This window comes from Aquarana catesbeiana, linkage group LG06, assembly GCF_042186555.1.
Source record: "Aquarana catesbeiana isolate 2022-GZ linkage group LG06, ASM4218655v1, whole genome shotgun sequence".
Lineage (NCBI taxonomy): Eukaryota > Metazoa > Chordata > Amphibia > Anura > Ranidae > Aquarana > Aquarana catesbeiana.
The window spans coordinates 324,794,276-325,940,589 of NC_133329.1; the positions used below are offsets into that span (position 1 = coordinate 324,794,276).

General features: G+C 42.4%; 1 protein-coding gene across 5 annotated transcripts; it reads left to right on the forward strand.

Moving 5' to 3' along the window:
- The first annotated feature begins 104,018 nt into the window (after positions 1 to 104,018).
- ZNF385B (zinc finger protein 385B) lies at positions 104,019 to 953,425 on the forward strand. Of its 5 annotated transcripts, XM_073633753.1 has the most exons (9): positions 104,042 to 104,196; positions 309,225 to 309,527; positions 707,579 to 707,721; positions 771,335 to 771,445; positions 856,723 to 856,864; positions 923,553 to 923,795; positions 928,234 to 928,412; positions 928,686 to 928,787; positions 952,009 to 953,425. In XM_073633753.1, exons 2-9 carry the CDS (start codon positions 309,227 to 309,229, stop codon positions 952,219 to 952,221), a joined length of 1,434 nt encoding a protein of 477 aa, XP_073489854.1. In that variant the 5' UTR covers positions 104,042 to 104,196; positions 309,225 to 309,226; the 3' UTR covers positions 952,222 to 953,425. The 5 variants fall into 5 exon arrangements, with proteins under 5 accessions (XP_073489856.1, XP_073489854.1, XP_073489855.1 ...); XM_073633754.1 differs by lacking the exon at positions 771,335 to 771,445; XM_073633757.1 differs by lacking the exons at positions 104,042 to 104,196; positions 309,225 to 309,527 and adding an exon at positions 635,202 to 635,325 and having other exon boundaries at positions 952,009 to 953,423.
- Positions 953,426 to 1,146,314: the final 192,889 nt, after the last annotated feature.

Below are 1,146,314 nucleotides of genomic sequence, written 5' to 3' on the forward strand. Positions count from 1 at the left end.
ATCCGACAACAGACACATGTCTGCGGAAAATTTTAAAACCTGCTATCCAACATTTGTCTGTGAAAATCTGATAACAATTGTTCGATGGAATGTACAAACGGTCTGATTTTCCGCCAACAGCCTGTCGTCACACATTTCCCGTTGGAAAATCCGATCGTGTGTACGAGGCTTTAGAGTTGTATTATTACATGCATTTTGCCTGTACTATACAATGTGGATACAATATATATATTTTATTATGTAAAAATACAAACTAACTTGATTTTGGTATAATTCCATTCTGTACTCAAAGTTACTCATTGCATGCAGTTTAATATTTCATTAATAAAATTCAGTTTTGATGTCCATTGTCACTCGGGGAGACAACAGCTTATTGCATATTTATTGCCACTTTCCGTGTGGGAAAGCTCAGGTGAGTACCATTGGGTGGAAATGTGTTGGGAAAGCACTTTTCTTTCTTTTTTCCTTTTATACGGTTTGGCAGCTTTATGAAATATTGAGACAACAACAGCAACAAACAGATTACATACTCAATTAAATTTGCAGAATTGCTTATAAAAGTGGTAGAAAATGTTATTCCATAAAGCACGTATCATAAATCTACTGCAATATACTGAAAGCAATCAAAAGGAATGAGTGTATATTGTGTTACTAGAGGCATTTGTGCTGATCATTTATTGTATTAATGCAATGATGTTAGCTATACTGGAATGACTATGTGATATTGCCTGGGACTGTGGGACACACAAAGTAACCTATGCTTAATATAGGAAGGTACACCGGGGGTGGCAGCATTTGCATTGCATTAGTATGTTTTAGTATGCCGAACCATCTATAACTGTCTGTTATTTGTTTATATTGAAGTCTTGTGCACCACAGTGCGGTTTATTCATTATTACACCAAATGTAAGCCAGAAGCATTGTTTCTTACCACCCAGTGTTTTTTTTTGCTCTGAAACTGCAGGCAAATCCAGGCACAAACACTTTCATTTAAATACACTATATTACCAAAAGTATTGGGACACCTGTCTTTACACGCACATGAACTTTAATGGCATCCCAGTCTTCGTCCGTAGGGTTCAATATTGAGTTGGCCCACCCTTTGCAGCTATAACTCTTCTGGGAAGGCTGTCCACAAGGTTTAGGAGTGTGTCTATGGGAATGTTTGACCATTCTTCCAGAAGCGCATTTGTGAGGTCAGGCACTGATGTTGGACAAGAAGGCCTGGCTCGCAGTCTCCGCTCTAATTCATCCCAAAGGTGTTCTGTGGGGTTCAGGTCAGGACTCTGTGCAGGCCAGTCAAGTTCCTCCACCCCAAACTCGCTCATCCATATCTTTATGGACCTTGCTTTGCACACTGGTCCAAATCATTTGTTGGAGGGGGGATTATGGTGTGGGGTTGTTTTCCAGGGGTTGGGCTTGGGCCCTTAGTTCCAGTGAAGGGAACTCTTAAGGCGTCAGCATACCAAGACATTTTGGACAATTTTATGCTCCCAACTTTGTGGGAACAGTTTGGGGATAACCTCTTCCTGTTCCAACATAACTGCACACCAGTGCACAAAGCAAGGTCCATAAAAACATGGATGAGCGAGTTTGGGGTGGTGGAACTTGACTGGCCTGCATAGAGTCCTGACCTCAACCCCATAGAACACTTTTTGGATGAATTCGAGCAGAGACTGCAAGCCAGGCCTTCTCGTCCAACATCAGGGCCTGACCTCACAAATGCGCTTCTGGAAGAATGGCCAAGCCCAACCCCTAAAAAACAACCCCACATCATAATCCCCCCTCCACCAAATGCGTTGGACCATTGCACAAAGCAAGGTCCATAAAGACATGGATGAGTGTGTTTGGGGCTGCAGGAACATGACTGGCCTGCACAGAGTCCTGACTTCAACAGAACACCTTGGGGATGAATTAGAGCGGAGCGTGTAAGCCAGGCCTTCTCGTCCAACATCAGTGCCTGACCTCATAAATGCACTTATGGAAGAATGGTCAAACATTCCCATAGACACACTCCTAAACCTTGTGGACAGCCTTCCCAGAAGAGCTGAGGCTGTTATAGCTGCAAAGGGTGGGCCAACGCAATATCAAACCCTAGGGACCAAGACTAAGATGCCATTAACGTTCATGTGCGTGTAAAGGCAGGCGTCCCAATACTTTTACAAATCTAGATATTACTTTGTAGATGTTGCAGTGACATCATCACTGCACTGTATATAGCCTGTAAAGAGAGCAGAGCTGTGGGTGGGGCCAAACAGGGGCCAAACAGGCCAAAGTACTACAGGCTGCCTGCAAAAAACTACAGGAGGGGTTGGCGACAAGGCGAGTCACCCTGTACAAGGAGAGAGAGCAGCTGTGACTGGTCTTTATTACAGGAAGCTTATTTCTATTACAAGGGATGTTTACATTCCTTGTAACCTGGTTTTACAGATACCTGTAAAAGTTTATAATGCATCGCGTATGGAGATTTTTAAGTACTGTAGCTTGTCGCAAGTCCGCGAGCGTGCGTAATTTTAAAGCATGACATGTTAGGTATCTATTTACTCGACATAACAATAACATTATATAGAAAATTGGGGTGAACTATTCTGTTTTTTTTTTAATTCTTATTATTATTTTTTAAAGTGTATTTTTTACAAAAAATTTGCATTAGAAAGGCCGCTGCGCAAATTCAGTGTGACATAAAATATTGCAATGACCGCCATTTTATTCTCTAGGGTCTCTGCTAAAAAATATATATATATATATATATATATATATATATATATATATATATATATAATGTTTGGGGTTTATAAGTAATTTTCTGTCAAAATATACAGATTTTTACTCAGACAAATGTCAGAAAAAGGCCTGGTCTTTTTAAAAGAACGTTTTCTCTCCTGGTCCCCCCTCCTTATATGATTGAAGATTGTTTCCTGATTTTTGGAAAGGTGTGTTACCTTTTTTGTGCTGCAGCCCAGCACTTTCTGCTTACTCATCTAGGTGAGAATGACGTAGGGACCCCCCCCTCCACCACCACCACCACGATGTCCACATCACACATCCTAGTAGGCAGTATTTTACGAAGTGGATGTGCAGTGAGAGGAACCATGTATGATGTGCAGATATGAAGCCACTCTCTGCTAGGTGCAGGATTTGGGAACTGGCAGAGACCTGCAGCATGTCTACACATGGACAGCTCCCTACGAAGTTGCAGGTACCAGAAACCAGTGACATATGTGTGCATGCTTGAAGCACATTCGCAGATGTGCTGTAGGTCCCTGTCAGGTCCAAAACACCTGGCAGAGAGCTGCGGCACATTTGCACACGTGTGAGATAATTAACGAGGGTGGAGCATGAGAAGAGCAGCACTAAAGGCAACTTTGTGGGCTGTACCAGGAAGCTGGAGAGGAGAGACCCTGCAGTACCACTTGGGCTCTCAATCGTGAGCTTTTTTTAAACAGCTTATGGTCTGTCTGAATTCCTCCATCCAAATGCTAAACAAGGCTGGGATACCACTTCACTCCATACGAGCAGTTCAAGGCATACTTTTGTCTTGCTTCTGGTGGGTTTTTAGATTGATGGAGGCGCATGGCTGTTGAGGTTATTTTCACTATATTGGGTGGAGTGCAGTGACAATCTAATGCTCCAATTTCATTTGTTTCTGGTGAGTGGTTACATACACTACACTCTACCACTGGATGAACCCTTAAGCACATGGAGGATTCTTCAGTCACGTCACGGACTGTTTTTGGCATAAATATTTTGGGACTGTACCAATATATTTTGGATCACATTTTTTAGTTGGTGTATTATAGTGGTGACATATATATTTTTCTTGTTATTTTGAGAAGTTGTATGTTCACCCTTGTATGCCAGCTGCTGCAATTTGTATAGCACTCACATTTTTTGTTTTTTGGGGTTTTTTTTGCTTAGAGAGTGAGAGAGAATAAGATTAAAACATATGTTAGGTTTTTATCCCTGTCTTTTATCTCATTAGGGAGATTTACCCCTATTTGTTTGTAGTGCATTCCATTATTATTATTATACAGGATTTATATAGTGCCAACAGTTTGCACAGCGCTTTACAATGTAGAGGGGGGACAGTACAATTACAATACAGTTCAATACAGAAGAGGTCCCTGCTTGTGGAGCTTACAATTTAAAGGGAGGGGGAGGTGATACAAAAGGTAATAGCTGCGGGGATAAATTGATTGAGGTGGTTCGGGAACCGTTCTTAGGTGGAGGTGGGATAGGCTTCACTGAATAAGTAAGTTTTCAGGGATTGCCTAATGGTGGACAGGGTAGGGGCTGATTGGACATACTGGGGCAGGGAGTTCCAGAGGATGAGAGAGGCTCTGGAGAAGTCCTAGAGGCAAGCATGGAATTAGGTAACAAGAGAGCTAAAGAGCGGGAAGTCTTGGGAGGAGCAATTATCAGTGAAAGTGAAAGAAAATCCTACATTTTGTGTTGTCACCAGAACAGAAATTGAGGGAACATCTGCCAATGGGGATTCTCACACTTTGGAGGGATTTCCTCTCACTTCCTGTTTTGCCTATGGAACAGAAAGTGGAAGAAAAATCTCTGCATTGGGACACATATGGCAAAAATAAAGCTGACAGGCCTTATAACCCTTTCTTACTCTAAATAAACTGAAAAAAAGTAGGCCATGTGAGCCAACATTATGTTCAGAGTGGGAGGAAAAGAGTTTAGATTTTTTTTGTAAGTGGAATTGGTCTTTAATAGGAAGCTATAGTGTGTTTTCAACAAGTATTTTAAGTTACAACTGTAAAGTATTTGACTATTTTTTAGCAGGTTTTTCTTATTTAGACCCATTTCACACTGGAGCGTTAGTGGCAAAGTGCCGCTAGTTTTAGCGGCGCTTTACAGCTGTTATAGCAGTGCTATTCGGCCGCTAGCTGGGCACTTTTAACCCCCGCTAGCCGAGAATTTTTGCTGGATTTTTTTTCCTGTCCTGTAAGCGCAACGCCCCAGTGTGAAAGCTCTCGGACTTTCACACTGGGGAGGCATGAGAGGTGCTTTTCAGGCACTTTACAGGAGCTATTTTTAGTGCTAAAATGCCTGAAAAGTGCCCAGTGTGAAAGGGGTCTCAATATATATCGTCTACACACAACACAAACACAGAATAACATGGAGGTGGAGAGTAAGAGGGAATAGAACAAAATAAAACACTGTCACAATTATATTTATATCCGCTTGATATTCTACATTTTTATGACTGTATTTTATATACAGATCAGAGATTCTCCCTCACCCTTTGCTAAACAACTACTGAGATAAAAATCAGTCACCAGATTTTCTATCATAGTGTATTTTTCAAACTGAGCAGACAAATGGACTTACATCGAGGGAGAGGAGAAGCTAAATCAATGTGCTCCATTACTAAGAATGAGGTACACGATCGTGATAGATAGATAGATAGATAGATAGATAGATAGATAGATAGATAGATAGATAGATAGATAGATAGATAGATAGATAGATAGATAGATAGATAGATAGATAGATAGATAATGTTCCCACTTTTGATTTGTTAAAAATAGCAATGGAAGCATTTTTTTTTATATCTCAATAAGTGCAAAAAAGCATTTTGATCCTGCCAGAAATTCTGTGCATTACTAAGCTCTCTGCTTCACTGAAATCTTAAGCAGTGTAAATAGACCTGGCCAGTTCTACTCTGTTTATGTATAGGTGTATACAGTATATATATTGCAGGATGCTGGGGAGTGTTCCCATTATTTGTATTGTGGTCACCTTTGGGGACAATAAAACACATTTTTAAGTACTCAGGTGTTCTCCCCCATGCAGGGTGAGGGGTCAGGTGTTCTCACCCATGCAGGGTGAGGGGTTCCGGGATAGTTTGGTTGGAAAGGAGTGGACTGATTTGCAGTCCTCTCAGGATTGGTAAGTCCAAATTTGGAACCCGGAATTTCGGAGGCTCGGAGAGACTTTTGGTGGGAAGGAGCGTCCAAACCCTGATTACAGAGACTTTGGTGCAGAGAAGATTAACCAGCCTGCAAGGGAATCTTGAAATGGAACAGGAAGGAGTGTGGGCTGTCTGGCAACTCAGACTTTGTTTGCTGTGCTCCTGTGTCTTTTCCTCTACCCACCCTGAAACAGATAGGAACCCTAAAATGATATTAAAGGCTAATTATTTTTTCTTAAAATAAAAAAGATGTTATACTTACCTCCTCTGTGCTCGATATTGCACAGAGCAGTCCCTTACCTCCTCTTTGGTGATCCTCCATCTACGCCCTCTGCTCCTCTCTCCTCTGTGTGACCCCTCAGCAAACTGGGTGCTAAGGGCAGCTGTGTGGGCACACTCTCGAGCTTGGCTGTATGCATCCATGGACACCGACAAGCTTTCCCCCCGCTCCCTCGTCACAGCATGTAGGCTGGTTGAAATATGTTTGGTTCTAGTAAGTTAGCAGCTGGCCCAGGCCGGGGGAAAGGGTTAACTTTGTAAGCTCAGTTCCTGGTGGGCCCACCTGTGCTACAAAAAAGGGGGAAGGCTGAGGTCCAGGGCTCTTCCTAGTTGAACGGGTGGGCTCTACTGTATTTGTATATCGGGAACGCTGCACCTTGCATCCCGCTGAAGACACTGGGACTTTCGGTGACATCCGAGTCATGTACAATGCCATAGTGGGCTCTCATCTCACAGAGGTATGCCTGGGCAGCCACACTACAATAGTTAGTGTTAGGGGAAGGAAGCTGTTCATATTGAACTGTATGCTGCAACCTATTCAGTAAAAGTTACTTCAACCATTATGAGCCTGGACTGAAGTTATTCAAAGAGGTGCATGTTTGTTCTGACGTATCTAAAGAACCAGGATTTGTAACGCACTATGGGGTATTAAGTGACATCATTATAAAAGGGTTAACTCGGCAAGATAAGGAAGAGGAGTGTAGTTGCTATGAGTAACCAAGCATAAGTTCAAGACACCAAGCAACCAGTCATTAGGCATTGTACATCATAAAGGTGACAGGTCCTCTGGTAGCGAGGGGGTTATTCCTAGTGTCCCTAGTGGTCATTTTCCAGTAGCAGCTGGATCTGAACCCATGTAACAGTAATCTATGGCCTACTGGGCCGTAGATAATTTTTTTTCCTGGGGGGGGTTCAGGTCTTTCAAACTTAAAGTCATCATTTACACTTTAATGTTGGGGGAGGCGTACGGTAAAAACATGTGATAGCAGAGTGGGGCCATGAGACTTTGCAATGCAGCGCAGCAAAAATTATCCCCATTCAACTGAACAGAACGCAATCCACGCAGTTGTGGTGCGGTAATGTACTCATTTGTACAGCAAGCTCCTCCTAAGCACCCTATTTTTTTTTTCCTTCAGCCCCCAGGCTTTAGATCTCATTCATATGTTCTAAATGGGCATGGAATGGCAAATATACTATGAATACCTACAGCCAGGATCCCAGATGTTCCAATTTTTGTCAGCTGCTCAGCCTGTTTACCTGAGTGATGGGCTGAAAAGAGCAACTGCTGTTAACATGTATCTGCACATCCAGTGGTCCCCATGTTTAAGCTCCGGGGTACAAAGCAAAGCACGTTGGGGTGCGGCCTGGCAGGAACCCGGGCTGAGTCTCTCCCATCACTACTACATTACCATAGGACTCCCTGGATGTGTGAGCTCCATTCCTCGCCGGAACTCCTGCAGCACATTTGGTACCATCTACATTACTCCCCACATCGATTGGGCCTGAGCGACACACTAACAAACCGTGGGTCACAGTGGTTACCTGCTATTAGGGACAAATTTCTGACCCTGGATGCAGAGAGATTTTATCCAAGGGCAAAAATGTATCCCTACCTGCGGGTCACCACTGGATGTGCAGATACAGGTGGATACATGTTCACAGCAGCAGACAGCCTTGGCTCTTTTCAGCTCATCACTCAGGTGTACAGGCTGAGCAGATATTGGAACATCTGATCCCGGGTACAGGTATTTGCAGTACACTTGCTGTACCATGGTCATGTAGGATGTATGAATGAGACCCAAGACTGGATTTTAGCTAACCTTACTGTGCAAGTTGAGCAGGCGCAACATATTGTGGTGGGCAGTAAATTCAGTGATTTATTTAAACCTTAAAAAACTGTGTCTTAAGAAATTTTATGAAATGTTTTAAGAGATAAAAAAAAAAATATTGTGCACTGCCTACCACAGGATGGTGCCCTTTGCACCTGGTCAATACGGTTGGCTTTTATTCAGTTTTAAACTGCAGTAAACCCAGCTTTTGAACTTGTACCTACAAGTAAGCCTATAATAACGCTTATCTGTAGGTATAGTGAATATCTCCTAAACTTGTGGTATTTAGGAGATATTCACATGGAAAGAAGACGATGATGTCACTGGTGCATGCGCTCTGAAGGGATGGCATACCGCTTGGTTGTACTTCTCCTGGGGAGGAGCGCAGTTCGTTCTCCACTTTTGTGACCCATTTTTAGCTGACAGCCAGCTATAGTCCGCTGTCAGCTGACATCGCTCAGCAGGTCCAGGCTGTGGAAAGATCCTAACTTTAAAGTCAGGATTCACCCAGATGCCTGGACCAGGAGCTCGCTCAGTCTCTCAGTGAGCCGCAGAGACCCTGAGCCAGTCGCTCCTGCCCCCTCCACAGCCTGGCAGACACTACTCTTTGCTCACTGAAGGCTGAGAACTGAGTGATCAGTGGTCTTTCATTGCTCTGTTGTTGGTCTTAGAAGCAGCTGGGGACAGATGCAACATTGGATCGATGCTCCATCCACCTAGGTAAGTATAATTTAAAAAAAAAACATCTCTTTTAAAGGAAAATAAATCCCCTCTCCCTCCTAAGAACCCTCCCTCCCCAAGCAAAGATTCCCACTGTAAAATATCTCAATTATCCCCCCCAAAATGAAACCCCCCGTCTCTCAAACCCCCTCCTAGATGCAAATCCCTGCCATTAAGCACCCCCTGTAAACTTCTCTACAAGAAACTTCCCCCTTCTCCAAAAGCAAACCCACCCCCCTTTCCTTAACCCCCCACCAAAAGAAACTCTCCCAGACTGGAATTCTCACTTCCTCCTTCCTAAAACAGAAAATTAATGCCTCCCCACTTACCAGACCTCAGATTCAGCACGGCACAGAAGGAAAACTTCTGCATCCCCAGTCTCCCTTCGGCTGTGTCATATGATACCTCGAGGAGGAGTCTAGGAGTTCCCTCAACCATGCACTGTCAATTGCCAGCATCTGAGACCTCGCAGTATATTCATGCTTTTCAGGGGGACCCCTTATTAAACTAAGGATATGGGGCACAATAGAAGGGGGGCTGGCTGCTGCACTCCGAAACTCTGATTCTGCTTCTACTGTGCTGATGCTGAGGCTAAACAGCAGGGACACTGTCTGGACATTTTGCCAGGATTCTCTGGGGGGGGTTGAACACCCCTGACCCCCCTTATCTACTTATCTACGCCCCAGATGGCCTGGTCGCAAGGTAGGAGAAGAGAGAAGAGGAGGCAACATGAGCATGCATGAGGTCCACGCTATGTGCTCAGCGGAACCCCATTCTGTTACTGGAAGTGAGGTAACAGAGGTACACTGGACTGCTGGAGTGGTCTCGGGCTTAGCCCATCCCTCCTAATGCAGCATACATCAGTTACAGTGTTTGGTGACATGGGACAGTACTTTCAGAGGAACTCTGTGCACTTTATTACTGCACACAGTGACATGGCTCATCTCTAAGTCAGGAAACTGCCTTAATGTTTGATTCTTCACATAACAGAAGCCTCACCCTGGTTGCATTAATTAGCGTGATCTGCACCAAAGATACCACTGCATGCAGGGCTGGTGACCCTGTTTATTACCTGGCATAGCCCAAGAACCCCTCAGGGCATACAACTTGGAGTAGTCAGCAAGGATACGCCTCTTAGCAACCCCCCCAACAAGCAGCTTAACTTACAGCAGCAGGAGCGGTGCTGCAGCCAGGACAGTGCTAGATCAGTGGGAGGAGGCAGGTAAGTGTTTAAAAGATAAGTTCACATTTTAGAAAAAAAAATAATAAATGTACATTTTTTTTGCAGGTAAAAAAATGTTTGTTTTTTTTTGGAACTTGCACCAGCGATCAGTAGATCACTGGTGCCATGCAGGTCGCCTTCAGATCTGTCAGTGTATCTGTGTGCCCATACATCCCATATTGGCAGGCAGATATAATCTGACAAGAAGAATCAATGTTCATTGAGAACTACAAGCTGACAACCGCAAAGGATGTCGGGGCTTGAAGTTCATTCACACACAGAGCTTTGTGAATGAATAACGCAGTCGTGCTGATTTTAAAAAGTGACAGCTAGTACGGGGAACTTCTCCCTATACTGCTGCCACAGGGAGGAGGGGGGGAATAGGGCAGCGGCTGCAGCATGGGGAACATGTTACATGTTCCACCCTAAAAACTGATAACATGTTCCCAAATGTGAACTTATCCTTTAATGCAGGAAACATATTAAGGTACAAAACATTTTGAGTTTAGAACCACTTTAACCCAGGTGTGGGATTGGTATACTGGCGGCGAGCTGTAGCATTGTTTGCAATTCACCTGAACTATGGATTGTTTGTATCTGTTTTGGTGAAGAAAGCTGATTTATTTGCCCGATTTTGGAACAAAAAAGACTGTTTTACTGCTACAAATGGTTAGTGATCCCAGGCTCCCCATATTATAATATATATTGCAGGTTTCACTACTCTGGAATAGACTTTTATAATACCTTTTAAAAATATACTTTTTGTCTCATATTCTTTGCTGTAGCCTTCTAAGAAAGGAATATATGTCCTTAAGATCTAATTTTCTGCAATAAATCAGTTGAGGTTACAATGTCTGTCAAGTAGAAGATTTACTGTTTTCAGTCCACAGTATCAAACAAATGAAAAGCAAAGTATTTGATAGTTTAGAACAAATTGCAAAGCTCACCTCTAACCAGAGACAATGCTGACAACACATACAATTTACTCCTAATGTTCTTTGCCTGTGGAACAAGGATTTCTATGGACAAAGTCAGTTTCACTCCTCCAGAGCTGATAAATAAAATCAGACAGCTCTTATTTCTATATTATATGGAATGCTACAGTATAACATTATTTGTATATTCTGCCTGAATATGACCTTGTCATGTTAATGCAAGGTCACTCTTCAGAAAAGCTTTTAGGAATGTAACTTTGCATAGTCCAGACTTCCTTATATTGAGTTAAATAAAAAAAACACAAGGTCTGCAATATTAAATATATCTAACATGTTTCACTTGGATAACTTTTCCAAATGCATTTAGTTGATAAACAAGTTAAAAGGTCAGACCGCCCCAAAGTGATATTTTAGTTATAGGTGGAGCCAGATGGGGTGAGTCAGCTCTTGTATTTTTGGATAAGTCAGCACTGTAATCGCTCCACCATAATTTCAAACTCTGTTCTCGTCTACCTGGGAGTGTTGGGTTTTCCCACCGAAAACATCTATTAAGCCTTCAGCATCTACCAAAAACTGACATGTTGCATAAATGGGCCAGAAAGTAAACAGTTTATTATTACTTATCCCACTGCCTATTATGCCACTGCACTAAAGAGGGAAGCTTGCTGAATTATTTTATATTAAATGTTTGTAAGACCTCTTAGGAGAAGACAGGCATTACCAGAGACCAGACAGAGGAGTCTGGAGTTTAGGCCTATTTTGTTGCCATGTGAAGACAATAAAATAGTTAGTGGCTTCTCCTTCAGAGACAGCCGGAGCCTGTTCTCCCATGTGGAGTCCACCAGGATAGCTTGATACTGCTTAGAGAGGAGGGACTTTGCATAAAGAACCCTTGTTGTGGGCGATGGGTCTGGATTGGTTATGCCATGAAAGTTGGTTTTGAAGAAGCTAATGGTTAACTTTGAACTACATACAACCTTCTGTTAAGTAAAGAAACAAATCTAATTTAAATTGTACTGAGTTGTTTTTCTGGAAACTAGGGTAAGCCTATTCCTTGAGATTAGAGACTTTGGGAAATGGATGTTGGCTTAGTAGAGGAGGGTCAGCCTGCCTGGCAGCAGTAGGAAGAGTCACCCTGCAGTGTCACGTGACCTAGGATCCCTAGGTCATGAGGGCCCAGGTATTTAGCAGGACTCTCTACAGATTAGGCTTGGAACTACCGTAAGCTGACGAGCCCCTCTTGTGATTGTGAAAGAGTGTTTCCTGATATGGCCTGAAGTCAGAGTAGAAGTGAACCAAATATGTGCTCTAGGCAATGTAGCAGGAACTGGCTAAACAGCCTGCCACAAGGAGCCACTTCATGCTTCTGGACATGTTGGACTCTGGTCTCCATTGCTACTCTCTGTGGTTCCATTTGTTGAACCCTATTCCACTGAAGGACAGATTAGCAATGTAAGGACCAGTGGAAGGAAGCACAGACTGCAGTAGTGGACCAGGCATCTCAACCACCTGTCAAAACTGAAAGTGGTGGGAACACCAGTGGTGAGGAAGGAACAATTCTGACAACTGTTTTTATTGCTTTTTATGCTTTCCTGACAACCGCTCCTCCCTGAGGACAGGAGATGAGGACAAATCTCTGCAGTGGAGCCGCAGACAAGTAAAAGCCCAAAAGAAACTTTAACTCTTTGCAATAAAGTTTATATGCAACTCCTGTTTTTCTAGGTAATCCTGTCCCTTTTAGTCCTGGATTCTGTAGCTAGTTTTAGCTTAGGGCTCAATAGCCAGTATAGGCTAGAACCAGGTTAGGTATCCGATGGCCACTTCTGGTAGTTAGAAGTCTAGTTGCAGGTCATATTAAAAACTACTAGGGATGGAATAAAGTGCAGAGTAGACGGGCTGACTCTAAATTCCTGTGCCACATCACAATCCCTGCTGGTGAAAAGCTCTGTTTCAAGCTGGCTAGACAACAGTTGGAGGATCTCCCCATGACCACAGATCATGTCTTCAGGTCTCAGACACTAAGACAGATGCTGCATCATCCTCAGGGGCCCCTGTAACTGGACTTTGCTGCAACATTCATGTAGGGTGTGCAGCTATATACTTATGGTTAATGTGATATGTTGGTTTCAGTAGTTCTTCTGCTTCATGTGACTTTGTTTAGATTACTGGTTAATTTCCCTAGAAGGGAAATCACAGAGGCCCTGTCATGGGTGGAGGCACCCATTGTTCCACTTAGGGAAGGCTCTGGTTCTATAATCTACCTACAGGTTTAGCGTAATATCCTATTTGGGGAGGGCCATTTGTCATAACTTCTCCCCCAAAAAGATGGCTATACTTCTACTATGCACATTTGAATGAAAATGTACTTGTATAGCTTAATCCATAGTGAGCCATAGGGAGTAATGTGTTAAATGATTAATTGCCACTCCTAGCAGATATTTACTAGTAGTTTTCTTAGCGAGTTTGAGCTACTACAAATATCCCCTGCAGCTCTAGCCTTATATTGAAAGATGTGTCCCTTTTGTCTTTTTTTTCAATTCTCTATTTTGTTTTTTCCATGTTTCAGCAAATAAGTAACATATGGCTTGGCATCTGTAAGTACTTTTACTGTTATAATAAAGACCATTTTTGTCTTCTAACCTCCACAGTATAAGCAAGAAAAAAAAAGTTCTGCCAGTCTATCTGTCTCATAATAAGTGAAATAAATGTGATGTAAAAAGAGTTCTTGCTGTTTTGTTGCTTCAGCTTTAACTTTTGGTGCCTTAGCATGCTTCATCATAAAAGTTTATTAACACAGTATTACATATGCCACTGCAAGTGTCTCACGCACTCCAGTTGCTGCTATTTCCTAACTCTGAGCAGACTATTCCATGTTATCATATCATCATTAATGTAATTAACAGCAAATTGAAATGATTATGAATTTTATTTGTGCCATTAAAAATGATGGATGTTTAAAAAAGTGTTATTAAACTCGTTCATAATTTCTCCTGAATAAATGTATATTGGAATAAATCAAGACGTGCCACATCCAGTCTTACATTAAGCTGTAGTCCCCTTCCTCCATGCTAGGACAATGTACTGCTACAAAGAAAGGTTTGAAGGTCTTATGTAATGTATATTCAAGCCCCAAAACAAAAATGTATTTATTTGTTTAATTATTTATGTATTTCAGGTACTTATATAGCTCCTTTAATTTATGCAACATTCACATCAGTCCTTGCCCTCAAAGAGCTTACAATCTAAGGTCCCTAACTCACATTTTATACATACACTGCATACAAGGTGTGTCTAAAAAGATCAGTGAATGGTCTGATATCTCAATGGCAACATGGACAGTGAATATTGCTGCATGATAACGCACCTGCGCACTGTGCGATCCATGTGCACCAATTCCTGGCTCGGCCCGGCATACCTGTTCTTGATCATCCACCGTATTCCCCTGATCTGGCGCCTGCGGACTTCTTTCTGTTTCCCCACCTGAAGAGCGTCATGAAAGGTGCATGTTTTGTGGACGTGGTGGCAATCCAAAAATGTGTTACAGCAGTTCTGTGAACGATTCCTGAAGAGGCTTTTGCTGACAGTTTCCAGAAACTTTATGAACGTTGCCAAAAGTGTGTTGTGAAGGATGGCGATTATTTTGAAGGTCAATAAAGGTAATTTGTATCTTTTGTTTTGTTTGCTTTCTGATACCATTCACCAAATTTTTTAAACACACCTTCTATATGTAATATGTTGCAGCTTACCAGTCCTTAGATGTTGTGGCTGCATACGTTTTTTTTTTCAGGTTAAGTACATTGTCTGCAAGTATGGAAAGGTTCATTTTGATCCTTCCGAAAACCTTGTGTCCTTGTAACTTCCTGTGTACTGAACTTAAAACTGAAACAATGTCATCTGTCTTTCCAGCTTCCTTCAAAACAACTTCCCTCTATGTAATGGAGGTGAGGAGGGTCTAACTTCAGCTCTTTCAATTAAGCTTTGACAAAAAACTGGAAACTGATTGGCTGGTTTATATGCAGAATTGCACCATATTTAGCACTCTCCAGTTTTAGTGAATTAACACCAAAGTGTATTGCTGGCAGGTGAAAATAAAGGTAAAATAAAGCCTAAAAACATAAAACTATAGCAGATTTCACATGTAAGTTCTGTTTTGATTTATTACATTAGGTTTATTGGTTTAAATACACTTTTAGTCAAGCATGTTCTAGGCACTAAGCCCCCCTCTTCCTACTATTTAATAAAAAAGTTCTGAAAGCAGTATTCACCCTCTCCATGTTGCATTACTGCCCTTTACCTCCTCTCCCATTGTTTGTCTGTAGGTCCTTTTTCAGGCTGAATTACTCCCATTGCCATTCAAGCCAATTCCTGTTGATCCAAATCATCAATGACACGCCCCCGTAAATAAATCAAGCAGCCCATGCTCACAGGGGAATGTTGCATAGAACAACCATACTACCCAATGTGAGCCATTCTCTGCAGAATTGAAGACCGTCAACCTCTGATGCTGGAGGAGGAAAGGAAAGACACTGTTTGTCATGTAGCCGGCCAGAAGACAGCTGGGATTTAGATATGTAGTTATGTGAATATTTGGTGGGGGGGGGGGGGGGGTTGAGAGGGACTTGCCTAATCTGGAGCTGAGATTTAAAGCACTGTTCCACTCAAACTTGATTTATTTGGGCTTTTTAGCATGAGCAGTTGGAACACCCTATGAAAGGTTGAGGAGTTCTTCATAGTGGGTGGGAACAGCACCTGAACATATGGTGCCACTAAGTTGAGAAAGAAAAGGTTCCAAATAAATCTGTGCCAGAAAAAATCTAACTCAAAAAAAGTTACTTTGCACTGTGTCAAGACACAAAAACACACAAAACATATACATACAAATAGTACAGCACTAAATAAATAACATCAATCAATAAAACTCAAATAAATATGTAAACAGAAGAAAGTCCCAGATATGAATCTTATGCCGCGTACACACGGTCGGACTTTTCAGCTACAAAAGTCCGACAGCCCGTCCGGCAGACTTTCGTCAGACTTTCGGCGGACTTTCAAAAGACTTTCTAACGACTGGACTTGCCTACACACGATCACACCAAAGTCCGACGGATTCGTACGTGATGACGTATACCGGACTAAAATAAGGAAGTTGACTGCCAGTAGCCAATAGCTGCCCTAGCGTGGGTTTTTGTCCGTCGGACTACATACAGACGAGCGGATTTCTGGGTCCAGCGGAGTTACCATGTAAAGATTTGAAGCATGTTCCAAATCTAAAGTCCGTCAGATTTGCGACTGGAAAAGTCCGCTGAAGGTCCGGTGAAGCCCACACACGATCGGATTGTCCACCGGATTTGGTCCGTCGGCGTCCGTCGGACAAGTCCGGTCGAAAAGTCCGACCGTGTGTACGCGGCATTAGTAAAAAGAAGCAGTCCCACAACTGTGGTGATAGGTAGGAATGCTGAGGTAAACCCAGTGACACCTCACACTCTCATATGCTTCTTACAAGATGGTATGTGACCCCCTGTTATGTGACCTCCGTACACACGGTCAGATTTTCTGACTGAAAATGTTCGATGGGAGCTTGTTGTCGGAAATTCTGACCGTGTGTAGGCTCCATCGGACATTTTCCGTTGGAATTTCCGACCAACAAAATTTGAGATCTGGCTCTCAAATTTTCCGACAACAAAATCCTTTCTTGTAAATTCCGACCGTGTGTACACAATTCCGACGCACAAAGTTCCACGCATGCTCTGAATCAATTACGAGACGGAAGAGCTCGGTCTGGTAAAACTAGCGCTCGCGATGGAGATAGCACATTCGTCACGCTGCAAATTTTTTAATCTTTTAATGCAGCGCATTCTCTTCTTCTTTATAATGCAACAAGAATGAAGTTGTTTTGGTGCAGATATTCACACAGAGTTCTGACAAACTGATTTTTTTATTATTTCCCGTGATCTCCTGAATACTATTATTTTTTATTTTCCTCAGATCTCCATAATAATGTTTTGCATTTATTTTTATAGTGAATTTATATATTTTTTTTATCAAGATGTCCTGTTTATTTATTTTTTTTTATTCTAGTGATCTCCATAATTTATTTTTGTGTTTTGTGTGTCAAGTTACCACAATACCATTATTATCTTGTATTTTTTAACCTCAAGGCAGTTGGTGTTGGTGTCCCTTGTTAATTTGACATTGTATTTTTGAAATGTACCTGCCTACTCACAAACAAACTGTCCTTTTTGAAGTAAAACACATAGGCAAGTATTTGCAAAAAAAATAGCCATTTATTATGGGTCATAAGAAAATAAAGAGGAAGGCAACGCTGGAGAAACTGGGGAAATTGGCGAAGCCTTTGTACCCCAGGGCACACACCAAGTATTTTCCTGACAAAATTGGTAGCCTGAGGAGTCCATATAATAGTAAGCACAATCCGGTCCAGGAGACCAAGAGATCAGGAACAGCAGCAGGTGACATATATGCCCCCAGGCTGGGGTCATGAAACAGCCTGCATCTTTTGTCAGACCAGACTGAACCCAGGCCATCACTCTCTTGTCTTCCTTCCATGCTTGATTCCAGGCTGTGGCTGTGGTGTTGGTGTTGTGCCAGGAGGAGGAGGAGGAGGAGGAGGATGGTCGATGGTTTTGGGTGTGAGTTGGCCCCTCAACCCCTTATCTAGTGTGAGATAGATAATTTCCTCACAGAAGAGGCATTGGCCCTCCTCCATTTGCTGCATTTTGCATGCAGCCATGCAGGCAAAGGCCTCTTGAAGATTGGGGGTTGTTCTGAGGGCAGCATTAGCCTCCCTAATCAGCCCAAATGCTGCCTCCTCTACGTTAGTCTCCTTTCTGGCCCTTTTGGTTGGATGGCGGAGGGGAGGGACCTGGGATTGTGTCAGGCTACTGGGCCTGGCCACCTCCTGGCTGCCACTTACCCCGTCACCTCCTGGCTGCCACTTCCCCCGCCACCTCCTGGCTGCCACATTCCACGCCCTCCTCCTGACTGAGGCTTTCCTGTGTATGAAAAAGGGACATAGTTTTAGTTTTTTGTTCATCAATCACACACAATTTTCAGCTCATGACTGTTGCAAATTGAATGTTAACAAATAGAAAAGACTATCATTCTGACCCCAGCATTTTTCATTCTTGTCCCAATCATTTTTGGCCACTACTGTCTATTGATATGTAAAACAATTTATTAAATCAGCAATTAGTAATCAATAATAACATCTAGTTAATATCATTAATTTTACGACAAGAAATATGTAGAACAATGCTATACCTGGCTCAAGCTGGGCTCCTCCACTTCTGCTGGAAGGCCTAGGTTGGATGTTGGAAGCCTCAGCTGGGGTGGAAGGAAGCGTGGAAGGAAGAGTGGAAGGAAGGGTTAAGAGGGATTGCCTGACTTCAGTCTGGTCTGACAGAAATCGCAGTCTGTCATAGTACCCCAGCCTGGGGACATAAATGTCAGCTGCTGCTGCTGCTGCTGCTGCTGCTCCTGATCTCATGGAATCCTGGACCTTATTTCGCTCCCTATTATATGTGCTCCTCAGGCCACCAATTTTGGCCTTCAAATAGGTGATGATTGCCATGGGGACCACCGGCTTCACCAACTCCAGCAGTTTCTCCAGAGCTGCTTGCCTCTTTTATTTATAATTATAATGCGGATGTTTCACCTGCCACAGACAGACTGTACTTTTCTGTGAATAGGGGGAGAAAGTTATGATCGTTGAAGCCATCCATTTTCTCTGCAAGACACAACACAAGACAAACCCTAATGTCAGGCTAAACTCTCATAATCTTGTCCCAATATAGGCCTCAATCTATAAGCAGTATAGGCCACTGATGTACCAAGTTAAGAGTGTACCTTCGCTAGAACGGCGCTTCCGCTACTCCTTCCTCCGCTCACAGATCGTACGCACGACGCGCGTGTGTTACGCTTTATATACACTGTGCATGCGTGTAACTCCGCCCGCCCCTGGCATTCTTTCTAGTCTATTCCCCGCCCCTTTTCTTTCGGCACAGTGGGGAGAGCAAATGGCAGAGACAGAGTAAGTGCATGCAGACAGCAGCAGCGACAAAATCCCGGAGCCAAGAACGTCCTGATCCCGGAGGATATTTAAGGCCTCAAATATGTCCTTTGTAGAGATGGTGGAGGTGGTGGACATCTTGAAGAGGGCCAACTATGATGGGAAGCATGGACCTTACCCAAACCCAAATGTCAGAAAGGCCAAGATCATGACTAACATTGTGAGAAGTCTGCACAGGAATTTTGGGGTATGGCTTCCAAGGATCAATTGAGGAAACGCTGGTCAGACCTGAAATTGAGGGAGCACGATCAGTACAGAAAGATCAGGAAACTGCTTCTAAAAAGTAAGTATTTGCCGTGTGTTCCTATTATTATTATTACTTGCATGCTGCTCCATGTGCTTTTCTTTACTGTTGTACATTTTAAAATTTTGAGGTTCGTGGGCACAGTAAATGTTCGCAGTAAACATCATTCGTTTGCCCACTAATACAATGTTTTTGGCAGACGCAGGTTAACTACATTTGTTCTGGCCTATTTGTATTAAAAGAAGTTTAGTACATTGTTGTCTAGATGTGTTTGTAACTAGAATAAAATGTAAACTTGATTCAGTGTAAAGGAGAGGACACTCAGCAGCTGTTTACACATCTGGACGCAGGAGCACTAGTGTGGGACACCAGAACAAACTTTTTAGGCTGTCCCACACAGGTGCTCCAGTGGATACTAGGGGTCTCTACATGTGTGAAACTTGACCAAAACAGGTAAGCATTCCAACTTTAAAACAGGAAAACAAATGTCTTCAGCTTGGAACTCTGCCCAAAAAGACAATTGTACGACACTTTCAAGCAATGTTTCAGATTCCCATTTATGCCCTCAAATATCGGTGTGCTAAGTATACCTTTTTTTATTCACATAGGGGAGAAAAGACTCGGGACATCAGAGGACACCAGGGACACTACACCTCCTAAAGAAAAGGAACTCCCCACACCACAACCAGAGGATGTGGAGGAAGGAGAGGTTTATGAAGTGGGCGAAATAGTGACCACAACAGGTGAGTGTCTGAGACCACAGCTTCAGGTAATAGATGGATGCCTGCATATTTATAATACATGGTGTTTTTTTCTTTTAGGTGATGTGGATGTTGTGGAAGAAGAAACTCATTTCACAAGTGAAAGTGCACACGTCCTAATCGGGAAGAGCATGGTGTGTAATCGTGATTTATAGAAGATCAAGGAAGACATCAGTGATGTGGAAAAAAGACTCAAAAACATCATTGATGTTTTAGGCACAATCTAAAACACACCAAAATTTTAAAATTAGTTGATATGTTCAATTTTTCAGAAACTTTTTTGAAGTATATAGAAAGCCAAATTTTGAAGATGCACACAGTGTGTCAACATGTGCTATCTGCCATCACGGGATATCAAGGTACGCGTTTTGTGGGTGCAACCCCTTCCTCGCAACTCAAGTAGATGAGGGGAAGGGGTTGCACCCCCGAAACATGTCCATTGATCCCCCATGATCGGAGCTAGCGCATGTTGACATTAGGCATGGGATCAGGAGGGAAATCCCCATTTTGACTCTCAATTTGTGTGCATCTTCAAAATATGGCTTTCACAGGGGTGACATCACCCCATCTGATGAAGGCAAGATCAACCCAGTTTGGACATACTAATGTCTGATATTGCCTTCAATTTAGCAAAGTTGAACTTTGTAAGTTCCTGAGTTGTGTATTGTTTTCTGCTTTTAAATATGACTGTTTACCACAAAAAAGGCTATTTTGTACTGTCAAACGCAAAAATTTTATTCTAAAAATATGTTGGTTTGTTCAAAAACCCTTTTCTTAATGCACATGTGAATGTGCACAGAGTAAAAATTTTGAAAATCAACAATATGTGGCTTCTTCTTTCAATGCTCAATAGCAGTTTTGGTACTAAGTTGGTGTTTACAGTGACAATGGGGGTTATTTACTAAAGGCAAATCCACTTTGCACTACAAGTGCACTTTCAGTGCACTTTCAAGTGCACTTGGAGTGCAAAGTGGATTTTGCTTTAGTAAATAACTCCCACAGTGCTTTCTAATTTGCCACAATCACGCCATTTTCGTGACTCCCAAAAATTCATTCACGGTGCTGAAAATGATGAATATTTTTATCATTAATGCATTACATACATTAACAACAAAAACAAGGTGTGTGTGTAGCAGACCAACAACATAATAGTTTGCTGAAGAAGAGATTGTCACCTCATGTATCAAATAAATTAAGTTTGCACTGTTGAAGAAAATGGCAAAAAAAGATAGCAAATTGGAGAACCTAGGAGACAGCTAAAAGAAACACAAGTGGGAAATCAAAGGAAATCTTATTTCAGTTCCTCCAAAAAAATATATTTTAAAAATGTTTATAGATTCTGTGGCATATCAATGGCCCCCCTACCCGCAAAGTGCACTAGATATTTTTGGCGAACTTCGCAGGCACTTTGGGGGGGCAAGCCAGGACGGCCAGCTTCAAGAGCCGTTAGGGTTGTTGTATCCGGTAATAAGCTGGCCTCAGTCCCAACTGAGGCCACATAGTTTGCTGCATTTTTGCGCAAATATTTATGTAAAATGCAGCAGGCAAGAATTATGTGATTGAGTTTATATTCCGTCATATTAATAGCTGTGAGAAATAGGCAGAACCAGCTGGCCATTATTCCAAACGTATTCTCCACCACTCCTCTGGCTCTGGCCAGCCAGTAATTAAAAACCCTCTGATCCAGGGTGAGGGTCCTCATAGGGAATGGCCCCATAAGATGGTCCCCCAGCGCAAATGCTTCATCCGCGACGAAGACGAATGGGAGTCCTTCCACGTTGTCTTCAGGAGGTGGCAAGCCCAAGCTGCCATTCTAGAGGCGCCTGTAATTCCGTGTGGGCGATGACTCCACATATAGGAACTCGTAAGTCACCGACACCACCGCCAACATCACAATACTATTAAACCCCTTGTAATTATAATAGTATGACCCCGAGTTGGGGGGGTGGGATGATGTGGACGTGTTTCCCATCTATTGCCCCTCCGCAGTTGGGAAAATCCCACCGCTGGGCAAACTGGGAAGCCACAGGCTGCCAGTCCTGTGGCGTTGAAGGAAACTGTGGAGTCAAACAAGAAAAAAAATTTGTACTTTTGCACATAACATTGCAAGCAGATTAGACACAAACATTCTTGGCCAACATCAGTCTAACATTTATTTTAAGGACTATTTAAATACAAAAATTCTAAGGTCCACTTATCAGATTCCTCACCCATTTAATGGCCCATTGTAAAAATTTTAGGGGGGGTATGTTTTGGACAGGTAACCCTTTCCACTTCATTAAGAGCTGAATGCATAAATAATGTGTGTTACTTTGGCCAGCCCCTCCTTACTTACACTTTTGGCAGCCCACTGGACAGGTAAGAAGTGTCATAATACAAAAATATAAATACACACTGTACAAATTGAAGCATATTTTTACATTCTGCAATTACCTATCAAGATAATAGGAGAAGAAAACTTGAAACAGTACCATTTGAAAGTATTCAGGCAGGCCCTTTCACTACATGCTTTGCGGAATTCATCCATAAATATGACCACAAAAGAGGTAGGTATAGTGTGTATGGGTTTGGCAAAGTCAGCAGATAGAGGATTGGTATCGGTTGGGGGGAGGGAGGGTTCCAAATGAGTTTGGGACCCCCCAAAAAAAGCCTCTGGCACACTGCATGAATTTAAGGACACAAATAACATTTGTACACATTTTAGGGGGTGTTTAGGGTAAAGCACTACTATGGAGCTGACAAAATACATTGTTAAGGGACTAGGCTAGGTGTGTATGGGCCCAGGATAGCATGCTGGGGAGGTTAGTGAAGGCAAATATGCATGAAGGACAAAAAAAAGGCAGTAAAAAATTCCAGCATGCATGAGGACAAAGGGGACATTCACAGCATATTGCAATCATGGTAATTAGGGAATGATGAAAGAAATACTATACATTAGCGAACATTAAATACATAGAATGTGATGTTAAAGGATAAAACTTACCTTAATATAGTCCTTCTGCAGGACCTGAATGATGGCACAACAGGTCTCTGGAATAATGATCCCCAGAGCCTGGGGGGGGGTGCCTGTCAAGAACTTGATGTCCTGCAGACTTCTCCCTGTCGCCAAGTACCGCAACGTGGCGACTAGCCTCTGCTTGGGCATGATGGCTTGCCGCATGCAGGTGTCCTGCCTGCTAATATAGGGTGACAGCAAAGCAAACGAGCGGTGAAAAACGGGGTCCGTCATCCGGAGATAATTCCTGAAAACATCAGGATTATTCTCACGGATCTCCCGCAACAAAGGCATATAAGAGAATTGGTCACGCTGGAGTAATAAATTCTTGGTCTATGAACTCCGCCCTGTTCATGGACTGGGCTTGGGTCAAAGTAAGAACCCCAACACCAAGCCCCTGCACAGCACGAACTCTACGACTAGTACATAACCGCGACATAGCTTCAAAACGGTCGGCTGGTTAGAACGAACTAACGGAAAGCACTGAAAAACAGAAAGGCCTGAGAAGAGCAAGCTGACAATCAGAAACGAGCAGACAAGAACGCACTGAACAAAAAAAAAAAAAAACAGATGCGAACTGACTACATGCACTGAAAACCAGATACGAACCCACAAGCACAAACTGAAGAGCAGTAATGATCTGAAAAGCACGAGGCTGAAAAGCGCGAATCGTCTCTCTCACCAAACTTCTACTAACACGAGATTAGAAGAAGGAGCCCAAAGGGTGGCGCACTATGTATTGAACTTCCCTTTTCTAGTGCCGTCGTACGTGTTGTATGTCACCGCATTCTTGACGTTCGGAATTTCCGACAACATTGTGTGACCGTGTGTATGCAAGACAAGTTTGAGCCAACATCCGTCGGAAAAAAAACATGGATTTTGTTGTTGGAATGTGCGATCGTGTGTACGCAGCATTAGAGTGGTCAATAAGTGCTTGTGTGTATATCCAGCTCAGCAGCCCCTATAGTCATAGCAGCCACCATCGAGTACATATCACAGGTCAAAAATACTCCAATAAGGCGAAGTCCACTCCAGAGAGATCTGGATGTTGAAAGCAAAAAATTGCCACAATAGTGTAATATTGCTAAAATCATACATTTATTTAAAATCACAACAAAAATACACTCACATTTATGCGAATAATACAAGCATAATCTGGTGTTGCAAACGCAGACAATCCACAATTTCCAGAAACAAAGATGGCCCACTCACGACCGCGCATGCGTAGTGGTGTGCGTACATTCCGCCCGTTAAATAAGAACCAAGCAAGTATCTCAGCCAGTCAGACGTCACCTAAAAATGAAACATTATCTTGAGTGAATTGGGCTTTTACGATGAAAGTGGGTAATGTCTTTAAAAGATCTCTCTACTAATCACACAGAGCAAATTAAGTATGTTCTTATTTTTGTATATGATCAAAGAAGCTTATGTCAAAGCAAATGCTACACTAAATTTCAGGTTCATAGATTATAGAAATATCTTAATGTATGCAAATGTTCACACGAATGTGAATTAAATTACTTCTTCTGGGAAATGTGCACATAAGACACAACCTCAAATTCATATTCTAGTTCCCTGTAAGTACAACAACATTGACGTTTTCTATGCTTATTGTAAAATAATTGTTCATTGTCTGCCTATAACATCGACTAAATGTATTTAAACTATTTTTATTGATTGCCCCATTAACTTACCAAAGCTGTCGTTAAAAAGATCTTATTACAATTTTCAGAGAGCAAGAAAAACCCAATGAAAACTGATAAACTGATTCTTCTATTCTGTAAGAACTGCAGTAGGGTTTAATCAAAAAACTATCTATATGTACTGCAGATTCAAATTCACAGTCCCAGTGAATTGATGTGCATATTCTCCTGGGATATTTATCTTTAAGCCAGAATGCACTGCATGGCCTTTAACCACTTCAGCCCTGGAAGGATTTGCCCCCTTAACCACTTAAGCCCCGGATCATTTGGCTGCCCAAAGACCAGAGCACTTTTTGCGATTCGGTACTGCATCGCTTTAACTAACAATTGCACGGTCGTGCGACGTGGCAAACAAAAGTGATGTCCTTTTTTCCCCACATATAGAGCTTTCTTTTGGTGGTATTTGATCACCTCTGCAGTTTTTATTTTTTGTGCTATAAACAAAAAAATAGCGTCAATTTTGAAAAAAGCGCATTATTTTTTACTTTTAGCTATAATAAATATCCCCAAAAAATATATAAAAAAAATTTTTTTTCCTCAGTTTAGGCCAAAAAGTATTATTCTATATATTTTTGGTAAAAAAAATCATAATAAGCGTTTATTGATTGGTTTGTGCAAAAGTTATAGCGTCTACAAAATAGGGGATAGTTTTATGGCATTTTTATTATAATTTTTTTTTTACTAGTAATGGCGGCGATCAGCAATTTTTATCATGACTGCGACATTATGGCGGACAGATCGGATACTTTTGGTGCAATTTTGGGACCATTCACATTTATACAGCGATCAGTGCAATTAAAAATGCATTGATTACTGTGTAAATGTGACTGGCAGTGAAGGGGTTAACCACTAGGTTGCGCTGTAGGGATTAAGTGTGTCCTAGGGCATGTTTCTAACTGTGGGGGGGGGGGCTATGTGTGACACGACACTGATCACCACTCCCGATTACAGGAAGCTATGATCAGTGTCCTGTCACTAGGCAGAATGGGGAAATGCTTGTTTACATTAGCATTTCTCCGTTCTTCCTCTCCGTGAGACGATCGAGGGTATCCCCACGGACATCAAGTCCGCGGGACCCGTGATCACACTCATGGCTAACCGCTTCTTAAAGGGCAACGTACGTTGTGATACGGCACGGAGTTGCTTTAACTGACAATTGCACGGTCGTGCGATGCTGTACCCAAACAAAATTGACGTCCTTATTTTCCCACAAATAGAGATTTCTTTTAGTGGTATTTGAGCACCTCTGCAGTTTTTGTTTTTTGCGCTATAAACAAACGAATAGCGACAATTTTGAAAAATAAAAAACATTTTTTTTACTTTTTTCTATAATACATATACAAAACAATATATAAAACAACAAGTTTATTCATCAGCTTAGGCCGATATATATTCTTCTACATATTTTTTGTAAAAAAAAAAACGCAATAGGTGTATATTGATTGGTTTTCACAAAACTTATGGCGTCTACAAACTATGGGATTGATTTAGGGACTTTTATTTATTTTTATTGTTTTTATGGCGGCGGTCTGTGATTTTTAGTGGGACTGTGACCGCGCACAAGTCTGACCCCAAATGACACTTTTTGGGGACCAGTGACATTATTACATTGCCGGGTAACAGAGCAGGACCGTGGATCTGTGCATGTAAACACAGATCCACGTCCTGTCAGAGATGAGAGGAGACCGATGGTGTGTCCCTTGTACATAGGGACACCGATCGTTCACCTCCCCCAGTCAGTCCCCTCCCCCCACAGTTAGAATCACCTCCCTAGGTCATACATTAACCCCTCGATCGCCCCCTAGTGTTAACCTCTTCCCTGCCAGTCACATTTACACAGTAATCAATGCATTTTTATAGCACGGATCGCTGTATAAATGTGAATGGTCCCAAAAATGTGTCAAAAGTGTCCGATATGTCCGCTGCAATATCGCAGTCACAATAAAAATCGCAGATCGCCGCCATGACTAGTAAAAAATAAATAAATAAAAATGCTATAAATCTATCCCCTATTTTGTAGACGCTATAACTTTTGCGCAAACCAATCAATATACGCTAATCGCGATTTTTTTTTACCAAAAATATGTAGAAGAATACATATCGGCCTAAACTGAGGAAAAAATGTGTTAAAAAAAAAAAAAATGGATATTTATTATAGCAAAAAGTAAAAAATATTGTGTTTTTTCAAAATTGTCCCTCTTCTTTTGTTTATAGCGCAATAAATAAAAACCACAGAGGTGATCAAATACCACCAGAAGAAAGCTCTATTTGTGGGGAAAAAAATGATAAAAATTTCATTAGGGTGCAGTGTAACATGACTGCGCAATTGTCATTCAAAGTGTGACAGCGCTGAAAACTGAAAAATGGCTTGGGCAGGAAGGGGGTGAAAGTGCCCTGTATTGAGGTGGTTAAAATATGACAGTCAGATAGGAAACTGTACTTTAGTTCTGATTGGTTGCGATCAACCGCTATAGCTGTTTTTTTTTCTTCTTTGTTTTTTTTTTTACTAGGAGCTTTATGTTCTTAATATATTGCTGTGCTTGATTTGAGGTCAGTAGTTACTTTTCCTGTCACTTTGCTGTCCCTTTTCTAGCAAAACTTTTTTTTTTCATTTGCTGCAAGGCTCTTGTTTTAGGGGCAGAATTTTGGGGGTTTTATTTGTAGCTCCAGTAGTTTTAGGCACTAGAGTAGCAGCCTCAAATTCATGCTGAAGAAAGAGGGGAGATTCAGTAAATCTCTAACCCTATGAGAGCAGTCACAGTCCTTTGCAGCAACTTCTGGTCACCTTCAGAAAGTACTTTCATACCTGGAGCTACAGGTAAAAGGCACCCACCTCTCCAGCCAAGCTTCCACAGGCAAGTTTTCCTAAGGCAAATCTTCTTTCAGGCCCTCAGCCCCATAGCGCATGCTGAGGCATAGTAGTAGTAGTTCTCTGGAACACACACAGACTCCCTCCAAGGGGAGAAGCCCCAGGGGAAGAGAGCTCTGATCAGATGGTCCCAAATATTAAGCTTCTCCCTAGCCACACCTTCTGGTCAGATAGCTATTCATAATTCAGTGACTGATCCTCCCACACTATTTCTGGCATATTCTTTGAAAAAGTAGGCAGAAGCAATCCGCCACCAGGGATAAACCTGATTAGACCTAAAAAGTAAATTGCAGCTCAGCTGGTTACAGCAAAACAATAAACTAAATTCAGCCAGGACAGGGGTGCAAAATATTAACCCTTTCATGCCTAAGCCTTTTTCTGACATTTGTTGCTTACAAGTTAAAATCCATATTTTTTGCTAGAAAATTACTTAGAAACCCCAAACATTATATATATATATATATATATATATATATATATATATATATATATATATATATATTTTAGCAGAGACCCTAGAGAATAAAATGGCGAACATTGCAATATTTTATGTCCCATGGTATTTGCGCAGAGGTCTTTCAAATGCATTTAAAAAAAAAAAAAGACAATTTCATGATTTAAAAAAAAAAAAAAAACAGTAAAGTTAGCCCAGATTTTTTGTATAATGTGAAAGATGATGTTACGCCGAGTAAACAGATAGCTAACATGTCATGCTTTGAAATTGCGCATGCTTGTGGAATGGCGACAAACAGCGGTACTTAAAAATCTCCATAGGTGACAATTTAAACATTTCTACAGGTTACCAGTTTAGTGTTACAGAAGTGATCTTGTGCTAGAGTTATTGCTCTCACTCTATTGATTGCGGCGATATCTCATATGTGTGGTTTGAACAACGTTTACATTTGCTGGTGTGACTTATGTATGCGTTCGCTTCTGTGCGAGAGCTTTAAAAAAAATTCTTATTAGTTTTAGTTTTTTTTAGCTTTTAGCCGCATCGATTGTTATACCAAGAAATCCGTCCGTTTGCTCTAAAAAACGGTACCAGGGTTATGCGTGCAGCTGACAGAGAGAGGAGCTTATCACTGTGCTGCGTCTGCATTCACTATCCAGTCACAGGCTGGGGCAGATACAGGACCACCTTAGATCAGTGGAAATAGGTTGCACAACGTTGGCCATCAGACTTAGGCTATCTAGTGGCAGGAAAAAGTACTGCAAGGAAATGTATGTAAATAAAAGCTAAATATTGAAGCAAAAGCTGGTTTTGTTATTTTTTACTTTTAGCCCTGTTTCACACTTGTGCGGTGCGAATTGAAGCTCAGGTTTCACTGGTGAGATAAAAATCTCCTGTTCAAAGGATTCATTGCGTTTTTGCTCAGGATTAGAGAGCAGGGAGAGGGGGAGGGAGGAGGGGGGGAGAGGGGGAGGTGTAGTGAGGAGAAGTAGAAATTCCTTGTTCAGAACCCAATGCATCTGCGAATCAGATGCGTTCCCTTAGGAGATAATAGGCTTGTAGTTCGCACCGCAATGCCCAAAAAACGCACACGTTTTTTGTGCAATGCGCAGTGCGAATGCAACGCACATATGTGAACCAGATGCATTCATATAAATGTATTTTAAAATGTCCTGCGAATTAGATGCGGTGTAAGCCGCATCTAATTCGCATAGGTGTGAACCCGGGCTTAAAGGACTATCTATTTTTGGCTTGTTACTTTTGGCTGGGCTTCTGATTTAATTAATTTAGGTTAGGAAATGTATGCATTATAATTTTTCTCTTCTCTAATTTGGTGAGAGCTTGACACTGATCAACCCAGCCCAATGTGTCATAACTACAAACCATATGGAGCTCAGTCCTGACACGGAGATACATTCCTTGTACCTGTGAAGTTTGTGAAATTAATCAATATTACACTATTGAAATGGCCACTGTTAGTATTCTGTGATGAATATTGGAGAGTTTAGTTTTACTATTTTCACATTTTTGTATTTTGGTGCTTGTTATTAGCTAAATCAGTCATACAGAAAAGTAAAATTAATAACATTCATGAGTCAAAACGTAAATTGGTCATCTTATATATACCATCTTCAGAAGCAGCTGTTTTTCTAATGGGAAATTCTATTTTATGGGAAATTCTATTTTATACCAAACATGTTAAAAATAACATTTTGCGATGTAAACATTAGGCAAATAAAGCTATGAGAAGATGTAAAATATATAGTACATATTAGGGATGCACCGATACCGGTATCGGTATCGGTGCCGATACTTGGCATTTTCTGGGGTATTGGTACTCGGAAAAATGCACCTATACCAGAAACCGATACCAGAAGTGACGTCAGCTTGGGCGGAGCTCAGGAACCGGATAAGGTTGCGGCCTCTCCACACGGTGGTGAGTGCTGTTTCCCTCATGACATGTGTTTTGCTGCTGCTGCTGCGCCTGCTACATGGCTGCCCCACATGGCGAGTATCCTCCTTACACCATGTCCCCTCATGGCAACTGGTGAGTGCTCTTCTCTATTTCTAACTGTTGCTTGCTTTCTTCTTATGTGTCCCGCGGCCAGTGAATGCTGTACAGTACTACTAGCTTACATCATGATTTGCCTAACATGGCGGATGGCCTGTGTTATACTTTAGTTTTGTGTCCCACATTATCTCTCTCTCACTTGTCTAACATGGCGGATGGCATGTGTTTTAGTTAGTTTTGTCCCACATTGTCTCTCTCTCTCGCCTAACATGGTGGCCGGCCTGTGTTATACTTAAGTTAGTTTTGTCCCACATTGTCTCTCTCTCTCTCTTGCCTAACATGGCGGACGGCCTGTGTTATACTTAAGTTAGTTTTGTCCCACATTGTCTCTCTCTCTCTTGCCTAACATGACAGCCGGCCTGTGTTATATACTTAAGTTAGTTTTGTCCCACATTGTCTCTCTCTCTCTTGCCTAACATGACAGCCGGCCTGTGTTATATACTTAAGTTAGTTTTGTCCCACATTGTCTCTCTCTCTCTTGCCTAACATGGCGGACGGCCTGTGTTATATACTTAAGTTAGTTTTGTCCCACATTGTCTCTCTCTCACTTGCCTAACATGGAGGCCGGCCTGTGTTATACTTTAGTTTTGTGTCCCACATTGTCTCTCTCTCACTTGCCTAACATGGTGGATGGCATGTGTTTTAGTTAGTTTTGTCCCACATTGTCTCTCTCTCTCTCTTGCCTAACATGGAGGCCGGCCTGTGTTATACTTTAGTTTTGTGTCCCACGTTGTCTCTCTCTCACTTGTCTAACATGGCGGATGGCATGTGTTTTAGTTAGTTTTGTCCCACATTGTCTCTCTCTCTCTCTTGCCTAACATGGTGGCCGGCCTGTGTTATACTTAAGTTAGTTTTGTCCCACATTGTCTCTCTCTCTCTTGCCTAACATGGCGGCCAGCCTGTGTTATACTTAAGTTAGTTTTGTCCCACATTGTCTCTCTCTTGCCTAACATGGAGGCCGGCCTGTGTTACACTTAGTTTGTCCCACATTGTCTCTCTCTCTCTTGCCTAACATAATGTCCACTGTCCAGCATGGCGGCCGGCCTGTGTTTGTGTGTGTTACATAACTTACTGTCCCACATTGTCTCTGTTGCCTAACATGTCCATCATGGTGGCAAATGACTGCTGCTGTTATATAAATCATCATTGTCTCTTGCCTAACATTTTCCTGCAAGTGCCTTTCTGATACCATCTTCTGCTTTTTGTATTTTAGAGATACCGACCGTTGTACCCGACAGATGGATGTCATCATTCCCGCTGGTTTACTTGATACCAAGATGCTGGATGCAGCAGGAACAAACAACAAGCACCGGTGAGAGCAGCTTCATTATTCTAAACATAGGAGGTCTCATCATGTGTGAAAAAATCAGAAAACAAAACATTTGGGCTCAAAATTTTTTCCCCATTTTCCTCATTTTTTCCCCCTTAAGGTGGAGAGACTTACTTATTTCTGGCTTTAAGTGTAATGCAAACAGATGCCACTGCCACCAGCAAAATGTCAGCTGTCTGGAAGTTTTTTAAAATTGATGAAACCAACAAACGCATTGCAGACTGCAAACTCTGTTCTGCCAAAATATCCAAAAGTTAGTTCTTATAATACCAGTAATCTCATAAAACACCTCAAAATGAAACACAAGACTGAGCATGGCGAATTTACAGCTGCCACTAGCTCTTGCACTCAGCAGCTGACACTGCAGCAAACCCTTGCCAGACGTGAAAAATTTTCCATGGATAACCCAAGGGCTAAAAAAATTTCTGAAGTAGTTACCCAATTCATCGTTCTTGATGATCAGCCACTATCAATAGTTGACAATGTGGGTTTTCGTCGACTTATGAATCTTTTGGAGTACGAAATTCCCAGCCGCAGTCATGTTGCCACAATTACACAACACAGTGAAAAAACACATTACCAACATGCTACAAGAGGACATAAAGGCTATCAGTTTCACCACGGACATTTGGAGCAGTAGTGTGAGTCTCGTGTCTGTAATTAGCTTAACTGCACAGTGGATTGATGCCAATTTCACTCTGCACCAAGTCATGCTGCACGCAAAGAAATTTCAAGGCTCTCACACAGGCCAAGCTATAAGAAGCATACTAGAAGAAATGCTTGACACTTGGGCGATTCCCAAAATTTCTGTCCATGTGGTAGTCCTTGATAATGGCAGAAATATGATAAAAGGTGTACAGGATGCTAGTCTTCAGAGTCTTTCATGTGTGGCACATACACTGCAGCTGGCTGTCTCAGAGGGGCTTTAATCACAGCGCAGCATTAAGGAGGCTGTGGGAGTTTATTTATTTTATTTATTTATTTCAGGTACTTATATAGCGCCATCAATTTGCGCAGAGCTTTACATATACATTATACATTCACATCAGTCCCTACACCCTCAAGGAGCTTACAATCTAAGGTCCCTAACTCACATTCATATACTAGGGACAATTTAGACAGGATCCAATTAACCTACCAGCATGTCTTTGGAGTGTGGGAGGAAACTGGAGTACCCGGAGGAAACCCACGCAGACATAGGGAGAACATGCAAACTCCAGGCAGGTAGTGTCGTGGTCGGGATTCGAACCAGCGACCCTTCTTACTGCTAGGCGAGAGTGCTATCCACTACACCACTGTGCCGCCCCGAGTTTGGTGCAAAATAGTTGGGCACTTTAAACATTCAAACCTGGCATATTCTCGGCTGCAAGATATTCAGATCCAGCTTGGTCAACCCATTAAAAGATTTCAACAAGATGTTCAGACTTGCTGGAACAGCACTTTTTACATGCTTAAGTCTCTGATAGAGCAAAAACGGGCCATTGGAGTATATGTGTCAGAACATGAGCTGCCTGCAACGATCACTGCAAATCAGTGGAATCTCATGGAGAAGATGATCAACATCTTGGCTCCCTTTGAAGAGTTGACTCGGCATGTGAGTTGTTCAGATTCTTTTGCCTCGGATGTAATTCCTGCAGTGACTGTGCTACAGAGATTGTTATCTAAAGAAGTGGATGAGGACCACGGTGTTAAAACGATGAAGAACACATTGCTTGGTACTTTGCAGAAACGGTTCTCAGACATGGAGCAAAATCCACTTTACTGCATCGCTACCTTACTAGATCCAAGGTAATCAATTATTTATTGCTGGCTGCTATTTTGCATTGTTTTTATTTGAATATTGATGATATGATTTTGTTTTTTGTTTTTTGGGTGAAGGTGATATTTTACAGTGTTATTATCACTTGCTTGCATTAAAAAAAGGGTTGTTATGCAAGTGATAACACTGTAAATCTCACCTTCATAAAAAACACAAAACAAAATCGATAATGACACCTGCTCTGCCTCTGCGTAATGGTTTTGCACAGAGCAGGCCAGACAACTGTTTTTGCTGTGTCCCCCGCCGTCACCTTTCCTTCTAGCAGTGCCCCCACAGCAAGCTTCCACAGTTGCTGCTTTGCTTGCATGACGTTGTCTAATGTCTTGTATTTTTCTTCTTCTAGGTATAAAGATCAGTTCTTCTCAAACGCAGATGCTGGCAGGCAGGCCAGAGATGTTCGTGCTGGAAATGCAACAAATATCTTCTGTACAGGTACTACAGGCACAGGCAGCTACACCTGAGGTGCTTGAGAAACCAGCTACCAAAAGGCCTTACACTGAGCAACAGCCAGGTACTGGTGTGACTGTGGTCAGTGTTTTTCAAGAAATTGCTTATTCCTCTACATTTAAGAACAGTGCTCCCACAGCTGCTACCATATAACTAGAAGCATATCTTGGAGAGGTCACTGTGCCTCGTTCGGACAAACCTGTTGAGTATTGGGCAGTCAATAAACTGCGATTTCCCACTCTAGCCCAAATGGCACAAAAATATCTTTCAGCTCCTTGCAGTAGTGTGGAAAGTGAGAGATTGTTCAGTGCAGCGTCACACATTCTGACTGACACCAGAAACCAACTTCTAACTGAACATGCAGAGATTCTTTTGTTTCTTAAAAAAAACTTGTCACTTGCTTTTGAATTGGAAAAGTAATCTACCGCCTGTTACTGTCCACCTGTAAAGCATCATGCACAGTTGCACGCTGCAGCTCAAAGCAACTGCTCCACCTGGCATTTGAGCGTTTTTTTTAGCGTTTCCTCTGCCTGTTAACTCTCCTCCATGTTGGCCTTTAAAAAAAAATAAAATATGCCTTTTTAACTCCATGCCACAACCTTATTCCCTTAAGTGAAAAAGTGAATCACCTATGGTGTGCACATTGCACATTATAGGTGATTCATCGTGCAATGCATGGGGGACACATAGCCTAATATGGAGTGGCATAGAGTTAACACTACAGGCAAACAAAAGGCTCAAAAACAGGGAGCTCAAACGCCTGTAGGAGCAGCTACTTTGAGCGTTATTGTGCATGTGGCCTTACTGCTGCTAAGTCCTTGGCTCCTTGGCCTTGCCATCCTGGAATGACCCTAATTTTGGTCTGTAAAAAATGTTTTTTCATGAGTTTCATAAGAAGTTGTACTAGAAGCTAGCACTTTTTTTTTATTATTTAAAAAATGTTTACAAAATAATGTTAGTTTTGAGGTACTGTTCAGTTGCTCCTCCGCAGGCCTAACATTATTTAACTGTATTGCACTTGGGTTGGTTGATGTGATGACATGAACTTGTGATGTTTGTTTTATACGTGGCGTCATCGACAATGATGATATTTCATGTTCTGTGTGACATTTCAGCTTTTCATTTTCAAGGCATAATGCCTGTACAATGCAGCTAAAAGCATCTGCTCCTCAAGGAGTTTGAGCTTTTTTCCTGCCTGTTAACGCCTTCCCTCCATGTCAGCCCATTGCACACTAGTTTCAGGAGTTTAGTGGCAGGAAAGTTTACAGGCAGAAAAAAATCCAAAGATTTCCATTTCCAATTTCTTTGGATTTTTTTTTCTGCCTGCTGCCTGTAAGCTGCCCTGCCACTAAACTTCTGAAACCGCATAGTGTTCCTTGGCCAATGGCCATGAATGAACACATAGGCTGACATGGAGGGGAAGAGGTAACAGGTAGAGAAAAGAAAAGCTCAAAAGAGCTAAAACACCTGGAGAAGCAGCTGCTTTGAGATGTGCATGAGGCCTTACTGCAAACTACATGAAATTTGAAATTTTATAAATAATGTCTTGTGAGTTGACTGTTCTTGCTTCTCCTCATGCCTAAACATTGTGAACTTGCAATGTACATGTTATTGATGACATTGACATTATTTTTTATGTAACATGTTCTGTGCAATTTGCTCTTTAACAGCTTTAAGACCAGCAAATAAACATGTTTTCTTTCATAATCTTTCGACTGCGTTTCAATTCCTCATATTATGGTGAAAATGTGTAATTTTTCATTATTTTTTAAAAAATTACCACATGACCAAAATCAGGTATCGGTAATTGGTATTGGCGAGTACATGATGTCAAGTATCGATACTCATACTCGGTGTAAAAAAAGTGGCATCCCTAGTACATATATATTGTAAATTAAAGTATATGTGAAGCCAAATTATATGTATTTTATATGTTTTTGATAGACAGGGAAAGATTAAAAACCTGTCTTGTATGCCAGCTGTGTCTCATTGGGAAAATTTCCTTTACTTTCTGTCCCAGAGATGCAAGAGGAAGCTACAGAAGATTTTCCATAGGGAGGGGAATTCCACCTGGAACAGGTGACCCCATTGTAAGATTTCCCCTTACCTTTTGATCTGGGGACAACTCTATAATGTTGGATTTCCCCTCACTTTTTTCTCAGTGACATTGGTCACTAGGACAAAAATGGAGGAGAGAATCTCCCCAATGGTGTCCACTTGTGTCATAGGTGGAGACCTTAAAATTCTCCCATTTAGAAGAGTGTAGCTCTCATGGTTCAGAGAAGCAGGATCTCACGAATCTATGGATAGTGTAGGACCCACTAATCATGGGGTACTTTGTCGCAGTAAGTGGGCTTAGCACCATATAGCAATATGGTGTGACCAAATCCCCATATTTTTGAAAATGTCTTTTTGAGAATGTTTAGGTGTTTTTAAACTAGCCTTGTTGTAGGTGAATGTTTTTTTGCATGTGTGCGCTGTAATATTTTTCTTCTATTGTATGGTCTTATGGCTGCACCAGCTTTAATGAGAAGGTGTGCCCCCCAAATATCTTGTTTGTGTATTGTATGGATTCTGACCAAATCCTTTTGGGATAGGAGCACCCTATTCCCTCATTAAGTACCTCTCATTAGTGTCCACTTGTGTCATAGGTGGAGACCTTAAAATTCTCCCATTTAGAAGAGTGTAGCTCTCATGGTTCAGAGAAGCAGGATCTCACAAATCTATGGATAGTGTAGGACCCTCTAATCATGGGGTACTTTGTCGCAGTAAGTGGGCTTAGCACCATACAGCAATATGGTGTGACCAAATCCCCATATTTTTGAAAATGTCTTTTTGAGAATGTTTAGGTGTTTTTAAACTAGCCTTGCTGGAGGTGAATGTTTTTTTGCATGTGTGCGCTGTAATATTTTTCTTCTCCCCAATGGGGACACAGACACCAACAAAAACTTGACATAAGATCTAACCCTTCACCATTCTATCCAAAACTAAACAAAATTGTATTTAAAGACACAATTTAAATATCTCAATTATGAACTTTGAGAATGGTTTATTAGGAGGACTTTATTATAACAGTTTTGTTGTAGTGAACAATAACAAGTGGAAACCTGTTTCAATTGAATTATCTTTTCCAGGCTCTGGATTACTGATCCACAGACTACCCATGGCTTGTCCTTGTGGAACTATTTTGCTTTGTAAGGCTTTGTAATCTGTTACAAACGTTTCTAAAGGCATCTAAGTACCAGAACATGCACATAAATTAAATTCAAAAACTGATACAGGTAAGCAATGCAGCAGCAGATATGGAGCCTCATCCAGTGCCTATATCTTACAGTTGTTCTAAATTGGTAAAAAAAATGAATTAAATGGAGATTTATTATTTATTTATTATTTAATAAACTAATACGTGTTTTGTTTTGTTTTTTAAACTGTGTTTCGCTTTAAACATCCAATAGAAGACATGTGCAAGTTGATTTTATTCTTCTGAATGGATATTATTTAAGGCAATAAATCCATCCTTATATATCCCTTCTTAAAAAGGGATATATAAGGGATATATAAGGTGCTGTGTTGATAGTTCTTCTTTAATAAAACCACTCATAGCTCTTCACTAAAATTGGCAGAACTAAGATTCCATATTAGCTGTAAGGTATTCACTTCAGAATTCTTACACAATAATCCACAGCGACAGTGAAAGTCAAAATTAGATATTGCCCGTAACCTCCATTGTTTAATGAAACCTTTCCTGCCAAAGCATCCATTGTTTCTGGAGTTATGGATTACAAATTTCATAGCCTTCAGGTAACATACGCAAAATGTTATCTAGGATTTTCTTAGAGCTTTTCATAATAAGTACAACTCAATTTAAAAAAAAAAACAATTTGAAATGTGGAAGCATTCGAAAACAACTTTGACATTCTCGTTATTCTACAATGTAGATAAAAACACAAACTTACTATTAATTGTACAAGGTAAACTCACATATTTGTATTTTACTTTTAACACAACCATACAACTACAATCATTTCTAACTAGCTGACCTGCTATTCTTTCCTCTTTTCTCCCTTCTTCCCTCTCTCCTTTGCCCTGTAAAAACTTGAAAGTTGCCACTCCACCTACAAATGAAACCAGTTGTCCTGGCTGTCATGGTGGTCATCTAGCTTCAGTACATAGAATCACTGACCTGAAACAAATACAGTGCCTTGAAAAAGTATTCACACCCCTTGAAATGTTCCACATTTTGTCATGTTACAACCAAAAACGTAAATGTATTTTATTGGGATTTAATGTGATAGACTAACACTAAGTGGTACATAACTGTGAAGTGGAAGGAAAATTATAAATGGTTTTCCATTTTTTTGTGAAAGTGTGACGTGCATTTGTATTCAGCCCCCCTGAGTCAATGCTTTGTAGAACCACTTTCACTGCAATTACAGCTACAAATCTTTTTTGGGTATGTCTCTACCAGCTGTGCACATCTAGAGAGTGACATTTTGGCCTATTTTCCTTTGCAAAATAGCTCAAGCTCTGTCAGATTGGATGGAGAGCGTCTGTGAAAGGCAATTTTCAAGTCTTGCCACAGATTCTCAATTGGATTTAGGTCTGGACTTTGACTGGGCCATTCTAACACATTAATATGCTTTGATGTAAACCATTCTATTGTAGCTCTGGCTGTATGTTTAAAGTGAAAAAAGTGAACCTCCACTCCAGGCTCAAGTCTTTTGCAGACTCTAACAGGTTTTCCTCTAAGATTGTCCTGTATTGGAAGGGGTTTTTTCCTGCCTCTAAATGCAAGGCAGATCTCCTTCTGACAGGGGACAACACACAGATCCTGTCTTTCTGCTATGCAGGAAGACAGATCTGTGTGTTGTCACAAGCAGCCCATCACCCCACACAGTTAGAAACACACTGAGGGAACACATTTAATCCTTTGATCGCCCCTGACGTTAACCCCTTCCCTGCCAGTGTCATTAGTACAATGTCAGTGCATATTTTTAGCACTGATCACTGTAATAATGTCACTGGTTCCCAAAAAGGGTAAAAAATGTCAGCTAGGTGTCCGATCTGTCTGCCGCAATGTCGCAGTCCCTTCCCAAAAATCGCTGAACACTGCCATTACTAGTAAAAAAAAATAATAATAATAAAAATGCCATAAATCTTTCCCCTATTTTGTAGACGCTATAAATTTTGCGCAAACCAATCAATAGTACGCTTATTGATTTTTTTTTTTTTACCAAATATATGTAGCAGAATACATATTGGTCTAAATTTATGAAGAAATTAGATTTTTTGATTTTTTTATTGGGTATGTTGTATAGCAGAAAGTTTTTTTTTTAATTGTCGGTCTTTTTTTGTTTATAACGAAAAAAAATAAAAACTGCAGAAGTGATCAAATACCACCAAAAGAAAGCTCTATTTGTGGGAAAAAAGGACATAAATTTTATTTAGGCACAGCGACCACGCAATTGTCAGTTAAAGTAACAGTGCTATATCGCAAAAAATGGCCTGGTCAGGAAGTGGGTAAATCCTTCCAGGGCTAATAATTGATAGGTTTAATACTGGAAATGTAAAGTAAGGCACTTGGGTGCCAAAAAATATGAATGCAAGTTACTCACGGGGGGAAAACCTCTGGGGGAATCGAAGATGGAAAAGGATGTGGGGGTCCTAGTAGATCACAAGCTCAGTAATAGCATGCAATGCCAAGCTGCAGCAAGCAAAGCCAGCAAACTTTTACCATACAGTAAAAAGGTTATTTACGCAAGAGATAAGACTATAATTCTACCACTTTACTAAAACTCTGGTCCCGCCACATCTTGAGGATACGTCCAGTTCTGGTCACCAGTCCTAAGGCTGGATTCACTAGACCTGGAAAGAGTCCAGAGAAGGGCAACAAAGCTAATATGGGAGCTGGAGGACCTCAGTTATGGGGAACCATTACAAACATTTAACTTATCCTCCCTGGAGAAGAGATGCTTATGATCGAGATATACAAATATCTACAGCATAAATAGAAAATCTAGCATAGCATAGAAAACTATTCAGTCAAAAATCTCTTAAGAAACCACTCGATGAAGTTGGACAAGAAGCATTTTAACCTTAAACTACGTATAGGATTCTTTAATGTTAGAATGGTAAGGCTGTGGAACTCCCTTCGATAGTTGGTGGTGTCAGCGGGGAGTGTTGATAATTAAAAAAAAACTTTTAAATGGGCATCTTAGCGAATGCAATATACAGAGATATGAGAAATGGTAGTGACACCCACACCCACGCAGGTTGAACTTGATAGACTGGTGTCTTTATTCAACCTTACCGACTATGTAATTAAAATTTGACCAAAAAACATCAAAGGTTCCTTGTAAAGTGTATGGTATAACAGTACTGTATCTAAATAAACTGTCCTTCATACAACACTACATTAACTTTTTGGAGCAAATCATAGCCATATTGTACATCAACCTTGATTTCAGAGAAGTAAGAAAAGTACTTCTCATAATTTTTTAATTTAAATCTAGATGTTGTGTCTATGGAAGTATATCTATTATTCCAACAAGAATGAGGAAAGAAAAGTTGTATTTTATGCTGTATATTATGTTCATGCCTACACTTTTTATGTTACATTTTATGTTAGGAATTCATAGCAGTCCTGGAGTAATAAAAGACTGATTTCAAAGGCAGTGATGTTAAGAAAGGAAATAAGGTCATTCCCATTGGGATGTGTTATCTTTAAACATTAAGAAAAAATCTGGAGCATAGTATATTTTCAGCTCTGTGAAGGAACATTATATTACTTAAAAAAAACACCTCCAATCTCTCTGAAGATTACCTGTAACCATGTCCAATGATATACTAGATGACCATCAGAATAATGTATGAAGGATATTTTTGTCAAGAAAGAAATGGGCTTCACTAGCTCTGCTTTACAGTTGGGACTAAGGCTCAGAGGGAACTGAAAAAATATATAATATACAAATTATATGAGTGCTTTCTCAAAACTACATTGCATTACTGATTTAAAGGCAACAGTGCTTTTGTTAAAAAATTAAACACACCAGCTACCAAACGCCAAAGTAAATCTTAATAAAGTGTACTTGAAATTAAAAAATAAAGAGTTGCTGTGTTTTAGGGAATATTTAGAAATGTTAGTTGTGCCTAAGCTTTTACATTAAAATTGTACCTTTTTTGTCTTACAATTCCTTGTAAATAGCAGTGCACATAACAGTGTACTTCCTGGTATGTGAGTGTGCCTAGGCACTCCTATGCCTACAGTCTCATATATGTATATCTTCAATGTAGGATTGAAGGCACTACTGCCCCTTGCTGCCAGTCTCAGTAAATGTGGTGATTCCACTACATGCTACCAATTGTCAGGGAAATGGCCGAAGGAGAACTGGCAATGTTGCCAATACTAGAAATGGGCGCATCCGGCGCATTCCCATGCACACTGGCGTAAGAATGCCAAATTGGCTCACTCTGTGAATCAGCGAATGCGCGTGCGCAGGGCGCATGCACTATGTGACAGATGCGGGCATTCACTGGCCTATAAAAGACTACTGCTGTGTTCACCAGATTGCTGGATTGTCGTCAGCTTTCCTGTGTTCCTGAGCCTCTGTACATGTTTCCTTGGATTTCCTGTTATTGACCCAGCTTGCACTTGACCTGTCTGATCTCTGCTCCTGGCTTTGACCCCTGGCTTGTTCCACTGACTCTGCTGCTGTCTGATCACCTGTGTATGACCCCGGCTTGCATTATAGACTTTGCTACTACTTACCTGCTCACCTGTGTATGACCTCGACCTGTTCTGGTTTCTGCTACAGGACCTTCCTCCACTTATGACTGATCCTCCATGTGTGACTCCTGGCCTGGCTTCCCTGCCATTACCCGTTTGTCCTGTTGCCAAGTACATCTGGATTTCCGGAGAGACACCTGCCTTGCCGTGCATTCTGCCTATCCCAGCATTCATCTGGTGATCAATGGCCCAGCTCTTCAGTACACTACTGGCAACCTTTGCTTCTTTTGGTACTGCACTTCCTGTACCACTTTCAGGGGTGCACTATATTAGGCCGCAAGGGGAGCCCTCTTAGCACTTTGGCCTCTGACACCAGTGTTCTCCTTGGTGGAGACTATGACATGTGGAAGCCAAGCCCTGCCTCTATCAAAATGGCTTCCTTCAGTGCAATAAGTCACTAATGGAGATACGATTAGATTATGCCAGCCCATAGGTTTAATATTTGCTAAGAAACTTAGGAGTCATTACTGGAGACTAGGAAGTTGGTACTAGAGTATTCATTACCAGAAAATGCAGCATACTTACATTAACACTCTTATAATGGGTGTAGCAATTATATTCTACAATTATCAATTGAATTTTGTACAATGGATGTAGCAATAGACCTGTCAGCTGAGTTGGCAATAAAGTTTGCAAAAATTCTAGCAATGCATAGACCTAACATGAAAAGAATAGTCTTCTTTAACAAAGGTTAAAGTACAATCTAAAGGATAAGTTCACCTTCGTAAAAAATAAAAAATAAAAAAATGAATGCACATCTTTTTGCAGGTAAAAAACAATGTATATATTTTTTTTTTCATCAGGAGCCTGCAAAGCATTGCACCTATGATTAGCAATGCATGGGCTCTTGCAGACTGCCAGTGTAAGCTGTCTGCCTGTACATCGTACAAGCAGAAAGTTACACACTGACAGGAAGCATCAATGAACTACCTAGAGCGCTTAACAGCGCCCTCGTGGTTCATTGAGAACTACAAGCCAACAGCCGCAAAAGCTGTCAGTACTTGTAGTTCTCACATCCACAAAATTGTGACAGCGAATTTGGGGAGAAGATCCCTGGCTTACTGTCTCTAGAGGAAGCTGGATGGGGAGAGGCTGCAGCAGTGGAAACATGTTAAATGTTTTCACCCTAAAATTGGTTCCAAAAGGTGAACTTAACCTTTAAAATGAACCTGACCTAAATTGGTGAGGGTTACAGTTAAAGCAGAGTTCCACCCAAAAATGGAACTTCTGCTTTAAGTGTTGGTGACCCCCTGACATGCCACATTTGGCATGTCATTTTTTGGGGGGAGGAGCTGGTACCCTGGGAGGAAGCTCCCACTACTTCCTCCCTGGTGCCGTGGCGCCAAAAGGAAGATCATCTCTCCCCCCTCCCTTCCTACAATCTTCTGGGACACGTCACAGGTCCCAGAAGATTGCCCAGCCAATCACAGCGTGCAGTGTGGCTCGCGCATGTGCAGTGTGTGCCTGGCTGTGAAGCCACAGCCGAGTGCCCACAGTTAGAATGCCGGCGCCGCGGAGAGGAGGGGGAGAGGAGCGAGGCTTTGTACGCCCGCATCGCTGGACCGTGGGACAGTGTCTGATTATTAAAAGTCAGCAGCTACACTTTTTGTAGCTGCTGACTTTTAAATGAGTGGAACTCCACTTTAAGATGTGGTGCCTAAGGGTACCTGGGTTAGCTTTGAAATTAATCCCTCTGTTCCTGCAGTGACCTTTGGATTCAAGCACAATGGTGTATATAGAGCCTTTATTTCTGTCCAACTTGGGATCAAAGTACAACTTCAGCAAAAGGTTGATTTTTTTCAGCAGAGTGGGGAAAGCAGAGTACCATTGTTAGCTTTTACTGAGGTATGTGTTCCCAGGATTGTGTTTGGGCAGAAAGTGACTAGAAATCTCTCTGTTGTGGATACAAATTGTAGTCAACTGTAGCAAAATACTGTCCAGCTGCACAAATGACTACTACTGTATGTCTTCAGATTCTTACATTATTGTTGCCTTCTGACTCTTGTTCAAGAAGACTTCCAAATTGTAAAGCTGTAGTGATTGGAATGGGGTAAGGGTAACGATGCGTATGTGTAAACTTTGGAAGCTGACAACTCCTAAATATACTTACTTTTCTCCGAAAGGTGAGAAACCCTCTTCTATGGCATATATTTCAGTAGGTGACAAGGTTGTTTAAACAACTCCAAAACCCTTTCTCAATTAACAAATATACCAGGAAATAGGATGGATGGCAGACAGGATTTGGTGTTTGTCAGTCCTGCAATGATCCTTTCCAACATTACAAAACAGAAAGATTACCAGGAATTATACAGAGCATGTAAAAAAATAGGTTCTTAAAATTTAACGGTCCTGGAGTGTGGAATGTATGACTTTACAAAACATATGCTTACTGAAACCTTTTATCTGTTTTGCAAACTTTCCAGGCAAAAAAAAATACTACCTCTATTTTGAGCCATCATTCTAAAAAAAAAAAAAAAAAAAAAGGACCTTACAACAAACAATATGCAGTGTGTCAAGCACTTCAAGGTCAAAAAACGTTCATAAAGGATTTATTCTTGCAGCAAAATGTGAACCTTTTGAATTTACAATTTAGTTGTTATATACCCAGGAGGTTGAGTGATGAATTAGAGCGTTTCTGTCCTTTGAAAGCAATGATTCCATTTGTCTTCCTTTGTTTGCTTTCTTTTATAGAATGTTGGATTGTATTCTATTCATCTGTGTTCATCTGTGATATTATAGTCTGTTTGGAGTCAATTTTCTAAGTTTCTAGGTTCCTTTGTGGTGCATTTAAAATTTGTTTAGAATCAATTTTCCTTGAGTTATTGCGTTAGTTACTGGAAAGGATTCTTAAAAATATTTATGATGTCAAATAACAATATATAATAAATATGATGTGAATGAATGAGTTGAGAATGAACTTGATCAAGAATCTAGTGCTCACAAATACAGAAGCTGTAAACTAAAAAATAGATAACCTATCGTGAATCATGAACATATACTGTACTCAATGACTAGGCTTCGGTGCACTGAAAGCTTGAGAGTGTCAGGAGCATATGAGAGGCAGAATCACAATCAAATCTGCAATCCCTGCAGATTCAAGCTCTTTTGCAATGGCTTCCTAGGTATGCCCACTACTGATTGAAAGAAACCTACACAGCAAAAAATATAGAAGCTGTCATTTTGTTTCTTCTGGCTCTACTATGGTCAGAGTCACTGATTTAGAGCATGCATGCACCCTCTCAGGTCAGGGAGGAGTCCGAACACTTGATTTGCCTACTTGTTGCAGGTCAATTACTCAGAAAGTACTGAAACCATTGGAAGGAAGAGAGGAAAGATCCCTAGTGGCGCACATCCACGGAGTTCTATGGTGGCATGAGAGAGACAACCTCAGCCTGGGCTCCCGCCAGGCCACGCACCCGACGTATTTCACTCCGCCCCCCAGAGCTTAGTATTTTTAGGAGTTAAAATCAACAGAGAGAGCCAAAATACAGTAAGTTTCTCCATACAGGTTTTATTTAAAAAAAAAAGAGTATGGTGGCACTTAGTGATCATTGGGTAGAGTGTAATACTGGCAATAAGTTGGAATACATTTTATATAGGAGGGAGGAAAATTTTTCTTATGTTATTGTTATGTTATGTGATGGGTAAAAACAATAACTTCCTAAATGTATTCACATGTATTAATCAGGTGTAGACATCAAAGTCTTTAAAGGTCCTAACAGTGCACATTTACTGCTGTCCTCACATTAAAGTAGATATAAAGCACTGTGATTTGTCTCATATTTTGCTCAGTGCTGCTAATCTCATGCAGCCTTTTTTGTAGCCACTTCCTGTCCATATCCATGTGCTCTAGAGGCAACTGCATGGTATTTCCCAGGGCAGATTCTTGATGGTTACAACAATGGACCATGTCTGAGTAATGTGTGTTGAAATAGTCATGTATAGCCTTCATTGTAAGCGATTATCTGCTTGCCCTGTGAAGGGCCATGTTTTTTCGGCAAAGGGATGCACAGGTATTAAGTGTATTCCTGTGGCGATAGTTCCAAAGACGTCTATTGGTACACGTGGCTGCACGGAGACAACCGCTGTGTGCCAATGTGACATCCATGGAGGTGCATGGCCCTGAATGCACCCAGCTGCAGATTAGAAAACAATAAATATAACTTTTGAAGTAATTTCAAATTGGTAAAGCTGAGTTATTAGTGTTTTAGGTTTAGATCAGTTTTATAGATATGCAAACCATATGATATCTGTGGGTATGACATTATACAAAATAATATATATACATCAGCATCCTTTGGTGCGCAGAGATCCAAAGGCTTGATCAAACACCTCTAGCCAAGGTCAAATGGGGAGAACTATGCTTTTGTTTGTGAGCATGTTTTCTTACAGACCACTGACGGAAACATTGTCTTATAGTTCTAGGCATGGAAGTAATCATCAGAATACAGTGCAAATTATATATATATATATATATATATATATATATATATATATATATATATATATATATACAGTATCTCACAGGAGTGAGTACACCCCTCACATTTTTGTAAATACTTTATATCTCTTCATGTGAAGTAGTGAGTGTACAGCTTGTATTGTATAACAGTGTAAATTTCCTGTCCCCTCAAAATAACTCAACACACAGCCATTAATGTGTAAACGGCTGGCAACAAAAGTGAGTACACCCCTAAGTGAAAATGTCCAAATTGGGCCCAATTAGCTATTTTCCCTCCCCGGTGTCATGTGACTCGTTAGTGTTACAAGGTCTCAGGTGTGAATGGGGGGCAGGTGTGTTCAATTTGGTGTTATCGCTCTCACTCTCTCATACTGGTCACAGGAAGTTCAACATGGCACCTCATGGCAAAGAACTCTCTGAGGATCTGAAAAAAAGAATTGTTGCTCTACATAAAGATGGCCTTGGCTATAAGAAGATTGCGAAGTCTCTGAAACTGAGCTGCAGCACAGTGGCCAAAACCATACAGCAGTTTAACAGGACAGGTTCCACTCAGAACAGGCCTCGCCATGGTCGACCAAAGAAGTTGAGTGCACGTGCTCAGTGTCATATCCAGAGGTTGTCTTTGGGAAATTGACAAATGAGTGCTGTCAGCATTGCTGCAGAAGTTGAAGGGGTGGGAGGTCAGCCTGTCAGTGCTCAGACCACACGCCGCACACTGCATCAAATTGGTCTGCATGGCTGTCATCCCAGAAGTAAGTATCTTCTAAAGATGATGCACAAGAAAGCCTGCAAATAGTTTGCTGAAAACAAGCAGACAAAGGAAGGACATGGATTACTGGAACCATATCCTGTGGTCTGATGTGATTATTTGATTCAGATGGTGTCAAGCATGTGTGGCGGCAACCATGTGAGGAGTAGGGATATATATATATATATATATATATATATATATATATATATACTCTGCATTTAGCATAGACTATATATTCAGTGTTTACTCTATATTCAGTCAGTGCAGGCAGTGTGTATATATATATATATATATATATATATATATATATATATATATACAGTCTAATATATATATATATATACTCTGCATCCAGTGTAGCCTATATCTACATATATATATATATATATATATATATATATATATATATATATATATATATATATATATATATATATATAGTCTAGTATATACAGTCTCTAATACAGTTCAGCCGGTGTACACAGTATCTATAATGCCCCGTACACACGGTCGGATTTTCCGATGGAAAATGTCTGATTGGAGCGTGTTGTCGGAAATTCCGACCGTGTGTGGGCTCCATCGGACATTTTCCATCGGATTTTCCGACACACAAAGTTGGAGAGCAGGAGATAAAATTTTCCGACAACAAAATACGATCGCGTCAATTCCGACCGTGTGTGGCCTGTTCCGACGCACAAAGTGCCACGCATGCTCAGAAGAAATTCCGACACGGGACAGCTCGTTCTGGTAAACTTAGCGTTTGCAATGGATACAGCACTTTCGTCACGCTGCAATGTTAAAAATGGTTTAATACAGCGCACTCTCTTCTTCTTTATAATGTGACAAGAATTAAGTAGTTTTGCTGCTCATATTCACACACACTTCTCACAAAGTTTTATTTTTGTTTTTTTATTGGGATTCCCTGAATATATTGTTATTAGTTGTCACATCTGACAGTATTTTTTTTTTTTTTTTATTTAATTTTTTTTTGGATTTTAAGCCTTTTTTTTGGATTTAATATTTGTATTTTTTCAAAGGCTGATCTTTGTTCAATGTTATTTTTATTTTTCCTCCAGAATATTTTTTTGTGTGTTTTGTGTGTCAAGTTACCCCAACACCATTGATATCTTTTATTATTTAATCTCAAGGAGATTGTTTGTTGTTGGTGTCCCTTGTTCATTTCACATTGTATATTTGAAATGTACCTGAATCCTCACAAACAAACTGTCCTTTTTGAAGTAAAACACACATAGGCAAGTATAATTCAAAACAAAAATCCTTTATTAAGGGATCAGAACCAAACAAAGAGGAAGGCAACACTGGCTCAACATGAGAAATTAGCGAAGCCTGGGACCCCCACGGCAGACATCAATTCTTGAACATCAAAATTGGTGGCCTGAGGAGTCCATATGTAAGGGAGGGCAGTCTGGTCCAGAATTCGCAGAGATCCATATAGCAGCAGATGACATCTGTGTCCCCAGGCTGTGGTACCACAAGAGGCTGCATCTTTTGGCCGACCAGACTGGATCCAGGGTCCTCACTTTCTGGTCTTCCTTTCATGCTTCATTCCCGGCTGTGGCTGTGCAGTTGGAGATGTGGCAGGAGGAGGAGTAGGACCTGGAGGAGGACTGGGAGGACCTGGAGGAGAGGTAGGACGAGGAGGAGGACCTGCAGGAGAAGGAGGAGGACCATCGCAAAGGTGTGTCTGAGCTGTCATTTGGCCCCTCATACCTTTGTTAAGAGCCTCCAATATGAGCGCCTCACACATGACTTGTTGGCCCTCCTCCATCCTCTGCATTTTATAGGCAATGACGGCAGCAATGTCCTCCTCCACGGTCTGTCGTGCTCCCAGGACCTCTGTAGCCCTCCAAAAGAGTCCTCCGGTAGCCTCCTCTAGGGCACTCCTCCTACTGCCACTTTCTCTTTTCGGGGGGGTGGAGGGACCTGCAGATCAGCCAGCCGGCTCGGCCCGGCCACCTCCTGGCTGAGACTTCCCTGTGTATGAAAAAGGGACATGGTTGTAATGTTTTGCTTCATCAATCACAATCCTAAATTAGTACTCCAAACTAACATCTAGTTAACATCATTGATTGGACAAGCAGAAATATTTAGAGAAATGCTATACCTGGCTCAATCTGGGCTCCTCCACATGTTGCCTGGAAGGCCCAGGTTGGGCGTCAGAAGCCTCAGCCGGGGGGGAAGGAAGCGTGGAAGGAAGACTGGAGAGTGATGACATGGGTTCAGTCTGGCCTGCCAGAAAATGCAGCCTGTCGTAGTACAACATCCTGGGGACATAGATGTCATCTGCTGCTCCGGATCTCTGTGAATCCAGGACTTTCTTGCGCTCCCTTAGATATGTGCTCCTCAGGCCACCAATTAATATCTTTAAATAGGTGATGTCTGCCGTGGGGATCACCTGCTTCACAATTTCACACAATTGCACCAGTGCTGCCTTCCTCTTTGTTTGGTTCTTGAAATGGGGGTGGTTAATCTCCCACAGACAGGGCAGCTCCCTTAAGATATCTATGAATACTTTCACTAAGATATCCATGTTCACTGCAAGACACAACACAAGACAAAGCCTAATTATAGCAAAGAGGAGGAGGAGGAGGAAAGCCCGGATCCGGACACGTCCCGATCCAGAAGGAGACGTTTTAAGGCCACAAATATGTCCTTTGGGGAGATGTTGGAGATGGTCGACATCATGAAGAAGTCCAACTATGACGGAAAGAATGGGCCTTACCCCAATCCCAACATCAGAAAGGCAAAGATCATGGCGAAAGTGGTCAAAAGCCTTCACAAGAATTTCGGGGTACGAAGATCGAAAGATCAGCTCAGGAAGCGGTGGTCGGACCTGAAGTTAAGAGAGCCAGAGCAGTACCGAAAGATCCGGAGAGTGCTGCAAAAAAGTAAGTAGTTGTGCTGTGTTCCTATTCTTTCTGTCTTTATTGCGTTCGTGCTGCTCCATATGCTTTTCTTAATTGTAACGTTTAAAAGGGCAACTTTAATGTTCATGGGCCCATTATTCGTTCGTTTCAAACATTTTTCTTTCGGCCTCTAAAACACCATTGTTTAGGCCATATGCATTTTCCCACATTTTTTTTGGGCCTACTTGGATGCCAAATATTTGTTTGTTTAGATGGGTTTGTTACTAGAATGAAATGCCAACTAGATTCTGTGTAAGGAGAGGACACTGAGCAGCTGTTTTCACATCTGGACACTGGAGCACTAGTGTGGGACACCAGAACACCATTTTTATTAGGGGGCCACACAGGTGCTCCAGTGTATACTATAGGGGGGTCTCCATCTGTGAAGCTTGTACTAAACAGGTAAAGTATTGCAGCTTGACAAAGGCCAATAAAAAAAATACATCTTGGAACTCGGCTAAAATAGACAATTGTACCCCACTTCCAAGCAATGTTTCCTATTTCTAGTTCTGCCATCAAATATCTGTGTGCTAATTATACCATTTTTGTTTTACATAGGGGAGAAAAGACTCGGAGGACACCCCTCATCCGAGGAGACCAGAGACCCCCCACCTCTGGAAGAAGGTGAAATACCACCAACCCAAGCTGAGCAGGAGGAAGAAGAAGATGTGGTGGAGATTGGCACCACAACAGGTGAGTGTCTGCGACCACAGGCTCAGGTAAAAGAGATGGATGGTGGCAGATTTTTGAGATCTGTTTTTGTTTTGTTTCTCTCTTTTTAGGTGATCGTGATGTTGTGGATCCAGAACGTTTCACATCAGAAAGTGCCCAGATCCTGATCGGGGAGATCATGGGGTGTAATGTCGAACTGCAAAACATACAGCAAAAAATCAATGATGTTATTAAAAAAAATAATAACATCATTGATGTTTTGGGGCGAATTTAAAACCCCACAAAATCACTTTTTGGATTGTGGTCCAATCTTTTAAATTTTTTTGCAATGTTTTGAAAAGCCAAATTTGGAGGATGCACACAGTGTGCCAACATGTGCTATCTGCCATCACGGTAGATCAATGGACGCGTTTTGGGGGTGCAACCCCTTCCTCAATTATAAAGTAGCGTTGAGGAAGGGCTTGCTCCCCCAAAACACATCCCTTGATCCCCCCTGATGGCAGATAGCACATGTTGACATTCGTAAATTGGTGTGCATCTTCCAAATTTGGCTTTTCCAGGGGTGATTTCCCCCATCTGAACGCTATATCAAACACAGTTCCTAAATGCTGCTGTCTGATATAGCCTTCAGGTTTTACCTAATGTGAACTTTGTAAGTTCAAGTTTTTTGGCTTTCTTGTTGGTTTTACACAGGCCTGTTTTATCTGAAATGGACATTTCGATTTTTGATAATGCTACTGCAAAAAATGTTATACAACAAACATGTTGGTTTGTTTTAAAAACCTTTGGTAAATGCACATGTGATTGTGCAGGTATAAAAAAGTTGCTTACTCAAGAATGTGTGGATTATTGTCTCAACACTACAATACAACACTTTTGGGGTGATGTAATTGCTGTTTTCTGCAAAAATGGGTGTTATTTCCTAAGGGCAAATCCTCTTGGCACTACAAGTGCAGTTTTAGTGCAGTTGCAAGTGCACTTGTAGTGAAATGTGTTTTTGCATTTAGGAAATAACAGCCAACAGTGCTTTGTATAAGGTTACACAATCACAACATTTTCTGGACTCAACACATTTCTGTCAGGGTCAGCTAAAACAAACACAAGCAGTAAATGTCCACCAAGAATTTCTTTTTTTTTTATTATAAAAAAAAAGGCTTCACAGATTTGCTGGCATATTGATAGCCCCCCTACCCGCAAAGAACTCCAGGTAGCGTAACCGGACATCACGGGCACTCAGGGAGGGCAAGCCAGGACGGCCACTTTCAAGCGCCGTCAGTGTGGTTTGATGTAGGATTCCGGCCTCAGGCCCAACTGAGCCAGCATAGTTGGCCGAATGTTTCCTTAAAAAGTTATGGAGAACACAGCACGCCAGTATAATATGGTTCAGTTTATACTCTGCCATATGGATGGGTGTCAGAAATAGTCGGAACCGGCTGGCCAGGATTCCAAATGTGTTCTCCACCACTCTTCAGGCTCTGGCCAGCCGGTAATTAAAAACCCTCTGTTCCGGGGTGAGGGTCCTCATTGGGAATGGCCGCATCAGGTGGTCCCCTAGCGCAAACGCTTCATCAGCAACGAACACAAATGGGAGTCCTTCCACATTGTCCTCTGGAGCTGGCAAGTCCAAGCTGCCATTCTGGAGACGCCTGTAGAACTCCGTCTGGGCGATGACTCCACCATCGTACATCCGGCCATTCTTCCCCACGTCCACATACAAGAATTCGTAATTAGCCGACACCACCGCCAACATCACTATACTATTAAACCCCTTGTAATTATAATAGTACGACCCCGAGTTGGGTGGTGGGACGATGTGGACATGTTTCCCATCAATTGCCCCTCCGCAGTTAGGAAAGTCCCACCGCTCGGCAAAGTGGGAGGCCACAGTCTGCCATTCCTGTGGCGTGGAAGGAAACTGTTGATGAAAAAACAATAAACATTACTATTTTTACTCTGAAACATGGCAAGCAGATTATACACATACATTATGGGGCAACCTCCAGATAGCATTTGCTAAGGGGAATTTAACAACGCCAAACTATAAGGTACACCTATCATATTCCCCCTCCCCCCCTCTCATGGGCCATTTCTAACATTATAGGGAGTGTGTGTAAATCTTGGACAGGTAACCCTCTTCACTTCATTGAGAGCTGAATGCCTAAATAATGGGTATTACTTTGAACAGCCCCTCCTTAGTTACACTATTGGCAGACCACTGGACAGGTAAGAAGTGTCTGAATACAAAGATATAAATACACACTGTACACATTTGAGGACATTTGGACATTCTGCTATTACCTATCAAGATAATAATAGGATACAAAAACTTTAAACAGTACCATTGGATAGTATACAGGCAGGCCCTTGCACTACATGCTTTGGGGAATTCATCCATAAATCTGACCACAAAAGAGATGGGTATAGTGTGTATGGGTTTGGCAAAGTCAGCAGATAGATGATTGAGGATACATAGAGAATTGGGATCAGCTGACTTAGTAGTTGGGGGAGGGAGGGTTACTAAAAATTATTTGGGGACACCACAAAAAAAAGCCTCTGGCACTCTGCCTGAATTTAAATCAAAAATAACATTTCCAAACATTTTAGGGGGTGTTTGGGGTAAAGCACTACTATGGAGCAGATAAAATACATTGTTAAGTGACTACATGAGGTGAATATAGGCCAGGAGACACCATGCTGGGGAGGTTAGTGAAGGGCAAATATGTATGAAGGACCTAAAATAATAATTACATAAAAATCCAGCATGCATGAGGACAAAGGGGACATTCACAGCATATTACAATCATGGTAATTAGGGAATTAGGAAAGAAATACAAGATATTATCAAACATTCAATATAATAAAATGTGATATAAAAGGATAAAAATCTTACCTTCATATACTCCTTCTGCAGGACCTGGATGATGGCAGAACAGGTCTCTGGGATGATGATACCCAGAGCCTGGGGGGAGATGCCTGTCGAGAACTTCAAGTCCTGCAGGCTTGCCTCATGCAGGTATCCTGCCTGCTAATATAGGGGGTCAGCGAAGCCAACAAACGGTGAAACACGGGGTCCGTCATCCTGAGAAAGTTCCTGAAATCATCAGGATTATTCTCACAGATCTCACGGAGCAAAGGCATATGAGAGAACTGGTCACGCTGAAGCAACCAATTCTTGGTCCATGAACTCCTCCCCACCCTGTTCATGGACTGGACTTGTGTCAAGGTCAGGACCCCAACACCAAGCCCCCGCACAGCATGAACTCTATGAGGAGTACGCATACGAAACATGGCTAGAAAACGGTCGGCTGCTCAGAACGAAGTAACAGAAAGCACTGAAGAACAGCAAGGCCTGTGAAGAGCGACCTGAAAAACAGCAATGAGCGGGCAAGATCGCACAGAAAACTCCGATACGAACTGACTGCACGCACTGAAGAGCAGATACAAACCCACAAGCACAAACTGAACGGCAGAAAACGATCTGAAAGCCACGAGTCTGAAAAAGCGCAAATCGTCTCTCACCAAACTTTTACTAACACGAGATTAGCAAAAGGAGCCCAAAGGGTGCCGCGCTTGGTTCTGAACCGGCCTTTTCTGGTCTCGTCGTACATGGTGTACGTGACCGCGTGGTTGGCGATCGGAAATTCAGACAACTTTGTGCGACCGTGTGTAGACAAAAAAAGTTTGAGCCAACATCCGTCGGAAAAAATCCTAGGATTTTGTTGTCGGAATGTCCGAACAAAGTCCGACCGTGTGTACGCCCTATTACAGTGTGTACAGTTTCTACTACACATCTGGTGGTGTAGACAGTACACAATACAGTGCAGCTGTTGTACAGTTTCTAATACAGTGCAGGCGGTGTACACAGTATGTAATACAGTGTGTACAGTTTCCAATAAACTTCAGGCGGTGTATTGATATATATATATATATATATATACAGTCTAGTATATTTATATATATATATATATATATATATATATATATATATATATATATATATATATATATATATATATATATATATATATTCTGTATTCATTGTAGCCTATATATACAGTGCATTCGGTGGTGTATAGTTTCTAATACACTTCAGGCAGTGTACACAGTATATAATACAGTGTAGTGTGGTGTTGCAAAAAAATACATCATGTCTGGAAGGCCACCAGGGAGAGGCAGACGCTCACAGGCCACTAAAAGAGAGCAAGCAGGCTCTGTGTCTACAGTCAACAGAGGTGGTCGTGGTGATGGTGCATCCTCTGCAGGTGGCCGTGGGGCACGCTTGTCTTTTTTTCTGCTGCTGGCCATGTTATTGAGCCACAACATGCAGAAGAGTTGGTGGAGTGGATAACGAAGCCGTCCTCATCCTCCTCATCCTCTGTCACCCAGGCTCAGAGTAGTTTGCTTACCAACGCAGCTGCCAAAGTGGCCTATTCCACTGGCTCCTTGCCCACAGTCACTCCTTCAGTAGCCCCACCATCATGCACGGAGGAGTCCCCAGAATTATTCGACCACAGTGTCGGTTATATGCTGCTGGAGGATGCACGGCGATTTGAAGGCTCCGATTGGTTCACATGTTGAGGAAGGGAGTAACGTGAGCCTAGAGAGAGGGGGGTGCCACAGAAGGACAAGAATTTGGCAGTCATGTTCCCCCAGCTGCAGCATACTGCCAAGTTTGTTCCAGTGATGAGGAGGGAGGGGATGATGAGGTCACTGACTGTACTTGGGTGCCTGAGAGAAGAGAGGAGGAAAGTGAGGAGAGGAGGCACAACTCCAACAAAGCAGGATGTCCTCTAAGGGGGCACCTTAAGTGCAGCCACCCTATTGCATCACACCACAGAGCTCCGCAGGTGCAGGGCACTGCTGACTCCCCACTGACTTTTAAAAGTTCCTTGGTGTGGGCCTTTTTTCGACATGTCTGCAGCAGATCGCACCATTGCTGTTCGCAACCTATGTCTGAAGCGGATCAAGCGTGGCCAGAACAGCAGCCGCTTGGGCACCACATGCTTGACCAGACATATGATGACCTGCCATGCAGTTTGTTGGCAACAGCACTTGAAAGACCCACATCATAGAAAAAGGCAGACTTCTTCTTGCTACTCATCTAGGATCTCCAAACCTACTATACTTCCAGTCCTCTCAAAAACCTGCACTGAGAGGAATGAAGGTATAGCAATAGATGTCCCAAGTACCTGCAGCTAATCTCTTAGTAGTACACCACCAATTGATTTTAGCAGGCAAATTTCCCCACCCCAGTTGTTGAACCATAAAAAGAAATTCTGTCCCAGCCATCCACATGCTCAGCGTCTAAATGCTTGCTTGGCCAAATTGCTAGCACTGCAACTGCTGCCTTTTCAGCTGGTAGACTCTGCCCCCTTTTGTGAATTTGTTGAATGTGCTGTACCTCAGTGGCAGTTTCCAAAACGCCATTTCTTTTCATGGAAAGGCCATGTTTTGGCCTCGTTGGACAGGGCGGTCAGCAGTAAGGTTCATATTACCGCTGACTCATGGTCCAGCAGGCATGGACAGGGATGTTACCTTTCCTTCATGGTGCACTGGGTAACCTGCTGGCAGCTGGGAGGGATGCAGGACAGGGTTTAGTGTTGTTGGAGCTTGTTCCACCACCATGCCTCTAAATTGCTAGTGGTGATTCTGCCACAGCTCTTTCCTCCACCCCCTCGTCTTCTTTTCCTCTATGGCCTCTTCTGCAGATTTGTCCTCTGAACCAGCAGTGCTCCATAAGCATTCAAGGGGCTACGCAAGCTGTCAGGCTAAAAGATGCCATGTGGTGCTTAAGTTGGTCTGCCTAGGGGACAGGAGCCCCACTGGGGCAGAGATTCTGTCAGCTCTGCAGGGGCAGGCTCAGAGGTGGTTGACACCACGCCAGCTTCAGCCAGGAATGGTTGTATGTGGCAATGGCACCAACCGTCTCTCCGCCCTCCGACAGGGACACTTGACCCATGTTCCATGTTTGACACATGTTCTGAATTTGGTGGTGCAGCGGTTCTTAACCAGGTAGCCAGGCTTACAAGATCTCCTGAGTCAGGCCAGAAAAGTCTGTGGTCATTTCCGCCGGTCATACAATGCCAGTGCTCGGCTGGCTGAGATTCAAATGCAATGCAACCTGCCCACCAACCACCTCATTTGTGACATGCCCACCAGGTGGAACTCAGCGTTGGAAATGCTCCAGCAGCTGCACACACAGCAGAGGGCCATCAATGAGTGCCTGTGCGAGTATGGCACCAGGACAAGGTAGGGAGCTTGGCAGTAGACACGCCGGTGTCTACTGATCAAGGATGCATGCACTGTCCTGTCACATGGTAATGACCCCAAACACACCCCCAAGACGACCATTGCCTTGCTAAAGAAGTTGAGTGTAAAGGTGATGGACTGGCCAAGCATGTCTCCAGACCTAAACCCTATTGGGCATCTGGGGGGCATCCTCAAATGAAAGGTGGAGGAGCGCAATGTCTCTAACATCCACCAGCTCCGTGATGTCATCATGGAGGAGTGAAAGAGGACTCCAGTGGCAACCTGTGATGAAGCCCTGGTGAACTCCATGCCCAAGACGGTTAAAGCAGTACTGGAAAATAATGGTGGCCATACAAAATATTGACACTTGGGCCCAATTTGTACATTTTCACTTAGGGGCGTACTCATTTTTGTTGCCAGCGGTTTAGATATTAATGGCTGTGTGTTGAGTTATTTTGAGGGGACAGCAAATTTACACTGTTTTACAAGCTGTACACTCACTACTTTACATTGTAGCAAAGTATAATTTCTTTGGTGTTGCCACATGAAAAGATAAAATAAAATATTTATAAACATGTGAGGGGTATACTCACTTTTGTGAGATACTGTATATATATATCTATCTATATCTATATATTATATAGATAGATATATATATAGATATAGATATATATATATCTATATATAGGTATATATATATAGTAAACAACCAAATGTATATCCTTATTTATTATTTAAATGCCTTAATTCTTTTAACTCTGATTGGTTCCTTTTGCTTTCCGTGTTCTGTATTATAATGCATTGTGTTATATTTTATAATGGTTGGTATTTGACAAGTCAGTAAGACAACACCTCGTTCTGCTGGAAGCTGCTTTTGTGATTATTTCAACAGTATATCCCTATTAAATTATATATCTTTTCATAGATGTTGTGCTTATTTTGACACTGTATCCTTATTGACATTACACATCTTTTCATCTTCTCTGCTGTCACTCAGAGACATTCAGTGGCCAACAATTCTCCTATGACACTTGTCAGTGCAATGATGGCCAACAGACGCCTTTGCTGCCTAGAGTGTTAAGCATTTTATATGACAAGTATATGAACTACAAAAGCAAGATAGGGTTTTCGCACATGCCCCATATATCTGCTGTGGTGGAGGTGGCACTTTTCACCCGCCATGATAATACATCATTAAAAAAAGGGATGAGTCCTAATGGCACAGTAGCATCAGTACATTCATAAAATATTGTTCAGCACTTCAAATGTGGCATGCAGGGCAGCTCCGCTCTAAGAGGAATTTTGTCTTTGAAGACATATTTTATTTTCAGTTCTAACAGAAGTAAAAAATAGAATGCTTTTTCCATCTCTGACCAGTTCTTTTAAAACAGCTTGTGTCACTGTAGATACAAAGAACATATTTGTCAGTGCGATTTGTCCCATTTATTACAATGCGTAAATTATATGCTTGGAACAAAAAATGTTATTTGCAAGTAAAATAACAGCATTTACAGTGTGTATGTTTAATACAGTGCTACAAAACAAAAAAGGGAAATTAACAAAAATGTAAAAAGTTTGCATATGAACAACTGTAAGAAAAAAAATGGAGAAAACCACTAGGAGAGAAGAGGTGGCAGTGTGTCCATTAAGGGCACACAGGCACTGCCCCCTCTCTCCAGCCTCCCTCCTCTTTGTAAAATGGATAGATTCATGCATTGCATGAATCTATCCATGGGCGCCGCTGCCACCCCCTATACAGGCGTCTGGTCCCTTTTCGGACACCTGGCGCCTGAATTCCAGCGGTGGCGGTGTGTTTTTGAAGCACCTGATTAGAGCCATAGGCTCTAATAGGTTTCAAAAAGGGTGAACTGTGAGCGCAAAGCATTGCACTCGCAGTTCACCCAGGTGTGTTAAAAAAGCGAATGAATATTCGCCTTCCTAACACTGAACCGCCTCTCCCTCAATCAGGTGCGTGGATCTGTTACCCATCACCTAATTGGCTGCGATTGGATGCCTATCAGGAGGAGGGGAGGAGACGCACGGAGGACACAGGTGCCACTGTCTGACCAGCTGCAAGGTCCCACCGTTTGCCGCCGTCACCCCCTGCCTGACTCGCCACCGAGACAGGGTAAGTGCTGGGCAGATGACGAGCGGGCGGGGGGGTCACAGTGGCAACTTTTTAAGGGCACATTGGCACTATTTGATGGGCACAGTGGCAGCATTTGATGGGCACAGTGGCAGCATTTGATGGGGCACAGTGGCAGAATTTTATAGGGCACAGTGGCACTATTTGATGGGCAGAGTGGCAGCATTTGATGGGGCACAGTAGCACTATTTAATGGGCACAGTGGCAGCATTTGATGGGCACAGTGGCAGCATTTGATGGGGCACAGTGGCAGCATTTGATGGGGCACAGTGACAGCATTTGATGGGGCAGAGTGACAGCATTTGATGGGGCAGAGTGGCTTTTTTCAGGATTTTTGCATTTGTTTGCGCCCCCCCCAAAAAATTTTGAGCACCAGCCGCCACTGGAAGAGAAGAAGAGGGAGTTATTAGGGTTAATCAGTCAATACGGGGTTAAATAGGGAAGAATCTTTATAAAAGAATCTCTATAAGTTTGTGGCAGCTGAATTTACCAGCAGATCATAGGAAAAGTCCATGATCCACAGTAAAAGTCTTGAATATTGCAGCCAAAATCGGGGTTGAAAAAAACGATCAATCATACTCATGCAGGTCCGATGCTGCATCTGCCCCCTGCCGCCTTGAAAATTGAGAACTGAGTGATCAAAGACCGCTGATCGCTCAGTTCTCGGCCTTCAGTGAGCAGTGAGACAGTGATTCCTCAGTCACTGGCTCTCTGCTCTGCCCCTTCATTGCTCACTGGAGCATTGGGCTGTGGAGAGGGTGGAAACAGCTGGCTCAGCCTCTCAGCTGCACGCTGAGAGGCTGAGCCAGCTGCCAGTTGGGGATCTGGGTGAATCCTGACATTAAAGCTGGGATCTCTCCAGAGCCTGGACCAGCTGAGTGATGTCAGCTGACAGCGGATTTTAGCCCGCTGTCGGCAGAATATGGATCACAGGAGTGCAGACTGAAAAAAAAGAATCAATGATTACTGTTATAAACTAAAATAGGATATCACAAACAGTCACCATTTGCCAATAAAGAGTATGGACATGAGAAAGTTGAATGCACTTGATGAACATAGCGATAAACTAAAGTTATGAAGTCGATACGCCCATGTTATGGAGAGGTACCAAGAGACCAAAGCCAGGAGGGATCTCCTCAACAATTCTCTAAAGAAGATAAGAAAGCTGCTCATCTCAGATTTTGATACTAGACAGAATGTCCCAGCTCTCACCCCATCTTTAAATGACTCATTATTAAAGGTAATTCTCAGTTTCCACAGGGACAAGACCATTATGCACACTCCATGTAGGAGGAGAGGGGAATCATGACCACAAGCCATCTTTTTGATCTATCCTTCTTCAAGACTCCGATCTTCACTGTGCTATACAATATATACAGTTTACCACACAGCCATTTTCTCTACTAATTAATATTTACTCACTACTAGAAAAATATGAGCAGAATAAGAAGCCCCACCTACTTATTGAAAATTCATAAACTTCATACTTTACAACACAAACGTTCTGTAAATATATTCCATTACAATACTATAGCCTCATTTTCTTGCCAAATGTTTACCAGTGATAGAGAAGACTAATGTACACAAGAAGCAGTTGGCCTTCCACGCAGAGGATGTATGAGGGATTATTTTGGAAAGTTATTTGCAAGTACAAACATGTATTATAAACAAGCAAAATAAAAGGGAAGTGGAATAGGACCCAAGGTGTCCTTACCTTCGGTGAAGGAAAAGGAACAAACTGTGGTTTAACCTGATATAACTTTATTAGAACAATTAGTAGAAAAACATTTTTATCATTGAAAGGAAAGCATAAACAATATGAGATTGCATAAGGTAAAAACTGACAACGTTGTCACCTAAAAACGCATTCCCATGGGTTTCTTAAGGAAACCCACGTCACAAGTGGGTGAAACATGTCAGTGTGTGTGCCTACACATGCCCTCTGCTGTAGCCAACTTGGACTTTTCATCACTCTTTAGCCCTCATCCTGTCTCCACAAACTGGAAATCCACGAACAACCGAAAACTGGAAGTAAATGGCCAGGTGGCCCCATGCTGGTTTTGAGTGGATAACATCCTGTGCGTGTCACCAGGACTAGGAATACAGAAATTCGCATCCTGCACACCTGTGGACCCCTGCAAAGGACTCTGGATTCACCACCTTGTCCCTGCAATTGAGGACCAATCTAATATCGTCTACACAGTGAGTCTCTTTTCAACTGGTATATCCAGCAAGCAATCCCAGCCTGAACATTTTTTTTTTTAAAGGCTCTGTGTTTTGACTCAGCTGACTATATTTTCCTATCCAACCTATATGCGGTGCTATCTTTAATGTTTCATGGAAACATGGTGCTGAATGACTAATGCCGCGTACACACGGTCGGACTTTTCGTCTACAAAAGTCCGACAGCCTGTCCGACATACTTCCGACGTACCTTCAGCGGACTTGCGGCAGACTTTCTTACGAACGGACTTACACACACACGACCACACAAAAGTACGATAGCCTAGTACGCGGTGACGTACACCAAGTCCGACGAGACTATAAAACGGAAGTTCAATAGCCCGTACGACACCCTTTGGGCTCCTTCTGCTAATCTCGTGTTTATCTCGTGTTAGTAGAAGTTTGGTGAGAGACGATTCGCGCTTGTGAGACTCGTATTTTTCAGTTCGTTTTAACTGTTGTTCAGTCTGTGCTTGTGAGGTTTGTATCTGCTTTTCAGTGCGTTTGGTCAGTTGGCATTGAGAAATCTTTGTTTTATTGCCCGCTCGTTCCTGATTTTCAGGTCGTTCTTCACAGGCCTTGCTGTTCTTCAGTGCGTTCTGTTTAGTGCGTTCTGACCAGCCGACCGTTTTGAAGCCATGTTACCTGTACGTACTCGTCGTAGAGCTCGTGCATTGTATGTGCTTGGTGCTGTAGTTTATTCTTCAGCCCAAGTCCAGTCCATGAACAGGGCGAGGAGGAGTTCATGGACCAAGAATTGGTTGCTTCAGCGTGACCAGTTCTGTCACATGCCTTTGCTCCGTGAGATCCGTGAGAATAATCCTGAGGATTTCAGGAACTTTCTCCGGATGACGGACCCCGTTTTTGACCGTTTGTTGGCTTTGCTGACCCCCTATATCAGCAGGCAGGATACCTGCATGAGGCAAGCCATCACTCCGGAGCAGAGGCTGGTCGCTACCTTGCGGTATTTGGCCACAGGGAGAAGCCTGCAGGACCTTAAGTTCTCGACAGGCATCTCCCCCCAGGCTCTGGGGATCATTATCCCAGAGACCTGTTCTGCCATCATACAGGTCCTGCAGAAGGACTATATTAAGGTAAGATATTTTTCTTTTATTAGCATCACATGTTCTTTTATGTAATCTTTGATAATGTGATGTATTTCTTGCTTCAAACACTACTTACCATCATTGCAATATAGTGTGAATGTCCCCTTTTTATCCTCACACATGCTGGAATTTTTTCCTGTTATTTTTTGTCATGCATGTATATTTTCCTTCAATAACCTTCCCAGCATGAAGTGATGGGAACATATCCACCTAGTCTACTCATTTGGAATGTATTTTGTTTGAGTGTATTTAGTGTGCTGCTAATGAGCAATTATCTAGATTTCACAACCCCCCCACCTAAACTCACTCCAAATAGTGTGCTGCTAATGAGCAATTATCTAGATTTCACAACCCCCCCCACCCCCCCCCCCCCACCTAAACTCACTCCAAATAGTGTGCTGCTAATGAGCAATTATCTAGATTTCACAACCCCCCCACCCCCCCCCCCCACCTAAACTCACTCCAAATAGTGTGCTGCTAATGAGCAATTATCTAGATTTCACAACCCCCCCACCCCCACCCTCGTTAAAATTTGCTGGAATGTTCTGTGGTGTTGATTTGTCTAAAGCAAATATATGTTGCACTTTGCAAAATGCATGTGCACTCTACAAGTGCATTTGTTCCAGTGCTTTAGTAAATGAGCAGAAGCTCTGCTGATTTCCATCATCAAATCATATGCAAGCCTCAAAGTGTTTTCATTAATTGCCCTTGCATGTGATTGTGTACTCCTTGCAACATGAATGCCTTTTTACATTACCTCATTTACTGTAAGCTGGTTAGCAACTGCACCTGCAGAGTGCGACAACTGCAGTCTTGTAGCCTTTTTAGTCCCTAAATTCCTGCGTGTCCTAAAAGTAATCTTTTTTAGGGATTTCACAACCCCCTAAAATGTAATCAATGTTCCATCAGAGGGGGTGAGCAATCTGATAAGTGTGCCTTTCCATATTAGTTATTCCAGAACAATTAAATTATTGAATGTTATACTGATGCTGGGGAATAATGTTTTTAATTGTCTAATTTTCTTGCAATGTTAGCTTCCAAATTAATTGATTTTGGTTTTCTTGTTTGATTTCCCAGTTTCCTTCAACGCCACAGGAATGGCAGACTGTGGCATCCCATTTTGCCAGCCGTTGGGACTTTCCCAATTGTGGAGGGGCTATAGATGGGAAACATGTCCACATTGTGCCACCACCCCATTCGGGGTCATATTATTTTAATTATAAGGGGTTCCACAGTATTGTTTTAATGGCGGTGGTGTCGGCACACTATGATTTTTTATATGTGGACGTGGGGAAGAATGGCCGGATGTCGGATAGAGGAGTATTTGCCCAGACGGAGTTCTGCCAGCGTCTCCAGAGTGGTGGCCTGGGATTGCCACCTGATGAGGATAACGTGGAAGGACTCCCCTTTGTCTTCATTGCCGATGAAGCCTTTGCTCTCAGCAAGCACCTCATGAGGCCATTCCCCCAAAGAACCCTCACCCCGGAGAGGAGGGTTTTTAATTACCGGCTGGCCAGAGCTAGAAGAGTGGTTGAGAATGCGTTTGGAATTCTGGCCAGCCGGTTCCGCCTGTTTCAAACAGCCATTAATTTGGCGGAATACAAACTTAATTTTATCATTTTATCGTGCTGCATTCTGCACAACTTTTTAAATAAGCATTCTCCAAATTATATAGGCACAGTTGGGCCTGAGGCCGGACAAATAGAAGCCAACCTTACAGGCCTGGATACTGTCCGTACTGGCTTGGCCCCCCAAAGTGCCCGTCAAGTTAGACAGCAATATGTTAATTATTTTATGGGTAGGGGGGCCATTGCAATGGGCCAGGATATATAATTTTTGACAATAAAAAAATTATTGATGAAATCTTGCATTATATTTATTGCTTGCCTTTCTTTTGGGCTGTCTCCTAGGTTATGGTCGAGCAGTTGTAGTGCCAACTGTATTGTAATTTTAAATGTCTAAATAAGCTCCATTGCCACTGTAAACAACTTTTTTACAATTATAACTAAAATGATACTGAGCCTTGAAATAACAAACCACACATTTATTTAATTCCTATAAGGAGATGTTTTTATTAATGGTTGTTATGCATTCAGTTCTGCATTTAGTATAAAATGTTCATAGACAAAAATAGAATGATATCTTAATAATGTAGCAAAATATAATTATATCTAAATATTTATACCTAATCCACAAAAAAATATTTTTGGCTTTTTGATTTTCACAAACAGGCTTATTTTTTTGTTTTGGGAAAATCAAGTTTTGTTTTGTTTTTTTTTTTTTTAAAGCAATTTTTTTGTTTATGTTTTTTTTTTTATCAAGTTATTTTTGTTTTTATTATTTTTTTTTTTAATAAAGTTTGTATATTATTTTTTTTGTTTTTTTAACATCAAGTTTTTTAATTTTTTTGGTTTTTTAACATCAAGTTTTTTAATTTTTTTGGTTTTTTAACATCAAGTTTTTTAATTTTTTTGGTTTTTTAACATCAAGTTTTTTAATTTTTTTGTTTTTTTAAAATCAAGTTTTTTAATTTTTTTGGTTTTTTAAAATCAAGTTTTTTAATTTTTTTGGTTTTTTAACATCAAGTTTTTTAATTTTTTTGGTTTTTTAAAATCAAGTTTTTTAATTTTTTTGGTTTTTTAAAATCAAGTTTTTTAATTTTTTTGGTTTTTTAACATCAAGTTTTTTAATTTTTTGGGTTTTTTAAAATCAAGTTTTTTAATTTTTTTGGTTTTTTAAAATCAAGTTTTTTAATTTTTTTGGTTTTTTAACATCAAGTTTTTTAATTTTTTGGGTTTTTTAAAATCAAGTTTTTTAATTTTTTTGGTTTTTTAAAATCAAGTTTTTTAATTTTTTTGGTTTTTTAACATCAAGTTTTTTAATTTTTTGGGTTTTTTAAAATCAAGTTTTTTAATTTTTTTGGTTTTTTAAAATCAAGTTTTTGATTTTTTTGGTTTTTTAAAATCAATTTTTTTTTTTTTTTTTGTGTTTTTTTGAAAATCAAGTTTTATTTTTTTGTGGATTTTTGAGGTATTTACGAGAAACAGCCCTCCTTTTTTACATTAGGTTAAACAGCCATTTATGTTCTGCCAAAAAAAAAAAAGAGAAGGCCCAGAATGGGGTCAGCAAAACAGGAAATGAAGGACATGATTGATGTTTTGGGGTTTAAAAAAGGGCATTTAGATTCGACCCAAAACATCAATCATGTCCTTCATTTCCTGCTGCATACGATCCAGCCGATTCCGCATTTCATCGATGTCCTTATTCCAGGCCATTATTTGACCAATTAGCCGTTGGGCACTTTCAGAGGTGAAATAGTCACTTCTTGTTGTTGTACCTAAAGTGGAATGAAACCAAAAAATGTCTTGAGAAATATGCACACATACATAGTTTACCTTACCATAAATCAAGCTGTTGTCTCAGACACTGACCTGGTGGGGTGCCCATGTAGCCTAATTCCTCCACATCCTCGGGGGTGGCACTATTGCTTGAATGAAGCACAACCAGATCCCCTAAAATAGAGTAGACAAATTACATTAAACAAAAGGCAGCCATGCATAGATTAACGTAAGCTGGTGTGTCAGACACTCACCTGGTGGGGTGCCCATGTCGCCCACCTCTCCTTCCTCCACATCCTCAATGGGACTTGGGCTTATTTCCCAATCATGTTTTGCTTGGGGTGGACTGTCTTCTGGTTGTTGGCTGAGTGATTTTTCCCCTATGTGAAACAAAAAATTATTAATCTAATTAGCACACAGATATTTTAGTACATAGTAATTTTCCAACATTTGTAATGAAGTGGTTTGTGTAGAGTTCCTATTTTACCTCAATATTTAAAATTAGAAAGACATATCGGATAGATAGATATCAATATCTCAAAATATAGTTAATAATCTTTTGATCTCTCTCTATATCTGGAACAAAATCTCTAAATATCTAACTAAATGTAAAGCCAAAAAATTAAGATAACTTCAAATCTTCAAAAAGAATGTTTTACATTTCTATATCTATCTATCTACCTATCTCTATATTTCTCTCTCTCTATATATTTCTCTCTCTCTCTCTATGTCTCTATATCTATATCTATATCTATATATATCTCTCAATATATATATATATATATCTCTCTCTCTCTCTCTATAGTTATATATATATATAGTTTTAGATATATATATATATATATATATATATATATATATATATATATATGTATATATATATATATGTATGTATATATATATGTATATGTATATGTATATGTATATATATATATGTATATATGTATATATGTATATATATATATATATATATATATATGTATGTATATATATGTATATATATATATATGTATATGTATATGTATATGTATATATGTATATGTATATATATATATATATATATATATATATATATATATATATATATATATATATATATATATATGTATCTGTGTGTATATATATATATGTATATATATATATGTATATGTATATGTATATATATATGTATATATGTATATATGTATATATGTATATATATATATATATCTATATATATATATATATATATATAGATATATATATATATATCTAGAGATATATCTCTAGATATATATATATCGATCTATCTATAGATATGTAACGAGGTTTATTAAAAGATCGTTTAAAACGATGAACAAAAAATCGGATAGGAAGGAAAAGCACATGGAGCAGTATACAAGGTAATAAACACAAGAGAAAAACACGACAAGTACTTACTTTTTTTAAGAACTTTCCGGATACGTCGGTATTGATCCGGCTCCCTGAGTTTCAGGTCAGACCATCTTTTTCGCAGTTGATCTTTGGAGCGCTGGACCCCAAAAGATGCCTGCAAAGTCTCCACGACCTTCGCCATTATTTTGGCCTTGCGCAAATTTGGCCGTGCGTACGGCCCATAATTGCCATCATAGTCGTCTTTGTGAAGAATGGCCACCATCTCCACCATCTCTTTAAAACTCATATTAGAGGCCTTAAATCTAGGCCTCATAGATTTCGCTGACGTTCCAGCCTCCGGGCTGTCTCCACTACCTGAGGTCGTCAACATTTCAGGTGTCTCCGCCATTCTTTAACTCCACTACGCGCCGTAACAAAAAATGGGCGGAGAACATGAGTTAAAATCGAACGTCAGGGGCGGGCGACGCAGGCGGAGTTTCACACATGTGTAGTGTATAAAGAGCCTTGCGCACGTGTCGTACGTACGTTCTGTGCGTCGAATTAGGGGGCGGAGAACATGAGTTAATTTCGAACGTCAGGGGCGGGCGACGCAGGCGGAGTTTCACACATGCGTAGTGTATAAAGAGCCTTGCGCACGTGTCGTACGTACGTTCTGTGCGTCGAATTAGGGGGCGGAGAACATGAGTTAATTTCGAACGTCAGGGGCGGGCGACGCAGGCGGAGTTTCACACATGCGTAGTGTATAAAGAGCCTTGCGCACGTGTCGTACGTACGTTCTGTGGTAGGTGATAGTGGACCTGGACGTTACAAAACGAAGGTAATTTTAGATATATTTTTTTTTTTTTTTTTTTGGTTATTTATGGTCATGACTTTGTAGCAAGCGGCCTATATGGCTTGATAGATTGATGAGGCCTACATAGGGAGAAGATGATGAGGGGTTAGCCGAAACCTATAATAATAAAAGTGTTTTTTGTCTTGTGACTTCATCTTTTCCAGATATAATGAATCCCCTATTTAAGGATCCAGAGTTCCTTACATCTTTTATTTCCAAATATCGAGAGATGAGGAATTTGTGGGAGGTGAAACACCCTCAGTATTATGCTAAGCATGTGAGGAAGTCAACGCTGGAGAGACTTCTGGCCTTTGTCCAGGCGACCATCCCGGAAGCAACAATGGAGACATTGCTCAAGAAAATTGGGGTCTTGAGGAACATGTATAAGAGGGAGCATAAGAAGATCCAGGAATCAAGGAGATCAGGAGCATCAGCAGATGATGTTTATGTACCCAGGCTGTGGTACTATAATCAACTCCGTTTTCTGGATGACCAGAATGAAGCCAGGCCATCACTTTCAACCCTTCCCTCCACCCTTCCCTCCACCCCAGCAGAGGCTGATGAGGAGCAAGCTGGGTCTTCCATCCTGGATGAACCAGATATGACCATCTGGAGTCAGGTAAATTATTTTAACAAATATTTACTGTACTAATATTAATGATGTTAACTGGATGTTATAATTGTCTAAAATAATTTGGCACTCAAAATTGTGTATACATATCAATTGACAGTAGTGGCTAAATATGTTTGGCACCTGCTTGAAATAATTATGGTGTCTGATTAGACTCTTTTATTAAAGAGAAGTATTCACATTGAATTTGCTATTCATGAGAAGCAAACTGTGTGTCATTGATGAACCCAAAAAAATATACTCAAACTATTGTCCTTTTTTTATACACAGGATGAGTCCATCCAGGAGGAATGGGGGGAAAGTGGCAGGCAGGAGGAGACCAGGCCCATGGACAGCCTGGAGGAGGCCGGATTCACCATCATCCTGGAGGAGGCTGGGCCCAGTGTCAGGCAGGAGGTGGCTGCTCCCAGTGAGGTGGCTGCTCCCAGTGAGGTGGCTGGGCCAAGTGAGGTGGCTGGGCCAAGTGAGGTGGCTGGGCCAAGTGAGGTGGCTGGGCCCAGTAGGAGCCTGACCGAATCCCAAGTGCCTCCCCTCCACCTTCCCAAAAAAAGGGCCAGGAAGGGGATGGTCACACAGGACGCATCCCTGCGCCTCATGCAAGAGGCCACCCGTTTTTTAAGGAGCCCCCCCGAAGCGGAAGAATCCTATGGCTGCTACTTAGCCAGCAGGCTTCTTCAGATGAATAGGGAGCAGCGCCTCATTTGTGAGCGCCTATTTGGGGAAACAATCCATAAGGGGCTGCAGGGCACGCTAACACAAAACACCCAACTACATGAGGCAGCCCCCCCTCCTCCTCCTCCTCCTCCTCCTCCTCCTCCTGCCACAACTGAAACACCAGAGCCACAGCCTCAAAAGAAGGCTACAGGGAAGGCTGCAGGGCAGCGTGGAGGAAAGGCTGCAGGGAAGAGAAGAAAATGATGACCTGGGTTCAGTCTGGTCTGACAGAAGACGCAGGCTGTTGTAGGACCACAGTCTGGGGACATCTAGATCATCTGCTGGTGCTGTTGATCTCTGGGATTCTTGGACCAGATTGTGCTCCCTCTTATATGGACTCCGCAAGATCCCAATTTTCTGGTACACCGACTTTTTCCAGCGTTGACTTCCTCTTCATTTTATTTTGACCATGAATAAATGGATCTTTTTTGAGTTTAGCAAAAGACTTTATGTGTTTTCTTTTAAATCATTGATTTTACACACAATGTTAAATTAACAAGGGACAACAATCTCATTGAGTTTGAAAAAAAACACACCAAAAATACATTACTAATGTTAATAATGTTCAAGTGGTAAGTCTTGAAAATCAAAAAATTTACGTAACCAAAAACGGTGCTTTGGGTTAACTTTATCTAAAAACTAAAAAATAATCACTATAAAAAAAAAAAATAATAATGGGTTCTTTGTGTTAACTTTACAAACCTAAAAAAAAAAAAGGGGAAAAAGTATTATTAGTATGGAAACATTGTTTTTAAAATGCATACTATATCATTCATGAGATCAAAGAGAAAAAGAATCCAGAAATCAGTTTGGGAGAACTCTGATTATGAACAGCAAAACACCTTCGTTCTTTAGAGCCTTCGTAAAGAAGAAATAAAATGCGCTGCATTCAACGATCACAGATTTTGCAGCGTGATGAATGTGCTACCTACAATACGAACACTAGTTTTACTAGACCGAGTGCTTCCGTTTAGTTTTTGCTTATGAGCATGCGTCGTTTTTTTGTCCGTCGGACTAGCATACAGACGAGCGGACTTCGGGGTCCGTCGTAGTTACGACGTAAAGATTTGAAGCATGCTTCAAATCTAAAGTCCGTCGGATTTGAGGCTAAAAAAGTCCGTTGAAAGTCCGGAGAAGCCCACACACGATCGGATTACCAGCCAGCTTTAGTCCGTCAGCGTCCGTTGGACTTTTGTAGACGAAAAGTCCGACCGTGTGTACGCGGCATAACAGGCTTGTTGTGGATCTATTGTTTCTCCTTGACTCAAGTCGCATGCTTGCATCACAGTGTGTTGCACTTTTTTATTATCTCTATGATTGACAGTGCTACATCCAGAAATTAAACCTGTCTTGTTCACTAACTATCAGGGATACTTTCTAGTCAGAATTGCATTTATTTGTCTGTGATGACCAATGCTTTCTTCAACATTGTAAAGACTTAATGCAGCAGCTCTATAGGGATATAGGGAGTCTGGAGGTCCATGGTTAAGCACAATACGGGTACCGACTTGTGCTACCAAGGTTTCCCGGAACTCACCTCACCTAAACACATGTAAGCATTATATATTAAGTCACACTTAATAACTTGAGATGATTGACATGTGTGGATGACCGGGATATGGCTGAGCTCATCGGCATGCGTTTTTAAGTGACAACGTTGTCAGTTTTTACCTTATGCAATCTCCTATTGTTTATGCTTTCCTTTCAATGATAAAAATGTTTTTCTACTAATTGTTCTAATAAAGTTATATCAGGTTAAACCGCAGTTTGTTCCTTTTCCTTCACTGAAGGTAAGGAAACCCAATTCAGGATCACACATTGTCAGAAACCATGAAATCAGGCTGAGACAGAAGTACAGTTAAATCACACTTGTTTAATAACAAAAGTAAAAAGAACAAACGTAGTCAAAACAGAGCCAAAGTTCAGTAACCGGAATGGATAGTCAGCCAAGCCAGAAGTCAGGGATCAATGTAGTGGAACAGCAAGCAGGATCTGGAGCCAGAAGGGATGTCAGCAAGGCAAGTCTTGAACAGGATCACAGGAGATTTGTTTCTGTGATGTTGACCAAGGCGAAGGCAGAGATTCTCTGGACTGGACAGCATAAATAGGCAGGACTGACAAGCAGGATATCATCAACAGCTAAGTAACTGTGGAGAGATAGGAGCTGGCAATTAGTCGACAGCTGAGTGGCCAGATCAGAGAAGGAAGGGCTGAGCCCAGCCCTGACACACATAGAGCTTAGTATGCTTTTGCCTTTTTTAATAAGTTAAAGGCTCTTGATCCATATCTCAAAAGCTGCCCTAAGTGCAGTCTGGTGGAAGCCTTGTTAACACATTGCTTGGGGGAATGCTCCATGTCACACAATTCTTGCACAAAACTATCCAATATCTGAATCTTATCCAATGTATCCAAGGATCTTCTGATTTTCTCATTTAGCAATTGGTCTTCTGCAAATATTTTAAGGGTGACAGTAGACTGGATACATACATGCCTGTTGCTGGCCTTTTGCTGGTGAGGAGAAAGATACAGTAACTACTATTACTTTAACAAGCCTTCTTTCAGCTATAAAGACAAAGAGAAAGACTAGAGAAGAGAATGACTATTAGAAACATAATCAGACAAGCTGACAGAAAAATTCTTCAAAAATGGTGCCCATTTATACATTATTCCTTTATTCATTTTTTTCAGATACTTATATAGCGCCGTCAATTTACACAGCGCTTTAAACATATATATTGTACATCAGTCCCTGCCCTCAAAGAGCTTACAATCCAAAGTCCCTAACTCACATTCATATATACTAGGGCCAATTTAGACTGGAGCCAATTAACCTACCAGCATGTATTTGGAGTGTGGGAGGAAACCGGAGAACCCAGAGGAAACCCACGTGGGTACAGAACATGCAAACTCCATTAAAGCCCAAATCTGTTATATGTGCAAAATTATTCCTTGCAGTGGGGCTGCGCCTGCTCATCTGTAAAGTGCTTCTCTTCTCTCCTAGACTAAATGAACAGTTCGTTTTTCTGTGTGGGTGCAGCCCCACTGCAAGGGATTATTCTCCAATCTCCAGCTTTACCACTCAGGCACTACAAGCAATTGTACAACTTTCTTGTTATACAACTTGGTACTCAGGCTCTCAGAGAAACTTTGGTAAATTTACAAATACCTGACAAATAATACATTTGTCTTTGTCTCTTGTCCTTGGCCAGCCTGGGACTTACCTATAAGAACAGTAAATTATTTCACTGGTCAATAACTTTTTTGCTCAGACATTCTAACCACCCCCACCCCCAGATCAAGAGAGCTCACACTCAACAAGGAGACTTCACATTAGGCTGCAGATATCACAGGACTTTGAATTTCAGCTGTTCATACTATACTTTTCCTCTTTCCTTCTTTTTTTCATGTTTGCTAATACTTACATACAGTATACATGTCATTCTCTGACAAATATTATTTGAAAAATTAAAATAAAATGAAGTTCCAACCCAACAATTGTATTCCCTAATCTAGTCACTATGTGCAAAGATGTGAAGTTCTTGTTGTTTAAAAGGGAACAGCTGATCTATTTTATGGCTGAACCATGAAGATGTCATACTTACCTGTAACGCAGGTGGTCAGACACTATAGCTGGCCTCTGTGTTCTTCACCTATAAAAGCCCCCTTTACCATAAGGCAAGCAGGCTTACCGGTACTTGGTTCCCCCCAGGACTTATACACAATGCTATAGTGCCTGGCTACCACGCCAGAGCATGCACGAACTGAGCAAATCAAACAGTTACCTGCGGTTGGCAGACAGGCAAGGTTCAAAATAGTCAGAGAAAATGTCCCAAGTCAAAAGGCAGGCATAGTTCAGGGCACAGTCGATATCTGATCTGAGGTCATCAACAAGGTGTTCCAATCTAGCAGAGCAGACAAACAGGTAGCCTAATCAGATATTACACACTCTATCACAAGCATAAGACTGCAAGCTTGGCTGGCTTATATCAGGTTTGGTCTCCACCCAGAGTCTGACCACATCAATAGCCTTGCAGGTGGACAGACAGACAAGGAGAATGCCATAGCCAAAACTAGAATGCTGGAATGAGGAGCAGGAGTGCTAGACGCTCTTGACAGGAGAAATTGCAAGTTGTGGGATAGGAATTTATTGAGAATGCATTATTTTTGAAGAGTGCATAAGTACTAGGCTTTATTGGTAACCAGTATATCAGAAGAATGGTTGCAAATGGAACATGATCTCTCCTAATTTAGGATGAAATAGGTCTCCATTGGTGTGCCTCCAAAAAAAAGTCATAGATCCATGAGTAGCAGAGTGCTTAAAGGGGTTGTAAACCCTCAGGGTCTTTCACCTAAATGCATTCTATGCATTAAGGTGAAAAACCTCTTGTGATGCAGCAGCCCCCCAGAGCCCCCCTTTTACTTACCCGAACCCGGTCTTTCCAGCGATGGGGACGAGCACATAAGCTCCAGCCGGTGTCTCGGGTCCTGATTGGATAGATTGAAAGCAGCACAACCATTGGCTCCCGCTCCTGTCAATCAAATCAAATGACGTGGGAGTCGTGCGCGGGGCCGAGTCCTGCTGTCTGCATTAATAGATGCAGCGACAGGACATGGGAGCACGCCCACACGAGTGCCCCAAGGAAGAGCGGCTCTCCAACAAGGCACTCGAGAAGAGGAGGAGACAGGAGAGCCGCTGAGGGACACTAGCAGAGGGGGATCGGGGCCACTCTGTGCAAAACCAACTGCACAGAGGAGGTAAGTATGACATGTTTGTTTAAAAAACAAAACAAAAAAATGAACCTTTAGATATCCTTTAAAAATACCCTTCAAACACTCATGGAATTACCCGCAAGCAATAAGTAGAGCAGCTAGAGTTCACTACATCTTATGGCATGAATATCATCTAGTTTACCCGATAAACCTAAATAGTTTCAATATAGCAACCGATCAGGCTTATAGCCATGCCGCATGTTCCATTTTGTTGAGCCAACAGTAATAGGTAAACACAAAGAGTCTCCCAAAATAGCATTATAAAGAGATTTAAATGTCACCAACCTGGGTAGGAAGATTCATGTTTGTGATATTAGGTATTTAATTTAGCCGGTGTAAATCTGGCTACACACAGCTTGCTTTTCTTTTTTTTTTTCCGTTCAGCCCATCGGCACACAACTTGTTGAGGGGTCACTCATAAGAAGAATGAGTGAATAGAGTTGGCGGGGGACTCCAGAAGAGGAGGTAAGGGGTTTCTCTGTGTAATACCATTACAAAGAGCGGTGGGTTTAACATCTTTTTTAATTTAACTAAAAAACAAATTAGCATTTAAAATCACTTTATTTGATTCTAATATGTTTTTTTCTTCCAATAAGCCCTGGACCTCCTATCTTATGTTGTGGTGTTGATATTGTTTAAAATTACAGAGTTTACTGTAAACAAAGAGCAATATGCAAATTGCAGGACCCCTAACAACCATTTTGAATTCACTTGCACTAACCCTCTGACCTGAATTAAAATGTGTCTGTATATTGCACATCCTTACTGCAAAGGCTTTTTGAATGAACTGAATTTCTCATAATTGATGTATCTTTTAGATTATTTCAAAAATGTAACCCCTTAAAAAGAAACTGATCCATAAAAAAAAAATTTCTATTAAGTTTCGGTGCAGATTGATAAATCTAATGAGAATATAACTGTAAAACGCACTGGAAATGTATTATGAATTTATGAATTTAGGAGACTTAAGCCAAGGTTATTCTGGAGGGCTATGTCGAAAAAGAGTTGCTGATTCATTGTATTTCTCCATACAGGATTAGCGATGTTCATTTTACTTGTAGCATTGCATGTCATTTTCAGACCTGAGTGTCTTCTGGTGACTGCAGGCGATCGCCCAGTAGAGCTTTGATTTAAACTGGAAGTGACACAGTTGCGTGAATGTGAGCTTGTAATTTTGCAAGTAAATGACAAAAATTCACCTGGAAAGTCTGCATTCCAAGCTCTTAAATTGGAATGTTTAAATCTTCAGCACAGTCTGAATTGATGCGCTTCTGGGATGCAAATTATAAAACCATTTAAAACCATTTTACTACTGGCAGAGTGCATGACTTCTTTGGATAGTTTTGCACTTATCACCAAATTAAATATAATGGTGCAAAAACTTTACAATAGTTCACATAATGTATCCATCCTCTGCCTATTGCATTAGGTTTTTTTTATTTTAAAGAAATGAAGTGAAGCTTAAAAGAAAATCTGTGCCGGAATAAATACAACAGATGCCATTGCTGACCTCCTTTTGAAAATGCCAATTGCCTGACTATCTCTGTCTTTAATATATTCTAAATCAGTGAAGTAAAACGCATATACAACTACTGAATCAGGGTGTCCTGATACTGATACCTGATATTTGTTCTGAGTCACTGAGTTAGAAGTATTGAAGCAAGAGGATCAGCATGACAGCCAAACTAGTATATTTAGGAAAGGTGAGCAATGGCTGCTTCCCTATTTTAGCTGATTCTCTAACAGCTTAGCTCACAGATTATTTTTGTTAGAACTTAGAAAGTGTTTCAGCTCATACTACACCCCTTGTATGCCTTATATGCTGTATTACATTTCTGATAATGAATACTCTGGTACTCAAAATTCTAGTATCCAGTAATGACTCCCAAATATGACAACCATAAGATGGCATGTAGACGGAGACGGAGGTCTGTCAATGTAAACAGACAGATCTCAGTGCTATCAGGAGTGAGGAGAGCAATCTGTTGTTCATACTAAATATGAACAATAACTTAAATTTGTGTTGACTGCGCTACTCTAATTTAAATACACCACTCTCTTGAAAATAATACATGCGCAAAAAACATTACAAAAATTAATATATATATATATAGATATGCTTTAAATATATATCTCATGCAATGGTGCACAATCTTCCTTTCATCCTTGTTGTTAAAACAACCGAATGTACCCTAAGTGTGTTTCAACATGAAATCAGTATATAAAAAATGTATATTAAACTTTTACATCCAAAATATCAAAACTATAATATTCAAATTCTTGTGCAATGTACAATGTGCCAATCGATACAGAGGTCTCCTTTTTGACTGTCCTTTATAAATATAATATTTTTGTGCTTATGAAGTTAATCATCCATGATTCTTTGTAATACTTCCACCACTTTAGTGACAATACTACCACCACATGGATTAGCCACTCACCAGATGCCAGTATAAATGCGCCTTTGGTTCATTTAGAAGGGATAACCACTCCACCTGCAACGTTTTCCTTGCTAACCCCAATGTGCTATATGTAAACCATATCCATCCTCATAGAAAAATAGACAGCGATCATTGTGCAGTATGTAATTGCTGTTTATTTAAAATTAGATTAAAAAGACTACACATTCACATTTTGTGGTGCTCGTAAGCTGGCACCAAGCTGTTCCAGCGGTTTGTAATGGGTGTAAAGATGCCGTCGTATGGTTCCTAAGCCGGCGTGCGGTGCAAGCCTCGTTTTCACCCGGCCTGTGCTTCAAACCTCGCTCTTACAAGGCCAGGAAATGACGTAATGACATAGTAAAATTTCCCAGCAGCCTCTACGCATTTTGCAACAATGTTTGCGTCATCAGGAAGTTGCTTGTTATTGGTGTATCACCCTATTTATACCCTAAGCCTATTATTTGAGCCAGTCGATAGCCTGTTACCGGAAGTTTATTCACCGCCATTTTAACTATGGTTATTTGCCCACGGCGAAAAAACTTCCGGTTCCAATCAATATACACTTATTGCAATTTTTATTACCAAAAATATGTAGAAAAATACATATCGGCCTAAAATGAGAAAAAATAGCTTTTTTAACAAAAAATTTTGATATTTATTATAGCAAAAAGTACAAAATGTTGTGGTTTTTTTTCACAATTGTCGCTCTTTTTTTGTTTATAGCGCAAACAATAAAAACTGCAGAGATGATCAAATACCACCAAAAGAAGGCTCTATTTGTGAGAAAAAAAGTACGTCAATTTTATTTGGGTACAACATTGCACGACCACGCAATTGTCAGTTAAAACGACGCAGGGCCGTATCGCAAAAAATAGCCTGGTCATTGAGCAGCCAAATCTTCCGGGGCTGAAGTGGTTAAACAGCAAAAAAAGATATATATCATATACTGTATACCTCAGTACATACATACGGTATATGTATTTTATTTTTGGATTCTTATTGTTATGTTGGTTTTCTGTTTTTCTAGAGTAGTTGGAGGACTTCAACAATCAATCAAACTGTATTAGATTTTTTTTGGCACTAGACATTATGCATAGATGTGAGATGGATATGAGGCAGGCAGGCAGGACATCCATCTCATTTAATTGTATCCCACAATTTGGACACTTTTCATCTTTTGATTTGTGTGTTTGTGATGCCATAAAAATCAGAGAAATTGTGTAGTGATAAGTATATTACATTTTCTAGCATATCCGGGAGACATTTTTATAATTCAGCAGTTCAAATATTTCCATTAGAAGCACTGTGATGGCATACCTCAAGCACATTTGCACATATAAATAACTAAAAAAACCCTGTGTTGAAACTGCAAGCACCATTATATGAAGTTCAGGCTGGATCAACATTTCCTATCTGTTTACTACGAACTAAAACAACACTCGACAGAGCATTTCTAAGACTTGCAATGGTTTAAAAGGGGAAATTTTTGCTGTTTGTATATTTTTCTCAGAGCTGCATTCACACTGAAGTGTGTATTATTTAGACTAACCATTCTCAACCAAAGAAGTTCCTTGAGCTGTAGCTAATTGACCCCCCATCTGGTGGTGCCTGCAAAGTTCCACCACTTATCAGAGCCAGCAGCATTACACCAATGATCTTTTTAGCTGTCTGTAAGGGGAACTTTCTTACCACTGTCCAACAATGTAAGGGGCATACAGTGCCTTGAAAAAGTATTTATACCCCTTGAAATTTTCCACATTTTGTCATGTTACAACGAAAAATGTAAATGTATTTTATTGGGATTTTATGTGATAGTCCAACACAAAGTGGGACATAATTGTGAAGTGGAAGGAAAATGATAAATGGTTTTCAAAATGTTTACAAATAAATATGTGAAAAATGTGGCATGCATTTGTATTCAGCCCCCTTTACTCTGATACCCCTAACTAAAATCTAGTGTAACCAATTGCCTTCAGGAGTCATCTAATTAGTAAATAGGGTCCACCTGTGTGTAATTTAATCTCAGTATAAATACACACAGGTGTTCTGTGATGAGGTTTATTAGAGAACCTTGGTGAACAAACAGCATCACGGCGGTCAAATAACTAACCAGACAGGTCAGGGATAAAGCTGTGGAAAAATCAGGGTTAGGTTATAAATCAGGGTTAGGTTATAAAAAATATCCCAAGCATTGAACATCTCACAGAACACTGTTCAATCCATCATCCAAAAATGGAAAGAGTACGGCACAACTGCAAACCTACCAAGACATGACCGTCCACCAAAACTGACTAAACTGACAGGCCAGGGAAAGAAAGCATTAATTAAAGAATCAGCTAAGAGGTTACTCTGGTAACTCTGGAGGAGCTGCAGAGATCCAGAGTTCAATGGCAAGAAGAAAGCCATTGTTGAAAGAAAGCCATAAGAAGTCCTGTTTGCAGTTTGAGAGAAGCCATGTGGGGGACACAGCAAACATGTGGACGAAGGTCAGATGTGTGGCGGAAAACTAACACTGCGCATCACTCTGAACACACCATCCCCACCGTGAAACATGGTGTTGGCAGCATCATGTTGCAGGATGCTTTTCTTCAGGAGGGACAGGGAAGCTGGTCAGAGTTGATGGGAAGATGGATGGAGCCAAATACAGGGCAGTCTAATGCCGCGTACACACGACCGTACTTTCCTTCAGAAAAGGTCCGATGTAATCATTCCATCGGATATTCCGATCATGTGTGGGCTTCATCTGACTTTTTCTTTCAAAAATTCTAGAAATAGAACATGTTTTAAATCTTTCTGACAGAATCAATTCCTATCGGGAAAACCGTTCGTCTGTATGCTATTCCGACAGACCAAAAACGGTGCAAGGGCAGCTATTTGCTACTGGTTATTGAACATCCTTTTTCTAGTCCCATCGTACATCATCACGTTCTAAATGATCGGACTTTGGTGTGATCGTGTGTAGGCAAGTCAATTTCAGCGGAACTCCGTCAGAACTCAGACGAAAAAAACGTCAGAGTTTATTCTGATGGAAAAACCGGTCATGTGTACGCGGCATTAGAAGAAAACCTGTTAGAGTCTGCAAAAGACTTGAGACTTGGACAGAGGTTCACCTTCCAGCAGGACAACGACCCTAAAAATACATCCAGAGCTGCAATGGAATGGTTTATATCAAAGCATATTCATGTGTTAGAATGGCCCAGTCAAAGTCCAGACCTAAATCCAATTGAGAATCTGTGGCAAGACTTGAAAATTGCTGTTCACAGACGCTTTCCATCCAATCTGATAGAGCTTGAGCTGTTTTGCAAAGAATGTCACTCTCTAGATGTGCAAAGCTGGTAAAGACATACTCAAAAGATTTGCAGCTGTAATTGCAGCGAAAGGTGGTCCTACTAAGTATTGACTCAGGGGGGCTAAATACAATTGCACACCACACTTTTCTTTGTAAAAAATTTTGAAAACCATTTATCATTTTCCTTCCACTTCACAATTATATGCCACTTAGTTTTGGTCCATCACATATAATCCCAATAAAATACATTTACGTTTTTGGTTGTAACATGACAAAATGTTGAAAATTTCAAGTGATATGAATACTTTTTCAAGGCACTGTACTTCCCACTGACCCCTGATGAATTATTTTAAGCTGGGGTTCCCTGAGATCTGAAAATTATTGCAAGGGTTATTTGGGATTATACAAATGGCTGATCTAGACCAAGACATTGGTATGTACTTTCTGCAATCTCATGAGCTAAATCATTAGCAAAGTTGTGCATTTTTTTTCTTTTGTTTCTAGACCTATATTTTCCAAAGTATCTGTAAGAAAATATGTGTTCCTTGACCAGAGATGAGTTTTCTTTTCATATTTCAATAGGAATATTACAGCTGGAATTTGGGTGTTTGGTTGCTAAAGACAAGAAACATTTATTTTAGGCATGTATTGATAGGGCTAACTGTAGCTTGTTCCAAGGAGAAGAAGAGCTGCACACTGCCTCAGCTGGCCTTTGGAATGTCTATGAGGTCTGTACATGCCTCTTTGAGACTTTATAGGCAGTCCAGTGGCCAACTGAAGGACTGTACATGGTAGGCTGGCAACACTGATGCTTTTTGCAATTGCAAGGCAGTGGCTTAGTTATGTCAGCCTGATGTAAGAAGTGCTGTTACTCGCAGAATCTACAAGTAAGAAACTTTGCAAAGATTCAGACAAAAAATTTTGCTTACAAGATTTTTGCACACACTTATCTATATATAAGAAAGCGATGAAATACCATTTTTGGGGCAGTCATGTGACAAGCCTGACGAAGGGGTCCTGCATGACTCTGAAACGTTGCACTCTCTCTGTTGTGATCATGTAATAAATAATCCGTTTGGCTGCCACTTTTGTGGTGTGCTGACAAATGTCTACTTTGTGACTTGAACCAGTATCCAGCTGGTTGTTGCTGCAGCACCCAAACTTTGAGAGCTTATCCAGGAACGTGTGATGGGAATATGAAGTATTGCTTGGTCCCCCTCTCCCAAAGAAGAGGGCTTGAGGTCAAGGTGGAGCCTGCAGAGGATGTTACAGGTCCCAGGAGACCTTGTAGAGTAGAGACTAGTGTGAGCGTGGCATGGTGTTCTGCAGTTCCCAAGTCAAAGAAGAGACACAAAATGACCACACAAAGACAAATCTGTTTATGTGTCCAGTGTGGTCAGTAATAAATTGTAAGGGGTTATTTTTGATAGGAACTGGCAGGATCACCAGGTATGTTATGACTTTAGAACAGTGGTTCTCAATTCCGGTCCTCAGGACCCACTAACAGGCCAGAATTTAAGTATTACCTTGGGGAGATGCAGACTATAATACTGCAATCACTGAGCAGCAAATGATATTACCTGTGATGTATTTCAGTTATCTTGTAAACCTGGCCTGTTGGTGGGTCCCGAGGACAGGAGTTGAGAACTACTGCTTTAGAAGATCTCTTAGAGACTGTAGGGCTTTGCTCTGTTGGCCGTACATGTTTCAATAAATGATTGATTTATTTTCTGATCGACCTCCGATCAGAATAATTGATCTATAGTTTACACCCCATTTGATCAATATGTCACACATGAAGAAGAGGATTTTGATCAACAAATAAGATATCATATCGATATAATTTGATTATAATCTCATAATTTGATTGATCAAAATATGATTGTATGCATTAACAAATCAAAATCAAAATGGCTCTGGCTGATTGACTCAGTTTGATTAAATCTGATCCAAATCAAGTCTAAATCTATTGGAAGAAAAGTTATGACTATTTGATTATCTGCAGATTCAATTGTTTTGATCGAATCACACATTGATCGGGTAGTAAAATCAAAGTGTTTGCAGACACAATAAGAAAAGTAGTCCCCAAAATCTTAATTTAAGGTTACCATACACTGTAATGCATTGCAAGCATTGTTTAGATGTCAGTATTTATTTTTGAGTATCTGGGTGTTGTGTGCAAAGGGGCTGCATGTAATATGTGTATGAATCCATATTATTGTATTTTTATTGACTATATATGGATTTAGTGTTTAAGGTTTTTAAGGCGTTAAAGCGGGGGTCCACCTATCTATCGTTTTTTTTTTTTTGAGTTCATTCACAAACTTTTCTTCTCAGCATTACATACTCACATATTGTGTGTAATATGTCCGCCTGTGTCAGATTTCTTCGGAAAGAATAACTTATATTATTCACTGCAGGCGGTTTCCATCTTCATTGTGGGCATTTGAAGCCCACAAGCATTTATTTCCTGGATGTGGTGAATGCTGTGTGTTCCCGCACATGCTCAGTGGCATCCTGGGAAGCCTGAGACTAGCTCCCAGGAGGCTGTGCGGAGTCTGTGAGAGGCTAGAAACACGCCTACTCCCATGGGAGGAGAACCAGGAAGTGCAAAGAAGAATAGAAAAATAAAAGGTAATTACGGCGATTTAAATTTTTTTAAACGGCATGTCAGCATCTAGGCAAGGAAGAGAATACATACAGATATTGTTCAAAATTTGGGTGGAACCCCGCGTTAAGTGTGTATGCTCACCCAGTGTCTTATAAAACACATACTTGCCACATAGTTTTGCTATTGCCATGGTTCACATATTCATCTGATTTACTTATAATGTATCCTAAATCAGGATTTATTTTTCCACCAGATACAAGTGGTTAAAGTCATCCAAGTATAGTATTTACCCCAAAAAAAAACCTTTTAAGAGAGCGAGGGAAGTGATAGCACAAAGGTGCCTCTTTTCTTATTTCAGCTCTGTACTATGCCCTTGTGACCTGTCTTTTTAAATTATCACCATCACATCTGAAGCACAAATTCACTTTTATTAGGTTCCTGTTTTTTCTGTTCTAGTGGAACTTCCTCTTTTTGAAACTCTTCTCTCAGGTTATTGTCTGCGATAATTTTATATATCTGTTCTATTTATCAAATTGAATGTACCTTACATTAATGGTACCATGTTACAGCCAGTCTGCAGAGACATGTGAAAGCAAACCTAAAAAAAAATATATAACGTCCATTAAATCTTCTCAATTCTATTTGCTTTACACATGATGATGATGATAAAAGTATAGACTTTACGATTTTTCTCTGACCAGGAAAAATATGCCTACCATGAGAATTGAAAATTCAAAGCTGTATGTGGTGATCCAGTTTAGTAAGCATGTCATGTAAGTGGATGCAGTGCTCCATGGTCCCTTGATACAGCCTTACACTCCACAGACTTAGAGCCAGAAGCTCCAGCACTGTCCATGAAAATGTTTAAAAGGGAATGTGTAAAAGGTTTGTATAAATTTTCTTTATTTATTTACTATGGTTAGGACAAAAACATTTTTTTTTTAAATAGATTTTTTTTTAGTTAAATATGAAATGTTGCTTTTTATTATTTTATATTCTCATTTTTAGGTAACAGATGGTGCTCAAGCCCCTTTTTCATATTTTCCAGGTAGTCCTAGCTTCTATATTTACAGAAAGAAGTGGTCACCAGGACAAACTGGGAGACTAAATCTCTCTACATAGATAGGTATCTAAAATAGGGTTTTGGATTCAAAGTATTTAAATAATATGTAAACCTAACCTGCTGTACCATGTACTTGTTTGAAAAAGTATTGTTTTCTCTTTGTATTGCTCCCTTTGTGTAAAATACCTGGTGATCCTGCCAGTCCCTTTGCTTTCCTATTAAAAACTGACCAGACTGGGCAGGAAAGCACAACGTGGTCAGTTCTCTAGCTGTGCTGGTAAGTGGTAACTCACCTGCTCTCCTCCAATGTTCAGACTTGTCATGACACGCAGACCCACCCCCATGCACTGCATAGCCATTCACTGGGAAGATCAGTGTGCTACTGTTTCTCCTCCTCCAGCTCTCTTGGCTCATTATGCAGCCGAGAAAAGAGACTAGGGTTCACATGCACTTTAAGCTAAGATTTACATACACAACTGAATCAGAGAGGTCACTCATATACCCTCCTTCCTTCACTTCAGACAGCTTCCTGCATTGTTTCAGAAAGAGAGAAAGTCTGAAGTAGGACAGCTTCTGCTCTGCTCTCTTTAGAGTACGCACATTGCACAATGAATACTGTTGCATGTGTACCCAGTTTTAAATGTGTATTTGTAAAACAAAGATTATTAATAGATAATAAAATAAGCATACATTTAAAAACAGACCTAAACCCTTTATAGTTTCAATTTAGGATGATGTTAAAGTGGAACTTCATTCATGTTTTCATCTTTCCATCTATTAAATCTTCTGCCCTTGTTGTTTTAACTTTGGATAGTAAAACATTTTTTTACTGCCAGTAAATACCTTATACAGCCCACTTCCTGTTTCTTGTCTGGTAAAAAGCCTAGGCTTATGACATCATGCATAGCTCTCTCTCTCTCACTCTCGTGACTGTTTGCCAGGAAGGGAGGGAGATGAGTCCTAAGAGGGCCAATGAGATCTGTAGAGCTGGAGGTGTGCCTCTGTGTGTCTGTGTAAATCCAGGAAGTGAACAGGCAGCAGTTTCAGCTGCCCAGACTTAAAATGGATGCAGCCAGACTCAGTGGAGGGAGATTTCTGCAGCATATTTGGCAAGTACAGAATCACAATATATATAAAATAATATGCAAAGTGGTTGGAGGGAAGCTTCAGAATGGCAAAGATGTTTTTATTACAAATTATGCCAGCAGACCGCAGTTCCTCTTTAACCATGGTTGATCATTTGGTCTTATGATGCTTGTGTGGTAAATACTGTAATTATGTAAAATACTTATTAACATTGAACTAAATATATAGTTTAAACAGTATTGTACTTCAAACAGTTGGTGGATCCTTATACTCCAGTAATTATCAATTAATATGCAGTGCTAAACATAATATAGGTTAATTCAGTCCACACAGCCTATGATGATAATGTATCCCGCTGAGTGGCCATCAGCTCTCTATGTAATGCAGCCCTAGAGCAGTAAGAACCTGTCAATAAAATGAAAGCATTTGCTGACAATCCTGTTCTAGCTGTGTGCAACATGTTTGGGTTGTAGTAACCGTTATATGACTTACAATAATTTTCCTTGAGACTCGAAAGGTATTAGAAAAATACTGAAGATTAATTGGTGCAGTCAATTTATGCATTTCAATTTCAGTCTTAATAAATTACATTCATAAGTAGAACCGCATAGGACTTCAGGTCAGCTGTCAATGCTTTTAAGGGACAGTCTCAGGTTCTAAGGAACCGTCCTTGGAAATTGCCCAGGTTTTCATTACCTGCAGTTAAAAACCCCTCTTAATCTGCATAATAAATTCAAATATTAGCATTTGTTTGGGTTCCTGGAATATTAAAGAACCTAAGCAATTCCCTAACCAAATCTATTTCCCATCTTCCATTTCCTCACTGATCTAATTTGCAGAAATCCCTCCCTGCATATTACACTTAAGCCTCGTACACACGATCGGATTTTCTGATGGGAATTGTGTGATGACAGGCTGTTGGCAGAAAATCCAACCATGTGTATGCTCCATCAGACAATTGTTTTCGAATTTTCCATGGACAAATATTGGATAGCAGGTTTTTAAATTTTCTGCGGACAAATGTCTGTTGGCGGATTTTCCAAGCGTGTGTACACAAGTCCGTCGGACAAAAGTCCAATGTACAAACACGCATGCTCGGAAGCAAGGACGAGCCAGAAGCGGTCGGTCTTGTAAACTAGCGTTTGTAATGGAGAATTAACAATCGTGGCGTGGCAAATTATGAAATCTCGAAATGCAGCGCACAATTCTCTTCTTCTTTAATGGGATAATAATGAAACTGCTTTGCTGGTGATACTGATGAAGTTATTGCAAACTAATTTTCAAAGTTTTTTTTTTTTCTAATGATATCAAGAATAATATTATTATGCTTTTTTTTTTTCATTTGTTCAAGTTACTACAACACCATTATCCTGTAGCTTTTAAGATCAAAGATACAACTATGTTGGTGTCCCTTGTTAATTTTACATTGTATTTTTTAAAATGTAACTGCCTACTCCCAAAATGTCATTTGAAGTAAAACACATAACCAAGTATTATTCTCCACAATTTTTTTTTTTGTGCATTAAAAAAGAAAACAAATAAAATTAGACATACTATCTGCCAATAGAACTTAACCAAAAAGTGCATTCTATGCATCCAAAAATATAGAAAATATAACAAATCAAATCATTATTCAACCAAAAAAATAATGTCAAAGCAATAACTCCAAGGCCAATAATAAATAACAAGTTATCTCCTCCGATTCCGCAACATGTCTGGTTGAGGAACGGCCATTCAGAAACAAACTGAAAAGCACAAAATGAAAATCGCGAACAGAAAAGCACGGAATGAAAATCGCGAACAGAAAAGCGCGAATCAACACTCACCAAACTTCTACTAACACAAAATTTGCAGAAGGAACCCAAAGGGTGGTGCTAAAGAGCTGAAAAACCATGTAGTACATCACTACGTTCGTGATTGTTGGCCAACAATTGTGTGACCGTGTGTATGCAAGACAAGTTTGGGCCAACGCCCTTCGGACAAAAGTCCATGGTTTTGTTGGCCAACAATCCAATTGTGTGTATGAGGCTTTACTTGACAAATCTTGGCTTACTGGGGTCAGATTCTTTATCCCTAATTTTAAAGGAAATCTTTAGTTAAAGAGCATGGAATCTTCCATTGCCATATAATTCATCAGTTCTCATTCTCATTTCTTTGTTGATTAGAGCATGTCGGGATGCTGGAGAGCCTGGTTACGGATTGTGTGTGATTACTGTGGTTTGACCCTCCACAGTGCTGCCAGAACAGGGTGTTCTAACCTTGCTGAAGCACTTAGCATTAAGAGGGTTTAAAGTGATTGTAAAGGCTTGTTGTTTTTTTTTTTTTTTTTTTTTTTAAATAACAAACATGTTATACTTACCTCCTCTGTGCAGTTGGTTTTGCACAGAGCAGCCCCGATCCTCCTTTGAGTGCCCTTCAGCCAGCAGCTTGCTACCGGGGGCACCCAAGCCGAATCAGAGCTCTGTGAATCCATTCAGATACGGAGCCCCGACCTGGCCCCACCCCCTCTCTCCCCTGATTGGCTGACTGACTTTGATTGACAGCCGTGGGAGCCACTCCAGAAGGAGTGTCCTGGATGGCTGAGGGGATCGTGGACATCGCTGGAGAGAGATGGGGCTCAGGTAGGTAATTAGGGGGTTGCTGGGGAGGTGGCTACACACAAAAGGTTTTTTTATCTTAATGCATAGAATGCATTAAGATAAAAAACCTTCTGCCTTTACAACTCCTTTAACCACTTCCCGCCCGGCCTATAGCGGATTGACGTCCGGGAAGTGGTTCAGTTATCCTGACTGGGCATCATATGACGTCCAGCAGGATAACATGCCGCCGCGCGCCCGCGGGGGTGTGCATCGCAGCGATCGGTGGAGCGGTGTGTCAGCCTGACACACCGCTCCACCGATCTTGGTAAAGAGCCTCCGCTGGAGGCTCTTTACTACGTGATCAGCCGTGTCCAATCACAGCTGATCACGATGTCAATAGGAAGAGCCATTGATCGGCTTTTCCTCACTCGCGTCTGACAGACGCGAGTAGAGGAGAGCCGATCGGCGGTTCTCCTGACAGGGGGGGTCTGCACTGATTGTTTATCAGCGCGGCCCCCCTCAGATCACCACACTGGACCACCAGGGATCGCCACTAGGACCAGGTATGTACCCCATGGCCATCCACATGTGCCCAATGTGCTCAATCTGTGCCAATCAGTGCCCACAAATGGGCACAGATTGGCACCAACATGTTTCAGGTCTGCCCAGCAATGCCACCAATCAGTTTATTCAGTGCCACCAATCAGTGTCATCAGTGCCATCTGTCAGTGCCCATCGGTGCCACCTGTCAGTGCCCATCTGTGCCCATCAGTGCCCATCAGTGCCCACCTATCAGTGCCCATCAGTGCCACCTATCAGTGCCACCCATAAGTACCCATCAGTGCCACCCATAAGTACCAATCAATGCCACCTACGAGTGCCTATCAGCAGAGGTGGGGGACTCGAGTCACATGACTTGACTCGAGTCGGACTCGAGTCACCTGTTTGAGGACTTGCGACTTGCTTGACAAAATTAAATAAATGACTCGACTTGACTTTGACTTGCCACTAATGACTTGCGACTTGACTTGGGCTATTTGACTTTCAATGACTTGCAATGACTTGGCACCACCAGTGCTGTGTCTTGGCCTAGGCAAAATATGCCAAGAAAAAAGCACTAAGCAGTTTTGTTAATGTTGAAAATGAAACAAAACCTTTCCTGAAAACTGACTTTTAACTAATTTTAAGGATGGAAATGGGGTAGATCAGTATTTTGACTTAATTTGTGACTTGACCAAAATAAATGACTTGACTTGACTTGCTTGACTTCTAGCAGGGACTCGACTTGACTTGCTTGCTTTTCGCCACAGTAACTTGGGACTTGCTTATGACTTGAAGGTTAAGACTTGAGACTTGCTTGTGACTTGCACATGTGTGACTTACCCCCATGTCTGCCTATCAGTGCCGCCTATGAGTGCCCATCGGTGCCACCTATGAGTGCCCATCAGTGCCGCATACCAGTGCCACCTATCAGTGCCCATCAGTGCCACCTATCAGTGCCCATCAGTGCCGCTTATCAGTGCCCATCATCAGTGCTCGTCAGTGCCACCTCATCAGTGCCAACTCATTGGTGCCACCTCATCGGTGACCATCAGTGCCGCCGTATCAGTGCCCGTCATTGAAGAAGAAAACGTACTTATTTACAAAAAATTTTAACAGAAACAAAGAAAAACTTGTTTTTTTTTCAAAATTTTCTGTCTTTTTTTATTTGTTGCACAAAAAATAAAAAACGCAGAGGTGATCAAATACCACCAAAAGAAAGCTCTATTTGTGGGAACAAAATGATAAAAAATTTGTTTGGGTACAGTGTAGCATGACCGCGCAATTGTCATTCAAATTGAAACAGCGCTGAAAGCTGCAAATTGGCCTGGGCAGGAAGGTGTCTAAGTGCCTGGTATTGAAGTGGTTAAAGATTAGATGACTGTACTGTACTGCAACCCAGCATTTTTTTTGCCTGGACATTTCAATGTTCTAATATCCATGTGGATTCATTTGACCTGCCTACACTTCCAGACAATCGTTGTGGGAGCTTCAAAACGTGTACCTTCCTGATTCCCTGTAACTTTAGTAACTTTATGTTTGTCATTATGACTCTTTTAATTCAAAAGAGGAACTTCACCCTACCTAACGCCCAAATAACCCCAAAAAAACCAAAACATATTTGCTACACCTTGAAGTCCAGTGTTGTCATGCATGAAGCAAAAGTTCTCCCTTCACCGATTTTCGGCGCACGCGCCCGCCCGTTACTCAGCCGGGGGTCCTGGTGCTCGTGGCCAACAGTAGCAATGACTGCTGGCCATGAGCGATCATGAGCAGGAGAGACAGAACAGGGACGAGTGTGCGTAAACACACACTTCCCTGTTCTGTTCTGACAGGAGTGACAGATCGTGTGTTCCTATTAGCTAGCAACCACGATCCGTCACTTCCTCCTGTCAGTCCCCTCCCCCTTCAGTTAGAATCACCTCCCAGGAAACACAGTTAACCCCTCGAGCTCCCCTTAGTGTTAACCTCTTCACTGCCAGTGACATTTTTACAGTAATCAATGCAATTTTATAGCATTGATCGCTGTATTAATGCCAATGGTACCAAAAATGTGTCAAAATTGTTCGATGTGTCTGCCATAATGTCGCAGTCATGATAAAAATCGAAGATCGCTGCCATTACTAGTAAAAAAAAAAAATAATAATAAAAAGGCTATAAATCTATCCCCTATTTTGTAGACGCTATAACTTTTGCACAAACCAATCAATATACGCTTATTGCAATTTTTTTTACCAAAAATATGTAGAAGAATACATATCGGCCTAAACTGAGGAGAAACATTGTTTTCTTATATATATTTTTGGGGGATATTTATTATAGCAAAAAGTAAAAAATAATGCGTTTTTTTCAAAATTGGCGCTCTTTTTTTGTTTATAGCGCAAGAAATAAAAAACACAGAGGCGATCAAATACCACCAAAAGAAAGCTCTATTTGTGGGAAAAGAAGGACATCAATTTTGTTTGGGTACAATGTCGCACGACCGCGCAATTGTCAGTTAAAGCGAGGCAGAGTCGCAAAAAGTGCTCTGGTCAGGAAGGGGGTAATTTCTTCCAGGGCTTAAGTGGTTAAGTGGTTAATGGACATCTGGCTCATGTGCAGAAAGTCGCAAGTCCCTGCCAAGTCTAGGGGATTTGGCAGAGAGCCCCTCAGCGTGCCTGCGCATGCACCAGATTCCCAGCCATGCGCACAGACGCTTTAGGTCTCCGCAGGTGTTCTGCCAGAGACCCTGTGATCTGTGTGTGTATTTGTGAGATCTTGCAATTTAGATCCTGAGATGTCTACATCACACAACGCAGGAGGCAGTTTGAGAGATCGCACGCATGTGCATACAGGCAGCATGGTCTCTGCCTGAGCAACTGAAAAATTAACAGAATCCCTCCAAAAAAAAAAAAATCTATTTAGAACTTTTAAAGTACTACAAAAAGTTCACATTATATAATAAAACATAAGAAGTCTATTCTTGTTGGCAATATGTATGATGGATTTTAGAGTTGGGTTTTAATTGTTGCAACTATAGACTTTGATGTTTTATATATAATATATATATATATATATATATATATATATATATATATATATATATATGTGTGTATATATATATATATGAATATATATATATATATTAATATGTGTATATATATATATATATATATATATATATATATATCTTTTTCTGGAGGGATTTTGTTAATATGTATGTAGTCAGAGCATGTGGTACCCACCAATATGGAGACTGAATACATTTAATAATTGGATTAGTTTACTACTCCATTCTTTTTTTTTTTTTGAGAGCACTGGCAAAGACCCATGGTGTGTGTGCGCATGTGCAGGACCCCAATGTTACGTAGCAAAAAAAAAAAAAAAAAATAGAAAAAAGTTTTTCCTTTTTTTTTTTTTTGCAGAAGTGTAAATAGGTGGAGAAGGCAGGAGAGAAGACCTAAAATGCTAAAATGGGTAAGTGCTTTAAGCCAACCATAGATTTTAGAGAGTGATCCAATGTGTAGGCACAGTCCAACCACCCTCAGGTTAGGGTGGCCTCTCATACTTCCCAACTGTTTGAGATGGGAACGACGGACACCTTTTAGCAAAAGTATGTAGGCATAGGACACCCCCCCTGCCACACCCCCTTAAAGGAGAATTATACAAAAAAAAAAGATTAGTAAAACCCACAAGTACTTTTTTTTACCACTACTATTCCTTTATACTGGCTTTTGAAATATACAAATGCAGCAAGTTAGAAATTGGATGAAAGGTTTAGCACTAGGAAACACTTTTTGAAAGATAAATAGTGCATTTTACATACACACTATATAGATCAGACCAAAATCAGGGACAAATGAGGAGGAAAGAGGGACAGAGGGACTTTGTTCCAAATCAGGGACAGTCCCTCGAATTCAGGAACAGTTGGGAGCTATGTCCTCATAGAACAGCAGATAGAATAAGGCTGGAGGGTACCTTAACATCAAAGCATGAACAGAAATACATGTGACATTTTTATTTTTATAGGGAAGTCTGTAGTGAGGAAGTATAAGGCTGCTACTGTGGAAGTCATATAGAAAATATTAGTTCTCTGGCTGTCATGATAATGTAAAAGCTTTCTAAATTATAGATGGAACAAGTATGCATATTAGGAGCTCTGACTTTCCCGATCTCTGTGATTGTTTTGTGTGAATGTCTAAAAGTATACAAGCAGGGGGCAGTCAGGCAAACAGGATTTATAGAAGTCAGCAATTACATCCTCTATATTTATTTTAGTACACGTTTCATTTTCAGCGGCCCTGTGAGGTTAAAGTATAACTAAAGGCTGAACTTTATTTTTTTAGTTTTGGATAGAGTGGAGAGGGATTAGAACACCTGTCAGGTTTTTTATTGCTGTCTGTGCCCCTATTAGGGAGATTCACCCTCTCTATTTGTCCTGGTTACCCTTATCATTGAAAGTGAAAGTAAATCCCAAATTGTGGGTTGACATCAGAACTAGAGTGGAAATCTTCCAATCAGTGCATACTGTGATTCCTTCACTTTGCAGAGATTTCCTTTCACTTCCTGTATGGCTATGGGACAGGAAGTGAGGACAAATCTCCCCAATAGGACACAAATGGCAAAAAAGAAAACTGACGGAGGTTAAAACCCTCCTTTTCCCCACAATTTCTCAAATGAAAAAAGCTTTGCACTTAGTTACCCTTTTAATAAAATCACAGATGAAAGTGACCTGCAATAGAATAACTCATATGCTCCCTTTTCTGACTGCTCTGCTCGTGTCTCCTACCTTCTGTAACCTCCATAAGACTCTTTATTAAGCTGAGAGGGTCACTCTGTAATACTTTTTTGTAAATAGTAGAGGTGAGTAAATTGATTTATGAATTGGGCAAACCTTGTGAGCATTTTTCAGATAATTTGTCTGATGATGACCATTATGGGTTCTGGACAGAAGACCTCTGCATCTGTGTGACAGCCGGTAAGCCGCCTTGCGATGAGCAGGGACAGGTAAGTATAATACTTAGGAAATTTGGAGCTTGCTTGTGGGACCATTAGATAGTCACACTTAGGTTGTCTTCACACCAGTGCTTTGCTGTAACATGCACATTGTAGCAATGCATGGCACTGCATGGACCATGGTTTATTCTGATAGCAACAGGGGTGGACTGACCATTCGGGCACTCGGGCACTTCCCGAGGGCCCCATGCCACTAGGGGGCCCCATCAGGGTTGTCAGCCTCAATAAAACCAGGGATAGTATGTAAAATTCTGTGTTTTTTTAAAAATCCCAAGAATATAACTGCCCCGCCTCTCCAGTACCTTTTCAGTGTGTGTATGTGTATTCTGTGTGTGTATATTGTGTATCTGTGTGTGTATATTGTGCAGCCCCATAATCTATTGCCTGGGGGCCCCATAATCTCCTATTGCCTGGGGGCCCTTTAATCTCCTATTGCCCGGGGGCCCCATAATCTCCTACTGCCCGGGGGCCCATGAGTTGTCAGTCCGCCCCTGGATAGCACCCCAACACAATAAAACATTGCACCTCAAGCACACCTGTGTTGCAGCATACTAAAAAGCACAGTAACTACCATGTGGTGGTGTGCTGCATTAACAAAAATGTTGCAGGTCCACTTTTAGGTCCATCTTGGTGCGTTAGCAACCCATTCAATCAAATAGGCTGCCTTAACGTAAAGCACATTAGCATGTGACATAACACTCATTTACTCACATTACTTAAAGCGGCTGTAAACACCACTGGTACACTTGTACCTATAGTTAAGTTTAAAATAAAGCTTACCTGTAGGTACAAGGAATAACTCCTGAATATGCACCGTTTAGGAGATATTCTCTGTTTGTGCAGCTGGTGACGTCACCGGCGCATGCACTCTGAAGGAATGGTTTACTCATGCCTTCACTTCAGAGCTTCGTGCTGCAGCCATGATTCCCGAGCGCGTCTGCAGAAGTGACGTCATCACGGCTCAGCCATTCAAACGTCCACAGTGGAAGCCTTGCCAGCGGTGACAGTGTGCTGCTGGAGGGCTTTGGTCTAAGGTAAGTCTCTCATAATGTGCTAGTATGCTACGCGGATAAATGTTTGTTGTCGGATTTTCCGAGCGTGTGTACACAAGTCTGTCGGACAAAAGTCCAAAGTACAAACACACATGCTCGGAAGCAAGGACGAGCCAGAAGCGGCCGGTCTTGTAAACTAGCGTTCGTAATAGAGAATTAACATTCTTGACGCGGCAAATTATGAAATCTCGAAATGCAGCGCACATTCTCAAGCAGAAGAGCTGCACTGGCTATTGAACTTCATTTGTCTCGGCTCGTCGTACGTGTTGTACGTCACCACGTTCTTGACGTTCGGAATTTCCGACCAACTTTGTGTGACCGTGTGTATGCAAGATAAGTTTGAGCCAACATCCATCGAAAAAAAAACATGGATTTTGTTGTCGGAATGTGTGATCGTGTGTACAGGGCATTTGCATCCAAAAATATAGAAAATATACCAAATCAAATCATTATTCAACAAAAAAAATAATGTCAAAGCAATAACTCCAAGGCCAATAATAAATAACATGTTATCTCCTCCGATTCCACAACATGGCAGAAACGAATGGAAAAGTGCAAAATGAAAAGTTCAAAATGAAAAGCGCAAAATGAATCAACACTCACCAATCTTATACTAACACGAAATTAGCAGAAAGAGCCCAAAGGGTGGCGCTAAAGAGCTGAAAAACAAAGCAGTATGTCACTACGTTCGTATTTGTTAGGTCAACAATTCCTTTGTATGCAAGACAAGTTTGGGCCAACGCCCTTCGGACAAAAGTCCACGGTTTTTGTTGGCCAACAATCCGATCGTGTGTACGAGGCTTTAGTCGCAATAGTGATTAAATCCCTAGAGACAAATTGCAGTTTATCGCTGACATTAGCGATTTGTAGCAGCAGTTAATCAGGCAATGGGTGATTCTGCACAAGACACAAAGCGCCAGTGGCAAGATCGCTAAAGAAGCTGTCTGTCTGTCTCTATAGAAAAAACTCCCTCTGTAGTCAGACGTAGCGAAATCTCACTCAATCTCTGGTCGAACGCTGCCAAATCTTGATCGCTAGCCATGGGAGCAACATCTTGCTGCCTGGGAGTGATTACACAGGGGCAAACGGGCAGTGTTTTAGCCATTTAGCAAATTGCCTGCAGCAGGATCACTAGCGCAGCAGCATGTTCTGTGTGTCATCAACCTTGGAGCCATGTCATGCTAGAGATTTTGTAGCAAAGATTAAGTGCTGGGAGTATTTGCGTGATTTTGAGGCTTTTTTTTTTAGCAATTTTACCTGTTTTTAGGAGAATTGTGTTGTGCAGGACCTTCTTTGAAACAGGATTACTAGACTTTTATTAGGGGAGACCTGAAAAACACATATAACAGGCGTTCTAGTGAATTTTTTGCTGACTGCCATTAAAGTGTATGGGGCCAAGAACGATCAATTCTGTCTTAGAAAAAGCTTGTGTACTTTTGCAAGTGACAGGCGTCAAGCTGCCAGTGATTGAGCGCTCAGATGAGGACAGGCACAAATTAAAGTCTGGTTTAAAAGAAAAGATTCTATTCAGGTATGTATTCTTACAAAACCCACAACAGTAAAATCAGTGTGTATATGCAGTAAAACATGCTTGTTATACTCTCTGTGGAGCCTAAGGGGTTAATCCTCTGCATTGTTTAAAAAGTCTTTGGATCCTGTATGCACAGATCTTCCCCTTCTTCCACTGTCCCCAATCCATCTCCTTATAAGACAGAGCCATTAGAGTCACTCTGCACATGCTCAGTTTGGTGTGTATTACTAGAGCGTTTTTTTTTTCTTGGGAGGGTTACCCCCATCCAGCTTCATCCTACTGGATGCGAGAACCATGCAAATCCATTGTGGGTTCCTGCATCGCATGTCTCCCGGCTGCAGGTCGAACCAAACCTGGACAGGAACCTTTTTTTGGTCTGCAGCAAAAACGGATCGCATGAGTGTTCACACCCATGCAATCTGATTCCTGTCCGAACTTGCAGATCGCACTGCATGTTCGGCCGGCGGTCCGGTACAAGATAAAAGTGGTCTCTGTGCCGGATTTGCCGCAAGTTTACTTTTATCGGCGGCGGGAGAGGGCCCCCCCTCCCGCCGCGATCCGGTGCCCTCCGCCGCTTACTGGAGCTGTCGGCAGTGGCAGTGGCAATTGGATCCTTCCCATGGTTCTGCATGGAGACAAGTGAGGGGAAGATGGCCCCCACCCGTCTCCATGACACTGCAGGGCAGAAGCAACATCAAAATGTCACTTCCGCCCATAGCTCTTAAAAGACCACTTTTTTTTTCTTTTTTTTAAATGACAATTTTTTTTTTTTTTTATTGCATTTTAGTATAAACATGAGATCTGAGGTCTTTTTGACCCCAGATCTCATATTTAAGAGGTCCTGTGATGCTTTTTTTCTATTACGTTCACATGATGTTTACATGTAATAGGAATAAAAGTGACACATTTTTTTTTTAAAACAGTGTAAAAAAAAAAAAAAAAAAAAAAAAAAGGTAAAGTAAATCCGAAAAAAAAAATTTAAACGTGCCCCGTCCTACCAAGCTCGCGTGCAGTAGCACCCGCATATGAAAACAGTGTTTAAACCAAACATCTGAGGAATCGCCGCGATCAGTAGAGAGAGAACAATAATTCTAGCCCTAGACCTCCTCTGTAATGCAAAACATGCAACCTGTAGAATTTTTTAAATGTCGCCTATGGAGATTTTTAAGGGTAAAAGTTTGACAAGAAAAGCGTGACATGTTGGGTATCAATTTTAACATTATCTTTCACAATATAAAAAAATTGGGCTAACTTTACTGTTGTCTTATTTTTTAATTCAAAAAAGTGTCTTTTTAAAAAAAAAAAGTGTGCTTGTAAGACTGCTGCACAAATACGGTGTGACAGAAAGTATTGCAACGACCACCATTTTATTCTCTAGGGTGTTAGAAAAAAAAATGTATAATGTTTGGGGGTTCTAAGTAATTTTCTAGCAAAAAAACTGTTTTTAACTTGTAAACAACACATCTAAAAAAGAGGCCTGGTCCTTAAGTGGTTAATTGACACTCCCAGCAGTTCACATAGGGCTGTGTGAACTGCCGCGAGGAGACATTCGATGCGGGAGCCATTGAGCTGGTAAGTGGGCATTTTTACTATACACAGGTGGTGGTGCTCCAGTCAAGATCTCAGACTTGGAAATGGATGGTGACTACATTTTTAGATAGGAGAAAACTGGTAGAGCGCATCGCTCTTAGGATAACCCGTGAGATCCTCAGCTGCTGTATGAAGCTGGATGCCTGGCTGGTCAACAACCACAGTGGAAGAGATGGCAGGATCGTACACATTTTTACATGCTGGACGTGCCACCATCTCTCTTCTATTACATTTTAGATATCCCAGTCACATATGAAGAGGACTTCACTTTAATTTTTTTATTTTTTTTGTTATTTTATTTTTTTACATTTCGTTTATGTTTAATATTTTTCAAAATTATTATTATTTTTTTCAATTGTGTATTTTTTGTCACAAGGCAACAGTACATAGTAATCACAGGTTCCCCCTCGAAAATAAGGGGACTATGCTTTCGGTTTTCTTTGTACTCTGTGGTTATTTTTTTTTCTCTATTTCTTCTGGAAAAATATTAAAAAGGAGAAAAGAGAAAACGAAAAAACAAAAAAAAAGGAAACGAGAAGAAGGGGGGAAAAAGAAAAGAGGCAGGAGTGCAAAGATAAATAAGGCCCGCGGCCATTCTGCGTTGCCTTTGGACTTTGCACATCAGCAGTGTGACCTCCAGACGCCCCAAGAGGACAGTTCAGCCCAATGGGGGGGGTACTCATCTGAAAATTTTAATTTGTGCCAGTAAAACCACTTCTTGAGGAATTTGTCCTGAAGGCCCCTCTCTGTGGCTACCAGGTCCTCATTTCAATTTCTGAGATCTTTTTCAGCCAAACGGAGATCAACAGTGCTTGTGACTGCTTCCAATGGAGAGGTCAGGGATGCCATCGGGGGGGTACAGCCCACACATTTGTAAGGGGCCCGGGAGTCTAGAAGGGCCGGCTGTCTGGCAGGGATAAGAGAAGGCAGGGAGGGGTGCATGAATGCTCTGTGGCTGTGCTGGCTTTCAGAATATGTGCGAGTCAGCAGCTGCTGCTGTGTCGCTGACATCGGGCTCTTTGCTGCCACCTCTGGTAAATTCCAGCATGTGCACTCCTCGTGTGTTTTGCACAAGAGCTGGGACCAGGAACAGCACCTTCCAAGTAACGACTAATGTACAACTAAAGAGGAACGGGGGTGGGGTGGTGTACATGTTTGTGTCTGTGTACATATGTGTGTGTTTGTGTGCCTGTGTGCACGTGTGTGTCTGTGTACATATGTGTGTGCCTGTGTACGTGTGTGAGGGGTGCTTAGAGTGTACAGATGTGAGGGGGGCTGAGAGCATACAGGTGTGAGATAGGCTGAGAGCGTACAGGTGTGATGGAGGCTGAGAGCGTACAGGTGTGATGGAGGCTGAGAGCGTACAGGTGTGATGGAGGCTGAGAGCGTACAGGTGTGATGGAGGCTGAGAGCGTACAGGTGTGATGGAGGCTGAGAGCGTACAGGTGTGAGGGGGGCTGAGAGCGTACAGGTGTGATGGAGGCTGAGAGCGTACAGGTGTGAGGGGGGCTGAGAGCGTACAGGTGTGATGGAGGCTGAGAGCGTACAGGTGTGATGGAGGCTGAGAGCGTACAGGTGTGATGGAGGCTGATAGCGTACAGGTGTGATGGAGGCTGAGAGCGTACAGGTGTGATGGAGGCTGAGAGCGTACAGGTGTGAGGGAGGCTGAAAGCGTACAGGTGTGATGGAGGCTGAGAGCGTACAGGTGTGATGGAGGCTGAGAGCGTACAGGTGTGATGGAGGCTGAGAGCGTACAGGTGTGATGGAGGCTGAGAGCGTACAGGTGTGATGGAGGCTGAGAGCGTACAGGTGTGATGGGGCTGAGATCGTACAGGTGTTGGGGGGCTGAGTGCATACAGGTGTGAGGCGGGGGCTGAGTACATACAGGTGTGAGGGGGACTGATAGCGTACAGGTGTTAGGGGGTCTGAGTGCGTGCAGGTGTGAGGGGGCTGATAGCATACAGGTGTGAGGGGGCTGATAGCATACAGGTGTGAGGAGGGCTGAGAGCGTACAGGTGTGTGGGGGGCTGAGAGCGTACAGGTGTTAGGGGACTGAGTGCGTACAGGTGTTAGGGGGGCTGAGAGCGTACAGGTGTTAGGGGGGCTGAGAGCGTACAGGTGTTAGGGGGCTGAGTGCGTACAGGTGTTAGGGGGGCTGAGTGCGAACAGGTGTTAGGGGGGCTGAGTGCGAACAGGTGTTAGGGGGGCTGAGTGCGTACAGGTGTGAGGGGGCTGATAGCGTACAGGTGTGAGGGGGCTGAGAGCGTACAGGTGTGAGGGGGGCTGGGAGCGTACAGGTGTTAGGGGTGCTGAGTGCGTACAGGTGTGAGGGGGGCTGATATCGTACAGGTGTGAGGGGGCTGATAGCGTACAGGTGTGGGGGGCTGATAGCGTACAGGTGTGAGGGGGGCTGAGAGCATACAGGTGTGTGGGGGGGCTGAGAGCGTACAGATGTGAGGGGGGCTGAGAGCGTACAGGTGTTAGGGGGTCTGAGTGCGTACAGGTGTGAGGGGGGCTGATAGTGTACAGGTGTGAGGGGGCTGATAGCATACAGGTGTGAGGGGGGCTGAGTGCATACAGGTGTGAGGCGGGGGCTGAGTACGTACAGGTGTGAGGGGGACTGATAGCGTACAGGTGTTAGGGGGTCTGAGTGCGTACAGGTGTGAGGGGGGCTGATAGCATACAGGTGTGAGGGGGCTGATAGCATACAGGTGTGAGGGGGGCTGAGAGCGTACAGGTGTGTGGGGGGCTGAGAGCGTACAGGTGTTAGGGGGCTGAGTGCGTACAGGTGTTAGGGGGCTGAGTGCGTACAGGTGTTAGGGGGGCTGAGTGCGAACAGGTGTTAGGGGGGCTGAGTGCGTCCTGGTGTGAAGGGGTTGATAGCGTACAGGTGTGAGGGGGCTGAGAGCGTACAGGTGTGAGGGGGGCTGGGAGCGTACAGGTGTTAGGGGTGCTGAGTGCGTACAGGTGTGAGGGGGGCTGATATCGTACAGGTGTGAGGGGGCTGATAGCGTACAGGTGTGGGGGGCTGAGTGCGTACAGGTGTTAGGGGGGCTGAGTGCGAACAGGTGTTAGGGGGGCTGAGTGCGTCCTGGTGTGAAGGGGTTGATAGCGTACAGGTGTGAGGGGGCTGAGAGCGTACAGCTGTGAGGGGGGCTGGGAGCGTACAGGTGTTAGGGGTGCTGAGTGCGTACAGGTGTGAGGGGGGCTGATATCGTACAGGTGTGAGGGGGCTAATAGCGTACAGGTGTGGGGGGCTGATAGCGTACAGGTGTGAGGGGGCTGAGAGCATACAGATGTGAGGGGGGCTGAGAGCGTACAGGTGTTAGGGGGTCTGAGTGCGTACAGGTGTGAGGGGGGCTGATAGTGTACAGGTGTGAGGGGGCTGATAGCATACAGGTGTGAGGGGGGCTGAGAGCGTACAGGTGTTGGGGCTGAGAGCGTACAGGTCTTGGAGCTAAGAGTGTACAGGTGTGTGGGGGGCTGAGAAGGTACAGGTGTTAGGGGGGCTGAGAACATACAAGTGTGAGGGGGTTGAGAGAGAACATATGTGAAGAGGGGCTGCAAGCGTACGAGTGTGACTGGGGCTTTGAGCTTACAAGTGTGAGGGGGGCTTCGAGTTTACAAGTGTGAGAAGCAGGATCTCCCAATCCATGGATAGTGTAGGACCCACTAATCATGGGGTACTTTGACGCAGATTGATCTCTGGCGATCCCCTTCTTGGATGTGGTGGTGGAGGTTGTGCTGTGCAGGTGATTGATCCGGATGCCCTGGGATAGTGGATACAAGGGCATCGAGAGCCATACTACAGCGACCACAGGATACCATCTGTGAAGACTGCCTATGAATCCCAGATTGCTTGTCACCCCTGTAGGGGTATAAGGAGCCGGTGAGTGGGGAGCCAAAAGGGGGAGCACAGAAGTCACGGACTCTCTTTTTGAGCACCACAGTTACCAGACTATTTGGAATCTTTTCTAACATTAACTTTTTTTATATTATTATGATTTTTTTATTTTTTATATTATTATGAATTTAATATTGTCTTTTTGAGCGCGTTGGACTCTTTACATATAGAGTTATTGTTTTTTACATCAATATATATTTTGTTGTTGGTACGTTTGCACATATGGTCAGCACCGTGTATCACCTCAGTGTATATGCGGATGGGATGCTTTATTTATACTGATGATGTACTATTTACTGTGTGTCTTTAATGGAAGTTTGCATGGTATGAATAGTGCCTACACAGGTATATGCGTGTAGGGGGTTGATCTAATTTGTTCACAATACAAGCTTCACAGATACATTGGTTTTGCTAGCACTGGTAATTTACACATATTTCATATATCTCCCCCCTTAAGGGAGCGCCATTCACCCCATTTTTTACTTAAGTGTGAGGGGGGCTTCGAGCTTACAAGTGTGAGGGGGGGCTGCAAGCGTACAGCTGCTGGTTTGGGATGTCTCTTTTGGGCAAAATATAAATATGAAAGCACTGATGACACTGTTCATTTCTATATATGACGTTGTAAGTGTTAAAATAAAAGGTGTGTGCACGGAAGGACTTGATGGGATGGCTAGTGGGTGGATTTGGTGGGATGGCCAGTGGGCAGGCCCTGGGGAATGTTGGCAGTCAGGCCTGGGGGGGCCCAGGCCTAAAGCTGTCTAAGAGGCCCTACAATTTCTGATGGCTGCCCTGGAAGCGGTATACAGCCTTTTGCAGCGGTTAGTAAAAGTGGTACCACAGAACTCTATAGGTCCTCACCGAGTTCTGGTGATGATGCAGAAGAAAGAACGCTGGGTCCCACGGTATAACCTGATCAGTGAATTTCTGAGTGATGCAACGAACCTCTAACCAAAAGGCATGTAGCGAGTGGCAGGACCAAAAGATGTGAAGAAGAGAACCAGTCTCCTCTCCGCACTGCCAACACACATTGGGACATTAGGGAAACATCTTGTTGATCCGAACAGGTGTTAAGTACCAGTGCGTTAGCAGTTTGAACCCTGATTTTTGGTACCGGGAACTGATAGAGGTTTTTAATTGAACAAGAGAATTCCCTCTACCTGTTTGTCTTTGAAGCTCAGCCCTAGATCTCATTCCCATTTTGAGATGTAAGGTAATCAATAGGACCGGGGTGGCCAAACAAGCATGTGATAGGTCTGGGAGACCGCGTGTCACATTAGAGAGTTGTTTGTGCACAGAAGTTCAAATGGAGTCAAGTGGCGGCAAAAGGTTTCAGTAGAAGAGAAAGGAACTAAGAAACTGTGTCAGCTGGAATTTTTGCCAGTAGGACAACTCAGCAAACACCAGATCATCCGAGATTTGTTGTCTGGTGACCCAGCAGCTGTTCGAGATGAAATGATGAGCTTGATAATGTCCATTAGTTTTCACAGTTTGAAATCTCGGATTGTGTAAGCCCGGGGCAAAGGTGGGGTTACCCACTATAGGAGTGAAAAGTGAGGGGTCCGGGGAAAGAGAGGAAGTTTGAAATACCTTAGAGTGAACTCGCCAAGTTTCCCCAACAGTGGGATGAGCTTCTCCGGAACAATTATTCTTACTGGACTTTATATTTTCTCATAGAATTTTTCCACTGGACTCAGAGGCAGTCAGTCCATAAGGGACGCAGATGCACCGCCCCCCCCCCCCAAAAAAAAGTTCCCAAAGTTAGTTTGCCAAATAAGAAAGCTAATCATAAAATGATTTATTTTTAAATAAATGATAATATGGCTAACATTTTTTAACATCTTAGTTAAAAGTTAAAATTAAAAAAATGTTAGTCATATTATCATTTATTTAAAAATAAATCACTCTATGTGTGTGCACTGTGCGGGGCGTCAAACGAATTGGTGTCTATTAGATCCGTCAATTTTTGACAAGCATGTGATAAGAGCCTGAGGCTCTAATTGGCTTGTCTTAGGTTGTCCAACCGAACCCTCCCACTTTTGATTTTAACGAATCAATATTCGCCATTGCGTCACTTACGGTTTACAGCTCCTCATCCCGGCCAATCAGGAGGCTGAAGATCTGGAACCTGGAAAGAAGACCGGGTTAACATGGAAGCTGCCAGGTATTAGGGGAGCCGGGGCCATCTTTCATATTAAATGGACCCTGGGCAAACATTTTCTTGGGCCCTCCCAAATTCACTAATCAACTAGCATACCCCACTTTTAAGTACACAATGGGGTTTATTTACTAAAGCTGGAAAGTGCAGCTTTAGTTAGGCTCACTTCTGCATAGAAACCAATGAGCTTCCAGGTTTTATTACCAAAGCTTAATTGAACAAGCTGGGGTTAAAAGCTCTTTGGTTTCTATGCAGAAGGGAGCCTGATTTTGCACTTTCCAGCTTTAGTAAATAAACCCCATTGTGTACTTGGGGTATGTGGGGTATGCTTGTATTTGCGGGCAGTGCAGGCTCATAGGGACAGCTGCTTTGGGCCCCATAACAATGACTGGGCCCAGGGCAGCTGCCCCTTTTGCCCTGAGGGGAGCCATGCCAGCCCCATTGCTGGAGGGCTGCGTTTGTAGGTAAGTCTCACGGCGTCCTCTGGTGAGTGCGGACCTGGAGCGGTCCGTTTGTAGGTAAGTCTCACGGCGTCCTCTGGTGAGTGCGGACCTGGAGGGCTTCGTTTGTAGGTAAGTCTCACGGCGTCCTCTGATGAGTGCGGACATGGAGGGGTTTGTTTATAGGTAAGTCACATGGCGTCCTCTGGTGAGTGTGGACCTGGAGGGGTTTGTTTATAGGTAAGTCACATGGCGTCCTCTGGTGAGTGCGGACCTGGAGGGGTTTGTTTATAGGTAAGTCTCACAGTGTCCTCTGGTGAGTGCGGATCTGGAGGGGTTTGTTTATAGGTAAGTCTCATGGCGTCCTCTGGTGAGTGCGGACCTGGAGGGCTTCGTTTGTAGGTAAGTCTCACGGCGTCCTCTGGTGAGTGCGGACCTGGAGGGGTTTGTTTATAGGTAAGTCTCACGGCGTCCTCTGGTGAGTGCGGACCTGGAGGGGTTTGTTTATAGGTAAGTCTCACAGTGTCCTCTGGTGAGTGCGGACCTGGAGGGGTTTGTTTATAGGTAAGTCTCACGGTGTCCTCTGGTGAGTGCGTACCTGGAGGGGTTTGTTTATAGGTAAGTCTCACGGCGTCCTCTGGTGAGTGCGGACCTGGAGGGGTTTGTTTATAGGTAAGTCTCACGGCGTCCTCTGGTGAGTGCGGACCTGGAGGGGTTTGTTTATAGGTAAGTCTCACGGCGTCCTCTGGTGAGTGCGGACCTGGAGGGGTTTGTTTATAGGTAAGTCTCATGGCGTCCTCTGGTGAGTGCGGACCTGGAGGGGTTTGTTTGCATCCCCCCCCTAAAAAAATGTTTAGCACCAGCCACCACTGACTGGACTTTTAAATCCAATTTGTGCACTGTTTTTATATGTTATGTTTATATTGATAACATTTATAGTGTGTCTCTTTACGATCTGAATAATAATAATAAGTGGCGAGAAAATCTTTCCCTGTGATTGGTCAGTAAACTTTACTGTGTACAGGACCTCCAGCTGGGCTCCAGCGATGCTATGTGCGTGTGTGTGCTCAGGCTCCCTCACCTGGTGCCACTGCGCATGCGCGCCGCTCAACTCTAGCCCCAGCTCTCTCATTGCGATCCGAGGAGAGAGGGAAAGAGCCGGAGCCGAGGAGGATCGCGATCTGCCGGAGGAGTCTCCGCACTGACAACTGCTGCAGCCGCCGCCGCTCACCTTCCCGACCAGCCAAAGGTAAGAGGAGCCTTCCCTGTGCCAGCCTGCAGCCTTCTCCCTCCCTGAGCAGAGAGGACGCTCCATAGTACGGGGAGAGGACACCAACTCCTGAGCTGTCCCTGCAGCAGATGGGGGATTTCATTGTCACATGTCACTGAGTGTCACCGAGAAAAGTACTCCATGGGATCTGTCAGTTAGAGGAACAGATCTCCCCCCTGGGGTGTCCTCACAGCTTAGTACATAGGGCTGTTCTATGGGCACAGGATACATGGGGCACCATCACACCTGCACTGGGTATACATCTGATGGCTCCCTTCTGTCTTCTGCATCATAAACTTTGTTGCATGTGTAAAGAAATATTTATAAATATAAAAAGTATTACAAAGTAACAATTACAAACAATCTAAGCCTGCCTTCCCACTTGTGTGCCAGGCGATCATGCCCAAATCCTTTGCGCTGATATTCATTGTAAGGCCCCATTCGCATTAGCGCACTGTGATGACATGCTCATTACCGCATATCGCAAAGTACTGTGCATTATTTGCGATTGTGTGATGCAGTGCCATTCATTTTTTAAATGGCACCACATTACCGACCAATCACAGGGGTCCCCAAGGTAGGATTTTCTCTCCTCTCCTCTTATTATTCTTATTATACAAGATTTTTATAGTGCCAACAATTTGCCCTTTTTCCTTTAGGCACCTTTCAGACTTATGCGCTTTTTGCCGTGCTAAAACACACCTTTCCAATGTAAAAAAAAAAGCGCGTGAAAAGGATTCCCCTCATAAATCCAATGTAACTGTTTGAAGTGCATTTAAAAAAGTCCTGCATACTGCATCTTTGGTGCACTTGTCAAAAACGCACCACCCCTTGATTTTTATAGGCAACAAACCAAAAACGCATCAAAGAGCACCTGAGATGCGTGTTTGGAATGTTTTTTTTTTTTTAATGGTAATAAGCCCCGTTCACACATGTGCAATTTCTGATCGCGTAGCACCGCACAGCACTAGAAATCACGTTTTTCTCCATGGTGCCCCTTCCCATCAATGCAGAGAAACTGATTTTGGCCCCGTAGACTTTCAATGGAAATGCTTAAAAAAGCATATATACATATGTATTAGTATGTTTTTGGCAGAGTTTTTTTTTTTTTTATTATTATTGCACAGGATTTATATAGTGCCAACAGTTTGCGCAGCACTTTACCATATAAAGGGAGTTACAATACAATAAAATATAATACAAGAGGGTTAAGAATGTTGTGTATAAAATCCAATTTCATTCTCCTACAAAAAAAAAAAAAAACACATGAAGCATTAAATACGCTTCAAAAACCCGTGATGTTGCACTTCAAAATCGCACTGAAAATCAGATCATGCTGCAGCTGCGGTAGGGTGAACCTGGGCTTAGCCATAGTGGCACCCCAAAAGCAGCAAGCAAGTTTTGTGCTCGAATATTATGCAGTTTAACAAACACTTAAAAAGATACTTGAGCTTCTTTGTTGCATGTAGGGCAAAGGAATGCGTGAAGTGCGGCAATGCACAAAAAAAGCACCTACGTGCGACATTGCTGCCTAATGTGATTGGAAGGTAACGTTGCAGCATTAAAAATTAGAATTATTCTGCATTTTAAGAACAGCCCACCCAATGATCATCCTAATACATGCCTTATATTGACCCAGGCATCCACTACAGTATAAAATACAGACAGATCGTCGCTTCCTGGACCGCTAAACTGATAAATCCACAGGGATCCCCTGTGTTATTTTCTGTCTTGACGTCAGAGCTTGGAAATCTTGCAGCTCTCAGAAAAAAGTACAAGCCCTAGCCTGGCTTGGCATGCTGCAACTTGTAGTTCCACTATAGCTACATCAGCACAGTTTACACAGTGTTTCCTATAACAGACGCACACTCTCCCCTGTATAACAAACAGAAAAGATCCGTTTTGTGCCTCTTAAATATTAATTCCTATCTAAGTTGAATCAATATGCGTAAAGCATGACTCCGCTATGGTTGGTAAGGATGGATGGACGGTTGGATTGCATGTTGGGGAAGAGATCTATTTTTATGTCAAGCCTCATATTTATTGGATGAGGGAGTTGCAGGAGTGTCTCAGGTAATTAGGTGTACGGTGTGACATATCTCTTGACCAAGGTGTGTGCAGAATCATTTAATTTTAATAGCCCTGGGATGCTGCCCTGTAGAAGAAGAGGAAGGGCATTGAGTTCTCCATCGGAATGTAGTGTGTTAAGCGCACTTTGATGAAGCCTGCTGTGCTGTGTAACCTTTCAAATATTGAGACTGATGTTACACATTTAGCAACTAAGTCTGAAATTAGATTGCTGGAGCTGTGTGTGATCTAGATTCAAAGTGAGACATTTGCCGTGTGCTTCAGGCTGCTGGGGTTTGAACTGTACAAATGTTCTGGCAATCGCTGCGCCTTAATTCTGCGCTATTTGAAGTTTCAGTCTCTTTAGGTGATGATTAGGAGTTTGTGTGCATGGGGCGGTGTGATGGCAGCAACATATTCCTTTATATCATCATCAACAGCAGGGCCAAGAACAAGCACTCGAGTCAAGGGCATTGGGAAGAAATCAAGGGGAGACTGTTAAATAGAAATATCCGATTCCAGAGGAGACTTCAGATGATGAAAAATAAAGATTTATCTAAATCTAGTAGAATGTTTTTGGTTTTTTTGCAGGTATTTTATGTGAACAAGAAGTAGCCTCAAATAGCAGATAATACAATTTTTAAATTTAAAATAAAATATCTTCATATATGAAATCTTCCACCAGAACGGGGTAATTATTCATTCTTATCCAATATAACATGTTAGGGCTGATTGACATTTATGTGTTGCAGCAGTGCAATTAATTTTAAATAGAACACCCTAAGGCAGGGATCTTCAAACTACGGCCCTCCAGCTGTTGTGGAACTAAACATCACATGAGGCATTGTGAAACTCTGACATTCACAGACATGACAAGGCATGATGGGAATTGTAGTTCTTGAACAAATGGAGGGCCGTAGTTTGATAACCCCTGCCCTAAAGCAACACATACTAGGCAGTATGTATCAGTATCAGGAATCTGGCTGTATACAGTTGGTATGTTACTTAGCTCATAAATAAATGTTGTACACAATTTTTGTTGGGTGTTTCTATAGCCTAAAGCAGTGGAGCGCATCCTTTTTAAAGAGGGGTTCTGATTGTCAATGTTTCTTTTTTTGAAGTCCAAGTAATATAGTTACATGGTTACATAGTTGGGGAGGTTGAAAAAAGACACAAGTCTATCAAGTCCAACCCATGTGTGTACTTTTATGTCAGTATTACATTGTATATCCCTGTATGTTATGGTCGTTCCGGTGCTTATCTAATAGTTTTTTGAATTATCTATGCTCCCTGCTGAAACCCTTGTCTGTGGAAGAAAATTCCACATCCGTACTGCTCTTACAGTAAAGAACACTCTACGCAGTTTAGCAGTGGTGGCTTGTGCTCAAAATATTTGGGGGGGGGGCGCAAACAATTCTGAAAAAAAAACCCCATCAATTGCAGCCACTGTGCCATCAAACGCAGCCACTGTGCCCATCAATTGCCACCACTGTACCATCAAACGCAACCACTGTGCCATCAAACGCAGCCACTGTGCCATCAAACACAGCCACTGTGCCCATCAATTGCCACCACTGTATCATCAAACACAGCCACTGTGCCATCAAACGCAGCCACTGTGTCCATTGAATGCTGCCACTGTGCCCATCAAACGTAGCCACTGTGCCTATCAAACGCAGCCACTGTGCAATATCAAATGCTCCCACTGTGCCATCAAATGCTGCCACTAAGCCATCAAATGCTGCCACTGTGCCCCATCAAATACAGCTACTGTGCCCATCTTATGCAGCCACTGTGCCCCATCAAATGCAGCCTCACTGTGCCCCATCAAATGCAGCCTCACTGTGCCCCATCAGATGCAGCCTCACTGTGTCCCATCAGATGCAGCCTCACTGAGTCTCATACTTACTTACCGTACAGGCAGCTCCGCTCGGGCCGTGTGATCCATGGAGCTGCCGACGTCACTTCCAGTTTCCCTCTGGAACAGGGAAACCGGAAGTAACCTCTTAACTTGAACAACAAAGCTCCCGCCCATAGTAATACGACGGGCGGAAGCTGTTCGGCGCTTTGGAATGCGCCACAAAGCAGGTCAAAAGCCTGCAAATGAAGTGCCTTGTCTGCAATCTCGTGATTGACGCGGCGCTTGCCTTAGAGCACTGTGTCCGGCGCCCGAACACAGTGCACTTAAGGACATTTTTTCTATTGTTTTTTTTGTGACTGCTGGGTTTGGGGGGGCAGTGCCCGTGCGTCCCCTATGAATGGGCCGCCACTGCAGTTTAGTCTCCCCACTGAAACTGCATAGAAGAAACAGCATGCCGGACAGTAATTCTGAGATGCATCTGTGGTCCCAACCCCTAAGCTTAGCAGCCTGATCTAGCAGAGAAGTCCTTTCAGACCAATCAGAGGCAACCTTTAGCAGTTTTGTATATATTGTTTAAAAGGGCCAGTTCACCCAATACTGATTTATATGGTTTAGTAAATGCTGATTAATTAAAGTTGATCTTCCCTGATTCTGAGCACCACAAACCAAAAACACTGTTTAATTAATTCTTAATATTCAAAGCAAATTCCCCATCCATTCATGTCTCAATGCTTTATTATGTTGAGAAATCACATTGAAAAACAAACACCTATCGTTTCTGGCTGCCGCCATCTTGAGCAAGGGCAAATGATTCATGTAGCTTTTCCATCTGCTTTGCTCAAGCTTGCAGGCAAGAGAGTGTGCTTAGCTGAGAAAACCCCTCTCCTCCCCTCCTGAAGACTCCTGGGATGTATGACATCATTTGCCTAGGCAAGAAACCAGGAAGTAACTGAAGAAATGTAAAAAAAACTAATGCTAGCAGCATGAGGATTAAAAATAATCATGTGATGTTGATTGGGAGAGTGAAGTTCCACTTTAAATCACTCCCTAGCTTATTGCACCTTTTGAGGTCTCTGTTGAATAAATCTCTGTACTTTTTTGACAGGTCTCATACTACTTGCTGTATTATTTTGCAGTAGAGAGAATGTAGAGAATTATCTGGTAATAAACTGCTCCTCTGTATTCCCTAAGAGGTGTACATAAAACAGTAGAGGATTTAGCTCTCTATGATCCACCCATAAGCCTGGTACACACTAGGCTGAACGAAAAAAAAACTGAGGAGCTCAGGAGCAGGTCGCTGTACTAATGATGCGATTTTAGTACAGCAATCTTCCCGCTGAGCTTTTGTGTTCTGAAAGGGAGACTTCCCTCTGCCCGAACATACCATTCAGCGCTCGCAGAGCTGATCGGATGCTGATTGGCAGATGTTTTTCTGGCATGCCCGTTCCATAAAGACATGGATGGGCGAGTTTGGGGTGGAGGAACTTGGCTGGCCTGCACGGAGTCCTGGAGACTGCAAGCCAGGTCTTCTCGTTCACATCAGTGCCTGACCTCACAAATGCGCTTCTGGAAGAATGATCAAACACTCCCATGAACACACTCCTAAGTCTTGTGGACAGCCTTCCCAGAAGAGTTGAAGCTGTTATAGCTGCAAAGGGTGTGGCTGCACTACTGCTGATCTCCTGAGCTCCAGAGAGGCCTACTGATCCAGGGAGCTTGATTACTCCCTATACCCAGAGTGGATGCAGGAATCTGGGGTGGACCCCGGGGAGGATCCCCCGGATGGCCAGAGTACCGGTCCTCCCATACCAGTGTTTGAGGACCTGGGAAATGGCCCAGCTAAAGGTGAAAGTCTGTCAGCCTACAGAAAGAAGGTTTGTGCGAGGATTGCGAGAATTGCCAAGGAGGAGGAAGTACTGGCGAAGTTGAAGTTTGACTTCAAACATAAAAAAATTGCAAATGACCGGCTTCACAGTTCCAAGAGAAGACAGATGCGGCCTGAGTTAATGGCTTTGGAGGCAAAAGTGGAAAAGCAGAGTCTGCTGGTGGCCGCATTGAAAGAAACCAGCGGAGCTTTCAAGGAGAAATATGGCAATGATGATCGCTTCCGTACAATGCGCAGAGGGACCATAGAGTCCAGTGGAGGAGAAGCATCACCAGAGTGTGAGAAAGAAAGGTCAGTGCAAAGCAAAAAAGTTTCTTCGGGCTTGGACTGTGTTTCTGGCCAGCACGCTGGAAAATCTTTACATTCTGAGCCAAGTATCAGTATGCCTGCAGAAAGTGGAGAAAGCTCTGGCACACAGGCTGCGGGTGATCAGCAGTCAGGTGTTTTGACTGCCAGTATGCCACTGGGCCAAGGAAGTTCTGTGCCCTTGTCACCGCAGCAGGAGGCTATGGAGCAAGATGATCCATCTGAGCCTGTGAAGGGAGCAGGAATGCTTAAGTTAATCAAAGAAATGGAATCCCCTTTGCATGGTCGCAAGTTTGCCGTCTCTGGATCATCAGAGGATGAAGAAGAGGATAGTGATGTCCCCCCAAAACCTTTGAAACATCGGTTGGCTGAAAAAGCCATTTCTGTTAAAGATTTCCCAATACAACATAATGGAGATGTAGTTCCTATAGAGGGTGCTGTAGAGGGCAGTGGAGAGCAAGCTCATCTCCTGGCTGAGACTCCCACCTGTGTACAGAGAGCCAGTGAGGGGTGTGCAGACTCTGCTGTGAAGAGTGCTGATAAAGACATCTCTGCTGTTAGTAACCCTTTAGTTACTGGTAATGAAGTAAGAATTACCAAGGGTAATGTAGATGATATTTCTGTGTCAGAAGTCTCTGTTCCATCTGTTGATAATAATGTTGTTTCTAAAGAGGGGTCTGTAACTAAAAGTGATGTGCGGGATGTTGCAAGGAGTGCAGTTATTTCTTATGCTGCAGCGGTGGCTGCACCTGTCCCAAGGGCGAGTAGGGCCAGTTATTCTGCGGTCACTAGGACTGATGTGAGTGAAGGTCAGGCCAATCTGACACCATCTGGTAGCTCCTTCAAACGCCGCAATGTGGTCCAATTGAGGTGGACTGGAGAAGGCCCCCCCCAAATAGGAGAGATGTGGTGGACCGTATTCTGGGGATGGGTTTTAAAGCCGAGGAGGTTTTTGCCCTTATCAGCCCAGTTGGGTCATATGAGTATGACCTCTCCTTTGTCAAGGCGGAAGGATTAGATGTCTTTTGGGAGAGGTATGAGCAGAGGTGGAAGGAGTCCCCAAAATGGGCAGGTTTGTCACCCAAAGTAATCTCTCGCCAGCCATTATATAAGAACGTCACCATTCTAGTACGCAATGAGTCCATTCCTGCTGCGGATCTGGTGGTGTGGTTGGGGAGATATGCTGATGTCCAAGCTCCATTGAGGAAAGTTGTAGATGATAGAGGGATTTGGACAGGAGGTTGGACGGTGTTGGTAAAACTGCATGTCACGGGTAATGTTGTTAAGCACATCCCTTCGTCTGCCTTTATAGGTCGTGATAGGATTATTACTTTTTATGCAGGGCAACCAAAGTTGTGTCATCGCTGTGGTGAAAAGGGGCATTTTTCAAGCTCATGTTCTGTGCAGAAATGTTCCCTCTGTCAGGGCTCAGGGCATGTTGCAAAAGACTGCAATAGTATTCGTTGTAATCTTTGTAACAAGTTAGGTCACCCCTATAGTCTTTGCCCTGAAGCCCTCCATAATCAGCCAGAGGTGGTGGAAGAACTTCTGAGGATGGAGGAGGAGGAACGTGGGGGGCAGCAAGGGGTTGGTGGAGCTGTTTCAGCTAGTCCTGAGGACTCCCCCCAGGTGTCAGTTTCCCAGCCTGAAGGTGTAATCCCTACTGTGTCTGCTCCCCAGTCTGTGCTCCCTACTGTGTCTGTGTCTACTTCTGTTGTGTGTTCTTCTCCAGTGTTTCAAGTGCCCAGTGTTCCAAAAGTAAATAAGTCATCCAGATTGGCTGAGGCTGCCAAAGGGGCAGATTCGTGCAGATCTGAGGTGGCAGCTTCATCAGGGCCTTCCCTAAGGCAGCGTAAAACCTCTAGTGGAGGTTCTAAGGTGAAGAAGGGGGAAGTTGCCACTGCTAATAATGTAGATGAGGTCTTTCAGGGTAATGTTTCAGGGGAGGAGGGAGAGTGGACCAAGGTGGGGAGAAGGAGGAATAAGGTAGTCCTGACCTCTGCCTCCTCGGTTTCATCCTTAGAGGTAGATGATCTACCTCTGGGAAACAAGTTTGGGTCCTTATCTGAGGGGGAGGAGGAGTCTTCTAATTCCGTGTCTCAGATGGAGGAAGATGAGGTAGAGTGTTCTCTAAAGAGGTCAAGGTCTCCAGTAAGGGGGGAGGGAGCTCAGGCTAAGAAACGCCTACCTCAATCATCCTGATGGCAGTTCCCACTCCGATAAAGTTGGCAACGATTAATGTTGCCAGCATAAAATCTGTAAGGGCTCGTAATATGGCCTTATTTTTGCTCAGCGAGATGGATGCTGATATTTTATTTTTGCAAGAGACCCGGCTAAATAGACTTGCCGATGTCCACCTGGCAAAGAGGGAGTGGAGGCGTGGGCCCTCCTTCTGGTCTCTTGCGGCTGAGCCTTACAGCGGAGTTGCAGTACTTTTTACTGGCATGGTAACGTGTCGGCGGGTTATCGAGGTAGAGATTGGAAGGTGTATGGTCCTGGACGTCTCTGTGAAGGGGCATGATCTGCGTTTAATAAATATTTATGGACCACAGACTAGATGGGAGAGGAAATGCCTCTTTACAAAGATTAAGCCTTTCCTTTTTACATCTCGGCAAGTTGTCTTTGGAGGTGATTTTAACACCATTACTAGGCCCAAAGACAGGAAAGGCTCCACTGACAGCCTGAGATATGATAGCGTTTTTCTTAATACGATAGCCAGGGAAGCAGGTCTGGAAGATGCGCATATTAAGCGTTGCCCAGACAGCACGGGGTACACATTTAGGCGAGGCAGTTGTGAGAGCAGGATAGATAGGTTTTTTTTAAAAGGGGACTCTGCCTTTTCGGCTCCTGAGTGTCGTATGGTGGAGTTTTCTGATCACCTTTTGCTGTCTGTGATTCTCAATGCTTCAGATATACCACCTAAAGGAAAGGGTATTTGGAGGATGAATTTGGCTCTGCTGGATGACGAGGAGGTAAGACAATCTTTTGAGGATTTTTTTCAGGCTCAGGTAACCATCCTGGATTTCTGCAGCAGTAAGTCGGAGTGGTGGGAGCTGGCCAAAAGCCGGATTAGTGGGTTTTTCAAAGCCATAGGAAAAAGGAAACAGCTTGGTAAGTACATTGCCTACCAGCAGCTGCGGAGAAAACTTGATCGCCTTGTCTCGAGTGGTGGAGATTCCGGGGCAATCGCTGAGGTGAAACTTCTCCTTAGGAAGTATCAGTATGACCGGCACGCTTCTTTGGTTCTGGAAAGGGACTATGGGAAATATCACTCGCCCGACCCTTATCAGAACTGCAAACAAAGCGCAGCAGTTAAGACGGTTGTTGGGCTAAGGGATAGTACGGGCTCTTTGACGAAATCCAGGTCAGGGATCCTGGAGGTCTCAAGGTCTTTTTATGTGGATCTTCTGGGGGAGAAGTACCTCGATCGGGCAAAGATGTCGAGTTTTCTGGATTCTACACCAGGTCTGGGAAATAACATTCCTCTTGCAAGTTTGACAGGGGGAATCACAGCAGAAGAGGTAGTCAAAGCTATAGATGGTCTGGCTATTAAGAAAACCCCTGGGCCAGACGGATTGACGGCTGAATTTTATAAGATTTTCAAATCCAGCTTGGTACCTTATCTTGTGGAGGTATTTAACGGCTGTCTGCAGGAGGGTTCGCTCCCTCCCTCCATGAGACAATCTGCTGTGATTCTGTTGTCAAAAGGCAAGGATCCCTCGATGATTGAGAATTGGCGCCCCATTAGCCTTCTCAATGTCGATAGAAAGATTCTGGCGAAGATAATTTTCTGGCGCTTGTCGTCAGTAGCAGACAGATTGCTTTCTCGTCAGCAGCACTGTTCGGTCCAGGGCAGAAGCACTTTTTCAGCGGTGTTAGCTGTCCGGGAGGCTCTGGAACGTTGCAGGGCTGAAGGCTGGGGAAAGTATTTGCTGGCACTGGATCAGGCGAAGGCTTTTGATTGTGTCAATCATGAGTACCTCTGGCTTCTCCTTGACAAGTATGGCCTGGAGGGTGGGTTTATTGGATGGCTTAAGACTTTATACAGAGAGGCAGAGAGCTTCATGCTTGTTAACGGTTGGGTTGGACAGCCCTTCAGGGTTGGATCGGGGGTGCGCCAGGGGTGTCCGCTGAGCCCTTTGCTATACGTGTTCGCAATCGACCCCTTCATCAGAAGGCTAGAGAGCGGACCGTTGTGCGGGGTGCCGGTGGGCATTACTGGTGAGCCGCCCTTGAGGGTTGTAGCCTATGCTGATGACGTTTCTGTCTTTATCTCTGGGACAGAGGAGGCACAGGAGGTGGTTTCAGTTATAGAGCAGTATTCCGAGGCATCAGGCTCCAAGGTCAACCGTGATAAAAGTGAAGTTTTTTGGATGAGCGAGGGAGGTGAGAGCTTTGCACTTCCGGACACCTTCCCGAGGCCTCAGCAGAAAGTCAAAGTATTAGGCATCGAGTTTGGCCCTGATGATTACAGTAAGTCAAATTGGGAAGCCAGGCTGAATGATGCTGATGTCAAGGTGAAATGCTGGAAAGGGTGGCGGCTCTCCTTGAGGGAAAGGGTGGACTTGATTAAGACCTACCTGATTCCTACCTTTTTGTATGTCAGCTTTGTTTGCATCTTGCCAGAGTCTTGCTATACCAGGATTTATAGTTGTTTCTTCCAATTATTATGGGGGAACAGGCTGAATCTTGTGAAGCGGAATGTGACTTACCTATCTAGGTGGAAGGGTGGCCTAGGGATGGTCAACCCGGTTGTGTTCTTCTCTCTGATGTTTTTGAAACACAATTTTGGTAACATGCTAGCAGAGAGACCGCCTGGATGGGTAGGTATTTTCCAGATCTGGTTTAGACCTTTTCTGGGCTGTTGGGAGAGTGGCGGGCCAGTGAAAAGCCTAAGGATCAAGCATGGTAAGCTCCCGGCTTATGTTGCCCTGTGCCTGAAAATTCTTAAACGGTGGCATGTGACAGCGGAGGATATCAGGTCCCTTCCTAGGAGACTCCTGGGGGAGAAGATCGTGGGTACTGTCTTTCATGCGCCACTGGCCTTAAGGGATTGCCCAGGTCATATTATAAGGGAGGGTTTACGTTTAATAAATTCTGAGCGGATTCCCTTGAAATTTAGGGACCAGGCCTGGCTCGCTTTCCACGGTAGGCTCTATGTGAGGGGGAACGTGAAGTGCCGCTCTTTGGACAATCGTGGTTGTCCAAGAGTGGAGTGTCAGGGTGAAGTGGAAACCATGGACCACTTCTTGCTTCAGTGCCCTTTCATTATAGAAGTCTATAAAAAGGTGGGGAGGGCTCTGAATATTCCTTTCCTGCCTTGCATGTCTTATGCTGAGTGGGTGTATGGAGCATTGCAGAATCGCAAGGGATTTGATTTGGACACTCTTTTTCTAGTCAGCTTAGTAGTCCGATATTACACCTGGAATGCACGGTGTCAGGTATCCCTTCGGCAGAAAGTCCTTCCTGTTCCGGTGGTGGTGTGTGAGATTCTTGGTGAGGTAGGGAAAATTCGGGGTCTCGAGAAAGACAGATGGCGGCAAAGGGTCTGGATAAAGGCGTGGAGGAATATCAGGCCTGTAGCTGCTGTTTGTTGATCTCTGGGTGTTGGGTTCTTTCCCTGTTTTCTCTCTGGACACTCCTTTAGATTTTCAAGGATAAACATAATTTTGAAGAAAGGCTACATACACATGATAATCTATGTTTCTTGGTCTGAATGTTAATCAAGTTGAGTAATGTGTAGAGTTGTTGAAGATGTCTGTGCTATTTAGTGATATATGTATATAGTATAATATAATACAGTGATATTCCTCTTGGTTGAAAAAAAAAAAAAAACCCTTTTGTTCATATATTATAGGTTGAAGTAAGCCTTTATTATTATGTTTAGTCGTATATACAATATGTTATGCATATTTGAAAAAAAAAGAAAAGAGGAAATATATGTATGTGTGTATATCTATATATGTATGTGTGTGTGTATGTATGTATGTATATATATATGTATATATGTATAATATTTATTTTTTTATATTTTTGTATAAAAAAAAAAAAGTTGGAATGTGTTTCTTGTTTGCAAGATTCTCAAATAAAAAAATTGCCAACTCAATATTGAATCCTACAGACTAAAGCCTCGTACACACGATTGGATTGTCCGACGGGAATTGTGTGATGTCAGGCTGTTGGCGGAAAATAGGACCGTTTGTACGCTCCATCAGACAATTGTCGGATTTTCTGTGGACAAATGTTGGATGGCCGGCTTTAAAATTTTCGGCGTACACATGTCTGTTGTCGGATTTTCCAAGTGTGTGTGCACAAGTCTGTCGGACAAAAGTTGGATGGCCGGCTTTAAAATTTTCGGCGTACACATGTCTGTTGTCAGATTTTCCAAGCGTGTGTACACAAGTCTGTCGGACAAAAGTCCAAATTTCAAACATACATGCTCGGAGGCAAGGACGAGCCAGAAGCGGTCGGTCTTGTAAACTAGCGTTCGTAATGGAGAATTAACATTTGTGACGTGGCAAATTATGAAATCTCGAAATGCAGCGCATAGTCTCATCTTCTTTAATGGGATAATGAAGCTGCTTTGCTGGTGATACTGATGGAGTTATTGCAAACACATTTTCAAAGGCTTTTTTTTCTAGTGATCTCAAGCATATTATTATTATGCTTTTTTTTTTTATTTTTTTTTTTTTTATTACCACAACACCATTATCCCGTAGTTTTTAAGATCAAACATACAATTATGTTGGTGTCCCTTGTCAATTTTACATTGTATTTACACATAGCCAAGTATTATTCTCCACAATTTTTTTTATTGTGCGTTAAAAAAAGAAAACAAATAAAATTAGACATGCTATCTGCCAATAGAACTTAACCAAAAAGTGCATTCTATGCACCCAAAAATATAGACAATATACCAAATCAAATCATTATTATTCAACCAAAAAATAAAATAAAAGCCTCATGCATGTTTCCTGCTTCTTAATATAGGGGGTCAACAATGCCAACAGTTGGTGAAAGCAGGGGTCCCTCATCCGGAGCTAATTCCGAAAATCATCTGGATTATTCTCCTGGAGCTCCCACAGCAAAGGCATATGACATAATTGGTCACGATTAATAAAGCAACCACATTTTGGTCCAAGAAATCCTCCTCCTCCTGTTCCTGGACTGGACTTGGGTCAAAGCAATAACTCCAAGGCCAATAATAAATAACACGTTATCTCCTCTGATTCCGCAACATGTCTGGTTGACGAACGGCCGTTCAGAAATGAACTGAAAAGCGCAAAATGAAAAGCGTGAAATGAAAAGAGTGAATCAACACTCTACTAACATGAAATTAGCAGAAGGAGCCCAAAGGGTGGCGCTAAAGAGCTGAAAAACCACATAGTACATCACTACGTTCATGTTTGTTGGCTGACAATTGTGTGCTGTTTGTATGCAAGACAAGTTTGGGCCAACGCCCTTCGGACAAAAGTCTGAGGTTTTGTCTGCGGAAAATCCGATCGTGTGTAGGAGGCTTTAGACTGGGATGCCATTAAAGTTCATGTGCGTGTAAAGGCAGGCATCCCAATACTTTTGATAATATGGTGTATTACTTTTTGGGGGGTTTAGATACCCTTTAAGATGGGAGACAACTATCCTCTGGTTGGATGCTCAACGTATTTGAATGTTATTGTTTTTTTATTGTTTCATGCTGTTAATAAATAAAGCCATGGTAAGGATACATTATTATAGTGATAGTCTTGGTTTTAATGTATACAGTTTATTTTAGGCTGTTTCACTGTGGCGGGATTTTGGCTAATATTTGTCTTTAGTTGTAATACCATGTAGTTTCTTTCATTTCTATAGTGTTTATTATGCCTGAGAAGTGTTCCGATGTCTGTCCTTACTTATTTTATAGTTTAAACCAAAGACTAACTGAAACAGAAAGCCCCTGCCTAAGGCCTGGTATGATTTTTGAGATCATTTGAAGAAGATTTAATAAGAATTCTTTATTAGAAGGATCAGAAGTGAAAGAATGCTATAAAATATTTTGCAGTTGGTTTATGTGATTTACAGAGTTATAATTGATCATCTTTTCACAGCAGAAGATAACTCTCTGTACTCGAAGCGATGGTTTGTAGGAATACCAATGTTTGAAAAAACATTGCCTGCATAGAATATATTTTAAACAAGTTTCAACCAATAGACTCTACTGTGATTGTTCATTATACACTGTACCTAGCACATACAGTGTTGTGATTGTCAGCCAGCCTTATGATTAATCGCTTCTTGTGAAAAGTGCCAAGGCTCTTTACATCACGCCGCTTTTTGTAACCATTTGATTCTAAAAAAAATCTCGGTCACCTGGAAGTCCATGTGCCATCACATCATCTTGGATTGTTTGAATTTAGTTTAGCAGACTGGGACCTAGCACTAAGCCAGGCTGGTAGTGAGTTGCTTTTCCAAGCAAAAGTTGTTTCTTCTTAAAGAGGAACTGCAGTCTGCTCACATAATTTGTAATAAAAACATCTTTGCCATTCTGAAGCTTCCCTCCAACCACTTTACATATTATTTTATATATACTGTGATTCTGTGCTTGCCAAATATGCTGCAGAAAATCTCCCTCGACTAAGTCTGGCTGCATCCATTGTAACTGTGGGCAGCTGAAGCTGCTGCCTGTTCACTTCCTGGATTTACACAGACACACAGAGGCACACCTCCAGCTCTGCAGCCCATCAGCTCTCATTTGCCCTCTTATGACTCATCCCCCCTCCCTTCCTGGCAAACTCTCATGAGAGTGAAAGAGAGAGAGCTGTGCATGATGTCATAAGCCAGGGGTCGGCAACCCACAGCCCGCACCCGGCCCACCGCCGCTAAATATCCGGCCCGTCATTGCCTGTGACTAAGTCTTGCATACACACGGTCACACCAAATTCCGACCGTCCAGAACGCGGTGACGTACAACACGTACAACGGGACTAGAAAACAGAAGTAGCCAATAGCTTCCGTCTTGTACTTGCTTCAGAGTATGCGTCGTTTTTAGTGCGTCGGAATAGTATACAGACGAGCGGTTTTTCCGATAGTAATTTGTTCCGTTGGAAAAATATAGAACATGTTCTCTATCTAAGTCCGTCTGAATTTTCAATGGAATAAGTCCAATGGGGCATACACACTTTCGGAATATACGATGAACAGCTCCCATTGAACTCTTTCTATCGGAAATTCTGCTCGTGTGTATGCGGCATTAGAGTCTGCAAAAGACTTGAGACTGGAGAGGAGGTTCACCTTCCAGCAGGACAATGACCCTAAACATACAGCCAGAGCTACAATGGAATGGTTTAGATCAAAGCATATTCATGTGTTAGAATGGCCCAATCAAAGTCCAGACCTAAATCCAATTGAGAATTGGTGGCAAGACTTGAAAATTGCTGTTCACAGACGCTCTCCATCCAATCTGACAGAGCTTGAGCATTTTTTCAAAGAAGAATGGGCAAAAATGTCACTCTAGATGTGCAAAGCTGGTAGAGAAATACCCCAAAAGACTTGTAGCTGTAATTGCAGCGAAAGGTGGTTCTACAAAGTGGGCTGAATACAAATGCACTTTTCACATATTTGTAAAAAATGTTGAAAACCATTTATCATTTTCCTTCCACTTCACAATTGTGTGCCACTTTGTGTTGATCTATCACATAAAATCCCAATCAAACTTTTTGGTTGTAACATGACAAAATGTGGAAAATGTTAAGGGGTATGAATACTTTTTCAAGGCACTATAAAAGTTGCAGTCTCCCAGCTTTCCAGCATATGCACTTATGGTTCCTACTCTGAATGTGATGTTGAGTAAATAAACTTTGTAATAATATCCAGAAAGGGTGTCCTGAGCCTCTGTGTGATCCCCTGTTTAGATACCAGCAGCGCTATCCAAGGAGTCCACTGTATGCTGATTATGCCTTCTCCCAGGCATGTTCCTACTGTATTCCGATCCTCCAGCCCATAGATCAAAAGTGGAAGTAAAGGCTACATATATGTATACCTAAAACCAATGCTCCCCCTCCTCCTACTTATGCCATATAATGCTGATAAAAACCCCTCAAGTCTGGCCACATGACGCAGAAGCTTCGGATTCCCGTGTCATGGACACCGACAATGAGACTGGATAGTGGTTCTAAAGGCTCAACGTTTTTTTTACCTTCATGCATTCTATGCATGAAAGTAAAACACCTTCACTGTGCAGCAGCTCCCCCAATACTTACCTGAGCCTGATCTTCCTCCAGCTCTGTGCATGAGAGCCTGGTCTCTCCAGGGACTTTCCCTCTTCATTGGCTGAGACAGCAACAGGAGCCATTGGCTCCCACTGCTGTCAATCACAGCCAGTGAGCCACTGAGGAGAGAAAGGGGCAGGGCCGATCCATGGCTCTGTGTGTGGATGGACAGGAGCGAGCCTGCTCAGGTGCCCCCAAAACACCCGATGCTGCATCCACCTAAGTAAGTATGATTCTTAAAAAAAAACCATACATGTCTTTTAATAGCAAACACCTAAGACCCTGGCTGTTTCACATTCTTATAAAGTATGATGCTAACAGAAATCACATCTCTATGTATACAATACACAATAATAAACACCTTATAAAAATGTGTTTAATCACCTTGAGTTATGGCACTTACTCTCATTTCAAGAGCTTATCATACTGTGTACAAGTCTTTAGAATGAAATGCTTCTTTGTAAACTTGTGCTATCATTACACATTATTGATGTGTGCATGAAAAACATTGACCATTGCTGGATAAAGCCCAAGTGAAATAATTGAACAATAAAGATAGCTCTGATTCCTGCGTCAGTTGATCTTTTCAAAGTCACAATGTTGGCAGCAGTGAAGTGCGGTTTGTTTACTGTATGTGGTTTGGTCAATCATTGTACAGTAGCTCCAAGACAAAGGCGGGTATTTATAGAAAAACACTTATGGTCCGTACACACGATCTGAAAATCGGACGACAGGTCGTAAGTAGAAATTGAATAGGTTACTGAAGTCACGAAAATTCTCATACGACAGAAAAAAAAATCGGAAGTGATGTCATGTGTTGTAGTGTATTTGTATTGTATTTTCTTTTTTTAAATCAAATCCTTTTTATTATTTTATATGAAACCAACATTGACATGATACAGATAAAACCACAAAAATAGAAATCACAACCCCAAAAAAAACCCAGATCACCCCCCTTCAATAAACCCCACCATCCCACCACCCCCCACTCACTCGGAGTATATATGACACAAAAAAAAAAAAAGAATAACAATATCCAGTATTACAAAGTACAGTACCCATTGGTTGACATGATAATACCTAAGTCATAGATTGAAGACATCTAGACCAGATAGCATCAAACTTATTCAGGGAGTTCCTTAGGGAATATGTATGCTTGTATTGTATTTTTGGACAACAACTGTACTGACTAAACGAAAATCGTACGATCTGGTATCATACGAGGAAAATTTTCGTGCTTGTCCGGTCGAATAATATCAGATGAATTGTTGTGATTGGCTCTCGAAAGCTCTGTACTAACGATCCGCTTATCGTATGATCGCGTCAAAAGCGGTATTTTTCATCTGATTCATCCCATTACTCTTCACAAGACACATTACTGTATATCCCATGGCTGGTAATGAATCTTAATTGTGAGATCTGTTAATTTAGTATCACACGCTCATTTTCAACTTCTCAAATATCACACACCAGTGTTACTATTATGCTGTGAACATGTTACTTTAACTGGAAAATGATGATACAGTATATACAGTATATCTTGTTGTTATGATGGATGTGTTTATGGAGATATTCTATGGATTCTATGGAAGTGGCCTGTACATATGGTTGTGCTAAGCATGGTGGAAAACCTTGATGTCACCTTTGACATTTGAAGATTACATCAGCAGTTTGTTTTACAATTATCCACTAAAGTAAAGGCATTTATCAAGAAATGAGTGCTCGATAATGCAGCAGTTTACTAACTAGATAAAGGAACATGTTTCCTCTGAGCCTGTGAGAGTCCTACGCAATGTTACAGAAGAACACAGAATTCACAGTGGGCGCAGTTGCACCATATTGAATAATTAGCTGTAGGATCCAGGCACAGATCAGTGACGAGCTCTAAATACGTGCAGCTTCTTCACAGATTTCTGCAAAAGTATTGGAAATGAAAAAGAAGTCTCTTCTCTCTGCAGATTTGCTCATCTAATGCCGCGTACAGACGAGCGGACTTTGCAGCAGACTTTGTCCTGCGGACTTTTCGACGGACTTTACGACGGACTTTCCGAATGAACGGTCTTGCCTACACACGATCAACCAAAGTCTGACGGATTCGTATGTGATGACGTACCACCGGACTAAAACAAGGAACTTCATAGCCAATAGCTGAGGTTTTTGTCTGTCGGACTAGCATACAGACGAGTGGACTTTTCGACAAGACTCCAGTCCGTCGAAAAGATTTGAAACATGTTTCATTTCTAGGTCCGTCGAACTTTTGTGGAAAAAAAGTCCGCTGGAGCCCACACACGATCGAATTGTCCGACGGACTCCGGTCCGCCGAATCAAGTATGCCGTAAAGTCCGGTCGTGTGTACGCGGAGTAAGGCAGCCTTTTTCAACCAAGGTGCCTTAAGGTTTCTTTAGGTGTGCCTTGGCAAAATGCCTAAAAATTGCCCAGAAATTGTATACAAGCTGGCGCGTGGATGAAGGCTGCCTTTTTAGTTACACATTGTTAGTTTGTTTTCTTTCTTGTGCACCATTACAGCCTTCTGGCTGCCGGCAACCGAACGACCACTGGCATCATCAGTTGATAAGGAGAATGTCAGTCACGTGCATAGCATCCTTGCTTAACCCTCGCCTGCTCCTCTCCATCAGAGTTGGGGTCACATTAGCTGAGCGATGGAGAGAAACATTGGAATACTACTCAGTACCGGTTTGCAAAAGTGTATTTGCTTTAGAAGAATAAATCACCTCTAACGTTGGATGTCCTACTTGGACGTGTGGATGTTGCTTCATTATGTAAAACTATTATGCCCCGTACACACGAGTGGAATTTCCGTCAAAAAAAGTGTGATGTAAGCTTTTGGTCAGATATTCCGACCGTGTGTATGCTCCATCCAACTTCTTCTGTCCGACGGAAAAAGTTCTTGACGGAAATTCCGTTCGCCTATATGCAATTCCGACACGCAAAAAAACAGCATGCTCGGAAACAATTTGACGCATGCTCAGAAGCATTGAACTTCATTTTCTCGGCTCGTCATAGTGTTGTACGTCACCGCGTTCTTGACGGTCGAAAGTTCAGAGAACTTTTGTGTGATCGTGTGTATGCAAGCCAAGCTTGAGCGGTATTCCGTCAGAAAAACCATCCAAGATTTTTCTGACGGAAATTCCGCTCGTATGTACGGGGCATTAGAATAGCTTTTACATTTTAGAATGCCTCAAGACTGTCCAATATTTTTAAAAGGTGCCTTGAGACCGTCCATCTTTTTTAAAGGGTGCCTTGACTGAAAAAAGGTTGAGAAACACTGATCTAAGGTGCCTGCTGTGCACCCTGTCCCACTATCAGAGGCCTCTAAAACTTCTGTGCATGTTTAACATGCTACGCACACCCCTTCTATGTCCATATGGCAGTCTAAGGCTGATGACACATAGGCGACACTGGCAATTTGGCAAAATCCTCAGCGAAAGGATCGATAAGAGGCATCCTCTTTGTCCAAATGGAATTGCTTTTTTTTAAAACTGAGGCAGCGAGATGTCACTCCCATAGTTATTATTTAAGGTTCAGACAGAGCAACATACCATTGCATCTGGTTACAGAGGGAGCAGTTCCACATGGGCAGACAGCTAGTCTTTTTATTGATCGTGCCACTAGCGATTTGTCATTAGCGGCAGAAATGCCTGTGTGTCCTCAGCTATGTAAAATTTCAAACAAATTGCACTTACCGTATATACTCAAGTATAAGCCGACCCGAATATAAGCCAAGGCACCTAATTTTACCACAAGAAACTGGAAAGACTTATTGACTCGAGTATAAGCCTACGGTGGGAAATGCAGCATCTATGGGTAAACAATGCCCACAGCCTCACTGTGCCCATCTGCAGTCTCACTGTGCCCATATGCAGCCTCACTGTGCCCATTTGCAGCCTCACTGTGCCCATCTGCAGTCTCACTGTGCCCATTTGCAGCCTCACTGTGCCCACCTGTATCATCAGTGCCCATCTGCAGCCTCACTGTGCCCATCCGTAGCCTCATTGTGCCCATCTGCAGCCTCACTGTGCCCATTTGCAGCCTCACTGTACCCATCTGCAGCCTATTGTGCCCATTTGCAGCCCACTGTGCCCATTTACAACTTCACTGTGCCCATCTGCACCCTCACTGTGCCCATTTGCAGCCTCACTGTACCCACCTGTACCTTTGATAACCAAAACAACGGGTGTCTCCCGCTGTGTCATGCAGTCTTAACTGTTCGGCGGCCGTCCACTGTAACAAAGCCCCGCCTCCTCCTCATCCGTGATAGACGGAACACTGAACACTGATACAATGCTGGGAAACTGAATCAGTGTTCCATCTATCATGGATGAGGAGGAGGCGGGGCTTTGTTACAGTGGACGGCCGCTGAACAGTTAAGACTGCATGACACAGCGGGAGGCCCTCACTCGAGTATAAGTCGAGGGGGGCTTTTTCAGCATAAAAAATGTACTGAAAAAGTCGGCTTATACTCGAGTATATACGGTAATCCTTTTGCACCCCTTGGCCTAAAGTAACCCCTTCCCCAGATGCATACTTACCTTGATTCAATGGCTTTGACCTTCTGCAGTGTTTACATCCTTTGGAAAAAAAATAAGTTTATGGGGATCCATAAACTTCTTTTTATGGGTACAATTTTGTCCTAAAGCATGTCAACTTTACAAGAAGCTGGCTTTACACTGGCATGTCTGAGAGGCATTAAAAAGGCCCCTCAAACGCCTATGCACAAGATATAATAGACAGCACAGTGTTGTTCACACTAATGCCCCGTACACACAGCCGGACTTTGTTCGGACATTCCGACAACAAAATCCTAGGATTTTTTCCGACGGATGTTGGCTCAAACTTGTCTTGCATACACACGGTCTCACAAAGTTGTCGGAAAATCCGATCGTTCTAAACGCGGTGACGTAAAACACGTACGTCGGGACTATAAACGGGGCAGTGGCCAATAGCTTTCATCTCTTTATTTATTCTGAGCATACGTGGCATTTTGTGCGTCGGATTTGTGTACACACGATTGGAATTTCCGACAACAGATTTTGTTGTCGGAAAATTTTATATCCTGCTCTCAAACTTTGTGTGTCGGAAAATCCGATGGAAAATGTGTAATGGAGCCTACACACAGTCGGAATTTCCGACAACAAGGTCCTATCACACATTTTCCGTCAGAAAATCCGACCGTGTGTACGGGGCATAAGCGTTAGCGTCACGTCGCTTCAAAATTGAAGCCTCATGTCGAGTCAGGAGGAGTTTTAAGCCTTTGAACGCCTCCCATTCAAGTCTATGGTAACGCCTCACAATGCTTTGGCAGGCAGTTGTGGAGCAGTTGCGGAGCGTTAAGATTCGTTCATTTACTGTAATGGAATGGGCATTTGTGAAGCAGTTTTAACACTTGTCAAACGCTTCAAAACTGCTCATAGGGCTTTTAGGTAGCATTTTTAACTCCTCATTAATGCTTGCAAAACGCCTGTCTAATGCCCATACTAAAGCTCATTGACGCCTGTCTAACGCCATACAAACACTATAGGAGCGTTTGTTGAGCGTTAGAAATTTAGACAAGTGTGAACAAGCCCTAAGCCTTTAAAAAAGAAGTCTGAAAAACTAAATCTCATCTGTAGAGTCAACCATGACTGGATCTAGGGGGGATCTGGGGGGCTGGCCCCCAGATTTCAGTTGAGCCCCCCCAAAGTCCACTGCCCTTCCATTCCCCCTCCTGCTTGGATGCTGTGCCCACAGGCGGTGGGGGCAATTACAAAACCGATCCCCTTTATGGCTCTCTCTGCATCAGCTAAAATCTGGCGGGAGGAAGAGGAGAAGAAGCCCACTTTAAGCTGCTGCAGACAGAGAGAGAGAGACATGCAGGAGATCAGTTCTGTAATTGTGCCCGATGCCTCGATCATCCTCCCTGTCAACCATCCTCTTCCCCCTACCTCCCCACCCCCTGCAGCTGTGCTGGCTTCCCTCCACTTGGAAGTGCACTTGGAGGTGCAGTCGCTGTAGATCTGAGGGGTAGATCTGAAATGAGGGGAGACTCTGCTGATTTTATCATCCAATCATGTGCAAGCTAAAATGCTGTTTTTTTATTTTCCTTGCATGTCCCCTTCAGATCTATAGCGACTGTAGTTTTACCTTTTAGATTTAACAGGAATGTTATTATGTTGTGTTTGTGTCCTCTAATAAGATTTTTCATACTTTTTGGGAGGGAGGACTGTCCTTCTTCCTACTGACCCCTATCGGCTCTGCTGACCCCTGTACACTGCTCTGCTGACCTCCCATCCTCTGTCCCCTGACATTTTTGATTAAGGGAAACCGGCATGCAGCTTCAGAGCAGGTTTCCTACTGCGCATGCGTGAAGCAAATGGGCTGGCTGTGGGGGAAGGAGTTGGGGGCCGTACTTCTGACTCCCTTCATTGCGGCAAACTGAGCCGGAAGTGGTTTGGACAGGTACCCGCTCCCCCCCCCCCAAAAAAGGTGGCAAATGTGGCAACGGAGGGGGGGGCAGACAAGCAGAGCTTCCCCTTTTGGGTGGAGCTTTGCTTTAAGTCTAGGTTCACACTGAATGCAACTTTTAAATTGTGCATCGTCACTTGAAATCGCATGATTTCAAAGCTGTATGTCAGTGCGACTTGGCTGACATCTGTATGTATTCATTCACAGATGTCTATGCCAGTGGCACCTAAAATCACCAATAGTAGTGCAGAAAATACTTTTTTAAATAGGTACAGCACCACAAAGTCAGCGTCGCAGCGATTTGAACAGTTCCATTGCCGACAATAGGGTGCGACAGGTCAAATCGCATGACAGGTCGCATCAGTGTGAATGGGGGCTAAGTGGTCTTTCCCAATATGACCAACGTCTTTTTTTCCATCTCATTATTTAGTGCAACATATCATAAAGGAAGGATTTGCTAATGTATTCATTAAAAGCAATCAAATTAGTTGGTGCTATGCCAGGGCTAGTATACTGTATACACAAGCAAGATTGGTTTTAGGTGTTCCCTAACTATCATTGTATATGAGGTGTGGGAGATCACTGGGGATATGGGAGGTTTCATTTTAATATTACTAGTGGTAATAAGTACAGCTGCTATATATAATTTATGACAGTGGTTCTCAACCTTTTCGAGACTAGGGACTGGTACATTCTTGCAAAAACTTTTATGCTCCAACAATACAAAATAAAGTGTATATTCTCAATAAAAGCTGGGTGTTACTGTGGAGGGGTGGAGGTGGTGAAGTGGATTAGGAGACTCTGTAGTAGATTTGGTGGCCCTGTAGGAGATGAGATTTCTGGAGGAAGCTGGGGGTCACTGTGGGACACTGTTGAAGGTTGGGGGCACTCTGGGAGGCACTGTGGAGGCTCAGGGCTTTCTGGGGGCCTGAGGGCGCTGCAGGAGATTGTGGGGTACTATGGGAGCTGGGATGCACTGTGGGAGGTTAAGGGATCTGGAGGTGGCTGGAGGCCCCGGAGAAGGGAGGCCTGCTATAAACAGTCTTCACGGTCAGTATTGTGATGTTTCTTTTTTGAGTTTGAGTTGTCAGTCATTTTCGAGAAGTTGCCTTGTAAATATAAAATAGTTTTTGCAGATATGCTTTGGACCATGTGGTTTAGAATCCATTAGGAGTACCACCTTTCTAAGTGCTTCCATAGACGTCCTTTTAAGAGCCTGCCCAAGCCCTACTGGGTTCATATAGAGAGCTAAGCACACATCTCCACAGGGAGACTACTGCTACTGCAAGTGGCAGATGGGAGGGGTCCTCTAATAGCACTGAGCAATGCTCGTTAAAGGTAAGGTAACTTTGCAGGCTACTGTTAATCTCTTTTTCACATTATGCACATAAAGGGCCTGATATAAAATCTATGTAGTTGACATCATAGAAACTAATACAATTTCCATTCCCCCACAGTCATTACCCAATGCAAAGCTGCATTTGATTGGATATTGTGAATTTCCTGTGACAGTACTTACTTCTCTTAGACAGTTACATAGTTTGACTTACAGTAGGTGTTGTCATATCTGGAAGAACTGTCCTACCTTGATTGACCAGAAGGTGGCATTGCAGATAACATGTGGAATTACAATATCTGGGGAGCAAACTATTATTATTATTATTATTAAACAGGATTTATATAGCGCCAACAGTTTGCGCAGCGCTTTACAACATGAGTCCAGACAGTACACTTACAATACAAATCAATACAGGAGGAATCAGAGGGCCCTGCTCGTTAGAACTTACAATTAATATTAATCCATGAATTTTCCTTTTTTTTTCTTTAATTTGTCTAAATATATAGACAGTGGCCAAAAACTACTTCAACTATAACCAAAGGCATGTCTTTTTTTCAGTTTTGTATGGAGTGGGATTAGAACACTGGTTTTTATTGCAGCATCTACCCCCATTACGGAGATTTCTCTACTTTATTTGCCCTGGTGAAAAATAAATGCCCAAATTTTGAATGATCAGCAAAACAGGATTAGAGGGGAAATCTTTCAGGCCTCATGCACACAGGACATTTTGCAAACTCTCCTATAAGCCTTTCCTCCTGGCAGCAGCATTTTAGCAGAAAAAAAGCCTGTTTGTAAAAGTGTCTAAAGCTTTTACACGCATTTAGGCATGTTTACAGGTGTCAAGAGCTTGGTCATTAATTCATTTCATTGGCCAGAAAAATACTTTATTCTGGCCATTGAAATAAATTAGCGCTTAATGCAACTCAATGCATTTAGCATCTAGATGTAGTGAAAACGACTTGCTTAAATTGAAACTGACAGTCAGAATGGGGAAGAGAGGGGATTTAAGTGACTTTGGATGTGGCAAGGTTGTTGGTGCCAGGCAAGCTGTTCTGAGTATTTAAAAAACTCATGATCTACTGGGATTTTCATGTACAACTATTTCTAGGGTTTATAGAGAATGGTCATCAGTTTACAGAGAATGAGCGTCAGTTGTATGGAGGAAAATGCCTTGCAGATGTCAGAGGTCAGAGGAGAATGGGCAGACTGGTTTGAGATGATAGAAAGGCAATAGTAATTCAAATAACTACCGTATTTATCGGCGTATAACAGTGTCTATTGCAGCCTTGTCAGTGCAGCTTTGCCCCAGTGCAGAATTGTCAGTGCAGCCTTGCCCCAGTGTCCATTGTAGCCTTGCCCCAGTGCAGCCTTGTCAGTGCAGCCTTGTCAGCGCAGCTTTGCTCCAGTGCAGCTTTGCCCCCGTGCAGCCTTGCCCCGTGCAGCCTTGCCCCAGTGCAGCTTTGTGGGATCGCCGCGATTCCTGCCGACATACACAGCGTATGTGTAAATTAAAATATGGCGCCGAGACTGCAGGGACTCGGCGGAGCCGAGATACACATACCCGAGAGTCCTCGGCTTTTCTCGGCACCGCTTACAGTCCAGCCCAGTCCCGCCCGTAAGCGGCGCAGAGAAAAGCCGAGGACTCTCGGGTATGTGTATCTCGGCTCCGCCGAGTCCCTGCTGTCTCGGCGCCAAATTTGAATTTACACACGACAAATCTGCAGCAACTTTGTGATGCTATCATGTCAATATGGACCAAAATCTCTGAGGAATGTTTCCAACACCTTGTTAAATCTACGCCATGAAGAATTAAGGCAGTTCTGAAGGCAAAAGGGGCTCCAACCCAGTACTAGCACAGTTTACCTAATAAAGTGGCCAGTGAGTGTATACTTTGGACACTTACAAGTTATGTAAATAGTAATTTAATATCTACTTTTCACCTTTATGGGGTAGGCCTCTTTCACATTTGTGCGAACCAAAAGTCACACAATTTTACCGCGACTTTAACGCGATTTTGACACGACTTGAAGCAATGCCTGTGTAATCTTGAGGTCTATGGACCTCAAGTTGCATCAAAGTCGGACCAAAGTAGTGCAGGGACTACTTTGAAGTCACTGCGACTTGAAGTCGCACGGATATAATTGGTACTCATTGGAAATCATGGGGTACAACTTGTCATGCAACTTTGCAGTCCCAAGTCGCACGAGTGTGAAAAGGGCCTAAAGACAAACAGAATTCTTCAGCAACTTTTAAACCCATGTACTAAATGTAAACTTTAGTTTTGGTTATGTGCATGGAAGTTTTATCCCATTTAATATTCAATAAATGCTCAGTGTATGGGGTTTATTTACTAAAGCTAGAGAGGGCAAAATTTGTCACAATTCTGCAGAGAAACCAATCAGCTTCTAACCTGTTTAATTAAGCTTTAGCAATGAAACCTGGAAGCTGATTGTATTCTCTGCAGAATGGTGACTAATTTTGCCCTCTCTAGCTTTGGTAAATAAACCCCTATGCGGTACAAGGTGTATGACTTCTTTTTCCAATGAAGGATTCATTGAAACACTACTGTTATGGACAGTGATACAACAGAAATAATTTCCTCAACCCCAAACCAAATTGGACATGGCTGCTCACCCAATTTGCAATATTTTGAAGCAAAAACATGGTTCAGTGATATGTGGTCACTGATTAATTGGGGTGGGGATAAACAACTGGCTTCTAGCAGAATAGATATTAACATAAATTCTTTCTGTTCACATAAATGCCTTTCAGCCTGGGTTCACACTGATGCAAATTTACAGCGGGTTTGATGTGTTTAGGAACACACAGATTCGCAGGTCATGTAAAAGGCATAGTATTCCATGGCTTTTGTTCACATCTATGCATTGCGAATTTGGTGAGAGAAAAAAAAAGGGTCCTGTGCGTTTTGACCATGGGTGCGATGCAAATTCCTATGGTCCAGTGCAAATTTTATTTTTATAGGCTTCAATTGAACTTGCAGTAAACTCGCAGCACACAATTCACATCTCTGCGAATTGTTCACTGTCTGCCTCCTGAAATTTGTGGGAAAAATCACTATAAATTCACACCTGTCCACCTAAAACGGCAAATTCGCACCTCACATAGGACAAAAAGATGGATCAAACTCGCAGTACATTGTATCTCAGTAGTGTGACCCTAGGCTCAGGGAGAAAATAATATTTCCAAAGTTAGCACACCCTTAATTGACATTACTTTATTTGTAAATTATACTTCCTTGAACCCCTAATGCCATAAGTTAAAGTGGTTGTAAAGGCAGATGGTTTTTTAATCCTAATGCATTCTGTGTGCAGCAGCCTCCCCTCAGCCCCCCTAATACTTACCCGAGCCCCATCTCTATCCAGCGATGTTACACAAATGCCTCGGTCGTCTGGGACTCTCCCTTCTGCTTGGCTGAGACACAGCAGTGGTGCCATTGGCTCCCGCTGCTGTCAATCAAAGTCAGTTAGCCAATCAGGAGAGAGAGGGGGCAGGACCAAATTGTGGCTCCGTGTTTGAATGGATACAGGGAACTGCGGCTCAGGTGCCCCCATGGCAAACTGCTTGCTGTGGGGGCACTCAACAGGAGGAAGGAGCCAGGATCACAAAAAATGGACCCAAGAAGAGGAGGATCTGGGCTGCTCTGTGCAAAACCAACTGCACAGAGCAGGTAAGTATAACATGTTTGTTATTTTTAAAGAAAAAAAACGAGACTTTAGTATCACTTTAAATCTCAGTGCAAGCCTGGCAGTCATGAGGAGAAACACAAATATGGCTACAATAAATCCACAGTGTATTTCTTATACATTTAATTTCTACAGTGCATTTTAGTCAATTCAACCAGGCGCTTTTTTTATTTATTTATTTTTTATACGTAATTACCCTATTGTGATTTGCAAATGCTGTTATGAGCAGTTTTAAGGTAATCATTCGTACAATAGTGCCATCTGGATCAAGCTATGCATTATCTGTACATGACCCACTTCTGGAATAATGACAGGATTGACATAACTTTGAAAGTAAAGTCAGGACATCCATGTGACATAAGGTTCACTCTGGTTACGGGATTTTTTTTTTTCCGTCTTAGCAGGTGAATGGTATATGTGACCTAGACCGTAAGAAGTTAACCCCTGGGGGTTCTTCTCACATGTTCTGGGAATTTCTACTTTTGTGTTCTAAGTTTTCCCACAATCTTGTAAAGTAGAGTCGATGTTATATTAATATTGTTGAAACATTACCGTGGTTGGAAGACATTTATTTACTTGCTAAATTATTTCCACCATGAACAGATTGCTTGTACTATAATATACATATATTTACAGATGTAATCAAAGCTTTTTTTCTTAGAGAATAGGTGTAGGTACTCCCCCCTTCCAAGTCACCCCTTGTCTCTACCCTTTACCCACCTACGCCCTATAGAATGCATAAAGGTAAAAAAAACCTTGTGCCTTTACAACCACTTTAAGTTGAGGCTTAGAGCCGGTTCACACTAGAAGCGGCACGACTTGCAGGTCGCCTCACCGAGGCGACCTGCACACGACTGCCACGGCGACTTGCAAGACGACTTCTGTATAGAAGTCTATGCAAGTCGCCCCCAAAGTAGTACAGGAATCTTTCTTCTAAGTCGCTCCGATTAGAACGGTTCCATTGTACAGAACGGGAGGCGACTTGTCAGGTGGCTAGGTCGCCTGACAAGTCGCCCCCGTGTGAACCGGCTCTTAGTGTAGGGTTTAGTTTGAGTAAAGGGAAGGTGACTATAATCAGCTGTGGGGGTCAGCGTTAAAGTTAACCCCTTTACCCAGTTAACCCATTTAACCCAGTAGTTCAGAGTTTTTTCCATCATAATATTTCATCTGTCTAATTATGCACATTCCAAATTTAGATTATTCACACCAAGGTTTCGTCCCCAGTTGGGACATACAGATTGACTGGCAAAAAGTTACATTTCCACCCAGAGACGTTCTGAGATCTCTACCCAGCCTGGCTGGGAACATTGTGTAAAGCTTAAATTTAGGTATTTAAAATGGTCTTAGGTAAAGTGTTTCATAGATTGCATTTTCAGTTGCAGAATGAGTTATACTTCTTGCTTTAAAATACACCATGCTACATATGTGCTAAGGTGGCTACAAAAATAAAGTGTATATGTAGCATCCTCGAGTTTAGGCAGGGTCGCTCCTAAATTTACCTGCCAGGTATAGCTGCTTTGGCTAATTGTTAAGGATCAATTGATTTCACTCTAATGCCCCATACACACAGTCAGATTTTCCGACGGAAAATGTGTGATAGGACCTTGTTGTCGGAAATTCCGACCGTGTGTAGGCTCCATCACACATTTTCCATCGGATTTTCGACACACAAAGTTTGAGAGCTTGCTATAAAATTTTCCGACAGCAAAATCCATTGTCAGAATTTCCGATCGTGTGTACACAAATCCGACACACAAAGTGCCACGCATGCTCACAATAAATAAAGAGATGAAAGCTATTGGTTACTGCCCCGTTTATAGTCCCAACGTACGTGTTTTATGTCACCGCGTTCAGAATGATCAGATTTTCCGACAACTTTGTGTGACCATGTGTATGCAAGACAAGTTTGAGCCAACGTCCGTCGGAAAAAGTCCTAGGATTTTGTTGTCGGAATGTCCAATCAATGTCCGACCGTGTGTATGGGGCATTAGTCTGTAATTTCTGCATTTCTCTCTTTTGCCGCTAGGCGGCCGGGCACTTGGTGGCATTAGATATGAGAAGGACAATGCAAAGTCAGATTATGGGTATATGGGGTATCCCAGCCAATGAGCATGGGTTTTCTTGGATCCCTTGGCCTGCTGGGAGAACCTATATATTTGAGTGGAGTCAGGTGATCAGTGTTCTGTGCCACCTGGACGGCTGTCTGGGCGGATGTGTAATGTATTGCCTGGGCTGCTAGGCAGGAGTTTGGGCCTATCCCGGGCACATCTGGCTGCTAGGCTGTCTGAGAGCCTATCCAGAAGCAAGAGAGCAGCACAGGGTTGGCATTGTGGCTAGCAGTCCAACCAGAAGTGACGGTTCTGCTGACCGGAGAACTTGTCATGGTAGGAGGTAGAGGGGAAGCTGTCGTCACTAAGGGACCAACCACCTTATCACCAGGGACCACAGTGAGTAGCTGAAGCAAGTACCGGAGCAGTATTCTCACCAACCGGGGACGGTGAAGAATCAGGAAACTTCAGTGGGTATCAAGCCAGGGACCCAGCCAGCGGAGGGGATGCTTGCAGAGCAGCCTTGTGTGTCAAGCCAGGGATCAAGCAGGCCAACGGGGGTGAAGCTTGAGAAGTATCTTGAGTGCCAAGCTAGGGACCCAGCAGAGAAGCGGGGGTGACGCTTGAGGAAGATACTACCGTAATGATTGGAGGAGATCAAGGAATTCAGTGGCAGTAAATCATCTAGTCTAGTGAAAGACTGGGAGCTCAGAGGGCTGAAGAACTACAAGAAGTGATTGTAGTGGAAGCGAAGGAACTGTTACACTTTGTATTAGGAACTGTTAAAGACTGCTGCCATAGGAGACAGCACTCCTACACATGCAGATGTGGCATCTTGCTGAATGCTTTTCCCTGCATGGCTGTCCTCCTGTTGAAGTCTCGGAGTCTGTCAATGAATTGTGCAACTACCTAAGGGTGTGCTGGCCCTAACCCTCTCTCCCAAAGTTCTGATAAGAGAAATAAAAATCTCTTTTGCATTCAAGAAGTGTCTGGCGCCCAATCAATCTAACTTGCATTACACCCACTATGCCATGCAACCCACCATATACAGAAGGATGTCAGCTATCTCTGGCCCTAGAGGTTCTCATTAGACCGAAGGAGCCCTGGAACCTTGCTACATATATAAAGACAAAAATCTTTTTAGATTTGGATAGAATAGGAAAGGGTTCTACTCTGCCATGCTTTAATTGCTAACTGAATCCAGGTGGGGAGATTCATTCTTCAGTTTGTCCTGGTGACCATTGCCACCAGGATAAAAGGTAAGGGGAAATCTAAATATTTCAACTTGTCATCATATCAAGAAGTGAGGGAAAACCCTACAATAGGGGCATCTTTTCCTATGACAGTTCTCCAAGATGGGAATTCTGTTCATTTTTGAGGGTTTTCCTCTCATTTCAAGTTGCGTCTCCATGATAGGAAGTCTCTTCAGAGGGATACAAACATTAAAAAAACCAAGATTAAAAAATGATAGCTTTAAATATACTTAAAAACCTTTTTTGCTTCCTATGGCAGTCCTTTAAATGTTTGCATTCATTTAATAAACCGCGGATAAAAAGTCTCATTTGCAATTTGATGAAATAAACTGTTAATTAGCAATGTATGTCAGGTAGATAGTGTAAAGAAGCAAGAAATGGCATGGGTCATAATAACCTATTACTAGCACTTGTTATCCGTGGCTCCTAATAGACTACTTTTCTAAAGGGGTCACATTTTACACCAAAGTGGCAGTTTGTCTGTGATTTATATAAAGTGTGAAAATGGATTGCTTGATTGGAGAATAGGCCTAAATGCCCCAGTTTTTGAAAATGGTTCCATAATAACTGTCACTTTTCCTAAAATATAAAAAATACCTCTTTAATATGTAAAAGTTAATGAATGCAGCTCAGTAAAAAAAAAATTCTAGTCTGAGGAGGACCATTAGCCGGTCTAAGAAATCTTAGAAGTACACAATTTTCTGTTTATATAGGTTAACATCTTGACCTTTGTTTTTTGTATTTTAGTACAGTTTCTGCACAGTGGAGTCATGTTATAAAATTGGCACTGTTGGCAGCCCAGTGTGAAATGTAATTTCCCACAATCTATTTGTCAAATATGTCACTCGTACATCTGAATATGTTTCAGAGTTCTCTCAGAGGCGATTTCAATATGCTGACTTTACAGGATTAAGTCTGCAGTAGTCTAACAAAATGTATCACAAAGAAGATGCACTGAAAACATATTTAAATATTCACTGCAAAACTTTCTTAGTTTTGCATTAAGTGTGTTTTTGTGGCTTTTTGAATCTTCAGTTGGGGGAATTTAACATAATTTTTTGGTTGCCGGGGCGAGAAGAAAGGGAAATGTCCACAAAGGTAAGTATGACAGCAGGTAAATATAAATACCTTGTATATGCTGTTGTGAGATCTTCTGTGCTTGTGACCACTATCACTGAGATAGAGAGTGGGGGGAATTCTCCCATGTGCACACAAACAGCAATATAGAACTGACTGTTTACCTCTTCTACACTCTATCCAACACTAGTAAAAAAATGTTTGGCTATGGTTTAAGTAAGTTTGGAATAAATCTTCCTATCTTGCAGGCTTTGCAAAGAACTCAAATATCAATACTCTTGTTTGTTTGTTTTTGGATTCCCCAAATGTCTAAAACCTAGGGTGCTCTAATATGCAAATATTGACTTAACCACTTCAATACCGGACACTTAGACACCCTCCTGCCCAGACCTTTCAGCGCTGTCGCAGTTTTAATGACAATTGCGTGGTCATGCTACACTGTACCCAAACTAAATTTTTATCATTTTGTTCCCACAAATAGAGCTTTCTTTTGGTGGTATTTGATCACCTCTGCGGTTTTTATTTTTTGCTAAACAAATAAGAAAAGACCGAAAATTTTGAAAAAAAATAAAAGTTTTGCTTTTGTTTCTGTTAAAAAAATTTGTAAATAAGTAAGTTTTCTCTTTCACTGATGGACACTGATAAGGCGGCACTGACAGGCACTGATACGGCGGCACCAATGAGCGGGCACTGACGATGGGCACTGATATGCGGCACTGGTAGGCAGCACTGATGGGTGGCACTGATATGCAGCACTGATGGGCATTGATAGGTGGCACTGATGGGCACTCATGGGTGGCACTGGTTGGCACTGATGGGCACGGAAAGGCGGCACTGCTGGGCACTGATAGGGTGGCACTGATAGGCAGCACTCCTGGGCACTGATAGGCGGCACTGATACGCAGCACTGATATGCGGCACTGATAGGCATCCCTGGTGGCACTGGCAGTATTAGGCATTGGAGTGGGCAATGATTGGCAGCTGCTTGGGCACATGATTGGACACGGCTGATCACGTGGTAAAGAGTCTCCGTCAGAGACTCTTTACCTAGATCGATGTTGCAGGGTGTCAGACTGACACCCCGCAACAACGATCGCCATGATGCGCGCCCCCGGGGGCGCGCAGCGGCTCGATATCCTGATCACGACATATGACGTCCGGTCAGGAATATCAAACCACTTTGCCGCTGTCATTTAGTAATAGGGCGGGCGGCAAGTGGTTAAGTAAATAAAGTCAATGGCTGTTCCACTCTTTCTACCTTCTGCCTCCCTTTTGGCTCTTAAAGTGGTTCTAAAGGCAGAAGTTTTTTTCCCCACCGTAATACATTCTAATTATTATAGGGCGTACACATGGTCGGACTTTGTTCGGACATTCCGACAACAAAATCCTAGGATTTTTTCCGACGGATGTTGGCTCAAACTTGTCTTGCATACACACGGTCACACAAAGTTGTCGGAAAATCCGATCGTTCTAAACGCGGTGACGTAAAACACGTACGTCGGGACTATAAACGGGGCAGTGGCCAATAGCTTTCATCTCTTTATTTATTCTGAGCATGCGTGGCACTTTGTCCGTCGGATTTGTGTACACACTATCGGAATTTCCGACAACGGATTTTGTTGTCGGAAAATTTTATCTCCTGCTCTCCAACTTTGTGTGTCGGAAAATCCGATGGAAAATGTCCGATGGAGCCCACACACGGTCGGAATTTCTGACAACACGCTCCGATCGGACATTTTCCATCGGAAAATCCGACCGTGTGTATGGGGCATTAGGATAAAAAACCTTTTGGGTGCATCTCCCCCTCAGCCTCCCCCCCCATCTTATACTTACCCAAGCCTCATCTCTATCCAGCGATGTGCATGAGAGCAGCAGCTCTCCTGTGTCTGTCTTTTCTGTCTTTCCTAATTGGATCACTCAGCCAGTGAGCCAATAAGGACAGGGGGGGGGTGGGCCCGAGCCGCACTCTGTGTGTGAATGGTTAATATCTATTCACAGGAATGCGGCTCAGAAGGCTTGCTATTGGAGGCACTTGGCAGGGGGAAGGAGCCAAGACCACCAATAGATGACCCAAATAGAAGAGGATTGGGGCTGCTCTGTGCAAAACCATTGCACAGAGCAGGTAAGCATAACGTTTTATTTTTTTATTATTCCTTTAGAATCATTTTAAGTGTCATGGATGACCTTAGTGGCCAGTAGTAAGAAGAAGGTTGCAGGCTATCCTCTGACTTTGCTTCCTTTAAGTGACTTTGTTTCAGAGTCAAAATAAAAAACTTGTCCTGAAAAAGAGACTGGATACTTACTTATGCTGCTGTCAATTGCTTGAATCTTCACTTTCTTGTAAAACCGGGTGTGTTGAATTTTCTTTGCTGTGTGCTATGGTTCCAGTCACTGGCCTCTACGTCACTAATGGCCATTGTTTATGACAGTATCTACTTTAGCTTACTAAATGTTATTCAATCAGTGTTTACATGCACTTTAAGTCAGTGTTTGGGAAGAAAACATGCCGGCAACTGCAGAGGCCTACTTTTCAGTCCTGCTGCCACTTTTCAGTTTTTATAATATGGAAATATTTACTGTAAAGAATAATTTTAGGCATTTGCATGTTATACAGTTGTGCTCATAAGTTTACATACCCTGGCAGAATTTATGATTTCTTGGCCATTTTTCAGAGAATATGAATGATAACACAAAAACTTTCTTTCACTCATGGTTAGTGTTTGGTCGAAGCCATTTATTATCAATCAACTGTGTTTACTCTTTTTTAAATCATAAGAACAGAAGCTACCCAAATGACCCCGATCAAAAGTTTACATACCCCAGTTCTTAATACTGTGTATTGCCCCCTTTAACATCAATTACAGCTTGAAGTCTTTTGTGGTATTTGTAGATGAGGCTCTTTATCTTCTCAGATGGTAAAGCTGCCCATTCCTCTTGGCAAAAAACCTCCAGTTCCTGTAAATTATTGGGCTGTCTTGCATGAACTGCACGTTTGAGATCTCCCCAGAGTGGCTCAATGATATTGAGGTCAGGAGACTGAGATGGCCACTCCAGAACCTTCACTTTATTCTGCTGTAGCCAATAACAAGTTGACTTGACCTTTTGTTTTGGATCATTGTCATGTTGGAATGTCCAAGTTTGTCCCAACTTCCTGGCTGATGAATGCAAATGTTCCTCCAGTATTTTTGATAACATACCGCATTCATCTTGCCATCAATTTTGACCAAATTTCCTGTGCCTTTGTAGCTCACACATTCCCAAAACATCAGCGATCCACCTCCGTGTTTCACAGTAGGAATGGTGTATGTTTCATCATAGGCCTTGTTGACTCCTCTCCACCAGTGTTTATGGTTGTGGCCAAAAAGCTTAATTTTGATCTCATCACTCCAAGTGACTTTGTGCCAGATGGTTTGAGACTTGTCTCTGTGCTGTTTGGCGTATTGTAAGCAGGATACTTTGTGGCATTAGTGTAGTAATGGCTTTCTTCTAGGGACTCGACCATGCAGCCCATCTTTCTTCTAGTGCCTCCTTATTGTGCATCTTGAAACAGCCACACCACATGTTTTCAGAGAGTCCTATATTTCACCTGTAGTTATTTGTGGGTTTTTCTTTGCATAACAAACAATTTTCCTCACAGTTGTGGCTGAAATTTTAGTTGGTCTACCTGACCGTGGTTTGGTTTCAACAGAACCGCTTATTTTCCACTTCTTGATTAGAGTTTGAACACTGCTAATTGGCATTCTCCATTCCTTGGATATCTTTTTATATCTCTTTCCACTTTTATACAGTTCAGCTACCTTTTCCTGCAGATCCTTTGACAATTCTTTTGCTTTCCCCATGACTCAGAATCCAGAAAGGGTCTGTCAGGAGTCCAGAAACTCATTGACCTTTTATACACACACACTAACTACAAGCAAACAGATCACAGGTGAGGATGGTTACCTTTAATAGCCATTCAAACCCCTTTGTGTCAACTTGTGTGCATGTTATCAGGCCAAAATCACCAGGGTATGTAAACTTTTGATCAGGGTCATTTGGGTAGTTTCTGTTGTGATTATGAATTAAAAAGAGTAAACACAGTTGTTTGATAATAAATGGCTTCAGCCAAACACTAACCATGAGTGAAAGAAAAGTTTTTGTGTTATCATTCATATTCTCTGAAAAATGGCCAAGAAATCATAAATTCTACCAGGGTATGTAAACTTATGAGCACAACTGTACATAGTTACAGTGGTCCATCTTGTATCAATAGCCTCTGAAAGCTGGACACATTCCCTAGAAGATGGAAATCACTGAATTTGATACTGCTACTCCAGTGATCTCCACTTGCTTCTTCTACTCCAGTGAGCTCCACTTGCTTCTTCTACTCCAATGAACACCGATTGATTCTTCTGCTTCAGTGAGCTCCACTTGATTCTTCCGCTTCAGTGAGCTCCACTTGCTTCTTCTACTCCAGTAAGCTCCACTTGCTTCTTCTAATTCAGTGATCTCCACTTGCTTCTTCTATTCCAGTGAGCTCCACTTGCTTCTTCTACTACAGTGATCTCCACTTGCTTCTTCTACTCCAGTGATCTCCACTTGCTTCTTCTACTCCAGTGATCTCCACTTGCTTCTTCCACTCCAGTGATCTCCACTTGCTTCTTCTACTCCAGTGATCTTCACTTGCTTCTTCTACTCCAGTGATCTCCACTTGCTTCTTCTACTCCAGTGATCTCCACTTGCTTCTACTACTCCAGTGATCTCCACTTTTCCAGTCCTAGTGCTGAGTGGCTGGTCTGATTCACTGCCAATGCAGGAATTTGGCCATTTAGCACGGGTGCTATTCAGAGAATGCTTTACATTTTCAGGATGAATCAAAGGATTCTTTCATTGGACAAGGCGGAGAGCATGACATCACTGCTCTGACTCTTCACCTCATCCAATTGTATGTCTAGCATACCATTGCTGGGAATTCTTTAATTGTTCACTGTGTACTCCCAAAAAACAAGAATACTTGTAAAAGACTGACAGCACTGTAGGTACAACAGAAAAAGAACTGAAACTTAAATAACGTGTACATGTTACCTAAGAAAAATAATGTGTCCACTAAAAATAGTCATTTCTCAAAAAGAAAGGACTTGCAGCATTCATTTTACAGATGTTTATGTTGGTGGGCCCTTTAAAGAAAAAGTACCTCACATTTTCTGGGACTTGTGGTACCACATCTTCCCAGATTCCCTGCATGCTTTGCTGCTTCTCCTCTGCTGTTTACTTTCAATTTCTAAGGACTACATATCCCATGGTACCTTGCTTCCTGCAAGATTCCTGTACTGACTCCACCTCCTGAGGCTCCTCCTCTCAGCACCTCTGTAGTTGAGAAGGAGGGCTTTGTAAAATGTGTGACACAGTAGTGCCTACTCACAGGGTATCATAGCTCTGAACTGTCCCTGATTTCAAGGGACTGTCCCTGATTTAAAACAAATGTTTCTCTGGAACTCTTTCCTTCTTATCTGTCCCTCAGATTGGTCTAATCTATATAGTTGTATATAAAATGCACTATTTATCTTTCAAAAAGTGTTTCACAGGGCTAAACCTTTCATCCATTTTCTAAATTTCTGTATTGATAAATTTCAAAATCCAGTATAAAGGATTAGTAGTGGTTAAAAAAAAGCACTTGTGGGTTTATCAAATCTTTTTTTTTGTATAATTCACCTTTAAGGGGGCGTGGCAGGGGGGTGCATCCTATGCCTATATACTTTTGCTAATAGGTGTCCTCATTCCCATCTCAAAAAGTTGGGAGGTATGGGGTATAGTGAATACATGTCATGAAATTCCATTCGTAGTAAATGTGTGGGGATCGTCACAAAGTACGTTTATGTGCTTCAAGAGTAATAGGAATTACGTACCTCCCAACTTTTTGTGATGGAACGAAGGACACCTATTAGCAAAAGTATAAAGGCATAGGACACACACCTGCCTCGCCCCCCTTAAAAGAGAGTTATAAAAAAATTACTAGTTAAACTCACAAGTGCTTTTTTTTATCACTGCTATTCCTTTCTATTGGCTTTTGAAATGTACAAATGTAACAATTTAGAAATTGGATGAATGGTTTAGCACTGGGAAACACTTTTTAAAAGATAAAAAGTGCATTTTATATACAAATATATAGATCAGACCAAAATGAGGGACAAATGAGGAGGAAAGAGGGACCGAGGGACTTTGTTCCAAATCAGGGACAGTCCCTCGAAATCAGGAACAGTTGAGAGCTATGGAATTAAAGAAACATAATTGAAATACAATGTGGAAATGAACATAGGATTTAAAATTTTGACTATAGGTACAGTTTAACCCCTTGGCGCTGGCTGCATGCAAATATGCCGCCGTTCGGCGCCTGGTCCTTAACGCCGAGAGCCTGCATATTTGCATGAATGGCTATTAATACAGCTATGCCGTGAGTGCTTGCGCTCTGGAACTTTCAGGTCACGTGACCCCCGCGATTGGCTGTCACGTGACCCGAAAATTTCAGAGCGCAAGCGCTCTTGGCATAGCTGTATTAACAGGCTCTTGGTGAATTTTCGGGTCACGTGACTGCCAATCGTGGGGGGTCACGTGATCTTAAGCCGCGCCCCTGGCATCATAAACCTCTTAAAGGGCCGGGAGGCGCTGGCACGAAGAGGTTAAAAACAATCAATTTTTCTATTTTTTTTCTCTCTGTTCTAGTGTGCTTTTCTTGCTTTTATTTTGCTCTACACCTCTACACCTGCCATAATCCATCTTGTGTTTTGCATATAAAAATGTTTGTGTGGGTTAATGTATAATTGTTAATGTCGCGGAGGAGGATATTGCTTTGAAAAATGGAAATAAATATTTCCTTAACCCTCGTGATCATGTGCATAGTTCAGCAGTGTCTAGTGGTGGTAGCCGAACGGTTAAAGCAATTATTTTTTATTGCATTTGAACCATTGTACCTCTCTCTCCCACATGAGCAGCATGTGTCAGAAATGACTTAACAGCGGGCTCTCGCTGCATGACATGATATTCCGCACTCTTTTGTTGCTTGCGGTCCCATAGTAACGTGGCACAGAAAAGCCACAAATAGCAGCATTGAACACCTTCAACTCACAGTGGTATTATTTTTAGAGGGGGGAAAAAAAAAAAAAGCCTTGTAAGAACAAAGACTGATATAAACCTTCCACCAGGAAGTCAGAGCTATTTAGGTTAGACTAGCTAGATAAGAATGTTGTGATCGCTGGGCTCTCTCCTATCTGCTGGCAGTCTATGATCATATGAGAGCGTGCAGCAGATGGGCTCTTTATGAACGCTGAGAGGATTAGGCTGATCTATACATATTACACAATAGTTTCAGTCATATTGATTTTTTTGTTTTGCTTTTACATCAATAAGTCATTGTTCTGAACAATCAGCTTGCATCTTTCTGGAGTGTGGCTACCATATTACTGAACATATATTGTATAGAAGATTATTTTTTATTATTAAGATAAACATGCATTAAGGCAGCATTCAAAGCACTTAAAGCCGTGCTAAACCCAGAAAAAAAAATTATATATTGCAGCTTACCAGTCATTAGATGCGGTGGCGGCTTCACCCTCTTCGGCTCTCAAACCTGTTTACCCCCTATGGACCCGACCATATTTCACATTTCTGCTATGTGTCTGTTCATGAGTCCATAACCTTGTAATTACGTATGATAAAGAATGGATACATACCGTATTTATTGGCGTATAACACTTTAAGAGGCAAGTTTCAGGAAATTTTTAATTTTTTAAAAATAAACTAGTTTGAAGCAACATAATGGTCAGTGAGAATCAATGTAGCCTGATTAGTGCCCATCTGCAGCCTCAATGCAGCCTAATCTGTGCCCATCTGCATCTCAGTGCAGCCTGTTCTGTGCCCATCTGCATCTCAGTGCAGCCTGTGCTGTGCCCATCTGCAGCCTGTTCTGTCCCCATCTGCAGCCTGTTCTGTGCCCATCTGCAGCCTGTTCTGTGCCCATCTGCAGCCTGTTCTGTGCCCATCTGCATCTCAGTGAAGCCTGTGCTGTGCCCATCTGTAGCCTGTTCTGTCCCCATCTGCAGCCTGTGCTGTGCCCATCTGTAGCCTGTTCTGTCCCCATCTGCAGCCTGTTCTGTGCCCATCTGCAGCCTGTTCTGTGCCCATCTGCAGCCTGTTCTGTCCCCATCTGCAGCCTGTTCTGTCCCCATCTGCAGCCTGTTCTGTGCCCATCTGCAGCCTGTTCTGTGCCCATCTGCAGCTCAGTGCAGCCTGTTCTGTCCCCATCTGCAGCCTGTTCTGTGCCCATTTCCCTCATCAGTGCAGCTCACCTTCTTTCATATGAAATCACCGAGCCGTCACCTGTTTCCTCGGCTCTCAGTCGGCAGTCACATACACAGTCATGAAATCACCTCTGCCATCGGCATTGGACTAGCTCATGTGATAGACAGAACACTGGTCCAATACCAGTGGCGGAGGCGGGACTGTGTGTGTGAGACGTGCGAGCTGAGTTAGAGCCCCCTCCTTCCCCTCCGAAGTGCATGTTATATGCCGATAAATACGGTATATTAATTTTTTGGGGGAAAAAGGGGCTTTCTCGTGACCCTAAAATCCTCTCTGAATTTTTAAAATGTATTTGCATTTTAAGGGGAAAAAGAGTAAAAATGTATTTTTTCAAGTTTGATCAGTAATATTGTGAACAAAAGTACGGATAATGTGAGGAAAACCTATACATTTATTTAGGGCTGAAACAACTAATCGATTAATCGACAACTAATCGATTATGCAAAATAGTTGTCAACTATTTTCATAATCGATTAATCGGCCAGCCGATTAGTTGGCCTGCATACAGAATGCAATATTTGTTTACACATCAGGAAATACAGTGCAGCACACATACAGCTCAGTACACCGTCCATACATGTCAGTAAGTGCCTGAGAACTGTGAATGTGTGAGGAGCAATGCCTCATGGAACATGTAGTCCTGGGCAGGAAATGAGTGGGTGTAAAGGCAGAATCTTTTTACCTTGTTATATGGGCACACTATACTATAATTTGTAGCTTGCTATTGGGGCACTATGAATGCAGGGAGGAGCCAGAAGCATCGGTGAGGAACCCCAGAGGAGAAGAATCTGGGCTGCTCTGTGCAAAACCATTACACAGAGCAGGTAAATATAACATGTTTGTTTAAAAAAAAAAAATACTTTAAAGACTGTGCAGGGAAGATCAGCATCTGAACCCGGTGAAGGCCGATAGACTGGAGGTAATAGAAGGCATTACAATTACATTTAAATTAAACTTTTACATGGAGGCAAGCCACATTACGTGGGAGCAGGGCATATTACATGCAGGCAGGGCACATTGGAACAGGGCACAATACAAGGAGGCAGGGAACATTACAGGGGGCAGGGATCATTACATGCGCCCCGGTGTGAAAGGGGTCCAAATAAAAAATGTGATCTCCTAGTCTGATATTTACCACATTCAACGTCCAATAGTATATACATTATTTCTCTTCTGTCTGTTATTCTCAGAGTAGATTAGAGAATTTTCTCCCTAAACATATAGTTGGTTATTTATATTTACCACTGCATAGAGATATTTAAGAATTCATTTTTTTTAAACTTTACATATTAAATTATACAGCACACTTTTTTTTTAAGGTTATTATCCGATTAATTGATTAATCGAAATAATAATCGGGCAACTAATCGATTATGAAAATAATCGTTAGTTGCAGCCCTACATTTATTATGCTGCTTGTTCTATTTACTGCAACATTAAAATTACATTTTTGGTACAAAGCATGTTAAAGTTATTTACAAAAGAATTAAAGGTTTTTTTTGCATACATTTCATTTTTCCCATGCGATCCGATTCATGTCCGAGTTTGGAGATCGCACTGCGATATGCAAACTGATTTGGGGGTATCATTAACTTTTACCTGACACTCCCAGCAGTTCGCATAGGGCAGTGTGAACTGCCGCCGGGAAACTTGCGATGTGGGAACCCGCAGTGGATTCGCAGGGTTCCTGCATCGCAGCAGTGTGAACCGGCCCTAAACCATGTACTTTTAACAGTAAATCCTTAAAGATAATAGTGTATATATGTGCTTCATAAAAAATGTTTCAGCAAATAATTTACAATAGAAACATGGAACACGAGATGAAACTGTTAATTAGTGATTATACAGTTTGAAATGAAAGGGTTTAGCAGTAAAAAAAAAGAACATGTCCTGGTTAATTAAGAGTTAACTCCCTGTGCACACAATAAAAACTGTAAAACAACCCATTCATATAGATATAAAAAAGCATTATAAATATATTTTTTTTCAATTTTTTTTATACGTGATCACATAAACTCTGTTCCCTCTGTGCATAGGAGCTGGGGGGAGGAGAAACAACAGGACACTGAGCTTCCCAGTGAAAGTCTGTGCATCAGAGGCGTATCAGGACAAGTTTGGACATTTGAGGAGAGCAGGCTAAGTTCCCAGCATAGCTAAAGAAATGACCACACTGTGCTCTCCTGCTTAGTGTGGTCAGTTTTTAACATGAAAGCGAGGGGGAATGACAGGAACACCAGGGATTTCACACAAAGGGAGCAATACAAAGAGAACAAGATGCTTTTCCATACAAGTACATGGGACAGCAGGCACATATCAGGAATATGAAATGCTGGGGTAACAAACACTTTAAAAGTTAACATAATCTCAAAAGCAGCTTGCAAAACACAATGCGTTTACCTGGTACACCCATGCGGTTCCAAAAAAAAGCTGCCCGCACTTTTTTCACGTGCATGTGGTGCGGTTTGAGCCATTCAAAATGAATCGGCTCAAATCGCACAGAATCACATGCATTTTTGTGTTCTGACACGGGGACACTCCCCTGCTGTCAGAATAGACTGATCAGCTCTGCAGCCATTGGCTGCAGCTGGTGATTGAGCAACTTGTATCCGACAGTAGAAATATGCAACTGCAGTGTCCACACGTGTATGGAAATTTGGCTGGTCCCTGCTGAACTGCCTGAATTTCGATCCATCTATGGCCACCTTTAGGAGCAACCTAGACACCCTGGACAACGCCAATGTCCTGAGAGGGTGGTGTTAGAAGGACTAGTAGATTTAAATAACTGATGTATAAGTGACTATCAATTTAAACCTTAACTCCAGTTAACCGTTTTTAAAGCAGAGCTAAACACACCAAAATACTCACCTCAACTTTCCAGGCATGCAGCATCCCTTATCATTACTTTACATTATTACATCCCTCTTCAGCCTCTGTCATCTTAAAGCGGAGTTCCACCAACAAAAAAAATTAAAAGTCAGCAGCTACAAATGCTGCAGCTGCTGACTTGTAATATATGGACACTTACCTGTCCAGGGCACCCGCAATGTTCTCACCCGAAGCCAATCTGTCCCTCGGCTCCCGGGTGGAAACACCAGCATCTTCGGTAAGGGAATCAGGAAGTGAAGCCTTGTTCCTTACTGCGCATGCGTGAGTCGCCCTGTGCAATCTCACTTGTCCCTGCTGTCTTCTGGGACCTGTGTGTCTCCCAGAAGACAGCGAGGGGGATGGAGGAGGGGCCGGACATGGCGTAGATCACTGTGGATACTGCGACAATCTATGCCCAGAAGTGGGAGCTAATACCTGGATTATACAGGTATCTGCTCTCCCCTCCCCCCTGAAAGGTGCCAAATGTGACACCGGAGTGGGGAGGAATCCGAAAAGCAGAAGTTCCATTTTTGGGTGGAACTCCACTTTAACCCCGTTTTTTTCTGGGTAGGGTTGCCACTTTTTCTTCAAGCCAAACCTGAACACTTTAGCATGCACAGCAAAATGTTTTTTTTATTAGTATACAATATAGGATTGTAACAGACCTGGGATACCTTTGGGCGCTCCAAAGAGAATAGTAATGCAGCACGCATAGTGCCCCATCACCCTCCTATCAGGCCCTGTTCTGAGCCACATTCCTGTCTGGAAAAATGTCCGCCAGTTCACCTGAAACCCGGACACATGATTTAAAACACGTGATTTAAAATCCGGACTGTCCGGGTGAATCCTGGACAGGGCGCAACACTATTTCTGGGTGCTGGGTTTTTGGCCTCTTGATTGGTAGGTGGTAGAATGACATCATTCCGTGCATATGCATGGGTGTTCGTCACTCCGGCAGAGCACAGCTCAGTGTGCATTCAGTAGAGGACTGTAAGTAGGCAGGTAAGTGTTTGTTATTGCAGGTCTCTTCTGCAATAAAGAGTCGCCTGCTCACAGTTTTTAAATGGTTAAAGCGGTTCTTTAGCCTTTTGGATAAAAAATTTAAAGTTAGCAGCTTCAAATATTGTAGCTGTTGACTTTTAATAAAAGGACACTCGCCTGTCCAGGGGTCCAGTGCTGTACGCATCTCTTCTATACCGGTCTTTAGGGTCCCCTGGCGCCGCCATGTTTACTATGGGCAACCGGCTGTGATTCCTTGTGGCTTTACCACTGCGCATGCACAAGTCACGCTGTGTTTTGTGAATGGTCCATGTGACGTGTTCCAGAAGGTTGCAAGTGGGGGGAGAACATCCGATGGATTGCCACAGCAATCCATCCGGAAGTGGGAGTGGGTAACTGTCAAAACCAGGTACCTGCTTCTGCCCCTCAAACAAATGCCAATGTTAGGAGAAGGGGGGCATAAATCGAAATTTCCTCTTTAGGGTGAAGTTCAGCTTTAAGTATAAAGCAGGAAAGTAATAATAAATGATAAGTGATAATAAAGATTTAGATAAATGAATCAAAGCTAAGCATTGTAAGCACCCCTGTCAGTGGTAAATGGTTTGTATCAATCCTCTAACTGTCCCTTTTGCTGGATAGCTCAGTCTATCGAAAAAAGTTGCAAAAGAACAGCAGGGTCAACAGATAAAAAAATTAAGTTACAGTGGTTGCTCAGAAAAACATAGATTGCTTTGGTAATGTTAGTGACAGACTGCATATGCTATTTTTTTATATTGACTTTAGTACCACTTTAATTTTACACATCAAAATGTTGTACTAAAGGGTTGATATATTAAAACTGAACTCTGGGCTTAAAAACTTTTCTTTGAATTTATTCCTCAATAGCCACAAATGATTTAAATCCACTTTGTGTGCACCAAGTGTCATTGCAAATCATGATATTACCTTGTAAAGTAGCAGGGACAGCACTTGCCCTGTGTGGAAAGCAGAGGTGCGAGAGGAAGCAGCAGTGACCAATCTGTATACAAGGAAGCTCCAGCAGAGAGACGGGTACACAGAGACGGGTTCACACTAGATTACTGCACAGATCTGGAAGATAATAAGTACACCAAGATTCAAGTAAAAATTTCCATGCCTCTTGTATTTAGACGATATTTGCTTATACCGGAGTTCAGCTTTAAACATTGACCTAAACAGGTAACTTGTCACACTTTCTGGTATTTTTAATTATTCTTAGATGGGAACTCAATCTGAAACCATTAAAGGTGAACTCTGGGCTGGAATATAGATATACCCTTGCAGTGCCCCCCAGCATTGCAAGGGCTGAATGCTCACTCTGTGTATAGGTGCTGGAAGAAACGTATCTTATACTGCACCCCAGCAGACTCCTTCTATGTCTGCAACTGGGTCACTGAAGCCTCTTCTCTAAGCTGCTTAAGGTCCACATACCATACAACACAGGGTTAATAACCCTGCATGATGATGGCAAGGGACCACCCACAGCCTGCAGCTTTGTGGAGATGAGAACAGCACTGGAGCCTGCTGGAACAGGGAATACGGTAAGTAATACAGATTATTCTTTTACCCCTTAGAAATAACAAGCAGTTAATCCTCACAGTGCAGGAGGACCCCACTGCTTTTTTTTGTTCCAGTCTGGAGTTCAGCTTTAAAGTGATACTAAAGTCTCCATTTTTTTTTGCTTAAAAATAACAAACATGTTATACTTACCTGCTCTGTGTAGTGGTTTTGCACAGAGCACCCCACATCCTCCTTTTCTCGGGTCCCTCTTTGTCACTCCTGGCCCCTCCCTCCTGTTGAGTGACCCCACAGCAAGCAGCTTGCTATGGGGGCACCCGAGCCGAGCTGCAGGAGCTGTGGCCCAGCCCCCCTCTCTCCTCATTGGCTCACTGACTTTGATTGACAGCAGCGGGAGCCAATGGCGCTTCAATGCTGTCTCAGCCAATGAGGGGAGTCTTGGACAGCCGAGTGTCTCCTGCAACATCGCTGGATCCGGATGGGCTCAGGTAAGTATTAGGGGGCTGAGGGGGGCTGCTGCACACAGAAGGCTTTTTGATCTTAATGCATAGAATGCATTAAAATCAAAAACGTTCTTCCTTTACAACCACTTTAAATGTGTTTTTAAATGCAACCAGAATCATTACCTGAATTGTTCTCGATTGCAGTCTTTCTTGTTATCAGCCTTTAGGAGGGGTAAAATGGGCAGGGAGATGTCCTCATTAGTGTGTTGCTGCTCCGTCCCGTGTCCAGTTAGCAGGCTTGGGGTGTGCTTTCGACCATATTGTGCCGCTGCTACTGAAGAGGAGTTTGAGGACCTGGCAGTGTTTCCTTCCAGGGGTTCAAAAGCTGCTTTTCTGAAGTTTAGATTTAAAATCCAGCTCCTGTCAGACATTTGTGTTTTTAAAAAAAGTTGGGAAAGTTCAGATTGTCCCTCACTTTCTGCCAAATGAGGGAAGTAGAGAAAGAAATGTCTTCAGCAAAGACACAATCAGCAAGAAAAATTTTTTAGTAGCATGGAGAAGGGTTTGAACTTCTGTCAGTCTTGTGTTGCTGTTTGTATCCAAATTGTGGAGATTTCTAATAATCTGTTGTCCTGGGAAAAAAAAAAAAACTTGTGTATCAGGACTAAGTGTCAGAAGGACAGGAAGTAGAGGAAAACCTGGGGACAAAATTTGCCTTTTTCAGTAGCATGGAGAAGGGTTTGGTCTTCTATCAGTCTTTTATTGCTGTGTGTAGAGCTGCACGATTCTGGACAAAATTGGAATCACAATTTTTTTGCTTAGAATAAAGATCATGATTCTCTCACGAATCTCGCAGTGTAACATCATCTTTCACATTATACAAAAAAAATTGGGCTAACCTTACTGTTGAATTTTTATAAATTCATTAAAGTGTGTTTTTTCAAAGAAAATTGCTTTTGAAAGACCGCTGTGCAAATACAGTGTGACATAAAATAATGCATCAACCGCCATTTTATTCTCTAGGGTCTCTGCTAAAAAAATATGTATATATACACACACACATATATATATATATATAATGTTTGGGGGTTCTAAGTAATTTTCCCACATTGATGTTAAAGGGAGCAATACACGGTATTAAGAACTGGGGTATGTAAACTTTTGATCAGGGTCATTTGTGTAGTTTCTCTTGCCATTATGATTTAAAAAGAGTAAACATAGTTGACTGATAATAAATGGCTTCAGCCAAACACTAACCATGAGTGAAAGAAAAGTTTTTGTGTTATCATTCATATTCTCTGAAAAATCGAAAGTTGATAGGGCAGACATCCGAATGTATCGTCACCATCATGGGGGCGTGCGATCGGCCCAAGGTTATCTAGAGTCACCAAAGCGGCTGGAGCCCCTGGATTGGTTTTGGTCTGATAAATGCACGCATCCCTGGGGGTCAACGCTCGTCGGCATGTATTAGCTCTAGAATTACCACAGTTATCCAAGTAACAGATGGAGCGATCAAAGGAACCATAACTGATTTAATGAGCCATTTGCAGTTTCACTGTACCGGCCATGTGTACTTACACATGCATGGCTTAATCTTTGAAACAAGCATATGCTACTGGCAGGATCAACCAGGTAGCCCGTCGTCTGAACCAGCCTCTGGGGGGAGGGCTGCATGCCGTGGGCGGCGTACGCCTCGTCGGGGTGGCCGGGGGGGGGGGTGAACGCGAGGCGGGCGGGCCCGGGGCGATGCTTCGTGGGGTTGAGGCGGCAGGGAGAATGAGGCTCGGCCAAAGCCCCCCCCCCCCCGTTGGCCTCGATGTCATATATATATCTATATATAGATAGATATAGATAGATATATCTATCTATATATACAGTATATCGCCCTGCTGGCAAGCAAAGTGATATTGTTAATGTGCACTTAGTGATTAGAGTGTGCCCAGGCACCCCGGGCACACTCCTTGGGTACGTCTATGATCAGGAATGGCTGTCAGAAGGACAGTAAAGGAAAACCTGGAGGCAAAATTTTCTGTTTTCAGCAGAGACCTCCTTAAAGTCTGATATTTTGTAAAGTGAAAAAAAAAAAGCCCTGTCTCTATTTTGTGACTCGATGTATCAGGCTTTGTGCCAGCTAAGTCAGTGGCTTTGTAAATATATAATGCATGGCTGATGTGCAACTTGGAGGTTTCCATGTGCATTGTGAACAAGTCACAAAGGCTCAGCAGACACGGCTAAGAAGCTCAGGGGAAAGAAAACAGAACTAACAATACATCCATATTTCCCTTCTGAAGCTCAGAGCAAACTTAAAAAACTGGAAAAATGTATGAATGTTCCAAATTTGTTATTGCTGAGCAACTTGTATTTTAGATTGAACGCTCCTTCACATTTATTGTAGCGCTCATTTCTTTCAAGCTACATTATTAATGCTTACTTCTAGACGAGAGAATGCACTTCCCTACCTAATGTATTCAGACTTTCTAAATGGTTTTTGCTCTTGCCTTGTTTATGAGAAACATTTGTGATTTACAGGACAAATAAAAGATTAGAACATTGGAATCTGTTATGCTTAACATCCTGAAAGAGTAGTTTTTGGCCATGAGATAACGTCAGACTTCAACCCTTTCACTGCAAGGGACATGAACAAGTATTATATAACTAAAAATATTCAGTGCAGATAAAAGAAATAGAAACAGATAAAATTATTGCCAGCTGAACAATACAAGGATAAATTCAAAATAAACCTTTAAGATAATATATAACACAGTCAGTGCAGTGCAATAATTAATAAAGCATGTATCAATAAACAGTCCCAACATGCAAGATGGCGCTCCTCTGTGTGCACTGTGCCTGATGTCAAAGGAGACATTGATCAAGAGTGAATGAAGCCCGTCCACCACAGACAATCCTAGCCTCTCACCTCAGACATTCAACCTGAAACAGGTCACACAGCATGTGTCCCACACCTGGGGGGCATCAATATCCAATGAATCAGCAAAACTCAGATCAATCCAATCATGAGTTGTATATGTGAATAAAGATAAAGCATCTAGTGCTCTCCGTTGTATACTTTTAATGTAACTCAAGTAATAAAATCTCACTTACAAAGGAAGCACTGTTTCAAAACAAAAAGATGGCCACGGGTGACGTCATACGTGACTCCTCCCCCTATACACGTTATGTCCTATGGCCGCCCAGGGGTGTCAATTATATACATCAGTTGAGTCATAGAGAGTCGTTCTGGATATATGAGATGAAGGTTATGACCCCTGCTGGCTTGAATGTAGACTTCAACTTAAATTGTTTTATATCTGATAGATAGTAATTTTAAATTAATTATTTTATTTTTTATATGTTGTTCAAAGATGGCCGTGGTGTGACATAATTAGTGTTTAAATTTTAGGGTTTAGTATATATTGATTCTTATGTTTACCTTGAGTAGAGTGCCCCTTTAATGTGTAGCGATATTATGCATTGATTTTTAAATGTGAACATTTTTGTATGTTTGTCCACTCTACGCCCCACATTAAGGTTTTATTCTACGGTAAGAATCATTTATATTATATTTTTATATGTACATTTTTTTTATTTCTGTAAAAGTTGAGTTGCAGATTATTGGTTCTCCCACTGCTCTCTTAGTAAGGCAGGATTGTATGTGCGGCTGGACCGCTCTGTCCATGGAGACTGGTCTGATTGGTGTCAGGTTGCTATGGCATTGACTATTTAGCAGAGCGGGCCATCTACGTGTCTCCTAACCCGCCGTGGAAGTCCTGCCCATAGGACGTAACGTGTTACCCATGGCCATCTTTTTGGTTTGAAACATTTGAATGCCTACATGCTCGCACTTGGCTGAAGTGCTTCCTTTGTAAGTGAGATTTTATTATTTTATTTTCAATAAAATGTATGCGACGGAGAGCACTGGATTCTTTATCTTTATTCACATATATAACTCATGATTGGATCAATCTGAGTATTGCTGATTCATTGGATATCGATGCCTCCAGGTGTGGGACACATGCTATGTGACCTGTTTCAGGTTGAATGTCTGATGTGAGAGGCTAGGATTGTCTGTGGTGGACGGGCTTCATTCACTCTTGATCACTGTCTCGTTTGACATCAGGCACAGTGCACACAGAGGAGGATCATCTTGCATGCTGGAACTGTTTATTGATTCATGCTTTATTTATTATTGCACTGCACTGATTGTGCTATATATGAGCAAGTATTATGCCACATGTCAATGAGACATTATTCACATTTACTAAAATATACGATCACGGCGGGACACATCTCAGGAAAAATTGACAGTAAGACCGACTTTTTTCATGATAAAAATCTTTTATATAAATCTTTTTATATGTGAAAAGGAGAATGCTGTGGACTTTGATGGAAAGGGGAACTCTGATGTAAGGTGGTCTTTGGTCATCAAAGCCCCCCCCCCTTACATGACAGTCAGTGACCCTTTACATCAGGGTCCGCAAAGAAGGTCTCCTTGCAATGTGGGGTGCTAGTTTGAAAGGGGGGGAGAGAGAGGATGAGAGATATCACAAATGAAATGTCCCTGGCTGTGTGTGTCTTAATTCTTATTCCATTTATTTCAATGAAAACGAATAGGTCCAAAGTGTACATAAAGCATAAACGTGTTTTTTTGTGTGCCATGGGCACAGTGCATGAGCATTAGTGAAGACCATTCCCTCCTGCAGTCTCCCTTCACACACCTGGGCCACACAGCCTGTTGTAGTGGTAAGGGTTGCAGCACACGTCGGCTCATCCGGCTCCCTGACACCCGCTCAGGGCTTTCAGTTGCCCAGAATATTGCAGCTCTGGCCAGCGGAAAAGTCTACAGCGCAGCAGGTGAGGAGGGGGCCCTCTCCGAATAACCAGCATAAAGCCCCTCCAGGGTCGCCCCCCCAGGACTCCACCACCTCCAGTAGGGCACACAGAGCTTGTTCCTTCAAAAGTTTCAGCATGCACGACACAGCAAACCTCAGTTCAGGGGACAGACCACAGCAAGACACTCCTCCCATCCCTGTCCGCTCAACTCTGTCACAGGCGCGGAACTAGCCCGGTGTGTCTGGACTTTAACATGTGGCCTGGTTCAGAAAGAGAGAGAGAGATCATGCTCATACAGTCAGGCATCCCTCCAGGAAGGGTGCCTGTAGGCACATGCCTACTGTGCTTAATGGAATATCCAGCCCTGTACACAGTGCAGACACCTGCTTTCACTTAAAGTTAAAACAGAACTAAACCCTCCTATACTTTACAGCCAAGGGAGCTGCAATCTTGGACTCTGATATGAAAATGCCATGCTGCTGCACATGTGATGATTCTGCAGAGGCTTCCTTCTTCACCCAGTCTTCCTTCTCGGTTCGCAGGCTGCGGCCACTTGGATGGCTGAACCGCCTCCTTTCCCAGCAGAAGCCTCTTACGGAGAAACGCCGCGTTGGACAGGAGTCACGAGACCTGACGTCACCACACTATCAGCTGGCCGGCTTTACCGCGGACGTGCTGTCTGTTTGCTTAACTTTCTGCTCAACCTGTGATGTCAGCAACGCAATTTATCCCTTAATAAAGTATTTGAAGTACTACACTATGGAGGATTTCCTTTCTGTTTGATATCCCCCACATATGGATGATCCCACGGAAGCACTGCCTGTTTTATTGTGCTGCTATTGCTAGTGAGGGACCTGGGATGGATCGTAACCCACCAGCTGCTCCCGCTTGCCTGATCCGGCATTTGTCGGCTCGTATGACCTCCGTAATAGGGGTCCAGCGTATCTGCACTGCCTTTTTCATTGTGCTCCCACTGCCTGTGGGGGACCTGGGACGGACTGCAATCCACCAACTGTTCCTGCTTGCCTGATCAGGCATCTGAGGGCTCGTACGACCCCCGTAATAGGGGTCCATCGTATCCAGTAAGCGCCCCCCCCCCCCCCCCCCTTTCTATCGCCTTTGCCTTGCTCAAGGAGAAGTTTGTTATGCATTGCAAGAAGGACTTCACACACAGACATTTGCACCGACTGATTGAGTTTTCAGGACTGATTGATTTTTCAGGACTTTATTTAACCACTAGGGTGTGCAGTATTTAAATATACATTCACATTTATTTATATATTAATTTATTTTATTTTTGATGTTAGTAGCGCACTGGAAGTTATATGTTACATGAACCGCAATGACGCCACTACCGTGCATGCCTTGGCCATGGCACACAGCTCTGAAAGAATGGCATGGGTATGTTCAGTGGCTGGTGCTCAAATTTTTTTTGGGGGGGGGGCGCAAACAAACTAAAAAATTCTAAAAAAAAAAACATCAATTGCAGTCTCACTGTACCATCAATCGCAGCCACTGTACCATCAAACGCAGCCACTGTGCCCATCAATTGCCGCCACTGTACCATCAATCGCAGCCACTGTACCATCAAATGCAGCCACTGTGCCATCAAACACAGCCACTGTGCCCATCAATTGCCGCCACTGTACCATCAATTGCAGCCACTGTACCATCAAACGCAGCTACTGTGCCATCAATTGCCGCCACTGTGCCATCAAACACAGCCAATGTGTCCATCAAACGCAGCCACTGTGCCAATGATATGCCCCCACTGTGCTATCAAATGCTGCCACTATGCCATCAAATGCTCCCCTCTCAGTGCCCATCGGTGCCGCCTTTCAGTGCCGCCTATCAGTGCCCATCAGTGCCACCTCATCAGTGCCCATTAGCAAACAATTACCTGTTTGCTAAATTTTATAACAAACTATGAAAAACATTTTTTTTTTCAGATTTTCGCTCATTTTTTGTTTAGCAAAAAAAACCTAAAAAACCCAGTGGTGATTAATTACCACCAAAAGAAAGCTCTATTAGTGTGAAAAAAAAATTATAAAAATTTAATTTGGGTACAGCGTTGTATGATCGCGCAATTGTCCTTTAAAATGTGAGGGCGCTGAAAGCCGAAATTTGACCTGGGCAGGAAGGGGGTATAAGTGCCCAGCAAGCAAGTGGTTAGGATTAGTGTGTAACTATACACCCATAGAAGGAAATTAAGATATTAAAGAGAAAATATGAATTGGTGGTTGACTGTGTGGAAAGAAATACACTGAGCTTATATAGGTATACAAAACTTATGTGAAAAAAGTAATGATAGTGTACAATAGGCAATTCAATTCACAGTGAGAATTCAAATGGGAAACAATAGAACTATTTTTATAGAAGGAATATAATGTAGCCATGTACAATTTTTTCATATTTGAACATCAGTAAATAGTTACATCCAATCATGTGATCATAGATGGGAGGCATAGCACCAACAAATAGGTAGTAAGGAGTTTTAAGTGTGGACTGTAAAATGTAAACATAGTACAATAAAATAAATTTTTTCACTCAGGAAAATGCATACGAAGTAAGACTTTCATTGTGATAGCAGGAATGGGGAGACTTCAAGATAACAGAAGAAAAGATAGAATCTCTAAGGATGGAATTTTGACACCCTTAAGATGTAAACCTCATTGCTGTTAATTTCCTGAAAACGTTATAATTTATTTTTATCTTAATGCACCCCCCTCAGTCCCCCTAATTCTTACCTGAGCCCCCCCCCCCCCCACTCTATTCAGCAATGTTGCACAAGAGACCCGGCTATCCAGGACTCTCCCTTCTGATTGGCTGAGACACAGCAGCGGGCACCATTGGCTCCTGCTGTTGTCAGTCAAAGTCAGTAAGCCAATGAGGAGAGAGAGAGAGCAGGGAGTGGCCGAGCCGCGTCTTCGTGTCTAAATGGACACGCAGAGCAGCGGCCCAGCTAGAGGGCCCCCATAGCAAGTTGCTTGCTGTGGGGGCAGGAGGAAGGAGCCAGGAGCACCAGCGAGGGACCTGAGAAGAGGAGGATCCAGGCTGCTCTGTGCACAACCAAGTGCACAGTATACCATGTCTGTTATTTTTAACAGAAAAACACTAGACTTTAGTATCACTTTAAAGAGGAACTGCAGCCTGCTTACTTAATTTGTAATTAAAACATCTTTGCCATTCTGAAGCTTCCCCCCAAGCACTTTGCATATTATTTCATATATACTGTGATTCTGTACTTGCCAAATATGCTGCAGAAATCTCCCTCCACTGAGTCTGGCTGCAACCATTTTAACTGTAGGCAGCTGAAGCTGCTGGCTATTCACTTCCTAGATTTACACAGACAGACCTCCAGCACTGCAGCTCTCATTGGCCCTCTTATGACTCATACCCCTTCCCTTCCTGGCAAACTCTCACAAGAGATATGCCCCGTACACACGGTCGGACTTTGTTTGGACATTCCGACAACAAAATCCTAGGATTTTTTCCGACGGATGTTGGCTCAAACTTGTCTTGCATACACACGGTCACACAAAGTTGTAGGAAAATCCGATCGTTCTGAACGCGGTGATGTAAGACACGTATGTTGAGACTATAAACGGGGCACTGGCCAATAGCTTTCATCTCTTTATTTATTCTGAGCATGCGTGGCACTTTGTCCGTTGGATTTGTGTACACACGATCGGAATTTCCGACAACAGATTTTGTTGTGGGAAAATTTTATATCCTGCTCTCCAACTTTGTGTGTCGGAAAATCCGATGGAAAATGTGTGATGGAGCCTACACACGGTCGGAATTTCCGACAACAAGGTCCTATCACACATTTTCCGTCGGAAAATCCGACCGTGTGTACGGGGCATTAGAGAGAGAGCTATGCACAATGTCATAAGCCTAGGCGTTTTACCAAGCAAGAAACAGGAAGTGAGCTGTATAAGGTATTAATTTTTACTCGCAGAAAAAAAAATGTTTTACTATCCAAAGTTAAAACAACAAGGTCAGAAGATTTAATAGATAGAAAGATGAAAAAAATGACTGAAGTTCCGCTTTAATGCATATTTAAAGAGGAGTTCCAGTCTGGGGGGAAAAAATGAAAGTCAGCAGCTACAAATACTGTAGCTGCTGACTTTTAATATAAGGACACTTACCTGTCCAGGGAGCCCACAATGTCGGCGCTCCAAGCCGATTTGTCCATCGACTCTGGGTGCAGGCGCTGGCATCTTCACTAAGGGAAACAGGAAGTGAAGCCTTGCGGCCTCACAGCTTATTTCCTACTACATATGCGCACGTCAAATCGTGCTGTAATCGTGGCAACCCACATCATGTGAAGAATGTAGCTCCTGAACTTTTTTTGGACGACATGCTTCACGCGATGCGGGTTGCCGCGATTCGCGTGACAATCGCGGCAGACCTGCACTGCGATTATAGGTGTCATCCAAATGAATGGCTTCTCAAATTTGAGTCCTGCGATTTGTCCTTCACACATCAGCGCTTTCAAATCGGGAGCAGAATTGCGGCAAAGCTGCCCATGATTCAAAACGCTGAAGTGTTAATGCAGCCAAACGGAAACACGGGCAGCAAAAGAAACCTTTCTAATCCTTCATCACTCTATCCAAATCTTTCAAAAAAACTGTTTTGTCTTTAGTAACGGTTTGGTGAGAACTGGGAGCAGTGATTCATTGTGTTCAGTTTGTGTTCTGAGTGGCTTGTTAACTATAGACAAATATTTACCTGTACTTTTTCTGCAGAATGTAATAAAGAGCAGGAGCTTACAACTAGAGACCATGTCATACCAGTAACTCTCTCACAGATTCGTAGATGACTAGCTTTTTTTGTGCCATAGTGAAAAATTTTGTTTCAGTTATACCGTGGTTAATTCTCCCATTGATTGCCTTCTGGGGACACATCTGTGTCCCTTCCCCTTTTTATTTTTCACTACATACAGCCCACAGCTTTCAGGGAGGGATCCCATCAGATTGATGATACGGTATATACACATTTTCTTTGTGCCATACCCCACAGGAAAATCACCTCTTATAACTATCACCTAATTGTTTTTTTTTCTCATTTGCTTATCAGTGTCCTCACTTTTGATTTGTTTATTACAAATATCTTTGAAAAAAGATGCATATCTATCAAGTTTAAAGTGGTTCTAAAGCCTAAACATTTTTTTACCCTAATGCATTCCTTGCATTAAGGTAAAACATGTTTAAGCATTGAATTTGGCCCCTCGGCCCCTTATACTTACCTGACCCCTCATTGGATCCAGCGCTGTGCACATCTGCAGCTCTTCTTTCCCCTCACTTTAGTGTCTCACTGGCTCCCAGTGCTGTCAATCAAAGCTAGTGACGAGGGAGCTGGGGGTGGGGTCGCATTCTGCTGTCTGTGTCAATGGACACAGCAGCAAGGCTCAGGAGCGAGCCAGCGCGAATGCCCCCATGGGAAGCGGCTTCCTATGGGGGCACCGAACAGAGTGGAGGAGCCAGGAGCACCGCTGGGGGACCCAAGAAGAGGAGGTTTAGGTCCGCTCTGTGCAACTCCATTGCACAGAGCGAGTAAGTATAGAAATGTTTGTTATTGTTTTTTTTTTAAATCTTCCTTACAATCACTTTAACCTCTCACAAATCAAATATGTTTAATTAGCACTTAGTATTTTTAGAAGTATTTTTTTTTATTATTCCATAATTGTTTTGTCATTACTACTTCCTGCGGTAAAGCAGTCCACAGCTTAACCACTCCTAAAGTGATTGTAAACCTAATTTTTTTTTTTTTTTTCGAAAGGTAGTAAACATTTTTGTGCCATTTTTACCTACAGATAAGCTAATAATAAAGTTTACTTGTAGATAAAATGAATGTAAATTTCTCTTAAATGGGCACTTTCACCCCCTTTTTGCCCAGGCCAATTTTCAGCTTCCAGCACTGTCACACTTTGAATGACAATTGCATGATCATGCAACAATGTACCCAAACAACATTTTTAATTTTTTTCACACAAATAGAGCTTTCTTTTGGTGGTATTTAATCAACACTGGGTTTTTGTTTTTTTTGATAAATGATATTTGAAAAACAAAAACGTTTTCATAGTTTATTATAAAATTTTGCAAGCAGGTAATTTTTCTCCTTCACTGATGGGCACTGATATGCGGCACTGATGGGCATTGATGAGGTAGCATTGATGTGCACTGATAGGCGGCACTGATGGGTTTCAGTGACGTGCACTGATAGGCAGCACTGGTAGGCGACACTGAATTTTCTTATTTAACTTACTTTAGATTTTCCTTCAACTATGTAGTGCAAGGGCCTGTCTGATTGCATACAAATTTAAAGTGTTTAGATTTGACTTCATTTTATATGGAAAATCTAAAGGTAAATTGTACAAGAAAATTGTATAATGTATGGCCAGCCTATGTTTATCAATATACAATTAATGTCTCAACTTGTTCTCTGTGCAGACCATGGGATAATATATTAATTTGCCAGATCTTTATACTGACCTTGGGTATGTCAATACAGTTGTTTGCAAAAATATCCACCTTTTCAAAGTTTTAACAGTAGTTAGGAATTTCCATTTATTTTATTTACTGTATTTAGTTGCCTGTCTTTGAACCCCTAAAGCAATATATGTATTATAAGTATATGATATACCGTATTTATCGGCATATAACATGCACCTTTTTCCCCTTAAAATCAAGGGAAAATCGTGGGTGCGTGTTATACGCCGATCCCCCACTGACTGTGAGCGGAGGAGCGAGCGCCGCCGAGATACATACGTAGCCGAGTGTACTCGGCTAGGTTCGGCTACCTCCGCTCACAGTCTCGCCCAGTCCCGCCCTATGATGGACATAACACAGGGACTGGGCGTGACTGTGAGCGGAGCTAGCCGAACCTAGCCGAGTACACTCGGTTATGTATGTATATCGGCGGTGCACGGCTCCGCCCACAGGACTACGAGAGGAGCCGAAAGCAGCCGAGAGACACAGGACCGGCTCTGTGTCTCTTGGCTGCGCCATATTTAAAAACTGCAGTGGCACTGACAAGTCTGCAGTGTCACTGGGCAAGGCTGCAAATGACACTACAAGGCTGCAGACGACACTAAAAGGCTGCAAATGACACTAAAAGGCTGCAAATGACACTGAAAGGCTTCAAATGACACTAAAAGGCTGCAGATGACACAACAAGGCTGCAAATGACACTGACAAGGCTGCAAATGACACTACAGGGCTGCAGATAACACTGACAAGGCTGCAAATGACACTACAGGGCTGCAGATAACACTGACAAGGCTGCAAATGACACTACAAGGCTGCAGATGGACACTCATAAGGCTGCATTGATGGGCATTTAAATGTAAGTTTTTTCCTTAAAAAGTTTTTTTCCTTAAAATTCCCTCCTAAACTTGGGGTGCATGTTATACGCCGGCGCGTGTTATACGCCGATAAATACGGGTACATATCGTTTCTGTTTATTGATATTCTGGATTTTATACCCCTGGTTTTGTAATGAACCTGCATTATTATTAGAAATAGAACCAAAAAGAATAATAATCATAAATCATAATGGGTAATAAAAATAAGAATATGCTTGTCAATACTGTCAACACTCACTCTTGGTATCAGAAGCTGCCATTAGGGTTGTTATAATGCTGAATTCATAGTAATGAATCAGCAGTCAGTTCTTTGGCACCACTCCTGTCACTTTGGACATAATCACTGAGTCTCCAAAAAAATTTGAGGAAGGTTTACTCACTAGTTTTCCAACAGAGTTTGAGGAGGGTTTACTCATTGGATTTCCATCAGAGTTTAAGGTGAGTTCATTCACTGGTTTTCCAAGAGCGTTTGAGGTGGGGAGTATATTTAGTATGAAAAGTGAACATGTACTTAAGTATGTGAGGTCACAGATGTAAAAAAGCAGAGTAGGCTGACAACCAGGCCGATAATGTAACACATCTGTTAGAGACAGCCCAAGGCTTCTCCCAATCGTGGCTGACCATCCTAACATGGGCAACACTGTTGAGTCACTAGTACCTTCAGGAGTAGTGACTGGTATGGAGCTCTACAGAGACCTCACAAGGTTTTATTTGACCCCAATGGACCTTTCATTATTTATAAACCACTTATTGACCTCCGGCCCTTTTATCAGTGCTTTGGATAGTCCCTTCTTTGGTAAACCCTAGGTTGGAGGAAGGAGCAATGGTGTCCAGTGAGGGACACAGGCATCCAGCACTCCAGGAAGTGTTAAATGCCAAAGAAGCTTTCAGAGGGTTTAGCACTGAAACCCAGAGGACATAGGAGAAACACGCTATTGCAGTGAGGTGTAAACACTGTCTTCTATTGCTGGGGAGTGCCTGCTTTAAATACTTAGAGACCTGCCAGGATCCCTTTTACGTGAGCAACCTGCAGTACCTCTACTTTGACTTCAAGAGTAATTGTACTTCCATGGCCTCTGCTATTTGTTCCTGGAAATAATTATTCATAACCATGATGGAATATAATACTGCTGCATGTTACATGGCTCTCCCTGGGACTGTGGCAAATGTCTATAATTTTGGTATGAGCTTGATTAATAAATGTGGTCTGCTTTGCTTGCTGTAACTGTCATTTCCATATCTGTACAGTATATGAGAAGATGAGATTGCCATATTGTATATTCCATCTTAACATCATTTTTTAATGCTATTTCAAACCAGTTCTTATAATTAATGTATATCGGCCAAGCACTATAGTGAGTGAGAGAGCATGTATTCTGTGTTAACATCTAATTAATTGATAGAAAATCTCTTAAGGCAACACTGCACAAGTATAATGGATTCATGCCGCTCTGCTTGTAGGAAATATTGCACTTGACATCATTTAGTTTGTAGACTGACCTCTTCTGCTGTTTTGATTGCTTGTTATTATTATTGAGAAGATTGGAATGAAAATTATGTATAAAATCGATTGCTCAAGGGAGTTTCTACATTACTAAAATGAAAACTGACTTTTTTTTTGAGCTCTTGCCTTTTATTTTAAATATCATGGTATAAAATTGAAATCTTGAACAAAAAATTCTTACTGCAAATGGCCATCCAGCTCTTTACTGATGATATGTCCAGGTGCCACATGAGGTGACACTCAGGAAACACTCCAATGTCACCAATTGTGCATGCATTGCAGAGAATTCTCAGATAGTAGCCAATCTGGCTGTTAGGAATTATGACTTCCACAATGCTCAGTCTGTGTAAAGTGTGGCAACTTGTAGTAACCTCTTATGTAAGTTAGGTTTATCTCTTCAGAATGAGCCAAATTATATCACAGATGGCAAATAGTGGTTTTGGGAATAGCGCAATTACGCTTGTGACATTAGAACTTTCACATAAGTAGAACCCCACCAAAATTAATTATTTTATTATTATGTATGTTTAAATAAGTATTAAGATTAGGGTGATAAAGTCACCAAATTGACAGTAAAGTATTACACTGACAATAGTCACCCAATATTGTTATAGATTCACAGCATTGCAGTTGCCTAATGTCCAACCTTCAATCTAATGCTGGCCATATATTATACAATGTTCTTATTCAATTTCCTTTAGCTTTTCCTTCAACTATGTAGTGTAAGGGCCTGTCTGATTACATACAAATTGGAAGGGTTTAGGAGTTTGACTGCATATTATATGGTTTTGGTAAATCTAAAGCAAGTTTTACAAGAACGTTGTATAATGTATGGGCAGCCTTAAGCAGAAGTTCACATCTGTGTATAGGTCTCTTTGACAGTAATGGAAAAAGCATGTCAACTTTGAATTTAAAGTAAATTGTACTTCCACAGCCTCCTCGGAAAGTTTTCCATCATGGTTTTTTTTTTAATGTCATTTCAATCTGTCTATAGGGTGCCATAAAACTTCAGTAGATATACCATTGCTGAGTAATAAAGTTTGTCATCTAGGTTTGAGAGTTTAGTCCAATGGCCCATTGACCCAAGATGTTCTGCTGTTGGGTCATTTATATTTTGGGAATCAAGTGGTGTGGAAAAGCCAATACCTTTAAGCCCGCTACACCATAAGCCACATCCCTACTATGCTATTAAAAAAATCAAGGCAAAATTGATTCAGCGTTACCCTTGTTAATCCCATAATGATGAAGCCTAAACAGCTTGGTCTCCATACTAGAAGTGTGGGATTGAGTGTACTGCCAGCACCAACACAGCTACACATATTCAATCTCCAGTAAGAAATCATATTTTCTTGATGCTCTATACTGTATAATAGTTATGAGGTCTTAAAGGGGTAAGCATGCCAGCTCAAGGGACAAGGAACTAACTAGTTAGAAATACTGTATATGTAAAATCAATAAGCCCCAAACTATTATTTATATTAATATAATGTTAACCATTACTGATAGTGTAATGCCCCGTACACACGGTCGGACTTTGTTCAGACATTCCGACAACAAAATCCTAGGATTTTTTCCGATGGATGTTGGCTCAAACTTGTCTTGCATACACACGGTCACACAAAGTTTTGGAAAATCCGATCATTCTGAACGCGGTGACGTAAAACACGTACGTCGGGACTATAAACGGGGCAGTAGCCAATAGCTTTCATCTCTTTATTTATTCTGAGCATGCGTGGCACTTTGTCCGTCGGATTTGTGTACACACGATCGGAAATTTCCGACAACGGATTTTGTTGTCGGAAAATTTTATATCCTGCTCTCAAACTTTGTGTGTCGGAAAATCCGATGGAAAATGTGTGATGGAGCCCACACACGGTCGGAATTTCCGACAACAAGGTCCTATCACACATTTTCCGTCGGAAAATCCGACCGTGTGTAAGGGGCATAACAAGTTAGGATACTGCCTAGTAGCTGACACTTATGATTACACCAGGGCCTCCTCTATATCACTGCATTAATAGGGTGACCCCCCCCCCAGACACAAACTACCCCATTGCAGCAAGATTTGCTTAAAGTCTAAATTATTCTTGCACCTTGGTGAGCTGTATAGCCATCTGCTGCTTTCTTCACCTTCTCTTATCTGTTCTTCAACCTTCCAAGTACTTGGAAAAAAGATTCCCTTCCCTTCCACTTGCGTTCTGATTCTGGGCTGTGTGTGGGCAATGTTAAAGCAGCACCTGTTGTGATGATGCATGAGTTAGGGAAGGGATATGAACTGCTGTTTTTCGCATCCATAAAATACACCACTTTCTGGGCTCTCTCTGCACCATATAAACACAGGCTGCTGTGTTGAAGCAAGATTTGTGTAGCTCTGAATGTCTGCTTTTGATCACCAGCAAGGAACATGAGATCTATAAGCTATATTGCATGACAGATGTAGCCAGCCTTAGGTGATGCGAACAGGTACCCCTTCAGCACTAGGGACCTTAGAAATGTGTCTACGACAGCCTAATGGGAAATCCAGCCTTGTTTGCTACCACTATTTATTAAAAAAAAAAATAGTGCCAATTTAAAACAAGTATGATGGTTCTACTTTTTTTTACACTGTGTAATGTTGCAGTGCCTATGTGGTGGTAGAGTATGCCCTAAATAGTTATTATGCACTTTGTGTAAAGCTGAATTATTTTGATGTTTGGATGGCCCACCAACAGGTAATCTAAATCATGCCAACAATATTTCACAAAAACACAGATGTGGAGGTATTTTATTGTATTATATGTTTCAGATTGGTTGATTTGGCTTTCAGAGCACTGCTCAAGCTACGTGATTAATGTTACATTTTTCAGACGTACATGACAGGTACACGCTAACGATATATGTTGTACTGAAAGAACTCAATTTAAAGCCTGAAAGTGACATATCCGTGTGAAGATTTACAGTACAGGGATTTAATTTTTGTCCTGATGTTATCTGTCACCTTACCATACTTGAGGACAAATCCAAGATACATTTTTGAAGTTGGTTGCTCCTACAGTATATTCGATACTGCACTTTTTTGTTTGCCTTAAAAAACTGCTTCAGTTTTATTGCACGGCATCCATTGAGAGATGTCACATAACCTCTGCAGTGTCATTTTTGGTATTCATAATGTTGAATATACCTTGAAGAACAGATTGTTAAGAAGTTTCATTTACAATGAGTAAGTTATGCTTATAATTTCCAGTCTTATTCTGTTCTGGTGAGTTCAAAATGTTTAATAGGTCATTTTTTAAAAGACAATTGAGTAAATTAAATTGAGAATACAAATTATATAAAATATTATATATTTACATTAAAGTGGTTGTAAACCCTTATAGACCACATTGTGCTACAGGTAAGCCTATAATAAGGCTTACCTGTAGCTACCCAGGATATCTGGACAGTTTAGGAGATGTCCCCTCTATTTGCATGTGTCAACGTCATCGGCCCATGTGCACTGACACAAACTGAAGCAATGGCACGTATGTGCCGTTGCTTCAGTGAATGTGCCGCTACCACGCACATGCGCGGTAGTGACGTCATCACGGCTCTGGCCAATCACAGCGCCGGAGCCGTGATATCCGGAAGTAACCCCCCCGGAGTGATGTCAGCCGCACCACGGTACAGGCACCGCAGCAAGGGCTTCGATTTCAGGTGAGTATACTTAATGAGCTAGTATGCTATGCATACTAGCTCATTATGCCTTTGTCTTGCAGGTGTTAGTTTTTTTGTTTTATTTTTGTAAAGTGGGTTTACAAACACTTTAATATAATCTTATGCTTGTGCGATATAATAATAAATAAAAATATATTTTTATAAGACAAAATTAATACTACTCTTATACCAGGGTCATTGTAACATAGAATGCATGAAGGTAAAAAACCTTAAGCCTTTACAACCACTTTAAGATTTGCCCAGTGCTCACCAGGACAGAGACCCCCAACAGACATGATAACATAGTTACATAGTTGGTATGGGTGAATTAAGCCACCAGTCTATCCAGTTCACCCTGTGTGGATGTGAGTATGTATTATGTCTCTACCACTTCCCATATCCCTGTATACTGTGTTCAATAAGATGCCCATCTAATACATTTTTAAATTAGCAACATTACCCACTGCAAACACTGATTGTGGAAGGGAGTTCCACATCATTACCACTCTTATGCCCTGTACACACGATAGGATTTTCCAATGGAAAATGTGTGATAGGACTTTGTTGTTGGAAATTCCAACCATGTGTGGGCTCTATCACACATTTTCCATAGGAATTTCCGACACACAAAGTTTGAGAGCTTGCTATGAAATTTTTGTTGTCGGAAATTCCGATCGTGTGTACACAAATCCGACGCACAAAGTGCCACGCATGCTCAGAATAAATTAAGAGACGAAAGCTATTGGCTACTGCCTCATTTATAGTCCCAACGTATGTGTTTTACGTCACCGCGTTCAGAACGATCTGATTTTCCAACAACTTTATGTGACCATGTGTATGCAAGACAAGTTTGGGCCAACATCCGTCGGAAAAAATACATGAATTTTGTTGTCGGAATGTCTGATCAAAATCCGACCGTGTGTACAGGGCATAACAGTTAAAAAAAAACCCTTATGCAGTTTTTAGGTTGAACCGCTTTTCATCCAACTTCATTAAGTGGCCTTGTGTTTTCTTGAGTGAACTGAGACTGAATAGTTTCCTCCCAATGCTGGAATCACCTTTAAAATATTTGTATATCGCTATCATATCCCCTCTTAAGCATCTCTTCTCCGGCGAGAATAAGCTTAAAGCGTTTGTTAACCCCCCAAAAAAGTAGATTCTGGTCCCTTAAAGCAGATTTTGTGCAAAGTTCTTGTGCTATGTAATCTGCCCCCCTCTAAACTGTAAAAAAAAAAAAAAACCCTAAACCTACCACTTCCTGTATACCCTCTCTAAACAGACCACGATAACCAGGGCAACTCCGCCCTGATTACCGTGGTCAAAGTGCCTCTCTCTGCGATAGGCTGCCTGCTCTCTGCTCTCCCCTCTCCCCCCTCACCCCCTCCTTCCTCCTTGTCAGTGCCCTTTCTGTCTGTCTCCGGCAGCCCCGCCGCTATTATTTTAATATTAAAATATAAAATTTGTCACTGCCAGCCTCTCTATTAGAGGCTGTCATACCACACTGTGTATGTTCTATTTAAAAACGAGCGCTGTAAATACTGAATATCAGCTGTCTTCAGGCCGGTCACATGACTCACGGCTGCTTTCCAGCTCTGTCTTCTGCGGAGGAGACAAGCGAACACATGATCTCCCTCTGACATCACAGCCCCTCCCACAGAAGACATCTATCAGAGCTGGAAAGTGGCCGCAAGTGATATGAAGACCTGAAGACAGCTGATATTCGGTATTTACTGCACTCGTTTTTAAATACAACATACACAGTGTGCTATGCCAGCCTCTAATAGAAGGGCTGGCATAGACTTATATATATGCCTTAACAAACACTTTAACCACTTGCTGACCACGCTATAGCTGGATGATGGCTACAGCCCAGCCAGGCAGTTCTGGGAGGGCATCATATGATTTCCTCCAATGATTGCGCGCCCGCTGCTGTGCGTGGGCGGTGCTCTGTAATCAAGGTAAAGAGCCAATCAGCTGCTCTTTACCATGTGATCAGCTGTGTCCAATCATAGCTGATCACAATTTAAACACAAGCTGGTTTTTGGCATTCCTTTCCTTGCGCTGACAGGAAAAGTACCTGCTGGGGTTCAAATCACACTGCTGGAAACATTTGCATTCACCTGAATAGTAAGGGCATGCCAGCATTGCTAAATTACATTAAGCTTTCTTGCCCATGAATTAAAAGGGATTATCCTGGCCTCTGGCTACCGGGAACATTATGGACACTTAAAGAGGAACTGCAGTCTGCTCACATAATTTGTAAATAAAAACATCTTTGCCATGCTGGAGCTTCTCTCCAACCACTTTGTGTATTGTTTTAAAATATATTGTGATTCTGTACTTGCCAAATATGCTGCAGAAATCTCCCTTCACTGAGTCTGGCTGCATCCATTTTAACTGTGGGCAACTGAAGCTGCTGTCTGTTCACTTCCTGGATTTACACAGACACACAGAGGTACACCTCCAGCTCTGCAGCTCTCATTGGCCCTCTTATGACTCATTCCTCCTCCCTTCCTGGCAAACTCTCATGAGAGCTGTGCACGATTTCATAAGCCTAGTCTTTTTACCAGACAAGAAAGCAGAAGTGGGCTGTATAAGGTATTTACTGGCAGAAAAAAAAAAATGTACTATCCAAAGTTAAAACAACAAATGCAGAAGATTTAAAAGATGGAAAGATAAAAAATGAAGTTCCGCTTTAATGTCATTAGAGACTGCACCGATTGTGTTTTCACCTAGATCTCACTTGTCCAGAAGAGTTTCAGTGAGATGAAGGAATACACATCACCAAGATTTTAGTAAGCAGCAAAAAGACTTTGCATACATAATAAGCAAACATGTTAACGCCCAAATACATACAGTGCCTTGAAAAGTATTCATACCCCTTGAAATTTTCCACATTTTGTCATGTTAGAACCAAAAACATAAATATATTTTTTTGGGATTGTATGTGATAGACCAACACAAAGTGGCACATAATTGTGAAGTGGAAGGAAAATGGTAAATGGTTTTCAAAATATTTTACAAATAAATATGTGAAAAGTGTGGTGTACATTTGTATTCAGGCCCCCTGAGTCAATACTTTGTAGAACCACCTTTCGCTGCAATTACACCTACAAGTCTTTTTGGGGATGTCTCTACCAGCTTTGCACATCTAGAGAGTATCATTGTTGCTCATTCTTCTTTTCAAAATAGCTCAGCCCTGTCAGATTGGATGGAGAGCGTCTGTAAACAGCAATTTTCAAGTCTTGCCACAGATGATCAATTGGATTTAGGTTTGGACTTTGACTAGGTCATTCTAACACATGAATATGCTTTGATCGAAACCATTCCATTGTAGCTATGGCTGTATGTTTAGGGTTATTGTCCTGCTAGGAGGTGAACCTCCGCCCCAGTCTCAAGTCTTTTGCAGATTTTAACAGGTTTTCTTCTAATATTACCCTGTATTTGGCTCCATCCATCTTTCCGTCAACTCTGACCAGCTTCCCTGTCCCTACTGAAGAAAAGCATCCCCACAACATGATGCTGCCACCACCATGTTTCACGGTGGGGATGATCTGTTCAGGGTGATGTGCGATGTTAGTTTTCTGCCACACATAGTGTTTTGCTTTTAGGCCAAAAAGTTCAATTTTGGTCTTATCTGGTGTGTTCTCGGCCTTCATGATGCTGTTTGTTAACCAAGGTTCTCTAACAAACCTGTGAGGGCTTCACAGAACAGCTGTATTTATACAGAGATTAAATTACACACAGGTGGACTCTATTTACTAAGTAGTTGACTTCTGAAGGCAATTGGCTCCACTAGAGTTTAGTTAGGGGTATCAGAGTAAAGGGGGGGGTGACTACCAATGCACACCACACCTTTCAGATATTTATTTGTAAAACCTTTTCCAAAACTATTTATCATTTTCCTTATACTTCACAATTATGTGCCACTTTGTGTTGGTCTATCACATAAAATCCCAATAAAATACATCTACATTTTTGCTTGTAACTTGACAAAATGTGGAAAATTTCAAGGGGTATGAATACTTTTCCAAGGCACTGTATGTAGATACAAACTTTACAAAGACACCAAAATGTTACTGCTCTCACCAGATCAAAAGGTAAGGGTACATCTTCTAATATAGACAAATGTTCTAGTGACAACTGTGAATTTGCTTCACTATGTATAGATTTCCTCTCATTTCCTGTTGCATCTCTAGGACAGGAAGTGAAAAGGAATATCCACCAAAAGGACATAGGCAGCAATAAAAAAAATACATTGCTGAAAGATTTAAGACCTTTATATAAAACTAAAATAAATGCTTTGCCTATACATACATTTAGCCCCGGTTCACACGTATATGAATTCTATGCGGATCAGATGCGATCCGAAAAGTATAGATTTTCATGTCATATAAAAAAGCATTATTTCCAGTGAAGGATTTTCACACATATGCGGTGCAAATTTGATCCAGTTCAAAAAAGGGTTTTGTGCGAGTTTGAGCTCCATAGACTGCTATGGGACCGGATTGAAATTACAGTCCAGTGTTCACATCACTGCAAATTTTATATTTTTTTTACCTAGATTTTATAGAAAATAAAATCACAGATGTGACAATTCCCTTCACAAATTTGCACTAAATTTGCATTGAAATTGCACATGGCAAGCAAAAATCCCACTGCAAATTCGCACCGTGTACCGCTTTAAAATTTGCACCAAATTTGCATCGCATATGTGTGAACCTGGGCTTAAAGTGTTAAGTGTCAGGGACTTGTTTTATGGCATGGTGTTATGTGCAAGAGTGTGAGGGATGAGACAAATGATTTCAGAACTTTTTCCAGCTTTAATGTGACCTATAAACTGTACAACTCAATTGAAAAACTAAAATAATGTGATTGCATAAGTGTGCACACTCTCTTATAAATGGGGATGTAGCTGTTTTCAGAATTAAGCAATCACATTCAAACTTATGTTAAATAGGAGTCAGTACACACCTGACATCATTTAAAGTGCCTCTGAATAACCCTAAATAAAAATTAGCTGTTCTAGTAGGTCTTTCTTGACATCTTCTTAGTCGCATCCTACAGCAAAAGCCATAGTCTGCAGAGAGCTTCCAAACCATCAGAGGGATCTCATTGTTAAAAGGTATCAGTCAGGAGAAGGATACAAAAGAATTTCCAAGGAATTCGATATATACCATAAAACACAGTAAAGACAGTCATCATAATGTGGAGAAAATATTGCACAACAGTGACATTACCAAGAACTGGACTTCCCTTCAAAATGGATGAAAATATGAGAATAAAACTGGTCAGGGAAGCTGCTGAGAGGCCTACAGCAACATTAAAGAAGCTGCAGGAATATCTGGCAAGTACTGGCTGTGTGGTACATGTGACAACAATCTCCCGTATTCTTCATAGGTCTGGGCTATGGGGTAGAGTGGCAAGGTGGAAACCTTTTCTTACGAAGAAAAACATCCAAGCCCCGCTAAATTTTGCAAAACCACATCTAAAGGGTCTCCCAAAAGCATGTGGGAAAATGTGTTATGGTCTGATGAAACCAAGGTTGAACTTTTTGGCCATAATTCCCAAAAATATGTTTGGTGCAAAAACAACACTGCACATCGCCAAAAGATCACCATACCCACAGTGAAGCATGGTGGTGGCAGCATCATGCTTTGGGGCTGTTTTTCTTCAGCTGGAACAGGGTTCTTGGTCAAGGTAGAGGGAATGATGAACAGTTTCAAATACCAGTCAATATTGGCACAAAACCATCAGGCCTCCGCTAGAAAGCTGAACACGAAGGGGAACTTCATCTTTCAATATGACATGACCCAAAGAATATATCCAAATCAACAAAGGAATGGCTTCAGCAGAAGAAGATTAAAGTTTTGGAATGGCCCAGCCAGAGCTCAGATCTGAATCCGATTGAAAATCTGTGGGGTGATCTGAAGAGGGCAGTGCCCAGGAGATGCCCTCACAATCTGACAGATTTGGAGTGTTTTTGCAAAGAAGAATGGGCAAATATTGCCACGTCAGGATGTGCCATGCTGATAGACTCATAACCAAAAAGACTGTTAAGTGCTGTAATACAATCAAAAGGTGCTTCAACAAAGTATTAGTTTAACGGTGTGCACACTTATGCAACCATATTATTTGAGTTTTTTATTTTTACTTCCCTCCACCTAAAAGGTTTCAATTTGTTGTTCAACTGAGTTGTACAGTTTATAGGTCACATTAAAGGTGGAAAAAGTTCTGAAATGATTTATCTTTGTCTAATTTTTTCACATCACAGAAACCTGACATTTTAACACGGGTGTGTAGACTTTTTATATCTACTGTATACTGTTTATCAACTCTTTAAAAATGCCCTACATGGTAATTGGCAAATATTTTGCAAGTATAAATGATTTTGCTGAACAACTGCCTTGCTGCTACCAAACAGTGATCACTGATACGTATTATGTAGTACTTCTTGGCTAAGAGGTCTTCCTGCATCCACAAACACCAGCAGCTCAGGTTATCTAATACATATTTAATGCAGCAATTAATACCTTCTTTATAGGAGATGATGTCAGCTTTAGCTTGTACACAAGGAAAATCACAGCTCAGCTATGAATTTCTGACATATTTGCTAACTACACTTGCAAACTTAAATTTCAGTGGGACAACAAACTACTCTTCAACCAAAAAAGGAAAACGACAAAACATCTGCAGGAGATTTAGCTGACGTTCCAAGCAAACAGCAGGGAGTGCAATAACTATTATGGGTGAAAATGTGTATGATTCAGCAAGCCTGCATTATGTATGCCATTTTACATTTTATTGATAGCTATTAGTTTGACGTATACTAAGTTGCTGTATCTTTTCTTAGAGTGTTCTCTTCTTCCATCTGTCCCATTTCCGCTGTAAGCAGATTATGCACAGATCAATTATGAAAGCACATCTTAGGCATGCATTATTTAAAATGAATGCTGTAATATAGAATTGTAGAATATGGCCATTGATAAAGATGCAGTGTAAACATATTTTACATTGATATAATGTAAAGCCTAAAGGTTAGAGGTCACTGGTCCCGTGTGGTTTTAGATATACAAAGATAGAGAGGGAATGAGTTATGTGCTCCGGGGGGGGGGGGGGGGGGCTGGGATCGGTGGTAATGGATGCTGTACTATAAAATACTGTAAAGGCTTGTTCACAACACCTGATTTGGATTGCATTGCTCCATGCAGGCTCATTACAAGGGCAAGTCAAAAAGCCTTTTTTTCAGTAGTTGCAGAATGAAGATATACCGCTGATCTGCCACATCCATAATTGTTGTATAAGCATGTAAAAAAGAAGGGCCCTTTCACACTGAGGAGTTTTTCAAGCGCTTTTGGGTTAAAAAAAAGCGCTAGAAAAGCTCAGGAAAAATGATTCCCATTAAAATCAATGTTGGCAGTGTGGTGAAATCCTGCATGCAGCATCTTTGGAGCATGTTTGGAGAGCTAAAAAAAGCACCCCAAAAACATGAAATGAATAGAAAGCGCATGAAAAGTGCTTCAAAAATGCCTCAAACGTGCCTTAAAAACGTCTTTGGTGCAGGTTTTGAGTCACACGTCCTTTAAAAAACGCAAATGCCTCGAAAGCGCTCAGCGTTTTACTGGCAGTTTTGAAGCAAACCAGTGTGGAAGGGGCCTTACTGGCATTGAAGGGGATCACATTGATATTTATTTAAAATACATAACACTTTATTACAAAAGATTAAAATACACAAGCTTAAAGTCCTTAAAAACAAAATACAGCACATCATATACTAACAAGTCCAACTGCTAGTTCAATGGCCACTAACAATTATTGAAAGTAATATATTAGTTATATATCTCTTGAGTCAATGGGGGTTATTTACTAAAACTGAAGAGTACAACATCTGGTGCAGCTCTGCATAGTAACCAGCTTCCAAATGTTATTCTCAAAGCTCAGTTGAACAACCTGAAGTTAGAAGCTGATTGGCTACCATGCACAGCTGCACCAGAGTTTGAGTGCTCCAGTTTTAGTAAATCTACCCCAATGTGTATGATTGTTTTTACATCCCCAGGATGCATGAGAATTCAGCAATGGTGGCTGGACATAAAAAGAGAAAAAAGCCCCAGTGACCCTATGGGAAGCTCATAAACCTGTTCTCCGTGGGGTTTGTATATGCCAAGCCTCGTTTATTAAAAGAGAAAAACGACAACTAAAACAAAAATTAGAAGCAGAATTTAAAACATGCCATGCAATCTTTCAATCCAATCCTACCCCTGTGACGAAATTACAGCTTGATAAAGCACGTTTAAACTTTGTTCTTTTTTTATCAGAATCTGTAGATAACATGTTATGTAAGTCTAAACATAAATTTTATCTTAAAGCGAATAAACCAGACACTCTTTTAGCCCGAGCACTTAAAAAACGAAATTGCCCCTTTAAACCGTTTCGACAGAAATTATCTCATTACATTTACTAGTAATCCAGTGAAGATCCTCCACACCTTTCAAAAACATCTTACCTCCTTATATAAAAAGGAAGGATCTTTTGTTCAAACTTTAGCAGAAGCATTTTTTTCACAAATCAAACTTCCTACTATTCCTTTAGCCCAACGCGATTGTCTTGAAAGCCCCATTACAGCTATCGAAATTAAATTAGCAATTAACTCTCTTAAACCAAATAAATGTCCAGGCCCAGATGGCTTCTCTGCCCTATACTATAAGAAATTCTTTCATATCCTTGCTCCAATGTTAGATGCATTTAATTCTCTCCTTACTGATCAAGCCTTTTGCCCCGAAACATTAACGGCTATAATTTCAATGATCCCCAAACCTCAGTCAGACGATACATCTTGTTCTAACTATAGACCCATATGATTACTCAACCTTGACATTAAGTTACTAGCGAAAGTCTTAGCGACCCGCTTAAATAGTGTAATAGGCTCTTTAATAAATAAAAACCAGGTCGGCTTTATCCCATAGTGCCAAGCGGCAGATAATGTACGCAGGACTACCTTACTAATTCAAGCAGCTAAATATCAACAAATATCCATCTGTCTCTTACCTTTAGATATCAAAAAAGCATTTGAAACAGTTTTGTGGCATTACCTACATTTTGTCCTGCAGCGTTGGGGATTTGGTACTCATTTTCTTAGCTGGGTCTCCTCATTATATAAAAATCCCAAAGCTTATGTTAAATATGCTGGATATAAATCAAAACTATTTGACATCTGTAGGGGTACACAACAGGGATGTCCACTTTCCCCACTCTTATTTGCCCTACTTATTGAACCCCTTGCTCAATCAATCTGTACTGACCACTCTTTTAAAGGTCTAGATTTAGCTGGTCACCAACATAAACTTTGCCTATTTCCTGATGATATCTTAATCTTTATGTCATGCCCTCATATTTTTGCTCCTAATCTTATAAGTAAACTTGATCACTTTGCCCACGTATCTGGTCTAGTTATTAACTCTCAAAAATCTATAGCCTTAAATATATTTTTACCTCCTCATATTTTACAACAAGCGCAAACATCCCTCCCTTTCTCATGGTCCTTTTCACGCCTTCTTTACCTAGGGATAAATCTCACACCCAGTCTTTCTGACATTTTCACTGCCAATTATCCTCCAATTTTGCATCAAATATCTAATCTTCTGACACAATGGTCCCTCTCTACCATTATCTTGGATAGGTAAAATTAACGTAATAAAGATGGCTATACTGCCCAAAATTCTTTATCTTTTTCGAGTTTTGCCTATCCCTGTTCCAGCATACTTTCTCAGAATACTACAACGTGAGGCATTAACTTTCACTTGGGGCTCCTTGAACCCCCATTTGCCCAAACACACTCTTTACCTTCCAAAGCCCAAAGGGGGACTGGGGACTAGGGTTTCCTATTACTATGCAGCTGAATTAACCCATATCCCTAAATATCACGCAAAACGTGAAATTCAGCTTTGGGTTGCGTTGGAATCAATAGATTACGACCCACTTTCAATAACCAACCTCATATGGTCTAATTCCACCAACCGTAAAAAACTGAATAATCCTATAACTAAACATACACTAGCCATTTGGGATAAATTTAAATTAGTAAATGGACTACAATCTCCCCATACCTCTTTTATCATTTCTTAAAAATCCACTTTTCTATCCTGCTTGGTCTTCCCCTAAATCTTTTAAAGCATGGACCTCCACTAATTTAACTCAACTCAAACGTCCTAATTCAGAGCTCTTTTGATATCTTCAGATTAAACTTTTTTTTATGCCCTATATACAAGGAAGAATTAATTTAGATAAATTAACGGGCTTTGAAAATATATGTAAACGTGACCCACACACTAAGGGACTTATTTTAACTCTATACACTCATCTTATTACTAAATCCTGCTCTCAAACTTTGTGTGTCAGAAAATCCGATGGAAAATGTCCGATGGAGCCCACACACGGTCGGAATTTCCGACAACACGCTCCGATCTGACATTTTCCATCGGAAAATCCGACCGTGTGTACGGGGCATAAGTCATCCTCACAAAACATAGCTGCCCTATAGGGTGTACACACGGTCGGACTTTGTTCAGACATTCCGACAACAAAATCCTAGGATTTTTTCCGACGGATGTTGGCTCAAACTTGTTTTGCCTACACACGGTCGCACAAAGTTGTCGAAATTTCCGATCGCCAACCACGCGGTCACGTACACCACGTACGACGAGACTAGAAAAGGCCAGTTCAGAACCAAGCGCGGCACCCTTTGGGCTCCTTTTGCTAATCTCGTGTTAGTAAAAGTTTGGTGAGAGACGATTCACGCTTTTTCAGACTCGTGGCTATCAGATCGTTTTCTGCCGTTCAGTTTGTGCTTGTGGGTTTGTATCTGCTCTTCAGTGTGTGCAGTCAGTTCGTATCAGAGTTTTCTGTGTGATCTTGCCTGCTCGTTGCTGTTTTTCAGGTCGCTCTTCACAGGCCTTGCTGTTCTTCAGTGCGTTCTGTTACTTCGTTCTGAGCAGCCGACCGTTTTCTAGCCATGTTTCGTATGCGTACTCCTCGTAGAGTTCGTGCTGTGCGGGGGCTTGTTGTTGGGGTCCTGACCTTGACACAAGTCCAGTCCATGAACAGGGTGGGGAGGAGTTCATGGACCAAGAATTGGTTGCTTCAGCGTAACCAGTTCTCTCATATGCCTTTGTTCCGTGAGATCCGTGAGAATAATCCTGATGATTTCAGGAACTTTCTCAGGATGACGGACCCCGTGTTTCACCGTTTGTTGGCTTCGCTGACCCCCTATATCAGCAGGCAGGATACCTGCATGAGGCAAGCCATCACTCCAGAGCAGAGGTTGGTCGCTACCCTGCGGTATTTGGCCACAGGGAGAAGCCTGCAGGACCTCAAGTTCTCGACAGGCATCTCCCCCCAGGCTCTGGGGATCATTATCCCAGAGACCTGTTCTGCCATCATACAGGTCCTGCAGAAGGAGTATATGAAGGTAAGATTTTTATCCTTTTATATCACATTTTAGTGTCTTTAATGTTTGATAATATATTGTATTTCTTTCCTCATTCCCTAATTACCATGCTTGTAATATGCTGTGAATGTCCCCTTTGTCCTCATGCATGCTGGATTTTTATGTAGTTATTATTTAAGGTCCTTCATACATATTTGCCCTTCAATAACCTCCCCAGCATGGTGTCTCCTGCCCTATATTCACCTCATGTAGTCACTTAACAATGTATTTTATCTGCTCCATAGTAGTGCTTTACCCCAAACACCCCCTACAATGTTTGGTAATGTTATTTTTGATTTAAATTCAGGCAGAGTGCCAGAGGCTTTTTTTTGTGGTGTCCCCAAACAATTTTTAGTAACCCTCCCTCCCCCCAACTGCTAAGTCAGCTGATCCCAATTCTCTATCCTCAATCATCTATCTGCTGACTTTGCCAAACCCATACACACTATACCCACCTCTTTACTGGTCAGATTTATATGGATGAATTCCCCAAAGCATGTAGTGCAAGGGCCTGCCTGTATACTTTCCAATGGTACTGTTTAAAGTTTTTGTATCCTATTATTATCTTGATAGGTAATAGCAGAATGTCCAAATGTCCTCAAATGTGTACAGTGTGTATTTATATCTTTGTATTCAGACACTTCTTACCTGTCCAGTGGGCTGCCAATAGTGTAACTAAGGAGGGGCTGTTCAAAGTAATACCCATTATTTAGGCATTCATCTCTCAATGAAGTGAAGAGGGTTACCTGTCCAAGATTTCCACACACCCCATAATGTTAGAAATGGCCCATGGGGGGGGGGATATGATAGGTGTACCTTATACTTTGGCCTTGTTAAATTCCCCTTAATAAATGCTATCTGGAGGTTGCCCCATAATGTTTGTGTCTAATCTGCTTGCCATGTTTCAGAGTAAAAATAGTAATGTTTATTGTTTTTTCCTCAACAGTTTCCTTCCACGCCACAGGAATGGCAGATTGTGGCCTCCCACTTTGCCGAGCGGTGGGACTTTCCTAACTGCAGAGGGCAATTGATGGGAAACACGTCCACATCGTCCCACCACCCAACTCGGGGTCGTACTATTATAATTACAAGGGGTTTAATAGTATAGTGATGTTGGCGGTGGTGTCGGCTAATTACGACTTCTTGTATGTGGATGTGGGGAAGAATGGCCAGATGTCCGATGGTGGAGTCATTGCCCAGACGGAGTTCTACAGGCGTCTCCAGAATGGCAGCTTGGACTTGCCAGCTCCAGAGGACAATGTTGAAGGACTCCCATTTGTGTTCGTTGCTGATGAAGCATTTGCGCTGGGGGACCACCTGATGCGGCCATTCCCGATGAGGACCCTCACCCCGGAACAGAGGGTTTTTAATTACCGGCTGGCCAGAGCCCGAAGAGTGGTGGAGAACACATTTGGAATCCTGGCCAGCCGGTTCCGCCTATTTCTGACACCTATCCATATGGCGGAGTATAAACTGAACCATATAATACTTGCGTGCTGTGTTCTCCATAACTTTTTACGGAAACATTCGGCCAACTATGCTGGCTCAGTTGGGCCTGAGGCTAGAATCCTACATCAAATCACACTGACAGCGCTTGAAAGTGACCGTCCTGGCTTGCCCTCCCTGAGTGCCCGTGATGCCTGGAGTTCTTTGCGGGTAGGGGGGCTATCAATATGCCAGACAATATGTGAAGCCTTTTTCAAATAAAAAAAAAATAAAAAATCTTTGTGGACATTTACTGCTTGTGTTTGTTTGAGCTGACCCTGACAGAAATGTGTGGAGTCCAGAAAATGTCGTGATTGTGTAACCTTATACAAAGCACTGTTGGCTGTTATTTACTAAATGCAAAAACACATTTCACTACAAGTGCACTTGCAACTGCACTGAAACTGCACTTGTAGTGCAAAGTGGATTTGCCCTTAGGAAATAACCCCCATTTTCTCATAAAACAACAATTACATCACCCCAAAAGTGTTGTAGCGTTGAGACAATAATCCACACATTCTTGATTAACAATCTTTTTAATACCTGCACAATCACATGTGCATTTACCAAAGGTTTTGCTGACAAACCAACATGTTTGTTGTATAACAATTTTTGTGGTGGCATTATCCCAAATCAAAATGTCCATTTTATAGAAAACAGGCCTGTGTAAAACCAACAAGAAAGACACAAATCTTGATCTTACAAAGTTCACATTTGGTAGAACTTGAAGGCAATATCAGACATGAGTATTTAGGAACTGTGTTTGATATAGCGTTCAGATGGGGGGAAGTCACCCCAGGAAAAGCCAAATTTGGAAGATGCACACAAATTTCCCAATGTCAACATGTGCTACCTGCCATCACGGGGGATCAAGGGATGTGTTTTGGGGGAGCAAGCCCTTCCTCACCGCTACTTTATTATTGAGGAAGGGGTTGCACCCCCAAAACACGTCCATTGATCTCCCGTGATGGCAGATAGCACATGTTGACACAGTGTGTGCATCCTCCAAATTTGGCTTTCGGAAAAATCACAAAAACATTTAGCACATTGTAGCACACAAAAGAAGAAAGTGATTTGGAGGGGTTTTAAACTCGCCCCAAAACATCAATGATGTTTTTATATTTTGGAATAACATCATTGATATTTTGCTTGATGATTTCCAATTGTAAATTACACCCCATGATCTCCCCGATCAGGATCTGGGCACTTTCGGATGTGAAAGGATCTTCATCCACAACCTCACGATCACCTAAAAAGAGAGGAACCCCAAAATAAATTTGGTTTAAAAAAAATGCCGCTATCCATCTCTTATCTGAGCCTTTGGTCGCAGACACTCACCTGTTGTGGTGACTAGTTCCACCACGTCTTCATCCTCCTGCTCAGCTTGTGTTGGGGGGATTTCACCTTCTTCCAGAGGGGGGGGCTCTGGTCTCCTCAGATGAGGGGTGTCCTCCGAGTCTTTTCTCCCCTATGTCAAACAAAAATGGTATAATTAGCACACAGATATTTAATGTCAGAACTATAAAGATGAAACGTTGCTTGGAAGTGGGGTACAATTATCTATTTTAGCAGAGTTCCAAGATGTAATTTTTTTAATGCCCTTTGTCAACCTGCAATACTTTACCTGTTTAGTACAAGCTTCACAGATGGAGACCCCCCTATAGTATACACTGGAGCACCTGTGTGGCCCCCCTAATTAAAATGGTGTTCTTTTGTCCAACACTAGAGCTCCAGTGTCCAGATGTGAAAACAACTGTTGAGTGTCCTCTCCTTACACAGAATCTAGTTTGCATTTCATTCTAGTAACAAAGCCATCTACACAACCCAATTCTTTTAAGACAAGTATAGGGCGTCAAAATGGTGGCCAAATGCATATGGGCTAAACAATGGTATTTTATATTTGGAACGAAAAATGTTTGATCCGAACGAATAATGTGCCCATGAACATGAAAGTTGCCATTTTAAACTGTACAACAGTTCCTAAAAGCACATGGAGCAGCACGAACGTAATAAACACAAAAAGAATAGGAACACAGCACAACTACTTACTTTTTTGCAGCACTCTCCGGAGCTTTCGGTACTGCTCATGTTCTCGTAATTTCAGGTCCGACCACCGCTTCCTGAGCTGATCTTTCGATCGTCGTACCCCAAATTTCCGGTGCAGACTCCTGACCACTTTCGCTATGATCTTGGCCTTTCGGACATTGGGGTTGGGGTAAGGCCCATACTTTCCATCATAATCGGACTTCTTCAGGATGTCCACCATTTCCAACATCTCCCCAAAGGACATATTTGAGTCCTTAAATCTCCTTCTGGATCGGGACGTTTCAGGCTCCAGCCTTTCCTCCTCCTCTTCCTCCTCGTTGCTCCAATTATCACGATCATGCTGTCTATCCGCCATGTGCTCTTCCCCCACTGCGCCGAACGAAAAGGGCCGGGGAATAGACTAGAAAGAACGTCAGGAGCGGGCGGAGTTATACGCATGCGCAGTGTGTATAAAGCGTAACACACGTGCATCTTACGTACGATCTGTGAGCGGAGGAAGGAGCATCGGAGACGCCGAACGTGATAACGAAGGTAAGATCTAAACTTGCGCCTATACTGCTTCGAAATGGAAGCCTATATTGTAACAAGATTAGGGGAGTTTTGCCTGACATTAGGGTTTGTCTTGTGTTGTGTCTTGCAGAGAAAAATGGATGGGTTCAACGACCACAATTTCCTGCCCCTGTTCATAGACAAGTACAGGGAGCTGCCCTGTCTGTGGCAGGTTAGACACCCCCACTATAACCACAAACAGAAGAGGCAGGCAGCGCTGGAGAAACTGCTGGAGTTGGTGAAGCCGGTGGTCCCAACAGCAACCATCCCCTATTTAAAAGCTAAAATTGGTGGCCTGAGGAGCACTTATCTTAGGGAGTGCAAGAAGGTCACGGATTCCCAGAGATCAGGAGCTGGAGCAGATGACGTTTATGTCCCCAGGCTGTGGTACTATGAGAGACTGCGATTTCTGTCAGACCACACTGAAGTCAGGAAATCCCTCTCTACTCTTCCTTCCACTCTTCCTTCCACCCCAGCTGAGGCTTCCGATGTCCAACCTGGGCCTTCCAGCCAGGAAGAAGTGGAGGAGCCCAGCTGGAGCCAGGTATAGCATTCTTCTACAGATTTCAGGACAATAAATAAATTATGTTTACTAGATGTTATTATTGATCACTAATTGCTGATTGAAAAAAGTGTTTTACATATCAATAGACAGTAGTGGGCACCCAAAATTGGGACAAAAATGAAAAATGCTGGGCTCAGAAGGATAGTCTGTTATATTTGTTAACATTCAATTTGCAGCAGTCAGGAGGTGAAAATTGTGTGTGATTGATGAAAACAATACTAAAACTATGTCCCTTTTTCATACACAGGAAGACCTCAGCCAGGAGGAGGTTGTGGAATGTGGCAGTCAGGAGGAGGCGGGGATTAGTGGCAGCCAGGAGGAGGCGGGGATTAGTGGCAGCCAGGAGGAGGCGGGGCTAAGTGTCAGCCAAGAGAAGCCTGGGACCAGTCGCAGCCTGACTGAGTCTCAGGTCCCTCCCCTCCGCCTTCCATACAAAAGGGCCAGGAAGGCCACTCCGAGTCCCGTGCAGGATTCAGTGTACAGGCTGATCCAGGAGGCTTCTGCGTCCCTACGAGCCTTCCCCAGTCCCGAAGAGGCCTTTGCCTGCATGGCTGCCATCAAATTGCAGGGCATGCAGGAGGGTCAATGCAAGCTCTCTGAGGACCTGATTTGTAAAGTCCTACGTAAGGGGTTGAGTGGGGAACTAACACCCAAGACGGATGTCATTAGGAGGAGGATCGACAATCCTCCTCCTCCTCCTGCTGCCACAACTCCACCACCACAGCCACAGCGTGGAAGGAAGCGTGGAAAGAAGACCAAAGAGTGATGACCCTGGGTTCAGTCTGGTCTGACAGAAGATGCAGTCTCTCGTATGACCACAGCCTGGGGACACAGATGTCATCTGCTGCTTTCCGGATCTCTGGGACTTCTGGACCACACTGCCCTCCCTTAGATAAGGACTCCTCAGGCCACCAATTTTGCTTTTAAATAGTTGATGTCTGCCCTGGGGGTCCAAGGCTTCACCCACTTCTGCAGTTTCTTCAGCTTTGCCTCCCTCTTTGTTTAGTTGTGAGCCCTTAATAAAGATTTTTAGGTAAATTATACTCTCCTGTGTGTGTTTTCATCCAAAAAGGACAGTTTGTTGGTGACGATTCAGGTACATTTCTAAAGTACAATGTGAAATTAACAAGGGACAACAACACCAAACAATCTCCTACAGATTAAATATAACAACATATCAATGGTGTTGTGGGAACTTGTCACAAAAAACACACAAACATTTTCGGGAGTACAAATCAAAATCGCAAAAAAAAAAAAAAAATAGAAGCACAAAAAAAGAATCTACATTAAAGCCAAAAAAAAAAAAAATATATACAAAAATATGTTGTCAGATGTGAGAAATTAAAATATATTGAGGGAATCCCGATAAATAGTAACGAAATAAGTTTGTGAGAAGTGTGTGTGAATATGAGCAGCAAAACTACTTGTCACATTATAAAGAAGAAGAGAGTGCGCTGTATTAAACCATTTTGAACATTGCAGCGTGACGAAAGTGCTGTATTCATTGCGAACGCTAAGTTTACCAGAACGAGCTGTCCCGTCTCGGAATTTCTTCTGAGCATGCGTGGCACTTTGTGCGTCGGAACAGGCCACACACGGTCGGAATTGACGCGATCGGATTTTGTTGTCGGAAAATTTTATCTCCTGCTGTCCAACTTTGTGTGTCGGAAAATCCGATGGAAAATGTCCGATGGAGCCCATACACGGTCGGAATTTCCGACAACACGCTCCGATCGAAACATTTTCCATCGGAAAATCCGACCGTGTGTACGGGGCATTAGAGACAAATTACAAAGTACTCACATGGTGGTATTTGGTCCCTGTTAGATTCGCGAAATATGCTCCAAATTATTCCCCATCTTGTTTTCGTGGCTGTGGTGATCTTGGATTATATCTTCATACTTGGTGGAATTGCCCGGTAGCAAAAAAATTCTGGAAAGATGTATTTCTTATGATTTCAACACTGTTTGAAATCCCTATCAATCCTGATCCTACAATAGCACTTTTAAACTTAAAACCGGCCACTCTCTCCTACCGCCAATTCAAACTCCTATTACAGATCACTACAGGCATGAAACAAACAATTTCCAAAGCTTAAAAATAGAGTCAATCAAGCAATGATCCATGCCAAAACAGAGGTTATAACTCAAGATAAAATATCCAACTTTGAGAATATATGGAATGCCTAGGTGACTCACTTTTTGCCTTCCAATTTTGATGCTTCCCTACTAAGACCTTGGTAATCTCGATTTATTCTTCCATTCTCTGCATTCATGGTATGTGTTTATTACCATGTACTACCTCGGGGACCCCTACTACCTCTCATTTCTTTCTTCCCTATCTATTTTTTTCTTCTACCTAAGATTACTTTTTCTTTTATCTTCTTTCTCTTTTTCCCCCTATTCTCTCTCTCCTCTTTCAATTTACTCTTTATATAGTTCTGGTAGCAGAACTTTTATTTCCTTGGTTATCATTATACCAATTGTACATAGTCCCAATATGTAGTATATGATTTTAGATTCTATAATAAATTACCGTATTTATCGACATATAACACGCACAGGCGTATAACACGCACATTCATTTTAAGAGGGAAGTTTCAGGAAAAAACTTAAATTTTAAATAAGGAAATTTGAAGCAAAATAAGGGTCAGTGCCCATCTGCAGCCTCACCATTGCCATCAATGCAGCCTGATTAATGCCCACCTGCAGCCTCACAAGTGCCATCAATGCAGCCTTATTAGTCCACATCAATACAGACTCACCATTGCCATCAATGCAGCAGCCTCACCATTGCCATCAATGCAGCAGCCTCGCCATTGCCATAAATGCAGCAGCCTCACCATTGCCATCTATTGACTTCCTATTACAGAGGCCGCCAAGTAAACAGGAGATTCTCACTGTATGTAATCTGATGGCGCTCGTGCCCCCCCCCTGTTGTCTCCGAGGCAGCTGAAATTGAAGTATTGGCGTATAACACGCACACGCTATTTGCACCCGATTTTCATGGTGAAAAAGTGAGTGTTATACGCCAATAAATACAGTATTTCTTTTTTTATTTTATTTAATAACTATACTCTTGATAATAATTAAGACCTTTTTTTTTAATCTGAGGCCATCTTATATTAACCTGGTCTAAGTTGGTTTTAGCCTCTCTCTTATACAATGTATGACGCAATCTTTTGAGTAGTTAGATCCATGCTAAAATTGTTTAGTTAAACTACTTTTAGTTTATTTTGAAACTACAACTCAATATTATTACCATATATGCGATCTTTTCTTTTGCTGCCACCATATATGTACTTATGTATACTAATTGTTAAAATTCAACAAACAAATTTGACAAGAAAAGGGAAAAAAGACATATGTATAATACGTGCATACAATCTGAAAATCGCCTATAGTATTTTTGGCATGTATTCCCTAAATCAATTAGGTTTTCAGTAGTGCTAGTTTACTTGCGTTAGAAAAAAATAGAACATTTTGTATTTTATCATATCACAACACATAATAGGTGAAAAAGTGACCTTATGTAAGCAAGCCTAGAAAAAAGAAAACAAAGAACATCAGTGCACCAAAAAAGCACTACATAGCATTCAAGCTTACATGTGCAATGTTTACTAGTTATTTTATTCAGTAATACAGTGTAGAGAACAATAATTATGTGTAGGTTCAGCAACCAAATATACAGTATCTCACAAAAGTGAGTATACCCCTCACATTAAATATTTTATTATATCTTTTCATGTGACAACACTGAAGAAATAACACTTTGCTACAATGTAAAGTAGTGAGTGCACAGCTTGTATAACAGTGTAAATTTGCTGTCCCCTCAAAATAACTCAACACACGGCCATTACAGCCATATTTATATAGATTTTATGTGTGTATTGTGAACACCAATAGGTTTTTCTGCAGGTTTTATGGTTTCATTATCACTTCAGTTCTGTTATTAGGCACATTCATCAGCCATTCTGAGTAGCGCGAGGGACACTTTTTTACATATCACACAGCCATTAATGTCTAAACCGCTGGCAACAAAAGTGAGTACACCCTTAAGTGAAAATGTCCACATTTGGCCCAAAGTGTCAATATTTTGTGTGGCTGCTATTATTTTCCAGCACTGCCTTAACCCTCTAGGGCATGGAATTCACCACAGGTTGCCACTGGAGTCCTCTTCCACTCCTCCATGACAACATCACAGAGCTGGTGGATGTTAGAGACCTTGCGCTCCTCCACCTTCTGTTTGAGGATGCCCCAAAGATGCTCAATAGGGTTTAGGTCTGGAGACATGCTTAGCCAGTCATCACCTTTACCCTCAGCTTCTTTAGCAATGCTGTGGTCGTCTCGGAGGTGTGTTTGGGATCGTTATCATGTTGGAATACTGCCCTGCGTCCCAGTCTCCGAAGGGAGGGGATCATGCTCTGCTTCAGTATGTCACAGTACATGTTGACATTCATGGTTCCCTCAATGAACTGTAGCTCCCCAGTGCCGGCAGCACTCATGCAGCTCCAGTCCATGACACTCCCACCACCATGCTTGACTGTAGGCAAAGACACACTTGTCTTTGTACTCCTCACCTCCTCACTCCTCACCTGGTTGATGCCACACACGCTTGACACCATCTGAACCAAATAATTTTATCTTGGTCTCATCAGACCACAGGACATGGTTCCAGTAATCCATGTCCTTAGTCTGCTTGTCTTCAGCAAACTGTTTGCGGGCTTTCTTTTGCATTATCTTTAGAAGAGGATTCCTTCTAGGACAACAGCCATGCAGACCAATTTAATGCAGTGTGCGGTGTATGGTCTGAGCACTGACAGGCTGACCCCCCACCCCTTCAACCTCTGCAGCAATGCTGGCAACACTCATATGTCTATTCCCCAAAGACAACCACTGGATATGATGCTGAGCACATGCACTCAACTTCTTTGGTCGACCATGACGAGGCCTGTTCTGAGTGGAACCTGTTCGGTTAAACCGCTGTATGGTCTTGGCCACCGTGCTGCAGCTCAGTTGTAGGATCTTGGCAATCTTCTGAGAGCCTAGGCCATCTTTATGTAGAGCGACAATTCTTTTTTTCAGATCCTCTGAGAGTTCTTTGCTATGAGGTGCCATGTTGAACTTCCAGTGATCAGTATTAGAGAGTGAGAGCGATAACACCAAATTTAACACACCTGCTCCCCATTCACATCTGAGACCTTGTAACACTAAAGAGTCACATGACCCCAGGGAGGGAGAATGGTTAATTGGGCCCAATTTGGACATTTTCACTTAGGGGTGTACTCACTTTTGTTGCCAGTAGTTTAGACATTAATGGCTGTGTGTTGAGTTATTTTGAGGGGACAGCAAATTTACAATGTTATACAAGCTGTACACTCACGACTTTACATTGTAGCAAAGTGTAATTTCTTCACTGTTGTCACATGAAAAGATATAATAAAATATTTGCAAAAATGTGAAGGGTGTACTCACTTTTGTGAGATACTGTTGGTCCAAATCAATTTAAACCAAAACTTTACTTTTCCAGTGTTTACAAAGTTAAATATGAGCTTATGAGCAACTCAGTAAGTTAACTGTTGTTTTGGTCTATCCACTGGGGCTCAGTTATGCCTCCACAGGGTCCCATTGTCTTGGCTCTTAGTATAAAGAAGAGAAATCCAGGCTGTCAGTTTATAGCCCAGAAGTCAAGACAGCTCTGCCCTTCCTTTGACGGCCGTGGGTCACTGTTCTCTTCAGTCAGGGGGAGTGGTTACAGATGGAGATGATGCCTTAGCTTCTGACTTTTGATAAAAAGTCAAAATGTGCCTACCCAGAGCATTATTTTTCGATAAAAAGAAATATGTAGCATAAAATATTTTTATATTATGTACCAGGTGGTATTAAAACTAGTTTTGTAACACACCAAAGGATGGCAGCACAAGGCGGCACGCGCCACAGGGGGCACCAACCTTCATAAGGTAGTGTGCCAAAAGACATAGTCCTGTGTACATCGGGGGCTGTGCAACTGGTGCTATTCTGACCACGTGCATTACCACTTCTGCTATTTCATCAAGGACAGCAAATTAGAACAAAGAGCAAATGTGAAATGAAATTCTGCATCAGCTAGTTTATGGTGATGCTGCAAGGAGTTAAAGATCCGATCAAAGGTTGCTGTTTTTACACCATTGCGGAGCTCCAGCAAGAATAGCAGAAGGCGCTTGACACGCTTCGAAAAGAAAACTTCCAGGACACATTACAGAAGTGGCAGGAACGCTGTATAGCTGTGCAAGGGGACTATTTTGAAGGTAATAGTGTGTAAACGTAGATAAATAAAGTACTTTCTTGTAAACAGAGCTAGTCTCTAAACTTTTTGATACCACCTTGTACATTCTCTTCTAACGGTATCGATTCCTATTAATATTTCCTCATTATGTTTAAAGTGTAATATTTATATCACATTCAGGGAAGTGGTCATCATTTTTCCTTATTATAGCATTATTTTTATATTATTTTTAATTAAATTTTTAAGTCAACTTAGAGTGCATATTGGAAGAAAAGGAAATAGAGCCCTTGAATCAGCTGATGGGGTGGATTAAGATGGTACCCTAACATTTACATGCTTGGGGATTGGTTTACGTTTAAAAAACTCCAGCCAGAAATGAAAAATGTATTTTGAGATGCATACAGCGCACAGCTAATTTTTTATTATTTAAATCCTTTACTGTTCTGTTTAGCAAGATATTGGGCATGTGTGGAGAAGCTTCTGTTTTCTTCTGTTAAGCTGTCTTCTTGGCTTGATGCTGTTTTTGTGACACAAGGGACCACTGTGATGCCCAGATTGTTGCTTTTCAGGTACTAATTAACAGAGCGTATTGTCTCCTTGCATAACTGGTCAGTGTTTGTTCAGAATCTCATTAAGCTCCTTTTAATTGGTATTGTATTAAGTACAGCAAACCAAATGAGATTCTGATTATTAGACAATGATGTATCCTAAGTATCTTTCCAATAATTGATTATTATTTCAGGATAAAGCTTTTTCCAGGTTCCCAGATGTTTTGCTTTGTTTTAGTTCTTTGATAATTGAATTTTGCCCATACAAGCTATATACTCTATATTATTAAACAAAATGACTTAAAGCTGAACTCTAGGCATATATTAAAGGAGTTGTAAAGGCAGAAGGTTTTTTATCTTAATGCATTCTATGCATTAAGATAAAAAACCTTCTGTGTGTAGCAGCCCCCCCCCCAGCACCCCCTAATTACTTACCTGAGCCCCATCTCTGTCCAGCAATGTCCACGAATGTCTAAGCTGTCCAGGATACTACTTCTGATTGGCTGAGACACAGCAAAGGCGCCATTGGCTCCCGCGGCTGTCAATCAAAGTCAGTAAGCCAATCAAGGGAGAGAGGGGCGGGGTCAGGGTTGGGGCTCCGTGTCTGAATGGACACAAGGAGATGTGGCTCGGCTCCAGTGCCCCCATAGGAAGCTGCTGACTGTGGGGGCACTCGATAGGAGGGAGGGGCCAGGAGCAGCAAAGAGGGACCCGAGAAGAGGAGGATCAGGGCTGCTCTGTGCAAAACCAACTGCATAGAGGGGGTAAGTATAACTTTACAATCACTTGAAAGACAAAATAATGCAATCATTAATAAATTATTCAATGTATTTTTTTTACTGCAAGCAATGTAACTACCTGAATTTCACCTGGTATCAGCCTCTTGCCGTCAGAAACGTGAAAGGAAGAAGCAGCATAAAGAGAAAATCAGTCCATGTGCTGGCAAAAATCATGCTGATAGTAGGAGAAAGCAGAGTGACAGAGATGAACTCATTACTGTGCTACTTCTCCTTTCACTGTCCAGTCACAGGCAGGGCCAGGCTGAGCATAAGGACTCTTGCACATGATCACTTGAGCAGGATCAACATTTATTCTGGCATCTTTCCACCGCCCAGGTATCCCAGGTGCTGCATACAGCGTCCCATATTGAACATAATAAAGCACAAATTCCTATCGTGGCACTACATCCCAAGAGGAGCACAAAACGACAAAAAGGACAAAAGGGGACTTTTCACACAGCATCGCATATTGATAAAGAACTGTGCGTGGCTGTGCTCTGAGTATACAATGGTGCTATCATAAACACAAGTATAGCGTATAGGTGTAAGCATCAGGTAGAACACAATTGTATTGCCTGTACGCAATACTTGTGTTTACAATAGTACCACCATATACCTGCAGTAGAGCCGCATCCAGCCATTCATGTCTTTGAAAGGCAGCCTGCAGAACCTGGGCTGCCTGGGCAGGGGGAAATTCCAGAATTTATGCTGAACGGGGCTGAGGCACCGTGTGCAAGAAACCAAAGTGTGTTGATGATATAGGCTATCACACATATAAGGGCAGAAAAAAAATACTACAGGGGAACAATTCTGGATTGAAGTTGAATGTTACTGGTTTTATTTTATCTTGTGATGGGCTATTAATTTTGAACTTAATATTCTTGGCTGGAGTTCTGCTTTAACATGGACCTGGTACCCGTTGGAGTAGGGTAAGACAAGTGCTGGCCCAATACTTTAAGTGATAATGAAAGTGTACTGTATCTATAGCCAAAACCTTTTTTTCTAAGTTTTGAATAGAGTGATAAGAGTTTAGACCCTCTTTAATTTTTGTATTGTGTCCCCAGATAGAAACATCACTATTGTACTGGTCACCTAAAAGTGAGGGGGAAAGTCCAAAATTTTGAGTTGTCATCAGAATAGGAATAGAGGGGACATCTCCCAATGGGGACACTTGTCACTTTGAAGATATTTTTCTCTAATTTCTGATGTTACTGCAGGACAGGAGGTAAAGAGATACCCACTTCCTGGAATTCTAAACCAATGGGCTATAGATGGCAAAAATTAACAACGGCAGGTTTAAAAGATAAGTTCACCTTTGGGAACATGTTACATGTTTCACCTGTTTTTAGGTTGGAACATGTAACATGTTCACAAAGCTGCAGCTGCTGCTCAATCCCCCCTCCCTCCCTGTGACAGCAGTACGGGGTGAAGTTCCCCATACTAGCTGTCAGTTTTTTATATCAGGGCGAATCCCCGCATGGCTGCGTCATTCCTACACAGAGCTCTGTGTATGAATCAACTACAAGTCCTGTGGAGCGCCGTGGTAGTTCATCGATTCTTCCTGTCAGTGTATACACTGACTGGTCTGCAGGAGACCTGCATGACACCAGTGATCTGCTGATCGTGGAGGCAATGCTTTACAGGCTCCAAAAAAATGTAAAAAATAAATGCACATTTTTTACCTACAAAAAAAAAAAAAAAGTGCATTTATTATTTATTTATTTAAGAGAAAAAAAAACATTTTTGGGCTTTTAATAAATTTAAAGAGGTATATTTATTTAAAAGAAAAAATGCATAGTAATGCGCCCAGTGAAAGTGCATGTAAATTCTTTCTGTGTGACTGGGGGGAAAAAATGTTACTACTTTTTCTTGTTCAGGTTGAATGCTTTTGTTTTGATTTAACTCCTTGCCTAGTAGGCATGTTTACCCCCTTCCTGCCCAGGACAATTTTCAGCTTTCAGGGCTGTCACACTTTGAATGCGGTCATGCAACACTGTACCCAAACAAAATTGGTATTTTTTTCAAACAAAAATAGAGCTTTCTTTTGGTGGTATTTAATCACCACTGCATTTTTTATTTCTTACTAAATAAATGAAAAGAGACCAAGATTTTAGAAAAAAAAAAACCCTTTTCATTGTTGTAAAATTTTGTAAACAGGTAATTTTTCTCCTTCACTTATGTGCGCTAACGAGAGCTGGGCACTGATGAGGCGGCACTGGTGAGCATTGATGGGCACCCATGAGGTGGCACTGATAGGTGGCACTGATGGGCACTGGTAGGCGGCACTGATGGTTGACACTGATCAGGAGGCACTGATGGGCACTGATTGGCAGCACTAATGGGCACTGATTGGAAGCACTTGTGAGCACTGATTGGAAGCACTGATGGACACTGTTGGGACATTGATAATCAGTGCCCTGATTATGAGTGTACTTGTCCCTTTTACACAAGCCAGTTATGCTGTCAGCATGAGCAAAGAAATGATGATAACCAGCTTCTGTTTACATCTCGATCAGCTGTGATTGGACATGTGTTAAAGAGGTGCTGATTGGCTCTTTACCTCAATCTGTGATCAGCAGTGTCCAGTGCAATCACAGAGCACGCCGCCTGTGTCCCACAGCGTGTGTGATCATGGGAGGACGTCATATAATGCCCTCCTAGAATTGGCTGGCCATGCTGTAGCTGTCATATAGCAATGTTTCTCAACTTAAATCCTCAAGGCACTCCAACAGGTCATGTTTTCAGACTTTTCATTATTTTGCACAGGTGATTTGATCAGTTTCACTGCCTTAGTAATTACCACAGCCGTTTTATCTGAGGGAAATCCTGAAAACATGACCTGTTGGGGCGCCTTGAGGACTGGAGTTGAGAAACACTGGGCTATAGCGCGGTTGGCTAGTGGATAAACAGAAAATACTGTAGTTGACCACTAGATGGGGAATTCCAATGATACATAGAGCCATCTAGTGGCCACATACTGTATATTCCATTTTAAGTCAATGAAAAAAGTTCCTCCAGCACAGTAAGTAGCCTAATAAGATTTTGGGGGTTTTTTTGCCACATTCGCACAGGACAAATGTACATGTACTTTCACAGGGCAAATTCCGATGCAAATTTTTAAATAAATACATCTCGATGTGTTGCTTTATAGTTTAAGCTTAGTTTTCATGCTGTTTATTGAATAATTGAACCAGAATATATATGCAAGTAAGGACTATGACTTTTCTCTAACTTTACTGGTCTGCATAAGTGATCCAAGTCCATTGGACTCAGCACAGGGAACTAGTATTTTCAGAGAAAGTATGTTTGTTATCAGACTAATGCCCTGTACACAATCGGACATTGATCGGACAATCCGACAACAAAATCCATGGATTTTGGCTCAAACAGATGTTGGCTCAAACTTGTCTTGCATACACACGGTCGCACAAAGTTGTTGGAAAATCGATCGTTCTGAATGCGGTGACATAAAACACGTACGTCGGGACTATAAACGGGGAAGTAGCCAATAGCTTTCGTCTCTTAATTTATTCTGAGCATGCGTGGCACTTTGTGCGTCGGAATTGTCCACACACGGTCGGAATTTACGTGAACGGATTTTGTTGTCGGAAAATTTTATAGCCTGCTCTCAAACTTTGTGTGACGGAAATTCCGATGGAAAAAGTCCGATGGAGCCCACACACGGTTGGAATTTCTGACAACAAGCTCCGATTGCACATATTCTGTCGGAAAGTCCGACCGTGTGTACAGGGCATTAGTGTCAGCGGTTACGTCTAGTGGAAGTAATATGGTCAAGTATTAGGGATGTATGAACTGTTAAGGGATGATTTTATTGTTAAGTTAGGTATTAGGAAATTAATTGTTAGGGACAGTTAAATGTCAAATGTAGGGGTATTGAGAGTTCTTTTTCAAAGTTTGGAGGTTAGGTTTCAGCCTTATGGAGGAGATTAAATGTTAATGATTTTTTTTACATTTGCTCATTAAAAATAAGTTACTGCTAATGAAGTGTGCCTTATCTCTGGTTGCTGTAGCAATTACATTTTGTACTTTTATTCAGCCCACAGTCTTCTGTCAGCACTGAATATCCAGTTATGAGAATTGTAGTCCCAGCTGTATTACAGATATCACAGGAGACTAGTTGTTTAGCACCTCCTCATTTTAGAAAAAAGTATTTTTTAAACAAAATGCAAGGCGTCCTGTGAGTGGTGAAGGTGTGGATTAATGCCAAAATCTTCCCTCCTCCAATCACAGAATGCCTTGCAATATCTACGCTGTGGCTGATGATGACTTCGGAGTGAGGCAGAAGCATTGAGTAGTGTGAATAACCAGCTAGCGGATTAACATTATGCAGGACCCACCCTTGGTCATGGTGGGGAGTCCGAATTGAAAGTCAGTGTTCTCAAGACTCGTTCTCAGATTCAGCAGCCCCCTTCTGCTCCTCTGAAAAGTAATCCACAAAGGACCACTTTTTAGAGGGCCTTTGGCAGGAGGTGATGAGCTGACCTCCTTACTGCATGTATTAACCCTAAAAAGGCTGAACCACCACACCGCAACAGATGCATCATGGCCTCAAATATTTATGGGTCACGTACTGCGGCAATACCTCCCATTGAATGTGACTTTATTCAGGTGATAGAGCACAAGGTGTGTGTGTGGGGGGGGGGGGGGGGTAGTGGCGGTTGGAGCAGTCAGCCTTACCTAGGCCTACTTTACACTAAACACACAATAAATACACAAGCTTAAAGTCTAGCTCTGGGAATAAAAAATAAAATCTACCGTTGCTGTGCTTTCGCCCCATGTGCTACATTGTGTCTGGAGGGTAGAGGCTCAAGCAGTATTATATACCCAGACTCCCTGCTCCAGTGTTGTACTGTTCTTTCTGAAGCTTTGGGCTATCCCTTGGTGTTATCTCGTACAATGCAGGGCTATTATCCTTGCATTGTTCCTGGAAGAGGCAGGTGTGCAACTGTGGCCAAGCTCTTCTTAGAGAAGAGACTTTGCAGGAACGGGCACAGAGCTGGAGGGACCCTCCTGGAGTGAGGAATAAGGTAAGTATTACACCTTATTTGTGCACCCCTAGACTTAACAAGCATTTTAATCCTTGCAGTGCAGGTAGGGGGGGGGGGACCCTAGTGCATGTGTATTTTTATTGTTGTGCCCAGAGTTGGTTTTTATTCTATTCGTATAAACATATAAGCATGTTTTTGCTGGAGTTTCTCTTTGATTAGGAAGGCATACAATGGTTTTGTCGCTGCATGGTTGCTAAAATTTGCTGCTATTAGAATTTTGAAGGTATAAAAACTATGCATTACTATATCCAACTATATTCTCTGTCCATTCGGTATGAATTATGGATGTACAGGCATGTATTATTTTCTGTCTGTTGATATCACTCAGCATTGATAAAAACATGTATTGTAATAGCATTTTAATAGCTTCCATTACATTATCTTGAAATTGCATGTCTTCTAATATAGTCCTTGTAATTGTTTGATCTATTTCATTTATTATCTGTTTTGTGAAGTGGTTGTGTTTCTTTAGTACTGTTTAATGAGATCTGTAGACTGTTAAATGCATTGTTCTTTCATTTGTCTATAAACTGACAATAGACAAATGATGAGGATCTTTATCACTCTGTACACTAGTGTACTGCTGATTTATTTTCATGCAACCTTTTTTTAATGTGGAAAAATGAAGATTACCGCGCTGAAAACAAAAAGCAAAAAAACCCACAATACCTAAAATAAAATAAAGCGGGCTTGCAGCAGACGGAGATGGACGCTCACTAGCTGAGCTCCTCAGCACTCAGGGGAAAAAACGGCACAAACCACCTGTTAAACTAAAAAGAAAAGGCACAACAGACACCAGCAGACCCACAGCACACCCCGGAGACCCGACCGAACATGCCGCGGAGAAACAAGGAGCTCCGTAAGCCGCAGAAACTGACAGAATATTACCCGCTCGGGCCTAAGCAAGATGACGGCGGACCGAAGGAACGAGGTATGTCTAGTACACCTCAGTACAACCAAATAAAAGGCAATCCGCACAAAAGGATTGCCCCACAAAGGAGCACACAATCTCCGATTCACACTCCCACCTCAGGGAGCCCAGAAAAGGTGAGGGTGAGGCTGGATGCCTCTGATACAAGCCAGGACATAACACAAGGCCTAGATTCAGGGGAGGATACCAGAGACCTCCCTGACTCCATTGATTTATTTCCCACTAACAACCAGCCTGTCCTGGACACCACCCTCAAGGACATGTTAGTGTCTCTTAGGAGCTCCCTACATGCTGATATGTTATCATGTGTACACAAATTCGGAGTGGAACTCAGAGAGACTACTGCTAGAGTGGATCACATAGAACATAAAATGGGAGAGTTTGCAACCACCATTAATGATCTTGTGGATGCCCATGACAATAACACTGATGAGCGCGACGCTATTAAAGCCAAAATGGCGGACATAGAAGACCACTCTAGGAGAAACAATATGAAAATAAGGGGGGTCCCCGAGTCAATTCAGCAAGCGGAACTACGTACCTATACAGCACAATTATTCCAGGCAATAATCCCCGAATTATCAGACCTGGACATAACAGTGGATAGGATCCACCGCCTACCCAAGCCAACACATCTACCAGACAACATACCCAGAGATGTTATACTCAGATTACATTTTTTTCAAACGAAAGAGCGCCTGATGTCGGCCGCACGCAACAAAGACCTCTTCCCACCACAGTACAAAGATTTACAATTCTTTGCAGACCTATCCCAATTCACCCTACAGAAAAGGAGAAACCTCAACACAATCTCTAAGACATTGAGAAACCATAAAATCGCCTACAAATGGGGGTTCCCTACGAAACTGATCATTTCCCGTGATGGTAAAGATCATGTGGTGGATAATCTTGCCAAAGGTTTGCTCTTGCTCCAACACTGGCATATTATCCCAGATGACGTGCATAAAGAACGCAACGCAAAAAGCCCTGATCACATTGCTGAAAATTGGAACCTGGTAACTTCCAAGAATGCCCGTAAACACACCTAAACTATTCAATACCAATACAGGTTATACATAATTGTCCCCTGACACAGAGGAAATGTCTGTTAAGCTGGACTGAAATTTGATATAACCCCTGATCACCAGATGAGTGACTTAGTGTCACACCCAGGTCGCACAGACCTATTCGCTGTTTTATGTTCAATTTTACCATTTTTTTTCTTCTTAGTTAGTTACAAGTTATCTCAGCAACCGCAGAACTTTGCTACAGTTCTCAAGATTGATCAAGCCGTACAGCAGGACTACTTTCACCTGACCCTCCCACACTTAACTTCAATCAAGATCTACTCTGACAAGCTAACTACCAACTGTAAGTGTTATGTACACATGCTCCACGATGTATTTAAGTCGAAACACAAAAGATGCCTATAACGTTTCTAACAGTCAATGCTAGAGGCCTCAATCACCCGGCCAAACGTAGATCTATGTGGAAGGAAGCACTTCAATATAAGGGAGACATATTCTGTGTACAAGAGACGCATTGTAAAAAGCAAGCCCAACCTACATGCTCTCATCCTAAATTCCCGCACATATTTTTTGCAAATTCTAATACCAAAAGAAGAGGAGTCCTCACAGCAATAAAAGACACAGTAGCCTTTCACCTCCACAATGAGATAAGCGACACACAAGGTAGATACCTTGTCTTAATATGTGACATCAACAATACCACTTACACAGTGGTGAACGTTTATGCTCCCAATACGCATTAATCCCGCTTTCTTCATAAATTACTGAAGAAAGTACAGCGAATACAGAAGGGGCACCTAATACTCTGCGGGGACTTTAACCTGCCACCGGACCCCACCATGGACTCTAGTTCAATTACTAAAAGAAGACCCCAATCACTCCAACACCTTCTGAGGACTTATGATGTATATGATGCGTGGAGATGTCTTCATGCCTCAGAAAGGGACTACTCCTTTTTCTCAGCTAGCCACAAAATGTATTCTAGACTGGATCTTTTTTTAACAGATAGATGGTTACTAACCAAAATTAAAGCATCTCAGATCAATGGCATTACCTGGTCGGATCATGCGTCGGTCTCACTGCTGGTGGAGGACCAATCCGCTAGCAGTGCCACCTTTATATGGAGATCTATCCCACACATATTCCAGGCTGATCCTTCCAGGTCTGCTTTACAAAGAGATCTGGAGGAATTTTTTGAATACAGTGCAGGTTCAGTTAATGATCCTTTTATTACATGGAACACGCATAAAGCGTTTATGAGAGGCCTCCTAATTAAACTGGGGGCCAGGGCTAAGAGGAGGAGGGGGCAGCGTATAATGGATATTTCCAAACAAATACAGACATTAGAGGACCAAAACAAAGCCAATCTAACCCAAGCACAAACGGAAGAAATAACCAAGCTGAGGCATGAATTACGTCTCATACTGCTGGAGGATTTTGAAAAGTCTTCCAGGAGGTTAAAAATGACATATTATGCTACTGGAAATAAGGCAGGGAAATTATTAGCCACTCGTTTACGAGGTCTTATGCCCCGTACACACGTTCGGACTTTGTTCGGACATTCCGACAACAAAATCCTAGGATTTTTTCCGACGGATGTTGGCTCAAACTTGTCTTGCATACACACGGTCACACAAAGTTGTTGGAAAATCCGATCGTTCTATACGCGGTGACGTAAAACACGTACGTCGGGACTATAAACGGGGCAGTGGCCAATAGCTTTCATCTCTTTATTTATTCTGAGCATGCGTGGCACTTTGTCCGTCGGATTTGTGTACACACGATAGGAATTTCCGACAACGGATTTTGTTGTCGGAAAATTTTATCTCCTGCTCTCCAACTTTGTGTGTCGGAAAATCCGATGGAAAATGTCCGATGGAGCCCACACACAGTCGGAATTTCCGACAACACGCTCCGATCGGACATTTTCCATCGGAAAATCCGACCGTGTGTACGGGGCATTAGACATAAATCTAAAATTCCCTGCATTATTCACCCAGTAACTCAGACTAAATTATACCACCCCCAGGCAATAGCAGATGCCTTCAGCACTTATTACGGGTCTTTATATAATCTAAAAAAAGACCCTCAGGTAATTCAACCATCAACCGACACTATCTCTGAATTTCTCAGCAAAATAAATCTACCTCATCTTACAGATAACCAAATTGAAGCGTTGAACTCCCCTTTCACGACACAAGAAGTATCTCAAGGGATAGATTCACTACCCAAAAATAAATCCCCGGGTCCTGACGGATTTACAGGCGAATATTTCAAAACATTCAAGGAAATATTATCACCTAGACTTACAGAAATATTTAACCGAGCGGCCTCCTCCTCCTCATTTCCCTCTGAAATGTTGAAAGCGATGATTGTGGCATTACCGAAGCCAGGGAAGGACCCAAACACCCCACAGAACTTCCGCCCGATCTCATTACTCAATAATGACCTAAAATTATACGCTAAATTGATAGCCGGAAGAATAGTTAACCTCCTTCCTTCTTTAATTCACCCAGACCAATCTGGTTTTACTAAAGGACGCCAAACAGCGGATGCAACCAGACGTTTGGTTAATCTTATCTATATAGCCAACAAGACTGGAACGCCTTCTCTGCTCCTTGCCTTGGATGCAGAGAAGGCGTTTGATAGGATCCATTGGACATATCTAGAGCAAGTTTTAACAAAGTTTGGCTTTGGGGGCCAAATATATCAAGCTATTATGGCACTCTACACATCCCCGTCAGCACAGGTTTACATATCTGGAATGCTCTCCACCCCATTTGACATTACAAATGGGACACATCAAGGGTGTCCATTATCCCCATTAATTTTTAACCTCCTAATGGAACCATTAGCAGCATATATTCGCCAACACCCCCAAATCAAGGGATTAACGATAGGGAACAACATGCATACCATAAGTCTATTCGCGGACGATATAATTTTAATTCTCACAGACGTCACATCTTCCCTGGCTTCGGTTCATGATGCTTTACATTTGTTTAATGCTATATCTTACTATAAAGTAAATGACACCAAATCCTACCTACTGGGTCTGGGTCTCACAGAAAAGGTGAAAAATGACATCACTTCTAAATTCCCATACAGATGGAAAGAAAAGGGCATCGCATACCTAGGGATTACTCTTACACCTAAAACCTCAGACTTAGAGAAAACTACACCCCCTTTTTAGATTCCTTGAAATGTAAACTAGACAGAATGCAAAAGTTTGAACTGTCCTGGTCAGGCAGACTTGCAGCATTTAAAATGCAAATTCTACCACAATTCCTTTATTTATTTAGGACCTTACCAATACCGGTTCCACAGTCCTTCTTTCAACAAACACAACTCATAGTCGACAGGTACTTATGGGCAGGCAAAAAAGCACGTTGTGCCTTCAACAAACTTATAAAAATTAAACAGATGGGAGGGATAGGACATGTCTCTATAAAAGACTACTATGCAGCTACCATACTTGCCCAAGTCAAGAATTGGTTTCCTCAGAGTACCATCACATTATGGTCGGGACTAGAAAGCGCACAAATTAAAGGGGGGAACCTATATAACTACTTGATCTCCAGTCCACACCATCATACCAAACCATCATCACATGCACCTACTATACAGGCTTCTATTGAATCCTGGAAATACCTACTTGCAAATATAACCCAAGAAGACCCACAAATTCTTCTAAAATTCCCGATTACAGCCTTGGAACATGTTATCCCTGACTTATCATTAACAAACTGGTGCAATAGCAAAATACTCCTCCTAGAGGACCTTTTTGTAGGACCTACAATAAAATCATTCAGATCATTGCAGATCGAGTATTCCCTACCAGAATCTGAGACCTACAAGTATATCCAATTATCCCACCTAATAGACAATAAAAGTAGCAATCTACTTACACAAATACCTTGGAAACTAGCCCTTTTCTTCACAAACACCAAATCGACTCAAAAAGGTATATCCTTAATATATAAATTCTTACAAGACAAACACTCCTTTCGCAAAACTAACAATATTACAGAGTGGGAAAGGGACTTTGAAAGGACTTACACAGAGGAACAGTGGACAAAAGCGTTCAGATTTACATATAACTCTACAAGAGGTGCTAACCTTTGGGAATTGTACTATAAAATACTATTGCGATGATATCTTACTCCACACCGGATTTCTAAATTTGCTACTGCAGCATCCCCTGACTGTTGGAGGAACTGTGGTCATAGGGGTACATTGATACATATATTGTGGTCATGCCCACACCTTAAAAGGTATTGGTCCCTTGTTTTCAGTACCATAGAACAAATCTCAGGTACCAAGATTACATATTCTCCAGGTTTGGCACTTCTGTCATTAGGAATAGAATTGATACCTGCCCCAATAAGAACTGTGGTATCACACCTACTTTTAGCAGCCAGACTCAACATAGTCAGACATTGGAAGGAAACAAATCCACCATTAATAGCGGAAACCCTACGCATAATGACCACACACAGTGCATATGAGATACAATTTGCCAGTAGCCTAGGGAACTACAACCAGGCTTCCAAAATGTGGAACTCCTGGTTAACATGGTATCCAAAAAACTCAGGTCTGAATTTTTATGGGAACATTAAATAATTAAATAATTAATAAATTCACATTTAATTAAGATAGGATAAAATGATATATACAACAAGTCAATGCTTCACGGATGGTCAATAGCAAAAGTTCTTACTGCGGAAATATGTTAAAAGTTCTGTTAATAGTTCTTTAGTGGTACTATTCATGTGTTGTCCAATAAGAGTAATACTGTGCTAGTTTGATATAAACCTATGTCATGAAGGAACACCAGATACAACAGGATATATCGGGATTATAAAAAACTTCCTCTATAGGACACAGTCAGATCCCAAAAAGGGGTGTTTTAGGGAGTCGAGTAATACTCCTGGTATGTCTGTTTCCTCAAATGGTAATGAGTGACACACGAACGAAGATACTTGTCTTAACATGAACCTTGTAAAGCAAAAATTGAGACAACTCTTAATGATTGTACTGTACTTTACTTTCTGTTCATTATTATTTCATGTAAAACAATAAAAACTTATTGAAACTAAAATAAAATAAAGCAGCTGCTTAAACTGTGAGATGCACACACGTACAGATAAGAAATTCAATGTAGCAGTTTTTTTTATTGTGACCTGTTTCCTGGGTGAGAAGATTCACCTTCTCTATTTATTTATGGTGAAAAGTTCCTAAAGCCCAATATTTGGTCTGGTGTTTTAACTTTACTTTAAAGCAGTTTTTCACCCTAGTAATAAAAAAGTAAATACTGTAGCTGCTGAATTAAAAAAAAAAGGACACCTACCTGTCCAGGGATCCAGCACCAACTTCCACCCGAGCCAGTTCTTCAGTGGTCTTCAGTCCCCAGTGTTGACTGTGGGCAGACGGCTGTGACTCTTTGTGGCTTCACAGCCAGCTGCCCACTGTGCATGCACAAACTGCGCTTCACTTTGTGAATGGCCCCATAGCCTTCTGGGACCTGTGACATGCCCTAGAAGGTTTCGGGCGGGGGAAAAGAAATTCCAGTGGATGCGCAGCAGCGATCCAACCGCAAATGGGGGTGGGTACCTGTCAAAACTGCTCCCCCCCAGAACTGTCCAGAACTGTCCCAGAACTAATTCATTTAATAAAAAAAGTATATCTTTAAATCACTGTTGCTGTGTTTCCTCCTGCCCTGGTTTATCAGAACCACACCTGTAGTTCTGCAAAAAAAGACAAGACAGCACTGATTGGGCAGAGGGCTGTGACTCTTTGTGGCTTCACAGCCAGCTGCCCACTGAGCATGCACAAACTGCGCTTCACTTTGTGAATGGCCCCATAGCCTTCTGGGACCTGTGACATGCCCTAGAAGGTTTCGGGCGGGGGAAAAGAAATTCCAGTGGATGCGCAGCAGCGATCCAACCGCAAATGGGGGTGGGTACCTGTCAAAACTGCTCCCCCCCAGAACTGTCCAGAACTGTCCCAGAACTAATTCATTTAATAAAAAAAGTATATCTTTAAATCACTGTTGCTGTGTTTCCTCCTGCCCTGGTTTATCAGAACCACACCTGTAGTTCTGCAAAAAAAGACAAGACAGCACTGATTGAGGCAAACATTAAAGTGATTGTAAGGCTTCATCTTTTTTAAAAAAAAATAACAAACATGTTATACTTACCTCCACTGTGCAGTTCATTTTGCACAGTGTGGCCCTGATCCTGGACTTCTGGGGTCCCGCGGTCACTCTTGCGGCTCCTCCTCTTATCAGATAACCCCCTAGAAAGTGTTCTCCCGGGGGGTTACCTTGCGGGTGCACTCCCAAGTCCAGAATTTGCGTCCATAGACACGAATGCCAGACTCGGCCCCGCCCGCCAGCGCACGCGTCATTGGATTTGATTGATAGCAGCGGGAGCCAATGGCTGTGCTACTATCAATCTATCCAATCAAGAGACAAGAACCCCAGGCAGAGGAAGAGCACGTCTCTGCAGAGTGAATGAAGGGGTTCCGGTAAGTAAAACAGGGGGGCTGGGGGGCCGGTCACTGCCAGAAGCTTTTTTACCTTAATGCATTGGATGCATTAAGGTGAAAAAACAAAAGGGCTTACAACCCCTTTAAGGTTTTAACTGGATGTTTTTTGTTTCCTTCTTGCCTAGCTAAGATGCTAATGCTTCACCGGTTTGTTTTAGAGGATGTTCTATGCGAGGTACTATGCTTCATATATGGTGGGCATAGTATGCTTCATAGATTGTGTACTTTCTGGAATAGGGTTACGGATCTCTTGGTCCCTCGGCAGCCTCAATTTGCTTTGATCAATGATCCAATGCTCAGGATCCCCCATAACTCTCAATGATGGATCTTTTTTATTTTTCGTTCTGCTAAGATTACAATAGCATGAGCTATTGAGGACAAGGTGCTTTGGGGTGGGGGGGTGGGGGGTCGGGGCACCCACCCCTCCATGTTAAGGGCATGTGGCCTAGTATGGTCCATGGGGGGGATGCTCACTTGCCCCCCTTTTCTGACCTGCCGAGCTGCATGCTAGGATAAGGGTCTGGTATGGATTTTTGGGGGACCCCACGCCGTTTTTGTTTTTTCATTTTGGCGTGGGGTTCCCCTTAAAATCCATACCAGACTGAAGGGCCTGGTATGCATTGGGGGATCCCACTCAGTTTTTTTAACATTTTTAATTGTCAGCTTTTTTTTTTTTTACATTCAGCTGTCAGCGTGGAACCCACTGACAGCTGATGAGTCATCCGTTGTTAAGGATGAGGTGGCTGGCTTCCCAGCCCGCTCCTTAGCAACCAGCTAAATGCGGTAAATTACCACATTAACTAATGCAGTAATTACCACTAAATCGATCAAATATTAATTAAATAAATAAAATAAATAAATCAGATAAATTCAGTATTTACCTCAAAATTTTAGTGAATTGAACACGTGCACAATTGTTACCGCATGTGCTATTTTGCCGCATTTTTTTAGCCGTTATTTACTCTTACTGAATTGACAACATAGTGTTGAAATCTGCACCCAAAAGGAAAACAAAAAAATTTGGTAATGCTAGAAAAGTATGCTTTCCCAGCAACAGCATTTTTACAAATCAAACAGGTATGTCTGGAAGACAGAGCTGTGTCATTCTACTGAACCAATGAAACATTTAAATCACAAGCTGGTGTTATTGTGTGTCTACTGAAACATCAGAGAAGCAACAGGAAGAACAGAATGTCCAAAAGACAAACTACAGACACAAGACATGTATGTAGACAACCAGTGCTCATTTCAGTAACTGCAAAGAGTATAGCAAAATGCAGAAGGCAAAATAGTGCCCTATGTATAGAATAACACAGCACAAGTGTGAAAAAGAGGCATTTTGCATGATTGCTGTTTTAAAAACCAATGAAAGCGAATGGTGGCTTGAAGTCAGCACAAGGTTGCACATAGAACCAGCACTGTAACCCCTTTAAACTGGCCAGAGCTGGCACTTTAAATGGGCCATGATGCCCAGAGCCAGCAGTCAGGGCTCCCAATCTTACCGTCATTGGGAGCACTGCCTGCCCACTCTTGATCATCAGTAGTTGACTGTGAGTTGACTGTAAGTTGACTGTGAGTTGACTGTAAGTTGACTGTGAGCTGACTGTGAGCTGTTGAGCATTAATCCCTGCTGCCCTGGTGCTGCATATATACGTAACGCTGTCGTAAAATGGTAAAAGGCTAAGTGTGAATTTTTACAGATACTGTTTGCTTGACATACAGCTCTGATGAGATCTTTGCAAAGTTCTGCAGGTTCTGTAAACCCTGGCTTTAGAATGTTTGCAGTCCTGCACTGTACCTCATGTGTAAGATATTACAAAAATTCTGAGGGAGGGCATACTTCCCAACTTTTTTAAGATAAAAGAGAGGGACACCTTTTAGCGCACAGTATCTTTTCAAAGAGTATACCCCTCCTCTGCAACATATACAGTATACAGAGAATGAAGAATTAATACTGAAAAACATGATTGGTTATCCCACAAGTGTATTTTACCTCCTACTTTTTTTTCATATTGGCTTTTTCATAATATCATATGATGTGGCTCCAAATGAGAAACAGACTCTACAAATGAGGGACAGTTGGAAGCTACGGGAGGGGGTCTGGGAAGAATAATTCACACTATGATGTGCGCCCAAGCACACATGCTTTTTTGCGCATTCCCGCACGGCACAAATAGCGCAACACCAAAATGCATGATACTACAGTACCATGTGTTTTTTGCGGGCACAAATCCATGTGTATTTGCTAGATTCCTGCATCACACCGGTGTAAACAAGTTTTGGATAGAGTTGAGAGGGATTAGAACACTTGTCAGTTTTTATTGCTGTCTGTGTCCCCGTTAAGGAGATTCACCCTCTATACTTGTCCTGTTTACCATTATCATTGAACGTGAAGGTAAAAGAAAATCCCAAGTTTTGGGTTGTTCCCAGAAGAGTAATAGAGGGGAACACTAGTTCTGTTGCCCTGGGGGGCCCAAGGAATTCCCTTAATTTTCAGGTATTTCCTCTCACTTTGGCTATGGGACAGGAAGTAAAGGGAAATCTCTGCAATGGGACACAGATGGCGAAAAAAAATCTGACAGGGGTTATAACCCTCCCTTGCTCTATTCAAAATGAAAAAAAAAAAATGTTTGCCTATAATTCTACTGTAAGATTACTTTTACAGATCTTGCTCTAGTCCACATCTTCCACTTATCTTCACAAATATACCATATATTTCCTTCATTTTTTCAAAGCTGTGTCAATGTAGAATTTGTCTCCTGGGCTTTTCTGCCATAATGTTCTTGGGATATCCTGCTACTTGCAGGAGGATACTTGATGCCATCATGAATAAACCTAAGCCAACACTTTTCAAGCTTAAAGTGGCAGGAGTCAGGAGCCTACCACAAGGGTAAAATAGTTTTTGATTACTGGAAAAAATCATCTCAATTGCTTCTTTGATCTCAAAGAGCCTAACAAAGCACTCAAGATTTGACTGGAATTCTACTTTAAGTAAATCAACTCAATTTCCTAACTATACTTTAACCTGCTCCCACTCCCATTCTAAGCCTATTCTAGCTACCCTGTAAAGCAAAGATGCTTATTCTTACCTATTTTGAAGCTTCTCTGGCCTGGTCACATGATCGGCTCCTGGTTCCGGCTTTAAAGTCGAGGAGGGACAGCTGACAACAAATGCCCCATAGTAAGCCAATGGGTGACGTCACAGTCCAGGCTTTGCAGCTGTTGTTGGCTATCTCTCCTATTCACTGAAGCCGGACGCTGGAGAGATGTGACCGGACTGGAGCTTCCTCAGAATAGGTAAGTATAGACGTCTTTCCTTTACAGGGTGGTATGAATAGGCTTAGAATGGGGATGGGAGCAGGTTAAGTATAGTTAGAATTCAAATGGAATTGTACCTTAAGGCAAAAAGGTTGTTCGCTTTGCAAGGTTGCACATTGAATTGGCATTTTTCACAGAGGTCAGTAAATGTAGTGAAATGTCACATTGCAAAAGAATACCCAATCACATGCAAGGAAAAAAGCAGCATTTTTTTCTTGTATATGATTGAATGATGGAAATCAGGAGAGCTTTACTTTATTTTATTATTTTTAGGGAAAATTACCATGCAGAGTGCAATTTCTCTTACAATGTGCAACTTCTCTGGCAAAGTGAACAGTCTATTTGCCTTTGGGTAAGCAATCCAGTATCTCTGCATTCCCCCACTGACTACTATCAGGTCAATCTAGATGAATATTGATCAACTCTGTTTTTTAATGCACCCAGGTATGACTCAAGTTCTGCAGTTTGAAATCATATCTGCTATGGAGGTGTTTCAGCAAATAAAGCAGAATCATTTGGAGACATTGAAGGCATCCACATAATGGCAGGTACCATGATCAAAGGTACCAGAAACCATAATGCATAATGTTATGTAAAGAACAAAAAAACAGCATCAACTTCAGCAAAGATCAATATCCAGTACATGGTAAAAGAAGTTACAGTAAATACATGGGTACCATCAAATCTTCAGTGGGCACAAAGCCTAATGATAAGAACTGTGACAGACCTAACCGAGATGGGGGCTTCTGGAGAGGACTAGAAGCAAGCCTCTTATCCACTGACTATGGCCCAGGGAGAGAACAGATCATTCTCTAATGATGGACTACCAATTGATGGACACTGAGAACGTGGTTTGGATTACTTCAGATGGGACAGTAATATTTATCCACATCATCTTCCAGGAAATATATAAAGACTGTTCCTGTTTGAGTCTGAACTATACATGTTAATTGAAATAGCTGGGCACATTGGCCTCTGTTTCATATTCTTCAATGTAGGAGCCGAACGGGAGAAAAGCAGGAGAAAAGCAGCGTTAACAATGTCCGTAAAACTGCATTTTGCAAATGTTTTTAGATGTGTTTAGGCACATTCACACACATCAGGCGTTTGGGTGTTCAGTCATTTAATTGGCCAGAATATTAATTTATTCTGACCATTAAAATGCATGAATGAAAGTCTTGTTTTTTGTTTTGTTTTTTTGTTTCAAAATAACAAACATGTTATACTTTTCTGCTCTGTATAGTGATTTTGCACAGAGCAGCCCTGATCCTCCTCTTCTCGGGTCCCTCTTTGGCGCTCCTGGCCCCTTCCTCCTGCAGAGTGTCCCCACAGCAAGCAGCTTGCTATGGGGGAACCCAAGCTGAGTCATTCAGACACGGAGCCGCGGCCCTGCCCCCTCTCGCTCCTCATTGGCTTTGATTGACAGCATCGGGAGCCAATGAGGAGGGAGAGTCCCGGACAGCCCAGTCTCCCGTGCAACATCGCTGGAACGAGATGGGCTCAGATAAGTATTAGGGGGGCTCGGGGGGCTACTACGCACAGAAGGCTTTTTATCTTAATGTATACATATACAGTGGGGATGGAAAGTATTCAGACCCCCTTAAATTTTTCACTCTTTGTTATATTGCAGCCATATGCTAAAATCATTTAAGTTCATTTTTTTTCCTCATTAATGTACACACAGCACCCCATATTGACAGAAAAACACAGAATTGTTGACATTTTTGCAGATTTATTAAAAAAGAAAAACTGAAATATCACGTGGTCCTAAGTATTCAGACCCTTTGCTCAGTATTTAGTAGAAGCAGCCTTTTGATCTAATACAGCCATGAGTCTTTTTGGGAAAGATGCAACAAGCTTTTCACACCTGGATTTGGGGATCCTCTGCCATTCCTCCTTGCAGATCCTCTCCAGTTCTGTCAGGTTGGATGGTAAACGTTGGTGGACAGTCATTTTTAGGTCTTTCCAGAGATGCTCAATTGGGTTTAAGTCAGGGCTCTGGCTGGGCCATTCAAGAACAGTCATGGAGTTGCTATGAAGCCACTCCTTCCTTATTTTAGCTGTGTGCTTAGGGTCATTGTCTTGTTGGAAGGTAAACCTTCGGCCCAGTCTGAGGTCCTGAGCACTCTGGAGAAGGTTTTCGTCCAGGATATCCCTGTACTTGTATTCATCTTTCCCTCAATTGCAACCAGTCGTCCTGTCCCTGCAGCTGAAAAACATCCCCACAGCATGATGCTGCCACCACCATGCTTCACTGTTGGGACTGTATTGGACAGGTGATAAGCAGTGCCTGGTTTTATCCACACATACCGCTTAGAATTAAGGCCAAAAAGTTCTATCTTGGTCTCATCAGACCAGAGAATCTTATTTCTCACCATCATCTTGGAGTCCTTCAGGTGTTTTTTTAGCAAACTCCATGTGGGCTTTCATGTGTCTTGCACTGAGGAGAGGCTTCCGTTGGGCCACTCTGCCATAAAGCCCCGACTGGTGGAGGGCTGCAGTAATGGTTGACTTTCTACAACTTTCTCCCATCTCCCGACTGCATCTCTAGAGCTCAGCCACAGTGATCTTTGGGTTCTTCTTTACCTCTCTCACCATGGCTCTTCTCCCCCGACAGCTCAGTTTGGCCGGACGGCCAGCTCAAGGAAGGGTTCTGGTCATCCCAAATGTCTTCCATTTAAGGATTATGGAGGCCACTGTGCTCTTAGGAACCTTAAGTGCAGCAGAATTTTTTTTGTAACCTTGGCCAGATCTGTGCCTTGCCACAATTCTGTCTCTGAGCTCTTCAGGCAGTTTCTTTGACCTCATGATTCTCATTGGCTCTGACATGCACTGTGAGCTGTAAGGTCTTATATAGACAGGTGTGTGGCTTTCCTAATCAAGTCCAATCAGTATAATCAAACACAGCTGGACTCAAATGAAGGTGTAGAACCATCTCAAGGACGATCAGAAGAAATGGACAGCACCTGAGTTAAATATATGAGCGTCACAGCAAAGGGTCTGAATACTTAGGACCATGTGATATTTCAGTTTTTCTTTTTTAATAAATCTGCAAAAATGTCATCAATTCTGTGTTTTTCTGTCAATATGGGGTGCTGTGTGTACATTAATGAGGAAAAAAATGAACTTAAATGATTTTAGCAAATGGCTGCAATATAACAAAGAGTGAAAAATTTAAGGGGGTCTGAATACTTTCCTTCCCCACTGTATATGTATGTATGTATATATATTTATCTTAATTTTTTATCAAGATAAAAAAACCTTCTGCCTTTACAACCACTTTAAGCGCTAAATGTGCCTAGTACTTAGGCAAGTTATGACGTGTTTATGCGTGTTCAGCTTTCTTTCCTGCCAGAACACTCCCCTCCTGAACGTGCAACCGATGGGCTTTTTTGCTGCCTCCAAACGCCTGTACACAGCTATGTGTGCAAGGACACATAGGCTAACATGGGGGGGGGGGGGGGGGGGCTATACAAGGGTCTGGCAGCATGATATAAAATGAAATCTTCTTTATTAGTAATCCATCAAGACATAAGGGTATGACTAAGGCCCTTGTGGGGGCTGAAACGCATCAAACTTTTGCATATTGAATTCCCCTATGTCTTAAGTGATTACTAATAAAATAGATTCAATTTTATACTGTGCTGCCGGACTCTTGTATATCTTCAGATTATGCTACAGAGTTTGTTTCTGTTGTTCAGGCACCAGTAAACTATCTCCAGCATTTTTATCAATTTATTATGGTTTTATCAATTTATCCTGGTTTTATGCCCAGTATGCATCCTAATACTTAGCATTCCCTTATCATCCCTAATTAATTCCATCTTCTCCTTTTCCCCTTAACTATTATTTTCGTGATTTTTTTTTTTTTAAATTTTTATAACTATTAATATTACAATTTTTTGACTGGACATGTGCTTTAAATTATTTTTCAGAGCTATTAGTAAAAAAAACAAATGATAAATTGCATATCTGTTATGCTGCTTACAAACGTTCTTCAACATTAAGTCCTAAAATCTTTGCTCGTCTTCGTAATTTCCTCTTTGGCTTCCTCTAGACTCAGCACTCTGCTAAAAGCAATTGTCTCTTTCCTAATTAATTAACATTACTTTCCAGTTAATGTGACATATTTCAAAGGCTATTGAACAAATGTGTCTCTGCACAGGGGTGTAAATATGCAAGATGAGCCTGAATCATATTGTATTATATATCCCTGCTTTATTCTGAGTACCACCAGACAATTGGAATCAATTACAGACCATAACATAAATATAATTCTGTGAACACAGCATTACGTTCTGCTCCATTTTGCAGGCAAAGAGCTGTTAAAAGTCTAAAGCCGTGCATTATTGGAAACGTCTCCATTTCTTATCTCTGGGCACTAATCTGTGTGAATGCCGAAGGATGAAACACCTTCCTGTTAAAGCTTCTTTAGCACAGGGATTCAGCATAGTGTTATACACAAGGGAAAATTAACAGTGAATGTGCAGTACACTACAAAAACAACAGAGGTTTTAGCATGGCAATCCACTTCCTAAATGGATGTAGGAACGCTCTGGATCCATTCACCCATCTGTGCTCTTTTGTATACTTAAACACATGGGAAACCGCATATAAAATACAAATAATTGCTTGAAGTAATGCTGTGTACACAATAGCTGTGTTGAGATGCATTCAGATCACTGTTTTAGCATCTATTTTTAATGTGCATTTTGCTGCGTTTTACTGCTTTTTAGCATGCTTTTGCTGCATTTTAATCTGTTTTGCTGTGTTTTTAGCATATTGCAATATTTTAAACCCAACTCTAGGATTGAAAATGAAGCCATGGGCAGATCCCTTACATTTCCCTAAGTAACTATCTGTGTTTTTTGTTCTCTTCTACTTAACCTAAAAATCATTTTAAAGTTGTGGTCACATGACCGCTGCTGCGAATAATGGCATATATGTGTCACGTGGTGCTTGCCTAATCAAGCAATGCTTTGCATTTATTCATGCAAAGCATTCTTTGAAATATGCTGGGCTGAGCAGCCAACCTCTTGTATTCAGAATGCATCAGGGCAGCTGCTTGACATGAGACCCAGAAGCAAGCGGAGATCATTGAAGTGATTTTCAGCTTCCAGGGGCATCGGGCAGGTATGGTATGTGTATAGTTACGCTGGACCAATGTAACTATGTATAAAATATTCATTCCTTCCTTTACCGCTTGCCTACTGGGTACTTTCACCCCCTTCCTGCCCAGGCCAAATTTCAACGCTGTTGCACTTTGAATGACAATTGCGCGATCAGGCAAGACTGTACCCAAACAAAACTTTTATTATTTTTTTCGCATAAATAGAGATTTCTTTTGGTGGTATTTAACCACCACTGGATTTTTTGTTTTTACTAAATAAACAAATACAGGCTGAAATAAATAAATAAATAAATAATTTTTCACCTTTGCTGATGTGCGCTGATGAGGCGGCACTGATAGGTTGCACTGATGAGGCAGCACTGATGGACACTGATGAGCTGCACTGATGGGCACTGATGAGGTGGCACAGGTAGGCACTGATGAGGAGGCAATGGTGTGCACTGATGAGGCTGCACTCATGAGGCAGCACCGATGGGCAATGATGAGGTGGCACAGGTAGGCACTGATGAGGAGGCACTGGTGGGCACCGATGAGGCTGCACTGATAGGTGGCACTGATAGGCGGTACTGATAGGTGACACTGATAAGGAGTCACTGATGGGCACTGATTGGCAGCACTGATGGGCAGTTATTGGCAGCACAGATGGGCTGCACGGTGGGCACTGATGAGGTGGCACAGGTAGGCACTGGTGGGCACTGATGAGGCTGCACTGATAGGCGGCACTGATGGGCACTGATAGGTGGCACTGATGTGCGGCACTGATGGGCACTATTAGGCGGCACAGATAGGTGACCCTGATGAGGCACTGATTGGCAACACTGGTGGACACTGTTGGGGCTACACTGATAATCAGTGCAAATGTGCCTTTTAGAGAAGCCAGTTATCAGCTCTCTTTTCCTCTCCTCATGCTGTCAGCATGAGGAAAGGAGTGGCGATAACCGGCTTCTATTTATATCCGTGATCAGCTGTGATTGGATACGGCGTGCGGTGAGCGCAATCATGGGAGACAGTCAAATAACAGCCTCTCAGAACTAGTCACCCGAGCTGTAGCCGTCATTCGGCTATATCGTGGTCTGCAAGTGGTTAAGAGAATTTATCATTTGTTTTGATCCTGAAACTTTCAGAGACTAATGTACTGCACTAGGTTGCCAGCACAAAAAAAACTATTATACCACCTTCTCCAAACAAGAAGCACTGGTAAAAAATAAGGCTTTAAGGGAGAATTCCACCCTTTACAAAAATAATAAACGCCCTCCGTACTGCAAACATCTGCTGGTATTATTTTTTTGCTTTGGATCAGCCGATCATGGGTGCAATGCTCTGGCTCCTGCAGACTCTTCCCTCCACTCAGGTCCATACCAACACACGGACCTTCGGTTGTAGAGCTGGAGGAATTATCAATAGGCTACAGATGCAGTGATGTCACTGCACTTGTGCTCAATTGATAACTATAGTTCCTCTGCCATGGTGTCAGGTGTCACTTGTAGTTTTTTTATTCACAGATCTCTGTATATGAATAACACAACTGTGCAAGCAAGGCAATGCAAAGCTGCATCAAATTAAAGAAATAGCATGAGCTGGCAAGGAGAAGAACCCCCTGATTCTGTAATTTGAGGTAGGGGCCTTGGAACACCCAAAATATGGGTGTAAACACATAAAACATGGTAAAAAAGATTTTGACTTGGCTTGTAGGTCAAAGGTAGGGCTATTTAGAGTTTATGTAATGCCGCGTACACACGGTCGGACTTTTCAGCTACAAAAGTCCGACAGCCTGTCCGACAGACTTTCGACGGACTTTCGACGGACTTGCGGCGGACTTGCGGCGGACTTTCTAACGAACAGACTTGCCTACACACGATCACACAAAAGTCCGTCGAATTCTTACATGATGACGTACACCGGACTAAAATAAGGAAGTTGATAGCCAGTAGCCAATAGCTGCCCTAGCGTGGGTTTTTGTCCGTCAGACTAGCATACAGACGAGCGGATTTTTCGACCGGACTCGAGTCCGTCGGAAAGATTTGAAGCATGTTTCAAATCTAAAGTCCGTCGGATTTGAGGCTGAAAAAGTCAGTTGAAAGTCCGGAGAAGCCCACACACGATCGGATTACCAGCCAGCTTTAGTCCGTCAGTGTCCGTTGGACTTTTGTAGACGAAAAGTCCGACCGTGTGTACGCGGCATAAGTGGCCGGGAGGTAGTAACTAGAAAAGAAGGATTCTTCTGTTTTATGTGCAGCTTTTATTTAACTCATTAACCAAATAGAGATTCAGATGTGCTGTCAGGAAACACTTGCACAGCTGTTATCCTACTTTAAGCACTTGAATACAATTAAACTGCGGTCACTTGGCTTTCCGCACTGAAATACACTTAATCTGTGGTTACATGACTTATGACACTTGAATACAATCTGTCACAGCAGCAATGTATCTCCTGCCATACAGTATATACTGAAATATTTATTGTTTTCGGATATTAACCCTTTTCTCTTGGGGCAATTGAAAGTTCCTTGATATTGTCTGTATATCCTTCACTCGCTCTCCAGGCTACAGGGGGGAATACAAGTATTTGCAAAAATTCTACAATTTCTAAAAGCAGGAATATTTTTGAGGGTTATTAAAAGAGAGGTTTGAGTAATTGCCTATAGTCACCTGTTCATTTTTTAAATTTACGTTCTTCACAAGGGTTTGTATTGCAGCCCCATGCCACCGCTCACTACCACTGGAGCCTGCGCACAAGCTACTGGGTCTTGTCCAATAATGTTCACAATGATTTGACATCTGCACCTTATAAAGGAATGCTATTCTGCCAGCTCTACCTCCCTGTGGCTAACTCCAGTTCCAGCTACAAGCATATTTTGGTACAGTGCACGTGCACATAACTTTTTCACGACCATAGGTCATTGAAGCCTAGGGAAATGTCACTATGTTCACTCTCCTGCGCTGTGCTAAAAGTCACAACATGGTGTCAAACTCCTTTCTTTATGCATTTCTGCGTCTGGATAATGTGCTCCTCGCTGCCCTCAAAAGACTGGGGACATCCAATTTGACTGTAGGTATATAGGTAAGCAGATGATGTTATGTCTAAGCTATGATGCAAGCATTGGTTTGTGAGTACATTCACCTCCATTTTACAATATTCAATAAAACATGTTTTCAGGATAATGCGCTAGGTCTACGCGCCTTCTTTGTTTACTATACCTACATTGAAGCCTAGGGACCCTGACCAATTTTAGAAGCATCAGTATGTTAATTTACCATAGGCTTTGTCAATAATTCACTGAACAATTCACCCAGTAAATAATTATAATAAATATATGCTGTATCTATATCTATATCTATAAATATATATATATATATATATATATATATATATATATATATATATATATATATATATATATATATATATAATATACTGTATAATAAGTGAGATTTGACAGGATACAGGATTTGTTGAGCAATAGACAGTCACATTCACTCTACTTATACTCTACAATGGAATTATTGTACACTAGATCAATTCATCTGTCAGCAAACGGCCATCAAGTCTCATGTACAGTGTAATTGAAGATGGAAAAAAATTTGTTTCAGCACCACGGAGAGCAGTCCTGTCAAGAGTATTAAATTATTTTTTTTTAAATAAAATAAAAAATCCCCCAGAACTAATTAGCCAGGCATGTGGCCCAATATCGCAATTGCAAGGAAGCTGTGAGTGTGCAGCTCCCTGTTATGCTGATAAAAGCCCACATGCTCTTCAAAATTGGGGGTGGATTTGGACTAAGCCAAATATGGGCAATGGTATCATGGGGAACTCCATCCTCAGAAAATTGCTCTAAGCTTGGATAATTTGTCAGTTCTGAAATACGCAGCTCAGTTTTCATTCTGGCACAGTGCCTGCCTACCAGGAAGACTGTACACTTGTGCATGCACAGGGTTGAGGTCCCACATTGGCCAATCAAGACGGCTGAAGACCGGCACCCAGAAGAGGGGAGAAGGAGGTTCTGGTGCCAATGAGGGATCTTGGTCCACTGAAGCAGAGGTTACTATTGCAGACTTAAGTTCCACTTTTTTTTTAAGAGTACATTTTTATTTCTTTTTTTTGCATAAGTTGAATACAAATGTACAGCCTAAATATTGAACACTTGTCCACTTTAAAACTTTACATCATTCTTTAAGTCAGGTTATTGTTATTTAATGAGAACCAGAAACTTATGCTGAGATGACTATGACGTCCCCTACAAAAAATGGTAGCTAATTGTCTTTAAAATGTATCTCAAGCCAAAAACCTTTTTATGTTTAAACAGAGGGGAGAAGGGTTAGAACCATTGTCAAGTTTTTACTGCTATCCAGGCCTCTATTAGAGGTAATTCCTCTTCTGTCCCGGGTACAATGGTTTTACCAGCCAGGAAGTGAGGAAAAATTTGCAGCAGGGACAAAGATCGTAATGGGGGTTCCAGCCTTCCCCTACTATTTCCGTGTTGCTGTTGGAGTTTTCAGAAGAACATGAAATGAAGAAAAATCTCTCTAACAAAGTCCCAGATAGCAGAAAAATTCCCAACATGAATTCTAACCCTTTACTTGTTCTAGATCAGTGAATCAGAAATTGCTAAAGCCCTTGAAACATAATGACAGTCACTGGCATTGCCAAAGGAGAGGACAGCAATGGCAACCTATATATTTCTCTTTGTAAAAGTTTAAATGGCTGATCACAAAATAGTTTAGTGAACTATATTGGGAAAATCGACATTATGCTAGTTATTTTAAACATAAGATTGGTTAAAGGTAATGTATAGTGGTTTTGTGCAGATTTTTGTATTTTATGACCAATAAAAAAGTGCACTTTTAACTAATGTTAGAATTTAACATATTGCATATTTACAGTATCTCACAAAAGTGAGTACACCCCTCACATTTTTGTAAATATTTTATTATACCTTTTCATGTGACAACACAGAAGAAATGCCACAAATTGGGCCCAAAGTGACAATATTTTGTGTGGCCACCATTATTTTTCAGCACTACCTTAACCCTCTATGACAAGGAGTTCACCAGAGCTTCACATGTTGCTACTGGAGTCGATGGGTGGATGTTAGGAGACCTTGCGCTCCTCCACCTTCCGTATGAGGATGCCCCACAGATGCTCAATAGGGTTTAGGTCTGGAGACATGCTTGGCCAGTCCATCACCTTTTACCCTCAGCTTCTTTAGCAAGGCAGTGGTCTTCTTGGAGGTGTGTTTGGGGTCGTTATGTTGGAATACTGCCCTGCGGCCCAGTCTCCGAAAGGGAGGGGATCATGCTCTGCTTCAGTATGTTATAGTACATACTGGCCTTCATGGTTCCCTCAATGAACTGTAGATCCCCAGTGGCGGAAGCACTCGTGCAGCCCCAGACCATGACACTCCCACCACCATGCTTTACTGTAGGCAAGACACACTTATCTTTGTACTCCTCACCTGGTTGCTGCCACACGCTTGACACCATCTGAATCAAATATGTTTATCTTGGTCTCATCACACCACAGGACATGGTTCCACTAATGCATGTCCTTAGTCTCCTTTCCTTTAGCGCAAACTATTTCTGGGCTTTCTTGTGCATCATCTTTAGAAGAGGCTTCTTTCTGGAATGACAGCCATGCAGACTAATTTGATGCAGTGTGCAGTGTATGGTGTGAGCACTGATAGGCTGACCCCCCACCCCTTCAACCTTTGCAGCAATGCTGGCAGCACTCATCTGTCTATTTCCCAAAGACAACCTCTGGATATGACACTGAGCACGTGCACTCAACTTCTTTGGTCGACCATGGTGAGGCCTGTTCTGAGTGGAACCTGTCCTGTTAAACCTCTGTATGGTCTTGGCCACCATGCTGCAGCTCAGTTTCAGGGTCTACTTATAGCCTAGGCCATCGTTATGTAGAGCAACAGTTCTTTTTTCAGATCCTCAGAGAGTTCTTTGCCATGAGGTGCCATGTTGAACTTCCAGTGACCAGTTTGAGAGAGTGAGAGCGATAACACCAAATTTAACACACCTGCTCCTCATTCACACCTGAGACCTTGTAACACTAACAAGTCACATGACACCGAGGAGGGAAAATGGCTAATTGGGCCCAATTTGGACATTTTCACTTAGGGGTGTCCTCACTTTTGTTGCCAGTGGTTTAGACATTAATGGCTGTGCATTGAGGGTATTTTAAGGGGACAGCAAATTTACACTGTTATACACGCTGTACACTCACTACTTTACATAGCAAAGTGTCATTTCTTCAGTGTTGTCACATGAAAATATATAATAAAATGTGAGGGGTGTACTCACTTTTGTGAAATACTGTATGTTATGTAGCCTTTTTTCTAGCCAGGAGGTAGAGCCCTCATTTTCATTTCCCTAGCAGTAGTAATTTTTAGCACAACTGAGTGGTACTTGTGCATAAGAAGCACTAGGGTTTATTTTACCTAAGCTGGAGCAGCTCTGCTTAGAAACCAATCAGATTCCACATTTTATTGCCAAAGCTTAAGTGAACAAGCTGAAGTTAGAAGCTGATTGGCTATCATGTACAGCTGTACCAGCTTCTGAGTGCACTAGTTTTAGTAATTCTAGTAATTCTACCAGACGGGTTTTTTTTTTTTTTTTTTTTTTTTTTTGAGGCCATGTACAAGATGCCTTAAATACTGTTTGTAGTAACCTTATTTTGAAATACAACACAGACCGCTGGTATACTGCAAATACCTGATTGGTTTCAATTGGCTATCATAAAATTGCTTGGCTTCATTAATGAAACAGTGTACATTCAATCAGTTTTGTGCAATAACCCTATTGTCCTATGTTTCTCCATTTGTATTTTACCTCCAGGCAACATTTCCTAACAATGTGGGCATAGGACAAAAAATAAATTGGGCTCATGTCCTCTATTCTCTGAGGAGTATTATAAATGATAGGCTCAGACAGGAAACTAGGTTACAAAAAGCACATCTGGTTTTAGTAATTATCCATTAGGACAGGTTCAGAACAACCAGGGGAATGAAAGTGACTTTGGACTGACAGTTATTTAGCCCAAGAAAGAAAAAAATCAATGCATAAATGCTATGTATTGCATTTTTTAAATGTATATTCATGAGCTTATGTCATGAGAATCATATCTGAAAAATATTTCCATCATTGCCAAAACTAACAAACTGCTTCCAGCGATATTATTATTATTATTATTATTATTTGTTGTTACTGTGGTGAGGGACAAACATTTTAAATTTTAAGTAATTTCGTCAACAGCCTATTTTATTACTCTTTGGTCCTGTTTTTTCTCCTGTGCTGTCTGTCTTGCTTCATATATCAATAGAGCAGGGGTAGGCAAGCTTTGAGAGGTGTAGAGCTACCTGGGTAACATAGATGAGATCAAAGAGCACCGGGGTGCAGCGCCACTATTTTCTTTTTTAAGAAATGAACTAGCAAGTTCCGAATAAAAAGTAAAGACAGCATGAAGAAAACTTAGAAAAATCTAATAAAACAAATGCCAATGTAAATATAAACTTAGCCTGTATTAAAATGTAGCTTCATTGAGAAACCCTGCATTCATTTTTATTCATCATTTTTTAATGTTTGTGGAGTAATTGGTCACCCCACAAGACTGATGCCATCCATCATGAAAGCAGAACATCTGGTACTGCAGTCTGATTTGTTCCACTAGTTTCAGGGCTGTCTGGCCTCAATGCTAGCCTGGCTGTCTACTCTGACTCTACTCTCTACTCTGACTTCTGGCCAGTGTAAGTAGTATGTAGGGCGGTGTACAGAGGTCAGAAGGGTGTTTGCAAGTGTACAAAAGTCAACAGGATGAAGAGAAGTGTACAGATGTCAGCAGTATTAGGAGCAGTGTATAGTGATCAGTAGGGCAGAGGATGGGTGAGCAGATCAGGGGTTAGCAGGACAGAAGACAGGGCATCAGCAGGGCAGAGGACAGGGGGTCAGGAGGGTATGGTATGGGGGGAGGGAAAGGTATGGGGGGGCAGGAGGTCACTTTACTGGGGGATCAGAAGGATAGAGTGCAGGGGGAGCAGGAATATATGGTACATAGGGGAGGCAGGAGGGAATGATACTGGGAGGTAAGGAGGACACAGTACTGGGAATGTCAGGAGGGTATGGTACTGGGGATCAGGAAGGCACAGTACAGGGGGGCAGGAGAGCATGATACAGGAGAGGCAGGAGGGCACAGTACTGGGGGACCAGGAAGGTATGAGCAGGGGGAGCAGGAGGGTATGGTTCAGGAGGAGCAGGATGGCGGGGTACTGGGGGTGTCAGCAGGGCACAGTACTGGTAGGTCAGGAGGGCACGATACTGGGTGTGTCAGGAGGGTGCGGTACTAGGGGTGTCAGGAGGCCATGGCACTGGGAGGTCAGGAGGATGCGGTGTTTGGAGGTCAGGAGGGCATGGCACTGGGAGGTCAGGATGGTATGCTACTGGAGGGGTCAGGAGGGCATAGTATTGGGGATGTCAGTAGGGAACGATACTAGGGGTCAGGAGGACATAGTACTGGGGTTGTCAGGTGGGCACAGCACTGGGAAGTCAGCAAGGTACGGTACTTGGAGGTCAGGAGAGCATGGTACTAGGAGTACAAGGTACTGGAGGGGTCAGGAGGGCATAGTATTGGGGATGTCAGTAGGGAACGATACTAGGGGTCAGGAGGACATAGTACTGGGGTTGTCAGGTGGGCACAGCACTGGGAAGTCAGGAAGGTGCAGTACTTGGAGGTCAGGAGAGCATGGTACTAGGAGTACAAGGTACTGAGGGGGTTTCAGGAAGGCACAGCACTGGGAGGTAAGGAGGGCACAGTACTGAGGATGTCAGGAGGTCATGGTACTGGGTAGTCAGGAGGACACGGTACTGGGAGGTCAGGAGAGAATGGTACTGGGAGGTCAGAAGGGCAAGGTACTGGGTGGTTTCAGGAAGGCACAGTACTGGCAGGTAAGGAGGGCACAGTATTGGGGATGTCAGGAGGTCATGGTACTGGGTGGTCAGGAGGACACGGTACTGGGAGGTCAGGAGAGCATGGTACTGGGAGGTCAGGAGAGCATGGTAATGGGAGGTCAGGAGCGCATGGTACTGGGAGGTCAAAAGGGCATGCTAATGGTGGTATCATGAGGGCACAGTACTGGGAGTCGGGAGGGCATGATACTATGGTGTCAACAAGGCACAGAAGTTGTTTTCTGATGCAGAGTGGTACTGGAAAGCTGCTCTGGCATATCTATTGTACCTGTTCTGCCGCTGATCCCCATCGGCTCTCCTCTCTCATCCATCCCACATGATATCACACACAAACGCCTTGAATAGATCAGTGTGTTGGGTGTACTACACTGAGAGGAAGAACTCAGGCGTGTTCAGAGAACAGCCTGAACCTGCCCAAGCTATTCCAGAGGCATGTCTGCAAGGGGTGTGCTACGTGATGGGGAATACCTCTGCAGCGTAGGATTGACTGAGCTTGCGCCTGTGCTGCAGCTCTGGGGGAAAGCGCTCAAGGGCCATAGAGCAACATAATTATTTTCTGTATGTCACTGAATGTAAGTGTAACTTTGCCATCTGCTGGTTGTTACTAAGTACCGCAGCTCAGGTCTCTGCTGTGCCCATCTAATCTCATCAGTGGGCCTTAAAGTGTTACTAAACCCAGGACCCTGCGTTCACTATAGCTGGTTTCCCACAGTACACAGAACATGGTAATGCTATTATTTTAGTAAATCTAAACTGCTAAATACCCTTTCTCATCAGCAGTATATAGCAGTCTAGTGACATCTATCAGTGTCCAGCCAAGCACTGGTTAAAGCTTTTAGAAGGAGTTTTCATTCTCCTCTTACTGCCCTATGAGTCTGCGTGACTCCTGGCCCTCTGTCTGGAATGTGCTGATCACATGCACCCTCCCAAAAAAAAAAAAACTATCTAGCAATACACATCAAACTGAGCATGTTCAGAGCACCCCCAAGGCTCTGTACTATCAGGAGATGGATTGGGAACTGTGGAAGAAGGGGAGAATCAGAGAAGACAGGATCAAATGGCCTTTTTACACAATGCAGAGGATTAACCCCGTAGGTTCCACAGTGAGTATACAAGCATGCTTTACTGCATATACAGACTGATTTTACTGTTCTCAGTTTAGTAACACTGTAAAGTGAGGTCAGAGCTACAAGCCAGTGTCTTACCAACAGGTTTTCTATTTTCAATCACTACGAGAGAAGAAACTAGCTCCACTCCAGAGTAAAAAGCCATAATCTGTGATCCCATGTACAACAGAGCAACTGAATTCCTCCCTCTGATGTGTTTTACTCCTAATGAGCTTATTTCTAGAGGCTTTCTGCTTGGTAGTGCCCTGAATAGAGGTCTGTCTATCTCTGACTTCTGTCTGTTTATGACTTTAATCATTCCTGTCTGTGGTTTGATCTGCATTGTTATTCAGTTTGCGTTTTAATATGATCATTGACCTATTATTCTCTGCTGTTGACTGTCATGGTCTCTTTTTCCTGTTTGAAATCTGGGCCCTGTTTCTGAGGTCTTGTGCCAGACCCAGCCATCAGCCTGCTCATTTTGCTACTGTCCTTGATTGCTCTGAACATCTGTCTGAGGGCTTACAATGTTTTAGCATCTGACCTGCCTCTTGCCTGTTGCCCCTGGCAATGCAGAGGGTCTACCAAACTGCATGACAGTAAGCCTGTAAAATGGCCAGCTATTGTGTTCCATGTTTCTGGTACAGACATCTTAAAACGATGGAAAGGGGGAAGTTTTGTGTTAATCAAAATAGCTGATTGATTCCATTAAATCAGTGGTTAATAAGGAAATATCCTCCTTTGGCAAAAGACCTGCAATGGCCTAATGGCCTCTGACATCCAAGCCATTGGAATTGGTTGAATTAAAATGGAGAGTTTAAATCATGATCTCTGTGACTAGCAGACTAGTGACCATTCTCTAGTCCAATGTTTTTCAACTCCAGTCCTCAGGTGATTAGATCAGTTTCACTGCCTTAGTAATTACCACAGCCATTTCATCTAAGGAAAATCCTGAAAACATGACCTGTTGTGGGTACTTGAGGACTGGAGTTGAGAAACATTGCTCTAGTCATATAAAAGGGCAAACTTGGAAAAAGATATGACTCTCCCTGGCTAGTAATCAGCAAAATGTTTTTTTTTTAATTTTTTTATTTAGTGTTTAAGTAGTCTATTAAAGCTTTCTACCTCAAAGTTCATTTTTATCTGCTTAATCCACCACAAAGTAAAAATATATTTGAAATATAAATGTGTAGATCAGGGTGCCATTGATGCCTTCACATATTGGATTGGTTACCACAGTCCATGGTAATCAGGTCTGCAAAGAATGGTCAAAAGCATAGGATTTTCTGTTTAGGCAAACAGTAATTATATGGACTTTTTACTGAGGTTTTTTTAGGATAGACAATCTTTTAAACAAAGAACATTTATAATTCTTGCCCTTCTCAGAAACTAAAGTACCTCACCTCCTTCCTCACAAGCTGCATATTCACTTCCACCCTGTGGCCATGGCCTACTGCAATTGTTTACATCCTTTTTTGAAACTTCTTTTCACTTGGCCGTGCCTGGCAAGTAGCTCCTCAATTTCTATGGGACCATCTCTCAAGGCTAGAGACACTTGAATTTGTAACATAGAAGTCTACGGGGATCTACTACTGCCAGTGGTAACATTTCCACAGAATGATGTAAACCAAGTGGGAGGTTGCAGGCATGGGAAGGAGGTAAGTATGCCTCGAATGAGTGTGTGGTGGTACTTTGGACTAGGAAGGGTGGGTTAAGTGCACTTAAAAGTTAACTGTTCCTTTAATATAAATGTATACTGAAGAGTATTTTTTGTTGCTGTTTTGGATAAAGTAGGGAAGGGTTAAAACACCAATTATGGTATATAACAAATGCAGTGCTAACAAACTCAAAACGAAAATGCTAAAAATAAATAGAAATGAAAAATATTCCTATGAATCACCAAGATCTTACCCGCAATGTCTCCCAACCAGGTACTAACCCAGCCCCTCCCCTGCTTAATTTCTGAAACCAGACAACTACATTCCAGGTGGTGTGGCTGTAGGCCTTACCCTTGATGTCTGTTGTTAACAGCAATAGGTGTAATCAAAATGCTTTGCGTAAACCGTGTTATCATGATAATATTTCAAAGCATAAATCACAAAGTGCTTAAAGCGGACCTTCAGTATTTTTTTCAACTTTCTATTGGATAGTAACTATCCAATAGATAGTATTATTTATTGGATAGTAAAACTTTTTTTGCCGAAAACTGAAACCGAAAATGTCAGTTTTTAAAAAATATTAATATTTTTATATATAATTGTATTATATTCGACTTTTTAATTAATATCATCATTTTAAATTAATATGGATTTATTGTTGGCCATTATTGGGACCTTTAGTGCAAGCAAGGTCAAGAAAAATGCAGTCTGCAGTCTCTAACCATCTCTTGTATCATGTCCTCAGTCTCTAACCATCTCTTGTATCATTTCCACAGTCTCTAACCATCTCTTGTATGTCCTCAGTCTCTAACCATCTCTTGTATCATGTCCACAGTCTCTAACCATCTCTTGTATCATATCCTCAGTCTTTAACCATCTCTTGTATCATGTCCTCAGTCTCTAACCATCTCTTGTATCATGCCCTCAGTCTCTAACCATCTCTTGTATCATGTCCTCAGTCTCTAACAATCTCTTGTATCATGTCCTCAATCTCTAACCATCTCTTGTATCATGCCCTCAGTCTCTAACCATCTCTTGTATCATGTCCTCAGTCTCTAACCATCGCTTGTATCATGTCCTCAGTCTCTTACCATCTCTTGTATCATGTTCTCAGTCTCTAACCATCGCTTGTATCATGTCCTCAGTCTCTAACCATCTCTTGTATCATGTCCTCAGTCTCTAACCATCTCTTGTATCATGTCCTCAGTCTCTAACCATCTTTTGTATCATGTCTGTAATCTCCTACTTAAACTTAAACACATAAATACACTGCTAACAGTATTAGCAAAATTTTCATTTGGTGCACCTCTAGCAGATATGATACAGGAGATGGTCAGAGACTGCAGACATGATACAAGAGATCAGTGCAGCCTCACCAGTGTTAATGAAATGCAGCCTCACCAGTGCCTGTCAGCTGCAGCCTACCAGTTAGATGCAGCCTTGCCAGTGCCTGTCAGATGCAGCCTACCAGTGCCTGTCAGATGCAGCCTACCTTTCCCTGTCAGATGCAGCCTCCCAGTGCCAGTCAGATGCAGCCTTACCAGTGCCAGTCAGATGCAGCCTCCCAGACAGATGCAGCCTGCCTGTGCCCCTTTACCCTATAGATGCAGCCTGCCTGTACCCATCAGATACAGCCTACCTGTTCCAGTCAAATGCAGCCTACCCGTGCCAGTCAGATGCAGCCTTGCTTGTGCCAGTTAGATGCGGCTCTGCCTGTGCCCGTCAGATGCAGCCTGCCTGTAGCCATCAGATACAGCCTCCCAGTGACTGTTAGATATAGCCTACCTGTGCCTGGTTCAGAGCGGCAATCTTCGTGTGTCATGGAGCTGTATTTGAATTTCATAGCCGCAGTAACAATGTCCTGCCTCCTGTAATTACGTCACACTGATTCAGTGTCCCACCATTGGATTGGTGTGCCGTCTATCACAGGAGGAGGGACATTGTTACTTCTGCTGCCCGGACAAATCAGCTCCATGACACATGGAGATCGCCGCTCTGCGCGAGGAGGAAGGAGCAGAGGATTGGGGTGCACCAGGATGACACCCCCACAATGGGCGGCACCTGGAGCAGACCCCGCCCCCTTTTTGGCACTCCATTATCAGCATTTTTCTTTTGGCTGGTGCCGAAAACAGTTTTCGGCCGATTTTCAGCGGGCGAAATTTTCGTTGCACCACTACTGCCAGTAAATACCTTATACAGCCCACTTCCTGTTTCTTGTCTGGTCATTAGCCTAGGCTTATGACATCATGCACAGCTCTCTCTCCCTCTTGTGAGAGTTTGCCAGGAAGGGAGGGGGGTGAGTCATAAGAGGGCCAATGTAGGCTGCACAGCTGGATTTGTGCCTCTGTGTAAATCCAGGAAGTGAACAAGCAAAATGGATGCAGCCAGACTTAGTCGAGGGAGATTTCTGCAGCATAGTTGGCAAGTACAGAATCACAGTATATATAAAATAATATGCAAAGTGGTTGGAGGGAAGCTTATTGTGAACAGACTGTAGTTCCTTTTTAAATACAGAAATTTATATAGAGGCATAGACACTGGAAAATACACTAGGACAAAATAAAAAGAGTCCCACAAGTTGTGATGAGAAAATAGGATGAGGTCCTCGGGCCGTCACCATTTGTAAAACATTTGCAAGGTCTCCCAAATGTCATTGGTCACACACAGGGCTCACCAAATAACGCAACCCTTCATATACATTAAGAGTGGTCACATGCGCATAGTGTAATTCTCCCTGGGAAAAGACACTCTCTGCAGCCTCCCCTCATTCACAGAAACACCAGGAATTTTTCTGTCAGTTGTCACCATATACATCCACAACTTATTATATACAGTAATGCCCCGTACACACGATCGGACATTGATCGGACATTCCAACAACAAAATCCATGGATTTTTTCCAACGGATGTTGGCTCAAACTTGTTTTGCATACACACGGTCGCACAAAGTTGTCGGGATTTCCGATCGCCAAGAATGCGGTCACGTACACCACGTACGATGAGACTATAAAAGGGCAGTTCAGAACCTTTGGGCTCCTTTTGCTAATCCCGTGTTAGTAAAAGTTTGGTGAGAGACGATTCACGCTTTTTCAGACTCGTGGCTTTCAGATCGTTTCTGCTGTTCAGTCTGTGCTTGTGGGTTTGTATCTGGTCTTCAGTGCGTGCAGCGAGTACAATTGACTTGTCATTGTGTTCGTGTTCATTCGTTACTGATTTTCAGGTCGCTCTTCACAGGCCTTGCTGTTCTTCAGTGCGTTCTGTTACTTCGTTCTGAGCAGCCGACCGTTTTCTAGCCATGTTGCGTATACGTACTCCTCGTAGAGTTCGTGCTAGGGGGCTTGGTGTTGGGGTCCTTACCTTGACACAAGTCCAGTCCATGAACAGGGTGTGGAGGAGTTCATGGACAAAGAATTGGTTGCTCCAGCGTGACCAGTTCTGTCACATGCCTTTGCTTCGTGAGATCCGTGAGAATAATCCTGATGATTTCAGGAACTTTCTCAGGATGACGAACCCCGCATTTCACCGTTTGTTGGCTTTGCTGACCCTTATATCAGCAGGTAGGATACCTGCATAAGGCAAGCCATCACTCTGGAGCAGAGGTTAGTCGCCACCCTGCGGTACTTGGCGACGGGGAGAAGCCTGCAGGACCTCAAGTTCTCGACAGGCATCTCCCCCCAGGCTCTGGGGATCATTATCCCAGAGACCTGTTCTGCCATCATCCAGGTCCTGCAGAAGGAGTATATTAAGGTAAGATTTTTATCCTTTAACATCACATTTTATTGTATAGAATGTTTGCTAATGTATTGTATTTCTTTCCTCATTCCCTAATTACCATGATTGTAATATGCTGTGAATGTCCCCTTTGTCCTCATGCATGCTGGATTTTTAGTTAATTTTTTTTGTCCTTCATACATATTTGCCTTCACTTACCTCCCCAGCATGCTCTCCTGGCCCTATATGCACCTTGTGTAGTCACTTAACAATGTATTTTGTCAGCTCCATAGTAGTGCTTTACCCTTTTTTCAGGGTCCCAAAATCATTTGGAACCCTCTCTCCCCCCCAACTGGTAACTCAGTTGATACCAATCATCTATCTATCCTCAATCCTCTATCTGCTGACTTTGCCAAACCCATACACGCTATGCCCACCTCTTTTGTGGTCAGATTTATGGATGAATTCCCCAAAGCATGTAGTGCAAGGGCCTGCCTGAATACTTTTAAATGGTACTGTTTGAAGTTTGTGTATCCTATTATTATCTTGATAGGTAATAGCAGAATGTAAAAATGTTATAAAATGTGTACAGTGTGTATTTATATCTTTGTATTATGACACTTCTTACCTGTCCAGTGGGATGCCAATAGTGTAAGTAAGTAAGTAATGAGGGGCTGGCCAAAGTAATCCACATTATTTAGGCATTCATCTCTCAATGAAGTGGAGAGGGTTACCTGTCCAAAACATCTCCCCCCCTTGTAAAATTCACAAAATGGCCCATGGGGGGGGGGGGGGGATCTGATAGGTGGACCTTTTACCTTTGTCTTTAAATACTCCTTAAAATAAATGTAATACTGATGTTGGCCAAGAATGTTTGTGTCTAATCTGCTTTCCATGTTTATGTGCAAAATGATTAATTTTATTTTCTTGTTTGACTCCACAGTTTCCTTCCAACCCACATGAATGGCAGCCTGTGGCCTCCCACTTTGCCCAGCGGTGGGACTTTCCTAACTGCGGAGGGGCAATTGATGGGAAACACATCCACATAGTCCCACCACCCAACTCGGGGTCATACTATTACAACTACAAGGGGTTCAATAGTATTGTGATGTTGGCAGTGGTGTCGGCTACTTATGAGTTCCTTTATGTGGAAGTGGGGAAGAATGGCCGGATGTCAGATGGTGGAGTCATTGCCCAGACGGAGTTCTACAGGTGTCTCCAGAATGGCAGCTTGGACTTGCCACCTCCAGAAGACAATGCGGAAGGACTCCCATTCGTCTTCGTTGCGGATGAAGCATTTGTACTGGGGGACCATCTTATGCGGCCATTCCCTATGAGGACCCTCACCCCGGACCAGAGGGTTTTTAATTACCGGCTGGCCAGAGCCAGAAGAGTGGTGGAGAACACGTTTGGAATAATGGCCAGCCGGTTCCGCCTATTTCTTACACCCATACATATGGCGGAGTATAAACTCAATCATATCATCCTGGTGTGCTGTGTTCTCCACAACTTTTTAAGGAGAAATTCTGTGAACTATGCTGGCTCAGTTGGGCCTGAATCCGGAATTCATGTAAATTTACCCCACCCTGACGGCGCTTGAAGCTGGCCGTCCTGGCTTGCCCCCCCTGAGTGCCCGCGAGGTCCGTCTAAGATACATGGAATACTTTGCGGGTAGGGGGCCTATCGGTATGCCAGACAATGTCTGAGACATTTTTAAATAAAAAACAAATTTTAACAACTAAAATGTTTGCTGACATTTACTGCTTGTCTTTCTTTTAGCTGACCCTGACATAAATTTGTGGAGTCCTGAAAATGGCATGATTGTGTAACATTAAAAAGCATTGTTGTGTGTTATTTACTAAAGGCAAAGACACTTTGCACTACAAGTGCACTTGAGACTGCACTGAAACTGCACTTGTAGTGCAAACTGGATTTGCCCTTAGGAACTAACCCCCATTGTCACAGAAACCACCATTTTTAACACAAAAAAAAATTTCAAGCATTGAAAGAAGAATCCACACATTCTTGATTAACAATCTTTTTTATACAAGCACAATCACATGTGCATTTATTCAAGGTTTTTAAAAAAAACATGTTTGTTGTATAAAATTTTTTGGGTCACATTAATAAAAGTAGAAATGTCCATTTAAGGTAAAACAGGCATGTTTAAAACCAACAAGACATACACAAATCTGGAACTTACAAAGTTCAACTTTGTTGGAATTTGAAGGCAATATCAGACATGAGTATTTATAAACTGTGTTTAATATTGCATTCAGATGGGGTGAAGTCATCCCTGGAAAAGCCACATTTTGAAGATGCACACAAATTACCAAATGTCAACATGTGCTAGCTGCCATCATGGGGGATCAAGGGACGTGTTTTCTGGGTGCAACCCCCTCCTCTCAGCTACTTTATTATTGAGGAAGGGGTTGCACCCACAAAACGCAGACATTGATCTCCCGTAATGGCAGATAGCACATGTTGACACACTGTGTGCATCTTCAAAATTTGGCTTTTCGACACTATGTAAAAAAGGCGCAACAATTTTTTGTGGAAAAAATGCAAACTACATTAGGGATTTTGAGGGGTTTTAAATTCTCCCTAAAACATCAATGATGTTCTTCATTTTGTTTTTAACATCATTGATGTTTTTCTGGATGTTTTCCAAGTCCCTATTACACCCCATGATCTCCCCGATCAGGATCTGGGCACTCTCACTGGTGAAATGACCTGGATCCGCAACATCACGATCACCTAAAAATATTTAAAAAAACCACACCATGTATTATAAATATGCCAGCATCTATCTCTTACCTGAGCCTGTGGTCGCAGAGACTCACCTGTTGTGACAATTTCCACCACGTCTCCCTCCTCCTCCTCCTGTTGACTTTGGGGGATTTCCACTTCCTCATGAGGTGGGGGGTCTGTTGTCTCCTCTGATGAGTGGTGTCCTCCGAGTCTTTTCTCCCCTGTGTAAAAAAAAATAGGTATACTTAACACACAGATATTTGATGGCAGAAATAGGAATATGAAACATTGCTTGGAAGTGGGGTACAATTGTCTATTTTGGCAGAGTTGCAAGATGAAGAATTTTTTTATCCTTTGTCAAGCTTGAATACTTACCTGTTTTGTACAAGTTTCACAGATGGAGACACCCCTATAGTATACACTGGAGCACTTGTGTGGACCCCTAATAAAAAGGGTGTTCTAGTGTCCCACACTAGTGCTCCAGTGTCCAGATGTGTAAACAGCTGCTGAGTGTCCTCTCCTTACACAGAATCTAGTTTGCATTTCATTCTACTTACCAACCCATCTAGACACCAAAATTATTTGACGGGAAGTAGGCTAGCAAAAATGTATTCAAATGCATATGTCCAAAACATTGTGTTATCTATGCCGAACGAACAATGTTTCATACGAACGAATATTGTGCCCATGAACATGAAAGTTGCCATTTTAAAATGTACAACAGGTAAGAAAAACACATGGAGCAGCACGAACGTTTGAAAAATAAAAAATAGGAACACAGGACAAAGACTTACTTTTTTGCAGCACTCTCCTGATCCTTCTGTACTGCTCATGCTCCCTTAATTTGAGGTCCGACCACCGCTTCCTGAGTTGATCTTTCGATCGTCGTACCCCAAAATTCTTTTGCAGACTCTTCACAACTTTCGCCATGATCTTGGCCTTTCTGACACTGGGGTTTGGGTAAGGTCCATACTTCCCGTCATAGTCAGTCCTCTTCAGGATGTCCAACATTTCCCCAAAGGACATATTTGAGGCCTTAAATCGTCTCCTCCGGGATCGGGACGTTTCTGGCTCCGGGCTTTCCTCCTCCTCCTCGTTGCTGTAATTAGCACACACCTGCTGTGTGTCCGCCATGTGCTCTTCCCCCACTGCACAGAATGATAAGGGGCGGCGAATAGACTAGAAAGAACATCAGGGGCGGGCGGAGTTTCACGCATGCGCAGTGTATATAAAGCGTAAGGCGCGTGCGTAGTACGTACGATCTGTGAACGGAGGAAGGATTATCGGAGGCGCCGATCGTGATAATGAAGGTAAGATTTCAAATTGGGCCTATACTACTTCTAGATTGAGGCCTCTATTGGGTTGTGTTGTGTCTTGCAGAGAAAATGGATATCTTGAAGGATCAGGAGTTTCTTAGCATATTCATAGATATGTTCAGGGAGCTGCCCTGTCTGTGGAAGGTAAACCACCCTGATTATAAGAACCAACAAAGAGGAAGGCAGTGCTGGATAAATTGCTGGAAATTGTGAAGGCGGTGATTCCCATGGCAGACTTCAACTATTCGAAGATCCTAATTGGTGGCTTGAGGAGCACTTATCTAAGGGAGCACAAGAAGGTCCAGGATTCCCAGAGATCAGGAGCTGCAGATGACATTTATCTCCCCAGGCTGAGGTACTATGACAGGCTGCATTTTCTGTCAGGTCAGAATGAACCCAGGCCAGCACTCTCCAATCTTCCTTCCACGCTTCCTTCCCCCCCAGCTGAGGCTTCTGACATCCAACCTGGGCCTTCCAGGCAGCAACATGTGGAGGAGCCCAGCTTGAGTCAAGTATAGCATTCTTCTAAAGATTTCTGGTTGTCAAATTAATGATGTTAAATCTATGTTACTTTGGATTACTAATTTCTGATTGTGATTGATGAACCAAAAATTAAAACGATGTCCCTTTTTCATACACAGGAAAGTCTCAGCCAGGAGGTGGCCAGGCCAAGCAGGCTGCCTGATACCCAGGTCCCTCCCCTCCGCCTTCAAAGAAAAAGTGGCAGGAAGAGGAGCAACCTGAAGGAGGCAGCAATTGGCCAATTTTGGAAGGCTACTGAGGCCCTCAGAACACCCCACAGTGTGCAAGAGGATTTTGCTGCCATAACAGCCTGCAAAATGCTGCAAATGGAGGAGGGCCACGCCTCTTATGTAAGTGTGTCATTTTAGAAGCTCTACAGAAGGGGTTGAGGGGCCAACTCACATGCGAAAGCCACATTTGTGAGCTGACCCATGGTCCTCTTCCTCCTCCTAAAGGTCCTCCTTCTCCAGGTCCTACTCCTCCTCCTCCTCCAGGTCCTCCTCCTCAAGGTCCTACTCCTCCTCCTGCCACACCTCCAACACCAGAGCCACAGCCGGGAAGGAAGCGTGTAAGAAAGACCAGAGAGTGATGGCCTGGGTTCAGTCTGGTCTGGCAAAAGATGCAGGCTCTTGTATGACCACAGCCTGGGGACATACATGTCATCTGCTGCTGTTCATGATTCTCTTGGACTTCTGGACCAGATTGCACTCCCTTATATAAGGACTCCTCAGGCCACCAATTTTGCAGTAAAATAATTGATGTGTGCTCTGGGGGCCAAAGGCTTCGCCATTTTCTGATGTTTATCCAGCGTTGCCTTCCTCTTTGTTTGGTTATGAGCCCTTAATAAAGGAATTTTTGTTTCAATTATACTCGCCTATGTGTGTTTTCCTTCAAAAAGGACAGTTTGTTTGTGAGGAGGCAGGTACATTTAAAAATACAATGTGAAATTAACAAGAGACACCAAGCAACCGCCTTGAGATTAAATAATACTCAATAATAATAGTGTTGTGGTAACTTGACACACAAAACACACCCAAAACTATTCTGGGGAAAAAAACAAAAGATCAGGCTTGAAACAAATACAAACAAAAAAAAAAAATTTAGTCAGATGTGACAAATCAAAATATATTGATGAAATCACAATAAATAATCAAGAAAGAAGTTTGTGAGAACTCTGTGTGAATATGAACAGCAAAACAACTTCATTCTTCTCGCATTATAAAGAAGAAGAGAGTGCGCTGCATTAAACAATTTCAAACATTGCACCGTGACAAAAGTGCTCTATCCATTCCGAACGCTAATTTTACCAGACCAAGCAGTTCTGTCTCGGAATTTATTCTGAGCATGCATGGCACTTTGTGCGTCAGAATTGTCCACACATGGTCGGAATTGACGCGATCGGATTTTGTTGTCGGAAAATTTTATAGCCTGCTCTCAAACTTTGTGTGTTGGAAAATCCGATGGAAAAAGTCCAATGGAGCCCACACACAGTCGGAATTTCCGACAACAAGCTCCAATCGCACATTGTCCGTCGGAAAATCCGACCGTGTGTACAGGGCATAATACCTCTGATTGTGAGTAACGCGGTTTGCGAGCGTTGTCTCACAAGACAGACAGGATTCAACCCTATGGGGTGTGCAGTACCACATGTGGCCAGAGGTGTGGGGGCACGGGTGACGCGCGATACCACTCGGAGACACTCCATTCCAGAGTGTCATTGAGCATCTCCGAGCATCTTCGAATGTTTCCGAGTGTCTCCGGCGCCCTCGCACCTCTGGCCACATGCGGTACTGCATACACCAGCAGTGGCACCTGAAGGCATTATCTGAGTTTCCATTGATTAATATGGGGAAACTCGCTTTGATATATGAGTGCTTTGGATTACAAGCATGCTTCTGGAACTAATTATGCTCATAATCCAAGGTACTACTGTACTTTTATCTGTTGTGCTGAGTATCTAGTATCTCAGCAGCTAATATATGCACAGGGCTGGTGCAAGGATTTTTGACACCCTAGGCAAAACCTCATTTTGCCCCCCCCCTTCTCCCCCCTGACTCCACCCCCTGACTCCACCCCCTTTGCCCTGCCCATGTAAACCCCACCTTTTTAATGAAGTGCCCATCAAATGCAGCCTCACCAGCGCCCATCAATGCAGCCTCACCAGTGCCCATCAAATGCAGCCTCACCAGCGCCCATCAATGCAGCCTACCAGCGCCCATCAATGCAGCCTACCAGCGCCCATCAATGCAGCCTCACCAGCGCCCATCAATGCAACCTACCAGCGCCCATCAATGCAGCCTACCAGCGCCCATCAATGCAGCCTCACCAGCGCCCATCAAATGCAGCCTCACCGGTGCCCATCAAATGCAGCCTCACCAGCGCCCATCAATACAGCCTACCAGCACCCATCAATGCAGCCTCACCAGCACCCATCAATGAATGTTTGCTTGCTTACATTCATTCGGGAGTCGGGACACAGACACAGTCCTCCACCGCCGCTGCGCCCCTGATACTATGTGCGAACGGCAGCTGCCTGCTGATGCTGGAGACTTAGTTGCTTGCTGCCGAGAGAAGAGAGTAAGAACACCAGTGGCCGGGCGCCCTAGGCAGCAGTGTGCCCTAAGCAGCTGCCTAGTTTGCCCAGTGGTAGCACCGGCCCTGTATATGCATAGATTCACCAGAGTGCTGATATTTCACATTTTAAAACACCAATTAGGTTATTTCCCACTATAATAATTTTTCTTCACTTCTTGTTCTAAAGACGCAACAAGAAATGAAAGGAAATCTAACCAATGTGAGGGGAATTGCCCTTTTTGTTAGTTGTCACCAGAATATCTGTCCCCATTGGATAATGAACTCACACCTCTAGGTTTGGTGACAACTCTAAAAGGTTGGATTTCTCCTCACTTTTTGTCTGTGAGATAATGTTTATCAGATAGATAAAAAAGGGGTGCATCTCCCTGGAGGGGAGACAGCAAAGAAAATAAAGGTAACCCCACTCAATGCAAAACGAAATCATTTTTCATATACATACGCTTTCAATACAACAATTATTTAATAGATAATATGCAACAAGCATGATCTGACCACATTTTTCTACAAGATAGCATTTCTGATTTTGCCTATAATGAAAAGCAAAGGCCTGTAATTAAAAAAAAAAAAAACCTGTGTATGTTGTGTATAAACTGCATATTTGTATGAAGGCGACCTATAATTTGAAACTAGACTTTTGTTATAACATCTGGCTGCGTGCAAAGTAAATTGTTGGTTGCAGCTGCACTCAGAGACTTTATTTTTGGTAGCTGGTGATTAACACTAGTACTAAAACTGGACTTTGTGGTTAAATCCAGTACACACCATGCTACTGGCAGACTTAACTATTCCAAAATAAATTGGAGGTAGGGAGTGGTCTGTATTTACTTTGAGTTTCTAAGAAGTATTTTTAGAGAAATTATGTAATGCAGTGCTTAATGTGTAAAAAAAAAAAAAACACCACAAGGTACAATTTAAGGGTTCGTTTTAGCATTTATTGCCTCTTTTAGTTGACTTCTTTCATGCATTTGTGTTTTATAATGTTATGAACTTACATTTATATATTTTTTTATTTCTTTTGTCTTAAAGAAAAAACTCCACAGATATTTAAAATAGCATTCAGGTTTCTTCAATATTCCTCAGAAGTGATGGATTTATTTTTCTGTTCAGCAAATTTAATTACAGGAAATCTGTCTTTGTATTAAACACATACTGTAGAGGTCTATTTATAAAAAAAAAAAAATACTAGAATAATCCCCACGGTTTGTCTAACATGTTTATTTACTATGATCTTCATTTCCCTCTAGTAGCCATAATGTGGTACAGTGCCTTGAAAAAATATTCATACCCCTTGAAATTTTCCAAATTTTGTCATGTTACAACCAAATACGTAAATGTATTTTATGGGGGTTTTATGTGATAGACCAACTTAAAGTGGCACATAATTGTGAAGTGGAAGGAAAATGATAAATGGTTTTGAAATTTTTTTACAAATAAATATGTGAAAAGTGTGGCGTGCATTTGTATTCAGCTCCCTCTGAGTCAATACTTTGTAGAACCACCTTTCACTGCAATTACAGCTGCAAGTCTTTTTGGGGATGTCACATCTAGAGAGTGACATTTTTGCCCATTCCTCTTTGCAAAATAGCGCAAGCTCTGTCAGATTGGATGGAGAGCATCTGTGAACATCAATTTTCAAGTCTTGCCACAGATTCTCAATTGGATTTAGGTCTGGACTTTGACTGGGCCATTCTAACACATGAATATGCTTTGATCTAAACCATTCCATTGTAGCTCTGGCTGTATGTTTAGGGTCGTTGTCCTGCTGGAAGGTGAACCTCCGCCCCAGTCTCAAGTCTTTTGCAGACTCTAACAGGTTTTCTTCTAATGCATCGTACACACGATCGAATTTCCGTGCGCAAAAGACCGATGAGAGTTTTTCGTCGGAAAATGCGACCGTGTGCTTGCTCGATCGGACTTTTGCTGGCCGAATTCCGGCCAGCAAAAGATTGAGAGCATGTTCTCAATTTTTCGGTCAGAAAAAGTTCCTATCCGAAAATGCGATCGCCTGTGGCAATTCCTGTCCCTGCTGAATAAAAGCATCCCCACAACATGATGCTGCCATCACCATGATTTACGGTGGGGATGGTGCGTTCAGGGTAATGTGCAGTGTTAGTTTTCTGCCACACGTAACATTTTGCTTTTAGGCCAAAAAGTAAAATTTTGGTCTCATCTGACCAGAGCACCTTCTTGCATGTTTGCTGTGTCCCCCACATGGCTTCTTGCAAACTGCAAATGAGACTTCTTATGACTTTCTTTCAGCAATAGCATTTTTCTTGCCACTCTTCCATAAAGGCCAGATTTGTGGAGTGCACGACTAATAGTTGTCCTGTGGACAGATTCTCCCACCTGAGCTGTAGATCTCTGCAGCTCCTCCAGAGTTACCATGGGCCTCTTGGCTTCTTCTCTAATTAATTCTCTCCTTGCCCGGCCTGTCAGTTTAGGTGGACGGTCATGTCTTGGTAGGTTTGCAGTTGTGCCATACTCTTTCCTTTTTCGGATGATGGATTGAACAGTGCTCCGTGAGATGTTCAAAGCTTAGAATATTTTTTTTATAACTATTCCCTGCTTTAAGCTTCTGTACAACTTTATCCCTGACCTGTCTGATGTGTTCCTTGGTCTTCACAATGCTGTTTGTTCACTAAGATTCTCCAACAAACCTCTGAGGGCTTCACAGAACAGCTGTATTTATACTGAGATTAAATTACATACAAGTGGACTCTATTTACTAATTAGGTGACTTTTGAAGGTCATTGGTTCGACTAGATTTTAGTTAGGGGTATCAGAGTAAAGGGGGCTGAATACAAATGCACGCCACACTTTTCAGATATTTATTTGTAAAAATTTTGAAAACCATTTATCATTTTCCTTCCACATCACAATTATGTGCCACTTTGTGCTGGTCTACCACAAAAAAACCTCAATAACATACATTTATGTTTTTAGTTGTAACATGACAAAAAGGTGGAAAATTTCAATGGGGTATGAATACTTTTTCAAGGCACTGTATTTTTCCTTCTTGAGGTATTTTAGGAAAATACATTATAGCCACTAGATGGAGCTAACAATCATAGAAAATAAAGATATTAGACACATTATGGGGATTATTGCTGAAGGCATAAGCTGAAATCAGGCTAACAGTGCCAACTCTGTCTGATAGGGAGGGTAAGAGAGAGTTTCTTGCTTAAGACACTTGGACAGATATGACCTTTAATGTCACTCTGTCATGAAAAAAGCATGAAAAAAAGCTACTATAAGGTATAAAGTGTAGACATACAGAGTTACATGTGCATACCTGCAGCAGACTCCTCCCAAGAAAAAAAAAATGCCTGCTGTCTCGAACCTCCCAACTGTTGGCACATTCTTGACAGCCAGTAAGACAGTCCATCATGGAGGGTCAACAATCTGCTTACTTTAAGGCTCTGTTCACACCTGGGTGTTTTGTTTTCAGGCAGAAAGACGAGCGATTTTTTGCCGCGATTTTGTACAGGTCAAAAGGTCACCAATGTAAAAAGCAGAAAACACCTGTAATCTGCCAAAAAAGAAACTCTTGTGCTTTTTTGAGCTTCAGGTGTTTTGCTTCAGATGACAAAACGCTCAGATGTGAACAGAGGCTATTGAAATGGATGGGATTTGTCTTGTTGGGCGTTTTTAAAGCTGAGGCTTAAAGCAGAAAAACACCCAAAAACGCCTAGGTGTGAACAGAGCCTAAAGCAAAACTAAACGTATTATTTAATGGTTCCAAAAAAAGTTACATTCCTGGCATGTAAGGAATGCTAACTGTCACATTTGTGTTTGCCTTCAACCAAACAGTGAAACCATCAAATAGCTGGGGTCATAACTGATCCCATGTGCAGCATCATGGCAGGTACAAATTAAACAGAGGTCACAATGGCAGCCCCCCTGGCTGAAAAAGATAGAAGGGTTTACTTCTTCTTTAAAATAAAAGACAGGGTTGGGAATGGGGAGGATGTGTGCATGTATCTTAATGTGAAAAGCATACCTTACCGCATGCTCACATCCAGTGGGTAAAAGTGCCTTGTCACCGTGTTGATGGAGGCAAGGACATATTCTCCACAACCCTGGTGGTTGTGGGGGTCTGTGGGCTGGAAGGCTTATTGGAATGTGAGCCCCCCTTTAAAAGTAAGGAGGCCCTCAGCTGCTGCTCTCCCACACCACACCCTTACTCATTCACAAAAAAGTAAACATTAAATAAACATCCTGACACTTTTTTGACAAGTTCTTTATTTTAAAAAATCTATCTATCTATCTATCTATCTATCTATCTATCTATCTATCTATCTATCTATCTATCTATCTATTATCTATCTATCTATCTATCTATCTATCTATCTATCTATCTATCTATCTATCTATCTATCTATTATCTATCTATCTATCTATCTATCTATCTATCTATCTATCTATTATCTATCTATCTATCTATCTATCTATCTATCTATCTATCTATCTATCTATCTATCTATCTATCTATCTATCTATCTATCCAGTATGCATATAATATTTACCATCATCCTAAATACACATCCTGGACAATCATGATGAACAGTACATGCCGACCCACCCATTGACACATCCGGTCATGTTGCTTACTTTTCATGAATGACAGCTCCCGTTCTCTGAGACAGAATATAAACAAGAGATGGGGTATTCCGGGTGACATTATTGGCCAAATATGGACATTACCATATTTGATCAGTTATGTGAGGAGAATCCCATGCTTTTTCTTGTTTTTTTGTGTGGAGCTCCTTTTTTAAATCCATAACAGACCCTCGTTGAGGTTAAAGGTCTAGTATGTATATTTATGTAAAAAGATTTGGCTTCCATTGACTTCAACAGGGTTCAGATTAGGAATCTGAACTTCAGTTAAAGAGGTGTTCCGCCCCCCCCCCCCCCAAAAAAAAGTTAAAAGTCAGCAGCTACAAATACTGTAGCCGCTGAGTTTTAATATTAGGGCACTTACCTGTCCAGGGTTCCCTTGATCTTGGTACCCCAGCCGATTTTTGGGTCAGGTGCTGCCACCGCCATTCCTGTTAAGGGAAACTGACAGTGGAGCCTTTCGGCTTCACAGCCAGTTCCCTACTGCACATGTGCGAGGCACACTGCGCTTTCTAATTGGCCTGACGGCAAAGGAAAGAGGAGGGGGGCAGAAATTCCAAGGGAAGTGGGGAAGGGAGACCTGTGAAAAATAGGTTCCCTTCCCCCCTCCCCCGTAAAGGTACCAAATGTGAGGGGGGGATACATATAAGTGGAAGTTCCACTTTTGAGTGGAACTCTGCTTTAAGTTTACTGAACCCAGGTATGTTCAATTCATAGCTGCTCATCACTACTCATGTATGACATTTTTGCATTGCTTGGTCGTTGTAATACAGGAACTATATACAATACATTTAATGCAAACAAGCAACCCTAAACTTAGTTTACTCTGTTACAACTACAAGTTACTTAATATAGAAAGAGTTGATAAGAGTAAATGTGGGCTCTATCTCCTCAGATAATCGTCAAGTGTTACCATCTACATTATTATTAGTATGCAGGTATGTAAAATATTTAAATTTATGTGAAAGCAGCTTTAGTTTCATATCCTTTCGTTTCTAAATGAAAACTAATTAAACTAACTTAGTATAAAAATATATATGAAGATTGCCATGTGCCGCTCTGGAGCTTGGTATACAAAACCAAAGAAAATTCTCAGCTCAAATTACCAACCAGCCTGCAACCAACCAAATTATCCTGTCTAACAGTATAGGGGTTATTTGCAAATACATGCATAATCTTCAGAGCCACTTCACCGCACCCCAGTATTATTTGCAGTCCTAACTCAGAGCCTCCATAGTAGAAGCTTGGTGTCTGAAGCAAGCAATCATTTGTCAGGTTGCACTTTATTGCTGCATACCAGAGCATATTGGTTGCATCTAATTTGTTGCTATATTTTATCCCTACAATAAATAAATTCAGATATGATTGAGCACATAAAGAACATTACATTATCTTCATTTTTTTTCTTTTTTCCACTTGTTGCAACACCAAGTTCTTTTTGTTGTGTGTGTTAGGACTGTGAAATAGCTATAATTTATGATTTCCATTCCTTTACCGAGTCTCTTTAGAATCATTCAGTTTCAGAACTTCTATCAGTTTCTCTGAGTGACTAAGTTGTAAATATAATGGAGGTCTGTGGAGAATATTGTATAATGGAATTCTTTAACTTTTCAATTCCACAAATACTGAAATAGCTGATGTTCATTGAAAAGTCTATATTTATATTATAACACAGTTGCAGTCATGTTTTAGATACCTTCTGTTATTTAAATAGTTTTTGTGATATTATGGACATGCTTCAGTACCTTTAGGCACACCAAGTTGGCCTACAAGCTTTATTGATTAAGCGACTGGACCATCTTTCTAAATGAAAGGTTGTGGAACAAACATGCAAATCGTTTTGAAGAACATACATAATTATGCCTATGAAGAAAGGAGGGTCAGGGAGTTTAGGAAACTTCAGCAGTGAGTGTAGACATATTTAGACTAGGGCTAGATGGATAACTATAATCCCTTTAGAGCCGACACATGCCGGCCCTTAAAGGGGTTTAGGAGGCAGGAGGGGCTTATCGTCATGTGACCACCATGATTGACTGTCACAGCAGTCACATGATCAAAAAGCTCCTGATCGCAAGATGCAAATTGGAGCTTTCAGTTAGCTGCCCATAACTGTGTCGGGAGCGTGCAGGATGCACACTCCCGACACAACGCTATTGCACGCAAAGATGTGGCCGCTCGGCACCAAGGCCAGCCACGAGAGGCCGCATATTTGCACACACTTGGCGCCAAGCAGTTAATCTGTTCACTAATGAGAGGTCACCTCATTTGCAGCACATTTTAGTGTGTCTGTGGACCTTTCTTTCAGTGGCTCCCCGCCTTTTCAACATGGATACTTGTACTGCAAAGGAGAGTGACATCACCATGTTCCTTATACATCAATACTGAAATTTTTTCTCATTCCATATTTCTTTTTGTTTTAGGTGTATGGCCAGCCAAGACATTTCCCTTGGCTTTTCATAGAGAAGGAGATGTTTTAACTAGACAGGAAGAAGGAGGAACTCTTCAGCAGACAGAAATGAAAATGATTTTTTTTAGTAGAATGGGGGAAGACTAGAACCCCTGCTGGATTTTTGTTTCTTTGCTTGTCCCTGTTTCAGAATTTCCCTCACATTGACGGCACTGACCAGTCAGAATCCATCTGGTCCACCCAAGAAGCACTGTCAGAGAATAGGGAGAAGAGTAGGGATTTTAAAGGATCGGCTGCAAGGGTGCTGACAACTTGGCAACCACCAGATGAAAGTAACGTGGGAAACAAGAGGGGTAGGTAGGGTGTCTGCTGTTAGTTCACATTTACATTTTTTCTCTGAAGATGAACTAGCCCTTTAAGTACAACCAAATATAGACTGAATGTGTTGCAGAATACATATTTTTCAATTTCTTACTGAAGTTGTGTCTACAGACACTGATTCAGTATTGTCCCACTCTCCCAGATTTACGTTGTAGATGAGGTTTAGAACTTTTGTTACTGTCCACGTGTCATATAACACACTAATAGCTTACACCAAGAGTAGACAATCCTGGAGAAGCGGAGATCTTACTGAACAATATGGATGAATTCAAAGATCACCAAGGAGCAGCACACTTTTTTTTAAGGAAATAACATAGCAATTCCCCTTTAAAATGTAAAGATGGTTTGAAAGCAAACAAAAATATATTAGTACAAATTTCACTGTAAAAATATACTTTTATTCTGTTTTTTTAAATATCAGCGAGAATCTTTGTATTCAGTTTGATTCACAATTGTTTTCATGCCTGGAGAGTAATTTGTCACCCTAATTCTAATGCCTCAGCTACATACAGTTTATACCGCATATCTAGCGGCCTCACATGTTAGTGAGGGACATACTGTAGTTTGTTTGGGCAAGCTTGGCCTAAACTAACTATGTAATGTGTATCAAAAGCTGGAGTTCATCTTTAAGTTTAATTGCTTTACGACCGCCCACCACACATACACAGAGTTTGTAGACACTATTACTTTTGCGAAAACCAATTGGAATTTTTTTTTACCAAAAATATGTAGCAGAATACATTTTGGCCTAAATTGATGGAGAAATTAGATTTTTTTAAAAAAATTTTTATTGGATATGTTTTATAGCAGAAAATAAAAAATATTGTTTTTTGCTTTTAAAATTGTCGGTCTTCTTTGTTTATAGCGTAAAAAATAAAAACCGTAGAAGTGATCAAATACCCCCAAAAGAAAGCTCCATTTGTGGGAAAAAAATGGTGTAGGCCATTCCTTGTATAATTTGTTGGGAACCAGCACATCCTTGAATTCAAATTGAATTACCAAGATTGTAATATATTTTAAACTTTGTTCTTTAAATAATAAAAATTTGATTATTCTAGTATAAATATATTGTATCTCATTCTGTTTATACTCCTTCGAGACACAATTATAGGGCGTACACACGGTCGGACTTTGTTCGGACATTCCGACAACAAAATCCTAGGATTTTTTCCGACGGATGTTGGCTCAAACTTGTCTTGCATACACACGGTCACACAAAGTTGTCGGAAAATCCGATCGTTCTAAACGCGGTGACGTAAAACACGTACGTCGGGACTATAAACGGGGCAGTGGCCAATAGCTTTTATCTCTTTATTTATTCTGAGCATGCGTGGCACTTTGTCCGTCGGATTTGTGTACACACGATCGGAATTTCCGACAACGGATTTTGTTGTCGGAAAATTTTATCTCCTGCTCTCCAACTTTGTGTGTCGGAATATCCGATGGAAAATGTCCGATGGAGCCCACACACGGTCGGAATTTCCGACCACACGCTCCGATCGGACATTGTACGGGGCATTAGAGTCCCATTTTTCTCTACAAGTTTTTGGACACATATTTACATCCATTTGTGGGAAAAAAAGGACATACATTTTTTTTGGGTATAATGTTGCATGACCGCGCAATTGTCAGTTAACCTCCCTGGCGGTATGATTATGTCAGATTTTTGATGCTCAAAGCAGGATGTTTTGCATGGAAATTTGGCGTTTTATATGTAGGCCTGTAATTCTTAGGAATAACACACTTAAATATGTCCAAACAAGAGTTTAGTAGACATCCCGGGTATGATAAAGTTTGAAACACAAAATCATAAATTATAATATAATAAATAACTATAAATAATTAATAAAATAATAATATAAAAATAATAAAAATTATTCAATAATGTAATCAAAAACACTGAAATTTGCTTAGTTGCAGAATTGTCGCTGTCATTACTTTCAGTGTTTGATGACGAATTTCCCCACAAATCACTATCGCTCAATTCTGCAAGTGATTCTAATTTATCGCTGTTTTCTAGATGGTCTAAAACTACCATTGATGTAAAGGGACACTTTTTGGTTGCTATGGACAATCTCCAGTTTCCAGGCAGAAATAACATATATAAAGAACATTATATATAATATTAAACTGCATGCAGGGCACTGGACAAACCACTAGGGACAAATGGGAGGTGAAATAATGTGATACAGTAATATAATCTGTAAGATTACAGTGTACTGTATGTATTGTGTGTTTTTCACTTTTTGAATTTGTCGCAACGCTCACAGGGAATGGAGCTTGGCACTGTGATAGATCCAGCAGAGGACAGCTCGCACACAGAGCGGGGAGGACATCGCAGGATCCTGGGGACAAGGTAACTTTGCCTGGATCCTGCGATGCGATCCTGAGTGTGGCTCGGGGTTACCGCTTTTGGTATGGAAAATTCACCCCGAGCCATACTCTGGATTACCGCTAAGGAGGTTAAAGTAATACAGTGTCATATCGCAAAAAATGGCCTGGTCATGAAGGGGGGTAAACCTTCTGGATCTGAGGTGGTTAAATACATTCCATCCTGCTTCTTACAAGTCAAATGTAAATTTAAAGTGCAAGTTCGAATAGATTAGGAAATAAGGTAAAGCTTTGTTCACTACAAATACCCAATGGTGGATTCTCTAAGCTAAATGAACATTCACTTTACAAAGTGAACAAACTCTAGTTCTTTAGTATATCAACCGTCTTACTTTAAGTTAGGCTCACAGTCAAGCAGATTTTTACTTTTCCCTATTTGACAATTTAAAGGGTAGTTGTGCATGGTTACTGTAGAGTCTAACAAACACAGTTATAAAGAAGGTATCATGGGTGCCATTTCACTGTAATATACTTTTAGCATCATAAAGTACCAAAGAGGGAAGCTTTAGTTTGTGATAATACCTACAACTTTTTGGGTTCATTGAAATATACTGTACATTCATTTTAGAATTTAAAAAAACAAATGATCATAAAAATGTTTAGTTTATAGTATCTATTGACACATTAAAGGAACATAGCTTGCTGTATCTATTAAAGTTTTAGGTTCCATCTTTTCATTTGGAAACTCTGCAAAAAAAAGCAGAATGGACCAAGTGGAATTCTATATTTAGTCATCAAAATTAAACCGTTTTACTGTATACTACAGTTGAAAAACAGACCCTCATTACTTATTATCAAATCCTGGTAGAACTATTGGGCCTTGTATACATGGAAATGTGTTTGGGGAATGCACCCTAGTTTTGTTTATGTTGATGCGCAAAAGCACTGTATATCCGATTGTATGAGACTCTGTAGTTCAAAACAAGAGAGCGCATGAAGTGGAGACTCCAACAGGACTTTATAGGTCCCAGCAGGCATAGGAGGCACCCATATATCTAAGGTTGGGCCATTGTTGATCATATTGTCCCCTGGCTGAGCTGCCCAACTTTAGGTATATTGGTGCTCCCTATGGGCCAGGAGAGAGTATGATTAACAAGCACAGAGGGGGAAAAAATAAAAATAAAACCAGCAATAGCATGTAAGTCCTGCTATCATTATCTAATTTTACAAAAAAAATCAAAATAAATTTAATATCACTTCAAGTGTGACAGTGTACCTATCATTTAGACTGTACTGCAAGTAGTGTCAAAGTCTTCCACAACCTAAACTTCTTACAGAGGCAATATTAAAAGTAACATGGTATCCAAAGATATATAACACCTAGGTCACCTTCTTGCTGTAGTGATTGGACAGGGAAAGAGCAGCAGCAGACTGATGAAGCCATCTCAATGCTCTCATCTCCTGCAACTGGAACAACTGTCAGTTTTTATTGCTGTCTGTGCCCTGTCAGGGAGATTCCCCCTCCAGTGGTGGCTGGTGCTAAACTTTTTTTGGGGGGGCAAATAACCCCCCTCTCTCCGCAGGTCTGCACTCACCCCTTTACAGTCACGACGCCGTGGCTTCCTTGGCTTCTCCTCCCAGTCAACCCGATCCATCTCCTGTCCTGATTGGCCGGGAGGAGAAGCCGGAAGACAACAGTGAATATTGATTCGCTAGTGTCACAAGTGGGTTGCGCAACCTTTTTCAAGCCAATTAGAGCCTCAAGCTCTAATTATGTGGCTTGAAAAAAAAACTCAGAAACCTCTGAGCCTGGCTCCCCACATGCATCCCTGCATGCAAACTTGGGGGGCTGCGCCCCTTATGGACCGCTCCTGTTGTCTTGTTTACCATTATCATTGAAAGTAAAAGTAAATGAAAATCACACATTTTGGGCTGCCCCCAGAAAACTAATAGAGGGAAAATCTTCTAATGGGGACACTAGTTCTGGTGACCTGGGGGTCCCCAAGGGATTAACTTAATTTTCAGGAATTTCCTCTCACTTCCTGTTGTGGCTATGTGACAGGAATTTAACAGAAATATCCACAATGGGATACAGATGGCAAGAAAATAAATGGACAGGGGTTATAATCCTCCCTTACAAAATGAAAAAAAGTTTTTCCTATAGTTCTTTTTATTGGAAAAAATTCTAATAGGAAAATATTCTGTCCCCATCTGTCTTCTTTACAGCAAGTGAATTTCCATAAGAATACATGGCATGCCATTTTTGTACTCAACGGAATCTCTGGCATATGTATTTTTTGTCTTTACTTAGTATACACTAAACCTCAAACCCTAATTTGTTATGCCTAATGTTATATTTTGCAGATCACTAATCTTAAAGTGTTACTAAACCCACAACAGTAAAATCAGTCTGTATATGCAGCATAGTATGCTTGTTATACTCACTGTGGAACTTAAGGGGTTAATCCTCTGCATTGTGTAAAAAGGCTGTTTGATCCTGTATCCACAGATCCTCCCCTCCTGCACTGTCTATCTGGGGAAGGTCAGCTAACACAGGCAGAGTAGCCGACCTGCACATGCTCAGTTGTCTTTTATGCTGGAGAGAACAGTTACTCTCGAATATAAGCCGAGTTTTTCAGCACATTTTTTTTGTGCTGAAAATACCCCCCTCGGCTTATACTCGAGTCAAGCACTTTTCTGCAGCAGAGAATGGCATTTTCCTAACCGACTTTGGGGCCCCGTATCTCGGGGCCACTTGGTGCTAGGAACCCCAAAGCAAACCCAGTGGAACTAGCACTACAACATATCCAAAGCTGGGGTTCCTAGCACCAAGTGGCCCCCGAGATACGGGGCCCCAAAATTAGTTCGGAAAATGTCATTCTCTGCTGCAGAAAAGTGCTTGGCATTTTCCAAACCGACTTTGGGGCCCCGTATCTCGGGGCCACTTGGTGCTAGGAACCCCAGCTGTCCATCTGCAGCAATGTCATTTCAGGACCCTTTGGGTCCAGAGACCCTGAATTTTGGCTGCAGCTAGGGGGCTTCTAGGAACCCTTAAGTACCGAGTTTGAAGTTCAGGGGACCTATGGCTGCAAATGGGCACAGTGAGGCTGCAAATGGGCATTGTTGATCCTCTTTTCCACTTACAGTAGCTGCGCATTTCTCACCCACGGCTTATATTCGAGTCAATAAGTTTTCCCAGTTTTTTTGTGGTAAAATTAGGTGCCTCGGCTTATAGTCGGGTCGGCCTATACTCGAGTATATATGGTACTTGTTCTCAGGGACAGCCAGGTCACATGATGTTGACATCACACATGTGGGCATGTGACTCAGTTAAATTGATGATAGGCAACCCCTATCCTCATATTGATTAGTGGTTCCAAATTAATAATAACTACTGCAGTAGGGAACAGACACAAAAGATACGCTCAGCATCTTTCCAAATTACTGTTCTGCTTTATTATGACGCAATTGAAGGTTTTTATGCACATGATTACGTAGGTATCACATTAACATTAGAATTGTACATTTATGGTAACAAGGGGCGTTACATAGGCAGGCTAATTCTAATCAGGACTCGAAAGAATGTAAACATTTACTGAAAACATTATTAGTGCCGTGTGCACAGTGAGGGCAGAGTGCAATACATACAAAATACAATACAATTATATACAGAACTTACAAATTTCCATTACAGTCTCCCCTCTTTTGATCAATATTTTGATCACTAACCATACCTGCTATCACCTTTAACCTGGAACCTCCACACGCTTAGGTGGAGGTAGTCCTGGCCAAAGAGGCAAAAAACTCCATTGTGGAGAAAATAATAGCTGAGCAACTTTTTCATTACAAAATGACTTTTCATTGTGAAAAACAAATGATTGATAAGACATATTTACAGAGTACTGGCTGTACACTCCTGTGGCCAGAATGGCCTTCTAGCTGAATTGTGGACATGCTGACTTATCAGCATATGTAAACACAGACAATTCTACATATAATGGAAGACATACAAAAGACAAATATGACTTCAACATGGCTAAACTATTTTTCAAATGTATATATCCCTTACAATTAAAGTAATTGAATCAAAAAGTACTCTAGACTGTGATCACAAGAGGGAAACAAATCAAACACAGAGATTTCTTTAATTTAGTCATTTTTGCAGTGTCTGGTGTGGATCCAGGTGACTTTTCCTTCAAGTTTTGCAAAAACTGTACATGAAATAGATGCTGTATTGAGTCTCCAAACATTTCCTTATATATAAATGTCTCTTAACAATCCACAAGTCACCTGGCTTTAGTTTTAGATCCTTCCAAACTTTTAGGATCTGGAATTAGGGAGAAAACACATAAATGAGTTTGTAAAAAACCTTAAAAGATCATCAGCATTCTCCGTGAGATCCGAATGGAGGACTTCAGCTGCTGAGACAAAATATAAGCAAGTGAGTAACACACTCCCAAACCAAATCTCATAGGGAGAGAGTCCAATATCCCCCTTAGAGGCCTGATAAAATTTAAGAAAACATTCAGGCAAAAGTTTTCTAGTTTCTTACTTTACTTTGTCCGCTATATTGTAGACAGTAGGGGGTGTAAAAATAAAACCTCAAAACTTCTATTAAGGACTCTCCTATAAAAAATGATTTCCTCTGTTACTCTCTGTACTTTCTGGCACTCTGTACTTACAAACTACTTCTGATAACACTTTTTACTGTGGCCTTTGCAGTAGCATTTGCCACTGGACATCCAAGAAACATGTCCATACAGACAAAATGCATACTTGTAAGATCCTAACTTGGACATCTGGATATATCTTTTTTGTAATCTCTGGAAGGGATGTTCAGCTTTTGGTAACACCTTTGGTAACAGGTAAAACAAGAAGTGGTATGTTATAAAAACAACTGTGGTGAACCCTGGCTCTATCCCATGCTCATTTACTAAGGCAGCCATAACTGCTTGTGACTGATGACACAGTCCATGTGTCAAGCTGGAGGGAAAAGAGTGGCTGGCAGACATAAATGATCACCTTTTCCAAAGTCCTGTTTCATAAGAAGTTGCCCCCTGTGGACCACTTGTTCTTCGCGTTCTGGGGTCCTTAAAGTTGAATTATTAATCCCAGCTATACTGGGCCAGAACTAGGGTGGAATCTGTGAGTTGCACAGACCCATCAAGTGTCCGGGGCTGTAAATGCAGCATCCTTAGTCGCCTGGTCTGCTTCCATGTGTGAAAGTAAATATGGCTACCTCAGCAAGAAGCTGGAAGGCTGAAAACAGCCGATCAAATTAACTTGGCATGCTTGGTTGGTTTACCTGCCGAAGTAAAAACAAACTTCTGGCCCTTCAAATGGAACCAAAAGCACTCTATATCTCGACTATCTATATAAATATACACTCTTTTTATAGCTCACAGGCTTTGCTAAAACATGGAGCTCTGCTTCTTGAGCTGGGCAAAAAGGATCCAATGACTTTGAATACAGAGTATCCTTCTGGGTGATAAACTGCATACTCAAATCTACAAAAAATTAAATATCTGGGTCTTCAGGGAGTGTGTCCTGCACTGGACTCACAGCAGCTGATTCCTATGTCATCAATTTAACACATGCGTCTTTTCCTTTCTTTTGAATAAATGTACGCATTTTTCATTGTTAGATTTGTACATAAACAAACTCATATTTTAAACCTTTCATTAGACAAACATTTAGTTAGCTGTAAATTTGCTGCACAGAATGTCGGACCATTGACCAAAACAATATCTAACTTTGTCTAATAGCACCTTTGCATAAAAGCTACAGCTCATATATATCGGGGTGAACCCTTCATTACTGGGTCCAGCTTGCATAAATATATTACAATGTCTTGTTTTCTATCACACTATTTGTGTAAGAACTCCAGTTTCATGTTTCAAAAGACAACTTTTTCGTGGCAATATTATAATAAATGATAACAATACCCTGCGGTCATGCAGAGATGTCCATAAATCCAAAATATTCTTCTGCTTATACCACTGTACTTACAAGAAAAAGGGGCACATCATTTCACAATCCACACATTCTGCTTTGGATTTCAAAAATAAAAATAAATAAAACAAAAGGATCAACAATCTGTATGATGGACCAGAAAGCATCAAAAACTATAAAACAACTGGCTGCAGGTGGCATCTATCCTAACAAGGTGTGTGGACTTGATGTGATGGCTCTGTTATATTTAAATTTTATTTAATATTACTCTCACATCATGGACCGCACATCAAGTTATTATCAAAAACCTTAAAATTTCATTTTTGTAGAAGAACTTCTTATGTATTCCATCCATCTTGGCTTTGTTAAATATTATGGCAGCTTTATTCCAAATAACAACCTCATCTTAATCTAAACTAATCCCATTTTTACAAATTTCCCAAATAACCTGGATTTCATTTCCAACCAAAGGTTGTCTAAACCAGTTTCAATATATCTATATTATTAATAAAATTGTTAAACTCATATTAGAAATTAATACTCATTATTACTTAATTTTACTTAATTTCCCTTTTTTAAATGCACTGTTTCCACTATCAAAGGATATTCAATCTGTGTAATACACGGTTAAATGTAACCTTCATTTTACCATGTTTGGAAAACAGATTCAAAATAATTGTGATCACATTATTTACCATTAGATTCGTTAACCCGGCACATTTTGTTATAAATGTTTTGTCTAAAAAAACTGGAATTGGCATGGTGTCTTTCCAGCTTATCACTGACCACATTCTTTCAAGAGAGCACAAAGGAGGGGGTCATATCTGCGTACATGACACACACAAGCAATAGAACTAAAGGTCCCAGCATTCGCACACACATACACCAATATCTCTCTAAAATCGCTTACATTTTTCCCATTTGTGCACAACACATGCATATCATTCTCTCACTTTCTTTTAACTCTCATTAATATTTTCCTGTCTAAATTCTACTTTCTTTATTTTGTTCAGATATCTTTTATATCTAGCTTCTATGATCAGATGGGCAGCCAGAGTGCTCATCCCATCTTCCCTCTCTGACAACATATAAAGTATTCTGTTTTACCGCTCATTTCTCTGTTTCTGACTTTTACTAGTTGTAGTGCCTGATCCCAAATTCATCCCATAACTTAACATGAAAATGTCCCTTTCTGTCTAGTTCTAATGTCACCCTTGATCCATCCTGCTCACATAGATAGCTGTTTCTCTAGCTGTTTACTCTGCATGATTCTTAGTCCCTGTGGACCTTGGTAACCCAGTTACCCATTGTGGATCCATGTCCACTCTAACCATTAATCTAGGGGCTCAGTATAGGCGGAACCGCACCTTTGGTTCATATGTAGCGCTCCTCTTGCGCTGGGCATTTTTGAGGGTCTCTTACCCTTCATTCCCTTACTTAATTCAATGCCCATAATGACTGGCCAGTCTTCTCTCTTCTCTATGTGTGCCTATACCCTCTTGCCTCTAAACTACTTTATCTAGCAGATTTACTACATATACCTGTGAACAGCACTATTCTTCCCTTTCTTATCTATAGCACTCCGATGGACAATAGACAGGGACAACATAACATATAACTACCAATCAATACAGTTCGATTAAGGGGAGTAAAATAGGTACCCTTTGTCCCGAAAATGCCTTACCGATCAAGGAAGTCTGATAACTCAAATGTAAGCAAAAGGCTTACCTCAGCCGGCTGATTATAAGAAATTCCCGGATCGTCTCAAGCTCCTCGTTTCGGATACTCAGGGTCACCTGGAATCCCCTCCTGGCTGGCTCGTCATGCTGACTCAGTTAAATTGATGATAGGCAACCCCTATCCTCATATTGATTAGTGGTTCCAAATTAATAATAACTACTGCAGTAGGGAACAGACACAAAAGATACGCTCAGCATCTTTCCAAATTACTGTCCTGCTTTATTATGACGCAATTGAAGGTTTCTATACACATGATTACGTAGGTATCACATTAACATTACAATTGTACATTTATGGTAACAAGGGGCGTTACATAGGCAGGCTAATTCTAATCAGGACTCGAAAGAATGTAAACATTTACTGAAAACATTATTAGTGCCGTGTGCACAGTGAGGGCAGAGTGCAATACATACAAAATACAATACAATTATATACAGAACTTACAAATTTCCATTACAGCATGTATACAGGCTGCAGTGGAAATCTACTCTCAGCACTGGAGAAACTTTGCTGTTTACCATGTAACCGTGGTATACAGATCATTCAAAAAGGTATATAGTGGCAGTATTTTAATGTAAAAAGTAGATTTATAAGCTGTAGGCACTGTGGGGGGGTGAACGATTTTCATATTACTGGGTTTAGCAACATTTGAGGATGTGGTGGCTGCATTCGTTTTCATTTTTCAGGCAAGGGACATTTTAAGCAAGTACAGAAAGTACCTGTTGATATTGGCAGAAATGTAAATTGCTGTGAGCCTCATAGAAAGTACAAATATCCTAATATTTATTTTGTAAACTACTAATCCTATCAATTCACCATGTACAGTAATGGAGATGAATAAAGACAGATTTTTAATGAACTCCATGCATACGACACATCAAACCACAACGCACAAAACTTTAGTAGGGTGGGTTCATGGCTAGATGGTGATACCGCATAACTCCAAAATGCAGGAAAAAAACACACAAACTTGAAGTCCAATGTGTCTCTTTACTGGAATCCCATATCAGCACAAAAACAATGACACCAATACAGGAGGAACAATGACCCTCTTTATCAAGGTGACAAATAGAGATGTTTGAACTCCAGCCTGTGTGACAACCATTATTCATTCCAGCAATACAATAGAGAAATGAGCGCAGATGCACAGCAACAGGACATGACAGTGCTATTTGCTGGGTGTAAATAAAGGGAAAAAGCCATAAGACTGATCTTCATGAATTCATCCAAGCTGTAAAATGGGCTGGCATACTATTAGTTTACCACTTCAAGACCTGACTGTTTCATCTTCTCCCAGTCCAAGCCATTTTCAGATTTCAGTGCTGTCACACTTTGAACGACAATTACTCATCCATGCAACACTGTACAAAAATAGATTTTATATCTTTTGTTTTGTGACAGATAGAGGTTTCTTTTTAATTACATGTTTTAATGTAATGTACATTTTTTGCTATATGAATGATAAAAAGACCAAAAAAAAAAAAAAATAATTTTTCTTAGTTTTGGTTAAAAAATCTTTTTTTTAATATAAATTTAGGCCAAAATGTGTTCTGCTACATTTCTTTGATGAAAAAACCCCAAATAGGCATAAATTATATATTCTACGTGAAAGGTATAGAGTCTATAAATTATAGTATATTGAGATAAATAGGGGGATTTCAGATTCTCCCTACTTAAATATACATATGTAACTATCTTATCTGTTCCTAAAATTCGTTTTTTCTGCAGCTGAGACCAGAAAATCCAGTGTTGGGACGCCAGAATTATAGTAATAGATATGCTCCCGGGGCTCTGTAAAAACAGCTGTAAATTCAAGCGATTAGTCCATGAAGTTGCATGCACCTTGTTAGACTTAACCAGTAGTATTCCAGAACATTTTCCAAAGCGGTTGAATTCCTAGAGATTAGCTGTAAAAATAAGAATTTATGTAGCCACCACATCTATGGGCTGGTAAGCTGCAATTTATACAGTGCTTAAATACTTTTTTTTTTGTTATCGTAAGGCTATTATGCAGATAATATTCTGCGGCAAGAGCAAAAGAAAATTAAGCAGTCATCCAAATGGTCACTAGATGAATCATTGATTTTTTTCATTAAGAATATAATTTAAAGCTCATTAAAACACCATTGTCGTTGGTTTCATTTACTTCTCATTGAGATTACTTTGCAGAAGTAGAAATTAATTTGTAATATGGTTTTAATGATATTTTAGAAGTCTTAATTTATAACGAAACTAAATATTAATTAACGTTTTATAGTGTATTGCAGGACGGTGCATTTATCATTTTATGTTAACATTGTGTTGTGGTTTTTATTCACTAGTGTAAGTCAAAACTGGTAATGGAAAGGAAACTTTATCAGGTCAAGTTATAGATATTCTATGGGAATAGTGTGTCTTGTGCACACTAAAGCTCATGCAGAATAATTCCTTCTGTGAATCAATGAACTCTTCCAGCTGATCAAGTGGCATAGTTATGGGGAAGTAGAGGTGGCATCTGTTGCAGAACCCATCGCCTCTCGGGGCCCAGCTCTGTCCCAGATTCAAAAAATGCTTGCCTATTCTATCATTATTGCAACAATGGAGACATCATTTCAGTTAGATCTTTGATTCCAACATACATGCTCCCCCCACACACACACAAATGCTAGAAGCACACATAGCGGTTATTCCAAAAGAAGGAAAAGATGCTTCTCTTGTATCGAACTATCGCCCTATATGTCTTATTAATGTAGATGTAAAAATATACGCCACAATCTTTGCTAATCACTTACTACCGCTTCTCCCTTTCCTAATTTCTCTTGACCAGGTAAGGTTTATACCCGGAAGAGAGACAACACCATCAAGGCGCTAAACATATACCACTGGCTCATCTCATATCGTAAACAAGGTTTCTTTGTCTCTTTGGATGCGGAAAAGGCATTTCACAGGGTGGCCTGGGATTGTATTGATTTGGTCCTTGCAGTTATTGGAATACCAAACTTAATGCTGTCATATATAAGAGCTTTCTACTCCTCACCCACCGCCATGGTCCATGTCAAGGCCACAGGGCCACCTATCCAATGCCTTTCAGCTCCACAATGGCACCAGACAGGGATACCCCCTTTCCCCAATACTCTTTTGTCCTTACTCTTGAACCTTTACTCAACAAAATACGACTTAACCCAGACATCAAAGGTATTACAATAAAAAAACAAACCTGTAAGCTTGCAGCTTTTGCTGATGATTTCCTACTCTTCTTAACAGACCCACATGTCTCGATACCAAACATTTCCAGACTTTCTCCAAGCTAAAGATAAATTATTCTAAATCAAATGCCTTAAACATAACATTACCGCCAGAGATTGTCTCACAGTGCCAAAATAATTTTCCCTTCACCTGGGCCAAGGACTCAATCACATATCTTGGAATTAAAATACCAAAATCTCTCTCAAACCTCTTCCAATACAATTTTGCCCCAGCTATAAAAGAAACTAGGGAGGATTTAAAAAGATGGAACGTTCTTAATGTGTCCTGGTTCGTCAGAGCCTCACTTCTCAAAATGACCATTCTTCCCCCGTTTCCTGTACTTACTACACACCATCCCAATACAAATCCCCACCTCCTTTAACTCCTTTCAACAAGCTTGCTCTTCCTTTATTTTTAGAAACAAACTGCCCAGAATCAAATCTGACTGTCTCACCCTTCCAAAAGTCAAATGAGGAATAGCCCTCCCAAATCTACGCTTATATTATTGAGTTACACACCTTACAAGGAAGGTGGACTGGAACATCCACCAGGAAGTAAAAGATTGGGTCACACTAGAACACTCCATCACCCCCCCAATGCTTGAGATCCCTACCATGGCTACACCCTAAACACATATACTCTCAAACCAAACATCACCCCCTAATAGGCCCCACACTGACAATATTCCAAAACACAACCAAAGCAACAAACCCCACTCCCTGGCTGAGCCCGCTAACTCCACTACGCGCCAACCCAGACTTCCCCCCAGGCACAAATGACAACTTTCTTGTTTATATTTGGCCCCACAGAGACGTATTAGCAAATCATTTGTTTAATAGAGGAGCTCTCCTAACATTGGAAGACCTAAATGCTAAATTATCTCCCAAACGTATACCACAGTTGACATACATGCAATTGAGACACTTTCTGTCCAGAAACGCAACTACGCATCACTGGACAAGAGACCTGTCCACTCTGGAAAAACTATGTTCCAAAAAATCTCCCCAAAGACATCTTATATCTGCCCTCTACTTATCACTATTCGAAGATAGTTCAGCGTTCTCCAGCAAGGCGTTTTCTACATGGGAACAAGACCTAAATATAAGAATCACTGACCCTGAATGGGAACTAATTTGCTCCTATATTCATAAGGGTTCCCTCAATGTAGCCAAACAAGAATGCGGATTTAAGATCCTGTTGAGATGATATAGAACTCCTGCACTACTGCACAAATTTTCAAGCTCAATCACTAGCAGATGTTGGCATTGCGATGCAGAGGAAGGAACAATGCTTCATATTTGGTAGGCGTGTCCTGTAATCCAAACATTTTGGCAGACAGTTCACGACGCCAAAATTTCAATCACCTCAAATAAAGTTGACTTCTCACCTGCTGTTTACCTGCTCCATCACACCAACATACCTAAGACGCGATATTTCAAGTCGCTTACTATGTTTATGATAAATGCAGCCAGACAATGCATTCCATGCCATTGGTGTTCTCCATCTGCCCCGATGAAAGAGTGGTACCGCAGACTCAACAACATAGAAAAAATGTAAGAACTTATCAGCATTTCTCACAAAAAATACCCAAATGGTACAGTTGGCAACACTTCAAGACTACAGATGCATATTCTATGAATGACGGGTGACCCAAAAACCTTAGTGAAACAAAAATCCAAAACCACTCTACCTAACATTATCCCTCTCGGTCCCTAATGCAATCCTCTTGGAAAAATGGGACCTACATATTCGTCTATCAATAAGATATCACCTCTTCAAATTTCCCATTGCTCAGTCCGGAGAGTCCCCTCCCCCCTCCCCCCCTTCAGCTCCCCCTCTTCCCTCCTCCTCCTGATCTACCCTTTCTCCTCCCTTACCCTACCTCAGCACCCTTTTTATTTTTTTCCTTCTTCTCTTTTCTGAACCTCATACAATAAATTTAACCTCAAAATATTTTACTTCCATAAATTATATTATAGCTCAATGTTAAACATAAATACCATACAACCAAACTTTGCAAACAACTACTTACGTCTTTACAGGGAAAAATAAAACTTATGTATGTACAGTTTTGATATGAAAACGCATACCATATCTTATTATTTTCTTACATATGCTAACCATAGACCTCTGATAGCTCATATGTTTTATTGTTCTACCAGTTATTTCCTAACTGTACATATGATATCATCTGTGAAAATGTATTTCTGTACGTTTCTTTTACTTTAACTTTATGGTAAAAAAAATTTCAGTTAGATGACACGCTCATGTTTACAGGTCTGTTAAAGAGGAGTTCCCATTTTTTTTTTAAATTTAAAAGTCAGCAGCTACAAATACTGCAGCTGCTGACTTTTAATAATCGGACACTTACCTGTCCCACGGTCCAGCGATGCGGGAGATAGAGGCCCCGCTTCTCTCCCCCTCCGTTCGGCGGTGACGGCATTGCAGCTGTGGGTGCCTGGCCAGCCGGGCACCCACTGCGCATGCACGAGCGGCGCCGCACGCTGTGATTGGCCGCTCAGTCATCTGGGACCTGTAATGTGTCCCAGATGATTGACAAGAGGGAGGGGGCAAAGCTGAGCCCTTCCTGCGCCAAGGGGAAGTGATGTCACCAGCCCAGGCACTGAAGGAGGCAGACTACGAGGGACCCCCTAGCAACAGCCATTTAGAGGTGAGTTTAAAAAAAAAATTCCAAATTGTTTTTTCTTTTTAGGCACATTCATGATTTTTTTTTTTTCGGGTGGAACACCACTTTAAATTACATAAGACATGTGTGTGTCTGATTCTCTAGTACACATTTTCACTCCATTGCAAGCTTTTCTCTTGTTTCTGTATTACACACAGTGCCTAAAACCACTCTATTATATACAGTGCCTCATATCTCTCAGTTATATGCAATGTCACATGCCTCTCAGCAGCATTAAGGAGAGTACACAGGGGTGATTTACTAAAATCTGAGAGTGCAAAAACTGGTGCAGCTCTTCATAGAAACCAATCATCTTCCAGGTTTTATTGTCAAAGCTTAATTGAACAAGCTGAAGTTAGAAGCTGATTGGCTACCATGTGCAGCAATGTACACCAGATTCTGCACTCTCCAGGTTTAGTAAATCAACCCTCAGTGTATTTATTTTTAGAGGCTTTATATTGTTCTGTATAGCCACAGGCAGACTAGGATGCCCAACAAAAGTGACAACAGGTTGAGTGCCTTTCTACTCTGAACAGGGAACTCTATCTTAACATTACATTTACAAAAAACAGACAATATGTAGAATTATGGACTGATATTTTACTGGTTTGTTTATGCCATGGCTTATGATGATCAGGGAGTGAGTGGAAAAAGAAATATACAATTGATCAATTACTGTTTACATCAATACATTTCAAGGAAGTGCTAAATTTGAAAGGTATAGTACCAACATGCAAAATGCAGTTGCCAGCAAGCCAGCTCACTGGTATTGCACTTTGTTGGAATTTCACGTCCAGGTTAGACCTCCTCAAAATGGATGTTTCATGGTAGTTCTCATGTTAGCGAGAGCTGATACTGAGAATACACAAATGTGCATCACACATGACTTGAACGTTTAGTGAATGTAAGTGTTTCTGATTTCTGTACATTTTCCCCCCCCTGACGTTGAGGTGCATTTGGTACATGCAATTGGTACCTCCAGTACATAGGGCATCTGGACACTAATGCAGAGCATGGGGCATCTGGGATAGGTGGTAGAAGGTCTATTTGACAACCAGCACCTCCCATGTGGGGAAATTGATTATAGAGCCTTTCTCTTAAAATGCTGCTTCCTTTATCTTCCCTAATGTTTAGGAAAAACTTGGTTGGCTCATGCCAAAAGCTTGTGATGTTGCTGGCTAGAAGGAGCCATTGCATACAAAATGGAGGGACTAGAGAATTTCCCTAAAGCAGGCAAAGCTCCAGTGTGCCTTTTTGTGTCTCCAAGCTGGAATAGCTTCTACACAGCAGGCTAAAAAAAGCTAGAATCCTTCATTACTTTGGCTTTTGAGAAAAAATTAAATAAAACTTCCCCAAATTCTAAACTGGCGAGTGACTAAGCCTTAGGGAAGGCAGCAGCTCACATTCAGCCGAAACTGCCCGATCATAACTCTTACCTGCTAAAGGCAGGAATAGTAGAAGTCTGTGTTTTTTATATATTTAGGACCAAGTTTACCCAAATCTGGCATCTATAGAAATCTTTATTTTATAGACGTCAGTGGGTTAAGTCATTTATCAGTTGTGCATATCTATCAAAGCCAATGGTGGTGGGATTTGTGCTCCACAGTTCCCAAGTCCTCCCACCAGTTTTATTATGCACATTAACCCATTGTGAAGGAAACAGGAGTCAGAAAGACTTCAGGAACTCTTGAGAGATATCAGATGTACGTGGCTGGTTTGGCCCAATGCAATCTACTCATAGTTATGTTATATTGTTTCTAGGTGGAATGGCTTTAAAAAAAGGCGTAGAGAGATATTATTCTAAAATATTTAAAGTTGAATTAAAGTCTGCAATACATACCTCTGCTCCAATGCCCGTGAGGTCTCTTTGTGGCTCTGGCATCTTCTTTGTTTCTTCCAGGTGCCAGTCTTAAGTCGTTTAGATTGGCCATAACTTATACTCATGCATGGAAGTTCTTTAGTTCCATGTGCAGCTCTGTGTACATTCTACAGACTACGGACAGGCAGGTAAGTTTATTTTATTGAGGAAGAGACATAGCATGCTTCCCTCTCCCCATCTAAGCTCTGCTCTACAAAGACTGTGAGAGACCTTATACCAAGTCAAGTTCAGGTGCTTACACTGTTTGAATCTAAAAAAAATATTTAAAGATGTGTTAATGAATGCAGTGTTGCATTAGTTTGTGAGTTTTACATTTGGAGTTAAAGTGTTTGTTACCCCAACATTTCATATTCCTGATATGTGCCTGCTGTACCATGTACTTGTATGAGAAAGTATCCTGTTCTCTTTGTATTGCTTTCTTTGTGTGAAATCCTTGGTGTTCCTGCCAGTCCCCCTACTTTCCTCTTACAAACTGTCTGCACTAGGCAGGAGAGCTTACCCTGGTCAGTTCTCTAGCTGTGCTTGGAACTGAGCCTGCTCTCCTCCAATGAGATCAGACCTGTCCTGACATGCCCCCCCCCGCACAGCTTTTCACTGGGAGTTCAGTGTCCTGCTGTTTCTCCTCCCCCCTCAGCTCTTATGCAGCTGAGAACAGAGGGAATGTGATCACTTATTAAAAAAGGGAAAAAAAAGGAATTTATGTTTTATTTTAAATATATACTCAAATGTTTTGCCTTTCATTTCTATTTCAAGCTTGTTTTACAAGGTGATCATTTACAACCACATCAAGCATTAAACAAAGCTATTTATGAAATGTTTTGTGCCATGTCCTACCAATAGCCATGTTCTTAATCTACATAAACAAGTGTTCTTGTATACTGAAGCAAAATGTTGTTTTTATGACACGTAAAATGAATTAGTTCTTCATCTTGTTCTAGTAAAAGCAAAACATGACTAATCTTCAAAGAAGACATTTCCCTTCAGTGGGGGAATATTTTTTGTGCCAGAAAAATGTATTTCTAGGAAATGAATGGCAGACATCCCATCAATTATAACACTGTGAAGATTGGATTATGAATCATATTAAATAGGAGCAAATTAAATACATATGATTAATTTTGGGCTGCTTGGTATGCGTGTTGACTTATAGTAATTTATTATATGTTATAATATGGGTAAACTGTGCACATATACAGGGATGCCAACCATTTAGGAATATATGGGCAGTCTATAAAAAACAAATTCTAAAATAGATTGCACATGAAGTTTGTGAAAAAATAAATGTTCCTCCTAAAGAATATCTAAAATAAAAACTTTTTTGTCAGAGAATAGATGCAGGAATTAACCCCCCCCCCTTTTCTCCGCTGAATGCGCATTGTGCATGCTGTGTCATATGGTGGGTGTGACCCATTTGCACTAACAGTGGGAGGGTCTTAAAGGAGTATTGTTAAATAAAACCAGAAGTATGTAACGCACAGAGGTGTAGGTTTCAGGCATGCATAACATAAATGGTGGCAGAGATCAGAGTACATTACATGTGTTCCAAATTTTAGGGTTTGCTTACACTGTTGTCAGCCCTTGCTACCCCTCTGAAAAGTGATCCACGGTGGATAGGTTTTCAGAGGCATGCAAAACGGACAAAGCGGAAACACAGGAAAACCTCTCACTTAAAGAGGAAGTAAACCCTTATGGGTTTACTTCCTCTTTATTTCCCTGCAAGGGTAAAGCATAATGCGATCCATAATAGCCCATTATGTGTTACTTACCTGAAACCGAATCCTGCAATGTCATCACTGCCCCTACTAGCAGCGAGCATCCATCTTCACCCCTCTTCCTTCCGGGGCCGCGAACTCCGGCTCTGTGACTGGCCGGAGTCACGCGACGTCACTCATGCGAGCGGGAGCCGTCAGTCACGGCATGACCCCCTTTAGAAACAGCACGATCTGCCCTTTCTAAAGTGCGCATGCGCCATAGACATCGGCATGCGGCTTTATTGTAAAAAATCTCCTAAACTGTGGAGGTTTAGGAGATATTTCCAGCACCTACAGGTAAGCCTTAATATAGGCTTACCTGTAGATAAAAGTGGTTGTACAGGGTGTACAACCACTTTAAGGCCAAGCCCCTGACGCATTCACCCCCTACAGGGCTTGTGAGAGCTTTGTCCTTTCTGTGTGCAGATTAAACTTTAACACCATCAGTGAGTGGCCTGATTCTTTCTAGTGTGTGATTAATGAGATGCTTCTGACATTTGAACTGGGTAGTCTGGCTGTATTACCATAGGCCACTTCATTCATGTTCCTGTGCCTGCTGCAACCTTGTATATTGAAGGTCCATGATGGAAGACATTACATTTTTATACATTAGGTTGAATATAGGTGACCTGTGCATCCTCCTTCCTTATAAAGTAAAATAAAATTTAATATAAATGAGATATATGTCTTTATGTCACCTTAGAATGCACAGAAACCTGGATTTAATGATATAATAAAAAATCCTTTCCAACAGTGTTGCTTGTTATTCAATCATTTGAAAAGACATATAAAGGTTGCCTTTGCCAAAGTAAATGTAAAAACACAAAAGGTAACAGCATCATTATCTTGTGACCTGCAGCCAGGCCGAGATGAAAAATCACAAAGACTAAAGGTGACCTTAGATGAGTGAACAATATTTTATTGAGAACAGATAGGACAGTTGTTAGTCGGGAACAGATTCTCAGGCGCTGTGGGGGTGCCATTCTTGGGAGAGTCAGTGAGTTTAAAGCAGACCTTGCATGAAAATGAAGGTCCACTTAGCTGAGAGTCTCCCAAATAAAATCCATTAATAAAAGACGCAAAAAATAAAGCTCTTTTGCAAAAAATTACTTTGGATCCCAGCTTCCATCCACCTCCCTGGGGTGCAGTTAAAGCAGTAATAAACTCAAAGCAAACAGTGTTGATGGCTGCAATAGTTTTCTTTTTAGGCTTTCTTCTATTCTTCTAAATAAGAGAGGTCATTTGTTAGGATTTAAAGAAGAAGTATGAGCTTATATAAAAGAAAAAAACAAAACAAAAAAAAAACACATATTTACCTACATACTGCAGCTGCATCTGTTTGACACTGCAGCTGTCACACATTGGCTCTAAGACCAAGAACTGAGCAATTACATGTCGGCTGATTGCCCTGCTCTCGGTCTGCTATGAGCAGAGAACAGTAACTGTCAATCACTGCTCTCCGCACATTTCCTCCAAGGCATGGAGGGTCATGTGCAGCTGGCTCTGGCTTTCAGCTGCAGATGGAGTTAATTGTCATTCTGTCAGCTGGGAGGATCCTGACAATATTGTTGGTGTCCTTCTGGCGTGGCTCTGCCCTATCAACTGACCGTGGGTCACAGAAGAACAAAAGTACAGGTGACTACAGGTGACCCTGTCTCTCTCTTAAGCTCTCCTTCCACTCTGTAACATGCACTCTCTACCACTACTTCTGACACTCCTGACCTCTCTCCTCAAACTCTCTTACCTTCACCCCCCCTCTCCACCCGCCTGCTTATACATATCACCCTGCCTTCTGTCTTCCCCCTACTACTGCTCTTACCAACTCTCGCTCATTCTACATCCATACACTGATAAAACCTCCAGTACTCTGAAACATGCCCCTTCACATAAATCACAGTCCCACATTACCTCCCTCACCCTCCTGCTTCTCCTAATCTCTGGTGACATATCCCCAAACCCTGGGCCACCATCATCTGTCATTGCCCATTGCTCCCATCCCCCTACACCCTCTGGCAGGAGCCGCAACCCACAGAACTTGGTCTCTATTCCTCTTTCCAATACCAGCCCCCCCTTTTCCTGTGCCCTGTGGAATGCACGTTCTGTCTGCAACAAACTCACCGCCCTCCACGACCTCTTCATCACAAATTCCTTTAACCTACTTGCCATTACTGAAACCTGGCTTCATGAATCGGATACTATTTCTCCTGCTTCCCTCTCCCATGGGGGCCTTCTCTGGACTCACTCCCCCAGACCAAGTGGACGGAAGGGAGGTGGAGTGGGAATCCTTCTAGCTCCATGCAGCACCTATCAGGTTCTTCACCCACCTCCCTCTCTGATACTCTCCTCTTTTGAGGCACACTGCATTCGTCTTTTCTCTCCCATTTCTCTAAGAATTGCTGTCATCTACCGGCCCCCTGGACCGGTATCAGCCTTTCTTGATGACTTCTCTGCCTGGCTACCCTACTTTCTCTCTTCTGAAATCCCCACAATTATTCTTGGGGACTTCAACATCCCTGTCAACACTAACACTACTATTACTTCTAAACTTCTCAGTCTAACCTCATCGCTTGACCTGAAGCAATGGATACAGGCTCCTACCCACTCCAATGGCAACACCCTTGACCTTGCCTTCTCCTATCTGTGCACTCCGTGCAACCTTTCCAACAATCCACTCCCACTCTCTGATCACCACCTTATTAGTTTTGCTCTCTCCTTGTCTTCCACCTCTTCTCCCTCCAACCGCCTAACAGTTACACGCAGAAACCTTCGCCACCTCAACCCTTCTCTTCTCTACTCTGCTACTGATCACCTCTATGACAAAATCTCCCCCCTGTCCTGTCCCAACCTAGCTACTTTCGTTTACAACAGCTCACTGTCTTCCTCCCTAGACAAGCTGGCCCCCCTCACTACACGCAGAATTAGGCCCCGACTGCTACAACCCTGGCAAACAGATGACACCAGAAGTCTCAGAAAACGTAGCCGCGCTCTTGAGCGCCTGTGGCATAAGACTAAGACCCAGGAAGACTTCACACAATATAAATCTGCCCTCCTAAAATACTACTCCTGCCTTCACACTGCCAAACAGACCTACTTTATCACACTCATCAACACCTTCTCATCCAGTCCACGTCAACTCTTCTCTACCTTCAACACTCTACTCTGTCCTCCACTGCCTCCACCCACCAACTCACTCACTGCCCAGGAGATTGCCAATCACTTCAAAACTAAGATTGATACAATTCATGAGGAGATCGCCAATGCGCAAAAACCTCCCCCATGCAACACTCCATGTCCACAGATACAATCATTACTTCCCTCATTCAACCCTGCTACTACTACTGAGGTTGCTAAACTTTTATCTAGCACTCATCTAACCACTTGCCCCCTGGATCCTGTTCCCTCGCAAATGCTACGCTCACCCTCTGACTCGATTCTACGCTCTCTAACTCACATTTTCAACCTCTCCCTCTCTTGTGGCATCTTCCCAAACTCTCTAAAACATGCGCTAGTCACCCCCATACTAAAAAAGCCCTCACTGGATCCCACCAATCTCAACAACTTACGTCCCATCTCCTTACTCTCCTTCTCCTCCAAACTTCTTGAAAGACTGGTCTACAACCGATTAAGCGACCATCTGACCATGAATAAACTTCTTGATCCCCTTCAGTCCGGTTTTCGCCCTCAACACTCCACGGAAACTGCTCTCCTTAAACTCTCAAATGACCTACTAATGGCTAAAGCCAATGGACACTATTCTGTACTACTTCTCCTGGACCTCTCTGCTGCCTTTGACACAGTGGACCACCCCCTCCTCCTCAAAAAACTCCACTCCTTTGGTCTCCGTGACTGTACTCTTCGCTGGTTCTCATCCTACCTATCCCACCGCTCCTTCAGTGTCACTTACAACTCTACTTCCTCTTCTCCTCTTCCTTTTTCCGTCGGGGTCCCCCAAGGTTCTGTTCTCGGACCTCTCCTTTTCTCAATCTACACCACCTCCCTGGGTCAATTGATTGCCTCCCACGGCTTTAAATATCATCTCTACGCTGATGACACCCAAATCTATCTCTCCACCCCCCAGCTCTCTCCATCTGTCTCCTCACGCATTACCAACTTATTAGCAGACATATCAGCCTGGATGTCACATCACTTTCTCAAACTCAACCTATCCAAAACCGAGCTCATGATATTTCCTCCCTCAGGTGCCACTTCCCCTGATCTCCCTGTCAAGATCAACGGCTCAACTATCAACCCATCTCCCCACGCCAAGGTCCTAGGTGTAATCCTGGACTCTGAACTAACCTTTCGACCCCACATTCTATCACTATCCAAAGCTTGCCGCCTCTGTCTTCGCAACATCTCCAAGATACGCCCCTTCCTAACCAATGACACCACAAAGCTTCTAATCCACTCCCTGGTCATCTCCCGCCTTGACTACTGCAACTCCCTCCTCATTGGTTTACCTCTAAATAGGCTATCCCCACTTCAGTCCATCATGAACGCTGCGGCCAGGCTCATCCACCACACAAACCGCTCAGCGTCTGCTACACCCCTCTGCCAATCCCTCCATTGGCTGCCACTCAGTCACCGAATTAAATTCAAGATACTAACTACAACTTACAAAGCCATCCACAACCTGGCCCCTAGCTACATCTCTAACCTAGTCACAAAATACCAACCTAATCGTTCTCTTCGCTCCTCCCAAGACCTCCTGCTCTCAAACTCCCTTGTCACCTCATCCCATGCTCGCCTTCAGGACTTCTCCAGAGCCTCCCCCATCCTCTGGAATGCTCTTCCCCAATCCGTCCGATTTTCTCCTACCTTATCCACTTTCAGACGATCCCTGAAAACTCATCTCTTCAGAGAAGCCTATCTGGCCCCCACCTAACAACTGTACATTTATCTTCTCAATCAGCACATCACCCACAGCTATTACCTCTTGTATCTCTTAACCTTCCCTCTTAGATTGTAAGCTCTAAGTGAGCAGGGCCCTCTGATTCCTACTGTATCAAATTGTATTGTATTTGTACTGTCTACCCTCAAGTTGTAAAGCGCTACGTAAACTGTTGGCGCTATATAAATATTGTATAATAATAATAATAATAAGTACAGGGAGTCCCCAAGTTACGAACATCCGACTTGCGAACGACTCCTACTTACGAACGGGACGACGGGCACATTCGACGGAACCTATTCGACAGCGGGCACATTCGACGGACCCTTTTCGACGGCAGGCACATTCGACGGACCCTTTTCAACGGCGGGCACATTCGACGGACCCTTTTCGAAGGTGGCTACATTCAACAGAACGTCAAAAACTACATATCTGCCGTTCTGCCCATGCTGTTCCGACTTTTGAACATATTCGACATAAGAACAAACCTACAGTCTCTAGCCCGTTCGTAACTCGGGGACTGCCTGTAAATGCACCTCTGTAACCCTCAAGAGAAGTACAGCCAAAAAAAAACTTAGGCCATACTTAATTTTTATGATAAACAGTAGATACATGTTTTTGATGACAGGGTCCTTTAGAGACTAACTGGTAAAATGACCACGCCAAGAAATTTGCAGATTGGTGTATATCTTGATCCAATTATATGTTGTTTTTCCTTCTTTCAAACCCCTTTATAGTATATATTTAAGGCATGACAAGTCTGTTCTGCAGATATAAAGTACAAAGTGCAGCCCATTACTGAGTATTAGTCTGTTACAGAGAATATATACGCGGAACAAACCGTTATGACAGTGCAAGCTACTAAATCTCTGCATAATGCCTTTTTTTGCAAACTGATTACATAAAGTCTTTTGAAAGTAAGCTGCTTGCTTGCCATATGGTTTATTACTTCCAAGAATGAATGCTCAGGGCTTGTCTTAAACTCTTCCATACTGTTTACTCATTCAACTTGTGATGTCATGAGATAAATATAACAATTTAAATTCAGCAGCAGTGTCGATGAAATGAACTCTGCTAGCTTTAAATGGAACTTATATGTATGGCACATTCTGTTTGTAAAGTAGTGGGTGGGGGGGACTATCTGAGTGATGAGTAGGTTCCTTTTTCAAATTAACCCTTTCATGAATAAGCCTATTTTTGACATTTGGTGTTTACAAGTTAAAATCCGTATTTTTTGCTAGAAAATTACTTAGAGCCCCCAAACATTATATATATTTTTTTAGCAGAGAATCTAGAGAATAAAATGGTGATTGTTGCAATATTTTTTATTACACAGTATTGATCCAGCGGTGTTTTAAACGCAACTTTTTGGGAAAAGGGACACTTTCATTAATTTAAAAAAAAATCAAACAGTAAAGTTAGCCCAATTTTTTGTATAATGTGAAAGATGATGTTACGCCGAGTAAATAGATAGCAAACATGTCATGCTTTATAATTGCACGCACTCGTGGAATGGCGACAAACTACGGTACCTAAAAATCTCCATAGGAAAAGAAATATATAAAACTGCGCTAAGAATGTGAAAACAAAATACCATAAATCAATGATCGTGAAAGCAGCAATTCAAAATATATAACACACATATATCAAATCAAAAATAGAAAAAAACAACTGAATCGCGCTAATAAGTATCACAAAATTTAACAGTGATGGATCTAATAAATCCCAAACTAGATGAGTGGAATGAATGCATAAATGTATAATATAATAAGTATGACCTTGTCACTATATATCTATATGCACATCCTTAATAAAACACTATGTGTGCTTGTCATCAACAAATGAAAAGAAGAAAAAAGTTTCTCAATGTGATAAATAATCCACCCGTGCAAAACACAAATTAGCAAAAGTCCACTCTTAAGGAGATCTTCAACTTTTATGCAGCGAGAGATGTAATCCACCACCAGTATGGAATAGTATAGAAGGGGTTATAGAAGGGGTTACTTCTTACCGGACATAAATGATCCCCCATTACAGAGGATCATAACAGGCATGTCAACTGTGTAACTCCTGTGTTGGACTGCTGCGGCTGTACCTCAGAACGCCAGGGGGACCCAATCGGTGCAGTGGTGAATTTTAACATGTAACACAAAGTGGGAGACTCCAATCGTGTAAAACCTTTTAGCTTTATTGTATAAAAAATTCAAAAACACACTTACATAGAACGTCCATAAACAAGTCCGGTGTGTCGGCCGAACACACACAGACAAACCCATCCTGCCGGAAGAGAACACACAGTCTGGAGGTGACGTCAGCGCGTTGTCCTGCTCCACCCTACGCGTTTTGTGATAGGTCACGTCATCCAGGGGCACGGGTGGCGCGCTGCGTCACCTCCCTATGTACCAGGAACACCGTACCAAGCTTTGTTCTGAGCCACGGAACACCAATGAGCATCCAATTTGCCCCGAGTGGACCGCAGGACTAGACGAGAAAGGCTGATGGATTGAATGCATAATAACACTTACAACAAACTTATTTAAAAACAGACAAAGTCCAATATGATACATAAAGGTCTCATAACTCTCTGATATACCATATGTCATACAGGGCACAAATGATATTCCAATATGCTTGTGTATATTTACAGCGGAAGGCATCCAGTATTAGTGGTATGTCTAAAAAACCTACTTCAATGTTGATACATATAAATAAAATATAAGAAATATTCTGTTGGCAAAAGGAGCTCTTTGATGGATGTAACAAAGGCATATCAAAAAATTGCCAAACAATGTGCAATCCTAATTTTAAATCATAAGAATGTATAAATAAACTAAATAAGCACTATATGGGATGTCCGATCTATGACTAGTCTCTGTTTTTTTGTTTCTTGTCCATGTACTGTTTTTTTGTTTTTTTGTCTGGCCTGTCATTCTAACGTGCATGCAGCAATTGGGTCCTATTGGACTTAATTATATCTTATCTATTTCAATTTTAAATCCAGGTTGTAATACCATGATGATAACAGCATCTTAATTAACAATAAAGAAATTTAAACTTTTTTGGAAATACAGACAGCAATCATTTGATACGCACACCATTATTTGTTGCTACAGTAACACCTTACCCGGCCACTAGAACCGGGTGCTCCCCCCTCCTTTTTTTCTATATGTTGATTATGGTTACAGCAACAGTTTGTATAATTTAACATTATAATTGGTCATTTATTATCTGACCATTTACAGGTGTTTCTTGTTCCAACTTCCCCTTCCCTTTTGTTTTTAGCCAAATGTATAGAAGCAACATTACCAGCTATCTCCCAAAAAAACAGGAACCGTGATACCGATGTGTGCTCAAGAGTTAGTAATAAAAGCGTTCACATCAGTGTCAACGTTGAGTCCAAATGGGACATAAGATTTAAGTCTGTAGATCCAGGACATCTCACATTTGGAGATCTCCCTGACCAATGACCCACCCCTCCAATGGGGTCTGTACTTATCAATGCCCATGTATAGTGTATTGGAGGGGTCCCTAGCATGTACCTCATCATAATGTCGTGAAACTGGGTGTTTGTCGAAACCCCTTCTGATATTGTTTATATGCTCAGTCAATCTAACCTTCAGTGCCCTTTTGGTCCTCCCCACGTACTGTAAACCACATGGGCACTGTATAAGGTAGACCACACCTTCAGATAGAATTATGCGTTCTCAACAAAACACCATCATCATACCCCTTGTCCGTGAATCTTTTGGTAAGGACAGCCGCCTGGCTGTCAAAGGTGTCAAGCTCAGTGCAATTCCGCCTTAGATGTGCATATTGACCATGAGGAACTGCCCTTAACCAAGGTTCGTAATGACAACTGTCGAGGGGGATGTATGAGTTCTTATTGGTCAGCTTAAAATAGGTAGATGTTATGAATTTATCACCTCTAACAGTGATTTTCAAGTCTACGAAATGTATCTCCTCACGGCTGGCCTCAAAGTTCAATCTAATCCCCCTATTGTTGTCATTAAGAAACAACATAAAGTCATGAAGTGCAACCTCGCTGCCATCCTATAGGAGGAGGACGTCGTCAATGTACCTGGCCCAAAGGACCAGTTCCGGTCTAGCCTGGACACCGACGACATCCTCCTCCCACTTGGCCATAAAAAGATTGGCCAAACTTGGGGCATACTTAGTCCCCATGGCCACACCCCTATCCTGGCGGTAAAACTGATGGTCGAACCAAAAGTAGTTGTGACTGGCCGCATACTCTAGAAGTTCCATGATAAAACTGATCTGGGTTGGAGCCAAACCAGATCCTCTAGTTAGATATAACTGAACCGCCTCCAATCCCAAAGAGTGGGGGATAATGGTGTAAAGGGAGGTCACGTCAGCCGTGACCAACCATAATCCTTTCTTTGGAATGATAATAGACAGCATATTAATAACCTGTTTGGTATCCTTAATGAAAGAGGGAACCTTCTGAACCAAAGGCTGTAGATAGTGGTCTTTGTACTTGCCCACCCAGGATGTAACCGAGTCAATGCCACTGACTATGGGTTACCCCGGGGGGCAAGTAAGCCTTTAGTGGATTTTTGTGAGATGGTATATAACGGGGGTGCGGGGAGCAGCTGGCACCAGAAACAGTTTTTCTTTTTTGTTCAAGATGCCACTGCGGAAGCCCCTATCTACAATAGCTTCAAGCTCCCTCTTATACCTCACCACTGGATCCCTATTAAGTGGAGTATAGGTATCTGCATCGTCCACAATGTGATGTATTTCTTTTAGATAGTCACACCGGTCAAGGATCACTATTCCCCCACCCTTATCCGCTGGTCGTATGACTAGGGATTTGTTGTTACAGAGAGACTCCAACCCATTCTCAAGATCTCTGCGCATCCTCACTTTTTTCACTTTGATGCATTCCAAATCCCTCAGCATAACATCCCTAAACACTCTAACATTAGGGGCCAGGGACCCGGGAGAGTTGAAAAGAGATGCATTCGAGAAGCCCGAATGTTGATAGTCAGACCTCCCAATAGAAGTTTCCCTTATCGGGTTGTTCAGCATCGTTTAATGTGAATCTTACGTACATACTTATGTATGTCCATAAAAGTTTGAAATTTGCTCAGGCTTCTGGGCGGAGCAAATTTCAAACCCCTATCCTGATCTCAGAGTCTGTCAAAACCTGTTTGCTTAAATTGAAAATTCCAGTCCCTACCCTATCTTTCTTTTTTGCTGATTGCACCCGCCTCCCCCCTCTGACTCCTCTCTTCGCTCTACGGGCCATTTCTGGCCCTGGCTGTTCCTGGGAAAACCCCAATTCTGATTCCCACGAATACTAGGCGATCTAAAACCTTGGTTGGATCTCAGATGTGATGGACCCCCCTCCTGATAGTCGGGGTAATGAATCGTTTTTTCCCCCATTCCTCTCTGGCCATAACTATCTTCATATTGGCCGTATGCATTCAGAGCTCCAGAGTCAGATAAAGGGAAAAAACGGTTTTGTATTGGAACATTCCATCCGTAATCCCCATTCCTTCCCAATGGCTGAGTACGGTATGGTTGATTATAACCATACTGAGGATTGAGAGGGCCCTGTCTGGTAGGATAATCATCTCTGGACTATTACATTTTTATTTTATAATTTTTATCTTTATTTTACAATTTTATTTTTAATTCTATTTTCTATTTACCTTTTCATTTTTGAAATTTATATATATTTTATTTATTTTAAATTATATTTTTATATGCTTCTGACATTAGTCACAGTTGGTTCAGGAGTACACATTAAGTTTGGTGGTTCTGGTATTTTTTAAGAATGTTACATCAGATTATGGTCAGAATCCATCCTGAGCATAAAGAGGTTTATGCTGCACATTCTATACTTCTACCACTAGATGGCAGCAACCCTTTTTGCAGCTGTGGCCCCAAATGTCCAAATTTAGACTTCTGGGTTCAGTCAGCATTTAAATAGATTTTTTATCTATTTTTATTCACTATTTTACATTTTTGATCATTGAGAATTTTTGGTTTGTCTGGGGGGCTGTTGTTTGACAGAGACTAGTCATAGATCGGACATCCCATATAGTGCTTATTTAGTTTATTTATACATTCTTATGATTTAAAATTAAGATTGCACATTGTTTGGCAATTTTTTTTTATATGCCTTTGTTACATCCATCAAAGAGCTCCTTTTGGCAACAGAATACTTCTTATATTTTATTTATATGTATCAACATTGAAGTAGGTTTTTTAGACATACCACTAATACTGGATGCCTTCCGCTGTAAATATACACAAGCATATTGGAATCTCATTTGTGCCCTGTATGACATATGGTATATCAGAGTGTTATGAGACCTTTATGTATCATATTGGACTTTGTCTGTTTTTAAATACAATGTTTGTTGTGAGTGTTATTATGCATTCAATCCATCGGCCTTTCTCGTCTAGTCCAATTTGGATGCTCATTGGTGGTCCGTGGCTCAGAACGAGGCTTGGTACAGTGTTCCTGGTACATAGGGAGGTGACGCAGCGCGCCTCCCGTGCCCCTGGATGACGTGACTTATCACGAAATGCGTAGGGCGGAGCAGGACTACGCGCTGACGTCACCTCCAGACTGTGTGTTCTCTTCCAGCAGGATGGGTTTGTCTGTGTGTGTTCAGCCGACACACCAGACTTTAGGCTTGTTTATGGACGTTCTATGTAAGTGTGTTTTTGACTTTTTTATACAATAAAGCTAAAAGGTTTTACACGATTGGAGACTCCCACTTTGTGTTACATGTTAAAATTCACCACTGCACCGATCGGGTCCCCCTGGCGTTCTGAGGTACAGCCGCAGCAGTCCAACACAGGAGTTACACAGCTGACATGCCTGTTATGATCCTCTGTAATGGGGGATTATTTATGTCCGGTAAGAAGTAACCCCTTCTATACTGGTGGTGGATTACATCTTTCGCTGCATAAAAGTTGAAGATCTCCTTAAGAGTGGACTTTTGCTAATTTGTGTTTTGCACGGGTGGATTATTTATCACATTGAGAAACGTTTTCTCTTCTTTTCATTTGTTGATCACAAGCGCACATAATGTTTTATTAAGGATGTGCATATAGATATATAGTGACAAGGTCATACTTATTATATTATACATTTTTGCATTCATTCCACTCATCTAGTTTGGGATTTATTAGATCCATCACTGTTAAATTTTGTGATACTTAGTAGCGCGATTCAGTTGTTTTTTCTAAAAATTTCCATAGGCGACGCTTTAAATTTTTTTACGGTTACCAGGTTGTAGTTACAGAGGAGGTCTAGTGCTAGAATTATTGCTCTCGCTCTGATGATCGCGGCGAAAACTATATCCCCCAAGTATTTGTATTATACTGGAGATTGAACCCTGATGGAAATAATTTAACTGTAGGGACCAAGGATAGGATGGAAGGCAAAAAAAGCGGGGGTACAGCTACAATAAAGAGTGTGGCTCTTTTTCTTCTTCATTGAGTTCTCTCGGCGAGAGAGTGTTCAAGGAATATATCCAGTAAGTTTCCTGCTGACATAAGCATTTAAAACGTTCTGCAGCAGGAATATCTCTGGGAATGGCCTCTATAACCCAGACTTTTAGGCCAGTGGTGGATTTATGGTGTACCTTCAGAAAATGAAGAGGGACAGTGTGTTTGTCACAGCCTTTTTCTATGAAGCGCCTATGTTCGCCAAAACGTTGGCATAAGGTGCGTATGGTCCTGCCCACATAAAACAGGCCACTCGGGCAGGTCAGGCAATATACCACGTACTCACTAGTGCAATTGTGAAATTCTTTATTGGTATATGTTTTTCCTAGAATGGTGAAGTTTTTTTGGCCGTGATCCACAAATTTACAGGTGAGACATAATTTTTTCTTTCATTGGTACATTCCCACTAATGGAATGAGGGGAATGTATGAAACCGAAGTTGGTGTGACGTTTTTGTGCTCACAGAAGCTATGGACACCCTCTGAGGATGGCTGCCTCCTCTCCCCCCCCCCCCTATTTTTAATGTGCTACTTTTTATGTGCTATTTTTTAATGTACTATTTATATTATTACTGCACTATTCCATTTAAGGCATCATAATAATAGGAGCGCCGGAACCCCACCTCTTACTTGAATACAGCTTTTTTAAATAACTCCCCTTCTTTTGCTTAGGTGGAGCAGATCAAAGGTAGCTGGGTATAAACAGACAGAGGAGTTTGTTTACTTCCGGCCACCCATAGAGCAGAGTGGGTTCTGAAGGGGTCTAATCTGCAGATCCTGAGTGGACAGATATGTGTCACCCACCCTCTCTCCTCCAATCAGCAAGGATCAGCTCACAGATCCCCTGCTGACCACAGAGGAATCCGCAGTGTGCGAAAGGGTCCCTAAAGGAACCCTTTACACAAGTGTGTGCTGATCTGGCTGTAAGGGGTTCTAGCCCTGTGAACACTGCTGTGAGTGCCGGCCTGGGACGGAGCTCATCTTGGCTCCAAACGTCAGTATGAAACAAAAGCTGTATCCCATGGGCTGCACATCGAAGCAAACCTGCTATAGTAAAGTATGTGGCAGTCTCAGCCTGGGCTGCTGCCAGGCCACGCCTCCAATGCATTTCACTCTGCCCCTAGTAGCTTAAACATCGGAAACCCAAAGGAACACTTGGAGGAAAACAAAAAAAATAGCAAATCCTCTTTCTTGGCAAACCTAAGTAATAATTGTTTCTGTGATGTGAAAATCTTGTAAACTGTGTTGTCAGCATAAAGCATTAGATGGAGGAGCAACATACATTAAGACGTACACAGGTCCTGGAAAGCATGTTAGCTGTTCTTGCATGCAAAATAGTTATGAAATTACAGTAAAACCTCGGTTTGAAAGTAACTTGGTTTGAGAGGGTTTTGCAAGACAAACAAATTTTTTAAATAAATTTTGACTTGATAAACAAGCGATGTCTTGGTATACAAGTAGCGTCATGTCACAACTGAATATAAAAGAGAAGAGAGGCACCTCTAAGTGTAGCAATATGGTTACATTTAATGAAGGTACAACATTTACCAACATATTGCTACACTTAGAGGCACCCCTCTTCTCTTTTATACTCTGTAGCTCCTGCTGGATTTTGCTTCTAATCCCCTTGTGGAGGCTTTCATTTGTGGATGAACATTTTATGATTACACAACCATCACATTGCTATAATCTTTTTATAAGGACTATAAACTGAAGGGCCTATGAATACATGGTTGTGGAATGAATCATTTGAGTTTCCATTATTTCTTATGGGGAAATTTGCTTTGATATACAAGTGCTTTGGATTACAAGCATGTTTCCAAAACGAATTATGCTCGCAATCCAAGGTTTTACTGTACCTTGATTTCCATAGCTCTTTAAGTGTGTGTATATACTTATTGTATTTCTCTCTCTCTCTCTCTCTCTCTCTCTAGATATATATATAAATATAATATATTATAGTATACTTTAATAATATATATACCTGTATATACACACACACACTCATAACAAATACATAGCAAATTGTATAAAGAAACTAACAGGAATATTTTACTCTGTATCCTATGCCTAATTAAAATAAGCTCATCCATCACACAGATGTAACACATAATGCACCTTTATCCTTCCACCCCCATGCATAACAATGAGATGTTGTATCATAAGGACACTCCATGCTCTAGAAACCCCCGGATTACACTTTATCTGTTCCATAAAGGACACAAATCATTCAGATTAGATGTAATCTGATTGCATTGAGGTACAAATTATAGCACGAGCGCTCTTCCACTGGGTTAAGTGACCAGGGTTTGCAAACAGCATATGACCACTGATTGGTCCATGAAAGAGCATTAACAGAAAGATAATGATGAGCATTAAGGCAAATCCCTGAAACAGAACAGCTGTAGCTTCCGAATGAGTTCACTGCACGGCGACCTTGAGGTTTTTTTCGTTCAGTTGCCGTTTTCTTAAAAGGTTGATGTATTGTTACTAAACACCATCGCCAGTTGCTTATCTTTCTAATTCTTACAATAATTAACTTTGAAAACAAGAAACCGTTTGTAACCATTTTGACTAACAAGGGCATATTGTAAATGACATGATTGTGCCACTCAGCTGACCCATGCTGTTTGGGCAGTCAGAGGGCTAATATAAGCTCACAGCTGCAATTGCCACTAGGACCTTGTCATTTTAATCCTTGGCATATCTGTTAACTGTAGAAATCATCTCCCTAATCACTTTAATAAAGTTAAAAAATAGACACCCCAACCCAACCCTTCCCTTCCCATTTCCCATGGTGAATGGCTAGTTTTTACTAATATCACTTGTAGACAAGTGTGTGGGCAGCATGGTTGGGGGACAGCACCAAGCTTTAAAATGAACAAGTTGGGTAGAGATATTGGGCTCCATTCATAAAGTGGTGTATTTCCCCTTCAAAAATGCGATAAAATATAGTTCAGTGTTTTTTAAAAAAAAATTTGGGGCATTCACAAAAAAAAGCTACTAAAATACCGCATGAGTTACTTTATGAAGTCTTGCGGTATTTTAGTAGTGAAATCATGCAGTAATTTAACGCCTGGCACTATCCGCCGTATTTATTTACATTAATAGATAGGTGTTGTCAAGGAGCGGGCGGATGACAGAACAGGAACATGAATCTGTGTATAAACACACAGACACACACAGATCCACATCCTATCAGGGGAGAGGAGACAGATCGTGTGTTCCTAGTATATAGGAACACAGTCCCATCCCCCCACAGTTAGAATCACCCCCTAGGTAACACATTTAACCCCTTGATCGCCCCCTAGTGTTAACTCCTTCCTTGCCAGTGACATTTACACAGTAATCAGTGCATATTTATAGCACTGATCGCTGTATAAATGTCAATGGTACCAAAATAGTGTCAAAAGTGTCCGATCTGTCCGCCGCAATGTCACAGTCACAATAAAAATTGCAGATCACCGCCATTACTAGTAAAAAAAAAAAAATAATAAAAATGCCATAAATCTATCCCCTATTTTGTAGGCGCTATAACTTTTGCTCAAACCAATCAAAATATGCTTATTGCGATTTTTGTTTACCAAAAATATGTAGAAGAATAAATATCGGCCTAAACTTTTTTTTTTTAAATTGGGATATTTATTATAGCAAAAAGTAAAAAATATTGTTTTTTTAAATTATTGCTCTTTTTTTGTTTATAGCACAAAAAATAAAAACCGCAGAGGTGATCAAATACCACCAAAAGAAAGCTCTATTTTTGGGGAAAAACATTTTCATTTGGGTACAGTGCAGTACATGACCGCGCAATTGTCATTCAAAATGTTACCGTGCTGAAAGCTGAAAATTGGCCTGGGCAGGAAGGGGGTGAAAATGCCCTGTATTGAAGTGTTTAAGAACTGTCAGACGGCGGGAGCTGACCTTTTTTTATTTTTTCTTCCTTTTCTTAACTTACCTGGCTGCATGCTTGGATAAAGACACTACACCCTTTTTGCTTCATCGGCCAGGGGAATTCTGTGTTGATGATGTCAGAAGGGGCAGGGTGTCAGGTCACCTGAGACCAGGTGACAGATGCACTCCATAGGAGTTGGAAGTGCACCGCTAAGATAGTGGACCCTAGGACTGACTGCTGCGGATAGTACCCAGGAAGCAGGTCTACTGGATCACTAACCCAGATCCCAATGGGAGCTAAAGCATAGATTCCCCGGGGCGCAGAGTCTAAGAGCCAGCAGGTGTTCACCAGAGCCTCTAGTGGTGAGGATGGACTGCGCTGCAGTCTGGCTCCAGGTCGCAGCCCCTAGGGTCTCAAAGCTCACGCTCACGGTAGACTACAGGAGAAGGAAGCAGCAGACTGGAACAACAAGGATAGTAAAGGGATAAGGCAGAGGTCAAGGCGACTAGCAGACGGGTACAACAGAGTACACGCCAAAGGTTCAGGGTCACAGGCAAACAGGGATAGTCGGGGACACGCTAAAAGGTCAGGGTAACGAGCAGACAGAAATAGTCGAGAACACGCCAAGGTCGGTAACAGAGACAAACGAAGAACACACGGCAAGCAGGAAACAGGAAGCCAAACACACAATGAATACACAATGGTTGATCAGCAAGGTTGGCTTGCTATGCCCAGGTTAATATAGTGTTCCTAATTAGAGACCGGGGTGGAGCTATGCTGAGGGAAGATTATTTAAAAAGTCAGGTGAGGGTGGCTGGCCTCTAAAGGTGAACACAGAAGGAAAGGTGATCTGACAGACACACATTACTGCATAACCATGACACAGGGTCATCCGCTGATGTCACTGGGTGACCCTGCCCCTTAGTTATTTAAGAACTGTCAGATGGCAAAGCTGTCAGATGGTGGGAGCATACCTTTTTTTAATTTTTGGGGGTCAGCGGAGGCAGCGGGCGTCTTGATTGATGATTGATCTACACCAGGGGACATTTTTTAAATTAATTTTTTAAGTAAAGGACTTGTCAAAAACTGTCTAATGTCTTTTTACACTACACAGTTTCTTTTTGGTGAAGGGAACCTTCATTGGGACAAGGGTCTCTACCCCTCTACCCCACAGCCCTGGTCGGTGGTTGTGGGGGTCGGTGGTTGTGGGGGTCTGTGGGCAGGGGATTATCGGAATCTGGAAGCCCCTTTTAACAAGCCCACAGATCCTGCCCCCCCATACTCATTTACATGGGGGGGGGGGCAGGATCTGTGGGCTTGTTAGAAGGGGTTTCCAGATTCTGATAATCCCCTGCCCACAGACCCCCACAACCACTGACCCCCACAACCACCTACCAGGGTTGTGGGGTAGAGACCCTTGTCCCAATCAACCGGAAGACAAGGTGCTCGGTGGCCTTGTATAGTTGGGGGGCTCTCTCGTCCCCTCCCTTTGCCTTTCCTGCATGCTCAGATAAGGGTCTGGTATGGATTTTGGGTGGAGCCCCACACCATTTTTTTTATTTTGGTGTGGGGGTTCCCTTTAAAATCCATGGGGGGGGGCACGCTATATTTTTTTGATTTTCTTTTTCATTGATGGCAATCCTTTTTTTACATTCAGCTGTCGACGGGAAGTCCTGATGACTCATCGTTTGGTAAGGACGCGGCAGCTGTCTGCTCCTAACAAGCATGTTGTTTACTGGCCGCTCCGCTCCTTAACAACCAGTACACATTTCACAAATACTGCATGCCTAGACCACTACTTAAGAGGAAAGCAAAGAATAAGCAGTTTAAACTTCAGCTTTAGCTTATTTAACTAGAGTGTCTCTTTAAAGTTAAAATATAATGCTTAAAAATGGTATGAAACATTCTTCCATGGCTTGTAGAGATGAGACTTCACAGAGAACCAAACTGACATGAAGCTCCACCCTCTGGTTGCAAGTGGTAATTATGGAACTGTAACTGTGGAAAATATTACAGAAAAACTATTGTATTGTACATTATAAAAATAGCTGCAATTTCCCAGGCTTTCACAAACTGTTACAGCTATATTTTCTTTACTAAAAGCCTTGCTGGTCTTTTAACAAATGTTAATACAAGGTAATGCATGTGTTTATTGGACATGAATACAAAAAATAAGTTACTGTGTACAATTAACTCTGGAGTTCAGCATAATTGGCTTCACAATGCGCAATAAATTGTGCAGACCGAGCACAGCACATTATTTTAACAAGCTTTAATTATTATTCTTTAGTTAAGTAGAGTAAACACATTCTTTTGTACATTACGTGAAGCAAATGGTAGATTGTTTGTTGTAAATTTTCAGAGATGTATTCTTTTCTTTAAAAGTTTTTATTATTTCACTTTTTCCAGGATAACCCTGAACTTACTAAAAATAAATGGTGCTACATTTTTTTTTAGCTTTGATTCTATCAGGCACTGTTACAGGTCCTTCAAGCTGTTGTTCATAGTCTTCTGCATAATAGTGGGCAGGCAGACCAAGAAGAGAAGTGCTGCTTTTGTGGTAATTTTGGAGTATTTATTAAAGCGGTTGTAAACCGCAGTTTATAATAAAAAATAAATAAAAAACACTTTCCCCTGTAAGACAATTGCATAATGTGCTAGTATGCATTGCATGATTTAGGCAAGTTCACACTTGAGCTTTAACTTCTTTAAGTGTTTTTGGAGCATTTTTTATGCATGTTTATACATGCGTTTTTGGACATTTTCAGGCTTGAATGTTTTGTTTTAGCCAATGAAAAGCCAGTTACTAGGAGAAGAAGAGGCATGCCTTTTTCAGGTGCTCTTATTGATGCCATTAGGGACCAAAAACATGCAACAGTCTTTATCAACCCCTTGCATCTCATCATAATTCTAATAACATCCACTGCTCAAGCCCAGTGGAATGGGGAGGCCTTTGCCTTGATTCACATTCGCTGTATTTGATGCTCTTAACCAATAAATGTGCCAGGATCTGGATCTCAACCTGGAAACTCTGTAGTGTCTGGCTATGGATCTTGCCACCTCAGATGCCAGTCAATTTTCTGCCTAATCTCTTGGACAACCTTACTTTGTATTTTGTTTCTGGTGAACCTTATTCCCCTTGCTCCTCCCATGAACTCCCTTTTTAAGCCATGTCTCTGCAGTTCCTTTTTGCCAAATTATTGTACTTTTATCTAGCCAAGATTTTGCTCCTTTCGCTTCAGCTGCCATCTGTATCTTTACTACCACTCGTTACTGACCTTTGGCTTGCTCCATGACTACACTTCTACTTCATCTCAACCCACAGCCAGTTGTTACTGATCTTTGGCTTGCTTACTGACTATGCTTCTGGTTTCTCTCTACCTGATACATCTACTACTGGACCCCAAATTGCTCACCTCTTGATGAGGAGGAATGGGGAGGCCTTTGCATTGATTTACATTTGCTGTATTTGATGCTCTTAACCAATAAAGGTGCCAGGATCTGGATCTCAACCTGGAAACTCTGTAGTGTCTGGCTATGGATCTTGCCACCTCAGATGCCAGTCAACTTTCTGCCTGATCTCTTGGACAACCTTACTTTGTATTTTGTTTCTGATGAACCTTATTCCCCTTGCTCCTCCCATGAACTCCCCTTTTAAGCCATGTCTCTGCAGTTCCTTTTTGCCAAATTATTGTACTTTTATCTAGCCAAGATTTTGCTCCTTTCGCTTCAGCTGCCATCTGTATCTTTACTACCACTCATTACTGACCTTTGGCTTGCTCCATGACTACGCTTCTACTTCATCTCAACCCACAGCCAGTTGTTACTGATCTTTGGCTTGCTTACTTACTATGCTTCTGCTTTCTCTCTACCTGATACATCTACTACCGGACCCCAGCTTGCTCACATCTTGGGGCGATCCTGAGGACTGCAACCTGGCACTAGCACACAGCAAAACCCATCTCCACCATCAGGAGCTCTGGTGAAGATCAGTTGTTGCTTAGTCCCCACGCCTCAGGGGACCCTGCGTCATCTGGCAGGGAGACCTGCTTGTGCTTTTATCCTGCTGGTTTCTGTGTGAACCTTTCCACAGATATAGCTATTAGCCACTAAATCTGACTGTGACAAAACATTTTAAAAAGGCCTTTACATAATGTGATCTTTTCTACTAGGCACTCCTCAATACCCACCCAGAGTTTATCATCTGCTGAGTGCTCTTTTTGTCATGATCAGAGAGGTAGCAGCCTAGGACCAGAGCAAGGTCCACATACACTATACCTTCATCATGGATCAGCTCCTTTTGAGCAGAAAACGCTCGTAAAAAAGTCAGACATTTCTAACACTTGTAATCTGCCAAAAAGAAGCTCATGTAATTTTTTGAGCTTCAGGTGGTTTTCTTCAGGCAACAGAATGCTTAGATATGAACAGGGGCCATTGAAATGAATGGTATTTGGCTTGTTGAGCATTGTAGAAGTGCATGCTTCAAGCAGAAAATTGTTCAGGTGTGAGCGGAGCCCAAAGGAAGATGCACTTTGTTGTATAGCTATCAGAACCAGGCCTCACTTCTGTTGGTCCATCACACATACATCAGACGCTAAAGAACCTAGCCTGAGAGACTTGTCCTGATTTCTCAAGGTGGGTTTCAATAAAAACAATAAGCGTTTTAAGCTGTTGCTACACTTTAAAGGAATATTTATTACATTTCCAGGCAGGAAAGGGTGGAACCACCCTTGTTGCAGTTGTCAGGTGCTCTGAGATTGCTGCTAATTTTCTTCATTGCATCTGAAGGGGTAGGGCAGTGGCACAGGCACGAGAGTCAATTTAGTTATTGAACTATCTATCTATAGTTGCAATTGTGTGCATGTATGTGTTGTAGCTGGGGTTGGTGGTCATTGATGGGGCTTTACTATTTGGCTTTGCCTGAGAACTGCCACTACTAATTCCCACATGCCTGTATTGCATCAATATTGGGATACAGGATAGCTCTACACACATTGAATCAGTGAGGTGCCTGTGAAGGATTTGTGATGCCCAGGCCAGTCCTTCCCAAACAGAATGTGAATTTATTACTATAACTTCTCCAGCTTAGCCAGCATAATGTCATTTAACTATATGCCCTTGTCCTACTTTACACTCCTGGCTATGTTTCAGCATATGGTTCCTCACACACATTGCTGGGACTTGCAGTTCTACAAAATAAAACAGTTAAACAAAGTATGTTAGGGTTATTGGGGAGTTAAAGTCCAACTCCATTCAGCTTAAACATGATCCTTCTCCCCTATACTAAACAAGCAGTTAACCCTTGCAGTAGGGCTGCCTTTTCTGCCCTTTATTCATAGAAGCCTTTACTAAAGCATATATGAATGAAAGGTGATCTATGAATGGAGGGGGTGGACCTTTCAATCATCTGCTTGTCCTCTGTTCATAGATCACATTTCACTTGTAGAAGTAGTGGCTTCTATGAACGGGGAATCTGGGAGGAAAGGACAGGCACAGTCACTCTTGATGAATGCCTGTTAGAGATCACTCAGTTCTAATAACCCCTGTCACACCAGAAGAATACGGGCCAGTGGGGGGGACATCAGAGGACAATGATTTCTGCTGAACCAGAACACAGCGGCACAACAGACACATCACATTGAAGGTATGTAATATCCCTTGTGGTGTTTTTTTTGGTTTATTTGTTTGTTTTTTGTTTTTTTCTTAACGTAAACTTAAGCTTTAAAGAAAAAAAGGCTAAAAAAAACACCACATCTAAGAACTGGTAAACTACAACATAGTACATTTTTGTTTTTTGGGGTTTGATACACCTGAAAGACGAAGCGCAGAAGTAAGTGTTTTGAAGAATTGCAGCGTGGCATAGTGGAAGCCGTTGGGGAGATGCATTTTAGGTAACTTTGTTATATAACAAAAATGCTGCAGGAGTGGAGGGGCCCTCAGAAGGATGTGTGCACTAAATGTGCATTTATCCTTTAATACTTCGTAATCATGTGCCATTACGCTTCAGTGCTTCATTCTAATTTGGCAGCATCATGTTACCATTTGGTCATCCATGGGTAATCCTTTCTTTATCTTTTAGAGAACGTACTAGTCAGCAATCAACTGGGAAGATCTCATTTCAGAAGAAATCAGACCTGCCTAAGTCCTTTAATATAGTGTTAATGTATTTACAGCTATTCCATAATTATACCAATTTGCTTATAGAGATATTATTATAATTACTGTTATTATCCTATTTTCTGCCCTGGTTAAATTTTTGCATATTGTAAATGCGGTGAAAGTGATTTAGGCTCTTAAATGTATTAACAAGTACATTTTAATTAGGGTTGCACCGATACTGATACTAGTATCGGTATCAGTGCCAATACCAAGCATTTGCACGAGTACTTGTACTCGTGCTAATGCTCCAATACTTGACCCGATACCTGCATCCTCAGCGTAGCGGGGGGGGGGGCTGGGGGGTCCAGGCAGCCTCACAGATGATCGGTACGGGCAGTTACAAACACCAATCTCCCTGTATACATAGTTACATAGTTACATAGTAGGTGAGGTTGAAAAAAGACACAAGTCCATCAAGTCCAACCTATGTGTGTGATTATGTGTCAGTATTACATTACATATCCCTGTATATTGCGGTCATTCAGGTGATTATCTAATAGTTTCTTGAAGCTATCAATGCTCCCCGCTGAGACCACCGCCTGTGGAAGGGAATTCCACATCCTTGCCGCTCTTACAGTAAAGAACCCTCTACGTAGTTTAAGGTTAAACCTCTTTTCTTCTAATTGTAATGAGTGGCCACGAGTCTTATTAAACTCTCTTCTGCGAAAAAGTTTTATCCCTATTGTGGGGTCACCAGTACAGTATTTGTAAATTGAAATCATATCCCCTCTCAAGCGTCTCTTCTCCAGAGAGAATAAGTTCAGTGCTTGCAACCTTTCCTCATAACTAAGATCCTCCAGACCCTTTATTAGCTTTGTTGCCCTTCTTTGTACTCGCTCCATTTCCAGTACGTCCCTCCTGAGGACTGGTGCCCAGAACTGGACAGCATACTCCAGGTGCGGGCGGACCAGAGTCTTGTAGAGCGGGAGAATTATCGTTTTATCTCTGCAGTTGATCCCCCTTTTAATGCATGCCAATATTCTGTTTGCTTTATTAGCAGCAGCTTGGCATTGCATGCCATTGCTGAGCCTATCATCTACTAGGACCCCCAGGTCCTTTTCCATCCTAGATTCCCCCAGAGGTTCTCCCCCCAGTGTATAGATTGCATTCATATTTTTGCCACCCAAATGCATTATTTTACATTTTTCTACATTGAACCTCATTTGCCATGTAGTCGCCCACCCCATTAATTTGTTCAGGTCTTTTTGCAAGATTTCCACATCCTGCGGAGAAGTTATTGCCCTGCTTAGCTTAGTATCGTCTGCAAATACAGAGATTGAACTGTTTATCCCATATTCCAGGTCGTTTATGAACAAATTAAATAGGATTGGTCCCAGCACAGAACCCTGGGGAACCCCACTACCCACCCCTGACCATTCTGAGTACTCCCCATTTATCACCACCCTCTGAACACGCCCTTGTAGCCAGTTTTCAATCCATGTACTCACCCTATGGTCCATGCCAACGCACCTTATTTTGTACAGTAAACGTTTATGGGGAACTGTGTCAAATGCTTTTGCAAAATCCAGATACACCACGTCTACGGGCCTTCCTTTATCTAGATGGCAACTCACCTCCTCATAGAAGGTTAATAGATTGGTTTGGCAAGAACGATTCTTCATGAATCCATGCTGATTACTGCTAATGATATCATTCTTATTACTAAAATCTTGTATATAGTCCCTTATCATCCCCTCCAAGAGTTTACATACTATTGATGTTAGGCTAACTGGTCTGTAATTCCCAGGGATGTTTTTTGGGCCCTTTTTAAATATTGGTGCTACATTGGCTTTTCTCCAATCAGCTGGTACCATTCCAGTCAATAGACTGTCTGTAAAAATTAGGAACAACGGTCTGGCAATCACCTGACTGAGTTCCCTAAGTACCCTCGGATGCAAGCCATCTGGTCCCGGTGATTTATTAATGTTAAGTTTCTCAAGTCTAATTTTAATTCCGTCCTCTGTTAACCATGTAGTTTTGGTTACTGAAGCCCTCCGATTCACTTGTGAAGACTGAGGAGAAGAATAAATTCAATACCTTTGCCATCTCCCCATCCTTTGTAACCAGATGTCCTTCCTCATTCTTTATGGGGCCAATATGGTCTGTCGTCCCTTTTTTACTGTTTACATACTTAAAGAATTTCTTGGGATTTTTTTTGCTCTCCTCCGCTATGTGTCTTTCATGTTCTATCTTAGCCATCCTAATTGCACCCTTACATTTCTTATTGCATTCTTTATAAATTCTGAATGCTGTGGATGATCCCTCAACCTTGTATTTTTTGAAGGCCTTCTCCTTTGCTTTTATATGCATTTTTACATTGGAGTTAAGCCATCCAGGATGTTTGTTCGCTCTTTTAAATTTATTACCCAATGGGATACATTGGCTAATGCCCTTATTTAATATGCTCTTAAAGCAAACCCATCTCTCCTCCGTATTCTTTGTTCCTAATATTTTATACCTTTTAATAAAGCAGCTGACAGTCTCTTCTCCCTCCCGTGACTTTCAGTTGCTTTATTAAAAGGTATACAGGGAGATCAGTGCTTGTAACTGCCCGCACAGATCATTCCGATTGTCACCTGTGGCCTCCTGCGTCTCCCCGGGTCCTCCACCGGCTCCTTGATTTTGCTCTGGCCCCCTCTCTTCTCCTCCAGTTTCCCCCCTGTGTTCTCCTGCGGCTCCCCAGGTCCTCCGCCGGCTCCCCGGGTCTGCTCTGGCCCCCTCTGTGCTCATCCAGTCTCCCCCTGTGTTCTCCTGCGGCTCCCCAGGTCCTCCGCCAACTCCCCGGTTCTGCTCTGGCTCCCTCTCTGCTCCTCCAGTCTCCCCCCGTGTTCTCCTGTGGCTCCCTAGGTTCTCCGCCGGCTCCCCGGGTCTGCTCTGGCCCCCTCTGTGCTCCTCCAGTCTCCCCCTGTGTTCTCCTGCGGCTCCCCAGGTCCTCCGCCAACTCCCTGGTTCTGCTCTGGCTCCCTCTCTGCTCCTCCAGTCTCCCCCCGTGTTCTCCTGTGGCTCCCTAGGTTCTCCGCCGGCTCCCCGGGTCTGCTCTGGCCCCCTCTGTGCTCCTCCAGTCTCCCCCTGTGTTCTCCTGCGGCTCCCCAGGTCCTCCGCCAACTCCCTGGTTCTGCTCTGGCTCCCTCTCTGCTCCTCCAGTCTCCCCCCCGTGTTCTCCTGTGGCTCCCCAGGTTCTCCGCCGGCTCCCTGGGTCTGCTCTGGTCCCCCCTCTGTGCTCTTCCAGTCTCCCCCTGTGTCCTCCTGCGGCTCCCTGGGTTCTCCTCCAGGTCCTCTGCTGGCTCCCCGGGTCTGCTCTGGTCCCCCTCTGTGCTCCTCTGGTCTCCCCCTGTGTCCTACTGTGGCTCCCCGGGTCCTCCTCCAGGTCCTCTGCCGGCTCCCCGGGTCTGTTCTGGTCCCCCTCTGTGCTCCTCCGGTTTCCCCCTGTGTCCTCCTATGGCTCCCTGGGTCCTCCTCCAGGTCCTCCGCCGGCTCCCCGGGTCTGCTCTGGTCCCCCTCTGTGCTCCTCCACCCCCCCATGGAATGCATGAAGGTAAAAAACCTTCAGCCTTTACAACCACTTTAATTTTGTTACATAGATTATTAAAAGGGCACTGCAGGTGTAGATTTTTTCTAATGCCTGGAGTTAGGTTTTTAGCAAAGCTGTAGCTGCAAGTACACTGTTCAGCACACTGTCCCTTCAAATCATGGTAATGGCACACACCCATTTGTTGGGTGACTAAAGGAATGGCTTGTTATAGGAGAAGCGTGGACTTCCTCAGTTGCTGCATGAGTATGATGTCCCCTGCCGGCTCTAAGCCCAAGAACTAAGCAATCACATGACCACTTAGTTCTCGGTCCGCTTTGAGCAGAGAGCGGTGACTGTTAGTCACCGCTCTCTGCTGTGGCCCCTAGTGCTCACTGGAGCACCGAGTAGGAGAGGGAGCGGCATCCTCAGGCTTTCAGCGGCACGCTGAGAGGCATTTGGGTGGATCCTGACATTATTGTGACATCAGCTGACAGATGGGTTTAGGCTCCCTGTCGGCTAATTCTGGGTCACAGGAGAGCAAAAAAGCTTTAGCCATACTTCTCTTTGAAACTCTTCTTTAACTACCTGTCTTCTCTGGCATGTGACTGGACAGTGGAGAATCAGAAGCACATTAATAAGGACATCTTTGGCTTTCATCTCCTGGAAACATATTCATATTCAGAACTATCCTGATTGGCTCAGAAAGCTGCCTCTCCTGCTCCTAGTCGGAGTGCTGCTGTTAAAGGTTTTACAGGAAGTTTATACCAAGACAGATTAACATCAAGAAGATAAGTGAAACAGATCAAATGTATTGGCATACCTCTAACCCAGTGTGTCCAGACAGTATGGTCAACTACTGACCTGGCACCATCCACAGGCAGCTTAACTCTTCATTAAGACTCAGAGGGGTTGGTGTACTAAAACTGGAGAGTGCAAAATCTGGTGTAGCTGTGCATAGAAACAAATCAGCTTCCAGGTTTTTATGTCAAAGCTTATCTGAACAAGCTGACATTAAAAGCTGATTGGCTACCATGCACAGCTGCACCAGATTTTGCATTCTCCAGTTTTAGTAAATCAAACTCAGTATTTGAATCTAACACAACTGTACTTTAGATAGTTGCAGTACAGAGGATGTTTATCCAGTATTTTGAAGTGTAAGAAGACAATTACTATTCTAAGCCCTGTGAAGTGCTAACACTGATTGAGGGAGCATGAAAGAATTGAGGGGGGTTCTAGCTAGGACTGGACGAACTAGCTCTAAACAGGATGAGCGGACAGGGGGAAAAACTAAAATGACACAATAAACAAGTTGTAGTGGCTCTAAACCGCTGCTAGATATCAGCATACTACAGAACAATATTACCTGATGCAGTTGAATACAACACAGAGCAACAAAGAAAAAATACATATAAGTGGGCAGAATAACTATATGTCAAAATAAATTTGATTTTTTTTTTATGAATGTAAAACTATAAAAAAATGTAGTTTTTATATATTTTCTCAGATTTAAAAATCTCCTGAATCCTTTAGACCAGGGATATGCAATTAGCGGACCTCTAGCTGTTGCAGAACTACAACTCCCACAGGGCATAGCAAAACTCTGACAGCCACAAGCATGACACCCAGAGGCAGAGGCATGATGGGACTTGTAGTTTTGCAACAGCTGGAGGTCTGCTAATTGCATATCCCTGCTTTAGATCATAATCAAGCATGATGGTCATGACTCTACAGAATACCCCAATTACAAAGGAATCAGTAATATTTCCAGTAAAGATACACATTTATACAAATACAAATATATACCTGTTCACCTACCTGGAGGTAGTCTGTTCAATATGAATGATTTATTCATTATAATGTTTTTTTTTTTTTTTTTTTTTAAATAAGTGAACCTGCTGTTTCTGTACGATTAACAGATCTACAAAAGCAAAAGGTAAAGGATGCTTTCTGAGCATTTGTTGTGTGTATATATGATTTTACCTAATGACTTGATTTGCTAGTAGCTATAATGCACACTCTAGTGGCTGATTGTATGTAATGCTTTAGCTCCTTATATTTATTTTGTAACTGTGGAAATCAATGTAAAATGAGAACCGTAAATTTGCATTTATTAGTAATTTTAAGTTGGCTGCTTCATTGCTTGCTTTGCCAAGGTATAATGATGTATCTGTCAAACATCAACAGAAAGTCACATCATGATCAGGGTGCCAGGAAAATTATTGTGTGCCTGCTAAGCTGACAGTAAATAAAAAAAAAAAAAACAAAAAAAAAAAGAGAAATTACCAGACTGATATAGTGAGATAAACACAAGCTCAATGTGATTTCTTTTTTTTAAGTGAAACTCCAGGCAGGTAAAAAAATAAACCAGGGATTCATTAAAAAGAATGAAATAGTTTTTTTTTTTGTTTTTTACATACAGATACTATATCTAGTTGAATTTGACCCTTTTGTTTCCCTGCACTGAAGCCTAGGAGAAGTAGCGCCAGCAGTTGGAATCTATCAGGTGCTGCTGCACAGTGAGGTCATTCTCTTACAAATTAAATCTAAACCCAAAAGCCAAAATTTGCATATAATGCAGTTTACTAATCTAAAAATGTGGTGGCTGCATTTGTTTCATTTTTTAGGCTTTATTTGCCTTAAAATTTGCCTGGTGATCCGGCCACTAAGCCTGTTAGTTTTCAATTTCCTTTAACAGACCAAGCTGTCCAGCAAAAGTGTCAGTTAGAGGGGTGTGACTACCATCCAAACTATGGATTCATGAGAAAAGGTTGTCAATAATTAAAGTGGTTCTAAAGGCTGAACGTTTTTTTTTTTTCTCCCAATAATTTTTATTGAAGTTTTTGCATTTATAAAATTCTATGCATGAAGGTAAAAAAACCTTTAGCGTGCAACCCCCCCTCCCCCCCAACACTTAACCGAGCCCGATCGCCATCCAGCAATGTGCATGAGAGCAGCTCTCCCTGGTCTCTGCCTCCTCATTGGCTGAGAGACAGCAATGAAAGCCATTGGCTCCTGCTGCTGTCAATCACAGCCAGTGAGGCGGGAGCAGGGGCGGGGCCGAGTTGTGTGTCTTGTGGACACAGAGTAGGGCTCCAGAGTGAGCCTGCACAAGTGCCCCCATAGCAAGTGGCTTGCTTTGGGGGCACTCGGAGAAGAGTAGGAGCCAGGAGTGCCAGCAGGAGACCCAAGAAGAGGAGGATCGGGGCTAGGTAAGGATAACAGTTTTTTTTATTTTATTTATTTTAGGGCTGCAGAAATTAATGATTAATTCCTCGATTAATCGTTAATTTTTTGATTGATCAAAATTCTTTTGATCGGTACTCACCTCTCCGCCGGCTTCCAGGTTTTTAGGGAGTTCCAGCGGAGATGCGGTGACGTCACGGACATCGACGTCACCGGACTCCTCCCCGGTGACGTCGATGTCCGTGAAATCATAAATTGAGGAAGACAGATCCTAACGATTTGTAAATCCTGGACTTGGCTATGAAAATCAACATATCTGAGGGCTTTCCTGGCTGTAAGTCAGTTTGATGATGAACTGACATTGATTGGTTATCCAGCAATCAAGAAACATTTATGATGAGGGCACTTTTTTTTCCAAAGAGCTTACACTTTGCTGTCTCAGCAGGTGATGGATGTCTCTGGCTCTCCATCGGTCCCCCTGATGCACAATGGTGCTATTTAAATAGATTGTAGGGTGACGCCGTAGCCCCGCCCCACTGAGGAAGTTCTGATTGAACGTAACGCGTACGGGGTGGGGAGCTACGCATGACGTCAGCTAAAAATAGTTGGATCTTTATGTGCGTTATAATTAATCAAAATTAGTCAATTAATCAATTAAAAAAAAAAAACGATTAATCGAACACGAAAATGTTAATCAGTAACAGCCCTAATTTATTTCTTTTTTTATTTAAATTTACCTATAATATCACTTTAAATGTCCATTTTATGTAAAAATCGTGACTCCACACCTAAGTCATAGTTATGTTTGTGAACTCAACATTTTAAGAAGGAAATTATTGTTGTAAAAATTCATCTTGGTGAAGTTTGGCTTCATGTGTTCCCTAAACAGTCTGAAAATGTGGTGTTTCCTTTACTAAGGCTGCTTTCACACTGGGGCGTTGGGGACGTTGGGGGCGTGGGCGGTAAAGCGTCACTATCTTTAGCGGCGCTTTGCCGTCATTTTAGCAGCGCTATTTGGGCGCTAGCGGGGCGCTTTTAACCCCTGCTAGCGGACGAAAAAGGGTTAAAACCTCCGGCAAAGCGTCGCTGGAGCAGCGCTTTGCCGGCGGTTCGGTGGCACTGCCCATTTATTTCAATGGGCAGGGGCGCTGTAGGAGCGGTGTATACACCGCTCCTACAGCACTGCAAAGATGCTGCTTGCAGGACTTTTTTTACCGTCCTGCAAGCGCACCGCTCCAGTGTGAAAGCACTCGGGCTTTCACATTGGAGTGAGAGGCGCTTTACAGGCGCTATGCAGGCACTATTTTTAGCGCTATAGCGCCTGTAAAGCGCCTCAGTGTGAAAGCAGTCTAAAAGTATAGAGTTTGAAAAATTATTTTAAAAAAAAGTTACGAAAAATCTACAATAACACAGCACAAATAGCAATGGAAAACATACATATTTTAGAACAAAATATGCAAACTGCAAAAGCTGCTTTTTTGACGATTTTCCTAATCCGTTCAACATTTCTGCCTCTTTTCATGGATGTTAGATATTTTATGACAAATCAATAGTTCTGTCAGATCTGATATGAAATTTGGCGATCAACTGGCAGCAAATCAGTCACTGTTATTTTCTGGGAAAAGGCTGAAGTTCTAGAAAGCTACTTTCCTGATTGAAATGTTAAATCATTCACTTGTGACAAAATCAGAAATGATCCATGTCAGTGTTTTCCAGCTCCAGTCCTCAAGGAGCACTAACAAGTCTTGTTTTCCAGATTTCAAGGCATTTTCATAGCTGATTCATTAGACACAGTTTAAAGGATACTTTTAGCACAGGTATCCTTTAAATGACCCCTCCTTTCTCCAGCAACTCCCAAAAGACGCAAAGTGCTTGTAAACCTCAGACATGAAATATGAACAAAGCCTATCCCTCTATAGTGTATACTTGTCTCAATTAACCACCTCAATACAGGGCACTTACACCCCCTTCCTGCCCACACCAATTTTCAGCTCTCAGCGCTCTCACACTTTGAGTGACAATTACTCAGTCATGCAACACTGTACCCATATGAAATTTGCGTCCTTTTTTTTCACTTTTTTCACACAAATAAAGCTTTCTTTTGGTGGTATTTAATTACTAGATCACACAGATCAACACTTGCAGTCATTGGCTGCAAGCGCTGATCAAATGTTGGTATTCCAGCAGCACCATTCAACAGAAGCTGGTTGTTAGCCCAGACAGCAGTACAGCAGACCTAAAGTCATCCGGTTCCCATACCTCCCAACTTTCTGAGATGGGAATGAGGGACACCTATTAGCAAAAGCATACAGGCATAGGACACACCCCCTGCCACGCCCCCTTAAAGGAGAATTGTACAAAAAAACTATTGGTTAAACCCACTAAGTGTTTTTTTTATCACTATTATTCCTTTAGTTTGGCTTTTGGAAATTACAAGTGCCCCATACAGAGAGAGGTACACTGAAAGCAGTGGCCAGCATATTGTAACTATTAGGTTTTATGCACATTAGCATTTTTTATAAGCTCAAAACCGCTAGAAAAAAAAAACGCTGGATGAAAAGTGCTGATAATAACCTTTTCCTGCCAATTTGTAGTAGTGTTTTAGTAGTTTTTAGGCTCCATGCACACTAGCATTTTTTTCTGCTCCTAGAAGCTAAATAGTTTTATCCTATGTGTCCATGCACACTACTTGAGGCTATTAGTATTAGCTTTTTTTTAGCTTTTTTTTTTTTTTCTTCATGTACTGCAAAAACGCTAATAAAATGCTAATGCTCCTAAATGCTCCTAAAAGCTTCTAAAGCTACTAAATTGCTTCCAGAAAGCTGACACAAAAAATCTATTATCAGCATTTTTCATCCAGCATTTTTCATCTAGCTTTTTTCGATCTTATGAAAAACATAAGTGTGCACGGAGCCTTCAAGGCTTTTAGAAGCTTTTAGGAGCATTAGCATTTTATTAGCTTTTTTACAGTACATAAAAAATAAGAATAATAATAATAAAAAACCTTTTGGGAGCATTTTAGTAGTGCTTAGAAGCGCTTAGGAGCATTCAGTGTTTTTTTTTCTGCTGGAAAAATGCTCCAAAAAAACTCTATAAAAACAACTTTTTTTCTGCTCCTAGATTCTGAAGCTTAAAAATGCTAATAGCCTAAAGTAGGATAACACTATGTAGCTTCTAGAAGCAGAAAAAATAAAAGCATTCCACAACTGGCTTTGTTACAGAGAGGTACTCCAGGACCGGAGCTCCCTGCCACTTGGAACAATACACCTGACACAATCAATTTAAGTTGTTTAATTATCACGACTGCCAAATACTGGTTTCTTCACAATATACCAGGCCATCCCGTAGAGGATATTTGAGCAGCATTGACAATCACGTGTTAGGACCCCTGCCAGCACTGGGAAAGCGATTTTTCACAGTTAAATGCAAATAATGTGATGCAGTCCCTCCCTGAGGAAGACTTTATCCCTACAATAAGTTGAAACGCGTTGGAAATCTGCTATCAGGACGCCATCACACCTATCGGGGGTGGTACTTGTAACTAGCAGTAGGATGCATCATATGTTTCCATATATCTGATGTTTTTATTTTTATAATTATTCTTAACTAGATCAATGTGTATGTTCATGTATATCCTATTCGTTTTTGTATCAATAAACTTCTTTTTAACTATAATTCAACACTGCCAATTTCTGCATTGCCCTTAAAATCCCATTTTGAGGTACACATCTAGTTCTAAAAATTACAAGGGATGTTGGCAATGACACGGCCAACCCTCTGAGTCATACATTTATGGAAAAAATAAAAGCTTCTGGGAGCTTAAAAAATGCTTCTGTGCATTAGGAGACTAAATACTAAATTTGAAAAAATTAAAAAAAAAATACAATTACATTAAAAAAATTCCAATAAAGAAACAGTACACAGTATGTTTACTCAAAGTGTAAAAAAGATCCCTAATCACCGCCCTCAGAGAAGTACAGTGTAGTACACTATGGTGACACTGAACTACTCTGATGAAAGTATGTAAAAAAAATAGTAAAAATAAAGGTTAAAAAAATAAATTACAAGATTGAATAGACGCTATCACTTTCACACAAACCAATTAATATACACCTATTGGGATTTTTTTTTACCCAAGACATATAGCAGAATACATTTTTGCCTAAATATTTAAAGCGGAGGTCCGCTGAAATACAATATTAAAAGCCAGCAGCTACAAATACTGCAGCTGCTGACTTTTAATATATGGACACTTACCTGTCCAGGGAGCCCGCGATGTCGGCAGCCGAAGCCGATCCGTCTTTCGGCTTTTGGCTGCTGCCGCCATCTTCGGTAAGGGAATAAGGAAGTGAAGCCGTGCGGCTTCACTTCTTGGTTCCCTACTGCGCAAGTGCGAGTTGCGCTGCGCGTCCTCTCAGGTCCCTGCTGTGTTCTGTGTTTCACACAATACAGCGGAGGAGGACAGGGTAGGAGCCGGAAGTGGCATAGGTCACCGCAAGCGCCGCATTGATCTATGCCAGGAAGTGGGAGCAAATACCTATATTAGACAGATATCTGCTCCCTCCTCCCCCCTGAAAGGTGCCAAATGTGACACCGGAGGGGGGGAGGAATCCACAAAGTGGAAGTTCCATTTTTGGGTGGATCTCCACTTTAAAGAAATTTGATTTTATTGGATATGTTTTATAACAGAGAGTAGAAAAAAAATATATCTTTTTTTCAAAATTTTTGGTCTTTTTTTGTTTATATAGCAAAAAATAAAAACCTCGATGGTGATTAAATACCACCAAAAGAAAGCTCTATTTATGTGAAAAAATAATATAAATTTATTTTGGGTACAGCGTTGCATGACTGCACAATTGCCAGTTAAAGTAGTGCAGTGCTGAATGGCAAAAAAAGCTGGTCAAGGGTGCGGGTAAAACCTTCCGCAGGTCAAGTGGTTAAAAACAGTGTAAATATTATTTTGGTAAGCAAATTAGTTATATGCAGTATCTCACAAAAGCGACTACACCCCTCACATTTTTGTAAATATTTTATTATATCTTTTCATGTGACAACACTGAAGAAATTACACTTTGCTACAATGTAAAGTAGTGAGTGTACAGCTTGTATAACAGCGTAAATTTGCTGTCCCCTCAAAATAACTCAACACACAGCCATTAATGTCTAAACCGCTGGCAACAAAAGTGAGTACACCCCTAAGTGAAAATGTCCAAATTGGGCCCAAAGTGTCAATATTTTGTGTGGCCACCATTATTTTCCAGCACTGCCTTAACCCTCTTGGGCATGGAGTTCACCAGAGCTTCACAGGTTGCCACTGGAGTCCTCTTCCACTCCTCCATGAGGACATCCCGGAGCTTGTGGATGTTAGAGACCTTGCGCTCCTCCACCTTCCATTTGAGGATGCCCCACAAAAGCTCAATAGGGTTTAGGTCTGGAGACATGCTTGGCCAGTCCATCACCTTTACCCTCAGCTTCTTTAGCGAGGCAGTGGTCATCTTGGAGGTGTGTTTGGGGTCGTTATCATGTTGGAATACTGCCCTGCGGCCCAGTCTCCAAAGGGAGGGGCTCATGCTCTGCTTCAGTATGTCACAGTGCATGTTGGCATTCATGGTTCCCTCAATGAACTGTAGATCCCCAGTGCATGCAGCCCCATGATACTCCCACCACCATGCTTCACTGTAGGCAAGACACACTTGTCTTTGTACTCCTCACCTGGTTGCCACCACACACGCTTGACACCATCTGAACCAAATAAGTTTATCTTGGTCTCATGAGACCACAGGACATGGTTCCAGTAATCCATGTCCTTAGTCTGCTTGTCTTCAGCTTGTCTGTTTGCGGGCTTTCTTGTGCATCATCTTTAGAAGAGGCTTCCTTCTGGGACGACAGCCATGCAGACCAGTTTGATGCAGTGTGTGGGGTATGGTCTGAGCACTGACAGGCTGACTCTTATAGCCTAGGCCATCTCTATGTAGAGCAACAATTTTTTGTAGCTCTTCAGAGAGTTCTTTGCCATGAGGTGCCATGTTGAACTTCCAGTGACCAGCATGAGAGAGTGAGAGCGATAACATCTGGCGAGGGAAAATGGCTAATTTGGCCCATCTTAGACACTTTAACTTAGGGGTGTACTCACTTTTGTTGCCAGTGATTTAGACATTAATGGCTGTGTGTTGAGTTATTTTTAAGGGGACAGCAAATTTACTCTCTTATACAAGCTATACACTCACTAATTTACATTTGTAGCAAAGTGTAATTTCTTCAGTGTTATCATACTGATACTTACAAGTGCTGTGCAAGTTCTTTGGATTACAAGCATGCTTCTGAAACGAATTATGTTCACAATCCAAGGTTTTACCGTATGGTTCCAGTAATCCATGTCATTAGTCTGCTTGTCTTCAGCAAACTGTTTATGGGCTTTCTTGTGCATCATCTTTAGAAGAGGCTTCCTTCTGGGACGACAGTCATGCAGACCAATTTTATGCAGTGTGCAGCGTATGGTCTGAGCACTGGCAGGCTGACCCCCCAACCCTTCAACCTCTGCAGCAATGCTGGCAGCACTCATATGTCTATTTCCCAAAGACAACCTCTGGATATGATGCTGAGCACATGCACTCAACTTCTTGTCCTGTTAAACTGCTGTATGGTCTTGGCCACCGTACTACAGCTCAGTTTCAGGGTATTGGCAATCTTCTTATAGCCTAGGCCATCTTTATGTAGAGCAACAATTCTTTTTTTCAGATCCTCAGAGAGTTCTTTGCCATGAGGCACCATGTTGAACTTCAAGTGACCAGTATGAGAGAGTGAGAGTAATGACACCACATTTAACACACCTGCTCCCCATTCACACCTGAGATCTTGTAACACTAACAAGTCACATGACACCAGGAAGAAAAATGGCTAATTGGGCCCAATTTGGACATTTTCACTTAGGGGTGTACTCACTTTTGTTGCCAGCGGTTTAGACATTAATGGCTGTGTGTTGAGTTATTTTGAGGGGACAGCAAATTTACACTGCTATACAAGTTGTACACTCATCACTTTACATTGTAGCAAAGTGTCATTTCTTCAGTGTTGTCACATGAAAAGATATAATAAAATATTTACAAAAATGTGAGGGGTGTACTTACTTTTGTGAGATACTGTAGTTGTCATCAAGTTAACAGACTGCTAAATTTGATCTGGTCACAAAAAGATCTAATAGTTACACACTGTCACACAATGTTTTACATTATATACATTATTTACTTAAATGAAGGATTCTCTTTAGGGTATATCTAAATTTCACATTCATTATGTTTTTTTTTTACCAATGCTGCACAATGATTAAATTACAGCTGCTGAGCAAAAAGATTAGATCCTTCGTAATGTTTTTTCATAGTAAGCATACTGACAATCCTCTTGCAGGGAGAAAAGAAATGGTGGTTATCACTTTAGGTATTAATGACACATATTTCAATTTTCTATGACACAATTTAAAATCAGAAAGTCAAGTTTTATTCCTGAGTCAGCACTTAGTGTCCTTGAATGTCATCTTAATCCCATTTCCAGAGGCATTAAGAATTGGATTGAAAATCTATGACATTGACTGGCTGGGGAAGTTTTAATGGCACAGCAAATATACGTGCTGTATATGTTTTCCTACATGGAAATGAACAGCTAATACTGTACTTACACATTGATATATTTCATAGACTAAACTAGAGAAAGTGATTTTTTTAGTAGAAGTGGAAGTCTGGGCTATCATTAAAGAGGAGCCCCCCTTCGCCCACCAAAAAAATTAAAAGTCAGCAGCTACAAATACTGTAGCTGCTGACTTTTAATATCAGGACACTTACCTGTCCAGGGATCCCAAGATGTCGGCACCCCAGCCGATTTTCCAGTCAGCTCTCAGGTGCTGCTGCTGACATTTGTGGTAAGGGAGACCAGCAGTGACAGCCGGTTCCCTACTACACATGCGCGAAGCGTGCTGCACTTTCTAACTGGCCCAGCGGCGGAGGAAGGAGGAGGGGGGCCGAGGTCTCCCGGAAGTGGTGGACATGTACTTCTCAAAAACAGGTACCTGCTCCCTCCGAAAGGTGGCAAATGTGGGGGGGGGGCCTGAGGCAGACAAGCGGAGCTTCCACTTTTGGTTGGAGCTCCGCTTTAACTAATATTAAAATGGCTACCACCCCCTTATAACACCTATATTAACTAACCTGTAGAAGAAAAATGCCTATACTTAGATATTTTCATGCAGGTCCGGTCCAGTCACATGATCTCCCCTGTGTCAGCCAGCGCCAGCTACAGGGGAGAGGAAAGAGTGATCCAACAATGGGTGGAATGCCTGAGCGATGACATCACCCATTGGATTACCATGGGCCATCCATTGTCAGAGCTCCCTCCTCTCCTCTAAAGCCAGCCACTGGATTACATAGGTATGCTGATCACATGACCCGATCCAGGCAGCCTGAGAATAGGTAAGCATATGCATTTAGTTAGTATTGGTGTTAGAAGGGAGCAGTTTTAAGATTAGTTAGTGATAGCATGGATTTCTACTTTTAGGCCAAGTAAAAAGCAACTAGGTTGAATAAACTATAGTAATACAGAGCAAGCGTGATTCAATTATCTAAAATCATATAGGTGAAAAATAAATTCAGAATAGATCTATGGGCTGCTATACCTTAACCTGACCAGTATGCTGAGGCTAACAATTAAATCTAAGGTTTAGATAAAAATGTTGTTGTGGATACAGCACCAGGTGCATAACTTACCTCAAAAAGTGTCTCCTGCTGGTTGCTGCCTACTATAGATAGTCTTCTGGTGCTGCAGGGGATAAGATCATTGGCTGCAACTGTGAAGCATTGGCAACATGCCCTCTGGCTCCCTTACTGTGAGAAGAGTCTTCAACCCATGTAACGTCATCAGCAAAGGGATTTCAGAGCTTCAGTTTAAAGATAATACATTAAATGCTTGGCTATACAGGGGGCAAATGGAGGTGGTAAGGAAAAATGTCATAGATCAACTTTAAAGTGTATGCATTACCAAAACAGTTTTTAACTATTTTTTTTTTTGGATAGAGTAGGGAAGGTATAGAACTCCTTTTACGTTTGTTTATTTATTTATTGCTGCCCCTACTGGGGAGATTTACCCTCTCTATTTGCACTGGTGACTACTGTCACTGGGACAGAAACTGATCGTAGATTCAGCATTTTAGAGTTGTCACCTGAACAAGAGGTGAACGTAAATCTTCCAAAGGGTACACCTGTTCCCATGACAACTGACTTATAGGGGATTTCCTTCTCTGTTGTGTCTTTGGGACAAGAAGTAAATGGTAATCTCCTCAATATTTCCTACTGGGGGGTCCTCAAACAGTGCGGGGGGCTTCTGGGAAAAGGTCCAGAGTCCAGAATTAGGCTTTAAATGTATACATCAAAATCAACCAGACATTTAATAAATTGGTTCTATATATTATGATTACCCGTCCCATTTTCTCCTTCTGAAACATTATGTTCTATTATATTTTTATTATGTAACATCTTGATCATAAAGTATATTTATTAAAAGAAACTCTGAAATTAACTTGGCAGCTACCAGCAAATATCCCTTTTCAGACTTAATCCTGTCATTAATAGGATGCTGTTAGGCACTAATTAAACAGAAATGCAAACGTTTCCTGCAATCTGTTACATCTAACCCCGGTTGATGACATTGAAAAGAGCCTTTGCAAAGCCGCGGTGCCCATGTGTCAGGCAGTTCAGTCCCGACTGTCATGCAGCGCATTGTGATAGCATTGAGATGTCAGCAGTAAAAGTGTCACATTGGTTATTGATAGGACTGAGTGAAAGGCAGTATTACCATAAAACAATTATTCACATTTTGGAACGTATTGTATATTTTGTAGCGTAATAATTGGATCTTTAAATTGCTCAAATGATAATCTGCATAGGTCTTTATGAGAATATAAACAGTTGTTTGAGACAAAGTGGATAGTCCATTAATGTGTACTAACCAAGGGCTATCAATTATACAGTCTGATTTGATGAGTCTAGTAAGTTAATCACAAAAAATACATTTCAGCCTTGACGATATTATCAAATGTACATTGTCTTTCAGTATTATAGAAGTTCTAACCTTTCATAAAACAGAATGGAGATTGCGGCGTACCTGAACTAGCTAGGCAAAGAAGTTTATGTCAGGAGGCTGTGCACTTCTCGAGGTGGAGGCCCAGATCTTTCCACAGGTTAGGGACAGGTGATTGAAGGACTTGGAGGGGAATGCTGGAACTGGGGATTGCCCAAATAAGTTTACCTGTACTAAAAGTATAGGTATACTTTAAATTCCTAAACAACAGTGGGCCACAAGGAAGATGTAAAGGCTGCATGTGGCCAAAAAACACCAATATGCTGCCGCAGTACCATGAATTAGCTGCAGTGCATTTTCAAAAAGTAGTGGTTGCACTACTTTTTTTGTGATCCAGTCCAATTTGTAGCCCATTCAAATGAATGTGCTGTCAAAATGCAATGTAGGAAAATGCAATGGAATTGCACAGGAACTTGTGCAGCCTGGTGTGAATTGGCCCTTTGGGGCATACAGTCAAGGAGTTGGCCTCAAGCATCACCAATCCTCTGCATGCCACTGAACATGATCAAAAGGTCTTATTATAACTTGTTGAAAGTTATTGCTATGATTTCATGGTTTTCATTACCATATTTTGAAATAAATAAGTATATCATGGTAGTTTATGGTGCCTAGTTTATGGTGCCTAAGCGTGGAATTCAGTAAGGACTTTAGAGAGCTGTAGAGCGTCCCCTTTTCCAGCTGTATATTGTGAGTTTATTAGCACCTGTGATATTTTTTAAGGGGGAACGAGGGTTAGAATAATCTTTTAAGTATGCAAGTGTTAGAACAGAGAGCAGGAGGCGTGTAAAGGTGATTATCAATGCTTCTTGCTTGTTGAACTGAGATAATGAGATACAGTATCATTTACACAGTGTCTTTGTAATAGCTTCACTTTGAACTAACATTCTCTCAAGGTTGTCCTCGGAGCTCTGAAGATTCTCATTATTAAAACATTTTTCATTGTTATTTAATACCTCTGTTTCAGAGATAAATCCTGTTTCCGTTGATTGATGAGATGCTGGTCATTAGTCTTTAACATCACTTGTCCGGGGATTTCGTTTCCCCATATTTCTTAAGCAGTGTTGATGGTTGGAGAAATTAAATTTTATTTAGCAGTTTCAAGCAAGTGGAAACAGTCAGATTCAGTGGCTCTGGAATTTGTTAGAACAGATATTTCATAAAATGAATCAGCTCTACTGCAGAAATAGGCAATGTATTTTCATTCCATTTCCAAGTAATTAAAGTAAATATAACCCCCACAAAACTTTCAAACAGTGTAATTGTAACAGATTAATGCATGTGATCAATAACATCATTTTAGCTCTTAACTGATTTAACTATTTAGTGAAATTCAAAATGTAACAATGACCTATAATTACTTATAGATTGCTATTAATGAATTAACCAATGTTCACTGGAAGAATTTGCAAAATGACCAATTATGAACTGGCGTATTTGCTAGTTGGTAATAATAAAAAAAAATGTGTATAGGAAATTTTATGATGCGCACAGTAGGTGCAAATGGTGTCTTGAGATGAATCCAAATAGTTAAAAAGAAGTATATGCTAGTTGTATAGAGAAGGCAGCTACCAATAGGTCTACATACAAAACCCAACTAAAACATAAACAATTATGTGCAGTGCCTCTATACAATAATATATATAGATATATGTATATATCTATATATATATATGTATATATATATCTATATATATAGATATATAGATATATATATCTATATATATAGATATATATACTTTATATATATATTTACTTTATTAGGTACACCTTGCTAGTACCGGGTTTGAGCTTCTTTTGCCTTAATTCTTCATGGAATAGATTAAACAAAGTATTGTAAACATTCCTCAGAAATTTTGGTCTATATTGATATGATAGCATCACACAGTTGCTGCAGATTTTTTGGCTGCACATCCACGATGCAAATCTCCGGTTCCACCACATCCCAGAGGTGCTCTATTGGATGAGATCTGGTGACTGTGGAGGCCATTGGAGTACAGTGACCTCATTGTCATGTTCAAGAAACCAGTTTGAGATGATTTGCGCTTTGTGACATGGTGCATTATCCTACTGGAAGTAGCCATCAGAAGATGGATACACTGGAGTCATAAAGGGATGGACATGGACAGCAATAATACTCAGGTAGGCCGTGGCATTTAAACAATGCTCAATTGCTACTAAGGGGCCCAAAGTATGTCAAGAAAATATTCCCCACACCATTACACAACCAGCCTGAAATGTTGATACAAGACAGGATGGATCCATGCTTTCATGTTCTTTATGCCAAAGTCTGACCCTACCATCTGAATGTCGCATCTGAAATCTAGACTCATCAGACCTGGCAACCTATTTCCAATCTTCTGTTGTCCAAATGAGCCTGTGCGAATTGTAGCTTCTGTTTCCTGTTCTTAGCTGACAGGAGTGACTCCCGGTGTGGTCTTCTGCTGCTGTAGCTCATCTGCTTCAAGGTTCAATGTGTGTGTTGTACATTCAGAAATGGTGTTCTGCATACCTTGGTTGTAACGAGTGGTTATTTGAATTGCTGTTGCCTATCATCTCAAACCAATCTGCCCATTTTCCTCTGACCTCTGACATCATCAGGGCATTTTCGTCCACACAACTGCCGCTCACTGGATATTTTCTCTTTTTCGGACCATTTTCTGTAAACCCGAGAGATGGTTGTGTGTGATAATCCCAGTAGATCAGTAATTTTTGAAATAATCAGACCAGCCCGTCTGGCACCAACAACCATGCCATGTTCAAAGTCACTTAAATTCCCTTTCTTCTTCATTCTGATGCACTGTTTGAACTTCAGCAAGTCATCTTCACCACATCTAGCTGTCTAAATGCATTGAGTTGCTGCCATGTGATTGGCTGATTAGCAGCTTGTGTTATTAAGCAATTGAACAGGTGTACCTAATAAAGTGGCTGGTGAGTGTATATGAAGAAAACAATATGTGTATATGAATCATATATACAGCAAAAAAAGTCTTATTAACTGTGATAATATATTGAATAAAAAAGTCCCAGAATAACGTATATAACAAATAAAATTTTTTTTTTATCAGACATAAAAGGGGGGTGTCTTCCAGTGTCCAAAGAAAATCTTCCACCTTGAATCTTAACATACCACAACTTGTGCTCAGTGCTAATAATGCACTCACCAGATTCAATGCTGTCATTAGCAGCAAGCGGCACTTTAATAGCAGATAAAAACTCCTAGCCTCTCATACACGACCATCCAACAGCTAGATGGGTCCACAGGTGTCCAAAGTTTTGATGTTTGCCAGAGGGAGGCGTCACGATGTGCATACAAGGGCTTTATGGAAAGAGGATGCTCACCAACTAGAGACACACCACAGGGTTAAGGTGGCCTCCAATTCTGATCCCCAGAAATGGCAGCGTGACTTTCAGCCCTAATGCATTTCATGCAAGGGCACGTCCTCAGAGGGCATTTGGTACTCGGGATGAATGCCTTACATTTAAACTGACCTTCACTCAGATATAGAATAAAAAATACTGTAGATCTGTATTCAGTAATACATCATTAAATGTACTTTTTTAAATGCAAGCAGTAAAAGTACATGAATCTATTTTGGTATTAGCCTCTAGCAGCCATCTATACAGCAGAGCTCAGATTTGAAAAGAAAGGAGAAGGACTGGGAGCCAATTATTGTTTCTGTAGTGCTTATGTATAACAAGGAACTCACTGACTGGAGGAGGGAGCAGCATGACAGAGAGAGGAGCTGATCAGTATGTTGCTTCTCCTTTCACTGTCCAGTCACAGGCTGGGGGAGGGACAAGACCTGCCCTGCCAGACAGGGATATGCTTTGTGGCAAACATGTGTAACTCTGAAAACTGGATGAACATAAATACAAATCCAAAAGCAGGTAAAACAGCTGCCTTTTTGATTTTCATCTGTGAATTTAGTGTATTTTTTTGTGTGAGTGATTTTCACTGAATGCAGTTCGTCTGGAAAACCTATCAAATGAATATTGGTTTCTCAAAGGAGGCTGGTTCATTAGGCAAAAACCTATGCAGTAGCCCTTTATTAAAATCTGTATGTAAAGACAAAACTTTGTTTTTTAGTTTTTAATAACTAGAAAAAGTGGTCAAGGTATACAAGGAATAGGAGCTATGCGAAAAAATAAAAAATGTAATTGTCCAAAGAATATGATTCATTTTTTTATTCAAAAAAACAGTGTAGCAAAATAAAAAAATATAAAAAAATCTTGGTTGGATATCTTAGCACACCATTATTACAGGAAAATTACAAAAATACTAATAGAAAGGGATTTACTCCTAAATCAGAATTACATCATCATTTTAACCTATTTGTAGTGAAATAAATTCTGAAATTGGAATAAGTTCTAAACTAAATATTATCCGAGAGTGGTCATGGATTCCCACTATTTATTCCATATATGTAGTAATTTGTCTATTCCTATAGTTAGCTAGTCTATTAAAACTCTGATAGTTACTGTTGATAGCACAATAATATAAGGTTAGCTATGAAAACATGGCTTAATAAACCAATGTCTTATTTATTTCCCAAGAAAATAGGAAAACGCTAACATGAAAATACTAAAGAAAGATATTACAAAGCATATAACAACAGAACATATAATACAAGAACATCAAAGATATGTATCGCACGGTCTCCTCGGCTGGGCTCAAGATGATAGAGAGAGAGCCATGAGGCTCAAAATGGTAGAGGGAGCCATGTGGCTCAGAGAACCATCAGTCACGAGCCAAGAGCGAAAAGGGAGGTCTTCCCTCCTGTGTGCACTTTTTAAACTTCATCCGTACACCGTCCAGACCCAACCTCATTGCCTGCCCATTTAGGTTTCTAACTAATGAAATTAGTTCCGGGGCAGTCCTTCTCAATATATTATATTTCTGTCCGTCCTGCTGTATTGGTCTCTAGGGGAGCATTGTCCATGTATTATGTCTATGTATCTTCAATGCCTTTTGATCCTTTGATCTTTATAGCAGGACATTCATCAATCATCTTGTCAGCTATGGTCCTTTTGAAGCTTGCTTGCAGGGGGCTAATCAAGGATTTCCATGTTTTCACACCAGACGACCAGGAGCCAAGCTTTTGTTTAGCCTTGATGGAGGCCTGATCTCTGAATATTCTGATATGCTACAAAGCTTTGATGTGCAACTTTTTGCATTCCAACTTGGTTGTTTCAACCAGAAAGAAACTCCAGAACTATAATATTAAACCATGTTGCCTTCCAAAATGTAGGCACAAATGAAAAATAGCAATAAAATCTACTTGCATATATGACATTTTGTTAAGGAGCTGCTTGAAACAGCTAAGATTATTTGCTAATTAAGCGTCTGTTACCCAAACATATACCCAAACATATACCCAAACATACCCAAACCCAAGCATATATTCCTGATATTTGCCTGCTGTACCATGTACTTGTATTAGAAAGTCTCCTGCTCTCTTTGTATTGCTTCCTTTATGTGAAATCCCTGGTGTTCCTGCTAATCCCCTTGCTTTCCTATTACAAACTGATCACACTAAGCAAGAGAGCACATGATGGTCAGTTCTCTATCTATGCTTGGAACTCAGTGTACTCTCCTCCAATGAACAGACTTGTCCTGACACGCTCCTGCTGCACAGCCATTCCCTGGGAAGCTCAGTGTGCTGCTGCTTCTCCTCTCCTCAGCTCTTTTGCAGCTGAGAACAGAGGGAATGTGATCACCTTTGAAAAAGGGAAAAAGAGTATCTATAATTTTTTTTTCATATCTCTACAAAAATGTTTTGATTTCCATTTCTATTTTAAACTTAATGGGTTGTTTTGCAAGGTATTTTTTTACAATCACTTTAAGTATGTATCAAAGCACTAGGCACATAACAAATTTAATGTTTCCGGATCTTGACCCATATACAAGCTATCAACCAAAAAGACAATGACCACACAGCAAGCACCAAGTAACAGTCCAGTGGACTGAACTATTGCAACTGAATGATGTGTATTCTAGTCACCAAAGCATGTATGAGAGGTAGAAAAGCAGTCCAGTTCACCCACTCTAATATTCACCTGCAGGTCCTGGAAATAAGGTGGAGCAAAAAATCCTACAGCGAAAAAAAAGTATAACAATGTTCATTCACATAGTCATAAAATACATTTTAATTGATTTAGCCTGAAATATGTATATTTATATTGAGTGACAGTACGCTGAAATTATACCCCTGATGCCTGCATTTCTGTTCAAGCAGATTGGGGACAGAGAGAGCCTACTCTGCTGTTTCTACACAGTAGTAGAAATCTAACAGTTTTGAGCCCGGAAGCGCTCAGAATTAAGTACTTCTGGAATGACTTCACCCAGGGAAGATTGGGGAAAAGCTGTCCCCAATCTCCCTGGATCTGCACTGTGATGCTGACTTATGAGATACTGGGCTCCCAGGAAAGGCAGTCATATTCGCAATCCTTGGAGGTGTAGCCACTTTGTAGAAGTGATTGAGCGGCTTTACAGCTGACCAGATCACCTCTAGAAACCACAGTCACAGTACATCAGATAGTTTTCAGATCTGCTAACTGAACTACGTGTCAATGTATGATAACGATAATACTAATACAAAGTCATATGTATGACTATTTACATTTGCAGCCATGAAGCGCCCTTTGAGTCCTGAGCACACGCCTGAAAATGGGAGGATGAGCACTGCCATGTTTTTACGATGCTTTGAGGAAAAGGTGACCTGGACTGACAATTCCGAATGCCAGTTTTCCAATGAAAAAAAGAAGATTTTCTATTCGTTGTGCGAAGTGTGCAATATACAGCTCAACTCCGCAGCACAGGCTCAGATCCATTACAATGGAAAATCTCATCTAAAAAGAGTTAAGCAACTTAACAATGGAAAACTACCAAGTGGTACGTCATCTGGATCTGTACTTGTGAGCACCAGTGCAGGTAGGAAGCAAGGATTATCCGTTTTATGCTTATTGTTTATGAACATTTGCAAGCTGATGCAGATTTTTGGGGGGATAGATGAACTAAGCTGCTGTGGGTGCTTTGCGTACAAGTATAATAGGCTTTATTAATGCCACTGATTAATACTGCCAAATCATGTAGGTGCATGTTTGTAAAATTGTCTTTATGAATACTATTGAGCACCACTTGGCAGAACAAGTATCCTTTTGATATTATAATTACTCAATATCATTGCAAATGTAAAGGCTGTATTTTGGTTGTGCCTGAAATATATTCTTTAGTGTTTCTTACTCAACACTTTGTTGTTTGGCTTAAAGGTGTATATGAGAGTGTTAAAAATCAAAACCAGGACATATTGAAGTCCAGGCACTAAAGGCCCAAAGGCAGTCAGAAGCTATTGTACCAAATACATAGTAGCAGTGACATGCTGATAGTAGTTCATCATATTTATCTTTCAGCTTCATAGCTTTATGTGACCCTAGATTGTAAAGAACTGGCCAAAGGCAGATATCTAACTGCCAGTTATTATATCTGCCCCAGCAACTACACTACACCAAGCAGAGCCTTGACACACACTTCTGAGCAGTTCACTGTTAAGAATCAGCCTGTATACTTCAAAAGGATTGTTTGCTCTCCTTGTTGAAAAATTAAATGTTTGGCTGCTGGAGATTAAACGTCACCTTAGGAACGTCGTTAGCAATTTGTAGAGCATCGGTATTTGCAAAGAAGAACATTTAAGTATCCAAAAGCATTAGATAAAGCACTGGATAAGGACAAGAGAGTGGTTTTGGCTTATTGGAAACTGATTTGGCTCAATAGTGGTGATATAATAGGCTTGGCTTACTTATTATAACCATGGTAAAATAGCAATAGTTTGGAAAAACACAGTTCTTGGCCATAGTAGTTTTTTTAGCTACAGAGTACTTGACTGTAATGGTAACCCTACATTGGTGTAGTGGTTGGACTTGTCTTGTCAAGTGTTTTTCACAGCTATATCAGCTAATGGTAACCCTACATTGGTGTAGTGGTTGGACTTGTCTTGTCAAGTGTTTTTCACAGCTATATCAGCTAATGGTAACCCTACATTGGTGTAGTGGTTGGGCTTGTCTAGTCAAATGTTTTTCACAGCTATATCAGCTAATGGTAACCCTACATTGGTGTAGTGGTTGGGCTTGTCTTGTCAAGTGTTTTTCACAGCTATATCAGCTAATGGTAACCCTACATTGGTGTAGTGTTTGGGCTTGTCTAGTCAAATGTTTTTCACAGCTATATCAGTGGTAGCATGACTGTACTTGATGTGATGTAGTCAAAAGGGGTACCCCAGTCCTCCAGTTTTTGGGGTTTGGCTTGGGCTAACAACCTAATCCAGAAAAAAAAGGAATTTTTGGAAGCCTGAAGAAAATATCTGGATGGATAATAGGCATCAACTAAGAAGCAAGCTAGAGTTTGAAGGACAACAACTTGAAAGGTTTTGTGCATAGGCAGACCAGATGCCCTTAATTAAGGGAGTATAAAAAAATAAGTGATACTGTAGGTATTGAAGAGGTTAGAAAGGAAGATCTTAAGGTAACAAATTCTGTTAAAGCGGTTGTATACCCAAATTACACTATAATAAGGCTTACCTGTAGGTAAAATTAATATCTCCTAAACCTGTACGGTTTAGGAGATATTCCCCTTTGCATGCAGCCACTGACGACAGCAGCTCATGCTCTCTGACGACAGCGGCGCATGCTCTCTGAATGCCCTGCTGAAGGTCCGGCAGTGCTGCTGGACCTTGCCAGGATGCGCGGGAGTGACGTAATCGCGGCTCCGGCCTCTCACAGCGCCGGAGCCGCGAACCTGGAAGACACGCTGAGGGCAAGATATCAGCTCCCTCGGCATGGACCAGGCTCCGATACGGGGGCTTCGTTCTGAGGTAAGTATTTCATAATGAGCTAGTATGCGCTGCATACTAGCTCATTATGTCTTTGCCTTGCAGGGTTTTTTTTTCCTTTTTTTTTTTTCTTTCTTTTAATGTGCGGGTTTACTACTGCTTTAACTACAGAGTTATTTCATAGTGAGCATGCAAATTACACTTTTAAAACTGGATTTGTAGTGGATATTTAATTCAATAAGCTGTAATTTACACATGTAAATGCACATTTATGTACTCTAAAAACGAATGGTAAAATGTTAGACATCTAATATTTACACTGTCTTGCCCAATAGGGAAGTAGATGAAGAAATAAAAGAACATTTTTTTTCTGAATGTCTAGAAACACGCATATAGCCTAACTATGCGTCAGACTTTAGTTTGCATGAAATATGCAAGAATCATGAAACAGGCTTAGTAGATCCTGAACATAGTGACTCTGGAAGATGATAAGAAGTGTGTTTTGGTCATGAAAAGATCAAAGAGCAAGGAACAAAATAGATATAATGAATGCTGAAAGCACAAGAGGGGGGGATTGTGATTCAGACTATTTTATGCTACTTATTAAATAATACAAAAATATAATGTATAGCTGTAACTAAAAGGAAAAAAATAATATGATGTTCATAAATTACATACAAATGCATGTAAAAATAAGAAATATCAAGAAATTATTAAGAGTCTACTAACATAAAGTGTAGTTAACCAAAAAGAAATAGAGGTAAGACAGAAAATAAATAAATTATAATAGGATCTGCGGGAAAAGTTCATGGATATGAAACTTTGTAAAGGAAAGAAGGTCGGAGTGTAGAAAGACAATAAAAGAATGGAATACAGTGAGGCCCAAAATGTTGTAACACAATGAAGGGAGGGAGACACAAGGCACACAATCACTATTACTGGTTCTTACATTTACATTCATAAAGAAACCCAGTGCTACATTACATTGACATGTCAAATCGCATGCCAAATCGCATGCCAAATCGCTTCAATGTGAACCTAGGCTTAAAGCTAGACTAGTTTAACCAGAGCTGCAACTTGGCTACAAGATCTATTGTGCACACTTGTTATAGTTTTGTGGACCCAGTATGTGCACATCCATCCGGATAGTATATTAGTGCACCACAGTATACCCATTTGATTGGTGATTACTCTGTAATCTCTGTTTCCCTTTGTTGACTTTTGCTTGTTCCGTAGACTTGCATCCATTCCCAGATTCCTTAATAGTTTTGCTCATTCTGACAAGTAGCACTTCACATTTTCTGTAATAAAAATATTGTTCATGAAGATTTTTACAAATGAACTCTTTTTTTGTAGGTATGCTGTTGATCTTTTCTTATATATAGCATTTGCTAAAGAAATATTTCCAAACCAGTTTCTCATGTTGATCAAAATCCTTGAATTTCAGAGTTTTTGCAGAGCCAGTAGGGATGATCAAAGCAGCATTTAGACTGAGAAAAAAAAATGTAAGGGTCAAATGATGGTCCAGGCTTGGTAATTGAACTGTAGCAGCCACCTTTCTTTTATTAGACAAATTAAATTCACATCATCACAGAGTGGTACTGTGGATAGTATATAAATAAATATAAATATATATATATATATATATAAATATATATATATATATATATATATATATATATATATATATATATATATATATATATATATATATTTATGCCACGTCCCGATATGTTTGAATTTGAAAAGGAAATTTGGATGATGGATTTTATAGGCACAACACTAACTATGTTGTTTAAAAAGTATATACATTTTCATTTACAAAAATACATTTGAAACAATATTAAAATCATTGACTATTCAAGCTTCAAGGCAACAATGTGAATAGTCAATGATTTTAATATTGTTTCAAATGTATTTTTGTAAATAAAAATGTATATACTTTTTAAACTACATAGTTAATGTTGTGCCTATCATCCAAATTTCCTTTTCAAACCTTTCTTCTCTTATTGGGTGCTGAATGATCAAGACTGAATGAGGTGATTTATCTCCAACGTGTAAAGGAATTTTAAACCAAACAGGTGAACTACCAAAAATGGGACAAACCTAAGACACCAATAAGTCTTAGCTAAATAGGCACATTCAGTGCAAGAGGATTTAGACCAGTCATTACATGTAAACATGCCATGGGTCAACCTGAGGAAGACAACTAAGATGGGCATCAGTACAAAATTGGAGCAATAGAAGACGGAGTAGGAAATATAGCAAGGTCACAGCTGGTAGCTGGGAAAAGCAAAGTTGCAGACAAACATCATTATTGGCAAATAGACAACAGAGGCTAACTACACTGTACAACGGCAAACCAAATGTAGTCCACTTAAAGACATCCCCAGCCAATCAGCAAGTATGCCGATGCACATAAGTCTACATATACAAGTTACAAGTACAGTAAAACCTTGGATTAAGAGTAACGCAGTTTACGAGCGTCTCGCAATATGAGCTGTTTTTTCTTTTTAAATCCTGACTCGGTTTTGCGAGCCTTGTCTCACAAGACGAGCAGGATTCAAGCTTCTGGGGTGTGCAGTACCATATTTGACCAGAGGTGCGGGGTCGCACCTCTCCATTTCCGAGTGTTTCTGAGTGTCTCCGAGTGTTTCCGAGTGTCTCCGGCGCACCCATCTCTGGCCACATGCGGTACTGCATAGACAAGCAGTGGCTGTGGAATGAATTTCTATTGATTCCTATGGGGAAACTCGCTTTGATATACGAGTGCTTTGGATTACAAGCATTCTTCTGGAACTGATTATGCTCGTAATCCAAGATACTACTGTAATTGAAAATTATTTATAATAACTAGGGATGAGCCGAACACCCCCCTGTTCAGTTCGCACCAGAACATGCGAACAGGAAAAAAGTTCGCTCGAACACGCAAACACCGTTAAAGTCTATGGGACACGAACATGAATAATCAAAAGTGCTAATTTTAAAGGCTTATATGCAAGTTATTATCATAAAAAGTGTTTGGGGACCCGGGTCCTGCCCCAGGGGACATGGATCAATGCAAAAAAAAGTTTTAAAAATGGCCGTTTTTTCAGGAGCAGTGATTTTAATAATGCTTAAAGTCAAACAATAAAAGTGTAATATCCCTTTAAATTTCGTACCTGGGGGGTGTCTATAGTATGCCTGTAAAGGGGCGCATGTTTCCCGTGTTTAGAACAGTCTGACAGCAAAATTACATTTCGAAGGAAAAATTCCATTTAAAACTACCTGCGGCTATTGCATTGCCGACAATACACATAGAAGTTCATTGATAAAAACGGCATGGGAATTCAACACAGGGAAACCCCGAACCAAAATTAAAAAAAAAAAAAGACGTGGGAGTCCCCCTAAATTCCATACCAGGCCCTTCAGGTCTGGTATGGATATTAAGGGGAACCCCGGCCAAAATTTAAAAAAAAAATGACGTGGGGTTCCCCCTAAATTCCATACCAGACCCTTCAGGTCTGGTATGGATTTTAAGGGGAACCCCGCGCCAATAAAAAAAAAACACGGCGTGGGGTCCCCCCAAAAATCCATACCAGACCCTTATCCGAGCACGCAACCTAGCAGGCCGCAGGAAAAGAGGGGGGGACAAGAGTGCGGCCCCCCCCTCCTGAACCGTACCAGGCCACATGCCCTCAACATTGGGAGGGTGCTTTGGGGTAGCCCCCCAAAACACCTTGTCCCCATGTTGATGAGGACAAGGGCCTCATCCCCACAACCCTGGCCGGTGGTTGTGGGGGTCTGCGGGCGGGGGGCTTATCGGAATCTGGAAGCCCCCTTTAACAAGGGGACCCCCAGATCCCGGCCCCCCCCTGTGTGAAATGGTAAGGGGGTACTTACCCCTACCATTTCACTAAAAAACTGTCAAAAATGTTAAAAATGACAAGAGACAGTTTTTGACAATTCCTTTATTTAAATGCTTCTTCTGGTTCTTCCTCCGGCATTCTCGTCCAGCATCTCCTCCGCGGCGTCTTCTATCTTCTTCTCCTCGGGCCGCTCCGCACCCATGGCATGGGGGGAGGCTCCCGCTCTTCTCTTCATCTTCTTCTTCATCCTCTTCTCTTCTTCCTTCTTCTCTTCTTCATTTTCTTATCCGGGCCGCTCCGCACCCATGCTGGCATGGAGGGAGGCTCCCGCTGTGTGACGGAGTCTCCTCGTCTGACGGTTCTTAAATAACGGGGGGCGGGGCCACCCAGTGACCCCGCCCCCTCTGACGCACAGTGACTTGACGGGACTTCCCTGTGACGTCACGGGGAATGCCACGGGGAAGTCCCGTCATGTCCCGTGCGTCAGAGGGGGCAGGGTCACCGGGTGGCCCCGCCCCCATTATTTAAGAACCGTCAGACGAGGAGACGCCGTCACACAGCGGGAGCCTCCCTCCATGCCAGCATGGATGCGGAGCGGCCCGGAGAAGAAAATGAAGAAGAGAAGAAGAGAAGAAGGAAGAAGAGAAGAGGATGAAGAAGAAGATGAAGAGAAGAGCGGGAGCCTCCCCCCATGCCATGGGTGCGGAGCGGCACGAGGAGAAGAAGATAGAAGATGCCGCGGAGGAGATGCTGGACGAGAACGCCGGAGGAAGAACCAGAAGAGCCAGAAGAAGATGAAGGAAGATAGAAGAAAGAAGAAGCATTTAAATAAAGGAATTGTCAAAAATTGTCTCTTGTCATTTTTAACATTTTTGACAGTTTTTTAGTGAAATGGTAGGGGTAAGTACCCCCTTACCATTTCACACGGGGGGGGCGGGATCTGGGGATTCCCTTGTTAAAGGGGGCTTCCAGATTCCGATAAGCCCCCCGCCCGCAGACCCCCACAACCACCGGCCAAGGTTGTGGGGATGAGGCCCTTGTCCTCATCAACATGGGGACAAGGTGTTTTGGGGGGCTACCCCAAAGCACCCTCCCAATGTTGAGGGCATGTGGCCTGGTACGGTTCAGGAGGGGGGGGTGCACTCTTGTCCCCCCCTCTTTTCCTGAGGCCTGCCAGGTTGCGTGCTCGGATAAGGGTCTGGTATGGATTTTTGGGGGGACCCCACGCCGTTTTTTTTTTTTTTTTTGGCGCGGGGTTCCCCTTAAAATCCATACCAGACCTGAAGGGTCTGGTATGGAATTTAGGGGCAACCCCACGTCATTTTTTTTTTAAATTTTGGCCGGGGTTCCCCTTAATATCCATACCAGACCTGAAGGGCCTGGTATGGAATTTAGGGGGACTCCCACGTCATTTATTTTTTTTAATTTTGGTTCGGGGTTTCCCTGTGTTGAATTCCCATGCCGTTTTTATCAATGAACTTCTATGTGTATTGTCGGCAATGCAATAGCCGGGGGTAGTTTTATATGGAATTTTTCCTTCGAAATGTCATTTTGCTGTCAGACTGTTCTAAACACGGGAAACATGCGCCCCTTTACAGGCATACTATAGACACCCCCCAGGTACGAAATTTAAAGGGATATTACACTTTTATTGTTTGACTTTAAGCATTATTAAAATCACTGCTCCTGAAAAAACGGCCGTTTTTAAAACTTTTTTTGCATTGATCCATGTCCCCTGGGGCAGGACCCAGGTCCCCAAACACTTTTTATGACAATAACTTGCATATAAGCCTTTAAAATTAGCACTTTTGATTTCTCCCATAGACTTTTAAAGGGTGTTCTGCGGCATTCGAATTTGCTGCGAACACCCCAAATTGTTCGCTGTTCGGCGAACTTGCGAACAGCCAATGTTCGAGTCGAACATGAGTTCGACTCGAACTGGAAGCTCATCCCTAATAATAACATATTGTTGACAGTGGCATTACATTTGCAGGCACAAATTTGAAAGCAAAGGATAGAAGAACCATGAGCCGCTAAGTACTATAAATTTTAGTTTCCTGTCAGAGCTATTTATAGGAATACATTACCAGCATTCAAACAAAATAGGACTACATTGCAGGGTCCAATATTTGTGGCTACAGATCACATATTTTATAATATTATTAATATGTTTCTACAGTATCTATTTAGTTATATGTAATATAGATGGGGGGGGGGCCTAAATAGCAGAGCGCTAAGAGCGCCTTGGTCATTTCTGCCACTGAAGTGTATCTGGGATGGTCTCTGCACCAGTCTGTTTCCCCTGTGACTTCCAGCCATCCTCATTATTAGCGCTGGTGCATTCCCAGCCTGTGTTTCTTATTTGTCTCTCAGTGTATTCCTGTGCTTTCTTAATATTTCCCTATGTACCCTCCTGTCTTGTGAGTCCAGTGCGCCAACACTGCAGGAGAGTTTTTACCTGCTCTCAGTTGCAGCTTGCTTGAGTGAGTCAAAGCTCTGCAACCTGGGCATTGCCTGCAACGTAACATCACCCCCTATGGTGAAGACCAAGTGGACCAGTCTCGGCCGTTTTCAGGGTTTCCACCACTAAGTGAGCAGGTATACCAAACGTACTGTCTTCTCTGTGGCTTTTGCCACCATCTGCACTGCAGCCTCAATCAGGTCAGCAACTCCACCTCTGGTTGAAATGAATACCTAAGTCATGACAGGTCCCCTGGGAATATCAGATACCACTGTCTGACTCCACCCACCAGTGTACACCATAACCAAACTTCCAGTTTTGGATGGACTAGTTCTTTAACTAATCAGAAAGTAAAAACCTTCCTGTATTTAGTACTAAGACGCATAGTTCTCCCTGCAACTGAATTAAGCAATGTAGGCCATGCTGAGCAGTGTATCATATTATGTCAGACCCACTAGACTTGTATTTGTCCTTGACTGGTAAGTCTAACTTTAGTTACCTGATATATGAGATATGTATACTCATTGCGATGTCAGAATCAGCAGTAAAAAATATGTTTGCACTGCAGGTTGGGGATTTACATGTAGGTCACTAGAAAGGTCAGCAGCATTGCACACAGAGATTAATCTACCTGTAAGTGTTTCAAACATTACTTCAGCTGTGATACTGGCACTTTGTGTAGCTGTCATTAATCTACTTACACCGCAGTCAGGGAACACTTATGTGTACTGCAGTAGTTTTATCTATGATGAGAAATCCCTTGTTGGCCAATGCTGGTTCTGCAGATCTCTATCTATCTATCCATATTGGTATAAGATGCCTATACATTTTGTGATTTTGTACACCTTAACTAAGCAGATTGTTCCCTCACAATTCTTTATCAGGGTGATGCATATTGGGTAAATTTGGTTAATGACACACATAGGTATGTTGTTTGGGGAACCTTGGGGCAGTTTGTGATCCATGTAAAGCAAATCGGAGATGTAGTCAAAATACATGTGTGTTAAAGAATTTCAGGCATGGATATGTTATACATAGTTGCATTGGTCCAGCTTGGACCAATGTAACTATGCAAATACCATACTTGGCCGATCCCCCTGGAAGCTGGAACTCACTGAAGTAGACACTGTTACTCCAGTGACCTCCACTTTCTTCTGGATCCTATGTTACGTGGTTGCCTTGATGCATTCTGAATACAGGAGGTTGGCTGTTTTCTAAATTAATGCAGAGTTCTCTGATTGGACGAGGTGGAGGGTGACCTCACTAGCCTGCTTCTCCACCTCATCCAGTTAGAGAATATGTTGCATTTATTCAGAAAATGCTAAGCATTCCATAAATGATGCTGGTGCCAAGTGGACAACCTCCGGTGTTTAGAATGCAAAAGGACAGCTGATCAGCACAGGACCTGGAAACAAGTGGAGATCATTGGACAAGCAGTGTCTACTTCACTGATTTCCAGCTTCCAGAGGCATCGGTCAAGCATGTATATACATAGATACAAATAATTGCTTATAACCAACTAACATACAGTATCACCATATATACAATATCCATACCTGGAATTCTTCTTTAAAGTGCTTGGTTAAACAGTGAGAGGCAAACAATAATAAAATATGTTCTATGACAGCCAGTGGCAAACCTAGCACATCTGGCACCTGGGGCCCCTGCTTTAAATTGTTGGTGTGGTCAAATTGCATCACTAGTGGGAGTGGCATAAAGGGGCCAATGCTTTAATGACTGTGCCACAAGCAAGCATGCAACAGATATGTACAAACTTCAGCACACAAACTTCAGCACACTCATCTTAATAAAATGAAACTGTTCCATTACATTTGCTTTTTTACACACAGCCGACCTTACCAAAGAATGTAAAGTACTTAGAGTGCAGTGGTAAGGAGTATAAAATGTAAAACACTGTGAGGGGAATTTATCAAAACTGGAGACAGCAGACAGAATCTAGGGAAGCTGTGCCAGTGGTGGCTGGTGCTCAAAATTTTTGGGGGGCGCAAACAAACTGAAAAATACCATAACCCCCCCCCCCATCAATTGCAGCCTCACTGTGGCCATCAAATGCAGCCACTGTGCCCATCAATTGAAGCCACTGTGCCCATCAAACGCAGCCATTATGCCCATCATATGCAGCCACATGTGCCCATCATATGCAGCCACATGTGCACATCAAACACAGCCACTTGTGCCCATCATATGCAGCCACTTGTGCCCATCAAATGCAGCCACTGTGCCCATCATATGCAGCCACTTGTGCCCATCATATGCAGCCACTTGTGCCCATCATATGCAGCCACTTGTGCCTATCATATGCACCCACTGTGCCCATCACATGCATCCACTTGTTCCCATAATATGCAGCCACTTGTACCCATCAAATGCAACCACTGTGCCCATCATATGCAGCCATTTGTGCCCATCATATGCAGCCACTGTGCCCATCATATGGAGCCACTTGTGCCCATCATAAGCAGCCACTTGTGCCCATCAGATGCAGCCATTTTTCCAATCAAACGCAGCCACTGTGCCCATCAAATGTAGCCACGTGTGCCCATCAAATGCAGCCACTTCTGTTTATAATATGCAGCCACTTGTGCCCATCAAATGCAGCCACTGTGCCCATCATATGCAGCCACTTGTGCCCATCATATGCAGCCACTTGTGCCCATCATATGCAGCCACTTGTGCCTATCATATGCACCCACTGTGCCCATCACATGCAGCCACTTGTGCCCATAATATGCAGCCACTTGTGCCCATCAAATGCAACCACTGTGCTCATCATATGGAGCCACTTGTGCCCATCATATGCAGCCATTTGTGCCCATCATATGCAGCCACTGTGCCCATCATATGGAGCCACTTGTGCCCATCATATGCAGCCACTTGTGCTCATCATATGCAGCCATTGTGCCAATCAAATGCAGCCACTGTGCCCATCAAATGCAGCCATGTGTGCCCATCAAATGCAGCCACTTGTGTTTATCATATGCAGCCACTGTGCCCATCAAATACAGCCACTGTGTCCATCAAATATAGCCACTGTGTCCATCAAATATAGCCACTTGCGCTCATCATATGCAGCCACCTGTGCACATCATATGCAGCCACCTGTGCCCATCATATGCTGCCACTTGAGCCCAGTATATGCAGCCACTGTACCCAGTATATGCAGCCACTGTGCCCATCATATGAAGCCACATGTGCCCATCATCTGCAGCCACTTGTGCCCAGTATATGCTGACACTGCGCACATCATATGCAGCCACTAGTGCGCATCAAATGCAGCCACTTGTGCCCATCATATGCAGCCACCTGTGCCCATCAAATGCAGCCACCTGTGCCCATCAAATGCAGCCACTTGTGCCCATCAAATGCAGCCACTTGTGCCCACCATATGCAGCCACTGTGCCTATCATATGCAGCCAGTTTTGCCCATCATATGCAGCCACCTGTGCCCATCAAATGCAGCTACTTGTGCCCAGTATATGCAGCCACTTGTGCCCATCAAATGCAGCCACTTATACCTATCATATGCAGCCACTTGTGCCCAGCATATGCAGCCACTTGTGCCCATCAAATGCAGCCACTTGTGCCCAGTATATGCAGCCACTGTGCCCATCATATGCAGCCACCTGTGCCCATCATATGCAGCCACTTGTGCCCAGTATATGCAGCCATTGTGCCCATTATATTCAGGCACTTGTGCCCATCAAATGCAGCCACTTGTGCCCATCATATGCAGCCACTGTGCCCATCATATGCAGCCACTTGCCCATCAAGTGCAGCCACTTGTGCCCAATATATGCAGCCACTGAGCCCATCAAATGCAACCACTTGTGCCCACTGACTCCCCCACTCACAGGGTTTCCGGCTCTGTCAGCGTCCACCACCACAAGCCCCCCCCACGCACGGATCACGGCTCTGGTACCCCCTCCACACGTGGCTCTGACAGAGCCGAGGGGGCTTACCATAGCACTGCAGCAGCTCCTCTCAGAGCGGGAGCAAACTCCTCTCCAGCGCGTGTATCATCATTCCTCTTCCTAAGCGCCAATAGGGTGGCCTAACGCTTTGGCCAATCAGGAAGCGGGTCTGACGTTCTGCCTCCTGATTGGCGGGGAGGAAGGTTAGTGTGAAAATAGCTAAAATTAATTCGCTATTGTCACACAATTAGGTGGGATCACTCTCTGTGCCCACCCTATTTTGAAGCCTATTAGAGCCTCTGGCTCTAATCAGGTGCGTCAAAAAGTACAACCCCCTCCCATCCCTGTCATAGGAATCCATGCATCTGGCGTCCTTAAGGGGGTGGGTGCATGGATGGGAGGGGCGGCGCCCGTGCACCCACAGTGCACGGGCCACCACTGAGCTGTGCATGGTAAACAATTAGCTTCTATCTTCAGCTTGTTTTGGTTAAAGTGGTTGTAAAGGCAGAAGGTTTTTTATCTTAATGTATTCTATACAATAATATAAAAAGCCTTCTGTGTGTAGCAGCCCCCCTCATCCCCCCTAATACTTACCTGATGTCCATCTAGATCCAGCGATGTTGCACGAGAGACTCGGCTGTCTGGGACTCCCCTCCTCATTGGCTGAGGTAGCAGCGCGGTGCCATTGTCAATCAACGTCAGTCAGTCAATGAGGAGAGAAAGGGGTGGGGCCGGGCTGCGATTCTATGGTTGCTATGGTTGCTAAGCACAGGTGCTCCAGATTTTGGCTGCTCTAGTTTTGATAAATTCCCCCAGGGGTTATTCAGGTGGGTGCTGCGACGTGTCCTCCTTGATCAGATGCTTTTGGCTGTGTCTGCATCCACCTTGGAGCTGAGCACAGGCAGCCCAGATTCAGATGCAGTGGCTGCACAAACACAGTCGCATGTCAGTCGCATGTCAAATTTTTACATGCAGACAAGAGTAGGTGGATGTATCTGAAAGCAGACACTGTGCATTTGGATCCGTGCACCTGCTCCTGCCTGCATGTCAGATTTTGTCTGTGCAGCTATTGCATCTGCATATACTTCTATGGACTGCCTGCACTTAGCTCCCGGGTAGATGCAGGTGCAGCAAAAATTGGCTTAGCGTGGAGGATGGGTCTGAATAAGCCACATGTGTCTATAGTGCAGGGATTAGGGGTGTGTAACGCAAAGATCAATTTACAGAGTACAATCAAATTACCCTCTCCTCCCAGAACAAATCACTCCTCTCATCCAGGATTATATCCCCCACAGTACAGATCTCCCTAACATTCCTAAATCCCCCCTACCAGCCTACCTCCCTCAGTATAATTAAGAAAAAAGCATTTAAGAGGTGCCGGGACTTTTATGTAAATTTGTACAAAGTAGCGAAAGGACAAAAACATTCAGAGAACTCACTGGTTTCCGATTAAGTTGCTCACAACAGACAAGGCTACCCTCCTTTACTCTTTTATTATTTGGTTTGTTACTCCTACCATTGGTGCACGCGTTACCTCAGTACAGACCAAGGGTGGACTGACAACTCATGGGGCTCCCAGGCAACAGGAGATCATGGGGCCCCCTGTGTCCCCGCCCACATTCATGCCACACCCATGCAAAGCCCCCCCCCCCAGCTTGCACTAAATGGACGCATCTTCCGTGGGATCAAAATTGGTTGGTTCATGACAGGCTGAAGCGTGTGGGGCCGGGTGAGGAGGCATCTAGAGAAGCAGGGACTTAAAGCTGGAGACTCAATAAAGCAGGATTTCTCAACTTTTTTACCAAGGAACTCTTGGCAAAAAGTTTAAGATCTCAGGGAACCCCTGAAATAATGTTCAGTTCTACAGCTTACGGAACATTAGCATGATCAGCGAGCTGTTGATACAACAATTATCTTTAGAAACAGCATAACATTTTTTATAAATATTAAAGCTTACCTATTTAATGTGAAACTTGTTCTTGCAACATTCTGCGCAGATGCTCAATTCTGGGTCGAACCTGAGATAAGCAGTACACAGGGGGAAGCATGGAAAAGTATAGGAATCACCAGGTCAGAGCACAGGGGGTCAGGAGGGCACAATATGTGGAGAGGGGCAGGAGGGCACACTACATGGGGAGCAGCAGGGCACATTATGGGGCACACCCGGTCACATTACAGGGGGGTACAGTAGGACACATTACATGGGGGGGCAGCAGAGAACATTATGGGGCACACCAGGGCACATTACAGGGGGGGGAGGGGCAGAGGGGCACAGCAGGACACCCTACAGGGGCTTGCAGGGCATATTATGGGGCACAGTAGAGAAAAATATATGGGGCAGGAGGGCACATTATGGGGCACAGCAGAGCACATTAGGGGGGCAGCATGGCACATTACAGAAGGGGGGCACAGCAGGGCACATTATGGGGCACAGCAGGGCATATAATATGGGGGCATGAGGGCACATTATCGGACATAGCAGAGCACATTAGCGAGGTGACATGGAATATTATGGGGTACAGCAGGTGACATTACAGGGGGGGAACAGCAGGGCACATTATGAGGCACAACCGGACATATTACATAGGGGCAAGAGGATACATTATGGGCACAGCAGGGCATATTACATGGGACAGGTGGGCACATTATGGAGCCCACAGCAGGGCAGATTATCGGGCACAGCATGGTGAATTAAGGGGCACACAGCAGGGCCCATAACTGGGCACAGGGCACATCATGGGACACACAACAGGGCACACAGTAGGGCACATTATGGGGCATACAGTAGGGCTCAGGGCATATCACAGGTCACACAGGGGTGTACATGGTAGGGCATGGGACACACAGTAGGGTACAGGGCACATGATGGGGCACACTGCAGGGCACACAGTAGGGCATACAATATGGCATGGGGCACATCACAGGGCACACTGTAGGGCACATAGTAGGACATAGGGCACATCATGACGTACACAACAGGGCACAAGCCACATCATGGGGCACACAGCAGGGCATAGGGCACACAATAGGGTACATCATGGGGTACACAGCAGGGCACATGACTCATCATTGGGTACACAGCAAGGCATCAGGCACACAGCAGGGCACTGGGCACATCATGAGGCACATAGCAGGGCATGGGGCACACAGTAGGGCACAGGACACATCATGGGGCACACAGCAGGACACATCATGGTGCACAGGCACATCATCAAGCACACATCAGGGCATGAGGCACACAGCAGGGCATGGGGTACACAGCAGGGCATGGGGCACACAGCTGTGCATATAGCAGGGCATGGCACACACAGCGGGGCTTGGGGCCTACAGCGGGCCATGGGGCACACAGCAGGGCATGGGACACACAGAAGGGTGCAGCTGCAGTTTCCTTTACATGTAGAGTAGCGAGGGAAGCAGCTGTAATTAGAACTCTCGTGGCACACTCCTCCTGATGGCCCCTCCTCTTTTATCATCTGTCCCAGGCGATGTCAAATACAAGCACCTGGGGCGGGCAGGAGGGAAGGAGGGGCAGAAGAGGAGGAGCATGCCACAAGAGGTCTGATTACAGCCACTTACAAGGGAGCAGGGACCCGATCTACCAGTCAGCTACCTGTGATTGATGGGTAAATCGCAGTGGAACCTGTCATGGGGCCCCCTATTGGCCATGGGCCCTCAGGCAGTGCCCTAGTGCCTGAATGGTTAGTCCACCCCTGGTACAGACACCCCAACACAAATCACCCATTACAGACTCCCCTCCCCAGCACAAACCAAACCCCACAGTACAGAACCCTCCATACAAACAGACTTTCCAAGTAAAGACCGACATCCCTACCAGCACAGACCCACTCCCTCAAACCTAGAGTACACACCATTCAGTACACAGCCTTTCCCCCCTAGTACAGACCCATCACTACAGACCCCCCTTCCTACACTGTGAGGGGGAGTCCTCACAGCTCTGTCATGTGGGCAAAGCAAGAGAGGAGGCTTCCTCCCACATTGAGCTCCGGTGTAACAGCAAATTCTGTATCCTGCTACATTGGCTGTCATTGATGTACCAGGTGCGGACTCACTGGGGGCGCCATGGCCACCTGACATTTTTCTTTGTTTTATGTTGCACGATGTTGTGGGACAAAAAAAAAATATGCCAGGTGGCTGCAGCTCCCCCAGTCTATACCCAGTGCAGACTGCACCCCTTAGTATGCATCTGATTACAGCGATTAAAGCTGACATTTATTTGATTCTATTTTGCCTCCCTTGGATCCTCTAGCTCCCCTCATCATGATGCTAATACAATTAAAAGAGAAAATCTTTCCATTTTCATTACATACCTTTTTTTGTTCCAGTGATGTCATCACCATGTCTGCATCTCTATGCAAAGCAGGCATATTATGACTGACTATATCATGTAATTGTATTTGACAGTGATTGGCCCTGTAATGTCAACAGCAAATTTGGCCCCTCTTAAAAATTTTTTTTATTTTAAACTTGGTTTTCTACAGCAAATACAAAATTTTGATAAAGTGAACATATACTGTAGTAGTCATAATGTTTTCATAAACATTATGAACCTTTTGAGAAATGAAACACTTTTAAAAATTCAACACGTATGCTCTGCTAAGAGTGAAACATGTCAAAGGAAAGATTTTGCCTGGATGTATTGACCTCCTATGAGGCTTTAAAGCGAAGTTCCACCCACATTTTTCACTCCTCACCATGCAGTACTAATGTGCATCCTTAAAGTGAATTAGCAATTTATTGTTTTTTTTTTTTCTGTTCACTTACCTGATTTATGCCTATATCTAATGTCACTTCCTCCTTTAGTCGCTGCAGCACCGTGCGTCATTTCCGGTTTTGCATTGGCTTCTGGGAGATCTTGGTCAGCTTGGCATGGCAGTGCTCCCATAACATTTAACATTGGCGTCTATGGAAGTTTTTGGTCAGCTTGGCATGGAACGGCTCCAGTAACATTCATCATTGCCATCTATTGAAAATCTTGGTCAGCTTGGCATGTCACGGCTCCAGTAACATTTAACATTGGCGTCTATGGAAAATCTTGGTCAGCTTGGCATGGCAAGCTGACCAAGATTGCACCGCACTGCACATGCACAACATCAGCAGGTGCATGCTGGGTAGCCAGCATGCACAGAATGCAGGAAGAAGGACACTGTGGCTTCAGATGCCCACACTGGAGATGGCCGCGCTGTGCAGGAACTTCACAAAGTAAGAAAACGATGCTGCACAGATAGAAAACTGGGCATAGTTTACAGCATAACTTTGTTGCATTGCATGAGTATTCTAGGGGTATTTTTATCTTAAAAGTCATATTTCGGCCGGAACTCGGCTTTAGGTATCTGGAACATCTGATGACCCTATTCATAACAGTTCACACCTTTTAATTAGAACAACAAAGATCCTTGTCCCGTAATGGTGGCCAATAAAGAGGTCAGAAAAAGCACAATGCATACCGGGTCATACTGCTGTCTTTGTAGCCTGTTCTGTTGCTTTTACTGTGGAGATGATTCACTTTAGCGGGATAAGCTCTAATTATCTGTGTTTACCAAGATCGTTAGCCTGAGAGTTTAACAAGCAGAGATATTGATTAAGAGGTTTCTTTTTAACTTGGGTTATAATTGGGCAGTATATTGACAACAATCACAACAGTTAAATGAAGATTATTAAAACTGAAAAGTAGACTGAACGCAGGTAACAAGAGCCATAGCAGCCAATGCAGATGCTATGGTGCCTGGGGTGGAAGGGAACCCCATTGATGGAGCTGTTGAGGCATTTTAAACATAGAAAATCTGTCTGCAAGTAAATATAGCACAGATCCAGTGCTGTATCATTAAAAAAAGTTGTTGTTGACTCTGATCCCTAAACCCCATTTGACATTTCCATTCAAGAACAGCTCATGTCAGACATACAGTCGGAGACCTCAGATTTGCTGCTAGTCAGGCCCCCCCCCCCCCTAGAAAACAGCCAACATTCAGCCCGTGTGTATGGCAGCCATTGTCGAAGGGGCAGCACCAAAAAAAGGTCTGCCTATCGGCATCCGATCAGTGCTTTCGGCCAATGGATGAGAATTCTGACCGATGTGTTCTGGCGGGGAGCTGTCCCCCCCTGTCAGGACACAATGGCTCAGCGGAGGAGATCGCTTTACTAACATTGCATAGTTAGTACAGCGGCTCCTCCTGAGCTGTCAATTTTTTTTACATTCAGCCTGGGTTGAATGAAGAAAAGACTAGTAGTGTGTACTAGGCTTTACTTAGTAATGTAGATTTTAATGCCCTCAGAGCTTCTGATCATCCTGGCAAGCACTAAAATGAAAGTGGTATTAAACCCAAAACCAATAAATGTAATATATTGCAATTTACCAATCATTAGATGTGGTTGCTCTAATTTTCCTTTTTTTAGGCATTTTCCCCTCTGTTTTCACCTAATGATCTGCCCAGTAACACACGTCCCGTATTAGGGTTCCTCCACTCTGAATGAAGAAGTACATGGGCATCTTTGGACAGCAGCATTGTCAGTCTTAAGAGAGGGGAGTCTTAAATGTACTAGCAGATTTAGATACACTAACACATTGAAGCCAAATTCTAGTTAACACTTAATAAGCAGTTTCAGCAAACAGTTTTTTTTCTCCTTTGGGGATAAAGGTTTTACATAAATAAAAAAGTAGATAAAAGCTGACCATTGTAAGTACCTCTTAGTGGTAAATGATTTGTCTCAAAACTACAACTGCTACATCTGCTGGACAGCTTGCTTTGTTGAAAAAATGTAAACACAAAGCTCTGTCCTGTAAGGCACTGGCCTTAGTAAGAACAGCACACAGTGAATAGACCAAGCACTGTTAGGCACACATTTAACCCCTTGTTCGCCCTAGATGTTAACCCCTTCCCAGGCAGAGGCAGTGTCATTAGTACAGTGACCATGTATATTTTTAGCACTAATCACTGTATTAATATCACTGGTTCTCACAAAGTGTCAAAAGTGTCAGTTAGTGTCAGATTGCCCACCATACTATCGTAGTACCACTATAAGTCGCTGACCACCACTATTGCTAGTATAAAAATAAATAAATAAAAAATCCAGTATCTATACTATAGTTTGTAGATACTACTGTATAACTTTCACGCAAACCAATCAATAAATGTCTATTGGGATTTTTTTTTACCAAAAATATGTAGCAGAATACATATTGGCGTAAATCTATGAAGAAATGTAATTTTATATATATTTTTTTAATTGGATGTGTTCTATAGAAAGCAAAAAATATGGATTTGGATCTTTTTTCATTTATAGCGCAAACATTTTAAAAACCCAGTGGTGATCAAATACCCCCAAAAGAAAGCTCTATTTGTGTGAAAAAAATTATATACATTTCATTTGTGTACAGCGCTGCATGACCGCGCAATTGTCAGTTAAAGTTGCACAGTGTCAAAAAGCAAAAAATGGCCTGGTCATGAAGGGGGGTAAATCTTCCAGAGGTCAAGTGGTTTAGAAAGCCCCAACAATGTCCAATCAGGCCCATTAGGTAGGCATAGTCAACCCGAGCCACTTATAAACAGTAGCAGAGGATCGTAATCTTGAAATGATGCCAAAAGCTTCTGCAACGAGTAGCAGGAATGCGGCATGGCCGGTCCTCACCCAAATGGGAGGCTTCCTATGTGGAGATAGTGTAGGAACATTTTCCTGCTGCATCCAATCAGACCGTTGTCTCTCTGGTGATCGCAGGAAGTCATAGAGGAAGCAAGTTCCTCACGAACTCCTTCCTCATCTGCATCGCCGCTTCGGTCGAGTACCACCTATAGTGCGGAGTACAGACTGCTCCTACCTACACTGGTGTTGTTCAATTTTATTCAAAACTGCAGTTTGTTTTTTATCTACAGGTGCCCCTTACCTACATAGGCAGTTTTTTGGTAAAAGTGAACTAACACTAATAAGAAGTGTTCATTATGCTGGTGCCGGCTCTCCTATTGGAATTCTGAAGTCCTCTGTCCCCCCCTTGATACCCCCACAACCATAATCTTCCAGTGTTGCAGGGGTTATTACAAGTGCTGGACCCATCTCAGGTACTTGGCCAGGCCCCTTTCTGCCACCGTCTCCATTCATAGAAGATGTACTATATCTTCCTTCGATGAAAAGCACTCTATAAATAGAGAACGAGCAGATGAATGAAAGGTCCACCTCCTGGATCATAACGACAACGAAAACCACAGTTTGCCTCCTGGTTTTGTTGTACAAAATCCCAGCATCAGTGTAAAGTAAACCCTTTGTAAATGTTTCCAAGCTCAAAAAATACCCTTGAAGTGACCTGCCCCTCCTGGGTTAAATGTTTGTTAGTCTAGAGCAGGGGTAGTGAATTAAAATTCAAGGAGGTCCAATCACAAGTCTGTGCCATGAAAGATTGTATATGTCCACTTTCCTTTTTTTGGCGCAAGCCACGCTCTCTGGCTCTTTTCTTACTGTTTCCTTGACACACTTTGGTAATACCCTGTAAATGTCCCCAATAGTGTTCCCCCTTACATTAGGTGCCCCTACCACAGTAATTCATTACATTGAGTGCCCCTATCAGAGTGCGTCTTTACATCAGGTGCCCCCATCAGAGTGCCCCTTTACATCAGGTGTTCCCATCAGAGGGCCTCTTTACATCAGATGCCCCCATCAGAGTGCCCCATTACATCAGAGTGCCTCTTTACATCAAGTGCCCCATCAGCGTGCCCCATTACATCAGGTGCCCCCATCAGAGTGCCTCTTTACATCAGGCGTCCCCATCACAGTGCCACCTTACATCAGGTGCCCCCATCAGAGTGCCTCTTTACATCAAGTGCCCCATCAGCGTGCCCCATTACATCAGGTGCCTCCATCAGAGTGCCTCTTTACATCAGGCGTCCCCATCACAGTGCCACCTTACATCAGGTGTTTCCATCAGAGTGCCCCTATACATCAGGTGTCCCCATCGTCGTGCCCCCTTAACATAGTATGTGCCTATCAGCGTGCCCCTTTAAAAAATATGTGCCAATCCCCCACTAACACATGTGCCCATTAGAGTGCCCCTTAAAATTTTATGTTAAGGAGCACACATCAGTGTGCCCCTTAACATAAAATAAGGGCCATGTTGACGGGTACATTCTATGTTAAAGTGCACTCTGATGGACATATTTAATGGTAAGGGGCACGCTGATGAGCACATTTTATGTTAAGGGGCCTGCTGATGGGCACAACAAAATATGCCCATCAGCATGCCCTTAACATTAAATATGCCCATCAGTGTGCCCCTTTAAGGGGTTGTAAAGGTTCATGTTTTTTCACCTTAATGCATCCTATGCATTAAGGTGAAAAAACACCTGGCAGTCACCGGCCCCCCAGCCCCCCCATTTTACTTACCTGAATCCCTTCATTCAGTTGTCGGGGACGTACTGTCTCTCTCTCCACGGGCTCTTGATTGGATAGATTGACAGCCATTGGCTCCCATTGCTGTCAATCAAATCCAATGACGCGGGTGCCGGGGAGTGGGGCAGAGTCCAGCATTCGGCCTCTATGGACGCCGAATGCTGGACTCGGGAGCGTGCCCGCAAGGTAATAACCTTGGAGAACGCTTCTCCCAGGGGGTTATCTGATGCGGGTAAGGGCCGCGAGAGCCGCCGGGGGGGACCCTAGAAGAGCAGGTTCGGGGCCACTCTGTGCAAAACGAGCTGCACAGTGGAGGTAAGTATGACATGTTTGTTATTTAAAAAAAAATTAAAAATTACCCTTACAATCACTTTAACATTAAATATGTCCATCAGAGTGCCCCTTAACATTAAATATGCCCATCAGAGTGCTCACTTAACATTAAATATGCTCATCAGAGTACCCTTAACATTAAATATGCCCATCAGTGTTCCCCTTAACATTAAATATGCCCTTTAGAATGCCCCTTATTTAATGTTAAGGGACACACTGATGGGCATATTTAATGTTAAGGTGCACTCGGATGGGCACATTTTGTTGTGCCCATCAGAGTGAACCTTACATTAAATGTGCCCATCAGCGTGTCCCTTATAAGAAAATGTGCCCATCCGAGTGCCCCTGTAAACACCCCACCCCACCCCACATACCTTGTGGCAGGCAGGTATCAGTAGGTAACAAGCTGCAGGGGACGAGAGCTGCGACGGGAGTTTTGCTGAAGGCGACTTTGAATTTTTGCAACTTGACATGTTAATAGTATGTTTAATGCAGACATGTCCACAGTGCTTAGATCAAAGTATCAGTTCTAAGAACTGGTAACACTTTCCCACAACTACCAGTCGGATTCAAAACTGCCCAGGGCAACCCCAGTTGATATTTGAAACCTGATTGGTGGCTGTGAAATAACAGTTCTTATTACTAACGTACATGAGGTTCAAAGAAATCAAATTAAAAAAAAGCAAAAATGTGTATGTGCCACTAGATGGTGCCACAGTCACATTACTGCTCTAATCAAGCCGTGGGGAGGACCAATTTATTGGAAAGTCACAGCATGTTTTATCAATTTACTGAGTCACTGCAATGAGGTGTGGGATCTCTGTTATCTACTTGTGACTTATTACTGATCTTCATTCCGATGTTTTAGGTAGCAAGCATATCTTTTGGATATTGTTGAAGTTATTTTCATGCAGCACTGTGTTGTAGGGCGTTAATGTTACATTCTGACCACATACAGAGGTAAGACAGACAATTGATTTGCAATTTTTTTGACCCAGGAACTCCGCTAGACAATATAACCTGGTCCGTGACCTCAATTTTCTCCACTTCAGTTATGCAACTCAGCTTGGTCACTGATCCACTCTCAGCCTGCAGATCGGATATTGAAAGAGCACTGAACAGGACATCATTCTGCTCGCTTCCTTTGTCAATAAGCATGCAGTGCTAGATTGAAAGCAAGGCAAGGCAACTTGATTGGCTCACACTCTTGCCCTATATCTCTTGATTGGCTCACACTCTTGGCGTTATCTCTTGATTGGCTCACACTCTTGCCCTTATCTCTTCCAGTTCAGTCCTGCCATGTCAGTCAGTCTTGTGATCCAGGTACACTGGTAGACAATATAGCCTGATCAGTAATTTCACTTTTTTTAAATGAAAGTTAAACAATTCAACTCTCAGCATATATATTGGACATTGGAAGAGCATCAGCCCACTGACAGGTCATCACTCTGCTCTTTTATTCTATCAGTAAGCTTTCAGTGCTAGACTGACTGAAATCCAATGCAGCTTTATTGGCTCATACTCTTGGTTTTATTCCTGCTGTGTAAGGTATTACAAAAGCTAACATAAAGACAAATTCTGATTATAACAGATGTATTCAAAAATATATTTAAATCAATTTTAAGTAAAATACTCCTTTGACCTGAGCCTTAAGTTTTCCTGTGCAGCCTTCTCTTGGCCTCTTTAAAGTTGTGCCCGCATTGCAAGGGTTAAATGCTTGTTTTATGTAAGGGATTTGTTAACGTAGATTTATATATCTGATCCTCCACTCCTGCAGGCTCCTCTGAGCTGCTAGACCAGTCTCTGCAGCTTCTTCCCCCCTATGATCTGGTGGTCTAAGTTCTTCTGACGTCATTAAGACCAATGCAGTGACCACCATTGGATATGGGAGTGCCAAGGGGCATTCCACCGTTGGAGCATGGGGGAGCGCTGTCTGCCAGAGTAGTGGTGCGTTGGGGAAGTAAAAGTGTTTCTCACTGCCCCTTTGTTGGAGACTGCGCTGGACTTACTGGATTGGTCACTGGTCCTGGGTGGGTAAGGCTTCCAGTGAATAGTGCCCAGTGATGGATGGTGGCAGTAGTCCCTCTTGGGGATTGGGCTGATGCCTTTTCTGTGCGACCTTATGGTCATTTCAGCATGTAGACTAAGATAAAAATAAGGAAGCACCTGTTATCCAGAGGAATGCAACTTCTAAAGCAGGGGTAATCTGTTAATCTGTTGGTCATTTATGTCCAAATAAATCTACTAGTCCATCTATTCCAACACTATCTTCCCCCCACAGGGTGACATTGCTGCTGTCCAAGGATGTCTCTATTGCTCAACCATAGATAGAGTAGCCACCCCTTAGACAGGAAGTGTGTTACTAGTGTAATCACCAGGTGAAAATAAAGAAAAAAAAGCTTGAATAATACTAATGCAGCCACCACATCTAGGGACTGTAAGCTACAATATATAAAATGTTTGTTTTTGGGTTTAGATACATTTTAAATTCTTGTTAAAGTGGATGTAAACCCTTGTATATACCCAGTGAATTGAACAGCCTTTACAGGATACACAGAGATGAAACAAATCCTCCTACATACGTTTTACATGTATATCTGCTGTCTTCAGCTTCATATACTGTTTAGAAATTGCACGTCCTGTTAGAATTTTCTGTTCCTGATTCACCTGTGGGTGTGACTTTTTTCATACACTGTGAGACAGCTGATTGGAGGAAAGGCACACACCCCCTCTCCACATAGGCGGAGACGTGCAGAGCTGTACTGTAAATAGACCAGCTCTCTGCTAATCTATTTATAGCACCCACCCTGACACAAAAATCAGCCTGGTTTTATCACAGTTGACAGAGAACTTTTCAGAAGTTATCATGCTGATGTATAATTGGAATTATCATGCTGATAACAGAAAAATGGAGCAGGAGGAAGGCTCTTCTTTTCGTTTTCTGGGTTTTGGGTAGACCATTACCATCCTCACATACAATGTAGGGAATAAGGTAAGTGTTGCATCTTATTTCTCTACCCCTAGACGTAATGTGTTGCTAAACCCACAACAGTAAAATCAGTCTGTATATGCAGTAAAGCATGCTTGTTATACTCACTGTGGACCCTAAGGGGTCAATCCTCTGCATTGTGTAAAAAGGTTTGAGCCTGTATGCACAGATCCTTCACTTTTTCCACTGACTCCAGAACATGTCCGGATAAGACCGAGCCTTTGGAGTCAAGCTGCACATGCTCAGTTTGGTGTGTATTGCTAGAGAGTTTTTTTTTCTTGGGAGAGTGCATGTGATCAGCACAGGGCCAATCAGCACTGTCCAGAGAGAGGGTCAGGAGCCCTGCAGCCTCATAGGACAGCTCAGTGGAGTATGAAAACCAGGATGGATTTGATTTAAATCAAGTCGATTTAAATCACGATTTAAATCATGATTTAAATCACTAGTAAAAAGGCTTGATTTAAATCAACTCGATTTAAATCATCATTTTTAAAGAGCAACTCTCATCTCTGTCCCACATTGGCTCCCACGACCCGCTGCTGACTCACCGACAGTCCCATTCACTTTAATGGGATGGCTGGTGATGCAGCCGTGACACAAAAAGATGAGAGACGTGCCGGCAGCAGGTGAGTGGATGCCCGTTAACAGGCTCTGCCACGATGGATCTGAAATGGCAGGTGCTCTTTAACCACTTGACAACTGGGCACTTAAACCCCCCTCGTGACCAGACCAATTTTCAGCTTTCAGCGCTCTCACACTTTGAATGACAATTACTCAGTCATGTAATACTGTACCCAAATGAATTTTTTGTCCTTTTTTTCATACAAATAGAGCTTTCTTTTGGTGGTATTTGATCACCTCTGGGTTTTTTATTTTTTGCGCTATAAATGAAAAAAGACTGCAAATTTTGAAAAAAACGCATTTTTCTTAGTTTCTGTGATAAAATTTTGCAAATTAGTAATTTTGCTTCATAAATTTTGGCCACAATTTATACTGCTACATATCTTTGGTAAAAATAACCCAAATTAGTGGATATTATTTGGTCTTTGTGAAAGTTAGAGAGTCTACAAGTTATGGTGCAAATCATAAAAAATTGATCACACCTGATGTACTGACGGCCTATCTAATTTCTTGCGACCCGAACAAGTCAGGAAAGTACAAATACCCCCCAAATGACCCCTTTTTTGAAAGTAGACAATCCAAGGTATTTAGTAAGATGCATGGTGAGGTTTTTGATGTTGTCATTTTTTCCCACAATTCTTTGCAAAATGAAGATTTTTTTTTTTTTTTTTTTCCCCCCACAAAATTGTCATTGTAATGGTTATTTCTCTCACATGCCATGTATATACCACAAATGACGCCCCAAAATACATTCTGCTACTCCTCCTGAGTATTACGATACCACATGTGTGGGACTTTTTCGCAGCCTGGCCACATAGAGAGCCCCAACATGCAGGGAGCGCCATCAGGTGTTCTAGGAGCATAAATTACACATCTAATTTGTTGACTACCTATTACACTTTTGAAGGCCCTGGAGAACCAGGACAATGACACGTGACACTGACGTGGCACTGATGACAAATGGCACTGATACGTGGCACTGATACGTGGCACTGATGACAGATGGCACTGATACCTGGCACTGACACTGATGTGGCACTGATGACAGATGGCACTAATGACAGATGGCACTAATACATGGCACTGATGACAGATGGCACTAATACGTGGCACTGACAGATGGCACTAATACGTGGCACTGACAGATGGCACTAATACGTGGCACTGACAGATGGCACTAATATGTGGCACTGATGACATGTGGCGCTGATGACAAATGGCACTGATATGTGGCACTGATGAAAGATGGCACTAATACATGGCACTAATACGTGGCCCTGATGACAGATGGCACTAATACGTGGCACTGATGACACTGATGACAGATGGCACTGATACGTGGCACTGATGACACTGATGACAGGTGGCACTGATGACAGATGGCACGTGACACTGACAGATGGCACTGATGACAGATGGCACTGATGACAGATGGCACTATGTGGCACTGATGACAGATGGCACTGATGACAGATGGCACTATGTGGCACTGATGACAGATGGCACTTATACGTGGCAGTGGGGACAGATGGCACTGGGGACAGATGGCAGGGCAGATGGCAGGGGCAGATGGCAGGGCAGGGCAGATGGCAGGGGCAGATGGCAGGGGCAGATGGCAGGGCAGATGGCAGGGCAGATGGCAGGGACCGTTAACAGCGGGACACCTTTTTTTTCCTTTTTTTTTTTTTCTTTTACACTTACCGCCGCAGCGGTTCCGCTCTCCCTCCTCACACGCTGTCTCTGTGTGAGGAGGGAGAGCCGGCGATGAGAGATGATCTCATATGTTTACATATGAGATCCTCTCTCATTGGCACCGCCGATCGCACTGTAAACGGCCGCTGTCATTGGCCGTTTACGGTGATCTGTGACTGGCTGTGTCCGAGGGACACGGCCAGCACAAAACTTCCGCAATGCGCGCCCGCGGGAGCGCGCAATGCGGAAGTAAACAGGAGGACGTCCAGGGACGCCCTCCCGGCAATTGAAGTCCGCGCTGTAGCCGTCTTTCGGCTTTAGCGCGGACGCCTAGTGGTTAAAAGTAAGGACTTATTCTTGCTGGTAGTTAGAATCTTTATTATAATATTTGCAAACAAAATAAAGGTTTCCTATTTAGAATAATAAGCTGTCAAGTTAGTAGAACAGCAATATCAAATCCGATTTAATCATACAGTTTGTAATGTACATTATTATTATTATTATTCAGGATTTATATAGCGCCAACAGTTTACGCAGCGCTTTACAATATAAAAGGGAGACAATACAGTTATAATACAATACAATAGGATTAAGAGGGCCCTGCTCAGAAGAGCTTACAATCTAATAGGGTGGGGCAGGTGGTACAAAAGGTTGTAACTGTGGGGAATGAGCTGGTGGAAGTGGTAGGAGATTAGTTGGAGACATTATAGGCTTTCCTGAAGAGATGAGTTTTCAGGGATTGCCTGAAGGTAGCAAGAGTAGGGGCTAGCCGGATAGATGGAGGTAGCGAGTTCCAGAGGATGGGAGAGGCTCTGGAGAAATCCTGGAGACGAGCATGGGAGGAGGAGATGAGAGAGCTTGAAAGCAGGAGGTCTTGAGGACATAGATTTGCAAATCAATGGGAAAAAGGAATATTCCTGAACTTTGTTTTATCTCATGGTTACTGTGAAATTATGTGAATGCGTCAATGCAGTGCATGTTATCTCAGCTTGCAGAGCTTGGGTTCATTGAATGAGTTTACCAAAAATGTAAAAACTGCAGAACATGCTACATAACTAAGCTCCATTTCATGCTGAATAAACTAAATTATTAATGCACCTTAAAAAGAAAACTATTTTAGATATTTAGATTTAGATTTTTACTCCAAAGGCATTCAAATAAATTTGATAAAATCAAAAAAATCGATTTAAATCAAAAAAATCTGATTTAAATAAAAAAAATCTGATTTTTGGATTTCTTTTTTAAATCATTGATTTATATCCACCCTGATTAAAACTCATCCTACAAGCTTCACCATCAAGTCACAAGACTGCTATATACTGCTGATGAGAAAAGGTATTTAACAGTTTATATTTACTAAAATAATTGCATTTCCATGTTCTGTGTACTGTGGGAGACAGATATAGTGAATGCAGGGTCCTGGGTTTAGAAACACTTTAAAGTGGAACTTTAGTCAGAAAATTAAGTCTTGCTAGATCACTTTAGGCTGGCCCCTTTTTATAGATATAACTATGTAAAACATAAAAAATAAGTGCCTATGCTGTTTAAAATCCAGGATAACAATGTCTCGCCCTGCTCTGCACATGCTCAGTTGCTCTCCATTTTTAGGCATTTTTTGGCGATGCTGAGTTTATAGAGGCTGATCTGCTTAAAGCCTTAAAGCACAATCTATCCCTAAAACACTCCTATCCTTTACAGCCAAGGAAGCTGCTTCCGATTGATCTGTAACTACCATGGTGTTGCACATGTGATCAGTTATGACACCAGCCATTTGATGGTTTGACAGTTTGGTTGAGGACACAAGCACATGTAATAGTTAGGCTTCATGTACACTGCTGCTGGTAAGCGGACGTTTAGGAGCAGTTGGGCATTTTTTTCAGCTGCCCCTGAACTCTCCTCCATGTACACAGGGTCGTTTATAGTCATTTCTAGGCAGTTGAGTTTAGAAGCATTTTTTGAAAAGCAAAAAAATTCATTCAGGACAGATGTTCAGAGGCATTTGAAATGCCAAATGCCTGTAACAGCTTGTAAACGCGGTTACTTGCGTTTAGCTGCATTTCGTTTACAGGCATTTTTAATTTTTGACTATTAAAAAAAAAAAAAAAAAAGCACTTCTAAATGCGGCATGTAAATGTGGAAAAATGGACGTTTTTAAATGTCTGTTACTATCTGTAAAGTTAAATTGTTCTGGAGAGGTTGTAAATCGTCCCGTGTACATTAAGCCCTAGCAATTCCGGAATTCCAGATATGTAACTGTTTTTTGAAACTTTTAAATCGATGGGTTTAGTTCCGCTTTAAAATTTACTGCTGTTCAGGGGCTCTAAGTTTCAGTAAAATGGTAGTCACCAGCAAGAAGAAACAGGAGCAATGCTGGAGGCAATTTACAGCACATGCTAATTTTGGCAGCACATTTATTTATGTGGAATGTATGTTCCTTGCTAAAGAAAATGACTTTTATCAAGTTGTTATGAGTTCTCTTACAATCCAGTTCTAACTCCGAGTAGATAAAAAAAATTCCTTGCAGTGGGGCTGTGCCCACACTGCAAGGGTTAATAGCTCATTTTGTCTAGGGGAGAGGAGAAACAGTGTTATTTATCTGATCCTCTGCTCCTCCAGCAGGCAGCTCTCCCCCAAGAATTTGGGAGGTGGACTGTCCATCATCTTTCTCACGCCCAGAACAAAGCTATGGACCCTGCTCTCTGGTCTTGATGATGCCAGGGCCCTAGACCACTGGCACTGGGGGGTGCAAAAACTTTGGGGACTGGTCTAGCTGAAGGAAGGATCATAGGATCAGGTAAGTATATCTCCTTTTATTGTTCCCCTAGACGTAAGTGGGCAATTAACTCTTGCAGCGTTGGTGGAGGGGGTAATTATTTTTTTCCTGCCTGGAGCAAGGATTTAATGGTTTTGCAACAATAAAGATTTTGTGTAAATGTTAGTTCCTTATTAACACAGAGGTGCAAGTCACCCAGGTTTGGAAAAAAAAACTCTGATCTGAGCTCATTAAATTCCTTCCAGCACCTAAAAAAGATGTTGGAACTTGTTGCCCTATCATGGTACTGAAAACACACAGATAATTGCTGCAGGAGGCTTAACACTGATGTCTGTGATTTTCTAAGGATGATGTCTATTCAAAGGGCAACATAAAAATAATTCCTTTGTGCAGTGCTGAATCAAAAGATGTTTTTATACTGGAGACTTTTTAAAATAATCTTTTACAGAGGGAACATTACTTATATATAAATATATATGAAAGCAATGTATTTGTTCTACAATTAGGCAAGCATTTGCATTTAACTTATATTTTAATTTCCTGTTAGTACACTGGAAGCGTACTTTTACTACCCACTCATCACACTAATAAAATGCTGGTATGGTTATCTAAGTATGATGATATATCTCTCGTTCATCACTAGATACCTTTTTCAGTTTGCCCAGGGTAATGACCCGAAATTCGTCTTTATATGGAGTTAGCTAGAGTTAGGTGTGAGTGGTAGGAACTGAATTGGGTAATCAGGTTGGTGATGATCACTGGAGATGGGGCAGAGAGGGCAATAACCTTTGCCAAGTTTTTGCTTGCGATCTGTGTTCCAATTAAGTTTGGGTGGAGGACAGCGCTGGACTGGTGCCACTGGAGGCTGGCTAGCAGCAGTTTACTGTGTGGAGGATATACAGTGCCTTGTATTCATATTTGCTAATTTTCCACAATTTGCCTTGTTACAACCAAAAACTTAAATGTATTGTTTTGGGATTTTATGTGACAGACCAACACAAAGTGGCATATAATTGTGAAGTGGAAGGAAAATGATAAATGGTTTTCAAAATTTTTTACAAATATACAGTATATGTGAAAAGTGTGGCATGCATTTGTATTCAGCCCCTGAGTCAATACTTTGTAGAACCACCTTTCACTGCAATAACAGCTGGAAGTCTTTTTGGGGATGTCTCTGCCAGCTTTGCGCATCTAGAGAGTGAAATATTTGTCCATTCTTCCTTGCAAAATAGCTCAAGCTCTGTCAGATTGGATGGAGAGCGTCTGTGAACAGCAATTTCCAAGGCTTGCCACAGATTCTCAATTGGACTTAGGTCTGGACTTTGACTAGGTCATTCTAACACATGAATATGCTTTCATCTAAACCAGTCAGTTGTAGCTCTGGCTGTATGTTTTAGTGTCATTGTCCTGCTGGAAGGTGAACCTCCACCCCAGTCTCAAGTCTTTTGCAGACAGGTTTTCTTCTAAGGTTGCCCTGTATTTGGCTCCATCCATCTTCCCATCAACTCCGACCAGCTTCCCTGTCCCTGCTGAAGTAAAGCATCCCCACAACATGATTCTGCCACCAACATGTTTCACAATAGGAATGGTGTGTTCAGGGTAATGTGCAGTGTTAGTTTTCCACCACACATAGCGTCTTGCTTTTACGCCAAAAAGTTACATTTTGGTCTCATCTGACCAGAGCACCTTCTTCCACATGTTTACTGTGTTCCCCACATGGCTTCTTGCAAACTGCAAACGGGACTTCTTATGGCTTTATTTCAACCATGGCTTTCTTTATGCCACTCTTTCATATGCCAAGATTTGTGGAGTGCATGACTAATAGTTGTCCTGCGGACAGATCCCAGCTCAGCTGTGGATCTCTGCAGCTCCTCCAGAGTTACCATGGGCCTCTTTTTTGAAGGTCTAAGGCCAAAATGCATCAGAATTTTTGGATGATGTTATTGCTGTAATGTTAAATACATTTTTTCTGTGGAGAAGCTGTCGAATTGCTGGCCTGTACTTACCATGGGCCTCTTGGCTGCTTCTCTGATTAATGTTCTCCTTGCCCAGGCCTGTCAGTTTAGGTGGACGGCCATGTCTTGGTAGGTTTGCAGTTGTGCCATACTCTTTCCATTTTCTGTTGATGGATTGAACAGTGCTACATGAAATGTTCAAAGCTTGGGATATTTTTTTATAACCTAACCCAACTTTATCCCTGACCTGTCTGCAGTGTTCCTTGGCCTTCATGATGCTGTTTGTTCACTAAGGTTCTCTAACAGACCTTTGAAGGCTTCACAGAACAGCTGTATGTATACTGAGATTAAATTGCACACTAATGGACTCTATCTACTAATTAGGTGACTTCTGAAGGCAATTGGTTCCACTAGATTTTAGTTAGGGGTATCAGAGTAAAGGGGGCTGAATAAAAACGCACGCCACACTTTTCAGATATTTATTTGTAAAAAAAAATTGAAAACCATTTATCATTTTCCTTCCACTTCACAATTATGTGCCACTTTGTGTTGGTCTATCACATAAAATCCCAATTAAATTACATTTACGTTTTTGATTATAACATGACAAAATGTGGAAAATTTCATGGGGTATAAATACTTTTTTCAAGGCGCTGTAAAGGGAAATGCTTCCATTGGGTTAAATCACAATTGTAGATGATAGAGGTGATAGACCTTGTTGGGGTCTAGGGCTGCTAACTTTCTGATAACGACAATGGGGACGTTACCCCAGGAAACACTTGGGTGATTGGAGAGAAGCGCCTGATGTCATTTGATGAGTTTTATAGTTTATGAAGATAAAAGTATACAAGTAGAGCCAAAGCGTTTTGGGTGAACTGCCTCCCTTTTCTTCAGGGCTAGTATATAGAAAAAAGGATACATGTTAAAAATCCATAGCCAGTCTATAGAATGTGTACAACGTGAAAAACTAAATTCTGTGTTGTTATACATAGTTTCAAGATAAAGTGGAATCCCCATTTGGTCTCTAAGAACATTTTGCGATTTGTATAAAAAATAAAAACATATCCACATTGGACTTTAAATGTAATTATTATTTAAAGTCCAATGTGGATATGTTTTCACAGATTTTTGCTTTGCACTTTGTAAAAATGTTATGTTCAATTCAAGTGAGACGTTTTTGGATATTAGGCACTCCTCTCCAATCACCCATGTGTCCCCACTAGGAAAATATATCCTCAGTTCCTGTTTGAACAGGAAGCGCTGGGGGAATTTTTCAGGAAGGCTAGGGTAGAATGTTTGCCAGTATCAGCTGCTCCCCTCATTTCCTGATCTGCTATCAGAAGAACAGGAAGTGAGATAAAATCTCCCAAATGGAACACAGACAGTAAGTAAAGCTTGAAAAAAGTATTTACTCTTTTCAAGTTAGTCAAAACTAAAGAAAAGTAAAGGCAGGTATTGGGCATGATGCCATCTCAGTAGTGAGGGCACAGACCACCTACCAGCGGACAACCTCCCTCCACATTCCTTGAAAAAATACCGGAGTACTCTAGTTACATGGAGGCATTACAACGCTGAACATCAACGGAACTGGATGCCTGTGGGACACGTAGAGCGGCGGACAAAGGTCTTTCTTTGCCCCCTGTCATTCCCACCTCTTTTGGAAATGGGTGGAATGTCGGCTCTGCTCTGATGCTGTGGACGAGATGGACATCGAGAGAGTAGTGAGCTGTATTGATTCAACTTTCCGGCTGGGAGGTGTATAAACATACACACACACCTGCCCTCTAGAGATCCAACAGCCTGTCCCCACTTGTCACTGATAACCTGGACAGTTACCATACACCCTAATACCTGGGGGAACCCTGAACACTCCTGCCGTGTCCATTCTGCTTGACCTGCATTATTAGGAAATTATACTCCCATTCTATCATTACATTTGCTATTTGTGCATCATCAATTTTCAACCTGTCCCACCGGGGCTAAATATATGAATTGATCTTTAATATCATCTATCCATTTTAGCTGTGGAGAGGTTAAATGCTCAATGTGTGATAGTCACGAAATACTGAGCAAATTGCTCTAAACCTACATCTATCCATGTCCACACTGGGACTTTATTATGCGAAACAGCAACCCATGATATTGGCGAGGAGTGTGTCTGCTTGTGGTCGCCATCTGTGTCTTGAGACACAACGTTGTCTATTTTTATTGTAGGTGGTGGAGGTTTTTCATTTATACATTTACATTTATTTTTTGTTGTTAGGTATTGAGCTTTAAACTACACTATATTGTCAAAATTATTGGGACGCCTGCCTTTACATGCACATGAACTTTAATGGCATCCCAGTCTTAGTCTGTAGGGTTCAATATGAGTTGGCCCAGTTGAAGCTATAACAACTTCAACTCTTCTGGAAAGGCTGTCTACAAGGTTTAGGAGTGTGTCTATGGGAATTTGGGGACACGAGAAACAGGGCTTTAAAAAGTGTCAAAAACAAATTTACAACATATTCATATAGAGTAAGAAATACAGATTTTAATAAATAACAAGTTTAAAATAATGATAAAAATTATCACATATTGTACAATTCATACAACAGTGCAGCCACTTCTGCTCTACATGTTTCACCCCGAAGAGTTTCCTCAGGAGACTTAGGCTCGGTTCACACAGGGACGACTTGTCAGGCGACCTAGTCGCCTGACAAGTCTCCTCCCGTTCTGTGCTATGGAACCATTCTAAGGGGAGCGACGCAAGTCGCTCCGACTTAGAAAAAGGTTCCTGTACGACTTCGGGGGCGACTTGGGGTGACTTGCATAGACTTCTATACAGAAGTCGTTTTGCAAGTCGCCCGGGCAGTCGTGTGCAGGTCGCCTCGGTGAGGCGACCTGCAAGTCGTGCCGCCTCTGGTGTGAACCGAGGTTAAGGAGTGATGCATAGAATTGATGCTATTGATGAAAAAAAAAACACTTGTAAATGTTTATAATAAACTGTAAATACATAATAATATTACAGATATCACATAGTCATTAAGATTTGTCTTTACAAAAATCATTTTGAACAATATGTTGAATTAAGAAAGAGGCCTACCGGATGCTTAAAATTCAAGACTTGGATCAATTGAGTACATGAATTCCTCTAGAGCCAGAGCCCCTGGGGCAGGTGTGCAAACATTGGGGAAGGACAAAAGAAAATCACCTAGAACATATATGTAAAAGGAAAATTATTTATATATCTCTAATAGATCAAGCATGGATCAATTTGACTGGATAGTGGGAATTTACCTTAATCATATTGGATTCAATCATGACCAATTAGTTCCGCTTTTAAAACTTGAAAGAGGGGCATTCAGCTGCTGAATTTGGGAGGGAGAGAGGACAATATATGGATGGTATTTGCAAAACCCAGGTCCTAGATTGGAAAAATGACAGCGAAAACCTCTTCTGCTGTGTGGTCTTGATTGAAACAATCTCCGCCAAAAAAAATCAGCTGGCAGAATCCTATGGAAAGGGAAATGAGTAGAAATTGTTTCATACTGAATGACAAAACGAGGGTTGAGATGGGGCCTCCATGTCAGCCAGGCAGGGGAGAGAGATCGGGCACCTGTCCAAAACATGACTGGGAGGCAGATAGCCTGTCTCAGATGGTGCAAAAACTTCCCAACAGAAGAGAAAGCTGGCGATCAGGGAGTCCTCAGCCCCATCCCCCAGCAGCATAGTCAAAAAATATATATATGGGCAAAATAGCTAGTGGAGGGTTCTTACCTGACTTTTATGGGATCCAGTAGTCAATGTAAAGAGGGAGAGGAGAGGTACATACCCACTCTCTCACAAATCCTCTGTCAGTAAATGGTGGCTGGGCATCACAATTTATCTATCCCCCATCCTGATGTCGTCTGTTGTCACCAGCGGGACACGTACGTCTTTTGGAAGCTGGTGTGCATGCGCCTATCCAATGTAATGTCACGTGCAGATGCGTCGTGATTCACATCACCATATTGGAAAATCCATGCCACTTTTCAGCACAGGGCCAGGGCCTTTCCCTGTGCATCATGGAGCATGGCAACTATCAGTAGATGACGCAGGAGGTCAGGAAAACCCCTGGTCAGCAAGATGGTAATTGAAAGTTCACCCAGCAACACGCATCAGCTGTACAAATAAGGGCTTAAGTCTTTTTAGGGCGATTGGTCAGACACCCAAGGGGCAAGTACCCGGCGCGTCCGTATGGCTGCCTAAACCCACTGGGACCTGGCATGGGGATCCAAGCAAAGATACTATAAAAAATTGTAAAGTATAAATGAAGTTCAATGAACTTGTTTATGCATCTGAAAAAATATATTGAAAGGCACACATTATTATTAATTCAATAGCACGCATAGTACAGCAGTACATCAGATGGGATCCCATATAAAGAATAAACATCTAATAATAGCAACCCACTTGGTTTGGCTATATTGATCTGCCAGTCCAATTAGTGATGGTCCCATTGTCAAAAAAAAGGTTTGTAACTGAGAGCATAATTTAATCCAGGATATTTGAGGGCCGACAAGTTGTGAATCCAACGAGCCTCTCGATACAAAAGCAACTTGTCACTGTCACCCCCTTTTTCATTTTGTGGTATATATTCTAGAACAAAAAATTGCATCTTAGAACGATCAAATCCTTTTTCAGTGAACATATAAAAGCACAAAGCGAAAAGACCTGTTTATATAAGAGGCAAAATCATTATCCTAATCACTTGAGCTGCCTGGGATGATATTTTCCTTTTATATGTACCTGTTCAAGCCTGAATGGGCCTTTAACACTGTAGTCAGTAGAGTTAATGTACCCAGGAGTGCACAGACATGTCATTATATTAAATTTTGAGAGTTGGCGTATTCTATAGTGTAGTAAATATCCTAAATGTATTGCTCTAGAAATCAGTTCTTGACAGTAGTAATATACATTTCCTTTACTTATTAGTGCCATATAGCTATTGCTACTGCATTGAATAATATCTTAACTGCTTCTAGACCGCCCCATGTACATGTGCTGCAGCAGGGCACCCCTTCAGCGAAAAATCACGTACCTGTATGTCATCTTTATTTCTGGGTCTGGGACGCGCATGCGTGCCGTCGGCAACCCACTGTGATTAGGCACAGCTGGAGACAATCAGTGGTTCCAGAGGGCCCGATGTTTGCCGGCACCCGAAGATCGTTCCCTAGAGAGGCAGATCGCTGTTCTGTGAGACAGGAAGATGGCAATCCTGTGTTTCTGCTAAGCAGGAACATGGATCTCTGTTTTCCCCCAGTCAAAGCACCCCCCACACAGTTAGCAAGCACTTCCAGGGAACACAGTTAACCCTTTGATCGCCCCTGATGTTAACCCCTTCCTTGCCAGTGTCATTAGTGCAATGACAGTGCACATTTTTTAGCACTGATCACGGTATTAGTGCCCCCAAAAAGTGTCACTTAGTGTCCAATTTGCCCGCCGCAATGTCACAGTCCCACTGTAATTACCTGATTGCTGCCGATACTAGTAAAAATAAATAAATAAAAATTCCATAAAAATATCCCATAGTTTGTAGACCCTATACATTTTGCACAAACCAATCAATATACGCTTCTTGGGATTTTTTTTGACCAGAAACATGTAGCAGAATACATATTGGCCTAAACTGATGAGGAAATTTGAATTTTTACATTTTTTTATTGGATAAGTTTTAAAGCAGAAAATATTGGGGTTTTTTCACAATTGTCGGTCTTTTTTTGTTTATAGCGCAAAAAATAAAAACCGGTGATCAAATACCACCAAAAGAAGGGTCTATTTGTTGGAAATTTTGGAGTTGAAGTGATTAAAGTGAACCTGTTTCCACACACTATAGTACTTACACATTCTGAACAAGTATTAAAACCACTTTTAAAAAGTCCTCATTTTTTACCTTCTAGGTTTTGTATGTAACAATGTCCCTCAAAAGATATGTTGCTGCTACACTTGATTAAGTATACAATAATTATATATTTTTGTGGGGTAAGATAAATAAGTCCAGTGTTGGATGACATCATGGTCACTATGGTTATTATAATTCCATTATTATGCATATAGCTTGCCTAGGTGGGTAGGTGCTGTCCTGCTTGACCCCTCCGCCGAATGTACAAAGGTGGCCTGGTATAAGGCCCACGGGTTGTTTTACCTATTAGCAGCCTATAAACTAATATGTTTCTCAATATGCCACCGCACAGAGTAGGTAAGTATGACATATTTTTTTTGCATGAACTCAAACTTTTGAATAATTCGTGATTGGCTCTCGAAAGCTGTGCACTAATGATTGCTCCAAAAGCAGTATTTTTCACCTGATTTTCTCATCATATGTACCAGGCTTTAGGACTCATTCACACTTGACATTTTTACAGCTGCTCCTGGGGGCATCTGAAGCCACAGCCAGGCGCCCACAGTGACAATGCCGGAGCCGTTCTGCGCACTGTGACTGGCCGGGCAATCATCTGGGACACGTGACAGGTCAAATGTGGCATGTCAGGGGGTCACCTGCACTTAAATCGGAAGTTCCATTTTTGGGTGGAACTCCGCTTTAAAGTAAATTTTTTGGGGGGTTAAAAATAACAAACATGTTATACTTACCTGCTCTTTGTAGTGGTTTTGCACAAAGCAGCCCAGATCCTCCTCTTCTCGGGTCCCTCGCCAGCGCTCCTCGCCTCTCCCTCCTGCCGAGTGCCGAGCCACTGCTCTGTGTGTCCATTCAGACATAGACCCTCGGCTCGGTCCCACTCTCTCCTCATTGACTCACTGACTATGACATGAAGCAGCGGGAGCCAATAGCACCTGCTGTTGTGTGTCAGCCAATCAGGAGGGAGAGTTCCAGACAGCCAAGTCTCTCGTGCAACATCGCTGGATCGTGATGGGGCTCAGGTAAGTATTAGGGGGGCTAAGGGGGATGCTGCACACAGAAGGCTTTTTTATCTTAATGTATAGACTGCAGTAGGATTAAAAACCTCCTGCCTTTACAACCACTTTAAATCTTGTTTTTCTATCATTTTCTTTCTCTGTGAAAATGGTCACCAGTACAAATAGAAGGGAGAATCTCCCCAATCAGGACACAGACAGAAATAAAAACCTCCAGATCAAGATACTCAAAGATCCCGCCTCCCGGAATTATTAGACTTGCATATGTAGTCAGATAGACAACTTCAAACAATCTCAATAGCTTTAGTGAAACGGCTCCTACACAACAAGGTTTCCCTCGATGGGTACTCAATGGTAACTCAAATCATAAACAATACAGAAAGGAGTGACAGACCAAAACCATGATAAAAGATTTTAAGATCATTTTAATTGCTGATAAAATAAAAAAATAAAAAAGAGTATTCCAACCACAAAGATGACCGCGGTCTGCACGTTACAGCGTCGTGATATCAGAGCTCCACCCTAAGACATTCCTATTGGACAAAACGCCACATAGGGCGGAGCTCTGATGTCACGACACTGTGACGTGCCGACCACAGCCATCTTTGTTTTTGAAAACAATTGATATCCATGACAGATTGTAGCTTTTGACATGCCTTCTTTTATCTAACGAAATGTGAGTACCCTGGCTGTTTTTTATTAAATAAATTCACCCTGGTTTTAAATACTACACCATGAGAAGTTGCCTTTTTGTATTCTGTGCATGTACCTAGGAATTTTCATTTGGTGAGACTACAAGATTAAACCATCTATGATCCAATTGACGTGGTTCCGTGGCGCTGTGGATATATCATACTTTTCTGACCACCTGTAACTCAATGGTTCATTTTCTTTGGTAAGAGGCCCGGTGTGTTCATGTTCGGTGGAAGATAATTTCATGCTCATTTTATTGTGTCTCTGTCTACACCGTGGGTGGTTCCAGCTTTTTCCCTGAACAAGGATTGTTTTAACACTATGGACTCTTGCTTTATAATTGTATGTTTTTAGCGCTGCATACACTCATCTTTTATGCTTTTTATTGTTACCATACAATTTATGACAGCTGCTTTACTAGTGGTAGCGCAGTGATTAATTTAGAATTTATTAATATACACATTATTAAGTATTGCATTAATATTGCCCATTCTTATTTTCTGACAGCAGGTGGAGCTTCAGGCTCCTTTTTACACATTTCTGATCTCTCGTTACTTTGTGCTTAAAAAAAAAAGAATGTTTACAGAACTCAGTAACTAAAGTTAAAATGTATACATGTAAGTTGATTAGTGAGCCTTTAGATAATCTGCAGTGCTCTGTGAATCCTTTGTCAAATACAAGGATTGGACATACAGTTTATATATGTATATATATATATATATATATATATATATATATGTACTATTCGTTTTGAAATAAAAAAAATGAATTGTACTTCCTGTGACCTTCCTGTGCAGTGTGATGCCTATTGTTGGGTGTGAGAAACTTCCTACTACTAGCATTTTTATCAGGATTTTCACATGTGTGTGAAAGAGAGAGCAGGGGTACCTGCAGTGGGCGTGTTTGAGAATAGCTCTTCTAGGGTGATTGAGAGGGTTCTCAGATCTGCAGATTACTGACAAATGGGAGAGACATTGAGTAGTGCACTATAGGAGTTGTTTATACATTGTAATGATGTATGAAAAACTGAAATGTCGAGCAGTGAGACTCTGCCCTCTATAAGCATCTTAAGATTACACTGGCTGCAATATAATTTAGGAATACCAATAACGGAACTCACAGCACATTTTTTCATCTGATGTGCCTCTGCACATTAAAAATCACAGTTTTGGAGCACAGCTGTTTCAATTAATGTGGGTATGTTTGCATTTGGTTAATAAACCAGCTCACATTTGGCCTAATCTTTAATTCCTATAGCGAATGTTTCTTAATTTTACGATGATCCAAGACGTAATTAAGTATCATTATTGAACTACAAATTTCTCAAAATAGCAAATTGTAGTTAAGAATTTCAACATTTTATTGGGATATTTATTATGTCTTCTACATAGTAACTTGTATTCTCTGTGTTATACATGGTACTTGGTTATACATTGTGCAATATATTTACCAGGCCACTGATTCAACACATAGGACCATTGTGCAGTAACCCATGTTTAATGTGGTCTTAAACATTAGATAAATGACCTTACATGTGTGTTGAAAGACAGACATTCAAAGGGCCTATGCTTAAAGAGAAGTATTGTAACATGATATTGGCTAAAAATGTTGGTGTTTGCTGATGAAAAAAGCTTAAACGAAACTAAAACCACCAATTTAACTCTTTCCCAAAACAGTTATATTTAAATGCTACTAGTGTGCAGCTGATCGTCTCTCCTCTCCTCACACACTGTCAGTATGAGGAAAGGAATGCCAATCACCGGCATTTCCTTGCTTACATGTGATCAACTGTGATTGGGCACAGCTGAAGACATGGGTAAAGAGGTGTGCACCACCGATTGCTGGACTGTGCCCTCCCCCCATGGGCGAGTGGGAAAGAGAGTGGGACAACGTCATATGACCGTGTCCCAGAACGAGAGAGCCACCGCAAACAAAGTACTTAGCTTAGTCTTACTTTTTACACAGCCTATTAAGAAAATGTAGACCATAGAATGCAGAAGAATATTATAAATAAGACTGTCAGTTGCAAGATGCCAAGTGAAAAATCTGAATCACTCAAGGAACTGTATTGAAGAAGGGTTTTTGACCTTGTGGGTCTTTACTGTTGTCTATGGTTCTGGCAGGGAGATTTTCCACCTGCGCTGGTTTTACTGAGACGACTATGCTTCTGCTAAAATTTAACTTCTCAATTCCTTCTTGTCGAAGGGATTCTCCATGCTTACCTATGCAGGATCCATTGGGGGCCATTATACTGTGGTATCCAGTGCTAGTTTATTCTCTGTAGAAAATCATTCTATCTCCATATTTGTACAATCACCACCCTTCAACCAGCCTCAGGAGTTCTTTTTCTTTCATGAAAAATCCAGCCTCCAGTAATATTCGCTCTTTCCAAATAGTGGATTATTGATTTCATACAGTGTCTTGCAAAAGTATTCACCCCTCCCCCCCATTTGGCTTTTTACCTATTTTGTTACATTACAGCCTTTAGGATGTGTTTTTAGTGTTTTTTTAATCTGAATTATATGTGATGGATTAGAACACAATGGTCTCAGTTGGTGAAGTAAAATGAAAAAAATATATACATAAAATTATTTTTCAGAAATAAAAAACTGATAATTGGCATGTGCGTATGTATTCACCCCCTTTATTATGAAGCCCACAAAAAGCTCTGGTGCAACCAATTACCTTCAGAAGTCACATAATTAGTGAAATGATGTCCACCTGTGTGCAATCTAAGTTTCAGATGACCTGTCGTTACATATACACACCAAAACTCACGGATCGGGCAAGGAGGGCATTAATCAGAGAGGTAGCACGGAGACCTAAGGTAACCCTGGAGGAGCTGCAGAGTTCCACAGCAGAGACTGGCATATCTGTACATAGGATGACAATAAGCTGTACGCTCCATAGAGTTGGGCTTTATGGCAGAGTGGCCCGAGGAAAGCCATTACTTTCAGCAAAAAACATAATGGCACGTTTCGAGTTTGCGAAAAGACATGTGGGAGACTCCCAAAATGTATGGAGGAAGGTGCTCTGATCTGATGAGACTACAATTAAACTTTTTGGCTGTCAAACAAAAGGCTATGTCTGGCACAAACCCAACACATCACATCACCCAAAGAACCCATCCCCACAGTGAAACATGGTGGTGGCAGCATCATGCTGTGGGGATGTTTTTCAGCAGTCGGGATTGGGAAACTGGTCAGAGTTGAGGGAAAGATGGATGGTGCTAAATACAGGGATATTCTTGAGCAAAACCTGTACCACTCTGTGTGTGATTTGAGGCTAGGACAGAGGTTCACCTTGCAGCAGGACAATGACCCCAAACACACTACTAAAGTAACACTTGAGTGGTTTAAGGTGAAACATGTAATTGTGTTGGAATGGCCTAGTCAAAGCCCAGACCTCAATCCAATAGAAAATCTATGGTCAGAATTAAAGATTGCTGTTCACAAGCGCAAACCATCCAACTTAAAGGAGTTGGAGCAGTTTTGCAAGGGGGATGGGCAAAAATCCCAGTGGTAAGATGTGGGAAGCTCATAGAGAAGCTCATAGAAGCTCATAGAGACTTATCCAAAGTGACTTGGAGCTTTGATATTCGCAAAAGGTGGCTCTACAAAGAATAGTTATGCACATTGACTTTTTCTGTTATTTTGTCCTTTTTGTTGTTTGCTTCACAATAAAAAACATCTTAAAAGTTGTGGGCATGTTCTGTAAATTAAATGATGCAAATTCTCAAACAATCCATGTTAATTCCAAATTGTGAGGCAACAAAACACGAAAAATGCCAAGGGGGGGATGAATACTTTTGCAAGGCACTGTATATGCAAATGTCAACACACTTTGCTAGTGTTAAGAGCTTGCACATGCATCTTGCACCTTCTTTTTCTTTTTTTCTTGAGTTATTACTCAAGAGAAAGACAGCATCAAACACAGAGCCATAAATAATACATATTATTAAGACCAGTAAGCATTCCAATCAGATAAAAAATATCAAGAGTTGATAGAGGGTAGAGAGCAGGTGAAGAGAAAGATGAAGAGAAAAAAGTGTGTGCAGATGGGGAAGGTGGGGGGAGTTGGGAGGTAAAAAAAGAGACTTCTCTTAAACGGGGATGGCCACATGGACATCGGTCCCTGCTGAACAAGCTGCATTTCGATCAGTGTATGGCCACCTTATAAATTGCTAATAGTATAAGAGGGGATACTATTCATTGAGAGTTTTTCAGAGGAATGTAATATTCATCTGAATATCCAAAAAGGTCAAGTTGTATACCATCCAGGTGATCCAGAATGTTTCATTTGCTTTCTTCAAACAAGAGGTCAGGACTTCCACTGTCTTTTTATCCAGGATATACACTTTAGTTATGACCAGTCAAGACACCCATCATGTTAATGTGCAGGAAGAGATGGAGAGCTCTATACAGTACCAGAAAATGTTAACAATGGTATAATACAGTGGCCTGGTATTTGAGGAACCCAAAACTCTGAAGAGGGCATTTAAAAGTATATTAGCTGTGCTAGCTGTAGCACTGTAGACTGTTCAGTACCAATAAAGCTCTAAATGTGCCAAAAATGGAGGGGAAATTGTAACCATGTGCCTTGAAAATGATTTCAGCTGCCTTGTTTTCTCTTATTGATGGGTGACAAAGAATTAGCTTCTTCCAAAATAAAATGTTATAAAGCAAGTATATGCTGTACTCTCTGTAACATAAGCCACAGAAGTCCTTGTGATTATTCAGTACAAGGTCTTTCACACCTTCTTTGCTAGTCCGTTCTTCATTTAAAAGTGTAATATCCACTACCAGCCAATCAGTAATCATTTTTCATTGTTCTGCTAGCTATAATCTCATGAAAGCGTAAATCTGATTGGTAGCTATACATCTATATAGATACTTTGCAGCTCTTTATACTGCCTTATCCAATAAGCCTGAAAGTCTTCTTTTAAACTATTTTTTTCCCTCTGCAATAGCCTCCAAAACAATTACTCATCACCCCACAGAATACTGATTATTCTCTGCCTCCACAGTCCATTATTTAAAAAAAAAAAAAAACGGGAAAGGGCTGTTTTTAAGAGCACAGTCGAACAAGATGACTCCTTTCATTGTGCACAGTTCAGGACTGATTTTGTGGAACCTTTCATAATCACATCCCTTTCGAAGGCTTGCGTGAATCTGATCACAGTAGCTGATTTCATGCATTGATAATGAAGGCTTAGGTGCCTTTTTTTTTTCTTTTTTTTCTTTTTTTTTTTTTTGCCTGCATAATTTCACATCAGGCTTTCTGGTGTGACACAGCTCCACGTTTCAGTCTGCAGCAAGACACAGGACTGTAATTGCTTTGCTTTTCTTTACAAATGTCTCAGTGTGCGTTTCTGCCTGCCTAAAACGATGCCAGCGTGTAAAGGATTTTCAATGAGCACCGGGGTGAACCAGCTTAGAGGGCTCTGGGAGCTGCATTGATTTGAAACTGCACAGACATACAGATGATCGGTACTCGAGCCAAGGCTCTGTAGTCCTTTAGATCCCATCGATTACCTTTAGGAACTTCTCGTCTAACTCTAGTCGCTGGCTAGTGACTGCTAACTAGCCATACTCTTCTACAAAAATGTGGAGTGGACTATCACGTCGAGGTAAGCAGGGTGTTCTCTTGCACGTTCCTCCTTCGAGGGCTTTGGGTGCTGAATACAAGACAGAGGTCTGGATTGAGGTGTGTGTTCAACTATGCCAAGTTCTAGTCATCTGTAGCATAGAATCCTGGACTATCCTGAATGTATCATGGAGCATCCTGCCTGGGCTCATTCCTATATGTCCCAATTTAACCATGAGGCTGTTGTATTATAGTGCACATTTATTATTATAGGAGTTATTTCTTATGATCTCTATGATCACTTAGGATGCTCTGGTTTCTTTAAACAACGTATGGCTATAGTAAGGGTTTTAGATTGTAAGCTCCTCTAGTGCAAGAGCCAATGCAAATGGTTGTATCCCCTGTGTAAATGTAAAATTTTGTTTTGTACATAGGGGAAAAATGAAACATAGTTCATTTTTTTTTAGTTGCATGGTTTAATGGGATGTACAAACATACCAAGTGATTGATGAGATATGCAGAAGTATCTCTTCTTTCCATAAGAGGACAGGATCAGCTCAGCTGGAGACACGATTCAACTGAGTACAGGAAAATGACATATAAGTAACAGTTGTAAACTGTTTTTTCTTTTTTTTTGTAAAATGATGTGTCTGGAATATATGCTGGCATTAATAGAAATAAAGGGGTTCCTTGGGACTTTTAAGATGCAACATAACAACCATAGAAATATCATTAAAAATATGCTGGCATTAGATTAGACTGAAATGGCAAAGTGTTAAAAAAACTACAGTTTCTAAAGACCAAAAAAAGTATATTGAAAAATGCATTTTCCTTTTTCTTTTTTTTTTTCAATCTTTTAAAAGCGTTTTGTTAGTCTTACAGTATAATTGTATTATTTCACTACATACTAAAAGGATTAAACAGCAGGCAGTACAAAAAAATGTGAAAAAAAAAAAATTCTGTAAACCACCGCAGCCAATCAGAAAATACCTCCTGCCCGATGTAACATCATTATATTGAAATGGGATTGGTTGCTGCATTTTATTCAACACATGGCATATGGTTTTTCTGTCACATTTAAATGCTTGTCATAATCAGTTTATTTATTAACAAGTGGCATGAAGTAACAGTCTTAATAGTGTTGATTAACCTGCAATATACCTCCATCAGGCTGAACATTTCTGCTGTTGATCATAAGCCTCGATTAGCGATGGGAATTAAGGCAGAACTCTAGGCAACCAGCTAAATACAGAGTTGAAATGTATAGACGTGGGATGATTTATGATTTGAGCATTGCATTTCTAAAGCTTTATTACAATAAGACAGATATATATATCTATATAGATATATATACTATATCTATATAGATATAGATATATATCCTGTATATATATACAGTGGCATGGCAAAACTCTAATTTTCCTTTCACTTAGTAGGTCACGGACCCTCGCCAGCCTGCTGATGTAAACCCAACATTTCATATTCCTGATATATGTCTGTTGTACCATGTACTTGTATGAAAAAACTATCCTGTGCCCTTAGTATTGCTTCCTTTGTGTGAAATCCCCGGTGTTTCTGCCTGTCCCCCTGCTTTCCTATCAAAAACTGACCACACTAGACATGAGAGCACAGTGTTGTCAGTTTTATGGCTGTGCTGGGAGCTCAGTCTGCCCTCTATCAAAGTTCAGAGTTGCCCTGACACCCCCAAACCCTGCACAGCCTTTCACTGGGAATCTCAGTGTACTGCTGTTTCTCCTCCCCCAGCTTTCTGAGCTCCTTATGCAGCTGAGGACAGAGGGTATGTGATCACTTATAAAAAAGGAAAAAAAGGCGTATATAATTTTTTTTTTATAGCTATAGACAAATGTTTTGTATTTTTATTTTTATTTTAAACTGAATGGGTTGTTTTACATAGTGATGGTTTACATGCATTTTAATGAAGGAGTATCACAAGACTGAGGGGAACATAAAGGTGCTTTCTCTGCTCTCTCCTGCTGTCAGCAAGCTCTCTGTCTTGAATAGTTTGCACTGTTCAGTAATGTAGAACCTAATTGGCGAAATATGCTGCCCCTCCCTTTCCCAGTCTGAGTCCTGCCATGCAGGTCATTAAAGAAAGCTAATATAAGGATGGAAGTGGTCATTACGCCATCTGTATTTAAAGCATTTGTTACCCCAACATTTCATATTCCTGATATGTGCCTGCTGTACCAAAAACTTGTATTAGAAAGTGTCCTGTTCTCTTTGTATTGCTTCCTTTGTGTGAAATCCCTGTTGTTACTGCCAGTCCCTCTGCTTTCCTGTTAAAAAACTGACCACACTAAGCAGGAGAACACACTGTGGTCAGTTCTCTATCTATGCTGGGAACTCAGCCTGCTCTCCTCCAATGATCAGACTTGTCCTGACCCCCCCCCCCCACTGCAGAGCCATTCACTGGCAAGCTCAGTGTGCTCCTGCCCCGGCTCTTATGCAGCTGAGAACAGAGGGAATGTGAAGGGTAAAGGGAAAAGAGCTATTTATAATGTTTTTTTTATATGTATACAAAAATGTTTTTTCATTTCTATTTTAAACTGAATGGGTTGTTTTACAAGGTGATTGTTTACAATCACTTTAAGAATACGGTTTTGTTTTTTTTTGGATTGGATTGGAAACTGGATTAAGCTATTTAGAGTTTGGATCCAATAGATGAAAGAGGCATTTGTATCAGGAGTAGAACTCTTGGTTCAGTTGCTTTCCAATGGCTTAGATATTTGAAACCTATAATCTTTAGATCTTTATATGTATGGCCATCTTTAGTTTGAAGCATTTTGTTACAGCTTGTGCTTGTTTCTTAGACTATTATTCCTTAGACTTGTTTCTTAGACTACTAGATAAAATTCCTTGACAAACTTTTTTTTTTATCTGTTCAAGTCTCCCTTGGCTTATGCTGTTGCCAGTTTTATTTATGCTAATTGCGCTAATGAGACAGGTGTTTAATGGCAGGCGTCAGCTAAGCATTGGATACAGTATTGATTTGAATATCACAGAAGATTCTAGACTTTCCATGTGTTGCCTGTAGATGCCCAGCTTGGCTTTTATTCCGACGGCATCAGAAGCAAACCAATTGTGTTAGCCAATCTGTCAGGTCCCAGAGCCACTATCTCGTTCTCAGCCACTGTGTGCTTTTGAAAGCATGAAATTAGTTTTATACTCAGCACATGGTTTCTGGTTTAACTTCTTTTTTTATGGTAATGGTCAGTTTATGGTTCAGCGAGAGGATTAGATGCTGCTGTAGCTGATAGCTTACTGCAAAGGTGTATCGAAGGGATTACGAAATAGTAATTATACTTCAGGCAGCAAATTGTTGGTCCCATTAGAAATGTGAACTTTTGTTTTCTGACCCATTACATACCTTTGGATGGTACTAATCAATGAATAACACTCACAGATGTAGCTTAGAAATGATCGCATTGGCTATTCTGCCAAAGAGGATTTAGCTGTGAGGTTCTAAAGTGCATGTAAATCCTGAAAATCAAGTCTTATTTGCTCCACTTTGGTCTGGTAAATACACTATTGAAACTATTTTTAATACTTTTAATAAAGTACCTGTTGATCCTGCCAGAAATCCAATGAGCTGAAAACTTTTGTACTCTTTGCCTGTGCTACACTGTTGTCTCCATGTTATGGAGAAGAGAGGGGGGGGTTCTGTAGTCCTTTAGATGATTGGGTGACAATGCCACTTATCTATAGATACAGAACAGTGAATGAGCGTTGTCTTCCTAGGTCAGGAAGTATGTTACTGGCAGGATATCTAGATATAATACAGAATAAAATCCTGAGAAAAAGGAAACTAATGCAGGCACAACATCTAAGGTCTTGGGTTTTGATATACTTTAATGCTGGTATAGAGAGCAGACAATAAAATGTAGGAATAGATGGGTAGATTTTACTGAGAAGGACATTTGATGAGTGATTTCAACCTCAATAGTTGCATCTCTGGGACTCACCATTGGATTGTAGTCTCTGTTTTGCCATTGTATGAAACAGCTTACAGTGAAAATGTAAAATAAATTATTTCTGTGATAATTGCATCTGTTTAATAAATTGTATTCCCATAATATATTAAACAAGCTTAGAGGAAGTCCTATGAAGCAGTAATACATAGCTCCCAACTGTCCCTGATTTCGAGGGACTGTCCCTGATTCGGAAAAACAACCTCCCTCTGTCCCTCTTTCCTCATTTGTCCCTCATTTTGGTCTGCTCTATATAGTTATATATAAAATGCACTACTTATCTATCAAAAAGTGTTTTACGGTGCTAAACCATTCATCCTATTTCTAAATTGCTGCATTTGTAAATTCCAATAGCCACTATAAAGCAATAGTAGTGATAAAAAAAAGCACCTGTGGGTTTAAGCTCTTAAGGACCAGCCCCCGCAGTTATACTGAGGCAGATTGGCTCTCCTGGGCGAATCGCTGTTCCTGTACATCGGCCGCTTTAAGAGCTGTAGGGGACGCGCGCCCGTTGCGCAACCCATGAGCCGCTGCACGTGGCCGGCCGTCGTGATGCCCGCCGGCCACCTGCGATCGCTCCTGACAGAGACAGAACGGAGAACTGTCAATGTTAACAGATCTCTGTTCTGTCAGGGGAGGAGAGACAGATCTGCTGCTTCTAAAGATTAGGAACAGCGATCGGTCTCCTCCTCCAGGCAGTCCCATCCCCCCACAGTTAGAAAACACATGAGGGAACACATTTAACCCCTTGATCGCCCCCTAGTGTTAACCCCTTCCCTGTCAGTGACATAATCAGTGGCTATTTTTTAGTACTGATCACTGTATAAATGTCAGTGGTCCCAAAAAAGTGTCAAAAGTGTCCGATCTGTCTTTCGAAATGTCCTGGAGACGAGAAAAAGAGGAGGTGACGAGGGAACTAGAGAGCGGTCTTGAGAGGAACAAAGAGAAAGATTAGGTTGGCATTTTGAGATTGTGGATGGCTTTGTAATTGTTGTTAGTATATTGAATTTAATTTGTTGGGTGAGTGGGAGCCAGTGGAGGGATTGACAGAGAGGAGTAGCAGACACAGAGTGATTGTGGAAGTGGATGAGTCTGGCAGCAGCATTCATGATGGATTGAATGGGGGAGTGTCAGGGGCGTGGCCGACTGCGAGTCTGTATGTCAGCAGAATGAGAGTGCTCCAACGTCGAGGTTCTCCAATCGACCGCTCACAGCGACAGGAGTGACCCCTCTTCTCACTGACCACCAGCTGCATATGCCTTACCCTCTACCCTCTTACCCTATGTCCAAGTGGTGGAATTCCCGATGCGGACCGCAAAAACTGATAGATTTCTACCTGCCGGCCGGGAGCAGGCTTCAATAGAATGGCGGCAGCCTTTTTCCACACGATTCACACAGGCTTCAAGCAGCTGCAGCCGGGAGACATGCTTTAGAGCTCCTACACAGCAGAGACATGCCCAACACAGCCCAGGCAAATGGTGAGTCTTCCCCACCTGATTTACCCACCACACGTAGCCCGGCTAAAGCTAAAAAGCCCAAGCAGATAGAGGAGGATGCTGATGTACAGCTACTACCTGCCCCATATTCCAATACACAGCTAACCAAACCACTGGAGGAATATCCTTATTCCACTTAGCCTGCCACTATAGCAGACCTTAAGGGCATACTCCTGTCTCTGAGAGACTCCTTACCTGTCTGCCATACTTAACAATGTAACATCCACAGTTCAGGACCTCTCCCTTAGAATGTCTCAGGCTGAGGAGAAAATTGGGGACATATGGCACGCTCATAATGACCTAATCGATGCCCATAACGACCATAAGGATGAAATTAAAAAGAATGTCAGCCATATTAGCGGACCTCGAAGATCGCTCACACCGCAACAAGATAAAATTCTGCGGTATACCTGAAGCTATTTTGCAACTGTTGCTGCACGAATATCTTCACCAGCTGCTATCTGAATGCCAACAGCATCAGATATGGAACTCCTCATAGACAGAGTTAATAGAATCCCTAAGCCCTCATACCTCTCTGATGACATATCATGGGATGTCCTGACTTGTATAAACTTTTATACCACCAAGGAGAAAGCTATGTCAGCTGCCCGTAACAAACCAAAAATATCTGAAAAATTCAATGGGGTAGCTCTATATGCGGATCCCTCAGCAGCCACCCTTCAAACCCGATGACAGTTTCTTACTATAACAAAAGCTTTGCATAATCACAAGATCACATTCCAGTGGGACTGTCCCACAAAATTGATCATCACGTATCAAGGAAACATGTGGTACACTCGCTGGATAAAGGTATGCAACTACTGAAAGATTGGAACATCTTAGCCCCAGATGTGCCACCACCTATCAGATCTTCTCCCTCTAAAGTGCCCATGGAATGGTCTTAAATGAAGTCTGGATTTATACATCTCACTCCAGATCTTTCATCCTCTCACCCACAGTCTACGTATGACTCGCATGGCAAACACTTATTGGTTACTTATTGTTACCTTTTTGTTCCTCCCACACCATGCAGTAAGGCTTACTTACTGCACATTGAGCTTGGTTTTTGCTTCAAGCTGCTTTTTATGTTTCCTACAGTTTTGTACCTTCCCTACAGTACTTCGATACGGCATACTACTACTAACCCTAAACCTCGTACTACATCTCACCAGGATGCTCACCATGACTCTGAAAGACTGTCTTCTACTCCCCTGGCATCTTGTCACAAGACCTGGATCACAGTGGTACCTCACCATAGTGCTACATGCATCAGATCAAATTATTCCTCGCTACAACTGTCATGAACATGAATCCTAAGATTGTCTCACTCAATGTAAAAGGCCTTAACAGCTCTCATAAGAGAATGGCACTACAGAAAGAAATCCAATCTCTTCATGAAGATATTATCTTTCTTCAGGAAACTTATTTTCTCAAACGCTCCCCCCCACATCTCACTTTTAAACATTTCTCGCAGATTTTTACAGCAAAAGCTAAAAGAAGAAAGCAGATGTTCTGATCGCCATTAAAGACTCCCTGAAATTTCAGCTTAACTCATCTATAATTGACGATAATGGTAGATTTATCATTCTGGCTTGTGATATTGATGATGTCACTTACACTTTGGTTAATGTCTATACCCCAAACGTGAAACAGATCATTTTTTAAAATAAACTACTCAAGCAAATCACTAAATGCCGACAAGGACATCTGATTATTTGAGGAGACTTCAATGCCATTGCAGATCCCTCGATTGACACAACACCTAACTCTAGAAGACCTTCGGCTTGCTTGAACTCAATCTTTTTTAGGCATGGTCTGTTTGACGTATGGAGATGCCAACATGGGGGGTGAAAGGGACTACTCCTTCTTCTCTACCTCTCACCATTTCTATTCAAGAATTGAATAGGAATGGTGAGAGGTAGGATATGTTCATAGTTGATAGATGGACCCTTCCACTTGTTACCTCTTCATCCATTGAAACCATCACCTGGTCAGACCATGCCCCTATCACCCTACGTCTCTCAGGACAGGGAACATCCAAGGGCAATCCTTTATGGAGACTCAACACATATCTTCTCTCCATCTCTGAACATAGCCAAGCAATTGAGAAGGCATTAAACTCTTATTTTGAATTCAATGACACCAATGAGGTTAGTAAATTCTCGATTTGGACAGCCCATAAGGCATATGCCAGAGGAATGCTAATCTAAATTGGTGCCCGCGAAAAGAAACATAGATTCCAACAGTAGGAGCAATTGACCAAATCTGTACGCAAAATTGAAGAGGTTAACAAGCGGGACCCCTCCTCTGCCAACTATAAAACTATTCCATCTTTGCAATGCACTAAGGGAACTGTTACTTTACAACCATGAGAAACAGGTTAAGAACTTTAAAGCAAAAAGATATGCCCTAGCTAATAGGTCTTGTCCTTACCTAGCTAGATGTATCAAACATAAAGTAGCGATTACTAGAATACCCTACCTGAAGAATCCTAGTGATAATTCGAAAGCCTATGATCCCTCCCACATAGTTGAGATTTTTAAAAATTTCTATTCTGATCTATACAATCTACAACCTGATCCAACCACCTCACAACCCACAGATGATCAAATTGATTGCTTTCTACATGATCTCTCCCTACCTTCCTTACTCGAGGAACAAAGGCTAACTATCTCCTGTCCCTTCAAAGTCCCAGAGGTTCTGATTGTTATCTGTGGCCTCCCCCTTTTTAAAGTGCCTGGTATAGATGGCTTCCCTAATGAATACTACCAAAAATTTGGGACATCCTAGCCCCTCACCTAGTGAACACCTTCAATGAAGTTTTAAACGGTGGCCAATTCCCAAAAGGGATGCTGCAACTATAGACCAATTTCCCTGTTAAACTCAGACTTGAAGGGGGGATGGCCTATGTAGAGGTAAGCCATTGAGTAGGGAGTTGCAGTAGTCAAGGTGAGAGATAACCAGGGAGTGAATTAAGAGTTTTGTTGTGTCATTGGTTAGAAAGGGGCGTGTTTTGGAGATGTTGCAGAGGTTGAGGCAGCAAGATTTGGACAGTGATTGGACATGGGGCTTAAAGGAGGGGAGTTCAGAGTCCAGGACTACACCTAGGACCTTGCCATGGATTTTCACAGAGAGATCAGGGGAAGGTGCACGTGGTGGAGGAAAAGTTTAGTTTTGGATAGATTGAGTTTGAGGAAATGGTGTGACATCCAGACTGACATATCTGTTCAAGATGGACACACTATGGGGGGCCAGCAAAAATAATGACCAACCTGGATTGGTGTGGCATGTAGGGGTGCATTCTGAACAGTTTATTACACAGACTGTGTTACTGGCAGTCAGCAACATGATATGTGAGTAGATGCAAACTGCCTGTGTCAGGACTGCCATGCAACACTATGTTGGCTATGTACAATCCATCTCTCAGCTTTTGCAGTCCCCACTAAAAGGGTTTGGACTAGGCATATGAAAATGCTAAACAGTGGACTGAACTGAAGGGACTAAATCTTTAATTGCCGAATTATGCCTGCTGAGCGTTGCCCCTGCTTAATTAAAAAAAATAGCATTATAGTAAAAAGTGTAAATGATCAAATTTACTCACAGAGAAGGAGGACATAAAACATTTTCTGAAGTATTTAGCTACAATATTATGCGCAGAAGAGTAACTTATCAAACGAGAACAGCTGGTAGCTAATTATGCTTTTTTTATCTTTAAACTACAGAGGGTCATAGAATAGGCGAGAGAAGCCACATGCAGCCCATAAAACACCAATCTGACATGCATGATTTAGATTCAGTTTAGAATAAGTTCTCTGTACAGACACGTTACACTGATATATAAGCAATGATTTAGAACTTTTGAGACCCCAAGTTGGTTTTGCAACAGCTAGTTCGACAGCTTTTGCAGTCTTTAACCTTTAATGTAGAAATCTCCCCTACTTTTTTTTGTTAACTTTGTCCCCCCAGGGTACAAACTACATGTAACACTTTGGGGTTGATTTACTAATGGAAAATAGACTGCACTTTACAAAGTGCAGTTGCTCCAGAGTTAAGTAACTGAGGTAAAGCTTCACTTTGCAAAGAATACCCAATAATGTGCAAAGGAAATTAAAAAAAAAAAACAGCTTTTTTGTTAGCACATGATTGGATGATTGAAGTCAGTAGAGCTTCTGCTCATTTACTTAGCTCTGGGGTAACTGCACTTTGCAAAGTGCAAAGTCTATTTGCCTTTAGTAAATCAACCCCTTTGTCTCGTCTTTCTAGGTGGTGCTGAAGCCAAGATAGCAAGGTCCACATTACCTCCTTCCTTACCAATGTCTGACCACACAGCTAACAAGGAGACAAGCTTTCACGAATAGTGCTTGTCTACAGCACAATGCGCATGCCCTAGGAGCATAGGAGGAGGGGACATGTCAGCTGAACCCCCTCCAAGACAAGTGTCTTCACAGCAAAGCTCTGCCTGTGATCTGCACACATGCACTGTCATTACAGATCCTTGATAGGTGCCCTCACTAAACAAGGGGGTAGGAGCAGCTGGCTCTGCCTGAATTCAGTAAAGGAACACCCAGAAATTGGGCTTCTATCAGGAAGGAGCAGCAAAGTAGGAAGACAATAACTATAGGAGGGATTTTCTTCTAAAACCCATTAGCTAGAAGAGAGAAAGACAAAGCAATGTATTTGAACATGATTTTATGGACCAGATTTTTTTTTTTAAATCAGTTTTTTTTTTTTTTAAGAGAGTTTTTAACTTGTCATTGCCATCTGGCCTACTATGTCATATTCTAATCAGCAATAAGTACTTATTATGTGTGAAAATCTGAAAAAAATATTTTAAACATATGTGTAAAATCTCACATAGGTGGTAATGTAAAAAGTAAACTGCACAAGCTGCCTATGTATAGTGTACTTCTGCATTGGTGTATCCTGCGTTGCAGTTCTTGTAAAATGCTCATCAATTGTTAATTACAGAGCAGGCAAAGCGTGACAGCTTAGACTGCTGTGACAGTCACTAACACGCCCATCAGCATGTTCTTCATATAATGTCCTGGCACTGGGGGAAGAGAGCTCTTAATGCCATCACATTTAGATCATGAAACAAGGAGATATTTCTAGACAACACAGCTCAGTGGTAGGAACTTAAACTCTATCAGATTTTATTATGTTTGTTTGGCTTATGGTATGTAAAAGGCTTCCTAGCATTGTAAAGTAACTCCCTTAACCCCTTCTGTTACTGGCCTTGAGACTTTTTGCGATTTGCTCAAGGCTAGCCTTTGATTCATTGTGTTGTTTACAAGTTGGATCATTTCTAGCTGACAGCATGCTGTATGCATTCTACATTAGAACAGCTGGGAGATGTGTTTCTCCCAGCAGCCATCTAGATACATCAACCGATGATGTCACACTGTTTGAAGTAGAGGCATCCGTGGCTATGTTGGTGCTGCATGACTAGACAGCAGGTGGAGAGACTAAGTAGAGGAATCTCTTTCAATATCAATTAAAGGGAAACTGTACTGGATTTTACTAACCTCGCATTTTGATTTACAATAATATTTGAATAAAGACAGTTAACTAGCTTGCTAATTTGGAAATTGTGCTTTATTTAAAAAACTTATAAATGCTTCCTCCAGAGGTAATGTGCTTCCACTTTTGGAGTCAAATTAGAGAAAACCCCACTATGTTTTGTGTTCCCATTCAGTCAGCATGCCCAAAAAATGTTAAAAAATGTAGATGTTTGACAGGAGGAGGTGTTATGCCTTACTGCAAGTTTTTTTGAACAATGTTAGAATGAGCCTGTCCCAAGTCTGTCCTCATTAACATACATTGCAAGATGCCCCACCTCTACACCTCTTAACCCTTTGGGATAGACAGTCTTTAAAATGTTACCTAACCCACAACAGTAAAATCAATCTGAATATGCAGTAAAGCATGCATGTTATATTCACTTTGGAACCTAAGGGGTTAATCCTCATTGCAATGAGTAAAAAGGCTCCCCTGATCCTCTCCTTCTTACACTGTCCCCAATATATTTCCTTATAATACAGAACCAGAGGACAGGCTGCACATGCTCAGTTTGGTGTGTACTGCTAAAGAGGTTTCCTACAAGCTTTAACCAAACACTCGTAGAAGTCACAATCAGCACAGGACCAATCAGCATTGTCCAGACAGAGGGCCAGGTTAAAGTGTTACTAAGCCTACAACAGTAAAAATCAGTCTGTATATGCAGTAAACCGTGGTTGTTATACTCACTGTGGAACCTAAGGGGTTAATCCTCTGCATTGTGTAAAAAAGCTGTTTGATTATGTCCGCTCTGATCTTCCCCTTTTTCCACTGCCCCCTTCCATCTGCTGATAATATAGAGCCTTGGAGGCACATGCACATGCTCAGTTTGGTGTGTATTGCTAGAGAGTTGTTTTTTTTTTCTTTGGGAGGGTGCATGTGATCAACACAGGGCCAATCAGCACTGTCGAGACAGAAGGTCAGGTGCCCTGCATAAGACAGTCAGAGGAGAATGAAAATTCCTCCTACAAGCTTTAACCAGACACTAATAGAAGTCACAAGACTGCTATATACTGCTGATGAGAAAAGGTATTTAGCAGTTTTTTATTTACTAAAATACTGTAATTTCATTTCCATGTTTTGTGTACTGCGGGAGACCAGATATCGTTAATGCAGCGTCCTGGGTTTAGTAACGCTTTACCTTTGCTGTCCCTCAAATATGGATTAGTTACAATTGATAATGCAGATCTGCCCACAAACAGGGTTATTTATGGCAAACACAATGGCTCAGCCACCTCATAAACAAATAGCATCTAAAAAAGATAAGCTTGAAAGTCCAACTCCACATTGCTTCAAAAAATAAAATCCCCTTTAAGTGAGCTGTTTCTGCTCTGAACAAATGTCTGTTGGTTTCACCATGTCCTTTCTCGAACTGATTTCAGTAAAGAGGGGTTTGATTTCATTATAACCACCTAAGTAAATCTCAGTGCTGTAATGAGAAAAGCTGCAGTGTCTTCTTCCTTTAGAAGAAGATAAGCTTTAGAGAGTATCTCACTAAGTTCTAGGGTTACACTGGTGATTAAATCCTCATTAGCAGCACATTCATTTAAAAGTGTTGTGAATGAGGATACTGCCCAAGGAGTAGTTAAAGTGTTACTAAACCCAGGAGCCTACATTCACTATATCTGGTCTCCCACAGTACACAGAACATTGAAATGCAATAATTTTAGTGAATATAAACTGCTAAATACCTTTTCTCATCAGCAGTATATAGCAATCTTGTGACTTCTATCAGTGTCTGGTTACAGCTTGTAGGAGGAGTTTTCATTCTCCTCTGATGGTCCCATGAGGATGCAGGACCCCTGACCCTCTGTCTGGACAGTGCTGATTAGCCCTGTGCTGATCACATGCACTCTCACAAGAAAAAAAAACTCTCTAGCAATACACACCAAACTAAGCATGTGTAGCTTGCCCCCAAGGCTCTGTTTTATTAGGAGATGGATTTTGGACAGTGGAAGAAGGGGAGGATCAGAAAAGCAACCTTTTTACGCAATGCGCATGAGTAACCTCTTAGGTTCCATAGTGAGTATAACAAGCATGCTTTACTACATATACAGACTGATTTTATTGTTGTGGGTTTAGTAACACTTTAAAGTTAAAGAGTAAATTTACTTAAAAAAGAAAAAAAAATGCAAAGAGAGAGTTTTTTTGGCTGAGCAGGCTGTACATGTCTCTTCTTCAAAATAAAAATCTCTTTCCTCCTGCTCCTAGGATTATATTTTTTTTTTCATTTTGTGTGCTCTGCCTCTGAAACATATACAGTGCAATGTACAGTCCCAATACACTCTTGGCATCTGTAAGATGTTGAGAACTAGCTGGGTGGTGGGATGATGTAACTCCAGAATTAACTTAACAGTGGCCGCCCAATGGCCAAAGAAGAGGAACTTGAAGAAGGAAGATAAAGAAGATAGCAGTGGGTGGAATGGAAGCCTTTTACAATTATAGATTTTTTTCTAACATTGAATAAACTTTATTGATCAGCACAATTGGAGCCTTCTCCTCTTTTTCCATTAGTTTTGTGAGAGCCTCAATTCCAGGAGGCTCCCCACTTGAGCCCCGCATTTGGAAAAGGTGATTGGGAGGCTAATGACCTGTGCCCTGGGAGGACCCTAAGCTGACCTTGGATGGTTTAATACAAAACATGCTTTCTGTTGTTTGTTTAATCATTAAGGGTGGCAGGGGTCTCAAACTGGTGGCCCTCCAGCTGTTGCCAAACTACAAGTCCCATCATGCCTCTGTCTGTGGGAGTCATGCTTGTAACTGTCAGCCTTGCAATGCCTCATGGGACTTGTAGTTTTGGTAAGCTGCATTGTGGATATATATGATGGATGTTGATAACTGACAGCTCTTGTGTTTGGCAGCAAGGACCACTCCAGAGACCAGAGCTGCCATTAACAAAAAAAAAAAAATCACAGCCCAGTCAATGGCGGACACAGCACTGTGTAAGCTTTCAGTTTTAAGAATGAGCCATATTGGACCAGCATGACATTACAGATCACTGCAGTGCTATGAAATCCTGGGCTGTGTATGTGTATATGCAGCCTTTGATGGACACACTGGGGTTGATTAACTAAAATTAGAGAGAGCAAAATCTGGTACAGCTGTGCATGGTAGCCAATCAGCTTCTAACTTCAGCATGTTCAGTTAAGCTTTGACAATAAAATCTGGAAGCTGATTGGTTTCTATGATGATCTGCACCAGATTTTCCACGCTCCAGTTTTAGTAAATCAATCCCACAGAGTCACAACGCTGAGTGACCTGTCACTATTATGAATGATAGTTGCTAGTTCATTCATGATAGTAAAAGATAACTTGGACTGGGGGTGGGGAACCTTCTTATGAAAATTAAAATGGTAATACAAATAAATAAAAAAAACAACCTTCTGTATATTTTTCAGCTGCGCTCATTTTTGTGCTCTTCCCTCCTGTCAAGAATTTCAGAGAGTTATAGAGCTTTGATTTGTGAATGCTACCCATTCCTCTCCTAGTCCAGCTGTGCTCGGCATTAGACAAGTTCACATATTTAAGTTAGTTTGAGAAAAAATGGATTAAATGATAACAGGATTACATTTTTATAATTTGATTTCTTCCTGCAGTTCAACTTTAAAATTGAACTTAAAGTGTTACTATACACTGGTGTGTATTGCTAGAGAGTTGTTTTTTTTTGTTTTTTTTTCTTTGGGAGGGTGCATGTGATCAGCATAGGGCCAATCAGCACTGTCCAGACAGAGGGTCAGGGGCCCTGTATAAGACAGTCAGAGGAGAATGAAAACGCCTCCTACAAGCTTTAACCAGACACTGATAGAAGTCACAAGACTGCTATATACTGCTGATGAGAAAAGGTATTTAGCAGTTTATCTTTACTAAAATAATTGCATTTCCATGTTCTGTGTACTGTGGGAGACCAGATATAGTGAATGCAGGGTCCTGGGTTTAGTAACACTTTAACCACTTCAGCCCCAGAAGATTTTACCCCCTTCCTGACCAGAACACTTTTTGCGATTCGGCACTGCGTCATTTTAACTGACAATTGCGCGGTTGTGTGACGTTGCACCCAAACAAAATTGACGTCTTTTTTTTTCCCACAAATAGAGCTTTCTTTTGGTGGTATTTGATCACTTCTGCGGTTTTTATTTTTTGCGCTATAAACAAAAAAAGAGCAACAATTTTGAAAAAGGCGCATTATTTTTTACTTTTTGCTATAATAAATATCCCCCAAAAATATATAAAAAAAACAATTTTTTTCCTCAGTTTAGGCCGATTTGTATTCTTCTACATATTTTTGGTAAAAAAAATTGCAATTAGCGTATATTGATTGGTTTGCGCAAAAGTTATAGCGTCTACAAAATAGGGGATAGTTTTATGGCATTTTTATTTTTAATTTTTTTTTATTAGTGGCAGTGATCTGCGATTTTTATCGGGACTGTGACATTATGGCGGATACATCGGACACTTTTGACAGTATTTTGGGTCCATTGTGATTTGTACAGCGATCAGTGCTACAAAAATGCACTGATTACTGTGTAAATGATACTGGCAGGGAAGGGGTTAATCAGTAGGGGGCGATGAAGGGGTTAAGTGTGTCCTAGGGAATGATTCTAATTGTGGGGGGATGGGCTTCAAGTCACATGACAGCGACCACTGCTCCCGATGACAGGGAGCAGTGATCTTTGTCAGAACGGGGAAATGACTTGTTTACATAGGCACTTCACCGTTCTGCGGCTCCGTGACGCGATCGCCGCAAGACCGGCTGACATCAAGTCCGCCGGTCCCGTGGGCACAGTCACGCTGTACGCGGCGGGCGCGCGCCTGCTGTTCCCTCCTCTCAAAGGGGACGTACAGGTACGCCCATTTGCCCACCGCTGCCATTGTGCCGACGTATATCGGCGTGCAGCAGTTGGCAAGTGGTTAAAGCAACTGTTAACCCTAACTGAATAATATGTAGTTTGCTAAAGCATTGTGTATTGTAAATAATAACTATTTTTAAATAAAATACTTGCTTTAATCCTTTGTTGCATCTCAGGATTGCTGATCTCTTTCAGCCTCTTTTCAGTTACTTTCTGTCTATATACATGGCATATCTCAGGGCATTTTTCCTATAGTGACAACAGTGGACATCCCTAAATAATATGTGTTGAGAGAGTTGCCACTCATAATAGGAATTGCTTGAACAAGGACCATAAGGCAGGATCACCATTATTTTAACGAGGGCTGCAGATTTAAAAACATTGGTTGGCGTTACAAATGCATAAACACCTTTAACCATTACTGAAGAGCTCTTTGTCATTAAACAAATTACAAAACACAATCCTTGCACTATGCAAATTTCTAAATTTATTGTGGCATATACCAATAGTTAGTCAAATGCTTAGGATTTTATTGTGGTACACACTCCTCGGCTGGTGATTAAAATATTCATTGTCAAATCTCTACACTTTCAAATGTAGCAGGACTTAGCTGCCATCTGTTGTTAATTGCCAGTTATGATGCCATGTGCACATCTGTAATATTTTGTAAGCAAATGCTTACTTTTTAAAGCATTTGCAATAAGGCAGTTAAGCTTTGAAATATATATATACTGTATACTATATGCCCGAGGACTGGTTTTCCTCTTGAAAATACTTATCATTCTGCTCATATACTCTTGTGATCCGCACACCTGTCACTCTGTATAGCCAGAAGGATGACACATGGATGAACAAGGAAATAGAATTTTTAAAAATATATGCCTGGAGTCCACTTTAACATGATGGATGTAGCATCACTTGGTCACTTATAATTAGCTTAATTTGGCCTCATGTGCTGTCTATTAATAACCCCCCAATTTAAGTCCACTGTCCCACCAACTTGACAATGAGAAATGAATCTGATCCTATGGAGAACTAGATATCACACAGACAGCTTAACAACAAGATTATCTGCATGAAGTGTATGGAAGGATTTGCTGTCAAACTGTGTGTGCAGCTTCCCCATGTCTATATAGCTTGAAACTCCTGGCATTGATTGCTTGACTGTACAAATGTAAGATAGCACAACGAAAATATCATAGTAGGGCTTTATTTCTTAAATTATTGGACATGTAACTCATGTGTTTTCCCTTTCAAAGCTGTGACATTTAGTAGGAACTGCTGTATCTAGTGTGTCTTATGCCGTGTACACACGGGCGGACTTTTCGACCGGACAGGTCCGACAGGACGAATCCGTCGGACAATCCGACCGCGTGTGGGCTTCATCGGACCCTCAGCTGACTTTTTCGGGCGAAAATCAGACGGATTTTAGATTTGAAACATGTTTCAAATCCTTCCGACGGACTCAGTCCGGTCTGTATGCTAGTCCGACAGACGAAAACCAACGCTAGGGCAGCTATTGGCTACTGGCTATAAACTTCCCTATTTTAGTCCGGTCGTACGTCATCAAGTACAAATCCGTCAGACTTTGGTGTGATCACGTGTAGGCAAGTCCGTTCATTCGAAAGTCCGTCGGAAGATGTCAAAAGTCTGTTGAAAGTCCGTTGGAAATACCGTCGGACCTTTGATGCCGCCCGTGTGTACACGGCATTACAGGACCATCCCCTGAGTCAATGTGAGTAGTAATACCAATTAAGATATACCAGCTTCTGATAGAAATGTGTTGATTTACTAAAGCCAAATAGGCTGTTCAGTTTGCAAGGGAATTTTCACCAGAGCTTAGTAAATGTGTAAAGATTACCCAATCACGTGCAAGGGAAAAAAAATAGCATTTTTTTACTGGTGGATGATGGAGGTCAACAGAGCTTCACCTCATTCACTAAGCTCGGTGACAGATTCCCTTGCAGAGTGCCATTTCCTTTGCAAAGTAAACAGGCCTTGATAAATCAATTCCAAAATGTCACTTTACTATCAAATTGTGAAGTTGGATTGACATTTGTATATCTTCTGACACCCAGTACAATTTTGATAGCAGCTACAGGGGATTTCCATAAAGTTTCCATAGACATCAGAACGGGTCAGAGACTCCGGGAACTTCTGGGAACCTACCCTGAACTGTTGTGGGGCTTTGAGCATCACAGAAAAACACTGAAACCCAACAACTCATTAAAAATATGCTAAATTATCTATCTAACATACACTACATGGTCAAAAGTTTGTGGGCACCTGAATATCATAACTATTTAAGCTTGCTAAACTAACTCCTTTGGCATAAATATGAAGTTTGCTTCCCCTTTTGAATAAATACCAGCCTCCTCTCTTATGGGAAGACTTTTAATAACGTTTCGAAGTTTGTCTGTGTAATTTGTGCCCATTCAGTCAAAAGCGCATTTGTGAAGTCAGGTAGTGATTAGAGATAAACCTGGGAAGTAAGCTGTCAGTGCCAGCCCAATCAGCTGTGGCCAGGGTATGTCCTGCAGCTGCATGTACACAAATGGATGGGATGCTCATGACATTTTTGACCTACTGTGTCCATTTTGCACCTTCTTTTTAGACCAATAGCATTGACCAAATGTGGCCATGTAACTTATTTAAAGGGGTTGTAAACCTTCGTGTTTTTTCACCTTAATGCATCCTATGCATTAAGGTGAAAAAACACCTGGCAGTGAACGCCCCCCCAGCCCCCCCGTCTTACTTACTTGAATCCTCGAACTTGACCCGGCGGGGACGTGTAGTCTCTCTGCCTGAGATTCTCGGCTCTTGATTGGATAAATTGATAGCAGTGCAGCCATTGGCTCCGGCTGCTGTCAATCAAATCCAATGACGCGAGTGCTGGGGGGTGGGGCCGAGTCCTGCATTCGGCCTCTATGGACACCAAAAGCTGGACACGGGAGGGTGGCCGCAAGGTAACCCCCTCAGGAGAGCGCTTCTCCAAGGGGTTATCAGATGTGGGGAGGAGCCGCGAGAGCCGCCAGGGGACCCCAGAAGAGCAGGTTGTTTAAAAGGAGCTGCACAGTGGAGGTAAGTACGATATGTTTGTTTTTGGTTTTTTTACCTTTACAATCACTTTAAGTCAGTGATGTCACAAACATCCCTGCTCCTTTGTGTACCAGCAGCTGCGAGACGGGGAATGTCACAGACACAGTTAATTGGACCGGCACTGACAGCTTCCTTCAGGCTTCAGCTTGAACATGGGCTCAGACCAAACCCAAGCTCATTCCTAGTACTGATATTGTTTGGACAAAAAGACCTGGTTTGCAATCACCATTTCAATTATTCTCAAATGTTGTCAGTAGGGTTGAGGTCAGAGATCTGTGCAGATTTTCGACTTCTTCCACACCGAACCTGATAAATCATGTCTCTATGGAGTTGTCTTGGTTTTGCAGACGGTATGCTGGAAAATAAAATGGCCTTCCTTAAACTATTGCCACTGAGCTAGACATGCCAATGGTCTAAAATGTCCTTGAATGTTGCATTATTACCAGTACCTTTCACTGGAAAAACCTGAACTCAATAGTTTTGAGGAGCATCTGCATACTTTTGACCATAGGTAGGTATGATGGTCAAGTTTCTACACATTTTTGGACCATATAATGGAATTCTGTATATGAATTATGATATGCATGAGATAAACACGAATTAGATTATAGTCAAAGTCAAAAATTAGTTTAGCTTTTTCTCTACTAATGTTCATATATGAAGGTTAAATTAGGGTTTGCACTTTCATAGCATTAATAGATAGATGCATTTTTTTTACCAATATCTGAGAATTTTCAGTGCACCAGTAGAATTATTTCTACTGATTGATCCTGCCCATCATTCACACATACAGTAAAACTTCCCAACTCTCCTGGGATCATCTCGAAGTCACCATTACGGTGTACTGCCTGTACCGTGCTTATGGCTAGAAGAAAAAAATTGTCATGCCTTGAAATCATATCATTATGTAGCTCGTATTCAAGAGGCATTACAGCACGTCTCCCTTGTTATTTTCTGCAGCACATAAGCATACCCAACTACTTCAGCTGCTATAGCAGTAAACATATTCAGAACATTATGATTTAGATTTTTGATATGTTTTTTACTCATGGGAGCCAGAACAAACATTGAAACCTACATATTTACTAAAACTGAAATAGGCACACATTATGGTTTGATGTAGTACGGCGTGATTGTGCAAAAGCTTTTAAAAAATGTCACTGTTTTGCTTTTTAAAGGGAATCAGTCATGAGAGAAATATGTGGGCTGCCATTCCTGGTATCTTTTTAAAATGCTAGTTGCTTGGCTTCCCTACTGTTCCTCTGGCTTCACTATGTAGAGCCTTATCTATCCAAAAGTAGTATGAAGTTTTACTAAGCATTGAAAGAAAAGGTTCTGCATGGTAGCACTTAGTATTTTCAGAAAAAGGTGAGCAATGGCAGCCCATGTATTTTTCTTATGGTAAGTAGGCTGTAGAACAGGCATTCTCAACCAGGGTTGCATGAAACCCTAGGGTTCCTCCAGAGGTGGCTAGGGGTTCCCTGAGCTGTGGCTAATTTACCTCCTGTTTGATGGTGCCTACATAGTTCTGAGCCAATGTCACTTGGAGGAGCTAGTGGTATGACACCAATGATTTTTATAGCTCTCATTCTTACCCCCACTGTAAGAAAGGGCATTCTTCTCACTGACCACCAAAGTAAGGGGCATTGTTCCCACTGACCCCCAATGAATGGGTTTTATCAGGGTTTCCCCCGATACCTGAAAATTATTTTAAGGGTTCCCCTGGGGTAAAAAGGTTGAGAAAGGCTGCTTTAGAAGTTTATCTGGTAGATTTGTAATTGTATTTATTTACTTGTTAATTATTGCTTTAACCACTTTGCGCCCGCGCTATAGCCGAAATAGGGCTGCAGCGCGGACGCTAATTGCCGGGAGGCCGTCCCGGGACGTCCTCCTGTTTACTTCCACGGGAACGCGCATCGGGGAAGTTCTGTGCTGGCCGTGTCCTTTGGACACAGCCAGTCACAGATCGCTGAAAACGGGCAATCATAGCGGCCGTTTTCAGCGCGATTGGCGGTGCCAATGACAGATGATCTCATATGTAAACATATGAGATCATCTCTCATCGTTGGCTCTCCCTCCTCACACAGAGACAGCGTGTGAGGAGGGAGAGTGAACCACTGCAGCGTTGATTAAAAAAAAAAAAAAGTGATGTCAGTGCCATCTGTCCCCACTGTCATCTGTCCCCACTGTCATCTGTCCCCACAGTCATCTGTCCCCACTGTCATCTGTCCCCACAGTCATCTGTCCCCACTGCCATCTGTCCCCACTTACATCTGTCCCCACTGTCATCTGTCCCCACTTACATCTGTCCCCACTGTCATCTGTCCCCACTTACATCTGTCCCCACTGTCACGTATAAGTGCCATCGGTCATCAGTGCCTTCTGTCATCAGTGCCACATATTAGTGCCATCTTTCATCAGTGCCACATATTAGTGCCATCTGTCATCAGTGCCACATATTAGTGCCATCTGTCATCAGTGTCACGTGTCATCAGTGCCACGTATCAGTGCCATCTGACATCAGTGTCACATGTCATCAGTGCCACGTATTAGTGCCATCTGGCATCAGTGTCACGTATTAGTGCCATCTGTCATCAGTGCCACGTATTAGTGCCGTCTGTCATCAGTGCCACATATTAGTGCCATCTGTCATCAGTGCCACATGTCATAAGTGCCACGTATTGGTGCCATCTGTCATCAGTGCCATTTGTCATCAGTGTCACATGTCATCAGTGCCACGTATTAGTGACATCTGTCAGTGCCACGTATTAGTGTCATCTGTCGTTAGTGCCACATATTAGTGCCATCTGTCATCAGTGCCATGTATTAGTGCATCTGTCATCAGTGCCATGTATTAGTATTAATGCATCTGTCATCAGTGCCACATCAGTGTCATCAGTGCCACGTATCAGTGCCATCTGTCAACAGTGCCACATCAGTGTCATCAGTGCCATGTATCAGTGCCATCTGTCATCTGTGCCACGTATTAGTGTCATCTGTCATCAGTGCCACGTATTAGTGCCATCTCTCATCAGTGCCACATGTCATAAGTGCCACGTATTAGTGCCATCTGTCATCAGTGCCATCTGTCATCAGTGTCACGTGTCATCAGTGCCACGTATTATTGCCATCTGTCAGTGCCACGTATTAGTGTCATCTGTCATTAGTGCCACATATTAGTGCCATCTGTCATCAGTACCATGTATTAGTGCATCTGTCATCAGTGCCACATCAGTGTCATCAGTGCCACGTATCAGTGCCATCTGTCATCAGTGCCACATCAGTGTCATCAGTGCCATGTATCAGTGCCATCTGTCATCTGTGCTACGTCAGTGTCATTATCCTGGTGCTCCAGGGCCTTCAAAAGTATAATAGGTAGTCAACAAGTTAGATGTGTAATTTATGCTCCTAGAACACGTGATGGTGCTCCCTGCATGTTGGGCCTCTGTATGTGGCCAGGCTGTGAAAAAGTCCCACACATGTGGTATCGTAATACTCAGGAGATGTAGCAGAATGTATTTTGGGGCGTCATTTGTGGTATATACATGTCGTGTGAGAGAAATAACCTATTACAATGACAATTTTGTGGGGGAAAAAAAATCTTCATTTTGCAAAGAATTGTGAGAAAAAATGACATCAAAAAGCTCACCATGCATCTTACTAAATACCTTGGATTTTCTACTTCCAAAAAAGGGGTCATTTGGGGGGTATTTGTACTTTTCTGACTTGTTCGGGTTGCAAGAAATGAGATCGGCTGTCAGTACATCAGGTGTGACCAATTTTTTATGATTTGCACCATAGCTTGTACACTCTCTAACTTTCACAAAGACCAAATAATATCCACTAAATTGGGTTATTTTTACCAAAGATATGTAGCAGTATAAATTGTGGCCAAAATTTATGAAGAAAAATTAATAATTTGCTAAATTGTATCACAGGAACTAAGAAAAATGCGGCCTTTTTCAAAATTTTCGGTCTTTTTTCATTTATAGCGCAAAAAATAAAAAACCTAGAGGTGATCAAATACCACCAAAAGAAAGCTTTATTTGTGGGAAAAAAAAAGGACAAAAAATTAATTTGGGTACAGTATTACATGACTGAGTAATTGTCATTCAAAGTGCGTCAGCACTAAAAGCTGAAAATTGGTCTGGGCAGGAGGGGGTTTAAGTGCCCAGTAGGCAAGTGGTTAAACATAAGTGGTCAGGCTCCATGTAGCAGTCTTCCTCTTTGCACAAGACTGTTCTTTACTAGAGGCACCGTACATTTCAAAAGATGTTTTAGATGTAATCTATTTGAAAATGCACCCTTGCCCCAAGTTTCTCCACCTCATATACCGTATTTATCGTCGTATAACACGCACAGGTGTATAACACGTACATTCATTTTAAGAGGGAAGTTTCAGGAAAAAACTTACATTTTAAATAAGGAACTTTGAAGCACAATAAGGGTCAGTGCCCATCTACCGCCTCACCATTGCCATCAATGCCCATCTGCAGCCTCACCATTGCCATCAATGCAGCAGCCTCGCCATTGCCATCAATGCAGCAGCCTCGCCATTGCCATCAATGCAGCCTGATTGATGTCCATCTGTAGGCTAGAGGGGACAGGGAGGGGGGCGGGACGAGCATCGACAGATTACATACAGTGAGAATCTCCTATGATAGACACAACAGTGGTCCAATGGTGGCCCAGGAGACGAGACTTCCTATTACAGAGCCCGCCAAGTAAACAGGAGAGTCTCACTGTATATAATCTGATGGCGCTCATCCCGCCCCCCCCCTCCCCTCTGAGGCAGCCAAAATTTAAGTATTGGCGTATAACACGCACACGCTATTTGCACCCGATTTTCATGGTAAAAAAGTGAGTGTTATACGCCAATAAATATATTGTTTTAATAAAATAATAACCTGTATTGTGTGGTAACCACATCAGCAGATGTATGTGGTTCTTATGTGGTTTCATCTTCCTTCACCATGCAGGTGTGCTGAGGACCAGGCTGGTCAAATTAGGAAAAGATCAGGCTGAGATTGACCTTGAGTATGGCCAGCTAAAAGTTACAGGAAACAGTTTCTCCCAGTTATAGCAGCTGTTTTGTTTCCTGTTAGGATAAAGGTTTACATAAATGAATACAATTTGATCATTGTAAGTACCCCTGTTAGTGGTAAATGGACAGTTTGGTTTCTTAAAAGAAGTTAAAAAATGACAGACTACTGGCTGAATCAACAGAAAATAAGGGGAAACATTTAAGGGAGGGAGCTGCTTTTGGAGTTAGATAAACTTTGGGCTTGATTTACTAAAACTGGAGTGTGCAAAATCTGTTGCAGCTCTGCATGGTAGCTTCTAACTTCAGCTTGTTCAATTAAAGCAGAACTTTACCTATAACATTTTGCAAAAAAATAATGTTCGTTATCAAGGAAGATACATTCCATATGAATAATTATGCCATCAAAATGAGTGTGTGCTGTAAATTGCAGCCAACAGTGCTCCTGTTTCTTCTTGCCGGAGGCTGCCATTTTGCTGAAGCCCAGAGCTCCAGCAGTAAACCTTAAAGCGGAACTAAACTCATCGATCTAACAGTGTCAAAAAAACAGTTACATTTCTGGAATGCCAGGAATGCTAATTGCCACATTTGCTTGTGTCCTCAACCAAACTGTCAAACCATCAAATGGCTGGTGTCATAACTGATCACATGTGCAGCACCATGGCAGTTTCAGATCAAACAGAAGCTGCTTCCTTGGCTGCAAAGGATGCGAGGGTTTAATTCTGCTTTAAGGCTGTTAGCAGGTCAGGCCTCCAAAAACTCTGCAGTGCCTAAAAATGGTGAGAAACTGAGTATGTACAGAGGGGAGTGAAACAGATTATTACTGGATTTAAGCATAGACACTTATTTGTAATGTTTCACATAGCTATGCCTGCCGAAGGGGTCAGCCTAAAGGGATCTAGCAGAACCAAATTTTCTGAATAAAGTTCAAATTTAACCGCTTGCCAACCAGCTGCCGTCATTATATTGTGGCAGGTTGGCAAGGCTGTGCAAATTGCTGTAGGTGTGCGTCAGCCGCTGTAAGATAGGGGGCGCGACGCCGGAGCCGATGCTCTTGGCCGGCTGCCGCAATGTCCGCGGGCCACCCGCGATTGCTCCTCAGAGAGCCAGAATGAGGATCTGTCAATTTCTACAGGGGAGTAGAGGCAGATTTGCTGTTCCTAGTGATCAGGACCAGCGATATGTCTCCTCCTCTAGTCAGTACACTCCCCCCACAGTTAGAAACACTCCCTAGGGGACACTTAACACCTTGATCGCTCCCTAGTGTTAACACCTTCCCTGCCAGTGACATTTATACAGTAATCAGTGGCTACTTTTAGCTCTGATCACTGTATAAATGCCACTGGTCCCAAAAAAGTGTCAAAAGTGTCCGATCTGTCCGGAGCAAAGTCGCAGTCCCGCTAAAAATTGAACATCGCTGCCATTACTAGTAAATATTAAATAAATAATAAAAATGCCATAAACCTATCCCATATTTTGTAGGCGCTACAATACATATTGGCCTAATTTGGGATATTTATTGTAGCAAAAAGTAAAAAATATTGTTTTTTTTTCAAAATTGTCGCACTTTTTTTGTTTATAGCGCAAAAAAAATGCAGAGGTGATCAAATACCACCAAAAGAAAGCTCTATTTGTGGGAAAAAAAGGTCATAAATTTTGTTTGGGTACAACGTTGTACGACTGCACAATTGTCAGTTAAAACGATGCAGTGCCGCGTCGCAAAAAATGGCCTGGTCATTAAGGGGGCAAATCCTTCCGGTCCTTAAGTTGTTAATCTTTGATAATAAACCTGGAGGCTGACTGGTTTCTATGCAGAGCTGCAGCAGATTTTGCACTCTCCAATTTTAGTAAATCAACCTCTTTAAGTAGCAGAGGATAGTAGACTAATAAAGCAAACCTGGGAGTGTAAACGGCCTTTTATATTAGTTTTCAGGCTTCTCCAGGAGGATACATGCTGCTTTTGATCCCATGTACAGCAGTCTTAATTAGTAGTATAGTACGAGTAAAGTATAGCCCATCTCTAATTTCATTTTAAATTTTTTTTTTTTTTTTTTGTAAAACCCTAAAACCCAATAACTTACCTAAATCAGCTATTGCTTGATCCACCATGGTGCCTCTTATTCGAGCAGTAACCAGTAATTGGAATTTCCTCTCTTCAATGTCCATTTCACAGCTGACCAGTCTTGTGCTTACTCCTTGTGATTTCATGCTGAAATGCTTTTGGACCCTGTGATGGATGTTTTAGAACCCTGTGGCAGCTCACAAAACCAGAAAACAACATGAGGACTGCAGACCAAACCCTTCCGCACTACAGACCAGAAGAAAGAAGACCTGGGACACCTTTTATATGGAGTTTTAAAGCTGAAGTGGTTTTAAAGGCATAAGATATTTTTACCTAATGCAATTTTGTGCATTAAGGTAAAAAAAAAACTTCTGTGCTCAGCACCCCCACCCCCACCCCCTTCCCCAGCCCCCTTTTATATGTACCTGAGCCCAATCTCGATTCAGCTCTGTGCCTAAAAGCAGCAGCTCTCTCCTCTCTCTTCCTTCTTTAGTGAATATGGAGGTAGTAGTGGGAGCCATTGGCTCCTATTGCTGTCAATCACAGCCTGTGAGGAGAGAGTGGGGGGAGCTAAGCGGCGCTGTGGGTGTCAATACACACAGCTCGTGATCAAGCCCACATGAGTGCCTCATAGCAAGCTGCTTGCTAGTGGACATTTAGAAGGGAGGAGGAGCCAGGAGTGCCGGCGGGGACGCGAGAAGAGGAAGATCAGGGCTGCTCTGTGCAAAACCTTTTGAACAGAGAAGGTAAATATACCTTTACAATCACTTGAACCTTAGCTACAAAATAAAAAAAAAAAAAAAACTACAATTTTAATCCCATCGCTTACCTCTTATGAAGTATGTTCTATGTTCAGTGCATGGATTCCCAGTCCTCTTCATGTCTCTGAACTTCTGACACTGCAGTGGTCCCTTTAGTTCTTCAAACTTGCCCCATCCTTCCTTGAGAAAAGTTATTTCACAGATTACATATAATGTGAATGGGAGAGAGAATCCTGTGACTGATCAGACTCTCCCCCATTCACAGATTGTGTTACAGGCAATGAAATCAGTGAAAGAACTTTTCTTAGTGGAGGAGGAGGAAGCACGGAGCATGTCCCCATCAGTCCATCTGTACTGCTGTTCTGCTGAAGACCATTGCAGCGCTGTATGTTCAGAGACAGGAAGAGGACAGACATCCTTGCAGTAAAAATTTCTCCAAGATCCAGCTGTCTGCACAATGTGGGACACATATTTTTTAAGCTAAGTTAAGTAATTTGGGATGCTTTAAAATAAAAAAATATAGTTTAGGTGCAGAGAGGTGGAGAGGGAGGGTATTTTGTCTTGCTGGACATAACCTTTATGACTGCCAAAAGTCAAAGTATACCATAATGCACAATACAAGCCAGCTCCTTTGTCCTTGGCTCTGATCCACCCCTTCCAACCTACATTTTACTACCATTAGCCTTACTATTAGCAGGGTAACAGTGATGAGCTATTAGTATGGTGCACAAGGCAGTAAAGGGTGAGCAACCAGAAAATTAGTCAGTATTTTGCATTACAGAGCACCCCCAGGCTTGGGGGATGTGGAAGTTCTCCACAGAGGATGGAAAGCAGTATGAAGGCATCTGCAGGGACCCACTAACCCTTTTACCCTCTTAATCTACCTGCCTTTTTGAAAGTCATAAAATATAACAAAATTCTTACCATGGCTGCAGAAACTATCTCTGGGATCCCAGAACGACCTGTCATGTGGCTAAATGCCAGCCTGCTAAAAGCCAGGCTGAACTCTATCTAAGCCTTGCCTCTAGCATAAACAGTGTAAACTCCCAGACATTTGGTCTTGAGTGACCCTGTGGGATCATAGAGCAGCAGTTCCTGCAGCAGCCAAACGTATTTTGGGATTTCTGTTACATTTTGTGACTTTCAGGGAGCTGGAAGAACAGGATTGCAGGAGAGGTCTTAGATTACACTAAATTCCCTCTTGGGGGCAACTTTGTCAGTTGTAATCAGCATCTTAAAGTCAAAGTGTTTATCCTGCAGTCTTTTCACCATGGACATGACACAGGCCTTACTTACACACTTTCCTGAACAAGTCCACAGATATTGTTACATTGGAACTTAATCTCTCTTTTGGTAACAAAAGACCACTCTTCTGTTTGGACAAAGTCGTAATTTATCAGCGCTCACAGTCTATAAAGTGAAGATGAAATGTTAACAAGTTCTTAGCTAATTGTCTAAGAATACTCTGCTTAAGGATGTAAAAAGGTGATAAATGATCTATAAAAATTCAAGGATTATAAATAAATGTCTTTGAAAGCATTCATTTGCCTGGTCTATAAATAGGTATCAGAACAATGACACTTTAAATTTATGTTCATTCAGTGCGGGTAAATTAAGGTCATAGCTTGATTATTATTAAATAAAGTAACAATTAAAGTGTTTTCACTGTTAAAGGTGAACTCCAAGCAGAAATAAAAGAAAAAAATTAATCTAGTTATGTGTTTATTAAAGCAATTTTACAAACACAGCTAGTATAAGTATCCGTCTTTATATTAGGTGCCTACAAACCCATGCACAACATTACTTAAAGTGGTTGTAAAGGCAGAAGGGTTTTTATCTTAATGCATTCTATGCATTAAGATAAAAAGCCTTCTGTGTGCAGCAGCCCCCCTAATACTTACCTGAGGTACCTCTCTGTCCAGCGATGTCCACGAGTGCCTCAGCCGTCCGAGATTCTCCCTCCTGATTGGCTGAGACATAGCAGCAACGCTATTGCTTTCCGCTACTGTCAATCAAAGTCAGCTAGCCAATCAGGGGAGAGAGGGGGCAGGGCCGGGGCAGGGCTCTGTGTCTGAATGGACACAGGGAGCTGTGATTTGGCTCAGGTGCCCCCATAGCAAGCTGCTTGCTGTGGGGGCACTGAACTGGAGGGAGGGACCAGGAGCACCGAAAAGGGACCCGAGAAGAGGAGGATTCAGTCTGCTCTGTGCAAATCCACTGCAACAGGGCAGGTAAATATAACATGTTTGTTATTTTTATAGGAAAAAAAACAAGACTTTTCAATCACTTTAAATACTTCAGTACTGGCTTGTAATACCTCTTCATCACCAGAATACCCTGCTAAATGCTCACTAACCAGCAAGGCAACCACTTGCCAGGACCTGGGAAACTGGGTAGTGCCTACTACAGTGATTCCCAGCTTCCAGGGGGTTGGTCTGATATGACACATATATACTTACACTGGACCAGTGGGGTTTATTTACTAAAGCTGGAGAGTGCAAAATCTCCAGGGAAACCAATCAGCTTCTAACTTCAGCTTGTTCAATTTAATTCAATTTTTCAAGAATGCAAATACTTTTTTGTATTGAAATTCCCCACTTCCGCAGTATCTTGCCACAAAGAGGTACATCATGTCTGGCCGTCCTTTGGCTCCTGGGATATGAGTGTCATCCAACCCAGGAGTCAAGGCCCCTCCGCCGTTTGTAGCATTGCAGTTTTTCCAAAAAGGAGGTGACACAATGCAAGGCGGAGATAAGCACCATTTTTGAAAAGGCTAGCTTGCTGCTGGGTTTTATTCTTGAGTAACAGGTTAGCCATAACATTGAAGTTGCCATTGCGATGGCAATCTGAACATAATGAGTGCACCGCACATTGTTGTTTATGCGGCAGCGTGAGATTGGGAGCTGCATGCAGCGCCGTATCCTGGAACATGATGCCAGTAGGCTTCAGCTGCCCACACTGAAGATGGGAGCGCACTCGGGGACTACTAAGTATATATTTTTTTATATATATATATTTTTCTTGAAATTTTCATTGTAGAAATTTATAAAAATGTACAAAAGAAAAAAAAATACAATTAGCAACATGAAATGTACAGTAAAGCCTGTATGCGCCCTAAGTATATTTAGTAACATACCCACAAAAATGAACATAGAATACCATACAAGATGTTAAGATTAATTTGCAAGTGTACAATAAAAATTTAGTACATTTTTTAAAATACATAACATTGACAAAAGCCACATTAACTAATAATGCCAAATGCTATTGGATTATGTGCAAACGAAAAAAAACTGCTGGAACTCCACTTTAAGCTTTGGCAATAAGACCTGGAAGCTCCTTGGTTTCTATACACAAGTGAGACTGATTTTGCACTCTCCAGCTTTAGTAAATAAACCTCAGTGTAACTATGCAAAATAGTCCATACCTAAACTTCAGCATTAGGCTTTATAAAGATGACATATGTATATTATTTAGTAAAATGTGATAGTATATAGTAATATGCATAGGTAGTATATGTGCAGTATATAACGGATATCTTCACCCTCAATCTGACAATAAACATAATAATAAATTGATGTTCATTTATCTGAATGTTTTCAATGATCCTTTTCTCAAAAACAAGTGTTTGACGTAACAAAAATCGATTTGCTTGAGTTTGATTGGATACTTTGCCAGGATGAATTATTTCTCTTTATTGCGTATATCCAATTGTGGGTCAAATGATCATTTAGTGGAATCCGTCATATTGAATGAAATTGTTGTTAGGATAATGGCCGACATTAGGATTTTAGACAAAAAACAGTAAAAAAAAAACCAGTAAAACAAGTTTATTATAAGAATAAGTTACTGAAGCCGAGTCATGTTTAAATGTTGATTAATATTAATAATGTATATAATATATAATGTAAATAATAATAATGTTTAAATCAATTGTACAGTTTATATCACCTTTAGAATGTAGTGAAAACATTAATATGGATGTAATATTATTTTCTGGAGATTCTTTTTCTAGAATCGTGCTAGAAACTAGGAATTCTGGTGTATATGTAGTAATATGCAGATATTCACTTTAGAAATTTTGGGTATAACCTGATTACAGATGGCAGTATTATCACATCATTTAAGAAATGCAAACACAGCTTATTCATAAAAGATCTGTCAGATCACATTAGCATGCAAGACATAAAAAAGGAAAATGAACAAATTTATTCTGGGTATTAGTTATTTATAGCTGCAAGTCAAAATACAGCCTGTATTAAATAGGAGATTAAGGTCAGCCTGGATATGTCAGAATTTAGTGTGAATATAAGGGGTGAGAACAGAAATATGATTTATTTTATCTGTAGTAGAACGTTCACAAAATTCCTTGTCAGGGAAGATGCTGTGCTAATATTACTGAATTGGATTCTGTAATTCCAGAATTTTATCTCTGTAGTGAATTCCATTTACATATCCCGGAAATCTTTCTAATGTGACCCAAATATGGTTCAGGTACATTATGTCTGTCCCATTTTGTTCAGGAAATCATTTTGTTAATGCTTTTGAATATGTAATCTATTGATAAACCTTAGTAGTCTGTTTATTTTAAAAATCACTGTACGAATGTGACAAACATTCGCATAGCTACATATTTTATGTAATATGTTTATTTCCCATCTAGTGGTCATGAGTGTTTGGAAAGAAGTGAAAGTAAAGGAGCGCCCGATATCCAGTAAAGGTAGGTATAAAGGTATTTTATTGGAAGTTTCAGCAATAGAAAGAGGCCAACATGTTTCGGGGGACTGAGGATTCCCCCTTCATCAGGGCTGCTTACACAGGTTGTTATATAATGATCCTGTTGGAGGGTGCCTTTGGCACATGGATCGCAATTGCTGCCTCTGAACACACCGCAAGCGTTTTGGACATCTAGCGGTCCGATCCATGTGCCAAAGGCACCCTCCAACAGGATCATTCCATAACCACTTGTATTAGCAACACTGATGAAGGGGGAGTCCTTAGTCCCCCGAAACGCATTGGCCTCTTTCTATTGCTGAAATTTCATATAAAATACCTTTACACCTACCTTTACTGGATATCGGGCACTCCTTTACTTTCATTTCCTTCCAAACACACGTGGTGTCGACCATAAGGCCATACCCCAAGGTAGCAGCCCAGCCCCGAACAGGGCTCACCACCACCTTTTCATCCAGCTGGGCATGAACCTCTGGAAACCAATTCTTTCCATCTGCCCATACCCTATATAACCTACAACAGTGATTGGTCGAGTCAGTGCAGCACGATCTACACCTCCTCTTCTAAGCATCTAGTGGCCATAACATGGTACCTGCAATGTCTCAGTCAGGAAAAATACTGCATCATGGCCACTAGATAGTGCTGACAGTCACAGGATAAAATCATATTACTTAAAGAGGAGTTCCCACTAAAAAAAAAAAATTAAAAGTCAGCAACTACAAATACTGCAGCTGCTGACTTTTAATAATTACCTGTTCCAGGGTCCAGCGATGCAGGGGATTGGAAGCCCCGCTCGTCTCCCCCTCCTTTCAGCGGAGCCGGCATTGTAGCTGTGGGCGCTCGGCTGTGGCTTCACAGCCGGGCACCCACTGCGCATGTGTGAGTGGCGCCGCGCACCGCGATTGGCCGCGCAATCATATGGGACCTGTCACGTGTCCCATATGATTGACAAGAGGGAGGGGGCAGAGCTGAGCCCTTCCTGCACCAAGGGGAAGTGATGTCACCAGCCTAGGCACTGAAGGAAGCAGACTACGAGGGACCCCCTAGAAACAGGCATTTAGAGGTGAGTAAAAAAAAAATTTTTTCCAAATTTTTTTTTGGGTTTATTTTAGGCACATTTATGCATTTTTTTTTTTTTTTGGGTGGAACACCACTTTAAAATACAGTTATTTTTGGTTGTGGCTGTGCAAATGTTTGTCACATTTGTACAGCATTTTCAATAAATAGACCTATAAAGTAAACCTGGCAATACTGTAATGCATGGGTGCTCAACCTGTGGCCCTCCAGATGTTGCAGAACTACAAGTCCCATTATGCCTCTGCCTTTGGGAGTCATTTTTGTTGGACTTGTAGTTCCCCAACAGCTGGAGGGCCACAAGTTGAGCACCCATGCCCTAATGCCTTTAGATGCCCTCTCTTTTAGATAGTGTCAAGAGCTTACTTACCTATGCTTTTTTTGGCCAATACGGCAGCATATCATAGCAGTAGGCATATAGGAGGGGGAGGAAGGATAATATGGACAAACTGTCAGCACTATCAGTAAGTATTGTAATTTACATATTACAACTTTCTAAAATTGAGAGCATGCTGGAAACTAGGGCGGGGACGCTGTAGAGGGTATCTGAAGGTGACTTCATCTACCCAGCATGCCCCAGGTGATGATGTCACAAGGGGCGGACATCACTGTGTGGTTTATTTAGTGGTGGGTGGGCAGCAGAGTTGTCAGTCAGCAGGAGGCAAGTGTCAAGTGCGGACCGAGCTTTCTTTTCTTTGTTGCTGGTGGGGTTTACCATGATTTACGCTGGATTTACTTATAGGGACATTTTTGGGGTTTTTTAAAATAAAGGACTAAAGTCAAAAACTGTCCTCATACTTATTCACATAAGGGGGAAGCCGGGATCTGGGGTAAGTCATCCAGGCCAGGATATTGGGGAAGAGGCCTTGTCCTTATCAACATAGGGACAAGGTGCTTTGGTGGGAGGGGAGTCCCACGCTCAAACCCTCCCCCATGTTGAGGGCATGTGGCCTGGTATAGTTTAAAGCGGGGGTCCACCTATCTATCGTTTTTTTTTTTTTGAGTTAATTCACAAACTTTTCTTCTCAGCATTACATACTCACATATTGTGTGTAATATGTCTGCCTGTGTCAGATTTCGTCGGAAAGAATAACTTATATTATTCACTGCAGGCGGTTTCCATCTTCATTGTGGGCATTTGAAGCCCACAAGCATTTATTTCCTGGATGTGGTGAATGCTGTGCTCCCAGCATTCACTGCTCATTCCCGCACATGCTCAGTGGCATCCTGGGAAGCCTGAGACTAACTCCCAGGAGTCTGGGAGAGGCTAGAAACACGCCTACTCCCACGGGAGGAGAACCAGGAAGTGCAAAGAAGAATAGAAAAATAAAAGGTAATTACGGCGATTTAAATTTTTTTAAACGGCATGTCAGCATCTAGGCAAGGAAGAGAATACATACAGATATTGTTCAAAATTTGGGTGGAACCCCGCTTTAAGAGGGGATGGGGCGCCTATGCCCACCCCTCTCTTTCCTGATTTGCCAGGCTGGCTCTGCTGTCTATGCTGGCTCTTCTTTTGTTTACATTCTGCTGTCAGCAGGAAATCCCGCTGACAGCAGATGAATCATAATAGTTAAGGGCGCAGCGGGTGCCAGCACCTTAGCAACAAGTTATTCACTGGTTGTTAAGGACACCAGCAGCTGCTGGTTCCTTAACAACCAGCTTTTTCCTGGTGCCGGCATTAATATACAGCAAGTTTTCACTACTAAAATACAGCATCACTTAAAGAAATAGCACATGTGATATTTTAGTAGCGTTATTTAGTGAATTGCTAAAAAACAATTGTAAAAACTCTATGCACTGTTTTACTGCTGAAATTAAAGCAGTAAATATCACTCAGTGAATTGAGCCTATTGTGCACTGTTAGACAATTTTCTTACCATGTTGTGACTTAAAGTAATGAATATAGGTGCATATGTATCTGCCCAGACATCTTTTGTATTGTGTTCAGTCACAATTTCTGCCAGAACATATCTGAGATGGGACAATCAGCGACACAGTGTACAAGATCTCTTGCAAAGACCACAGTAAATCTCTACTGAAGAACTGATTCCCTTTACTTCTGCTAAATGAACATCAGAGCGGCATCTCAGAAAAGCACTCATGCTTCATGATGATCGGATATAAGTACTCTTAGCTTGTTGGGCTGTGTTTCGGCTTTTTCAGTTTTATTACAGTGGTAATGCGGATAGGGGTTTGGTTTATGCATTAAGAATTGCTCTCCATGCAAGTGCTACTCTACACTATCAGACTTATTCAAAAAGGTAATGCAAAAGAATAATGATGAGAGGAGATGTTGGAATATCAAATCTTATCAGCACATCAGAAAACTCAAAGAAAGGGCCATTTATTGTTCACAGTGAATGTGGCATTTCAGAGCACATAGCTCCTTTCTTAGGCAAACAGTGACGTCACCAAATGTGTATGTTCAAGCCAGTCAACATCAGTCTCTTTGACTTGAGCACAGCTGCAATATTTTCTGGATAGCATTAGAAATTCACTAATTGGTTTCCACTTGCTCCTCAGAATAGCTGTTTAACAGCTAATGTGGATTATACATTGATAGCAATCTTGGTACCTGAACTGAATAAACATTTATTTTCCCACTACATTATTTACCAGATGCTAAATCTACTTGGATAGTCAGCCAAAAAAAACACCAGAGTAACCAGAGAATACAGGTCCATCTGTTCTGCTGGGAGCCATAGACATCTCATTGACTGCCTTTAACCGCTTCAGCCCCAGAAGATTTTACCCCCTTCCTGGCCAGAGCACTTTATGCAATTCGGCACTGCTTTGCTTTAACGGACAATTGCGCGGTCGTGCGACCGACGTTGCTCCCAAACAAAATTGACGTCTTTTTTTCCCCACAAATAGAGCTTTCTTTTGGTGGTATTTGTTCACCTCTGCAGTTTTTATTTTTTTGCGCTATGAACAAAAAAAGACCAACAATTTTGAAAAAAAAACAATATTTTTTACTTTTTGCTACAATATATATCCCAGTTTAGGCCAATATGTATTCTTCTACATATTTTTGGTAACTTTTGACACTATTTTGGGACCATTGTCATTTATACAGTGATCAGTGCTATAAAAATGCACAATTTACTGTGTAAATGACACTAGCAGGGAAGGGGTTAACCACTAGGGGGCGATGAAGGGATTAAGTGTGTCCTAGGGAGTGATTCTAACTGTTAGGGGGATGGGCTTCAACTCACATGACAGCGATCACTGCTCTCGATGACAGGGAGAAGTGATCTCTGTCATGTCACAAGGCAGAACGGGAAAATGCCTTGTTTACATAGGCACTTCCCCATTCTGCGGCTCCGTGACACGATCGCCGGGAGACTGGCAGACATAAAGTCCTCTGGTCCCGCGGGCACGGTGTTGCTGTACGTGGCGCGCCAATTTTCCCACTGCTGCCATTGTGCCGACGTATATCGGCGTGCAGCAGTCGGCAAGTGGTTAAAGTGGTTCTAAATAAAATTTGAAAATACTATTGACTGCGCCACCCTACTGTTTTGAAATTAAGTACACCACTAGTTTACGCAAATTTGTTGTGTAACCAGAATACTATACTTCAATATTATATCCAAATATACAAACTTAAAGTGCAATGTGCCAAATGCTAAAAATACCATAAAACCGCATACAGGTACAATTGTTAAATAAATAAATATAAAATGCTACAGTGTCCAATTTATGCTATGTGCAAATGTGCTAATTGTTAACAAAGTGCTCTGTGAACTGTCCTTTATAAATAGGTGATTCTTGTGCTTGTCAGGTCAATCATCCATTTTGGGGTGCCCATAAGCCGGCACCAAGCTTTTCCAGCAGTTGTTAATGGGTGAAGAAATCTCGTGTGTAGTTTCCAGGCCAGCGTGCGGTGCAAGCCTTGTTTTCACCTGATCTGCGTTTCGCAACGTCAGTTGCATCATCAGGAAGCTTACTGATGACGCAATTTATGTTGCGAAACGCGTAGAGGCTGCTGGGAAATTTATCACGTCGTCACGCAATTTCCGGATGGGTGAGAGCGAGGCACGGAATGCAGATCGGGTGGAAACGAGGCTTGCACCGCACGCCGACCTGGAAACTACTCACGAGATTTCTTCACCCATTAACTGCTGGAAAAGCTTGGCGCCGGCTTATGGGCACCCCAAAATGTGAATGCATAGTCTTTTTTATCTTTTGTATCAAATAAATATCCATTACATATTGCGCAATGATCGCTGTTTATTTTCTATGAGGATGGATATGGTTTGCCTATAGCAATTGGGGTCAGCAAGGAGAACGGTACAGGTGGAGTGGTTATCCCTTCTAATGAACCAAAGGCGCATACTTACCAGTATCTTTTCACTTATTGTCACTTTTAATGGTGGAAATGTCACAAGGAGAAATGAATGATTGACCTACCAAGCACAAGAATCACCTATTTATAAAGGACAGTTCACAGAGCACTTTGTTGACAATTAGCACATTTGCACATAGCATAAATTGGACACTGTAGCATTTTATATTTAATTAACGATTGTACCTGTATGCGGTTTTATGGTATTTTTGGCATTTGGCACATTGCACTTTAAGTTTGTATATTTGGATATAATATTGAAGTATAGAATTCTGTTTACACAACAAATTTGAGTAAACTAGTGGTGTACTTAATTTCAAAACAGTAGGGTGGCGCAATCAATAGTATTTTCAAATTTTATTTTTTATCACTTATTATTGGTGTTTTTTTTTACTGCAGCAACCAAATTAGGATTCACATTTATTTAATTTATTTATTAAGTTATATATGCGCCGGTGACCCTCACATACTCATTCAAAGTGGTTCTAAAGCCTAAAGGTAAAAAAATTTCTGCTGGAGAGGATCCCCACCAGCCCCCACTTAAACATAACTGTGACTGCTTGTTGGCCATCAATTTAAAGCTCAACTGAACTTTCAGTTTAAATAAGCTAAATACATTGCAGGACATCAAAATAGGCACAGAGGCACATTCTTTCTGCAGAGATTTGAGACACCTCCTGCAGAGGCAGACTATAGTGTTGTGCTGAGCAAAGATTAGGCTCCTTGCTGATTGGAGAGCTTTAGCACTGACTTGTAGGGGGTGTGTCTGACCTCTGCAGAGAGACCACAGCTTCCACATAGAGAGCAAAAGTCCCACTCTGCAGCACGCTGGCAGGCGACAGGCTTTTGCTCAGGTTATGGTTGCTTTCCGTCAAAATTTCCGTAGAAAAAGTGTGATGGGAGCTTTTGGTCGGATATTCTGACCGTGTGTATGCTCCATCCAACTTTTTCTGTCTAAATTTCCGCCAGCAAAAGATTGAGAGCTGGTCCTCTATTTTTCCGACGGAAAAAGTTCTTGACGGAAATTCCGTTCGTCTGTATGCAATTCAGACGCGAAAAAAACCACGCATGCTCGGAAACAATTCGACGCATGCTCGGAAGCATTGAACTTAATTTTCTTGGCTCGTCGTAGTGTTGTACGTCACCGCGTTCTTGACGGTCGAAAGTTCAGAGAACTTTTGTGTGACCGTGTGTATGCAAGGCAAGCTTGAGCGGAATTCCGTGAGAAAAACTATCCAAGATTTTTCCGACGGAAATTCCGCTCATGTGTACGGGGCATACCAGTATTTATTTGCAGAGATTATGTGACTTTTTCTGCAATTTTTTAAAAAAGTAACACATTTGGCGCATGCTTCATTTCATTTGGAGAAGAATATTTCTTCTCACAATATTTGCATATTGCAGCTTTGCTTTCAGCAGAAATTGTGCTGTGGAAATGTTTCCAAACTCTAGAACTTGGTCTTATCATTTTACTGAGTGGGGGGAAAGAAAAAACAATTTACTGACCAGACTATATGTAAACATTATGCTGTGATAAAAAAGAACATTAATAGGAATAATTTAAAGATTAAAAAAGATAAACTAATTTGTCAGAAAAATGTACCCTCTCACCTGTCAATTAAGGCCTGACAGGACAGAAACTATCTACTGTATCCCAAAAATTACCCAATTGTAGGAGGTACAAGATGGAGCCCACATTCAAACTAAACTGGAGCCTTTCTCCTACAGCGCCCCCTAGTGGCAGAAATGCATATTTCTCTTGTTTGAGAACTGCATTGAGAATTGCAGTGTTACTTGAATTGTATTCCAGGATTTGTTTGTCTTTAGCTGAGAGAAGAATTGCAGTCATTTTTAAATTTAAATTGTTCAATAAGGTCTTCATGTTATATAGTTTGAATTCCATGCCATAGATATATTTTTTATCATTGTAAAAAAACATATTCTACACTTTTTTTCCAATTTTTTCTGGAAAAAAAAAAATAAACAGCTTTGAAAAAAACAGAAAAAAATGTTTTCCTCGCAAATTTTTCATTTTTTTTTCCTAGGCCTTCCCAACTCTAGGCATTACCACTAATTACAACTTGTATTACTGAAAATGTCTGTACACTTTAAACATGTAGAATTCTCCCATTTACCACTGCCCAACTTAGATTTGTTCACTGCATGTTTCAGTTATTTTATTTTTTATTAACAGCAAGACATACTGAAGATAAAATTGCTTAAACAGAAAATTGTTACAATATAATACTCATCTAAGTGTGACATATTCGTTTTGTGTTTTATGTGCCGATTAAATATTATTGTTGAGAAATCAGTTGAAAAGCACAACTATCTCCAAGTGTGGTATGTATGAGAAACACAAAATGATGTTGTTAATTGGTGCTGAGACTGAACATTGTAGCTAAGTTAAGCTTTGACAAAAAAAAAAAAAAAAGAAACCAGAAGCTGATTGGTGCAGAGCTGTACCAGATTTTGCATTCTCTAGTGTTGTGTTAAATCAACCCCTATGTGTTTATCTGAGGTGCTGTTGAGGGAGCCAAAATTACAAGGTGGCCTATTGCAGGGTGGGTAAAGGAGATCACAAACTCTGTCCTTACAGCCCAAATCCAGCCAAAACCTTTTATTTTATGTTGTATGGTGGGGGTAAAGATTAGAAATCCCTGGTTGGATATCATCCAGGTCTTTTAATCCCATCTTTAGCTGATTTCTTCTCATTTCTTGGTAGAACAAGATAACTAGATATGGTGGGAAATATTTCTAAATGACAAAAACATATTTGTAGAGTAAATAGGGGTTAGAAACTAACAATGTACCACCTCTCCTATTCCCTTACGGGCCTCATGGTGACAGTAAACCTAGAAAAAAAAAATCTCCCCAAAGGTTGAATTTATGCCAAATAGATTTCTCACTATAGGTTGGGCACTTCTTTTATCTCTTGGATGCTAGGTTTGGTACTCCAGGTAGTATAATAGCTTGCCACCTTGCAAATGTCAATCTTGAGCTCATTCTGTAAAACATGCTCTTCTACGATTGTATTTAATTTGTATATTTTATAAGTGTATTTGTATATCTGCTGTATTTAAAAGAAGTCCTATATACTGTATTGTCATAGTCATCAGTATAATTGTATGCTTCATAAAGTTGTCTCTTCTAGATACATTGGTCCCATATTCTCACATGTATATATAAATAAGGTTACTGACTTGGAAATGTATCCTGTCTCTTCTATAAAAACACTTAGAATAATCGTATAAAGTGTACTTTCATAAACACATCTGCAGGAAATGTGACAAGATAATAATTGTATTACGTTTACATATGTTCATGTCAGACTGCATATGAAGAGGTGAGTTTAAACCTGGCTGTACCATTAAAGGCACTTAATGTACATAAAGAGGATACCAATATAAATGATAATCAAAGCTTTGTGTGAGCTGCTGCAAATGTATGGGCAAGACCTGCAGGAATGCTAGATATTAAAGGGGTTGTAAAGGCATTAGATTTTTCATCTTAATACATTCTGTGCATTAAGATTAAAAGCCTTCTGTGTGCAGCAGCCCCCCCAGGTCCCCTAACACTTACCCTTACCCTAGCGATGTCTCAGCCATCTGAGATTCTCCCTCCTGATTGGCTGAGACACAGCAGTGGTGCCATTGGCTCCCGCTGTCAATAAAAGTCAGCTAGCCAATCAGGAGATAGAGGGTGTGGGGCTCCATTTATGAATGGACACAGGGAGCTGTGATTTGGTGCCCCCATAGCAAGCTGCAAAGACTTTTGCTGCAAAGACTTTACAATCACTTTAAAGCTCAGTTTGCCTAAAAGCTAGTATAAAAATGGCTTAGTCATCCACAGTAGAAGATTTTAACTAAAGGCTACTTACATTTAAGGATAAACTTCAGACAAATATATAAAAATATCCATCAGGAAATCAGTTCATCAAATTGTGGTAAATATCTGAAATGTGTAGTAGTCCACCCCCTACCACTTTGTAGTCACCTCTCCAACCATACTTCTTCTGTGGCCACCATATGGCAAAATAGTGTGTGCGTCTGGATATTGGGGAGCACATGGCCTCCTCCCATGATGCAGTACAACACCGGGTATTATGGGTAAAAGAGCAGGGGGGTGGTGGAGAGGTGAATATAAAGCAGTCTTTACACAGAAGCTGTCATTTGCCCTAAGTGGGCAAGGTAATAGTGTTTCATTAAAGGAAAACAGTAGAAAATATTGCAAAGCCATTTTTTAGAAGAACCCAACCCCTTTAACCACTCAAAGGGCAGCCTGTATGCTCAGTTCCTTGCAGTCAGCCAGGTTCCAAGGCCCTGGAGTCTGCTCTTGCCCCACTGTAGTCCAAAGCACACTGCTCGCTAAGCACACTGCTCACTGCCACTCCCAAAGCAATGACCCCAACATCTTTCTCCCACAGCAGGGTGATACTAAAGTCTTGTTTTTTTGGTTTAACAATAACAAACATGTCATACTTACCTGCTCTGTGTAATGGTTTTGTACAAAGCAGCCAAGATCCTCCTCTTCTTGGGTCCTTCGCTGGTGCTTCTAGCTCCTCCCTCCTGCTGAATGCCCCCACAGCAAGCAGCTTGCTATGAGGGTACCTGAGCCGAGCTGCTGCTTTGTGTGTCCATTCAGACACAGAGCCGTAACCCGGCCCCGCCCCTCTCTCTCCTTATTGGCTCACTGACTTTGATTGACAGCAATGGGAGCCAATGGCGCCCCCGCTGCTGAGTCAGCCCACAAATGTAAACAGTGTTCAAATCACATATGTGAGCTATTACCACGATCGTCAGAGTGAGAGCAATAATTCTAGTAAAAGACTTCCTCTGTAACATTAACCTGATTACCGTTAAATGTTTTTAAAGCGTCGCCTATGGAGATTTTTAGGTACTGTAGTTTGTCGCCATTCCACAAGTGTGCGCAATTTCAAAGCATGACATGTTAGGTATCTATTTACTCGACGTAACATTTTTCGACGTATCATCTTTCACATTATACAAAAAAAATTGGGCTAACTTTACTGGGTTTTTTTTTTTTTATTCATGAAAGTGTCTTCTTTCCCCAAAAAATGCATTTGAAAGACTGCTGCCCAAATACCGTGTATTGCAAAGATCAACATTTTATTCTCATGGGTCTCTGCTAAAAATATATATAATGTTTGGGGGTTCCAAGTAATTTTCTAGCAAAAAATACAGATTTTAACTTGTAAGCAACAAATGTCAGAAATAGGCTTTGGCGTGAAAGGGTTAAGATACAAAACCTTCTGACTTTACATCCATTTTAATTATGGGGAACATGATTAAGCCCTGCAGTGGATGAAACATGTTGCAATAAACCTTGGCTGGAGTTGAATGTCTTCAGTGTGCAGCCTGTTTTTTGGATAATGCAATTTTTTACCTTTTCGTCTGAAAAATGCTACTTGTCTAGAAACCATGCTGAATCATTGGCATCAGTACTTCTAATGCCGCGTACACACGAGCGGACTTTTCAACGGACTAGGTCCGGCGGACCAGACTCCGTCGGACAATTCGACCGTGTGTAGGCTCCAGCGAACTTTTTTCCCAAAAGTCCGACAGTCCTAGAAATAAAACATGTTTCAAATCTTTCCGATGGACTCGAGTCCAGTCGAAAAGTCTGCTTGTCTGTATGCTAGACCGACGGACAAAAACCAACGCTAGAGCAGCTATTGGCTACTGGCTATGACCTTCCTTATTTTAGTCCAGTCGTACGTCATCACGTACGAATCCGTCGGACTTTGGTTAACTGTGTGTAGGCAAGTCCGTTCATTCGAAAGTCCGTCGGAAAGTCCGTCGGAAAGTTTGTTGAAATGTCAACCCGTGTGTACGCGGCATTAAGGCAGAGATCTGAATCATACATGCAGATCAGAAGTTTTGATGTCATTCTGACTTTCTATTTGCATTTTCCTGGGTAAGTTAAGGCATAGAAACCAGAAACAGCCAAGCAGCTAATATTGTGAAAATGATGTCAGTAATGGCAGCCCCCATATTCATTTCAGAATAGGCTACCTTTAATATTGAAGCCTAAATGGTAGCTTGACTTTCGTGGGAAAAAAGAATTAGCAAAAAAAATAAATAAAATAATATAGCATATACAATTGTAACAAAAGTCATATTGTAATTGAATGTTATTAAAAATTACCTTTCCGATTCAATCTGCAGCATTGTATCTTTCTGTAAAATGCAGTGCAGTATGGCTACCTGGAGGTATTCTGTACACAGAGGATGTACAGATTGCCTTCTAGAAATGTAATTTCCTACTTGTATGATTGGCTTACTGATTTTACCAGAAGTCTGCACTAAGATACATGCTTGATTTTGAGCATCCCCTGCAATAAAAATTGCATTTTTGTTGAGATACTTCCAAGGGAAATCACGTCTAATCACGCCTAAAGGGATGCAGACCCTGCCATTTTCCACACTAGAGCCCTGCATGTGGAGCAACTGATTGATAATTACAAAACCACTTCCATACAGCTTCCCTTTCCACATGGACACACAAAACAGCTATTTCTTTACAATAAAGAAATAATAAATTCCCTGCAATGTACATAGATCACCCAGAAAGGAATGTTTTTTTCTCAACAAAAGTGGAGTTACTCTTTAAGTTTAGTTCATTTTTTTTTATCAGCATGAGGGGTGGTACCTACATTGAATGAGAATTGTCACTGGTGGCTGCTCTTTTTGATTAAATCTTTCATTCTTTGCAACCCCCGTATACCCCTGCAGCAGTAATCTTCTGGTGCTGCGGGAGTTAAAATGAGCCGCTGGACCAGTCATATGCATTCATCAAGAGTACAGACTATGCCCACCTATTCCTCCGCTCTCCTCCATTCATAATAGCTGTACTATAGCTTCCAGCAATAAAAACCACTATAAATGGAGGCCGACCTTTCATTCATCCTTTACCCTCTATTTATAGAGCACTTTTCTATTGCTCAGAAAGCACACTTTTTTAAGCACAATTATTCAAAGTGTTTTTTTAGAAGAGACAGGATACATTTCCAAGTCAGTAATCTTATTTATATATACATGTGAAAACATGGGACCAATGTCTCTAGAACAGACAACTCTACGAAGCATACACTTATAGTAATAACTATGACTTATAGGACTTATTTTACAAACAGCAAATATACAAATACATTTATAAAATACATACAATCTTAAAAGGGCATCTGCTATAGAATGAGCTCAAGATTGACATTTGCAAGGCTGCAAGCTATTATACTACCTGGAGTTCCAAATCTAGCATCCAAGAGATAAAATAAGTGCCCAACCTATAGTGAGAAATCGATCAGTGTTTACAGAACTTAATATTCCATCAGAAATGTAAACATATAGCAAAGCTGAGTGAGAGGGGTCTCTCCCCTGACTCGCTCGGCTATATTGATATGTCATCTCTTAATATTCCCTGCAGTCATAGTGATTAATTGAAAAGTCATGCATCGCTCCAACAATGCGCAGTTGAGCAAAAATATTTTTTTACAGTGCAATTGACCTCAAATCCCGCTAATTTTAAGTTATAGTATTTTTATTAACAATAAAAATTTTTGACATATTTTGTATTTTACATTGCACCCTGATTTTATTGGAGAGAGCCCTTATATGCAAATCTTTGTCAATTCTACAACTGCAATTTTTTTGGATGTGTAGCAGGACATAGCCTAATGCCCCATACACATGGTCGGACTTGCCAACGGAATAACCAACGTCGGCATTTCCGACGGAAAGATTTAGAACATGTTCTCTATCTAAGTCCGATAGAGGCATACACACGGTTGGAATATCCGACCAAAAGCTCCCATCGGACTTTTTCTGTCGTTCTTTTCCAACTGTGTGTACGTGGCATTAGACAGCAAATTATTTAAAGTGGAACTCCAGCCAAAATTATTCATTTTTTTTTTGATTTGGATAAAGTGTGAAGGGGTTAGAACCCCTGTCAGGTTCATATATCTGTGTTGGTCACCACCAGGGAGAATTTCCATCACTTCTTATTCCAGTGAATGTCAGATAAGGAAAACTCCCCAAAGTGAGATAAAATCAAAGCTTTTATGGCTTTCTCTGGGACAAGCATCCCCTTTGGAGAATGTGTACACACTTCAAGTGCCAGTAAAAGCTGTTAAAATTTAAAGCCTACATTTAAAAAAGAACTATACTGTATCTGAGCACCACAAACTAAAAATGTTATTTAAAGCGGAGTTCCAGCCGCTTCTGTGTTTATAAAAAGTCAGCAGCTATGAAAAATGTAGCTGCTGACTTTTAATAAACACACACACTTACCTGTCCCACGATCTAGCGATGCGGATGCCCGAAGCCTCGGTTCTCTCCCCCGCCTCTCCCCGGCTCCAGCATCACTAGTGTGGGCACCTGGCTGTGACAGCTTGTGGCTTCTCAGCCAGGTGCGCACTGTGCATGCGCGAGTCACGCTGCATGTCCTGAATGGCCGGGAAATCTTCTGGAACCTTTGACGTGTCCCAGAAGGTTGCAGTTAGGGAGGGGGAGGGGGAGGAGAACCTCCGCTTGAGTCACCTAGGCGGCCTGAGCAGAAGTGGGAGCTGGGTACCTGTCAAAACTAGGTACCCCCCCCCCCAAAAAAAAAAAAGATAGGCCAAATGTGGCATGTCAGGGGAGTCAGGAGTCCTTAAAGGGGAAGTTCCACTTTTGGGTGGAACTCCGCTTTAATTACATTCTAATAAAACTCACCCATCCATCAATGTCTCCATGCTTTATTGTGCTGAGAAATCACTTTGAAAAACCCCCCCTAGCATTCCTGGCTGTGGTGATCTTGAATAAGGGCAGATGATTAATGTAGCATTTACTCCCTGAAATCCATCTGCCCTTAGCTCAAACATGCAGGCAGGAGGGTGTGCTTAGCCGAGAAAACCCCTCCTCCCCTTCTGAAGACTCTTGGGATGTATGACTTCATTCATCTAGGCCTGGAAACCAGGAAGTAACTAAGAAAATGTAAATAAAAAGTGTTAAACAAGTAAACATGATATACTTTCTCTATTCAGTAATACTCTTTCTGTAGTTACTAATACTAGTAGTATAAGGATTAAAAATAGTCAATGCTGATTGAGAGAGTGAAGTTCCGCTTTAATTAAAACTTTATATGAAAAAAAACCACAAGGTACAGTACTTACATGTAATCCAAAGTGAGTCTTTTGCTGGTACCTGCTGTCATAGTTGAAATTCCTGTCTCCTCTGACCCCCCTATACCACGCCGGCATCTTCCGGTACAGCAGGAGTTAATAAAGCTGAGGAACCTGTCATAGGCACTCATCACGAGTACCGATTATGCCCGCTCTCTCCACACCCTCACCTCCATTCATAGAAGCTCTGCTACAGCATTCATGAATGAAAATATATCTGTGAATGGAGGATGGGTGGGTGAATGAAAGGTCCACCTACTCCAGTCATATAAAGAGCTTCTCATTCATAGAAGCTATAGTACAGCATCTGTGAATGGAGGAGTGAAGCAGGAAGGTCTAGCATAGCACCAGAAGATTACAGCTGTCAGGTATGGAAGCAAAGGTTTTCAACTAGGACAGCCATCACCAGCCAAGGGATAATTCACATTAATTCACATTAAATGTAAGTACCAACCCATAACCCTGGTATCCTCTTCTTCGGCCGGCGGTCCGGTTTCTGATAATAGTGGTCTCTGGGGCGTATATGCCGCAAGATCACTTTTATCGGCAGCCTGAGAGGGAGCCCCCCTCCCGCCACACTCCGGTGCCCTCTGCCGCTTACCGGAGCCTCTTCCTTGCTGGGTATGGAGACGAGTGAGGGGAAGATGGCCTCCACCCGTCTCCATACCATTGCTGGGTGGAAGCAACGTCAAAACGTCACTGCCGCCCATAGCTCTTAAAGGGCCTTTTTTTTTTTTTTTAAATGGCAACATTTTTTTTTTATTGCATTTTAGTGTAAATATGAGATCTGAGGTCTTTTTGACCCCAGATCTCATATTTAAGAGGTCCTGTCATGCTTTTTTTCTATTACAAGGGATGTATACATTCCTTGTAATAGGAATAAAAGTGACACCATTTTTTTTTTTAAAGAACACTGTAAAAATAAAAAATAAAAGGTAAAATAAATAAGGAAAATAAAATTTTAAACACGCCCCGTCCAGCCGAGCTCGTGTGCAGAAGCGAACACATATGTGAGTAGCTCCCGCATATGAAAACGGTGTTCAAACCACACATGTGAGGTATCGCCGCAATCAGCGGAGTGAGAGCAATAATTCTAGCCCTAGACATCCTCTGTAACTAAATGTCGCCTATGGAGATTATTAAGGGTAAAAGTTTGTCGCCATTCCACGAGCGGGAGCAATTTTGAAGCGTGACATATTGGGTATCAATTTACTCGGCATAACATTATCTTTCACAATAAAAAAACAATTGGGATAACTTTACTGCTGTCTTATTTTTTAATTTAAAAAAGTGTATTTTTTCCAAAAAAAGTGCGCTTGTAAAACCCGTGCGCAAATATGCTGTGACAGAAAGTATTGCAACGACCGCCATTTTTTTTGTAGCGTTTGGGGGTTCTTAGTAATTTTCTAGCAAACTGTATTTAACTTGTAAACAACAAATCTCAAAAAGAGGCTCGGTCCTTAAGTGGTTAAATGTCTTAAATGGTTGTCAATGATTGAAGAAAGTGGAAAGATAGCGTTGGACTTGAAGGGTTATCTTACTGGTATTGTTATCTTAAGGTATTGATGTTAGTGTAAATGATTTGGTTCCTTGGCAGGCAGCTTCTACACACCAGTGGATCTCTGCAGTCTCTTTGGCTTGTAGTGTTATGTAATGAGAATTGAAATTGGAGCGCCACACCACTGCTAAGAGCTTATCAGCAGCATGTTAGGCTGCCAAACAAGCTGGGCCAGTGCTTGTATTTCACACTGGAAAGAATACTTTTGTATGTCCATTTCACTTCTGGCTTTATCACATTGTTGTCAGTCAAGCCCTGATGAAGGGAGCGCTTAGACCCCAGAAACATGTTGGATACGTTTTTGGATTGTATGTCTGACTTTTGATGGAACTAAGTTGTATCTGAATCTCGTAGCAGTGGTGTGATGCTTCAATTTCAATTTTGTCAATGAATTTTAGGGCAAAAGTCTCAAATTATTAATAAAAGCTTCACAGTGGCTCTAACCCTCCTTTATTCTATCCAAATCTAGAGAAAAAATGTGACTGTCGGTCCACTTTAATATTTGAGCAGCTTGAGAATCAATTTTTGTGACAGGTGCTTGACTTTTAATCAGTGGTAATGTTTGCAAATAAGGCAGCTGTCAACAGGGAATTCATTTTATATTGCAGTGTGGTGTGTACATAAGTCCCTAATGTAGCACATTTAGCTATGTCCTGTTTTTGTTCAAAATACATGTGTAACCACATCCAAAAAAAAGTACAGTTTTTAATGTACATTAGGATGTAATCTAAGTAAGTAATCTACTGGGGTCACCAAGGGTTCTACTAGTAGTATAGAATTCCTTCTATTCTCTGATAGGTTTGTCTGCAAACACAGAGCTTTCTCTATTCAGACTTATCAAAGTGATCCCTTTAGATGTGTTTGCTTTCTACACTAGCTCATGATTGGCTAGCAAGGATTACATTTGAATAAAGTGATTAATTGCGCTTCCCTTGTTTTCTTGTATTTTCTTTATTGTGCATCACAGGGCACAATACCTAATTCTTAGAACTATGAGCTATGCACCACCAAAGTCATTGCACACTGGCAAAAAGCAAAGCTGAAAACCAGTCCTGCAAAACCCCTCCCACTCCCAGCATGCTTTCATTTTTTGCTAATACCTTTAGGTGATAGACGTGTTTTTCTCTGCTTTGAGATGACATTCCTTTTTTAATGGTATCTACTAGTAAGTCTTATTTTGCTCTTGTATTGGGGACCTGTTAGCCTTTGTTAGCCACCCCTCATATTGCTTTTTAACACTCCATTGATCTAAAAAGTAGCCGTGCTCCCACACCATTGCCCAAATTAGTGGCTTACCAGAACAGTATGAACCTCCAATGAGAAGTCATATAGTGCTTGAAAGTGATTAGCTCAAGTCCTGCATATATGGTGTTGTCACTTCACTCCACAGTACATATCAGCAGCCACTCTGGGGAATGCGCATGGAAAATAAGAATGCTCCACATAGTGTAAAATAAATATAGACAGCGCTGTACAAATCAAACTCCCCAGGGGAATACGCAGATTGCTTCAGGATAATACATAATGACATCACAAGCATGGGCTCTGCATTACATGTTTCGTAACAAATGTCGTCTTCTGGGGGCCACCAGATCTAAGAATTGGTAAGCTGCAATATAATAAATGTTTGTTTTGGGGTTCAACACTGCTTTAAATACTTGAAGACTTGGAATTTTAATTTAGGTGACTAAAAAACAAAATGATAATAAATGCTTAGCATTCAGAGTGGAAAGTCCATAGTCTTTCAAAATAACCCCTTGTACAGAAAATAATTCAGCTGCTCTGTTCATTAGTACACACTAACTGTAAAATAATAAAACGCAGTTCTCAGGCAACAGAAAGAAATATAACGCAATTATTTTAAAACAGTAGCTTGGAATGAGGCTATAATTCTATACAAGACTCTAAATATATTAAATGTTTTCATCCCTGCAAAACAATTAAGATTTTAATTTGCAAGATGATATGTCCTCAAGGGCTCGTTTATTTTCATCCTAGCTTGTTGGTGAACCACAAAACAGATGGGATTGCGCTAAAGCCACTCAGCAGAGAAACATTGTTTTTGACTTAGAATTTCAAGAGAATTTGATTGTTGTTTATGACTGCAGAACAGAGTGCTCCGCTTAGCCAACAAGTGGCATGACTTAATTGAAACATGTTAACATGAGTGCTAAGAATGGGAACATGGTCGTCAATGAAAGATGCATAGACTTGTTTAGTAAAAATGTAAATTTGAGAATACCTAATTGTAAGGCAGGCTATTGCTTTAAAAATGAAAAGCTGTTGAAATCATGCATAACCAATAAACCATTGTACCTAACATGAACCCCTGCTTTGCCCACATTTCCTTTCCTTAGCAGCATATACCTATCTTGCCTTAGCTTTTGCACCTCTTGGTTTGCCTAATGGAAGCTAAGAGAAATTCCTGGTACTGTTGGCTATGGGGGAGTATATGTTCAGTGTAAGATTCAAGTTACATCTTGGATATTGGTTATGTTGGATGAGTCACTGTTCTGCTTTATTTCATTGTGTGTAAATGTCACCTTGAGCTTTTGAGTTCTGTAAACAATGGGCATTTTTTCAACAAAGCCAGAAAGACTAGCCTTGAAAAAGAGCCCATCTGACTAAAAATGAAAATACACATCTTTTATTTGCAATACTTCATACTTACTTTTCTAAAATAAATAAGTCTATTTGTTCAAATATAAAACATTTTTTTTAGTCCTGTCTATAGGGAATAAATTAACAAAATGCAACGCACTATACCGCCCACTGAAAGGATCCCTGAATCAAAATCCCATTCTCGTTTATAAAAAGAACAGTTAATAGCATTCACAGGTACATATGTCAGAATTTCCTGATCTTTTTGGAACTGAAGAAAGACAGGATAATGGCACTGTAAAGAAAATAATTTTTTTCTATCATAAATTCATTGAAGCGATCAGTTGGCAGCCTATGATAAATGGCTGGAGGCAACAATTGACTTCACAGTTAGCAAATATGCATAACGAATATTTGGTTAGTTTATGTTATTAGTTACAAAAAGCAAAATACATTGTTATATTTGCTTGAATTTTAACCCCTTTACACTGACAGTACACATACAGTATATGCGGCCTCACTCTACTGGGCTTTTTACCATGGGGCCGCATAAATGCATATCTGTGTTTGTCCTGCGAGTGCACCACACAGAACGCTCACAGTACAGAGCCCAGTGTCTCAGTGGGAGCTCCGGGTCCTGTACTCCTGGTTCCAGGTCGCCTGATCGCTGTGATAGCCTCTAATTGTCTATCACAGTGATCAGTCACTGTGAAGCCCACCCCTGTTTCTCTATCTATGAATGGAGAGGAAAGATACATTGAATCTCTCTCTCTCTCCTTGCAGAGAGAGAGAGAAACAGACAACTGTGTGTAAGAAATGAAATAAATAAAAAATACCTAGATCAAGGTTTGATCTAGGTTAGTGCCAGGGTTAGTGGTCGGGTCAAGGAAGGGTCAAAGGTCAGAGTCAAAGGTCATGGTTAGTATATTTTGGGCAGGATTTAAAAAAAAAAAACAAATCTTTCGAAATTAGTATTAGTGTCAGGGTGTTTTAGGTAGGATAAAAAAAGCAATATGCACACTATTGTTTCTGGGCTGTACTACGGGTACAAACAACAAATAGTATACTCATATATGGTTATCATCGGGAGTAGTAGAATTTATTTTGGGTTCTTCTTTGGTGGTAGGTTGTGGAAGTAATGAGAAATATACGGCTACATTTAAAAAAAAAAATTATTTTTTTTACTATTTTGTCAAAGACAGGTATCCTGTCCCCCCCTCCCCCCTGAAAGGTGCCAACTTTGGCACCGGAGGGGGAGGAAACAAATGAGCGGAAGTTCCACTTTTGGGTGGAACTCCGCTTTAACATTTGTTTTACCCTTAGGTGCAAATGGGGTTAAAGGCAGATAGGCAGTTATACTTTAGAAAAAAAAATCCCTGAAGGGGCTAGTTACTAAGATGTTAACAATGGTTAAACTCTGCACAGGAGAGAAATCAGGGTATATAGCTCAGCATTACAGATCAGGGTATACAACTCAGGCTCACAGATCAGGGTATACAGATCAGCCTCACAGATCAGGGTATACAGCTCAGCATTACAGATCAGGGTATAAAGCTCAGCCTCACAGATCAGGGTATATAGCTCAGCATTACAGATCAGGGTATATAGCTCAGCATTACAGATCAGGGTATATAGCTCAGCCTCACATATCAGGGTATACAGCTCAGCCTCAGAGATCAGGGCATATAGCTCAGCATTACAGATCAGGGTCTACAGCTCAGCCTCACAGATCAGGGTATATAGCTCAGCCTTACAGATCAGGGTATATAGCTCAGAATCACAGATCAGGGTATCTAACTCAGCCTCACAGATCAGGGTATATAGCTCAGCATTACAATTCAGGGTATATAGTATAGCCTCACAGATCAGGATATATAGTTCATCATTACAGATCAGGGTATATAGTTCAGCATTACAGACCAGGGTATATATCCACAGTCAGCCCTTGGCATGCACAAATCTGGGAATCTATCTACAGTCAGCTCCGTCCATCTACAGTCAGCACAAGGCATCCACAGTCAGCTGGCATGCTCCTTGGTGGGGGATGAAATATACCCTAACTTGGCACTTGCCTGCTGCTGGGGTCTCCTTCATAGGCTGGTTGGTGAATCCAAGCAAATTCCTTCAGCTAATCACCTGGTATGGATTATCTTGCTGACAGATCTTTGAAACCCCCCCCGCCCATCGCGCAGCCAGCAGTAAGACACTTACCTGATCTAGGGCTGGGGCTGTGGTCTCCTCTCCTCCTGTCCTCGGGTGCGGGCAGCGGCTCTGGTGTCAGCTCCTCCCGCTTTTCCTCTCTTTTCTCCAAATCGCTAGGCATCCAATAGGCCTGCCTTTTGATTGACGGGGAGGAACATTAGTGTGGAAATGGCGAAAATTAATTTTCTATCGTCACACAATTGAGTGGAATCGGGGCATACTCTCTGCGCCCCGAGCCCACCCTTTTTTGAAGCCTATTAGAGCCTCTGGCTCTAATCAGATGCTTAAAAAAACCCACCCCTGCCCACCCTGCCATAGGAATTTGCGTCCGTGCGCCCTCAATGCATGGGCTGCCACTGGGTTAGAGTACTGTGCCTGGGTAAAGGTTAAGGCAAAATGGGAGCGAGTTTAGTGTTGAGATTAGGTCAGTTGTCAGAAATTAATATCCTTGTGTTTGGTTTGGCAACATGAGTTTAAATTAAAGGCTTAGGGTCGGTTCACACTGAGGCAGCACGACTTGCAGCGCGACTGCCTCAGGCGACCCAGGACACGACTCTGTATAGAAGTCAATGCAAGTCGCCTCCAAAGTTGTACAGGAACCTTTTTCTAAGTCAGAGCGACTTGTGTCGCTCCGATTTGAACGGTTCCATTGTACAGAACGGGACGCTACTTGTCAGGCGGCTAGGTCGCCTGACAAGTCGTCCCAGTGTGAACTGAGGCTTGGAGTTATGGTTAAAGAGGAACTTCACCCTCCTTTAAATTTTTTTCCTCCTCTCTAATGATGGATTGTCCTCAATTCACATACTGTCCTTCCCAGTAAATCCACTTTGGGTTTCTTTGGGTTCAAAAGCCAGCCCCCCTTTAAATCTAAAACCAGTCACCATAATAGCTTTAACATGCTGTTGTAATATCAAAAGTAATTTTAAATATTTTCAGTCTGTAGCTTTCATTCAATTGGTACATGATAAATCTGTTAAGAGGTGACAACTCTCTACCAGCTGTTCTTTTGTGTTGTCTCCATATCATGTTCTCTTCTGATGAAGACCTTACCAACTCACAATGTGAAGGCATGGTCAACTATTGTCATTATCATAAAGCTTGGCAGTGATTTGTAGACATGTTCGTTTCGTTTCGAATAAATATTCGTACAAATTTTTAGGTATTCAGAGATTCGAATATATACGAATCTCAGAATTACAGTATAAACAAAGTTAACTGAATGTTCTGAATAACGAAACAAATTTCTGAAATTTGAATTGAAATTCGAATAAATTATACATCGAATTCCCGTCGAATTCGAACTGTAAACATATTTCTGAAATCAAAGACTGTGTGTGTTATTAAAGTACCATTTATAATAAATGCTGTTTTTGTTAAGCCAAAGGTGATTTAAAGAGTCATTGTATTCATTTGATGAAGATTTTTCTTTTGTTTGTTCACTTTGCCACATTCGAATCGAAAAAAAAAAAATCTAAAGAGCATTTTGAATCGAAAAAATCTGCAAATTCGAACAAAATTCAAAAAAGATATAAAACGAATTCCAAATACTAATCCCGAATACGAATTAGCAGCACTGAAATACATAAAATGGTGGAAAAAAAAAATTTTTATGACACACAATGCTTTTGCAAACTAAATGTCATTCAGTTAGGGATTACTTTAAGCCTTTTTATTATCAGGATCCTTGTTTTATTTTTCTACTAATGCTTTCAGATTTAATTCCATAGGGATATAACATTAAAGTAAAACAGAAAAAAAGGTGACATTTCCCTTTTAACTGCCTAATGACATTTAGTATTAAAAATAGCTCTCTCCTTAATCTATATGGTAATATATTATTCATGGAAACATTCAATGTTATTTGCAATAACAGAAAAGTAGAAAATAAACATAGCATTGTATTTGTGATTCAAATGTATGAAATAGGAATGCTCCCCAGGACAGCGCAATATTGGTCAGAGAAGCTGAAATGTTATTATGCTACATTGTGTTTATAGATTATTTATAAGATATGCTATGCTCACTGCTGACTTCCAGGATTGCTTTTCAAGACTTTGTATTTTTACTGTATACTTTTGTGTTACTGTACTGCTTCATTTAAATAAGATGACAATGACACAGTATAGTTGTATTAGCTCACAGCTGTCATAAGGTTGTGATTATGTTAATATATATATATATATATATATATATATATATATATATATATATATACATTATATCTATAATTTAGAATTAAAAAATATCTATAGCAATTTTCAAGGCTCAACAGATCTTGCCATGGAAACTAGAAAATGCATCCTGGCGCCTGGGCTTTTGTCCACACATTCACTGCTGACACCTCAAACACTTCAGGCCTGGCGCTGGTGCGGGACTCAGAGTCGGTCCCCATCCTAAAGGGGCTGGGCCTTCCATCTCCTGGGGCATGTGCTGGGCTGAGCTGTGAAGCTGATTGGGCAGATTGGTTGTGTCCTCCATCCGGGAGGGTGTAGATTGGATGTCGGGGGCGGGCCCTGTGCGGAAGTTGGCAGCTCCCTGTCTCAGTCGGGCAGTGTGGGGTGTAGCATGCTGTCAAAAAGTGCTGTTTTTAAACATTTAATTTATTAAAATCTACCGCACCAGCGGCTACCTGCCCTCTCTCTCTCTTCTCTTTTGTCTCCTCTGTAATTGCCCCCCCACCCGCCACTCTGATCCCCCCTGTCAGGGTCCCCCTGTGTGCTGGGGCCCCTACAGGAGGCCTCATGGTACCTCCTGTCGGTGACACTGGTGTCCGGGTCTCAGGCAGAAGGAAACCCGGGCACATCATTCAAAACCCAGACTGTCCGGGTTAAAACCAGACAGGTGGCAACCCTAATTTTACCTGGTGTTCCCTACCACTCTCCTGCCCCTTTTATGTGCCCCGTTCATAGCTTATTCTTTTTTCTTTGGTATCACTACAAACAAAATCTTTAAATAACATAAGGGGAGAGGGCAAAGAGAATGGGTGCACAGCCACTTACCCGAGAGTCCAAACTCCCCGGACTCTCGGGTAGGCAGCTGTGCACCCATTCCCTTTGCCCTCTCCCCTTATGTTATTTAAAACATTTCATACCCAATTTGCATATGCGTGTGGCCTTACTACACCTATGTACAAATATGTCTTTTGTTATTGTGTTTTGTCATTTAATTTGTTACTTCTATAGAAGATATATCCTTCTGACGAATCGGTCATTGACCGCGAAACATGTAGAGGACCACATGTCCCGTGAGGACAGTCTAACTCTATACTTTTGACTCCAACCTTGGAGCATTTAAGTATCTGCACAACTGTATCAACACTTCTTGTTTTTATATTGTTCTGTATTGTTTATTGGAAATCACGTATAGTCTTTTTTATATGTAAAATAAAATATTATTTTTATCTTTATGTGTATATTGTCTTATCGGTACCGAGATAGTCCTTATTTCTACAGTGGAGACTAGTTTGGGGAACTGCCTGTACACCCACTTTGCATTTCATTAGGATAATGGTAACTTCCTTATAATTTTTCTTTTCCTTTTTTGGAACTATAATCCCTTGAGGCTTACTCTTCCATTTTCCGAATAGTATGTTGTTGGCACCACCAACATCATACAGATCTTTAGTAACGAGTGGTAGGTGCAGACTAGATGTATTTTTGTTCACTCCACTATTGCATAATTATGACTTAGCTCCTAATAGTCCATGGGAGCAGGTGTCTTTCACTCCTTATTTAGCTCTGCTCAGCTATGCCATGTTGAGGAGGTGTAATCACACACTGGTTCTAATGTTGAAATTGTTCCATATAACTGTTAAAGTCATAGGGGCCCCATAAAAAGTGTTTTTGGTTTAAAAAAACTGTATGGTGGTTACTATATGTGGTCATTTTAGAGTGCCTGGCAGTGTTTAATTCAGTATTACAACTAATAAAGTTAGTCAAACTTATTCTCAGCCTTCTCTTATAATAGGCTAATATTCTAGAACAAGTAGTAGAGAAAGCAAAACCAGACAGCTGGCAAATTAAAATTCACAATGAAAAAGAAAAACTCCTATGTGATGCAGTCCCTGGATCAATAGGATTATTGGCAGCATTAAATCCCCCAAGGATCAATTAAATACTACTAATTATTCTGATTGTTGTTAAAACACTTTTTTTATAGCTAATAAAAAATAGATGATTGTTTAGCATTTAGTAGAGGCAGTCAGAAATCAAATGAACAATATATTAACTGTTGTAGTGTATCATGAATATTTTAAGATACAAAAAACAATGTTTTTTCTGATGCATACCCCTGAGGATTATGTTTGAGTTGTTAGTAAATCAAGACAATCTATAGTTGAAATGTAAGAACTTTATAAATATTATATGTGACCACTAGCAACGTAATGTTCAGTAATATTTCCCTTCTGCACCAACAGTTCCATTGCAGATCCTTTGTAAATGGGTAGCTGAGACATCAAAGAACTGCTGTAATGCTGATTACTTAAAGTGGTACTAAAGTCTTGTTTTTCTTTTCGTTTAAAAAACAAAACAAACATGTTATACCTACCTTCTCTGTGCAATAGTTTATCACAGAGCAACCCCAATCCTCCTCTTCTTGGGTTCCACTGGTGCTCCTGGCCCCTCCCTCCTGCCGAGTACCTCCACAGCAAGCAGCTTGCTATGGGGGCACCCGAACCGAGACGCTGCTCTGTGTGTCCATTCAGACACGGAGCCATGGCTTGGCCCCGCCCCCTCTCTTTCCTCAATGGCTCACTAACTTTGGCAGCAGTGGGAGCCAATGGTGTCCCGTTGCTATCTCAGCCAATGAGAATCAGCCATAGAATGCATTAAGATAAAAAACCTGTGTACAGCAGCCTCCCCAACACCCCCTAATACTTACCTGAGCGCCATCTCTCTCCAGCGATGTCCACGAGTGCCTCAGCCATCTGGGACTCTCCTCCTGATTGGCTGAGACACAGCAGCGGCACCATTGGCGTCTACTGCTGTCAATAAAAGTCAGTCAGCCAATCAGGAGAGAGAGGGGGTGAGGCCGAACAAGGCTCTGTGTCTGAATGGATAAAGGGAGCTGTGACTCGGCTCTGGTTCCCCATAGCAAGCTGCTTGCTGTGGAGGCACTCGACAGGAGGGAGGGGCCAGGAGCAGCAAAAAGAAACCCAAGAAGAGGAGTGCAAAATCACTACACAGAGCAGGTAAGTATAGCATGTTTGTTATTTTTAGAGAAAAAAAAAAGAAGAATTTACAATCACTTTAAAGTGATTAGTACTATTGATATTGCATTGGACACGCTTATAGTGGGAATTTGTGACCACTTACCGCTGTGTGTGATTTATACTCAAATACCTATACATGATCACTATATACCAGTGGTATCTACTATAGACCACATGATATATATGTATCCCACTACTTTAGACACACATATGCAAGCTCGTTGTTTTCGGCTGTTTGTCAGTTTGGTCAAGTTCTCCCACACCTCGAGCCACAAGTTTACCAGCACCTACCCAGTATCTGTCCTGAGGAAGCTAATATTTTAGTGAAACGCGTCGACAAGCACGTTTTTGGAGGCATTACTGGATCGGAAATTTTTCTTTCACCTTGATACAGTATTAAATTAATTTTTGTACCGTAGGTCCAGTCCTCTGAAACTGCATTATTGGGTAACTGGTAACTGTGTCCATACAGGGTGTTGTTTGTATGTTGATTATATGTTTTTTAACTATGTTGTAATAAAATGTATACTTTTTTACTGATACTCTCTCTCATTATGTGCCCACAAAGTCCATTAATTTTCTGACTTGGTCAAACCCCCCCATTTATACTTACCTAGATGGATGCAGCATCAGTCCAATGCTGCATCTGTCCCCCCGGCGCCTCTACACTGAGAACCGAGCGATCGAACACTGCCGATCACTCGGTTTTCAGAGCTCCGTGAGCAGAGAGCTGTAGACTGTCAGTCACAGCTCCCTGCTCATCTCCCTCTTCGCTCATTGGAGCGCTGAGCTGTGGAGGGGCGGGGAGCGGGCTGTCTCAGGCTCTCAGTGGCTCACTGGAAGGCTGAAACGGGTGTCAGTCCAGGTATCTGGCGGATCCAGACTTTATTTTTGCGATGACATGCTTGGACTAATATCTGTGAAGTCAGCAGAGAGCGGGTTACAGGCGTGCAAAACGAATTGCATTCCTGTGATCCATAGGTGAAGCCCAGCCAAACGAGCTTTGGCTGGACTTCTCCTTTAATGCATTGAATGCATTAAGGTAAAAAAACGTGAGTGTTTACAATCCCTTTAAATATGTAACATTAAAGCAGAACTCTGGGCATCAAAGAAATTGTTTTGTCTCCTAATCCACATCCCTACCTCTGGACAAGGTACATTCTTTCTCTATCTTAAACTTCTAGTTAAATAACTTTAATTTTTAGGAATTAAATGTAGCGGGCTGTTCCAGTCCCATTCTTCTTCTTCCTGTGGTATGGCGGTGGGCAGGGAACAGTGGCGGCACAGAGGCGTCTGTCCTAGACATATGTGCAGTTCAAGCTGCTGTGTTTCTGTGCTGTTTTGGCCAGTGATAAAGACAACAATTGCACCATTATGTTACCCTTGTAGTACTTCGAACTATGGAAGGGGGTGTAAAAAAAATGGGGCATAACGTTCCTTCAAACCTGTTGCCGAAGGAGAGCACACAAATGTGCCCTGTAAGTCAAACATGTGACTGTATACACAAGAAAAAAAAGTGACGTCAAGACCTCCTATGCAGCAAAGATAAGTAAAAAAGAAAATCCAAACTGGAGATTTAAACTGCTTTAAACCAGTTTCTTGCTTTGAAATATTAAACTACACAGGACTTTAATCGCCCATCATCCATTTTACCAATAGCCACATAGAAAGCCATATGGCAACTTTATATTACATAGTTTATTTATGCATTCACTGGTATAAAGCAAGTTCTGGATTACATCTTCTATAAGCAACTAGATTGGCTACAGGAATTTTATCAGCAGATTTCCTGTCTCTATGGTAACAGTAGCATTATTGCACGTTATAACACACTTGACAGCAGCTTCTACTGTAAACGAATCATCATTCAAAAGAAATAGCACAGAAGAAAGTGTGGTTAAGATTGAACAGCATTTATAGGAGAAATAGACAGAAAACGGAATTCAAATGATATGCTGTGCAGATGATAACAAGTACTATTTGGTTTCTTAAAAGAAAAAAGAAATTAGCAATTGAAATTACATGTTTATTATTACGGCTACGATTACTGTGATTATTATTGTTAATACTGTTATTGTAAACTTTAAAAGTAAATATTACATGCAGTAATTCATCTACATTTGCTGTACAAAATAAAAAAGAACCAATCACCAATGGGCAATTTTCATAATTTGTCGTCAAACTTAAATTGTTACAATAGTGCAGCCTTACCAATCAGGTTTTTATTATTTACTTGTAGGGGGCAAAGCTACAAATAACCTGACAGCAGATTGCGATGCCCCCCCCCCCCCACCATACCCAGACACACTGCTTGGTCCTCTGCCCTAAGCCTCTTCCCTGGCGCATTCCAATAAAAGACATTTTGTACCCCAAATTTCAAGCCCATTCACCGCCGCTTTTATTTCCCCCTTTTCACATTGATGGCGTGTGGACAGCCCCATAATAAATGACCTGTGCACATTGGTGGCCAGTAAAAACCCCCAAGACCCACTAATATAAGCTCTGTTAAGCCCCATACCTACTATTCGATTTTCTCCAAATTGTTGTCTTCATATTTACCAAAACCATGTAGTGCAAGGGCCTGCCTGATTGCATACAAATTGAAACTCTTATGCCCTGTACACACGATAGGGTTTTCCAATGTAAAATGTGTGATAGGACCTTGTGTAGGCTCCACCACACATGTGTAGGCTCCACCACACATTTTCCATAGGAATTTCCGACACACAAAGTTTGAGAGCTTGCTATAAAATTTTCCGACAACAAAATCCGTTGCCGGAAATTCCGATCGTGTGTACACAAATCCGAAGCACAAAGTGCCATGCATGCTCAGAATAAATTAAGAGACGAAAGTTATTGGCTACTGTCCCGTTTATAGTCCCGACGTACGTGTTTTACGTCACCGCGTTCATAACGATCGGATTTTCCGACAACTTTGTGTGACCGTGTGTATGCAAGACAAGTTTGAGCCAACATCCGTAGGAAAAAAATCCATGGATTTTGTTGTCGGAATGTCCGATCAATGCCCGACCGTGTGTACGGGGCATTAAAGTGGTTGTAAACCCTTTACAACCACTGTTTACTACAGGCAGGACTGGACTTACTATTGGGCTTGACTGGGCTCAAGCCCATGGGCCCCGCCCAATAGGGGGCCCAGAGGCGCCCGCGCTATAGCCAAAAGACGGCTACAGCGCGGACGCCAATTGCCGGGAGGGCGTCCCTGGACGTCCTCCTGTTTACTTCCCCTCTGCGCGCCGCCGCAGGCGCGCATCGGGGAAGTTCTGTGTTGGCCGTGTCCCTTGGACACAGCCAATTACAGACCGTGCTAAATGGCCAATCACAGCGGCCATTCAGCACTCGATCGGAATGTCCAATGCGAGGTGATCTCTTATGTAAACATATGAGATCATCTCTCATTGCCGGCTCTCCCTCCTCACACAGAGACAGTGTGTGAGGAGGGAGAGCTTCCGTGCTGCAGTGGTGAGTGAACACTCACACTAGTTACAGTTACAGTGCTCAGTGCACAACATAGTGCCATCTGTCTCCAGTGCCACCTGTCAGTGCCAAATGTCCCCATTGCCATCTGTCCAGAGTACCATCTGTCCCCAGTGCCACCTATCAGTGCCAAATGTCCCCATCGCCATCTGTCCCCAGTGCCATCTGTCCCCAGTGTCACGTGTCATCAGTGCCACATATTAGTGTCATCTGTCATCAGTGTCACGTTTTTCAAGCTTCAATCAGTGGTCATATAAATAGATTATTACGTTTTTTTAACATGTAACACTGTCTACGGTACCAGTCAACATTTTGTTCTATTTAAAGTTATGTATAGAAGGTAGGGCCAGAAGGTGACTCAAGCCCAGGGGCCCCCACCACCCTAAGTCTTGCCCTGACTGCAGGTAAGCCTATAATAAGGCTTACCTGTAGCTACCCCGGATATCTCCTAAACTTGCATGGTTTAGAAGATATCCCCTGTATCTGCATGTGCCGACGTCATCGGTACATGCACACTGAAGCATACGTGCCGTTGCTTCAGTTAGTGTGCCGTTACCGGTGGCTCCCACTCGCATGCGCGGGAGTGACATCATCGCGGCTCCAGCCAATCACAGCACCGGAGCCCGTGATATTCAGAAGTAACTCCGGGAGCGATGTCGCCGGCCAGATCGGTGTACAAGGACCCGGTGCGGGGGCTTCAATCTAAGATAAGTAATTCATAATGAGCTAGTATGCTAGTAAATATAAACTGCTAAATACCTTTTCTCATCAGCAGTTTATAGCAGTCTTGTTACTTCTATCAGTGTTCAGCAGAGCACCAGTTAAAGCTTGTAGGAGGAGTTTTCATTACAATACACACCAAACTGAGCATATGCAGCTTGCCCCAAAGGCTCTGTGCTATCAGAAGATGGTTTGGGAAATGTGGAAGAAGGGGAGGATTAGAGAAGATATAGTTTACTGATTAGTGCCCATCAGTGCCGCTTCATCAGTGCCCATCAGTGCCACCTCATCAGTGCAGCTTATCAGTGCCCATCAATGCAGCCCCATCAGTGCTTATCAGAGCAGCCTCATCAGTGCCCATCAGAGCAGCCTCATCAGTGCACATCAATGAAGCTTCATCAGTGCCCATCAGTGCAGCCTCATCAGTGCACATCAATGAAGCTTCATCAGTGCCCATCAGTGCAGCCTCATCAGTGCACATCAATGAAGCTTCATCAGTGCCCATCAGTGCAGCCTCATCAGTGCCCATCAGTGCAGCCTCATTAGCGCACATTAGTGAAGAAGAAAAATACTTATTTGCAAAAGTTTATAACAGTAACTAAGAAAACAATTTTTTTCAAAATCTTCAGCTTTTTTATTTGTTTAGCAAAAAATAGAAAATTCAGTAGTGATTAAATACCACCAAAATAAGCTCTATCTGTCTAAAAAAAAATGATAAAAATTTCATATGTTGCATGACTGCACAATTGTCATTCAAAGTGCAACAGCACTGAAAGCTGAAAATTGGCCTGGGCAGGAAAGGGGTGAAAGTGCCCAGTATTGAAGTGGTTAAACAGTATAGACACTTATTATTATTGTTTTAAATAGCTATGCCTACAAAAGGGGCCAGCCTTAGACCCCTTTCACACTGGGGCGCTTTGCAGGCGCTACATCGCTAAAAATAGCGCCTGCAAAGTGCCCTGAAAGAGCCGCTGCTGTCTTTTCATTGTGAAAGCCCCGAAGGCTTTCACACTAGTGCGGTGCGCTGGCAGGACGGTAAAAAAAGTCCTGCTAGCAGAACCCTTGGAGTGGTGAAGGAGAGGTGTATATACCGCTCCTTCACTGCTCCTGCCCATTGAAATCAATGGGGCAGCGTGGCTATACCGCCGGCATAGCGCTGCTGCAGCAGTGCTTTGCGGTGGTTTTAACCCTTTCTCGGCCGCTAGCAGGGGGGTAAAACTGCCCCGCTAGCGGCCAAATACCGCCGCTAAAACGGCGCTAAAGATAGCGCCGTTTTACTGCTAACGTCACCCCAGTGTGAAAGGGGCCTTAAAGTGTTATGCCCTGTACACACGGTCGGACATTGATCGGACATTCCGACAACAAAATCCATGGATTTTTTCTGACGGATGTTGGCTCAAACTTGTCTTGCATACACACGGTCACACAAAGTTGTCGGAAAATCCGATCGTTCTGAACGCGGTGACATACGTCGGGGCTATAAACGGGGCAGTAGCCAGTAGCTTTTATCTCTTAATTTATTCTGAGCATGCATGGCACTTTGTGCGTCGGATTTGTGTACACACGATCAGAATTTCTGACAACGGATTTTGTTGTCGGAAAATTTTATAGCAAGCTCTCAAACTTTGTGTGTCGGAAATTCCGATGGAAAATGTGTGATGGAGCCTACACACGGTGAGAATTTCTGACAACAAGGTCCTATCACACATTTTCCATCGGAAAATCCGACCGTGTGTACAGGGCATTACTAACTAAGATGGGAGATGCATTCTGAGCTTGAAGGACTGACCTAGTCAGCAGGCCTCTAAGGGAGAGAAACAAAAATAATACAATTATGATAAGTACTTATTTTGGGTGATTACTAAAAAGATTACCTTAAAATATATGTCAATGCCACCTCAAAGTATTCACTGTATTCTCTGTATTTTACGTAGCCTCCCTGGCGGTTTTCCCGAGTGTGGCTCGGGGTTAAAATTCAGGACCATTAGCGGTAACCCCGAGCCACACTCGGGATTACATTGCAGGATCCTGGTGCCTCCTTACTTACCTTGTCCCCGGGATCCTGCGATGTCCCCCACTGTGTCTGCGGGCTCTGTCCTCCTCCGAAGCCTCTCCGTGCCAGGCTCCGTTCCCTGCGAGCGGCGCGACGCACGGGGGCGGAGCCTGGCGGCAAATTCAAAAAAAGTGTAAAATCATAACACATACAGTACTGTAATCTTACAGATTACAGTACTGTATGAAATGATTTCACATCCCCTTTGTCCCCAGTGCTTTGGCCCATGCCCTGCATGCAGTTTTATATTGCATATACTGTTCTTTCTGCCTGGAAACTGGAGATTGTCCATAGCAACCAAAAAGTGTCCCTTTACGTCAAAAATGGCTTTAGACCAGCTAGAAAACACCGATAGTAAATTAGAACACTTGCAGAATTGAGCGATAGTGAATCGTGTGGAAATTAATTTTATTACTATTTATTTTTATTTTTTTAAATTATTTATTTATTTTTATTATATTATAATTTATGTTTTTGTGTTTCAAACTTTATCATACCCGGGATATCTACTAGACTCTTGTTTGGACAGATTTAAGTGTGTTATTGTTAAGAATTACAGACCTACAATATAAAACGCCAAATTACCATGCAAAATAATTGTAGCGCTTTCAGCACCTAAAATCCGAAATAATCATACCGCCAGGGAGGTTAAAGTGTTACTAAACCCACAACAGTAACATAATTCTGTATATGCAGTAAAGCATGCTTGTTATGCTCTCTGGAACCTAAGGGGTTAATCCTCTGCATTGTGTAAAAAAAGGCTGTTTGATTCTGTCTTCTCTGTTCCTCCCCTTCTCCCACTGTAGCCAATCCATCTCCTGATAAGACAGAGCCTTTGGAGTCACTCTGCACATGCTTAGTTTGGTTTGTATTGCTTAGAAAAAGAAGAATGGCTGCACATCCAGAGGTTCCAAAATGTCTTTATTAGAAATCACCGTGATGACATCAGGGACACCAGAATTCAGTCACGTAGATGCGTTTTACGCAAACAACTTGTTTTTAATCATTACAATGATTGTAATGATTAAGCACAAGTTGTTTGTGTGAAACGCTGGATGTGCGGCCATTCTTCTTTTTCTAAGAATACTACAGAGGCGGGCCGGTGCTAGCACTCCTACCAGGTTCCATTTGGGTTATCATATACACCTGGAGCAGCGGATACTTTCTTTCTTGGTGTGTATTGCTAGAGAGTTTTTGCTTGGGAGGGTGTGTTCAGCACAGGACCAATCAGCACTGTCCAGACAGAAGGGCAGGGGTCCTGCACCTTTATAGGACAGTCAAAGTAGAATGAAAACTCCTCCTACAAGCTTTAACCAGACACTGATAGAAGTCACAAGACTGTTATATACTACTGATGAGAAAAGGTATTTAGCAGTTTATATTTACTAAATGAATTAATTTCCATGTTCTGTGTACTGTGGGAGATATAGTGAATGCACTGCCCTGGGTTTAGTAACACTTTAATTGTTGACTTGTTTGATAATTGTTGACTTGTAGATTGCTTTTCTCTAGTGTGGTAAACTCTAGTGCTCACAAAACACACTGAGTTTTAATTTTAACCCCTTCATTGTGCACCATAAAAAATTGGACAGAATAAGTGTTACAGATATGATGTTGTATGATGGGGTTGCTTTAGTAATATAGTATTGAAGCATGTACCAGCCTTTTATTTTATTTATGAGATTTTAGTGAATCTTTTACATTATATATAGATTTTATCAGATATCTATTTGACAGTTTTTACAGTACCCATTACAGTAATGCCGCGTACACACGGTCGGACTTTTCGTCTACAAAAGTCCGACAGCCTGTCCGACAGACTTCCGGCGGACTTTCGGCAGACTTGCAGCAGACTTTCTAACGAACGGACTTGCCTACACACGACCACACAAAAGTCCGACGGATTCGTACGTGATGACGTACACCGGACTAAAATAAGGAAGTTCATAGCCAGTAGCCAATAGCTGCCCTAGCATGGGTTTTTGTCCGTCGGACTAGCACACAGACGAGCGGATTTCGGGTCCGTCGTAGTTACGACGTAAAGATTTGAAGCATGTTTCAAATCTAAAGTCCGTCGGATTTGAGGCTGAAAAAGTCTGCTGAAAGTCCGGAGAAGCCCACACACGAACGGATTACCAGCCAGCTTTAGTCCGTCGGCGTCCGTTGGACTTTTGTAGACGAAAAGTCCGACCGTGTGTACGCGGCATAAGTCTCATGTAGGCTTATTTGTGTGCCTTCAAGCTCAATTATAAGGGATGATGTACTTCCCAATAGGGGTTGGGGCACTTCCATTTAAAGATATTAGTTAGGATACTTTAAAGTGCACTTATCCCTTGAGTGTTCATTCCATTAGATATGTACTGTAGCTCATGCAGTGATTTATATATGGGAGCTTCTGTAAGTGCATGGAGATATTTTGCACACATTTTCCAATGTAAAAAAATATTCTTTTCTTTGGAGCCCTTGTGTGATGGGTTAGCTTTGCAGCGATCACCTCTCTGGACTTCCCACAGCGGTGCTCCTGCCGCTTGTAGATTACGCACTTAAGTCAGTGCGCCTGGTTGATGACAGGCAGCAGCAGTGCAAGCAATGAGTGGAAGAGGATGAGGATTGGCAGTTCATTACAGACTCAAGCTGACAGGTGTGTCATAGCAACCACATTCTTCCTGTTTGATTACATTACTTCTATGTTATCTGTAAGCGGGTTTCCTGTGTGCATTTTTCTAGTTGAACTGGAAATCACTGAAAATATTAGAATTGTACTTCCCATGAATGTAAACTCCTAATGCATCTAGAGGAACAGGTTAATGTAATTGTTTTTCCAGACATAGCATTCGGGAGGAACCAAGCTGTGAATTTAATAGACTGAACAGAGTTTCATGCAAGTGTTTTGTTTTTCATTATTAAAAGGGAAAGTGCAGTAAGCTGCTTATACATTTTTAGCCGTCAGCTTGAATGGTGCTAACAAACAGCATGATAGTTGTAGATGTGTGTTTTTCATGTCTGAGATACAATCAGAGACAAAAGATGCCAGCGGCATGCAGGCAAAGATTGGATATCTGAAAGTGAACCTGTCATGCAAGACGGAAATACAGCATATAGTTACTGCCACATAGACCATTCCTAAAAATATAGGCTGCAAGAGCAGTGAAACAAATGTATACAGGTACATCTCAAAAAATTAGAATATCATCAAAAAGTACATTCATTACTGTAATTCAATTGAAATTGAAACTCACATACATACATGCACTCAATACTTGGTCGGGGCTCCTTTTGCATGAATTACTGCATCAACGCAGAGTGGCATGGAGGCGATCAGCCTATGGCACTGCTGAGATGTTATGGAAGCCCAGGTTGCTTTGATAGCGGCCTTCAGCTCATCTGCATTGTTGGGTCTGGTGTCTCTCATCTTCCTCTTGACAATACCCCACATATTTTCTATGGGGTTTAGGTCAGGCAGGTTTGCTGGCCAATTAAGCACAGTGATACCGTGATCATTAAACCAGATATTGGTACATTTGGCAGTGTGGGCAGGTGCCAAGTCCTGGTGGCAAATGAAATCAGCATCTCCATATAGCTGCTCAGCAGAGGAAAGCATGAAGTGCTCTAGAATTTCCTGGTAGAGTGCTGCACTGACATTGGACTTGATGAAACACATTGGACTAACACCAGCACTGTGGAAACTTCACACTGGACTTCATGCAACTTGGATTCTGTGCCTCTCCACTCTTCCACCAGACTCTAGGACCTTGGTTTCTAAATTGAATGCAAAATTTACTTTCAACCGAAAAGAGGACTTTGGACCACTGAGCAACAACAGTCCAGTCCTTTTTCTCCTTAGCCCTGGTAAGACGCTTCTGACATTGTCTCTGGTTCAGGAGTGACTTGACACAAGGAATGCAACAGTTGTAGCCCATGTCCTGGATATGTCTGTGTGTGGTGGCTCTTGAAGCACTGACACCATCCGTAGTCCACTCCTTGTGAATCTCCCCCAAATTCTTGAATGGCCTTTGCTTCACAATCCTCTCAAGGCTGCAGTTATCCCTGTTGCTTGTGCAACTTTTTCTACCACACTTTTTCCCTCCACTCAACTTTCCAATTAATATGCTTGGATACAGCACTCTGTGAACAGCCAGCTTCTTTAGCAATGACCTTTTGTGACTCAATGACTGTCTTCTGGACAACTGCCAAGTCAGCAGTCTTCCCCATGATTGTGTAACCTTCTGAACCAGACTGAGAGACCATTTAAAGGCTCAGGAAACCTTTACAGGTGTTTTGCGTTAATTAGCTGATGAGAGTGTGACACCATGAGTCTACAATATTGAACTTTTTCACAATATTCCAATTCTCTGAAATACAGAATTTTGGGATTTGACTAGCTGTAAGCCATAATCATCAAAATTAAAAGAAATGCTTGAAATACAGTTGTGCTCATAAGTTTACAACTAACAATTTAGTTTTAGTCTTATGCCCTCTACACACGGTCGGACATTGATCGGACATTCCGACAACAAAATCCATGGATTTTTTCCGACGGATGTTGGCTCAAACTTGTCTTGCATACACACGGTCGCACAAAGTTGTCGGAAAATCTGATTGTACTGAACGAGGTCACATAAAACACGTACGTTGGGACTATAAACGGGGCAGTAGCCAGTAGCTTTCATCTCTTAATTTATTCTGAGCATGCATGGCACTTTGTGCGTCGGATTTGTGTACACACGATCGGAATTTCCGACAACGGATTTTGTTGTCGGAAAATTTTATAGCAAGCTCTCAAACTTTGTGTGTCGGAAATTCCTATGGAAAATGTGTGATGGAACCTACACACAGTTGGAATTTACGACAACAAGGTCCTATCACACATTTTCCATCGGAAAATCCTATCGTGTCTACAGGGCATAAGTCTTATGACTAAAATGGTATTTTAGCTTTAGTCTCATTTTAGTCTTCTGCAATTGTTTTAGTTTTAGTCGTATTTAGTAGATTAAATCTCCAGTACATTTTAGTTGACTAAAATTATTTTAGTCGTCTAAAATCTAATGGATGTAGTTACATTTTAATGCATTATTTAAGCATTTCTCTACAATTTCCAAACTCATTAGATACTGCTGGAGTAAAACATCTAATATGTTATTATTTATGGTATTGAGGTATGAACATGCACTAAAGACCAGTCAAATTTCAATTTAGTTTTAGTTGTACTCTTTTGACTAAAATGGCATTTTAGTTTTAGTCGTATTTTATTTGTCTCAATTGTTTTCGTTTTGGTCGTATTTTAGTCAACTAAAATAGTATTAATTTAGTCAATGAAAATGTTTTATTTGATAAAATTAACACTATGACATAATTTTGGCCTAGGCCAGAAACCAGGAAGCAACTGAATAAATGTAAAAAAAAGTTTAAAACAAGTAAATATAATATACTTTCCTCTTTGTTTACTAATGGTAAGAGCATAAGGATTAAAAATAGTTAATGTTGATTGAGAGGAACCTTCACATTCTTCACGTAATTTATACTGTATTTTGCCATTTATTTTTAATTCCTTTTTGTAATAATATTTCAATTTTTTACTATATTGTGTTCTGTGTGCATGGGTAGTTTAATATCTGGGTTTGCAAAGGCATTTGGATTTGTATCCTGTGTGGCTATTGAGGAATACCATTAAGTGAACGTTTTTGTGCCCAGAGCTTAGCTCTCAGTTTGGCTTGGAATGAATGTTAGATATAAAATGATCACTTTGTTGTGTAAATGTAGGCTGACATTAATGCCCTGATATCCTTCTGAAGATGCCAGCTGCCTTGTTTTCATGGTGATCCGTTCTATACCTTATGGGTCACTGACCAAGTATGCAGTTAGTGGAGTCAGAATGATGTCTGCTACAGGTCAAATATTAAATGCATATACCCCAGAGGATCAGCATGAGGACAGGTAACTAGTGTTTTCAGAAGGAAGCCGCAATGGCTGCTCTGTTTTTATCCTATGATGACATGTGTCATTTAATGGAAAAGCAGGTAACTTAATTGCACACTGATTTTGAAATGTTTGAATTAAATGAAGCTGGCACACTGCCCTTAAAGGCCATTCACACCACAAAATTGCACTCCAGATCGTTTCGGATGCGTTTCTGCATGCACTTTTTGATGCTTTTCCGGATGCATTCCAGGTGCTTTTTTTCTTCTTTTTTCCCGTTTTTTCCCCACTATACTAGGGTCCAGTGCGTTTGATGCATTTTGATGCGTTCCAGTGCATTTCAGTGCATTTTTAATGCGTTTGACTGCGTTCCAGTACAGTCCAGTGCAGGAAAAATGCAGCATGTTCTACTTTTTTTTTTATGGAACTGAAAAGCCCTGGAACTGACTTCATCGGTGTGAACTATGACATTGGAAACCATATAACCTACTTTCCATGCGTTTATGATGCAGAACAAAAACACACTGGACTGCATGTGGTGTGAACTGGCCCTAAAAAAAAGAAAAGATCCAGTCTGTTTGACAAAAATTTGTAAAAGGATACAATATTTTTGCATACCAGAGATAACAGAAGAGCAAAACAAGACCAATGCCATTTTGATTAAAGGTGAATTCCAGGTAGATATAAAATTAATAGAAATAATGTAATTATGTAATCATTAAAATATCACAAAATATATATTTTACATGTAGCTAGTGTAACTAACTAAATTTGACTTAGTATCAGCCTTTTATAATCATCTGTACAGCAGGAATCAGGCTGGGAGAGAGAGGGGCAGGACTGGGAGCCAATCAGCTGTGCTTAATGCAAGTCCGAATTCGGGCAGATAAAAAAAAACACAGAAATGAATGCAGTTATGTGTTCATTAACCACCTCAGCTCCAGAAGGTTTTACCCCCTTCATGACCAGGCCATTTTTTGCTATTCAGCACTGCGCTACTTTAACTGGTAATTGCGCAGTCATACAACTCTGTACCCAAACAGAATTGATATCATTTTTCTACACACCAATAGAGCTTTCTTTTGGTGGTATTTGATCACCACTGGGTTTTTTATCTTTTATTATATCAATGAAAAAAGACCGAATATTTAGAAAAAAAAAAGGCAGCTGGCATTTTCAGAAGAAGATCAGGACACTAACCAATTGACCTCCGGAAGATTTACACCCCTTCATGACCAGGCAATTTTTTGCGATATGGCACTGTGTTACTGTGACAATTGCGGCGCTGTACCCAAATAAATTTTTTTTTTTTTTCCCACAAATAGAGCTTTCTTTTGGTGGTATTTGATCACCTCTGCGGTTTTTATTTTTTGCGTTATAAACAAACAAATACTGACAATTTTGAAAAAAAAAAAAAAAAACACTAATACAGCGATCAGTAATAATACTTTACACTGTCACTGTACTAATGACACTGGCTGGGAAGGGGTTAACATCTCGGGTAATCAAGGGGTTAAATGTGTGCCTAACAAGTGTTAATTTGGGGATTGTATTTTACTTTTTACTAACGATCTTTTTTTTTCTCGTCCCTGCTTTGCATACTTGCCCATTATGCTTTTACTTTGCAGGGGAAAAAAGAGGAAGTAAAACCCATCAGGATTTACTTCCTCTTTAAGATTTACTGCAACTCAGGGGCTCTGGGCTTTATTAAAATGGCAGCCTCTGGCTAGAAGAAACAGAAACAATGCTGGAGGCCATTTACAGCACACACTCATTTTCGTAGCATAATTAATAACGTGGAATATACTGCCCAGATAGCAAGGATAACTTGCTACAAATTTGTGGCAGTGTTGATTCGTAAGTCTGTTAACTTGCTGCACATTTTCACTGGCAAGTTGTACACTTGCAGAGCACTTGAAGCACAAGTTCTAGTTGATACTTTTCCAGTTTGTAGCAAATGAGCTTGGCAAGTCTCTAGCAAGAGCAAAGTTGCAGTGGTGAATCTACAGCAATAGCTCTGCAAGTCACAGTGCCCCCTGTGGTGGGATGACTATTGCGCAACATAACTGAACCAGAACTTGCAGCAGACTTGCTGAATGTTTGCAAAGAAAGTTGATCCGGAGTCATGCAAAGCAGACTTGCTGCAATTGGGCATTAAGCTTGTGAAGCCTGGCAAGTCTAGCAATAGCTTAGCAAGTCATTTTCAAACTTGCAGCACAATTGCTCGCTATCTGGGAGTATGTTCCTTTGTCAAGAACATTATTTTTTTTTACCAAATTGTTATAGGTAACTTTCAATATGGTGGCTGCATTAGTTTTGATATTGGTAAAAAGCCTAAAAAATAGAAATGAATGCAGCCACTGCATCGAAAAATTGCTAAGCTGCAATATAGTAAATGCTTTCAAACATTTTAAGTATCTGATTTGGACATGTTATCAGCTTCTTGTAGTTTCCCATACAGCAGCACTCAGACTGGGAACAGGAGGCGAAGCAGTGGAGGCTAATCAGTTATGCTGCAATGCATATATGCTAACAACGAGCATGTTGACAGGAGGAGAGATCAGAGTAATGACTCGTTAGTATTCTTCTGGTCTTTACATTTTTCACTCACAGGCCATAAATAGGAAGGTAACCTAACAGTTTCCCCTATCTGCAATACAGATAGGTGAGGTCACCAACGTGGCTGTGCTGTGTCACAAAGCTGTGCAAATTTCAGAAATGCCTGAACAAAATTACAAATCATGTGGCAGGTAAAACATTATAAATATATATACGGTATATATACTGTATTTATAGTATATTACCTTTGTATTTAGCTGTTGTCCCGGAGCTCAGTTTTAAATGCAAGCTATTATTATTAAAACAACAATGATGTTCTGTATCTTCATATTTAAACACTATATCTTGTTGTATATGTATTGCCCGCAGACTGTACCCTGGTAGATCTGCCGCTTACATCTAGTAGTGTGGTGGTATAGCTGGATATTACACACCATTCTGCTGTATGAGTCACTTCGATCTCCAAGAAATAGAACTCCCTTTGTAGTCTAATGGACTCATATGTTTTCTTGATGTATTAGCTGTCATATAGGTATTTAATATAACTTCATCACCACCTACATGTGTAGAAGTGTGCAGAGCTGCAGTAAGTAACCCTTTCCTTCCATAGATATCTCCTATACTTATTTCTAATTTAAAGGAGAAGTACAGCCAAAGCTGGTTTGGCTGTACTTCTGTGGATCACAGTTCACTCTGCATTTCCGTGACCCATTTTCAGCAGACAATGGACTGAAGCCCGCTGTCGGCTGATGCCACAGAGACAGTCCTGGCTTGGGCAAAATCACGACAATGAAGTTGGGTTCTGCCCACATGCCTGGACCGGCACCCAGCTCAGCCTCCAAGGTGGCCACTGAGAGCCCGGCTACCTGGGAGGCTGGGCCAGGTGCCGGTCCAGGCATGTGATCGGATCCCACCCCCTCCACAGCCCAGCGCTGTAGTGAGCATGCCGGGGGGGGGCAGTGTAGAGAGCTGCTAACTGACAGTCTCCAGGTCTCTGCTCAGGGAGCTGTGAGAACCGAGCGATCTGCGCTGTTAGATTACTCGGTTCTCAGTGTTAGAGGCGTTGGGATTCAGATGTGGCATCCACCTAGTATAATTCTAAAAAAAAAAAAAAAAAAGTAAGCCCATACATCTCTTTTAAAGTTAGGCATGTACAGTATGTAAATAGGGAAAGAAAAAGCTGTGATTGAACATGTTTTCATAAATCACCATTAATTGCTGATGAACACATTAAAGCGTAACTTTACTCTCTCAATTAACATAGACTATTTTTAATCCATATGCTGCTAGTCTTTGATAAAAAGATAGGAAAGTATATCATATTTACTTGTTTTGAACTTTTTTTTACATTTCTTTAATTACCTCCGGTTTCCAGGCTTAAGTAAATGGTGTTATATATTCCAGGAGTGTCCCGAAGGGTAGGAAGGGTTCTCAGCTAAGAATACCCTCCTGCTTGCATACAGATGGATTCCATTAACCACTTTACCCCTGGGAAGGATTTACCCACTAAATGACCAGGCCATTTTTTACAATATGGCATACGTTGCTTTAACTGACAATTACGTGGTTGTACCCAAACAAAATCGGTGTCCTTTTTTCCCCCCCCACAAATAGAGCTTTCTTTTGGTGGTATTTGATTACCTCTGTGGTTTTTATTTTTTGCGCTATAAACAAAAAAAAGACAAAAAACAAAAAGTTTTTTTTAAAAAACAATATTTTTTTACAATTTTTTTACATAAAAAAACTAATTTCTTCAATTTATGCCAATATTATTCTTCTACATATTTTTGGTAAAAAAAAATCCCAATAAGCATTTATTGATTGGTTTGTGCAAACGTTATTGCGTCTACAAAATAGAGGAAAGATGTAGGGACTTTTTATTTTTATTTTTGTTTTTACTAGTAATGGCAAGGATCAGTGATTTTTTGCCGGACTGCGACATTGCGGCAGACAAATCTGACCCTAAGTGACCAGTGACACCAATACAGTGATCAGTGCTATAAAAATGCACTGATCACTTCATAAATGGCACTGGCAGGATAGGGATTAACACTAGGGGGCCATCAAGGGGTTAAGTGTTCCCTAGGGAGGTGTTTCTATCTGTCAGGGGGACAGACTGACTAGGAGTACAGAGAGATTTCTGTTCCTGATCACTAGGAACAGCTGATCTCTTTCTCTCCTCCCATGTCAGAACTGGGATTTGTCTTGTTTACATAGGCAGATCCCATTCTGCCTCTCTTCACCACGATCTCAGGTGGGCAGCGAACATCGAGTCCGCCGGATCCTCGTCGTGCGACGGGCGTGCGCGCCCGCAGTACCACTTGCACAGACCGACTTACAGGTACATCGTTTTGCGCAGCCGAACCGCCTTGCCACAGTATATATATGCAGAAGGCGGTGGGCAAGTGGTTAAAGTGATTATAAAAGTTCACCTTGTAAAAAAAACATTCAGTTTAAAATAAAAATGAAAGGCAAAACATTTTTGTATAGATACAAAAGGACATTATAAATACCTTTTTTCCCTTTTTTTATAGGTGATCACATTCCCTCTGTTCTCAGCCGCATAAGAGCTGGAGGAAGAGAAGCAGCAGAACACTGAGCTTCTCAGTGAATGGCTGTGCAGGGGGGGGGGCACGTTAGGACTAGTGAGATCATTGGAGGAGAACAGGCTGAGTTCCCAGCATAGCTAGAGAACTGACCACTGTGTGCTCTTCTGCTTTGTGTTGTCAGTTTTCACAAAGGAAGCAAAACAAAGAGAACAGGAGACTTTCTCATACAAGTACTTGGTACAGCAGGCACATATGGTATCAGGAATATGAAGTGCTGGGGTAACAGCCACTTTAAGTAAATGCTATATAAATCATCTGCCCTTACTTAAGATGGCCACAGACAGAATTGCTAGGGGGGCGGGGGGGGGGGGTTACCAGGGGGTAAAATATTCATGTTTGACTGGTTTTAACAATTTTGTTTAACTGACGTTTTATATTCTTTTTACACAAATAAAGATACATATTTTACCTATTTTGATGTGTGAATCACTTGCCGAGGGGGTCATACCATTAAAATCATGTTCCACTTTGCTTTCTTCTATTTGGTCATTTTGAAGATATGGTATCACATAGGATTTTTCCTACATATATCTACGTTATTTTGGTTAAGTAGAAATACAGGCAATAAGGGCAGAGCATGCCCCTCTCCTAGAAGGAATGCTGCTGTACAGGGGATGATAAGAGGTTGATATCAGAGTCAGATACGTATGCTAGTAGTATATAAAGACACATAAATCATTTTTAAATAAACACACAAGTGCCCTTATGGGTGTTTTATTTGTTCCCCATATTTTTTTCTAGATCCGAAGAGTGAATTTGTATGGGTATGCTTCTATAAAATATATTAGGAGACTTATACTTACATTGTAGGGTTTATTTTCTAAAACTGGAGAGTGCAAAATCTGGTGAAGCTCTGCATAGAAACCAATCAGCTTTCATGTTTTACTGTCAAAGTTTCATTGAACAAGCTGAAGTTAGAAGCGGATTGGTTTCTATGCACAGCTGCACCAGATTTTGCATTCTCCAGTTTTAGTAAATCAACCCCAGTGGATCAGGTTGAAAAAAAGGATAACAGTGTATCTAGTTCAACCAATAGAGCATAAATAAATAAGGAAATAAAATAGAAAACGGCTACATACAGAACTCTATAACCGATCTTGATCCAGAGTAAGGGGAATAATTCATGTCGAAATTGGACACATTTTATTTCATATGCAGCGTGTCCGTAGAATGTGAATGGTCCTAATTGTCCTCCTGTGTGCTTGGTGCAGTATGCTAATGTGACAGTGAACAGCAGACGGTGCTGTAATATGTCAGGACATATGTTTCTGTACGGCTCTAACTCTCAGCAGTACCTTGGAGAGCTCCCTGCATTCTTATTTTCTAGTACTTCGGCAGGTTACAAGGCTCCATGCAGCTCCTGTTTTTAAACATAAACCTTTGCCAGGACTACACTGTTTTCTGCTGACAATGAAGCAAGAGCATTGTCAAAGGTAAGGTAAAAGGTAAAAATTAAGTGAAGCTTATTACACACTATGGCATTATGACATCCTAGTGAGGGAGGATTTTTAAATTTGGAGCAGACAGAATCTAGAGCAGCTGTGCATAGTAGCTGTGCTTCTATCCTTAACTTGTTTTCTTGGGCTCTAAAAATGAAAGCTAGAAGCTGACTGGTTGCACAGCTGCACCAGATTCTGTCTGCTCCAATCTTAGGAAATGTAATTAAAAACATACATTTGTATTTCCTACCAGTCCTGAGATCTACACAGCTCTGCCACACAGCACATCCCTGTTTGGCAAGGGAGGGGGTGACCTTTATCTGCTGTATATTCAAGTTCAGTTCCAGGACTTCTCCTCACCCCGACCCAGTGACTGGGCAGCGAAAGTACAGCGAACCGATAAGCTCATCTCTTTGTCACTCTTTCTTCATCTATGAGCATACTCCTTGCACTGCAGCACACCTAATAGGCTCTTTGTTCTGTTTCCCTTTTTCTGATTGATATATATATATATATATATATATAACATTGTAAGCAGAGCCCCTAGAAAATAAAATGGTGGGTGTTGCAATTTTCTTTTATCTCACACGATATTTGTGCACCAGTTTTTCAAACTGAAACTTTTACACTTTCATTAATTTTATTGCACACAAATACAATACAATTTTTGGGTAAAATATAAAAGATGATGTTACGCTGAGTAAATAGATACTACCAAACATGTCATGCTTTAAAACTGCATATGCCCATGGAATGGCAACAAACTACGATACTTAAAAATCTCCATAGTTTAAAAACCTTTACAGGTCACCAGTTTAGAGTTACACAGGAAGTCTGATGCTAGAATTATTCCCTTTTGCTCTCGCTCTGACGTTCGTGGTGATGCCTCACATGTGTGGTACGATTATAGTTTTCATATGTGTGTGAGTATGAGTTTGCCTGTGAGCACAGGGCCAGGGGAGCTTTCACTTCTTTTTCGTATTTTATTATTTATTTTATTTTACACTGTTCCCTAAAAAAAATGTTTTTGGGCAACTTTATTGCTATCACAAGGGATGGACAGCAGCATGGGCAGTGACAGGTATTTTTTACTGTTAGACCCCAGATCTCATAAAGAAAGAAGGGTGGTAGGCACAAAAAGGCAGGGTTTTTCTATAAAACAAACAACGGCAGTATAAAATAGAATAGAAATCCAAGTCCGTCACTAGGGAAAAATGATCCAAGAGCTGAAGCAAGTTATAAAGTACATAGGAGATAAGAACAAAGGAAGAAGCGCCTCTAAATGCAGTAGGACCAGTAATTTTCATACACCCACATTAGGGCTACTCTATAAATTCAACAAAAACAAGCTCATCATAGAGATGGAGGTCCAGGACACCAAGCTGGAAGGAAGCCAATAGGAACCGCCAAATGTCTCGCTGTGTATGCCTCAGGGATGGGAAGGAAGCTGGCCTTTATCTCTCTGTGTCCGGTGAACCGAAGCGTGGAGCGCAGCATGGAGAACGGCGTGTGGTTTCCTTCCAGCTTGGCGTCCCAGACCTACATCTCCATGATGAGCTTGTTTTTACTAAATTTATGTGAGTAGCCCTAATTTGGATGTATTAAAATTACTGGTCCTATTGCACTTAGAGGTGCTTCTTCGTTTGCTTGTGTCTCCTATAGACCCCAGATCTCTCCTCTGCCCTTTGCTGCATCTGATCAAACTGAGATGGTCTTTATCAGATGCTGTTACAAGCTGGTAACATCTTGTTTACTACAAAGTGAAACCAGAAGTGACAGAATCCTTGGTCTGTTCCTCTCTATGGTCAGCTGGAGAAAGCGCCGGCTTCGGTCCCAGGCTCCACGGTGGAACGGGAAAAGGCAGCGGAATGTGGCAGGGGAGGGGGGCTCTATAGCCACTCGTATCCTCTGATCACTTTTACATTATTCAACATCGCCGGCTGAAAAAAAGATACCGAGTGCAGCTGCAGCCATGACCCCAGTATAACCACTGAAACTAAAACTGTATGACCAGCTTTAGGCAAGGGGCAAGGGTTACATCTTGGGCCTACTATTAAGATCCTGGGAACAGAGAGATTCCAGATACAGGGGGTCCCCTAGTTACAAACATCCGACTTACAAACGACTCCTACTTACAAACGGAGGAAGACAACAGGAAGTGAGAGGAAATCTACCCCTAGGAAGGGAAATTCACTTCTGTAAAAGCTATTATGGGGAAAAGGTACCTCCACTGATGCTTTATCACCAATCCTTGTTTCCACAACAACCCAAAATTTTCAAAATCCAATTGTCATTGGGACAGAAAGTGAGGTGAAATATTCTGAACAGGGGCACAAACAGCAAAACAAATGTTACAGGGGTGTTAATCCTTCCCTATGCTATCCAAAAAGTTTAAAAATTGTTTTTTTGGCTGGAGCTACACTTAAAAAATATACCTGTTCCGACTTACAAACAGATTCAACTTAAGAACAAACCTACAATCCCTATCTTGTTTGTAACCCGGGGACCCCCTGTACTCATGAGAATACACTCCTGTGCAAGCACGATTTGAGATCCTTAGCTTCTCCATGACCTCACATCAAGATTCAAGACATGGCCTATGCCTTGGCACTGGAGGCAAACACCAGAGTGTAAGGTAAATGTATTTTTTTATATTTCTTTTAACATGGAATGCAGCTTTTTTTTTTAGATAGGGGGTAGGGGTTTTATCAGGAAGCAGGTCTTGTATTTTGATGCAAGGTCTACTTTGAAAGTTTCTCATGTTAAATCCAGTGCTGGTACTTTTTGTGTGCATGAAGATGCAGGTTACATCATAGACCAATATCAGTCTTTCAATTTAAAGTTTTTTTAATAAATAGTGCAGACAGCTTTCTTGTCACCCTGTGATGAGTAACAAAATAAAATGAATCATGAATGATGAAATATCAAACTAGAAAATAAAGTACAGTGAGTAAACAATAAATTATCACCCTGTGACAAGTGTGAACTTAATATATCACTCCTGAAAAAATATATAAATAAATGTAAATATAAGAAGTCAATAAACTGTGTGAACGAAAGTCCAATAAGTTATAAGATCTCCGGTATGAGATAAGTGATTCTTGTAATCATCCACCACTCCTCTGTGCCAGTGTTTCTACTCTCCTCAAAAAAACTCTGAGCCTGGCTCAGAGTTGTACTCTTTGTGCTATAACTTCATTGGAGAGCGCTTGGAATATACATTATTGGATATTGATGATCTGATTTTAACCCCTATTTGAGTGGGTTGAGGCGAATCTGGCCAAACACGAGAGTGTGAGGCTAAAGCAGCCGCTGAGTGCGTTTTTAGTTTATTGAGTGCGGTGATAATTTATTGTTTACTCACTGTACTTTATTTTCTAGTTTGATATTTCATCATTCATGATTCATTTTATTTTGTTACTCATCACAGAGTGACACCTTTTTTTTTACTATTAGTTTTCTTTGTATCAGGAGTTATACACACATTTTTTTAGCTCCACTATTTAATCCTTTATTTTCAAATAGAGGTTTGAATTCTGATCACATATTTGTTTTTTTAAGTGGCAGCTGTAGGATTGTCCTTGCATACTTCCATGAGCGCAGTGGTGGGATTATGGGTATAGGCGGATTTACTTGTAGACCAACGGTTTGAACAGACAGCTTTCTTGTTTAAGGTGGAAGAGAAATCTAACTATTCTTGTTCCCTCACTCCTCCTCCTATCTATCCTACCTAACCTGTATTAAAAAATGTCTGTACTTACCAATTTTTAAACTCTTCCAGTCACATGAGACTGGAGCACCGATAACGGCTTCGGGAACCTATGGGTGATGTCAAGTACTCCCTGAGCTGGAGCTGCAGGATCACGTGGCCAGACCAGTGTGGATGAAAAATAGGTGGGTATACAGATCTTTTTTTATACAGGTTAGGCAGGATAGGTAGGAGGAAGAGGGGGGGGGGGGGGGTAATATTTTTAAGAATAGAATTTGGGCTTTTTTTCCCACTTTAATAGACCTGATTTTTCAAAGGCTAAGTTTGCCTTTTTTTCCCGAAATTCTAGCTCCCTTATGTACCAATATAGCATTAATGTACTTCTTTTGCAAAAATAAAAAAAGCTTTCCATTCATTCTACAAACACTCACCTTACTGTCCTTATGAATGTTTGAAAACATTGCTCCATTACTTCTGCCTTACTTCCTGGACAGACTGGATAGACTATAGGTCATTGGAAGAAATTGTGCCTCATCCTTCGTACCAGTGGGAAGAATAATGCCCCATCATTGATGTTAGTGGAAGGAATAATGTCCCATTGTTGCTGTCTGTGGGAGGAATAGTGCCCCATCTTTCGTGTCAGTTGAAGGAATAGTTCCCCATCATTGATGTCAATGGGAGGAATAGTGCCCTATTGTTGGTGTAATTAAAAGGAATGGTTCCTCATTGTTGGTAGCAGTGGGAAGAATAGTGCCCCATCAATGATGTTAATGGGAAGAATAGTGCCCCATTTTTGGTGTCAGTGAGAAGAAGGGTGTTCCATCAGTTATATTAGTGGAAGGAATTATGCCCCATTGTTGGTGCCTGTGAAAGGAAAAATGTTCTATCCTTTTTATATCACTGGGAAGAATTATGTCCCACTGTTGGTGTCATTAGAAGGAATAGTGCTCCAAGGGCCGGGTAAAGGCAAGCAAAGAATCTGGCCCATGACCTGTTGTATTTTGGAGACCATTGTTCTAGGCCAACTTAATAATAGAAAAGTTCAGGGATGTGTGAGGAATTTGCACGTCTTCACACATTCTCTCTATAGTGCAGCCATTCTCAACCAGGGTTCCTCCAGAGGTTGCTAGGGGTTCCTTAAGCTGAATGACCTTACATTTGATGGTGTCTGCATAGTACCGGGGTCAATGCCACTTGGCAGAGCCAGTTGCATAAATCCAACAAGCTGTTTAATTGTCTGTAAGGTTAACATTATAACCACAACTCATTTTTCCCACTGTTCACCAATGAAATGTTTTTGCAAGGGTTCTTTCAGACCTGAAAATAATGTCAAGGGTTTCTCTGTGATTAAAAGCTGCTCTAGTGTCTTTCTGCATATCATATGATTGGCCACATCTCCACAAAGCAAATGCTGAGATAAAATCAAAAAACCACATAGGACCCCATCTTTTATATCCTCTGTCATTAGATTGAGAGGCTTTTTTTTTTTCATTTCAATTTGCTGGACTGGGCATTATCACCTGAAAAACTGAGGACATCTTGTGGTAAAAGAGAAGTACTGCAGGGGGTGTTTGATCGAAGTGTTCGCTGGCCGGGCCCTTTTCTAAATATCTGTTTAAAAATAATTTATTTTGTTACTGAACTGGTGATAAACTGTGGCACCACATTCCAAAAATGAAATAATAAAGGAAACAGAATATTGTGCTGGGGGACTTTAAGGCCTCATTCACAACATGTGCAGAGACGTCCGTTTTTCTGCACACATTCTGCAGGGGCACAAAAAAATGATTGTTCTCTATGTGCCCTGTTGACATCACAACACTGGTATCGTGTAGATTTTTTCTGCACGGGAAAAAAACTGACATGACATCAACATTGTTGTGAATAGGGCACATAACTGATGCGCATGAGAACTGATGGAAACTGATGTGAAACTGATGTGAAACTGATGTCGGTTTTGCCGTTTTGCCATTTCATGCACGTATGTTGTGAACAAGCCCTAAAGGTGCCAATTAACTAACTAAAATATGACATCAATTTGTATTCTTAAAAATCATATTAAAAATCACGTAAGGCAAACTCTCTCAGGAAAAATGTAGCAATAAAAGAGGAGGCAGTGGTGTAAACAACCATGTGCATTCCCATACATCTATCTTTTACCAGCCACTAATTAGCATAAATATTCTATAGTGCTGAACAACTTGTTCTTTTCCTCTTCAAAATATGAAATGTTTTCGTAGTTTGGTTTTAACATGTTAAAAGAATTTATGAGGTTTTAGTGATTGAATTTACATACATTTTAACAATTGATTTAGATCTACTATAATGGAGAAAGTTCCAGTAATGGCCTTGCAGCGATTTCTTGGAATAAAAGCATATGCAAACCCTAACAATGAACTTTTCCTATTTGCCCCCTTTTGATGTGTTAAATAGACAATTGGAAAAAATTTGATATAACTGTTCAATAAGTGCAAACACAAACCCACTGTTGACCCTGCAATAAATCTAGTGCTGTAGTCTGAATGGTTTGCATTGTTCCAAGTTCTTTCTGTGGACTACAAAATACCCCCCCATGTTATGGAGATATGAAAGGGTTTTGTAGTTATTACACACTTTATGTTTCAGGGTGAAAGTGCTGCTGTCCATCAGATACAGTACAGTGAGTAACCGTTATCATTCTAATGCCCCGTACACACGGTCGGATTTTCCGATGAAAAATGTCCGATTGGAGCGTGTTGTCGGAAATTCCGACCGTGTGTGGGCTCCATCGGACATTTTCCATCGGATTTTCCGACACACAAAGTTGGAGAGCAGGAGATAAAATTTTCCGACAACTTTGTGTGACCGTGTGTATGCAAGACAAGTTTGAGCCAACATCCGTCGGAAAAAATCCTAGGATTTTGTTGTCGGAATGTTCGAACAAAGTCCGACTGTGTGTACGCCCTATAAGACTGTAAATGTGGATAAGGGTTGTCACTCTAGAACAGGAAGTGTGTTACTGGTAACATAAGCATTGTCACTCTAGAACAGGAAGTGTGTTACTGGAAGAATAAATGTTGTCACTCTAGGACAGGAAGCGTGTTACTGGTAAGATAAGCGTTGTCACTGTTGAACAGAAAGCATGTTACTGTCGAGATAAGCGTTGTCGCTGTAGGACAGGAAATGTGTTACTGGCAAGATAAGCATTCAAAGTGAAATATGCAGCGCCAATAGAATTACAGTATCTCACAAAAGTGAGTACACACCTCACATTTTTAAAATTATTTTATTATATCTTTTCATGTGACAACACTGAAGAAATTACACTTTGCTACAATGTAAAGTAGTGAGTTTAAAGCTTGTATAACAGTGTAAATTTGCTGTCCCCTCAAAATAACTCCACACATGGCCATTAATGTCTAAAACGGTGGAAACAAAAGTGAGTACACCCCTAAGTGAAATTGTCCACATTGGGCCCAAAGTGTTAATATTTTGTGTGGCCACCATTATTTTCCAGCACTGCCTTAACCCTCTTGGGCATGGAGTTCACCAGAGCTTCACAGGTTGCCACTGGAGTCCTCTTTCACTCCTCCATGATGACATCACGGAGCTGGTGGATGTTAGAGACCTTGCGCTCCTCCACCTTCCGTTTGAGGATTCGCCACAGATGCTCAATAGGGTTTAGGTCTGGAGACCTGCTTGGCCAGTCCATCACCTTTACCCAGCTTCTTTAGCAAGGCAGTGGTCATCTTGGAGGTGTGTTTGGGGTCGTTATCATGTTGGAATAATGCCCTGCTGACCAGTCTCTGAAGGGAGGGGATCATGCTCTGCTACAGTATGTCACAGTACATGTTGGCATTCATGGTTCCCTCAATGAACTGTAGCTCGCCAGGCCTGCCTAAATGTACCTGCACTAACAATCAAACACAAACACTTCTCTACCACCTACCTACCTAAGGTAGAGGGTGCTACACACCAATTAATAAAGTGCATCAACATGTGCATCAACAACCGCCACCACTGCACACTCACCAGCTCCTAAGCTGAATAAGAAAGCAGCAGACACTGCATGTTGGAAAAATGAGCAAAGCTCCATTGTACAGGTGATGATCTCTTGTTATAACACTCCTATCCAGCAGGGAACAATCTTCAGCCACTTTGCTATTCTCTAAGGGGAATGCTCATATGATGGCTGTCGGTCCAGAAAAAAACAGAAGCGGCGGCGTGACGTCAGCATCCATAGCTCCGCCCAATGCATGTCTTCAGGGGATTCTAGCATAGTCACAGTAGAATAGGAAGCATGTTACTCATAAGGTAAATAGTGTTACTGTAAGACAGGAAATGTGTTACTGGCATGATAAGAATTGTCTCTATAGGACAGGAAGTGCGTTACTGTTATTAGTAGTTCCTTGGGGATGCTGATGTGAATAGTATACAGTATGTACTTTGTGAAGCAGCACAGAATTTGTTGGCAGTGTATAAATGAATACTGTTTTGTGTTGAACTCCCATCCTCCTCCAGGTCTTCCTGGCTATAATACATTTTACAGCCTTTTTTCACTATTAGAATCCAAATCAGCCCTTCTGGCACCAATGATATTGCCAGCCGAGGCTTGCTGTCAAATACACAAGCACAAATCTTGAAACATTTTTATAAAATCTAAATATGTAAAAATGTGTTTCTATACTAAATGTGATTTGGATCAGGAAAGCCATGCCATGGTGCTTCTCTCTACAAATGTCTGTATCCTCCCCGCTTTTGCTCCTTGTTTTTCTCAATAACCATTTTTGATAATTTGATGATCCAGACACGATTATGCAATCATAATTAGTCTGTCACTCGGATTTTTATATTAAAAGTGGAATCAGCCAACAGCTGATGCTCGCATACCTCTAATTACACAGACACCATGCTGCTGCTGCTGGTAAGAGTATAGTCAATCATGAATCACTCAGGCTTATATGTAAATAGACTACTTGAAAACTCATGATCCATGCAAATTGGCTTCTTCTCTGATGCCAGCGATTATTTGCCCAGGTTTAGCAATATTTTATCACACTTTCTCAACTGGTTCACTGTATTATTGTCTTCCGCACAGCGGCCATTTCCTAAAATCTATTAGAGGTTATTGGGAATTTTCTGATATTTTTTTCAAGTAAAGGATCGGCCTACACAAACCCAATATTTCAGACATGGGTAGATACCAGTGGGCTTAAAATAATTGTAAAGCTTGAATAAAAAAAAAAACAAAAAAAACATGTCATGCTTGACTGCTCTGTGCAGTGGTTTTGCAAAGAGCAGCACCGATCCGCCCCTTCTTGGGTCCCCCGCCAGCACTTCCAGATCCTCCCCTTGCAAGTGCCCCATTGGATGCTGCTTCCCACGGGGGCATTTGTGACATGAATCAGAATGGTGACAAACTACGATACTTAAAATTCTCCATAGGCGATGTTTTTAAAAATGTTTACAGGTTACCTGAACACTCCCTCTATAAGTCTTTAGCATTCCCTGCTGTGGTGTGTGATTGGCGGGTCCTGTGTCTTCACTTCCGGTTTCTCTGACTTATCCCAGCTGGTCCGAAGGTGAATGACAGGCGACTTGCTGTGAGAGCTAGTTACACTATGTGCAGTCATTTGTTTTTCATGCACAATATCATGGACCATTGCAATTTATGCGATTCACCGCATACCTTGGAATTTGTTTTCTGATGCTGGAACACCTTGCCCAATACCGGGTGGAGCCTATTCTTTGATCATCGTTCCCCTTGTGGTGTATCCCATTGAAAATACTCCCTCGCGATTGCCTGTTTGTCCCACGTGCCGTACGGTACGTGTGTCTACCGTTTCTGGTAAGCGTGCCAATATTATAATTTAGACCGTTAAGATCAAGTCTTATCACCTTGAACAACACAAAAAAGACTCTTTCACATTTTGTTAATTTTGTTTCTCAAGATGCACTGTTTCAGGATCTTCACTCCTTTATTTTGAACACTCACTTTGAATAATTTTTTTATACTTTTTGATGTTTTATTTCACACATATTTTTTATTTAATATTAGCACTTTCTAGTCAGATTGGTCATTTATTCACCTTTTGATCAGCATATTTTTCATTTGTTCACCATTCAAGCGCCACACTATTGTTTTGTTTATATTTTTGCACTATATGTCTAGTGGTGTGTTGGCAGCTTATCAATTCTCTAGAAGGAGGTCTAGTGCTAGAATTGTTGCTCTCGCTCTAATAATCACCTGTGTGGTGCGAACACCGTTTACATTTGTGCGCTGACTAACATATGCATTCGCTTCTGCATGTGGACACAGAGAGCCCTCTGTGTTCACATGCAGAAGCGAATGCATATGTTAGCTGATTTAAATTTTAGTATTTATTTATTTGATTTTTACAATGTCCCTTTAATTTAAATTTTTTTTTTTTTTTGGTCACCTTTACAAGGGATGACACTTCCTCTTTATGGAGAGATCTAGGGGCAATAGGACCCCAAGTCTCTCTTTTTTGAAGAAAAAAAATAGTTTACTTCCACCCTAGATGGGAAGTGACGTCATGACGTTGCTCCGCTCCTCCAAGACCATAGAGGTGATCAAAGACACTCTGGTCTCTGGGAACCACTATGACCAGCCGCATGACCCATCAGATAATTTTTGGGAAAACAAAAAATAAACTGCGCTTGTAATAAATAACAAATTACAGCTGCAACAATCAAGTGAGCTATTATCATAAAATAGAATGAATAAATAAATATGTTGCGCTAAATAAAATAAACATCAAGTGAGTCCAAAGAGTCACAAACATGACATGAAAATAAGTGAATTTTGACTGTTGTGTCACCAACTTCCTCCACCTTGAGAAAACCACCACCAGTAATCAAGATGTGCTCTTACCAGAGAACGTTGACCACCTATTATGGGGGGTCAACATAGGCTTGTATATCTGAGATACTCCAACTCTGTTATGAGATCAACTTAGCAAAAGCTCCAGACAGCCAGCGGGGGAGATGTTGGGTTCTCTCAATCCAACCATGACATCAGACAGTGTACCCCAAATAAGAGATAAACGCCAAAATAGTTTAAAACCATTTTCCTCCAGGATTTAATATAGGTAATGCACTCACATTTTTTGGGCATGCCGGTAAAAACAGCAAGCAAGAGAAACACCGGCAAGCCACTCCTGAAAGTGATCCAGCGACTAATTAGCTGCTCAGACCACTTTCATGAAAAAGCTAGTCGCCGGCTGAGCCATACCAGGGTTATGGCTGATAGCGTCATTTGCATATAAATGGTTAGCATTCACAGCATAGCACAAACCCTCAACGGGTCCCACTATTTGTTCCTAGTTCTATTCCCTTAAGTGCAAGCAGCCAGGCACATTGTAGTTTCCCAATCTCTCTTCACAAGAACCAGGCAGAAAGTGTCTTTTTTTAATTTATTGTTTAACAACCACTTCAGCCGCAGAGGGATTTACCCACTTCCTGGCCAGGCCATTTTTTGAGATACAGCGCTGTGTTAATTTAACTGACAATTGTGCGGTCGTGCGACGCTGCACCCAAACAAAATTGATGTTCTTTTTTCCCCACAAATAGAGATTTCTTTTGGTGGTATTTAATCACCTGTACGATTTTTATTTTTTGCTCTATAAAAAAAAAAGACAGACAATTTTGAAAAAAACAAAATAACTTTTACTTTCTGCTATAATACATATCCAAAAAATATATAAAAAAAACTAATTTATTCATCATTTTGGCCCATATGTATTTTTCTACATATTTTTGGTAAAAAAAAAATGCAAAAAGCGTGTATTGATTGGTTTGCTCAAAAGTTATAGCATCTACAAAATAGGGGAAAGATTTAGGGACTGTTTATTTTTTTTTTTTTGTTTTTACTGGTAATGGCGGCGATCTGCATTTTTTAGCGGGACTGTGACATTGTTGGGGACAAATCTGACCCTAAGTGACACTTTTTGGTGACCGGTGACACCAATACAGTGATCAGTGCTTTAAAAATGCATTTATCACTGTACAAATGGCACTGGTAGGAAAGGGGTTAACACTAGTGGTGATCAAAGGGTTAAGTGTTCCCTAGAGAGGTGCTTTCTAACTTTCGGGGGGGGGGGGGTGGGCTCACTATGAGTAGAGAGAGATCGCTGTTCCTAATCACTAGGAACAGCTGATCTCTCTCTCCTCCCCTGTCAGAACGGGGATCCGCCTTGTTTACAAAGGCAGATCCCCGTTCTGCCTCTCTTTCCCGCGATCGCGGGTGTCCGCCAGACTTGATGTCCGCCGGACCCGTAGGCGAGCTCCCGCTATAAATCAATAAATATGTGCAGCAGTTACTTATAACTGAATCTGCACCAGCATTTTTCTCTTAGTCCCCCTACAAAGTCCCACAAATACACTATGTATAACAACTATGAAAAGGCAAGCTTACACAGTATACTACATGCACCAGAAGGGTATATTGAACTGATAATTTATACCCTTGGTAGGCAACTACTACTACATATATAAAATAATCTAATCACAAATTTAAATACACTTTTTGTGATTAGATTAAAGTCCCACAAATACCTATTGATTCCAGCAGTGAAGTCCACCTAATGCCGTTTCTTATAATAAGGTGGCAACAATGCTGCACTGCTCCTTAAATCAGAGCAGAGTTGACACTCTCATTTATGCTTTGTCTGCTTGCACTACAGTGGGATGAGGAAATGTTGCATAGGGTGTGGTGTCAGCATTGCCTTTGCTGATTCACATGCCTGTAGCTTGTCAGTCAGCACCTGGCCAAACCTAGTCCTGCTCAATGCTTTCTATGTTGACAGCACTGCCTCTGTTGCTGGAACCCTCCCATTATGAGCTGTATTGTCTGGGAGGGGAATGTGTGATACACCAGTTAATGAAGATTTTGGCTCAATCAGGTAAGGTAAAGGAAGATTTTATGTTTACCACATGAGGTTTATATATCACGTAGTAACTAGATGTGGTGCTTAGACTGCAAAACAAATGCCTTTAGTTGTACTTTGCAACCCTTTCACTAGAACAAGAAGATTATTGTATATGCAACCTTTAAGAAAAGATGACTAGTACATAGTTACAGTTGGCAGCAATTGCAATCTTCAATCTCTTGCAGAGCTGTGGTTGGATTTTGCGTCCCCTGCTGTGCACTGTGGTTTATCCCACCAGCTACTACATCACTACAGGACACAGCAACAATTTCGTGTTCATTTTTTAGCAAGCACAGAAAATACCTGTTGATCTTGCCAGAAATGAAGTATCCTTGTCAGTTCCTGTAACATTAACTTAAAGCAATGACAGTTGTTTCTTAGTTGTGTAAACTACTAATCCTTTCACTACTCATGTATTATGCCCCGTACACACGGTCGGATTTTCCGATGGAAAATGTCCGATCGGAGCGTGTTGTCGGAAATTCCGACCGTGTGTGGGCTCCATCGGACATTTTCCATCGGATTTTCCGACACACAAAGTTGGAGAGCAGGAGATAAAATTTTCCGACAACAAAATCCGTTGTCGGAAATTCCGATCGTGTGTACACAAATCCGACAGACAAAGTGCCACGCATGCTCAGAATAAATAAACAGATGAAAGCTATTGGCCACTGCCCCGTTTATAGTCCCGACGTACGTGTTTTACGCCACCGCGTTCAGAACGACCGGATTTTCCGACAACTTTGTGTGACCGTGTGTATGCAAGACAAGTTTGAGCCAACATCCGTCGGAAAAAATCCTAGTATTTTGTTGTCGGAATGTCCGAACAAAGTCCGACCGTGTGTACGGGGCATTAGAGTTGAACAGAGGAAGACTTTTTGAAATCCAGCCGCCTGGGTGACAAAAATGGCTCCCTCTATAGATACAGTGGAGAAGTAAACATAGGGACAGGAAGGACAGGAAGTGTGTTATTCACATAATTACCAGGTGACAATAAAGGGAAGGAAGCCTGAAAAGAAGAAAACTAACACAGACTTTACATCTAAGGATTGGTGAGCTGTAATACAATATATTATTGTTTTGGGGTTTAATCCCTTCCTCTCCACGCTATAGCCGAATGTACAGCGTGTGCTTACTTTGCCGGACGGGCGTCTATTGACATTCTCCCATGATTGTGCTGCCTCTGTGTGCTCTGTGATTGCTGAGTCCTTCAGGCTCAGCTGATCACAGATGGGGGTAATGCCGCGTACACACGACTGATTTTGCCGTCGGAATTAACACAGAAGGTTTCTCTGACGGAACTCCAATGGAATTCCATTCACGCGGTCTTGCCTACACACGGTCAATCCAAAGTCCAACCAAAGTCTGACCATCCGGAACGCGGTGACGTACAACACTTACGACGGGACTAGAAAAAGGACGTTCAATAGCCAGTAGCCAATAGCTTCCGTCTCATACTTGCTTCACAGCATGCATCATTTTTGGTCCATCGGAACAACATACAGACAATCGGTTTCCCTGATAGGAATTGCTTCCATTGGAAAAATTTAGAACATGTTTCATTTCTAGGTCCATCAGAATTTTCGAAAAAAGAAGTCCGATGAGGCCTACACACGATCGGAATAGACGATGAAAAGCTACCGTCGGATATTTTCTCTCGGACATTCCGCTCGTGTGTACAGGGCATAAGGCTCGGTTCACACTGAGGTAATCTGTCCGGTGACTTAGCCGCCTGACAAGTCGTGCTCCATGCAATGCAATAAACCTGTTTTAATTGGAATGACTCAAGTCGCTCTGACTTAGAAAAAGGTTCCTGTACTACTTGGGGGCAATTTCAGAGCAGCTTGCATTGACTTCTATTAAAGAATTAGTTTGCAAGCCACACTGAAGTTGCGCTGTAAGGGGCAGCTTCAGAGTCGGGCGACTTTGAAGCCGCCCCAGTCTGAACCGGCACTTAAGGGCCATTAACAGTGGCCCTTTACCATGTGATCAGCTGTGTCTAATGAAAGCTGGTCACAGATGTAAAAAAAAGCCGGTTATTAGCTTTTGAAGAAGAGAGCCAATAACCGGCTTGTGTTAAAGGGACATGAGCACTGATAATCAGGGCACTGATTATCAGTGTTCTGATTATCAGTGCAGTCCCAACAGTGCCCACCAGTGCTGCCAATTAGTGCCCATCAGTGCTGCCAATTAGTGCCCATCAGTGCTGCCAATCAGTGCCCATCAGTGCTGCCAATCAGTGCCCATCAGTGCCTCCCCATCAGTGTCACCAATTAGTGCTGTAATCAGTGCCACCTACCAGGGCCTATCAGTGTCCATCAGTGCCACCTATCAGTACTGCCTATTAGTGCAACCTATTAGTGCCCTTCAGTGCCGCCTATCAGAGCCCATCAGTGCCGCCTACCAGTGCAGCCTCATCAGTGCCCACCAGTGCTGCCTCATCAGTGCCACCTATCAGTGCCCATCAGTGCCGCCTATCAGTGCAGCCTCATCAGTGCCCACCAGTGCTGCCTCATCAGTGCCACCTATCAGTGCCAATCAGTGCCACCTATCAGTGCCGATCAGTGCAGCCCATTAGTACAGTCTCATCAGCGCACATCATTAAAGGAGAAAAATTACCTGTTTGCAAAATTTTCAAACAAACTATGAAAAATGTTTTTTGTTTTTTGTTCAAAATTTGCAGTCTTTTTTCATTTGTTTAGCAAAAAATGAAAAACCCAGTGGGGATTAATTAATTTGGGTATAGTGCTGCATGACCGGGAAATTGTCATTCAAAGTGCGACGGCGTTGAAAGCTGAAAATTGGCCTGGGCAGGAAGAGGTGAAAGAGCCCATTAGGCAAGGGGTTAACTATGCTTCACGCTGATACACACATATCTAAAAAGTAGAAAACCATTCTTTAGCTTTAATACAAATGAAGAATCCAGCCAGAGAATGAGTGGGTGGAGCTGGGAACTCTCTTGCAGAGATGTCAGTATTGTGTGCCCACAGATATAAAGCCAGTGGGTGGGTGGCACATGCAGTACTTATAATCGGGTTGATAGTTCAACCGTCAATAAAAGATCCAGTAAGCAGACACTTGAATAAAAGTGACATCCCTTAGTTTCAATTTTACTTTGATCTTTGGATTCATTGTGAATTTCAAAATAGCTCAGTTAGGCATTTTGCAGTTTCTGGGTTTTCTTGTGAATTTTATCAAAGCATCTGAGCAGCAAACTACTCAGTTTAAATTAAAAAGATTTACAAGGAATTGAATGGATAGAAAAATCATGGTATAGAGACAGATGATTGCACTTGACACATATAATTTCGGTAATTCTGTGGTCATTGTGCTGATTACTGTAGTTTTTATCATCTGTATGTCATTGTAGAGTTTGCCAACCCTAGAGACTGGGTGACAAATGACGGCATCCAAATGCAGCGAGTTTAGGCCTTCAAAACTTAAATAAAGAAGTAAAGCTTCATTTTACATTCCTAAAATGAAACTTTCTTTTCAGAGGAAAGGGATAAGGGCAAATCTTTCAATTGGAGTCATAAATAGCAATAAACAAAGGTCGAATGAGTTTGTTACTTTGTTAAAAAAAGGAAAACTGCTTTTATAGATATTTGTTTTATTTCAAATGTCACTTTATACATTGACATTGACCCAATCTGTCAGGTCAGTATGGTCACTTGCCGACCTGGTACCATCCACAGGCAGTTTATCTCCTCAATAAGACACAGAAGTTGAATTCAATGTCATTTTTCTTCAGTTAATTGCAGTACAGAGGATGTTTTTTCAGTCTTTTGTAGTGTAAAAAGAAAATGACTTTCCTAAGCCCTGTCTCTGTGAATAATTAACACTGACTGAGGGAACCTGAAAGAAAAGGGGCAGATCCAGCTAGAACTAAACTAACCAGCACTACACAGGAGGGGAGAACAGAAGCAGAAACCAAAACACATAGTATGCAAGTTGTAGTGGCCCAAAAGTGCCACTAGATGTCAGCATGCTACAGAACATTAATAGCCCCCTGCAGTTTAACCACTTCAGCCCCGGAAGATTTGGCTGCTGAATGACCGGGCCATTTTTTTGCGATTCGGCACTGCATCGTTTTAACTGACAATTGCGCGGTCATGCGGCGCTGCACCCAAACAAAATTGACGTCCTTTTTTTCCCACAAATAGAGCTTTCTTTTGGTGGTATTTGATTGCCTCTGCGGTTTTTATTTTTTGCGCTATAAACAAAAAAATAGTGACAATTTTGAAAAAAATACAATATTTTGTACTTTTTGCTATAATAAATATCCCCATTTTTTTTTCAAAAAAGCTAAGTTTTTCTTAGTTTAGACCGATATGTATTCTTCTACATATTTTTGGTAAAAAAAAATCGCAATAAGCGTATATTGATTGGTTTGCACAAAAGGTATAGCGTCTACAAAACAGGGGATAGATTTATAGCATTTTTATTATTATTTTTTTTTTTTACTAGTAATGGTGGCGATCTGCGATTTTTATCGTGACTGCAACATTATGGCACACAATTTTGACACATTTTTGGGACCATTGGCATTTATACAGCGATCAGTGCTATAAAAATGCATTGATTACTTTAAAAATGTCACTGGCAGTGAGGGTTAACACTAGGGGGCGATCAAGGGGTTAATTGTGTTCCCTGGGAGGTGATTGTAACTGAAGGGGGAGGGGACTGACTAGAGGAAGTGACGGATCGTGGTTCCTAGCTAATAGGAACACACAATCTGTCACTCCTCTCAGAACAGAACACGGATTTGTGTGTTTACACACACACACATGTTCTGTCCCTCGTGCTCACGATCGTTCGTGGCCAGCGGTCATCGCGACCATTGGTCACCAGCATCGGCACCCCCGCAGTGCAGCGCGCGCGTGCGTGACGCTCTGGCAGCACGCGCGCCTGCTATTCCGCTCTCGCAAGCCGACATATAGCTACAGCGGTTCATGGGATCGTGCCCACCTGCCACAGTAAAATGACGGCAGCTGGTTGGCAAGCGGTTAATAAAACACAGCGAAATTACATGAAAGTGAGACAGAACAATAACAATGTCCTTCTTAGGGAGATTCTGCTTATGTCCTGTCCTGGTGACAACATGGGCAGAAAAAGGAAATCTTCCCAACAGTGAAAACAGACAGCCGTAGAGCCCTGTGAAATTCTATTCCTTCCCTAAAAACCTAAATGGAAATTTTTTTTCTGGCGTTCTTATGTAAGATAACATGATTGTGATCTTCAGGTCATATGGGGTACAGTGAAGTGCAGCAAAACGCGTAATTGGAGTCTGTTGTCATTGTTGCAATCCTTCCGTTTGCAGGGGCCAATGATGTACTAGTAACTGAATGTAAATGGGACAAGAGAAAGGCCGGGATGCAAGGATAGTATGGGACATAAAGGGTAAAGGGTGAATATATTTAAAGTGTTTGTAAACCTCAGACATGAAATATGAACAAAGCATATCCTTCTAAAGTGTGTACTTGTCTCTATCCAGAGTGTCATTTCTGTCTGCTGCTTCGTTCCTCTTCAGTCCACATGAGTGACTTCTGGCAAGTTTTCCTGACACCAAAAGATAAAAGATTACAGGGGAGGGATCTCCAGATGATTAAAAAGCCTCAGCTCTGTTCCTGTGAGCTGTGTGGAGGGGGGTGTGCCCCTTCCCTCCAAACAGCTCTCAGAGCTCCTATCACCAAACTCAGAAGAATGTCATTTCAGCTCTCCGCCCCCCTGCTTTCTGAAAGCTCAGACAGGCTGTATAAACTCTGCACTTTGAACAGATGTAGAGGAGAGAGGTCCATAGATAAACAGGTACAACTTATGTAGGAGGATTTGTTTCATCTCTGTGTATCACCTGATGCGAGTCACTTCACTGGGTATATGTAAGGGTTTTTAAAACTACTTTAAAGCTGCGCTCTGGGCACAAAAGCCTTCATTTAATTATATTCCGTAACCGCTACACATTATATAAATCTACTTTGTGCTCTCCAAATGTCCATTACCTTGTAAAAGTAACAGTGATATCATTACTGGGCTACACATAGCAGGTGGGGAGAGTAGAGTTGTGGGAGGGACACAGCAGGCCCCATCCACTACAGGTTGCCTGTAGAAAACTACAGAAGGGGCGGATACAAGACCAGTCACCCTGCACCAAGCTTCTGCACAAAGATTTTGAAAAAATACAGAAAGCACATTGAGATTAAGGTAAAGGTAACATTAGAAATGCCTCTTATATTTAGACAATATTTTCTTATCCCAGAGTTCAGCTTTAATTGTATTTAAAGGATGTAAAGTCAGAAGGCTTTTTATCTTAGTGCATTCTGTGCATTAAGATAAAAAACCTTCTGTGTGTAGCAGCCACTGTCAGCCCCCCTAATACTTACCTGAGCTCCATTTCTCTCCAGCAATTTCCACAAGTGCCTCAGCCATCCGGGACCTGGGACTTTCCACCTTATTGCCTGAGACACAGCAGCAGCGCCATTGGCTCCCGCTGCTATCAAGCAAAGTCAGTTAGCCAATCAGGAGAAAGAGGAGGTGTGGCCGAATGGGTGCTCCGTGTCTAAATGGACACAGGAAGGTGTGACTCAGCTCCGATGTCCCTATAGCAAGCTGCTTGCTGTGGGGGCACTCAACAGGAGGGAGGGGCCAGAAGCACAAAAAATAGTATATAATACAATTGCTAATTAAAGTGGAGTATGTAAATTGTGCCCACAACCCTAAATGATATAGAACAGCAAAGGAACCCCCTTAAGTGGGACTGTACAGACAATTGGATGAAAACCGTGTTTATAAAAGTAACAAAACTTTATTTTGTTCACATTTTTGCTAATATTTTATTATATCTTTTCATGTGACAACACTGAAGAAATGACACTTTGCTACAATGTAAAGTAGTGAGTGTACAGCTTGTATAACAGTGTAAATTTGCTGTCCCCTCAAAATAACTCAACACACAGCCATTACTGTCTAAACCGCTGGCAACAAAAGTGAGTACACCTCTAAGTGAAAATGTCCAAATTGGGCCCAAAGTGTCAATATTTTGTGTGGCCACTATTATTTTCCAGCACTGCCTTAAACCTCTTGGGCAGGGAGCTCACTAGAACTTCACAGGTTGCCAAGGGAGTCTTCTTCTACTGTATATACCATATTCCACGGTTACATAGATGGAATGGCTGCTGGTTCTGTCCACATGGGTCTGTGTACCATAGGAGACAGAAATACCCAATGCGTTTCAAATAAATTCTTTTGGACTCTTCTTCAGGGTTACAGACATTCACAGTGTTGTTATTCCTTTTTGTATATGACTAGACATGAGCACTACTGAAAAATTTGTTTTGTTTAGTTTTCATCTCATTCAAATTTTTTTTTTGTTTTGTTTATTGGATCATTTGTTATGATCAGCATTCATTACTTCGGATAATTCGTAACTTCGGATGCATTCATATTCCTTATGTTCACTAACAGTTACTTGATTTAAAAGGAAATTCCAATAAAAATGTAAATCTAATATATCCCAATTTAGCTGCTATGGCGCAGCGACCTAACTAGAAGAATTACTGACTTCAGCTATTTTACCTATAATTTAATAGTTTATAATAATAATAATAATAATAATAATAACTATAATAATAGTTAATAATTTAATTATAATAGAAAATCTGAAAAAACTAAATTATCCGAATGTAATCAATTCGTTAAACCCGTAGGTTGAATTGTTTTTTGTTCTATCGTATTTTTGTATTTTCGTCCGTTCGGATTTTCGTTCTTTCGGATTTTTGTTTTTTCTGACAATTAGTTTATGTATGAATTTGTCAAAAGAGTCTTATGCCGAATTTTGTCCGAAAACAAATTTGTAACAAAACAAATTGCACATTGTCTATATATGGCACGATTGAACCCACATGGCACCAAAAGACTTGCCGCTGTATTGGCTAAGGGATTCCCACTGTAGTTGTTGTGTGAAGTGGGGGGGAAGGAGGTGTTCACTATGCTTGCAGGAGCTCAAAGAAACTCCCAAGCCCACTGGAGTAACCCAGATCAGGACCGTAAGGACTGTCACTAATTCCTTGATCAGGGAAAGGGGAAACTTTTAGTACTCTGTATACAAATGATTGATAATCCTTGGTGGTAAAGAGTGGATGAAATGTGGTGGATTCCTCCTAAAACCTGAAGGGACTAGGGGGCAATAAAGATATCAAGGCAGGTCTGAGCCAGGTGGTTCTCTAGGCATATTCACAGCAGCTGTTGCGGTCCACTTTACTGGCAAGCGGTTGGGTGCTTCACTGTCAGTTTCCCTTACCAGGAATGATGACGGCAGCACCCAACAGCCGATCCAAGAATCGGCTGGGGTGCTGACATTGCGGGAACCCTGGACAGGTAAGTGTGCTAATATTAAAAGTCAGCAGCTACAGTATTTGTAGCTGCTGACTTTTAATTTTTCATGGGGGGCTGGAACACCTCTTTAAGCTTGTTTCAAGAACATATGTCTAGTAGAATGTGCTAGATCTCATTTTTTTTATTGTTTAAAATGAACCAAGTCACCATCAAAGAAGTAGAACAGAACATTGTGTGCTGTTGGATAAAGGTGAATGTTTATGTGGTCCATTATTATATTAGTTAATGGCTGTTATGTATCTTAACTCAAGGCAAAGATAGTGTGTGATTATTATTTTAGGAAACACGCCACCTTGGGAGTTAGTTTAGGAGTGTATATACAGGCACACAGGGGGATTTTGTGAAATGAGAGAAGACTCAAGGGAACGAATCCCAGAGTGAGACAGCTAGGAGATTAACCTTTATGAATGTATTCTCGATGCTGGTATACGTATATAAATAACTGCTAATCACAAACTCTCAATTTTTTTTTTCTTTTTTTATGCCTTCTTCATGCGTCAAGTAGGGTTTTTAAAGAGGAACTCCAGGCAACCAATTAATTTTTACTACTATTCAGAAAGCATTGTAACCATTCTATAGGCAGAAGACCTTTTCAGTTTACCTTTATATATAAATGTTTATATATTTAGCAACATTTTCACAGGTCTTTTGCCAAGCACTACAACCTCTTGACACGTGATCCTGTTCTGAGCAACTTCCTTCTCACATTCCGCTATGTGGGCATTTAAGTTATGGTTCAGAGAGAGGGTGTTGAATCAACCAGAAAACACTACTAGACTCAGTTTCAAGACCATGTAGGAGGGTGAAGACAATTAGGGGGAATATGCAAATACAGGAGCCAGCTGTACAGTATGGGTATTATAATAAAAGAGCAAATAACCTTTACTCACCTCTAGATTGGGGGTCGATGAGGAGGCCTCTGTGTTAGGCTTTTGGGGTCTACAAGCACTTCGTCACGTACGTCACCTTCCTGTTTACTAATTGATGAGAGGCAGGTGATATTGAAGTTTTATAAGCCACAAGTATGGTAAGTTCTAAATGATCTTTCCTGCACACAAGAAAATAATCATCGTTGTACAGAGGCAAAAAAGTATGCGATGAAAATAGAATGCAGCACTTTTTAGACAGTAAATAAAAGTTCTTCAACAAAGTCCATGCAATTTCAATTGAAGTTAGAAGCAAGGACGTCACCTCAAATATGCATACAACATCCCAGAAGAGTGATAGAAAAAATTCTCCACCTGCACCACAGAATACAGGGCCTCTTACCCTCACCACCTAGTTATGAGTGGTCAAACAATGCTCAAAGACACCAACCACGGACAGATTCTCAAGCAGCTTCATGGACATTATAGATCCTCATAAATGATCACTCCAAAGATCCAGGCACCACAACATACATGTTCAAAAAGGAGAACAAAACCGCCTCATGGTGTAGTATTTTAAAGTAATATAGCATTTAATAAAAGACTCCAAAATACTCACAATGTAAAACGTTAAATAGGCATGTCATTCAAAGAACTGAAAACGTTTCTAACCAACAAGAACTTTTCCATAAATATGGTCATCTCATAAGCCTTTTTACCAGTGGCGACTGGTGCTCAACATTTTTTGGGGGGGCGCAAACAAACTGAAAAATACTGCCCCCCCCATCAATTGCAGTCTCACTGTGCCCATCAAATGCAGCCACTTGTGCCCAGTATATGCAGCCACTTTTGCCCATCAAATGCAGCCAGGCGTGTCCCCCGGCTCGGCTGTCACTTCACTAACCCCCCTGCGGCCGGTCCGGCGGCACTTACCACTCATTTGGCGGGGCTATGCTCCTCTCCTGGAGTGACAGGGGTTTTCCTCCTTGGCGGCTCTCCTCGGCGGGAAGCGGTGGCTCTACTCCTCAACGGGAAGTGCCGGCTCTCCTCGGCGGGAAGCGGTGGCTGCGGCTCCTGTGTCCGCTCGGCTCCTCAGGCTTCCTCTGCCGTGTCTCCTCTTCCACCAAAGGGTTAGGCATCCAATCAGGAGATAGATCTCACTGACCTGCCTGCTAATTGGCAGGGAGGAACGTTAGTGTGAAAATAGCAAAAATTAATTCGCTATGCCATACAACATGGTGGGATCGGGACGCAGTGCCCTCCGTTCTGCGCCCACCCTATTTTGAAGCCTATTAGAGCCTCTTTCTGTAATCACATGCTTAAAAATACATATCCCCTGCCTATCCCCACCATAGTATTTCATGTGTCCGGCGTCCTGAAAGAGGCCGGGCACATAAATAGGGAGGGCGACGGAGGTGTCAGGGGGAGTGGCGCCGGTGCGCCCTCAATGCACGGGCCGCCACTGCTTTTTACATACTGTCACAATATTGGACCTATAAAATTTGGAAATATTTTGTGTAACAGGGATGAGCCTGACACAGGGGTGTTCTTTGATGCCAAAGCTGTTGTTTCTGCATTCTCTAGTGATTAAAATCTGGCTCTGATTACCTAATACTTACTAATAGTTTGATTTGCAGTAGTAACTTCTAATAAAGTATAGTTATTTTAAGAAAGTGCTAAAAGGAACCATCCAAGGTACCCTTATCTCTTTATTGGTGCTCACGGTAAATGCAAGTCATAAAGAGTGACTTTTTACTTGAAGGAAATATATAAGGCAACTTTTTTTTTCGAATATGTGCTTTCAAGTTGGTGTAGTTCCAGGTCATGTGACCACTTCTTTTACTGTGACTACTTAGACAAGCTTTCAAGGCATTTGAGAACTTGTCTCCAAGCCCTGCATTCACATCAATTTTGTCTGTGACAAGCATAGGAATAATTAATTTTTGTAAGAGAAAAAAAAAAACAAAAAAACAAAAAAAAAAGTTAGGATACCAAAATACATTGTACCAGAAGAAAGTTCAGTAACAACACACATTGAAGAATTGGCGCATATGCACCAAGCCTAGTGTCAGCCCACAGGACCAAATAAAACAATATATTAAGATCAGCAATGTGGTATAATGGAAAAACCATTAAGTGGCATAAAAAAGCATAAAGATTAGGCTTAAAAATAGTCCATTATATCCATACAAAAGTACACTTTTGAAGGCAGCTCAGTGGGAAGCAAGAAGCATCTCTGGAACAAACTGAGGAGGAAGTACACGCGCCAATCTGAGTGTAGTAAGTAAGGTCATTTAAAACAGGTAAAAATAGGAAAAGGGTTTCCCCAGGTGGGGTTTTTAGGCAGCCGGGTTTAAGATATTAGACCAATGTTGTATAAAAAAGATAATGTTTTATTGTACAAAAAAAAAAATTAACACAAAGGTTAAAAAATGAGCTCTGATATAGAGTGTTTACAAGTCTAGTGAAATCAGACACGCATTATACAGACATTTTTTCATAACAACATCACGTGAATATTGTCAATATCGAAAAAATGGACCCGATGCGTTTCAACCTATATATTCAAGGTCTTCTTCAGAGGTCAGTATGTTGAAAATATACAATAGGGATATACATATAAGGGCTTAGTTACATATACCAAAAAAAACATCATATTCCATATAGCATAGTTACCCAATGATGCGTGTCCTACGAGCGAAAAGCTTCCTATAAGAGAGTCCCCTTAAAATCAAAATGCCTGCTCACTTTCCCCAAAAGGTCCTGTAACACCTCCACCGGCACAGCCACCAGCGCCGGGGCAGAAACCAATGATGTGGCTTACGAGAGGTCACACTGGAAATCGCCCCCCCCCCCCCCCATCCAGACCGCACGGTCGGTCGGGGAGAAGGCAACACCTGCAACAGAAGCTCAAAGAGAACACGTTTAGAGGCTTCTTTGGGCTTCTGCTGCAGGTGTTGCCTTCTCCCCGACCAACCGTGCGGTCTGGATGGGGGGGGGCGATTTCCAGTGTGACCTCTCGTAAGCCACATCATTGGTTTCTGCCCCGGTGCTGGTGGCTGTGCCGGTGGAGGTGTTACAGGACCTTTTGGGGGAAGTGAGCAGGCATTTTGATTTTAAGGGGACTCTCTTATAGGAAGCTTTTCGCTCATAGGACACGCATCATTGGGTAACTATGCTATATGGAATATGATATGTTATGATATGTTTCTTTTGGTATATGTAACTAAGCCCTTATATGTATATCCCTATTGTATATTTTCAACAGACTGACCTCTGAAGAAGACCTTGAATATAAAGGTTGAAACGCATCAGGTCCATTTTTTCGATATTGACAATATTTACATGATGTTGTTATGAAAATATGTCTGTATAATGCGTGTCTGATTTCACTAGACTTGTAAACACTCTATATCAGAGCTCATTTTTTAACCTTTGTGTTAATTTATTTTTTGTACAATAAAACATTATCTTTTTATACAACATTGGTCTAATATCTTAAACCCCGCTGCCTAAAAACCGCACCTGGGGAAATCCTTTTTCCTATTTTTGCTTTCATATCAGGGGTGAGCAGCACTACTTTCCCCCTCCCTCAATTGTGTCTCTCCTTTGCCATTTAAAACTGGTACTCACAAGGATAAAACATCAAAAGGCATTGAGCACAATAGTGCAAGAGCGTCTGTAAAGCTGGACATCAGGGTGGCTTATGCGGTATGTCACTTGGGAGGACCACGCTGGTGGGTTCCGACGCTTCCTGGAGGGATCCGATGATGATGTCACTTCCGGGGCACGTTGTGGAGGAAAGGCGACGCATTTGGGGAGCATGCGCTCCTTCAGGCCTGAACTGACCCGCCTTCATGACCAGGTCATTGGTTACTACGGCACTGCGTTACTTTAACGGTCATGCGACACTGTACCCAAGTAAAATGTATGCTATTTTATTTCCACATATAGAGCTTTCTTTTGGTGGTATTTAATTACCACTGTGTTTTTTATTTTTTGAGCTATGAACAAAAAAAGACCGACATTTTTGAAAAAAAAACCAATAAATTTGACTTTCTGCTATAAAACATACCCAATAAAAAAACTAAATTCTTCATAAATTTAGGCCAATATGTACAGTATTCTGCTACATGTTTTTTGGTAAAAAAATACCCCCTCAAATAAGTGTATATTGATTGGTTTACATGAACGTTATAGCGTCTACAAACTATGGGATATATCTATGGAAATTTTTTTCTTTTTTTATGTTAGTAATGGAGGTGATCATTGACTTATACCGGGACTGAGATATTGCCGCGGACAAACGAACACTGACATATTTGACACTTTGAACCAGGTACACTAATACAGTGATCAGTACTAAAAATATGCGCTGTCACTGTACTAATGACACTGACTGGGAAGGAGTTAACATCTAGGGTGATCGAGGGGTTACCTGTGTGCCTAATCTTTGTTTTTGTGTGCACAGTGTGCTGCTTTTACTAGTTTTTAGTCCCTGCTTTGATGGACTAAAGGAAGAACTAAAGTAAGAACTTAGATATGTTTTGTTTACATAGGCATATCTCAGTTCTCTGTGCATTGCCAACAATCGGCGGGTGGCCGAGATTGTCGAGTGCTTGGAGCCCACAGATCAGTTTCTCCTGGAAGGCAGAAGTTCAGAATCACGTATATATATATATGTGATTGTGCACAGGAGAGCCGCCCTGTAGCAGTAAAACTGCTATGGGGTGGACATTCAGTGGTTAAAGTAGGATGATTTTTTTTTTACTGATTGTATATTTATATAAAAAAAACAGGCAGCTCTTGTACCTTTTGTAGTGTTTTGCCATCCAGGCTTCCAAACCAGAGAGCGTTTGGAGATATGAGCATAAGTCAGCTTACATATAAAGGCCTATGGACAACTCAGACTAATAATAATGTCTAGTTAACAGGTAATATGTGGGCCTAGGAATGGAGAGATAATTACACCCCAAGCTCTACAAAGTCTCTGGACTCCAGGGCCCAGAACAGAATGTGTTAAGATATGAGGAAACAAAATGTTTGTGTTCTCAATTTCAGTCCAAAAGCTTGGAGTCCCTCACCATGTGTAGATAAGAAATCTTAGTGTCACATATACACTGTCCACAACCCTGCAAGCCAGTGATATATATAACATAGATATTAAAGATGCAAACAAAGCAGAAATCAGTTTGCAAATGTATAACCAAAAAAGGACAATTTGATTGACTGAAAACTAACAGTATCCAACCAGGCTTCCAATTGGTCTCTGTAAGCATCAACTCCACTTTCACTCTCATTTTATTTTCTCCAGTTTTACTAAATTTGCCCCAACAAGGATGTATTTACTTGTTATAACAAATACACGTTTAAAATAATATAATGATTTTAACTTAGAAAAATGCTATTTTAGACATTACATGTTTTCAGTCTATTGCTTAATATACGTTAATCTATATTTTGGTGGTTTTGATTTTATTTTGGACTGTTTGCCATGACAATTTCAAAAGAATTCTTTGAATAAAACAAAGAAATATATTTGTAAGAAAATGTAGTTATCTGTTCATGGTAATCTTTGAGTTTAATAGCTTGGAAAGTCTATAGACATTTGTCTTTGCTGCAGGCAAATGTCACCCCGTGGGCTGTTGATACACAAATATGTATAATACGTTAGAAAGCTAATCGTAAATCCTTTGAATTATTTGCATGTATTAAGATCAGAGAACTGAACTTGTAAGAATAAAAAACACGTTTGTTTCGGTTAGTATTAAAAATAGCCATCTTGTTTCTGTCTGTTGAATAATATGAAGCATGCAGAATATTTCAATAGCTTAAGTGTGTCACATCTGTTCTGTAGAGTTCATCATCTTAAAGAGGTTGTAAACCCGATAAAAAATAAGAAAAAACTGTAAGACAAAGGCATAATGAGCTAGTATGCAAAGCATACTAGCTCATTATGAAATATTTACCTTACAACAAAGCCCTGCAGCGGCGCCCGCACACCCCTGAGACGGCTGACATCTTCCCCGGTATTTCTTCAGGGTTCGCAGGCTCCAGCGCTGTGATTGGCCCGAGCCATGGGTCACGTCACAGGGCCCTGAAGAAACGGCACGGGTGGGTCAGTAAAAAGAGTTCTGAAAGGGGTAGAGAATAAATACGTAGGCACAACTTACCGACAGTGGAATCGGTGCCTGAACTACCAAGGAATTGAGAGTGTTTTGCTTTAACAGCTAGAACTTTACGTATCAGGAGGCATAGGTGTGCACAGCCTATTGCATTAGGGTGTGCACCCCAAAGTTCAAACATGTGTGCGTGCATGTGTATATATACTGACAGAGCCAGTAGAGCAGTGCACAGTGTCATTAGGGCAGAGATTGGTGTCAATAGGGCAGTGGACAGTGTCAGTAGTTTTCATTATTATTATTTTATTTTTTACAATTGTATTTTTTACAATATTTTTAGGAGCGCCATTAGGGGACTTTGGTGAAATATCAGGGGTCCAAACAGTGGTGGCTGGTGCACCATTTTTGGGAGGGGGGTGGCAAACAAGCCTGCCCGCCTGTTGTCTGCCTGCCTGCTCACTCGCCCACCCGCACTTACATCATCCAGGTCGCGGGCGGCTTCTCCTCCCAGCCAATCTGGCTGCTTTTCCTCCTGGCCAATCCGGTCTTAAGACCTGCTTCCTGTCCTGATTGGCCAGGAGGAGAAGCAGAAAGACAATAGCGAATGTTGATTCCCTAATGTCACAAGTGGGTGGGCTCGGGGCACAGTGCTCTGTGCCCTGTGCCCAACCCTTTTGTAGCCAATTAGAGACTAAGGCTGTAATCATGTGCTTCAAAATAAACAAAAACCTTGAAGAAATCTATGCGTCTGGCGCCCCACATGGAGATTAGAGGCTGGCGTATGGAGATTAGGAGGGTGGTGCTCCCTTATATACCGGCCGCCGCTGGGTATAAACAGGGGGAATCTGAACCACACAGGGTGATTAGGGTGTGGCCAGGCCATAGTCAGGTGTTAGAGATAACATCTTCTGCTCTTTTTCGTCTCGCACAAATAAAGGATGTGAATCTCTTTCAAGTCAACAAGAATGGACACCCATCATTAGCAAATGATTGTCAACTCTGCACACTTCTTCCTGATAGTAGGTGTGGCATTACAGGACACTGTGCACACATAAAGTGTGCCTGTACTCCATAGTCTTATCAGGTGTTAGAGATAACATCTTCTGCTCTTTTTCGTCTCGCACAAATAAAGGATGTGAATCTCTTTCAAGTCAACAAGAATGGACACCCATCATTAGCAAATGATTGTCAACTCTGCACACTTCTTCCTGATAGTAGGTGTGGCATTACAGGACACTGTGCACACATAAAGTGTGCCTGTACTCCATAGTCTTATCAGCCAGAGGGAAGATCCAGGCTGTGCTTGAGCGGGGGGGGGGCATGTTCAAGAGGAATGTTGTGATTGGGAGCGGGGGTGTGCCAGAGGCAGGCTGTGATTGGTCAGGGGGTGTGGTGGCTGAACAAACTACCCAATACAGGCATGCTGTGTATCTGCATATTGTCCTGTACCTCTGAATGGCCAGCCAAAGGATCAAAACTGACCACCTAACACAGATCAGCTTCTGCACATTGTATGGTCAGTTTAGAAAGGTGACTGGCAGGATAAACCAGTTAAGCTGATGGAATAAGTACATGAAAATGATAGAGACTATAGGGGAGAGTGTTCCAGTTTTAGAAAATCTCCCCTATAGTCTCTATCATTTTCATGATTTCATGGTAGCTAAAGAGCTTCCAACTTCAGCTTTTTCAATTAAGCTTTGACAATAAAACCTGGAAGCTGATTGGTTTCTATGCAGAGCTGCATCAGATTTTGAATGCTCCAGTTGTAGTAAATCCACCCCTATGATTTATAAATTACACATATGTGAACACACACATAGAAAAAAATATATAGTGTAACATACACTTTTAGTACTTACATCGAGCCCTTTAAATTGAGCTCCAAGCACAAGTCACCAGACTTAGTGCAGTGATGATGATCATTCAGCTGGTAATGTAGACTGTGTTTGATCTGATTTACTTTATATCTCTTGGATGCAGCATGTCCTATACATTTTCATATCAGCCACTTTCAAAGTTATGCAAATGCATTATAGAGCAAGTATAAAACATGTACTGTGGACATGAAACAATGAATACGTTTAACAAGTAGCACTTTCAACAGTGTTTCAAAGTACAATGCTGCACTAAGGTTCAGCATTCATCCATACAAGCTGGTACTGTGTATATAGAGATTCAAGAGCACTGCAAATCATTATTGTTATCAAATGGAACTTTTGAGGCATAATTACTACATGCTAACTGACAAGATACCATTAGCTATCAGCTGTGCATAGCAAGTTTTACAACCGTGCTTTGTGTAAGGAAGTCTGCCACTCAGAAAATATATAGCCGGTGCTAAACCTGTGACAGAGCTAACACTATGCTAGGAGGGCAGGCCAATGGAGTCACTTAAAATCCCTTTACAAATGGTAAAAATTGAAACTATCACCATGTATTGGTAGAATTTTTTTCTGAGGGGATACAATCAGTGGTGGCTGGTGCTGTATATTTTGGGGGGGTTGGCAAACAAGACACCTGCCACCACAACCCCCCGGTGGCTCGCTCAATGTCAAATCCCCCACCCCCCCGTCACTCGCTTGTCTGTCTGACCCCCCCACCAGCCCTGCACTTACCCCATCTAGGCAGCTTCAGATTTACCCTGCGTCTCCAGCTTCACAGTGGCTTCCTCCTTTAGACCCGCTTCCTGATTGGCCGGCAGGAGAATCAGGAAGACAATAGCGAATTAATTCGCTATTGTCAAGCCAATTAGAGCCTCAAGCTCTAATCATGTGCTTCAAAAAAAAAAAAAACCCATTGGAATCCGGCACCCTGTATGTAGATTAGGGGCCAAATGCATGGATTAGGGGGCGGCACCCCTGCGCCCCTAATGGATGGGTCGCCACTGGATACAATATAATTGGTGTACAAATTGCCAAAAAATATATTAAAAAAAAGTGTAATAAAGGCTAAGCTCAGTAGCATGTTACATTTAGTGCCCATTCACACCAGAACATTGTGCAGGAAACCCACGTTCTGTGCACATTTCCCGCACCGCATTCCAAATGCACTGCAGTTGCAATCTGCAGTGGGTGTCAATGTTAATTTAAGGAGGAAGTAAATTCCCTTTACTGGCTTTTACCTATAGGTAAGCCTATAATAAGGCTTACCTATAGGTAGTGTAAATATCTCCTACGTGCACCGTTTAGGAGAAATTTACATTACATGCAGCCAGTGAAATCACTGGCGCATGCACTCTGAAGGAATGTCCACCCGTGCCGTTCCTTCAGGACCCTGTGCGGTGAACAGCGTCTCACACGCGTATGAGCAGGAGTGACGTCATCGCAGCTCCAGCCAGTCACAGAGCCAGAGCCCGTGAACACAGAAGCAAGACGGGTGAAGGTGGGAGCCCCTGCAGTGCTGACATTGCAGCGTTGGAACAGCTTTGTTTTAAGGTAGGTTTCACATAATGTGCTAGTATGCGATGCATGCTAGCACATTACGACTTAACCTTGCAGAGGGGGAAAAAAAACATCAAGCGGTATAAAACCGCTTTAACGATACCCTAAACACAGGTCGCAAATGCAGTGCATTGAGCGTAGCATAGAGCCAAACAATTATCCATAGACTGAGATATGTAACAATTGTGAGTTTTTTTACTACAAAAAAACAAAAAATAATCTATGGAAAACATAAGAGAGACTGTTTGACAATTCTGTAACGATATTGTAGGCTTTTTAGAAGGTATGCCTTGTGGCTTTCATGTAGCATCCTGGGGTTTGTATTTGTGGGGCAAGGCATAAATACTGTACATTTTAGGTTGGTCATTTATACAAGTAGAAGCTTGATTGATGTATTTACATTGTATACATAAAGAGGTCTAAAAGTTCATGTGTAAGCTACAATACAAGATGATGCATTGAAGACAGGGCGGAGTTTACAAATAACTTTTATTCCTTTTGAATACCTATTTTTTATTTATGCTCCCATGAGGAAGTGAATGTTATTTATGAAACGCGTAGAGAGTTGTTATGTGGTCAAGGAGGAGATTCCAAGTTATAGACATATGAGAAAGAACAATAATAAAATAAAGGCAATCAGCGCAAACTATAGTGTAATGAGAAATGGAAGCTGAACACTAAAGGAATCACCAACCTAGATACCAAACTATAAAGCAATACTAGTGCAGCGCAATACTAGTGCTAGTACTGTTATTTGTGAGCGTGGGGATGGCTGCTGCCAGGATCGGGTAAGAATTCCCTCCAGGGGTTCATGTGCTTCTACCCGGGAAAGCTGACGATTGGTGACCACAGACAAGATCCAGTAAACTTGTACAGCATTTACCCAGTCCGTATGTAACCCAGGCTCGTATGACCTCCTGTAATTAAGAGGTCCACCTTTTCCGGTAAGCGCATTCTTATGATTGAATTGGTGAACATTGGTGCCTTATGGAAATGGACTAGCCTCCCTTTGCCAAGAGGAATTGATTATTTGTGTGATCACAAGGACTTATTCTTTTTATTATTTGCGCTGCACTAGTATTGCTTTATAATAGGGGAAAGAACAGCTTTGGAGTGCAGTCCACTAGGGTTAAAATGCTGTAAAAAATTTGCCAGCCTTAATATGTTGTGTTTATTATGATTTTAACTAGATGTACAAATAAATTATTGATTTTATGATACAAATATTTGTGTACCTTTAAAATCCCCAATATTTTAATATTTAATATTATATATATATATATCTGTTGAAGTAACAGGTATGTTGGTACAATCCCATCACAGAGAATGATTCTTGGACAGTATGCATTGAATCATTGAATTGTTAAATGTTGGTACGATTTATATATTTATTATATTGTATATACATATATATCACAGTAAACTTCTGACAAAGTTTATAAATTCTGTTTAATTCATGCAGCATATTTCATGTGTGGAGTGTCTCTTTTGCTGTTGATAGGTTTTAGTAATGGCAGCCTCTGGGCTGTGTTCAGTACTATGACAGTGAGGGCTGGGTTGTTTTGACAGCTCTGTTTCAAGTGATTGTTTTTGCAGGTGGAACACTCTGATTGTTTTCAAAGAAGAGTTCACAGAGGAGCACTTACTTTGTAACTTTTCACATCTAAAAATGATTTAGTGCTTTGAAGATAAACTATGTTTTTTATCTGTTTCTGTTGACATTCATGGGCACAATATCCTTCTGTTCTATAGGACTCATATCTTTGTACTTGCTTTTCTGTGCTTTGGAAATATATTCAGCTATTCAAAAACTCTCTATAAACTATAAATCACAAAAATTGTCCTTGCCATTGTATTTACAGAATCAAGTAGCCGCCAGAATGTTTTGGATCTTGTACAACCCAGGGCTCCACTTTCCATTAAACAAATGGGCAATTGGAAGTGACCAACAATGTCACAACTACTTTAACTTCAGTTTTTTTTTTTAATAGTTCAGTACATTTTGGTTCATTAAATAGAGTAAAGCGATAAAGAGAGATAGCTTTCCCAACACCAAATTATAGGGTTATAATTAGGGATGCACAGATACCATTATTTTTACGAGTATGAGTACCGATACTTTTATTTTTAGTACTCGCTGATACCCAGTACGATACCTTACGCAACTGTTTTGTTTATACTTCACCTGTCAGCAATGGTGCAAAGCATTGAAAAGTTATTTACGTTGCGCTTTTTTCAAAGTGAAACATGTAAATATATGTTAAAGGTGTAAAAATATTAACAAACAAAGCAAACCAAAAAGTTTTAATTATTAATAGCGTATAAAAAAAAAAAATCAGCAAGAAAATAATAATTAATTGGAGGAGAATAAGGAGTTAATTAAGGTTAATAAGGAGTTAAACAGTAGAGCATTTAATTAAAAAAAAAAAAAAATGTTTTACTTGACGGGTCACTTTAAACTGACGTCATCTGCAGATGGAAGTTGATCACTTTGCTCTGTAGATGAAGAAAAACAGTACGATGCAAAAAGAAGCAATGGGGTTGATTTACTAAAATGTAGAGTTCAAAACCTGGTGCAGCTGTGCATAGAAACCAATCAGTTTCCATGTTTTATTGTCAAAGCTTAATTGAACAAGCTGAAGTTAGAATCTGATTGGCTACCATGCACAGCTGCATCAGATTTTGCACTCTCCAGTTTTAGTAAATCAACCCCAATGTTTATTATTACCTTTCTGCTGAGCGCTGAGCAATGCTGTTGATAAACATTGTCAGCTGCTTTTTTGTTTGTTTTTTGAAAAAAAAAGTTTTTCTTAATTTCTGCCAGTAAATTTTGTAACTAAGTAATTTTTCTCCTTCAATGAAATGTGCTGATGAGGGTGCACTGATGGGCACTGATAGGCTGCACTGATGAGGTGGTACTTATGGGTACTGATGAAGTGGCACTTATGGGCACTGATTAGGTCTCACTGATGAGGAGGCATCTGATTGACACTGATAGGGGACACTAATATGTGGCTCTGATGAACACTGATGGGCAGCAATGATGGGCACTGATAGGTGGCACTAATGGGCACTGATAGGTGGCACAGATAGGTGGCACAGAAGGGCGACACTGGTGGGCACTGATGGGTGAGCATTGATGGGCAGCGTTGATGAGCAGCCACTGATGGGCACTGAAAGGCAGCACTGACTGGTGTCACTAATTGGCACTGATTGGTGTCACTGATGGGCTCTGATTGGCACTGACAGAACACTGCCATCACTGTGCAGGCGCGGGCAGCAGAGAGATTACATCATCTCTCACTGCCCGCCCTCACTCTGGGACACAGCCACTGGCAAGTGACAATCCGCATCTTGTGGCAGGCAATACTGGCAAGTGACAATTCACATCTGGTGACAGGGGATGTGGCAAGTGACATGGCAAGTGACAATCTGCATCTGGTGGCAGGAGACAGTGACAAGTGACAATCCGCATCTGGTGGCAGGCGACGGTAGCAAGTGACACACTCTGGGCTCCCACTGATTCTGCATTATGGCGAGTTGAACTATTTAATTTTAGATTACAATGTAATAATAGAAATAATGCGCTTCAATCATCCTGAGACCATATCAACCATGGGGCCGTGATGATTGAAGCTCCAACACCAGCCATTGCCCCGACAAATTGCCCACATGATTTTCTGGCAGTGCCCCTCCCGAGACTAGACTCTGGATCCACCCCTGTACTGACAGTTACCCATTGAAGTACATTTTATTTGCATTCTTCTTTAGGCCAATCTACAATTTCTTATTTTTCCTTTCGAATGATTATGCCAGCACCATTTGTACATATGATAACATCACATCTACTATGAATGCAATCTTAGACGCTGGAATGCACCCAGAAGATTCACACTCTGTTTCCAAAAGACCTTTATGGGTGAGAAATCAAAGCGGCAAAGCATGTAACAATATTATACTCAGCATGGAAGATATTTGCAATGTTTTATTCATGGTGGGCATATTACTGAGCCTTTGAGCTATGCTTCCCTTTTTGTGGGATTTCTGAACTTCTCAAAGAAGAACTCCAGGCATCAATTAGTAAACTGATTCTACTGCTGATGAAACATTCAAGCTGTACTAAAGTATGAAAGTCCAACCAGTTAATCTTAAAGGACACGTTTACCAAGAGAAATACAGAGGCTGGCATTGTTCTCTTTTTGAGACTATTGGCTGCCTGGCTTCAGTTCAGAGTCACTGACCTAGAGCAGGCATGCAGATTAGTCATTTAGGGGTTGATTTACTAGAGGCAAATAGCTGTTCACTTTGCAGGGGAAGTTACATTTCACATGGGATTTTTCCTCAGAAGCTGCCTTCCATCATCCCATCATGTTCAAGTAAAAATACTGTTTTTTACATTTAACATTCTGCCATTTAATTTAGCCCTGGACATTTACGATTCTTTTTGTTACAAATCAAAATTTAGACACATTTTTTGTTATTCGGAGATTCAGATCCTGAATCATGATAGTATGGAATTTCAGTGAATTCAAAATAAATTATAACGAAACAAACTACCCAAATTGGAATTAAAAAATGGATTTGAATTAAAAAAATGATTTGAATTTGAAATTGAAAAATATTGTAATAAATACAGTAAGGTATAATAGTGAAATAAGATGATGATTCCTACTTAGGCTTCTTTATAGAGTAGAATAGAAAATAATAGAGTAACATAGAATAGAAAAGAATAGAATGAAACAGATTATAATAATATAGAAAAGAAAGGAATAGAATAGAATAAGATAGAATAGAAAATCAAAGAATAGTAAAGAGTAGAATAAAAGAGAAGAGAATAGAACATTACAATAGAAAGGAATATATTAGAATCAAACAAAATAGAATAGAAAAAAAAGAATAGAATAACATACAATAAAACAGCATAGAATAGAAAATAAAAGAATAGAATAAAATAGAATATAATATATATTATTATGTTCTATTATATTCCTTTATTTTCTATTCTTTTCTATTTACTTTTCTATTCTATAAAACAGCCTAAGTAGGCATCATCATCCTATTTCACTTGTATACCTTACTGTATTTATTGCAACAATTTTCCAGTTTGAATTCAAATTCATTTTTTAATTTGAATTTGATTTGAAAATAACAAATTCGAATACGAATATATGAAACAAATTCCAAAAACAAATCATTCTAACATAACTAATATGGCAAAACAAAATTATTAACTTAGCAAATGAATTCAAAACTGAGCAAATTTTTCCGTCTTGCACATCTCTACTTAGCCATGATGAAGGGGGATTGTGTGGCCCCCGGAAGGACTTGGCTGTCCTTTGCCCAGCTTGTTGTAACCAGTTGAACTATAAAGACTTCAGACTCTCTTTAAATTATTACTCTTGGATGTTTTTCATTCAGTCTTTGACCCCTTGAATAGATATGCTCCCACCTCCTTATGAACATAAACTACAACACAATAAAATAAAATGCAAAAGGATGGGCAGAACTGATGATGAGGTACTGACATGTATTACTGATGGGCACTGATTGACACTGTAATGGGCACTGATTGGCACTGTAATGGGCACTGATTGGCACTTGTGCGGGCACTGATTGGCACTTTTATTGTTACTGCCTGGCGTTAATGATAAGCACTGACTGGCAGCTGATCTGCACCTCTCATGGGGGCTGTGCTGATAATCAATGTGCTGATTATCAGCACAGATGCCCCCCTCTGACAGGGAGAGCCGCCAATCGGCTCTCCCTGTCAGTGCGAACCGAGGAAAGCCATTTACCGTCACTTCCTGGTTCACGCAATGATCAGCTGTGATTGGTCAGACTGACACACAACACCAGTGTGCCAACATGTTATCCTGCTAGACATCATATGACGCCCAGTCAGGATAACAGAACCACTTCCTGGCCGTCAATTTGCTATAGGACAGGTGGGAAGTGGTTTAAGAGCAGGGCTTTTTTCTCAGAGAATTGGTGCAGTACTCCCCTTCCCGAGTCACTCCATCTCTCCGCTAAGTACCCATCTCTGAGCACCGTTCCTTGGTCCCATCCCCTACCCACCTCCCAGTACAGCTTATTTTGGAGAATACAGAACCAAGTATCGTTTTGTAATTCTAAGCAATTTGTATGGAATTTGTTAAACAAGAAAAGTAAAATAGATCACCTGCAGCCAGCAACGATATACCCCCCTAGCAAAAATAGATCCCTGCCAGCTTTAGTAGACCCTCCAGTGGCCTGCAACAACAGCCCCTTTCCTCAACAGCAGATCCCTCCCAACAATAATTTCCCCTCCCCCCAGCAACATAAGACCCCACCAACTACAACAGATCATCCACCAGTAATAATAGACCCCCACAGCAACAATAATAGATCCCCAGCAGTGACAATAAATCCCCCAACAGCCAGCATCAGTAGACTCTCCAGCACACCCCAGCACCCCTTGCCATTACAGACATTCATTGTTGGAGGTGCTGGAACTGCGTTCCCCCTGAAAAAAAGCCCTGTGAAGGACTGTGGCCTTCCTACCTCTCACTGGCTGACCTCTAGCAGTATGACGAGGTAATTGTTTATTGCAAAAGTTATGTCACAAGGGAGGGTGAATCTTGCCTTGCAATCCCTGTCTTTTAGTACAGGAGGGATCCTTACTGGAATCCTGTCACTTGCTAACTAGAAGCAATTGAATGAGGTGTAGGAGACTGCTCCAGCACAGTGCTGTTTTGGAAATTTTATAGAGAGGCAACTCCTATCCTCATATTGATTAGTGGTTCCAAATTAATAATATCTACTGTAGTAGGGAACAGACACAAAAGATACACTCCAATCTTTCCAAATAACTGTTTTGTTTTATTATGACGCAATTGAAGGTTTTTATACACATGATTACATAGGTATTACATTAATATTACAAATGTACTTTTATGGTAACAAGGGGCAGAACATAGGCTAATTCTAATCAGGACTTGAAAAAATGCAAACATGTAATGAAAACAATATTAGTGCTGTGTGCACAGTGAGGGCAGTGTGCAATACATACAAAATACAATACAATTATATACAGAATTTATAAATTTCCTTTACAATCATCTCTCTTTTGATCAATATTTTGATCACTAACCATACTTACTATCACCTTTAATCTGGAACCTCAGATTAAAGGTGGAGGTTGCTTAGGTGGAGGTAATCCTAGCAAAAGAGGCAAACTCCAATCTCCATTGTGGAGAATATAAAAGCTGAGCAGCTTTTTTCATTACAAAATTACTTTTCATTGTGAAAAACAATGATTGATAAGAAATATTTACAGAGTATTGGCTGTGGCCAGAATAGCCTTCTAGCTTAATTGTTGGCATGCTGATATATTAGCATAGGTAAACACAGACAATTCTACATGAAATGGAAGACGTATAAAAGACAACGTGACTTCAACATGGCTGAACTACTTTTCAAATCACATTAAATATATATATTTATATCCCTTTCTCTTACAATTAAAGCATTTGAATAAATAGTACCTTAAACTGGGATTCCAAGAGGAATTTCCTTCAAATTTTGCAAAACTGTGCATGAAATAGATGCTGTATTGTCTCCAAACATTTCCTTATATATACATGTCTCTTAACAATCCACAAGTCACCTGGCTTTAGTTTATGAGATCCTTCCAAACTGTTAGGATCTGGAATTGGGGAGAAAACACATAAATGAGTTTGTCGAAAACCTGAAGCCTGGGTTCACACATGTGCGGTGCGAACTGAAGCTCAGGTTTCACTGAGAAGATAAAAATCAGATGTTCAAAGGTTTCACTGCGTTGTAGCTGCGGATCAGTGAGCAGGGGGAGGGGGAGGGAGGGGGGGAGGTGTAGTGAGGAGAAGGAGAAAATCCTTTTTCCGAACGCAATGCATCTGCGAATCAGATGCGTTCCCATAGGAGATAATAGGCTTGTAGTTCGCACCACAATGCCCAAAAAATACACACGTTTTTGTGCAATGCGCAGTGCAAATGCAGGGCACATATGTGAACCAGATACATTCAAATGAATGTATTTTAACCACTTCAGCCCCAGAAAGATTTACCCCCTTCCTGACCAGAGCACTTTTTACAATTTGGCACTGCGTCACTTTAACTGCTAATTGCGCGGTCATGCAATGCTGTACCCAAACGAAATTTGCATCCTTTTCTTCCCACAAATAGAGCTTTCTTTTGATGGTATTTGATCACCTCTGCAGTTTTTATTTTTTGAGCTATAAACGGAAAAAAATGAAAATTTTCAAAAAATATTATATTTTCTACTTTTTGTTATAAAAAAAAATCCAATAAACTCAATTTTAGTCATACATTTAGGCCAAAATGTATTCGGCCACATGTCTTTGGTAAAAAAAATGTCAATAAGTGTATATTTATTGGTTTGCGCAAAAGTTATAGCATCTACAAGCTAGGGTACATTTTCTGTAATTTACACAGCTTTTAGTTTATGACTGCCTATGTAATTTCTTGAGGTGCTAAAATGGCAGGGCAGTACAAACCCCCCCCAAATGACCCCATTTTGGAAAGTAGACACCCCAAGGAAATTGCTGAGAGGCATGTTGAGCCCATTGAATATTAATTTTTTTTGTCCCAAGTGATTGAATAATGACAAAAAAAAAACAAAATTACAAATAGTTGTCCCTAAATGATATATTGCTCACACAGGCCATGGACATATGTGGAATTGCACCCCAAAATACATTTAGCTGCTTCTCTTGAGTACGGGGATACCACATGTGTGGGATTTTTTGGGAGCCTAGCTGCGTACGGGGCCCCGAAAACCAATCACCGCCTTCAGGATTTCTAAGGGCGTAAATTTTTGATTTCACTCCTCACTAGCTATCACAGTTTTGAAGGCCATAAAATGCCTAGATGGCACAAAACCCCCCCAAATGACCCCATTTTGGAAAGTAGACACCCCAAGCTATTTGCCGAAAGGCATGTTGAGTCCATGGAATATTTTATATTTTGACACAAGTTGCGGGAAAGTGACACTTTTTTTTTTTTGCACAAAGTTGTCACTAAATGATATACTGCTCACACAGGCCATGGGCATATGTGGAATTGCACCCCAAAATACATTTAGCTGCTTCTCCTGAGTATGGGGATACCACATGTGTGAGACTTTTTGGGAGCTTAGCCGCGTACGGGGCCCCTGAAAACCAATCACCGCCTTCAGGATTTCTAAGGAGGTAAATTTTTTATTTCACTCTTCACTGCCTAGCACAGTTTCGTAGGGCCATGAAATGCTCAGGTGGCACAAACCCCCCCAAATGACCCCATTTTGGAAAGTAGACACCCCAAGCTATTTGCTGAGAGGCATGGTGAGTATTTTGCAGCTCTCATTTGTTTTTGAAAATGAAGAAAGACAAGAAAAAATTTTTTTTTTTTCTTGTTTCAATTTTCAAAACTTTGTGACAAAAAGTGAGGTCTGCAAAATACTCACTATACCTCTCAGCAAATAGCTTCTACTTTCCAAAATAGGGTCATTTGGGGGGGGAGCTTTGTGCCACCTGGGCATTCCATGGCCTCCGAAACTGTGATAGGCAGTGAAGAGTGAAATCAAAAATTTACGCCCTTAGAAAGCCTGAAGGTGGTGCTTGGTTTTCGGGGTCCCGTACGCGGCTAGGCTCCCAAAAAGTCTCACACATGTGGTATCCCCGTACTCAGGAGAAGCAACAGAATGTATTTTGGGGTGCAATTTCACATATTCCCATGGCATGTTTGAGCAATATATCATTTAGTGACAACTTTGTGCAAAAAAAAAAAAAATTTGTCTCTTTCCCGCAACTTGTGTCACAATATAAAATATTCCATGGACTCGACATGCCTCTCAGCAAATAGCTTGGGGTGTCTACTTTCCAAAATGGGGTCATTTGGGGGGTTTTGAACTGTCCTGCCATTTTATGCACAACATTTAGAAGCTTATGTCACACATCACCCACTCTTCTAACCACTTGAAGACAAAGCCCTTTCTGACACTTTTTGTTTACATGAAAGAATTATTTTTTTTTGCAAGAAAATTACTTTGAACCCCCACACATTATATATTTTTTTAAAGCAAATGCCCTACAGATTAAATTGGTGGGTGTTTCATTTTTTTTTTCACACAGTATTTGCGCAGCGATTTTTCAAACGCATTTTTTTGGGAAAAAACACACTTTTTTAAATTTTAATGCACTAAAACACACTATATTGCCCAAATGTTTGATGGAATAAAAAAGATGATCTTAGGCCGAGTACATGGATACCAAACATGACATGCTTTAAAATTGCGCACAAACGTGCAGTGGCAACAAAATAAATACATTTTTAAAAGCCCTTAAAAGCCTTTACAGGTTACCACTTTAGATTTACAGAGGAGGTCTACTGCTAAAATTACTGCCCTTGATCTGACCTTCGCGGTGATACCTCACATGCATGGTGCAATTGCTGTTTACATTTGACGCCAGACCGATGCTTGCGTTCGCCTTAGCATGAGAGCAGGGGGGGACAGGGGTATTATTTTTTTGCTTTTTTATCTTATTTTTAAACTGTTCCTTTCATTTTTTTATCATTTTTATTGTTATCTCAGGGAATGTAAATATCCCCTATGATAGCAATAGGTAGTGACAGGTACTCTTTTTTGAAAAAATTGGGGTCTATTAGACCCTAGATCTCTCCTCTGCCCTCAAAGCATCTGACCACACCAAGATCGGTTTGATAAAATGCTTTCCCAATTTCCCAATGGCGATGTTTACATCCGGCGAAATCTAAGTCATGAAATGCTTGTAGCTTCCGGTTTCTTAGGCCATAGAGATGTTTGGAGCCACTCCGGTCTCTGATCAGCTCTATGGTCAGCTGGCTGAATCACCGGCTGCATTCTCAGGTTCCCTGTTGAGACAGGAGAGCCAGAGAATAACACAGAAGACAGTGGGGGGGGGGGGCATTCCCTCCCACTGCTTGCAAAAGCAGTCTAGAGGCTAATTAGCCGCTAGGATTGCTTTTACGTGAAAGCCGACCGCTGGCTGAAAAGAATGATACCAAGATGATACCTAAACCTGCAGGCATCATTCTGGTATAACCACTCAAAGTCGTGAATGGCGTACCTGAAGACAAAAAAAATGGTTAACAATAAAACACAGTAAACGGTAAAGTATAAAAAATTGCATACCTGAAAAGCAAACATGATAAACCATAATAACAATAAAACATTGCAGAATCGAATACAGTAAAAAAGAGCAGAACGATAGAGAGAGAATAGAGAGAGAGAGAACAATAAAACGACAACTATTTTTTTTAATTTTATATATTTTTTTTTTTTTACACTTTTTTTTGTAACCAACTTTTATAACTGTAACCGGTTCTAGGTTCGGGTCTCTCAAAATGCGATGGCATCTTGGGAGACCCTGTGAAAGTGTGCCTAGTCTGTGCAATGCTGTAGGCTAATACTCAACTAGTGTATGGTAACGTTCAAAACATTCACCAATGCAAAGACCAGGATTGTCAGGACAGGAGGGACAATAATAGCGGGTGTCACGCCTATATCCGCGCTTGCTGCAGACACAACATCTTTTTTGGGGGGTTCGTTGGGTAGGGGTACAGGGAGGACATAAAGAAAATGCCTCTCATGCAGCCGACTGCATTTGGTTGGGGATGTGAATGGGGGAAGTAAGAGTGCTGCAGAAGTGGTGGGTTCCCAATTAGGATTGGCAAATGCAGCAGGAAGGGCACTATGGGCACGACGGGCCTGTTTGTCTTCTTCTTGGTGGCAGCGGGACACTACTTGTGCTTGCCACCTCACCAGCTTGAATTGCACTTATGGGACCGCCACGTCACCAAGTGTTACTGCAGTGCTGCTTTGACTATGATCGGGGTGTACTAGGCTGCTGGTCCTTGCCAGTTTACCAAAACGCTACCAAAAAAACTGTTAGCGATCGCAGGGATCAGGTCTGACTCTGCGAACGCTGCAGTTATGCGTTTAGTGTTTTGTAAGTGACAGTGATCGATCGATACTGCACTTGGGTGGGCTGGGCTGGGCCAGGCGTAGGGGCAAAACGCAGGTGCTAGCAGGTATCTGGGCTGATCCCGCTAACACTGCGTTTTTGGGAACCCTAAACTGCTGGGGATGCTAGTATAGATCTGATCGGATCAGATATTGATCCGTTCAGATACTATACCACTAAGGGAGGTGTATGGTGCGTGCGTGGGTGTTAGCGGTACTGGCGCTAACCTGACGCTGCCATGGGCTGGTGCTTGCCAGTTCACCAAAATGCTACCAAAAAAACTGTTAGCGATTGCAGGGATCAGGCCTGACTCTGCGAATGCTGCAGTTATGCGTTTAGTGTTTTGTAAGTGACAGTGATCGATCGATACTGCACTTGACAGTGATCGATCGATACTGCCGGGCGGAGGGGCAAAATGCAGGTGCTAGCAGGTATCTGGGCTGATCCCGCTAACACTGCGTTTTTGGGAACCCTAAACTGCTGGGGATGCTAGTATAGATCTGATCGGATCAGATATTGATCCGTTCAGATACTATACCACTAAGGGAGGTGTACGGTGCGTGCGTGGGTGTTAGCGGTACTGGCGCTAACCTGACGCTGCCTGGGGCTGGTGCTTGCCAGTTCACCAAAATGCTACCAAAAAAAATGTTAGCAATCGCAGGGATCAGGCCTGACTCTGCGAACGCTGCAGTTATGCGTTTAGTGTTTTGTAAGTGACAGTGATCGATCGATACTGCACTTGGGTGGGCTGGGCTGGGCGGAGGGGCAAAATGCAGGTGCTAGCAGGTATCTGGGCTGATCCCGCTAACACTGCGTTTTTGGGAACCCTAAACTGCTGGGGACGCTAGTATAGATCTGATTGGATCAGATATTGATCCGTTCAGATACTATACCACTAAGGGAGGCGTATGCTGCGTGCGTGGGTGTTATCGCTACTGGCGCTAACCTGACGCTGTCTGGGGCGACGCATATCACCGCCGGGCGATCAGGGGGCTAAACCTTTATTCGGTAATAAACGGCGGGTGCCCTGACACTATAAAAAATAAACAAACTAAACAGTGTCACCCGTAACAGTTATACGGTGATCAGTGGTGAAAGGGTTAACTAGGGGGCAATCAAGGGGTTAAAACCTTTATTAGGTAGTATATGGGGGTCCCTGACGCTATAAAACGCTGACGGCGAACCTAAATATTTACTTCCCTAACTAGCGTAACCAGTGACACTAATACAGCGATCAGAAAAATGATCGCTTAGTGACACTGGCGATGGGGGTGATCAAGGGGTTAAAACTTTATTAGGGGGGGTTAGGGGGGTATCCTAGACCTACAGGGGGCTAACACTCACTGCCCTACCACACTAACTGTCACAAACTGACACCAATGCAGTAATCAGAAAAAAAAACTGCTTGGTGTCAGTGTGACGGGGGGGGTGATTGGTGGGGGATCGGGGGTGTAATGTATGCCTGGCATGTTCTATTGTGTGTGTGTGTGTTGTGCACTCACATTATAGTCTTCTCTCCTTGGCCCTGGAACGGAAAATACCGAGCCGAGGAGAGATGACATCATTTCCTCTACCTCTGTGTACTATACAGAGGCAGAAGAATGATCCCATTGGCTGGGAGCGATTGGGAGGGGGTGGCCACGAATGGATGGCCTCCCCCTCACCTCCGATCGCCGGGGGAGAAATGCTGGCCGCCTCGGGCACCGGGGCGTCCGACCGGACCCCCCGCCCGCGGGAGGCAGATCACGTACGGGTACGTGATTCTGCCTGCCCGTGCCATTCTGCCAACGTACATCGTCGTGAGGAGGTCGGCAAGTGGTTAAAATGTCCTGCGAATTGGATGCGGTGTAAGCCGCATCTAATTCGCATAGGTGTGAACGGGGGCTAAAAGATCTGCAACATTCTCTCTGAGTTTCGAGTGGAGGACTTCAACTGCTGAGACAAAATATAAGCAAGTGAGTAACACACTTCCAAATCAAATCCCATAGGCGAGAGAGTCCGATATCTCATTAGGGGCATAATAAAATATAAGAAAACATTCAGTCAGTAGTTTTCTAGTTCCTACTCTACTTTTTCCATTACATGGTAGACAGTAAGGGATGTAAAACAAAACCTCAAAACTTCTAGTAAGGACTCTCCTGTAAAAATAGTTCCTCTGTTACTCTCTGTAGATTCTGGGACTCTGTACTTACCAACTACTTCTGATAACACTTTTCTTGTCAAAAGAAGTTTATTGAGTATACAATGTTATAAAGATACATAAAGTAAGTTTACAAGGATCTATAAAGTAAGCTCAATGTTTTACAGTAGGGTTTATATAGGTAAATATCATGAAATTTCAAATATTAAACATTGGGTTCACGTAAACCTAAATTAAAAATATATATATCATTTCCTTAGTTACTTTTGTAGGTATTTAAATGATTTATACCTACTATACATATTGTTTACAAGTAGAGTGTATTTAGGTCAAATAAATTCTGATAATGAGCTTTAATCGTAAGGTGGAGAAAAGGAAAGAGAAAGAAGAAAAAGGGTTGAAAGGTAGAGGTATGGTCCACAAGGTTGTCCCGCTCGTCAGTTTATTATTCTTTTTAGTTCTCTTTGAAGCCTTAGAATGGGTGTCTCTGTAAGTCATTTAATCTGTTACCATGGCAACAGGACAGAGTCATTGAAGTTTGACAGGAACTGTTGTTTTATCCAAGGATGCCAAAGTTTTTCAAATTTTGGAATTTGATTTTGATCGATGGCTACCATCTTAGCATGGGACATTGTATTATTCATTCTGTGAATTGTTTCTGCTAGTACCAATGTAGGAGATTTCCATGCCTTGGCCACTGTTTGTTTTGCAGCCGTTATTAGTTGGATCATAAGTTTGAATTGAGAGAGTGTTAACCATTCCGGTTTTAGATTAAGTAAAGTTAAATATGGATCTGGTTGTATTATTTTTTTAAATATTTTAGATGCAATCACGAAGACTTCCTTCCAGAAGGTTTGGATTACTGGGCACGTCCACCATATGTGTAAATATGTGCCTATTTCTGGGCATCCTCGAAAACAAAGAGCTGAGGTATTAGGTGAATATTTTGCCACTCTAGCGGGTACAAGGTACCAGCGAGTTAGGACTTTATAATTTGTCTCCAGTGCTAAGATGTTGGGTGAAGATGACTTAGATGTGAGCCATATGTTAGACCAGTCCGTGTCTTCTAAAGTTCGTCCCAGGTCCTCCTCCCACCTCTGAACGTAAGAGGGTCTATTAAGATTTGCTACTCCATATAATTGATTATAAAGTGATGAAATTGTACCTTTAGCAAATGGATCTTTTGTACAGATTGATTCAAAAATGGATAATTGGGATAATGGTGTATCCCCCTTTAGGAATGGTGTATAGAAATTTTTGATTTGGAGATATCTAAATATCTCAGAGTTTGGTAGATCATATTTTTCTCTAAGCAATGGGAATGAAAGGAATGATTTAGATGCTATGAAGTCATTTAGTGTCTGAATGCCTGATGTTGTCCAAGCTTTAAAAGAATTTGGGTAGATCCATGCCGGATAAAAGGCCGGATTTCTGATAAAAGAAAGGAGAGGATTGTGTGGAGATTGTAACTGATATTTGGTTTTTAGTTTATCCCAGAGAGATAAGAAGTGTTTAGTTATGGGATTATTAATTTTAAAGCGGTCTTTAGGATCAAGCCATAATAAATTTGATATTAATAAAGGGTCATTTTCTGAAGCCTCTATAAATACCCATAATGGGATTTCCTGTTTTGCATGGTATTTGGACAGACTGGCCAAATGTGCTGCTCTGTAGTAGTTAGTAAAATTAGGGTATCCCAGGCCTCCTTTATTTTTGGGAAGATGTAGTGTGTGTATAGGTATACGTGGTTTAGAAGAGCCCCATATAAACGAAGTTGCTCTTTTTTGTACTATTCTCAAAAAATAGGAAGGAATTGGAATAGGGAGGACTCTGAATAGATTAAGCAATTTGGGTAGAATAGTCATTTTGATTGCATTAATCTTCCCTATCCAGGATAAAGGAAGTTGCGACCATTGTTTTATTAGATTTGTGATCTGTCTTAATACAGGAGGATAATTGGTTGAGAATAAGTCAGAATGAGATGCTGTTAAATGAATTCCAAGATATGGGATTGATTTTTCTGCCCATGTGAATGGGAGTGCAGCCCTAGCCGGGATCAATTCCATGTTTGTGAGTGAAATATTAAGCACTAGGCATTTCTTAGGATTAATCGTAAGGCCGGATAGGGCTGCAAATCCATCAAGAGCTGGTATTAAGTTAGGACCAGAGACCTGTGGTGATGATAGAAAAAGTAATATATCGTCTGCAAATATACATAATTTGTGTGTAATACCTCCTACTTCAATGCCAGTTATAGTTTGGTTTGTTCTGATGTATTGGGCCATGGGTTCGAGTATAAGGGCAAATAATAAGGGAGATAATGGGCAACCCTGTCGGGTACCTCTTTCGATATTAAAGGCTTCAGATTTGTATCCAGCATATTTTATATAGGCTTTGGGTTTATTATATAATGCTTTGATCCATGTTAAAAAGTGGGGTCCAAAACCCCATTTTTGTAATGAATATTGCATATATTGCCAGGATACTGTGTCAAATGCCCTCTTAATATCGAGAGATAGAAAACATAAAGGGATTTTCCGTTTTTTAGCAATATGTGCCAATAACACTGCGCTGCGTATATTATCGCCTGCCTGTCTATTTGGCATGAAGCCTACTTGATCTCTATGTATTAATTTTCCTATAATGCTATTGAGGCGTTTTGCTATTATTTTTGCTAATAATTTAATATTGAGGTTTAACAGAGAGATAGGCCGATAATTCACACAGGAAGTATCATCAGAAAGGGGTTTTGGGATCATACAAACAATTGCCATTAGTGTTTCTTGCCGAAAAGAATGTCCATCTAGAAGTTTGTTAAAAGTTTCAGTGAGAATGGGAGAGAGTATTTCTGAGAATGTTTTATAGTATAAAGCCGAGTAGCCGTCTGGGCCTGGTCTTTTGTTAAGTTTTAGGTCTTTTATGGCGTTAGCAACTTCATCTATAGTTATAGGCTCATCCAAACTGCTTTTTTGATTCTGAGATAACTCAGGTAAGGTTATTTTTGAGAAGAAGGATTCAGCTTCTGTAGGATTAAATTCATTGTTTGTCTTGTATAAAGTTGCGAGGTGTGAGTGAAATTTATGGACTATTTTAACTGGATTACAAGTGTAAACATTTTTTGATAATTTTAAACGTATTGGTTTGAAAGATTTGTTAGTTGAATTTAATGCCCGAGCCAAATATGTACCTGGTTTGTTTGTATTCATGTAGAAATTGTGTTTGGAGCGTTTGAGGGATTTATCAACTGACTCAGTGAGAAATAGATCGTATTCCAATCTAGATTTTTCCAGATGAGATTTTGTACTCTGAGATGGATTATCTTGAAATGATATGTAGGCTGCATTAAAATTGAGTTCTAGTTTTTTTGCTAGATTTTTGCGTTCCCGCTTAAATAGTGCCATTTGTCTTTGTATTGTACCTCGCAAGACAGGCTTATGAGCTTCCCACAGTGTTATTGGGGAGATGTCTGTTGTATTATTAATTGATATGTATTCCTTTAAAGCTTGTTCAATGGCCATCTGATGTAGTGGGTGTTTGAGCATTATGTCCGGTAAGTACCACGTTGGGTCATGCGCTTTTGGTATGGCTGAGGCTATAGTAGTGTATACTGCATTATGGTCAGACCATGGAATCGGAATTATATCTGATGCAATAATTTCTGGTATCATTCCTATTGTTAGAAAAATATGATCTATTCTGGTGAAGGTTTGATGAGGGTGCGAGAAATAAGTGAATTTCTTTTTCATTGGGTTACTTTCTCTCCATGAATCTACCAGATTGTATTTGGAAAGAAGTTGAGAAAAAGGTAATCTAGAGGTTATTTTGGATGGTGTAAAAGGTGATTTATCTAGAAATGGGAGGAGGACCTGGTTCGAATCCCCACACATTATCACTGTTCCTATTTTGTGTGTATTAATCACTTGTAATATATGTGAGAGGAATGGTGTAGGTTGTTTGTTAGGAGCGTAGTAGGAAATCACCGTGATTGCTGTATCCATTATATAACCCATGAGTATCAGGTATCTACCTTCTGGGTCTTTAATTTCTGATGATAAGGTGAATGGTGTGGATCGGTGAAATGCAATTAGAGTTCCCCTTTGCTTGGTACAGGCAGAAGCTGTGTAAATTTGTTGATAAAAAGGAGAAATATATTTTGGAGTAGAATCTTTGGTGAAGTGTGTTTCTTGGAGGCATACTATGTGAGCCTTCTTGTTATGGAAAGTACGGAAGGCTTTGGTCCTTTTTTGAGGGACATTTATTCCCTGAACATTCAAGGAAAGTATATTCAGCGGTGCCATGGCAATAGATCAAATAGTTTTGACTTACTTTTTGTTATGCAGAGCTGACTGCGCAGATCAACCTGTGTGGACTGAAGAGATGAATAGATAGAAAAGAAACCAGTGAATTCTGGAGTAAAGAGTAAACAAAAAACATATGAGATTAGATGATACATTGTATAAATTATTTTTTGCAAGTAATCACAATTTACCCGTGAAAGAGAATAAATATCTCTCTCAGGGGAATAAGTGCCTTCGTCACACTCCCACATAATATGGTTGGGAGAATGAGGAGGGCTAATGGGGGTACAGGGATCTTCCGCTTACAGGAGAGAAGTGCTATGTCAAAAGACATCAAAATGATGTTTCATTAATTGGAGTGCAGAATATAGTTTTTGTTGAAATTATTTATTCCAGGGTGGTTGTATATGGTTAGTCTTGCCCTAGGCTAAATAATTCAGTTAGAAAGGTACTGTTAATAACTTTGGTATTGATGAAGATAGTTTGAATTATTTTGGGATTTTAACCCTTTTAGAGTAAACAATTACATATTTTATTCATATGTAACTGTTTAGATATGTTAACTCATAAAATTGAGGTTGTATTGCTTCAGATTAGAATAAACAAAAACATAATTCTAGGAACTAGTTAGATAATAATATATTTGTTTTAAGAAAAGAAAAAAAAAGCTTCCATTACTTCTGGATTATTGAACATATTTGTCCTAAAAAGTAATAAAGCTATTGTTATTACCTGATAATATATAACTGAACAAGAATTTCCTTATTTCACTTATATATTCTAAGGCTATATGAATCAGAAGTAATAAGAAATATAACTGGAATGTAACATGATCCCACACAGTGTGTGACTATCAGAATGCAGTTACATTCAGTTATAAATATAGGTTTTTTATAGAGAACCATCTCTTAGTATAATAAATGAAGAGATATCAGGAATTAGGATGTCAGTCCATTGAATCTTCTTGGTCCATGGATAATGTGGCATAACGGCCTCTTTTGTGAGAATGATGATTCTCATTTTGTTCTGAAATTTTCTGGGTGCTGCCTGAAGGTGAAGATGATGCCATTCTTCTGCGTGTGGGAGTGTTGCTGCTTGTGGGTTCTGTCAGATTTAATTTTAAAAGGTTTTGTTGTAGTTCATCTACTGATCTGCTTCTGTAAATTGTACCTTGGTAGTTAAATCTGACTGAAAAGGGGAAGCCCCATTGATACATAATGTTGTGGCGTTGCAGTTCCATTAGTTGGGGTTTCATGGATCGTCTTTTAGTAATAGTAAGTTGGGATAGGTCAGCAAAAATTTGATAATTGTGTCCTTGAAAATTAAGTTCCTTTTTTTCTCTTGCAGCAATTAGTATTTGTTCTTTCGTTCTGTAATAATGAAATTTTGTGATTATATCACGTGGGGGTCCATCTTTCTTTTTGGCTGTGAGGGCTCTGTGTACTCTGTCCAGTTCTAAACGTTCAATAGGGATATCTGGCTTTAGTTCTTGTAATAGAGCAGTAATAGTAGATTGCAGGTCTGTCACAGTTTCAGGTATTCCCCTTATGCGCAAGTTTGAACGTCTGGCTCTATTTTCATAATCTTCGAGCTTAGTTTGAAGTATTAAATTCTCTTCTTTTAATTGTTCCAATTCTGTTATATTTTCTTGGGTTGTAATTTCAATTTCATCCATTTTTATTTCTAAGGCTGCGGTGCGGTTTCCCAGCTCTCTTATTTCTTTGGTTAGGCTGTTTGTTATTTGGTCTGAGGTTTGTTTTAAAGCCTTATGAAGCATCTTTTCAAATTGTAATAATATTACTGGGGATACTGAGGAGGCTTGTGGAGAAGTTTGTGAGAGGATTTGTTCTGTATCTGACTCAAATGGAGAGTCTTGCTGTGACATTTTCTGTCTGTGAGAGCGCCCTGATGCTGTATCTTGTGAGGTGACTGGAGCTGCTTCAGCTGCAGTGAGTGCCTGTGAGCTCTTTGTGAGGTGATTTTTATTTCTGCCACGGTTTCCTCCCAGTACCATATTTCCTGCCCAAACTTTCACAGTTTGTTCCCTGGGGCAAAAAGGTTCAAATGGATACCTTTTGAGCCTGCAGGCTCCGCTTTGTCCTTCTCTTCTCTCCTCAGCGGTGTGGAGCTCTAACAATGCATGTCTGCTCCGCTAGGCTCCGCCTCCTGCCCCCCTGATAACACTTTTTACTGTGGCCTTTGCAGTAGCTTTTGGCACTGGACATCCAGAATACATGTCCATACAGACAAAATGCATACTCGTAAGATCCTGACTTGGACATCTGGATATCTCTTTTTGTAATCTCTGGAAGGGATGTTCAGCTTTTGGTAATACCTTTGGTAACAGGTAAAACAAGAAGCAGTATATTATAAAAACAACTGTGATGAACCTTGGTGCTATCCCACGCTCATTTACTAAGGCAGCCATAACTGCTTATGACTGATGACACAGTCCATGTGTCAAGCTGAAGGGAAAAGAGTTACTGGGAGACTTAAAAGATTACCTTTTTCAAAGTCCTGTTTCATAAGAAGTTGCCCCCTGTAGACCACTTGTTCTTCTCGTTCTGGGGTCCTTAAAGTTGAATTATTAATCCCAGCTCTACTGGGCCAGAATTAGGGTGGAATCTGTGAGTTGCACAGACCCTGCAAGTGTCCGGGGCTGTAATGCAGCATTCTTAATTGCCTGGTCTACTTCCATGTGTGAGTTTTGATGTTAGTAGCTGCTCCTCTAGCTGTTTAATCCACATGATTCTTAGTCCCTGTGGACTTTGGTAACCTGGTTACCCATTATGGATCCCTGTCCACTCTAACCATTTATCTAGGGGCTCAGTATACGCGGAACCGCATCTTCAGTTCATATATTTTCTAGCGCTCCTTTTGTGCTGGGCATTTTTGAGAGTCTCTTACCCTTCATTCTCTTACTTCATTTAATGCCCATAATGACTGGCCAGTCTTTTCTCTTCTCTACTTGTGCCTATACCCTCTTGCCTCTAAACTACTTTATCTAGCAGATGTGTACTACATATACCTGTGAACAGCACTATTCTTCCTTTTCTTATCTATAACACTCTGATGGACAGTAGACAGTGATGACATAACATATAACCACCAATCAATACAGTTTGATTATGGGGAGTAAAATAGGTACCTTTGTCCTGAAAATGCCTTACCGATCAAGAAAGTCTGATAACTCAAATGTAAGCAAAAGGCTTACCTCAGCCGGCTGATTATCAGAAATTCCCGGATCGACTCAAGCTCCTCATTTCGGATTCTCAGTGTCACCTGTAAAGTCCCTCCTAGGCAAAGCTTGCCATCTATTTTGAAAATTTATAGATAGGCAACTCCTATCCTCATATTGATTAGTGGTACCAAATTAATAATAACTTACTGCGGTAAGGAACAGACACAAAAGACACACTCCGATCTTTCCAAATGACTGTTCTGTTTTATTATGGCACAATTGAAGGTTTTTATACACATGATTACGTAGGTATCACAATAATATTACAATTGTACTTTTATGGTAACAAGGAGCGTAACATAGGCAGGCTAATTCTAATCGGGACTCAAAAGAATGCAAACATGTAATGAGAGCAATATTAGTGCTGTGTGCACAGTGAGTGCAGTGTGCAATACAAACAAAATAGAATACAATTATATACAGAACTTACAAAAATTTCCTTTACAGTGCCTACCATTCCAGAGTGGAACTTCTGTACATCTTATAGGTATGTTGCGAATATCTGCCCAGCAGAGTGTAGCTCAGCCTTCAATGAGCTGGGAGCAGACAACATTTTTGAGATTTGCAAATCACTACTTAGAAATTGATGTTCCCTGATCCTTGTTCATTAGTGGTACCAAGCTTATTTAAAGGAGTTGGGTGGACTGATGGGACTAGAAGAAAGCTGGTAGGTCAGTATGATCACCTATATTCATTCATTGACTTTACTTAGAGTTTTATCTGGAGGACTTCAATGAAAGCATTGCACAGCCATTTTTTGAAAGGGTTCCTTTTTTTTTCCCCCTCCCCAGGTGGGTACTTGCAACAGTAGAGAAAATAATACAGATTGACTACTCAAAATTTGAAATATGATTGCAGCTGAGATAGGCATCGCGCATCTGTTGTGTGGATCAATTTTATGGACATATTGCTACCACTGATTATATTCTTAAAGTAGTTCTTCAGTCTAAAAAAAAAAAAAAAAAAATAACAATACAAATACTGTAGCTGCGGACTTTTAATAACAGGATACTTACCTGTCCAGGGATCCAGCGCGGTCCTCACCTGAGCCGGCTCTTCGACTGTCTTTGGGTCCAGGTTCCGGCACGTTTACTTTGGGAAGCTGGCTGTGACTGCTTGTGGCTTTAGTGCCAGCTTCCCACTGCACATGTGTGAGCCATGCTGCACTTTTTGAATGTTCTTGCAGCCTTCTGGGACCTGGAATAGGTCCCAGAAGGCTGCAGGGGAAGGAAGGGGGGGGGGCGATCCGGTGTCTTGCCGAGAAAGTTCCCTCGGCGGATAAGGACCCCCCTGTACTGCGCAGGCGCAATGCCTGCGCAGTACGAACTACTATTAGCCGCCGGAGATAGCTGAATCTCAAAATGTTCAATCAGCTGTACACCGTGCCTGCGCCCTGGGTCCAGGTTCCTTCCCTACCATCAAAGTGGACCTAGAGGAAAAAAAAAGAGCCGAGCAAAGCGAGGCTGTGCCCGAAGCGTGGCGAGCGCCGTGTACAGCTGATTTTCCCCTTTTCACCTTCGGCTATTTCCGCGGATCCTACTGCGCAGGTGAGGGGAGTCCTTATCCGCCGAGCGGAACTTTCTCGGCAGAACACCGGCCAGAAGTGGGAGCTGGCTGGATCGCCCCCCCCCCCAAAAAAAAAATCAGGTACCCGCTCTTCCCCCCCCACCCCAAAAAATAAAAAAATAAAGTTCCAAAAGTTAAATAGGGGGGGGAGGCAAACAAGTAAAACTTCCCTTTTGGGTGAAGTTCCACTTTAATAAACTGTTGGATACAGTTTTGCAGAGGAAAGCGGGGTATTTAATTTTTAATGGGGATATTTGTCATTGGTTTTTCATATCTTGGCAATTTGAAGGCAATAAAGCTATATTTGCAGAATGTGGTTAATAATATATTTTCACATTTTTTTAAATTGTGGTTTATTTGTTTTATATTACAGATAGTCTGTTGCTGTCTGGCAAGCAGGATTTTCCCTTGGCGATTTTTAATACTATGAATACCACAGCAGACTCTAGACTAAAGCTGGTCTTAGTTGGGTAGTTTTCTTCATTCAACCAGTGGATGGAGGAATCCCCCCTGCTGGGACATTGTATTCTGACAGCAGGACCCGTATTCTGACAGTTGTACCTGCTGTTGTTACAATACTCTGATTAGCGTTTGCAGCCACTGATTGAGAAAAATTTTTCAACTTGTCAGTTTGACAAAAGTCAATCAAAATATTAATTTTGTTGAACAGGGATAACCACACACTGGTCAAAATTTGAATGGTCCCTGCTGAACCAGCTAAATTTAGTTCAATTTATGGCCAGCCTAAAGTGGAACTTTAGTCACAAAATTAAGTCCTGCTAGATCACTTCAGGCTGGCTCATTTTGCAGGCATAGCTATATAAAACATTCAAAATAAGTGTCTATACTGTTTAAATCCACTAAAATACTGTCTCACCCCGCTCTGCACAAGCTTATTGTCGAGTTTGTTGAGGCCGATCTGCTGACAGCCTTAAAATAGAACTAAACCCTCCTATCCTTTATAAGTAAGGAAGCTGCTTCTGTTTGATCTGCATTGGCCATGTAATCAGTTTTGACACCAACCATTTTATGGTTTGACAGTTTGGTGGAGGAGGCAAGCAAACGTGACAGTTAGCATTCTCAGCATTCCAGGAATGTAAGAGCCCTTTCACACTGAAAGTGCAGGGCCGCTGCCGAGGCGCTTTGCAGGCGCTTTGGCGGCTTTGGCTCATTGGTTTCAATTGGCAGGGGCGCTTTAGGAGCGGTGTATACACCGCTCCTAAAGCGCCTCAAAGAAGCTGCTTGCAGGACTTTTTTTTATGTCCTGCCAGCGCAGCACTCCAGTGTGAAAGCACTTGGGCTTTCACACTGGGATTGCAGATGAGGCATTTTTCAGGCGCTTTACAGGCGCTATTTTTATCACTAAAGCACTTGAAAAACGTCTCCAGTGTGAAAGGGGTCTAACTGTTTTTTTGAAAACGTTAAATCGATGGGTTCAATTTTACTTTATGATTTACTGCTGTTCAGGGGCTCTCGGCTTTAGTAAAATGGCAGCCGCCAGCAAGAAGAAACAGGAGCAATGCTGGAGGCAATTTACAGCACAGACTAATTTTGGTAGTTTAATTATGAATGTGGAATGTATGTTCCTTGCTAAAGAACATTATTTTATATCAAGTTGCTATGGGTAAAGTTCCGCTTTAAGGAGGAACTTAGGAGCCATAATTTATCTGCAGTTATATGGATCACAGTTAAGCAAAAAGAATGACGAAAGTTGGCCATACACTAGTAGATTTTCAAATGAACGTTCTTACGAAAATTCATACAAACCTTCTGAGTACATTTGACAACTAGACAAATGTTGAAAATATTTTTAAAATTCGATTTTGGAATGAATGTAATTTCCCCAGCAAAAAACACATACACTGTTATGCCCCGTACACACGGTCGGATTTTCTGACGGAAAATGTGTGATAGGACCTTGTTGTCGGAAATTCCGACCGTGTGTAGGCTCCATCATACATTTTCCATCGGATTTTCCGACACACAAAGTTTGAGAGCAGGATATAAAATTTTCCGACAACAAAATCCGTTGTCGGAAATTCCGATCGTGTGTACACAAATCCGACGGACAAAGTGCCACGCATGCTCAGAATAAATAAAGGGATGAAAGCTATTGGCCACTGCCCCGTTTATAGTCCCGACGTACCTGTTTTACGTCACCGCGTTCGGAACGATCAGATTTTCCGACAACTTTGTGTGACCATGTGTATGCAAGACAAGTTTGAGCCAACATCCGTCTGAAAAAATCCTAGGATTTTGTTGTCGGAATGTCCGAACAAAGTCCGACCATGTGTACGGGGCATAAGAAATTCATTAGTTCAAGAAAACATTTCCATCCTGCTTTTTCCAATTTTCTTGTTATTGCATTTGAAAATGAACGTCGATTTGACCCCACTAACAATTAAAAAATTGAGCAAATGTTCTTAAAATGAAAATTTTTAAACCAAATTCTACTAATGGTACTACTAGCCGGCTTAAGATTCATACAAAGATAAATATAATACAGTCCATCAAACAGCCAAAAATGAAAAGCAGGCATCTGTTTGTAAAAGAGACATTTCACAAAGAAACCTCGCAAAATGCTCTGAATTATCACAAAGCCCAACGCAGTGAAAGCTGCAGTCGCCACCCATTGATAATATGCACTGTAACCGCTGAATTTCAATTATATTCTGTTCTAGACCACTCTGACAGTGTTATTCCCATGTGGTTGCCAAATCACCCACACCTTCTATATAAGAAATTCCTTTATTGACAAGCAATTTAAAGCATGTTATGCCATTGTTATAGTCTTGCAGGCTCTGGAGAATCACAGTTGGACAGTCTTGTAGTCAGTTGTAGTCAGTTACACATAATATTATGTGTATATTAAAAATCTTTTCCATGAATCTCCCTGTGCAAGCGCATTTTATTGAATGAACATCTGTCATGAAATGATCAAATTTTCTGAAACCTTGATAGACATGAAACATATGTTTGCATAATAAATGTGTGTGATTTATTTTTTATTTTTTTTTTCCAAAAAGTATCTGGCAAGAAAGTGAAGATGAGTAAAATAGCTCAAATCATCCTGGAGACAGGGAGAGCAGTGAGGCGGGCTTATCTGTTTTTTTTTTTTTTTTTTTTTAAAGCACTAGAAGACATTTTTCAGGCCATGTGTGCCTGTCATGCCAAAATACAATCGCCATGTTAGGCTAGGATTGTCCCCAGCAATTTGTTAGAAGGAAGGAAGTCTGTAGCCTACAAAGCAAGCCGGCATTACTTAGGACCAAAGCCAGAGCCAAAGTTTGCTGCAGAGGGTACCATGAATAATGAAGACAATATTGCTTTTGGAACCACAAGAGATAAAGAACTTTTGGGGGACATTAAAAGGTAGAAGAGTGATGGCAGAAAAAAGACCGAGTGGTCCTTTAAGTGTGCCCCATTATTTTTTCTTTTAACTTTCTTGTATAGATCTACTACATGTTTGTCCTAGGTGTATTTGAATCCACTTACTGTTGACTGGCTCACTACTTCTGCTGGAAGTTTATTCCAAGCATCAACCACTCTTTCGGTCAAATAATACTTCTTAAGATTAGTTTTGAACTTTCTTCCTGTTATTTTGAGGTCATGTCCCCATGTTCTTAATCTTAACCTCATATTGGAAAAACTGCCCTCCTGAGCCTTATTCACCCCCCTTGATATATTTAAAGGTTTCAGTCATGTCTCCTCTTTCCTTCTTTCTTCCAGACTGTACTGTACTTATTATGTTCCTGAAGTCTCTCCTGATATGTTTTATCCCCCAGACCTTTCACCAATTTTGTTGCCCATCTCTGGACTCATTCTATCTTATCAATATATTTTTGTAAGTGAGATCTTTGGACACTGTATTCTTAATGCAGTCTTACTAAGGGAAACAAATTACTCACCAAGGGTAGAACCTCTCGGGGAATCCAGGATGCAGAAAGATCTGGGGGTCCTAGTAGAAGACAGACTAAGCAATAGCATGCAATGCCAAGCTGCATCAAGCAAAGCTAGCAGAATATTGGCATGCATAAAAAAGGGAACTTACTCCAGAGATAAAACGAAAATCCTGCCACTTTATAAAACTCTGGTTCGGCCACATCTGGAGTATTCTGTCCAGTTCTGGTCACCAATCCTCGGGAAGGATGTGTTGGAATTTAAAAAAAAATGCAGAGAAGGGCAACAAAATTAATACGGGGACTGGAGGACCTCAGTTGTGAGGAATGGCTACAAGCACTAAATTTATTTTTCCTGGAGAAGAGACGCTTGAGAGAAGATATGATAGAGATATACAAATACCTCAATGGTGATTCCAGTGTAGGAAGAAAACTATTCAGTCTCGGGGAGTGTAAGAAAACACGGGCCACACAATGAGATCGGAAGAGAAGCAGTTTAATCTTAAGCAGCACAGGGGGTTTTAACTGTCAGGGCAATAAGGATGTGGAACTCTCTTCCACAATTGGTGCTGTCAGTGGGGAGTATTGATAGTTTTAAAAGACTTTTGGACTAGCATCTTAGTGAACACAACATACATACATACTGATTATCGACACTGACACACATACACCTACACAGATTGAACTGGGTGGACTAATGTCTTTATTCAACCTTACCAACTATGAAACTATGAACTATAAAGACCTATATAGGGGAATAGTAGATGGATTATATAGAATTATATTATAGGTAGAATATCACCTGTATCTTTAGAGTATAGCTGTAACTATTAACAAGCTCAATGCGGTGTATTGGATAAATCTACAGATGAATTAAAAATCTCCTTTAGTAACAAATTTTGTCCTTGTCCAGTTACAAGTTTCTATTCAAAGCAATTTAACAACACAAAAAAAGTCTAGATGCTCGTAATCTCTAAGCTCCTCCAAATATTTTAGCAGGGAAAGCTAACAAAGGAAGTGATATACACATCAAAAGTACTCACCAAATGAAGTACTGAAAGTAATTTGAAAGTACAATACATTCACAGAACTAAAAAAAAAGTCTTTTCTTGAGCGTTTTCTTTTTTTTTTTTTTTTTGAGACTGACTTAGAACATGCATTTTATTTGTTAATTTCCATAGATTTACTTGCAAACACAATTTTCCCCAGGAAATGCGCTCATCTGTATTTGCTATGAGCTGAAAGATCTTGTTTTCTTAAGCCCCATACACACGATAGGACTTTGTACAAACTTTCCCTTAAATTTTTGTACAAAGGGCCTTGCCCAAAAGTTTGTCTTGCATACAGACGACAGGACTTTTCCAGCCAACTTTCACCATATCACGTGGTTTTTCAGCTCTTTACCACCACCCTTTGGTCAACTTTTGTATTGTTGTCTGATATTGTGTCAATCTCGTCACTTTTTTTTTAGGCGAGATTGACACCTTGCGAGCCGGGTTGACACTGGTGCGGGGATCCGACTTGGATCCCCGCCAATGCCAGGCACTTTGTTTGGTATGAATCTTGAGGGGGAACTCCACGGCAAATAAAAAACCAGCATGGGTTCCCCTCCAGGGAAAAAACGGCGTGGGGGTCCCCCCAAGTCCATACCAGACCCTTATCCGAGCACGCAGCCCGGCCGGTCAGGAAAGGGGGTGGGGACGAGCGAGCGCCCCCCCCCCCCCCCAAGCCGTACCAGGCCACATGCCCTCAACATGGGGGGTGGGCGCTTTGGGGGAAGGAGGCACCCTGTGGGCCCCCCACCCCAAAGCACCTTGTCCCCATGTTGATGAGGACAAGGGCCTCTTCCCGACAACCCTGGCCGTTGGTTGTCGGGGTCTGCGGGCGGGGCGCTTATCGGAATCCGGGAGCCCCCTTTAATAAGGGGGCCCCCAGATCCCGGCCCCCCACCCTATGTGAATGAGTATGGGGTAAATGGTACCCATACCCATTCACCTATGGAAAAAAGTGTCAATAAAAAACACAGTACACAGGTTTTTAAAGTAATTTTTTAGGCAGCTCCGCGGTCTTCTTCCGACTTCGGGGGTCCTCTTCCGACCTCGGGGGTCTCTCCGGCGTCTTCTCCCGGTGTCGCATCTTCTGCCGGCTCCTCCGCCATCTTCTGGTGCTCTTTTGCCAGCAGTGGTCCGGACTTCTGGATCGTCTTCTTCCCTCTTCTCTTCCAGAGATGTTGACACGACGCTCTCTCCAGCCGGAATGGTCTCTGTGCGCTCCGCAACGGACTTATATAGGTGGTGACCCCGCCCCCCTATGACATCACAGTCCCGGGGCATGCTGGGACTGTGAGGTCATTAAGGGGGCGTGGTCATGTCACCATATGTACGATGTACCCCATACTCATTCACATAGGGTGGGGGGCCGGGATCTGGGGGCCCCCTTATTAAAGGCTGCTCCCGGATTCAGATAAGCCTCCCCGCCCGAAGACCCCGACAACCAACGGCCAGGGTTGTCGGGAAGAGGCCCTTGTCCTCATCAACATGGGGACAAGGTGCTTTGGGGTGGGGGGCCCACAGGGCGCTCAGGAGTGGGGGGGCACTCGCTCGTCCCCACCCCCTTTCCTGACCGGCCAGGCTGCGTGCTCAGATAAGGGTCTGGTATGGATTTTGGGGGGACCCCACAACGTTTTTTCGGCGTAGGGGGTTCCCTTTAAAATCCATACCAGACCGAAGGGCTTGGTATTCCCCAGAGGGGAATTCCCTCTCGCGCCCGCCGCAGTAGGAAAATGTGTTTTTCCTATTGCAGCTAGCGCGAGATGTACAGTACCCTGCCGCCGGGAAACATTCTAGCGGCTGCGTACTGTAGTTTGTACAAAAGTCTGATGGCTTTGTGTACACACGATCGGACTTTGCTCCATGGGACTTTTGTTGCCGGAAAGTTTGTCCGTTCGCACAGCCAACAAAAGTCCAATGGAAACTGAAAAAGTTTGTCCGATGGAGCATACACACGGTCGGATGTTGCTCCAAAACAGCTAATTTGCATGTTTGTTGTCAAAAAGTCCGATCGTGTGTACGGTCCTTTAGTTATCATGTTTACCTCCAATGATTCTTTTAATAAGGAAATATTTTCGGAAGATTAAGTGATAGCATAAGTAGGGGTTTGCCATAAGCACTATCTGTGTTTGAAGTGACGCTGAAAATTCCAGTAACAGAGCTACCTGCAGATCCGTATAGCTCAAGGACATACTTATTGCCCATGCCACCAAATGCTGTTTTAATCCACTGCCAATCTCGTATTTCTCCTGCAGAGCTCAGTGGTTCCTCCTGCCTACTTTCACATCATGACTGTGTCCTGTAATGACGTAGAGGTTGGCAGGAGGAACCGTTAAGCACAGTGGGATACACAGAAATTTGAGAGTGCAGCTGATGGCTCTCAATCCCGTCACTGACAGCCAGGGTCAACAATAAATAGTTCCCAATCATGTGATCACTATGAAAGGTAGGATACAGTGATGCAGACTTGAGGCTTCACTGGCAAAAATAAAAGCCTATAGCCTGCAGATGCAAAAATACTGCCACCTTCTTATATATGTAAATCAATTAATACGTTGAAATAAATGTCAGATATAGTGGCAGTATTGGGAAAAAAAATAATTAATACATTGAAGTAAATGTTAAAAATTGGTAAAGTCTTAAAATGTTCAAACGTTTTGTGCATTTGTCAGCCTATAGTAAAATAAATAAATAAATTAAAAAAAAAAAAAAAAAAAAAAAAAAAAAAAAAATATATATATATATATATATATATATATATATATATATATATATATAATATATATACAATATCTCACAAAATGTGAGTGTTTTCATGTGACAACACTGAAGAAATGACACTTTGCTACAATGTAAAGTAGTGAGTGTACATCTTGTATAACAGTGTAAATTTGCTGTCCCCTCAAAATAACTCAACACACAGCCATTCAAACTGCTGGCAACAAAAGTGAGTACACCCCTAAGTGAAAATGTCCAAATCTGGCCCAAAGTGTCAATATTTTGTGTGGCCACCATTATTTTCCAGCACTGCCTTAACCCTCTTGGACATGGAGTACACCAGAGCTTCTCAGGTTGCAACTGGAGTCCTCTTCCACTCCTCCATGACGACATCACGGAGCTGGTGGATGTTAGAGACCTTGCACTCCTCCACCTTCCGTTTGAGGATGCCTCACAGATGCTCTATAGGGTTTAGGTCTGGAGACATGATTGGCCAGTCCTTCACCTTTACCCTCAGCTTCTTTAGCAGGGCAGTGGTCGTCTTGGAGGTGTGTTTGGGTTTGTTATTATGTTGGAATACTGCCCTGCGGCCCAGTCTCCGAAGGGAGGGGATCATGCTCTGCTTTAGTATGTCACAGTACATGTCGGCATTCATGGTTCCCTCAATGAACGGTAGCTCCCCAGTGCCAGTACCACTCATGCAGCCCCAGACCATGACACTCCCACCACCATGCTTGACTGTAGGCAAGACACACTTGTCTTTATACTCCTCACCCCTTCAATCTCTGCAGCAATGCTGGCAGCACTCATATGTCTATTTCCCAAAGACAACCTCTGGATATGACGCTGAGCACGTGTACTCAACTTCGTTGGTGGACCATGGCAAGGCCTGTTCTGAGTGGAACCTGTCCTGTCAAACCGCTGTATGGTCTTGGCCACCGTGCTGCAGCTCAGTTTCAGGGTCTTGGCAGTCTTATTATAGCCTATGCCAACTTTATGTAGAGCAACAATTCCTTTTTTTAGATCCTCAGAGAGTTCTTTGCCATGAGGTGCCATGTTGAATTTCCAGTGACCAGTTTGAGAGAATGAGAGGGAAAACACCAAATTTAAACATACCTGCTCCTCATTCACATCTGAGACCTTGTACCACTAACGAGTCACATGACAACGGGGGGAGGGAAAATGGCTAATTGGGCCCAATTTGGACATTTTCAGTTAGGGGTGTACTCACTTTTTTATTGCCAGCGGTTTAGACATTAATGGCTGTGTGTTGAGTTATTTTGAGGGGACAGCAAATTTACACTGTTATACAAGCTGTACACTCATCACTTTACATTGTAGCAAAGTGTAATTTCTTCAGTGTTCTCACATGAAAAGATATAATAAAATATTTACAAAAATATGAGAAGTGTACTCACTTTTGTGAGATACTGTATATATATATATATATATATATATATATATTAAAGAAAAAAAGAGAAAAGATGGGACTTTGAATGAGGTACATGGGAGCAGAAATATAGATTGGATAAAATAGCAGTTTTTAATGAAATCATTCAAACATTCATATATTTACATATTTATGCACATAGCTATAAATTGGTATTTTGTATTCCATTAAAAAATACATTCCAACAAGGACTTTTTTGGCAAACATATGAAGACAATGACATATAAAAAATATAAATAATATATAGATGTGTGACACGTTGAAGTGTCACTTGAAGAAAATGAGTAATGATTGTGTGCACATAACAGTAGTTGAAAGCTCTACACGTTTCGGGACCTTATAGCCACTCATCAGGAGCAAAACCGTAGTGACCACCTATGAATAGGGAGAACAACAATATTTTAACTAGTCTGAAAAGCAAGTGGGCAAATGTAAAACATGAAACCCCACATAAGTACATTTGACCCACGGACTTACAAAAATATCTGCGCAATGGTGGTGCAGCCATGAAAGTCTAGCCAGCCAAAAGTGCCACATCCCGGAGCTGAGGGAGCACCTCCGGGCAATGAAAACCCAACACAGACAAACCCCGAGTGAGTCAGGGTGTGGGAAAAAACACACAAGTGGGTGATGACAAGAAAGGTGGCCTCAATAAGGAGGAGCACTAAAAGAATAAGAAAACAAAGAATGACTGAGTGAGTGAAAAATAATAAAGTGTATGGAAGGTGAGGGAAAATAAAGGAGAGATAAGCAATAGGTAAGGTAGAAGACAGTAGAAAAGAGGTGTCTCTCATCCCGTTCACTTTTCATCACATTTTGTTTTTTATCGCATCCACACGCTTTTTGGCTCCCATGCCCTCCTTCACCCATCAGCAGGTATTCCACCGCACCCCTTTTACACTCACTCCCTTCCTATTGTTCCCCCTTCATTTTCTCTGGCTATTTTTTCACTGCTATGGCCTCTCTCACAGGTTCTTTTCTTCCATTCCATCTTTCTTTCATTACTCCCTTTTTCTTCCTCCTTTTTTCTCCCTTCTTTTCCACTATCTTCTACCTTGCCTTCTGCTTATCTCTCCTTCATTAGACTCGGTCTACATCATTCATTCACGGTATTCTGTAAATGGGAAAATGGCAAAGCCTTTGTGGCTGTCAACTTGTAGTTCTCAATGAACCACCAACTTCCTGCCCATATCAGAGGTTCAGGCAGACAGCTTCACAGACAGTCTGCATAACTGTGGTATTACAGCCAGGATCAAAGCATGGGTGCAATGCTTTGCAAGTTCCTAACAAAAAAAAAATAAATTGATGTTTTTTTTTTACCTGCAAAAAAATGTGCAATTATTATTTTTTGTAAAGATGAACTTATCCTTTAAATATTACTTTTATTATTACACCTAAGCCCCCATTCACACGTGAACTTTTTCAGCTTGTTTTCCTATGCCTGACTATGCAGGTCTACACTCAACATGCAGAATCCCATTCTTACTAATTGTATGTGGTAATATTTGTATGTTATGTTGCCCTATGTTCTCCATCTTACATACAAAAAACATTTTTTTTTTTTTTTTTTTTGCATTTTCGTATTTTTGTCCCATAGATTTTAATGAGTCAACCAGTTAACATGCAACACATACTTGTGCATGTTATTGCACTTAAAACAAACAAAAAAAAAAGAAAAATCCCTCCACGCCCCACTCTAGAACTGCTCTCTTCCCTTTGCTCAACCCAGGAAACAAATGCCTAATGCTTATTACACAAACTACACATGCAAACACATTTGTACAATCACTAAGAATACTCTCTGCCCAGGTGTGAATGCAAGTTTAGACTCCTGCCAGGTACTGTATGACTTTCTGCTTCTAATCCCCTGAGCTCAAAATCTGGCACCCAAACTGTAGCACCAGAAACTGCTAATATTCAGCTTTGTAGAGTGTAGAGCAAACCAGTGAAAGCATATCTAAACCCAAAAAAAAACATTTTGTATATTGCAATTTACCAGTCCTTAGATGTTAGGCTTGTTTGCTTTATTTTCACCTGGTGATTTAGCCACTAACACACTTCTTGTCTTATGCCACGTACACACGATCGGAATTTCGGCCCGCAAAAGACTGATGAGAGTTTTTCATCGGAAAATGCGACCGTGTGTATGCTCCATCGGACTTTTGCTTGCCGAATTCCAGCCAGCAAAAGATTGAGAGCATGCTCTCAATTTTTCGGTCGGGAAAAGTTCCTATCCGAAAATGCGATCGTCTGTGGCAATTCCGATGCGCAAAATTCCTACGCATGCTCGGAAACAATTCGACGCATGCTCGGAAGCATTGAACTTAATTTTCTCAGCTCGTCGTAGTGTTGTACGTCACCACATTCTTGATGGTGGTAAGTTCAGCGAACTTGTGCGCGACTGTGTGTATGCAAGGCAAACTTGAGCGGAATCCTGTTGGAAAAGCCGTTGTATCTTTTTCCAACGAGAAATCCGCTCGTGTATACGCAGCATTAGGGTTTCTCCACTCTGGATAGAGGAGCAAGCACCAGGGACACCTTTGAAGCTGTTTTAATCTGAGGAGAGGGTAATGTTATGCCGTGTACACACGGGCTGACTTTTCGACCGAACTCGTCCGCCGGAACTAATCCGTTGGACAATCCGACCATGTGTGAGCTTCATCGGACTTCCGACTGACCTTTTTGGTCGAAAATCAGACGGATTTTAGATTTGAAACATGTTTCAAATCTTTCCGACGGATCTGAGTCCGGTTAAAAAATCAGTTCGTCTGTATGCTAGACCGACGGACGAAAACTGACGCTAGGGCAGCTATTGGCTACTGGCTATCAACTTCCTTATTTTAGTCCGGTCGTACGTCATCACGTATGAATCCGTCGGACTTTGGTGTGATCATGTGCAGCCAAGTCCGTTCGTTCGAAAGTCTGTCGGAAGTCCGTCAAAAGTTCGTTGAAAGTCCGTCGGAAAGACCGTCAGACTTTTGATGCCAAAAAATCCGCCCGTGTGTACATGGCATTAGATCCACTGGTAAATTTAGATGGACTTGACTAACAAACTAAAGATGAATTCCAGGCATGGAATGCTTTTACATAGTCAGATTGGTCCAGTGTTGACCAATGTAACTGTGTACTGTATAACCCATACCTGGCCAATGCCCCCGGAAGCTGGAAGTCACTGAAATTGACACCACTACTTTAGTGATCTTCATTAGCTTCTGGGACCCGTGCTGAGCGACCAGCCTGATCATTTGTGATCACATGAGGTCGGCTGCACAGAACGGGCACCTTTCAAAGAATGCTTTGCAGTCTATGAAGAAATGGAAAGTGTTCTCTGATTGGATGAGGTGGAGAGGCGAGGCAGTGATGTTCCACCTCGGCCAATTAGAGAATGCTTTCTGTGATCAGGCCTTGCTGAGTGGGCGACCTTATGTTCACAATGCATCAGGCCAGTTGCTCAGCTCGGGGCCCAGGAATTAGTGGAGATCACTGGAGTAGTGGTGTCTACCTTCCAGGGGCATCTGCCAGATATGGTATGTACATAGTTACATTGGTCCAAGCTGGATCAATATAACTATGTAAAAATATGCATTGCCTTGGATTTTTCTTTGAGGCCAAAATCCAACTAACAATTTTCAATCAGTTACAGAAACGGTTTCTTTTTTTCCTTTTGGGGTAAAGTTTTTAACGATATGAATCACCCATGCCAGTGTTAAATGGTTTATCTCAACCCTCTAACTGTCACTTTTCCTTGACAGCTTGGTCTGTTACAGGAAGTCGAAAAATAAGAGACTTTCTGGACAGGGCACCAGGTGAAAATAAAGGAAAAAAAGAAAATGAATGCAGCTACCACATCTAAGAATTTGTAAGCTGCAATATAATACATTTTAATACCACTTTAAAAAAGTATTGTAGAAACATGCGAAGTACAGAAATATAATTCACTGCTATGAAAGGGAAATAAAATAATACCATACAGCTTTTCTGTATCTGATAGTTGTCGTCCAAGTTTATTTCTGAAATTGACGCAAACTTTAGTTGAAACATGGTAAACCCAGCTAAACGTATTCTTTCTAACACATACATATAATTATTTTGTTCAGAACATGCTTACTGGGGCTCAGATTGTCCTACTGTATGAAACGCTTTCTTACGTTTTTTTATGTTAAATGACTAGGATGTGATTTATTTTTTGCTAGCTGCATGAACTTTTAGCACAGGAGGGATTAATGGATTAAAATACTCTGGGCTGAAGTCCATGGTTATGCTGCTATTAAAACATTTCTCAGAATGTAAGTCTGCCTTTTCTAGTCCTCACATATTTGTGGGAGGTATGCTAACAGTTATATCGTATTTAAATCAACAAATACATTTAACTAAACAGCATTTACTCTTCATCATTGTGCGTATTTGCTGCTAAATAGTGTGTGTTGAAACTGTGAGTTTAAAATGGTCAGTAACAAGATAATCCTAATATTATGTTTATATAATCACAATTAAATTACTCATAAATAATCTACATAAAATGTACAAACAGTTGCTGTAACATAATATTTAAAGAGTCTAATTTGCGAAAAATAAATGGCGAAGAGCAGGGAGAAATCGCCATGGTATGCTTACATTTCTGGTTCGCATGTACGTATGGATATACGCAGGCATTTTAATTGTGAAAAGTGGACTCAAAAAGTTATCATTTGCTATTTTTGTTATCATAGGCCTGCGCCGGGGGTGTGCCAGGTGTGCCTGGGCACACCCTGATCACTACGTACAGTGCCAATTACCCAGGCTCCCCCACGTTTTGCGCTCCCCCCCCCATCTGCAGTGCTGCTGGCTTCCCGCCTCTCCTCTCCCCCTGGCTGCTGTGGGGGATGGGGCTAGTCAATATGTCATTGACCAGCCCCTTTTCTAAATGAACACAATGAACACACTCAGTGTGTTCATAACTGAAGCATAGTAAACTGTGGTCACTATGCTTCAATTTGTGAATGAACAGGAAGCCACTCAGCACAGAGCACTTCCCATTCATTCACTGTCCAGTGCATCTAAGGCTGCAGAGAAAGGCCCGTGTGTTTGAACCCTGCACACACCTATGTTTGCTATGTTATATGGGACATTTAGGAGTGCTCATTGGGTCTAAGCTGTATCCTTTTGTCTGACATTTCTCCTGAAAAATCGCAATGCGCTGGTATGAGAGTGTGCCTAGGCACTCCTGTGCTTACAGTTTTATAGCTGTATATCTTCCGTGTGGGATCTAAGGCACTGCTGTCACTTACTACTACTGTATGTTCAGGACATTTGGAGTGGGATTTGGTGATGATACTACAAGCTGCTTTGTACCTGGAGGCTCTGATATGAGGAAGCAAACCCCTACCTCTGTCAAAATGTAAGCATCAGTGCAGAGCAAGTTAAAGCTGAGTTCCACCCAAAAATGGAACTTCCGCTTTTCCGGTTCCCCCCCCCCCCTCCGGTGTCACATTTGGGACATTAGGGGGGAGGGGGGAGCAGATACCTGTCTTATACAGGTATTTTGCTCCAACTTCCGGGCATAGATACCCAAGCCACCGGCAGGTATCTACGCCACTTCCCAAACCACCCCCACCCCCCGCTGTCTTCTGGAATACACACGGGTCCCAGAAGCCAGCAGGGACCAGTGGGATAGCGCAGCGGGAGTCGCGCATGTACAGTAGGGAACCAGGAAGTGAAGCCTTGCGGCTTCACGTCCTGATTCGCTCACCGATGATGGCGGCGGCAGCACCTGATAGCCTTAGGTTAGATCGGCTTCGGGCGCCCTGGACAGGTAAGTGTCCTTATTTTAAAGGTCAGCAGCTGCAGTGTTTGTAGCTGCTGACTTAAAAAAAAAAAAATTGGCGGAACTCTGCTTTAAGATAAGTCAGTAATGGGGAATGATCAGCTGCAAGGAGCCTACATGCAATGCTGGTGACTAGTCAAAGTCACTTGCCTCCTGACATCCTCTTTTTGGAAACAGCTTCCAGAGTTCAACTTCTGTTTAACAAAGTAACAGAGTAGATTGTACACCAATGTTCAGTGACTACAGTATGGTTCTAGTTTTGAGTGAGTTGCACATCTAGTCTACAATTGATACTCTAGGGTACACACATAAGCTTGAAAAATCAGACCCAGTATCTTTAGATTTTTGATCCAGAAAGTAGCTTTAGATAACAGGAGGCTGCAGTGCCTCTTCAAATCAAACTATGACAAGTCTGCTAAATCTGCATACAAGAGAATCTGTAAAATTTATATTAACCACTTCAATACAGGGCACCTTCCTGCCCAGACCAATTTTCAGCTTTCAGCGCTCTCACACTTTGAATGACAATTACTCAGTCATGCAACACTGTACCCATATGAAATTTGCGTCTTTTTTTCACACAAATAGAGCTTTCTTTTGGTGGTATTTAATCACTAGTGGGTTTTTTATTTTTGTGCTATGAATAAAAAAATTAAAATTTTGTGAAAAAAATGCCTTTTTGTTTGTTTCTGTCATAAAATTTTACAAATTAGAAATTTTTCTTCATAAAATTTGGCCAAAATTTATACTGCTACATAGCTTTGGTAAGAATAACCCAAATAAGTGTAAATTATTTGGTCTTTGTGAAAGTTATAGAGTATACAAACTATGGTGCCAATCACTGAAAATTGATCACATCTGATCACACCTGATGTACTGAAGGCCTATCTCATTTGTTGAGACAATTTACAAGTCAGGAAAGTACAAATACCTCCCAAATGACCCCTTTTTAGAAAATAGACATTCCAAGATATTAAGTAAGTAGCATGGTGAGTTTTTTTAAGTTGTAATTTTTTCCCACAATTCTTTGCAAAATGAATATTTTATTTATTTATTTATTTTTTACAAAATTGTCATATTAACAGGTTATTTCTCTCTCAGAGCATATGCATACAACAAATTACACCCCAAAATACATTCTGCTACTCTTCCCGAGTATGGCGATACCACATGTGTGAGACTTTGACAATGGAATTGCCCCCAAAATGACCCCATTTTGGAAAGCAAACACCCCAGTATAATCTATGAGACATAATGAGTCTTTTGAACGGTTCATTTTTTTCCAGAAGTTTTTGGAAAATGTGGAAAAAAATGAAAATGCATTTTTTTTTACACAAAGTTATCCATTTATCAGATATTTCCAACACATAATATGTACGTAGCAAAGATGACACCCCAAAATACATTCTGCTACTCCTCCTGAGTATGGTGATACCACATGTGTGAGACTTTTACACAGCCTGGCCACATACAAAGGCCCAACATTGAAGTAGCATCTTCATACGTTTTATGAGCATAAATGACACATCTCATTTCTCAACCACCTATTACACTTTTGAAGGCCCTGGAGCACCAGGGCAATGGAATTGCCCCCAAAATTACCCCATTTTGGAAAGCAAACACCCCAACGTATAATCTATGAGGCACAATAAGTCTTTTGAACGGTCAGGCGTTCTAGGAGCATAAATGACATTTATAATTTCCTGGCAACCTATCATTTTTGAAAACCCTTCATATTTCTAACACATAGCATGCACATACCAAGAATTACAATCCAAAATAAATTCTATTGTGGAAAGGGTAAAAAAAAAGCATTACCTGTGCTTTTAGTAGTATCCACAGAGGAGAGCACTGGTCCAGGCAGCAGGCAGGGATGTGTTTAGCGACAGCAATAGTAATTATCCAGGCAGCAGGCAGGAATATTGCTTATAGTCAGCACAAGGATATTGTCAGCACAGTACAGTCCATAGAAATTGTCAAGGCAGAGATTGGTCCTGGTACACTGTTACCTGCAGACACTCATTATTGTACCGCTCTCCAGCCCTTCATAAACATACTGCCTCTTGCTACAGCTAATTATTTGCATAGTCCAGGTAGCGGTGTGGTCCATTCATGCGATGGGCAGAGGCATGGTGGCAGTAAGTCAGCAGCAGGCTGAGGGGGCGCAATCAGGTAAGACTGTGCACAGGGGCACAGGGGTAGAGGCTTCGACCCAAATCTCTATGAAGCCTCCGGACTCCAGACCCTAATCCAGAAATTCCGAAACCCGGAGAAAAACAAAAAAAATAGTTTTCTCCATCCGGAAAAACAATTCTGGAGCCCCTCACATATGTGAGACCCCTGTGTACTACAGTAGCAGGGCAACAGATCAGTCCAAGCGGTAGGCAAAAGCATAGTCCATAAAACAGGCCAGGGTCAGTTCACGTGCAAGCAGTCCAAGCGGTAGGCAGTAGCATAATTAATAAAACAGGCCAGGGTCAGTTCACATGGAAGCAGTCCAAACGTTAGGCAGAGGCATGGTCAAAAACAGGCCAGGGTCAGTTCACGTGGAAGGCAGTGGCATGGTTATTTGGGGAAGAATGGAAAATGGTCAGCACAGATGATGAAAAAGGGGAAATGGTTCAAAATATGGGCTAATATTTTAGGGATGTATGATAAAGTTGGAAGCATTCACCAATGCAAAGGCCAGGTTGGGAGGGACACTGGGGACAATGATAGCTGGTATCTTTTCTAAATCCTCTTTTGGTGCGACATTTTTTTTGCCGTCTTAGGCCTGCTTCAGATGGTGGAATGCTGAAGGGGAAGTGGCGCTCATGAAGTCGGCAAACAGCCTCAGAGCGAAGGTTTTCTGGGGGGGTTTTGGTGAAAGATGAGGGACGTGACAACTTCTTCTATGAATTTTAGGAAGGGGGCGGGGCTTTCAATGGATTTGGTGTAGACTACGTAGGAATTGTAAATGGCCAAATGGATGAGATAAATTGGTACCTTATTGTACCACAATCGGGACCTCCTTATTGACAAATAGGGCTGAATCATTTGATCATTGAAATCCACCCCCCCATGTGTAGATTATAATCTTGGACACATATTGGCTTTTCAATGGGACCTCGTCTTCTTTGTACCTCAATTGTAGTGTCGTCATGGATGGTGGACATCATGTGCACGTCCCTTTTATCCTTCCACCTCAAGGCCAGCACTTCGTTGCATCTCAATGATGCTCTTTCCCCCCTTCGCAGCTTTTTGTTCGCTAGAGATTGTGGGAAGCCCTTCCTATTTTTCTGGAGGTTCCACAGGCCAGGGTTTCTGCAATGTATAAGTGTTTGAAAAGGGGCAGGCTCGTGTAAAAGTTGTCAAGGTATATGTGATATCCTTTGTTCAGAAGTGGGTATGCCAGGTCCTATACAATCTTTCCAGTTGTGCCCATGTAGGCCGGGTATTCAGGGGGCTGGAGCTGGGAATCTCTTCCTTCATATATGCGGAACGCATACAGATATCCCATGGCTCTCTCACAGAGCTTGTATAATTTTACTCCGTATCTTGCCCTTTTGCTAGGAATATATTTTTTTTATTCTTAGCCGGCCTGAAAAGGTTACCAGGGACTCATCGACACATATATTCTGATCGTGGACATAGAGTTCTGCAAATTGTTGGGAAAAGAAATTTATCAGTGGGCGGATCTTGTATAACTTGTCGTAATTTGGATGATTGTGGGGAGGGCACTGGGTGTTGTCGCTGAAGTGAAGAAAGCGCATCATCATCTTGTATCGGGACCTGGACATTACGGCAGAATAAATGGGCATGTTGTGGATGGGGTTGGTGGACCAATAGGCATGTCCTTCAATTTTTTTTGTAATCCCCATGTTTAGGGTGAGGCCCATAAACAATTTGAACTCCTCCAAATTCAGATCTCTCCACTCAAAAGGACGGGCATATGAAGATTGGGGGTTGTTGGCAATATATTGCTGGGCATATAAATTTGTCTGGTCCACAATAAATTGCAGCATAGTGTCGGGCAAAAACAGGTGAAAGCAATCAATCTCTCTTCAATTTTGGGTGTTGGTCTGCACACCTGGCAGTGCTGTGAAAGGGGGAATAATTGGTGATGCCGAGTTGGAAGGCAGCCATGTTGGGTTGGCAAGACCATCTGGCATGTATGTAGAGGCCCTGGCTCTTGGGGGGTGTGACACTCCAGTAGTTGGATTGGAATTTCCTGTTCTGGTACTCAGGCGTGATGTGGCAGCACTGGTACTGGGTCTGGGCATTTGTTCCTGGTGCCTATCGCGGGCGGCAGCGCTGGTACTGGGCATTTGTTCCTGGGGTCTATTGCGGGTGGCAGTGCTGGTACTGGGCCGGGGAATATAATCCTGGTTTCCAGAGTGCCGTACCCTTTTAGGAGGGACCCATTCTTCCTCCGAATCATTTGCTGATTCACTATTCGGTTCAAATGCCGAATTTGATTCAGAATCAGAATTGGAATCTGATGAGAACTCCCCGTTGCTCTCAACGGTCATGGAGAGGATCTGGAACACCTCCTCACTGTTGTATACTCTTTTGGACATGACGCTGTGTGACAGGTGGCAGGTGACGGTCACTGATGGGCTGTGCGATGGGTGGCAGCTGACGTTCACTGATAGGTGATGACGTTGTGACAGGCGATCGTCACTGATGGGTGACAGGCCACGGACAGTGATGGGTGATGGTCACTGATGGGTGACGGGTGATGGCGGTCACTGAAGGGTGACAGGTGATGGGTGATGGCTGACGGTCACCGATGGGTGACAGGTGACAGGTGATGGCTGGCGGTCACTGATGGGTGACGGGTGATGGCTGGCGGTCACTGATGGGTGATGGGTGATGGCTGACAGGTGCACCGCTGATGGTCACTGATGCGTGACGGGTGACAGGTGCACCACTGACGGTCACTGATGGGTGACGGGTGCACCGCTGACGGTCACTGATGGGTGACAGGTGCACCGCTGATGGTCACTGATGGGTGACGGGTGACAGGAGCACCACTGACGGTCACTGATGGCAGTCCCTTATGTGACAGGTGCACTTTATTGGGTGACTGTGGTGACTGTGGGGTGACAGATGACAATTGGGGGGGCGATGGGACAGGTGTGGTGTTGGTGCGGACACTACGGAACACAGATCGGTAACTCACTACTTCTGGCTCTTCTCTCCTCACACTGGAAACGGTGTGTGAGGAGAGAAGAGCTGGTAACAGCTAGCTACCGCTCTGTGTTTACATTTATGATCAGCTGTGAAAGGATCACAGCCGATCACGTGGGTAAACAGCCGTTCCTGGAAACATGCTGCCACCGACGTGCACGCGCAGCGCGCTCGCGATCCCGCGCATGCGCCGTGCACATATGGGTGGACCTATCTGTGATCGGCCGTGACTTCATCACGGCCGATCACGTGGTAAACAGCCATGTCCAATAGCTGTTCACTCTCCTCGGTGGCGAGCGGTGTCTCCGTGACACGCCGCCACTGAAGGAACAGGGATGCGCGCACACGATCGCGCGCATTCCCTGTTTAAATGGGAGGCCGTCATATGACGCCCGCCCGCAACGAGAGCCGCGCCAACTGGCCGTCAATTGACAGCCGGCGGTCGGCAAGCAGTTAAAGTGGTTGTAAAGGATATATTTTTTAATTAAAATAACAAACATGTTATATTTGTGTAGCCAGGTGCTTGGTTTAGAATGGAGAATGAGGAGAAAAACAGAGAAACGCTGTAGCTTCTGCCCTGCGGTGCTGAACTGAGTCAAGCAGCACTGCACTGAGGGCAGAGCGGAGAGTGGACTAATTGCTGTGTGTAACTATAGGGTGAGCTGTAATATCTGTGGGACTGGGGAGCTTCTGCTGTGCTGATTTACTATCTGCTGTTAGAAAAAGAGACTGAGCCCTTTAGGAACTAACCATGCAGACATATAGTAGCCCTTTTGCTGCCTGCAGGCTTGACTGGGACGATTCTCATGTGCACCAACGGCACAACTAGGCCCCATCGCTAGCCAGCTGAAGAGTTAGAATTAAAGATGGTCCCTTTACAGCTTCTACACAGAAACCTTCACATATTGCTTATGCTAAGAGGGGACATTACACCATATCCTAGCCATTCACCTAGAGTGCACTCTAGATTGGTTATAGTATTATTATTTGCATTGCAGTTAATGTTTATAGGCACTGCTTATTGCTGATTTTCCTGGTTGATTCCAGTCTAGTGCTACAGAACTCTAACCTAAGTCACTTTGGCCTAGAGATCAGATTCTTTAGCAGACTGCGTCTGAATCTTTCCTCTGTGTGCTTATTTATGCTCAAACCACCATTTACTCTAACCCATACCAATACATTGCGTTCATTTACCACTAAACATTCTTGTGTCTATTTCTTGATACTTGTTCACAGTTGACATAAAGGTATCTATCCACACTTAGTCCTATAAGTGCGTGCAGTAATTTTCACTCAACCAGGTGTGCCAGAGAGTCTGAGGTTGTTCTTAGAGTTGAGGCGCAGAACAGAGAACCCAAATTACCAAGCGGCTCAGTACCCTTACCTGCTCTGTGAAATTGTATTGCACAGAGCAGCCCCAAACCTCCTCTTCTGGGGTCCCTTGATGGCACTCTTGGCTCCTCCTTTTCCTGTGGGCTCACTCCAGAGCTGGACTGTGTGCGTCCTTGTGTGCATCCCTCCCCCAGCTCCCTCCTCACAGGATTTGATTGACAGCAGCGGGAGCCAAAGGCTATCACTGCAGTCTGTAAGGAGAGGAACACTGACAAGCTCCATTGCAGATGGGCACAACACTAGATTGAGATACGAGATACGACTCAGGTAAGTATAAAGTGTGGTGAGGGGGCGATACAGTTAGTGGGACATATTTCAACTTAATACAGGGAATGCATTAAGGTAAAAAATGTTTAGCCTTTAGAACAACTTTAAAGGTAAAATTATTAGCTAATAGCATAACAACAGTATCTTTTGGACAGTATTAGAAGTTCCTTCCTTTTTTTCATTACCATATTTGTTACTTAAAACCAATTTAAGGCAGCAATAAAGTCTACAGGGAATCACCTCAGTTCCAGTGATACTTACATCTTCTCTTTGACTTCTTCCCGGTGCCAGATTTTCAGCCGCTTTGATTGGCTTGATAGTGTAACTCCTGCATATGCTCCCATGAACTCCATAATCTCAGCAAATTCTAATTTTTTATTTAGGGATAAGTTAGAACCCATCATGTTTTTGTTTTTTGTTTTTTTTTATTTTCTTTCTTTGTTACCTTCTGGGATATTTCCCTTGAATTATAACTAAAGCCGACACATATATTTTTAGTTTTGGATAGTGTGGAGAGAGAATTGAATACCTGCCAGGCGTTTCTTGCTGTCTATGCCCTCCATTAGAAGATGTACCCTATTTGTACTGTACCATTAACATCAAGAGTGAAAGGGACAGAAACTCCCAAGTTTAGGGTTTTCACCAGAATTGTAATAGAAGGTAAATCTCCCAATATCCAGATTCCCTCACTTTGATGGGATTTCCTCTCACTTCCTGTTTTTTTACTATGGGACAGGAAGTGATGGGAAATATCCCCAATGAGACATTGATGGGAAAAAAACGGACAAGGATTATAACCTTCCCTTACCCTATGCAAAATGGAAAAAAAGACTTGTCTTGAGTTCTACTTCAATTCCTTTACTGGTGACAAAGTTGTCACTGTGCCTGAAAGTGTAGGATCTCCACTAGGGAGACAGAAATAAAAGCTAGCAGGGGTTTTACCCTTTCCCCACTCATTTAATAAAATGTGTTTTAATTTTAATTTTGTCCCTGTTATTTCTCCTACATGCAGAAAGTCAGGGGGAATCTGTAGTGGGAACTCACACTCAAGGAAGTCCTATCCTTCCCCTATTCTACTATCTAAAACTAAGGAAAAAAAATGTAGCTAGAAATGCACTTCATTACATGTTTTGGAGTTTCCCTGTGTCGTTTGGTATGTAGTGTGTGAATGTAAATAAGAGTAGGCAAATATCAAAGTTTTTGAATGTAGCCGTTTATTATATTCTCGGTGAATAGATGCTTCATTTTAAACAGAGGTGTACTTTTACAATTTCCTTTCAAGGTTCTTTGTGCAGGTACAGAATTGCTGTATCCCATTATATGTATCAGTATAGAAAAAAGTTGAATCATTGAACAAATTCCTTCATCCATTCTTTTGTATTTTATTTTTCATGGACTGCAGGCAGTGCAGAGGATGATAATGTCAAGGCTTATTAATACTGTTGAACACGTACTGTTCTGTGTTAGCTTTGTGCTTTTGTGTATTGTTTTGCTGTGCTTTATTCTATTGTACTTTTTATGGGTTAAATGCTTTATTCTGTATATAAATGCTGTATTTGGGGGGTTTGCTGAATATAATTGCACTGGATAAGCACTTCATAGAAATCTGCAGGATTATTATTTTGATGCACAGAAAAAGAGATTACAGAGCAGTCTGCTTGATTGTAAGAAAACCTCTTCTACACCCGGGCAATTCAAACTGAACATTTGATGAAAGGTTAACTTCAAGAGCATGGTGATATCAACAGTCATTGTAAAAGTCAAAGAAAGCAGAAAAGGGCAGGGCTGGATGTAACCTTTGCATATTGGAGATTTGCATAATGTATAATGTAACTTACTGTTTTCTTTGAATCAATTCCACTTTGTTCTTCATTGGCTTAATTCCATTGTAAAAATGCATATAAAAGCAACGGAGAAGGCATTCAAAAAATACAAGGCTGAGGGACCATCATCAGCATTCAGACTTTACAAAGAATGCAACAAGAAATGTAAGGGTGCAATTAGGGCGGCTAAGATAGAAACAAAAGACACATAGCAGAGGAGAGCAAAAAAAATCCCAAGAAATTCTTTAAGTATATAAACAGTAAAAGAGGGAGCACAGACCATATTGGCCCCATAAAGAATGGGGAAGGAAATCTGGTTACAAAGGATGGTGAGATGGCAAAGGTATTATTCTTCTCCTCCGAGGGAATCAGGGTGCTTCAGTAACCAAGACTGCAGTGTTTATCCTCATGACACATCACAGGAAGCACCCTCATGGCTAACAGAAGCCAGAATTAGAAATAGACTTGGAAAACTTAACATTAACTGTTTGCCGACCGGCTCACACCGATATACGTCGGCAGAAGGGCACGTATAGGCATATTAACGTACCTGTACGTTGCCCTTTAACCTCCCTGGCGGTATGATTATTTCGGATTTTAGGTGCTGAAAGCGGTACCATTATTTTGCATGGAAATTTGGCGTTTTATATTGTAGGTCTGTAAATCTTAACAATAACACACTTAAATCTGTCCAAACCAGAGTCTAGTAGATATCCCGGGTATGATAAAGTTTGAAACACAAAAACATAAATTCTAATATAATAAATAAAAATAAATAATTAAAAAAAAAAAAAAAAAATAGTAATAAAATAAATTTCCCCACAATTCACTATCGCTCAATTCTGCAAGTGTTCTAATTTATTATCGCTGTTTTCTAGCTGGTCTAAAGCCACTTTTGACGTAAAGGGACACTTTTTGGTTGCTATGGACAATCTCCAGTTTCCAGGCAGAAAGAACAGTGTATATCATGTAAAATTGCATGCAGGGCATGGGACAAAGCACTGGGGACAAAAGGGATGTGAAATCATTTCATACAGTACTGTAATCTGTAAGATTACAGTACTGTATGTGTTATGCTTTTGACATTTTTTTGAATTTGCCGCCAGGCTCCGCCCCTGTGCGTCGCGCCGCTCGCAGGGAACGGAGCCTGGCACGGAGAGGCTTCGGAGGAGGACGGAGCCCTCGGACACTGCGGGGGACATCGCAGGATCCCGGGGACAAGGTAAGTAACGCCGCCCCAGGATCCTGCAATGCGATCCCGAGTGTGGCTCGGGGTTACCGCTAATGGTACTGAATTTTAACCCCGAGCCACACTCGGGAAAACCGCCAGGGAGGCTACGAAGCGGTTTGCGGGCGCGCCCACCACGACCTCCGTGAGTGTGATAGCGGGTCCCGCGGACGCGATGTCCACGGGGATACCCGCGATCATCTCACGGAGAGGAAGATCGGGGAAATGCTAATGTAAACAAGCATTTCCCCGTTCTGCCTAGTGACAGGACACTGATCACCGCTCCCTATAATCGGGAGCAGTGATCAGTGTCGTGTCACACATAGCCACGCCCCCCCCACAGTTAGAATAACTCGCTAGGACACACTTAATCCCTTCACTGCCCCCTAGTGGTTAACCCCTTCACTGCCAGTGTAATTTACACAGGAATCAATGCATTTGTATAGCACTGATTGCTGTATAAATGACAATGGTCCCAAAAATGTGTCAAAAATGTCCGATGTGTCCGCCATAATGTCGCAGTCCCGATAAAAATCGCAGATCGCTGCCATTACTAGTAAAAAAATATTAAAAATAAAAATGCCATAAAACTATCCCCTATTTTGTAGACGCTATAACTTTTGCGCAAACCAATCAATGAATTCTTAATACGATTTTTTTTTTACCAAAAATATGTAGAAGAATACGTATCGGCCTAAACTAAAATTGTTTTTTTTTATATATTTTTTGTGGATATTTATTATAGCAAAAAGTAAAAAATAATGTGTTTTTTTCAAAATTGTCGCTATTTTTTGGTTTATAGCGCAAAAAATAAAAACCACAGAGGTGATGAAATACTACCAAAAGAAAGCTCTATTTGTGGGGAAAAAAGGACGTCAACTTTGTTTGGGAGCCACATCGCACGACTGCGCAATTGTCAGTTAAAGCTACACAGTGCCGAATCGCAGAAAGTGCTCTGATCTTTGGCCAGCCAAATGGTCCGGGGCTTAAGGGGTTAATAAGTCACCGGGACCAGATAGCTTGCACCTGAAGGTCCTTAGGGAACTCAGTCAAGTGATTGCCAGACCATTGTTCCTAATTTTTCCTGACAGTCTACTGACTGGAATTGTACCAGCTGATTGAAGAAAAGCCAATGTAGCACCAATATTTTAAAAAGGGCCAAAATACATTCCTGGGAATTACAGACCAGTTAGCCCAATATCAACAGTATGCAAGCTCTTGGAGGGGATGATAAGGGACTATATACAATATTTTTGTAATGAAAATGGTATCATTAGCAGTAGTCAGCATGGATTTGTGAAGAATCGTTCTTGCCAAACCAATCTATTAACCTTCTATGAGGAGGTGAGTTGCCATCTAGATAAAGGAAGGCCCGTAGACGTGGTGTATCTGGATTTTGCAAAAGCATTTGACACAGTTCCCCATAAACATATACTGTACAAAGTAAGGTCCGTTGGCATGGACCATAGGGTGAGTACATGGATTGAAAACTGGCTACAAGGGTGAGTTCAGAGGGTGGTGATAAATGGGGAGTACTCGGAATGGTCGAGGTGGAAAGTGGGGTCCCCCAGGGTTCTGTCCTGGGACCAATCCTATTTAGTTTGTATTATAAATGACCTGAAGGATGGGGTAAACAATTCAATCTCTGTATTTGCAGACAATACTAATCTAAGCAGGGCAGTAACTTCTCCGCAGCATGTGGAAACCTTGCATGTAGATCTGAACAAATTAATGGGGTGGGCAACTACATGGCAAAGGAGGTTTAATGTGAAAAAATGTAAAATAATGCATTTGGGTGACAAACATATAAATGCAATCTGCTCACTGGGGGGTGAACCTCTGGGGGAATCTAGGATGGAAAAGGACCTGGGGGTCCTAGTAGATGATAGGCTTAGCAATGGCATGCAATGGCAAGCTGCTGTTAACAAAGCAAACAGAACATTGGCATGCATTAAAAAGGGATTAACTCAAGAAATAAAGAGATAATTCTCCCACTCTGCAAGACTCTGGTCCGGCCTCACCTGGAGTATGCTGTCCAGTTCTGGGCACCAGTACTTAGGAAGGATGTGCTGTAAATGGAGCGAGTACAGAGAAGGGCAACAAAGCTAATAAAGGGTCTGGAGGATCTTAGTTATGAGGAAAGGTTGCAAGCACTGAACTTATTCTCTCTGGAGAAGAGATGCTTGAGAGGTGATATGATTTCAATTTACAAATACCGTACTGGTGACTCCACAATAGGGATAAAACTTTTTGGTGGAAGGGAGTTTAATAAGACACGTGGCCACTCATTAAAATTAGAAGAAAAGAGATTTAACCTTAAACTACGTAGAGGGTTCTTTACTGTAAGAGCGGCAAGGATGTGGCATTCTCTTCCACAGGCGGTGGTTTCAGTGGGAAGCATCGATAGTTTCAAAAAATTAATAGAAAAGCACCTGAACAACCACAACACACAGGGATATACAATGTAATACTGACATATAATCACACACATAGGTTGGACTTAATGGACTTGTGTCTTTTTTCAACCTCACCTACTATGTAGCTATGTAACATTTAAAGGTTACTTCACATCTTTATAAAAAAGAGTGAACTAACAGCCTACACCCTCCCTACAACACCCCCTACCCCCTCCCCCTGGTCCCTGCTGTACTTACCTGTGCATGGTGAGCTGTCACTGCCCACGCAGCCAGTGTAGTGGTGTGTAGTGTAGTGGATTTGAAATCCTTGCTCTTCTCCCATTTCTTTCTGTGAGGCTTCAAGGACAGATCAGAGCGATTATGATTGGTCAAAACAGTTAAGTGTCAGCGGTGACCAATCAGAATCACTGCAATCACAGGGGTAATAACAGCTCATCATCCATAAAACGAAGTACAGTGGCGGACTTTGGGGGGGGGACAGTGTAGGTGAACTCTTACATATTAACTAACATTCTGAGTTTAATGTTACATAGTTACATGGTTAGTCAGGTTGAAAAAATACACAAATCCATCTAGTTCAACCAAAAAAAAAAATACAATCCCATATATACAATCCTTCACCCACAGTTGATCCAGAGGAAGGCGAAAAACCCCAGCAAAGCATGATCCAATTTGCTACAGCAGGGGAAAAAATTCCTTTCTGATGCTCCGAGAGGCAATCGGATTTTCCCTGGATCAACTTTACCTATAAATGTTAGTACCCAGTTATATTATGTACATTTAGGAAAGAATCCAGGTTTTTTTTAAAGCAATCTACTGAGCTGGCCAGAACCAGAGGGAGTCTATATAAACTGAATGAATATGAATTCTTTGTGGTAGAGGAACACTGAACCTGGAGGTGATAGTCCCAGATAGCAAAGATAATTTGCCACAGTTGTGGCAGTGTTGAATTGTAAAGCCTCGTACACACAATCAGATTTTCCGACGGGAATTGTGTGATAACAGGCTGTTGGCAGAAAATCCGACCGTTTGTACGCTCCATCAGACAATTGTTGGCCAACTTTCCGTGGACAAATGTTGGATGGCAGGTTTATAAATTTTCCACAGACAGTGGTGTGTTGTCGGATTTTCTGAGCGTGTGTACACAAGTCCATCGGACAAAAGTCCAAAGTACAAACACGCATGCTCGGAATCAATGCTCACCAAACACAACATTAGCAGAAGGTGCCCAAAGGGTGGCGCTAAAGAGATGAAAAACCACGTAGTACTTCACTACGGTCATGTTTGTTGGCCAAAAATTGTGTGCCATTTGTATGCAAGACAAGTTCCTGGCCAACGCCCTTCAGACAAAAGTCCGACGCTTTGTCTGTGGAAAATCTGGTCGTGTGTACGAGGCATAAGTCTGTTAACTTGCTGCACATTTTTACTGGCAAGTTGTACACTTGCAAAGGACTTGAAGCACAAGTTCTAGTTGACACTTTTCCAATTTGTAGAAAATTTGCGTAGCAAGTCTGCAACAAGAGTAAAGTTGCAGTGGTGAGTCTTACAGCAAGAGCTCTGCAAGTAAGAGTGACCCCTGTGGTGGGGTGATTATTGCACAACATAACTGAACCAGAATTTGCAGCAGACTTGCAGAATATTTGCAAAGAAAGTTGATCAGGAGTCATGTAATGTGGACTGGCTGCAATTGTGCATTAAGCTTGTGAAGCCTGGCAAGTCTAGAAATAGCTTAGCAAGTCATTTTCAAACTTGCAGCTCAATTGCTTGCTATCTGGGTTTGATCCTGGAAGCTGCTCACCAATAGCCATGGTGTCCTGCTGGATCCTTGGAGGAGTTTACTAAAAAAACGTTTATGCAGAGCCAATCGATAACATCTTCTATAATCTTTAACCGCTTGCCGACCAGCTCACGCCAATATACGTCGTCAGAAGGGCACATACAGGCTTATTAACATACCTCTACGTTGCCCTTTAAGAAGCAGTTTGCGGGTGCGCGCGCGCCGCGAGCTCCGTGAGCGTGATCTCTGGTCCCGCAGATTTGATGTCCGCGGGGATACCCGCAATCGTCTCACGGAGAGGAAGAACGGGGAAATGCTGATGTAAACAAAGCATTTCCCCATTCTGCCTAATGACACTGACACTGATCACAGCTCCCTGTATTCGGGAGCGGCGATCAGTGTCGTGTTACACATAGCCCAGCCCCCTCACAGTTAGAATCATTCCCTAGGACACACTTAACCCCTTCACTGCCCCCTAGTGGTTAACCCCTTCACAGTCAGTCACATTTACACATGTTAATAATATAATGCATTTTTAATCGCACTGATCGCTGTATAAATGTGAATGGTCCCAAAATAGCGCCAAAAGTGTCCGATCTGTCTGCCATAATGTTGCAGTCACAATAAAAAAATGCTGATCGCCGCCATTACTAGTAAAAAAAAAAATTATTAATAAAAATGCCATAAATCTATCCCCTATTTTGTAGACGCTATAACTTTTGCGCAAACCAATCAATAAACGTGTATTGCTATTTTCTTTTAACCAAAGATATGTAGAAGAATATGTATCGGCCTAAACTGAGGGAAAAAAATATTTTTTTATATATTTTTTGGGGATATTTATTATAGCAAAAAGTAAAAAATAATGTGTTTTTTTTCAAAATTGTCGTTATTTTTTTGTTTATAGTGCAAAAAATAAAAACCGCAGAGGTGATCAAATACCACCAAAAGAAAGCTCTATTTGTGGGGAAAAAAGGATGTCAATTTTGTTTGGGAGCCATGTCGCACGACCGCGCAATTGTCAGTTAAAGCGAAGCAGTGCCGAATCGCAAAAAGTGCTCTGGGCTTTGGCCAGCTAAATGGTCCGGGGCTTAAAGAGGAGTTCCACCCAGGGGGTCCATTAAAAAAAAAAAAAAATTAAAAGTCAGCAGCTACAAATACTGCAGCTGCTGACTTTTAATTGGACACTTACCTGTCCCGGGGTCCAGCGATGCGGGGGATCGAAGCCCCGCTTGTCCCCCCCACTCTGCTCATCCGCGCCGGCATTTCAACTGTGGGCGCCGGGCTGTGGCTTCACAGCCTGGCACCCACTGCGCATGCGCGAGCGGCGCTGCGCGCCGTGATTGGCCGCTCAATCACCTGGGACCTGTAATGGGTCCCAGATGATTGACAGGAGAGAGGGAGCAGAGCCGAGCCCTTTCTGTGCCGAGGCGGAAGTGATGTCACCAGCCCAGGCAAAGGAAGAGGCAGACTACGAGGGACCACCTAGCAACAGGCATTTAGAGGTAAGTAAAAAAAAAATATATCCAAATTTTTTTTGTTTTTTTTTTTAGAATTTTTCAGGTATTTTTGTTTTTTTGGGTGGAACCCCACTTTAAGTGGCTAATATGTTTATGTAAATTGTGTGAAAGCTGCAGACCTGCTGTTTAAGCACTTCCTGTTACAGGGTGACAACACTGTGTCCCTGTGTTCCAGTTGTACTGCTGTGTTATCATCCTCACACATTCCTCATGCATGGTTCACAGTTGTCACCATTAGGAAACCTGTCCTGAGAAATGCAGCCATTGCTTGGGTCTATGTAGGCAAAAAGTGGCTGTGAAGAGAATGCAGGAGCTCAGCAAATTAGATGCAGCAAAAGATATTTTGACAACCATAGAAGCTTCCTATCAAAATACAGTAGCCATCGGGAAAGATGGGGAAATTAAGTGATTTCTCTCATTTAGCCCGTGTGACCGAATGAGAGGAATCTTACAGTGTATGGGCAGCTTTATTCTCTTCATATCTCTACTTGGTTGAAACAACAATGTAAATTGCAATCAAATGCACTTTGATTATGTACAGATCACAAGTGGTGTTCGTCACATTTGCTGGGCAGCCCCTGATCCCTGACATTGGATCTGAAAGCTTGTATTGATCTAAGATGCACAGCTTACACAAACACTTGGCAAAGCGTTTGCTTCATAACATGCAACAGCTCTTCACAATGAAAGTAGTTAGCATTATTATATCTAATCCTGTGAATTTTGTTTTGTTCCCATAAGAATGCAAGAATCCGTTTAGGGCAGCGCACCAGTCATAGAAGTTGTATGTGGAAGTATGTGAAGATTTAAAGAGAACTATAGGAGCAGCCATTGCTCTATCTTAAAACCTGCATGTTTTCAAGCTGTCATCTTCATCCTCTGACCCAAAACAGGGAGTAAAAACAGTGAAATAAGTAATCCTGAGTTGCACTGGATTAAAGAGGATGAGGCCCCTATATGAAGGCAGTGTGAGATCAGCAGAGGAGTCCATTAACTACTTGCTGCCCAGGCCAATGTTCAGATTTATTACATACATGTTAAAATATGCATTTTTTGCTAGAAAGCAGATGCCTTGGAGAATAAAATGGTGGTTGTTACAATATTTTATGTCACATGATATCTGGTAAAATATAAAAGATGATGTTATGCCAAGTAAATAGATACCAAACATGTCAAGAGTTAAAATATTACACGTGAAATGGCAACAAGCTAAAATTGTCCACAGTGCAGTCACCATTTACATAAGTGTGCTAGACTTACATGCGTGTTTGAATTAGTATTTGAGCACAGGGGGATGAGGTGCTTTTACATTTTTTTTTGAAATTTTACTATTTATTTTATTTAAACATTTTTACGCTTTTTTTTGTTCAGCATTACTGCTATCACAAGGGACGAACAACTTATGATAGCTTGATCCTCCTCATAGAGAGATATGGGGTCTTTTAGACTCCTTACCCCTCCTCTGTCCGGCAAGGCAGACGATCAAACCTAGATTGGTTAAATAGGCTGCTTCACTGGCTGGTAATGGCCAGTAAACAAAGAATTGAAACTGGAAATGGCATAATATGCGTCACTTTCCACTTCATTCATCATAGAGGAAGGGGAGGAATGGATGTTCCTCCTTCTCCTCTGTTCTCAGCCAACTCAACTGCTTATAGCGGTCCTTAGCTTCCTAATGGCCCCACCCAGCCCTGTAAAAGTGTAAAAGAAATCGGGTGGTGGAGGATATATGGAAGTTGGTTGCTGGTTTAAAATTTTGATACCAGGATTATGGCTGCAATGGCGGCAAGCCCTGATCCTGGTATAATCGCTTCCACCCAAGGCCGTATTTACAACACTAAGACCAGGAAGCCATTAAATGAAAAGCTGCACCCATGATAATTCATCGGGAAGATTGGCATTTATTGATCATAAGAACAGGTTAAAACATCCCATCAATGCATTTTCTGGCTCTTTAGTGACCACTTTGTCAGGAAAATGTGTACAGTACACTTTATTGGGTGCAATCTTTGTGCATTCCTTTAGCCCAGAATATACCTTCCAGAGTATACTATATATTTCATATACATACAACTGAATATGACTCCCAGAAGATACTCTCTCATGGCCCTTTAACCCTCTTTTTCTCTTTGTTTCTGCTCTCCTGGAACACCACCGACTCATCTGCACTGGGTTAAAGGCTTGCTAACAGACGAGGAAATGTCAGCTTCTAACCATGGTAGCTTTAATACTTTTATTGTGACAGGTTCCCTTTAAAGTAGTTCTAAAGGCAGAAGGCTTTTTATCTTAATGTATTCTATGCATTAAGATAAAAAACCTTCAATGTGCAGCAGCCCCCTCAGTTCCCCTAATACTTACCTGAGCCCCATCTCGATCCAGCGATGTGCACGAGTGCCTCAGCCATCCAGGACTCTCCCTCCTGATTGACTGAGACAGCAGTGGTGCCATTGGCTCCCGCTGCTGTTAATCAAGGTCAGTTAGCCAATGAGGAGATGGAGGGGGCGGGGCCAAACCGTGGCTCAGTGTCTGAATGGACACACAGAGCTGAGGCTTGAGTGCCCTATAGCAAGCTGCTTGCTGTGGGGGCACTCGACAGGAGGGAGGGGCCAGGAGTGCCTGTGAGGGTCTGGAGAAGAGGAGAGTCTGAGCTGCTCTGTGCAAAACCACTACACAGAGCAGGTAAGTATAACATGTTTGTTATTTTTAAAGATAAAAAAAAATAGACTTTAGTATCAATTTAACTGTCAGTTGTGTTAGTTTTCTTTTTTTCAAGCTATATCATTCCTTTTTGTTGAACATATGTGTCATGTCTACTGTATGGTGAAAATGTTATCACGTTACTGTATTGCAATCACATTTAATCAGATGTATTCATTAGAAAGGAAAGATGTTATGCAAAACCAAATCCCTAGAATATACAGTATCTCACAAAAGTGAGTACACCCCTCACATTTTTGTAAATATTTTATTATATCTTTTCCTGTGTGAACACTGAAGAAATGACACTTTGCTACAATGTACTCTTTTGTTGCCAGCGGTTTAGACATTAATGGCTGTGTATTGAGTTATTTTGAGGGGACAGCAAATTTACACTGTTATACAAGCTGTACACTCACTACTTTACATTGTAGCAAAGTGTCATTTCTTCAGTGTTGTCACATGAAAAGATATAATAAAATATTTACAATAATGTGAGGGGTGTACTCACTTTTGTGAGATACTGTATATGGCTGAAGCCATTGGAAAGCTGTTAGAATTAAATGAGGAGCTCCGACATTAATGGTTTTATACCCGGGGTAGGTGAACTATAAATTGTTCTTCCACTGGAAATCCTTAAACAAACATGTTTACCATCTTTAAGAGGAAAGGAACTTAGTTTGGTGACAATGACATGAAAGCAGATGTCAACACAGTGGCAAAATCTCATTAAGGTGTGAGATTGTAGGTCTTGCTGGGGCTCACTTAATTATTGTTGCCTCAAGCAACATGGTGGAAACAGGAAGCTAATTTGACTTTACACTGTTTTTAAATTGAACCTGTAATAGGTTGTGTTACGTCACAAACACATTTTCTATTAACTGTGTATAAGTTAACTTTCAATTGACCACAACATAACATTTAACTCCAAAAGAACATATTAATGATACATTTATGAATAATTCTCTTGTCCTGTATGGTTTAAAGCTGAACTCTGGAGGAATGGAAAAAATGCCCTTGTAGTGGGGCTCCCTTGAGCTACAAGGGTTAAATATTTGTTTATGCCTAGTACAGTCTAGGAAGAAGGGGAAGAAGGCATTAATTAGGGCTGAAAGGGTAAACTAAGGGTTTAAATTTGTGTCAAGTTTTTTTTTTAATTTTTTTTTTTAATGACATCATCTGCAAATCAAAGCTCATCCCTCTGATCTGCAGATGAATGAAACGGAGTAGATACAAAAAAAAGTAACAATGTTACTTTTTATCTCTTTATTTTGAGTCTGAACTGTTGATTTACTAAGAGAAAATGGACTGTGTGCTTTACAAAGTGCAGTTGCTCCAGAGTTAAGTAAAAGAGGTAAATCTTCACTTTGCAAAAAAAAAAAAAAAAAAAAAAAACCATTCATGTGCAAGGAAAATGAAAAAAAAAACAGCATTTTTGCTTGTAAGTGATTGGATGATGGAAGTCAGCAGAGCTTCTGCTTATTTACTAAGCTCTGGGGCAACTGCACTTTGCAAAGTCTATTTGCCTTTAGTAAATCAAACCCATTGCGTCAGACAGACTTTTTTTTATTGTAGCAGCTGCTCGAGCTGCTGTATGTACACAGCAACTCCCATCTTCACTTTAAGAGCTGGAAATAGCCCCAGCAAGTCAGCAAGTGTGTGTGTGTGGGGGGGGGGCTACAGCCTTTAATGGTCTCTATTACCCCTTTTCATTCTCCTTTATTTTGCTATGTCCTTCTGACCCCTAAAGGAGGATTAGAAGTGATTATGGTACACATAGTCCTTATGTATAAAACACAGTTGCTTGAGTTCCTGTTACTCTGATTGTCGTTGCATGTTATACCCAGTGCAGCTCACAGCAACCTCAGAAGAAAAGCAATGCATATGGGGAAGTCGGAAGACCACTTTTATTTTTGTTAATTACCACCTTGTAACACCAAAATGAGAGACAATTATTAACATAAACCAAAAAATTTGAATCATAAAAATGCTGATTAATTCTAAAGTGAACCCCAAATGTTTTTCTTTTTAAATGTTGAAATAGCATTGGGAAGGTATAGATCAACTGTCATGTCATGTCTGTTGGGGAGGTATTCCCTCACTACCTTATAGTGTATTAGGAAAAGAAATGAGGGTAACTTTCCCTAGGGGGCACACACAGCTATAGGTGTTGTAACCATTCCCTACTTGATCAAAACATTTTAAAAATGTTTTGACTGCTGTAACACGAAATATTATTATATTATGAAATGGAAGAGATTTTGGGACTTTGAATGAGGCATATTATTGGATAATAAATAATTGTTAAACATATATTTATTTGTCCCTTCTACAATAGTGATTTTACAGGTCTATGACAGTAAATAAATGCATAGTTAAAATTTTAATAAAACATAATTATAACATAAATAACATGACACATAGCATAACATGGTGTGGATGAATGATCTCCATGACAGAATTCCCTATAGGTCTATATAACATGTAGGGTCTAAAATATATCACATTAAAAGCATGGTCGTCTGTAGGACAAGATGCATCTGTGTAATCCTGACGCATTTCATGGGACAATGCCGCCTCTTCAGGGGCTGATGCAGCATCATTCTATAGAAATACAAATCTATATAAGTAGCTGAGTCTAATGAGTATACCAAAGGATTGGGAAAAGTAGTAAATTCTATTTACTACTTTTCCCAATCCTTTGGTATACTCATTAGACTCAGCTACTTATATACATTTGTATTTCTATAGAATGATGCTGCATCAGCCCCTGAAGAGTCGGCATTGTCCCACGTAACGCGGCGTACTTACACAGATGCACCTTGTCCTACAGGCGGTCTACCATGCTTTTAATGCAATATATTTTAGACCCTATATGTTATATATAGTCCTATAGGGAATTCTGTCATGGAGATCAGTCATCCAAACCATGTTATGCTATGTGTCATGTTATTTATGTCATAATTATGTTTTATCAAAATGTGTAACTATGCATTTATTTACTGTCATAGACCTGTAAAATCACTATTGTAGAAGGAACAAATAAATATATGTTTAACAGTTATTTATTATCCAATAATATGCCTCATTCAAAGTCCCAATCTCTCTTCCATTTCACTCCATTAGGGATGGAGGCACATATGTATGAGGGTACATATGCGCCTCATATAAAGTCCCAAACTTCTCATATTATTATATTATTATTATTATACAGGATTTATATAGCGCCAACGGTTTGTGCAACGCTTTACAATATAAAGAGAGACAGTACAATTACAATAAAAGTTCAATACAAAAGGAGTAGGAGGGCATTATATAAATATAATGTATTAACACTTAAAAAGCAACTATTACTATAATTTGTTGTTTTTTTCTTCCCAAGTAAAATATGGATTGCCTATTATTGCATAGCAGAATAATACTTGCTTTTCCATGCCAGCCAATCAGAAATGAGCTTTTAGCATTCTGCTGTAACCACACTAATAAATGCCGATCTGTGATTAGTTCCTGCTTACCTTTGCTCTGTACTAACACTGCTGAAGCTCTGCTGCTAAAACGCAGTGTGTCTGTTAGTGGGTTTGTGTAATACAGTTGTATGGTACTTTTATTGAACAATGAAGGCTTAGAGCTTTGCAACCTTTTATGTTTTTTTTTTTTTTAATAACTGAAAAGGGTAATATGATAGTACAATACAAGTGAATGTATATAGAGACTTTATTTTCTGACTCGTTTTATTGTTTTCTGCCAAACATGTATTTTAAATACATTTGCAGTGTTTTGTCACTCCTAATTTTCTTTTCAAAAAGTCCTTCTTTATTTTTACGAATGCTGTAAGTGCATTAAGACAGGCAATTATCGGAATAATTGCACTTACCTTATGCTCATTTAGAGGCACTCAGAGCAAAGCACCCCTTTACCTAACAACACTTTCAAGCAATGTAATTATAGCCATAATTATACACCCTGGAGTGTCCTATTGTACATGTTGCGCGTGTCAGTTAAGTATTGGATCTAAGGACAGACAGCAGAATGGAGAATTGGAAACAAGTGCTGTTATTATTGGCTGATAGGTATACGTTTACTAATGTGCGTACTTCATACTGATTATAGCCCCGGGGAAGCTTTTTCTGCTACCTCAGGCTAAGTGAGAACTCCGGCCAGGATAAGCATAACTTTTCATAGATTGATTTACTAAAGGCAATTAGGCTGTTCACTTTGCAAAGGAAGTTGCACTTTGCAAGGGAATTTGTCCCAGAGCTAAGTGAATGTGGTAAAATGTCACTTTGCAAAGATTACCCAATCATGTGCAAGGAAAATAATTTAAAAAATAGCATTTTTGCTTGCTCTTAATTGGATGATGAAAGTCAGCAGAGCTTCACTTCATTTACTAAGCTCTGGGGAAAAGTCCCTTATAAATGCATTTACCTTTAGTAAATCCACCCATAATCTTACAAAGCATTATCCTTCATCAGTGAGAAGACAGCACTGTATATATTTAGCATGAAGGTTTTAGCTGAGCTCTGACTCTTACCCTTAACTTATCTCTAAGGCTCCATTCACACCTGAGCGCTACCAAAAAAGTGTTAATGACGAGTAAAGTGCTTAATATAAAGTGCATGATATAAAGTGCTTAATGGAATGAGGGTAGGGGGAACGCAATAGCGCCCACTACCTATGGGATTAGGGACAAGACAAATAACAGTTTAAAATACATAATTTAAATTTCAGTTAATTTATTGGTTACTTACCAGTCAGCTGACTTTCAAACTTCTAGAATTTTCTACAGTTGATCAGGTGATCCAACGAACCTATAAAAATAAAGAAGAGTTTATAAAAGCATCCAAACCAACGGTTTTCCTCAGAACAACGGCTGCAGCAGAAGAAAAAGGCACCCCTCCCTCCCTTTGTCGCGGTCCTTCCCTTTCCCCTTATTTAATTTTGTTTGTACATTCCTTTGTCATAAGGGATAGTGGTTTTGTTATTGATTGGTTGGTTCAAGCTTTTAAAGCTGAACCATTGGTATTTATAATCTATGAATGGTTATAAATGTTATATCGTCAAAGTAAACTGTATTGGCAATTATTATTGGTTATTTATATCGTCATACCAGTAATAAAGGGCCGTGGCCATTCATACCACAGAATAAGTCTATTGGTTTTATTATATTTTAAAGTATAAGTTGAATAATGTTTGGCCTCTAATCCCATATAAAAAGCGGCTGAACTTCTGTAGTGTTGCCAAAATGTAAGTGGGTGTAGGGTGTAGTGGCTTCACAGAGGGAATCACACGTACTGACTTTAAAACCAGGCAACGTTTATTACCGGAGAGATGGTGGTAGAAAGAGTATTTACAGCAGTAATGCAAGTAGTTTCACTCCAGACATGGAGGCATAGATACACAGCACAGTCCCTTCTGATGTAAGCAGTAGTTGTATTGGTCAGCACTGTAGTCACTTCTCACTGACTGACACAGTATAAACCCAAGCACACAATGTGTATCTGTAGAGGCTGATATTCACACATGTTACCCAGTAACCGCGGTATTCCTTCAGCAGATGGATATAGGCATCTGATACACTTGTCCCTCCCTCACAGCGAGGACACCGGATTTATTATCCACAATGGGGAGTCTTTCATCCAACCAGGATTGTTGATACAGGACTCCGGAGGAACCCTGAGCTATGCCTCACAGTCCGGAACACTCTCCCTAACTTCTCCTAACTCTCCCTGACAAGCAGGTTCACTCAACCTGTCTGTATACACATGTGAACTGAACTACACGTGGCTGAGCTTTCCTATATAAGATATCCACCCAAAAATGGCCGACCAAATCTCTTGAGATTTGCTTGTTCTATCAGGACACCAGACTTCTCCAAAATGGTGCTGGAGACAATATAGAGGCCGAACAGCTTTGAACCTATGTACACATAATAAACATATCAAAGAGGCTGGAAGTGAGAATATACACTTGTTAACCCACTACCTCCTGCAGCCAGCTAGGTTGCCCTGCACACAGCTGCTTTCATCCCCCCCCCCCCCTTTTAACCATTGCAATCCCTTGCATGCACCTAGGGAGAGGTAATTAAAACAGTGCAATAGTATAGCAAACAAGAAAACAAGCAATACATAACAGTTTAAGTCACATAGTCAGAATACTTGACAGGTTTCAGTCCCCTGGTAATACGCTTGGGCAAGCGAGGCTCCGGGGCTTCCAAATGTTTATCTCCATCTGAGGCAACAGGATCGGTAGGTGCTAGTTCTTCCACAAGAGGCTCATCCTCCTCCAGAGTGGAGGCATTGGGCACATCTGGCTCCTTCACAGATAAGTCCCATTCAGTAGCAGCAGCCTGGTTCTCTGTATCTCCCCCAGTAAGGGATAAGGTCTCTACCACCGGCAGAGGGGGCAGGTGCCAGGTTGCACAGTCACTGTTGAGGACATCCTGGCTGTTGTCCCATCTAGCAGATGGGGGAAAGACAGGAATAGGATTATCCGTTTGTGAATCAGCACTGAACACACAGGGACAAAGGAGATTACGATGCAGTCTCTTGTGTGGTGCATCCGGCTTCTCTGAAAACAGATCATACACAGGCCGCCCAGGGAAAGGTTGTGGTTGTACTCGATATGGACAGGGCTCCCACTTGGGCTCCAGCTTGCTGCCCCTCAGGTATTTAGGATTCTTTACCAAGACTCTGTCTCCCGGTGTAAGTGGCAGCAATTGAACAGTACTTTCCTCGGCTAAATCCTGGTGCTTTCTCAGTACTATCTGTTTGGCTTGAGCCAGGCGGTGCCAGTGATCTTGGACCCATTCCTTTGGGGTCCTTGACATAATAGGCTCTGGAGTTTCCAAGAGTAAATCCACCAATAAACTGCCACAACGCCCAAACATCAGAAAATGGGGAGTATAACCAGTGGCTTGATGCACAGTCTGACTGTAAGCCCAAACAACATCTCCTACATACTGCGGCCAACGTTCTCAATGCTCTTGTTCTAATGTGCAAATCAATCCCAACAATGTGCGATTAAAGCTTTCACAGGCCCAATTTCTCTGGGGGTGGTAAGGAGTAGTATGAGACTTCCGAATACCACTAAGACAGCACAGTTCTGAAAACACCCTAGACTGAAAGTTCGGCCCTTGGTCGGACAGAATCCGTTTTGGGCACCCGTAGGGCTGGACTACATGGGACCAGAACAGTTTAGCCGTGGTGGCAGCAGTCTGATCTTTAGTTGGCACCACGATGGCGAACTTAGAGAAGTGGTCCACAAACACCAAGGCGTAGCGATACCCTGCAGAGGTGTCAGCCACTGTCAGAAAGTCCATGGTCAGTAATTCAAAGGGTTCTCCTGTGCTCACCACCAAAGAGGTAGTTTTCTCTGTTCTCCCTTTGTGGATGGCACAACTCTTACACCCCTGACATGCCTTCTGCACCCACTTGGATAACCCCGGACAAAAGACGTACTTACGAATAAAGGCCTCTGTCCATTCTGCACAGAAGTGTCCTCCAATACGGTAAAAGACTTGACAAACCTCTAAGGCCTCTGATTGGGGGATAATCAGTTGATGATTAACTCGCAGCTCCCCTGGAATCCGTGCCTTTCGGTATAAGAGTCCATTATATCTTTCCAGCCTATCCCACCTTTTTAAAAGCTGACACAACGTCGGCGAGAGCCTCCTTTGCTCCTGCAAGTCTGGTTTCCGATTCCTGTCCCAATATCTCATGAGCTGATCAATGTCAGGGTCTTGCTGCTGGAGTTGCAGCCACTCTCGAGGAGTATGAATCTCTGGTCCTCTTGCCGTAACTCGGTTGCTCTGCAGAGCCGTTGAAGCCTGTTGCTCTTGCTGGTGAATCCCAGAGGGAACAACCTCATCCTCTTCAAGTTGTTGATCTAGATCATCCTGAGGCCCATCGAGAGGAAATCGAGAGAGCATCAGCATTACCATTGGAGCATCCTGGCTTGTAGTGAATGGTATAGTTGAACTGGGCCAGTCAGGCCACCCAACGTTGCTCCAAGGCCCCCAGTTTAGCAGTCTCTAGATAGGCAAAAGGATTGTTGTCAGTATATATGTTCACGTGACCACTTACTAAGTACTCAGCAAACTTTTCAGTGACGGCCCAGACTACCGCTAACAACTCGAGTTTAAAGGAACTGTAGTTGGTTGGGTTACGTTTAGTAGGGCGTAAACTCTGACTTGCGTAGGCGATCACACGCTCTGTCCCATCTTGTTCTTGAGCCAGCACAGCCCCCAATACTTGGAGACTGGCGTCGGTGTACACCCGTAAGGGTTTACGATAGTCAGCATAAGCCAATATGGAAGCGGAAGTCAGCTCCGCCTTGAGGGCCTCCAATCCCTCACTTTGTGCTGCCCCCAACTATCAGTAATGCTGGGGAAAGATTTTCCTTTCCGATGGGCTGGTTGCCTGCACAACAACTGGGTCAAAGGGGCTGCAATAGTAGCAAAGTTCGGAATGAATCTGCATTAGTAACCCACAAGCCCCAAGAAAGAGCGAAGCTCATTTACCGTTTTAGGTATTGTCCATGTCTGTACAGCCTGAATTTTGTCGGGATTGGGGGACACCCCTTTTGCCTCGACCACATGCCCCAAATACTGGATTTTTGTTTTCATGAGATGACATTTTTCTGGTTTTAGCCGAAGGCCATACTGGGCTAGCCGCTGGAGGACTTGATCCAGATGTAGCAAATGGTCCTCGAACGTTCTGGAAAAGATGATGATGTCATCTAAGTAAATCAGGACAGATTCAAAGTTCAAGTCTCCCAAGCAACGTTCCATTAGCCTTTGGAACGTACTAGGGGTATTAGTCAGGAAAAAAGGGCATCCGATTAAACTCGTATAGTCCCAGAGGGGTGATAAAGGCCGTTTTTTCACGGTCTTCCTCTTTTACCGGGACCTGCCAATATCCGCTGGCCAAATCTAGCATGGAGAAGTACTGGGCCTGTCCCAAGGCCATTAGGTATTTTTCGACCCGGGGCAAAGGGTAGGCATCCCGATGGGTACAGGCGTTCAATCTGCGATAGTCCACACAAAAACGTAAGTTGCCATCCTTTTTCCGCACAAGAACTATGGGCGCAGCCCAGGAACTACGACTCTCTCGAATCACCCCCCCTTGCAGCATGCCGCGTAATAAGTCTTTGACCTCTTGGCAAAGAGCCGGGGGTATATTACGATACCTTTCCCGAATAGGAGCCGTGTCTCCAGTGTGGATAGAATGATCCAAAGCATTAGTACAGCCGTAGTCTTCAGGGCCTTGAGAGAATGCCATCAAATGTCTGTGAACTAGTTGTTGGAGCTTGTTGTTTTGTTCTGGGGTCATCTCCTGCACTGGAATTGCCAATTTTGTCAACAGTTTCGGGAGCTGGGTCTCTGCTGAATCAGGTAGAGCCGTCTGCAAAGCAGCACAGGCGGCCTCCACCCCAGGGCAAGGATCAGTAAAGCAGCTTTTGGGTACTGTATACAAACCTTCAACGGCCACGTCCGTGGGCACTTGTATCGGGGTGGACCCCAAGTTAACCAGTTGCACCAACACTTGTCCCTGCTGGACAACAGACAGAGTTCTGGCTACCAACCATTCACCTTTGGTTTCCAGGTTGCGTTGTGGTTCGACCATCACAGTGGCCCCTCTTACGTGTCTTCTAGCTACCACAGGAAAGGGGCACACCAACTCTTGACGTGGGGATATAATAACCCGATGACGGTCAGGGAGATGGATGAACCCCACCTTCTCTGTGTGTTTATGACTCTGTGTCTGAACAGTCCGACATGCGTGGATCAGGTTCTGCAGTTGGGGTTTTGAGTGCCCAGATACTTGCATTGATGTCTCCAGCAGAAGGCGAGTTAAGTCCAGTTCTTTTAGGGCATTCATACCCAACACCACTGGAATTTCTGGGAAGGAGGACTTTTGGGTCACCACGACCCCGACCCTAGGGAAGGTTTGCTCATAAACTTTCATGGACATCCAAGTGACCCCTACTACTGGAATTGGTAGGTTGTTAGCAGCTTTCAGGCTCAACCAGGAGGGGTCTAGAGTTGGGGTCGGCCCAAAATGTTGCTGGTAGAACGAATATGCCATAGTGGTGACTTCTGATCCAGTGTCCACCAGACATCTGGCCAGCTGTCCGTTGAACATCACTGTCGCCACTGGGCACCCAGAAATCATTGTAGGATCACGTTGAGGCAGTGAACGAACATTTCCTGTGGGTCGCCCCTCCGCCACAGGAATCTCTAGTTTAAAGGATGGTTTTGTACGTTCTGGGCTCCCCGTCTCGCACAATTGATCGTCGTCTGGAGTTGTTTGGACCCGCTCCGCAGAGCTGCCACCACTTGCCTGAGGGAGGCGACCATATCAACTAGGTCTTGTACAACCTTTTCCATCAATGGCATCCCTGCATTCGAGGCAGAGGCAAGGCATGGGGCAGTCGCTTCCTCCCGCTCCACTGGCCACCTGGCTCCATGAGTGATATGGCTTCTGGCAACAACCAGTTCATGGTCCGGCTCTTCCTGTTCCCTCTCAATGGCCTCTTGTAGGATAGCAGCGAATTTCACCATACCATCAGCGTTCACTCGATCCCTTAAGGCTCTCTTTAATGAAGAGGACCATACACCAGCGAGGAACTGGTCCTGGATAAGCTGATCGGGGTTAGGGACCCCAGTTCCGGTGGGGGCCATTTTCTCCTCCAACCGACACCAGATTTCCTGTAAGGCCACTGCAAATGGAGGGATAGTCTCTCGGCCGTGCTGCTCCCGACAATAGAAACTCTTCCGGAGTTCGGCTATGGAGGTACTCTTGCTATACAGGCTTTCTAGGCGGCCCACAATAGCTGTTCTGCTATCCCTTTCCTTCTTGGGCAGAACCATCACAGCCCGGCGTGCTTTTCCTTCTAGCGCATTAACCGCCAAATCTGCAAAGTGTGCTGTGGGTATTTCGAACAAGCGGACCGAACTGTCCAATCTCTCCACCCACTCTGTCAGAGGCATATTTGTGCCATTAAATTTTGGAATCAGGGCCAAAGCCGCTCCGTATGGTGCCACGATTGACCATCTAGCCACTTCCCCGCTTGAGGATGGTGGTTCAGACATCCTGCCGACTACGCCAAAATGTAAGTGGGTGTAGGGTGTAGCGGCTTCACAGAGGGAATCACACGTACTGGCTTTATAACCAGACAACGTTTATTACCAGAGAGATGGTGGTAGAAAGAGTATTTACAGCAGTAATGCAAGTAGTTTCACTCCAGACATGGAGGCATAGATACACAGCACAGTCACTTCTGATGTAAGCAGTAGTTGTATTCGTCAGCACTGTAGTCACTTCTCGCTGACTGACACTGTATAAACCCAAGCACACAATGCGTATCTGTAGAGGCTGATATTCACACACGTTACCCGGTAACAGTGGTATACCTTCAGCAGATGGATATAGGCATCTGATACACTTGTCCCTCCCTCACACCCTGTCTGTATACATATGTGAACTGAACTACACGTGGCTGAGCTTTCCTATATAAGATATCCACTCAAAAATGGCTTTTCTCTCTTGAGATTTGCTTGTCCTATCAGGATACCAGACTTTTCCAAAATGGTGCTGGAGACAATATAGAGGCCAAACAGCTCTGAACCTATGTACACATAATAAACATATCAAAGAGGCTGGAAGTGAGAATATACACTTGTTAACCCATTACCTCCTGCAACTAGCTAGGCTGCCCTGCATACAGCTGCTTACAAACACCCCTAAGTGTGTGTATAAATAGTGAAGCAGCGCTAATTAGTAACCAAAAAATAAATAAATAAAGTGCTAATGGGCAAAAATATCTCAAATGTATCTCATCAAGATATATTCATATAAATGTGTTCAATAGAAATGTGTTCAATCAAAAAATCATAATAACATACAAATAAATGATTCAGTGAAAATAGTCCGATAATAAAGTGCATCCAAAGAAATCTAGTGACTCAGAGAGGTAATCGATCTCTTATTCAAGGTATAAATCAATATAAACCTGTGTAGGCAAATATTCCTGTGTAGACAAATAGAGATGAGGGGGTACGGAATGAATACGGAGGTCCAATTTTCAGATGTAAGATGATAATACAAAAAACTTTCTAGAATCCTCCCCCCAGTAGCTTCTCACCTTATAGATAGACCCCAACAGTTCTAGTAGTGCATCGATAAACACCAAGACTGTTGCTGAATCCTCCTCAACGTGTCCAAGGAATCACTGCAGCAGGAATATTTGCCTACACAGGAATATATTGATTTATACCTTGAATAAGAGATTGATTACCTCTCTGAATCACTAGATTTCTTTGGTGGCACTTTATTATCGGACTATTTTCACTGAACCATTTATTTGTATGCTGTTATGATTTTTTGATTAAACACATTTCTATTGAACACATTTATATGAATATATCTTGATAAGATACATTTAAGATATTTTTGCCCATTAGCACTTTATTTATTTATTTTTTGGTTACTAATTAGTGTTACCGCAATTTTTTGCTGCAATTTTGTACAGGTCAAAAGGTCACCAATGTAAAAAGCAGAAAAAAACGCCCAAGGCCTCTTTCACATGGACGATCCGTATGTCCGTTTTTCATCCTTCCGTTTTCGGATGAAAAACGGACATACATTCATCCCTATGGAGCGTCGGATGTCAGCGGTGACATGTCCGCTGACATCCGACCCCGCTCCGATCCGAAAAGTGTAACGGAGGAAAACCCTACTTTTCCATCCGTTTTCGGATCGGATCGGGTGACGACGGACACTACGGTCCGTCGTCATCCGATCCCTCCATAGGGGAGAGCGGCGCTCTGACAGGTCCGTCGCTGCACAGTGTGCAGCGATGCACCTGTCATCTTTCTGCTCAGCGGGGATCGGCGGAGCAATCCCCGCTGAGCCAGCGGATGTTCACGGGGCGGATCATCACTGATCCGCCTCGTGAGAAAGAGGCCCAAATCTGCCTAAAAAAAAAAAGTTCCAGAACTTGTTTGAATGTCAATCGTTTTGGGGCTTCTGGCTTTAGGCGTTTAATCTCTTTTTTGCTAACATATAAACTTTAATCTACCTGTAAAACGTTACGCTTACCCTACCAATAACACTTAATCCTCGACTTTATCCTAACCTTAAAGGGGTTGTAAACCCTCATGTTTTTTCACCTTAATGCATCCTATGCATTAAGGTGAAAAAACACCTGGCAGCAGGGCCATAGATATTTTTTTTCCTGGGGGGGGGGGTTCAGGTCTTTCAAACTTAAAGGCATCATTTACACTTTAATGTTGGGGGAGGTACGGTAAAATCATGTGACAGCAGAGTGGGGCCATGAGACTTTGCAATGTAGCGCAGCAAAAATGATCCCCATTCAACTGAATAGAACGCAATGCACATAGTTGTGGTGCGGTAGTGTACTCATTAGTACAGCAAGCTCCTCCTAAGCTCCCTAGTTTGTTTTTTCGTTCAGCCCGCTGGGTTGAGCTAAAAAAAAACTTACTGTGTGAACCAGGCTTTAGATCTCATTCATATGTTCTAAATGGCAATGGAATGGCAAATATACCATGAATACCTACAGCCAGGATCCCAGATGTTCCAATTTTTGTCATCTGCTCAGCCTGTTTACCTGAGTGATGGGCTGAAAAGAGCCACTGCTGTTAACATGTATCTGCACATCCAGTGGTCCCCATGTTTAAGCTCCGGGGGACAAAGTAAAACACATTGGGGTGTGGCCTGGCGGGAACACGGACTGAGGTAGTCTCTCCCATCACTACTACATTACCATAGGACTCTGTGGATGTTCGGCACCAGGGATTTTTTTTCTCTCTTCCCTTCAGTGGCTACAGGAGCTGGGATGAGCTCCATCCCTCGCTGGTACTCCTGCAGCACATTCGGTATCATCTACATCAGTGGTCCCCAACTTTTTGGCACCGGGGACTGGCTGTGTGTAAGAAAATTGTGCCAAGGCCCGGCGGGGGGGGGGGGGGTATGCACACGCGGGGGGGTACGCGAATTTCGTGGGCAATTTATTGGGGCAATAGCTGGTGTTCTGCTGTTGGTACTTCAATCATCACGGCACCATGGTTGGTGTGATGTCAGAATGAATGAAGCGCATTATTTCTTATATTACATTGTAATATAAATGAAATAGTTCAACTCACCATAATGCAGAATCAATTGGAGCCCTGAGTGTGTCACTTTCCACGTCGCCTGCCACCAGATGAGGAATGCCACTTGCCGCGCTGCCTGCCACCAGATGAAGAATGCCACTTGCCATGCTTGCCTGCCACCAGTTGAGGAATGCCACTTGCCACGTCTCCTGCCTGTGCCACCAGTTGAGGAATGCCACTTGCCACGTCACCTGCCTGTGCCACCAGATGAGGAATGCCACTTGCCATGCTGCTTGCCACCAAATGAGGAATGCCACTTGCCACGTCACCTGCCTGTGCCACCAGATGAGGAATGCCACTTGCCATGCTGCCTGCCACCAAATGAGGAATGTCACTTGCCATGTCACCTGCCTGTGCCACTAGATGAGGAATGCCACTTGCCACATCACCTGCCTGTGCCACCAGATGAGGAATGCCATTTGCCACATCATCTGCCAGTGCCACCAGATGAGGATTTTCAATGCATTGGTGACACTGGTTCAGTGATCATTCTTGAGTGAGGGCAGGAGAGCAGAGATGCGGGGCGGGCGGTGAGAGATGATGTCATCTGTCTGCTCCCTACCGCATCTCCGACATTCTGTATGCTGTGAGGGCAGAAGAGCGGTAATGCTAGGCGGGCAGGGAGAGATGATGTCATCTCTCTGCTCCCCGCCGCACCGCCAACATTCCTCACGCTGTGAGGGCAGAAGAGCGGTGATGCTAGGTGGGCAGAGAGAGATGTCATCTCTGCTCGCCATCCTGCTTCTCTCATTCGCCCGCCCGCTTTCCTCACTGATCCACCAGTGACTCAAAATGTCATGCCGCCTGCCGCGGCCCAGCTGCAATGACGCTACGGCCCAGTAGTGGGCCGCAGCCTGGGGGTTGATGACCCCTGATCTACATTACTCCCCACATCGATTGAGCCTTAGCGACACACTAACAAACCGTGGGTCACAGTGGTTACCTGCTATTAGGGACAAATTTCTGACCCTGGATGCAGAGAGATTTTATCCAAAGGCAAAAATGTATCCCTACCTGCAGGTCACCACTGGATGTGCAGATACAGGTGGATACATGTTTACAGCAGCAGACAGCCTTGGCTCTTTTCAGCCCATCACTCAGGTGTACAGGCTGAGCAGATATTGGAACATTTGATCCCGGGTACAGGTATTTGCAGTATACTTGCTGTACCATGGTCATGTAGGATATATGAATGACACCCAAGACTGAATTTTAGCTAACCTTACTGTGCAAGTTGAGCAGGTGCAAGGGGCAACATATTGTGGTAGGCAGTAAATTCAGTGATTTATTTATACCTTAAAAAACTGTCCTAAGAAATTTTATGAAATGTTTTAAGACATGAAAAAAAAAATATTGTGCACTGCCTATCACAGGATGGTGCCCTTTGCACCTGGTCAATATGGTTGGCTTTTATTCAGCTCCTGTCCTGTCCCCTCCACAACCTGGCATTCCAGTGAGCGTGAGGGAGGGGGGCAGAGCCAGGGACTGACAGACACCACTCTTTGCTCACTGAGAACTGAGTGATCAAGGGTCTTTAATCGCTCTGTTGTTGATCTTAAAAGCAGCTGGGGAAAGATGCAACATTAGATTGATGCTCCATCCACCTAGGTAAGTATAATTTTTAAAAAAGCATCTCTTTTTAAAGGAAAACAATCCCCCTCTCCCTCCTAAGAACCCTCCCTTCCCAAGCAAAGATTCCCACTGTAAAATATCTCCCTCCTCTAAAAATTAAACCCCCCCCCCGTTTCTAAAAAGACCCCTCCAAAGCAAAAATATCTCCCTTAGTCAATACCCTCTCCCCCAGCAAAGCTTCCTAATTATGAAGAAAATCTCCCTTCATCCAATCAAACTCCCTCCCAGAAGCAAATCTCTGCCATTACCACACCCTGTAAACTTCTCTACGAGAAAATCCTCCTTTCTCCAAAAGCAAACCCACCCCCCTTTCCTTAACCCCACACTAAAAGAAACTCCCCCAGGCTGGAATTCTCATTATCTACTTCGCAAAATAGAAAATGTATGCCTCCCCACTTACCAGACCTCAGATTCAGCATGGCACAGAAGTAGGAAAACTTCTGCATCCCCAGTCTCCCTTCAGGTGTGTCATATGATACCTCAAGGAGGAGTCTAGGAGTTCCCTCAACCATGCACTGTCAATTGCCGGCATCTGAGACCTTGCGATAATTTAATGCTTTTCAGGGGGACCCCTTGGGATGGGGCACAATAGAAGGGGGGCTGGCTGCTGCACTCCAAAACTCTGATTGCTTCTACTGTGCTGATGCTGAGGTTAAACAGCAGGGACACTGTCTGGGCATTTTGCCAAGATGCTCTGGGGGAGGTTTGAACACCCCTGACCCCCCCTTATCTGCGCCCCTGCCTGGCAGTCACCGGCCCCCCAGCCCCCCAGCCCCCCATTTTACTTGCCTGAGCCCCTTCATTTCTTCGACTGTGAAGCTCTGTCCCTCTCTCCACGAGGTCCCAGCTCTTGATTAGATAGATTGATAGCAGCGCAGCCATTGGCTCCTGCTGCTGTCAATCCAATCCAATGATGCGGGTGCCAGGGGGTTGAATCGAGTCCAGCATTCATGTCTGTGGATGCAAATGCTGGACTCGGGAGTGCGCCTGCAAGGTAGCCCCCTCGGGAGAGCTCTTCTCCTAGGGGGTTATCTGATGTGGGGAGGAGCCGCGAGAGCTGCTGGGGGACCCCAGAAGAGGATGTTCGGGGCCACTCTGTGCAAAACGAGCTGCACATTGGAGGTAAGTGTGATATATTTGTTATTTTAAAAAAACAAAAAATGATCCTTTACAAACACTTTAAGGCTGCATACACACCTGGGCATTTTGAATAGTGGGCAGATTTGCTGTGATTCTTCCTGTGATTTCAAAATGCATAAGTGTGAATGACAAATCGCACATTTGAGATGCCATTCATTTGAATGGCACCTAAAATCGTGGTGCAGTTCTGCTGCGATTGTCGCATGATAAATCATGCTGCATTCACGACGAACCACATCACGTGAAGCTTGTCTCCCAAAGAAAGTTCAGGAACTTCTTTTGGGTGACATGCTTCACACTATGCAGTTTGCCGCAATTGCAGTGAGATTTTAGGTGACGTTCAAATGAATGACATGTGCATTGTTGCGATATATCATTGACACCTAGACATTTTGAAATTGCGCACAGAATCGTGGCATAATCGTGGCATATATACCCTGGATTCAAAATGCCCAGGTGTGAATGCAGCCTTAAAGCAATATTAAACCCAAAAGAAAACTTTTTTTTATGTTGCAACTTATCAGTTCTTAGATGTGATGGCTGTATTAGTTTCCTTTTTTAATACTTTCTTCTGTTTTCATCTGGTGGTCCAGTCAGCAAGTCTGTTTTTCAAAAGTTTAAGCTCTCCAGCAGAATGTATCAATTTACATGGATGAGACAAACCACCTAACACTGTCAGGGGTGAATAAAATGATCAGCTTTTATTTATTCATTCAAAACCTTTATCCCAAAAGGAAAAAATAGTTTTCTGTAACTGAAAATAAAGAGTAAGCTGGAGTCTGGCTTCAATTTGTTAGCACATCTAAATCTGCTAATACATTTAACACCCCTCTCCTATCCCCGAGACTGACAATGCTGGCGTCTGCTGTACCTCCTGTGCTCATTCTTCCAGAGTGGTGTCTCACTAATACAGGAGGTGTGTTACTGGCCATTGGCTCCCGCTGCTGTCAATCAAAGTATTTGAGCCAATGAGGAGAGAAAGAGGGCGTGGCCAAGCCACAACTCCGTGTCTGAATGGGCAGACAGAGCAGCGGTTCGGCTCGAGTGCCCCCATAGCAAGCGGCTTGCTACGGGGGCACTCAGCAGGAGGGAGGGGCCAGGAGCGCCAGCGAGGGACCCGAGATGAGGAGGATGCAAAACCACCACACAGAGCAGGTAACTATAACATGTTTGTTATTTTTAAACAAAAAAAAAAAAACTGAGACTTTAATATCACTTTAACCTCCCTAGCGGTATTCCCAAGTGTGGCTCGGAGTGAATTTTCACTACCAAACGCGGTAACCCCCGAGCCACACTCCGGAGTGCATTGCAGGATCCAGGCAAAGTTACTTACCTTGTCCCCAGGATCCTGCAATGTTCCGCCACTGTGTGTGTGGGCAGTGTCTTCCGCCCGATCTATCACAATGGCAGGCACCGTTCCCTGCGAGTGTCGCGACACATAGGGACAGAGCCTGGCACCAAATTCAAAAAGTGAAAAACACAATACACATACAGTACACTGTAATCTTACAGATTATATTACTGTATTAAATTATTTCACATCTATTTTGTCCCTAGTGCTTTGTCCAGTGCCCTCCATGCAGTTTTATAGTCTATAAACTGTTCTTCCTGCCTGGAAACTGGAGATTGTCCATAGCAACCAAAAAGCGTCCCTTTAGGTCAAAAGCGGTTTTAGACCAGCTAGAAAACAGCGATAATAAATTAGAATCACTCGCAGAATTGAGCGATAGTGATTTGTGGGGAAATTTGTCATCAAACACTGAAAGTGATGACAGCGACAATTCTGCAACTGAGCAAATTTCAGTGTTTTTGATTTGATTACATTATTGAATACATTTTATTATTATTATATTATTATTTGTTATAATTATTTATAGTTATTCATTATATTATAATTTATGATTTCGTGTTTCAAACTTTATCATACCCGGGATGTCTACTAGACTCTTGTTTGGACAGATTTAAGTGAGTAGAATTATAGGCCTACAATATAAAACGCCAAATTTCTATGCAAAACAGTGTACTGCTTTCAGCATCAAAAATCTGACATAATCATACCGCCAGGGAGGTTAAACTATAACTCCACTTTTGTTGAGAAAAACAAAACAAAACAAACCCCTCTGGGTGATCTATGTACATTGCAACGTTGTAGCAAGTTCCTACTTTTTTCTGTTCTAAAGAAAATGTGTTTCCCTTTCCAGACTGATTCCTGAATGGAAGGGTCTATGTTCATTTTAAAAAAATGTAATTACAAAATGGCTTGTGTAGCATTTTTATATGGTATGTATTTATTTATTTTTTTTAAATGGAAGGGGAAGATTTATTTTTATTTTTCTTACAGGTTATATAAGCCCTTCCTGGTTTTCGGTGGCTATCGTCCAAGCATTATGCCTCCATGGAGCTTGGAAAGTAGCCACCAAAATGCTAGCTACCAACAAAGAACTATAAGTAAGATGTTCCAGTATGTTCTACGTTATACTGCCATGCAGACTGCCCACTCTGAGCTTACAATGCCTCTTAGAAGGAGGCATGGATGCCAACATGAAAAGCATTGTGGAATAGGTAGGTCGAAAGAGAGGCTGGATAGGCTGTGTGGGAAATTGTTGAATTGATCAGTGACGTTGTGCAGGGCAAGGCAAGAAAAACTCAACAGAATATACATTTTGCTGAATATTCATGGATAGTTGACAGTTGCCCCTTGCCTACTAGTGGCCAAAGTACTGCTGTACAGCTTTATGTACGTGTCTTTAGTTCTGTTTGAACACAATGCATGTGCACATGCCATGCTGCATTGTAAGGCAGTCATTTTTACATAAAGAACCTTACCTATATAGAGATTCTACACTGACCTTTGAAGACCTTTAGTGTGCACAGTAAAATAAAAACCTAATAAAAAGCCAAGTCGATAACTGGCATATGAATTATTGTATGAGGTCTGTACTCTCATGGCTAAAGTATATTTGCTGAAGTTCATGTCAAACAAACACAAGCCTGTGTCATTAGTCTTTACAAATACAACTACATCTATTACAATGAAATGATGGAAGAACAGAAGCAGAACATATAAAAATAGTTCTGAGTAACAGAGTGTACTTATTTTCCATCCATTTGTATAACAAAAATGGCTTAATAGACCTACAGTATTATGGTCCCAAAGCCTGTATTTATGATTTTAGGTCTGTAAAGCTTGCCTTCCTAATGCTTCATAAGCGATCTGAATACATTTCTGAATACAAAAAAAAATTTAAAAAAACAAATCTCTTCCTCAGTTTAGGCCAATATTTATTCTTCTACATATTTTTGGTTAAAAAAAAATTTGCAATAAGCATATATTGATTGGTTTGCACACAATTTATAGCGTCTACAAAATAGAGGATAGATTGATGGCATTTTTTTTTTACTAGTAATTGCGGCGATCAGTGATTTTTAGCGGGACTGTGACATTGCGGAGGACAGATCGGACACTTTTGACACTATTTTGGGACCATTGACATTTATACAGCGATCAGAGCTAAAAATAGCCACTGATTACTGTATAAATGCCACTGGCAGGGAAGGGGTTAACACTAGGGGGCGATCAAGGGGTTAAATGTGTGTCCTAGGGAGTTTTTCTAACTGTGGGGGGATGGGACTGCCTGGAGGAGGAGACCGATCGCTGTTCATAATAAGTATGAACAGCAAATCTGTCTCCTCTCTCCTGACAGAACGGAGATCTGTCTGTTTACATTGACAGATCTCTGTTCTGTCTCTCTCAGGAGCAATTGCAGGTGCCCGCCGGGCACACGCATCAGCTCCGTTGTCACACTGCTGGCGCGCGCCCCCTAGAGCTCATAAAGTGGCTGATGTACATCTACGGGGATTCGCCCAGGGTAGCCAACCTGCCACAGTATATCTGCGGCGGCTGGTCCTTAACTGGTTAAAGAGTTACTAACCCCAGGACCCTGCATTCACTATAACTGGTCTCCCACAGTACACAGAACATGGAAATGCAATTTAAATACCTTTTGTCATCAGCAGTTAGAGCAGTCTTTTGACTTCTATTAGTGTCTGGTTAAAGCTTGTAGGAGCAGTTTTCATTCTCTCCTGATTGTCCTATGAGGCTGCAGGACCCCTGACCCTCTGTCTGGACAGTGCAGATTGGTCCTGGGGTGATCACATGCACTCTCCCAAGAAAAAAATAACTCTCTAGCAATACACACCAGACTGAGCATGTGCAGCTTGCTCCCAAGGTTCTGTTCTATCAGCAGATAGATTTGGGGACTCTGGAAGAAGGGGAGGATCGGAGATAACATGATCAAAGAGCCTTTTTACACGATGCAAAGGATTAACCCCTTAGGTTCCACAGTGAGTATAACAAGCATGATTTACTGCATATACAGACTTTTTACTTTTTGATTTTACTGTTATGAGTTTAGTAACACTTTAAAAAGTGTTGTGTTTTCGAACAACTAAATTCTATAATACTATCTTTTCAGACAGATGAGTTTTAAAATACTATAATAGTTTAAAGAGTGTGTAGAGAAATAGGCAACTGAGACACTTTACACATATTTCAAACAAAGGAACCAGATAGATGTAGAACTGCAGGAAGAAAAATCACTGTCATGTTCTGGTTATGGATGACAGAAACATTGTATAGTTCCTGTTCCCTGTAGCAAGCAATGAGACAGCTATCCAGTACATCTACAAAGATAAAGCAGCCATGGGACAAGCGAGAGAATGCAGAATGTGGTGTTCTCTGCAGTAAACACTAAGGCAGGATAAGAAATATTTATTTTTTTACAAAACAGAATTAACATAACATATTTTTCCTATGCCTTGATTTTTCCTATTCCTGATTAATTTGAGAACTTTCACAATAATTCTGAGCCTCTACTGAATTAATATGTATATCCAGACATTACCCACCTTCCCCTCTAAACCTCTCTATCCTCTTCTAGAGCATGTCCTCCAGCATTATTTTTTTAACTATGTTTCTGTAGCAAAGAAATAGCTTTTATTACTCACAGGGTCAGTTGTTGGGTCTTATGCTGGCCATACACTATACGAAAAATCAGCTGAAATTCGGTCATTTAGACAGTTCGTTCGTTTTTCGGCCAGTTAATGGGCACAAAATTGATAATCGTTGGGACGTTTTTTTAGCCGAAAAAAACGAAGGACAAGTTTGGACATTTTCTGCCGAAAGAACGATGAATTGAAAGGTTAATGTGTTTCCCGTCCAAACTGTCTGCATAGGTATATGTAAAAAAACAAACAAAAAATGCATTCATTTATGTCCATAGAACGATTTATCAGTCATTACATGATGGCACTATCGTTTGCGCTCAAGACTGAATGTTCATTTTTCAAAAATGGGTTCGACCGATTTTTCGTATAGTGTATGGCCAGCATTGGTCCTGTTGACTTCCTCAGAATTACATCTCAAAGTGTGGGTAGGCTCTTGAAAGTCAAAGTAGCAGCATTGATCGGTGGGGAAAGAAATCAAAGTATTTATTGGGGATAAGGACAGAGAGGAAGGTGGATTAGAAAGGGTTCTGTGATCCAGCAGGCAGGAAAGACAACGCTCATCGTCATTTTATTACAGCAAAGAGACTAGGGTGGATTTATTAAAACTGGAAAGTGCAACATGTGGTGCAGCTTGCTTTGCATGGTAGCCAATGAGCTTCTAACTTCAGCTTGTTCAACTAAGCTTTGATACAAAAAACAAACCTGGAAGCTGATTGGTTTCTATGTATAGCTGCACCAGATTTTGCACTCACACCAGTTTTAGTAAATCAACCCAACTTTGTTGTTGGGCAAAACAGGAAGTTAAGGCTGGCCATACTAGGCCGAATTTCGAAAGAATTTTCTTTTGAAAATCAGAAATGTTGTGCGTTTTGTGATCCGATGGTGCCATAATTGATTTCAAAATTCATCCAACCAAGCCTTCAATTTCACCTCATGTTGCTACAGAAAAGAATTTTCGTGGCTGGGAACCTTCTTTTCTTTCCCGGAACTTTCTTTTCTTGCACATGTGCATTTCTTTTTCAATTACATTTCTCGCACGATTCTCCCATCATTGATTAGAAAATCATTCGTTTTTCAAAAAATTTCCAACATGTCCGATTACTCAAATTCGATGGCCACACAAAAATTGGGTGTTGCTGCAGCCCACTAATGGTGCGAAATACGAACAAAAATTTTTAGATAAGATTTTCAAAAGAAAATTCTTTCGAAATTCGACCCATGTATGGCCTGCCTAAGAGCACGCTAGATTTCTGAGAGATCAATAGGTATTTTTCTGTAACTGCAGTAATTTTAAGTAGCATAACTGGTAAAGTTTTCATTTTGTTCCTGTCTAATACTTTTTTATTTTACATTCAGTAATTGAGAAAATGTTTACAGAGACCTATTTCCTATGCATTGTACTTTTAAATGCTCTGATCAGCAAATGCTTTTTAGAGACCTCAGTACTACTCTTCCTAAAATGGTTTTGAGAAAAATGGCCTGTGACCCGGCTTGCTATTCGGCTGTTTCATCCTGGGTTACCTTTTTATCCACTGACTGGTTCACTTGAACCACACCCTTTCCTTATACCTTGCTTATCAGCTAGTACCTGCTTGCAGGTGTCAGCTTTGGTGGACTTTTAGGGGTTGATTTACTAAAGGAAAATAGACTGTGCACTTTGCAAAGTGCAGTTGCACTCTTCCAAGTGCAGTTGTTCCAAAGCTTAGTAAATGAGGTAAAGCTTCACTTTGCAAAGAATACCCAATCACATGCAAGGGAAAATTAAAAAACAGCAATTTTGCTTGTGCATGATTGGATGATGGAAGTCAGCAGAGCTTCTGCTCATTTACTAATCTCAGGAGCAACTGCACTTGCAGAGTGCAACAGTCTATTTGCCTTTAGTAAATCAACACATATGCGTTAACATGTTATGATGGAAATATATGAGCTGCTATAAGAGATTTTTGGAAAGAGTTGATTGGCTGATTATCTCACCTAATAGGTGTAATGCTTGAGCTAAAACAAGTTTGAAGATCATGAAAAGTAGAGAAAAGTCAAAAGTTCTTATATGCATAATTGTTCCTGGACAGTAACTCAGACTGAAGAAAGAGGGTGAACATGATGGCAACTGGCATTTAAAAAGGCATGCTCAGCAATGGCAGCCTTAGCCACTTACAGACCGGAAGATTTCCCCCCTTAACCACTTAAAGACCTTCTTCGTTTTGGATTTTAGGTGTTTACATGTTTAAAACAGGTTTTTTTGCTAGAAAATTACTTAGAACCCCCAAACATTATATATGTTTTTTTTTTTTCGAATACCCTAGAGAATAAAATGGCGGTCGTTGCAATACTTTTTTTTTGCACCATATTTGCGCAGCGGTCTTATAAGCGCACTTTTTTTGGAAAAAATTCACTTTTTTGAATAAAAAAATAAGACAACAGTAAAGTTAGCCCAATTTTTTTTATATTGTGAAATATAATGTTATGCCAAGTGAATTGATACCCAACATGTCATGCTTCAAAATTGCGCCCGCTCGTGAATGGCGTCAAACTTTTACCCTCAAAAATCTCCATAGGCGACGTTTAAAAAATTCCACAGGTTGCATGTTTTGCGTTACAGGGGAGGTCTAGAGCTAGAATTATTGCTCTCCCTCTACCGGTCGTGGCGATACCTCACATGTTTGGTTTGACCACCGTTTTCATATGCGGACGCTACTCGCGTGTGCGTTCGCTTCTGCGCGCGAGCTCGTCGAGACGGGGGTTTTTTTGTTTTTTTTTTATTATTTATTTTACATTATTTTGTTTTTTTTATACTGTTTTAAAAAAAAAAATATGTCACTTTTAATCCTATTACAAGGAATGTAAACATCCCTTGTAATAGAAAAAAGCATGACAGGACCTCTTAAATATGAGATCTGGGGTCAAAAAGACCTCAGATCTCATATTTACACTAAAATGCAATAAAAAAAAATGTCATTTAAAAAAATGACATTTAAAAAAATATGCCTTTAAGAGGCGTGGGCGGAAGTGACGTTTTGACGTTGCTTCCGCCCAGCAGTGTCATGGAGACGAGTGGGCGCCATCTCAGCCTCACTCGTCTCCAGGCACAGGACGGAGACAGATGCGATCGCCTGTGCCATTACCGACGGCTCCAGTAAGCGGCGGAGGGCACCGGATCGCGGCGGGGGGGCCCTCTCCCGCCACCGATAAAAGTGATCTTGCAGTGAATTCGACGCAGGGACCACTTTTATCAGAAAGCCGGCCGCCGCAAAAAAACAGGGATACCGGGGTTATGGCAGCTAGCTGCTGCTATAACAAAGGTATCCGCCTTCAAAGTTTGGACGTACATCGTCGTGCGGCGGTCCGGAAGTGGTTAATGACCAGGCCATTTTTGCAATACGGCACTGCGTCGCTTTAACTGACAATTGCGCAGTTGTGCATTGTTGTACCCAAACAAAATTGGCGTCCTTTTTTTCTCCACAAATAGAGCTTTCTTTTGGTGGTATTTGATCACCTCTGTGGTTTTTATTTTTTGCGCTATAGACAAAAAAAGAGCAACAATTTTGAAAAAAAGCCAATATTTTTTACTTTTTGCTATAATAAATATCCCCCCCCAAAAAATGTCTTCATCAGTTTAGACCAATATGGATTCTTCTACATATTTTTGGTAAAAAAAAAATCGCAATAAGCGTATATTGATTGTTTGCACAAAAATAGCGTCTTCAAAATAAGTGATATATTTATTGCATTTTTATTATTATCTTTTTTTTTTTTTTTACTTGTAATGGCGGCGATCTGCGATTTTTACTGGGACTACGACATTGTGGACAGATAGGACACTTTTGACACTTTTTTGGGACCATTGACATTTATACAGTGATCAGTGCTATAAAAACGTACTGATTACTGTGTAAATGTCACTGGAAGGGAAGGAGTTAACACTAGGGGGCAATCAAGGGGTTAAATGTGTTCCCTGGGAGGTGTTTCTAACTGTGGGGGGAGTGGACTGACTGGAGGAGGAGAGAGATCGCTGTTCCTGATCACTAGGAGCAGCAGATCTCTCTCTCCTCCCCTGTCAGAACGGGGATCTGTCTGTTTACATTTACAAATCCCTATTCTGGCTCTGTTTCCGGTGACCGCGGGTGGCCGGCAGACATCGCGCGCCTGCTATGGCTCTTTTAAGGAGCCAATGTACAGCTATGGCAATTCACAGGAACAAGCCGACCTGCCGCAGTATAATGATGGCGGCTGGTTAGCAAGTGGTTAAGTTGTGTGGTGTAAAAAGAGTTGAAATTGAAGCGCCATGCCACTGCTAAGAGGTCCAGATACAACTTTATTCCATTAAAGGTCGGGGGTATAATTCTAAAAGTAGCCAATGCATTTCTGGGGTCTAAGTGCCCCCTTTCGTCAGGGGTTAAATGGCAACAAAGTGAACAAACCAGAAGTGGAGTGCATACCAGCCCTTAACATAGCTCCCAACTGTCCCTGATTTCGAGGGATGGTCCCTGATTTGGAGCAAAGTCCCTCTGTCCCTCTTTCCTCTACATTTGTCCCTCATTTTGGTCTGATCTATATAGTTGTACATAAAATTCACTTTTTATCTTTCAAAAAGTGTTTGCCAGTGCTAAACCTTTCATCTAATTTCTATACTGCTGCATGTTTACATTTTAAAAACCAATATAAAGGAATAGCAGTGGTGAAAAAAAAGCACTTGTGGATTTAATCAACCTTTTTTTTTGGTTAATTCTTCTTTAAGGGGGTGTGGCAGGGGGCGTGTCCTATGCCTACATACATTTGTTAATATGTGTCCCTCATTCCTATCTCAAAATGTTGGGAGGTATGCCTTAATCTTATATGTGCTCCTACTATGGAGACTCTGGAAATTTAAAGTTTGGACCACATTATATACAGAGGTCCCTTGGCATGGACACTGTGGGGTTGATTTACTAAAGGCAAAAAGACTGTGCACTTTGGAAAGTGCAGTTGCACACGGCAAGAGCAATTGCTCCAGAGTTTAGTAAATGAGCAGAAGCTCTGCTGAATTTCATCAACCAATCATGTGCAAGCAAAAAATGCTGTTTTTTTAATTTCCCTTGCATGTGATTGGGTATTCTTTGCAATGTGAAGCTTTACCTCATTTACTAAGCTCTGGTGCAACTGCACTTGCAGAGTGCACCTTGCTGCAAAATCCAGTTATAGATTGGGGTGGTTGCCTCTTTTTTGTACAAAAGGAAAACGGACTCACAATGGTATTTTTTCTGGTGTGAATTCAAAGCACAGGCCTAGTTAGCAGCTTGTTTGGCAACCAATGTTTTTGAACTGTACCCCTGATCTTTAATTGAATAAAGTTGTATCTGGACCTCTTAACTGTGGTGTGGTGCTTCAATTTCAACATATTTTACATTACACTACAAGCCAAGGAGACTGTGAAGATCCTCTGGGGTATAGAAGCCATCTACTCAGGAAGCAGATTATTTACATCAACAGTAATACCTTAAAGGGTAACTCTACTTTTGTGGTGGAAAAAAATAGCAAATAAGGAAAAAATAATATAGCGTATACAATTGCGACACTATTACATATTTTAATTGAATGTTATTAAAAATGACCTTTCCTTTTCAATCTGCAGCTACTGTAATGTTCTGAAAATGCAATGCAATATGGCTACCTGGAGGTCTTCTGTACACAGAGTGTGTACAAATTGCCCCCCCAGAAACATAATTTCCTGCTTGTGTGATTGGCTTACAAATTTTCTCAGAAGTCTGCCCAAGATACAAGTCAGATTTCAGGCATCCCCTGCAACAAAAATGTCATTTTTGGTGAGATACTCCCAATAGGAACACGTCTAAAGGGATGCAGACCCAGTTGCTTTCCTCATTAGTGTCCTGCAGGTGCAACAGCTGATTGATAATTATGAAACCATTATCATTAGATTCACTTTCCTACATGGACACAGACAAGCACACAGGGATTTCTTCAAAATAACAAAGGTAGGAATCTGCAACAAAGTTTGTTAAAATCCTTGCAATGTACAAGACCACCCAGAGGGGGATGTTTTTAATCAACAAAAAGTGGAGTTACGGTTTAAGATAACAATACCAGTAAAATAAACCTATGGGTCCAGCACAGTACTTCCACTTTTCTTTAAGTTGTGTGGTGACATTCTAGCATATATTGTGTAAGAATAAATTCACATTCCCAGCCTTCTTCACTGTGACAGACTGTGGTCAGCTGTGTAAGGAGCAATGGAACTAAGACAGACTGCAGAGTGCATGAGCTGTGTAGTACACTCCGGCCCATTTGTCTGCAAAAATGTTGAGAATGGAGCTAGGTGCTGAGGACAGTATATTTCCTGTATGCATGTGCAAGAGTATCATCATCAAAGGCTGACTAGTAGCCTAAGTGGAGTGATGCCGAATCTGGAAAAACCAGCAGAGAAGATGGTGGCTGATGAAGAGTTGGAGACTGTGAGGTTGATTTACTAAAAGCAAATAGACTATAGAAATAGACTGCAAGTGCAGTTGCCCCAGATCTTAGAAAATGAGATAAATCTTCACTTTGCAAAGAATACCCAATCACATGGAAGGAAAAAAATATGTTGTGCATACTTGCACATTGTGTCAAAATCTCACCCCCTGCTGTGACGTAATAAAGTTCTGCTTAAAAGTGAAGATGTGTTTTTGCCATGCAGAGCAAAGCAACAGGCTCACTTTAACCCCCCCCCCACCCCATATAATTTTTTTTCTCCCCCCACTGCTCTGCTCGGCTGCCAAGAGCAAAGTAAAGTCTTGTGTAAGCTGCTAGTTGCTGGAGCTGGAGCTTATGCAGGAATATATAGAAAGAGGAAAAAACTGCGCTAAGACTTACATTGAAAACCGGCAGCAACTCAAATGTGGGATACACACAAATAACAAATAAAAAATTAAGAATGATTGCGCCCAATTAATAAAAAAGGATATGTACTCCTTGTGTGACAGTACTGATTGGCTTAGAGCTGTCACATGGTCATTCCATACCTTCAAGTACCAGGAATTTCCTTTGGCTCCTGGCTGTAAACAGTGCAGTGGGGGAGCAAGGATGATAAGTATATGCTAACCTATTTCTTTGCCTTTAAGGGCAAAATATAGGATTGATTTGAGCTTGGAACACCTTACTCAAATATTTGTAAAGGAAATTATATGGCTTACTAACTGTAAATACAGTTTTCTTACTGTTATTCCTCTTGATTAGAAGCGCTTCTAGTAAAATCTTGCTGTAAACTAATATTGCCACTTCCTTATGATGAAGACATTTATCTGAGCCATTATGCACATAAATGTGATTGATATGTACATTAAGCGTGCGATCAAAATGTAGACATCTAATAAGCCGGTCATCAATCCCACAGCTGCTCACACAGAACTTCTGCCACTCATGATTTATCTCAGATTTCTTTTTTCCCATTACAGTAATTGTTTATATATGGTCATGTTGTTGTATAGACTTTCTTTTTTATGATTTAGAAAGCTGTTAATGTGCTTAATGTTGCACACACACTTGATATATATTTAATATATCCTAAGGCATATGATTAGGGATGAACTTTTTATATACCGGGCAAGGGATGTTGGGAAGAGTCCCTTGTCCTCATCAACATGGGGACAATGTGCTTTGGGGTGGGAGGGGGGGCGCAGGGGCCCCCTCTGCCCTAAAGCACCAACCCCCCATGTTGAGGGCATGTGGCCTGGTATGGTCCAGGAGAGGGGGGGCACTCGCTCGTCCCCCCCCTTTCCTGACCTGCCGGGCTGCGTGCTCGGATAAGGGTCTGGTATGGATCTTGGGGGGAACCTCATGCAAAATTTTGTCGGGGTTCCCCTTCAAAATTCTCAGCACACAAGTCGCACCGCAAGTCGGATCATCTTGATCCGACTTCTGGTGCGACTTCTATTCAAATCAATGGGCTCCTATAGGGAACCATTGATTTTGAATAGAGACAGAGAAATGCTGGATGGGGCATAACGCTGTTTATACAGCGTTAAGCCTTGTTAAATCGCGTTTAACACCTTTTACCGGCGTCTGGCGTTTTTACAGCTCTAGCGCTGGAGCCTCAGAATGCACTGGTCCTGGGTTTTTTTTTTTGGAGCTTAAAAACGCCTATGCCATTTACAGCTCAAAAACGTCATGGTGGGCATGAGGCCATAGGCTAACATGGAGAGGCATTTTTAAGCTGCAACAAACGCTTAAAAAAGCGTCTGTAAAAACGTCCGTGGGCATGAAGCCTCAGGGTCCAGGCCATGTTTACATCTCTGCATTTCCTGCGCGCAGCATTTGCGTGGGCACATCATATGAATGGGCTGCTATACTCATGTTTCCCTCATGGAAAAAGTCGCTGACCCTATTTTTTAAATGTGGCCGCATGGAACCACATGGTGCTTTTGTACTACATGGTTTCAGGCACCCAAAAACTTGCTGCATTTTCTGATGCATGGGGGTCTTATTAAGAATTAATAGGATAATTAGAATTTGGCTGTGGGTGTTGGAACACGTGCAATTTACATGCATTCCTACACCCGCAATAGCGTGAACCTTGCCTTAGCAGATGCAGTGCAGAAACTTATGCAGAAAGTAAGGAGGCTCTAACTAATCTCTAGCCAGCAGCAGTTTAGTGCTCAGCACATTTGATGACTTGAAGAATGTAGTTTAGGCTTAAGTCATGGGCACCTGTCTGCCCCAGGTCAGTGTCACATATGCAACTCAGTTTTGTTTTTAAAAATGAACAACAGCTTTGGTTATGCAGGACTTATGTTTGTACTGGAACATTAAATGTACCACACTCTGGCTTATGTTTTACAAACTTTGATGTTTAACTTTAGCCTCCCATCTGTACAGTGGTACATAGCTCCAACTGTCCCTGATTTCGAGGGACTGTCCCTGATTTGGAGCAATGTCCCTCTGTCCCTCATTCCTCCTCATTTGTCCCTCATTTTGGTCTGATCTATATAGATGTATATAAAATGCACTTTTTATCTATCAAAAAGTGTTTTTCAGCGCTAAACCTTTCATCTGATTTCTAAATTGCTGCATTTGTAAATTCCAAAAGCCACTATAACGGAATAGTAGTGGTAAAAAAAACACTTGTTGGGGGCGTGGCCTGGACGGAGACTAAGATGGCAGCTTGACTCACTCGCTCCTGCGAACCGGGGATTGAGTCGGACCTAGTGGGGAACCCACATGCTGAAATCTGCCAAAAAAAACATGAATCGGTCCACCAGAAGCTCCTCCACCTCCCGAGCCGTCTCAGACACCAGCACGCAGCTCAGTAGGAATATACCAGAGCTCTTCCGATCACAGCGCCTGTCAGCACACGCGGCGCAGCAGGCCCAGACCCCGAGCTCGCCTAACGCCGATCCCGGAACACAGATGACGGGAGAAACTATGCCCAGCGCAGATCGCGCCCATCTGCTGAGCCTGTTCGACCTGGAAAAGGTAGCTTCCAACATTAAAAATACAGTGACAGCTGCCATTGCGGATCTTAGATCGGATATACAGGAGGCAGTCCACCGCATGGGAGACGTGGAAAAGACAGCAAAGACACACGCTGCAGCCATCAGACAAGTACAGACCACATACGACTCCCAACTCCCTCACCTCCTGGACCTACATAGACACATTGAAGACCTCGACAACCGAGGCAGAAGACACAACATACGGGTGAAAAGAGTCCCTGAAAATGGAGACCCAGGACACTAACAGCAAGCCATCTGTGCAATCTTTAATAATTTAATTGATCGCCCTACAGATTCACCTATTGAGATGGAAAGGGCGCACCGTGCTTTACGCCCACCTCCTCGTGACAATGAACCCCCCAGAGATGTTATCTGTTGCATCGTTAACTTCCTATTGAAAGAAGAAATTCTTCGCAAAGCTAGAGAAAGAGGTCGCATCATTCACAATGGATCGGAAATTAAACTTTTTCAGGATCTCTCACAGATCACACTACAGAACAGGAGAGCCCTGCGCCCCCTGTTGGAACTGCTCAGAGCAAGAAATATACAATATCGCTGGAAATTTCCCTTCGCTCTTTCAGCATCAGCTAGGGGGCGCTCCACAATACTGCGCACGCCAGAGGACATCCCAATGTTCTGTGAACAACTCGATCTCCCAAGAGTGGAACTTCCGGAGTGGTACACCTTTTACTTTCCCCAGGAACCATGGCTTCCGATCTCAACCACCCAGTCTCCAAAGGCCCAACTTCAGGGATCACGCAAGCAAAGACCAGAACAATCATCGCCGAACGCCCGCTCATCCCGACGGGATCTGTATCAGCGCAGTCCAGGATCCCCCTCTTCACCATCTACGAAGAGGGATCGCCATGCCTCCTAAACTCTTGTTTCTCAGCGTAAGATATGGACTGCCTCTGAAACAAGTGCCTCAACCGTCTGTCAACCCAGACCCTCAGACTCAGTAATACACCTTTGTACCCTCCATCCCTCCCAAGGAACTCTCCAAGATGCCCGCGAGCTTGCACACCGCACAGGACTTTTCCAACACGGCGGATGGTGAGCAATACCTATTTCGACCCTAGCATCTCGGGGGCAAGTAATTCAACGTAAAACCTTTCTAACTGCAACATACAGCAGAAATTGAATACGGTGAATCCGGCTACATCCTATCATAGACTTATATTAAATTCCACATGCATTTAGAGGTTATGAGCGAGGCCAAGGAGGGTTGTTAGTAAGATCTGGATATGCAGAATAAACCCCCTTGTGCCTATGCTATCAGATCAATGATTCCTGCTCTCCATTCTAGCTTTTTGCTCCGGTAGCAGGTACGAGAGATAACCAATGCACCGGTCTTTGTTAACTATATACTATACTCCTAATACCACTAGATAATGTTAAAATATCCAAAGGAATCCTAAAGAGATATACCTGGTTTATCTAGTTATAGAATATTACCTATAGGCAGACAGCTCAGAATTCTTTTGCCGTGAACGCTGCGGGGAGTGTGTCACTGGATTCCGGAGTAACACTTGGAATTATAGAGGGTTGTGGGGCTCGATGAGTGGGATAAATGTAACAGAAGAACCACTGCGTTTCCCATAATCCGCAAAATAATATAATTTAGCAATTTATTAACCACCGCATAAGCATGGTCAATCCAGCAATATACAAAGGCAGTGTGTTATAGCTCCCATGGCGCCCCACGGACAAGGCAAAATCTGCAAAACCAGGGGGACACGGGCTCCAGTGACACAACCCCTGACAGAACGCAGTTAATACACAGAATAGATAGCATTTAGTCTAGAATACAGATATATCACAGTAATAGATAACCTCGCTCCTCTTAATAGACATGTAAGATAAGCAATAATCTGATGTAATCGCTCTGCAGCTGGAAAAGCTTTCAAACTGTGGACCCTTTTTAGCGCCTATGTCGAATTTTATATCTTACAAAAAGCACCTTTGCTCCCTCCCCACCCTCTTTACCTACCCTTTCCTACCCAACCTATGCCAACCTTCTTGGTAGGCTGTCTTTTCATACCATCCTCATTTTAATTTAATTTGCCATTATATGTTATTGTTTTTTGATAAACCTAATCTTAACCAGCCTAACTATACGAGTTATTACTATACACCCCAGACAGGTTGATGGACACTGTATCTTTTTGCCTTACCAATTTTTGATCATACAGCTGGCATAATTTGATAAAACAGAGGTGATCGATAACTACCTTTCAGTTACGGTTGGTACTGATTAGATATTGACCTATGCATGCAAAGCAATGTTTAAAGAACTGTTTATACTTAACTGTTTAAGTATTATTATGTTTAAAGGGTTCCCCACTACACATTACAGCACCATTACTTAGGCCTCTGCACTCACACTCCCCGGGTCGCAGAGACTCCTTGGTCTTCGTTCATTCTTCTGCCCCTACACAGCAGTCCGCTTGGACTTTGCTGACACCCCCAGCCCTTTTCTCTTTAGGTGAAATAGCCTGTCTATTTCCACCTCTGGGATCCTCTTTTCACTTACTCCCCTTAGCCTTCCTTCCCTGACCCCTATCAACCTTTCTACCGTCGCTCGTCTTTCGCTCTATTCCTAACCTCTTTGCTACAATTACTAAATCCCGCTACAATCCCTCTTTCCCTTCTTTTCACATCTCTTTTTCTTTTCTCACTCTTCCCTTCGCTCTCCCCTGGGGTCGGTCCTCCCCTTCCCGTGTGGCCCCGCTCTAAAGTAAATAGCCGTATTATTTTGTGAATACTTTACTATGCAAAACAACACACTTACCTCTTCTTCCCTATCACTGAAGTGCGTATCGCTAAACGCAAAGGGCCTTAATCTTCCAGAAAAACGATCTCAAGTACTGTCATCTCTTACGAAACATAAAGCCCATTTCATTCTACTACAAGAAACACATTTTCGCTCTGATGCCATACCCAAAATATCCAATCATATATATCAACAGGCTTTCCATTCCACAAACCCAGATTCTAAAACTAAAGGGGTCTCGATCCTAATATCCAAACATGCTGATTTTCAATTGAGCGACTCTTTAATTGACCCTGGTGGTAGATTCATCTTTCTCAAAGGCACATACGCTACAAAACCAATAACTCTTGCTAACATATACTGCCCAAATGAACACCATGTCACTTTCTTTAGAAAAACGTGCGACCTTCTGTCGTCTTTCCAGAGGGGATTGGTAATCCTCGGAGGAGACTTTAACATCCCTCTAAACCCAGTCCTTGACTCATCATCCGGAACCTCTAACGTGCCATACAGAGCCCTACGCCAGATCAAGCTTGAACTCCAAAAACTAACGCTACATGACGCCTGGCGCACCCTCTTCCCCGCAGTCAAGGACTACACATTTTATTCAGCTCCCCACCAGAAATACTCCAGGATCGATTACTTTTTTCTCTCACAATCAGACCTGAATCACCTACACCAATCCACAATAGAGCCCATGTTTCTCTCTGATCACCATCCCATAACAATCACTCTATCCTTTCCCGAAAGGTGCACTAAAACAAAAACCTGGCGTCTAAACCCCTCCCTACTAAAAGACCCAACTACGATTGAACACATACGAAAGCGTCTCCAATTATACTTTACAGAAAATGCCACCCCAGATATGTCTCCTATTTCTCTCTGGGAAGCACATAAATGTGTGATCAGAGGTGAACTACTAGCCATAGCGGCAAAAAATAAGAAAGAATCCCAAAAGAAAATAACGTCCCTACTTATGACAATCAAATCCCTAGAACTGACACACAAACAGACACAAGCCCACTCAACACTCCAAGACTTAGTGCACGCACGCTCAGTACTCCTGGAAGAATTGGGCAACATCACTAGACGACGCTACGTTCTTGGCCAGAGGATTTTCTACGAACACGGCAACAAATGCGGACGTCTGCTAGCTAAGTCAGTACAAGACGCCAAATTATCATCCACAATCCACCATATCACCGACTCTCGGGGAACTCCTCTGGCCAAGAACGATGACATTGCGGGAGAGTTTGAGAGGTTTTACTCCAAACTCTATAACTTACACCCTAACGAGCCAAACCAAACTCCCACTGAAACGCGTACGAACAAGATCAGAGAGTTTCTAGCGAAATACGGTCCGAAACCACTCACATCTCAACAGATTCAAGAGATGGAGAATCCTCTTACCAAAGAAGAACTCGAGATAGCTATCAAGCAAATGAAACCCGGGAAAAGCCCAGGCCCAGATGGTTTTACCATCCAATATTATAAGGCGTTCAATGAGGTGCTTTCCCCGAAACTCATCTCCACATTTAATGCCTTAGCAGATCCCCTCGTCTCCCCGGGAAGAATGCTGTCTGCACACATCTCTGTTATCCCTAAGGAAGGCAAAGACCCTACCCAAGTAGCGAACTATAGACCGATTTCCCTCCTGAATGTGGATATTAAATTGTACGCGAAAATCCTGGCCAACAGACTACTCCCCCTATTGCCTGAAATAATTTCCACAGACCAGGTGGGTTTTATCCCCGGCAGAGAAGCTAGGGATAATGTCATACGCACCTTAAACATACATCACTGGCTCACATCCTCCAAGACGCAAGGATTTTTCCTTTCCCTGGATGCGGAGAAGGCGTTTGACAGGGTGGCCTGGGACTACATGCGGGAAACTCTTGTGGCTCTTGGCCTTGAATCGCGCATGCTAACGCACATACTGTCTTTGTACAAATGTCCCACTGCGGCAGTTAAAGTCAATGGTCACCTGTCGAACGCCTTCTCCATCTCCAATGGCACACGCCAGGGGTGCCCCCTATCGCCCCTGATCTATGTTTTAACTCTTGAACCGTTACTGAACAGGATACGAAATAATCCTAATATAAAAGGAGTAACGGTGAAGGGAGCGGAATATAAAGTAGCCGCCTTTGCGGATGATGTACTGCTATCCTTATCATCCCCACGAACCTCCCTGCCTAATCTTCTCAAAGACATTAACTCCTTTGGCCTCCTCTCTAACCTCAAAATAAACTACGCAAAATCGACGGCCCTAAACATAACCTTACCCACACAAGACTTAACTCATTGCCAAGAATCCTTCCCCTTTAGATGGACCAAAGATGCAATCTCATATCTTGGTATCCAGATCCCAACCCGCCTCTCTGATCTATACCAGAAAAACTTCCATATAGCCCTCCTAAAAGCCCAAAAACATATGAGAGACTGGATGGTCCTGAATGTCTCATGGTTTGGGCGTTCTGCCCTAATCAAAATGATCATCTTTCCGCGCATCCTATATTTAATCCAATCAATACCAATCCACTTACCCCCAACGTTTTTCTCGAACTACCAAAAAGCATGCACTACCTTTATATGGAAGAACACGCAACCCCGCATCAAATACTCCCGTTTAACACTTCACAAGACTAATGGGGGAATCGGGTTGCCAGATCTCCACAAATACTATCTGGCGTGCCACCTCACCCGAGTGGCAGACTGGAATGTCCACTCTCTTAAAAAAAAATGGGTTCAACTAGAGAATTCTTTCTTGTCCACTCCCCTACACTTGATCCCCTGGCTCCCCGATAGACATTGGCCATCTGGCATCTCTTCCCACCCACTCATCTATGCATCCCTTTTGGCTCTCAAAAAGCGTCAAAGTTTAAACCTCTTGCACCCACACCGGGACCCCTAACTACTATCAGAGGGAATCCTGCTTTTCCGCCGGGAGAATCTCAACACTTCCTCCACCGGGAATGGCCATATGAAGACGTTTTACCTCTTCAATTTTTCTCGGGGGGTGCTCCCATCTCCATAGAGAAACTAATTAGCATATCCAAAACATCCTCCTTCCCATTTTGGACTTTTAGGCAAATACAACACTTTCTGTCAACACATATGCAACGTGACAACTGGACAAGACCACTTACGCCTTTCGAAGACCTCTGCCACCGCAAAACACCACAACGCCATCTCTTCTCCTTACTCTATACACTCCTCACGGAGGAGAACAACACAATAACACATCCCTCACAAATAGCCTGGAATAAAGATTTCCAAACACCTTTGTCCGGAGAGGATTGGAAAAGGGTATATGAATATTGTCACAAATCCTCACTAAATGTCGCAATTCAAGAAAATTGCTACAAAGTAATAACGAGATGGTACAGGACCCCATCGCGCCTTCATAAGTTCTCCCCTTCCATTTCCAAACAGTGTTGGAGATGTGAGAGAGCAGTAGGCACAATGTGTCACATTTGGTGGGACTGCGACAAGATTCAACCCTTCTGGAGAGAGGGTCACAATCTTATAACACATGTTACCACCTACTCACTAGATTATACCCCAGCACAGTTTCTTCTTCATCATACCTCTCTAGGAAAAAAATCATACTATAAATCGTTAGCCATGCACATGGTGAACGCAGCCAAATTATGCATACCGAACCATTGGCGTTCCAAAGTTGCGCCTTCCATCAGAGAATGGCTGACGAGAGTGGAGCATATTAAAAACATGGAAGAATTGATATACACTTCCCAAGACAGAATACATAAGTTTGCATTTACCTGGGCTTGTTGGAACCACTTCACCACATCAGACCGATACCGTCAATTTGTACCATAGGAAAGTCCTTACAAAGATTAAACTTTTTCCCTAGTTGACTGTCGGGTGGCCGCAGGGGAAGGGGAGAAGCGGGGCAGCGCGGGAATGGAACGACTTGTCACAATCCCATAACTTTATCTATACCCCTTGCCCCCACCTCACCCTCGGGGGAGAGTGACATTTCCCCCACCCGTCCCCCTTCTTTGACCCCTTTTTGTCTCCCCCCTGTCCCCATCCCTCTATTCTCTCTTTATATACTGTCCCTGTGCTATCCTTGCTCGAATCTCAGACTGTACACACTCCCCGGTAGCCACAGAATAACGGCAACCGGGGTTTACTCGACCTGTCTTCTTCCCTTTTTGTTCGTTTTTCTTTTGTGCCTCATACTCAGGTCAGGACGAGTTTCGTCCAAACTCCAAGCAATAACATGTCACCCAACACCTTAGGTTATCACCTATTACACTGTCTCAAACCGCAAAATGTGTAAAAGCTATTTCACAATCCAAACGGAGACTGTATACATGTTGTGATACTATAGTGATAACGTTATTGTATTTGTATTGCATCGCTGTATACCCTGTTATTCTTTCAAAAAATAAAAACGTTTATGGAAAAAAAAAAACACTTGTTGGTTTAACCAATCTTATTTTTTTTGTACAATTCTCCTTTAAGGGGGCGTGGCAAGGGGTGTGTCCTATGCCTGCATACTTCTGCTGATAGGTGTCCCTCATTCCCATATCAAAAAGTTTGGAGGTATGGTAGTATCAGCTGTCTCTAATGTAGCTAACCTGAAGCCCATGATCTTGGAGTGTCCCAGTCCCTCTTGAAGGGGTTCTCGATGAAGACACCTGGGGGTTTATTTACTACATTTACTATTTACTACTACAACATCTCTTTTGTTGATACAACGATCTGTCATTTTTTCCGTTCAACCTGCTGGTTAAAGAAAAAAAAAACTGAGAGTGTGTACCCATCTTTAATATAGATCCTTGTCCTGAAAAATTCAGTTTGTGTGGCCCCTTCCATGTACATACACAGATGGTTTCCAAGAAGATAGGGAGCGTCCAATTAATCCAGAAATCCCCTTTTAGACATATCTAATACCCAAGTGATTTAGTAATTAAGTCAAAGAGCTACTTGTAATTTTTACAAATATACTGTACATGTAGATATCTCCATAGCTGTAAGGAAATCAAGGTACTTGATTATGCATAATTATTGTGCTGTATATCTAAATCCTTAAAGTTGATGTCCATGTTTCATGTTACTTTAAATAGTTTGTTTGTTCCAAGCTGGTCCAAATGAACTATTTTCTTCACTAAGTGCTGTGGTGTCTCTAAGCACTGTATGTACTGCATGTAGCTTCAGCTACATAAAGTACACAGTGTTGAGTTCTGGCTGTGAGACAGAGACTACCTGTCTCACACCCGACACAAAACAGGGTCTGGCTGAGAGGCGCTCAGACATTCATAGGCAGATTTGTATTCTGTGAACGAATACAAAGCTTGCTTTGATTGGCTGAATGGGAGGGGGACGGGCTGATGAAGTCACACTCTCAGACTCGGCCAATGAGAGGAAGGTTTGTATTCATTCACAGAATACAAAGCTGCCTTTGAATAGCTGAGCGCCGCTCAGCCAGACTCTGTTTTGTTTCAGGTGTGAGATGGGAAGTCTCTGTTTCACAGCTGGTACCCAGCACTGTGTACTGTACTTGATTATGCATAATTATTGTGCTGTATATCTAAATCCTTAAAGTTGATGTCCATGTTTCATGTTACTTTAAATAGTTTGTTTGTTCCAAGCTGGTCCAAATGAACTATTTTCTTCACTAAGTGCTGTGGTGTCTCTAAGCACTGTATGTACTGCATGTAGCTTCAGCTACATACAGTACACAGTGCTGGGTACCAGCTGTGAGACAGAGACAGAAGCTACATGCTACATGCAGTGCTTAGAGACACTGCAGCACTTAGTGAAGCAAATAGTTCATTTGGACCAACTTGGTCCAGACTAACTATTTAAAGTGGCATAAAACATAAACATCAGCTTTAAAAGACAAGTGTGGGATTTTCAAAAAAATAAACATTCATACTTACCTAGATGGATACAGCATTGATCTGATGCTGCATTGATCCAATGCTGCAGGTGGATACAGCACTGATCTGATGCTGTCAGTCACCGCTCTGTACTCTACCCTTCCGGTGCTCACTGGAGCACTGGACTGTGGAGGGGACAGGAGCGGCAGGCTCTTAACGGCACACTGAGAGGCTAAGCCAGCTGCCGGTCAGGCATCTAGGTGGATCCCAAGCGTATTTAGGGATCCCTGCAGAGCTTGGACTGGCTATGTGATGTCAGACAAAAGCAGGCTTTAGCACACTGTCACCTAAATCTGGTTCAAAGCAGTGCAGAACTAAGTGCAGTCCGGTGACCTACAGGAGAATTTTGGCCAAAATAGCTTTGGCCATATTTATTATTAAACTTTATTGTTAGTGAATGTAAGGTTTTAGCCCCAGGAGCAGAGATGCAGAGGACTAATGCCTGTGCCTTGGGCATGCAAAATCTTTTTTTTTGTTTAAGATATTTTTATTGATTTTCAAATGAAGACAATAACAAAGAAATAAAACACACCTAAACTAACAATGGTCTTTCATGTCTCATTATTACATAACAGTAATAAAAAAAGTCAGGGCTTGTATCGGGTACAAAAAACCAAATCGAGTGAGAAGTCAGCAAAATAGACAATCAACATTCAAATTTTAACATCCCAGATCTAGAGAAACTAAAGTAACCGGCCTAGAAGCCCTATGATCCCATATCTTGTCAAACATTTTTAGTCTTTTCCGGAGTTCAAAAAAGAGCTTATATAGTGATAGGCTAGCATTTTGCAGCCAACTATTAATTGAGGGGGAGGAGGGACCCTTTCATGTTAGAATTGTCTTTTTCGCATTGAAATAAAGGATCCGCAACAAGCGTTTAGCATATTTAGAAAGTGAAATATCACCAAATATACCTAGTTAACAGTTCTTAGGATGCAATATATTGGGAATACCCAGTGCTGATGACATGAAAGTATTGATCTCTGCCCAAAAATGGGTCAGCTCCAGAAATAATGCAGGAAGTCAGCTGTAGCATCACAGCCCCGAAAACCTTCAGGAGTTGGGCCTATTTTGTGCAACTTAATTGTAGTGTAGTGACTGTGGTGGAACAGCTTTAGTTGGATAATCCTGTCTTTGGAGGAGATCACCGAGCTCTTATATGTTTCCTTAAACTCTGACCATTCCAAATCAATAAGCTGAAGGACCGGTAGGAACTACTTACACTGAGCAATTAGGTATCAGTTTTGGCTAGGTTTCTCAATAGTTTTTCAAGGGGAGTAATTGGCTAGGGACCCAGATTGTGTTTGGATAGCATGCCAGAGCTGGTAATAGTAAAACAAAAATTGGGCGGAAAATGGAAATCTTGTAATTGTGAGAAGGATTTACATCCTTGGGTGATATAAAGATGACACAAATATTTAAGACCTCGTAAAGACCATCTCTGTGTGTCAGGAAGAAAAGGGTTATACCACAATGAATTATTTCTGGTCAACGACCAGCGGTAAGATGAAGTAAGTTTTTGTGCCCTAAGGAAAAGACAGAGGGAGAGATGCAATATAGTAGTAATTGGGGTCACCTGACACCTGTATATAATATTATGCAGGGATTCAAAGGAGTGAGCATGCAAAATCTTGGTAGATTTTATTAAAAGTTGAAAATATGTCTCATTATTCTTTCTTTCTCCCAGGCTAAGTTGTTTATACTCTGAAGGACAGTAATACATGATAGTATGACCATAAATTTAACCAATATTTCACCACCCACTTGTTACCTTGCTTGTCAATTGTGGTTCCAGAAAACTCACATGAAGATGTATAGTGGAAGGAAACATAATAGCCTTTTTAAAGGCTAACAGATACCAGAACATGTGACAGAGGGCAGTGCAGAAATCTTTATAGAAATTATTTCAAGTATTGATTTCAAGTACAAGGTTTTCACAGGTGGATTGTTATAGTGGAGTTCCACCCAAAAGTGGAACTTCCGCTCGTTGTACTCCTTCCCCCCTCAGGTGCCACATTTGGCACTTTTCGGGGGGGGGGGGAGCCTCAGCCGTGGGAATTGACGTCACCGTCTTGGCTCCCTCCTCCTCCCTCCTTCTACCCCGGCCGCCGGGCCAGTAGGAGAGAGGAGCGGAGCCTCGCACATGCGCAGTAGGGTTCTCAGCATGAAGCTGTAAGGCTTCACTGCTGGGTTCCCTTACTCGCAATGGAGGCGGTATGCACCCGACAGCTGATGGAAACATCAGCTGCGGTGCCGACATCACTGGAATCCAGGACAGGTGTGTCAGATTATTAAAAGTCAGCAGCTGCAGTATTTGCAGCTGCTGGCTTTTAATTTTTGCGGTGGTGGACGGACCTCCGCTGTAATAAACTTTAAGTATATCTAAAGCTGGAACTTTCTTAAAAATTTGAATAGAGTAGGAAATTGTTTAAAGCCCTTTTTTGACAGTTGTATCCCACTGGGGAGATTTCTCTTGCTGTCTTGTAGATACAACATAATGTGAAGGGGAATCTCTTTAAAATGAGGGAAAATTCCTTTTTTAGACAATTGACCCCCCCCCCCCCCCCCCCATATGTCCCCTTCAAAGATTCCCTTCTATTCCTGTTCTGGGGACAACTCAAAACTTTTCCTTCATGTTCAGTTTCGGTGAGAATGAAAACCTAAATATATTAAGCCTGTGACATCCCCTAACTGGGACACAAATCGCCAAAGAAACTATTAGAAAATTGTTAAATTGGAAGTGTTGGTCAGTAGTGCCATTCAGTCTTCAATATATGAATAGAATCCACAGAGATGACATCAACCATGTGCAGATGAGTGTGCAGGTAAATAGAGTGTCCCCGACCAGGCTATGTGATATAGCAGGGGCGTTTGAATAAAAAAATTGGTTGAACATAATCACACATCTTTTCGCAATTAAAACCATTTGCAGTATTTCAACTGTGTGTGTGGGCAGAGTTCATCTTGAAAGGCATGTAAAAAAAAAAAAATAAAGCAATCTACCGTTTTATTATTAACCAGTTGCAGAATGCTTGCCTTGCTTTATAAAACATCTGAATGTGGAAAGTAAAATAATACACCTGTGGCAGTTCTGCATATATAAATAGATAATACTGCATTCAGAATACATGTTCCATGGCGCAAAGATTCTAGTTTACAAATTGTCTTAACAATGTGTTTAATATGTTGTATCTGGCATTTGCAATGGCTTAGCTTTAGTAAATGACTTGTCCAGTAATTAACAATAGTATCGGCTTACTTCAAATCCCACATGGAAGCAAGGTCATTAATAATAGCATCAGTGAATGAAAAGAATATGAGCTTTTGTTTCACAGCTGGTATCAATGTGTCCCCACTCAAAAGCCTCTTCTATTGTGTTTCTAAAAAGCAACCAACTAAAACAGGCTCTTCTTTCTTGAAGTTCTTTTCAGTTACTCTTTAAGTTTGACATGCATCAGAAGTTCTTGCTGTGGTTTTTTCATGCTATATTACTCAAACGACTGATGATGTAAAATGTAATAACCTTTAAAGTGATATTAAAGTCTCATATTTCTAAATATCAAACATGTTATACTTACTTGTTATGTGTAATGGTTTTGAACAGATCAGCCCTGATCTAACGCCTCTGCCCCCCCCCCCCTTGCTTTTGGCTACTCCTGCCTTCAAGGTACTCCTACGGCTCGATCCTCAGCTGCATTGTGTGTATCTACTGACAAACAGAGTGCGACTTGGCTTCCCCCCATACACACACACAATCTAGTCACTGCTTTTGATTGACAGAAGCCACTGACTCCTGCTGCTCTCACTGAGTCCAGTGTGGAGAGAATGAGAGGCCACTGTTCTCGAGCTCAGCGCTGTATTGAGATTGGGCTCAGGTAAGTATTTATGAGGAGGGAGAAGGGAGGCGGACGGAGCTGCACATAAAAGGTCTTTTACCTTAATGCAGAGAATGCATTAGGTAAAAAAAAACCTTTAGCCTTTTCAACCACTTTAATATTTAAGGTGAACTTTAACTCAAACTTAAGAACTTAAGATCCAGTTTGTTCAGTTAGGTAGGCATTAAAGAGGGTGTAGACCTCCCCCCCCCCCCCCCCCCCAGAAAAACAAAAAAAAACAAAAAAAAAAACCCTGCAAGACAAAGGCATAATGAGCTAGTACTAGCTTATTATGAAATACTTACCTTAGAACGATGCCCTGCAGTGACGGCCAACATCTTTCACTGGAGTCCAGAGCTGGCCAATCGGCACAATGATGTCAGGAACATTCCACCGCACAAGACTGCTAGTCCGTGGGTTGGGGCAGGAGCCACAGGGACTGTTCTTGTGCTGGGAGGATCGGAGGATTAGGTGAGTATATCTTAGCTCTCCAATCCCTTAGACAAAAACAAGCAGTTAACCAATGCAGTGTGGGCACGGTACCACTGCATGGGAGAAATACAATTTCCAGACTTTAAAAACTTTAAGGATGGAAAGGGTGGAAAGGGTGGATCATTATAATCAGTATATTATTATTATTAATCATTATATTATTATTATTATAAATAGGATTAGTATTATAACATTATTGTATAATTATAACATTAATTGAATACACTCATGTATTAAAAGTTAATGTAATAAAGTTTATGTATTAGAGTTCCTAAAAAGTGGTGACCACTCGTGAATCATATTAATTACGGTGACAATGTGCAGAACCTCCACTACTGGTATCACTAGCAGATCATCTCTGGTCACTGACCAGATAGCAGATAGGTCAAATACGCCTTCCCATAAAGGGTCAGATCCAAATCAAATCGATCAATGAGGGAACCACCAACGTCAGTATATGCAGCTGTCAAACAATCCAAGTCCTAGTCACCTTATTACCAGATGCCGGAACTCCAAATGGATATCCTTATTCATAGATTGTATGTTGTATTTCTCCTAAAGAAATGGTCAGTAGCCGCGAAACATGTTGAGGATGATCGTGCACGTGCTTTTTGCTTTCTTCCTTAAAAGATTACAGATCTGCTTCTTCGAGTAAATATAGAAAAGATGATAGAATCGCGCTACAGCATTAACTTAATAATGTATAATCAATCAATATTACTGCCCATGAAACATAAGCATATGTATCATGAACAGATTGCCACAAAATAATATAGTGCCAAAAATGGAGGCCAAAAGTGAAAACAAGAAATATCAATGAAATCAAAATATATATGACATATAGTGTGATGTCCAAACACTAAAATGACCAAACACCCGTGAACAGATGAATAAAATGCAAAATATTGAAAAAAGTCCATCAAATTTTAAATTGTATTGAGTCTTCCATGACGTGGGAAATCTTGTGTTCAATCCACCACCAATGATAAAGATTTGCCGCTTACAAGAACCCCATGCTCCCCCACTACAGAGGATCAGTGGAAGCCTGTACAGAGATATCCCTCCGGAGATTAACAAGTGAACTCAGATTCAAGATTCATGGGTGGTCATTAAACATCCAAAGATACCAAATGGAGCTATTGGAACTCAGATCCCATTGTATCTCCCCAGCATTCCATTGGGCAGGTATTGAAAGCTTCAATTGAGGGCGCACCTCAATCTTTTTTATATTTACCCTGCTTTTTTTGTTGTGCAGAAGAATGGCTACTAATAGCATTTAGATTATGCGCCGTTTGTTTTATATGTGTTTTGGCACATTATTTCGATTCACCTTAGCGCAGTTTTTCTCCTTTTTTCTTCTGCTTCCTCGAGTGACAGCTGGATGGTTGTAGTGGCTGTCCTCCAAAAGGTTGCAATAGATATCTGAATAGAGATGATAGAAGCGGCTATCCCATGAGTCAGGCAGATAATGCAGGTTAGGTGGTAGTCCTGTGTAAATCCTGCAGGTGCGTTGTTCCCATGGTAAGCTCTGAATTGAGCATTATCCCGATTCACCTGTGCAATAAGTAGCAGGTGTTGATAGTCCGTGCCCCTCCTGATGCACCGCATCCTTAGCCATTAGAAAGAAACCCAATGAGATATCCAGTACAGCTCCCATTTACACTAGATGGACTGCAAATGCTGGGCTGCTGGTTGCTGATATATACCTGGAAGTCACTGACTATCTGCACCTGCTACTTATACACTAATACATGTACTTTATTACATGAACTTTTAATATATGAGTGTATTCAATTATTGTTATAGCGCTGCACTAATTCTATTTATAATTACTCCACTGGGATTTTGGTTGATTGACCCTGAGTGTACAGATGCTTAATTTATTCTGATTGTCATTTTGCGCTGATTGATTATTATTACAAATATCATTGGAAATAAAGTGAGCATAAAATTATCAGCTGTTAAATGAAGGACCCATGACACTTTGGGTCATATGACCTAAAATGGTCACACATTAGGTTGTGTGACCTGCAGCAGCCCTATAGTGCTCATGTCTTCATTGACTCCAACTGAAATCTCTGCTGATATCTCTACACCTTTATTGCAGTGCAAAGGTCAAGTGACCTTGATGATCCTGGGACTGATGCAAAACACATTACATTCTAATATTGTTTTAGGGTACTTTCTGTTCTATTATGATGTCTCTGGAATTGAACTCAAAAAGTGAAGACTTTCTCTGTCATAGGGAACATCCAGAAAAATCAATTGGATTGCTAAGCAGTATTCTAAAAGTTTTATCTTTTGTCTTTAATTCCTAGTAGTAAAGACTTTAGTGCATTTTCTGGCATGTGAGTATACCTAGGTATTCTTGTGCCTACAGCCTACTAGCTATATATCTGCAGTGTGAATCTAAGGCACTACTGCCTCTGACTGGTATTCTTACAAGATTTGGAGTGAGATTTGGCTCTGGCATATGGAAGAAAAGCCCTGCTCAAGATGGCAGCCTCCACAGAGCGACACAGTGCAGAAGAAGACATGGCAAGTCATAAGCAGAAAAAGATCGGCTGCAGGGAAACCACAGGCAATACTGGTGACCTATCTTTTGTCAGTTTCTCCTTCGGTTCTAACTTATCCTTTCATTATCTTGCCTAAGTGGTTGTTGTGCATTGTTGTACCACTTATTAATGTCAATCTTCAGACACCAGCACATATATTACAAGTTTCAAGGAGCTCCATAGGTTCCTTCAAGAGTTGAGCTGTGACAGAAAATTGCTCTTATAAGTTCAACCTCATCCTTCCTGAAATCATAAAATTATTTTATTCAGTTCTACCATTTGGGTGCAGTGCAACCTCCTACGTGCATACAAACAATAATGAAATCCTGCTTAATAAACTTATAAGAACTTATTACAGCAACTGTTGGCAAAAAGGGGAGCTTGTTCTCTAATATTAACACTTGGCTATCAATTATCAAGGTTCATGTCATTGTCACACATAATAACCTAATGTGCTTTCCAGAGGCCTACCTGTAAAAGAAAAATATGTGTGTTTTCCTCTATCCAGTATAATCAACATGGATATGGCTTCAAGATGAATAATTTCTCCATTACTGGACTACTAATTTCATGCTTCATTAGCGTTTTCATCTCATCAAGGGATATTTACTAAAATTAAATTCATTTTTTCCCTTTATAAATGCATGAAACCAGACTTGTTTTTTTAAAAATGTTAAATAATTTAATACCAGGGAATAGTGTATAAATTGGGTGCATTCACGGTTTTGCAATCACTTTAATAGAAAGTAGAGTCAAAGAACCTTGATGATAAGTTTACATTTGAGTGATTGTAAGGGAGGCTGAAGTTCTCATATATTAATGCTTTCTTAGAATTTTGTAGTTGTTTTATCACATTTTGAATTTGCAGAAATAATCAGCAAAATGTATAAGGAAGAAAACAAAAAGTCCTCCTTAGTCTATATAGAATTAAATGCTAAACGCAAATAATTACATAAAATGACCTGTATTTTTCTGTAAAACCTAACTCTGGACTCCCCTACCTCTCCTAAAAGCCCTTTTCCTCTTTGCATTAGTATTTTTTGCTTTTTTGTTTTTTTTACCTTTGCAGATATCTTCAGGCCAAGTACAAAGGGTTCTCTTCCTCTTTTCTGGGGCTGAGTGGTCCTGAATGATGCAGAGAGAGGCCTTGACATGATGATGTTAGCACAACTGTCAGCACCAATAGCAGGGTGCCGTGGTAATGCGCTGCACCCAGAGAACATGTATTAAATATCACTGGGAATCATCCAACCCAGAATACCAAGGACTTCTACTTGTTTTTTTTAATTTTTCACTTCCATGGACACCATTTTAAAAAAATGTGCAGCGTCTTTAAATTCCCACCAGATTTCTGTTAAAGCAGTATTATTGCATTACCTAATTCCTAAAAATTAAACTTAGCCCAAAATGAACTCTTATCTCCTAAATGATTGCTAACATTTAAACCTAACTTTAAAACTTACCCTGCCACTAACACACAATTCTGGACTGTATCCTAACCTTAAAGCAGTATTAAACCCAAGAGCAAACACTTTATTACATTGCAACTTACCAATTCTTAGATGTGATGATGTCTGCATTTGTTTTCTTGTTTAGGCTTTCTTACTTCTTTTTTATCTGGTGATCCTACTAGTAAATATAATATTTTTCACAAGGAAAAAACTATTTGCTGTAACTGATAAAGTGTGAGCTGAAGTTTGGCTTCAGTTTGTTAGTGTATTTAAATCTGCTAGTACATTTAACACTACCCTCCCCCCAGACTGTCAATGCTGCTTTCTGCTGTACCCCCGTGCTCATTCATCCAGAGTGGGGGCACTGCAATACAGGAGGTGTGTTACTGGCCAGATCTACAAAACACTAAAAAAGAAAATGAATGCAGCCACCACATCTAATGATTGGTAAGCTGCAATATATTACAGTTTTGGTTTGGGGTTTAATACTGATGTCCTGTGGATGCATTTGGTTAATTTCTCAAGAGCACAATACATGCAATGTTACCTGTCTTTTTGCCATTTTTGCAATCAAAAAATGTTTTTTTTAATCACTAAAAGCAAAACTGTACAGGTCCTCAAATTATAATTTTTAGATGTAGAATGTATTAAAAAAAATTATTTAGAAATCTTTTTGGACATAGTATCTGTTCTTAAAAAAAACATTTTTAAGAACTTTTTTCACTTTTAATACTTGATTCGTTTTCTGTTCTATTGTGAATAAAATATGGACTTATGAGATTTGCAAATCATTGCATTCTATTTTTATGTAGATTTTACCCAGCATTCCAATTTTTTGGAATTGTGGTTGTATCTGCTGCACTTACACAGCAACTCCTGGCTGTCATTTTAAAAGCTAAAAATTGCCCACAATTACAAGGGGAATAGTGGCAGTGGGGCAGAAACACAGCTCATACTACATGAGCTTAGTGTACTTTGGTAACTTTTTTTCCCTGCATGTGTAGCTTGCCCAAGGTCATCAAACCCACTTCCTGTGAGTCCAGGCCATGGGAGTCATCTTGACTCCTGCCGGAGCTCACAGCACTTTTGGACAGTGCAGCACTTACACATCATTAAATGAGCATTGCACTTTCCAGGAGTAAGGACCACTGCACTGTCACTAGAGAAGAGAAGGACCCATCACATACATAGTTACATAGTTACACAGTAGGTGACGTTGAAAAAAGACACAAGTCCATCAAGTCCAACCTATGTGTGTGATTATGTGTCAGTATTACATTGTATATCCCTGTATGTTGCGGTCATTCAGGTGATTATCTAATAGTTTCTTGAAGCTATCAATGCTCCCCGCTGAGACCACCGCCTGTGGAAGGGAATTCCACATCCTTGCCGCTCTTACAGTAAAGAACCCTCTACGTAGTTTAAGGTTAAACCTCTTTTCTTCTAATTGTAATGAGTGGCCACAAGTCTTATTAAACTCTCTTCTGCGAAAAAGTTTTATCCCTATTGTGGGGTCACCAGTACGGTATTTGTAAATTGAAATCATATCCCCTCTCAAGCGTCTCTTCTCCAGAGAGAATAAGTTCAGTGCTCGCAACCTTTCCTCATAACTAATATCCTCCAGACCCTTTATTAGCTTTGTTGCCCTTCTTTGTACTCGCTCCATTTCCAGTACATCCTTCCTGAGGACTGGTGCCCAGAACTGGACAGCATACTCCAGGTGCGGCTGGACCAGAGCCTTGTAGAGTGGGAGAATTATCGTTTTATCTCTGGTGTTGATCCCCCTTTTAATGCATGCCAATATTCTGTTTGCTTTGTTAGCAGCAGCTTGGCATTGCATGCCATTGCTGAGCCTATCATCTACTAGGACCCCCAGGTCCTTTTCCATCCTAGATTCCCCCAGAGGTTCTCCCCCTAGTGTATAGATTGCATTCATATTTTTGCCACCCAAATGCATTATTTTACATTTTTCTACATTGAACCTCATTTGTCATGTAGTCGCCCACCCCATTCATTTGTTCAGGTCTTTTTGCAAGGTTTCCACATCCTGCGGAGAAGTTATTGCCCTGCTTAGCTTAGTATCGTCTGTAAATACAGAGATTGAACTGTTTATCCCATCCTCCAGGTCGTTTATGAACAAATTAAATAGGATTGGTCCCGGCACAGAACCCTGGGGAACCCCACTACCCACCCCTGACCATTCTGAGTACTCCCCATTTATCACCACCCTCTGAACTCTCCCTTGTAGCCAGTTTTCAATCCATGTACTCACCCTATGGTCCATGCCAACGGACCTTATTTTGTACAGTAAACGTTTATGGGGAACTGTGTCAAATGCTTTTGCAAAATCCAGATACACCACGTCTACGGGCCTTCCTTTATCTAGATGGCAACTCACCTCCTCATAGAAGGTTAATAGATTGGTTTGGCAAGAACGATTCTTCATGAATCCATGCTGATTACTGCTAATGATACCGTTCTTATTACTAAAATCTTGTATATAGTCCCTTATCATCCCCTCCAAGAGTTTACATACTATTGATGTTAGGCTAACTGGTCTGTAATTCCCAGGGATGTATTTTGGGCCCTTTTTAAATATTGGTGCTACATTGGCTTTTCTCCAATCAGCTGGTACCATTCCAGTCAGTAGACTATCTGTAAAAATTAGGAACAACGGTCTGGCAATCACTTGACTGAGTTCCCTAAGTACCCTCGGATGCAAGCCATCTGGTCCCGGTGATTTATTAATGTTAAGTTTCTCAAGTCTAATTTTAATTCTGTCCTCTGTTAACCATGGAGGTGCTTCCTGTGTTGTAACATTAGGATAATCACTGCAGTTTTGGTTACTGAAGCCCCCCGATTCACTCGTGAAGACTGAGGAGAAGAATAAATTCAATACCTTCGCCATCTCCCCACCATTTGTAACCAGATGTCCTTCCTCATTCTTTATGGGGCCAATATGGTCTGTCCTCCCTTTTTTACTGTTTACATACTTAAAGAATTTCTTGGGATTTTTTTTGCTCTCCTCCGCTATGTGTCTTTCATGTTCTATCTTAGTCGTCCTAATTGCACCCTTACATTTCTTGTTGCATTCTTTATAAAGTCTGAATGCTGAGGATGATCCCTCAACCTGGTATTTTTTGAAGGCCTTCTCCTTTGCTTTTATATGCATTTTTACATTGGAGTTAAGCCATCCAGGATTTTTGTTCACTCTTTTAAATTTATTACCCAATGGGATACATTGGCTAATGCCCTTATTTAATATGCTCTTAAAGCAAACCCATCTCTCCTCCGTATTCTTTGTTCCTAATATTTTATCCCAATTTATGCCTTTTAGCAAGGTTTGTAGTTTAGGGAAGTTGGCTCTTTTGAAATTCAGTGTCTTTGTATTCCCTTTATGTTTCCTATTTGTGTGATTTATACTGAAACTAATTGACCTGTGATCGCTGTTACCTAAATTGCCCCGTATTTCCACATCCGTGATCAGGTCTGTATTGTTGGTAATCAGTAGATCCAGTAATGTTTTATTTCTAGTAAGACATTAAGGAACTGGCGAGCCTTAAATGAATGCGCGGTTCCCTTCGCCCAGTCTATGTCTGGATAATTAAAATCCCCCAATATGATAACACTTCCCATCCTTGCTGCTAATCCAATTTGTGATAGGAGATCCATCTCCACTTCCTCCCTCAGGTTAGGGGGCCTATAGCATACTCCCAGTATTATTTTCCCCTTAGCTTCATCTCTTTGGAGCTCTACCCATAAGGATTCCACCTCCTCTCTAGCTCCCTCAGTGATGTCATCTCTCACATTCACTTGTACATTATTCTTGATATATAGGCATACCCCTCCCCCTTTTTTACCCTCTCTATCCTTGCGGTATAGTGTATACCCTTGAATGTTTGCCAGCCAATCATGAGAGCTGTTGAACCAGGTCTCTGAAATTCCCACAAAATCCAAATCCTCCTTGTACAACAGTATCTCTAGTTCACCCATCTTGTCCGCCATGCTCCTGTACAAATAATTTAAAGAGGTTCTTCAGTCTCTAGAAAAAAAATTAAACCTCAACAGCTACAAATACTGCAGCTGCTGACTTTTAATATAATGACACTTACTTGTCCAGAGATCCAGCTCTATCCTCACATAAGCCAGTCCTTCTTCGGGACCCTGCTGCCAACATGTTTAGTGTGGGAAGCCAGCTGTGACTCCTTTCAGCTTTCCAGCCGGCTTCCCAGCTGGCTTCCTACTACAAGTGCACTGCAGGAATGGTCCCACAGCCTCTTGGGACCTGTGACGTGTCCCAAGAGGTTGTGGGCAGGGAGGGGGGAGAGGGCAACTTCCGGGGGAACTCCAGGAGGTAATTCCAGCAGAAATGGAACTGGGTAGCTGCCAAAACTAGGTACCCGCTCCCCCCTGAAAAAAAAATAAACCTCTAACATTGACAGAGGAGGGTGGAGGATTCATAAAACCCATTTCAGGTGAAGTTCTGCTTTAAGAGTGTGTGTGTGTGTGTGTGTGCGTGTCTGTGTGTGTGTGTGGGGGGGGGATGAAGACAAATGCCCCCTGATCTGCTTTTATTGTGACAAGAGAGGGCCATCACTAAGAAATTGATATGACCTCTTTCAATTCTATGCTTAGGCATCAGTGAACAGTCACCACATGTAACACCTCTGTAGCCTTTTATAGGCTTCAGTTTACAGATCTGACCACAAAAGCATTTTTCCTAAAACGTCCTTCAGGACAGCACCCGAGAGATCATGGCTCCTCCTCCCACCTAAACACCTCATCAATTAAATCTTTATCAGAAGGCCTCTACATTGCTTCCATGTTTCCTCCAGCTGGAGGAACACCTCTGGTGGGAGCCATGATCTCTCAGGTCTTTCCTGGGAGACGAAAGGTTCTCACCTGTCAGTTTTTCTTCTTTCTAGGAGAGTGATCCTCCCACTTGCGTCTTGCTGGATGGTCCTGTGGGCTCCCTCTCCCCCTTCCGTGCTCGGGGAGAGCCTGTACTGCCTGGGAGTGCTGTCCTTTTTTCTTTCAGGTTGGGCGGTTTTCTGTGGTCCCCCGCTGGCTGCCCGCATCACGCGACAGCAGCGGTGCAAGGCTGAGCAGCCCCATTGTTCTGGTGGCCGAGGAGAGTCTTTGGCCACGTCCTGTGCAGTGTACAGGAAGAGGCAGCACTTCCGGGTCAGGCGCGTGGTGTCATTTCTGGCCGCAAGTGTGGGTCACTTGGTGCCTTCTTAAACTTCCGGTTCCGGATCAGTGTGGCAGCGTTTTTTAATCCAGGAACCGGCTTCTTTGAAAACCATGCAACTTCAGTGCACTCTGTCAACCAGTCAAGAGAAGGTGCCCTGTCTGCAAAGAAAAAGTAAGGGAAGCTTGGACTAAATCTCTTTGTGCAGATTGCATCTCAGATTTAGTCAGGGAGGAGTCTCCATATATTTGTGGTGATCTGGGTACAACCATTAAGGATGAGCTCCGCACTACCTTTCAAGCCTTTAGGTCAAACCTAAGAGAAGAACCAGGTCCCTCAGGAAAACCTAGGGCTCCGCAGCCATCTTCGGAATCCCAAGGGGGTTCCCTAATACTGGCGGGAGGTCCGATCTCCCAGGATACTTCCCAAGAACCTGCTTGGAACATATTCAGGGGAGGATGAAAATGAAGCAGATGCCGCCTCTAAGTACAAGATGTCACTAGAAGAGGTTGGAGGACTCTTGAAAGTAATCCATGCTACCTTGGGGATAGAGGAGGAAAAAAAGGAGCTCTCCCTGCATGACCGCACGTACGCAGGTCTGGGAGTCTCAAAAGGCCGTACTTTTCTGGTCCATTCAATAATCACAGACATGATAAAAAAAATGGCTGGAACCATAGAAGAAGCCATTTTTTTCTCTGGCTCACAAGAGAAGATTCCCGTTTGAGGAAAATCCTGACTCTATCTGGAACAAGGCTCCAAAACTGGATTCCATTTTCTTACAGGTCTCAAAGTCAACAGACCTCGCCTTTGAAGATATGGGCACACTAAAGGAGCCCATGGATAAGAGGATGGACCTGCTTCTTAAAAGAGCCTGGCAATCAGTGATGAACAATCTGAAGCCAGCAATGGCAACAACAAGCATTGCTAGGAATTTGGAACACTGGATTAACCATTAACCATGTTACTGTGGATTCCCTGAAACAGGGGATTTTGGACTCCTTTACAACTTTATCTGCAGCAATATCATATTTTGCGGATGCCCTGGCAGAATTTATACGCATGTCAGTCAGGTCCGCAGCATTAAAAAACTCTGCTAGGGGGGCCTTATGGCTAAAAACCTGGCCTGGGGACGTTGAATCAAAAAACAGGCTGTGTAGCATTCCCTTTGCAGGGGATTTGCTATTTGGTTCTAAACTAGAATCTATTCTTGACCGAATGGCTGATAAAAAGTCATTGTTTCCAGCCAAGAAGAAGCAGGTGCAGACCCGTAAGCATTTTTTTTCGGTCTCAAATAGGACAACAGGAAGGTAAAACGCAGAGCAAAGGGAAACCATGGTCTTTCCAGAAGCTAAAAGGTAGGAGTGGAGTGCTCTTTAATCCTCCTGCGACTTCCGGAAAGCCGCAATGATTCCACCCTCCCTGTTGGAGGAAGACACCGTGGAGAGGCATTACATCAAACCAGCTTATTGTAAACATGCTCTCCCAGGGATACGTGATCAAATTCACAGAATCCAAAAAGATTATTGGTGACAAACGTCCCAAGGGATCCAGCCAAGGCTCTCGCCATGAAGTCCCTAATCCAGGAACTGAAATTTCAGAAAGTCATTGTTCCGGTCCCTACAGCGGAGTTCTTCCAGGGTTTCTACTTGCATGTATTCCTTATTCAGAAACCCTCAGAAAAGTTCTGTTTCCTCCTAAATCTCAAAATGCTAAATCGATCGGTAGAGTGCAGAAGATTTCGAATGGATTCCATTTTCTTAGTAAAAAACCTCCTGAACCAAGGGTGCTACATGGCATCAATAGATTTACAGGATGCCTACCTCCACATACCCATTGCCGCCAGGTCCCAGAAGTATCCAAGGTTGGCATTGAAAGTAGGGAAGAAAGTGGTGTAGTTGTTACAGTCCAGTCAGCTCCTGTCAATCGGGAAGATCATGTCAGCATTGGGAACCCTGACCTCTTCTATACTGGGAAGTCAGTGGGCAAACCTCCACTTCAGACCTCTACAAAGTTTTTTCTTAAAAACCTGATATCACCAGCAAGATTCACTGGACTTGAAAAGGAGTCTTTGGTGGTGGAAGAACCAGACAAGGTATTCAGCAGGTCTGTTATGGTCCTTCCAAATCCAAGTAAGATTAACAACGGATGCCAGCTCCTGGGGTTGGGGGGCTCACATGAGCAGTCGGTGGGTTAAGGGCTCAAGGTCCACAAGAGAAGCAGTAAGGTCCTCAAATTGGAGGGAACTAAAAGCAATAGAAATGGCCTTACTGTCGTTTGCCGGGGAAGTTCAGGGACTGCATATACAGATCCTGTCAGACAACGCCACGGCGGTGGCCTACATAAACAGACAGGGAGGCACCAGAAGCAGAGTTCTTCAGGGAGTAGCAGGAAGCATTCTAAGATGGGCAGACCTCCATATTCTATCCTTGTCCACGGTCCACCTAATGGGAACTCTAAAAAGGGTAGCAGACTTCCTCAGAAGAAACCAGGTATACGAAGCAGAGTGGCGATTGAACCCAGATATCTTCCATATGATCAGGAAGAAATGGGGGTGGCCAAGAGTGGATCTCTTTGCAGCTCAGGAAAATACACAGGTGTTTCTCTTTTTCTCCCTGAACAGAAACAAGTCATCCCTGGGGGTAGATGCTCTGGCGCACAGTTGAAAATGTCAACTTTGCTACTCCTTTCCCCCTTTTCAGCTTACCCCTCAGGTCATAACAAAAATCCAGAAAGAGGATACGACAGTAATCCTCATCACTCCCTTCTGGCCCAAGAGGGCTTGGTTTTCATACCTTCTGCAGATGTAACTCGAACCGTATTGGCACCTTCTGTTGAGACAAGACCTGCTGATACAAGGTCCCCTGCTTCACCAGGACGTAGCAAACCTAAAAGTCACAGCTTGGCTTCTGAGGATCAGCTTTTGAGGGGAAAGGGATTTTCGGATAGGTTGGTTGCTACCCTTCTATCTAGCAGAAAGAGTGTTACCAGAGCAATTTATTCTGAAGTCTGGAAAGTTTTCAACTCTTGGTGCACAGCATCCTGCAGATCCTTAAAAGAGATTTCTTATATCCTGGAGTTTCTGCAAGAAGGAGCGGACAAGGGCCTAGCTGTCAGTACCCTCAAAGTTCAAGTTGCCGCACTGGGGGTGTTTTTGGAAAAATCTATCTAATCAGAACCCCTAGTGATCAGATTCTTTAAAGCCCTCAACCGGTCCAGACCTGTAGTGATCAGAAGCTGTCCAAAGTAGGACTTATCAGTTGTTCTACAGGCCCTGACTAGGGAACCTTTCGAACCCATTAATTAAACCTCCCTAAAACTGATTACTTTGAAAACAGTTTTTCTAGTGGCTATAACAAGAATTGAAGAATTAGTGATCTGCAAGCCTTATCAATCATGGAGCCATTTTTTTCTATTTTTTCAGACCGAATTGTTCTGAAGATGGATCCTATTTTTTTGCCGAAGGTTGCTTCGGTCCAAAATCGAGTTCAGGAGATGATTCTTCCTACGTTTTGCTCAATCCATCAGGGAAGAAGGAAGAAGAATTCCATACCTTGGATGTCAAAAGAGCAGTCTTAAGTTACCTGGAAGCCACTAAGGACTTTAGGCTATCAGACACATTATTTGTTTAACTTGCTGGTAGTAAAAAAGGAAGACAAGCTACCAGAGGAACCATTGCCAGATGGTTGAGAACGGCTATCTTAGAGGCCTATTCCCTTGCAGGCCAGGAGAGTCCAGTTGGTATTAGGGCTCATTCTACAAGAGCTTTGGCAGGAAGTTGGGCAGAAAAAACATGGACGAGTCTGACGACCTTTGCCTGTCATTATAGCTTAGACCTCCTGATGGCTGGGGAACAGGCTTTCGGAAGGAAAGTCTTACAGGCTGTTGTCCCACCCTAAATGGTATAAGTCTTTATTATCCTCTCGGGTGCTGTCCTGAAAGACGTTTTGGGAAAATTCAATTTAGACTTACCGGTAACTTGTTTTCCAATAGTCTTTCAGGAGAGCAGTAACCCGCCCTTTTATTCTGTTGCTGCAATACTATGATATACTATGATATAACTGTCGCTTATTTGTTGATGAGGTGTTTCCTGTGGGAGGAGGAGCCATGATCTCTCAGGTGCTGTCCTGAAAGACTATTGGAAAACAAGTTACCGGTAAATCTAACTTGAATTTTTGACAGTTTTGTTTTTTATAATGCTAGACTATCCTGTTTTTTGTACAACCCTCTTAAAAACCAACCATTTCCAAATTGCAGCAAGGTAAACTTTTTGTTCAGCTAATGTCTGCCACTCATTCTTTTTATACGGCATTTATTTTGTTTCCATGACGATGGTGAGTGTAACAACAAAAGAGTGGCTTGCTGATTCGATCAGCTAAAGAAAGTTAAATGCTACCCACCGTTATTGTAGGGCGTAAAAAAATAGACCCAAAAGACAGGGTTCACACAGTTAGAAACTGGCTCTTCAACTGTCGCTCATGACATTTCTAAAGCAGAATGAGTAGAAAAGACAACTGCATTATTTTTTGTAAATGCTATATTGTATATTGTATTCTTTCTTTTTATTTGTCTTGGATGAACTCATCACAGCCTGAATAAAAGCAGTAGCAAAAGAAATAAACACAGCTTGTCAAATGGAGAATTGGTTTGACATGTTTCTCAGTCTTCAGCGGGTGAAGCCTCCATAGTTATGAATTATGCATATTTTTGTGTGTTTTTTCCCTTAAAATTACAAAAGTTAAGAATCAGTCATAATGGTATAGAACAGTTTAAGGTGTAACAGAAAAAAATCAGTTAGTCATACAGTATCTGTATATACAATTTTCCAATTTTATTGCTATTAGATCTAGGCTATTCCAGGTTTTAAAATTGCTTTATGCATTACCTCTTTTATAAATCTATAGGTAGCTTTTGCTTAAAGCAGAATTTAAACATTTAAAGAAAATTAGAAAAAAAAACTTTTTGAAAAAAGCTGTCAATATGAACATTATAAACATAAAAAGGAAATGTTATGTCAGCCGTTCTCAACCAGGGTTCCTTGAAACCCTAGGGTTCCCCCAGAAGTTGCTAGGAATTCCTTAATCAATCAATGATCAATTTCTGCCTTTCAGATGAGTAACTTCTGACAACAATAATCTTTTTAGCTATCTGTAAAAGGGAATTCTTCCCAATGACCACAAGTGTAGGGAGTCTACCTCCCAGTAATCATCACACCAATGTACAATGAGCTGTAGATACAGTAATTATTAGCATTGGTTCCCTGTGACCAGAAAGTTATTCCAAGTGTTTTTCTATGTTAAAACGGTTGAGAAAGTTTGTTATCTGTGGTCATCCTGTGCTCCAACACTGCTTTGTGAGTTTGTCACCCATGTGCAAATGCCAATGCCTTTCTGTAGCTTGGAGCATCTAGACCTCTTCCTGTAATAGGTTGACCATGCATGAGGATGTGACCTGGCACAGTCCCTTTCTTTTGATGAACTCCTCTGCGATCCTCGTGAACTCCCATGTTACATGAAGTCAATTGACCAGTTTTTTTAAAAATAGTGTTTTGCTTATTCACCAGATAGGAGTTTGTGTCTTACTGAAACATCACCGGTTAATAAAACATAAAAGGAAATATAATGTCCCAGACCATTTTTGGTGAGGGTCCAGATATTTCCTTATTTGTATTAACTGTTGATCTTCCCTTAAATCCTATTTATTCCCAGTGTAGAGAAGATTTAATAGATAGATAGATAGATAGATAGATAGATAGATAGATAGATAGATAGATAGATAGATAGATAGATAGATAGCTTTATTTCTTCTGAGCTGTATGCATGTGTAGTTGCACACAGCTTCATGGTATAGTGCTAATGAGTTGAAATTATGCACACATCTTTGAGCATTCTTGCAAACACAAAAATGTTTACAGGTCGAGAGTCAGAAATAGGGTTGCAGATTTGGAAAACAGCAAGGACACTATGGGGGTCTTTTCTTCATTTGCTCTGGTGTCCTCCCACATACTGCTGGGTTAATTAGCTTCTATTCAGAACTGTCCCTGTGGCATGTACTATAAATAGCACAACAGTTGCTTATTTATAAAGTAGAATTCAAAGTTTATTTTTAAACAAACCAAGCGCCAGAACTACAACTTTGTGATTTGTGTTGGTAAACTGGACCTAGCATCTGATAAATTTCTTTTTGCATCTATGCCAGGAAATACAAAGTTGTAACAGAGGTATTTATTACTCCTTAAGGAGATGACAGTACTCTTCCCCTGAAAATGCCTTCTTCTACTTTCCTTTCCAGAAGGACACATTACACAAGATCAGCATCTACTTCCTGGACTGATATGCTGACCCAGAGTTTGCATAAGCCTTTGAAGTGGCCGGTGCTGTGTTCTCTTGCCAGCTATTGTTTCTGCAAAAAAGCTATTATACATCCTAATTACCTTACTTGTTGCTAACCTAGAATGTCCTGACTACTTTCTTGCCTGCCACCAGCCCTCAACCTCTGCCCAGACTTGACTACTCTCTTGCCTGCTGCCTGCCCTCACCCTCTGCCTGCACCTGACTACTCCTCTGCCTAGTGATTCATGTACCATCCTTTCCAGTTATCCCTTTGGTGGGGCAATCCTAAAGCTGTGACAGCTTGCAGCACAGAAAACTGGGACCACTAAGGTTTCTTGTTCATCTCCACCATCAGGAGCTCAGGTAAAGACCAGCTGTCACTTAGACTCCACACTTTGAGTGAGTCCACATTATCAGCAAGGGAGCAGCAAAACATCAATATTGCAATATATCAGGAATTCATGAAGATTTGTAAAATTACTAAGAGGTACAATCTAAGAACATTGATCTTAGTAATGAGGATTTGAGGTTCAAGAAAGGTTTTGAAAATTCTACTAAGATTTTTAATAAATCTGTTAAACCTTGTGAAGGAAAATAAACAGAAGCAGGCAATAGCCATCACTTAACTACTCACACATGAAAACTTTAATTTTTATTAGTGTTGTTCCTTTCCTAATTCATTAAGGCAAAATATTCAGCCATGAATTTCTTTTTTCCTGATAAATGTTTAGGGTAAGTTTAATGTTTTAGTACTCATTGCATAGAAATATGTAAAAAGTATTGACTTGGGAATTTGGTGTGCTGAAGACCTGATTACTATTCTGTACCAGGTAAATGAGATAGTTACACAAGATCAAAATGTTATGAAAAGATGAGGAAAATGCCTGTACTAAAATTCCCAGAGGAACTTTACAATTCAATGTGTTTGCTGTATTAATAAAACAAATGGTGAACCTGAAACATGCTCTCTGCTTCATTAAAGTAAACTTGGAACTCCTAACAAATCTGTGGCTTTGTGTAGTCTTGAACCTCAAGATACCAAGCATTGATGTACATAAATATGTTTGTGCTTTTTCTACATGCCTGACCAACAGAAACAAGGAACCTGAATGATCTTAGCATGTTAAAGTCTTGCCTCATATATATATATGAGTATTGGCTACTAACACACACACATGCAATACTTGATAAACATGACATGGATCAGACTGTGCTAATACAAAACAAATTCTTCACTGCGGGGCTTACGTAAAGTGTAAATCTGTAATTTTGCCAAATACTAACTAGGGAACAAAAATAAATGTGGACTGGTTGCCTACTTCCTCCTGCATCTCACTATTAGTTCCTCAGTGATGACGGCCTTACTGACCAATAATAAAAAACAGGAAAAAAACAGCAAGACTTTGACTTTCTCTGCTTATATAACATTATACAATAGCATTTGTGGGTTCCCAAGTTGCTCAAGCTGCTGTGTATGCCTGGCTGAGGTTTTTGGTTGAAATCTTCAGGGATCTGTCATCCCCCCACTCAAGCTATCATAATCTTCCAGTGCTGTGGGTGTTGATATGACCAGCTGGATTTGTCACAGGTACTCTTCAAGAGTGCCAACTATATCCACCATTAAAGCACGATCTATGATTGGAGGAGGTGGACATTTCATTCATCCGCTTGCCTTCCATTTATAGAGCACTTTTCGTTCATGGAAGCTATAGTACAGTTTCTATGACCGGAGGAGGTAGGCAGAAATGGACGGCATAGTGGGCACTCTTGGGGAGTGCATGTGACAGGTCCCTTAGCTTGTATTCGCCCCCTATGGCACTGGAAGATGACTGCTGTAAGGGTATAGGGGAGGGGAGGATAAGTGGACTGAAATTTCCAACTAAAATGCCAGCCGGCAGCACAAGGGACATTGCTCATTGATTGTAAGTACTATCACTTGTGCTGATTTTTTTTTTTTTTTTTACTAAACTTAGGCTTTTGGTCATAATAGTAATTTACCTTAAATAGGCTATCTTTGTGTAAAACATTCTCCTTTTACGGACTTAATGATTTACTATTTATTTTTCAAGCAAACTAACAGATATTCAAGATCAATAAAAATGCATACTGTATGTTATAGGATTTTTTTATGAATGTTTTAACAAAGGATTCATACATTTTTCATAATTTTTTTTCAATTAAATCCTATTATTTCTTGAATCTTGGGTAAATCTTGGGTTAAATCCTATTATTTTGTGAATCATGGGTAAAAGATCTTTTTTTTTTCAATTAAATCCTATTATTTCGTGAATCTTGGGTAAAATTTGTATGAATCTTGTGTGAATTTTTTTTTTAATACAACCTATCGCTCTATTGTATAATACATTGAGCTGATGACAAATTTAAAGTATCAACATTGAATGTTTTCTCTGTATCTTATTCTTTTGGATTGCTAGGGCGTTATTATCCATTTTATTTTGTTTTGTTTATAAACTATAAAAAAATGTTAATTGTGTTTATTTCATTGCTTTTAATGCTATCCCAGGGATATTTGGTAAGTCATGTCCAATAATGCTTATTTTTATTGTATGCTTTTATACTATTTGTCTTGAATTGTCAGTGTTGTACTATGCTGAAACTGAATAAAGTGAGTGGTGATTGCGCTGTGATAAAAAGGGGAAGGGGAGAAGAGGAAGGGGAAGGGGCTAACTCAAATGTATAGAGAGGTGAATGAAAAATGAAAAAATTAAACAAAAGGTATAATGAACATGAGGGCTAGTATCATACTAGCACATAAAAAATATTGTAAATACTGAAACAACAGAAAAGAAATTCTCAGTGCAAAAGGGTTAGTATCATACTAGCACATATGTGGTAACTCAGAAAATACTTATTAAAAGAAAAATCTCAGTGCAGAAGGGCTAGTATCATACTAGCACATATGTGGTAACTCAGCAAATACTTATTGGTGACTCCAAGTAAATAAATAAATGGTGAACAATCCCACCACCTTGTAGTACAAAGTGCTCAAACAATGAGTCATCAGTTCCAAAAAAGGCAAAATGAAAAAATTATACAAAATATAAAAGTATAATGAAATGTAATAAAGTGCAGTCTCATGGGCACTAAATCCGAATAAAGTGAAGAAACAAAATTGCCTAAAACGTATAAAAAGCTATAAAATGAGTGACAAATACAGTGTGGGTACAAAAAAAAAAAAAATTGAACCAAATAAAAATATATAAATCAAAAAAAGTCCATGTGCATGAGGGCTAGTATCATGCTAGCACATAAAAAATATTGTAAATACTGAAACAAAAAAAAAAAAGACACACAGACTGACGATAGGATACGAGCTCGGCGCTCGTGGATGTTTTTTACTATAGCCTTCTGCTAAATGTAAGTGTACCATGTTGTTTTTAACCTAATAAACTGATTTATATGCGGGATCACGCTATGTGCACTCTCTTCCAACACTCCACATATATTCATCCCATTGTGACGAGCATTGAGGAAACGGGGACGGTTTGAAGACACCCTTTTGAGGTATACGAACTCGGCGTTCGTTGGATTGATGCCCACACTCATTTTACAAAAAGTGAGTGCATCCCCCTTCTGTGTCCTGTCCCTTTTTCCACTCTGGCCGCCACGGAGTTATACTATATACTGTCTGCTTATGTTTTTTATATACCATCCTGCACACCCACCACCCGAATCGCCTGAACTACTGGATGGGACCCTTGCCTGCTGGTGATTTGTTATTGGATTACAAGCTGTTGTCTTGCAGCAGTAAGGTGAGCTGCTTGCGAGCACAGAGGTGTCCCCACTGAAGACTTTTTTTCCCTTCCCTGGGGCTTGTGGACTTGCCTTTTTGGAACTGATGACTCATTGTTTGAGCACTTTGTACTACAAGGCGGTGGGACTGTTCACCATTTATTTATTTACTTGGAGTCACTAATAAGAATTTGCTGAGTTATCACATATGTGCTAGTATGATACTAGCCCTTTTGCACTGAGGTTTTTTTTGTGTTTTTTTTTGTTTTCTTTTGTTTTAGTATTTACAATATTTTTTATGTGCTAGTATGATACTAGCCCTCTTGCACATGGACTTTTTTTGATTTATATATTTTTATTTGGTTCAATTTTTTTTTTTTTTACCCACACTGTATTTGTCACTCATTTTATAGCTTTTATACGTCTTAGGCAATTTTGTTTCTTCAGTTTATTCAGATTTAGTGCCCATGAGACTGCACTTTATTACATTTCATTATACTTTTATATTTTGTATAATTTTTTCATTTTGCCTTTTTTGGAACTGATGACTCATTGTTTGAGCACTTTGTACAACAAGGTGGTAGGACTGTTCACCATTTATTTATTTACTTGGAGTCACCAATAAGTATTTGCTGAGTAACCACATATGTACTAGTATGATACTAGCCCTTTTGCACTGAGAATTCCTTTTCTGTTGTTTCAGTATTTACAATATTTTTTATGTGCTAGTATGATACTAGCCCTCATGTTCATTATACCTTTTGTTTAATTTTTCATTTTTCATTCACCTCTTTATACATTTGAGTTAGCCCCTTCCCCTTCCTCTTCCCCCCTTCCCCTTTTTATCACAGCGCAATCACCACTCACTTTATTCATACCACTTTTGTCTGTTTGGATCAGCCATTTAGGTGTTGCAGTAGTGCCCCTTAGCATAGGTATTTCTGACAGCGCAGGAGTTTCTTCATTATTTATCCACTATGCTTAAACTATTTTTAAACTGAGGGGCTTGTTTCAAAGAGTCACTACAAATCAGCTCAGCTAGCAATCATATTCAAACATTATCATTACAATTATTTTCCAAGGATGATTTGAACCTGATTGGTGGCTGTGGGGAAATAATTAGATAAAATAGGTGTTCTTGTTCCTTTATTGTGATGAATAAATCTCATAGTGGTCTATAGAAGCATTCTCGTTTGCTGCTTTTGTAAAAAAAAAAAAATGTATTTCAGCCAATATGTAAATGCAATCAATAGGCTGAAAAAGCTATCTAGCAAACACTGCATACGTGCTAAAGTCATTACATTTGTTCAGTTCTTATTTCGATTCCCTGTGATTCACTGACTTTTGACACTTGTAGGCCAAGAGGTAGTCTGATGATATACGGTACCGACCTCTGTTCATATTATTTAGTTTCAAAAAGACCTGACTGCAGAATATTCTGCGTGAAGAGAAAATATAATCCTACTATAATCCTATAATACACCCTAACGAACTTTATTTTTTAAATGCAAGTAGTGTGAATACTTTAATTGGAGCTGTTATCAGGCTTTTGTAGTCCCTGTACAGTAGAGCTCAGATAGGGGAAACTAGAAGCTGCACAAGGCAACCAATAAGTTGGGCTGCAGTGCAAGGAGTATGCTGATCGGAGAGTGACAGGGATATGAGCTTATCAGCCTTGTACTCCTTTCACAGTCCCATCACAGGGTGAGGGAGTATATCTGTAAGTGTTATTAACCATTTGCTGACCAGGCTTTTTCTGCACTTTTTGTTTACAAGTTGAAATCAGTATTTTTTGCTAGAAAATTACTTAGAACCCCCAAACATTATTATTTTTTTTTTTTTTAGCAGAGACCCTTGGGAATAAAATGGTGACCGTTGCAATTTTTTTATGTTACATGGTATTTGCGCAAGGGTTTTTCAAATGCAAATACATTTTAATGAATTAAAAAGAACAAAACAAAATATGTATATACCTCATTTTTTTTGTAAATTGTGGAAGACGATGTTAGACAGAATAAATAGATACCTAACATGTCATGTTTTAAAATTGCATACACTCGTGGAATGGCGACAAATGGCAGAACTTAAAAATCTCCATAGACAATGTTTTAAATGCCTTTACAAGTTACCTGTTTAGAGTTATAGAGGAGATCTAGTGCTAGAATGATTGTTCTTGCTCTAATGTTCGCAGCGATACCTCACATGGTGCGAACATCATTTACATATGCGCGTGCAACTTACATATGCGTTTGCTTCTGCACAGAGGGATACAGGCACTTTAAAAAAAAAAATGTTCTTATTTATTTTACTTTTTATTTTTACACTGTCCCTTTCATTTTTTTTTTTTATCACTTTTATTCCCATTACAAGGAATGTAAACATCCCATGTAACAGAAAAAAGGATGACAGGTCCTCTTTATAGAGAAATCGGGGGTCAAAAAGAAAACAATTTTGCAAAAAATATATATATATTATTTACCTCCAGCTTGGATCGGAAGTGACGTCATGACGTTGCTCCAGTCCTCTACGGCCAAAGAGGTGATCAAAGAGTATCTAATATTTGATCGCCAATAGGAGCAGCCAGCCACACCGTCGGATCGTTTCTCGGACGAACTGCATCGTTATACTGTGAGTGATAGGCCCCCTGGTGACACCCTGCACTCACTTGATGTCCTCACTCTTCTGAGTTGAATTCAGTCTGGAATCTAAAGGCATCCAGTGTCAGACAGAAAATACTGAAGAGGACAGCATCAGAGAAGAGGTGGCTGTTGCAGCCAGAGCTGTTTTTTTTGCTTTTACCACCTGCTGGAGAACTAATAAAAGAAATAGCTGAGTTGGGCCTGCTGCAGTCTTTACAACTTTAAAGTGGTTCTAAACCTCATACATGAAGTCTGAACAAAGCACATATTTCTATAGTGTTTACTTGCCTCTCTCCAAAGCACCAAAGTGTAATTTCTCCCTGCTGTCTAGTTCCTCTGTTATCAGCAGAGGTCACTTCTGACATGTTTTCCTGACACCAAGAGCTAAAAGGGTGACATAGAAGGGAGCTCCAGCACACAGCTTGTGATTTGCAGCCACAGTTCTGTTCCTGTGTGAAGGGGGGTTTGCCCCTTCCTTCCAATCAGCTCTCAGAGCTCTTGTGTAGTGTATAACCGCAGTCTCCCCCCCTCCCCTGCTTTGTGAGTGTGAAAAATCTTTTTTTTTACAAGGATTTACAGGACAAATGGCTTTAAATAAACCGGTGCAACTTATGTGGGAGGATTTATTTCACTTCTGTTGCCAGATACTTCACTGGGTATAGGTAAGGGTTTAGAACCATGTTAACGTTAAAGGAGACGTACAGCCAAAGCTTGGTTGGCTGTACTTCTCCTATGGATCACAGGAGTGCAGATCTTTCTGCACTCCTGTAACCCGTTTTCAGCAGACAACGTGCTGGAGCCTGCTGTCAGCTGAAGTCACAAAGCCGGTCCAGGCTCTGTGATCGCAATTATATGGGTATGATCCACCCACATGCCTGGACTGGCACACAGCTCAGCCTCTCAGCGAGCAACTGAGAGCCTGAGCCGGATGCTCCAGCCCCCTCCACAGCCCAGCGCACCAGTGAGGGTGGGAGGGGGGGCAAAGCAGAGACCTGGACTCACCGGCTCTCTGCTCAGGGAGCACTGAGAACTGAGCGATCAGTGGTATTTGATCGCTCACTTCCCAGCCATCGAGCTAGAGGGGGACACCTGGGTAAGTGTGATTTAAAAAAAAATTCCCATAATTCTCTTTTAAAGCGGAGTTCCACCCAAAAATGGAACTTCTGCTTTAAGGGAAGGTGACTCCCTGACATGTCACATTTGGCATGTCATTTTTTTGGGGGGTGGGAGCGGAAACCCTCTTTTTAGAAGGTTTCTGCTCCCACTTCCTCCCGGGGCACTGCGGCGCTGGAAGTAAGTTCACCTCTCCCCCCTCCGACACATCACAGGTCCCAGATGATTGCCTGGCCAGTCACAGCGCGGATCGCGTGTGCGCAGTGCGTGCCTGGGTGTGAAGCCACAGCCAGGCGCCCACAGTGACAATGCCGATGCTGCAGAGAGGAGGGGGAGACAAGCGGGGCTTCGTTCCCTCGCATCGCTGGACCCTGGACAGATAATGTCCGATTATTAAAAGTCAGCAGCTGCAGTATTTGTAGCTGCTGACTTTTAATTATTTTTTTTTTCAGTTGGAACTCCACTTTAATTATAAATTTAGAGAGATAAGTTATGGATACTGCATAGAAAAATGCTATCAGTTTTATTACTTTCAGTTTGCAGCAATTTTGAGTTGCATAAACTTCCAGCAGACCAGACTCTAAACTCAGAAAGACCCACTTGTATCCTTCAGGATCCAGAATATACCTGCTTCTGACAAGTATGGTATATAGAGGATGTTCCATGCCACTTAGTTGCAGTTTTATACTTGTTTTGTTCATACTATAATTTGGCACACTGTTCCAGATGATAGGCAGCATTTTCTAAGTCTTTATAGTCTGCGTGTTCATTTGTTGCCCTTTGTGGCATCTGAGTTCATCAAATCATTATTTCAAAAGACGTCTGTTGCTGTGGGGTTCGCAGAGCTCAGCTTTGTAAAGGCATGGCTGCTCTCTCCTGAGGCAAATTGGTTAAAGCTTTCTGTGCTGCTAACTAGTTAGGGATGCCTTTTAAATAACATGAAGTGACCTTAAAGTGCAAGGGCAGTTTCTCAACAAAGCACTGCATCCTTATGTAGACTAAACCTAAAACTTTGTTTCACTGTTAGCAAAGCTATTTCATGTTGTGTAATGTTTCTCTTCTAATACCTCAAGTACATATGTTGAAAAAATACTGCTTCGTTCACATCTGGTGTTTTGGGATCTCGGGCAGAATCGCTGTGTGGGTGGCTTTATTTTGAATGACACCTAAATACAGTGCAGTTTTGTTGCGATTGTCGCACGACAAACCGCAACGCGTGAGTGTCAAGCTTCGCACATTACATTGGCCATGATTGCCGCATGATTCGTCACAATTGTGGCAGAACTGCACTGCATTTAGGTTTCATCTGAGGGAAATCCTGAAAACATGACCTGTTGGGGCGCCTTGAGGACTGGAGTTGAGAAACACTGACCTAGAAAGACATGTAAGGAGAGTTTACATTTTCATGTTGATAATACAAAATATTCATAGAAAAGTAAACTCAACATTGTTGTCCCCTACTGGAAGTATGAATCGTACAAATATTGCTGAGAATATATATGTAGCTTTGAGAAACATCACATATTCCTCCATTTGGAATACAAATGCCACTTGATTCCCAATTGTCTTAGTTGAGAGCTGCTGTGTCACAATAATTTCCCTTTGGGATTAATAAAGTATGATTCTGATTCTAGTGTGTTAAAGCCCAACTCCAGATAAAACCTTTGATTTAGTTTTGGATAGAACAGCAATTTCTTTCTCAAGGTGTTAAAAAATAGAAAAGACACTCCTTTAGCCACATCCGTATGAAAATGTGGTATAAAAGAAAAAGTTGGGCATATGATAGCCACAAAGGTCGAACTTTAAAGGCAACATAGACAGTGGAAAAATATAGAAAAATATATTTTATTTATAAAAATATATGGTACAAGGAGCTAAAAAAAGGGTAAAGAGTTAAAAACATATACATAATACAGGGCAAAGATAAGCATGCATGTGTATATAATAATGAGTCCCTGTGCGTCGATGAGTTTCGCTGTCTAGCTTCGTCAGGAGACATTCAGGGATTGTTAGAGAAAAGCAGGTCTCACTATCTTGCAGAGGAATCCATGAAAGATAGTGTCGCTCATTGAGCTTCAAAAAAATTCTCAACTATAGTATTCCCAAAATTTGAGTGTTCGTACAAGAACGCCAGTGGGCTGGAAGTATTCTGTGGTAAGTATATTTCACGGTTATTACATGGAAAAGCCACAGCCAGATAGGATAGACCGTGCACTTGAGTGCGTGGTCTATAATAAGGGGGGTTTTCGGAACGGACATTTTGGCTATGAAGGCTCTGAGGAACCCTTGAATTTGATACAACCGAGCACCTATTTTGTTTTGACCGCAGCTTGGGCTCCTTGTTTTGAGGGTTTATAATTAATATAATTGGTAACCAACAGATGTCCATACTAATGTGGCCATACTGCCCATAGTGTCCTAGTCCATATCACCACCACCCCCATTCCTTCTCTTCTATCTGGCTGTGGCTTCTCCATGTGATAACCTTGAAATACACTTACCACAGAATACTTCCAGCCCACTGGTGTTCTTGTTCAGTTAGAACAGCAATGTTCTACATGCCATTTGTGAAACTGTGATCCAAAAAATGTGCAGCTGAATGATTCAGAGTAGGAACATCCCCCGTCCTAAAAATTATTAGGATTTCCTAATTACTCTCAATTTATTCACAGACTGCTGTGAAACAGACCTGAATGATAGGAACATCAGACAACATAGACAGCACAGTCAATCATAGAAGAGAAACATTCCATATTCCCATGGCACACGTTCCTGGAGAAAGCTCTATGGTATTGGGTGCTGTAGCAACCACCAGCTGGACGCTGGATCATAAAGCCACAATGAAGATATTTGCCAGCACACCACGGATCTTTAAGTTGGGTCCAAGCGGTTTTCATTGAAGCATGATCACATCACATGTGAGCATGCTAGACGAAGAGGCCCTGCGTGACTTTGAAACATTGTCTTTTTTGTGATGTGATCATACTTCAATATAAACCATTTGGACTCAACTTGAAGATCCATGGTGTGCTGGCAAATATCTGCATAGTTACAGAGGAGGGACACATCCCCTCCCTCTCACCTCGCAGAGATGGGCATGAAGGCAGTGCTGAGTTTTATTATTATAAAGCTCAGCATACTTTGTTAACGGAATGTGATGAATGTATCCTGATATATGTGTGTTTGATTTGTTTAATTTGGTTTTTTTAAGCAAGTGATATAACTTTTGTAATACTCTTGTAAACCAGCATAAAATAAAATGTAATTTCAATTAATATACAATTATTTTATTTAAATACAAGAGGGTACAATTTATTTGAAAAGTTTTGGTCCACCTCAAAACACAAAGAATGATGGCTGAGTCTTTTTTTTTATACAAATTTTGCTCAGGCTGCAAACATATTTTTCTTTGAGAAACTGTTAAATGTTCATGTTTAGCACATTTTAATACTGAGAATGGTTTGCTGGAAATGTATTGTTCTTTGTATTCACATATCGCAGCTAATATGCATTTCTCAGGAAGCCTGCAGCCAATTCTTTGTGGCAGCTTATATCTATCACAGGCTGATGGGCGCTTGCTTGTATGCACTGAGTATTCCACAGCCTTTTGTTCCATTTAAATGATAAAGCACTGTGTGTGATTAGTATTTTCAAATATTCTTTTTCTTTTCTGGCTTGAAAAAAATTTACTTAAATACAGAACAGCACCAATAGTACTGTTACATGAAATGCCATAACTTAATAATAAAACTCTTGGGAACACAGACTTTGATAAGGCTTTTACACCTGTGGAAATACAAAAAAAGGTGTAAAAATGGTTCTTTAATGGCCCCTTTACACCTATTAAGGTGTGCAATACCACAACACAAAGCAGTGCACATTAGGTGCATTACTGTGTTCATTTTCAATGGCACCCAATGTGCAAACACAACATACCTGCATTACAGTGCAACACATCACATGGTAACACACTTTCATGTGTAGTGGTGCTCTGCGTCTGAAAATTCTGCTGGTACATTTTTAAATTGTGGCCATAACCCAGCGCACCATCTAGCAGCTAGATGTGCTTTAACACAACAAACAAGATCGGAAAGGTGTGAAATGGGCCTTAAGGGGAACTTGGGTAGTGTTTTACTATATGTATCTGACCTTTGTTTTAGAAATACACGTTTAATCCCTGGCAAAGGATACCCAGAGCACTATGGTTTATTTAACAGGAAAGTATAGCAATAGTTATCTCCTCGGCAATGCTTTTTCAATAAAACCTTGAACAATGTCTTTCAGGAGAGAGAAAAGTGAGGGGGAGGAAGTCACTCCTTTTATTCATGCACTTGTTTCTAAAGATTTTAGCTTGAGCCACTGAGCTTTGTAAACAGCCTAAACATCCACCTTCTGCCTCAAAAGCAAAACAACATTAATTTTGAAGAATGTACAAAATATATATACACACACTGATACTCACCTTAGCTGTGCTCAGCATCTGGCTGTTCCTGGTATGGAAAACCATGAGATATGTTCGCACGCCTAAGCAGCTGATTGCCAGGTTTGAACTCTGTCACACATGGAAGAGTAAAACATTAACCTTGTGTAACCCCCAAACTTCACAGTGTAAGGGCGTAACACGCCGATGGAACAACAGAGTGATGGGGAAGACTTTTTTTTGGGGGTTAGGGTTGGTGTTTGACAAGATAACCTGTCAGTTTGTCCCTCCTTTGTATCACTAGAGGAAGATTACTAGATCACTAGAGGAAGATTGCCTCTTTCCTGGCACTAACCCTATCACCTTACATGTATACCAGTCTTTCCTCTAGCTATTGAGAAAGCAATGTAATAAAGCAGATTCTGCTTCACTGCTTTTTTTTCCCACTATCAATAGGAGCACTGTGTCAGGTCACCTGAGTCCAGGTGACAGATGCACCCCATTGAAGTCAGGAGTGCACCGCAAGGTAGCGGACCCTACGGCTGACTGCTGCGATTGGAGCTCTAGGTGATTCAGGAGAGCAGGCATTCTGGAACACCAAATAAATAAATAAAGTTACGCTAAATTGCAAGTATGATATTCCAATGAAAATTCATAAATAGAAAAAATTATGTATACGCAAATAAACCTGAAGTGCATAAATAAGATGTGATGAACAGTAAATCATGAACAAATAAACGTGAAAAATCCATCTACACCAAAAGGTAAAATAAGCCAAACGTGAACCAATGTCCTCAATGTGGCACAAGTATAACATAAATAGATGTGTGCACAGATGGATGTATTTGACAGTAGGGGTCAGTACAGGTGAAGTTCTGGGGTCCCTGTCTCCACGTCCCTGGATCATAGATGATGGAGAGACGGATCACAATCTCGAGGTGGGACTCTGTATGTAGGAACTTTTAACAGAAATGGTGGACCCCTTCCAGTGCAGGGTCATACAGTCAGACAGATTAACCCTCTGCGGGGGACTGATGAAACGTCTGGTGTCTCTGGTCTCCTGTTCGCTTCAGATGGTGAGTAGAGGCGGTTCACCGGGATGCGGCACTCGGACTCCAGGCCACGAGTGGAAAAACAAGAAGGAAGGGGACGCTAATCGTGTAGTAAGTGATAAAATGAAGCACTTTATTAATATAAAAACATGCGGATAACCGCAAATGACAGTACAGACAAATAGTAAAAAGCCGGCTAAACTAAACGAAAAACAAAACACCCGCGTGCCGGGGTCACATGTGGCGTGATGGCGTCAGCACAACGCACCGCCCTACATGTTTCGCAATACCCTGCATCTTCCTCGAGACCACCTCGAGATTGTGATCCGTCTCTCCATCATCTATGATCCAGGGAGGTGGAGACAGGGCCCTCAGAACTTCACCTGTACTGACCCCTACTGTCAAATACATCCATCTGTGCACACATCTATTTATGTTATACTTGTGCCACATTGAGGACATTGGTTCACGTTTGGTTTATTTTACCTTTGGTGTGGATGGATTTTTCACGTTTATTTGTTCATGATTTATTGTTCATCACATCTTATTTATGCACTTCAGGTTTATTTGTGTATACAGAATTTTTTCTATTTATGATTTTCATTGGAATATCATACTTGCAATTTAGCGCAACTTTATTTATTTATGTTTTTCACCATAGAGATATTAGATGTTTTTTTGTTGCTGCTTCCATATACAATTTAGCGCAGTATTTCTTCTATTCATATTCTGGAGCACCAACACGGATCACGCTGGGAGCTAGAGCATGAGATTTCCCAGGGAGCGGAATCTAAGAGCCAGCAGGTGTTCACCAGATGCCCCTAGTGGTGGGGATGGGTTTAGCTGCAGTCTGGCTCCAGGTCGGACCCCCAGGGCCTTCCAGGTCATGCTCACTGTAGAGTACAGGAAGGTAGAGAGGAAGCAGCAGGCTTCGACAACAAAGGATAGTCAGGAGATAGCCAAAGGTCGGGGCAACAAGCAGATAAGGATAGTCAAGGAACACGCCAAGGTCAGGATATGAAGCAGACAAGGACAGTCAGGAACAAGCCAAGATCAGTAACTAGAATCAGACATAGTACACACAGCAAAGAGCACACGGAAGCCAAACACACACAATATTGATCAGCAGGGTTGGCTTGCAGTGCACAGGTTAATATAGTGTTCCCTGATAGGGCCTGGGGTGGAGCCATGCTTTGATTAGAGATTACTTAAGCAACCAGGTAAAGGGCGGCAGGTCTCTCAAGCTGAACACATGGAGAGGTAAGCTGAAAAACATTACTGCGGATCCATGACACACCAGCTGTGGGCCAGGAGGCAGAGTGCCTCTAGAAAAGTTCCTCACCTTGCCTCATTCTAGGATGAGTACTAGTAGGATATCATTGTTTTTAGGGTGCATTCACACTTGCAAATCACCCATAATCTGATTACACGTTAAAACTCCAGCGTAGGTTCCCACAAAAATTTGCAAGAGGCAGTCCTATTGAAAGCAATGGACTACCAACTCCCACAGCTAATCATGCTCACTCGCATGTAATCACTCATGCAGTTATCAAATGGGAGTGATCGACCCTGGATGCAGATTGATCACTGCATTAGAGATGCATTTTGTAGATAAATGCACTTCATCAAGACCAGCAGTGATAGGGTTACAAGACATCCATGTAATTCCATTGATCTCAATATACCGGTCTCAATTAGTTTATACTGTAACAAACACAAAAATTAATATGCTAAAAAAACATAAAAATACCCCTTCCACATAAAGATAACTAGTGAACGATATCCCCTCAACAACAAAAACTCCACAAGTACTCACTTATGGCATTATACGGTTACATCAATCTAAAGGAGCGCTCATCTCCACAAGGGAATAGCTAATAGCTTATTCCTATATGGGACCAAGAGGTAGAGAGGTTCTGTGAGGGGAGTGGATTAGGCAGATCAGGGGAAAGAGCCTACAACATTGTTTGTTAGTATAAATAGAAGAAAAAAAACAATCACTTACCAAGACTTAATGTTGGCATATCAGTAGTTGTATTTGGGGAGAACCTCCTCCCTTTCAATCTACAGAGCAGGAGGGAGCCACAGATTAGGAATTAGCCCAACGAGGCAAGCCTCCTGTCCTCTACTCCTCTTAATACTTCCCCCACTTAGCCAATGAAGGACAGGGAGGGAGGTAGTGGGTAAGTATAGTAACTATATATAAGTGGTCTTTGTTGTTTGTCACACAAAAAGAATAATGTACTGAGCATCGTATGAAAGCCTTTTAATGTTTGTATGATGCGAATACAACAATACACTTTTTTATACTTATGTGTGACATCTGTATCCTGGGTGTCTACCTTTAAAGTCTCTGGTTTTTATTTTGTTGTTGATAGAGCAATTTGCAGTTAAATCAAAGAGCTTTGAGTGGGGTTAGGTGTGACTATGCACTAATAGGTCTTTCCACTCTGCCAACATTTAACCAGCTACAGCAGAAGCAAAGCAAAGGTAACAACACTGCAGTGGTTTCACTGCAAGAGGTGGACTGTTGTCATCCTATCAAAAGATGTGCCTATGCAATGGTTTACTGGCACGATAAACAGGTATTTGCAAAACGGAACTTGGAGTCCAGTGCTATTGGAATGGGGAGTTTACCTCATTTTATAGTCTGAAAAAAAGGAGGAGACACTGGAGAGAAGGAAAGGGATTGCTGCTCACCCCTTAGAGACTGAAAACAGAAGAAAAAGTTTCCCCAGGGTGGGGTTTTTAGGCAGCACAATGACAAAAAGGAATCAAATTGGGTATCAAAAAATATAACAAATTTATTGAATAATATACCATGAAAGCTAAAACAATGAGCTCCAATGGGGGGTACTTAAAATAAAATTGTATTAAATAAGCTGAACATACATTGGCAGACACATATTCATAACAACGCTTGGTAACATGAATATTTAAACCTGACGCGTTTCAACCCCTATACTTGGGGTCTTCTTCAGAGGATCAGTCTGCTGGAAAATATACATAAGTAGAGTTGATACACATATATAGGTTGCATTAATATAACAATGATTACATTCACCATATGGTGCATAAATGCAGTATAGTTACCCAATAATGTGTGTCCAGCAGGAAAAGAACAAAGCCTCCCACATGGAGATCCCCTAAAAAGACTGTCCTCCCGTCTTCCCCAAAGGGAGAGCACCAGGTGCCCCTATCGCCAACGCGGCTCAGACCAGGGCAGTGAGAACAGCGACGTGACTTGCGAGAGGTCACACTCTTGAACACCGCCCGCCAAACAAACGACCAACCAGGAAACCCAGAGACACACCTGTGGTAGGAACCAAAAAAGTGTCCATAGTAAATTTGATCACTAATGCCACATGGATTATGTGGCCAAAAAGAGGCGCTGGGGGACAGAAGCCTCCAACATGCACCAAGGGTACAGACATAAAAAAAATATATGAGTATATATGATATTCTTCATAGGCAATATAGGGTATTGGCAATTCCTCAGTTAGTGCTCTATGTGAGAGTAATCCAGTGAACGGATAAGAATATGGTGGGGTAGTGAAAGAAGTGGGTGGTGAAAAACAACCACACAGTGTGAAGATGTGATGGACAAGAGTGAATAGACCAAAATAAACCTCATTTTATAGTCTAACCTTAGTGCTACCTAATTGTTTTTTTTTGTTCAAATATGTTATTGCGACAATGCAAATACAAGAAGTACAGCCAAAGAAGCAATGCAGAAAACAACCACGAACTATGCCTAATGGCACATATAAACAGCGGGGACGCAGCCCTGTGAAATGCTAGGAGGTATCTGAAAGTTCGAGTTAGATTCATATTAACGACAGTTAGTTTCTAAATGTCATGAAAATCTCATAATCCCAACAGAGACAACCTTAGCAGTAAAGAGGATGGAATGGAGCGCTAGCAGGAACCACTTTTAGATAAATAGGTGGATGGGCAAAAAAGTGTCAATGGTGATAATAATAGTGGTTGCGTCCAGTTTTTAGTTAGGAGGATTTTTAGATCTGTTTTCCTTTTGGGTCCAGATCTGTGTTAAAGGTTCTGGCAGAGGATGAAGCGGCAGCCAGCTCAGGAGAGCAGAAGCGACTCTGAGATAATGAGAAACAAAGCAGAGAAAGAGCAGCGCTGTTTCTCATAAAAAAAAAAAAAAACTTAGTGTGTGGGACCTAGAGGCACCATGTAGATACCACCATCGATCTGGAGCAACTGTGCGACTGATCTCGTCGCGTTTTGCGAGATAGATCTCGCTTCCTCAGGAGCAGCACAGGAAAGTATAATTAATGCCAAATGCTGGCCAGCTCACACCCAATTGGTGATCAAGCTGCAAAATGAATGGTAGACTCCTATGTAACAATATAAATGGTAGCATACAAACGGTAGCTGCGGGAGCTGTGAAGGGGTGGGGAGATGGTAAAAACGTGATATGCTCATTTTTACCATCTCCCCGCCCTTTCACAGCTCCCAGGGTGAAGACTAGTGGACCTCTTGGCGCGTCCCGCAGAGACCGTTTGCATGCTACCATGTATATTGTTACATAGGAGTCCACCATTCATTTTGAAACTTGATCACCAATTGAGTGTGAGCTGGCCAACAAATGCGTCGAGATCAGTCGCACAGTTGCTCCAGATCGATGGTGGTATCTATATGGTGCCTCTAGGTCCCACACACTAATGCCCTGTACACACGATCGGACATTGATCGGACATTCCGACAACAAAATCCATGGATTTTTTCCGACGGATGTTGGCTCAAACTTGTCTTGCATACACACGGTCGCACAAAGTTGTCGGAAAATCCGATCTTTCTGAACACGGTGACGTAAAACACGTACGTCGAGACTATAAACGGGGCAGTAGCCAATAGCTTTCGTCTCTTAATTTATTCTGAGCATGCGTGGCACTTTGTCTGTCGGATTTGTGTACACACGATCGGAATTTCCGACAATGGATTTTGTTGTCAGAAAATTTTATAGCAAGCTCTCAAACTTTGTGTGTCGGAAATTCCTATGGAAAATGTGTGATGGGGCCCACACACAGTCAGAATTTCCGACAACAAGGTCCTATCACACATTTTCTATCGGAAAATCCTATCGCAGAAGTTTTTCTTATGTGATTTCTATGTAGCACTATTCATGTTTATCAACAAGTTACTGTGCAATATTTGTTTTTAAATGTATGTCAATTAATACATTTTTCATATTTTTTATAGATATTGTTTGAGGTGTGACTCTTTAAAAGTCCTGTGGGCAAAATGTTTTTTTGTGTGTTGTGCATACTAATTTGGGACTGAGACACTACTTCAGCCCTTTCCGCATCAGCGCTTTCTTTCTGTCTAATTTGTTTACAAGGTTCTCCCATAGCACCTTCATCCTCTTCATCTCTTTCGCTCAATCTACCATGATCACATGTATTTGCCCGGAAGACTAAAAAGTGCTAAAGTCACTGCATGATACCTTCCATCTTTTTTTACTTCAGTAGGTCTAAATGTACTGGAATTGAATTGTGCTGTGTTGGCAGTGCTTAGGATTCTAGTATTAGCAGACATTTGAAACCCTCTGAAAAAGCAAAGACATAATGTGGTGATATATTTGGAATTCATAACATTTTGCTATGTTTATGGAATTCAAGAACCATAACTTAGTCTTCAAGATCAACAATGCTATCTATAGGCTGTGACTAAATGCTTTCCTAACAATGACATTTTCACTGTGCTCAGTGACTTCACACATTGGTTTCACAATTCTCTATCTTCTGAGAATACAAGTTTGAACAATTTATAAGAAATGAAACAAAAAAATCAAACAAAATGAAAATTACATTTCAGATAAGAGAGGTTTGTTGGAAAGAAAAGCAACAGATTTTATGGCTAGCGCTCTACTAATCCTCCTATTGTTTTCTACATTTAAATAGATTTAGGATGCAAAAAGGATTAGTTTACCAATGGCATAATCCTAATGTTACTGTCGCTACTTTTTATTTGTGCATTGATTGGATATGAACTAATAAACTAAACAACATGAACCACTAATCTAAAATAACAATGGTGCTTAAACAAAACTGCCATGCATTTTAAATGAGTGCTCATTCTGAGTAGTTTGCTATATTTTCTTAAAAGTGATTTTGACTTTTTACCTCCTTGCTCATGTTTGGAATACAGATTTGTGGGTTCTCCCGTATCTGCATCTAATGCCCCGTACACACGGTCGGACTTTGTTCGGACATTCCGACAACAAAATCCTAGGATTTTTTCCGACGGATGTTGGCTCAAACTTGTCTTGCATACACATGGTCTCACAAAGTTGTCGGAAAATCCGATCGTTCTAAACGCGGTGACGTAAAACACGTACGTCGGGACTATAAATGGGGCAGTGGCCAATAGCTTTCATCTCTTTATTTATTCTGAGCATGCGTGGCACTTTGTCCGTCGGATTTGTTTACACACGATCGGAATTTCCGACAACGGATTTTGTTGTCGGAAAATTTTATATCCTGCTCTCAAACTTTGTGTGTCGGAAAATCCGATGGAAAATGTGTGATGGAGCCTACACATGGTTGGAATTTCCGACAACAAGGTCCTATCACACATTTTCCGTCGGAAAATCCGACCGTGTGTACGGGGCATTACAGTTGAAAGTTGTTTTACTTCCTTGGTAAAAGACTAATGAAAGAAAACCAATTAAGTTTTTCTTATGTGATTTCTATATAGCACTATTCATGTTTATCAACAAGTTACTGTGCAATATTTGTTTTTAAAAGTATGTCTATTAATACATTTTTCATATTTTTATAGATATTGTTTGAGGTGTGACTTTAAAAGTCCCGTGTGTAAAATGTTTTTCTTTGTGTTGTGCTTGTAAATAGAGTACTTTTTTGCTTTTAGTTTTTCTTTTACAATACATACATCATGCATTTGTTGTGTCTTAGAGAGGAACTGAACTCTAGGAAGCTGTGCTTAAAATTGAGGGCAAAAGCCTAGTCATCGTTATTGCTGGTGGTCTCCCTGCTGCTGATTTTTTTTCCATTACAGACTTACCATGCCTTGTTCTTTACTGTGCCTCCATTAGGTTGACTTAGTAAAGGCAAATAGACTGTTCACTTTGCAAAGGAAAATTGCACTTTGCAAGGGAATCATCCAAAGAGCTTAGTAAACGAGGTGAAGTTCTGCTGACTTCCATCATCCAATCACGCGTAATCAAGCAAAAATTTTTTTGGGGGGGGGGGGTTTTCCCTGCACATGATGAATTTTTTAAAAAGTGAATTTTCACCATATCACTAAGCCCTGGAAAAATTCCCTTGCAAAGAGAGACTTCCCCTGCAAAGTGAACAGCCTTTTTGTCTTTAGTAAACCAACTCCTATGTGTAGGGTGGCAATCTTGGTAAAGGCAGGGTTTTGCTTCTTCAAAACAGTAAGCAATGCAGTAGTGACATCATCTCCTCTGACTAGCAGAGTGAGCACTACCTTATATTTAATGATAATAAAATTATATCTCTGCGCTACCACTGTGCAAAGACCCTGTATTCTGAATCAATGTGCACAATGTGTGTGTGAGTTTAAATATTTTAGTGGTCAAGTTGCTGCAGACACCCACTGTGGTCCCACAAGTATAGATAATATGTAGACGTAACTGGTGTTGCACAAACTCTATATTGTGTATATATAAACAATAATCCAATCTATAAATCGTAATATTTATCAAAATAATCAAAATTAAATCACATATAAGTGCATATCACTAGTCCATATCGAAGTGCACACATTAAATACAATTAAAGTGCATAATAGTTCACTATCCAATAGTGAATAAATGTGTACAATCCACTTACTACTTACTACTACTACTTAATACACCTTCTTAAGTATCAATTCCTGTGTGACAACATGAAGACAAATGGTGTGCTTCCACCTCAATGTGACACCTATGTGCTCCCAGTACTCTCACCTTACTGAGTAATCAAATAAGCCTTTTGATTACGCTTGAACCATCCTCCATTGATGTTGGCTTGATCCTGGTCCTGCGCGATCTATCATAGTAATCTGTGGTAATGATCCCTTTAAAGTGATTGTAAAGGCTCATTTTTTATTTTTTTAAAATAACAAACATATCATACTTACCTCCACTGTGCAGAACGTTTTGCACAGAGTGGCCCCGAACATCCTCTTCTGGGGTCCCTCGGTAGCTCTTGCGACTCCTCCCCGCATCAGATAACCCCCTAGGAGACCTTGCGGGCGCGCTCCCGAGTCCAGCATTTGCGTCCATAGACACGAATGCCGGATTCGGCCCCGCCCCCCGGTGCCTGCATCATTGGATTTGATTAACAGCAGCGGGAGCCAATGGCTGCGCTGCTATCAATCTATCCAATCAGGAGCCGGACACCATGGAGAGAGGGACAGCGCGTCCCTGGTGAGGGAGATATGGGGCTCAGGTAAGTAAAACAGGAGGGCTAGGGGGGCCGGTCACTGCCAGGTGGGTTTACAACCTACGAGGGTTTACAACCCCTTTAAGGCACCATCTATCATGCTTATCTGTATGTTAGGGTAAAGCAATGTGACCTCCTATAGTGTAGTATTTAAATAAAATCTATTTTATTAAAAAGAGTAACTCTTACATCAAACAACTGTTAAAAACACCTTGGTGTATCTAGTAATATGCCTTGGTATATCTAGTAAAGTCTCCAACATCACTTCTAGTCCAGGATGCCTTACACATTATGTCACATCACATGACTTTATCAGGGGAGATGAAGTCACGGTGAAAAGAACTCACTGCTCCAGGTGTAACTAATACACCCACTGGAACACACACCTGAGTGCTAGCCCTGGCTCGCCTTCGTGGGAAATTGTCAAAATAAGAAACGGCTGCACCTTACATGGGCTCCAAGTAAAGTTTATTGGAATAGGAAAATATCCAAAATGACACCAGCAGTGGTCAAGGTAGACGCATTTCACACAATGAGACGTGACGTAACACGTAGTACATCCCGGACCAGAAGTGATGTCGGAGACTTTACATGTTGAGTATTACTAGATATACCAAGGCATTTTTAACAGTTGTTTGATGTAAGAGGAGGTCACCTTGCTTTACCCTAACAGGCAGATAAGCGCAGTGGATGGCGCCTTAAAGGGACCACTACCACAGATTACCAAGATAGATGGCACAGGAACAGGATCAAGCCAACATTGATGGAGGATGGTTCAAGTGTAATAAAAAGGCTTATTTGATTACTCAGGTGAGAGGTGTCACAACGAGGTGGAAGCACACTATTTGTCTTCACGTTGTCATGCAGGAATTGAGCAGACCATAGATAGATAGATAGATAGATAGATAGATAGATAGATAGATAGATAGATAGATAGATAGTGTTTTCCACCAAAACAATAATGCGTGGAGCTACATGAAAACTCATACCTATAGATTTTTTCACAGACAATGGATACAATTTAGTTAAAGCAAATCTTTTTTTTTTCAATATGAACAATTGTTCTAGGCAACTAAAACTAGCTTATAGCTACACAAAATCTGAAAGTTTTGTTTTGTACAATGTCCCCATTTTACCAGTCCTGTCCCATTTAAAGCCAAAAAGAAGCCCATTTTGGATGAATGATAAACATTTGGTATTGTGATTGATATCCTTGGTTTTAGCAGCTCAGGTGACCTCTGGTAGCATACATTTTTTTAAGGGAATGAATTAAAAAGGCTGTTGAGATTGACACTGGCTCTAAAAAGGACTTAAGAGGATGTCAGGACAAAGCCTATACCCCCTCAACATGGGAGCGAGGTGTCTTGCAAAGGGGTGGGGTGTTCTATAAGGTGCAGTCCATATGTTGAAAGACTTGTGCCCTGGTAAAGGTTGGCATGCTCGCTGCCCTCTCTTTCCTGGCCATCCAAGCTGCATGCCTGGACAAGGGTGTGGTATGAAATATAAAGTAGGGGGAACTTTTGGAATGTGGTATAAGTTATAGAATACAAATAATTATAGAATAAATGAGGTCAGTGAGACTCAGGGCAAGGGGTGAGTCAGACTAAATATTGTAAAGGAGGCCAAGGTTATGTTTTCTGTAAAAAATCTTTGTAAGTAGAGGTCTCTAAATAGCCATAATCAATGGTCTGGGTGTACCCAAGTAAATTCCCACCTCTGTCATAAAGAACGTTAAAATGGGGGGTCTAATTTTTTACTGGATGTTGCATGAGCATATGATTCCAGCATTATTTTACACTTTTGTATAGTATACTACTTTTATGAGTAGCAGAGTGCCACCCACCACCCCCCGCCCCCCGCACACACACACACACACAAACGCATTTGCTGCTGGAGAACTGAATTGCATTCCTTATGGACAGTTTCTTACTTTCTTGTTCTATAGTCAGCCAAGGCACCCTTTAAAATTCTGGAGGCCCTCCCATTCTAAAATGTAAAAAACTAAACAAATAGTTTTTCATAACGCAGCAACATCCACACATGTAGGACACCCAACAGTGATTTGTTCTTCCAAAGCAAATCCACCTTTGGACACTGGTACTGACTAGTATTCCAATGTTTCTCTTCTCCCTCAGTTTTCTCCCTCACTCAGCTTATGTGACCCCAGTGCTGACAGAGAGGAGCAGCGGAGGGGCAAACAAGGATGCTGTCAGGTACCCAACGTCCTCCTTATCAACCAATGTGATGTCATTGGTTGTTAGAACACTGGTGGCTGGAAGGTTAGAATTTTGCGCAATGAAAACCTGTGGCTTTGTGTAACTAGAAGGCAGGATTCATCCACCTGCTGACTTGTATACAACTTGTGGGCAATTTTTAGGCATTTTGCCAAGGAACCCCAGAAGAAACCTAAAGGCACCCCAGTGTGCCAGGGTACCTAGGTTGAAAAAGGCTGCTATACAGTACTGTTCAGTCCAGCTAAGGATCATTATGTAGTGCAGTGCACTATTACATTTACATTACATCCAATAATTTAAAGTTTAGTGACCTGAATTAGCGTGTTATGTAGAACATATAGATAATTGTCTAATTGTCCTCCAGCTGTGTCTTTTTGAAGATATGCCAGTGTAATATCAAAACATTCCTCTTTGGTTTACTATTCAACATTATGAAAGTGTTATGTGTCCTCATTAGCAGACTCATGAGGGAACTGCGTGCAGTTATTTTATGCAGTATGTTAATGTTTCAAATAAAAGTATCACCAAGGGTTCTGACTAATGAAACAGTTTAGCATTGTTGGGAGTTTGTGCATAATGTTAAATGACAAGTTAGCAATAGTGACAGCCCAGCACACTGTCCTTATAGTGGCTAAAATGTGCAATTTTAATTTTAAAGTTTAATTTCAAGTTAAAAGAATAATATTATCCAGTTTGGGTAAGTGTATTAAAGTTATGGTATGCCTATCACAAAATTGCTTTACCATACCTCCTCTAACATAGCTGTAGTTACCGCTATGTTTAATAGGTATAGGTACCTTTTTATGTATATGTTGAAAGTTGGTCTTATGCTCTCCTGTGTCTTTTTACCTTATGTGTCATATTACATATGATAAGATCAGAATAGAACCCAGTAAGACACAGCATAAGATGATTGGAAGAACAGCTACATTTGCACGTGTTGTTTCCAGGAAATCAATTCATTATACAATAGCTTGAAACCCTTCCTATGTGGCATTCAGATGTATAAACTAAAAACATTCTAGGCAATGTGGAATATCTATCAAGCCTGTTAATGAATGTGTAGAGCAGGGATATGCAATTAGAGGACCTCCAGCTGTTGCAGAATTACAACTCCCATGAGGCATAGCAAGACTCTGACAGCCACAAGCATGACACCCAGAGGCAGAGGCATGATGGGACTTGTAGTTTTGCAACAGCTGGAGGTCCGCTAATTGCATATCCCTGGTGTAGAGGGTAACATGCCAAAGATTTCTCTGGGTTGCCTATAACGACCCATAGAAGTTCATTTTCTGGAAAGTTAGCAATATTTGTACCCGAGAACAATTCTGATTCATCTGAGATCATCCAGAATTAATTTACTGGTTCAATGACTTGCAGTTGACCTCCTTCCAACCAACGGTTGACCTGCTTCAAGCTCATTCGCACAGACTTGTATGGGGTGAGAAGCAGTTCTGACTAAAGCCCATAAGGTTTGCCCTTATTTAAGTGTAGGATTCATAGACCTTTGATGAATTACAAAATGGTCTCTCTTGATAGTTTTGGATCATTCTCTCCCGATAGGAGTAATTGATCTATTCTCGAGAACCTGTTTGATGGATATATCACTCATGGGGAAAAAGATTTTGTAGGATAGTTGAAAGGTACAACCGTAATTATTGATCACATCTCTGTTTCCACCATGCAATCTCATAATCTGATCGACTGAAATATGATCAAATTCATGACCAAAGCATCTCAATGCTTCCTGTTAATGCAAAATGATTGATAATTTTGTGCCCTGGCCAATTAATTTGGTTTGTTAAAATTTGATCTAAATTAAAGTGTATGTAAACCCAATGTCATCCTTTCTAAACTACTGCCATAGGGGTTATCTATAAGGATATACATGCCTCCTGCATGTATCCTTACCTGTCAAATGTCTCCCCTCTGTCTGTTATTAGACCCGAAAAACTGCAGATTCTGTGGGTGGGTCTGTTGTCTGGAGCTCGGTGGGTGGAGTCGTGATGTCAGTAGACTCCCCGCCCACCTCTACACTCCCCTTGTCAATATGCATTTTCTCCTGTGTATTTCTAACACTGAACTTCTGCTGAACTTCTGCTATGATCTCTAACATCCAGTGAAAAGACAGGAAAGTAACCACATGACTTCAGCATGCCAAATCATGGTGAGGTGTGGAACAGCCAATCCTTGCAGAGCTGCTAAAGAAAGGAGTGGGGGTGGGAATTTAAAAATACTGCATGTCTCTTAGGCTAGTGCACGAGATGTAAATCACCTGTCACTCACAGCAAGGGGGAGGATTTGACAAAGTTTTTCTCAGTTTGTCAAGAATTGTCTCACTGAACAATAAAAGGGGATTGCTCAGAGCTGGATTAACTCTGTGTGGCAAGACTGGGCTCAAATGATAGGAAATCTTATACTCTACAGTATAAATAAAAAAAAAAATTCGGGTTTACATCCACTTTAAGTCTAAATCCATCCGGAGGGAAGTTAAGACAATTGTTTTCCTAATTTGATAGTTTTGATTGAATCACACTGTTAGAGGGGAGGATTGCAGATTTGAAGGACAATGAATGTAATTGTCATTTAGCTAATGTTGTGAAATGTGAGAAATATTACAGGAGTGGGGTCAGGGGTCCTCATTACCTATCCTTCATAAGGGGGCAGCATTGATAAGTAAAAGTGGAAGCATGGACTCCACCTTAAAGTGTCATCTGCTTTTGTAATAATTATTGATGTTTTAATAAGTTTAAATGTGGAACAGCTTTTAAGGTTACACTATGTACAATAAAACCACTTTAACTGATTGACTCATCAACCATTGTTAAATTCCAAACATGACATTTTGCAGCTGATACATGAGGATGAGACTTTAGTTTCTGTCAAATCTACAGGAAACTGAAGCCAGGACATCAAACAAATATTCCTTGAACATTAAGGCAGGTGAGTTTGGTAAGAGAATTACCTTTGTGAATAGTCATAGATAGGACAAACAGTGTGGTGAAACCTCAGAGGAACCAAGATTAAGATTGCTTCATTGTCTACGCATAACCCAAAACTGGTCAAAGTAGACGAGGACAGAGACTTCCATCTTTCTAACATTTTAAGGACAGACTATGTTTTTTTTTCCATTTAAGGTTTAGTGTTTGTCGGCACTGCAGTTTGAATCAAATCTCTATTAGTAAACTGGTAAGTGGCTGCTATATTAGGTCTCTGTAATGATGGCCATGCATGCTTTGATAAAGAATCAATTTCTATAATGATTGATGCCTCTCAATAGCAATAATTGATTGATATTCAGCACCACAGTCGATTAATATGCAACGTGCATGGAAGTGGCATTCGATTGATAGTTGGAAGATACAATCATAATTTATCCATCATATCTCTGTTTCTATCAGGCAAGCTCATAAGCTGATGAATCGAAATACAACCCAACTTATGATCAATAAAGGACAACTCAGACCCCATACATAACTTGTTATGCCCTCAGATTCTGACTTGAGGGCACAGTCATATTTAGAATTGAGGTTTCCTAATGATTTCCCTGAATGTCCACAGTGCCCCTAATAAAAAAAGCTCTGGAAAAATAAAAAAAAAAGTCTGAGAGTTTTAATCTTCTCAAAAGCCAGGTCATTATGGCATAGTCCCAATTATGTAGAGTTGGCTAAATTATAAGGACTCCAAATTTATGAGTGGATCATCTTAGTTCTGCCCTGGCTGATCAACTCAGTTTTCTCTAATCCAATTGAAATCAAGTCTAAATCGATCAGAAGTGAAGGTATGACTTTTTGATCCATTTCTGATTTGATTGTGTTCTTTAAATCACACATCACTCAAAATAGAAGTGTGTAAGCCACCATTCTAAGCACCAGTTGATCAGTAAATGTGTACTTTTTCTGACCACCTCACTGAAGAGAAAGTCTTATTACAGAAGAGTGATCTGGCAAAAATTAATTTCTCTAGTTTCATGAAATGGCGGGTTCCAAGAGCATACAAAATGTTATACTTTTTCTGTATTTATATACAGTATGTGTTCATTCTTTGGCTATAAATTCTTATAAAAGGGGATTGCTAATTTACCTTTTTGTACAAGAAAGCTGCAGATGGAAAACAAGGACTAGAAAGAAAGAGAATTTTGGTCAGGGGGACTTTGAATGAGGCCAATCACTACATAGAGTAAGCACATAGGATGTAAAGCACAGTATTACTTGTATGAGTTTATTGCATAATATCTGACAAAAAGGTTTTTTTTTGGACTTTAAATGAGAGATGTATACCAAAAAGCAGTCATTGCAAAGAACGCTTCACTGCACCTTGTAAGATCATATACAGCATACTCAATAACAAAAAGTGCATGTACAAAATCGGATATACATATATTGACGCCATGGTACTTTGGCATATAATGGGATAAAGACAAGTCCTACACAACATAGGCTACTGGAAGGGCTGGATAGTATTTAACCCCTTCCCGACCAGTTGCTGCAGTTGTACTGCAGCAGGTTGGCTCCCCTAGGTGAAACAACGTTACCTTACGTCGCTTCGCCTTTTGACCACTAGAGGGTGCCGCCGGAGCCGATGCGAGTTCCCGGCAGGTGCGATGACCGCCGGGCACCCGCGATCGCTCGTGACAGATCCTGGTTCTCTCAGGGGAGAGGAGACAGATCACGTGTTCATACTAAGTATGAACACTGATCTCTCTCTCCTCCTAGTAAGTCCCATCCCCCCCACAGGTAGAACACACCTAGTAAACACAGTTAACCCCTTGATCGCCCCTTAGTGTTAACCCCTTCCCTGCCAGTGACATTTATACAATAATAAGTGCATTTATATAGCACTGATCGCCGTATAATTGTCACTGGTCCCAAATATGTGTCAAAAGTGTCCGATCTGTCAACCGCAATATGGCAATCCTGATAAAAATCGCTGATCACCGCCATTACAAGTAAAAAAAAAAATAATAAAAATGCCCTAAATCTATTCCCTATTTTGTAGACGCTATAACTTTTGTGCAAACCAATCAATATATGCTTATTGCGTTTTTTTTTTTTTTACTAAAAATATGCAGAATACATATCGGCCTAAACTGAGGAATTTTTTTTTTTTAAATTTGGGATATTTATGATAGCAACAAGTAAAAGATATTGTGTTTCTTTCAAAATTGTCGCACTTCTTTTGTTTATAGCGCAAAAATAAAAACCGCAGAGCCAATCAAATACCACCAAAAGAAAGATCTATTTGTGGGAAAAAAAGGACGTCAAATTTGTTTGGGTACAGCATTGCACGTCCGTGCAATTGTCAATTAAAGTGATGCAGTGCCATATCGCAAAAAATGGCCTGGTCATTGAGCAGCCAAATCTTCTGGTGCTGGAGTGATTAATAGTCTTGAGTGGAACAATGTAAAATACATATAAAAATCATCTGTATGGACATCATGCATCTATGTAGGGCCAGCGCGTTTCGTTGGTATATACCAACTCTTCAGGGGCGAATGCAATGGTGATGTCAACTGCATAGATGTGATTGGAGCTGCTTGAGATGTCTGGCATGGGAGCTGGGGTAGAGACACGTGGACAAGCCGGGAGCACTGTGGATTTCCCAAAAACAACGTGCAAGTATAGGTGACAGTGAGCTAACACTTCTTGTTGGTTCACTTAGAACTGGAAACCAAAGTCACACGTGAATGCTTACATGTAAGGTGCAGAAAACAAAGAATAGGGGGGGTATTTATAAAGCAGTAAAAGTGATATTCACTAATTTGCTGTATGTTGAAGAAAAAGAAAGTTCACCTGCAGTTAATGTTTGGTGAATGTCACATTCAATGGTCTATAAACATCCCTCTAAAATGGAAGCCACATCTGCAATAGAGGAAAAACATATGATTACATTTGAGGGAGGAGAGCGTGCCACTCCTCTGTCCCATTTGGCCATGTATGTGTGTTCTGACAGTGGTAAAATGATTCTGATTTACCTGACATTAGAAAGCATTCCTCCCTATTTTTTGAGATGGGAAAGAGGGACACCAATTAGCACAAGTATGTAGGCATAGGACACACCCCCCTGCCACGCCCCCTTAAAGGAGAATTATACAAACATAAATTTTACCACTACTACTCCTTTATACTGGCTTTTGAAATTTACAAATACAGAAATTTAGAAATTAGATGAACGTTTTAACACTGGTAAACACTTTTTGAAAGATTAAAAGTGCATTTTATATACAACTATATAGATCAGACCAAAATGAGGGATAAATGAGGAGAAAAGTGGGACAGAGAGACTTTGTTCCAAATCAGGGACAGTTGGGAGCAATGAAAAAGTAGTTGAAATATTTCAAAATTTTTAGTCTTAAACATGATAAAGAAAGGTATACAAATGAGGCCAAGAGAATATTATAAATAAACTTAGATTAAAAAAGAGAAATGTGTTGTTAAATCTTTTTAATCTTTTTTTTTTTTTTCAAATAGAAAGTTATGTAGAATCTGCCAGCTAATGTTATCATGTTCTAAATCTTTAGGACCACTCTTAGCATATGTATGCAGGGTATTAGATACATGCCCATTTCCTCCATGTTTGCAAGTTTAGCAATTTGAACAATTTGAGCAATTTGCAAATTGCTGAGAACACTGCCTCTGCTGCACTGAAATCTCAAGCAGTGATGTCAGCCCTGCCTTAGGTTTTCTTGCTAGACTGCAAAACACCTGTCCCTTATATTATGGAGATGAGAAAAGGGGATTGTGTCCTGTAGCCCAACAGAAGAGAACTAGGCATGTTGATGAGGACAAGGGCCTCTTCCCGACAACCCTGGCCGTTGGTTGTCGGGGTCTGCGGGGGGGCTTATCGGAATCCGGGAGCCCCCTATAATAAGAGGGCCCCCAGATCCAGGCTGTCACGTACCTTACAGCAGAGCCCAAAATGATGAGGGTGGCCTCTTGCACAGTTCCAGTCCAAGCACCCCTGGTGGTGGGTACAGGGAGTGCAAGGGCAACGAAAGGGTGCAGGTGCCTGCAGGCAGGAGGCTGGAACTTGGAGATATAGGAACCTCTGCTGAGGAGATGTGGAAACTGATCACCAAACTTGTTCAGCAGGAGCCAGATCAGGATCAACTGCAGAATCAGGAACAGGCAGGAGTTGGCAACAGGCTGGCAGCGGGGTACCAAGTCAGAAGGCAAAACTGTAGTCAGGAACAGGCAGGGGTTGGCAACAGACGGGCAGCAGGGTACTGAATCAGGAGGCAGAGCCGTAATCATAAGTTCAAGCCAAGGTCAGTATTGCAGGTAGAGGCAGATTCAGCAGGCAGGGGAGATCCAAGAGAATGATCAGAAGATAGCCGGGTTTTCAGGAACAAGGTCAATCAGGTAGAGTCACAACAGGAACACAGGAACAAGCTGAAGACAATCCAGCACTGATGCTAGGCAGACTCTCTGTTTATATAGGGTGCTGTGTGCCAGGATTCGCGCCAGCGTACGTGCGTACGTGCATGCGCATTAGCACCTTAGCACATTGCCACATGCGCGTTAGCACATTAGCACCTTGGCACATTGGCACATGCGCGTTAGCACATTAGCGCTTTGGCACTCGCGGGCGCACGTTAGCGCGTGTGCACGTTCGCATTGAGGTGCCATTGTGCATGCCCACCCTGGATCTCATTTGTCTCTGGCTATGGTTCCGTGCATGCATATTAGCAATAGCAGAACGAGGATTGGCAGCTGCTGCACGGAGGTGGGTGCTTGCTGTGTGAGCTCTCTGACACCGCCCCCCACCCTATGTGAATGAGTATGGGGTACATGGTACCCCTACCCATTTACCTAGGGAAAAAGTGTCAATAATAAAACACACAACACAGGTTTTTCAAGTAATTTATTAGACAGCTCCGGGGAGTGTCTTCTTCTGGCTTCGGGGGTCTTCTTCCGACTTCGGGGGTCCCTCCGGTTCCGCTTCTCCCGGCGTCCGGTTGGTTCTTTTCTGCTCTCTCTGGCCTCTTCTCCTGGTGTTCGACCTCTGCTCCGGTGTTCCAGTTCTTCTGCCGGCTCCGATGTGACTTATATACATTTTTTTAAAGATACAAAACACTGGGTGATATGCATGCATTACCGAGGAGTACAGCATATCTTTTTTCCCCCACACATACACTTTAATATCTCTGGAAATATCACAGCATGTGCTCCAGATTTATTTATTTATCGTTTAAATGCATGAATCAATAACCTAAACTTGTAGTTTCAACATAATTACTGTAATTCACTTAAGATTTAATCCTATTTCCAAGATAATTGCAGCTTTTAAAAAAGTGAATGAAAGGATTGATCAGTTGTCTGAAAATTTTCTCTCCACCGGTGTCTTTAATCAACATTTTAATTCAGCCAACTATATAATGATCAATTTAAGACCAAAGGTTGCTTTACATTGCCCATGTGGTCATACGCCAGGGAGAAGGGATATTTTACACTGTAAGATCAGACTGATGAAAGGAAGAACATAAGATCCTGTGACCTCCTATGTTTTTCTCTGCTATATAAAAGATAAACTTGTTATTAACAGTACCGCTCCAATAACTGTGCTTTATCAATTTATGAAATCCAGTCTCTTTTTCTTTCCATGAAGAACTGGCTATATTAATAATGCTTTGCCACAAATGCGTTTCCTTGGAATATTAAAAACAACTAACATTACCATATATCACCATAAATCAAATGGAAAATGTCGATCTATTCGCCACAAAAAATGTATACTTGTTCAACATTCACTAAAGTTAAAGGGAAGCTATGATGATTTGAATTTGATTTTATTCTTTCTTTTAACTTTTTAGGTTGATGTTTTTTATTATTTTATTGTATAAAGTTTATGTAAAACACCTTTGTTTTACAAATAAACATTTACTGCAGGGTGCCCCCATAGTGCCATAGAACAGGCAGATGCAGAATAGGAAGATGTGATAGGTCACACATTAACTAATGTTTGTAAATTCCAGCTTGAGCTAATGAGTTTTGTAAAAGTGTGAGATATGTTCGAAAGCAGATAAATATTGACAGGTGAATGTTTGAAGAGCCAAGAGCTCCGCCAGGTGGGATAAGAGAATACAACATATCCATATGCAAATATATTTTATCTGACTAAAAAAAAACTTTTAAAGCATTGTTTGTAAGTTGTTACTTTAATAAATAAAGAAAACATGAAAGATCATGCCAGTTTCATTTTGGGCTTATTAAATTATAGGTCTATAATTCTAAGATCAAGCGAGCCCTAGTATTTAAATACATTCTAAAGCGAAGGCCACATATCATATTCCTCCAGGAATCGCACCTAGTGGGATCTAAAACATTGGCCCTTCATAGAGCTTTTCTAAGTAGAGCATTTCACTCTACCTACTCCAGCTACGCTAGGGGTTTATCTGTGTTGGTGTCTAAGTCACTTCTGTACACTACTAAGACAGTGAAATTGGATCCTATGGGTACACATGTGGTCCTCGTATTGATCATTAATAACCAAGCCTACACCTTTGTAGCAGTATATATACCACCTCCATTTACAATAAAGGTGTGGGAGGCGATGATGGCGGAGGTGTTGCAGATGGCGGAGGGTCCTATTATTTTAGCTGGTGATTTGAATGCAGTGTTATCCCCGGATAAAGATAGATATGGGATGGCTACAGTGGGAGGATCCCCACTGGAAGCATGTGTAAAACCCTATGATTTAGTGGAGGCATGGAGGTGGAAACACCCCGACGCCAAGGAATATTCTTGTTTTTCCTCTACCTTTAATACCCTCTCCAGGATAGACTTATGTTTTGTGTCCAGGGAATTGTTGCCAAGGGTGATGGATGCTCAATACTTTCCGAGGGCAATCTCGGATCACTCCCCCATGCTTCCCACCATTGACATGGAGAAACCACGGGAATATGTGGTGTGGAGGCTGACCCCCTTGTGGCTTATGGAGGAGTGCTTCGAGTGGTCCACCGCAATGTCCATTAATAATTTTTGGTTAGAAAATAAAAAAGAGGTCCCGCTTGGGGTCACTTGGGATGCTTTCAAGGCCACACTCCGGGGCTCCATTTCAGGATTGATTAAACAACTGCAGTCAGATAAGGGGTGGAAGGTTAGGGAGGCGGATCAAGTGGCCACTGAATCCGAGGTAGAATACATTGAATTTTGGGATAAAAACAGCAGGCTATTGGCCTACTTGGCGCACTCACGACAGGCTCCGACTTCTATCCCACGTATACTTGACATGAATATGAAACTCTGTACATCACACGCAGATATAGCAGATGCCTTTTTGGCATTTTGTACGGCACTATATACCTCAAGGGTAGACTATGGGATGGAGGGGGTACGAGAATATCTGGCCCCAATATCCCTACTAGAGCTCACAGAAGAGGGGGCAGAGGAACTGGATAGTCTGTTTACGATTGACGAGGTTATGTCAACTATAAAGTCCCTAAAACCTAACAAGACCCCTGGGTTAGATGGTCTCCCGGTCGAGTGGTACGGAGCTTACGCAGACACTTTGGCTCCTAGGCTAATAGAAATGTACGAAGATGCTTATGACAGGGGTTTACTGCCTGAGTCCATGAGAGAAGCATTGATAGTGCTGATCCCCAAGCCGCACAAGGACCATGATTTATGTGAGTCTTATAGACCGATATCGCTTATCAATGTTGACGCAAAAATTTTAGCTAAACTTCTGGCAAAAACACTGAATAAGATTATCGCATCACTTATCCATCCTGATCAGACAGGATTTATTCCTGAAAGGTCGACTGCCATAAATTTGAGGCGCCTTTTCACTATAATCCAGTCAAAGTGCCCTACCTTAGATACTCGGGTGGTGGTGTCGCTTGACACTCATAAAGCGTTTGATTCCATAGAATGGCCTTATCTGATAGCGGTCCTTGGGCGGCTGGGCTTCGGCCCAAGATTCATAAAATGTGTCGAACTCCTATATGCGGAGCCACGGGCTAGATTACGAGTTAATAATACCATTACGAAGCTCTTCAACATAGCTAGGGGGACACGGCAGGGGTGCCCTTTGTCGCCCCTGCTGTTTGCCCTGGCAATTGAGCCGATAGCCACAATGTTGAGGGCGGATAAACAAATCAAGGGATGTAATATTAATGAAAGGGAGGAAAAAACATCTCTAAATGCAGATGATATGCTCTTATATTTGGAAGAGGCTGAGGAATCACTGCCCACAGCCCTAGACAGAATCTCCGACTTTGGAAAATATTCCGGGTTCAAGGTGAACTGGAGTAAATCCATGATACTCCCCTTTGACTCTACGTATGTTCTGAGACTCCCCCCAGAGGTTCCATTGACATTGGTCTCCAGGTTTAGATACTTGGGGCGAGATAAAGCTGCCACTGAGCTCCTATGTGTCTAATAATTTGTTACCGGTATGGAAAAAGCTAAAAGAAAGTACACAAACCTGTGTTAAGTTGCCTCTTGGCCTTCTTGGGTGAATTAACATATTTAAAATGATTTATCTGCCCAGGTTTTTATATCTGCTCTGGCATGCCCTGGTTTATATCCCTAAGCAATGGTTTGTAGATATAAATAAGACACTCTCCTCCTTTCTGTGGGGACCTAAGCCAGCCAGAATATCACTAGAGACACTTCACTTACCTATAAGGTCGGGAGGGTTGGCTCTACCAAACTTACGCTGTTATTATCTTGCTGCCCAATTAACACATGTGCATTGGTGGGGCTTCCCGCAGATGAACAATGCCTCGGTGGCTACCCAAGCTGCTCAAGTTCATTCGTATGAAGCACTGATCAATGTTCTTTTCAGGAATGGTCCTTATCCAGAACAGGGTGCTAATATTTTGAAATTGTCATACAAAATATTTCATATATGTAATGCTAAAATAGGTGGATCCAGTCTGGCGGAATCTCCTAATGCTCCACTGTGGCATAATCCTCAGCTTAAAGAAATAGCCAAGGTACTGGACGGAGCATGTTGGGCAGCTTATGGGGTAAAATATGCCCATCAGCTGTTCAGGGAGGGAATCTTTAGGTCCTTCACAGATTTGAAAATTGAATATGCCATCCCAGACACCTTCTTTTTCAGATACCTCCAGTTACGTCATGCTGCACTGGCTCAGTATGGTGGGGGCGAGGTAAGTCTCTCCCCCTCTAAAATGGAAAAACTGATTGCTGAAGAAGATCACTCAAAGTTGATCTCTAGGTATTACTAGGCTCTACTGTCACCCTCTACTTCCAGAATGGTGGGGGTGGCTACACAGTGGAAAACGGATATACCATCCCTTGCGGAGGAGACCTGGCTGGAGGTACTAGATACAATGGCGTCCTCAATGATCTCAGCTAGAGATAAAATGCTTCAGTTCAATTACTTACATAGAATCTATTATACCCCCAAAACGATTGCACAAGATGGGAAGGAGGGAGTCCCCGGAGTGTCCTCGATGCAACGCAGAGGTGGGCGACTTCTTCCATATGGTGTGGCAATGCCCTCAGGTGATGTCATACTGGAAGACAATCCTTACATATATGGAAGAGAAACTTGAACTCCCAAACATATATTCTCCGGGCAGGTGTCTTCTTGGAGACCTGGAGGAGGAAGAATTGTCCACATCACAGAAGGCCCTTTTGCGAATAGTATTTTGTTACGATAAGAAAGCTCTGGCCCTTAAATGGAAAAACTCAAATCCCCCCTCCCTTCTAGATTGGTTAAAGTTGGTCAATAATGCTCTACCAATGTATAAACTCACATACCAAGCCAGAGGAATTAATAAAAAGTTTGATAAAGTCTGGGGAAAATGGATCGCAAATATATCGCGAGAAATTACTGTATAGAAGTTATATGGTTACTAGTGATGAAAGTATAAAAATACGACAGTTGTGAGGTGAAAAGCAAATGTCATATTTGAAACATAATTAGGACATATAAAAACGAGGAAAAAGAAAGAAACAGAACAGTGAACAGCACGTGTGTTAAACAATTATACTGAATACTTTCTATAATAAAAATTGAATGCTTACATATTTACAATTATATGGTTTAAATAAATGATACCAGTTTATAATGTATTTCAATGATATTGTATGCAAAGAGTGAACTGTGACATGGAAGTGTAAAATTTTGTGAACTTCAATAAAAATTTACCCTTTAAAAAAAAAAAAATGATAGGTCCATAAAGTCCTAAGCCTGCACAAAAAGGACAATAAGTGCTCAGTGCAAAAGATTAATTGTTGTGAAACTCAAGCATACTTTAAAAAAGGTTTTAAGTTAAATTATATTACATAAACATGTATATAGTGTTGAGAGCTGCTCGTTAAAAGACTAGATAGTCTAAATATAGAAAAATGAAATAAATTAGTATCCGCGCTCTCACTTCCCCATAATGATGTTTCCACTTAAATAATACAGAGATTAATAATATATGCAAAAAATGATAAATGTGCCACCAAAGATTATTGTGCTTTCCTTTTCACCAGAGAAATGTGAATGTGTATTTCTCTCACCACTCAGCATACATAACCATAAATAATGTCCATAAAAATATATACAAAATTAACCGCTTGCAAATTCCTGTGAGCGATCGTAGTTGTAAGTTGGCCTTCTAAGCAGGGATAGCAGGCGCGCCCCCGCTGCACCGCGGGGGGGGGGGGGGGGCGATGTGCGTGGCCAGTGGTTGCGATAACCGCCGGCCACACGCGATCGCGGGCACGAGAGACAGAACAGGGACGTGTGTGTATAAACACACAAATCCCTGTTCTGTGAGGAGAGGAGAGACGGATTGTGTGTTCTTACTAGCTAGGAACAACGATCTGTCTTCTGCTCTAGTCAGTTCCTTCCCTCTACACAGTTAGAACACGCTGAGGGAACACAGTTTACTCATTGATCCCCCCTAGTGCTAACCCCTTCCCTATGATTTAAGTGGAAACATCATTATGGGGAAGTGAGAACGTGGTTACTAATTAATTTTGGGCTTAACTGTTTGGTTAGTATGCTTTTGCCCTGTACTATAAAGAATTTATCTTTGTCTTTTTCTTTACCGGTTTTACATTGCAGTTATATAATGTTAGCATATGCTGCAGGATTTAAGCTATCAATTTGCATATGTTTAATTTTATGTAACAGTGTCAGTATATTACCAACATAGAATTTGTGAATAGAAAGGACAAAGAAACCTTATTGTAAAAAGAATGTCGGTATACTTAAAGTGTAAATGTGTAATTCACACATTGAAATTGATGAAGTGAGGACAATTCAGCAGCAACATAGATGAAACTAATACTGCTAAAGTAGTGGAAGTCAAGAACCCTAGCTTTTTTTTAATGCTGATCGCCTGTTGCAGATTTTTGTTTGACGTTTGCTCACCTCTTGATTAGGACATCCCACCCTTCACATGGTTTCTGTTTAGTGTCATGTTGCAGAAGCCCACGGTGCTGCGTAACTTGTGCCCATCAATGATTATTATATTTGTGCACCCTCTGTGAGGACGGAGGTGTAAGTGCAGCTACCCACAGTGGTGCCACTGGGCATGACCTGCACCCCCTGAAGTGTCACACACGTCTAGATAGAGACAGGCAGAGCAATAGACAGTTTATTTACTACACAACCTGAATGCACCATGTACATAATTCTGTGCATTCTTGTCATATCAGTTTAACAGCCAAAACATTAAAGTGATTGTAAAGGCAGAAGGTTTTTTCTATCTTAATGCATTTTATGTATTAAGATAAAAAGCCTTCTGTGTGCAGCAGGCCCTCTCAGCGCCCCTAATATTTACCTGAGATCCATCTAGATCCAGCGATGTCGCACAAGTGACTCGGCTGTCCGGGAATCCCCTCCTCATTGGCTGAGACAGCAGCACAGCGCCATTGGCTTCTGCTGCTGTCAATCAAAGTCATTGAGCCAATGAGGAGAGAAAGGAGGCAGGGCCGGGCCGCAGCTCCATGTCTGAATGGACACAGGGAGCTGCGGCTCGGCTCGGGTGCCCCCATAGTAGGGCTGGGGAAAAAATCGATTTAAATCTTGAATCGAGATGAGAGGTCAAATCAATTCAAAATTTAAGCAAATCGATTTTTTTAGATTTTTTTTTTCACCGCGCCGGTCCTGAGGCACTGCGGTCATGAGTTTCGGCCGGACGCCGCGGAATAGGCCGAAGCCGCGGCCTCGCCTTAAAACTCCTGCCTGCAGCTCCCCAGGACCGGCGCTGACACCGCGCCGGTCCTGAGGAGCTGCTGGCAGGAGTTTTTAGGTGAGGCCGCGGCTTCGGCCTAGCCCACGAGGGGCGGCACTTAACAGGAGGGAGGGGCCAGGGGCGTCGGTGAGGGACCCAAGAAGAGGAGAATCTGGGCTTCTCTGTGCCAAACCACTACACAGAGCAGGTAAGTATAACATGTTTGTTATTTTTAACAAAAAAAAGAGATTTTAGTATCACTTTAAGGACTTATTTTGGCAATCATTGGAATATCTTTAATACCTCTAAATTGTAACTCAGGTTTTAAGTGAAGTAAATATATCACAAGAATTTTAGCAAGACTTTTTTACACATGTATTTCTCCCTCTATTTGTAAGTAGTTTGTGCTCAGCATACCACGTCCTTTCCTAAAATAATCAGGGATGGGAGAGTCTGCCTTCATAATATTTAAAGTGTTATTAAACCCAGAACCGTAAAATCAGTCTGTATATGCAGTAAAGCATTCTTGTTATACTCACTGTGGAACCTAAGGGGTTAATCCTCTGCATTGTGTAAAAAGACTGTTTGATCCTGTCTTCTCGGATCCTCCCCTTTTTCCACTGCCCCAAACCATCTCCTGACAGAACAGAGTCTTTGGAGCAAGCTGCACATGCTCAGTTTGGTGTGTATTGCTATAGAGTTTTTCTTTTCTTGGGAGAGTGCATGTGATCAGCACAGGGCCAATCAGCAAAGTCCAGACAGAGGGTCAGGGGTCCTGCAGTCTCATAGGACAATCAGGGGAGAATGAAAACTCCTCTTACAATCTTGAACCAGACACTGATAGAAGTCACAAGACTGCTCTAACTGCTGACGAGAAAAGGTATTTAGCCGTTTATATTTACTAAAACTTTGCATTTCCATGTTCTGTGTAGTGTGGGAGACCAGATATAGCGAATGCAGGGTCCTGGGATTAGTAACACTTTAAATGAGCGATCTCAGTGTTATAATGAGAAAAGCTTTGGTGTTTGTATATCTTTCTAGCTTTAGAGAGTATCCCACCACCTATTGCAGGGGATGCCTGAAATTTGACATGAAGTTAAGAGCAGACTTGGGAAAAGCACTGAGCCACTCACATTACCAGGACTTAGCAGAATACAAAACCATTCCAGGTTGTCATATTACAATGTAATGTCCTTTGAATTTTTTTCTAACAATTTTTATAAATTCAGGGTGACTGAGGATTGAAATTAAAGGTAATTTCTCTTTCATTGGGGTACACAGGTGTCCAGTGTCCATTAGAAGTCTTGTGGGCCTGTTGCCACAGTTGGAATGTTTCTTTGGAAGATTGCCTTCAATTTCTATGGTTTGCTCGCTGCTTGCTACTCCTCAGCTTGTATTGCACATGCAGAGGTGTAGCCACTATTTTGGGACTGTACTCCCGTATAACCACCTAGAGGGAGCGGGCTATACCTCATATGTAGAAAACCCCAATGAACTACTGAAGAAGAAGTACAAAAATCCTTTTTATTAATAACATTTAATTTAAAAGTAGCTTTTGTATGTTGCTGTATTTCTTCGACAGAGTTTTTATTTAACCACTTTGGTACGTTCTTGAACAGCGGATCACCAGCCCTTTATTTACTTAGTGGTGTTCATGAACAACACTGGACAAATAGTGAAAAATAAGGCAGAGACGTCAGATTGAACACCACATCCCAATTATTTCTAAAGCATAAAGTAGGGAGGAAGGGGTAACAATCCCTGAGAATTTAAAGGTGTTTAGTATAGAAAAAGTGTAAAACTACAATTACATAGTCGATAAAATTGGATATTTTATTACAAAAGTAAAAGACATGCAGACATTGTATCATCCATATCAAAAAGTATTGTATATTCCATAGAAAAGCACGTATACCGACACTACCACTCAACATGTTTCGCTTTTTGAAGCTTCTTCAGGAGATTTGGTGGAATGTATAAATATGCTATGGATTACATAAAAGACAAGAATGAGACCTCATGTTAGTTATTTTAATCTAAAACAGAAAAAAATACACATCAATACTAAATATTGGCATCACATGGATATGCAGATAATAGCATATTAAGGGTCTAAATAGAATTATTATACAGAAAATATATACATGTGGAAAAGACTGAATCCTACCTGGACTGCATTGACCATATACCGTATATAAGACTTGATTGGAATGATAGAGAATATATATGTGTCCCATATAGGTTCAGGGTGCCCCAACTTAAAGCTTGCTTTGGAATGATCGCAGGAGGGAATGAATTATAACACATAAATTCATGAAAAGACAACAGGGAAAAATGTGCAAGGTATTGAATATACAATATTTTTTGATATGGATGATATAATGTCCTCATGTCTTTTGCTTTTGTAATAAAATAACCGATTTTATCGACTATGTAATTGTGGTTTTACACTTTTTCTATACTAAACACCTTTAAAGTCCCGGGGTTTGTTACCCCTTCCTCCCTACTTTATACTGGACAAATAGTGTTATCTCCTGCATAGTTTAGGAGATAGTCACACTGCATGGAGCCGGTGACGTCACTGGCACATGCACTCTGAACGGACGGCATACCCACGCTGTCCCTTCAGAGGCCCGTGCCACGGTCCGTGATTCCCGCCTGCATGCGCAGGAGTGATGTCATTGCGGCGTATCCAATCAGACAGCCGGAGGATGCATACCTGGAAGGAAGACCGAGTGAAGATGGAAGCGCCTTCAGCAGTGACAGCGTGCCACTGGAGGGCTTCGGTTTGTACTAAGGTTAGTATTTCATAATGTGCTAGTATGCAATGCATACTAGCACATTATGCCTTTACCTTGCAGGGTTAAAAAAATTTTAAAAATGGTGCAGTTTACTTCCGCTTTAACATAACGAATTTGGGTACAGTGTTCCATAATGGATTCATTCTCAGTCAAACTATCACAGCAATGAAAACTGAAAAATGGCCTGGTAATGAAGGGGTATAACAGGCTAGTATAAAAGCGGTTAATGAGCTGTTTACTTTCTGACATCTGAACAAAAATGACAGGGAGCAAGCTACAGAGCACTTTTCTCTATGCAGCTACATATATTATTGGTGGCACTGCCAACAAAAGAAAGCTGACACCTGAAATACCTCCCACCCTTCTGTCTTGGCAGCTCAGCAGATCTTTAACAAAAGGACAATTTTGATTACCATTGGTCTGGAAACTACGTACAATTAAAAATATCTCTGTAAAAGGCAATTGAAAGGCAAGTCAAAGAACATACATTCTTGAAAGTTTTGGGTGCCACAACATATTTAATAATGAAAACTTACTTTGCGCTCTTCGTCAGTTCTGTGTCTGCTCTGGCGGCTACTGATTAGCATTCCTTTTCTTTCTAATGACACATAGTTCACCATTCCTGATAATTATTGTAATTTCGGGGTACTCATTCAACTTTTTTTTCTGAAAGTACATTACATTTTACTTAACTTCATTACTTGACATCCTATTCAAAGAAAAGGCTTTTAGCCAAGTGAGAATGTCCTTTTATCACCGAACACACATTTCTGTTTAGATTTCATTTTCATCCTCTCTCCAGCCGTGATTGCATTTTGAAAGCTGAATGTTTTTTTTCTTCTTTTTTTTTTTCCTTCTTTTCAGAAAAATAACAAACTGTGATTGGTATTTTTCTTGTATCGGCGGAAAAGCATGCTCAACGTGATTATAAGGCGCAGTGTCATTTTAAGATTTATTTTCATATGCATTTTTTTTTTTACTGTGATGCTGTTAAATTGTTCACACAATCCAGCACTTCTTACAGAATATGCTGTAATGTGTGGTGGAGTCGTGTGTTTTTTTACGTGAAAATGGGATTTTTAACTGAAGCTGTGTTCTATTTCAGTTTTAAAATACGGTACTTGTGGCACATATTCATTTTAAAGAATTATAAAGAAGAAAAATCTGGTTGATGTTCAGATTAGGGCACTTGCTCTCAGTAAACATCATAAGAACCACCTCCAGGCTACACACCTACATGCGTTTTGCCCACAGTCTGTCTCCCCATAACTAGTTTGAACTCATCGGTGTGGGTAGCAACTACCTGTAGTTAGTTAATAAATAGCAATGTGGAACGTCATAGCTATCATCACTCTGACTGACACCTTTCATGCACTAGATCTTACTAATTGCCTATTGCTTTTTAGGGTTAAAGGAGAATTTAAGTTGTTATACAACCAACTTGTTTTTTTTTTCTAGTTTTGAGTAGAGTAGGGAAGATGTAAAATTCATAGGCAGGATATTCATTTTTATCAAGTACAATCGACCGGACCATAAGGCCCCTTTCACACTGGGGCGGTGGGGGCGTCGGCGGTACAACAGCGCTATTTTTAGCGCTGCTGTACCGTCGTTCTTGCAGCGGTAAAATCCCTCGTACAGCGTGGCTATAGCCGCGGTATTACCGTGGTATAGCCGCGCTGTCCCATTGATTTCAATGGGCAGGAGCGGTGAAGGAGCGGTGAATACACCGCTCCTTCACCGCTCCAAAAAAGCGGTTTGCAGGACTTTTTTCACCGCCCTGCCTGCGCACCGCAAAGCCCTCGGGCTTTCACACTAAACAAACAGCGGAGGCTGTTTAGGGGCGGTTTTCAGGCAGTATTTTTAGCGCAATACCGCCTGAAAACCGCTCCAGTGTGAAAGGGGCCTAAAGGGGGGTTATTAGACCACCTACTGAGATCTTCTGACCATTTTTTTGGTACAGTGTATGTAGAGAGGGGGTTCATTTTTTTTTTTTTTTTTAATATTAATATATTTTATTTTTTCAAAACTTTAATTTTTTAAAATGTATTTTTACTTGATTGCTATCACAAGAGATTAATAAACCCCTATGTGATAGCACTGGGCAGGTCACAGGAACCCTTTTCTGAGACATAAATAGACCCCAATGTCTCCCCTGCCCTTCAAACCATCTAACCATGCACAGATGGGCTCGGTTAGATATGTCCCCTGGCTGTACTGGAAAGGGTGCATCGGAAACTGGAAGTCACACCACTTCCAGTTTTCATTGTTTGCATGTAAAATGGAGGAAGTATTTGCCTCAGTCTCACAGCGATCTTCCTCTTCTAGCTGGCATTTGTGTTCTCAGGCTCCGGTAAGAGCAGAAGAGCCCGTGAACCACAGGAGGAGGGAGGCCGCTGGCAGGAGGGGAGGAGGCACCATGCTGCCGACTATGTGAAAGTGATCGACAGCTAGGGGCCGGCTAAACAAAACCCACACAAGCTGATGGCTGCAACTGCAGCCGTCAGCTTGTGAATAAAGGTTCACTCTTTGGACGTACATAGTATGTCCAAAGAGCTGAACTGGGTAAACACATGTCCCCATTAGAAGATTTGTCCTAACCTCTTGTTCTGGTGAGAACTGTAAAGCCCCTTCATCAGGGCTTAGAAAAATGGAATAGGACTTTAATGGACCCAAAGCAAACTACAATCAAATGTATCTATATCTGATCTGGTGCAAAACATCCTTTAAGATTGGAGTTATAACAATTGTGACAATGTAATCAGTAGCACTACTACAGGTAATTTCCTTTGAGTCCCTTCGAGTCCTTGCCCCAAAAATGGGCTGAATGTTTTTATGTGATGGTATTATGAACAATTAAAGGCACTGTGGACTCGTTCACTTTGTGGTTTTGCACCCATTTGTATACTTTGAGGTCCTTTCAGGTACTCATTTAGGGAGGCCTTCGCATTTGAGAGCTGCCTTGCCAAAGCCAACGATTTTGTATGAAGATTTCCTTTAGTTTGGAATAAGCATTTAAATTCAAGTGCCTCCCAAATGTGTTTTTTCAGCGTGCTAATTTAAGGTGGCTTCCCCCAGTTTCAAGGTGCTCTATGACGACCTGTGTCAATAGGCTTTGGACTTCTGTTGACTGCATTCATTTGACATGAGTTTGAGAAGCTTTTAAGAATTCATTGACATGTACAGTACCTTTGACCTGCAGTTGGTCTCCTTCTGACCTGTTTCAAGCAGGTTTTGCTATCCTATAGATTTTCAAGAGAAAGAAAAGCCTGTCTGACATAAAAAGCCCGTTGACACAGACCATGAGATTGGTGATCATACAGTTGCCATGGGCCCAAAAACCAATGCATCAGCCAATGATGAATGTGGAATTTCATCCCTTTCTTTAAAAGTGTACATTTCTGCTAGTCATCTATCAACCCAAACTATTGCCTATAGCAGCATACTGTATATTAACCACCTCCTGCCCGGCAAGTGAATAGATGCACCTGGGTGGGACAAGCGTTGTTCTAACTGGAAGCATCGGTGCCTCCTCCTTCTTTTGGCATTCACGCACGGCCTCTGGGCCACCAGACACAGTGGATCACTGATCGGCCGCTGTGCTTAGCTCTGGTACCATGTGATTGCTATGACCACTCACAACGATCACATGAATAGTATTAAACAATGGCTGCCATTCATGATGCCATTTCTTACTCCTGTGTGTTCTACTGTGATCTCTGTGATTGGTCACATGGATCACATGGTACAGGACTAACTACAGTGGTCCTGTACCATGTGAGAGCTGTGGCCAATCACAGCTTTCACAACAGTAAACAATGGCATTATGAATGGATGCTAAACACAATGTAAATGATTGCTTATAAAGTGATCATCACTGTAGCAATCATAGTGTAAAATAAAATCCCTAGTCACTCCCGAGAGCAGTACAGTGTCACTATGGCAAAATAAAGAGAGAACTCACTCTAGGCGTCTGTACCTGAATAACACCTTCCTTTCCAAGGGTGCTGACTCAGTATGTAGAAATGCAAGATGTATCTGATTTGGGCATCCAAGTGGTGGAAAGAATTTTGACGCCGGTAAGAGGGGGAGATACATTTAAAATCCTCTGTAGAAGAGAAGTTTATTGGATATTTTTTCTTACAACAAGAAAGCCAGCCGGCATAAACTTCGAATGGGACGTGTCCCATTTTTATGGATCAATATTCATATATGTAAACATTATTTACTATATGCAGATGTGTATAGGGTTGTAGAAACATCAATGTGGAGTATTATAAAGATATTATAAAGAGCACAGCTTAGCTAGAAAGAATTGTCTTCATTATAACATAATCGGTCTAGCCGATTAGTAAAGATTATTGAGCATATGCATATACACATATTTCTTTGGAAAGTGATGGTACAGGGTACAGGGGTGTATATTATTGTTATTATTTTTAGCTTGATTTAAGTTTAATTTGTTTTATATAAATCATTTAGCTATATTATAACATTTGATAAAACGTGGCCTTATGCTCTTACTGTGATAAAAGTTTGCTTAAACCAGTTGAGTTTAAACTTAGCCAATCAATTGAGTATTTCTTGGTTATTTGTAATGTTTTGAACAAACTGAAATATTGATATCGACATCATGCAATCTAGGCTAGTAACTCGTCAAACTTGCAAAAAAATGCATTCATTTATGGTACATTTCATTTTTGTTTTTAGGTATTTTTTAGATTATGTGGAATATGTCTTTCTTCAATCTAAAAATCTTTTTTTCAGTCATGAAATTCAAAATGAAGGTCTGATATATCCATGCATAAAGAGTTACTATACCACTCATAGAGTTGTAGCATCAGCTGCTTCATCAACTTAATTGAAGATGGATCTTTGCATGTGAATGAGGGCGTCAGCTTGCCCCCTGATTGGATCTTCATTTTTTGACTATACACCCTGTTCCAAATTATTATGCCAACTATATTTTTCTCATTTACCTAAATAATTAATGTAAACAACAGTCAGCATAATTCTCATGTTATCAACTATTAAGAGTACAATTCAAATTTTATTTGAACAAACCTCCTAATGATAACAGTTTTTATTTTTAAAAATAAAAAACTTACAATGCACTGTTCCAAATTATTATGCACAGTAAGTTTCAAAACACTTTATAGGTTGTAAAGAACTTACAATTGTCATTTGTTGTGTTTGCAGCATATTTACTGAAATCAAAAGCTATTTCAGTCAAACTTTGAAAAACATTTGAACTTTTTAAACATTTTAACAGGTCACGTTATAGTTTAACATAGGACCCCTTATTTGATAGCAGCTTCACAAGTCTTGCATCCATTGAACTTGTGAGTTTTTGGACAGTTTCTGCTTGAATTTGTTTGCAAGATGTCAGAACAGCCTCCCAGAGCTGCTGTTTGGATGTAAACTGCTTCCCACCCTCATAGATCTTTTGCTTGAGGATGCTTCAAAGGTTCTCAATAGGATTGAGGTCAGGGGAGGATGGAGGCCACACCATGACTTTCTCTCCTATTATCCCCATAGCAGCCATTGATGCAGAGGTATTCTTTGCAGCATGAGATGGTGCATTGTCATGCATGAAGATGATTTTATTACGGAAAGCATAGTTCTTCCTTCTGTACCAGGGAAGGAAGTGGTCAGTCAGAAACTCCACATTCTTTTGCAGAGGTCATCTTTACACCTCCGGGGACCCTCAAGGGGCCGACCAGCTCTTTTCCCATGATTCCAGCCCAAAACATGACTCCACCACTGCCTTGCTGACGTTGCAGCCTTATTGGAACAGGGTGGCCATCCACCAACCATCCACTACTCTATCCATCTGGACCATCCAGGGTTGCACCACACTCATCAGTGAACAGGACTGTTTGAAAATTAGTCTTCATGTATTTTTCTGCCCAATGCAGCCGTTTCTGCTTTTTAGCATTGGTTAGTGGTGGCCGAATGGAAGGTTTATGCACAGCTGCAAGACTCTGGAGGACTCTACACCTTGATGTCCGTGGGACTCCAGAGGCACCAGCAGCTTCAAATATCTGCTGCTATGTAATGGTGTTTTAGCAGCTGCTCTCTTGATCCGATGCATGGATCTGGCAGAAATCCTCCTCAATGTGCCTTTATCTGCACGAAACTCGTCTGTGCTCTGAATCAGCCACAAATTAATAGTGCAATGATCACACTTAAGTTTTCGTGAAATTTTCGTGAAGTTTTTGGACAAGGTTTTCATACCTCTTCCAAGGCATTAAACTATTTCACTCTTTTCGGCAGCAGAGAGATCCTTTTTCTTTCCCATATTGCTTGAAAACGGTGCTCTGCTTAATAATGTGGAACACCCTCCTTTAGTAGTTTTTCCATTTATTGGGCTCACCTGGCAATCTAATTATCACAGGTGTCCGAAATTGTTTTCAGTGATCAAAAGAACCCTGAGACACAATGCCATCCATGAGTTAAACTGAAAAACAAAATATTTAATCTTTGTGACAATAAAATAGAATTTGTATAATAATTCGGAACATGGTGTATGTATATATATACTATGTCATTTTATGTTTGCATTAGCTATGATTAAGCACCAGTGAGAGCGGTGTGAACCGCGTTAGCGGTTTTCTATTTTAATTTGCTTTTGTACGGACTGTATCTACAACAAAGGAAAAGACTATTCTTGGAGTGTGGCTATCCAGATCTTTATTTGCTCATGTCACTATGGCAAAACTATACTGCTCTGGTGACTGTATATAAAAAAAAGATTAAAAAATGTTTTATACATACTGTCACCAGAGCAAGTGCAGTGTCACTATGGTGACATTGTACTGCTGTGACAGTGATCAAGTGCAATGGCTGGCTGCTTTGCGTGATATCACCATTCTTGGGAGGAGTAGCAGAATGTGTTTTGGGGTGTAACTGTAAGTATATCTATAACGTGTGCTAGAAATAACTTGTTGATTAAGAACTTTGTGTAAAATAATACATTTTAATTTTCTTTCCTGCATTTTCCAGAAACATTTGGCAAAAAATATTTTCAAAATACTCACTATGCCTGTCAGAAAATACCTTGGAATGTTTGCTTTCCAAAATTGGGTAATTTTATGGTTGTTTCCACTGTCCTGTTGCTCTAGAGCCTCCAAAAATGTGTCAGGTAGTCAGAAATCGAAATGCATAATCTATGCGTAACTTATGCTCCTTGGATTTTGGACCCCTCTATGCATCAAGCCTGTGAAATAGTCTCACACATGTGGTATGCCCATACTTGGGAGGCATAGCAGAATGTGTTTTGTGGTATAATTTTAAATGGTAACTCCACTTTAGTGGGGGAAAATAGCAAATGAAGAAAAAATAATATAGAGTGTACAATTGCGATACAAGTCATATTTTAATTGAATGTTATTAACCACTTCAGCCCCGGAAGATTTTACCCCCTTCCTGACCCAAACACCTTTTGCGATTCGGCACTGCGTCACTTTAATTGACAATTGCGCAGTTGTGCGACGTTGTACCCAAACAAAATTGACGCCCTTTATTATCCACAAATAGAGCTTTCTTTTGGTGGTATTTGATCACGTCTGTGGTTTTTATTTTTTGCACTATAAACCAAAAAAGATGGACAATTTGAAAAAAATTTTTTTTAACTTTTTGCTATAATAAATATCCCCCCAAAAATATATAAAAAAACACATTTTTTCCTCACTTTAGGCTGATGTGTATTCTTCTAAATATTTTTGGATAAAAAAATTGCAATAAGTGTATATTGATTGGTTTGCGCAAAAGTTATAGCGTCTACAAAATAGGGCATAGTTATAATAGTTTTTTGGCATTTTTCTTATTAATTTTCTTTTATTAGTAATGACGGCGATCTGCTTTTTATCATGACTGCGACATTATGGCGGACACATCGGACACTTTTGACACTATTTTGGGACCATTGTCATTTATACGGCGATCAGTGCTATAAAAATGCACTGATTACTGTGTAAATGACACTGGCAGGGAAGGGGTTAAACACTAGGGGTTAAGTGTGCCCTAGGGAGTGATTCTATCTCTGGGGGGATGGGTTAGCTAGGACATGACAGCAATCACTGCTGCCGATCACAGGGAGCAGTAGATCTCTGTCATGACACAAGACAGAATGGGGAAATGCCTTGTTTACATAGGCATCTCCCCATTCTACCTCTCCACACCGCAATCGCGGGCCACCAGAGAACATCGAGTTCCCGGGACCTGCGGGCACTCCCCTGCGGCGAGCACACGCGCTCCCGAAAGGTGGCAAATTTAAAGGGACATACCTGTACACCCATTTGCCTGCCTGTGCCATTCTGCCGACGTATATGTGTGTGCGGTGGTCGGCAAGCAGTTAATAATTACCTTTCCTTTTCAATCTGCAGCTACTGTAATTTTCTATAAATGCAAAGCAATATGACTACATGGAGTTGTTATGTACACAGAATGTGTACTGACCACTCCCCAGAAACATCATTTCCTGCTTGTGTGATTGGCTCACCAATTTTCCCAGAAGTCTGCCTGAGATACAAGTCAGATTTCAGGCATCCCCTGCAACAAAAATTTCATTTTTGGTGAGATACTCTCAATAGAAACACGTCTAAAGGGATGCATGCCCAGCAGCTTCCTCATTAGTGCCCTGCAGCTGCCACAACTGACTTATAATTAAGAAACCACTCTCATTAGACCCCCTCGGCACAGAGTAACAAACATGGATTTCTTTGGAATAACAAAAGGTAGGAATCTGCAACAAAGGTTGTTATAATCTTTGCAATGTACGTGGATCACCCAGAGGGGAATGTTTTTTTCTCAACAAAAGTGGAGTTACGCTTTAAGTATGCCTATGCTGTGTGTGAGAAATAACTTGATAACTTTGTGAAAAATTTATAAACTATGTCATTTATTATTTTGCAAACAAAATGGTCACAAAAAATTACAACTTTAAAAAATTACTACTTACTAAATACTTTGGACTTTCTACTTTCCAAAAAGAGAGATTTGTGGGGTATTTGTACTGTCCTGGCATTTAAGGGCCTCAAGAAAAGACATAGACAGTCAGGACTGATCGATTACCAAACATACTGTATATACCATAGATTGTAGACTCAATCATAATATACACTGAATTGTTTTTTGTTTCTTTTTCACAATTTTCAGTAGTTGTTCTTGTATATAGCTAAAACAAAAAAAAAAACAGTAGTGATTAAATACCTCCAAATGAAAGTTCTATCTGTTTCAACTAATGGTAAAATATTAATTTGGATACAGTGTTGCAGGCATGAGTAATTGTCATTCAAAGTGTGACAGCACTGAAAATTGGCTTGGGCAGGAATGGGACGAAAGTGTCTGGTCGTGAGGTGGCTAAAAAGTGCCCCGTGGGGTGGGGTATACTAATATATACTAATATTTATGTCATGACTTCTTTCTCCATCTACTATGAGTACATGTTTAAATGTAAGCAAGTCAGCGGAGAGCATCTGTCACATAACCATGACACTTGACATATTGCAGTTCAGTGATCATATACACGATGTCCTAAAGATGTTTTACATATGTTTTGTCACACTTTACAACTTAGTGCAGTCATGAGAGGGTAATTAGTGTGTTGAAAAAAATAGCTTTGTAGGTGACAGGTACATCTGATCTTCTGCTTTCATTGTGTTACACATTGTTACAAAAAATTGTCATTGTTTATTGGCATAACATATCATCATTATGTAATCTAAGTATTTCTATATACAGTTTGATTACTATACTGTACGTGTTTTAAAAATAATTTGCTTGTACTGATTGCTAAGCCTTCTGCCTTATCAGCATTTGTAGCAGAGTAGTTTTAAACAAAGAATAAAATATGTTCTTATATACGGTAGTTACATAGTTTATAAGGTTGAAAAAAAAGACACAGGTGCATCCAGTTCAGCCTATATGCGTATACTTGTAATTTGGTATCATCTGCAAACACTCAAATTGAGCCCCAGTTGAAGTCCATTTGGATGAAACACGTCGGGCTTGGCTTTCTGCTTCTCACATCGCCCTTTCTTTTTACTCTGTGATCACTGTTTTTATTCTCACCGATGTATGTTGGTTTTTATAATAAAAAACCTACTTTTTTGACCTACACTATATGAAGGCATTTTTCTGGCCTTCAATGCCTGAGTTCCAGCCTTGGTGTCCCCTTCATCTGACTTCTGGTCTGGCAGTCACCTGCACACCCTTTGGAGTGTCATGTTTGGAGGTCCCAGGTTCCTTGAAAATTTGCCGTTTTGCTGATTCCGGCACTCTCACTTTACTGACTTGTTGTCGCTGACATTCGAGTCCACCTGTTTCGGTAAGAGTAGATATACTTCTCCTTTTCGCTGAAGATGTACCATCCCTGATGCTCTACATACCGGACAGTACCAGTGTTCTCCATCCCTGACTAGCCACTTTTAGGTGGTGGACTTATACCGGTCCCTTACAGGACCTTTATTGGACACTTATTGGACTTTCCACATTTCCATTTTGTTTTAAATTTTTTGTCTTATTGATTTTTTATCACCTATTTACTAGATGCACGTAGCCATACCTGTTCACCCTTTAGCACTACATTTTTCATTATTCACTCAAAATGAGCTCTTGATCCCAACCCGTATATCAATAATAACAAACTGAACAGCACTGACCCCAAGATGGAACCCCAGGGCACACCACTCACAACCTTACACAATTTAGATAATGAGTCATTTATCACCTCTCTTTAAACTCGTCCATGCAACCAGTTTCCTACCCATGTACATACAATCTTTTCAACTCCAGCAGACCTTATTTTATACATTAACCACTTGGCCCCTGGAAGATTTAACCCCCCCCCTCATGACCAGGCCATTTTTTGCTATACAGCACTGTGTTACTTTAACTGACAATAGTGTGGTCATGCAACACTGTCCATAAATTTAATTTATGTCATTTTGTTCCCACAAATAGAGCTTTCTTTTTGGTGGTATTTGATCACCACTGCATTTTTTTATTATTTGCGCTATAAACAAAAAAAGACCAACAATTTAGCAAAAAAAAAAAAAAAAATGTTTTTACTTTATGCTATTAAACGTATCCAATAAAAAATTCTTATATATGTATTCTGTTACATATTTTTGATTTAAAAAAACCCAGTAAGTGTATATTGATTGGTTTGGGCAAAAGTTATAGTGTCTACAAACTATGGGATATATACTGGAATTTGTATTTATTTATTTTTATACTAGTAATGCATGCGATCAATGACTTATAGTGGGACTGTGATATTGCGGTGGACGGTCTGACACCAACTGACACTTTTGACACTTTGTGGGAACCAGTGACAATAATACAGTGATCAGTGCTAAAAATATGCACGAACACTGTACTAATGATACTGGCTGGGAATGGGTTAAACATCTAGGATGATCAAAGTGTTAAATGTGTGCCTAACTAGTGTTTTTGTGTACACTGTGTGAAGTTTTTACTAAGAGATGTGGTGGATTTTATTCCACCACATCTCTGCTGACAGGACATATTTCTGCCTTGTCTACATAGGCAGAGCTCCCTCCTATGTCTCTCCTTTCTGATCAGCAGGTGCCGGTGGACATTTATTGGCCGGCACCTGGTGATCGGCATCTGCTGTGACTAATGCCAACGCAGTGGCGTTGCTAGACGGGGGCGGGGGGTGCGGTCCGCACTGGGTGCCACCCACTAGAGGGGTGACACCATCCTGAGGGTAATGAAAGCCCTGGCTCCCTTTGGCAGGTTTTTTTTTCCTTCAGCCGGGACACACCTCCAGCGCCGCGGCCGTGCCTGCCATGTGTTTTCCTCCTCCTCTGTCTCTGACTCCTGCCCAAGCCTGTCTCGATGTGCAGCTGCTCTCCACCCGGGCGGCGCGGCTGCACTCTGTCTCTCTCCTCTCCTCCTCTCCGCCCGGGTGTTCTGTGCACCTGAGCCGCCCGATCTGGTGCGGTAACGGGCGGGGGGTGTCGGCTTGAGATGGGGGGATGTCCTCCGCTGCCTGAGGTAAAATGTTGTGGGGTGGGGGGGGGCGGGGCGGGGCTTGCTGATGAGGTTGGTTTATGCTGCTGGTTACAGCTATATCATATGGAAGGGGGTGGTTTGTTCTGGGGGGGTCTGTACTTATGTAGGGGGGTGGTTTGTTCTGGGGGGGCTGTACTAAGGGAGGGGGGGTGGTTTGTTCTGGGGGGGTCTGTACTAATGGTGGGGGGGTGGTTTGTTCTGGGGGGGGGTCTGTACTAATGGTGGGGGGGTTTGTTCTGGGGGGGTCTATACTAATGGAGGGGGGGGTGGTCTGTACTAATGGAGGGGGGTGGTTTGTTCTGGGGGGTCTGTACTAATGGTGGGGGGGGTGGTTTGTTCTGGGGGGGTCTGTACTAATGGTGGGGGGGTTTGTTCTGGGGGGTCTATACTAATGGAGGGGGGTGGTCTGTACTAATGGAGGGGGGTGGTTTGTTCTGGGGGGGTCTGTACTAATGGAGGGGGGTGGTCTGTACTAATGGAGGGGGGTGGTTTGTTCTGGCGGGTCTGTACTAATGGAGGGGGGGTGGTTTGTTTTGGAGGGTTCTGTACTAATCTAGGGGGGTGGTCTGTACTAATGGAGGGGCGTGGTTTGTTCTGGGGGGTCTGTACTAATGGAGAGGGGGTGGTCTGTACTAATGGAGGGGGGTGGTTTGTTTTGAGGGGTTCTGTACTAATGGAGGGGGCTGGTTTGTACTAATGGAGGAGGGGGTGGTTTGTTCTGGGGGGGAGTCGGTACTAATGGTGGGGGTGGTTTGTTCTGGGGGGGTCTGTACTAATGGAGGGGGAGGTCTATACTGTGGGAGGGGGGTCTGTACCGAGGGGGGTGGTCTATACTGATGGAGGGGGTTTATACTTCGTAGAGGGTCTGCACTAACGGGGGGGTCTTTACTTATTGGAGGGGGGTCTGTACTGGGGGGCGACTATAGTTGGAGTGGGGGGGTGACACCATGTTTTATCGCACCGGGTGACACCGACCCTAGTGACGCCACTGGACGTACGCTCGCCCCCTATGTGGAAGTGCAAAATAATATATATATACGTGATTCTGTACAGAACGGCTGCCCTGTAGCAGTGAATCTGCTGTAGGGTGGTTGTTAAGTGGTTAAAGCCTAACTCCATTTTTAGTGAACTTTAAATAGTCTTTTTTTTAACCAAGCTGGTCGAGATGAACTATTTTCTCCACTAACACATGTATGAACTGTATGTAGCCTCAGCTATTTACATTATAGACAACTTCTCATCCCGCTACCGGACCAAAATCGAGTCAGGGGCTCAGCCTTTCACAGGAAGCTTTGCATTTTCTGCATGAATACAAACTTGGCCGAGGTGGAGATTGTGACGTTATCCACTCGCCTCTCCATCAGTCAGAGCCCTGGTGCCCAACCGGCCCTTTGGTACATGATATGTGGTCCTTGGACCTCAGTGGTCTGTAGCTGGAGCATTGATTAGAGTAATAGCATTGATCTCTACTAGGCATTGTCTTCTGCATCATATTCCCAGCATGTCCACACCCCCCACCCCCCCCCCAGCATATCACTGTCAACACTCTCTGACCCTCATTTTCTCTATTAGTTTGTCAGTTTCTGACAGTCCTATTAAGCATTATATATATATTGAACATTATGTGTGCCCCTTTGGTGATGTCAGGCTGCATTTGAGGCACTCTTTATGTCACTCTTTGACAAGCAGAGGAAGCCTTGTATTTATTCAGAAAATAAGAAAAATACAAAGCTTCCTCTGAATGATTGAGCAGTGCTCAGTCTGTTTGATTTTGTTCTGGGAGCAGGGTGGGAAGTCCCAGTACCTCTGCAGGAACACAGCGCTGTATACTGTGTGTAGCTGTGGCTTCCTACAATTTATACAGTGCTGACAGCCACGGCATGTGTTAGCCAAGGGAATAATTCATTTCGACAAGCTTGATTCACAATAAAATGTAGATTAGCTTTAAATGTTTACGAAATACAGTATCAAATGCATTAGCAAAATCTAAATAAACTATCTCTACTGGACTTCCACCATGATGGAACACAAGCTGTCAGTGTTTTACCATGTTATGATAGGAATAAGACAATAAGGCCATAGGCCCCAGGAAGAATTACAGCTTCAAAGTCTAAAGTCATACCGATTAGATCATATATGTCTTACTACATATTAACAGTTCTTAACTGTCAATCTGGCCTGTATTTTGGCACCCTAATCCTCCATTGAGCTGCGATGACAGGTACACTTTTAGCTTCATTATATTGTGTTTTGCACTGTTCATTCAAGCATTAGCTTCAATGCAGGAATGCTATCTAAATTTAGTTAGCTATTGTAATACACACACACTCTACTAATAATACCAGTTTATTTTTAACGACACTGAGCTATTGTTTTGCATTGGAAGCCATCAGGCTGGTTCTGTTCTCTCTCTGGATTCAAGCTGCACACATGATCTGGTCAGTAATTAGAGCTAGTGAGCAATTACATGCGATTTGCTCAGTCTTATCAGCACGCTGCGGTCTCTTAGCACCCGCCATCACAAAGGAGCACTGCTGAAATGAAGAGAGTGTTTATCTCTAAATTTAACAGCACACGAACACTTGAATGCCGTAACAAGAGTGCCATATAATCTCATAAGCTAAGGTAAGGCGTGCTGAATCTCATAGCTCTTTACACCTCTTTGTTTTGTTTTCCAATTTACGGTTATTATCATTTTTAGGTAAGATTTTGTGGAAAAATTTACGACAATAGATAATTAATTTAGACAAACAAAGGTGTTTTTACACCAATGTAAAATGAAAAAATTGTATATGTTAATTTATCTAGTCTATGTTCTCAGTTGGTATAATACTAACACTGTAGCATTAATGCACATTTTCTTTATGCTTTTAACGCACGTTTAAGGTGTTAAATACACCCCAGACACCCTCTAAGGCTGGTCATAGAATTTCAGCAGAAACTGGTCGTTTTCCGGAAAGATCGTTCGACATTTGTACAGTTAATGGACTCAACTTTACCATCGATTTTGACAGTAGGCCCAGCTAATGTCGATGGATCCGAAGCAAAAACTTTTCAACCAAAGTATATATGTGTATGTTATATTCCAAACAATCCTCTGTTTTGTATTGCACATGACCTTGCAATATAGATAAACAGAAATTAAGTATGTTGTTATTGTTATTGACTGATCACTTTTGACCATAGAAAGAATTTGATTCTATCAGTTAGTGGACAAGTGGCTATCAAACGACGAATAGTCGTTCGCACTGTAAATAACCAAAATTCTATATGTGTATGGCCAGCTTAAAGTGGTTGTATACCCTTGTTTTTTTTGTTTTTTTTTACATAATAATAAAGATGTCTATATGTACCTGCTCTGTGCAATCGTTTTGCACAGAGCAACCCCGATCCTCTCCTTCTGGGTTTTTCCCCCGGTGCTCCAGGCCCCTCCTCTTCTTCTGGGGTCCCCTGCCGGCGCTCCAGGCCCCTCCTCTTTTTCTGGGGTTCCCCGCCGGCGCTTCAGGCCCCTCCTCTTCATCAGGTGCCCCCACGGAAAGGGGGGTCTGGGGGGAGCTGCAGCACAGAAGGTTTTTCACCTTAATGCATAGAATGTATTAAAGTGGATGTAAACCCTCACATATACCCAGTGAAGGGAACAGCCTCAGATGATACACAGAGATGAAACAAATCTCCCTACATATGTTTTAAGTGTATATCTGCTGTCTTCCTCGCTCTATATTCTTTAGAAAGTGAACATTGTGTTAGAAATGTTTCTTCCTGTTCCACCACTGGGTGTGGAGTCTTGGTATACACTTTGTGATGACTGATTGCAGGAAAGGCACCCCCCACCCCCCACATAGGTAGAGGAATGAAGAAACATGCAGAGCTGTGCTGTGATAAGACAAGCTTTCTGCTAATCTATTTATAGCACACTCCCGACACAAATTCCCAGCTGATTTTATCTCCTGTGTCAGAGAGCTTGTCAGAAGTTATCATGCTGATAACAGAGGAACAAATCAGCAGAAGGACACAGTAGTTAGTGCTTTGGAGAGAGATAAGTAAACACTAAAGATATATGTGCCCAGAATTAATGAATGGGGTTTACATCCACTTTAAGGTGAAAAACCCTGAGTCTTTACAACCACTTTAAGTGATTTTATTTTCCACTTCACTGATATTTGATTAAAGCTCTGTAAATGTGCTGTAAATGCTACAGGTGCATTTGCAGCACGTTACCATAGGCACGAATGGAAGGAGTTGACAAGCTTCAACTCCTCCCAGACTTAACATGTAGCTTCATTTTTGCTGTACAGTGATGTGAAGCGACGCAAACGCTACATATTCTTTAAATGTGAACAACTCTGTCTGCTGTCCATGTTATCCATTGCAGGATGCTTTACTAGACATTTGAGGAGCGGAAAAAACGCACCTCTAACGCCTGTTTCTAATGTCAGTGTGAACAGGGCCTTTAAGACAGTGTACATTCATTCAGCAGATCACAGTTGACTAAGGACCTGTTCAAACCTGTGCACTTTAGGTGAAGTACATTAAAAAAAGTCCTGCTTGCTGTATCCTTGATACACTGTCATGAAAATGCATACTATATAAATGGTACCACCCCTGAAACACATGTAAAATGCATCTAAAATGTTCCACAGAGAGGTGATCTGACTCTAAGGTTCTGTCTTTTTGCAATGGTTCTCAGTTGTTATGTATTATATATTTTTTGCACATCCAAGAGAAAATTGAAATGCTATATTCTGAATAACTAAAGTATAGTGTACTACGTATAAGAAATTACAGAGGGAAGATAAGAATCTGATATGTGAGTAATCATTTATATCTTTTTATAAGTGAAAACTTGTTTGTGGAAGGTTTTTTTTTATGTGGCAAACAGTGATTACTTCACCAGGAATATATAAAAGATGTTTTTTTGTTAGACACAGATGGTTAGACACAGCTTCAACCGCACTGTTAGCCCAAGTTCACGTCTGGGAGATATATTTTACCCATTGTCCATCGTACGTCATCGCACGACAAGAGGAATCCCATCTTTTCCCATGGTGCCTGTTCAGAACTCTGCAATTTTCTCCCGTCCATTTTTGAAAATGCTGCATGTCCTTCTTTAATGTATTGTGACTTGGTGCGATTTTAACCCCATAGATTTGATTGGAATCACATTATAATGCATGTACATGCATTTAGATGTGTTTTGACCTTTTTTGCCATAAGAACAAGGTTCCTCCCCTAGACAGACTGGAGATATTGCTTGTCTTTGTCCAAAAACAAAAAATGCATAAAGCATAAGGGCTGTGTGTTTAAATAGACACACCCAACCCTGTTTGGATTCGAAATTACCTAAGCAGTAATGGCTGATTACGCCCATAGGGGCTAATTTACTAATGGCAAATACACTGTGCACTTTTCAACGTGCAGTTGCACACTGTAAGAGCAGTTGCTCCAAAGCTTAGTAAATGAGCAGAAGCTCTGCTGACCTCTATCATCCAATCATGTGCAAGCAAAAATGCTGTTTTTATTACTTTCTTTGCAAGTGATTGGGTATTCTTTGCCAAGTGAAGCTTTACCTCATTTACTAAGCTTTGGAGCAACTGCACTTGCAGAGTGCAACTGCACTTTAAAAATGCACAGTCTATGCTCCTTTTTTAATGACCTGAAGAAAGACTCGGCTTTGGCTACGAATGAAAATGCAGCCTTTATCCATGTCATCCCTAAACCTGGGGAGGACCACAGGGACTGTGCCAACTATCGCCTGATCTCACAAATTAACGTAGATCTTAAATTGATGACCAAAGTTTTGGCAAACCAAATGAATACTTTCCTATAAAGTTACATCAATCCGGACCACATGGGGTTTGTGCCCAATCGTCAGGCTCCTGATCAGACCCGACGATTAATAAATATCATATCAGTTCAGTCCAACTGGGATAATCGCTGACCTAGGAAGGGCATGCTACTGTTATTAGACCTTTTTAAGGTCTTTGACTCCTTGTCATGGGATTATCTATTTTAGGCATTGAAAGGCTACGGGTATGGCACAAAATTTTTGGGGGTGTTGCAGACCTATACCAAACTTTGCGCCACTTCTCCATGATCTTGGGTCTTTCTATTAACCATTCGAAATCGGTTGCCCTCCAACTCTCACTGGACACAGACATAATAGCGCAACTACAAAACTAATTTTCTTTTAAATGGCAGACGTAAACCCTCCCATATTTAGGAATTTTCCTAACCCCCACTTTAGATAAGTTATATAAGGCAAACTATCCCCCTCTATATAGCAAGATGGTGGCTGATCTCCAACGATGGGTAATAATCCCCCGTCGTGGTTCAGTAGACTGTACGCGATCAAGATGAATCTCTTGACAAGGTTATTGTATCTATTCAGAACACTGCCTATCTCAATCTGTATGTCAGACTTACACACATTCCAAAATAAGGTTTTGAAAAAGGTGGCTTGGGAGTCCCAGACTTTGCCAAGTACTTTCACGCAGCGCAGATGGCACAGCTAATTCGCTACCACACCTCAACACCTCCATCCATCTGGATGAAAATGTTATCTTTCCTACATCCCACAAAACCAATTAGTCACCTGATGTGGCTGAGACCAAAAGACAGACCGGTCATGATGTGTCCCACACTATAATTTTCATTAAACCTATGGGATAGCTTAACAAAACCCCATAATTTAAAATCCCCACATGTTCCCATGGGCCCCCTAGCTGGCAACCCCGACTTTACCCCAGGTCTCAATCCCCATATCCTTGCTTGGTGAACAAACAAGGGTCTGATACGTATTGCTGACCTCTGTGATCATAGGGGGATTCTATCACAAGGAACCCTTCAAGAGAAATACATTCTTCCAAACTCAGAAATTTGTCATTATGTGCAAATGTGCAAAGTGCATTTTCTGCAAACCCTGCAATGGGAAGTTGATATAACCACGTCCACCGCAATGGAGTATTTATGCAGATCCTTTGATAAGCACACTGGCTTCATCTCCAAAATCTATAGTATATTGACCTCTACTCCAGAAAAATTGTTCTATATGAAGAAGTGGGAACAAGACATAGGGGAGACATTCACTCTAGATGAATGGTCCACAATGTCACAGTGTGTGTCAAAATTATATATAAATACCTTCATCTTCTCACCTACACAGCTGAATTTAATTAAATCACCGCAGCAAGCTCTTCTGGGATACCCAGTAGAAGGCACGCCTAAACAGTCAGGGAAACTTGTAGCCTTTATCTTTGCAGCACCCATAATAGCAATTGCCAGATCATAGAAGACGCCTACGATCCCCTTCAACAACAAGTTGTCATGGATCATGGCAAATGAACGCTTTTCGGCAATCCTACAGGACAAATGAGCCCTATTTGATAAGATCTGGGAACCCTGGATTGAATACTTGTCTGACCCCTTGTGAGATCTCAGGGATTGACCAAGTTAATCTTCGTGAGTGCACTTCCCCCTCTGATATTCTTTTCTTCTTGCTTTCATTCTTCTCCTTTCCTTTTTCTGGAATTGGCTATGGTCTTGGTCTTCCCCCTTCCTCCCCCTCCTGTATGAATAGTGGAGAAACAGGGAAACCAGGGAATATTCATAGTTATCTTTTAGACTACAGAAATGTTATTCAGTTGTGTTATCACTTTGTCCTTTTCTGTATTAGAGCAATACGCAGTAATAGATGTGCAGGCCGGAAGATAATTTACTTTTCTAGAAAGGCACACTGTATAATAATACTGAGATATGATGTACAGTTAAACCTAAATGTTAAAAATGTTTTGAAAACTTTCAATAAAAACCATTGAAACGAAAAGTGCACAGTCTATTTGCCATTAGTAAATCAATCCCTCCGCTGTCTTCATGCCGCTCTTTTGCCAGCGGAGGTCCGGACTTCTGGGCTTCTTGTCTTCTTCCCTCTTCTCTTCTCCAGATGTTGACACGATGCTCTCTCCGGCTGGACTGCTCTCTGAGCGCTCCGTTGTGACTTATATAGGGGGAGACCCCGCCCCCTTATGACGTCACAGTCCCTGGGCATGCTGGGACTGTGACGTTTTAGGGGGCGCGGTCAACATCACCCGGTGACCACGCCCCCTAAAACGTCACAGTCCCAGCATGCCCAGGGACTGTGACGTCATAAGGGGGCGGGGTCTCCACCTATATAAGTCACAACGGAGCACTCAGAGAGCAGTCCAGCCAGAGAGAGCGTTGTGTCAACATCTGGAGAAGAGAAGAGGGAAGAAGACAAGAAGCCCAGAAGTCCAGACCTCCACTGGCAAAAGAGCGGCATGAAGACAGCGGAGGAGCTGGCAGAAGAACTGGAACACCGGGAGAAGAGGACAGAGAGAGCGGAGAAGAACCAACCGGACGCCGGGAGAAGAGGAACCGAAGGGACCCCCGAAGACAGAAGAAGACCCCGAATCCAGAGGAAGAGGAACCAGAGGGACCACCAAAGCCGGAAGAAGACCCCCGAAGCCGGAGGAAGACCCCCCGGAGCTGTTTAATAAATTATTTTAAAAACCTGTGTAGTGTGTTTTATTATTGACACTTTTTCCCTAGGTGAATGGGTAGGGGTACCATGTACCCCATACTCATTCACATAGGGTGGGGGGCCCTCTTATTATAGGGGGCTCCGGGATTCCGATAAGCCCCCCGCCCGCAGACCCCGACAACCAACGGCCAGGGTTGTCGGGAAGAGGCCCTTGTCCTCATCAACATGGGGACAAGGTGCTTTGGGGTGGGGGGGCCCCGCAGGGCGCCCCCTCCCCCAAAGCACCCACCCCCCATGTTGAGGGCATGCGGCCTGGTACGGTTCAGGAGGGGGGGGGCGCTCGCTCGTCCCCACCCCCTTTCCTGACTGGCCGGGCTGCGTGCTCAGATCGGGGTCTGGTATGGATTTTAGGGGGGACCCCACGCCGTTTTTTCGGCGTAGGGGGTTCCCTTTAAAATCCATACCAGACCAAAGGGCCTGGTATGCCCAGCGCTCGCCGCAATAGGAAAATGTGTTTTTCCTATTGCAGCGAGCGCGAAATGCAATACCCTGCTCATGCGTCGTATCCGTTGGACCAGCATACAGACGAGCGGGCTTTCCGTCGGACCAGCACACAGACGAGCGGACTTTCTGTCAGAAACTGAGTCCGACGGAAAGATTTAAAACATGTTTCAAATCTAGGTCCGGTGGACTTTTGGGAGTCTACACACAGTCGGATTGTCCGGCGGACTCTGGTCCGGCGGACCAAGTATGCTGGAAAGTCCGCTCGTGTGTACGCGGCATAAGATTTAGAGCGACTGCACTTCCAAGTGCACTTGCAGTGCAAAGTGGATTTGTCTTTCGTATATAACCCCCATTGATTAACATGAAGAGGCATTTAGAGGCAGAAAAAAAAAAGCTGAAACGCCTGTAAAAGCAGTGTTTTGGAGCTTAAGTGGGCATGAGGCCTCAGTGGCAAAGGAGATTAGTTTTATGTTTATAGAGAACCGAGGGATACCAGGTCTTCTCTGTTTTTTTGTTTTCTTATTTTGAACACAATCCAGTGGCAAAGGATATCAACTTTAAAGGGGTTCTGAACACTCAAGGTCTTTTTTGCCTTCATGCATTCTATGCATAAAGGCAAAAAACATTCTGTGTGCAGCAGTCCACCTTAATACCGGAGCCCCATCTTGATCCAGCGATGCGCACAAGAGTCTCGGCTCTCTAGAGACTCTCACTCCTCATTGGCTGAGGCAGCAGCAGGAGCTATTGGCTCCTGCTGCTGTCAATCACAGCCAGTGAGCCAATCAGGAAAGGGAGGGGGCAGGGGGCACGAAAAGAATGGATGTGAATGGACACGCAAAGCTGTGGCTTAGGAGTGAGCCCACTTGGGTGGCATTTGACAGGAGGAAAGGGGACAGTAGCGCAGGCAAGGAGCCGAGGAGAGGAGGATTTGGGTTGCCCTGTGCAAAACCACTACACACAGCAGGTAAGTATAACATGTTTGTTATTTAAAAACAAAAAACAAAAAAAAAAAGACTTTAATATCACTTTAAAGTGAATTTCTACCATTGTGGTCATATTTGAGAAACCCCAGAATATGTTTGTTGTGTTCCCATTCACACAGCATTCCTAAAAATATATATTTTTTAAAAATAGTTCTTACCTTTTTAGTTGATTTTTTGGAGAAAGTATGAGTAGGGTATTGAATGAATGTATGTTGTATATGCCCGTCCCAAAAAAACAACAATGCTCTGCGCTTAGTACAATATTCTAACGGTGTATGTGCGGCACATAAATAATTATATGACTAGTAGCAGCTGCTTAAATAGTAGAACATGTATATAGGCAATAATGAATCAATTAAATTAGATAAATATATAAATACACAATTATAAATATATAAATATATAAAGTGTCTCTTCAATATTGCAGCAGCGCTGTGCACCCCAATTAAACAGGGTCTCTTTCTTAATCTATTTCAGAAAGTTCAAACACGGATCTGATAGCCAGAGTCCCATCAATAAATAATCAAGATGTATTCTGTGAGGGTAGTAATCCTTTCACCAAGCGATACACCACGTGCTGGGGTCCCCAATGAAAACTCACTCACCAGAAATCAGATCAATAAAAGCCTTGATTAATAATAGTAAATCTGCATCAATATCCAAAGCAACCACCAGATGTCAGTATTATTCCCAGTAGTTCCAATAGGATATGTAGAAGAAACAAAAATGCTCACATAGCGTGATACTGCTAAACATCTTTATTTGAACCATCCAAACATCCCCTTAAAACCATGCGTACCAAAATTTAATAAACATTGAGCAAAGATAACAAAGTGCACTGTGCCTGATTGCGTCCTCCAGTCGTGAAAACCTGTCAGGAGCGCTCCCTGTGTGTAACCACAGTCACACGCTTCCTGGTTCCTCGGTTGGTGGAGCACATGCGTCACTTCCTGTGCGACACGTCCCTAACGTTTTGTCACTTCCTGGACTTCTTCTGAGGGCGCCCCGTACACACGATCATAATTTCTGTTGGAAAAAACGTTTTGGTGTTTCTGACAGAATTCCGCTCAAGCTTGCCTTGTATACACACGGTCACACAAAAGTTCTCTGAACTTTCGACCTGCAAGAACGCAGTGACGTACAACACTACGACGAGCCAAGAAAATGAAGTTCAATGCTTCCGAGCATGCGTCGAATTGTTTCCGAGCACGCGTAGGAATTTTGCTCGTCGGAATTGCTACAGATGATCGGAATTTCCGATAGGAATATCCGTCGGAAAAATAGAGAACCTGCTCTCAATCTTTTGCTGGCGGAAATTCCGCCAGCAAAAGTCCGATGGAGCATACACACAGTCGGAATTTCCGACCAAAAGCTCACATCGGAATTTTGCTGGCAGAGTTTCCGATCGTGTGTATGGGGCATTACTCTAATCTGTCTGCTAAAATCAAAATGTATTTTCAATTTGTAGGGAACAAGGAATAACAGGTATTATTCATTTTAAAATTCTCCCTCATAGGGAACATAGGGATACCAGATTTAATTTTTTTTATATGATTTAGAACTATTTGCAGTGATGTGCAGAGGAGGATACAAGATTCTTCATGGGTGCTCTCATTTTCTTCGATGTTCCGTCAAAACCACCTGTATTTTGCTGTAACCTGGCTATTCATTATCCACTATCACCTCCACCTTCTCCCTTACCTCTTTCATCTTATGTTCCCACATCAATTAGATTGCAAGCTTGTTCAGAGAGTGCCCTCTCTTGTCCCTGTACAGGTTTTTTTTTACCTTGCACCATTTTATTATTTCACGTGTAATGCAGTGCAATGCTGTATGTTTGCAATGTGTGTATAGAGAAGAAGAAGCAGGAATTATCCCACAGAAACCAGAACATGATGTCTTGAAAGCCAGAATTTGTTTATCAGGCAGAAAGTGACATGGCTACAGCAATTCCAAATGGTGCTGCCTGCAGAGCTAATACAAGGAATCACAGACAGATTTACTACAAGGGTGCACTCTAGCACATCGGAAATGAAATACATTCATTTGAAGATGTGCGTCTTCCACCTAATATAGTCGATTGTAGCTACCGGGATTGAAGGGGAATAAAAAACACTGGCAGTTTCAGGGCAGAAAATTGCCTTGTGAAAAAAAGTAATCTTCTTTCCATCCAATGAAAGGGCTACAATTCACTTTTTCATTATAGACATAACATTATTATTTTCTCTTAAACCTATGAATTTTAGTTTGAACATTGTTTCCAGAAGTCGTCCCAAAAAAGATCCTCTTGAAGTGTTACTAAACCCAGGACCCGGCATTCACTATATCTGGTCTCCCACAGTACACAAAATATGGAATTGCAATTATTTTAGTAAATATAAGCTGCTAAATACCTTTTCTCATCAGCAGTATATAGCAGTCTTGTGACTTCTATAAATATTTAGGTCCCTGATATTGTGGACTCAATATAATCGGAAAGGTTTTATTTGAACCTTTCCCTTCCTCTTCTTCCTCCTCCAATGATTCCGGTTTCCACGGTTTACCCCCGGTGAAGTGTATGAAGTGATATTTATACCTATACATTTGTGCTATCAGATATGCTTCTATATATACCTTTATCATTTTTCAATCTTGAATATGGCTTTTTTTATACTAATTTGGACTAATATGTTGACAATTACAGCCTAATACACTGTTGCTAGCATTAGAAGAGTCTGCCTCCCTATCTACACGGTGATTCTCTGATGTTCATCTGGGAAATCTCCATGTGGGGATAGTCTTATGCTGATAAGGTAGTTGTGTGTGTATGTTATATGTATGTCCTCTGTATATGACAGTGGCTGAAAGTTTTTATTACATGTTATTGTTATACAATGTCTGATCGATCAGTTTTATCTTAGATAGTAAGACCCGTTCCTTTCAACTACTCCCAAGTGTGTCCTGACAAAGCAAAATAGCGAAACGCGTTGACGCACAGGGGCTCACTGCTGTCTATATGATGTCAACCTTCTGTTCACATCATATATTTATGACCATCATGTGTTTACTATATGTTTTTAATTCTTTTTCTACTTGACTTGACTGAAATGACTCATTGTTAATAAAGTACTAATTTTATTATACTCTCGCCCATCTTGCCTATAAAGTCCGATTTAGAGCCTTCTTGGCTCTCTACCTCTTTTCCCTAAATTTAAGTTTATACGGATGTGGCTTTAGGAGCATTGTTTCAATTTTTGGACATAGACTTTCATAGTGAGTACCAGGTCTGTGCAGTCCAGTATGCATCTGATGATAAAAGGATCTTCCAAGAGTCTCATCATTCCTGATGTAACAGTCAGAAACCCTAATGCATAACTAGCAGAAGAAGTCTATTTTTCAGTGAGCTGAGTAGAATAATGCCCATTTATCTGCTTAATCTGGTTATCATCCATCTGTTTGTACATTGGATTTGTGTGTATTGTATACAGTGCAGTCAGTGGTATGTTAAAGCTCTGGTAATTGAATCAGAGGTATCCGTGTGATGCAGCCCTGGCCTTTGATTGTGGTTCCTGTGATGAATTGATGGTATTTCATTTCTTTACTTCCAGGAATTTTGGACAAGCGACACCATTGTTATCTGATCTGCCTGAGCACTTTTACACCGTAATGCTATTAATATGATCTGACAATGTTAAAAAGGCATTAAAAGGTTTATTCTGGTAACATCTCCTAATGACCTTCTATTATAAATGTCCAAATTCACAAAGCTCTGTCAAATCAGAGCACCAGCAATTTCCAACTGGAGAAAAATATTTAGGCCGTTTGACAAATTTCCATTCATTACTCATCCTTTCTGACACACTTCTTAAAGAAAACTTAAGAATACAAACATGGGTTCGCTGAGCCTTCCCCCTTTTTACTAAAATCACATCAGCATGTCGTTTTTTACAGGAGGAGACCCCAGGCCATGCAAGATCCACGTTTTGGAATTTACTCATTTGCATCTGTGCAAGCATGAATTATACCCGCATGCAGCCAGTGTACAGACATTTATTACTAGTGATGGTGGTACACCGCATCTGTTTCTCCCAGGTTAGGAAATACACCCACAATTTCTGCTTGTATGCATGGGGCCTTACATTCATTAAATATTTTTATTTTGTTTGCTTTTACTTACTAATATATATATATTTTTTATCTCTTTTGAGGCACTGGTGACATAGCCTTGGCCTCACAGGTGCATCCTGGGAAGGATACATAATCAGTGCCCCATCCTGCTAAATCTTGTCTGTAAACTGCAAGATCTTAGGGGAAAAGCAACCCCCAACCCCAGATAATATGCACTGATACATTGGGGTTGATTTACTAAAGGCAAATCCACTGTGAACTACAAGTGCAGTCACTGTAGATCTGAGGGGAAGATCTGAAATGAGGGGAAGCTCTGCTGATTTCTATCATCCATTCATGTGCGAGCAAAAATGCTTTTTTATTTTCCTTGCATGTCCCCCTCGGATCTAAAGTGACTGCACTTCCAAGTGCACTTGCAGTGCATTTGTTGTGCACAGTGGATTTCCCTTTAGTAAATAAACCCCTTTTTCCAGAAAGGTAAAGTGGGATAAATTCATCAGCTTTTATTAAAAATAGTCGCTGTGAGAAGATTGGGGAAGGAAAGAAAAATACGGAACACAAAGAATAAAAAAGCCTGCAGTTATCTAAAGGTATCTCTTTTCAGATGGCCATTACTGAAGGTAGTTCTAAAGGCTCAAGGTTTTTTACCTTCATGGATTTTATACTTAAAGGTAAAAATCCTTCTCTGTGCAGCAGCCCCCCTAATACTTACCTGAGCCCCACCGCGATCCAGCAATGTGCATGAGAGCCTCGGCTCTCTGGGGACTTTCCCTCCTCATTGGCTGAGACAGCAGCTGGAACCATTAGCTCCTGTTTCTGTCAATCACAGCCAGGGAGCCAATGAGGAGAGAGAGGGCAGCAGGGCCGAGCCACGGCTCTGTGTGTGAATAGACACGCAGAACAGCGGCTCAGGAGCGAGCCTTCTTGAGTGCCCCCATTGGAAGCTGCTTGCTCTGGATGCACTTGGCAGGAAAGAGGGGCCAAGAGGGCTGGCAGGGGACCCAAAAAGAGGAGAATCAGGGCTGCTCTGTGCAAAATCGCTGCACAGAGCACTTATGTATAACATTTTTTTTTTGTTTTATAATCAACTTCAGGTATAGCAAATCCACGTTACTGATTTTGAAAGAACTAGGAGACAACACATTTTAAGACTCCGAAAATTATATTTTATCAGGGCTGGTAAACAAAATTTATTTCAATCATGCAGAACTGAAATGCCAAGTCTGGCTAAATTAGAACATGCAGTGTCAAGGTAGCAGCTTTGTAATGGAGAATGATGGATGGTTGTACTGGAACCAGATGATCACCTCAAAGTTCAGGGGTGGCATTTAAGGCATTGACATATTGGACTTTTTATAATTGAAGAAAATTTGTTGTGAACATGCATGAGTTATCCGTGTAAAATCGGTCTACCAATGTTTCTGTAACGTCCTGTCTACATCCTTTGGCACTTTGGCAATAAAGTAACTATTCTACAGAAGTTCTTCCTTCCATGGTGTGCGACCAAATTTCCTTTTCTGCAATTACTATTGACGGTGGTGAGCCGGGGCCAGCATACACAAGGAAATCTTTATCCACGATCTGAGTGGTGTTACACTCTTTCTGGACTTTGGACTTTTTATACCTGAAGTTTCTTAAGATACTTTCCTCACAAACTTTACTCTTCAACTGGTGACATCGGAGTCTCCTTTGTTCTCCTGTGTCAACTTCAGTACCTGGGTAGGCTTTATGGCTAAAGCCCACCCAGGGTTAAATGTGCCAACATACTCTGTACCGTACTCGAGGCTGTGTACTCCTGTGTAATGGTTAAATAAAATAAGTTTTTAAGATTTTAAGGAGCAATTCATACACACAGTGATGTCAATCCATTAGATTGGGATGTTTCTGTGACAGTTGTGTGGTTGTAGATCTGATCTCGTTTTCTTCGACATGTTATGCATGCGGGATTGCACGGTTGCAACACTACTCCCTTTTACAGTTTAATTTTGTGAAGTTGACCAGCACTAGAGAGAGTCCAGAATAGCACTTTTTATAGTAAGGGCTAGTTTACACTTGCTTCAAAACATGGCTTTGTACAGGCTTTGTTAAAGCGCTCTGAACGCCAGTCAAAGCTCCTGTCACTAAATAAAATTGTTACACCTTGCTTTTGCTTTGTGCTTTTGCTTTGTGCTTCGATGAGGCTTTGGTGGAGCTTCGATGTGGCTTTGGTGAGGCTTCGATGATGCTTTGGTGGGGCTTTGATGAGGCTTTGGTGGGGCTTCGATTATTCTTTGGTGGGGCTTCGATGGGGCTTCAGTGGGGCTGCAAATGAGCTTTGCCATGGACTTCTATGGGGACTTTGGAGACGCTTTGAAGCACAACTAAAGCTACATGGGGTATAATTTTTGAAGCAAAGCCAAAGCAAAGCAAAAGCAAGGTGTAAACAGGACTGTAAGCTAACCATTTTATTTAGTGACAGGGGCTTTGACTGGCGTTCAGAGAGCTTTAACAAAGCCTGTCTGAAGCCTTGTTTTGAAGCAAGTGTAAACTAGCCGTTAATGTGTGTTGAAGCCGAAGCAAGTGTAAATAAGCCCTTAAGGTATTTTACCTCTTCTATTATCATTTGTTAAGCGATAGGACCAGATCTGAGCTCACAATACAAGTCGATTTGAATCTGGCTAACTTAAGTGCTCATCATATAAAAAGAAGAAAAAAATAAGGAGACAATTGCTATAAAAAAATCTTTGTATTAGCAGTGCGAAAATCACACATTGAAAACATGCTGAAAATAATTATGTGATTCTTTTTTTAGCAAATCAAATTATTAGTAGTAAAATAAATAATAGAACTGCATGAGGATATTCCCCACTGTTCATGTTATTTCACTCATTTCATCTTATGTAGATGTGCACAAATAGATTTTACAAATCCCTCAGCAGCCAATAAACATGATATATTTCCAGGGAGTATCACTGTGATAATAAATTAAACAGTGAAAACCAAGAAGCAGTTTTACAGAGGAGACGTAAGCAATTTAAGGACAATATCAGTGTTTATTAGCACATGGAGTGCTACATTGATATGAAACTACCCAGACATCTTGTATACACTAGAAAACAGCAAGCAATAGTACCTGTATTAAAGAGGAAGTAAACCCTAGTGGATTTTACTTCCTCTTTATTTCCCTGCAAAGGTAAAGCTTAATGGGCTACTAGGCATGACTTATGGGTAAGTCATATGTTCGTTTATACCGGTAAGCTCTCAATGGTGAACAGAGCAGCAGGGGACAAAAAAGGAAAGGGTTGCTATATGATTCATGGGCATAGGTGTGCCCATGAATACTTGTTTTTTCAGGGGTTGGGGTTGGGCTTGGCCCCTTAGTTCCAGTGAACTCTTAAGGCGTCAGTATACCAAGACATTTTGGACAATTTCATGCTCCCAACTTTGTGGGAACAGTTTGGGGATGGCCCCTTCCTGTTCCAACATGACTGCGCACCAGTGCACAAAGCAAGGTCCATAAAGACATGGACTTAGCAAGGGTGGCGGAAAATTACCGTAACTTCAAGTGCAAAAATTCACATTATAATAGTAACTAAAACATATAGAATTAAGTATAACAATCTAAAAAATAACATTCCAACGTGCTATAATGGTGTGAACCTCCCAACTAAAAAGTTATTGCACTTGAAGTTAATTTGTTTTGCAGTTATCTGTGAAGGGGTTTCCACCATCCATGTTAAGTTTTAAAAAAGTGTTTACGTCTTATTCTCATTTGGATGTATATTACATGTGACATCACATATCACTGGAATTATTGAAGTTAATCTGTATGGCAAATATCTATAGAAGGGTCTTCTACCATCCCTGCTAAGTTTTATTTTTTATGTCTTGTTTTCAGTTTGATGTGTATTATATGTGAAGTTGCGTATCACAGAGCCGGTATTGTGGTAATATTGAAGTTTATTGAGATTTACACACATTAGAGGGTTCCACCATTATTGTTAAGTTGTTGATTAGTAAGTTAGCACTGCGCTTTTTTTTTTTTTTTTGTGGCGTGGGAACACGTAACAGTGCTTAGCGGCAAGCCTTTTACTGACACTTTTTTATTTTACCTATTATACTAAAGATCGGCATGTGGCATTAATAAACATCAACAGATTTCAGTTGTGGCCCACCAGGCTGGCCCCCCATGGTCAATGTGCCCATTTGCTGAGTTCATTTCCCCATCCCTGCACTCAGTGCACTGATTGGCAGCACTGATGGGAACTTATTGGCAGCACTGATAGACAGCACTCATGGGCACTGATTGGCAACACTGGTGGGCACTGATAGGCGGCAGTGATAGGCACTGATTGGCCGCACTGATGAGCACTGATAGGCAGCGCTGATGGGCACTGATTGGCAGCATTGGTTGGCACTGACAGGTAGCACGGATTGACACTGACAGCTGGCAATGGTTGGCACTGATTGGCACTGACAGGTGGCACTCATTGGCACTGATAGGTGGCACTGATATGTGTCATTGGTTGGCACTGATAGGTGGCATTGGTTGACACTGACTGACACTGACAGGTGGCACTAATTGGCAAAGATAGGTGGCATTAGTTGGCACTGATATGTGGCATTGGTTGGCAATGATTGGCACTGACAGGTGGCACTGATAGGTGGCATTGGTTGGCACTGATTGGCACTGACAGGTGGCACTGATAGGTGGCATTGATTGACACTGACAGGTGGTGCTGATTTGCACTGATAGGTGGCATTGGTTGGCACTGACAGGTTGCACTGATAGGTGGCATTGGTTGGCATTGATTGGCACTGATAGTGGGGGGAGTTTCACATTGAGTAGATCGCCAGGCTTGTAAGAGCCACTAAGTGCGTTAAACTGTCATGTAATATCACTGCTTGCAGAGACTAGCTGTCAAACCTCAGCGGTGATGTTGGGGGTAAGCGGGACCAAACAGCTATCATACACCAGCCAACAGGATAGTGGCTGGGCAGGCTGCTCCGTGTATGTGGCTCCACCCCCTTTATATCAGCTATCAAGCACCAACCAATGATTGGGCTGATTAAGAAAGGGGCGGATCCACAAACACGGAGCGGCCCGCCCAGCCCCTATCCCATTGGCTGGTGTATGATAGCTGATAGAAAGGGGGTGGAGCCACATACAAGGAGCGGCCCGACCAGCCCCTATCCCTTTGGCTTGTATTTGATAGGCTAGCTGTTTGGTCCAACCCACCCCCAACATCACCACCGAGTTTTGACAGCTAGTCTCTGCAAGCAGGGACATTACATGATAGTTTAACGCACTTAGCGGCTCTTAGCCTGGCGATCTTCTCAATGTGAAAGCACTAAACACTCTCTGGCAGCATTTCACAGGAGAACTCCGGAGACAGCCGGCATGCAGCTACACTAACAGGGGGTGATTAGGGTGTGCCCAGGCACACCCAGCACAACCCGTGCGCATGCCTATGGGTAAATAAATGGGACATATGAAAGTAAACAAAATATTACATAATTCATTTAAGCAAATCTTTTATAATTTAAGTAAAACATTTATAATTAGAATATCTAGTAATGCATATATGTAGCGGCAAGAAAGTGGTCTTTAACACCCATCCGCTGCACATATATATCCATGGCGGCCTGAGGTTGTGTGCTTAGAGCTCGCTTACTGTGCACTCCCAGTACACTGACCGAGCTGTCGCCGACAGGTCCTGGTCACGGCTTCTCTTAATCCTGTGATGAATGTGAGAATCAATCTCAGTGGTCACATGATAGAGAAGTCACACTGCCTCCAGGGCATTAAAGCCCAGTTAAAGGGCTGCATTAATAGGTTATTAATATTACTTGAAATGTATGATTGAATTATTATTTAATAATAATACCTAAAAAGTAAACCTGTACAATAAATAATCAATACTAACCCACTTATGTAATGATCTATAAATACATTACATAAGTGATAGATACAGTGAGGGAAAAAAGTATATGATCCTCTTCTGATTTTGTACATTTGCCCACTGACAAAGAAATGATCAGTCTATAATATTATTGGTATTTTTGTTTTAACAGTGAGAGACAGAATAACAACAAAAAAATCTAGAAAAACACATTTCAAAAAAGCTACAAATTGATTTGCATTTTAATAAGTTAAATAAGTATTTGACCCCTTCGCAAAATATGACTTAGTACTTGGTGGCAAAACCCTTGTTGCCAATCACAGAGCTCATACGTTTCTTGTAGTTGGCCACCAGGTTTGTACACATCTTAGGAGGGGTTTTGTCCCACTCCTCTTTGCAGATCCTCTCCAAGTCAATAAGGTTTTGAGGCTGACGTTCAGTAACTCGAACCCTCAGCTCCCTCCATATGTTTTCTATGGGATTAAGGTCTGGAGACTAGGCCACTCCAGGACTTTAATGTGCTTCTTCTTGAGCCAGTGGCGTCTCCAGCTTTCATATTTAGGGGGGGCACATGGGGGGACAGGGACACCAGCATACCAAGAAAATATAAGGATCCAAAGCAGTGGGAGAACTATCAGGGTTGCAAAGATTGTCTTGCCTCCGGGCCCTGATGTTCTGGCACTGTGGGGTTTCCCAGCCTCCTCTTGCTGTCCTGCCCCTGCTATTGACTGCGCTGGTCTGGCATCTCTTGGAATTTACAGGCTGGTTCTCCTGTCCTAAGGATGGGAGAAATCAGTCTATTTTTTCAGTAACTGAGAGTCCTGGTGGAGTCCTTCCTGCAACTCGCTCTTCTCCCTGCCAATGAGGATGCAGGGGAAGGAGCAGATCGGGGGCCATGGTTGTGCGAGCGCTCGCATTATGCAGTGTCAACAAGCAGAGGGAGGGGGGAGGAATCACCCGCAGGAGCTGACTGGGGACTCTCTCCCTCTTAGACATTGATTTTTTGTAAAAAAAAAAAAATTTTTTTTTATTGGGAGGGCACATGGTGGGGCACAGCATAATGTTGGGGTCTGCCCCCCCCCCCCCCCAGGGATGCCATTGTCTTGAGCCACTCCTTTGTTGCCCTGGCCGTGTGTTTTGGGTCATTGTCATGCTGGAATACCCATTCATAACCCATTTTCAATGCCCTGGCTGAGGGAAGGAGGTTCTCAACCAAGATTTGATGGTGCATCGTCCCTTTGTTGTGGTGCAGTTGTCCTGTCCTCTTAGCAGAAAAACACCCCCAAAGCATAATGCTTCCACCTCCATGTTTGACAGTGGGGATGGTGTCCTGGGGTCATAGGCAGCATTCCCCCTCCTCCAAACACGGTGAATTGAGTTAATGCCAAAGAGCTCGATTTCGGTCTTATCTGCCCATAACACTTTCACCCAGTTCTCCTCTGAATCATTCAGATGTTCATTAGCAAACTCAAGACGGGCCTGTACATGTGCTTTCTTGAGCAGGGGGACATTGCGGGCACTGCAGGATTTCAGGCCTTCATGGCGTAGTGTGTTACCAATTGTTTTCTTGGTGACTATGGTCCCAGCTGCCTTCAGATCATTGACAAGATTCTCCTGTGTAGTTCTGGGATGATTCCTCACCATTCTCATGATCATTGAAACTCCACGAGGTGACCTCTCGCTCTCGCATGGAGCCCCAGACCGAGGGAGATATTTTGTGTTTCTTCCATTTGCGAATAATCGCACCAACTATTGTCACCCTCTCACCAAGCTGCTTGGTGATGGTCTTGTAGCCCATTCCAGCCTTGTATAGGTCTACAATCTTGTCACTGACATCCTTGGACAACTCTTTGGTCTTTGCTATGGTGGAGACAGGTGTCTTTAATACAGGTAACAAGCTGAGATTAAGAGCACTCCCTTTAAGAGAGTGCTCCTAATCTCAGCTCGGTACCTGTATAGAAGACACCTGGGAGCCAGAAATCCTGCTGATTGATAGGGGATCAAATACTTATTTCACTCATTGAAACGCTTATCAATTTATAACTTTTTTGAACTGCATTTTTCTGGATATTTTTTTTGTTATTCTGTTTCTATCTGTTAAAATATCATTAAAATTATAGACTGATTATTTCTTTATCAGTGGGCAAACGTACAAAATCAACAGGGAATTTCCCAGCTCCAAATATCTGCAAAGATAACTTGTCTGATCCTTTTGCAAGGTGTTGGGTGCTCATAAATACACGAAGGAGCTGCATTTTTTAAATATAGGCACCTCTGTGCAGCCTACTCTAACCTGTGAGCATACCAAAAGTGGAACATATATTATAACATAAAATAAAGTAAGATCAGACTTACCTGAAGGTGCCCATTCCTTCCAATGTAAAAAACACATTTAGGGCCATTTACATGAGCTTATACCCAATATTTACAGGATTTTACTGTACAACAGTGCACTGCATCTGAAAATTCGTGTAATTTAGGTGCCCCATTCATATATGTACAATGGTTAATTTTTTTTTTTTTTTTTTCTGGATGTTGGAGGGTTAGAATGTTTGTATGCAGTAATATAAATTTTGTGTGCTTTTAATGCATGATTCTGGAAACCTGCCCTGGAAAAGAAGTTGTAATCATCATCAATGTGTGATATAATTATGCGCCGATACATGAATGCACATTAAAAAGCTATTTATGCAAGTGCAGTGGTATAAGGGAGAAAATAACAGCTCAAACTAAGCAAAAAATAAATAGACTTATTAATGTACATGTGTCAAATGTGACTGACAGCATATGGCAACTGTTAAATCCCGACTCCAGGCACAGCTTTTCTTTTTTTTTTTCTTTATATTTAATACTAACCAAGTGTAATGTTTTTACTGTTCCAGGAGTTCTCTTTAAGCTCAGCTGAGTCCTGCAAATATATACAGCGGGTGCCTCAATTCTGGCTCCCCACTGCATCAGAAAGGGGTCTATGATCGACATCAGTCCTGGGATTGTGGCTCTGCCCCTTACCTCTGTTGTGCCAATCACAAAGCTCAGGACAATCATGACATTGTCACTGTGCTTTGTTAATGGATGATACAGGAGAGGGAGGGAGTGGAGGGGGAATACCAGAACTGGTGTCGGCCATAGACACCGTTCCATGCAATGGGGAGCCATCAGCTCTCAGCAGATTAAAAACATTCCAATTTTAACAATTAAAATGATTTAAAATAGCTGTGCTGGAGTTTAACATTTTTAATTCAAGGTAAAACTAATTTGTACACAGTGGCAGGAATAATTCAACTGCAAATACAATACAGATAGCTGTAAAATAAATAAAAAAAAGTCCATTTAAATACAGTATAAAGTTTTGCTAGCACTCAACCCTAACAGTCAAGATATTCACTTAGCAATGTGAATGTTCAGTTTGAAAACTGGCTTTTGGTAAATAAAGTGAAGCTGTGTTCACTTTGAATAATCAATTATGTGCTCGTAAAAATCCTGCTTTTCTTTTCTTTTCACATAAATGGATTCAAAATTCACCCTATTTATCAACATTTACTTTGAAAAATGAACATTTACTTTGCAAAATGAACAGCCTTTAACTCCTTCAGTAAATCCACTGCAATTTCTAATATTTAGCTAGTTTGAAAACAGAGTTCTTCTATTATACCCCGCTGACAAAGTCCCGTAGGACGTAACACGTACGGGAGGAGGAGCCACGGCTTGTGATGTCACCTGCTGCTATCCTGACAAGCCAATGTGAGATTGGCACTGTGTATACTGTTTTATGCTTTATGCAAGAGGATCGTTAGTAAGTGTTCTAACATTTAATAAAGTCTGCGGTTTTTAGATTAAATGGACAGCACTTGGATTTCTTCATTTATTTACATGTGACCTGGATTTATGTAAGCATCGGGATCTCTCGCTTTCCGATGTGTCTTTCCCTGAGGTGGGACAAGTGTATACTGACCATTCTGTTAGCTCAGGGGGTCTCATGAGGTGAGCGAGCATTCTGCCTGTCGGTGGTGGGAACAGTCACCCCCCGGTGCAAGTGGATCTGATAATACTTACGTGGATCTTTCTGTCTTTATAAGGACATTTTGCTATTCTAACATTGGGCTCTGGACTGCTTTTAATAAGTAGTGTCATAACTCATTGGGACATTTACATATAGCTTGCATATATTTATTGTGCTACTCTGATTGTGTTTTTTGCACCTCTGTATCATGCAGTCTGCTCTAATCTATGAAAACACCAATCAATATTTACATTTAATGCAAATTAAGCCTTGTATAACACTGAATGCTCAAAAGATGGGAAGGGGGTAACACATGAGCTTACAATTCAGATAAATCTTTACAGATACTTTGTATAAGTTTATAACATTTTTTTATTGTCAACTGAAAGTGAAAGGATAAGAACTGAACTCCGAGCTGTGCTCTGCAGAGTTACTTTATTTGATCATCCATAGTAGATATGCAGCCATTGTATCTGCGCCTAGAGAAACCAATCCGTCCTTAATGCGTTTCACCACAATCTGGCTTGATCAAGGCACATTGATGTGAACACACCACTAATATTTAAAACATGTATATCTGGATAGTTAACCTGCAGCGAATGAGTGGTAAATGTCAGATTCACTGCTTTAAAGAAATACCCCCAAGCATGGGCATAGCATCAGGGGTCACAGGGGACACAACTGCGACCCCGCCCATGCTCCAGGGGGGCCTGTGCGGCCTCCCTCTCACATCAGATGTCATGTCTGTGTTTTGTTGGCAGCGGCGCACACTGTCACTGGGCACCCCTGAGGGGCTCAGCTGTCACAGGCAAGATGAGAAGCACATCACGGCAGACAGAGATCCACTCCCTCCCCCAGCAGCCTACCAGGCGCTCTCATTGGGGACTGACTCGCACTTAGCATCCCCAAGGGGTGTAGAGGGCCATCTTAATGACCAGAGGGGGGCCCTACACTTTCCCTGCTCTTTCAGCTTTGCAAGTATGTACTGCTTGGCAAAGTCCATCGGGTGGGGGCAGGAAACATGGAGCCCAGCGGTGTAGGGTAGGCTACCTATAACACTCCCCTATCATCCAAATAGTTGTGGTTGTCCTTCGGGGATCTTCAATATCACCCGAGGCAGCCGGAGTTGGTGGGTGGAGCCGAGGGTGTGGCTGCCTTCCCCACTCCTCCAAAAGACTGATTCACAGCAGCCGCAGGAGTCTTCATCTTAAGCCATGCAGTAAGTGATTGAGCACACTGTCACTGTATACAGCCCTAACCTGCCACTACAATTCCCCAACCTATGCCACCCCAACCTGCCACCACACCACCCTATACTAACCTAACCTGCAACTATACAGCCCAATATTAACCTACCTGCCATGATACCACCCTAACCTGCCACTATACTGCTCTATACTACCCTAACCTGCCACTATACCTCCCTATACTAACCTAACCTGCCACTATACCACCCTAACATGCCACTATACCACCCTAAACTACCCTAACCTGCCACAATTCTGTCTTATACTAACCTAACCTGCCACTATACTGCCTTATACTACTCTAACCTGCCACCATACCGCCCTATACTACCCTAACCTGCCACTATACTGCCCTATAATAACCTAACCTGCCACTATACCACCCTATATTACCCTAACCTGCCACTTTACCACCCTTTACTAACCTAACCTGCCACTATACCACCCTAACCTGCCACTATACCGCCATATACTACGCTAACCTGACACTATACCGCCCTATACTACCTTAACCTGACACTATACCACCCTAACCTGACACTATACCGCCCTATACTAACCTAACCTGACACTATACCACCCTAACCTGACACTATACCGCCCTATACTACCCTAACCTGCCACTTTACCACCCTATACTAACCTAACCTGCCACTATACCACCCTAAACTGCCACTATACCGCCCTATACTACCCTAACCTGACACTATACCACCCTAACCTGACACTATACCGCCCTATACTACCCTAACCTGCCACTATACCACCCTAACCTGCCACTATACCACCCTAACCTACCCCCATACTGCCCTATACCACCCCAACCTGCCATACTGCTCACTGACTTCCCTGCCACTACATACTGCTCCTTGACTTCCCTGTCACTACGTACTGCTCATTGATTTCCGTGTCACTACAAACTGCTCATTGACACTACATACTGCTCAGACTTCCCTGTCACTACATACTGCTCACTGACTTCCCTGTCACTACATACTGCTCACTGACTTCCCTGTCACTACATACTGCTCACTGACTTCCCTGTCACTACATACTGCTCACTGACTTCCCTGTCACTACATACTGCTCACTGCCACGACATACTGCTCACTGACTTCCCTGTCACTACATACTGCTCACTGACTTCCCTGTCACTACATACTGCTCACTGACTTCCCTGTCACTACATACTACTCACTGCCACGACATACTGCTCACTGACGTCCCTGTCACTACATACCGATCACTGACTTCTCTATCACTACAAACTGCTCACTTACTTCCCTGTCACTACATTCTGCTCACAGACTGTCCTGCTCCTGCATAATGCTCCCTGACTTCACTATCACTACATACTGCTCACTGATTTCCTTATCACTACATACTGCTCACTGCCACTACATACTGCTCCCTGGCTTCACTATCACTACATACTGCTCACTGACTTCCCTGCCACTACATACTGCTCATTGACTTACATGTCACTACATACTGCTCAGTGACCACCCTACCACTGCATACTGCTCACTGACTCTACATACTGCTGAAGCTACATACTGCTCACTGACTGCCGTGCCATTACATACTGCTTAATGACTACCCTATCACTACATACTGCTCACTGACCCTACATACTGCTCACTGACTGTCCTACTCCTACATACTGCTCATTGACCACCCTACCATTATATACTGCTTACTGACACTACATACTACTTATTGACTGCCTTTCTCCTAACTACTGCTCAATGATCACTTTACCATTATTTACTGCTCACTGACACTACATACTTCTCATTGACTGCCCTGCTCCTACATACTGCTCAATGACCATCCTACCATTAAATACTGCTCATTGACACTACATACTGCTCATTGATTTCCCTGCTCCTAAATACTGCTTAATGACCACCCCACCATTACATATTGCTCACCAACACTACATACTGCTCACTGACTGTACTGCTCACTTACTGTCCTGCTGCTACATACTGCTCAATGACTACCCTTCTTTTACATACAGTGTCTTGAAAAAGTATTCACACGCCTTGAAATTTTCCACATTTTGTCATGTTCGAACCAAAAATGTATGTATGTATTTTATTGCGATTTTATGTGATAAACCAACACAAAGTGGAACATAAATGTGAAGTGGAAGGAAAATGATAAATGGTTTTTACATTTTTTTTACAAATAAATATATGAAAAGTGTGAAGTGCATTTGTATTCAGCCCCCTTTACTCTGATAGCCCTAACTAAAATCTAGTGGAACCAATTGCCTTCAGAAGTCAACTAATTAGTAAATAGAGTCCAGCTGTGTGTAATTTAATCTCAGTATAAATACAGCTGTTCTGTGAAGCCCTCAGAGGTTTGTTAGAGAACCTTAGTGAACAAACAGCATCATGAAGGCCAAGGAACACACCAGACAGGTCAGGGATAAAGTTGTGGAAAAGTTTAAAGCAGGGTTAGGTTATAAAAAAATATCCCAAGCTTTGAACATCTCACTGAGCAATGTTCAATCCATCATCCGAAAATGGAAAGAGTATCTCACAACTGCAAACCTACCAAGACATGGCCATCCACCTAAACGGACAGGCTGGTCAAGGAGAGCATTAATCTAGAAGCAGCCAAGAGGCCCATGGTAACTCTGGAGAAGCAGCAGAGATCCACAGCTGAGGTGGGAGAATCTGTCCACAGGACAACTATTAGTCGTGCACTCCACAAATCTGGCCTTTATGGAAGAGTAGCAGGAAGAAAGCCATTTTTGAAAGAATGCCATAAGAAGTCCCGTTTGCATTTTGCCATGTGGGAGACTTTTTGGCCTAAAAGCAAAACGCTATGTGTGGCAGAAAACTAACACTACACATCACCCTGAACACACCATCCCCACCGTGAAACATGGTGGTGGCAGTATCATGTTGTGGGGATGCTTTTCTACAGCAGGGACAGAGAAGCTGGTCAGAGTTGATGGGAAGATGGATGGAGCCAAAAACAGGGCAATCTTAGAAGAAAACCTGTTTGAGTCTGCAAAAGACTTGAAACTGGGGCAGAGGTTCACCTTCCAGCAGGACAACGACCCTAAACATACAGCCAAAGCTACAATGGAATGGTTTAGATCGAAGCATATTCATGTGTTAGAATGACCCAGTCAAAGTCCAGACCTAAATCCAATTGAGAATCTGGGGTAAGACTTGAAAATTGCTGTTCACAGATGCTCTCCATCCAATCTGACAGAGCTTGAGCTATTTTACAAAGAGGAATGGGCAAAAATTTCACTCTCTAGATGTGCAAAGCTGGTAGAGACATCCCCAAAAAGACTCGCAGCTGTAATTGCAGCGAAAGGTGGTTCTACAAAGTATTGATTTAGAGGGCCTGAATACAAATGCATGCCATACTTTTCACATATTTATTTGTAAAAAAAATTGAAAACCATTTATCATTTTCCTTCCACTTTACAATTATGTGCCACTTTGTGTTGGTCTATCATATACAATCCCAATAAAATACATTTAGATTTTTGGTTGTAATATGACAAAATGTGGAAAATTTCAAGGGGTATGAATACTTTTTCAAGGCACTGTACTGCTCTATTGACTGACACTGTCCGCTTTTAAAGGTAGTGAAGGTTTATAATTTTACAGTGACATTTGTTTTTTTTATATTTTAACAATACAGGGCACTTTCACCCCCTTCTTGCCCAGGCCATTTTTCAGCTTTCAGTGCTGTCACACTTTGAATGACAATTGCGTGATCATGCAACACTGTATCCAAATTAATTTTTAATTATTTTCTGCACACAAACAGAGCTTTCTTTTGATGGTATTTAATCACTGCTGGGTTTTTTTTTTACAAAAAAAAGAAAAAACTGAAAATTTTGAAAAAAAAAAGTTTTTCTTGGTTTCTGTCAGTAAATTTTGTAATGAAGTCATTTTTCGCCTTCACTGATGTGTGCTGAGGAGGCGGCACTGATAGCCTGCACTGATGGGCACTGATGAGGTGGCATTTATGGGCACTGATGAGGCGGCACTTATGGGCACTGATGAGGAGGCACTATTATGCGGCACTGATGGGCACTGATATGCTGCACTGATCAGCACTGATAGGTGGCACTGATAGGCGGCACTGGTGGGCACTGATAGGCGGCACTGATGGGCACTGAAGGGAATTGATGGGCAGCACTGATGAGCAGTCACTGATGGGCACTAAAAAGCAGTACTGACTGGGCACTGATTTGTGTTACTGATGGGCACTCATGGGCACTGATTGGTGGCACTCTTGGACATTGATTGGTGGCACTCATGGGCATTGATTGGTGGCACTTCTGAGGCTTTACTGTAATCAGAGCACTGATGATCAGTGCCCTGATTACATGCCCTGTTCTCCCCTGTAAAGGAGATGCCGCTGATCGGCTCCCCTGCCACATACTCTGTCATACTCTGACTATTTACATGTGACCGGTTGTGATTGGACACAGCAGATCACATGGTTAAAGAGCCGTGTTAGCGGCTCTTTACAGAGATTGGGGTTGTGCCGTGTCCTAGCATCATGGCACGGTCGCGATTGCCACGCTGCGCATCCCCATGGGCACTGGAGCGGACGTTCAGGTGCATCATCATATGACGTCCACCCAGGATGAGAGCCGCACCCCCTCCGTCATTTGACAGTGGACGGGCGGCAAGTGGTTAATAAAGTTTTCCTTACGATTTAGTTGGAAAGTTAATTTCTTTTTTTTAAAAGGTTGCCTAACTCTGGTGATCTTTGATCTCTTTTATGTTGTTCAGGTAGATCTCCACCTCTCAAAGGTTGCATACCCTGCTTAGGGATGAGGTGTTAGGGATCAGGTGTTCGCCTGTTCGCCGAATAGTGCACAATTTGGGGTGTTCGCGGCAAATTCGAAAGCCGCGGAACACCCTTTAAAAGTCTATGGTAGAAATCAAAAGTGCTCATTTTAAAGGCTTATATGCATGGTATTGTCATAAAAAGTGTTTGGGGACCTGGGTCCTGCCCCAGGGGACATGTATCAATGCAAAAAAAGTTTTAAAAATGGCGTTTTTTTTGGGAGCAGTGATTTTAATAATGCTTAACGTGAACAATAAAAGTGAAATATTCCTTTAAATTTCGTACTTGGGGGGTGTCTATAGTATGCCTGTAAAGTGGTGCATTTTTCCCGTGTTTAGAACAGTCCCTGCACAAAATGACATTTCTAAAGGAAAAAAAAGTCATTTAAAAGTACTCACGGCTATAATGAATTGTCTATGGGAGAAATCAAAAGTGCTAATTTTAATAGGGATGCATCGAATGGGTTTTTTGGTGCTGAAACCGATACCGAAAATGAAAAATACACTAGGCCGAAAACCGAAACAGCACTGATACCGAAAGTGACTGTTTTTAAAAAATATTTTTATACAGGAGATGGTCAGAGACTGGGGACATGGTACAGGAGATGGTCAGAGACTGCGGACACGCTACAGGAGATGGTCAGAGACTGTGGACATAGTATAGGAGATGGTCAGAGACTGGGGACATGCTACAGGAGATGGTCAGAGACTGGGGACATGCTACAGGAGATGGTCAGAGACTGCAGACATGGTACAGGAGATAGTCAGAGACTGCAGACATAGTACAGGAGATGGTCAGAGACTGGGGACAGAGACTGCAGACATAGTACAGGAGATAGTCGGAGACTGCAGACATAGTACAGGAGATGGTTTAGAGACTGGGGACATGCTACAGGAGATGGTCAGAGACTGCAGACATAGTACAGGAGATGGTCAGAGACTGGGGACATGGTACAGGAGATGGTCAGAGACTGCAGACATAGTACAGGAGATGGTCAGAGACTGGGGACATGGTACAGGAGATGGTCAGAGACTGGGGACATGGTAAAGGAGATGGTCAGAGACTGGGGACATGGTACAGGAGATCAATGCAGCCTCACCGGTGCCCATCATATGCAGCTTGCCAGCGCCCAGCAGCCTACCAGTGCCCGTTAGGGATGAGCTGAACACCCCCCTGTTTGGTTCGCACCAGAACTTGCGAACAGGCAAAAAATTTGTTCGAACACGCAAACACCGTTAAAGTCTATGGGACACGAACATGAATAATCAAAAGTGCTAATTTTAAAGGCTTATATGCAAGTTATTGTCATAAAAAGTGTTTGGGGACCTGGGTCCTGCCCCAGGGGACATGGATCAATGCAAAAAAAAGTTTTAAAAACTTTTTAAAACTGAACCGTACCAGGCCACATGCCCTCAACATGGGGAGGGTGCTTTGGGGTAGCCCCCCCAAAGCACCTTGTCCCCATGTTGATGGGGACAAGGGCCTTATCCCCACAACCCTTGCCCGGTGGTTGTGTCTGCGGGCGGGGGCTTTTAACAAGGGGACCCCCAGATCCCGCCCCTTCTTGTTTGAAATGGTAACGGGTACATTGTAAAAAAAAGTGTCAAAATGTTAAAAAAAAACAAGACACACCTTTTGACAAGTCCTTTATTAAAAAATAAAAAAATAAAAATGTCCCACGAAGTCCATTCATCTTCTTCTATGGCTCTGCTGATGGACCAAAAAATTAAATAAAAAAAGATCCGCCTCCATGGGAGGCACCCGCTTTATGACGCTTCAGCGCGGATGACAGTTCCTTTATAAGTGAGGGCAGTGGCACACGGTGACGTACCCGGGTGACCTCGCCTCCCTCTGATGCATGTAGACTTCTCAATGGCTTCCCCGTGGCATCAGAGGGGGTGGGGCCACCCGGGTACATAAACTGATCCCATGACGTTTTTTTCAATGACTTTTATCTGTATTGCTGGGGCCCGACAATTCATTATAGCCGAGAGTACTTTTAAATGACTTTTTTTCCTTTAGAAATGTCATTTTGTGCAGGGAATGTTCTAAACATGGAAAAAATGCGCCACTTTACAGGCATACTATAGACACCCCCCAGGTTCGAAATTTAAAGGAATATTTCACTTTCATTGTTTCACTTTAAGCATTATTAACCACTTCAGCCCCGGAAGGATTTACCCCCTTCCTGACCAGAGCACTTTTTACAATTTGGCACTGCGTCGCTTTAACTGCTAATTGCGCGGTCATGCAATGCTGTAACCAAACGAAATTTGCGTCCTTTTCTTCCCACAAATAGAGCTTTCTTTTGATGGTATTTGATCACCTCTGCCGTTTTTATTTTTTGCGCTATACACGGAAAAAGACCGAAAATTTTGAAAAAAAATGATATTTTCTACTTTTTGTTCTAAAAAAAATCCAATAAACTCAATTTTAGTCATACATTTAGGCCAAAATGTATTTGGCCACATGTCTTTGGTAAAAAAAATGTCAATAAGTGTATATTTATTGGTTTGCGCAAAAGTTATAGCGCCTACAAACTAGGGTACATTTTCTGGAATTTACACAGTCTTTAATTTATGACTGCCTATGTCATTTCTTGAGGTGCTAAAATGACAGGGCAGTACAAAACCCCCACAAATGACCCCATTTTGGAAAGTAGACACCCCAAGGAAATTGCTGAGAGGCATGTTGAGCCCATTGAATATTCATTTTTTTTGTCCCAAGTGATTGAATAATGAAAAAAAAAAAAAAAAAAAAACAAAATTACAAAAAGTTGTCACTAAATGATATATTGCTCACACAGGCCATGGGCATATGTGGAATTGCACCCCAAAATACATTTAGCTGCTTCTCCTGAGTATGGGGATACCACATGTGTGGGACTTTTTGGGAGCCTAGCCGCATACGGGGCCCCGAAAACCAATCACTGCCTTCAGGATTTCTAAGGGCGTACATTTTTGATTTTACTCCTCACTACCTATCACAGTTTTGAAGGCCATAAAATGCCCAGATGGCACAAACCCCCCCCAAATGACCCCATTTTGGAAAGTAGACACCCCAAGCTATTTGCTGAGAGGCATGTTGAGTCCATGGAATATTTTATATTTTGACACAAGTTGCGGGAAAGTGACAATTTATTTTTTTTTTTTTTTTTTTTTTGCACAAAGTTGTCACTAAATGATATAATGCTCACACAGGTCATGGGCATATGTGGAATTGCACCCCAAAATACATTTAGCTGCTTCTCCTGAGTATGGGGATACCACATGTGTGGGACTTTTTGGGAGCCTAGCCGCGTACGGGACCCCGAAAACCAATCACCGCCTTCAGGATTTCTAAGGGTGTACATTTTTGATTTCACTCTTCACTGCCTATCACAGTTTCGGAGGCCATGGAATGCCCAGGTGGCACAAAACCCCCCCAAATGACCCCATTTTGGAAAGTAGACACCCCAAGCTATTTGCTGAGAGGCATGGTGAGTATTTTGCAGCTCTCATTTGTTTTTGAAAATGAAGAAAGACAAAAAAAAAAATTTTTTTTTTCTTTTTTTAATTTTCAAAACTTTGTGACAAAAAGTGAGGTCTGCAAAATACTCACTATACCTCTCAGCAAATAGCTTGGGGTGTCTACTTTCCAAAATGGGGTCATTTGGGGGGGGGTTTGTGCCACCTGGGCATTCCATGGCCTCCGAGACTGTGATAGGCAGTGAAGAGTGAAATCAAAAATTTACGCCCTTAGAAAGCCTGAAGGCGGTGCTTGGTTTTCGGGGTCCCATACGTGGCTAGGCTCCCAAAAAGTCTCACACATGTGGTATCCCCGTACTCAGGAGAAGCAACAGAATGTATTTTGGGGTGTAATTTCACATATTCCCATGGCATGTTTGAGCAATATATCATTTAGTGACAACTTTGTGCAAAAAAAAAAAAAAATAATAATAATTTGTCTCTTTCCCGCAACTTGTGTCACAATATAAAATATTCCATGGACTCGACATGCCTCTCAGCAAATAGCTTGGGGTGTCTACTTTCCAAAATGGGGTCATTTGGGGGGGTTTGAACTGTCCTGGCATTTTATGCACAACATTTAGAAGCTTATGTCACACATCACCCACTCTTCTAACCACTTGAAGACAAAGCCCTTTCTGACACTTTTTGATTACATGAAAAAATTATTTTTTTTTGCAAGAAAATTACTTTGAACCCCCACACATTATATATTTTTTTAAAGCAAATGCCCTACAGATTAAAATGGTGGGTGTTTAATTTTTTTTTTTCACACAGTATTTGCGCAGCGATTTTTCAAACGCATTTTTTGGGGAAAAAACACACTTTTTTACATTTTAATGCACTAAAACACACTATATTGCCCAAATGTTTGATGAAATAAAAAAGATGATCTTAGGCCGAGTACATGGATACCAAACATGACATGCTTTACAACTGTGCACAAACGTGCAGTGACAACAAAATAAATACATTTTTAAAAGCCTTTAAAAGCCTTTACAGGTTACCACTTTAGATTTACAGAGGAGGTCTACTGCTAAAATTACTGCCCTCGATCTGACCGTCGCGGTGATACCTCACATGCATGGTGCAATTGCTGTTTACATTTGACGCCAGACCGACGCTTGCGTTCGCCTTAGCGCGAGAGCAGGGGGGACAGGGGTGCTTTTTTTTTTTTTTTTTTTTTTTCTTTATTATTTTTTTGCTTTTTTATCTTATTTTAAAACTGTTCCTTTCATTTTTTTTTTTTTTTTATCATTTTTATTGTTATCTCAGGGAATGTAAATATCCCCTATGATAGCAATAGGTAGTGACAGGTACTCTTTTTTGAAAAAATTGGGGTCTATTAGACCCTAGATTTCTCCTCTGCCCTCAAAGCATCTGACCACACCAAGATCGGTGTGATAAAATGCTTCCCCAATTTCCCAATGGCGCTATTTACATCCGGCGAAATCTAAGTCATAAAATGCTCGTAGCTTCCGGTTTCTTAGGCCATAGAGATGTTTGGAGCCACTCTGGTCTCTGATCAGGTCTATGGTCAGCTGGCTGAATCACCGGCTGCATTCTCAGGTTCCCTGTTGAGACAGGAGAGCCAGAGAAAAACACGGAAGACGGTGGGGGGGGGGGGGGGGGCATTCTCTCCCACTGCTTGTAAAAGCAGTCTAGAGGCTAATTAGCCGCTAGGATTGCTTCTACATGAAAGCCGACCGCTGGCTGAAAAGAATGATACCAAGATGATACCTAAACCTGCAAGCATCATTCTGGTATAACCACTCAAAGTCGTGAATGCTGTACTCAGACAAAAATATGGTTAACAATAAAGCACAGTAAACGGTAAAGTATAAAAAATTGCAGACCTGAAAAGCAAACATGATAAAACATAATAACAATAAAACATTGCAGAATAGAATACAGTAAAAAAGAGCAGAACAATAGAGAGAATAGAGAGAGAGAGAATAGAGAGAGAACAATAAAACGACAACTATTATTTTTTATTTTATATTTTTGTTTGTGTTTTTTTTTTTTTTTTTTTCACTTTTTTTGTAACTGTAACTTTTATAACTGTAACCGGTTCCAGGTTCGGGTCTCTCAAAATGCGATGGCATCTTGGGAGACCCTGTGAAAGTGTGTCCTAGTCTGTGCAATGCTGTACCCTACGCTAATACTCAGCTAGTGAATGGTAGCGTTCAAAACATTCACCAATGCAAAGACCAGGATTGTCAGGACAGGAGGGACAATAATAGCGGGTGTCATGCCTATATCCGCGCTTGCTGCAGACACAACATCTTTTTTGGGGGGGTTCGCTGGGTAGGGGTACTCGGGAGGACATAAAAATGCCTCTCATGCAGCCGACTGCATTTGGTTGGGGATGTGAATGGGGGAAGTACGGGCGCTGCAGAAGCGGTGGGTTCCCAATTAGGATTGGCGAATGCAGCAGGAAGGGCATTATGGGCACGACGGGCCTGTGTTTGTCTTTTTGGTGGCAGCGGGACACTACTTGTGCTTGCCACCTCACCAGCTTGAACTGCACTTATGGGACTCGCCACGTCACCAAGTGTTACTGCAGTGCTGGTTTGACTACGACCGGGGTGTACTAGGCCGCTGGCGCTTGCCAGTTCACCAAAACGCTACCAAAAAAACTGTTAACGATCGCAGGGATCAGGCCTGACTCTGCGAACGCTGCAGTTATGCATTTAGTGTTTTGTAAGTGACAGTGATCGATCGATACTGCACTTGGGTGGGCTGGGCTGGGCCGGGCGGAGGGGCAAAACGCAGGTGCTAGCAGGTATCTGGGCTGATCCCGCTAACACTGCGTTTTTGGGAACCCTAAACTGCTGGGGACGCCAGTATAGATCTGATCGGATCAGATATTGATCAGTTCAGATACTATACCACTAAGGGAGGTGTACAGTGCGTGCGTGGGTGTTAGCGCTACTGGCACTAACCTGACGCTGCCTGGGGCTGGTGCTTGCCAGTTCACCAAAACGCTACAAAAAAAACTGTTAGCGATCGCAGGGATCAGGCCTGACTCTGCGAACGCTGCAGTTATTCGTTTAGTGTTTTGTAAGTGACAGTGATCGATCGATACTGCACTTGGGTGGGCTGGGCTGGGCCGGGCGGAGGGGTAAAACGCAGTTGCTAGCAGGTATCTGGGCTGATCCCGCTAACACTGCGTTTGTGGGAACCCTAAACTGCTGGGGACGCTAGTATAGATCTGATCGGATCAGATATTGATGCGTTCAGATACTATACCACTAAGGGAGGTGTACGGTGCGTGGGTGTTAGCGGTACTGGCACTAACCTGACGCTGCCTGGGGCTGGTGCTTGCCATTTCACCAAAATGCTACCAAAAAAACTGTTAGCGATCGCAGGGATCAGGCCTGACTCAGCGAACGCTGCAGTTATGCGTTTAGTGTTTTGTAAGTGACAGTGATCGATCGATACTGCACTTGGGTGGGCTGGGCCGAGCTGGGCGGAGGGGCAAAACGCAGGTGCTAGCAGGTATCTGGGCTGATCCCGCTAACACTGTGTTTTTGGGAACCCTAAACTGCTGGGGACGCCAGTATAGATCTGATCGGATCAGATATTGATGCGATCAGATACTATACCACTAAGGGAGGCGTATGCTGCGTGCGTGGGTGTTAGCGGTACTGGCGCTAATCTGACCCTGCCTGGGGCGACGCATATCACCGCCGGGCGATCAGGGGGCTAAATCTTTATTCGGTAATAAACGGCGGGTTCCCTGACACTATAAAAAATAAACAAACTAACCAGCGTCACCCGTAACGGTTATACAGTGATCAGTGGTGAAAGGGTTAACTAGGGGGCAATCAAGGGGTTAAAACATTTATTAGGTAGTATATGGGGGTCCCTGTCGCTATAAAACTCTGACGGCGAACCTAAATATTTACGTCCCTAACTAGCATCACCAGCGACACTAATACAGCGATCAGAAAAATGATCGCTTAGCGACACTGGTGACAGGGGGTGATCAAGGGGTTAAAACTTTATTAGGGGGGGTTAGGGGGGTACCCTAGACCTACAGGGGGCCTAACACTCACTGCCCTGACACTGTAACTGTCACAAACTGACACCAATACAGTAATCAGAAAAAAAAAAAAAAAAAAAAAAAAAACTGCTGGTGTCAGTTTGTGACAGGGGGGGGGGGTGATTGGGGGGGGATCGGGGGGCGATCGGGGGGGGGATCGGGGTGTTTAGTGTGCCTGGCATGTTCTACTGTGTGTGTAGTGTTGGTGCACTTACATTGCAGTCTTCTCTCCTCGGCCCGGAACGGAAAATACCGAGCCGAGGAGAGATGACATCATTTCCTCTGCCTCTGTGTACAATACAGAGGCAGGGAAATGATCCCATTGGCTGAGAGCGATCGCGAGGGGGGGGCCACGAATGGATGGCCTCCCCCTCACCTCCGATCGCCGGGGGAGATTTGCCGACCGCCGCAGGCACCGGGGGGGGGTCCGATCGGACCCCCCACCCGCGGGCAGGCAAGGACGTACATATACGTCCTTTTGCCTGCCCGTGCCGCTCTGTCGACGTATATAGTCGTGCGGCGGTCGGCAAGTGGTTAAAATCACTGCTCCCGAAAAACGGCCGTTTTTAAACATTTGTTTTGCATTGATACATGTCCCTGGGGCAGGACCCAGGTCCCCAAACACTTTTTATGACAATAACTTGCATATTAACCCTAAAAATTAGCACTTTCGATCTTTCATGTTCGCGACCCATAGGCTTTAACGGTGTTCGCGCGTTCAAACAAATTTTTTGCCTGTTCGCATGTTCTGCTGCGAACCGAACCGGGGGGGGGGTTGGGCGGTTGTTCAGCTCATCCCTACCCCTGCTCCAGGGTATTCAAAGGATATTGGAGAAACTGTCCACATTTTGACATCTCCAATTCTTTTAAATTACCCTCTCAATATGTAAATAAAGATCTAAAATAACTCTTTAGGCACTTGGAGTATCTTCAACTTTTGCACCAGGGCCCACATTCTTCAAGCTACGCCTCTGCCCCCAATGTGTACACATTGGTGTCTTTGACACAAGAAAGGACCAAGTCTGGGATCCATTATCAAAACTGAAGTAAGATTGCCTCTCTGCTTCTATTACATTTCTATTTAAAGCACATACCGTATAACCAGCCACTGTTTTGTTCCTATTCATTCTTCTTTAAAAAAAAAAAAAATCGGAAATAGTAACTGATAAAGCTGATTCTATTGAGAATCTAGTTAATATTTCATCTGGCTTAACCTTTTCTCTAGGAAAAACAAAGTGCAAAGGTTTATGTATCGTACAGAACACAGAATGTTTGACTAGCTAATGCTGTTTCTGGTTAGATGTCAAACTTTGTAGGTGATATTTTACGTCTTAGTTATATTTTGTATTATACAATTGCTATAAATGTAAGTACTGAAGACATTGAAATATAATACCACTGCAAATGCAGCATTGAATATTATGGGTGAAACATGGATTTTTGAGATGCGGCAACCAATGAAAAGAAAGGGAAGGAGGACTCCTATCTGTGTGCCAGCCCTCCGTGTGTCTGCGAGGACATTGTGACCAAGATAGGAGGAAACATTAAGACAAACTTTCACAAAACGTGATTTTCACTTAGAGACTAGTCTTCTATGCTGACTCCATTCCAAAAACTCAGGTACATGATAAATAATAATTTGCAATTGTGATTTATTATTTATACTTATATGTGAGCTCCATATATTATAGCTGTAATGGTAACTATTAACTGTTTTTTAATTAAAAAATGTAATAAAAAAATAATGGTAATATAAATAACAATGCCATTAAACATTCTGAGACAGAAGAGTTTTCATGGTTATCATTTAGGAACAGATACTGTATAAATGTATCATCTTTAATGAGTAGACTATATGTGTCACTTGATAAAATGTAATACATATTTATTAAGAGACCCTAAGACCCCATACACACTATTAGATTTTCTGCAGATTTTTGTCTTCAGATTTACCCAAACCATATAATATGAGGTCAAACCTTAAGAGTTTCAACTTGTATGCAATCAGGCAGGCCCTTGCACTACATGGTTTTGGTAAATCTGAAGACAAAAACCTGCAGATAATCTAATAGTGTGTATGGGGTCTAAGGGGTTGATTTACTAACGGCAAATAGACTGTGCAATTGCACTCTTCAATAGCAGTTGCTCTAGAGCTTAGTAAATGAGTAGAAGTTCTGCTGACTTCTATCATCCAATCACGTGCAAGCAAAAATGCTGCTTTTTTATTTTCCTTGCACATAATTGGGTATTCTTTGCAAAGTGAAGCTTTACCTCCTTTACTAAGCTCTGGAGCAACTGCACTTGCAGAGCGCAACTGCACTTTGAAAAGTGCACAGCCTATTTGCCTTTAGTAAATCAACCCCTATGTCTCTTTAAATTATAACACATAATGTTGCAAAAGTGACTAGCTTCTGTATTTACCAATGACTGTTTTATTTTATTTTTTAAGCACCATTTAGATGAAAACATAATGGGGTTCATTTACTAAAACTAGAGAGTGCAACATCTGATGTTCATGGTAGCCAATCAGCTTCTAACTTCAATTAAGCTTTGCCAATAAAACCTGCAAGCTGATTGGTTTCTATGCAGGACTGCATCCAGTTTTGTACACTCCAGTTTTAGTAAATCAACCCCAATGTCTCACACATTTTAGGGCATGTAGCAGGAAATAAAACCTATCCCCACACAAGGGCAACAAGCTAGACAACATGGTGGATTTGCTAAAGGCAAATAGATTGTGCACTTTGCAAGTGCAGTTGCACTGATTTTCTTAGTAAATGTGGTAAAACTTCACTTTGTAAAAAATGATGCAAGGAAAATAAAAAACACAGCATTTTTACTTGCACATGATTGGATAATGGAAATCAGCAGAACTTTATCACATTTACCGAGCTCTGGGGAAAATGAATGCAACTGCACATGCAAAATGCACAATCTATTTGGCTTTAATAAATCCACCCCAATATATTATACATGTTGCACAATGTATTACGCACAGTGACACATTTGCTCACTCCCCACACACACACCAAACAAGTAAAGACTTACCATTGACTGTGGCAAACTGGTCTGACGTTTACACCCTACTGTCTGTCTGTCCTACTGCAATTCTGCTTGTTCCTCCAAGATGGGGAAATATCAGTGTGATAGAAAGTATAACATAAATATGGGTGCATTCAATTACCAGTGCAGTAAGCTAAGTGCAAAATGCAGTAACCTACAGCAACTAGAAACCTACAGCAATTAGCAATGACAGATGCCAGATTAGTACAAGATTGATTCCACTTGGACATTGCACATTGCTGCTTGCACTATTTCATCATATAAGTCCAATACTCTCCTGTACAACATTATTTCACTTTGTAATGTACAGAGCGTGTTGACATTTACTCAGGAGTGTGCCATTACTATAGGCTGTCAGAAAGCAAGACCAAGCTTGCAGCTTTTATTTCTGTTACCAAGACAAGAGGAGATCATTAGAGAGGTGTGATATATTTCATTTGTAGTGTCTGGACAACCTCTTGAGTGACATGTAACCTGTTTGTCTTCTATAAGTGGTGCATTGAGGTTCTGGTGTATTTAGAAGTGGCCTAGTCATTTGTTGGTGCATTAGTGAGATATATGTTGAACCTCTCTAGATTATGTGGGACTACAAGTACAGTACAATTTTTATTGCAATTATACAACATACCATAGGAAAAAGTGAATGCATAACTTTGCATGCATATACCTCCCAACATCTTGAGATGGGAATGAGGGACACCTACTAGCAAATGTATGTAGGCATAAGACACGCCCCCTTAAAGGAGAATTTACCAACAAAAAAAGGTTAATTAAATCCACAAGTGCTTTTTTTTACCACTACTATTTCTTTATATTGGCTTTTAAAATTTACAAATGCAGCAATTTAGAAATTGGATGAAATGTTTAGCACTGGGGAACACTATCTGAAAGATAAAAAGTGCATTTTATATACAACTATATAGAGCAGAACAAAATGAGGAACAAATGCGGAGGAAAGAGGGACAGAGGGACTTTGCTCCAAATCAGGGACAGTCCCTCGAAATCAGGGACAGTTGGGAGCTATGCATACAGGAGTAACAAATAAAACAGAATGTCACTAATTGTTAAAGCAGTTGTTTTTAGTGTAGTATTGGAGTTGTACAGTTGAGGGTTAGGAAGTAGGGATACTGATCCTAAAATTTGTATGGTGGTGGTTCTCAGGGGTCAGTAGGGTAAGGCTGAAAGAGCAGGGGAGGAACCTAAAGAATGACTGGGGGTATTTACCAGAAAATTAGACAGAGAAGCAGATATGCCCTTTATAGTGTAGTGTATATATATATATATATATATATATATATATATATATATATATATATATAAAATGATTGACTACAATAAAGTTGTGTTTAACTAGAAGTAAGGAACATAGTTACTTACATTCTGTGAGTATGTGGTAACTCTGCAGGGTAAGACATGCAGGAGCAAGTGGAGAATACCCCTGTCTCCATGCAGGGTGGAGTTAGACGTTCTTGATGCCTTGGGGGTCCCAGTTCTAGGTCCTCAAAAGGGCCTGGTAATATATTTGTTGTTTTAGAGAAAGTCAAAAAGCCCATTAGTGAGGTGCCAGTTAGAATGTGTATTAAAATTGTGGTGTGTCCAGAGATGGATCGGAGTCATCATATTTGACAAACAAAGTTATTTTATTTCGGCAAAATTATCATATAAGAGAACCACCACATCCTATCTAGAGGTCGACCGATATATCGGCCGGCCGATATATTGGCCGATATTTGGTGTTTTTTACTTAATCGGCATCGGCCGATTGTGCTGATAAAAAAGGCCGATATCAGCGGACTTGCAAATGACTTCTGTAATAGAAGTCAATACAAGTTGCCTGAAAACTTCTCTGAAGAGACTTCTCCCCTCCTCTGGGCAGCCTGCCAAATCTGATAAAAAGAACCTGAAGAGATACAATGTTTACACTTATGAATGGACTGAGCTCCCTGTGTAGAAGCTCTCAGTTTAACCATTTAAAGACTAAATCTTTTCTGACACTTGTTGCTTACAAGTAAAAATCCTGTATTTTCTGCTAGAAAATCACTTAGAACCCCCAAACATTATATATATTTTTTTAGCAGAGACCCTAGGGAATAAAATAGCGGTTGTTGTAATATTTTATGTCACACGGTATTTGCGAAGCGGTCTTTCAAACGCAATATTTTTTGAAAAAATACACTAATACATTTTTTTTAAAAACTAAGCAGTAAAGTTAGCCCATTTTTTTTCATCCAAAAGTTTTGATTACCTGTTTTTGTGTATTTAATATTTAAGATATAGTTTTTTTTTATTTTTTTTTATCTAAATTCTACATACAAGTGAACTGATTGGAGGTTTGTTTTGTTTAATAAATGTTTAAATGTAAAAAATGTTCTGTATCACTTAAGGTTGCTTTCACACTGGAGCAGGCATGCGTTGACGGTAAAACGCTGCTAGTTTTAGCGGCGATTTACCATCATTTTAGCGGCACTATTCGGCTGCTAGCAGGGCGCTTATAACCCAGCTAGCAGCCGAGGAAGGGGTTAAATGCGCCCCTAAAGTGCCGCTGCCAAAACACTTTGCAGGCGCTTCAGCAGCGGTGCGCATTCATTTCAATGGGCAGGAGTGGTTGAGGAGCGGTATACACCGCTCCAAAGATGCCACTTGCAGGACTTTTTTTTAACATCCTGCCAGCGCATCGCCTCAGTGTGACAGCACTCGGGCGTTCACACTGAGACTGCAGGCACTTTACAGGCGCTATTTTTAGCCCAAAAGCGCCTGAAAAACGCCCCAGTGTGAAAGGGGTCTAACTGTTAGATTTTATGAGATGAAGAGAAAAAACAAAACAAAATCGGCCTAATATATCGGCCCAAAAAAATCGGCATCACATATCGGCCATCGGCCACCGCGATTTCTAAATATCGGCATCGGCCAGAGAAAAACCCATATCGGTCGACCTCTAATACTATCATCATAAACCAAAAAAAGAAGAGAACACTACAGACTTTACTGGTACACATGAGATGACACTTACAAGTTTTGAAAATGTATTACATTATTATTCTTCTTTTAAAATTGTAATAAAAGAAAGATGTTTAAGCAGGGTTCAACATTAATCTCTCACAATTTTCAATTACGCTATCAATCACATAACTTATATTGTTTTTAGATCATTGTGGATCAAATAACAATATACGTTATGTGATATATTGCACATATATTGTGCATATATTGTAATTGCTTGATTGAAAATTGTGAGAGATTAATGTTGAACCATGGTTTAACAATCTCTCACAATTTTCAATCAAGCAATTACAACATAGGCACAAGATATGCGCAATATATCATATAACTTATATTGTTTTTAGATCCACAAGGATCTAAAAACAATATAAGTTATGTGATCTGTGCATATACTGCGATAGCTTAATTGAAAATTGTGAGAGATTAATGTTGAACCCTGCTTAAACATCTTTCTTTTATTACAATTTTAAAAGAGGAATAATAATGTAATACATTTTCAAAACTTCTAAGTGTCATCTCATGTGTACCAGTAAAGTCCGTAGTGCTTTCCTATTTTTTTAATCTATTTCATCAAAGATACACCGTGTGACTCGAACTTGCCACTTCCTCAGTTGAAAGGTGATAAGCAGATGTTCTACACCTTCAGGTTCCTGGCTTCACTGCCATGTGTCTGTGTATACCACTTTTCATTACTTGAGTAAACTGTTGCAGAAAATTTAGAAATAGCTGCTCACTTTTGGAGTCTCTCTCTCTAATTGGCATTCCATATAAAGCTGAGAAGGGAAAGGGGATGTGCCCCTTCTGTATTCATTCAGCCATTTGTTTATTCTGAATTAAGCAGAACATCGGGGGGGGGACATAAAACTGTATCTGTACGACAGAGGGGCAAAGCAACTTTTGCTAGGCTGTCGGTTAGTGAATTCAAGGCACCCCGGTGCAAGGATTGGCATACATATCTGCCAAAGCCCAAGCTCAGTATGTTATGTACAGTATGCATTTATTTCCCCTTAGAGAACATCCTTATCAAGAAGATAATTCCAATGTAGCCACTGAGTGTGCTGAATGTCACTTTATCTCCATTAAAAACTTGTTGGAGTTCAGGCACATGTAACAAACTTGCAGTTTGAGGTTAAAACATAAATTGTAATTAATCCTAAAACCAGGATACAGTCTGCAAAATGAATATTGGACGGTGTACCAACCCATCCCAGTTTATTGAAAAGTTCATTAGAGGTCTAACACATTCATCTGCAAGTGTATTTTGCAACATGTAGTTCTAAACAGAAAACCACATTGTAATTAGATAAGTGAATAAATATTGTCTTACATTAACATGTGGTATAATTTTATACATGTTAATGATATTTTAATGTTTCTGTGTATAGTTTATTATATATACAGTATGTACATCCTTGTTTGCTTATTACATAGGCAGGCTTTGCTTCCTGCCCTAAAGGCTAAGTTCACCTTTTCGAGCAGAATTTCACTTTTCATAACAAATAAAAGCCAGCCCAGCCAAACCAATGTGCTTATATCTTAAAGACCCTGGATGTCTCCCCTGTGCTCCACTGACTGTAATGGAATGCAGATCGCACTGCATTACATTGTTTGCCAAAACAATGCCAAGGGATCAAATGGCCCGCCAATGTCCAGTGTTCTGCACTAGAGTAATCTGCCCCATGGCAAACCTTTTCATGTTGGTAAGGAGTGGGGGGTGGTGCTGAGGGGGCAGTAACGCATTTCAGAGGTTCGTTCCTCCTTTGTCAAAAACAGGGGGTTTTTTTTGACAAAGGAGGAACGAACCTCTGAACGAGGCAGATTACTCTAGTGTAGAACAGAGGACATTGGCGGGTCTTTTGACAACTGTCAAGTTCAGATCTTTCCTGAGCCAGCTTTGAGATATAGGAATTGCCAATCCACACTGACAGCTGTGTGGTCTCTCATCTCCTGTACTGACAATACACACTGACAGCCCTGCGGTGCTTTTATCCAGTACCCATGCTGATTGCCAAGATTTTACCATGTAAGCGTACTAGTTTTCTTGTTAAATAAATTGTTTTAATTTTACTAATGAGGATCCCATGCTGCTTTGTTTGTCGTTATATTGTTTCCTGGGTATGCTTGCTGGGGACACCGAGAGACAGACCCGGAAGTGACGTCAAACACATTGCTTTCCGTGTTAGCAACAAGGAGGGGAGGAGAGCGGATGTGCGTCCCTCTGCTCTACCCTGTGGCACCTGCTATGTCAGTCCTGGGCCGGCAGATGGGCAAGTGGAGCCTGGGATACATGGGGGGGCGCACCCGCACGGTGGGGGGCACCATTACCAGGGTTATGTGGAAGCAATCAGGCGGTAACGCAGCTACCCGTATGCTTCCATCTGACAGGAGTCTGCTTGTCAGCTTCGTATGATGTACAGACCTGGCAGTGAAAGTGTTAATGCATAACTGTACTCTCATAAAAATTCATATTTACCTAAAAAGAACCTCACGCTGGTGGCTACATTACAGTGACTTAGTGGATGGTGGGTGAAATCACAAAGGTCAGTGAAGGGCATAGCATATGACCATTGGTGTGCGCAGACTATTGCATTAGGGTGTACACACCAAAGCTCTAACACACATGTGTGTCTTTGTGTATATATATATCTATATATATATATAGATAAATATATACACATAGACAGACACACATTTATAAATGTAAACAAACATTTTATAATGTATTCAAATGTGGCCAGTGTCAGTAGGGCAGTGGATGGTGTCAGTTGGACAGTGACAGTAGTTTTTTTTTTTTTTACAATATTTTTAATTAACAGTTTTAGGAGCCCCTCTGGGGGCTTAGTGTCTCACTTTTGCGACAGAGAAAGGCACTGAGGACAAAGATTCCCCAGCCCCTTTCTCTGCAGCATCAGTTGCACTGGACAGTGTATAAATGGGAAATGCTCTGTACTGAGCAGCTTACTATACTTCAGTTATGAACACAGTGAGTGACCTATACCAATCACTCACTGTGCTCATTCAGAAAAGGAAGCAGCCGGTAAATGACACGGACTCGGGCAGCAGGAGGAATCTAAGCTGCACAGGGGTGATTAGGATGTGCCCAGGCATATGACACAACAAGATTTTTCAACTGCTGTAGCTATTGAACTAAGAGCAGTTAGGGCTTTCAGCCCACCAGAGTGGTAGATATTAAGAGTTTTTTTTTTTTTACATTCTTTAGACATTTTTTTACATACAACATTTTAAGCACAAGTTTAAAAACCCATTAGCTGTGGCCCATAAGCTGACAGCTCCCACTGGTATTTGCAGACACCTGCAGATAATTGGGCCTGGACGCAGATTGTCTGAAAATAGTAGATTAAAATAACATTTAGAGTTCTTCTTTAAAGCCTGTACACATCTGCTAACGTGGAACATGATAGATTTCCTCCTCATTAATAAACAGAAGAGAGTTTGACAATTCAGAAGATAAATGAGAAACAGAGTGACAAAAAAAGAAGAATGTGGGGAATGATTTACTGTGTGTTTCTGTTCTTCCCACAGCACAAAGAAAACAAGTAGCTGAGTCATGCTTCATAAATTATATGGCAAAATCATAAAGGGCGATATTTTCAAATTGAGTTTCATATAATATTGCCATAAGCGTACATGAAAGTTTTATAGATTGGCTTATTTGGAAGCCATATGCTATCTTTTTTACTTGCCTTCAAAAATTAAAAGTGTTAATGAATAGATAAACATCTGCTTGTTGTCTTATTGAACTGGATGTCACACTCTGTTCGCTGCATTGTAAGTGTTCAGGGTTGTGTAGAGAAGTTTCTAGTCCTAGAAGTTTAAAGTGATACTAAACAAAGAAGTGTTAATTACCATAATTCATTCACATAAATTACTGTAAAAATAGAAAGTGCAGCGCTGGACATATGATATAAAATTATGTGAACAGTGATAAATCAATTGATCAAATAACAAACCACAGTGAATAACTTCCAATCACTGATAACAAATCAACAACAATTAAGTGCTCAAGTATTACAAGAAAATATGTATTAAAATTAAAATTAATAAATTCATTTGATCAAAGTGAAAGTGAAATAAAGTCCAAAATTGTGATATGTTTGGTATTCAATACGAGGCCCGGGGTCAGTATTCCACCGCTAGTGCTGCCCACCACCTGATGATAAAGTAATGGAGGCTTAACAGAAAGCCTGCGACCGCCTTACTCAGGGGGGTCAAAACAGGCTTAGTAGAAAGATGTAGACCACCAAGGGTATGCTCCGGAAGGCACTGCTGAGAAGAAACACCAACCTCCTTCATGGACAACACGTTAGCAACAACTTGAAATGCTTCACAAGGTGCAGTCCCAGGATCGCTTCACATAGAGCAGTTAGTAGGCTTCCACGAATCCAGCAAAGATGAACCATAAGTGCCAAAAGAAAAAAAGAGACTCCACTGGTGTAGAAAATCTTTGGCTGATTTATGTAAATTTAAAAGCAAAAAACATTAAGTTCATAACACGGATGATGCAAGAAAAAACACCACCTCCGTTTAAACTGAGAACGCGTATGCGCATGTGGTAACCCCGAGCCACACTCAGGATCGCAACGCAGGATCCAGGAAGAGGTTACTTACCTTGTCCCCTGGATCCTGCGATGTCCTCCCCGCTGTGTGCGCAAGCCATCCTCCGCTCGATCTATCACAGAGCCGAGCTCCGTGTCGCGACGCATGGGGACAGAGAACGGCGCCAAATTCAAAAAGTAAAAAACACAATACATATACAGTACACTGTAATCTTACAGATTATATTACTGTATCAATTTATTTCACCTCCCTTTTGTCCCTAGTGGTTTGTCCAGTGCCCTCCATGCAGTTTTATATTATAAATACTGTTCTTTCTGCCTGGAAACTGGAAATTGTCCGTAGCAACCAAAAAGTGTCCCTTTACGTCAAAAGTGGTTTTAAAATAGCTAGAAAACAGCGATAATAAATTAGAATCACTCGCAGAATTGAGTGATAGTGATATGTGGGGAGATCCGTCATCAAACACTGAAAAGTAATGACAGCGACAATTCTGCAACTGAGCAAATTTCAGTGTTTTTGATTTGATTACATTATTGAATAATTTTTTATTATTATTATATTATTATTTGTTATAATTATTTATAGTTATTTATTATATTATAATTTATGATTTCGTGTTTCAAACTTTATCATACCCGGGATGTCTACTAGACTCTGGTTTGGACAGATTTAGGTGAGTTATTCCTAAGAATTACAGGCCTACAATATAAAACACCAAATTTCCATGCAAAATAATTGTACCGCTTTTAGCATAAAAAAACTGACATAATCATACCGCCAGGGAGGTTAAAGAGGCCGCAAATTAAACAGGAGATTCTCGCTGTATGTAATCTGACTGCGCTCGTCCCACCCCCCTCCCTGTCTCCTCCAAGGCAGCAGTAATCTGAGGTGAGGCTGTAGATGGGCATTGATCAGGCTGCATTGATTGCAATGGGGAGGCTGCATATGGGCATTGATCAAGCTGAAATGATGGGCAATTGTGAGGCTGCAGATGGGCATTGTTTAAGCTGCATTGATGGGCAATGGTGAGGCTGCATTGATAGGCACTAACCCTTATTTTGCTTCAAAGTTCTTTATTTAAAATTTAAGTTTTTTTCCTGAAACATCCCTCCTAAAATAAAGGTGCGTGTTATATGCAGATAAATACAGTATATGTAAATCATGCTACTGTACTTTGTTTTTTGTTTTTCTTTAAATCCTAAGTACCTTCTTCCTGCAACGCTGTTGTGTGGTCACACAGTCTTTCTGCCTTCTTTGGCATCTGCAGGCAAAGATCCTTAGGAGGGGCTTCTATTAGGCCCCTTTCACACGGGCGCTCTGATCAGGTCCACCTGTCCGTTTTTCAGGCGGACCCGATTGGACGCTCCATTCACCTCTATGGAGCGGCGGATGTCAGCGGTGACATGTCCACTGACATCCACCATTATCTGATCCCATCCTGTCCGTGGAGTCCAGACGGATGGTGACCCTATTTTCCATCCTTCTGGAGGATGGGATCGGATAAAAATGGACAGGCCCATAGAGGAGAGCGGGGCTCTGACAGGTCCGACTCCACTCACTGTGCATCCGCCAGCTCAGCGGGGATCAGCGGATCAATCTCTGCTGTGCAAGCGAAGCCCGTATAATGGACAAGCCCATGTGAAAGGACCCTTACTTTGCTGTTGTATGCTTTCTACAATATGGGTCTGTGTCTGGGTGAAGTGCCAGTGCCAGTCACATGGCAAAAAAAAAAAAAAAACTGTTTCAATTCACGATAAGTTATAACTGTTTTACAGATCCCTATAAATCTTTACTGAACAGTGCATTTTTGTGCATTATGTCATGTGAAGGCAGAGTCATAGATGATTGACACTAGCTTTCACTTTATTCAGACAGCATCTGCAAATAGAGAGGGTGAATCTCCATAATAGGGGCACAGACAGCAATAAAGACCTACTGGTGTTCTAATCTCTCTCCTTTCTATTCAAACCTAAAAAAAAAATTTTGCTATCAGTTACACTTTAGGGCTGGGTTCACACTTGCTGCGGCCGCTAGGCACAGCAGGGGGTCTGGTGTGTTCCTGTTCTCCGATTTCAGGTGCGAATCTGGTCCATATTTTTGCCTGAATTTGGGCCTAAAATGGAGCCAAAGATGCACAGGAACCTTTTCCAAAGTGCTCTGCTGCCGCCCCGGAGCTGCGTGAACCAGCTCCATTGACAGCTGGTCAAGCCCACATCCAATTCGCATTAGTGTGAACCCAGCCTAAATGCTCGCTTAGTTCTAGAGGGCCACACAAAGGACCCCCTGACGCTGTCCTTTAGAGAAGAGTTTCTCAGTGTCAACACATTCAATGCAGAGCTATGGGCTCTGCATTGGGCTTGATGAAGTCAAAGGACCTGGGGCTACCGGAGCATAGAGGAGAAAAGGCTGCAAGGCCCAGTCTTACAGCCTGGAGGGAGCCTGTGGGAGTGGGGGGATCAGGTGAGTAAAACTGCTTTTTTTGGGGTATTCTAGACCTAGATTTAACCCTTGCAGTGCAGAGATTGCCCCACTTCAAGGGAGCATTTTACCTATCCTTGGAGTTTAGCTTTAAATAAATCTGTGTTTTGCCTATTCAAGGCAAAGCAACAAGTTCACTTTATTTCCCAGCCCCTCCCCTGTCTTTTCTTCTTTACCTTGCTACACCCTATAAATTGGGAATTAAGAGAAATTGCCAAGTACTTCTCAGTATGGTCATCATGTGATTTTCTTCTCTTTTCTCATGTCATAACACTAGTGTTTGGTAATTGGTCCAACATGTTCACATGGGGGTGGGAAAACATCACCATGTAAGCTCCAACTCAGATCAAGCTTGTACAGAACATTGGGGGTTATTTACTAAAGGCAAATCCACTTTGCGCTACAAGTACACCTGGAAGTGCAGTCGATGTAGATCTGAGTGGGACATGCAAGGAAAATAAAAAACAGCATTTTTGCTTGCACATGATTTGATGATAAATTCAGCAGAGCTTCCCCTCATTTCAGAGCTTCCCCTCAGATCTACAGTGATCTAGAGCGACTGCACTTCCAAGTGCACTTGCAGTGCACTTTCAAATGCACTTGCAGTGCACTTGTAGTACAGAGTGGATTTGCCTTTAGTAAATCAACCCCATTATCTGTTTGCTCCCAGTGGTGAAAGAATCTTGTTATAAATCTGTTGCTTTGCCTTGCATGGACAAAATGATAGGTTCACTTTAAAGGACCTCCCTTCTATTGAGGTTTTTAAGAAGAGTTTCTCAAGCTCCCTGTTAGAATGCCCGGTTTCTTTATGAAGAATGTAGCAGGATGAATAGGACAGTGCATTGCTTTTCAGTATAATAAAACTTGTTTGAAAATAGTTTATAACACCCAAAACGCGAATTTTGCAAAACTGAAAGCATAATGCGGGCCAATTTTCAGGCAATTTCAATAGCCTTTTTAAATGTAAAAACAATCAGATTTACTGGAAACTATTGGTGGTATTGATTACAAACAAGGACAATTAGAAACGCCCTCTGACCAGCCATGGTGTGTTGGCAACCCATTCAAAAGACTAAGTGCCATAAATGCAATGCGCAATAATGTGGGATATAACATGCTTTCATCAATGTACCATAACAATGTACCGTAACTCAGCAGAAATGCATACCTACCAACTTTTTGAGATGGGAATGAGGGACACCTATCAGAAAAGTATGCAGGCAAAGGACACACCCCCTGCCACGCCCCCCCAAAGGAGAATTGTACAAAAACAAAACAAAATAGGTTAAACCCATAGGTGCTTTTTTACCACTACTATTACTTTATGTTGGCTTTTGGAATTTACAAATGTAGCAATTTAGAAATCAGATGAAAGGTTTAGCGCTGGAAAACACTTTTTGATAGATAAAAAGTGCATTTTATATACCTCTATATAGATCAGACCAAAATGAGGGACATTGCTCCAAATCAGGGACAGTCCCTCGAAATCAGAGACAGTTGGGAGCTATGAGAAATGTCAAGGGGCTCTTAGGTTTCATTTACACTTTCCTACATTTACCGCAGCTGCGGGAAAATGCAAATTGCAACAAAATCGCGGCACGTTTTTGCCACGGTTTTACTGCCTCATTTGTTTTCCCGCGGCCCGCAGTCATAACGTTCCTATCCTGAACACAATTCTTCCACATTCAGGAAAGGGATGTTGAAGCCCACCTAAACGTTGAGCGACACAGTGGTGTAGTGGGTAGCACTCTTGCCTAGCAGTAAAAAGGGTCGCTGGTTTGAATCCCAATCACAACACCACCTGCCTGGAGTTTGCATGTTCTCCCTGTGCCTGCGTGGGTTTCCTCCGGGTACTCCGGTTTCCTCCCACACTCCAAAGACATGTTGGTAGATAAGTTGGCTTCTGTCTAAATTGGCCCCCAGTATATGAATGTGAGTTAGGGACCTTAGATTGTAAGCTCCTTGAGGGTAGGGACTGAGGTGAATGTACAATGTATATGTAAAGCGCTGCGTAAATTGACGGCGCTATATAAGTAACTGAAAAATAATAATAATAATAACGCAGCAGCTCCTAAACTCTGCTAAAAGCCTATGGGGTTGATTTACTAAAGGCAAATATACTGTGCACTGCAAGTGCACTTTAAGTGTAGTTTCTCTAGATCTGAGGGGAAATTCTGAAATGAAGGGAAGCTCTGCTGGTTTATATCATCCAATCATGTACAAACAAAAATGCTGTTTTTTTTTTATTTTCCTTGCATGTGATTGAGTATTCTTTGCAAAGTGAAGTTGCTCTTGCAGTGCACAGTATATTTGCCTATAGTAAATCAACCCCACAGTGTACATTGGAGGTTATTGACGAAAGGCAAATCCACTTTGCACTGCAAGTGCACCTGAAATTGCACTGAAAGTGCACTTGGAAGTGCAGTCGCTCTAAATCTAAAGGGGTAGATCTGAAATGAAGGGAAGCTCTGCTGATTTTATCATCCAATCATGTACAAGCTAAAATGCTGTTTTTTATTTTCCTTGCATGTCCCCCTCGGATCTACAGCGACTTTACTTCCAAGTGCACTTGCAGTGCAAAGTGGATTTTCCGTTAGTAAATAACCCCCTCTGACACATTGGGGTTGATTTACTAAAGGCAAATGCAAGTGCAGCTGCTCCAGAGCTTAGTAAATGAGGTAAAGCTTCATATACCCAATCACGTGCATGAAAAAAAATGTGCATTTTTGCTTGCACATGATTGAATGATGAAAGTCAGCAGAGCTCTCCCTCATTTACCAAGCTCAAGAACAGATGCACTTGCAAAAGTGCTAAGTCTATTTGCCTTTAGTAAATCAGGCTTTTATGAAATTGAGTTTAGAAGCTTGGACCAAAAAACGCCAAAATCTCCTTAACTCAAGTTTATATGCTGCTAGTGTACATGAAGGGAGATTACATGTTCTCTGTGTGAAATACTTATTTTCATAGGCCACAATGTCATTTTGCATCCATTCTTTTATCTCACTGGATATTAGTGACAGGTGCTGTGGTTAGCAATGTTCCCATTTAAAGCAAAGTGCTTGTATTAAAGCAATAATATTTTTAGTGATATCAATAAAATGTAGTAGATGGAAGCAAACCTAAAGTGTATGTCAAGGCAAAAAAAGTATGCAATACACCTCTACAGTACATACACATTCCCTGTGTTTTATCCATGTAAAGACCCTGCAAGCACATTTTGGCTGCAATAAACTTTTTTAAACATCAGGTAAACTAAGTGGATCTTCCTTATCATGCTTGCATTGTTCCTGAATAACATTAGCAGCGCACTGATGGAGTTTACGTGTTTCCTAGAGATGCTCGTAAATGTCTGTACTTTAGCTTCTGATGATTCTTGAAAAACGAAAATGTAGTGCCTTCTTTGTCTGTTCATGTAAGATAAATGTGGTTTACTTTACGTGAATGTTGTACACACAGAATCAGAAGGATATATTACTTGGATCAGTGATATAGTCGAGGATGTATTATCTCTGTGGCCATTGAATCCATATATTTCCATATATTTGCCAGTGAAGTACATGGTGTCTGACAGCTTCTTCCACTGTGTTGGTTTGTTTTTATTACAGGCTTGCTTGTTTCAGCCCTTTTCAGGAAATATAAATGTTGTCACGCAGTCCATGTCTCTTAGGATATTTATGATGCCGTGTCTGCATATAATCATATAATGTTGCTAAATTTCATATAATATATATATATATATATATATTACATTACCTAAAGTATTGGGACACCTGCCTTTACACGCACATGAACTTTAATGGCAGGCATCCCAGTCTTCATCCGTAGGGTTCAATATTGAGTTGGCCCACCCTTTGCAGCTATAACAGCTTCAACTTTTCTGAGAAGGCTGTCCACAAGGTTTTGGAGTGTGTCCATGGGAATGTTTGACCATTCTTCCAGAAGTGCATTTGTTTAGTTAGACTGATGTTGAACAAGAAGGCCTGGCTTGTAGTTTACGCTCTAATTCATCCCAAAGGTGTTCTATCCAGTTGAAGTGCAGGCCAGTCAAGTTCCTCCACCCCAAACTCGCTCATCCGTGTCCCTATGGATCTGGCTTTTTGCACTGGTGCGCAGTAATGTTGGAACAGGAAGGGGCCATCCCTAAGCTGTTCCCACAATGTTGGGAGCATGAAATTGTCCAAAATGTCTTGTTATGCTGACGCCTTAAGAGTTCCCTTCACTGGAATTAAGGGGTCAAGCCCAACCCCTGAAAATCAACCCCACACCATAATCCCCCCTCCGCCAAATGATTTGGACCAGTGCACTAAGATCCATAAAGACATGAATGAGCAAGTTTGGGGTGGAGGAACTTGACTGGCCTGGTCCTAACCTCAACCGCATAGAACACCTTTAGGATGAATTAGAGCTGAGACTGCAAGACAGGCCTTCTCGTCCAACATCAGTACTTGACCTCACAAATGTGATTCTGGAGGAATGGTCAAACATTCCCATAGATACACTCCTAAACCTTGTGGACAGCTTTCCCAGAAGAGTTGAAGCTGTTATAGCTGCGAAGGGTGGGTCAACTCAATATTGAACCTTACGGACTAAGACTGGGATGCCATTAGAGTTCAAGTGCATGTAAAGACAGGTGTCCTAATACTTTTGGTAATATAGTGTATATATATATATATATATATATATATATATATATATATATATATATATAATAAAACTAATGTGTTTAAAAATATTTCTTTACTGCAAATATATCCATTCTTTAGCCTAATAAATAGGTAACTTATAAATATGTAGTGCTAACCCCTGGAGGGGGCCACTGGAAATAATCCAGGTCTTCCTTACCTGTTCAGAGGCTGCAAGCCCAGTTACCAGTTCCAGAGCACACCAACAAATTGAGGCTCAGTTTAGGGGCGCTTTTTTGAAGAATTATTGCAGATCTTGAACACAGGCAGGTAAAGGGGACGCAGGATAAAGGCAGTCCCCAGGTTGCAAACAAGGTTCTGTAGGTTTGTTCTTAAGTTGAACTGGTATGTAAGTAGGAACAGGTACAGGTATAAATCCAGCCAAGTTTGTACATTTTTTGGATAGCATAAGGAAGGGTTAACACCCCTGTAATGTCTGTTTTGCTGTCTGTGCTTCTATTCAGAAGCTTTCACCTCCCTTTCTGTCCCAGGGACAATCAGATTTTGAAATTTTTGAGTTGTCATGGAAACAAGAATTGGTGATAAACCTTCAGTGGAGACACCTTTTCCCCATGATAACTCTTATGCACACACGATCGGACATTCCGACAACAAAATGGATGTTGTCTCAAACTTGTCTTGCATACCCACGGTCGCACAAATGTTGTCGGAAATTTCGATCTGCAAGAATGCGCTGACGTACAACACGTACGTCGGGACTAGAAAAAAGGAAGTCCAATAGCCAGTGTGGCTCTTCTGCTTGATTCCAAGCATACGTGGAATTTTGTGCGTTGGAATTGTGTACACACGATCGGAATTTCCGACAACGGATTTTGTTGTCGGAAAATTTGAGATCCAGCTCTCAAATTTTTGTTGTCGGAAATTTCGACAGAAAATGTCCGATGGAGCCTACACACGGTCAGAATTTCCAACAACAAGCTCACATTGAACATTTGTTGTCGGAAATTCCGAACGTCTGTACACGGCAGTACAGTAGGGAATTTCCCTCCCTATGGGTAGATTTCCACTCACTTCCTGTTTCTCCCTCTGTTCGTAAGTACAAGTCATTCATAACTTGAATGTTTGTAACTCTGTACTGCCTGTACTTCAAAACAAACGTAGGTATTCAAAGACAAATTCTCAAGCAAAGTTCTGTTCCAGGAGTGTTTAATCCTTCAAAAGCAAACTTCACTAATGCTAGAAGTAGAAAGGACAACCTGAGACATCTATACGAGCAGTCAGCAATCTTGCAGCAACATTTGACGTATATCCCTAAAGGTTGTTGCACACTTGGCAAAAGGCAAAATGTTCTACTCGCAATGTCCAGAGGCAGCTCCCCAACCAGCTCCCCTGCAACATTTTCCACTAAAAACATTTCCTTTTCAGCCTAGCTTTCACAGGTGATGTATTCTAGCACATTTCAAGTCCAAGTTCCTCCAAGGCCCTCAGCCAAGCACATGCTGAGGCCTAACAGCAACAGTTCTTCTGTAACGCAGGGTGCTTCCTGAGCAGAGACCCCAAAAGAGAGAGCTCTGCTCAGACCATCCCAAACATTTATCTTCTCCCAAACCTCACAGTCTGACCCTCCCACCCAGGGATTGGCTCAGATAAATATTCATAACCCAGTGCTTCAAATTCCCTCACTATTGCTGAAATATTCTACAAGGCAGGGCAATCAACCACCAGCCTTAAGGGAAGCTGGAACAGAACTAAAAAAAATACTGCTCAGCTGGATACAGCAGAGCGAAAAAAACTAAATTTAGTCATCTTAGACCCCTTTCACACTGAGGCGCTTTTCAGGCGCTTTCACGCTAAAAAAAGCACCTGAAAAGCTCACAAAAACCCTTTTCCATTAAAATCAATGAATGCTTTCACACTGGGGCAGTGCGCTGGCTGGGCGGTGAAAAAAACACCCCTCTCCATTGAAATGAACGGAAAGCTCTTCAAAAGCACCTGAAAAGCTCTTCAAAAGCGCTTAGTGTTTTACTGGCAGTTTAGAAGTGCCTCAGTATGAAAGGGACCTAAGGGCAGGGGCGCTACAAATGTAATAGATTTTCTCATGCAGAATTTGGGGTTTTCTGCTATAATTCATTATTATTCATCCCCCAAGTGTCTGTTTTCTTTGCAAGCAGAGAAGTGCCTTCTCTGTGTTCATTCTTAAAGTGGTTGTAAACCCATATAAAAAAAAACAAGAAAAAAACCCTGCAAGACAAAGGCATAATGAGCTGGTATGCATCGCATACCAGCTCATTATGAAATACTTATCTTAGATCGAAGCTGTTGCAGCGGTCCCGTTGTGACCGGCGACATGTATCCCGTGTTATTTCTTGGTTTGCTGGCTTCGGCGCTGTGATTGGCCGGAGCCGCGATGACGTCACTCCCGCACATGCTCGTGGGAGCCACCGGTCACGGCACAAGCCCTTTAGAAAAGGCATGAGCCGAGCCGTCTCTTCAGTGTGTAGTGCCGATGACGTTGGCGCAAGTTTATATGGTAAATATCTCCTAAACAGTGTAGGTTTAGGAGATATTTACAGTACCTACAGTTAAGCCTTATTATAGGCTTATACAGCAATCAGTGTAGCGCTGGACATAAGAGTGTAACTGGTGATTAGAAATTGGTGCACAATCTCTGATAATGCTAGGGTGTAATGCCGAATAAACAATGTAAATACACCAAAAATAATCATCTAAAGCTTATATCTATACAATACATAGTGATATTCCTTTTAAATATGGGACCATGCCAGAAATAGGTATGTGTGAAAAGAATAATAAAAGTGAAAAATAAAATAAAAAGTTCAAAAAAGTGTCCCAAATAACAATGTGTAAAATCCAAAAGAGATCCGGAGGAAGATATATTGCAGGATTCGGGAATATTCGATCCACCTCCCGTGCAGCCCACCACCAAATGGTAAAGATGAAGGCTTACCAGAAAGCCTGCGACCGCCCTTACTCAGGGGGGTCAGAACAAGCTTAGTTGTGGAAATGTCCAGGGATGATGGAGCCTCCGAGTCCTCTCTCACTACATCGGGCAGGCAGCCCACAGCAACGGGAACCCCGAAGAAGAAGTTCACAAGAATTCCCTCAATGTTTCTTCTCGGAAAAGGTCAGATATAAATGAGCCATAATGCAGAATCAGTGGGAGTCCCGAGTGTGTCACTAGCCACGTCGCCTACAACCAGATGCCATCAGGCGTCCCCAGCAGTCCGTCCTTACATCAGGTGCCCCCAGCAGAGTCCCTCCTTACATGCAGCATCTAGCATGGGTTGACTGCATGGAGTCAACCCATGCTAGATGCTGCATGTAAGGAGGGACTCTGCTGGGGGCACCTGATGTAAGGACGGACTGCTGGGGACGCCTGATGGCATCTGGTTGTAGGCGACGTGGCTAGTGACACACTCGGGACTCCCACTGATTCTGCATTATGGCTCATTTATATCTGACCTTTTCCGAGAAGAAACATTGAGGGAATTCTTGTGAACTTCTTCTTCGGGGTTCCCGTTGCTGTGGGCTGCCTGCCCGATGTAGTGAGAGAGGACTCGGAGGCTCCATCATCCCTGGACATTTCCACAACTAAGCTTGTTCTGACCCCCCTGAGTAAGGGCGGTCGCAGGCTTTCTGGTAAGCCTTCATCTTTACCATTTGGTGGTGGGCTGCACGGGAGGTGGATCGAATATTCACGAATCCTGCAATATATCTTCCTCCGGATCTCTTTTGGATTTTACACATTGTTATTTGGGACACTTTTTTGAACTTTTTATTTTATTTTTCACTTTTATTATTCTTTTCACACATACCTATTTCTGGCATGGTCCCATATTTAAAAGGAATATCACTATGTATTGTATAGATATAAGCTTTAGATGATTATTTTTGGTGTATTTACATTGTTTATTCGGCATTACACCCTAGCATTATCAGAGATTGTGCACCAATTTCTAATCACCAGTTACACTCTTATGTCCAGCGCTACACTGATTGCTGTATATTTGATCTTTGCCTTATATCGAGGTTATAGTGTTTAGCAGCAGGATTTTACTCAATCTTTGTCACTTACGATTCATTTATTTTTCACATCTTCACATTTATGCACGTAGCGCGGTTCCTTATTTACTTATTATAGGCTTACCTATAGGTACAGGTGGTGTAACAGGGTTTACAAACACTTTAAGAGTTTATCACCAAACCACTTTTGTGATCATGATGTTAGTTCTTACCTAAGAACAGTGAGTCAGTGTGCTATATATATATATCTATATATATATAGATATATATATAGATATATATATAATATATTTTTTTCCTTCTGTGACTGTGCTGTAACAATGATGTAAAAAAACTGATGTTGCAATTATGGGTCTAAGGAGCCAAGAATTTTAAAATAGAATTCTCTTTCCGTGGATGCAAGTTCAGATAGAAAATATCACTTTGTTAGTTTAAAGGATTTGGTATCAAGTCTAGGAAGTGAAGGAAAAGGAAGAAAGGAAGGAATTTGTAGGCTAGCAATCTGTAGGCATATTATGTGCCGTGATTTTGCAGGTATTGTAAATCCCATAGTAATGAAAATCCCTCTGTCAATAACCTACATTATATGCTTTAGTACTCGTACACAATTACAGTAAAATCAAGTGTCATGTTTATCAAAGGCGTAAGTTCGACTCGAACATTGGGTGTTCGCCAAACAGCAAACATTAAGCGGTGTTCGCGGCAAATGCGAAAGCCGCAGAACACTGTTAAAGTCTATAGGACATTAACATGAAAAACCAAAAGTGCTCATTTTAAAGGCTTATATGCAATTTATTGCCATAAAAAGTGTTTGGGGACCCGGGTCGTGCCCCAGGGGACATGTATCAATGCAAATTTTTTTTTTTTTAAATGGACGCTTTTTCAGGAGCAGTGATTTTAATAATGCTTACAGTGAAACAATAAAAATGAAATATTCCTTTAAATATCGTACCTGGGGGGTGTCCTTAGTATGCCTGTAAAGTGGCACATTTTTCCTGTGTTTAGAACAATACCACAGCGGGGGCGGGGCCACCCGGTGACGTAAACGGGTGACCCGGCCTTCCTCTGGCGTCATGTGGTATGGATTTTGGGGGGACGCCAATTTTTAAAAAGTTTGGATCGGGGTTCCCCTTAATATTCATATCAGATCCAAAGGGCCCGGTAATGAACTGGAGGGGGTGCCTATGCCATTTTTCTTAATGAGTTTTATCTATATTGCCGAGACCCGACAATTCATTACAGCTGCGATTAGTTTTCAATGGCATTTTTTGCTTTAGAAATGTCATTTTTCTGTGGTACTGTTCTAAACATGGGAAAACTGCGCCAATTTACAGGCATACTATAGACACCCCCGGCACGATATTTAAAGAAATATTTCATTTTTATTGTTTCACTTTAAGCATTATTAAAATCACTGCTCCCTGAAAAACGTCAGTTTTTAGAACTTTTTTGCATTGATACATGTCCCCTGGGGCAGGACCCGGGTCCCCAAACACTTTTTATGGCAATAACTTACATGTAAGCCTTTAAAATGGGTGTGTTCATGTCCCATAGACTTTAACTGTGTTTGTGTATTCGTCTGAATCGCAAGTTCTGGTGCAGACCTAACTGGGGGGGGGGGGGGGTGTGTTCGGGTCATCCTTAAATATAAGCTTCAAGGTTTATTTAACATTTGCATAGTAAGGGAGAGGGTTTCACCATGTCAGATCTAAATAGTGTGGTTGCCACATCCCTAGTGTACAATTTGAAAAGAAGAGAAATCCCCCTTTAAAGGCAATACAAACTTGGGTAATACGAAAGAAATCAATTTTATTCAGTTTATATAAAAAAAGTTTGATCATACAAAGGATCGATGATTAAAAAACATCAAATGTTATATGAAAAATACATACAGAAAACAAGAAAAAGACAAAAAAACAATAATTTGCATAAACAATATGACAATATAGTAATACTCTCCGGTATATAGTAATCCCCAGTACCCGACGCGTTTCTGGTTAAACACCTTCGTCAGGGGTATACGATAGAAGTAATTATAGTCACAATTTGGTTTTTACCTGCAAATGGTTCCAACAACAAAAAGAAAAGGTGAAGCCACTGCGCAAGAGGGGGCGTAGATAGGTGTAAAAAAACCAAGAGCAGTAGAATCATAGAACACAATGAATTCCAGGGTTGGTATCTGCATAGCCCTGATATGGTTGGGTTCGAAGAGAGACCTGTCCGAAATAGGAACTCAGCTGGGAGTCATTCATCCAAGTCGGATGAAACTCGAAACTCGGATGAATGACTCCCAGCTGAGTGCCTATTTCGGACAGGTCTCTCTTCAAACCCAACCATATCAGGGCTATGCAGATACCAACCCTGGAACTCGTTGTGTTCTATGATTCTACTGCTCCTCGTGTTTTGACGCCCATCTACGCCCCCTCTTGCGCAGTTGCTTCATCTTTTCTTTTTGTTGTTGGAACCAATTGCATGTAAAAAACAAATTGTGACTATAATTACTCCTATCATATATCCCTGACGAAGGTGTTTAACCGGAAACGCGTCGGGTACCGGGGATTACTATATACTGGAGAGTATTACTATATTGTCATATTGTTTATGCAAATTATTGTTTTTTTGTCTTTTTCTTGTTTTCTGTATGTATTTTTCATATAACATTTGATGTTTTTTAATCATTGATCTTTTGTATGATCTAACTTTTTTATATAAACTGAATAAAATTGATTTCTTTCGTATTACCCAAGTGTGTGTTGCTTTTAAAGTCCCATGGAAAGGGGATTTCTCGTTTTTTCAAATTTAACATTTGCATAAAACACAAGTTCACTAGGAGCTATGTTACAAGTGTCAATGCATCTTCATTAAAAAATATAAAAATGAGTAGGTATGTTGCTCCTTATACCTATGTCACACATTCAGAAATGCTTGGTATCCTAAAATAATTTCTGTAGCCTAGACATTCCGTAGAAACATCTGTATCTAGTAGAAACAGTGAAATAGAAGGAAATCTTCGAGAGGAGGGCTTGAAGTGGCAGTTCTATGTGTGTGTCTATATAAATATACAAAGAGAGTCAGCCTCCATCTAAATGTAGACTGTTAAAAATGGTGTCATATTAGGCTCCATGCACACTGAAGCTCATAAACGGCCATTTTTGGGAGTTTGGGTGTTTTTTTTAACAGCCCATAAACTCCCCACTATGTTATGCTATGTGTCCATGCACACATGGACATTTTTTGATGTTTATCAGCAGTGAAGTTTATGGACAGTTTTCTGAACGCCATAGAATCGCGTTCAGGAGTAGTTTTTCTGACCACAAAAAATGCAAACGCTCATAAATGCCGATAAATGCTCAAAAACGTGGCTTACTAGTGGTTTTTAACGTTTTTGATACATTGGAAAATAAATAAATACATTTTAAAAAAGCTGACGTGGAAAAACGCTAAAAAACACTAATAAACACTATTGCAAAAATGTAAAAAAAACACTGAAAGACTCAATGCAAAGCTACTGCCGTTTTTGTAACATTATTTTAACATCCAGTGTGCATGGAGCCTTAAACTGCAAATGGGAAGAGGATAATTTTTAGATATAACCCCTCCTGTGTTTGGCATCCTCCCAAGATTTTGAACTGGCAAAATGGACTAAAGTCCTCAGAACTAGAACTCTGAGGGGGCAACAGAGTAACAAAAAAAGTAAATGTATATTTGCAAATTTTCATTTGCATTTGACTTACATTGATTTATTGAAAGGGTTAAATAGCTATGTTAGGTTAAACAAATATATATTTCTATTAACAAAATAAATTAATAAAAGTGAAAAAGGATTCTTTCTTTGTCTCTATTGCAATAAGTGTGTATTTCATTGCAATAGCAAGACTTGCAGGTCTTACCAGTATAGCTAACAACAGGTTAATTAGGTGAGCATACATTTGCTTAAAGTATAACTAAATGCAAAACATTTTTTAGTTTTGGATAGAGTGGAGAGGGATTAGAACTCCCTGTCGGGTTTTATTGCTGTCTGTGTCCCCCTCTATTTGTCCTATGTACCATTATCATTGAACATGAAAGTTAAAAAATCCTTAATTTTGGATTTTGTCCCCAGAAAAATAATAGTGGGGAAATCTTCCAATGGGGACACTAGTTCTGGTGACCTGGGGGCCCAAGAGATTCCCTTGATTTGCAGAGATTTCCTCTCATTTCCTATTTTGGTTATGGGTTAGAAAGTGAAAGGAAATCTCCCCAATGGACAAAGATGACAAAAAACCCTTATGCAACGTACACATGAGCAGACTTTTTCCGACGGACAATCCGATCATGTGTGGGCTCCATCAGACCTTCAGCGGACTTTTTCTGTCGAAAGTCTGACGGGCTTTAGATTTGGAACATGCTTAAAATCTTTACGTCGTAACTCCGCCGGACCCAGAAATCCGCTCGTCTGTATGCTAGTCCGACGGACAAAAACCGACGCTAGGGCAGCTATTGGCTACTGGCTATCAACTTCCTTATTTTAGTCCGGTGTACGTCATCACGTATGAATCCATCGGACTTTGGTGTGATTGTGTGTAGGCAAGTCCTTCGTTAAAAAGTCCATCGGAAGTCTGTCAAAGGTCCGTTGAAAGTCCGTCGGAAAGTCTGTCGGACCAGTCCGGTCGAAAAGTTCGCCCGTCTGTACGCGGCTTTACAGGGTTTATAACCGTCCCTTACTTAATTCAAAATTTAAAAGAAAAGTTTTGCCTATAGTTCTAGTTTAAATTTGGTGGGAGTCAGTATTCACTAAATATGGCTACTTGAGTTTCCAAGTCTTTCTTGAATTTTTGGGCTTGTGCTGGTTGCCCATGGAATGGGCTGGTATGCTTTAAATCTACATCTAAACTAATTACAAGACAAAAATGTATCTATCTTGGCATCTGTTCGAATTCTGGGGTGCTCTAATGTGCAAATGTTTAACTTGCTAGTGAAGCTGAAACTTGCCCTTCCCCCCACTCCTTATCCTTCATATTGGCCCATCGTTGTGATGGGTGACTGATCAATAGGGTGTGCAGGAAGTGGTAACTTTCCATTTGACTTCAAAGTGTCATAATTTGGTTGCTTTAAAGTGTTACTAAACCAAGGACCCTGCATTCATTATATCTGGTCTCCCACAGTACACAGAACATGGAAATGCAAATATTTTAGTAAAAATAAACTGCTAAATACCTTTTCTCTTCAGCAGTATAAAGCAGTCTTGTGACTTCTATCAGTGCCTGGTTAAAGCTTGTAGGAGGAGTTTTTATACTGCACTGGCTGTCCTATCAGGATGCAGGACCCCTGACCCTCTGTCTGGACAGTGCTGATTGGCCCTGTGCTGATCACATGCATTCTCTCAAGAAAAAAAAAAACTCTCTAGCAATACACACCAAACTGAGGATGTGCAGCCTGACTCCAGTAACTCTGTCTTATCTGGACATGTTTTGGAGTCAGTGGAATAAGAGGAGGATCTGTGCATACATGATCAAACAGCCTTTTTACACAATGCAGAGGATTAAAGTGGAGTTCCAGCCTGTTCCAGCTTTTTTTTTTGTTTTAAATCACCCCTGTTATTATGGATAATAACAATTATGGATTAAAAATCAGCATTTGCAGCATCTGACAAAGTTTTCTGTGTTAGTGATAATGATTGGTACACACTGTACTCTCCTGATCCAGCAAGTGTCCATCCTGAGTGTGGGCATCTGAAGCCCGCTAGGAGTCACTTCCGGGATAAGGTGCTGCTGGCTACACAGCCAGCACATCTCAATCTCGCGTATGTGCAGTGGGAACTTATCACGGCCGTAGCAATGAAGCCTAGCATTGCGTCATTTCCGGTTTAAAAATAACGTGATGCTAGCAGCGGAGGATGCCCATTGACTCCTGGGATTGATTACACTGGTATCCCAATAGCCAATGCAAAAAAAAGGATATGACTTATCTTGCTGCGGCGAGGATGGACAGCAGTGGAGATTTTTTAACAACAGGTTTAGTAACACTTTAACTTAGCAAAATAAATCAGGCTTTCATGCTTGCATACCTTGTACGTCATTTTTCATCCAGAACTAAATGAAAAAGATGCTTCCTGTGCTTTGTAACAGCTCATAGGTCACCAGCATATCTTAATGGACAAAGAAAGCTACACTTGCCGATATCAAAACAGCCATGTAATTAGAAGCAATGGTGTTCCATTGATATGGATGTATACAAGCACAAATTGCCTTAGAATGTCAGATGGATGTTATTAAACTTATTGCTATCACTGACTTCAAGGTTTAATTGTTTTCAATGCCGAATAGTAAGTTCATATTATGGCAATATATCACCTGCTGAGTTTAATCACGGTTCATTTTAGCACGGTGCAGAGATCTCTGATATCCTTCTGTGATGTAGAGAGAAGTAGGATGAAGGTGTGCACTGAAACCGCAAGCCTGCCCGCAGCATTGTGTTCCAGTCTTAGATGAATGTGCTAAAGCATACATTATGTTTCTATTACCTGCTTAGACATTTTTTGATCTGCTCCAATATCCTGCCTAGATAATACTTTTACAACTTTTTTTTTAGGAGCCAAGAAATATTATGTGGTCAGAAAGCATTCTAATACAGAACACTTTCTCAGACACACTAATTACAATTAGCCACAGGCTTTTTTTTATTATACCTCCTAGCAGTGGCAAATGAAAAGGGAGCTTGTTGGTGTATTACTTAAAGCAGCCCTGTTATATAAGTATAGTTATACAAGATAAGTAATTTACTTAAAGGGTAACTCCACTTTTGTGGGGAACAAAAATAGCAAATAAGGAAAAAATATTATAGTGTATACAATTGCGACACAAGTCATATTGTAATTGAATGTTATTAAAAATGACCTTTCCTTTGCAATTTGTAGCTCTGTATTTTTCTGAAAATACAATGCAATATGGCTACCTTTTGGTGTTCTGTACATACAATGTGTACAGAACGCCCCCCTGAAACATCATTTCCTGCTTGTGTGATTGGCTCACCAATTTTCCCAGAAGTTTGCCTTAAAGCGTTTGTATACCCCTTTAGCACATTTTTACCTACAGGTAAGCCTATAATAAGGCTTACCTGTAGGTAAAATGAATATCTCCTAAACTTGTAAGGTTTAGGAGATATTCACCTTGCATGCAGCCGCTGACTTCAGCGGCGCATTCGCTCTAATCGTCCAGTGGATGCTGCTGGAAAATCAGGGCTCCTTGCCAAAAAGAAGACTCCCTCACGCATGCGCGAGAGTGACGTCATCGTGGCTCCAGCCACTCACAGCACCGGAGCCGCAAATCCGGAAGAATCACAGAGGCAAAATGTCAGCTCTCTCGCCAGTGACCGGGGGCTTCGTTCTAAGGTAAGTATTTCATAATGAACTAGTATGCACAGCATACTAGCTCATTATGCCTTTGATTCATTGGTTTGTTTTTTTTGGGTATACAACCGCTTTAACCACTTCAGCCCCAGAAGGATTTACCCCCTTCCTGACCAAAGCACTCTTTGCGATACGGCGCTGCGTCGATTTAACTGATAATTGCACGGTCGTGCAGCATTGTACCCAAACAAAATTTACGTCCTTTTTTTCCCACAAATAGAGTTTTCTTTTGGTGGTATTCGATCACCTCTGAGGTTTTTATTTTTTACGCTATAAACAAAAAAAGAGCGACAATTTTGAAAAAAAAAGCAATATTTTTTACTTTTTGCTATAATAAATGTCCCAAAAAATATTTAAAAAAACAAATTTCTTTATCAGTTTAGGCCGATAAGTATTCTTCTACATATTTTTTGGTAAAAAAAATTGCAATAAGCATATATTGATTGGTTTGTGCAAAAGTTATAGCATCTACAAAATAGGGGATAGATATTTTGGGACCATTGTCATTTATACAGGGATCAGTGCTATAAAAATGCACTGATTACTGTGTAAATGACACTGGCAGGGAAGGGGTTAAACACTACGGGGCGATCAAGGGATTTAGTGTGTCCTAGGGAGTGATTGTAACTGTGGGGGGGGGGGAGGGCTACCACTGACATGACAGCGATCACTGATCCCAATGACAGGGAGCAGTAGATCCCTGTCATGTCACTAGGCAGAACGGGGAAATGCCTTGTTTACATAGGCATCTCTCCATTCTGCCACTCCGTGACACGACACGGGACCCGCGGGCATAATCACAGAATACGCGGCAGGCCACAATGCCGCTATTTAAAGGGGACGTACCTGTACGCCCATTCGCCCAGCTGTGCCATTGTGCCGATGTACATCGTCATGTGCTGGTCGGCATGTGGTTAAGATACAAGTCAGATTTCAGCCATCCCCTACAACAGAAATTTTGGTAAGATACTCCCAATAGGAACACATCTAAAGGGATGCAGGCCCAGCAGCTTTCCTCATTAGAGCCCTGCGGGTGCACAGCTGATTGATACTTATGAAACCACTCCCATTAGACTCACTTTACCACATGGATACGGACAAGCACACAGGCATTTCTTCGGAATAACAAAAGGTAGGAATGTGCAACAAAGTTTGCTAATATGCTGTGCATACTAGTACATTATGGTATAACCCACCTGGGGGGCCTTAAAAAAAAAAAAAATATGTAGTGGACTTTATTTCTGCTTTTAACTGCAATTTTCATTGTTTTTAAAGCAGTTTTATACGCCTTTAGCACATTTTTACCTAAAGGTAAGCCTATAATAAGGCTTACCTGTAGGTAAAATGAATATCTCCTAACCCTGTACGGTTTAGGAGATATTCACCCTGCATGCAGCCGCTGACATCAGCAGCGCATCTGCTCTGAAGGTCCAGCGGATGCTGCTGGAAAATCAGAGCTCCTTGCCGGAAAGATGACTGCGGCACGCATGTGACGTCATTGTGGCTCCGGCCACTCACATCGCCGTAGCCGCGAACCCGGAAGAATCGGCGAGGCAAAATGTCAGCCTTTTCAGCAGTGACTGGGAGACGGTGCGGGGGGCTTCATTCTAAGGTAAGTATTTCATAATGAGCTAGTATGCAGTGCATACTAGCTCATTATGCCTTTGCCTTATAGGTTTTTGTTTTTTGTTTTTTTTTTTCTTCTGGGCATACAACCGCTTTAAGTTATGCTATGTGATTGGGGGCATGTAACAAATAAAAAGCAGGTGTTATCCCAATTTGGATGCAAAAGTGGAAATACACTTTAAGTTAATCATTAAAACAATATTACCAATATATGCTGTAAATACATTTGGAATACATGCATAGCTTTACTGAAGGGTAGGTATTTGCATTTGTTCCACTTTATTACAAATAATATCAGAAACGTACATGCTGTCAGTAGTGTGGAATGGAGCTGCCATGCATCTGGTAGATATCTGGGCACAGATGTAGTTTGCTGGGTTTCAAAGACTTCCTGATAGATAAAGAGGAGGGGGGCCGAGGAGCTGAACGAGGAATTTCCTACTAATGCATTTTCAATGTCTATAAAGCACAATCACATTTTTTTTTAATGGAGCAAAATTGTGATGCTGATTATTTTTCTTCATCGCCTGTTTTCAGAGTGGTTATGTAATGAAGGAGTCATGTGACCAGGGCTTAATTATGCAGAACAATTCCTATCTAGCAGGCACGCATTTTATTAGAAAAATGTATTTGTTAAATGCAAGTTTTAGTTTTAAAAAGGTATTGAATCTCTTCAAGGAAGTCAATTACTTTGCATTATTTTTCCTTGCTGTTCGAGAATGTCCCAATAATGAATGTTTCAGTTCTTTTATATTACTTGATTGCTCACGTTTTATTCCAATAGTTGCTTATAATTAAAGTTGTGCGCTGCATCCTAAATATAGTGCATTCTTTGTCTGCAAAGCCAAGGGAGCTACAGATAAGTTTCTCTTCCCAGAATAACCCAATCATCACTTTGTTACTCCTATAATAATCTCCCTTTAGGGAATTCTCCTTCTCTGAAAGGACTGCACTTGTTTTCAAACTGTGCAACATAGCAACCTTGTGTTAAAAATAATACTTCTCCGCTTAATTAATTGGTGACATGCAGTTTTCAAATGTTTAGAACCGGCTCATTTTGTAAAAGAAAAACATGGCTCCATGTCTTGCCCTTTTTAGCGTTGCACCTGACACCTAAATGCTACATGTTCTTCACGGGATACTTTGGTTTTGTGAAAATGTATGTATGTGCTGAGCAGATTCAAAGGCTTTAGTAAACAGAACGCCATATGAAAAAAGTACAGATTACTTTATTAACCACTTGACCTCCAGAAGTTTTACCCCCCCTCATGACCAGGCCACTTTTTCCGATACGACACTGCATTATCTTAACTGACAATTGCGCGGTCGTGCGATGCTGTACCCAAATAACATTTATGTCATTTTTTCCTACAAATAAAGCTTTCTTTTGGTGGTATTTGATCAGCACTGCGGTTTTTATTTTTGGTCCTATAAATAAAAATGGGCCGCCAATTAAAAAAAAACAAAACAAAGGGGTTGATATTCTAAAGGCAAATAGTGCAGTTGCTCCAGAGCTTAGTAAATGACCGGAAGCTCTGCTGATTTCCATCATCCAATCATGTGCAAGCAAAAATACTGTTTTTTTTTTTTTCTTGCACGCGATTGGGTATTCTTTGCAAAGTGAAGCCTTACCTCATTTACTAAGCTCTGGAGCAACTTCACTTGCAGAGGGTAACTGCACTATTTGCCTTTAGTATATCAATCCCTTTGTTTTTGTTTTTTTTTAAATTGGCAGTCTTTTTTTGTTTATAGGACAAAAAATAAAAATCTCAAAGTGCACAGTCGATTTGCCTTTAGTAAATCAACCCCAATATTTTTTACTTTCTGTTATAAATACCGTATATCCAATAAAAAAATGTAAAAAATCGAATTTCTTTATAAATTTAGGCCAATATGTGTTCTGCTATCTGTTTTTGGTTAAAGAGCGTATATTGATTGGTTTACATAAACATTATAGCATCTGCAAATTATAGTGTATATTTATGGAATATTTATTTATTTATTTTTTATACTAGTAATGGCGGTGATCAGTGACTTATAGTGGGACTGCAATATTGCGGCGGACAATCAGACACTGACTGACACCTTTGACACATCGTGGAAACCAGTGACACTAATACAGTGATCAGTACTAAAAATATGCACTGTCACTGTACTAATGACACTGACTGGTAAGGGTTAAACATCTTGTGCGATTAAGGAGTTATCTCTTTGCCTATCCAGTGTTTTTATGTGCTGTATGTATTGCTTTTACTAGGGGCAGTAAACCTGCTATAGGGTGGCCTGGAAGTGGTTAAAGAGCTCTAAACCCTATCTGAATGATATAAAGTTTGCTAAAGCATTGTGTACTATAAAATTCCCCTTTTTTCCAAAAAAAAGTTTTCTTAATCAATCATTATCAATCATTTAGTGACATTAAATTATATCCTTATTCTCCAAAAAGAATCCATATACATCCACTACTTAAAGAGGAGCTCCACCCTGTGAACAAAAATGTAAAAGTCAGCAACTACAAATACTGTAGCTGCTGACTTTTAAAAAGCACACACTTAGCCCCGGTTCACACAGACTTAGCCGCCTGACAAGTCACGCCCCGTTCTGTACTACAGAACCAGACTCAGGTCGCTCCGACTTAGAAAAAGGTTCCTGTACTACTTTTGGGGTGACTTCAGGCGACTTGCATTGACTTCTATACAGAAGTCGTTTTGCAAGTCGCCGCTGAAGTCAGGTGCAGGTTGCTTCTGTGAGTCGGCCTTGCAAGTCGTGTTGCCCCTGTGTGAACCGGCAGTTAGGCTGGCCATACAATTTTCTTGTACAATTTTCTTTTAGATTTACCAAAAACCATATAATATGAGGTCAGACTAAACAACACTTTCAATTGTATGCAATCAGGCAGGCCCTTGCAATACATAGTTGAATGTAAATCTAAAGAAAATTGTACAAAAAATTGTATGAAAATTGTATAATGCATGGCCAGCCTTACCTGTCCCAGAATCCAGCGTCCAGCATCCAATGCCCTCATGGTTCTTTGCCGGTCTTTGGCTGCAGGCACCGGGATCTTAAATAAGGGCAGCTGACTCCTTGCAGGCTTCACAGATGGCTGCCCACCGAGCTTGCACGAGCCATGGTGTGCCCGGTGATTGGTCCTGCAGTCTCCTGGCACCTGTAAGGTGTCCCAAAAGGCTGGGGGAGGGGGGGTGTGGAGAGGAGGGCCAAACTTCCACTTAGATCGGGAACCTGTCAGGTATCTGCTCCCCTCCCCCCCCCCCAAAAAAAAGACATTCCAAATGTGGTAGAGGAGGGGGGGAGTAGGAGGAAAAGTGGAGCTTGCTGTGTTTTTCTGCCTCCTTATAACATCCCCCATGAGATCCCCAACCTCATCCTTTCCCAGTTCAATTTGTTTGGAATGAGTAATGCATGTTTGTTGCGGCCATGTGCACTTCTCTATGCACACTACACATCTCATAGTCCACAGTCCCTAGTCTATCTATGGAGCGAGCAGGAGAGGGGCTATGTTCCTGCGTACAGTGGGACCATGGAGAACAAATGTAGCCTTCAACATGAAGTTAGATCACAGCAGAAAAAAAAAGGAATTTGGAGAAGACTGAGAGCAATAAAACTATAGTACCAAAATGTATTGTCACTTTAAAGCAGAGTTCCACCCACTTTTTAATCTTCTCCTCATTAGGTTTGCAACTAGCCATAATGTCTGAATTGGGCATTTTCTATTTTCAGTTTATTTACCAGGTTTCCAAGGTTTTTTGTGTCCCTTCCGGTTTCTCCCCTCCACGGCGATGTACCGTATATACTCGAGTATAAGCCAACCCGAATATAAGCCGAGGCACCTAATTTTACCACAAAAAACTGGGACCAAATGGTGCTGGGAACCTCTGCTATGGGATATGTTGTAGTGCTAATTCCACTGGGTTCCTAGCACTAGGTGACCCTGAGATACGGGGCCCTAAATTTGGTTTGGAAAATGTCATTCTCTGCTGCAGAAAAGTGTTTGACTCGAGTATAAGCCGAGGGGGACATTTTCAGCACAAAAAAATGTGCTGAAAAACTCAGCTTATACTCGAGTATATACGGTACATAATGTCCTGCAGCACACTGGCTCCTGGGAGATGTATGTCATGATTCTCAGGAGTCAGTGGGGATCGCCGGAGCTCATCATCGCGAGATAGCCAGAGACGTTTCCTGCTCTGCAACGTGGGTTTAATGCACATGCGCGAGATCGGGAGGTGCATTCTGGGTAGCCAGTAGCACCTTATCATGGAAAAGGATCCTAGCAAGATGGACGTGCAGAACAGATAGTAATCAAAAGTTAGTTTTATAAATAAAATTAAGAGATATAGGGGCGGTATTATTGACATTAGTGATTGCAACATGAGATGAACATCATCAAAATAGATGGCTTTTAGATGGGGTTGCTTTTCTCATTCTCCTAGGACACTAGCAAAAAACTGAAGCTGGTGGGGTAATACCTGGCTGACTAACAGCTTTTTGGTTTGCCAGTGTCCAATTCTCCTGTAGGTAGCAGTATAGCCCAGTCGTCTCACAATTCCTTCTTATCCCTGTGCCCCTTAAAGTGACACTAAACTAATACGCATTATTGCGATCTTTGACTGCATTACTAATACGCATTATTGCGATCTTTGACTGCATTAATCCTCGATTGCAGCTGTCCCTACCGCTGTGGGCGGAATTAGCCTTATTCGGCATTTAGGATGATGAACAGCGACCTCGCTATACCAAACTTTTGATTTATAATTTTTATTATACTATGCTAAAAAAAAATACTTGGTAAATGGACCCCCCTACCTCCTTTACAGTGGAATCCTGGGAATCTTCTTGTATGGATGCAATATTACCTATGTACAAATTGACATATATCAACAGGTTCTCAGAAATACAATAAGGTCTGGCAGCCATGTATAGAGCAAACTTGATCCTCCGGGTGGTTCCCTGGCTGCCTGTCTTTGTCCTAGATATGAGGGAATATGTCTTATAACCCCCCCCCCCCATGGGCATGTGCAGGGGTGTGCCAGGTGTGCCTGGGCACACCTTAGTCACTATGTGAGGTGCCGATTCCCCCTACTGCCAGGGTTCCCCCTTTCCTGTTGGCCCCCCTGCCCTGCAGTTCTGTTGGCCTCCCTGCTCCCCTCTCCCCCTGGAGGATGTTTTCAGGATGGACAGCTAAGGAAGGGGCTAGTATGTAATTTAACAACCCCTTCCTTTTCTAAATGAACACAGTATATACACTCACTCACTGTGTCCATTCATAACGGAAGCATAGAAAACTGTATTTACTATGCTTACTATATTCAGTTTGTGGATGAACAGGAAGCCGCTCAGCACAGAGCACTTCTCATTCATTAACTGTCCCGTGCAGCTGAGGCTGCAGAGAAAGGCATGTCTGTTTGATTTTTGGGGTGCACACCCTAATACAATAGGCTGCGCACAGCTATGCCCCAGACAAAACTAGCAGAAGCCTTACCTGCCCTTAGGTAGGCCTTAGATTATGCTATTTCAATATCGAAATTGAAAATTGCTTGATTCCATCCCACAGCGCCATTGTGTTCTGCCGGGATGGAGCCCTTCCCTGCTGGCAGAACTCGATTAGTGTTGCCGGCAATAACCGGCGACACTAATCTTTCAGGAAAACCTCGACAGGCTGGTTGTTCACAAGTCGATAAATACATCAGCTTGTCCAGGGTGCCCATACATGGATCAAAATTCGTCCGGTCCCTGCTGAACTGGTGGAATTTCGATCCATGTATGGCCGGTTTTCCATTTTCTCTGCATTATCAGCAGTCTTTTTGGTATTGTGTATATTACCAAGTAGGTTACATAGTTACATAGTAGGTGAAGTTGAAAAAAGACACAAGTCCATCCCATGTGTGTGATTATATGTCAGTATATATATGTATGTTGTGGTCGTTCAGGTGCTTATCTAATAGTTTTTTGAAACTATCGATGCTCCCCGCTGAAACCACTGTCTGTGGAAGGGAATTACACATCCTTGCTGCTCTTACAGTAAAGAACCCTCTACGTAGTTTAAGGTTAAACCTCTTTTCTTCTAATTTTAATGAGTAGCCACGTGTCTTATTAAACTCCTTTTCGTGGAAAAGTGTTATGCCTATTGTGGGGTCACCAGTATGGTATTTGTAAATTGAAATCATATCCCCTCTCAAGCGTTTCTTCTCCATAGAGAATAAGTTCAGTGCTTGTAAACAAGTGTAGTAAGGCTGATGTTTGTCACCTCGTTAAGGACTTGTGGCTCTCCTCTAAGGTGTAGGGCAGAGGTGAATAGATAAGGTATGTATTTTACATGTGGATTTACCTGGAAATATATACAAAGTCTACTGTATGTAATTTCTCAGTTGTACCTCTTTTACTTGTACATGTGAGATGGAATATATAATTGATCATTTTGTATTTTGCAGGAAGTACATGTCATACCACCACCTTCCCTGCGCTAGTACGAACCCCAAGTCTCATGATGCAGCCATCCCTGGATATCAAACCATTTGTATCATTTCCAATGGATAACAGTCCTAGTGTTGGCCTTTTCCCAAACTTTAACACAGTAAGTAGCATCACTATTTTCCACTGTATGTTAATTTTACGAATTTGATATAAGGGCAACAATGTGAAGGACAATTATGATGATTTTCTTATGACTTCCACAAATTTTACATTTAAAGTTTGCTTTTCCATGTTTAAGTTACTATGTTAAATATAAAGTAAAATTGAGGGGAAGCTCTACTGACTTTCAACCTCCAATTATGTGCAGGCTAAAATGTTTAATTTTCCCTGTGATTGGCTATTCTTAGAAAAGTAAAATTTTACCACATTTACTAAACTCTCTTGCAGTGTGCAACTTCCGTTGCAAAGTGAATTTGCCTTTAGTACATCAACCATGATAAAAACGAAAATCAATATGCCAGTAGCACGAGTTCCTGGAGTAGGTAAAGGATAGCGGGTGCTTCAGCAACAGCCAGCTGGGGACTGGAAACTTCATAGATCAATGTACATTTTCCAGCACACTATGGATCTTCAAGTAACGTCCAAAGGGGCAACTCTTCCGCTGTGATGTGATTGCTTTGAATAAAACCTTTGGATGTTATTTGAAGATCCATGGTGTGCTGGCAAATACGTATGTTGTTCTATTATAAAAATGAGCAGTGATACACAATCACTTTGCAGCACTGCAAAGCAGAAAGTACAGACTGCATATATAATCAACAAACGTGGGTGTTCTCACGCATACAGTATCTCACAAAAGTGAGTACACCCCTCACATTTTTGTAAATATTTTATTATATCTTTTCATGTGACAACACCGAAGAAATGAAACTTTGCTACAATGTAAAGTAGTGAGTGTACAGCTTGTATAACAGTGTAAATTTGCTGTCCCCTCAAAATAACTCAACATACAGCCATTAATGTCTAAACCGCTGGTAACAAAAGTGAGTACACCCCTAAGTGAAAATGTCCAAATTGGGCCCAATTAGCCATTTTGCCTCCCCGGTGTCATGTGACTTGTTAATGTTACAAGGTCTCAGGTGTGAATGGGGAGCAGGTGTGTTAAATTTGGTGTTATCACTCTCACTCTCTCATACTGGCCACTGGAAGTTCAACATGGCACCTCATGGCAAAGAACTCTCTGAGGATCTGAAAAAAAGAATTGTTGCTCTACATAAAGATGTCCTAGGCTATAAGAAGTTTGCCAAGACCCTGAAACTGAGCCACAGCACGGTGGCCAAGACCATACAGCGGTTTAAAAGGACAGGTTCCACTCAGAACAGGCCTCACCATGGTCGACCAAAGAAGTTAGGTGCACGTGCTTAGTGTCATATCCAGAGGTTGTCTTTGGGAAATAGATGTATGAGTGCTGCCAGCATTGCTGCAGAGGTTGAAGGGGTGGAGGGGGGTCAGCCTGTCAGTGCTCAGACCATACACTGCACACTGCATATACTACACACTTCCTTCTGGGACAACAGTCCCAGAAGGAAGCCTCTTCTAAAGATAATGCACAAGAAAGACCACAAAGTTTGCTGAAGACAAGAAGACTAAGGATATGGATTACTGGAATCAAGTCCTGTGGTCTGATGAGACCAAGATAAACTCATTTGGTTCAGATGGTGTCAAGTGTGTGTGGCGGTAACTCGGTGGAGAGTACAAAGATAAGTGTGTCTTGCCTACATTCAAGCATGGTGGTGGGAGTGTCATGGTCTGGGGCTGCATGAGTGCTGCCGGTGTCTTGCCGAGAAAGTTCCCAAAGCGGATAAGTTCTCCCCCTGTACTGCGCAGGTGTAGCGCCTGCGCAGTACGAACTACTGTCAGCCGTTGGAGATAGCCGAAGCTCAAACTCTTCAATCAGCTGTACACGGCACCTGCGCCCTAGGTCCAGGTTCCTTCCCCACCATCCAAGTGGACCGAGAGGGGGAATCTAAAAGAGCCGAGTACAGCTGATTTTCAGCTATTCCGCTTCGGCTATTTCCGCCGGTTCCTACTGCGCAGGCGCAGCGCCTGCACAGTTGAGGGGGAACTTATCCGCCGAGTGGAACGTTCTTGTCAGAACACCGGCACTGGGGAGATACAGATCATTGAGGGAACCATCAATGCCTACATGTACCGTGACATACTGAAGCAGAGTATGATCCCCTGCCTTTGTAGACTGGGGCGTAGGGCAGTATTCCAACATGATAACGACCCTAAACACACCTCCAGGATGACCACTGCCTTGCTAAAGAAGCTGAGGGTAAAGGTGATGGACTGGCCAAGCATGTCTCCAGACCTAAGGTGGAGGAGCGCAAGGTCTCTAACATCCACTAGCTCTGTGATGTCGTCATGGAGGAGTGGAAGAGGACTCCAGTGGCAACCTGTGAAGCTCTGGTGAACTCCATGCCCAAGAGGGGTAAGGCAGTGCTGGAAAATAATGGTGGCCACACAAAATATTGATACTTTGAGCCCAATTTAGACATTTTCACTTAGGAGTGTACTGACTTGTGTTGCCAGTGGTTTAGACAGTAATGGCTGTGTGTTGAGTTATTTTGAGGGGACAGCAAATTTACACTGTTATACAAGCTGTACACTCACTACTTTACATTGTAGCAAAGTATCATTTCTTCAGTATTGTCACATGAAAAGATAGAAGAAAATATTTACAAAAATGTGAGGGGTGTACTCACGTTTGTGAGATACTGTATATAATCTCTTACTATTCACAGAAATAAGGGCTTTAAATATAGAAAAGAAATCCTTTGCAGTGCAACCTAAGTAATCTATAAAACTGCTTATCTTTACCACTTAAGGACTGAAAGATTTTCCCCCTTAACAACCAGGCCATTTTTTGCGATAAGGCAACTGACAATTGTGTGGTCGTGCGACGCTGTACCCAAACAAATTTTTTTTCCCCCACAAATAGAGCTTTCTTTTGGTGGTGTTTAATCACCTCTGCGGTTTTTATTTTTTGAGCTATATACAAAAAAGACCAACAATTTTGAAAAAAAAACAATATTTTTTACTTTTTGCTATAATAAATATCCAAAAAATAAATACAAAAATGTCTTCATCAGTTTAGGCCGATATGTATTCTTCTACATATTTTTGGTAAAAAATCGCAATAAGCGTATATTGATTGGTTTAAGCAAAAGTTATAGCGTCTACAAAATAGGGCACAGATTTATGGCATTTTTATTATTATTTTTTTTTTTACTAGTAATGGCGGTGATCAGCAATTTTTAGCGTGACTGCAACATTGCGGCAGACAGATTAGACACTTTTGATACCTTTTTGGGACCACTGACATTTATTCAGCGATCAGTGCTATAAAAATGCACTGATTACTATGTAAAAGTCACTGGTAGGGAAGGGGTTAACACTAGGGGCGATCAAGGGGTTAAGTGTTCCCTGTGGGGGGAAGTGGACTGACTGGAGGAGGAAAGAGATCGCTGTTTCTGATCACTAGGAACAGACGATCATTCTCTACTCCCCTGTTGGGGATCTGTTTGTTTACATTGACAGATCCCAGTTCTAGCTCTCTGTGGAGCGATCGCGGGTGGCCAGCGGACATCGCGGCCGCCAACCATGCGCATTGGCTCCCCCCGACGTACACCTATGGCGATTTGCGGGAACGAGCTAACTTGCCGCAGTATAATCATGGCGGCTGGTCGACAAGTGGTTAAAAAAAAGACATTAAGCACACTATACACTCCATTTAATTGTGCCTCATGCACACAGGACGTTTTAAAAATCCCAGCGCTACAGCAGTGTTAAAATCGCGTTTAGCCGCGTTTTTACAGAGTTATTGTGCGTTTTACCGCGTTTTTTGACGTTAGCATTTTTGGGCATTTTTTATTTATAACACTACCTATAATATAAAAACGCCTAAAAGGGTCAAACACTTCTAAATGCAGCCAAATGCAACTTGACGCATTTAAGCGCATTTTTTGGTGTTTTTCTTTTTCCAGCTCATTTTTACTGCTCCTGGAAGCACAGGCTGACTTTTTTTTTCTACTGCCCTAAACACTTATGCCTCCAAATGCCTCTGACAGTTTATGTGTGCATGGACATATAGGCTAACATGGAGGGGCTTTTAGAGGCAGTTAAAAAAAAGTCAAGCACCCCTAACAGCAGCTGAAAAAACGTCCTGTGTGCATGAGCCCTTAACCACTTCAATACAGGGCACTTATACACCTTCCTGCCCAGACCAATTTTTAGCTTTCAGCGCTGTCGCACTTTGAATGACAATTGCGCGGTCATGTAACACTGTACCCAAACTAAATTTTTATCATTTTGTTCCCACAAATAGAGCTTTCTTTTGGTGGTATTTGATCACCTCTGGGATTTTTATTTTCTGCAAAACAAATTTAAAATAGACCGAAAATTTTGAAAAAAAAAAATTTTATTTTGTTTCTGTTACAAAACTTTATAAATAAGTACATTTTCTCCTTCACTGATGGGGCTGCACTGATCGGCACCGATGAGGTGGCATTGATGAGGTGGCACTGATGGGTGCTGATGATGGGACTAGTATGCGGCACTGATGGGGCACTGATAGGCGGCACTGATGGGCACTGATAGGTGGTACTGATATGCAACACTGATGGGTACACATAGGTGAGACTGATGGGCACTGATAGGCGGCACAGATGGGCACTGATAGGCGGCACAGATGGGCACTGATAGGCAGCACGGATGGGCACTGATAGGTGGCACGGATGGGCATGGATAGGCATCAATAGGTGGCACTGATGTACACTAATTGATGGTATGGATGGATGCCAATCAGTGCCAAACAATAATGCCTGCCAATCAGTGATGCCCATTGTGGGCACTGATTGGCATCCATTGTGGGCACTGATTAGCATCCCTGGTGGTCTAGGGTGGCATAAATGGTGGTGACATCCCTGGTGGTCCTAGTGGCGTCCCTGGTGGTCCAGTGTGGGCATCCTTGGGGGGGGGGAGGCTGTGCTGATAATCAATCAGTAGAGACCCTGCCTGTCAGAGGTGCAACCGATCGGCTCTCCTCTACTCGCGTCTGACAGATGCGAATGAGGAAAAGCTGATCAACGGCTCTTCCTGTTTACACTGTGATCAGCCATGTTTGGACATGGCTGATCACACGGTAAAGAGTCTCCGTCAGAGACTCTTTACCTAGATCGGTGTTACGGTGTGTCAGACTGACACACCTCAACAACGATCGCCGCGATGTGCGCCTCGGGGGGGGGGGTGGGGGGGCGCGCAGCAGCTTGTTATCCTGGCGACATCATATGATGTCCGGTCTGGATATTGATACCACTTTGCCGTCATCATTTTGCTATATGGCGGGCGGCAAGTAGTTAAACCCAGCAATGGTTTCTTGTTAATACAATACATAGTTACTTAGTTACATATATAGTTAGTCAGGTTCAAAAAAGACACAAATCCATCTAGTTCAACCAATAAACACAGGCGTCAGATTTGAGCTTTTTGAAATCTCCCTTATATATATCGTGACAGCTAGTTATTTAGAAAACAAACAGGCTGCTTCGTAAATGTGCTGAGGGTTGAATTGTAGTGCAGCAGACCGCATGCTAGCAGGGAAGGCATTTCTCTGCACAGTTTCAAGTGGGGGAATTGATTTTTTTTCTTAACTGGAAAGAGCAAATTGATTTTGGGTTTCATCTCACCAAATGCTGTTTTCTTATGGATTTAAATCAATGTTTCATCAAGAAGGTTGAGTAATATCCTTGCTTAGAGGGGTGCTTACACTTTTGACTTTACTTGTCAAGGTTTCATAAAGCTATCATATAAAAATGTATTTGGTGTTCTGAAATTTAAATTGTATTTCATAAAGCTATGTAATGTGTTTACTTTTAACATAACTTTATTTATTATGCAAGATCAGTTGTATAGGTATCTGGCAATGATGACCCATAAAAGTCATAGACTTTACATCAAAGAGCTGTCAGCACTATACATACATTTTTAAAAGTTTTAAATATTTTGTGCTGTCTTCCAATTGATATGAAGCTACTGTAAGTGTACATGTTTATTACAGTAGGTTTTTTATTATTAGCCATTTTAGGCCATTATATATCTAAAGTGAGACTGAACCACCAGCCGAATGAGGGGGCTCTGGTCAACATGTGCAAGTTTCACACAGGCAGGTCCAAGCTTCTGTCACATCCCGGTCACTGCTGTTGCCATCTTCTCCAGAACTTCTTTATGGGGGGGGGGGGGAGTCTGATAATGTAACCCTAGGACATGCGTGCTGGAGTTATATTGTCCCAGCACCTGGCTCCAATTTTTGTAGGAGACAAATGGTATAAAGTGCACTACTCTTTTTTTTTACATCTACATGTGCTTGATATATCCAAAAACATAAGAACCTAAAAAAGCAATGAAGGTATTAAATAAGGAAAATGTTTGATACAAATATAATTTAAGTAAAATGTGCCAAAAAGTGCCAGTGCCTGAATTAAAGTGCAGTCTGTGACTCCATAAAAAAATATTCATTAAACATTCATACAAGAAAGTCTTTTGTGATAAGCAAGTGCAAAGTTTTCATCGAAAAAATGGATTGATGTATAGATTAACCACATCCTCTAATAATTGATGCCAGTGCTCTTAAAATGACCATTCAGCATGCTATTCCACTTCAATTCACTCCATGTGCGCTGTGCCCCAACCCCAATGGGTCCACACTCAACAAATGTAGTTGACCCTTATGGCTTATGCCAAAAGGGATCCAACAAAAGCTTTCCAAAGCTCCGCTTTATGTGGCTAGGTGTCCCTAATGCTGTTTCCTTTTCCACAGACCAGTTGGGGCTCAACATGTATATAAAGCAGAGAGGGATATAATCGCGCAAAAACATCTTTATTAAAACACATCAACACATAATAAAAGCTACTCACATTGTTAAGTGCCTCCCCGACACCCAGGGGTCATCTGCCTGTAATAACTGCCACTGCCTGCCATTCTGAAGGCGGAAACCGATGCTATCCATGTATGGACTCGGAGAGCCCCTAATGGTACGGGTTTTCGTCCCTCAGTTAGACATCATCAGGAGGCGCATTGAGAGAGTGCAGCTGCCCTGAGCTTGTTGATAATTAACATTGCGCAGGTGTTATAATATTAGCTTGATTCCATTCTTGCAATCCTATAGATGCCAAAAAAAATCATGCAGGTGCTGCAAGCAGTGTACACAAAAGATTTAAAAGATTAGCACGTAAACCTCTACTGCTTCACAATTGTATATCTGCAGTGTGTGGCCTCTGAATGTTAGTCTTTTGAGATTCATTTGGTGATGTCACTGTGCTGCAAATTGTTCTATAACGGTAGCTATGGAATCCACCCACTATAATGTACTGTCAATCAAAAAGCAAGATGGACCTGATGAGAAACTAGTCTGTCAGTACCCCATCATGCTATGCCCACTCAATAGGCGCTGTGGACATGTATAATAGTTCTCTCTTAGGTCCGCCTGTGTGTGACTTATCATTTCCCAAATATGGACATTGCCTTATTTGGGTCAGGATGTTGGTATCCTCAGCCCCTTTGTTTATATTCAGATTTTGGCTAGGAAGTTGTTCATGACACATCTCACATTCATGAGCTGTATGTCAGCTGAGAGTTATGCCCTGTACACACGATAGGATTTGTGGAAAAATGTGTGATAGGACCTTGTTGTCGGAAATTCCGACCGTGTGTGGGCTCCATCACACATTTTCCATAGGAATTTCCGACACACAAAGTTTGAGAGCTTGCTATAAAATTTTCGGACAACAAAATCCGTTGTCGTAAATTCCGATCGTTTGTACACAATTCTGACGCACAATGTGCCACGCATGCTCAGAATAAATTGAGAAACGAAAGCTATTGGCTACTGCCTCGTTTATAGTCCCGACGTACGTGTTTTACGTCACCGCGTTCAGAACGATTGGATTTTCTGACAACTTTGTGTGACCGTGTGTATGCAAGACAAGTTTGAGCCAACATCCGTCAGAAAAATCCCTGGATTTTGTTGTCGGAATGTCCGATCAATGTCCGACCGTGTGTACGGGGCATTAGTCTTAATCACAGTTTTCTAATCAGCAAACTGGCAGTAATTCCTTAAAAGAGAAGTATAAGAATTTTTTTTTTGAATCATACTTAGCTAGTTGGATCGGTTCGATGATGTGTCTGTCCCCAGCCGGCTCTAAGGCTGGGAACCGAGCTATCAAACACTGCTAATCGCTCGGGTCTCAATTCTCCCTGAGCAGAGCACTGGTGGCTGTCAGTCACTGGCTCTCTGCTCTACCCCCCGCGCTCACTGGGCTGTGAAGGGGGAAGGAGCAGCCAGCTCAGACTCTCAGTGGCTTGCTGAGCGGCTGACCTGGGTGCTGGTCCAGGCATGCGGGTGGATCCCAGACATATGGTCTTTGATCTTTCCGAGCCTGGACCGGCTATGTGACATCAGCTGACAGCAGGCTTTGGCTGTACTTCTCCTTTAGGAATCTGTTACATAGCGATAGGTTCTTATAGTGGCAGTAGTATGATTTTACTTCATTTTTCATATACGTTGGTACTGGTAACGAACCTGCCACAAATGCTTTTACTGAAATAGGCGCAAATAGTTTTTTAAAGGGACCTACAGCCAGAAAACTGTTGTCAATGCTTTACTGAATTCCCCAATTCAATGCAAGTAATAGGGAAAGATCAGCTGCAGTGGGGCAATACTGATGACAAGTTCTTTGTCACCTGCCTGCTTTTTTTGGGGTGGTACAGCTTTCAGAGTTCAGTTGCTGTTTAACGCATTACTTGATGATAGTCTGTGGACCTCAGATTCTCTCATTTATTTCCAGGAGTATGAGAGAATAAAGGGAAGACTTTGGTGGCAAGAACAATAGGCATTTATTTAGACACTTGTGGATGTCATCAATTCATCAATTCCTTTTTTTTTTCCCTGTTTTGATTAAAGTATTATATGGGATGTACAGAAGCACATATTTTGTCTTATTGTTAGCTCTGTATGGTGCTATGCCTTTAAAGGCCTGTACACATTAGTCCGCACACTAAACTGCAGTATTTTAGCAAATTAAATGTTATTCAGTTAGTTTTTACAACAAACTGAAATTATTTTTTCAAGACCACCTATTAGATTTAAACTTTCACCGTAGGTTTGATACTGATTAAAGACTAATGACAATTAACTTAATTTCCTAGAGTGATAAATAAGACCCCAAGGGGCAGATTACATGAATCCGGAGAAAGGAATATATGCATAAAAGTGGGGTTTTGACAGTAGCAACCATTTCAATTTTTTATTTCATTTTATGGAAACAAGAGATATTGATTGGTCACTATAAGCAATAACTTCACTTTGTTCATTTTCTTTTTTCCAGTTTTAGTGACCCAGCTTGGATGTGTTTTGGGACATGTTAATACAGTTAGAGGAAGTGGTAGGGGCTCACAGAAAAAGAAGGCCAGCCCTGGGTCTGAGCACCCTAACAGATTTTCCAATTTGGGTGAAGAAATGGGGGTATCAAGCTCAGAGGTGGTAGCCGTGGATGTCACTGCTCCCTCTAACAGTCATGAGAGAAGCCCATCTAGTAGGGGTGGTGAGGGGAGTGCAGGTAGGCCTAGACAGTTGGTGGGAATAGGGGATTCTATAATCAGAAGGACTGATAGAATAATTTATCGCCAGGATCGCCTCAACTGAATGGTTTGCTGTCTCCCTGGTGCCAGGGTTCGACATGTGGTGGACCAGGTTGATAAATTACTGGGAGGGGCTGGGCATGACCCAGCTGTCTTGGTCCACGTTAGAACCAATGACAGTATATATAGAAGATGGAGGCTCCTTAAGAACCAATTTAAAGAACTAGGCTTCAAGTTGAAGAGAAGGACCTCCAAGGTGATATTCTCTGAAATATTGCCTGTGTCTGTGCAACACAGGAAAGGCAGGGGGTGATTAGAGAGCTGAATGCATGGCTAAAGACCTGGTGTAAGGAGGAGGGACTTGGGATTTTAGAACACTGGGCTGACTTTTCATTTGGGTTTTTAGAGCACTGGGCTGACTTTTCATTTATATGAATATTGGTAATAAGCTCTGCATGGTTTGAGTTGACCAGGTCCAGCAGAGCTTCATTCCTAGTCAGGGCCTCAATAAACTGGACCATAACATTGTCTTGTAATAGGTTTATAAATTTTTGCCCTTTAACTGTCCCAGCAGTGCCATTACTCCAGTCAGTTTCCGGGTAGTTAAAATCCCCCATTATTGTCACTGTCCCAGCCCTTGCAGCCCTTTTCATCTGTGCAAGGAGCTGAGTCTCCACCTCCTTATTAACACTGGGAGGTCTATAACATACTCCAATGATAATTTTTGTAATATGCACACCCATGTACAGTTCCAACCATAATGCTTCAGACTCATCACACTCTCCATCAACTAGGTCCTCTTTCACACTCGCTTTGAGATCACTTCTCCCATAGAGACAGATACCACCAACCCTCCATTTTACCCTGTCTTTCTGAAAGAGAGCATAGCCAGGAATATTAATAGCCCAGTCATGAGAAAAATGAAGTCAAGATTCAGCAATACCAATTAGTTCATAATTCTCCTTGTGCATCAGAGCTTCCAACTCACCTATTTTGCTTGGCAGACTTCTGGCATTGGTGAACAAACACTTTAATTTATTGTCACATTTTGCAAACGTATGTTGCATATTTTTTATTTTAGTATAAATAGTACCATTTCCAATGGTTATTTGTAACATACGAACCTTCACATCATCTGCCATAGCCCCCCCCATCTTTCCCCATTTCACCCACTAATAGGGGCTGACCCCTGTCTGACCTGTCTGCCCCATTATAATCTAATTCACCCTGCCCCCAAAATCCTAGTTTAAATACTTCTCCAGCCTTCCAAAAAAATCTCCCCCCCCTGTACAGTAGACCCCCTCCCATTTAGTTGCAAACCATAGGACAACCATTCCGTTGTCCTAAATCCAAATCTACTACCGTATACAGTACATTTATATTAATTTTTTTATTACCTTGATAAAATGAGGATGAATGTGAAACTATAATGGGTTTGTGATAATTTTGTTTAACTTTTTTTGTTTTTAAATTCATGTTTTATATTTGTTTTCCTCTTTGACTATTTTAAGGAAAACCTTGTTTTACAAATAAGCATTGAATACAGATGCACCCATGCCAAAGCATTCTAAGAGCATTGAAAAAAGCAAGATGGAAACAGCCAGCATCACATTTTTTAAGTTATTCTTCAGTACGAAAACAGACAGAGGCAGAAATATTACATCCAAACTGTAAAGTATTATTTTGGGGTTAGCAAAGTGTCTCAATGAACTAAAAAAAAAAAAAAAAAGATTGGTCGCCGGACTCCCGCATTAAATGATTTTAGCAAATGGCTGCAATATAACAAAGAGTGAAAAATTTAAGGGGGTCTGAATACTTTCCGTCCACACTGTATATATATAATATTTATATTTATGTGTCACTTACTACTTACCCCTCAGCTCTGCATCATTTACTACTACAAACCTCTACATCACCTACTCCCAACCTCTGAACTCGGCCTCAGTTACACCTGACACCTGAACTTTGCGTCACTTACTACTGAACTCCTGCACTCTGTGTCCCTTTAAGCCACAGCCAGTATTCAGGACAATGAAAATCACACCCAATTTTTCTGCAGCACTCGGCGCTGCACTTTTTCTCAACTGCAGGGGCCCAATCTTGCACAAATGCCCACTGCTTTCAGAAAATGCCCCTGACCTGAGCTCATCATTGCATATCCATTCACGATGCTTGTATGTGACATCACATACAAGCACGTGGGCTGGATGCAAGAGGTGGATCAGTGGGGATGAGTGTGCCAGGACAGGTAAATGTGTCTCATCTCCACTTCCTTGCACCACTCTGAATATCATGCATATCATAGATGAGAAGAGGGTACAGCAGTGGAGCAGATGAATAGGAGGGTACAGAGGTGGGTCAGACAAGCGGGGGGGGGGGTTTGCGGTGGGACAGAAGAGCAGGAGGGTACGATGGTGGGGCAGATGTGCAGGGGGTACAGTAGTAGAAGAGATGAGAAGGGGGTTCAGTGGTGGAACAGAAGAGCAGGGGGTTACAGTGATGGGGGCAAATGAGCAGGGGGATAAGACAGAGAAGCAGGGGGTTACACTGGTGAGGCAGGAAAGCAGGGGTGTACAGAGGTAGGGCAGTTGTGCAGGGGGTACAGTGGCAGAGCAGAGGGGAAAGGAGGTACATTGGTGGGATAGATGAGCAGGGGGTTACAGTGGTGGGGCAGAAGAGCTAGGGGGTACAAAGGTGGAGCAGAAGAGCAGGGGGTACAGAGGTGAGACAGATGTGCATGAGGTAATGTGGTGGGGCAGATGAGAAAGGGGGTTACAGTGGTGGGAGCGATGCAAAGGGGATTCAGCAGTGGGACAGAAGAACAGGGGTACAGCAGTGGCACAGATGTTCAGGGGGGTACAGTAGTTGGGCAGAAGTGCAGGAGGTACAGTGGTGGGAGAGATGAGAAGGGGGTTCAGCGGTGAGACAGAAGAGTACAGTACAGTGATAGGGCAGATGAGCAGGGGGTTCAGTGTTGTGCCAGATGAGAAAGGGGTTACAGTGGTGGAAAAGATAAGCAGGGGATGTTCAGTGTTGGGGCGGATGTGCAAGGGAGGTGCATTAGTGGGACAGATGAGCAGGGGGTTACAGTGGTGGGAAAGAAGAGAAGGGGGTATAGAAGTGTGGCAGAAGAGCAGGGGGTACAGGGGTGGGGCAGAAGAGCAGGGGGGGTACAGAGGTAGGGAAGATGTGCAGGGGCTACAGTGGCGGGGAAAAGGAGAAAGGAGGTACATTGGTGGGACAGATGAGCAGGGGGTTACAGTGGTGGGGCAGAAGAGTAGGGGGAACAAAGGTGGGGCAGAATAGCAGGGGGTACAGAGGTGGGGCAGAAGAGCATGGGGATACAGAGGTGGGGAAGATGTGCAGGGGGGTACAGTGGCGGGGAAAAGGAGAAAGGAGGTACATTGGTGGGACAGATGGGCAGGGGGTTACAGTGGTGGGGCAGAAGAGTAGGGGGAACAGAGGTGGGATAGAAGAGCAGGGGGAACAGTGGTGGGGCAGGTGAGAAAGGGGGTTACAGTGGTGGGGCAGATGAGCAGATGGGTTCAGTGTTAGGACAGCTGAGAAGGTGGTTGAGCGGTGAGACAGAAGAGCATGGGAGGTACAGCGGTGGAGCAGATTTGCAGGGAGTGGTGGGGCAGATGAGAAAGGGGGGACATTGTTGGGGCAGATGAGCAGGGGGGTTACAGTGAGGAGACAGATGAGCAGTGGGGTACAGTGATCTGAGGTGTGAAGGTGCAGGAATTGGGGCTGATCTAAGGCTTGAGAGTGCAGGATGTTAATTAGTCACTATTACTCAAGTAGTTTACAGCATTTACTTTATAAAAAATCATCTTCATGATTGAGAATGTGAAGTTAACAATTTTTTGTTATAAAATCGGCACACTCAATTTCTTTGAAAACATTTTTCGGCACACTGCACTCAAAAGGTTGCCTACACCTGCTCTAGAGAATGTCAGCCTGGACACTCGTCATCAGGAGCCTACCAAATGTCTCCTCCCCTCTGCATAGCTAGCCAAAGGGAGGCAGGAGGGATGAGACAGCTTCTGCCATCTCAGGTTTCCTCTGGTAAGCGACTGAAGAAATGCTTATCAAAGGGAGCCAGCCTAATGTGCAAAATAGAGATCTGAAGCTAATAACGCAAACATTAGTTTATGGGGGGTTCAAAAACTGTGACAAATAGCAATTTGTGCTATTGTTTCTAGTTTCTGAAACACATGTCTCACATCCCCTTCAACATAGACCTATATGGTGTTTTTTTGGGGGTATGTCAAGTGCGCATCACACATTCGCCAAAAGAAAATGCCCAATGTGTTTATGGTTGAAACTTTATACACAAGCTTCTGCCGAGAGCAGGAGGGAAGGGGGGAAGTTAGTGGAAGGAGCCATTGCTCTGTCTTGTTCAGTCGTATCTAAATTTCAACTTGAGATATTGAGCTTTGAAAAATAATGACATTTTTTTTCAGCAAAGCAGATGATAGCCCAAAAAACGTAAAAAGGAGCCTAAAGCCCTGCCTCATGAGTGACTATAAAAATACAATGTATTCACATGCACTTTTTCATTAAATTCTAATAGTCCGGGGAATCAATTTGTTTTTTGTTTTTTTCTTTATCTTCGGAATGTAGAATTTTTCTGCTTAATCTGGTTTTCCATGGCTATGTTTGTCACCTCATGAGACTGAGGAACTGCATCCTCCTTTGGCAGCACATGTCCACTTTCTTTCACCATCCTCCACTCTGGGAATGATGAAATATACCCATTTTTTTTCTGGCGTGAGAAATGTGTGTCTAAATCCCTTTCCTCTCACATGACAATGCTGGTCATTGACCACTCAAGTACCCAGTATTGCTAAATTGGACAAGGGGAGAAATGTTAGCTTACACACACATTGCCGGATTACCAAAAAGACAGAGTAAGCACTTGCCTATGGGCACCGCACTGTTTAAGGGCTGTGAGACAATGGATCAAAATAGCATTTATTTGATCTTGAAAGAAAACTACAATGAAGCTTTCTTAAATTGTTTAAAAAATATAGAAAATTAAATCAACTCAAAGAAACTAAAACGTAAAAAAAAATATTGCAAACAATATATAATTTTAAAAAATGCATTAAAGACACTAAAGAGAAAATCCTGTATTAATTTAATGTACCCAATAACAACTTAAAGAGGAGTTCCACCCAAAAATGGAACTTCCAGCTTCCACTTCCTCCCGGGGCTCCGCGGCACCGGAAGGAAGTTCACCTCTCCCCCCTCCCTCCCTGCAATCTTCTGGAACTCGTCACAGGTCCCAGAACATTGACAGGCCATTCACAGCATGCAGCGTGGCTCGTGCATGCGCAGTGCGTGCCCAGCTGTGAAACCACAGCCGGGCGCCCACAGTAAGAATGCTGGCGCCGTGGAGAGGAGGAGGAGAGGAGCGAGGCTTTGTACGCCCGCATCGCTGGACCGTGGGACAGGTGTCTGATTATTAAAAGTCAGCAGCTACACTTTTTGTAGCTGCTGACTTTAAAAAAAAAAATTGGCGCAACTCCGCTTTAAAGTACATAAACCATAGACATCAGGTTCACATTACAGTTTGTTTCCTAAAAGCTCATCTTCTTGCAGCTGTCAGTTTGTAAAAAATGTTGGTGCAACCTACATATGTGTAATGTGTACAGTAGTGATGGTCATCTCCATCTAGTGGCCATTGTGCACACTGCTTAGTTCAATGTTATCCCACTAGAGTGCGCGCACCAGAGACCTGCAGAAACCTGCAAGGGGGGCCCTACGGTTTTGAATGCCTAGGGGCCTCCACAGAGTTTAATCTGGCACTGTAAACATGGCTTCTTTTCCAACAGTGTATAGGGGGAGGAAGGGGGTGCAACAGCAAAGTGAGTATATGCAGCTGGTTGGGGTGGGTAGCAGTTGACTTATTGCTTTCTCTGCATAACAAACATTCATTTTAATTAAAGGTCAAAGGCAAATGAAATAAAACATGTTGACTATTTGACAGTTGACACTTAACACTGTATGTGTGAGAATTCATATATTATAAAAGTTCGGTTTGTCAGAATTCAAAATGGGATTTAAAATTCTGTGTTTTGGTGTGCTGCATAAATTGTCGCCCCTATATAAATACCTGTAATAATAATAATTAGCATATAACTTCAGCTGTATATATCTTCGGATGTGCTGGTGATGTGATATGTGGTTTTTACTGAAGGTATACTGCTCATCATATACTGTCACTAGTCTGAATTTCCCAGTTTTGTGAAGCACTTTTTGGCATCTGCTTCTAGCTTCCACTTTGCTATTTTTTGCCAGTTCTTATTTTGAATGTTTCTAAATTCAGTAATGACTCTTTTAGCAATTATAAATCATTACAGAATTCCACTTTTCCCAAAATACCAAACGTCAACTAAAAATAGCAAACACGTATTAAATCTGTTAGAATTAGTAATTTAATGTTATTTTTATTGTTGTTTTAAGGTAAATATGTCACTATTATTAACTAACAATAGCAGTAGCCCTGTGAGCATGCATCTGTTTTATTTCTTTACCTACAACAAATGGAATCGAAACGAGTGAGCAGAAGATGTTTCCTCAGTAAAGGGGTCACCAAAGGTCTGCTGAAGAATGATGAAGACAAGATACCTGTCTGATGAGACATATGCCCTGTGGACAAATACTTGTTAGGGGAACCCGCACTGTGTTCCTCTTGAGGACTAGTCAAAGGTTTTGTTTTTGTAGAAGAGAGGCCTTATGACCTGTGCTCCTGGAGCCCCGGACCAACTATCCAGACAACACTACTCAATAATACTCTGCTGAGGGTAACACATCTAGCAACGACTTATGTTAAAGCCAGTTGAACAATGACAGCAGAACAGTCTTTATGCCTAAAGTGATCTTTTTAAGAACAGTGTTGTTTCTTTCACAAAGTAAACCTAAAGGCAAAACTTTTTTTTTCAGTTCTGGATGGAGTGCAGAGGGATTATAATACCTGTCAGGTTTTGCTGTCTGTGCCCCCATCAGGGAGATTCACCCTCTATATTTGTCCTGTTTACCTTTATCGTCAAGAGTGAAAGTGAATGAAAATCCCAAATTTTGGCTTGTCACCAAAACAGGAAGGAAACTCTTCCAATGTGGACACTAGTTCTAGTGACCCTGGTGACAGCCAGGGACTCCCTCTTTTTGGCAGAATTTCCTCTCACTTCCTGTTTTGACTATGGGGCGAGAAGTAAGAAAAATCACCCCAATGGGGCAAAGATGGCAAAAAAACATCTCAAATAAAAAAAAAAAATGTTTTGTCTGTAATTCTACTTTAAAGTTAAATGTTTATCCTCTCTTTTCAAGACCTGATTGCTTTTTAAGCTACCCCAAAGCTATCATAACAGTGCTGAACCCCTGCACGAGGAATGCTGTTTTCTTACATTAACATGCAGCCACATGCAGCTTCCCACCACTTGATATAACTTCGAAAAAAGAGATCCTTTTTGCCTGTAAATTTAGCACTTAGCAAACTGCTGTTATTGTAGGGGTTGACAGCTCTCCTGCATTTAGGTTCAAGGGCAGACCCCCTAGCAGTCCTACCATACCAGGCCCGGCCGATCAGTCCGGCCTTCAAATCTGGACCTTTTTTTTAAATGACAGATTCCAGTCACTGGAAACCTGTCATGATTGGCCATGGCAGGCTCTTGGGGAAAGTAGTACAGGAGTTGGTCTTATCTATGAAAAAGAATACATGCAGAGCCAGATTTCTGTAAAGTAAATGTAGCTGATGTCCTAGGGAGTCAAGACTCCCAGGGCACACAGCCACCCCCACTTTATGCTGTCAAACAGTAATGCATTGCATAAAAAGTACCTGACTGACACCCTGCCTGTGAAATCGGATTGGGTCCTTGTTGTTGATGCCCCTAAACAGATTGTATGTAGATAGTGTGGACAGACTATGGCTTTCAGCCTCTTCATACCCAGTCTCAGCATATTTTCATCATCTATCATGTCTAAGATCGTGTTATATTAAGGTGATTGTAAAGTCTCGTTTTTTTTTGTTTTTTTGTTTTACCTGGAGAGAGAGAGGGGGCTCAGGTAAGTATTAGGGGGCTGAGGGGCGCTGCTGTACACTGAAGGTTTTTTTACCTTAATGCATAGAATGCATTAAGATAAAAAACCTTCTGGCTTTACAATTTCTTTAAAGTTCTTGTAAACCCTGTACAGCCACTTTTACCTACAGGTAAGCCTATAATAAGACTTACCTGTAGGTACCGTGAATTTCTCCTAAACTTGCACAGTTTAGGAGATATTCACTGTATCCCCATGTGCCAACGTCATCGGCACATGCGCACTGAAGAAACATCTCGCTTGCACCATTTCTTCAGCTGCTGTGCTGTTATCGGCGGCTTCCACGCGCATGCGTGGAAGTGATGTCATCGCGGCTCTGGCCAATCACAGAGCTGGAGCCCTCGAACCCGGAAATAACTCCGGGATGACATGTCACAGCGGTGTGCCGGGACCACTGCAATAGCATCGTTCTAAGGTAAGTATTTCATAATGAGTTGGTATGTGATGCATACTAGCTCATTATACCTTTGTCTTGCAGTTTTTTTGTTTTTGTTTTTTATCTGGGTTTACAACCACTTTAATGATAACCAGTTTACTGGGGTAAGAGAGTCAGAACAGGACACTTGGCTTATAAATCTAGAACAGTTGGGAGACAGTTATCACCCCATAGTAAGCAGTACCTGAAAAAAAGAACTTCAATGGGAAGATTATAAGGTATTATTTTTGTAAAAACTGTAGATTAAAAAAAAAAAAAGAAAACCAATGTTTAAATTTCCATTACCATGTAATGTAAATTAAAAGCTTATAAAATTTAAGGCCGACCTTCAGCCTGTCAAGCACGATCCCACCTCTTCATCCCTTCTTTCTGTTCTCTGCAGGAATAGAACTTTTTTTTTTACTCTTTTGTTTACCTCTTTTTTTAATAGAGTGTCTGCCCTGCCTCCCCATGCATTTCACTCGCCTTAGTAAAATGACACTCACACTTCCAGCTGTGCCTCCTGGTATATGTATGCCACATATCCCTGGAGGCATAGCCTTTTATTGAGAAATGGAGGAGGCCTGTCAGCGCGTCATCGGGAGGCATGCCAGCTGAACCCAGAATGGCTGGCAGCCTAGCGATGACATCACAAGGAAACATCACAAGGAAACATGGCGGACCGTGCGCTGCCAGAAGAGAAGAAGCTCTCAGCTGGGCAGCGCTGGATCCACTCGGTGGGTGAGTATCAAAAGTTAGTGGAGCTCACCATCCGGTAGGTAAGGCTTAAAAAAAAAATCCGGGGTTGGAGAGTAAAGTTCCGCTTTAAGTAATTTGGTTTAGATCTGTTTTAAAAATATGCTTGCAAAAGTAAACAAGAAAAAAGTTGAGATGTGCCTTAGATAGCTTTGGAAATCAAATATATATACTGTATATTGTATGTTTTATCACAGTTACATAATAGTTTAAACTTTTACTAAACCCACAACAGTAAAATCTGTCTGTATATGCAGAATAGCATGCTTGTTATACTCACTGTGGAACTTAAGGGGTTAATCCTCTGTATTGTGTAAAAAGGCTCTTTGATCCTGTATGCACAGATCCTCCCCCTCCTGCAGGGTCTCTCCAGGCAAGGAAAGATAAGACAGAGCCAGAGTGGTCCCCCTGCACATGCTCAGTTTGGTCTCTACTGCTGGAGAAAATATTTCCTTTGTTGAGCTGAGCTTTTCAGGTCACATGATATTGACATCACACATGTGGGCGTGTATACAGATCCTAAATGACAGCCCAATCCCTCCCTCCTTCCTCCATGCCCAATAACTAAAAAAGAACACAGTGGGAGGGATGTCACATCTTGATTGATGGATAATCCGCCTCCCATAACAGCATGAACACACAGGCTATAGTGGAAATTTGCTCCCACCTGAACACTAAGCACTCGGGCAGACCCTGCAGTTTATTATGTGACCGTGGTATACAGATCAGCCAAAAAGGTATATAGTGACAGTATTTTAATGTCAAAAGAAGATTTAAAAGCTGTGGGCACTGGGGGGGGGGGGGGGGAGCTATTTTCATATTACTGGGTTTAGTAACACTTTACGTTTTTGGGATTTTCAAGATGTTCAAAGAGAGATCACACAAATACGGTACTTTTAGGTATAATCAAACTGTATATTACATTTAATTACATAATAACAGATAAAGGTGACAAATGTAACAATATTGGAAAATTTAACAAGAATACTTAGCTATAGATAAGCAAATTTAGACTAAACAGTGCTTGCCTTACACCTCCGACTGAAAAAACTATATTTGTACATTTAATAAATTCAACCCCCTAAGCATTGAATGGTGTAAAATTCCACTAGTAAATACTATTGTAGTAGTGACTTTGTGACAATTGTATAGTTATTAATGGCTGTATATTGAAATATTTAATAGTAACTATGTATATACAATATTAAAGTGACTTATGGTTATAGATGTGCAAAATACAACCATATAAAGTGCTTTAGTGCTTTAGTGCTCCATGCTCCAACGGTGACTTGTATTCCACCTCTGTGTGGTTCCGCACTCACCAGATAGGTTGGACTCTTCTACCTTATGGCAAAGGGAATCAGCTGTGCTTCAGGTCTCTTAGGGGGGACCTATCCCTCCATGGTATTCCCTGGGTGCTCCTGGTGTGCTGACTATCCTCCTGTAGCGGCGTTCAAAGACCAGGATGTGCAGGCATATAATATATAAAAAGAGGAGGAGTCCTCATGGTGTAAGATCCGTAAAACTTTTATTCAACAGTGACATCTTACTGTTTAAAATTTCCCCTTGAAAAAGTCGTTGTGAACAGCTCTAGTAAGCGTACCCATGCAACTGTCGGCTCCTATTGAGTAACGCTGTCTGCAGACCAGCGTGTGAACAACCAAGTCCGTGCCGGAAATGACGTATCAGAAATTCAAGCTTGTAAATGTACAAATATAGTTTTAATCAGTTGGAGGTGTAAGGCAAGCGCTGTTTAGCCCATTTTTGTTCCCCCTTTGTAAGGGGACAGTGTTTACAGCTGCGGCTCAACTAATTACACCACATAACTGAGACGCGAGTGTCACACAACTCACTTAGCTATAGATGCCTTTCGCTAAGTCCCGTATCTTGCGGCTTGGCACGATGATTAAACCAGGAGCATGCTCGCCCAGGTACAGACTAGTTTATTCCAGTTTTGGCTGTGGTATATACAAGACTAGTTGGTAGCATTTGACCAATTGCAACTCTTGGAAAAAAAGTAGTATTACCTTTTCAGGAAGATAGCACATACTCTTTAGTCAGTTGGTCAGTTTGCAATGACATTTCTATAATTTGAAGTCACCTGAGGTAAAACCATCCTTATATGTCCCCCTTAACCATGTTTTGGAGGCATTCTTATACATTAGTGAGCTACAATCAAAGAAAAATGTATTTCTCCATCACTGTATTTTTAAAGAGTGTTTCGGACTGACAGTGGATGCATCAACATAAATCCTTAAAGCAGCCCTGGTAATAGACTTAGATTGGCCTAAAAGACGTGCCTGAAGAAGATAGCAAATACCTTTCCCACTGCCTGCACCACTAAGTGCTGCTCTGATTAAAACCCTTCCTCTGAAGACTGTGCAGAAAGTGACTACTAACAATATCTTGAGTCCAATGCTGCCTTCAGTGGTTCATCCTACCAACCTCTAAGTCACTACTGTGCCTTGCAGTGACTTGGAGGTTGTGGAGAAGAATCACCTAGTGCAGCAGGGAACATAGGAAACCCGTACTCCCAGAAGTGTCAGTCTTTCCACAGTCTTGAATGGAAGATTCTTTATCACCTAGCCTTTGTTGGTGTGGTCAGTAGGAAAGGCATTTACTATCTCCTTTTTACAAAGACTCCTTTTTTGCTAATTTAATTCTGCCAACGGAGTAACTTTAAACAAACCATAGCTTAGGTAATTGAGTCAAGACCATTATACGTAACCATGGTGCAGATGTGTTTAAAGGAATATGAAATGTTCTGTTATTTTTAATTCCTACCATTTCAAAGCCTTTCACAGATCCGCAGAATTTAGTGACCATTTAGCTGCAATTACCTACTGGAAATATATGAAAATGCAGCGTATTTTATCCTAATGGGTCCATTTGTCTGCTTTGCTTATACACAGCAGTATATCTCTGCTCCATTTATGTACTTGTTTAATGCATTAATAATAATTATGACTCTTTAATCACACATAATGGAAAGTTGCACAGGTTGTAGTTTGAAAATTTAGTGCCTTTTATTTCTTAAAGAAGAACCTGTCCCAAAGGTCGTTACCTGTTCTGGCTGAACCTCCCATCTAATGTTAGAGGCTGCCATTTCCCAATTGTAATGGGGAGACCAGTTCTGTACAGCACAGTACATGCCTGCACTGGATGCATGCACTGTGAAACGCTTATTATCCACACAACATTTCCACCATTTCACACATTTATGTGACAGAGTCTGAGCTCATTTGTGATTTTAACTACATCATTGAACAATTGTTGCTGGTAACTCTTAGATCTGTTATGTCTCTTCCAGAAATTGAGTAATGTACTATTATGATAGTGAACAGACCTTAGCATTGCAGTGCAGAAACTCTGTAGATGTGTTCCAAAGTATTCTATCCTAGATCCCTAATAATAACATTTTGACATTTCCTGGTAGTGTTGAGAGCTGACCAACCATCTCCCACCATTTACTGCAGCTCCATCACACACACACACCACACAGTCCTGCTGGCCAGTAAGACTGCCCCTTAAAGTGAGTCAATAGGAAATGCAGAATGGGGATAAAAACCTATATACACAACTGGGAAGTGTCAAAATATGCAAATTCTAGCTCTTTGGGATTTGGATCACCTGGGACATACCAGATTATCTAGAGCAATGTGCTGCCAGTTTAGTTTTACTGACAGATTCATATTTCATAAAAAAAAAACAAAATACGAATTGTTTCTGTACAGACAATTTGGAGGTTAGAGTATGGTGCAAGGTACACTTATCCACCCAGCATCCTTCCCTAATTATGCTGATGTTGTCTCTTGCACTTCCACATGTACTGACCAGTGGCGGCTGGTGCTCACTATTTTTGGGGGGGTGGCACAACACTCCCCCCCCAGACACAGGCAATGGCGATCAATCACCCCCCAGCACCGCTAACCCCCCCTGCGGGAGACAGGCGGCGGTGGTAATCACCCCCATCCTCTCATGGGAGACAAACAGGCTACCTTACCTTGTGAGGCACAGAGGCTGAGAGGAGGCACAGAGAAGGAAGAGCCGGGGCTACTCCAGCAAGCATAGATTCTCCTTCTGGCGGAATAGAAACCCCAAGTGTGAGGAGACAAACAGGCTGCCTTACCTTGTGAGGCACAGAGGCTGGGAGGAAGCACAGAGAGGGAAGAGCCAGGGCCGCTACGGCAAGCATAGATTCTCCTTCTGGCGGAATAGAAACCCCAAGTGTGAGGAGACAAACAGGCTGCCTTACCTTGTGAGGCACAGAGGCTGGGAGGAGGCACAGAGAGGGAAGAGCCGGAGCCGCTCCGGCAAGCATAGATTCTCCTTCTGGCGGAATAGAAACCCCAAGTGTGAGGAGACAAACAGGCTGCCTTACCTTGTGAGGCACAGAGGCTGGGAGGAGGCACAGAGAGGGAAGAGCCGGGGCCGCTTCGGCAAGCATAGATTCTCCTTCTGGCGGAATAGAAACCCCAAGTGTAAGGAGACAAACAGGCTGCCTTACCTTGTGAGGCACAGAGGCTGGGAGGAAGCACAGAGAGGGAAGAGCCGGGGCCGCTACGGCAAGCATAGATTCTCCTTCTGGCGGAATAGAAACCCCAAGTGTGAGGAGGCAAACAGGCTGCCTTACCTTGTGAGGCACAGAGGCTGGGAGGAGGCACAGAGAGGGAAGAGCCGGGGCCGCTCCGGCAAGCATAGATTCTCCTTCTGGAGGAATAGAAACCCCAAGTGTGAGGAGACAAACAGGCTGCCTTACCTTGTGAGGCACAGAGGCTGGGAGGTGGCACAGAGAGGGAAGAGCCGGGGCCGCTTCGGCAAGCATAGATTCTCCTTCTGGTGGAATAGAAACCCCAAGTGTAAGGAGACAAACAGGCTGCCTTACCTTGTGAGGCACAGAGGCTGGGAGGAGGCACAGAGAGGAAAGAGCCGGGGCCGCTTCGGCAAGCATAGATTCTCCTTCTGGCGGAATAGAAACCCCAAGTGTGAGGAGACAGACAGGCTGCCTTACCTTGTGAGGCACAGAGGCTGGGAGGAGGCACAGAGATAGAAGAACCAGGGCCGCTCCAGCAAGCATAGATTCTCCTTTTGGCGGAATAGAAACCACAAGTGTGAGGAGACAGACAGGCTGCCTTACCTTGTGAGGCACAGAGGCTGGGAGGAGGCACAGAGAGGGAAGAGCCGGTGCCGCTCCGGCAAGCATAGATTCTCCTTTTGGCGGAATAGAAACCCCAAGTGTGAGGAGACAAACAGGCTGCCTTACCTTGTGAGGCACAGAGGCTGGGAGGAGGCACAGAGAGGGAAGAGCCGGGGCCGCTCCGGCAAGCATAGATTCTCCTTCTGGCAGAATAGAAACCCCAAGTGTGTCCTGAGACATGATTGGCCAGGAAGTCCTAAGACTCCCTGGCCAATAGGGGCTATATGATTGTCCGGGAGGAGAATGAGGCAGAAGAGCGAATATTCATTCCCTAGTGTCACACAAGAGGGTGGGATTGGGACGCAGTGCTCTGTGCCCTAAGGCCACCGTGTTTTGAAGCCTATTATAGCCTCTGGCTCGGATCACGTGCTTCAAAAACATACACCCCCCCATTGGAATCCATGCACCCGGCGCCCTGATATGTAGATCAGGGGGCTGGACGCATGGATAGGGGGCGGCGCCCGTGCGCCCTTTATGGAGTGGCCCCCACTGGTACTGACCACATACAGTAGACGTTCCTGAGAATACACAGTGCAGAGCTCAGGGGCTGGTGGTTTCCATGGCAATGGAAAAACAGCATGCAGAATCCATTAGTTAGAAACTTGTTTTTCACCGCTATTGTACATTATCAGCGTTCACTTATTTCAGCTGATCTATACTTTTAAAACCCCAAATTCTCTAGTTATCACTTATAAATAGATTTAATTTAAAAGGAATGTGTCAGGGAAGAAATATAGGTGAAATCCTAGTTTATTTGTTTTTGTTGGTGCAAGCTCCAGGTCTGTCATTCTTCTCTGTGCTTCAGCATTTAGTGGACACTTACAGGTGTCCTCTTTGCTGTCCTCATGCTTGTTCCAGGACAGGTTCTCAATAATTAGTGAACTAGGGAAAAGGATAAAATCCCCAGAATTTTCTCTTTAAAAAAACAAATTTAAGTCTACTAAAACACCTTTTACAGAACCAGCAGCTTCCATGCGTTAAGCTCCTGGTATTCTTGGACAAGCTTGTTTTTAATTCTTTTTACATTTACACATATTTTTATTAAACTTATTGCATGTAGTTCCCCTTCTTTTGTTTTTCTTCCCTGTGTGAAATACTTTATTGTCATTTGAAGATCAGGATTCTCAGTCCCCTAGCATTGACAAAAATGCTGGGAGTCAGGTGCTGCAATGGAGGTGTTGGTGTCCCTAGAGTCCATCAATGCAGGCTACCCTATAAGCGCGTATTGACCTAACTTATGTTGTTAACATCCTGCCGCAAGTGTGTTATCTACAGGTAGATGAAGGAAGGTTTGCAGTGCTGGATGTGATATCAACATTTAAAAAACAAGACAGCAATGGCAATTCCAATATTTCTGCCACGATTGGTTCCGTTTGGATGTGCTACCTTATCTTAATTAAGAATAGTTTCTCAGAAGGAGAATTTATTTAGAAGCGTATTTTGTACTATCTCACTTTTTGTTTTTTTCTTCCTTGAGAAATAGAACATTGGATGTTTCAGACCATTAACAGATGGAGATCCATCTCTACAGATGATTTAACATTCAGGCAGCTAATGATATCCAGAAATTCTTCCAGACTCTGCTTCTGTTACTGGATATCCTTTTCTCAGTAAACTAATACACTACACAGAGCTTCATTATTATATGTATATTGGCCACACCCACCCTCTCCATCTAGCTCTCCATTCTCATCTTACCAGCCAATATGTTGTTAGTAGTTGATGGACATGTACAGAGTAATTAAGGTCTTACAAACCTTAAAAGGAAACTCAGAGGTGCGCCACCAATCAATGTGTTATGATTATGCTAAATGAAAATTAAAAAATACCGCGCTGATGCTCAGAAATAGTATATAGAGCAGCCAGCACAACAAAATACAATTTGTAAACAATGGATCATAGAATAATATACAGCGCTCAAATATACAACCAAATAATGATACAAAACTGTGTGACCAGATTTAAAAAATAAAAAAGGTTAATTAGCCCTATAAAGGGAAAAATAAAATTTTAAAATATTATCACAAACGTGAAAGTACAAAGTGCTGTAAGTAAATACAAATCAATTGGAAAAAGTCATGTGATGTAAAAGGAAACAAAGTCCATATAGAATTCTTGATATAAATGTGCAAAAATCAGCTGATTGACATCAATGGAACCACACAGAAAACACGGAAAGAAAATATTTGCAGACAACCATCACCACCGACTGTGCAAAGGCTTACCGGAATGTGTAGATTTAAAGGGGTATACATCTCTTAAGTCATGTAGGCTTGTGGTGTTAATCACCGTATGTATGGAGATGTGAAATCTACGATCGCAATCCCAGATCAAGAGCGAACACTCCTCATCAACAGATTCCTAGTATGATGTGCAGATTTATTTTTCATGGATGGAGAGAGGACCACAACGAGTCTCAGTATTCACACGGTGTAACCAAAAAATGAAAAAAGGTTCCACATAGTGTGATATCGTAGAAAAAAAGGATTTATTTAAAAGGAATAAAATCGGAAAAACACTCACATTTTACATGCAGATGAATGCATGTGCAAGGACAATATGGAATGGCGCAATGATGTTGGCAGTCCTGCCAACATCAGGTGTTAGTGCAAATAACATTCTCTTTGATAAAATTTGTTACATCTAAAATGTTTATAGTGGTCTTATGCGTTTAATCCCATAGTTATTAATATTCAAATTATTGTAAAAAGTTTCTAAAGAAAAGATATCGGCTTGCTAAATGGGGAGCAAATCTTGAGTATACCACCCATAGAACACCAGCTTGGGGAGTATTAGCATAGATGAAATGCTTCTTCCAGTAGCACTAGAAGAATTTTTTGGGGGGCCACAAGCACAGAGGAAGAAATAGAGGTGATTATATTTCGGCTGGTTCACTATTGCACAGATATATTTGAATAGGTAGAGTTTTTTTCACTGGATAGCACAGTGTTTACTCTTTTTATATTTGAGCAATAAAACATGATAGGAGTTCTAATCCCATCACCACTTTGTCCAGAATTTAAAAAAAAATTAAGATACACTTTATTGCTATCTAGTAAACCATTAAGAGTGTGTACAGTGTTCTGTACATTATTATTAAACACACAGTTCAGAGCATTGACTCCTCCCTTCCCCCTACTTGCCCTGTTTAGGTGCAGCACATAGAGATTTCGAACAGACAGAACCAATTGGCAATAGTTCCTGCTATGCTCTCATTTTAGAAAACCCACACTGGCATGTGACATGGATTCACCATATATATATATACAGTGGGGACGGAAAGTATTCAGACCCCGTTACATTTTTCACTCTTTGTTATATTGCAGCCATTTGCTAAAATCATTTAAGTTCATTTTTTTCCTCATTAATGTACACACAGCACCCTATATTGACAGAAAAATACAGAATTGTTGACATTTTTTCAGATTTATTAAAAAAGAAAAACTGAAATATCACATGGTCCTAATTATTCAGACCCTTTGCTCAGTATTTAGTAGAAGCACCCTTTTGATCTAATACAGCCATGAGTCTTTTTGGGAAAGATACAACAAGTTTTTCACACCTGGATTTGGGGATCCTCTACCATTCCTCCTTGCAGATCCTCTCCAGTTCTGTCAGGTTGGATGGTAAACGTTGGTGGACAGCCATTTTTGGGTCTCTCCAGAGATGCTCAATTGGGTTTAAGTCAGGGCTGTGGCTGCGCCATTCAAGAACAGTCACGGAGTTGTTGTGAAGCCACTCCTTCGTTATTTTAGCTGTGTGCTTAGGGTCATTGTCTTGTTGGAAGGTAAACCTTCGGCCCAGTCTGAGGTCCTGAGCACTCTGGAGAAGGTTTTCGTCCAGGATATCCCTGTACTTGTATTTCTCACCATCTTGGAGTCCTTCAGGTGTTTTTTAGCAAACTCCATGCGGGCTTTCATGTGTCTTGCACTGAGGAGAGGCTTCCATTGGGCCACTCTGCCATAAAGCCCCAACTGGTGGAGGGCTGCAGTGATGGTTGACTTTCTACAACTTTCTCCCATCTCCCGACTGCATCTCTGGTGCTCAGCCACAGTGATCTTTGGGTTCTTCTTTACCTCTCTCACCAAGGCTCTTCTCCCCCGATAGCTCAGTTTGGCCAGACGGCCAGCTCTAGGAAGGGTTCTGGTCGTCCCAAACGTCTTCTATTTAAGGATTATGGAGGCCACTGTGCTCTTAGGAACCTTAAGTGCAGCAGAAATTTTTTTTGTAACCTTGGCCAGATCTGTGCCTTGCCACAATTCTGTCTCTGAGCTCTTCAGGCAGTTCCTTTGACCTCATGATTCTCATTTGCTCTGACATGCACTGTGAGCTGTAAGGTCTTATATAGACAGGTGTGTGGCTTTCCTAATCAAGTCCAATCAGTATAATCAAACACAGCTGGATTCAAATAAAGGTGTAGAACCATCTAAAGGATGATCAGAAGAAATGGACAGCACCTGAGTTAAATATATGAGTATCACAGCAAAGGGTCTGAATACTTAGGACCATGGGATATTTCAGTTTTTCTTTTTTAATAAATCTGAAAAAATGTCAACAATTCTGTGTTTTTCTGTCAATATGGGGTGCTGTGTATACATTAATGAGGGGAAAAAAATGAACTTAAATGATTTTAGCAAATGGCTGCAATATAACAAAGAGTGTAAAATTTAAGGGGGTCTGAATACTTTCCATCCCCACTGTATATATATATATATATATATATATATATATATACACACAGTATCTCACAAAAGTGAGTACACCCCTCATATTTTTGTAAATATTTTATTATATCTTTTCATGTGACAACACTGAAGAAGTGACACTTTGCTACAATGTAAAGCAGTAAGTGGACAGCTTGTATAACAGTGTAAATTTGCTGTCCCCTCAAGATAACTCAATACACAGCCATTAATGTCTAAACCGCTGGCAACAAAAGTGAGTACACCCCCAACCGAAAATGTCCAAATTGGGCCCAATTAGCCATTTTCCCTCCCAGGTGTCATGTGAATCGTTAGTGTGACAAGGTCTCAGATGTGAATGGAGAGCAGGTGTGTTAAATTTGGTGCTATCGCTCTCACTCTCTAATACTGGTCACTGGAAGTTCAACACGGCACCTCATGGCATAAAACTCTCTGAGGATCTCAAAAAAAGAATTGTTGCTCTACCTAAAGATGGCCTAGGCTATAAGAAGATTGCCAAGACCATGAAACTGATGAAGCACAGTGGTCAAGACCATACAGCGGTTTAACAGGACAGGTTCCACTCAGAACAGGCCTCGCCATGGTCAACCAAAGAAGTTGAGTGCACGTGCTCAGCGTCATATCCAGAGGTTGTCTTTGGGAAATAGATGTATGAGTGCTGCCAGCATTGCTGCAGAGGTTGAAGGGGTGGGAGGTCAGCCTGTCAATGCTCAGATCATACGCTGCACACTGCATCAAATTGATCTGCATGGCTGTTGTCCCAGAAGGAATCCTTTTCTAAAGATGATGCACAAGAAAGCCCGCAAACAGTTTGCTGAAGACAAGCAGACTAAGGACATGGATTACTGGAACCATGTCCTGTGGTCTGATGAGACCAAGATAAACGTATTTGGTTCAGATGGTGTCAAACGTGTGTGGTGGCAACCAGGTGAGGAATACAAAGACAAGTGTGTCTTGCCTAGTGCCTACAGTCAAGCATGGTGGTGGAAGTGTCATGGTCTGGGGCTTCATGAGTGCTGCCGGCACTGGGGAGCTACAGTTCATTGAGGGAGACATGAATGCCAACATGTACTGTGACATACTGAAGCAGAGCATGAGCCCCTCCCTTTGGAGACTGGGCCGCAGGGCAGTATTCCAACATGATGACGACCCCAAACACACCTCCAAGATGACCACTGCCTTGCTATAGAAGCTTAGAGTAAAGGTAATGTACTGGTCAAGCATGTCTCCAGATCAAACCCGTGATATCGTCATGGAGGAGTGGAAGAGGACTCCAGTGGCAACCTGTGAAGCTCTGGTGAACTCCATGCCCAAGAGGGTTAAGGGAGTGCTGGAAAATAATGGTGGCAACACAAAATATTGACACTTTGGGCCCAATTTGGACATTTTCACATTTTCAGGGGTGTACTCACTTTTCTTGCCAGCGGTTTAGACATTAATGACTGTGTGTTGAGTTATTATGAGGGGACAGCAAATTTACACTGTTATACAAGCTGTACACTCACTACTTTACATAGTAGAAAAGTGTAATTTCTTCATTGTTGTCACATTAAAAGATTTAATAAAATATTTTCAAAAATGTGAGGGGTGTACTCACTCCTGTGAGATACTGTATATATATATATATATATATATATATATATATATATATATATATATACCGTATTTATCGGCGTATAACACGCACCCCAAGTTTAGGAGAGAATTTTAAGGAAAAAAACTTTTAGGAGGGAAGTTTAAGGAAAAAAAACTTACATTTAAATGCCCATCAATGTAGCCTCATCAGTGTTCATCTGCAGCCTTGTTAGTGTCATTTCAGCCTTTTCAGTGTCAGTGCAGCCTTGTCAGTGCAGCCTTGCCCCAGTGCAGCTTTGCCCCAGTGCAGTCTTGTCAGTGCAGCTTTGCCCCAGTGCAGTCTTGTCAGTGCAGCTTTGCCCCAGTGCAGTCTTGTCAGTGCAGCTTTGCCCCAGTGGTAAGTGCAGCCTTGCCCCCAGTGTCCATGCTTGATCGCCGCCGACATACACATAGCTGCATGTTTTAAATATGGCGCCGCGGAGTTCGGAGGGACTCGGCGCTGGCGGAACTGAACGAACGCCGCCGAGATACACATGGTCGAGTGTATTCGGCTCTTCTCGTTGCCACTCACAGTCCCGCCCAGTCCCGCCCTATGATGGACATAACACAGGTCCAATGGCGGGACTGGGCGTGACTGTGAGCGGCGCCGGAAAGAGCCGAATACACTCGACTATGTGTATCTCGGCTCTGTGATTTCGGCGGCGCTCGTTCAGCTCCGCCGAGTCCCTCCGAACTCCGCGGCGCCATATTTAAAACTACTCGCTATGTGAATGTAGGCGGCGATCGCTGCCGATAGCTCACAATTAGCGGGGATCGGCGTATAACACGCACCCACGATTTTCCCCTGATTTTAAGGGGAAAAAAGTGCGCCGATAAATACGGTATATATATATATATATATATATATATATATATATATATATATATACACACAGTATCAACAATATACAGAACACTGTCGGCACTCCACAAATCTGGCCTTTATGGAAGAATGGCAAGAAGAAAGCCACTGTTGAAAGAAAGCCATAAGAAGTCCTGTTTGAAGTTTGCGAGAAGCCATGTGGCATAGCAAACATATGGAAGAAGGTGCTCTTGTCAGATGAGACCAAAATTTTACTTTTTGGCCTAAAAGCAAAACACTATTTGTAGTGGAAAAAATAACACTGCACATCACCCTGAACATACAGTCAGGTCCATAAATATTGGGACATCGACACAATTCTAATCTTTTTGGCTCTATACACCACCACAATGGATTTGAAATGAAACAAACAAGATGTGCTTTAACTGAAGACTTTCGAATTTAATTTGAAGGTATTTACATCCAAATTAGGTGAACGGTGTAGGAATTACAACAGTTTGTATATGTGCCTCCGACTTTTTAAGGGACCAAAAGTAATGGGACATTAACAATCATCCATCAAACTTTCACTTTTTAATACTTGGTTGCAAATCCTTTGCAGTCAATTACAGCCTGAAGTCTGGAACGCATAGACATCACCAGATGCTGGGTTTCATCCCTGGTGATGCTCTGCCAGGCCTCTACTGCAACTGTCTTCAGTTCCTGCTTGTTCTTGGGGCATTTTCCCTTCAGTTTTGTCTTCATCAAGTGAAATGCCTGCTCAATCGGATTCAGGTTAAGTGATTGACTTGGCCATTACATAACATTCCACTTCTTTCCCTTAAAAAACTCTTTGGTTGCTTTTGCAGAATGCATCGGGTCATTGTCCATCTGCATTGTGAAGCGCCGGCCAATGAAGCATTTTGCTGAATATGAGCAGATAATATTGCCCAAAACACTTCAGAAATCATCCTGCTGCTTTTGTCAGCAGTCACATTATCAATAAATACAAGAGAACCAGTTCCATTGGCAGCCATACATGCCCACGCCATGACACTACCACTACCATGCTTCACTGATGAGGTGGTATGCTTTGGATCATGAGCAGTTCCTTTCCTTTTCCATACTCTTCTCTTCCCATCACTCTGGTACAAGTTGATCTTGGTCTCATCTGTCCATAGGATGCTGTTCTAGAACTGTGAAGGCTTTTTTAGATGTTGTTTGGCAAACTCTAATCTGGCCTTCTTGTTTTTGAGGCTCACCAATGGTTTACATCTTGTGTTGATCCCTCTGTATTCACTCTGGTGAAGTCTTCTCTTGATTATTGACTTTGACACACATACACCTACCTCCTGGAGAGTGTCCTTGATCTGGCCAACTGATGTGAAGGGTGTTTTCTTCACCAGGGAAAAAATTCTTCAGTCATCCACCACAGTTGTTTTCCGTTGTCTTCCGGGTCTTTTGGTGTTGCTGAGCTCACCGGTGCGTTCTTTAGGTAAGATTGCATCTTAAAGGGTTGTAAACCCTCAAGGTTTTTCACCTTAATGCATTCTATGCATTAAGGTGATAAACCTTTTGTAGTGCAGGAGCCCTCCAGAGCCCCCCTTTTACTTACCTGAACTCCAGACGTTACAGCGACGGGGACGAGCAGAGCAACTTCAGCCGCTTTCTCAGGTTCTCATTGGTTGGATTGATAGCAGCAGGAGCATTGTCTCCCTCTGCTGTCAATCAAAGCCAGTGACGCAGGAGCCGGGGGGCGAGGCTGAGTCCTGCTATCTGTGTCAATGGATACAGCAGCAGGACTCAGGGGCGCCCAGGAAATATGAGTCTTTGTGGAAGCACTCGGGAAGAGGAGGAGCCAGGAACGCTGCTGGGGGACCCCAGAAGAGTCGGATCAGGGCCACTCTGTGCAAAACCCTTGCACAGAGGAGGTAAGCAGAACACATTTGTTATTAAAAAAAACAAAAAAAACCCCTTTACAACCCCTTTGAGGCCATATGATGTTGTGATCGTTGTGTCAACGATTGTGAAGAGAATACAGTGCTCAGATCTGAAAACATCTGGTCTGAATGTTCAAATATATATGTTCCGCAATTGGTGTTCCCAAAATATCAGGTTACTGGTATTAACATGAGTTTAACAAGTAGAATAGTCTGGTGCTGTACAGCTGTTCCTGGATAACTTAAATAACCTCTAGGCAGGTAGGCTGTGGCACACAGTTGGGTTGATTTACTAAAGGCAAATAGTCTGTTTACTTGTGCAGTTGCAACCTGCAAGGACATTTGCTCCAGAGCGTAGTAAATGAAATGAAGCATCACTTTTGCAAAGAATAACCAATCACAAGCAAGAAAAAATAAAAAAATGAACATTTTTGCTTGCACATGATTGGATGATGGAAGTCAGCAGAACTTCCCCTAATTTACTGAAAACATCTGGTCTGAATGTTCAAATATATATGTTCCGCAATTGGTGTTCCCAAAATATCAGGTTACTGGTATTAACATGAGTTTAACAAGTAGAATAGTCTGGTGCTGTACAGCTGTTCCTGGATAACTTAAATAACCTCTAGGCAGGTAGGCTGTGGCACACAGTTGGGTTGATTTACTAAAGGCAAATAGTCTGTTTACTTGTGCAGTTGCAACCTGCAAGGACATTTGCTCCAGAGCGTAGTAAATGAAATGAAGCATCACTTTTGCAAAGAATAACCAATCACAAGCAAGAAAAAATAAAAAAATGAACATTTTTGCTTGCACATGATTGGATGATGGAAGTCAGCAGAACTTCCCCTAATTTACTAAGCTTTCTTTTCTCCTAATTTACTAAGCTCTGGAGAAATTGCCCTTGCAGTATACAACTGCAGTCTATTTGCCTTTTGTAAATGAAATTATCAACCAAAGGGTGTGGGTCTGGGATGGAGAACTGAAGTCCTTAGATGGTTGGCTTTACTGCCTGTGTGTATTTCAGGATTTAAAGAGGAGTTCCCATTTTAAAAACAAAATTAAAAGTCAGCAGCTACAAATACTGCAGCTGCTGACTTTAAATAATCAGACACTTTCCTGTCCCACAGTCCAGCGATGTAGGGGATAGAGGCTCCACTAGTCTCCCCCTACGTTCGGCGGCACGGGCATTGCAACTGTGGGCGCCGGCTGTGGCTTCACAGCCAGGCACCCACTGCGTATGCGTGAACGGCGGCACGCGCCATGATTCGCCACATGTAATGTGTCCCAGATGATTGACAAGAGGGAGGGGGCAGAGCTGAGCCTTCCTGCGCCGAGGGGAAGTGATGTCACCAGCCCAGGCACTGAAGGAGGCAGACTACGAGGGACCCCCTAGCAAGAGCCATTTAGAGGTGAGTAAAAAAAAAAAAATTCCAAATTTTTTTAAAATTTAAAAAAAAATTTTTTTTAGGAACATTCATGCTTTTTTTTTTTTTCGTTGGAACATCACTTTAAATTGTCCAGCTAAATTGTTTATTCTGCTATCAGGACTCCTTTAAAGAGATGAATTCTCTTACAGTGACAATGATTTCACCAGACATGAGAGCATAAGATCCGTGACAGGGATACAAACAGAAATAAAGGAAATCTCACTTTAGTTTTTATTTACCAGCGTGTACTTTTAATGAGGGTTATGAGTCGGAATATAACTAAAACATTTATAGCATAGAAGTAGATTCATTCTCTCCCAAATAGAAACAGAATGTAGCATCTTTATAAAAAGCCGAACAATTAATCACAACGTTCACCATTCTCAGAATTATCCTCTTTGCTGTGACCTTTGCTATAGCTGCAGTTGGTGTACACAAGGGGACAGATGTGCCATTATCCCACAATATCTTTTTTATTTCTATCTGAAGGGTTCAGACCTCCCATGCAATCTCTTGTCTCCCTGTTATACTCTTCTTATTGAAACTGAACTGTTCTTTCCTTCTGTTTGCATATTTTATGACCTGCAGTAGAAGGAAAGAAAAAGGAAAAATTGAAAGTTTTCTTTCTCCTAAGTGATGGGGAACTTTTTCTTTTTTAATTCATTTCAGTGATAGAGCCTGTATATACCCTGGAGGGAGTCTGTTCCTTTTGTGTATGCCAAGTACTACCTGTAAAAAAGAAGCTAAAGAACTTGCCTCCAGAGATAACTGTAATACTCACAAATGTCTGTGAAAAAGTCTGTGCACTTTTCAAACTTGGGATGCCATTAAATATTTATTGCCAATAGAGCTGCTTCATTAAGGCTCAGTTCGCCTAAACTTAACTCCCAATACTGATAATATTGGCTCTTTATCTCTCAGGGCTCTAGTGGTTACTCTACCACCCTTCACTTTCCAGATGTTCTCATGTGCCGTGGCCAGTAAAGGAAATCCATAGTGTTTTTTTATGGCCATTCACACGCAGGTCCTTATCCAAAGCAGGATGCCTGAAAAGTTAAGGGCAGCAAGCATGCAGCCTTAATAAAAGGGGCCTCCTGCATATCCTACATGAGAATGGGTCATGATACATTAGTATCCTTATTACCTATTTGCAGAAGGGGATAAATGAACATACCAACACTATAGACAAAATACTTAAATGACCAACCCCCCCTCAATGTCCCCAGCATTAATCACATCATTCAGTGATACAAACCCTTGACCCTTGTCAATCACGTGCCATCTGATGATGTTGCCCCACTGCACTACCTTCACAAAATGACTGGCTGGTGTTTGTGAAGAAACTGGCTGGGGGTCCTGGGTGACATCATTGACCAGATATGGTCATGACCTCATAACCATATCTGGGCAATGATGTCACCCAAATGCCTTAGCTATTTTGTAGACAAACCCCAGCTGACAGGGGACCTGTCGTTTACCAGCGGTAGTTCTATAGCCGCAAAATGAGTGATTTCTAAGTGGCTTCTGTTTATCAACAAACTAACCAGGGATTTGTCAGTTAACAGTGGTAGTGCTAGCATATTGGTAGCACTAATGCTGCACTACTGCTAGTGCTGTCACTGTGCTAGCACTAAAGCTACATGACAGATACCTAGCAACATACAGTTGCATCACCTATTCATGTACAAGCAAAACTTAGTATTATGGTTTCCCTAGCACATGATTAAATTTGCTTCGTGATATGGACATGTTGGATGATTTGCTGTACATCATGATTTAAAAATAAGATGAACAATCAGCGCAAACACAATGATAAAAAACATAAGGAGTGCAGGCTGAACACTATAGGCAATCACAAATACCTAGCAAATAAACAATACAATAAAAGGTAAGTGCAGCGCATATAAATAAATAAAAAGACAAAAGGAATAATATGTATATAAAAGTCCAATCCAGATGGAGACTCCAGTCACTGGATAAAAGGAATGATAATATCCTTCGTGGAGAAGTGTAAAAAGTCCTCCTGAAGTAACAAGTGACAATATCCTTCACCAAGAGAGCCCAAATACGCTTACCAGAGTTGGTGGACCTCCCTGCCACAGAAGGTCAAATAAGTATGTATCCCCACAGGGATGGTGCACATCTCCCATAAGACTTGGGCGATTCCCGATCGTACTGTGTGGAACTCCCATCCAGCAGAGAAACCCAGAAGTAGCGGGGAAAACCTCCAAACGCCAATAGGATATAAATGTGCAGCACTCCAAAAAGACAAAGGGGATGCTTCTCTGGTAAGCGTATTTGGGCTCTCTTGGTGAAGGATATTGTCACTTGTTACTTCAGGAGGACTTTTTTCACTTCTCCACAAGGGATCTTATCATTCCTTTTATCCGGTGATTGGAGTCTCCATCTGGATTGGACTTTTATGTACATATTATTCCTTTTGTCTTTTTATTTATTTATATGCGCTGCACTTACCTTTTATTGTATTGTACATCATGATTGCCTGGACTGCTGTGGAGGTTTTTCAAGGGCAGCCTTAAATCTTAACCCGATTGACTAAGATAGAAATGCCCACCATTATGGGAATATGGAATAATATGGGACTGTGTGGTTGATGACAGTGTCCCCTGACAGGGAATTGATATTTTCAGCCCATCATTGCTCCTTGGTGGTCCCCGTTTGGAAAAGATGTCTCACACTTATTCGGTTCCAGCAAACTTTGCACATTCTTGATTTTAAAGAGATTGGATTCCATGATAGTGATATTCATTCACATGTGCTCAGAAGGAAGATCAATTGAAACGTGTTGAGCCCACATATGGATTGTTGGATGAAATAATGTGTGAACCTTACAATGGACATGGTGCTATATGTGATTTTAAATTTTATGAACAATATATTTTGTGTGTTTATATAATGCTCATGTGATATAATTTTCTATATGCTCAAAAAAAGTCCATAGCTACAATTCTGTTGATGTGATGTATGTAAATTTTAGGATGTTGGTATATAGAACACAGAACCTTTACCAAAAATATTTTGTTTCTTTGCACATGATTGGGTATTTATAGTGAATACCACTTCATCTTATTCACTAAGTGAATTTTACAACTCCTATAGTAAATCAACCCCAAAAGCTGGGTGTGTAGTATGCATTCTCCTTCATATGTTAAAGATGACTATGTCTAAATAAAGAAAAAACAGCTGCAGTATAAAGTGTAGGCACCCACCAGGAAGTGCCGAAGCTGTCAGAACTATTTGGGATTAGCCCATAAGGCCTTATTCACATAGACGTGTGATTATATGTATTATATGGATTATATGGATCATATATATGTATTTATATGTGTTTATAGGACATGAATGCCTATACATTTATGTAATGAGTTTAAACAGAATAATTCACAATGAGTGTATAATTACAGTTTTGAGCATTTAGTTTAGCTGTATTAAAAAAAAAAAAAAGAAAAATCTGTGCATCCAAGGGCAGATTAGAATGTTTTCAAACACATGTAAATGTAAGTACATTCAAATGCAGGAGAACTTGATCTGGGAAGTATAAAGTTTTGTTAAGGATATGTTCTAACTATCTCACATAGTAAAACTCAGTGTTTTTTAAAGCAGGTTAATGTCAGTCCTAGCTCTTACAGGGAGTGATTTTATGTGCATCACAGTGCTTGTTTTTTTTTTCAACTTTATTTGAAGTGTTACATAGTGACACTAAATTCATGTCTCTGTACAGTAGCACAACACATTGCTCTGCTGTGTGGTGACATGCAGCGCACATCATACCAGCGTTGTGGTGTGAACAGGGCACATAGAAAGCAATTGTTTTTTATGTGCCCTGGTGGCGACCTTCATTTAAACAGTGTGGGAAAATGTAGGTCACTGCACATAGCGTGAATGAGCCATTATACTATTTATCAATTTAAATAAAACACAGGATGTTCCTGTAAATGAAAGATAACAGCAGGATTGTAAAGGATGCTGTAGGTAGGTACCTTTAGATGCCAGCACTTTATACCCGTCAACAGCTTTTTTTTTTTATTAATGGTCTCTTTAACAGTTTTGTTCAATTCTTTTTATATAATAATGTTTATTTATAGACACATATCAATTTGTTGAGCTACAATTAACAATCCACACTGCCTCATTCTAAAACCAATTAGTTTCTTTTCTGCACTTGTCTTGAAATGTTCAATCAAACTGTGTCTGCGGGTTCCATGTATAATAAATAAGACTTGGTGGCTGGCCGTTCTATCGTTCTATTGACGCAGGCAAGAAAATATTTTATGATTCATTAGTCTGAGATACAGTCAGAACTACAGTATTGATTTCACTCAGGTTGAATCACAAGGACATCTGATAATATTTACTCTGGCTTTATGGCATCACTGACCTTAAATGTTAGAATTTCCACCTTGCAGCATTTATTATCCCACCAGGAAAAATGCACGTTTCACAAGATCCATGTTTTGTATCTTTGTAAACATGTTCATTTTAGCGAAATGGATTGCTAAGCTGTTTTGTTTTGCACCAGTGTAGTGAAAGATATTTTACACCAACACAGCTAATAGAATGAAAATAGCACATACAGGTACAAATCTATTCTACCTTGAGAAATACAGTGAGGGCAAAAAGTATTTGATCCTCTGCTGATTTTGTACATTTACCCACTACCCACAAAGAAATGATCAGTCTATAATTTTAATAGTAGGTTTAATTTAACAGTTAGAGACAGAATAACAACAAACATACCCAGAAAAATGCATTTCAAAAAAGTTATACATTTATTTGCATTTTCCTTGTCAAAAGAAGTTTATTGAGTATACAATGTTATAAAGATACATAAAGTAAGTTTACAAGGATCTATAAAGTAAGCTCATTGTTTTACAGTAGGGTTTATATAGGTAAATATCATGAAATTTCAAATATTAAACATTGGGTTCACGTAAACCTAAATTAAAGATATATATATCATTTCCTTAGTTACTTTTGTAGGTATTTAAATGATTTATACCTACTATACATATTGTTTACAAGTAGAGTGTATATAGGTCAAATAAATTCTGATAATGAGCTTTAATCGTAAGGTGGAGAAAAGGAAAGAGAAAGAAGAAAAAGGGTTGAAAGGTAGAGGTATGGTCCACAAGGTTGTCCCGCTCGTCAGTTTATTATTCTTTTTAGTTCTCTTTGAAGCCTTAGAATGGGTGTCTCTGTAAGTCATTTAATCTGTTACCATGGCAACATGACAGAGTCATTGAAGTTTGACAGGAACTGTTGTTTTATCCAAGGATGCCAAAGTTTTTCAAATTTTGGAATTTGATTTTGATCGATGGCTACCATCTTAGCATGGGACATTGTATTATTCATTCTGTGAATTGTTTCTGCTAGTACCAATGTAGGAGATTTCCATGCCTTGGCCACTGTTTGTTTTGCAGCCGTTATTAGTTGGATCATAAGTTTGAATTGAGAGAGTGTTAACCATTCCGGTTTTAGATTAAGTAAAGTTAAATATGGATCTGGTTGTATTATTTTTTAAAATATTTTAGATGCAATCACGAAGACTTCCTTCCAGAAGGTTTGGATTACTGGGCACGTCCACCATATGTGTAAATATGTGCCTATTTCTGGGCATCCTTGAAAACAAAGAGCTGAGGTATTAGGTGAATATTTTGCCACTCTAGCGGGTACAAGGTACCAGCGAGTTAGGACTTTATAATTTGTCTCCAGTGCTAAGATGTTGGGTGAAGATGACTTAGATGTGAGCCATATGTTAGACCAGTCTGTGTCTTCTAAAGTTCGTCCCAGGTCCTCCTCCCACCTCTGAACATAAGAGGGTCTATTAAGATTTGCTACTCCATATAATTGATTATAAAGTGATGAAATTGTACCTTTAGCAAATGGATCTTTTGTACAGATTGATTCAAAAATGGATAATTGGGATAATGGTGTATCCCCCTTTAGGAATGGTGTATAGAAATTTTTGATTTGGAGATATCTAAATATCTCAGAGTTCGGTAGATCATATTTTTCTCTAAGCGATGGGAATGAAAGGAATGATTTAGATGCTATGAAGTCATTTAGTGTCTGAATGCCTGATGTTGTCCAAGCTTTAAAAGAGTTTGGGTAGATCCATGCCGGATAAAAGGCCGGATTTCTGATAAAAGAGAGGAGAGGATTGTGTGGAGATATTTGGTTTTTAGTTTATCCCAGAGAGATAAGAAGTGTTTAGTTATGGGATTATGAATTTTAAAGCGGTCTTTAGGATCAAGCCATAATAAATTTGATATTAATAGAGGGTCATTTTCTGAAGCCTCTATAAATACCCATAATGGGATTTCCTGTTTTGCATGGTATTTGGACAGACTGGCCAAATGTGCTGCTCTGTAGTAGTTAGTAAAATTAGGGTATCCCAGGCCTCCTTTATTTTTGGGAAGATGTAGTGTGTGTATAGGTATACGTGGTTTAGAAGAGCCCCATATAAACGAAGTTGCTCTTTTTTGTACTATTCTCAAAAAATAGGAAGGAATTGGAATAGGGAGGACTCTGAATAGATAAAGCAATTTAGGTAGAATAGTCATTTTGATTGCATTAATCTTCCCTATCCAGGATAAAGGAAGTTGCGACCATTGTTTTATTAGATTTGTGATCTGTCTTAATACAGGAGGATAATTGGTTGAGAATAAGTCAGAATGAGATGCTGTTAAATGAATTCCAAGATATGGGATTGATTTTTCTGCCCATGTGAATGGGAGTGCAGCCCTAGCCGGGATCAATTCCATGTTTGTGAGTGAAATATTAAGCACTAGGCATTTCTTAGGATTAATCATAAGGCCGGATAGGGCTGCAAATCCATCAAGAGCTGGTATTAAGTTAGGACCAGAGACCTGTGGTGATGATAGAAAAAGTAATATATCGTCTGCAAATATACATAATTTGTGTGTAATACCTCCTACTTCAATGCCAGTTATAGTTTGGTTTGTTCTGATGTATTGGGCCATGGGTTCGAGTATAAGGGCAAATAATAAGGGAGATAATGGGCAACCCTGTCGGGTACCTCTTTCGATATTAAAGGCTTCAGATTTGTATCCAGCATATTTTTTATAGGCTTTGGGTTTATTATATAATGCTTTGATCCATGTTAAAAAGTGGGGTCCAAAACCAGAAGGTTTGGATTACTGGGCACGTCCACCATATGTGTAAATATGTGCCTATTTCTGGGCATCCTCGAAAACAAAGAGCTGAGGTATTAGGTGAATATTTTGCCACTCTAGCGGGTACAAGGTACCAGCGAGTTAGGACTTTATAATTTGTCTCCAGTGCTAAGATGTTGGGTGAAGATGACTTAGATGTGAGCCATATGTTAGACCAGTCTGTGTCTTCTAAAGTTCGTCCCAGGTCCTCCTCCCACCTCTGAACATAAGAGGGTCTATTAAGATTTGCTACTCCATATAATTGATTATAAAGTGATGAAATTGTACCTTTAGCAAATGGATCTTTTGTACAGATTGATTCAAAAATGGATAATTGGGATAATGGTGTATCCCCCTTTAGGAATGGTGTATAGAAATTTTTGATTTGGAGATATCTAAATATCTCAGAGTTCGGTAGATCATATTTTTCTCTAAGCGATGGGAATGAAAGGAATGATTTAGATGCTATGAAGTCATTTAGTGTCTGAATGCCTGATGTTGTCCAAGCTTTAAAAGAGTTTGGGTAGATCCATGCCGGATAAAAGGCCGGATTTCTGATAAAAGAGAGGAGAGGATTGTGTGGAGATATTTGGTTTTTAGTTTATCCCAGAGAGATAAGAAGTGTTTAGTTATGGGATTATGAATTTTAAAGCGGTCTTTAGGATCAAGCCATAATAAATTTGATATTAATAGAGGGTCATTTTCTGAAGCCTCTATAAATACCCATAATGGGATTTCCTGTTTTGCATGGTATTTGGACAGACTGGCCAAATGTGCTGCTCTGTAGTAGTTAGTAAAATTAGGGTATCCCAGGCCTCCTTTATTTTTGGGAAGATGTAGTGTGTGTATAGGTATACGTGGTTTAGAAGAGCCCCATATAAACGAAGTTGCTCTTTTTTGTACTATTCTCAAAAAATAGGAAGGAATTGGAATAGGGAGGACTCTGAATAGATAAAGCAATTTAGGTAGAATAGTCATTTTGATTGCATTAATCTTCCCTATCCAGGATAAAGGAAGTTGCGACCATTGTTTTATTAGATTTGTGATCTGTCTTAATACAGGAGGATAATTGGTTGAGAATAAGTCAGAATGAGATGCTGTTAAATGAATTCCAAGATATGGGATTGATTTTTCTGCCCATGTGAATGGGAGTGCAGCCCTAGCCGGGATCAATTCCATGTTTGTGAGTGAAATATTAAGCACTAGGCATTTCTTAGGATTAATCATAAGGCCGGATAGGGCTGCAAATCCATCAAGAGCTGGTATTAAGTTAGGACCAGAGACCTGTGGTGATGATAGAAAAAGTAATATATCGTCTGCAAATATACATAATTTGTGTGTAATACCTCCTACTTCAATGCCAGTTATAGTTTGGTTTGTTCTGATGTATTGGGCCATGGGTTCGAGTATAAGGGCAAATAATAAGGGAGATAATGGGCAACCCTATTGGGTACCTCTTTCGATATTAAAGGCTTCAGATTTGTATCCAGCATATTTTATATAGGCTTTGGGTTTATTATATAATGCTTTGATCCATGTTAAAAAGTGGGGTCCAAAACCCCATTTTTGTAATGAATATTGCATATATTGCCAGGATACTGTGTCAAATGCCCTCTTAATATCGAGAGATAGAAAACATAAAGGGATTTTCCGTTTTTTAGCAATATGTGCCAATAACACTGCCCTGCGTATATTATCGCCTGCCTGTCTATTTGGCATGAAGCCTACTTGATCTCTATGTATTAATTTTCCTATAATGCTATTGAGGCGTTTTGCTATTATTTTTGCTAATAATTTAATATCAAGGTTTAACAGAGAGATAGGCCGATAATTCACACAGGAAGTATCATCAGAAAGGGGTTTTGGGATCATACAAACAATTGCCATTAGTGTTTCTTGCCGAAAAGAATGTCCATCTAGAAGTTTGTTAAAAGTTTCAGTGAGAATGGGAGAGAGTATTTCTGAGAATGTTTTATAGTATAAAGCCGAGTAGCCGTCTGGGCCTGGTCTTTTGTTAAGTTTTAGGTCTTTTATGGCGTTAGCAACTTCATCTATAGTTATAGGCTCATCCAAACTGCTTTTTTGATTCTGAGATAACTCAGGTAAGGTTATTTTTGAGAAGAAGGATTCAGCCTCTGTAGGATTAAATTCATTGTTTGTCTTGTATAAAGTTGCGAGATGTGAGTGAAATTTATGGACTATTTTAACTGGATTACAAGTGTAAACATTTTTTGATCATTTCAAACGTATTGGTTTGAAAGATTTGTTAGTTGAATTTAATGCCCGAGCCAAATATGTACCTGGTTTGTTTGTATTCATGTAGAAATTGTGTTTGGAGCGTTTGAGGGATTTATCAACTGACTCAGTGAGAAATAGATCGTATTCCAATCTAGATTTTTCCAGATGAGATTTTGTACTCTGAGATGGATTATCTTGAAATGATATGTAGGCTGCATTAAAATTGAGTTCTAGTTTTTTTGCTAGATTTTTGCGTTCCCGTTTAAATAGTGCCATTTGTCTTTGTATTGTACCACGCAAGACAGGCTTATGAGCTTCCCACAGTGTTATTGGGGAGATGTCTGTTGTATTATTAATTGATATGTATTCCTTTAAAGCTTGTTCAATGGCCATCTGATGTAGTGGGTGTTTGAGCATTATGTCCGGTAAGTACCACGTTGGGTCATGCGCTTTTGGTATGGCTGAGGCTATAGTAGTGTATACTGCATTATGGTCAGACCATGGAATCGGAATTATATCTGATGCAATAATTTCTGGTATCATTCCTATTGTTAGAAAAATATGATCTATTCTGGTGAAGGTTTGATGAGGGTGCGAGAAATAAGTGAATTTCTTTTTCATTGGGTTACTTTCTCTCCACGAATCTACCAGATTGTATTTGGAAAGAAGTTGAGAAAAAGGTAATCTAGAAGTTATTTTGGATGGTGTAAAAGGTGATTTATCTAGAAATGGGAGGAGGACCTGGTTCGAATCCCCACACATTATCACTGTTCCTATTTTGTGTGTATTAATCACTTGTAATATATGTGAGAGGAATGGTGTAGGTTGTTTGTTAGGAGCATAGTAGGAAATCACCGTGATTGCTGTATCCATTATATAACCCATGAGTATCAGGTATCTACCTTCTGGGTCTTTAATTTCTGATGATAAGGTGAATGGTGTGGATCGGTGAAATGCAATTAGAGTTCCCCTTTGCTTGGAACAGGCAGAAGCCGTGTAAATTTGTTGATAAAAAGGAGAAATATATTTTGGAGTAGAATCTTTGGTGAAGTGTGTTTCTTGGAGGCATACTATGTGAGCCTTCTTGTTATGGAAAGTACGGAAGGCTTTGGTCCTTTTTTGAGGGACATTTATTCCCTGAACATTCAGGGAAAGTATATTCAGTGGTGCCATGGCAATAGATCAAATAGTTTTGACTTACTTTTTGTTATGCAGAGCTGACTGCGCATATCAACCTGTGTGGACTGAAGAGATGAATAGATAGAAAAGAAACCAGTGAATTCTGGAGTAAAGAGTAAACAAAAAACATATGAGATTAGATGATACATTGTATAAATTATTTTTTGCAAGTAATCACAATTTACCCGTGAAAGAAAATAAATATCTCTCTCAGGGGAATAAGTGCCTTCGTCACACTCCCACATAATATGGTTGGGAGAATGAGGAGGGCTAATGGGGGTACACGGATCTTCCGCTTACAGGAGAGAAGTGCTATGTCAAAAGACATCAAAATGAGGGTTCATTAATTGGAGTGCAGAATATAGTTTTTGTTGAAATTATTTATTCCAGGGTGGTTGTATATGGTTAGTCTTGCCCTAGGCTAAATAATTCAGTTAGAAAGGTACTGTTAATAACTTTGGTATTGATGAAGATAGTTTGAATTATTTTGGGATTTTAACCCTTTTAGAGTAAACAATTACATATTTTATTCATATGTAAATGTTTAGATATGTTAACTCATAAAATTGAGGTTGTATTGCTTCAGATTAGAATAAACAAAAACATAATTCTAGGAACTAGTTAGGTAATAATATATTTGTTTTAAGAAAAGAAAGAAAAAGCTTCCATTACTTCTGGATTATTGAACATATTTGTCCTAAAAAGTAATAAATCTATTGTTATTACCTGAAAATATATAACTGAACAAGAATTTCCTTATTTCACTTATATATTCTAAGGCTATATGAATCAGAAGTAATAAGAAATATAACTGGAATGTAACATGATCCCACACAGTGTGTGACTATCAGAATGCAGTCACATTCAGTTATAAATATAGGTTTTTTTATAGAGAACCATCTCTTAGTATAATAAATGAAGAGATATCAGGAATTAGGATGTCAGTCCATTGAATCTTCTTGGTCCATGGATGATGTGGCATAACGGCCTCTTTTGTGAGAATGATGATTCCCATTTTGTTCTGAAATTTTCTGGGTGCTGCCTGAAGGTGAAGATGATGCCATTCTTCTGCGAGTGGGAGTGTTGCTCCTTGTGGGTTCTGTCAGATTTAATTTTAAAAGGGTTTGTTGTAGTTCATCTGCTGATCTGCTTCTGTAAATTGTACCTTGGTAGTTAAATCTGACTGAAAAGGGGAAGCCCCATTGATACATAATGTTGTGGCGTTGCAGTTCCATTAGTTGGGGTTTCATGGATCATCTTTTAGTAATAGTAAGTTGGGATAGGTCAGCAAAAATTTGATAATTGTGTCCTTGAAAATTAAGTTCCTTTTTTTCTCTTGCAGCAATTAGTATTTGTTCTTTCGTTCTGTAATAATGAATGAAATTTTGTGATTATATCACGTGGGGGTCCATCTTTCTTTTTGGCTGTGAGGGCTCTGTGTACTCTGTCCAGTTCTAAACGTTCAATAGGGATATCTGGCTTTAGTTCTTGTAATAGAGCAGTAATAGTAGATTGCAGGTCTGTAACAGTTTCAGGTATTCCCCTTATGCGCAAGTTTGAACGTCTGGCTCTATTTTCGTAATCTTCGAGCTTAGTTTGAAGTATTAAATTCTCTTTTTTTAATTGTTCCAATTCTGTTATATTTTCTTGGGTTGTAATTTCAATTTCATCCATTTTTATTTCTAAGGCTGCGGTGCGGTTTCCCAGCTCTCTTATTTCTTTGGTTAGGCTTTTTGTTATTTGGTCTGAGGTTTGTTTTAAAGCCTTATGAAGCATCTTTTCAAATTGTAATAATATTACTGGGGATGCTGAGGAGGCTTGTGGAGAAGTTTGTGAGAGGATTTGTTCTGTATCTGACTCAAATGGAGAGTCTTGCTGTGACATTTTCTGTCTGTGAGAGCGCCCTGATGCTGTATCTTGTGAGGTGACTGGAGCTGCTTCAGCTGCAGTGAGTGCCTGTGAGTTCTTTGTGAGGTGATTTTTATTTCTGCCACGGTTTCCTCCCAGTACCATATTTCCTGCCCAAACTTTCACAGTTTGTTCCCTGGGGCAAAAAGGTTCAAATGGATACCTTTTGAGCCTGCAGGCTCCGCTTTGTCCTTCTCTTCTCTCCTCAGCGGTGTGGAGCTCTAACAATGCATGTCTGCTCCGCTAGGCTCCGCCTCCTGCCCCTCCATTTATTTGCATTTTAATGAGTGAAATAAATATTTGATCCCCTATCTATCATCAAGATTTCTGGCTCCCAGGTTTCTTTTATACAGGTAACAATCTGAGATTAGGAGCTTTCTCTTAAAGGTAGTGCTCCTAATCTCAGCTTGTTACCTATATAAAAGACACCTGTGCACAGAAGCAATAAATAAGATTCCAATCTCTCCACCATGGCCAAGACCAAAGAGCTGTCCAAGGATGTCAGGGGCAAAATTGTAGACCTAAAACAAGGCTGAAATGGGCTACAAGACCATTGCCAAGCAGCTTGGTGAGAGGGTAACAAAAGTTGGTGTGAATCTCCCTCAGTCTGGGGCTCCATGCAAGATCTCACCGGATGGTGTTTCAATGACCGTGAGAACAGTGAGGAATCAGCCCAGAACTACGCAGAAGAATCTTGTTAATGATCTCAAGGCAGCTGGTCACCAAGAAATCAATTAGTAACACACTACGCTGTGAAGGACTGAAATCCTGCAGTGCCTCCTACTCAAGAAAGCAAATGTACAGGCCTGTCTGAAGTTTGCTAATGAGCATCTCAATGATTCAGAGGAGAACTGGGTGAAAGTGGTCAGATGAGACCAAAATCAAGCTCTTTGGCATCAACTCAACTCGCTGTGTTTTGAGGAGGAGGAATGCTGCTATGACCCCAAGAATACCATCCCCACTGTCAAACATGGAGGTGAAAACACTATCCTTTGGGGTTGTTTTTTTGCTAGGGGGACAGGACAACTTCACCGCATTAAAGGGACGATGTACGGGGCCATGTACCTTCAAATTTTGGGTGAGAACGTCCTTCCCTCAGCCAGGGCATTGAAAATGGGTCATGGATGGGTATTTCAGCATGATAATGACCCAAAACACACAGCCAAGGCAACAAAGGAGTGGCTCAAGAAGAAGCACATTAAAGTCCTGGAGTGGCCTAGCCAGTCTACAGACCTTAATCCTATAGAGAATATGTAGAGGGAGCTGAAAGTTCGCGTTACCAACAGCCTCGAAACCTTAATGGCTAGGAGAGGGTCTGCAAAGAGGAGTGGGACAAAATCCCTCCTGAGATGTGTGCAAACCTGGTGGCCAACTACAAGAAACGTCTGACCTCTGTGATTGCCAACAAGGGTTTTGCCACCAAGTACTAAGTCATATTTTGCAAAGGAGTCAAATACTTATTTCATTTATTAAAACGCAAATCAAAGTAACTTTCTTGAAATGCGTTTTTCTGGATATTTTTGTTGTTATTCTTTCTCTCACTGTTAACCTACCATTAAAATTATAGACTGACCCTTTCTTTGTCAGTGGGCAAATGTACAAAATCAGCAGGAGATCAAATATATTTTTCCCTCACTGTAACCAAATTCCAGACAGTCTAAAAAGCTGAATTACCGACTAACATGGTGCTTACAAAATACCATTATATGAGAATGGCCTAAGCTAGTTTCTGCAACAGTGCCACAGAAAATAAAAACTACGCCTGCCTTTACACGCACATGAACTTTTATGGCATCCCAGTCTTGGTCCGTAGAATTCAATAATAAGTTGGCCCACCCTTTGCAGCTACAACAGCTTTAACTCTTCTGGGAAGGCTGTCCACACGTTTTAGGAGTGTGTCTATGGTAATGTTTGACCATTCTTCCAAAAGAACATTTGTGAGGTCAGACACTGATGGGTAGGCCAACTGACTGTATTTGTGAGGTCAGGCAAAGGGTGGGCCAACTCAATATTGAGTCCTACAGACTAAGACTGAGATGCTATTAAAGCTCATGTTTTCTTTTGAGTCCTTTCACATCTGAGTGATGTGATGTCTCTCACCCCACATAAAAAGTACAGGTGCTTATTTGGGGCATGATCTTGCACTTTTCACCCCAATAGACCTACCTGGGGTAGCCTGAAAATGCTTAAAAAATGCACGTAATGCACATTTTCTGTGCCTAACAACTCTCTTCCCCTAATGCAGTGGTTCTCAACTCCTATCCTCAGGACCCACTAACAGGCCAGATTTTAAGTATTACCTTGGGGGGATGCAGACTAGAATACTGCAATCAATGAGCAACAAATGATATCACCTGTTATCTTGCAAACCTGGCCTGTTAGTGGGTCCCGAAGACAGGAGTTGAGAACCTCTGCCCTAGTGACTACGGTAGCTTTCCATTTTGGCTAAAACAAAAGTGCTCAAGCCTGAAAACGTCAGAAAGACATGCAAAAAAAAAAAAAGTCTACAAAATCACATAAACAAGCTCACACTCAAGTGTAAATCCAGGTTTGGGTGCATAGAGTGAACATAAACTACCTAATATACATCAGGCATTGCTGTACTGCACTAGTCAATCTCGGGACCTTTCTGTCAATAGTCTGGTTATCCTGGAACATGGAACACCCTTCTTGCTACCACTTATTCCCAGAAAGTCCAATGCAAAATTGTCATCAACAAAAAGATTTTCACATCCACTAATCATATCTAGGTCTTCCCTGATAGCTTGAAAGTGATTGGTGAGGCAGAAAGCTGAGTGGCATTTACATAGCACGGGTTTTAGAAAGAACACTTTTATCACCCCCCTTCTTATAATGGAAGTACTCTGCATATGCTGTACAGAGCCATAATTGGATCGAAATTTGGCTGGTTTCCTGTATTAGTTTTAAATTGGGGGCCACCATCTTGTCTTTCGCATACCATAGAGAAGGTGAAGCCAGGCAGGCAATCATAGGCACACATCGAAGACACCACAGTCCTTCCTGTGACACCAGGTGTCACTGCTCTCATCATAGTGGTTAGTGATGGTGATGAGAGCCTTGATATTACATTTTACAAAAATGCTGAATTTGCCTACAAATACTGTAACATATGACACTGCATATTTTGTGTCTGGAAGGAAAACCTTGGAAACAGTTAATAGACCAGATTATGAAGGTATATAAGAGGGTTAACATTTTGATATTAAATGCTTGGGGAATGAAAAGGTTCACTTCAAGGTAAATTGAGTGAACATACTGATTTTAGTACAGCTACTGCGTGTTGCAATGCATCAGTAGCTCAATAACTGTATTCGCTTGTTTCCTAAATTGGGCTTTACTGCAGCCCTGTCACATCTAAGTGAGAATTCATTAGCCACTGGTACAGTAGTAGATGAATTACTGACATGTATTTACTAATCAAGAATTCTTTCCCAGCCATGGCTCAAACTTGTTCTGTGGAGTTGCTAAAGGAACTGGGACTTTCTTTTACCCGCTTGTCTGAGCAGATATATAACTAACTCTTTTATGTATGCATTCCTGCAGAAGTCATACATTTTAACTGGTTTTGTTAATGATTACAAGTCGTCCTAAAAACAGTGGCATTGAGTTAACTGCAGGATCTGAAAATTTGTTACAATTATCTAAAGGGTCTATTTATAAAAAAAAGAAAAAAAAATAAACGTGTAAATGTCTCTGCATTCACACAGCACTCAAGAATTATCCCTGTAATGTGACCAGCATGTTTATTTCCTGTGATTGTCAGCTCCATCCAGTTGCCCTCTTTTCCTAAATACCTCAATCAGGAAAATATTGCATTATGACCACTAGATGGAGCTGGCAATCATAGAAAATGCACATATTAGACACATTATGGGCATAATTCATGATGGCTGTGCAAATGCTGAGACATTTGCACTGCAATTTTTTTTTTTTTTTTTTTTTTTTTTTTTTTAGAAATAGATCTCTTATTTTGGAGGGCTCTCATCTTACTTTCTGCTGTGTCTCTGGGATAGAAGTAAAGGAAAACCTTCATACTGAGTCATAGACAGAAAAAATAAATTGTCTTAACCATTCCCTACTCTGCCCAAAAACTAAAAAAACTAAAAGTTTTGGCTTTACATAAATTTTAAGTTGTGTGTCATGTAAGGCTAGCCATAGATGGGTTCACAGTTCATTTTTGTTTCGTGTGCAAAAATGTCTGCTAAATAAGTGATAAATGGGCAAAATGGTTTTCCAAGAAGACAAAAAAAAATCATTCTTATGAACTAATGGTTAATAGTGGTGTGTGGAGGGAGGGAAGGGGTACCGTATTTATCGGCGTATAACACGCGCCGGCGTATAACACGCACCCCAAGTTTAGGAGGGAATTTTAAGGAAAAAAACTTTTAGGAGTAAAGTTTAAGGAAGAAAAACTTACATTAAAATACCCATCAATGCAGCGTTATCGGTGTCCATCTGCAGCCTTGTCAGTGTCAGTGCAGCCTTGCTCCAGTGTCTATTGCAGCCTTGTCAGTGCAGCTTTGCCCCAGTGCAGAATTGTCAGTGCAGCCTTGTCAGTGCAGCTTTGCCCCAGTGTAGAATTGTCAGTGCAGCCTTGCCCCAGTGTCCATTGCAGCCTTGTCAGTGCAGCTTTGCCCCAGTGCAGCCATGTCAGTGCAGCCATGTCAGTGCAGCCATGTTAGTGCAGCTTTGCCCCAGTGCAGCTTTGCCGGATCGCCGCAATCCCTGCCGACATACACAGCCGTGTGTAAATTCAAATATGGCGCCGAGACTGCAGGGACTCGTCGGAGCCGAGATACACATACCCGAGAGTCCTCGGCTTTTCTCTGCGCCATTTACAGTCCCGCCCAGTCCCGCCCTATGATGGACATCACACAGGTCCAATGGCGGGACTGGGCGGGACTGTAAGCGGCGCCGAGAAAAGCCGAGGACTCTTGGGTATATGTATCTCGGCTCCGCCGAGTCCCTGCAGTCTCGGAGCCATATTTGAATTTACACACGGCTGTGTATGTCGGCGGCGATCACGGCAATCGCCGCGATCGCTCCAATCACACAAAATTGGCGGGGATCGGCCTATAACACACACCCACAATCTTCCCCTGATTTTCAGGGGAAAAAAGTGCGTGTTATATGCCGATAAATATATATAGTGTCGCTGTGAGATGTGTGCAAAATCTGCTGAGTCAGTAGCCCAGTTTCAGCAATATCATTCAGATTTCCAATATTCTTCTTTGGTATTTCTTTGTAAACTCTGTTTCATAAAATTTTCAATGATCGTGAATACCTCCGGGCTACCACAATCAAAAGTGTCTGAGTGTAAGTAAATGGTTGCTGCTCACATACATATGCATATCAATATATCACTGATGCCATAAATAAACAAATAAAGTGCAAAAAATAACTGCAGGAAAAAATTGGTTAGGGTAATACAAAAATAGTATAACACTCTACACCACATTAAATCACCACAACTTCTGTGATGTAATAAAAGTCCATAAATGTCTATGACTACAATATTAATCCAATCAAGTCCCACAATGAGTTGTCCACAATGATTCCTCATTATTATTATTATACAGGATTTATATAGCACCAACAGTTTCCGCAGCACTGTACAACATGAGGGCTTATTCACTTCATGCTTAGATATTGCAATGTGTCCCCACCATTATTCCGGTGTAAACCCACCACCTTCACTCCAATGCGCTCACCTTAGGCTCCGTTCACAAATAGGTGTTTTTGGGCATTTTTATGCTGTAAGCCTCAGCTCTAAAAACGCCAAGACAAATCCAATTCATTTCAATGGGCCCTGTTCACATCTGAGCATTCTATCGCCTGAAGCAAAACGCCCATCACTCAAAAAAGTACAGGAGCTTCTTTTTTGGCAGATTACCGGCATTTTACTGCTTTTACATTGGTGACCTTTTAACTTTGAAAACGCCTGTACAAAAATGCTGCAAAACTCTGCAAAAACGCTGGAAAAAATGCCCGAAAAGTCCCTGTAAAATAGCAACTCTAATGCCCTGTACACACGGTCGGACTTTCCGACGGAATATGTGCGATCTGAGCTTGCTGTCGGAAATTCCGACCGTGTGTGTGCTCCATCAGACATTTTCCGTCGGAATTTCTGACACACAAAGTTTGAGAGCTTGCTATAAAATTTTCCGACAACAAAATCCATTCGCATAATCCGATCATGTGTGGACAGTTCCAACGCACAAAGTGCCATGCATGCTCAGAATAAATTAAGAGATGAAAGCTATTGGCTACTGCCCCAGTTATAGTCCCGACGTACGTGTTTTACGTCACCGCGTTCAGAACGATTGGATTTTCCGACAACTTTGTGCGACTGTGTGTATGCAAGACAAGTTTGAGCCAACATCCGTCAGAAAAAATCTGATGGATTTTGTTGTCGGAATGTCTGATCAATGTCCGATCGTGTCTACAGGGCATTGGATGTGAACAGAGCCCTAGGGTATGGACCTAAAAACATACTTTGTTAGGTCACATGCGCTTGGACCCTTCAGGGGTATGAATAGGTAGGTATTCCTTAATTATAGGTGTCCTCCAGGAGTTGCAATATTCTTGGTGGTAGTAATGAGCTAATACCGCTTTAAGAAGTATTAGCCCATACCCAGGGCTCATACAACAAAAATCAAATACTCAAGCAAAGGATAACAGCATGGACAGGTCATGCAGGACCCTACTGACATAACAAAAAGCCCTTGTCAACTAACCTCCATCACCCCCACACCCCCCTTCATGCATGGCGCTCAAAGAAATACTCATATTTCCATCAGAGAAGAGAATATAAAATAATTAAAATAATAATATAAAATAATTGGCAGAGGCCATAAGAATAATTTATTTCACTATGCTCTAGGTCAGTAAAGGTGAACCTTGGCACCTCAGATGTTTTGGAACTACATTTCCCATGATGCTCAACTACACTGCAGAGTGCATGAGCTTCATGGGAAATGTAGTTCCAAAACATCTGGGGTGCCAAGGTTCGCCATTACTGCTCTAGGTTGTGGTACTCGCACCTTTAGTGACTACAGAGCTATGTAATCATCTCTTGGGTTATACCTAAGATCTCCGTATATTGCTTTGACTGTTGGTTAATGGAAGCTTGTATGCTATCCAGTGAAAGTGATCTTTGTATTGAAAATGATAAATATTCAATAAAAAATTGTTAATTATAAAAAAAAAAAAAGAAGAAGAAGAAGAATTTATTCCACATTCCCAAAGAAAATCATAAAGCACTACATATTCCTAGGAACCACTTTCCATAGTAAACCACGCCCTCCCGATCACAGTTGCCACAATAATTGTTTACACAAAATGCAGTTGACGTGAAAACTCATTTTTGTTAAAGCGAAGCTAAACTCTATCAATCAACATGCATTTCTAATCCTCAATGCTACCCGCATTTATATATAGATAGGAAAGTATATATTTTATTTACTAATTTTAAACGTTTTTTTTTACATTTCTTTGGATACTTCCTGGTTTCTGTCCATCCCAGGAGTCTTCATGAGCATTTTTTTTCTTTTATCTGGAGAAGGGGAGGAGGGGCCTTCTCAGCTAAGTACACCCACCTACTTGCATGTCTGAGCTAAGGGCAGATAGATTCCAGGAAGCAAATGCTACATGAATCATCTGCCCTTACTCAAGATGGCCACGGTCAGAAATGCTAGGGGTAATTTCTCAGCAAAATATAGCATGTTAACATGGATGGATGGGTGAGTTTGTTTCGAGTATTAAAAATGAATGGAATAGCGTTTTCCGTTTGTGGTGCTCACAGTTAAGTTCTGATTTAATTGAATATAATTCATAAAAAACTGGTTTTGCCGTAAGCTGTTTGCTATCTCATTTTTAAATGTGTAAATTATGAATGTATTTTTTTTTTATGTCATCGCACGTCTGTATTACAAAAAGATGACACATTCTGATAGTTTATTGCAGATCTTCAGATGCAGCCTCATATGTGGATATTGTAATAACATTCTTTATTTACATGTCCTTATCATACCCTAATGAAGGATTTCATTCATAGTGTACGAACTCTGCCTTGCCGTGTACTGATAGATGTGTTTGTAATCAGGCCCTATATACAAGATTACCAGTGAAATGGAAAATTCTAACTAGATTTCAGTGGCTCATGTAACTACTTTTGTCACCTTTTATTTGTCGGTAATTTATTTTCTTGGTCAGCTACAAGGATCTAGCTAGTGCCTTGCCGACAGGCTAATAAATGTTTATATGATCTGCCGATAATGATAATGAAACACAGTAAAGAAGGACAGCCTTGTTGCGTTTCTCGCTTAAAGCTGGTTTTCTCATACAAATACAAATACAAATACGATCCATCTAGAATATATTACTAACAAATGCTTTTAGATGTTACATTTATCTGTAATCAGTTGTGAGCTGTGTACTGCAGTTTATAAAACATACAGATCGCTTCCAGAAAGTGCATTTGTCAATGTAATTAGTATGGCAAATCTGTGTTTGTGAATGAGTAGCACAATTCATAGATATATTTACAACAATGGGGTACGTTCAGACCCAAAGTCCAATTCTCTTCTCTTAGATCTTAGAAGGGCCTGGTGACTCACTAGGAGGAAGCACGGAAATTTGGGTAAATGCTTACAATGTTGCCGGGTTGGCTTAAAGGTTCTGATACTGTGAAAGTGGTCTTGAGCTGTATGTGATCTGCCATGGTATCCGGGACCCTTAATCCTCACCTCCTTATAAAACTTTAAAGGACAAAAGTTACAGCCACAGACCCAGCCCTGGAGTGAAATCAGAGGTGCGCTTCAAATCTATAAAAAAAAATATATATACATACACTATATATAATAGAAATTTTATATATATAATGAAAAAAATATATATACACACTATATTACCAAAAGTATTGGGACACCTGCCTTTACATGCACATGAACTTTAATGGCATCCCAGTCTTAGTCCGTAGGGTTCAATATTGATTTGGCCCACCCTTTGCAGCTATAACAGCTCCAACTCTTCTGGGAAGGCTGTCCACAAGGTTTAGGAGTGTGTCTATGGGAATGTTTGACCATTCTTCCAGAAGCTCATTTGTGAGGTCAGGCTCTAGTGTAGACAAGAAGGCCTGGCTCACAGTTTCCATCCCAAAGATGTTCTATCAGGTTGAGGTCAGGACTCTGTGCAGGCCAGTCATGTTCCTCCACCCCAAACTCGCTCATCCATGTCTTTATTGACCTTGCTTTGTGCACTGGTCCAAATTATTTGGCGGAGGGAGGATTATGATGTGGGGTTGTTTTTCAGGGGTTGGGCTTGGCCCCTTAGTTTCAGTAAAGGGAACTCTTAAGGCGTCAGCATACCAAGACATTTTGGACAATTTCATGATCCCAACTTTGTGGGAACAGTTTGGGGATGGCCCCTTCCAACATGACTGCACAACTGTGCACAAAGCAAGGTCCATAAAGACATGGATGAGCGAGTTTGGGGTGGAGGAACTTGACTGGTCTGCACAGAGTCCTGACCTTAACCAGATAGAACACCCTTGGGATGAATTTGTGCTTGACCTCACAAATCTGCTTCTGGAAGAATGGTCAAACATTCCCATAGATACACTCCTAACACTTGTGAACAACCTTCCCAGAAGAGTTGAAGCTGTTATAGCTGCAAAGGGTGGGCCAACTCAATATTGAACCTATGGACTAAGACGACTAAGACTGGGATGCCATTAAAGTTCATGTGTGTGTAAAGGCAGGTGTCCCAATACTCTTGGTAATATATTGTATACCCCTATATTTCAGAAATACCCAATCAGAATATAAAATATAAATATATAAAAATTAGGCCTTGAGTCGCTATTAACACATGAGCAATTTAAAAGCTCAATTCCAGAAGCACTTCAATGCTCAACACCAGATTCCCATGTTTTCTTTTAAGTCCTTCTGAGTGATGTGATGCATCTCAACCCACATAAAAAGTACAGGTGCTTATTTGGGGCATAATCTTGCACTTTTGACCCCAATAGACCCCAATGGGGTAGCCTAAAAAAATGCTTGAAAAATCCTGGTAATATAGTGTAAGTACCTGAATTACACCTGGTATGTACCTCCTGTAGCTCCTGTACAGCAGAGCTCAGAGTGAGAGAGGAAAAAGCAGTACAAAGGGCCAGTCAATTTATGTGCTGACAATGAGCATGCTGATAGAAGGAGAGAGCATAGTGACGGAGATACACTAAGCTCATCACTTTTTGCTGCTTCTTTTTTCACTGGCCAGTTACAGGCTGTGTGCAGGTCCAAGACAGCCTGGGCTCAAAAGAAATGCATTTAATGATGCTGACACTTATTCAACCTGGATAACGAAGAACATCTTGTGGTGCAGTCCTGAGTGGTTAGCTCCAGATTGAATGTGAGTATTGAAGCAATTTTTTAAAATATTTTATAGGGCTATTTTTTTAACTGGAGGTTTTCTTTAGTGCCTCTGTTGGTCACCAATATGGTCCAACACTCCACTATTACACATATAATTTACTGTAAATTTTACATATCTTTATGTCATTCTTATCATAACAATTTTTGTTGAAATGAGTTGGCTGTTGCAGGAAAGGGTTACACATGTTTACAACTGCGTCTCACACCAGATTAAACTTTTATGCCGATTACCTTCTACTGCACTTGAAGTCACTTAAGTTGCCCAGCAGCCTTACAAGTAAAAACTTAATTGAATGAAAAGTTGTATCTATATTGTTTCAGTGATCACATTACATCCAGCCAATGTGTCCTGTTCTGCTATTCAAACTTAGAGTAATCCACCTGAGTGTCAGCCATATTTAAATGTTAATGTGGCACCTTCCTGAATTCTAATAATGACCTAACTCCACACAGCTCCCGTGTTTGGGAAACATCGTCATCTGCTCAGAAGGGAATCTTACACTTTAACCCCGGGAGACTTGCACACAGCACTGTTTGTGTTGCGTTGTCTCTGTTACATCTGCTCGCAGAGTACAGTGGCATTAGGCACGGTGCGTTCTTCTCTGTCGTCTCACAGTTACTAGTGGAGAATTATTTTTGGAGGTCACAGGATTTCTCATCAAGTCCACTCTGCTGTGCAGACACCAGTTTCTTCATGCTGAATTTTTCCTGCTGGAAGTAAAAGGCTTGAGGTACGCAAGGCAAACGGTTATTTCATTCTGTTTTATAATAAGGTGAACCTCTATTCCTGTTCATTTCTGCTCTTCGTTTGTCCACCAAGTACAATGCATTGCAGGTGTGTGTTGTGAGTTTTTTTTTTCCAGGGTTAGTTTAACAGCCCTGGAAGGATTTGCCCCCTTCCAGACCAGGCCATTTTTTGCGATACGGCAGTGTGTCGCTTTAACTGACAATTGCGCGGTCGACACAATCGATATCCTTTTTTCACAACAAATAGAGCTTTCTTTTGGTGGTATTTGATCACCTCTGCGCTTTTTATTTTTTGTGCTATTAACAAAAAAAGAGCAACAATTTTGAAAAAAAAACACAATATATTGCACTTTTTGCTATAATAAATATCCCCCAAAAAACGAATTTCTCTATCGGTTTAGGCCGATATTTATTCTTCTACATATTTTTGGTAAAAAAATCGCAATAAGCGTATATTGATTGGTTTGCGCAAAAGTTATAGCATCTACAAAATAGGGGATAGATTTATGGCATTTTTATTATTATTTTTTTACTAGTAATGGCGGTGATCTGCAATTTTTATCAGACTGCGACATTGCGACGGACAGATCGGACACTTGTGCCACTTTTTTGGGACCATTGACATTTATACAGCGATCAGAGCTAAAAATAGCCACTGATTACTGTATAAATGTCATTGGCACGGAATGGGTTAACACTAGGGGACGATCAAGGAGTTAAATGTGTTCCCAAGATGTGTTCTAACTGTGGGGGGAATGTGGCTGACTAAAGGAGGAGACAGATCCTTGTTCCTACTTAGTAGGAAAACACGATCTGTCTCCTCTCCCCTGACAGAACCAGGATTTGTGTGTTTACACACACAGATCCCGATTCTTGCTCTGTCATGAGTAATCGCGGGTGCCCGGCGGACACGTGTATCGGCTCCAGGGACACACTGCGGGCATGTGCTACATTGTACAGCTGTGACGGCTCGCCCAGAGAGCCATCCTGCCACAGTATAACTGCCGCGGCTGGTCGGGAAGAGGTTAAAAAGTCTTCCACACACATGGTTTGCGTGTAAAGCTGTTGGCTTTCTGCTTAGTGCTGTGTCTAGTGCAGAAGAGTGCCCACTTGTGGGAGCCATTTGGATAGAAGTGTATGCAAAGGCAAAATCTTCTTTCTGTATCGTTGATAAGAGTTGTGAGAGGTTAGAAAAGTTTGGGGCCCTGGATCTCACAAAGCAGTAGGTGTTTTTAGTCAGGTCTTAAGCAGTGTAGAGGGCATAAATATACCTAGGCATTTCTTTATGGAGTGAAGGCCATAGGTTGGCTTTGATGATGGTATCTGGAGCGATTATACTGATTACCCCTCAGGATCCCTACAAATTTATCAGGTCCAATACATTCTTCATTCAACAACCCCAAGCCCTAATGAAGCAGGATTCCTCCAATGTCATCAGTCCAATACATGCTTCATTCTACAGTACCATACCCTAATGAAGAACGACCCTTTCAACTCACGTAACGAGTTTTATGACATAAATTTGAATAAACTTAAATTTTTATCAAAATTCCTAAATCTGCATTTTTTAGGCCTTTTCCACTTTGCACACCTAGGTTTTTAATTCTGTCTGTGTGTCACTTAGACCTAAGTATATTCATGCTCTCTATTTGTCCTGGTGACCACTGTCCCTACTATTAAAAGAAAGAGATGGTTGACACTATCTATGTCTGTTGAGCTGCGTTTTTCTGCACAGCACCGCACATAGATGGTGTACACAGAGTACATAGAAAATAACTGGCCCTAAGGCTCGGTTCACACTGGGGCGACTTGTCAGGCGACCTAGTCGCCTGACAAGTCGCCTCCCGTTCTGTGCTATGGAACCGTTCTAATTGGAGCGACGCAAGTCGCTCCGACTTAGAAAAAGGTTCCTGTATTACTTTGGGGGCGACTTGGGGCGACTTGCATAGACTTCTATGCAGAAGTCGTCTCGCAAGTCGCCCCGGCAGTCGTTTGCAGGTCGCCTCGCTGAGGCGACCTGCAAGTCGTGCCGCCCATGTGTGAACCGAGCCTAAGTGAGAATCAATATCAGTTGTTACCACCAGAAAAGGAATAGAGGGAAAAAAAACAGGAAAAGTAATGTAGATGGTTTACTAAAGAAATAAAGAAATTTCAGTTAGCACTTCGCTTAGTGAGTAATCTGTATTCAGTTCAATCATCCATTTCTGTGCTTTTTATTTTCCTTGCACATGATTGGGTATTCAGAGTAAATGTACCCTCATGTTATTGCTGTACAGTATACTAAGTGAATGTTCACTACTTCTTTCCCCCAAATCAGAGATAATTGCAAGCACCATAACTTGGGGCAGTTTCTTAAAATGAAGGATAATGATTATGTATGGGTTTGAGTAATTCACTGTTTGTAGAATTATTTTTGTTACACATACTTTATCTCATTGATAAGTGTCTGTTAGATAAAACCTCTATGCATTGACCACAGCTACAGATTGATCTTCCAGCCTTCCACAGGTAGAATCAGAAAAGTCTGAATCTTATTGATGCTGTGAGCAACAAGTGACGTTTGTATAAGCAGCCAGACATTGATGAATGAGGCTGGCAGTAATCTGTATTTAGGCTACATGTAGGAGTACTTCTGCTTCCTGTTAAATGTCGATTTTTCAAGTGTGTTATCACTAGGCAGTAGACATGTGCATTTGTTATCGTCCGAATGCATTTTCGTCCAAATTTCGGGGATTTTCGTGTCCGTTTTGACAAAATGATAACAAACGTGCAGAATCCGAAATCCGAAAAATCCAAAATAAAAAAATCCTTTATTTTCGCATCCATTATATTTTCGTATCGTTGTGACAACAGTTCGATATAGATAGAAGATTCGACATGACGGTGACAATAGCGATCTGTGTCTATCGAACCTGTGGTTGAATGTGCCTAACCTAACTCTATTAGTCCAAGATTATTCTACATAGAGAGAAAAGATTTGACATTATAGAGACAAGATTTGACGAAGCAGCTAAAAACATACGATCCCCATGAGCAGACATTTAAGGTTAAATGCTCCACCCATAGGCTATAGAAGAGTTCTAATGTTGTTTGACTAGTAATAATAATTAATAATTATTACTAGTCAAACAACATTAGAATTCTACTATAGCTTGTGGGCAGAGCATTCGACCGTAAATGTACGATCACGGTGTTGTACTGTTTAGCTGCTTCGTCGAATCTTCTTAGAACATCTGACAGACACCATAAGCCTTCAATTGACAGATTCAACCTTAATTAATTCGGATTTTTGTACGAATGCATTTTTACCGAAAACGAAATAAATATAAACTGATTTCGGGAGTAATTAAATGATTACATTTTTCGGACCAAACCGAAGTTCTGAAACAAAATATTTCAGTGTGCACATGTCTACTAGGTAGTACATGGAAATATTTCAAAAACAGTGTTCATCGCATTTTTTTCCCCTTATTACAGCAAAAAAGATAGCTGTAGAAGTGTTCATTGTTCCCATTGGGTAAAAATCAAGTTTTTTTTTTCCATGTGCTGTGTATAGAAACATGGGTTTCAACATAATAAATATGAGCTGATTTTGCCCACAAAGACCAACAGTGATCACCCGCCTGGTCAGCAATATGAAACTTACATGTCAAAACATCCCTGCACTCAGGAACGGAATAATATCTGTGGCGGGCCCTGGATAGAATATTGTGTGGTGACCCCACCCTTTAAAAAGAGAAAAACAGAGAATAAACTAAAAAATAAAAGAAATATATGTGCTAAAAATGAACCACAATAACATACAGCAGCTATGCACTATAACCAAGATAGTAGGCAAAAAGCAAATATATAACAAAAAAAGTGCAGCTTGTGTTCTTCTGAAGAATGGAAGCATTGATCAGCCATGGCAAGAACCAAGCAGACCGCTAGTAAGTCCACCGGAGGGAAAGCTCCCCGCAAGCAGCTGGCCACCAAAGCCGGACTCAAGAGCACCCAGGCCACCAGCGGAGTCAAGAAGCCTCACCGCTATAGGCCCGGCACCGTGTCTCCCTGAGAGATCCGCCTCTACCAGAAATCCACCGAGTTGCTCATCTGCAAGCTGCCCTTCCAGCGCCTCGTCCGAGAGATCGCCCAGGATTTCAAGACCGACCTGCGCTTCCAGAGCTCTGGCATTATGGCTCTGCAGAAAGTCTCTGAGGCTTATCTCGTAGGACTCTTCAAGGACACCAACCTCTGCGCCATCCATGCCAAGAGGGTCACCATCATGCCCCAAGACATCTAGCTGGCACGCCGCATCCGAGAAGAGAGGGCCTTATACACACCCAGACCCCCCACCAACCTCCTCCTCATCACCCTCTACACACAACACAAAGGCTCTTCTAAGAGCCACCAAAAAAAGAGAATAAACTAGCAGATGAATAAGGGTTGAGGGATTAGTTAACCACTTCAGTACAGGGCAATTTCACCCCCTTCCTGCCCAGACCAATTTTTAGTTTTCAGTGCTCTCACAATTCAGATGATGATTACTCGGTCTTGCAACACTGTACCCAAACGAAATTTTTATCAGTTTTTACACACAAATAGAGCTTTCTTTTGGGGATATTTAATCACCACTGGGTTTTTTATTTTTTGCGATATAAGCAAAATTATGGAAAAAAATAATAGAATAGAATAGTTTTTTTATCTTAATGCATAGAATGCATTAACATATAAAACCTTCTGCCTTTACAACTCCTTTAACAAAGAATTAAATTAAATAGTATCATAGTCATAGTATTGTAGTCTGTCCTAAAGAATTGCCTCCTTTTATGAGACAAAGAAATATACATTTACAGGATTTTTGCAACCGTAGGGAATGAAAAGTCAGCATGCTAAATTGCTTGATTTCCTCATGATGGATCTTTATATGTATGCATGGTTCTGAACTGGGTCTTAAAGTGGATTTCTTGTGTTTTTATATATCTGGGAAACACATGCTTGTGGGATTAATGAAAAAGCTAGCAAACTTATGGCCTTAGTAAATCAGGCCCATGGAATGCTGTGCCAATGAGAACATTTTGTAAACAACTGTAGGTAACCATAGACATCAGTATACAGGCATGGCTGGCAAAAATTAGAAAAAAATAGAACTTAAATTGTTCTCAATGCACACAGTGCAGAAATTTAAAATTATGTGCAAACAGAACAAGAGAAGCAATTAATTCTTTATTATGAAAGTTCACTGCCTGGCTTGACAAAATAATTTCTGCCAAAAAACGGTTCAGCAAACAGTGAACCATTCACAGTTCAGGTTCAGTTTAAAAAAGCCGTTTAATAAAAAGATAATTGCTTTACATTGTCTCATTGTAAGCTATGGCATATTTATGTGCTCATATTTACTTATTTTTATTTTAGATGGACCCAGTACAAAAAGCTGTGATAAACCATACCTTTGGCGTTTCCATTCCACCAAAGAAAAAGCAAGTTATTTCTTGCAACGTTTGCCAGCTTCGATTTAATTCTGATGTAAGTATTAATAATAATTGTGATAACTGAGGATCAAATAGTTTAATCAAAAAACTTTCTAGAGTAGAACATATTTTTTCGGCAAACAAATGACACAATTTACAAGGAAAAGCTACCAGTTCTTAAAAGTACGCTCAATGCAGGGAGGAAGCCATCATTTTGGTGTTCAAGATAATACTGAGAATTATAGTTTTAAGAAACAATGATAAAAATACCTCCTAAATGTCTAAACTGTTACCCCCAAAAAGAGGAATACTTTATCAAAAAATGAGTCATAGTTTATCAAAATATAAAGACTCAACCTGAGTAGAAGTAAGACCTGACCAATCCAGTGATATCATAGCTAGCTGCAGCAGCGAGGCTTCTGGTTTTCATTATTGCATTGTGAATATCGCTAACACATCTTGTACAAATTATAGAGAAGCACACATGGAGTTGGCATATTTAAAAAGGTTATCTGTGTATTTGGACTTCTTTAACCCATTTCAGACTTTAATGACATCATCATTATCATTTTTATCACTTCATGGAAACTGCTGTACAAGGCAGCAGCTTCTTCCACTCCTGCTTGTCTTTGGCTAATCTTGATCCCAATGTGTTTTGGGCTTTCAAGTTCCACCTCTAGAATACGCTGCATGTTATTTTAGGACAACATCTTCTTCATATTTACAAAACTAGCTGCTCTTACATTCTGTAAAGATACTCACTGTAGGGTTACCTGTTCTGTGGCTACTCACTTTCTGCATTTAATTCTGAGAATCAAGGGGCCATACACAGACACAATGCCTAGGCCATAGGGTAAGACCTTACACAAGCAGCAAAAGGGTGAACATGGTGTTTGTTCCTGGCATTCCTGGAGTGATTTCTATTTCTGATTGGGTATGACTACTTGGATCAACGCTGATGGGCAAAGAATTTTCTTTGTTTTCATTGTATTGTCATTGCCATTGGCTGCAAGCGCTGATCAGATGGCGATCAACAGCTGCTGGTTTTCCAGTATGTTCGAATGTACACAGGTTTCTGTTGAACAGGCCGATTCCAGCCGTTATTCAGCCTATGTGTACCAGGCTTAAGTTTGTGTTGATATGCTGTTGTCATTCCTGTCAATATTTCTCAACCAAATGCATTACAGTACAGAGTGATACTTGTTTCTTTCTAGACCAGCTGTAAGTTGGAAACTATCACTGACTCATTTGAACGTTAAGGTTCAGTTTAATCAACATGTCACACTAGTGATTTTGCTGGTAACAGCATCATCTCTATAGCAACAGAATTGCTAATGCCCCATACACATGAGCAAATTTTCCGTTGGAAAAAACTTGGATGGTTTTTCCGATGGAATTCCACTCAAGCTTGCCTTGCATACACACGGTCACACAAAAGTTCTCTGAACTTTCGACCGTCAAGAACGCAGTGACGTACAGCACTACGACGAGCCAAGAAAATGAAGTTCAATGCTTCCGAGCATGCGTCGAATTGTTTCCGAGCATGCATAGGAATTTTGCGCATCGTAATTTGTACAGAAGATCGCATTTTCCCGACCAAAAAATAGAGAACATGCTCTCAATCTTTTGCTGGCAGGAATTTCACCAGCAAAAGACCGATGGAGCGCACACACGGTCGCATATTCCGACAAAAAGCTCTCATCTGAGATTTGCTGGCAGAATTTCCGATCGTGTGTATGCAGCATAAGAGTCACCTAACCTCCTATGGCATCAATCTCTTACTTTCTGACTTAACAAGGTGTCTCTCTACCACTGAACCCCCAGATGCTAGAGATAACAACTGAGATTCTGCTACAATTCAAATAGTGAAAAAGCAATATCCATATGGAAGTTGTAGTTGCCTTTCAGTATTTCTGCCCCTAGTAAGGTGTCACTAACAGCGGAATAACCAGTGTGACACCCCCCTTACGACCACATTGCTGACGGTCATCTCTATCGGTAAATAACTGGATTATTTTTGGTTTCTGTAGAGTTATTTTATATTGGGCAAAAGATGCTTCAGATATACAAATTAGCAGTCATTTTTGTCTGCCTTTCATATTTCTGACATATTTTCTGCTTCTATAGGATAATTTCATCATAAAAGCCTTTATGATGAATAATATACTTTGGTACTAGAACATTTCACAGACAATACATATATGTCAAATAATTCCACAGTAGCGCACTAAATTAATCTACAAAACTCCTAAATATTAACATTGTGAAATGATCAACATAAAACACCCATATCTAATGAGAAGTGTCCATATGGCATATCCAAAAAATATATATGCTCCAACATATGAAAATCAATATGGCAATACAGTCCAACTTAAAGTGATGAAAAAATAGTGAAACAAAATCTCGTTGATCCACCAAAATCCTTTACCAAAGTGATATGTGCCAGTTCCACTCCCTTAAGAATAACGCTCACCAGATGCTGTTGCCATTCACTCTCATGTCTGGCAAATATCGCCTTATTAGATGCTTGTACACGCCAATCTCCATCCAGATTAATAAAGACAATCTCCACATGTGGGGATAGAATTTGAGACAGAGCCTCCAATAGTGTAAAAACACCTTAAGGTAATCGGTTTATTAAAAGTAAAGCACTTACATCATAAAAGATTCAAAATCACCTTGTTAAAATTCCAAACATGCCAGGTGACTCAGTGTTACGATCTCCTCATAGCTTCCTTCGTGCACATGGAGTCACCGTCTCAGCGTTGCCGTGTAGCCACGTCCCGACATGTTTCGTCACTTCGGACTTTGTCACAGCCCCGCAACACTGAGTTACCTGGCATGTTTGGAATTTTAACAAGGTGATTTTGAATCTTTTATGATGTAAGTGCATTACTTTTAATAAACCGATTGAGCTTTATTCTTAAGGGAATGGAATTGGCACACATAACTTTGGTGAAGGATTTTGGTGGATCAACAAGATTTTGTTTCACAATTTTTTCATCACTTTAAGTTGGACTGTATTACCATATTGATTTGCATATGTTGGAGCATATATATTTTTTGGATATGCCATATGGACACTTTTCATTATCTATGGGTGTAATACATATATGTCAGCCTTTGTTTGTCTGTCAATTCAGTTAATGATGAACTCTAGGCAAACAGCCAACCATACTATTAAAATACACCTTTCATCTTCAACCTCATCCATTCAGAAATGGGGGTACACATTTGCAGATCTCCTAAACCAGTTTTATTCCATAAACTACCTCCTGAGGTCTGAAAGAGCACTAAATGGTAGATTCTGTACATAACTTTAGCAGTCAGGATAACTACTGGGAAATCATGGAGGCAGTCTGTGGTACTGCTTGAATACGTCAAACGCAAGTTTAACTCGATTATGGTTAACAATAAACGTGCCTGTTCCCTCCAAAACAACACCAAGAAATTTGACAAAACGTGGGCTCCATGTATAAGATATCTATCAACTAGTGAATCCTGGGATGTTTCTACTCACTTTCTTTGCCAATACAAGGCGCTCTTTCCCTTTTCTTCTCTTTACTTGTTTTTTTACGCTGTGCTCTCACATATCCTGAATAGGCTGATGAAGCTCCCCTTTTTATTCCCGATATGGATGCTTATTTTGCCTACTCTGAACCACATTAGGAAGGAAATCTCCCACTATTTACACTAGTATGATTAATACTGGTTCCTGTGCTTATAAACCCACCTAAAATCTATGACAAGGGAAATGTACACCTTGTGGAAAATGCGTCCTACATTTTTGTATTTATATACTGGTTTAAATCTTATATTTTTTTATATATTATTATATTGCTGTGGATCACACATGTTCTGTTTTTGTCAATAAGGGGAAATAAAAGCAGGAGAAGCGCCTCTATGTGTAGTATCCTGAAAACATTTATTAACGCACTAAAAAAGGGGCCACTCACATTAGTATAAGGCTCATTATCCTGGTGGACATCAGCTGACCAAGAGAGCCCAGGGTCTGCAGGCAGGCAGGCTGACACAAGCCGTGATACAGGAGTGGAAAAGTGGAGAAAATGACCGCCATTCTTTTCCTGTATGACAGCTTTTATTTTTTTTTATTTCCCTGTTTGGCATATAGAGTTGGCTTCTACTCTCAGATGAGCTTGCCCTAAGTGGATCTCTATCACAAAATGGACTTTTTAAAGACTACAGCTTGCTATATATATATGGACTTTTTACTGACTATTCTTTGATTCTTTTATGTTGAGGCTGTCATTCACTCCAGTGCGCCTACAGTACCTCTCCTGCTGTTTTTGTACTTGAGAGATTTTGCACTTTCATTTTTAATCTCTGAGTAATCAAAAAAAAAAAATTGATATCTAAAATACACCTTAAAAAGTTGTTTTACTCGCAAAAGGATTATCATTTCTGTCCATCCAGTCCCAAGATACAGACCACTATATTAAAACAGCAGAGCCAGGTTGCAACCTGACTTTTCTCTTCTGCAGTCCAGCAATACACCCTTGTTCCTTACCTGCCCCAACTTAGGAGTGGACAGTAAGGGCACAGCTTCAGAACAGTAATTATTCATGCATCTGTTGACTCAGCTCTCTCTGCTCCTATCAGCATGTTACTTGCCAACTCATATGCACTGCAGCACAACTGGCAGGCCCTTAGTACTGCTCCTCCTGTCCCAGTCAGGGTGCTGCTTTGCAGGAGATTGCAAGAGGATGATTCCAAGTTAAAGCTGAATTCCCAGGAAAAGAGAAATGTTCCCTTTCAGTGGGACTGCAAGGGTTAATTGTCCAGGCACACCTACCCCATCCAGACCACAGTGATTCTGTGCTCAGTGATCTATGGAGAGTTCTGTGCTCAGGCATGAATTGCGCTCACACTGAAGCAAACTATTCCAGACCACAAGTGAACCGTGCCCAGGACCACCTCTTCCAAGTGGTCCCGGGCAAGGTATGCTTAACCATTCTCAAGCATGGTTTGGAGCACTCACACTACACAAACACTGGACCAAAGTGGAGGAACCGTATGGTTAAAACTGCCAGTGTGATTGCACCCTCATTTACCCAGCATCTTCTTCCTTTTGCTCTGGCGGTCAGAGCTCCTCTGTCATCAAGTACAGTGCAGAGCCCATAGTCCTGCACTGAACATGAGGACATTGAGGGAAAACCACTGCTAGAGCATAGGGGAGTGAAAGAGAGTGCTGGCTACTATATTAATGTAGAACCGAGGGGTAAGTAAAACTGTTAAAGTTTAAATGCATTGAACTCTTGTAGTGCGGGGGCACCACTACAAAAGAGCCTTTCCCCCATCGCTGAACACCTAAATGCTTCTTTTTTTTTTTTTTTTATTGATCTGCTTGGAGTTCAGTTTTAAATGACAAATAAAGGGCTGTGGTTTCTCTCCCTACAAAATTTAAAGTATTTGTTTTATATAAATTTGATGTAAGTACTTTACATATACAGCAATTACAAGGTGGCATAAAGTACCACTTTGTACTTGGGAAACTTGTATAATTTTGTATGTGCACAATAATTATTTTTCCAGCTCCAGTGTAATAAAATGCCACTACATGAAAACAATCAAGTTCCATCCTTACTTGGTATTGCGACTATGTTCAGACTGTTGTGTCAAAGACTGTAGTGTTTGGCAAGTGGAGTAGATGCATTAGGCCTGGTTTATCAGCTGTTTATACTAATGCCAGTTTATAGGCGCGTCCCAGTGACTATGCCAATATTTATCCTGTCAGCTCTACCAAATGACCTTAGATCTAATAAGGATTATTCTTAATGGGATAAGGAATCTGTGTTTCCATTGTCACAGATACTCCACGACCATGCATGTAAAATTCCATTTAAAACACCATTTGTTTTGCCAGTTGAAAAAAAAGCAGAACATTGTAATGAAAGGTAGAAAGTACAGTTTTGTACCTATTGATTGTAATGCATATTAGTAATTTGATGTTTTGACATGCAGCCAAGCGTCTTCCTGTCTGCATGTTATGTGTATTAGCTTTCGGATGAGAGCATGCTAGATTAAAAGATGTTTTAGGCTTCAGACATCCTTAATTAAATCTAATTTACATAATGATATATTTACCTCAAGAAGAGTAAGAACCAACATGAATTTCAGTGATTTCCCCCAAAGACCATTTTTACCTTTTCATCTATCACCCTCAATCTTTAGGCCATACAGTTCCATTCAATGAGTACTTGACATTTTTGACCAGAGGTCATTGATGCCCAGGTGTCCAAACCAAATTTAGCAGTCTTGTTTCACTTGTTAATTACTTTATGGCTAATTTGCCTGTCTAAAAAAATTTTAAATTTTTTTAGAGCATAAAGGGGTTTAATTTGGTTTACTGTTTAATAAATGACATGCTCTAATTTTTTTGAACATAGTTACATAGGGGGTTATTTACGAAAGGCAAATCCACTTTGCACTACAAGTGCACTTGGAAGTGCAGTCACCGCAGATCTGAGGAGAAGATCTGAAATGAGGGGAAGCTCTGCTGATTTTATCTTCCAATCATGTGCAAGCTAAAATGCTGTTTTTTATTTTCCTTGTATGTCCCCCTCAGATCTACAGCGACTGCACTTGAAAGTGCACTTTCAAGTGCACTTGTAGTGTAAAGTGGATTTGCCTTTCATAAATAATCCCCATAGTTACATAGTAGGCGAGGTTGAAAAAAGACACAAGTCCATCAAGTCCAACCTATGTGTGTGATTATATGTCAGTATTACATTGTACATCCCTGTACGTTGTGGTCCTTCAGGTGATTATCTAATAGTTTTTTGAAATTATCAATGCTCCCTGCTGAAACCACTGCCTGTGGAAGAGAATTCCACATCCTAACCGCTCTTATGCCCCGTACACACGGTCGGACTTTGTTCGGACATTCCGACAACAAAATCCTAGGATTTTTTCAGACGGATGTTGGCTCAAACTTGTTTTGCCTACACACGGTCGCACAAAGTTGTCGGAATTTCCGATCGACAACCACGCGGTCACGTACACCACGTACGACGAGACTAGAAAAGGCCGGTTCAGAACCAAGCGCGGCACCCTTTGGGCTCCTTTTGCTAATCTCGTGTTAGTAAAAGTTTGGTGAGAGACGATTCGCGCTTTTTCAGACTCGTGGCTTTCAGATCGTTTTCTGCCGTTCAGTTTGTGCTTGTGGGTTTGTATCTGCTCTTCAGTGCGTGCAGTCAGTTCGTATCTGAGTTTTCTGTGTGATCTTGCCCGCTCGTTGCTGTTTTTCAGGTCGCTCTTCACAGGCCTTGCTGTTCTTCAGTGCGTTCTGTTACTTCGTTCTGAGCAGCCGACCGTTTTCTAGCCATGTTTCGTATGCGTACTCCTCGTAGAGTTCTTGCTGTGCGGGGGCTTGGTGTTGGGGTCCTGACCTTGACACAAGTCCAGTCCAGGGTGGGGAGGAGTTCATGGACCAAGAATTGGTTGCTTCAGCGTGACCAGTTCTCTCATATGCCTTTGCTCCGTGAGATCCGTGAGAATAATCCTGATGATTTCAGGAACTTTCTCAGGATGACGGACCCCGTATTTCACCGTCTGTTGGCTTCGCTGACCCCCTATATCAGCAGGCAGGATACCTGCATGAGGCAAGCCATCACACCGGAGCAGAGGTTGGTCGCTACCTTGCGGTATTTGGCCACAGGGAGAAGCCTGCAGGACCTCAAGTTTTCGACAGGCATCTCCCCCCAGGCTCTTCTTTGTGGACATTTACTGCTTGTGTTTGTTTGAGCTGACACAGACAGAAATGTGTGGAGTCCAGAAAATGTCGTGATTGTGTAACCTTATACAAAGCACTGTTGGCTGTTATTTACTAAATGCAAAGACACTTTTCACTACAAGTGCTCTTGCAACTGCACTGAAACTGCACTTGTAGTGCAAAGAGGATTTGCCCTTAGGAAATTACCCCCATTTTCTCAGAAAACAACAATTACATCACCCCAAAAGTGTTGTAGCGTTGAGACAATAATCCACACATTCTTGATGAGCAATCTTTTTAATACCTGCACAATCACATGTGCATTTACCAAAGGTTTTTCTGACAAACCAACATGTTTGTTGTATAACAATTTTTGTGGTGGCATTATCCAAAATCAAAATGTGCATTTTAGAGAAAACAGGCCTGTGTAAAACCCACAAGAAAGACACAAATCTTGATCTTACAAAGTTCACATTTGGTAGAACTTGAAGGCAATATCAGACATGAGTATTTAGGAACTGTGTTTGATATAGCGTTCAGATGGGGGGAAATCACCCCAGGAAAAGCCAAATTTGGAAGATGCACACAAATTTCACAATGTCAACATGTGCTATCTGCCATCACGGGGGATCAAGGGACGTGTTTTGGGGGAGAAAGCCCTTCCTCACCGCTACTTTATTATTGAGGAAGGGGTTGCACCCCCAAAACGCGTCCATTGATCTCCCGTGATGGCAGATAGCACATGTTGACACACTGTGTGCATCCTCCAAATTTGGCTTTTGGAAAAATCACAAAAACATTTCGCACATTGTACCAGACAAAAGAAGAAAGTGATTTGGAGGGGCTTTAATCTCGCCCCAAAACATCAATGATGTTTTTATATTTTGGAATAACATCATTGATGTTTTGCTTGATGATTTCCAATTGTAAATTACACCCCATGATCTCCCCGATCACGATCTGGGCACTTTCTGATGTGAAAGGATCTTCATCCACAACCTCACGATCACCTAAAAAGAGAGGAACCCAAAATAAATTAGGTCTAAAAAAAATGCCGCCATCCATCTCTTATCTGAGCCTGTGGTCGCAGACACTCACCTGTTGTGGTGACTAGTTCCACCACGTCTTCTTCCTCCTGCTCAGATTGTCTTGGGGGGATTTCCCCTTCTTCCAGAGGGGGGGGTCTCTGGTCTCCTCGGATGAGGGGTGTCCTCCGAGTCTTTTCTCCCCTATGTAAAACAAAAATGGTATAATTAGCACACAGATATTTGATGGCAGAACTATAAAGATGAAACATTGCTTGGAAGTGGGGTACAATTATCTATTTTAGCTGAGTTCCAAGATGTAGCATTTTTAGTGTCCTTTGTCAATCTGCGATACTTTACCTGTTTAGTACAAGCTTCACTGATGTAGCCCCCCCCTATAGTATACACTGGAGCACCTGTGTGGCCCCCCTAATAAAAATGGTGTTCTGGGGTCCCACACTAGTGCTCCAGTGTCCAGATGTGAAAACAGCTGCTCAGTGTCCTCTCCTTACACAGAATCTAGTTTGCATTTCATTCTAGTAACAAAGCCATCTACACAACCCAATTCTTTGAAGACAAGTATAGGGCCTCAAAATGGTGGCCAAATGCATATGGCCTAAACAATGGTATTTTATAGTCCGAAATAAAAATGTGTGATCCGAACGAATAATGTGCCCATGAACATGAAAGTTGCCATTTTAAACTGTACAACAGTTCCTAAAAGCACATGGAGCAGCACGAACGTAATAAACACAAGAACAATAGGAACACAGCACAACTACTTACTTTTTTGCAGCACTCTCCGGATCTTTCTGTACTGCTCATGTTCTCGTAATTTCAGGTCCGACCACCGCTTCCTGAGCTGATCTTTCGATCGTCGTACCCTGAATTTCCGGTGCAGACTCCTGACCACTTTCGCCATGATCTTGGCCTTTCGGACATTGGGGTTGGGGTAAGGCCCATACTTTCCATCATAGTCGGCCTTCTTCAGGATGTCCACCATCTCCAACATCTCCCCAAAGGACATATTTGAGTCCTTTAATCTCCTTCTGGATTGGGACGTTTCAGGCTCCGGCCTTTCCTCCTCCTCCTCCTCGTTGCTGTACTTAGCACGATCCTGCTGTCTATCCGCCATGTGCTCTTCCTCCACTGCGCCGAACGAAAAGGGGCGGGGAATAGAATAGAAAGAACGTCAGGGGCGGGCGGAGTTATACGCATGCGCAGTGTGTATAAATCGTAACGCGCGCGTCTTACGTACAATCTGTGAGCGGAGGAAGGAGCATCGGAGACGCCGATCGTGCTAACGAAGGTAGGATCTAAACTTGGGCCTATACTGCTTCGAAATTGAAGCCTATATTGTAACAAGATTAGGGGAGTTTGGCCTGACATTAGGGTTTGTCTTGTGTTGTGTTTTGCAGAGAAAATGGATGGGTTCAACGACCACAATTTCCTGCCCCTGTTCATAGACAAGTACAGGGAGCTGCCCTATCTGTGGCAGGTGAGACACCCCCACTATAATCACAAACAGAAGAGGCAGGCAGCGCTGGAGAAACTGCTGGAGTTGGTGAAGCCGGTGGTCCCCACAGCAACCATCCCTTATTTAAAAGCTAAAATTGGTGGCCTGAGGAGCACTTATCTTAGGGAGCGCAAGAAGGTCACGGATTCCCAGAGATCCGGAGCTGCAGCAGATGACGTTTATGTCCCCAGACTGTGGTACTATGAGACTGCGATTTCTGTCAGACCACACTGAAGTCAGGGAATCCCTCTCTACTCTTCCTTCCACTCTTCCTTCCATCCCAGCTGAGGCTTCTGATGTCCAACCTGGGCCTTCCAGCCGGGAAGAAGTGGAGGAGCCCAGCTGGAGTCAGGTATAGCATTCTTCTACAGATTTCTGGGCAATAAAGAAATGATGTTTACTAGATGTTATTATTGATCATTAATTGCTGATTAAAAAAAGTGTTTTACATATCAATAGACAGTAGTGGGCACCCAAAATTGGGACAAGAATGAAAAATGCTGGGCTCAGAAGGATAGCCTCTTATATTTGTTAACATTCAATTTGCAGCAGTCAGGAGGTGAAAATTGTGTGTGATTGATGTAAAAAAAACTAAAACTATGTCCCTTTTTCATACACAGGAAGACCTCAGCCAGGAGGAGGCTGTGGAATGTGGCAGTCAGGAGGAGGCGGGGATTAGTGTCAGCCAGGAGGAGGCGGGGATTAGTGGCAGCCAGGAGGAGGCGGGGCTAAGTGTCAGCCAAGAGAAGCCTGGGACAAGTCGCAGCCTGACTGAGTCTCAGGTTCCTCCCCTCCACCTGCCATACAAAAGGGCCAGGAAGGCCACTCCCAGTCCTGTGCAGGATTCAGCATACAGGCTGATCCAGGAGGCTTCTGCGTCCCTCAGAGCCTTCCCCAGTCCTGAAGAGGCCTTTGCCTGCATGGCTGCCACCAAATTGCAGGAGGGCCAAAGCAAGATCTCTGAGGACCTGATTTATAAAGTGCTACGTAAGGGGGAGAGTGGGGAACTGACACACAAGACGGATGTCATTGAGATCGACGATGCTCCTCCTCCTCCTCCTCCTGCTGCCACAACTCCACCACCACAGCCAAAGGCTGGAAGGAAGCGTGGAAGGAAGACCAAAGAGCGATTGCCCTGGGTTCAGTCTGGTCTGACAGAAGATGCAGTCTCTCGTATGACCACAGCCTGGGGACACAGATGTCATCTGCTGCTTTCCGGATCTCTGGGACTTCTGGACCAGACTGCCCTCCCTTAGATATGGACTCCTCAGGCCACCAATTTTGCTTTTAAATAATTGATGTCTGCCCTGGGGGTCCAAGGCTTCGCCCACTTCTGCAGTTTCTCCAGTGTTGCCTCCCTCTTTGTTTATAGTTGTGACCCCTTAATAAAATATTTTTAGGTAAATTCTACTCTCCTGTGTGTGTTTTCATCCAAAAAGGACAGTTTGTTGGTGAGGATTCAGGTACATTTCTAAAAACATAAAATGTGAAATTAACAAGGGACAACAACACCAAACAATCTCCTACAGATTAAATAGAACAACATATCAATGGTGTTGTGGGAACTTGTCACAAAAAACACACAAACATTTTCGGGAGTACAAATCAAAATCACCAAAAAAAAAAATTAAAAAAGAGAAACACAAAAAAAGATTCTACATTAAAGTAAAAAAAATAAAAAAAATATGTTGGGGGGCAGGAGGCGGAGCCTAGCAGAGCAGACATGCATTGTTAGAGCTCCACACCGCTGAGGAGAGAAGAGAAGGACAAAGCGGAGCCTGCAGGCTCAAAAGGTATCCATTTGAACCTTTTTGCCCCAGGGAACAAACTGTGAAAGTTTGGGCAGGAAATATGGTACTGGGAGGAAGCCGTGGCAGAAATAAAAATCACCTCACAAAGAGCTCACAGGCACTCACTGCAGCTGAAGCAGCTCCAGTCACCTCACAAGATACAGCATCAGGGCGCTCTCACAGACAGAAAATGTCACAGCAAGACTCTCCATTTGAGTCAGATACAGAACAAATCCTCTCACAAACTTCTCCACAAGCCTCCTCAGTATCCCCAGTAATATTATTACAATTTGAAAAGATGCTTCATAAGGCTTTAAAACAAACCTCAGACCAAATAACAAAAAGCCTAACCAAAGAAATAAGAGAGCTGGGAAACCGCACCGCAGCCTTAGAAATAAAAATGGATGAAATTGAAATTACAACCCAAGAAAATATAACAGAATTGGAACAATTAAAAAAAGAGAATTTAATACTTCAAACTAAGCTCGAAGATTACAAAAATAGAGCCAGACGTTCAAACTTGCGCATAAGGGGAATACCTGAAACTGTGACAGACCTGCAATCTACTATTACTGCTCTATTACAAGAACTAAAGCCAGATATCCCTATTGAACGTTTAGAACTGGACAGAGTACACAGAGCCCTCACAGCCAAAAAGAAAGATGGACCCCCACGTGATATAATCACAAAATTTCATTATTACAGAACAAAAGAACAAATACTAATTGCTGCAAGAGAAAAAAAGGAACTTAATTTTCAAGGACACAATTATCAAATTTTTGCTGACCTATCCCAACTTACTATTACTAAAAGACGATCCATGAAACCCCAACTAATGGAACTGCAACGCCACAACATTATGTATCAATGGGGCTTCCCCTTTTCAGTCAGATTTAACTACCAAGGTACAATTTACAGAAGCAGATCAGCAGATGAACTACAACAAACCCTTTTAAAATTAAATCTGACAGAACCCACAAGCAGCAACACTCCCACACACAGAAGAATGGCATCATCTTCACCTTCAGGCAGCACCCAGAAAATTTCAGAACAAAATGGGAATCATCATTCTCACAAAAGAGGCCGTTATGCCACATCATCCATGGACCAAGAAGATTCAATGGACTGACATCCTAATTCCTGATATCTCTTCATTTATTATACTAAGAGATGGTTCTCTATAAAAAACCTATATTTATAACTGAATGTAACTGCATTCTGATAGTCACACACTGTGTGGTATCATGTTACATTCCAGTTATATTTCTTATTACTTCTGATTCATATAGCCTTAGAATATATAAGTGAAATAAGGAAATTCTTGTTCAGTTATATATTATCAAGTAATAACAATAGATTTATTACTTTTTAGGACAAATATATTCAATAATCCAGAAGTAATGGAAGCTTTTTCTTTCTTTTCTTAAAACAAATATATTATTACCTAACTAGTTCCTAGAATTATGTTTTTGTTTATTCTAATCTGAAGCAATACAACCTCTATTTTATGAGTTAACATATCTAAACAGTTACATATGAATAAAATATGTAATTGTTTACTCTAAAAGGGTTAAAATCCCAAAATAATTCAAACTATCTTCATCAATACCAAAGTTATTAACAGTACCTTTCTAACTGAATTATTTAGCCTAGGGCAAGACTAACCATATACAACCACCCTGGAATAAATAATTTCAACAAAAACTATATTCTGCACTCCAATTAATGAAACATCATTTTGATGTCTTTTGACATAGCACTTCTCTCCTGTAAGCGGAAGATCCGTGTACCCCCATTAGCCCTCCTCATTCTCCCAACCATATTATGTGGGAGTGTGACAAAGGCACTTATTCCCCTGAGAGAGATATTTATTCTCTTTCACGGGTAAATTGTGATTACTTGCAAAAAATAATTTATACAATGTATCTTCTAATCTCATATGTTTTTTGTTTACTCTTTACTCCAGAATTCACTGGTTTCTTTTCTATCTATTCATCTCTTCAGTCCACACAGGTTGATCTGCGCAGTCAGCTCTGCATAACAAAAAGTAAGTCAAAACTATTTGATCTATTGCCATGGCACCACTGAATATACTTTCCCTGAATGTTCAGGGAATAAATGTCCCTCAAAAAAGGACCAAAGCCTTCCGTACTTTCCATAACAAGAAGGCTCACATAGTATGCCTCCAAGAAACACACTTCACCAAAGATTCTACTCCAAAATATATTTCTCCTTTTTATCAACAAATTTACACGGCTTCTGCCTGTACCAAGCAAAGGGGAACTCTAATTGCATTTCACCGATCCACACCATTCACCTTATCATCAGAAATTAAAGACCCAGAAGGTAGATACCTGATACTCATGGGTTATATAATGGATACAGCAATCACGGTGATTTCCTACTACGCTCCTAACAAACAACCTACACCATTCCTCTCACATATATTACAAGTGATTAATACACACAAAATAGGAACAGTGATAATGTGTGGGGATTCGAACCAGGTCCTCCTCCCATTTCTAGATAAATCACCTTTTACACCATCCAAAATAACCTCTAGATTACCTTTTTCTCAACTTCTTTCCAAATACAATCTGGTAGATTCATGGAGAGAAAGTAACCCAATGAAAAAGAAATTCACTTATTTCTCGCACCCTCATCAAACCTTCACCAGAATAGATCATATTTTTCTAACAATAGGAATGATACCAGAAATTATTGCATCAGATATAATTCCGATTCCGTGGTCTGACCATAATGCAGTATACACTACTATAGCCTCAGCCATACCAAAAGCGCATGACCCAACGTGGTACTTACCGGACATAATGCTCAAACACCCACTACATCAGATGGCCATTGAACAAGCTTTAAAGGAATACATATCAATTAATAATACAACAGACATCTCCCCAATAACACTGTGGGAAGCTCATAAGCCTGTCTTGCGTGGTACAATACAAAGACAAATGGCACTATTTAAACGGGAACGCAAAAATCTAGCAAAAAAACTAGAACTCAATTTTAATGCAGCCTACATATCATTTCAAGATAATCCATCTCAGAGTACAAAATCTCATCTGGAAAAATCTAGATTGGAATACGATCTATTTCTCACTGAGTCAGTTGATAAATCCCTCAAACGCTCCAAACACAATTTCTACATGAATACAAACAAACCAGGTACATATTTGGCTCGGGCATTAAATTCAACTAACAAATCTTTCAAACCAATACGTTTGAAATTATCAAAAAATGTTTACACTTGTAATCCAGTTAAAATAGTCCATAAATTTCACTCACATCTTGCAACTTTATACAAGACAAACAATGAATTTAATCCTACAGAGGCTGAATCCTTCTTCTCAAAAATAACCTTACCTGAGTTATCTCAGAATCAAAAAAGCAGTTTGGATGAGCCTATAACTATAGATGAAGTTGCTAACGCCATAAAAGACCTAAAACTTAATAAAAGACCAGGCCCAGACGGCTACTCGGCTTTATACTATAAAACATTCTCAGAAATACTCTCTCCCATTCTCACTGAAACTTTTAACAAACTTCTAGATGGACATTCTTTTCGGCAAGAAACACTAATGGCAATTGTTTGTATGATCCCAAAACCCCTTTCTGATGATACTTCCTGTGTGAATTATCGGCCTATCTCTCTGTTAAACCTCGATATTAAATTATTAGCAAAAATAATAGCAAAACGCCTCAATAGCATTATAGGAAAATTAATACATAGAGATCAAGTAGGCTTCATGCCAAATAGACAGGCAGGCGATAATATACGCAGGGCAGTGTTATTGGCACATATTGCTAAAAAACGGAAAATCCCTTTATGTTTTCTATCTCTCGATATTAAGAGGGCATTTGACACAGTATCCTGGCAATATATGCAATATTCATTACAAAAATGGGGTTTTGGACCCCACTTTTTAACATGGATCAAAGCATTATATAATAAACCCAAAGCCTATATAAAATATGCTGGATACAAATCTGAAGCCTTTAATATCGAAAGAGGTACCCGACAGGGTTGCCCATTATCTCCCTTATTATTTGCCCTTATACTCGAACCCATGGCCCAATACATCAGAACAAACCAAACTATAACTGGCATTGAAATAGGAGGTATTACACACAAATTATGTATATTTGCAGACGATATATTACTTTTTCTATCATCACCACAGGTCTCTGGTCCTAACTTAATACCAGCTCTTGATGGATTTGCAGCCCTATCCGGCCTTATGATTAATCCTAAGAAATGCCTAGTGCTTAATATTTCACTCACAAACATGGAATTGATCCCGGCTAGGGCTGCACTCCCATTCACATGGGCAGAAAAATCAATCCCATATCTTGGAATTCATTTAACAGCATCTCATTCTGACTTATTCTCAACCAATTATCCTCCTGTATTAAGACAGATCACAAATCTAATAAAACAATGGTCGCAACTTCCTTTATCCTGGATAGGGAAGATTAATGCAATCAAAATGACTATTCTACCCAAATTGCTTTATCTATTCAGAGTCCTCCCTATTCCAATTCCTTCCTATTTTTTGAGAATAGTACAAAAAAGAGCAACTTCGTTTATATGGGGCTCTTCTAAACCACGTATACCTATACACACACTACATCTTCCCAAAAATAAAGGAGGCCTGGGATACCCTAATTTTACTAACTACTACAGAGCAGCACATTTGGCCAGTCTGTCCAAATACCATGCAAAACAGGAAATCCCATTATGGGTATTTATAGAGGCTTCAGAAAATGACCCTCTATTAATATCAAATTTATTATGGCTTGATCCTAAAGACCGCTTTAAAATTCATAATCCCATAACTAAACACTTCTTATCTCTCTGGGATAAACTAAAAACCAAATATCAGTTACAATCTCCACACAATCCTCTCCTTTCTTTTATCAGAAATCCGGCCTTTTATCCGGCATGGATCTACCCAAATTCTTTTAAAGCTTGGACAACATCAGGCATTCAGACACTAAATGACTTCATAGCATCTAAATCATTCCTTTCATTCCCATCGCTTAGAGAAAAATATGATCTACCAAACTCTGAGATATTCAGATATCTCCAAATCAAAAATTTCTATACACCATTCCTAAAGGGGGATACACCATTATGCCAATTATCCATTTTTGAATCAATCTGTACAAAAGATCCATTTGCTAAAGGTACAATTTCATCACTTTATAATCAATTATATGGAGTAGCAAATCTTAATAGACCCTCTTACGTTCAGAGGTGGGAGGAGGACCTGGGACGAACTTTAGAAGACACGGACTGGTCTAACATATGGCTCACATCTAAGTCATCCTCACCCAACATCTTAGCACTGGAGACAAATTATAAAGTCCTAACTCGCTGGTACCTTGTACCCGCTAGAGTGGCAAAATATTCACCTAATACCTCAGCACTTTGTTTTCGAGGATGCCCAGAAATAGGCACATATTTACACATATGGTGGACGTGCCCAGTAATCCAAACCTTCTGGAAGGAAGTCTTCGTGATTGCATCTAAAATATTAAAAAAAAAATAATACAACCAGATCCATATTTAACTTTACTTAATCTAAAACCGGAATGGTTAACACTCTCTCAATTCAAACTTATGATCCAACTAATAACGGCTGCAAAACAAACAGTGGCCAAGGCATGGAAATCTCCTACATTGGTACTAGCAGAAACAATTCACAGAATGAATAATACAATGTCCCATGCTAAGATGGTAGCCATCGATCAAAATCAAATTCCAAAATTTGAAAAACTTTGGCATCCTTGGATAAAACAACAGTTCCTGTCAAACTTCAATGACTCTGTCCTGTTGCCATGATAACAGATTAAATGACTTACAGAGACACCCATTCTAAGGCTTCAAAGAGAACTAAAAAGAATAATAAACTGACGAGCGGGACAACCTTGTGGACCATACCTCTACCTTTCAACCCTTTTTCTTCTTTCTCTTTCCTTTTCTCCACCTTACGATTAAAGCTCATTATCAGAATTTATTTGACCTATATACACTCTACTTGTAAACAATATGTATAGTAGGTATAAATCATTTAAATACCTACAAAAGTAACTAAGGAAATGATATATATCTTTAATTTAGGTTTACGTGAACCCAATGTTTAATATTTGAAATTTCATGATATTTACCTATATAAACCCTACTGTAAAATAATGAGCTTACTTTATAGATCCTTGTAAACTTACTTTATGTATCTTTATAACATTGTATACTCAATAAACTTCTTTTGACAAGGAAAAAAAATATGTTGTCAGATGTGAGAAATCAAAATATATTGAGGGAATCCCGATAAGTAGTAACGAAAGAAGTTTGTGAGAAGTGTGTGTGAATATGAGCAGCAAAAAGACTTAATTCTTGTCACATTATAAAGAAGAAGAGAGTGCGCTGTATTAAACCATTTTGAACATTGCAGCGTGACGAAAGTGCTGTATCCATTACGAACGCTAAGTTTACCAGAACGAGCTGTCCCGTGTCGGAATTTCTTCTGAGCATGCGTGGCACTTTGTGCGTCGGAACAGGCCACACATGGTCGGAATTGACGCGATCGGATTTTGTTGTCGGAAAATTTTATCTCCTGCTGTCCAACTTTGTATGTCGGAAAATCCGATGGAAAATGTCCGATGGAGCCCACACACGGTCGGAATTTCCGACAACACGCTCCGATCGGACAATGTCCATCGGAAAATCTGACCGTGTGTACGGGGCATTACAGTGAAGAACCCTCTACGCAGTTTAGGGTTAAACTGCTTTTCTTTCCATTTAAGTGAATGGCAGCCTGTCTTAATAAATTCCCTTTCGCGGAAAAGCTTTATCCCTTTTGTGCGGTTGACCAAGACGGTATTTGTACAATGAAACCATATCCCCTCTCAAGCGTCTCTTCTACAGAGAGAATAAGTTAAGTGCTCGTAATCTTTCTGCATAACTAAGGTCCTCCAGTCCCTTTATTAGTTTTGTTGCACTTCTCTGGACTCTCTCCAGTTCCAGCACAACCTTCCTGAGCACTGGTGCCCAGAACTGGACAGCATACTCCAGGTTAGGCTAAACCAGAGTCTTGTAGAGTGGGAGAATTATTGTTTTATCTCTGGAGTTAATCCCCTTTTTAATGTACTTGTACATCATTTTTGATATACAGGCATACCCCTCCTCCTTTTTTACCCACTCTATCCTTGCGATATAGGGAATACCCTTGAATGGTTGCCAGCCAATCATGAGAGCTGTTGAACTAAGTCCCTGTAATTCCTACAAAATCTAAATCCTCCTCGTACAATGGTAGCTCTAGTTCTCCCATCTTGTCTGCCAGACTCCTGGCATTGGTGAACATGCCACATAGTTTAGACTGGTCGCATACTATCTCCTTATTGGGTGCTCTGGGGTTGCAAATAGGACTTGTTACTATACTTACCTCGGGTTTAGCTGCTTTAGCCAACCTAACACTAATGCTACCCTCTGGAATATGTTTTTACGCTGACTATATCTACCTCTGGACCCTTCCCCCTGTCGCCTACTTTAAAAGCCCCTCTAACTTTTCGGTCATCTTCACTCCCACCAGATCTGCACCTTCCCCGTTTAGGTGCAGTCTGTCCCTTCTAAAGAGCTGGTAACTGACTGAGAAATCGCCCCAGTTCTAACATCGTTTTTATTTTTTAATTTTGAAGTAGCGCTAAAGGCTACTGTTATGCATGCTATGCACGACGGTGAAAAACCTTCTGGGTCACAGAATCTACCCCAGCCACCATTATACTTACCTGAGCCTATTCCTGATCCAGCGCTGTGCATGAGAGCAGAGGCTCTCACTGGGCAGATTGATAGGGGGGTGGGGCCGATCCTCCCTGGCTGTGTCAATAGACGCAGACTGGGTGGCTCAGGAGTGCTCCCATAGAAAAGCCTTTCTATGGCGGCACTCGCCAAAGAGGAGAAGCCTGAACTGCCAGTAACCCATGAAGAGGAGGATCGGGGATGCTCTGTGCTATACCATTGTACAGAGCAGGTAAGTATGATACATTTATTTTTTTATTAGAAACAAATGACTCTTTAATATCACTTTAATTGGTTTATTTTCAATATTGTAAATGTATATGACAATTATGGTATTAAACAGAGGCACACTACCATTTTAAGGCTGCATTTGGATCTGGAAGAGGTTTGCTTGTGAATAAACCTCCAGCCAGCATATGATTACTGTTGGCTGTCATGGTGATCACATGATCAGGGAAAATTCTAATCATTAATAAGACTGGAGCTTTGGGAGACAGCATGGTCTGATAGCTAGGAGTGTACACTTGTGTATGCTCCAAGCTGTAACATGAGAAAAATCAATTAACCTTCCCTTGGCATGTGGCTTGGTGCTTGGGAACATTGATCTAAAGATTGCAGATGTTTTTCTCCATGATGATCTACCTAGGAAAAAAATATGATAAGTTAATAAAACAAAAAGAAGCCTTCTTCCTTCTGAGATTTTACTTTTTTTGACCCGGGCATCTGTGCTCTATAGCTGTGTTTGGTATCCCTCTATTCCCGTGGAGGCTGTCCTTCAGTGGGGGTAGTTCAGAGTATGTGACACCAATTCCAGTAGAATTCAGGCAGGAGTGAGCTTTACCATTGCTAGGTGTATAAGGGATTGTACACCTCCTGGCAATTCTGACTACCCTACTAAGTGCCCTGTAAAGGACTGCTCTGAAAGTGTGTACTAAGTTGAACAGCTAAGTTCACTTGTTCCGGTTAGGGGACATGATGCATTTGTGCCAACACAGAGTATATTCTGTTGCCTCCATTGCAGTTTGAACATAGTCTGCATGCATTTGACCATGTATGTGTGCTTTGCATCCTTGTGTTTATTGTTCTGCTGTTTAGGGTTAGGGTCTAAATTGAGGCTTTTGTTAAAAGTTTAGAAAAAGGGCTAATGTTAATGATTAGGTTAGCCTGAGATTAATGTTAAGTATTAGATTATGGTACTCTATATCTAAAGCCAACAATGTTTCCACTTTGGAAAATATAGACCAGGGTTCCCCAAACTTTCTAAACAAAGGGCCAGTTTACTGTCCTTCAGACTTTAGGAGTTTAAATGTCAGTGTTAGTAAACAATGCCCCATCATTGGATTTAGTGGAAGGAATAGTGCCCTATTGTTGATATTAGAGCGAGGAATAGCACCTCATCCTTGGTGTCAGTGGGAGGAATAGTATCCCATCATTAGTGTCAGTTGTAGATGGAATAGTGCCCCAAGGGCCAGATAGAAGCAAGCAAAGAGCCACATCTGGCCCCAGGGCCGCAGTTTGAAGACCCCTGGTAAAGGCAATAGGTAAAACCCCTATCAGGTGTTTTTGTCTATCTGTGTTCCGTTTGAAAGATTTCCCTTTCACTTTCCATAGATACAAAAGGAAGAGATAGAAATTCTCTCCTAAGTGAGATAAATCCCCTTTCAGATGTTGCCCAAATAACTATTCCTACCAGAAGATTTTCCCTGTTGTTTGTGTCCCTGGCCATAGTGGGGACACACACAACAACAAAGGGGTTCAGCCATGTGCTGGTGTGTGTTGTCCACTCGCGCTGCAATGCACTGTTACAACGCATCGCTGTGCTTGCTTTTTTTTTTTTTTTTTAATTCTTTTTTTTATTTTAACAAATATACACCATTTACAACAAAGAGAGCACAGTAAAATAATGCTTTCTACTAATATTCTCACCAGTCGCCTTAAAATCCCACCCAAAGTGAAGTCACTTTATTGAGCTCTGTCTGGTTGATTTACTAAAGACAAACTGTGCACTTTGCAAGTGCACTTGCTCCAGAGTATAGTAAATGAGGTAAAGCCTCACTTTACAAAGAATACCCCATCACATGCAATGAAAAATAAAAATAAACAAAATTTTTGCTTGCACATGATTGCATGATGGAAGTCAGAAGAGCATCCCCTTATTTACTAAGCTCTGGAGCAACTGCTCTTGCAAAGCGCACAGTCTATTTGCCTTTAGTAAATCGACCCCTATGTGTAGTAGTTGGCACATGTAGTATTGTGCCTCATTGCAATAAAATGTCATTTTATTTTATAAAAATATTAAAAGTTCGCTATCTCAAACAAATATTGTATGAATATAAAAATTACATATTATTCCTCAGTATCTTTTCATGTCGAGTATCCACTACCACATACCCATACAAGTGTTCCAAGTGCAAAATCACTGTGCAAAAACATGTAATAAGGTGCAAATATAGTGCAAAAAAATGTCATATAATACACATTTTCATATAAAGCGCAAAAAATCAACGAAATAGATGTCGATATGATGTGATCCAAAATTTCATATGTAAGAAAATAAATTACTATATAACTAAAAATAGAAAATGACAGTCCAAATAACGTCCATCCAGGTGCAAAGAAAAAGTACTTCCATTCAAGGAGTATAGACTTGCGAGCATAAAATAGTAACAGCCCTATCATGACCCTGGAGGTAGCCAGTAAATGGACTAGACCAAGAATACAGATGTCAATAGATAAGGGTATTGAAATGGTTGTAACTGAACAAATGCACTGAGAAATTACTGACCAGAAAAGCCTAACACTCGGACAATCCTAAAACACATGTAAGAATGTGGCAGGGTCTTCCAAACAGCGCCAGCAATTAGATGCGTGTAAGGGAAAGAATTTAAAATTGTATTAACCTGTCCCTGGAGGAGATCAGCAGAGGCGGCTCTCTAATTAGGCAAATTAGGCGGTCGCCTAAGGCCTCGCACTCACAGGGGCCTCGCGGCCTCCTAATTTGCCTGTTCTCAATCACTGAAGTTGACGCCGGCGGCTCCGCCTACCCCCACTGGGACTCTGTGGCTTAGGAGCTGACGGACAAATCAGACACTGCCCACAGCCTGAGGAATAGCGGCCTCATCATGGAGCGTCCCAGTCCGTGGGGCCTCATGTGTACGTTTTGCCTAAGGCCTCACAAAGCCTAGAGCCGCCTCTGGAGACCAGGTGTTGCATGGGCTATTCCCAGATGTCCTCCCAATTCTCAGAATCCAGCTCTGGGACCTTCACACGCCAGCAGGACAAAAGCTTATCAAGACCATCATGTATAGCAGGTTGGAGAGCCTTATAAATTGTAGAGAGAGGTTTCACTAGAGTTTCCTCTCGCAACAGGGACTCAATCCCTGATATTGTGAGGGAAATTGGCTGGTCGTGAAATTGTAACTAAAATGCATGGCACAACTGGAGGTACCGAAACAGGTACGAGTTAGGGAGAGAGTAGATCAGTTTAAGGGAGTCAAAGGTTTGAAGGGCCTCCCCTATACAAATTTGGATTGTTTGAGAGAGGGGTTGAACCACAGCAGTGTATGAGGCGAGAAATTATGTGAGGATAGTGGGTGTTTCATTTGCCAGGCCTTTATGATGGATCTCATTGAATGCGTAATTGGAAAGAGGGCCGAAGGGCCTCTGTATAGCATGTTACACAAGGCTTCATATGAACCAAGATGCGCTGCCTCCAGTACCATTGCTGCATTCAGCAAGGTTTTTTGACCTGCCTTTGACTTGGAACTTCGTTGGGTAACTCTGTTTAGTTTTTGACAACGTTGTTTTAGAAGCACTGTAATTTTACACACAGCATAAATGCCAGTGCCATATATTTTTTTGCAGTTTATTGTGCTGATAAAGACTTGCCTCTGATACTTCTGTCCTAGAAACAACTTTCAAAAGTGAACTATTGTTACATGCCTTTACAAATATCAAGTTGCACGACACCAGGGTTAATTGGAAGTGTGCATTATCTTTATTCAATGGAGGTCACGTAGGGCTCCTGTATGTGGGCACTAAGCTCTTAATATACTCAAATATTTTAACACTTTATAGCATTCCCTTTTGATACATTTTAAAAATGGGCTCAACTGCCAATTACAACAAATTACAATGTTACATTATGCATCAGAGACTAAGGGAAATAAATATAGGTTACCTATTAGGAAGGAAAGAGAATCTCTTTATCCCAAGAAGGGAGATCGACTCATTGAGAAGAAATCGACATTCTGCCTCAACGTGTCATCGTGAATGAATCATCTCACAAGTTTGTATTCATTATAAATCTGAACCACTAAATTATTCATTAGCATTGTACAGAACACAATGATTCCAGTTCATCTTATGACCCTATCTAACACATTTATTACATTTTACATAAAGCCCTGAATCTATGACACATATAATGGCTTTCTGAGATGATTTTAAGTTGGTTTGAACGAAGGATGGAAGCACAGTGAAGCCAATTACGACAGTGATTGCTGCAGAGTGTCAGCAGAGCTGTCTGTATATCTCTCAGAGAGGATCTGTGCATATGATTATTGTAAGTTTGCTATAATAAATCCATCACTTTTCAGTTGTCTTTGCTCTTGCCTATGAGCTAAACATTTTTTTAGAAAGTCAATAGTAGACAACTGGATAAATTTGTTTTTAAAATCTCCCTATGTATTTTTTAAAACTTGCACGTCTCCCAACATTTCAAAAATCACACTTACCACCATACTTGTCTCAGTCCCTGGGACACTGTTACCCCTGCCCTTGGCCCACACTTGATTCACCCACCATTCAGGTAGTCTTGCCCAGATCACACTCACTTTCCTTGTGGCCTTGCCCAGTTCACGCCTACTTTTTGGACTGTTCTGTCCCTAATAATGTATGAATAATTCACTTGTGGTTATGATTTGCTTATCCAACACCCTTTTTTGAGTCACAGTGCATTCTCAGTAATTCAAGTAGGGGTGATGCTGTGATCTCGGGACAAAATCCGAGACACAGCATCATTGTGACAGGGGAGGGAGATGCTGGACTGCCTTGTCAAATACAGGACTGTTGGCATCTATGGAATCAAAATCTACACACTGCAAATGCTCATTCCATCTTTGTTTAGCTCCAACTCTATTTGTACACATTTGGGCGACATTTGAGTGTGCCTGTTTTCAGCAATTCACTTTTTTTTGGCCTCATTCACACTGGTGTACTACTCCATACAACTGCACAAATCGTAGAAGTCGCAGGTGTTCTGTTCATTGACCTGGAACAGGCAAGTGCATATCAGGTAGACCCATGACTAAACCCTGTGGGTGGAGTGAAACATGTCAGGGATGTGGCCTGGACAGAGTCTAGACTGAGGCTGCTTCCACACTTTACATGAGGGTTTTGTGTGATGTACAATTCCTGGAACTTCTCTTTCTTCCTCACTGACTTTTATAAAGCTGAGATAAGCTCTTCCCTGCCTGAACTCCCTGCAGTTGGCAGCATATAAAGACCTACTAGAACCTGAAGCACCCTTAATTTCTTTGTATCAGGTAGACCGACATATGATATGCACATGTTTGTTCCAGGTAAGTGGATCACCAAGTAGTGAACGAAAGATAAGAAACACTAGACCAAATTCATAAAGGAGTCCAAAACCGCTTTAGGGCACTTTCACATTGATGCAGTGCGATTTTCTTGTAGTGCGGGTGCAGCACTGTGTACCTGCAGTTTACGTGTGGGTTGCCTGAGCTTTGCTTTAGACTTCCATTAGATTGGGCAGTTTTGGTGCATTTCCTGAAAGCCCACCAAAAGTCCTGCATGCAAGAAAACAGCCCAATCTAATAGAAGCCTATGACAAAGTGCAGGTGTAACCTGCATGAGAGTCGTGGGTACACTGCACTATACCCGCACTGCAGGAACACCAAACCACATCAGTTTGAAAGCACCCTTAATGAATCACAAAACATCCTACACGTTTTGGAGATCCTTCAACAGGGCTCAGTAATGTTTGCAAGTTTTTAAATAGACTAATGGAAGCAGATGCCAGAGAAATCTTAAAGTGATACTCAAGTCTCTTTTTTTTTTGTTTAAAAATAACAAACATTTTATACTTACCTGCTCTGTGCAGTGGTTTTGCACAGAGCACCCCAGATCCTCCTCTTCTCGGCTCTCTCACCAGCACTCCTGGCCCCTCCCTCCTGCTGAGTGCCCCCACAGCAAGCAGTTTGCTATGGGGGCACCTGAGCCGAGACGCTTGCCTGTGTGTCCATTTTGACACGGAGCTGCAGCTTGGCCCTGCCCCCTCTCTCTCCTCATTGGCTCACTGACTTTGATTGACAGCTGCAGGAGCCAATGGCGCTCACTGTGTGTCTCAGCCAATCAGGAGTTAGAGTCACATACAGCTGATTCTCTCATGCAACATCACTGGATCGAGATGGGGCACAGGTAAGTATTAGTGGGTGCTGAGGGAAGACTGCTTCACACAGAAGGCTTTTTATCTTAATGCACAGAATGCATTAAGATAAAAAACCTTCTGCCTTTAGAACCACTTTAAACTTATGACTTGCAAAGGAATCAGATGGGGGAGAATTATGCTAGGAAAAAACTAAAAAGTAAAGGACTTTACTGGTATCATAAGAGGAATTGCCACATCTATTGTATTGTAAAGTAGCAATATTTATTACAAAAAAAATAAAAGACATTTATAAAAACAAGAAAGAATGCTCTCATTGGATGACATTCGCCATGTGGTATAACAAAAAAACACGTATTTGCTAAATATTCCAAGAGGATGACGCATTTCGCATTTATTCGCTTCTTCAGGACCCCAATAGCTTGGTAGCAAAGAAATGTGCCATATCAACCTGCGAGCATTAACAATGATGGCGGAATAACTTGCGGTGCAGACTGCATGTATTATATGGTGCAACAAAGTGACATGTATGGCGCAATCAAAAACAGCCTTGACTAGAAGATGGCGTAAAGGGAGTAGTACGACAGATGTAGAAATCACTTGATTATATATCAATCCACAAGAAAAAATAAGCCAACCTGTGCTTACATATATTAATGCCAGTTCCTCAGAGTGAATCCGCCAGTCCTGCCAATATAGTTACATAGTAGGTTAGGTTGAAAAAAGACACAAGTCCATCAAATCCAACCTATGTGTGTGATTATATGTCAGTATTACATTGTATATCCCTGTATGTTGTGCTTGTTCAGGTGCTTATCTAATAGTTTTTTGAAACTATCGATGCTCATTGATGAGACCACCGCCTGTGGAAGGGAATTCCACATCCCTGCTGCTCTTATGCCGCGTACATACGATCGGACATTCCGACAATAAAATCCTGGATTTATTTCCGACGGATGTTGGCTCAAACTTACCTTGAATACACACGGTTGCACAATGCGACGTACAACACGTATGACGAGCCGATAAAAATGAAGTTCAATAGCCAGTGCGGCTCTTCTGCTTGATTCTGAGCATGCGTGGAATTTTGTGCGTTGGAATTGTGTACACACGATCGGAATTTCCGACAATGGATTTTGTTGCCGGAAAATTTGAGAACCAGCTCTCAAATATTTGCTGTCGGAAATTCCGACAACAAATCTCCGATGGAGCCTACACATGAACGGAATTTCCAACAAAAAGCTCCCATCGAACATTTGTTGTCGGAAATTCCGACCGTGTGTACGCGGCATTAAGGTAAAGAACCCTCTACGTAGTTTAAGGTTAAACCTTTTTTCTTCTAATTTTAATGCATGGCCACATGTCTTGTTAAACTCCCTTCCACGAAAACATTTTATCCCTATTGTGAGGTCACCAGTACGGTATTTGTAAATTGAAATCATATCTCCTCTCAAGCGTCTCTTCTCCAGAGAGAATAAGTTCAGTGCTCATAACCTTGCCTCATAACTAATATCCTCCAGACCCTTTATTAGCTTTGTTGCCCTTCTTTGTATTCTCTCCATTTCCAGGATATCCTTCCTGATATGTCTTAAAAGTAAATATATTTCTACCATATGCCAAGATAGAATGTATATATACCAAACAATCCACTACACATGTCCTCCACCATCAGAAAATTATGCTAGTAAAACAGCTGACACAAAGGATATGAATACAGCCGTGGAACATGCACCTCCAAATAGAAGTCAGCATTGACAGCTTTTTAATCTTTGTACTCATGGGTAACTTTTTAATGGAAATGGATAAATCAACATCCCTGTTGCCTTCTATTTATGCAGCTATTTTCTCTGTTTGACTGTTTTATGAGTTGCAAATTATAGATGCAGAAGAATGGTCTGTGCTATTGTAGATTCATTTAATTGAAGCAAATAAACTGATCAGTAATGAGGTGCTGACATGGCAGATGTCCCATTCATATTCTGGTGACAGGGGGTGGTAAAAAAAATGTTAGCCAAGTTCAGGAGTCAGTCATTCGTCACCAATAAACACTATGATAAATAGCGCTTCCATCCGTCAGATAGCTTTCATTTGTCTGGTAAATAAGAGTATTTTGATTGTTTGTTCAGTTTGAAGAGTAGTAAGGCAGATATGAGGTAATTAAAAGCATAAATCTCAGGATGTTGTGGAAAGGAATTCTGTAGTTGGAGACAGGACTGACAGAATGATAAACATTTTTCATCCCGTGGGCTTCCATTAGCTGCTTTATAATGAGTAAAATTCTGGACATTTCATATCTGTTTGGCCTTTTATTGACAGAACTCAGTGCATTCTATTTTATTTGTCATGGAAACTTGCTATGGCATACTTTTATTGACAGGTTTAGAAAGTGGTCAACAAATTTGATTTTGCCTTGTATTCAGCGTAAAGTATATTTAATCAGACATAGTCATTAGCGTGATGTAGATATATATAGCGTGATATAGATGATTTTTTTTTGTTTTGTTTTTTATTAAGCTGAACTATATCTAGACACCTAAATGAACAAAGTCACAGATTTTCCTTAAGTGGATGTAAACCTTCACAGTGAACATCTTTTATGTGCTCCCTTTTGGTCTGTTAAATATACCATTTTTTTTTAATGTCTGATAGATACTTGCAAAAAAAAAAAAAAAAAAAGTAAAAAAAAAAAAAAAGTGATCATGTCAGAAATTTATAGCCATCGTTGTCTTTTTGTAAAATTCCTCTGTTATCTCAAGGGGAGTAATTAGCTCTGTGTAAATTTAAAAAGTTACCTTTCCATATCTGTCCACAGCCGCTGTAATTTTCAAAAACTGTCAAAAAATTGTATGTAATTTGTCAACCTGGAAATGTTCTGTACATCACTGGTATACAAAATGCTCTCAGAAATGTCATATCCTGCATCTGAAATATGCAGTTCAGTTTTGGGCACCAGTTCACAAAAAGGATATCGGGGAACTGGAGAAAGTGCAGAGAAGGGCCACCAAACTGATAAGAGGCATGGAGGAACTCAGCTATAGGGAAAGATAAGAGGAACTGAATTTAGTAAGGGGGGATATAATCAACATGTACAAATACATAAGTGGTCCATATAGTGAATTTGGTGTTCAGTTCACTTTAAGATCATCACCGAGGACAAGGGGGCATGCTTTACATCTCGAGGAAAAGAGATTTCATCTCCAAATATGGAAAGGTTTCTTCACATGAGATTGTGGAATAAAGCCCTCAAGAGCTGGTTCTGGCCAGCTCAGTAGAGTGCTTTAAAAAAGGCCTGGATTCTGTCCTAAATGTACATAATATAACTGTATACTAATATCTATAGGTAAAGTTGATCTAGGGAATATTTAATTGCTTCTCGGAGGATCAAAAAGGAATTTTTTCCCTTGCTGGAGAAAATTGGTTCACGCATTGCTGGGTTTTTTTGCTTTCCTCTGGATTAACTGTGGGTATAGGCTTGTATGATTTATCTTTTTTTTAGGATTTTTTTCCTTTTATTTGTTGAACTAGATGGACTTATGTCTTTTTTCAACCAGACTAACTATATAACTATGTAACTCACTCTATCTATCTATCTATCTATCTATCTATCTATCTATCTATCTATCTATCTATCTATATATCTATCTATCTATCTATCTATCTATCTATCTATCTATCTATCTATCTATCTATCTATCTATCTATCTATCTATCTATCTATCTATCTATCTATCTATCTATCTATCTATCTATCTATCTATCTATCTATCTATCTATCTATCTATCTATCTATCTATCTATCAAAATATATAGATAGATAGATAGATAGATAGATAGATAGATAGATAGATAGATAGATAGATAGATAGATAGATAGATAGATAGATAGATAGATAGATAGATAGATAGACAGACAGACAGACAGACAGACAGACAGACAGACAGACAGACAGAGAGAGAGATAGATAGATAGAGAGAGAGAGTTACATAGTTATATAGTTAGTTATGTGCAGCTCTAATATATATATATATATATATATATATATATATATATATATATATATATATATATATATACATATATATATATATATATACATATATATATATATTAGAGCTGCACGATTAATCGTTAAGAATCATTATTGCAATTTTTCCCCCCTTGCGGGCTTGACAAAGTACTTCTTTCTATGCAGAGAATTCTCTGAATCCGACAGCCATCAATAGAAAGGAAAAAAAAAAAAAAAACAGGCAGTCTGCCAAGTATCACAACATTCTTTAGCAGTTTTTTTACTAAGTATAAACATTGTAACGATTTGTCCTCAAAGGGATACACTTCAGTGTGTAAATGAGGAAAGTTTAACCACTTAAATACTTTTTCTGACATTTGTTGGTTTTTTGTGATCTTTATTCTAAGCAAAAAAATTGTGATTCTCATTTTGGCCAGAATCGTGCAGCTCTAATATATATATATATATATATATATATATATATATATATATATATATATATATCTGTGATTGGCTGACTGACTTCATCGAAAGTCATCCCTCTGCAATGGGATTTTCATTTTTGGGGGAGTAATCCTATAAGGCCTGTCTACTAAAAGAGATTAAGATAAAGCAGGTTTTCTCATCAGAACACTCGTGCTCAATGTAATTAGAATGAAGGCTGACCCTACCATTCAGGAATCAGTCTGGAAGGGACATGGTGAAACAAATAGCTATTTCTTCAAAACAGAACAAGTTAGAAAGGCTTCACTGCTGGTTTCCCTTACCCAAGATGGCGGCGCCAGGACTCGAAAGCTGATTCAAGAATCGTCTTGAGTGAGGACAGTGTGGGATCCCTGGACAGGTCAGTGCCCTAATAGTAAAAGTCAGCAGCTACAATATTTGTACTTGCTGACTTTTAATTTTTTGGTGGGGGGGACTGGAGCTCTGCTTTAAGCAGAACAAAAAACAGCAGCTTCTACTGCAACGCCCAAGTTCAATCTGGAGCTGTTCTCCAAAGTAATTACCTTCCACCACTAGATGTCCTGCTTCTTACAGGTCTTTTAACCCACTTTCAAGCGGCAGTGTCATCACTTAGCATGGACAGCACTCCCACGTCATTACATGAGCGTCATTCAACACCAGAGTAGTAAAGAATGGCAACTGCCATAAAGAGGGACCTGTAAACACCTGTAAATGCTTGGGTATTTCCACATCTGTGGCCAAATTGGGATAACCCCTACTTTATACTTGTTACATGTTCCTATTCACATAGCATACCATTGATAATATTTAAAGTAGAACTATAGGCAAAACTTTTTTTTAGAAAGAATAAGAGAGGGTTATAACCCCTTGTCGTTTTTTTTTTTTTTGCCACGTCCCATTGTAAAGATTTCCCTTCACTTCCTGTCCCATAGCCAAACAAAAAGTGAGAGGAAATCCCTGCAAATTAAAGGAATTTCTTGGGGGACCCCCAGATCACCAGAACTAGTGTCCCTATTGGAAGATTTTCCCTCTATTACTTTCCTAGGGACAACCCAGAAGTTGGGTTTTCTTTTAATTTCACTTTCAATAATAATGGTAAACTGGACAAATAGAGAGGGTGAACCTTCCTAACGGGAACACAGACAGCAATAAAAAACAGACAGATGTTCTAATCCCTCTCCACTTTATCCAAAACTTAAAAAAATAAGTTTTCCCTTTAGTTATACTTTAATACTTGCTTCTTAACTTTGCACTTTTTTTTTCCTGAAAACTCTAAAAACAAAGTTTTCTCATTCTATGCAATTTTTAGTAGGAGGAGTTATGTTTACCACCCTGTCTGTACTGTGCTGGCAGATCTCTTTATTAGTTGTAAACTTGACTTTAACAGTATGTCCTAACACGGGGTTAAAAATCTTAATGCTTTGTATGTTAACAACCTTTCGGTTTGTCCCTCTAATTGCACTCTGAAATTGTTCAGAATATTCTGCTGTCCTGTTTATAAACCTGCTCCAAAGAAACAGCTAGAAACCCTTAAAAATAATTTTTAGGTATGCTGTGTGAATAGGAACACATAAACATTTAGTAGGGGAGTGGAAAAAGTGGAACTACATATTTAGGTCAGTAAAATATATTGTTCGTACCAACCAGAAGCTACTGTAACATACTTTACACTTTGTGATCAGTTCCTAAAGCTCTAACTTTGATTCCTAAAATAGTTATTAATAATCCTTACTCCATATTAATTGGCTTTAAAACCCCTTGAGGTAAGGCAGTTACTGAATGAAAGAAGAAGTTAATTAAACTGAACATTTCATGTTCTTAGAAGAGCACATCAAAATGCATTTCCTCTAGTGTAAATCACTTTGAATTTAGTTGTCAACATCCGTCTGCATTTGTTTTTTTCTTTTTGCCTGAAAGTTTGTGTTCCAAAGCATGTTACTGTATACCTGAACAGTAATGGGGAAAATAAGGATAGTTTGGCTTAGCAGTTTCTTACTATATTACAAGCACTGTATATCTAAATCCAGGAAAAAATATAATATGATGCAGTTTTCCAGTACTTAGCTGTGATGGTCTCATTTTTATTTGTTTTTTCCATATTTTCTTTCCTTTATTTAACACTTTCGCTGCCAGAGCCGTTTTTTGCGTTTTTTTGCACACATGTGTAAAAAATCATTTTAGGTTTGAAGATTACACAAAACTCACAAATAGTATATATTTTCTGAAAGCAGATGCCCTAGAGAATAAAATATTGGTAGTTCCAATTTTTTATGTCACACGATATTACTGCAAAAATTTCAGTATAAAAAACACACTAATGTGAATGTTAGGACAAACAAACGCAATAAATTACTCACATTTTTGGTAAACTATAAAAGACAAGGTTGCACCGAGTAAATAGATACCCAACATGCCAAAATTTACATTTTTGAGTGCACGTGAAACCGCATCAAACTTCAGTACCCTATACTTTCTACAGGCGATGCTTCAAAAACAACCTATAGGTATCAGTTTAGTGTTACAGAGGAGGTCTTGTGTTAGAATTATTGCTCGCACTCCAGCATGCGCCGTGATCTGTAACAGGTGTATTGCAATTGACGTTTTCACATTTAGGCACCCCGATGTATGTGTTTATTTTTGGTGACATGTTCTCTTTATTGAGATATGCAGGGTCTTAAAGACCCTGTGTCTCCCTTGTGCTCCACTAAATGTTTTGCAATGCAGATCGCATTGCAAAGCATTATTTCCCGGCTGAGCTAGCCAGGAACACGGAGAGCTTGACCCGGAAGTGACGTCAGAGATGTCGTATTTTGGGTCACAAGAAGAAGGGGGGAGAGCGTGTGTTAGCCACCGGCACCCGCCATGGAGCTGCCGACCCCACCGATAGGCAAGCAGAGCCCGGTAAGCATGGCCTGGCGCGGCAGCTGGGGGTGGCGCCGGTACTGAGGGTGTGTGTGAGCAATCAGGCAGCAGCATCGCCGCACGAATGTTCTCACCTGACAGGCAAGAGTCTGTGTGTAATACCCCCCGCTGTCAAATCCATACGACATACAAACCCGGCGGCAAAAGGGTTAAACCTGGTGATCCAGCCAGTAACTCTTCCTGTCTTAGGGTGACAATACTCACACACAAGCAACTCTTTAAATTACATTAATGAAATTCCTTTATGAGGTTTTGATACTAAGGTTTAGACATACTTTTATTGTTTTGTTTTTTATTTGGTAGATGCTGGGGAGTTAAACCACCTATATCTCTGTCCTGTTGCTTTCTCCATAATATACACAACATAAAAATCCCACAAGCCCCTTAAAATGGACCCAGCAGATGTAAAAATCGCCAAACCCAAGCTCAGAGATCTCACTAATAGAGTTCCTGAGAGATATAATGCATTTTAACGAAAATACGACTTATTTATCCATAATTTCTATCATAAATTGTAAGAAACTTTCCAGCTTCTTTCAAAAGCCATCAGTTTTGGGTCGATTGACTTTTTAATTGATGACTTGTTTCCATCCACATTTTTCTCTGAGTATTGCAAGCTCCTTCAGAGGCAGAGATGAATGGTTCACTGTTCTATCGAGTGCTATAGAGTAAGCATAATAGAATGGTTGAATGTAATCTATTAATCTACCTGGAGCAGACATTGCTTTCATGATACTGTGGGAGCTTCTTGTGCTGAGACCACCTAAAGCATACTTGGTGAGAGAAAGTGTCAGCAACAGCTTACAGATTTTTATTTCTTTGTCTTCTCTCTTTCTCTCTCTTCTTTCTCTCTCACCTGTATCTATACCTTTCACGTGGTTTTAATCCTCTGCCTTTTCCTCTCTGTTTGGCTTCTTTATAGCCTAAATCTTTTTTTCCATCTTTCTATTCTTTCTCCTATGTTCCCCTTTTTTATGCCTCTCTCCTTGACTCTGTGCTTTCTCAATATCTTTCACACTTTATTTTTTACCAAATGAACTTTAGGCATATATATGAGATGCAAGTGAAATCTGATTTCTGAGAAAATTCCATGCCAGGTAGCTCCAGGCTCCTTTAGAAAAACTTAAAAGTAAGCAGCTACAAATACTGTAGCGTCCTCACCCAAGCCAATTTTTCAATCAGCTCTTGGGTGCTGCCTCTGACATCTGGCGTAAGAAAAACTGGTAGTGAAGCCTTGCTGCTTCACAATTGGTTCCCTACTGCGAATGAGCAAAGCTCGCTGCGCTTTGTGAATGGCCCGCCTTTGGGGGAGGGGGGGGCGAACTTCCAGCTCAGTTTGCCGGCTGCAAACTGAGCCGGAAGTGGGAATGGGTACTTGTCAAAGCCAGGAACCCGCTCCCCCCGAAAGGTGCTAACTGTGGCAGTGGGGTTGGGGGGGGGGGCAGATAAGCGCAACTTCGCCTTTCCGGTGGAGCTCCACTTTAAGAAGAGCAGTTCACATTGTAGCTGAACTCCAGGCCTTCACCACCCCTCGACCCTTTTCCAACTAATAGCTGGAATGCAAAAACAATGAACTACCTAAATTTTACAGTCACATAACACTCCAGTTGGTGGGGTTCTTCTTTGGTATCCAATGTCAATGCCTGTATGACATACAGACTTTCTATTGCAAGAGGGATGAGAAAAAAAGCACCAAGCAGGCATTGGTTAGCACAATTTATTAAAAGATAAAGAACGATATAAACAGCAATGGTACTCACAAGCAGGTGTGGTGGGGATGATGACAGTCATACTTTGGACGGATATCCGAACACCGGACAGACCATCCCAGCTATACAGGGCAGCTCACCGCCAGCTCCCTCTGTACGGATCTCAGACTGATCTTGCTCCCTCTATAAAGCTTGTCTTCTTCCTATAATGGATAAAGACCATAGCTCCCGGTTCACACATGGACTTCCCATCCACTGCGAACTGTCATCATCCCCCACCACACCTGCTTGTGAGTGCCATTGCTGTTTATATATTTTTTTATCATTTAGTAAATTGTGCAACACGATGCCTGTCTGGCACTTTTTTTCCCTTCCCTCTTGCATTTCAGATTGTGGATTCCCAGCCCACTTCTAAAGGCAGCCTCGCAAGCATCTATGGTGTTAGCCAGTCTTTTTATTATTGACATTTATTCCCATACCTCCAGGAATTTATTTCTTTATTTTTTGGCTGTTTATTTTAATCAGTTGCTTAATTATATCCTATGACCACAGGATTGGCACAGAGATAGCGCTGTAGTGTATTGTGTTTTGTGTAGGCACTTTCTATTGGCTAACCAGTTCCAGGGTCCTCTCAGGATCCACAAGAGAGTCTGCAGGAGATGACATGAGCAAAAATGTATCAATTACTTCATACTCCTTCCTTTTCAGCCTACCATAATTCAGCGCTCTGTGTGACCTATCGCCAGTCCTGAGCATTGCCATGCTTAGACCACTGCAAATATCAACTTTCTGTTGATACTTGCAATTAGGGCTGCCTAGATACTCACGGCATTTATATATATATATATATATATATATATATATATAGATTTTCACTTTAAACTTTTTGATTTTAGACAACGAGCTGTCAATATTGCTAACAATGACAGCTCAACCAGCACCTTTATTTGTCAACAATCTCATTTGATCACAATGGTTGTCAGAGGAATTTCTGTTTTTTGAGCCCCCTGTGTAATATAGAGGTGTATTTATTTTAAAAAAAACTGTGAAACAGTATGTGCATTCATTCTGTGTGAAAATCAAAGGTTATTATTTTTACTTAAGATTGTATGTTCTTCATTCCTAAGAATAGTGTGAATCAGGAAAATACTGTATTATGGCCACTAGATGGATCTGTTGATCATATGATTTAAATACTTATTTACTATGTTTGTCAGCTCCATCTAGTGGCCATTATAGCTCTGTAGTTTTGATTTTTTTTATAACTAAACCTATTGTGTTATTACCTCTTGGTCCTGCCAGTTGCTCTGTTGATTTTCCACTTCTCACTCCAACAGGTCAACAACTCTGTTTATTCTGCAAGGAAATCACTGCAGAATTATCACCTTGTTTTAGATCAATTTAAACTAATTAAAGGCTAAATCCAGCTAGCACTTTTTAAGCAGTTACAGACACTTTTTTTGTTAACATTTAAATATAATAAGACTATGGTAAGCAGAGCTTTCAGTATATTAGTTTGTTCCAAGCCCTGTAATTGTCCTTTTTCTGAACAACTTGGCCTGCATTTAAAAGGGGGAGAAACATAAATAAAGATGTGTGTTACCAGAACACATTATTTTAGTGAGTTTTTAAGTAAGCAATAACATTTGGTAATGGAACTGTAGAGGTGGAAAGAACAAGAACTAAGTACGTAGTAGACTTGCTAAAATCTTTCCTAATGCCTCCTAAAGTGTGAAAGGGGCCTTAAGGTCTGTTGGCAAATTTGAGCATTTGGTGGACTTGCCCCAAAGTTAATTTCTTCTGGAGAAGAATTGTAATAAGAATAATAACATTGACAACTAATATTATTATTCCCAAGAATGCTTGCACTGCCCTGTTAAATGAACCATTTTCTGATTTCCCCAGACACTCTTTTTTTTTTTTTTACAGTATCTATTCTTGGCTGAAGAAAATGTCCATAGCAAAAGCCTGGAAATCAGCTGTGCTAAATATGCTACAACAAAAAATGATTTCCTGGTACATGTTCCATGAAAAAATGGTCAGCATTTTAAGAGTTAAACAGGAAATATTTGCGAGAGACTGAAACCCTGGCATATGCTACATGTGTTCCCTAACTGAGTCTGGTACCTTGGGAGGGAGATGGCTGGGAGTGGTGTGGAACCTCGGCTTAGGGAGACTTCTGAAATGAGACAGATCGCTGCTCCTGATAAGTAATATAATCCACCAAAAAGGAAGGGCTGGGCGCTAGCTTCGGCTCGCAACCATGAACATGTAGACCAAGTGAGAAAAATTTGCTTGACACCAACATCCGTCCAATAGGTTTATTTAAAGACTGCCACCAGGACTAAAACAACGGACCAAGGGGTGATGACGTTTCACACATACATTGTGCTTCTTCAAAGGGAGAATTCAAGGGAGACTTCTGTCTTCTGTCTTCTTTCTCTCCTTTTCTATTCCTAATTTTGCTCTTCCTTTTACTAAACCTAAAAATACAGAAGCTTTCAGCTCTCCTGTTTAATAGTCAGCAGCTGCTATGGCCAGAACAATATAATGTAGACTGCTTAGGATAATGCCTTCAACAATATTCCTGGGATAATACATCATTTTGTGCCTGACCTTGCTTTTCCAAATAACTGAGTAGAATGTTTAAAACTTGTAGCACTGCTCAAGACCTGCGCCTCATTCACTCATGTGAACGCCCAGGGTGCAGACTCATAAAGTTTGTTTCCTCTTACCAACTAAGTCTCTTCCTCTAAAGCTCTTTATTTTGCTGTTAGTGATACAAGTGTTTCCATATTGACCCTGTCCAGACTCCTTCCCTCCTTATTATTTTTTCACCAATGAAGGCTTACTTGTATCACTAAGGCCGGCCAGAGACAGAGTGATTTTCTTTCCTGAAACCACAGGTCATCCCCGCTGGGAGAACACAGTGATAATCCGACAGGCTGGTTATACCCAGGATCAACCAATCAACTTGGTTACATTCAGCCTGCCCATGCATGGTTCAAATGTTGGCTGGTTCCTGATGAACCGGACGAATTTCGAACCCTCTATGGCCAGCTTACGAGATTGGATGTACAGCTCCTATTGACCAAAATGAGTAGAACATTCATATGAATTCTGATATATGGAACTCAGCACTATATGTTGGACTTTTTTATTATGTATACATCTGTAATATACCTCTATTTTGTGTGCTAGTATCTCAGAGATGTAAGACCAAGAGATGCATGTTTGTGATACTTTTTTAATAAAATCAATAAAAATGATTGAAATAAAGAGGATAAGAACTGAAAGCATGAGAGGAAAAGAGGGCAAAGATAATTCCAGGTGTGCTTTAATTATTTTTTACTCTTATCTGCTTTCTAATCCTTTGGTTAATTCACTTTTCACCTTACTGGTCACTTTGGCTTTCTGGTTTTATATAATAGAGCTAATTACAAATGACTGCATCCAGCCAACGTGTTAAGTTTCTTTTGTGTTCTTTATGTCTGCTTTCTTCTTGCTTTTAATTGTGTGTTTATGTTTGGGCTGGAGAGACCTAGATGATCTAGGCTGACATGTCATTGTAGCATAGTGATGTTCCTGGCATAAGTTCCTTCAGTCTTTAATTACCTCAGTTTTCTCACATCTGCCGAGTGACACGAGCAATGAATATTAAATTATGGCTTTGTTTCATCTTCTTGTGGTTATTGTCTGTCCTGTAGGGCTTAATACTGGCTGAAAGGCCTGCAGCTTTCTCTCTATCAACTCTTGCACATTTCACATCTCTGCTAAAGATAAAAACCACATCTTTGCCTAACACATTAAAACTGTATTCTGTAATTTCACCTAGGAGGTTCCAAATTAACTGGAAAGTGTCATGCTCCATTTTCACAGTTTTGTAATTTTTAGAAGACTGTGATAGCAATCAGAAGCAAATCGTGACAAGGCTCTGTAAGACATAGGCAAATGAGTGGGCATGCTGGGAATATGAGCTAGGAGATAAAAAAGATGTGTGCTTCATATCCAGTTTACGTTGCTATATATAAACTGACTGGTTTACAAACTGTTTTGCCCACAGCAAAAAAGGATTCTCATTGGTCATTGGGGACAACAATGTGCAATTTTTCTTTTTCTCTGGTTTTAAAGAATTTGCTATATTATGGTTAAAACAGAATATGTAATTTCTGCACCATCTCAAGCTACTTCTTGGCCTATAACAAAGTGTATCTGACCCCAAAAACAAAAATGTATTATACAGCTAACCTTGCCAGTCCTCAGATGTGATGACTGCATTTGTTTTCTTATTTGGTTTTCTTTTATTTAAATTTATCTTTACCTGGGGATCCTGCGAATAACACACTTCCTGTCCTTGCGTAGCTATGCTCACCGCACTCCACTGTGTAATTGGAAGGAGCCATGGTTGCCACCCATGCTAGACTTCACACATTCCTGCCTTTGTTTATCTTTTACATGGAGACTCTATGGAATTAGTAGTTTATGCAAGAAGCATAGGGTCCTTGTTTTGTTTTTGTTTTTTTTCAGCTTGTAGAACACTACAGGAACTTTGCATTTCTGGCAAGACCAACAGGTATTAACCTTTAAAAGGGGTGTATTTATAAAACATTAGTTGGATGGATGTCACACACATTCATGCAAGCTAGGTGACTTTCTGTGATAGATTAATTCTTGGGATTATCAGCTCCATCTAGTGGCCCAATTGTGGTACATTTTCTCATTGAGGTATTTCAGAAAACTATACAGCTTTTTGGCCACATGATAATGGATTAAGGAATTAATCGATTTCAGAATATGCAGGGAAAATTCGAGCAGCCTGCATGAAGGTGTGTGGCTTCACCAAATAAATAATACATTTATAAATAGACCCCAAACTGTATGTAAACACCAACAATTAACTTCTCTTATACTGTATTGTCCCATCTAATCTGTTGAAAATACCATTGAAAGAATATTGTTTAATAAGTACAAACAAATATCTGTGAATCATGTCAGAAATGTAAAGCTGCCCTGTGTCTGCTGCACACTTCATGTGTTATCTTTTTTTTGTAAATACTTTTTATTAAGTTTTTATAATATACATACAACTGCAGCTGCAGTTGCAGGCAACAGCCACCGGTTGCAGCAAAATTCCGATGCGTAACAGTAACATAAACACACACACAAAAAAAAGGTAAATATAAACAGAAACAATACAACACTTGCCCAGACAGGTATACACAGCCTGAACTCCCCATCTAAGGCCCCTTTCACACGGACGGATAGAATGGTGCTTTTAGCTGCGGATTTTCTCATTTTATACCGCAGCTAAAAGCACAAAATGCTTTCCTATGGCCCAATTCACACACTGCATTTCGCTGCGAATTAGATACATGCGGTTCTGTGTGGATAGAAAAAATAGAATTGACTGCGTCCAGGAGCGATTTAGCGCAGCTATCCGCACATAACCGCAGGTAATCGCAGTGCACTGTGTCAGCTGCGGATAACAGTGCCAAGCTGCTCATCGGGAAAGGAAAAATGATTTTTCCTTTCCCAATGAGCGACAAGCATGGGGATCCGACTCGGATCCCTGCCAATGCCCGGCACTGGTATGACTCTTGAGGGGGAACTCCATGCCAAATTTTATATAAAAAAACGGCGTGGGTTCCCCCCAGGGGCATACCAGGCCCTTTGGTCTGGTATGGATTTTAAGAGGAACCCCTATGCCAAAAAAACGGCGTGGGGTCCCCCCCCAAAATCCGTACCAGACCCTTATCCGAGCACGCAGCCCGGTCGGTCAGGAAAGGGGGTGGGGACGGGCGAGCGCCCCCCCCTCCTGAGCTGTACCAGGCCGCATGCCCTCAACATGGGGGTGGGTGCTTTGGGGGAGGGGGCTCCCTGCGGCCCCCCCACGCCAAAGCACCTTGTCCCCATGTTGATGAGGACAAGGGCCTCTTCCCGACAACCCTGGCCGTTGGTTGTCGGGGTCTGTGGGCGGGGGCTTATCGGAATCCGGGAGCCCCCTTAAATAAGGGGGCCCCCAGATCCCAGCCCCCCACCCTATGTGAATGAGTATGGGGTACATGGTACCCCTACCCATTCACCTAGGGAAAAAGTGTCAATAAAAAAAACACTACACAGATTTTTAAAGTAATTTATTAGACAGCTCTGGGAGTCTTCTTCCGGCTTCGGGGGTCCTCTTCCAACTTCGGGGGTCTTCTTCCGACTTCGGGGGTCTCTCCGGTTCTTCTCCGCGATCTCCGGGTCTTCTGCCGGGCTCCTCCGCTATCTTCTGCTCTTTTGCCGCTCTTTTGCTATACCGGAGGAGCCTGGTCTGCTGCCTTCTGCCTTCTTCCTTCTTCTCTTCTTCTGATGTTGACACAACGCTCTCTCCGGCTGGAATGCACTCTGGGCGCTCCGCTCTGACTTATATAGGCGGTGACCCCGTCCCCTTATGCCATCACAGTCCCTGGGCATGCTGGGACTGTGACGTTTTAGGGGGCGTGGTCATCGCGACCACAGCTAATCGCACTGTGCAAATGCAGCTGATCGCAGTGCCTGGAGTCTTGAACTCCACAGGCAAAAAAACATGCTTTTAACTGCGGCAGACTAGCCGTCCGTGTGAAAGGCGCCTAAGGAAAGTGCATAGTGATTTAAGGCCTCTTTTGTACTCCTACCGAACAATACCTACATTGTGGCTCCCCAGGCCCCCCTCCATGAGAATTTAAGGTCTAGAGAATGTAAAAGCCAAAGAAATCTTTACTGCCACATGAATTCAATTGTAACTGTCCAGCTCATAAGTTAATATGAGACCGTATCCACCAATGCCATCCAGCCTCCCCAAATCTTGTCGAACTTGGCCATAGCCCCCCTATTCAAGTATGTTGCTTTGTAAAAAGGTACTTCTTTATTGATTAATGATTTACAGGATGCCAGATTTGGGGCAGAAGAGCTCTTCTATGACAAGAGGGTGAGAAGAGTCCGTATAGCCCTAGTAGTGGCCAGCGGTTCCACCAAATGCAACAAGCACATTTCAATTGATAGGGAAATCGAGATGGAAGTGACCGATTTAATACGATGCACTACAGCTTGCCAGTAGGGTTTAATCTGGGGACAATCCCAAAATATATGTATAAAATTTGCAAGGGGTACTGAGCATCTCTAACAGAGAGAGGGTTGATTCCCAAACATCCTGGCCAACCTGGCTGAGGTAAGGTATATTCTATGCAGGAATTTATAGTGGATCAGACTATCCCTAGTAGAGACTAGGCACTAAGTTACAGTCCCCCACATGTCGTTCCAGTCATCTCTGTCAAGACCCGGGGCCACTGTCTCCCAAGCCAGTCTACAGGTCTCCATCAATACAGTCATCTCCTGAAAGAGTTCTTTATATAAACTAGAGAGTGGTTTAGTCAAGGAGTCGCTGCGTGTCAGTATTTCCAGGTCACTGGGCTCAAGAACAAGAGATACCCTTCCAAATTGAGAGTAAAAGGCGTGCCTCAGTTGGATATATGTTATTGGGATCGGTTTGACTTGGAATGGGATGGGAACTAAGAGGAAGTATTTTGGACTTAGACCAGTTTACCTTGAAGCCAGAGACTACCGTAAACCTACCCAGAAGTAGGGATGAGCCGAACACCCCCCGGTTCGGTTCGCACCAGAACCCGCGAACGGACCGAAAGTTCGCACGAACGTTAGAACCCCATTGACGTCTATGGGACTCGAACGTTCGAAATCAAAAGTGCTCATTTTAAAGGCTAATTTGCATGGTATTGTCCTAAAAAGGGTTTGGGGACCCGGGTCCTACCCCAGGGGACATGTATCAATGCAAAAAAAACTTTTAAAAACGGCCGTTTTTTCGGGAGCAGTGATTTTAATGATGCTTAAAGTAAAAAAAAAAAAAGTGAAATATTCCTTTAAATATCGTACCTGGGGGGTGTCTATAGTATGCCTGTAAAGTGACGCGTGTTTCCCATGTTTAGAACAGTCCCTGCACCAAATGTCATTTTTAAAGGAAAAAATCTCATTTAAAACTGCTTGCGGGTTTAATGTCATGTCGGGTCATGGCAATATGGATGAAAATCAGTGAGACAAACGGCATGGGTACCCCCCAGTCCATTACCAGGCCCTTTGGGTCTTGTATGGATATTAAGGGGAACCCCGCACCCAAATTAAAATAAGGAAAGGTGTGGGGCCACCAGGCCCTATATACTCTGAACAGCAGTATACAGGCGGTGCAAACAAGACAGGGACTGTAGGTTTGTTGTTAAGTAGAATCTGTTTGTAATTTTGAACATTTTTAACGTGTTTAGCTCCAGCCAAAAAATCTTTTCTAAGCTTTTTGGAAAACATAGGGAAGGGTTATCACCCCTGTGACATTTGTTTTGCTGTCTTTCCTCCTCTTCAGAAGATTTCACCTCACTTTTTTGTCCCAATGAAAAATGTTTTTTGAAAATTTGGGTTTTTTTGTGGAACAAGGATTGGAAAGCATCAGTGGAAAGGAGAAATTGTTTTCCCATATTAACTCTTACAGGAGAGAATTTCCCTTCCTAGGGGTAGATTTCATCTCACTTCCTGTTGTCTCCTTCCGTTTGCAAGTAGGAGTCGTTTGTAAGTTAGATGTTTGAAAGTAGGGTCCTGCCCTATATACTCAGCAGAAATTTGGGCCTTAGGTGTTGCTGTGGCCACAACACTGTAAGCCCTCACAGGGCCCTGCTGTGAAATATTAGATCAAGAATTGTAATTACATGCCCCTGTTGAACAGGAGCTGAAAAATTAGGCCTTAGGCACTGGTGCTGGTGCCACAACACTGCAACCCCTCACAGACACTCTAGTTGGAACGCAGGAACGAGCCCTGCTGCAAATTATTGCTTCAAAAATTGTAATTACACGCCCCTGTTAGACAGGGGCAGAAAAATTGGGCCTTAGGCACTGGTGCTGGTGCCACAACACTGCAACCCCTCACAGACACTCTAGTTGGAACGCAGGAACGAGCCCTGCTGCAAAGTATTGCATCAAAAATTGTAATTACACGCCCCTGTTAGACAGGGGCAGAAAAATTGGGCCCTAGGCACTGGTGCTGGTGCCACAACACTGCAACCCCTCACAGACACTCTAGTTGGAATGCAGGAACGAGCCCTGCTGCAAAGTATTACATCAAAAATTGTAATTACACGCCCCTGTTAAACAGGGGCTGAAAAATTGTGCCTTAGGCACTGGTGGTGGCGCCCAGAACCAAAAATGTTCTTACAAGCTATCAGCGTGATGATTGAGGAGGAAGAGGATAATTACTCAGGGATAGTCACTCAGCATCAGCATAGGCAGTCTTTGAAGGGATCTGAGATTTCAAAAAAAATTATTCGGTTACATCAGCATCAGGTGCTTGGTAGCTGGTGGTGATCCAAGACTCATTCATTTTTATGAAGGTCAGCCGATCGACCGAGTCGGTGGACAGACGCACCCTGTGATCGGTTACCACGCCTCCAGCAGCACTGAATGTGCGTTCCGAAAGAACGCTGGATGCAGGACAGGCCAGTAGCTCAATTGCATACTGTGCAAGCTCTGGCCAGTGATCCATCCTCAAGACCCAGTAACCCAGAGGATTTTCGGTGGGAAAGGTGTCCAAGTCTGATCTTGCCCCTAGGTATTCCTGCACCATGTAAAACAGACGCTGGCGATGGTTGCTGGAACCGATCATACCTTGGGGCTGCGGACCAAAAAATTGTCTGAACGCATCGGTCAGACGGCCACCTTCTCCACCGCTCCTTCTTTGACTGACCGAAGCCTCAGCAACACGTTGTCCAGAAACAGGAGTTTGTAACCTCCCAGTCTCTGGGAACGCGTTGCACAGACCTTTCTGCAAGGCCTCCCGAAGATGTTTCATCCTCTGCTCCCTCTGCGATGGCAAGATAAGGTCCGCAACCTTACCCTTGTAACGTGGATCAAGGAGGGTTGCCAGCCAGTATTGGTCCTTCTCCTTGATACCACGAATACGAGGATCCTTACGCAGGCTTTGCAGGATCAGGGAGGCCATGCAGCGTAGGTTTGCTGAGGCATTCGGTCCGGAGTCCTCTGGGTCACTAAGAACGACATGGTCCGCAGCCACCTCCTCCCAGCCACGTACAAGTCCATGTGTTTCTTGGGACTGATCCCTTAAAGACTGCTGCTGATGCTGAGTGCCAGGCTCCACCTCCATACTGACACAATCTTCCTCCTCCTCCTCTTCCTCCTCGTCCTCTTCCTGTGTGATCGGCGGGCACGCAGGAACACTGTCTGGATAAAGGGGGCCTTGAGAGCTAAGGAAGTCCTCCTCTTCCTGCCTCTGTTCTGCCTCAAGTGCCCTGTCCATTATTCCACGCAGCGTGTGCTCCAACAGGTGGACAAGGGGGACAGTGTCACTGATGCATGCACTGTCACTGCTCACCATCCTCGTGGCCTCCTCGAATGGTGACAGGACAGTGCATGCATCCCTGATCATGGCCCACTGGCGTGGGGAAAAAAAACCAAGCTCCCCTGACCCTGTCCTGGTGCCATAGTCGCACAGGTACTCATTGATGGCCCTCTGCTGCGTGTGCAGCCGCTGCAGCATGGCCAACGTTGAGTTCCACCTGGTGGGCATGTCACAGATTAGGCGGTTCTTGGGCAGGTTAAACTCCTTTTGGAGGTCCGTCAGCCGAGCACTGGCATTATATGACCGGCGGAAATGCACACAGACTTTCCTGGCCTGCCTCAGGACATCCTGTAAGCCCGGGTACCTGCCCAAAAACCGCTGCACCACCAAGTTAAGGATGTGAGCCAAACAGGGCACATGGGTCATTTGTCCCTGTCGGAGGGCAGAGAGGAGGTTGGTGCCATTGTCGCAAACCACCATTCCTGCCTTAAGTTGGCGTGGCGTCAACCACCTCTGAACCTGCCCCTGCAGAGCTGACAGAACCTCTGCCCCAGTGTGGCTCCTGTCCCCCAAGCACACCAGCTCAAGCACCGCATGGCATCTTTTGGCCTGCGTACTTGCGTAGCCCCTTGAACGCCTACGGAGCACCGCTGGTTCCGAGGAAGAGGCCATGGAGGAAGAAGAAGAGGAGGGGGTGGAGGAGAGAGGTGTGTCACAATCAGCATTTTGGAGGCGTGGTGGCGGAACAACCTCCAACACTACTGCACCTTGTCCTGCATCCTTCCCAGCTGCCAGCAGAGTCACCCAATGCGCCGTGAAACTTAGGTAACGTCCCTGTCCATGCCTGCTGGACCATGAGTCAGCGGTAATATGCACCTTACCGCTGACCGCCCTGTCCAGCGAGGCATGGACATTGCCTTCCACATGCCGGTAGAGAGCCGGAATCGCCTTCCGTGAGAAAAAGTGGCGTTTGGGTACCTGCCACTGAGGAACCGCACATTCCACAAACTCACGGAAGGGGGCAGAGTCTACCAACTGAAAAGGCAGCAGTTGAAGTGCTAGCAATTTTGCCAAGCTAGCATTCAACCGCTGGGCATGTGGATGGCTGGGAGCAAACTTCTTTCGGCGGTGCAGCAGCTGGGGCAGGGAAATTTGCCTGGTACAATCTGACGTCGGTGTACCAAAAGCAGATTGCCCACAAGTACTTGGCTGTGACACACCTAATTCTACACCTTCATTCCTCTCACTGCAGGTCTCAGAGAGGACTGAAGGTCTAGTGGGGTTGGAAATCTCAGCTGATGAGGAGCAAGGAGAGATCCTCTTTGTTCTTTGGTGTGGGTCTTTTAGATACGCTTGCCAACGAACTGCATGGCAGGTCAACATATGTCTGGTCAAGCATGTGGTACCCAAGCGGGAGATATTTTGGCCACGCGAGATACGCTTGAGACATATGTTGCAAATAGCAGCGGTGCGATCTGATGCACTCGTCTCAAAAAAGGCCCACACCAAAGAACTTTTTGAATAACGCGCAGAGACTGCAGCGCCCTGCACATGTGGAGCTTTGGGGTGTGATGCAGTCAATGTGCTGCCCTTAGGCTGGCCCCTGGAGGGCATCCTGCCTCGTTGGTGATGTGCTGCCGCCTCCTCCTCCTCCTCCTTCTCCTCCTCCTCCTCCTCCTCCTCCTCCTCCTCTCTCCTATCAGGCACCCACGTTGAGTCAGTGACCTCATCATCCCCTCCCTCCTCATCACTGGAGCAAACCTGGCAGTATGCTGCAGCAGGGGGAGCATGACTGCCAGATTGCTGTCCTTCTTGGGCACCCCCTCTGTCCGCGCTCATGTTACTGCCTTCATCGAGCTCAGTATCGTCATCAGAGCCTTCCAAACGCTGGGCATCCTCCTGGAGCATGTACCCAACACTGTGGTCAAACAGTTCGAGGGAATCCTCATGAGGACATGGTGGAGCTAGGGAAGGAGTCACTGATGACATTGAGCTGAGGGAAGAGGCCGCTGCTTTGCCAGACAAAGCACCCTGGGCATGGGTGAGAGAGGATGAGGAGGATGAGGACGGCTTGGTCATCCACTCGACCAAGTCTTCCGCATGTTGCGGCTCAACATGGCCAGCTGCCGAAAAAAAGGCCAAGCGTGTCCCATGGCCACGTGCTGATGAGGATGCACCGTCTCCACGACCAGCACTAGACACAGAGCCTGCTTGCCCTCTCTTATTGGCTTGTGACTGTCTGCCTCTCCTTCTTGGCCTTCCAGACATACTAATGGCCTGTAGCTGCACTAAGCTGGGATAGAACACCTGTAATTTTCTTCAAGTAGCTTTATATACTGTAACCAGACAAGCCTGCCTGTCAGTAGGAAGATAACAGGAACGGATCTAGCTGAACACTGTGAGCAGGACGCACTGTACTAAATGTAAATAGTCTAGCTGCCTGACCGTGGTACTAATAGGATCAAATAGAACACCTGTAATTTTCTTCAGGTAGCTTTATATACTGTAACCAGACAAGCCTGCCTGTCAGTAGGAAGATAACAGGAACGGATCTAGCTGTACACTGTGAGCAGGACGCACTGTACTAAATGTAAATAGTCTAGCTGCCTGACCGTGGTACTAATAGGATCAAATAGAACACCTGTAATTTTCTTCAGGTAGCTTTATATACTGTAACCAGACAAGCCTGCCTGTCAGTAGGAAGATAACAGGAACGGATCTAGCTGAACACTGTGAGCAGGACGCACTGTACTAAATGTAAATAGTCTAGCTGCCTGACCGTGGTACTAATAGGATCAAATAGAACACCTGTAATTTTCTTCAGGTAGCTTTATATACTGTAACCAGACAAGCCTGCCGGTCAGTAGGAATTTAACAGGAACGGCTCTAGCTGAACACTGTGAGCAGGACGCACTGCACTAAATGTAAATAGCAGGAACGGATCTAGCTGAACACTGTGAGCAGGACGCACTGCACTAAATGTAAATAGCAGGAACGGATCTAGCTGAACACTGTGAGCAGGACGCACTGCACTAAATGTAAATAGCAGGAACGGATCTAGCTGAACACTGTGAGCAGGACGCACTGCACTAAATGTAAATAGCAGGAACGGATCTAGCTGAACACTGTGAGCAGGACGCACTGCACTAAATGTAAATTGCAGGAACGGATCTAGCTGAACACTGTGAGCAGGACGCACTGCACTAAATGTAAATAGTCTAGAAGATAACAGGAACGGATCTAGCTGAACACTGTGAGCAGGACGCACTGCACTAAATGTAAATAGCAGGAACGGATCTAGCTGAACACTGTGAGCAGGACGCACTGCATTAAATGTAAATAGTCTAGATAGAAGATAACAGGAACGGATCTAGCTAAACTGAATACAGTGTATATATATATATGCAACACCTGGGATGCATATATATACACAATACACTGTAAGTGCAGCTAACTGACTGACTGTTCTGCCTAATCTATCTAACTCAAATCAAATGACACTGTCTCTCTCTCTCTCTATCTCTCAGCACACCGGAACACACACTACACAGGGCCGCCGTGCAGGCGGCCTTATATAGTGTGGGGTGTGTACTAAATCCCCTGAGCCATAATTGGCCAAAGCCACCCTGGCTTTGGCCAATTACAGCTCTCTCTACTGACGGCGCTGTGATTGGCCAAGCATGCGGGTCATAGTGCATGCTTGGCCAATCATCAGCCAGCAATGCACTGCGATGCCGCAGTGAATTATGGGCCGTGACGCGCCACACGAATTTAGCGCGAACGGCCCATAACGTTCGCAATTCGGCGAACGATCGAACAGCCGATGTTCGAGTCGAACATGGGTTTGACTCGAACACGAAGCTCATCCCTACCCAGAAGTGACAGTGTAGCCTGTAAAGAAGGTCCAGTGTCTCTAAGGAAAAGAACTAGGTCATCCACATATAGGGCCATGGTTTCTGTTAGTGTACCTACAGAAATCCCATGTATTTGAGAGGAGGAGCGTAGGGCAATCGCAAGGGGTTCCATTACTAAGGCGAATAACCCTGGGGAAAAGGGGCACCCCTGTCTAGTGCCCCTGGACACTGGAAAGGCACACGACACCCCACCATTGGGGATAATCGTACAGCAGCAATATCCACTTGAGAAATGTGAGGCCAAACGTTGTAATACATGAGTCATGTACCCCCAGTCAATGGAGTCAAATGCCTTTTCCAGGTCAAAAAACACCAGAGCCCCCCCCAGACGATCTCTCCGTATCTAATTGAGTATGTGTATATACCCTCTGGAGATGATTGTCTGTAGCCTTTTTTAGGCATAAACCTGTTCTGATCCGGCGAGATTAGGTAATCTAGAATGATCATCAACCTATTAGCAATCATTTTGGTGAGGATCTTGAGATCCATATTAAGCAGAGCTATGGGCCTGTACAAAGAACAGAGAAGAGGGTCCTTGTAGGGTTTAGGCAGTAACACTACATGGGCCTTGTAGAAGGAAGTCGGTAACGTCCCAAGTTCAAAACAGTCCCCATACAGTTTCAAGAGTCTGGCAAATAAATCATCTAAATATTACTATTCTGTGAGGATCCCGTCCGGGGCCGGCAACTTACCATTAGGAAAAGAAGCAATAGCGGTCGCCAGTTCCTTGTCAGTGAAGGGTGCATCCAACCTGGTCGCCACCTCATCTGGCAGTACCGGGATCAGAAGGGAATCCAGCAGATCCTCAAGAACCTGATGGTGATAGGGCGGGATAGCAGAGTATAATTCTGAGTAGTAGGAGACAAATGCTTGCATGATACCCTCTCCATCTTTCACAATTGTGCCCTCTGATGAAGAAATGCCAGGGATCACAGTATGCGCCCGAGCATCTGCTGTCCGGTAAGCTAGCAGTTTCTCGTTTTTGTCACCCTTCTCGAACAATTCCTCAGCTCGGGTTTTTAATGTTCACTGGGTTAGATTTTGGAAATGAACCAGTATTGCCCTCCTAGCCATCTGCAACTCAGCCAGGGAGGAGGGGGAAGGTGCATCAGCGTGGGTCTGGGCACATTCTATTTCATGAGCCTGGAGCCCCTCAGAAATATAATTTTTTTCCACTCTGGCGGCTTTAATGGCCGACACATACATTCCCCTAGTGAAGGCCTTAAATGCATCCCACACTAAAGGCCGTTCCATTGTGCCCTTATTATGTTCCCAATACTCCTGCAGGAGTGGTTTGACCAAGGACTCTACCGAAGACTCTGTCAACCAACCCGGATGCAACCTCCAGATTCCAGCATGTCTATGCATGGTAAGGCTCATTGTGACCTGCAAGGGAGCATGATCGGAGATCCCCCCGGCCAGGTAGCAGGCCTCTATAACCTGGGGCAACAGAGCTGGGTTGGAAAAGGCCAGATACGGGAGGAGGAGGCACTAACATGGGAAAGGTAGGCGTAATGCCATACCTCCTCTAGAGCCACCGAGTCAGCCCAATGTTCAAGATCCAAATTACGCACCCGGGTCGGGTTAGAGGTATCCAGGGTATAATCCATTATTTTGTTGAAATCACCCGCCACCAACAACTTCAATGGGCCAAAGGTGGCCACCTTCTCTAACACCCTATATAGTACCTTGTGTTTAAAAGGGGGCGGAACATATAGGTTTGCTATTGCTAATAGCTGGGATTCAACTGTTAACACCACTATGACATACTGCCCATGAGGGTCTGTTACAACATGTTCTATGGAACTGGCCAACTTCTTGGGGATTAGGATAGCTACCCCCCTAGCATATGAGGAATGTGTTGAATGTATGGCTCTCTGCATCCAGGCCCTGTTCAAGGAGAGTACTTTACTACTCATCAAATGTGTCTCTTGCAAGAGGACAATATGAGGATCTTGGCATTTTTAGATATCAAAGGACCAATGCTCTTCTGAATTTGGAATTCCGGACACGGACATTCCATGAAATAAGTTTGAGGTCACTCATAAAGTAAGGTGTTACTTAGCATGAAGACAGGATAAGAACAGTGCAGGGGAAAAGGCCAAGGGTAGGAGCCGGGATGCAGAGAACCACTCACCCTAATATTATAGCATATTGACATTGTATATTGTACTAGGCAAACATAAGGCCCATCAGTTCAATCCCTCTGGGCAAGACACACAAAAAAAGAAAAATTGCAAAATAGACGAAAAAATAAAAATGAAAAAAATCCATAAGTGCAGAAAAATGAACAGTAGAAAAACTCAACTCCCTGTTTGCCCTGGGGGGAAACATAAAAAAACTCCCGGAGAAACTGTAGTCCCAAAAACGTAAAAAACATTAGCAGAGTGTTCCAAGAGTTCATCCGCTCATAAAGGGGGTAGTGGAGACGAATAAGTAATTCAAAGTGTCCAGAAACAGTACCTTGGATTCCTGCAGTAGACGGATGAATGATTCCGGATTCCTCAGCACAGTTTACCTATTTGGGGAAGACCGCTATAACAGTAGAACAAATTAATGGAGAACTGCAGCAATATAAACAATGAGCAGACCGGGAGTCCTGAGCAGCTGCCTTCTTAGTGGATTTTTGTTTACCAGTCATGGGGAGGACCGGGGGAGCCCCCCAGTCAGCAGGAAGGTGTTTGCTGAGCAGGATTGGTGGGTTAAACCCAGGATGTAGATGGATAGATGTCAAGGATGGCGGGGGCCCAAGCTGAACACGTCTCTCTCCACTCTTACATCCCGTCCATGCCCCTTCCCATGTTGTCTTAAAGCGATACCAAACACACACTGTACACGTACCTTTTTTCCTAATCCATATACAGCTGTCACATGACCCAGCTCTCTCCCAGCCTGTCTGCAGGGAAACAGTGGCAGGAGGAGCTTCTAGTCCTCTGCTTCTGGTCACATGTGCAAAATTAAAAATAAAGCAGTCTTTGGGATACAGAGAAAAAATAAATAATTAAAATCAATAAACTGTTTTAAATTGCCATATAAATACATATTTGAAATTAAATATTTATTATTTTTTGTCAATAACATGGTGTGGGTGAATTTCTGCCAGTCACAGGCTGTGTCATGCCCCTCTAGCCTGTGTCTTTGAATATAGGGAGGTAAAGCCTCCATCAATTAAGATGTAATATCCCATCCCCATTCCTTTAGCTGGTTAGTGAACATGGAGGAGGAGGGAGAGAGTGAGCTGTCATTTACCACTGTGTATACGCTCACACATGTGACTCTATAGTCACATGGGCTACTTAGATGTGATAGAGTATGAATGTGATGTGCTCAAGGTAGAAAATACACTGAAAACTGAGTATGTACACTAGTTGCCAACAGTGCTCTGCAAAATCCCCAACTGCAGTAGGGGCATGGACAGGATGAGGAGACAGAGAGCAGCAGGATCTACCAGGTCTTTTGCAGAATACAGAAAACAAATCCCATAGTGACTGAGTATGAACAGCATGTAATACAGCATTTATTAATAGTTTGTAATGATGTATGTTTAATGACACTTTAAGGAGAGGAATTAGTCCTCCTAGCTTATATTTTAGGATTATAGAATGGTTAGTCTCTATGTAGAATGTCTATGGGGGAGTGGGTTGGTTCTGGATAGTTTACATACAAACAAAACTGAACAGGCCAGACACTCAAACTGTCCCATTACTTTTGGTCCCTTAAAAAGTGGGAGGCACATATACAAACTGTTGTAATTCCTAAACAGTTTACCTGATTTGGATGTAAATACCCTCAATTTAAAGCTTAAAGTCTGCAGTTAAAGCACATCTTGTTTGTTTCATTTCAAATCCATTGTGGTGGTGTATAGAGCCAAAAAGATTAGAATTGTGTCAATGTCCCAATATTTATGGACCTGACTGTAATTAAAATGTTTGCAAAAAGCCCTTATCATATCTTGGTTTGACAAATGTACTTTACTTTACTCCTCTGTGGTCTACCAATAACCAGACTGGCATTAATCCAACCTTTTATGAACTCTGCTACTTGACTTATTCACCACTCTTCTCACTCCTTGAGTGCCTTTCTTCTCTGTCAGTCTTCCACTGGCTGTTAATTACATTAAAAATATAGTTAAACTTCTAAATCTGACCACATGGGCTCCTCTGTACTTTTCAGAACACTACCCTGAGCACAGCCCTTAGTGTACTCCTCTCCTATTGTCTACCCTCTGCACTGTTACCTTCAGGACTATTCACATTAAAGTGTGGTATTAAAACATCTTCTCAAATTAGGGGCTCATATCTTTGGGCTTTGTTTTACAGTGTTTGACATTCATTTGGAATGCACTTGAAATGCAGATCGGCAAAATTACATTGACTTTAACTGAGCAGTTTACATGTCATTTCAGAGGCTGATTTCAACCTGCTTTAGCTGCATTTACTTGGGTACAGCACGTCCTTTTGAGATGTGTTTGAACTGCAGTTAAGGGAGTCAGATACAATTTTTTTCTTTTCAAAAGCTGGTTGGTATTTAAACACATGCATTTGCAACTGAATATGAAGCTCAACTTATGAAAAGAACACTCTTCAACATGAGCCGTAAGTTTATTCAAGTAGCTAATAAAGTATGGGTTTGAATATCTTTATGGTAGTTTTAAACCTCTAAAAAAAAAAAAAGAAAAAGACAAACAAAGCATACAGTATCTTTTTATTATGCACTTGCCTCAATCCAAAGCGCTGAGTGTGATTTCTAGCAATCTCTCACTGTTATCTGTATGAGTCACTTCTGATCATTTATTCCAATACCAATTACTCCCGTGAGACATGTCTGGACTACAGAGGTGCTGAGAGGGGGAGTTTCAGGAGGCAGAGTCAGTAAAGGAATTGCAGCTTGCAGGCAGCAATGTACCATGGGATATACAGTATAGTCTTTAGAAATTAAACCTAAACAACAGAGGAGAAGCTGGAAAGCATGCAGGCAATGCAGAAATGTGTGCAAAGAGATGAATGTATATTGGGTTATTCAAAATAACTATTGTTTGTATTGCTTTTTCAATGTTGTTGTTATAAAAAAAGGAGTTTGCATGTTCTCCATGTGTTGTGTGGGTTTTCTCCCACACTCTAAAGACATGCTGGTAGGTTAATTGGCTCCTGTTTAACCACTTGCCGAACACCTAATGTACTTGTCCTGTGGCAGGTTGGCTCTATTGCACAAAATCAGGTACCTGTACGTCATTTTGTACAATAGCCACTGGTGGGCGCGCACACACCGCCGGAGGCGCAATCGCACACTGATGGGACAGAGGGGGGCCAATCAGCAGGTCCAGAGGACTCGATGTCTTACATTTTTTTATTGGATGTGTTTTATAGCAAAAAGTAAAAAAATTTTTTTTTTTCCAAAACTGTCGCAATTTTTTTGTTTACAGTGCAAAAAATAAAAACTGCAGAGGTAATTAAATACCACCAAAAGAAAGCTCTATTTGTGGGGGAAAAAGGACAGCAATTTTATTTGGGTACAGCGTAGCATGATCGCGCAGTTGTCAGTTAAAATAACACAGTGCCGTACCGTAAAAAATGGCCCGGACATAAATGGGGCTAAAACCTTCCAAGCCTGAAGTGTTTAAATTGGCCCTAGTATGTGTATGTATGAATGTGAGTTAGGACATTTAGACTGTAAGCTCCTTGAGGGCAGGGACTGATGTGAATATACAATATACAGTATGTATATCCCTGCGTAAATTGTTGGCACTATATAAGTATCTGTAATAAATAAATAAATAAGTGTATGCTGTGACCATATATTTTTCCTTTAACATCCACTCCAGGCTCAGTTTGGCCCTAAGATCTCAGCTTTAGCAGCGGCTTCACATGAAAACTAAAAATAATATGTTATTGCGCTGCCTAAATGATTTTGAAACTTGAATATTATGACATTTACACCAACATCAATCCTTTTTCCATGATAATAACTTCCATGTCATAACATTATTGCACAGTGCCATACAATATAGATGTAAGTAAAAAAAGTCCTTAGTTCATATAGACAAAGTTCCAATACTTAAAGCAGCGCTCCAATCAAATAAATGAAATATGACCAGCATTCACATGTAAAGACATATGAGAAATCAATAGGATATTGATAGGTGAAGGATTCTACTTAATCACTGATAGGCATATACCATCCATTAGAGTCCACATCACATGAAACACACTCCCCTAGGGGTTAACACTCACCAAAGAGATGTCATTTGGACACAGCAGGTGTCTCCCGTTTGGTCCAGTTATCTCAAACAGCTTAGCGCCCAGGGTGGTTTAGTCATGTAAAAAAAGGCTCCACATAGCGTGATACTGTTTTAAAAGTTTATTCAAGATGACCACCCCCTTAAAAAACACACTTACACAACATAAATTGTAACAGGCATTTTGTTGAAAAAACAAACTGTATGTTATCACCAATCAGTATGGAATGCTGTCTGCCATCCACCGCGTTGATAGTATCTGGCTGTTCCTTCCTGGTAATAACACGCACATATCACTTCCGGTCGCTGTAAGAACACGCCCTATTTTATTTAAGCGGTTGCTTTTATGTACATAGACTTATGTCATATACATCATATAAATGATATATATTTTTTCTACATATATGTTTTGGGAACTTCATTTTTTCCTGAGCACTGAGCGGTGCAATTAGGCCTTTTTAACCTCTTCCCGCCCAGCCTATAGCAGATTGACGGCTGGGCGGTGGTTCAGTTATCCTGACTGGGCGTCATATGATGTCCAGCAGGATAACATGCCGCCGTGCGCCCGCGGGGGCACGCATCGTGGCGACACACCGCTTCACCGATCTTGGTAAAGAGCCTCCAGTGGAGGCTCTTTACCACGTGATCAGCCATGTCTAATCACGGCTGATCACGATGTCAATAGAAAGAGCCGTTGATCGGCTTTTCCTCACTCGCGTCTGACAGACGCGAGTAGAGGAGAGACGATCGGCGGCTCTCCTGACAGGGGGGTATGCGCTGATTGTTTATCAGCGCAGCCCCCCTCAGATGACCACACTGGACCACCAGGGACTCCACTAGGACCACCAGGGAAGCGGGCAACATGTAGATGGCCAGGTATGTACCCTATGGCCATCCACATGTGCCCAGTGTGCCCAGTCTGTGCCCAATCTGTGCCAATCAGTGCCCACAAATGGGCACTGATTGGCACCATTATATTGCAGTGATACCCAGCAAAGCCACCCATTAGTGTCATTAGTGCCACCAATCAGTGTCATCAGTGCCACCCATTAGTGTCCATCCGTGCCACCTGTCAGTGCCCATCTGTACCCATCAGTGCCCACCTATCAGTGCCCATCAGTGCCCATCCATGCCACCTATCAGTGCCACCCATAAGTACCCATCAGTGCCACCCATTAGTACCCATCAATGCCACCTACGAATGCCCATCAGTGCTGCCTATGAGTGCCCATTGGTGCCACCTATGAGTGCCCATCAGTGCCACATACCAGTGCTACCTATCAGTGGCCATCAGTGCCACCTATCAGTGGCCATCAGTGCTGCCTATCAGTGCCCATCATTAGTGCCCGTCAGTGCCACCTCAGCAGTGCCACCTCATTGGTGCCACCTCATCGGTGCCCATCAGTGCCGCCATATCAGTGCCCGTCAGTGCAGCCATATCAGTGCCAGTCATTGAAGAAGAAAACGTACTTATTTACAAAAATTTTTAACAGAAACAGAGAAAAACGTGTTTTTTTTTCAAAATTTTCGGTCTTTTTTTATTTGTTACGCAAAAAATAAAAACCACAGAGGTGAACAAATACCATCAAAAGAAAGCTCTATTTGTGGGAACAAAATGATAAAAAATTTGTTTGGGTACAGTGTTGCATGACCGCGCAATTGTCATTCAAATTGCGACAGCGCTGAAAGCTGAAAATTGGCCTGGGCGGGAAGGTGTCTAAGTGCCTGGTATTGAAGTGTTTAAACACTGGGATTATTATAGTGCTATACAATAACCCGTAAACAATTAATATCATTAATAATAGAAGGCTATCCTAAAAGTGAAAAGAAAAAAATCCCAATAGTCCAAAACAAACGTGTTTTCCATAGTGCTTCTTGAAAGAAAAAAACTTTTTTTTTCAAAACGTAGAATAATAGGCCAATCTCGCATATACCGGTATAATCTCAATAGAGTCTGTATGGAGTCATTCCCTCCATGGAAGTTACACCATTAAGGAAGATACATGTGGAGGATCATCACCTGGTGTGCAAGACTCTATTGAGATTATCCCTGTATATGCGAGATTGGCCTATTTATAGGCCTATTCATATGGTGAGCGTGTACTTCACTAGGCGGTGGAGCACTGTTTTATGTCTGGTGGAGCACTGAATGGATTCTACGTTTTGAAAAGGAAAATGTTTTTCTTTGAAGAAGCATTATAAAAAACACGTTTGGGTTGAACTATTGAGACTTTTTTCTTTTCACTTTTGGGATAGCCTTCTATTATTGATGATATTTATTTTCACAGGTTATTGTATGGCACTGTGCAATAATGTAATGACATGGTAGTTATTATTACTTATTATTATTAATGTCACCACCCAAGTAGTGTGTTTAGCTGGGAGTACAGTAGTAGAATTTCAGATGAAGGTTTGTACAACAATTCTTAAGAAAATTTGTTCAAAAATTCTTAAAACATTCGAATGACGTTAAAAAGTAGTTCAAGATTTTGTTTGCTTTTAATATTCAATTTTGGAATATATGGATTTTACTGAACCAAAACCAGATACACTGTTTAAAATTGTACATTCGAAAAAAATGTCTCAATCCTGCTCTTTCAAATTTTCTCATCGTTTTCTCAGTTGAAAATTTATGTCAACTTGACCCCATTAATGATTAGAAAAACAAACAAACGTTCTTACAGCAAAAAATGTCAAACAAAATTCTAGTAGTGTATACCAAGCTTTTGGCATGGTGTCAGGAGAGTAGTAGAGCCACTTTGTTTGAACATTAACTGTGAGGACAGCAAGCAGGCTGAAAAAAAGCAGTCTTGAGAAGAGACTTGAAATCCTCTTTAACCACTTCAGCCACGGAGGATTTGGCTGCTGAATGACCATTTTTTGCGATTTGGCACTGCGTCACTCTAACTGACATTTGCACGGTCATGTGACGTTGCACCCAAACAAAATTTAATGTGCTTTTTTTCACACAAATAGAGCTTTCTTTTGGTGGTATTTGATCGCCTCTGCAGTTTTTATTTTTTGCATTATAATCAAAAAAAGAGAAACAACTTTGAAAAAAAAGCAATATTTTTTACTTTTTGCTATAATAAATATCCCCCAAAAATATATAAAAAAACTATTTTTTTCCTCAGTTTAGGCCGATATGTATTCTTCTATATATTTATGTTAAAAAAAAATGCAATAAGCGTATATTTATTGGTTGCGCAAAATTTATAGCGTCTACAAAATAGGGGATAGTTTTATGGCATTTTTATTATTATTTTATTTTTTATTAGTAATGATGGTGATCTGCGATTTTTATCGGGACTGTGACATTATGGCGGACATATCTGACATTTTTGACATTTTGGGACCATTGTCATTTATACAGGATCAGTGCTATAAAAATGCATTGATTACTGTGTAAATGACACTGGCAGTGAAGGGGTTAACCACTAGGGGGCGGTGAAGGGGTTAAGTGTGTCCTAGGGAGTGATTCTAACTGTGAGGGGACTGGGCTTCAACGCACAGGACAGTGATCACTGCTCCCGATGACAGAGAGCTGTGATCACTGTACTGTCACTAGGCAGAACGGGGAAATGCTTTGTTTACAAAAGCATCTCCCCGTTCTACCTCTCCATGACACGACCCCGGCAGACATCAAATCCGCGGGACCTCCGGTCACAGAGGTCGCGGCGGGTGGGCGTGCGCCCGCGAGACCGCTTCTTAAAGGGGACGTACCTGTACGCCCTTTTGCCCACCAGTGCCATTCTGCCGACATACATCGGCGTGCGCTGGTCGGCAAGCGGTTACACATTACAAATTCTTCTACTCCTCCAGCACCCAAGATGTATATACATTTTTTCCACGATCTATTAGAGACCTGGTAAATGGTTCCTTATGCATGCTATACAATGTTAAGGTAAAATTAAGAAAAAGAAAGCCCATCCAACAATGCTTTCAGAAGTTTAATAGAAAAAAAAAACCATAAAACATCCAATGTCTTCTTTGTTCCACAATGACTCTTCTTGCTGCAAATAAAAAGTTCTAGGCTAAATTTGGGGTAGCAAACATCTAACTTTTTGATTTTACAGCAGCATTATAAGTGAATCCTATGAAGATTCACTTTTTACCCCAGAAGCAGCGGATGTTGGATTTCTTTCCTATGCTGCGGATAATTAAAAAAATATTTAAAAAAAATATTTTGATCTATACTTGCAGGTTTGGGGGAACTACAGGTCTAATGCTCACTGGAGATCTTGCTATATATTGTTCTATATTCACTCATCTCTAGAAATAGAAGTCACTATTATTAAATTCCATAGCAGAGAGACAGCTGGGAATGAAGCAAAAGCTAATACAATTAACAATCTTTCATTAGTTGTACTACAAAGTACAACCAGCACTGACAGCACTAGAAGTTTAAATTAAAGCAATCTGATTTACTTGAAAATAGTAATAAGTCTTGAACTCTCTGTACAACGTGTCTGCAGCTATGCACCTACAATTATCTCTTTAATCCCTTTAAATTAGAATTTCAAGGTAAGGGAGCCTAAACCATTGTTGAAAAACAGATACAAGAAAAAATTGTGTTTATGATGGTTTCTACATCCATTCATTGGAACTCGTCACATCTCAGATAACATCACAGATGGTTCTCAGAGGTTCAGACTAGGCTGTTGCTTAGAGAAGTGAACTCTGGAGCATGCTAAGGTCTGAAAAAAAGGGGGCTACCATCAAAACATATACTAACAAAACAATACGTATGTGCTGCCACCTGTCACCTCACAAAGAGCTCACAGGCACTCACTGCAGCTGAAGCAGCTCCAGTCACCTCACAAGATACAGCATCAGGGCGCTCTCACAGACAGAAAATGTCACAGCAAGACTCTCCATTTGAGTCAGATACAGAACAAATCCTCTCACAAACTTCTTCACAAGCCTCCTCAGTATCCCCAGTAATATTATTACAATTTGAAAAGATGCTTCATAAGGCTTTAAAACAAACCTCAGACCAAATAACAAAAAGCCTAACCAAAGAAATAAGAGAGCTGGGAAACCGCACCGCAGCCTTAGAAATAAAAATGGATGAAATTGAAATTACAACCCAAGAAAATATAACAGAATTGGAACAATTAAAAAAAGAGAATTTAATACTTCAAACTAAGCTCGAAGATTACGAAAATAGAGCCAGACGTTCAAACTTGCGCATAAGGGGAATACCTGAAACTGTGACAGACCTGCAATCTACTATTACTGCTCTATTACAAGAACTAAAGCCAGATATTCCTATTGAACGTTTAGAACTGGACAGAGTACACAGAGCCCCCACAGCCAAAAAGAAAGATGGACCCCCACGTGATATAATCACAAAATTTCATTATTACAGAACGAAAGAACAAATACTAATTGCTGCAAGAGAAAAAAAGGAATTTAATTTTCAAGGACACAATTATCAAATTTTTGCTGACCTATCCCAACTTACTATTACTAAAAGACGATCCATGAAACCCCAACTAATGGAACTGCAACGCCACAACATTATGTATCAATGGGGCTTCCCCTTTTCAGTCAGATTTAACTACCAAGGTACAATTTACAGAAGCAGATCAGCAGATGAACTACAACAAACCCTTTTAAAATTAAATCTGACAGAACCCACAAGCAGCAACACTCCCACACGCAGAAGAATGGCATCATCTTCACCTTCAGGCAGCACCCAGAAAATTTCAGAACAAAATGGGAATCATCATTCTCACAAAAGAGGCCGTTATGCCACATCATCCATGGACCAAGAAGATTCAATGGACTGACATCCTAATTCCTGATATCTCTTCATTTATTATACTAAGAGATGGTTCTCTATAAAAAACCTATATTTATAACTGAATGTAACTGCATTCTGATAGTCACACACTGTATGGGATCATGTTACATTCCAGTTATATTTCTTATTACTTCTGATTCATATGGCCTTAGAATATATAAGTGAAATAAGGAAATTCTTGTTCAGTTATATATTATCAGGTAATAACAATAGATTTATTACTTTTTAGGACAAATATGTTCAATAATCCAGAAGTAATGGAAGCTTTTTCTTTCTTTTCTTAAAACAAATATATTATTACCTAACTAGTTCCTAGAATTATGTTTTTGTTTATTCTAATCTGAAGCAATACAACCTCAATTTTATGAGTTAACATATCTAAACAGTTACATATGAATAAAATATGTAATTGTTTACTCTAAAAGGGTTAAAATCCCAAAATAATTCAAACTATCTTCATCAATACCAAAGTTATTAACAGTACCTTTCTAACTGAATTATTTAGCCTAGGGCAAGACTAACCATATACAACCAATCTGGAATAAATAATTTCAACAAAAACTATATTCTGCACTCCAATTAATGAAACATCATTTTGATGTCTTTTGACATAGCACTTCTCTCCTGTAAGCGGAAGATCCGTGTACCCCCATTAGCCCTCCTCATTCTCCCAACCATATTATGTGGGAGTGTGACGAAGGCACTTATTCCCCTGAGAGAGATATTTATTCTCTTTCACGGGTAAATTGTGATTACTTGCAAAAAATAATTTATACAATGTATCATCTAATCTCATATGTTTTTTGTTTACTCTTTACTCCAGAATTCACTGGTTTCTTTTCTATCTATTCATCTCTTCAGTCCACACAGGTTGATCTGCGCAGTCAGCTCTGCATAACAAAAAGTAAGTCAAAACTATTTGATCTATTGCCATGGCACCACTGAATATACTTTCCCTGAATGTTCAGGGAATAAATGTCCCTCAAAAAAGGACCAAAGCCTTCCGTACTTTCCATAACAAGAAGGCTCACATAGTATGCCTCCAAGAAACACACTTCACCAAAGATTCTACTCCAAAATATATTTCTCCTTTTTATCAACAAATTTACACGGCTTCTGCCTGTACCAAGCAAAGGGGAACTCTAATTGCATTTCACCGATCCACACCATTCACCTTATCATCAGAAATTAAAGACCCAGAAGGTAGATACCTGATACTCATGGGTTATATAATGGATACAGAAATCACGGTGATTTCCTACTACGCTCCTAACAAACAACCGAACACCATTCCTCTCACATATATTACAAGTGATTAATACACACAAAATAGGAACAGTGATAATGTGTGGGGATTTGAACCAGGTCCTCCTCCCATTTCTAGATAAATCACCTTTTACACCATCCAAAATAACCTCTAGATTACCTTTTTCTCAACTTCTTTCCAAATACAATCTGGTAGATTCGTGGAGAGAAAGTAACCCAATGAAAAAGAAATTCACTTATTTCTCGCACCCTCATCAAACCTTCACCAGAATAGATCATATTTTTCTAACAATAGGAATGATACCAGAAATTATTGCATCAGATATAATTCCGATTCCGTGGTCTGACCATAATGCAGTATACACTACTATAGCCTCAGCCATACCAAAAGCGCATGACCCAACGTGGTACTTACCGGACATAATGCTCAAACACCCACTACATCAGATGGCCATTGAACAAGCTTTAAAGGAATACATATCAATTAATAATACAACAGACATCTCCCCAATAACACTGTGGGAAGCTCATAAGCCTGTCTTGCGTGGTACAATACAAAGACAAATGGCACTATTTAAACGGGAACGCAAAAATCTAGCAAAAAAACTAGAACTCAATTTTAATGCAGCCTACATATCTTTTCAAGATATTCCATCTCAGAGTACAAAATCTCATCTGGAAAAATCTAGATTGGAATACGATCTATTTCTCACTGAGTCAGTTGATAAATCCCTCAAACGCTCCAAACACAATTTCTACATGAATACAAACAAACCAGGTACATATTTGGCTCGGGCATTAAATTCAACTAACAAATCTTTCAAACCAATACGTTTGAAATTATCAAAAAATGTTTACACTTGTAATCCAGTTAAAATAGTCCATAAATTTCACTCACATCTCGCAACTTTATACAAGACAAACAATGAATTTAATCCTACAGAGGCTGAATCCTTCTTCTCAAAAATAACCTTACCTGAGTTATCTCAGAATCAAAAAAGCAGTTTGGATGAGCCTATAACTATAGATGAAGTTGCTAACGCCATAAAAGACCTAAAACTTAACAAAAGACCAGGCCCAGACGGCTACTCGGCTTTATACTATAAAACATTCTCAGAAATACTCTCTCCCATTCTCACTGAAACTTTTAACAAACTTCTAGATGGACATTCTTTTCGGCAAGAAACACTAATGGCAATTGTTTGTATGATCCCAAAACCCCTTTCTGATGATACTTCCTGTGTGAATTATCGGCCTATCTCTCTGTTAAACCTCGATATTAAATTATTAGCAAAAATAATAGCAAAACGCCTCAATAGCATTATAGGAAAATTAATACATAGAGATCAAGTAGGCTTCATGCCAAATAGACAGGCAGGCGATAATATACGCAGGGCAGTGTTATTGGCACATATTGCTAAAAAACGGAAAATCCCTTTATGTTTTCTATCTCTCGATATTAAGAGGGCATTTGACACAGTATCCTGGCAATATATGCAATATTCATTACAAAAATGGGGTTTTGGACCCCACTTTTTAACATGGATCAAAGCATTATATAATAAACCCAAAGCCTATATAAAATATGCTGGATACAAATCTGAAGCCTTTAATATCGAAAGAGGTACCCGACAGGGTTTCCCATTATCTCCCTTATTATTTGCCCTTATACTCGAACCCATGGCCCAATACATCAGAACAAACCAAACTATAACTGGCATTGAAGTAGGAGGTATTACACACAAATTATGTATATTTGCAGACGATATATTACTTTTTCTATCATCACCACAGGTCTCTGGTCCTAACTTAATACCAGCTCTTAATGGATTTGCAGCCCTATCCGGCCTTATGATTAATCCTAAGAAATGCCTAGTGCTTAATATTTCACTCACAAACATGTAATTGATCCCGGCTAGGGCTGCACTCCCATTCACATGGGCAGAAAAATCAATCCCATATCTTGGAATCATTTAACAGCATCTCATTCTGACTTATTCTCAACCAATTATCCTCCTGTATTAAGACAGATCACAAATCTAATAAAACAATGGTCGCAACTTCCTTTATCCTGGATAGGGAAGATTAATGCAATCAAAATGACTATTCTACCCAAATTGCTTTATCTATTCAGAGTCCTCCCTATTCCAATTCCTTCCTATTTTTTGAGAATAGTACAAAAAAGAGCAACTTCGTTTATATGGGGCTCTTCTAAACCACGTATACCTATACACACACTACATCTTCCCAAAAATAAAGGAGGCCTGGGATACCCTAATTTTACTAACTACTACAGAGCAGCACATTTGGCCAGTCTGTCCAAATACCATGCAAAACAGGAAATCCCATTATGGGTATTTATAGAGGCTATAGAGGCTATAGAGGCTTCAGAAAATGACCCTCTATTAAATATCAAATTTATTATGGCTTGATCCTAAAGACCGCTTTAAAATTCATAATCCCATAACTAAACACTTCTTATCTCTCTGGGATAAACTAAAAACCAAATATCAGTTACAATCTCCACACAATCCTCTCCTTTCTTTTATCAGAAATCCAGCCTTTTATCCGGCATGGATCTACCCAAATTCTTTTAAAGCTTGGACAACATCAGGCATTCAGACACTAAATGACTTCATAGCATCTAAATCATTCCTTTCATTCCCATCGCTTAGAGAAAAATATGATCTACCAAACTCTGAGATATTTAGATATCTCCAAATCAAAAATTTCTATACACCATTCCTAAAGGGGGATACACCATTATCCCAATTATCCATTTTTGAATCAATCTGTACAAAAGATCCATTTGCTAAAGGTACAATTTCATCACTTTATAATCAATTATATGGAGTAGCAAATCTTAATAGACCCTCTTACGTTCAGAAGTGGGAGGAGGACCTGGGACGAACTTTAGAAGACACGGACTGGTCTAACATATGGCTCACATCTAAGTCATCTTCACCCAACATCTTAGCACTGGAGACAAATTATAAAGTCCTAACTCGCTGGTACCTTGTACCCGCTAGAGTGGCAAAATATTCACCTAATACCTCAGCTCTTTGTTTTCGAGGATGCCCAGAAATAGGCACATATTTACACATATGGTGGACGTGCCCAGTAATCCAAACCTTCTGGAAGGAAGTCTTCGTGATTGCATCTAAAATATTTTAAAAAATAATACAACCAGATCCATATTTAACTTTACTTAATCTAAAACCGGAATGGTTAACACTCTCTCAATTCAAACTTATGATCCAACTAATAACGGCTGCAAAACAAACAGTGGCCAAGGCATGGAAATCTCCTACATTGGTACTAGCAGAAACAATTCACAGAATGAATAATACAATGTCCCATGCTAAGATGGTAGCCATCGATCAAAATCAAATTCCAAAATTTGAAAAACTTTGGCATCCTTGGATAAAACAACAGTTCCTGTCAAACTTCAATGACTCTGTCCTGTTGCCATGGTAACAGATTAAATGACTTACAGAGACACCCATTCTAAGGCTTCAAAGAGAACTAAAAAGAATAATAAACTGACGAGCGGGACAACCTTGTGGACCATACCTCTACCTTTCAACCCTTTTTCTTCTTTCTCTTTCCTTTTCTCCACCTTACGATTAAAGCTCATTATCAGAATTTATTTGACCTATATACACTCTACTTGTAAACAATATGTATAGTAGGTATAAATCATTTAAATACCTACAAAAGTAACTAAGGAAATGATATATATCTTTAATTTAAGTTTACGTGAACCCAATGTTTAATATTTGAAATTTCATGATATTTACCTATATAAACCCTACTGTAAAACAATGAGCTTTCTTTATAGATCCTTGTAAACTTACTTTATGTATCTTTATAACATTGTATACTCAATAAACTTCTTTTGACAAGAAGATGAATATGTGTGTAGTGCTCTCCTTCATGTATAGAAACACAGTGAATCAATATTCACCACTACTTAGTGAGTATGTAATGGCGCATCTCTAACTATTGCAAACATGTGAACAGTTCATACTTTTTAAAACATGCAAAACTCTTCAATGTGGAAGAGTGGTGAATCCACAATCTGTGCTGCAAAACGTATTCACTGCAATCCAATAGTGAACCACCTCTCTGCTCTGTGCGCTCTCACCTTAATTGATTGACCTATAGATGAATATACAGTGGGTATAGAAAAGAATCATAGCCCTTTAACCACTTGCCGACCGCCGCACGCCGATGTACGTCCTAAGTTTGGTGGCGGATATCGTTGTTATGGCAGCAGCTAGCTGTCATAACCCCAGTATCCCCGTTTTCGTGCGGCGGTCGGCTTTCAGATAAAAGTGGTCTCTGCGGCGGATTAGCCACGAGATCACTTTTATCAGTGGCGGGAGAAGGGCCCCTCCCCCTCCCGCCGCGATCTGGTGCCCTCCACCGCTTACCGGAGCCGTCGGTAGCGGCGGAGACAATCGCGTCTGTCTCCTTGCCGTGCCTGGAGACGAGTGAGGCTAAGATGGTGCCCACTCGTCTCCATGACACTGCAGGGCGGAAGCGACGTCAAAACGTCACTTCTGCCCATAAGTCTTAAAGGCACATTTTTTTTCAATGTCATTTTTTTAAATGACTTTTTTTTTCTTTTTCTTTTTTTTTTTTTTTATTGCATTTTAGTGTAAATATGAGATCTGAGGTCTTTTTGACCCCAGATCTCATATTTAAGAGGTCCTGTCATGCTTTTTTCTATTACAAGGGATGTTTACATTCCTTGTAATAGGAATAAAAGTGACACACTTTTTTTTTTTTAAAAAACAGTGTAAAAATAAATAAAATTATGTAAAATAAATAATAAAAATAAAAAAATGTATTTTCTAAAACCCCCCGTCCCGACGAGCTCGCGCGCAGAAGCAAACGCATACGTGAGTAGCGCCCACATATGAAAATGGTGGTCATATCACACATGTGAGGTATCACCGCAATCATTAGAGCGAGAGCAATAATTCTAGCCCTAGACCTCCACTGTAACGCAAAACATGCAACCTGTAGAATTTTTTAAACATCGCCTATGGAGATTTTTTAGGGTAAAAGTTTGACGCCATTCCACGAGCGGGCGCAATTTTGAAGCGTGACATGTTGGGTATCAATTTACTCGGTGTAACATTATCTTTCGCAATATAAAAAAAAAATTGTGCTAACTTTACTACTGTCTTTTTTTTTTATTCAAAATGTGATTTTTTTTCCAAAAATAGTGCGCTTTTAAGACCGCTGCACAAATACGGTGTGAAAAAAAGTATTGCAATGACCACCATTTTCTTCTCTAGGGTGATAGAAAAAAAATATATAATGTTTGGGGGTTCTAAGTAATTTTCTAGCAAAAAAACCTGTTTTAAACATGTAAACACCTAAATTCCAAAACGAGGCTGGTCCTTAAGTGGTTAAAATGATCATATTTTGTTGCTTTGCAGCCTGCAATGAAGACAGATACAGTTTTTGTTTTATCCAGCTGTATTTACTCAGTTCAATTTATAACATTCAAGTGAAAGATATTCTGTATAAATAGGATTTCGCGCAAACACATAGAGTGAAAAAAATGACTCAATAGATGATGACTGATAAATCACATAAGTGGTGCAAAACCAATAAAAAAACAATAAAAAATGTCCAATAATGGTGAAAGGTGTGGACTTCTATTTTCCAGTTGGACACTTTAGTGAAAGATCAGCTGGATGATAAACTTTCAAATAAAATCAATGGTTAGATAGCTTCCTTCCCTTAAAAAAAGTCTCCCATTGCCCTTACCTTAAGGGGCTTAGGATAAAGCCTTAATGTAGATGCAGGTGATAATCTAGGAGTAGTTGGAGGATGTCCCCTGGTGGTGGTTCCTATTGTGTGGATACTATGGGCGCTTCTGATCAGGCAACACTATCCCAAAAGGAACCCGGATAGGATGAGAACCAAAAGGGGGTATCCCAATGATGGATTCGATGAGCGGAGCTCCCTGAATGCACAGAGATACAGCTCTAGGACCAATATGATCCTGTACTCTTAGGAAGTTTCTATCCATTGTAATTTTTTGGAGCTGCCTGTGCATCTAAGGGTTTCCTTATGTTTTTACACACATTTGATCATTTAACACATTTATATAGTAGCGCAGAGGTCCCATCACTAAGTTTTTCAAGTGAAAGATATAACACCAACATGTCAGCACAAAAGAAAAAAAAATTCAAAAACAGAACCACTGAGTTGGAAAAAGGATCACCCCCTCCTAAAAATGACTTGTAAACTTAATCAGGTGTAGCTAATCACCTTCTCAATGGCACACAAAGCCATTTGACTTTTGACATTTACCTGTGATCAGCTGTGGTCATTTTGATTAGTCCAGCATGAAAGGAGCTTTCCTGGAGCATTTCCGTCCCTGATAGTGCAACTGAAGCAAGAAATAAGCTATGGGTGGCAAGGCACTGTCAAAAGATCTTTGGGATAAAGTTGTGGGCAGGCACAAGTCAAGAGATAGATACAAAAAAATGTAAAAGGCTTTATCAATGTCTAGAAGTACCGTGAAGTCTATTATTAAGAAGTGGAAGGTGTTTGGTACAACACAGACCCTCCCTGGATCAGGCCGCCACTCCAAATAGAAATCTGGCAGAAATCCAATACAGCTCACTATCCAGTGAAGCATGGAGGTGGTAATATCCTGTTATGGGGTGTTTCTCTGAAGCAGGGACTGGAGTACTTGTCAGGATAGAAGGAAAAATGGATGGGGCAAAATACCATCAAATTCTTGAGGAAAATCTGCCCTCTGCCAGCAAGTTGTCACTGGGAAGAAGGTTTACCTTCCAACATGACAATGACCCAAAGCACACAGAACAAATGACCACACAGTGTTTGAAGGAGAAAAAGTTGAATGTCCTTGCATGGCCTAGTCAGAGCCCAGACCTAAACCCCATTGAAAATCTGTGGAATGACTTAAAGACTGCAATCCACAAACAGTCACCATGAAATTTAACTGAACATGAGCAGTTCTGCAAAGAAGAGTGGGCAAATATTGCGGTCTAGATATTCAAATTTAGTAGGGACGTATCCCAACAGACTAAAGGCTGTAAAAGGTGGTATAACAAAATACTGACTCAAGAGGTGATCCTTTTTCCAGCTCAGTAATTCTGTTTTTGAATCGTTTTTTATTTATTTCTGACATGTCGCTGTGGTATCTTTCACTTGGATGTTATAAGTTGCACTGGATAAATACGGATGGACAAAACAAAAACTGTGTCTTTCTTCATTTCAGGCTGCAAAGCAACAAAATGTGATTATTACAAAAGGGGTGATTCTTTTTCTATACCCACTATAGGTCAGAATACACCTTCCCCAACCTCAGGGATTAAATAGAGCACCCAAGATTACTTGAAAAACCCATCTGCCCACTTCTCCATTAAACAGGTGACTGTGACTTTAAGGCATCAGTGTGACAATTGTATCACTGCAAATGCTCAGAACCAAACAAGTACTGCCGTAGTGTAGTATTATAAAAATATAACCAGTGTTTATTAAAAAGAATGTACTCACAAACACGTTAGTAGTTATCCCACATAAATGAACATCAGGGTATCACAGAACCTACACCCGCTGTAACTTCCGTGCTTTTGTTATCTGGCTCCACCCAACACGCTGTGTCACTCGTCACATGACTTCATAAGGGATAGACCATCACCGCATACCATTAGCACCAGCCTATTGTCAAGAAAAACCATAGTGATGAGATCTAACATGCCCAATCTCAATTTTCCCAAGAACAGTCTGCTAGCACAGTGGTCATCAACCCTGTCCTCAGGGCCCACTAACCGGCCAGGTTTGCAAGATAACTGAAATGCATCACAGGTGAGATCATTTGCTGCTCAGTGATTGCAGTATTCTAGTCTGCATCTCCCCAAGGTAATACATAAAACCTGGCCTGTTAGTGGGCCCTGAGGTGGGCCCATCTGTCATTATGTAAAAGAGGTGTGACATCTATTTTGAAAGAGTACAGATTACACCAAAGAGAATTTAAAAATAAAATGTGTATGTGAACCTGTACCTTGCAAAACAACCCATGCAGGTTTAAAAAAGAAATGAAAGGCAAAACATTTGTCTGTAAATATAATAGAAATTTACAAAATGTCCAAGGGCTATTAAGGAAACAAGAGAGCCTATCATGCTAGTATGGGCAGCCTACATCATATATGCAATTCTATAGTTTGGCCATAGTGCTTCTTTAATAAACGTCTACCTCTCCCAGGTTTGTCTGGCTGGAGTCTTTGTACTAAGAACCCACAACAGTAAAGCAGCCCATAGTTGATTCGATTTTCTTTCCTTACTCACAGTCAGTGTTGATGAAGGAATGCCTCCCACAGTGCTATTGTGTTCTGCCAGCAGGTATGGAGGGCATAACACTTTTCCAGATGTCAAAAAAGCAGCCTCTTGATTGCTGCTGAAATACTTTTTCTGTGAGGAACAAAATGAAATTTACATAGAATTGTTAAAATTTATAAGCAAGATGAAAGATGAAAAAATGAAGGAACCAAAACCTTGAATAATACAATTTTGATTTTATTTATCCTAGAATCAGAAGAAAAATATCACCAGTATAGTTTGTCTTTATTTTTATCTTCCTCCTTTACCTTTGATGCATCTTGCTAATAAAATTCCCCTTTTTTATTTAGGATTGTTGTTTTGATTCTTAGTTCGGAGATAAGATTAGGTAGGGAGATAAGGGGCTCTGGTAAGAATAAAATGACATCTTTCGCATATAAACTTAATTTAAGTTCGTTAGGGCCTTTAGTTAATCCTTTGATGTTTCTGGTGTTTCTAATCGCACAAGCAAGCGGTTCAATAACCAGAGCAAATAATAGTGGGGAGAGGGGGCATCCCTGTCTAGTGCCCCTTACCAAGGGGAAGAATTCTCAGTTTCTGCCCAGGAGCTTAATTCTAGTTTGGGGAGGATGGTATAAAGCCTTAAATCCATGTAGGAATTTGGCAGAGATGCCAAATTTAGGGAGTAGACAACTTAAATAGGACCAGCTAACACTATCAAAAGCCTCATGTATATTGAGGCTAAGTATACAAACTGGGCGAGAATGTAGATTAGCGTGTTGAATTACATTGCTGATGGATGTTATTAGTAATTTGTCTGCCTGGGATAAAGCCAGTTTGGTCTGAGTGGACCAAGGAAGTGATGACAGCAGCCAGTATATCAGCCAGCAAATGCCCAAATATTTTGAGGTCATTGTTAAGAATAGGGATGGGCGAGCGTTTAGGCCCGAGCATAAGTTCGGCCCGAACTTTGGTTGTTCGGATGTTCTGTGAACATCGAACAATATGCGGTGTTCAGGGCAAATTCGAAAGCGGCCAGAGCACCGGAAAAGTCTATGGGGCATTATCATGGAAAATCAAAAGTGTTCATTTTAAAGGCTTATATGCAAGTTATTGTCATTGTCCCCAGGGGACATGTATTAATGAAATTTTTTTTTTTGAATCGGCCGTTTTTTTCGGGAGCAGTGATGTTTTTTAATGCTTAAAGTGAAAGTGACACCCTGGGGGGTGTCTATAGTATGCCTGTAAAGTGGCACATTTTTCCTGTGTTTAGAACAGTACCACAGCAAAATGACATATCTAAAGGAAAATTTGTCATTTAAAACTGATCGCGGCTGTAATGAATTGTCGGGTCTCGGCAATATAGATAAAATTCATTGAAAAAAGAGCATGGGGCCCCCCCAGTTCATTAACAGGCCCTTTGGGTCTGGTATGAATATTAAGGGGAACCCTGAACCAAAATTTAAAAAGAAATTGCATGGGGGTCCCCCTAAAATCCATACCAGGCCCTTCGGATCTGATATGGAAATTAAGGGGAACCCTGCGCCAAAATTTTTTTTAAAATGGCGTAGGGGTCCCCATCAAAATCCATACGAGACCCTTATCCAAGCATGCAACCTGGCAGGACGCAGGAAAAGAGGGGGGATGAGAGAGCGCCCCCCCTCCTGAACTGTACCAGGCCACATGCCCTCAACATGGGAAGGGTGCTTTGGGGTAGCCCCCCCAAAGCACCTTGTCCCCATGTTGATGGGGACAAGGGCCTCATCCCCACAAACCTTGCTGCCCCACAAAAGAATTGTTACTGTACATAAAGATGGCCTAGCCTATGAGAAGATTGCTAAGACCCTGAAACTGAGCTGCAGCATGGTGGCCAAGACCATACAGCGATTTAACAGGACAGGTTCCTCTCAGAACAGGCCTCGCCATGGTTGACCAAAGAGGTTGAGTGCACGTCCTCAGCGTCATATCCAGAGGTTGTCTTTGGGAAATAGATGTATGAGTGCTGCCAGCATTGCTGCAGAGCTTGAAGAGGTGGGGGGTCAGCCTGTCAGGGCTTAGACCATACGCCGCACACTGCATCCCCCAAAGCACCTTGTCCCCATGTTGATGGGGACAAGGGCCTCATCCCCACAAACCTTGCTCGGTGGTTGTGGGGGTAAGCAGGCGAGGGGCTTATTGGAATCTGGAAGCCCCCTTAACAAGGGGACCCCCAAATCCCAGCCTCTCTCCCTGTGTGAAATGGTAACGGGGTACAAAAGCACCTCTACCATTTCACAAAAAAAGTGTCAAAATGTTAAAAATGACAAGACACAGCTTTGGGACAAGTTATTTATTAAAAAATAAAAAAATAAAAGTGTCCCACGATGCCCATTCATCTTCTTATATCCCTCCGCCGACGGACCGAAAAAAAAAAAAAGCCAAGACCAATCCGCCTCAATGGGAGGCTTCCGTTGTGTGACGCTTCTTTGCTTGTGACAGTTCTTATATAACTAAGGGCGGGGCCACCCAGTGACGTACCCGGGTGACCCCGCCCCTTCTGACAGCACGGGGACTTCCCTATGGCTTCCCTGTGATGTCAGATGGGGGCGTGATCACCCGGTTACGTCAGAGGGGGTGGGGACCCCCATGCAATTTTTTTTTTTAATTTTGGTTTGGGGTTTCCCTTAATATTCATACCAGACCCGAAGGGCCTGCTAATGGACTGGGGGGGGGGGGGGGGGGGGATCCCATGCTCTTTTTTTCAATGAATTTTATCTATATTGCCGAGACCCGACAATTCATTACAGCGGCGAGCAGTTTTAAATGACAATTTTTCCTTTAGAAATGTCATTTTGCTGTGTGTACTGTTATAAACATGGGAAAAATGCACCACTTTACAGGCATACTATAGACACCCCCCCCCCCCCCCCCCAGGCAGAATATTTAAAGGAATATTTCATTTTTATTCTTTCACTTTAAGCATTAAAAAAAGTCACTGCTCCCGAAAAAACGTCTGTTTTAAAAAAAATGTTTGCATTGATACATGTCCCCTGGGGCAGGACCCAGGTCCCCAAACACTTTTTATGACAATAACTTGCATATAAGCCTTTAAAATGAGCACTTTTAATTATTCATGTTCATGTCCCATAGACGTTAACTGTGTTTGTGTGTTCTTGCCAAATTTTTTGCGTGTTCGGTATGTTCTGCTGCGAGCCAAACAGGAGGGTGTTCAGCTCATCCCTTGGTAAGAACAGAAAGTGGGCAAAAGTTTTGTGGGAGAGTATGATCTTTGTGGGGTTTTGGTATACATACTGGCTAAAGGTATTGGTAAGACATATTGGCTAAAGGCATTTAGTTTGGGAATTGATTCCCTTGTAATATGTAATTATTTAGTTTAGTTAAACAGGGTGCTAGTAAGGAGGAGAATTTCTTGTAATAGGTGGTAGAATATTCAGTAGAATTTTTCAGGAATTTTTAATTTTTGTTATTTCTAATTCTGTGCAGGGTATGTTAAGGGTGTCTGCCTGCTGGCTTGATAGAGTAGGAAGCTGAATTCCCCCTAGCCACCCAACAGAGGATGGATGTGGGGGTGACTGTGGAGCAGAAAGAAGATCTCTGATTCTGTTTGTGGTCTGCAAACTATAGGGCTCTCAGTATTAGGACCTGTGTACACAAACACCTGACAAAGTAAAAAGAGTTATCCTTTCAGGTATTTTCAGGGAAGAATGTCTTGCGTTTGAGATCGGTTTGAGTGCAGAGTTGCTTCTGTCTTGCTTCTTACTTGCAAGTGTATTAGGGGAAAAATTGATTTATAACAGCATGCCACATTCACCATAATGTAAAGAAAAGCAAATTTTGCTAAAACCGCAATTTTCATTGTTTTCATTTCCATAATAATTGTTTTACTTGATTCAGGTCAGATCCAGGTTAAAATTTAAAGATCGTGATCAATACGACTTCAGAATGATAACTGAGAATAAATGAAAAAGTTAGACCTTCAGCCAAACGTGTATTGGTGCCATTGTCCCCACTGAAGCTCTAACTATGTAAAAATTGTCATACCTAAACTTCAGCTTTAAATACATTTTGGTAATTTTATCCAGAGATAGATAAGGTAGATATGCTGCTCAAACACGTAATGTGTTGGGGAACCATGGATGTGCCCAACAACTGAAGAAAAATGTGCAGTGCCGTAATGATGGTGGCATTGAAGGCCGGCCACTGTGATATTTTTCTTGGGCCCACTTACAGTGTACTGTTGGGAACTTATGTGAAAACAATATCTAAATTCTATGCATAGACAAATATATGCCAATTAGTGTTTAAATTCTTATTTACAGAAATTATTTTATGATATGCTATATATATATATATATATATATATATATATATATATATATATATATATATATATATATATATATATATATATATATATATATATATATATATAGTATAAATAAATATATATATATATATATATATATATATATATATATATATATATACACCCCTCACATTCTTATAAATATTTTATTATATCTTTTCATGTGACAACACTGAAGAAATGACACTTTGCTGCAATGTAAAGTAGTGAGTGTACAGCTTGTATAACAGTGCAAATTTGCTGTCCCCTCAAAATAACTCAACACACAGCCATTCATGTCTAAACCGCTGGCAACAAAAGTGAGTAACCCCCTAAGTGAAAATGTCCAAATTGGGCCCCATTAGCCATTTTACCTCCCCAGTGTCATGTGACTCGTTAGTGTTACAAGGTCTCAGGTGTGAATGGGGAGCAAGTGTGGTAAATTTGGTGTTATCGCTCACACTCTCTCATACTATTCACTGGAAGTTCAACATAGCACCTCATGGCAAAAAACTCTCTGAGAATCTGAAAAAAAGAATTGTTACTGTACATAAAGATGGCCTAGCCTATGAGAAGATTGCCAAGACCCTGAAACTGAGCTGCAGCATGGTGGCCAAGACCATACAGGGATTTAACAGGACAGGTTCCTCTCAGAACAGGCCTTGCCATGGTCGACCAAAGAGGTTGAGTGCACGTCCTCAGCGTCATATCCAGAGGTTGTCTTTGGGAAATAGATGTATGAGTGCTGCCAGCATTGCTGCAGAGCTTGAAGAGGTGGGGGGTCAGCCTGTCAGGGCTTAGACCATACACCGCACACTGCATCAACTTGGTCTGCATGGCTCTTGTCCCTGAAGGAAGCCTCTTTGAAAGATGATGCACAAGAAAGCCCGCAAACAGTTTGTTGAAGACAAGCAGACTAAGGACATGGATTACTGGAACCATGTCCTGTGGTCTGATGAGAGCAAGATAAACATATTTGGTTCAGATGGTGTCAAGTGTGCGTGGCAGCAACCAGGTGAGGAGTACAAAGATAAGTGTGTCTTGCCTACAATCAAGCATAGTGGTAGGAGTGTCATGGTCTGGGGCTGCATGAGTGCTGCCAGAACTGGGGAGCTACAGTTCATTGAGGGAACCATGAATGTCAACATGTACTGTGACATACTGAAGCAGAGCATGAGCCCCTCCCTTCGGAGACTGGGCCACAGGGCAGTATTCCAACATGATAACAACCCCAAACACAACTCCAAGACGACCACTGCCTTGCTAAAGAAGCTGAGGGTAAGGGTGATGGCCAAGCATGTCTCCAGACCTAAACCCTATTGAGCATCTGTGGGGCATCCTCAAACGGAAGATGGAGGAGCGCAAGGTCTCTAACATCCACCAGCTCCATAATGTCATCATGGAGGAGTGGAAGAGGACTCCAGTGGCAACCTGTGAACTCCATGCCCAAGAGGGTTAAGGCAGTGCTGAAAAATAATGGTGGCCACACAAAATATTGACACTTTGGGTCCAATTTGGACATTTTCACTTAGGGGTGTACTCACTTTTGTTGCCAGTGTTTTAGACATTAATGGCTGTGTGTTGAGTTATTTTGAGGGGACAACAAATTTACAGTGTTATACAAGCTGTACATTCACAACTTTACATTGTAGCAAAGTGTAATTTATTCAGTGAGTGTTGTCACATGAAAAGATATAATAAAATAAATTGTGAGGGGTTTACTCACTTTCTTGAGCTACTGTATATATATATATATATATATATATATATATATATATATATATTTATCGGCGTATAACATGCGCCCACGTATAACGCGCACCCCAAGTTTAGGAGGGAAGTTTAAGGAAAAAACTTTTAGGAGGCAAGTTTAAGGGAAAAAAACTTACATTTTAAATGCCCATCAATGCAGCCTTATCAGTGTCCATCTGCAGCCTTGACCATCATTGCAGAATGATCAGTGTTCATCTGCAGCCTTGCCCAACAGTGTCCATCTGCAGCCTTGCCCAACAGTGTCCATCTACAGCCTTGCCCAACAGTGTCCATCTGCAGCCTTGCCTAAAATTGCACCATGATCGTTTTTAAATGCTAGATAGAGCCGGATGTCCTGTGTACTCGGCTCCTCTCGGCTCGTCTCGCAGTCCCACCCAGTCCTGTCCCTTGGCCCGGCTCCTATGATGGACACAACACTGGTCCAATGGCGGGACGTAAATGCTAGGAGGCAGAACTGGGCGTGACTGTGAGCGGAGCCGAGCCTAGCTGAGTACACAGTGCTTTTTCGGCAGCGCTCGTTCCCTCCTTCCCCTCCGAGGCAGCGGTTCGGCGTATAACATGCACCCACGATTTTCCCCTGATTTTAAGGGGAAAAAAGTGCATGTTATACGCCGATAAATACGGTATATGTATACACAAAATAGCTAAATAAAGGAGAAGGAAAATAATATTACTTTGATCTCAACATGAAATATACCTGAGGAAGCTAATAATACATGTTAATGAACTGATTCTTTTCAAATTGTGCAAAATAATTACATGAGCACAATAAAGAAGCATCACAATCTTTGGACATCTCCCATGTGAGTTATTTTTGTGATTTCCTGTTTCATTTTACAACATTATCTTGCAGTGCTAATATTCATTCTACAGTATACATATCTTTATATCACAAGACAAATGTAATACAGGAAATGCAATTATGCCAATTAGAGCATTGGTCTGATGATTACATTTCTTGCAACATTGTTCCAAGGGAATATTCAATTTATTTATGGCACGTTAGGATATACAAATCACATATAATGAAATCGACCATTTAGAAATCAGATAATTTGGGCTTACACTAATGCTAGTAATTTTTATCAGCACAAGCCTGTTCAAATGAAGGTATGCACAATATTTTATGAACCATGTATTGTTTATTACTAGTGTACCTATCCTAACATTTAAAGTGTTTGTAAAGGCTGAAGGCCTTTTACCTTCATGCATTCTATGCATGAAGGTAAAAAACCTTCTCTGTGTAGCACCCCCTTTTTTCTTCTAAAAGCTTTTGACTTTAATATCACTTTACTTGAGAGTGGTGTGAAGGAAGGCACATTGAGGTGTATTCACATTGCTTAATTATCTTCAAAACACCTTCGAACCCCCCCACTGAGATGCCTTGAACTGTTTGGTTTTGTTTCTAGATAACTCATATAAGGTTCATAGGGAGACCCTAGCTTGTTCAAGTCAAAGATGGAGCGGCTTGGCGAGGCACATTGCCTCACCTTCACTGAAGACTGCCTTGCTCCCCCTACTGCCTGCAATTGTTGTTCCTGTTCTACCTTTTTAAGCCGCTCCGGCCTGGTTGTTACCACACTACTGAACTCTGCCCAGTTTTTTTTTTCTGAGGACCCTTTTTGTGTTTCCATTTTTTTCTTTTTTATTCTCATTGTTGTTGTGTATCTTTTGCCTTCCAGGTTACAGTGTACTGTATTATTAGATACAAAGCTACTGCTCTGTTCCCATACCATAGGGGGATTACTCAATGCACTAAGGGTACTCTGGCTTACTAATTTACCCCACTTATGGCTCTAAAGATATTGTCCTATAATGTGAAGTGTTTGAACTCCGTAAAGAAATGATGGCTGGCTCTGAAGGAATTCAGGGCCTCCGATGCGGATGTGTTTCTGATTCAGAAGACACACTTCCGAGCTGGAGGTTCATTAAAATTTGCTTCCAGACACTTCCCGGTAACATATCTGGCATCAAACTCATTTGGCAAGGCTGGAGTTGCACTACTTGTCAGACGCTCCTACTCTGTCCAGATTCAGTCCTCCCACTTGGATCCGCACGGTCGATACATAATACTACAATGTGTGTTCATGTCTAGTCCCCTTACCCTTCTGAATGTTTACGCTTCTAATTCAGGTCAGCTTAAATTCCTCAATGAAGGCCCTTCATGGTTGTAGGGGGTGATTTCAGTGCTATCCTTTCTCCTACAAGAGATAGGATCTATTCCAAAGTAAGCTACCTCTCCCAGTGCGATCACTAGCCTCCTCCTTCTGTCAATTGATACGGGCTCATCACCTCTTTGACGCCTGGAGAATAAAACACCCCACCAGCAGACAGTTTTCATTCTACTCCGCCCCAGACACAAAATGGTCTCCAGGCCAGACTATTTCTTCATAACTGCCCCCCTTCTGCCTAACCCAGTGTCTTCCGATCTAGGCCCTATTACCTGGTCAGACCATGCCCCCCTAAACCTAGATCTTTCCCTCTCCACTGCTTATCCCAAGACATGCCATTGGAGACTCAACGAATCTTTATTGAACCACCCTGAAACCAAATGTAAACTTCTCTCGGTACTAACCAAATACTTTCAACTCAACGCAGGTTCTGTCTCCAGTTCGTCCACTCTTTGGGAGGCTCATAAGGCCTTCTTTAGAGGGCAATGTATTTCTGTAAGCTCCTGCAGGAAAAAAGATACAGCCTTTTTAAAAACCACTTTACTAGCCAAACTGCTAACTGCTGAACGTTCTCCACAGTGGCCCGACTGGGGGCAGTAACCTTGTTGAGAAATCAGATAAAGTCTTTGGACATGTTTGGTATAGCTAAGTCCCTTCTATGAGGAAAACAAAAATGTTACGAATTCTCCAATAAGCCTCACAGCATGTTAATCTCCAGACTCAACCTTAGACACTTTCAATCCTTTCCTGACTATTTGAAACAATCAGATGGTACTCCTACGCAATACCCACAGACTATGACCCGAGTCTTTGGCGACTTCTATGATAAACTGTACAATTGTCTAACCCCCGCCCTCCATCCCCCATTTGACCAAGGGTCATTTGAGACTTTCTTGGACAGTATCCAGCTACCTATGCTGGGCAAGACGGACTTATTAACATTAAATGCCCCCATTACTGAAGACGAACTGACCAATACTATCAAACACCTACCCTCCCGCAAATCCCCTGGAGCCGACAGCCTTCCTTATTCTTACTAGAAGACGTTATCACTGACCTTAACGTCCCGTTTACTGTCTCTATATAACTCCCTTTTACAAGGCAAGCTCCCCATCACATGTTTCTGCATTCCTACATCTCGGTCATACCCAAGCCGGGCAAAGACCCATCCCTTCCAGACAATTATAAACCAATAGCTCCTTTAAATGCTGACTACAAAATCTTTTCGAAGATCCTGGCCAACCGTTTATCCCAATTCCTGACAAAATTGATCAACAAGGATCAAATAGGCTTCGTCCCTACCAGACACGCGGTAGACAATACTAGATGCACCATAGACCTCATAGACACGTTAAATAGATTATGCAGACCTGCCATCATTCTCAACTCAGACGCTCAACGAGCATTTGACAGGTTGAGCTGGTCCTGCATGTTCGCCACCCTAACCAAATTCGGATTCCGAGGCCCCTTTATATCTGCTCTACAAACCCATTACTCCAATCCTTCATCCCAGCTCCGAATGGCCTCCTTTTTATCTCAGACCTTCCCAATGACTAACGGCACCAAACAAGCCTGCCCTCTCTCCCCGTTACTTTTTATCCTTTGTCTAGAACCCCTAGCAGAGGCTATCCGGTCCCAACCTGACATTCAAGGTATACCCATGCGCCAAAGAGAATATAAATTATCTTTATTTGCGGATGACATTCTATTGACTCTCACTAACCCACATATTTCCCTCCTATCTTTACACACCCTACTATCAAGATTCAGTGCTTTGTCCGGGTATAAAGTCAATACCTCTAAAACGGAGGCACTGCCTCTTCATACCCCATCTGCAGAACTGAGTGTGTTACAACACTCATTCCCGTACCACTGGTGCTCCTCCTCCCTCAAATACCTAGGCGTGAAAATTACCCCAACTTACGCTTCCCTGTATCAGGCCAACTATGTTCCCTTGTTTAAAGAAGTCAGTGACATGTTAAAGCTTTGGAACCCATGCCTGATATCTTGGATAGGTAGGATCAATGTACTAAAAATGTCTGTTATACCTTAACTGCTATATTTTTTTGAAACCCTATCAATTCCTATCCCCATGTCAAAATTAAAGCTAGTCAAACATTGGTTCCTTAATTTCCTCTGGAATGATAAGGCCCATAGGGTAGCTCTGTGATCTTCTCCCGTAGGCATTGGGGGGTCTGGGGGCTCCGGATGTTTACAAATAATATTTAGCATCCCACCTTTGGGCAGTGGTCTCCTGGTCAAGCCTAGAGGCTCCAAATAGATGGGTGGAAATCGAGATGGGCTCATTGTTTCCCACACACCCCTGCTCCCTTGTCTGGTTACCCACCCTGACTCAGGACCCCAAACTCCATAGCTTATGTTTAAGTTCTATGCTGTTTATACTAAAGCTCTGGCGCACTTCCTTCAACAAATTCTCTCTCTCTTCGCCATGCCCCCCATTATCTAATGTACTCTTCAACCCACTGCTCCCAGACAGCCTATCCCACTCTCGTATGGCCCCCTGAGCACAGGCTGGCCTGTTTCAACTCCGCCATTTTCGTCCACCCAGCCACCCGTAAATTCAGAACCTTCGCTAACCTCCTCTAAATACCAACTCCCCAAAAATTTGCACTACTCTTATCTCCGAATAAGTCATTATCTGTCAGCTTTATCCCCTACCCTTATTTTACTTAAACCAACGACCTTTGAACTCATCTGCTCATAAGGCCCCTATCAAATGCAATCAATCTCTGTTATTTACCAAATTCTTCAGGACTCATCCCCACTTTCAGAGGAACTTCACACTTAAATGCGAAAATGGGCCCAAATCACCCAAAAGCCTATCTCTCTCCCTCAGTGGGGCAGAATCTGGACCTCCACGTCCAAGATATCCCGATGTGTGGTGCAGAGAGAGACATCGTTCAAAATTCTGTTCTTCTGGTATAGAACACCAGAAATCTTACACCGTTATGATCCCTCTCTGTCCCCTCTTTGTTGGAGATGTGGTAAGACCAGAGGCACTCATTACCATATATTCTGGCAATGTGATTTAATAACAACTTTCTGGTCCATGGTGATATCCCTGCTCCAATGATTATTTGAGTCTCCTCTCCCATTGAACCCGCTACATCTCCTCCTTGGCCTCCCCTTCCCAGGGTTGGGGAAAAACTCGAACAAACTAGCCTCATACATTTTATTAGCAGCTAAGAGAGTTATCACTATGTGTTGGTTGACCCCCACCCCTCCCTCTCAGGAACAGCTTCTCAATGTTATCGCTGAAAATTCGCAGAATGGAGCACATGACAGCATTGGTGGAGGATGCTGTTGACAGGTTTGATGGGGTCTGGGAGTTATGGGACAAATATGAATATGGTTCTCCCCCCTGACCCTATCTGGTTCACATTCATCCTTCCATCCCGGCACCTCCCTGATATAGCTCCCCTTTATGCTTTCGCTTCCCTTGTTGACATCTGGGTGCCACCCAGATTACTATCCCCTCACCCCATGCTATGCATTTTTATGTTGTTCAAAATTGCGATACACACTCAGCTGTAATCCAGAGAAATATTGTTTATAGCCCTTAACTGGTCTGCCTTATATAGCTCTATTTATGAATACACATCTATTTTCAACCTGGATGCCTGTAACTTTTTTTCATTTTGTTTGTTTTTTATTTCTTGTTCGATTCATTCTAGCTCTCACCAAGATTACTGTGCTGTATTTGTAATGTGAAATCTTTAGTAAAAATACAATTGTAAAAAAAAAAACCTTCTAACCAAAATTCCCAAACTATTGCTATCCATTCAATCCAATGGTTTTCCTAATTCACCACATCAAATCAGCTCACTTTTGCATGCCAACATTATAGAAACAATCAATGCCACCAACAACCATGTTGTTTTGGAGAATTTAATCTTTCATTGTTCCCTATGCTATACTCTATAACTGCTTTATTTGGAAGAGTGAGTCATCCATTTGCTAAGCCAGCAATTATTTATGTAGAAGTTCAGGAAATATGAGACTAGCACTATTATGTGCACAATTGGCATCAATTTCCCATTTTACCAGTCACCGCAGACATACTTTGACTGCAGTCCAGGTAAGAGGGCTTTTCATTTTAATAAATTAAGGAGGCAGGCTTGGGATAGTAAAATAATCAAATGCTCATTTTAGAACCAATAATAGAAGGTCTCGTGAAACTTTGGTTCCACGTCACATGAGCTGGCATTTTACAGCACATGATCTGAAGACTTGACTGATATCAAGGCCCCAGTGCATGTTGCTACAACTCCAGGACATGTGACCTGAATTCTGCTTTATACAACCCTGAGGTAAGTGATGGCTTTTCTACCTCTAGCCTGCCCCCCTAATTCCTGAACAGCCTATTAAAGCATATCTAGCAACTCTACAGTTTAGGTCTGCTTATACCTTCTGTCAAACGTGTATTGGTGCCATTGTCCCCACTGAAGCTCTAACTATGTAAAAATTGTCATACCTAAACTTCAGCTTTAAATAAATGTTGGTAATTTGTTCCAGAGATAGATAAGGTAGATATGCTGCTCAAACACATTAGATGCCCATAATGTGTTGGGGAACCATGGATGCGCCACTCAACTGAAGAAAAACGTGCAGTGCCATAATGATGGTGGCATTGGAGGCCCGCCACTGTGATATTTTTCCTGGGCTCACTTACAGTGTACTGTTGTGAACTTATCTGAAAACAATATCTAAATTCTATGCTTAGACAAATATTAATTAGTCCATTAATTTTTATTTACAGAAATAATTTTATGATATGCTTTATATACAGTATCTCACATTTTTGTAAATATTTTATGATATCTTTTCATGTGACACTTTGCTACATTGTAAAGTAGTGAGTGTACAGCTTGTATAACAGTGTAAATTTGCTGTCCCCTCAAAATAACTCAATGCACAGCCATGAATGACTAAACCGCTGGCAACAAAAGTGAATACACCCCTAAGTGAAAATGTTCAAATTGGGCCCAATTAGCCATTTTCCCTCCCCGGTGTCATTTGACTTGTTGTTACAAGGCCTCATGTGTGAATGGGGAGCTGGTGTGTTAAATTTGGTGTTATCGCTTTCACTCTCTCATACTGGTCACTGAAGTTCAACATAGCACCTCATGGCAAAGAACTCTCTGAGGATCTGAAAAAAAGAATTGTTGCTCTACATAAAGATGGCCTAGGCTATAAGAAGATTGCCAAGATCCTGAAACTGAGCTGCAGCACGGTGGTCAAGACCATACAGCGGTTTAACAGGACAGGTTCCACGCAGAACAGGCCTCGCCATGGTCAACCAAAGAAGTTGAGTGCACGTGCTCAGCGTCATTTTCCATTATACCGTTATATACTCACTACTTTATATTGTAGCAAAGCATAATTTCTTCAGTGTTATCACATAAAAAGCTATAGTAAAATATTTACAAAAATGTGAGGGGTGTACTCACTTTTGTGAGATACTGTGTATATATATATATATATATATATATATATATATATATATATATACTATAAATGTTAAATAGAACTTGCCCAAATGTATTTATGCCACAAAAACAGAGGTGCACTACAAATTTTAATAGAGATTCTGTTTATTCGGTTTGTGATGTGTTTGTGTTGTTCCCCATTAAATTCATTGCCCCATTGTGTTGTAGTAAAACATAAAAAAGTAAACCTGATTTGTTCTCCTTTGTAGAGCCAAGCCGAGGCACACTACAAAGGCAGTAAACATGCCAAGAAGCTCAAAGCACTAGAGTCAACGAAAAATAAGCAAAAAACGGGTTCGCTCAAGGACAGCGCCAAGGCTATTACAAGTGCAACTGCCAACCACAAATCAGGTTAATAAAACTGTTGTGTTTGTACTTCACTTTTTTTTTTTGCCTTATTTAAAGTTTATCTGTGTGATACATCTCAGCATGTATGTGTGCATGTGTGTACATGTGTGTACAAAGCCTAATGCATGTCCACAATAATGTATCTGAGAGTTTAAAATGTAAATAAAGCCAAATTACATTTTGGATAGAGTAGTGAGGGATTAGAACTCCTAGTTTGAATTGCTGTATGTGTCCCTGCTACGAAGACTCACAAAATAAGGAAAAGACAAAAATTTGAGTCACCAGGACCAGGATAAAGAGTAAACCTTTTGATGGGGACGCTTAGAGAGTATTTTACTCACTTTGAAGGGATTCCCTCTACTTCCTGTTGTAGCTACAAGACAGGAAGTAAAGGAAAATCTCCCCAGTGGGACACAGATAACAAACTGATGGGTTTTAACAATTCCCAACTTTATCCAAAATGGAAAAAAGCATGTCTTTAGATATCATTTGATTTGTCAATATTCAAAAGAATGTTCGGGAAGTGAATAATTATGAAAGGTCAGTCCTCCCAAAACTGATATTGTGTTTTTTACTAGATGCAAGAGAATAAAATGATGTCACTATTTCCTATAGTGCTCATGGACTCTAATGGTGTAATGCCCCGTACACACGGTCGGATTTTCCGACGGAAAATGTGTGATAGGACCTTGTTGTCGGAAATTCCGACCGTGTGTAGGCTCCATCACACATTTTCCATCGGATTTTCCGACACACAAAGTTTGAAAGCAGGATATAAAATTTTCCGACAACAAAATCCGTTGTCGGAAATTCCGATCGTGTGTACACAAATTCGACGGACAAAGTGCCATGCATGCTCAGAATAAATAAAGAGATGAAAGCTATTGGCCACTGCCCCGTTTATAGTCCTGACGTAGGTGTTTTACGTCACCGCGTTTAGAACGATTGGATTTTCCAACAACTTTGTGTGACCGTGTGTATGCAAGACAAGTTTGAGCCAACATCCGTCAGAAAAAATCCTAGGATTTTGTTGTCGGAATGTCCGAACAAAGTCCGACCATGTGTACGGGGCATTAGATGTGTGCTTGGGTCCCTTAGACTGGCCAAACATTATACAATTACCGTTCCTTTAGATTTACCAGAACCATATAATATGAGGTCAGACCTAAACACTTTCAGTTTTTTATGCAATCAGGCAGGTCCTTGCACTAAATAGTTGAAGGTAAATCTAAAGGAAATAAATAAGAATAATATATTAATGTATGGCCAGCCATCCAATCCCTCTTGGATTTTTTCTCAATTTTATATTATGGAGAATGCAACAGGTTGACTTGGAACATGCAAAGGCAGGAACACCCAAAACTTCCAGGGGCACAGAACATAAGAGAGGATATAAATAATATATCAGTACTCACCTATAACAAAATATCATTTTCTGGGTGGACAAACCTTTTAAACTATAAATCATTTTGAAAACTCACATGAATAATCTGAAATCTCTAGAATAAAAGTGGCATGAGGGAAGGATTTCTGCAGACAATGACAGACTTATTATTTAAACTTGGCCCAATATAAATTGTAAGGTGAGGCTTATTTGTGCATGTCTAGTGACAGGCCATGCTGGGGGTAAGCACTACGCATCATCAAGGATTTTCCAGTATCAGAAATGCGTACTATTACACAAGGAGATCTATCCTACTGTGTGTCCTACTGTTTACCTATCTATCTATGCCACTACATTAAAACCATGTAAAAGAAACGGGGGGGGGGCACCTCTAAGTGTAGTATTAAAACAGTATAATTTATTGCACAAGATTAAAAACACTTACAAGATATAAGTGGGAGTAATGCTCATCATTAGTATGTAGTCCTGGCAGTTCTACTGCATCCCACAGGCTCCTCGCTCCCCGGGTAGCTGGGAGAGGTTCTGGTGTGATTTTGTGCTGAGTAGCTCTACATTCAGGAAAACCAGGAAGTAGTCAGCTCCAGGAGCTGACTACTTCCTGGTTATCCTGAATGTAGAGCTACTCAGCACAACATCACACCAGAACTTCTCCCAGCTAGAAGATACTTTTTTAATACAACACTTAGAGACGCCCCCCCCCCCCCCAGTTTCTTTTACATGTCTTGCAGAGTTGCTGGACACACTCTGAGGATGGCTGCCTCTTTTTAAATCACCCCCTTACCGTGGGTCAACCTGGTTTTCACCTAAAGACTGAATAATCAAATGTACATAATAGGGCATTGCCTCCTGGAGTGCCAGATACCCAATTTACCTCCACTTGCTACATTAAAGCCAAACCTCTCTGCAGCATAATGTTGTCCAAAATATTCTGACATTTTATGTTAGCAACATTATGTACGAATTACAGTTCTCACTAGGTTTATGCAGGCAATTATTGTTTTTAAAATGTCAGCTAGTCATTTCAGGATTCAGGCATCGAAAAAAAAAAAAATGTAGTTTTGCAGCATAGGAACAGATTTTAGACTGTGTTTAAATATATTTCACTGGAGTAAAATTTGTCTTACAGCTGTGTTTTTGATAAAAAGTATTTTTACATATCTGTGGTTTGTTCATTGTGATTATACAATGGTGTATAGGCATGCAACAAAATCAACTGCCTTCAAAGCATGAAAATCTGCTATAGCAGCATCTTTAGTCACTAGCATATAAGAGTATATCTAAAGGCTTCTGTGTGGCAACCATACAGGACTAAAATCATATTGCTCTGTGACTTTTTTACTTTTTATTGGACAAACAAAATCCTCCTTTGTGTTTCATGTGCTCCCCATCCCAGACACTGCATCCCAGGCACTGCATCCCAGGCACTGCATCCCAGACACTGCATCCCAGTCACTGCATCCCAGGCACTGCATCCCAGTCACTGCATCCCAGACACTGCATCCCAGGCACTGCATCCCAGACACTGCATCCCAGTCACTGCATCCCAGACACTGCATCCCAGGCACTGCATCCCAGGCACTACATCCCAGACACTGCATCCCAGACACTGCATCCCAGACACTGCAGCTCACAGTGGGAGGACTTCAGTAGAGCAGCCAATTCTGCCAAACCAGAAGGCAGTGGGTGGGCCTGGGTGGGGCTACAGGCTTGAACCAGCAGTGACAGAGCCATGCTTCCAGCCACAGAGTTTACGAAGGACATTGATGCTTTAATTTAGGGCTCATCCATACAATGAAACAGTTCTTCTCAATGCTCGGAATGATATTATGCACTGGATAAAAATAGAGCATATTGCATGTAAAGAAGGCACAATGTGCTGCAACATGTTATCACTTGTCACAGAGCACTGCAAAGCACATTGTAGAAAAATAATGTACTGTGGCTCTTCCTATTAAAAATAGCTGCACATCAGCGCAAGGCATTAACAAACCTTTAGGCTTACCAACAACTACTGTATATAGTGCAATGGTCTGTCTGATTGGATACAAAATGATTGGATCGTTCAAGTAGATCTGCATGTTACATAGTTTTGGTAAATCTAAAGTTGACTGTACAAAGATTGTACAATTAGTTAATAACATGTATGGTAAGTTTTAAGTAGCAGTGCAGCAGCGTTGTTACCCCAATTGCAGAAAGCTTCATGATATGGACTTACAGAAGAATCCCAAATATGGCATTTTTTAAATAGTTACATTGGTCCAGCTTGGACCACTTACTGACTTCTGAACTGTGCGTCACTACTGACCCCTGAACTCTGTGTCACTTACTACTGACCCCTGAACTCTGCATCACTTACAACTGGCCCCTGAGCTCTCAGACACTTAATACTGACCCCTGAACGCTGCATTACTTAATACTAACTCCTGAACTCTGCGTCACAACTGACCCCTGACTCATTACTGACATGTGAACTGTGTATCATTTACTACTGCCCCCTGAACTCTGAGTCACTTACTACTGACAGGGAGAACACACGAGTAGGCTGACCGCACTTCAGTGATATTGCAGATTAAAATGTATATTTTTTGAAATCTTCAAAAACATATAAAAACAGACATCCCAGCTCCCTGGATGGACAGAGGACAGTAACATTGCTTACATGTATAAAGATTAAGCACGTCTGTGTGAAACACGTTTACTGTCCTCCATCCTTTCAGGGAACTGGGATGTCTGATTTTATATGTTTTTGAAGATTTCTATAAATACAGGTTTTAATCTGCAACATTGCTGAAGCGCAGTCAGCCTACTTGTGTATTCTCCCTGCTGCTGCGATCGCGGATCGAGCTGGGACCGGCTTATGTGTGGAGAGGGGCTTTAGATATATGCACCTGCCAGTTTCTTTTTTACACTGTAACTTACTATTGACCCCTAAGCTCTAAATAAGTTACTACTGACCTCTGAACTGTGCATCACTTACAGCCAATTGACCCCTGAGCTCCACGTCGCTTACTGCTGATACCTGAACTCTGGTTCACTTACACCTGACCCCTGAACTCTGCATTATTAACTACTGACCCCTGCCTCATTTACTACTGACCCCTGAACTCTGCCTTATTAACTACAGACCTCTGCCTCATTTACTATTGACCCCCTGAACTCTGTGTCACATTCTACTGACCCCTGAACTCTTTGTCACATACTACTGACCCCTGAACTCTGTGTCACTTACTACTGACTCTGACCTTTGCATCACTTGCTATTGACCCCTGAACTAGCATCATTTACTACCGACCTCTGAACTCTGCATCACTTACTATGTACCCCAGAAATCTGCATCACTTACTACTGACTCCAGAGCTCTGGGTCTATTACTATTGGCCCTAAAGTCTGCATCACTTATTACTGACCTCTAAACCTTGCAGTGCAGTGCGCTGTTAACACAGCATATACGCGGCCCCACGGATAAGGACCTACCACCACGAGGCTGTATACATGTGTACGCTCCTTGCGAAAGGGTTAAAGACGCTGACACTGGGGTGCCACATAGGTAGCAATAATAAAATTGACTAGCACAGGGTGTGCGTAATCAGAGCCCTTTATTTTTCATATATAAGCAACATTTTGGAATCCATACACTAGCTTCTTCATCAGGCGTCGGTGATTTCATCGCTGTCGATAGACACTGTTGATGGAGCTAGTGTTTGGGCTCCTAAAAGTTACTTATACATGATGAATGAATGGCTCCAGGTGAGCACCCCATGTGCTGGTGATATCTACAATTAATTTGATGCTTGAATGATGGCCCAACCACAATAAATTGCTATAGTACTCAATGGGGTTCATTTGGAGTGCACTATACCTTCCTTTGTACATTAGTAGTAATGGGACAGTTTTACCCTGAAAAGTTTTTATACCAAAATTCAATCAATATAAATTATGACGAGAGTAAATAGCAAAGTATGAAAAAACAACCTGCACTCACTATGTTGCTAGTATACAATTTTTTTTTAATAATCCGTTATGTTAAAGTTCATATACGTAACAAAAAATTGCAGGTTTTTGAAATTATTGTGCTCTTCCATTTAATGCCTTGGGTGCACTTCTAAAATAACTATTTAAAAAAACACAAAGTAAAATTGTCACGCTAATGCGCTAACAAAAGATTCTTTTTTTTTTTACTTTTTATAAACCTCTCTGACATGTTATCTGTATTTTTTTCAATGGCGGATATTATGCTTAAAAAAACCTGAGTGTTTATTTTTGTCTCATGAAAGTAATAAATCCTTTGAAAGGAAGAGAGAGATATATTCTTTTCAAGTAAAGCCAATCAACAAAATACATTTTCTATTCTACCCTGAGGAAGAGGAGAGTAATCATTCATTACTCACTAGGTGTCCCATTAAGCATAGAGGCATGACAGTAAAATGTAAGTCTAAGTCTGACCATTTCCTTGGAAACGGAGAGAGCACAATCATCTGTATTAAATCTATCCACAATAGAAGTGTAGATTTCCATTATGTCGGCACATGTAGCTTCCATGCAGAATGAAAGAAGAAAATAGCTAGACAATTTCTACAAGCGTACAGCTCTCTAAAGCTGCAGTGTCAACACACAATACTGCTGTACTGCACATACTGTTATTTGTCGCCTTCTCTCGCCAAGAGGAAAATCACAGCTTTCTCTTACTTCCTGTATCATTTCTATTGTTTAAAAAAATGGTAGCACTCATGAATTGTTTTTCTTGGGATGTGCCTTTGAAAGGGATAGTGTTTATATGCCTTTTTATATTATTTGTTATAATTCCTAAAGTAGAAAAACTGTGATCACTGACCGTGAAATACTGTATTTCATATTCTTTACAAGCAGTAAATAAGCTTTAGGACAAGCGATCACTGACCTCAGTAGCTGCAGGCACTGTTGAGCAATTTATCCTCTAAATTCACAGCAGAAACATTAAAATCATTCAAGTATATCTCTCAGCAGCTCATCTCATCCTGTTATGCTCCTTCAGATCTTTTGTTCTGTGTTTACTTTAGCGTTTAGAAGGCTATGATGCTACCAATTCACTGCTTAGAGGGGGGAAGCATGGTGAGCTGAACTGCTGAGATGAAACAAAAAGTCCTTTCTACTGTATGGGCATGATCTATAAGGCCTCTTGCACACTGCAGTTTGAAAACCCTAAGTACAGCACAGTTTTTTTTCATCTAAAATGCAACCGATGTACACACAGGCATGTAAACAAGCGCTGTTTATTCAGGAATAAAAAAAAAATAGAAAAATCTGCGTTCCCAGTCAATATTTTGCACCCGTAGTGCAAATACGCACATATATGCACATAGGGGCGCATGACCAAATATAGTTTACCTTTGTGAATGTATTGTGCTCGCAAATACACGTTTGCACAACTATGTGTGAATATGCACAAATACGCACAAATATGTGCAACATAAAAACACTGGAGTGAAATACATACAAAAATGCTGATGCTCAAACATCAGTACCGTGTGCAAAAGGTCTAAACTGGATGTAGCCTCAGCTTCATACAGTTTACAGTCTTGTGTTCCAGCAATGAGATGAGAATTTCTCATCCTAAACCTGGAACAAAATAGAGTCAGGCTGAATGGTGCTCAGTGAGGGTTTGTTTTAAAGTTCAATTTCAGGTTTACTGTACCTTTTAACTAGTTTGTTTGCAACAGGCTGGCTCAAACAAACAATTTTCTACACTAACAGTTGCGCCCACTGGATAAGCTGTATGAACTGTATGTAGCCTCAGCGGTATACCTTGTCTGCCTTGTGTTTCAGCAGTGAGACAAGAATTTCTTCAGGTTTAATCAAATCATTTACAGGACATTCATTTGGGTTGTGGGCAGTGTTCGCAGGTTCCAAAAAGGGGGTCCCTTCTTATCAGCAATTCATGGGACGCTGGTATTCCTCCAGTTATAGCTGATACATACTGGATCCATATACTGAAGCCATCTGGCGTGTGCTACTCTACTAGATGGATTGTTACCTTCCCTTCATCAAGATTTCTTATCACACCTACATTCGGGTCTTTTTGCCCTCTTTTAGGCGTACTGCCCAGCTAGGCCAAGGCACTCCTCAGGCCTTGGTATTCAGAGTATCGCATTTCCAAGTGAAGGCTCTGACTACAAGTAAGAAGGCTGGCTGCAGGCTAGCCTGTATTTGTAGGAGTCTGAGGGGTATTTATCCCTCCTCCTCTGTCTGATTCTGCGTCGGATTGTATTCAGGGTTCCCACCCACCCGTTTCCCCCAATTCTCACATATACTCATAAACAGCGTACATTTCTTCATATTCATACATTCAGGGTATGCCCTCTTTTAGTCATGCTGACCTGCTAGGCCAAGGCACACCTCAGCCCTTGGTGGTTAGGGTATCGTATTTCCAAGTGAAGGCTCTGACTACAATGGTGGATTGTGCAAAGATTGGTGTGCAACATGCAGACCCCACTGCTAAATCACTACTAGGAGGGGGGGTCAGAGTGAACTAAACTGCTGACCACTCTGTTGGATGTGATGCAGCTATTTAGGAAGTATTGACTATTTTGACTGTTTCTATGTTGATCTTTAAGGAAGAGTGATAAAGAGGGACCTCTTATGGCTTTCCTTCAACAATGGCTTTCTTCTTGTCACTCTTCCATAAAGGCCAGATTTGTGGAGTATACTACTAATAGTTGTCCTGTGGACAAATTCTCCCACCTGAGCTGTGGATCTCTGCAGCTCCTCCACAGTTACCATGGGCCTCTTGGCTGCTTCTCTGATTAATGCTCTCCTTGCCCGGCCTGTCAGTTTAGGTGGACGGCCATGTCTTGATAGGTTTGCAGTTGTGCCATACTCTTTCCATTTTGGGATGATGGATTGAACAGTGCTCCGTTTTTATAACTTAACCCTGCTTTAAACTTTTCCACAAATTTGTAATTTTACATTCTCCTCTCTTTTTCACCTTTAATACTTTAGCACCGCTATAATCCCCTGTCCCTTTACTCATTGGTTATCTAATTACTTTGGGATGAGGTGCCGTATCTAACTTAACCATCTGGCCACAACCATATTTTCCACAACTTTATCCCTGACCTGTCTGGTGTGTTCCTTGGCCTTCATAATGCTGTTTGTTCACTAAGGTTCTCTAACAAACCTCTGAAGGCTTCACAGACCAGCTGTATTTATACTGAGATTAAATTGCACACAGATGGACTCTATTTACTAATTAGGTGACTTCTGAAGACAATTGGTTCCACTATATTTTAGTTAGGGGCATCAGAGTAAAGGGGGCTGAATACAAATGCACGCCACACTTTTCAGATATTTATTTGTAAAATAATTTGTAAACGATTTATCATTTTCCTTCCACTTCACAATTATGTGCCACTTTGTGTTGGTCTATCACATAAAATCCCAATAAAATACATTTACGTTTTTGGTTGTAAGATGAAAAATTTTGGAAAATTTCAAGGGATATGAATACTTTTTCAAAGCATTGTAAGAGATGTGCTGCTCAAGAGCAAGGGATTAATCAAAGGATACATTATTCTATATTTCTTAGGATGCTAAATCTGCAATTTTTTAAATGATTAATGGAAATTTGAGTTTAGCTCCTCAACTACCAACATTTAAGAATATAAACTCAGATTGCAGAAATCATCTAACAATTACAAAAATCTCTTTGACATGCATACAGAGAAAGCCGTTTAGTTTGTGCGTCTTACTTAAATAATATACACTTTATAATACACCCTCTCTGTCTTCCATTGAGAGCCTTCAACAGATGTCCATAAGACATACTTATTATACACTCCCTTACATTAGAGATGTAAAATCAGGCTACTCTTCTGAAAATGGTAATGCACAAAAAGGGAGCTGTCACTCAAACGGTACTGAAGGCGTGAACCCGGTGACATTGAAAACAGTGAATTTTCAAGATAAAACATTTGTGTTTGTTATGAGCATAATTTTCTGCAGTCGAAAAGCCATTAAATGTAATTGGAAACAGTTTGCTTCAAACAAGAAAAAACAAATTACACTGTGTCATGTGTTGTGACTCCAGACTTCTCATTTCTGCATCTTTGCTAGAAAACTGATCAATCTGAATAATCACAGCAGAAGAGGTCCACCGGCAGCACAGGTGCACCCCCTATAGGTGGAAGTGCACAGAAGAGCCACCCTGTAACAGTAAATCTGCTATGGGGTGGTTAGTAAGTGGTTAAGAACCAGCTACTAATAGGCATAATACAATACATTTGCATTATGTGAAGCATTACATTTTAATTAATCAGTTTTGAGTTATGAGGAGCAAGATCCAGTCCTTTGCCTTGGCTTGCCTTGCCTTAACCTATTTAGGTTTTACATACATGCCTATGGAGAATCAGAGAGTTGAATGAGAGTGAATTAGAGAGTGCAGGGCACAGCACTGCATTGTATTTGGTGTATTCCACTGGATTTTCTATAGGTATGGGGGGAGAATATAGTCTGGCGACAACAGCAGCATAGCTGGAAAGGCAAGTATGGCCTGTTAAAGCTGCACTAGGAGTGGATAAAGATAAAGACCCCCATATGGCGCACAATCGTTTTTCAATCCACCCAAAATGCTAAAAAGTTTTTAATTGTTCTATAAAATTCCTGAAAGCTTTACCTAGATACCAGGAAAAGGGTGCCCATTTGTTTTGTGCTAGTATTGTCAAAAGAAAAATGCATGTGCGAAAAACAAAACTAAAAAATTAAAGAAAAGGAAAAAGAGAGCGCTTGGGCATTGTCATGTAGAATACATTTATTAAATATAGAATAGATATTAGCTGATAAAAGTAGTTTGATACGGGTAGGAAAAAATATGAAATATAAATAAAAAAAAGATAAGATTGTGTCTGTATAATGAAATGTGTGTGTATGTATGTGCATAATAAATAAGCATGCCCTACGTGCCTAAGGCTAGTTACTGTACAGCGCTGGGTTTTGTGCTATTATTTGCTTTGATTTCCTCTTTAGGTCCTTGTTTTATCATAATATATTTCTCAGTGTACCAAAAGCCCTTTTGAACAACTCATATTTCACATGAGCAGCCCTCGAAAAAAGACCGGTTTGTCATTTGTTCATTTTACAAGATACAAACATCCTCAAATTATAGCATTAAATGTAAACATACTTATGTTCTATAAATACTGCCACTGATGTTAGAACATTTATTTTCAGCTTCATATTAGCACATGTTCTGAAATGATTTTCAGCATGTAATGATTCTGTAAAAGGAAATGAATATGAATAAATTAAACTGTAAAATTATAGCTATATTATTACAGCATGGTATTGTGGAGAGAGATACTTGGCACAATTCACTAAAGGTTATTGCATACGTTATGACAGTCACATGACCACTTAACGCATGTGATAATGAAAATGTCAATTCACTATTACTTGTATGCGGTATTTAGCACAAACACCAAAAACGTTTGTCAAATACCACATAAAAAGGCATTAAAGTCAACTCACAAAAGGAAATAAATAAATAAATGCATGCAGTAATTAAAGTGGATGTAAACCCTCACATATACCCAGTAAAGTGAACAGCCTCAGATGATACACAGGGATAAAACAAATCTCCCTACATAAGTTTTACATGTATATCTGCTTCATCTTTATATGCTGTTCAGAAAGTGCACATCGTGTTAGGAGATTTTCTCTTCCTGGTTAGCACTGCAGTGAAGCCTGGGCATACAGCCAAGACAGCTGATTGGAGGAAAGGCGCACACCCCCTCTCCTCATAGGTAGAGACTTTCAGCTCTGTTCGTTGAATTGTTCAGGGCTCTGCTAATCTATTTATAGCATCCTTCCCAACACAAAATTCAGGCTGCTTTTATCATATGTGACAGAGAACTTGTCAGGAGTTATCAGGCTGATAACAGAAGTACGGAGCAGGAGACAGCTACGGGACATAGTGCTTTAAAGAGAGATGAGAAAACACTGCAGATATATGTGGCCAGCTCAAATTTCATGAATCGGGTTTACATCCACTTTAAGTACTGGTCCAAGCTTACGATAACTATGCGATAACTATAGCAATGGTCAGACCCCCCCCAGTGACTGGTTTAAAAAAAGGCTTTTATGCAAGTGATTGGCCATAAAAGGGGTATGGGGGCCTGGGTACTGCCCTGGGGGACATGTATCAATGCAAAAAAATGTTTGGAAAAAAAAGATAATTTTTTTGAGGAGCCGTGATTTTAATGAGGCTTGAAATGCAGCAATAAAAATTAAAAATTCCTTTAAATATAGTGCCTGGAGGGTCCCCTTAGTCTCCCTGTAAAGTAGCACACATGTAGCATGCATAGAACATGCTGCAGAAAAACTGACATTTCTTAAGAAAAAAAAACAAGTTAGATTGAAGTTAGTTAAAAATGACTCGCGGTTTCAATTGCCGATGCCCAGCTATGGAAAAAAAAAATCCATACTAGACCCTTATCAGAGCATGCAACCTGGCAGGTCAGGAAAGGGGGGGGGGTGCTTTCTCCTGAACCATACTAGGCCACATGCCCTCAACATGGAGGGGTGGGGGCTTTAGGGCAGGGGGCTCTGAGATCTAAGGATGGGCCAAACACCACCCCCCGTTTGGTTTGCAGCATCTGTAGCATGCATAGAGCAGCAAAACTGACATTTCGGGTCTGATATGAATTTTAAGGGGAATCCCATGCAAACATATAAAAAAAACTGCACGGGGTCCCCCCAAAATCCATGCCAGACCTTTATCCGAGCATGCAGCCCAGCAGGTCAGGAAAGGGGGGGCGAGCAAGGGCCCCCCTCCTAAACCATAACAGACATGCCCTTAACATGGGGATGTCCCTCCACCCCAAAGCAGCTTGTCCTCACGTTGATGGGGACAAGGGCCTCATCCCCACAACCATGGCCGGTGGTTGTGGGGGCTTATCGGAATCTTACATTTCCCAGATCCCGCCCCCATATGAATGAGTACATAGTACCCCTACCCATTCACCAAAAAAAGTGAATAAAGACAGGAGGCAGTTGTGACATCCCCAGGTGGTCCCTCCCCTTCCCTGTATAAGAACTGTCACACGGCGGAGCAGGCAGACAAAGGGAAGCGTTCATCGGGAGTGGGCCTTTTCTTTTCTTTGGGTCAGCATTGCGGCAGGACGTCGTGATTGACAATGGATCTACATCGGCGTGACATTTATTTTTTGTTTTTTTTAATAAAGAAATTGTCAAAAACTGCCTCTTATCTTTATTCACTTTTACATTTTTTTGGTGAATGGGTAGGGGTACAATTTACCACATACTCATTCAGATGGGGGGCAGGATCTGGGGGCCTCCAGATTCAATAAGCCCCCTGCTCTCAGACCCCCACAACCACCGGCCAGGGTTGTGAGGATGAGGCCCTTATCCCCATGAACATGGGGACAAGGTGCTTTGGGGTGGGGGGCAGAGGTGGAAACATTATGCTTTGGGGCTGTTTCTCTGCTAAAGGTACAGGCCGACTTTGCCGCATTGAGGGGCCAATGGATGGGGCCATGTATTATAAGATCATGGAAACCTTCTTTCCTCAGTCAGAACACTGAAGATGGGTCGTGGATGGGCCTTCCATCATGACAAGAACCCAAAACATACTGCCAAGGCAACAAAGGAGTGGCTCAAGAAAAAGCACATTAAGGTTATGGAGTGGTCTAACCACTCTCCAGACCTTAATCATATAGAAAGTTTAGACAGCCAAGAAGAAACCTTAAATTGTGATTTTTGGTTGATATTCTGTCTCTATCATTTAAATATGGAGTTACCCTGTCACCCTAAATTCATAAATTGAGATTAAACATATATAGATGAGATATAACACCAAAGGTATATTGGGGGTAAGGAACAACTCTTTATTGGTTTTCTGGCTGCCTGTGTTTAACCCCTTAGCCCTTTTATGGTTTTAGGAAGCGGGGCAGGGTCTATGATCATGTGACTGCCGTGATTGGCTGTCACAGCGGTCACATGATTGGAAAGCTGCTTGTGATCGGGAACTGTCTGTTAGCTGCCAGTAACTGTCGAGAGCGTTGCCTTGTCACAGTTTTGTTCACAATGTGGTATACAAATATGCGGCCACTCAATGGCAAGACCCACTCACCAAGAGGCTGCAGATTTGCGTGTCACCAACGCCAACAGGTTGGTCAATTTTGGACAAAAAAGAATGGACTTTACACTCATTGAGAGAAAAGTTTGCTGATAGCTCAGATTTTAGGGCAATTTGTATCTGCTAGCTTGAAACATAGACTTGCTAGCCAGGTCCTGCGAGACTTCTGGTATGAACGCTGCCTACCAAAGCCATTGGGCTCCACAGAACAAATATAGTTAAATGACATTGAACTGTAATACTCAAGATACTTAAGATCTTGCAGCTCATATCCAGACATTTCAAACTGGGGTGCTTGACAGGCATTATGAATGTATGCAGAGTGCCCCTCTATCACCAGGTAAGAAATGGGACACTATACTGATTGGGAACTGCTGCTCCACACTAATTATGACATTCTGCTTCCATCAATAGCTTCCCGTAGAACCTAGAATACAATTCTTGTATAAAAAGAGGCATTTTCCAAACCTTTCTATCATAAGACAGCGTCCCGTTATGGGTTTACTGGATGTATAACTCGCAGGCACATACACATTGTTTGGATTGTCTACTTTGATGGTAAAATTATCTTAACCTTATCAAATATTCTGCTTGTTTACAAGCAAATCAATCCAGCAGAAAGATTGCTTCTCTCATTTTCTATGCCTCTTGGTTTACTTTTCAGATGAAATTTATATAGGTAGCATTCAATCAAATGTTTCACTGCACTGCACATTTGTTTTATAAGTAGGTGATGTAACTGGCACCCATTACCTTCTTATTATTCAGAATCTGAAATAAGCACCATCTTCTTGTCTGCCTCATTACAGTAACTTATTATGCTTTGCTTCAATAAACGCCCAGAAATAGTTCATTTTGAATTATGTGGTTTAGAAATACCTCTGCGTGTCTCTGTTGTGTTCCATATACTGTGTGTCCTGTCTACTTACTGTTACCTGGGTTGACTGAGTTAGAAGCCAATAAAAAAAAAAAAAAGGCCAACATTTACCCATTTTTAATGACAGTACAAAAAGTGATGTTCAAGCCATGTTCATGTACAGAGATTTGTCTGAAGTAGCTGACATTTGAGGGTGAGAGATCACAAGCATTATAAAAGTGAACAGTAGTGGATCAGCATTGTGGCAATGTGGGTGACTTGTTGGGGCTTGAGGCTCTTCGAAGGCTCTTGCTTGTCCATGTCACTGTTGCTGAATCTTAGATGTAGAAAGTTTACTCAACAAAAACTTTATTTAAAGTGACATTCAGACAATATCCCTATTCTTCAAATATAATCCATACACATCCATTACTTAATGGTCCTGTAATCTATTTTTCATGGAATTATTTTTTGGAAGGAGCAGTGCATGTTAGTTGCAGTCATGTGCACCTCTGTATACACACTACAAATCCCATAGTCCCATAGAGCAAGAGAGGGTGACTATGTTCCTTACATACAGTGGGACAAATGAGTACAAACATAGCCACCCTCTAACAGGGTTTAGATCACAATAGCAAAAAAAAAAAAAAAAAAAGGAATTTGGAGGAGGCTAGGAGCAATAGAAGGTATTTTCAAGTTAAGAATACATATATACTTGAATTGCTTTTTTTTTTTCAAACCAGAGTTTAGTGTCACTTTAAGAACTTTAAGGGCATACCTCATGCACCCAGGTCCTCCTTCCAAAACACAAAAAAAAAAATCAGGGGAGCCTCTAGGAATATCAGTAAATCAATTGATGCATTGTGCTCATTTTGGGGTTGATTTACTAAAGGCAAATAGATTGTGCATTTTGCAAAGCTTAGTAAATGAAGTAAAGCTTTGCTTTGTAAAGAGAACATATGCAAGGAAGATAAAAAAAAAAACAGCATTTTTGCTTGCACATGATTGGATGATGGAAGTCAGCAGAGCTTCTGCTCATTTACTAAGCTCTGGAGCAACTGCACTTGTAGAGTGCAACTGCGCTTTGCAAAGTTCATAGTCTATTTGCCTTTAGTAAATCAACCCCAGTGTCTCTAATAGAAAAGATAAGAGACCTCTTCTAGGTGTATCTTTTAAAATGGAGAGCACATGCCAGTATGAGGAGGTTCCCAGATTAAAGTGATTGTAAAGCCTTAAGGTTGTACACCTTAATGCGTTCTATGCATTAAGGTGAAAAACCTTCTGTGCTGCAGCTCCCCCAAGACCCCCCCCCCCCCCCTTTTTCTCACCTGAGCCCGATCCGATCCAATGATATGCACAAGCGCAGTTGCTCTCCTCATTGGACAGATTGATAGCGGCAGGAGCCATTGTCAATGGACGCAGCAACAGAACTCGGAAGCGATCCTGAACGGGTGCCCCCATGGAAAGCAGGTTTTCATGGGGGCACCCAATGAAGAGGAGGGGCTTTTAGCGCCAGTGGGGGACCCTGCAAGGAAAGGATAGAGGCTGCTCTGTGCAAAAGCATTGCACAGAGCAGGTAAGTATAGGCATGTTTGTTATTTTTTTTCTTTTAAATCAAGGGTTAACAAACCCTTTAAAAAACCCTAGAACTAGAGTTCTGTGTGTTTTACATCCTACTTGTCTGAAACATAAGAGCTATACATTTATGAAAGGAGAGTTCAAACTAAATATATATATAGGTAGAGTCCTTGATTATTACAATTCACTTTCTAAATCCAATTTTAGTTTGGTGCAATTAATGTTTTATAGGGTGCTTTGTTCTTTTAAGGAAATGGTTTCTCTTAATTCAAACATTGTAATCACAGTATATTTGATCTTATTTCATCCTGGCGAAGCAGCAGCTATTATACCTATGACATTGTCAATGTTAGGGTAATTATGCTGTTTAATAAAAATTTTAATTATCTACTAAAAGTGTTCTGATTATATGTAAATGTAGCTGTATACCAGTCTGCGATTTTACTAATTCTGAAGAGGGAGCCATGTTCGCTCTGAAATGCATTGGATTTTTTTCATTTGATAGAAGTTCTTAGTTGTGGTCTTCTAACAGGATCAGCTCCTATGTTCTAGGCATTTGGGCAGTAAAATACTATTGCTGCATTGTCCTATTTTTCTGTGTGATTTTCAATTTTAACCCTTACATAGATAGCACAACAAAGTGATAAACCTTGCACGAGGGAATTATAGTAACTACCATCCCTTCCCTATTTTTATTTATTCAGCCGTAATGATAACCTTCTGACTTTACTACTTTTTGAGTCACAAACAAGCTTTCAGACCAGAAGTAAATTTGAAGTTCTAAACTACATGCTTGCCCAGGGCAGTTTCATAGTTTCATAGATAGTAAGGTTGAATAAAGACACTAGTCCATCCAGTCCAACCTGTGTACTTGGTGTATGTAAGTTCAATATGAAAGTTGGTCAGCATGATAGGTGAGCGACCAGTAATTTTAAAGTCAACCTCCAAGTTTCTGTCATAACAGGTTTCCTTTAAAGGATAAGTCTACCCTAACACTAAAATCTCTACATCTATAGACATCCTTGATCTAACACTAACCTATCTAGCCCTGTAAAAAAGAAATCAGTATTCATACCTTTTTTGAAGCCACTCCGACCCGATCCCATGCTGAGCTGTCATCGGCGACTTTGCTGTGGAGGCGGGTGCAGAGGACACAGCCGAAAACGGAAGCCCTATAGTAACTCTATGGGTGACTTCACTCTCCATTAATTTCACAGCCATTGTCAGCTGTGTCCTCTGTAGGGCTTCCACCAATGGAGACCGTATCGGCTTCAAATAAGTATGTATACTGATTTCTTCTTTATAAGACTAGATAGGTTAGTGTTAGATCATGGGTGTCTGTAGATGTAGCGATTTTAGTGTTAGGGTGAACTTATCCTTTAACCTCTTCAATACAGAACACTATTACCCCCTTTCTGCCCAGGTCAATTTTCAGCTTTCAGCGCTGTCTCACTTTGACTTACAATTGCGCAGTCATGCAACACTGTAACCATACAAAGTTTCTATCATATTTTTCACACAAACAGAGCTTTCTTTTGGTGGTATTTAATCACCACTGGGTTTTTTATTTTTTGCTAAATAAACCAAAAAAGACCAAAACATTTAGGAAAAAACACGTTTTTTTCTTTGTTTCTGTTATAAAATTTTGCAAATAAATAATCTTCCTCCATAAATTTAGGCCAAAATGTATTCTACTACAATTCTTTGGTGAAAATAACCCAAATCCGTGTACATTATTTAGTCTGTAGGGTAGTTTTAGAGTCCACAAACTATGGTATGTACAGTATCTCACAAAAGTGATTACACACCTCACATTTTTGTAAATATTTTATTATACCTTTTCATGTTACAACACTGAAGAAATTACACTTTGCTACAATGTAAAGTAGTGAGTGTACAGCTTGTATAACAGTGTACATTTGCTGTCTCCTCAAAATAACTCAACACACAGCCATTAATGTCTAAACCGCTGACAACAAAAGTGTGCACACCCCTAAGTAAAAATGTCCAAATTGGGCCCAATTAGCCATTTTCCCTCCTTGGTGTCATGTGACTCATTAGTGATGTAAAGGGAGGCAGGGAAAATGGGATTATTACGGTGCCAAAGACAGGTTAGAACACATTTATTATAAAAAATATATTGTTATTGATATACAAATCTAAAAAGTATACATAATTGATACATATACATTGTAACCAATTGAATTAGACAAAAATGAGCTTAAGCAATATAGATATTAATCGACACCAAGGATGTTGGAAGGTGATCGATAGTGTTGTTGATCTTTACTAGTTTCGCAAAAACATTGGCTTCATCAGGGGAATAAGCAAATAATACAAAAAAGGTAAAAACACTGAAAGGAGGAAAAGAGAAACTACATTAGTTGTCAAACCCAAATCTCATAAATAATTCAAGCGAGCAGTCATGTTACAGAAAAATCACAGTAATGTCCAACCAAAACCCCCCAAGCTCCCCCAAGCAAAACCCCCCCCCACAGCTCCTACATCACAGACATACCGTGCCAAACTCCGGAACATAGAGCGAGCACCACCAAGCAGCAGGGGATGGTAGTCGATCCCAACCCTGTAATTGGCTACAGAGGGATCGACGGCCATCCCCCGCTGCTTGGTGGTGCTCGCTCTATGTTCCGTTTCTTTTGTAACATGACTGCTCGCTTGAATTAATTTGGGTTTGACAACTATGGATCCCCCTGATGAAGGCACGTGATCCCTGTGCCAAACACGCGTAGGGGAGGGGCCAGGACGGAGCTGTCAGCACGGAGGAGTAGATGAGAAGGATATACCGCACCACACGCCGTACTATTGGTCCTTATATTGCATAACCTTGATTAGGATGGTGCACTCACGCACCTACACAATGTGAGTACCCCTATGAAGGGAAGTGTTTATTTTACAATAAATTGTTGGACATATTACACTATGGAGTTTCTTTGTTTCCCTATTTTATGAATCGTGATGTTATTTGAGCAAATTGGAGGTCAGCGTCTGTCATTTATGAATTTTTGAGTTTATGAACTTTATGGAATTTGTATACCACTTTATTGGAGGAGTGAACACACTTTTGATATTTTTATGAGCACTTGGATTTTATATTTTTTATGCATGTTGCATGTTGTTATTTATCACCTGAAACTGAGCTGCAGCATGGTGGCCAAGACCATACAGCGGTTTAACAGGATAGGTTCCACTCAGAACAGGCCTCGCCATGGTCGACCAAAGAAGTTGAGTGCATGTGCTCAGCGTCAGATCCAGAGGTTGTCTTTGGTTAATAGACATATGAGTGCCCCCTGATGAAGGCACGTGATCCCTGTGCCAAACACGCGTAGGGGAGGGGCCAGGACGGAGCTGTCAGCACGGAGGAGTAGATGAGAAGGATATACCGCACCACACGCCGTACTATTGGTCCTTATATTGCATAACCTTGATTAGGATGGTGCACTCACGCACCTACACAATGTGAGTACCCCTATGAAGGGAAGTGTTTATTTTACAATAAATTGTTGGACATATTACACTATGGAGTTTCTTTGTTTCCCTATTTTATGAATCGTGATGTTATTTGAGCAAATTGGAGGTCAGCGTCTGTCATTTATGAATTTTTGAGTTTATGAACTTTATGGAATTTGTATACCACTTTATTGGAGGAGTGAACACACTTTTGATATTTTTATGAGCACTTGGATTTTATATTTTTTATGCATGTTGCATGTTGTTATTTATCACCTGAAACTGAGCTGCAGCATGGTGGCCAAGACCATACAGCGGTTTAACAGGATAGGTTCCACTCAGAACAGGCCTCGCCATGGTCGACCAAAGAAGTTGAGTGCATGTGCTCAGCGTCAGATCCAGAGGTTGTCTTTGGTTAATAGACATATGAGTGCTGCCAGCATTGCTGCAGAGGTTGAAGGGGTGGGGGGGTCAGCTTGTCAGTGCTCAGACCATATGCTCAATGCATCAAACTGGTCTGCATGGCTTTCGTCTCAGAAGGAAGCGTCTTCTAAAGATGATGCACAAGAAAACCCACAAAACAGTTTGCTGAAGACAAGCAGCCTAAGGACATGGATTACTGGAACCATGTCCTTTGGTCTGATGAGAGCAAGATAAATTTATTTGGATGGTGTCAAGCGTGTGTTGTAGCAAACCAAGTGAGGAGTACAAAGACAAGTGTGTCTTGCCTACAGTCAAGCATGGTGGTGGGAGTGTCATGGTCTGGGGCTGCATGAGTGCTGCCGGCACTGGGGAGCTGCAGTTCATTGAGGGAACCATGAATGCCAACATGTATTGTGACATACTGAAGCAGAGCATGATCCCATCCCTTCGGAGACTGGGCTGCAAGGCAGTATTCCAACATGATAATGACGCCAAGCACATCTCCAAGATGACCACTGCCTTGCTAAAGAAGCTGAGGGTAGATGGACTGGCCAAGCATGTCTTCAGACCTAAGCCCTATTGAGCATCTGTGGAGCATCCTTAAACGGAAGGTGGAGGAGCGCAAGGTCTCCCACCAGCTCAATGATGTCGTCATGGAGGAGTGGAAGAGGACTCCAGTGGAAACCTGTGAAGCTCTGGTGAACTCCATGCCCAAGAGGGTTAAGGCGGTGCTGGAAAGTAATGGTGACACAAAATATTGACACTTTGGGCCCAATTTGGACATTTTCACTTAGGGGTGTACTCACTTTTGTTGCCAGCGGTTTAGACATTAATGGCTGTGTGTTGAGTTATTTTGAGGGGACAGCAAATTTACACTGTTATACAAGCTGTGCACTCACTACTTTACATTGTAGCAAAGTGTCATTTCTTCAGTGTTGTCACATGAAAAGATATAATAAAATATTTACAAAAATGTGAGGGGTGTACTCACTTTTGTGAGATACTGTATATGAAAATTGATCAAGCCTGATGTGCTGATGGTCTCATTTCTTGAGGCCCAAAATGCCAGGACAGTACAAATATCCCCCAAATTATCCTTTTTCAGAAAGTCCAATGTATTTATTAAGAGGCATAGCAAGTTTTTTGAAGTTGTAATTTTTTTATCCAAATTTTTGGGAAAATGAAGAAATAAAAAAAAAAAAACATTTTTTTTTCAGTTTTTTTTTTTACATACTGTCACCAGTGCAGTACAGCATCATTATATAACTGGTGTGGTGGTGATCAGGAATACTGACTGGTGGCAGTATGTAAAAAAAAAAAAAAAAAAAAAATTTTTTTTTTTCAATTTTTTTATTACTCTTTTTTTTTTTTTACTTACTGTGACCAGAGTAATACAGTGTAACCGTAGTAACACGTTTTTCAGTGACAATTTTTTTAGATTTTCCCCTAACTTTGGAGATATTTACTTTCACTTACTGTTCTGTGTTTGGGACAGGAAAATTAAGCACCCTGATGGCAGAAGAATGACGCTGGGATTTATTCATTCCTTATTCTGTCTAGAAGTTTAAAAAAGTTTTCAATTTAGATATCCTTTAACCTGACTTAGAAAAATGTGAGTATGGGTGATTAAGCTTACATGAGTTGACTGTATTTCTGCTAATAAAGGGAAGAAATTGTGTGGCTGATAGGGGAAAGCAGCCTTATTTCCTTTGGTGCCTATAGGTGCAGGCCTGTTGTGCCCAGTGGTAAATCCAGCTCGTCATATTGTGCATAAATTGATTAACATCTCAAGTTCCTGTCATTCAGAGACTTAGCATTGATTTGCGGACTGCTGAGACTTCACAACAGCTTCTTGTTCGCATGGTTCACTTGCAGATTTAAGAAACAGTACTGAGTTCTTCTGTTTCCCCAATTCTATCCTGCTGATCGAACATCTCACACCTGCAGGAGAAAAACACATGCAGGTCTTTAAATAACACACTGTCTGTAATCTTATTTTTCAGCTCATTGGGCTTTCTAAGACTGCAATGTAAGGAAAATAAAACAAAAGTTGAGTTCTCACCGAGCTCTTTGTTGACAGAATAGAAGGCATGCTTTAACCACAGAATGATTGCTTCCTATTCACTGCTGAGTAACGTGAACCTGTTCAGTTATTTCATTCCCTCTCTGGACCAAGCCAGCAACTTAATTGTCATAAAAGTCAGTGCTGTATATTACCTTGAATAAAATCATTAAAGGCAAAACTATAGTTCTTTCTCAGTAGGTACACATATTAAAGCGTATCTAAACCCAAAAAATGACATTTAATTTAGCGCAGCTTACCAGTCTTTAGATGTGGTGCTGGCATTCTTTTTTAATGTTCAAGCAAAGAATACTTTCAGAAATTACAAAAACTACCCATTGCTCTTGCCAGAATTGCAGTGTCCTTGTCATTTCCTGTGGGCTGGACAGAAAGTAAAACAATATAAACCCACCTGATACAACAAGACAAATTAATATAAGTCCAAGGAAGAAGTAAGAAGGGTAAGTGTAAATAGTGGTTCAAAGTATACAATATGCCCTCTTAATGATCCAGAGAAAAGGAAGACTGGTTGAAACTATCCCCAGATGCAACAATATATCAGCACGATAGCTGAACCATAAATCCAGATCTACAGATATAAAAACATAAGGGTAAGTATGGGTAGGTAGCAATGATATACGGCCGTTCTAGTATATAGTAACATTGAGAGTAGTGGGGGGCCTTATCCTTTTTTTTAACCAACAAAAAGTTTTTATTAGAAAAGATAGATATACAATCAGTAACATTATTACAGTTCCAAGCAGTGCATTGCATCCTCATCACACAAAAATATATCAATAAGAAACGTCAGACATTTATATGATAACTTTTACATCATCCCTAACATACTGGTCTTTAAACAGCATTAACACCTAGTGATCCCATGATCAGATCCACTGGAACTTCCAACCACGGTGCCCATAGCCTCTCATACTTAAGTGAACTTATGTTGGGTGGATGGGCATGACCGGAGGCTGAGCGGAAGGGGAGGGCGTTGAGAACCCGGACCTAGCTGCTCCTCCTGACGCCCGCTGCCCACCGCCCACGCTGGATGTTTGGATGCCGTAGCGGCTTTCCCCATGCTTGTGACGGCCGGACATCGGGACAGCAGGGGAGACAAGTAGTGGGCAGCCCGCTCAAAGATCTGGCTGGCGCCGCTACCCTGGCTGTTCTGGGGACAGGAGTCTACACCGCATAGGATCCTCCATAAGAGTGCTTGTGCTGGCTGTGTGCAAACAGGTGGACGCTGTTGGTCAGAGCAGCGGACCGGACGGTAGGGTGAAGGAAGATTATTCAGGTACACTGAGTGCTGTATGCCCTGAGGTAACCCGCTTGTGTCATCCCTGGAAGACGAGAATCTTGGGAACTTCCCCTTAGGGACATCTTTCGGTGAGTTCCTGTTTTGATGTGCGGGAGGGGGAATATTAAAGGTTGGAGAAGGCACTGTGAGGTGGAAGGTGAGCATACTGCCTAGCGCTTCACTGCAGGTTCTATTGAGCTTTCTGGAGGTGGTTTCTGGAGGCGGCTTTTCCCTTGGGTCAATAGTGATCTATTATATTCTTTGGGAAGAAGGAGTTGGCAGAGACTGTACAATCGGTATAATCCTTTGCCCCTGAAGTCCCAAGGGGTGAGGAAGGACAAGATGACCAGGAAAAAAGGGTCAGAGGAGACCTCAGCACAGGAAGGAGCTGGGGCGCACAATCTGCGTGGCCCCAAAGATAAAGTAGCTCAGGGGGCTGCTGCAAAGCTGGAGCGTTTTGCCCATACAACAAACTGCACACCAAAAAAAGGAAACCAGGTGGGGGGTGCACAACATCAAGGGGCGCAGGTTAATCACCCTGGGGGGAGGAAAAGCCAAGGTCCGGCCAAAATTTGTGCACCTATAGTAACCGAATCAGCGTCACAGACGCATCTGGTAAAGGAGAGTGGCCTGAGCGACCTGGGCAATGAAGCAATAAAGGATAAGGGGACACCAGAGCAGGAACCATCTTTGAAAGACATCCTCCTAGCAGTCAATGTCTGTAAGACCTCGCTGTCGGATCTATCGGACCAACTTAGAGGTATTAGAAACAATTTGGCTATGCTGAAAAAGGATATGCAGGAGGTATGTGCTCGAACCACTGCTTTAGAAGAGAGACTCAGCCAGGTGGAGGACGATGTGAACCCACTGAGACAGGAGGTTAAAAGGATGAAGGAACAGTTAGACACATGTCTACAGAAAATGGATGAATATGAGAACAGGGCACACAGGAAGAATGTGAGGGTTCTGGGTCTCCCCGAAAAAAGTGAGGGCAACAACCCCGTAGAATTCATGGAGGGGTGGTTCAGGGACATGTTTGGCAAGGACGCATTTTCTAATATGTTTGCTATTGAACGAGCACACAGAGTTGCCCCGAGGATTCCACACTCAGGGGGTCAGCCAAGGCCCCTTATAGTTAAACTTTTGTTTTTTAGAGACAAAATTACTATTCTCCAGAGAGCAAGGGAGATGAAAAATATTCTGTACAATGGTGCAAGAATATCTCTGTATCCAGATTTTTCTCCCGAGCTGCAGAGACAGAGAGCTAAGTTTATAGAGTGTAAACGAAGTCTACAGCAGCGTAAAGTCAGTTATGCGCTGCTGTATCCAGCTCGTCTACGGGTAACAGTGAATGGGGAGGTGAAGTTCTTCAATGCTCCTGCAGAAGTGTTTTTATGACTGGAAAAGAACAAGGGAAGGTTACGGCCAGGTGAAAGGCCTTAGAAGGAAAACAAGAAGGAGCAGGAGGTCAGAATTTGGGATCCCTTTGTCTTTTTTGTCCAGCGGACAGATGCATATTTAGAGATGTGATTTGTCATTTTTGCTTTTTTTTTTCTCTTCTCTTTTTTTTTTTTTCCCTACCCTTCTCTCAGGGACATATTTACAGAGGTGTGGGTTCAAGGGGGTAGCAGATATGAAATTCTTTGTGCACATTGGTTATGTTGGGGGTAATTCCCCTCTTATAAAGGTTCGGGTTGCAATGCAAGAGGAGGAAGGAGGGATACACAGGTTTAAAGGGTTAACACGGTCACTTTAGAAGCTCGGTGGGATGGGCCCAAGGTTGGGTCAGTGGGGGAGGGGGGGTGGGATGGGGGGGAGAGGGGGGGTGGGGGGTTGGGAGGGTTTGGGGGAGAGGATGTGTGAATGGTGGTGTGGGGAGGGGGAGGGAGGTAAGGGGGTAGAGTGGAGTGAAGGAGGAAGTATTGTAGTCACACAAAAAAAAAAGGCACTAAAATTTCAAAAAGTAGTCACAATAGTCTTGGAAATTGAAAATTATTTTGAGTTATGATATAGGAATAGGTGATGGTAGGCACAAAAATAGGTAAGAGGGTAACCTCAGGAATATTTAAATGTATGAAGGTATGTTCATGGAATGTGAGGGGGGTAAAAGATGTTTGTAAGAAACAAGCAATTTTCTCTATGGCCAGAACAAGGGATGTCAGGATACTCTGTCTCCAGGAGACTCACCTAGATAAGGGTTCAGTCAATACTTTAAGGAATAGGAGCTATCAAGAGCAGTATCACTCAACCCATACCTCATATTCGAGGGGGGTGAGTGTGCTGATAAACACTGGACTGGTTTTCTCCTGTAGACAGAGCAAACTGGACAAGTATGGTCGGTATGTTTTTCTCCATTGTAATATTGAGGGGCGGGACTATATCCTTGCAAGTGTATACATTCCTCCACCATTTAAAACAGAGATACTTAATGAATTGATAAGTTTTATAGCCGATAAACCTGGGGTGCCGGTTATAGTGATGGGGGACTTTAATATGGCCATGAACAATTGTTTAGATAGATTTCCGACAGGGTTGGCTCCTGGAGGGGTATCTAGAGGCCCGCTCCTCCAATTTTGTGAGGAAGTGGGATGGGTGGATATCTGGAGGAAGTGGCATCCGGGTGAGAGGCAATATTCATGCCACTCGAGGACGCATGCCACTTTATCCAGGATTGATTTGGTGCTCTGTAACGACGAAGCTCTGAAAATAATGGAAGGGATAGATTATGATCCTAGGGGGCTCTCAGACCATTCTCCAGTGGTCTTTTCAGTTAAAATGGGGTTGAGTGCTGGACGAGGGGAGTGGAAATTGAACCCCTTTTGGCTTGAAGTAATTGAGGATGATGGGGGGATTGTTAGTAACCTGAAAGAGTTCATAAATCTGAATCTAGGATCCGCCCCGCTAGGTATAACTTGGGACGCCTTGAAGGCGTTCCTTAGAGGGGTTTTTATACAGAAAATCTCCTATGTTAAAAAGAAAGCACAAGTCAATGAACGTAGAATAAGGGAAAAGGTGAGGGAGGTAGAAGATAGATATCTGGAAGAGCCAGCTACAGTTAGATATGAGGCTTGGGTAGAGGGTCAGGAGGAATATAGAAAACTAGTCCTGGAGAAAGAGGAAAAGAGTAAAATGTTCCAGAAACAGAATCTTTTTGGTGAAGGGGAATTAGTAGGTAGAACTTTGGCATTAATAGCCAGGGCAAACGGCCCCTCATCCACTATACCGGCAGTGTGGGATGGGGACGGGAGCACTATAAGGAACACTCCTGGTATAGTGGAGGTGTTCAAGGACTACTATGAAGATCTGTATAGGGCCCCACAGTTGGATGTAGAAGGGGAGATGTGGGAGTTCTTTGAAAATTTGAAAATAGTTCCTCTATCTAGTGAGGAGAGAGATGCCCTGGAAACCCCGTTGTCACTAGTGGAGATACAAAGAGTGGTAAAGGAAATGGCGAATCAAAAAACGCCAGGTCCTGACGGCTTGCCCGTAGAAATATATAAGAAATATGGGGAGGTTTTGCTCCCAAAGTTATTAGAAGTTTTGAACGGAGCCGTGGCGGAAGGTAGACTACCCATGTCCATGACAGAAGCTACGATTATAATTTTGTTAAAAGAGGGGAAGAACCCGTTAGATGTAGCCTCATACAGACCAATCTCACTTCTATGCACAGATGTTAAGATCCTGGCTAAAGCCCTAGCAAACAGGTTAAAAAAAATAATTTCCAAAGTAATACACGTGGATCAAACCGGTTTTATACCGGATAGATCGGTGAGTATGAATATTAGGCGAATGTATGGTAACATACAAGTGCCTATGGAGAAAGGAGGTAACAGAGCTATCTTATCATTAGATGCGGTCAAGGCATTTGATAGCCTTGAGTGGCACTATCTGAGGAAGGTACTGGCAGAGTTTAAATTTGGCCCTAATTTTGTGAACTGGTTGAGGCTTTTATATGACAAACCGAGAGCCAGAGTTAGGGTCAATGGTGAGTGCTCCGAGTGGTTCCAGTTGGGGAGGGGGACGAGACAGGGGTGTCCATTGTCGCCCCTGCTCTTCGCCCTTGCACTGGAGCCTTTGGCAACCGCTCTAAGAATGTCACAAGAAATTCAGGGTTTCAAAAGTAGGGGTGCAGAGGAGAAAGTCGCAATGTATGCGGATGATATCCTGTTATTCTTGGAAGATACACAAGCCTCCCTGCTAGCAGCCATGAAACTGATTAAAGAATTCAGGCGCTTCTCGGGTTTGAAGATCAATTGGGAAAAATCAGCTTTGCTACCGATAGACCCCCTGGTAAATCCTCTCCCAAGACAGGTGAGCTCTATAAAAATCGTAAACCAAATGAGATACTTGGGGGTAAATATAACCAAAGACCCAGGGCAATATATAACAGGCAACGTAGTACCATTAATGGTAAAATTAAAACAGAAGAGCTGGATATGGGGTGGTCTTCCTCTCTCGGTCGCCGGTAGATGCAATCTTATTAAAATGATATGGATGCCACAGATCCTATTTGTACTACATAATTCCCCCGTCTGGATTCCAAGGCATTGGTTTAGGAAGCTGGATAGTTTGTTTAGGGAATTAATTTGGAAAAATGGAGTGGCAAGGATTGGTCTGAAGGCGCTGCGGCGGCCGAGAGAGGCGGGAGGCCTGGCGTTACCGGACCCCTGGAGTTATTTTTTAGCAGCCCAGATACAGTTTATGAGAGGCAGCAATTTGTCTGAAGAGAGGGTAGGAAGGAATAGTATATGGATTAATAACATCAGTTATGATACAGAGGTGGAGGCAGTGGAGGCCGAATTTTTTGGACACCGCTACCCTACGATTCAGTTGATGATCAGATGCTGGAAGACGGTAAAGGCTGTATTGGGATACTCGGGGTTCTCTGAGTTTTCTCCAATATGGAACAACAAAAATTTGAAGGAGCTCAGTGTGATGGGGAAAATAGAAGAATGGGATAGGAAGGGTATCCACTGTTTGATGCAACTGTATAGGGCAGGGAGGTTGAAATTGTTCCAAGAGATAAGAGAGGAGTTTGCAGTGCCCAATAGATTGTTTTTTGGCTACTTGCAAGTGAGGCATGCCCTGAAGGTACAATTTAAAGGCAAGGAGATAGAGTGGAGTGAAATGCCGTTGTTAAGGAAATTGGTAAATTGCAAGGGTTCTAAAGGGCTGATCTCAGAAATGTACAGGAGTATAATCAAGGCGGGGCAGAAAAGGGAGGTAGAGCCTAGGAGGAGAATTAAATGGGAGGAAGAGATCGGTACAATAACGGAGGAACAATGGAAGTTTAATCTAGCATTAGGGCCAAGGGTATCTCTATCACCATCACATGGGGTCTCTCATTTGTATTTGATCTATAGACTTTATTATACACCAGAAAAACTATTTAGGTTTGGAAAGAGGCAGGATGCCTAAATGTCAGCGTTGTGGAGATGGGAGAGGTGACCTGATACATATGTTCTGGCGATACCCCAAGCTATATAGGTACTGGGAAAAATTAGTGGAGGAAATTAACGCAGTATTCGGATCTTCATTGGTAATGGAGGCTCGAACCTGCCTTTTGAGTTTATTTGAGAAGAACGATATGCTGAAGGATACTCAGACCGCAATTATAAGATGCTTGTTCCAGGGTAGGAAAATTATAGCGCGGAAGTAGCAGGCGAAAGAATCCCCAACGGTAGGAGAATGGAGAAAAGAGGTTAGGGATATGATCATAAAGGAGGAATTTTGGTATAGAAGGAGAGGCAGCTTAAAGAAATATAAGAGTATATGGAAGTTATGGCTGGAGTATGAATGAGTTGGATAGGTATAAGAGTACTAGGTTGAAAGGGTGGTGTGTATATGGGGGAGAGGAGGGTGGAGGTGAATGGGGTGATGGGGGGAGGAGGGTTGAGGGAAAAGAGAGGAAAAGAATGTTTACTGATACCACTGTAGATTGTACAAGTACTGTTTATAATATTTGTTCGGTTGGAGGAATTCTTTAATTTTAACCTAGAAGTTTAAAATCAATAAAGATAAGTTGAATATCAGCCACAATGATGTGAAAAAAAGAGATGGGATACATTTTGATTTTCAAAGTTGAAACAACGTCTCTTAGAATAAATTTCGCTGAAGTGGTAAAAAAAAAAAAAAAAAAAAAGAACTTATGTTGATATATAAGCTTCTCCATGCGCAATACCTTCCCTATATTATGAATCCACTCCCTGGTTGTTGGGAGATTCTCCGATTTCCAATTAATCGTGATCAATTTCCAGGCTTGAAATAGAACTCTGTGAATGGCTTCTCTAGTATACATTTCCCAATCATATTCTTCCAAAGCCCCCAACAGACAAGCTCTTGGGTCTTACGGTGGGAAAACCTTTAACACTGAATTAACAGGATCCACCACTCCAGCCCAATAAGTGTGCAGTTTGGGACAACACCCATGAGGCCCCCATGATCACGTTTACAGCATGTGCATGTGGACTCTGGCTGCAGGTTCATCAAATGGAGTCTGTGAGGTGTATAGCATATCCGCAACAATATGTACAGCTAAGTCAGCCTTTGTGAAACGTTCAGGGAGCAAGACCCCACTGCCTGAAACACCCCCTCCCATTGCTCCCCGTCCAGCTGGCCCACATCCCTCTCCCACTTTTCCCAGATTATCAAGGGGTACTTCTTCAAATAGGATTGTAGTACTATGGCATAGCATTGTGAAATGAAACCCTTAGATGATTCAGCATCCCCGATGAGACTAAACACTGGGGTTGGGTATAAGTGCCATTCCGAGGACCTATTCTGCACTATGACAGCATGTTGAAGTTGTATATAGTAAAACTGCATTGAAGTAGGTAGATTGTAGTCTGCCTGCAAATCCGCAAAGGTCTGAAGCCTCCCATTCTGGAATACCTGCTTAAGGTGTGTAATCCCGTATGCTTTCCATTAAGCCCCAGATTGCAGCTTGGCTACTTCAGTATAAGTGGCGTTCAGCCAGATAGGGCTGTAATCAGTGTAGCCATCTGCCCTCTGGAGGTATTTGGATTTGTTCCACACCTTCTGGAATTTTTTATGGGGTTTTGTAAACGCTTGAGCCTCCAAAGCCATTGGAATGGGTCCTCTACATACAATATAAAGCATTACCGCCTGCGAAGAAGTGTACATTTTGTGTATGCTTTCCACTAAGCCCCAGATTGCAGCTTGGCTACTTCAGTATAAGTGGCGTTCAGCCAGATAGGGCTGTAATCAGTGTAGCCATCTGCCCTCTGGAGGTATTTGGATTTGTTCCACACCTTCTGGAATTTTTTATGGGGTTTTGTAAACGCTTGAGCCTCCAAAGCCATTGGAATGGGTCCTCTACATACAATATGAAGCATTACCGCCTGCGAAGAAGTGTACATCTTGTGTATGCTTTCCACTAAGCCCCAGATTGCAGCTTGGCTAATTCAGTATAAGTGGCGTTCAGCCAGATAGGGCTGTAATCAGTGTAGCCATCTGCCCTCTGGAGGTATTTGGATTTGTTCCACACCTTCTGGAATTTTTTATGGGGTTTTGTAAAGGCTTGAGCCTCCAAAGCCATTGGAATGGGTCCTCTACATACAGTATGAAGCTTTACTGACTGCGAAAAAGTGTACATCTTGTGTCCTTCTTCCCCATCAGCCCTGAAGGTACCAATGAGGTGTTGCAGTTGTGCTGCCATGTAGTATAACCATGGGTTGGGCAAAGCCAACCCACCATCATCCTTGGGTCTCTGCAGGTGTTCCAACTTTATGCTGGGGGGTTTATTATTCCATATGAGAGTACGGAAGATAGTGTTCACAATTCTAAAAATCTGCAAAGGTATAACCACAGGGGCATTGTAGTGGAAATAAAGAAGTTGGGGCATGAGTATCATCTTAATCAAGTTCCCTTTCCCTGCCACCGATAGACGACCGGCATTTCACATTTTAACCTTGTCCCTAAACCTTTGGAGGAGAGGGGAGATATTTAGATGACTAAAATCCCACGGGCTCGAGGTAACCCGAAACCCCAAATATTTAAAGGATGTGGTAATGGGTATTGGGCACCGGTTGTGAGGTATCACCGTCCACCAGCAATAGGGCTGATTTAGACCAGTTTATCCTCAGTCCAGAGAAGTCACCAAATTTTGTAATAGTTGCCATGGCCTCCTGCAGGGAACCGTCAATGTCACCCAACATCAGCAGCATGTCATCCGCATACAACATCATCTTTTCCTGCAGATTGCCATAGCAAAATCCCACAATTCCTGTATTAGCCCTAATCCCCATAGCCAGCGGTTCAATAGCCAATGCAACAAGAAGAGGGGACAATGGGCAGCCCTGCCTAGTCCCCCTCCTTAATGCAAAAGTATGGGACAGATTGCCAGAGGCTCGATATGCAGCCTGTGGTCAATTGTATAGAAGGCGCACCCACGATATATATATATGTAGAGCCGAACCCGAACTTCCCTAGTACTGTCCACAGGTAGTTCCAGTCAATGCTGTCAAACGCTTTTGTGGCATCTAGTGATAGCAGAGCCCTGCTACCAGCATTGTCCACTGCAGACAGTAAATTCAGAAATAAATGTCTTAGGTTAATGGCTGTTGATTTATTTGGCATGAAACCAGCCTGGTCGTCATGCACGAGAGAGGTAATAACTCCATTCAGCCGAATTGCTAACACCTTTGCCAGTATCTTAATGTCGCTCTGCAGCAACGAAATAGGACAGTAAGAACCTGGATCCAAGGGGTCCTTTCCTGGCTTGAGAAGCAAAATTATGTTTGCTTTTGACATGGAGGGTGGAAGAGCTCCATTCTCCAGGGACTGATTGAAAACTTTTAGCAAACGTGGTAGCAACACTACAGAATATTGTTTATATATTTCTCAATCAGAGATAAATGGGAGCATGCTCAAGTTGCCCACCCCAAGGTCAATTCTAGACAGACTACCATGAGTTTTAGAGGGCCGGGTGTCTATCTAAAGCTGGATATAAACAACAATTGAAGTCCCCAAGTACAAGCAACGGCACCATCGGCCTACCATCCACATAGGAGATGAGAAGTCGTAGCACAGCTGCAGTGAAGGGCGGAGGAATGTAAACACATGTCAATATACATGTCAAAGAACCAAGGTGGCAGTGTATGAAAACAAAATGACCTTCCGGGTCAATTTTACTGTCAAACTCCTGGTAATCCAGGGCACCATGAATCAACACACTGACCCCCCTGGAATAAGAGGTGTGTGTAGAGTGCTGTGCTTTCCCCACCCAGTAGTATCTTAAACAATTCACCGCCTCTGCTGTTAAATGGGTTTCCTGAAAACAAAATATCCCAGGGTTAAATTTTTTAAGACACATAAAGATCATAGTATGTTTGAGAGGAGATTCATGTTATACCATGATACTATGGGTACCTTTGCCATGGGACACAGTAAGTCAGTAATAGAGTAGCAAGGTTGTGGACGTCTCTTGAAACTTTTGTACTGTTGAACCGCATCTTTTCCTCTGTTGAAAACACTGGAAGAACCCCAGCTGAAGAAAAAAGGTTCTCAAAAACTGTAAGCCAAACCTGCCAATCAGCGATATACACTGCCAACAGGGCAGAATCAGTCGTTATACCAACACTCGCTTGCTTCAACTTGAGCATTGTCAGGTAGTGGAGATCAAACATAGTAGTGGTGTAGCTCTCATCTTGATCTGCAAAAATAGTATGTCCCCCAGCCAGAGAACATCTGTGAAACAAGTGGGTTGAAGACCCGGATATATTTCTTAAGCATTAAAGATGCTGGGTCAATCTTCCTCTCCCCCTTGCCTTCGGCCTGCTCATTACGATCCATCCAGGCTGAAGCATCTTTTGCTGACTCAAAAAATTGTGCTTGGCCTTTCACAGTAACCCAGAGCTTGGTGGGATACAGTATAGCATACGGTAGTTGCAGGAGCCGCAGGCGGCGCTTCACATCTGTAAACTTAGACCTGCGTCTCTGCACCTCCACAGAGAAGTCAGGGTAGAAGGACACCCTGGTACCATTGGGTTGGATGTTGGCACGCTCTCGTGCTTGACGCAGCACTATTTCTCTGTCCCGGTAGTGAAGTAATTTTGCCAATATGGATCTGGGTGGGCCCCCTGGTTGTGGCAGGCAAGACGGCACTTTATGAGCGCGTTCCACTGCAAAAAAGGGCAAGAAGACGTTTTTTGCCAAATACTTCAAGTAACCAATTCTCCATGACAGTTGTGGGGTCCTTGCCTTCCAATGTCTCCGGAAGACCCACTATGCACACATTATTTAGTCTAAGACAATTCTCCATGTCTTCAGCTCTATCATTAGCTTCCTTTGCCATCTGGTATGCAGTGTTGGTATCTCTTGCTATAGGGAGTAATTGGTCTTTCCATTTCACTGACTCTGCTTTCCACAGCCATGGTTCTCTCCCGTATTTTTTGTAAATCCTGTCGCAGCAGCAACCCATCCTCTCTTAAGCCCTCAAACTGCTCTTTGCTAAGATGGCTGTCTGTGCGTGCATACCAGAATGATTCTGTGCAGTGTCCAAAGTGTGAGCTGTCTGATCATTGCCCGCCTGCCCAGACAACTTCTGAGCATAATATTGCATGTCCCTGGGGATTTCATTACCCTGGGTTTTTGGTGGCTTGTATGATGTGGGTCCCAGGTCCTTCATTATGTCAGCGCCACGAGGAGTCCCCTTCACAGTGAACGATGCAGTGCCATTTTTCATTTTAGCAATATATATTTTTATATACATCTTTTTTTTAGTCACTGCGAAAGATCTATCATCCATCTGTACACATTCCCCATATCCGCCGTAGGGGAATCCTGCGGTGTTCTGCTGTGCTTCTGCGATTGGACTCTCGGGTAAGTGGCTGTGCAACCATTCCTCTTGCCCTTTCACCTTATGATACTAAAAACTCTTCATATTTTCTGGATGCCAACAATGTTGTATATAAAAATAATTTTTAAAGACAGAATAGACAATTTAAAAGTTTGTTATTATTTGTTATTGTCAAACACTGATAAACATCAAATACAACTTGTCTTAAGGTGCGCCATCAGACCAATAGGTTATCTTTTTACACAGAGGGTGACAGTATGGTGAACATAGCTTAAGACAATTACATTGACAATTTTCAATTGTTTAAAAAACAAACAAGATTAATATAAGAGGTTTGAATCACGTTTGCCATGTCAAATCACGTCACCACTCACCCAACTCAGCTGCCACTGTCTCCCACCAAAATCCAAAGATGGGGTGGTGGACACCAGGGGGCTCACAGGGCTATCACGAAGGCCCAAAAGGGCCAAAGTAGAATATATGATAGTACTCCATCTTCTTCTTTATTATTATCTATGCCCTGTTTCAATTAATTAGTTGTTACTTCATAAGTAATGGAGTACTATCATATATTCTAGTTAGGCCCTTTTGGGCCTTCATGATTGTTCTGTACGCCCCCTGGTGTCCACCAAACGTTATTCAAACCTCTGTTTTTATCTTGTTTGTTTTTTATACTATACTATTGAAAATTGTCAATGTAATTGTCTTAAACTATGTTCTGTTTCTTACATAGTGATATACCTCTTGTTATTAATATATCCCCTGAGGAAGCCCAAGGTGGCGAAACATCGGGATAACCACCATACTGTTACCCTCTGTGCGTCGAGATAAACTATTGGTCTGATGGCACACCTTAAGACAAGTTGTATTTGATGTTTATCTATGTTTGTTTGACAATAATAAACTTTTAAATTGTCTATTCTGTCTTAACCACTTGCTTACTGGGCACCTAAACCCCCCTCCTGCCCAGATCAATTTTCAGCTTTTAGCGCTGTCACTCTTTGAATGACAATTGTGCGGTCATGCTACACTGTACCCAAATTAAATTTTTATCATTTTTTTCCCACAAATATAGCTTTCTTTTTGTAGTATTTGATCAACCCCTGGGTTTTTTATTTTCTGTTAAAAAAAAATTAAAAAGACCAAATTTAATCAAAAAAATACAAAACTGTTTTATATTTTGTTACTAAATTTTGCAAACAGGTAATTTTTCTCCTTCATTGATGTACACTGATGAGGCTACACTGATGGGCACTGATAAGGCAACACTGATGGGCACTGATAGGCTGCATTGATGGGCGCTGATAAGGCAACACTGATGGGCACTGATGGGTACTAATAGGTGGCACTGGTGGGCACTGATAGGGTGGCACTGGTGGGCACTGATGGGTGGCACTGATGGATGGCACTGATGGGCGGCACTTGTGGGCAGCACTGATGGGCATTGATAGGTGGCACTGAAGGGCACTAATAGGTGGCACTTATAGCTGGCACTGATGGGCACTGATGGGTGGCAGTGATGGGCACTGATGGGTGGCAGTGATGGGCACTGATCAGCACTGGTAGGTGACACTGATAGGCAGCACTGCTATGTGGGCACTGATAAGGCACTGATTGGAACCACTGGTGGGCATTAATAGGTGGAACTCGTGGGCATTGATAGATGGCACTGATGTACTAGTGGGCACTGATTGGTGGGCACTGTGGGCACTGATTGGTGGGAACTTTGGGCACTGATTTGTGGGCACTGGCAGGCACATATGAGGTGGCTTCGCCTCTCCCTGCTCGGGACCGATGTCCCTTCAACAGAAGCCGGTGATCTGCTTTTTTTAGCGTGAGAAGAAAAAAAAGCTGATTACCGATCTTTTGTTTACACAACATGATCAGCTGTCATTGGCTGACAGCTGATCGTGTGGTAAGGGGTCGGGATCGACCCCTTACTCCGATCTGTGATCACCTGAGTCTCACTGACTCGGGTGTTCACAGCGCGCGCTGCGCGCCCCCTTCAGGGGGCATGGCCAGCTTGCAAAGGGGAGGACGTCTATTAACGCCCTCCCAGCAAAGCTGATCTGCGCTGTAGCCGCCATTCCGCTATAGCGCGAACCTGAAGGAGTTAATAAAATATTATTTTTATATACAAAAAATCCTTGTTTTCAACATTGTTGGCACCCTGAAAATCCCCTCAAAAAATCCCTTTGTATCTATTGAAAATCCAGGGATGCTGGTGCCTTTTTTGAATCTGGCATACATCCATTTCACCATCCCCTCTTATGTACAACTATGTTTTTTGTTATTGTGTTCTGTCATATAATTTGTTACCTCTGTTGTTGATTTAACCTCCTGATGAAGTGGTCATTGACTGCGAAACATGTAGAGGACCACATGTCCCATGAGAACCTTCTATACTTTTGACTCCAACCTTGGAGCATTCAAATGGATACATAACTGTATCAACATTTTTTGGTTTTTATATTGTCTTGTATCGATTATTGGAAATGATGTATAGTCTTTTTTATATGTAAAATAAAATAACATTTTTATCTTTAATGTGTATATTGTTTTAGTTGGGGAACTGTCTCTACCCCCCACTTTGCAGCTCAGAGAATGCTTTAAGGTAAAAAAATCTGCCTTTGGCCCCTTTCACACTAATGGAGACCGCCAGCTGATCCACCTGCTCAGCGGGGAATCTCTCTGCTGATCTTCGCTGCACAGGCGGATGACAGGTCAGTGCCTGCTCCGCTGATGCAGAGCAGATGCGGACACTGCCCGCTTTCCTCTATGGGTTTCCTCTCAGGATGTAAACAGACTGTCTGTTGGTTTATAGTCAACTGTTATGGATGGGAAATGGATCCCCCATCCGTCTTTTTCGCAAATAGGATCAGATCGGATTTTAGCGGGTGTCAACAGACACATGTCTGCTGACATCCGCCGCTCCATGGAGGGCAATGAATGGTTTGATTGGGTCCACCCAAAAAAACTGACCGGCAGACCCGAACAGTCCACCTGTTTTAAAGGGGCCTTTAAAACCACTTTAAGAAATGGGAATGAACTTCAGTCATTTGCAGAGATTTTCAAACACAGTGGACAATCTCAGCAAGCATTAAACATACTTGACTCCACATTATCTTTTTCCTGTCAGTCCCCACACAGCTTTATTATCTGCTTTAAAGCTTGCACTGATTGCATCTCTTATTAAAAACTGGGATATTTATGAGCAGCTTAGACATCGATTATATCCTAATACAGATCAATACTCATCAGTCAGTGACATCCAGATTATTATAAAGAAAATCTCGGTGTTCCCATAGAATATGTTACTTGAAATATGTAGAGGTTTTCTAAAAGCAAGTTCATCTCAGAATGGCAAGTTATCTTTGAGAGTTTACAAGCAGTCTTGTCTCCTTACGGAGGAGATGGCTCCAGTGAAGCAGGAAAGAGTCCTAGTAACTGATCACACTTGGTCTTGTATGCATTTCAACAGTATGAGTATATCTGGCAGTCGCTGCACTTTTCTTACAGGGTTTCATAATTCTTGAGGTCACCTAGAGTGAAAAAAGCTGTATGATAAATACTACATTGCTGAATATTACACAGTGCAAATAGTTCTTAATATACTGTATATCTAATAGCATAAAATGGTTAAAGTCCATCAGTTTTTTTTTTGTTTTGTTTTGCCCCATTTGAAAGCTTTACCCTCACTTCCTATACACAAGAGAAAGTCAGAAGAAATTCTCCAAAGTGAGGGAGAACCTTGCATTTGGGGGGCCACGGACCTATAGGCCACAGTTCCCACAAAAGAACTTGAGCACACTTCAACTTCTTGGATTAGGGAATGCGCACAATGCCTGTCTGAAATCAAACACTTTGCTAGAGACTGTTCTTAGGTGGTACAAGGAGAGTTGGAAGCATTAGACTTTGACCTTCAGTCTTAGGCCAGAGTGGTACTCTGACGTAAAGATGCATCCTAGCAAAGAAAAGTGTGAAGTTCCCAGAGTTTTCCTACAACAGCCAATTCCAGGTAATATCCAGAGAGAAGGACCCCCCCCCCCCCAAAAAAAAAAAAAGGAGACACCTACACCTGGTAAAGTTCATGAGTCACCAAATTCTGTGCCACCAGAGGTTCAATGGTGATTCCTCTCCACCCTTATCTACAAGATACCCAGGAAATGAAAATGGATTCTGAATGAATGAATGACTTGTATAGCGCTACAAATGCGAATTGAATCACCTCAAGGCGCTTGTTCCGTCCTGTGTTATCCTGTTCTTAGAAGAGGTGGGTCTTGAGTTTTTTCCTGAAGGCCCAATGGTTTTCTACCATGCGGATGTTAGTAGGTAGAGCGTTCCAAAGCCGTGGTCCTTGGACTGCGAATCTTCGTTCTGCTTTTCATTTGTAGCGGGACTTGGGGATGAGGAGGAGGTTTTGGTTAGTTGATGGTGGGTGGTGTCCATGGAGTCTTAGTTTTTGTATTTCGGTTTGCTTGGAGGAGAAGAAGCCCTGTTTTGGATCCATTGAGTTTGAGGGAGCTCGTGGTCATCCAGTCATCTATCAATGCATAGTTGCCAACATTGTAACATTGTTTGTAGGCGTGGCATGGGAAAAATATACAAGTGCGGCGCCCGAAGCGCGCCCACGTCGAAAAATGGGCCTGGTTTACGCGACATAGTGGGCGTGGATTAAATGGGCTTGGCCCAAGAGGGTGTGGTTAGAGTCTGAGATGAATGAGGGATGGAGGGGGAAAGGGGGAGAGGGGGAGAGGGGGAAAGGGGGAAAGGGGGAGAGGGGGAGAGGGGGAGAGGGGGAGAGGGAAATGACGGGACAGCAGCCCCAGATCCTACACAATAAAAATATGTGTATTCTAGAAAGTTTAACAATCAGCAGATAAAGATAAAGATACTCCAAACACCTGGTGTTAGCACTTCAATCATCCCGGCACCATGGTTGTTATGGTGTCAGGATGATTGAAGTGCATTATTTCTATTATTACATTGTAATATAAAATGAAATCATTCAACTCACCATAATGTCGAATCAGTGGGATCCCTGAGCGTGTCACTAGCCACGTCGCCTGCCACCAGCCGTCCGTCCTTGCGTCAGATATCCCAGCAGAGTCCGTCCTTGCATCAGGTGTCCCAGCAGAGTCCGTCCTTGCATCAGGTGCCCCCAGCGGAGCCCCCCTTACATCAGATGTCCCCAGCGGAGCCCCCCTCACACCAGGAGTCCCTGGCGGAGCCCCCCTCACACCAGGTGTCCCTGGCGGAGCCCCCCTCACACCAGGAGTCCCCGGCGGAGCCCCCCTCACATCAGAAGTCCCCGGCGGAGCCCCCCTCACATCAGGTGTCCCCAGCGGAGCTCCCCCTCACATTAGGTGTCCCCGGTGGAGCCCCTCCTCACACCAGGAGTCCCCGGCGGAGCCCCCCTCACATCAGGAGTCCCCGGCGGAGCCCCCGCTCACATCAGGTGTCCCCAGCGGAGCTCCCCCTCACATCAGGAGTCCCCGGCGGAGCCCCCCTCACATCAGGTGTCCCCGGTGGAGCCCCCCTCACATCAGGAGTCCCCAGTGGAGCCCCCCCTCACATTAGGTGTCCCCAGTGGAGCCCCCTCACATTAGGTGTCCCCAGCGGAGCCCCCCTCACATCAGGTGTCCCCGGCAGAGCCCCCCCTCACATCAGGTGTCCCCGGCAGAGCCCCCCCTCACATCAGGTGTCCCCAGTGGAGCCCCCCCTCACATCAGGAGTCCCCGGCGGAGCCCCCCTCACATCAGGAGTCCCCGGCAGAGCCCCCCCTCACATCAGGTGTCCCCAGTGGAGCTCCCCCTCACATTAGGTGTCCCCAGTGGAGCCCCCCTCACATCAGGAGTCCCCAGCGGAGCCCCCCTCACATCAGGTGTCCCCAGCGGAGCCCCCCTCACATCAGGTGTCCCCGGCAGAGCCCCCCTCACATCAGGTGTCCCCGGCAGAGCCCCCCTCACATCAGGTGTCCCCAGTGGAGCCCCCTCACATCAGGAGTCCCCGGCGGAGCCCCCCTCACATTAGGTGTCCCCAGTGGAGCCCCCCCTCACATTAGGTGTCCCCAGTGGAGCCCCCCCTCACATTAGGTGTCCCCAGTGGAGCCCCCCTCACATTAGGTGTCCCCAGTGGAGCCCCCCTCACAGGTGTCCCCAGTGGAGCCCCCTTCACATTAGGTGTCCCCAGTGGAGCCCCCCTCACATCAGGTGTCCCCGGCAGAGCCCCCCTCACATCAGGTGTCCCCGGCAGAGCCCCCCTCACATCAGGTGTCCCCAGTGGAGCCCCCTCACATCAGGAGTCCCCGGCGGAGCCCCCCTCACATTAGGTGTCCCCAGTGGAGCCCCCCCTCACATTAGGTGTCCCCAGTGGAGCCCCCCCTCACATTAGGTGTCCCCAGTGGAGCCCCCCTCACATTAGGTGTCCCCAGTGGAGCCCCCCCTCACAGGTGTCCCCAGTGGAGCCCCCTTCACATTAGGTGTCCCCAGTGGAGCCCCCCTTACATCAGGTGTCCCCAGTGGAGCCCCCCTTACATCAGATTCCCACAGCGGTGCGGTGCGCCCCCCCTACCTCAGAGGTCACGTGTCCTAGTGTGTCCGGGGAGAGTGGGAGGAGCGGCAGTGCAGAGGGCTGGAGAGGCGGAGTTCCGATCTCAGCCGAGAGACAGGGGGAACAGATTTTGATGGGGAAACCATTCTCAGCACAACACCGGCCGCATGGCTAGAACCCCCGCCCCTTTCCATAACAAACTGGCAGCTGGGCGGGGGGTAGGCGGGGCAAGGCTGAGCGGGGCGGAGGGTGGGCGGCGACGCAGGAGCTCCGTCTAGCCCCCTGCCCCGCTGCCAGTCTTCCTGAACTTCTTTAAGATGGACCTCTAGCGGCGGCAAAAATATTGAAGAACCGGATTTCTCGGGACATTTCCCGGGACACCACAAATTCAGGAATGGAGTCGAATGTCCCGGGAAATCCGGGACAGTTGGCAACTATGTCAATGTGAGACATTTTTCTAGTCCCTAATATTGGTCTTTCTGTTCGGTGATGCGAAAGTAGAGTTAAGTGTCATCGGCGTATGAGTGGAAGCATAGGTTTGATTTGCTGATGATTTTGAGGAGTGGACGGATGTCCCCAGCAGAGCCCCCCTCACACCAGGAGTCCCTGGCGGAGCCCCCCTCACACCAGGTGTCCCTGGCGGAGCCCCCCTCACACCAGGAGTCCCCGGCGGAGCCCCCCTCACATCAGAAGTCCCCGGCGGAGCCCCCCTCACATCAGGTGTCCCCAGCGGAGCTCCCCCTCACATTAGGTGTCCCCGGTGGAGCCCCTCCTCACACCAGGAGTCCCCGGCGGAGCCCCCCTCACATCAGGAGTCCCCGGCGGAGCCCCCGCTCACATCAGGTGTCCCCAGCGGAGCTCCCCCTCACATCAGGAGTCCCTGGCGGAGCCCCCCTCACATCAGGTGTCCCCGGTGGAGCCCCCCCTCACATCAGGAGTCCCCAGTGGAGCCCCCCCTCACATTAGGTGTCCCCAGTGGAGCCCCCTCACATTAGGTGTCCCCAGCGGAGCCCCCCTCACATCAGGTGTCCCCGGCAGAGCCCCCCCTCACATCAGGTGTCCCCGGCAGAGCCCCCCCCTCACATCAGGTGTCCCCAGTGGAGCCCCCCCTCACATCAGGAGTCCCCGGCGGAGCCCCCCTCACATCAGGTGTCCCCAGCGAAGCCCCCCTCACATCAGGTGTCCCCGGCAGAGCCCCCCTCACATCAGGTGTCCCCGGCAGAGCCCCCCTCACATCAGGTGTCCCCAGTGGAGCCCCCTCACATCAGGAGTCCCCGGCGGAGCCCCCCTCACATTAGGTGTCCCCAGTGGAGCCCCCCCTCACATTAGGTGTCCCCAATGGAGCCCCCCCTCAGATCAGGTGTCCCCAGTGGAGCTCCCCCTCACATTAAGTGTCCCCAGTGGAGCCCCCCTCACATCAGGAGTCCCCAGCGGAGCCCCCCTCACATCAGGTGTCCCCAGCGGAGCCCCCTCACATCAGGTGTCCCCGGCAGAGCCCCCCTCACATCAGGTGTCCCCGGCAGAGCCCCCCTCACATCAGGTGTCCCCAGTGGAGCCCCCTCACATCAGGAGTCCCCGGCGGAGCCCCCCTCACATTAGGTGTCCCCAGTGGAGCCCCCCCTCACATTAGGTGTCCCCAGTGGAGCCCCCCCTCACATTAGGTGTCCCCAGTGGAGCCCCCCTCACATTAGGTGTCCCCAGTGGAGCCCCCCTCACAGGTGTCCCCAGTGGAGCCCCCTTCACATTAGGTGTCCCCAGTGGAGCCCCCCTTACATCAGGTGTCCCCAGTGGAGCCCCCTTTACATCAGATTCCCACAGCGGTGCGGTGCGCCCCCCCTACCTCAGAGGTCACCAGTCCTAGTGTGTCCGGGGAGAGTGGGAGGAGCGGCAGTGCAGAGGGCTGGAGAGGCGGAGTTCAGATCTCAGCCGAGAGACAGGGGGAACAGATTTTGATGGGGAAACCATTCTCAGCACAACACCGGCCGCATGGCTAGAACCCCCGCCCCTTTCCATAACAAACTGGCAGCGGGGCGGGGGGTAGGCGGGGCGAGGCTGAGCGGGGCGGAGGGTGGGCGGCGACGCAGGAGCTCCGTCTAGCCCCCGCCCCGCTGCCAGTCTTCCTGAACTTCTTTAAGATGGACCTCTAGCGGCGGCAAAAATATTGAAGAACCGGATTTCTCGGGACATTTCCCGGGACACCACAAATTCAGGAATGGAGTCGAATGTCCCGGGAAATCCGGGACAGTTGGCAACTATGTCAATGTGAGACATTTTTCTAGTCCCTAATATTGGTCTTTCTGTTCGGTGATGCGAAAGTAGAGAAGTGGGTCCAAGAGTTTGTGTGTGTCCAGATGGAGTTGTAGCTGTTGTACTACTGCTTTTTCCATAATCTTGGAAATGGTATTTAGGCTTGTTACCGGTCTGCGGTGGTTAGGGTCTTTGGGGTCGAGGTTGGGTTACTTTAGGAGGGGCTTAACTATGCCTTGCTTGAGGGCAATCGGAACAGTCCCTTCTTTGAACGACAGATTTATGAGATGTGTTATCGTAGGAGCCAAGATGTCGGAACATTCTTTCAGGAGTTTTGTGGGAATGATGTCATTTGGTGATGTGCTGTCTCGGAGGCTTCTGATGATGTTTTTGGTGGTGTCAGTGGTGATCAGGATCAGCGAAAAATTTGGTGCTTGTGTGGTGTTCGTATCTATTTCCTCGTTTTGCTTCAGTTGAATGAGGTTGGTTGTTTTTTTCTGTTGAATTATTTTCTGAATGTTGTCGATTTTGTAGATTTTGTCGATAAAAAAATTTGATAACTCATCGCAGAATTCTTGAGTTTCGTTTGCTGGGGTCTCTAGGCAGGAGGGGTTCATAGTCTGAGCGACTAGTTTGAAAAGTTCACAGGGGCGATTTAAGGCCTTTGAGATGGAGTTTGAGAAATGTTCTTTTTTTGCTTTAAAAATTGCTTTGTGACATTTCTCAGTGAGTGCTTTGTACTTTGTGTGGTTTTCCTTTGTAGAATTTCTTCTCCACGCTCTTTCAGCTCTTCTGCGTTCCTGCTTCAGTAAAGTAAGAGTGTTGTTAAAATATCCAGAATTTTTTTTGCGGATGAGTGCTCTACATTTCGGGGCGACTGAGTCTGCTGTTTGTAGTAATGCCTTGTTTAAAGAGTTGAGTGTTTGTTCCGTTGAGTGGTTTAACTTTAGCATTGCTATTTTGTTTGCTAATGTGGTTTTGAAGAGTTCCGAGTGCAATTTCTTCTGAGATCTGGTCCAATGTATTGTTGTCGAGTGTTTCAGTTTTTGGAGGATGGTATTGGTGGAGATTTTAAATTTGATAGCGTGGTGGTCCGTCCAAGATAGCAGTACGTTCTCGAGTATGTTTATGTCCATGTTTTGTTTGAAGATGAGGTCCAGAATGTGCCCAGAACCATGCGTGGGTGCATTTACCAGTTGCTGAAGACCTAGTTCTTCTAATTGGTTAATGCAGGTGGTGGCGATGGGGTCTTTGGTGGAGTTTGCCCAGATGTTGAAATCCCCGAGTACCAACAAGTTTTTGGCTTTTAAAGTGTGCATCGAAATAAATTCAGTGAAGGGTATAAGGAGATTTGTCTTCGGTCCTGGTGGTCTGTAGGATAACAGTATGTGAGTGGTGTCTTGGGGTGTTGTTTGAAGAAGCAGAGTAAGTGTCTCCATGAAAGGCGCTGGGTTCTGTAGCGTTGGTTTGATGAGCGCAAGGTGAGATTTGAAGATCACTGCTAGGCCTCCACCTTTTTTTCCTATTCTATGTTTAGTTAGGATACTGTAGTTCTCCGGCACCAATTCTGTTAGGATGGTGTTGCAGTCGGGTGTTAACCAGGTTTCCGTGATGAAGAGGCAGTCTATGTTGTTTTCGGTGATGAAGTCGTGGACTTCCTGTCTATGCTTGAATACAGATCTCGTGTTGATCAGGGCGCATACTAAGTGTTGTAGTTGAATTTGTGTCTTTTAGTGTTTGGTGGTTGATTGTAGATTGATCCTTAGTAATTGTTCTTTTTGTAGTATTTTTTGAGTGGAGGTTGGTAATGTTGAGGCGGTATTTCATAGCCTGTGGAGGGTGCTTGCTGAGTATTTGAAGTTGCACATGATGTTGATGGGATGATACGATGATGTTACTGATGTCGCGATGATTAGGTTGCTGAGAGGATGGTGGTCCTGACAGATGCAGTAGGTGATGGGGTGGTGATGCTGATGGTCTGGTGATGGCGCGAGTAGTTCAGGTGGTGGTGAGGGGAGAGGAACCCTACTGTCCTGGCCTATCTCCCGTTGATCCAGAGGAAGGCAAAAAACCCCTAGCTGAGCTGGCCAATTGCTGCAGCAGAGGAAAAAATTCCTTCCTGACCCCCCAGAGAGGCGATCGGCGAACCCTGGATTAACTGCTAGGTGGTGGTTCCTGTCCGGGGAAGGTCCAGAGAGGAGGGTGTGGGGGGAGAAGCGGGGGGGAGGGGTGGTGGGGGACTGTCAGACGCAGATGGTGAGGGCGCTAGGGGGACCTAGGCCACTAACTTACCAGTGGTCCTGCCAGTGGATCAAGATGGTCGCCGGGGCTGGGCTCGAGCTGTGGTTTATCCTTTGCGTTCGGTGTCACTTGGTGCCGCTGTGGTGAGGTCCAGTAATGGAGGGGAGGTGGGGGGGTGTTCTGGGGTGGGAAAGGGCACACTGGCCCGCTGACAGCTAGTGGGGGAGAGCTGTGGAGGTTAAGCCTGCGCGAGGCGGGAGCTAGGCCGCAGCCACGGTCTGTCACCCGTATCTAGCCAGCTAGAGGAGAGGCGACCCAATGGCGGCTGTGGATAGTGCCCTAGAGAGCTGGGGGCTGTGTGGCGGCCAGATGGGAACAGGATCCTGTAACAATTGTGCTAAGGCTCTGAGGATGGCCGGTGGAGTGCTGCTGCCGCGCTAGGATGGACCAAGATGGTCGACGGGCTAGGACCGAGTCACGGGCTGTTGATGATTCAGTGGCTACCGATGGCTTCCGTTTGGATTGAGTTCGTGTAGAGGTAGAGTCTGGGCCTGTCGCACGGAGGATGGAGAAGATGGTGCGCGGTTGGCCGTCACTGGCCGGAGCTAGGCCGGAGCCGCGGACTGTCCTATGCGATTGGCGGGCTTGCAGCAGGGTGTCCGGATGACGTCTGCGGATGGCTCGTATGGAGAGCTGGGGGCTCAACTGAGGTGTGTGGGGTCCGGAGTGGTCCCGTTCTACAATACCGTTCCCAGTGTACGTTGCTGGGGAGTCTGGGGATGAATCCAAGGATAGCTGGGTGGCCGGGTGGCCGGGTGGCCGGAAGGCCAGAGCTACTGATGCACACGTCCGTTCAGGAGCAAGTGTCAGTCAGACTGGCAGGAATTTGTGTCAGATTCTGACAATATTACACACACCAATAGATACCCAGTTCAGGTTCATGCTCCTGTGAGCCCTCTGACCCCCATACATTGACTCTCCTGAAGACAGAGACCCCTGAGGCACTCCCAGAGAATTTTGGGAGACCCCTGTACATTTTGCACAGCATGAATTTGAATAGTCTGCAAAACTTGGCAAGGATAGCAAGTTTAGGTGGGGTGGAGTGTCCATTTATCTAGTCCTGATCAATGAGACATTTTTATACTGTTCCGTGTTCATTATTTATTGTATTATTTTTAAACCTGAACTCCAGGAAAAAAGAACACGTTTTAGATATTTGCCTTGTAAAAATGAATTACCCATGTGTAAGGATGCTGCTGTGTTATGTAAGATAAATACTGTATTTATTGGCGTATATAATACTCACTTTTTCACCATGAAAATCGGGTGCAAATAGCATGTGTGTGTTATACGCCAATACTTCAATTTTAGCTGCCTCGTAGGGGACAGGGAGGGGGGCGGGAAGAGCACCGTCAGATTACATACAGTGAGAATCTCCTGTTTACTTGGCGGGCTCTGTAATAGGAAGTCCCGTCTCCTGGGCCACCATTGGACCACTGTTCTGTCTATCATAGGAGGTTCTCACTGTATGTAATCTGTCTGCGCTTGGCCTGCCCCCCTTCCTGTCCCCTCTAGGCTGCAGATGGGCATCGATCAGGCTGCACTGATGGCAGTGGTGAGGCTGCTGCATTGATGGCAATGGTGGGGCTGCTGCATTGATGGCAATGGTGAAGCTGCTGCATTGATGGCAGTGGTGAGGCTACATTGTTGTGGACTGATGAGGCTGCATTGATGGCACTTTGGAGGCTGCATTGATGGCAATGGTGGGGTTGCAGATGGGCACTGACCCTTATTTTGCTTTAAAGTTCCTTATTTAAAACTTCCCTCTTAAAATAAATGTGCGTGTTATACACCTGTGCGTGTTATACGCTGATAAATACAGTAGTATCAATAGTTCTGTAGTATAAGTACCGAACGTCCAGAGCTGAAACTTACAGTTCTGACTCACATACAATATATACAGTCAAGGATGGTGGGTCAATCACACTTCATCTCCTCCATTTATCAAAAGTTTAAAATTCTTTTTACAGAATACAAAGCGTTTTGTGATTTAATGAGAGGAGAGAATGGGGAGGTAACAGTCATGATCACCTCTTTGCCAACCACAGACTGCCTTTTATTTTGTAAAAAGAAAAAAACTGTTTTGAGAATGCGCAAGGTGGAATACAAAACACAGCAGCAACCCTACACATGGGTTCCATCATTAGAAGTTATTTATTAGTTAGTTAGTTATTTTTACAAAGCCCATGAAATGCAGCCTGCCAGTGCCCATCATGTACAGCCTATCAGTGCCCATGACATGCAGCCTGCCAGTGCCCATCTTGTACAGCCTACCAGTGCCCATCATGTACAGCCTACCAGTGCCCATCAGGTACAGCCTACCAGTGCCCATCATGTACAGCCTACCAGTGCCCATCAGGTACAGCCTACCATTGCCCATCATGTACAGCCTACCAGTGCCAGGATCAGTGTGCCGTCTATCACAAGAGGTGGTCTAGGAGGCGGGACATCATTACAGTGGCTGCACGGCGATTCAGATCTCTGACACACAGCATGAGATCACGCTACCAGGCACTGGGGAGGCTGCACATGACACTTGTGAGAAGAGCAGGAGGGAGGGGAAACTAACAGGGGTGCGCCGGGGTGCACCGGGATGATACATGTGTGGCACCCAGCGCCTGCTCCGCCCCTTTTTTGGCTCCATTTTCGAGACGTTTGTAGCGCTGGTAGATTTGCAATCTACCGCATGTTAGGTAAATTTAGTAAATTGTGCGTTAGGAAGGTTAAAGTTTGCCTCTGTTCCAGCTTGGCTGACGTTGTGTGTGTTTCCGTGCTGACCAGTGGGTGTCGCTGTTGCCACTGGTCAGGGTTGGAAAGGCAACATGTTGAAGCGTATGGATGCTCCTCTGTCTCGGAGGCACGCTTGGTGGAGGTGGTCCTCCGAGTTGCATTCTGGGCGAGGGTATTTATGGGACAGACACCATATTTTGGGGTTCGTTTTACAGCCACCAGCTGGCCCTCCTGGCTGACAGGTATGCGTTAAGGAGCTACCTCGTGGTCCTCCGATCGGGAGGCCCACGATACAGCGGTGGGTCCAGAGGCTTGTCTGGAGCCTACCACCGCGGCCGAGGAATGGTCCTGAGCTGTCGGTCCTGTGTGATGAAGCTGGACAACCGAGGAGATCCCAGGGGAGGACCCATCTTGGAGAGATCACGCAGCGTGCTGGTCTATAGAGGGGCCTGGTGACTAGGGTTGGAGGACGTATCCAAAAGTAACTATACAGCATAGTATTGCCGGCTCGGCTTAAAGGTTCAGGCACTGTGACTGACTTTCACTACAGAGAAATCTATACATCCTGTGGCAGAGGATCGTGCGGATTTTGTTCCCAACCAAGTCTGTGGCAGAGACTTTGATTCGTGCTGCGTGCTGGCTGCGGTGAGAGAGGCCTATCCAGACAAGCAAGGAGTGTGTCCCACGAAGGGAGCGCATTTCAAATAGTATTTGAATTCTACCAGGACATTTTGTCAAGAGAACCCTACCAGAGAATATTTGAGTTTCTTCTGCAAGTTTCCTTTCTACCTCTTTCCTGCTACTTCCTAAGTCGTTTGTTTTAATAAAGCATTGAAAACGTACTCCAGTGTTGGTGCGTGTGTTGTCCAGGAGTAAACTCAACAGAACCCTAGACCCGGTGCCGGTGAAACAGAGGGAAGCAAAGTGAAGGTAACAGACCTGATTAAACCAGCAGCTCCACCGTGAGTTAGTGCTACACATTTTTTTCTTAAGAGTTGACCCTCGCTCGAGTATGAGCCGAGGGGGGGGGGGTTTCAGCATAAGAAATGTGCTGAAAAACTCAGTTTATACTGAAGTATATACAGTATATCTGGTGTTCAGGAGCAAAGATCTCACAAATACTGATATAGTCTAACACTGAGCTGCTCTATTTAAAGCCTGATCACAGCATAATTGCATGTTCTTTGTCCAATCCTAGGGCAATCCAAAAATGAGTAATGTTCACATTATATTCTGCTGTTGGAGGCTGTATTGCTTTAATGAGACTGCAGATTGAGAACTCTGTGTTTAAGATTCCTTTGGCATGTTAACAAATTCTCTGGCTTTTGTCTATCATTTCAGTTGTTTTCACAAGACCAGATAATAGTGAAACATAGACTTTGAGTTTAAAACATTAAATATTATTTCCATCTAAATACACATTTCAGCTAAATTGATATAAAAAGTCTGCAGGGCAAAACAATATTAGTTATTCCTTATTTCATATTATTATAATTGCACCAGCTCTTGAACCTTTCACTGTGCGCAATTGGTCATAATACATGGTTGGTTCACGGTCATGTGGAAATGATAGAAATGATGTACTGCTGTGAACACACCACAGGATAACTGCTGACTACTGTAGATTGAACCTTATTGCCTCAGAAATGTTTGAACCTTACTAGTACACCACTATGGTTTCACCTGCCGGCCCATACATCACTACAGGGCACAATGATGGTGTACATGCCGGTAGAAGGAACCACTGAGTACATCAGGGGGACCAGGTGTCCACTATACCTGAAAGCATGCTAGATGCTTTGGATCCCTCAGTAAGCTTATCTCCTGAAGACAGTGGAGCTTGGAAGAGCAGGTGGTGGGAAGATGGGCTTCTTTTTATTTTGTTAAATAGCCACAATTTTTCTGGTGCTACTGTGATGATTGCACTCTGAGATCACACTGCTGTGACCAGAATGTGAAGCATTACACATTATAGCCTCGCTCTGTTCAGAAATGTTTTGCTTTGGGACAACAATCTGCACACAATCTGCAAAACTGAGAGTGATCATTACTGAGGTAGGTTAAAGGAGTTGTAAAGGCAGAAGGTTTTTTATCTTAATGCTTTCTATGCATTAAGATAAAAAAAAACCTTCTGTGTGTAGCAGCCCCCAGGCCCCCCCCCCCTTATTACCTACCTGAGCTCCTTCTCTCTCCGGCGATGTCCACGATCTCCTCCAGGACACTCCACCTGATTGGCTGAGACAGAGCAGGGGCGCCATTGGCTCCCACGGCTGTCAATCAAAGTCATTCAGCCAATCAGGGGAGAGAGGGGGTGGGGCCAGGTCAGGCTCCGTGTCTGAATGGATACACAGAGCTCTGACTCGGCTTGGGTGCCCCCTGTAGCAATCTGTCGGCTAAGGGTCACTCAAAGAAGGGAGGGGCTAGGAGCAGCAAAGAGTATAACATGTTTGTTATTAATTTATTTTTTAAAGGAGCCTTTACAATCACTTTCGTTATGGTACCTATTATACTGGAACAAATATTAGTAATATTATAAGAGTTCAGGTTATTCAGACTTCACAGTCTGCATACTTGTTCCAGGGCATTGAACCATTAGGTAGTGAAGCCAAAATCACTAAGTCCTGGGGCATACACCCTTAAAGACAAATGATTAAAGGTGACTTTCTAATTTCTATCCTCATAGGATCACTATAAAATGAAAGATATGCACACAATTGGCTGTCCAGGGCTGATCCTGCATCGCATTGGATGTGTTTTCCCTTTTTTTGATAACATTCCATCTATGTTATTAATGACACGCATACTGGGCATTATTTACTAAAATTGGTTAGTGCAAAATCTGGTGCAGCTCAGCATAGTAAGCAATCAGCTTCCAGGTTTTATTGCCAAAGCTTAATTGAACACACTAAAGTTAGAAGCTGATTGCCTACCATGCACAGCTGTGCCAGATTCTGTGTGCTCCAGTTTTAGGCTAGTTTCACACATGCCTAGTGTGAATTTCACTTTGGTTTCCCCGCTGACAGCTGAATGAAAAAAAAACATTGCTGGCAATAAAAAATAGTGAAAAAATGGTCATTCCATACCATGCCCTTTCGGGTCTAGTATGGATTTTAAGGGGAACCTCACACCAAACTTTAAAAAAAAAATGGTGTGCCCCCCCCCAATTCATACCAGACTCTTACAACCCTACAACCCTAGCTAGTGTTTATGGGGGTCTGCCGGCAGGGGGGGTATTGGAATCTGGAAGACCCCTTTACCAAGGGGGACCCCAGATCCCGCCCCCCCATGTGAATACTCATTCACCCAAAAAAGTTAAAAAAATAAATAAAACCACAGAGACAGTTTTAAAAAAATGGCGTAGCCCCCCCCCCCCCCAATCCATACCAGAGCCTTATCCAAGCATGCAGCCTGGCAGGCCAGGAAAGGGGGGGGGTGAGCGAGTGCCCACCTTCCTGAACCAAACCAGGCCACATGCCCTCAATATGGGGGGGTGCATTGGGACGGGGGGCTCCACCCCAAAGCACCTTGTCCCTTTGTTGATGGGGACATGGGCCTCTTCCCTACAACCCTGGCTGGTGGTTGCGGGGGTCTGCAGGCAAGGGGGACCCAGATCCCGGCCCCCGTATGTGAATACTCATTCACCAAAAAGGTGTAAAAAAAAAAAATAAAAACACAGAGACAGTTTTTGACAGTTCCTTTATTAAAAAAAAACAAAAACAATGTCCCCCGGTGTAGATCTATTGTCAATCATGATGCCCGCTGTCACTGCCGACCCAAAAGAATAAAAATAAAGCTCCGCTCATGCGAAGACTCCCGCTGTCTGCCAGCTCCAACATCTTAGAGGAGTTCTTAAAGAGCTAAGGGGTGGGGCCACCTGGTGACGACACCGGATGGCATTGCCCCCTTTTGTCGTCATCAAACTGATGCAAAAAACACTACCGCTTTTTTGCTGTGTTTTCTGCTGCCAGGAGAGTTATGTTTAGGGGTGGCCAGTGTACATGTAGCTTAACAAAACTCAGATAACACATAAACCAGAGCCAGATTTCTTAGGGCACCGTACTACATGATATTTCCAGTCCTCAAACAATTGCTACATTATTGTGCAATGGTTAAGACACCATTTAGTGGTTTGTAAAATGTTCCAAAAGCTGGAACTAGTGTCCCCATTGGAAGATTTCCCCTCTATTACTTTTCTGGGGACAACTCAAAATTTGGGATTTTCTTTACTTTCACTTTCAATGATAATGGTAAATGGGACGAAGAGAGGGTGAATCGCCTTAATGGGGACAGACAACAGTAAAAATTGGCAGGTATTCTAAGCCTTCTCCATTCCATCCAAAAACTAAAAAAAAGTTTTTGCTTTTAGTTATACTTTAATAGCAATGTTTACCTTGCTACATTTTCTTCAATGACACTATTCATATTGCTACACTCTCCTCTTATGTTCCCAGTATATACACAAATCTTGTTGCGCATTTTGCTTTCAGATTACTTAAGGAGAAGAATTTGCTAACCTCAAATACCCAATCAAGTGCAAGAAAACAATCATTGATAAAACATGAATTTTGCTTGCACATGATTGGATGTTCGACGTGAACACAGCTTTGCCTAATTCCCTATAATAAGTAAACATTCTTTCTGGTAATTTGACATTATCTATTATTTTAGTAAATCAATCCAATTGACTCTAAAAATGAAGTGTGAATGGTACTTTATACAATTTAGTATTTTCTTGAACATTTAAAATGTTCATTAATCTAAAATCGTTTTTTAACAAGCCATGTCATTTGGCAAGGCATGTGAGTGGGAGTGGAGTCACCCTCCCTGCTGTTTCCTGTTGTGAATCACTTCTGTAGACAACAGGATATATTAATGAAAGGTTCTCTAGATAATGAGTATGACATAGACAAAAATGGCATGAACAAGCCTAGCATTAGTGAATAGGAGAAAATAGCCTCAGCTATTCAAAGTTACTAGTATCATACACCTACCAATGATGCTATCCATGGGGATACAATTTCCTGTTTAAGTCAAGGAATAAATGTATGCCTCCTGTTATTATCTTCCACATATACAAAGCTGTAACTAAGATGTACAGCTGCTCCCAACATTTGAGTCTGGATGGTGCCCTTCCCACCATGCACCACAGTAGGGAACCCAGGTGCCTTCTTGTGTGATTTAAAAAAAACTGTTAAACGTTGGTGGTCTATATTCTTGCTTTGCAGTCTTGAGTCATAAATGTAAAATCCACCGCTATCAACATGGAATTTATATGTTGTCATCATAGTTGCATGTTTTGACACCAGTTCTGGTATCCTCACACAACCCAAAATCACACTAGTCGGTTAATTGGCACAATTTAAACTGACCCCATGTGTATGCAGGACCTTATTTATACTTTTTTGCTGTCCATAGCCAACTGCTCTGTGCAGTCCTCCTCACCCAAGTCAACAACCTAGCCTTATTCTAGCCATACACTTATTCAGTCCAACAGGCTAAACAAGAGAAACCACTAGATTTCTCAATCCACACTATACAGAATCTCCCCTGCTGACTGTTGCATTTAGACTGCAGCACATATGGCTGTCTGAATATCCCAACTGTGCCTACAAGTTTGTCAAGCTATGTGGTGCTAAAATTGTGACCCACAGCTCGAATTTTGAGCAGTTTAGCAGGGATTGGGCAAAAGCTTAACTATCGGTTCACACAGGGGCGGCACGACTTGCAGGCCGACTCACAGAGGCGACCTGCACACAACTTCAGCGGCGACTTGCAAAACGACTTCTGTATAGAAGTCAATGCAAGTCGCCTGAAGTCGCCCCAAAAATAGTACAGGAACCTTTGTCTAAGTTGGAGCGACTTGCGTTGCTCCTATTAGAACGGTTCCATAGTACAGAATGGGATGTGACTTGTCAGGCGGCTAGGTCGCCTGACAAGTCGCCCCTGTGTGAACCGGGGCTAAGTTTCACACTTACAGGTTTATCTTAGAAGGTCTCTTAAGACCAAGTTACTAGTGTTTAACAGCTGTTAACTTAGATCACTTCTCCACTTTGGCCTTTAAAGTTCTTGTTTGAATATTTGCTACTTCTACCAAAACCTGTACCCACACACTGTCCTACTCTTATAGTAGTTCAGTTCTAGGTTGGTTGCCTATATGTTGGCTAAACATATAGCCCTGCATGTAGGAGAATAGTAAAACTTCAGATTACAAATTGGACAAGGAATGGTGTGAATGGTTCTGTGTCCTCTGTAAAGAGTTTCTTAAAGTATAACTAAGGCAAAACATTTTAATTTAGAGAGGGATTGGATCAACTGTCAGGTTTCTAAGTGAAAGAAATTCTCAAATTTTGGATTGTCACCAGAACAGAAATAGAGAGGAAATATTCCAATGGGGAGACTAGTTCTGAATTCCCTCACTATGCAGGGATTTTCTCTCACTCCTTGTTTTGGCTGTGGGACAGGCAATGAAGGGAAATCTCCCCAATGGGACACTGATGGCAAAAAAAAAGAACAAAAGAAAAAACAATAGGAGTTCTAACCCTCACTTACTCTATCCAAAATGAAAAAAAAGTTTTGCTTTTAGTTGTAATGTACTGTGTTACACAGTAGAAATACAGAAAAAAATAATAAAGCACTTTTTAGGTTAAACGGCATAAGGACATTTTGTGGTGTACTCAGCTATGTTAAATTGTTTCTGGGTGTGGATCACCAAAATTACGCACCTACATACATGGTGTGTGGACAACAGTAATATGCAATATGCATTTGTGCCCAAGAGATGTCTATCATTCAGAAATCACTTATCATGCTGTATACTGTCTGTGTTGTGTCAGAAACTAAAATTGTTAGTATTCATATGTAGCAACTGTCAGAGTTGCATCTAACATCCTTGAACTATGCAGCCATTGGACAACAGAAAATAGATAAGATCTGAAATGTTTCTCTCTTACTAGTCATGGGTTGTGTATAGTTTGGGTATAGTTTGAGACACTAACATAACATTTGTTTGTACATGTGTGGCTTTGAAAGTTTGTGGAGAACATAAAATATCTACTGCTACTTATGTTTCTTAAGAGATACCCTTATGTATGGCCTGGATTAATTACCAAAGAAGCAGCAGAATATACAATTTTCTTTTTCTTGTTCAAATTGTTTATTTATATAAATGAGTCAAAATGAGAGACTGGTTAGTATACCATTGCGAGACATGAGAAAATAACATACAAATGCACAGGATAGGATTAATAGCCAAAAATGCAAACAGAATAAAACTAGAGGTGTAACACATTCCCCACAAAGTAATGGTTAGCAAACAAGACAAAATGTGACCAACCTGGGGTTAGGGAACCCATTGCTTAGGTCTCTAGAGAAGTGCCCATAGGGCTCCTAATACTGTAATACTCTAGACTAGTAGGGTGCCAAGGGATGATATATATTTTTCACAAGTAGGCTTAGTTATCCTTTCTGAAACAGTGATGTTCAACAAAATGTCCCCACTGCCTGCCTCTGTAAAGCGAACCTTGCTGTAAATGGTCTGCTTATACTATCTGGGCTGACCCCCCCTTCCACAAACCACCTACTATTAGTAGGTGCAAAATGCACCTGTAAAGAAAAAAGTTGGGTTTTACACTTACCGCACCAGCGCCTTCCGCCCGCAGCACCAAGGCAAGGCAAGATCATAGAGAATAAAGTTAAGGCAAAATCACACTAGAAGATGCCCTTGCAATAGACTGGAGTGTCTTACTGCAAGATCTTGCCTACTCTACATTTCCCAAGGATCTTCCTGGAGGAACTGTGACATCAGGTCTATCAATATGGAAGACAGGGGAAAGGTAAGTATAAATATAACTTTTTACAGGTAAACTTTACACCTACTAACAGTAGGCAATTTGTAAAGGGAGCCTGATCAATTTGAGTAGACCTTGCTTTTCACTGCAAGGTCCACTGTAATTTGAATCAGACGGAATGGGAAGTGAGGAGAAATCCCCCAATGGTGACACAGCCAACAATACAAGCATAATGACAAAGGTTTAGATCCTCTGTCAGGATTTCTTTTTTTTTAAGTTACATTTATATTGAGTACTTCAGTATAAAAGAAAAATAAGTGCGCTACCCAAAATATTACAAAAATAAATAAATAGACAAACTTTATAAATTAAATAAATGTGAGTAAATATACAGTCCATCTAAGAACTAATTGATGTCCTAAACCGGAGGTGCAATTCCTCAGTGAAAACGGTGTTGGCTTCAATATGTCTTCATTATATCTTCATAAGCGGTGTAAAGATAAAGAAAAAGGGGGGCTGCTTACCAGAAGTGCTGGACCCCTATTACAGAGATCGTACAAGCTCACACAGGTTATCTCCTCTGTCAGGAACAGCTGATCCGAAAGTTGAGACAGGATTCCCTCCACGTCAGGCAGTTCAAATTTCTAGGGCGGCAATCAGGACTATTCCCTTCTGTTCACTACTCCGGCAAAGCCGCTCATAGCATGTGGTAAGGTGTTTAAGAGAAAAAGAGGCGCTTCATTGTGCAGTAGGTTTAAAATCCTTTTAATCCATACGACGGACAACTGACATCAAAGGCACAAGCAAAGCAAACACAGTTGCAACCAAAAAACACACAGCAGCGGCCGAAGCCGATCAGCTGGAAAGTGGTGACGTCAGGTCCTCAGGCTCCACCCAACGCTGTGTTTCTCCATAAGAGGCATCGACTGGGAGAGGAGGCATCCACTAAACCTCCAGTTTAGGGCATCAATTAGTTCTTAGATGGACTGTATATTTACTCACATTTATTTAATTTATAAAGTTTGTCTATTTATTTAATTCGAGGGCGACAGAGGAGCTGCCCCCTGGGCTTGCCTAACAGCAGGATATCTATACCAGGAGCGTGTCAGCGAAGTTGGGTGAGAACCTATCTAACGCTGTCCCTTGAGGTCCGCCGTGACCGTCATTTCCACAGTGGTGCTGGGCGTTTCACAGAGGAGGATTGTGTTTGGATTGCATTTGCAGTGTCAGTTTGGCTTTTATCAAGAAGTTTTCTTGTGAGTGTAATGATTGAAGGTTTTTAATCAAATAAATTTCACATGTTTTACGGTATCACACTATTTTGAGTTCTTTTATACATTGAGGTGACACTTCGATTTATCAAGGAATCTGGATCTTCCGCCTTCCATTGACCAACTATACTTATGCCTTATTGCCAAAACACGAGAGTGTGAGGCATATTGAGCTGGTGAGTGTTGAGTTCAAGGGGAGAGGAATCACTGTCACTGAGTGAATTGGTGGACTGTTTCCAGAGACTGCACATTTCCTGCACGGTGTCCTGTCTATGGATTTTTTATGGACTAAATCACTTATATTCTATTATTGATATCAGTGCACGATTTAATATTGCTGCGTGTATGGTATACTTTCAGAGGCACTGTCACGATTTCGTTTGCACATTTATGTAATAATTTTGTATTGTTTATGTAGCATTTACAGCACCAGATCACTTTAGCCTATAGAGCTGTTTTGCACACTTGGCAGTTTAAACACTGGCCTTTAGCGCCACTTTTATTGATTTGCAAGAGCTGCACATGGACCCTTGGGAACAATAGACCAATCAGTTCAGTATAAAGTTTGTCTATTTATTTAATTATTTTTGTAATATTTTGGGTAGCACACTTATTTTTCTTTTATACTGTCTGTTCAAACCTCATGTTCAAGGTTTTTTAAGTTGCAGCACCCGTGGTCATATTTCTTATATATTTTTATTTTTTCACATTCTTTAATTAATTTTTCACATCGATTAATCAGTTTTTTCACACTTTTTCTCACATTGTTTGATTTATATTGGGGGTAGCGCAAAGTGTCTACTTTACATATTGAGTACTTCAGCAAGACAGGAAATCTTACAAAAAGGAAATAATGATACAAAACTCAAAGGTGCATCCAATAACACCGAACAATCAGAGCAGAATGAATCACAGCATATTGCAAGTACAAAAACAATAAATAAAGACAAAGCTTATCCAGCATGCAATAAAAGGGTGGCAACTAGACCAAACCTATCTGAAGAAACCCCTGAATATAAAAGCTTGTAGCTGTATACTGTATACTGTGTAGACATGAGATTACAATACCTCTTAAGCAGGGTCTTACTTGCATACTTAGTATTATGGATTTCATAGCAGTCCATACTTTCATGATGAAGATTTACCTCACTGTCTATCCAGTTAATGGGTATATACCATCATAGTGTCATCTTTGTCCTATTGGTTATACTTTCCCGTTACAACAGTAAAGAAAATCCCCTTTCAGTTGTCACAGACAAATCATCCTAATTGCATGTTTTCCTCTATTTCTATTCTGGTAGTAACTCACAATTTTTTAACTTCTCTAATTTTCATTCTCATATAAGGGGGGCGGAGAGGTTTGGGACTTTAAGTGAGGCAACATACTGGGGGTTATTTACTAAAGGCAAATCCACTTTGCACTGCAAGTGCACTTGAAAGTGCACTGATAGTGGACTTGGAAGTAAAGTCACTATAGAACTGAGGGGAACATGCAAGGAAAATAAAAACAGCATGTTAGCTTGCACATGATTGGATGATAAAATCAGCAGAACTTCCACTCATTTCAGATCTACCCCTTAGATTTAGAGCGACTGCACTTCCAAGTGCACTTTCAGTGCACTTTCAAGTGTACTTGCAGTGCAAAGTGGATTTACCTTTCGTAAATAACCCCCACTGTCTATTATGTGCCTCCATCCCTTATTCAATTGAACATGGAGAGGGGGATGGGACTTTGTGTGAGGCAGGTGGCAACCAAATAGGGTAATACATGTACAGATGGCTTAACAATTTGTTTATTTGTCATAAGGAGGGTATAAAATTGCACTCAGTATGAAATATATAGCTAAGCCATTAAATATAAATAAGTACAGTTCATGAAGACATGTAAATAAGGATATAATTACATATTCCAAACAGTTCAAATACATATAACACATAATAAAAGCGAAATAGCAGCACATTCCAGTAATCCATGTATGGAGTGGTACTCCGTATAGGGAGTAGAGGTAGCAGAGATTGTAGAGCACATGTAGCAATAATAATTAAATTGAATAAAAATGCGGTGCATCCTATTAATGCTTGACGCGTTTCATGTTACTAAGACACTTCATCAGGAGATGGTGCTTTAACGATTTTGTAAAAAAAAAATTATAAAAAAAGATGAACTCTAGTTGAAACTCCAACTACAAAGGAAGGAGAAAGAAGGAGGATATTGAGGTATGTACTCTTGGAATTTGAAAGGAGCCACCAGTATAGGCTGTCTGTCACAGGAGCTGAGGAAGCCACACTGCACGCGGTGCGAACATCAAAGCACAAGATCCCCAGGGAATGGATTATCCGAGGTGTTGAAATGGTAACATAGGGTGAGGCTCCGAAGGAGTCTGTGAAAAAAATTAATTGCTAAGAATATCTCTCTTGTAAAGGTACTAATGTGAACCAGGTGAAACTAGTGTGTAATAGGGGATGGAGAAGTAAAGGAAACATCACTGAAGTGAGGACCGTGAAATCATAGTGGACTGACATGGAGCTATGAGTGCAAGGTAAGTATAACAAGCAAGAGTATAGAACCAGGGGTGAGTGAAGAAACAACCAAAATAAGTGCAACCAAGAAAGAATCTGTCTGTGCAAATATAATTACCTTGTGTGCATACCACACAACAAGTTATGTGCAGTTTGACCAATGGTATAGGTGGAAAACCAGTAAAAAAAAGTCCCATCCCCCTCTCCATGTTTTATTTTCATTCTCGGTGACAGCGGTCACCAGAACAATTAAAGTTAATCTCCAAATTCAGGACACAGATGGCAATAAAAACCTAACGAGGTTAAGCTCTTCCCTCCTCTATTCAAAACAAAAAAAAATTGGTGTTTAAAAAAGATTCCCCCCCCCCCCCCAGATATTCTGAATAGACCGTGAAAATAAATTCAGCCCGAATATGTGCATACTTGTGCCATGGTCACTTTTGCAATTTGTTGTGTCTAATTTTCTCCATTAACTCATTCTCCTTCTCCCCTCTCCCACACTGCAATTTTAAGAAAATGATGTCATCGTAGGCCAGCATTTCTTCTGGGTTCCCTTTGCCAGCCCACCAATGATGTGCGTGCAAAATATTGCGCTTGCGTACTAATCCTGACACATCTTCTTTGATGAAAACACAAAGTCTAACAGTGACATCCTGTGATATTTAGTGAAATCTTGTGAAGTCTCGCAGCTCTGCAATGAGATCTCCCGGAAGACAGTGGTGACCTTGCCTTTCCAGGGGACAATGGTGTGAATATGTTACCACTGCCTAGAGGAACCCAGAAGTCTTGCATAATAGGTAGTCAAGTTAAATTATAAAAAAAAGTGGTGGAAGATTGTTGAACAGCATGCTTAGTAGCATGCAACAGTGGATTATGTTGGGGTTGGGGGGCTGCTTTAAATGCACTTAAAGTAAGAGAAAAAAAATGTGCAGAATCTTGACAATAATGCCCCGTACACACGGTTGGATATTGAATGGACATTCCGACAACAAAATCCTAGGATGTTGGCTCAAACTTGTCTTGCATACACACGGTTACACAAAGTTGTCGGAAAATCCAATCATTCTGAACACGGTGACGTAAAACATGTACGTCGGGACTATAAACGGGGCAGTAGCCAATAGCTTTCATCTCTTTATTTATTCTGAGCATGCGTGGCACTTTGTGCGTCGGATTTGTGTACACACGATCGGAAATTCCGACAACGGATTTTGTTGTCGGAAAATTTTATAGCCTGCTCTCAAACTTTGTGTGTCGGAAAATCCGATGGAAAATGTGTGATGGAGCCCACACATGGTCGGAATTTTCGACAACAAGGTCCTATCACACATTTTCCATCGGAAAATCCGACCGTGTGTACGGGGCATAAGCCTTCCTTGAGACAGGAGATAATGGAGTAGGGGAAAAAAATTAATTGTAAACAATATTATTGGTGAGATTTATTGTGCGCGTTTGTCCTTCCCTTATTCCTGAACCTGAGGTGGAATTACTTCCAGTACTTAAACAAGCCCATGAGTGTAAAAAAAGACTAAAACATGTCGCTTCCTAATAGCCATTCTGAAGGCTTGTAGCCTGAGGGTTTACAATCATGAAATTTTACATGTGTAAGTGTTACACATGTAAAGCAAACTGGCAGAATTTTATCCCCTGACAATTAAGATAGGAGCCCTTGGGGACTTTGTGTGGCATTCCATCTTCATGTTATTTGCATTCTGTTTTGTCTGCTGGGCATTCATTTTTACTGAAGTAGAAAAAAAATGTCCCTGTGGAGGTTAAGACAAAGCAGCAAATAACAAATGCATACGTTGCTTCCTAGCTAGAGTTCCAACTTGTGTTTAGCATTTGGATCTACAGCCGTACATGCTGAACTGCCTCTAAGTAATGACTGTCTGCTAAAAAACTGTGTTGTGGTCAGTCCTGGCTATGGTAACATTCCGTATGTTCTTGAGCAATAATTATTGGGTCTTGAGTAAAATATAACTTAATTGATAGGGGTGTAACCTGTGTGAATTATATATATGTGTATATATATATATATATATATATATATATATATATATATATATATATATATATACAGTATCTCACAAAAGTGAGTACACCCCTCACATCTTTGTAAATATTTTATTATATCTTTTAATGTGACAACACAGAAGGAATTATACTTTGTTACAATGTAAAGTATTGGGTGAACTCAACACACAGCGATTATTGTCTAACAACAAAAGGGAGTACACTCCTAAGTGAACATGTCCAAATTGGGCCCAATTAGCCATTTTCCCTCCCAGTTGTCATGTGACTTGTTAGTGTTACAAGGTCTCAGGCGTTTAACAGCGGTTTAACAGGACAGGTTCCACTCAGAACAGGCCTCGCCATGGTTGACCAAAGAAGTTGAGTGCACGTGCTCAGCATCATATCCAGAGGTTGTCTTTGGGAAATAGACGTCTGAGTGCTGCCAGCATTGCTGCAGAGGATGAAGGGGTGGGTGGTCAGCCTGTCAGTGCTCAGACCATACGTCGCACACTGCATTAAATTGGTCTGCATGGCTGTCATCCCAGAAGGAAGCCTCTTCTAAAGATGATGCACGAGAAAGCCCGCAAACAGTTTGCTGAAGACAAGCAGACTAAGGACATGGATTATTGGAACCATGGCCTGTGGTCTGAAGAGACCAAGATAAATTTATTTGGTTAAAATGGTGTCGAGCATGTGTGGCGGTAACCAGATGAGGAATACAAAGACAAGTGTGTCTTGCCTACAGTGAATTATGGTGGTGGGAGTGTCATGGTCTGGGGCTGAATGAGTGCTGCCGGCACTGGGGAGCTACAGTTCATTGAGGAAACCATGAATGCCAACATGTACTGTGACATACTGAAGCAGAGCATGATCCCCTCCCTTTGAAGACTGGGACGCAGGGCAGTATTCCAACATGATAACGACCCCAAACACACCTCCAAGCCGACCACTGCCTTGCGATGCTGAGGGTAAAGGTGATGGACTAGCCAAGCATGTCTCCAGACCTAAACCCTATTGAGCATCTGTGGGGCATGCTAAATGGAAGGTGGAGGAGCGCAAGGTCTCTAACATCCACCAGGTCCATGATGTCATCATAGAGGAGTGGAAGAGGACTCCAGTGGCAACCTGTGGAACTCTGGTGAACTCCATGCCCAAGAGGGTTAAGGCAGTGCTGGAAAATAATGGTGGCCACACAATATATTGACACTTTGGGCCCAATTTGGACATTTTCACTTAGGGTTGTACTCACTTTTGTTACCAGCGGTTTAGACATTAATGGCTGTGTGTTGAGTTATTTTGAGGGGACAGCAGATTTACATGGTTATAGAAGCTGTACACTCACTACTTTACATTGTAGCAAAGTGTAATTTCTTCAGTGTTGTCACATGAAAAGATATAATAAAATATTTACAAAAATGTGAGGGGTGTACTCACTTTTGAGAGATACTATATATATATATATATATATATATATATATATATATATATATATACACATACACATATATTTGGACACAGGCACAATTATATTTTTTTCAAGTATTTACCAAAACATATTCAGGCTATAGTTATATAATCTGTCCGATTATCTCCTACTTTATTAGCTTTCAGACGATCCCTGAAAACCCTTCTCTTCAGAGAAGCCTATCCTACCCTCACCTAACAACTGTATTTTCATTTTTTCCCATCAGCTCATCCCCCCACAGTTATTGCCTTTTGTTTCCACTTGACCTTCCCTTCTAGATTGTAAGCGCTAACAAGCAGGGCCCTCTGATCCCTCCTGTATTGATTTGTATTGTAAGTGTACTGTCTGCCCTCATGTTGTAAAGCGCTGCGCAAACTGTTGGCGCTATATAAATCCTGTATAATAATAATAATAATAACAATAATGGATATGTGCTGAAAGTGCACACACTCAGGGTAAATTGGAAGGTATGTACATACAAATCGGAGGAAGGGTTTAGGAATTACAGCTCTTAAGGCTAGCCATCCCCCTTTTCAAGGGACCAAAAGTAATTGGACAGTTGAATCAAAAGTTGTTTCATGGCCAGGTGTGGGCTACTCCTTCATTATTTCTTCATCAATTAAGCAGGTAAAAGGTCTGGAGTGGATTCTAAGTGTGGTATTTGCATTTGGAATCTATTCCTGTGAACCTACATCATGCGTTCAAAGGAGCTGTCCATGCAATTGAAACAGGCCATTGTAAGGCTTCAAAAACAAAAGAAATCCATCAGAGAGATAGCAGCAACATTAGGAGTGGCCAAATCAACAGTTTGGTACATTCGAGGAAAGAATAACGCAACTTAACATTAATAAGTCACCGGGACCAGGTGGCTTGCACCCGAGGGTCATTAAGGAACTCAGTCAAGTAATTGCCAGGCCATTGCTCCTAATTTTTACGAACAGTCTACTGATTGGAATGGTACCAGCTGATTGGAGAAAAGCCAATGTAGCACCATTTTTTTTAAAAGGGGTCAAGATACATCCCTGGGAATTACAGACCAGTTAGCCTAACATCAATTGTATGCAAGCTCTTGGAGGGGATGACAAGGGACTATATACAAGATTTTAGTAATTACAATGGTATCATTAGCAGTAATCAGCATGGATTCATGAAGAATCGTTCTTGACAAACCAATCCAATAACCATCTACAAGGAGGTGAGCTGCCATCTAGATAAAGGAAAGCCCGCAGATGTGGTATATCTGGATTTTGCAAAAGCATTTGATACAGTTCCCCATAAACGTTTACTGTACAAAGTAAGGTCCGCAGGCATGGACCATAGGGTGCAGACATGTTTTAAAAACTGGCTACAGGGTTGAGTTCAGAGGGTAGTGATAAATGGGCAGTACTCGGAATGGTAAATGAGGTTTAATGTGGAAAAATGTAAAATAGTGCATTTGGGTGGCAAAAATATGAATGCAATCTACTCACTAGGGGGAGAACCTCTGGGGGAATCTAGGATGGAAAAGGACTTAGAGGTCCTAGTAAATGACAGGCTCAGCAATGGCATGCAATGCCAAGCTGCTGCAAGCATAGCAAACAGAATGTTGGCATGCATTAAAAAGAGGATTAACTCCAGAGATAAAACGATAATCCTCTCAATCTACAAGACTCTGATCCGGCCGCACCTAGAGTATGCCATCCAGTTCTGGGCTCCAGTCCGCAGGAAGGATGTGCTGGAACTGGAGAGAGTCCACAGAAGGGCAACAAAACTAATAAAGGGACTGAAGGACATTAGTTATGAGGAAAGGTTATGAGCACTGAACTTATCCTCTCTGGAGAAGAGACGCTTGAGAGGGGATATGATTTCAATGTACAAATAACGTACTGGTGCCCTCACAATAGGGATAAAACTTTTCTGCAAAAGGGAATTTAATAAGACACGCGACCATTCACTAAAATTAGGAGAAACGCAGTTTAACCTTAAACTGCATAGAGGGTTCTTTACTGTAAGAGCGTTAAGGATGTGGAATTCTTTTCCACAGGCAGTGGTTTCAGCAGTGAGCATTGATAATTTAAAAAAACTATTAGATAAGCACCTGAATGACAACAACATACAGGTATATAAAATGTAATAATGACATAAAATCATACACATAGGTTGGACTTGATGGACTTTTGTTTTTTTTTCAACCTTGCAACTATTATATGTAACTGGTGAGCTCAAGAACATAAAAAGACCTGGACGTCCACGGAAGACAATGGTGGTGGATGATCGCAGGATCCTCTCTATGGTAAAGAAAAACCCATTCGCAACATCCAGACAAGTGAAGGACACTCTCCAGGAGGTGGGTGTATCAATGTCAAAGTCTACAATCAAGAGAAGACTTCACAAGAGCAAATACAGAGGGTTCACCACAAGGTGCAAACCATTCATAAGCCTGAAGAATAGAAAAGCCAGATTAGTCTTTGCCAAAAAACATCTAAAAAAGCCATACCAGTTCTGGAAAAGCATTCTTTGGACAGATGAAACTACGATTAATCTGTACCAGAATGACAGGAATAAAAAAGTGTGGAGAAGGCTTGGAACAGCTCATGATCCAAAGCACACATTGTCATCTGTAAAACATGATGGAGGCAGTGTGATGGCATGGGCGTGCATGGGCTTCCAGTGGCACTGGGTCATTGGTGTTTATTGATGATGTGACAGAAGACAGAAGCAGCCGGATGAATTCTGCAGTGTTTGGAGATATACTGTCAGCCCAGATTCCGCCAAATGCGGCAGCGTTGATTGGACGGCACTTCACAGTACAGATGGACAATGATCCAAAACACACTGCAAAAGCAACCCAAGCGCTTTTGTAAGAAAAGAAGTGGAATATTTTGCAATGACCGAGTCAATCACCTGATCTCAACCCAATTGAGCATGCATTTCACTTGCTAAAGGCAATACTAAAGCTGAAAAGTCTGCACTTCAAATGAATGTGGATTGTTTCATTTTAATTTTATTCTTGTGGCATACAGAGCCAAAAGTATGCAAATTGTGCCTGTGACCCAATATATATGGACCAAACTGTGTGTGTGTGTATATATATATATATATATATATCAGTCAGCATCAGGATTACAATAAGAGAATGTGCAGGGTACACACCGCTCAAGAGGCAGCCTGCGAGATCACTCTCAGTAATAAATAAGCGCAGGAGTATGAAATGCATTTACTGATCATCTGCTAATTGTGTGTATGTCATGCTTCATCCTTTAATGGATATACAATAAAGGAGCTGTTTTTATTCCTGGAAGTGCCGCCACCTTTCTTTCCTTTCACAGCATTAGGATTAAACCAATGGTATCACATAGCAAATTATATGCAGACTGTCTGTTAAAACTACAACTTTATAATAAAATGAACGCTCATTTAGATCTTTTGGTTTTACAAATATACTGCAGGTGTTTTATTTCAGGGAAGTTAATGGTATAGATGCACAGTTAGATGTTTCTGAGTTTCCCTTTGGTATTGTGAATTAGTCATCTGTTTAAATGGCAAGGATGTTGGTACTTTTATGTGCAAAGGAGAATAATCAAGAAAATTATACTGGTGCTCTGATCTCCTACTGATGGATGAATAAGACCACTTTTCCATTCCAAACAAATTTGGTCCACCCTAATTGCATGTAAATGTCAAACGTCTCTTCTAATGAAAGCTTGCAGGCAATATTTACAATTTGTGTGTGGTTGGTGTCTAAACTATTTCTACATACAGACGTTTGTCTTTTTCTTATCCTCCAGGTGACGAGGAAAGATTAAAAAGCAGCAATTCAGTTAGTCACAGCTTGACAGAAATAAGATCATTAATCGCCAAGTCAGAGGTGACATTAACAGCAGTGATACCCACAACACTAGTGAAAGGCAGCAATGGCAACGCAATCACTATTTCTGAATCAGAAGAGGAGAAAGCCAAGAAGCTACTGTATTGTTCACTATGCAAAGTAGCCGTCAATTCTCTGTCACAGCTGGAAGCACACAACACAGGTATGTTTGCCATCTATCATAGAATTTCCTAAAAACCGAGGAACGCTATGGACTTCAAAAAATGTTTCCTCATTCACAGTTGTGCTCCACCTCCATCTCATAGTGCGTGTGCTTCTCCCCCTCACCGTTTGTGAGTAACATTCACTAGATTCTGGTGACCCCTTATGAATAATAAGTGGGTCAGTTGTGCTTTAAGAGCTCTCCTTCCTCCTAGATTTCTCTGCTTGGTGCACTTGGTGCCTTCTCCTCACCATTCCTTTTCACCTTCACACTCAGATAGCAGCCCAGAGAAAAAGCCCCAATAGTGTAACACTGTTTAATCAAATATTAAATACCAAATCATTGCACTTACAGGGAATTTTACATAGTTACATACATAGCTAGTCTGGTTGAAAAAAGACACAAGTCCATCTAATTCAACCAAAATGTATTGAATAACAGCCTCCATTTAGTTCAATGGCACATCACTTCTTGAATCAAGATGGCCGTCCGTCACTGCACCGGATGTGAAATCACCAGATGTGACATCAATAGCGTGTCTCTGTTCTATCGGGTTTCATCTTTGTGTCATCCTCAGAGGATCGGTCCTATTATTTGTAATATGGTTTTGAGCATTTGCCACTGTCTAAACAGGGATTGAGAACCACAGTGGCTCTTGAGATAATGTGGCTTTCTCTTGTGCTGGAAGTAAAGCACTGGATATACTTCCCTTTGTGGTAGTAGGCTATCTTACAGGACAGTATTTAAGGAAAACATGTACATTTTCTTTCTTTGACCCTTCAGGAAGGATTCCCTTTAAAACAGTATTTTTTTTACCTTTTGCGTTATACTGAGAGAAACACAAAGGCTGCCGTTGGTGACCTCTCCTTTGAAAAATTTTGGTTGGCTCGGACTTTATTCCATTGACTTCAATAATTGATCTCTAAATATGCAGGGGCCAATCACCAATCATCAGCATTCTCACACTGGAGGAATGGGTGAGTTCAATGCTCCCAGTGTCTGAAAAAAACAGATATTTTTCTTCCCTTTCTGCCAGTCAAACAGAGCTGCAGGAGAACAAAGAGAGAATAAGTATGCAGAGCTGGTAAGAACAGTCGTTCTAGTGTAACTATGGGCAAAAATTATATATAATGCAGTTTGTCAGTAGTATTAACACAGTTGGGGAGATTTACTAAAACTGCAGCTCTCGGAATCTGGTGTAGCTGTGCATGGTATCCAGTCAGCTTCTAACTTTGTCTCAATTAGGCTTTGACAATAAAACATGGAAGCTGATTGTACCAGATTTTGCATGCTCTAGTTTTAGTAAATCAACCCCAGAAAGCGGCCAAAATTCCATCACTGTATGGCCAGGTTAAGCAACAAACAACTTAAAGCATAACTCCAGCTAACACTTTTTAAGCTGTTACAGTAACATTTTTTTTTTCTTTTTGGAAAAAGGTTTAAAGAAAAAGTAAAGTATGGGCAAAGCTTTTTGTGGCCCTACTTCTCCTACGGATCACAGGAGTGCAGTCTGTTCTGCACTCCTGTGACCCGTTTTTAGCCGACAGCAGGCTAAAGTATGCTGTTGGATTATGTCACTCAGCCTGTCCAGGCTGGGGAAGGTTCCTGACTGTATAGTCAGGATCCACCCAGATTATTGGACCAGCAGATGGCTCAACCTCTCCCCCTCCACAGCCCAGCACTCCAGTGAGCGCTGGAGAGGCAGAGCAGAGAGCTGGTGACAGTCACTGGCTCTCTGCTCAGAGTGGAGGGGAGAACTGAGTAATCAGTGGTGTTTAATTGCTTAGTTCGAGTTGTTGTTTTTTGTAAGCCCCATACTTCTTTTTTAAGTTATATAATAAATAATGACCATTGCAAGCAACTCTGGCGGTGTTATAAGGTTACTTTCACCCCCCCCCCCCCATCTGTCATATTTGCTGGACAGATTGGCCTGTTACAGGAAGTTGAAAAATAACGGTTCTCCTGACAGGATCAACAGGTAAAACAACTCTGTAACAGGGGGACTTGCCCATAGTTACACTTTAAAGTAATATTAAACCTGTACATCAGTATGATTCTTTTCACCAAGCTTCTTGTAACTAACATATGTAAGATATTTTTTCTAGATTTTGACTTTAAACACTTATTTTTTTCTCTTGTGAACATTACAGTGTTGTGCAATCTCTCCAAACTTTTGGTTGGGGATGCACACAGCATAGTCGAGTGACCGTCTGCCTCCTCTTCCATATGATGCCTGTTGTGCTGTCGAAAAACATGCATTTCTCATAACCTTGGCATGCTGTTCCCACTCCCTCAGCCACTGTTATAGAAATCATTAGGGTATCTTCTTTGAGTTAAATCTTTTTTACTGCCTGTACATGTTGCCTCATGGAGCAAGATAAGATGCAGTCCTGTCTGAGAATCTGTACAATAGTGTGGCAACAATGGACCTACAGTGAGACCCTAGAAGGCACCTACAGTATATGTGGAAGTGAGCTTTCTGTCATTTCCAGAAAAGAAAGGTTTTTGACAAAAAGAGTCATTCAACACAGTTATAGTGAGCAGCATTCTACAACATTTAACTTTTTGGATCTAAGGTTTACAAACATTAAATTTACCTGTTGAATTGCCTTGCTGGACAAAGCATGGGTTCATTTTGAGACACCGAATTAGAAAAATAATCACATAACTACTTTTCTAAAGGTGAAAAGCAATGGCAACCTACATATTTCTCTCAATACAGGTCTCCTTATGTTAATAAATATGATATCTTATCCTTGGTTCTGAATTGTTTTTAGCCTGTTTAATTTGTTTAATTTACATGCAGAACTGATCAGCTTGGTTTGCATTTTCAATAGATGTAATTAATGGCAGCTTTTATATTTTTTCATGTACAGGTTTTCTTAAGTATGAAACATTTTTCAACTGAAAAGCATTCTTTGACTGTGAATTGGCAGTTACTGCTTTACAGCTATAATTACACATTTCCTTATCATGCACGCTGGGGAACTGGCACATTGAAACAATGCTGGTCTCCTTTACCCTCTTTAAGGCTCTATATGTGTACTGCAAAAACTAAAAAAATCAGATTTCATGTAAAAAAAAAAAAAAAAAAGCTGAATTTGAGGAAACTGTGAACGTGGTAAATAATACCGTTTCATAGTACTCTGGATATTTAATACAACTGGACTTGGGCAGCTATAAATACAATTTAATACACAAATGCATTAATTTAAAACATTTTTATTGTATTTTCAAAATGCAACTAGTGTAAGTTGCTAAACCTGACTTGATATCAGCCTGCTATAATCCCGTGTATAGTAGAACTGGGAGAGGGAAGATCACTGAGTTTTTTAGGCCTCATGCACACGAGACGCCAGTGCAAACTCTGCTGAACACATGTTTTTAAAAGCTGAAATCGGTATTTAGAAACGCCCGTTTTGCCGTGCTTGCATGCCGCGTTTAGCCGCGTTTGCGTCTAGAAGCCTTTGCAGAGCAGAGAATGACATTTTGCGACCCAAATTTGGGGCCCCGTACCTCGGGGCCACTTGGTGCTAGAAACCCCAAATTTGGTGTGCTAACACAGCGGAACTAGCACCACAACACATCCATTTTTGCGATTCCTAGCACTAAGTGGCCCTGAGATACGGGGGCCCCAAATTCGGGTCACAAAATGTCAAGCACTTCTGCAGCAGAGAATGACATTTTGTGACCCGAATTTGGGGCCCCATATCTCGAAGCCACTTGGTGCTAGGAACCCCCAATTTGGATATGTTATAGTGCTAGTCCAACTGTGTTAGCACACCATTTGGGGTTCCTAGTTCCAAGTGGCCCAGAGATATGGAGCCCCAAAGTCGGGTTGTAAAGAACACTTATAAACACAAACGCGGCTAAACACGGTACCGGCGTTTAGCCGCGTTTAGCCACGTTTGGCTTCTGAAACGTGGAAAACTTTTGCGTCTGAACCCATTTTTTTGCTTCTGGAAAAACTAGGTAAAACGTAACTGCCTAAAAACGCCAAAAAACAAGACTGTACATGGACACATAGAATAACATTGAATAGGTTCAGGGGCAGTTGAAAAAAGTGTTCAACTGCTTCTGAACGCGAGTTTAACAGCGTCTCATGTGCATGAGGCTTTATACTCCATTCACAAGCTAAAGGCAGAGAGGTGACCTAGATGTATTGCCTAATTCTAGTAGGGAGAAGTCAGGTTATAAACTTTAACTGCTGTCTGGGATATTCCCATTAACCTCAGGACTGCCCTGATAATTATACTCATTTTTGCCAGTTAAAATAAGTCCTATATATACATCTATTTATGTGTATTTACCTGTTTTCCTTGAGTTCCATTTTATGTCATTTTTTTTTTTTCAAAATGAAATTCACATCATCGTTATTATAACCCTATGTAGGTTACATGAATAATATATTTCTAACAACTCTAACTCTTTTGTTAAGGTTCTAAACACAAAACAATGCTTGAGGCGCGGAATGGTGCGGGTCCTATCAAATCCTACCCAAGGTCTGGATCTAGGCTAAAAATTCTGAATGGCAGCAAAGGTTCAGGATTACAGAACAAAACATTTCATTGTGAAATCTGTGATGTTCATGTCAATTCAGAAGTCCAGCTTAAACAGGTACAGAGTTCCCGTAATGTTTTTTTTTTTTTTTAACAAATTCAATATTAAAAAGATCCTGCACTATTCTGGGAATTTACACCCCCCCCCCCCCGTTCATAAGATCATGGTTTCATAATCAATAATAAATTTACTTTCCATTTTCTGCACACTGACTACTGCCAGACTACATTATTTGTGATGTCAGTCTTTGTTAACCTGTATTTTATTCTACTTGAGTCAATCTATGTTCATTTTATTTTTACTAACAAGACTTGTCTTGTATTATTTCAGCACATCTCCAGCAGAAGACACAAGGACAGAGTAGCAGGAAAGCCCATGAAGCCTAAATATAGTCCATATAACAAACTGCAACGCAGCCCGAGTATCTTAGCAGTAAGTAATACAAATCATTTATAAGGGAACAGTAGCACATTTCCAGTGAGCCTTATTTTGAGCCATTCAATTTTTTATATAGTAGAGTAGTTGTCAGGTTTTTTTTTATTGCTACCTGTGTACCTACTACTTCCTGTGTACCATAATTTCTCTTGGTGACCATAGAGTTTTCACATTTTCATCTATGGTTGCATATTTGCATTGCTGATCTCCTGAAGTCACTTCCTGTCTACATAAATGCAATTCAGGAGGTTTCCACGTGGTGACAACAGTGGACCATGCCTTTTCAATGTGTAATCTTTACCATAGATATACTAGTAATAAATATAAAAAAATATATACAATATAAAAATAGTAATAAATATAGTAGTATGACTGCAGGAACACAACTGGGTACAAATACACATACCCTACTCTACTCTTATTTATTTATGGTACTTGTATATCGCCCTTATTTTATGCAGGGCTTTACTTATACGTTCACCGGCCACTTTATTGGGTACACCTTGCTAGTACCGGGTTGAACCCCCTTTTGCCTTCAGAACTGCCTTAATTCTTCATGGCATAGATTCAACAAGGTGTTGGAAACATTCATCAGAGATTTTGATCCATATTGACATGATGGCATTACAAAGTTGCTGCAGATTTGTCGGCTGCACATCCATAATGCGAATCTCCCGTTCCACCACATCCCAAAGTGCTCTATTGGATTGAGCTCTGGTGACTGTGAAGGCCATTGGAGTACAGTGACCTCATTGTCCTGTTCAAGAAACCAGTGATGAGATGATTTGAGCTTTGTGACATGATGCAATATCCTACTGGAAGTAGCCATCAGAAGATGTGTATATTGTAGTCATAAAGGGATGGACATGGTCAGCAACAATACTCAGGTAGGCCGTGGCGTTTAAATGATGCTGAATTGGTACTAAGGGGCCCAAAGTATGCCAAGAAAATATCCCCCACACCATCACCCTGAACAGTTGATACAAGACAGGATGGATCCATGCTTTCATGTTGTTTATGCCAAATTCTGACCCTACCATCTGAATGTTGCAGCTGAAATTGAGACTCCTCAGACCAGGCAATGTTTTCCAATCTTCTATTGTCAAATTTTGGTGAGCCTGTGCGAATTGTAGCCTCAGTTTCCTGTTCCTAGCTCACAGGAGTGGCACCCGGTGTGGTCTTCTGCTGCTGTAGCCCATCTGCTTCAATGTGTTGTGTGTTCAGAGATGGTATTCTGCATACCTTGGTTGTAACGAGTAGTTATTTGAGTAAGACCCCTTTCATAGTGGGGCGGCAGGTCCATTAGCAGTAAAGCGCCACTAGTTTTAGCGGCACTTTACTGCTGTTTAAACTGCGCTTTTCAGCCGCTAACAGGGTGCTTTTTACCCCCAAGAAGGGGTTAAGAAGAGTACAAAAGCGCTTTTCAGGCGCTGCCCATTCATTTCAATGGGCAGGGGCAGCGCTCCTATACCGCCCCAAAGATACTGCTTGCAAGACTTTTTTCCTGTCCCACAAGTGCACCGCTCCAGTGTTAAAGAACTCAGGCTTTCACACTGGGGAGGCATGAGAGGCAGTTTTCAGGTGTTAAAGCAGTGTGATAGGGGTCTTACTGTTGCCTTTCTATCATCTCAAACCAATCTGCCCATTCTCCTCTGACATCAACAAGGCATTTTCATCCACACAACTGCCACTCACTGGGCATTTTCTCTTTTTCAGACCATTCTCTGCAAACCCTAGAGATGGTTATGTGTGAAAATCCGAGTAGATCAGCAGTTTTTTAAATACTCAGACCAGCCCGTCAGGCACCAACAACCATGCCATGTTTAAAGTCACTTAAATCCTCTTTCTTCCCCATTCTGATGCTTGGTTTGAACTTCAGCATGTTGTCTTCACCACGTCTATATGCCTAAATGCATTGAATTTCTGCCATGTGATTGGCTGATTAGTAATTTGTGTTACCAGGCAGTGGAACAGGTGTACCTAATAAAGTGGACAGTGAGTGTATATTGTACATTCATATCAGTCCCTGACCTCAAGGAGCTTACAATCTAAAGTTCCTAAGTCACATTCATTCATACATACATACATACATATACTAGGGCCAATTCAGACAGGAGACAATTAACCAGCATGTCTTTGGAGTGAGGTAGGAAACCCATGCAGACACAAGGAGAAAATGCAAACCCCAGGTAGGTAGTGCCGTGGTTGGGATTCAAACCACCGATCTGCGTGCTGCTAGGCAGAAGCTACTGTGCTGCCCACATGTTCATCTTTGAAAATCATGGTGATAATACTGACCTTATCTGAAGGAGGACTATAGTGAAAAAAGTTTGATGAATTTTTGCACCCTTATGCCGTGTACACATGACTGGACTTTTCGTCGGACTGAACTCCGAAGGACTTTTCGACAGAGTTCCGACCGAGTTCTAATGAAACGGACTTGCCTACATATGATCACACCAAAGTCCGATCGTTTCGAACGTGGTGACGTACGACCGGACTAGAATAAGGAAGTTCATAGCCAGTAGCCAATAGCTGCCCTTGCGTCCTTTTTTGTCCGTCGGACTAGCATACAGACGAACTGATTTTTCGATCGGACTCAAGTCCGTCGGAAAGATTTGAAACATATTCTATTTCTAAAGTCCGACAAATTTTTCGACAGAAAAGGTCAGATGAAGCCCACACAATTGACCGATGGATTTGTTCCGTCGGACCAATTCGGACGAAAAGTCCGGTCGTGTGTACACGGCATTAGCCAATTTCTTCCCCTTAGACTGCTGACTGGACAATGCAAGGACAATCCCTGTGCTCGCTCCTTTCTTCCTGTAAGCATGTTCCCTGTGTTAGGCTGACAGCACTTTGTAGGGCACATAGACACCTAATTGGCTCCTAGCAATTACCTTCTGGATTCTGATATCAAGATAGACAAAGGCCCCTTTTACACTGGGGTGGTTTGCAGGCGCTATTGTGCTGAAAATAGCGCCTCCAAACCGACCTGAAACTGCCACTGCTGTTTATCCAGTGTGAAAGCCCCGAGGGCTTTCACACTGGAGCGGTGCTCTGGCAGGAGAGAAAAAAAACTCCTGCAAACAGCATCTTTGGAGCGGTGAAGGAGCAGTGTATTCACCGCTCCTAAACCGCTCCTGCCCGAATACCGCCGCTAAAATGACGGTAAAGTGGTACTAAAAATAGCGCCGTTTTGCCGCCAACGCCCCCACACTGCCCCAGTGTGAAAGGGGCCTAAAGTATAAATACGTAACATACTGTATATAAAGTTTTTTTTTTTTTAATTAATATGTAACTGTGTTCATTTGTGTTTTTTAAACATCTAAAATGAAGTTTAGTTTTAACTGGATTAACTGAAAACTTAAAGGTAGTGCTGATTTTTTTTTTTAGAAAGCCTAGCATGCTTTCTGACATTAGGGTGCCCTGTAATTATTACTTTTTTTAAAATAAAATTAAGACTTTATGCAAATAGTTACAAGATATTATATATAAAGGAAAGTGTAGCGCTGGATATACAACAAACATTAAAAAAGAGGAAACCGCAGTGCACAGTGATTCACTAGTGGTAAAATAAATCAAAATCATACATATTGTCCATACATATTCCAATATAATGACAAGCTGGGGTGTTGAAAAAATTCCTGTGAAAATAGATGCGCGGCTATCCCCACCGCAAACCTCTATCACACTAAATATTAACGTGCTTTGTATTCATAAATCATATAGTGTCCATAAGTACAAATTAGTGAATTTGCTGTATAGATGAATCCATGACTTCCACCGCAATAGTCACCCGTCACCATAGAAAGATTAAAGGCTTACCAGACAGCCCTTAATAAAAGGCATGAAAACCTCCACTTTGGATGTTGTCCTTTCAGTGAATGGATCTCGTCCGGAAGTGATAAATAAGTGACTGCAGACGGTCATCCAATGCCTGAGCGTCTGGTTTTGTAGAGGTATACAAAACCAGACGCTCAGGCATTGTTTATGTATGTAACCATATATGTATGTATTCAGCTAAGTTATTCTAAATTACTTTATAGATTTGTTTCTCCTGAAGAAGCAGTTGCAGCCGCGAAACCGGTCGAGATAAAAAACTCCACACACATCCCCCCGTAAAAACTTTACGGGCTCCACTCGCTGTATTCAGTGTGGTATTTGTTTTTATGATTGTATGTAATTATCTTTTTTGTAATCTGATATTTTCAATTATTAAAATTTATATATATTTTTTTAGAACTGTGTAACTGCAATGTCATTATCTAGTACCGCAATAGTCCCATTTTTCAAATAATGGGGGTGCATACGTGAAGAGGCACTAGCAGCAATTGCCGTCACGTTTCCACCCTCACATCCCCTCTTACTTTGTACACCTAGCGCAAATTTTTCCTTTAGCCCGGGTTCACACCATAATTCGCTGCGGACCGCACAGGAGCGCTGTGCGTCCCTGTTCACCGTTTCAGGGACGAATCAGGGCCAATTCTATGCCTGAATTCGGCCCTGAAACGCAGCCAAAGACGCACAGCGTTTTTGTGCAGTGCGCACCGCAGCCGCCCCGGAGATATGTGAACCGGCTCCATAGGGAGCCAGTCACATTCTCCTGCTATGCGAATTAGATGTGCGGAAACGCACATCTAATTCGCATAGGTGTGAACCCGGGCTTAGAATTATTTTGTTTTTTAGTTACAAGATTTTATCAAACATTAATTGTTACAAGACGTTATCAAACTACAATTCACACTGTTGTATAATGTGTAAAAACAAAATTGCCAAAAGCCATTAGAGTTTGCCTTTATCCTAATAAATTTCATTTGATTTAGTTCATTTAAAACCACAAAAGTAGCTCTATGCAAGTGGTCATGACATAAAGGACTGAAAGTACTGACCTTCTTCTTTTTTTTGGAATATGTCTATTTAATATTTTGATGGGAAAGTTTTATCTAGATAGGATAGTGAGTCCTGTAGAGATGAAGAGTCTGAAAGTGTACACCTACTGTCATTTTGTCTGTTTAGATAACCCAAAGTGCTCTGCAGATCCTATGTCATGGTAGTATCATATGTTTGTTAAAACAATAAAGATTTTATATACGGTAAATAAGGAAAATAGAGAACTCAAATAGTTTAAATGACTAAACTTAAAAACATTAAAATAACACAGACTAAAACCATTATAGCTTTGCTGTACTGTGACTTCAAACTGAGCAGCACAAATCAGATTTGTATTACTCTTAGGGACTTGTCGTGAAATTGCAGTGGTTAAATCTGCTTCCTTTAATTAAATATTTGAAAAAACTTCAGTTCTAAACTCACATACTGTAGCTCAGGAGTACATATAGATGCATGGATTTTTCTGAATTTGTACAAAGGAAAGGCTGAGCTGGCCTGCAGAGCCCACAACCCCCTATGAACTGAAGTAATTAAAATAAAAACGGTGACATTTTTCTGACAAGGTTATATTTTTCTATGGGCAGTAAAAGACTATTAATTAAATCTGCGCCCTTCCCAATAGCAAAATATTTCACGAAAGCAAAAATATGTTCCGTGACTGATAACGGAATAGTAGGCTAATAGTAGTGTAATCATGATAGAGATCAGCATAGTATTAATAACCTTGCCTATATACTGTAGATTAACATTTTTACAACCTTATTTTTTGTACATGGGACAGCCAAAGCTGATTATTAAGTATGCAACAGTTGCTTACTGCTTAGTTGTGTTATGCCTTGTTGACCACCGTATCCCACTGAAAATGGGATCTCTTAAACCTGTTCACAGTTTGGCAAATGTAACATTCCAAAGCTAAAGGTTCCAGGTTTTTTTGTTTTTTTTTGTCCAAGAATAATCATGCTTTTCTCAAATAGTCATAATTTTTTGCATACACATATGGACAGTTGAAAAGTCTTTATCACATACAGTGGTTAGATGTTCTTTGTCCACTAGTATGGAGTTCTCTGAAATGTAGGCTCTCTTTGACACCAGTGCTGCCTCTCTTCTTCAATCCTCCTATGTAGCAAAACAGCTAGCATTCTGAACACTTTCGCCTTCCCCTCATTTGTGACCACATATAGCATGTGGGTCATTCTATGTGTCTGTATTTAAACCCCATTTTCACTCTACTCTTGGTTTGGTTAGTTATATCAGGTGTACTTTTGGAGGGAGGATTTGAAAAGAGAAGCAAATTTAAAAGGATTCTGAAAATAAGTTAAAGCAGTTGTCCAGTCTAATGTTCAAAAATTAAAAGTCAGCAGCTACAAAAACTTTAGCTGCTGACTTTTAATAATAAGACACTCACCTTCCCGGGATCCAGCAATGTCCTTACCCGACTGGTTTCTTCACCGGGCTTCAAACCCTGGTGCCGATTTGCTAAATGTGGGCAACCAGCTGTGACTGCTTGTGGCTTCACAGCCAGCTGCTTACTGTGCATGTGCAAATTGTGCTGCGCTATTTAATTGGCCCTGCAGCTTTCTGCGGCAATCTGACCGGAAGTGGCCCAGGTACCCGGTCCCTCCAAAAATACGATGTCCCAAATGTTAAGGAGAGGGGGTGTAGGAGGAAGAGCAGAACTTCCCCTTTTGGGTGAAGTTCCGCTTTACTTTGTTGACATTTGACTGCTGCAGCTAGAAAGCATTTAAAAGAGCAGTGAAACAGTGCCCAGATCATGAACGCTAAAATGTTTACAGTACATTACACATTCTGAGCAAGTAGGTAAGGCATTCTAAAACAAGCCATCATTCATCTCTGTATCTGTTAGCAATGTGAGGAAATGAATTTTCAGAACTTAGGCACTGTGTTCTGTTAAGGCAGGGACCTCCAAACTACGGCCCTCCAGCTGTTGCGGAACTACACATACACTTTTTGCTGTGATCTTTGAGGATCGTTGAGAATTAATAACTTTATAATAAAAGGCGCTAAAAATGTAAAATTTAACCTTTGTTTAAAATCTCCACCCTTCCCTAACCACCTTGATACATTCATCTGTGTCACCATTACCCACTGCAAACAAGTCCTTACTTCCTCTAATGGCTACTGCTTTCTGCGCCATCTGCAGCCCAGTTGGTAAAAGTACCAGGCTGACTGCGCCTGCACAGCCTATGTCCCATAGACTTGATTGGGCCATTGTTCCTGCAGTATTAGTACAGGACATTGAAGTCTATGGTACTTTATTGCACAGAGGCAGGCAGTCACAGATAAAAGTACTAAAGAGGCTAGGAAGTGGGCCAGTGAGATCTTTAAACAAAGGTGATCTGTTACTTTCAAGCAACTGTCATCACTTAGCTGAAATTAAAAAAAAAAACTGCACAGAAAAGAAGGCTTTTAATAACTGATTGTCCTGCTTCCTGTGCCAGAAATCATCCCTTCATTGAAGAGATACACTGCTTGAAGAATTTTCTGCATCCAACACTTCCTGGTGTGTCAAATGCCTGGTCTACCACCATGCACAGTAATTCCATGCACCAGCTCCCACATCCCTACTGTGTCCTGTAGTGTTTTAGGGGTTGGCAAATGGAACCACAGATCTTAGTGGGGGATCAGGAATCTGACACACACCAAATTGTGCAGAACAATCTTCAGACAGGAAGATTCTTCCAAAAAGAAATAATAAGCAACATCAACAGACAGGTATTAAAAGACTACTTTTCCAAGCAGCTTTGATTTCAGTTGGGTGCCAACAGAGTGCCTGTAAGATTTAACAGCTTTACAGCCCAACCTATTCAACCACAACCATTAGGGATTGGGTGACAGGTGTAATATTTATAACAAGAATTCTGACACAACCTAATGAAAAAAAATCTACAGTGGCTTAAGGGAAACGTAAAAATACCAAGCTTTGCTTTGGATAGCCTGGCATGGATGCAGCCAGGCAGCAAAACAGAAAATGTATAGAAAAAAAGTGCAGCGCTACAAATTATACAGTATATAATAAAGTGCAAAGTGCATTCAAGTACAAAAGTAATAAAAGTGCTGTGCATTACAGTGAGAAATTCATCTAGTGGCAAAATCACTTCAAAAAAGTGTATGCACATACGCTATTATGCATATACAGTGCTAATTGCAAAGTATTCCAAAAAGTCCTCAAAAAGAGAGTAATTCAAAACCAGTCCTTTGGATAAGTGAAAAAAGGTGGTTGCAAATAGTTGGTACACAATAAAAAAAAAAACGGTCCATACATATGTTGGAATATCAGCTGAAAATAGAGTGTGAGAATATCCAGGAAAACGCCCAGAAAGATCACTCCACCACATAGGATAAAGTGCAATAAAATGTATTAAAATAAAAAGAAGCTATACTAACTATACCTGCTCTATGCAAGGATATTGCATAGAGCGCTGTCTTACCTCCCCCCCCCCCCCCCCCGGCGCTGTCCACTCCTCCTGGCTTCCGAGTGTCCTCTTAGCAAGTCGTGTGAGGCACCCGTGCAGGCGTTCTTCTGAGCCAGGCTGTGTGACTGACAGCAGCAATAGCCAAAGGCTCCCACTGCTCTCAGAGTCTCCTATGAGAAGGGGAAGAGAAGAAGAGCGGGGCAGATGGCCACAGAGCTGGATCGTGAGAGGACTCAGGTAAGTATTTAAGGAATGGAGGGGGCTTGACAAGTATTAGAAGGTTTTTTTACAGGAAAAAACCTTTTGTGTTATGAACCATTTTTATCTGAGTTACTTAGCTCTGGGGTAAAGTGCTTTGCAAAGTGCAACTTCCCTTGCAAAGTGAGCAGCCTATTTGCTTTTAGTAAATCAACCCCAGTGTTTCTACACCTGCATTATTTGGCCCTGTGGTGGCCCTTTATCATTTGTTATGTGGCCCTTTGTATTCTAGTCTGACTCTATGCAATCTTTACAAAGTTGGAATTTCCCTTTAAGTACACTTTTTTAAACTAGCAGAGCAGTATTTCTGGTCTAGCAGTGATGGTAGTTGGAGCAGTGGTACTCAGTAACGTTAATAGGCAGATGCTGTACTTTTATATATGATGGAGTTGATATTACTTATCTGATTGTATTGTGTAAAATGTTACTTAAGGTGCTCTTACCTAAATTGAAAATACATTAACTAATGCGTTTCATACTGGCCTGCAATTTGTTTAAGACATACTCTTGATAGACTTTCCACTGCATTTGGGAGCAAAAATATGTTCTATATTGTGCAGCTACAGCAAAGGAATATATAATAGCCACTCCTCCATGCTCTCGGCAGGGGTCAAGTGCTCCAATCAGCAACCCGCTGCACCGAACCTTGTTCTAAAAGAAAATGAAAAAAAGATGCAATCAGCCTTATAATATAGGAGGGCATGCTGAAAGAGCTTCTGCAATTTAGGAATAAAGTAAAGGTCTTTAAAAGCACGGAAAGACTGCACTTCTCAAGTGCAAGCACCTCTGTCGTTTGCAATGTACATTCAGTTTTAGCCTGGCAGTTCACTGCTTGAGGAGGGAGAATATTACGCTTACATACAATTCATTCTGGTCATGAACTCTTTCGCTAATGCTTCTCACTTGTTGATGGCCTCATTCATTCCACAGAGAAAAATGTTTTTCACATCTACATTGGTCATGGACAAATATACGTTTTTCTAAAAAGTAAATATGACTTACACCACCAAGACCTCTGTTCAAAATGATCATGCCTGCTTTAAAGTGCAGGCAAAGACCAACCTTTTTTTAGTTTTGGATCCTATCATTTTTTTTTTCTTTTTTGTCTGTGCCCTGTTGGAGAGATTTTCATTTACTTCCTATCCTTACCCAAAGTCAGGGGAAATCCTCTTTTAGACAGTTGTCACCCGCACAGATGTCCCCACTGGAAAACTTTCTCTCCCTTCTTGTTCTGGTGACAGCTGGAAAATTGTCACTTTCTGTCCCAGCGAGAAAGCTTACCAAGTCAAAAAGGCTACATCTCTCCAGTGGGGACACAGGGAACAATGAAAACTTGACTTGATCTTGATCTTTTCAAACTTTGGTTTTCATTATACTTCAAAGGCAAGGTAATGTATACAGTAAAACCTTGGATTGAGAGCATAATTCGTTCCGGAAACATGCTTGTAATCCAAAGCACTTGTTTATCAAAGCGAATTTCCCCATAAGAAATAATGGAAACTCAGATGATTCGTTCCACAACCATTTATTCATAGGTCGTTCAGTTTATAGCCTATATAAAAAGAGTCTATATAAAAAGGTCATAGCAAGGTTGTGTAACCATAAAATGTCCATTTACAAATGGCAGCCTCCACAAGGGGATTAGAAGCAAAATTCAGCAGGAGTTACAGAATATAAGAGAGAAGAGAGGCGCCTTTAAGTGTAGCACTATGGTTACATTTAATAAAGGTACAACATTTAGCAACTCACATGGTTGATGATTAAAACTGGCACATCTAAGTATGCAGGCACCCGGGGTAAAGCTGTCCACACCGCCGGCTCTCACCGCTGTCAATCTGCAATCGTGACCGGGAAGACTACCCTGCAGTAGAAAAGTGAGGCTTGAAGAGCTTGTGGAGCGCAGCGTGGATTGGATGACGTTGATGGTGGTGAGGAGGATGGCCTATGTGGACAGCTTTACCCCAGATGCCTGCATACTTAGATGTGCCTGTTTTAATCATCAACCATGTGAGTTGCTAAATGTTATACCTTCATTGAATGTAACCATATTGCCACATGTACTCAATTGTGATATGACGCTACTTGTATATCAAGACATCGCTTGTATATCAAGTCAAAATTTATGAACAAATTTTGCTTGTCTTGCAAAACGCTCTCAAACCAAGTTACTCTCAAACCAAGGTTTTACCGTATGTCTTTTCAGGTCTTATTTAGATATATACAGTATTGTGCAAAAGTTTTAGGCAAGTGTGAAGAAATGCTGTAAAGTAAGAATGCATTCAAAAATATATATTTTATTTGTTTATTTTGATCAATGGACAAAATGCAAAGTGAGCAAACTGAAGAAAAATCTAAATCAAAATCAATATTTGGTGTGACTACCCTTTGGCTTCAAACTAGCATCAATTCTTTCACTTGCATACTTAGTACACTTGCACACTTTGGGGTTGATTTATTAAAGGCAAATAAGACTGTGCACTTTGCAAGAGCAGTTGCTCCAGAGCTTAGTAAATGAGGTAAAGCTTCACTTTGCAAAGAATCATGTGCAAGGAAAATGTGAAACACAGTATTTTTGCTAGCACGCGATTGGATGATGGAAGTCAGCAGAGCTTCTGCCCATTTACTAAGCTCTAGAGCAACTGCACTTGCAGAGTGCAACTGCACTTTGCAAAGTGCACAGTCTGTTTGCCGTTAGTAAATCAACCTTTTTGCATCTGCTGATCATGGGTGCAATGCTTTACAGGTTGCTAACAAAAGAAATAATAAATGCATATTTTTTAAATGTGAACTTATATTTTAAGCATGGTCCTGATCATCAAGGCCAGCACTTAAATGGGAATATTAAGCATTTTTGTTTACAAAAGTTTTTATTTGGATGATCAATAATATAAACTCAGTATAATGCAAATGGGATTACTAGAGTAATCCCAGAGGAAGTCATGAGATTTGTGATGAAACCGGTAGGAGGCGCCTGATTGTCTGACGTGTGGGAAGCAGGAAGTGATCTGGAGAGGAGGCAGAGGATAGATTGAACGCTGAGAAACGGGGCTGCAGATCCGGGATTCAGGTGACCCTATCCCCCCCTCACCACCACAGCATTACAGCACTTTAGAAGAATTCTGTTACTATGTAAATGTGAGTTGTATGAACTTTGAGTTTTTTAAGATTAAACATTTTTTAGACGGTATCACACTATTGTATGCCTCTATCATTCTTCCTATGTGGCATATGCGAGGAGGCTTATTGGAAGTGACCAGGAGAAAACTGGTATCCTCTTAAAGCTAGGCTATTATCAGGAGCAGGAGGTGACCAGGGAGGAGTACCAGCACACAGTAGCCAGTATACTTATAGGAGATAGAAGGATGGTCCAGGATATCTGCTGAAAACATCTTTTGGCTTATTTTCTAAGCCCTTAAGGTGAGGGTACAACTGAAGGGGGAGGAGTGCACATTGCATGAAGACACCTTATCACTTTATATGGACTGTGTTGATTATATTTATATCATTATGGACTGTGTGTGATTCACGGAGCACAAGCACTTTACATTATGACTGGATTATTAATTTACGAGCACTTTATATTATGATTGGATTATTTTGTAATTCACTGTTTTATGTTACACATATTATCCAGATTATTTTACAGCTTAGGTTGTATTGATTGTTGGTTAGGAGTAGCGCGGCACATTTTTATATATCAATTTGAATTCCCTAGGGCCTTTGGTATATCCTTTAATATTTATATTATTTCTTATTGCATGTGCAAGGGTCTCAATCGCTAGCACGAATAAAAGTAGGAATAGAGGGCAACCCTGTCTAGTGCCTCTACTTAAAGGGAACAATTCAGAGTTATTGCCTGGAAGTTTAATTATTGTTTGGGGGGAATGATAAAGGGTGTTAAAGCCATGTATAAATGTATCTGAGATGCCAAATTTGGGGAGTAAATGACTGAGATAAGACCAGTTCACACTGTCAAAGGCCTTGTGGATGTCAAGGCTAAGTAGACAAACTGGGCGAGAGTGAAGTTTAGCATCCTGAATGATGTTTGTGACCAACCTGATATTGTCTACTATTTGTCTGCCTGGGATGAAGCCATGGTCTGTATGAATCAAGGTCGTGACAACTGCTGCTAGTCTATCTGCCAACAGTCTACCAAAAATGTTTAAATCATTATTAAGAACGAAAAGGGGGGCAAAAATTTTTGTGGGCGGGTATGGTCTTTAAGTGGTTTTGGTAGTAGGGATTGAATAGCCAAGAGCATTTCCTCAGGGAAGTGGTTATCTTGTAAGGTATGGTTGAATAATTTGGTTAATTTGGGTACTAATAGGGATGCACATTTTTTGTAATAATAAGTAGTGAAACCATCAGGGCCTGGGGCAGTGGATGTTTTGAGAGATTTAATTATATTTATTTTTTCTAGGTCTGTACAAGGATCTTTAAGGGAGGCAATTTGTTGACTGGAAAGAGTTGGAAGTTGAAAAGAGTTGGTCTAGAGAAGAGGTTTTTATAGAAAGTTGAAAATATTTCTAGAACCTCGTGAGGATGAGTAACCAAGTTACCTATTTGATCACGTAATTTATAAACATGGGGTGGTTTATGTTCTTGATTTAGTTTCCTTGCGAACATGGCAGAAGTGGAATTGCCATGTAACATAAATTTGGCTTTTGGAGAATCCAAAAGATTTTTCAGTGTCAGCTGATAAGATTGTGTCTAGTGCTTGACGCTTAGTTTGTATTTGCTGGGTTAGATCATGGAAGGGTGATTGATTTAGTTTGTTGTAAAGATTGTCAAGGTCTCTTGTGAGGCATTTAATATCAGTAAGTCTGCTCTTGTTTTTGGCTGGTGCTATGCTAATTAAGTGACCTCTCAATACAGCTTTGTGTGCCAACCAAAGTGAGGTGGGGAGTATATCATCAGTTGTATTGTTAGTGAAATATTCTTCAATGTGCGTAGTTATCTGTTGAAGGTTGGAGGGATCTGTTAAAAGAGAGTCATTCAAGCACCAATTAAACGGGGTAGCGGCTAAACCAATATGAGAGGTATCAAAAGAAACTATATTGTGGTCAGACCATGGGCATGAGTAAATGTGTACCTTGGAGGAGTTGGCTAGTAGTATTGGAGTACTGAATATGTAGTCCAACGGAGCGTAACAGTCGTAAGGGTGAGAGTAATAAATATATGCCTTCACCCCATTGTTATGGGCTCTCCAAGAGTCTATCAATTGAAATTTAAGAGAGTAATTCATTGGTTTAGAAAAGGCTCTTGACACTCTGCTTCTGTCAAGAACTGGGTGTGCAAACAAGTTGAGATCACCTCCCAATATTATGTGTGGGGAGTTGTAGCAGTCTAGGGTTTCAAAGAACCTTATAAAAAATGAGGATTGTGAGTAATTTGGGGCGTACACTGAGGCGATTGTCAGTGAGCAACTGTTTATAGTCCCCTTTAAAATTATGAACCAGCTGTCCACATCTTTATAGATATTTTGAATGTCAAAAATTATAGAGTTGCGAATAAAGGTGGCTACACCACGGGATTTGGTAGCAAAAGTAGTATAATGGAACTGGCTGTAAGTTTTATCAAAATACTGTGGGTGATTTGCAGATAAAAAGTGAGTTTCTTGTAAAAGAATTATGTCTGCACCCAATCTTTTGTAATGCCGGAATGCTTCTTTACGTTTGTGTGGGGAATTAAATCCTTGAACATTGTGTGAAAATATTCTAAGACCCATTGATAAGGGGGAAATACAAGCTAAATTTAGTATATATCTATGGGGTTAACCAATGGGTATAAAAATCAGAACTTGATTGTTCAATATAGTATAGGATGTACAGACAGTTCCACCACAATAAAAATCACATACATTTTGTAGTATGAAAAGTAGTATCAGTAAACAATGTATAAATGAATAGTACATAACATTCGTTATGGGTAGATATGAGTGAGATGATGACTTGGGTCTTCCAATGAGCAATTTATATATAAATCATGCCATAAGGGCACAAAAATAATAAAAATGAAAAACTAGGGGGTCAAGTGATGTCATGTGACTTGACCATGCATAGTGAACAAGAGGACAATGGGGTCCGGTGCACCATCCCAATGTATGAGGATGCAGCACCAGGCTGCGAGAGTAAATAGGAGGACAAACCAGCGACGGCGGATGTGCCAAGCACAAGTAGAATTATTAAGATTTAAATGTGCATGTTTATAAAGAATATCTGAACTCTACTCGAAGAACTAAGGTATTTTTAAATTTTTTAGAAATCAATAACAAAGCAGAAACTGAACAATATTGAAAACCTAAGATTCTTTAAAGATGGTCCTCATGTACTTCCAAGTATTTACTTCCAAGTAATCAATGACGGTATTTGTGGTATGTATATGGCACTAGTTTACATATATTGACTGCAAGATGACCCCAAATATTTCAATGTAAAAACAAAAGTCGTGTGTAGGGCTAAAATCAAAAGTATGGGGTCATAGTCAGGACTTAATCCATAGTAGGTGATTGGATGACAAGAAAAAGTCAAAGCGACCTCATTGTCTTTGTCACTGTAGTCTTGGGAAGATAATTAAAGGTATATATATATATATATATATATATATATATATATATATATATATATATATATATATATTTAAGTGATCTAAGTTTTTAAAAGATTTCTCACTTGTTAAGGCATACTTGCCTTATAGAAGGAAGGTAGAAAGTCAACCTGTCAAGATCACTACTTGCCATCTGTTGGTGTAGATTACAACTTAAAAAACTGGTAGAATGCCAAACGAATTGAGAGGATGAACAAATAACTAGTAAACTTGGGAATGATTATGTTGCTTGATCCTGGAAGGATTGACGCCATCTTCTTTGGTCTCTTTGATTGCGATGTGATGATGGAGTGGACCAAATGGGAGATGATCTTGGGGTAGTAGGAGGTCAATTTGATGCCGGAATGCCGGAAAGCTAGGTCTAGCAGACCTAGCTTGACCAGACATTCGTCTCCTTCTATTATGTTGTATACTGTGTATGTAGAGCCATTATGCATCACAGAGCGCTTGAATGAGAAGCCCCAGCGATATTTAATTCTTGCTGCCTACAGTATAGAAGTAACTTCCTTCATTCTGCGTCCCATGTCTAGTGTAGCAGGAGATATGTCTGGGTATATTTGAACCCTGATGCCATCTAATTCTATGTTGGATGTATTCCTGGATGCACGCATGATATCTTCTTTGGTAAGAAAATCTTTCATGCACGATTACATTGCGAGATGGTTTATCAGGTGTTGGTTTTGGGTGAAGCGCCCTATGGATCCTGTCGCAAGTAAAGGCAGAACATTGGTTTATCAGGAAGGTTGTCGAGGAGTTTAGAGATAGCTGGTATGGGATCAGTAACAGACTCAGGGATTTCACGTACCCTTATATTGTTACGGCGATTTCTATCATCTAAATTTTCAACCTGGGCCTGCATGAATGAGAAGTTATCTGCCGGCATTTTATAGTCTTTCCCGAGATAATTGTGAGCCAGAGATAGTTCATCATGTTTTGTCTCAAGAATGTCAGTGCGACCCCCTATAGTTGCAATCTCCTGGGGGAGAGCATTTGTGGATTTATGCAGTTTAAGCTGTATCTCATCTACCAGCTTTTCATATATCGCACACAGGCTGGTGTCTAAATCTGCTTTAGATAGCAGTGGATTGTACTCACATTCTCTTGGATGATGTGATGGAGTGTGTTCAGGCGTGGAGCTGCATGAGGCCGCAGGGGAGCCGGCACCATTTTGGGTCATCTTTGCCAGTGATTTCTTAGTGCTGAGCAAGTAGTTGGTGAGTGAGTGCCTGGAGTGGCGACTGTGGCTCTTCTTGCCCATTGGCATCATCCGTATTGCTGACCAAGAACAAGCTATTTATGTACTGCATGGTATGTGGCGCTAATAGCACACAGGATCTAATGTACCCTCAAACACTCTGAGCTGAGCTAGGTAAAAGGGCACATGACCAGGTGGGCTGGAATGATAAGAGACGAGAATTTTAATGAGTGTAGATTATAGGAATAAGGTCAGAAGGGGAGAGACAGTTGGTAAAGTCAAAGGACCATTCTGGTATTTGCTAGGGATCGAGTCAAGGACTGATTGCACCTTTTCTTTCCATTTTATAACCATGTTTGACTATTTAAATAAAAAAAAATTCTAGCCTATAACAGGGTCAGGGGCCACATTTGAAGTTCCTAAACTTTTGATAACAGATCCTTCCCTTTGTATGCTGTCACACATTGGAAAAATAATGTCTTATGATAAACACTAGCCACGTCTTTGGCTTTCACTTTCCTGCGGTACTCTTTGAAAGCAACTATACAGGACTGGCATATTTGATTATATATCCTGACCTTAGGAGTGCTCAGCTGTGTCTGTTTGTTAGAACATTTAGTCTAGTGTGAACTCTGAATCCTGGCTTTATCACATCATCATATATTAACATGCTCAGTAATGGCAGGTTATGGCAGAGGGCAACAGATAGAAGAACCGCATAAACCCTCCGCAATTATAGAAGAAAAGGGCCCATCTTCCTACTTCAGCACCTTTTCAGACAGGTCAGAAAGAAGCCATAATTAAATTCAAGGTCCCATTCATTTCTGCTGTTTGCTAGGTGAGGTTATTTTAATCAACGCTATATCATGAAAGTGGCAGATCCTTGAGGTGTGTGAAATTAACAAACAGTGATTCGCATCATTTGGAGGACTGAGTTCTTAAAAGATGATCTGAGAGCAGTGAGCAATCACTACTGAGTCACCCTGTATCATGCCTTGTAATTCCTAGCAGTGTGATAGGCAGCTGTCAGGCTGAGCACACAGCTTCCAGAATGGCCTAGGTTTTTATAGTCCAGCATACAACATGAACAATGAATCATCAAAAAAGAACCCTTTGGAGTTAAACTGAAAAAAAAAAATGAATCGGACCCATCGCATATAATTTAGGCTGTATCACCAAAGCACCACAGATGGAAGCATTACTCAACCCTCTTATGACCAGTTTGAGGAAGTCAGGGCTGCCTTGGTGGAAACAGCTGAAGGAAAAAGCTCAGGAACTAGTGACCCTTGAAAAGATAGATTCCAGAAATCTTCTTTCACTACTGATTTTATTTTTTTATATCAACTCCCTCACCGGGGTCTGTGGTTTCTTGTTGTAAAGAAACATGTATTAAATGTAGCTGCAAAAGGGGACATCTGAGGTCATCTCATGTGACTGATTCTAACCAATGAGGAGCCAGTGGGTGGAAGTAAAGCAAGTGTAGATAGGCAGATTTCCATCCCCTACTGAATGCTGGGGCAGCCATGAATACCACCAGCCCTCAATTAGTGTCCTGCATTTCCATGGTGCTGGTGGCTGGCCTGCCTCCACCATGGAAAGACTTGGCGCTGTTCGGCACCCCTGACAAGCCCATACAGCACCTCAGAGTGCCATTGTACCCCAGTTGAGAAATGCTGATTTAACCCTTTACAAACACAGCCCAGCACCAGTATTCCACACTTTTGGGTATTTGGAATGCCTGCTCCCCTCTACACTCTGTGGTTTCTCCCACTGGCTCATATTCTACTATAAGACAATGGAGCCAATGGAAGCAGCCACTACGTGCAGTGGGGGAAATGGGTATTGGATCCATTAGGCGGGTCAAATGCTTGCAGCAGCTGCCAAGGAGAGAAGAAGCAGCATATCAACAAATGCTCTACCAGAAAGTATAGTGCCTCTTCTATTACAGGATTTCAAAGGACAGGAATGGGAAAACTGGAAGGTTGCATATGGAAGCAATTTATCTGCCTAAAACTATCAAACAAATCCTGTATGAAGAGAAGTTTCTTGGATGCCATTGTCAACATCCATTAAAAAATACTTCTTGACCGGCTATTTCTGGCTTCTATACCTTCTGAGGGGAGGACAGTATTGGCAAAACTCATATAATCTCAGTATAGGTTTCAGTTAAAATGCCACTTATTCTTTAAAGCAGAGTTCCATGATCCAGTGATGCGGCCGCCCAAAGCCTGGGTTCTCTTTCCCGCCTCTCCCTGGCATTGGTATAACCAGTATGGGCACCCGGCTGTGACAGCTTGTAGCTTCACAGCTGGGTGCGAGTTGCGCTGCAAGTCATGAATGGCCAGGCAATCTTCTGGGACCTATGACATGTCCCTGAAGATTTCAGGAAGGGAGGGGGAGATGAGGAGTCGCCTAGGGGCGGCCCGAGCAGAAGTGGGAGATGAGTACCTGTCAAAACTAGGTACCCACTCCCCCCCAAAAAAATGACATGCCAAATGTGGTACTTTTGGGTTGAACTCCGCTTTAACCAAATCACATTTCATGTTATTTCATATAAGCTGTATATACAATGTTTAGTTCACTTCAGTTGTAAATTATTAAAAAAGAACAAATATACTTCTAAAAATGCAGTGAACATTAATTAAGTTAATCATTTTCAGTGTTATATTCAGCAAGTAATAATTGCTTCATTTAAAAGCTGTAATTAAATATTGTAGTTTAACAACATTTAGATTGCACGTAGCATTTTATTAGACTATGGGTCACAGACAGCTAATTTTGTACCTAAAACGTGATGAAAAAAATGTGGAAACTAATTTATTTTTATGTTCTGTCTTTATGTTTTCAAGAAAAGAACACACTGAAGACTGTATAATATATTCATTTTATTCTAGACCAGCATTTGACAACCATAATTAAAGTAGTTGTAAACCCTCGTCCTATGCATTAAGGTGAAAACACTTCTGTCACTGACCAGGCCCCCAGCCCAGCCCCCCCCTCCTTTTACTTACCTGAGCCCGTTCGTTTCCAAACCGGAGACACGCAGACCCTCTCTGGCCAGGGTCTCGGCTCTTGATTGGATAGATTGATAGCAGCGCAGCCATTGGCTCCCGCTGCTGCAAATCAAATCCAATGACATGGGCGCTGGGGGGTGGGGCCGAGTCCGGCATTCTGTGTCTATGGGCGCAAATCCTGGACTTGGGAGCCCGCACAGTAACCCCCAGGGAGAGCGCTTCTCCTAGGGGGTTTTCTGATGTAGGGAGGAGCTGCGTGCGCCATTGAGGGACCCCAGAAGACAACGATTGGGGCCAGTAAAACGAACTGCACAATGGAGGTAAGTATGATATGTTTGTTATTTTAAAAAAAAAACAAAAAAAAAAAAGTTTACAACCCCTTTAAGTACTAGCTCCCTAAAATATAAAAATATAAATAAACTTTTTTTTTATCAATTTTGGATAGAATAGAGACAGATTCATCCTCTCTGTTTGTCCCATTTACTGTAATCACTGAGAGTCAAAGTGAAAGAAATGCCCAATTTTTGGGTTGTCATCATAACAGGAATAGAGGATAAATCTTCCAATAGGGGCACTAGTTCTGGAGATCCTGGTTACACCAAGGAATTCCATCACTTTGGATGGATTTCTTCTCACTTCCTGTATTGGCCATGGGGTAAATCTCCCCAATGGGACACAGATAAAAAATTAAAAAAAAACACCCAATAGGGGTAAAACCCTCCTTTACTCTATCCAAAATGAAAAAAAGGTTCTACTTTAGCTCTTTAATTTGCAATTTATGGTTGTAGCATCAGTTGTGTACTTATTGAATCATGGTTCAGAGGCCTGCTAATGTCCCCTGACCATGAACTTAAAGAATTTGTAACATTTTATATTGCTGATATGTGCCTACTGTGCCATGTACTTTTATGAAAAAGCATTCTGTTCACTTTGTATTGTTTCCTTTGTGTGAAATCCCTGGTGTTCCTGCCAGTCCCTCCGCTTTCTAAAAAATTGACCACACTTGGCATAAGAGCACAGCGTAGTCAGTTTTCTGGATGTACTGAGAACTCAGCCTACTCTCCTCCAATGATCATACTTGTTCTGACACCCCTAATCCTCCTAACCCGCTGTATAATATATATATACAGTGGGTAAAATAAGTATCGGACATGTCACCCCTTTTCTAGGTAAATATTTCTAAAGGTGCTATTGACATGAAATGTTCACCACATGTCGTTAACAACCCATGCAATCCATACATACAAAGAAACCAAAATAAATACGTTCAGAAATTAAGTTATGTGTAATAAAATGGAATGACACAGGGAAAAAAAGTATTGAATGCATGAAGAAAGGGAAGTGCTGCAAAAAGGCATGGAAAGCCAAGACACCAGATGGAAAGCAACCCTGCCCTAGTCAGTGCAAATTAATATCAGCTGGTTCAGTCTCAACTGGTGGCCTATAAATGGAATCAGCATGTACAATTGTTTCACAGAAAACAATAAGTAATGCACTCAACTGCCATAGCCTGTATGAATGCTCACCACTCAAGACTCCATTGCTGAAGAAAAAGCATGGTGAAGCTTGTTTAAAGTTTGCTGCACAACATTTAGACAAGCCTGTGAAATACTGGGAGAATATAGTCTGGTCAGATGAGACCAAAATTGAACTCTTTGGATGCCATAATACGCACCATGTTTGGAGGTCAAATGGCACTGCACATCACCCATAAACACCCCCATACCAACAGTTAAGTTTGGAGGTGTGAACATCATGGCGTGGGGCTGTTTTTCAGCATACGGTACTGGCAAACTTCATTTCATTGAAGGAAGGATGAATGGAAAAATGTATCAAGACATTCTTGATAAAAATCTGCTGCCATCTACCAGGATGATGAACATGAAACGAGGGTGGACATTTCAGCAAGGCAATGATCCCAAACACAAAGCCATGGAAACTCTCAATTGGTTTCAAAGAAAGAAAATAAAACTGCTAGAGTGGCCTAGCCAATCACCTGACTTGAATCCAATAGAAAATCTATGGAAAGAACTAAAGATCAGAGTTCATAGAAGAGGCCCATGGAACCTTCAAGAATTGTTTGTGTGGAAGAATGGACCAAAATCACACCTGAGCAATGCATGTGACTAGTTTCTCCATACGGGAGACGTCTTGAAGCTGTCATTACCAACAAAGGATTTTGTTTGAAGTATTAAATACATTTCAGTTGGTGTGTTCAATACTTTTTCCCTGTGTCATTCTATTTTATTACACATGATTTCATTTCTGAACTTATTTTTTTTGGTTTCTTTGTATGTATGGATTGCATGGGTTGTTACCAACATGTGGTAAAAATTCCAATACCACCTTTAGAAATGTATTTACCTAGAAAAATGGTGACATGTTCAATACTTACCGTATTTATCAGCATACAGTATAACACGCACCGGCATATAAAACGCACCCCAAGTTTAGGAGGGAATTTTAATGAAAAAAACTTTTAGGAGTGAAGTTTAAGGAAAAATAACTTTCATTTAAATGCCCATCAATGCAGCCTTATGAGTGTCCATCTGCAGCCTTGCCCATCATTGCAGAATGATCAGTGTCCATCTGCAGCCTTGCCTATCATTGCAGAATGATCAGTGTCCATCTGCAGCCTTGCCTATCATTGCAGAATGATCAGTGTCCATCTGCATCCTTGCCCAAGTGTCCATCTGCATCCTTGCCCAAGTGTCCATCTGCAGCCTTGCCCAAGTGTCATTTGCAACCTTTCCCAAGTGTCATTTGCAGCCCTCCCCAAGTGTCATCTGCAGCCTTGCCCAAGTGTCATCTGCAGCCTTGCCCAAGTGTCATCTGCAGCCTTGCCCAAGTGTCATCTGCAGCCTTGCCCAAGTGTCATTTGCAGCCCCGCCCAAGTGTCATTTGCAGCCTTGCCCAAGTGTCATCTGCAGCCTTGCCCAAGTGTCATTTGCAGCCCCGCCCAAATGTCATCTGCAGCCTTGCCCAAGTGTCATCTGCAGCATGATTGTTAAATTACCGCTGCCGAGATAGACAGAGCCGGATGTCCTGTGTACTCAGCTCCTCTCGTCTCGCAGTCCTGCCCCTTGGCCCGTCTCCTATGATGGACATAACACAGGTCCAATGGCAGGACTGGGCATGATTGCGAGCGGAGCCGAGCCTAACCGAGTACACAGTACACTCGGCTCGGTCTATTTCGGCGGCGCACGGTCCCTCCTTCCCCTCAGAGGCAGCAGTTTGGTGTATAACACACACTCACGAATTTCCCCTGCCCACTATATAGATATATATATATAAATGCACAAATGTTTTACCTTTCATTTTTATTTTAACCTGAATGGGTTGTTTTTTATAAGTTGAGGGTTCACTTATGTTTTAAAGGCCAGGCATAGCAATTTTTGTGTTTTTTAATCTTTAATTCGCACATGAAAACTCCCCACTCCATCAGAAACATTCTATGATCAACATAAGTTCTGGTGGTGTGCCTCCACTTCTTCCCTCTGTTGTGCCATTCACAAAGCAGAACCACATGGCTGCATGGTGGAAGAGATGGTCCATGGCTGAGTAGACATAAACAAAGTTGGTTCTCAGGCTGGAGAAAACCATTTCCAGTTACACCAGTGTGTAATTCAAAGTATTTGTACAGCAGCTTATGTTTTGGAACAACAAGGTCAAAATAGGTTTAGTTTTCAGATAATACCTATGACAGTCATCCTTGTAGCCGATGGAAAAATTATGAGAATGGGACAATTTTAGTAATAAAACGTAGAAAAATGATGTTGTTATAAATCTGATTATTCCTTTTATTGTTTATTTTTCAGGCAAAGCTGGCATTCCAGAAGGAAATGATTAAGCCCTTAACCCCGACCTTCCTTTCATCGCCTCTGGCAGCTGCTGTAACTTCTACAATTTCATTACCGCCTCGACCCCACAACTCACTATTTCCGGGGACGGGCTTAGCGCCTGCATTTCTAAGACCAGCCCATGGCGCTATCCGTGCCACCACAGCCTCCATACTATTTGCACCATATTAGCTGCAAAAAAGAAAATAACAGCAAATGGGAAACAAAAGGACTATAATTTTCAGCTACATAAAGACTCTTTGCACTGTCGTTGCTCCTCTTAAAAAAAAAAAAAGAAGGGCCATCTTTAAAAATCATAATCGGAGAGCACACAGTTTCAGCCATTTTTTGCCATTAGCAAAAGCTCAGTGAACACAATCACTGAAACGCGTATAGTCTGTGTTGTGAAACGCAAGCTCTTTCTAAGCTCACCTAGGTTTGTTTTTGCAGCCTTGTCTGTGATCCCTTTTTTTTTTTCATCAGAGTACAGAAAATGTGTTATTATTATTATAATTATTTTTTTGTCCTGGCAGACTTGAAAATGGGGTTCTTCCTAGTCCTTTGGTGTAAATACTTGTTTGGAATCCAAATGTCCTTCTTGAGGTGTAGAATACATAAACTAAAATAAAAAAAAAAAAAGTTAAAGTGCTTTATTGTGGACAACACCAAATCCATGGCTACTATAAAGTATTATTCTCTGTGATCAATTTGTAGAGTCCACATGGGGATGTTTAGTATTGTTCTATATCCAAGTAATGTTGTGTCTTGTTTAGCGCTAGAATGTAGATGGTGTTTAACCAGTGGGAGGCAATTCAGCTTTGATACATTTTTTTTTCTCATTTTGTTCCCGTTTTGATAGGTGATTCAAACTAGAAAAGCCATATTACATTATATTGTCCTAAAGAGAGATTGTTATTTTGTTGCTTTTCTCATAAAACTTCTAGAATATTGTCAAATATCTCAAAATATACAGAAAATATTTATACCCACAAAGAGAGTTGATAGAAAATGTCTCTTTGAGTGGAAAAGTAATATAATATAAAGTTTGGTGAGTTCATAAAGTATTTTCTGTTTTAAGGCTGTTTTTCTTTGTTATATTAAAGGTCACGTTATTTTGTGGCCCTCTAATGCAATAATGTACAGAGTATAAAATATTTATATGAATATCCATCTTTTTTAATTTTTAGAAGCTAATTACAGCGCTGGCATTTTTTCTGAAAATGTGTTAAAGAGGATGCAGACAGGAATTTTGAATTATTTGGTTGTCGCAGCACATTAAACAATGGAGCACAAAAGAGAGCCTTTTCAAGCACATTCATTTAGAGCATTTTTTTTTCTGCATTCATTAATGGTTTCAGTCTCTGTGTACTTTTTTTTTAATGTACCTTTACAATAAAAGACCTTGAAAAGAAGTTGGTGTCTGCATGTTTTTGTACTGTAACATTTGTTGGGAGTTGTTCATTAAAATGTCCACTAGGTGGCAGCACAGCTATCCCAATTTGTACTACCGAACTGAAGGAATATATCTTTTTGAAAGTTAGACAAACCATGCTGATGCATTGCAAGCTTTAGATAAAAGACAGTATTACATTGATTATTTATTTGAATGTGTATTTTAAAGATGGTAATTATTTTCATAAATATGCAGCTTTGATGTAATGCCTATTTTATAGAAGACAAAAAAAAACATTACATACATGCTGCAGTCTGTCACTAGCATTAACATAACATTTTTTTTTCTGAGCCCCCCATATCATAGTGTTACTACCTGTTGATCGTCTGTGTAGATGTAGTATTTTTCATGTTCTGTAAAAGAATGACAACACTGTGTGCTCTGCAGTGAAATCTGCACATCAGTGCTGTCACTCTGTGGACATTGTAGCCTTAAATGAAATGTAGTTTAAATGGACTTTATGTGACAAACATTGATTCGAACACATTTTAAGCAGTTAAAGAAAAAGGCTTTTTTGCTTTTAGTAAAAAAAAAAAAAAAAAACAAACAAACAAAAAAAAACCCCCACTATTGTTTGTTATTAATGGCACAGCATCACAGATTGTGCATTAGCATGCATTGCAATAGCAGACGGTAAAACATGCGTGCTGCATGGGCCTATGCCATTATAAGCAACCCCTTGGCAGAAGCTGTCTACTATGGCCTCCAAAAGGAAAACATTTACTATCTCGGCACCAACCATAAAGTTTGATTATCATAAAATATTAATTTATTACATATAAAATCATAAATCACAACATTAATTTCTCAAAACGATAAAGGAAAGTCAATACAGCAAGGAAATATGCAATTAGCGGACCTCCAGCTGTTGCAGAACTACAAGTCCCATGAGGCATTGCAAGACTCTGACAGCCACAAGCATGCAAGCATGACACCCAGAGGCATGATGGGACTTGTAGTTTTGCAACAGCTGGAGGTGTGCTAATTGCATATCCCTGCAATACAGCAATACAATACTTGTAGACTTCCAGACTGATTACTGGTTAAAGAATATGTTCACAGGTTTATACAGTCCTCCACAGTTTCACAATCATAAGACCGCTTCTTCAGGAGGATAAATCTGTAAGATAAATGGTATAGATCAACAATCATCAGAAATATATAAATCTCATATAGTATATCAGACAATGTATATGATGAGTACAAAACAGCAAAAAAACAATAAATAGGCATAACTACTTACCAATGACTCTATGGCCAACCAAATACACCAGCCACCAAAAGTTCCCCCCGTGCAGACATGAGGGATTTATGCAGAGGGTGATTAATCTGGGTAAAAAAAAAAATATATATATATACGGGTATGTAGGAGGAAAGACAAGAAGGAGAGGAAGGGGGAGCGCAGCGCGCACCGTGTAGGTCAAATGGGCAGGGAGCCCAAAACCACAATGGTGCAAGCATGGGGCGGCCTGTCATAGATGGACCACACCTGCCAGGGAGGTCACATGCCTGCCAATACAGGGAAAAGGTAGTGACTCAATGGGCCAGGCAAAGAGTCATTAGAACTGCCTAAATATAAATATTGCTTATAGTTGTGATCTGTGATTGGCTAAGCTAATCGCTTGGTACAGGTGGCCAGGTACCATGTGATTGCTTTGGGCCAATCACAGATCACACCAGTAAGCAAGCTGCTCATGAATGGAAAGCCATTTGTGACAGGTTAATTACATTGTCATCATGTGATCGTTATGACCAATCATAGCGATCACGTTACCCGTTTACTGAATACTAGTAACAGTAATTTGCTGTGTCCAATGGACACAGCGGTAACAGGAGAAGCACGCTGCGTGCCCGAGCAGGTGCGCTACATGCTCCTAACCTGGAAAAGGCTCAATTACTTATTACTTACTTATATACACATGATTGAGCCTACCCGTGCCGCCCCACCTTTTAAAGTTTAGTTGATTATTTTGGTTTGTGCAAATTGTTTGATATTATGGATAATTATGAATTCTTTTTAACCTGCTAGAAAAGCAAGTACTGATGAAAAACAAACATCCTAACTTCCTAAAATCATGTGGTTTAATGGGGAGTGGTAGTAGCCAAGTATGTGTGTTTTTATGATAGCGGTTTAACCCCTTTCAGACCACACCACGTACATTTACTGTAGCAGGGCAACCCGGGTGCGCAAAATCACGTACCCGTATGTGATTTAGGGGGTGTGCGCCAATGAGCGGGTCCGGCGGCCGCGATGGCCACAGCGACCCCCTGATCATTCCCAGGAAAGACGAAGCAGCGATGTGCCGATGTAAACAAAGCACACCACTGATCTGTCAGGGAGGAAAAGTGATAGATCGTGTTTCAGCTAATCTGAATCACAATCTCTTTTTTCCTCCAGTGAATCCACACCCCCCCCCACAGTTAGAAACACCTCTCAGGGAACACATTTAACCCCTTGATCGCCCCCTAGTGTTAACCCCTTCCCTGCCAGTGTCAGTTATACAGGGATCAGTATATTTTGTTTAGCACTGATCACTGTATTGGTGTCACTGGTCCCCAAAAATTGTCACTTAGTGTCAGATTTGTCGGCCGCAATGTCACAGTCCCGCTAAAAATCGCTGCCATTACCAGTGAATAAATAAATAAATACATACATAAATAAAAGTCCCTGAGGCTGGGTTCACACTATCTTTGCATGTGTCTCACAGCAGGGATACGGTGCATCCCCATTCACCATTTCAGGTCCGATTTCAGTCTGAATTTTTGGCTGAATTCGGACCAGAAACGGACCAAAAGACGCACAGGGCTCATGTTCAAATTTGCACCGGACCCACAGCGGAGATATGTGAACTGGCTTTATAGAGAGCCGATCAAAATCTCCTGCTTTTTCGAATTGGATGCGGAAAATCCGCATACAATTCGCAATAGTGTGAACGCAGCCTCAATCTATACCATAGTTTGTAGAAACTATAACTTTTGCGCAAACCAATCAATATACGCTTATTGGGATTTTTACCAAAAATATGTAGCAGAATACATATTGGCCTAAATTGGTGAAGACATTTTTTTTCTTAAATTTTTTTTCTTTGGATATGTATTATAGCAGAAAGTAAAAAATATTGTGTTTTTTTTTGTTTATAGCGCAAAAAATAAAAACTGCAGAGGTGATCAAATACCACCAAAAGAAAGCTCTATTTGTGTGAAAAAAAGGATATTCATTTTATTTGGGTACAGCGTCGCACGACCGCACAATTGTCAGTTAAAGCGACGTAGTGCCGTATTGCAAAAAATGGCCTGGTCATGAAGGGGGTAAAACCTTTCCGGGGCTGAAGTGGTTAACCACTTGATCTCCAGAAAATTTTACCCCCTTCATGACCAGGCCATTTTTTGCTATTCAGCACTGTGCTACTTTAACTGATAATTGCGCAGTCATGCAATGCTGTACCCAAACGAAATTTATATAATTTTTTTTACATAGATAGAGCTTTCTTTTGGTGGTATTTGATCACCACTGAGTTTTTTATTTTTAGCGATATAAGCGAAAAAATGCAGAAAATTTTGAAAGAAAAAAAACAATATTTTTTACTTTCTGCCATAAAACATATCCAATGAAAAATTCAAAAAAATTTAATTTCTTTATAAATTTTGGCCGAAATGTATTCTGCTACATGTTTTTTGATAAAAAAAATCCCAATAAGTGTTTATTGATTGGTTTTCGTGAAAGTTATAGCGCCTACAATTTATGGTGTATATACAGTATCTCACAAAAGTAAGTACACCCCTCACATTTTTGTAAATATTTTATTCTATCTTTTCATGTGACAACACTGAAGAAATGACACTTTGCTACAATGTAAAGTAGTGAGTGTACAGCTTGTATAACAGTGTAAATTTGCTGTCCTCACAAAATAACTCAACACACAGCCATTAATGTCTAAACTGCTGGCAACAAAAGTGAGTACACCCCTAAGTGAAAATGTCCAAATCGGGCCCAATTAGCCATTTTCCCTCCCCGGTGTCATGTGACTCGTTAGTGTTACAAGGTCTCAGGTGTGAATGGGGAGCAGGTGTGTTAAATTTGGTGTTATTGCTCTCATGGATTACTGGAACCATGTCCTGTGGTCTGATGAGACCAAGATAAACTTATTTGGTTCAGATGGTGTCAAGCGTGTGTGGCGGCAACCAGGTGAGTACAAAGACAAGTGTGTCTTGCCTACAGTCAAGCATGGTGGTGGGAGTGTCATGGTCTGGGGCTGCATGAGTGCTGCCGACACTGGGGAACTACAGTTCATTGAGGGAACCATGAATGCCAACATGTACTGTGACATACTGAAGCAGAACATGATCCCCTCCCCTCGGAGAGTGGGCCGCAGGGCAGTATTCCAACATAACAACCCCAAACACACCTCCAAGATGACCACTGCCTTGCTAAAGAAGCTGAGGGTAAAGGTGATGAACTGGCCAAGCATGTCTCCAGACCTAAACCCTATTGAGCATCTGTGGGACATCCTCAAACGGAAGGTGGAGGAGCGCAAGGTCTGCTAACATCCACCAGCTCTGTGATGTCGTCATGGAGGAGTGGAAGAGGACTCCAGTGGCAACCTGTGAAGCTCTGGTGAACTCCATGCCCAAAAGGGTTAAGGCAGTGCTGGAAAATATTGGTGGCCACACAAAATATTGACCCTTTGGGCCCAATTTGGACATTTTCACTTAGGGGTGTACTCACTTTTGTTGCCAACAGTTTAGACATTAATGGCTGTGTGTTGAGTTATTTTGAGGGGACAGCAAATTTACACTGTTATACAAGCTGTACACTCACTACTTTACATTGTAGCAAAGTGTCAATTCTTCAGTGTTGTCATATAAAAAGATAGAAGAAAATATTTACAAAAATGTGAGGTGTGTACTCACTTTTGTGAGATACGGTATACTGGAATATTTGTATTTTTTATGTTATGCTACTAATGACAGCGATCAGCAACTTATAACGGGACTGCGATACTGCGGCGGTAAATCTGACACTAACTGATGCTGGAGGGAACTGATTGCCACTGGCATTAATACAGTGATCGGTGATAATACTATACACTGTCACCATACCAATGACACTAGCTGGGAAGGGCTTCACATCTAGGGCGATGTGTAATGTGTGCACAGTGTGCTGCTTTTCACTAAGGATCTCTCAGTTTTGTTTTGCAGGGCTGAGAACTGACAGATTGCTCCCTTTGTTCAGAGCTCTGTGTTGTTTACCAACACAAGAGCTCTGGGCTGTGATTGCACACAGTCGATCAGCAGGTCCCAGCCAAGAATCATTGGCTGGGACTTGCTGACAGGCTCCTACTGTACAATCACAGTGGGGACCAGGCTGGGGGCGCGAGCCCTAAACCAGGAAGTAGGCAGAGATGTAGGGATAAGTCGCTTTGCCTACAGCCGCCGCTTGCCCGTATTACATTTTGGGCGGGCAGGTGTCAAGTGCTTTTTTGTAAAAAGCTTTGTAGAAAAAATTTATGATGAAATATAGTTTTGATTTTTCAGAAGCAAGTTCTTATTTCAAAGTCACAATACTGAAGACTGCTGGAATATAGGCCTAGGCTTCCGGGAATGGAACATTACACATCATTATGCTAACAGTAACATTATCTTTTTTAGTTCACATTTTACTTATTAAAAAGAAAAAAAAAAAAAAAAACAGAAAAAGCCACTCAGACAAGATATTTTGAAACTTATTCAAAGCCCACTATGTCGAAATTTTTCTAGTTTCAAAATAAGATTAACTGTTGATCCACTTTTGTGAAATTGATTTAATAAGAAACAATGTTCTACTAAACACCAATCTCAAGTTAACCATCCAGATGTCCCAGAATACACCCATATGAGCTACATACAACATTTGCTTTATACAACTCCTTCACAATAATGTACTAGTTGTGGGGCACCTTGAAAGAAGATGGATAAGATCTCCAGGCACCTGACCACAATAAGTAGAACCAGGATTATCCAGAAGGCCTGTTCTGTGAAGTGAATAAGCAGTTCTATATATCCTATGGACAATAAATAGCTGTGTTATTTGCAATACCTTTAATCACTAATCCTCTGGTATATTACCAATGTCTTGAGACCAATGTTCTCTGCATTTTGAATCATATTTGACCAATGGGACTCCAAATTGTGGCCCTCCAGTTGTTCAATAACTACAAATCCCATCATGCCTAGTCATGTCTGTGAATGTCAGAGTTTTACAATGCCTCATGGAATGTGTAGTTCCTCAACAGGTGGAGGGCCGTAGTTTGGAGATCCCTGAATTAGACCATTATACACCAAAGAAATAACATCCTTTGTACAGTTAGCTGTTGATATTTCCTCTATTATTGGTATTATACAACATAACATAGGACCATTATTTTTTTCTTGGGACCTAATTGTATGACACAATTGCAAATGTTGAAAAAAAACATTGCTTTGGTTAAGAAAATTCTTCTTGCAATTGCTGGAATTACTTTAATAAACTATTGTGATACAATTGCATAAACCATGCAATGTCTTTAACTTTGCATTAGTTGATACAAACATTTATCACAAATGGGTGTAAAATAAGTAAGTCCCTTTATCCCTAATACACCCTTCACCATTCTCCAAATTTTAACTATCAGTTGGAGAATGGGGATTCTGCACTGTTTATAAAAATCAGCTTTCTCCAAAGCCCTCAAAGAGTCCAAGTCTTGAGAGCTTTACAACTGTTATAGGGGATAAGTACCTTTACCCCAACCCACAAAATGCTGTACATGCACAGCTACATAGGAAAACCCATGAGATAGCTATTCTACCTTCATGAATTGGACATTGTAACATTTCTATACACAGTCAGGGCCGATGCTACCACTAGGCGAACTAGGCAACCGCCTAGGGCGCCCGGCCGCTGGTTTCCCTAATCCTTGTCTCGCCGCCGGTCTCCGCGTTATGTAAGTGTTTGGTGTGGGTGCGGTGCTGTATAATGCAGGGGATGCCACCCGGCGCCTCTGCAGTATGTTACATGTACTCAGGCAGGCGCTCCGTCCAACTGTAGTATCATTAGAAGCATAGCGCAGCACTGGGGGACATGTCCCGAGTCTCCCCACGGAACAGAAGTAAACACATCCCCTGCTTCTGCGCACCACTATGATTATATCAGTGACCTGTCTGTGTCTTTGGTCTCTTCCAGTACTGCCAGCTCTGCCCATACATGATTCAGTTTCTGAGAGTTGTATCCCGAGCCTAATCATGTGACTTCTAACCCCGCCCCCATGTCACTGTCATTTGCAGAGGCCAGCTCTCCCTCCCGGTGTTCTATCGCCTGTCCTGTACAGCGACAGCGCCACTCACGTGCAGACATGCTATAGCAGATCAGAGTAGTCAGTGCCTGGTGAGTGGTGACAGGTGGAGGCATCGAGGCTGGGTTTGTGCTGGACAGAGTCGTCGGATGCAGTCTGCAGAGCAGAACCCCAGTGAGTGAACTTGAAGTACACTGTATTACTGTATAGTGTCTTAGTGTGTATAGACTAGGGATGAGCTGAACACCCCCTGGTTCGGTTCGCACCAGAACCTGTGAACAGACCAAAAATTTGCACGAACGTTAGAACCCCGTTGACGTCTATGGGACTCGAACGTTCAAAATCAAAAGTGCTCATTTTAAAGGCTAATTTGCATGGTATTGTCCTAAAAAGGGCAGGGGACCCAGGGGACATGTATCAATGCAAAAAAAACTTTAAAAAACGCCCGTTTTTTGGGAACAGTGATTTTAATGATGCTTAAAGTAAAAAAAAAAAGTGAAATATTCCTTTAAATATCGTACCTGGGGAGTGTCTATAGTATGCCTGTAAAGTGGCGCGTTTTTCCCGTGCTTAGAACAGTCCCTCCACAAAATGTCATTTTTAAAGGAATAAAAGTCATTTAAAACTGCTTGCGGCTTTAATGTAATGTCGGGTCCTGGCAATGTGGATGAAAATCAGTGAGACAAACGGCATGGGTACCCCCCAGTCCATTACCAGGCCCTTTGGGTCTTGTATGGATATTAAGGGGAACCCCGCAGCCAAATTAAAAAAAGGAAAGGTGTGGGGCCCCCAGGCCCTATATACTCTGAACAGCAGTATACAGGCGGTGCAAACAAGACAGGGACTGTAGGTTTGTTGTTAAGTAGAATCTGTTTGTAATTTTGAACTGGTACATTTTTAACGTGTTTAGCTACAGCCAAAAAATCTATTTTAAGCTTTTTGGAAAACCTAGGGAAGGGTTATCACCCCTGTGACATTTGTTTTGCTGTCCGTTCGCCTCTTCAGAAGATTTCACCTCACTTTTTGTCCCAATGACAAATGTTTTTTGAAAATTTGGGGTTTTTTGTGAAACAAGGATTGGTGATAAAGCATCAGTGGAAAGGAGAAACGTTTTTCCCATATTAACTCTTACATGAGAGAATTTCCCTTCCTAGGGGTAGATTTCATCTCACTTCCTGTTGTCTCCTTCCGTTTGCAAGTAGGAGTCGTTTGTAAGTTGGATGTTTGAAAGTAGGGGCCTGCCCTATATACTCAGCAGAAATTTGGGCCTTAGGTGTTGTTGTGGCCACAACACTGTAAGCCATCACAGGGCCCTGCTGTGAAATATTAGATCAAGAATTGTAATTACATGCCCCTGTTGAACAGGGGCAGAAAAATTGGGCCTTTGGTGGTGGTGGTGCTGGTGCCGCAACACTGTAAGTCCTCACAGATACTCTTGGTGGGCGCAGAAACGGGCCCTGCTGTGAAATATTAGATCAAGAATTCTATTTACATGTCCCTGTTGAACAGGGGCTGAAATATTGGGCCTTTGGTGGTGGTGCTGGTGCCACAACACTGGAACCCCTCACAGATACTCTAGTTGGAGCGCAGGAACGAGCCCTGCTGCAAAGAATTGCATCAAAAATTGTAATTACACGCCCCTGTTAAACAGGGGCTGAAAAATTGGACCTTAGGCACTGGTGCTGGTGCCACAACACTGCAACCCCTCACAGATACTCTAGTTTTAGTGCAGGAACTAGCCCTGCTGCAAAGAATTGCAGCAAAAATTGTAATTACACGCCCCTGTTAAACAGGGGCTGAAAAATTGGGCCTTAGGCACTGGTGCTGGTGCCACAACACTGCAACTCCTCACAGATACTCTAGTTGGAGCGCAGGAACTAGCCCTGCTGCAAAGAATTGCATAAAAAATTGCAATTACATGCCCCTGTTAAACAGGGGCTGAAAAATTGGGCCTTAGGCACTGGTGGCGGGACTGGCAGCGCCCAGAACCAGAAATGTTCTTACAAGCTATTATCATGATCATTGAGGAGGAAGAGGATAATTACTCAGTATAACAGGATAGTCACTCAGCATCAGCATAGGCAGTCTTTGAAGGGATCTGACATTTCAAAAAAAATTATTCGGTTACATCAGCATCAGGTGCTTGGTAGCTGGTGGTGATCCAAGACTGATTCATTTTTATGAAGGTCAGTCGATCGACCGAGTTGGTGGACAGACGCACCCTGTGATCAGTTACAAAGCCTCCAGCAGCACTGAATGTGCGTTCCGAAATAACGCTGGATGTAGGACAGGCCAGTAGCTCAATTGCATACTGTGCAAGCTCTGGCCAGTGATCCATCCTCAAGACCCAGTAACCCAGAGGATTTTCGGTGGTAAAGGTGTCCAAGTCAGATCTTGCGCCTAGGTATTCCTGCACCATGTAAAACAGACGCTGGCGATGATTGATGGAACCGATCATACCTTGGGGCTGCGGACTAAAAAATTGTCTGAACGCATCGGTCAGATGGCCACCTTCTCCACCACTCCTTCTTTGACTGACCGAAGCCTCAGCAACACGTTGTCCAGAAACAGGAGTTTGTAACCTCCCAGTCTCTGGGAACGCGTTGCACAGACCTTTCTGCAAGGCCTCCCGAAGATGTTTCATCCTTTGCTCCCTCTGCGACGGCAAGATAAGGTCCGCAACCTTACCCTTGTAACGTGGATCAAGGAGGCCATGCAGCATAGGTTTGCTGAGGCATTCGGTCCGGAGTCCTCTGGGTCACTAAGGACGACATGATCCGCAGCCACCTCCTCCCAGCCAGGTACAAGTCCATGTGTTTCTTGGGACTGTAAATGATCCCTTTAAGACTGCTGCTGATGCTGAGTGCCAGGCTCCACCTCCATACTGACACAATCCTCCTCCTCCTCCTTCCTGTGTGATCGGCGGGCACGTAGGAACACTGTCTGGATAAAGGGGGCCCTGAGAGCTAAGGAAGTCCTCCTCTTCCTGCCTCTGTTCTGCCTCAAGTGCCCTGTCCATTATTCCACGCAGCGTGTGCTCCAACAGGTGGACAAGGGGGACAGTGTCACTGATGCTTGCACTGTCACTGCTCACCATCCTCATGGCCTCCTCAAATGGTGACAGGACAGTGCATGCACCCCTGATCATGGCCCACTGGCGTGGGGAAAAAAAACAAGCTCCCCTGACCCTGTCCTGGTGCCATAGTCGCACAGGTACTCATTGATGGCCCTCTGCTGCGTGTGAAGCTGCTGCAGCATGGACAACGTTGAGTTCCACCTGGTGGGCATGTCACAGATTAGGCAGGTTAAATTCCTTTTGGAGGTCTGCCAGCCAAGCACTGGCATTATATGACCGGCTGAAATGCACACAGACTTTCCTGGCCTGCCTCAGGACATCCTGTAAGCCTGGGTACCTGCCCTAGAACAACTGCACCACCAAGTTAAGGACGTGAGCCAAACAGGGCACATGGGTCATTTGTCCCTGTCGGAGGACGGAGAGGAGGTTGGTGCCATTGTCGCAAACCACCATTCCTGCCTTAAGTTGGCATGGCGTCAACCACCTCTGAACCTGCCCCTGCAGAGCTGACAGAACCTCTGCCCCAGTGTGGCTCCTGTCCCCCAAGCACACCAGCTCAAGAATCGCATGGCATCTTTTGGCCTGCATCTTTAAGTAGCCCCTTGAACGCCTACAGAGCACCGCTGGATCCGAGGACAAAGCACAGGAAGAGGCCATGGAGGAAGAAGAAAAGGAGGGGTGGAGGAGAGAGGTGTGTCAGAATCATTAGTAGTGGCATTTTGGAGGTGTGGTGGTGGAACAACCTCCAACACTACGGCACCTTGTTCTGCATCCTTCCCAGCTGCCAGTAGTGTCACCCAATGCGCCGTGAAACTTAGGTAACGTCCCTGTCCATGCCTGATGGACCATGAGTCAGCGGTAATATGCACCTTACCGCTGACCGCCCTGTCCAGCAAGGCATGGACATTGCCTTCCGCATGCCGGTAGAGAGCCGGAATCGCCTTCCGTGAGAAAAAGTGGTGTTTGGGTACCTGCCACTGAGGAACCGCACATTCCACAAACTCATGGAAGGGGGCAGAGTCTACCAACTGAAAAGGTAGCAGTTGAAGTGCTAGCAATTTTGCCAAGCTAGCATTTAACCACTGGGCATGTGGATGGCTGGGAGTGAGCTTCTTTCGGCGGTGCAGCAGCTGGGGCAGGGAAATTTGCCTGGTACAATCTGACGTCGGTGTACCGAAAGCAGATTGCCCACAAGTACTTGGCTGTGACACATATAATTCTACACCTTCATTCCTCTCAGTGCAGGTCTCAGAGAGGACTGAAGGTATAGTGGGGTTGGAGATCTCAGCTTATGAGGAGCAAGGAGAGGTCCTATTTGTTCTTTGGTGTGGGTCTTTTAGATACGCTTGCCAACGAACTGCATGGCAGGTCAACATATGTCTGGTCAAGCATGTGGTGCCCAAGGGTGAGATGTTTTGACCACGTGAGGTACGCTTGAGACGTATGTTGCAAATAGCAGCAGTGCGATCTGATGCACTCGTCTCAAAAAAGGCCCACACCAAAGAATTTTTGGAATAACGCACAGAGACAGCAGCGCCCTGCACATGCGGAGCTTTGCGGTGTGATGCAGTCAGTGTGCTGCCCTTAGGCTGGCCTCTGGAGGGCATCCTGCCTCATTGATGATGTGCCTCCTCCTCCTCCTCTCTCCTATCAGGCACCCACGTTGAATCAGTGACCTAATCATCCCCTCCCTCCTCATCACTGAAGCAAACCTGGCAGTATGCTGCAGCAGGGGGAGCATGACTGCCAGATTGCTGTCCTTCTTGGGCACCCCCTCTATCCATGCTCACGTTACTGCCTTCATCTAGCTCAGTATCATCATCAGAGCCTTCTAAATGCTGGGCATCCTCCTAGAGCATGTACCCAACACTGTGATCAAACAGTTCGAGGGACTCCTCAGGAGGAAATGTTGGGGCTAGGGAAGGAGTCACTGATGCCATTGAGCCGAGGGAAGAGGCCGCGTTGGCAGCTGCTTTGCCAGACAAAGTACCCTGAGCATGGGTGAGAGAGGATGAGGAGGATGAGGATGGCTTGGTCATCCACTCGACCAAGTCTTCCGCATGTTGCGGCTCAACGCGGCCAGCTGCCGAAAAAAAGGCCAAGCGTGTCCCACGGCCACGTGCTGATGAGGATGCACCGTGTCCACGACCAGATCTGTTGCCTCTAGACACAGAGCCTGCTTGCCCTCTTTTATTGGCTTGTGACTGTCTGCCTCTCCTTGTTGGCCTTCCAGACATACTAATGGCTTGCAGTGAGATGTAGCTGCACTAAGCTGGGATATATATATATATATATATATATATATATATACTGATACTACAGCTAGCAAAATCAACTGCCTGCCTGTAGTATGAGAGCACCACCAATCTTCTACAGGTAGCTTTGTGCAGAGGTCGCACTACACTAACTTGTAGCTTTAGCTGAACACTGTGCAGAGGATGCACTACACCAATGTTAAAATAATGTAGCTGCCTGCAGTAGTGATAGGATCAGGAAAACACCACCAACCTTCTACAGGTAGCTTTAGCTGAACACTGTGCAGAGGACGCACTACACTAACGTGTAAATAATGTAGCTGCCTGCGGTAGTGATAGGATCAGGAAAACACCACCAACCTTCTACAGGTAGCTTTAGCTGAACACTGTGCAGAGGTCGCACTACACTAACATGTAAATAATGTAGCTGCCTGCGGTAGTGATAGGATCAGGAAAACACCACCAACCTTCTACAGATAACTTTAGCTGAACACTGTGCAGAGGACGCACTACACCAACATTAAAATAATGTAGCTGCCTGCGGTAGTGATAGGATCAGGAAAACACCACCAACCATCTACAGATAGCTTTAGCTGAACACCTTGCAGAGGTCGCACTACACTAACGTGTAAATAATGTAGCTGCCTGCGGTAGTGATAGGATCAGGAAAACACCACCAACCTTCTACAGATAGCTTTAGCTGAACACTGTGCAGAGGACGCACTACACTAATGTTAAAATAATGTAGCTGCCTGCGGTAGTGATAGGAACAGGAAAACACCACCAACCTTCTATAGGTAGCTTTAGCTGAACACTGTGAAGAGGACGCACTACACTAACGTTAAAATAATGTAGCTGCCTGCGGTAGTGATAGAATCAGAAAAACACCACCAACCTTCCACAGGTAGCTTTAGCTGAACACTGTGCAGAGGACGCACTACACTAACGTGTAAATAATGTAGCTGCCTGCGGTAGTGATAGGATCAGGAAAACACCACCAACCTTCTACAGGTAGCTTTAGCTGAACACTGTGCAGAGGTCGCACTACACTAACTTGTAGCTTTAGCTGAACACTGTGCACTACACTAACTTGTAGCTTTAGCTGAACACTGTTCAGAGGACGCACTACACTAACTTGTAGCTTTAGCTGAACACTGTGAGGAGGACGCACTACACTAACTTGTAACTTTAGCTGACACTGTGCACTACACTAACTTGTAGCTTTAGCTGAACACTGTGAGGAGGACGCACTACACTAAATTGTAGCTTTAGCTGAACACTGTGCACTACACTAACTTGTAGCTTTAGCTGAACACTGTGAGGAGGACGCACTACACTAACTTGTAGCTTTAGCTGAACACTGTGCACTACACCAACTTGTAGCTTTAGCTGAACACTGTTCAGAGGACGCACTACACTAGCTTGTAGCTTTTGCTGAACACTGTGCAGAGGTCACACTACACTAACTTGTAGTTTTAGCTGAACACTGTGCAGAGGTCGCACTACACTAACTTGTAGCTTTAGCTGAACACTGTGAGGAGGACGCACTACACTAACTTGTAGCTTTAGCTGAACACTATGAGGAGGACGCACTACACTAACTTGTAGCTTTAGCTGAACACTGTGCAGAGGTCGCACTACACTAACTTGTAGCTTTAGACAAGGAAAAGGAGACAAAAGTGGGACTTTAAATGAAACATGCACTCCAGGAGACAACACCACAAACATGAACATGGCAGGTACCCAAAAATAGAGCAGAACCAAAAACGTTAAGTGGAAGCATCACAGGACATCAATTGGCATTAAATGGTTTAATATTATAGGATTATAACAAAAGTACAGATTGTAATCTGATCCATATTGGTACTATAGAAGCCCAGATCTATGAAAACCAAGTCTTACATTATACATAAAATGTAACAGGAATACAGTGTAAAAACGAAATTGGTTTATATTGTAAACATTGTAGAAAACAGTTTCATAGACAGCAGGTCACCATAACAATCCATTGTAATCTTAGTTGGTAAGTAAAATCCAATTAAATGTAAAATGAGGAATAAAGATAAAATCTGATGCAATTATAGACAAAGGGGGGCAAGTGTTGGCTCATATTCCCATAGTAAAATAACCTAATTGGTTCATGCCATACATAATGTAGATAGCCAAATTCACTGTAGTGTGTCTTCACGGTAAATGATTATAGTCATAGTTGATTGGTATAGTCCAATTGGTGTAGATAGTAGTAAAATGATGATAGTATGGTATAAGCGCAGGGGCATCTATTGGCTCGACGCGTTTCGTGGCGAACGCCACTCTTCAGGAGCAGGTATGAGTTAGGTGTCTATAAATATTAAAAAACATCTATATTAGAAAACATCTATATTAGGAAAATTGTATATTCGGTCTGTGTGAATGTGGAGGAGGGGAGAGAAGGAGAAAAGGGGGGGTAGAGCCCAATTCTAAAAGCTACTTACAGATACTCCTATGAGGTTGGGCATAGGCATGGAAGGCTGGGGGCCAACCGGCGAAACATCAGCCTGTTGGGAGCTGAGGTGGACTGGCCCAGAGCACACAGATGGAAGTCCGATAACAGACAGCAGTCCCCAAAGAAACATCCCCATGACTAAAGAAATGGGTGTGATCCACGTGATGGCCATCTGAAAAATGCAGCTTGGCCTATGTTTGGGAGCTGTGATGCGCTCCTGGGGTCCTCCCCTTTTTCCCCCTCTCCTCCTTCTGCGTGACGTGGAGGATCTGGTGTACGTCCAATTGCGCATCGACGTCACGCATCCGGCGCCGGCGCGCACTGCGTCACTTCTGTGACGTTGGCGCGCCGCCGCTGTCGATTCCATCTAGCATCCTACACGAGATGATGACCGTCGGACAGCGAGCAGCTGATGCTGCTCAGCTGTTTGGCGCCATCACCTCCTATTGGCTGCCAGCGTGCCGTTGGTGGACACCCATGATCACATTGGAGTATATATACTCCTTCCGATTCATTCCCAGCCCCCACACGCTGGTCATCTCCCTTGGCCTTCATGCACTCCCGGATGAACATGGCATACACCTCCCTTTCTAGGTAAATCCCCCCGGCTTTTTCCACCATTTTTTGTCCTTCTCTTCTTTTCTTTTCTCCTCCTTGGTGTTCAATCCTCCCTTGACCTTACACTGTTCCCACTTTCTGCCATTTCTTCCTGTTTTTTGACCGACACCTGCACTAACACACTTTGTTCACTACTCACACTAGTCACTTTCCCACATACAAACACACTTATTTATCCATTATACATTCCCTTTTTTCAGATGGCCATCACATGGATCACACCCATTTCTTTAGTCATGGGGATGTTTCTTTGGGGACTTCTGTCTGTTATCGGACTTCCATCTGTGTGCTCTGGGCCAGTCCACCTCAGCTCCCAACAGGCTGATGTTTCGCCGGTTGGCCCCCAGCCTTCCATGCCTATGCCCAACCTAATAGGACTATCTGTAAGTAGCTTTTAGAATTGGGCTCTACCCCCCCCTTTTCTCCTTCTCTCCCCTCCTCCACATTCACACAGACCGAAGATACAATTTCCCTAATATAGATGTTTTCTAATATAGATGTTTTTTAATATTTATAGACACCTAACTCATACCTGCTCCTGAAGAGTGGCGTTCGCCACGAAACGCGTCGAGCCAATAGATGCCCCTATGCTTATACCATACTATCATCATTTTACTACTATCTACACCAATTGGAAAAGAAAAGAAGAGAAGGACAAAAAATGGTGGAAAAAGCCGGGGGGATTTACCTAGAAAGGGAGGTGTATGCCATGTTGATCCGGGAGTGCATGAAGGCCAAGGGAGATGACCAGCGTGTGGGGGCTGGGAATGAATCGGAAGGAGTATATATACTCCAATGTGATCGTGGGTATCCACCAACGGCACGCTGGCAGCCAATAGGAGGTGATGGCGCCAAACAGCTGAGCAGCGTCAGCTGCTCGCTGTCCGACTGTCATCATCTCGTGTAGGATGCTAGATGGAATCGACAGCAGCGGCGCGCCGACGTCACAGAAGTGACGCAGTGCGCGCCGGCGCCGGATGCGTGACGTCGATGCGCAATTGGACGTACACCCGATCCTCCACGTCACTCAGAAGGAGGAGAGGGGGAAAAAGGGGAGGACCCCAGGAGCGCATCGCAGCTCCCAAACATAGGCCAAGCTGCATTTTTCAGATGGCCATCACGTGGATCACACCCATTTCTTTAGTCATGGGGATGTTTCTTTGGGGACTGCTGTCTATTATCGGACTTCCATCTGTGTGCTCTGGGCCAGTCCACCTCAGCTCCCAACAGGCTGATGTTTCGCCGGTTGGCCCCCAGCCTTCCATGCCTATGCCCAACCTCATAGGAGTATCTGTAAGTAGCTTTTAGAATTGGGCTCTACCCCCCTTTTCTCCTTCTCTCCCCTCCTCCACATTCACACAGACCGAATATACAATTTCCCTAATATAGATGTTTTCTAATATAGATGTTTTTTAATATTTATAGACACCTACCTCATACCTGCTCCTGAAGAGTAGCGTTCGCCACGAAACGCGTCGAGCCAATAGATGCCCCTGCGCTTATACCATACAATCATCATTTTACTACTATCTACACCAATTGGACTATACCAATCAACTATGACTATAATCATTTACCATGAAGACACACTACAGTGAATTTGGCTATCTATCTGTCTATAATTGCATCAGATTTTATCTTTATTCCTATTTTACATTTAATTGGATTTTACTTACCAACTAAGATTACAATGAATTGTTATGGTGACCTGCTGTCTATGAAACTGTTTTCTACAATGTTTACAATATAAACCAATTTCATTTTTACACTGTATTCCTGTTACATTTTATGTATAATGTAAGACTTGGTTTTCATAGATCTGGGCTTCTATAGTACCAATATGGATCAGATTACAATCTGTACTTTTGTTATAATCCTATAATATTAAACCATTTAATGCCAATTGATGTCCTGTGATGCTTCCACTTAACGTTTTTGGTTCTGCTCTATTTTTGGGTACCTGCCATGTTTGTGGTGTTGTCTCCTGGAGTGCATGTTTCATTTAAAGTCCCACTTTTGTCTCCTTTTCCTTGTCCAAACTATTGGGGATGGAGGCACTTCGCGCTTCATTTAAAGTCCCACCTTCCTGTTCAGTTTTTTAACTTGTAGCTTTAGCTGAACACTGTGAGGAGGACCCACTACACTAACTTGTAGCTTTAGCTGAACACTGTGAGGAGGACGCACTACACTAACTTGTAGCTTTAGCTGAACACTGTGCACTACACTAACTTGTAGCTTTAGCTGAACACTGTGCAGAGGTCGCACTACACTAACTTGTAACTTTAGCTGAACACTGTGAGGAGGACGCACTACACTAACTTGTAGCTTTAGCTGAACACTGTGCACTACACTAACTTTTAGCTTTAGCTGAACACTGTGCAGAGGTCGTACTACACGAATTTGGCGCGAACGGCCCATATCGTTCGCAATTGGGCAAACGGGCGAACAGACGATGTTCGAGTCTAACATGGGTTTGACTCGAACACGAAGCTCATCTCTAGTATAGACTGATCTGTCCTCAGACTCCTCACATATGTGATGTCATGATCGTCCCGAGCACATGGCCTCGATGTAAGGGTCCCTCTCCTCCTCCCCTCCCCCCTCCTCCCCCCTCCTCCTCCCTCCCCCCTCTCCCTCCTCCTCCTCCCCCTCCTTCTCTCCCTCCCCCACTCCTCCTCCCTCCTCCTCCCCCCCTCTCCCTCCCCTCCCCCCTCCTCCTCCTCCCTCCTCCTCCCCCCTCTCCTCCTCTCCCCCCTCCTCCCCCTCCTCCTCCTCTCCCCCCTCTTTCCCCCTCTCCTCCTCTTCCCCCTCCTCCTCCCTCTCCCCTCTCCCCCCTCCTCCTCCCTCTCCCCCCACTCCTCCTCCCCCCTCCTCCTCCCTCTCCCCCTCCCCCCACTCCTCCTCCCCCTCTTCCCCCTCCCTCACACAGCACTAGTTCTGCAGGCTCCACCGCTGGCAGCCACTGCCCACTGTCTGCCACTGTCAAATTACTGATTGCTAGGACTGCCCTCTCTCTCCCCCTCTCTATCTACCCCCTCTCTCTCTCCCTCTCTCTGCCTCTCCCCCCTCTCTCTCCCTCTCTCTCTACCCCCCTCTCTCTCCCTCTCTCTGCACTCTCTCCCTTCTCTCTCCCTCTCTCTCTCTCCCCTCTCTCTCCCCTCCCTCTCTCTGCTCTGTCTTTCTTACTCTCCCCTCTCTCTCTCCCTCTCTCCCTCTCTCTGTTCTCTCCCTCTCTGTGCTCTCTCTCCCCTCTCTCTCTCCCTCTCACCCCCTTCTCTTCCCTCCCTCTCTCTGCTCTGTCTTCCTCACTCTCCCCCTCTCTTTCCCTCTCTCCCCCTCTCGCTCCCTCTCTCTGCTCTCTCCCTCTCTCTGCTCTCTCTCCTCTCTCCCCCCCTCTCTCTCCCTCTCTCTCTCTCCCTTTCACTGAACTCTCTTCCTCTCTCTCCAACTCTCTCTCCCGCTCTCTCTTCCCCTCTCTCTCCCCCCTTTCTCTCTCCCTCTCTCTCTGCCTGCTTTCTCCCTCTCTCTCTGTTCTCTCCCCCTCTCTCTGCACTCTCTACCTCCCTCTCACTCCTCTCTCTCTCCCCTCTCTCTCTCCCTCTGGCTTCCCTGTCTTCCCCTCTCTCCCTCTCCCTCTCTCTGCTCTGTCTTCCTCCCCCCCATCTCTCCCTCTCTCTTCTCTGTCTTTCTCTCCCCCCATCTCTCTTCTCTGTCTTCCTCTCTCTCCCTCTCTCTGCTCTGTCTTCCTCTCCCCATCTCTCCCTCTCTCTTTGCTGTCTTCCCCTCTCTCCCTCTCTCTGCTCTGTCTTTCTCTCCCCCATCTCTCCCTCTCTCTTCTCTGTCTTCCTCTCTCTCCCTCTCTCTGCTCTGTCTTCCTCTCCCCTCCATCACTCCCTCTCTCTTCCTCTCTCTTCTCTGCCTTCCCCCTCTCCCTCTCTCTCTCTCCCCCTCTCTCTTCTCTGTCTTCCTCTCTCTCCCTCACTCTCTCCCTCTCTCTGTCTGTCTTCCTCTCCCCCCATCTCTCCCTCTCTCTTCTCTGTTTTCCTCTCTCTCCCTCACTCTCACCCTCTATCTGCTCTATCTTTCTCTCCCCCCATCTCTCCCTCTCTCTTCTCTGTCTTCCTCTCTCTCCCTCTCTCTCTACCTCTCTTTGCTCTGTCTTCCCCACCCCCCCATCTCTCCCTCTCTCTGCTCTGTCTTCCTCCCCCCATCTCTCCCTCTCTCTGCTCTGTCTTCCTCTCTCTCCCTCTCTCTTCTCTGTCTTCCTCTCTCTCCCTCTCTCTGCTCTGTCTTCCTCTCCCCCATCTCTCCCTCTCTCTTCTGTCTTCCCCTCTCTCAGTCTCTCTCTCTCTCTCTCTACCTCTCTCTTCTCTGTCTTCCTCTCTCTCCCTCTCTCTTCTCTGTCTTTCTCTCCCCCCATCTCTCCCTCTCTCTTCTCTGTCTTCCTCTCTCTCCCTCACTCTCACCCTCTCTCTGCTCTGTCTTTCTCTCCCCCCATCTCTCTCTCTCTCTTCTCTGTCTTCCTCTCTCTCCCTCTCTCTCTCTCTGCTCTGTCTTCCTCTCTCTCCCTCTCTCTTCTCTGTCTTCCTCTCTCTCCCTCTCTCTGCTCTGTCTTCCTCTCCCCCATCTCTCCCTCTCTCTTCTGTCTTCCCCTCTCTCCCTCTCTCTCTCTCTCTCTACCTCTCTCTTCTCTGTCTTCCTCTCTCTCCCTCTCTCTTCTCTGTCTTTCTCTCCCCCCATCTCTCCCTCTCTCTTCTCTGTCTTCCTCTCTCTCCCTCACTCTCACCCTCCCTCTGCTCTGTCTTTCTCTCCCCCCATCTCTCTCTCTCTCTTCTCTGTCTTCCTCTCTCTCCCTCTCTCTCTCTCCCTCTCTTTGCTCTGTCTTCCTCACGCCATCTCTCCCTCTCCCTTCTCTGTCTTCCTCTCTCTCCCTCTCTCTTCTCTGTCTTTCTCTCCCCCCATCTCTCCCTCTCTCTCTCTCTCTACCTCTCTCTTCTCTGTCCTCCTCTCTCTCCCTCTCTCTTCTCTGTCTTTCTCTCCCCCCATCTCTCCCTCTCTCTTCTCTGTCTTCCTCTCTCTCCCTGACTCTCACCCTCTCTCTGCTTTGTCTTTCTCTCCCCCATCTCACCCTCTCTCTTCTCTGTCTTCCGCTCTCTCCCTCTCTCTGCTCTGTCTTCCTCTCCCCCCATCTCTCCCTCTCTCTTCTGTCTTCCCCTCTCTCCCTCTCTCTCTCTCTCTCTACCTCTCTCTTCTCTGTCTTCCTCTCTCTCCCTCTCTCTGCTCTGTCTTCCTCTCCCCTCCATCACTCCCTCTCTCTTCCTCTCTCTTCTCTGCCTTCCCCCTCTCCCCCCCTCTCTCTCTCTCTCCCCCTCTATCTTCTCTGTCTTCCTCTCTCTCCCTCTCTCTGCTCTGTCTTCCTCTCCCCCATCTCTCCCTCTCTTTTCCTCTCTCGTCTCTGTCCTACTCCCTCTCCCTCTCTCTGCTCTGTCTTCCCCTCCCCCATCTCTCCCTCTCTTTTCCTCTCTCTTCTCTGTCTTCCCCCTCTCCCTCTCTCTCTATCTATCTCTACCTCTCTCTTCTCTGTCTTCCTCTCTCTCCCTCTCTCTTCTCTGACTTTCTCTCCCCCCATCTCTCCCTCTCTCTTCTCTGTCTTCCTCTCTCTCCCTCTCTCTGCTCTGTCTTCCTCTCCCCTCCATCACTCCCTCTCTCTCTCTCTCTGTTCTCTGCCTTCCCCCTCTCCCTCTCTCTCTCTCTCTCCCCCTCTCTCTTCTCTGTCTTCCTCTCCCTCATCTCTCCCTCTCTCTTCCTCTCTCTTCTCTGTCTTCCCCCTCTCCCTCTCCCTCTCTCTCTCGCTCTCTCTCTCTCTCCCTCTCTCTTCCTCTCTCTTCTCTGTCTTCCTCTCCCCCCATCACTCCCTCTCTCTTCCTCTCTCTGCTCCCTCTCTCCCCCTCTCTCTCCCCTCTCTCTGCTCTGTCTCTCTCCCTCCCTACACACTCCCACCCCCAACTCCACTCTCATTCTTACTCCTGCCCTCAGTACACCGAGTTTTATGTACTTACTCCTGCAATCAAACATGTTGTATGTACAGTATTCCTAACCATCACCCCCATTCAACATTTCTCCCGGTCTTTCATAATCAAAAGCCCGGCATAGATGGATCAGAATTTTGATTCATCTATGGGCAGACTGGTAATACTGCAGTCGATCTATAAATTGACTTTAGTATAACTAGCCGGTATTGCTAAGGTTTACATATTGGACCTGGTCAACATTGGACCTGGTCAACTCAAACACCACAAATGTGCAGGCTGATGTCAGGCAACCAAAAAATGCACAGGAAATAAGGCAAAAATGCACAGAGCTGGCGGGCACACCTGCTGCCTGAGTCACTATGAGATCCATTTCACTTGCACCTTTGTTTGTGGGCCCGGACTGGACTGACGCTTAGTGCCTGTGGGAACCATCCAGTGGTGAAGGCCCGGTACATTGGGACATCTCTCTAGGCTCCAGTTATCAGGATACATCTTCAACAGGATCACAGATCCAACAAGCCTTGCACGACCCCCCTGAATAAGGGCGGTCACTGGCTTTCTGGTAAGCTTCCTGTCTAACTGTGGTGATGGTCTCACGTGGTCAAGTCTATTTCATGTCCCACTATCTATGAATGATTCACTTCACAGCGCACCAGCGCACTAGGACTTTGCTTATGAATTTAAGTCAGATATATGGGGTAAATCCGCGCAGTGGTTGAGTGTAGTTAGGATATGGGGCTGCTGCCTCTACAGATACAATACCACCTAAGTGGAGTGTATTAGAATTTGATAAAAAGCAGGAGTAGTTATGGCGCTGCCCTTGTGGGGTTAGAAAAAAAAAATTCTATTAGTGGACAATTCCACTATATATTACCTGGTGTACATAACTCCTATAGAGTGTGTAACGTGAGTGTTTTAACCGAGTACCAGTCACAGATTCCAGATCTAAAACACTCACGTTATTTTGGTACATATAGGTTTTTTGGTTTTTTTTGTTTCGCTCATAAATATAATTTTTAAGAATAATACTCTAGATCTATAGGAGTTATGTACACCAGGTAATATATAGTGGAATTGTCCACTAATAACAAATACCAAATATAAATTTAAGTCACTTATTAATTCCAATACGGACATTTGCATTTTTGCACTATTGACATATTGGTTATTTGTACAATCAATGGCTGTTGTGCACTTTATTGATTGTTTTTATTTTCATGATTATGGTTCACATCATGGTTATTGTTTGCACTTTAACTTTTTGTGGTACACACATATTTACTAATTCATAGCGCTGCACTTTTTGTCACATTTTTGCTTTTGTGCCTACCATCTGGGTTATAGTGCTTAGCTGCTGTATGGTATTGCCGTCCACCATAGCACAGATATTTTATCTATTTTTTACATATTGTTTAAATGTATATTGTCTCAATTTTTAATAGTTTCTGTCATATTTTACATTGCCAGTAAAAAAAGGCATCATGTCAGTAAAATTTCTAGGTTTTGTTAATAAAACAGCCATGAGGGGTTGGCTACAGTGATGGGCACCCCTGATGGGTGCCACATTTTATTCTAAATTGAGATGATAAGCTATTTTTTACTCAAACTCTTATTAAAGGATCTCAATATCAAATTTGAAGTTTGAACCTATTTAGAAAAATCAGGACCAAAGCAAATATGGCCACGCAATGCTATCAAAGGCCTCCAAGGATTATAATGCTTTGTTTCCTAAATTACCCTGAGGAGATTTGTAGATTCAAAAATGTTAATCTAATATTCAATACCATAGATTTGTTAGGCATAAAACGTATTTGATCAGAATTGATAATTTTTATTAATTTCTGTAGCCAATGACTTATGACTTACTATCCTTTGTAAATCCTTTTAAAAAAATTTTGTACTTTAAATAAATTCTATTTTTAATGTACTTTTCTAATAAGAAATTCTTTCAAATTTATTTTGAATTGCCTTTAAAATCCCATCATTGAGGTTCAGCCTTTTTCTACATATTTAGGGATGTTGGCAATCTTTTTGCATCTTTATTTGGGAGTTATCTTTTCTCCTTTGTAAATGTTTAACTGTATTTGACATAGTATATGTCTCTTGTAGACAAAGTATGGCAAGTTGATAATGATCCACCATATGGAAAACATTCTGTAGCCACCCCTTAGATTAAAACTGTTCTGTAGTTGCCCACATACCTCTCAAAATCCAGTATACATCACATAAATCAGGTTAAATTTAAATGTACCTTCTCCAAAATTAAAAAAAATTAATTACTGTGCAATAGTGCAATTTACACACCGTATATCCTTTAAATAATCCCAGCTCTATATTAATATACCAAAAGCAACAACTAGTGAGAAACATACCATGAAACATAGCAGATGGCTATTTTAACTTGTGCAACCATTTCTTAATTTTCTTTAAACTTGGACCCTTTACCTTGGACCCTAGAAAAAATTGAGTGAAACATCCGCTTTATTTATTAAAGTGTTCTGTAAACCTCATGCTTTCTGCAAAATAACATCTCTGTCCTGATAATTAAATAACCAGGCTAAGATCGGACTTGCCAATCCTTCAGTTGGAGGGGATAGAGTCAGAACCCAATGTGCCCTCTTATATGCAAAAGGATAGATGAAAAGGTCTTTCCAAAGTATGGAAACAAGGGTTTTGCCAATGAAAACTACACTGCTCCCTCCAGGTTAACCAGCGTAACCTATTTTCAAATCTAAATCTTGTACTGTATCTTCCATATCACTTATTCTACTTTTCAAAGCCAAAATTCTCAGACTTAAATTCAAATCTCATCCAGCAAAAAGTAATTTCTTTCCAAATTGCGTCAATCTGAGTGTTTATTAAAGCAATTGAAGAACTGCACTCTGCCATTGCCATTAAAACATCTTTCCGTATAGATTCCTGCTCCCCCTGGGACTGTTCAATATTATGTACAGAGATAAATGTACTCACAATATCTTGAGGCTCGATATCTGAAATAGTGGACTGAGTTTATCAGCTTTGGAGAGGAGGTAGGAGGTTCAGCTGGAGTTATAATAAACAGCTCTGTGGGGCATCTCTTTATTTTGTCTATGTGCAAATCTCTCTTAGCCGCTTAGAGTTCCACCAATCTCTGCCAAGCCTACTGACACAGAGAGAGCAACTTGGAGGAGGGAAGAAAACGTAAACGGTGACCCCCTATATAACAGCTGTCATTAATTTTTGCTATGTGCATGCTATGTGTTAGAAAAATCTTATGAATTGACAACTTTGTGTAAAAAAAAATATGTTTTCATTTTCTTTCTTTCCTGAGCGGCTGCATGTCCTTTACTAGGTTGGTGCTTGGGTCGCCAGTAAAACCATGACAACCACCTGCTTTTACTGCCCCCTTGGCCATCTGTGTGAGTAAGCCCTAAAGCCTTAAGCCCTAAAGCAGTGGCGACTGGTGGGTTTTTTTGGGGGGGGCAGCAAACAACCACCTCCCATCCCTCCCCAGCAGCACCTCAACCCCCCTCCCTCTAGCTGTCTGCTAGTCAGTCTGGCACCTACCCCATCTGGGTGGCAGGTGGTGACCATAAGCCAGCGGCTCCTGTGTGCTCTCCTTCTCCTCCTAGCTTCCGTCGTGCGTCTCCTCCCCTCCTACTAGGCGTCCAATAGGATTGCCTGTCCTTTCAGCCAATCAGGTACCGGGTCCCAAGACCTGCTTCCTGATTGGCCCGGGAGGAGGGTCAGTGTTTCAATATCGAATAATAATTCTCTTTTGTAACACACCTTCACATTCTCTGCACCCCAAGTCTACCCTATTGCAAAGCCTATTAGAGCCTCTGGCTCTAATCAGGTGCTTAAAAAAACACACACACACACACACCCCATTTGAATTCATGCATCTGGCGTCCTGCAAGGGGCAGGATGCCTGGATAAGGGGCGGCTCTTAATGAATGGGCCATCCCTGCCCTAAAGGCAATGATCAGCTCAGTGCATGTTTCCAGTTTTAGCAGTTGGGGATATGGGTAGAGCGGCTCGCTGGCTTCATACAGTGGGTGCAGCAATAATTTTTAGATTTCACATGCTACACCCAAAAAGCAAAGCTATTCTCTTTTCACATCCCTCCTTAATTGTGTGTCTTGCCTGTAAATCTGAGACATCTTGCAAAAAAAAAAAAAAAAAAAAACAATTTACAATTTTCAAATTGCACTGAAATAAAAAGCAGGAGACAATACACTTAATTAAATTAGTGTCAATTTAAAGCATCTCGCAATAAGACTGTTTAAAAACACTTTGCACAATGCTGCTTTCTCTGCTTTGTACTATATTTATATTCAAAACACAGAACGGTCTGAACATTGCGAGCAATATTTACATATTAAATGGTAAGCACGTTCATTAAAGCTTTACTTATGGTTGTGGTGTTGTGAATGTTATTATGTGAATTTCAATAACAGGATTCAGATGTTGTTGATTAACACACAATATTGCATTGTATCGAGGCTTGCTTGCCAGAAGAAAGTCTCAGGAGATGCAGACAGCTGGTTAGAAAGTTCATTTAATTGCATAAAGGACTAATGTTTAACGAAAACGTTCAGAATGAATAACACTGCCTCGCTTAAATCAACTTTGTACGCTGGTATTTTATAGAAAAGGTCATGTGCGAAAGTTGAAAAATCATTATTTGTACAAAGCCCCTGGTGAGGTTGTTTGACATTAACTGTGAAAACAGAAATGAAAAATCTGTCAATGTGTATATGTGTCTGGACAAAGGTGTTCAATAATTTTATTATATACCTCATATTACTTTATAGCATTAAAGTTTACCTAAACCTAGGGATAAAAAAATGTAATATATTGCAGATTACCAGTCCTCAAGTGCGGTGGCTGTTTGTTTTTTATTTTAGACTATAAGTACTATAAAAAAAATCCTTTTGATCCTGCTAAATATCCAGTGTCCATTCATCATATTTACTTCACTCTCTTGAAGTTATACAATTTAAAGCTCTGTCATTCCCCACTCTACTTTGGAGGCTGTGTCCAGGAGGCAAATTTTCTTTATGCAATGTGGTCATGCCTGTATTTATGGAAACTTCATTGGGTCTCCCTAACAATACTTTTTGTATACAAAAAAAATTGCGTTTAGTGCAAAAACAATACAATCAAATGCATATAAATAAATAAGTAACAGGCCAGTAGCAATACCTGAATACTAGATATCTACAATATGTGAGCAAAAACAATGTTGCGCTGTGCCTTTAAAAGATCACCGAAAGAGTGCATATCAATGTGAAACTGTGGCGCTCAGCTGAGCAAGCACGATGACGTCAGCGCTAAGCTTCACCGATGGACAACATCCTTGTGATATAATGCATCGGTCGGAGCTTAAAGTGGGGTCCCACCCAAAAAAACAAAAATACCTGAAAAATTGTAAAAAAAAAACAAAAAAAATTTGTATATAATTTTTTTTCTTTTTACTTACCTCTAAATGCCTGTTGCTAGGTGGTTCCTCGTAGTCTGCCTCTTCCTTTGCCTGGGCTGGTGACATCACTTCCCCCTCGGCACAGGAAGGGCTCGGCTCTGCTCCCTCCCTCCTGTCAATCATCTGGGACCCATTACAGGTCCCAGGTGATTGAGCGGCCAATCACGGCGCACGGCGCACGGCGCTGCACGCGCATGCGCAGTGTGTGCCAGGCTGTGAAGCCACAGCCCGGCGCCCACAGTTGAAATGCCGGCGCCGACGAGCGGAGGGGGGGGACGAGCGGGGCTTCGATCCCCCGCATCGCTGGACCCAGGGACAGGTAAGTGTCCAATTAAAAGTCAGCAGCTGCAGTATTTGTAGCTGCTGACTTTTAATTTTTTTTTTTTTTAATGGAGCCCCTGGGTGGAACTCCTCTTTAATGCTGACGTCATCATGCCCACTTAGCGGATGGAGTGCTGTTACATGCTTCTCTTCTTGCTAGTCTCTTGTGAGTACCTTTCTGTTTTTAGAATAAACTGTGGTTTTGTATACTACTGTACAACTGGGATTCCCCACCCTGCACAGCCAGGCACACCTAATTTCCACAGGCACTCTGAGTCAGAGAACAGCCTGTGACTTTGTTTGTTTTTTTATTGAGGGATAATAACTTAGATAGGGATTGGGGATTATGGGATGCCCACTTGACTTAAAAAATGTCTTCAGGGACAATTCTTCCTATATACAGTCTATATACACTCCACTGCTTCCTCCAGCACTCGCTTGCAGAACTCCAGCTTTGTCATCTTGTTGCAATTTGGTAGTGAAGGCCCATTTCACGCAAGGACTTGCAGCCCCTATACTTGAAGATAGGGTGACACAGCTAACACTTTCCCAGCATTTCCTGTTTGTGGTCACTGATCCCAGCATCACTTCTTCAGGCTCTGCCAACCCTCCTGGCTGCAGCTGCCCCTTTCACTAGCCTTCCTGATTAACGTTCGATCCACGGTCCTCACAGACTGACACTCTCTCCACAGTCCTCCCAGACTGAAAACTCACCATCCCACCCAGCTGACTCTCAGGAGATCTCCAGGATGTGCTGACCTGTTGTCCTCTCATTTGCTCCCGCACCTCCAGGAAGGATTTCTTCCTTGTTTTGTAAGGGAAATCTTCCAACACCCAAGCCCCAGGCCCGAGGCCACCCCCTCCCCAGACTAGGGGGTGTCCTGCGAGGGCCTCCAACAGCCTTCTCAGCACTCCATCTTCCACTCAACTGCCCCTGCTGGCATGACTCGTGTCTATTTATGAGGTGAGACTGCCCCCTGCACACTTTCCCAGCACTTCCTTTTTGCGGTCACTGATCCCAGCACCACTTCTTCAGGCACTGCCAACCCACCTGGCTGCAGCTGCCCCTTTCACTAGCCTTCCTTGTTAACTTCTCCATGGTCCTCACAGACTGACACTCTCTCCACAGTCCCCCCAGACTGAACACTCACCAGCCCGCCCAGCTGACTCTCAGGAGATCTCCTGGACTTGCTGACCTGCTGTCCTCTCACTTTCTCCCGTACCTCCAGGAAGAATTTCCTCCTTGTGTTGTAGGGGGAACTTTCCAAAACCCGAGGCCACCCCCCTCCCGCAGACTAGGGGGGGTGCCCTGCGAGGGCCTCCAACAGCCTTCTCAGCACTCCATCTTCCACCCGACTGCCCCTGCTGGCATGACTCGCGTCTATTTATGAGGTGAGACTGCCCCCTGCCAGCCCATTTGTTGGGGCTTGGCCAGGGCCCTCATAAATATGCATGGCAGCCCTGCCTAGCCTCCATCCACTACATCTAGAACCTTCTCCAAGGTTCTAGAGAACAGGGGGAGGCACCAGAAGAGCTGTCAGATGAGTCATCCCGCCTCCCTGAGTCACTTAACCCTGACCCAGATTCAGCTCAGGGCTGGCTCTCAGCCAAACCAATTTACCTACACTAACAGCTAAACTATATACACTAGCACATTAACTAGAAGGTGCTACACTACACTATGGAGTGTTTGTACATTCCTTCTTATGCCTAATGCAGTGTGTTATCAGTGGCTGAGATCTGTTTGATTGGACAGTCCCCATTTGCATTGTACAGTGCCCTGAGCTGATGCATAATGTGCAGTTAGAAATCTTATTGTTCAACGTCTAATTATCTGGTAAACTGCTTGTTTGGATTTCGTGGTGGTGGATCACTGGAGTGGATGCACAAATGAACGAATCACACAGTTTCCCATTGATGTGCACTTTCTCCTTAGCAAAGGTTGGCCCAAGGTATATGGTCTGGTAATGGTGACTCACAGCTCCCTTCCCAGTCCAAAAACTATGAAGAAAGCTGTACTTCTATGCAAAAAAAGACCATTCTTTTCAATTGAAAGAGTTTCTCTCCTCCCTCATTGACCTCCATTGAGTTGAACACTATGACTACTCGGCCCTTCACTTGGACCAATTCACTATTCTAATAGAGGCACTGCAGAAGTTTGATAAGATTTGGGGGCCCATTTAATTCCACAAAGTTCCCTATAAAGCCCTGCCTAACAAAAATACATAAGCTTGTACCATCACTAAATTTGAGCTGGTAACTGACATTTCAATAGAAGCCTAAAGGGATATATCCAGAGCTTGGAAATCCCCCACATTGCCATTTGCAAAAGTCAAGCACTGGGTTTCCTAGGGTATGTTTTTTTTTTTTTTTAAATGTATGGCTATATAGACAGACACCAAAATTCCAAAAGCTCTGGTAACCGTGGGTTGAGTCCTACCTTATTTTTTCCCTTATTTGTCTCCCAACCACCCTGCCACGTACTGTACCTGAGATGAGACTAAAGTGATGAGGTTGGGCTCTTTTGTACCTTCAGCCCAGGCCCCACTGAGAGTGGAACAGAGGGTGTAGAGGGACAGGAGGAACATGAATACCAGCAGATGTTGATAGGAGGACATGCAGGATATGTGATCCCAAGGAGGCTGGTGGATCATCAGGTCAGGAACAATAACTCGGTAATCCAGCCAAGGTTAAAGGGGCACTAAACTTGTGTTCCAGGCTTAGGACATTTGGCTTGTCAGACTTGAGGTAGGAACACTCAGCGATGTGCAGAGCTTCAACAGCAGATAGCCAGGCAGGCACTCAAACAGGTCGGGAAGCCAAGAACAGAGACTGAAGTGTGGTCACAGGATTAGCCAAAATTATCAACAGGCGGGCAGTGAGGTACCAAATCATGCAGAGCCGAAGTCAGGGATGAAAGCCGGGTCGGGAATTAGTGCCAAGTCAAGAGCAGAATCCGAGATCAGGTCAGGAGCAAGCCGGGTCAACACTGAGGGGAACACACTAGATGAACACAGGACACAGGGAACAGCTGAAGACCAGTCATCACCTGAGCACGGGCAGGAGCATCCTTAACCGGTTCCCGACCGGCTCCTGTAGATATACGTCGGCAGAATGGCACGGCTGCACAAAGTAACGTACCCGTACGTTACTTTGAATTTGCCGGCGTGTGCGTGGGCATACCCGCGATCGCCTCACGGAGAGGACGAACGGGGAGATGCCGTTGTAAACAGCAAAACAGCATCTCCCCTTTCTGCCTAGTGACAGTGTCACTCGATCTCTGCTCCCTGTCATCGGAGCAGAGATCAGTGATGTCACATACACTGCCCATCCCCCTGACAGTTAGAATCACTCCCCTAGGACATACTTAACCCCTCCCCGCCCCCTAGTGGTTAACCCCTTCACTGCCAGTGTCATTTACACAGCAATCAGTGCATTTTTATAGCACTGATTGCTGTATAAATGACAGTGGTCCCAAAAATGTGTCAAAAATGTCCGATGTGTCCACCATAATGTCGCAGTCACAATAAAAATCGCTGATCGCCGCCAAAACTAGTAAAAAATAATTATTAATAAAAATGCCATAAAACTATCCCCTATTTTGTAAACGCTATAACTTTTGCGCAAACCAATCAATAAATGCTTATTGCGATTTTTTTTTACCAAAAATATGTAGAAGAATACGTATTGGCCTAAACTGAGGAAAAAAAATGTTTTTTTAATATATTTTTGGGGGATATTTATTATAGCAAAAAGTAAAAAATAATGCGTTTTCTTCAAAATTGTCGCTCTTATTTTGTTTATAGCGCAAAAAATAAAAATTGCAGAGGTGATCAAATACCACCAAAAGAAAGCTCTATTTGTGGGAAAAAAAGGACGTCAATTTTGTTTCGGAGCCACGTCGCACGACTGCGCAATTGTCAGTTAAAGCGACGCAGTGCCGAATCGCAAAAAGTGGTCTGGTCAGGAAGGGGGTAAATCCTTCCGGGGCTGAAGTGGTTAAATAGTCCATCTGCCACCAACATGCACTGTACGCATTTGTGTGCGCATGCGCCCACCTGGTTATCATTCTGCAGAGAATGCTGCATGCTTTTCCCTGACCCACTCCCTTTAATTTTTCTTTTTTTTTTGCAGCATGTCTTTATAGACCTCTGGACACCAAGCTCTTTCATTTTAATTTCTATTGGTTGATTCCTCTAGCTGTATTTCCCTGTTGGGCACTTTTTAGCTCTGTATGGTCTTCGCACCACCTCCACCTGTCCTAGGTTAGGATATAATTGTTGTTCGGATGTTTAGGTGCTCTTTGTACCTATGCCGGTTTTGTATTGCTTAACTACTGTAATTTCCTTGAATAAGATGTATTTAAAGGACTATGAAGTTTACATGTGTCTGTACTACACTGTTTTTATGTTTTCTAGAAAAAAAAACAATAAAAATGTATTTAATAAAAAAAAAAAAGACTTTGGGGCCCATGGTTTACCTCACCTCTTACGGTCTGGCCCATGATGAACAGAAAGCTGGGGACTGTTCTAATACTACTCCGTATGTTAAAAAAATTCTTTTTATGTTCTATGGTTTACCCATGTGCGGTCAAAGTACATACCTACAACAATAAATGACAAAAGACTGTATTTCTTTGTTGTTATAAGTTCATTGTGTAATATATAGTGCCTTGAAAAAATATTCATACCCCTTGACATTTTTCACATTTTGTCATGTTACAACCAAAAACGTAAATGTATTTTATTGGGATTATATGTGAAAGACCAACACAAAGTGGTACATACAGTGATTGTGAAGTGGAAGGAAAATGGTAAATGGTTTTCAATTTTTTTACAAATAAATATCTGAAAAGTATGGCATGCATTTGTATTCATTATATAACTAAAATCTAGTGGAACCAATTGCTTTCAGAAATCACCTAATTAGTAAATAGAGTCCATCAATTTTATCGCCAAGATAGGGGTGTGGCCATGGGGGCTAAGTATGCCCCAAGCTTGGCCAATCTTTTTATGGCCAAGTGGGAGGAGGACGTCGTCAATGCCCAGGTTAGACCGGAATTGGTCCTCTGGGCAAGGTACATTGACGACGTCCTCCTCCTATGGGATGGCAGCGAGGTCGCATTTCAGGACTTTATGTTGTTTCTTAATGACAACAGAGGGAGTAGATTGAATTTTGAGGCTAGTCGTGAAGAAACAAACTTTTTGGACTTAAAAATTACTGTTAAAGATGATAAATTTATAACATCTGCCTATTTCAAGCCGACTGACAAGAACTCCTACATCCCCCTTGACAGTTGTCACTACGAACCTTGAGGGCAGTTCCTCATGGCCAGTATGCACGTTTAAGATGGAATTGCACTGAGGTTGACACTTTTGACAGCCAGGCAGCTGTCCTTACCAAAAGGTTCATGGAGAAGGGGTATGATGGTGGTGTTTTGTCGAGAACGCTTCAATCTATATGGGATAAATACGTGATAAAAATAGGTTGTTGCTTTTGAGAGATAAACAACAGGATAGGGATAACACCCAATTCTCTTTGCCATTTATCAGAACGTTTTCAATGCAACATAAGAGTGTCAAGAGGTTGATTCGTAAACACTGGATATCTTAACCAGTGATCAGGTTCTTGGAACTATACTACCGAAAAATCCCCAGGTTGTGTTTAAAGGAGCATCCTCTCTTGGTAATAAGATTGCCCCCATGGTTCAAGACCCACCAAATCTAAACAGAAATTTTTTTCATAATCTCACTGGTTACCATAGATGTAAAAAGTGTCAGGTCTGTACCGTCAATAGATGTAGAGACAGAAAAATCAGTCAGTTCACTTCTACTAGTACCTCATGTACGTATAGGGTAGAACCATTTATAACCTGTTCATCTGAAGGTGTGGTCTACCTTATACAGTGTCCATGTGGTTTACAGTACGTGGGGAGGACCAAAAGGGCACTGAAGGTCAGACTGACTGAGCATATAAATAATATTAGAAGGGGTTTCAATAAACATCCGGTATCAAGACATTACAATGAGGCACATGGTAGACACCCCTCTAATACATTATATATGGGTATCGACAAATATAAACCCCTTTGGAGGGGTGGGTCATTGGTTAGGGAGATTTCAAAATGTGAAATGTCCTGGATCCATAGACTCAAATCCTATGTCCCATTTGGACTCAATGTTGACACCGACCTGAATGCTTTTATCAATAACTCTTGAGTATTATTGATTTCATTGGTAAGCCTACTGTTGAGTTGGTTATATGGTTCAGCTGTGGATTGGGGGGTGATTGGTGCTGTTGCTCCGAGCCTCTGTCCACCGAGTCCTATGAGTCTTTCTCATTAACAACGTTTAGACCCATGGGGCTGTTTCTGGACTATTTTATATTATTTTATAAATTTACATGTCTGTGGCATAAGTCACAGTTCCTCTTCTTTTGGAGTTTCCATATAAAAGTTCGGTGTTTAAAATATTTTTAATTAAGAATATTTTTAATTAACAAATTTTATGGTTTGAACTCGGTGGGTTTATCCTATGCATAATGATAATTTTTGCTGTGCATTTTGTGGTTTCACCACTAGATGTCAGTGATTCTCATTGTGGCTGTGGTCCCAATTGTCCAAATCTTTTTACTTCCGGTTTTAGATCATTTGGTAGGATTCAAGTGTTTGTTATATATTTATATTTATCAGATTAGTGAGAGCTGCTGGTTATTTGAGCGTTCAATTACCAGACATAGGTTAGGTTAATGCTGAGATGGACAATACACTCCATGTGGATTGATTTGTACCACTTTTAACATGTCAATTGCACTCCTATTTAGGGTTACGATCGACATGGATATGCATCTCTCACTAAATTTTGATTAACAATTTTCTGGTGTGTCCTTGATATATATATCAAGAGCCCCTCTGCTAATATAAAGGTTTTTTATTAATATTTTTAATAATGTTTTAAAAAAATTTTTAGGCATATTATCAGCACTTGATGCCTTTGGCTGAACTTATATCAGATAAATATGCATGGGTGCTCTATAGTTTTCATTTATGTTATTGTTCTGTGGGATACATGGTACACCAGAGTGGTATGAGACGTTTTGGCTTTTTTTTATTAAGTTGTACTTTGTCCTATTTTATTATAAGGTTTATTAGTATTGGCATTATCTACTAATACTTACTGGCCATTAGTGTCTGGCCCCGCGGTCCATATTAAGCAATCTGGATGTTCATTGGTGGACCGCGGTTCAGAGCGAGGCTTGGTTACGATGTTCCGGTACTTAGGGAGGTGATGCAGTGCGCCACCAGTGCCCCCGGATGACGTGACCTATCACGAAACGTGTAGGGTGGAGCAGGATGATGCGCTGACGTCACCTCCAGTCTGTGTGTTTACTTCCAGGAGGATGGGTCTGTCCGTGTGTGTTCGGCCGACACAACGGACTCTAGGCTTAATTACGGACTACGTTTGTAAGTGTGTTTTTGACGTTTTATATTAATAAAAGTGAAAGGTTTTACACGATTGGAGTTTTTCTACTTTCTGTTACATGCCATGTTTCACATCTGAACCGATCTGGTCCATATGACGATCTGAGGTACAGCCGCAGTTCAGAAGTCCAGCACAGGAGATACACTTACCAATACAGCTGACATGTCTTCCATGATCCTCTGTAATGGGGGATCATCTATGTCTGGTAAGGAGTAAACCCTTCTACATTGGTGGTGGATCACAAATTTTTCGCTACACAACAGTTGAAGATCCTTCTTTGTGTGGACTTTTATATTGTTCTTTTTGTTTTGCACGGGTGGACAATTTACATTATCTATTGAGAGACTTTTTATTTTGTCATTATGTATTCAATTTTGTTATAGATCACATCATTAGCGATCACAGAGATATATACCCATCTGACCTTATGCACCTCAGCAATCCAGTCTTGGATATATAATACTCTTAATTGACAACTTCAAAATAATTTTCATGGTTATTTACTAGCGCGATTCAGGTGTTTTTTTTTATTTTTGATTTGGTATATGTGTGTCATATATTTTGAATTGCTGCTTTTCACAGTCAAAAGTTCACGTTATTTTTGCATCACTTATTCCTTAGCACAGTTTTAATTTTCTTTTTTTCATGGTTAAATAGAGTCCACCTGTGTGTAATTTAATCTCAGTGTAAATACAGTTGTTCTGTGAAACCCTCAGAGGTTTGTTAGAGAACCTTAGTGAACAAACAGCATCATGAAGGCCAAGGAACACTCCAGACAGGTCAGGGATAAAGTTGTAGAGAAGTTTAAAGCAGGGTTAGGTTATAAAAAAAATATCCCAAGCTTTCAACATCTCACAGAGCACTGTTCAATCCATCATTTGAAAATGGAAAGAGTATGGCGCAACTGCAAACCTAGACATGACCGTCCACCTAATCTGACAGGCTGGGCAAGGAGAGTATTCATCAGAGAAGCAGCCAAGAGGCCCATGGTAACTCTGGAGGAGCTGAAGAGACCCAAGTGGGAGAATGTGTCCACAGGACAGCTATTAGCGTGCACTCCACAAATCTGGCCTTTATGGAAGAGTGGAAAGAAGAAAGTCATTGTTGAAAGAAAACCATAAGAAGTCCCATTTGCAGATTATGAGAAGCCATGTGGGGGACACAGCAAACATGTGGAAGAAGGTGCTCTGGTCAGATGAGACCAAAATGGAACTTTTTGGCCTAAAAGCAAAATGCTATGTGTGGCAGAAAACTAACACTGCACATCACCCTGAACACACCATCTCCACTGTCAAACATGGTGGTGGCAGCATCATGTTGTGGGGATACTTTTCTTCAGCAGGGACAGGGAAGCTGGTCAGAGTTGATGGGAAGATGGATGGAGCCAAATACAGGGCAACCTTAGAAGAAAACCTGTTAGAGTCTGCAAAAGACTTGAGACTGGGGTGGTTCACCTTCCAGCAGGACAATGACCCTAAACATACAGCCAGAGCTACAATGCAATGGTTTAGATCAAAGCAAATTCATGTGTTCGAATGGCCAAGTCAAAGTCCAGACCTAAATCCAATTGAGAATCTGTGGCAAGACTTGAAAATTACTGTTCACAGATGCTCTCCATCCAATCTGACAAAGCTTGAGCTATTTGGCAAAAAAAAAATGGGCAAAATGTCACTCTCTAGATGTACAAAGCTGGTAGAGACATCCGCAAAAAGACATGCAGCTGTAATTGCAGCGAAAGGTGGTTCTACAAAGTATTGACTCAGGGGGGCTGAATACAAATGCATGCCACACTTTTTACATATTTATTTGTAAAAAAATTTGAAAGCCATTTAACATTTTCCTTTCACTTCACAATTATGTATCACTTTGTGTTGATCTATCACATAAAATCTCAATAAAATACATTTACGTTTTTGGTTGTAACATTACAAAATGTGGAAAATTTCAAGGGGTATGAATACTTTTTGAAGGCACTGTACAACATCTAAGGACTGGAAAGTTGTAATATATTACATTTTTGTTTTCGGGTATAGATACACTTATGCCCTGTACACACGATCGGATTTTCCGACGGAAAATATGCAAACAGAGCTTGTTGTCGGAAATTTCCGACCGTGTGTCGGGTCCACCAGACTTTTTCCATCGGAATTTCCGACACACAAAGTTTGAGAGCAGGCTAGTTGTTTTGCTGCTCATATTCACACAGAGTTCTCACAAACTTCTTTCTTTATTATTTATCTAGATTTCATGAATATGTATATATGTAGCAATAACTCGGTGGAGCTGCTGGTTTAAGCGGGCCTCTCTCCTACCCTCTGTCTTACCGGCACCGGGTCTAGGGGTTCCGTTGAGTTTACCTCTGGACGATACACGCACCAACACTTGAGTATGTTTTCAATGCTTTATTGAACAATTTACTAAGGAAATAGCAGGAAAGAGGCAGAAGGGAAACTGCAGAAGAAACGCAAATATCTTCTTGTAAGGTTCTTGACACGTGTCCTGGTAAAATTTGAGTATTATAATAGAATGCGCTCCCCTTGTGGGACACACTCCTTGCTCGCCTGGATAGGCCTCTCTCACTTGCCTAGCAGCCAGTACGTAGCACGAATAAAGGTCTCTGCCACAGACTTGTTTGGGGATAAACCGGTACGATCCTCTGCCACAGGACGTATTGGTTTTCTGCAATGACCGTCAGTCACAGTGCTTGAACCTTTAAGCCAACCCGGCAACACTATGCTGTATAGTTACTTTTAGGATACGTCCTCCAACCGAGTCACCAGGCCCCTCTCCAGACCAGCACGCTGCGTGATCCTTCCATGACGGGTCCTCCCCTGGGATCTCCTTGGTTGTCCAGCTTCCTCCCTTTGGATAGACAGTTCAGGACCATTCCTCGGCTGCTGTGGTAGGCCCCAGACAAGCTTCTGGGCCCACCCCTGCGCCGCAGCGGCGTGGGCCTCCGGACCTGAGGACCACAAGATTGCTTCTCTAACGCATACCTGTCGGCCAGGAGGGCCAGCAGGTGGCTGTAAAAAACCCCAAAATATGGCGTCTGTCCCATAAATACCCTCGCCCAGAATGCAACTCGGAGGACCACCTCCACCGAGTTGTCTCCGGGACAGAAGAGCATCCATATGCTTCGACACGTTGTCTTTCCAACACTGACCAGTGATAACAGCGACACCCACCGGTCAGCCTGGAAACACACACAACGTCAGCCAAGCTGGAACAGAGGCAAACTTAACCTATTTAACAAACAAGTTACTAAATTTACCTAACATATGGTAGATCGCAAAACTACCAGCGCTACATACTCCCCCCACTACAGTAGACGTTGTCCCCAACGTCTGTCCAAAAACAGTAACGGTAACTCCCAAGCATGGGAGTAAGTATTTGAGTTTCTTATAACTTTGATAGACAAAGAGAGAGGAAAAACAGTGGAAAGATACTAGAAGACTTACATCTAATACACATTATGTTCACATCCGCAAACAAAACCATCCTACGATTGTGCATAACCTCACTATCTATCTTAGCTGAAAAGCCTCCCAGCTTGATAGGAGATCCTATAATTCCTGAAAAGGAAAACTTATTAAACACACACATATATATACTGTACAATATTAGGAGCAAAGCCTCATTTTTAGAGAAAATGAGCCTCTCTTCCTTTTATCCATAACGGAATAAACTTAAGGAGTCCATCCCTGCACTATGATCTCTTCAAATAAAGAAAAAAAATAAATCCGGCTAGCAAAAAGAAGTCCTTGGATTTAAAATACTGAGCAGAATATGTAAATCTTGACCACGCAGATTTCTTTACACTGACACTAACTTGCTAACTACTTGCAAAGTTCTTTTGTCCAGAATTACCAATAAAACCGGGGATCTGGCAATGTCAGTGGTTTTCCCGTTTTATCCACGGTGGTAATGAAATAAACAACATCATCTTTTCCGGGCCTGCAGATAACCACCTTGTCAGCATAGATGTGCCGACCGAAGTTCCAGTGCATGAAACATCCACTAAAACGTTCATCCATCTTAGCAGAACATTCAGTCTTTTGGAAAGGCTTACGCACAGACAAATAGTCCCAAACAGCTTCACTGTACCAAAGTTCCCGATTAGTTTCAATCACCTGCATTATGTCCTGGGGCACATAGGGGAACTCCAAACCATACTCGGCAGCAACATGCTTGTTTAACATCCTCTGCAAACGTGCAAGTTCGGGCAAAGATCTGTCTCTCCCCATACCAGGCGGTACACAAGAATCCAATGATTTGCTCACCATAGACCCAGCCGGTGTCTGTAGTGGATTAACAACTTTTGGCAAAGTCCCGGTAACATTACTGTGTGGCTCCACACAGGGTGACGTTTTCCCAGAACTCAGGGCTGTCCATTCAGGGAAAGTCATAGCAGAAGCAACATCTTCACTTTGTGACCATAATGCCCCGTACACACGGTCGGATTTTCCGATGGAAAATGTCCGATCGGAGCGTGTTGTCGGAAATTCCGACCGTGTGTGGGCTCCATCGGACGTTTTCCATCGGATTTTCCGACACACAAAGTTGGACAGCAGGAGATAAAATTTTCCGACAACAAAATCCGACGGACAAAGTGCCACGCATGCTCAGAATAAATAAAGAGATGAAAGCTATTGGCCACTGCCCCGTTTATAGTCCCGACGTACGTGTTTTACGTCACCGCGTTCAGAACGATCGGATTTTCCGACAACTTTGTGTGACCGTGTGTATGCAAAACAAGTTTGAGCCAACATCCGTCGGAAAAAATCCTAGGATTTTGTTGTCGGAATGTCCGAACAAAGTCCGACCGTGTGTACGCCCTATAACAGCTCTTGTGACATAGTCTCAAATAGGTCATCATCCCCGGAAAGATCCGACATGAACTCTAATTCCGAGTCTCCCAACTCTTCTACTGGTAGATATTTACTCACAGTCCCAGATACATTCCCCATCAGTGGCTTTCCCCGTTCCTGACGTGGACTCTGGTAGCTCCGGTTCAGGTAACCTCTGGGGTAGACCTCGACCACGGCCGTGGGAAGCCTTCACATATCCCACCTTCCTTTGAGTAGGTACAACAGGAGTAGGTGTAGTGGACGCAGAAATCAAAGTAATGTCCCCTGACGAGACGACAGCAGCAGTGTCTCTTTCTGGAACATTGTCAGCAACAACAGGCAAAGTGGTGGCCTGTCGTTCTCTCTCTGTAGTAGTAGCAGCTTTTACTGTGGCGATACCTGTTGCCCAATCCATCCGTCAAGCACGGGGCGATGTGGTAGGTTGCTCCACCACAAACAAGTACTCTCTACATTGCGGACATCGACCAAACGGACGTAAATGTACGGCCAATCCTTCACATCGGTGACAGATCATGCCCAGTCCCTCAATATCTCCTGAGGTATACAGGACAACCCTCCCCTGCGGCTTCAAACGAACTCCAGTATCCGTAAGCAGAGTTCCAGATAGCACAGTATTCATCACGGTGCTTGTAGGGAACATTCTCGGTCCCATGACTGGCTGCATCGCCAGAGAAGACATGGCCACACTCTGATCTTCTCAGCACGATCACGAGGCCTTTCCTCTCCTCTGGCGCCAAACACATGCACGCGTCCCACGCGGTAGCAAGTAGGGTAGGCTCCTCCCACTTGTTCTCCTGGTCACGTAGCTCCGGGGCCTTCACTGGCGCCCGCGGTCTACGCATTCAGAAATAAAGTCCTGCAGTTTAACCTTTTCTCTTCCTGAAGGATTTTTTCAAAGTCCAGCTCTCTCCGTAAACTCCCGGTAAAACACCTCCCTGGGTTGCGAGAATTGACGGTCAACAAAACCCGGACGAGCCCCCACATGTAGCAATAACTCTCAGTGGAGCTGCTGGTTTAAGCGGGCCTGTCACCTTCATTCTCCTTCCCTCTGTTTTACCGGCACCGGGTCCAGGGGTTCCGTTGAGTTTACCTCTGGACGATACACGCACCAACACTTGAGTATGTTTAAAATGCTTTATTGAACAATTTACTAAGGAAATAGCAGGAAAGAGGCAGAACGGAAACTGCAGAAGAAACTCAAATATCTTCTTGTAAGGTTCTTGACAAGTGTCCTGGTAGAATTTGAATATTATAATAGAATGCACTCCCCTCGTGGGACAAACTCCTTGCTCGCCCGGATAGGCCTCTCTCACTTGCCTAGCAGCCAGTATGTAGCACGAACAAAAGTCTCTGCCACAGACTTGTTTGGGGATAAACCGGTACGATCCTCTGCCACAGGACATATTGATTTTCTGCAATGAACGTCAGTCACAGTGCTTGAACCTTTAAGCCAACCCGGCAACACTATGCTGTATAGTTACTTTTAGGATACGTCCTCCAACCGAGTCACCAGGCCCCTCTCCAGACCAGCACGCTGCGTGATCCTTCCATGATGGGTCCTCCCCTAGGATCTCCTTGGTTGTCCAGCTTCCTCCCTTTGGATAGACAGCTCAGGACCATTTCTCGGCTGCTGTGGTAGGCCCCAGACAAGCTTCTGGGCCCACCCCTGCGCCGCAGCGGTGTGGGCCTCTGGACCGGAGGACCACGAGATTGCTTCTCTAACGCATACCTGTCGGCCAGGAGGGCCAGCAGGGGGCTGTAAAAAAACCCAAAATATGGCGTCTGTCCCATAAATACCCTCGTCCAGAATGCAACTCGGAGGACCACCTCCACCGAGTTGTCTCCGGGACAGAAGAGCATCCATATACTTCGACACGTTGCCTTTCCAACACTGACCAGTGATAACAGCGACACCCACCGGTCAGCCTGGAAACACACACAATGTCAGCCAAGCTGGAACAGAGGCAAACTTAACCTATTTAACGAACAAGTTACTAAATTTACCTAACATATGGTAGATCGCAAATCTACCAGCGCTACAAATATTTTTATTTGTCACATCTCCCGAAAAAAAAAAAATTTTTATGTTTTTAGATTTTGTATTATTTTTTTTTAGTTTTTTAAATCCTGATCTCCTGTTGTTTTTTTATAATAGCATCAACGAGGAGGAGGAGGAGGAGGAAAGCCCGGAGCCAGAAACGTCACGATCCCAGAGAAAATTTAAGGCCTCAAATATGGCCTTTGTAGAGATGGTGGAGATGGTCGACATATTGAAGAGGGCCGACTATGATGGAAAGTATGGACCTTACCCAAACCCAAATGTCAGAAAGGCCAAGATCATGGCGAAAGTTGTGAAGAGTCTGCAGAAGAATTTTGGGGTACGGCGATCCAAGGATCAACTGAGGAATTGGTGGTTGGACCTTAAAATCATGGAGCACGATCAGTATAGAAGGATCAGGAGAGTGCTGCAAAAAAGTAAGTAGTTGTCCTGTGTTCCTATTCTTTATTTTTATTATGTCCGTGCTGCTCCATGTGCTTTTCTTTACTGTTGTACAGTTTAAAATGGCAACTTTCATGTTCATGGACACATTATTCGTTCGTAGGAAACATTGTTCGTTCGGTCAACAAAACATCATGTTTTGGCCAGATGCAGTTCAATACATTTTTTCTGGCCTACTTCTCTTAAAATAAGTTTGATGGCTAGATGGGTTTGTAACTAGAATGAAATGCAAACTAGATTCTGTGTAAGGAGAGGACATTCAGCAGCTGTTTACACATCTGGACGCTGGAGCAGTAGTGTGGGACACAAGAACACCCTTTTTATTAGGGGGCCCACACAGGTGCCCCAGTGGATACTATAGGGGTGTCTCCATCTGTGAAGCTTGCACAAAACAGGTAAGTATTCAAGCTTGACAAAGGACAAAAATATTTCTTCAACTTGGAACTCTGCCAAAACAGACAATTGTACCCCACTTCCAAACAATGTTTCATATTTCTATTTCTGGCCTCAAATATCTGTGTGCTAAGTATACCTATTTTTTTTCACATAGGAGAGAAAAGACTCGGAGGACACCACTCATCAGAGGACCAGGAACCCCCCCACCTCAGGAAGAAGGAGAAATCCCCCAAACCCAACCAGAGGAGGAGGAGGGAGACGTTATAGAACTTGTCACCACAACAGGTGAGTGTCTGCAACCACAGCCTCAGGTAAGAGATGGATGCCTGCATATTTATAATACATGGTGTGTTTTTTTTGTTTTTGTTTTAGGTGATCATGATGTTGTGGAAGAGGAATGTCATTTCACAAGTGAAAGTGCCCAGATCCTCTTCGGGGAGATAATGGGGTGTAATAGGGATTTAGAAACCCTAAAGAAAAACATCAATGATGTTCAAAACAAAATGAAGAACTTCATTGATGTTTTAGGGAGACTATAAAACACCCAGAAATAACTAAGTAACTAACTTATTGCAGGTTTATTTTTGTTTTAATGACTAATTTTTGACATATTATAGAAGTCAAATTTTGAAGATGCACACAGTGTGTCAACATGTACTATCTGCCATCATGGGAGATCAATGTACGCGTTTTGTGGGTGAAACCCCTTCCTCAATAATAAAGTAGCTGAGAGGAAGGGGTTGCACCCCCAAAACACGTCCCTTGATCCCCCATGATGGCAGCTAGCACATGTTGACATTAGGCAATTTGTGTGCATCTTCAAAATGAACGCAATATCATAAGTTCCAGATGTTGTGTAAGTTCCAGAGTGTGTGTATTTTTTATGGTTTTAAACATGCCTGTTTTACCTTAAAAGGCAATTTCTACTTTTAATGTGACCTAAGAAAATGTTAACAAACATGTTGGTTTGTTCAAAAACCCTTTTAGAATCGCACATGTGATTATGCTTTGATTAAAAAGATTGATAATCAACAATGTGTGGCTTCTTCTTTCAATGCTCAAAAGCAGTTTTTGGAGTAAAGTTGACAATGGGGGTTATTTACTAAAGGCAACTCCACTTTTCACTACAAGTGCAGTTTCAGTGCTGTCTCAAGTGCACTTGTAGTGCAAAGTGTATTTTCCTTTAGTAAATAACACCCACAGTGCTTTCTAATTTTACACAATCACACCATTTTCAGGACTCCCCAAATTTCGGTCATGGTGTTGAAAATTATTAATATTTTTGTCAGTAATGCATTACATACATTAACAAAAAAAACAAGGTGCGTGTGTAGCAGACCCACAACATAATAATAATAGTTAGCCGAAGAAGAGATTGTCACCTCATGTGTCAACAAAATTTAGTTTGCACTGTTGAAGAAAAAGGCCAAAAAATTAGAACATTAATAAAAGATAACCGAGGAGATAGCTAAAAGAAAGCCAAGCAGTAAATCAAAGCAAAAATTTGTTCAGTTTCAAATATATTTTTATTAAAAAAATGTCTCAGACATTGTCTGGCATATCGATGGCCCCCCTACCCGCAAAGTATTCCATGTATCTTATACGGACCTCGCGGGTACTCTGGGGGGGTCAAGCCAGGACGGCCAGCTTCAAGCGCTGTCAGGATTGGTTCATTGATATTAATTCCGGCCTCAGGCCCAACTGAGCCAGCATAGTTCAAATAATTTCTCCTTAAAAAGTTGTGGAGAACACAGCAACACAGGATGATGTGATTGAGTTTATGTTCCACCATGTCTATCGGTTTAAGAAATAGGCGGAACCGGCTGGCCATTATTCCAAACATGTTCTCCGCCACTCTTCTGGCTCTGGCCAGCTGGTAATTAAAAACCCTCTGGTCCGGGGTGAGGGTCCTCATAGGGAATGGCTGCAAAAGATGGTCCCCCAGCGCAAACGCTTCATCTGCAGCGAAGACAAATGGGAGACCTTCCGCATTGTCTTCTGGAGGTGGCAAGCCCAAGCTGCCATTCTGGAGACGCCTGTAGAACTCAGTCTGGGCGATGACTCCACTATCTGACATCCAGCCATTCTTCGCCACGTCCACATACAGGAACTCGTAAGTAGCCGACACCACCTCCAACATCACAATACTATTGAACCCCTTGTAATTATAATAGTATGACCCCGAGTTGGGGGGTGGGACGATGTGGACGTGTTTCCCATCAATTGCCCCTATGCAGTTGGGAAAGTCCCACCGCAGGGCAAAGTGGGGGGCCACAGTCTGCCATTCCTGTGAGTTGAAGGAAACTGTGGAGTCAAACAAGAAAAAAAAATTATTCATTTTGCACATAAACATTGAAAGCAGATTAGACACAAATATTCTTGGCCAACATCAGTATAACATTTATTTTAGGAAGTATTTAAAGACAAAGGTATAAGGTCCACCTATCAGATTACCCCCCCCCTCTGATGGCCCATTTTTAAAATTTTAGGGGGGGAGATGTTTTGGACAGGTAACTCTCTCCACTTCATTGAGAGATGAATGCCTAAATAATGTGTATTACTTTGGCCAGCCCCTCCTTACTTAAACTATTGGCAGCCCACTGGACAGGTAAGAAGTGTCATAATACAAAGATATAAATACACACTGTACACATTTTAGCACATTTTTACATTCTGCTATTACCTATCAAGATAATAATAGGATACAAAAACTTTAAACATTACCATTTGAAAGTATTCAGGTAGGCCCTTGCACTACATGCTTTGGGGAATTCATCCATAAAGCTGACCACAAAAGAGGTGGGTATAGTGTGTATGGGTTTGGCAAAGTCAGCAGATAGAGGATTGGTATCAGCTGACTTAGCAGTTGGGGTGGAGGGAGGGTTCCAAATGATTTTGGGATCCAAAAAAAAAGCCTCTGGCACTCTGCCTGCATTTAAATCACAAATAACATTTCCACTTATTTAGGGGGTGTTTAGGGTAAAGCACTACTATGGAGGTGACAAAATACATTGTTAAGTGACTAGACAAGGTGGATATAGGCCCAGGAGAGCGTGCTGGGGAGGTAAGTGAAGGCAAATATGCATGAAGGACAAAAAAAATTAAAAAATTTAAAAAATCCAGCATGCATGAGGACAAAGGGAACATTCACAGCATATTACAATCATGGTAATTAGGGAATAAGGAAAGAAATACAATACATTAGCAAACATTAAATACAATAAAATGTGATGTTAAAGGATAAAAATCTTACCTTAATATAGTCCTTCGGCAGGACCTGGATTGATGGCAGAACAGGTCTCTGTGATAATGATCCGCAGAGCCTGGGGGGAGATGCTTGTCGAGAACTTGAGGTCCTGCAGGCTTCTCCCCGTCGTCAAGTACCGCAGGGTGGCGACTAGCCTCTGCTCTGCAGTGATGGCTTGCCTCATGCAGGTATCAACAACAAACGTGAAAAACGGGGTCCGTCATCCTGAGAGAGTTCCTGAAATTGTCAGGATTATTCTCACGGATCTCACGGAGCAAAGGCATGTGACAGAATTGGTCATGCTGGAGCAACCGATTCTTGGTCCATAAACTCCTCCTCGCCCTGTTCATGGACTGGGCTTGTGTCAAAGAACCCCAACACCAAGCTCCCGCACAGCACGAACTCTACGATGAGTACGTACATGCAACATGGCTAGAAAACGGTCGGCTGGTCAGAACGAAGTAACAGAACGCACTGAAGAACAGCAAGGCCTGTGAAGAGTGACCTGAAAATCAGTAACGAACGGACAAGAACACATTGATAAATCAATGGGAACTCACTGCATGCACTGAAGACCAGATACAAACCCACAAGCACAAACTGAACAGCAGAAAATCGAACTGAAAACCACGAGTCTGAAAAAGCGCGAATCGTCTCTCACCAAACTTTTACTAACACGATATTAGCAAAAGGAGCCCAAAGGGTGCCGCGCTCGGTATTGAACTGCCCTTTTATAGACTTGTTGTACGTGGTGTACGTCACCGAGTTCTTGACGTTTGGAAATTCCGACAACTTTGTGCGACCGTGTGTATGCAAGACAAGTTTGAGCCAACATCCATCGGAAAAAAACAATGGATTTTGTTGTCGGAATGTCCGATCAATGTCCGATCGTGTCTACAGGGCATTAAACTGCTTCAGGTCCGCCCTATAGCAGTTTTACTGCTACAGGGTGGCACCTGTGCATTGGATCATGTATATATACGTGGTCCGACACTTCTGGGTAGAGAGTGCGCATGCATGCGGCCGCCGGCTCGCTTCCACTGTGATTACACACAGCAGAAGCCGATCAGCGGTGTCGGATAATCAATGTCCTCCGGCAATCGCCGATCATCAGGCAGAGACACAGAACTGCGATCTGCCTATGTAAAAAAGGCAGATTGTTGTTCTGACAGGAGGGAAGGGATAGAATTTGTGTCCCTAGTAAAAGCACCTCACACAGTATAGTAAAACACTGGCTAGGCCCACAGTTAACCCTTTGATTGCCCTAGATGGTAACCCCTTCCCAGTCAGTGTCATTAGTACAGTGACAGTGCATATTTTTAGAACTGATCGCTGTATTGGTGTCACTGATCCTCAAAAAGTGTCAAAAGTGTTAGTGACAAAATGTTTGCCACAATATCAAGTCCCACTATAGGTCACTGATTGCTGGCATTACTAGTAAGAAATAAATAAATAAAAATATCCCATAGTTTGTAGACGCTATAACTTTTGTGCAAACCAATCAATATATGCTTATTGGGATTTTTTATCAAATATATGTAGCAGAATACATATTGGCCTAAATTTATGAAGAAATTCGATTTTTTCATTTTTTATTGGATAGATTTTTATAGCAGAAATTTAAAAATAGTTTTTTTTTGTTTTGTTTTTTTAATTGTCTGTCTTTTTTTGTTTATAGTGAAAAAAATAAAAACACAGTGGTGATCAAATACCACCAAAAGTAAGCTCTATTTGTGGGGAAAAAGGACATCAATTTTATTTGGGTAAAGCGCTGCATGACGATTCAATTGTCGGGTAAAGTAACTCAGTGCCATATCACAAAAATGACCTGGTCATGAAGGGTGGTAAATCTTTCAGAGGTCAAGTGGTAATGTTTTTTTATACAGGCAAAATTAACTTGTTTCTGACAACAGGTCTGTTAGTGAATGTACACAATAGATCCAGAGTAAGGCAAAATGCAGTAAACATGCAGACACTCATATTCTTTTTAGAAACTGGAACTGGTCTTCTTGATTCTTAAAGTAGAAGTTCACCCTAATACTAAAATATCTCAATCTATTGGCATCCATAATCTAAGACTAACCTACAGTATATAAAGAAGAAATCGTTATACATATCTTTTCATAAGCCGCTCTGGTCTGGTCCCACGCTGAGCTGTCAGCGGTGGCTTCTCTGTGTAGGCGGGTGCAGAACAGGCAGCCAACAATAGAAGCCCCATAGTAACGCTATGGGTGATGTCACTCCCCATTCATTTCACAGCTTGACGTAGAAATGACGTAAGCACGTCCGCCTGGCAACCTGTTCCGTTCCCTTACTAACTTCATAGGCGGTTGTGCGTATGCGCCGGCGTCTAATCATCAGCCTATTTAAACGGTGTAACGACCCCCTTGCTCGCTCAGTTCCACTCTCCCGACACTCCTCTGCTACTATAGAATCAAATTGCAGATCGCACCATCTGATTGCTCGGTCATCCAATGCTCCGGGATTAGAACTTCAGCTATGTGCCATTCTAACCCAGTTGTGATAGCTCAGAACAAACACCAGGCAGGCTGTATGTAAGTTCAAACAGGAATCTATATTTATTGACAGGAATAGTCTTATTTATACAATAAAAGAGGAGGTGCAATCCTCCTGCTCATATTACTCTAACAATACAGCTGTAACCTAATTAACCTAATTAACCTAATTGACATGAGCTAATTAACTAATCCCTTTAGACAGCCTAGATGACTCAGACATGACCGTTAGGCCAGACTGGCCGTCTTGTAGTTCAGAAAATCCAATCAACGTTATCACAATCAACATAGACTCTTCTTCACACAATAGCAGAGTTAATTAACACAAATAACAAAGGGGATCTAATGACTCTTAGATGCCATAGTAGACTTATTTACAATACACATTTTAGCAGACAATAGACAGACAGGTGTTGGAATTTACATCAGCATCTCCTAACAGTATCTGTCCCAGCATTATGAATCAGCCACTATTCCAATATGGCAAATCCAGGGTCCCCAGACATACAGCTCACAAAGAGCACCGTTCCCCCAAATGCAAGGGCCCCCTATAGATCGGCAAGAGGCTAGCATACAGTCCCCTCCAAAAGTCTCTTTCCCGGCTAGGTCTGTCACAAACGGCAATGGAGAATCTTAAGATTAGGCATTCACCCACTAACTCGATACCCACGCAGGAGGACTTGACCTGTAAGTAGCTCTATATACACAGGAGATTTGTTCTGATATATGTGTTCCCCGCTTGGAACTCATGATAATTTTTCTTATGCCCTTGCATAGGTTTCAGAAAGGTGAAAGATTGGGACATTGGTCCCTGGGCTATTTAGCCCTTTAACAGAGCCTTTTTCTGAACCATCCGGTCTTGTCTCACAATGGCTCACATTTGGAGCACTCTCTGAGAGGTAGGCAAGGTTCCTCCCTCGGGTCAGGAATACAGCCTTTCCCTGCAGTGGGGGGGCTTTTTGATTCCCCCCCCCCATCTTCCTCCATCTGGGCTACTCATTTGGTGACTGCACGTTTTTCCATTGTCATCGCTTTTTGCCTTTATTATTTTTTCTATTTATTTTTTCTATTTCTTGTTGGATTGATCACCTTGACACCCTCTTTATCACTAAGGGTATATTCTGCCCTTTTCTAATTTTTTTTTAATTTTTATTTTTATTCCATTATGATATCAATTAAGTCACCACATGTATTTTTATCTTTATTATGCAGACTATGCGGGTGCCACCCATTCAGACAACACATTAATTATTTTCAATTCTCACTAACGGTGAGGTATGCAGTGTCAATAGAAACTCACTGGTCCCCCATATGGACCTCTGGCACTGAATTACTACACCAGGTATGTTGTGTTATTCTCTGCTAGTTGTGATATACGTTGTTGCCCTGCGTTATCACACATATATATACCTCCTATCGGATTACTATGATCTCCTGCCTTTGTGGCCAATAATCTGTTTTTATCATATAGGCTATCTATGTATGATATATATACACACTCTGACTGTTATGTTTTACCTGATAATGTCTTTTTGCAATTCTAGAATGTATTTTGAACACTAAACTTTCTGAACCCTTGGCCCCTGAAGAAGGTATTGGAAACACCTGATACCGGAAACGCATCGGGCATTTGGGCATTTATATTGTATGTGATCTCGCAATACATATTGGTCTGTTTTATGTAGCACATGTCGTGCATTTTTGCATATATGCGATCTTTTGTATTTGTATTTTAATCCATGATATTAAAGATTCTTTTTATATAATCTGGGAGTTGGTGGTCCATTCAAAGACCCACACAGGGGGCATACATTTCTATTTCTATTGAAAGGGATGGGACCACCATACTCTAGATGAGATAATGGGAGCCTCTTTCTTGTTCATAACTCCAACAGCATCTCCCCCTCATCCTACAGGTAGTATGGAGGCTGGGGCAGAGGACTTCTGATTTCGACTAGGACTTCCAGCACCAACACAAGGGACACTTCTCATTAAATGTAAGAATGGAAGTACTGTCTCTTGTGCTCATTTTTATTTTAATTTCCTAACATTTAGACATTAATCTCTGCATATGCAAAGGGTTTTCACAATACGATGTTAAAAATGTGGAATAATCTTATATAGGATTTTGTTTATGCAGAGTTTGAAGTATAATTGGAACTGCAAGAGTAATTATCTTACTGTCAGAAACCATGAATCAGATCGAGACAGATGTGCAGTTAAAAATCAGACTTGTTTAATAATAATAATAATAATAATACTAATAATAATAATAAGGTAAACAGAGCAACGTAGTCAAATCATAGCCAGAGTTCGGTAACCGGAACGGATAGTCAGACAAGCCAGGACATCAGGGAGCCAGAGATCTGCGTACTTCAGGACAGGCCAGGAAATCACGAAACCGGATAATCAGCATAGTGGAAAAGCAAGCAGGGACCAGGAACCAGAAGGGATGTCAGCCAAACAAGTCTTCAATAGGTACACAGGAGAGAGTCTCTAGATGTGTTGACCAAGGCGAGGATAGAGAGGGACTGAACTGAACAGCTTAGGACTGACGAACAGGATATCATCATCAGGTGAGTCACTGTGGAAAAGATTGGAGCTGGCAATTAACCGACAGCTGAGTGGCCTGCTCTGAGAAGGAAGGGCTGAGCCCAGCCCTGACAGTACCCCCTCCTCAATGACCCCTCCCCCTCAGAGGGAAAAACATCTATGGAAAGCATGGAGGACAGGGCCATGTACGTCCTCCGGACCGTACCCTTTCCAATGCACCAGGTACTGTATGCACCCACGGCACCTACAGGAGTCAACAATGGACTGTACTTCATACTCCTCATGGTTCTCAACCTGTACTGGGTGAGGATGTGCACTGAGGTGGTAAAGCGGTTGCAGACCAAAGGTTTTAATAAGGAGACATGGAATACATTTTAGATACCCATATTAGAAGGAAGGTCTAAAGCGTAAGCCACTGGGTGAATCCTACGGAGAATGTGGAAAGGCACAATAAACTGAGGTGCCAACTTCAGTGAGGGAACATCGAGTCTGAGGTTGCAAGATGAAAGCGGAAGGCACACGCAGGCGTCTGCAGTCAGCATGGAGTCTGTGCCTATCATTGGCATGTCGCAAAGCCTCCTGCACTTGTGCCCAAGTGGAACGAAGACCACGGAGATGTTCCTCTAATGCAGGGATGCTCTGCGGAACAAATGAGTCAGGCAGCATGAAAGGTTGGAAACCATAGTTTGCCATAAATGGGGACAATCGGAAAGCAGAATTCAAGGCACTATTGTGAGCAAACTCTGCCCAAGGTAAGAGGTCTGACCAGTTGTTATGATGGTCAGAAATATATAAATATGTAGAAACTGCTCCAAGGACTGGTTGGCTCATTCTGCAGCCCCATTAGACTGTGGGTGATACGCAGAGGAGAAAGAAAGCTGAATTCCCAACTGTGCACAAAAGGCTCACCAGAACCGGGACACAAACTGACTACCTCTGTCTGAGACGATCACCTTGGGTAGTCCATGTAAGCGAAAGATCTCCCGAGCAAAAATGGAAGCCAGTTCCTTAGATGTGGGCAACTTCTTCTCATTGGAATACAATGACACATCTTCTAGAACCGATCAACCACCATAAGGATAACTGTGTTACCTTGAGGGTTCGGTAACTCCACAATGAAATCCATGGACAGGTGGGTCCAAGGCCTCTCTTCATTGGGTATTGGTTGTAGAAGTTGTGAAAAACCAAAAGGGCGGCCACCTTTACACCTCGTGCCACCTATGCAGTGGTAATTTCTCACCCGGTGCCACTCCTCAAATTAAGAGGCTATATCCGTAGCCAAAAAACAGCATACAAGAAAATTAATTCCAAGGAAGATCACAAGAGAGGGGACCTCCCTGGGAAAAAAAAGACAGCTACTGTGGATATAGTGGGCAATAATAGAAGAGTGAGTAAAAAATGAATTCAAAATTTATTGGTATATCAAAAACTACAAAAGTAATACAATTTGCTTCAACAAGGAAGCTGCATGAAGCTGGTCCTACAAACAACAATAAAAAAGGCATACCAGATGTAACAAGGCATGTGGTATGCCCTTGGAACAGATACACAGACAATAGACAAAAAATAACATACAGATAACAAATACGGTGCAGGTGCCTAAATTACCATGGATGCATAGAAACTCTGCAGGCAAAACGCCAATAGGGGGGTAAAAAACCAATGCAGGTATCTACAGAGGGAAACTATGCATGCGTGGCCCCCGGGGTGGCGGAAAGACTAATGGATGTGATGCTGCCAAAGAGTTGCTGCTAAACAAGGGGTTGCCTGTCTGTAGAGTCTCCAAAAAATACTGGTGAATAGTTCTTACTGAATGGGATGAAAGAGATTCAAGTCATATAATTGCATGTGCATGCTCCAATTTAATTAATTTAAATATGCCTTTAGCCATCAATGAAACACAGCTAACAATGGCTCAGTGTCCATCACAGTAGGCTAACCCGGGATCTACATTCATCCCCAGGCCGTGCAAATCATATATTGCAAGGGATCTGTGCCAAAATGCAAGTTTGATGTGTGGTAGTTTTTGTTACGTCACCGCCTTCTTTCCTAGTATCGGAATGCTGGCCGAGATCTCCTGCACTTCCACAGCGGCAAATCAGATCCGTTGCCTCCCAGTCTGTCACGGGAGGATTGAGCCACGGGCATTAATGGAAGTACTGTGTAGTGTGTTTGCTGACACTCAGTTCATTACTCGGTCACACTGTGGCAGTATCATTACGCTGGTCACAGCCTCACTGGTAGCAGCTTCATCTATATAGATTAGATTTTTTCTTTCAAAAAGTCCCTGCCTCCCTTTGGATTGGGAGATCACTGTAACGGCGTCTGCAGACCGTGGTTACGTTGATGCGTTTCGCAACGTCATGTCACATAGCTTCAACTGGACATGGAAGGGGCGGACAAACATCTCTCCCTCTTATTGCTTCAAGGTGTAGTCGCCCCTCCTCATTCTGCTTTTTTCATTAGTAAGCTTAACGGGAACGAGCTAAAGGAAAGCCCGGATAGATCTCTTTCAACATATATGATATTGGTCTAGATTTTCAAAATTGTTATCGTAGGTACAGCCCAGCAATCAATTGCTAGAGTACATGGGAGACAATTTTTTGAACAGCAGCTCACACTTTCACCTTCTTACCTCTTTACATCAACATAGTCATTAAGCATGAAACATAAAAATAGGAAAAAAATGAAGACAAAACTAAATAGTAAAGAATAAATGAAAAATATTATCTTCACTGAAAGGGGGGGAACCGAGAGTGGGAAAGAGCATAAGAACGGCAGGATCCGTTGCCTCCCAGTCTGTCACGGGAGGATTGAGCCACGGGCGTTAATGGAAGTACCGTGTAGTGTGTTTGCTGACACTCAGTTCATTACTCGGTCACACTGTGGCAGTATCATTAGGCAGGTCACAGCCTCACTGGTAGCAGCTTCATCTATATAGATTAGATTTTTTCTTTCAAAAAGTCCCTGCCTCCCTTTGGATTGGGAGATCACTGTAACGGCGTCTGCAGACCATGGTTACGTTGATGCGTTTCGCAACGTCATGTCACATAGCTTCAACTGGACGTGGAAGGGGCGGACAAACATCTCTCCCTCTTATTGCTTCAAGGTGTAGTCGCCCCTCCTCATTCTGCTTTTTTCATTAGTAAGCTTAACGGGAACGAGCTAAAGGAAAGCCCGGATAGATCTCTTTCCACATATATGATATTAGTCTAGATTTTCAAAATTGTTATCATAGGTACAGCCCAGCGATCAATTGCTAGAGTACATGGGAGACAATTTTTTGAACAGCAGCTCACACTTTCAGCTTCTTACCTCTTTACATCAACATAGTCATTAAGCATGAAACATAAAAATAGGAAAAAAATGAAGACAAACTAAATAGTAAAGAATAAATGAAAAATATTATCTTCACTGAAAGGGGGGGAACCGAGAGTGGGAAAGAGCATAAGACCGGGCAGGCCAAGGGGGTGCAAGAGGAAAAGGAAACGAGACAAAGGGGAAAAACAAAAGGAAGGGAAAAGAGAGGTCCAATGGCCAGTAGTGACATGGAGTATATAGGGGAAGGAGTTAATAACAGGAGGGGGGGGAAAGGGCAGGGGGAGGGGAGAGAAAAGGAGGGGGGAGGAAGAGGGGAGAGGGGAGGGGGAGGAAGGAAGAGAAAGAGTGGAAACCTGGGCAATGTAAAAGCCAAAGTGAACAGATTTCATTGGTCCAAAAATGGTTGCATATTCAATTCATTGTTCATACCCAGGGGCGCGAGGGACTTCAAGGTATATATCCACCACTTTTCCTTTTGTAGCAGGATATGATTGAAGTCCCCCCTCCTTGCTCATAACTTTAGGGTATAAATACCCTTCACCTTAAGTCCATCCGTTTTACCCTGGTGGTACTGTACAAAGTGTTTAGCCACCAGTCTTTCCTTCCTTTTCTCCTTTTTCTCCATGACTTTCTCCTTCTCTTTTCTAATGTCCCATTAGCCACCATATGCAGTAATCAGTCTTACTGGACCTGGTTCCGTTGTCCTTTGTACCTTTGTATTGTGATCCATAAGGAGCAAGCTTTCTCTACTTCGTGCGGCAGCCCTACGTTTGGCATTTCGGATCTGTCTATGAGAATATCCTCGTTCCCAGAATCTCACATACAGATCTTTGGACTCCCTCTGTAAGTCAGTGGTGTTAGAACAATTGTGTTTTATTCTCATGAATTGTCCTGTAGGGATTCCATCCTTTAGCCAAGGGAGATGATGGCTGTCAGCCTGCAGCAAGGTGTTCGCTGTCGTTTCCTTCCAGTAAGTGCATGTACTGATCTTCCCATTCTCCAACCTCATTGTTAGGTCCAAGAATGACAATTGAGATCAGTTGTACATGTAGGTCAGGCCTATATTACGCTCATTGATGTTAAGTTGGTCAATAAATTCATGAAGAGTATCAATGTCGCCTGTCCACACAACCAGCACGTCATCAATATACCTCAGCCAGGTGTGCACATGGCCGAGGTATATTGGACGGCAGAAAACGTCCTCCTCTTCCCAGCTGCCCAGGTGGAGGCATGCGTATGCAGGCGCCCATGCTGCCCCCATCGAGGTGCCTTTAATTTGTTGGTAAAACCGTGAGGCAAACTGGAAGAAGTTATTGTTGAGGGCAAATTGCAAACGTTCAATAAGAAATTCATTTTGGGGACCAAACTGTGGGAAGCTTCTATCTAGGGAGCCCTCGACTGCTGCAATTCCACATTCATGCGGAATGGACGTGTATGTTGTGTATGTATGAACGTCAAGCATTAAAAGAATTAAAAGAAGCCAAACACATCATAATAAAAAGAAGTGACAAGGGGGGCAATGTCGTCCTAATGGACAACCCCAATTATGAAGCTGAGGTCAAACGCCTTTTGGGGGACACCAACACGTATCACAATCTTGATGGTGACCCCTTCCCCAGGGTGGTACGGGAATTAAATAACAAACTGGATGATGCAGTGGAGGCGGGACTGTTGACAAAACGAGAATATGAACATTTGTCCGTAGATGATTTTAATGTCCCTACCTTCTACTGCATCCCCAAGGTGCATAAGTCCCTTGAAAAGCCACCCGGGAGGCCAATTGTCTCTGCAATTCGCGGGCCCCTGGACAAGATCGGGAAGTATCTGGACTCCCTCCTAAAAGAGATGGTGGGGGAGCTCAGGTCATATGTGCAAGACACGTGCCATGTGCTGGCCAAGATTGCCGACCTAGAAATAGAAGGGGAGGCATGGCTGGTCAGCATAGACGTCGAATCACTATACACGTCTATTCATGAATGTGGAATTGCAGCAGTCAAGGGCTCCCTAGATAGAAGCTTCCCACAGTTTGGTCCCCAAAATGAAATGGGGCAGCATGGGCACCTGCATACGCAGGCCTCCATCTGCGCAGCTGGGAAGAGGAGGAAGTTTTGTGCTATCCAATGTACCTCGGCCATGTACACACCTGGCTGAGGTACATTGATGACGTGTTGGTTGTGTGGACAGGCGACATTGATACTCTTCATGAATTTATTGACCAACTTAACATCAATGAGCGTAATATACGCCTGACCTACATGTATGACCAATCTCAATTGTCATTCTTGGACCTAACGATTAGGTTGGAGAATGGGAAGATCAGTACATGCACTTACCGGAAGGAAACGGCAGCGAACACCTTGCTGTAGGCAAACAGTCATCATCCCCCTTGGCTAAAGGATGGAATTCCTACAGGACAATTCATGAGAATAAAATGCAATTGTTCTAACACCACTGACTTACAGAGGGAGTCCAAAGATCTGTATATGAGATTCCGGGAAAGAGGATATTCTCATAGACAGATCCGAAATGCCAAACGTAGGGCTGCGGCACGAAGTAGAGAAAGCTTGCTCCTTATGGATCACAATACAAAGGTACAAAAGACAACAGAACCAAGCCCAGTAAGACTGATTACTGCATACGGTGCCCAATGGGACTCCGTGCGCAAAATCCTAGAGAAACATTGGAGCATCTTAACGAACAACAAAAGTCTGGCGAGCATTGTGGGCGATGCACCCAAAATGGTGGCGCGTAGATCGAAGAACGTGGGGGATATTCTTATCCACTCAGAGTTCACCAGACAACAGGATTCTACCTGGTTGTCTGAGTATCCATGGTGTAAGGGGATGGTCCCTCACACAAAGTGCCAAGTGTGTCCCTTCGTGGATAGGACCGATGTATTTATGGACACTATGGGGCAAAAGGAATATGAGATTAGGGACCTGATCAACTGTTCTACCACTAAAGTGGTGTATATAATCACTTGTCCCTGTCCAAAAATATACGTCGGTAAGACCAAGAGAGCTCTCAAGGTTAGGATAGGGGAACATCTGAGAGACATTAAAAAGGAGAAGGAGAAAGTTGTGGAGAAAAAGGAGAAAAGGGAGGAAAGACCGGTGGCTAAACACTTCGTACAATACCATCAGGGTAAAACTGATGGACTTAAGGTGAAGGGTATTTATACCCTAAAGTTACCAGCAAGGAGGGGGACTTCAATCGTATCCTGCTACAAAAGGAAAAGTGGTGGATATATACCTTGAAGTCCCTCGCGCCCCTGGGTATGAACACTGAATTGAATATGCAACCATTTTTGGACCAATGAAATCTGTTCACTTTGGCTTTTACATTGCCCAGGTTTCCAATCTTTCTCTTCCTTCCTGCCCCCACCCCTCTTCCCTTTTTTCCCCCCTCCTTTTCTCCCAAATTTCCCTGCCCCCCCCTCCTTCCCCCCACCCCTTCCCTTCCTGTACTTAGCTCCTTCCCCTATATACTCCATATCACTACTGGCCATTGGCCTTCTCTTTTCCCTTCCTTTTGTTTTTCCCTTTTGTCTCGTCTCCTTTTCCTCCTGCACCCCTTTGGCCTGCCCGGTCTTATGCTCTTTCCCACTCCTGGTCCCCCCCCCTTTCAGTGAAGATAATATTTTTCATTTATTCTTTACTATTTAGTTTTCATTTTTTTCCTATTTTTATGTTTCATGTTTAATGACTATGTTGATGTAAAGAGGTAAGAAGGTGAAAGTGTGAGCTGCTGTTCAAAAAATTGTCTCCCATCTACTCTAGCAATTGATTGCGGGGCTGTACCTACAATAACAATTTTGAAAATCTAGACCAATATCAGATATGCGGAAAGAGATCTATCCGGGCTTTCCTTTAGCTCGTTCCCGTTAAGCTTACTAATGAAAAAAGCAGAATGAGGAGGGGCGACTACACCTCGAAGCAATAAGAGGGAGAGATGTTTGTCCGCCCCTTCCACGTCCAGTTGAAGCTACGTGACATGACGTTGCGAAACACGTTAACGTAACCACGGTCTGCAGATGCCGTTACAGTGATCTCCCAATCCAATGGGAGGCGGGGACTTTTTGAAAGAAAAAATCTAATCTATATATCTAATCTATATAGATGAAGCTGCTACCAGTGAGGCTGTGACCTGCCTAATGATACTGCCACAGTGTGACCAAGTAATGAACTGAGTGTCAGCAAACACACTACACGGTACATCCATTAATGCCCGTGGCTCGATACTCCCATGATGGACTGGGAGTCAATGGATCTGATTTGCCGCTGTGGAAGTGCAGGAGATCTCGGCCAGCATTCCGATACTAGAAAAGTAGGAGGTAACGTAACAAAAACTACCACGTATTCAAACTTGCATTTTGGCACAGATCCCCTGCAATATATGATCTGCACGGCCTGGAGATGAATGTAGATCCCGGGTTAGCCTGCTGTGATGGACACTGAGCCATTGTTAGCTGTGTTTCATTGATGGCTAAAGGCAGATTTAAATTACCACTATCTACTCCATCCCGATCAAGGCTATTGTCATTTGGCAGATGTCATCTTAGCATTGCTTGATCACGTATTGATCCTCACTAGTAATATATCCTGCTAGAGATATTCAAACTCCACTGTGATTATAAACTATCTTCTGGAATGGACATTTTTGAATGAAATACTTTGAGCATGCGCATGCGATTATATAACTTGAATCTCTTTCATCCCATTCAGTAAGAACTATTCACCAGTATTTTTTGGAGACTCTACAGACAGGCAACCCCTTGTTTAGCAGCAACTCTTTGGCAGCATCACATCCATTAGTCTTTCCGCCACCCCGGGGGCCACGCATGCATAGTTTCCCTCTGTAGATACCTGCATTGGTTTTTTACCCCCCTATTGGCGTTTTGCCTGCAGAGTTTCTATGCATCCATGGTAATTTAGGCACCTGCACCGTATTTGTTATCTGTATGTTATTGTTTGTCTATTGTCTGTGTATCTGTTCCAAGGGCATACCACATGCCTTGTTACATCTGGTATGCCTTTTTTATTGTTGTTTGTAGGACCAGCTTCATGCAGCTTCCTTGTTGAAGCAAATTGTATTACTTTTGTAGTTTTTGATATACCAATAAATTTTGAATTCATTTTTTACTCACTCTTCTATTATTGCCCACTATATCCACAGTAGCTGTCTTTTTTTTTCCCAGGGAGGTCCCCTCGCTTTCCGCAGGTGACAATTTCTTGGAAAAGTAGCCACAAGGATGCATAGCGCTCTCAGAGGTGGGACATTGAGACAGAAGGGTGCCAATTCCAGTCTCAGAAGCATCAACCTCAAGGTTAAAAGGTAACGTATGTCACGGAACGTCCCACACTCCGCTTGAGTGCTTCCGTCAGTATACCGCTTCCTAAGTTCTGGAACACGAGTCCAATGGATCTGGCTATAGGAACCCCCAAGAACTAGACAACACCAGACTTGGAGTACATCAGGACTAACTCTTTATTTGAGATCTCACACACATTTATACAGCAGGCTGACTCAAAGCTAACCTAATTAACATGAGCTAATTTACTAAAAAATTTACCCAGACCAGATGACAGACTTGTGGGCACCGAGCTTCACACAGTAGTATAAACACAATAGCTGGAGCTAATTACAATTAACAATACAAACAACAATCTCCCCCCTCCTCAGCCTAGTCATCAACACTTCGTCTCCTAGCCAGTCCTGGAGGCTAATGTGATCAGCTCACTCAATTAACAGGTTGAGTTCAGAATCAACCAAACCAATAATAGTCTCTACATACATCCTGGGAGATATTGTGGACAAATATTACTGTCCCATTTTAAGTAGTCCAAGATATATTTTCTCACTCACCCTGTGCCAGGATAGCACAGGGTGACTTAGACATAAGATGTATATGGGGAGCTGAAACAAGGACATCCCCTACTTTCCAAGGGATTCTGAGTTCCACGGGCCCCCCCGTCACATCTCTCCCCTTTCGGCAGAAGACTAACACAGGAGGAGAGCCCAGACGGGTTGACTCCGAAGTTAGTAAATAGCTCCAGTCCTCTAATGCCTGTACCCACACAGTACCCCAAATAAATTGTTCCAAACAAAGCATTACTCACCCAGTCAACCTCTGCCTCTCTCAGAGAACATATCTGCCGCTGGGGAGAGGCCTGGACTGGCCCTTCTCCCTGGAGTCCTTTCTGCCGCTGGAGAGAAGACAGGGTGACTGGGCTCACTCTGTCATGCTGTTGGGGATCTGGGCCCACTGCCCAGCATCCCTGGGGTATACAGGTGGAGACTGAAGTCCCATCCACCTTCACAGGAAATCCATCCTCTGTTAGTTGAGGGCAGAGTCCAGCAGTCCTCGGCCCTGTTGCCAGCCCTTCTGCTGGAAACCTAACACTATCTGTTCCGGCTAACTGTTGGGGAGGGAGGCCGACTGCCCCGCCTCCCTGGAACTCTGTAGTTGTTGCCGGTGCTGGGCAGAGGTTGGTAACACTCTGCCCTGTTGCCAGCACTTCTGCTGGGGACTCCGCATCCTCCGCTCTGGCTAACCGTTGGGGCAGAAGGCTGGCTTCCTCCACTCCCAAACTGTGTAGCTGTCATTGGGGAGGTGAGCCGGCTGCTTCCTTTTCCATTCCCTCATCTGGTTGCTTGATGTCTATGGTACTGTCTCCCAGGTGCACTGATCTTTGCTGGGGAGGGAAGACCGCTTCCTTCACCCTGGCCAACTGTTGGGAAGGGACAACACACACCTCCTCTCCCTTCTCCCCCTGTATCTGCTGCTGGGAAGTGATTGCCACCTTCTCACCCTGGGCCTCCAAAACTGCCACAGGTGTGGGGCAGAGGTCTTGGACCCTCTGTCTGGTTGCCAGATCTTCAGCTAGAGAAGTTTGTTGTAACTCCACAGATACTGCTGTTGGTGCTGGGCAGAGCACAGTGAAGTTTGGCCCTAATACCAGCTCTTCTGCTGGAGGCTCATCAGTTGTTCTTCCTCAGCAGAAAAGTCTATTAAATCCCCTATCTCTATAACTGGTGTCTGGGGATAGAGGTTCACCATCTCCTGTCCATGGAACCCAGAAGATGTTATCAGTGCTGGACAGAGGTTAGCAGAGCTCTGCCCTGTTGTCAGCACTTCAGGTTTGGGGACGGCAATCTTCAGATTTTCCACTGCCGATTCTCTGGCATGGTGCTGAACGTGTTCTAGCAGTTTCCTGTATGCCCTTTCCAGATGCTGTTCCTTCCTTAGCAAATGGTCCAGATCAGGTTTGAGCTCTGAGACCCCTGCAAGGCCAAGCATAGCCTCTCTATATTCTCGCAGGTCCTCAAGGTCAGGCTCCCCTTCATCGCCAAACATAAAATGATCTGTAAGGCTCTCCCACAGCAATCCAGGGCCTCCAAAGTCATATCCCTCCGGAGAGCATTCTGTTGTCTCCCCTAAATATCCCTCCTCTGCGTGCCATTGCAGAGCCCGATAATGATTGTCCAGCTCTATCTCCTGCTGGATCAGCCTGTCCAACTCAGTCACCCATTGCTCCTGGGGCTGCTCTCCCAGGAATGCCATCCGCAATGCCCGTTGGTCACTGGCCCATTGTTCTTGGGTTGGAAAGCACTTGACCTGTTTTATACCAGCGAGCTGGAGGGCTCCAGTCCAGAGCTCCACCCGAATTTGCTGCCTAAGCTTCAGGTATTCATATTCAGACACAGTCCTGGTGTATGTTGAAAGGATGATCCGCAGCAGCCCCGGGAACTCTGATGCCAGGTCCATATCTCCGCTGGGGTGACTGAAGTCTGCTATCCTGATCTTGGATCCAGGTGGAGGTTTAGATTTCCCAGATGGCAGGAAGCTTTCCCGCTGCTTGCCACCAATGTCACGGAACGTCCCACACTCCGTTTGAGTGCTTCCGTCAGTATACCGCTTCCTAAGTTCTGGAACACGAGTCCAATGGATCTGGCTATAGTAACCCCCAAGAACTAGACAACACCAGTCTTGGAGTACATCAGGACTAACTCTTTATTTGACATCTCACACACATTTATACAGCAGGCTGACTCAAAGCTAACCTAATTACCATGAGCTAATTTACTAAAAAATTTACCCAGAGCAGATGACAGACTTGTGGGCGCCGAGCTTCACACAGTAGTATAAACACAATAGCTGGATCTAATTACAATTAACAATACAAACAACAATCTCCCCCCCTCCTCAGCCTAGTCATCAACAGTTCGTCTCCTAGCCAGTCCTGGAGGCTAATGTGCTCAGCTCACTCAATTAACAGGTTGAGTTCAGAATCAACCAAACCAATAATAGTCTCTACATACATCCTGGGAGATATTGTGGACAAATATTACTGTCAAATTTTAAGTAGTCCAAGATATATTTTCTCACTCACCCTGTGCCAGGATAGCACAGGGTGACTTAGACATAAGATGTATATGGAGAGCTGAAACAAGGACATCCCCTACTTTCCAAGGGATTCTGAGTCCCACGGGCCCTCCTGTCACAACGTAGGATCAGGATGTGCCAACACAGGAGCAGAAACAAAGGCAGCCTTGAGAGTCTCAAAGGCCTTAATGGACTCCGGAGACCAACTCTGTGGGTTACCGTCCTTTCTAGTCATATCAGTCAGGAGCTTGACCAGAGACGAGAAATTAAAAATAAACTTTCAATAATAATTGGTAAATCCAAGGGTTGCTGGTTCAAATCCCAACCACGACACTACCTGCCTGGAGTATTCATTTTCTCCCTGTGCCTGCGTGGGTTTCCTCCGGGTACTCCGGTTTCTTCCCGCACTCCAAAGACGCATGCTGGTAGGTTAATTGGATCCTTTCTAAATTGTCTCTAGTATGTATGATTGTGAGTTAGGGACCTTAGAGTGTAAGCTCCTTGAGGGTAGGGACTGATGTGAATGTATAATGTATATATATATATTATATATATATATATATATATATATATATATATATATATATATATATATATATATATATTACCTGAAATAAATAAATAAATAATGGCCTGTTCTGGTATTAAATGCAGTTTTCCACTCGTCGCCCTCCTTGATCCTCATGAGATTGTAGGTTCCACTCAAATCCAGTTTAGTGAAAACCGTTGCTCCCTTGAGCTGGTAAAATAACTCCGTAATCAATGGAATTGGATAAGCATTCTTAATTGTGAAACAATTGAGACCCCTTTCTTCACAAAGAAGAAACCAGTACCAGCAGGAGACGAGGACTTGAGGATGAATCCTCGAGAAAGTGAGTCTGCAACATACTTCTCCATGGCCTTATCCTCTGAGACCGACAAAGGTTAAACCCCGCCATGAGGGGGTATGGCACCAGGTTGGAGATCAATTGCGCAATCATATGACCGGTGTGGAGGCAAACTGTCGGCTTGACCTTTGTCAAAGACATCGCTAAAATCACAGTACTCCTTTCGGCAGGGAGAAGAGTGAAGAGGTGCATAGGACCTTAGCCACATTCTGGAAACATGTCTTGCTGCATTGTGGTAACCAGGAGAGAACCTCAGCACGAAGCCAATCAAAAGAGGGGTTGTGTCTCTGTAACCAAGGATAACCAATAACCAACGGAAACTTAGGTGAGGAAATAACTTGGAATTGAATTATCTCATGGTGAAGAGCCCCTATGGCCATGGACAACAGAACAGTCTCATGAGTCACATGGGCAGGCTGTAAAGTTCTCCCGTCAAGAGCCTCAATGGCAAGTGGAGTGGCACAAAGCTGTAGTGGAATCGAGTGCTTAAATGCAAAGGCAGCATGAATAAACAGGCCTGCAGCCCCAGAGTCAATTAAACCCTGTATCTCTGTATCTCGATGGATGACTCAGACCAAGAAAGGGTCACCGGAGGGATGAGCCGAACACCCCCCGGTTCGGTTCGCACCAGAACCTGCAAACGGACCGAAAATTAGCACGAACGTTAGAACCCCATTGACGTCTATGGGACTCGAACGTTCGAAATCAAAAGTGCTCATTTTAAAGGCTAATTTGCATGGTATTGTCCTAAAAAGGGTTTGGGGACCCGGGTCCTGCCCCAGGGGACATGTATCAATGCAAAAAAAACTTTTAAAAATGGATGTTTTTTCGGGAGCAGTGATTTTAATGATGCTTAAAGTTAAAAAAAAAGTGAAATATTCCTTTAAATATCGTACCTGGGGGGTGTGTAAAGTATGCCTGTAAAGTGGCACGTGTTTCCCATGCTTAGAACAGTCCCTGCACAAAATGTCTTTTTAAAGGAAAAAAAGTCATTTAAAACTGCTTGCGGCTTTAATGTAATGTCGGGTGAGACAAACAGCATGGGTACCCCCCAGTCCATTACCAGGCCCTTTGGGTCTTGTATGGATATTAAGGGGAACCCCGCACCTAAATTAAAAAAATAAGGCGTGGGGCCACCAGGGCCTATATACTCTGAACAGCAGTACACAGGCGGTGCAAACAAGACAGGGACTGTAGGTTTGTTGTTAAGTAGAATCTGTTTGTAATTTTGAACTGGTACATTTTTAACGTGTTTAGCTCCAGCCAAAAAATCTATTTTAAGCTTTTTGGAAAGCATAGGGAAGGGTTATCACCCCTGTGACATTTGTTTTGCTGTCTGTGCTCCTCTTCAGAAGATTTCACCTCATTTTTTGTCCCAATGACAAATGTTTTTTGAAAATTTGGGGTTTTTTGTGAAACAAGGATTGGTGATAAAGCATCAGTGGAAAGGAGAAACGTTTTTCCCATATTAACTCTTACAGGAGAGAATTTCCCTTCCTAGGGGTAGATTTCATCTCACTTCCTGTTGTCTCCTTCCGTTTGCAAGTAGGAGTCGTTTGTAAGTTGGATGTTTGAAAGTAGGGGCCTGCCCTATATACTCAGCAGAAATTTGGGTCTTAGGTGTTGTTGTGACCACAACACTGTAAGCCCTCACAGGGCCCTGCTGTGAAATATTAGATCAAGAATTATAATTACATGCCCCTGTTGAACAGGGGCAGAAAAATTGGGCCTTTGGTGGTGGTGGTGGTGGTGGTGCTAGTGCCACAACACTGTAAGTCCTCACTCGCTCTTGGTGGGTGCAGAAACGGGCCCTGCTGTGAAATATTAGATCAAGAATTGTAATTACATGCCCCTGTTGAACAGGGGCTGAAAAATTGGGCCTTAGGCACTGGTGCCACAACACTGCAACCCCTCACAGATACTCTAGTTGGTACGCAGAAACCAGCCCTGCTGCAAAGTATTGCAACAAAAATTGTAATTACACGCCCCTGTTAAACAGGGGCTGAAAAATTGGGCCTTAGGCACTGGTGGTGGCGCCCAGAACCAAAAATGTTCTTACAAGCTATCAGCGTGATCATTGAGGAGGAAGAGGATAATTACTCAGGATAGTCACTCAGCATCAGCATAGGGAGTCTTTGAAGGGATCTGACATTTCAAAAAAAATTATTCGGTTACATCAGCATCAGGTGCTTGGTAGCTGGTGGTGATCCAAGACTGAATCATTTTTATGAAGGTCAGTCGAGTCGGTGGACAGACGCACCCTGTGATCGGTTACAAAGCCTCTAACAGCACTGAATGTGCATTCCGAAAGAACGCTGGATGCAGGACAGGCCAGTAGTTCAATTGCATACTGTGCAAGCTTTGGCCAGTGATCCATCCTCAAGACCCAGTAACCCAGAGGATTTTCGGTGGGAAAGGTGTCCAAGTCAGATCTTGCCCCTAGGTATTCCTGCACCATGTAAAACAGACGCTGGCGATGGTGCTGGAACCGATCATACCTTGGGGCTGAGGACCAAAAAATTGTCTGAACGCATCGGTCAGACGGCCACCTTCTCCACCGCTCCTTCTTTGACTGACCGAAGCCTCAGCAACACGTTGTCCAGAAACAGGAATTTGTAACCTCCCAGTCTCTGGGAACGCGTTGCACAGACCTTTCTGCAAGGCCTCCTGAAGATGTTTCATCCTCTGCTCCCTCTGCGATGGCAAGATAAGGTCCGCAACCTTACCCTTGTAATGTGGATCAAGGAGGGTTGCCAGCCAGTATTGGACCTTCTCCTTGATACCACGAATACAAGGATCCTTACGCAGGCTTTGCAGGATCAGGGAGGCCATGCAGCGTAGGTTTGCTGAGGCTTTCGGTCCGGAGTCCTCTGGGTCACTAAGGACGACATGGTCCGCAGTCACCTCCTCCCAGCCACGTACAAGTCCATGTGTTTCTTGGGACTGATCCCTTAAAGACTGCTGCTGATGCTGAGTGCCAGGCTCCACCTCCATACTGACGCAATCCTCCTCCTCCTCCTCGTCCTCTTCCTGTGTGATCGGCGGGCACGCAGGAACACTGTCTGGATAAAGGGGGCCTTGAGAGCTAAGGAAGTCCTCCTCTTCCTGCCTCTGTTCTGCCTCAAGTGCCCTGTCCATTATTCCACGCAGTGTGTGCTCCAACAGATGGACAAGGGGGACAGTGTCCCTGATCATGGCCCACTGGCGTGGGGAAAAAAAAACAAGCTCCCCTGACCCTTTCCTGGTGCCATAGTCGCACAGGTACTCATTGATGGCCCTCTGCTGCGTGTGCAGCCGCTGCAGCATGGCCAACGTTGAGTTCCACCTGGTGGGCATGTCACAGATTAGGCAGTTCTTGGGCAGGTTAAACTCCTTTTGGAGGTCTGCCAGCCGAGCACTGGCATTATATGACCAGCGGAAATGCACACAGACTTTCCTGGCCTGCCTCAGGACATCCTGTAAGCCCGGGTACCTGCCCAAGAACCGCTGCACCACCAAGTTAAGGACGTGAGCCAAACAGGGCACATGGGTCATTCGTTCCTGTCGGAGGGCAGAGTGGAGGTTGGTGCCATTGTCGCAAACCACCATTCCTGCCTTAAGTTGGCATGGCATCAACCACCTCTGAACCTGCCCCTGCAGACCTGACAAAACCTCTGCCCCAGTGTGGCTTCTGTCCCCCAAGCACACCAGCTCAAGCACCGCATGGCATCTTTTGGCCTGCATGCTTGCGTAGCCCCTTGAATGGCTACGGAGCACCGCTGCTGCGGAGGACAAAGCACAGGAAGAGGCCATGGAGGAAGAAGAAGAGGAGGGGGTGGAGGAGAGAGGTGTGTCACAATCATTAGTAGTGGCATTTTGGAGGCGCGGTGGTGGAACAACCTCCAACACTACTGCACCTTGTCCTGCATCCTTCCCAGCTGCCAGCAGAGTCACCCAATGCACGGTGAAACTTAGGTAACGTCCCTGTCCATGCCTGCTGGACCGCCCTGTCCAGCGAGGCCAAGACATTGCCTTCCACGTGTCGGTAGAGAGCCGGAATCGCCTTCTGTGAGAAAAAGTGGCGTTTGGGTACCTGCCACTGAGGAACCGCACATTCCACAAACTCACGGAAGGGGACAGAGTCTACCAACTGAAAAGGCAGCAGTTGAAGTGCTAGCAATTTTGCCAAGCTAGCATTCAACTGCTGGGCATGTGGATGGCTGGGAGCGAACTTCTTTCGGCGGTGCAGCAGCTGGGGCAGGGAAATTTGCCTGGTACAATCTGACGTTGGTGTACTGAAAGCAGATTGCCCACAAGTACTTGGCTGTGACACACCTAATTCTACACCTTCATTCCTCTCAGTGCAGGTCTCAGGGAGGACTGAAGGTATAGTGGGATTGGAGATCTCAGCTGATGCGGAGCAAGCAGAGGTCCTCTTTGTTCTTTGGTGTGGGTCTTTTAAATACACTTGCCAATGAACTGCATGGCAGGTCAACATATGTCTGGTCAAGCATGTGGTGCCCAAGAGGGAGATGTTTTGGCCACGCATGATACGCTTGAGACATATGTTGCAAATAGCAGCGGTGCGATCTGATGCACTCATCTCAAAAAAGGCCCACACCAAAGAACTTTTTGAATAACGCACAGAGACTGCAGCGCCCTGCACATGCGGAGCTTTGGGGTGTGATGCAGTCAGTGTGCTGCCCTTAGGCTGGCCCCTGGAGGGCATCCTGCCTTGTTGGTGACGTGCCGCCTCCTCCTCCTCCTCCTCTCTCCTATCAGGCACTGTCACGGAACGTCCCACACTCCGCTTGAGTGCTTCCGTCATATACCGCTTCCTAAGTTCTGGAACACGAGTCCAATGGATCTGGCTATAGGAACCCCAAGAACTAGACAACACCAGTCTTGGAGTACATCAGAACTAACTTTTTATTTGAGATCTCACACACATTTATACAGCAGGGATGACTCAAAGCTAACCTAATTAACATGAGCTAATTTACTACAAAATTTACCCAGACCAGTTGACAGACTTGTGGGCACCGAGCTTCACACATTAATATAAACACAATAGCTGGAGCTAATTACAATTAACAATACAAACAACAATCTACCCCCTCCTCAGCCTAGACCATTCGTCTCCTAGCCAGTGCTGGTGGCTAATGTGATCAGCTCTCTCAATTAACATAAACACAGGTTGATGACACCAGCATCTCCTCACAGGATGTGTCCCAACAGAATGAATCAGTCTTATCAGCAGGGGGCTGCTGGAGGAACCCCCCCCTCCCTCTTCAGGGACACAGATCCACAGCAAGGAGTCCCCAACAGAATCAAACAACAAACAATATATACATATATACACGACTGAGTCCGATTAGTACAGTTCAGACCGGACCTCCAATTCACCCCACAAAGAGCACCGTTCCATTGAAAATCCAGGGCCCATAATCAAAAGGCAACAGGCTTGCATTCAGTCCTCTCCAACAGCCTCTGTCCCGGCTAGGTTTGTCACAGGCACCCACGTTGAGTCAGTGACCTCATCATCCCCTCCCTCCTCATCACTGGAGCAAACCTGGCAGTATGCTGCAGCAGGGGGAGCATGACTGCCAGATTGCTGTCCTTCTTGGGCACCCCCTCTGTCTAGCTCAGTATCATCAACAGAGCCTTCCAAACGCTGGGCATCCTCCTGGAGCATGTACCCAACACTGTGGTCAAACAGTTCGAGGGACTCCTCAGGAGGACATGGTGGAGCTAGGGAAGGAGTCACTGATGACATTGAGCCGAGGGAAGAGGCCGCTGCTTTGCCAGACAAAGTACACTGAGCATGGGTGAGAGAGGACGAGGAGGATGAGGACAGCTTGGTCATCCACTCGACCAAGTCTTCACGGCCAGCTGCCGAAAAAAAGGCCAAGCGTGTCCCACGGCTGATGAGGATGCACCGTCTCCACGACCAGCACTGTTGTCTCTAGACACAGAGCCTGCTTGCCCTCTTTTATTGGCTTGTGACTGTCTGCCTCTCCTTGTTGGCCTTCCAGACATACTAATGGCCTGTAGCTGCACTAAGCTGGGATATATATATATATATATATATATATATATATATATATATACTGATACACCACCAAGCTTCTACAGGTAGCTTTAGCTGAACACTGTGCAGAGCTCGCCAAAAAATAACTTGTAGCTTATTTAGCTGCCTGCGGTAGTGATAGGATCAGGAAAACACCACCAACCTTCTACAGGTAGCTTTAGCTGAACACTGTGCAGAGTTCGCAAAAAAATAACTTGTAGGTTTAGCTGAACACTGTGAGGAGGACGCACTACACTAACTTGTAGCTTTAGCTGAACACTGTGCAGAGGTCTCACTACAATAACTTGTAGTTTTCGCTGAACACTGTGAGGAGGACACACTACACCAACTTGTAGCTTTAGCTGAACACTGTGAGCAGGACGCACTACACTAATTTGTAGCTTTAGCTGAACACTGTGCAGAGGTCGCACTACACTAACTTGTAGTTTTTGCTGAACACTGTGAGCAGGACACACTACACCAACTTGTAGCTTTAGCTGAACACTGTGAGCAGGACGCACTACACTAACTTGTAGCTTTAGCTGAACACTGTGCAGAGGTCGCACTACACTAACTTGTAGTTTTAGCTGAACACTGTGAGCAGGACGCACTACACTAACTTGTAGCTTTAGCTGAACACTGTGCAGAGGTCTCACTACACTAACTTGTAGCTTAGCTGAACACTGTGCAGAGGTCGCACTACACTAACTTGTAGTTTTAGCTGAACACTGTAAGCAGGATGCACTACACTAACTTGTAGCTTTAGCTGAACACTGTTCAGAGGTTGCACTACACTAACTTGTAGTTTTAGCTGAACACTGTGAGGAGGACGCACTACACTAACTTGTAGCTTTAGCTGAACACTGTGCAGAGGTCGCACTACACTAACTTGTAGTTTTCGCTGAACACTGTGAGGAGGACACACTACACCAACTTGTAGCTTTAGCTGAACACTGTGAGCAGGACGCACTACACTAACTTGTAGATTTAGCTGAACACTGTGCAGAGGTCGCACTACACTAACTTGTAGTTTTAGCTGAACACTGTGAGCAGGACGCACTACACTAACTTGTAGCTTTAGCTGAACACTGTGCAGAGGTCTCACTACACTAACTTGTAGCTTAGCTGAACACTGTGCAGAGGTCGCACTACACTAACTTGTAGTTTTAGCTGAACACTGTGAGCAGGACGCACTACACTAACTTGTAGCTTTAGCTGAACACTGTGCAGAGGTCTCACTACACTAACTTGTAGCTTAGCTGAACACTGTGCAGAGGTCGCACTACACTAACTTGTAGTTTTAGCTGAACACTGTGAGCAGGACGCACTACACTAACTTGTAGCTTTAGCTGAACACTATTCAGAGGTCGCACTACACTAACTTGTAGTTTTAGCTGAACACTGTGCAGAGGTCGCACTACACTAACTTGTAGTTTTAGCTGAACACTGTGAGCAGGACGCACTACACTAACTTGTAGCTTTAGCTGAACACTGCAGAGGTCTCACTACACTAACTTGTAGCTTTAGCTGAACACTGTGCAGAGGTCTCACTACACTAACTTGTAGTTTTAGCTGAACACTGTGAGCAGGACGCACTACACTAACTTGTAGCTTTAGCTGAACACTGTGCAGAGGTCTCACTAAACTAACTTGTAGCTTAGCTGAAACTGTGCAGAGGTCGCACTACACTAACTTGTAGTTTTAGCTGAACACTGTGAGCAGGACGCACTATACTAACTTGTAGCTTTAGCTGAACACTGTTCAGAGGTCGCACTACACTAACTTGTAGTTTTAGCTGAACACTGTGGGCAGGACGCACTACACTAACTTGTAGCTTTAGCTGAACACTGCAGAGGTCTCACTACACTAACTTGTAGCTTTAGCTGAACACTGTGCAGAGGTCGCACTACACTAACTTGTAGTTTTAGCTGAACACTGTGAGCAGGACGCACTACACTAACTTGTAGCTTTAGCTGAACACTGTGCAGAGGTCTCACTACACTAACTTGTAGTTTTAGCTGAACACTGTGAGGAGGACACACTACACTAACTGTAAATAGTCTAGCTGCCTGACTGTGGTACTAAAAGGATCAAAAGAACACCAGCAATTTTCTTCAGGTAGCTGTAAATACTGTAACAAGACAAGCCTGCCTGTCAGCAGGAAGATAACAGGAACAGATCTAGCTAAACTGAATACAGTGTATATATATATATATATATATATATATATATATATATATATATATATATATATGCAACACCTGGGATGCATATATATATACACAATACACTGTAAGTGCAGCTAACTCACTGACTGTCCTGCCTAATCTAGCTAACTCAAAAGAAAATGACACTGTCTCTCTCTCTATCTCTCAGCACGCCGGAACACACTACACAGGGCCGCTGTGCAGGCGGCCTTATATAGTGTGGGGCGTGTTCTAAACTCCCTGAGCCATAATTGGCCAAAGCCACCCTCTCTACCGACGGCGCTGTGATTGGCCAAACATGCGGGTCATAGTGCATGCTTGGCCAATCATCAGCCGGCAATGCACTGCGATGCCGCAGTGAATTATGGGCCATGACGCGCCACACGAATTTGGCGCGAACGCCCCATAACGTTCGCAATTTGGCGAACGATCAAACAGCCGATGTTCGAGTCGAACATGGGTTCGACTCGAGCATAAAGCTCATCCCTAGTCACCGGAACCAGGGGCATATCCTTCTGGAGAACTGGAGATGAAACAAAACACCACCTAAGGTCTGTCCCCTACAGGACCTCAAGATTCGGGCGTTCCCTGGACAGGTAGGACAAGACTTCAGAAAGTGACCTGCCTGGCCACAATAAAGGCATAATCTCTCCGTCCTCCTAAAGGTTCTCTCTTCCGCAGAAAGACGTGTGAAGCCCAAGTGCTTGGGTTCATCTTCACTGACCGACTCAGTACCAGGAGGAATGGGAGATGAGGGAGGCAAGGGTGGGACTGCAAAGCTCAGCGAAACATGTACAGGAGGCTTCTGCAAACGCTCCTTAAAAGAGAGTCTTTCTCTGGAGTCAATGAGGATGGCAAATGTGATCAAGCTCAGTGGGTATATCTCGGGCTGCTATCTCATCTGATGGTATCCAAGAGACCATGAGAAAAAGCAGCCATGAGGGCCTCATTGTTCCACGCAACTTCTGCTGCCAGAGTACAGAATTCAATGGCGTAATTGGCAACAGTTTTTGTATTCTGTTTGATGGACATGAGACCCTTGGCAGCAGAACCGTGCAGGAATGTCAAATACCCTTTTAAAGGAAGCCACAAACTCTGGGTAACCCAGGACAACAGGTTTTTGCATCTCGCATAGAGGGTTTGCCCAGGCCCAGGCCATCTCAGAAAGCAAAGATATTACAAAACCTACTTTGCTTCTGTCTGTGGGAAACGCCTGGGGCAGCATCTCAAAGTATATCTCAACCTGCTTGAGAAACCCTCTGCATTGAACTGGATCGCCCCCAAATCGCTGGCAAAGTGGAGCAGAACCAGATTTTCCATACTTGAGGCGGGTGCCCGCACAGAGACTTGCGCAGCAGCAGGGACAGCCTGCAACACAGGTTGTACCAGAGCAGCCAAAGTGGGAGATTCCAGGTGAGCCGTGCGATTCAGGAGCATCTGTAATGCTAAGGCAAACTGATCCACATGGTGATCCTGTTCATCCAAACTGAAAAAATATTACCAACAAGTGGATTGACTGCATCTTCTAAATTCATGGCCTTCACCTACTGTCAGAAACCATGAATCAGACTGAGACTGAAGTGCAGTTAAAAAAATCACACTTGTTTAATAATAATAATAATAGTAAAAGGTAAACAGAGCAACGTATTTAAATCATAGCCAGAGTTCAGTAACCGCAACGGATAGTCAGACAAGCCAGGACGTCAGGGAGCCAGAGATCAGCGTACTTTAGGAAAGGCCAGGAAATCAGGAAACCAGAGAATCAGCCTAGTGGAACAACAAGCAGAATCAGGAACCAGAAGGGACGTCAGCCAAGCAAGTCTTTAACAGGTACACAGGAGAGAGTCTCTGGATGTGTTGACCAAGGAGAAGTCAGAGAGGGACTGAACTCAATGGCTTAAGTAACCAGCAGGACTGACGAACAGGATATCATCATCAGGTGAGTCACTGTGGAAAAGATTGGAGCTGGTAATTAACCGACAGCTGAGTGGCCTGCTCTGAGAAGAAAGGGCTGAGCCCAGCCCTAACACTTACACAAAGGTTGCCAGTAGGGTTGCAAAAATACCAATACTAGTATCGGAATCAGTTCCGATACCGAGCATTTGCATGAGTACTTGTACTCAAGCAAATGCTCGGATGTTTGACCCGATTCTTAGGCAGCCTCAGGGATGATCGGTGCGGCAGTGCGGGGGGGAGTTACAAGCACTGATCTCCCTGTATAGCTTTTCTGACAACTGCTTCTCCTCCTTTCCCTCCCATGGCTGTCAGGGAGATCAGTGCTTGTAACTGCCCCCACCGATCAACCCAGGCTGTCCCCCTCTGTGCTCCCTGTGTCCTCTGGGTCCTCCTGCGCCCTCCCTGGCTCTCTGTGTCATCCTCCGGGTCCCGATCTGTTTTATCCTCTGGGTCCCCCTGCGTCCTTCCTGGCTCTCCTTCTCCTCCTCTGGTACCCCTATGTCCTCCTTCGGTCGCCCCCTGTCCTCCTTCGGTCTGCCTGTGTCCTCCCCATCTCTCCGGCTCCTCTGCCGGTCTCCCCCTGCCCCAGATTTGTCAGGATGGAGAGCGGAGGAATGAGCCTGTAAATCTGTCATTTACCGGCTCCTTCCTTTTCCGAATGAACAGGGTCAGTGATCATTGCCTCTGTCCATTCATCATAACTGAAACATCGTAACCTGTGTTTACGATGCTTCAGTTTATGAATGGAGAAAAGCCTCTGTCTCCTGTTCATTAATTTCCAGTGCAGCTGAGACTGCAGAGAAAGGGACTGGGGAATCTGTGTCCTCAGTCCCTTTCCCTGTCTCAAAAGGGAAATATCAGAGTTCTGTTATGACTAAATTTATTAATGGGAAAATATCCCAGAAAAGCAGGTATAAAGTGACACCAGACGTTAATGCAGTATCAAACTCCTCTGTTGAAGAGTAAGAAGGGACTGTCTGCATCACAGATTGGTGTAGCAATCATGTATCCTGCCCATTGTGCAATAAGGGAATAATCCATAGATCTGTAAAATGATTGCATCCCTTCTGTTTAGACCCCTGATATCTCACCAAAGCCCCCCCCCCCAACAGGGCTGGAAAAAAAATTGTAATAAATATTTCAAGGTTGAAAAAAAGTATCGGTTCTTGTACTCGGTCTTAAAAAGTGGTATCGGTGCAACCCTAGTTGCCAGCATCACCTTGTACCCAGAATAAAATGTTGGGTGGAGAGCTTCTTTGACACAATTTGTCCGTGGACAAATGTTGGATGGCAGGCTTTAAAAATTTCCTCGGACAAATGTCTGTTGTCGGATTTTCTGAGCGTGTGTACACAAGTCCGTCTGACAAAAGTCCAAAGTACAACATGTAAACTAATCGTAATGAAGAATTAACATTCGTGACGTGGCAAATTATGAAATCTCGAAATGCAGCGCACAATTCTCTTCTTCTTTAATGGGATAATAATGAAGCTGCTTTGCTAGTGATACTGATGGAGTTATTGCAAACTAATTTTCAAAGGCTTTTTTTGTCTAGTGATATCAAGAATAATATTTTTATGCTTGTTTTCTTTTTTTTTTTTTTTGGTGCAAGGTACCACAACACCATTATCCCGTAGTTTTTAAGATCAAAAATACAACTATGTTGGTGTCCCTTGTCAATTTTACATTGTATTTTTTTAAATGTAACTACCTACTCCCAAACTGTCATTTGAAGTAAAACACATAGCCAAGTATTATTCTACACAAATGTTATATTGTGCATTAAAAAAATAAAAAAAAAAAATAAAACATGCTATCTGCCAATAGAACTTAACCAAAAAGTGCATTCTATGCATCCAAAAATATAGAAAATATAACAAATCAAATCATTATTATTCAACCAAAAAATAAAATAAAATCCTCATGCATGTGTCTTGCTTCTTAATATAGGGGGTCACCAATGCCAAGAGTTGATGAAAGCAGGGGTCCGTCATCCAGAGATAATTCTAAAGATCATCCGGATTATTCTCCTGGAGTTCCCGCAACAAAGTCATATGACATAATTGATCATGATTAATAAAGCAACCAATTTTTTGTCCAAGAAATCCTCCTCCTCCTGTTCCTGGACTGGACTTGGGTCAAAGCATTAACTTCAAGCCCAATAATAAATAACACGTTATCTCCTCCGATTCCGCAACATGTCTGGTTGACGAACGGCTGTTCAGAAACGAACTGAAAAGCATGAAATGAAAAGCGCGGACTGAAAAGCGTGACTCAACACTCAAGAAACTTGTAATATCAAAATTAGCAGAAGGAGCCCAAAGGGTGGCACTAAAGAGCTAAAAAACCACGTAGTATGTCACTACGTTCGCGTTTGTTGGCCGACAATTCCTTGCCGTTTGTATGCAAGACAAAATCCAGGCACATGCCTTCAGACAAAAGTCTGAGGTTTTGTCTGCGGAAAATCCGATCTTTACAGATTTTTTTAATAGACTAGACTCATTTCAGCTGTAAAAACATAGTTAACTGAACACTTATTTGAACCCCCCAAAGAAACGGTAGTTGAAATCAATAGGAAAAATATCAATACAGCATACAGCAGTCTAATAAAGGTAGCAGTGCTTATACAGCTTTATAGCTTCATTTCAATATAAAAGTAATCTGGCGCCATCTGCTTCTTCCAACGTCATGTCATTAATTTTCTCTAAATCCAGAGTTCAATTTTGATAGTATGATGAGGCTGATAAAAAGGTCTGCATTGCAAATGTAGAGTAATAATATGCCTTTCCACAGATTTCTAATATGATCCAACTTTTAGAAGAAGGTCATTAAATATAAATACAGTCTAATAGTCAATAAGACAGTGAATATGCTTATAAAAGCACTAAACTTGAATCGTCAATATTTGCGAGATAAACATAGAGGGAAGATATTACGGAACAAGTAAACACATCATGCTTTTGAGCCAAGCTGTAAAGTTTTATGTTGTTCTGTTGCCTATCTGCTTTTATTTCATTTTTTCCCCAAGGAATTTACTGCTAAAAGCCAAAAGATAACACATCAGTCTTTCTCTTTGGGCTTCGTCACATAATGCTCAGAGAGAGGCAGATTTTAACGATGGAGCAGGTTGTAAAAAGTAGTGCTCTGCCAGTCGATCACTATCCACTGACAGTGATCTAAAGCTCCAACCTTTGAATACAGCCTGAACCCCAGATGTTAATGACAACCCAGCCACATCAACTGAGGTCTACAATGTATCTTCATGAGTTGACTGTTAACATAAAACAAAGCACAATAGGCAAGGAATGTGAGAAACATAACCTCACTTTTCTCCTATGTAACAAAAAATTCCTCATTTGCCCCAGGATGACTAGTAGCATTTGATTTAAGTAGTCTGCAGCATCATTGCTAAGACTTGTAACAGCAACTTCCTTGTTATTTTATAGCAGGGGGTATCCAACCTGCGGCCCAAGATGGCTATGAATGCGGCCCAAAGCAAAATCATAAATGTACTTAAAAATGTTGAGGTTTTTTTTTAATTTTGTACAGTTTACACTTAGAGAACACATGCAGCCAAATTAAAATTTGACAGTGTTTCTTTACTGGAATTTTTAAAGTTCTATCTTAATGAAGAAAACGATCCCACAATCACGACCATCACGCCTCATTCATGTCATCAGTTTTCGACCGCACCTATATTTATGAGCAAGTATTTTCAAGGATGAAGGACATGAAGGGCAAATTTAGAACAAAATATCTGCTGAGCACCTTGAGAATTCATTGAGAATAGTTACTACATTCATAGAACCAGATATTGTGTAGGTTTATAAAAAAACTGTGTCAAATATCACACTAGTTTTATGTTGCCCTCTTTTTATAATAAAAAATATAACAAAAAAAAAATAAAATGAAGTTCTATTACTCAGGTACATTATCTATATCAGGGGTCTTCAAACTACGGCCCTCCAATTGTTCAGGAACTACAATTCCCATCATGCCTTATCATGTCCGTGAATGTCAGAGTTTTACAATGCCTCATGGGATGTTCCACAACAGCTGGAGGGCCGTAGTTTGGAGATCCCTGATCTATATCAATGATTGTGTCTTCTTCCAATGTGGCCCAGAAAGGTCAAAAGGTTGGACAGCCCTGTTTTATAGTATTCTAAAGGATATGAATGAGGAAATCATATTAAATAAAAGCAACCTAGCTGATGCTAACATAATAGGTGACAACATTTATCATTTGATTTAAAGAGCAGCTCCACTTTTGTTCAGAAAACAACAATCTCCTCTGGGTGATCAATGTACATTACAGGGATTTTAACAAACTCTGTACCAGATTCCTATCTTTTTCTGCTGTAAAGAAAAAAAGTGCGACCCGGAGGAAAATCTAGACGGAGGGTCGGCATGACTATGGGAGGAACAGGTCGGCAAGGGTTAAGTTTTTACTGAGTTAGTTAGGGGGAAAAAGGGCAGCTTACCTTATTGGAGGAGCAGGTCAGGTGTGTGGGTGGAGCAGGAAAGGGTTGGGATGTTGCACAGGCTGTTGGGAAATCATTCCAGAATTTTCCCTGTTGGTAGAAGTTCTGTCAGCCCCTGCGGAGAGAAATACAGGCAGGATGAGCGATTTGGAGGCCTTGTGGAACCAGGTCAGGGCTGCAGCCTCTACACGGGGTCCTCAGTGGCTCCAACAACAATTGTTAGGCATGTTAGGGGGGTCGGGGGTTGATCCCTCTCCTCCTGGATCTCCCCCTTCATCTAAGCGTGCTAGGAGGGTTCGCCCTCCTGAGCGCTTGAGCCCTTCCCATACCCCCCGGGTCCGGCGGCCGCATGGGAGCTCCACACGGAACCCTTCAGTGTCCCCTGCTAGGCCATCAGCTTCTGGCCACAGCAGAGGGCCTGGGAGGAATCCCCAGCATCGGCGGGACCTGCGGGAGGGGGGGCCGCTGCGCTCTCTTCCCCCCTCCTCCCCCTCTACAGTGATTCAGGATGTCACGGCCGGCTCTCCTGCTGATGTGCCTAGCAGGAGGCCGGCTCGGCGAGGGACACAGTCGGATGCAGGGAGGGGCGGGAGCCCTGTCCCTTCTGGATCGGTGGGCAGAGCGGACTGTGGGAGCCAGGAGGTCCGGTACCTGCGCTCGTCGGCAGCCTCATCTGGAGGATCAGCTCCCTCTCCTGTGGCTGAAGCGTCGGCTCGGCGTGGGAAGGCTGGAGAAACAGGCAGTAGAAGGCAGTTGGCGCCCTCTGCTGCTTCTACACAGACATTGCAGCCATCTTCAAGCAGAGATAGAGTGACAGCTGCACGGGGGAGTGGCCAAGCTCAATTAAAGGGCCGGCGACCCCCTTCCACAGTTGGGGGTGCACGCGGACCCCGCAGCTGTCAGATGGAGGCGGAGGAAGATGAGGGTACGCCGGGGCGTGCTGAAGAAGAGGAATCGAGGGGAAGGACGCCTGCGGCACAGTCGGTGCGTGAGTCATCAGCAGAATCCGGCGAGGTGTCCAGCGATGACGGCGATGGGCGATCACCGGCCATGCGCCCTACCGTGCAGAGTCAGCTGGGATCCGGAAGTGCGGCTGCTCGGGATTCGGTGCGCAGGCAGCCTGGTGAGTCCAATTTTAATTCTGCTACTTTTGTAGGGCAAGGTGTTGGGTTCACGGAGGGTGGAAAGGGGGGGTCACGGGGCAGGGAGCAAGCGGGTCAGATGGGGAGGGAACCTGGTGTGGCGGGTTTGGCGGAATTTTTTGCGGGTTTTCGGGAACTGTTGGACCGTTGCGCCCCGCCTGGGCCTTCAGGACCAGTAGCAGGGCCGACGGGGGCGTGGGTCCCTGCCGTGACCACGTCGGATGGATTGGGCTGTGATGCCCCTGTTGCGTGTAGTTCTACGCTGCCGCCGGCGGTGAGCACGGCGTCCCAGCGGGAAGGACAAGCGGATACGGTAATCCCATTATCCTCAGCGGTAGTTGAGTCTGCGTCTCAGACGGCGAGGGTCAGTGGCGCGGAGTCGCGTAAGGCTAAGGAGTCGGGGGACGATGGGGTTCGTTTGGGTGATAGAGCACACGGTGAGGTTTATGTATGCTTCGAGGGTCCGTTAGGGGTACATCTCAAGCCCGAAGTTAGGGAGAGGATTTGGCGGGGGGAATACGTGGAGATATTCTCCCTTTTGCCGCTAGAGAAGTTTAACATAGATAAAGGAAAAGCAGATGAGAGTAAAAAGGAGGAGGAGGAGAGGCGGCGTTGGCGGCTTATCCCTAGGACATTTTCTAACTGGCTGCAAGCCTTTGCGATATTGGCCAGCGTCATAGGTGAAAAGGAGCCGGAGAATTGTTCTCCGCTTTTTTGCTATTTAGACGCTATTGGGGAGGCTTATAGGGTATATGGAGGACTGGCATGGCTTCGCTATGACGAACAGTTTCGTCAGCGGAAAGCTGTCAGGCCTCAGCTAAGATGGGACCATAAGGATATTGGGCTTTGGATGAAGCTCATGGTGCAGGCTCGGGCTTCAGGACAGCCCTTTCCAGGGGGGGCCGGCGGTTCAGGCACTGGGCAGCCGGCCTCACAACGTAAAAACTACTGTTGGCAGTTCAACGAGGGAGCGTGCCGCTTTGGCGCGTCCTGTCGGTTCCGTCACGAGTGCTCCGGATGCGGAGGCTCTCACGGTTTTGCCAAATGCTTTAAGAAGGGGAAGCTGCAATCTAGTGAGTCCGTTTCAAAAAGGGAGGACGCCGGTAAATCTGTCCGAGATGCTGCCGTACCTAAGTAGGTATCCCAGGACGGAGGCGGCGATTTTTCTTGCCGAGGGCTTTGCATATGGTTTTCGCATTCCCTGTTCGCTACCCTTGTCTGGGGATTCTATGCCCAGGAATCTGAAATCTACTTCTCAGTTTCCTCAGGTGGTGACGGATAAGTTAGCTAAGGAAGTGGAGATGGGTAGAATGGCTGGCCCGTTCGATCGCCCGCCCATACCTGGGTTGCATGTGTCTCCTTTGGGGGTAGTACCTAAGAAGGAACCACATAAATTTCGGCTGATTCATCACTTGTCGTATCCTAAGGGATCTTCGGTAAATGATGCGATTGAGCCTGATTTGACGTCGGTGTCCTATACGTCGTTTGATACGGCCGTTAGTTGGGTTCAGAGATATGGACAGGGGGCATTATTGGCTAAGACGGACATTGAGTCCGCTTTTCGTTTATTACCGGTTCATCCGGATAGCCAGCCGTTGCTGGGTTGTTTTTGGGGTGGACAGTTTTTTGTTGACCGTTGTCTTCCCATGGGTTGTTCTATTTCTTGTTCTTACTTTGAGACATTTAGTACCTTTGTCGAATGGGTGGTTCGGGAAGAGTCACAAGTGCGCTCGGTTCTGCACTACCTTGATGATTTTCTTTGTATTGGCCCCCCAAAATCCACGGTTTGTTCGGTCTTGTTACGAACATTGGAAAGCGTGGCGCGGCGTTTCGGGATTCCTCTCGCGCCGGAAAAGACGGAAGGGCCGTCGACTGAGATGCAATTCTTGGGTATCATTATTGATACACAGGCAATGGAGTGTCGCTTGCCGACGGCAAAATTGGAGGACTTGCGATTGTTGGTGAGGGCGGCCCTACAGGCGAAGAAAGTTAGGCTGAAACAATTACAGTCTTTGCTGGGGAAGCTTAATTTCGCCTGCCGCATCATGCCGATGGGGCACATTTTTTGCCGTCGCCTGAGTGCCGCTACTTCGGGGGTACGAATGCCACATCATTTTATTCGGCTTTCGGCCGAACACAAGGCAGATCTGCGGGTATGGGAGGAGTTTCTGGCCACCTATAACGGGAGGTCCTTGTGGATGGCCCCGGTGGTATCGGCCTTTGATTTCGATTTGTACACGGATGCAGCGGGCAGTTTGGGTTTTGGGGCGTACTGTCAAGGGGCATGGTGTGCGGAGGCATGGCCGGAGGAGTGGCGTGTCGCGGGCTTCTTGAGTAATCTGGTGCTATTGGAGCTTTTCCCGATTGTGGTGGCATTGGACATCTGGGGATCTCGCTTTCAAAATCGGCGAGTTTGTTTTCACTGTGATAACATGGGGGTGGTGGCGGTTGTGTCTAGTCTGTCTGCCTCGTCTCCGCCCGTAGTGCGTTTGTTACGTTTTTTGGTCCTTCGTTGTTTGAGTTTGAATTGTTTTATAAAAGCTGTGCATGTACCGGGTGTGGAGAATTCCATTGCTGATGCCTTGTCTCGTTTTCAGTGGGACAGGTTCCGGAAGCTGGCGCCGGCGGCGGAGCAGAGGTCGGTTCCTTGTCCCAGGCATCTGTGGAGACTGGCATTGGAATAGCTGGTGGCTTGGTACAGCGTTCGGTGAGTGCGGGAACATGGGCGGCTTACTCTTCGGTTTGGCGGGAATGGGACGAACTGGTAAGTTCTGTAGGGGGTTGTGTTTCGGATCAGGACAGGCTCTCACTGTTATTGTACGTGATTGGGATGCAGTTTTCCAAGGGAGAGTCGGTGTCGAAAATGAACCGGAGATTGGCTGCGTTGGCTTTTCTTTATAAGCTACAAGGCCTGCGGGATATTACCAAGGAGTTTATGGTGCGTCAGGCCATGAAGGGTTTCCGGCGCGGACGCGTGGTAAGAGATACCAGGCGCCCAGTGTCCTTTGGGCTGCTACAGGATATGGTAGGAATCTTGCCCAGGGTTTGTTCCTCGCCTTATGAGGTTCAACTTTTTACGGCAGCTTTTTCTTTGGCTTTCTTTGGAGCCTTGAGGATTGGGGAGCTGGTGAGCAAAAATAAACGCGGTGTGGGGGGTTTGTTGTTTTCGGAGGTACAGATCAATACGGATAGCGTTCAGCTCCTTATCAGTAGATCTAAAACTGATCAATTGGGCAAGGGGGTTTATGTGACATTATTTAAGGTGCTTCCGGAGGCAGTGTGTCCGGTACGTTCTGTTCAGCGCTTCGCTCAGGTTCGGAAGGGCGTGCAAGGGCCTTTTTTACAGCACGAGGATGGTTCATCCTTGTCGCGTTTCCAGTTCGTGGCAATTTTTAAGCGCTGCTTGTTGAAGGTTGGAATGCCAGCCGCTCAATTTAACACTCATTCTTTTAGGGTAGGGGCAGCTACGGAGGCAGCTCGTTGGGGTTTGAGTCCACAGGTGGTTATGCGCATAGGGAGATGGGAATCTGATCGTTTTAAAATTTATGTACGTCCGCACATGCTATAATGTTTTTTCATGATGTTATTGATCTGTTGGAGTTATGTTTTGGGCTATATGTTTTCTTTGGTTGTCTGTTACAGGTTTTCCTCAAGGCCTGGTGTGGATTCTGGGCGACTCTTATGTCTTCTGGGGGGCGATCAGAGCAGATGCGCGGCCCGAAGGGAGACAGCTTGGAGTTCCCCGGAGTGAAGCAGTATGCAAATGGTTGGGGGTTAGAGGCATGATGTGGGGACGGGTTCTTCCGGAATTCCACTATTACTCTAGAGTGGACAGGCCCCCTGATGTATTGGTGCTCTCCGTGGGAGGGAATGATATGGGGGTCCGGGCAGCTAGGGACATTGTTCGGGATGTAAAGTTTGACATTCTGCGACTGATGCGGGACTTCCCTGGGGTCGTCATAGTGTGGTCCGACATAGTGGCACGACACACTTGGCGACATGCGCGTTCCGTTGAACGCTTGAATAAAGCACGGATAAAGGCCAACAGGGAGATTGGGCGTTTTGTGTCTCGCCTTGGGGGTGTGGTGGTTCGCCATCGGGATCTAGAAGACCTATCTATTAGGTATTGGAGGGATGACGGTGTACATCTGAATGCGGTTGGAACCGATTTTTGGTTTTTAGGATTGCAGGAAGGGGTGCAGAGGGCTCTGCAGGTGTGGAGGGACTCGCTTTAGTGAGGTGTCACTCAAGCTCGCATGGCGGGTCAGGGGGTCTTTGGGGGGTCAAGAATTGAAACAGTTGGTTAAATTTTGGGGGACCCATACAGGGTATGGGATCCCACCTTGGTTTGTTGTTGGTGGTTCTCCCAGGACTTAGGTCCCAAGGGAAAGAGAAATTTGGAAAGTCGCAATGTCCTCGAGCCGGCTGGGGCACAGCTGAGGTCACAGTGGTTATTGAGCAAAATGGGACCCCAAAGACCCCCTCCTGGTGTTAAGAATTGTTATGTTTATGGTTATATTTATTTTGGTTAATAAAAGGCTGTTGTGGCCATTAAAACCCATGTCACGCAGCGTTGTGTGGTTATTATAGTTATAAGAAAAATGTAAGACCGCAGTTGACGAATCCTATAGTCAAGTGCGACCCGGAGGAAAATCTAGACGGAGGGTCGGCATGACTATGGGAGGAACAGGTCGGCAAGGGTTAAGTTTTTACTGAGTTAGTTAGGGGGAAAAAGGGCAGCTTACCTTATTGGAGGAGCAGGTCAGGTGTGTGGGTGGAGCAGGAAAGGGTTGGGATGTTGCACAGGCTGTTGGGAAATCATTCCAGAATTTTCCCTGTTGGTAGAAGTTCCCTCCCTCCCGCCCTACATTTGGTTATGAGTTTTTTCTTTAAAAAAAAAAAAAAAAAAATATATAAAAAAAAAAAAAAAAAAAAATATATATAAAAAAAAAAAAAAAAAAAATGAATATATATTTATGGTTTTCTTGAACAATTTGTCACAGCAGCTGGCGGGTCAGGGGGTCTTTGGGGGGTCAAGAATTGAAACAGTTGGTTAAATTTTGGGGGACCCATACAGGGTATGGGATCCCACCTTGGTTTGTTGTTGGTGGTTCTCCCAGGACTTAGGTCCCAAGGGAAAGAGAAATTTGGAAAGTCGCAATGTCCTCGAGCCGGCTGGGGCACAGCTGAGGTCACAGTGGTTATTGAGCAAAATGGGACCCCAAAGACCCCCTCCTGGTGTTAAGAATTGTTATGTTTATGGTTATATTTATTTTGGTTAATAAAAGGCTGTTGTGGCCATTAAAACCCATGTCACGCAGCGTTGTGTGGTTATTATAGTTATAAGAAAAATGTAAGACCGCAGTTGACGAATCCTATAGTCAAGGTTTCACCTAACTGATCGCATACTCATTCTAAATGGGAGGGTCTGGTTCATTGCTAATCAGCTGATGCACTTTTCTCTGTTGTAAAGCTACAGTGTCTGCATCCCTTTAGTAGTGATTAAAGTGATTGTAAGGGTTCCTTTTTTTTTGTTTAAAATAACAAACATTTCATACTTACCTCCACTGTACAGGTCGTTTTGCACAGAGTGACCATGAACCTGCTCTTCTGGGGTCCCCCTGCAGGTCTCGCAGCTCCTCCCCACATCGGATACCTTGTGGGTGCGCTCCTGAGTCCAGCATTCACCGTCTGTAGCCGCCGAATGTATGACTCGGCCCCGCCCCCTGCGCCTATGTCATTGGATTTGATTGACAGCAGTGGGAGCCAATGGCTGCGCTGCTATCAATCTAGCCAATCAGGACACGAGACACTGGCTAGAGCTGGTGTGCTCGTCCCCGGCGTGAGAAAAAGAGGGTCCAGGTAAGTAAAACGGGGGCACTGGGGGGCTGCTGCACTGCAAGAGGTTTTTCACCTCAATGCGAAGAATGCATTGAGGTGAAAAACCACGAAGGTTAACAACCCCTTTAACTCTTGGGGAGTATCTGATCGAAGCTAAAATTTCTATTGCAGGGGGTATCTAAAATCAGATTTTTATTTAATGGTATACTTTTGGGAACATCAGTGAACCACTCACACAAGCAGGAAATTATATTTTTTGGAGGTGTTCTGTACACCAGCTGTGTACATAATGTCTCTAGGTTGCCAAAATGCATTGCATTTTACAGAAAAGTACACTGGCTGCAGATTGAAAAGGAAAGGTCATTTTTGAAAACATTAACTAACGATACCATCGGCCATTAAAACATCTCTGAATTTAAGTAGGGGAACAATAAAACATAAAGCAAAGAAAGAGTGGGGGAAAATAAAACATCATGCCTGCAGATTTAAAGGAAATATATAATCTCTTAAATTATTTTTTGGATCTACTTAAATGATCAGATCAATATGTGTTCTAACTAATTGCACTGAGACCCTAAGCACTCCTTCAAACGGCTAATCTACAGACAACATGGAAAAGTCATAATTTATCAACTTAATTCTCTGCAGCAATCCCTTCTCCAAAACTGCAACGTTCAAAATAGGAAGCAAACCAGCAGAATCAAGAGGCCTATAAAAGACAGAGGTCTCATTTACAGTGTCAGCTCTACTTTGCAGGGTGCTTATACCAAAATAAATATAAGGACTCCTACTTTTGTGTATACTGATTACAGGTTGTGGATTGCATAAGAAAACCTACAATTTAATTTATTACCCACAATAAATGTTAGAGTGCACTGGACCATGTACAGCTTTACTGTTTAAAACCGCTTCCCATTTGTGATTGCTAGTAATAGGAGAGCAGGGAACAAGTCATTAGGATGTGTAATACTACTTTCATTACAGCAGCTTCAGAGGAATGTGTGGGAGAGTAAAAATCTTGTGGTGGGGGTGAGTGAGATACATTGGTGGCACAGATAATGTGCTGAGGTGAGATATCGGCTAGGTGAAATGTATTGGTACTATGACTTATAGACTGATGGTGGAGTAGGAACTAGGTGAGATATATTGGGGGCATAGATAATGTGCCAAAAGTGGTGTACTGGCTAAGTGAGATATATTGGTGGCAAAGATAATGTGCCAAAGGTAGTGTACTGGCACGGTGAGAAATATTGGTGACATAGATAATGTGCTGAAGGTGGTGTACCGGCTCGGTGAGATATATTGGTGGCACAGTTGATAAATTGATGGTGGGGTAGCGACTGGGTTAGATATATTGGTAGCACAGATAATGTCAACAAATCAACCAAAACCATAAAAAGAAAGGTAAATAGTGGCGCTACATCACTAACCTAGTCCCAAAATACCAACCAAGCCTCTCTCTTCGGTCATCCCAAGACCTCCTGCTCTCTAGCTCCCTTGTCACCTCCTCCCATGCTCGCCTCCAGGATTTCTCCAGAGCTTCTCTCATCCTTTGGAACTCCCTACCCCAATCTGTCCGACTGTCCCCTAATCTATCCATCTTTAGGCGATCCCTGAAAACCCTTCTCTTCAAAGAAGCCTATCCTGCTTCTAACTAACACTGTTTTACTTCCTCCATCAGTGCATCCCCCACAGCTATTACCTTTTGTATTAATTGACACTTCCTTTTTAGATTGTAAGCTCTAACGAGCAGTGTCCTCCAATTCCTCTTGTACCAAATTGTAATGTAACTGTAATGTCTGCCCTCATGTTGTAAAGCGATGCGCAAACTGTTGGCGCTATATAAAACCTGTATAATAATATTAATACATAAATACTAAGGGACTGATTTACAAAAGCCCTGTGCCATCAGTAGAGGTGCATCGCGAGGGGCATGCACATTTTCATATTTACGAAACAGTGCGCTGGGAACAGAGCGAGAATCCCCCATTTACTATAGCGATCTCGGCGCACAGGAGAATGCAATCTGTGCGCCATTATGGAAATGGCGCACGGCATCTTCAATTATTAATTATTAATATTAACAGAAGATGGAGGTGCCAATTTTATGGGGTGATGTGGGGTGATGTGAGGAAGTTTAGTAACAGCTGCCCAAGTAACAAATATGCCCAAAATAGAATGAGAAAGTAACTTTCAAAGAAAGTACGTTTAGAACTACGTGAGATCAATGTAAGCAGTGCGCATGCGCAAGCAGCTCTTGCGCTCGTTCAAATGCGTTTGTTCACTGCGCGTCTAAAATCTTAGTACATGTTAAGCAATGTACATGCAATTGTGTGGGTTGAATGGATGCACCTCTAAACCTGAATTTTTTTTTTGTACGCTGGTTCCCCTTTATGTATTTTTTTAAGGAGATTTGCACACAGGTCATGTTAGCATGTTACGATGCCATGTGACATGCACCTTGTTAAAATTATGTAAAAAGACTCTCGCTCCTCTAGCTCCCCCTTAAAGGGCATTTAACCTTCCCCCTCTAATGCATATGATTTCCTGGGGCTAGTTTTTGCTTTTAAAGGGAAACTCCACACTCCATTACCCAATGCTCTTGTCTCCCCCTCTAATCCCTTGCATTTCCATGGGCTAACTTTTACTTTTAAAGGGGAACTCCACACTCCACTCCATTCTCAAAAGGCTGTGAGCTGCCTTCGCCAATCCAAACCACATCCTTTTTCAGAGCATACAACAGGGCCAGCTAGAAAAGGGGCGAGAAGAGCGATTGCCCAACCCACTCCTGAACCATACAAGGCCACATGCACTAAACATAGCTGGCTGCCTTTGGGGCATGTTGGGCTCAGCCCAATACCAGCCACAAAGTACCTTGTACCCACTAGTTTAAAAGGGCTTTCCACACTCCGTAAAAAGCCCCCTGTCTGCAGCACCCCACAACCCCAGCCTAGGGTTGTGTGGAAGAGGCTTTTGTCTACCTGAATATGGGAACAAGGTGGTTGACTTTTGGCGTGTCCGAGCCCCTCCTGCCCCCAAGCATCCACCCCCCCTTCCATGGGCTGGCTTGCTGTGTGTTTGGCTAGGACTTGTTAGTGTGTGGGAGGGGCACAATATTTTTTTAGTTTGGGGTGGTAGACCCAAATGGCCTTGAATGTATTGGGGGGCAGGCTATTTTTTGTTTTGGGTTAAAATCTTGCAGATTTGTACGTTTTCTCTAAAGCCATACATCTTTGAAGCAGCATTTTGGATACATGCTACAGATGTACCACTTTACAGGCAGAGTAACCCCCCCCCCCCCCAAAGTTACTAGCTTTTAAGCAATTTTGCATTTTTAAAGGCACTTTTCCTTGTTTCGTTATTGGGGTTGTCCAAATTGGTGATATTGATATATGTCCCTCAGGGTGGGACCTGGGCCCCCATACCCATTTTAAGGCTAATAACTAGAATATAAGCCAGCCAAGTGGGGACTAGCAAAATTAACAAGTCAATTCCCATAGACTGCAATGGTATTTGTTGTATAACTTTTGCCCATGTTAGGCTCTTTGTTTGTGGCCTACCAGTAGCCTACGTGGTGGCACGCAACTACTGGGTATTAGAAAAGTTTAGGGTAGAGTTTAAGTTGGCAGATTTAGGAGAAAGGGAAAGGGATAAAGTGAAGGTGAGAAAGTGGTTGATAGAGAAGGAGTGTGTGTAGCCTTAAGGGAGTTAATGCATTAGTGGCTGGGGAAGTATGGAAGAAAATGAGTGTGTATTGGGTGACAAATGTGCAGAGACAGATAGTATGGATGAGTTTGCATGAATGTCTAGCTACAAGGCTATTTATGAAAAGGAGGGATTTGTGTGTGTCTGATATTTGTCCAAGAATTAATTGTGGGGGTGTAGAAGATAGTGAGCATGTGTTCTGGGGCGTGGTGTAGCGAAAGATGTGATCAATAAGAGTCAAGATCTGGTGAAAGAAATAACAGGATTGAAGGTGAGTAAGTGGAAAATTATGATGTATGGCTTGGGGAAACTGGAAAAAGATAAACAGAAAGTATTGTGGTTAGTGTTATGTGCATTAAAGGAAGTGTTGTGGGATGCACGCAACTTGTATGTATATAAAAAGGGTTCATTAGACAGTAAACAATGTATAGGATTATGGCTAAGAAAGCTATACTTCTTTTTCGTGTTGGATAAAAAGAAGGGTGTAGATGCCGAAGGCATCTGGAAGTTTAAAAAATGGAGGATGTTGATTAAAAATTAAGTCTCTTCCACGATAATGTAAAACCTTTTTGGAGACACTAAATGAGCGTTAGCTGAATAGTCTCACGATAGAGTTCTGAAGTGGAAAGAAAAAAAAGAGAGTAAATTTGGGTGTCCTTATAGAGTTTGTAACATGTATTTTCTCTTTGTATTTTGTTTGTTATGTCTTTGCAAAACAGATGTGTTTTAGAGCAAGTATCTTTACTTTTGTTTTTTGTTTTGTTTTTGTTTTTTTTGGGGGGGGGGGATATTTTTCACTGAAATATTTTTGATGTTGTCAATCTGTGTTTGTAGGTTGTTAGTTTCACTTTGATTTAATTGTCTAAGTTGCATTCTTTTGCAAAATCTTTCTCAAGCCGTTGTGACTACTAAATGTTTAAATCCTTAAGAGACTGTCCGTTTGTGGGTGCAGTCCTTTTAACTCCTGTTAATTCCCTCTGCAAAATGGTCAGACCTCAAAACCATATTCTGTAATGCAACGTACACAAGGTCGGACTTTTTGACTGGACTGGTCCGACGGAATTTCCGACTGACTTTTGACAGGCTTCAGCCGGACTTTTTTTTACGAACGGACTTGCCTACACACGACCGTACTACGGACGGCCTTGCCTACATGTTACGTATTCTAAGTATGTATTCTAAGGGGAACCCCCTACGCTGAAAAAATGGCGTGGGGTCCCCCTTAAAATGGCCGGTCAGGAAAGGGGTGGGGACGAGTGAGTGCCCCCCCTCCTGAACCGTACCAGGCCACATGCCCTCAACATGGGGGGATGGGGGCCTTGGGGGAGGGGGGGTGCCCTGCGGTGTCCTGTACATGGTATGATCCTGATTTTACAAATAAAAACACTTTTTTGGATAATATCCTCCTGGTGTACGGCTGTCCGGATTTTCTTGCCTACTCTCAGCATGAATCAGCATTAGCCAGCACCTGGGGCTCTTTACTTCTGGAGAGAATCATTCACTTTACACCTGGTTTGGATCCACACTGGTGCGGGGAAAACTCTCTTCTTAAAAAATGTAATAACTTTGCCTTGTGCAAGGTGAACTTTGTCTTTAGAGAAAAAATTCAGACAGATAATAAAATTAAAAAAAGCTACGGGTTTGTTTAAAAACTATGAAGTTGTATTTTAACTGCAAGCATCAAGTGTAAGCATCTGATATAGTGTCGGCTGATCGACTTTTGTAAATGCTGGTTACTTGTATGTAAAGATAAGAAAAGTGATTTTAGCAAAATGTATCTTACTGTAAAATGAACCCCAAATTTTGTCATGTGACCTGTTTAGGTGATTTTTGCTTGCAATAAAAACTTTCAGCAGCTGATTTATTCACTTACTGAGTATGCTGCTTCTTTATCTTTTAATCCTTGAATATTATCCAGTTAAAACTGGTGCCACGACCGCTGTCCCAGGTTTCCTATTTCAGGATGGCTCCTTTCTCTTGCAGTGTCCTATGGGGCCACTCTTGCATATAGGGGCTAGATTTGTGTCTCCCTACATTGTGTGCACCAAAAGAAAGACAAAGCTCTACAGTCTAGCAAGGCAAGACACTCCCATGCTCCCCCCCATTCCCTCCCTAAGCTAACAGACTAGCTGGAGACTGCACCATCCAATGTTAACTCTTTCCTGTTACGACTGGAAGTTCAGGGAAGCAGCAACGAGAGAGCAGGATCCAGTAGCAATGAAAGTTATAAACTCTGAGTTCTAGAGTAAAAAATGTAACATATAGTTGACTGGGAAATGTTTATGCTTTTGTGTTCAATGTGTTAAAGTAGAATTCTGGGATAAACCTAACTAGTCTCAAAAATGCTCCCACCCCTCTCCCAACACTTATATTGACTAACCTGTGTAAGAAAGATGTATATACTTACCTATTTTCAGCCCTCTCTGGTCCAGTCACATGATCTCCTGTGTCAACCAAAGGCAGCTGCAGGGGAGAAGAAAAAGCACTCATCAATGGCTGGTAAAGCAGTGAACTCATCCATTGGTTCCTATGGCCCATCCATTGTTGGCGCTCCCTCATCTCTCACTGATTGGCACAGGGGTGCTGGATTATGTGACTAGAGTGGACTGAAAATTGGTAAACATATACATCTTTCTTACACAGGTTAGTTCTCGTAATGGACTAGGAGGGAGGAGAAAGCATTTTGAGGACTAGTTAGGTTTAGTTTAGTGATACTAAACCTTATTTTGTTTATACTATCAAAATAAAAAAAAATGGCATATTTACCTGCACTGTGCACAGTGGTGACTTACCATGCATTTTTCAGTGCCCCGCCGGTGCTGTCTCAACCTTCTTCATGGAGGCCATGTGCTAAACAGGGGCACACGTGCGGGTGCACTCCTAAGCTGGGCTATGTGCACCCATAGACACACTCAGCACCGCTCGACCACGCCCCCAGCTCCCTCTTCACAGGATTTGACTGACAGCAGCAAGAGCCAATGGCTCTCACTGCTCTAAGAGAGGGAGGGAGAGGAAGAGGGAGCAGCGCTGCTGCAGATGGAAAATCTGGATCATGAGAGTACTCAGGTAGGTGTGTAGGGGGACACAACATTTTCTGACAGTTTAATACTATTTTAATAGTTTTGTCATTTTATTTGATGTTGACTTATCAGCAAAACTATGTGAGTGTAATGTTAGATATTGAGAAACAGAAGAACCGTAACCATAACACTAACCCTAAAAAGGTTAGGTTTAGGGTTAGCCTTTGTATTACAGGTATGGTTTTGGTTAGCATTAGGGCTAGGATTCCTCTATAACTCTATATCTTTTGTGTTTCCAGCTAATGAGGAACCCATTTTTATGTGATTTAAATGGAATGGTGATAGGTTACTGCTGTCTCTATCCCCTTAGGTAGATTTGCCCTTCAATTTGTTCTTGAGGTATTTGTGATGTGTCTTGGTATTTAGACAAATTTATCTTAGGAGACATTTCCTCTCATTTCTAGTTGTGTCTATAGGACAGGAAATGAAGGGAAATTTACCCAATGGAACACATTTGGCAAAAAATCATAAAAAGGTTTATTAACCATCCCTTTCTCTACTCAAAATGAAAAAAGGTTTGCTGTTACATATTCTTTAAAGCCCATTATGCCTTTAAAGCTTTAGAGCCATCCAAGTTCACTTTAATAAAGCTATCACCATTGACGTAAATACATTTCACAGAAATATCCCAATTTTTCTCTCCCAAGCTGTCTCTTGCTCCAGTCTTTTTGGCTAGAACTAGCAAGGCACCAATGGATTCAAGTTACAACTTCTGACATGCATACATGATCTATGTTAGTGACTCAGGTTGTATTCTAGACATTGGCTAAGCCAGGGGTGTCAAACTCAATTTAATCGTGGGCCGCATCAGCAGTATGGTTGTCCTTAAAAGTCCGGTTGTATCTGGGGTGCGCTATGTACAGAGTTCATTAGTGCATTACATGCAGAGTTCAGGAGTGTGTTATGTAGAAAGTGAAGGGTTCAGAGGTGCACTATGTACAGAGTGTAGTTCCAGGGGTGCCCTATGCACAGAGTACAGAGCACAGCATTCAGGGGTAGACATGTGCACACTGTAATATTTTGTTTCGGAATTTCGTTTTCGTCCGAAAAATACATTTATTTAGTTACTCCCGAAATTCGTTTTTATTTATTTAGTTTTGTTAAAAAATGCATTAGTCCGAAAAGCTAAAATAATTAAGGTCGAATCTGTCATTGAAGGCTTATGGTGTCTGTGGAATATTCTAAGAAGATTCGACGGAGCAGCTAAACTGTACGACACCGCAATCGTACATTTCCGGTCGAATGTTCCACCTACAAGCTATAGTAGAATTCTAATGTTGTATGACACTAGTAATAATTATATTTAATAATTATTATTACTAGGCAACCAACATTAGAATTCTTCTATAGCCTATGGGCGGAGCATCTGACCATAAATGTCTGCTCGCTGCGATTGCTTCGTCGAATCTTCATGTTGAATCTTTTCTCTCTATGTCGAATAATCTTGGACTAATGGAATTAGGTTAGGCACATTCGACCAGTTTTGCTATTGTCTCTATAATGTTGAATCTTTTCTCTCTATGTTGAATCTTTTCTCTCTATGTAGAATAATCTTGGACTAATAGAGTTAGGTTAGGCACAATCGACCTTTTTTGCTATTGTCTCTATAATGTTGAATCTTTTCTCTCTATATCGAATCTTTTCTCTCTATGTAGAATAATCTTGGACTAATAGAGCTAAGGTTAGGCACATTCGACCACAGGTTTGATGGACACAGATCGCTATTGTCAGCGTCATGTCGAATCTCCTATCTATATCGAACTGTTGTGGCAACAAAAATGAAAATAAAGCATTTGTTTATGTCGGATCTTTCGGTTTTCGGATTCTGCACGTTCGTTATCGTTTATTAAAACGATAACGAAAATACCCGAAATTCGGACGGAAATGCATTCGAACAAAAACGAATGCACATGTCTATTCAGGGGTGCACTGTAAAGTGTTCAGGGCTTAGGGGTGCGCTACATACAGAGTGTGTAGTTCTGGAGTGTGTTACATACACAGTGCAGAGTTCAGGGGTGCACTATGCACTGTGTACAATCCCAACCGCCTACTTCCCAAAAGCTTCCTCGCATCCTTACTCTCTCCTGGCCCAGCTGTAGTACCTTCCCTGTGAAGCCAGCTCTTGTACCTCCTCCTGTATTTGTCTTCAGTACTTTCCTTTGTAGGCAGCTCTACTACTCGTGTTTTCTGCTCTAGTACCTCCCTGTATAGGCCTATCAGCCTCGACTTGCAGGGAAATTGTTCTCTCTTTTCGATTCTGGAGATCGGTCCCTGTCGTGATGCGTGCAGGGATCTGGTAAATCCGTGAGCCGCAGAGAGCAAAAGCTGTCTCTTATAAACGCAGAAGGCTTCTGTGTTTACAAGTGACATCAGGAAGCAGGAGCAGAGGGTAAGATCCGGAGGTGGCGGAATGGAGCTCCACCACGTTCCGGCTGCAAAACTGGGTACAAGGAACACATGACAATGCCTGATAGGCCGAATTCGGCCCGTGGACCTTGTGTTTGACATATGTGGGCTAAGCTAAGTAGGACAACCAGGCAACTAGTATTTTCACAGGTCAGCAATGGCAGGGTGCAATTTTTTGTTAAGTGAATCCATTTGTTGTTAATTTGATGCAAAATACAGGTTTCCTTTAAATACCATAAACATCAGACATATACGGTGATTTCATTGTGATATACCAGAGGAATATAATAGTCATGTTTATCCAAACACTTGCAAATGACCTCGATATATGCTAATATAAGCATTTCTAAATGGGGGCCTCTGTATGAATAAATAACAGAAAATGAGCTTTGGTGCACTGACACTATTGTCATTCATGAGCCTGACAAAGAAGAAAGCACTGAGCAAATGCTTCTATATTTTGACTTTTTAACCCTCCTCATATATTTTTCTAAATAAAAAAAATGATAATGTAAATGTTTTAGATCAACTCTATTAAAGGTTAAACATAATTATGAATTATGGCAGCAAAGTCCTCGAATGCCAGTCTTCTAAATGGGGTCACTGAGTAACATTTAAAAATAAAGCTGATAAAAAACAACTATTTATCAAGGACTTTTAGTGAAAAGCAGCGATGGGAACATGCTGCATACATAAAAATAGCTCTGAGAAAGGTAAAGACCAATACACAATGGCATTTATTATATTTACATCCCAGTTTTTATGTACTTTGAAGCCATTCTAAAGTTCATACACTTCCCTTGTAGGAGAGCTAATATGTGGAATGCTAAGGGATGGAATTTTTTTCAAAGAATAGATTATTCATACAATTGCAGAACTCTGTTAATAAAATGGCAGTACACTTACATTTTTAAGGATAGGGGCCCTTTAACCCAAAGTACACTTATCATTGTTGCCTCCTTCGCTTGACTTAACCTTACTCACCCTCCTTCTCCACAGATGTATACTTAACTTGATCTGATAGCAGAGGTTCCTGTATTTGTTTACGTCCAGTGAATATATAAATTTACCCTATCCTAATTCCCTCCTAAAATTCCACAACAGCAGTTAGGTAAAAAGCATCCCCCTGGATAATCAACACAACCAATATAAAAAAAATAGCAGGTGCTCTACTCCCACATATGCATTACCCACACACACATACAACAAAACAAAATAATATAAATTATTATAAATCAATAATTAATCAATGTGACCACAAACCATAGTATTAAGCATTGGAATACATACAAATATATAAATTAAAAAAAAAGAATAAGTCAAAAAAGAAAAAAGGAGTTATTGGGGCATGTAACCTCAGGGACTGATATTCAGCTTGTGTGTACAGCAGCTTGTCTGACAGAAGCCGTTCTAACAACCAGCTTTTAATGACTGGGCATGCTGGAAGACCAGCATCCAATTATAGCTTGCAGCCAATGGCTGCGAGCGCTGATCACGATGTTCTGGTGTGGGGGGGAGATCGTTGTACTAACATCGCTTGTGTTAATACAGCAATCTGTCAGGTTTTTTTTTTTTTTTTTCATTCGACCCACTGGATTGAACAAAAAAAACTCCCTGTGTGTACCAGGCATTAAACTTGGGGCTGTGAGAGGAGAGATGAACACACAGCAGATATGCCCCTCCCAGCTGACCATTCACAGAAGCCTTTGTATTTTGTGAAGGAGTTCACATAATGCAAAGGCTTCTGTGAATGGGCAGAAGGAGGGAAGGGGTGTGCATAGCAGTTCCAGCGACTCTTGAATGAACTAAGACCTGACTCTTGAAGGAACTGAGACCACAGTGACCAGAGTCTGAGCTCCAGAAGTTATCTTTCTTCAGCACAATAAACCTGTCATGTGACTAATAGAGATAAGTGTGCAAGGTGGCAGGCACCTCGTTAGACTTAACTCATGGTATGCCTGCAGTTTTTACAAAGTAGCTTAATTCCTGGAGTTCAGCTTTAAAACAACAAAGTAATTCCTTCAGTTCATCACCCCTTTTCCATGTCCATGTCCTAGGTCTAAAAGTGTTTTTGCTGCAGAAACCCCCAACTCAATAGTTCCACCTCAACTTTGGTAGTTCCTACCAGGAATGATTAGAATATCATTCCTCAACCTCCTATGGTACCTTATAGGCAAGCCTGATTGCCCTCATGTAACTACAGCCCCACTTGCCCCATCACAAATCATAAAAAGGAAGCTTCCATAGTGTGATACTGTAAACAATTATTTTTATTAAAATAAAGTCAGCACACTCACAAATAAAATTGCTAATTTGAGCAGGTATCTGCAGTCACCGACTACTACCACTATATTCCGCAGCCTCAACCGTTGCTTCCAGATTTCCTGGTGGCATCTGACATCACACATGATCTGTCACCCAATCCAGTGTCACAATCCATCACTGTCCTGGCCCTATCTGTACATTACTGCCCCAAAAACTACAATTAGATTGTCTGTGGCCTCAGGACACAGCCCCATAGTTAATGTAACTGTAAAGAGGACAGTGAAGACTTCTGGTGCTGTCTGGTGCAGTTCACCAACGGTGGAACTGCAGCCTTTAGATCAAGGTAAGTATGCATCTGTGGAGGGAGAGGGTGGAATAGATTAGGACAAGTGAAAGAAACAGCAAGAATAAAAGCACTTTGGTTTAAAGTGGACTCTTCCTTCCCCATTCACACCTCTAGGATTTGTTGCAGTTTGTTGTTCATGCAACAATGCGCCACAGGAGGAATCCCATTATTGTCTTTGGGGCCCATTCACACCTATGTAATGTGCTTCCCTGCAACTTGGAAATAGGTGCAGACACTTACTTTGGTGCAACATAATGCATTTTTGGCCCCTTAGACTTGAAAAGGAACACATAAAAAAATATGCAAAATGCATCAAAAAGCATGAAATATGCATCAAATCCCACACTACAAATCATATAGTTCATACTCCATCTTGGGAGTAAGAAAAAGAGGGTGGCTACATTCCTACATAAAGTGGGACCATAGAAAGTGAATGTAGCCACTCTCTAATAGGAAGCAAAAAAAAGGCATTTTGAGATTTGGGGGAGGCTTAGAGCAGTAGAAGGTATTATTTTTAATTAAGAATTCATACTCGATTTTTTTTTTTTTACCAGAGTTTAATGTCACTTTCATGCCTAGACACGCACTTTAAATTACTGTATATCTAAACACAAAAACAAAAATATAACATAGTCTTTGTATGTTGCTGCAATAGATTTCTTTTTCAGGTTAAAGTGGCTATAAACCCAAAAGCAAACATTGATTATATTGCAGCTTACCATTTCTTAGATGTGATGGCTGCATTAGTGTTCTTTTTTAATCTTTCTTTTCTTTTTCTATTTTCATCTGGAAATCCAGCCAGTAAGTCTGTTGTTTTTCAATAACAGAATGTATCAGTTACAGAGCTTAAACAAAATATTTAACGCTAGCAGAGGGTGCTAACAGTGAGCACTTTTTATTTATTCATGTGAAACCTTTATCCCCAAAGGAACAAAACTCAAATGTCTGTTACTGGCAGGATCACCAGGTGGAAATCAAATTAAAAAAAAGTTTGAAAAAGGAAAACTGCTGTAGCTGCCACATTTAATGGCCAGTGAGCTGCTATATCATTTTTTTGTTTGGTTTTTGGCTTCAGATTTGCTTCAAAAACTATGGGTGTCTAAATAATAGACACTATAAAAAACAAATCTATAGTATATCTTTATACTTTGGGATCTATTTATAAAAAAAAATGAATAATCCCTGTATTTTGCCTAATAAGCTTATTGCATATGATCATTATCTCCATCTGGTGGTCATAATGTGGTATTTTCCTTATTGAGGCATTTCAGAGAAATACTGCATTATGGCCACTAGATGGAGCTGATTATAAACATGTGAAATGTGAACTGTTCACAACATAATAAAGAGAAGCAGCACTGCATACAAGGTACACTGGAGATGACATATGACTGAAGGACAAGAAGCTAAAGATTCTGTTTTGAAAGGGAAATTTAGAAAATTAGGGACTGACAAACATAAGTTACAAGTTGATTCTATTAAATACAAATTCATGCATAAATATATAACATGTCATCAGAACTAAAGATATGTGTTTTTTAGGAAATATTTGGGAGACGGGAGTGTCATAATATCATACTTATGTAAAGCACATTGTCAGTCATCTTGCTCCTTATGTTGGTGAGCAGATGTATATATAGTTACATAAATATCTGTGAAATTTATATGCAAATTCAAGCAAGAAGTTAAAAGTAAAAGTTTGAGATATGGTACATACTGTAGAAAGTTTCATGGGTTGTATAAATCGCTTTAATTGCCTCTCACTGGCATCAATTATTTTGCCCAAAGGCAAGAGGATCCATTATGTTTATACTGAACGAAATGGGACACATTGCAATTGAATGATTTTATGGATTTTAAGGAACCACAGTATATGCACTACAAATGTTACAACAAAAATGGGGGTGTTTATTGTTACATGAGTGAAGATAGGGTCAAATATGTCACTTAAGAAGCTCCTTACCTCAACTATTATGTTCGGCAACAAACGTACTCCCTTTAGAGGCTCTGTATGACTCCCAAGTTGTTCCAACTCATTGCGTTTCATAGATATAAGATATACTTACTACATTATCAGGACCTACTGTTTAACTGGTTCAATACAGGGCATTTTCACCCCCTTCCTTCCAAGGCCAATTTTTAGTTTTCAGCACTGTCGCACTTTAAACGACAATTGCACGGTCGTGCGACGTTGTACCCAAAAAATTGATGTCCTTTTTTCCCCACAAATAGAGCTTTCTTTCGGTGGTATTTGATCACCTCTGCGGTTTTTATTTTTTGCACTATAAACAAAAGAAGATCGACAATTTTGAAAAAAACTATATTTTTTACTTTTTGCTATAATAAATATCCCAATTTTTAAAAAAAAAAACACATTTTTTCCTCAGTTTCGGCCGATACCTATTCTTCTACATATTTTTGGTAAAAAAAATTGCAATAAGCGTATATTGATTGGTTTGCGCATAAGTTATAGCGTCTACAAAATACGGGATAGATTTATGGCATTTTTTTTTTTTTAAAAATTTTTTTTTTTTTTTTTTACTAGTAATAGCGGCGATTGCGATTTTTTTTCCGTGACTGCGACATTATGGCTGACACATCGGACACTTTTGACACATTTTTGGGACCATTCACATTTATACAGCGATCAATGCTATAGCATTGATTACTGTATAAATGTGACAGGCAGTGAAGTGGTTAACCATTAGGGGGACACAAGGGGTTAAATATGTTTCCTAGGGAATGATTCTAACTGTAGGGGGCGAGGACGTACAAGGGGAGGAGACCGATCAGTGTTCCGCTGTACTGGGAACACAGATCGGTCTCCTCTCAACTGACAGGACGTGGATCTGTCAGTTACACACACAGATCCATGGTACAGCCCGGTTAACGGGCAATCGCGGGTGCCCGGCTGACATTGCGGCCGCCGGGCACACGCACCGGGTCCCGAGCAACGCGGCGGGCCGGCGCGCGCGCCCCCTAGGCGGCCGGGAAGCCCAGGCCGTCATATGACGTCCACCCAGGATGGGAGATCCCATCTGTGGACATCATATTACTATGGCCGGGTAGCGAAGTGGTTAACACCGCCATATCTGAGTAAATGGGAAAAAAATTGGACGTAGCTCTCCAGGAGGAAGAGAGAGTAAAAATATCAAAATATAGAACTAGCTACTTCACTAACCTATTCTCAAAATACCATCATAGCCGCTCTCTTCGTTCCTCCCAAGACCTCCTGCTCTCTAGCTCCCTTATCACCTCCTCCCATGCTCGCCCTCAGGACTTTTCCTGAGCCTCTCCCATTCTATGGAACTCCCTACCCAAATCTGTCTGACTATCTCTTACCCTGTCCACTTTAAGACGATCCCTGAAAACACTTCTCTTCAGAAGATCCTATCCTGCCTACAAGTACACAACTGTACTTTTACTTTCTTCGTCAGCTCATCAGCCGCAGCCGCAGTTATTACCTTTTGCATCTCTTGATCCTCCCTCTTAGATTGTAAGCTCTAATGAGCAGGGCCCTCTAAATCCTACTTTATTAAATTGCATTGTAATACTACTGTCTTGTTGTAAAGCACTGCATAAACTGTTGGCGCTATATAAATCCTGTATAATAATAATAATTATTTACACACCTCTTTAACCCCTTGCCGATCGCCTAACGTACATGTGCTGTGGCAGTTTGGCTCTATTGTATGAAATCACATACCTGTACCTGATTTCATGCAACAGCCACTAGGTGGCACGCACACGCCACCAGAGGAGCGATCACGCACTGATTGGACAAAGGGGGAGACAATTAGCGAGTCCAGCGGACCCGATGTTCGCCAGACCTCCACGATCATTCCTGAGAGAGGCAGAACGGCGGTCTGCCTATGTAAACAAGGAAGAGCGCCGTTCTGACAGGGGAGAAGATAGAGATCTCTGTCTTCACCCAGTTAGAGCAACCCGCACACAGTTAGTAAACACCCCCTAGGGACACATTTTTTTTTTTAATTCTTTATTTATATTTTATAAGTACAAAAACGAAAAAACCCTACAATATTTAAAAGTATGTTTACAAAACATTATCATGAAAAAGTACAAAAATCTCCTTCTATAATTATTACCCACCCACCTCCCAATCCCACTCCCCCTCCCCCTTCCTGCAGGTAGTTACAGTGGAGCTAGCAAACCTCTGTATATCCTCCCATACTTTCTCGAAACCTGAACTCGTAGGATTAACTTGTAATCTCCACTAGGTAACTCCATGAACTCTTGAAGCTACGCCACCCTACCCATTTGTCCATTCCAACTACCCCCTCGTCTGACTCAACTCCAGGATAATCCGTTTATTCTATATTGTAAATTTAATTTATATAAAGGAGCCAGTCTCGGGAGTTAGGACTCTCTAGCAGCAACCATTTCCTTGATATCTGCTTTTTAGCTGCATCTAATAGTATGGGGACAATGGATGATTGATAATGCTTAATAGGCTTCTCAGTTCCATGGAATAAGCATATCCATGGATCTTCTACTAAAGATTCATTAGTTATTTCCCTGATTAATTGTATGATTTTCTTCCAATATGCTTTAATAACTGGACACTCCCATTATATGTGAGCCATCGTACCTATATTTGTACACCCTCTCCAACATCTATCCGTTTTATCTGGGTAGAGTTTGCTGAGTTTGATTGGCGTGGCATACCATCTTGCAAGACATTTAAAGTTGGTCTCCGACCGCATATATCAGTTGAAGATCCGTGTAACATTCTCAAAATCCTCTCTATTGTGAATTTACTACATTGTGACCCTAGCTCCCTTTCCCATTTCTTGATATATGGAGGTACATCCAGTTCTTCCTTCGAAGACAGGATTTTGTAGAGATGGGAAATAGTATTACCCGGTTTGTCTCTCTTACATAACTGCTCTTGCGGCCTGTATTCGTCCTCTCCTCTAATTGGTTTCGGAAGTTTCTCAATAAAAATTGACATCTGCGTGTACCTCCAAGCGTTGACCACCATAAGGTCTGTCTCTGCTTTCAAATCAAGATAAGGGCGCAATTTCCCCTCTTTAATTATGTCTTTTAATTGTGTGCTACTATTTTTTATCCAATTCCCTCCCACCTCCCTCATCCCCGGCTCAAAGAGTTTATTGTCCTTGATATATCAAAGGCGAATTATAACTCCATTTATTGTGTGCGTGTACCTGGTCCCATAATTTAAGCGTGTTACGCGTGAGTGACGCTGTCTGAGTGCTTAGTGTTCTATATTTTGGCGGGTTCCAAATGATGTGGCCTAAATCCGTGCTACTTAAACTGTGTTCAATATTAACCCACCTCCTATCTGGTGCCTCTTTTGGCCATTCTACCACCCGTGAAAGAACTACTGAAGTGTAATATTTATTGAGGTCTGGAAAAGCCAGTCCTCCTTTTTTTTTCCCCTAGTCAAAACTGAGTAAGCAATTTGTGGCTTTTTGCCACGCCAGACAAACCTCGCCATTAAGCCTCATAAGTCTCTAAAAAAGTAGTGTGGGAGAGGGATTGGAAGCATCTGAAATGTATACAATATTTTAGGGATAAACATCATTTTAGCTGCGTTAATGCGACCAAACCACGAAAGGGGCTGCAATGACAAGTTTCTTGTTTCCTGCCTAATTTCATCCAACAAGGCAATATAATTGATCAAGTACATTTTTTTCAGTGTGTTGGCCAGTTTGATACCCAGATAGTTAATTTCCTTCCTCCATGGGAAGGGGAGGGCCTTCGACAGACTCGCTTCTTCTTGTTTGCCCACATTTATATTAAGAACCTCTGATTTGCTCAAGTTTATTTTAAAGTTTGAAATGTCTCCAAACGTCCTCAGAATCTTGAGCAAGTTCGGAATTGTAATCCTAGGGTTCGTTATATAGAACATAACATCGTCGGCGAATGCCGCTAGTTTGTGTTCTTCTTGACCTATCACCACCCCTCTGCAATCTGAGTAATTACGGATGGTCGCCAATAAAGGCTCTAAGGATAAAATAAATAAGAGGGGACAGGGGACACCCCTGTCTGGTGCCATTCTCCATCCTGAACGTCCTGGATAAAACCCCATCAACCTTAACGGAGGCGGAGGGGTGATTATATAATATTTTCACCCAAGAAATATACCTAGGGCCTACCCCCATCGCTTCCAATGATTTAACCATGAACCCCCAGTCTACCCTGTCAAACGCTTTGTCGGCGTCCATTGACAGGAATAGAGCTGGGGACCCCCCTGATTTAATGGACTCTAACAGGAGCAATGTTCGTACTCCGTTGTCTCTGCCCTGTCTGCCCAGGACAAATCCTACCTGGTCTGGGTGCACCAAAGTGTTCATTTTATCCTTCAATCTATTAGCCAGCACCTTTGCATAAAGTTTAACGTCTGCATTTAGCAACGTGATAGGTCTATAGCTAGAGCAGAGCATGTTGTTTTTCCCTTCTTTTAAAATCAACGATATGGTTGCTGACAGAGCCTCACCCCCCCCATGGTACAGTTGGAGCCCAGCTCATTCCAGTAGTGGCAGAGCTTCGGTACCAGGGTGTATTTGTATTTTTTCAGATAAAGGGTGGTGAAGCCATAGGGGCCCGGGCTCTTCCCCTTGGGCGAGTTATTCAAAGCTGTTTGGATTTCATCTTCAGTTATGGGACTATCTAGAACTGATTTGTCCTCTCCTGACAGCCCGACCACCCCTGCCCCTTTCAGGAATTCTTCCACCTTCCTGTTCTCTGTTTGCTCCACGGCTCCCTTTTGTCTAATGGAATACAGGGCTTCGTAAAACTACCTGAACTCTTCCGCTATCCCATTAGTTGTAGCTACAACGTCACCTTTTTTGTTTTGTATTTTCTCAATGAAATTCCGGTCTCTCTTCTTTTTCAATAACCTCGCCAAGTGTTTACTTGATTTATTACCAAAAAAGTATCTCTCTCTTGTTATTTTAGTAAAAGCCCTCCTTGCATCCTGCTCCATACTATCCTTTAACTCCTCCCTTTTCGAAACTAACAGGCGGAAATTATCCTGATTTTGTCCCTTGAGCATTTTATGGTTCTGTTCTAATAAGGCAAATTCATCGAGAAGTTTTTCCCTTTCTTCTTTTCTCTTTTTTTTCTCCCCTGCCCCAATGGTGATAAGAACCCCCCTAATATACGCTTTATGCGCTTCCCAGAGGATAGGTGGGGAAATATCCCCAGTGTCATTGACCTTAAAGAAGAAATCAATTTCTTCCTGCCCTTCTCTGATACTTGGGGATTTTAAGTACATTTTCATTCAGCTTCCATGAAAATGGTTGTCTTTGCAGCTTGGGGAACCTGTCCCTCATTGTGACCGGGGAGTGATCTGATAGCGATGTAATTTCTATTCTGGTATCCACTACATAGTCCAGTAAGCTGTGATCTGTCATAATGTAGTCTAGTCTTGAGTACGTCCCGTGCACAGGGGAGAAGAAGATGAAATCTTTTACTTTTGCATGCTGCAACCGCCACACATCCATCAGGTGGCATTGGTGCAACCGTCTCCTGATCCTTCCTAATTGAACCTTACTTGTCCCCTGTGCCCGGGACGTGCTATCAACAGAGGGTTCCAAACAGAAATTAAAGTCTCCCGCCAGAACCACCTCCCCCTCTCTAAACTCCGTCAATTTAACCAGTACCTGTTTTAAAAAAGCAATCGGATTTTTATTAGGGCAATACACATTAGCTAAAGTGAGCGTTTTATTCCCCACATTGCCCTTAAGGAAGAGATAGCGACCATCTGGGTCCGACAACCTGTTTAATAAAGAAAATTTTGACGTTTTAGAAAATCCAATTGCAACCCCCTTGGCTCTCCTAATGGGAGTGTCGCTATAGAACCAAAAGGGCAACTTAGGATAGTACAGCTTGATATTTGAATCCAGGGTCAGATGGGTCTCCTGAAGAAATATTATGTCTGCTTGATAGCATTGGAGTTCCTTTAGGATTTTGTGTCTTTTGCTCGGCGAGTTCAGACCCTTCACATTATAGCATAAAAATTTTAACTCAGACATTTAAATCAAAAACATCTATCCGAACTCATCAGTCGTCCACTGCACCACTATAAACTTCCCTGCAGGTTTAAGTCCCTCGCCCCTCACCCCCCATCCCACCCGCCTCAGCCGTGCATCAGCCTTAAGCCAGCTAGTATGGGACATTCTTAATCCCCCACTACAAGCTTCTTTTTTATTATTTAGGGGTGAGACTCCGGTGACAGCCACTGAAGTCCCGCCGACTGCCTAAAACGGCGGAATGGGGGACAAGAGCGACGGAGACAGACCGCCTAGCCCTATATATCAACCTCCCCAGTTCCCCCCACTCATAAAACAACACCCGCTATCTTTTGATATACCTATTAATTAATTAATTACCCCCTCATCCTGTCTAAACCAAATGATCTTTCAATAGGCATACAATGGACCCCTTGGCAGGCTCCCCAACGAGGAGGAGCCTGCCAAGGAAATTTTTTTTTTCTTCCCCTCCTCCAAGTCCTTCTTTTAATTCAGTAGACAAAGATCCACGAAGTCTTCTCGAGGGCTCCGCTCTAACGTGGAATGTCTTTTCGCAGAAGTCCTGAATCTCCTCCGGGAACCTCATGCTATGTGATCTGCCTTCTTTCATTACTAGCAGGGATGTTGGGAACCCCCAACTACAAGAATGACATTTCCTGCAGGGTTAGTTAAAAACACCTGAACATATTCAAAAAATACGGGGGTTTGGTCACACTATATGGTCATATAGTACCACTTACTTAAGCCCACTTACTGCGACAAAGTACCTCGAATTAGTGGGTCCTACTCTAGTAATAGAATGGAAGATCCCTTGTCTCAACCATGGGAGCTAAACTCCTCTATGTGGGAGAACTGAAGGGGATACATCCTATGCACTGGTGGCCACTAAATAAGAGGTAATGAGGAGGGGGAGGGGTGCTCCAACAAAAGTCTCTCAAGTGAGCTCTTCTGTGCATGCATGGAAGAATCTGTTGATGGAATTATCTGAGTTTAGATTGGCTGAGTATATGTCTACTTTAAAGGGTAAACTGCATCTTGACATCCAGGTATAAGTTAAGTAATGGTCTATACAAGCACAGAAATATATAAAGCTTCATTATTAAAGGAAACCTTTAGGCTACCATTGCTGATCTCTCATTCTGAAAATGCTCACTGCCTGGCTGTCGTGCTAATCCAATGTATTCCATGTAAACCAAAAGCGCCATTCAAAGCTCATGTATATACAAATCAGTGACTCCAAAAACTCTGCAGATTGCTGTCCTCCAAAGGACCTGTGTTGTCCACCCAGGAGGAGCCAGTGACGAGCAGTGCTGTGTGTACACTGTTGGCGTGTGAGGAGATCCCAGCTCTTAGCTGTATGCAACTGACCTTATCATATGCGATTTGTTTTGCTGAAAAGTGTGAGTGAAATTTTTTACCCTTATTATATAGGGATTACATATCACACTGCCTGCACTGTCTTTCTTTCTTTGTTGTTTCATACTGCGGAAGTTCTTTGAGCCCGGGATCACACCTATGCGAATTAGATGTGCGTTTCTGCACATCTAATTCGCATAGCAGGAGAAGGTGACTGGCTCCCTATGGAGCTGGTTCACATATCTCCGGGGTGAATGCGGAGCGCACTGCACAAAAACGCTGTGCGTCTTTGGCTCCGTTTCAGGGCCGAATTCAGGCATAGAATCGGCCCTGATTTGTCCCTGAAACGTCCCTTAAGGAAGGATGTACTGGAAATGGACCGAGTACAAAGAAGGGCAACAAAGCTAATAAAGGGTCTGAAGGATATTAGTTATAAGGAAAGGTTGCGAGCATTGAACTTATTCTCTCTGGGGAAGAGACGCTTAAGAGGGGATATGATTTCAATTTACAAATATCGTACTGATGACCTCACAATAGGGATAAAACTTTTTCGCGGAAGGGAGTTTAACAAGACTCGTGGCCACTCATTAAAATTAGAAGAAAAGAGGTTTAACCTTAAACTGCATAGAGGGTTGTTTACTGTAAGAGCAGCAAGGATGTAGAATTCCCTTCCACAGGCAGTGGTCTCAGCGGGGGCATTGATAGTTTCAAGAAACTATTAGATAAGCACCTGAACGACCACAACATACAGGGATATATAATGTAATACTGACATATAATCACATACATAGGTTGGAATTGATGGACTTGTGTCTTTTTTCAACCTCACCTACTATGTAACATGCTGGGAGACCGCCTAAGAAACGATCAGCTTCAGTGGTTTGGAAGGGGACAAGATCTGTCATTTCTTAGACCAGGTGGACTCCCGATGTGCTGTTCCACATTTTTTGAGCATGCTAATCCAATGGTTTCAATAGTCTGATCACTAATCTTGAATTAGTAGGCATCTCAGAAGTCTAGTAGACTTGCACTGTGGTAGTACTCAAAGTATTCCAATTACAGAATACCAGTCAGCTAGCATTTATAGATGCCAGAACAATGGCAGCCTCCATATTTCTCTCAGCACAGGTTTACTTTAAGGGGACCACAATATATCTTCTTTACAAGCCTTTCATATTCAAGCCGAAATATTACATTCTCAAATGTAGCAGCTGCAGAGTAATTATGATCAGGCATTTTAATTTCAGGTTTATTTCTTCGTTGACATGTAATTAATGTGTTGAATTACAGCTTTGCATGGTTCACCAATGGTCCAGGTATGAAATTAAAATAACTCAGGCATCCAAATGTAGGTAATTAGCATTTGGTGTGGTTCACTAGAAGAGTACAGTATTTTAACTAGTTCCAGTTCAGTACGCGTTCTCCGCAGGAAACAATTAATAAACATATTCAGGCTTCAGTGATAAACGTAACAGAGTCAATGGCCCCATGCTATAAATGATACACTTACAGCGTATGCTGGATTATTTTATGCTGAAATAATGAAAAGAACATTAAATTTATGGCAAGGAATATTACTCACTGCATATGATCTGAGTGTTTTGTAAATGTGCTCCATACATAAATTATGTGAACTGTAAACTGCTTTATTATAATTATTAGTAAAGTCCACCCTACTGTTTAACCATTAAATATACCATGCTAAGAAATGTTCAATATAATGTAATTATATTTTGCAGAAATAAATTACTCTTGGTGAGAATGTAATTTGTTATGTACTGAGGAAGAAGAGGACCTCTTTTCAGTGAAATAATATACGTTATCATTAGCGCAAAACCACCAACTACCTATCAAGTGACATGTAAAAATCTGCCGGTTATAGTTAAAGTGGAGCTTGCACTCCAAGCAAGGTCTGCTTATTCACTGTGTGCCCCCCTTTCCCAATGCCAAATGCTGCAAAAAACGTATAGAAAAAAAGTAAGTAAATATACATATACCTTAAATGTGATAAAAACAAGGTGCCAACTCAACATTTGTGTATTCAAAGTGCAGCTGCCCCTTTAAGCGTGAAACACACTTAAAATGTTTAGACCCCTTTCACACTGGGGCGGTGCCGGCATTAGTGGTAAAGTGCCACTAGTTTTAGCAACTTTTACCTTTGGTATAGCGGCACTTTTCAGCCACTAGCAGGGCGCTTTTAACCCACCTAGCGGCCATAGAAAGGGTTAAAAGCGCCCATGTTGCGGTGCTGCCGAAGTGCTTTGCAGGTTCTTCAGCACCGCCCCAAAGATGCTGCTTGCAGGACTTTTTTTCCCATCCTGCAAGCGCACCGCCACACTGGGGAGGCATGACAGGCGCTTTTCAGGCGCTTTAAAGGCACTATTTTTAGCGCTAAAATTCCTGAAAAGCGCCCCAGTGTGAAAGGGGTCCTACAGTGTAAAGATAGGCTACTCCTTCCCTCCAATCATATCAATCAGTATTCTATATTCAAAATATACAAATCATAAAAATAACAGTGTTTAAATCTTCCAGTAAACATAAAAAGTGCATCATCTTCTAATTCACCTCTAATCAATATCCATATTATCCCAGACACCGTGCCTTTAAATACTCTTGCGCAATGAAATCTCATAAAAGTGCTCCACCGCGTGTAGGAGAAATGCGCACTCACCAACCATATATGGCTCCTCAGGACCCCACTAACTTCTCAAATGCCTTTCAAATGGGTGTAGATAAATAAGTGGAATAAATCCACCATCACCAGGAACTCCAGCCCCAATTTCCTCTCATAGCTAAAAAGAGCCACAAGCGGAATAACAAGGAAGCACGATCCCACCATTCCCTCCACGGCTCTCAAGTAAGTCTTTCAGCGTGGCTCTCCTGCAGGCTGGTTTGGAGTGTCCCAGTAACTGGAGAGCAAATCCCACGGCTGCCAACCAATGTAACGAGCCCCTTGCTCGCTCGGTTCCACTCTCCCGACACTCCTCTGCTGCTATAGAATCAGATTGCAGATCGCACCATCTGATTGCTCGGTCATCCAATGCTCTGGGATTAGAATTACAGCTATGTGCCGTTCTAACTGAGTTGTGATAGCTCAGAACAAACACCAGGCAGGCTGTATGTAAGTTCAACCAGGAATCTCACTTTATTGCAAAATACAGGCTTTTATACACTAAAAGTGGAGGTGCAGACCTCCTGCTCATATTACTCTAACAATACAGCTGTAACCTAATTAACCTAATTAACATGAACTAATTAACTAATCCCTTTAGACAGCCTAGATGACTCAGACATGACTTTTAGGCCAGACTGGCCATCTTTTAGTTCAGAAAATCCAATCAACATTATCACAATCAATATAGACTCTTCTTCACACAATAGCAGAGTTAATTAACACAAACAACAATGGAGATCTAATGACTCTTAGATCCCATACTATAGACTTATTTACAATACACATTTTAGCAGACAACAGACAGACAGGTGCTGGAATTTACATCAGCATCTCCTAACAGTATCTGTCCCAGCATTATGAATCAGCCACTATTCCAATATGGCAAATACAGTGTCCCCAGAGTCTGTGTGTCCTGGGGGACCAGGACCCGAATCCACAGTAATACCACCTCAAGGGTCCCCAGGCATACAGCTCACAAAGAGCACCGTTCCCCCAAATGCAAGGGCCCCCGATTGATCTGCAAGAGGCTAGCATACAGTCCCCTCCAAAAGTCTCTCTCCCGGCTAGGTCTGTCACATGTAGTATTTTTTTTTATTAAGAATCAAAGAAAAAAAGTATTTAAAAGATCATTCACATTTGTAAGGTGCTTTAGGCAGCTTTAGGAAGCGTGAGGGTTCCTGACACTACGTGCGAAATGCATTGAGGCTGCGCCACTGCTAATACTTCGGTCACTTCCAGTGGAGGCCTGACATCAGGTGTATTTCTGGTCCCTTGGAACCAGAGGCTGTACATGCTGGTGCTGCCTAATGCACTTTTCAAATGTAAGGCCCCTTTCACAATGGGGCGGTAGGGGGCGTCGGCGGTAAAACAGCGCTATATTTAGCGCTGTTTTACCGCGGTATTCGGCCACTAGTGGTGCGGTTTTAACCCCCCGCTGGCGGCCGAAAAAGGGTTAAAACCCCTCGTATAGCGCGGCTATAGCCGCGGTATTACCGCGGTATAGCTGCGCTGTCCCATTGATTTCAATGGGCAGGAGCGGTGAAGGAGCGGTGAATACACCGCTCCTTCACCGCTCCAAAGAAGAGGCTGACAGGAGATTTTTTCTTCTCCTGCCAGCGCACCACTTCAGTGTGAAAGCCCTCAGGCTTTCACACTGAACAAACAGCGGAGGCTGTTTAGGGGCGGTTTGCAGGCGCTATTTTTAGCGCAATAATGCCTGCAAACCGCCCCAGTGTGAAAGGGGTCTTAGTGAGTTTTTGACTACTTTTAGCTGCCTGTGGATGGTGCCAAGGCAATGCATGAAGCAGCATTTGAAATCCTAGTGACAACGGTCTCACCAAACAGGAAGTGAGGGAAAATCTGTAAAACCAGACATGTTTTTTTATAACATCCAGTTTTACCTTTTTTTGCATCTCACCGCTGCTAATCTCATTAAGTTTCTTTCAGCCATTTGCTATCTTTATGCACTTTCTCTGGCATTGGATGCACACCATTGTTATAGACTGACTTTCTGAGAGTGACAATGGTGGATGGTGCCTCTCCTCACAGCCACTTCTAGTCTCAACCAGGGACATATGTGACAATGTGACACAACAGAAACATAATTGGTGGACACCATAAGCCATTGTAAATATATTGTAAAGCAAAAGAGTTCTGTTGATTACATTGACAATTACTAGACAGTTGTCACATCATAATAGGAAGTGCCTGAACAAGAACCTTTGTGGCAGGATCACCAGGTATTCATTTCACCAGTTGTAGATGTTGGGCGTTCTACACATGCCCAAAAAACCTTTATCGAAGTATACAGGATGTGTACCGTAGCTTCAAATGATCAGGTTAATGAATGAACACTATAGATGGCCATTCATGGATAGAAATTCGGCCAGTTTAACAGGGACTGGCTGAATTTTGATTCATGTATGGGCAGGCTGGTTGTACTGTTGGCTGTCAGGTTTTTCCCAAATGATCAGGGCCGTCAGCCATAGCTGATCAAGTGTATTTTGTTAACCACTTGCTGCCCTCCCACCGTCATATGACGGCAGGACGGTGCAGCTGTTATCCTGGGCCGCCGCCGTCATATGACGTGACGGCCTCCCAGGCCCTCCAGGGGGCGCGTGTGCGCCCGCCACGTCACTCGGGTCCTGGTGCGCGTGCCCGGCAGCTGCGATGTCTGCTAGGCACCCGCGATTGCCCGGTAACTGAGCAGGACCGTGGAACTGTGTGTATGTAAACGCACAGATCCACGTCCTGTCAGAGGAGAGGAGACCGATGGTGTGTTCCTTGTACAGAGGAACACAGACCAGTCTCCTCCCCTTGTAAATCCCCTCCCCCCACAGTTAGAATCATTCCTTAGGAACATGATTAACCCCTACAGCGCCCCCTCCTGGTTAACCCCTTCATTGCCAGTCACATTTATACAGTAATCAATGCATTTTTATAGCACGGATCGCTGTATAAATCTGAATGGTCCCAAAAATGTGTCAAAAGTGTCCGATGTGTCCGCCACAATATCGCAGTCATGATAAAAATTGCAGATCGCCGCCATTACTAGTTAAATTTTTTTTTTTTTAAATGCTATAGTTTTTTAAAATGATATAGTATAAATCTATCCCCTTTTTTTGTAGACGCTATAACTTTTGTGCAAACCAATAAATATACGCTTATTGCGATATTTTTTACCAAAAATATGTAGAAGAATATGTATCGGCCTAAACTGAGGAAAAAAGGTATTTAAAAAAAAAAAAATTGGATATTTATTATAGCAAAAAGTAAAAAATATTGTTTTTTTTCAAACTTGTCACTCTTGTTTTGTTTATAGCGCAAGAAATAAAAACCACAGGGGGGATCAAATACCACCAAAAGAAACCTCTATTAGTGGGGAAAAAAATGATAAAAATTTCATTTGGGTACAGTGTTGCATGACTGCGCAATTGTTATTCAAAATGCGACAGCGCTGAAAGCTGAAAATTGGCTTGGGCAGGAAGTGGGTGAAAATGCCCTGTTTCGAAGTGGTTAAACAAACAATGAAAGTTAAAAAAAAAAAGTTTTTTTAGTTCTGATATTTATCCATAATTTATGTATTGCATCAAAAATAAAAGTAAAGTGATAATAAACCCTTTGCCTGCAAGGGCAAAGCAATTGGAATGCGGTGTGGGAAATGCACATGGATTTCCCGCACCACAGTGTGAACCTAGCCTAAGCAATAACAGAGTTTTTGCTGAATTAACAGGCCCTTAGCACATATGTAAAAATTGCTATGGTCCATAGGGGTATACAGATGTAAGAGAAGAAGTTAATGGAAAATTACAGATCTAAAAAGACTGAAAACAACTTTTGAAATTACATGAATGTGCTAAAGCTTATATAATATTTTACTAATTGGTAAAGACAAAATATAAACTTGGGGGGGGGGGGGATGTGCCCCGGGAATGGCATTGACGGGGTGCCCATGGGTGGTAATGATCCTCCTGCAGCAGCTTAAAATCTTCTTCTCATCCTCCTCTACCTCCCGCCAGCCATCATTCAGCTGCTACAGGAGACCTATACAGCGATCGGTACCAGTATGCCGCCCAAGCTGTCACTTTTGTCCATGCTCCTTCTTAAAGTGATTGTAAAGTCTTGTTTAAAGAAAAATAAAAAATAACAAACATGTTATACTTACCTTCTCTGTTGCAGTCGATTTGCACACAGCAGTCTGGATCCTCCTCTTCTCGGGTCCCTCTTTACTGCTCCTGGCCCCTCCCTCCTGTTGAGTGCTCCCACAGCAAGCAGCTTTCTATGGGGGCACCTGAGCTGCAGCTTCGTGCGTGTCGACTCAGACACAGATCTGCCATTCGGCCCCACCCCCTCTCTCTCCTAATTAGCTAACTGACTTTGAATGACAGCCGCAGGAGCCAATGGCGCCACTGCCGTGTCTCAGCCAGTCAGGAGGGAGAGTCTCAGATAGCCGAGGGACTCGTGAACATCTCTGGACAGAGATGGGGCACAGGTAAGTATTAGGGGGTGCCGGGGCGGCTGCTACACACAGAAGGCTTTTTATCTTAATGCATAGAATGCATTAAAATTAAAAAAAACTTCTGCCTTTACAACTCCTTCAAGTTGTCTGGCCCCCGTACTCCTCTGGTCTCCCCCCCAGTGCTAACCTCTTCTCCTCCCGCCAGCTAGCTATGCAGTAAGTGGGCGGTCTAAATAAAGGCATGATCCTAGAGATACAAAAAACACAGTCACTTCCAGCACTAATAGGACTTCCAAGGTGTGGAGTAACAGATATCAAATAAAATGGTGGTGTAAAAGGTATATAATGGTATCCAAAACTGGTATCCAAAACTGGGTGGATGTGGCCTTCCTCAGATGGGGTAATCCAAAAGGAACTACAAGAAAAACAGAAATAGGCTAGCTAGGCTAGCTCTGAGGAAGGGGGTGCGCCCCCGAAATGCGTCAGCAGTAACTCTAGCTCTGTGCATGTCCATGCATTGTTTTTATGGCCTTTTGGCCTTTTGTCAGTTGCATTTACACTTTTATATAAAACATTTTTATTATTAAATTATCTTTGGTAATGCACTAGGTGTGCGCGCCTTCCATTCCTGTTTTTCTTAAAGGCATAATCCTCAGCATGGAGAAGTTCAGCATGTGATCGGTAAGACAACCACAAAATAGTTACAACATAACCCTCCTCAGCACTCGTTTTCCTGGTCTTCCCTATTCAGGATGGAGAGTGGGGGAAGGAAAGACCAGGAAAATTAGTGCCGAGGAGGGTTATGTTGTAACTATTTTGTGGCGATCTTACCGATCACATGCTGAACTTCTCCATGCTGAGGATTATGCCTTTATTCAGGCTGCCCACTTACTGCATAGCTAGCCGGCGGAAGGAGAGGAGGTTAGCGCTGGGGGAAGCGGGGAGGGACCAGAGGAGCACGAAGAAGGAAGGAGGGGTGGCGGGCTGAACAAATGACTGCACAGCTAGCCAGTGGGAGAGGAGGTTAGCATGGGGGAGACCAGAGGAGCATAGAGGAGGAGGGGGGGTGGTGGCCTGGACAAATGACTGCACAGCTATTTTCCTGGATTATTGCGCTTCTTCTTATCCCGCCTGTCTATTGTATCAGCCGTTGCAGACTGTGCATAGTGCACCCCTAAACCTTCCACTCTGTACAGAGCACACCTCAAAACTCTACACTCTGTATATAGCAAGCTTCTCAACCCTGCACTCTGTACACAGTGCACCCTGAACCCTGCACACCTCCTGAACGCCACAATCTGTACATAGCGCACTCCTAAACCCTGCACTCTGTATGTAGCGAACCCTAAACCCTGCAATCAGTACGTAGCACACCCATAAACCCTGCACTATGTACGCAGCGCACCCATGAACCCTGCACGCTGTACATAGTGCACCCCTAAACCCTGCACTTTGTACACAGCACACCCTTAAACCTTGCACTCTGTACATAGTGCACCCCTAAACCTTGCACTCTGCATGTAGCGCACCCCTAAACCTTGCAGTATGTACATAGGCACCCCTAAACCCTGCACTCAGTACGTAGCACACCCCTAAACTCTGCACTCTGTATGTAGCGCACCCCTAAACCCTGCCCTCTGTATGTACTGCACCCCTAAACCCTGCACTCTGTACACAGCACGCCCCTAAACTCTGCACTCTGTACGCAGCACACCCCTGAACACTGTAATCTGTACATAGCACACCCCTAAACCCTGCACTTTGTACTTAGCTCACCTCTAAATCTTGTACTTTGTACTTAGCGCACCCCTAAACCCTGCACTCTGTACATAGTGCACCCCTAAACCCTGCACTTTGTACGCAGCGCAGCCCTGTACATAGTGCACCCCTAAACCTTGCACTCTGTATGTAGTGCACTCCTAAACTCTGCACCCTGTACATAGGCAATCATAAACTCTGCACTCTGTATGTAGCGCACCCCTAAACCTTGCACTCTGTGCATGGTCACCCCTAAACTCTGCACTCTGTATGTAGAACACCCCTAAACCCTGGGGAGGTTGTGCAAAACTTAATTTTTTTTCCACTCACTTTAAGTTCCAGTGATGGGGCTAAAGAACACATAGAGAGGGTAAACTAACCTAGTGAGGACACAGACAGTAATAACAAACCTGACAGGGTACTAACTACTCACTGATCTCTCTAAGACTAAGGCCGGCCATACACGGTTCAAATTTCCAATTATCATTAGTCGGCAGGCTGAATGTACCAAGTTGATCGATTGATCATCTTGGTTACAACCAGCCTACTGGATTATCTTGTGATTATCCCTAGCGGCTATAGCCGCTAGGGATAATCACTGTCTTCTCTAAGGTGGGATGGCTTCCCCTGCCCACCCTTGCCCCCTCGCCAGGAGCAGACAATTGCTCCGCAGAAGGGATTCCCCTGTCAACACTGTCTGTGTTGATGGGGGAATCATGCAAATTTCTTTCCTGCAACCCGTGGTTGCAGGAAAGATATTTGCACCGTGTATGGCCTGCCTAGGAAAAAGTTTTGGCATTGCATACACTTTAAGGTATCCTAAGATGAGTAATGGAAAGAAAAATTGTGCCCACTGTGCTTCGGTTTATGGTGTGTAAGGGTGTGTATCAACACTTTACTAACTTCTATATAGCCCCGGTCTGCAGCACCGCAAAGACTACAGCTGTCACATCCTGCAGCTCTGCAGTTTTTTCCCCTCTCCCCAGACACCAGTGAACAGAGGAGCAGCCTACGGTGAGAGGAGGAGGGAGACAACCAGAAGCGACTGTGAATGCTTCTCTTACAACCATAGCTGTAGGAAAGCCCACCCAATGCACAGGATACACGGTAATTAGCTGCACTGCAGCCTGGAACAGGAGAGGAAGCTTGCCCAAGGAGCTGCATAGGACTGTTGGGAGCCATCTGGAACAATGAGAGATGTAATCCCTTCAAGACAACCGCTATTAAGTAAATTACTGTATAGGACTACATGTCCCAGGAGGAAGGGTATGCTGTGAGAGGAGGAAAAAGGAAGGAGAGGTGATGGATAGAGTGTGCTGATGATTCGGAGATGCTTCTCATTTTCAGAGTTCACTGTGGTGTCAGAGTGGGGCTTAGAGAGGGGCATCACTGGCTTCGTAAGAGATCATCACTACAGTACAGAGTCCAGAGTTGTCACCAACGCCACAGGTACCACAGGCACCGCTTGAACATCCGGCTTTCGAGACACCAGAGAGTGGTAGGAGGCTTCACAACAGACTGCATAGTAGTCAGAGGCCTCCAACCACAACCTCATTACCCTCCTCCTGAAGGGACAGTGTCACCCTAACTTGAGACTTAGTTTGGGGACTTAAAACCTTTACTGTGGATCCCAAATTTATTTGAGTGCTCCAACACAGGATTCTGGGCCCCAACATTTACTACCACATTGGTCAGTGAGAGGAGTTTTGGAGAGACTCTAGGACCTTTCAGGCTCTGGGTGAGTAGTTAGGACCCCCTTAGATTTGGGATTCAGGTACCAGAGGGGATTGAAATCCAGAAATACTTGGTCCTCACATCATAGTTGCACAAAATGTGTTTTATTTTGTGACTATTTATTGCTGTTGCCTTTTTTTTTTTTTTTGCTGTAGCAAGGTCCCTGTCCTCCTTCAGTCTGATAAGAACTTCCAGGGCCAGAGATAGCTGACATCCTTCTGTATATGGTGGGTTGCAAGGCATAGTGGGTGTAATGCAAGTTATGCCGCGTACACACGAGTGGACTTTACAGCATACTTGGTTCGGCGGACCGGAGTCCGCCGGACAATTCGATCGTGTGTGGGCTCCAGCGGACTTTTTCCCCCCAAAAGTTTGACGGATCTAGAAATGAAACATGTTTCAAATCTTTTCGATGCACTCAAGTCCGGTCGAAAAGTCCGCTCGTCTGTATGTTAGTCCGACAAAAACCGACATTAGGGCAGCTATTGGCTGCTGGCTATGAACTTCCTTGTTTTAGTCCGGTCGTACGTCATCACGTACGAATCCGTCGGACTTTGGTTGATCGTGTGTAGGCAAGTCCGTTCATTCGGAAAGTCCGTCGTAAAGTCCGTCAAAAAGTCAGCCGAACCAAGTATGCCGTAAAGTCCAATCGTGTGTACGCGGCATTAGATTCATGGGTTCCAGACACTTCTTGAATGCAAAGAGAGTTTATTTCTCTTGAACAGAACTTTGGGAGAGAGGGTTAGGGCCAGGACACCCTTAGGTAGTTGCAGCAAGACGACACATCTGCATGTGTAGGAGTGCTGTCTCCTATGGTAACAGTCTTTAACAGTTTCTATCACAAGTGTAACAGTTCCTTCACTTCCACTACAATCAGTTCTTGTAGTTCTTCAGCCCACTGAGCTCCCAGTCTCTCCCACACTAGACTAGATGATTCACTACCACTGAATCATTGAGCTCTTCCAATTCACTGTAGTATCTTGCTCAAGCATCACCCCCCGCTTCTCTGCTGGGTCCGTTGCTTGGCATTCCAGATACTTATCAAGCTTCATCTCACTGGCCTGCTTGGTCCCTGGCTTGACACACAAGGCTGCTCTGCAAGCGTGATACCCGCTGAAGTTTCCAGATTCTTCACCGTCCCCTGGTGGTGAGAATTCTGCTCCGGTACTTGCTTCAGCTACTCACTGTGGTCCCTGGTAATAAGGTGAATGGTCCCTTAGTGGGCAACAGCTTTCCCTTCTACCTCCGACCATGACAGGTTCTCCGGCCGGCAGAACCATCTCTTCTGGTTGGAATGCAAGCCGCAATCCCAACCCTCTCTTGCTTCTGGATAGGCCCTCAGACAGCCTAGCAGCCAGATGTGCCCGGGATAGGCCCAAACTCCAGCCTAGCAGCCTGGGCAATACAACACATGTCCACCCAGACAGTCATCCAGGTGGCAAAGAACACCGATCACCTGACTCCACCCAAATATATAGGTTCTCCCAGCAGGCCAAGGGACTTAAGAAAACCCCTGCCCATTGACTGAGATACCCCATATACCCATAATCTGACCTTGCAGTGCCCTTGTCTTATCTAATGCCACCAAGTGCGGCAAAAGAGAGAAGTGCACCAATTACAGACTTGTGAAATCAATTGATCCTCAACAATTAGCCAAGGTAGCTATACTTGGCAGGTAAATTTAGGAGCAACCCTGCCTAAACACCACGGTGCTACATTGTTGTTCTTGTATTGTTTGGTGTGTAGCCTAAATACATTCTCCTTCTTCAGCCTTGTTGTGTCAAAAGGTGTGGCATTTTTGGGAGCATCGTTGTTTTCAGAACCAGGATACCCATACATCAGCGGCTCCTTTGGGGGTAATTGTTACACATAAAAGAAGTTCATATGCAGTAATATTATCCACTAAAGGAGGAACTGGTGCTTTTTGACACCAAGCTGGAAAACTTGCATATGTGAAAATGATCACCTCTGCCAACCAGAAGCATATCATTGCCTTTTAGAGATGTCATTAAACGACCAATTGGCGCATCATTTGGGAAAATCTAAATTTTTATTGTCACCCTTCTTAACAGCACATTTTAAATTCTGCATTGTGTGGTTAAGAAGCTGTTTGGTGGTTTTGATTGACAGAGAAAATGATGAATAAATTAATGAAAATTAATGCAAAACAGCAAGGTATTTATCAGTACAAAGAATGCACAATATTTTATACAGTATGACTTGGAGAAAATGCATTGTAAATGTTACCAATGCATTGAGCGTAACTACAGCAGATCAGGCTTATAAGGGCCCATTCACACTGCAACGCACTTAGAAGCACACTTGCAGTGCATTGCAAATTAGGTCAGACCCACTGTGTCTATCACTAGGTTTAAGAGCCGGGTGTACGAAAAGGGCCATACAAAGACGGAGACGCCCCAGTGGAAGGTTGTGGAATGGAATCCTAGGAAGGTTCTTCATTATTTGATGCTGTTTATACACAGATTTGAGGTGAGAGTTCTGTGAGCTCATTTTCTATTGGATGCAGTGAATATACAGTGGGGACGGAAAGTATTCAGACCCCCTTACATTTTTTACTCTTTGTTATATTGCAACCATTTGCTAAAATCATTTAAGTTCATTCATGTACACACAGCACCCCATACTGACAGAAAAACACAGAATTGTTGACATTTTTGCAGATTTATTAAAAAAGAAAAACTGAAATATCACATGGCCCTAAGTATTCCGACCCTTTGCTGTGACACTCATATATTTAAATCAGGTGCTGTCCATTTCTTCTGATCATCCTTGAGATGGTTCTACACCTTCATTTGAGTCCAGCTGTGTTGGATTATACTGATTGGACTTGTTTAGGAAAGCCACACACCTCTCTATATAAGACCTTCCAGCTCACAGTGCATGTCAGAGCAAATAAGAATCATGAGGTCAAAGGAACTGCCTGAAGAGCTCAGAGACAGAATTGTAGCAAGGCACAGATCTGGTCAAGGTTACAAAAAAATTTTTGCTGCACTTAAGGTTCCTAAGAGCACAGTGGCCTCCATAATCCTTAAATGGAAGATGTTTGGGACGACCAGAACCCTTCCTAGAGCTGGCCGTCTGGCCAAACTGAGCTATCGGGGGAGAAGAGCCTTGGTGAGAAAGGTAAAGAAGAACCCAAAGATCACTGTGGCTGAGCTCCAGAGATGCAGTCAGGAGATGGGAGAAAGCTGTAGAAAGTCAACCATTACTGCAGCCCTCCACCAGTCAGGGCTTTATGGCAACGTAAGCCTCTCATCAGTGCAAGACACATGAAAGCCCGCATGGAGTTTGCTAAAAAACACCTGAAGGACTCCAAGATGGTGAGAAATAAGATTCTCTGGTCTGATGAGACCAAGATAGAACTTTTTGGCCTTAATTCTAAGTGGTATGTGTGGAGAAAACCAGGCACTGCTCATCACCTGTCCAATACAGTCCCAACAGTAAAGCATGGTGGTGGCAGCATCATGCTGTGGGGGTGTTTTTCAGCTAAGGGACAGGATGACTGGTTGCAATCAAGGGAAAGATGAATGCGGCCAAGTACAGGGATATCCTGGACGAAAACCTTCTCCAGAGTGCTCAGGACCTCAGACTGGGCCGAAGGTTTACAATGACCCTAAGCACACAGCTAAAATAACGAAGGAGTGGCTTCACAACAACTCCGTAACTGTTCTTGAATGGCCCAGCCAGAGCCCTGACTTAAACCCAATTGAGCATCTCTGGAGAGACCTAAAAATGGCTGTCCACCAATGTTTACCATCCAGCCTAACAGAACTGGAGTGGATCTGCAAGGAGGAATGACAGAGGATCCCCAAATCCAGGTGTGAAAAACTTGTTGCATCTTTCCCCAAAAGACTCATGGCTGTATAAGATCAAAAGGGTGCTTCTACTAAATACTGAGCAAAGGGTCTGAATACTTAGGACCATGTGATATTTCAGTTTTTCTTTTTTAATAAATCTGCAAAAATATCAACAATTCTGTTTTTCCTGTCAATATGGGGTGCTGTGTGTACATTAATGAGGAAAAAAATGAACGTAAATGATTTTAGCAAATGGCTGCAATATAACAAAGAGCGAAAAATGTAAGGGGGTCTGAATACTTTCCGTCTCCACTGTATATTGGAGAAGCTTTTAATTTGAATCAACATATGGACTTAAACTATTTTATTGCAGTTTTCTACTTGAATTATTTTATTCCAGTTTTCTATTAGTTTTTGGGACTTTCTTATTTATATTATCAGCTGTAGTTGTAGGCTGAGTGTTAACACATTACTGCGCAAGATCACCACTTTATTTATTTATATTTATTTATTTAAGACTTAAAAATTGCTGTTCACAAGTGTTCTCCATCCAATCTGACAGATCTTGAGCTATTTGGCAAAGTAAAATGGGCAAAAATGTCACTCTCTAGATGTGCAATGCTGGTAAAGACATCCCCAAAAAGACTTATGCCGCGTACACACGGTCGGACTTTTCGTCTACAAAAGTCCAACGGACGCCGACGGACTAAAGCTGGCTGGTAATCCGTTCGTGTGTGGGCTTCTCCGGACTTTCAGCAGACTTTTTCAGCCTCAAATCCGACGGACTTTAGATTTGAAACATGCTTCAAATCTTTACGTCGTAACTACGACGGACCCGAAATCCGCTCGTCTGTGTGCTAGTCCGACGGACAAAAACCCATGCTAGGGCAGCTATTGGCTACTGGCTATGAACTTCCTTATTTTAGTCCGGTGTACGTCATCACGTACGAATCCGTCGGACTTTTGTGTGGTCGTGTGTAGGCAAGTCCGTTCGTTAGAAAGTCTGCTGCAAGTCCGCCGAAAGTCCACCGGAAGTCTGTCGGACAGGCTGTCGGACTTTTGTAGACGAAAAGTCCGACCGTGTGTACGCGGCATTACAGCTGTAATTGCAGTGAAAGGTGGTTCTACAAAGTATTGACTCAGGGGGCTGAAAACAAATGCAGGCCACACTTTTCAGATATTTATTTGTAAAAAAACATTTATTATTTTCCTTCCACTTCACAATTATGTGCCACTTTGTGTTGGTCTATCACAGGGGTATTGAATTAAAATTCATGGAGGTCCGATTAGTAAAATTTTCTTCCAGCCGTGGTCTGAATCGCAGTTTTGTGCACCTGGGCGTGCTTTACATCACAGCCCAGGTATGCAGGCACAACAGTCCATTAATTTGAATGGGCTACTGTGCCTGCGTTTTCTGCTGGGAAAAAATCCTGGCACCTTTTTAAAAATGCAGCCACATGGAGACTGCATGGTGCGTTTGTACCATGCAATTTCCATGTGCAGGAAATTGCACCTTGTATTTCAGTGCATTTAAGAGTCAGTGGTACCCCTACACTTTTTTTGTGCAACACTTTATTTTGTGTGCAGTTGCTTGTCCCCTTCACATTTTCCCCACCACAGTTCTGCCCCCTTCACATATCACCCCCACACAGTATTGCCCCCTACTGATTAAAAATATCAAATATGAAAAGGCTGAAAAATAATACTGCAGGGTTTAAATGTATTATTTTCAGTTTAATAAGGGAACTGTGAATAATGCAAAAAAAGGTGTAAATTAACATTGCATATTGCATTCCACGTCTGATGCTACATATGGTTTAGGAATGTGCCAAAAATAAGTCCTTTTGGTCAAGAGTCAACACATTTCTTTCCCATCATTTCTCAACATCTAACATATGCAACCCTAAACCCTCTTTGGTATTCTTGGTGACTTGGACCTCAGTGCTGCTAAATATCCTTCATGAGCCTGTTACTGTTCTATGCTAGGAAAACTATAGTATTGAACTGGATCTGAATACATTATATCTATTAAGCCTTGGAAGTGTTTAGTGAACACTATGGGGATAATTTACTATTGACAAATAGGCTGCTCACTTTGCAAGGAAAGTTTCACTTTACACCGGAATTTGTCCCAGAGCCTAATGAATGTGGTCATCGTCCAGGATTGAATAGTGGAAGTCAGCAGACCCTCACATCATTCACTAAGGTCTGGCGCACATTCATTTGCAAACTGCAACTTCCCTTGCAAAGTGAACAGACTATTTGCATTTAGTAAATCAACATTATGCTTCCTCTTTACAAAATCACTTACTGTATAAGGCCTAAGTCTGTTCTAACAAATTTATGAGAAAATGGCGAGAGGGGTGAAATGTGTTAGTTTACATTGTGTACCTCTACCTCCCCTAAATGGAGAAGTGGAGGGGCGTGTCCTGACTATGGAGGAATGAGGACGTACATCCCCTCAGCTCCGTGTCTAGCTCTGCCTTCCCTTCAGCATCCATGGGGGGATTTCACTCCCAGACAACACCTATCATATCCCAGAGGCAGCGGACATCCTCCGAGCCGCCGAAGGCTGACGGATCTTGGCAGGAGCAGCTGGAGACTTTCTTCCCCGGGACCCGCGGGTCGGGACATGAGGCCTCAAAGATGGCGCTGGCGCCGAAGGTCTCAAAGGCCGCAAAGGCTGCACAGCACACCACGGCCCAGCTCCAGAGGTTTGCGGCATCCCCGATACCCTCTCTGAGGTTGGTGAGTGACTCTGCCCCTCCAGCCTCACCTGACAGGGGCTCTGATATGGCAGACCTCTTGGAGGATGGGGATATTAAGTGTCACATTTGGTCTCTCCCAAACCAGGGTGGAAAAGGCTTTTAAAGAGGACATAGCACAGCTCAAGTCTGACACCACTCAACTGGGGACTAGATTGAAAACACTTGAGCAAAGATTTGATGAGGCACTGCCTACCATGTCTATGCTCCAGACTAGATGCATTACTCAGGATCAGAAAATTGAGACCTTACTGTATCAGCTAGATGATTTTGAGAACTGCAGCCGGTGGGCAAACATCTGTGGCCTTCCAGAAGCCACGGCTCCTAGATATATCATAACTGCGCTAGTGGGCATATTCTGAGAAATTTTGGAGTTACCTGCAACAGCTCCTATCGAGATTGATCATGCCCACAGGGCACTTAGAACTCCTTCTCAAGATATGGACAATCCTAGAGATGACATTTGTAAGTTACACAAATACACGCTCAAAGATCCCATTATGCAGAAAATGCGCGGAAAACCGTACTTTGATTTCGATGGAGCACACCTTTTCTTTCACCAGGATATATCCAGACATACTCTCATGCAGCGCAGGGCACTTCGCCCCCTACTGGCTGCCGTCCAAGAAGCAGGCCTGACCTTCCGTTGGGGTTTTCCCTTTTACCTCCAGGTGACGAAAGATAGCAGACAGGTCATGTTATGCACAAAAGATGACCTTCCGCACTTCTTGTCCACTCTTGGGTTGGATCCAGCCGATTTTCCGGATTGGAGAGGATCATCGGACTCCCCTTCCATTCAGCTCCCCCAACCCTGGTTGCCTGCTAAGCAAAGAAGCCGCTAAAAGAGGTCATCAGCATCCCCCATCTGGTTAATCTCCGGGCCCATCCACCCCAAGAGACTGACGGGATACACTCTTGCTCTCTCTGTTAGGAGAAGACTCTGAACCCCTGGGACACCCCCTTGATGGGATCATGTCTGGACTCATGCATACTGAGAACTGCTGAGGTTACTCCTGATGGAGACCAGTTTCCTGTTGGTGTTGCTTGAGTTCCTGTCTATAGTACTGCTTACTTGCTGCTATGGCCCTAGAATGGAGCCTCTGGATACTCCACAGTGCTCTCTTCCCCCTACCCCTGAAAAAGCAGCCAGTACGATGCGGTGGACAGGGGTTGAGCCTCCCCACCTTCCCTCTCATGTTGGCACATGTTCTCCACGTAGGCCATACCTATATGGGTATAGATCCCTATTGGGACCATGTGCTGAGGCTCAGGGACCTCTCCCTAGTGGAGCGGTGCCCTGCACCTAGCCTACACAGATCTTGTATGTTGGTTTGATTACTACCAATCTGTTATGATTTTTATATTTCTCGTGACAATTTTCTATGTTTATTTTTCTCCCTCCTTTTTCTTTCTCTCTCTTCATTCTCAGGAACTGCCTCTCGCTCTGCCGCTCGCACCAAGCTCGCCGACCCTTCACTTGATACATCTCACAGTCGACCTTCCCACTCTATGCTTTTCTCAAATACTTTCACAGGACCCTTCAGACTCACATTTTGATAGCTGGAGAGTGCTTCACCACTCAGACAGGGACTTTAGCTATTATTCTAAAGTCCACAACGTGTACACACCTATTGACTTCCTTTGTGTAGACCACCCTACCCTTGAGCTTTTGCAGTCATCCTCCATTGGAAACATTACTATTTCAGACTGTGCTCTGGTTATGGTCACTCTTGCCCTGCCACCCATAGGGCTTGGTCATGGCGGCTAAATAAAAATTTGTCGGATGACACTGCGGTAGTCTCAGGGGTCTTGGATGTTTTAACCCATTACTTTAAAGAAAACAGGGAGTGCCACAAGGCAGTGGTAAGCAGGGAGCTGATCTCCTTAGGCTCTAAGCTCAAGAAAGCGTGCCAAGCAGACTTTCAAAGGGTACTTCATACCCATCAGCAAGCAGATCTTTGGCATAAGCATAGCGGAGACTCTGAGACACTGACGAGGTTGACTGAACTAAGAGAGCTATTCCTGCGCTTGCAGTTAGGATACTTGTCTCATAAATATTATGAGCAGGGCAACAAATGTGGTTGAATGCTTGCAAGAGCTCTCCCCGAAAGAAACGTGCATAGACATACATACATAAGCTTCACTCTTCTTCTGGAGAGATCATGGTCCAGTCTTTTAAAATTGCCTCGGGGTTTTGTGATTATTATACTGACCTCTATCATTTAGGCTCGAATTTGTCCCTAGACGCTTGGGCAACCAAGCTGACTGCCATTCATGTCTACTTGGCCACTGCTGGCCTTATCCCTCTGACAGATAAACAACGCTCCACTTTGGAGTCTCCTATTATTTCTACTGAGATTGAGTCAATGGTGAAGTCCTAGCTCAGTGTGAAAAGCCCTGGCCCTGATGGGTTCACCAAGGCATATTGTAAGCTATTTTTCCCCTCCTGTCAGAAACCATGTGCAGTTACTTTAATTCCATTACTTCAGCTGAGGACTGGATAGCGACTTGCAAAGGTAGCCGCGATCGATTCACCAGCAATTGGTCATCTTGGATAGACCACATTTCTGATCCAGGGCAAGTGTCCTCCAGTTTAGATCTGGAATTGCTGGAATTGGCAGAACCATCTCTTAGGCAACATATTCAGCCTCAGCAGCAATGAGATGAGGCACACTTTAGGTGTGGGATGCGATTCTTTCCATATCCATACAACTTTCCCTACTATAGGATTATGGGCCTGGTGTGGGCGAAGGTACTAACTGTGAGAACCAAGGTATGTTCCTGTTTCCTTTTTTCTTTTTCCTTCTTCTTTTCCTTTTTTTCTTGGACAGTGTCCAAGTTTTCTTGCATTTGGAATTTGGATTATGTACTACTTAATAATGTTCTAGCTTGATATGCAGTTCTAGTGGTTTGCCACTGTGAGAAGGGCCACCTCTCCTGAGGCTGGCGCCGTTTCTCCCCTTTGGCATGCTGGGGGGGGGGGGGGATTAGTTGGAGGCCACCTTTGCCCCCCGCCCCCAGCCTTTCGGCCGGTCCGGCCACTCTATAGTTTTTTTTAGCACTTTATTGGTATTTGATGACCTAGTGCTAGCTACTGTGCTTTTTTGTCAAGACTATTCCCCTTGTTATATATACAAGTTGGTGACAGTGGCACAGAGGCTACCCCCAATTCTTATTGGGGGAGCTCTAATGTTACCTCTTTTTTATTTCTTGTGCATTTTCCTTATATTGCACCACTCCTATTTCTGATTTTGTTGTATAACTGCTTTATTGTCACCCTAATATTTCAATGATGCAGTTTGTACTCTGTTTATCATACTATCTTGCGTAAGTTCTGCATCATCTTACTTTTGTACATGTATGCCTTAATTTTATTTTAACAAACTAAAGCAAAGAAAATAAAAGTTAGCGGGTGAGTAGTCTTGGGTCAGCATTCCAGGGCTCTATAGGGATACAGGGATTGATTCAAAGATTATCAGCGGTATGTGTTAATACCACAAGGTTACACTGGCAAGTTTTTGGAACTCAACAGGTTTACTTACTTAGATATCTGCTTCGGTTCAGCCTGGGAGGGCTCTCCTCAACTTTTTCTCAGACCAGAGGCTTTAACAAGCTAAATTTCTGGTACAAAATAAAGATGCAGAAAATAATGTTGTGGGTTTTTTAAGCTCTGTGCTTTTGCGGTTACCTTTGAGTGCAGTATTGAACCCCTTTTACAGACTGTTCTGTATATGAGACCATTTTCCCATCTGAATTTCTGTATGTGATAGTTAGGCCTCTGAAGCCAGTAAACTCCCCAGCATGTTATCCTATGTGTCCATGCACACATAGTCTGTTATCAGCGTTTTTGGTAGGGGTGTTTTCTGTCTGGAAAAACCCCCCAGAACTAGTGTATTTAAGAGGAGTTTTTCAGCTGTAAAAATGCTCTAACTCTGATAAAAGCTTAAAAATGCAGAAAAACGCAGCTATTCAGCGTTTATCAGCATCTTTGAGCCATAAGCTTTTGTGGGAGTATAGTTTAAAACGCAACCGATAAAAAAACAATGAAAAACGCTACTGCAAAAACACTTTATAATGTCCAGTGTGCATGAGGCCTAAAAGTTTTAGACTTGCTGCCTTAGAATAGAGCTTGCTGTGACTATACTGGAATCAAGCTAAAATTATCCAAGGAGCATTGTACTTGTCTGTCTGCAACCTTGCAATGACAGAATTATTGCCTGAGTGTTTGCTGAGATGCTGCAGCTGGGTTGTCAATTTATTTAAGGTATTCGTCAGGATACATTTTCATGCTGGCTGCCTCTATCCTCAGTTGCCTCGGCCATTCAAATTTTTCTCAGAAGAAGCAGTCTTTGAAAAAAGTATGGGCGCACAGCATCAGGAGAACCTGATTTTCCCTCCCTTTTCAGGTACTTAAAAATGTATTTTCTTCTGAGTAATAATTCCTAAGGGTATAGCTGCTGGATGAGTAGTTTTATGTGGTGTCCAGAATTAAAATTTAATGCAATTAAGGAGAAACAAATAAATTACAGGTATACGCTATAAGAAACCTGTGCATATCGTGGACCCAGGGCCTCATCCGGCCCGTTGTCCCTATCCAGCCCTTAATGCTTATACTGTCAGTATTCTTCATTGAGAAGGCTGACAGGCTTAGAGATGCATACTGACAGATGTCTGTGTGGAGAGCCGTTTTATGTTTATGTACTTACGGACCTTCTCAGGTCTAAAATTATTATTGAGCAGAATTAGGCTCAGCCCTCCACAACAGTTCCAGTTTCTCATGTGGCGTCTTGGGAAAATGAATTGCCCAACCCTCCTCTATAATATAATCTATACTATATTATTCAATAGCAGAGCTCATGGAGAAAAGCATAGCTGTGGATAGTGCACTTATCTTTTGTTTTTTTTTAAGTTTAAAGGGGACCTGAACGGTGGAAGCTGTGCCCAAAAAAGGCAAACAGAGGGCAAAGAAGTAGTCGCCAGCATTGCCTGTGGCATTCCTTTCCCCCCAATACCTTCTTAAGATGCCTTATTCTGCACTGTGTATCTGTGTGAAGGCAACCATCTAGGTAGAGGAATAGGGCTTGGCTTCCTTGTATCAGAGCTGTCCCCTTGTTGATTGGTGATCTAATAACTGGAAGGAATATTCAAGAAGCTGCAGGAGAAGTTCAGAAAACATAGATACACATGGAAAAAGCAGGAAGATGCATGCAGATTCCTCTCCATCAAACAGCACAGTAGTGACACCAATAAATCCATACCTCCCGAACCATCTGAGATGGAATAGAGCAATAATTAATACACACAAAAATTGATTGGTTAAACCCCCACTGTTACTTTCTGTTTATAATGGCATTCTGTTTATAATGGCATTGAATATATTCATATTTATATATAGCAGACCAAAAAGAATGACATCTGAAGGGAAACGAGGGACAGATGCAATCTCCAAACATTACAGATGATAAAATATAAGGTTTTTAACAAAAAAATGGTGGTCATTGCTGTCAAACAATTTTCCATCAAAATCACTAAAATAAGCATGTTGAATCTGAGTACTTGCTGAGAGCAACATAGAGGTACTGATGATTGCTATTTTCCATTCAGAATGTACTGTAAGAGTGTTCCAAAATGTCAAACTACTGGAATTTTACATATAAGTACATGTTCAAGGGACTATTTTCAGCTGAATAAGTGTACATTCGGTGCTGAGTAAACTCACTGTAAAAATGCATCTATACACTCAGCTCAGCTTGCCCCACAATCTTGAACTTAAGCATGGCAACTCCATCATTTTTAGTCTAAGCATTGTTTGTGTTCTTTTAGCTTCAGGTTAAGAAACCTTAGAAGACATCAAGGTAAGTCGTGATAAAAGGGACGCAGTACTTTTAATCAAACTGGAAAAAAAATGGTCTGTGAGTTACTTCTGTGCAGTAGTAAAGAGCTCATAAATGGATTGATTATCATGTGATAATCCTATTATGAAGCAAAAACAAGCTATCAAGCTTAACCGATATCAATCAAGATCATAATTTAGGTAGACCACGTCGGTGGTCCTTGTAGACCTGCTGTCTACATTGTACAATCAGTTTTTTAGCTTAAGAATAGGCTAGGCTTGATTTAAGGCATCAGGGATCTTTCCTCTCTTTATTCCATTGACTACAGGAGCTGGGGGGAGCTCCATCTCTTGCTGGCACCCCTGCAGCACACGTGGCATCATCCACCCTATTGCCCATAGTGATCGAGCCTGAGCGGCACACTAAACAAACTGTGGGTCACATTGATTTTGGGCATACAGGGGTTGATTTACTAAAACTGGAGAGTGCAAAATCTGGTGTAGCTTTGCATAGAAACAATCGGCTTCCAGGTTTAATTGTTAAAACTTAAAGTGGTTCTAAAAGCTAAAGGCTTTTTACCTTCATGCATTCTATGCATGCTATTCTTTGCCCGTTCGCCAAACAGCGAACAATATGCGGCGTTCACGGCAAATTCGAAAGCTGTGGAGCGCTGTTAAAGTCTATGGGACACTAACATGGGGCGGCACAGTGGTGGGTTGCACTCTCGCCTAGCAGTAAGAAGGGTCACTGGTTTGAATCCCAACCACGACACTACCTGCCTGGAGTTTGCATGTTCTCCCTGTGCCTGCGTGGATTTTCTCTGGTTACTCCGGTTTCCTCCCACACTCCAAAGACATGCTGGTAGGTTAACCTCCCTGGCGGTATGATTATTTCGGATTTTAGGTGCTGAAAACGGTACAATTATTTTGCATGGAAATTTGGCATTTTATATTGTAGGCCTGTAATTCTTAACAATAATACACTTAAATCTTTCCACCAAGAGTCTAGTAGACATCCCGGGTATGATGAAGTTTGAAACACAAAATCATAAATTATAATATAATAAATAAATATAAATAATTAAAAAAATATATATATAATATTAATAAAATAAATTTCCCCACGATTCACTATCGCTCAATTCTGCAAGTGTTCTAATTTACTATCGCTGTTTTCTAGCTGGTTTAAAGCCACTTTTGACATAAAGGGACACTTTTTGGTTGCTATGGACAATCTCAAGTTTCCAGGCAGAAAGAACAGTATATATCATATAAAACTGCATGCAGGGCATTGGACAAAGCACTGGGGACAAAAGGGAGGTGAAATGATTTCATACAGTACTGTAATCTGTAAGATTACAGTACTGTATGTGTTATGATTTTTACATTTTTTTGATCTTGCCGCCAGACTCTGCCCCCGTGTGTCGCGATGCTCGCAGGGAACACTTCGGGTGGAGGACAGAGCCTGAAGACACCGTGGAGGGACATCGCAGGATCCTGGGGACAAGGTAAGTAACAATGCACCAGGATCCTGAGATTTAATCCCGAGTGTGGCTCGTTGTTACCGCTAATGGTGCTGAAATTTAACCCCGAGCCACACTCGGGAATACCGTCAGGGAGGTTAATTGGATCCTGTCTGAATTGTCCCTAGTATGTATGAATGTGAGTTAGGGACCTGAGATTGTAAGCTCCTTGAGGGTAGGGACTGATGTGAATGTACAATGTATATGTAAAGTGCTGCGTAAATTGACGGCACCATATAAGTACCTGAAATAAATAAATAAAATAAACATGAAAAACCAAAAGTGCTAATCTTAAAGGCTTATATGCACGTTATTGTTATAAAAAGTGTTTGGGGACTCGGGTCCTGTCCCAGGGGACATGTATTAATACAAAAAAAAGTTTTAAAAATGGGGGTTTTTTTCAGGAGCAGTGATTTTAATAATGCTTCATTTTTTGAAGGTGTTTTGTGGTACACAATTTTTGCTATATCTTGGAGCATAGCGTGGGGTTGATTTACTAAAACTGGAGAGTGCAATATCTGGTGCAGCTGTACATGGTAGCTAATCAGCTTCTAACTTCAATATGTTCAATTAAAGTAATATTAAAAGGCATTTTTTTTTTAAATAACAAACATGTTATACTTACCTGCTCTGTGCAGCAGTTTTGCACAGAGCAGCCCCAGGTAACCCCCTTGGGAGAGTGCTTCTCCTAGGGGGTTATCTGATGCGGGGAGGGGAGGCAAGAGCCGCGGGGGGGCCCCAGAGGAGGATGTTCGGGGCCACTCTGTGCAAAACGAGCTGCACAGTGGAGGTAAGTATGACATGTTTGTTATTTAAAAAAACAATCCTTTACAATCACTTTAAGGTCTGGTATGGATTTTAAGGGGAACTCTGAGCCAAATTATTTTAAAAAATGGCGTAGGGGTCCCCCCCAAAATCCATACCAGACCCTTATCTGAGCACGCAACCTGGCAGGCCGCAGGAAAAGGGGGGGACGAGAGAGCGCACCCCCCCCTCCTGAACCGTACCAGGCCGCATGCCCTCAACATGGGGAGGATGCTTTAGGGTCCTCCCCAAGGCACTCTGTCCCCATGTTGATGCTGGTGGTTGTGGGGGTCTGTAGGCGGGGGGCTTATCGGAATCTGGAAGCCCCTTTTAACAAGGGGACCCCCAGATCCTGGCCCCCCCTATGAGAATGGGTATAGGGTACATTGTACCCCTACCCATTCACCAAAAAAGTGTCAAAATCTTAAAAATGACAGTAGGCAATTTGGGACAAGTCCTTTATTAATTTTTTTTAAAGTGTCCCGCAATGTCCATTCATCTTCAATCACAGCGTCCAACGACCCGATAAAAAAAAAAAAAAAAAAAAACCTGCCTCCATGGGAGGCTCCTGCTTACTGAAGCCTCTTCGTGATGACAGCTGTTATATAGTTGAGGGCGGGGCCACCCAGTGGCATAAACGGGTGACTCCGCCCCCCCTGACGTTACGTGATGTCCCATGGAGACGCAGTTTTTTTTCTGTGTGTTTTTTTTTAAATTTATCGGGTCATCGAGCGCTGTGATCGAAGAAGAATGGACATCACGGGACACTTTATTTTTTTATAAAAAGGACTTGTCCCAAATTGTCTACTGTCATGGGGGGGTGGCCAGGGATCTGGGGGTCCCCTTGTTAAAGGGGGCTTCCAGATTCCGATAAGTCCCCCCGCCCGCAGACCCCCACAACCACCGGGCAAGGGTTGGGGGGATGAGGTGCTTGTCCCCATCAACATGGGGACATGGTGCTTTGGGGGGACCTCAAAGCATCCTCCCCATGTCGAGGGCATGTGACCTGGTACGGTTCAGGAGGGGGGGGCGCTCTCTTGCCCCCTCCCCTTTTGCTGCGGCTAGTCAGGTTGCGTGCTCAGATATGGGTCTGGTATGAATTTTGGGGGGACCCCTACGCCATTTTTTTTTTACATTTTGGCTCAGGGTTCCTCTTAATATTTCAGCCCTGGTATGGATTTTGGGGGGACCCCCACACAATTTATTTTTTTGGGGTGCGGGTTTCTCCTTAATATCCATACCAGACCCAAAGGGCCTGGTAATGGACTGGGGGGAAACCCATGCCGTTTTTTTCAATGATTTTCATCTATATTGTCAGGACTCGAAAATACATTATAGCCGCGAGTAGTTTTAAATGACTTTTTTCCTTTAGAAATGTCATTTTGCTGTGGTATTGTTCGAAACACGGGAAAAATGCGCTACTTTACAAGCATACTAGGCACAAGATTTAGAGGAATATTTAATTTTTTATTGTTAAGCATTATTAAAATCACTACTCCCGAAAAAACGGCCGCTTTTAAAACTTTTGTTTTGCATTGATCCATGTCCCCTGGGGCAGGACCCGGGTCCCCAAACACTTTTTATGGCAATAACTTACATATAAACATTTTTAAATTAGCACTTTTGATTTTTCATGTTCGTGTCCCATAAACTTTAACGGTGTTTTCGTGCTCCTCCAAATTTTTTGCCTGTTCGCAAGTTTTGGTGCGAACCGAACCGAGGGGGGGGGGGGGGTGTTCGGCTCATCCCTACTCTTGGGGCACTTGGCAGGAGAGAGGGAACAGGAGCGGCAGCGGGGGACCCAAGAAGAGGAGAATTGGGGCTGCTCTGTGCAAAACTGCTGCACAGAGCAGGTAAGTATAACATGTTTGTTATTTTTTTTTAAATTGCCTTTAATATTACTTTAATTGATCATGTTGAAGTTAGAAGCTGATTGGCTACCATGTACAGCTGCACCAGATATTTCACTCTCCAGTTTTAGTAAATCAACCCCACACTATACTCCAAGATATAGCAAATATTGTGTACCACAAAACACCTTCAAAAAATGTTAAAAGACATTTGCCAACAAAAACCTACTGTGTGCAGCAGCCCCTCCAGACCCCCCTAATATTCACTTGTGCTCCTTCCAGCTCCAATCCAGCCATTGGCTCCCGCTGCTGTCATTCACAGCCAGTGAGCCAATGAGGAGAAAGAGGAGGCAGGACCAAGCCGTGGCTCTGTGTCTGAATTGACACGCAGAGCAGTGGCTGGAGAGCGTGCCTGTTTGGGCGCCCCCATTGCAAGCTGCTTGCTCTGAGGGCACTTTGACAGGAGGGAGGAGTCAGGAACACTGGCAGGGGACCAGAGAAGAGGAGGATTGGGGCTGCTCTGTGTAAAACCACTGCACAGAGCAGGTAAGTATAACATGTTTGTTTGTTATTTTTTTTAATTTATTTGTGCCTGTAACATCACTTTAATTTGAAGCTCCACTTCCTTAAAAGGTTCCCTGAATTTTTGCAGGCAGCATATTTTCAATAAGTGGAGTGCAGACACTACATCCCACAGTTAAATGCGCACGTCTTGATCACCTATGAAGAGGCATTAACATGGCAGTTTTAATGCTATGAAGGCATGCCCATAATCAACTTTTGGAGAAGTCAATGTATGTACAGTGGAACCTTGGATTGCAAGCATAATCCGTTCCAGGAGAATGCTTGTAATCCAAAGCACTCGCACATCAAAGCGAGTTTCCCCATAGAAGTCTATGAAAGCTAAGATAATTCATTCTGCTTTGACCTCTATTGCATGCAATACCGCATGTGGCCAGAGGTGGGGGGGGGTACCAGAGAGCCTTGGAAATACTCTGGGACAGCTCGGCTGAACTCGGAAACCCTCAGAAAGACTCGGAAATACTCAGTTCCTGAGTGTTTCTGAGCCTTTCTGAGGGTTTCCGAGCTCTCTCCGGCGCCCCCTCTGGCCACATGCGGTATTGCATGCAATAGAAGTCAATGCGGAATGAATGTTTCCGAGTGCTTCCGAGTATTTCCGAACGGCACTGAACGGCTCTGAACCATTCCCAGTGTCACCGGCACCCCCGCACCTCTGGCCAGATGCAGTACTGCACACCACATTAGCTTGAATTCTACTTGTTTTGCAAGACAACACTCGCAAACCGAGTCAGGATTTAAAAAAAAAAATTGCTCGTCTTTTAAAGCGCTCGCTAACCGTGTTACTCATTAACCAAGGTTCCACTGTATAGGACTTCTTAGGGTTTACTGGGAGTGCTGGTGGCACATTAAATTAGCAAGCAGAACCCACAGACAGAGGATGGTGTCAACAACTAAAATTAGCTCATAATGTTTACAGGCTGAACAGGAGACATAAGTTGGTCAGATCTACAGTAAAATAAATTGTGGACAACCCAATGAAAAGATTGTGTGTGGTTTGAGTTCTACAGTATTTTCTGAGGAAAGTGGGACATTGTCTACTTTCTTGTAGGAAAGTCTATCAAGTGATAGAGCTGATTCTGATCTTTTTGTTGAGGTAGCCAAAGAAAGTGTTTAAATGTGCATGCAATCCTCTGCTTGTCACACAGAGAATAGCAGATCTCAGCAGGTCTGAGGACAAGTTTATATATACTATGGGGTTGATTTACTAAAGCTGTAGAGTGCAAAATCTGGTACTGCTCTGCATAGAAACCAATCAGCTTCCGGGACTTTTTGTCAAAACTTAATTGAACAAGCTGAAGTTAGATGCTGATTGGCTACTGCATCAGATTTTGCACTCTCCAGCATTTTAAGATTGTCTTTGGCCAGCTTTAGACTACAAACTTTTTGATAAAAAGCTCTGATGTGTGTTCCATATTGACTAGCCCAGTGCACACTATTCATCCTTATTTTTCAGAACTATGGAAATGTATACTTTAAGTCAGGGGTCTCCAAATTGTGGCCCAGGTTAGCCTTTATCTGGCCCTTGGGGCACTATTCCTTCCACTAATGAGGGACTATTCCTCCCACTGACACCAACAATGGGGCACTATATCTTCCACCGATACTAATGATGGGATACTATTCCTCGTACTAATAGGGGCACGACTTCTCCTCCTATTGACCACCAACACTGAGGCCATATTTATGTTCACTGATGCTGAGCCCGTGACATTTTCTGCCCCTGCTGGCCACAATCTGGCCCTCCTAAAGTGTGAAGGACAATAAACTGGCCCTTTGTTTGAAAAGTTTGGAGACCCCTGCTTTAAGTTACTAAAGAAAATGACAGCACTCTATTTTTTCCAACAATCTGCCTCGTGTTTTTCATGATTTCCTGTTTACTCTTACTCAGATTCAGTAATCAGCAGATACTTTTTTAGTGCTTTATGCAGCATCACCATTCAGGAAACCAGCAATATATCTGCGGGTTGTTCAGAAAATGCCGAGGGTTTCGTTTTGGAGCCAGAAAAGGCAGAAGTCAATATTTCCAAGTAGCTTAATCAGAGAGTCAGGAAAACATCTTAGATTCATTTTAAATAAAGGCTGATTGATGAAATAAGAAGCATAGAAACCCGAAGGAAAAATCAAGCTGTTCCCAATGACAACCAGAGAACATATTTCAATTAAAGGGCAAAAACTGAAAGGCTGCTACAGTTACCATTTCCATAAATCAGATCTGCAGTACTTAAAGTACTTTAAATACATTTAAAATGTATCTATAGCCTTTTTTTTTTTAGTTGCTGGCTCTGTTGGGGAGGTTTTGTACTTCCCGTTCCAGAAACAATGATATGTGAGGAAATCTCCAACAAGGACACAGGAATAAAAACATATTTTTTTTTTAAGTAGAGTGAGGCTAGAACCTGTGACAGGTCTACTTTATAGCTTTCAACATGTAAATAATCTGTGTGTGATCTAGGATTTTGCAGCATTTGGTCTAAGCTCCAAGGCTTTGTTATTTCAGTGATTTGACTTCTTGTTTGGCCTTGGATAGCGATCAAGGTTATAGAGAAAGAAATGACAGGACACTCCAACCCAGTTCTCTGACAGAGATACAATACGTTCTCTCTTAAGCCAGGAATGAGCATGTAAAACCTTCGTGACCTTCCATGCTGGTAGAACACAATGAAAACATGATGTCAAAAGAAGCCTATTTCCTCTTCTGTGCTCTAAGCTCCCCAAATACAACTATGTGACAAAGCATTGCAGCTGCAGCCCAAATCTTTAATAACACAACAGAATTCTTTTCCACCTTAACAAGCACATTGTCACATTTCCTATTGATCTACTTTTGAAAGAAGATTGGGTTTCAAAGACATTCAAACATAAAGGGATTCTGCCGAGTGCGATTACAAATATTTGTTTGAAATAAGCCCATCTTGCTCATCTGTCTCTGATATGCAGTACTCAAGGTTACTACTAGATTTGGGAAACGGATATACCGGTATATACTATTAGATGTTCTCAAGCTGTGGCTGCACTGTGGCCAATCCTATGGTGTTTGGTATTTGAGTGTTTTTTGCTCACCTGCCTACTGTTTCGTTAGTAATCTGAATATTGGATTTGGCTTTTCTTTTTAAGTACCATGGAGAACAATGCAATATACACTATATTGTCAAAAGTATTGGGACACCTGCTTTTACAAGCATATGAACTTTAATGGCATCCCATTCTTAGTCCTTATGGTTCAATATTGAGTTGGCCCACCCTTTGCAGCTATAACAGCTTCAACTGGGAAGGCTATCCACAAGGTTTAGGAGTGTGTTTATGGGAATGTTTGACCATTTGACCATTCTTTCAGAAGCGCATTTGTGAGGTCAGGTACTAATGTTGGACAAGAAGGCCTGGCTCACAGTCTCCATGCTAACTCATCCCAAAGGTCTTCTATCAGGTTGAGCTGCAGGCCAGTCAAGTTCCTCCACCCCAAACTTGCTCATCCATGTCTTTATGGACCTTGCTTTGTGCACTGGTCCAAATCATTTGGTGGAGGGGGGATTATGGTGCCGGGGGTTTTTTTTTAGGGTTTGGGCTTGGCCCCTTAGTTCGAGTAAAGGGAACTCTTAAGCTGTTAGCATACCAAGACATTTAGGACAATTCCATGCTCCCAACTTTGTGGGAAAAGTTTGGGGATAGCCCCTTCCATCTGCACACCAGTGCACAAAGCAAGGTCCATAAAAACATGGATGAGAGACTGCGAGCCAGGCCTTCTCGTCCAACATTAGTGCCTGGCCTCACAAATGTGCTTCTGTAAGAATGGTCAAACATTTCCATAAACACACTCCTAAACCTTGTGGACAGCCTTCCCCGAAGAGTTAAAGCTGTTATAGCTGCAAAGGGTGGGGCAACTCAATATTGAACTCTACGGACTAATGCCCCGTACACACGGTCGGATTTTCCGACGGAAAATGTGTGATAGGACCTAGTTGTCGGAATTTCCGACCGTGTGTGGGCTCCATCACACATTTTCCATCGAAATTTCCGACACACAAAGTTTGAGAGCTTGCTATAAAATTTTCCGACAACAAAATCTGTTGTCGGAAATTCCGATCGTGTGTACACAAATCCTACGCACAAAGTGCCACGCATGCTCAGAATAAATTAAGAGACAAAAGCTATTGGTTACTGCCCCCGTTTATAGTCCCGACGTACGTATTTTATGTCACAACGTTCAGAACGATCGGATTTTCCGATAACTTTGTGTGACCGTGTGTATGCAAGACAAGTTTGAGCCAACATCCGTCGGAAAAAATCCATGGATTTTGTTGTCGGAATATCCCATTAATGTCCGACCGTGTGTACGGGGCATAAGACTGGGATGCCATTAAAATTCATGTGTGTCATTAAAGGCAGGTGTTCCAATACTTTTGACAATATAGTGTAGATCTCCGGGAGTCTATCTAGTTAAAGGAACATCAGATTTGTTTTGACACATATGTGTATATGCATGTCTTCCCCCTTGGACCCTGACAAAGTTGTCCTTCCTTTCCTATAGCCATACTCCCCTTTGGAGACTCAATGCTGAGTATCTCCTTTATACCTTCTGTCTCATCTATTTCTGATAATTTTACATGTATCACTAAGTATACTTCTCCTGTCTTCCATAATTCCTTCCATATTATTTGGATAATAATAATCAATTTTACCATTAGAATGGCTGAACATTGTAATTTTTATATTGCAAGCACATCTCTGGGCAATAAAAAAATAAAACAAATATAAAATGTAGTGCTACTAAGTGAACAATAATGTGCAAACCCTATGCAAGTCAATAAATAAAATATAATTAAACCAAGTGAAAAATAAATGAAGTGAATGATCAGTTGATACATAAAATAAATCTAGTAACATATATGTGTATAAACCAATATGCAATATAATTCATGTGATGTATCAAATAAAGTTCATCAATTAAAGTTCATATAACAAACTTTAATGCCAAAAGTGCTCAGGTGTGGTGTCTTCTTATGTTAACAGAAGTGTACACTTCAGTGCTTCAGTTGCGAAAAAACCCATAAGACAGAAACTCAACAGATTGAAAAGCCTTTCACTAAATCGGCATTAAAGGTATTTCTCACCTCCAGAAAAGAAGCCAATATTTTCAGGTTGCTTTATTTTTCATTTGGTTTAATTGTATTTTATTTATTGAGTTGCATAGGTTTTGCACTTTGTTCATTCGTAGCACTGCATTTTATATTTGTTTTCTTTTATTGGGGGTAATTCTAGAGGTATTGTATATTGCAACTGCTGTGTAATTTGGGAAGATTTTTTATCCTTAAAGCATGGAGTAAGGGAGATAATATTGCTTCTGTTTTAAAAAAAATACTTTCAATAATTTGCAATAATACTTGCAATCATTTTCTTTCCCTCACCACCCACTGGTTTTAACTGGGTTTTCCCCCAAACAACACAAATACCACCAGCCACCCAAGCAACAGTCCATACACTCCTGCTCCAATGAACAGTCTAATGCCGCGTACACACGGTCGGACTTTTCGTCTACAAAAGTCCGACAGCCTGTCCGACAGACTTCCGACGTACCTTCGGCGGACTTGCGGCAGACTTTCTTACGAACGGACTTACACACACACGACCACACAAAAGTACGACAGCCTAGTACGCGGTGACGTACACCAAGTCCGACGAGACTATAAAACGGAAGTTCAATAGCCCGTACGACACCCTTTGGGCTCCTTCTGCTAATCTCGTGTTTATCTCGTGTTAGTAGAAGTTTGGTGAGAGACGATTCGCGCTTGTGAGACTCGTATTTTTCAGTTCGTTTTAACTGTTGTTCAGTCTGTGCTTGTGAGGTTTGTATCTGCTTTTCAGTGCGTTTGGTCAGTTGGCATTGAGAAATCTTTGTTTTATTGGCCGCTCGTTCCTGATTTTCAGGTCGTTCTTCACAGGCCTTGCTGTTCTTCAGTGCGTTCTGTTTAGTGCGTTCTGACCAGCCGACCGTTTTGAAGCCATGTTACCTGTACGTACTCGTCGTCGAGCTTGTGCATTGTATGTGCTTGGTGCTGTAGTTTATTCTTCAGCCCAAGACCAGTCCATGAACAGGGCGAGGAGGAGTTCATGGACCAAGAATTGGTTGCTTCAGCGTGACCAGTTCTGTCACATGCCTTTGCTCCGTGAGATCCGTGAGAATAATCCTGAGGATTTCAGGAACTTTCTCCGGATGACGGACCCCGTTTTTGACCGTTTGTTGGCTTTGCTGACCCCCTATATCAGCAGGCAGGATACCTGCATGAGGCAAGCCATCACTCCGGAGCAGAGGCTGGTCGCTACCTTGCGGTATTTGGCCACAGGGAGAAGCCTGCAGGACCTTAAGTTCTCGACAGGCATCTCCCCCCAGGCTCTGGGGATCATTATCCCAGAGACCTGTTCTGCCATCATACAGGTCCTGCAGAAGGACTATATTAAGGTAAGATATTTTTCTTTTATTAGCATCACATGTTCTTTTATGTAATCTTTGATAATATAATGTATTTCTTGCTTCAAACACTACTTACCATCATTGCAATATAGTGTGAATGTCCCCTTTTTATCCTCACACATGCTGGATTTTTTTCCTGTTATTTTTTGTCATGCATGTATATTTTCCTTCAATAACCTTCCCAGCATGAAGTGATGGGAACATATCCACCTAGTCTACTCATTTGGAATGTATTTTGTTTGAGTGTATTTAGTGTGCTGCTAATGAGCAATTATCTAGATTTCACAACCCCCCCCCCCCCCCACCTAAACTCACTCCAAATAGTGTGCTGCTAATGAGCAATTATCTAGATTTCACAACCCCACCCCCCCCCCACCTAAACTCACTCCAAATAGTTTGCTGCTAATGAGCAATTATCTAGATTTCACAACCCCCCCACCCCCACCCTCGTTAAAATTTGCTGGAATGTTCTGTGGTGTTGATTTGTCTAAAGCAAATATATGTTGCACTTTGCAAAATGCATGTGCACTCTACAAGTGCATTTGTTCCAGTGCTTTAGTAAATGAGCAGAAGCTCTGCTGATTTCCATCATCAAATCATATGCAAGCCTCAAAGTGTTTTCATTAATTGCCCTTGCATGTGATTGTGTACTCCTTGCAACATGAATGCCTTTTTACATTACCTCATTTACTGTAAGCTGGTTAGCAACTGCACCTGCAGAGTGCGACAACTGCAGTCTTGTAGCCTTTTTAGTCCCTAAATTCCTGCGTGTCCTAAAAGTAATTTTTTTTAGGGATTTCACAACCCCCTAAAATGTAATCAATGTTCCATCAGAGGGGGTGAGCAATCTGATAAGTGTGCCTTTCCATATTAGTTATTCCAGAACAATTAAATTATTGAATGTTATACTGATGCTGGGGAATAATGTTTTTAATTGTCTAATTTTCTTGCAATGTTAGCTTCCAAATTAATTGATTTTGGTTTTCTTGTTTGATTTCCCAGTTTCCTTCAACGCCACAGGAATGGCAGACTGTGGCATCCCATTTTGCCAGCCGTTGGGACTTTCCCAATTGTGGAGGGGCTATAGATGGGAAACATGTCCACATTGTGCCACCACCCCATTCGGGGTCATATTATTTTAATTATAAGGGGTTCCACAGTATTGTTTTAATGGCGGTGGTGTCGGCACACTATGATTTTTTATATGTGGACGTGGGGAAGAATGGCCGGATGTCGGATGGAGGAGTATTTGCCCAGACGGAGTTCTGCCAGCGTCTCCAGAGTGGTGGCCTGGGATTGCCACCTGATGAGGATAACGTGGAAGGACTCCCCTTTGTCTTCATTGCCGATGAAGCCTTCGCTCTCAGCAAGCACCTCATGAGGCCATTCCCCCAAAGAACACTCACCCCGGAGAGGAGGGTTTTTAATTACCGGCTGGCCAGAGCTAGAAGAGTGGTTGAGAATGCGTTTGGAATTCTGGCCAGCCGGTTCCGCCTGTTTCAAACAGCCATTAATTTGGCGGAATACAAACTTAATTTTATCGTTTTATTGTGCTGCATTCTGCACAACTTTTTAAATAAGCATGCTCCAAATTATATAGGCACAGTTGGGCCTGAGGCCGGACAAATAGAAGCCAACCTTACAGGCCTGGATACTGTCCGTACTGGCTTGGCCCCCCAAAGTGCCCGTCAAGTTAGACAGCAATATGTTAATTATTTTATGGGTAGGGGGGCCATTGCAATGGGCCAGGATATATAATTTTTGACAATAAAAAAATTATTGATGAAATCTTGCATTATATTTATTGCTTGCCTTTCTTTTGGGCTGTCTCCTAGGTTATGGTCGAGCAGTTGTAGTGCCAACTGTATTGTAAATTTAAATGTCTAAATAAGCTCCATTGCCACTGTAAACAACTTTTTTACAATTATAACTAAAATGATACTGAGCCTTGAAATAACAAACCACACATTTATTTAATTCCTATAAGGAGATGTTTTTATTAATGGTTGTTATGCATTCAGTTCTGCATTTAGTATAAAATGTTCATAGACAAAAATAGAATGATATCTTAATAATGTAGCAAAATATAATTATATCTAAATATTTATACCTAATCCACAAAAAAATATTTTTGGCTTTTTGATTTTCACAAACAGGCTTTTTTTTTTGTTTTGGGAAAATCAAGTTTTGTTTTGTGTTTTTTTTTTTTTTTTTTAAAGCAATTTTTTTGTTTATGTTTTTTTTTTTTTAGCAAGTTATTTTTGTTTTTATTATTTTTTTTTAAGAAAGTTTGTATATTTTTTTTTTTGGTTTTTTAAAATCAAGTGTTTTTTATTTTTTTTGGTTTTTTAAAATCAAGTTTTTTATTTTTTTTGTTTTTTTAAAATCAAGTTTTTTATTTTTTTTGGTTTTTTAAAATCAAGTTTTTTATTTTTTTTGTTTTTTTAAAATCAAGTTTTTTATTTTTTTTGGTTTTTTAAAATCAAGTTTTTTATTTTTTTTGTTTTTTTAAAATCAAGTTTTTTATTTTTTTTGCTTTTTTAAAATCAAGTTTTTTATTTTTTTTGCTTTTTTAAAATCAAGTTTTTTATTTTTTTTGGTTTTTTAAAATCAAGTTTTTTATTTTTTTTGGTTTTTTAAAATCAAGTTTTTTATTTTTTTTGCTTTTTTAAAATCAAGTTTTTTATTTTTTTTGGTTTTTTAAAATCAAGTTTTTTATTTTTTTTTTTTTTTGTGTTTTTTTGAAAATCAATTTTTATTTTTTTGTGGATTTTTGAGGTATTTCCGAGAAACAGCCCTCCTTTTTTACATTAGGTTAAACAGCCATTTATGTTCTGGCAAAAAAAAAAAAGAGAAGGCCCAGAATGGGGTCAGCAAAACAGGAAATGAAGGACATGATTGATGTTTTGGGGTTTAAAAAAGGGCATTTAGATTCGACCCAAAACATCAATCATGTCCTTCATTTCCTGCTGCATACGATCCAGCCGATTCCGCATTTGATCGATCTCCCCATTCCAGGCCATGATTTGAGCAATTAGCCGTTGGGCACTGTCTGTGGTGAAATAGTCAGTTGGACCTAAAGTGGAATGAAAAAAAAAATATGTTTAGAAATATGCACACATAAGTTTACCTTACCATAAAGCTGGTGTCTCAAACACTGACCTGGTGGGGTGCCCATGTCGCAAACTTCATGAACATCCTCGGGGGTGGCGCTGTTGCTTGACTCAAGCACAACCAGATCACCTAAAATAGAGTAGAAAAATTACATAAAATAAAAGGCAGCCATGCATAGATTACCGTAAGCTGGTGTGTCAGACACTCACCTGGTGGGGTGCCCATGTCGCCCACCTCTCCTTCCTCCACATCCTCAATGGGACTTGGGCTTATTTCCCAATCATTTTTTGCTTGGGGTGGACTGTCTTCTGGTTGTTGGCTGAGTGATTTTTCCCCTATGTGAAACAAAAAATTATTAATCTAATTAGCACACAGATATTTTAGTACATAGTAATTTTCCAACATTTGTAATGAAGTGGTTTGTGTAGAGTTCCTATTTTACCTCAATATTTAAAATTAGAAAGACATATCGGATAGATAGATATCAATATCTCAAAATATAGTTAATAATCTTTTGATCTCTCTCTATATCTGGAACAAAATCTCAAACTATCTAACTAAATGTAAAGCCAAAAAATTAAGATAACTTCAAATCTTCAAAAAGAATGTTTTACATTTCTATATCTATCTATCTACCTATCTCTATATTTCTCTCTCTCTCTCTATATATATTTCTCTCTCTCTCTCTCTATATATATCTCTATATCTATATCTCAATAGATAGAGATAGATATATATATATATATATATATATATATATATATATATATATATATATATATATATATCTCTATCTCTCTCTCTCTCTCTCTAGTTATATATATATATATATATATATATCTAGTTATATATATATATATATATATATATATATATATATATATATATATATATATATATTTATATATATATATATCTAGTTATATATATAGTTATATATATATATATATATAGTTATATATATATATATATATATATATATATATAGTTATATATATAGTTATATATATATATATATATATATATATATATAGTTATATATATATATATATAGTTATATATATAGTTATATATATGTATATATATATATGTATATATATATATGTATATATATGTATGTGTATATATATATATGTATATATATGTATGTGTGTATATATATATATATATATATATATATATGTATATATATATATATGTATATATATATATATATATATATATATATGTGTATATGTATATATAGATATATATCTATAGATATGTAACGAGGTTTCTTAAAAGATCGTTTAAAACGATGAAAACAAAAATCGGATAGGAAGGAAAAGCACATGGAGCAATATACAAGGTAATAAACACAAGAGAAAAACACGACAAGTACTTACTTTTTTTAAGAACTTTCCGGATACGTCGGTATTGATCCGGCTCCCTGAGTTTCAGGTCAGACCATCTTTTTCGCAGTTGATCTTTGGAGCGCTGGACCCCAAAAGATGCCTGCAAAGTCTCCACGACCTTCGCCATTATTTTGGCCTTGCGCAAATTTGGCCGTGCGTACGGCCCATAATTGCCATCATAGTCGTCTTTGTGAAGAATGGCCACCATCTCCACCATCTCTTTAAAACTCATATTAGAGGCCTTAAATCTAGGCCTCATAGATTTCGCTGACGTTCCTGCCTCCGGGCTGTCTCCACTACCTGAGGTCGTCAACATTTCAGGTGTCTCCGCCATTCTTTAACTCCACTACGCGCCGTAACAAAAAATGGGCGGAGAACATGAGTTAAAATCGAACGTCAGGGGCGGGCGACGCAGGCGGAGTTTCACACATGCGTAGTGTATAAAGAGGGGCCTTGCGCACGTGTCGTACGTACGTTCTGTGCGTCGAATTAGGGGGCGGAGAACATGAGTTAATTTCGAACGTCAGGGGCGGGCGACGCAGGCGGAGTTTCACACATGCGTAGTGTATAAAGAGGGGCCTTGCGCACGTGTCGTACGTACGTTCTGTGCGTCGAATTAGGGGGCGGAGAACATGAGTTAATTTCGAACGTCAGGGGCGGGCGACGCAGGCGGAGTTTCACACATGCGTAGTGTATGAAGAGGGCCCTTGCGCACGTGTCGTACGAACGTTCTGTGCGTAGGTGATAGTGGACCAGGACGTTACAAAACGAAGGTAATTTTAAATATATTTTTTTTGGGTTTTATGGTCATGACTTTGTAGCAAGCGGCCTATATGGCTTGATAGATTGATGAGGCCTACATAGGGAGAAGATGATGAGGGGTTAGCCGAAACCTATAATAAAAGTGTTTTTTGTCTTGTGACTTCATCTTTTCCAGATATAATGAATCCCCTATTTAAGGATCCAGAGTTCCTTACATCTTTTATTTCCAAATATCGAGAGATGAGGAATTTGTGGGAGGTGAAACACCCTCAGTATTATGCTAAGCATGTGAGGAAGTCAACGCTGGAGAGACTTCTGGCCTTTGTCCAGGCGACCATCCCGGAAGCAACAATGGAGACATTGCTCAAGAAAATTGGGGGCTTGAGGAACATGTATAAGAGGGAGCATAAGAAGATCCAGGAATCAAGGAGATCAGGAGCATCAGCAGATGATGTTTATGTACCCAGGCTGTGGTACTATAATCAACTACGTTTTCTGGATGACCAGAATGAAGCCAGGCCATCACTTTCAACCCTTCCCTCCACCCTTCCCTCCACCCCAGCAGAGGCTGATGAGGAGCAAGCTGGGTCTTCCATCCTGGATGAACCAGATATGACCATCTGGAGTCAGGTAAATTATTTTAACAAATATTTACTGTACTAATATTAATGATGTTAACTGGATGTTATAATTGTCTAAAATAATTTGGCACTCAAAATTGGGTATACATATCAATTGACAGTAGTGGCTAAATATGTTTGGCACCTGCTTGAAATAATTAGGGTGTCTGATTAGACTCTTTTATTAAGGAGAAGTATTCACATTGAATTTGCTATTCATGAGAAGCAAACTGTGTGTCATTGATGAACCCCAAAAAATATACTCAAACTATTGTCCTTTTTTTATACACAGGATGAGTCCATCCAGGAGGAATGTGGGGAAAGTGGCAGGCAGGAGGAGACCGGGCCCATGGACAGCCTGGAGGAGGCCGGATTCACCATCATCCTGGAGGAGGCTGGGCCCAGTGTCAGGCAGGAGGTGGCTGCTCCCAGTGAGGTGGCTGCTCCCAGTGAGGTGGCTGGGCCAAGTGAGGTGGCTGGGCCAAGTGAGGTGGCTGGGCCCAGTAGGAGCCTGACCGAATCCCAAGTGCCTCCCCTCCACCTTCCCAAAAAAAGGGCCAGGAAGGGGATGGTCACACAGGACGCATCCCTGCGCCTCATGCAAGAGGCCACCCGTTTTTTAAGGAGCCCCCCCGAAGCGGAAGAATCCTATGGCTGCTACTTAGCCAGCAGGCTTCTTCAGATGAATAGGGAGCAGCGCCTCATTTGTGAGCGCCTATTTGGGGAAACAATCCATAAGGGGCTGCAGGGCACGCTAACACAAAACACCCAACTACATGAGGCAGCCCCCCCTCCTCCTCCTCCTCCTCCTCCTCCTGCCACAACTGAAACACCAGAGCCACAGCCTCAAAAGAAGGCTACAGGGAAGGCTGCAGGGCAGCGTGGAGGAAAGGCTGCAGGGAAGAGAAGAAAATGATGACCTGGGTTCAGTCTGGTCTGACAGAAGACGCAGGCTGTTGTAGGACCACAGTCTGGGGACATCTAGATCATCTGCTGGTGCTGTTGATCTCTGGGATTCTTGGACCAGATTGTGCTCCCTCTTATATGGACTCCTCAAGATCCCAATTTTCTGGTACACCGACTTTTTCCAGCGTTGACTTCCTCTTTATTTTATTTTGACCATGAATAAATGGATATTTTTTGAGTTTAGCAAAAGACTTTATGTGTTTTCTTTGAAATCATTGATTTTACACACAATGTTAAATTAACAAGGGACAACAATCTCATTGAGTTTGAAAAAAAAAACACCAAAAATACATTACTAATGTTAATAATGTTCAAGTGGTAAGTCTTGAAAATCAAAAAAATTACGTAACCAAAAACGGTGCTTTGGGTTAACTTTATCTAAAAACTAAAAAATAAACACTATAAAAAAAAAAAATAATAATGGGTTCTTTGTGTTAACTTTACAAACCTAAAAAAAAAAAAAAAAAAAAAAAAAAAGGGGGAAAAAGTATTATTAGTATGGAAACATTGTTTTAAAAAGGCATACTATATCATTCATGAGATCAAAGAGAAAAAGAATCCAGAAATCAGTTTGGGAGAACTCTGATTATGAACAGCAAAACACCTTCGTTCTTTAGAGCCTTCGTAAAGAAGAAATAAAATGCGCTGCATTGAACGATCACAGATTTTGCAGCGTGATGAATGTGCTACCTACAATACGAACACTAGTTTTACTAGACCGAATGCTTCCGTTTAGTTTTTGCTTATGAGCATGCGTCGTTTTTTTGTCCGTCGGACTAGCATACAGACGAGCGGACTTCGGGGTCCGTCGTACTTACGACGTAAAGATTTGAAGCATGCTTCAAATCTAAAGTCCGTCGGATTTTAGGCTAAAAAAGTCCGTTGAAAGTCCGGAGAAGCCCACACACGATCGGATTACCAGCCAGCTTTAGTCCGTCAGCGTCCGTTGGACTTTTGTAGACGAAAAGTCCGACCGTGTGTACGCGGCATAAGGGTTGTCTTTTTGTAGTTTATTGCTGGAATAACTTGTAACTAGTGAGGGATTGGGGCATGGGATACTCCAAAAAAAAAAAAAAAAACGCTCAGCAGTAGCCAGTAATCAGAGGACAGTCTTCTGGCAGTAGTGGTATTGGTTGATAATGAAAAGTCTAATGCCACGTACACACGGTCGGACTTTACGGCAGACTTTGCCCAGCGGACTTTTCAACGTACTTTACGAAGGACTTTCTGAATGAACGGACTTGCCTACACACAATCCACCAAAGTCTGTTGAATTCGTACGTGATGACGTACGACCGGACTAAAACAAGGAAGTTCATAGCCAGTAGCCAATAGCTGCCCTAGCATGGCTTTTTGTCCGTCGAACTAGCATACAGACGAGCGGACTTTTCGACCGGACTCGATTTCGACAGATTAATTTAAAACATGTTTCAAATCTAAGTCCGTCCAACTTTTGAGAAAACAAAGTCCGCTGGAGCCCCACACACGATCGAATTGTCTGATGAAATCCAGTCCGCCGGGCAAAGTCTGCCGTAAAGTCCACTCGTGTGTACGCGGCATAAGGCCCCACTGCTATATACCATGGGGCAAAAATTTGGCCATCTGGTTACCCTGTATGCAACATTCAGTACTCAGTGCAGTATCCAGCACTCAGCCTCAGGAATCCACCTAAAGCCATTACTTACAAGTCCCCAGGACAGCTGCCTCCTTCCAACTTTTTCAGGACACAATCCAGCAAGTCAGATGGTGCTTCTCAGGACCAGATCTTTTTGTACTGTGGTTCAGTAGTCATCTCTGAGCAAAGTTTCTTTGAACCTTTGATCCTGGCACCTCTGAAGCCTCCTTGAGCAGTTGTTGAGCCCATGTACTGCCTGGCAGCAGCAGCCTCTCCACCTCCTGAACCCTCCTGGAAAGAAGGAAAACTCTCCAGTGTCTCAGACTATTTATTCACACTCTGCCCCCCTTATGGAAACTTCCCCCTCCAGGTTTTAGTCAGAACCTGATAAACATTCAGGCTGGGTGAACTGAATCTCCTGTCCTATGGTCTGTAAACTTCCTACAAAGGCAGGGGGAAGCAATTAAACTCTCAGCCTATGAGACCATGCATGATCAGGCCAGACCAAAGAATTACCGTTCCTTTCATTACAAGCCAAAAACTACCTTGCACCTACACTAGGAGGGTGCAATGGTCACATGACTAGCCATGTTTGAGCCTTCATTCTTCTCCTTTGCAGAGTAGGAGAGTCATTATTGTAGTGCTCATCATTCCTCATGGGACTTGTCTATTAAATTAAAGTAAATTAACAGCACTTAGCACTTTGTTCTAAGATATACAGTGCCATGCAAAAGTATTCATACCCCTTGTAATTTTCCACATTTTGTCATGATACAACCAAAAATATAAATGTATTTTATTAGGATTTGATTTGATAGACCAACACAAAGTGGCACGTAATTGTGAAGTGGAAGGATCATGATAAATAGTTTTCAAAATTTTTTACAAATAAATATCTGAAAAGTGTGGCTTCAGGTCTGGACTTTGACTGGGTCAAACATTAATATGCTTTGATCTAAACCATTCCATTGTAGCTCTGGCCGTATGTTTAGGGTCGTTGTCCTGCTGGAAGGTGAATCTTCGCCCCAGTCTCAAGTCTTGCAAACTATAACAGGTTTTCTTCTAAGACTGTGGTGTATTTGGCTCCATCCATCTTCCCATCAACTCTGACCAGCTTCCCTGTCCCTGCTGAAGAAAAGCATCCCCACAACATGATTCTGACACCACCATGTTTCACGGTGGGGATGGTGTGTTCAGGGTGATGTGCAGTGTTACTTTTCTGCCACACATAGTGTTTTGCTTTTACGCCAAAAAGTACAATTTTGGTCTCATTTGACTAGAGCACCTTCTTCCACATCTTTGCTGTGTCCCCACAAGGCTTCTCCCAAACTGCAAACGGAACTTCTTATGGCTTTCATTCAACAATAGCTTTCTTCTTGCCACTCTTCCATAAAGGCCATATTTGTGGAGTGCACGACTAATGCCCCGTACACACGGTCGGATTTTCCGATGGACAATGTCCGATCGGAGCGTGTTGTCGGAAATTCTGACCGTGTGTGGGCGCCATCGGACATTTTCCATCGGATTTTCCGACACACAAAGTTGGACAGCAGGAGATAAAATTTTCCGACAACAAAATCCGATCGCGTCAATTCCGACCGTGTGTGGCCTGTTCCGACGCACAAAGTGCCACGCATGCTCAGAAGAAATTCCGACACGGGACAGCTCGTTCTGGTAAACTTAGCGTTCGCAATGGATACAGCACTTTCGTCACGCTGCAATGTTCAAAATGGTTTAATACAGCGCACTCTCTTCTTCTTTATAATGTGACAAGAATTAAGTAGTTTTGATGCTCATATTCACACACACTTCTCACAAACTTCTTTCGTTACTATTTATCGGGATTCCCTCAATATATTTTGATTTCTCACATCTGACAACATATTTATTTATTTTTTTTTGACTTTAATGTAGATTCTTTTTTTGTGTTTCTCTTTTTTATTTTTTTTTTTGGTGATTTTGATTTGTACTCCCGAAAATGTTTGTGTGTTTTTTGTGACAAGTTCCCACAACACCATTGATATGTTGTTCTATTTAATCTGTAGGAGATTGTTTGGTGTTGTTGTCCCTTGTTAATTTCACATTTTATGTTTTTAGAAATGTACCTGAATCCTCACCAACAAACTGTCCTTTTTGGATGAAAACACACACAGGAGAGTATAATTTACCGAAAAAATTTTATTAAGGGGTCACAACTATAAAAAAACAAAGAGGGAGGCAACGCTGGAGAAAGAGCAGACATCAATTATTTAAAAGCAAAATTGGTGGCCTGAGGAGTCCTTATCTAAGGGAGGGCAGTCTGGTCCAGAAGTCCCAGAGATCCGGAAAGCAGCAGATGACATCTGTGTCCCCAGGCTGTGGTCATACGAGAGACTGCATCTTCTGTCAGACCAGACTGAACCCAGGGTCATCACTCTTTGGTCTTCTTTCCACGCCTCCTTCCACGCTATGGCTGTGGTGGTGAAGTTGTGGCAGCAGGAGGAGGAGGAGGATCGTCGATCTCAATGACATCCGTCTTGTGTGTCAGTTCCCCACTCTCCCCCTTACGTAGGACTTTATAAATCAGGTCCTCAGAGATCTTGCGTTGGCCCTCCTGCATGCCCAGCAATTTGGTGGCAGCCATGCAGGCAAAGGCCTCTTCAGGACTGGGGAAGGCTCTGAGGGACGCCGAAGCCTCCTGGATCAGCCTGTATGCTGAATCCTGCACAGGACTGGGAGTCATCTTCCTGGCTCGTTTATGTGGCAGGCGGAGGGGAGGAACCTGAGATTCAGTCAGGCTGCGACTTGTCCCAGGCTTCTCTTGGCTGACACTTAGCCCCGCCTCCTCCTGGCTGCCACTAATCCCCGCCTCCTCCTGGCTGACACTAATCCCCGCCTCCTCCCGGCTGCCACTAATCCCTGCCTCCTCCTGGCTGACACTAATCCCCGCCTCCTCCTGGCTGACACTAATCCCCGCCTCCTCCTGGCTGCCACATTCCACAACCTCCTCCTGGCTGAGGTCTTCCTGTGTATGAAAAAGGGACATAGTTTTAGTATTGTTTTCATCAATCACACACAATTTTCACCTCCTGACTGCTGCAAATTGAATGTTAACAAATATAACAGATGATCATTCTGAGCCTAGCATTTTGCATTCTTGTCCCAATTTTGGGTGCCCACTACTGTCTATTGATATGTAAAACACTTTTTTTAATCAGCAATTAGTGATCAATACTAACATCTAGTAAACATCATTTCTTTATTGCCCAGAAATCAGTAGAAGAATGCTATACCTGACTCCAGCTGGGCTCCTCCACTTCTTCCTGGCTGGAAGGCCCAGGTTGGACATCAGAAGCCTCAGCTGGTATGGAAGGAAGCGTGGAAGGAAGAGTGGAGAGGGATACCCTGACTTCAGTGTGGTCTGACAGAAATCGCAGTCTCTCATAGTACCACAGCCTGGGGACATAAACGTCATCTGCTGCAGCTCCGGACCTCTGGGAATCTGTGACCTTCTTGCGCTCCCTAAGATAAGTGCTCCTCAGGCCACCAATTTTAGCTTTTAAATAAGGGATGGTTGCTGTGGGGACCACCGGCTTCACCAACTCCAGCAGTTTCTCCAGCGCTGCCTGCCTCTTTTGTTTGTGATTATAGTGGGGGTGTCTCACTTGCCACAGACAGGGCAGCTCCCTGTACTTGTCAATGAACAGGGGCAGGAAATTGTGGTCGTTGAACCCATCCATTTTCTCTGCAAGACACAACACAAGACAAACCCTAATGTCAGGCCAAACTCCCCTAATCTTGTTACAATATAGGCTTCCATTTCGAAGCATTATAGGCCCAAGTTTAGATCCTACCTTCATTAGCACGATCGGCGTCTCCGATGCTCCTTCCTCCGCTCACAGATCGTACGTAAGACGCGCGGGTTACGATTTATACACACTGCGCATGCGTATAACTCCGCCCGCCCCTGACGTTCTTTCTAGTCTATTCCCCGCCCCTTTTCGTTCGGCGCAGTGGGGGAAGAGCAGGATAGACAGCAGGATCGTGCTAATTGTAGCAACGAGGAGGAGGAGGAGGAAAGGCCGGAGCCTGAAACGTCCCGATCCAGAAGGAGATTAAAGGACTCAAATATGTCCTTTGGGGAGATATTGGAGATGGTGGACATCCTGAAGAAGGCTGACTATGGTGGAAAGTATGGGCCTTACCCCAACCACAATGTCCGAAAGGCCAAGATCATGGCGAAAGTGGTCAGGAGTCTGCACCGGAAATTCGGGGTACGACGATCGAAAGATCAGCTCAGGAAGCGGTGGTCGGACCTGAAATTACGAGAACATGAGCAGTACAGAAAGATCCGGAGAGTGCTGCAAAAAAGTAAGTAGTTGTGCTGTGTTCCTATTCTTTTTGTGTTTATTACGTTCGTGCTGCTCCATGTGCTTTTAGGAACTGTTGTACAGTTTAAAATGGCAACTTTCATGTTCATGGACACATTATTCGTTCGGATCACACATTTTTATTTCGGACGATAAAATACCATTGTTTAGGCCATATGCATTTGGCCAGCATTTTGAGGCCCTATACTTGTCTTCAAAGAATTGGGTTGTGTAGATGGCTTTGTTACTAGAATGAAATGCAAACTAGATTCTGTGTAAGGAGAGGACACTCAGCAGCTGTTTTCACATCTGGACGCTGGAGCACTAGTGTGGGACACAAGAACACCATTTTTATTAGGGGGGCCACACAGGTGCTCCAGTGTATACTATTGGGGGGGGCTACATCTGTGAAGCTTGTACTAAACAGGTAAAGTATTGCAGCTTGACAAAGGACACTAAAAAAGCTACATCTTGGAACTTGGCTAAAATAGATCGTTGTACCCCACTTCCAAGCAATGTTTCTTCTTTATAGTTCTGACATTAAATATATGTGTGCTAATTATACCATTTTTGTTTTACATAGGGGAGAAAAGACTCGGAGAACACCCCTCATCCGAGGAGACCAGAGCCCCCCCCCCCCTCTGGAAGAAGGGGAAATCCCCCCAACACAAGCTGAGCAGGAGGAAGAAGACGTGGTGGAACTAGTCACCACAACAGGTGAGTGTCTGCGACCACAGGCTCAGATAAGAGATGGATGGCGGCATTTTTTTGAAACCTAATTTATTTTGGGGTTCCTCTCTTTTTAGGTGATCGTGAGGTTGTGGATGAAGATCCTTTCACAGCCGAAAGTGCCCAGATCCTGATCGGGGAGATCATGGGGTGTAATTTACAATTGGAAATCATCAAACAAAACATCAATGATGTTATTCCAAAATATAAAAACATCATTGATGTTTTGGGGCGAGTTTAAAACCCCTCCAAATCACTTTCTTCTTTTGTGTGCTACAATGTGCTAAATGTTTTTGTGATTTTTCCCAAAGCCAAATTTGGAGGATGCACACAGTGTGTCAACATGTGCTATCTGCCATCACGGGAGATCAATGGACGCGTTTTGGGGGTGCAACCCCTTCCTCAATAATAAAGTAGCGGTGAGGAAGGGCTTTCTCCCCCAAAACACGTCCCTTGATCCCCCGTGATGGCAGCTAGCACATGTTGACATTGGGAAATTTGTGTGCATCTTCCAAATTTGGCTTTTCCAGGGGTGATTTCCCCCCATCTGAACGTAATATCAAACACAGTTCCTAAATACTCATGTCTGATATTGCCTTCCAGTTCTACAAAATGTGAACTTTGTAAGATCAAGATTTGTGTCTTTCTTGTGGGTTTTATACAGGCCTGTTTTCTATAAAATGGACATTTTGATTTTGGATAATGACACCACAAAAATTGTTATACAACAAACATGTTGGTTTGTCAGAAAAACCTTTGGTAAATGCACATGTGATTGTGCAGGTATTAAAAAGATTGTTAATCAAGAATGTGTGGATTATTGTCTCAACGCTACAACACTTTTGGGGTGATGTAATAATTGTTTTATGAGAAAATGGGGGTAATTTCCTAAGGGGAAATCCACTTTGCACTACAAGTGAAGTTTCAGTGCAGTTGCAAGTGCACTTGTAGTGAAAAGTGTCTTTGCATTTAGTAAATAACAGCCAACAGTGCTTTGTATAAGGTTGCACAATCACGACATTTTCTGCACTCAACACATTTCTGTCAGGGTCAACTAAAACAAACACAAACAGTAAATGTCCACAAAGAAGAGCCTGGGGGGAGATGCCTGTCGAGAACTTGAGGTCCTGCAGACTTCTCCCTGTGGCCAAATACCGCAGGGTAGCGACCAACCTCTGCTCCGGAGTGATGGCTTGCCTCATGCAGGTGTCCTGCCTGCTGATATAGGGGGTCAGCAAGGCCAACAAACGGTGAAATACGGGGTCCGTCATCCTGAGAAAGTTCCTGAAATCATCAGGATTATTCTCACGGATCTCACGGAGCAAAGGCATATGAGAGAACTGGTCACACTGAAGCAACCAATTCTTGGTCCATGAACTCCTCCCCACCCTGTTCATGGACTGGACTTGTGTCAAGGTCAGGACCCCAACACCAAGCCCCCGCACAGCACGAACTCTACGAGGAGTACGCATACGAAACATGGTTAGAAAACGGTCGGCTGCTCAGAACGAAGTAACAGAACGCACTGAAGAACAGCAAGGCCTGTGAAGAGCGACCTGAAAACCAGTAACGAACGAACAAGAATACAATGACTACCTAAAGTCACGCGGAACTTGCTGCACGCACTGAAGAGCAGATACAAACCCACAAGCACAAACTGAACGGCAGAAAACGATCTGAAAGCCACGAGTCTGAAAAAGCGCGAATCGTCTCTCACCAAACTTTTACTAACACGAGATTAGCAAAAGGAGCCCAAAGGGTGCCGCGCTTGGTTCTGAACTGGCCTTTTCTAGTCTCGTCGTACGTGGTGTACGTGACCGCGTGGTTGGCGATCGGAAATTCCGACAACTTTGTGCGACCGTGTGTAGGCAAAACAAGTTTGAGCCAACATCCGTCTGAAAAAATCCTAGGATTTTGTTGTCGGAATGTCCAAACAAAGTCCGACCGTGTGTACGCCCTATAATAGTTGTCCTGTGGACAGATTCTCCCACCTGAGCTGTGGATCTCTGCAGCTCCTCCAGAGTTACCAGGGGCCTCTTGGCTGCTTCCCTGATTAATGCTCTCCTTGCCCGGCCTGTCAGTTTAGGTGGACGGCCATGTCTTGGTAGGTTTGCAGTTGTGCCATACTCTAACCATTTTTGGATGATGGATTGAACAGTACTCCGTGATATGTTCAAAGCTTGGGATATTTTTTATAACCTAACCCTGCTTTAAACTTCTCCACAACTTTATCCCTAACCTGTCTGGTGTGTTCCTTGGTCTTCATGATGCTGTTTGTTCACTAAGGTTCTCTAACAAACATCCAAGGGCTTCACAGAACAGTTGTATTTATACTGAGGTTAAATTACACACAGGTGGACTCCAATTGGATCCACTATGTTTTAGTTAGGGGTATCAGAGTAAAGGGGGCTGAATACAAATGCACGCCACACTTTTCAGATATTTGTAAAAAATGTTGAAAACCATTTATCATTTTTCCTTCCACTTCACGATTATGTACCACTTTGGTCAATCACAAAAAAGTCCCAATAAAATCCATTTACGTTTTTGGTTGTACCATGACAAAATGTAGAAAATACAAAAATATGAATACTTTTTCAAGGCGCTGTAGCACACTACACTTTTTCACTGCACAGACTTTTTTGGCTATTGGGCTTATTAGTATATGTATTGCAATGTATTATGTTTATTGTTAACATCCAAGTCTTTTGTAGTGTTTTAAATATTGTTTATTTATTTACTATGATTAGTGTGAGTTTTTTTCAAAATTTTGTAAATCACATAAATATTTCACATTTATAACTTGAAGACGGCAGGTGAAATAATATGCAAGGTCAGTGCTCTGTGAAATCTCTTTCAGACAGGTGCTGTACTAAAGAAATCCTAAATAATTAAGAGTAGGGACACAAACCCATACAATTCTGCTAGCAAATATTGCAATGTCTCAACTAATGGATTAACATGGTTGGCAGGAAACCATAAGGATAGTGCTGTTTTTTTTTTTTTTTTATTAAAAAACTCAAACTGGTTTCCAGAGGGTCCTGAATGCATCTTGTAATAAATAAACATTTTGTTATTTATTTTTTTAAAATATAACATTAAACAGTTTATAAAATGACAAACAAAATGAAAACAAAAACATTCTACAGTAGTTGTTCTTCAAATGTTCGAAAGGTAATATCTGCTCTGGGGACAGCTAAAGATATCTTCTCACCAGTGGTGGTGGGTCCATGAAGGGCGCATTGCATGAATCTATCTATGGTCACCGCTGCCGCCCCCCTATTCAGGTGTCCGGCCCCTTGTTGGGCGCCGGGCACCTGAACTACAGCAGTTTTTTTTTTGAAGCGCCTGATTAGAGCCGTGGGCTCTAATATGCATCCTGATTAGAGCCGTAGGCTCTAATAGGCTTCCAAAATGGTAAACAGCGGGCGCAATGCTGTGCGCTCGCTGTTTACTCAGTGTTGTGTTAGCTTTCATAACACTGACCCGCCTCTCAGCCAATTAGGTGCTCGGGTCTGATTAACTGTCACCTGATTGGCTGAAACAACAGGCGCTGTGACTGGATGCCTGATAGAGAGGACCGGAGACATCGAGGAGCGTGGATGTGGAGGACGCCACTGTGACCCATTGCGAGACAGGTAAGTCTCGATTCCCGGGAGATGCACACTGGCAGCATTTGATGGGGCACAGTAGCGGCAATTGATGGGGCAAAGTAGTGGCAATTGATGGGGCACAGTAGCGGCAATTGATGGGGCACAGTAGCGGCAATTGATGGGGCACAGTAGCGGCAATTGATGGGCACTCCAGCAGCAATTGATGGGGCACACTGGCAGCAATTAATTAGCACACTGGCAGCAATTGATGGGGCACAGTAGCAGCAAATGATGGGCACAGTGGCTGCGCTTGATGGGCACAGTGGCTGCGATTGATGGGCACTGTGGCTGCAAATTATGTTTTTTTTTTCAGTTTGTTTGCGCCCCCCAAAAAAAATTTGAGCACCAGCAGCTACTGCTTCTCACTTTAGGGAGATATACACTCACTACTTGTAACTCCAGGGCAAGAAGTAAGGCGAAATCTCCTTTTTAAATAGATAAATATGTAGCACCCTCTAGAGAAGGGGTCTCAAACTGGCAGCAATCCAGCTGTTGCGAAACTACAAGTCCCATCCAGGGGCGGATCCAGAGTTTAGTCTCGAGAGGGGCACTGTCAGAATTTTTTTTTTTTGCGGGCAATTTATCGGGTAAATGGCTGGTGTTGGCGCTTCAACCATCCTGGCACCATGGTTGTTATGGTGTTAGGATGATTGAAGCGCATTATTTCTATTATTACATTGTTATATAAAATGAAATAGTTCAACTCACAATAATGCAGAATCAGTGGGAGCTCTGAGTGTGTCACTTGCCACAAGTTGTGGATTGTCACTTGCCACATCACCTGCCACAATTTGTGGATTGTCACTTGCCACATCACCTGCCACAAGTTGCAAATTGTCACTTGCCACGTCACCTGCCACACGTTGCGGATTGTCACTTGCCACGTCACCTGCCACATGTTGCGGATTGTCACTTGCCACGTCACCTGCCACACATTGCGGATTGTCACTTGCCACATCACCTGCCACAAGGTGCGGATTGCCACACGTTGCGGATTGTCACTTACCACATCACCTGCCACAAGTTGCAGATTGTCACTTGCCACACGTTGCGGATTGTCACGTGCCACGTCACCTGCCACACGTTGCGGATTGTCACTTGCCACATCACCTGCCACAAGGTGCGGATTGCCACTTGCCACACGTTGCGGATTGCCACTTGCCACATTACCTGCCACAAGGTGCGGATTGCCACTTGCCACATGTTGCGGATTGTCACTTGCCACATTACCTGCCACAAGGTGCAGATTGCCACTTGCCACACGTTGCGGATTGTCACTTGCCACACATTGCGGATTGTCACTTGCCACGTCGCCTGTCACACATTGCGGATTGTCACTTGCCACGTCACCTGCCACAAGTTGCAGATTGTCACTTGCCACTTCACCTGCCACACATTGCGGATTGTCACTTGCCATGTCACACGCCACATGTTGCAGATTGTCACACGTTGTGGATTGTCATTTGCCACATGTTGCAAATTGTCACTTGCCTGCTGAGGTGGGGATTGTCACTTGCTGTGTCCCAGAGTAAAGTCAGGCAGCAGAGAGATGATGTAATCTCTCTGCTGCCCGCACAGTGAAGGCGAAACTGCAGGAATGCAGGGCGGGCGCCGGGCGGTGAGAGATGTTGTCATCTCTCTGCTCCCCCACCTGCCGGCCCGCTGATTGGCCAGCCGCCCACTCACCTGCCGATTGGCCCACCTGCTCTCCCACCGAGCCGCCTGCTCATTCACCCACCTGCCGAGTTGCCCGCCCGCAGAGCCGCCCGCTCACTCACCCACTGACTAGCCCGCCACACCTGCAACTAATTTCTCCTGGGGCAATTGCCCCATTGCCCCACTGTATCCGCCCCTGGTCCCATCATGCCTCTGCCTGTGGTAGTCATGCTTGTTACCTCTCAACCTTACAATGCCTCATGGGATTTGTAGTTCTGCAACAGCTGGAGGGCCGCCAGTTAGAGACCCCTGCTTTAGAGTGTGCTAGTTGGTAGTGTAGGTCTGTTAGCGTAGGAAAATTTAGTTTGGCTCAGGGCCAAGAAACACAAGTGGAGAGGCACCACTGGGTGCAGTCGTTTTTTAAAAAACACAGCTTTAATAACACAATAAAATCAACTCATATTTACATGGAGATAAAAAGGCATGGTATGTCAGTATGTCAGGATGACGCTCCCAATTCCTGTGCTAAGCAGGTTCCTTGCTGAAAGCGATGTTGATGTCTCTTCCGACATATGAAAAAGCCAGCCTCAGTCGGAACGAGGCGTGGAACGCAAGGGACAGCTAGCTGCAGCGAGATGACGTCAAAAATCAATCGATGTAGTAATGGGGTGATATGAGCTATAATGAAGCTCATATCACCCCATTACTACATCGATTGATTTTTGGCCCTGTTTTACATGCCCTTTATATGTCCAGAGTATTGTACCTGTTTATGCCCTGAGCAGCATATATACTATACAGTTCCTTCCTTTCATTTGGTTCCGCCCAAGTATCCTCCCTATTCCTTTATCAGCAGTCTGTCATGGTTTCAGATCATGTCTGTTGAGAAAGGAGCGCGACTTGCAGTACATCCAAGTGCGCACGCTCACGAAAAGCATCCACCTTTGATGACGTCATCCCCCTGCAGCCAGCTGTCCCTTGCATTCCACGCCTCATTCCGAGGCCGCCTTCCGGAGCTGGCTTTTTCACCTGTCGGAAGAGACATCAACATCGCTTTCAGCAAGGAACCTGCTTAGAACAGGAATTGGGAGCGTCATCCTGACATACTGATACCATGCCTTTTTATCTCCATGTAAATGTGAGTTGATCTTATTGTGTTATTAAAGCTGCGTTTTTTAAAAAATGACTGCGCCCAGAGGCACCTCTCCACTTGTGTTTCTTTGCAGCCCCTGAAATATGGTTTCTATCCCATCATGATGGCAGCCCTGCTTGCTGTGCTGTGAATCTGGGTCAGGGTTCAGTGAGTCAGGGCTGGATGACTCATCCTGACAGCTCCTCTGGTGCCTCCCCCTGTTTCTAGAAGGTTGTAGAAACTTCTTGAGCTAGTGGCAGGAGGCGAGGAGGAGCTGCCTGGAACATTTATGAGGGTTTCTGCCAATCCCTAGTAAAAGGGCTGGCAGGGGGCATGCCACCTCATAAATAGGCATCCGTCATGCCAGCAGAGGCAGTCAGGTGGAAGAGGGGGTTTGGAGTGCTGAGAAGGCTGTTGGTGGCCCTCAAGGGCGCCCCCTAGTCTGGGGGGGTGACCTTGGGCCGGGGCTCGGGTGCTGGAAGGATCCTGCCATAACATGTGGGGGAAGCCCTTCCTGGAGGCATGGGAGCAAGGAGAGAGTCAGTCAGGTGGGCTGGTGAGTTTCAGTCTGGAGCACTGTGGTGGAGAAGTTAGCCTGGAGGGCTAGTGAAAGGGGCAGCTGCAACCAGGTGGGTTGGCAGTGCCTGAAGAGGCAGGACCAGGTGCTGGGATCAGTAGCCACAGGAAGAGTAATACAAGCTGGACACTGTAATTTTTGCTACACAGCCAAGGTGCCTCGGGTTCCTGAGAGTTCACCGCTAAGATAATCACCTCTCCTAGTATCAGCTGTCTCCGCAAAGGGCTGGGTGCCAGCTCTGGTTGTAACAGAAACATAGAAACAAAAATGCTGAATAGCCGCACTCCAAATGTGCACCTTTTATTTCATAAAAACAGAATCCAAATACATCCATGGATAAGTACAGACCAATACACACCGCTAACGCATTTCACATCAATCACAATGCTTACGGGTTCCTACTTGTAATGGGCCATTGCTTCTAATCTGACTGAGTGCCTGTCAAATCTTCACACAGTGATCCAGCTAGGTTCTGCAAGCGAGTGTGTGCTGGAGGAAGGAGTGGAGCTGTATATAGAAACTGTATATAGGAAGAGTGTCCCTGAAGTTTGTTGATGAAGTCTGCCAAAGTCAAGTGGGCATCCTATACCTTCCCATCCCTATCCAAGGTATAACCCTTAATAAATAACAAAACAAAACAAAAAAAAAACAAACAGTCACAGGCTGTTCTCTGTCTCTGGAGTGCCTGTGAAAATTTGGTGTGCCTGGTTGTGCAGGGTGTGGATCCCAATTTAATTGCAGCTCCTTAGGGGGTGCGCGATAGATAGATAGATAGATAGATAGATAGATAGATAGATAGATAGATAGATAGATAGATAGATAGATAGATAGATAGATAAATGGTTTGAAAAAAAATCCATAGTGTCAAATTATATAAAACAACAGTAAATTGCTGGTCTTGTTGACATTCCTTTCACTATGGCTCATATGGATGTGTTTTCACCCATATAATAAAACCACATTCACACCTCCCAACAATATTCACTTAGCTCACATAACATGCAAAAATATGCAGCTACAAATGGGGAATAGTTCTAGTTTTTTGGCAAACATTTTATGTTGAATGCATTAGATTGTATGCAGATCAAAATGTTTTATGTTTCCTCTTATCCTTCAACGACCTTAAACATATATATAACCTGCGGAAGGGTTAAGTTAAGGCATGGACTGTCTTCTGCACCTCATCCCTACTATGATATCGACAAAAGACCGGCTTCCATGCCTTTGTACAAGCTCACATATGGTAGCCGAAATTGCCCCTGCAAGTTTGATAAGATTTGGAATGGGTGGATTGATGCTCAAGGCTTAACAAGTCTGATGCGGTCACTCCTTGCTGCGTTTATCTCCACGGCTTTTATGCAGGCCCGGATTTACTCCCTTTGCCGCCCCAAGGCCGGGTCCTTCAATGCCGCCCCCCCCCCCCCCACACACACACACACACCACCATTCTCGTCCTTTATCGATGACTGCTACAATAGATCAATTAAAAACATATCTCCACACACGAGAACACTGAAAACAACTGGCTTTAATTGTACTTCAGGGTAAGCGCGCGGGGTAACAATTTTTCGCGGGCAATTTTTCAGGGCAATTGCTGGTGTTAGTGCCTCAATCATCCCCGGCACCATGGTTGGTATGGTGTCAGGATGATTGAAACACATTATTTCTATCATTACATTGTAATGTAAAATGAAATAGTTCAACTCACCATAATGCAGAATCATTGGGAGCCCTGAGCGTGTCACTTGCCACCATCGCTTGTCACTTGACACTATGCCTGACACCAGATGGAGATGTCACTTGCCATGCTGCCACCACATGGGGATGTCACTTGCCACACTGCCTGGCTGCCACCAGATGGAGATGTCACTTGCCACACTGCCTGGCTGCCACCAGATGGGGATGTCACTTGCCACGCTGCCACCAGATGGGGATGTCACTTGCCACACTGCCTGGCTGCCACCAGATGGGGATGTCACTTGCCACGCTGCCACCAGATGGGGATGTCACTTGCCACGCTGCCACCAGATGGAGATGTCACTTGCCACTCTGCCTGCCACCAGATGGGGATGTCACTTGCCATGCTGCCTGGCTGCCACCAGATGGGGATGTCACTTGCCACGCTGCCACCAGATGGAGATGTCACTTGCCATTCTGCCTGCCACCAGATGGGGATGTCACTTGCCACGCTGCCACCAGATGGAGATGTCACTTGCCACACTGCCACTAGATGGGGATGTCACTTGCCACGCTGCCACCAGATGGAGATGTCACTTGCCACACTGCCTGGCTGCCACCAGATGGGGATGTCACTTGCCACACTGCCTGGCTGCCACCAGATGGGGATGTCACTTGCCATGCTGCCACCAGATGGAGATGTCACTTGACACACTGCCTGGCTGCCACCAGATGGAGATGTCACTTGACACGCTGCCTGGCTGCCACCAGATGGAGATGTCACTTGCCACACTGCCACCAGATGGGGATGTCACTTGCCACACTGCCTGGCTGCCACCAGATGGAGATGTCACTTGCCACACTGCCTGGCTGCCACCAGATGGGGATGTCACTTGCCATGCTGCCACCAGATGGGGATGTCATTTGCCACGCTGCCACCAGATGTTGATGTCACTTGCCACACTTCCACCAGATGGAGACGTCACTTGCCACACTGCCACCAGATGTTGATGTCACTTGCCACGCTGCCACCAGATGTTGATGTCACTTGCCACGCTGCCACCAGATGGGGATGTCACTTGCCACGCTGCCACCAGATGGGGATGTCACTTGCCATGCTGCCACCAGATGGAGACGTCACTTGCCACGCTGCCACCAGATGTTGATGTCACTTACCACGCTGCCACCAGATAGGGATGTCACTTGCCACGCTGCCACCAGATGGGGATGTCACTTGCCATGCTGCCACCAGATGGAGACGTCACTTGCCACGCTGCCACCAGATGTTGATGTCACTTGCCACGCTGCCACCAGATGGGGATGTCACTTGCCACGCTGCCACCAGATGTTGATGTCACTTGCCATGCTGCCACCAGATGTTGATGTCACTTGCCATGCTGCCTGTCTGCCACCAGATGAAGGAGGGCGGAACAGCGGTGCTGGCAATGAGAGATGTCATCTCTCTCCCCCCGCCGCCGCACCGCTGACAATACTTCTTAATCTTTTAAAAAATGGCGCCGGGCGGCGAAATCACGCTACTGCGCCACTGCCGCCCCGAGGCCTGGCCTCGGTGGCCTTGTGGCAAATCCGGCCCTGCTTTTATGGCCAACTATGTTTTCTATTATGACCCTCCTATGACCCTAGGTATAGGTAATATACCTACCTGCCTCCCCCTTCCTATTTTACCCTCTCCCGTGACAGTCTTCCCCTTCCTTCCCATCCCCCCACTCCCTCTCTGTATGCTGTAAAGTTTAGAGTGCCTTGGTGCTTTTATGTGTAGCGCTGGTAGATTTGCAATCTACCGCATGTTAAGTAAAGTTAGTAAATTGTGCGTTAGGAAGGTTAAAGTTTGCCTCTGTTCCAGCTTGGCTGACGTTGTGTGTGTTTCTGTTCTGACCGGTGGGTGTCGCTGGTGCCACTGGTCAGGGTTGGAAAGGCAATGTGTTGAAGTGTATGGATGCTCCTCTGTCCCGGAGGCACGCTCGGTGGAGATGGTCCTCCGAGTTGCATTCTGGGCGAGGGTATTTATGGGACAGACGCCATATTTTGGGGTTTGTTTTACAGCCACCTGCTGGCCCTCCTGGCCGACAGGTATGCGTTAAGGCGCTACCTAGTGGTCCTCCGATCAGGAGGCCCACGATACAGCGGCGCAGGGGTGGGTCCAGAGGCTTGTCTGGAGCCTACCACCGAGGCCGAGGAATGGTCCTGAGCTGTTGGTCCTGTGTGACGAAGCTGGACAACCGAGGAGATCCCAGGGGAGGACCCGTCTTGGAGAGATCACGCCGCAGGCTGGTCTATAGAGGGGTCTGCTGACTTGGTTGGAGGACATATCCAAAAGTAACTATACAACATAGTGTTGCCGGCTCGGCTTAAAGGTTCAAGCACTGTGACTGACTTTCACTACAGAAAACCCTATACATCCTGTGGCAGAGATTCGTATGGATTTAATTCCCAAACAAGTCTGTGGCAGAGACTTTGATTCGTGCTGCGTGCTGGCTGCTAGGCTGGTGAGAGAGGCCTATCCAGACGAGCAAGGAGTGTGTCCACAAGGGGAGCGCATTTCAAATAGTATTTGAATTCTACCAGGACATTTTGTCAAGAGAACCCTACCAGAGAATGTTTGAGTTTCTTCTGCAAGTTTCCTTTCTACCTCTTTCCTGCTACTTCCTAAGTCGTTTGTTTTAATAAAGCATTGAAAACGTACTCCAGTGTTGGTGCGTGTTGTCCAGGAGTAAACTCAACGGAACCCTAGACCCGGTGCCGGTGAAACAGAGGGAAGCAAAGTGAAGGTAACAGACCTGCTTAAACCAGCAGCTCCATCATGAGTTAGTGCTACATATGGATGGTTCAACACCCTTGGAAATGTGACTGTTGTGCATTGATCTTGTCATCATTGTCTGTCCTCTGAATTGCATTATCTCTTGTAGTGATGGTAATGTATACCAAAACATACTTTTGTTCGTTGTACTGTCAAGTAAAAATTGTTAAAAAAAAAAAGTTTTATGTTGCATGCTTGCGATTGCGAAGCCACCATTTCTAAACATACCACTGGGTATTTCTTAAAGGCAAACTTCACTCTCTCTCAATCAACGACTATTTTTATACCTCATGCTGCTAGCATTAGTAAATTGGTTAAAAGGCATATCGTATTTACAGTACTTGTTTTAAAGGTTTTTTTTTACATTTCTTCAGTTACAGCCTGGTTTTCCAGGCCTAGACAAATGATGTCATACATCCCAGGTTTTATTAACCCTTCTGTGGACTGTCAGTGTTATTTTCTCCTGTTGTATGAATATTATTTTGGCTATAGGTTGCTGTGAAGAGGAGCTTGGTATATGTATTTTCATTTTGTTTTTTTTGTTTTGTTCAATACGTTTTATTTTATAGGTAAAGGTTCTATGTAGTGTCAGCTATATGTGGTTCAGATGCAGTGTAGTTACGCTTTAAATGAAAATTGCAGCATGCATTTTTTTACGCTAAACAGATGGATCCAACATCAACCCTGGGAACAGCAGACAAACACCAACAGCAACACAGTCAAAAATATTTAAAAAAAAGTTAAGTGGGGAAATTTAGAACTCCTATTAGCATTTTATTGTTGTCTATTTCCCTGTTCCCATTTCTGCTTGGTAAAAGAATATCTTCAGAACAGAAAGTGGAAAAAATATCTCTAACGGATCTCCCCACATTGCAGTAAAACATTAAAATGGGTTCTTAAATTAAAACTAAGGCTGGCCATAGATGAGTATTTTTTTTTTTGTTCAACCAGTGAATTGAACGATAAAAAAAAAAAAAAGACTTGATTCTCCATCCACACACTCATTGTGAATGGAGGAATCCTCCCCGCTGACCTATTGTATTTTAACAGCAGGGACAACTCCCCAAAGCCAGAATACATGATGAGGGCTGGGCTGGGACAAGAGGTGGGTGGCTGCCCTGGGCACTGCAGTATCATGTGAGGTGGGGGGGTACTGCAAAGAAATGGGGGGGGGGGGGTTGTGTTGGAAGGAGAAATTTGGGGAGAAATTTGGGGAGAAATTTGGGGAGAAAATTTTAGGAGAAATTTGTTCTGGGAGGGGAAATTGGGGGAGGGGAGAATTTGTGCAAAGAGGGGGGGTGAGGGTGGATTTGGAGTGGGGGGTAGAGGATGTGTGCTCGGAGGGGAAATTTGAGGGATAGAGGATTTGTGCTAGGATGGGTGATTTTTTTGGGGGAGGAATTTGTGCTGGGGGGGATTTTTGCGGACACATAATGCTTATGCATCTTGGGGGGGGGGTGCAGTTTGGCATGTATGTCCTGGGCTCTAGCTGACCTTGCCCCGGCAGCATAGCTGGTGGCAGTGATCGAACGGCAAAAATCTGACAGGGCAGTTGTGTAAAAGTCAATTGGTAGATTGACTACTGTACAACCACAGTGCCCATACATGGATCAAAAACCTGCTGGTCCCTGCTGAACTAGCTGAATTTAGATCCATGTATAACCAGCTTAAAGGCATTAAGGTTGGGTAGAGTAAGCAAGGGTTAAAATCCATGTCAATTTATGTGTCCTATTGGGGAGATTGCCCTTTACTTTAGATCCCATAGCCAAAACAGGAAGTGAAAGGAAATCCCTCCAAAACGAGGGAATCCTTGGTGGTCATCAGGGTCTCCAGAACTAGTGTCTCCATTGGAGGATTTCCCCTCTATTCCTGTTCTGGTGATAACCCAAAAGTTGGGATTTTCTTTCACTCTTGGTGATAAAGGTAAACAAGACAAATAGAGAGGGTGAATTTCCCTAAGGGGGGCACAGACAACAATAAAATCCTGACAGGGGTTTCAACACTCTGTATTATATCCAAAAAAAAAACATTTTTGCCTTTAGTTATACTTTATTTTACCCCACTCTGTCCAAAACTAAAAAAATGTAACTTGGTGTTCTTCACTAAGGTCTGTACTTTGGAAATTGTCCGCCACAGCGTTGGTCCGTGCAAATCCCTGAGCACCCCTCTACTGCCTATCAGAGAAATAATATAGAATGGCTAATGGCCAGTGAAGAGAGGAGCTTGGGTGGCCATTGGGTTTGGCCGAAGGGGGGGGTGTTGGGGTGGGTTTTTCCGGCCAGTATGGGAGAGACCTCCAATCCGAACTGCCCATCATCTCACTTCATAGTGCGTAGCCCAATGAGGCTGTAGCAATGTTCCTGCATGACGTTAGCCCTCCCACTTCACGCAGTGATGTGAGAAGTAGGAGAAAAATACAGAGGAGAAAAAATGAAATAATAAAAGAGGTGAGTGAGGACGGAGTTAGAGTATATTTTCAGTTAACACATTTTCATACAGAAAAATAAATGTTGTAAAACTTGGAGGACAGATATATGTTCTGTCCTATGCCCAATACCTTTTATACAACTTACACATGTCATTCTAAAGGCATCTGTAATGTTGAAATGCATATTTTTCTGTAATAAAAAGTGGAATGTTCCTTGTGTTTTTTTGCGCAATTGCGTATAGTTTATATACTGTTTTTGTACGTGTTTGCAAAATTAAAATGGCACAAATTTTTGTCCCAGTCCAACCCCGCTTGTGAATGAGCCTTTAAGTGCATGTTTTCACCACAATCCCTGCATTCAGTATGTGGTTCCTCATGCTCTTTAACAGGGCATTCTCAGCACAATTGTTGCGTTTTTTAGTTGTTTATGATTTTTTTTTGGTTGCATTCACACGCATTTGTTAACGTGTGTTCAATTATGCTTATACGCACAAAAAAAAAAAAAAAAAAAAAGCAGCTTGCTATGCTTGTTTTTTAATGCACATAAAAACACCACAATGGTGTAAATTGGCTCATTGAAATATGTTAATTTTTCCTGCATATGCCTTCGTACTGCATTCAAAAACGCATTTGACTGCATCTGTTGTAAATGAATTCTGAAGGGCTTATTTGCACTTGCAGCTATCATTGCACCTTCGTGATGGATCACTTTTGAGAGGCATTTGACAGGAAGTTGGGAGGTGATATGTTGCCTGCAGCTGTTTTAACCTTTGAAAGGGTGCAGCACATGCATTACGCGTGGCTGTGGAACAACCCTATTCACTTGAAAGAGTTGCATTTGGTGTCAGTACTGCTGTGGCCATGAGGCCATGACACGTGTACCATGCCCTCCGGGCTGGGCCGGTGCAAAGATTTTTGTCTACACGGATGAAGGTCCTCCAGCCCCCCCACTAAACAACATTTACCTTTGTACGTGTGTGTATGTGGGGGTGGGGCCTAAGAAACCTATTTTTTTGGGGGGGGCGACCACAATTTACATGTTTTTATTTTTACCTAACTTTTTTTTTCTTCACAAAGGTTCAAAAAGTTCCCTCTCTGATGATTTTTTGTCGACAGGTTCTCTTTAATGAGACATCCATGGTCTAAAAGACCGCAGATGTCTTCTCTGTGCTCCACTGAATCTAATACAGTGATCTAATGTGATTGGACACAGCTGATCACATAATAAAGGGCCGCTGTGATTAACCTTTTAACCCAATCTGTGACCGCTGTGCCTGAAGGACAAAATTAAAGTGAAGGACACAGAGCACGCCCGATGCACACCGCAGGAGGCAGGGTTCTGGGAGGACTTTGTCTCCAGAACACAGTTAGCAAGTGGTTAAATGGGGCCTAAGGTAAAGCGTAGACCATTTTATTTTTTCACCTATGCACAGGGCTGCTGTTAGAAATCACAGGGCCCTGTACAGTCTACCAGACAGGGCTCCGCCGAAAGTGACAGATGACATAAATTCATTAGTCCCTTTCTTTGCACGCTCTCCGCGCGCTGTGATCACCGAGTCTGATCCTGGCCCCTTACCACCTGATCAGCTGTCAGCCAATGACAGCTGACACGTGATGTAAACAGAAGATTGGTAATCGTTTTTTTAATCTATTCATGCTGACAGCGTGAGGAGAAAAAAAAACCCGATCACCGGCTTCAGTGCAAGGGACATCGGTCCCGAAGAGGAAGAGGCGAAGCCGCCTCATCTGTGCCCACCAATACCGCCTTCCAGTGCCACCTGCCAGTGCCCACACAGTGCCACGAATCAGTGCATAAGTGCCAGCAATCAGTGCCACCTATCAATGCTCATGAGTGCCACCTATCAATGCCCACCAGTGGTGCCAATCAGTGCCACCTAGCAGTGCTGCCTCAGCGTCACCTACCAGTGCCCATGACTGCCACCTATCAGTGCCCTTCAGTGCTGCCTTATCAGTGCCCATCAGTGCAGCCTCATCAGCGCACATCAATGAAGGAGAAAAATGACTTGTTTGCAAAATTTATTAACAAAATATAAAACGATTTTGTATTTTTTTTTTTTAAATGTCTGTATTTTTTAATTTTTTTAACAAAAAATAAAAAACCCAGGAGGTGATCAAATACCACCAAAAAAAGCTCTATTTGTGGGGAAAAAAATGATAAAAATTTCATTTGGTTAGAGTGTTGCATGACCGCGCAATTGTCGTTCAAAGAGTGACAGCGCTAAAAGCTAAAAATTGGTCTGGGCAGGAGGGGGTTAGGTGCCCTGTAAGCAAGTGGTTAAACAAACATGTCACACTTACCTACTCTGTGTAATGGTTTGCACAGAGCAGCCTGGATCCTCCTCTTCCTGGGTCCCCTGCTGGCAGTCCTGACTCCTCCCCCCTGCCGAGTGCCCCTAATAGCAAGCCTCTGCTATGAGGGCACTGGCGCAGGCTTGCTACCGAGCCGCACTCCTGTGATTTGACATTGCCTATTCACACAGAGAGCGTGGCTTGGCCCTGCCCCCACTCTTTTATCATTGGCTCACTGGCTGTGATTGACAGCAGTGGGAGCCAGTGGATCCCACACTGCTGTGTGAGCCAATAAGGGGAGAGAAAGACCTGGGAGAGCTGCTGCTCTTATGCACATCGCTGGATTGAGATGGGGGTCAGGTAGGTATAAGGGGGGCTGGGGGGAAGCTGCACCTAGAAGGTGTTTTACCTTAACCTCTTAACGACCACCTCACATACATTTGCTGCGGCAGGGTGGCCGCTCTGTGCCAGATCACATACCTAGTACATGATCTGACACTTCCGGGTCTGGGGTGCATGCACTGCCAGTGATTATACACAGTGGGAGCCCATCGGCATCAATGTCAGCTGGCGCCGATTAGACAGTACAAGGCACATTGTCCTTCAGTCGGAGGGGAAGGTATTGACCCTGTGTTTCTACTAAGTAGGGAACACGGATCTTTGCCTTCCCCTAGTCAAAGCACCTCACCCACATTTAGTAAGCACAACTTAGGCATACATTTAACCCTTTGATCACCCCTGATGTTAACCCCTTCTCTACCAGTGCCATTAGTACAGTGACAGTGCATATTTTTTTAGCACTGATAACTGTATTAGTGTTATTGCTCTCCAAAAAGTGTCAGTTAGGTGTCCGATTTGTCTGCCGCAATATCGCAGTTCCGCTATAAGCCGCTGATCGCTGCAATTACTATAAATAAATAAAAATATCCCATAGTTTGTAGACGCTATGACTTTTGCGCAAACCAATCAATATACGTTCATTGAGATTTTTTTTTTACCAAAAATATGTAGAGAATACATATTGGCCTAAATTGATGAAGAAATTAGATTTTTCACATTTTTTTTTTTATTGGATATGTTTTATAACAGAAAGTAAAACATATTGTTTTTTTTTTAAATCGTCTTTTCTGTTTATAGCGCAAAAAAAAAAAAAAAAGGAGAGGTGATCAAATACTACCAAAAGAAAGCTCTATTTTTGGAGAAAAAAAATGACCAAAATTTTTTTTGGGTACAGTGTTGCACAATTTTCAGTTGAATTAACACAGTGCTGTATAGCAAAAAATGGCCTAGTCATGAAAGGGGGTAAACCTTCCGGAGCTGAAGTGGTTAATGCATAGAATGCATTAAAGGTGAAAAAAACTTCTGCCTTTGGAACCACTTTAACCACTTCCCACCAGGTCTATTGCAAAATGACGGCCAGGAGGGATTTTTGTCATTCTGGGTGGACGCCATGTGACGTCCTCCCGGAATGCTCCCACAGCTCGTGTCCCACTGTGACACCACCGATGATAGATCCCTGTTTGGCCCGCTGCCGGTACCATGTGATTACTGTGACCAATCACAGCAGATCACATGACAGTTGCAAACAATGAATTGCTCCTAATCACTGTGTACAATTGTTTTGCTAGCTGTGATTGGTCACAGTGATCACATGGTACAGACAGGGCCAATCACAGACATCTGTACCATGTGACTAGCTGTGGCCAATCACAGCTAATCACAACAATATTCACTGAATGAATCGTGTAAAAAAAACAAAAAACAAATCCTGATCATTTCCCCAGAGTAGTACAGTGTTACTATGGTAACAATGCATTGCTATAGTCACAGTGTGTTAAAAAAAAATAGTAAAAAAAAAAAGAAAAAACGTAATAAAAAAGAAAAAAATTTGAAGAGCATGAGGCACTGGTGGGACTGACATGGGGCACTGGTGGGACTGACATGAGGCACTGGTGGGACTGACATGGGGCACTGGTGGGACTGACATGGGGCACTGGTGGGACTGACATGGGGCACTGGTGGGACTGACATGGGGCACTGGTGGGACTGACATGGGGCACTGGTGGGACTGACATGGGGCACTGGTGGGACTGACATGCGGCACTGGTGGGACTGACATGAGGCACTGGTGGGACTGACATGAGGCAATGGTGGGACTGACATGAGGCACTGGTGGGACTGACATGAGGCAATGGTGGGACTGACATGAGGCAATGGTGGACACACATTGCACTGGATGCATTTATATTAAAATGCTTTGTATTTATAAGGCTGTAACCTATCATGCCATGTGTTATGTATAGCTTGCTGGCTGCAGAATGAGAGGTGTGATTTATGTTGAAGTGGGCGAGTTCACATTTACAGGTACAAGCCTAGTGTACCCTCCCACATTTTCTCCCATCCCAAGGATTCATGGGAAATGTAGTCTGATTACACTTAGAGAGAAAAGAGGATATGATGCAATCACTCTTCTTATGCCCTGTACACACGACCGGTTTTGCCGTCGGAATAAATTCAGAAGGTTTCTCCGACAGAACTCCAACGGAATTCCGCTCAAGCTGTCTTGCATACACACGATCACACCAAAGTCAGACCGTCCAGAACGAGGTGACGTACAACATGTACAACAGGACTAGAAAAAGGAAGTGCAATAGCCAGTAGCAAATAGCTTCCGTCTCGTACTTGCTTCAGAGCATGCGTCGTTTTTGGTCCGTCAGAACAGCATACAGACAAGCGATTTTCCTGATAGGAATTGGTTCCGTCGGAAATATTTAGAACATGTTCCATTTCTAGGTTCGTCAGAATTTTTGAAAAAAAAAAAAGAAGTCCGATAAGGCATACACACAATCGGAATAGACGATGAAAAGACTCAGTCTGACTTTTTGTGTTGGACATTCCGCTTGTGTGTACGCGGCTTAAGAGATCCTCCCTGCCAGAAAGATGAAGCATTTTTTGAATCACAAATCTGACTTCCTGAAAATTAAATCAGTCATATCTCTTAAACGGTAAGAAATTTCACAAATGTAATAACTGTTTAGTGTTTTGTGTGTGTGTGTGTTTGGGGGGGGGAGGGACTAATGAGGGATTTTTGTTAAATTGAAGAGTTCTGCTTTAAGTTTTTAATTTTCCAAAAAAATAAGTAAACAAAATGACAACTTCAAAAACCTCACCATGCCTCTTCCTAAATACCCTGAACTGTCTACTTTCCAAAATGAGGTCATTTGGAGCCCACACTGATTGGCACAGATTTTTAGGTTAAGCCTAGGTTCACACTAATGCGATGCAGGAACTAGCATGATTACAGCACCAGTTCCTGCATCGCATCTCTCCAACAGGCAGTTCACATTGCCTTCTGCGAACCACCGCAGGTGTCAATACATTGTTAATGACACCCCCAGATCGGTTCACAGATCACAGTGCGAACTGTGAACTCACAGAGGAACCGGATCGCATAGGTGAGAACACCCACGTGATCCGATTTCAGTGCGGGGGAAAAAAGTCCCTGCACTTTTTTCCTGCGAATTTAATGCGAGTTCAGCCATACAACTGTATGGCTGAACTCGCATCTCACAGACATCGCATGTGATCGCGCTAGTGTGAACCTGGGCTGAAGCTCCAAAACGCTGGAGGAGAAAAAGAAACAATTATTCTCCAAGGAGATGGTTCACATCTCCACTCCAAGTCGCCTGAAGCGCTAAAAAGTTCTGGAGCTTTTTTTAGTAGCTCAAATTGGGCAGATTTGCATGTTTTTATCCCCACAGAAATGAATGGAAACATGTCATTTGCAAGTTTTTGCATAATCTTCTGCTCAAATTAAATTTTTTATAATAATATATGATCAAATACACAAATAGCTAAAAATCAAAATAAATTAATAATATGTAATAACACATAAATATTAATTAGCCCCTAACCTTAAATAAAATATGAAATAAATTATCATTAATAATGTTAATAAAAATAAACACCCAAACCTGTACAAAAAAAATTATTAATAATAATCAGAGCTGCTCGATTCTGGACAAAATGAGAATCACAATTTTTTTGCTTAGAATAAAAAGATCACAATTCTCTCATGATTCTTGCGATGTAAAATCTGGTTAGTTTTTTTAATTAAATTTTTCTCCCAAAAAATTGCATTTGAAAGACCACTGTGCAAATACAGTGTGTCATAAAATATTGCAACAACCACCATTTTATTCTCTAGGGTCTCTACTAAAACATATAATATGTTTGGGGGTTCTAAGTAATTTTCTATTTAAAAAAAAAATGATTTTAACTTGAAATCAACAAATGTCAGAAAAAGGTTTAGTGTTTAAGTGGTTAAACTTTCCTCACTTACACAAAATTGTTACAATATTTAGACTTAGTTCAACTGATAAAGAATGTTGTGATTCTTGGCAGACTGTCCAGATTTTTTCTTCCTTTCTTTTGAAGGCTGCGGCTTCAGAAGAGCAGAGAGAATTCTTTGTATAACACTTTTATCAAGATTGCAACAAAGAAAGAATCGTGATAACGATTCTTGACGATTAATCATGCAGCTCTAGTTTCTGTCAGAAAAATCGGAGTTACTTACCGGTAACGTCCTTTTCCAGGAGTCTTTCAGGACAGCACCATAGAGAGACCTTGGCTCCTCCCCTTCTGAGGAAACACCGCCTTCAACTTAAAGCTTTAAACCTCACCGCTCTCCCCCGGCCCCTCAGTTCTTCAAGAGGACCTCCGGTTAGCTGGGGAGACACAAGAACACGTCATAATAACTTTGATCTTACCTGACGTTCTTCTGCGATGAACTCCTTCACGAATATCCCTACAGTAGGGTGGGTAACTGTGCTGTCCTGAAAGACTCCTGGAAAAGGACGTTACCGGTAAGTAACTCCGATTTTCCCATTTCCGTCTTTCAGGACAGCACCATAGAGAGGATGAGCGAGCACCTTACCTTAGGGTGGGACTACTGCCTGCAGAACCTTACGCCCAAAAGCCTGGTCTTTTGCTGACAGAAGGTCCAATCTGTAGTGTTTCACGAACGTGTCGAATCTAGACCACGTTGCCGCTCTACAGATCTGCTCCGGAGACGCACCAGCCCACTCGGCCTGAGAGGTCGCCACTGCCCTTGTGGAGTGTGCCCTGATACCCTTAGGGGCTTCTAACCCGCTAATTATATAAGCCTGACTGATAGCTAACCTTAGCCACCTAGCTAAAGTGCGCCTCGAGGCTTTGCCTCCCTTCCTGGTTCCTGAAAATAACACAAAAAAGGAATCAGATTTTCTAAATGGTTTTGTATCCTCCAAGTATTGCAGGACACACCTTCTTACATCTAGTTTATGAAACCTATGTTCCTGTTCCCTCACAGGATTCAAACAAAAGGTGGGCAAAACAATTTCCTGGCCTCTATGAAAAACCGAGGCTACTTTCGGTAAGAAGGCCGAATCGGCCTTAAAAATTACCCTGTCCGGGAATACCTGAAAAAAGGGGGCCCTAATGGAGAGGGCCTCGAGTTCACTTACTCTTCTTGCCGTAGTGATTGCCACCAAAAACACCGTTTTGAGGCTAATCCATTTTAGTGTACACGTCTCCAATGGCTCAAAGGGTTCCCCTGTAAGTGCTTGTAGGACCAAGGAAAGATCCCACATTGGGAAGGGGGGGACCTTCAGAGGTCTCTGCCTACTCAATGCTTTAAAAAATCTAATGACCCAAGGATCGGAGGCTAGTTGTTTCTCCAGAAACACACTCAAAGCAGAAACCTGTCCTTTCAGGGTGCCAAGGGCTAACCCCTTGTCCGCCCCTGCCTGCAGGAACTCTAAGACCGCTATAGAGCTGTGAATATCAAAAGAAGTTTCTGTACACCAGCTATTAAAACGCCTCCACGTTTTTTGGTAGATGACCTGGGTTTCTTTTTTCCTGCAGTTAAGGAGGGTCTTTACCAAGCTATCTGAGAAACCTCTGTTCTTCAACAGTTCTTCCTCAGTAGCCAAGCCGCGAGGCTCCATCTCCCCACCTGGGGACAACAGATTGGCCCCTGGGAAAGGAGATTCTCCTGAACTGGCAAAAGCCAGGGGGGTTCCGCTGCCAGACTTCTCAGGATGGAGAACCAAGGCCTCCTGGGCCAATGTGGCGCAATAAGAATGAGAGTTGTGTTTTCCAGTTGGAATTTTCTTAGGACGGCTGGGATTAGTACAGGTGGGGGGAAGGCATAACACCTGTCGAAAGCCCAACTCTGAGCCAGTGCGTCTATCCCTAGAGCTCCATCCCACCTGTTTAGGGAGAAGAAGAGATGCACCTTCCTGTTTTCTCTCGAGGCAAAGAGGTCTATGCATGGCCTTCCCCATTTCTGGGATATTGCTTCGAAAACCCCCTGATTCAGAACCCAGTCGCCTTCCCTCAGCCGTTTCCTGCTGAGGTAATCCGCCACCAGATTTTGATCTCCCTTCAGATGCACTGCCGAGAGGGATAGGACGTTTAATTCGGCCCATCTGAGAATGCTTTCTACCAGGGTCCACAGAGGTCTGCTCCTGGTACCCCCCTGCCTGTTTATGTAGGCTACAGCTGAGGAGTTGTCCGACCGGACTCTCACATGCTGTCCCTGAAGTTCCTTTTGAAAAGTTTTGAGTGCCAAGGCTACTGCCTTCAGCTCCCTCCAGTTGGAGGATCTTCCTGCGTCCTCCTTCCGCCAGCCTCCCTGAGCCACCCGGTCCTCCATATGCGCCCCCCAACCCATGCCACTCGCATCGGTCGTGACGCATCTGGACACCGGCAGAACCCATTCCAGACCCTGAGAGAGATTGGCTTCTTTCCGCCACCACCATAGGGATCTCTTGACCTGGTCCGGTACAGTTATCAGGGAATCCAAAGATTCCTGACTGTGGTCCCAAATGCTCAGGATAAATAGTTGCAAGGGGCGAAAGTGTAATCCTGCCCACTGGACTGCTGGAAGTGCTGCCGTCAGTAACCCCAAGGCTGACATAGCCTTTCTTACTGATATTTGTTGGCTGCCCTGGAGTAACAACATTGCCCTGTCTACCTTCTGGATTTTCTCCATAGGCAGGAAGACCTTTTGTTTTGTTGAGTCCAACAGGTAACCTAAAAAGATTACCTTTTGCGAAGGAGTCAGATTGGACTTCTCCAGATTTAAGAGCCAACCTAGACCCTCTAAGATGTTCCTTGTCAACTGCAGGTCCTGCGACAGTTGTTCCGCGGAAGGGGCAAAAAGTAGTAGATCGTCTAAATAAGCGATCACTGAAATGCCCCTGATCCGTAGGAAAGCCAAGACTTCTACCATGACTTTGGTGAAGATGCGGGGGGAAGAGGATAGCCCGAAGGGAAGGGCCCTGAACTGCCAGTGAAAGGTCCCTTCTCTGGTATTTATTGCCAGCCTGAGGAACCTTTGACACTGATCTGCAATGGGAATGTGCAGGTAGGCATCCCTCAAGTCTATCGATGCCATAAAGCAGTTTGGAGGAAGAAGTGTCTTTACCGAATAGATTGAGTCCATTCGGAACCTCCTGTAGGTGAGAGAGACGTTCAGAGGCTTCAGGTTCAGGATGAGCCTGAACTTCCCCGAGGGTTTGCGCACCACAAAAATGTGGGAGTAAAAGCCTCTGCCCGTCTCTCCTTCTGGCACTCGAACTACCACCTCCTGTTCCTCCAACTCCTGGAGGGAGGAAAGGAGAGCCGCTGACCTCTCTGCACATTTCGGAAGCGTGGTTACGAGGAGTCTGCATGGTGGAGGTTCTGCAAACTCCAACCTGTACCCTCTTCTTATGACTTCCAAAATAAAATTGTTGGAGGTGATCATCTCCCACTGTGGAAGGAAGGCCCCCAGTCTTCCTCCCACCGTTATTCTGTCACTTTGTCTTTTTGGGCTGTTCAGGAGGGCGAAAAATAGCCCCCCCACGCCCCTTCCCTTTTTGTCCCCACCCCTTTTTCTGTTGATCAGATTTTGGGGGGTCCAACTTCTTCCACGGCCGAGACTTTCTTTTAGTCTCTGCCGGTTTTCTTTTAAAAGGAAATGCCTTTTTTCTGTCAGCCGTTCTATCCAATACAGCTTCCAGACCTGGCCCGAAAAGCAAGTCCCCCGTGAGAGGAATGCCGCAGAGTTTAACCTTGGATGCGGTATCTCCCTGCCATGTTTTAGGCCATAGGGCTCTTCTTGCCGAATTGGACAATGCGGCTGATCTTGCAGACATACGCACCGATTCAGCTGACGCATCTGCCAGGTAAGCTATTCCTTTAAGGAGCATGGGAAAAGACGAAAGGATTGTTTCCTTAGGCGTACCCGCCTCTATATGCGCCTTAATTTGCGTTAGCCAATACTCCATGTTTCGTGCCACCACCGTGGACGCCATGGCAGGTTTGAGGTTCCCTATGGAAGAGTCCCAGGATTTTTTCAGGAGGGAATCTATCCTTTTATCCATGGGATCTGGGAGTGCCCCCATGTCCTCAAAGGCCAAGTCAGTGTGTCTGGAGACCTGCGAAAAGGCTGCGTCTAGCTTAGGCGATTTGTTCCATACCAGCGCCTCCTCTTCTGCAAAGGGGAACCTACGCTTAAGTGCCTTTGAAAGGAAAGGCTTCCTTTCGGGGTCTTGCCACTCCTTTTTGATGGCGTCGACTAAGACCTCATGGACCGGGAACACCTTCCTTTTATGTTCCCCTAGTCCCTTGTACATCTGGTCATGGAGTGAAAGTTTTTTCCTTTCCTCCTGGATTCCTAGGGTGGTATGAATGGCTCCTAGGAGCTCCTCCACCTCCTCCAGGGAAAGCTTGTAGCGAGAGGATCTTGTGGATTCCCCTTCCACCTCCTCTCCCTCTGATTCCCCCTGGGGATCTGAGGACCCGCTATCAGGCTCTTCCTCAACCTCGAATCTGGCACCTCCTGGATTCTCTCCACTTCCCGAGGGAGCATCCATTAAGGATTGAGGAACACTCTGCTGTGCTGGTGGAGAAACAACCTGCGGCTGTGGCAACTGAAGACTGGCAAATAATGTTTTAAAAGTCTGCACCGTATTGGAAAGTTCTTTCACGGATGCTGCTAAATCTGAAGACTGTTCTCCAGATTGCTCCCTTACTAGCCCCTCTATACAATCCCTGCAGAGGGGTTTAGACCAAGATTCCCCCATTGTGATTTTACATGAGGGGTATTTCTTCTTGGCACTGTGGGGCGACTTGCTTTTCTCTGTAGCTTTGCCCTGGAAAACAAGTTAAAAGTAGGGAGCAATCAGCAAACTTTCACCAGCACTACCACGGAGGGCCACCAGGGGTGCACTTCCCGGGACCAACCATCACCAGGGACCCAGTCACAACCCTTTCCCCCCCTTCACCACCAGGGGGAGTTCTACACCTGTGGAGCTTTACAGGAAGCGGTAAGGGAACACCACCCCAGGGTTCCTCTTACCTTAGAGTGGCTGGTGCAGGATTCTCCTGGAGCGGTTCTTGAAGCCTCTGCTTCCGACATCTCCTTAGAGTGCAGTGGTGATCCAAGCCCCTGTGTGCTGTCCCCACAGCAGGTCAGAGGCAGCACCAGCCGAACGCGCGGTCCGTTTTCAACACCGCGACCGGAACCGGAAGTCACGGGTCAGACGGAAACACTGACCTCCGCCGGAAATGACGTCACCCGTCCTCCGACCCAGCGCTCAGAGCTCCCACGCTGGCTGCAAGTGCAGGGCGGTCTTCTGTGCCTCCGCCTATGCCACTGCTAGGCAAGAAAGAAAACGGACCCCCCCAGCTTACAACTTCACTAAGAGAAGCTGGGGGAGCGTGATGTGCAGTCTTCTAAAAGGTACTCAGCCACCCTAGCCCCTTAGACTGCAGCTTTCTTAGAAAAAATGAGCAGGAGAGAGCCAGAGAGAGAGCGCCCCCTTTGGTCAGCCTGCAATTAGCCTCAGCCTCCCTAGCTGTGCGGCCCTGGTTCCTTGCGATGTCTCCCCACCGGAGGAAACACCAGAACTGAGGGACCGGGGGAGAGCGGTGAGGTTTAAAGCTTTAAGTTGAAGGCGGTGTTTCCTCAGAAGGGGAGGAGCCAAGGTCTCTCTATGGTGCTGTCCTGAAAGACGGAAATGGGAAATTTTGTATACAAGTAATTTTTCTCCTTCACTGATATGCAGCACTGATAGGCGGCACTTATGGGCAATGATAGGTGACACTGAAAGGTAGCACTAATTGGCATCACTGATGGGCACAGACTAGTGTCACTGTCAGTGTGAGGCAAGACGATAAACGGCATCTCCTTGTTTACATGTGATTGGTTGTGTTTGGACACAGCCGATCATATGGGTAAAGAGCCACGGCTCCTTGCCGAGATCGGGGTAGCACGGTGTCCCACAATGGGAGCACGATTGTGGCTAAACGGTGCTCCTTCATATGCCATTGTCCCAGAACAAGAGTTGCTCCGCTGTCATTTGTCTATACGATGGGTGGAAGGTGGTTAAGTGTTTGTGAACCCATACATACAAATCACTGCCAGCCCCTCTATTGGAGCTAGGCATAGCAACTGTACATGTCTTTCAAAAAATGAGGCATGTAAATACCCTTTTAGAGCGATCTTAAAGAGGAAGTAAAGCCTCTGAAGAAAAAAAACATGCACACTGCAAGACAAAGGCATAGTGAGCTAGTATGCATAGCATACATGATAGTTTTCTCTATTGGCTAATAGAAAAACACCAAAGCTGAAAAGTGTTGTATAAAAACATGCAAATGGCACATAAAAATGTGCACAAAAAAAAGCGAAAAAAACGCTACACTGGTGTGAATGCAGCCCTGGTTCTAGTTCAACACCTTAGTGCTCCAGGTCGCTGGCGGAATGGACAGTGTGGGGCACGGAGTGGAGGGAGTCGGACACGGAGTGGAGGGTGTCTTGGGCACGGAGTGGAGGGTGTCTTGGGCACGGAGTGGAGGGTGTCTTGGATCGGAGTGGAGGGTCTTGGGCCAGACTGGAGGGTATGAGGCTCGGAGTGGAGGGTGTGAGGCCCGGAGTGGAGTGTCTTGGATCAGAGTGGAGGGTGTGAGGCCCGGAGTGGAGGGTCTTGGGCAGGACTGGAGGGTGTGAGGCCCGGCGTGGAGTGTCTTTGATCGGAGTGGAGGGTGTGAGGCCCGGCGTGGAGTGTCTTTGATCGGAGTGGAGGGTGTGAGGCCCGGCGTGGAGTGTCTTTGATCGGAGTGGAGGGTGTGAGGCCCGGCGTGGAGTGTCTTTGATCAGAGTGGAGGGTGTGAGGCCCGGCGTGGAGTGTCTTGGATCAGAATGGAGGGTGTGAGGCCCGGAGTGGAGGGTCTTGGATCAGAGTGGAGGGTCTTGGATCAGAGTGGAGGGTCTTGGATCAGAGTGGAGGGTCTTGGATCAGAGTGGAGGGTCTTGGATCAGAGTGGAGGGTCTTGGATCAGAGTGGAGGGTCTTGGATCAGAGTGGAGGGTCTTGGATCAGAGTGGAGGGTCTTGGGCCGGACTGGAGGGTCTTGGGCCGGACTGGAGGGTCTTGGGCCGGACTGGAGGGTCTTGGGCCGGACTGGAGGGTCTTGGGCCGGACTGGAGGGTCTTGGGCCGGCCTGGAGGGTCTTGGGCCGGCCTGGAGGGTCTTGGGCCGGACTGGAGGGTCTTGGGCCGGACTGGAGGGTGTGAGGCTCGGACTGGAGGGTGTGAGGCTCGGACTGGAGGGTGTGAGGCTCGGAGTGGAGGGTGTGAGGCTCGGAGTGGAGGGTGTGAGGCTCGGAGTGGAGGGTGTGAGGCCCGGAGTGGAGTGTCTTGGATCGGAGTGGAGGGTGTGAGGCCCGGAGTGGAGGGTCTTGGGCCGGACTGGAGGGTGTGAGGCCCGGAGTGGAGGGTCTTGGATCAGAGTGGAGGGTCTTGGGCCGGACTGGAGGGTCTTGGGCCGGACTGGAGGGTCTTGGGCCGGACTGGAGGGTCTTGGGCCGGACTGGAGGGTCTTGGGCCGGACTGGAGGGTCTTGGGCCGGACTGGAGGGTCTTGGGCCGGACTGGAGGGTCTTGGGCCGGACTGGAGGGTCTTGGGCCGGACTGGAGGGTCTTGGGCCGGACTGGAGGGTCTTGGGCCGGACTGGAGGGTCTTGGGCCGGACTGGAGGGTGTGAGGCTCGGAGTGGAGGGTGTGAGGCTCGGAGTGGAGGGTGTGAGGCTCGGAGTGGAGGGTGTGAGGCTCGGAGTGGAGGGTGTGAGGCCCGGAGTGGAGTGTCTTGGATCGGAGTGGAGGGTGTGAGGCCCGGAGTGGAGGGTCTTGGGCCGGACTGGAGGGTGTGAGGCCCGGCGTGGAGGGTGTGAGGCCCAGCGTGGAGGGTCTTGGATCAGAGTGGAGGGTCTTGGATCAGAGTGGAGGGTCCTGGATCAGAGTGGAGGGTCTTGGATCAGAGTGGAGGGTCTTGGGCCGGACTGGAGGGTCTTGGGCCGGACTGGAGGGTCTTGGGCCGGACTGGAGGGTCTTGGGCCGGACTGGAGGGTCTTGGGCCGGACTGGAGGGTCTTGGGCCGGACTGGAGGGTCTTGGGCCGGACTGGAGGGTCTTGGGCCGGACTGGAGGGTCTTGGGCCGGACTGGAGGGTCTTGGGCCGGACTGGAGGGTCTTGGGCCAGACTGGAGGGTCTTGGGCCAGACTGGAGGGTCTTGGGCCAGACTGGAGGGTCTTGGGCCAGACTGGAGGGTCTTGGGCCAGACTGGAGGGTCTTGGGCCAGACTGGAGGGTGTGAGGCCCGGAGTGGAAGGTCTTGGATCAGAGTGGAGGGTCTTGGGCCGGACTGGAGGGTGTGAGGCCCGGAGTGGAGGGTCTTGGATCAGAGTGGAGGGTGTGAGGCCCGGAGTGGAGGGTCTTGGATCGGAGTGGAGGGTGTGAGGCCCGGAGTGGAGGGTCTTGGGCCGGACTGGAGGGTGTGAGGCCCGGAGTGGAGGGTCTTGGATCAGAGTGGAGGGTGTGAGGCCCAGAGTGGAGGGTCTTGGATCGGAGTGGAGGGTGTGAGGCCCGGAGTGGAGGGTCTTGGATCGGAGTGGAGGGTGTGAGGCCCGGAGTGGAGTGCTTGGATAAGAGTGGAGGGTGTGAGGCCCGGAGTGGAGGGTCTTGGGCCGGACTGGAGGGTGTGAGGCCCGGCGTGGAGTGTCTTTGATCGCAGCGGAGGGTGTGAGGCCCGGCGTGGAGTGTCTTTGATCAGAGTGGAGGGTGTGAGGCCCGGCGTGGAGTGTCTTGGATTGGAATGGAGGGTGTGAGGCCCGGAGTGGAGGGTCTTGGATCAGAGTGGAGGGTCTTGGCCTGGACTGGAGGGTCTTGGGCCGGACTGGAGGGTGTGAGGCCCGGAGTGGAGTGTCCTGGATCGAAGTGGAGGGTCTTGGGCCGGACTGGAGGGTCTTGGGCCAAACTGGAGGGTGTGAGGCCCGGAGTGGAAGGTCTTGGATCAGAGTGGAGGGTCTTGGGCCGGACTGGAGGGTTTGAGGCCCGGAGTGGAGGGTCTTGGATCAGAGTGGAGGGTCTTGGGCCGGACTGGAGGGTGTGAAGCCCGGAGTGGAGTGTCTTGGATCGGAGTGGAGGGTGTGAGGCCCGGAGTGGAGGGTCTTGGGCCGGACTGGAGGGTGTGAGGCCCGGAGTGGAGGGTCTTGGATCAGAGTGGAGGGTGTGAGGCCCGGAGTGGAGGGTCTTGGATCGGACTGGAGGGTGTGAGGCCCGGAGTGGAGGGTCTTGGGCCGGACTGGAGGGTGTGAGGCCCGGAGTGGAGGGTCTTGGGCCGGACTGGAGGGTGTGAGGCCCGGAGTGGAGGGTCTTGGGCCGGACTGGAGGGTGTGAGGCCCGGAGTGGAGGGTCTTGGGCCGGACTGGAGGGTGTGAGGCCCGGAGTGGAGGGTCTTGGGCCGGACTGGAGGGTGTGAGGCCCGGAGCGGAGGGTCTTGGGCCGGACTGGAGGGTGTGAGGCCCGGAGTGGAGGGTCTTGGGCCGGACTGGAGGGTGTGAGGCCCGGAGTGGAGGGTCTTGGGCCAGACTGGAGGGTGTGAAGCCCGGAGTGGAGGATCTTGGATCGGAGTGGAGGGTGTGAGGCCCGGAGTGGAGGGTCTTGGGCCGGACTGGAGGGTGTGAGGCCCGGAGTGGAGGGTCTTGGGCCGGACTGGAGGGTGTGAGGCCCGGAGTGGAGGGTCTTGGGCCGGACTGGAGGGTGTGAGGCCCGGAGTGGAGGGTCTTGGATCAGAGTGGAGGGTGTGAGGCCCGGAGTGGAGGGTCTTGGATCGGAGTGGAGGGTGTGAGGCCCGGAGTGGAGGGTCTTGGGCCGGACTGGAGGGTGTGAGGCCCGGAGTGGAGGGTCTTGGATCAGAGTGGAGGGTGTGAGGCCCAGAGTGGAGGGTCTTGGATCGGAGTGGAGGGTGTGAGGCCCGGAGTGGAGGGTCTTGGATCGGAGTGGAGGGTGTGAGGCCCGGAGTGGAGTGCTTGGATAAGAGTGGAGGGTGTGAGGCCCGGAGTGGAGGGTCTTGGGCCGGACTGGAGGGTGTGAGGCCCGGCGTGGAGTGTCTTTGATCGCAGCGGAGGGTGTGAGGCCCGGCGTGGAGTGTCTTTGATCAGAGTGGAGGGTGTGAGGCCCGGCGTGGAGTGTCTTGGATTGGAATGGAGGGTGTGAGGCCCGGAGTGGAGGGTCTTGGATCAGAGTGGAGGGTCTTGGCCTGGACTGGAGGGTCTTGGGCCGGACTGGAGGGTGTGAGGCCCGGAGTGGAGTGTCCTGGATCGAAGTGGAGGGTCTTGGGCCGGACTGGAGGGTCTTGGGCCAAACTGGAGGGTGTGAGGCCCGGAGTGGAAGGTCTTGGATCAGAGTGGAGGGTCTTGGGCCGGACTGGAGGGTTTGAGGCCCGGAGTGGAGGGTCTTGGATCAGAGTGGAGGGTCTTGGGCCGGACTGGAGGGTGTGAAGCCCGGAGTGGAGTGTCTTGGATCGGAGTGGAGGGTGTGAGGCCCGGAGTGGAGGGTCTTGGGCCGGACTGGAGGGTGTGAGGCCCGGAGTGGAGGGTCTTGGATCAGAGTGGAGGGTGTGAGGCCCGGAGTGGAGGGTCTTGGATCGGACTGGAGGGTGTGAGGCCCGGAGTGGAGGGTCTTGGGCCGGACTGGAGGGTGTGAGGCCCGGAGTGGAGGGTCTTGGGCCGGACTGGAGGGTGTGAGGCCCGGAGTGGAGGGTCTTGGGCCGGACTGGAGGGTGTGAGGCCCGGAGTGGAGGGTCTTGGGCCGGACTGGAGGGTGTGAGGCCCGGAGTGGAGGGTCTTGGGCCGGACTGGAGGGTGTGAGGCCCGGAGCGGAGGGTCTTGGGCCGGACTGGAGGGTGTGAGGCCCGGAGTGGAGGGTCTTGGGCCGGACTGGAGGGTGTGAGGCCCGGAGTGGAGGGTCTTGGGCCAGACTGGAGGGTGTGAAGCCCGGAGTGGAGGATCTTGGATCGGAGTGGAGGGTGTGAGGCCCGGAGTGGAGGGTCTTGGGCCGGACTGGAGGGTGTGAGGCCCGGAGTGGAGGGTCTTGGGCCGGACTGGAGGGTGTGAGGCCCGGAGTGGAGGGTCTTGGGCCGGACTGGAGGGTGTGAGGCCCGGAGTGGAGGGTCTTGGATCAGAGTGGAGGGTGTGAGGCCCGGAGTGGAGGGTCTTGGATCGGAGTGGAGGGTGTGAGGCCCGGAGTGGAGGGTCTTGGGCCGGACTGGAGGGTGTGAGGCCCGGAGTGGAGGGTCTTGGATCAGAGTGGAGGGTGTGAGGCCCGGAGTGGAGGGTCTTGGATCAGAGTAGAGGGTGTGAGGCCCGGAGTGGAGGGTCTTGGCCCGGAGTGGAGGGTCTTGGCCCGGAGTGGAGGGTCTTGGCCCGGAGTGGAGGGTCTTGGCCCGGAGTGGAGGGTCTTGGGCCAGAGTGGAGGGTCTTGGGCCAGAGTGGAGGGTCTTGGGCCAGAGTGGAGGGTCTTGGAGTGGAGGGTCTTGGAGTGGAGGGTCTTGGAGTGGAGGGTCTTGGAGTGGAGGGTCTTGGATCGGAGTGGAGGGTCTTGGATCAGAGTGGAGGGTCTTGGATCAGAGTGGAGGGTCTTGGATCGGAGTGGAGGGTCTTGGATCGGAGTGGAGGGTCTTGGATCGGAGTGGAGGGTCTTGGATCGGAGTGGAGGGTCTTGGATCGGAGTGGAGGGTCTTGGATCAGAGTGGAGGGTGTGAGGCCCGGAGTGGAGGGTCTTGGGCCGGACTGGAGGGTGTGAGGCCCGGAGTGGAGAGTCCTGGATCGGAGTGGAGGGTGTGAGGGCAAGAGTGGAGGGTCTTGGGCAAGAGTGGAGGGTCTTGGGCAAGAGTGGAGGGTCTTGGGCAAGAGTGGAGGGTCTTGGGCAAGAGTGGAGGGTCTTGGGCAAGAGTGGAGGGTCTTGGGCAAGAGTGGAGGGTCTTGGGCAAGAGTGGAGGGTCTTGGGCAAGAGTGGAGGGTCTTGGGCAAGAGTGGAGGGTCTTGGGCAAGAGTGGAGGGTCTTGGGCAAGAGTGGAGGGTCTTGGGCAAGAGTGGAGGGTCTTGGGCAAGAGTGGAGGGTCTTGGGCAAGAGTGGAGGGTCTTGGGCAAGAGTGGAGGGTCTTGGGCAAGAGTGGAGGGTCTTGGGCAAGAGTGGAGGGTCTTGGGCCAGAGTGGAGGGTCTTGGGCCAGAGTGGAGGGTCTTGGGCCAGAGTGGAGGGTCTTGGGCCAGAGTGGAGGGTCTTGGGCCAGAGTGGAGGGTCTTGGGCCAGAGTGGAGGGTCTTGGGCCAGAGTGGAGGGTCTTGGGCCAGAGTGGAGGGTCTTGGGCCAGAGTGGAGGGTCTTGGGCCAGACTGGAGGGTGTGAGGCCCGGAGTGGAGGGTCTTGGGCCGGACTGGAGGGTGTGAGGCCCGGAGTGGAGGGTCTTGGATCAGAGTGGAGGGTGTGAGGCCCGGAGTGGAGGGTCTTGGATCAGAGTGGAGGGTGTGAGGCCCGGAGTGGAGGGTCTTGGATCGGACTGGAGGGTGTGAGGCCCGGAGTGGAGGGTCTTGGGCCGGACTGGAGGGTGTGAGGCCCGGAGTGGAGGGTCTTGGGCCGGACTGGAGGGTGTGAGGCCCGGAGTGGAGGGTCTTGGGCCAGACTGGAGGGTGTGAGGCCCGGAGTGGAGGGTCTTGGGCCGGACTGGAGGGTGTGAGGCCCGGAGTGGAGGGTCTTGGATCAGAGTGGAGGGTGTGAGGCCTGGAGTGGAGGATCTTGGATCGGAGTGGAGGGTGTGAGGCCCGGAGTGGAGGGTCTTGGATCGGACTGGAGGGTGTGAGGCCCGGAGTGGAGGGTCTTGGGCCGGACTGGAGGGTGTGAGGCCCGGAGTGGAGGGTCTTGGGCCGGACTGGAGGGTGTGAGGCCCGGAGTGGAGGGTCTTGGGCCAGACTGGAGGGTGTGAGGCCCGGAGTGGAGGGTCTTGGGCCAGACTGGAGGGTGTGAGGCCCGGAGTGGAGGGTCTTGGGCCGGACTGGAGGGTGTGAGGCCCGGAGTGGAGGGTCTTGGATCAGAGTGGAGGGTCTTGGATCAGAGTGGAGGGTGTGAGGCCCGGAGTGGAGGATCTTGGATCGGAGTGGAGGGTGTGAGGCCCGGAGTGGAGGGTCTTGGGCCGGACTGGAGGGTGTGAGGCCCGGAGTGGAGGGTCTTGGGCCGGACTGGAGGGTGTGAGGCCCGGAGTGGAGGGTCTTGGGCCGGACTGGAGGGTGTGAGGCCCGGAGTGGAGGGTCTTGGGCCAGAGTGGAGGGTCTTGGGCCAGAGTGGAGGGTCTTGGGCCAGAGTGGAGGGTCTTGGGCCAGAGTGGAGGGTCTTGGGCCAGAGTGGAGGGTGTGAGGCCCGGAGTGGAGGGTGTGAGGCCCGGAGTGGAGGGTCTTGGGCCGGACTGGAGGGTGTGAGGCCCGGAGTGGAGGGTCTTGGATCAGAGTGGAGGGTGTGAGGCCCGGAGTGGAGGGTCTTGGATCGGACTGGAGGGTGTGAGGCCCGGAGTGGAGGGTCTTGGATCGGACTGGAGGGTGTGAGGCCCGGAGTGGAGGGTCTTGGGCCGGACTGGAGGGTGTGAGGCCCGGAGTGGAGGGTCTTGGGCCGGACTGGAGGGTGTGAGGCCCGGAGTGGAGGGTCTTGGGCCAGACTGGAGGGTGTGAGGCCCGGAGTGGAGGGTCTTGGGCCAGACTGGAGGGTGTGAGGCCCGGAGTGGAGGATCTTGGATCGGAGTGGAGGGTGTGAGGCCCGGAGTGGAGGGTCTTGGGCCGGACTGGAGGGTGTGAGGCCCGGAGTGGAGGGTCTTGGGCCGGACTGGAGGGTGTGAGGCCCGGAGTGGAGGGTCTTGGGCCGGACTGGAGGGTGTGAGGCCCGGAGTGGAGGGTCTTGGGCCGGACTGGAGGGTGTGAGGCCCGGAGTGGAGGGTCTTGGGCCGGACTGGAGGGTGTGAGGCCCGGAGTGGAGGGTCTTGGGCCGGACTGGAGGGTGTGAGGCCCGGAGTGGAGGGTCTTGGGCCGGACTGGAGGGTGTGAGGCCCGGAGTGGAGGGTCTTGGGCCGGACTGGAGGGTGTGAGGCCCGGAGTGGAGGGTCTTGGATCAGAGTGGAGGGTGTGAGGCCCGGAGTGGAGGGTCTTGGGCCTGTGTGGAGGGTGTGAGGCCCGGAGTGGAGGATCTTGGATCGGAGTGGAGGGTGTGAGGCCCGGAGTGTAGGGTCTTGGGCCGGACTGGAGGGTGTGAGGCCCGGAGTGGAGGGTCTTGGGCCGGACTGGAGGGTGTGAGGCCCGGAGTGGAGGGTCTTGGGCCGGACTGGAGGGTGTGAGGCCCGGAGTGGAGGGTCTTGGGCCGGACTGGAGGGTGTGAGGCCCGGAGTGGAGGGTCTTGGGCCAGACTGGAGGGTGTGAGGCCCGGAGTGGAGGGTCTTGGGCCAGACTGGAGGGTGTGAGGCCCGGAGTGGAGGGTCTTGGGCCAGAGTGGAGGGTGTGAGGCCCGGAGTGGAGGATCTTGGATCGGAGTGGAGGGTGTGAGGCCCGGAGTGGAGGGTCTTGGGCCGGACTGGAGGGTGTGAGGCCCGGAGTGGAGGGTCTTGGGCCGGACTGGAGGGTGTGAGGCCCGGAGTGGAGGGTCTTGGGCCGGACTGGAGGGTGTGAGGCCCGGAGTGGAGGGTCTTGGGCCGGACTGGAGGGTGTGAGGCCCGGAGTGGAGGGTCTTGGGCCGGACTGGAGGGTGTGAGGCCCGGAGTGGAGGGTCTTGGGCCGGACTGGAGGGTGTGAGGCCCGGAGTGGAGGGTCTTGGATCAGAGTGGAGGGTGTGAGGCCCGGAGTGGAGGGTCTTGGATCGGAGTGGAGGGTGTGAGGCCCGGAGTGGAGGGTCTTGGGCCGGACTGGAGGGTGTGAGGCCCGGAGTGGAGAGTCCTGGATCGGAGTGGAGGGTGTGAGGCCCGGAGTGGAGAGTCCTGGATCGGAGTGGAGGGTGTGAGGGCCAGGGTGGAGGGTCTTGGGCCAGAGTGGAGGGTCTTGGGCCAGAGTGGAGGGTCTTGGGCCAGAGTGGAGGGTCTTGGGCCAGAGTGGAGGGTCTTGGGCCAGAGTGGAGGGTCTTGGGCCAGAGTGGAGGGTCTTGGGCCAGACTGGAGGGTCTTGGGCCAGACTGGAGGGTCTTGGGCCAGACTGGAGGGTCTTGGGCCGGAGTGGAGGGTCTTGGGCCGGAGTGGAGGGTCTTGGGCCGGAGTGGAGGGTCTTGGGCCGGAGTGGAGGGTCTTGGATCGGAGTGGAGGGTCTTGGATCGGAGTGGAGGGTCTTGGATCGTAATGGAGGGTCTTGGATCAGAGTGGAGGGTGTGAGGCCCGGAGTGGAGGGTCTTGGGCCGGACTGGAGGGTGTGAGGCCCGGAGTGGAGGGTCTTGGATCGGAGTGGAGGGTGTGAGGCCCGGAGTGGAGGGTCTTGGGCCGGACTGGAGGGTGTGAGGCCCGGAGTGGAGGGTCTTGGATCAGAGTGGAGGGTGTGAGGCCCGGAGTGGAGGGTGTGAGGCCGGAGTGGAGGGTGTGAGGCCCGGAGTGGAGGGTGTGAGGCCCGGAGTGGAGGGTGTGAGGCCCGGAGTGGAGGGTGTGAGGCCCGGAGTGGAGGGTGTGAGGCCCGGAGTGGAGGGTGTGAGGCCCGGAGTGGAGGGTCTTGGGCCGGACTGGAGGGTGTGAGGCCGGACTGGAGGGTGTGAGGCCCGGAGTGGAGGGTCTTGGGCCGGACTGGAGGGTGTGAGGCCCGGAGTGGAGGGTCTTGGATCAGAGTGGAGGGTGTGAGGCCCGGAGTGGAGGGTCTTGGATCAGAGTGGAGGGTGTGAGGCCCGGAGTGGAGGGTCTTGGATCAGAGTGGAGGGTGTGAGGCCCGGAGTGGAGGGTCTTGGATCAGAGTGGAGGGTGTGAGGCCCGGAGTGGAGGGTCTTGGATCAGAGTGGAGGGTGTGAGGCCCGGAGTGGAGGGTCTTGGATCAGAGTGGAGGGTGTGAGGCCCGGAGTGGAGGGTCTTGGATCAGAGTGGAGGGTGTGAGGCCCGGAGTGGAGGGTCTTGGGCCGGACTGGAGGGTGTGAGGCCCGGAGTGGAGAGTCCTGGATTGGAGTGGAGGGTGTGAGGCCCGGAGTGGAGAGTCCTGGATCGGAGTGGAGGGTGTGAGGGCCAGAGTGGAGGGTGTGAGGGCCAGAGTGGAGGGTGTGAGGGCCAGAGTGGAGGGTGTGAGGGCCAGAGTGGAGGGTGTGAGGGCCAGAGTGGAGGGTCTTGGGCCAGAGTGGAGGGTCTTGGGCCAGAGTGGAGGGTCTTGGGCCAGAGTGGAGGGTCTTGGGCCAGAGTGGAGGGTCTTGGGCCAGAGTGGAGGGTGTGAGGCCCGGAGTGGAGGGTCTTGGGCCGGACTGGAGGGTGTGAGGCCCGGAGTGGAGGGTCTTGGATCAGAGTGGAGGGTGTGAGGCCCGGAGTGGAGGGTCTTGGATCGGAATGGAGGGTGTGAGGCCCGGAGTGGAGGGTCTTGGGCCGGACTGGAGGGTGTGAGGCCCGGAGTAGAGAGTCCTGGATCGGAGTGGAGGGTGTGAGGCCCGGAGTGGAGAGTCCTGGATCGGTGTGGAGGGTGTGAGGGCCAGGGTGGAGGGTCTTGGATCAGAGTGGAGGGTCTTGGATCAGAGTGGAGGGTCTTGGATCAGAGTGGAGGGTCTTGGACCGGACTGGAGGTTGTGAGGCCCGGAGTGGAGAGTCCTGGATCGGAGTGGAGGGTCTTGGGCCAGAGTGGAGGGTCTTGGGCCAGAGTGGAGGGTCTTGGGCCAGAGTGGAGGGTCTTGGGCCAGAGTGGAGGGTCTTGGGCCAGAGTGGAGGGTCTTGGGCCAGAGTGGAGGGTCTTGGGCCAGAGTGGAGGGTCTTGGGCCAGAGTGGAGGGTCTTGGGCCAGAGTGGAGGGTCTTGGGCCAGAGTGGAGGGTCTTGGGCCAGAGTGGAGGGTCTTGGGCCAGAGTGGAGGGTCTTGGGCCAGAGTGGAGGGTCTTGGGCCAGAGTGGAGGGTCTTGGATCAGAGTGGAGGGTGTGAGGCCCGGAGTGGAGGGTCTTGGATCGGAATGGAGGGTGTGAGGCCCGGAGTGGAGGGTCTTGGGCCGGACTGGAGGGTGTGAGGCCCGGAGTAGAGAGTCCTGGATCGGAGTGGAGGGTGTGAGGCCCGGAGTGGAGAGTCCTGGATCGGTGTGGAGGGTGTGAGGGCCAGGGTGGAGGATCTTGGATCAGAGTGGAGGGTCTTGGATCAGAGTGGAGGGTCTTGGATCAGAGTGGAGGGTCTTGGATCAGAGTGGAGGGTCTTGGATCAGAGTGGAGGGTCTTGGACCGGACTGGAGGTTGTGAGGCCCGGAGTGGAGAGTCCTGGATCGGAGTGGAGGGTCTTGGGCCAGAGTGGAGGGTCTTGGGCCAGAGTGGAGGGTCTTGGGCCAGAGTGGAGGGTCTTGGGCCAGAGTGGAGGGTCTTGGGCCAGAGTGGAGGGTCTTGGGCCAGAGTGGAGGGTCTTGGGCCAGAGTGGAGGGTCTTGGGCCAGAGTGGAGGGTCTTGGGCCAGAGTGGAGGGTCTTGGGCCAGAGTGGAGGGTCTTGGGCCAGAGTGGAGGGTCTTGGGCCAGAGTGGAGGGTCTTGGGCCAGAGTGGAGGGTCTTGGGCCAGAGTGGAGGGTCTTGGGCCAGAGTGGAGGGTCTTGGGCCAGAGTGGAGGGTCTTGGGCCAGAGTGGAGGGTCTTGGGCCAGAGTGGAGGGTCTTGGGCCAGAGTGGAGGGTCTTGGGCCAGAGT

Coding starts and splice junctions, on each gene's coding strand:
- ZNF385B (XM_073633753.1), top strand. CDS start 309,227: ATGAAGCGCCCTTTGAGTCCTGAGCACACGCCTGAAAATGGGAGGATG. Junction 309,528..707,578: donor ACTTGTGAGCACCAGTGCAG/GTAGGAAGCAAG, acceptor TGTATTTTGCAG/GAAGTACATGTCATACCACC. Junction 856,865..923,552: donor AACTGCCAACCACAAATCAG/GTTAATAAAACT, acceptor CTTATCCTCCAG/GTGACGAGGAAAGATTAAAA.